Source organism: Bufo gargarizans, chromosome 1 (genome assembly GCF_014858855.1).
Source record: "Bufo gargarizans isolate SCDJY-AF-19 chromosome 1, ASM1485885v1, whole genome shotgun sequence".
Lineage (NCBI taxonomy): Eukaryota > Metazoa > Chordata > Amphibia > Anura > Bufonidae > Bufo > Bufo gargarizans.
This window is the reverse complement of record NC_058080.1, coordinates 585,797,517-586,785,690: the sequence shown is the minus strand read 5'-3', so window position 1 is coordinate 586,785,690 and position 988,174 is coordinate 585,797,517. Positions and strand designations below refer to the sequence as shown.

Genomic DNA, 988,174 nt, shown 5'->3' with positions numbered 1-988,174 from the left:
TTGCCATTGATGGGTGAATAAACACCGATTTTTTTTTTCAAAGAATTGCTTGGAGTGTGTATGTATATATATATATATATATATATATATATATATATATATATATATATATATATATATATATATATATTTACACACACACACGTCTATAGACCACCACAATGGATTTGAAACAAACAAGATGTGCTGTAACTGCAGCTTGTCTGCTTTAATTTGAGGGTATTTACATCCAAATCGGGTGAACGGTATAGGAATTGCAAAAGTTTGCATATGTGCTTCCCACTTGTTAAGGGACCAAAAGTAATGGGACAATTGGCTTTTCAGCTGTTTCATGGCCAGGTGTGTGTTATTCCCTCATTATCCCAATTACAATGAGCAGATAAAAGGTCCAAAGTTCATTTCAAGTGTGCTATTTGCATTTGGAATCTGTTGCTGTCAACTCTCAAGATGAGATCCAAAGAGCTGTCACCATCAGTGAAGCAAGCCATCATTAGGCTGAAAAAACAAAACAAACCCATCAGAGAGATAGCAAAAACATTAGGCGTGGCCAAAACAACTGTTTGGAACATTCTTAAAAAGAGCTCAGCAACACCAAAAGACCCGGAAGACCACGGAAAACAACTGTGGTGGATGACCGAAGAATTCTTTCCCTGGTGAAGAAAACGCCCTTCACAACAGTTGGCCATATCAAGAACACTCTCCAGGAGGTAGGTGTATGTGTGTCAAAGTGAACAATCAAGAGAAGACTTTACCAGAGTGAATACAGAGGGTTCACCACAAAATGTAAACCATTGGTGAGCCTCAAAAACAGGGAGGCCAGATTAGAGTTTGCCAAACGACATCTAAAAAAGCCTTCACAGTTACTGGAACAACATCCTATGGACAGATGAGACCAAGATCAAATTGTAACAGAGTGATGGGAAGAGAAGAGTATGGAGAAGGAAAGGAACTGCTCATGATCCTAAGCAAACCACCTCATTAGTGAAGCATGGTGGTTGGTGGTAGTGTCATGGTGTGGGCATGTATGGCTGCCAATGGAACTGGTTCTCTTGTATTGATGATGTGACTGCTGACAAAAGCAGCAGGATGAATTCTGAAGTGTTTCGGGCAATATTATCTGCTCATATCCAGCCAAATGCTTCAGAACTCATTGGACGGCGCTTCACAGTGCAGATGGACAATGACCCAAAGCATACTGCAAAAGCAACCAAAGAGTTTAAGGGAAAGAAGTGGAATGTTATGCAATGGCCAAGTCAATCACCTGACCTGAATCCGATTGAGCATGCATTTCACTTGCTGAAGACAAAACTGAAGGGAAAATACCCCAAGAACAAGCAGGAACTGAAGACAGTTGCAGTAGAGGCCTGGCAGAGCATCACCAGGGATGAAACCCACTATCTGATGTATATGCATTACAGACTTCAGTCTGTAATTGACTGCAAAGGATTTGCAAAGGTTTTGAAAAGTGAAAGTTAGATTTATGATTATTCTGTCCCATTACTTTTGGTTCTTTAACAAGTGGGAGGCACATATGCAAACTGTTGTAATTCCTACACCGTTCACCTGATTTGGATGTAAATACCCTCAAATTAAAGCAGACAAGCTGCAGTTAAAGAACATCTTGTTTGTTTCATTTCAAATCCATTGTGGTGGTGTATAGAGCCAAAAATGTTAGAATTGTGTTGCTGTCCCAATATTTATGGACCTGACTGTATGTGTGTATATGTGTGTGTGTGTGTGTGTGTGTATATATATATATATATATTTTATTACACTGTATATCATATTTTTTGCTTTATTAAATGCACCCGATGATAAGACGCCGCGGCTCCTCTCCTGACTGCTCTGGCACAGTTTTTTTTATTTTTGTTTTTTTACAGTGTTCACCTGACAGAGTAAAAATTGTTATATTTTTATATAGCAGTTCGTAACTACATGGCGATACCTAATATATGCCTTTTTTTTTTTTTGGGCGGAGGGGATTTACACAATAAAAAATGTTTAAAAAAAAAAATAAAATCATGTTTTTGTGTTTCCATTCTCTGAAAGCCAAATATTTTTATATTTTTTAGGAGATTGTCTTAGGTAGAGTCTCATTTTTTGCGGGATGAGATGATGGTTTGATTGGTACCATTTTGGGGCACATATGAATTTTTGATTGCTTGGTATTACACTTTTTGTGATGTAAGGTGATAAAAAATGGCTTTTTGGCAAATTTTTTATTTTATTTTTTGATGGCGTTCACCAGACTGGTTGGATCACATGCTATTTTTATAGAGCAGGTTGTTACGGACACAGTGATGCTGTAGTATATGCATTTTTTTAAACAAAAAAAAACATGTTTTTGGGACGATTGACCTAATGTAGGGGCTCATTTTTTTTTTTTTGCGGGATGAGATGCAGGTTTGATTGGTACCATTTGGGGTCACATGACTTTTTGATTGCTTGGTATTACACTTTTTGTGTTGTAAGGTGATAAAAAATTGCTTTTTTTTTAAGGCGATTGCCAGACTGTTTAGAGCATGTGATATTTTTACAGAGCAGGCTGTTATGGACGCGGCGATATCTAATGTCTTTTTTTTAATTTATTTATTTATTTTGGTTTTACACAATAAGAGCATTTTGTAAACAAAAAAAATCATGTTTTAGTGTTTCCATTTTCTGAAAGCCATATCTATTATTTTTTTGGCGATTGTCTTTAGGTAGGGGCTAATTTTTTGTGGGATGAGATGATGGTTTAATTGGTACTTTTTTTTGGGTACATATGACTCTTTTGATCACTTTTTATACTATTTTGTGGGAAGTGCGGTGGGCACAATTGCAATTCCATCATTGTTTTTCTTTTTTATGGTGGTCATCGTGCGGTAAAAGTACGTGATCCTTTTTATAGATCAGGTCATTACGGATGCGGCGATACCAAACATGTTTAGTGTTTTTTATTTTTAAAATTTTTAACTAATTATATGTGCGGATATAGGAAGAAGTTGATTTTTTTTTTTTATTTTTTTTACTTACTCACTTGGTTCTTAAAGATCCAGTCGGTCTGATGCCTCTACAATACACTGCAGTACGCTTGTTGCGTCACAGGCCATTCTCGCCCCCATACAGCTGTATGTTACAGCTGACAGTCTGCACAGCTCTGCCATCCTGAAGGGGGGGGGGGGGGTTGTAGAGGAGGGAGAGAGACACTGTGCGCTCCCATGTGGAGTGAGGAGGAGTTGCACAGACGGATTCTCTGTAAACTCACTGAGAGCAGCCTGCTGTGCATAGGAAGCACAACAGGCTGTAGAACCAAGACGAAAAAAGATAGATAATAGAACGAATTGGATAATTATTTTCTCCACACAATAAATGAATTTTACAGAGGTGTCCATATCTTTTAAAGGGGTTGTACAGGTTTAGAGCTGAACCCGGACATATCCCATTTTTTCCTCACTCAGTCCCTCTGACATGAGCATCGGAGCATTTCATGCTCCGATGCTCTCCCTTGCCCTCTGCTGAATGACAGGGATTTTTCTGGAGATCCAGTGACGTTACCCAGCTCTCCATGGATAAGCTTGGCGGAGGCTTCCGCCTAGTAGTGAGCCCAGTGATGTCACCGGCACTAATGGGCGGGCTTTAGTGCTGCTCTAGCCTGTAAAATAGCTATGGCAGTGCTAAAGCACGCCCATCAGTACCGGTGACACCACCGGGCTCACTGCTAGGCGGAGGCCTCCGCCTAGCAGTGTAAAAAAAATATAAACAAACAGCCCTTGCCCTGCGAGATACAGCGCAGGGCTAAGGAGCGCATTGGAGCATTTTATGCTCCAATGCTCATGTTAGAGGGGCTGAGTGGGGGAAGAAGGGGATATGTCCGGGTTTAGCTCTGAAGCCAGACAACCACTTTAACAAAATTAGATTTTTAATGAAAAATATGAGTTGACGATCTCTGGCTATTTTTAAATACTTAACACTTTTTTTTTTTTTTTTTTTTATATATACATTTTATTCTAGGTTTTTGAGAGTATGGTCCTTAGAACTGCAAGAACCTCTGACTGCTGCTCCAGTTAACAATGGTCTGTGTTGTACCTTTTTTCCACAGGGGGGAATTCTTGCAACAGGGTAAGAATGGAGATATAACATGTGCAGTATATTATAGGGGTTATCAGTTGTGCTCATCAGTTTACATACCCTTGCAGAATTTATGATTTCTTAACCATTGTTCAGAGAATATGAATGATAACACAAAAACTTTTCTTCTTTCTTCAAGTGCCTCCTTATTGTGCATCTTGAAACAGACACACCACATTCTTTCAGAGAGTCCTGTATTTCACCTGAAGTTATTTGTGGGTTTTTCCTTGCATTCCCGAACAATTTTTCTGGTCATTTGGGTAGTTTGTACTTACCCTGAGTGAAAGAAAAGTGTTTGTGTTATCATATATATTCTCTGAACAATGGTTAAGAAATTCTGCAAGGGTATGCTAACTTATGAGCACAACTGTAAAATACTATGCAATGAATAGGGCATTTCACATGAAGTATTATTGCAATATACATGCAATAAAAAAACTTTGGTCAGTTTTTGTGTACATTAGTTTCCTCTCTGGTTGCGTCCCCTGCTGTTCATCCTTTTCCTGCATTCAGAGGCTGACTAACATGTTCAGTACCTTCCTTGCTCCCCTCCCCTCAGTGCTGGCACAGTGATCTCTTAGAGAAGCAGATGAAGCAGCCCAGGCACCTTTCATTCAATCATTCCTACTTCTAAATTTACAAAAATATATAGCTGTACCTAGACAGTGGAGAAGGAAATCATGGGGGGCATTACATACCATATGTATCTGTGGGGGCTATATATGAGAGACTATTATGCAGGGGAGGAAGGGGTCAACAAGGAGATACAAGTGCTTGATGAGCTGCTGCCCTCCCACAGAAAGATAATCTACTATGCTGTGTATGAGATTTTATTGGTTTCCCTCTGCAAGTTGTCAAATACTAGGAGTTGTAGTTCTCACTCCCTGTAAGTACTCTGATAGCCCATAACATCCTAGAAATGCTGGCAGTTGTGGTTTCCTTCTGTATCCCTCTCCATATAATAACAACCTTACACATGCTTGAGTAATAATGACTATCACTAGAAAGGATGATTTCTGAGAGTTAAGGAAGGTTTTTGTCAGAACAGGCATTTTCTCTCACTGACTGTCACTACAAACCGTTGTCTGGGATGTACAATATTTGTATATACATCACATTATGACCACTAGCCAATATATAGAGTAACCACAGCACGGATAGCAGCTTTGGGCTGAGAGTGACTCAATAAGTTCCTGGTAGATTGTCACAGGTATCTGTAACCATGCTGACTACATTGCATATCACAGATGCTGGAATGTGGGGTGGGGGGGGGAGAGCCATAGAGCAAACACGACGATCGAGGTGGTCCCACAGATGCTCTATTGGGTTCAAGTATGGGGAATTAGGGGGCCAGGGTAGTACTTGGAAGTCTTGGTCATGTTATTATATCCAATGTTGCATATATCTAGCCATGTGACATGTCGCATTGTCTTATTGGAAGATCCCATAGGACCCAAGAAAGACAGTCAGCATGTATAGGTGCAAATGATCTGCAAGGATGGATTTATACCCAAATTGCCTTCCACATGGATGAATGGGCCCAGAAAATGCCATGAAAACATTCCCCAGACCACAACGCTGACACCACCAGTCAGAGTTGAGCGATATACCGGTGGCAACGATATACCGCAGTATTAATAAACAGCAATATGGTGATACCGCTGTTTCCTAATAACCGTGGTATTTTGTGACGTCATGTGCGTTGACCGCTTCTAAATTTGCATCCGCCCGCCCCTGCATACCACTGAATACAAACACATTGCTTCCAACGGTGGCGGCTCCCGGCATATCCTCGTTCCTATATATTTAAGGATCCACCTACTGACATCTGACGCCGGAATCGAAGCACACAAGCAAGGTGGCCGCGGGATATGTCTCTCCAGACTCCAACTCCCTCCTCGCCTGACTACTAGCCTACAAAGAGTGTCCAGCCCAGAGAAAGTGGAGTGAGAGACCCAAAAACATAGAATAGAACCATCCCGGGTCACGGAGGTTGTCAGAAATAAATGTCAGGTTTCTGTGGTGTAAAAAAAATGAGACAAAGATAAATCATTTCAGAACTTGACATTCAAAATCCTAGAAAAAAGGAGTAAATGTGACGCACTGGACTAGCTGTTGACCCAAGAGGTGCACTCAGTTGAGTGGACTCCCCCAGTCCACTCAAAAGAGAGTAATATAATGAAACAAAGATAACTGGGCACTCTCAGGATATCTGGACCATTTGAAATTTATCCAGCGATTATTATCCAGCTATTTAAAACTGCACTAATATTCCAGTGGGAACCACTTAGTACGAGACTTTCCCTTACGAATATTCATACGATTTATTATCAAGTATTCCATTTTATTCCTCGAATTTTATTACTTTTAGAATACCATTTTCCATTTGTTATATTGTATTACTGCATGCTGTGTTTTATGGTTTAACAGATAGATATTGATCGATTTTTAATATTATTATTGTCAGCACGCACAGTTATTCATTGTCAATCCATGCTATTATATGTTAATAAATTTGAAATGGTCCAGATATCCTGAGAGTGCCCAGTTATCTTTGTTTCATTATTTTACATTCAAAATCATGTTAAATAGGAGTCAGCATACACCTGCCATCATTTAAAGTGCCTCTGATTAACACCAAATAAAGTTCAGCTGCTCTAGTTGGTCTTTCTGGAAATGTTCTTAGTCTCATCCCACAGCAAAAGCCATGGTCCACAGAGAGCTTCCAAAGCATCAGAGGGATCGCATTGTTAAAAGGTATCAGTCAGGAGAAGGGTACAAAAGAATTTCCAAGGCATTAGATATACCATGGAACACGTCAAGTCATCAAGTGGAGAAAATATGGCACAACAGGGACATTACCAAGAACTGGACATCCCTCCAGAATTGATGAAAAGACAAGAAAATTGGTCTGGGAGACTACCAAGAGGCCTACAGCAACAATAAAGGAGCTGCAGGAATATCTGGCAAGTACTGGCTGTGTGGTACATGTGACAACAATCTCCCGTATTCTTCACATGTCTGGGCTATGGGGTAGAGTGGCAAGACGAAAGCCTTTTCTTACGAAGAAAAACATCCAAGCCAGGCTATATTTTGCAAAAACACATCTGAAGTCTCCTAAAAGCATGTGGGAAAAGGTGTTACGGTCTGATGAAACCAAGGTTGAACTTTTTGGCCATAATTCAAAAAGATATGTTTGGCCCAAAAACAACACTGCACATCACCAAAAGAACACCATACCCACAGTGAAGCATGGTGGTGGCAGCATCATGCTTTGGGGCTGTTTTTCTTCAGCTTGAACTGGGGCCTTAGTTAAGCTAGAGGGAATTATGAACAGTTCCAAATACCAGTCAATATTGGCACAAAACCTTCAGGCTTCTGCTAGAAAGCTGAACATGAAGAGGAACTTCATCTTTCAGCATGACAACGACCCAAAGCATACATCCAAATCAACAAAAGAATGGCTTCACCAGAAGGAGATTTAAGTTTTGGAATGGCCCAGAACTGAATCCGATTGAAAATCTGTGGGGTGATCTGAAGAGGGCTGTGCACGAGAGATGCCCTCGCAATCTGACAGATTTGGAGTGTTTTTGCCAAGAAGAGTGGGCAAATCTTGCCAAGTCAAAATGTGCCATGCTGGACTCATACCCAAAAAGACAGAGTGCGGTCATAAAATCAAAAGGTGCTTCAACAAAGTATTAGTTTAAGGGTGTGCACACTTATGCAACCATATTATTTTATTTCAATATTTTTTCTTCCCTCTACCTAAAAGATTTCAGTTTGTTTTTAAATTGAGTGGTACAGTTTATAGGTCACATTAAAGGTGGAAAAAGCTCCAAAATTATTTTATCTTTGTCTCATTTTTTTTACATTACAGAAACCTGACATTTTAACAGGGGTGTGTAGACTTTTTAGATCCACTGTATATTGTTGTTGCGATAAATTTCTTAATATTGTTATCGTGGGAATATTTTTGATATCGCCCAACCCTACCACCAGCTTGTTCTTCCAGTAATGGTTAAAGGGTATTTATTATCTGATATTTCTTGCCTGACATTTGATGAAGCAAAAAATGACTCCTTGAAGAAGGCAACCCTTTGCCAATCAGCGAAGGTCCAATTCCGATACTGACGAAAATATTGAAGCCTCTTCTGCAGATGCAGTATCATTAGCTAAGGTGCAGTGACCATCTGTCTGCTTCGGAGCCCCATACACAGTAAGGTTCACTGAACTGTTCTTTTAGACACACGTCTGGTAGCCTGCTCCACTGTAGCATGTCAGTTCGCTCTTGCGAACCTTTGTAGTAGATGTTTATCTCACATCACCACTCAGGATACACTTTCACCACAGCAGCATGTGAACAGTTCACCAACTGTGCAGTTTTAGAAATACTGACACCTTTGGCCTGAAAACCAATAATCATCCTTTTTTGTAACTGATAAATTGCCCTTTTTATCAATGACCACAACAAGGGATATGTTTGAATACAGCCTATTGCACCAAGCCACATGTGACTTCCTTTATGAGCTACTCGTTACTGATGTCGAAAGTAGGAAGTGGTCATAATAATGTGACTCAACTCTGTATTTGAGTCGCGAGGGGATTTATCTTGGTAGTTATTATTCTGTAGTCTCTATTACACCTTTCCCAGAAACCTAAAAGGCCAATCTGCCTAGTTGTGGTACTGTTCAGGAGAAGGGAGGGGTAGAACTTGGTAGATTTAGTATTCTGCAGTCTAATACAATTCCACATGGTGTAACCAAATCTGTTTTGTACTATTACTAAAGCCTCATGCAGACGTCCGTGGAACACGGCCTGTGAGATACCGGACTGGCATTGTAGGAGCGCAGGTTGCTATGACACCGTGCACTTTGTGCTGCCACTGCTGTACAGTAATACAGTTGTATAGATCATAGGAGTGTATTACTGTACTGAGGCGGCACAAAGCGCACAGCGTCATAGCAACCAATGACGCCATGAGCTCCTGCAGTGCCAGTCCGGTATCTCACGGACCGTGTTCCACGGACTTCTGCATGAGGCTTAACTAGAAGATTTCTTCCAACAAAATGGTGTCACTGTGTGTGACAAAAGTTATCCAGTCTACACCCAGCCCAGGGGGAGAGGGGAAGGAGATGGCTTGGCTGCAGCCCGAGAGAACAAACCACAGTTTTTTTCAGTTGTATTTTTCATGGTTTTCAATTGTGATATATAACTAAACAGCAAATAATGACCTACCATGAGATTTGTTTCATTTGTTTTTTTTTGTTTTTGTTTTTCTGTATTTTGGCTTTAGTTCCCCTTTAAACAGTAAATGGCTTACAGGTGAAACTCGAAAAATTTGAATATCGTGCAAAAGTCCATTTATTTCAGTAATGCAAATGAAAAGGAATTGCATTAATGCAGCTTAAAATTAGAATTTTGTGAAAAGGTTCAATATGTTAGGCTCAAAGTGTCACACTCTAGTCAGCTAATTAATCCATACCCCCTGAGCAAAGGGGACCTCAAAATTGTGACTTTGGGGTTTCATAAGCTGTAAGCCATAATCATCCAAATTATAACAAAGACTTGAAATATCTCGCTTTGCATGTAATGAGTCTATCTCGAATGTTAGTTTCACCTTTTAAGTTGCATTACTGAAATAAATTAACTTTGCACAATTTTTCGAGTTTCACCTGTATAACCCTGTGTAAATCATGTTCTTCTGTGTTCCAGAAACAGAGATGGGCACGTGCAGTTCTGGACTTCTCCTCGAATTCTGCCTTCACTACGTCACTTGTGTCGTATGAAACTACGGCACTTTCTAACCACCTATCAAGTACTTGCATTACCAATTCCTGGGAAAATAAAGGACTTCCTTATTTACAGGACTAATTATTAGACATGTTATCTCAGATTCGGTAAACCCACTGAATCAGACCTCAATCTAGAACTTTGAAACCTTACACCGAAGCTGCGTAAACCTCATTCCTACCGTATCTGGCACAGCAAAAACAGTGGTACTGTAAGAATCAATTACAGAAACCAGCCCTGTAAGCTTGTGAGATCAATTTTAGAAATGAAATGTATGATTGTAGCCCCCTTCACTGATAACTTCAGTATAGATGGTAAAGGACAAAAATAATATATTGTTACAATTTTTAAGGTTGTGTTGACCTAACATTTGCATGAATCTTAAATTCATATCAAATCCCATGAATGTTCATCCAACTATACATTTTCTGCATTGATATTTACACCTGATTCAAACTGATTTCAAAAAGTAAACTAAAAATGTGAAAAAGTTGTAGAAATACCAAAAGGAAATGCCTAAAATGTTATGTTTTTCTTGTAACCAATTAAATGTTCTGTTAAATGACTTTAAGGGGTTTTCCTAAAATGTTAGGGGCTGTTTCACAGAGCTAGTCCATTGCGGGAATAATCTGCAGAATCAGTGACGTGAAGCTGTCAGTATGATCCTATAGAACGAAGGTCATGCAGAGGCACAACGCATTATAAATCATAATGCTGTGCGCTCCTTCCTGCAAGACCAGAACAGAGGATCACGTTCACACACAGAGCGCAGTTCCTGCAATGGACTGAGTGAAACAGCCCAAACGCAGTCACATTTATAAGATTACTGTATGTTAACGCTACCTGCACATGGGATTGGGTTTTCTTACAGAAATTCTGCATAAATATGATGTTGTTTAGCCACACCCTTGCATTGAAAAGGGTGAAATCTGCATAAAGAATTGACCTGCTGCAGATTTCAAAATCCACATTGCGGGTCAATTTGCATGGAACAAAAAAATAAAATAAAAATCAAAGTAGACATGAGATTTGGCTAATCCCATACACTTTGCTGGTACTGTATTATAATGCGTTTTTTCCACATAAGAATCCCTGTGGAAAAACCATGCATAATCTGCAATGTTTGCGGGTAGCCTAAAGGGGTTATCCCATGAAAATTATATTTAGGGCTCATACACCCGGCCATTGCCATTTTTGCAGTCCGCAAAACACGGATACTGGCCCTGGGCATTCTGCATTTTGCAGAATGGAACGTCTGGCCTATAATAAAACAGTCTATCCTTGTCCATAACACAGACCAGTATAGGACATGTTCTATTTTCTGTGAGTGCTGTGAAACGGATATATGGATGCGGACAGCACACAGTGAGCTGTCTACATCTTTTGCGGCCTAATTGAAGTGAATGGGTCTGCATCCGACCCGCAAAAAATATACGGTGTTGTGCATGAGCCCTTAGGGACAGCAAAACAGGTTGTGTGCATGAGCCCTTATCCAGAGAATAGGCAGCTGGGACCCCTCTCTGAATGGAGTAGTACTACACATCTGTCCACCACTTCATTCACCTCCATGCAACTGACGTAGACAGCGCTCAATCAGTGCATATTGGCGCTCCATTCAGAACTCTGGATCCTCTGCTCTCAGGGTCCCAGTGGCCGGATGCCCACAGTCCCATGTGGATAGTTGATAAATACTTTTTCATGGAATAACCCAAATGTTAAAAGCATCTTACACAAAGGCCCAGAGCCATGTTTTCATTAGATATATATTGGCAAATAAAAACCCCTTTAACTTAAAACCAGACGTTAAAATCGGTCAACCTGCAGAGAATATAAATAGTTTTTTGTGGTTTTGAGTTTGCCTATTGTGAATAACAGACAAACATTAGAAAGCAAAGCAAATGTGCTCATTGCATACATGTTCACTAAACTGCTTAATTGGGCAAAAAAGCAAATGTCCTTTTCTGTTGGAATAGCCCATTGTGCACATTGAGTTTAACCATTCCTGTATCCATCCAATGTGATAATTTTGTAGCTTGTATTTTGCACTATAAAGAAGGTGATCTGTATGATGTGGTGTTTTGTTTTGTTTTTTTTCTATTCAGAAAAAAGGCTCTGGTGTACAGCCCATGATCAACTCAGTTGTTGCATGTTATACTTGGTGTTCTGTTCGTCATGTGTCTTTGTCTGTGTCTCTGTCCATGAGTCTGCTCAGTGTTGTGCATGTGCTGGAGAGTCCTCGCGTTCATGAAGGTTCCCCCTGCCATTGTTAGGCAGCTTTGTGCGTATACACAGTATAAAGCTTATATTACACCTATGAATGCTTGTTAGTGATGATCTGGCAGTGTAATACTGCCACCGATTACCCACTGAACAAGCTCGTTTATCGTGTAATTGGAATCTTTCAACATGTTTAAAGATCGTTTGCCAGCAGCAGATCGTGGTGTGTAATCATGATCTGCTGCCGGCAAACAACGAATCAGTATGGGGACGAGAGATGGCATTGGCGATAGCTCTTTCCCGTACTGAGCAGGAGATTGCTGCATGTAATAGCAGTGGTCTCCTCCGCTGATGAGCAGGCAATTGCTGGGAAGGAACGCTTCCCTCCTGACAAACATCAGCAAAATCTGCAGGTGTAACATAAGCTTAAGGGCTCATGCACACAACCGTTGTTGGCCGAATGGGTCCGCAATCCGGAAGGTGTGGTGCAGAACAGAGGCACGGAAATCCATGGAAGCACTACGGAATGCCGTGGGTTTTCTGTCCGTGCCTCCACACCGCAAAAAAGTAGTGCAGACCATCGGATGCAGATCGCGGACCCCATTCAAGTGAATGGGTCCTGCGTCCGTATATAGTGGCCCTATGGTCGGTGCATTGCAGACCTGACCTCTCTCACGTGTTAGTTTTCCATCCGGATGTGATGCGTGTAGCGAGCCTATAGCATCCAGCCTCAATCCTGACCCGATCATTTCAATGGGTCTGTGTACACGAGCATTGTTTTGCGTTCAGGAAAAATCACAGCATGTACTATATTGTGCATTTTTCATGAAGCTCAGGCTCTGTAGAAGTGAATTGGGCTTGCGTGACAAATAGGAGCCAAGGCTCATTTTAATAAGAAAACTACAGCGTTCATGTCCAGGTCTATAATAAACTCTATATAATAATGCTTTCATTATTAGAAGCGTTCATTCACTTTGCATTTTGTTAATTAAGAAAATAAAAATTCTAATTAATATTTGGTGTGACCACCCTTTGCCTTCAAAACAGCATCAATTCTTCTAGGTACACTTGCACATAGTTTTTGAAGGTACTCAGTAGGAAAGTTGTTCCAAACACCTTGGAGAACTAACCACAGAGATTCTGTGAATGTAGGCTTATTTAAATCCTTCTGTCTCTTTATGTAATCCCACACAGACTTTATGATGTTGAGATCAGGGCTCGGTGGGGGCCTAAAACATCTCTCTAGGACTCCTTGTTCTTCTTAATGCAAAAAAAATAGTTCTAAATGCCATTGGCTATATTTTTGGTTGTTGTCCTGTTGCAGAATAAATTTGGAGTCAGATATTGCATGATGGATAATTATCTGCCTGTATTTCTCAGCATTTCTATAGACACTCATTGTACCACGTTTAATGTTTTCCTCTATAGTTGAGGCGCTTAGCCTTGTTTTCACATCAAAGGTATAACATTTTCGCCACAATTCTGCCATGAACATCACTTATGGACAGACTTCTCCCAACAGTAGATAGGTGTACCTGGGTCCCACTGGTTTCTGCCAATTGTGACCTGTTGACACCACTGTACATCTGATTTGCAAAGGGAAGTAGGCATGATGTGTCTATCATCTGCAGCACTAAGTTTCCTTGGCCGACCACTGAGACATATAGGCAGATACTTATCCATCATGCAGTATGATCAGGGAAGCATCTGATTAGTATGAAAAGAGATGAGATCTGCGCACCCTTGAATGGTGGGTGCTCATAGAAGACAATAGTTTGTCCAATATGTAGATAGATCTGGCACACCAGAATACTTTTTCAATGCTGCTTTAATTAATATTCAAATCATTTTGTACACTTAAATCCAGATTTTACAGTTATCTTTACAGGCCATAAAAGTCCCAACGTTTCGGTGGATTGACCTTTATCAAGGGATCCAGATTAAATCACACAGACTTGGGCCACAGATTCCTTGCTAAAGGTCATCAATCAACCGAAACGTTGGGACTTTTTATGGCCTGTAAACATAACTGTAAAATCTGGATATAAAAGAATGCAACATAACAAAGACGGGTGCACTATGCGGTCTTACTAACCCTCGTACTGGTGTAAAATTGAGAATTAGCCAACATATCCTGTAGTTTGTATTTTGAATTTTTGGAGGTGTAGAAACTCCTAGTCTGAATGTGCCTTTATTTCCATCCACAGGCAGCATTCTGGTGCACATGTGAGGCCCGGGCTATATCAGCCAGTCTTGGGTGGGGCTCAGAGCTCTCTGCCTCCTCCCATTGTATGCATGGTCACATGCTGGAGGTTACTGGGAGATTGCTTTGAGTCGGACCTTGCGCACCTGTAATTTACCCACTGGCTCCTGGTATTGCCCATACGGCCCAGGTAGGTTTAGCGTTAGGTTCCCGAGCTACTTGAGAAACCTTGGCGCGGTGCTCGGGCTCAGACATGTCCTCCAAGCAGGATATGTTGGCTAATTCTCAATTTTACACCAGTACGAGGGTTAGTAAGACTGCATAGTGCACCTGTCTTTGTTTTTGTTATGTTATTTTGACTGCTTATCACATCCACACAATTGCTATCCTGTGTAGGATGTCCATTGTGGTACGTGTGGTCTGCTGCAGGCATCCTCCATTGTATGCATTTTTGCTGGGGATTGCCATTAGCAACGGGCCACAAGTGTAGGATCTGCCCCCGCAGTATAGATGCACCACTGCATATGGGGTTGAGCACTTCCTGCTTTTTAATACCACGCCAATTTGTAGTTTATAAAAGAATGTACCAAATGATTTGAATATTAATACAAATTAAAGCAGCATTGAAAAAGTATTCTGGTGTGCCATAGATCTACCTACATATTGGAAGCATCTGATTGGCTCCAAATATATTCTGCAGCAGGACAAAGACCCCAAACATACAGCCAGTGTCATTAAAAGGGTTGTCTGCTTTTGTACTATTGATGACCTATCCTCAGGATACGTAGTCAATATCAGATGCACTGTTTGAACAAAACACCACGCTCGTTCTTTACCTGCTCACCGTCAACATTGCGGCAGCAAGCAGGTTTAATTATGGCTCCACTGTCCCTATTCACTTTAATGGGACAACTTTGTCCTATTCACTTGAATATGAAGAAGCCGTCCCATTGAAGTGAATGAGATGGCGGGGTTCTAAGTACACCTGCTTGCTGCTGCAATGTCTATGGTGAGGAGGTCAATAGAGAAGAGAAGGCAGTGCTTATACGAGTGCTGCATTCTCTTCAAACAGCTGATCGGCGGGGTGCAGCCACCAACTGACCCCCTGCCGCTCTGATATTGATGACCTATCCTGCTATTACAAGAGCAGACAACCCCTTAACGAACTATCTTCAGTGTAAAGAAGAACAAGGAGTCCTGAAAGTGATATAGCCCCACAGAGCCCTGATCTTAAAGGGGCTTTCCGAGATATTTTTATTGACTACCTATCCTTAGGATTTGTGTTGAGCGAAGCGAGCTTTGGATGCTTAATCCGAAGTTGCATCGTTTAAAACTGTTGTCGTTGCATCGCTGAAGCTGTTGTCATTGCAGAGGTGAGCAGGTATAATTCAAGAAGCCACCCCATTTAAGTGAATGTCATGGCTTCTTGTAAATAGACCTGCTCACCGCTGCAATGTTTGCTAGGTTGGCAGATGAGGGGGATGGCCGTTCAGGGAGAGCACTGCTGCAGCCGGACAATTCCTCTGCCAGTCAGGGGAATGTCGGCTCCAGTAAGCAGGGTACCAGGAGAGCAGGGCAGGCCAGACAGGTGCTGGTAGTGGGAGACTCAATTATTAGGGGTACAGATATGGCAATCTATCACAAAGACTGGGATCGTCGAACAGTGTGTTGTTTTCCTGGCGCTAGAGTTTGACACATCGCGGATCATGTTGACAGATTACTGGGAGGGGCTGGAGAAGATCCAGCAGTCATGGTCCACATTGGAACCAATGACAAAGTTAGAGGTAGGTGGAGTGTCCTTTAAAAAAGATTTTGGGGATTTAGGTCAAAAGCTTAGGGCTAGGACCTCAAAGGTAGTATTTTCCAAAATACTGCCTGTACCACGAGCCACACAAGAAAGGCAGCTGGAGATTAGGGAGGTAAACAAGTGGCTCAAGAACTGGTGTAGGATGGAGGGGTTTGGGTTCCTGGAGAACTGGGCCGACTTCTCTGTCAGCTACAGGCTCTATCGTAGGGATGGGCGACATCTTAATGGGGAAGGTGCAGCTGTGTTGGGGGAGAAGGTTGGAGGAGTGTTTAAACTGGGGGGGGAAGTAATTACGTTATAGGAGGGGAAGATAGAGACCGGGGGCAAGGTAATGGGACTGGGGGAAAAATTGATGGAGGGACTAGAACAGTTCAGAAAGAAAGGTGTAGGGTAAAAATATATACATAAACCTCTTAAATGTATGTATACTAATGCCAGAAGCCTGATTAATAATACTGGTGAAATGGAATTAGTGATGTGTGAGGAGGACTATGACATAGTGGGAATTACTGGGACATGGGTGGATAATAGTTATGACTGGGCAGTTAATGTACAATGTTACAGTCTGTTTAGAAAGGATTGCCAAAACTGGAGAGGGAGGGGTCTGCCTTTTATGTAGTTAAGTCCTATCTAAAGCCCACAGTCCGAGAAGATATAAGTGAGGGACATGAACATGTGAAGTCACTCTGGGTAGAAATACATGGAGGCAAAAACCACAATAAATTAATAGGAGTTTGGTATATTAGGTGGTTTATAATAGAGTCCATAGAAAACCTGCTACTAAACGAAATAGACGAGGCAGCAAATCATAATGCGGTCGTTATTATGGTGGACTTCAACTACCCAGATATAGACTGGCAACCTGAAACCTGTACATCTCATAAAGGAAACAGGTTTTTGGCAATAACCAAAGACAATTACCTTTCCCAACTGGTTCAGGACCCGACTAGAGGGACGGCCATACTGCACTTAGTATTAACCAATAGACCTGACAGAACAAGAGATGTGCAGGTTGGGGGACACCTGGGAAATAGTGACCATAAAGTAATAACCTTACAATTATCATTCAAAAGAGTGTTTCTTCAGGGAAGAACAAAAATACCAAAGTTCAAAAAAGTTTAATTTAGCCAAGAGAGGCCATAGGCCTAACTAACTGGGACAAAGTCCTCAAAAATAAAAATACAGCCACAAAATGGGATATTTTTAATAGCATCCTAAAATCTAATTGTGAGAGGTACATACCGTATGGTAATAAAGAAGAAACAAATGTGGATAAATAGTACTGTAAAGAAGGCAATAAATGACAGAAAGCATTTAAATCAATAAAACAGGAGGGTAGTGAGGAAGCACTGAAAAACTAAGGAAAAAAATAGAATATGTAAAAAAAAACTAATAAAAGCGGCCAAACTAGAGACTGAGAGACCAAAGAGAATAAAACTAACCCTAAAATGTTCTTCAATTATATAAATGGTAAAGAGTATAAATCTGAAGGTGTCGGCCCTTTACAGAGTGATGACGGGGGAGTTGCAGATAGTGACTAGGAGAAAGCAAAGCTATTAAATATTTTTTTTCTCCACTGTATTCACTGAAGAAAATAAACTGTCAGATGAAATGCAGAATGTAAAAGTAAATTCCCCATTAAAAGTGCCCTGTCTCCCACATGCCTTTTTTGCAAACTCACAATGTGCCTTTTTGTTTTTAGCTGAAAGTAATGGCTTTCTTCTGGCCACTCTGCCATAAAGCCCAACTCTATGGAGCGAATGGCTTATTGTCGTCCTATGTACAGATACTCCAGTCTCTGCTTTGGAACTCTGCAGCTCCTCTGGAGTTACCTTAGGTCTCTGTGCTGCCTTTCTGATTAATGCCCTCCTTGCCAGGTCTGTGAGTTTTGGTGGGCGGCAGTCTCTTGGCAAGTTTGCTGCTATGCCATGTTCTTTCCATTTGGTTATGATAGATTTGATGGTGCTCCTGAGGATCATCAAAGATTTGGATATTTTTTTTTTATAACCTAACCCTGACTTGTACTTCTCAACTACATTGTCTCTTACTTGTTTGGAGAGTTCCTTGGTCTTCATGGTAGTGTTTGGTTAGTGATGCCTCTTGCTTAGGTGTTGCAGCCTCTGGGGCATTTAAAAAAAAAAAAAAGCTGTGTATATGTAATGACAGATCATGTTACACTTAGATTGCGCACACAGGTGGATATAATTTCACTAATTATGTGACTTCTGAAGGTAATTGGTTGCACCAGGGCTTCCTAACAAAGGGGGTGAATACATACGCACATGCCAATTTTCTGTTTTCTATTTCTAAACAATAGTTTTATTTATATTTTGTTTCTCATTTCACTTCACCAACTTAGACTATTCTGTTCTGATCCATCACATAAAATTCAGATTAAGAAAACATTGAACTTAAGGCTGTAATGTAACAAAATACGAAAAAAGTCAAGGGGGGGGAGGGGGAATACTTTAGCAAGGCACTGTGTGTGTATATATATTATTGTTTTGGGGGTGGAGGTTCACAGTTAAAGGACCCCCAGCACTAATAATTAACCCATATTTCTGGATAGGACATGTCTTCAAATTACTGGAATACCGCTTTATACCACCTTCACACCAGCATTTTCCCTCAGTACTTCTAAAATAAAAAGACTGGAACCTGCAGAGTATATTATATTGAGAAAAAAATTGTACCTCTGCCATGTTTTGGATTAAATATTATTTCTAAAATATTGACCAAAATACTGCAGTGTGAATAAAGTCCAATAAATAAGCAAGAGAATGTGTCTGGAAATTAATACATTATGGTCATACTATTGCTGAAACCATACTGTACATCCAAGTTCAGAAGTGTCAGATTGAGTCCACACCGGAATCTAGCCACAAACTTAAATGCATTTTACTGGGAGTTGGTGATAGACCAACACAAAGTAACAAGTAGGTGTGAAGTAAAAAGAATATATGTTTTTTAAAATTTTTAATAAAAAAATAATAATTGAAAAGTGTGGCATGTGTTGTGATCAATTGCCATCACCTAATTAGTAAATAGAATCCACCTGTGTGTAATTTATTATTAGTATAACTACAGCTGTTCTGTGAAGGTCTCCCTCAGAGGTTTTTTTTAGTGAACATTAGCAATCAATAAGGAAGCTGAGGATTATCGGAACATTCACCACTCACAACAGAGTAGGAAGAATACTGTGAAGGCGCTCGAAAGAAAGTCCGTGACCACGTGACCTCTAACGTCATTTCTCTAGATGCGCGAACCACGCCCCCGGCGTCCTTGGCAACGCAAGGCACGCCGCTGACTCGTGAGAACCGGACTGGATCGCAACAGCCTCCCATGAACAGCAGACCATCATCAGAGGACCCAAGAGACCAAGCGCCGGGAAGGGTAAGTGATCTCTGTAGCCAGGGACAGTGCGGGACGCCGCACCTAGGCACGGAGCACCCCTTTCCTCCACAGCGCAACATATGAAATGAAATTACCACCAGCTACAAAATGATACATTTGCAAACTATATTTTGAAAAGGCGCACCATTGATCCTCTGCTGAGTGGCAATTTGTTATTCACATTATATCCCAATTACACAAAGGGATATCACTGGACAAAAATCCTCTTTAACAGCAACTCTGAATGACTATCCCATAGATCATTTATTCCTGATCAGTGACTATCGTAAGACTTTATGAATATATATTTTTTAGATATTTTTATCTGCATTTGAAAGACCCTATGAACATTCTTTTTCAAAGTTTTTATCCAGATTAATATCCAGACATTTTACTTTTTATCTAGGTATCTTTTACATTATAATATCCACCATTTTTTCCTAGGACAATTTTTTCAAGGACAATCACCCCTCATACAGTGGTGATTAATTATCATTTTACATTTCTGCATATTTTTTCATATATCCTTATATATTTTTTCATTTATTAAAAAGGACTACTTGTATACATTCTTTCATCCACCAGACCCCACGAACACTAGAATATAAATAAATCAATACCTTGCACCCAAATAAGAGTGTGCCTGCTTATCTTTTATCCATTAGCAATCAAACAGCATCATGAAAATCAAGGAACACTACTTCCAGTTCCGGCACTGAGTGAAGCTCCGCAACAGCCCGTGCATCGCTTCCCTGCCTTACTGGACTTGACGGTGTTCAAGATCTGGTTCTACCTTACACAGTGACCCTCCGGGTTCGTATGGACCGGTTTTTAGTTACGATAAGGAGCAGAAACAAGCAGAAGGGACAACCGAAGGCAACCAGATCGCAGTCTGTGGCGCGAAATATGGCTGATCCCTCCCTCCAATCGGCTCCCACAGCGACACCGCTGATACACACAGAAGAAGACCCTGGAGTGGACTCTGATCAACCAGAGGATTTCACCGTGGATTACAAGCAATTGGCTCTAGAGGTGGTGGCACGCATCCTCCCTGATCTACAGGAGTCTCTCTCCACTACGGTCTCTGCCTCCCTGTTGCAGATTCATAAGGACCTGGCAGAACATGGCCGCCGCCTAGACGAAGCAGAGGGGAGAATTACCTCACTAGAGGAAGACCAGAATCACTACTGCTCCAGACTCCAACAGGAGAACAAGAGAATTCTACTGAAATGGGATGATTTGGAGAACCGTTTGCGAAGGAACAACCTGCTGCTAGTGGGTATAGTTGAGACAGTACCCCTGTATGAGCTGACAAAGCTATGCGAACAAGAGCTCCCCCAGGCTCTTAATCTACCTACTCATTGCAAGGTAGAGAGGGTGCACAGAATCAGGCAGGCGCCTCTGTCAGCAGGGAGACCAGACCAGGAAACGCCAGCACACGCGGCGCTCAAGCAGAGGCCGAGGCAGGTGATAGCACACTATCTTGATTACTCAGAAAAGGCGGCTATCCTCAAAGCCTACAAAAGTAGCAAGACACCTTTGACGATACGGGGCTCCTGAGCTCTCTTATTTGAAGACTTCTCTGCAGAGGTTACTAGACGAAGACTGGAATTTTCTACCCTTGCTCAGATCTTTATAACGTCCAAGCGAAATTTGCCCTTCTCTACCCTGTGACCCTACGAGTACATACCGCGGACGGATCCATTGTTACATACCAAGATCCTCAGGAGGCTAGGAGCACCCTGCAACACACACTCCTCAAGAAAGGAGAACGCTCTCCACAGGAAAACAACCGACGACGCGCCTCTCCATAGCGCAAAGGACGGAGCATGATTGAAGACAGTTTGTTATGCTCCACATATCTCTGCCACATCCAGGGACGCAGCGAGTACCGGACTATGTGTCTGGAAATAACTGTTCTGAATCAGTCAAAGTTCGTCCAGGGACTGGGTATAGATCCAACGGCACTTAGGACAGGATCCTATGTTCGCTTCAGTCTCTGTGTTCAGACTTGCTTGTTTACGACTGTTAAAGAGGACCTTTCACTCGTATCCAAACTAAAAACTAACTCTATCTGTGGGCAGATAGTCCCCCTGCACTTACTAGTATGCCTGGGCGCCGCTCCGTTCGCCCGGTATCTCAGCTTCGTCTGTTGTACTGGACTGATTTTTTGTAGGAGGCGTGTCCCTTGCTGCAGCACTGGCCAATCGCACCACACAGCTCATAGCCAGTCTATGAGCTGTGTGCTGCGATTGGCCAGCACTGCAGCAAGGTACACGCCTCCTACAAAAAATCAGTCCAATACAACAGACAGAGCTGAGACACCGGAGCCTATACCGAGCGAACGGAGCGGCGCCCAGGCATACTAGTAAGTGCAGGGGGACCACTGGGCGCCGCTCTGCCCACAGGTATAGTTAGTTTTAGTTTGTATACGAGTGAATGGTCCTCTTTAAGGCCTCCGGTTCATGTTATCACATATTCACAGGGCTTACATGCGGACTAACGATTTAGTTCATCGCCTCAGCGTGATAGTGATTCACGCCATAATGCCGTGTTGGGAAGAAGTGAGGTCTAAGTTTTACAATGTTCATTTATTTGCATTGTTAATGGGGTGGGGAGGGGGAAGAAGGGGGGTACTGTAACTTGGGCATTGGGTTCTTCCATCTCAGAAGTTGGGGTTGATAGTTTGTCTCTGGAGTCGAGCCGATACGGAGGATACCCACTCTATTGCTCTAGTATGACTAAAATTGTCACGTAGAATAGGAATTAGAAAGGACAGGGAATTCACTAATTTTTCCAAACCCCACAACTCCTGGTCCCGTCTTGACTACTTCTTGGTCACTGATTCTATTTTTCAACTGACAATAGCAGCAGAAATAGGAGACCTAGTCATTTTGGACCATTCCCCGGTAATCCTAGAAATCACAGACTCCATACCGAGGGGAAGTGACATCCTCTGGAGGTTCCCTTCAGATTTATTTTCCAATGAAAACTTTGTAGAGATGGTGAATCATTGGAAACTAAACTATTGTTGTTGGAATATTGGGAGAACTCCCCCACGAGCGAGTCCCAATTGGTTTGGAGAGCAGGTAAAGCAGTGTTAAGAGGCAGGATATTGGCATATGTTGCAAGCTGGAGGAGGAAAATCACAGCGAAACTGCGAGAACTGACCGACGTGCTCAGGGAATCTTACACACACCTATTGCACCCCTCCGCATGCACCACAACCAGATGGATGGAAGCTAAAAAGGCGTATGACAATTGGCTTAGGAGGAGGCTAAATATTTTAAGTATGGTAACAAAACAGGGAGACTTTTGGCTTCCCTAGCAAAAGGCCTAAAACCCCTTACTCAAATAGCAGCGCTGAAGGATGATCAAGGTTCTCTATGTACCCAACCTAGACAAATAGTAGATATCCTTAGGGAGTTTTATGCCAACCTCTATACTTCCACTTCAAATCCTGAAATTCAGGGAAAACCGTGGCTGGACAGATTGTCCTTACCGACAGTCTCCCAGGAGGAACTAGATATCTTAAATAAACCTATCACTGAGGAGGAGGTTCAGAGGTTGATTAGGAACTCCAGTAACGGGAAAGCACTGGGACCGGACTGCTTTACAAAGCATTAGCCCCTTAGATCTCTCCAGTTCTTACATCTCTCTACAATCAAATCTTGCAAGGGCAGGAAATACCTCAAGATATGAATATGGCATACATAAAAGTTCTTCCAAAGGCGGGTAAGGACTGTACTTTGCCCTCCTTATACCACCCGATATCCCTGATTAACAATGACCTAAAATATATATCCAAAATATTAGCAGACAGGTTAGCTACTTTTCTGCCTCCACTTATTTCCCCTCATCAAGTGGGATTTGTTCAAGGTAGGTCAGCGGTATATAACATCCGCAAGGTTTTGGCAGGTACTGGATGAGATCAAGGTAAATCCCCATCTTCAGCTCTTCTCACCATTGATGCAGAGAAAGTATTTGACAACGTGAGCTGGAAATGGTTGAATGAGGTGTTGGATGTGATGGACTTTAAAGGACCCTTTCAGGAATACATTAATACTCTATATATCTCCCCCTTAGCTAGGATCTCAATCCCAGGATTTCTGTCAGAACACTGTGTTGCAAAAAGGCACCAGACAAGGGTGCCCACTCTCGTCGTCATTATTCAATATTGCTTTGGAACCGCTCTCTAGAGCTCTTTATCACGATCACTCCATTAGAGGGATTAGCATTAGGTCCCAGACCCTCAAACTCACCCTTTTCGCAGACGACCTCCTGATGTTTCTATCACATCCACAATCTGACATTCCTATCCTTTTTAATTTACTGGAGCACTTTGGTCATCTTTCTGGCTTTAGAGTCAATAGGTCTAAATGTGAACTACTAAATTTGTCCCCTTCACTTAGTCCAAACCCCAAAATGCTACAAAATTTACCGGTTGCTGTGACTACCTGCATTAAATACCTTGGCATAAAAATAGATAAAAAGCCAGATACTTTATACTACACCCCCCTATTTAAAAAAAAATCATCACGGAGCTCAATTCCTGGATAAATTTGCCCATTTTGCTCCTAGGCCAGTGTTCGTTAATAAAGATGATGAGCATTAGCAAACTCTTGTATCCTATGCAGACGTTGCCAATCTTCCTGAAGCATAAAGATATCCAGAATTTACAACAAATTTTCTGCTCATTCATATGGCGATCTAAGAGGAGTAAAATATCCTTGAAGACTCTTGTCCAGGCATCCTCAAACTGCGGCCCTCCAGCTGTTGTGAAACTACAACTCCCACAATGCACTGCTGTAGGCTGATACCTGTAGGCTGTTCAGGCATGCTGGGAATTGTAGTTTTGCAACAGCTGGAGGGCCACAGTTTGAGGATGCCTGCTCTTGTCAGATAAAGATAGGGGAGGGGTGGGATTTCCTGACAGAAAATACAACCTCGCTAGTCTGATGAGACATAGTCTAGATTGGGTGCATAACACGTCACATTTTTCGGTATTACACGTTGAAAAGGAAATGGCCAGACCTTGGTGCTTAAATGCTTTGTTACATACTAAATATGCGCAGCTGCCTCCCAGTATAAAACACAGCACTTTATTTAGAGATACAATAGCCGCGTGGAAGATGTATGGCCTTCCCTTTTTTAGTCTCCAAACGCGTGTCCCTTTGGGACCACCCTGAATTTAAAGCCCTGTCCATTAACGCCCAATTTATTCAATGGAAGACTAGGGGGATTAACAATATGGAACCAAGAGGAAGGTACATTTTACACTTTTCAAGATCTCCGGCTGAAATACCAAATACCAGAATCTTACTTCCTGGCATATCAACAACCGATGTCATTCCTGGTTTCCAGAGTTAGGGTGTTATCACGCAAATTTTCATCTAATCTTTCCTGCTCACCAAAGAACCAAGAAAGGACTTAGCAACCAGACTCTAAATTGGGGGACTCTTCGCTCTTTTAAAACATGGCTTAAATTTTTTTCCTAATCTGGATGTACCAGACCAACTCCTGGATGGGTGGATCCTCATAAGAAAAGTGGTAGGTAGCGAGATCTGGCGGGAGACATTTTAAAATCATACATAGAGCAATATGGATTCTACTTGCCGAAGTCCTCGGACAGTGCTATCTCCTAAGATTCCGCCAGCTTTCCATGTATTACGGTTGGCCTCCAAGAGGTGTCTTTAAAGTCACTGGCTGCAACCAGATGTCCAAACAAGAGCAGAGGCGGTACAACAAACTACAAACTGTCTAATTCTTGAGCATATAGAGGCAGAACAGAGTAAAACAAAACTTACGGCTTTTTTTTTTTTAATGGAGACCGTATATGAAAGCTTTAATGTCAGACCAAGAAATAATAACACATCTAACTCAATTTATACATACAGAATGGTACTTGAAATTAGATTCTACGGATACTTGGTACCAATTTCACTGTCAGTATGGGATCTGCATCTCCACGCCAGGGTGGCAGATCGCTGTCTACAAATTGCATCACTATGGGTCCCAGTACTGGCTTACCTTGTAGGAGACGCAGGTGCCCGCCAGCATACCGCCGCATCCGTCCTCTTTGCCAGGTGTCATCTGATGAGCTATAGCACGCGCGCGTGCACCTCTCCCTTTCTTATAGGTGTAGGTAGCTGGTTCCTGATTACCATCCCCACCCGGAGGCGGGACTATTTTGTATTTAAGGCAGCTTCACTCATCATGAAGTGCCCAAGCGTGGTTGTTGTACCTCTTGACTCCCGCTGAAGCATGCCACTGTGTCCGTTTATTGGATTTCCTGGATTCTGACCTCTGCTTCATTTGACTACGCATCTGCCTGCTGTCTGTTTATTGGACCACCTGGATTATAGACCTCTGCACTGCCTGACAACGAGACCGCTTATATCTGCACTGCCTGATTACGCATCTGTCCATCTCCTCCTGTAAGTCTGCCTGGATCCAGACCCTGCGCTGCCTATGAGACTGCTTATATCTGCATGCTATATTGCTCTGAACTTTGTGTTGCCTGTACCTGTCAAGTGACTTTTGAATACTGTCTGCCAGTAAAGACCATCTGTTCCTTTATTCTGCCTTTGTTGGACTCTGTTCACACTACTGCAGGTAGCTGCATTCAAGGTAACAGGTGCAGACACCAGGGTCCTGTCTCTGAGAGTCAGCAATATTGGACTAATTCCAGTCCTATCAGCTGACACAGAGGATCCACATCCTCTGGTCGTAACATTCACAAGAAGATCTCGCTGCCTCTCACAGTGGTGGGTCGACAAATCCAGTCAGAGGCCGTAACCAGCATCTCATCCTTTGGTTTCCGCCGAGGGGGTCTAATAATGCTTAGCTTCTGGATTCATGTATTTTTTTAGACCCTTGTTTGAGGTTTATCAGGCATATAGTGTACAAGTTTATACCTCTTACATATCTGAGATAGAGATTAGTTGGGGGGGGGGGGGGGGGGGGTAGTTTAACTAAGAAAACTGTGGTCATGTACAATACTTATTCTTACTCTAAATAAGGATTAATGGATAAAATGTAAAACTCAATTGTACATCTACACCTCTCCTTTCTGACTGATTTGTAACTGTACATGTACTTTTCAATAAAGAGAAGTTTAAAAAAAAATAAAATCAAGGAACACAACAGACAGGTCAGGGATAAAGTTTTGGAGAAGCAAAAATTCTAACATCCAAAATTGGAAGGGGTATGGCACAACTGCAAACCTACCAAGACATGGCCTACCACCTATTCTCACAGCCCAAGCAAGGAGTACACTAATTAGAGAAGCAGCCAAGAGGCCCATGGTCACTCTGAAGGAGCTGCAGAGATCCATAGCTCAGGTCGGAGTCCTGCACTGCACAAATCTGGCCTTTATGGAAGAGTGGCAAGAAGAATTTTTAAAAGCAAGCTATAAGAAGTCCCATTTGAAGTTTGCCACAAGCCATGTAATAGACACAGCAAACATGCGGAAGGTGCTCTGGACACACAACACCAAAGTTGAACTTTCTGGCCTAAATGCAAAAGGATCATGGGAAGAAGGATGGAGCTAAATACAGTGCAATCCTTGAGGAAGACCTGCAAGACTTGCGATTGGGACGAAGGTTCACCTTCCAGCAGGACAACAACCCTAAACAGACAACCAGAGCTACAATGGAATGGCTTAGATCAGGGATGCCCAACCTGCGGCCCTCCAGCTGTTGCAAAACTACAATTCCCAGCATGCATGCACAGTCTACAGCTATTAGGGCATGCTGGGAGTTGTAGTTTTGAAACAGCTGGTGGGGCGCAGGTGGAGCACCCCTGGTTTAGATGAAGTATATTTATGTGTTAGAATGGCTCAGTCAAAGTCAAGACCTAAATCCCTTTGAGAATCTGTGGCAAGACTTGAAAATTGCTGTTCACAGACACTCTCCATCCAATCTGACTGAGCGTGAGCTATTTTGCAAAGAAGAATGGGCAAAAATGCCAGCAAAGCTGCATACCGCAAAAGACTTGCATCTGTAACTCCAGCGAAAGGTAGTCCTTCAAAGTATTGACTCGGGATGAATACAAATGCATGCCACACTTGAAAGATTTTTATTTATTAAAAATTTTGAAAACCATGTATCATTTTCTTTTCAATTCACACATGCTTGCTACTTTGTATTGATCTGTGACATAAAAATCCCAATAAAAATACATTTAAAGGGAACCTGTCACCTCAAAAATGCATCTACACCCGCCAGCAGTACCTCATAGTAGCCCGCAGTCTGATGATAATCATATATTTCATCCTGTTGTCTGATGCTGCATAAGTTAAAAAAAAAACTCTGTTTTATTCTCTATCAGCGCCTATATTGCCGGTCAACTTGAAGTTAAGGGGGCAGTGGCCTCCTTGCTTCAAGTCAAGGTAGCCACACCTCTTAACCCCCTCTTGCCTGAGTGACTGCCTACAGTTCAGCAGCAGCTACCAAAGTCTCGCGCATGCTGAAACCCATCTAACAGCGGCAGCAGGAGATGGGATCGCGCACGAGTACAGAGCGCACAGCGCATGTGTAAGTCTGGCAATTGCAACCGAACTGCAGGCTGTCACGCTCAGGCAAGAGGAGACGGTTAGGGGGCGTGGTTACCTTGACATGAAGTAAGGAGTCCGCTGCCCCCTTGACTTCAAGCTGACCGGCAATATAGCGCTGATGGAGAATAAAACTGCGTTTTTTTAAGTTATCCAGTATCGGACAACAGGATAAAATATATGATTATCATCAGACTGCGGGCTACAATGAGGTACTGCTAGTGGGTGTAGATGCATTTTTTAGGTGACAGATTCCCTTTAAGTTTTTGGGTGTAACGTGAAAAAAAATGTGGAAAAGTTCAAGGGGTATGAATACTTTTTCAAGGCACTGCACATAGCTTCTTTGAGGGTAAGCATATTGCACCCTTTGCGATGCAGTGAACAACATGTCTGTTAGGTAATTATTATTTTGACTGGAGAAATATGTCCCTCATGAATAGGCTTGATGTAAAAGTCATACGTTTGAGAGCTCCCGTAATAATATGGTAGCTAAGATTGAAGCAATGAGGCCTTCACGTGCCAAAAACCTGGTACTGTAATTGATAAAGGGAAACCCTTTCCTAGTGAGCTTTGCATCGCATGCACAGATATGATCCACTTGAGATAAAGACATTCGAACAGTGAGTGTTGTGGGAGACTGAAGTATTTGATATGTTGAATTTACAAAATATGTCCATGACAATAGTATGTGACAGATCAGAGCAGGAGATTTCACCAAATTCTGGTCAGCCTTCAGATATGGAACTTCAAATAGAAGATAATTAACAAATTCACACTGAAGGACACCTAATCATCTTCTGGTAGGTCTCATCTAATGGGGTTGGTGCAATGAAAAAATGGTGGAGACAGACAATGTCCCCTCCATTTCTAGGTATTGTGGAAGTCCAATGGCTGTCTTACATCAGAAGGGCCCTTTAAATCTTAAAAACTGTAATCTCAAGAAATACCATTCACTTTATTTCTGCAGTAAGCCCCTCTTAGGTAACCTATCATAAATTTTCTATGGGAGCATCCAGTACTAGCATCACACCCAAATGTTCTTGCAAATGCAAACATCCAGTCTGTGTTCCAAGAACAGAACAGCCCATGTGTGTTCTTGCTGACCAGTTTTTATGGTGTCCTTGTGTAACCTTGAGCACAAATCTGTCTAGTTGCCACATCCCAGTCTAAGCTTCCGCAGCAATCATGTCTCGAGTGACCTGGAATGCGGCTATAAGGGAACTGAGCTGAATCTTCTCGCTGGTCCCAGAAGCCAGTCTGTACCTGAAAAGGAAAAGCTGCTTAATCAGTATGTCAAGTTCAACTCCCACACATTTCAGGACTGCCAATTTTACTACGTCCATGTGAAGCAGTAAGGTCTTGTGTGGACACAGAAAGGGAATGTATCATTGGGAAATTACATACTTTTTACATTCAGGTAATTTGAAGTTTGGCAATATTAACACCACAGTGAAAAAATATGGCCTTTAGACGGGTGCACTCGTAGCTAAACTATTGTTAACAGGAACCTGTCATCAATTTTAACCCCTTAAGGACCCTGGAATTTTCCATTTTTGCATTTTCGTTTTTCACTCCTCGCCTTCCCATAGTCCTAACTTTTTTATTTTTCCATTCACATAGCCTTATGAGGGCTTATTTTTTGCGGGACAAGTTGTAATTTCTAATGGCACCATTTACGGTTGCATATCATGTAGTAGGGAGCGGGGGAAAAAAAATCCAAATGGGGGAGAATTGAGAAAACGCAATTCTGATAAAGGTTTTTATTTTATTTTTTACATTGTACACTATGCGGTAAAATTGACCTATCATCCTTATTCTCCAGGCCAGTACAGTTACGATACCACACTTGTATAATTTTTCTTGCGTTTTAATACTGAAAAAAAATTATATAAATCCTTTAAAAAGGGGGGAAAAATGTTTTTCAGAACCATATTCTGACCCCTATAACTTTTTAAGTGTGTGCGACTTTTTAATCATTTTTTATTAAAAAAAGTATTGGGTAGTTGAAGTGACAAAAAATGGAAAAATGGTCTGTGGATGGCATGACACTGCTGGGGGGGGGAGAGAAGAAATCTGTTGATGACAAATAAATAGCATCTTATGCTATTTATCATCCACAGATCTCCCCATAACAGTCTCAGCCACTGTGAATGACCCCCAATACAGGGCGTGGGGGCTGGCATCTACACTAGTTTTTTTAATGGCAGCAGGGGCCCAGTGCAGTCATTGTATTCTATTGTACCGGGCCCTGCTCACTGTACTAATCGTATCTATGGTAACTGCAGGCAATGTTTACCTATAGAATATGTTCGATCCAGCAGTCCGTACTTACGACCATAGCAGGCAGGAGGCTGGGCGGGCGCTGGCAGCGTAACTTCCTACGTCACGTTGCCAGTGCCCGTCCGCCCAGCCTCCTATGTTCGCAAGTACAGGCTGCTGGATCGAACATATTCTATAGTTAAACATTGCCTGCAGTTACCATAGATATGATTAGTACAGTGAGCGGGACCTGGTGCAATAGAATACAGTGACTGCACCGGGCCCCGCTGCCATTACAAAACTAGATGCCGGCCCCCAGCCCCTCCGTGCTGATACACACGCGACCGCGCTATGCAGCATGCGGTCGGCGGTGTATCAGTGTAAACGGCAGCATATGGGGGGTGAGAGTGCGTCTTATAGGGCGAAAAATACGCGCGACTTCCGGTTCAGATGTGCGCAGATGCCGTGGCCATTTGACCACCGCATCTAAAAGGTAAGATGTATGCGATTAGCATTATGGCAGAAACCACGTGGCTAAGGCGCCCGCTGCCTGCGCAAGCGGGCACCATGTTTAGGTATCGGACCCATGACGTACAGCAGTCCTTAAAGGGTTAAGCTGAACTCACCGAGGATAGCATAAAGTATTGACAGACGCGCTGATTTCAGTGGTAAGGGGTTCCCTAGAAACAGCATCATAACCATTGCAGCCCAGACCTGGAAAAGAGTCCACCTACCTAAGAAGAGTCAGTTATTCCTAAGCTCCTGTTTTCCCCACCATCTGCTGATGGACAGTCTTCTCCTTACTGACACTTAGGTAGACTGGAGTATTTTCCAGGCCCAGGCTGCATTTACTTCTAGCTCATGAGTGACACAGCACATCTGTCATTACTTTATGCCGCTGAGAGAGAGGGCAGCATAAAATTGATGAAAAGGTTCCCTTTAAGAACAAACAAAAAATTGCCATGTGAATAGTCCCATTGACTTCAATTGGTTGCAAAAATGGCAGCGCAACATTCCCAATTGTGTGAATGTGTGATAACTATAAAATCATGAGGGCTTTACTACTGGGATCCTTCTGATCATGAGAACGAAGGCCTAAAAAAATAGACACAGCAGCAGGTCGAGCATGCACTCTACTAGTCCATTTATCTGTGAGAGACCTGCTGGAAATAACGACGACAAGAATGCTTTAGTGATTAGTCCAGAGGGGAAAACTTCCAGGAAAGTTACCGGAATACCCCTTTAATGTCAGTTTCAACTTTGTTTGTGACTATCCTTTAGAAATGTTTAATATTACAGTACACACAGTAACCACTGTAGGGCTGAAACGATTCATCGATTTTATCGATGAAATCGAGGCAAAAAAATCCCCGATGAAGGGATTCTGACCACGGAGCGTGAGTGAAATTAAGCTTCTCACTCATCGCTCCATGGCCTCCCGACTCGGCACCGCAGGGTCTTGCGTTCACCCATCGTCAGCCCGCTGGCTGACGCTGTGTATGACGTCAGGTAGGTCCCAGTGCATGCTGGGATGAAGATGCGTCTCCAGCGGACTCCATGCGCCAGCGCACGCCGCCACTGCCAGGAAAGGCAAGTATAAAGTTAGCAGCACCAGCAGGGGGGAAATGGGGGCACCTGTGATTTGGCAATGGCATGTATAAAGTTATTGGCGGGGGGAGGGGTTAATCGGGGCACCTGTGATTTGGTATGTATAAAGTTATTGGTGCAGAGAGGGGGAAAGGGGTTAATGGTGGAACCTGTGATTTGGCATGGAGGGGCTGATCTGGGGGAGTGGGGGACATGGTGGATGGCATGGAGGCACTGGGGACATCATGGCAGCCAGTGAACTTCAGCAGTCTGTTCCTACACCGGAACAGACTGGCGGAGTTCACAACATAACTTTAGATACACATTCTGGCAGAAGAACAGCCTGCTGGAGTATACCGTATTGGGTATAGCCAGATACAACCAGCTATATGCTCTCATTGACTATAATGTGGTCCATACATGCTGGGCATCGTCCAAAGCTTTTTTTTTTTTTTTTCCCTTACAAAACCCAGCTTGAATGCTGTAACAAGGCCGCACCCCATTACAGCCGGCTGTATCCAGCTATACCCGATATGGTACATTCTGGCCGGCTGTTCTTCTGACAGAATGTGCTGTATATTGCAGCTTTGAAAGAAGCCATATGTGTGTGCAATTATTTGGAGAAAGAAAATAGTTTTTATAAAGCAATATGTTATTTTAAGAAGGTTCTTCTTACTAGAGTGCTCGATTAATCACAAAAATAATAATCTATAGAATACTCGATTACTACAATATTTGTTTACTGCAGCCCTAAACCACTGGCACAGAACAGGTTGACATTCTCTATAGTTCTCTTTACATCTTTGCTGTGTGGCCGTATAGTATAATTACAGATGAAAGCAAACACTTTACTGTGGTTTTTACAGGTGAAACTGTAAAAGCCTCAGTAAAATGCATATGGGTTGGCAGAGTGCAGGGTGTGGGGGTATAGCGGTCTGGGTCTCTATGCATCTTTCCTTCCACTACCTGATCTCTAGGAGAGGTCGCTGTACAGTATCTCTACCTGGAGACAACAGTCTCGTAGAAGTTCTCCAGCCGCTAACTACCAATACATGCAGTTGTCAAAGAAAAGCACACACCCTGCTCCATTAAAGGGGCTGTGTCACTTCAGCAAATGGCATTTACCATGTAGAGGAAGGTAATACAAGCCACTACTAATGTAATGTCATTATCCATATTGTTTCCTTCGGTGTTTATGACCACCCTGCAATCCATCAGTGGTGGTCAAGCTTGCACACTAGGAAAAAGTGAAGACCTCTCTTTTTCCTATAGTGTGCAAGTATGGCCACAAGTGATAGATTGTAGGGTGGTCGTATTAATAGAAACGAGAAGTGTATAATGTGATGGAAAACTGAATCCAGCCAGCAAAGGAGACAATATGGACAATCACAATACATTAGTAAGTGCCTTGTATTAACTTCCTCTACATGATAAATGCTATTTGCTGAAGTGAGACAACCCCTTTAACCACACAGAAAAATACAGGAAGGGAATCTGCTTGATACAGTCCCTTTAATATGTTTATCTGACTAGACAAGAAAACCTTTACATAATGTGGTGTAAGATACTCACTCTATATCAGCCATCTTTGTTAGCAAATGCATTCGAACAGATGGTGGAAAATCCACTGGGAAGAAAAATGGAAAAACAGATGGATTATTTTAGCACACATTTGTCACGCATATTGGCAATGCTCTGGACATATAGATATAAAGTATCTATCTTTTGCTTTATAAGACGCACTTTCCCCCTCCATTATGGAAGTATTTATTAGTATGCAGGAGGCACAGGGGGCAGTGGGTGAAGATGGCTGCATTCACCGCGCCCTGGTATTCTTCTGGGCGCCGCAATACACTGTCCTGACTGCGGGATGTAGCTCACACTGTGCGTCGCCAGGTCACTGTGCAGCGTGGGGCATGGAAGAAGACCAGTGAGCGGTGAGTGCAGGAACAGCCCGTGGTCAGGGGTTGGAGAGGTAAGTCCATTTATTTATGTTATATCTGATCTGAGATCTGATGAGGCTTGGGAGGGTATGAGGTCCAGGAGGCGGACCCATCAGTGATTAAGTCTAGGTCTACACAACGACATTTGTCGCACGACAATTTTTATAATGGTAGTCTATGGTGTCGCACTGTGACTGCGACAGGACAGTCGCAAAAAACCCATTCAAGATGGATTTTTCTGCGACTGTCGCATTGCAGTCGCAGGTCTCAATGCGACACGATCGACTACCATTATAAAAATTGTTGTGCGACATTAATGTCATACGACACATGTTGCAGTGTAGTTGTGCCCTATGTGTCGCCCGACAAATGTCGTTTTGTAGACCTAGCCTAACAGTTTCCCTGTATGCACAGTTATGGAGAGATATGGAAACCATACTTAAGGAGAGGATTGTGAAACATCTAAAATCCCATGGATTGAAAGATGAAAAACAGCATGGGTTTACTTCAGGGAGATCATGTCAAACTAATCTTATTGATTTTTTTGATTGGGTGACTAAAATAATAGATGGCGGAGGTGCAGTAGACATCGCTTATCTAGACTTCAGTAAGGCTTTTGATACTGTCCCACATAGAAGGCTTATCAATAAATTAGAGTCTTTGGGCTTGGACTCCCATATTGTTGAATGGATTAGGCAGTGGCTGAGGGACAGGCAACAGAGGGTTGTAGTCAATGGAGTATATTCAGACTATGGTCTTGTTACCAGTGAGGTACCTCAGGGATCTGTTCTGGGACCCATATTGTTTAATATCTTTATCAGCAAAATTGCAGAAGGCCTCGATGGTAAGGTGTGTCTTTTTGCTGATGACCCAAAGATTTGTAACAGGGTTGATGTTCCTGGAGGGATACACTAAATGGAAAAGGACTTAGGAAAACTAGAGGAATGGTAAAAAATCTGGCAACTAAAATTTAATGTGGATAAGTGCAAGATAATGCACCTGGGGCGTAAAAACCCAAGAGCAGAATATAAAATCAGTGATACAGTCCTAACCTCAGTATCTGAGGAAAGGGATTTAGGGGTCATTATTTCAGAAGACTTAAAGGTAGGCAGACTGTCATAGAGCAGCAGGAAATGCTAGCAGAATGCTTGGGTGTATAGGGAGAGGCATTACCAGTAGAAAGAGGGAGGTGCTCATGCCGCTCTACGGAGCACTAGTGAGACCTCATTTGGAGTATTGTGCTCAGTACTGGAGACCATATCTCCAGAAGGATATTGATACTTTGGAGAGAGTTCAGAGAAGAGCTACTAAACCAGTACATGGATTGCAGGATAAAACTTACCAGGAAAGATTAAAAGACCTTAACATGTATAGCTTGGAAGAAAGACGAGACAGAGGGGATATGATAGAAACCTTTAAATACATAAAGGAAATCAACAAGAGGAGAAAATATTTAAAAGAAGAAAAACTGCTACAAGAGGACATGGCTTTAAATTAGAGGGGCAAAGGTTTAAAAGTAATATCAGGAAGTATTACTTTACTGAGAGAGTAGTGGATGCATGGAATAGCCTTCCTGCAGAAGTGGTAGCTGCAAATACAGTGAAGGAGTTTAAGCATGCATGGGATAGACATAAGGCTATCCTTCATATAAGATAGGGCCAGGGGCTATCCATAGTATTCAGTATATTGGGCAGACTAGATGGGCCAAATGGTTCTTATCTGCTGACACATTCTATGTTTCTATAGCTGTCAATCACAAATGAGCAGGAATTAAAACATAAAAATCACAAGTTTTACTGAATTCTTTCCCCATAAAATTATCTATCAGTCTGCTCAGCATCTCCTGCCTTATAACATGCTGCCTGCAGCTTAGACATAATGCTCAAAGGATGTAATACTGTTACTAAGGATAGTATAAATCAGGCATCCTCAAACTGCGGCCCTCCAGCTGTTGTAAAACTACAACTCCCACAATGCCCTGCCGTAGGCTGATACCTGTAGGCTGTTCAGGCATGCTGGGAGTTGTAGTTTTGCAACAGCTGGAGGGCCGCAGTTTGAGGATGCCTGGTATAAATAAAATATTTTTGCTGGACGTGCAAATATACATATTTCATAGAGAAAGTATAGTTTTTATAACAAGGCAAAGAACCACAAACACATAGATAGTGACTGTAAAACATTTTTTTTATTTATACGCTGTATTGTTATTTCATTCTTTGTACTTAAAGGGGTTCTCTAGGAATGCTTTAAAATGGCCACTAGCAAACAGTCCTAAAATGTGAATAGGACAGGTTGCTTTCCGTTGTGTGGGGGAAGGGCGGCGGAGCCTCACTTCATCACTCCTCGCTGGTCCTGTCAGGCTAATCAGCCATGACGGCATATCACATACAAGCTTGCGTCATTGCTAACTATTGTACCTCAGAGTTGCTGCTCTACAATACATAGTAATGAATCCTGTGTGAGATATGCCATCATGCTGAGCAGCGTGGCAGTCACTCACTAGTGTACATAGCACAGTGCAATGAAGTGAGGCTCGCCACCCACTCTCCCCTCACAGTGTGCAAACTGTCCTATTCCCATCGAAAGCCTCATAGCAACCAATGACACCGTGCAGTCTTGCAATGGCAGTCCGGTATCTCATGGACAGTGTTCCACGGACGTCTGCATAAGGCTTAAGACAAGTTGTTAGAAGCAATTTCCCAGAGACCTCCTTTCAATAAGGCCCCATGCACACAGCCGTGTACGGGCCGTGGAACCGCGGCCTGGATCCCTCCTGAGAGCAGGAGCGCACGGCGTCACTGGTTGCTATGACGCCGTGCGCTCCCTGCTGCCGGCACAGTACAGTAATACACTGGTATAGATCATACCAGTGTATTACTGTATTGCGGCGGCAGCAGGGAGCGCACGGCGTCATAGCAACCAGTGACGCCGTGCGCTCCTGCTCTCAGGAGGGATCCAGGCCGCGGTTCCACGGCCCGCACACGGCTGTGAAACACGGCCGTGTGCATGGGGCCTAAAGTTCCCAATCTGGGCAGTACGGGCGTGTCCCTCTATCTATCCAAATAAAGTCAACTCCACATTCAGAACCTGCTCTTTATAGGAAAATATAATGATTTTAAATATGCGTGTGTAAATAAAGCCTTTTGTTTTCTTCTCTGAAGTATTTTCTGTAGTAGGATGTGGATTTCTTGCTGCAGGTTGTGTAAGTGCAGGGTTCAGTAACCTTCAGCACTCCAACTGCTGAGAAACTACAACTCTCAGCATGCACATTTGCTCAGCTGTTCTTCCTTCTAACTCCCACAGAAGTAAAAGGAGGATTCTAGGAGTGGTAGTTTCAGAACAGCCGGAGTGCTGGAGGTTGTGATCCCTGTGGGAATTAGTAGATTATGTCCACAAAAATGCAAAAACTCAAGTAGAGTAAACAAAGCAGCCCACATTACATAGATTCTCTTCAGACTATAAGAGGCTTGCAGTGGCTGCAATAGATTTCAGGTAAGATTCTTACTAAATTCGACAAAGCTATGAGCATCACTAGTCCCCTACCTAGGGAATCAGCTAGGGAGGTGGTAAGCAGCTGGCAAGCACTTCTCATGCTGTTTCAGGGGCTCTCAAGACTGGAAAACAGAGGAGGACCCCCTATCAATAACCTGGCCTACCAGGTGATAAGGCAAACAACCCCTTTAAAGGGTACCCATCATTTTCACACTTCTGATGTGTCAGAAGTTTGACTCAGTGGGAGTCTGTGTGCTTAAACCCCCCAACCAATTGCAGACAGGGCAGAAGTGATTAGCTCAGCTTTGCGCCTCCTTTTCCGCTAAGCTCACTTGAGTGAGTGGTGCACGGATCTACAGAAAAATCCGGACCCCTTGATCTGCTCTCCGAGGAGAGCTCAGAGGAACTGAACTGGGCACAGCTGAGCGTTTCCTCCTCTCTCATTTAAACAGCACCTAGACCCACACTGCTGAAAACATCTGACGTCACGATGACATAGCAGAAGTTTGTGAATAGGCAGCAGCTTACATAACTCATGCATGTGCTGACAAGGATATTCCAGTAGCACTTTATATTGTACAGATTATATCTGTGTGCAGGGTGGCTCCAAGTGCACACAGAGTCCACAGTTCACCAAATAGAGAACAGCTTTCTTATTGGCTTTGTGTGGAGCTCCCCCTGGTGGCCAACTAATTATTTCTCACACCATCCAGGTAGATAATTAACTTTATACAGTTGCTGTGGGAACCATTCTGAGATAGGGGAAAATCACCAGAGAAACCAGTCACAAACAGATGGCACTTGACTGAGGACCGAGTCCCCACTGCCTATTTCCCCTCTTCAGCACAGCACAACAAGGATATCAGGTATGCTCTTTGCACCAGCTGGACCCAGGAGAAACACACAGACGTCATTCTTTGGCTCGTGGGAAATGAAAAACAACTCACCTTGGCAAGGCCAATATCAAAGAAGTTCTAGTGTAGTGATAATCTTGAAAATACAACACACACAAGCCCCAGAAGTCGTATACCCAGGAGGTTATAGTGTAAAAGAAAAGAGCTGACACTGCCGATAATGGTTTACGCTCAAAAAGCGCCATCTGAAACCAACAGGCACCAAGGCTGTCAGTTACCAAGTATATGTATGAAATAATGGAATTAAATATTACGGGGAGATTTATCAGAAAAAAGTAGCAAACCACACGTTTGCAACTTTTTGAACGGCAGTTATAACAAATTTTGATGCAACTAGCATTTCTGCGCCACATACTCTTTTCGGAAAGTGGGCAGAGCTACATTTATCTTCATTTGTGCCTGAAGTAATATAGGGAATTGTAATTAAGGGTACTTTCACACTTGCGGCAGATTAATCTGGAAAGCAGTTCTGTCGCCGTCAAGAAGTATGCCAACTGATGGCATTTGTAAGACTGATCAGGATCCTGATCCATCTTACAAATGCATTGAAATGCCGGATCCGTCTTTCCAGTGTCACCTTTTTTTCGGTCTGCGCATTTTTTTCGGATCCGGCACCAATACATTACTATAGAAAAAAAATGCTGGACCCGACATTCAGGCAAGTGTTCAGTTTTGTTGGCTGGAGATAAAACCGTAGCATGCTGCAGTATTAGCTCTATCCTGGTCAGTCAAAAAGACTGAACTGAAGACATCCTGAACGGATTGCTCTCTATTCAGAATGAATGGGGATAAAACTGATCAATTATTTTCCGGTATAGAGCCCCTAGGACAGAACTCTATGCCGGAAAAGAAAACCGCTAGTGTGAAAGTACCCTTAAGTACACTCAAATACGCATAAACAATTGACAATTTCAGTCAATGTCAGTGTGACTGACTGCCTTCCCTGTACGCATAGTCATGCAGAGTTAGCGGTCTATCACTAAGTGGCACCTAGGGTCGGGTGATATACCGGTATCACGATATACCACGGTATTAAAAAAAAAAAATGGCGATATCGCTGTTTCCTAATTACCGTGGTATAATTTGTGACGCCATCACTTCAAAATCTGTGTCCGCGGCCGCCCGCCCCTGCATCATTACACATTAATTGCCTCCCGCAGCGGCCGACCAGGCTCCTCCTCGCTTGCTCCCATGGTGCAGTCTCCGCCCACCGACGTCTAACATTGGAATCAGATGACACCCAGGCTGAGAAGCGCAGTAGCAGCGAGCGAGTGGTGGGAAAGTCAGTCAGAAGTTGAACTTTATCACAATTGCCGGACGGGCAGCTATTAAAGGTGTAATGTCTCTGCCGCAATTATGTGTCTTCTGTCAGACCTTGGCTTATTCAGTCGTCAGTCCTTCATGCCTGCAATGCTACTAGCTGCATGCTCCGCACTGCACATTGAAATAGCAGCCAGCAGGCAGGGAATGAGCCATTACAAGTCCCTCCCTCCCCCATGACCATTAAGAAGGAATTACTGTATGGTGGTGGCAGGCAGGTCACACAGGTGACCATAAGACATGGGCTGCTGCCCCCATACTGTAATGTCTCCTTGTGGCTGCTGCCCCCATACTGTAATGTCTCCTTGTACTTGCTGCCCCCATACTGTAATGTCTCCTTGTACCTGCTGCCCCCATACTGTAATGTCTCCTTGTGCCTGCTGCCCCCATACTGTAATGTCTCCTTGTGCCTGCTGCCCCCATACTGTAATGTCTCCTTGTGCCTGCTGCCCCCATACTGTAATGTCTCCTTGTACTTGCTGCCCCCATACTGTAATGTCTCCTTGTGCCTGCTGCCCCCATACTGTAATGTCTCCTTGTGCCTGCTGCCCCGGCAAACACTGCCATACAGTGTGACAATTAATGTATCCAAGCCAATGTCTCCTTGTGGCCCCCATTATCCCCATAAAGTATAATGTCTCCTTGTGGCCCCCCATACAATATAACATCTCCTTGTGGCTGCCCCCATATAGTATAACGTCTCCTTGTGGTTTTTTTTTTACTTTTAAACGGGTATTTATCGCGATATATATCGTTATCGCGATAAATATCTTAATATCGTTATAGTCGGAATATTTTTGATATCGCCAAACCCTAGAGGCACCACCCGCATGAATGCTACGAATAAAGAGCAGAGCTTTAGGCCTCATGCACATGGCTGTATCCGTTTAGCGGTCCGCAAAAACACAGATACCAGACAACTGCACACCGCCATTTCTTTAACAGCTGAAGAAAATGCCCTTGTCCACTAAATGTACTAGTAAGGGCGCATGCACACGACCGTAAGCCCTCTGAGACATACGGTCCGCGAGTGGGCCATATGTCCCGGAGCAGGATACATCTTGCTCACGGGAGCGCACAGCATCATGGGCTACTATGATGCTGTGCCCATCGGGCCGCCCGCAGGGCTATTGTCCCGCACTCATAATGTCATATGATATACAGTTGCAAGAAAAAGTATGTGAACCCTTTGGAATGATATGGATTTCTGCACAAATTGGTCATAAAATGTGATCTGATCTTCATCTAAGTCACAACAATAGACAATCACAGTCTGCTTAAACTAATAACACACAAAGAATTAAAGGTTACCATGTTTTTATTGAACACACCATGTAAACATTCACAGTGCAGGTGGAAAAATGTATGTGAACCCCTAGACTAATGAAATCTCCAAGAGCTAATTGGAGTGAGGTCTCAGCCAACTGGAGTCCAATCAATGAGATGAGATTGGAGGTGTTGGTTACAGCTGCCCTGCCCTATAAAAAAAAAACAAAAACAAACACACCAGTTCTGGGTTTGCTTTTCACAAGAAGCATTGCCTGATGTGAATGATGCCTCGCACAAAAGAGCTCTCAGAAGACCTACGATTAAGAATTGTTGACTTGCATAAAGCTGGAAAGGGTTATAAAAGTATCTCCAAAAGCCTTGCTATTCATCAGTCCACAGTAAGACAAATTGTCTATAAATGGAGAAAGTTCAGCACTGCTGCTACTCTCCCTAGGAGTGGCCGTCCTTTAAAGATGACGGCAAGTGCACAGTGCAGACTGCTCAATGAGGTGAAGAAGAATCCTAGTGTCAGCTAAAGACTTACAAAAGTCTGTTATATGCTAACATTCCTGTTAGCGAATCTACGATACGTAAAACACTAAACAAGAATGTATTTCATGGGGAGGATACCACAGAGGAAGCCACTCCTGTCCAAAAAAAACATTGCTGCACGTTTACAGTTTGCACGAGAGCACAGGATGTTCCACAGCAGTACTGGCAAAATATTCTGTGGACAGATGAAACCAAAGTTGAGTTGTTTGGAAGAAACACACAACACTATGTGTGGAGAAAAAGAGGCACAGCACACCAACATCAAAACCTCATCCCAACTGTGAAGTATGGTGGTGGGGGCATCATGGTTTGGGGCTGCTTTGCTGCGTCAGGGCCTGGACGGATTGCTATCATCGAAGGAAGATGAATTCCCAAGTTTATCGAGACATTTTGCAGGAGAACTTAAAGGGCTTCTGTCACCCCCCATTTAGCAATTTTCATTATCGGACATTAGCTATTTGCTAATGTCAGATGAGTACATATATATCACTGTTACCCGTCTGTGTGCTGTAATTTCAGTAAAAGTCGTACTTTTATAATATGCAAATTACTTCACTACCTGCAAGTTGGGCGGTCACTTGCTGGTAGCCGTCGCATCCTAAGACTATAAACACGCCCCCTCCTCCACTTGATCGACAGGTCCAGCGAGCGCTCTCCTCCTCTCGCTGGCCCTCTCTGCCCATAAAATCCTGCCCCATACCGGTCCTCATTCGGCGCTCTGAGAGAAGGACGCTTGATTGCCCGCTCCTTCCTCAGTTCGCCTGCGCCAATGACAGCCTACACCCGGGTAAAAAAAAATAATAAAACAGAAACAGGTAACAGTGATATATATGGACTCATCTGACATTAGCAAATAGCTAATATCCGATAATGAAAATTGCTAAATGGGGGGTGACAGAAGCCCTTTAAGTTCTCCTGCAAAATGTCTTGATAAACTTGGGAATTAATTTTTCGCTCACAGACCGTATGTCTCAGAGGGGCCGTGGGATGGACATACAGATGCAGACAGCACACAGTGTGATGTCATCTTTTGCGGCCCTGTTGAAATTAATGTAGACTGAATACATGGTCTGCATAAGGCCTTCAACAGTACAAGTTTTACTGAATCTTTTCCCAACAACTTGCTCAGCTCTTCCTGCTCTATAACCCGCTGCCTGCAGATTGCACTGCATGTTCATGGTGAGAGATTCCCTTTAATGTACATTATTTTCAAGGTTGCTTTTTTAAATTAACAATGCATTGGTTGCATCATTTATAATTAGCAGTATCATTTATAATTTAACACTAATTGACAAGCTTATTTAATATATGACGTAAGACAGACAACTTTGATATGGAACAAAATCATCAGAAAGTTTTTTTTTTCTTTTTTACCTCTGTGTACATAGACATGTACTTCAGTGAGAATGTCGTGAAGAGCCAGGCCTTTGAGGGTCTTCAGTTCCATGATTTCTGCATACAATACTTTAAGGATTCTCACATTTTCAAACGAAAAAAGGCTATTAATTTTACTTTAGCAGTAGAAGGTGGTTCTACTAAAATAGCAGGCATGTGTTATCAGGCAGTAATTAGGTTCATTGACATTTACTACAATACATGGAGTACAGTCAAACTCGGGGAACGACTGGCTAAACAAATGGTTTGTGGGATTTAGGTCTTCTTAAAAGAATTGTCTGAGTTTAGATAAAAATTTTGAATTTCTTTCCAGAAACTTTGTCCATGGGCTGTATCGGACATTGCATTCTTAGACAGAATGAGGAACAGACTTTCAGCAATATTCATAGGATAGAAATAAATGATAAAAGAGATAGTTACAAGGACACCAACTCGAAGTAAACTTTAAGCACACTAAGGCTCCATTTCACACGTCTGTAATAATGGCTCTGCATCCATTCCGCAAATTGCGGAAAGGGTGCGGACCCATTCATTCTCTATGGGGACGGTATGGATGCGGAGAGCACACTATGTGCTCTCCGCATTCGCATTTCCGGAGAACGCCGCTGATCTTCCGGTCCGTGGCTCCGGGAAAAAAAAAATAGAACATGTCCTATTCTTGTCCGCAATTGCGGACAATAGGCATTTCTATGGGGGTGCCGGCCGGGTGTATTGCGGATCCACAATACACTACGGACCCGTGAATGGACCCTAAGACATAACTGTATATCACTGGTGCGCAAAGAAAGTATGGAGAAGGCTCATGAGATGTTCCATACACGGCAGGTGCAGGCTGTGGTAATACCGCTGACGCCCAGTCTGATGGGAATCAGAGATAACTCTGATGCCTGTCATGAAACTGCTCAGATATCGTGGTCGATAGTGAGCATGGCATCTGGGCAGCTAAACAGCGGGGCAAGGCCTACCTATGTCCTCTAATCGGACCCCTGATTAGTATCTGATCTATTGCTATGGCAGCCTGGGGCCTTTTGAAAGTTCCCAGACCTGCCATAGCAAACTGGCTTTTAAAAGCAGCTTTGTCACCAGATCACCTCTATAATAACAGGAACATAGCTCAGAAGCGGTGATCCTGCAGTATAAAATAAAACCACCCTCCTCGCTGTCAGTGCCACAGTTGTTGATAAAACTGTACTTTTATTTCTTTGTTGGCAGGTGATTTTGAGCACCAGGAGGTGGGCTTTTTCGATGCCTACTGATGTCTAAACACACCCCCTTCCTCTTGATTGACAGCGGTAGAGCACGACTTCAACTTGGTCTAGCACTGTCAATCAACGGGAGGGGGTGTATTTAGATATCAGTAGGCGTCGCAGAGGTTCTCACACTAAATAAGCCCACCTACTAGTGCTCGAAATTATCTGCCAGCAAAGGAATAAAAGTATGATTTTATCAACCACAATGGCGCTGACAATGAGGAGGAATGTATTCTATTAAACTGCAGGATGAGCCCTACTAGGCTATGTGCCTGGTTTACTAGGGTTGATCCTGGTGAAAAAGCCGCTTTAAAAAATAAAAATAAAAAAAAAATAAAAAAATGGGATTACACTCACTGGTAATCTGTTTTCTTTGAGCCTATGACAGATGACAGCACCCCTGGAGAGACCTCCCTCCTCCTCCTGAGGACAGGAAACAGAACCGCTTTAAAAGAGGGTCCACCACCTCTACCTCCAGTATTTTTCCAAGAACTAAGGAACATCATATTGCAATGATCTAATAATTTCTACATATACATTTTTTTTTTTTTACTAGGGGAAGGGAATTAGCCGGGTGCCGTCATAGGCTCAAAGAAAACAGATTACCAGTAAATGTAATCCCATTTTTCCCCTTCGCCCATGACAGCACCCCTGGAGATTCAGGCGAGAATAATCTAGGGCGGGACAACAGCTTGGAGCACCTTACGGCCAAATGCCAGGCCTTCATTAGAAGGCTGCTGAAGACAGTGTCTGAAAAAAGTATGTGAAGAACTCCAAGTGGCGGCCCTACAAATTTTCTCTATAGAAGCGGAGGCCCTCTCTGCCCAGAAGTGGAGACTGATCTAGTAGTGAGCTCCGAAACCAGAGGGCGGAACAATCCTCTTGGATGAGTACGCTAAGTAAATAGCCTGTCTGATCCATCTAGCAATGGTTTGAGAAGATGCAGCAGAGCCGTTCTTCGTAAACCAAAATAAAAGCAACAGATGGGAGGAGGACCTCCAAGGCTGAATGACCTGAAGATATTGAATTATACACCTCACCTAATGTCTAAAGAATGGAATTCTGATTCCTTCTTATTTTTTGGAGAAACATAGAATGTGTCGGCAGATAAGAACCATTTGGCCCATCTAGTCTGCCCAATATACTAAGTACTATGGATAGCCCCTGGCCCCATCTTATATGAAGGATGGCCTTATGCCTATCCCATGCATGCTTAAACTCCTTCACTGTATTTGCAGCTACCACTTCTGCAGGAAGGCTATTCCATGCATCCACTACTCTCTCAGTAAAGTAATACTTCCTGATATTACTTTTAAACCTTTGCCCCGCTAATTTCAAACTATGTCCTCTTGTAGCAGTTTTTCTTTTAAATATTCTCTCCTCTTTTACCTTGTTGATTCCCTTTATGTATTTAAAAGTTTCTATCATATCCCCTCTGTCTCGTCTTTATTCCAAGCTATACATGTTAAGGTCCTTTAATCTTTCCTGGTACGTTTTATCCTGCAATCCATGTACCAGTTTAGTAGCTCTTCTCTGAACTCTCTCCAAAGTATCAATATCCTTCTGGAGATATGGTCTCTAGTACTGAGCACAATACTCCAAATGAGGTCTCACTAGTGCTCTGTAGAGCGGCATGAGCACCTCCCTCTTTCTACTAGTAATGCCTCTCCCTATACACCCAAGCATTCTGCTACCATTTCATGCTGCTCTATGACATTGTCTGCCTACCTTTAAGTCTTCTGAAATAATGACCCCTAAATCCCTTTCCTCAGATACTGAGGTTAGGACTGTATCACTGATTTTATATTCTGCTCTTGGGTTTTTACGCTCCAGGTGCATTATTTCGCACTTATCCACATTAAATTTTAGTTGCCAGATTTTTGACCATTCCTCTAGTTTTCCTAAATCCTTTCCCATTTGGTGTATCCCTCCAGGAACATCAACCCTGTTACAAATCTTTGTGTCATCAGCAAAAAGACACACCTTACCATCGAGGCCTTCTGCAATTTCGCTGATAAAGATATTAAACAATATGGGTCCCAGAACAGATCCCTGAGGTACCCCACTGGTAACAAGACCTTGGTCTGAATATACTCCATTGACTACAACCCTCTGTTGCCTGTCCCTCAGCCACTGCCTAATCCATTCAACAATATGGGAGTCCAAGCCCAAAGACTGCAATTTATTGATAAGCCTTCTGTGTGGGACAGTATCGAAAGCCTTACTGAAGTCTAGATAAGCGATGTCTACTGCACCTCCGCCATCTATTGTTTTAGTCACCCAATCAAAAAAATCAATAAGATTAGTTTGACATGATCTCCCTGAAGTAAACCCGTGCTGTTTTTCATCTTTCAATCCATGGGATTTTAGATGTTCCACATAAAACTATCTCCTGGGAACGGTGAAACTGGGAACAAACCTTAGGTAAAAAAGAAGGATCAGGAGAAATCACCACCCGATCCACCAAAATTCTTAAGCAAGGTCGGTCAACGGAAAGTGCAGAGATCTCACCAACTCTCCTCGCGGAGGTAATCGCTAAGAGAAAAGCAAGTTTTAGAGAGAGCATCTTAGGGGAAATTGTACCGATAGGCTCAAAAGGATCTGAAGCGAAAGCCGAAAGCACTAAATTTAAATCCCAGGGAGGAACTCTATCTTTACAGACTGGGGATAACTTAGATAAAGCAGTAACAAACCTCTTAACCCAAGGATGATTTGCAAATTTAAACTGAAATAAGGCACTTAATGCTGAAATCTGCACTTTTAAAGTGCTAGGTCTAAGCTTTTTTTCTCCAACCCTCCTGTAAAAAAACTCAATACAAGTGGAATGTCTGGAACCTCTAGCACGTCCATCGGTCTACTGGCAAATATGTAAAAAGCCCTCCAAACTCTCAAATAGATATCTGAAGTGACCCTCTTACGAATCGCCAACAGAGTAGTGATAACATCCTCCAAGAGCCCTCTTTTCCTCAAAAACTCTGCTCAATAGCCAGGCAGTCAGGTGAAGACTTTTTACCTTTGGACCCTGAACTAACAGTCCCTTGAATACAGGAAGAACCCAAGGGGTGTCTATCGACATCCTGCGGAGCCAAGAAAACCAAACCCTCCTTGGCCAAAAGGGGGCTTATCACTATGACCGTGGCACTTTCCTCCCTGATTTGAAGACTCTTGGTAACAGCTTTAGAGGGGGGGAGGCATGAAGAAGGCCCTTCTTCCAGGATTGAGCCAAAGTGTCCACTGCCTTTGGCTGCTCCTTTGGGGAAAGGTAAAAAAAAAAAACTCCCTCAACTTTCTGTTTGACCTGGTGGCAAAAAGGTCTATCTCTGGGACACCCCATAAGGCTGAAATCTTGTTGAAAACCCTCTGGTCTAGTGACCATTTTCCCTGGCATAGATGATGACGGCTGAGGAAATCTGCTTTCACATTGTCCTCTCCCTTTAGATGTACTGCAGAAAGAGATGAGAGAGTCTTCTGCTAGATTGAAAATCTGGTGGCTTAGGGCCCTCAGACTCGGAGCTCTGGTACCTCCCTGCCTGTTGATATACACTACTGCTGTCACATTGTCTGAATAGATTCTGACGTTTCTGCCCCTGATGATCTCGGGAGACTGTCTCAATGCCAACCGGATTGCATTCAGTTCTTTGAAATTGTGAGACTGGGACAGGGAATTGTCGTCCCAGCTCCCCTGCAACAGAAGAGACTTCACATGGGCTCCCCATCCATGCTCAAGGAAAGGACTGCTTCTCTGCGCCACGGAAGCCCTCTCTGTAGCTTTTGTAGATCCATCTATCACTCCAAAGAAATCAGTTATGTGACAGAATCTCTGCATCCAGAGAGCATACACATTAGGGATCGTCCGATATAGATTTTTTTTTAGAGAAGATACCGATAATCTGTGAACAATCAGGCCGATAGCCGATAATTTATACTGATATTTTATATCTCATAATATATATTCTATTAGTTGGTAGTCACTGAGGTGGTGGAAATTTGCATTTGGCACTAGTATATTATAAATGTAAATTATAAATTAATAAAGCCCTTAGTTGGTAGGCGATTTACATTTATAACATACTAGTGCCAAATGCCAATTTCCACACCACCCCCCTCTTTACTGACTTTATTAACCCCTATCAGACTCAGATCAGCCCTTTATTAACCCCTATCAGACCTCAGATCAGACCTTTATTAACCCCCATCAGACCTTTATTAACCCCTATCAGATGAATAAAATAAAAAAAACTCCTCACCTCTCCTGCACCGCGGCTCCTCTTTATCTACGGGTCCGGCGTCTCGCTCCCCTGTGTTCTCCGGCCGGCGCTGTACTGTCACCTGACAGCGTAAGGTCATAGTGCGCGCACTACATCCTGGCGCTTTACGGGGGTCAGGACAGTGCAGCACGGGCCCCATCAAAGAAGACCTGGGAGGGTGAGTATCGGAAGCGCTTGCTGCGCTTCTTCCGCGCTCCCGGCATCCATAATGGAAGTGCTCACTAGTTTTCGCTATATACGCATTATCAGTATATTGGCAAGATTAGATGCCGATAATGAACAAAATCCTGAATATCGGCCAATAATATACTTCCGATTCACTGGGGCTGTTTCTTTGAGGCATCTAACCCGGAAAAAAGAAACCCCTTAGACTTCTTAGCTGCTCCCGCAAACTGTCTAGTTCTACCCTTCCTCCTGAAACATTCTGCATTAAACCTGGGACGGTAGCATCTCCTAGGGGGCTGCTGACTGGTGGAAGGAAAGCCCTTTTTTCTATCAGGGGCTTTTTCAAATAAATCATCAAGGATCGGCCCAAATAAGTATTCACCCTGACACGGAATGGCGCAAAGTTTCGCTTTAGAGCTAGCATCTCCATTCCAGCTTTTTAAACAGATAGCTCTACGAGCAGCGTTGGATAAGGCGGAAGCTCTGGCAGATAACCTTAATGAGTCCGCGGAAGCCTCGGCCAGGAAATCCAGAGCATTATATAACTAACACTGTGTTGAGACATATTGGCTACAGGAAGCAGGAGTAGGAGATCTGTTCATAGAGACCCAGTGGATTCACAGTTCTCAACCGATGAATCCACTGGGCCTCCTTACAAAGGATCCTTTTGTCCCAATCCCCACCCCTAGGGGATTCACGCACCACCTCAATCACGTGAAAACGCAGGGCTCTAAAATCGTTGAAATGATATTCCAAAACGTGTCTTGCTACTCTCTCTCCGATTTTTTATATCACCAATGTGATCTCTCAGCTCCCTTTTGGTTTTGCCCACATAATTAACCACTTAAGGACCACAAGTTTATACCCCCCTAGTGACCAGGCCCTTTTTTACAAATCGGCACTTCACAACTTTAACGGTTTATTGCTCGGTCATGCAACTTGGCACCCAAATGAATTTTACCTCCTTTTCTTCTCACAAATACAGCTTCCTTTTGGTGGTATTTGATTGCTGCTAAGATTTAATCAAAATAGGCCGCAATTTTCTCAAAAAGTGTGTATTTTTAACTTTATCTTGTTCAATTGTTCAAATATAATGACATTTCTATACAAGTTTGTGTCAGAATTTATTGTGCTACATGTCTTTGATAAAAAAAATCCAATAAGTGTATATTTATTGGTTTGCGCAAAAGTTATAGCGTTTACAAACCATGGTACAAAAATGTGAATTTCCGCATTTTGAAGCAGCTCTGACTTTCTGAGCACCTGTCATGTTTCTTGAGGTGCTAGAATGCCAGGATAGTATAAATATCCCACAAGTGACCCCATTTTGGAAAGAAGACACCCCAAGGTATTCCGTGAGGGGCATGGCGAGTTCCTAGAATTTTAATTTTTTTGGCACAAGTTAGTGGAAAATGATGTATTTTTTATTTTTCTTACAGTCTCATATTCCACCAACTTGTGACAAAAAATAAAATTTTACATGAACTCGCCATGCCCCTCACGAAATACCTTGGGGTGTCTTCTTTGCAAAATGGGGTCACTTGTGGGGTATTTATACTGCCCTGGCATTTTAGGGGACCTAAAGCGTGAGAAGTAATTTGCAATCCAAATGTGTAAAAAATGTCCTGTGAAATCCTAAAGGTGCTTTTTAGAATTTGGGCCCCTTTGCGCACCTAGGCTGCAAAAAGGTGTCACACATGTGGTATCGCCGTACTCAGAAGAAGTAGGGCAATGTGTTTTGGGGTGTATTTTTACATATACCCATGCTGGGTGAGAGAAATATCTCTCTAAAAGACAACTTTTCCCATTTTTTTTTTTTATACAAAGTTGTCATTTGACAGAGATATTTCTCTCACCCAGCATGGGTATATGTAAAAACTAAAAAAAGACACCCCAAATCACATTGCCCAACTTCTCCTGAGTACGGCGATACCACATGTGTGACACTTTTTTGCAGCCTGGGTGCACAAAGGGGCCCAAATTCTAAAGAGTACCCTTAGGATTTCACAGGGCATTTTTTACGCATTTGGATTCCAGATTTCTTCTCACGCTTTAGGGCCCCTAAAATGCCAGGGCAGTATAAATACCCCACATGTGACCCCATTTTGAAAAGAAGACACCCCAAGGTATTCCGTGAGGGGCATGGAGAGTTCCTAGAATATTTTTTTTTGGGCACAAGTTAGCGGAAAATGAAATTTTTATTTCTTTTTCCTCTTACAAAGTCTTATATTCCACTAGCTGGTGACAAAAAATATAAAATTTTACATGAACTCGCCATACCCCTTACGGAATACCTTGGGGTGTCTCCTTTCCAAAATGGGGTCACATGTGGAATATTTATACTGCCCTGGCATTTTAGGGGCCCAAAAGCGTGAGAAGAAGTCTGGAATATAAATGTCTAAAAAAATTTACGCATTTGGATTCCGCGAGGGGTATGGCGAGTTCATGTGAGATTTTTTTTGTCACAAGTTAGTGGAATATGAGACTTTGTAAGAACAAAAAAAAACTATTTTCCGCTAACTTGTGCAAAAAAATAAAAAATCTATGAACTCGCCATGCCCCTCAAAAGTGTCTTTATATGTTTTGCAGATCCGCAGTGTCCGTGTTTTGCGGATCCGTAAAACACATACGGACGTCTGAATGGAGCCTTACAGGGGGGTGATCAAGGGTTAATAAGTGACGGGTGGGGGGGGGGGGTGGGGGGGGGGGTTGTAGTGTAGTGCTACTTATTACAGAGCTGCCTGTGTCCTCTGGTGGTCGATCCAAGCAAAAGGGACCACTAGAGGACCAGGTAGCAGGTATATCAGACGCTGTTAACAAAACAGCTTCTGATATACCTTTCAAGGGTTAAAAAATAAAAAATCGCATCTACAGCCTGCCAGCGAATGATCACCGCTGGCAGGCCGTAGATCCACTTGTTTACCTTGCGATCCTGTGAGCGCGCGTTCACAGGAAATGTCAGCTCACGCGAGATGACGCCTTTCGGCGTTAGTATGACCGGGGAGAGCCGCCGCACTGACGCCTTTCGGCGTTAGTGTGACGACAGGAGGTTAAGTGGGCAAGGGCAAGTACATAAATAAACAACTCCTTCGGTTCTGCAATTGGCAAAATCCATCATCAAATAACTTATTTCAGTGGATACACAGGAGAAAATCTTAGATTTTTAAGATAAGTGGACAACAAATACAATCGCCTCCACATCTATAGGTCCCATGTGTGTGGGGTGGAGGAGGGTGCTTGAGAATGACTATGAATTAGTCTGCACCTTCTATACGTAATCAATGGTCTAGGGGGCAAAATGTCTCAGGTCTAAATCAGAAAGCAGAATGCCCCAGAATCTTCTAAGAATCCCTAAGATTTTCTGATTTTGGACATCATAGGTACCAATATTTCTCATTGTGTTTTGTCAGAAACGGGCCGTTCCCGTGGAGATAGTAAGGATTGTCTATCCCTATGAAGAGAGAAATGATAAGCGTCTCTCAAAACCTCAGGAGGATACCACCGTTGGGTAAATCTATTTTGCATGTCTTTAGCTTGTACCCTAAAGGATTTAATAGATGAACAGTTACTTTGTGTTCTCAAATATTGTCCCTTGGGGATCCCTCTTTTTAGATTCATGGGATAGTAGCTATCCCACCGCAATAAACTATTAGTAGATGTTGGTTCACGATTGGTGGCGATATGTAATTCACCATTGGCCTTAGTTATACGAATATTGAGAAAAGCGATACTTTGTGGTTCGATTTCAAAGGTGAATCTAAGGCCCACGATGTTATGATTTAGGGACTGAATCATACCAAAGAATCAAAATGTTGTCTATGTAGTGACCCCAGAAGACAACTGGGGGCACAAGGGCTCCCCATAGCCGTGCCCCCGAGTTGGTGGTAGTATCGTGACTCAAACAGGAAGTAGTTATGCGAGAGTACAAATTGTAAAATTGTAAGAACAAATTAATTGTGTGCCTGAAACTGGTTACCCCTAGATTTAAGAAAATGTTACTAGTGTATAAGGCCTCCACATCAATAGAGGCCAAGTATACATTATAACCAATTGTGATATTATCAATTTTCAACATAAGATCAGTAGTATCCCTACGACACGACAGGAGGGAGACCACAAAGGGATGGAGGATCTCATCAATGTACACGCTCATGTTTTGGGTGATAGAATCAACCCCTGATACAATAGGTCGGCCCTTCAGGGGAGGGAAAACTTTATGGATCTTGGGCAATGCATAGAAGGTGGGAACCTGAGGATATTTTGGCATCAGAAATTTGAGTTCATCACTAGAGATGACGTTATCTGCAAAAGCCTGTAACAGCAGTCTCCAGTTTAGCCAAGTATTCAGAAGTAGGATTACCATCAAGTACCCTGTAACAGGTCTTGTCGCTCAAAAAATTCAAGCCCATCTTACAGCATACTCGATGGTCCATTAGTACAATATTACCTCCCTTATCCGAAGGTTTAAGAATTAGGGAGGAATCATTCTCCAAGTTCTTAAGGGCTGTTAGTTCGTCTTTATCAAGGTTCCCTACACTGCAAGGATTATATTCAGGAATCCTCTCAATGTGCTCAACCACCAGATTCAAAAAGATATCTAATGCTGGATTATTCTGTGGTGGAGGCGTCTTGGTGCTTTTCTCTCTCAGGGAAGTGAAAGGACCTCTACCAGAGGGATGTTCCTTATCGATCAAAAGAGAGTACGAACTCCCTCAAGATCCTCGACATTAATCCCCAATTTGGTACGTGTTTCTCTATCATGAGTTTTATAAAATTTCCTCCACTCCAACTTACGTATGAATAAATTTATATCCTTGATCCAGTTAAACGCACTGAACTTAGTTGTTGGTACAAAGGATAGACCTTTGGATAGAACCCTTTCTTCTAATACATTTAATGTGTGTGTCGATAAATGAATGATCTGATTCTCCTGTTGGGTTATTTCGACTTTCCCTGTTTCTGTACAGCTCCCCCCCCCCCCCCCCCTGTCTCAGAGTTGATACGGCAACAAACCCATGCCCCCCTCTAAAAAAGAAGAGGAGGAGGATGAAGAGGCAGAGGACACAGACACCAACAGATGACAATTTTCCTGTCCTTGATTCTGGAGGCTGGGAATGGGATATTGCCCTGTTGTCTTGCCCCAACCATTGCCCCTCGCATTGGCCATCTTCTCTTTCCCCTCCCCCTAAACTGAGACTTTGTCCTGCAGGCTGTGCCGGCCGTTCTCTCGTTATCAGCTGAATTGATATCCGTAGTTGAATTATCTACAGACTGAGTACATGATGTATCGTTGACAAATTAAAAAAAAAATGGATTTTTTGTACTCACCGTAAAATCCTTTTCTCGTAGTATGCATTGGGGGGACACAGCACCATGGGTATATGTCCAACTACCACTAGAAGGCGACACTAGACATAAAAATGTGTTGGCTCCTCCCCGTTGGGCTATACCCTCTCCACAGACACTAGGCAGATCAGTTTGTACCAAAAGCAGTAGGAGAGAGAAAAAAGGCAAGGAACCAACAACTCCCGTACCGGGAAAGATCAAGAGATCAGCCCGGAGAAGTGGAAGTAAAAAAACACAGGGTGGGATCTGTGTCCCCCAATGCCTACTACGAGAAAAGGATTTTACGGTGAGTACAAAAAATCCAATTTTCTCGTGCATGGCATTGGGGGACAGCACCATGGGACGTCCCAAAACAGTCCCCGAGGGTGGGAAAAGAACAGCCATGCCACCTGTTGGGCATACAGGTGAGGAAGAACCATGTGACCCAACAGGAGAAAGCACGGAATAGGCAGAAGCCACATAACCGGGAAAAAACCCTAAGGAAGCCAAAGTGACGACTGCCAGCACCCCAGGACAAATGCCTGGGAGAACGACCCAAATGCAAGGAGAAGGCAAAGGGGAAAACTGAGCTCAGCCGAAGGCCGGAGAGAAAGTAGGACAGCATTGCGTATTGGAGCCACAGAACATCCTAATAGTCTCAGGAGAAGCACAAACACCCCGAGGCCAACCCCTGATGGGCCAGGGGCATGGAATCACTGAAGGCCAAGCGAGTGAGGGAAGCCATAGCAAGGCTCACATGTGAAGGGAGCAGGTCTCCCCTCACCGCAAAGCAGGTGAAGAAGTTAAGCGCCCTATTGAAAGGAAAAAAATCCCAAAGGCGCTAAGGGAAACCGCCAACCCTTGAAAGGAAGGGGGTTGTAAGTAAAAACCAGAAAAAGAGAAAAGATAAGACCTGCATCCCCAAACTAGGGGACGAGGAACGGGCCTCTGAAAACAAAATATCGCTGAGAAGCGCAAGACCGGAGAAACTCCGGCCAAATTAAGTATCAGGGAAAAAAGGGGACCAGATGCAGGCCCAGGAAATCTCAGCAGGGGCACACTGGAGTGAGGGAAGCCATAACAAGGCTCACATATGAAGGGAGCAGGACTCCCCCCACCGCGAAGCAGGTGATGAAGAGAAGCGTCCTATTGAAAGGTGAAATCCCCAAAGGCGCTAAGGGAAACCGCCAACCCTTGGAAAGGGAGGGGGTTGCAAGTAAAGGACAGGAAAAAGAAAAAAGATAAGATAAGATAAGCCCTGCATCCCAAAACAGGAGACAAGAAACGAGCCTCTGAACACAAAATAACGCTGAGAAGCTCAAGACCGGAGAAACTCCGGCCAAATGAAGTATTAGGGAGATGCAGGCCCAGGAAACTCAGCCGGGACACACTGGACTGAGAGAAGAAGGAGAGCGCTCCCAACAAACTAAGGAGGAAGGTACTACAAACAGGAGGAAGTCCCTCCCGAAGGAGACCATAAGGTGGAAATGCAGACCGTAGCACTAAACCACTCAACACCAGGTACTTGACGTGGGAGGATGGGAAGATGGACACAAATCCCAAGAGGTCCACAAGGCTATTGGAACCCGCAAGGGGAACAATCAACCCAGAATAGCCAAGAAAAAAATGAAAGGAACCATTATATGGGAAGGAATTGGCCATGGACAACTAGCCATTCAAAGAATAGTGGCTAGCAAACTGCATACATTGTCCTGGGGAGGGCAAGTACAGCGGCTTGGGTTGTACCACTAAAACAACAGACACCCAAATTCATAAGGAATGGCGAAGTCGCCATAAAAGAAACGGGAGTGACTACACGAAATGTAGAAACCAGCTGCGACCGACATACAGAAGACTCCCAGGGGGAGAGAGTACCAGATGGGCACAGACAATAGCAAGGTCCCAGGGGACTGCCCTCTGTTAGACAGTACAACTAAGCAGAGAATATAAGGGTACACCCGGACCCAGAAGGAACTATGGAACCCTGTCCGATGCCAGAGCAATCAGCAGAAAATTCACCTACCATGCAGGTGTGTGGCGCTCAGTGGCTCTGTCCCTAACTTATCACGGAGGATGTCCAGCGAAGGAGGAAATCCAGAGATGGCCAAAAACTGCTGCAGCAGCCGGTGCAGAACAAGCTACGTACCCCAACACGGAGAAGATCCAGTGGGGATCACTGTACTCCACCAGGAATGGTCCGCCCTGTAATAGAAAACAATGCGGGTACTCCTTTATAACATGGGGAACGCGGAGTGCAGCAGACAGTAGTATTTGATAGGGATGGCAGGAGCAACCCTAGCACAAAAGCCAACAACCACCTGGCCATGGTGTAGGGAGCGTGGATGTATGTGAACTACCCATCAGATCAGATAAGATGCCTTTATTGTCACTGTACAATACAATGTAATACAAAGTACAATACAATGAAATGTTTGGAGCAATCCTAGATGCCATGGACAGGGGAACAAGAACTGACATTAAACTAAAGCATTACACTAGGGAAAAAAAAAAAAAAAAAACATTGCACTAGAAGGCATTACTATATACAGTTTACAGCATATATATAGCAAGTGCAAAGTAGGAAGTGCTTATGGGGTCATGAATGCAGCAGTCACTTTCAGTCTGTGGTAGTTTCTATCCTAGGAAGGGTCAATAATCTCTGAGCATTTAGGAGACTGATTGCTTTGGGGTAAAAGCTGTTCTTCAGTCTAGTGGTGCGGGCATGTAGGGCTCTAAGACGCCTATCAGAGGGTAGGGGAGTGAAAAGGCTGTGGCCAGGGTGAGTTGGATCCCCGCAGATAATTTTTGCCCTGCTGCTGCAGCGAGCAGTGAAGATGTCATCCAGTGATGGTAACCGAGTACCAGTGATTCTTCCAGCCATTCTGATGAAGCGCTTGAGGGTCTTCTTGTCCTCAGAAGAGCAGCCGGAGTACCACACTGTAATGCAGTATGTGATAACAGATTCTATGGTGCACCTGTAAAAATTGACAAGCAGCTGTTTTGGGAGTTTGGGACTTCTCAGAAAAAGCCTCTGAAGGCTTTTTTTTTGTAATTTCTGTTGTGTTTTTTATCCATGATAGGTCCTGACTAATATGAACTCCCAAGAATCTGGAACTTTGAACTATCTCCACGTTTCCACCACTAATGCTAATGGGATGGTGTCCATTTAGTTTTTTCTTCCTAAAATCCAGAATTAGCTCCTTTGTTTTCTTGGTATTGAGTATGAGGATGTTGTTCTTACTCCATCTCTCTAGGTGCTCAACCTCTTTCCTATAGGCTGTTTCATCATTGTTGGAGATTAGGCCTATCACGGTCGTGTCATCTGCAAATTTTATAATGGTATTGGTATTGTGAATAGGTTTACAGTCATTTGTGAAGAGGGAGTAAAGGAGAAGGCTCAACACACAGCCTTGCGGTACCCCAGTGTTTAGTGTTAAGGATGAAGAAAAGTGCTTCCCCATGCGTACGATTTGTGGTCTTTTTGTAAGAAAATCCAGTATCCAGTTGCACAGGTGTGAGCTGAGACCCAAGTTGTTCAGTTTCGTTGCCAACTTGTTGGGAGGGATAGTGTTAAAGGCCGAGCTGTAATCAATGAACAGCATCCGCACATAGCTGTCTCTCTGCTCCAGGTGTGACAGCGCAGTGTGAAGGGCAAGTGAGACAGCATCCTCAGCCGACCTATGTGCTCTGTAAGCAAACTGGTATTGGTCCATGGAGGTGCAGATCAGTCCTATACTGGGAACACCAGAAATAGCAATAGACCGACAAGGTGGAGAAGGGGGTTGGGCTGGCCCACCCCTGCCAGATATAGTTACCGTGTACATGCTGAAACAGGTTGACAGTTGTGGACAGTGCCTTGAGAAGTACAAGGAGCACGACAGTCACGGAGTGGCAGATGTATGGAAAAACCAAAAAGGTAAGTAACCAACATCCGCAGCACAGATTAGAGCTCGGGGAAGGAAGCACCCAGTAATACAGAAACTGTATGGGCCACAGATTGCACCACAGGGCCCAGCACGTGGGTACTATAAATACACGTCTAAAACCGAGGTAAAGTGGCTGCATGTTGCACTCTAAGGAGGGTGGAAACAAAGCCACAGCATCCGGGAAAGAGACCGCATTTGGAGGGAGCAGGTCCTCAACCTGTAAGGTAGAAATACGGCTGTGTAGTGTAGAGATACGACCAGAGAGGTGCAAGGGTACGGCATCTGGAGATGGTAGAGGTACTAGATTTAAGATTAGAGCGATGTGGCCGCATGGAGCACCCTAGGACCAGAGAAGTGCAAGGGCTGCCCCTTAGCAAAGGAACCTATATTCCGCTCGGGAAGGGGAAAATAGGGCCGCACAGTACCACAAAGAACGACAGGTGCACACCAAAATTAAGTAAGTGCAATGGCAACTGAAGGAGGCCCTCTATGCCAGCAGAAAAGAGGGAAACAGGGCCGCATAGTACACCATAGAGTCAGATGGATGTAACGGCTGCAGCATCAGAGACGGTGCAGGAACTCCACCTAAGGAGGGAGTAAGATGGCTGTTTGGTGCACACTATGATGAGGTAGGTGCAGTGGCCGCGGCAATAAAAGGTGGCCTCGATATCTCATCCAGTAAGGGAGAAATAGTGCCGCAAGGTACACCATAAGGCCAGACAGGAGCAACGGCAACAGCCTCTGGAGACAGTGAAGGTACTCTACCATGAAGGGAACAAGGCAGCAGCCTGGTGCCCACTAGAACCAAACAGAGGCAATTGCAACAGCAATTGAGAGTGGCCTCTATATCTCGCCGAAAAGGGAGAAATAGTGCCGCACGGAACACAATAGAGCCCGCCAGGGATACTGGATACAGCATCAGTTGATGGTGTAGGTACTCTATCCGTGAAGGGAGCAAGGTGGCTGGAAACAGACAGCTGCAATTGCTACGGCAATTGAAGGCGGCCTGTATATCTCGCCCAAAAGGGGGAAATAGAGCCGCATGGAACACCATAGAGCCAGTCAGGAGAAATGGCTACAGCATCTGGAGTAGGTGTAGGAACTCTACCAATGAAAGTAACAAGGCAGCTGGAAACAGACAGATGTAATCGCCACAGCATAGAAGCCGGCCTGTATTCTCTGGTACAGGCACTACAAAAGAACCTTTAGAGGCCGAGAAGGGTTGCCAACCCTACAAGTGGCGTCTGCCTGAATTATCAGCTAGCCCAGAACATAGCCCCTGGATAAAGGAACCAGGAAGGTCTGTCGTGTACAGCCTACGAAGCACAGTGACGGCTGCCCTACCTGTGCGGTAATTACCTGTGCAGGCAGGAGAGCGCCATACGAAAGTCCACTAGAGGGGTACCAAATCCGGGTAGGGTAGGTACCACCATGCATGGTTGACTTGACCACACAGAGGGAGTCTGCATGGTGGAAGACCGCCTGATACTCTGTTCCGAGGGAATCGGTGCAGATGTGTCCCCAGAGGCAACTGACCGAGAAGGCTTCGTCACCAGCCTCAGGCCTGTCCTGGGGGGACCCGAGGATGCCGAGGAGGGGTGGAAGCTAGTTGAGACCACCCGAGGAGGGTCCGTGGGCTACTCCCTGCGTGACTCTGTACCTGAGCGTGACCCATCTATAGGGAGGACCCTGGGGAGGGGGGGGAGAGACCGCAATTTGTAGGCAGCGCTCCAGCGACCCCGCCAGGGATTGGGCGAGTCAGGCAAGGTTCCCATGGCTTGACATGGAGGGATCCCATTCAGAGGGGACCTACACACAAAAAGGGTGGGAGGGGGACAAGGCGACTACATAGAAACCTCCGTAGACAACGGACGCACGTGAAATACGCGGCGATCCGATAGGGAGGCTGGGAGAGGAGGCCACCATAGAGCAGCAGGGCTGTCCCATCTATCCCCGGATGTCACATCCCCCAAGAGGTGCTGCTGCAGCTATAGAGCAGGTGGAAGGGCTGCAGGAGAATGCAGCAATAGAAAGGGGAGGGAGGGAAAAGAGCCTGCGGAGAAATTCAGCCAGAGGCTGCCTACCAGACCCCAGTAACTGCAGCGCACCCCAAGCAAAAGACCAGAAGATGGCGACCGGAGAGAGAGGGGGCCGACAGCCGGAGGAAGAACCGCCCCTCTGAGAGAGAGAGGGAACCTGGGGCTGGATTGGCAGGCAGGAGAGGCCCCTCCAAGGCTCCCCCCCCCACGGAGGGGAGGAGATGGAGTAAGCCCGAGAAGGGAGAAAGTGGGCGGGGAGTTGCGGCCTAGTAGGCCCCGAAAAGCTGGGGACTAAATTAGTGGAGCGTGGCCGAACGAACGGCCGCGATCGCGATAGTGCCCCAGAGCAGCCGCGACGAACGGGGGCCAGGTGGGGGAGAGAACAGAAGAAGCGACCCCCAGAGAGGGAAAAACGGAAGGCCAGGATACAGCAGAGAGATAAAAGTGTCTGTTGGGCCTGAACCCACAACCTGCTGTATCAGCGGTAAGGGACTTATCAGAGGCAAGGCATTTTCCCCACACAGCAATGGAGCTGTATTAGGTATGCGGGAAGGGAGGAGATAAAGCGCCCAGGCCCGGGAAGGTAATGGACCATGTGATTAGCCCAGTGACGTCACCACAGGTACTGAAGAAAGAACAGGAGACCGGCAGCTGCGCGATCAATTGGAGGAGGGGAGTTAATTTTTTATATATTTTTGTAACCCTCATTGGCACTTCCCACTGCGCCACCTATGTTTATTATACTGGGGGGGGGGGCGCACTCAATGTTTATTATACTGGGGGGGCGCACTCAATGTTTATTATAGGGGGGGGCGGCGCACTCAATGTTTATTATACTGGGGTGTTGATGGGGGGGCGCACTCAATGTTTATTATACTGGGGTGTTGGGGGCGCACTGCGCCACCAATGAAGATAACTGACGTGTTAATACAAATACAGGAGGCGGGTGCCGGAATGAAATAGCCGGCACCCGACCTCTGACAGGGAGCTGCGATCAGCGGCAGTTAACCCCTCAGGTGCAGCTCCCTGTCATAGAGGTCGGGTGCCGGCTATTTCATTCCGGCACCCGCCTCCTGTATTTGTATTAACACGTCAGTTATCTTCATTGGTGGCGCAGTGGCCACAGCCCCTCCCCTCCTCCTCCCATCTCTCTTCTTATTGGCGGAGGCGGCGGCAGCACAGGGGGGAGGGAGAGACTACTTCTCCACTGCGCTCTGCGCTGCTGAGAAGAACATCGGCGGCGGCGGGGCAGAGAACGATCAGCTCCTGTGCCCCACCGCTGTATTCAGAGCTGCAGCAGCCGGTCTTTTCACAAATGGCGACAAGACTAAAAAGTCTTGTCGCCATTTGTAAATTCTAAGTCGCATTGGCGACCATTTTGGTCGCCATCTAGAGCCCTGCCATGGTGCTGTGTCCCCCAATGCCATGCACGAGAAACTCTTTTTTTCTCTGAACTCGGTCAAGTCTCGAATAAACTGTCTATGTTTTCTCTCTTTTAGTATTTCTATCTTGGTGCCCACATCATGTGTTTTTCTTCTACCAATCGCAGCACTTATTTATTAACTAAGTGCTGAATGTCCCCTGATGAACCATTTGGATATCTCCTTTTGGGGAAATGCGTCGGGAAGAGTGTAGAAAGTAGCAGGGACATCCAGGGTCTCTGAGGGTTTAGCCACTGATAAGTGGGGTCTCTGCTTTAAGGCAGGAGTAGCCGTCAGGGACATTTCAGGGATAGTAGACCTTCCCCACCCCACCTTGTCGGCTGCTAACCTACAGACTACCTGGTGTCAAGTAACTGTGTGAGCCTTTCAATACTTGAGACTATCAGGTGTCAAGTAACCGTGAGTTTTACAGCAACCACCTCTGGTGATTTAACTTATGCTATATCAAATGTGCAGTTGTCATATTGTATATTGTCCCTGTTGCTTTCTAATATGGTATATGCACTACACTGACTGTTGCATCTTAAGTGTAGGCACAAGACATTAAGTTATCTATATATTATCTATCTTTTGGGGTTTGGTTTTTATATTCTAATATTTATATTAAAAGTAATTTTTTAGGGGTTTTCTTGCTCAGTGATATTTCTAATTCCCTATAGATATATGGATTTGTATATTCCTGTGAGTTCTGATCTGCAGGACAGGGCGATTGCCATAAAAACAAACCCCCGAAAAACAATGGTGAAATTGTGTTTTTCTTCTCAATTGTTCCAATACAAGATATGGTAAAATAAATGGAAACACTAATAAAAAATAAAATAAAAAGTAATAAAGTAAAAAATTCATGGTTCTTGGAAAGCAGGGAGTAAAAAAAAAAAACGAAAACATTAGAACAGGCCGAGTCCTAAAAGGGCAAAACCCTTAATACAATTCATTTAGTGGATGCACATTGTTCTGACAGTTATATTATAGGGACAACCACTTTAATGGGGTTCTACACCTTTTTATTACTGATGATCAGCCAATCAGCTGTTGGGAGAAGGCAGCGACGCTAACAGTAGCGTGACTGCTATGTTATGTGGCCTGGGTGCAGCTCAGAGCCATTGAAGTGAATGGGGCCGAGCTATGCCTAGGCCAGTGAAATAGTTGTAACGTCACTGGCATGCAGGGAGAAGGCTGCGGGGCTACTGGGAGCGCCACTGCCTTCTCAAACAGCTGAGAGGTGGGGGTTTCGGGTGTCCGATCAAGGATAGATCATCAGTAATAAAACCGTAACATAGTACTCTCTCCATATTTAAGAAAGCCATAGGCAGACTGCTAGCTTTTTTGAACGATTACTTAATTATTCTTAATATTTTACACAACACACGACGGAAAGCATGTATTTGTCTGGCAAAGTGACGCCAGCCAATGATTGCCAGGACAACTATTGTTGACAGAAGAAAGGATACGTTTATATGCTGTGGTGAAATCCTTGTTTAGCATCCAATCCAGAATGTTAGCAATGTCTGCTCTCAGTGGATGACCAGTGCAGGTATATACTGTATCCTCAGTCACTTTTCCATAAGCCATGTTTGTACTCTGAAGAACATAGGCAAAAATTAGAGTCAGAAAAATTACCTTTTTTTTTAACCTAAAAACAAGAAGTCTAAACTTCAGATCTTTGAGTCATCCAGCCAAAGAATAAACACATAATATCCGTAGGAGAGATCATCAATATCCGACTATCTATCCTTGAACGTTCAGCCTTTTAAAAAAAGATATGCAGGGGAATCCTCCTTGTCCTGTGACGTCATATCCATCAGTCACATGGCCTTCATGTAACTCAGCGTCATTTAATTATATAGCATAGTCACTAGATAAAGCAGTCAAAGTACAGCACTGGGTTTTGTACAGTATCAAGAAGCGGCAGCCCTTGTCCAGGCGACAAAGTAGGAAATGTTGAGTTCTGCTAGGGGCTTTGACACTTACAAAGATACATTATTAAATAAAAAAAGAGTTTTTTTTCAGGACTTGATGAACTAACCAAAGAGAATGGGAGCAGTACTAGAGTGAATGGAGCCTACTTCTGGCAGCAGAGCTTGTCAGAACAGCCGATCAGCACACATTTATGACTTATCCCAAGGACAGGACATCAATAAGCCCGGGAAAACCCTTTAATCAGTAAAGAATATTTGGCCCATGTAGCATATAAAAGTAAAAAAAACTGGTAAAATTGACTGTCTGGTGTCACAACTAAGGGGAATGTTTTACATGCAGCTTCACAGAGCTTCCAAAATAATAAGATGCCACGTCTTCAGTGAGCTCCCCACTTGCATTTATGTCTTACCTGCAATATATTTAGAGCTCTACGCATATCGCCACTAGACAGGGTGACCAAAGCCTTCATTCCATCTGGAGTAATATCCACACTGTTTGAAAAAGAAAGAGGTAGAAGAATAGCATCATTTTTGGAGATTCTGCAATGTGCATATGGAATTTAGAGATCAATATATTACATACTTCTCCTGTTGAACTACATGTTCCAGCCTGGGCACCATCATTTCTGAGCTGAGGGGACCAAAGCGAAACCTTGTGCATCGGGACTGTAAAGCTGGGATGATCTTTGACAAGTAATTGCAAATCATGCAAAATCTCGTGTTTTCTGTGAACTTCTCAATCACTAAGAGAAAAAGAATTGAACACAACAGTTACATACTGCGCAAAGCACTCGTATGTTTCATTCATAAAATATCATTCCCTGGCTTTAGCATTAAAGGGAATCTGTCAGCACTAAAATATTTTTTTTGCGGGGCTACGTAACGGAGCAAGGGATGCGGACAGCACACAGAGTGCTGTCCGCATTTTTTGCGGCCCCATTGAAGTGAATGGGTACGCACCCGGGCTGCAAAAACTGCGGCTCGGATGCGGACCAGAACAACGGTCGTGTGCATGAGGTCTTACTCTAGTTTGGGGGTGTTTTGGATCTGACAGATCCCCTTTAATACACCAGTCCAAGGCCCCATTCGACAACCGTATTTTTTGTCCGCATCTGATCCGCATTTTATTTGCGGATTGGATGCAGACCCATATTTCAATGGGTCTGCAAAAATGTATGTCCTTTCCGCAGTCCTGCAAAAAAGATAGAAGATGTCCTATTCTTGTCTGTTTTGTAAAAAAATAAATAAAGAACAGGCATTGTTACAATGGGTCCAATGTGGATCCAAGTTTTGTGGACAGCAAGATACACACAGTTGTGAGAATGCATACTAAAATAGGCGACAGCGTGCCTGAAGATAGAAACTGCGGCAAAGAGGGTTGAAAATTTCCCCCAATATGCACAATGATGAGTACAAAAATAAACTATTATATCAGTCGGCTAATTAGTATGGCAGGATTTATGGTCACAAATGGCAGACCTCTCCCCAAAGTAGCAATTCTAACATTAAACCCCAATAAAATGATGACAGGAACTCCTCTCTACGCCCAAGCTACATTAATCACAGCCAGCAGGTAGCAGTAGCAGCAATAAGCACGACAGACAAGCTGCCTGTGTAAGTTCAGCTGCTGCAGCATAAAGACGTGGCAGATTGTTATGTCTATCTAGGATTTTCAGAAGTCCTGGTAATTTTGTAACGCTTCCAGGCATATGGCAGTCGAGTAGTGTGCCACTTTACCTCGTCTCAAAGCATTCTGTGCATCTTGAGTCATTGCATCTGCTTCATCCAAGATCACAAGCTTAAAACCCTTTCTGCAACACAAAGAGAGGCAGATGTCATACTGATACAAGAAAACTAGACATCTTATACCGCACACTAGTGTACCATTATACAGACTAAGAACTTGGCACCGTAACATTGTATGTGACAGTGGAAGGTGTGACCCAGACATTATGAACAGATTAGAGCAAGCTTGTTAGGTATCATATATGCTTAGTGGATGAAATCTTCAGCGAGGGAGAAGAGATAGATGGGTAGCTGTGGCTAAACAAGGTTATTGGTTCTGTGCTAAAGAGAAACACACTGTTAAAGGGTGGCAGCATGAAGGGACACCACAGCAAGCTCCACGGGACAGTTGGCAAGGCACCAAGTGAATATCATGCAGGTTCCCATCAACTAGAGTTGGACCCATGCATGATACTCAGGGACTGCTGACTGAGCCCAGCGTGCTTTACTGCCTTGCCATACCAGATGACAGATCAGGTGGGATATACCTGCATAACCCATTTAAATAGTATCTGCTGCCAACAATTATGCCACCAATCACGTTAAATGGGGTTATGCGACTGACGCGGTTTAGTCCTATGCAGCTAGCTTATGTATGCACTACAGAAATACTGCCATGTTTAACGCATTAAATACTTTCTATGGTGATTATCTTACATTTGATCTTCATAATTGACCTCCAGAGATAAAAGGAAGAACTGTTCAACTGGAACTTCGTCTGTTCAGATGCTCTAGACGGGAAGCTACTATTCGTTCCGTCACCGTAGCTCACTGGGATGTTTTTTTATGTTTGCCCAGTATCCCAGAGAGGCCTTGGTACCCCTCTGGTAGATATCAATTACAGCAAGTGCATGACTTAATGCCCAAGTGTGATACATGATCTGATATTAGGCCTGATTCACACAACTGTGCACAGTCCAGGAAACACTGCACGTGTGTCAGCCGCATCTCCCCTGACCCGAACTGACTGCATAATCCTATCTGATCATGGTCTATTGTACTGAGCTCACAAGATAGTAATAGCCTTTCTGTTGCATTCTCCCACCACTCTTCAGTGTACTCTTCTGAGATGTTACGGGTCATGGCGGTCCATCGCTGCAATCCACGTTACTGAAACAAGTGGTGATTGGCTGCTATGGTGACATGACGCGTTATCCCTTAAGAAGACATTTCCCAGAAGAGTACATGGAGTAAAAGCAAGGAATTTGAGCAGAAATGGAAAGCTAAGTGGGAAACAATTTTGAACTGCTGGAGAGATACTTTGAAAACCTATACAACCTCTAGTTAAGGTAAACTCGGGTTTGTCTATTCTGTGTGAACATGGACCATCATGAATTTGTAAACCGATATTTTATTTTTTAAACTTCATTCTCAAATTTGGCAATACTGGGTCACTAAGGACCGATTCACATGACCGTGCTCAGTCCAGGATATCCCGGACCAACCAGACTGCATCATAGCAATTTATGATACAGTCAGTTCCTATCTGATCATGGGTCTATTGTACTGTACTCAGATGATGCGAGCTCAGTACAGTTGACCCACGATCAGACTGGAACTAAATGTTTCATAAATGACTATGATGCGGTCAGCTCGGGTCAGGGGGCTGTGGTCAGTTCTGGAGATGCGGCTGACACACGGCCCGAGCAGAGTCATGTGAATCAGACCTTAGTAACCCAGTATTGCTAAATTTAAGGATGAAGTTTAAAAAAATATATATGGAAAGTCCATGTTTACACAGAATAGATTTGCCGTAGAAAGATGTGTCAGTGGATCCACACACTGATTAACCCCACTGTAATTCAATGGAGCTAAGGCTACTTTCACATTTGCGTTCGGGGCTCCGCTTATGAGTTCCGTATAAAGGCTCTCACAAGCGGCCCCGAACGTATCCGTCCAGCCCTAATGCATTCTGAGTTGATACGGATCTGCTCAGATTGCATCAGTCTGGCAGCGTTTGGGATCCGCTCCGCTCAGCAGGCAGACACCCAAACGCTGTCCGCCTGGCCGTGCGGAGGCAAACGGATCCGTCCAGACTTACAATGGAAGTCAATGGGGGCGGATCCGTTTGAATTTGACACAATATGGCTCAATTTTCAAACGGATCCGTCCCCCATTGACTTTCAATGTAAAGTCTGGACGGAGCCGTCTGCGGCTACTTTCACACTTAGAATTTTTTTCACAATATAATGCAGACGGATCCGTTCTGAACGGATCCCATCGTCTGCATTATATGAGCGGATCCGTCTCAGACGGATCCGCTCTGAACGCAAGTGTGAAAGTATAAACCCAAAACTAGACTAGAACAGCATGATTTAAATAAATACAAAAATCTTTTATTGGACATACATTTGTTAAAACATACATACACTATAATTAATATATATATATATATATATATATATATATATATATATATATATATATATATACACATACACATATATATATATATATATATATATATACACACACACACATATATATATACACACAACATGGACCAGGACTGCTTGGTCTGTATTCACTTGTACTATGTATTTTCCCTAGGTCATTGTTTAGGTTGAGCACTATGCACTTTATACATTTTTGACTGTAGGCTGTGACTGAGTATACTCTGCACAGCTTGGGATTATTTATTACTACATTTTACAACAGACCTGTAGAGATTATCCTGTGTGGCTTTGTGCTGCTTATATATATATGGATATGTATGTTTTAACAAATGTATGTCCAATAAAAGATTTTTGTATTTATTTAAATCATGCTGTTCTGAGTCTAGTTTTGGGTTTATACGCCTAGTTGGTCTAGGACAGCAACAATACCGGGCGTTCATTCGCTTTGCGTTTATTTGGGATTGCAAGTGTGAAAGTAGCCTAACCTGTGGCTTCTATGTGCAGCAACCAAGGCAGTGAAGAACAAGCTGTAGATTTTTAAAATCAGCAGCCCATTCATTATTCCACACAGATTTTTTTCCAGCTCGTGTGAACTGTGCCACCAATGGGATTTTAGCAGCTCCTGTCGAGATGCTATACACATTAACATGCACTTACTGTATAGGAGAACATTTAAAAATCCACTTACTTAAATATTGTTCTTGTGCTGGCAAAACTTAAAATGGGGCCTCTGACAATATCTATGCCACGATCATCAGATGCATTTAACTAGTAATGAAAAGTGCAACATTAAACATTTATGCAAACACAAACTTTTTGGACAACATATATTGGGGGGAGATTCAGACCTACTAGTGCACCCAACTCACCCCAGTGCAGTGTGACTATTCAACATGGTGCACCTTAAGGGGGTATTTCCAACTCATAAAGAGATGACATAATATTAGGATTTATTCCAGACTCCACCCACCCTGAACATGAAAGGGCCATAGGACTGTTGTAGTGCTGCATATCAATCACAGTTTTTTCCCTGAAGGCTATGTTCACACATGTAAAAAAAATATAATATATATATATGCAAAATTCCGCTGTATAAAACGGCTGTTTTACACAGTGTCATACATGTTCCAAACGCCACTCCCCATTGATTTCCATGGGACACGTGCATCCTTGTGCACATATTTTAACGAAGCAGTTTTGAAAATCGCTTCAGCGGCACGTCACTTCAGTAAAGCATATTTTAGCCACATTCTACATTGAAGTCAATAGGAAAAAAGTTTACACTGACGAGGACGCATACCTGGAGAAAATTTGGTGGCATTTATGCTACCATAAAAACGCAAAGGGGCCGATTTTAATTCTGAGCTTCCATTGATTTTTCAGCCAAATAGTGGATCCAGCAACCTAACTTTTCACTTGAACAGGACAGAGCTGCAGTCCCCATCTACAGAAGGTGACTTGGAATGCTGCTGTCAATGGAGAGGCTGTGAAGCAGCCGCATTGCTGAATGAATGCCAAGGCCCCTTCATTCTCAGGACCCGTGGAATCCCAGGGGGTCAGGACCCAATGATCATAAACTTTAGCGATAGGTTATCAATTTTTCTGCGCAATTAGCTTATTTTATTTATTATTATTTTTTTTTAGATCATCTATTACATTCCTATAGTAAGAACCTTTCTGTTTCATTCTCCCACCACTCTTCAGTGTACTCTTTTGAGATGTTACGGGTCATGACGGTCCATCGCTGCCTACGCAATCCACGTTACTGGAACAAGTGGTGATTGGCTGCTATGGTGACATGACGCGCTATCCCTTAAGATGACATTTCCCAGAAGAGTACATGGAGTAAATGCAAGGAATTTGAGCAGAAACGGAAAGCTAAGTGGAAAACAAGTTTGAACTGCTGGAAAGATACCTTGAAGACCCAGAAAACCCTTAAAGGGGTATTCCCATCCCAGACAATGGGGGTTAGGATGGGACCCCTCCATTCATTTCTATGGGGCTGCCGAAAATAGCCAAGCGCTGGCTCAGCTGTTTCCGTCTGCCCCATAGAAATGAATGGGAGCAAGGGGCGCAAGTGCACGGTGCGCTCCCATTCACTTCTATGAGAGCAGCGGGAAGCAGCGATTGGTGGTGGATGGACCATGGGAAATCCGGGGTCCTCCAGCCACAGCATTCCCTGCTCCGTTCTCGTTGTAGGTGCGGGTCCCAGGGGTGGGACCCACACCTATCAGACAATGGGGGCATAATATGCCCCCATTGTCTGTGATGGGATAACCCCTTTAACCACTTCAGCCCCGCTAGGTGAAACCCCCTTCATGACCAGAGCACTTTTTACACTTCGGCACTACACTACTTTCACCGTTTATCGCTCGGTCATGCAACTTACCATACAAATGAATTTTACCTCCTTTTCTTCTCACTAATAGAGCTTTCATTTGGTGGTATTTCATTGCTGCTGGCATTTTTACTTTTTTTGTTATTAATCAAAATGTAACGATTTTTTTGCAAAAAAATGTCATTTTTCACTTTCAGCTGTAAAATTTTGCAAAAAAAACGACATCCATATATAAATTTTTCGCCAAATTTATTGTTCTACATGTCTTTGATAAAAAAAAAAATGTTTGGGCAAAAAAAAATGGTTTGGGTAAAAGTTATAGCATTTACAAACTATGGTACAAAAATGTGAATTTCCGCTTTTTGAAACAGCTCTGACTTTCTGAGCACCTGTCATGTTTCCTGAGGTTCTACAATGCCCAAACAGTAGAAAAACCCCACAAATGACCCCATTTCGGAAAGTAGACACCCTAAGGTATTCGCTGATGGGCATAGTGAGTTCATAGAACTTTTTATTTTTTGTCACAAGTTAGCGGAAAATGATGATGATTTTATATATTTTTTTTTTTCTTACAAAGTCTCATATTCCACTAACTTGCGACAAAAAATAAAAAATTCTAGGAACTCACCATGCCCCTCACAGAATACCTTGGGGTGTCTTCTTTCCAAAATGGGGTCACTTGTGGGGTAGTTATACTGCCCTGGCAATTTAGGGGCCCAAATGTGTGAGAAGAACTTTGCAATCAAAATGTGTAAAAAATGACCGGTGAAATCCAAAAGGTGCACTTTGGAATATGCGCCCCTTTGCCCACCTTGGCAGCAAAAAAGTGTGACACATCTGGTATCGCCGTACTCAGGAGAAGTTGGGGAATGTGTTTTGGGGTGTCATTTTACATATACCCATGCTGGGTGAGAAAAATATCTTGGTCAAATGCCAACTTTGTATAAAAAAATTGGAAAAGTTGTCTTTTGCCAAGATATTTCTCTCATCCAGCATGGGTATATGTAAAATGACACCCCAAAACACATTCCCCAACTTCTCCTGAGTACGGCGATACCAGATGTGTCACACTTTTTTGCAGCCAAGGTGGGCAAAGGGGCCCACATTCCAAAGTGCACCTTTCGGATTTTGCAGGCCATTTTTTACACATTTTGATTGCAAGGTACTTCTTACACATTTGGGCCCCTAAATTGCCAGGGCAGTATAACTACGCCACAAGTGACCCCATTTTGGAAAGAAGACACCCCAAGGTATTCCGTGAGGGGCATGGCGAGTTCCTAGAATTTTTTATTTTTTGTCACAAGTTAGCGGAAAATGATGATTTTTTTTTTTTTCCTCTTTTTTCCTTACAAAGTCTCATATTCCACTAACTTGCGACAAAAAATAAAAAATTCTAGGAACTCGCCATGCCCCTCACGGAATACCTTGGGGTGTCTTCTTTCCAAAATGGGGTCACTTGTGGCGTAGTTATACTGCCCTGGCAATTTAGGGGCCCATATGTGTGAGAAGTACTTTGCAATCAAAATCTGTAAAAAATGACCGGTGAAATCCGAAAGGTGCACTTTGGAATATGTGCCCCTTTGCCCACCTTGGCATCAAAAAAAGTGTGACACATCTGGTATCGCCGTACTCAGGAGAAGTTGGGGAATGTGATTTGGGGTGTCATTTTACATATACCCATGCTGGGTGAGAGAAATATCTTGGCAAAAGACAACTTTTCCCATTTTTTTATACAAAGTTGGCATTTGACCAAGATATTTTTCTCACCCAGCATGGGTATATGTAAAATGACACCCCAAAACACATTGCCCAACTTCTCCTGAGTACGGCGATACCAGATGTGTCACACTTTTTTGCTGCCAAGGTGGGCAAAGGGGCACATATTCCAAAGTGCACCTTTCGGATTTTGCAGGGCATTTTTTTACACATTTTGATTGCAAAGTTCTTCTCACACATTTGGGCCCCTAAATTGCCAGGGCAGTATAACTACCCCACAAGTGACCCCATTTTGGAAAGAAGACACCCCAAGGTATTCCGTGAGGGGCATGGCGAGTTCCTAGAATTTTTTATTTTTTGTCGCAAGTTAGTGGAATATGAGACTTTGTAAGGAAAAAAGAAAAAAAAAAGAAAAATCATCATTTTCCGCTAAATTGTGACAAAAAATAAAAAATTCTAGGAACTCGCCGTGCCCCCCACGGAATACCTTGGGGTGTCTTCTTTCCAAAATGGGGTCACTTGTGGCGTAGTTATACTGCCCTGGCAATTTAGGGGCCCAAATGTGTAAGAAGTACCTTGCAATCAAAATGTGTAAAAAATGGCCTGCGAAATCCGAAAGGTGCCCCTTTGCCCACCTTGGCTGCAAAAAAGTGTCACACATGTGGTATCGCCGTACTCAGGAGAAGTTGGGCAATGTGCTTTGGGGGGTCATTTTACATATACCCATGCTGGGTGAGAGAAATATCTTGGCAAAAGACAACTTTTCCCATTTTTTTATACAAAGATGGCATTTGACCAAGATATTTCTCTCACCCAGCATGGGTATATGTAAAATGACACCCCAAAACACATTCCCCAACTTCTCCTGAGTACGGCGATACCACATGTGTGACACTTTTTTGCAGCCTAGATGCGCAAAGGGGCCCAAATTCCTTTTAGGAGGGCATTTTTAGACATTTGGATCCCAGACTTCTTCTCACACTTTTGGGCCCCTAAAAAGCCAGGGCAGTATAAATACCCCACATGTGACCCCACTTTGGAAAGAAGACACCCCAAGGTATTCAATGAGGGGCCTGGCGAGTTCCTAGAAATTTTTATTTTTTGCATAAGTTAGCGGATATTGATTTTTTTTTTGTTTTTTTCTCACAAAGTCTCACTTTCCGCTAACTTAGGACAAAAATTTCAATCTTTCATGGACTCAATATGCCCCTCACGGAATACCTTGGGGTGTCTTCTTTCCGAAATGGGGTCACATGTGGGGTATTTATACTGCCCTGGCTTTTTAGGGGCCCTAAAGCGTGAGAAGAAGTCTGGAATATAAATGTCTAAAAATGTTTACGCATTTGGATTCTGTGAGGGGTATGGTGCGTCCATGTGAGATTTTATTTTTTGACACAAGTTAGTGGAATATGAGACTTTGTAAGAAAAACAAAAACAAACAAAAAATTTCCACTAACTTGTGCCAAAAAAAATGTCTGAATGGAGCCTTACCAGGGGGGGGGGTGATCAATGACAGGGGGGTGATCACCCATATAGACTCCCTGATCACCCCCCTGTCATTGATCACCCCCCCCTGTAAGGCTCCATTCAGACATCCGCATGATTTTTTACGGATCCATGGATACATGGATCGGATCCACAAAACGCATGCGGACGTCTGAATGGAGCCTTACAGGGGGGTTATCAATGACAGGGGGTGATCACCCCCCTGTCACTGATCACCCCCCCTGTAAGGCTCCATTCAGACATCCGCATGATTTTTTACGGATCCATGGATCCATGGATCGGATCCACAAAACGCATGCGGACGTCTGAATGGAGCCTTACAGGGGGGTTATCAATGACAGGGGGTGATCAGGGTAATCAGGGTGATCACCCCCCTGTCACTGATCACCCCCCCTGTAAGGCTCCATTCAGACATCCGCATGATTTTTTACGGATCCATGGATACATGGATCGGATCCACAGAACGCATGCGGACGTCTGAATGGAGCCTTACAGGGGGGTTATCAATGACAGGGGGTGATCAGCGTAATCAGAGTGATCACCCCCCTGTCACTGATCACCCCCCCCTGTAAGGCTCCATTCAGACGTCCGCATGATTTTTACGGATCCATGGATACATGGATCGGATCCACAGAACGCATGCGGACGTCTGAATGGAGCCTTACAGGGGGGTTATCAATGACAGGGGGTGATCAGGGTGATCACCCCCCTGTCACTGATCACCCCCCCTGTAAGGCTCCATTCAGACGTCCGCATGATTTTTACGGATCCATGGATACATGGATCGGATCCGTAAAAATTATGCGGACGTCTAAATGGAGACTTACAGGGGGGTGATCAATGACAGGGGGGTGATCAATGACAGGGGGTGATCAGGGAGTGTATATGGGTGATCACCCGCCTGTCATTGATCACCCCCCTGTAAGGCTCCATTCAGACGTCCGTATGCTTTTTGTGGATCCGATCCATGTATCAGTGGATACGTAAAAATCATACGGACGTCTGAACGGAGCCTGACAGGGGGGTGATCAATGACAGGGCGGTGATCAATGACAGGGGGTGATCAGGGAGTTTATATGGGGTGATCATGGGTGATCAGGGGTTTATAAGGGGTTAATAAGTGACGGGGGGGGGGGGGGTGTAGTGTAGTGTAGTGTGGTGTTTGGTGGGACTGTACTGACCTACCTGAGTCCTCTGGTGGTCGATCCAAACAAAAGGGACCACCAGAGGACCAGGTAGGAGGTATATTAGACGCTGTTATGAAAACAGCGTCTAATATACCTGTTAGGGGTTAAAAAATTCGGATCTCCAGCCTGCCAGCGAGCGATCGCCGCTGGCAGGCTGGAGATCCACTCGCTTACCTTCCGTTCCTGTGAGCGCGCGCGCCTGTGCGCGCGCGTTCACAGGAAATCTCGCGTCTCGCGAGAAGACGCGTATATGCGTCCAGGAGGAGTAAAGCAACCACCTCCCGGACGCATATACGCGTACAGCGGTCGGGAGGTGGTTAAAAGCACGTTTTTAACACAATCTACTGGACCAAAATGATTAATTAGATTATGTAGGCAAAAATCGCAGTATAGGGATTATAAGTAAACAAAAAAAAAAAAAAAAAAGGTTTAGTGGGGTGACAGAAGCCCTTTAACCACTTCAGCCCCCCTAGCTTAAACACCCTTAATGACCAGACTACTTTTTACAATTCTGCACTACACTACTTTCACCGTTTATTGCTCGGTCATACAACTTACCACCCAAATGAATTTTACCTCTTTTTCTTCTCACTAATAGAGCTTTCATTTGGTGGTATTTCATTGCTGCAGACATTTTTACTTTTTTTGTTATTAATCGAAATTTAATGACATTTTTGCAAAAAAAAGGGACATCTATATATAAATGCTTCCCTAAATTTATTGTTTCACATGTCTTTGATAAAAAGAAATGTTTGGGTAAAAGTTATAGCGTTTACAAACTATGGTACAAAAATTTGAATTTCCGCTTTTTTAAGCGCTCTCAATTTCTGAGGACCTGTCATGTTTTCTGAGGTTCTACAATGCCCAGACAGTAGAAAAACCCCACAAATGACCCCATTTCGGAAAGTAGACACCCTAAGGTATTGGGCATAGTGAGTTTATAGAACTTTTTATTTTTTGTCACAAGTTAGTGGAAAATGATTATATATTTTTTATTTTTATTTTTTTCCTTACAAAATCTCATATTCCACTAACTTGTGACAAAAAATAAAAACTTCCATGAACTCACTATGCCCATCATGAAATACTTTGGGGTGTCTTCTTTCCAAAATGGGGTCACTTGTGGGGTAGTTATACTGCCCTGGCATTTTAGGGGCCCAAATGCGTGCAAAGTAGTTTGAAATCAAAATCTGTAAAAAATGGCCTGTGAAATCCGAAAGGTGCTCTTTGGAATGTGGGCCCCTTTGCCCAGCTAGGCTGCAAAAAAGTGTCATACATGTGGTATCGCCGTACTCAGGAGAAGTTGGGGAATGTGCTTTGGGGTGTCATTTTACATATACCCATGCTGGGTGAGATAAATATCTTGGTCAAATGCCAACTTTGTATAAAAAAAATGGGAAAAGTTGTCTTTTGCCGAGATATTTCTCTCACCCAGCATGGGTATATGTAAAATGACACCCCAAAACATATTCCCCAACTTCTCCTGAGTACGGCGATACCACATGTATGACACTTTTTTGCCGCCTAGGTGGGCAAAGGGGCCCAAATTCCAAAGAGCACCTTTCGGATTTCACCGGCCATTTTTTACAGATTTTGATTTCAAACTACATTGCACGCATTTGGGCCCCTAAAATGCCAGGGCAGTATAACTACCCCACAAGTGACCCCATTTTGGAAAGAAGACACCCCAAAGTATTTCATGATGGGCATAGTGAGTTCATGGAAGTTTTTATTTTTTTGTCACAAGTTAGTGGAATATGAGACTTTGCAAGAAAAAAAATAAAAATAAAAATCATTTTCTGCTAACTTGTGACAAAAAATAAAAAATTCTAGGAACTCGCCATGCCCCTCACGGAATACCTTGGGGTGTCTTCTTTCCAAAATGGGGTCAATTGTGAGGTAGTTATACTGCCCTGGCATTTTAGGGGCCCAAATGCGTGAGAAGTAGTTTGAAATCAAAATCTGAATTATTTTTTTGGGCACAAGTTAGCGGAAATTGATTTTTCTTTGTTTTTTCTCACAAAGTCTCCCTTTCCGCTAAATTGGGACAAAAATTTCAATCTTTCATGGACTCAATATGCCCCTCACGGAATACCTTTGGGTGTCTTCTTTCCGAAATGTGGTCACATGTGGGGTATTTATACTGCCCTGGCATTTTAGGGGCCCTAAAGCGTGAGAAGTCTGGAATATAAATGTCAAAAAAAAATTACGCATTTGGATTCCGTGAGGGGTATGGTGAGATTTAATTTTTTGACACAAGTTAGTGGAATATGAGACTTTGTAAGAAAAAACAAAAACTAAAAAAATAAATCAATTTCCGCTAACTTGTGCCAGAAAAATGTCTGAATGGAGTCTTACAGGGGGGTGATCAGGGAGTCTATATGGGGTGATCACCACCCTGTCATTGATCACCCCCCTGTAAGGCTCCATTCAGACGTTTGTTTGTGTTTTGCGGATCCGATCCATGGATGCGTGGATCCGTAAAACACATACGGACGTCTGAATGGAGCCTTACAGGGGGGTGATCAATGACAGGGGGGTGATCAGGGTGTATATGGGGTGATCAGGGGTTCATAAGGGGTTAATAAACACATACGGACCTCTGAATGGAGCCTTACAGGGGGTTGATCAATGATGGGGGGTGATCAATGACAGGGGGGTGATCAGGGTTTATATGGGGCGATTAACCCCCTGTCAGGCTCCATTCAGACGTCCGTATGTGTTTTGCGGATCCGATCCATGGATGCGTGGATCCGCAAAACACATACGGACCTGTGAATGGAGCCTTACAGGGGGGTGATCAATGACAGGGGGTGATCAGGGAGTGTATATGGGGTGATCACCCCCCTGTCATTGATCACCCCCCTGTAAGGCTCCATTCAGACGTCCGTATGTGTTTTGCGGATCCGATCCATGGATGCGTGCATCCGTAAAACACATACGGACATCTGAATGGAGCCTTACAGGGGGGTGTTCAATGACAGGGGGGTGATCAGGGAGTCTATATGGGGTGATCAGGGGTTCATAAGGGGTTAATAAGTGACAGGGGGGGTGTAGTGTAGTGGTGGTTGGTGCTACTTTACAGAGCTACCTGTGTCCTCTGGTGGTCGATCCCAGCAAAAGGGACCACCAGAGGACCAGGTAGCAGGTATCAAAACAGCGTCTAATATACCTGTTAGGGGTTAAAAAAAAATCGCCGCTGGCAGGCTGTAGATCCTGTCTCTTACCTTCCGATCCTGTGAACGCGCGCGCCTGTGTGCGCGCATTCACATGAAGTCTCGCCTCTCGCGAGATGACGCACGGATGCGTCCAGGAGGAATGAATCGACCGCCTCCCGGACGCATCCGTGCGTTATGCAGTCCGGAGGCGGTTAACTATTAAAAAGTACCTTAGATTTATTCACTTAGTGGTGCGACAACCGGTTAGCCTCATAATATACACACAAAGATGCCACGCGCCTCATGCTAATGAGCGGATTTGAGTCCAGCGTGACGTCTAACTTTGATACGAGTCCAGCGTTTTTTCTAATCAGCACTGTAGCCACTCCACTATTCACTTGTTCAGAAGCTCAAAATCCTGCGCATATGTGCTGTCTGATCAGCATAATGACGCACGTTCATAGCTGAAAGTAAACTGGGCATGCGTCGGCTCATCCTCACTTCTGGTGTACCAATACAAGCAGGAGTTATTTGGCGGCCAGAGTGTACATCTCGGGTAAGCGTTCTCCTGCTTGACTTGTACTGTGCAGCGGGCGAGCAGCAGCCAGCCTCACTGTTCACACAGACTCTCCCTGCTGCCCCACACTTTATTTGGTTTTGCATTTAGAACATCGGGAAGAGGTCTGTACATACATGTGACATCGCAAGCTGACGGCCCTGGTGTGCTCTCGCTATAAAAGTAGATAGTGAGATAGGGCTGCAGGGCCGGTAGCTTGCGATGTCACATGTATGTACAAAGCTCTTCCCGATGTTCTAAATGCAAAACCAAATAAAGTGTGGAGCAGCAGGGAGAGTCTGTGTGAACAGTGAGGCTGGCTGCTGCTCGCCCGCTGCACAGTACAAGTCAAGCAGGAGAATGCTTACCCGAGATGTACACTCTGCCCGCCAAATAACTCATGCTTGTACTGGTCCACCGGAGGATGAGCAGAAGCATGCCCAGTTTATTTTCACTTATGAATGTGCGTCATTACGCTGATCAGACAGCGCGCATGTGTGGGATTTGAGAAGAGAATTTGAGGCCAGAATTAAAATAAAATAAAGATCTGTAGATTATTAAAGGGCCGTGGTTTATTACATCATTCAGTCATTTTAATAATTGGCAGTAAAATGAACAACAGGGAATGCAAAGGCACTATATTACTATGGTAAACAAAGGGGGAGGAATATACTATTGAAATGAGCAATTATAATACAGGCTAGTTTGTTCATGGGGTGATAAACACATAACAGATTCCCTTAAAGTCTCTAGGTAAAGTAAACTGGGGTTTGTTAGATGCTGGACTCCTGTACGGGATTCTCTCTGAAGTCTAGAAAACAAACCATATTTTACCTCTAGTACCATAGAATTGAACTCCTTATCTTTATAAAGCTGCTTTGCACAAGCTAGGATTGTGGAAGTTTTGCCAGTCCCAGGAGGTCCATAGAATAAAAGGTGAGGCAGTTTGTCTTCACTTATGAACGTTTGAACTAATGAGAGATACAACAAAAATGTACACATCAGGTATGGCTGATAAAGTACAGCAAGCTCTTAAAGAGGACCTGTCACCTCTCCTAACATGTCCTAGTAACTACTTGCATCGCCCATATTATAATAATGCTGAAGCATCTATTCTTACGACTATGTTTTGTTAATCCTCTATTATTCCTACTAGAGGTTTATGGATGAATTGCCAACTGGGTATTACCAGTTTGGGGTGTGCTCCTGGCATCACTGACTGGATGGTGTTAGATTGTGCGGGGTAACACCCAGACAGACCTTTATTCTAGACTTTTGGTAATTCATTCAAAAACTTTTAGAAGGAATAATAAAGGAATGGCACAATATAGATTTATAAGAAAAGGTGTTCCAGAACTGAACAACAAGGGTATTCCTGTGATATTAGGTTATTCTCTATCCATAGGATAGGGGATAACTATTACATCAGTGCGGGTCCTACTGCTGGAACCCCTACCGATCACGAGAATGGGGGACCCATACCCCGTGAAGCCCCCCTAGAAATGAAGGGAGCGGCCGATCAGTCATGCACTCCAGCGGCTCTATTCAACCCTACTTTTGGCATGCCATAGTGAAATTGTCGGGTGTCCGGGTGCTAAGACCCTTACTGAGGCAGCAGCACTTTGCCCACCTCTAGTCAGCTGATCCTCAGAGATTGCATTGTACGGGCTCATAGAAAGCATATAAACCCATGCACCTCTCTGCTAGTGTCTAAAAGGCGAGGAGAACAAAGAGCAGCCTTCCCACCCACAGCACAGTGATTAGTGGAGGTTCCAGCACAAATCTGAAACACGTCCATAGCACTAACCAACATATTAACATCGGATTTTGTTGTTTTTGCTACTTTCTGGATTGATTCCTCAAGCTGGCTACAAAAAAAATAAAAAAATAAATCACGAACTGTAAAGTGTGAAAATGCCCCTTAAAAGTTTTGGATGCAATATACACATAAAGTAGTCTTCTTTAAAGTGTGCCTAAACCTTTGCACATACTTTATTAAAAACTAATCTAACTGCCCTAAAATTGATTTTTGTAATGTACTTTATTTTTCCCCACTATTTCAAAATACCGTAGGTGCCTGAAGTTCAGATGCGGCGATGCTCTGCACCTAGAAGAGGAATCTGAACTCCCAAATACAGCGCGGTATGGATTCTGAAGCAAGATAGGAACCTGAATTTCAGTTTCTTATTTCACCAGGAAATAGTGAAAAAAAAATCAAGTATATTACAAAAATAAATTATAGGGCAGGTAGATTCGTTTTTAATAATTTTAAATAATTTAATTTGCTATTTTCAAGGCTAAACAATTTTAGAAAAACATTTATTTTCCAATTAACCCCCCCCCAAAAAAAAACCAACAAAAAAACGAAACATTACTTACTTGTACTAAGAATATCCTGATGGGAGATCAAATCATCCAGTGTTTGTGGTCGATACTTTTCCACCCTGTGAGAGGATACATATGTTACATGCATGCTGTAGGGCTGGGCGATTATGACCAAAATTAAAATTGCAATTAACTGAATATTTTACCTTGATTACCGTTAAAAGGATTATCTCATCTGAGACAATGGGGGCATAATTGCTAGGATATGCCCCCACTGTCTGATAGGTGCGGGTCCCAGAAATAGAAAAACAGACATATTTGGCATCACCACGTCCGTATCGACCGGCTCTATAAAAATATCACATGACCTAACCCCTCAGATGAACACAGTCAAAACAATAATAAGAACTGTGCTAAAAAAACACATTTTTTGTCAACTTACATCACCAAGCGATCAAAAAGTCATATGCGCCCCCCCCCCCCCCAAAAAAAATAGTACCAATCTAGACAATCGCCTAAAAAAAAAAAAAAAAAAATGGCATTCAGAATATGGAGACACTAAAATATATATTTTTTTGAATGCTTTATTATGTAAAATACAACAAAAAAAGTAATAACTGGTATTGTCGCGTCCGTAACAACCTGCTCTATAAAAATACCACATGATCTAACTTGTCAGATGAATGTTGTAAATAAAGTAAAAACGGTGCCAAAACAGCTATTTTTTGTTACCTTGCCTCACAAAAAGTGTAATATAGAGCAACCAAAAATGTACCCTAAAATAGTACCAACAAAACTGCCACCTCAGGCTACTTTCACACTTGCTTTTAGGGTTCCGCTTGTGAGATCCGTTCAGGGCTCTCACAAGCGGCCCCAAACGGATCCGTTCATCCCCAATGCATTCTGAATGGATAAGGATCCGTTCAGAATGCATCAGTTTGGCTCGGTTCCGCCTCCATTCCGCTCAGGAGGCGGACACCCAAACGCAGCTTGCAGCGTTTTGGTGTCCGCTTGGCCGTGCGGAGCCAAACGGATCCGTCCTGACTTACAATGTAGGTCAATGTGGACGGATCCGTTTGACGTTGAAACAATATGGTGCACTTGCAAACGGATCCGTCCCCTATTGACTTTCAATGTGAAGTCAGGAGTCCCTATTAATATACCATCGGATCAGAGTTTTCTCCAATCCTATGGTATATTTTAACTTGAAGCGTCGCCATCACCATGGGAACGCCTCTATGTTAGAATATACCATCGGATTTGAGTTAGATCGTGAAAACTCAGATCCGACAATATATTCGAACACAGTGATGGGGACGCTTCAAGTTAGAATATACTAAGAACTGTGTACATAACTGCCCCCTGCTGCCTGGCAGCACCCGATCTCTTACGGGGGCTGTGATCCGCACAATTAACCCCTCAGGTGCCGCACCCAGTATTAAAAGCATTGGTGGCCAGTGTACCCCCCCCCCCCCTCCCTCGTATTAAAAGGATTGGTGGCCATCGTGAAAACTCAGATCTGAAAAAGCTGTTATGCAGACGGATCCGCACTGAACGGATACCATCGTTTGCATGTATAGGTGCAGATCAGTCTGTGCAGATACCAGACGGATCCGCACCTAACGCAAGTGTGAAAGTAGCCTATTTATCCCGTAGTTTCCAAAATGGGGTAACTTTTGGGGAGTTTCTACTCTAGGGGTGCATCAGCAGAGCTTCAAATGTGACATGGTGTCAAAAAACCAGTCCAGCAAAATCTGCCTTCCAAAAACCATATGGTGTTCCTTTCCTTCTGCGCCCTGCCGTGTGCCCGTACAGCAGTTTATGACCACATATGGAGTGTTTCTGCAAAATACAGTCAGGGCAAAAAATATTGAGTTTAGTTTGGCTGTTAATGCTTGCTTTGTTAGCGGGAAAAAATGATTAAAATGGAAAATCTGCCCAAAAAGTTAAATTCTGAAATTTCATTTCCATTTTCAATTAATTCTTGTACAACACCTAAAGGGTTAACAAAGTTTGTAAAATCAGTTTTGAATACCTTGCGGGGTGTAGTTTCCAAAATGGGGTCACTTTTTAGGAGTTTCTACTCTAGGGGTGCACCGTCGTGAGACAGGTTAGTTTTACCCTACTGATGATCGTGTTGTCGCAATAGTAAATGGGATATGGCGTCATAAAAACAGTCCATCAAAATCTGCCTTTCAAAAACCATATGGTGCTCCTTTTCTTCTGCGCCCTGCCGTGTGCCCGTGCAGCAGTTTACAACCATATATGGGGTGTTTCTGTAAACTACAGAATCAGGGCAATAAATATTGAGTTTAGTTTGGATGGTAATTCTTGCTTTGTTACTGGAAAAATTGATTCAAATGGAAAATCTGTCAAAAAAGAGAAATTCTGAAATTTCCTCTCCATTTTCCATTAATTCTTGTGGAACACCTAAAGGGTTAATAAAGTTTGTAAAATCAGTTTTGAATACGTTGAGGGGTGTAGTTTCTTAGATGGGGTCACTTTTATGGAGTTTCTACTCTAGGGGTGCATCAGGGGGCTTCAAATGGGATATGGTGTCAAAAAACTGTCCAGCAAAATCTGGCTTCCAAAAACCATACGGCGCACCTTTCACTCTACGCCCCGCTATGTGGCCGTACAGTAGTTTACGGCCACATATGGGGTGTTTCTGTAAACAGCAGAGTCAAGGCAATAAAGATACAGTCTTGTTTGGCTGTTAACCCTTGCTTTGTTAGTGGAAAAAATGGGTTAAAATGGAAAATTAGGCAAAAATTAGGGGTGTAGTTTATAGAATGGGGCCATTTTTGGGCGGTTTCTATTATGTAAGCCTCACAAAGTGACTTCAGAGCTGTAGTGGTCCCTAAAAATTGGGTTTTTGTAAATTTCTGAAAAATTTCAAGATTTGCTTCTAAACTTCTAAGCCTTGTAACATCCCCCAAAAATAAAATATCATTCCAAAAATAATTCAAACATGAAGTAGACATATGGGGAATGTTAAGTCATCACAATTTTGGGGGGGTATTACTATGTATTACTGAAGTAGAGAAACTGAAACTTTGAAATTTGCAAATTTTTCCAAATTTTTGGTAATCTCAGAATGGCCTGGATAAGTCAAAGTGTTTTAAAGTTATCAGCACTTAAAGTGACACTGGTCAGATTTGCAAAAAATGGCCTGGTCCTTAAGGTGAAATAGGGCCGTGTCCTTAAGGGGTTAAAAAGTGGGTTTGGGAAATTTTTTAGAAAAATTTGTAGGCGCTGTCCTTGGAAAGCTACTGGGAGCCTGCATCGCTTACCAGAGCTCCGGTGAATGCAGCAGCTCCCTGAATCAGCAGGGTTGCCAGGACTTGGATCCCCGCTGATGTGATAATGACTACCTGTCCTGAGGATAAGTCATCATTACCTTTTCCAATATAATCCCCTTTAAGTGAATGGAGGAGCCTGACACAAACATCAAGAGAGCAAGGAAGAGGAGACAGAGTAGAGCAATGCCGGCTGTACTCAGAATAAAGCCTTTTGCACACGACCGTATGGCTATTTCAGTATTTTGCAGTCCACAAAAAATACGGATGACAACGAAACATTTGTAGGACGTCCGTGTGCATTCCGTTTTTTGCGGAACGAAACAGCTGGCCCCTAATAGAACAGTACTTTCCTTGTCCGTTATGCGGACAATAAGGGTCCATTCACACGTCGACAAAATGGCTCCACGTCTGTTCCGCAATTTTGCGTTACAGGTGCGGACCCATTTATTTTCAATGGGGCCGGAATGTGCTGACCGCATCCGCGGATCCGCAAACAAAAAAAGAACATGTCCGGACAAGAAAAGGCATTTTCTATGAGAGTGTCTGCGATGTGCGGTCCACAAAATGCGGAACGCACATTGCCGGTGTCCGTGTTTAGTGGAGCCGCAAAACACATACGGATGTGTGAATGGACCCTAATAGGACATGTTCTATCTTTGAACGGAAGGTAAAAACGAAAATATGTAAACGGAAGGCATTTGGAGTACCTTCTGTTTTGCGAATCCATTGAAATTAATGGTTCTGTATATGGAATATACGAAGTATAACTGGTTATTATGGGGGACTTCAACTACTCAGATATAGACTGGGAAACTGAAACCTGTACATCTCATAAAGGAAACAGGTTCTTGGCAATAACCAAAGACAATTACCTTTCCCAACTGGTTCAGGACCCCGACTAGAGGGACGGCCATACTGGACTTAGTATTAACCAATAGACCTGACAGAACAAAAGATGTACTGGTCGGGGGACACATGGGAATTATGTATTTAAATGTTTGGGCTCCTTACAGTTGATGCACGCTCCTCATGTTCCTGTATCCAGTTACAGACACTAACACATGATTAATGCCACTGAAGTGATGGATGGTAATGTAAAGCATGGCTGCAGCAGCGCAGGCGCCCTGTACCCACGTGAGCGGCTCCTGCTTCTGTATGCATGTCCGCTCTTAGCTTAGTGGAGAAGGCAGAAGCAGGAGCCGCTCACGTGGGTACAGGGTGCATGTGCCAGCAGTTAGTAATCCTCCGGGGGGGGGAAGGGGGGGGCACGGGCAGGAGCAGCAATGACTGCTCACGACTGCTGTCCACTGATAAAACGTCAGCGGTGTCATAAAAATAGAAAACCGATTAATAAAGTATACTAGAAATAGTTTTATTAGGGCATTAGGAACAACATTACAAATTGTAACAAAGGTTTAGTTACTCTTTAAAGGGTTTCTACCACTTTGATTTCACATAATTAGGTGTCAGACACTAGCGATCCGCTAGTGTCTACTCTGCCAAACTATCCTGCTATAATAGCTTTTGGGGCAGCCGTTTACCTAAAAAAAGAACTTATATTGATATGTAAATGACCCTCTAGGTGCTATGGGGGCGTCATTAGCACCTAGAGGATCGGTCTACCTTCTCAAGATGCCGCCGCCCAGCGCCTCCCTCCAGCCCGCCCATCTGCTTCAGAATGCATCAAACGGACGACTTCACGCGCATGCGCCGTGCGCGGCTGTATTCGGCGCATGCGCAGTGAATGTCCGACCGCTTCCCTGCTCAGACATCTCCACTGCGCCTGCACCGATGACGTCATAGTGCTCCATTGGCGCAGTGGAGATGTCTGAGCAGGGAAGCGGTCGGACATTCACTGCGCATGCGCCGAATACAGCCGCGCACGGCGCATGCGCGTGAAGTCGTCCGTTTGATGCATTCTGAAGCAGATGGGCGGGCTGGAGGGAGGCGCTGGGCGGCGGCATCTTGAGAAGGTAGACCGATCCTCTAGGTGCTAATGACGCCCCCATAGCACCTAGAGGGTCATTTACATATCAATATAAGTTCTTTTTTTAGGTAAACGGCTGCCCCAAAAGCTATTATAGCAGGATAGTTTGGCAGAGCAGACACTAGCGGAGCGCTAGTGTCTGACACCTAATTATGTGAAATCAAAGTGGTAGAAACGCTTTAAATGGGTTGTCCAAGTTCAGAGCTGAACCCTGGACATATCCCCATTTTTACCCTGGCTGTCCCCCTGACTTGAGCATCGGAGCAGTTCTTGCTCCGATGCTCTCCTTTGCCCTGTGCTAAATCACGCAGGGCAAAGGCATTTTTTTTTTTTTAGGAGTTCCGGTGACATACCGGGCTCTCCATGGGGCTGCCAGGAAGCCTGGGGACGTCACTGGCACTGATGGGCGGGCTTTAGCGCTGCCCTAGCCAGTAAAACGGCTAGGGCAGCGCTAAAGCCCGCCCATCAGAGACAGTGACATCACCGAACACACTGCCGGGCGGAAGCTTCTTCCCGGCAGTGTGTTGTAAACAAAAGAGCCCTTGCCCTGTGCGATCTAGCGCAGGGCAAGGGAGCGCATCGGAGCATGAGATACTCCGATGCTAACATCAGGGGTGCTGCCTGGGTGAAAATATAGGTATGTCCGGGTGCCACCCCTTTAACATTTTGTATAATGTTACAGGCATTGTAATGGTATACTTTATTACTACACAGCCAGTAAGCTACACAATATCACAATCTGACTTTTAGGGCTTATTGACATGACCAGAAGTGTTTTGAGGTCCGCAGTTACCGGCCATGTACGCGGACTTCAATGAGTCTGTGCTCCGCATGTTTCGGCAAAGTATAGGACATGTCCTATCCGCCACACAGACGCCCTTCCGCATCCACGCAGCCGCACAAGATGGGACATGTCCTATACTTCATGTGGAGCACAGGACCATTGAAGTCAGCGGGTCCGCAGCATGACAGTGTGCACACAGCCAGGGACCGTATTCTGCCGACCACAAATCACATTGATTCTATGGGTCTTAAATGAATAAGTTAGCGTGAAGCTACACTGCGATTTTTGGTACTGAGCTACAGCTGCAGTCCAAAGGCATGCACTGAGCTCAATGCAATCTGGTGGACTGCAGCGGTCACTCAATAGTTAAAATCAGTCACACAAAAAAGGCACAGGATAGTCCAGGCCTTAGAGGGGTCTTCTGGTTGGTAAAACTCCTGTGAATAGGGGGGTAACTATTAGATGGGTGGGGGTCCTACAGATGGGTCTCAGTTGCAGCATGGCACATTGCCACACCATTGAAATACATTCTAATAATGTCACCACATGCAGCCGTACTGTAATGGAAGGGAGCTGCAAAGCCGTCCACATGCCGGGACTGCAGCATTGGCGGTACACCGCACTATAGACTACTGGCTATCACACACAGGAGGAGCGCACACTTCATACCATGGCAGGTTTCTGCTTTGTCCGGCCCGAGCTTTCTCGTCGGATACCATGTTATCTCTGTGAGGTGAACCCGATAGAACTGACACAGGACAGAACAGCGCGCCGAATCAGGGGGGCGGGGCCTCGATTTGGCGGCTCCAAAAGCTTCTCGCGAGATTTCCTGTATGTGCGCAGTGGCGTCGCACGCTTAGACTCGGCAGTCGGGGGTGGTTGGGGTTATGACTGGAGTGTCGGCACTGTCGGGTTGTCGGGTCGCTCGTGGTACCTGGAGTCTCGGGTTGTCGGGTCGCCGTCGTTTTCGGTGCATCTCAAGCGGCTGCTGAAAGAGCCGGCCGTGTAGTTTTGTGTAGCAGTGTGAGGGCGGGAATAGTTTGACAGGTCCCTGGAGTTTGTGAATCCCATCTTTCCTATTGTTCAATGTGTTGATGGATTCACAGAGCAGCCCGGTGTGTGTGGCCTTAGTTCACACCACTGTTATAACCTGCCTTGTATGAAGCAAGCGTTTTCAGTGTCAGGCTGGGTTTACAGGTACGGATAGCTGCAATCCTAGTGACTAAGGCTACAGGAGGACATGTGTGGCGCGACATGAACGCATTTAATGTTGTGAGACTTTTCTGTGACAAGAAGTCGCCGCTCAACCAATGGTTCTGGCCACACGGAGCGGCACTGATGTATCTGCTGCTGTTTTCCATCTCATTGTTCAGTGGCCTCTTGATTTATACAGGAAACGACTTTCACCAAAATTGTCCATACGTTACAATTGGCTGCGTTATTTTTGGGAGCGACACACTGCCTCGGCAGATGGGGGATTGTGTCGCTCCACAGCTAAGCCCAGGTCTCCATAGTGTTACAGAACCTGCAGTAGTTGCTATAGACCAGGGGTGCACAACCAACGCAACTGATGGTCCCAACCCCATTTATAAGGCAAGAAATCCCACTTATTAAACCTGACAGGGCACACCTGTGAAGTGAAAACCATTTCAGGTGACTACCTCTTGAAGCTCATCAAGAGAATGCCAAGAGTGTGCAAAGCAGTAATCAAAGCAAAAGGTGGCTACTTTGAAGAACCTAGAATATGACATATTTTCAGTTGTTTCTCACTTTTTTTGTTATGTATATAATTCCACATGTGTTAATTCATAGTTTTGATGCCTTCAGTGTGAATCTACAATTTTCATAGTCATGAAAATAAAGAAAACTCTTTGAATGAGAAGGTGTGTCCAAACTTTTGGTCTGTACTGTATATACAGGTGCACTGTTACACTCTCTTGTGGAAAGTCCCACTGTCTAATCAGATCACACTGGTAATCATTTAGGCCCCTTTCACACTGGCGAGAATTCCGCACGGGCCGACGCATTGCACCCGCACTGAATCCGGACCGAGTCACTTCAATGGTGCTGTTCAGATGAGCTGTGATTTTCACGCATCACTCGTGCGTTGCGTGAACATCGCAGAATGTTCTATGTTCTGCATTTTTCACGCAACGCAGGCCCTATAGAAATGAATGGGGATGCATGAAAATCACAAGCAAGTGTGGATGCCATGTGATTTTCACGCATGGTTGCCGAGGGATGAGTTTCCCGGGACCCCATTTACTTTATTATTTTCCATTATAACATGGTTATAATAGAAAATAATAGCATTCTTTAATTCGAAATGCTTAGTAAAAGGTCCATTGCGGGGTTAAAAATAAATTAACGCATCTCATCCTCTTGATCGTGCAGTCAGGCTTGTCGTCTTCTTGCAGGACCTGACTGGAAAAGGACCTTCGGTGACGTGGTGAGCACGATTATGTCATCAAAGCTCCTTTGGCAGGTCCTGGAAGAAGAGGATTCTGGCTGCGAGAACAACAGGATGAGGGGAGTTAATTTTTTTTTTTTTTAAGCCCCTAAGGCCACATCAGAACGCAATCTCAGTCTGACTGAAATTACGTACCTACTCGCACGATTTTCCCTGATCGCAGACGCAACACATCTGGACATGCTCGTCTCCAAGGGGCCTTACATATCTGCCAGAGCCATAACTGCATTTAAATTTTGAAGCAATCCGACATTTCTACCCGGGTGTGTTATTTTTATCTTTGCCAATTAGTGTGTTTTGAGGAATTCTCGCTTTTGTGTTCAGTTTACTTAACTATAGGGTTAACAAATGCACTGGTGGAACGATTATCTTTGACTTCCATATACATGCCATGATTGGTATGAGCCAATACGATCACTATGTAGTTTTTTTTTTTTTTGTGCTCAGGCAAAAAACAATTGTTTTATGTCGCCGCATAAGAAGAGATAGAATTAATTTTTCACCAATATAGCCGTATACGGGCTTGTTTTTTATGGGACAAGATGACATTTTTATTGGTACCATCGCCATTGTGGGGTACATGGGACTTATTGATAACATTTATTTTTGGGGTGGGAATTGGGGAAAAAAAGACAAGTCCATATTTAATTTTAATTTTTTTTATGTAATAAACTTTATTAACCAATGTTCAAATTTTTTATTTATTTTTATCCACCTCGGAGACATGAGGTTTATAATGCATTGTTATACTTAGCCTAACACTGACAGGATGTCTATTGTGCTACATTCATGCGACCGTGGGATGACCGTACTCGTATTGACTACAAATCGTGGATCCGCAAACCACGGTGCAGACCCATTGACTTCATAGGGTCTGCAAGATTCGGCCAAAGATAGGACGTGTCATTGCATGCAGTTATAAGGGGTTGATGGTGACAGGGAACCCCATACCTCTGTGTAACTGCCTAGATGCCACAGTTACTGTTGACCTGGTCATCGTGGGAGTTATCTTGCCATTACAATCAGTGCTTCAGCTTCCGCAGTGATCTGCAGAACTGTATCAGCGCAGTCTGTGCGGGTCTCTTCAGTGCCAGGATTATTGGCCTAGGAACTAGGGTCTTAAAAGACAACACAAGGCAGTGCTGGTACAGCGCTCCTGGAGAAGTAAGGCTACTTTCACACTGGCGTTTTGGCTTTCCGTTTGTCAGATCAGTTCAGGGCTCGCACAAGCGGTCCATAATGGATCAGTTTCGCCCTAATGCATTCTGAATTGAAAATGATCTGCTCAGAATGCATCAGTTTGCCTCCATTCCACTCTGGAGGCGGACACTAAAATGCTGCTTCCAGTGTTTTGCTTGTCCGCATGACGAAACTGAGCCAAACGCATCCGTCCTGGCACACAATGTAAGTCAATGGGGACGGATCTGTTTTCTCTGGAACAATAGAAAACTGAGCCGTTCCCAATTGGCTTTTTAATGGTGTTCAAGACGGATCCGTCATGGCTATAGAAGACCTAATACAACCGGATCCATTCATGACGGATGCATGCGGTTGTATTATTTTAACGGAAGCGTTTTTGCAGATCCACGACGGATCCACAAAAAATGCTAGTGTGAAAGCAGCCTAAAAATGTATATGATTTTTAAAAAAGATTGCCGGGCAGTAAAAGGTGAATTAATCAAATTAATTTGATTAATCAGCCAGCTCTATTTGCTGCTACTGTGAACATTGCATGCAATTTTTCTGTGGAAAATCTGCAACATTTATGCTATCTGTGGCCATACGCTAATGGGGTTATCGCGCGAAAAGTGTTTTTAAACGATTCACAGGACAGCAGCTAAATATCAGGTCACTGAGGAATGGACGGTAGTGCGCATGTACGTCCACTGCTCTGTTTACTACTGAGACTGACAAACGCCTACTTAGGCCTCTTTCACTCGAGCGTGGCGTGTGAGAGCCAGATAAGATGCGCGTGCGTTGCGGTAAAATGCATGATTTTTCCACGCAAGTGCAAGGCGTTTTAATGCGTTTTGCACCTGCGTGAGAAAAATCACCATGTTTGGTACCCAGACCCAAACCCGGACTTAATCACTGAAGTTCAGGTTTGGGTTAGGTGTTGTGTAGATTTTATTATTTTGCCTTATAACATGGTTATAAGGGAAAATAATAGCATTCTTAATACAGAATGCAAAGTAAATTAGCGATGGAGGGGGTAAAAAAAAAAAAAAAAAGTTACCTGCTCCATAGCTGCCGGTCTCTGTTCTATCTTCAGGACCTGGCAAAAGACCTGTGGTGATGTCACTATGGTCCAATCACATGGTTCATCACCATGGTGAGGGATCATGTGATGTGACGTCACCACAGGTCCTTAGCCGGCAGCTCAACATTACAGAAGAAGACAGAGATCCGCAACTACGCGATCAAGTGGACTCGGTGAGTTAATTTATTTTTAACCCCTCCATCACTATTTTACTTTGCATTCTGTATTCAGAATGCTATTATTTTCCCTTATAACCATGTTATAAGGGAAAATAATACAGATCGGGTCCCCAGCCCTATCGTCACCTAGCAACCATGCGTGAAAATCGCACCGCATCCGCACTTGCTTGCAGATGCTTATGATTTTCACGTGGCCCCATTCACTTCTATGGGGCCTGCGTTGCGTGAAAAACGCTGAATATAGAACATGCTGCGATTTACACGCAAAGCACAAGTGATGCATGAAAATCACAGCTCATGTGCACAGCCCCATAGAAATGAATGGGTCAGGATTCAGTGCAGGTGCAATGAGTTCACCTCACGCATTGCACCCGCGCGGAATACTCGCCCGTGTGAAAGGGGCCTTATAGTTCTTGCTAGCAGTAAAATCACTCAGGATTATTAAACTTATAACTAGCTGCTATTATACTATGAAAACAGATCAACCATGTCATTATAAAAAGATGCGACTCCTCCTGGTCTAATTTTTAGTCCGTTCTCTTAGGTCACATGAAAAATGATCTTAGATTGGTACTTAAGAGAATAATATTCTATCATGTGGGGACTGAAAACTGAAATTATTCATAATCTTTGTCAATAATAAAAAGGGTTCTCAGGGAATTATTTAAAATGGCTGCCAGCAGCCAGGCCTCACTATTCTCTGCTCTGGTACTTGCATATACTACATATTGGTGACTTTTCCTGTCAGGCTGCTCAGCCACAATGGCATATCATAGGCAGGATCACAGCATTACTATCTATTGTAGAGCAGTGTAATACCCAGTTGTGGCAGCCAGTTCTGCTCACATTCTAGGACAGGTTGCTGGTGGCCATTTTAAGTCATTCCTGGAGAACCCCTTTAAAGGGTATCTGAGAGCAGAGCAAGTGATCTATGGCCTCGTATGCCGTTTTATTTGGGAATTTTGTGAGTGCGATAAACATAACACTGTGTAGATCCTGGCTGCTGTATACCATTACTAGTGTTGAGCGAACTTGTGTTTTAAGATCGGTGTCTAAAGTTCGTATTATCGAAGCATCGCGTTATGGATTCTAAATTCCGTTATGGTCCGTGGTAGCGGAATCCATAACCGTGAGTCTTCGATAACCCGAACTTAAAACATGAGTTCGCTCAACACTAACCATTACCATTGAAGCTTTTTCTTTCCCCATTTTCTCTGAAATCGGAATTGTGAAGGACTGTACTGTGCCCACTGCCCACCACTTATATAGGATGGCACAGTACCTTGCACGCATAGTACCACTTATCTAAAAAAAAAAAAATGACAGGCAGAGGCAGGCCACCCCGCAGGGGCCGTCGTGGTCATGGTGCTGTGATTTCCACTGGCCCTGGAATAATGCCCAGTGTTCAAAGGCCACGTACCCTAAACCCCAAAAAGTCGGAGAAAATAGTTGACTGGCTTACACAGGACACCCAATCTTTAACAGCTTCCGCTAAGAACCTTGAAGCACCATCCTCCTCCAGCTCAGCTTTGGTCACCTGCTCTCAAGTTCCCACTCTCCCCCCCGCCGCCACCACCACTACCACCACAGCCGCTTCACTTGATCCCTCAGAGGAGTTATTTACACATAAGTTGGAAGAAATTAGTGATGCGCAACCATTATTGCCAGAGGATGTAGATAACAGGGATATGTCTCAGTCAGGCAGCATTACACACATGGATGTACAGTGTGATGATGATGTACCCGCTGCTGCTTCCTTTGCTGAGGTGTCAGATACAAGTGAAGCGGTTGATGATGACGATGTGTCCGTGGGTGCCTGCTCGAAGAGAAGAAGAAGAGGGGGAAGTTCAAAAGGGGAGACAGAGGGAAGGAGGAGACGAGTTGGAAGCAGGGGGAGGTCGTCGCAAGGAGCTAGTGGCACAGTCAGACAGCATGTATCGGCACCCGGGGTCAGCCAGACAGCACGCCAATCAACGCATGCTGTTGCCACCACCAGAATGCCGTCATTGCAAAGCTCAGCAGTGTGGCATTTTTTTTGTGTGTCTGCCTCTGATAACAGCAATGCCATTTGCAACCTGTGCCAAAAGAAACTGAGTCGTGGGAAGTCCAACACCCACCTCGGTACAACTGCTTTGCGAAGGCACATGATCTCACATCACAAACGCCAATGGGATCAACACATGAGTACAAGCAGCACACAAACTCAAAGCCACCATCCTCCTCCTGGTCCAGCATCTTCAGCCACGTGAACCACTGCTGTCCTCCTTGCCCCCTCTCAACCACCTGCCACTCCGCCTCTCACCTTCAGCAGTTCCATCTCATCTGCCCACAGTCAGGTGTCTGTAAAGGAAATGTTTGAGCGTAAGAAGCCAATGTCACCCAGTTGCCCGGCGTCTGAAAGCTGGCTTGACAGAACTCTTAGCCCGCCAACTTTTACCATACCAGCTGGTGGAGTCTGAGGCCTTCAAAAAATTTGTCGCTATTGGGACACCACAGTGGAAGGTACCCGGACAATTTTTTTTTTTTCCAAAAAGGCAATCCTAAACCTCTACTCAGCGATTGAACAGGAAGTCATGGCATCTCTGGCATTCAGTGTTGGGGCAAGGGTCCATCTGACCACTGATACCTGGTCTGCAAAGCACGGTCAGGGCAGGTATATCACGTACACTGCGCATTGGGATTGGGTCAACCTGCTGACGGCTGCCAAGCATGGAATGCGTGGCTCTGCAGCGGAGTTGGTGACACCACCATGACTTGCAGGCAGGCCTACCTCCTCTACTCCATCCTCTTCAATAACATCCTCGGCTGAGTCCTCTTCTGCAGCGGCGTCTGGCTGCACATCAATTGAATCCCCCCAGCTCTCCAGGGGCTATTCCACATCCCGGATACAACAGTGTCACACTGTCTTGGGGTTGACTTGCCTGAAAGCAGAGAGCCATACCGGACCAGCACTCCTGTCCGCCCTGAGCGCACAGGTGGATCAGTGGCTGACTCCGCACCAACTGGAGATCGGCAAAGTAGTGTGTGACAATGGAAGCAATTTGTTGGCGGCATTGAATTTGGGAAAGTTGTCACATGTGCCGTGCATGGCACATGTGTTAAATCTCATCGTACAACGCTTTGTGTCTAAGTACCCAGGCTTACAGGACGTCCTCAAGCAGGCCAGAGTTTGGTCTGTCACTGTGAAGGCAGTCGAAGGTACCAGGCCTAATTTTTTTTCACAAAAGGCAATCCCTGATATGGGACGTAACAGGGATTAAACTGATGAGAAGAGAACTACAGAAAATACCACTCATATCGGGTGTGACAGTAAATTGCACGGCGCAGACGCAGTGACCGTGGATTCAAACAAAGGGGAGGGAGACAGCATTGTTAGGTGATTTATGCCCTTTATGGATTAAAACCCAACTCTGCGTCAACTATGTAATTTTCCATGGGAGTTTTGCCATGGATCCCCCTCCGGCATGCCACAGTCCAGGTGTTAGTTCCCCTTGAAACAACTTTTCCTATCACTACTGTGGCTAGAAAGAGTCCCTGTGGGTTTTAAAATTCGCCTGCCTATTGAAGTCAATGGCAGTCTGTCCGATTCGCGAACATTTGCAAAAATTCATGCTCGCCGTTCGCGGACGTAAAATGTTATGTTTCCGACATCTCTAGTTATAAAGTGAAAGTAAGAAGCCCGGGAATGCAAGATCACCCATAATGCCGTGCAGCCAGCCAATCCACAGGTAGCCATACCCTGTGATGTGTCATCCCATGCAGTATCCGCAATTGTCCCGAGAGCTGAACATAGGAAAAGACGTGGCAAGTTCTCATGTGCTAGGGACAGTGTTGCTGAAAACCATTAATAGAAGAATTTTGGAGAGGGAGAATGCAGGGAGACATGCTGCATCAGTTTCATTTATTTATTCCTACATTTACTTATTCCTACGTCAGCTGTAAACTAAGATATTTAATTCAATACAAATAAGATGGAAGCCTCTATTATTCTGGTGCCAACCAATACCATCCAGTCTGCACCCCTTAGAAGGACCAGGTCTTAATGATGTCCATCCTTATCTTTTGCTGGCTTTACTTCTTCCTAATCATCCTTCAAAGTCTCCAAGTCCTAGAAAAGTCAACAAGATGCAGAGAGAAGGAGGAGCTGGATGTACCTGATGACAATTCTCATCGATATTAGATGATGTGGAAAAGGAGGTAAAGCAGATGGCAGAAGAAGGCCTCCCACCTGTAGGACAGGAGAGTGCTGGGGCTGGAGAAGTGGGTATTCCAGAGCTGATTAATATTCAGTGTTAACTGTCAAAACCTGCAGGAGATTGCAGGCCAAACAGCAATAATATGCATATTGTGCCCACACCTAACCATCCAAACCCCATACCAGCAACTGCCCCTGTTTAATGGTGCCACAGGGCCATGAAGAAGGACTACACAGTGCAGTCTTCATTATTAAATGAAAGGCAGCTGAGGGCTAATTGGCCATGCGGTACTTCACAGCAGCATGGCCGCAACCTGCCCGCCACTCCATGTGGACGCACCCTAATGCCCCTTTCACACGAGCGTGACGGAGTAGGTCAGGATGCGTTCAGGGTTTGTTCAGTGAAACTCTCACTATTTTGCAAGCAAGTTCAGTCAGTTTTGTCTGCGATTGCGTGCAGTTGTTCAGTTTTTTCCGTGCAGGTGCAATGCGTTTTGATGTGTTTTTCACGCGCGTGATAAAAACTGAAGGTTTACAAACAACATCTCTTAGCAACCATCAGTGAAAAACGCATCACACCCACACTTGCTTGCGGATGCAATGCGTTTTTCACGCAGCCCCATTCAGAACATGCTGCGATTTTCACGCAATGCAGAACTGATGCATGAAAAACAATGCTCATGTACACAGCCCCATTGAAATGAATGGGTCAGGATTCAGTGCGGGTGCTATGCGTTCACGTCACGCATTGCACCCGCGCTTAAAACTCGCTCGTGTGAAATGGACTTAAATAATAGAAAAAAGAATAATAATAAAAAATCCGGAATTCTTATGTATCAATCAAAATGTTAACTCCTCCAACAAAGAATAAGCCCTCACACAGATGCATTGACAAACATTTACAGAATATAGCAAATATTTTATTGTGCAAACATAAAAAACTATACTTGCTGAAACATAAAACATGACATTAATACCACATGAAATTACTGTAAAAATGAAACCCAAAAACAAAATCCCCAAAAATTGTGGAATTGCTGTTATTTGTACCCCAGAATAGTGCCATTAAAAAATGCAGCTCGTCCCATAAAAAAAAAGAAGAAAGAAAAACAACTAAAAACAAGCCCTTATGCAGCTACATTGATGGAGAAAAAAAAGTTATGGTTCTTGAATGGGAATATGAAATAAATGCCAAGTCTTTAACACCCCAAATAGGTGGGTCATTAACAGGTTAAAGTATTTTTAATGTTGACCATAGAATTGAGATAAGCGGTCGCCAACTATCTTGCTTTACTCCTCTATAAATACGCATGCACACATAGAATCAGCATGCATGTTTGTTTCAGTATGGACAGAAGGAGCAGCAGCTCTAGGCATCTCTGGAAGCAAAGGATGGGGCAGGTTAAACAGGTTGTCTGAAGACCCATCCTCAGGATAGGTCATCAGTATCTGATCACTGGGGGTCTGACTCCAATCAGTTGTTTGAAGAGACCTCGTCCTAGGCCAGTGACGTTACATTCATCAGTCTCATGGTGGTAATATACAGATTATGGCCTCTATATTGGAACACACAGCTAGTAATCCAGCTAAGGGTAGGTTGACACGTTAAACGGATCTGGCAGGCTGCTGGAGTTCACCGGATCCGTCCTGGCCGTATACTGCCCTTCACCGCCCGACCCCATTGACAGTAATGGGATCCGGCTGCCTTCCGGCATAAGTGCATTTTTCTGGAAAGTGGACAGCAGGTGTGAGCCTACGCTATTGCTGCGTGTGATTCTATATCTTATGTGTTAGAAAACATTTTTTATGTTTTCTTTTTTATTGCTATAATTATATATAATATTTTTTTTTAAGCTGCCAGTTAATCCAAATCCAATATTTCAGCACCACTATTCTCATGTTTCCCAAGTAGGGAAGTAGGGCTGTACTGTAACTTTAAAGAACACATGTCAGTCGGATGAACCTTATTAAACCAGGCATACTGTCTGAAAGGGTTGATCCTGCTGATTAAAAGTTGTGATATTCCCAAGAGAAAAAAAAAGACAGATTCTTTATGCAAATGGTTTTAGTAGAACAAGGAGCATGGCCAGTATTGGAAAGCTGAGGTGCACTGATGCCTTCATTTGCTTCAAGAATAATTGTCTTTTTTTTCTTGAAAACACTGCAACATATTAAAAACGAAAACAAAACAGGCATCATTTGAATTATCAACCACCAGGCATTAGCCTGATTTAATAGAGCGGATACTGTAGACAGGTGCTATTTAACTGGTTTGCAAGCCAGTTCCTAAAATGATGAAAGCGGGGACAGATGAATGTCCATTGGGCCTCCCGTTTTGAAAAGAGGATACAAGAGGCTACAGTCTTTCAAAAAATACCATAAGGCACACAAATGACAGTACTACCCAACAATTTACACACAGTCGGCTATGAATCATCCATAGGAGGGTGGTGGTGTCCTGACGATGGTTTCATAATGTGTTTTATTTTGAAAAATGCCTCTTTTTAAAGTTTAATTTATTCATTTTTTTGCTCAGACGTTACATGCTGGCCAATAAAAAAGAAAAAACTTAATTGGTGTTTTAAGACAGCTTCCTGGTATTTTTTTGCTCCTTTGGGCTTTGAAATTGTAGCATCCTAAATGCTGCATTTTTGTCAGACATTTTCCCATTGATTTCTCATAGTACCTAAACACTCTACCACAAATGCTTGTAATAAAAAAAAAAAAAAAAGCCTAAATTTCATGCCATTTTTCGAATCCTTTGTAGAGAGTCAGCAACCTTAGGGCCGCCCCATGCCGTGCATTGGGGCGGCAAGCATGTGCACTGTCCTTGTGGCCGGCGCTGATGGTAAGGCCCCATTCACACGTCTGCAATTTCATTCCGCATTTTGAGAAACGGAATTGCGGACCCATTCATTTTCTATGGGGCAGCACGACGTGCTGCCTGGATACGGAATTGCGAACCCACACTTGCGGGTCCGCAATTCCGTTCCCGAAAAAAATAGAACATGTCCTATTAGATTAGGCATTTTCTATTAAGTGCCGGCGATGTGTGGTCCGCAAAATGCGGAACACACATTGCCGGTGTCTGTGTTTTGCGGATCCGTGGATCCGCAAAACACGGACGTGTGAAGGGACCCTAATGGTGTGAATACAGGCTAGACCTCCACTCGCGCTGCTGGTAATGCAGCTGGAGGGCAGCCGGCACACAAACTATCTGAAGAAAAGGCTGTTTGCTACAAAAGTTGACAACCCTGCTCTGAAGAAGCTATACATCTACTTACATCGGATCGACGTGTTTCTGCATGTACAACTGTATCTAAACTGAACAGAAATATAAACGCAACACTTTCGGTTTTGCTCCCATTTTGCATAAGCTGAACTCAAAGATCTGAAACATTTTCTATATACAGTCGTGGCCAAAAGTTTTGAGAATGACACAAATATTAGTTTTCACAAAGTTTGCTTCTAAACTGCTTTTAGATCTTTGTTTCAGTTGTTTCTGTGATGTAGTGAAATATAATTACACGCACTTCATACGTTTCAAAGGCTTTTAGCGACAATTACATGACATTTATGCAAAGAGTCAGTATTTGCAGTGTTGGCCCTTCTTTTTCAGGACCTTTGGAATTTGACTGGGTATGCTCTCAATCAACTTCTGGGCAAATTCCTGACTGATAGCAACCCATTCTTTCATAATCACTTCTTGGAGTTTGTCAGAATTAGTGGGTTTTTGTTTGTCCACCCGCCTCTTGAGGATTGACCACAAGTTCTCAATGGCATTAGGATCTGGGCAGTTTCCAGGCCATTGAGCCACTTAGTTATCACTTTTGCCTTATGGCACGGTGCTCCATCGTGCTGGAAAATGCATTGATCTTCACCAAACTGTTGTTGGATTGTTGGAAGAAGTTGCTGTTGGAGGGTGTTTTGGTGCCGTTCTTTATTCATGGCTGTGTTTTTAGGCAAAATTGTGAGTGAGCCCACTCCCTTGGATGAGAAGCAACCCCACACATGAATGGTCTCAGGATGCTTTACTGTTGGCATGACACAGGACCGATGGTAGCGCTCACCTTTTCTTCTCCGGACAAGCCTTTTTCCTGATGCCCCAAACAATCGGAAAGAGGCTTCATCGGAGAATATGACTTTGCCCCAGTCCTCAGCAGTCCATTCACCATATTTTCTGCAGAAGATAAATCTGTCCCTGATGTTTTTTTTGGACAGAAGTGGCTTCTTTGCTGCCCTTCTTGACACCAGGCCATCTTCCAAAACTCTTCGCCTCACTGTGCGTGCAGATGCGCTCACACCTGCCTGCTGCCATTCCTGAGCAAGCTCTGCACTGGTGGCACTCTGATCTCGCAGCTGAATCATCTTTAGGAGACGATCCTGGCGCTTGCTGGACTTTCTTGAACGCCCTTAGCCTTCTTAACAAGAATTGAACCTCTTTCCTTGAAGTTCTTGATGATCCTATAAATTGTTGATTGAGGTGCAATCTTAGTAGCCACAATATCCTTGCCTGTGAAGCCATTTTTATGCAACGCAATGATGGCTGCACGCGTTTCTTTGCAGGTCACTATGGTTCACAATGGAAGAACAAGGATTTCAAACATCACCCTCCTTTTAACAGGTCAAGTCTGCCATTTTAACCCAATCAGCCTGACATAATGATCTCCAGCCTTGTGCTCGTCAACATTCTCGCCTGAGTTAACAAGACGATTATTGAAATGATCTCAGCAGGTCCTTTAATAACAGCAATGAAATGCAAAGGAAAGTTTTTTGGGGGGATTAAGTTAATTTTCATGGCAAAGAAGGACTATGCAATTCATCTGATCACTCTTCATAACATTCTGGAGTATATGCAAATTGCTATTATAAAAACTTAAGCAGCAACTTTTCCAATTTCCAATATTTATGTAATTCTCAAAACTTTTGGCCACTACTGTACACAAAAGACCCATTACTCTCAAATATTGTTCACAAACCTGTCAAAATCTGTGTTAGTGAGCACTTCTCCTTTGCCGAGATAATCCATCCCACCTCACAGGTGTGGCATATCAAGGTGCTGATTAGACAGCATGAATATTGCACAGGTGTGCCTTAGACTGCCCACAGTAAAAGGCCACTCTGAAATGTGCACAGCTTTACCTTACTGGGGAAGGGGTCAGAAAACCATTTTAGTATCTGGTGTGGCCACCATTTGCCTCACGCAGTGCAACACATCTCCGTTGCATAGAGTTGATCAGGTTGTTAATTGTAGCCTGTGAAATGTTGGTCCACTCCTCTTCAATAGCTGTGCGAAGTTGCAGAATATTGGCAGGAACTGGAACACGCTGTTGTATACGACAATCCAGAGCATCCCAAACATACTCAATGGGTGACATGTCCGGTGAGTATGCTGGCCATGCAAGAACTGGGATGTTTTCAGCTTCCAGGAATTGTGCACAGATCCTTGCAATATGGGGCAGTGCATTATTATGCTGCAACATGAGGTGATAGTCATGGAAGAATGGCACAACAATGGGCCTCAGGATCTCGTCGCGGTATCTCTGTGCATTCAAAATGCCATCAATAAAATGCACTTGTGATCATTGTCCATAACATACGCCTGCCCATACCATAACCCCACCGCCACTCGATCTACAACGTTGACGTCAGCAAGCCGCTCACCCACACAATGCCACACACGCTGTCTGCTATCTGCCCTGAACAGTGAAAACCGGGACTCATCCGTGAACAGAGCGCCTCTCCAACGTGCCAGACTCCATCGAATGTGAGCATTTGCCCACTCAAGTCAGTTACGACAACGAACTGCAGTCAGGTCCAGACCCCGATGAGGACGACGAGCATGCAGATGAGCTTCCCTGAGACGGTTTCTGACAGTTTGTGCAGAAATTCTTTGGTTATGCAAACCGATTGTTGCTGCAGCTGTCCGGGTGGCTGGTCTCAGACGATCATGGAGGTGAACATGCTGGATGTGGAGGTCCTGGGCTGGTGGTGTTACACGTGATCTGGGGTTGTGAGGCCAGTTGGATGTACTGCCAAATTCTCTGAAATGCCTTTGGAGACGGCTTATGGTAGAGAAATGAACATTCATTGCATGGGCAACAGCTCTGGTAGACATTCCTGCAGTCAGCATGCCAATTGCACACTCCCTCAAATGTTGCGACATCTGTGGCATTATGCTGTGTGATCAAACTGCACATTTCAGAGTTGCTTTTTATTGTGGAAAGTCTAAGGCACACCTGTGCAATATTCATGCTGTCTAATCAGCACCTTGATATGCCACACCTGTGAGGTGGGATGGATTATCTTGGCAAAGGAGAAGTGCTCACTAACACAGATTTAGACAGATTTGTGAACAATATTTAAGAGTAATGGGTCTTTTGTGCATGTAGAAAATGTTTCAGATCTTTGAGTGCAACTCATGCAAAATGGGAGCAAAACTGAAAGTGTTGCGCTTATATTTTTGTTCAGTGTATGTCTCATCAGGAGCCCTAAGTGGGTGCCATAGCCATAGCGTGAGCAGAGGTCTAGCCTGTATTCACACCATTACTGATAGAGGTGTGGAGACTTTTAGGATTTAGCACCACTAGAAGGCTGTATTTTTTCTTTCCAGGCAGTGATCAATAGTCCTCTTTTTAACACTGAAACTAGGCCTGCTATCACTGATGCACCTGAATTGTTCACTTATCCCATGGACTGGCTTTTATAGAGGGATCTTTTTTAAGCCCCTATGCCTCATTACTTGGTCCTGGGATAGACTTATGCAGGTGCACTACTGACAAAATTTTATATGAACTTAATGGCCTTTACTTACCCTTATTATTAATTTAGTATATTTTCAATAAAGTTTTTTTCTTTTAGCGTCCCTAATAGTAGTGATTTATACTTAGATAGGGGATGTAAACGTCTATTTGTAACACTGTTTTTTCCTATAGAGTCCAACATGTAACATCTGGCCAACCACAAGGCATGTTCACGGGAAGTTTTTGGGAGATGATTCTGTGCCCAAATTCCAGTGACAAGTGCATGGTGTGTGCCTTCCATTGATTTCCATAGGAGGCTGCTCTGCCTGGTTTAAAGCCTTGACCGCACCAGGAAGGGACATGTCCATTCTTGGTGTGGTGTCTGGACATACATTGCTGGAAGCCACAGCTGTATCCATTCGCAGTTTTTCTCCATTCAATGGTGCCAAACCATGAGTGGGTCTGCGGGAGTGAACTACTCTGGCGATTTCTGCCAGTGGAATATGTGGAACATTTTGCCTCTGCAAAATTAGTTGTGTGAACAGTACCTAAGGCTTCCTTCACACACAAATGTTTTTTTGGTGCTTTACCACTAAAAAGATTAATAGAAAATGCTTGCATTCTTTTTGTATACTGCATGAATTTTTTTTAATTACTTTTTTAGCGGGGTTTTTGTTTTTCAAGAGTTTATTCCCTGTAGAAAATGGGATGAAAAACACAACTGCTTCAGTTGACTGCTGTTTTAAGTCCTATTAGCTATTAATTGATGTATTACCATTAAAGGGACATGTTACAATCATTGTTAACAGCCCTGTAAACTATTCACCGCTTCCTAGAGTACTTTTATGGTGTTTGCTTTGCATCATTTTACTATCTTATAGAGAGAAGATGATAGTCACAGAGGCTGTACTTTCAGATGTATTAGAGAACTGTGTTCATGTCCAGGTAAACAGGACTTTCTGACATTTTGAACAGTAAATATTTGTCAGATAAATTCAGAAAACACTAAGAATATAGATATGATAATGTACTCAGTAATGACTGCTGCAGGCACCTTTTTTAAGTGTGCAGATAATAACCATATACTGTAAATGGGGATATAAACTGTAATATTGATGGAGATCTCAAGTGATGGGGAGATCCATATCACAGTAAGGCCTTTTTCACACGACCCTATGGCTTTTTCAGTGCTTTGCGGTCTGTTTTTAACGGATCCGTTGTTTCGTATTTTGTTTCCGTTTATCCGTTCTGTTTTTCCGTATGGCATATACAATATACAATAATTACATAGGAAAAATTGGGCTGGGCATAAAATTTTAGGCCTTTTAGGCCTCTTTCACACTTGCGTTGTCCGGATCCGGCGTGTACTCCACTTGCCGGAATTAGACACCGGATCCGGAAAAACGCAAGTGTACGGAAAGCATTTGAAGACGGATCCATCTTCAAAATGCTTTCAGTGTTACTATGGCAGCCAGGACGCTATTAAAGTCCTGGTTGCCATAGTAGTAGTGGGGAGCGAGGGAGCAGCATACTTACAGTCCGTGCGGCTCCCGGGGCGCTCCAGAATGACGTCAGAGCGCCCCATGCGCATGGATGACGTGCCATGCGATCACGTCATCCATGCGCGTGGGGTGCCCTGACGTCACTCTGGAGCGCCCCGGGAGCCGCACGGACTGCAAGTATACTGCTCCCCCGCTCCCCACTACACTTTACCATGGCTGCCAGGACTTTAGCGTCTCGGCAGCCATGGTAACCATTCAGAAAAAGCTAAACGTCGGATCCGGCAATGCGCCAAAACGACGTTTAGCTTAAGGCTGGATCCGGATCAATGCCTTTCAATGGGCATTAATTCCGGATCCAGCCTTGCGGCAAGTGTTCAGGATTTTTGGCCGGAGCAAAAAGCGCAGCATGCTGCAGTATTTTCTCCGGCCAAAAAACGTTCCGTTCCGGAACTGAAGACATCCTGATGCATCCTGAACGGATTTCACTCCATTCAGAATGCATTAGGATAAAACTGATCAGGATTCTTCCGGCATAGAGCCCCGACGACGGAAGAAAATAACACAGGTGTGAAAGAGCCCAAAGCTTTCCATTCCTTTTACTTATATCAAGCTGCAGAAAACCTGTTTTAGCAGAAATTATTAATAATGCACTTTTTCTATAGCATGTTGATAGGCCACCGACAAGATGCACTGATTCTGAGCTTGTAAGCTTACCTGCTACTTGTACCAAAAGTTCCAAGTGTAGGAAGTGGTCCATGCATAATATATATTTTTAGTATTGGCCATAAGTATTATCAGGATCCGGCCACATGTTAACAAGGCAACTGGAACTCTGCAGTCAGGAGCACAAGTCACCACTGAAGCTAATAACGTCCTGTGATCCCGTGACCACAGGACGAGACTGCGGGGACTGGAAAATGTTAGGTGTCCGGCGCCATGGCACTGGAATGGTGAGGCGTTGAAAATGTGTTTTTTTTTACACTCTTTCCTGCCTGTCACCGATTTTTCAGACAACCCATCTAAGAAAGCTAAACCAAAAGGAACCAGAGGGTCCATGACAAGGATATTAAAAGGTGAATACAAGCATTTTTCCTATTGTTAATCAATATACAGTTGACAGTTTTGTAGGATTTCATTTTAAAGGCGTTGTCGAGCGTTTTCGACTTTATCAATAGCAGTGTGCACTACCTGGTGAAAAGCCATACTCACCTGCTCCCCACCGTTCAGGTCCAGGTCCCTGGCTCTCTTCAGCTTTCTTCCAGTCTATGTCCTGTAAACTTCCAGATGGATGGGGTCACTGGCGCTGCTGCAGCCAGTGACTGGCCTCAGCAGTGACGTGTCCTCATGGGGCACTGTCCAGAAGCTTACCAACAGGGACTGAAAGGACCGGGAATGGAGCGCCAGGGTGCAGGTCAGTATGATTGCTTTAATAGGCAGAGAATGCTGTCATCGATAGTTAAAAATGGCCAAAAAGCTGAACAACCCCTTTAAGCCTGGGAAACGTTGTACACACATTGATGACAATTTATTATGTCACACAACGGTAAAGAAACAATCTCCTGTTTAATATTAATGTTTTGGCACATGTCTGCTGGCATAACATTCCTTTTACACAGGTATGTATTATATATGTTATTTTAGGTGGGTATATTGTGCTTACCTGCAACAAGCGCAGAGGACATCGGTTCGGAGGCATGGATCAGAAGCCCTTCCATGTACTTTCGGGTCCGTGCCTCTGCACCGCTAAAGATAGGACATGTCCTATCTTTTGCCATATTTTGCAGATCGCGGACCCATTCAAGTCAATGGGTCCACATCTGCAGCATGGAGTTCACACGGCCGGTGCCCGTGCATCGCGGACCGCTATTTGCATTCCACAACACGGGCACGACGGCCAAACATTCGTGTCAATGGGCCCTTAGAGAACCTGTCATCAGTGTCATGCTGCCCTGATTAGGTTCAGCATGAAACAGCATCAGGCTCTCAGGTGTGTTTTACCCTGAAATGCTGCCGTGTTTCAAAGAAAACTTTTTTTAAGTGAAGCGGGCACAGGAGAGGACTCCGACCACAGGCAGAAGTGACCACTTGATTGACAGGTCTCCTTACTGGATAGGGGGCAGCCAAAGCAGATGCTTCTCCCAGCGTTCAACTCTTTTTAAATGTATGCTTTCTATAAAACACTGCAGTGTATGAGTAAGAGATGGTCTTTTGTAAAGAGGGAGCCTGTCCTGTTTCATCCTGCCCATAGATAGGAGGGACAAGTACAGCCCAGACTGTCTGCTGGAAATTGCCTGATAAACCAGGCACCATGCTTTGTAGGGCTAGCTCAGCTAAATGTAATGATACCTCTCACTTAGCCATCCATTGCTTCATTCTGGAGAAAAAGTACTTCATATGCAAATGAGCAGTTAAGTGCACTGAGGGTGGGCCCACGCCTTTCTGTGCACCCTTGCTCCTCCTGCATCCTCTGCCAGCCCCTCGCTCTCTTTTTTGATTCATACTGCTAGGCAAGATGACTGCAGGAACCCGGCCCTGTCAAGGAGAGGGAGGGGCTGTCAAACGAAGCAGGAGGAGCAAGGGTGCACAGAGAGGCTTGGGCCCGCCCTCAGTGCACTAAACTGCACATTTGCATATGGATAAAAAAAATGTATCATTACATTCAGGTGAGCTAGTTCTACAAGACATGGTACCTGGTTTAACTGTGAATTTCCAGACTCCCTTTTCTACAAGGGGTTGTCCGATGACACACAGCAGACCTCATTCTGCCCTATCTGATACACTACATGGAGGCAGGGGACCAGACGTCCTCTTTTCCTCAGTCATGTACTCTTTTTGGGATAAAAAAAAATGTCCGGCAGGGATTTTTTTTTTGAATGGGAAGGAATATCCGGGGGGGACCCACTACAACTGTATATTAATGTGTGTGTTTTGAGGCAGGGAGCGGTGGTGAGTGGCCTGTTGCTAATGCTGTTGTGACCACCAGTGATGGCCACTTCGCATTGTTCGTCCGCGAACATATACGGGCTGCCCTCTTTTTTCACAAGTCCGGCGAGGCACAGGTGAGCCCTTACCTGTGCCTGTGCGCGAGCCGGTCTGAAAATAAGTGCTGTCAGCGGGAGCAGGCAGTTCCCAGAACAGCCACCGGGGGCCTTCATCGGGCTGTTCTCTGAACTGCCTGCTCCCAGTGACCTCATTTGTTTTCAGAGCGGCTCGCGGCACAGATAAGGGCTTACCTGTGCCTCGCCGGACTTGTGAGAAAAGATGGCAGCCCGCATATGTTCGCGGGCGATCAATGTGAACTGGCCATCACTGCTCACCACTCCCTGGTCTCCGGGTGCCACACTGCATAGCGCTTATAGGCGCATCCTCTTTTTTGAAAAGCTCACCCTACATGGAAGGCCATTCATCACTTCAGCAGAAATTATTAGATGTTCAGAGGGGGGTCTCTGGATCCTGATCCCCAGATTGCTGTGGCAGATCCCATACTACAGGGTTGGCCAACCTGCGGCTCTCCAGCTGCTGTTAAACCTGCAACTCTCACCATGCCCCGCTTTAGGCTGATAGCTGTAGGCAGCCTGGGCATGCTGGGAGTTGTAGTTTTGCAATAGCTGGAGAGCCTCAGGTTGTCCATCCCTGCCATACTAAATGTGGGGGGAAATAAGGGAGAACCTTTGTAAGAGGAGGACAACTGTGCTCCCACTCGGCACCATGTATCAGTGGCAGCCTGTTCTCCTCATTGTCCTCCTGTACAGGGGCAGTGCACAGCAGCAGCTGGGGCCTCCACACCTCCACAGCAGTGTCAGGTGCGCGCGCCCGCTCCTCTCCCCAAGGCTCCGCCCCCTCCTCTCATCCGCGTCCAAGGCGCTCTTGATTGACAAGCAAGATGTCGGTGCAGAGAGAGGCAGGAGGGGATGCAGCAGCGGCAGCAGCAGGCACCGGCTTCATGCAGCAGTCACCCTGAGGGCCCCCAGGCCACACACACACTGCTGGAGCCACAATAAAGGGCCCCTGATAGTGATAAGGCGAGCTAGATGCAGCTGTCCGCATACGCCGACCTGCTGCTGCTGCTAATCTTACTGTTATTAGGATCCCTGTGTGCCTGAGCCTGTGCAGCCCGCATCCCGCATCCCTCCTGCTGCCGGCAGCATCAGCACCGCTGTGCTGCAGCATCCGAGGAGCCCTCACTCTCATGGAGGCAGGCTGGACCGCGGCTGCCGCTGCCCCCTCCATGCACCTGTGCTGAGCAGAGACCGGGGTAGTGAGGGTGGGGTGCACCAGTGGGAGAAGCTTACCGAGCGGGGGGACTGACACCCGAGGCTCAGTTTTCCCTTTAGGAAGACCATTGCGGGGGGGAGGGGGGGAGGGAAGAAGAGGGCGATCGCGGAGCAAAGGGGGAGAGAAATGGATGAAGAAAATGTGCCCAGCAGCGACGATCAGCCCCTGAGTTTGCAGAAAGCCCTGCAGCAGTGCGAGTTGGTCCAGAACATGATCGACATCAGCATCTCCAACCTGGAGGGGCTCCGGACCAAGTGTGCCACCTCCAACGACTTGACACAGAAGGAGATCAGGACACTGGAGGTAGGAGATCGCTGTCATGCCTGGCACAGAGTTGGCACCCATCCCCCTCATGCTGCCAGTGGGTTTGTTGATATCCCCCTGCTTGCTGTGCAGTGCCATAAATTAAGCAGCTGCAGTGAAATGGAGTGAGCCTGCGCATTCTGCAGGTGGTCGCCAAGGTGCTTGTGTGCAGCCCCCAGCCTCCTCATACCCTTGTCTGCCATGAGGGCTGCTTCTTCTGCAGTGCACAATGATGCCAGTGTCAGGGATGGCAGCACACTTGGCCCAGCTAGGCCCTTATCTCTTATCATACATGGGCACTGTGCTGACTGATACAGATGGGTGACTTTTTACATAGATAACATTGGATTCTCCCAGAAGCCTGTGAGTTGGGTCTCGGGTTGTTCACCTGAATTGTGACAGCGATTTACCCATATTAAGGTCAAGATGAAATGATTTATCAATGGCTCCAAATACCTGTCAGTGTATTAGTAGTGTGGCGCCCACAGATATGACTTTGCTTAGGGGCTCATGCACAGGAACGCATTTTTTTTTTTTTATCCGCATCCGATCCGCATTTTTTGCAGGTCGGATGGGGACCCGTTCACTACAAGAGATGTGGTCTGCCTCCGTACGTCTGTTCTGGCGGCAACCGCCAAAAAAATAGTACATGTCCTATTCTTGTCTGTTTTGGCATTCTATAGAGACAAGGACGTTCCGTTCCGAAAAATGCGGAGCGCACACGGCCGGTGTTAGTGTCTTGTGGATCGGCAATTGGCTATGGTGGTGTGCATGAGCCCTAAGGGGAATCTGTCACTTCCAGCAAGCTCTATTAGGGTAGGCCTACATGTCATATGTATGCATGTATGTCAATGGTGTCGCAGCGCGATACTCAAAATGCTTGATTTTGTGTTTCATGAGACTTTTACTCAATTGACTTCAGTGTAAGTCACGCGCGACGCACGACTCGTCTGTGTTTTCACAATAGTTGCGTAACAGCAAGTTGCAGAGAAGTCGCGCGTATTTTTGTGTCGCCAAGTAGCTGCCCTATCCTAAAAGAGGTTCTGATTTTTTAGCAAGAGCCCACAGTCTTCTTCCATAAACAGAAGATTCATACCCACCTGCTCCCCTTCACTCCTGTCCTCCGCTGTGTCCTTGTTTCGACCCCCAGCGTGTTTACATCTGGCTTCATGGGCATGGTCACATTCTCCATTGCGGCCAATGACTGGCTTCAGAAAGGACATGGTCACAAGCTGCACACAACTGCTGAAGCCAGTCATTGGCTGCAGCAGAGCATGTGACCATGTCCTTGCTGCGCTGAATGTCAACGCTCCAGGGCCCGAAACATGGACACAGTGGAGGCATCATGGAGGACTGAAGTGATGTTAAACATGGATCTTCTGTTTGCGGAGGCAGAGTGCGGATACTTGCTAAAAAAAATAAAAATCGGCATTCCCGGAGAACCCCTTTAAGTACAATATTGCATAATTAGAACATCTGTTGCTGACTGCAGATCAGTCATTCGAATGTTGATACTCACCCCTATTCCCCTGCTATGCGCCCACATACTGGCCATGGACTGTGTAGAGAGGACTTCTCCATTATGTGTGCATGCGCAGGAGTCCTTTCAGTGTATTTCTTGGCTTTTTTGCATTTTCACAGTTGGGAAATTGGGGTGCGTATCGACATACAAATGACTGATCTGGAGTCTGCGTCAGATGTTCTATACGTGTATTCCCTTACAATACAGTGGAGGTTGGGTAACATAATGGTGGCCTCTGTTGGGAAGATATAGCTTATGTTGATGGATGGCTTATGGTTGAAAAGGTACATATATTCTGTGATTGGCAGAGGTGTAGTGCCTTATACCTTAGGGTAAAGCATGGTTCCGGCTGTGGTATTGACTCCTGCATGGTTGGAGGCCTAAGGCTACATTCACATGACCGTATGTGTTTAGCGGTCCGCAAAAAATACGGATAACGTCCTTATGCAATCTGTAATGTATCTGTTTTTTTTGCGGATCCATTGTAACAATGCCTATCCTTGTTCGCACAACAGACAAGAATAGGACATGCTCTATTTTTTTTGCGTGGCTACGGAATGGACATATGGATGCGGACAGAACACGGTGTGCTGTCCGCATTTTTTGCAGACCCTTTGAAATGAACTGCAAAAAAAATGGAATGGAAACAAAATACGTTTGTGTGAATGTAGCCTAAGAATTAGATTTTATGTGTGTGTGATTATTCTAAATGAAGACTATCATTCTAACATCATTCAGCTTTGTATGTTCTTATTTGCCCCAGATATTCTAGATTTTATCAATACCAGACTTTTCTAGAAGAAAAAACTAAATGTTTGTGCAATATCTGGACTTGGTTTTCTTATGGCGGGATAATAAAGAAGAATTTTCTTCTGCTTCCCCATTGACTTGAATACAAAATCAACTAACAATCTGGTTCTTAGAAGTAACATGGCACTTTAGAAGCAGATTTCCATTTAGCGGTGGAAAAATCCTACCAGGTGCACACAGTGGCGCATTTTTCCACTGAAGTCAATGTAAAATTATTGTTGGCGATTTGATTGTGGATTTTGCACCAGAAAACAGATATTTTCCGCAACAGAATTCACAACGGATTTTAATAGTGTGAACATACTTCTCGGCTCGGCTGAGCGTGCATGTGTTCTGAATTGGGAGAGGGGAACAAGGATATGGCGACATTTCATGTAATGAATTTCAGTGGGATTGCTAAGGGACATGCTACGCGCAGAGAAAAAATTCCAAACAAGTCTGCCTTTTCTGCAACTGTCGTGTCGCAAAATGTGGCATGTCGCTTTGCGACACCATTGAAATACATTATATGAAATGTTACTCGACATATGTCACAATGTAGCCATATCCCCTTGTGTCGCACTACATATGTCGCCATGTAGCTGGAGCCTAAAGGTGGATTTAGGCTACTTTCACACTAGCGTTCGGGCGGATCCGTTCTGAACGGATCCGCTCATAATAATGCAGACGGAGGCTCCGTTCAGAACGGATCCGTCTGCATTAAAATGGCAAAAAAAAAGCTAAGTGTGAAAATAGCCTCGGACGGATCCGTCCAGACTTTCAATGTAAAGTCAATGAGGGACGGATCCGCTTGAAGATTGAGCCACATTGTGGCATCTTCAAACGGATCCGTCCCCATTGACTTACATTGTAAGTCTGGACGGATCCGCACGCCTCCGCACGGCCAGGCGGACACCCGAACGCTGCAAGCAGCGTTCAGCTGTCCGCCTGTCCGTGCGGAGGCGAGCGGAGCGGTGGCTGAACGCCGCCAGACTGATGCAGTCTGAGCGGATCCGCTCCATTCAGACTGCATCAGGGCTGGACGGCTGCGTTCGGGTCCGCTCGTGAGCCCCTTCAAACGGAGCTCACGAGCGGACCGACGAACGCTAGTGTGAAAGTAGCCTTACACGGCCCGACAATCTGCCCATGTAAAGGTGCCGCTGATCACCCAATGAGCAAGCAAAATGCTCGTTCATCAGGTGATCGGCGACACCTTTACATTGGCAGATTGTTACGGGCACCTTTACGGCGGCACCTTTACATGGTCACCTTTACAGGTCCTGTTGTTCGTGCAGACACATCAGTCATTATTTCTGGGCAACAGATCTTACAACAGCAATCTGCTGCCTAGAAACAATACACCTGTATGGGGACAAGCGATCGCAATAGTAATCCCTCATCTTCATACTGTAAAGGAGATCGCTGCATGTAAATACAGCAGTCTCCTTCACTGAACGAACAGCCGACTGTCGGGAAGGAACACTTCCTTCCCGACAATCGGCTTTAGCGCGGCCTGTGTAAAACCGCCTTAAGGCCCCTTTCACACGTGGCCATTTATTTCTATGGGGCTGTTCACATGAGCGGTGATTTTCAGGCATCACTTGTGCGTTGCGTGAAAATCGCAGCATGCTCTATTTTGTGCGTTTTTCACGTAACCCAGGCCCCGTAGCAAGGGGCGGATGCGGTGCGATTTTCACGCACGGTTGCTAGGAGACGATCGGGATGGAGACCCGATCATTATTATTTTCCCTTATAACATGGTTATAAGGGAAAATAATAGCATTCTGAATACAGAATGCATAGTAAAATAGCGCTGGAGGGGTTAAAAAAAAATAAAAATAATTTAACTCACCTTAATCCACTTGATCGCGCAGCCGGCATCTCTTCTGTCTGTCTTCTGTGCTGTGTGCAGGAACAGGACCTGTGGGGACGTCACTCCGGTCATCACATGGTCCTTCACCATGGTAAAAGATCATGTGATGGATCATGTGATGACTGGAGTGACGTCACCACAGGTCCTGATCCTGCACACAGCAAAGAAAGACAGACACAAGAGATGCCGGCTGCGCGAGCAAGTGGATTAAGGTGAGTTAAATTATTATAATTTTTTTTTTAACCCCTCCAGCACTATTTTACTATGCATTCTGTATTCAGAATGCTATTATTTTCCCTTATAACCATGTTATAAGGGAAAATAATACAATCTACATAACACCGATCCCAAGCCCTGACTTCTGTGAAAAAGTTCGGGTTTGGGTACCAAACATGCCGATTTTTCTCACGTGAGTGCAAAACGCATTACAATGTTTTGCACTCGCGCGGAAATTTCGCACATGTTCCTGCAACGCCTGTGTGAAAGGGGCCTAAGTCTTTGCCAAATGCCTCTGGTCACAGCTTAGGCTACTTTCACACTAGCGTTCGGGGCTCCGCTTGTGAGTTCCGTTTGAAGGCTCTCACAAGAGGCCCCGAACGCATCCGTACTGCCCTAATGCATTCTGAGTGGATGCGGATCCGCTCAGAATGCATCAGTCTGGCACCGTTTGTCCTCCGCTTGCAGCGTTCAGGTGTCCGCCTGGCCGCGCGGAAGCAAACGGATCCGTCCAGACTTACAATGTAAGTCAATGGGGACGGATCCGTTTGAAGTTGACACAATATGGCTCAATTTCAAACGGATCCGTCCCCCCTTGACTTTCAATGTAAAGTCTGGACGGATCCGTCTGAGCAACTTTCACACCTAAATTTTTTTCTAAAATATAATGCAGACGGATCCGTTCTGAACGCAAGTGTGAAAGTAGCCTTATCTTACTTGTAAAGAAAAGAATAGGGCACGCTGAAATCCAGCAGAACAATCCCTTTTCCGTTCTACATCTGACATCGAGGGAAAGTCCGGACAATCCCATAGATGGTCAGATGGCCCTGAGAAATCAGTAGATTTGGCTGAAATAATTGTAATGGGTATGGCCATCATTCTACACTCAATACCTCTTATTAACAAAATGAAAAAGTCCGATGCCCAGAGCACTTTCATTAAGAATATCTCTGTACTTTGCTACATTCAATTTTCACTCAACTCGGACCAGTCTCCCTGTCCCAGCAACTGAACCACAGCATGATGCTGCCACCTACATGCTTCATTGCAGGGACAGTATTAGGCCTCATGCACACGACCGTTGTGTGCACCCGTGGCCGTTGTGCCGTTTTCCGTTTTTTTCTGCGGCTCCATTGACTTTCAATAGGGCCGTTGAAAACTCGGCTTGTGCACCGTTTTTACACCGTGCCCGTGACCCGTGTTTCTAGGCCGTGAAAAAAATAGGACCTGTCCTATTTTTTTCACGGCCAACGGTTCACGGGCCCATTCAAGTCAATGGGTCCGTGAAAATCACGGATGCACCCAAGATTGTCATCCGTGTCCGTGATCCGTGTCCGTGATCCGTGTCCGTTTTTTCCTATCATTTCAATGGCAAACTTGACTTAGAATTTTATTTCATTTTTCATGTCCGTGGATCCTCCAAAAATCACAGCAGACCCACGGAAGAAAAAACGGGCACGGATCACGGTACAACGGAACCATGTTTTGCGGGACGTTAAAAAATACGGTCGTGTGCATGAGGCCTTAGGCAGTGTCTGGTTTCCTTCAAACATGACGTTTAGAATTGAGGTCAAAATGTTCAATCTTGGTTTCATCAGACCAGGGAATATAATTTCTCACAATCTGAAAGTCCTTTAGGTGCTTTTTTGCAAACTTGAATGTGTCTTTTACTGAGGTGAGGCTTCTTCCTGGCCACTCTGCTATAAAGCTCAGATTGGTGGAGTGCTGCAGTGATGGTTGACTTTTTGGAAGTCTTTCTCATCTGCAAAAAGGATCTTTAGTGCTCAGCCAGAGTGACCACCTGGGTTCCTGGTCACCTCTCTTACCAAGGCCGTCCCCCCTCATTACTTAGGTTGTTGGGTGTTGGGGAGGCCAACTCAAGGAAGGGTCCTGGTTGTTCTAAACTTCTTCCTTTAAAGAATTATGGAGGCCACTGTGATCTTGAGAACTTTTAGGGGAACATATATTTTTGTACCCTTCTCCAGATATGTGCCACAACACAGTCCTGTCCTCCTTATAGCTTAATTTTCACTCTGATATAAATTGTCAGCTGTGAGACCTTATATAGAGGCTGAGGTGTATTTTTCCAAAATTATGTTTAATCAACTGAATTTACCACAGGTGCACCAATCAAGGTATAGAAACTTCTCAAAGATGATCAAGAGAAATGGGAGGCCCCAGAGCTAAATTTCAAGTGTCATAGCAAAAGGTCTGAATGCTTATGTCCATGCAAAATTTTTGTCTTTCCTTTTTTATAAATGAATTTATTAAATTAATTTATTTAATTATTCAGTGCAGACTGATGGGGGAAAACATGATTTTTTTTTATTTTTCACACAAAGCTTTAATATAATAAAATGTGAAAAAGTGAAAGGGTCTGAGCACTTTCCAAATGCTCTGAAGAATTGCTTAAACTGGCGCATAGTTGTTACAACCCATTAGCTGTGAGCGGCACTAGCTCTCCTGTTTTAATATTTGTTTAATCAAGTGAATATTAAATTATCATGTTCTTAATTCAGATAGAATATATTTGTTATGCAGGGATCAACATTCTCCAGCACAGCTACTTTTCCCAACATGCACACTCGATTAGCTGTTCTTAGAGCTCCCATAGAAGTGAATGGAGCATGCTGGGAGTTGTAGTTTCACAACAGCTGGAGTGCCAGAGGTTGTTGATCCCTGTTATAGTGTCTCATGCAAAAAAGGGTCTAATTTATTCCCATTTAGGGCATCTACCAGACTACAAATGTGTGTAATATGCGACTGACTGGGATCATTATTTGGATGGTGACATTGTGTTATATTCCAGATGCAAAACCTGGACATAATAAATGTATCATACCCACAATTGTATCATTAATTTAGTTTGGATTGCTGGTGCCCTAAAGACAAGCTAAGGCTACTTTCACACTAGCGTTCGGCTGTCCGCTCGTGAGCTCCATTTGAAGGGGCTCACGAGCGGACCCGAACGCTTCCGTCCAGCCCTGATGCAGTCTGAATGGATGCGGATCCGCTCAGACTGCATCAGTCTGGCGGCGTTCAGCCTCCGCTCCGCTCGCCTCCGCACGGACAGGCGGACAGCTGAACGCTGCTTGCAGCGTTCGGGTGTCCGCCTGGCCGTGCGGAGGCGTGCGGATCCGTCCAGACTTACAATGTAAGTCAATGGGGACGGATCCGTTTGAAGATGCCACAATATGGCTCAATCTTCAAGCGGATCCGTCCCCCATTGACTTTACATTGAAAGTCTGGACGGATCCGTCCGAGGCTATTTTCACACTTAGCTTTTATATGCCAAAATAATGCAGACGGATCCGTTCTGAACGGAGCCTCCGTCTGCATTATTATGATCGGATCCGTTCAGAACGGATCCGATCGAACGCTAGTGTGAAAGTAGCCTAAGTACACTGGGGAAAGGTCCCCTCTTCTTGATCACAAGTTGAAATGTGGAAACATGAAGCAATGTAGACTGGCTATTAAAATGAATACACATCCATATAAATCTCCATCTGTGGATTCATGTGGTTCTGCTGTGCTGATAACTGTGCAGAACCCAGCTTTACCTTATAGTCATCCCAGCTAGGGCATGTAGAAAGGGGTCACTCTTAAAAGGGGTCATCCAGCTTTCAAACACTTTTTGACAGCCCTCCCGCCAGACCTGAAAGCATACTTGCCTGGTCCCAGCCTCTCGGTTCCAGCTCCTACATACCACTGGGCTCTGATCTCTTCTTGTTAACTTCTGGAATGGAAGGGGGTCAATGCGGCCAATAATTGGCTGCAGCTGTGAAGTGTCCACAAGGGGCATGCCACTAAGTCAGCAGGGAACAGTGGACCAAAGGAGCTGGGAACCAAGTGTTGGGTAGCAGGTAAGTGCGTTTCCCTCTTTGCTAACTTGAAGAGGAAAAACTAAAATCTTGCACTGACATAAGTATTTAGACCCTTTATTTGGTACTTCCTGAGTCTTCTTGAATATAATGCCACAAGGTTTGCACACCTGGAATGGTGATTTTCTGCCATTCTTCTCTGTTCCTCAAGCTCTGTCAGGTTGGATGGGGACCATCGGTGGACAGCTAATTTCAGCTCTCCCCAGAAATGTTCGATTGGGTTCAAGTCAGGGCTCTAGCTAGGCCACTCAAGGACATTCACATAGTTGTCCCCAAGCCACTCCTGTGTTGTCTAGGATGTGTGCTTAGGGTCATTGTCTTGTTAGAAGATCAACCTTCGGCACAGTGAGGTCCAGAGCACTGAGTTGATGAAAAGCACCCCCACAGAATGATGCTGCCACCACCACGCTTCACTCTAGGGACAGTATTGGGCAGTGTATGGTTTCCTCCAAACATGATGTTTAGAATTGTGGCCAAAATGTTCAATCTGGGTTTCATCAGAATAGAGAATATTATTTCTCACAGTCTGAAAGTCCTTTAGGTGCTTTTTTTCAAACTGTCTTGTATCTTTTACTAAAGAGAGACTTCTGTTCTTAGTTTCTTTGAGACTGCCAAAAACTGTTAACAGCTGGACAATCCCTTTAAAGGGATTCTGTCACCAGTTTTTGACCCCCACATTCAAAAATATGGTTATGTGCATGGAGCTCTTGTGATTCCTAATGTGGTCTTATAAGCTAAATCTGTAGGCTCATTTAGTGTAAAAAACGTTTTATCTAACCTGTCATTCATCTCACTAAGGTGCCCAGGGGGATGCTCATGTCTTCCAGATGCCGCCCACACCCGCCGCCGTTCGTGCCCAGCTCCTCCTTTGCTGTCATCAGTGCCACCTCAGAATCCTTTGCTACTCCTCCGGCTCTCCCTCACTCCCCCCTCCTTCTTCTCTAACATCCCGCGCATGCGCACAGGCCTGTGCCTGATGCGCCCGTGCGGACTTCTCCGTTCAGCTTCATTGAGCGAAGTGCGCATGCGCCGGCACTTCGCTGAACCTCCCGATGACCTGAAGGCTGGCGCCAGCGTTCAGGTCATCGGGAGGTTGAGCGAAGTGCCGGCGCATGCGCACTTCGCGCAATGAAGCCGAACGGAGAAGTCTGCACGGGCGCATCAGGCACAGGCCTGTGCGCACGCGCGGGATGTTAGAGAAGAAGGAGGGGGGAGTGAGGGAGAGCCGGAGGAGTAGCAAAGGATTCTGAGCCGGCGCTGATGACAGCAAAGAAGGAGCTGGGCACGAACGGCGGCGGGTGTGGGCGGCATCTGGAAGACATGAGCATCCCCCTGGGCACCTTAGTGAGATGAATGACAGGTTAGATAAAACGTTTTTTACACTAAATGAGCCTACAGATTTAGCTTATAAGACCACATTAGGAATCACAAGAGCTCCATGCACATAACCATATTTTTGAATGTGGGGGTCAAAAACTGGTGACAGAATCCCTTTAAGCTCATGTACACTGCATTTTTTCCACTACAGAATTATTATTCTGAAATCACCTGCAGAATCTGCATTTTCTAGGGTTTTCTGGTGTTTCTATTATCTGCATTGCAAAGAAAGATGAAGCATGTTATAGATATATAAATTCACAGCATGCCCTTAAAAGGTCTTTGAATTGTCCAAAAAAAAATCCATATGTCATAGAAAAATATAAAAAATTATGGACAGTGGGGGTCCGATTGCTGAGACCCCACACCAGTTGCTAGAACAATACGAGGCAAGGGAAAAGCTTACATATCGCGCTCTCTCTTTCCACCCATCAATAGAAGTCTCACCCTGTCTCAGTTCCATCCTCTGCAGTGAGGAGCAAGAGCATGATAGGTGATCGCTTCTCTCATCTTCTTCTAACGATTCTAAAGATATGTCTTTATGATATGTCAACATTTTTTACTTAGCGACCCTTTAAAACTGAATAGTTAAGTGAATGAGGTGTCACAAAATCTGTTGCAAATACTTTGAATATACGATATATATCAAATACTAGAACTGTGTGCGGATGATCTCCCTATGTATCCCTGCTGCTTTGTCCCTTAGTTTATTTTTATTTTTAGAAACTGGAACTTAACGGAGCCATGATTAGTATGACTGACTCTTTTACAAACAGATCCCAGTGACGTATAATGGGGTGCGTCTGGTCTATCTGGGGTTCCAGCTTTTTTCCATTACAAGAATAACCCTAAGTTCACACCTGAGCGTTTTACAGCGCGTTCAAACGCGCTGTAAAACGCTCCACACGTGAAAACCAATGCTTCCCTATGGCTCTGGTTCACACTTGAGCGTTTTACAGCGCGTTTGAACGCGCTGTAAAACGCCCGACGCATAAACAAGTTCTTGAGCTTTTTTTTGGGCGTTTGTCGCGCGTTTTGGCCATAGACTCATTGGACAACACTGCAGTCAATCACACAAACGCGCGTCAAACGCGCGTTTACTATTGCAAAAAACGCGCATAAAAACGCGCGACAAATACACGCGTAAAACGCGCGTCTCAGAAACGCTCAGGTGTGAACCCAGGGTAAGACTTCCGGCTACACAATTTTCAAAAAGACCAAAACCCACATGGAATGAAACTTCATTTTGCACAGAGCATTAGTTGCATGTGATTGGATCATATTTTATACAATCGATATGCAATATAAGAATCAGGTTGCCGTACTATTTATTGTGGTTGTGGTGCAATTTTTGTGTGGTTTTTATATAGTCTTTGATGCCGATTTTTTATTTGAAGTCTATGGGGAAAACCACTCTCCAGAAGGTGCAGAATCGTACAAACAGTTGACACGCTGTGGATTTTAAAATCTGCTCAACAGGTCAATTTCCACATAGAAGAAAAAGGAAAGTGTACATGAGATTTGTGAAATCTCCTTCATTTTGTTGGTAGTGTATTACGCTGTGGCTTTTCAGCGCAAAAAACACACATAATCCGCATCTTTTGCTGGTGCCCTAAGGCCTCTTTCACATGGGCGGCATGTTTTTTGCCCGGATAAGATGCGGTTGTGTTGCGGGAAAATGCAAAATTTTTCCGCACGAGTGCAAAACATTGTAATATATATTGCATGTGAGAAATCGGCATGGTTGGTACCCAAACCTGAATCATAGAAACATAGAATGTGTCAGCAGATAAGAACCATTTGGCCCATCTAGTCTGCCCAATATACTGAGTACTATGGTTAGCCGCTGGCCCTATCTGATATGAAGGATGGCCTTATGCCTATCCCATGCATGCTTAAACTCCTTCACTGTATTTGCAGCTACCACTTCTGCAGGAAGGCTATTCCATGCATCCACTACTCTCTCAGTAAAGACATCTTGATTTCTTCACAGAAGTTCGGGTTTGGGTTAGGTGTTCTGTAGATTGTATTATTTTCCCTTATAACATGGTTATAAGGGAAAATAATAGCATTCTTAATACAGAATGCATAGTACAATAGGGCTGGAGGGGTTAAAAAAAATAAAAAAATAATTTAACCTACCTTAATCCACTTGATCGCGCAGCCCGGCTTCTCTTCCGTCTTTTTTTCTTCAGGACCTGGGTAAAGGACCTGTGGTGACGTCACTGCGCTCATCACATGATCCATCACCATGGTGATGGATCATGTGACAGACCATGTGATGAGCGCAGTGACGTCATCACAGGTCCTATTCCTGTGAACAGCAAAGAAGAAGACAGAAGAGAAGCCGGGCTGCGCGATCAAGTGGATTAAGGTGAGTTAAATAATTTTTTATTTTTTTTAACCCCTCCAGTGCTATTGTACTATGCATTCTGTATTAGGAATGCTATTATTTTCTCTTATAACCATGTTATAAGGGAAAATAATAAAGATCGGGTCTCCATCCCGATCGTCTCCTAGCAACCGTGCGTGAAAATCACACCGCATCCGCACTTGCTTGCGGATGCTTGCAATTTTCACGCTGTCCTATTCACTTCTATGGGGCCTGCGTTGCGTGAAAAACGCACAAAATAGAGCTAGCTGCGATTTTCACGCAACACACAAGTGATGCGTGAAAATCACCGCTCATGTGCACAGCCCCATAGAATTGAATGGGTCCGTATTCAGTGCGGGTGCAATGCGTTCACCTCACGCATTGCAACCGCTCGGAAAATTTGCCCGTGTGAAAGGGGCCTAAGGTTAAATGCACACGTTCAGGATTTATGTGCGGGGAATCTGCACTGAAATCCGCAGGTGTTCGCAGGGAAGTCCGTGCGGACAATCTGCATCAATTGGTGCGGATTTGTATGCGGATTTTCCTCTCCCCATTGAAGTTAATGGAGAAAAGGTAATGGAGAAAATTAATAGAGAAAACATTAAATAAATTCAAATGCTGCGGATTTTAAAATCTGCACCGCAGGTAAAAATCCACATGTAAAAAATCTGCATTGTGTACATGAGAATTTCAATTTCTCATAGAATACAATGTGCATGACCTACAGTGCGGATTTTCTGCACTGAAATCTGCGCGGAAAATCCGCACACAATCCTGATCGTGTGCATTTAGCCTAATATAGTATTGGGAGCCTCTTTCACACCACCGTATGGCTTTTTTGCGAACCCATTGACTTGAATAGAGCCACGGAACGTGATTTGCAGGCAATAATAGGACATGTTCTATCTTTCAACGGAACGGAAAAATGGAAATACGGAAACGGAATGCATACGGAGTACATTCAGTTTTTTTTTTGCGGAACCATTGAAATGAATGGTTCCGTATACGGACCGCAAAAATGGCCCGTAAACGGAAAAATAAAACGGTGGTGTGAAAGAGGCCTTAATCTGAACGTTAAGACATTGACAGATCCAGAGAAGCGGTGATCCAACATGTTGGATTTCTGTATGTGTAGTCTTCCTTAACATAAGCAGTGGATTAGGTGTATAGTAGTTGCTTATCTCCCACCTTAGAAGTAATGGAACCCTCAAGGAGTTGGTCACTTTCTGGATACTTGTGACCATTGTGTATATAAGATGATTATATGGCACTTTGCTATATTTCATAAGCAATGCCCCCTTGTCTGTCAAATCTGAGCTGTCTGCATAGAGTTCCTGTCCATAAATTGGCCGCTGATGGACACATCACTCAAGCATTCTGCACCTGCACTAAACTCCTAACACTGTGTGTACACATGTATGTGCAGTGTATTTGATTGAAGGCGACTGGTCACATGACCCTCCATCAGCAGCCATTTTTTTGACAGGACCTCCATGTAAACAGCACAAAAGACTTTTCCAATAAGGACGCCTAAATTATGAGATATAGAAAATGGTGAAAAATATTAACAAAGGCTATGTTAGCAAGTGCCATATAATCTTCTTACAAACACATTGCCCAACAGTAACCAGAAAGTGGTCAACCCTTTTAATAAAGTAATAAAATATCTTTGTACCGTGTGAGCCAATAGATAGAAAAGATAGCATTCAGAGCCTCAGTTGTAGATACCTTCTAGGAAACATGATGACAAATATAAAGCTTTCGAGACTACTTAGGTCTCTTCATCAGGTATGGTTTAACACAAAACCTGAAGAGTCACGTATTAATATACAAAAAGACATAAAAACTAGCGTGGTGAATAAGACAAGGTGAGTATTTTGGGGAAAAAACACTTAAAATGGAAAAAAAAAAACACATAAAAGGGGTTCTCTACTGGGGAATAATTTTTACCAAGGGGCTCAGAGTAGGTTAAAAATAAAAATGTGATACCTCACGTATTCACTGCCACCCCTTTTCAAAGGCCTGCTGGGTCCTTGCTGGTCTTTGCTTCTTGGTCTTGTCTCCACACGCAGGAAATGTCAGCCATTCATTGGCCGTAGCGGTGATCAGCCGCAGCCTGTGATTGGCTGAGCAGGTATCTCCTGGCATTTCCTTTGTGTCAAGACAGGACCAAGGAGCAGAAACCAGTGGGAACCTATTAAACAGTGAAATAAGAACAGTGGGGGATTGGTTAGATGAGTAGTGGGGGATTGGTTAGATGCTTCTGTTTTTTAACTCACTCTGTACCCTTTTCTAAAATGTATTCCCCACTGGACAACCCATTTAAGCCCTGCAAAAGCCTGAATTCCCTATGGCTACACCACTAGATATGGTAAGTTCCAGCAGATAATCTTTACATTATGCTGCATAAATGTTATTCTGAAAATCCCATGAAGTTCATTGCCAAGTGATTGAATTACTGTATGTGTGCTACATGCTTTACACAAAAAATTTTTAAGGTGGTTTGCATCGTGCCAAACTTCTTCATATGTGACAAATGTCCAGGAACCAGGAGGACCAGCTGAAATATGAGATTACATCATTAAAGAGAACCTGTCATCAACTTTATGCTACCCATACTAATGGCAGTATAAAGTAGACAGGTGAGTTGATTTCAGCATTGCCGAGTAAGTGGTTGCCGAGAACCAACATCACAACCATTGCAGCCCGGACCTGGAAAAGAGTCCCGACCACCTGAGAAGAGTCATGGTTATTCATGAGTTCCTGCTCTCCCTGCCCACCTGCTGATGACTGACAGTCTTCTACCCAGTTTTCTCCCTTTCTCTCTAGGAGAGAACTGTCAGTCATCAGCAGATGGGCGAGGAGAGCAGGAGATTATGAATAACCATGACTCTTCTCAGGTAGACTGGACTCTTTTCAAGGCCTGGGCTGCAATGATTATGATGCTGGTTCTCAGCAACCACTTAGTTTTAGCTGATGAGTGACACACCGCTGACATCAGCATTTCTGTCACTACTTTATACTGCCCTCAGGTCAGCATAAAGTTGATGACAGGTTCCCTTTAACAACCATACTAGTTACATAATACATGTAAGGTAACATGGGGCTGATGACTGTAAAATGTATGAATACCATATGCCATCTCTTATGCTCTGCATTTAGGAAGTATTGTTTTACAGCTATATCTATAGTAAATTTCACCAGGTTCCACTCTTTTAAAGTGACTCTACATTTGAAGTCATGCTAAAGTAGAACTTCCACTCACCTGGTTTCCAGTGATGTAGAGACGGAGTTCTCCCTCCCTAAATTCTCTGGTGCATGATTACAAGAAAGGCTTCCTAAACAGGATCCTGTGCTGTCCAGCAGAGGGAGCATTCTTATATACAGTAAATGCCCAGTCAATGACAATGCCATTCTGTAGTGAAGGAGAATATTAGCAATGTAGGAAAGGCTCATCTAAGGATGCCTTCACACATGCAGATTTTTTTTTATTTTTTACAGAAAATTTCTGCGACTGAAAATGACTTGCATTCACCTGAATGCAGCTTCTAGGAATCCATGTGCTTCCCTCCAAACCAACCCCATTCAGATGAATGGGACGGATTTTCAGTCGCAGAAATTTTCTGCAGTGAAAGCTGCTGTGTGGGAAGGCACCCTACGCAGGCAGCCGTAACAAGCAAGTTTGATGGTATAGCAAGTCAAAAAGTGCTCATATAGTTCTATATGCGTGGAGCCATCATTGTTTGACCTCACAATCGTTAATGTGATCTTTTAATTCACATTCAGGTCCATTATTGTAGGCAGCTCATCCCCTGTTAACATGGGGAGAAATGCTGCCGATAAAAGATGTGGTAGACATCAAAGCATTGGCTCGTTTGTAGGCTGATCTGCAGACATGTTTACATAGAGCAATGATCTTGAATAAATATTTGTACGAACGTTCATTCTCCTGATCACCCCAGTCTCATGTGAAAGGACCTTTAGATATTGTGGAAAGCTAAAGGGACTAAGGGCTCTTTCAGATGGGCAGTCTGAGACTAGCACATGTTCTGGCCAGAATTATGGCATTCATATTGTGTCCGTTTTTCTTTGAGGCCCATTATTTGAGAAAATCGGAGCTCAATGGCCTGGTCTGCATGGACCAGTGGTCTACTCTTGGACAGCACCTGCACATAAACATTGCCCATCTGAATGAGCCCTAACTTGATATTGACTGTAGAGTAACCTGAGGTTTACTACAGGTAAGCAGTTTGTAGATCAATCTACAACAGTCCCAATTATTACTTTAGTGGAAAAAATACCTCCTCCTAATTTGTAAATTCCGCTGGGAGAGAAAGCTCCCCTGCTGTGGTATTAGACATGCAATTAGCTTGACTTACATCATGTCTGGGCTAGGTTTGCATGTACAATAATTAACACATGCCCTACCTGAAAAAAAAAGCAACATGATATTAATTGTTGATCATTTGCTTTGTAGTCTATCATTAAGATCAGATTCACAAATTCTGTATGCATATCGCATATCGCTTCTGATGAATCCCTATTTTTATTCCCAATTGATCCCAGGCAGTACATATTAAAGCGTGCCGCCATCATACAGACGTGGCAACAGTGCCTAATCGTTAGTCACAGCAACTTCCAAGATTATACTTTGGCTTGCCCCATCTTACAGCCTTGCTTCTTTCATAAAATGCTACTTACCAACCAATTCCTATATACTACCAATAGACTACTGAAAGCTTACTAGATTTTAAAAAGAAAACTAAGGGTAAAGCTCTGCCTCTTGCTCTTCGTTCCTGGCGCATGCGCTGAACATATCCTTGGCCACCTATATGCCATTTACACCCAGCAAGTATGCATTGACTTACGTTTTTTCCCATGGAGTATACTACGGTATTCTGGAAGAAGCATACAGTAAAAAATAAGTATACTGTGCAGTGTGCAGTATGCAGTATATATTTGTATAGCGTGACTCAAACAGCTGATCGGCGGGGGTCCCGGGTGTCGGACCCCCGCCGATCAGAAGCTGATGATCTATCCAGAGGATAGATCATCAGTTAAATGAAGGTGCAGAACCCCTTTAAATGAATAAATGACAAATGTTACTGAATATTTTCCCATAATAATATATATCAATCTGCTCAGCTCTTCCTGTTCTATAGCATGCTGCCTGCAGATTGTCCCGCAACTGGTGGTGACATATTCTCTTTAAACCTTCCACAGTCAGGTTGACCACATGGCTATTTTATTAGGCTCCATTCATCTCACACTAGTACCTGACTCTAGAAAATTGAGAGTAACTCTCCCAGAAATGTCACCATTGATTCGGTTTGATGTTTCTGATGATAAAGTCTACCAGTTGTATTTGTTTGGTCTACTTTTCATCAGGTTTATATGGATGCTGGCATGTCAGTCTGTTGAAAAACATTAGCCCAGATTTACTTGGCCTGTAGATGGCATAAATTTAGGCTGTGTAGACCTGCACCAAGAGGAAAACACTTTTGTCAAACTGTACTAACTATTGGTTGGCTTAGGCTACTTTCACACTGGCGTTTTGGCTTTCCGTTTGTGAGATCGGTTCAGGGCTCTCGCAAGCGGTCCAAAACGGATCAGTATTTCCCTAATGCATTCTGAATGGAAAAGGATCCGCTCAGAATGCATCAGTTTGCCTCCGTTGCTACTCCATTCCGCTTTGGAGGCGGACACCAAAACGCTGCTTACAGCGTTTTGGTGTCCGTCTGACGAAACTGAGCTAAACGGATCTGTTCTGACACACAATGTAAGTTAATGGGGACTGATCCGTTTTCTATGACACAATCTGGCACAATAGAAAACGGATCCGTCCTCCATTAACTTTCAATGGTGTTCAAGACGGATCCGTCTTGGCTATGGTACAGATAATACAAATGGATTAGTTCTGAACGGATGCAGACGGTTGTATTATCTGAACAGATCCGTCTTCGGATCCGCACCAAACGCAAGTGTGAAAGTAGCCTTATTTGGAGACAGATATTTATTCCAGAATTGTGGTAGAATTTTGGCACAAAATTGTGTGTTTTAGGCCATTCCTCGCTTCATAGCACTAAGCCTGGCCCCTTTTCGAGCGAGTTGGAAAAAGTGTAGAAAACCTAGCTGTGCCAATTTTGCACCCCTTTTTAGACAGATTCTAGAAGCATACACGAAATCTGACCAATCTGTCAGAAGGGAAGCTTCGATGCCAGTGTCAACAGATACTTAGACTATATATGACAGTTATAGTAAGAAAAGACCGGCACTCACTGTAGCTTGAAGAAAAGGAAATCTTTATTGTCACATATAATCCGTGACGCGTTGCGACTCACATCTGGAGCCTTCCTCAGACGTATGGGATATGGTACAAACAGAGATAAGCACACGGCATTTAAGTAACCCGCCAAGGCGGAAATGACATCACATTACCATATCCCATACGTCTGAGGAAGGCTCCAGATGTGAGTCGCATACCGTCACGGATTATATGTGACAATAAAGATTTCCTTTTCTTCAAGCTACAGTGAGTGCCGGTCTTTTCTTACTATATTTATGAGATCGTGATCTCGGACGCGAGCACCACGCCATTTGTTACAGAGTGCCGGCTGATCATCATTTTCATTATATATGACAGTTGTCCCCTGATGGTCGAATTTCTAACATGATACAAATATCATATACATATTAATATACAAATATTTATATTTCTTAATTTTTTAATCTGATACATCACTTTCTATTACAGTGACACGATTTAGGCTACTTTCACATCTGCGGTTTCCCTGGATATGGCAGGGTTCAGCAAAAACGCTTCAGTTAATGATAATACGACCGTCTGCATCTATTATGAACGGATCCAGTTGTATTATCTCTAAAATGGCACTAAAACCATTGTAAGTCAATGGGCACCAGATGTGTTTTCCCTTCTGTCCGAGAAAACGGATCCAGCACCATTAATTTACATTGTGTTTCATGACGGATCCGTCTTGCTCCGCATCCCCATGACGCACTCAAAAACGCTGCATGCAGCGTTTTTCTGTCCGGCACGGGAATGCAGCCAAACGGAATGGAATGCATTCTGGCATAAATGAAAAAAGGAAACTAAAACAAGGAATTACAAAATTAAAAACAAAAGAAGGAAGGTATATGGAAGAAGATAAAGAACTAGCTGACTGCCTCAATGAATAAACTTCTGTTCAGTCTTTACGAAGGAAAATGAAGGAAAAGGACCTCAGTTAGGAAAGAAGACAAATGAATCTTTTGATGCATGTGTCTTTACAGAGGAAGAGGTTCTAAATCAGCTGTCGAAAATTAATACAAATAAGTCACAGGGGCCTGATGGGATACACCCAAAGCTATTAAAAGAGCTCAGCGGTGAACTAGCAAAACCATTAACAGATTTATTTAACCAATCACTGGCAACAGGAGTCGTCCCAGAAGATTGGAAATTAGCAAATGTTGTGCCCATTCACAAGAAAGGTAGTAGGGAGGAATCGGGCAACTATAGGCCAGTAAGCCTGACATCAATAGTGGGGAGATTAATGGAAACCATACTTAAGGAGAGGATTGTGGAACATCTAAAATCCCATGGATTGAAAGATGAAAAACAGCATGGGTTCACTTCAGGGAGATCATGTCAAACTAATCTTATTGATTTTTTTGATTGGGTGACTAAAATAATAGATGGCGGAGGTGCAGTAGACATCGCTTATCTAGACTTCAGTAAGGCTTTTGATACTGTCTGACACAGAAGGCTTATCAATAAATTGCAGTCTTTGGGCTTGGACTCCCATATTGTTGAATGGATTAGGCAGTGGCTGAGGGACAGGCAACAGAGGGTTGTAGTCAATGGAGTATATTCAGACCAAGGTCTTGTTACCAGTGGGGTACCTCAGGGATCTGTTCTGGGACCCATATTGTTTAATATCTTTATCAGCGAAATTGCAGAAGGCCTCGATGGTAAGGTGTGTCCTTTTTGCTGATGACACAAAGATTTGTAACAGGGTTGATGTTCCTGGAGGGATACACCAAATGGAAAAGGATTTAGGAAAACTAGAGAAATGGTCAAAAATCTGGCAACTAAAATTTAATGTGGATAAGTGCAAAATAATGCACCTGGGGCGTAAAAACCCAAGAGCAGAATATAAAATCAGTGATACAGTCCTAACCTCAGTATCTGAGGAAAGGGATTTAGGGGTCATTATTTCAGAAGACTTAAAGGTAGGCAGACAATGTCATAGAGCAGCAGGAAATGCTAGCAGAATGCTTGGGAGTATAGGGAGAGGCATTACTAGTAGAAAGAGGGAGGTGCTCATGCCGCTCTACAGAGCACTAGTGAGACCTCATTTGGAGTATTGTGCTCAGTACTGGAGACCATATCTCCAGAAGGATATTGATACTTTGGAGAGAGTTCAGAGAAGAGCTACTAAACTGGTACAGGGATTGCAGGATAAAACTTACCAGGAAAGATTAAAGGACCTTAACATGTATAGCTTGGAAGAAAGACGAGACAGAGGGGATATGATAGAAACTTTTAAATACATAAAGGGAATCAACAAGGTAAAAGAGGAGAGAATATTTAAAAGAAGAAAAACTGCTACAAGAGGACATAGTTTTAAATTAGCGGGGCAAAGGTTTAAAAGTAATATCAGGAAGTATTACTTTACTGAGAGAGTAGTGGATGCATGGAATAGCCTTCCTGCAGAAGTGGTAGCTGCAAATACAGTGAAGGAGTTTAAGCATGCATGGGATAGGCATAAGGCCATCCTTCATATAAGATAGGGCCAGGGGCTATTCGTAGTATTCAGTATATTGGGCAGACTAGATGGGCCAAATGGTTCTTATCTGCCGACACATTCTATATGTTTGTATGTTTCAGTTACGTCCCCATTGACAATGAATGGGGACAAAACTGAAGCATTTCCCTACGGTATTGAGATCCTATGACGGACCTCCATACCGGAAAGGAAAAATGATGATGTGAAAGTAGCCATATCAAAATCAACCCCACATTTTTTTCATTGATCTTTTTCTTCATATGCCCTGGCTATTTATTCATACTATTGCTTTGGAAATTAGTGATATGTAGTGGCAATGGTGCATTATTAGATATGGTCAGAGGCAGACCTTTTGCCACACTTTTTATATGTATCAGCGAGAAATATGACCAATAAAGAAGCCAGATCATCCTGATCATCAAGTTAGAAAAAATATGCTTCTTCAGTACTGCAAAGACTGGCTTTCCCAGAATTCTAATATTGCAGAAGACACCAATGAAACATCTAGTCTTCGGTGACAGACTGCAGAGGTTTTGTTGGCAGTAGTCGGCCATACTTGGTTGGCCATAATTGGCCCATTACTATTGGACACAGGCGGCCAAAAGTAGTATTAAATTCTTCCAAGGCTGAATTTGTGATATAATAACATATGCTAACCTATTTTATCCCCCATTACTTCCAGCTCCAATCCTCCCTGCTGAGCTATGTTACGCCCCCATATACTCCATGTGACTGCTGCAGCCAGACAATGGCCTCAGCGGTTATGTGCTGGAAACCACTGAGGCCAGTGTTTGGCTGCAGTAATATCAGGGGTATATGAAAACATTGCCACTTCAGCCAAGAAGATGATGTCCTGGCGGAGATTAAAATAGGTGGCTATGCTGTATATTCTGGTATTATTTTATGACAAATGCTGCCTTGGCTGACTTTTAGTAATAACTAAGACAACCCCTTTAATGTGAATTTACCTGTCACAGTGCAGTTCATTGTGACACTGGTTGCTGTGCAGACTGGCTGCATGCACTCTGCGTACTGGCTGTGGGTGGTTCCCATGTTTGCTGTTTTGTGTGATGCGTGCTGTCTACGGCCTTATGTGTGTGAACATGAGCCAGTGTATAAAGATTTAAAAAAGAATCACAAAAAAAAATGCACTAACACAATAGATGCAAACATTATATATAAGTACTCACTGTGGTATAATAAAATCTGAGCCAATATATTTTGATCTAAACACATGTGTGCCCACCTACCAGTAGTGATGGACAAACATCCGCCGGGACGTTTTGGGAATGCGAACGCCCGTTCGCGATCAAATGTTCGCAAACCGCGCGTTTGCAGTGGGCCCCATTTTCTTAAATAGCAGGCGAACCTGAAAAACCTTCAAGTCATATTTGCAGCCACCAAATACTTACTAGAAGTGCACAAATAGTCCAACAACATGGACAGTGACATACCAGAGGGGGGTCAATGGCAAAAATTCCCACAAAAAATATATATTTTAATCAGGGGCCATTTTTATGCGTCTTAAAGGGAAACTCTGAAAAATGTGCCTTTGTGGAGCTTAGAAAAATTTTCCTGACAGAAAAGAACAAGTGATTATGTGGCTGGAGGTATATTAGACGGTCAGTGGATAACAATTTTACTGTAGGCCATTGGAGTACAGGCCCTAAAAATTAGCCATTCACCTGACAGAAAAGAACAAGTGATTATGTGGCTGGAGGTATATGAAACGGTCACTGGATAACAATTTTACTGTAGGCTAGTACAGGCCCCAAAAATTAGGCATTCACCTGACAGAAAAGAACAAGTGATTATGTGGCTGGAGGTACATTAGGCGGTCACTGGATAACAATTTTACTGCAGGCCAGTACAGGCCCCAAAAATTAGGCATTCGCCTGACAGAAAAGAGCAAGTGATTATGTGGCTGGAGGTATACTAGACGGTCACTGGATAACTATTTTACTGTAGGCCAGTACAGGCCCCAAAAATTAGGCATTCACCTGCCGGAAAAGAACAAGAGATTATGTGGCTGGAGGTAAATTAGGCGTTCACTGTATAACAATTTTACTGTAGGCAACTGGAGTAGAGGCCCCAAAAATTTGACATTCACCTGACAGAAAAGGCCTTTTATGCCACTGTATATACAGAAGACAAGGACCATTCTTTGTTCTGTGTGGTGGTGGATATGTGTGGGCTGGCATGAGGAAATTCAATTACACATGGTCGTCACAGGTGTTGAATTCCTCTGAGATCCATGCCTCATTCATTTTTAGAAATGTGAGGTAGTCCACACTGTCGTGAGCTAGGCGAGTGCATTATCGGTCACGATCTCCCCTGCTGCGCTGAACGTCCTTTCGGACAGGACACTCGACGAGGGGCAAGCAAAGAGTTCCATGGCTAATTTTGCCAGCTCTGGCCACAGGTCAAGCCTGCAGACCCAGTAGTCCAGGGGTTCCTCGCTTCTCAGAGCTTCCACATCGGCCGTTAACCCGATGTAGTCAGACACCTGTCGGTCTAGGCGTTCCCTGAGGCTGAATCCAGAGGGCGGCTGTCGATGGGTTGCTTGCAAGAATGATCTCATATCCGAAGTGACCAACACATCTTCAAACCGCCTTCTTCTTGCAGGTGCAGTAGGATTGGTACCCGCACCTGTTTTGCTGTGGGTGGAAATTCCTCTGCCAGCGCCCGCAACAGCAGAATGCAGCATCTCAGATAGAGTAGCCCCCCTGGGAATTCATTCATTATTGCGACTTCCTCATCTTCCAGCTCCTGCTCCTCGACGGCTTGATCAATGACACGACGCAATGCACGCTCCAAAAAGAAGGTGTAAGGTACGATATCACTGATGGTGCCCTGGCTGCGACTGACCAGTTTGGTGAGCTCATCAAATGGCTGCAGAAGTCTGTATGCGTCGCGCATGAGCAGCCACTGGCGCAGTGAAAAGAAACCAAGCTCCCAGAACCTGTCTTGCTGCAGAGTTCGTACAGGTAGTCGTTAACGGCACGTTGCTGTTGTAGCAGCCTATCAAGCATATACAAGGTGGAGTTCCAGCGTGTCGGGCTGTCACAAGTCAGACGTCTGATAGGCAGGTGGTTTCGCCGCTGAACGTCAGCAAGGCGAGCCATGGCCGTGTAAGATCTTCTAAAATAGCCAGAGATTTTTCTGGCCTGCCGCAAGACATCCTGGACCCCGGGGTATTTGGCAACAAATCGCTGCACGACTAAGTTCAGGACGTGTGCCATGCACGGCACGTGTCATTTTGCCCCGTTTCAGCGCGCTCAGCAGATTGGCACCGTTGTCGCACACCACTTTACCAACTGTCAAATTGAGCAGGGTTAGCCACTGATCGGCCTGTGACCGCAGAGCTGAAAGCAGTGCAGGACCAGTGTAGGTCTTGGCTTCCAGGCACAACAGCTGCAGCACAGCATGGCAACGTCTCATCTGGCACGTCGAATAGGTTCTAGGGAGCTTGGGGGGTGCAGCGGAAGAGGCGGTAGCAGTGGAAAAGGAGCAGTCAGCCGAAGAGGAGACGGAGGATGGAGTAGGAGGAGGAGAAGAAGAGGCAGGCCTGCATGAAATCCGTGGCGGTAACACCAAATCCACACGGGTGCCACGGGTTACATGCTTGATGGCCATCAGAAGGTTCACCCAGTGGGCAGTAAACGTTATGTGCCTTCCCTGCCCATGTTTGCTAGACCACATTTCTGTGGTCAGATGTTTCTTAGCGCCGACACTGTGTGCCAGAGATATATTCACTTGCCGCTGAACGTGGCCATATAGCTCTGGGATGCCCTTCTGGGAAAAATATTTCCTTCCGGGGACTTTCCATTGTGGTCTGCCAATAGCCACAAATTTTCTAAAGGCCTCCGAGTCCACCAGTTTATATGGCAGTAGTTGGCGGGCTAGAAGTTCCGACAAGCCAGCGGTCAGCCGTTGGGCAAGAGGGTTATCCGCGTCATCAACTTTTTTACTCTCGAACATTTGTCCACGGAAGCCTGTCTTCTGCCAGATAAACGTGACACCCGCACGGTGGAAGGTGGAGTGGAGGACAAATGGGAGGAGAGAGGAGAAGGGGAAGAGGCAGGACGTGGAGTGTGGCTTTGTGGGTTCTGACGGCGTTGCTCCCACTGGGCTCGGGAATGGGAGGCCAGGTGCCTTCTTAAGGCGTTCTTCCCTAGGTGTGTTTGGCTTGCCATTACTTATTTGTTGACAGCACAGGCTGCAGATGGCAACACTATTGTCAGCAGCTGACAGGTTAAAAAAAGCCCACACTGCGGAGCCATGTGCCGGCATCCTGGGAGTGCAATATGTGACCGTGCATGGTGGATGGCTCGCTCCAGATACATTTGCAGTCTGCTTTTTGCCTCCTGTGGGTACTGTCGTCAGACTGCTGGTAGGCGGTCGATGCTACCTCCTCTTCCTCATCTGATGCCAAGAATGGCTGCGCATTGGTAAGGTCTGGGAATGGATGGGAAAATAATTCCTCTGACTCGAGTGGATGGGCTATAGTGGTGGTGGTGTCTTTGGGGGTGCACACAGCAGAGAGTGAGGAGGGTGCAGATAGAGAGGATGAGGAGGGTGCAGAAGCGGCAGGCTGAGTGAGCCACTCAACCAACTCTGGTGCGTCCTTTGACGTAATCGCACGCACCTTCTCTAACTTCCTACTTAGGCTCTGGCCTGGTGCACCTGCCCGACCCCTACCACCCCTGCGGAACGGCCTGCCTCTTCCTCTGCCTGTCATTTTCAAAATGACCCTGTGCCAAAGCCCCTAGAGAAGATCAGTATTTGTGGAAGCAGGTATATCACAGGCCTCAATCAGTATTTGGTGGAAGCTGGTATATAAAACCCCTTAATCAGTATTTTGTGGAAGCAGGTGTATCGCAGGCCTCAATCAATATTTGGTGGAAGCAGGTATAGCAGTCCCCTTAATCAGTATTTTGTGGAAGCAGGTGTATCGCAGGCCTCAATTAATATTTGGTGGAAGCTGGTATATCAAACCCCTTAATCAGTATTTTGTGGAAGCAGGTATCTCGCAGGCCTCAATCAGTATTAGGTGGAAGCTGGTATATCAAACCCCTTAATCAGTATTTTGTGGAAGCAGGTGTATCGCAGGTCTCAATCAATATTTGGTGGAAGCAGGTATGTCGCACCCCTCAATCAGTATTTTGTGGAAGCAGGTGTATCGCAGGCCTCAATCAGTATTGGTGGAAGCTGGTATATCAAACCCCTTAATCAGTATTTTGTGGAAGCAGGTCTCTTGCAGGCCTCAATCAGTATTAGGTGGAAGCAGGTATATCAAACCCCTTAATTAGTATTTTGTGGAAGCGGGTGTATCGCAGGTCTCAATCAATATTTGGTGGAAGCAGGTATATCAAACCCCTTAATCAGTATTTTGTGGAAGCAGATATCTCACAGGCCTCAATCAGTATTTTGTGGAAGCCGGTATATAAAACCCCTTAATCAGTATTTTGTGGAAGCACGTGTATCGCAAGCCTCAATCAATATTTGGTGGAAGCAGGTATATCAATCCCCTTAACCAATATTTTGTGGAAGCAGGTCCATACCTCAAACAATATTTGGTGAAAAAAAAGGTCTATCAAACACATTAATCTGTATTTTGTGGAAGCAGGTATCTGACAGTCCTCAATCAGTATTTTGTGGAAGCAGGTGTATCGCAGGCCTCAATCACTATTTGGTGGAAGCAGGTATATCAAACCCCTTAATCAGTATTTTGTGGAAGCAGGTGTATTGCAGGCCTCAATCAATGTTTGGTGGAAGCAGGTATATCAAACCCCTTAATCAGTATTTTGTGGAAGCAGGTGTATCGCAGGCCTCAATCAATATTTGGTGTAAGCAGGTATATCAATCCCCTTAATCAGTATTTTGTGAAAGCAGGTATATCAATCCCCTTAATCGGTATTTTGTGGAAGCAAGTGTATCACAGGCCTCAATCGGTATTTGGTGGAAGCTGGTATTTCAAACCCATTAATCAGTATTTTGTGTTTTATACATTTTTTAGACTGTCCCTCTAACCCCACCTGCTATATTTTGTTGTACCATAAAATCTAAGATTCTCAGGTTTATTTGGGGCCCATTAAACCCCAGAATTGGTCTATCCACCCTCCATAGGGCTAAGTCCGAGGGGAAGGGGGGGGGGGCTGGTCTTCCGGACCTCAGGCTTTATCACTCAGCATCCATTATTACGCGAATTGTGGACTGGAATTTTCATCATACAGCTAAACAGTGGGTTCACTTGGAGCAATACTTATATCCTATCTCACTTAAACATGCTCCATGGATTGAACCAGAAGTACGCCCACGAGTCTCAAAACTTAACATAATGGCCCGACAGTCTTTAAAATTGTGGGATTCGTTCACTAATAAAGGGATTGGCTCTAGGAGGAATAGCCCCCTCACGCCAATATTCCATAACCCGGCATTTTCAGCTAGCGCCAACAAAGTGTCTTTCTTGGGTTTACAGGCTTCTACAGACTCCCGATTTTTTCATTTGCTAGCAGGTGCTCCATTGCCCTCATTATCTGAACTCTCCTTGAAATCCCCTACAGCCCAGTTGTCCTGGCTAGAATACCAGCAGATGAAATTGTATATTTCTTCAAAAGGGGAATAGGGCTTCTTTAGCTCTTCCCTTTCTGAGATGGAGAAATTGTTTCTCTTGACGTCCCCGCCGAAACACCTGATCTCTGCAATATACCAAAACCTGCTAGAAGTTTCGTACAAAGGTCCCCCAGGCTTTTTGAATGGATGGGAGCAGGAGTTAGGGTCCCCTTTGATGACCGCAGAACAGCAGAAGGCGTTTATTTTTACGCACAAGCTATCTATGGCATGCTCTGCCCAAGAAAAAAATTATAAAATCTTGACGCATTGGTACAGATATCCGGTCAAGCTACATAGGATGTTCCCCTCTGTGTCTGACGTTTGTTGGCGTTGTGGGGTTGCCGAGGGTACAATGCTTCACATCTGGTGGGCCTGCAATAAGGTCAAACCTTTTTGGGAAAAGGTTTTCGCGATTTATAGATACATAACGAAACAAGCAGTTACAAATACCCCCCAAGTGGCGCTCCTCTCCATCTTACCGGGCTTGGATGCCTTTCAAAAGAAAAGTATCTTGAGATTTTCTGTGTCGGCGGCAATATCGGTGATTCCCCAACATTGGCGTACTTCCCATGAACCCTCCATCAGAGAGTGGTATCAAGAGATGTTATATATAGCAAGAATGGAGGAAGTATCTGCTGAAAACTCCGGACAATCTGCCAAATACCATCGGATTTGGTCTAAATGGATGGATTTCCAGCGGTCACCAGATTCCATTACTATGCTGTCTAGCTGAGTTCCTGCCTAGCCTTTACAGATTATCCCTACCCCTTCCCACCTGTTCCTTCCTCCCCCCTCCTCTTCTTTAATCTCTGTTCTTTCTCTACTTTCTCCTCTGCTATCTTCTTCAGTTTGTAGCAATATGTTGTTAAAAGCGTTTCAGTGTAGGTACCTAGGCACTGATTGTATCTAGGATGCTCCTCCTTTCATACGGGAGTCGAGTAGCGCACCTGAAATGTGTATTCAAACTACGCTTGTCTAGGTTTCTGGCCTTTTCAGATCCTTGTAAACTGAAACTGTATGCTATTCATTCTTGTCTTGTCAATATTCATATAAAATGTTTAAATAAAACAGTTTAAACATAATCAGTATTTTGTGGACGCAGGTATATAGAACCCCTTAATCAATATTTGGTGTAAGCAGGTATATCGCACCCCTCAATCAGTATTTTGTGGAAGCAGGTATATCAAACCCCTTAATCAGTATTTTGTTGAAACAGGTATATCGCACCCCTCAGTCAGTATTTTGTGGAAGCAGGTATTGAAAACCCCTTAATCAATATTTGGTGGAAGCAGGTATATCGAAGTCCTCAATTTGTATTTTGGGGAAGCAGATATATCAAACCCCTAAATCAGTATTCTGCAGAAGCAGGTATATCGCAGGCCTCGATCAATATTTGGTGCCATTGTTTGTCCGCCTACCGAATCATTGTTTGTCGGCAGCAGAGTGCTGTTTAGATGGCACAATTTGCTACCTTCAAACAATGATTTAGGTGACCACCCGAAAGGTCCAATTACCCGATAAACGAGTGTTTCACACATTCATCGGGTAATCAGCAGCACCTTTACACTCGCAGATTATCTCTAACACCCGCTAGCAATAATCTGCCCCATTGGGCAGTGTAAAGAAGCTGGTGATCAGTAAGTAAATTCCAGAATAGCCCATTAACCATTTAAAATATTTATCACATTTTACACCTTCTGTCCATACTCCTTTTTCTATATAAATTTGAGGCATACTATTTACGCAGTTTTTTAACCTTTTGCTTAATTTTTACATTTATTTTTAGATAATTTAAAATAGTATAATGTATTATAAGATTTGATTAGTTTTGCATAAGTGCCAAATAGTTCATTAGATCTCTGTGAAGGTAGCAAAGGCTCGCTTATAATGAATCACGTCTAAAGTCAACTTTGTCCTAATTCATGCTCCCTCATATTTACCTGGATTATTACATTGTTTGGTGAAATGTTCACAGGGCAGTGGACTTTTTGGAGATAGTTCATCTAAATCAGAGTTGATGGCTAGATGTGAGAGATTTCTTTGGACCCTTGTTCACAGACAATAAAATACACATATAATTGAGACTTATTAGAAAATGTCATTGGTGGGTGTACTTGCGCTGTAGGCCTGATGACCATAAGTGGTTGAAACGCAACACTTATCTCCCATGTCCCCCTTGATGTTATGGTCCTAATTGTCACATGAGTTTTGGCCAAGCCATAGTGTCTAGTTATTGTAGTACATTTTCATATAAAAATGGACAGAAAGGAAGAATATTCAGGTTCATGTAGATCAGGCATGCTCAACCTGAGGCCCTCCAGCTGTTGTAAAACTACAACTCCCACAATGCCCTGTTGTAGTCTTATAGCAGTAGGCTGTTCGGGCATGCTTGGAGTTGTAGTTTTGCAACAGCTGGAGGGCCGCAGGTTGAGCATGCCTGATGTAGATGATTTGAAGGTAGCTTCCGTCCAGTAACTATATGCACCGTGCACTGAGCATTCAAAAAGTAATTTAAGGTCCACAATAAAGTCAGTAACGTAGCCCTAAAAAAAGGTTTAATCTTCATTGTTGCCTAAATACTCTGGATATTGGGGGCTGCCTAATAAAAGCAACTGGAAAAAATAAATAAATACAGATATTGTAAAATGTGTGGGCAGTATAATAGGTGGCTAAGGCTACATGCACACGGCAGTGGTTTTTTGCGGCCTCTGTTCCGTTTTTATTTTTGCAGATTGGTTGGTTTCCCATTCATTTCTATGGATCCGTAAAATGCGGTGGAGTTATCCATTTCTTGTCCGCGTACGCTGTCCGTGTTTCCCGTCCGCAAAATAAGTATTGCATGTCCCATTCTTGTCCGCAATAAACGTTTTGCGGACCCATTGAAGTCAATATGTCTGCAAAAAAATGCGGATGACCAACGGAAGCCATCCGTATGTCATCCGCATCCTTTTTTTTTTGCGGATGGTTGCTGGAAAACCTGTATATATTAAATTTCAAGAATTACAGCCTTCAGTTTGTTTTTTTTCGGACTGCAAAAAAAAATTAAGACACACAGAAACACAACCTACAAAATTTGCGGACAAACAGAACGGATGTGGATGTAAAAAAAACAGGAACACGGATCCGCTATTTGCGGACCGAAAAAAAACACTGCCGTGTGCATGTAGCCTAATGCTGATTGATGGTGGTTTGAAACGCTTCAATAATGTGTATGATTCAGAGATTCAACCACATGTTTGACTATAGCTACTAATGATGAAGGAAAGTATGAGTGCATTCACACTTTACTCGCAGAATCCATTTGGTGTATGCACTGGTAAAACCGCTGAGGTGTATGTCTATATGTCAAAAGTATCCATAGGCCTCCATCTCAACGGGATGTATCACTGTAGAATAGTGTTGATGACTACACTATGCTATAGAGGCATCCAATAAAAATGTATACTCTGCCAATATATCAATACAGTTGCAAGAAAAAGTATGTGAACCCTTTGGAATGATATGGATTTCTGCACAAATTGGTCATAAAATGTGATCTGATCTTCATCTAAGTCACAACAATAGACAATCACAGTCTGCTTAAACTAATAACACACAAAGAATTAAATGTTACCATGTTTTTATTGAACACACCATGTAAACATTCACAGTGCAGGTGGAAAAAGTATGTGAACCCCTAGACTAATGACATCTCCAAGAGCTAATTGGAGTGAGGTGTCAGCCAACTGGAGTCCAATCAATGACATGAGATTGGAGGTGTTGGTTACAGCTGCCCTGCCCTATAAAAAACACACACCAGTTCTGGGTTTGCTTTTCACAAGAAGCATTGCCTGATGTGAATGATGCCTCGCACAAAAGAGCTCTCAGAAGACCTACGATTAAGAATTGTTGACTTGCATAAAGCTGGAAAGGGTTATACAAGTATCTCCAAAAGCCTTGCTGTTCATCAGTCCACGGTAAGACAAATTGACTATAAATGGAGAAAGTTCAGCACTGCTGCTACTCTCCCTAGGAGTGGCCGTCCTGTAAAGATGACTGCAAGAGCACAGCACAGACTGCTCAATGAGGTGAAGAAGAATCCTAGAGTGTCAGCTAAAGACTTACAAAAGTCTCTGTTATATGCTAACATCCCTGTTAGCGAATCTACGATACTTAAAACACTAAACAAGAATGGATTTCATGGGAGGATACCACAGAGGAAGCCACTGCTGTCCAAAAAAAACATTGCTGCACGTTTACAGTTTGCACAAGAGCACCTGGATGTTACACAGCAGTACTGGCAAAATATTCTGTGGACAAATGAAACCAAAGTTGAGTTGTTTGGAAGAAACACACAACACTATATGTGGAGAAAGAGGCACAGCACACCAACATCAAAACCTCATCCCAACTGTGAAGTATTGTGGTGGGGGCATCATGGTTTGGGGCTGCTTTGCTGCGTCAGGGCCTGGACGGATTGCTATCATCAAAGGAAAAATGAATTCCAAAGTTTATCAAGTCATTTTAAAGGAGAACTTAAGGCCATCTGTCCACCAGCTGAAGCTCAACAGAAGATGGGTGTTGCAACAGGACAACGACCCAAAGCATTGAAGTAAATCAACAACAGAATGGCTTAAACAGAAGAAAATACGCCTTCTGGAGTGGCCAAGTCAGTGTCCTGACCTCAACCCGATTGAGATGCTGTGGCATGACCTCAAGAAAGCGATTCACACCAGACATCCCAAGAATATTGCTGAACTGAAACAGTTCTGTAAAGAGGAATGGTCAAGAATTACTCCTGACCGTTGTGCATGTCTGATCTGCAACTACAGGAAACGTTTGTTTGAAGTTATTGCTGCCAAAGGAGGTTCAACCAGTTATTAAATCCAAGGGTTCACATACTTTTTCCACCTGCACTGTGAATGTTTACATGGTGAGTTCAATAAATACATGGTAACATTTAACTCTTCGTGTGTTATTAGTTTAAGCAGACTGTGATTGTCAATTGTTGTGACTTAGGCCTCATGCACACAGCCAGGTTTCCACGGTCCGCTCTCGGCCGCGGAACACGGACGTGTGCATGAGGCCTTAGATGAAGATCAGATCACATTTTATAACCAATTTGTGCAGAAATCCATATAATTCCAAAGGGTTCACATACTTTTTCTTGCAACTGTATATATATATATATATACAGTGATCCCTCAAGATACAATGGCCTTAGGATACAATATTTTCAACATATGACCCATCGTAAGTTGAAACCAGACTCAACATACAATGTCTGAGACTCAGAGTCATCCAATCAAGGCGACTTCTCTGGTGAAATAGATAGTATTAGTTGCCAGTTATGTAATGACTTGTTTTATCAGTCTTAGTTATCTGCTTATTTTTCCTAATTCTTCATTTACTCTTATCTTGGATGACATTTTGGGGCTTTGGAACCAATTACTCAACTTACAATGGTTTCAACTTACAATGGTCGCCCTGAAACCAATTAATATTGTAACTTGAGGGACCCCTGTATATATAGTGAGAAAGATAATTTGGGAAATCCTGATGTATACCCCTGAGATATACTGCAGAGTGTGATTGCACTCTATGATACACTGATATTGCAGCATAGGTGGGAATCGCAGTCAACTATGGCATAGAGAAAAGTCAAAACGGTGTATGCTACTATGCAGTTTTTGAAAGGGTTTCACAGGAATTACAATATTGATGACCTGTCTTTAGTATAGTTCATCAATATCATATCCTGAGGTCCGAATCCTGGCTCCCCCACCAATCAGTTATTTAAAGTGAGCCCTGCAGCCTCCTTACAATATACTAAGCACAGCGCCACACATTATATAGTGGTTTTGATTGGTATTGCAGCCCAGGCCCATTCACGTGCCGAGACGTCACTGACCTAGGAAGAGGCCGAAGCGCTCACTGGAACGTCGCTGCTTCTTTAAACAGCTGATTGGTGGGAGGTGCTGGGAGTCAGACCCCGCCGATCTGATATAGATTACCATCAATATTGTACTGGAAAACCCCTTAAATTGCAAGATCATTGAGTAAATGTATTTACACACATCTGATGGTAAAAAATTGTAGCACTCCTGAAAATTACTCCTCTACCTGTCAGTCTTTAAACATTCAGAGGATCATAATGAACTATTGAAATTAGTAATGCATGTATATTACCATTGCTATGTATGATGGTAAAACTATGTATACTTTTTTGGCAAATTTGGGGCAGTTCCTGCTGTTTTTTTTACCTTGTGATTGTAGAAGGTAAAACGACCCCCTCCCTATATTTCTAGTCTAGTTTTTGAGAACAGATATTGGTGCTTTTCCTTACATAATGCTTGTACTGTTCGGTTATCACCCAGTAGTGGGTCAGCGCCTCTCCTGCAGTGTCCTGCTTACATAATACATGTGTGTGATCTTTTGTCGATATTGTGCTAGCAAAAAAATACTGCAAAACTAATTGTTGAACGGTTTAAATGTAGGTGAAGAGAGGCTCCTCAGCCAGTGGTGGGGAGTGAATGATTAATGTTGTATTTTGGCATTAATAAGTCAGTCCAGAAATTAAATGATATACACATTAGTAATACATTATCCTTTACTATGATGATCTACTTTAGAGCTATAGTAAAGTGGATCTGTATGTTCTTTTCCGGCATATACTGTATGTTTATGTATATAGTCACTTGACAATGCTTTTCACTTAGTACAACTGAGCTCCCGATTTTACGGTCTGTTTTAGACACTTAGGCCTCTTGCACACAAATGGGTTTTTTTTCCCGGTTCCGTTCCGTTTTTTTTTTGTTCACTTCAATGGGTCTGCAAAAACAACGGAAGGTACTCCGTATGCATTCCGTTTCCGTATTTCTGTTCCGTTCAAAGATAGAACATGTCCTATTATTGGCCACAAATCAGGTTCCGTGGCTCCATTCAAGTCAATGGTTCCACAAAAAAGACGGAATGCTTACGGAATGTATCCGTATGGCCTCATGCACACGGCCGTTGTGCGGCCGTTCCATGCATTGGGGACCGCAATTGCGGTCCCCAGTGCACGCGCAACATCCAGGCTTGAATGGGTCCGTGGTATGTCCACACCGCAAAAAAATACGACATGTCATATTTTTTTTGCGGTGCGGAAGTGCCTCCGGTGTTCCGTTCCGTGGCTCCGTTCCGCATCTCCGGAATTGCGGGCCCATTCAAGTGAATGGGTCCTCATCCGTGATGCGGAGTGCACACGGCCGGCGGCCGTTGATTGCCGACCCGCCGTTTGCAGGACGCAATACAGCCATGGCTGCCCAACGGCCATGTGCATGAGGCCTATGTCTTCCGTATCCGTTCCGTTTTTGTGTAAACATCTATTGAAAATTTTATGCCAAGCCTAATATTTTTATGTACTTACTGTTTAAACATTATTGTATGCTTCTGTTTCCGTTTGCGATCCGCAAAAAACAGACCACAAACAGAAACCAAATGGGGAAACGGAACAGAAAAACCAAATGGAAGAGGAGACACTACTGAAATAAAAAAATGGAAAAATGGATCAGTTTAAAACGGACTGCAAAATACAGAAAAAGCCATACGGTCGTGTGCAAGAGGCCTTAGGCCTCGTTCACACTTCAGTGTGTGGTCAGTGATTTCCATTTCCAACCAGAAGTGAAGAGATACAGAGATAAGGTATAATGGAAAGATCTGCACCTGTTCTGTGTTTAGAGACATTTTTGGCTCACAAATCACTGATGGAAATCACTGACCAAACACTAAAATGTGAACAAGGCTTTATTGATACAGATTTATTAATCCTGTCATTTACAGCATAAGGCCTCATGCACACGACCGTATGTATTTTGCGTTCTGCAAAAAACCGATCCACAAAAAATACGGATGACGTCCGTGTGCCTTCCATATTTTGCGGAACGGAACAGCTGGCCCTTAATAGAACAGTACTATCCTTGTCCATAATAGGACATTTTTTTGTGGAAACGGAAATACGGACATACGCAAACGGAATTCACACGCAGTACCTTCCATTTTTTTTGCGGACCCGTTTAAATGAATGGTTCCGTATACGGTCCGCAAAAAAACCCAGAACGGACACGGAAAGAAAATACGTTTGTGTGCATGAGCCCTGAACCTAGACTAGACGGTTCACATGTGCGTCAGAGGCTTAGTTTGGGGTCTGCGTCACAGATTCCATTAAAAACAGCGGAGAATAAAGTCCTCCATCAGGACTTTTTTCTCTGAAAAAAAAAGCTGACTCTCGGATGGAAACTGAACAGACCCTAATATAGTCAGTGGGATCTGTTTGGCTCCGTTCCTGTCAGTTATGTGCCAACCTGGCACTTCAGTTATTTTTGTTGTTCTTCTCCTATAATGGAGCAGAAAAACGGAAATCAATAATGGTGGCGTAAAAGAGGCCTTAAAATGCACCAGATTTATCATAAAGTATCATGCTGGATGATATATTTGATATGGGGTCAGACACTTGTGTGTCTAAGTTTACATTTACTACTGGTGTGGGGCATATTGGTGTTCAGTGGCACAGTGAGGGGCCCTTTTTATACAGGGCCACAGTGTAGGCCATCTTTTATTCAGATGCGCAGTGTGGGGCCTTTTTGTTCAGGGGCACTATAGGTGGCACTGTTATTTTCAAAGACATAGTGTGGGGCATTCTGTATTCAGGGGCACAGTGTGTATTTTTTATTTAGGTGCACAAAGGGGCATTTTTTACAGGGGAGATGTGCTGGACCAGATGGAAAAGAAAGAGATCAATTCCAATTAGAGAAGACGTCACGTGTGAGCAGCTAAATGCCAATGTTTATTCTACTGATTGGTACTTTCACCACTCGAGTGGTCTACAGCGTGATTACGGGCGGTAACACTATGTGAAACAACTCCCGATGTACATTTACCATTTTTTCAGGTCATTATGGGAGTTTCACAAGGAAACACTGCTAACCATTATTAGCTTGCAATAGTGTAAGGCTACTTTCACACTAGCGTTTTTCTTTTCCGGCAGAGTTCTGTCACAGGGGCTCTATACCGGAAAATAACTGATCAGGCATATCCCCATGCATTCTGAATGGAGAGTAATCCGTTCAGTTTGCATCAGGATGTCTTCAGTTCAGTCGTTTTGACTGATCAGGCAAAAGAGAAAACCGCAGCATGCTACGGTTTTATCTCTGGCGAATAAAACTGAAGACTTGTCTGAATGCTGGATCCGGAATTTTTTTCCATAGGAATGTATAAGTGCCGGATCCGGCATTCAAAATACCGGAATGCCGGATCTGTCCTTCTGCCTGTAACGGGAGCCCGTCTGAAATTGAATGCGGTCACTGGGAGCAGGCAGTTCCGAGAACAGCGGCCGGGGGCCTTCATCGGGCTGTTCTCGGAACTGCCTGCTCCCGGTGACCGCATTTGTTTCAGACCGCCTCCCGACACAGGCACAGGTAAGGGCTTACCTGTGCATCGCCAGACTTGTAAGTTAAGATGGCAGCCCGCATGTGTTCGTTGGCGAACACTGCGAACTGGCCATCACTGTTCACAGACAATCACATAGTTTTCCCTAAGCCACTCCTGTATTGTTTTAGATGTCTGGTTACAGTCATTGCCTTGTTGGAAGATGAACCTTCAACCCAGTCTCAGGTCCAGAGCCCTCTGCATCAGATTTTCATTAAGACTATCTCTGTACTTTGTTACATTCAACCTTCTCTCAACCTGGACCAGTCTCTCTGTCCTAGCTGCTGAAAAACATCCCCACAGCATGATGCTGCCACCACCATGCTTTACTGTAGGGATGGCATTTGGCAGGTGATGAGCAGTGCCTGGTTTCTTCCAGACATAATTGTTAGAAATGAAGCCACAATTTTCAGTCTTGGTTCCATCAGACCAGAGAGTGTTGTTTCACATAGGCCTCATGCACACGACTGTTTTTTTTCACGGTCCGCAAAAACGGGGTCCGTGGGTCCGTGATCCGTGACCGTTTTTTCGTCCGTGGGTCTTCCTTGATTTTTGGAGGATCCACGGACATGAAAAAAAAGTCGTTTTGGTGTCCGCCTGGCCGTGCGGAGCCAAACGGATCCGTCCTGAATTACAATGCAAGTCAATGGGGACGGATCCGTTTGACGTTGACACAATATGGTGCAATTGCAAACGGATCCGTCCCCCATTGACTTTCAATGTAAAGTCAGGAGTCCCTTTACTTTCACACTTGCGTTCATATAATGCAGACGGTGGCTCCGTTCAGAGCGGATCCGTCTGCATTATATTGTTAAAACATTTCTAAAGTGTGAAAGTAGCCTCAGACGGATCCATCCAGACTTTACATTGAAAGTCAATGGGGGACGGATCCGTTTGAAAATTGAGCCACAGTGTGTCATCTTCAAACGGATCCGTCCCCATTGACTTACATTATAAGTCTGGACGGATCCGCTTGCCTCCGCACGGCCAGGCGGACACCCGAACATAACTTGAAGCGTCCCCATCACCATGGGAACGCCTCTATGTTAGAATATACTGTCGGATATGAGCTACATCGTGAAACTCATTTCCGACAGTATATTCTAACACAGAGGCGTTCCCATGGTGATGGGGACGCTTCTAGTTAGAATATACTACAAACTGTGTACATGACTGCCCCCTGCTGCCTGGCAGCACCCGATCTCTTACAGGGGGCCGTGATCAGCACAATTAACTCCTCAGGTGCCGCACCTGAAGGGGTTAATTGTACTACCATATCCCCCTGTAAGAGATCAGGGCTGCCAGGCAGCAGGGGGCAGACCCCCCTCCCCAGTTTGAATATCGTTGGTGGCACAGTGTGCGCCCACCATCGGGCCCCCCCCTTCCTCCCTCTATTGTTATAAATCGTTGGTGGCACAGTGTGCGCCCACCATCGCCCCCCCTCCCTCCCTCTATTGTAATAAATCGTTGGTGGCACTGTGTGCGCCCACCATCGCCCTCCCCTCCCTCTATTGTAATAAATCGTTGGTGGCACAGTGTGCGCCCACCATCGCCCCCCCTCCCTCTATAGCAGTAACAACATTGGTGGCAGTGTGCGGCCTCCCATCTCCCACAAGCCCCCCCCCCATCATTGGTGGCAGCGTAGTTCAGATCGGAGTCCCAGTTTAATCGATGGGGCTCCGATCGGTAACCATGGCAACCAGGAAGCTACTGCAGCCCTGGTTGCCATGGTTACTTAGCAATAGTACAATTGTAGAAGATTCATACTTACCTGCTTGCTGCTGCGATGTCTGTGACCGGCCGGGAGCTCCTCCTACTGGTAAGTGACAGTTCTTTAGCAATGCGCCGCACAGACCTGTCACTTACCAGTAGGAGGAGCTCCCGGCCGGACACAGACATCGGAGCAGCAAGCAGGTAAATATGAATCTTCTACTATTGTACTATTGCTAAGTAACCATGGCAACCAGGACTGAAGTAGCGTCCTGGTTGCCATGGTTACCGATCGGAGCCCCAGCGATTAACCCCTTAAGGACGCAGGGCGTATCGGTACGCCCTATTTCCCGAGTCCTTAAGGACTCAGGGCGTACCGGTACGTCCTAACTTTAAATCGGTATTCCGGCGCCGCGGAGGTTAATCGGAACGGGATGCCGGCTGAAATCATTCAGCCGGCATCCCGTAACAACGCAGGGGGGGGTCATTTTACCCCCCCCGTATCGGCGATCGCAGAAAACCGCAGGTCAATTCAGACCTGCGGTTTTCTGCGTTTCCGGTCCATTCGGGTGTCCTGTGACCCGATGAACCGGAAAAAGACTGCGATCGGTGGCGTAATTATACACCACCAATCGCAGTCCGAGGATTTGAGGAGGCGTTGCTGGCCCTGGTGCTGAACACTGCTGTCCAGGGTGCTGATTGGTGCAGGGGAGAGAGGCGCGAAATTCAAACTTCCTGCGCTCCTCTCTCCCCTCCTCTTCCTGTTCTGCACGAGCACCCGGCAGCATCGTCCAGCACCAGCTCCTGTGTCCCCCTAATCGCCATCCATCACCCTCCTGCACCCATCGCCACCCAGGTAGGTTAGGGTCAGTGAGGGAGAGGCACCGTTAGGCAGGGAAAGAAGGGAAAAGTTAGTTAGAAAAAAAAACAAAACTTTTATTCCTAACTTTTTTGATCCATCTATCAGACCCCAGCCTCCCCCCTGCCACTTGCCCCCCCCTACCAGCCCCCCACCACCACCAGCCCCCCCACCCCCCACCAGCCCCTTCCCCCCCCCCACCAGCCCCTTCCCCCCCCCCACTTCACCACCAGCCCCCTTACCACCACTTTTTTTTTTTCTGCGTGCACTGACTGGTCAGCACTTTTTAGCGTCCGTCCACTGTTAGCGCCCGCCACCCCACTGTTAGCGCCCCACCGCTGATCAGCCTTGTACCGCTGATCAGCAAGTTTTAACTTTTTTTCCTAACACTTGCCCTTTTTTTCTTGCCTTTTTTAGTACGCGAACACCCGTTGCCCCCACACACACGCACATATAATAAAGTTTGCCACACACGCACACCTACACGCACACACACCCATGGCCCGCCGGGTGTTCTCGGCCGAGGAGGCATACGCCCAGATTGCCTCCGACTCTGAGAGCCCCAGTGAGGATGAGGATGACCCCACATTCCTTTTATCATCCGCATCCTCCTCATCATCATCGGATGACGATGAGCCGCCAAGGCGGCGGAGACGCCGCCAGGCGGAGCCAGGGGCCCCACATGCTAGGGATCCTGTGGCCCACCCTAGTACGAGCCGCCCTGGGGTTCGTACTGGTTTCCCGGCCCACCAAATAAGTTCACCGGAGCCCCCTGCCGATGAACTTAGCTGGTGTCCCCCAGTGGACTTTGAGCCTGAGATTCCGGATTTTGCTGGCAATCCTGGAATCCAGATTCCCACAGTGGGGTTTACTGAAATTGACTATTTTAGTTTTTTTTTCAGTAACCCACTGGTGAATCTGATGGTGGAGCAGACGAATCTGTACGCCCAACAGTTCGTCGCTCAAAACCCAGGCTCATTTTTGTCTAGACCCGGTGGCTGGACGCCGGTCAGTGCAGCCGAAATGAGGACATTTTGGGGCCTCGTGCTGCATATGGGTCTAGTCCAAAAACCCAGTGTCAGGCAATACTGGAGTGGGGACGTCCTATACCAGACCCCACTGTACAGTATGGTCATGACACGTCCCTGGTTTGAGGCCATCCGGAAATGTCTGCATTATTCCGATAATGCAGCATGTCCACCCCGAGGTGATCCTGCCTATTACCGGCTGTATAAGATACGGCCGGTCATCGATCACTTTGGGGCCACATTTCAGCAGGCCTACGTACCTGGAAGGGAGGTCGCGGTTGATGAGTCTCTCGTTGCGTTCAAGGGGAGACTCAGTTTCCGCCAGTATATTCCCACAAAGCGGGCGAGGTATGGCGTGAAGCTATACAAAATTTGTGAGAGTACCTCAGGGTACACTTACAAATTTCGTGTGTACGAGGGGCGAGATTCCCGTATTCAACCCCCAGAATGTCCCCCCACTCTGGGTGTTAGCGGGAAACTCGTGTGGGACCTTATGTACCCACTGCTGGATAACGGTTACCACTTGTACGTGGATAACTTTTATACCAGCATTCCCTTGTTCAGGTCCCTTGCCGCCAGATCCACGTTCGCTTGTGGGACCGTGCGGAAAAATCAACGCGGCCTCCCTGCCTACCCCCTCCAGGTACCTATCCCCAGGGGTGAGACCCGTGCACTTACCAGTGGAAACCTGTTGCTGGTCAGGTATAAGGACAAGAGGGATGTCCTTATGCTGTCCACAATCCACGGTAACGGCACCACCCCAGTCTCTGTGCGAGGTACCACGGCAACGGTCCTCAAGCCCGATTGTATCGTCGACTACAATCGGTATATGGGAGGAGTTGATCTCTCTGATCAAGTCCTCACGCCATATAACGCCATGCGCAAAACCCGGGCATGGTACAAAAAAGTTGCGGTCTACTTGGTGCAGGTTGCCATGTACAACTCTTTTGTACTATCCCGAAGCGCTGGCAGCACAGGGACATTCCTCCAGTTCTATGAGGCAGTCCTCAAGGACCTGATCTTTTCGGACCGAGAAAGAGCAGGCCGGAGTACCTCGGGAACTGGAGGCGCCCGGATCGTCCCTGGCCAACACTTTCCAGGTGTGGTCCCCCATACTGGAAAGAAGGGACGAACCCAAAAAAAGTGCAGAGTGTGTCGCAGGAGGGGGATACGGAAGGACACCACCACTCAGTGCGACACGTGCCCCGATCATCCGGGCCTCTGCGTTATCGATTGCTTCAGGGAGTATCACACTTCCATGGAGTACTAAATTTTTATAATCCCCAACAGTCCACTAGAGAACATAAAAAACTATGGCTCTCAGCCTTTGGAGACACGAAAACATTTTTTTTTCCCAAAAAAATATTAGTTTTAGTGCAGGCATCCTCAAACTGCGGCCCTCCAGATGTTGTAAAACTATAACTCCCAGCATGCCCAGAAAAACCTACAGCCATCAGCAGGGCATGGTGGGAATTGTAGTTTTACAACATCTGGTGGGCCGCAGTTTTAGGATGCCTGCTTAGTGTCTCCAAAGTCTGAGAGCCATACATATTGGGCATCGTCGCGTGCGTAAAAGTCGTCGCTATAAAAATAACTTTTGACCAAACGCCTCGGATGAACGGTTTCAAATTTCCATTTGAATCCTTTTTGCCGGTAATAAAGCAAGGGTTAACAGACAAACAAAACTCAATATTTATTGCCCCGATTCTGTAGTTTGCAGAAACACCCCATATGTGGTCGTAAATGGCTATATAGCCGCACGGCAGGGCATAGAACGAAGGGAACTCCATACGGTTTCTGGAAGGCAGATTTTGATGGACAGTTTTTTTTTTGACACCATGTCCCATTAGAAGCCCCCCCTGATGTAGCCTAGACTAGAAACTCCAAAAAAGTGACCCCATCTAAGAAACTACACCCCTCAAGGTATTCAAAAGTTACTTTACAAACTATGTTAACCCTTTAGGTGTTCCACAAAACTAAATAGCGAATGTAGAAACAATTTTAGAATTTTTTTGTTACATTGCCTCAAAAAAGAGTAATATAGAGCAACCAAAAATCATATTTACCCCTAAAATAGTCCCAAAACAACAACCCCCTTATCCCGTAGTTTCCTAGATGGGGTCACTTTTATGGAGTTTCTACTCTAGGGGTGCATCAGGGGGCTTGAAAGGGTACATGGTGTAAATAAACCAGTCCAGCAAAATCTGCCTTCCAAAACCCATATGGTGTTCCCCTCCTTCTATGTGCTCCTGTTCGGCCAAACAGTAGTTTACAACCACATATGGGGTGTTTCTGCAAACTACAGAATCAGGGCAACCCATTTTGAGTTTTGTTTGGCAGTTAACCCTTGTTTTACTCCTGGAAAAAATGTATTATATTGGAAAATTTTCCAAAAAATAGACATTTCAAAATTGTTTCTCCATCTGCCATTAACTCTTGTGGAACACCTAAAGGGTTAACAAAGTTTGTAAACCCAGTTTTGAATACCTTGAGGGGTGTACTTTCTTAGATGGAGTCACTTTTTTGAAATTTCTATTCTAGGGGTGCAACAGGGGGCTTGAAATGGGACATGGTATAAACAAAACCAGTCCTGCAAAATCTGCCTTCCAAAACCCATATGGTGTTCCCCTCCTTCTATGTGCTCCTGTTCGGCCAAACAGTAGTTTACAACCACATATGGGGTGTTTCTGCAAACTACAGAATCAGGGCAACCCATTTTGAGTTTTGTTTGGCAGTTAACCCTTGTTTTACTCCTGGAAAAAATTGATTATATTGGAAAATTTTCCAAAAAATAGAAATTTCGAAATTGTTTCTCCATCTGCCATTAACTCTTGTGGAACACCTAAAGGGTTAATAAAGTTTGAAAAAACAGTTTTGAATACCTTGAGGGGTGTAGTTTCTAGAATGGGGTCATTTTTGGGAGGTTGCTATTATCTAAGCCCCACAATATGACTTCAAACCTGAACTGGTCCATAAAAAGTGGGATTTTGAAGATTTCAGAAAAATTTCAAAATTTGCTTCTAAATTTCTAAGCCTTGTAACATCCCCAAAAAATAAAATATCATTCCCAAAATGCTACAAACATGAAGTAGTCATATGGGGAATGTAAAATCATCACAATTTTTGGGGGTATTACTATGTATTACAGAAGTATAGAAACTGAAACTTAGAAATTTGCTAATTTTTCAAAAAATTTTGTAAAAATTTTATTTTTTTATGCAAAAAAATTCACTTTTTTGACCCAATTTTAGCAGTGTCATGAAGTACAATATGTGACGAAAAAACAATCTCAGAACGGCCTGGGTAAGTCAAAGCGTTTTAAAGTTATGAGCACTTAAATTTACACTGGTCAGATTTGCAAAAAATGGCCAAGTCCTTAAGGTGAAATAGGGCTGAGTCCTTAAGGGGTTAAACTGGGTCTCCGATCGGAACCACGCTGCCACCAATGATCGGGGGGGGGGGGGGGATGGGAGGCCGCACACTGCCACCAATGTTGTTACTGCTATAGAGGGAGGGGGGGCCGATGGTGGGCGCACACTGTGCCACCAACGATTTATTACAATAGAGGGAGGGAGGGGGGGCGATGGTGGGCGCACACTGTGCCACCAACGATTTATTACAATAGAGGGAGGGGGGGGGGGCGATGGTGGGCGCACACTGTGCCACCAACGATTTATACCAATAGGGGGAGGAAGGGGGGCCCGATGGGGGGCGCACACTGTGCCACCAACGATATTCAAACTGGGGAGGGGGGGGTCTTCCCCCTGCTGCCTGGCAGCCCTGATCTCTTACAGGGGAATATGATAGTACAATTAACCCCTTCAGGTGCCGCACCTGAAGGGTTAATTGTGCTATCATATCCCCCTGTAAGAGATCGGGTGCTGCCAGGCAGCAGGGGGCAGTCTTGTACAAAGTTTGTAGTGTATTCTAACTAGAAGCGTCCCCATCACCATGGGAACGCTTCTGTGTTAGAATATACTGTCGGATATGAGTTTTCACAAAGTGAAAACTTAGATCTGAAAAAGCTTTTATGCAGACGGATCTTCGGATCCGTCTGTATGAAAGCAACCTACGGCCACGGATCACGGACACGGATGCCAATCTTGTGTGCATCCGTGTTCTTTCACGGACCCATTGACTTGAATGGGTCCGTGAACCGTTGTCCGTCCAAAAAATAGGACAGGTCATATTTTTTTGACGGACAGGATACACGGATCACGGCCTCGGCTGCAAAACGGTGCATTTTCCGATTTTTCCACGGACCCATTGAAAGTCAATGGGTCCGCGAAAAACAAACTGAAAACGGCACAACGGCCACGGATGCACACAACGGTCGTGTGCATGAGGCCATAGTCTGAGAGTCCTTTAGGTGCTTTTTGCAAACTCCACATGGCTTTCATGTGTCTTTTACTGAGGAGAAGCTTCTTTCTGGCCACTCTGACATAAAACCCAGATTGGTGGAATGCTGCAGTGATGGTTGCCCTTCCTGAAGTTTCTGCCATCTGCAGACAGGATCAGCCAGAGTGACCATTGGCTTTTGTCCCTTCTCTTACCAAGGCTCCTCTCCTCTGATTACTTAGTTTGGTGGAGTCCTGGTCATCCACACTTCTTCAATCTAAGAATTATGAAGGCCACCATGGTCTTCGTAACTTTCAGTGCAGTGCATGGTCTTCCACACAAAGTACCTACCATATAGGCAGACCACGCAGCTGCTATGGGGCCCGGAGCGCATGGAAGACACCGCCCCCTACATCTGCAGACAGTTTATCGGGCATTGAGGAAGCACGCCCACTTGTCCTCCGTTCAGTCCTGGCCGGGCCCTGCTTGCTTCCTCTATGCTCAGGGCCCCCCTCCGAACCTCTCTCCCCCCCCCTCCATTCTGTACACAATAGAGCACTCTGCTGATGTCCCGACCCTCCGTGTCAGGCTCAAGCAGACAGAACTTCACCAGCCACGCCCACATCCACGAAGTCACGCCCCGTCCTGTGAAGCCACGCCTCCAACGCCAGTCGCAAAAAAATACTGCAGCAGGAAAGAATCTGAGGTAGGACACTAACTGTCTGCCACCTCCCTCTATCCTGCTGTTACCTATTATCTCCCTCCTGGCCCCACAGAACCTCTTTTGTATGCCCCTCTACTACTGTCCCCACAGGCCACAGAATAGCTGCAAGCCTGCATCCATCTGATTCTGTGACCTCCCAGCCACTATCATCTCCTATGTTCCCTGAAGTCCCCAGAGACTCCTTGCCACCTTCTGTGACCCAAAGAACCTGTACCAGTTTCTGTGCCCCCTTCTCATAACAGAGCCCCTGCCACCTTTTGTATTCCTTGTCACCACCACCCACTCACAAAGCCCATGGAACCCTCTGTCCTTCTCCAATACGTGTCTGTCCATCAATCAGTAACTGAGCCCCTATCACCTATTGGACTTTATGTGTCCAATCCCTTAGCACAAAGCCCTTGTCAACTTCTGCCCCCTGATCTATTAGAGTCCATGCCACCTGCTTCTTTCCCCTTTCATATAAAAGAGCCCATGCCGGCTGCTGCTACCCTCCCTCTAATAACACATCTCCATCACCTTTTGTCTTTTATGTTCACTCTGTTCTATCAGACACACTGCGCCTGGAGCCACGGCTGGGTAGGAGATGGTGCGCACTTGCGGCTATATACTCCGGTCCAAATCTACCTACCCCTGAGTGCGCATGCGTGGTGTATTCCTGATGTGTGCGGCCTACCGGAGAATATAGCCTCACGTGCACACCCTCGCCTACCCAGCCATGGCTCTGAGCACAGATGCAGTGTGTCCTGGCCAGTTTCGCGCATGCGCATTAAGTGGTACCTGATAAGGTATAGTATTCGGCCAGAACACACTCCCCTCATAGAGCCTCTAGCAGCTTCTAATCTCCCACCCACTGCAGTGTCCCTGACATCTGCCAACTCTAACAGTGCGTGGTGGCACTGACTCTGTGGCAATTATGGGGCAAAAAATTGCTAATAGCTGCCCTGTCCCACTGTGTGCAGGATATGGTGGCTTTATCTGTGCACATTGTATAAGGGTCCATTCAGACGTCTGTTGAATGGTTCCGGATCCGTGCGGAATGGGTGCGGACCCATTCATTTTCAATTGGGCTGGAAAAGATGCGGACAGCACACAGTGTGCTGTCCGCATCCGCATTTCCTGTCTACTGCCCCGAACTACCGGTCCGCGGCTCCGGAAAATAATAGAGCATGTCCTATTCTTGTCCGCAGCTGCGGACAAGAATAGGAATGATCTATTAAGTGCCAGTGATGTGCGACGTCAGTGTTTTGCAGTCCGCAATTTGCAGACCGCAATTTGTAGACCGCAAAGCACTATGGACGTCTGAATGGACCCTTAGCAGGATTATTTATCTGCATAGCATATTATGTTATTATTTGTGCATAGTGTATGGGAGAGGCACTATATGGTGGAGTTACTGGTGTGTGCAAGGGTTAACAACATTATTGGTGTGTAACGTGTAATAGATCATGTTTTTTGTGTATAACGTATGATGTTCACGCTTTTATTTCTTGCACGTTATGACAGCAATACCAACTTATACTCTAAAGTCATTATTCATGATAAATGGCTATTTTTTCTCATGGTAAACTAAGCATCAGCAGCAAGGAGTTAAAGAGGTTATCCAAACCCTATAATGCCCCCCAGAATGCCAGGGCACCGCACACAGGTAATACTTTGCCCGCTCCCGGCACCCGCGTCACTGATGCCCACATGGCCACCACTACATCCCCCTGTCACATGAATGAAAACATCCAGAGACGTGGGGGCAGTCAATAGCAGGCCACAATGGGAACGAGCCGCCTTACATCACGGTTGACGCTAGGGAGGCTCGTTTCCTTCACGGCCTGCTATTGGCTGCACCCCCCCGAGCATAAGTATTATCTGTATGCGGTGGCCAAGCATTTTGGGGGGCATAATAGGGGTTGGATAACCCTTTTAACAGGATACCAGAGTTTTTTTTTCATTTTTGCATTTTCATTTTTCTTCCCTATCTTCCTTGAGCCATAACTTTTTTTTATTTTTCCGGTCACATATCCATATAAGGGCTTATTTTTGGCGGGACAAGTGGTACTTTCTAATGCCACCATTTAGTATGGCATACAATGTAGTGGGAAGCAGGCAAAAAATTCCAAATGGGGTGGAATTGGAAAAAAAAAACGCAATTCCTCCACCATTTTACGGGTTTTGTTCCTACGGCGTTCCCTTTGCAGCGAAACTGACCTGTGCCTTTTATTCTCTGGGTCAGTGAGAATACAATGGGGGTGTGGCAGGGGAGTAGCCAGGGTAGGTAGTGGGATGGGCCAGGGGTGTGTAGTGGGCGGAGTTAGGGGGCCCAATTTAGATTCTTGCTATCGGCCCAATGATTTCTATGTACGCCCCTGCTCTGAGCGCTACAGGCAGTTCTTTTTTTCCTCATGGCTTTATTTTTGCTCTAATATGCATTGTCAGCTGAGAGACCTTATGTACACAGGGCTGTGTCTTTCCAAATCATATCCAAGCAACTGAATTTACCACAGGTGGACTCCAGTCAAGGTGTAGAAACATCTCAAAGGTGCTTAAGGGCTCATGCACACGAACACTGGCCCGTGTGCACTCCGCATCACGGATGCGGACCCATCCACTTAAATGGGTCCGCAATCACGGAGATGCGGAACGGAAGCACAGATCGGAACCCCACGGAAGGACTGCGGAGTGCTTCCATGGTGTTTCTGTCTGTGCCTCTGCACCGCAAAAAATATTAGAACTTGTTCTATTTTTTTGCTGTACGGACGGATCCCGGACCCATTCAAGTTGAATGGGTCTTGATCCATCCTGTCCACCGCATGGACGTTGCCCGTGCATTGGGGACCGCAAATGAAAGTTCCTCCAGAGCTAAATTTCATATGTCATAAAAGAGGGTCTGAATACCTATGTCCAGGTGAAATTTTTGTTTTTACTTTTTAGCAAATTTAATAAATTCAGTTTTCACTGCCTCATGGGGTATTAAGTGCAGAATGATAGGAGTTGTTGTTATTTTACAATATGAGTAATGTTGGATGTAACGGATACCTCCGTCGACGGATGCTCCTAGCGCTTCACTCCACTCGACACCGTAAGCACTGCAGACCCCACGAACCTCCGAAGCTTGGTTGAGGTCCAGGCTCCAGTGGGTGAACCTCTCCTAAATCCAGAGAGCAGGAACAGCTCTTACAATAGCTAGTAGTTATAGCCAGGGGAGTATAGCAAATCTTCAGCGTATAGCAATGCCCAGTGTCGATCAGTTACCCAAACACCAGCCTCAACACGATGAAGGGTAAAACAGGAACTCTTTATTGAACACACAAGCATTGACTTATACACATTTTCCAACAAGGTTACCACCCACAGGGTTTTGTAAAAACAACCAATAAACACGTACAATACACTTAGACACTCCCACACAAAATCCTCCCCTCTGCCTGTGATACAATGGGTTGATACAATTTTATCACAGACAGGAGAATACACAGTGTCTTCTGTCCTGGAGACAACCGAAGAGTAAGTCAATTTTCTCTCAGGACAAAGGGAAATCGCCAATACACACGTGAGGACAATAGGACAGACATCACTACTCAAATATACAATGTCCCACCCTTTACAGTACACATAGACATTTAACATATCCCAAAATGGCACGAATTAGACCAGGGGTTCAAAAGTTAGTAAAAGTCCTTTGTGAACAAAGGAAGCCTGGTTGATGAGAGGGCCCATAATCCTGGGGCAAGGCTTCTCCACCACCCAGTGGCGAGGTTGGTTTCGTCACATTTCTCCCCTTTTCCAAACAGACTAACAGGGTCTCTGACCTTCTGCCGGTCAGTGCCCTTGTTAGTCCAGCAGCCCACCCACAAAACAGAAACAGCAGTACAGTCCACCCACAATAAATGGTTACTACACCTGAGCAAGGAATAAACCTGTCCATGTGCCTCACCACGGCTGTGTGGGGGACTGGTAGACTGCCTTGGTGGGTTGCTGAGTGGGCAGAGACCAGCGGTACTTTGCCCTGGTGCCAGCGCTACCACGGAAGAAGCCTGGTTGTAGCCTGGTTGTTGTAGGGGGAGACCGACTGTCTCCCCTTTAGATACACCGCTCTGCTGTTGTAGGGAGAGACCGACTGTCTCCCCTTTAGATAGACCACTATGCTGCTGTGGGGGGAGACCGACTGTCTCCCCTTTGGCTAAACAGCCCTGTTGCTGGGGGACAGGACCGACTGTCCCTACCCCCTGTGCTGTGAGTGCAGAGACCATGGTCCCATCTGCACTGTTGTGGGGCTTACTGTCTCCCCCTGGTTTGTTAAACTGCCGCTGGGGGATGGAGACTGTGCTCCCAATTCTTTGTAGATCACACGGCCGCTGGGGAATGGAGACTGGGCTCCCAATTCCCTGTAGATCACACAGCCGCTGGGGAATGGAGACTGGGCTCCCAATTCCCTGTAGATCACACGGCCGCTGGGGAATGGCGACTGGGCTCCCAATTTCCTGTACATCACACGGCCGCTGGGGAATGGAGACTGGGCTCCCAATTCCCTGTACATCACACGGCCACAGGGGAATGGAGATGATGCTCTCCTCTCCCTGCAAAACATACTGCCGCTGGGGAGCAGGACCAACTGTCCCTACTCCCTGAAACTCCGGCTGCCGTTGGGGATCTGGGCCGAATGCCCAGCATCCCTGTAGGGCCGGTGGAGAGACCTCGATCCCATCTCCACCTGCCATATGGGGTTCCCCCCAGGACCAGTCTATGAGGTCCCCTACCTGTGCAGCTGGTACTGAAGCAGGGGATACTTCACTCGGGTCTTCCCAGTAAACCTCCACAATATCCTCCCAGCTGAAGGGCTCTGGACCTGGGTCTGACACTCTGCTCTCTCTCTGAGCCCTCTCAATGGAGTAGAAAAGATCTCGGTAGTCCTGCTCTAGTTCCCACTCCAGGGTTGCTAAGTGGGCCAGGTCTTTCTCTACCTCGTGGGGGTCATCCCAATCCTGCCTAGCCTCCCTCTCGTAGAAAATGTTCTGAAGTCTGGACTGTGCAGGGCTCCCGAAGTCAGGCTCGTCAAACTCCTCTCCCTCTGGCTTGTCATGCTCAGCTGTCCAGGGTATATACTGTGCCATATACCACCAGAGCGCCTGGTAAGCCTCCTCCAAACATAGCTCCTGCCATACATGGTGCTCTAGTTCCTTCACCCTATTCCTCCAAGAGCTGCTCTCCCAGGAAGGGCATCCGCAGGGCCACTTGCTTCTGCAATTGCTGCTCTCCACTAAGGAGACTCTCAGCTCACTGGTATTGTACATTACCCAGGGCTTGGTACCAGATGCCTTTCCTTAATGCATCCTGGCCATCCAGGTCTTCCTCATCGTATGCCACTGCTGGTTCCATCCTGCTGCTGTAGCCAGGGGCGCTGTACGGATACTAGCGTTGCCCTCAATTTTGTCAATCCACAAACAGTGTCTCCGAGCTGCTTCTCCTCTCACTAGGCTGCCATCCCACTGCTTGCCACCAATGTAACGGATCTCCTGGCACCCCGACCGGGTGCCTCCGTCGATAGATGCTCCTAGCACTTCCTGAGGACTCCAAGCACTCCACTTGACACCGTAAGCACTGCAGGCCCCACGAACCGCCGAAGCTTGGTTGAGGTCTCGCTGTCTCCTACCCACCCTGGACCTACGACAAGGCTCCAGGCTCCAGTGGGTGAACCTCTCCCTAATCCAGAGAGCAGGAACAGCTCTTACAAGAGCTAGTAGTTATAGCCAGGGGAGTATAGAAAATCTTCAGCGTATAGCAATCCCCAGTGTCGATCAGTTACCCAAACACCAGCCTCAACATGATGAAGGGTAAAACAGGAACTCTTTATTGAACACACAAGCATTGACTTATACACATTTTCCAACAAGGTTACCACCCACAGGGTTTTGTAAAAACAACCAATAAACACGTACAATACACTTAGACACTCCCAAACAAAATCCTCCGCTCTGCCTGTGATACAATTATCCCACATAATGGGTTGATGCAATTGTATCACAGACAGGAGAATACACAGTGTCTTCTGTCCTGGAAACAACCGAGGAGTAAGTGAATTATCTCTCAGGACAAAGGGAAATCGCCAATACACACGTGGGGACAATAGGACAGACATCACTACTCAAATATACAATGTCCCACCCTTTACAGTACACATAGACATTTAACATATCCCAAAATGGCACGAATTAGACCAGGGGTTCAAAAGTTAGTAAAAGTCCTTTGTGAACAAAGGAAGCCTGGCTGATGAGAGGGCCCATAATCCTGGGGCAAGAGGCTGGTAGCCAGGCTTCTCCACCACCCAGTGGCGAGGTTGGTTTTGTCACAGTGGATGTTTGCCAGTGTATGCTTATGTAGAGGTATATATCAGAGGCGTCAATCAGCAGCAATGCGGCATACATTTAGAAATCCCCCCAACATTTACCTCTTACATAGCCAATACGAGATGTGAACACAGGGTAAGGGCTCATGCACACAAATGTTTTTTCTTTCCGTTCCGTTTGCGGACCGTATGCGGAACCATTAACTTCCATGGGTCCGCAAAAACAACGGAACGTACTCCGTGTGCATTCTTTTTCCGTATTTCCGTATTCCCGTTCCGCCCAAAATTTGTGCATGTCCTATTATTGTCCGCAAATCACGGTCCGAGGCCCCATTCAAGTCAATTGGTCCACAAAAAATACAGAACGCACACGGAACACGTATTTTGCGGATCCGTACTGTAGAAATGCTATGCCCAGCCCATATTGCTCATGTGTTTGGTGATTAATAAGTTACTGTGTCCGATCCGCAAAAAACGGATTGCTTACGAAAACCATACAGATATGTTTTGTGGAATAACGGAACGGAAGAGGACTTAAATCAGAGAAAAAAAAACTCAGATACGGAACAATGGATCCGTGAAAAACAGACCGCAAAACAACAACAGTCGTGTGCATGAGCCCTAACTTTGTACAGTACCTTGTGCTGGCACCAAGTTACAGCCTACATTGTAGCCAGTTCTTCAGTTGTTATTGGAAACAGTCAGCTTCCTGACAGATAGATCCCTAAAAGCTTAGCTGAGCTACCATAACAGTGTGATTGTTCCTTTTTTCTACATTAGATTGCTGTTTAGTGTTGGGAAGAATAAACCTTTCAGAATGTAGATCAGCTGAGCAAGCTGCATGTAGAGTCATACTGGCGAGGAAGGTCCAGTGATCTCAGCTTTGAAGCCTGTATAATTGTAAATGCAATATTGAGCTACTATACAGGCTGCTATTATAGTGTATGTCATTTGGTTGTATGTGTAAACTGTAGAAAGCTGAACACGTGTCAGGGTTTATTAGGGAATATGATATCATTTGAAAGGTAAGACTCAATGCTTTACTATGGCATCAAGGTCTAAGCTCTAGCCTTTATTTTCTTGTCACGGCAGGCATTTAACCCTTAGGCTGGTTTTACATGAGCGTTGAGGAAAAAGATCCGGGTGCGTTGCCGGAACATGCATGATTTTTCCACGCAAGTGCAAAACATTGTAATGCATTTTGCAGGCGCGTGAGAAAAATCGGCATGTTTGGTACCCAGACCGGAGCCCGGACTTCTTCACAGAAGTTCAGGTTTGGGTTAGGTGTTGTGTAGATTTTATTATTTTTCCTTATAACATGGTTATAAGGGAAAATAATAGCATACTTAATACAGAATGCATAGTACAAGAACAGAACTGGAGGGTTTAAAAAAAGAATAATAATAATTTAACTCACCTTAATCCACTTGCTCGCACAGTCCGGCTTCTCTTCTGTCTTCTTCTTTGAGGAATAGGACCTTTGATGACGTCACTGCGTTTATCACATGGTCCATGGATCATGTGATGACCGCAGTGATGTCACCACAGGTCCTTTTCCTGTGCACAGCAAAGATGAAGACAGAAGAGAAGCCGGGTTGCACGAGCAATGTTATAACGGAAAATAATAATGATCAGGTCCCCATCCCAATTGTCTCCTAGCTACCGTGCGTGAAAATCGCACCGCATCCGCACTTGCTTGCGGATGCTTGTGATTTTCACGCAGCCCCATTCACTTCTATGGGGCCTGCGTTACATGGAAAACGCACAAAGAGGAGCATGCTGCGATTTTCACGCAACGCACAAGTGATGCGTGAAAATCACCGCTCATGTGCACAGCGCCATAGAAATGAATTGGTCCGGATTCAGTGCGGGTGCAATGCATTCACCCGTGTGAAAGGGGCCTTAGGATACCAGAGTTTTTTTTCGCTTTCGCATTTTCATTTTTCTTCCCTATCTTCCTTGAGCCATATCTTTTTTATAAATCCATTCACATAGCTGTATGAGGGCTTATTTTTGCCGGACAAGCTGTACCTTCTAATACCACCATTATGGCATACAATGTAGTGGGAAGCAGTAAAATAATTCCAAATAGGGTAAAATTGGAAAAAAAAAAACCACAAGCCCTCCACAATTTTATGGGTTTTGTTACCATGGCGTTCGGTTTGCGGCAGCACTGACCCATGCCCTTCATTCTCTGGGTCATTACAATTACAACGATACCCCATATGTATGTCTAAATAGTGTAAAAATAAACTTTGAAAAAAAAATGTGTTTCTTTTTTTACATCACAATATTCTGACCCCTATAACTTTTGTATAGTTATATCTACTGAGCTGTGTGGGGGCTCATTTTTTGTGGAACAATCTGTAGTTTCTATTGATACCATTATGGAGTGTATGTGACTTTTTGATCACATTTTATAAAAAAAAAATATATTAGGCCATTTCTTTTCTTTTCTAACCAATAGTCCAGTCGCTCTCTATCTTCAAGGCTGTCAATCTCCCTTGTGATGCTGAGATTATTATTGATTGCAAAATCACAAGGGTTACACTAGCGTTTTTGCTGGATCTGGCAGGGTTCATCAAAAACGCTTCCGTTACTGATAATACAACCATCTGCATCCGTTCTGAATGGATCCGGTGGTATTATCTTTAACATAGCCAGGATTGGTCATGAACTCCATTGAAAGTCAGTGGGGGGCGGATCAGTTTTCTATTGTGTCAGAGAAAACTGATCTGTTTTGCTCCGCATCCCAGGACGGAAAGCAAACCGCAGCATGCTGCGTTTTGCTCTCCAGTATGGGAATGGGACGGAATGCATTTTAGAGCATTCCGTTCTGTTCAGTTCAGTTTTGTCCCCATTGACAATGAATGGGGACAAAACGGAAGCGTTTTTTTTTTCCGGTATTGAGACCCTATGACGGATCTCAATACTGGAAAGTATTAACGCTAGTGTGAAAGTAGCCTGCAAGGTGACAGCTCTGCATGGTTGATCATGAGGTTCCAACTACTGTACCCCTGTAAAAACACAATGTTGAAATTGAGCAAACTCCCAGTGGTTTAGCAGCATGCAACAACTATGATAAAATAGGAACAATACTTAATATTACTTTAAGAAAACTAGAGATTACCGGTACTTGTTTACTCAGTAACACTTAGTGAACTTTTAAAGTCGAGAAGCAATCACAGAGCCTGGCATGGGGGTGAATTTCCACCCTGCCATCTGCTGTTTTTCATTGATCTGTTTCCCCAGCCTTCTCCTTTGATCGTGGGCAGCGCAGAACAAGGCTACACTCTATTAGTTTGTATCTGTGTCTGCACAACCCTTGACATATCTTATGTAAACTTGTGTGTAATTATAATTAATGCACTTGTCTAGGGTCTTAATCAAATAAGATGAGGATTATGAATTTTTTTATTATTGATATTGATTTCACAATACAGCAGGCTGTTGATCATTTTACATATGTTCTTCATAAAGTGGTTACTTAGCTTTTTTGGAGCAGCATTAAAAAGACGTGTATGAAAGACATTCCCTTCGTATACTCCAAAATGTATATGGTCAGACTAAGGCTGGGTTCACACGGGCATTGTGGATGTGTTGCGGGAAAAGATGCGGGTGCGTTGCGGGAACTTGCACGATTTTTCCCTGCGAGTGCAAAGCGTTTTAATGCATTTTGCACGCGCGTGAGAAAAATCGGCATGTTTGGTACCCAGACCCGAACTTTTGGGCTCAGTATTCTGTAAATTTTATTATTTTCCCTTACAACATGGTTATAAGGGAAAATAATAGCATTCTTTAATACAGAATGCTTAGTAGAAGGTCAATTGAGGGTTAAAAAAATAAATAAAATTAACTCACCTCCTCCAATTGATCGCGTAGCTGCCGATCTCTTGTTTTTTTCTTCAGGACCTGTCAAAGGACCTGTGGTGACGTCACTGAGATCATCACATGGCCCCTTAGAAAATTAATGGAGGGCGGCTGCGCATGCGCCCGCCTTCACTTGCGGGGCTTAGTTCTCGATATAGGTACGGGTCCCAGCGCTATGCCCCCATTGTCCATGATGAGACAACCCCTTTAATATATTGGATTGGAGTTTGGTGTCACATTTCTATACTCCTATCTCAACCAACCTCCTTATCCCACATCTACGATTGTCTCTCTATGAATAAGAACGGAATGTTTACTACAGAGGTGGATAGAACCAAAATGTCTACCTAGAAATTTGCTGCTTGGTAGGGCTTTTTTATTGATACACAGGAACAAGTTCCAGCACTGGGTCGATTCTTGGTTGCGTCGTCTCTTTCAAATCACATGTTTACATGTTACAGACATCACCTCCCACCACCACCGGCTAACATGTTTCGAACTGAGGCGTTCTTAGTCGTAATAAGTATACCTATACGTGGATGACCTTCCCTCGGTTTGTCCCGTACACGGAGGGTATTGGGTGAGCTGGAATTTCTTTTATGTATTTGGACTTTTTTTTTTATTGATGCCTATGTGAGTTCTTTTTTCCCTACCATTCAAATGAATGGCCAGCCATATAATGAATGGACAGGTTGAATCTGATAGAGCAAGAGGCACTATAACTGTGGCTCACAGAGGGGCATTCCCAGCAGGGAGACCCTTTTGTCATGTCTGTATGCATTATGTAGATGTCTATATTTAATCAGTGTAACAGCATCATACTAGTGAATGCTGAGGCACATGTTTGATCGAATAGCTGAAAATCCATTTGTAGCCATATGTCAAGACATGCAACTGGTCTTGTTTGAAAGCTGACATTTCAAACTTTCAGAGATTACCAGAATGAGAGCAATATGTTCAGTACAGGGGAAGATATAACTGATAGAAATCGGGATGCTGTGAATGCAGCTGAAAGTGAAAGTTAAAGCAGATTATTACCCGTGATTATTCCCGACTTGATTACTAAGGCTACATCTACACGACGACAGATAGGGCACAACTACACTGCAACATTTGTAGCGCAACATTTTGTTGCACTAATGTCGCGCGACAATTTTTGTAATGGCAGTCTATGGTGTCGCACTGCAACATGCAACATGCTGCGACTGCGACGCAACAGTCGCAGAAAAATCCATCTCGAATGGATTTTCTGCGACTGTTGCGTCGCAGTCGCAGCATGTTGCATGTTGCAGTGCGACACCATAGACTGCTATTCTAAAAATTGTTGCGTGACATTAGTGCAACAAAATGTCGCGCGACAAATGTTGTCGTGTAGACGTAGCCTAACAGTGATTTTTCCTCTGTTGCTTGGACTTTAGCTGTCTTGTATGATGTCAGCTTTCAAACAAGACCAGTTGCATGTTTCTACCGTTCAGGAGATAGCAGCATCTAAAGCAGCCCTCCCCCCTTTAGTTAGCTACTTTTCCCACTGCCCCTGCTGGACTTAGGCAAAACAGTTAGGTGGTTAAAGAGGAAGTGACCATTCATGGAAGCAACTGCTGCTTATATGCCATGGTAAAACATATGCACATAAGTAGAAACCATAACACTTCAGTAGTAATAAGGTCCGCTTCACATTGCCGGTAGGCTGTTTTGGCAGGCTACCAAGCAGCGGTATTTGGCCGACCGTTTCTCAGCATATTTGCCGGATCATCGTCAGACCCCATTATAGCTAATGGGGCCAGATGGCATTCCGGCAGCGTCCAGCAATGCCGGATCAGGCAGGCTGTTCCAGCCGAGACGCAAATGTGGAACAAGCCTAAGTCAGAGCAACTAGACTTGTATTTTTTTGTTTCCCTAGTCATCCAACTGTTGTTCTCAATTAGAAGGACTTGTACAAGGAATTTCTGGCATTAAATGCTGGTGACTCAGTTTAATATGTTTATCATAATCTGCAGGAGCTCAAGGATCTCATTTAGGTAAGCTATCGATTGCATTTGCATGGCGAAAGCTATTAGGTGTGTGATTAAAATGCCTTGCGAGAGGTGTTAGAACAGCATTGTAAGTGGCAGACAATAAATGTTTCTTCGTTTCTCCAATTTAACAAAAATAGCCTTTTTGTCTCCTCTTTTCCATTAGTTCTCTACTGTGTCTAAAATATGAACCTCGCTGTCATTAAAGGAGTGTCTTTTGTCCTTAAGATGTAGGTACACAGTCCTGACTGCAGGTGTTGGCTCTGGGCCATATGCTGTTGTAGCTGCTGTTTTGTTTCCCGAATGTATACGTTTTCAGTATAGTATTTGGCCTAAATTGTTTTTTTACTTATTTTTTTTATTAGTCTTTATTAAAATTTTCTGCAGTTTTTGTTCTACAGGGTTAAATTTTATCCTTGTTGCAGAGTATCTTAGTTTTAGTTTTACACTGAGCCGTCATGTTGCTATTTTGACGGCTACTCCTGACAGCTCATTTATACCATATTCTTTATGAATTTAGGTATAATGAGTGTTTTAAGCTGTCATTATTAGGCTACATGCACACAACAGTGAAAGACGGACATGTTTTAAGACCAATGGTTGTCTATGCGGTTATTCAACCGACAGTTTTTGGACGGCCAATGAATAACGAACATGTTCTATCCGTTTTTCACTGACCAACAGCCCCCATACAATTAAATGGGTCAGTTTTTAAAGGCCGTTTCTCAGAAAGTTATCAGTGAAAAAAACATCCGTTAAAAATGGACAGTTTATCAGTTTTTAACAGACTTTATTTTCACTGACGTGTGCATGCAGCCCAAATCCGATTTAGGGGCTATACATAGCCATCAGAACAGCAACATGAGGGCTCAGTGAAAAACTTAAACTAAGGCCTCTTTCACACGAACGTATTGGTTCCGTTCCGTACATTGGGGACTGCAAATGCACGGGCAACATCTGTGCGGCGGCTGGGACGAATCCAAGTTCTATTTTTTTGCGGATCGGAACCCTACGGAAGCACTCCGTAGTGCTTCCGTGGGGTTCCGTGCTTCCGTTCTGCACCGCACCTTTGGATTTGCGGTCCCATTCAAGAGAAAGGGTTCACATGCAGTGTGAAAGAGGCCTAAGAGGCTAAGGGCTCATGCCCACAAACATAAGGGCTCCATGCCCGTGCTGCGGACCGCATACGGCAGTTCCACAATACACGGGTCACCAGCCTTGTGCGTTCCGCAACACTTGAATGGATCCGCAAATCCAGAGATGCACTACGGAGTGCTTCCGTGGTGTTTCTGGCCGTGCCTCCGCACCGCAAAAAAGTAGAGCATGCACTGCTTTTTTGCAGACCGTCGGATTCGGATCACAGACCCCATTCAAGTGAATTTGTCCGCGATCCGCATGCGGCTGCCCCACGGTCGGTGCCCATGCATTGCGGTCCGTAGCACGGGCACTGAGCCCTCACGTTCGCAGGCATGAGCCCTAAGGATGAAATTTAACCCTGTAGAACAAAAACTGTTAAAGATCTGTAATAAAAACAAATTGAAAACAATGCTTTCTAGCCCAAAATGAGTAAAATAGCCATTAAAGAATTGCTGTTGTAGCCCTGATAATAGCAGACTTTAAAAAATATTGGGATTACAAATCAAATGTAGTAATGAACCTTACACACAGCCCTAGGGACTGGAGACTGACGTACATTTTACACATACAATATCATACACTGCCTCCTGGGAATTCATGACTATGTGATATCTATTAGATACATAATAGAAAATCCCCAAAACAAACATTTTTATTTCATCATGCATAAGCCAGAAAAAAGTTAAAGTATTGATCAAAAGGATTATTTGGAAGTGTTTAGTCATTCTAAGACTCTTAACTGCTCTTAAAGAGGTATTACGGTTTTTATGATTACATTTATTTATGTAGAGACTAGGATGTGGAACAATTTTCTAATTTACATCCATTTACAATTTTGCTTGCAGACCTTTATTATAGTCATGCATCTGCCTCTCCCTAAAGGAAAAAAATAAAAATGGTACAGTCCATTTTAGTCCTGTAAAATGCATCCACAGTAGAGCTAGATAGGATTAAACATGGCGTCAGTCATGTAAGCAACCATGTGACCTCACAAGTATCATGTGACCTGGCTTTCACTTAACTGCCCAGGTATCTAACAGGTAAATAGTAGTGTACTGAGGGGCAAAACTTATAAAGTTGTATCTGCTTTTTTTTTTTACACTAAACTTTATTAACAACCTGACACTATCACTTAGCAACAGGGAGCCATTTTACAAATCACTACAGACAAGCACAATGTTGTAGTTACTGTAATAACCTCAATAAAAATCCTGATTCCACCACTAGTTCTATTTACTTACTATTTACTTCAGTTGGTAAAAGTCGGGCAGATAAGCCCTGTCCCAGTAAAGTTCCAAACCTGCCCAGAAACAACCATTTATAGGCGGGGCTTATGCTTGCCACACCCAGTTCAGCCCCAGGACATCGCAAATTCGCCTGGACTTTCTCCAAAAATCAAGGACAGTCCAGCCAAACTCGGGACAGTTGGCAACTATGATTAATGTGTCATGTAACACTCCTGCTTACTGAATCTCAGGGTTTAAGTCTGGGACTGATACATGGGCTATACCATTCTTCTGCATATTGGGGTCAACTGCCTGATATTAGAAAGGTATGTAGACAGAATTTTAAATACGTGTATATTAGAACATTGTATGATTTCCTATTATATAAACAAATAAATAAAAAAAACTAAAATTGGAATACCGCTTTAAAGAGGTTCTGTACCTTTTTATTACTGATGATTTATTCTTTGGATAGATCTTCAGCATTTGATTGGTGCGGGTCCGACACCTGGGAGCCCCAGCGATCAGCTGTTTGAGAAGGCAGCGGCGCTCGCAGCAGGCCTAGGCCATGTGACCGATGAACATGACATCACATTGCCTAGGAAAAGCCAAGGGAAGGCAGCGGCGCTACTGCGAGTGCCGCTGCCTTCTCGAACAGCTGATCAGTGTGGATCCTGGGTGTTGGACACCCACCGATCAGATAATGATGACCTATCCAGAGGATAAGTCATAAGTGAAAAACACTTGAAAAACCCCTTTAATAAAAAGAAACACTTCTAGGGAAAACTTTTGCAATCAATTTTAACATACAGGTTTCAATGGATAGCATGGTTGCTCATTGGTTAAAACAGGCCCCATGAACATGACTGTGTTTTAGCTCCGCCTCTGAATTGCATTTTTTACGGATCAGATGTGGACCCATTCATTTCAATGGGGCCCCCAAAAAAGCCCCACTGTGTGCTGTCTGCATTAGTAAGTCCGTTACGCTGTCCTGCATGAAAGATAGAACATGTCTATTTCTTGTCCGTTTTGCAGACAAGAATATACATTTTTAACATATGGTGGGACGTGCGGAACTCACCTGGCCAGTGTCCGTGTTTTGCAGATCCGCAATTTAATTTTTAATTTACCCCTAATCTTTTGTATAGGATTTCAATAAACCATAAAAACCATTAAAAAAAAAATTACCGGTACAAAATGTTGCAAAATAAAAAAAAGCACGTGTAGAAAAAAAAAAGGTATAAGCTACAGATATAATTTGATAGGCGCCATTAAATGTGTGTGATCAATATTATAAAATACACCAAGTGTTCAGTACGCTCAAACTGACTTTCCCAAGCCTTTCAATCTCAGCTTCATTAACAGTGAAAAAAATGGAAAATATTGTATAAAGTAAGATTTGTTATACAGGAATCTGGCCAGTTTTCCATGAGTATGTGTGCGTTCCAGGAAATACGGTCTGTGTGATGGCTGCATGTCCTCACAGCATCATAGTGATCTATAATGCTGTGAGCTCCTGCCACCCTCGAGTCTACTGTTCTGTACTCACAATGTCATGTCAGTATGGACAGTAGACTCGCGTTCGGACAGGTATTCACAGCATCATTGTTGTTGATCGCGATGATGTAGTAGGTTGGGGTCAGGCAAGGCGCGGTCAGTCCAGAAGATGTGGCCATCACATAGCCTGTATTTCCCGGACTGCACATGGTATTGTGAAACCTGCCACTGTATTATAGGAGCTTAGCTAGGAAATTAGAAAAATACCTGGAGGCAAGGCTGTAACTATGAGTGAGGCTCTGGACTTAACTACTCTAATTCAGGATAAGTACAAGACAATTAATGCAAAGTATTTAGAAATGTACTTTTTGGATATTGAAATAGTGGTCAAAAGTGGAAATATTATGACCTTGAAAGGAACAGGCGGACCTCTTAGTAAATTTATCTGTAAAGAATAAATCAAGGCAACTGGACGTACTGTAGATTTCTTGAAAACGTTTCACTCGTTCTTCCAATGAGCTTTCTCAATTCGGAGAAATCTATTGATGATCTATTCTTTGGATAGATCTTCAGCATTTGATTGGTGGGGATCTGACACCTGGGAGCCCCACCAATCAGCAGTAGCGCTGCGGCCTTCTTACTGTTTCCTGAAGGCCAGTGATGTCAAGACTTCTACGACTGGCCGGAGCGCGGCTCAGCCCTGTTAACTTCAATGGGGTGCCTAGGCCATGTGACCGATGAACATGACATCACATTGCCTAGGAAAAGGGAAGGCAGCGGCGCTACTGCGAGTGCCGCTGCCTTCTCGAACAGTCGATCAGTGTGGATCCTGGGTATTGGGCCTCCACCGATACAAAATGTTGTACAAAATGTTGCAAAAAAAAAAAAGCCACAGAAAACACTTGTAGAAATTTATTTTTTTTAAAAAAGGTATAAGATACAGATATAATTTGATAGGCGCCATTAAATGTGTGTGACCAATATTATAAAATACACCAAGAGTTCAGTACGCTGAAACTGACTTTCCCAAGCCTTTCAATTTCAGCTTCATTAACAGTGAAAAAACACAAAAGACTGGATAACAGTGAAAAAAATTAGAACCTTCACAGACATCTTAGTAAATTTGCCTCATCTGATGCAGCATATGATTGACTGGCGTACTCAACACTTAATAAATCTAAATCTGTTTGTCTGATTTATCTATTATCTAGTTTATTATATTTCATAAAATATCAGTCTTTGATAGTGAATATATAATTTTATTTATATTTAGGCTAAACTTGAATAACCAAAAATTCCTCATATAGTAATGCTCCCTCAGTATTTACTGGTATTTTGTAAAAGAGTACAACAGTGCCATCCTGTGGAGAAACTGTAGTGGCACATATTCACACCATAATTGTGACTTAGTGTGACTTAGGGCTCATGCACACAGATCCCGGCCGAGTGCATGCTTCTATTTTTATTTTTTTACTTCTGCAGAAATGTCCTTTCCTTGTCCACAAAACGGACAAGAATAGCACATGTTCTATTATTTTTTTTCCGCTGTCCGCATCTTTTGTGGCCCCATTAGGATGAATAAGTCTGCTTCCCCTCTGCAAAAAATGTGGACCAAAACTATGGCTGTGTGCATGAGCCCTAAGTACCATAAGCTTCTTTTTTTTATGTGTACTGGAAAGCATAGGTTACTATGTTTTTCATAACCACAGAAAATTACTAAGTGTTTATTTTTTATAATAATAGTCAACTGCAAACTTATCAAAATGTTGCTGTAAGGAAGACATATACATTTGATGTGTGGCATATAGCCTTAGTTAACATTATATTGACTTTGTATTTAGTTAGCATGTTCGCTGAATGACAGTATGTGATCATGGTTAAAAACTATTGTTCACATGTGGCCTTGTTACAGGGTTGCATCAGTAAAAAAAACTATTCAAAACACGCTGCAAATATTCCACATGTCAACATACCCTTAAAGGGGTTGGCCACCTTCTGGTTACTGTTGACCAGTGTGTATGTAAGTTGGCCATATGGCACACACTAATATAGCTTCTGTTGAAATTCTGCAACATTTTCTTATATTTCTTAAGCTATACTCCTTTGTTTGCCAAGTCTTATGTATTGTCCACACAGAGATCCTGTCCATAAGATGGCTGCTGATGGAGGGTCATGTGACCAGGCAAATCACCAGGCATATGATATCTCCACCATTCGAATACACTGCATCTGCCATCTTGTTCTGTCAGTAGTTTAGTACAGGTACAGTGTGTTTGAATGGAGAAGACATCACATTGAGGTTATTTGTCTGGTCACATGACCCTCCGTCAGCAGCCATCTTATGGACAGGACCTCTATGTGGACAGCAGAAAAGACTTTGTAAATATAGATAATGGTGCAGAATATAAACAAGCGTTATATTAGTGAGTGCCATATAATCATCTCACAAACACATTGGTCAACAGTAGCCAGAGAGTGGCCAACCCCTTTAAGTGGGTTGTCCAATGAATGACACGTGTCACCTATTGCAGGGTGCCTGACCGCCGTACTGCACGTGCATGACCACTGCTCCTTTCACTTCTGTGGGACTGCTGGAGATAGCTATACTTGGAAGTATGTGGTGCACTACCACTCAATTCACACAGGAGCCCTAGACATCAGACCATCCGTCAGAGACCAAAAAGGTTGATGTCTAATCTTTTAACCCCTTAGAAGCCTTGGTCATTAGCAACCAAGCCTTGGTCATTAGCTCCATTCATTCTCTGGGAGCGCTGCAGATAGCCGAGCATTGTACTCAAGTATCTGTGACGCTTCCATGGAGGATGAATGGAGTGGCAGGATGCATGCTCCACCTGTCACTCCAGGTGATGGACATGTTGCGGGACCCCCATTCTCGGAATCGGTGGTGGATCCCAGCGTTTGGAAACCCAACAATCAGCTAGTTATCCCTCTGTGGATAGGAGATAATATATTGGCACAACCCCTTTAAAATTTTATTTTTACAGTAAACAAAAGAAATGCGCAAAAAAAAATAAGTAGAATTTTGATGTGCACTCTAGCCCCCTAAATGAATAAATGATAACATTATACTGTATATGCCCCAAAATTGTCCCATTGCAAAATACAGCTTCCCCCCCCCCCTCATGGCTATATTGATGGAAAAATAAAAAAAGTTATAGCTTTCAAAATGCATCAATATAACAACAAAAACAAATGGGGTCACTTATCAAACTGGTGTAAAGTAGAACTGGATTAGTGGCCCATAGCAACCAATCAGAATACACCTTTTATTTTCCAAAGAAGCCATCAAAAATGAATGGAGGAATCTGATTGGTTGCTATGGGCAACTAAGCCAGTTCTACTTTATACCAGTTTGATAAATTACCCCAAAAGTACCTGTTTTTAGAAGCGCTTGTTCAGGATTTTCGTGTTGATAGGCCATTGGAACAGTTTTCCTATATTTTATGTATATTGGCTCTGGTTTATGAGAGGACGGTCCCTCTAGAAGACCATTTTCTATGACAGTTTTCAGCACTATTTATTGATATACTAATGCTCACCAAAATCATCTTATAATATAAATGTAGGTTCATTTCATATGTTCATCTGCACATGAACATTGCCTGTTTTGCAGTCCGCAAAACACGGATACCAGCCGTGTGCGTTCCGCATTTTGTGGAACGAAACATCTGGGCTAGTGTCGAGCGATGAGCACTTCAGATCACAGATCCGACGTCGCTTTGTTCGAAACTTTGTTTTAATGTATGGGCTGCGCGGAGGTGAAATTCGTTAAGTCTGAAGTCTTGCGAGTGAATAACTTCGGACTTCGATTTTTCAACTTGAAAAACCAATTTAAAACTGGGATCCGAAATTCCAAGAAGAATAAAAAGTTAAATTGTGTTTTTCATGTCGTCATCCCAAAAGAAGTGTATAAAAGTTATACAATACAATAAACCTACCCCTAAATGATGCCACTAAAAGTTACAACTTGTCCTGCTAAAAACAACATATCCCTTCATATGGCTATGTCAATGGAAAAATAAAAAAAGTTCTGGCTTTTTAAGGCCTCGTTAACATTTCCATGTCTGTTTGACATCCGTAAAAAAATCAATCATCCGTGAAGACGTCCATGAAGGATCTGTGTTTGGTCCGTGAGTCCTTTTTTAACCCTCCGTGTGTCATCTGTGTTCCAAGGGCACTGCTCAGCTAAAAATTCTTTTTCAAAACATCTCCTATCAATGGTCAGTGAAAGACCGACCCAACACTGGCGCAACATGGATGCCATCCATGTTGTTCCCATGTTTTCTCACTGAACCATAGACTATAATGGAAGTGTTTTGTCCCACGTTCAGTAAAAATCTACTGATATGTGAACAGACACATTAAAATCAATGGGTATGTGTGCGGTCCATGGAAAATGCGGATAGGGAAAAAAAAAGGAAATGTGAACGAGGCATAAATGTGGAGATAAAAAAATAAAAAAATAAAAATAAATTGCCTTTAAGGGATTGTCCTATACTGTTTGGCTGAAATGGTGACTTTCTGTATACCGCTGCAGCCAGTCAGTTGTCTCGCGCTGTACACTGCTGAGGCCAGTGATTGGCTGCAGTGATATATGGAATGTCATGTCTGCAGCCAAACAATACGTCATTGCTGTAGCCCGTAGAAGATGACAGAGTGGCGGCACTGGGTTGGAGAAGGGGCAGGAAGGGAAGCAAAGCGTTTATAATTTTGGCACCATTGACCTTATAGCGTATACTGTAGTCATGATGTGGTGTGAATTAAAATGTCTAGGAACTTTATGGCACCGGCAACATTTTGGTAAATTTGACTCTTTTTGTGACTTTTTTTTACAGCATAAGGGCTCATGCACACAAACGTATTTTCTTTTCCGTGTCCGTTTTTTTTGCGGACCGTGTGAGGAACCATTCATTTTAATGGTTCTGCAAAAAAGTTACTCCGTGTGCATTCCGTTTCCGTATGTCCGTATTTCCGTTCTGCAAAAAAATAGAACATGTCCTATTATTGTCCGCATGACGGACAAGGATAGTGCTGTTCTATTAGGGGCCAGCTGTTCCGTTACGCAAAATACTGAATGCACACGGACGTCATCCGCTTTTTTTTTGCGGATCCGTTTTTTTGCGGACTGCAAAATACGGTTGTGTGCATGAGCCCTTAATGAGAATAGTGTGAATTGTGCCACTTCTGGCCCTCATCTGTACAGTATCTGTTTGCTAGTGTTATATACAAACTTATTGGCCCAGTTCACACTCTCCAGTTTTATAGCAGAAGAGAATCCAGAACAGAAAAATATAATTGTCATGATTCTCCTCATGTTTGTTAAGGCCTCATGCACACAACAGTATTTTTTCAAGGTCCGCAAAACGGGGTTCTGTTGTTCCGTGATCCGTTTCCATTTTTGTTTCCGCGTGTCTTCCTTGATTTTTGGAAGATCACCAGACATGAAGGAAAGTGGAAAAAAAAGTAAAGTTTGCTTTGCAAATGATAGGAAAAAAACGGACACGGATCACGGATGCGGATGACAATCTTGTGTGCATCCGTGTTTTTTCACGGACCCATTGACTTGAATAGGTCCGCAAACTGTTGTCTGTGAAAAAAATAGGACAGGTCATATTTTTTTGACGGACTGAAAACACGGATCACGGACACGGATGACAAACGGTGCATTATCCGAGTTTTTAACTGACCCATTGAAAGTCAATGGGTCCGCAGAAAATCACGGAAAATGGAACAACGGACACGGAACACAACAACGGTCGTGTGCATGAGGCCTAATCCAGTTTTGACTACTAAAAACTGCATCAAAATGATAAGTGTATACTGGTCCAGAACTGCTTTGCTGATCAGTCATAGGCTTTGTGCATACGACCGTATTTGTTGTCCGCATCCAATTGGGTGCAGACCAAGTTATTTCTGTGGGGCCGCAAGAGTCTGTATGTCCGTTCCGCAGCTTCACAAAAACATAGAAGATGTCTTAGAATAGTCTGCATTGCAGACAAGAATTGGCATTTCTACAATAGTAAGGGATCTGCGGAATGGGAAAGTGCGGGGCGCACGCGTCCAGCCGGTATCCATGTTTTGCTGATCCACGGTTTAGTGTCGTGTGCATGAGGCCTTAATGGGGATGTATCTTAGCCATGGTCCATGAAATGCAGTCTGAACATGGATGGCATTTGTGTTCTGTCTTTGGTTTTCATGTATTCATAGACTTCTATGGATGTGGGTATAGATCAGGGATGCTCAACCTGCGGCCCTCCAGCTGTTCCAAAACTACAATTCCCAGCATGCCCTAATAGCTGTAGGCTGTCCAGGCATGCTGGGAGTCATAGTTTTGCAACAGCTGGAGGGCAGGTTGAGCATCACTGGTATAGATGACTGTAGGCATGACCCATGGTCTGTGCAAAAACAAGGATGTGTGAATGAGTGCCTTCACATCAATGGATCCATGTGCTTTCGGAGAGCAGGGATGGCAGTAGGAGTTTGATTTTGCCATATATATAACCCGGTGTAGGTTAAGCTGAAATAGTATTAAAGAGGTTTACCAGGAGTAGAATATTGATAACCTATCCTCAGTATAGGTCATTAATATTTGATTGGTGGCGGCCTGACTCCCTGTACCCTCGTCGATCAGATGTTTGAAGAAGCCTCTTCCTAGGCCGGTGACGTCACGATCATCAGTCACATGGCCTAGGGGCGCAGCTCAGTCCCATTCAAGTGAATGGGCCTGGGCTGCAATACCAAGCACTGCCACTATGCAATGACCGGCGCTGTGCTTGATGAGCTGTGAGGGGGCCGCAGCACTCTTGAATGCCGTGGTCTCTTCAAACATCGCATTGGCAGGGGAGCCAGGGGTCAGATCCCCAGTGATCAGATATTGATGACCTATCCTGAGGATGAAGATGTGTTTCCCTATTTCTATTAGTAAATCATTTCTCTTTCTTTTCAGAGCAAGCTAGTAAAATACTTCAGTCGGCAGCTGTCCTGCAAGAGAAAAGTGGCTTTACAAGAGCGTAACGCAGAACTAGAAAGATTCCCTCAACTTACGCGCTGGTTCAGGATTGTCGACATCCGCAAAGAAGTTATGGAGGTAATGGCAGATATCAGGCTATGCGTGTGTGAACTGGTGAGGCTGTATTCAGACTGAATGCGCTGGCATATGTTGGTATTAGTGATGAGCGAAGCGAGCTTCGGATCCTAGATCCGAAGTCCTTCGCTCAATACTTAGGTTTAATGCTATACGGAGATCTGTCTCCGTACAAGGTTAAAATGTATGGGCTGCGCCGAGGCTAAGGCCTCTTGCACACTAACGTATTTTCTTTCCGTGTCCATTCTGGGTCTTTTTGTGAACCGTATACGGAACCATTAATTTCAATGCGTCCGCAAAATAAACGGCAGGCACTTGGTGTGCATTCCGTTTCCGTATGTCCGTATTTCTGTTCTGCAAAAAAATAATAAAAAAATCTTATTATTGTCCGCTTTACGGACAAGGATAATAGTGTTCTATTAGGGGCCAGCTGTTCTGTTCCACAAAATACGGAACGCACACAGACTTCATCCGTATTTTTTGCGGATCCGCTTTTTGCGGACCGCAAAATACATACGGTCTTGTGCAAGAGGCCTAAGTAAGTTATTGCGAGACTTTGGTAAATAACTTCAGTAGTTGATTTTTAAACTGAAAAACCATTTAAAACTTGGATCCGAACTTCGCTCATCCCTAGTTTCACAGTACAAGCGTATGGTAACGGTTTTAGAAGTGTTTTGTTTGAAATCTTTTGTAACAGAAAAAAATAATAATAAAAATAAATAATTATAATAATCAAGAAAAATAATATCAAATACACGTAGGATGGTTCTGAAACGATGATTATTTGCATTTAGATTGGCCCATTGCTAGAACTGAAAAATTGGCCTGGTAGGGAAGGGGGGCAAACACACAAATGTTTTCTGGGAGTGAAATATTGATGACCTGTCCTAGCGCTGCAGTGTACGGTATATTCGCTTATCCCTAACGTTTCACTGAATAGAAAAGTGCAGCCTGTACATACGCTGTATATACGCATTTCCATGCAGCCTCGGATTCCTGCATGTTCCCTTCTGGCTCAGCTAAGCCCTTCGTGGTGATCGCTGATCTGCTGCTATATCATTATTTACCTATAAATGAGATGCTGGAGAATTATAAAATATATTTACTACCCAGCAGTGATGAGAAATGATTGCTGAACACATAAAAGGCCAGTTGTACAACCACATAACAAACCCTACATTGCACTGGAGTGTATATCACATATGCATATACTCCCAGAAAGCCCTTTTAAATAATTCATATTATTTAAAATTTTTTGTTACAAAGCAAATCGAGAAGAATCTGTGTAGTCCAGCTCTGTGCAGCCATTATTCAGTGTTTTATGCTGTATATATGATATACCTGCAGCGCTAGGATAGGTCATCAATATTTTACCCCAAAAAAACATTTGTGTGTTTGCCCCCCTTCCCTACCAGGCCAATTTTTCAGTTCTAGCAATGGGCCTATCTATTTGATATTATTTTTCCTGATTATTATAATTTTTTTTTATTTTTTCTGTTACAAAAGTTTTCAAGCAAAACATTTTTAAAACCGTTACCAGATGCTTGTACCATGAAAATGGACTGTGTGTAATTTATCTACTTTCTGAGCCCACTGCAAGACTTCAATAGACTAGAACACATTTTGGATTTTGGCGGCCTATTTTCCTATTGCCTGTTCTATGGCACTGTATTGACAGTACAGTGGCAAAACATTAGAAGCCCCTTCAAAGTGAATTTTTATGTTGTCCCCAAGGTATTTATCTTGGTGACATTTGGAAATGGAAAGCTTTTGAATTTTTTATTTTTTTTAATAAAAAGATATGCGTGCATTTGTATATTTTAGGCAGAACCCCTCGCTATCCCAAATATAGCTAAAACGAATACCTATTTTTAGATTTTTTTTTTAAGAAAGCAAAAAGGAAAAAAAAAGCTTTATTGTATATTTTACACACACAAAGTCTGCTTTGCTATTGCTAAAACACTTTTTTTGCGAAAATGGGGGGAAAAATGTGTGTGTACGTAGTCTGCTATACTATTGCTAATACTAGTAACTTTAGCTTTATTGAACTTTTTGATTTTTAAATATTATACATTTTTTTTTACTTTTTATTAGATTTTTTTAATGAAAAGTCAGGGCAGAAAGGGGTTAATTCACTGACTGCAGACAGTTAATTATACAGCCAGCAGGGGCGCTCTAACATCAAGAATTGCGATTTTTCACGTTACACTGTGATGGATCGGTGTAGCTCCCTGCTATAATGATGCCACACAGCAAGACCGCTTTGGCTGGTCTCGGATATACATACTGTGACCACAGCTGTCTAATGACATCGTGGTCACAGCGATCTACAGCTCCACTGTCACCATCAGCTTGCAATGTAACTTGACGTTTTTATATGTTGGGTTACAAATAACACATTACCACAACGATGTATAAAGTCTTGCGGTGATAAGCAGGTGGTTGAAGGGGTTTTCTGAGATTCTGATATTGATGACCTAACCTCAGATCAGTGGGGAGGCCTTGGCCTCCTCACAGTTTACCTGGCACAGCGCCACCAATGAATATGAGGTCATTGGCCTAGGGTAGTGTTGGCGAACCTATGGCACAGGTGCCAGAGGCGGCACTCAGAGCACTCTCTGTGGGCACCTGCACCCTGGAAAAAGTCTATGGTGTACCAATATGCCTTAGACTTCTCCTGCCATTCATCAGCGCAGGGCGCACTATGAGCGGCACAGGAATTATATTCCTAAAGTGTAATCACAACATGACATAAAATTAAGGTTCAAACATACCTATACCGCATGCGGAAGGCTGTATTCATATTGCTATTGCGCCTGCGTCACCCCCACTGTGCGCATGTCCTACTTAGTACATTAGAATTCCATTGGGCCGGGATGGGACGCTGCTGGCACCACCACTAAGGCTGGGTTCACACGGGCGTGTCCGGATTATGTCCGGATGCGTCCCGGTGTATTGTGGCAAACTCGTGCAATTAGGTACGCAATTGCAATCAGTTTTGACTGCGATTGCGTTCCGATGTTCAGTTTTTATTGCGCGGGTGCAATGTGTTTTGCACTCGCGTGATAAAAAAACGACTGTGGTACCCAGACCCGAACTTCTTCACAGAAGTTCAGGTTTGGGTTAGTTGTAGTGTAGATTGTATTATTTTTCCTTATAACATGGTTATAAGGGAAAATAATAGCATTCTGAATACAGAATGCTTAGTAGGTGGTCAATTGAGGGAAAAAAAAATAATAAAAAAATTAACTCACCTTCTCCTCTTGATCGCGTAGTTCCCGGTCTCTTCTGATGAGCTGTCGGCTAAAGGACCTGTGGTGACGTCAGATCACATGCTCCATCACCACGGTGATGGACCATGTGATTGGAGCATGTGATCTGATGTCACCAAAGGTCCTTTAGCCGACAGCTCATCAGAAGAGACCGGGAACTACGCGATCAAGAGGAGAAGGTGAGTGTTTTTTTTTAACCCCTCCAGCCCTATTATACTATGCATTCTGTATTCAGAATGCTATTATTTCCCCTTATAACCATGTTATAAGGGAAAATAATACAGTGAATAGACTGTCACCTAGCAACCATGAGTGAAAATCGCACCACATCCGCACTTGCTTGCAGATGCTTGCGATTTTCACTCAGCCCCATTCACTTCTATGGGGCCTGCGTTGCGTGATAAACGCACAATATAGAGCATGCTGCGATTTTCACGCAACGCATAAGTGATGCGTGAAAATCAGAGCTCATGTGCACAGCCCCATAGAAATGAATGGGTCCAGATTCAGTGCGGGTGCAATACGTTCACCTACCGCATTGCACCAGCGCGGAAATCTCGCCCGTGTGAACTCAGCCTAAATGGACGTTCTGAGAAAGTATCAGTGGGTAGTGCTGTCTTAACTACTATGTTTTCTAATTATAGCGTTTAGACAGCCATACACTTTCAATAACTGTTGGCCGAACGATTATCTAGCTCTCCCATACACATCGCTTCGGTCGAACGTGTTTTTAATGGGGGAGAGGAGAAAGCCACTGCCAGAGACTTCTTGTCTCCCGAGGAATAAAAAAATCAGGAGAAAATATCCAGTTTGACCGATCCATCTCTTCCCCGACACATTAAAAGGTTGGTTGAACCTGAGAAAGCAGGTCAGCAATACACTTAGGGTCCATTCACACGTCCACAGTGTATTGCGGATCCACAATACACCCGGCCAGCACCCCCATAGAACTGCCTGTTCTTGTCCGCAATTGCGAACAAGAATAGGGCATGTTCTATTTTTTTGCAGAGCCGTGGACCGGAAGATCTGTGTTCTGTCCGCATCCATTTCTGCCCCATAGAGAATGAATGGGTCCGCACCCGTTCTGCAATTTGCGGAACGGATGCGGACCAATTCTACGGACTTGTGAATGGACCCTAATGTGTATGGGGGCCTATAAAGAAAAAATATCTAATAAATAAATCATGGTGGATGTTTTCTTTACCTCTCTAATTGGGCCAAAGACAACAATTAGTATTTTTTAATGAAAAAAATAGCTTTAGAAAATATTTATATAGATAGATGGATATACACCAGGGCAACCCCCTGGTATATACGATAATATGATTGATAGATAGTGTACGGGGTAGCTCTCTTTCAGGGGGTTACACAGACATCTTCACAGACACCAGGATTTAAGGGCCAAAAACTGTGTTTTATTGCAGCACGTTCGCGTAAACATAAAGAGTTATACAAAATAAACTCCTGCCCGTCTGGGCTCTACCTAAACACATAGGTTTCCTTGACTCGCCTCTAAGTACCGCTTAGTGTCAGGGTCTCAGGCTCCAAGCCTGAGCAGGTTCCACTCATCAAGCATCAGTTCACACAGGGGAGAGATCAGGCTTCGCATAGCCTTGTGGCCCCTCAGTCCTCCTGACTGAGACCACACACAGAGCCTCTGCTTCAGTATCACAGACACTCTCACTTCTCCCAGACTGACCTACTCTGAGGCGCTTTATGCCAGCCTGATTACAGCAGGCCTCACCTGCGATCACCTCAGGTAGAAAGGAAAACCCGTACTGGAAGGGTGTGGACTGGCAACTCCCTCTTCCAAGCCTAGCCACCAGTCCAAGTAAAATCCAGCCCAGAAAATGTATACAAAAATGTCTCAACAAACTATGCTTTGCTGAGACTACTGCCACTCTCTGGATTTTATCTGTTTTATCCATCTGAGGTACCTGAAGTGGGACAACACACCTTCCAGCACTGTTCACATTACCACAATAGATAGATAGATAGAAAAAGCACCACTCCCTGGTCTCAGCCTTCCAGTTCCAGTCCCTGGGGCTACCATGCCTGGCCTCTACATGTTTTTCTGACCACCCCTTTAACCCCTTCTTTAACTATGCCTCAATCAAACCAGATTGCAGCACTGTACGGTGAGCAGACCTTACATGATCGTCGGCGCTGTCATCACAGTGGAGCTGTGCTCAGGATAGGTCATCAGTATCTGATAGGTGGAGTTCGACACCCGGGGCTCCTGCTGATCAGCTGTTTGAGAAGGCATCCGCCCTCTTGTGAGCGCCACAGCCTTGTCCGTGCTCACCAAGCACATGGTCGTACATTGTATAGCGGCTGTGCTTGGTATAACATATCAGCCCCATTCACTTCAAAGGGGCTGAGCTGCGCCTAGGCCACGTGACCGATGGACGTGTCATTGCAAAGCCTAGGTAGAGCAGTGAGAAGGCCTCAGTGCTTACTGTGATCACCGCTGCCTTCTCAGCTGAACAGCTGATCAGTGGGAGTCCTGGATGTCCGACCCCCACCGATCAGATATGTCAGAAAATCCCTTTAAGTAAAAGGGATAATTTAACGCTGGAAGAGGAGCGGCGCACAGCATGAACGCACATCAATATTGATACCAGTTATAAACAGCGCATACGGCACATGTTTTATTAAACGAGGCTATAAACATCTCATGAGCACTTATACATAGACACCCACACTGCATGCACACGCCGCAGATCTGCTTTACTCATGTTCTTTCCTGTAAGATACAGGAGCTATGCCAGAGTCTGCCTACAGTCACAGAAATGTGGCAGGCAATTCTTACTGAGACATCTAGACCTAGGGGGAGATTTACTAAGATCAGTGCGCCACAATTCTGGCTTAATTTGTACCAAAAAACTGGCGTACATGCCTTGTGTCAAATATATTGGGGGTTATTTACAAAGGCTGGCTTTTTATGCCGGTCTAAAATTACACCCTACACTGCTGTAAGATTTGGCTAATATATGACAAAGTGTGTGCCTCGTCATTGATCAGGTGCATCTCTTGCAGTGCATGCGCCTGGTGTAGTTGCAAGTCCCTTTATAAATGATCCCCATTATGTTTTAAAAACTTTTTGCACTTCACTAGACTGTTTTCAAAGGTTTCTAAAAGAGTAGACGTGGCTTATAGGAATTAAAATGCACCAAATTACGCTGTAGATTTGGGGTCAGCAACCTCCGGCACTCCAGCTGTTTTGAAACTACAACTCCCAGCATGCATACTCACTCTGCTCTACTAGAAATGAATGCAGCATGCTGGGAATTGTAGTTTCACAACAGCTGAAGTGCTGAAGGCTGCTGACCCCTACTGTAGATGCTAGCATCACTGCTAAAGCCACTGATTGTCTTCAGTGCTCCTGTGTAGGGGTGAGCGAATCGCGCTTCGGATCCAAGATCCGAAGTCGATTTGTTGCCCAACTTTGTTTTAATACTGTACGGAGACCTGTCTCCTTACAGCATTAAAATGTATGTGCTGCAAGGAGGAAAACTTTGTTGAGTCCGAAGTTGCGCAAGACTTTGGTGGAGAACTTCAGGCTTTAATTCTAGAACTTTAAAAACATTTAAAAACAGGAATCTGAAGTCGGTACCGAGGTAACAGCCGATACCAAAGCTGACTTCGGATTCCTGTTTTTAAATATGGAAAAAAAAGATGTTAGGAAAAAAAATATGTTCGTGTGCATGAGCCCTTAGGGAGAGTTCACATCACTGTTTCAGTGATCACTGTTTCATTTTCCGTTCTTCTGACCCGGAAAAAGAACAAAGGAAAAAGAACTGAAAAATAAAGAAGAAAACATCAGTTAAGCACATTTGGCATCCGTTTGAGCCATTTCCATCAGAGATCCATTTAGTTTTTTTGTCGGAAAGATATTCCATGCAGAACTTTTTTTTCCGTCTAAAAAAAAAGATCTCTGACGGAAATGGCTCAAACGGATGCCAAATGATGCACAGGATCAGTTTTTTTTTTATGGATCCAGTTTTTTTTTTTTGTTCTGATGGATCAGAAGAATGGAAAATGAAATCGTGCAAAAGTTCATTTATTTCAGTAATGCAACTTAAAATTAGAATTTATTGAAAAGGTTCAATATTCTAGGCTCAAAGTGCCACCCTCTAGTCAGCTAATTAGTCCATACCCCTGAGCAAAGGGGACCTCAAAATTAAGTTTCTTAAGATGTAAGCCATAATCATCCAAATGATAACAAATAAAGGCTTGAAATATCTTGCTTTGCATGTAATGGGTCTATCTCATATGTTAGTTTCACCTTTTAAGTTGCATTACTGAAATAAATGAACTTTGCACGATATTCTAATTTTTTCGAGTTTCACCTGTAAGTGCCATAGAATAGGGCATACATCCATTCTTCACTGAGATTGGAATACACATCATATGTGGTGACCACAGATTTACACTATTTGAGTATTTCCATTCCATTTTATGGGAGTTATGTAAGTGGCATAGCATGGTCCACTCGGCTGTTTCCATAACCCTGGGCACCTATGGCTGCTGCATACCACAGGTAATCTGATCTGAGCCATGAATGGCTGATATGTGAATACACCATTACTTTAAAATGATTAAATTATATATTTGTGTTGTCAAAATGTATGCATATTTTGTTGTATTGGGGGCATAAAATACGGTGATATGCTGTACGGTGTGTGGCAGGCAACTCCGTATCGACCACAGGACCCAGGCAATAGCATCCATAAAAAAACTAATATTATCTTCTCCAGAACACGTCCTGATTACATTTCCTTAGGCCCCTTGCAGACGATCGTGTCCGGATTTGGTCCAGATGCGTTGTGTCTGCTATCAGGGAAAATCGTGCGAGTAGGTATGCAATTGTAGTAGTTTTGACTGCGATTGCGTTCCGATGTTCAGTTTTTATCACGCGGGTGCAATGCATTTTGCGCGCGCGTGATAAAAAACTCACTGTGGTTCCCAGACCCGAACCCGGACTTCTTTACTGAAGTTCGGGTTTGGGATTGGTGTTCTGTATATTTTATTATTTTCCCTTATAACATGGTAATAATGGAAAATAATAGCATTCTTAATACAGAATACCTCCTAAAATGTGGCTTGAGGGGTTAAAAAATAAAAAAATTAACTCACCTCATCCTGTTGTTCACGCAGTCAGAATCTTCTTCTTTCTTCTTCTTTCAGGACCTGCCAAAGGTCCTTTGATGACGTAATCGCGCTCACCACGTGGTGAGCGCGGTGACGTCAGCGCAGGTCCTGCTGAATAAAGATAGAAATCTCCAATAAGATAGAAGAAGATGCCGGCTGCGCGAACAACAGGATGAGGTGAGTTAATTTTTATTTTATTTTAGTAAGCATTCTGTATTAAGAATGCTATTATTTTCCTTTATAACCATGTTATAAGGGAAAATAATACAGTAAATTGACTTTTATCAATTTACTTACATCATCTCCTAGCAACCATGCATGAAAATCGCACCGCATCCGCACTTGTTTGCGGATGCTTACGATTTTTACGCAGATCCATTCATTTCTACGGGGCCTGCGTTGCCTAAAAAACGCAGAATATAAAACATGCTATGATTTTCACGCAACGCACAAGTAATGCATGAAAATCACTGCTCATCTAAACAGCCCCATTGAAGTGAATGGGTTCGGATTCAGTGCTGGTGCAATGCGTTCACCTGACGCATTGCACCCGCACGGAATTCTCGCCCGTGTGAAAGAGGCCTTAGTATGTAACATGTTTAGGACAGTTCAACCTGTCCTTTGTCATGGCCAAAGTCTGCATGTCAAAACCCAATTAAAAACCATACAACGCTTCCTTTCATCATAAACATTTACATCCCTTGCATGTGCAGCGAGCCCCTGAGGAGGAGTTGGTGCAGAGGATGGGAGTGGTGGTTGCCCTGATGAGGTGTCACAGTGTTCTCCTTCAGGCTGTTGCCCCCTGGGGATCGGTGCAGTGGAAAGGTGGTACAAGAAATCAGGCCACAAGTAGAAGAATGAAAATCTCTCTTTACTTAGTGTAAAATATAACTTTTAGTCCTGTACATCCAGCAGTAGTTGGTACAAATCGCAATCTCCGTCACCAGATGAGGAGGTATAGTGGCTGGATTAGTGGCAGTTTAGGACCAGTGATGGCCAGTTCGCAGTGTTCGCCAACGAACACATGCGGGCTGCCGTCTTGACTCACCCGTCCGGCGATGCACAGGTAAGCCCTTACCTGTGCCGGGAGCCGGTCTGAAATCAAATGCGGTCACCAGGAGCAGGCAGTTCCGAGAACAGCCGCCGGGGACCTTTATCGGGCTGTTCTCGGAACTGCCTGCTCCTGGTGACCGCATTTGATTTCAGACCGGCTCCCTGTGCATCGCCGGACGGGTGAGTCAAGATGGCAGCCCGCATGTGTTCGCTGGCGAACACTGCGAACTGACCATCACTGTTTAGGACACCTCAGATGAGCTATTTTACCAAATCAATTGGGATGGCTCACTCAGCTGTAACAGGGATTGTGGCATGCGAGTGCTCTATACTGCAGAGTATCCAGTCACTGCTAAAGAAAAAATACAGAAAGGTATTGGCACTCCTGCAAACCACATAGACCTTAATGCATTAATTATTTATTAAAAAATATATACAACAGATATCTACCAGTCTGAGACATAGAAGATATATAAAATACGAAACATACAAATAGGCCAATAAATAAACCCCTATTGATCTTATGGTCCTGGTCCCATCTAGTCTAAATAAGTAAATAAAAGCCTAAATAAATAAATAAAAGTCTCTCTTGACTTGGTGTAAAATATAACTTTTAGTGCTGTACATCCAGCAGTAGTTGGTTCAAATCGCAATCTCCTTTCCCAGGTGATGAGGTATGGTGGCTGGATTAAAATGAAAACATGTGCTGTGGGTCCAGCGCTCTCACATCAAAAAACTACGGTCACTACGTAGTCTTTATCCAGACTGTGCATCCACAAATTATCATACTGCGTGCTTGTAAACCACAATGATAGCTGGTGCCTCGTCTCTGTTCAGACTGTACATCCACACTATGTGTATGGTATATATTGGGCTACATATTCCAAACCACAAAGATGATTATTACTTATTTGGTGGGTACTATCTCTGCTTACAGAGAGCGCCTAAATCGGTGTGAGGAGTAGGGATGAGCGATTCGACTTCGGATGAAACATCCAAAGTCGATTTGCATAAAACGTCATTAAAATACTGTAGGGAGCGAGTGCTCCGTACAGTATTCGAATTTATTTATTTCCAAGGTACCACTTGGAACCGAAACCGAGTTCGGTAAAAGTTTTTTTACAGTAGAAATTAATTTCTCAAGTTATTACCCGAAGTCTCACAAGACTTCGCAAAGTAATAACTTCAGCTCATCTGAGCCAATACATTGTAATACTGTACGGGGCGCTTGCTTCGTACGGTATTGAAACAAAGCTTTATGTGAATCGACTTCAAATGTTTCTTCCGAAGTCGATTCGCTCATCCCTAGTGAGGAGGCTTATAGGCCATACATGCCTATAAGCCTTCCAATGTTGATTAAGGCACTCTCCATAATGAGATAGTACCCCCCAAATCCTGATTTAGGCCTCTCACCCAGTTAAGCCAGTTCTCTCTGCTCTGCACTGATGAGGGGCAATCACCCCTGCAGATGAGTTGCTGGCTTATTTAATATCCCAGTCATGTCTCAAGGCCTATTTAAAGGGTCAAACATTGACTTACAGGATAGCTGCCTTACATCAGGTAGCATTCGAGGCAGAGCTTGGTAAGAGATTATTACTTAGTGTCTATTGTATAGAGTATTTCCAAACCACTATAAAGGTTATTCCTTAGTCTCTATTCAGACTGTGCATCCACACTTTGGAGAATAATTACTAAGGGACTCGAGACATCTTTTAGAAATACCGGGGCTGGGACTTCAGTCCCGGCAAATTTGAGAAAGTGTCAGTGGATGCGAAACGGTCCATTGGCCGGTGGGCATCTGCTGTGTTCCCCGAGCACCGTGCACTTTGTTTTTGCCATCAAAGAATATCCTAAAGACTAGTGAGTGCCGTTGACATTGTTTATTTTCATTTTATGGGCAATTTATTTGCCTCTTTTGCCACAAAGCACTGCAGTGGTCCTTAATGGTCTTTCACACGCTGACCATATGTGTCCACAGGCTGGCTTGACTGAGTGGTGTGGACTGTGAACCTTTTCTATTGTAGGTAAAATGGTTGGCATTGTTTTTTCTACAGGCGCACGGACTGCCACAGATGCGCCTATTTACGCCTCATCATCAATTAGACAGATCTTACAGCAGCGCAGAGGAGGAAAAGAAGACCGGTGTAAAAAGCTAGTCTTAGTAAATGTGCCCCTGTGTATATGATATATATCATATATGTTTCCAAGTCACAATGATAATTGTTTCTTCGTCTCTGTTCAAACTTTGCATCCACTCTTTTATCCCCTATAGACAGGATAGGGGTTAACTATTAGATTGTGGGGGTCCTACCGCTGGGCCCATACCCCTCGAGACACCCCTGAAGATAATGGAGTGTCTGGTCCCACATGCATGGGGATAACTTCAAACAACTGTCATACCCCTTTAAGTCTTAGTTCACATAGGGTATTGCAGTTGGATAATATGGCAAAAAAATTCCATAATTAATTTCCTCTACAAACATAAGTCTCTGTTCACATTGAATGATTCACTAAGATCACAATATTGTAAATTTATCCACCACAACCTGGAATAGGGGTATCTAATTCGCTGGGGCAGTGCGCCCCTCACCACCTATTATTTCAGAGCTGTGTACCTAGTGATGGCAGCATGGTCAATGCTCGGGGTCCTGGGCTGAACACTGCACCTGTGCATCAGAAGCTTGGCAGGAGCGCAGCAGTCTGGTTTTCTTCCACAGTAATCAATCGTAGCAGATACACAGTGATACTGGAATTGTTAACGCTGATTACAAGTAGCTTGACCGCAGATGGCTAACCACACGCGTTTCAGAGTCCCCATAGACTCCTTCCTAAGTGGCTTTGTATAAAAAAAAGATGTCTTTCTCCATTTTTAAAAGGACCAGAATACCAAAGACACCTTACGAATTCTATGCTGACTTGAACTTACCTTCATATGCTAAATAGTTGATACAAAATATAATAATAATAATGAAAAACTAGATAAAATAAAAATTGTAATCCTTTTATTTTATTTAGGGGTGTGTCCCTGTACAGCCTGACACCAGCAGCACTGACTGGACAGAGTCAGACATACCTGTGCTGGTACCTTTTCTGCAGACATCTTCTAGCAGGAATAATACAGGAATGGCACATCATATGCGGAGTTCACACTGCAGTTATTTGGTCAGTTACTTTGATAAGTTATTGTGAGCCAAAACCAGGTGCAGGCCGAAGACACAGAACTAATCACATAAGGAAGGGATGGTGACTGCCCCTGTGAAATCACCAGCAGGGGGCGCTGTGCTGGCCTGTAAGACTGAGCCATGCCAATGTATAGCAGGGTAATCTAGGACATTTCCCCTAAGTGCTACCATACAGTAATAATGCCCACATTGTGGTCCCCTTCACAATAGTTATGTCCTCATTGTGGCCCCTCACAGCAGTTATGCCCACCTTTGTTTTTGTCACAGTAGTTATGCCCACTTTTGGGCCCCCTCACTGTAGTTATGCCCAGATATGTGTCCCCTCACAGTAGTTATACAAGATATGTTCCCCCCTCACAGTAGTTATGCCCAGATATGTGCCCCTCTCACAGTAGATATGCCTAGATATGTGCCCTCTCACAGTAGTAATGCCCAGATATGTGCCCCCTCACAGTAGTTATGGCCAGATATGTACACCCTCACAGTAGTTATGGCCAGATATGTTCCCCCTCACAGTAGTAATGCCCAGATATGTGCCCCCTCACAGTAGTAATGCCCAGATATGTGCCCCCTCACAGTAGTAATGCCCAGATATGTGCCCCCTCGCAGTAGATATGCCAAATATGTGCCCCCTCATAGTAGTTATGGCCAGATATGTTCCCCCTCACAGTGGCTATTGCCAGATATGTGCCCCCTCACAGTAGTAATGCCTAGATATGTGCCCCCTCACAGTAATTATGCCCAGTTATGTGCCCCCTCATAGTAGTTATGCCCACATATGCCTTCCTCACAGTATTAGGCGCCCCCTCAGTAAAAATGCCCACTTTTGTGCCCCCTCACTCTTGTTGTTGCCCCCCTTTTGCCTCCAGTCTGCAGCTTTATGAAAAAAAAAACACAAAAAAACCCCCACATACTTGCCTTCTTCCCTGATGACGCTGCTGGCTGTGCTGGAGGCCGATTCCCGGGCTTTCAGCGCTCCTCCCACAGCCAGCAGCGCGATGTGCGGCCCAGCAGGGGGAGCCCCGGAGCTCAGAAGAGCAGTGAAGCAGGGAGCGGAGAGAGCTCCCTGCTTATCTCTGGAGACGACAGCCCGGCAGTGACAAGAACTGCTGAGTGAGTATGCGCGCCTACCCTCCACTTGCCTCTGCGCCCCCTCATGTCTGTGCGCCTGGGGTGCATAATATACATGTTTAAAGAGCGCTCTGATGGGGCCTGACATTGTCATTGTACTTCGTGTCGGGCCCCATCAGAGCGCTCCCATTACATGTGAGCGCAGCGTGCCCCCTTTCCCCACCGGGCCCGATCGTTACGCCCCTGATTACACCCGATCTCTGAGTAGGCTTCTCTACTGGTTTTAGCTCAGAATAACTGATGAAAATAACTGATCAAAAAACTGACGTGTGAACTCAGCCGTAGAGACATAAAAATAGATGCTCCAGAATTGTTATTACATGGGGAATACAAGTAGTTACTAAACTGGCATGTCAGGAGAGGTGATAGCTCTTTAAGCATGGTTTAACGATTTAGGTAATGACCTATGTGCAAGCCACATTGTAACTTTCCTTATAAAAGGGTTGTCCAGGAATACATTTTATACATTTATATAGCGTTCACATATCCCTCAACACTTTACAGACTATACAGCATCACACTGTCCCCAATGGGGCTCACAATCTAAGTTCCCTATCAATATGTCTTTGGAGTGTGGGAGGAAACCTGAGTACTCGGAGGAAACCCACCCAAACACGGGGAGAAGATACAAACTTCATGCAGATGTTGTCAAACCTAGAACTCCAGCGCTGCAAGGCACCAGTGCTAACCACTGAGCTATCGTGGTCCCCATAATTTCTAACAGATGCCAACAGCTTGCCTGCCCTACTGAAAGGATCATGCTTACTTGCTCCTTGCCGCTCCAGTCCTCCATCTTCCAATGCGGGGTTTGTCTTCCTGCTCCCCAGCATAGTCACCTGATCCTCTTCAGCCAACCGCTGGCGTCAGTGGTGATGTGCCTCTTAGGGCGGGTTCGCACTTGCGTTAGGGTATTCCATTATAGGTTCCATTTATAACAGAATATAATGGAATTCCCGGATGGAATGCAACAGGACTTTGGTCGACAGGATATTTTTTTCCGTCCTGCATAACGGAAACCAGACTGATACGTTATTCTTGCCCACTGACTTCTATTAAGATGGATCAAAACGGAATGCCTCTTAAAGACTTCCATTTAGCTTCCGTTCAGGAATTCTGTCATATTCCGTAAAAAAAAATATTATAACGGAATAGCCTAATGCAAGTGCGAACCCGCCCTTACATGTTCGACTCTGGAGAGAGACACTTCTGGTGGAGTCTTATCTTTGAGTGGAACAAAAGGATCGGGCAAAAAAAATCCTACCTGATCCTTCTCTTCACTGACATCATCTGTCGGGTAGCGTAAGGAGCTCCCCATACACGTTAGACTGTCTGCCAGCCCTGGCGAAAATGGCGGGTTTGGCCGTCATTACACTAATGTGTGTGAGGGCCTGTAGGCATGCGGGGACTAGAGCAGGACAGCAATGGATTCCCCACACATTGTTTCCAGCAGCTATCTCTGTGTGTACAGTCATACAGGGAAATCCATCACTGGGCAGGACCACCCACTGGACTCCTGAGCATAGGAAGCGCAGAGATGAATAAAGTACAGGTTAGGCTACTTTCACACTGGCGTTTTGGCTTTCCGTTTGTGAGATTCCGTTCAGGGCTCATTCTAATGCATTCTGAATGGAAAAGGATCCGCTCAGAATGCATCAGTTCCGTCTCCATTCAGCTTTGGAGACGGACACTAAAGAGCTGCTTGCAGTGTTTTGGTGTCCATCTGACGAAACTGAGCCAAACGGATCCGTCCTGGCACACAATGTAAGTCAATGGGGACGGATCCATTTTCACTGACACAATAGAAACGCATTCGTTCTTCATTGACTTTCAATGGTGTTCAAGACGGATCCGTTTTGGCTATGTTACAGATAATACAAACGGATCCGTTCTGAATGGATGCAGACGGTTGTATTATCTGAACGGATCCGTCCATGACGGATCCGCACAAAACGCAATTGTGAAAGTAGCCTTAGAGTGAATCTTTTCCTACCTAACTATATATCAATCTGCTCAGCTCCTCCTGCTCTATAACATGCTGTCCCAGGTCAGGCGCCATGTTCAACATTACAGGCTCCCTTTGATACATCAGACATTTTTTATCAGTTCAAAACTTTGTTTCTCCACATAAGGGCACAATGGGCACAGAGACAATGGACCGGCAGTGGATATGTAGGTTACATTTTATATTCACAACTTATATTTCATGGGCAAGTAACTTCATATTTGAGTAACAAAACAATATCATTATTGGGAACAGAAGCCGTAATAACAGTACAATGTTGTGTTTCCAACCTTGTAATAACCACACAAGTTCATGCTGAAAGATGATTTTTAGGAAATATGAAAATGTTGTTTGGTTTATATAATGGGCCATGGAAGTTTATGGACTGTAAAATGTTTTATCCTAATGATTATGAAACGAGCACATTGCAGACATCAAGCATCTGTGCTGGAGCAGTAGCAGGATACTTCAGGGTAATTAGAGTTGGCGTCCACTAGATGGCAGTGTTTCACTGGGATCAGGCTTTCTTCTACAAATGAATTGATGGTCTGTATTATGGTTGGATAAGGCTCTGTTCACATATGCATCATGGCTTCCGTGTATAAGAGCACCTATGGCACTCTGTCAGACCCATCGTATGAAGACATAATCGGGAACGTCATAGTTGTGTTCAGCTGTCTGTCATATTTAAAGGGTTTTTAGGGATGTGCTAATGTCAGCAGTACATAACAGTATGCTTTATAACTACCTGCCTGCCGCCGTTCTCTTAAAATAAAGACTTTTATAATATGCTCATGAGCCTCCAGGTGCTATTAGGGCATTGCTTCAGCACCTAGAGGCTCGGTCTACGCACTCTTTCTGCACGCCCAGGTCCAGTTGATTGACTTTCCAGTTCTCCTCATCGTCCCGTAAATTTTGCGCCTGCGCCATCGTTTAGTATTCAGCGCAGGCGCAGTGAGTGAAGGACGCGCTCCTGCTGCCGGCTTCCTTCCTTCGGCGCAGGCGCAGGCGCAGTGAGGAAGCCAGCAGCAGGAACGCGTCCTTCACTCACTGAGCCTGCGCCGAATACTGAACGGGACAGCGTAGGTGCGGGATTTACGGGACACTGAGGAGAATTTAAAAGTCAATCAACCGGACCTAGGCGTGCCAAAGAGCACGTAGACCGAGCCTCTAGGTGCTGAAGCAACGCCCTAATAGCACCTGGAGGCTCATTAGCATATTTTTATAGTCTTTACTTAAGAGAACGGCGGCAGGCAGGGAGTTATAAAGCATACTGTTATGTACTGCTGACATTACCACATCGCCAATGTCAGCCAGCTACATCACCTTATTTCTCATGACAGAAACCCTTTAAGAACTGAACTTCAGGTGCAAATGTGAACATAGCCTTAATTTTGAACACAGAGGGAATTCAGTGGTATTTAAGAATATCCAAAACGTATGTTTGTTTGTTTATGTATTCAAAATAGACTAAATTAGTAAGTTATTTTATGGTAGTACCACACTGTGTGTAGACCTTACCCTAATGCAGGTTGGAATTAGTACTGTCTGCCCTTTATTCCCCATACTGAAGAATAGCTTGAGAATAGCCCAGGCACTTTATTATCTGATAAAAAATCTGATACCTCTCGGGATATGTCTGTTTTAGGCTACTTTCACACTAGCGTTTTGGCTTTCCGTTTCTGACATCCGTCTAGGGATCTCACAAGCAGGTCCAAAACGGATCAGTTTTGCCCTAATGCATTCTGAATGGAAAAGGATCTGCTCAGAATGCATCAGTTTGGCACCGTTCAGTCACCATTCTGCTCTGGAGGCTGCCTGCAGCGTTTTTCTGTGCGTCCTGGGATGCGGAGCGATACCGATCCGTCCTGACACACAATGTAAGTCAATGGGCGCGGATCCGTTTAACTCTGACACAATAGAAAACGGATCAGTCCCCCATTGACTTTCAATGGAGTTCATGACGGATCCGTCTTGGCTATATAAGACATAATACAACCGGATCCGTTCATGACAGATGCATGCAGCTGTATTATTGTAACGGAAGCGTTTTTGCAGATCCATGACGGATCCTCAAAAAACGCTAGTGTGAAAGTAGCATAAGTCACTACTATACAATTCTGGAAAATCATGTTCTTATGACTCCAAAATCTGCCATTCCTATATTATTCCTACCTCAAGTTTATGAATGAATTACTGGCAGTTTAAATGAAAGTCCAGCTGGGTGTTACCAGCTGGGGATGTGTCCCTGCACAGTCTAAAGCCTCATTCACTATTTAGGTGAAGATAAGGCATTCATTTTTGTGGGTGGAAATACTGTGGAAGCTTTGTGCTATTTAGTACTGTGATGTGGGTTCTCCTTTGGTAAGACATTTAATGCACAGTCGAGTCACATTATTATGACCACCAGCTAATATCCAGAGAAAGCTCGGACAGCAGCCAGACTCAATAAGTTCCTGGTAGGTTGTCACAGGTACCTGAAGCCATGCTGACTCCAGTGCATCCCACAGCTGCTGGAGAGTGAGTAAGGAGGATCCATAGAGCGAACATGATGATCATGGTGGTGCCACTGATGCTCAATTGGGTTCAAGTCTGGGGAATTACAGGGCCAGGGTAGTAATTGGAAGTCTTGTTCATGCTCTCGCAACCAACGTCGGAAATTTGTAGCCACATGACATGTCCCATTGTCTTGTTGGAAGATCCCATCGCCCCAGGGAAGACAATTAGCATGTTTGGGTGCACATGCTCTAAAAGGATAAATTCATACCCAAATCGGTTGAGAGTGTCTTCCACATGGATGGATGGGCCCAGAGAATGCCATGAAAACATTTCCCAGACTATAACAGAACATAATGGTTGCAGGGTGTTTGTTCTCTGATGTTTCTCACCAAACACACCAATGTCTATCCAAGCAGAAAACGTGACTCATTGGAGAAGACAACCCTTTGCCAATCAGCGGAGGTCCAATTCCGATACTGCTGCGAAAATGTAAGCCTTTTCTGCTGATGCAACTTCATTAGCAGAGATACAGTAACCATCCATCTGCTTCAGAGCGCCATGCACAGTAGGGCCGCTGAACTCTTGTTTTAGACTCATGATGGTAGCCTCCTGGTTCATTTTTGCGGTATCAGCTAGGCTGACTCTCATGAAGGCATAAGGTGCTAGAAAGAAAGCCACTTCTCTATGTTATTCTTAACCCACATCAGACCGTCCTGGAGGGAAAGAGACAGGAACACTGATTCCAGCGCTTTCTCTGTTCTGCAGTATATAATGGAATTTCTGTACCAGTCATTAGCTGCAGCACTGGCATCATGCTGTGAGGAAGGAGTCCTCATATTCATTACCCTCTGGGATATCTGTGCCCACCTGCCGTTGATTGGTAGCATTTTCCCTTTTGCACAGAGAAAGCTGTCAATTATTGGTAATAGGATGGAACTATCTTCACAGCTCTTTAATACGAAGACCCCTTCCTCACAGTGTGAAGCCAGTGGTACAGCGAATAAATGGTTATTGTCACCACTGAACTCAATATGCCCATCACTACCTTATACTGTCCTCAGGGAGGGCAGCATTAAGGTGGTGATAGATTCCCTTTAGTACACCTGGTTTTACTATGTTCCTAGCCGATTCCCAGAACTGCTTCTATGGCAAATCATGTTCTGGTACTGTATAGAAAGGTACAGTCAGGTCCATAAATATTGGGACATCGACACAATTGTAACACTTTTGGCTCTATACACCACCACAAAGGATTTGAAATGAAACAAACAAGATGTGCTTTAACTGAAGACTGTCAGCTTTAATTTGAGGGTATTTACGTCCAAATCAGGTGAACGGTGTAGGAATTACAACAGTTTGCATATCTGCCTCCCACTTGTTAAGGCACCAAAAGTAATGGGACAATTGGCTTTTCAGCTGTTCCATGGCCAGGTGTGTGTTATTCCCTCATTATCCCAATTACAATGAGCAGATAAAAGGTCTAGAGTCCATTTCGAGTGTGCTATTTGCATTTGGAATCTGTTGCTGTCAACTCTCAAGATGAGATCCAAAGAGTTTTCACTATCAGTGAAGCAAGCCATCATTAGGCTGAAAAAACAAAACAAACCCATCAGAGAGATAGCAAAAACATTAGGTGTGGCCAAAATAATTGTTTGGAACATTCTTAAAAAGAAGGAACGCTCCGGTGAGCTCAGCAACACCAAAAGACCCGGAAGACCACTTAAAACAACTGTGGTGGATGACTGAAGAATTCTTTCCCTGGTGAAGAAAACACCCTTTACAACAGTTGGCCAGATCAAGAACACTCTCCAGGAGGTAGGTGTATATGTGCCAAAGTCAACAATCAAGAGAAGACTTCACCAGAGTGAATTCAGTTACAATTGTGTCTATGTCCCAGTATTTATGGACCTGACTGTATTTTAGAAGTTCTTTCCCCTTTAATTCCTTGTAATGTAGTGGTACCTGGCCACATTCCTGAAGTAACTGCACACTGGAGACCTTTAAGAGGAACCAGGAGACTAGAAAACATCTAGCTATGTGACAAAGAGCTTAGCTCCATTGAGCACATCATCAGGGTGACATGTGTCTTGCTACCTCCACCTCTCTTTGCATCATACGCAATGCGTGTAGCGAACGCTTTATCTTTGCATTCGGGAAAAATCGCAGCATGTTTTTCACGTAGCCCTAGCTCCATACAAGTGAATTGGGCTTGCAAGCATCCGGACGCAATGCGTTTTTCACTGATGGTCGCTAGGAGATCTAGATTGGTATTCTTCAGTTTTTTTTCACATGTGTAAAAATACATCAAAACTGGTTGCATCTGAACAGAAAAAAACTAAAACACTGAATGTAATTGCAGTCAAAACTAATTGAACTTGTGTGCAAAACTATCAGTTTTTCCTGAACAGACCCTGACACAATCCGTATCTCTCTTGTGAAAGAGGTCTTACACTGCTCAAGCGTGTGGAGGAGAAAACTGCATTTACATGCAAAGTATGGGGAGGAGTGATCGCTAATACCATCGCTTATCCCCATACAGAATCATTGTTTGGCCTCTTGCACTGTCACACCTGTGGTCTGAAAGACTGACAGCACATGAGTGATCTGACAGCCTCTTTTGGTTTCACTTTGTCTGACCTTTACCTCTCCCTATTTAGTCTGACTTTACCCATCACTCCTTGCTCTGGATAGCTTCATTTGGTTTTGGAAGAGCTGGAGTGTGGTTCTTGTTGAAGTCCTGTTCATCCATCATCCTTAGAAGTTAAGTGTTTCGCTTGTTGTGTTTTGTATTCTGCCCCTTCCCCCCCAGTTGTTTACTAGGCCTCAGCAAGGCCCTGTCATTACCTTTAGGGCATCCAAGGGTTACCAGGGTTTTTCAGGTTACTGTGTATGGGCATCTCTACCATCGAGAGGTGCCCATACGGATAGAAGTTTCGGCCAGGAGCAGGGTTTTATAGGTGGTGACCCTTTTCCTTCCCTAGCAGTGAGGCCTAGTGTCTTTCCTCTTCCTTCTTGTTGTCTTTTTGTGTTCTCCCCTACTACATCCATGACATGCACACGGCCATGTGTCCCCTGTGGCCGTATTGTGGCCCACATGCGGCAGGCCTGCAATACACGGGACACCGGTCGTGTGCATTCCCCATCACAGATGTGGACCCATTCACTTGAAAAGGTCCGCAAATCCGGAGATGCGGTGCGGAACGAAAGAGAACCATGGAACGGAAGCACTACCGAGGGCTTTCGTGGGGTTCTGTTCCGTGCTTCTGTTCCATAAAAAGATAGAACTTGTCCTATCTTTTTGCGGACCGGGCGGATCGCGGACCACATCCAAGTGAATGGGGTCGAGATCCGCATGCGGCTGGCCCACAGTCGGTGTCCGTGCAATGCGGACCGCAATTTGCGGTCCGCATCACGGGCAGCACACGTTCGTGTGCAAGAGCCTTTTGCCTGCAGCAGATTAGATGGCATGATCTGTTGCCGGCAGACGACTTGTGCGGCCGACCACACAAACAATTATATTACTCTATGAACGAGCGTTTCACTCGTTCATTGGGTAATCCGCTGCGCCTTTACACCGGCAGATAATCGCTAACAAGCAATCCTATAAATGCATGTTAGCAATTATCTGTCTGATGCTGGGCCAGTGTGAAGGGACTTTTACTTACTGTATGTTACCTTTTGTATGGATATCTTTTACCATATTCTAGTCAGCCCTCTATGCACCTAAGTTGTGTTAAGCCTTTCTTTTTTCTGAAACTCAGAATTCATGGTAACTACAGCAGAAACCTGCGCATGGGAACATGTCCTTAATCACTTGCTTGACCTATGTACCAATGCTACACTGTCCTTCTCTAGCTGAATGGCCAGGCTGTGACTGTACACAGGTAATTCCCTACTCTGGTTCAGAACAGGAGCCCTTTTCTTACTTTCTTATATACTATATATGGCAGCACAGAGATTCTGTTTATTTTTCATATGACATTGCCCAGCATATTTATGTGCAGAGCACCACATTCACTTCAATAGGTCCGCAAAAAAAACGGAAGTTACTCCGTGTGCGTTCCGTTTCCGTATGTCCGTATTTGCGTTCCGCAAATTTAACCTTTTTCTATCACACCACGCAACATAAAAACATTTTTTTAATCTGCTACTGGGCAAAAACAGAACCATTCATTTCAATGGGTCCGCAAAAAAAAGGAAGTTACTCCGTGTGCATTCTGTTTCCGTATTTCTGTTCCGGAGAAAAATAGAACATGTCCTGTTATTGTCAGCATTACGGACAAGGATAGGACTGTTCTATTAGGGGCCAGCTGTTCCATTCCGCAAAATACGGAATGCACACGTACGTCATCCGTTTTTTTTGTGGACCGCAAAATACATACGGTCATGTGCATGAGGTCTAATGCCTTCTTCACACAGTCAGTGTTTGCTCAGTGAATTCCATTAGTGATTTTGAGCCAAAACCAGGTGCGGCTCTAAACACAGAACAGGTGCAGATCTTTCCCTTATATCGTATGTCTACGGAGGCTCCATTCCTGGTTTTGGCTCACAATCACTGATGGAAATCACTGACATGTGAATAAGGCCTCATGCACACGATTGTATGTATTTTGCGGTCCGCAAAAAACGGAGCCGCAAAAATACGGATGATGTGTGCATTCTGTATTTTGCGGAACGGAACAGCTGGCCCCTAATAGAACAGTACTATCCTTGTCCGTAATGCGGACAATAATAGGACATGTTCTATTGTTTTGCTGAACGGAAATACGGACATACAGAAACGGAATGCACACGGAGTACGTTCCGTTTTTTTTGCGGACCCATTGAAATGAATGGTTCCGTATACGGTCCGCAAAAAAAACTGAATGGACACGGATAGAAAATACGTTCGTGTGCATGAGCCCTAAGGCTTACATGTGTCAGCACTGTCTTATGCAGCCACATGGTGGCAGCGTTGTAGCACAGAAAGTACAAGTCACTTAAGTTATTTTGGCTCACCTAGAAATATAGTCAAGCTTCTTGTCTTATGTACATTGGAAGACCATAGAGAAACCAAGACATCACAAAATGTCCAACTATGGTGTAGTAGATTGTCCTGCACAAAATTGATTCTTTAGCTTTTCTGATGGTTTCAAATGCTTAGGGTGGGTTCACATCATGTTTTTCCCATCCGTTTCATGTATATAAAAAAACGTATACATTAAACGGATGCGTCATACTGATGCCATACAGTGGCACCCTTTCACCATTGTCCATATACGTATACGTCAAACGGAGGCATAAAACGTGATGTGAACCCACATACAGGGCCGTCTTTAATATTGATTGGACCCTGGACAAAAATTTACTTGGGCCCCCTGGATCCCGCCTTCCCACACCTTAGCAGGCAATCACACCCTCCACCACAACACACACACACAAAAAATCCACACACCTGGTAGAGTCCAGTGAATGACTGTAAATACTTCCAGTTCTGAAGACTCCAGCGGCTCCGGATCAGTGCTCTGGGCAGCTGGGCTCAGGCTGGAAGTGGGCACCGCTCTGCAGGAAGGAAACCAGGGCTCGGCTCACCCTAGTGTTACAGTGCACCCCAGCACCCCACAGTATGCAGTATAGCACCCTATAGTATACAGCACCACACAGTATGCAGTATAGCACCCCACACTATACAGTACCCCACAGTATATAGTAGAGCAGTATAGCAATCCACAGTATACAGCACCCCACAGTATACAACACCTCACAGTATACAACACCTCACTGTATACAGCAGCCCAAACTATACACGATACAGCCCCCCACACTATACAGTACAGCAGTATAGCACTCCACACTATACCGCACCCACAGTATACAGACCCCCACAGTATACAGTACAGAAGTATAGCACTCCACAATATACAGCCCCCCACACTATACAGCCCCCCCACACTATACAGGCCCCCCACACTATACAGGCCCCCCACAGTATACAGCCCCCACACAGTATACAGGCCCCCACACAGTATACAGACCCCCCCACAGTATACAGCCCCCCACACAGTATACAGGCCCCCACACACAGTATACAGGCCCCCCCACACAGTATACAGCCCACCACACAGTATACAGTCCCGCCACACAGTATACAGTCCCCCCACACAGTATACAGCCCCCCCACAGTATACAGCCCCCCCACAGTATACAGCCTACCACACAGTATACAGCCCACCACACAGTATACAGGCCCCCACACAGTATACAGCCCCCCCCACAGTATACAGCCCCACACACAGTATACAGCCCACCACACAGTATACAGGCCCCCACACAGTATACAGCCCCCCCCCCACACAGTATACAGCCCCCCCTCACAGTATACAGCCTACCACACAGTATACAGCCCACCACACAGTATACAGGCCCCCCCACAGTATACAGGCCCCCCCACAGTATACAGCCCACCACACAGTATACAGCCCACCACACAGTATACAGCCCCCACAGTATACAGGCCCCCCACAGTATACAGCGCACCACACAGTATACAGCCCACCACACAGTATACAGTCCCACACAATATACAGCCCCCCACAGTATACAGGCCCCCACACAATATACAGCACTCCACTATACAGTAGTTTACAGTATATTAACATAACAGCCCCTGTCACCTTTTTCTGATGTAATCTTCACACAAAAAAGCTCCACAGTTAACTTCTGCAACACTCCTGCTAGGACCTGTGATGACCTCATAGCCATGTGACCAGTAATTGCTAGGTTACTGGTCACATGGTGATGATGTCATCTAAGGTCCTAGATCACAACGTTAAAGTACACCCGAGGCAGTATCTAGCAGGGCTCAAGAGGCAGCTGCCTTGGGCCCCCCAGGAGCAACTGGGCCCGGGGCAGCTGCCCCTTTTGCCCCTTGATAAAGACGGCCCTGCCCACATAACATTTCAAGTAATGATTGTCAGATTGTCAGTGGTGTGGCAACAGGCGCTAAAAATCTAGATATGCTGGATTTTGTGTCGCAAGTTGACTTTTACTACATAAGATTTAATGTAAATTGGACACAACATGTGACTTGCCTGCATCTTGGCTGTAAAATAGTCATGCGAGAGCAAGATGCAGAGAGTTTGCACATACAGCCAGGTCCATAAATGTTGGGACATCAACACAATTCTAACATTTTTGGCTCTATACACCACCACAATGGATTTGAAATGAAACAAACAAGATGTGCTTTAACTGCAGACTGTCAGCTTTAATTTGAGGGTATTTACATCCAAATCAGGTGAACGGTGTAGGAATTACAACAGTTTGCATATGTGCCTCCCACTTGTTAAGGGACCAAAAGTAACGGGACAGAATAATAATCATAAATCAAACTTTCACTTTTTAATACTTGGTTGCAAATCCTTTGCAGTCAATTACAGCCTGATGTCTGGAACGCATATACATCAGATAGTGGGTTTCATCCCTGGTGATGCTCTGCCAGGCTTCTACAGCAACTGTCTTCAGTTCCTGCTTGTTCTTGGGGCATTTTCCCTTGAGTTTTGTCTTCAGCAAGTGAAATGCATGCTCAACCGGATTCAGGTCAGGTGATTGACTTGGCCATTGCATAACATTCCACTTCTTTCCCTTAAAAAACTCTTTGGTTGCTTTTGCAGTATGCTTAGGGGCATTGCCCATCTGCACTGTGAAGCGCTGTCCAATGAGTTCTGAAGCATTTGGCTGAATATGGGCAGATAATATTGCCCCAAGCACTTCAGAATTCATCCTCCTGCTTTTGTCAGCAGTCACATCATCAATAAATACAACCAGTTCCATTGGCAGCCATACATGCCCACGCCATGACACTACCACCACCATGCTCCATACTCTTCTCTTCCCATCACTCTGGTACAAGTTGATCTTGGTCTCATCTGTCCATAGGATGTTGTTCCAGAACTGTGAAGGCTTTTTTAGATGTCGTTTGGCAAACTCTAATCTGACCTAGCTGTTTTTAAGGCTCACCAATGGTTTACATCTTGTGGTCAATCCTCTGTATTCACTCTGGTAAAATCTTCTCTTGATTGTTGACTTTGAAACACATACACCTACCTCCTGGAGAGTGTTCTTGATCTGGCCAACTGTTGTGAAGGTATTTTCTTCACCAGGGAAAGAATTATTCGGTCATCCACCACAGTTGTTTTCTGTGGTCTCCTGGATCTTTTGGTGTTGCTGAGCTCACCGTTGCGTTCCTCCTTTTTAAGAATGTTCCAAATAGTTGTTTTGGCCACGCCTAATGTTTTTGCTATCTCTCTCTGATGGGTTTGTTTTGTTTTTTCAGCCTAATGATGGCTTGCTTCTTGTATCTTGAGAGTTGACAGCAACAGATTCCAAACGCAAATAGCACACTTGAAATGGACTCTGGACCTTTGATCTGCTCATTGTAATTGGGATAATGAGGGAATAACACACACCTGGCCATGGAACAGCTGAGAAGCCAATTGTCCCATTACTTTTGGTCCCTTAACAAGTGGGAGGCACATGTGCAGACTGTTGTAATTCCTACACCGTTCATCTGATTAGGATGTAAATACCCTCAAACTAAAGCTGACAGTCTGCAGTTAAAGCGCATCTTGTTTGTTTCATTTCAAATCAATTGTGGTGGTGTATAGAGCCAAAAATGTTAGAATTGTGTTGCTGTCCCAATATTTATGGACCTGACTGTATTTTTGTGTCGCAAGAATTTTGTTCGCTGTGTAGTTCTTACTCTATCCTACTTATTCATCTAAAATGACTAGTGTTGAGCGAAGTTCGGGTCCGTACCGAACTTTGCGAGTTCGGGTACCAGGACCCGAACCCGAACCTTGCCTGAAAAGTTCGAGTTCGGTGTTCGGGCATTTAATAAAGCTTTTGAAAGGCTGCCTGGCAGCCAATCAACAAGCTTTTAAGCTGTGGGCACTTAGAAGCCATCACAGCCATGCCTAGTAATAGCTTGGCTGTGATTGACCGGTGCATCATGTGACCCAGCCTCTATACAAGCTGGATCACGTGTAGCACTGCCCATCAGCTCTGAGTAGTGCAGGGACAGGAAGCAGGCAGCTGAAGCAAGGGAGAGTGTTAGGAATCTGGCTATTTGTTTTGTGGGTGACCTATAATGATTTTTTGTGGGTGCAATACACCAGCTTTGCACCCCTGACGCAGAAATATAATAATAAATCTGGCTGGTAATTCTGTGGGTGACCTATAGCGATTTTTTTTGTGGGTGCAATGCACCATTTTTGTACCCCTGACACAAAAATATAATAGGTAATCTGTCTGTTAGTTCGGCCGGTGACATATACCCATTTTTGGTGTGAGATACACGTGCACTGTATACCTGACAGGGAAATTAATATAGTTAATCTGACTGTTTGTTCGGCCGGTGACATATACCCATTTTTGGTGTGAGATACATATACACTTTATACGTCACAGGGAAATTAACATAGTTAATCCGTCTGTTAGTTTGGTGGTTGACATATTCCCATTTTTGGTGTGAGGTATACCTGCACTGCATACATGACAAGGAAATTATTATAGTTAATCCGTCTGTTACTTCGGTGGGTGACATCAAAGAATGAGAAGGGCATCAAATAAGGGATGTGGCCCTGGTCATGGTGCTGGTGGAGCTCCTGTTGCAGAGAGAGGACGTGGTCGATCTGTGCCAGCTACACGCCCAAATAAAACACCTTCCTCAGGTACATGTAGGCGACAGGACGTTCAGCGTCATTTTGTAGGCCCGAATACCGGTGTACAAATGGTGATGCTAGAACAAGTAGAGGCAGTAGTAGATTGGATGGCTGACTGTGCCTCCAGTTCCTTCACATTGTTTCCCACCCGGTCCCCTGCTGAAAGCGCAGAGTTGGCACTTGCAGCCCATGGGCATCTGTCTTTCACCTCACCCCCTTGCAAATCAGCCCAGCAGTCTGAGCCCCAAGTCATGCAGCAGTCTCTTATGCTATTTGATGACTTTGCTGGCGGGGTTTCCGTGGGCCATCCACCTAGCCCTGCCCCAGAAGTGGAAGAGATTGAGTGCACTGATGCCCAACCACTTATGTTTCAGGATGTGGACATGGTAGGACGACCGCAGCACGTCTCTGGCAGGGGTGCAGAGTGGGTGGAAGATGATGTGAAGGATAATGAGGTCCTAGACCCCACATAGAATGAAGGTCATGAGAGTGACGTGTGCAGTTCAGAGGAAGAGGTGGTGGTCACACAGCACCAGCCGCACAGCAAAAGAGGGAGCAGGTTTTAAAAGCAGAGTGGCGATCCCCTAGCCCAGTGGTCGGCAACCCGCGGCTCGCGAGCCACATGCGGCTCTTTTGATCCTTAGATGCGGCTCTTTGGTTCGGGCTGGCGGGTGGGCGGCCTTTCTTGCAAAATGTCAAGCTTTCAAAATGTCCGTCATGTGCCTCCTGCCCCGTCTGTCTGCTCCTTCCACTTTATGAATGAAGCAGGCAGGCGGGGCAGGAGGCGCATGACGGAGGGTGAGATGTCACGCTGCGCACAGCAGCAGAAGGGCGGGCAGCGGCGGACTTTCGGCAGAACACCGGCCATGTGAGGAGTGGTGAAGAGGCCGCCGCTCAGGTCCAGGAGGAGCGAAATGTCCTGCAGCAGAAAGGTAGGAGCTGCCCCCGGTGTGTGCACCGGCCCCACCGCAAGTGTCCCTGCCTCCTCCCTTCCCCCCCACTAATACATTACTTTACTTACTGGAGGGCACTTATGGGGGTTATCTGTGGAGGGCACTTATGGGGGATATCTGTGGAGGGCACTTATGGGGGATATCTGTGGAGGGCACTTATGGGGGATATCTGTGGAGGGCACTTATGGGGGATATCTGTGGAGGGCACTTATGGGGGATATCTGTGGAGGGCACTTATGGGGGATATCTGTGGAGGGCACTTATGGGGGATATCTGTGGAGGGCACTTATGGGGGATATCTGTAGAGGGCTCTTATGGGGGATATCTGTGGAGGGCACTTATATAGCATCTTATGCTATATATGTGTCATCCACAGATATCCCCCATAGGTGCCCTCCACAGATATCTCCCATAAGTGCGTCATCCACAGATATCCCCCATAAGTGCGTCATCCACAGAAATCCCCCATAAGTGCGTCATCCACAGAAATCCCCCATAAGTGCGTCATCCACAGAAATCCCCCATAAGTGCGTCATCCACAGAAATCCCCCATAAGTGCGTCATCCACAGATATCCCCCATAAGTGCGTCATCCACAGATATCCCCCATAAGTGCGTCATCCACAGATATCCCCCATAAGTGCGTCATCCACAGATATCCCCCATAAGTGCGTCATCCACAGATATCCCCCATTAGTGCATCATCCACAGATATCCCCCATAAGTGCGTCATCCACATTACATCCACATCTGCAGACAAGTTTAATAAAAGTAAAAAATGATAAAGATAAAATGAAATAATAATCAAGATCCAAATAAAAGAAAGTACATATAAAAGTATGTAAAAACACACTCTGGGCTCATGCCCACGAATGTAAGGGCGCTGTGCCTGTGCTTCGGACCGCAAATACCGGTCCGCAATGCACGGACACAGACCATGGGGCAGCTGCATGAGGATCGCGGACCCATTCACTTAAATGGGGTTCGCGATCCGCATCCGACTGCCCGCACTGCAAAAAAAGTAGCGCATGCTGAAGTGAATGGGTCCATGATGCGGGCTGCACACGGTCGTGTGCAGCCCGCATCATGGACCCATTCACTTCAATGGGTCCAGGATCCGGGATATGAGTGCTACAGTGTGCTTCCGTGGTGCTTCTGGCTGTGCCTCCGCATCGCAAAAAAGTAGTGCATGCGCTACTTTTTTGCGGGCGTAGGCACAGCCAGAAGCACCACGGAAGCACACAGTTCTTCAGACAATGTGCTGACGACAAGATGCGAGTGGTTTGCACGCTGTGCAATCAGAGCCTGAAGCGAGGCATAAATGTTCTTAACCTGAGCACTATCTGCATTACCAGGCATCTAAATGCAGAGCACGAGCTGCAGTGGAGTAAACACCTTAAAAACCACAAAAGATCTTAGGCTCCTCTTGCTCCCTCTTCGTCTGCGGTCTCAGCCTCTTCCTCCCCCTCTGGAGTGACAGTGGCACCTGCCACCCCACAAACAGAGGATGTGGCAGCAACAACACCACCTCCACCACCGTCACCCAGCATGTCCACACTGTGCCATAGAAGCATTCAGCTGTCCATCCCCCAAACACTGGAGAGAAAGAGTAAGTACCCACCCGCGATCCCTGGTCCTGAATGCCAGCATTTCAAAATTCCTGGCCTTCGAAATGCTGTCATTCCGTCTGGTGGAGACAGAGACTTTTAAAAACCTTATGGCGGTGGCTGTCCCACAGTACGTTATTCCCAGCCGCCACCGCTTTTCCAGACGAGCCATCTCTGCCCTGCACAACCAAGTGGCGGACAAAATAAGGTGTGCACTGTGCAACATCATCTGTGGCAAGGTCCACATAACAACCGATACGTGGACCAGTAAGCTTGGGCAGGGACGTTATGTCTCCCTAACTGCACACTGGTTAAATGCAGTGGCGACTGGGCCTAAGGCGGATAGCAGTTTGGATCATGTCCTACCGCCACCGAGGATTGCAAGACATTTGTCATTACCTCCTTCTTCTACTTTGCTTCCTCCTCTACCGCCTCCTCATCCGCTCAGCATAACACCTTCACCACCAACTTCAGCACAGCCAAGGGGAAACAACAGCAGGCTGTTTGGGGGAAAAACCCTGCACCGCGCAGGAGCTGTGGACGGGCATGGAACAACAGACCGATGAGTGGTTGGTGCCGCTGAGCCTCAAGCCTGGCCTGGTGGTGTGCGATAACGGGCGAAATCTCGTAGCAGCTCTGGGGCTAGCCAGTTTGACTCACATCCCTTGCCTGGCGCATGTGCTGAATTTGGTGGTGCAGAGGTTCCTGAAAAATTACCCCGACATGTCAAAGCTGCTGCAGAAAGTGCAGGTCGTCTATGCGCGCTTTCGGCTTTCTCACCCTGCTGCTGCTAGCCTTCCCTGCAGCAAGTGTATTTTCCGAACGTGTGTTTAGCATGGCGGGGGGGGGGGGTAATCACAGACAAGCGCAGCCGCCTGTCCGCAGCCAATGTGGACAAGCTCACCAGGCTTGGATCCCACAGGACTTGTCCGTACCTTGTGCTGAGTAGACAAGTATACCGGCCGCACCCAGCCATTGTTAAACTCCAGAGCTCTTTCTCTTTGGATTCTCTTTTCTATTTCCCAATGTTTTGGGGTCTTCCCAAATTTATAAAAAAATTAAATTAAAGAAATAAAGAAAAAAAAACAACAAAAAAAAAAAACTGTGTTGGCTACCTCCTCCACCGCCGCTTCCACCTACACCGCCATGTCCAGCGCCTCCTCAACCTCCTACTCCACTTTGACCTCCACCTCCTAGTTCAAGATTATTTTTTTCTATTCTATGTTACTTTAAGTCATTTCCCTATCCACATATGTTTGCAGTGCAATTGTCCTGCTCTTACCCCCATTTTGCTTCCTTTTGCAGCCCTCTAGCCCTTACTATGACTATTTTTTTACAGCCATTTTAGTGCACCAAAGTTCATGTCCCCATTGATTTCAATGGGGTTCGAATTTGGGTCGAGTTCGGGTCCCTGACCCGAAGTTCGTCCGAACCCGGCAAACCCAAACATCCAAGGGTTCGCTCATCCCGAAAAATTACTTCTCATGTTGCTTACAATATTCAAAGTAAGACTGCATTCACATGACAGTATCTATATTGTGGATTTGCAAAATATGAATGTGGTCCGTGTGCATCAAGGGCCCCATTGGAAAAATGACTTATCTTAAAAACTGACAAAAATAGGACATGTTCTATCATTTGTGGCTTGGCCACATGGAGGCGGACAACACACAGATGAAATCCGTGTGCTGTCTGCATTTTTTTCAGCCCCAAAGATTCGGATCGGACTTGGAGCAAAAAGACAGAGTTTGACAGCTGTTTCCTCTCCCACCTTCAGTATCAGTGCTGACAGCAAGCAGCTGCAATTTGATAAAGAAGGTAACATCCTATTGTTTGCACTGCTTATATGAGATGGTTTCTGTAATAAACTAGTAGTTGCAGTTTCTGTGTATTTAAGGGAATTGCTTAAAATTTGATTTGGGTTCAGTTTGTCCAAATTGGTAAATTGATTCAATTAGGGTCTGAATCGATTCTACCCAAATCGAAAGTGCTCCAATTGGCCTGAAAATTGGTATACAATACTGTGAGGTCTCCTTGGTCTTATATTTTTCTCTATAGTCTCTCACTTTTTTCTTTGTCTTTTTTGTATTTAGAATCGATTTACTCATCTCTATTTCTTAGTGTTTAGAAAGTCCAAAAAGCATTTGTTAGTATTATGTTCATACTGAAAAGATTAGTAGACAAAAGTGTAACAATCACAAAAACTGTCAGAATCTACCTGAAAGTAAAATTTACACACACAGCCACACTCTATTTCTTTATATTCATCCTGAAACTGGTTTATTGTGCAGTTGGGGGGGGGGGGGGGGGTTGTAATACAGGAAGGATAGGATATAGTAATACGGAAGAAGGGCTGTAATACAGGGTGAAGGAGCTGTAATACAGGGGGAGGGGTGTAATACAGGGTAAAGGTGGTTAATATAGGGGGTATACTATGTGGGGAGGGGTGTAATATGGGTATATAGGGGTGTAATAATGGGGGAAGGGGCGTGATACAGGTCTATGTATCATGGAGCTCTAAACTTCTTAGGTTGGTGATTATCCACTTCATTTGTCTTTGCAGTGGCTGGACTTGGGGTGGACCAACTGTTATGCTTGGTCCCCTTGACACTGCTTCTCTCCAGAAGGGTTGATAAGACGTGGTTCACGCCAATATGAATGAAGTCCAGACAGTCAGGGTCTGCAGTAAACCAGGGTGCTTCTTTACTGGAGGAACTCAAGTGCAAAACAATACAGACAAGGCACTGAGCAGACTTATCCAGTCTCCTCCCTGGCAGAAGAAGATTTCATGCTGAGGGAATGCCTTAGCTAACAGTCCCTGGCCAAATGCCGGTGGCCCAGGGTCTGTGGCTTAGTAATTCATCTGGCTCCCTGGTCAACGGGCTGGTACCTTGGGGTCTGTGGCTCAACATCCCCATCTCAGCATCTTCTTCTGGTCACTCATGAAGTCTGGCAGAGTGTCTCCAACTAAGAACCAGTCCCGCTCTGCAGACAACTAGGGGCTCTGACTGCTCTCCTTATATATTGTTTCCAGCTGAACTAAAAACTATGTAGTGGGAGGGGTGGCCAGGAGAAGCACAGCCTAAACAGAAACAGTGTTACAATTTCTGTATATAGTTTCGATATAAGTCTATGGGAATGAATAAGCAGTTTTTCCAGACATAAACAAGTCTTCAGACATTAACAACAGAGCTAAACCAGTAGGTCAGTGATTCTGTTTTTCCCCTCCAAAACTCTGCATAAGTAAAAAGTCCCAAAGTCTCCCAGTATTAGCTGTCTGCTTATTAACCCTTCCACAGTGCAGTGCAGCTATAGTGTAATAACAGTGCAAATTGACAGTGTATATTACAATAAACATAAAATGCAGTGAAAGACTATAAGGGCACACAACAGCATAAGGCCTCATGCACACGACCGTGTGTATTTTGCGGTCCCCAAAAAACTGATCCGCAAAAAATAAGTGTGCGTTCCGTATTATGCGGAATGGAACAGCTGGCCCCTCATAGAACAGTCCTATTCTTGTCTGTAATGCGAACAATAATAGGACATGTTAAAAATGTTTGCAGAATGGAAATACGGACATACGGAAACGGAATGCACACAGAGTAACTTCCATTTTATTTTGTGGACCCATTGAAATGAACGTATCTGCAAAAAAACACGGAATGGACACGGAAAGAAAATACGTTCGTGTGCATGAGGCCTGAATCAACAGTGCAATAAAATAGGGAGTTGATGGCTTTGCATAGTAGCAATGAGGGAAAATGTCCACAAATGTCCATAGTCCAAAGTACCTTTGCTCCAGGGCACTACATAGCCACTCACTTGGATTAAGACAACTATTTTAATGAGCTGACTCTATCTATATTTTATTTTTCATTAAGTGAGAAATTATAGGTAGACCACTGAGAAAGGAATGAATTTTTTAAGTGCTGTGGTACCATAGAGAGTGGTGATAAAGCAGATGCGCTGGGATGCCTGTGCATCGATAGATGTGAGCGATCGGACACTTTATGAGACCCTTATGCTTATCAAGGGACTTGTAATTCATTTACATTTAGTTATTGACTTCATTGGGCTTAACACAGATGACTTAGTGATTATATATTACTCTTTATAAAAAAAAAAAAAAAAAAAAAGCATGCACGCTAGCAGCACTAGCAGGGTTAATCAGCAGCAGAGCAGGTCTAGATATGTGGGCATCAGGCATGCAAATGTCCGAGGGTCCAAGCAATATCTATTAATCCTTAAGTTTGTCATAAGAATAAATGTGTGCAGGCGGGAAGGAGTGCGCAGGTCACACTAGCTGCTGAACTCAGAAAGTGAAATCTTTACATGTTTTCTATTTAGAGGCATATGCAGCAGAAAATGAATTATTGGTAAAAAATGTGTTCGGGAAGGTCTGCTCTTTCTGACTTTATTGTACTCTATTTTTCCTTGATCAGTCTGTCTTTCAGTTAATGTACCAGGTTCATGGTGATGTGTATTCAGTTCATTTTCACTTGGAGACGCGGTCATTGCACCTAGTGCTGGTCTAAGGTTGGATCGTGCCCTGTGCAGTACATTCTCTTAAAAGGAACCCGTCGGCACAGTTTGCCATATTCAGGTGATTGTATGGCACTGACTGTAGATCACATCACATATAAATCATTACTGTCTTCTTCAAAACTCACTGCTTTGCAGTTTTAATATCATTGCCCTTTGAAATAGTACGTTCCCACATGTAAATGGGGGTCCTGGAGTCATCTGGGTGTCTCCTTTCGATGGCTGAGTCGCAGGTCATTTTTTTAAACTGATATACGCCACTTATATGCGACTTTTCCCCGCTCAAGCCACTTTCTCCGACATGTCGAGAAAATGGTGCGGGGAATAGGTCGGGTCAGCAAGCCAGTCTCATTCGTCATGTCCTGGCATAGAAAATGGCTTAAGTCTATGCCAGCAATGGAGCTGGTATAAGTTTAGCGGTGGCAGTATAGAGGCTCAGGAGACGGGCTTTGTGTCCAAACCGTGCTCTTTTATTCACTCCAGTGCATCACATCAAAACTGTGCAATTCAACACAACAGCAATGTCCATAAACCGCCACCTCCCACAAAGGATCCCCAAACGCTGCAGGCGTCTTGGTGCCTGTTCACACAGTCTCTCACATCCGTGGTCAGTACTACACCTTGTCATGGGGTGGGTTTGTCCAAGTTCATGCAAGTTAGACAGGCCACGTGTCGGCCTGGACAAGGGATTGGCTCCGGCCACAGGATCCCCTTCTTTTAGTCCTTCGCTGAGCCTGCAGCAATTGGGCAGTCCTTGGTAGACAAGCGGACTACAGCGCTCAGCCCGACCGAGCGATCAGCCTCCCATACAGCTTCCTGCAGTGAGACAGGAGACCACACTTCATCAGCAGCCCCACAGTCAGTGAGCATCAAACCTATAGTCACAGCCCTGGGTGTAGCAGGCAGACCACACCCAGCAAGCATAGTGAAGGATTAACTCCTTCCCTACCCAACTAAGGCCAGAGATAACCAACCTGCCAGGATCAGTGTAGACTGACACCAACACCTGAAACCCGTCCACCCGTGGTGGTCCGTGGGGAACAGACACCCACCCTGCTCTTACTCCACCAGGGCCACGACCCCCGGTGGTACGTATCTTCCATCCACTACCACTCCAGACATTCTCTTACATATCCCCCCCCTTTGTTCACCCCTGAAGGCTTGACGACCCTGTTCAATCCTATCAGGGTGAACACACATATAGCAGTGTACCCGGGACAGGGCATCAGCGTTCCCTTGCAGACGACCTGCCCTGTGCTCAACCCTGAATTTAAAATTCTGGAGGGATAAGAACCATCTGGTGACCCGAGCGCTCCCCTCCTTAGCCTGGCTCATCCACCGGAGAGGGGAGTGGTCAGTCACCAGACGGAACCTTCTCCCCAACAGGTAATACCTGAGAGATTCAAGTGCCCACTTGATGGCGAGGCATTCTCTTTCTACCACGCTGTACCGGGTTTCCGCTGGGGTGAGCTTGCGGCTCAGGAAACCAACGGGGTGTTCTTCACCATTGATTTCCTGGGAGAGTACCGCCCCGAGGCCTACTCCAGAGGCGTCCGTCTGGACTATAAACTCCCGTCCGAAGTCGGGCGTCACCAGAACTGGGGACCTACATAGGGCCGACTTCAAACGGGAGAACGCCTCTTCCGCCTGCTCATCCCAGCGAACCATTACCGACTTCCTACCTTTCAGGAGTCCTGTCAACGGGGCAGCTATAGTGGCGAAATGTGGGATGAACCGCATATAATACCCTACCATCCCTAAAAATGACCGCAGTTGCCTGGTCGTAAGGGGTGTAGGCCAATTTCGGATCGCCTCGATCTTATTTATTTGGGGCTTAACGACTCCGCGTCCAATGACATAACCCAAATACCACGCTTCCTCCAGGCCCACTGAGCACTTTTTTGTGTTGGCGGTCAATCCTGCCTTCCTGAGCGAGTCTATCACTGCTTGAACCTTCGACAAGTGACTTTCCCAGTCCTGGCTAAATATGATTATATCATCTAAATATGCTGAGGCATACCGGAGATGTGGTCTGAGGACGATATCCATCAGCCGTTGAAACGTGGCTGGAGCACCGTGCAACCCGAAGGGCAACACTCTATAATGGAACAGCCCCTCCGGCGTGACAAAGGCGGTCTTCTCTTTTGCCGTCTCTGTTAAAGGTACCTGCCAGTACCCTTTTGTGAGATCTATCACCGAGAAATACCTGGCTTCACCCATTCGCTCTATTAACTCATCTACTCGCGGCATGGGATAGGCATCAAACTTTGAAATCTCGTTTAGTTTCCGGAAATCATTACAAAAACGTAATGATCTGTCGGGCTTTGGGATAAGAACGATCGGGCTAGCCCACTCGCTTCTAGACTCCTCAATGACCCCTAACTTCAGCATAAACTTTACTTCCTCTGAAATGGCTTGTCGCCGAGCCTCCGGTACCCGGTACGGTCGTAAACGGACCTTTTCCTGGGGCTCGGTGACAATGTCATGTTGGACGAGATTGGTACGTCCCGGAAGATCAGAGAACACGTCTTTATTCCTGCTAATGAACGCCTTCACTTCTTGAGTCTGCTTAGTCGACAAACCGCTACCTATCTTTACTGCAGGGGTGTCCTCTGGTACCACTGTAGGGCCGGGGACGTTCTCTGCAGCCAAGACAAAGCGCGGGTCATCCCCAAGGAGACTTTCTCTATCTTTCCAGGCTTTAAGTAAATTAACGTGGTACACCTGCTCAGGCTTCCGCCTTCCTGGCTGGTATACCCTGTAATTCACGGGGCCTAATTTCTCTCTTATCTCATATGGTCCTTGCCACCTGGCCAGGAATTTGCTGTCTACGGTGGGCACTAGTACTAACACTCGGTCGCCCGGGTTAAACGTCCTTACCTGGGCGGCCCGGTTGTACACGCGGCTCTGGGCCAGCTGTGCCGCTTCCATATGTTCACGGACTATGGGCAGAACTGTTCCTATCCGGTCCTGCATCTTCTCAATGTGCTCGACTATGCTTTTGTGAGGGGTAGGCTGTTGCTCCCATGCCTCTTTAGCGATATCCAACAGGCCTCGGGGATGCCTACCATATAACAGCTCAAACGGTGAGAACCCCGTGGACGCCTGGGGCACTTCTCGCACCGCAAATAACACATAGGGCAGCAAGAGGTCCCAGTCCTTTCCATCTTTTGCCACCGCTCTCTTGAGCATGGACTTTAGGGTCTTATTAAAGCGTTCCACCAGCCCGTCAGTTTGGGGGTGATAGATGGAAGTACGCAAGTGCTTAATATTTAATATTTTGCAGAGCTCCCTCATCACTTTGGACATGAAAGGGGTCCCTTGGTCCGTCAATATCTCCTTTGGGATCCCCACCCGGGAGAACATCCCCATCAGCTCCTTGGCTATCAGCTTGGCTGACGTGTGGCGCAGGGGTATCGCCTCAGGGTAGCGAGTAGCGTAGTCTACTATAACCAGGATATGTTGGTGGCCTCTGGCTGACTTGTTAATGGGGCCTACCAGGTCCATTGCGACCCTTTCGAAAGGTACTTCAATAATGGGCATGGGCACCAGGGGACTACGATAATGAGGCTGGGGGCTGGTCTTCTGACACTCTGGACAGGACTGGCAAAACCTCCTGACTTCCTCATATATCCCCGGCCAATAGAAACGCTGCAGTATACGTTCCTGAGTTTTCTGGACCCCCAGATGTCCTCCTAACATATGAGTATACGCTAGGTCTAATACCATGCGGCGGTATGGCTGGCGTACCACCAACTGTTCTATTACCTCTTGCCGGACTTTGTCGACCCGGTACAGTAGGTCCTGGTTACAGGCCAGGTGGGGAAATTCCGAGTCGGCTCCCGGGTGTTGAGCCACTCCATTGATGACAGTCACCCCTTCTCTGGCCCGTGACAATGTAGGATCCTGGAGCTGGGCGGTCCCGAATGTGTCTCGGGATACTTCTAGTTCTGGAACAGATGGGGCTGTCACTGGCTCACCAGCCAAACCTTCTAGGTACAAGCTATCGGGTTGACACTCTTCCTCCTTATTGGTGACCCCTACAGCTGGTAGCCCCTCTTCAGGATCAACGGGCACCGGCTCTGCACCCCGTCCCTCCCAGAGAGACCAAAACAGGGGACAATCCCTACCTAGGATGGCAGCGTAAGGGATTTGTCGCCCCACCCCAACCACCTGCTGTATCTCCCTTCCAAGGGTAGACAAGGTCACACAGGTTGTAGGATATTCTCGCTGGTCCCCATGAATGCACACAATCCTGATGGTTTGCTTGCCTGGGCCGCGACTGGCCACCAGGGACTCGTGCACGAGGGTCACTAAGCTCCCTGAGTCTAGCAATGCCTTAACTAGGTGTCCATTAATAGAGATGGCACACAACGGAGGTGTATCAGTGGACAGCAGTGAAGCAGCAACATACACCGGCTGGCCGAAAAAGGAGGACCGGCGTGCGAACCCACAGTCCATGGGCTCTGCCGCCCTCGGGCAGTTGGCAGCAATGTGTCCCAGGCCCTGACAGTGCCAACATCTAATCCCCGGGGCCTCTCGTCTCCCCAGGTTTGGCCTCCCAGGAGTGGAAATCACCTCCCCCCCTTAAGCGGTTGAGCCCCCTTCTCAGGTCCCCTTTGTGGCAGGGAGAGTGAACGCGGCTTTTGCAGGAAGGCAGACTCTCGGACCAAGTCCTGGGTTGCCATGTATCTCTCGACTAGGCCAACAACTTGATCCAGGGTGCCTGGATCACCTTGTCCCACCCAGCGCTGTATTGCTCTTGGGAGGGTACGCACCAAACGATCCACCAGCACACGTTCCACCATCTGTGAGGGGCTCAATGTCTCAGGCTGCAGCCATTTTTTTTACGAGGTGTAACAGGTCATAGGCCTGGGACCGAGCAGGCCGGGACTCTGAGAAAGCCCACTGGTAGACTCGATGTGCACGCACATAGGTATTAACCCCAAGACGAGCCAACACCTCCCCCTTCAGCCTCTCATAGCTCTTGGCTTCCTCCTGACTGAGGTCGAAGTAGGCCTTTTGTGCGTCACCCACTAAAAATGGCGCCACTACTTCGGCCCACTGTTCTGCTGGTAACCTTTCCTGTTCCGCAGTGTGTTCGAAGACCATCAGGAACGCCTCGATATCATCCTCGGGGCCCATCTTTCTTAACGCTGAGCGCACCTTATCCCGGGCAGCAGGTAGGATTGCGGTCCCCCCCGGGACGGCTTGTTGTTGTAACACACGCATGGACTCCTGCATAGTCGCCAGTTGCTGGGCCAGTAGACTATTCAACTGCCGCTGGTCTCTCAGGGCTTCCTCATGTCTCCGAGTAGCCTCCTCATTACTTTGCACCAAGTGTCTAATAGCCTCCTCCATCTTATCTGGAGCCACAAAACTTGCTGGCTTAATATATGACAAATAGTCCAAACAGCACAATTTTCAGCCTCACTGCCGTTTGCCCGCTGAAGCCACCAATTGTGGGGGTTTGCTCTGGTAGGCAGATGGTAGCGGTGGCAGTATAGAGGCTCAGGAGACAGGCTTTGTGTCCAAACCGTGCTCTTTTATTCACTCCAGTGCATCACATCAAAACTGTGCAATTCAACACAACAGCAATGTCCATAAACCCCCACCTCCCACAAAGGATCCCCAAACGCTGCAGGCGTCTTGGTGCCTGTTCACACAGTCTCTCACATCCGTGGTCAGTACTACACCTTGTCATGGGGTGGGTTTGTCCAAGTTCATGCAAGTTAGACAGGCCACGTGTCGGCCTGGACAAGGGATTGGCTCCGGCCACAGGATCCCCTTCTTTTGGTCCTTCGCTGAGCCTGCAGCAATTGGGCAGTCCTTGGTAGACAAGCGGACTACAGCGCTCAGCCCGACCGAGCGATCAGCTTCCTGCAGTGAGACAGGAGACCACACTTCATCAGTAGCCCCACAGTCAGTGAGCATCAAACCTATATTCACAGCCCTGGGTGTAGCAGGCAGACCACACCCAGCAAGCATAGTGAAGGATTAACTCCTTCCCTACCCAACTAAGGCCAGAGATAACCAACCTGCCAGGATCAGTGTAGACTGACACCAACACCTGAAACCTGTCCACCCGTGGTGGTCCGTGGGGAACAGACACCCACCCTGCTCTTACTCCACCAGGGCCACGACCCCCGGTGGTACGTATCTTCCATCCACTACCACTCCAGACATTCTCTTACAGTATGTTGCACGATCTGCTGGAGGAAGCACCAAGGTTATGTAGAGGCCTGCGCCTCCATGTAAGGCCTCTTTCACAGTACTGTTTTTTTTTCCGTTTTGCAGGCCGTTTTTTGCGTTCCGTGTACGGTCCGTATACGGAACCATTCATTTCAATGGTTCCGAAAAAAAAAAAAAAAAAGTACTCCGTATGCATTTCCTTTTCCGTATTTCCGTTTTTCTGTTCCGTTGAAAGAGAGAACATGTCCTATTAGGCTCCATTCACACGTCCGCAATTTCCGGAACGGAATTGCGGACCCATTAATTCCTATGGGGCAGCACGATGTGCTGCCCGGACACGGAATTGCGGACCCGCACTTCCGGGTCCACAATTCCGTTCCCGAAAAAAATAGAACATGTCCTATTCTTGTCCGCAAGAATAGGCATATTCTATAGTGCCGGCAATGTGCGGTCTGCAAAATGCGAAACACACATTGCTGCTGTCCGTGTTTTGCAAATCCGCGGCTCCGTGGATCCGCAAAACACGTTGCAGGACGTGTGAATGGAGCCTTATTGCCCGCAAATCAGGTTCTGTGGCAGGTTCCAAGTTTTTTGCGGAACCATCTATTGAAAATGTTATGCCCAGCCCAATTTGTTCTATGTAATTACTGTATACTGTATATGCCATACGGAAAAACGGAACCGAAACGGAAACGAAACAACGTATCCGTTAAAAAACGGACCGCAAAACACTGAAATAGCCATACAGTAGTGTGGAAGAGGCCTAACTTTGGTGCTTCCTCCAGCAGTACAGAGAGACTTAAGACCGGCGTGGATGACCCCTGTGTTCTGTAATTAAGCTGCTTTCTTCTACGTGGCATGTGATACCTCTGTTTAGCATATAGGAGCCTGGAATCGACCATAGTAAAGTATAGGCGAAGTTTGAAAAAAGTGTATTTGATTAAAAAAATAAAAGGTAAAAATTATAAGACCGATAATAATGCAGATTTTTGTAATATATAAATTCATAAGAAGACGGCGAGAGATGTGGTTTTTATAGAAGAACTTTTTTGTTTTCTAGTCTTACTCTCGAAGGATCATTTATCTACACTATGTTATTGAAAAAGATTCATTGCCAGAAACCTGGTACTTAACACAGGGACGCAGTGTTTACTTGTCCCTCTGGAGCTGTTAATTATGTATTTGTTAATTATTCACTAGCATGCTATCACGCTGTCAGCCCTATGGGACCCAGAGTTACAGTATTTTCTCTTATAGCCCCAGGCACGTTTCGGCTTTTTTTTTTAAACAGCTGTGTGTATAAAAGTTTTGTTTTTATATATAAATGGTTTAATTTTTATTGTATTAAAGTAAAAAATAGCCTTTGCTTTTTAAAATGCCAAGCATCAAAATAAACACTGTACGCTTATAATTGTGCAGCATTGTGAATGATGTGGTGGGTGAGGATGGTCTGTAATATGGGTTGTAAATCAAGATCGGTGATGGCAAAGGAAGAGTAAAATATTTATAAGGGTGTTTTCACACAAAGCCGTATGATGCAGTTTTTGAGCCAAAGCCAGAATGGGATCCAGCAGGAAGGAGTGGTCATTTCTTTAATTTCTCAATCCCTTCTAACTAGGGCTGCACGATTAACCAAATTAATTTGATTAATTTGCTTTCTTGCAGCCACGCGATGTCCAGAGTGCCGAATCAGCGCAGCATGTGCGGGTCTTTTAAGCCCTTGCTGTCTGCGCTATTAATCCAAGCACAGTCTGCAGGGCTCCAGATCACAGCGGGAGCCGGTCCTGATTGTAGCCAGGATCCTGCTGTAACGGCCTGGGGAGGGAGTTAGCCTTCACTTCAATGGGGCTGTGCGCATGAGCGGTGATTTTCACGCATCACTGGTGCGTTGCGTGAAAATCGCCGCAAGCTCTATATTGTGCGTTTTTCATGCAACGCAGGCCCTATAGAAGTGAATGGGGCTGCATGAAAATCGCAAGCATCCGCAAGCAAGTGCGGATGCGGTGCGATTTTCACGCATGGTTGCTAGGTGACGATCGGGATGGGGACCCGATCTTTATTATTTTCCCTTATAACATGGTTATAAGGGAAAATAATAGCATTCTTAATGCAGAATGCTTAGTAAAATAGTGATGGAGGGGTTAAAAAAAATATATTATTTTATAAACTCACCTTAATGCACTTGAACGCTCAGCCTGGCATGTCTTCTTTCTTTTTTGATGAAAAGGACCTGTTGTGACATTGCTGCGCTCATCACACGGTCCATCACCATGGTGATGGACCATGTGATGGACCATGTAATGAGCGCAGTGACGTCATCAAAGGTCATTGAGTTAGGTCCTGAAGAAAGTAGAAAGAAGAGGAGAGTTAAATTAGTTTATTATTTTTAACCCCTCAATGGACATTTTTCTAAGCACTTTGTATTAAGAATGCTATTATTTAATATAACCATGTAAGAAGGGACAATAATAAAATCTACACAACACTGATCACCGAACTTCTGTGATGAAGTTCGGGTCTGAGTACCAAACATGCCGATTTTTCTCACGCTCGTGCAAAATGCATTAAAAAGCTTTGCACTCGCATGGAAAAATCACACATTTTCCCACAACGCCCGTGTGAAACCAGCCTTAGGGTCCATTCACACGTCCGTTTTGGTGTTCCGCATCTGTTCCGATTAAAAACTGAACGTTATGCGGATCCATTCATTTTCAATGGAATCCGCAAATAATCGGACAGCATTCATGGTGCTCTCCGATTCCGTTCCGTTCCGTGGGTTCCGTTTATTCGGATCCAGGAAAAAAATATACCCTGTCCTACTATTTGTCCGATTTTGTGTTCCGCTATGCCATTCTAGTCAATGGATCCGTCAAAAATGCAGAAGACATGCTAAAAGCATCCTCATGTCATCCAGATTTTCGGATCCGCAAAAAACAGGAACGTTTATCTGAAAAGGTAAAAATACTGACGTGTGAATGGACCCTTAGAGAGAGCGATCAAGATAGCTCCATGCGGGACTGCACGTGGCTGCTGCGCATGGCATTAGGATATCTACTGTACTGAGGGAGGACAGGAGTAGGGTATATAATGTACTGTATATAGATACAGTCTTCCATTCCTCTCTCTATATACATTATTTACCCTCCCCCAGTCATCTCTCTCTCTCTATACAGGGAGTGCAGAATTATTAGGCAAGTTGTATTTTTGAGGATTAATTTTATTATTGAACAACAACCATGTTCTCAATGAACCCAAAAAACTCATTAATATCAAAGCTGAATATTTTTGGAAGTAGTTTTTAGTTTGTTTTTAGTTTTAGCTATTTTAGGGGGATATCTGTGTGTGCAGGTGACTATTACTGTGCATAATTATTAGGCAACTTAACAAAAAACAAATATATACCCATTTCAATTATTTATTTTTACCAGTGAAACCAATATAACATCTCAACATTCGCAAATATACATTTCTGACATTCAAAAACAAAACTAAAAACAAATCAGTGACCAATATAGCCACCTTTCTTTGCAAGGACACTCAAAAGCCTGCCATCCATGGATTCTGTCAGTGTTTTGATCTGTTCCCCATCAACATTGCGTGCAGCAGCAACCACAGCCTCCCAGACACTGTTCAGAGAGGTGTACTGTTTTCCCTCCTTGTAAATCTCACATTTGATGATGGACCACAGGTTCTCAATGGGGTTCAGATCAGGTGAACAAGGAGGCCATGTCATTAGATTTTCTTCTTTTATACCCTTTCTTGCCAGCCACGCTGTGGAGTACTTGGACGCGTGTGATGGAGCATTGTCCTGCATGAAAATCATGTTTTTCTTGAAGGATGCAGACTTCTTCCTGTACCACTGCTTGAAGAAGGTGTCTTCCAGAAACTGGCAGTAGGACTGGGAGTTGAGCTTGACTCCATCCTCAACCCGAAAAGGCCCCACAAGCTCATCTTTGATGATACCAGCCCAAACCAGTACTCCACCTCCACCTTGCTGGCGTCTGAGTCGGACTGGAGCTCTCTGCCCTTTACCAATCCAGCCATCTGGCCCATCCAGACTCACTCTCATTTCATCAGTCCATAAAACCTTAGAAAAATCAGTTTTGAGATATTTCTTGGCCCAGTCTTGACGTTTCAGCTTGTGTGTCTTGTTCAGTGGTGGTCGTCTTTCAGCCTTTCTTACCTTGGCCATGTCTCTGAGTATTGCACACCTTGTGCTTTTGGGCACTCCAGTGATGTTGCAGCTCTGAAATATGGCCAAACTGGTGGCAAGTGGCATCTTGGCAGCTGCACGCTTGACTTTTCTCAGTTCATGGGCAGTTATTTTGCGCCTTGGTTTTTCCACACGCTTCTTGCGACCCTGTTGACTATTTTGAATGAAACGCTTTATTGTTCGATGATCACGCTTCAGAAGCTTTGCAATTTTAAGAGTGCTGCATCCCTCTGCAAGATATCTCACTATTTTTTACTTTTCTGAGCCTGTCAAGTCCTTCTTTTGACCCATTTTGCCAAAGGAAAGGAAGTTGCCTAATAATTATGCACACCTGATATAGGGTGTTGATGTCATTAGACCACACCCCTTCTCATTACAGAGATGCACATCACCTAATATGCTTAATTGGTAGTAGGCTTTCGAGCCTATACAGCTTGGAGTAAGACAACATGCATAAAGAGGATGATGTGGTCAAAATACTCATTTACCTAATAATTCTGCACTCCCTGTATATATATATATATATATATATATATATACACACACACTGGCAGTGCATTGCTTACTGTACATAGACTGGCAGTGCAGGGGTTATATATATAATCATGACAGATAAGTATTCAATCGTTACAGTTATTTACCAATAGTAATATAAATATCAGTAATTCACTTGTCATAATAGCTGAAATTTGTAAGTAAAAGGCAGAGCAATGGAATGGAACGCCCTAACTCATCATCCCCCCGGTCACTCTAAAATCAACATTTAGACCTTTTGGTTTTAATGAGTCCAGGCGAAAAATCCACCTCAACTCATTTTTCTTTAATTGAGATAACCTGCCTCTTTTTGATATTTTGATATGGTCTAAAATCATGAACCTTAATTCACTTTTCTTATGATTTTTTTCTGCAAAGTGTTTTGACACTGGTAAATCCCCTCTCTTGTTTCTAATGGTCTGTCTACGGTTATTCAATCTGGTTTTCATATCACAAGTAGTCTCTCCTACATACAACATTTTAGAAGGACACCATAATACATAAATCACCCAGGATGAATCACATGTAATATAATGTTTACTATCAAACCTCTTATTTGTTATAGGGTGTATGAAGACAGAGCCCTTATTAATTAACTTACAATTTACACATCCTAGACAGGGAAAACAACCTGTGCGTCTGGTTCTAAGAAATGTCTGTCTCATGCTTCCACTCTCAGGTACCACAGAACTTACTACCCTGTCCCTAATGCTGTGAGATCTCTTATACGCCATCATTGGGGGATCTCTAAAAGCATCTATTAAAGGATAGCTATGCTTCAAGATACCCCAATGCTTCCTTACTATGCGTTCAATAGAGCGACTTAACTCATTTGATTTCAAAAGTTCCTCCCTCGGTATTGCTTTGGCCCTCAGTGCATGTCTATGCACTAGGTTCCTGGGGGTAACCTCTAGCCGTAAATAAATTTTCCATATTCTGTAATGCTCGATCTGCATGTTCTTCTACATCCACTATTCTCTTCCCTTTAACATTTGACTGTATGGTAAAGAGTTCACCATTTTCCTAGTGTGACCACTGGTATAGTGGTCACACTGGTATAGTGTAACAGTGTATTTCTGTCTGTTTGCTTGATGTTAAGATCTGTATGCAACTGGTCCTGGTCAATTTACACCTGAGTATCTTTTACTCTTTCTCTAGATGCTGTCACTGTAAATCGGATCTGATAATCAATGGAATTCAAGTACTGATGGAATTCCATTAATGTCTCCATAGATCCAGTCCAAATAAGGAAAATGTTGTCTATGTACCTCCACCACGACAAAACTTGGTTGAAGTGGGGAGATACATAGACAAAACGTTCCTCAAGTGAACGTACATAGATATTTGCATGAGTGGGCCCGGCATTTGAGCCCATTGCAGCGCCCATCTTCTGCAAAAAGAACTTGCCTTGAAATGAAAAATAATTACCCGTTAAAGACATTACCAAAAGATCCAAAATAAATTTCCTTGTTTCATTTGAATAGACAGAATTGTCCAGTACTCTCTCAACTGCTAGTAAACCCCTAGCATGACTGATGGAAGTACATATATAGTGATACAATGTCGACAGAGGCCAATATAGCCTCATTCGACATTTAGCTTTTAGTTTGTTTATAAAATCACCAGTGTCTCTGATATATGACCTTGCCCCAACCGCATATTCTCTCAATACTTTATCCCAAAAAATTGTAATATTACAAAAATAAAGTTCCGGCCCTGGAGGGTCCTCCAACCTCTTATGAATCTTGGGCTATACATATATTACAAGGGTCACTGGAGATGTTACAGTCAAAAATTATTTAAGCTGTTTATCTATAATATTGGATTCCTCAGCTTTTGCCAATAATCCCACAATTTCTCTAGCGATATCAAATCTAGGTCCACTATTCAATTGTTCATAAGTACCTGGTTCATTCAACTGTCTGTAAATTTCTTGTGTATATTTGGAGGTGTCCATAACCATGATCCCACCACCCTTGTCGGTGGGTTTAATGGTGAGATTGGAGTTATTGGACAAACCCTACAAATCCATTATTTCTCTAGAAGTAATATTGGGTTTAGACAATACAACTTGTTCATGTTGTCTCAAGACCGTTATATCATTCTTAACTGCTCCAATAAAAGCTTTCATAGCATGTGAATTTACCATAGAAACAAAATCACTTATCATGTGCAGTAACAAGCTGATTGACATTGTATGCTGTTATTTAATCTACCATCTACAAGGACACCCAAATCCTTCTCTATAAGTGACTCTCCCAGTACTACATAACCTAGGACATATGAAGCACAGGGATTATTACTACCAATATGCATAACTTTACATTTGTCCACATTGAACCTCATTTTCCAAGTTGATGCCCAATCACTCAGAGAGTCAGCTTGTAGTATGTGGACATCTTCCGTAGACCGTACAGTTCTACACAGCTTAGTGTCATCTGCAAAAATAGAAATGGTGCTATTAATCCAGTCCTCAATATCATTAAAAATAAATTAAATAATAGAGGACCCAGCACTGAAAATTGGGGTACACCACTTACAGTATAACCTGGAACCATTCTAAATAGGAATCATGGACCACAACTCTCTGGACACGGTCCTTCAGCCAGTTTTCAATCCAATTGCAATCTATACTTTCCAAGCCTATAGACCTTACTTTACCTATTAAAAAGCCTTTGCAAAATCCAGAAACACTACATCCACAGCCGCCCCTCTGTCCAGGCTTCTACTCACCTCCTCATAAAAACAAATCAGGAGAAGACAGACTGGCCGCACAGCTTAAATCTGTGGAACTGTTTTGGACAGAAAAGCCATGAGTACAGCCAGGCCCAAGAGACTTTTACAACTAATTTGTGCTATGTTAGGATGTTAAATGTCTATGTGTATTGTAAAGGGTGGGACATTGTATACATTGAGTAGTGAGGTCTGTTCCATTGTCTCTCTGTGTGTATTGGCGATTGCCCTCTGTCCTGAGAGATAATTGAATTACAACTCGGTTGTCTCCAGGACAGAGGACATTGTGTATTCTCCTGCCTGTTATAATTATGTTAACCATAGTGGACCATGATTATATCATAGGCAGAGGGGAGGAGTCTATGTGGGTTGTAGCCTTTGTGTTATTGGTAATTGTATTTTGTTGATTGCGTCTCAGACAATGCCAGTGTGTTAGTTAATTGCGTCTCAGACAATGCAAGTGTGTTAGTTAATTGCGTCAAAGACAATGCGTGTTAGTTAATTGCGTCAAAGACAATGCTCATTGGCTTTTGTTGATTGCGTTACAGACAGAGGGAAGGGGGTTTTGTGTACAATTGCTGGGAAGGTTTCAATACTGTAAATGCATGTGATTGGCTAAAATATAAACTGTCACAGTCTTCTACAAGGGCACCAGGAGGAGTGTCCCTTGCTAGGAGACCTGCATAAAAGGCTGAAAAATAACCCATGAAAGAGTTGCTGCCATTCAACATAGAGCCTCGTCTCATGTGTGTGGGGATTGCTATACGCTGAAGATTTGCTATACTCCCCTGGCTATAACTACTAGCTCTTGTAAGAGCTGTTCCTGGCTCCTGTGGTGGTTTTGGTGTAAAGCGGAGTGCTTGGAGTCCTCGGGAAGCACTGGGAGCATCCATCAACGGAGGTACCCGGTCGGGGTGCTAGGAGATCCGTTACAGTTGGGATTTGTAATACTGAACTTTATTGTGCAGTGCCAGCCACCACACCAGATGGGAGTGGTAGTGGCCCTGATGAGGTGTTGTGTCATGGGGTACTCCCTCAGGCCTTTGCTCTCTGGTGTTATAAAGAATCAGGCCACAAGTAAAAGTATAAAAGTCTCTCTATACTTAGTGCAAAATATAACATGTAGTACCTCCAGCAGTAGTTGATACAAAGTGCACTTTCTGTCCCCAGATGATAGGGAGATATAGGGAAATTGATGACATCTCTGATGTGCTATCTTGCTGATGACTTTTCCTTTCAACTTCAGGCCATCAGCTATAAACTGGCACCTGTGGACATAGGTGTCCACTGTGTAATGCAGGCTCTGTGTTTGTCTGTCCTGGATATTATCTAGGTGATAGGTGTCTGAACTGTATTCCCTCACCTGCATCAGGATCTGTAATGCTGTGGCTTCCTCGTCACTCTGCTGTCTATATCGCTCTGTAGCTTCTAGGAAAGTGCTATCTTGGTGTTCTTGCAGTCTCTTTGGAATAGTGGTCTCACAGGAGAATTGGATCAAGACTGGTCCATAAGACAATTGGAGTAGGAGCAATTGGACGTGCTTCCTTACTCCTCACTGTCCTGGCTCGAACTCCCCCCTCCTGGCAGGAAGCAGGACCAGCTTACTCTTACCAAGAGGGGAGGAACAGAGTGGTTAACCCTGCCCCTGCCAACCATACAATATCATGCTGATGTACATTACATAACAATGCAAAACATAAAATAATATCTGCAGATACCCCCAGGCCTGGGGTACTTTAATTTCAATTACAAAATGTATTGGACAAGTATTATTTACTGTATAATACTTTATCACTAAAAACATGGGAAAACATGGTCTGATATTAGCCATCTTTTTTAATGTTGATTATAAAAAAAACATCTCTGTATACATACAATCCTATCTTTACGTGATGGCATGCTTGACAAAGCCTTACTATAAACCTAGTTATGTGCATGAGCCCCTATTTTTGTTTTGTATACAAGGAGCAGCACTGGCAAATTGATTAGAAGCCAACGTATACCATAACATTATTTATTTAATGTGCTCCACTATTAGTAGTTCTGTCATTTTCTTCACTCTAGAGGTTAGAGGGGGTATTACAGTAATTTGAAGTTATTCACAGGATTAGATTTGCACTGCAGCTCCATTCATCCCCTACGGGACCTGCTGTAAATAGCCAAGCGCTGTACTCTCCTATCCCCTCAAGTTTCTTAGAGATGAATGGAGTGGCAGTGTGCATACTTGACCTGCTCCATTCATTTGGTGTGGGCGAGAGGTTTACAGGGTACGGGCCCATATTTTTGTGATCGGTGGGGATCCCAGTGGTAGGACCCCACCAATTTATAACTTCAGATTAACAGAAATGCTGAATATTGAGCCTATTCTTCCATATGCTTGCCTCCTGAATATTATCTGTCATTGAGGGTAGTATAATAAGATGTAGATCAATATCATTGTCCTCTTCTACACTCTTACTGCTGGTGATAATAAAGGTGTAGTTTATTACTGATGTCCACGTACTCCAGGTTAACACAATAATACTTTTATTCCGCTGTTGTTGCAGGAGATCGACCCTGGACAGCTGACTCTGGAGGAACTGTTAGAAATGAGTGATGAGCAGGTCTGTGAGACATTGGGAAAGTTTGGTGCCAGCAGTGAAGAATGTGACCGGTTAAATGCCTCCCTCTCCTGTCTACGGAGTGTGCACAAGTCAGGTAAGGACACATAATACCACTTGTGAATGCATTATAAAAAATAATTGGACCTGTATGTAAGAGGAATGAGAAGAGCAGCTACTACCCCAAGTGTGGAGTATATCAAATATAGAAACATAACAATAGGACTGTGTGAGAGTATGCCTTCATACATATGGTAAATTGCTAATAAAATGTCCAACAGACTGGAAAAAAAAAATCCTGCCCATAATAGTAAATTGCATTCAATTTAGAAATTGATTTTCAGGGAATGCAACCAGATGCTATGATCATTTTGCCCAAAATAACATGGGGGATTTTGTGTTGATTTGCTTCTTTGCTGTGTATGTTTTCTGCAAAAAAAGAAAAACTGTAATTTCATTATGTGACCACAGTAGATAACACATGGGAAGATTGTGGAAAATGTCTTCTACTTGGACAGTTGCTAAGCAGATCGTAGTGTATGGAATTTACCTTTTTCAATCATTTGTGAAAGTACACAGATTTATAGACCAACTAGTAGACAACTCATATAGTGGATATCTAGACGTCTTAAAATGTACTGTATGTTACATCATTTTTTTTTTTTTTTTTTTTTTATAAATCAATACTGTATTGAAAGAAAATACACTTTGTATTGTATTGAAAAAAATGCCTCTTTCTCCACTTACCTGGCAGTTTTTTTGTCTGTAACTCTGCAGTCACAATTGAAATTTAAAGTGGACACAGATTTTAGTCTCAGAGTAGAGATAGTAGGAAACAATGGAGGGAGGAAACCTGCACATGCTCAGCTTTCCTGCTAAGCCTACCATCCTATTAGAATATATCACGAGGGGCTTGATTGAGAGTCATGTCCAGCCTATATACACTGCTGCTCTATATGTGGTGTAATGTTACAACAGGGATCAGCAACCTCCATCACTCCAGCTGTGGTGAAACTATGACACCCAGCATGCACAGAACTCCTATAGAAGTGAACAAAGCATGCTGGGAGCTGGAGTGCCGGAGGTTGCTGACTCCTGAGTATAGCAGAACATCATAGCAGATACTGCTGGAGCTGAGAGGCAAAACTGACAATTGTGATTAATCTGCAAAGGGAAAAACTGGTGAATAACAATTGACAATGGAGACATTGTGGTCGGAAATATTTGTAATACTTGTCAAGTACAAACAAATGACTAAAATGATAGTAATAATTTACCTAGAATGATACATTCCCTTTAAATTAAATAAATAATTAATGACATCCCCATACACATTAGATAATCTATAGTCCTGCCATGTCAATTCATGTGCGAAAGATATGTGCTGTCTCTAAACCTGCTAAATGTCTGCCTAGGACTCCCCACCGATATTTCTAATATATGTATTCCTCCCCCCATAGCATTTGCTTCCTAAAGTTTTGATTGTCAGTAGTGAATGCAAACTTTAGTTCTCTTAAAGTAACTCTTCGTTTCTGAGAAACCTTTTACTATACAGTACATGCCACATGTATAGTTTACATACCTTGTGCCCTTCTTTTCATATATGGTGTTCTGGGTCGTTCATTCTTCTGCCCCATTTTCATGCATCTAAAATGACCTCCACATCCTTTGACTACCTGATACACATTGTGAGTCAGGCCGCCACTGCCTGTGAGACATCTAGGTAAGAAGAGACAGCACAGAGGCACAGGTCTATATTTTCTTCAGGATGACTTATTCTTGTCCGGGGCACTGTCTTCCTCCTCTCTGGTGTGGTGCTAGGTCCTCTGATGTCCTCCTTTGCTGTCATCCTGTTGACGCCCATTATTGATATAAGTGCAACGACCGGGTCAGCAGGGGGAACACGTGAGGCTACGGTGGGCTGATGGGGGTAGTAGTTAATTTACTCACGGTTAGCAGAGCCTCCCTGGGTCGGCAGTGCAGTGGATGGGAAGACAATACTCTCTATTGCAGGGAACACCAGCCAGATGGAATTTGAGGTGCCCTTGATCATAATGGGTGTTTAAGGTGCTTTGGTGGCTGGGCCCCTGTGTTCGTGACGCCAGCACCGTAAGGTGCAAATTTTGAGTGTAGTAGTAGCAATGATGAGGTGTCGGGTGTAATCAAACAGTTGAACATTTACTGAATCAATTTTCTTCAGGTAGTCAGTACAGATACAGTTCATTTGTATGGTATGAATGATGACTCAGAAATAGGTTCAGTAGTATTCCTTTTATCAGGTTTAGGCAATTGTCAGTTGAGGAGTTCTCTTTAAGGCTGACACTTTGCAGGCAAGACTTCTGTAATTATTCTAAGTCCCAACTATAGCACTCTGGTACTAAATATGCTGTTTTCTACTTATCTTGAGCTATTCAATAAGGGTGTTCTTCCTTGTGGCAAGCATCAGTCTTCTGCTACATTATTTGCAGGATGCTCTCCTAAAGGGTTCTTAGTTTTCCACTATATCCCGGAAGGCTTCTAGTGAATAAGGACAATTCTGCACATCAATTATCCATTCATGTCCCGACACTCCTAAAGTATCTCTCAGGCACTTGTGCTTGTGAAGTCCATAGGCTGGATTCAGCTGTGAGCGTCTCTGGGCTTGCTTCATATTTAGACATAGACTTACTGTCCGGTGCTTGGGTGCTGTAACTACTCCTAGTTTGTCCTCTCTAGGATTGATCAGGTCCCAGAGGAAAGAAATTGCAGCTACATGGTGGATAAGGGTACTTTCACACTTGCGTTGCTGGATTCCTTCGCCGGAACTGCCTGCTGGATCAGGCAATCTGTATGCAAACGGACCGCATTGGTAGACGGATCTGGATGTGGATCCGTCTCACAAATGCATTGCAATACCGGATCCGTCTCTCCAGTTGTCATCTCAAAAAAACTGATACGGTATTTATCTTTTTCACATTTTTAAAGGTCTGCGCATACCCAGACCGCAAAACCGGATCCGTTTTTCCAGAACACTTGGGACCAGATCCGGCATTAATGGATTTCAATGTGTTCCGGAATTTTGGACGGAGAAAATACTGCAGCATGCTGCAGTATTTTCTCCGTCCAAAAACCGTACAGTGACTGAACTGAAGCATACTGAACGGATTCCTCTCCATTCAGAATGCATGGAGATAAAACTGATCAGTTTTTTTCCGGTATTGAGCCCCTGAAAAGTTTAACACAAGTGTGAAAGTACCCTAAGGCCTGTTTCTCTCCTCCATACATTTGCTTTCCTCCTATCTACAATACACTACACTCTGAACTCAACTAACTTTATTAAAGGGAGTCTGTCGCCTCCATATGGCCATATACAGCGCTTACATGGCTCTGTAGCACACCTACACAGGATTGTAACAGTACTTTTGTTCTTTTCTTTAGACTTGCACCAGCAGGAAAAAGGAAGTTTAATTCATATGCAAATGAGCACTCGCAAGTGCCCAGGGGCGGCGTTCAGTGTGTAGGTGCCCAGGCTGCTCTGCCTTCTTTTCACTTTACTCCTCCCCAGCCTCTTCTTTTGCCCGCCCTCCAAGTCTCTTGCCTCATCGATAGGGCAAAGGAAGAGGCTGGGGAGGAGTAAAGTGAAAAGAAGGCAGAGCCGCCTGAGCACCTACACACTGGACGCCGCCCCTGGGCACCTACACACTGAACGCCGCCCCTGGGCACTTGCGAGTGCTCATTTGCATATGAATTAAACTTCGTTTTTCCTGCTGGTGCAAGTCTAAAGAAAAGAACAAAGGTACTGTTACAATCCTGTGTAGGTGTGCTACAGAGCCATGTAAGCACTGTATATGGCCATATGGAGGCGACAGACTCCCTTTAACAAACCCCAGACTATATATAGTATGTGGCGTCAGCACCACCTAGGGGTGAATGGGTGTAATGACATTGCCAGCCTGATAAATAGGAAATACCATACATTGCAAATACATTAAATAAATAGGCAGATGTTTAAAGTGTCCCTGCATAAGGAAAGGGTGAGATGAACGGATGAGCCGTGCTGTAGCTTGCAAAGGGTATTAATTATACATCTGGCATGAATAGTGAAATTTCTTGGAATGTCACTTTTATATTTTTAGGAAAATATTTGGTTAGAATACTTTGAACTGATTCCGGAGTGAAGAAACTAAAAACACGTGGAAACAGGATTAGGCCTGCCATTGATTCTACTTATTTCAAGGATCCCCTCAAGATATATTAGACACTGGTTTTGGCAGACTTTTAGAATCAAAACCATAGTCTGTGTGCAAACGCCGTGTATCAGCGGTGTAGGAAGTCAAGGTGGACAGGCCGGACTGACATTCAGGTCCTAGTAATTGAGGAGGCCGACCGTTCATGCTGCCACGTAAGAAGACACAAGTATTGCTGCATAGAACAAGATCTACAGCGGGATCTAACATGATGTGATGCTGCTTTCAAAAACCCTGTTGTATTCTGTATAAAACAAAGAACTTTTAGACATTTTTGCAGTGGCAGAAAAAAATGATGTTTTCACTGATCACATTGTTCACACAAACGCAGCTCCAGCTTTAAAGGAGCTTTATGGTAGTATGCGTAATCATCTCTGCCTTCCTGAAGAGGGCGCCAGTAACACACAACTAGTACACAATGCAGCACGGGGGACGGATCCGACGCCTGAATATACACGTTTGCTATGGTTTCTGTATTCTTTTAACATTGATGTGACAAGTTAAACAATCTACAGTATATTTCTGAAGATTGCCTGACGTTATCTTATAACTCGCCAGTTGTTGACTATGATAAAGAATAACATATGAAAACAGGCCATACTATTCTGTATTATGTATGATCCCGTGCAAAACAGGGATAGTCAACTAATTGACCATGCTGGAACCTTAGAATTTTGGTTTCAAATGTTGGGGCAGGGAACATGATGGGGGGGGGGGGGGGGGGGCAGGGAAAGCATGCCAAACTCTTCAGCCAGGGTTATTATCTGCCTGAGATCTGTCTAGGCCCAGGTCCAGCATACTCGAGCAGGCTGATATCACTTTGATTGGTATGAAAATAATAAGGAAATGATATTAGAATAATATTAATGTAAAATATCCGTGTGGCATTTTTTCTTTTCTTTTCCCGTCCTTGTCATATACAGATGTGTACATAGAAACTTAAATGCATAGCCTATGTCCTATATCAGATTCTTTCTCTTAAAGGGGTATTCCAAAGTATCTATGTTACAGATTTTACCATGCAAATGGCTCACTAATATAATGTTATTACCAGTTTTGCAGTCTTTATCTGTAATAAAAGTACAGTTTTTGAGCAGCCAGACTTTAGTTTATTCAGAGTTTTCCATGGATACGACCTGTAGTTTTCTGTGTAGCGTGGTCGAGCATGCACAGTTATTCTCTGACAAGCTTACCTCCTCATAAGCAGGATAAGCGTTTGCCTTCAAGTAAATCACAGAGACATCCGGGAGTGTAAACACTGCCCACTTATGGGTGGGACTTGACTTAGCCCCGCCCATTTTGACCACGGACAGTGCGAGAGAATCACGGGCAATGTAGTCAGAATGTTTGTTTCCAGCTCATGTGATGTCAGCGAAAGCGCCATTACAGTATGAGCGGATTATAGATAAAAACGGGAGAACAGTAGTAGGATAGAAGGGTAACGTCGGACTCCAGAAAAATGTCTCTGTATGGGTTAAGACTTTGACACATATTGCAGCGCAACAGTGCAGTTTAAAAAAATACACAACTGGAATACCCCTTTAAGCATCATGCATATGGCAGAGCTATAGGCATGGATCCTATAACACTACATATTATGGAGGCAGGCGTAGGATTGAATGAGAAAAAAGGTACATTAGGAGTGCATAGAAGATACAGTTAGGTCCAATTTTTCAAATTTTTGTTCTGTACATTACCATAATGGATTTTGAACAAAACAATTCAGATGCAGTGGACGTTCAGACTTTCAGCTTTAATTCAGTGGGATGAACAAAATGATTGCATAAAAATGTGAGGAACTAAAGCATTTTTTAAACTCAATTCCTTCATTTCTAGGGCTCAAAAGTAATTGGACAAATTAAATAATTGTAAATAAAATGTTCATTTCTAATATTTGGTTGAAAACCCTTTGTTGGCAATGACTGCCTGAAGTCTTGAACTCATGGACATCACCAGACGCTGCATTTCCTCCTTGTTAATGCTCGGCCAGGCCTTTACTGCAGCAGTTTTCAGTTGCTGTTTGTTTGTCGGCCTTTCTGTCTGAAGTTTAGTCTTTAACAAGTGAAATGCTTTATTGGGTTCAGATCCGGTGACTGACTTGGCCACTCAAGAATTTTCTACTTCTTTGTTTTAACCCTTTCACCCCGGAGTTGTTGTTTTTTTGAATTTTCATTTTACGTTCTGCCTTCCCAGAGCCATACATTTTTATTTGTCTGTTCACATATGTGGGCTTGCTTTCCAAAGTCACCATTTAGAGAACTATAACAATCAATCATCTAATTGCTATTATCATATACTCCAATGCACTTGCATTGGAATCTACTGTATGATGATTTTACTACTTTTCTATGGAGCCCTATTACAGGCAAGGGTTCCATAGGAAATACTATGTAGCAGCCTCCTGTCATTCACAAAGACAGGGGCTGCTGCACACAAGCTCCGGCTCCTCCGATCTCCACACGGGGGAGCTGGAGCACCACCGAAAGTGCAAGCTTTCGGTTTTTAGCGCACTCAAATGCCTTGGTCAGGATTGAGGGGTAAATGTCCGCGATCGGCATTACTGCCGGTTGTAGACATGAACCGCGGGTGTCTGCTGTAAGAAGCAGGCAGCCACCCGCAGCTATGGCACCCACAGAGTTCAGAAGCGGGCGCCATATTTAAAGACTCGGCCAGCGGCTGGGTTAATAAAGTCCTGGGTTGCTTTGGCTTTATGTTTTGGGTCATTGGTCGGCATTTCATAATACAGATGGACAATCAGTTTGGCTGCATTTGGATGGATGGATTTGAGCACACAGTATGTCTCAGAAAACCCCAGAATACATCCGGCTGCTTCTGTCCTGTGTCACATCATCAATAAACACTAGAGACCCAGTGCCACTGGCAGCCATGCATGCCCGAACCATCATACTGCCTCCGCCGTGTTTTACAGATGATGTGGTATGCTTTGGATCATGTGCTGTACCATGCCTTCGCCATACTTTTTTTCTTCCATCATTCTGGTAGAGGTTGATCTTGGTTTCATCTGTCCAAAGAACGTCCTTCCAGAAGTGTGCTGGTTTTTTAAGATGTTTTTTTAGCAAAGTCCAATCTAGCCTTCTTATTCTTGAGGCTTATGAGTACCTTGCACTGTGCAGTGAACCCTCTGTATTTCCTTTTATGCCGTCTTCTCTTTATGGTAGATTTGGATATTGATACGCCTATATCCTGGATAGTGTTGTTCACTTGGTTGGCTGTTGTGAATGATTTTCTCTTCACCATGGTAATTATTCTGCGACCATCCACCACTGTTGTCTTCCGTGGGCGTCCAGGTCTTTTTGCATTGTTGAGGTCACCAGTGCTTTCTTTCTTTCTCAGGATGTACCAAACTGTAGATTTTGCCACTCCTAATAGTGTAGCAATTTCTCGGATGGTTTTTTTCTGTTTTTGCAGATGAAGGATGGCTTGTTTCACCTGCATGGAGAGCTCCTTTGACCGCATGTTTACTTCTCAGCAAAATCTTCAAAATGCAAGCACCACACCTCAAATCAACTCCAGGCCTTTTATGTGCTTAATTGAGAATGAAATAATGAAGGAATTGCCTACACCATGAAATAACCTTTGAGTCAATTGTCCAATTAAATTTGGTCCCTTTAAAAACAGGGTGCCACATGTAAAGGAGCTAAAACTCCTAAACCCTTCATCCAATTTTAAGTGTCGATACCCTCAAATGAAAGCTAAAAGACTGGACTTTATGTCCATGTCCATTATATAACTATAACTTGAATATGTTTTAGTAAACAGGTAATAAAAACAAAATTTGTGTCAGTGTCCAAATATATATGGACCTAACTGTATGGGGACCATATTACTTGCTATATACTTACCTTTTGGATCTTGCGCCATTGTAGACATCAATGCTATGTGAGGTCAAATAATGACTATTATTATTGATGTCTGTGGGGATTACTTAGAAAGTAATGTAATGAAGGAAAGAACAAATTCATATTTATATTTCTATAAAATAATATTTATTATTTGTTAATATGTTCCTATGATCTAATAATCTGTAGTTGCCTCCAGCGTTGTGTATTACATCTCTAAGACTCATTAGACTCTTTGGAACCATATTGAATAGGTCACAAGGTCACATAAGAAAATTTTCACACTTCTGTTCAATAAATATGAAGCTATTAATGCTGTTAACATTCTATAAGTAGAGATAGTTAAACCAGGCACAATGGGGGAGATTTATCAATACTGAAGTAAAGGAAAACTGGCTTAGTTGTCCATAGCAACCAGATTTTACCTTTCATTGTTCAAAGGAGCTCTGAAAAATGAAAGGTTTGATTGGTTGCGATGGGCAACTAAGTCACTTTTCCTTTGCACCAATTTTGATAAATCGACCCCGATCTCTTGTAGGATTAGTTCACTTGAATGTAATAAGACCTTTCACTAAGTGATCCATTGCTTCATACTGGAAAAAATATATTTTTTTAATCCATATGTAAATGAAGGATTAAGTGAACGGAGGGTGGCCCCAAGCATCTCTGTGGACCCTTGTTCCTATGGCTTCCTCTCTTAACCCCTCCCTCTCTGTCGTGATTGACAGGGCCAGGTTCCTGCATGGTCATCTCACCTTGCCCTGTGAATCAATAAGGAGAGTGAGGGGCTGGCACAGGAAGCAAGCGGAGCAAGGATGCTCAGAGATGCTTGGGCCTGTCCCCAGTGCAAGTAACTGCTCATTTGCATATGGATTAATAGTACTTTGGGGGTCATTTATTAAGCTGACATCTGCCCATATTAGGCATATTTCAGGCGCAGATTGAGATGCAAAAGCCAGTTGCGCTGCAATCTGCGACTTCTCCCTTCTCATGCCAGGTCTAAAAAGGTGGACGGGGCCCGACTCATTTAATATTTTTTACGCCTGTTTCAGGTGTAGAAAGAGGTCTAAATGTCAGACAACTAGGAAGCTGTCTTACATTTAGAACTGGTGGAGGTTCTGCCGAAGTTATGTAGAGGCCTGCACCTCTTCATAACTCCGGCGGAACCACCGCCAGCTTAGGGCTTTATTAAGAAGTTACCAAAATGACACCCTCCCTCTGACGTCCACACTGCCTTTCAGCCTTCCACTGAACTTTCAGTCAAGGGTATACGTTTGAATACCCCAAAATGGTATTAAAATGTATACAACCAGGGGTACAATGATGACAGTGAGACAAATGGGGTTACAAGGATACAGAATACACTGTTCTGTTTGGCAAAGAAGACAGAAGAGAATGGAAGTTTGGTCAAAGGGAGTCCACAGATCTATCCTTTGGACTCCGTTTGCTTCATTGACGTGAATGATGGTATATGTTTGAATACCATTTTCATGTATTCAAACATATATCCCCAATAGAAAGCCTAGAGAAGGTCTACATGCCGTGTGAATCTAGCCTGATTATGGTAATTCCGGAAGCTCTTTGCTCCAATTTAGCAGATTACTTCTCCATTTGGACCAGTATCAGAGAGAAGGAAGCCGAGAGTATTACCAGTATTATATGTAAGGAGTATGTAGGGGGACAGACAGCTCAGAAATCATAAGGAACCACTTTTTTATATGTAAGACCTCATGCACACGACCGTGCTGTTTCTTGTGGTCCACAAACCGCAGATCCGCAAAAAACGGAAGCCGCACGTGTGCCTTCCACAATTTGCGGGACGGAACAGGCGGCCCATTGTAGACTTGCCTATTCTTGTCCGCAAAACGTACAAGAATAGGACATGCTATATTTTTTTGTCGGGGCCTCGGAACGGAGCAACGGATGTGGACAGCACACGGAGTGCTGTCTGCATCTTTTGCTGCCCCATTGAAGTGAATGGGTCCACATCCGAGCCGCAAAAAGGACCATAACTACGGTCGTGGGCATGAAGCCTAAAAGTGGTATTTTTTGTAAATATGCCATGTGACGTTCAAGCCTGTAAACCTTCCCTATTTTTATTTTTTTTTCTAAATTTTGCAAGTGAAAAAAATGTTATGGGGTTCCTTCAGGGAGAATAGGTCAGCCTATGCTGTCCATGCCGTCCTCCATGTTCATGTATTGTATTTATTCCTAGCACCATGTTTTTGGCCTTGTCTGCCCATCATCAGTGCTACTCCATTTATATTGCCTCGGAATGTAACCCTATTGCGTTCTGGATTGTGTGCAGTGCTTAAAGTACAGCTGATTGTGTAGCAGAAGGAAAGCCCTTTATGATTATCTGTTGAACAGTTTGGGGAAAGTAATTTTCACTTCAAGTTTTTCATAAAAAAAATAAGATGATGTGTTTTATTTATGGATTTAATTCATCTGAGAGTAGGCAGCAGCCAGGAGAAGGGAGGAGATTGTGCGGAATGAATCTTCTGCCGCTCGGCTGATGCATCCTCCCTCTTATGCACTTTGCATGCTATTAAACATGATCTAGTGTGTATGCAAATGATTGTTGTTTGCTGAAGGATCTTGGGTACTTGTTCAGGTGCTTTAATAACCCTGGAGAACTGGTGCTTAAAGGTTCATTAAATTTAAGGTTTTCCAACTCTTGCAGATCAACTAAACTTATTTCCTAGCAGTGTTAGACTATAGTCTATGTATCCCTTAAAGGAATAGTGACAAGTTTTGACGTTAAGCCATAATCACAGGAACCAACCACTAGCAATCCCCACCATTCCTGAAAATAGTGCTGCCGTTCCCCTGCGCTGATGGAGAGGCACATGTACATTCATTCCGTATGAGATTGCCGTGAATAGACAAGCGTTCTACTCCCTGATCTCTGGGAAACCCATACAGAATAAATGGAGAGGCCACTTCCTTAGAATGGGGGAAAGGGACCTCTGTTCTTGAGATCAGTGTGGGTCCCAGTGGGATGACCCCCAGCATAGGTTAGTTGGCCTCTATCCTGTGGATATATGTATATTAAATCAAACCTATCACTAAGAAATGCAGTTCAATCTGGAGGCAGCATGTTGTAAAGCAGGAGGAGCTTGACATATAGTTTTATGGATAAAGATTCAGTATAATCTGTATTTTATTCATTTAAATTCCTTCACATTCTGGGCTTTGGAGGAGGCGCATCTATCAGTGATTGACAGCCTTCCATCTATGACTGTGTATACACAGACAGCTGTCAATCACTGATAGGACCGCCTCCTTAACTTTAAAGCCCAGAATGAGAAGGAATTTAAATGTATAAAATACAAGTTTTACTGAATCATTTCCCAGAAAACTATATCAATCTGCTCAGCTCCTCCTGCTCTGTACCATGGTGCCTTCATCAACGACACCATATTTAGGATCCATCTTTTATTTGTGTCTTGCATAATTATTATAAGTTGGACAAATTAATTAATTAACCTTTCTAGATGATAGGCATGGTTCAAAGGGAAAATGCTTGTGAACCTCTACAACCTAAAGCAGTTTTTCCCAATCAGACCTGATCAAGGGTTCCCCATAACACAGCAGCAATAAGAATTGCCACTGACACGGATAAGCAAGTGTGGACCTACTGTGCTAACCTGCTAGGCTTTGGGCTAAATCCTAGGGGTGTTATTCGGGCTCTCCCCTGATATTCACCCTTTAACCCCTGTAAAGGGATCTGGCATTTGCTGCAGGGGAGCTACTGCTACCTCTTGGGACAGTCCCAGTATAGTTGACAGCTGACCTACTGTGCTCAGGGACTCTGGTGCAAGCACCAGAAGCTCTAGGACCAGAAAAAACACATAAACCACAGGTGTTGTCGGAACAGTCACTTATACAGATTATAGGGTTTTTAGGCAGAACTTGACTGTAAGAAACTGGGCTGCATGGCTGGGATGCTAGGAGAGCTTGCGGGAGGGGTAGTGGTGGATGCAAGAACAAGGCAGACAGGAACCAAGACTGTAGCACAGACAGACAGACTAAGATAACTAACACAGACTAGAACTGAAACTGAACTGAGGGCTCAGGAACATACAGGCAGAATGGGAACACAGCAGGAACACAGCCAGGTTAATGCAGGTAAATCGCAAGGAAATCACTGAAGCATAAGGTCTTCAAAAAAACTTTGCTAGTCACAGGAAACCTTGAAGCTCAGGCACCCTCTGCCCGGAGAGGGTGCCTTAAATACCTAGGGACCCTCAGGCATTGGCTGAGGAAGGATTGGCAAATTGCAAAATTGACACCTTTATAATAGGGAAGGTAAACTCATTTCCTCCTACTCAATGATGTTTTCAAAGCAGTAAACATATCTGAGAAAAATGACTGCACTCTATAATAATTATAGATCGCTTTACCTGCCCCCACCCCAAGCTTCTTGTAGGAGGAGTGACATTAGGATTTCCCCAGGAATGGAACATTTTACCGCAGTTTCCCTGTGGTAATAAGGTTGAGAATCACTAACCCACTCTTCATTGCTGTAAATAAAATTTAGAGCTTGAACACTTTTATTTTTACACTATTTTTGGTATTTACAGTTTTTTTTATTTGATCACTGTATGGTGATATTATTTGACCAATTTATGGCACTGCTATTTGTTCTGTGTGTTTTTTTTTTGGTACTTTATGGCACTATTTCAACTTTTCATGGTGGTGCTTAGTACATCAGAGTGGTATTGTTTAAGCATTTTTTTAATGGTCTTTTGAGGTTCTAGCAGAGCTTTGACCATGTATTTAAAATCGCATATTTCATTATTAAGACATGCTGAGGATTGTATTAGGCTACATTCACACTAGCATTTTGGATTTCCGTTTGTGATATTGGTGTAGTTCTGGTTAGTAAATGACCCCCTATATCTTTATAAACGTCTTCCATCTTAACAAGGGCAGTATTAAATGTCTCCCATGACCCCATCGACCATCTAAGGCTAAGGCTACTTTCACACTAGCGTTTTACTTCATGAACAGATCCGGTTGTATTATGTCTTCTATAGCCATGACGGATCCGTCTTGAACACTACTGAAAGTCAATGGGGGACGGATACGTTTTCTATTGTGCCAGATTGTGTCAGAGAAAACGGATCCGTCCCCATTGACTTACATTGTGTGCCAGGACGGATCCGTTTTCTCTGACACAATCTGGCACAATAGAAAATGTATCCGTCCCCCATTGACTTTCAGTGGTGTTCAAGACGGATCCGTCATGGCTATAGAAGACATAATACAACCGGATCTGTTCATGAAGTAAAACGCTAGTGTGAAAGTAGCCTTAGCCTTAGATGGTCGATGGGGTCATGGGAGACATTTAATACTGCCCTTGTTAAGATGGAAGACGTTTATAAAGATATAGGGGGTCATTTACTAACCAGAACTACACCAATATTAGGCATATTTCTGGCACAGATTGTGGCACAAAGGTCCATTTGCGCTGCAATCTGCGACTTTCTTCGCTCACACAAGGTCTAAAAAAGTGGGTGTGGTGGCGAAGGGGATGAGCCGGCAGGCCCGTCTCATTTACCATTTTCTACACCAGGTTTAGGCGTAGAAGATGGTCTAAATGTAAGACAGAAAGAAAGCTGTCTTACATATAAAAGCGGCGGTGGATACGGCGAAGTTATGTAAAGGCCGGCAGCTCCACATAGCTCCAGCGGATCCACTGCCAGCAATAGGGGATATTAAGACCAGCGTCTAAAACGCCGGTCTTAATAAATGACCCCCATAGTTTCCTAAATGGATACAGAGTTATATATGTTTTCTGATATAATTAAAAACTGAATCGTAGCATCTTATTCCCACAACAAATCTTCAAATCTCCAAGGCCAATTAGTAAAACCAATTCTGCTCTGTTACCTAATGAGCACCAAATTAGACTTGGATTCTGCAAAAAGAAAGCCGAGGGAGGGTTACTTGTTTCATCCTTATTGCCCTATACCATGTTCTAAATGAGACCTCCTGCTTGTATAGATCAGAAAGACAGGCAGTCATCAATAAAGGGAGACCGGGGATCACTACAGACGGTTCACATGGTTCATGTGTTATCAGCAGCTAGTCTTCACATAGACTTGGGTGTGCCCTAGGGATAAATCCGTAATGAACAGAATAATTAAAACAATATAGTTTGTTTGCTGTCTGTTTATCATATCTGGACATAATGAGACTGGAAAAATGTTTCATTTCTTTATAGCTACATCTGTTAATATGGCTACCCAAAAAATAAAAAAAAGCATATACAGCTTAGTATGTGCACCATAATAGCACCATACTGCATTTGCTCCCGCCAAACTATGCTTATGCACATCAGGAGGTTAGAAAATAGACGTCCTCATATGCTGATATGCCCCATCTATAAACCCTCTCAACCAGGTGACGCCGTTTCTTGGAAGGACTAGGCTTTCCTCAACTTTTCCCTCTAAATTGACATTTCGAGAGTATCATTGAACGTAGAAGCTTAATACCAATACCATGCAGCTACCGTAATCTAAAGGAATGCCCTGAACATACATTGAACATAGTGTTTGAGCTGCATGCAGCATGTTATTGAGCAGATTAATATATAGTTTTCTGGGAAAATATTCAGTATAACTTGTATTTTATTCATTTGAAGTAGAGGAAGCGGCTTATCGGTGATTGACAGCCTTTTCTCTATGACCGTGTATACAGCCACAATTACATGACTTCAAAGCTCAAAGTGAACAGGGATTTAAAAGAATAAAATACAAGTTATACAGAATCTTTTTCCATGAACTATATATTAATCTGCTCAGCTCCTCCTGCTCTATAACATGCTGCATGTAGCTTACTTTGCATTTTCATGATGACAGATTCCCTTTAAATGCTTGGGATTGTTTGTCATTTAAAATTCTTACATTTATAGGACTTTACATGTTGCTTAGGATCATTTGAAGTTTCTTGGGCCCTTTCTCAGAGTTGGATTTCCTCCAAAAAAAAAAAAAAAAAAGAGAGATGGACAGCCAAATAGATGAATTATGATATAGATGAGTGCATACATGATTGGATTAAATCATGAAATAATCTGCTTTGATATCACATCACGTGTAAAAAGGGCAATTCTACTACATAGTGATATATTTATATAGTTAGAGCGTATTGCTCCACTATGCAGGAAAAACAGACATTCAGTAACAAAATCTTTAGTCAATTCTGTAGATGTTGGTGACACACCAATGACTTGGTGCAGAATCTGATGACAATGATAAAGACTAATTGCTACTGGGAAATGAAATATTTCATGTCATCGCTGGTTAAGACAAGCAAGACGAAAATAAGGAGCGAGTTGATCCGTGTCTCACCTTCTATTTGAATCTTTATATGTAACACGTTCTACAGCTCTCTCAAAAGCTATTAAAGTGGACTTTTCACATGCGCATAGGGGTAGATACTGTGACGGTACCAAAGTTTTGGCATTTGCCAATGTGTCATGTACTAAAGGGGTTTTCTTGGACCTAGTGCGTCCCATAAAGCCACTTTAATTACACATAAAACTCCTGTAGAAGAAACCTTGTAATATACTTACTGTTCTTAAGAAGTTGGTCACCGGGTTCCTCTTCAGAAAATCCTTTCTCTGCTGACATCACGTTACCAGGTTTCTATCCCAGGCTATAGAAGAAGAAGAAGAAAATCCCTTTATTGTCCCTCAGTGGGGAAATTCTGGCATGACAGCAGCAAACACATTCACAACAGGAGCAAAAATAAGAGTAATTAGAAATTAAAGAGTAAAATACAAGAAAAACAAAACACAGAATTTACATAAAAAATTCACTACTGGGTTTCTGGGAACAGTGGTGGTTATAAATCCTAACCGCTGCTGGGAGGAAGGACCTCTGATAACGTCCCCTATTGCACCTAGGATGAAGCAGTCTGTCACTGAAGGAGCTCCACAACACCTTTGTGCAGGGGTACACAACAGCTTCGTAGACGGGACATCACTTCCACTGTGGACAGACCAGAAATATTCATCTCCGTGGTGCATGTATGTATAAATATATATATATATATATATATATATACATACAGTGGCTGGATTTTTGGTGGCCCCAATGCTACGCTGGGTCCCCCTGACACCGTCAAGGTGTCACTACATGTTGCTGCCCCCAAAAGTATGCTTCTTTACTAAAGGAACTCAAGTCCAGTACAGTACAGGCAAAGCACTGGGCTGTTTTCTCTAATCTCCTCCCAGGCAGAAGAATGTTTCATGCTGAGAAAAGGCCTGAGCTAGCTGTTACTCTGTCTCTCAGAAGGCTGGTACCCTTGCCAAAGCTTGGTGGCCCAGGGTCTGTGTCTCAGTTGTCTGACTGGCTTCCTAGTCGATGGGCTGTTAACCTGGGGTCTGTGGCTCAACAACTGCATCTCAGCATCTTCATCTGTAGACTTTAGTGTTGGTCGAGCACCAAAGTGCTTGTGTACTCTACAGAGCACCTGAGCACAGTGGAAGTCAATGGGAGAACCCGAGCATTAAACCAGGCACCCCCTGCTCTGAAGAGGGGAGGGTGTCAGGACTCTAGTTAGGTTTAACAGTCCCTGCTCTGACTCCATATATAGCTATGTCCATATATGGAGTCAGTGCTTGGTGACACCCAGTGTATTTAAATCAAATTTAGCCTCTATTTCTGAAAAGTTTCTGGCAGGATTCAAACTCACAACCTTCTGCATTATAGCCAGGAATCTTAACCACTACACTATAGAGCTGCATGGCCAGTTACTTTAAAAAATAAAATAAAATAATTTGACTTCTGCTTTATAGGAATACTTACTACTAGTAAGTATTCCTATAAAGATTAAAGGAAAGATTAAAGATTAAAGGAAAGATTAAAGGACCTTAATATGTATAGCTTGGAAGAAAGAAGAGACCGAGGGGATATGATAGAAACTTTTAAATACATAAAGGGAATCAACTCGGTAAAGGAGGAGAGCATATTTAAAAGAAGAAAAACTACCACAAGAGGACACAGTTTTAAATTAGAGGGGCAAAGGTTTAAAAGTAATATAAGGAAGTATTACTTTACTGAGAGAGTAGTGGATGCATGGAATAGCCTTCCTGCAGAAGTGGTAGCGGCAAATACAGTGAAGGAGTTTAAGCATGCATGGGATAGGCATAAGGCTATCCTTCATATAAGATAGGGCCAGGGACTATTCATAGGATTCAGATATATTGGGCAGACTAGATGGGCCAAATGGTTCTTATCTGCCGACACATTCTATGTTTCTATACAGCAGTAGTCTCATATTTGTTTTAATTTTTTTTTAACGCAACTGGCCATGCAGCTCTATAGTGTAGTGATTAACATTCTTGGCTGTAATGTAGAAGGTTGTGAGTTTGAATCCCACCAGAAACCTTTCAGAAATAGAGGCTAGATTAGTTTAAAATACACTGACTCGAGCACGCGCGATATTCGGCTGAACCGCGATGTACTGAGCATAGCGATGCTCCAGCCAAACTTGTGTTCGGCCGAGCATGCTCGCCCGACACTAGTAGACTTCTATAGAACTTCAGATATAAACAAGTCTTTTGACATAAACAACAGTAACCAGTAAACCAGACAGTCAGCATTTCAGTCGTCAGGCATAGATAGCAGAGTTAAACCAGGCAGTCAGAAGCTCAGTGTGACTGTTTTTCCCCCTCCAAAACTTTGCATAGTTAGAAAGTAATAAGGCAGGCATGTCCAAACTGCAGCCCTCCAGCTGTTGCAAAACTACAACTCCCAGCATGCCTGGATAGCTTACAGCTATTAGGGAATGCTGGGAGTTGTAGTTTTGCAACAGCTGGAGGGCCACAGTTTGGACATGCCTGTCATAAGGTCTCTCAATATTAGCTGGCATAACTCTTTCCACAGTGTAAATGAACAGGATATATTACAATAAACATTATGAAACATTGTTAGGGCACACAACAGCATAAATCACATTGCAAGTTATCCCATCAAAGTGCAATAAAAATAGGGAGTTGATGGCTTTGCATAGCAGTAAGGGCAAAGGGCCACAAATGTCCATACTCCAAAAGTACTCTTGCTTCAGGACACTATATATAGTTATGGCTTTATGAATGTGGTGACACATAGCAATAGCATAGTGGTAACGCATAAGAAAAACAATATAAATTGAGTAAAACCTTAGTTCTACTGACCAACAAAATAAAAGTACCGTAAGTATACTATGCATCAGTAGTCCAAGACACTTCCTTTAGTCCAAGCGCCTTCTTTTTGCACACATGAGCAGTGTTGGTCAATACAATGGCAGCAGTAAGTGTCTGGGGCTACCAAAGTGTGCATCATGTAGGCTGAGAGGCAGTGCAGCTGTCTTGGATGATGAGCCCGGGAATTTCAGGATCTTCAGCTGAAAAGATGAAAAGGAGGGCACCAGGTAAGTGTCTTGTTCCTTCCCCAGTTAATATAATATTTTTTTTTTTTCCTGGAAAGTCACTTTAAGGCCCCATTCACACGTCCACAATTTTGTTCCGCATTTTGCGGAACGGAATTGCGGACCCATTCATTTCTATGGGTCCGCATTCTGGGTCTGCATATCCTTTCCTGAAAAAAATAGAACATGTCCTATTCTTGTCCGCAATTGCGGACAAGAATAGGCATATTCTATTAGTGGCGGGGAGGTGCGGTCTGCAAAATGCGGAACGCACATTGCCGTGTCCGTGTTTTGTGGATCCGCAAAACACATTACGGACGTGTGAATGGAGCCTGAGTAAATCTGTCCTAACAAGTTTATTCTGGGTGTTAAGGCTGTATTAGATCCTGTAAATGATCCTGCAGGCGATTGTCAGGAGGGAAGCGTTCCTTCCTGGCAAGCTCCTGCTCACTGGAGGAGACCATGCTATCACATGCACCAGTCTCCTCCTCAAAATGGCGAGTAGCAATCGCTAATGCCATCGCTCATTCCTATACTAAGTCATTGTTTTCTGGCAGCACATCATGATTACACAGCCGTCAAATGTTGGTTTTTACACCTGTTGAAAGATTCCAGTTGTCCGATTAATGGCCAATGTAATACAGACTTAATTCTTCAGATTTTTTTTTATTGACGTGATAAACTTATGAAATCTGATGCCACCCAGATGTCACAGATGAACAAAGTACATGCAATTGCTGCAAAAACTAAAAGGATACTGAAGCAATAGTGAAGGAAACTCATCAATTTTGTTTTAAATCATTCATGTGCATAAGCCCCTAAAGGGGGTGTGCAGTGTCACAGTATTGCTGATCAGTACATTATTATCAGACCTGAGGGGGTTTGACTTCCGGCACCCCTGACAATCAGGTGCGTCCTCTTCACTGTTTTTTACCTGCACTCCGTCTCCCTGAGCGGTGGTGCATTGTAATTACAGCTTCTTTTTCTTCTATTCAAGTGAATGGGGGAAGAAGTTGTAATTACACTGCACTGCTGCTACGAGGGAGAAGGCGTGCAGGTAAGCTCTCAGAGGTGCCGCACCATCTCCAAACTGATTGGAGGGGATGATGGTTCTTGAACTCCCACTGATCTGATATTGATGACCCATCCTAAAAATAGGTCATCAATATCCTGCCACTGCACAAAGCTTTTAACTAGTAATACCAGTTAAAGGGGTTTTCTGCTTTCACCGTATTGATAAGCTATCCTCCGGATAGGTCGTCAATTGCAAGGATAAGAGAAAAATGGTGGAAAGCGTTGGACTAGGAGTCTCACAAGAGAAAATATTTTAATGTTTCTTCAATAGACTGGATTTTACTTCACGCTGTATTACTACTATTATTCCTCATCGGTCATCAATATCAGATCGGCAGGGATCTGACTCCTGACACCCTCGCTGATCAGCTGTATGAAGAGAACGTAGCGCTCTTGTGAGTGCTGCAATCTCTACACTGTTTACCTGCTTGCTGTCGACATTGGAGCGGCAAGCAGTGTAATTACTGTTCCTCCATCCCATTCACTCAAATGGGACGGAGTGTGACTATAATTTCTCTTTTACATGCAAGTGAATAAGACAGAGGAGCTGTAATGACACTACTCGCAGTTGCAGTGTCGACCTGGAGCAGGTTAACAATGAAGAGAAAACAGCACTTGCACGAGCACTGCGTTCTCTTCATACAGCTGATCGGGGGGCTGCTGGCAGTTGGGTCCCGCCAGTCTCAGATTGATGACCTATCCTGAGGATACCGTAGGTCATTAATATGGAGAAAGTGAAAATCCCCTTTAAGAAGACCTGCTCAGAACTCACAGTTACCCCATCTTCTCAACTGTCTTGCCCCTTCGCCCAGAAAATAGTATTGATTGTTAAAAGTGTATCTGACATCGACCAGATATGATGACAATGATAAAGACTGATTACTTGTGGGAAATTAAATATTTCATGTCACTGTTGATTAAACGAGAAATGAGAAAAGAGATGATCCATTGACAGGAAATGCACAACGGCCACTTTCTGCATAAAACTCCATTCCATTACAAGTGCTAACAGTTAATTGGCCCAGGCAAAGAGTATTTTCTCATTTATAGCCGTGTTTCCTCTTCTGTTGCATGCACTAATTGGATTAACAGCTTTCTATCACCTAACCTTAATTAGGCCTATAAGGACGTGGGAATATCACCTCCAAAACTATTCCAACGGCAAGTGCCACAATTTAACCCTGTCCTAGGCTGTGTGAGAAATGGTATATTCTATGCCGTGCATATTTCCAGACTCCAGCTTCTTCACTCATCGTGTCCTAAGGCTACCTACCTGCTTGTGCAGAAAAACCGCAATGTAATATAGTACCAGCAATCTTAGGTATACTTTGGTTTTTCCTTCCGTGTGGAAATCTGCAGCATGTCAGTTTGTGTGCTTTTTTTTTTGTGTGTGTGCGAATATCACCCTTTTCATTACAAAGGGTGATTGATATCTGAATCAAAACTGCATCAAATCCGCATCAATAACTAAAAGTAACAAATTAGGTTTTTGGTTTGGATTTGGTGTGGAAACGCATGGAAATTTGCCTGGAATTTCTGCAAGACACCCTCCACCCATGTGCAGGTAGCTTAAATGGATGACAGAACTTATTTAACACTTTAGCGCTTTTACTGCCGTGGGTTTGTGTGCGGCAAATCGGTTGCATTTTACAGCACCAGCAAAGTGGAAGAGATTTTAAGAAATCATTGTGAAATAAAAATCAGTTACATAAATTCACTGTGGATTTTATATTTCACCTACTAGATTGTAAATGGTGTCCATCAGGGTGGAAAACCACAGCATAAGGTGACAAGGTAAAGTCTGTGTGATCAACAGAAAAATCTGGAACAAATCCGCAGCAAAAAGGTGGGTTTCCCCGCTCAGGACCCATCTCTATTAGCTAGTGAAAAGAGACACTGCAAAGAATGGACTTGACCTTTCTATGTATTACATGATTGGCATCAAAAATCACCAGACAAGTTTGGTTTGAAGGGTTTTTCCAGTTTGTATCAACATCCTTTAAAACAATAATTTATAACGTTTTATGTATTTCTTTTACCTTTTATGGCTCCGATCTAGAAAGTAGGGGCAGAGCTCTATGCTGACAGAGTATGCCTGTAACAACTTGTTCTGAAAGGGTTATTTCATATTTTCTGCTAAAAAGTGTTGTTTTGTTACATTTGCCTTTTACACTGAGCGCCGCCTTAAGAGGATTACTGAGAAATTGGTGAGGGCATATTAGAGGGCTTGATCAGTGCCAGTCACAATTTTTTTTACATTTGGATTGTGGATGATGTCAGTCTTAAACTATTGCTGTAAAGGAAGGACCGGCACTCGCACTGGTTTCTTTATGCAGAATTTAATTTCAGTCACTTATTCATTCATAGTGACGCGGTGTTTCAGCACTAACATGTGCTTTCATCAGACTATACAAACTTATCCTCAAGACATGTCTTAAATAACAGAAAAAAGAAAAAAATAGAGGAACTGACGTCATACCACTGGCTCCTCCCCCCTGACAAGATACAAGGATAGATAAGAAAGCTCCATGTGTCTCCATTTTTAACAATGAGAGGAGTCCCATGATTAATTCCGCTGGAAAATAAAACAAAATTTTTTTTTTATATATAACATCATATCAAACCACTTATATTGTACTCTCGGTTCAAGCCTTTTGGATCCATCGTTTGTAAACGATGGATCCAATATGCTTCTTTTTGCAGGAGTAATTTATTTCGATCACCACCACGGCGAGGTAATGGTACACCCTCAATCACCTGGTAACGTAATTGTGCTATTGTGTGTTTCTTCTCATGGAAATGATAAGGTATAGGGAGCAATAAATTACCCTTCCTGATGGTGGACTTGTGTTTGCTCAACCTGTCTTTGATCCTCATAGAGGTTTCCCCCACGTATAATAGTCCACAGGGACATTTTAGAATGTATACGACGAATCTGCTGTCGCACGTGAACACACCTCTTATGGGAATTCTCTCCCCAGAATGTGGGTGTGAGAGATAAGACCCCTTGATCACGCTTGAGCAATTCACACAATTCAGACAAGGGAATGTACCCTGTCTGGGAGAAGATAACACGCTCTGTCTCAAATCTCGCTTATTGCTACCAATGTCGGCTCTGACTATTTTATCCTTGATATTATCAGCCCTTTTAAAACACATCATGGGGGGTCTTTGAAATTCCTCAATCTGAGGGTATGATTTTGAGATTGTATGCCAATGCTTATTGACAATGCCTCTTAGTTGTTGGGTCAATGGGTGATATTTGACCACCAATGGGATGCGTGATTGCTTCACTGTCTTGGTTTTTTCAGGAATGTCTACCTTCTTTCTCTGTTCTTGTAGGAGTGGCCTAGGATAACCTCTGGCTAAATTTTTTTTCTCCATTTCTTCTAGCCTAGTTTCACGGACTTCAGTATTGCTAACAATTTTCCTGACCCGCTGAAATTGTGAAAAGGGAATCGATTTCTTTGTAGAGACCGGATGACTGCTGGAGAACGCAAGTAAGCTATTGCGATCCGTCTCTTTTGTAAACAGATCAGTATATAGTCGACCCTCTTTCCCCTTCAGGACCCATGTGTCTAGAAAAGAAATTTTATCCATGTCTTGATGCATGACAAATTGTAGCTCCGTCCAGATTGAGTTCAGGTGCATGGCAAACTCCGTGAGGGATCGAATGTCACCCCGCCATACGCAAAAAATGTCGTCGATGAAACGGCGCCAAAAGATACAATGCTGTGTGTACAGTGGGTCAGGATAAACGAAATGACTCTCAAAATATGACATATAGCTGTTTGCGTACGGCGGCGCGACATTCGATCCCATCGCGGTCCCGCGGCGCTGTTGGTAAAAAGAATCTTGGAATAGAAAGTAGTTCTGTTCAAGCACTATATTCAAAAGTGATAGAAAAAAATCTTTTTCTTTTTTTACATATGTGCTAACATCTAACAGTTCTGCAACGGCTGCAAGTCCCTTTTCGTGCGTTATGGAAGTGTAGAGACTGCATACGTCAAATGTGACTAATATGCAGTCCCCATCTACTGTCAAACGGTGAATCTCAGATAAAAAATGACCTGTATCACGTATATATGATGATGACATTTGAGTCAAAGGGGTCAACACTTTTTCTAGAAAGATTGCTGGACGAGAGAGGATGGAGTCAGTCGACGCCACAATGGGTCGCCCTGGGGGAGTGGTCATAGATTTATGTACTTTGGGTAAGGTGTAAAACACCGGAGTGATTGGGTACTGATTAATCAGGAATTCTCCTAATTTGGCATCGATGACTCCATCCTCTTTGGCCCTATCAGCAACATTCTGAATGAGACCTTTAATACGAAAAACCGGATCAGTGTCTATTTTTTGATATGTGTTGATATCTCTCAATTGACTCAGGATTTCTGTTATATAGTATTCCTTATCTAGTACAACTAGGGCACCCCCTTTATCAGCGGGCTTAAAGATAAGAGAATTGTCATCCAACATGTGTTTGAGTGCAGATGTTTCCTCTCTATTTAAATTGTTTCTAATTTTAAAGCCCCCTTGTCTAAACTGTAACAATAGTGTATCCACATCTTTTTGTACCAGGTGAATGAAGGTCTCCACTGGGTGGTGTGTTTTGGGAGGCATAAAATTACTCTTAATCTTAAGATTAAATTGTTTAGCTGTTAGTGAACTACAGTCTGTGGAGACATACTGGTCAGTGTCCTCCTTCTCCTTATGGAAATGGGCTTTAAGTCGCATATTGCGATAAAAGCGTTGCAAGTCCATGTCCAGAGTGAATGTGTCCAAAGTCCCTGTGGGACTGAAAGACAGGCCTTTCGCTAACAGGTTCATTTGCACAGGAGTTAAATTCTTAGAAAATAGGTTCAATATTAAGTTCTGTTGCGTACCTGTGAGCGTGTCTTCCTTGGAGCTTCTGCCTCGTGCGTGGTGGCGCCCGGCTCTCCTGGTATTGGCTTTCTTATTCCTCGTCGCTTGGCTAAAAAAGGCCCTTGAATTCCACTTGTAATGTCGCTCCCAGAACCAGATGATCCTGAACCGGTCCTGCGCTCTCTTCTGTATGACGATTGAATCGCTGCGCCTGAGGCATCCTGCCATCTGTAGACCCGGTGCATGCTGTAGTCTTCCGTGTCCCTCAGGTATTTGGATCTCTTTGTTGCCTCTATCTTGCTTTTTAGCTGAATACCATCATACCCAGAAAATACCGCGGGGTCTGAGAGTTAACCTCAGACCAACGTTCTTCTGCAACAACATTGAATATTGTACGCGGTTTGCGAACATTTTAAATAAATGCTCGCTGGATATAATAGTGTTAACTATTGAATACCTCACCACAGCGATCAAGGAGTGCAGTGCAAATATTGCGGCAACAAAAGAGCAGCTGAGAGACTGTCTGAAGCCGGAGGATCTGACATCTCTCCAGGAGCAACTGGACAAACAATGCAGCGACCTCAAAAGCAAGATAGAGGCAACAAAGAGATCCAAATACCTGAGGGACACGGAAGACTACAGCATGCACCGGGTCTACAGATGGCAGGATGCCTCAGGCGCAGCGATTCAATCGTCATACAGAAGAGAGCGCAGGACCGGTTCAGGATCATCTGGTTCTGGGAGCGACATTACAAGTGGAATTCAAGGGCCTTTTTTAGCCAAGCGACGAGGAATAAGAAAGCCAATACCAGGAGAGCCGGGCGCCACCACGCACGAGGCAGAAGCTCCAAGGAAGACACGCTCACAGGTACGCAACAGAACTTAATATTGAACCTATCTTCTAAGAATTTAACTCCTGTGCAAATGAACCTGTTAGCGAAAGGCCTGTCTTTCAGTCCCACAGGGACTTTGGACACATTCACTCTGGACATGGACTTGCAACGCTTTTATCGCAATATGCGACTTAAAGCCCATTTCCATAAGGAGAAGGAGGACACTGACCAGTATGTCTCCACAGACTGTAGTTCACTAACAGCTAAACAATTTAATCTTAAGATTAAGAGTAATTTTATGCCTCCCAAAACACACCACCCAGTGGAGACCTTCATTCACCTGGTACAAAAAGATGTGGATACACTATTGTTACAGTTTAGACAAGGGGGCTTTAAAATTAGAAACAATTTAAATAGAGAGGAAACATCTGCACTCAAACACATGTTGGATGACAATTCTCTTATCTTTAAGCCCGCTGATAAAGGGGGTGCCCTAGTTGTACTAGATAAGGAATACTATATAACAGAAATCCTGAGTCAATTGAGAGATATCAACACATATCAAAAAATAGACACTGATCCGGTTTTTCGTATTAAAGGTCTCATTCAGAATGTTGCTGATAGGGCCAAAGAGGATGGAGTCATCGATGCCAAATTAGGAGAATTCCTGATTAATCAGTACCCAATCACTCCGGTGTTTTACACCTTACCCAAAGTACATAAATCTATGACCACTCCCCCAGGGCGACCCATTGTGGCGTCGACTGACTCCATCCTCTCTCGTCCAGCAATCTTTCTAGAAAAAGTGTTGACCCCTTTGACTCAAATGTCATCATCATATATACGTGATACAGGTCATTTTTTATCTGAGATTCACCGTTTGACAGTAGATGGGGACTGCATATTAGTCACATTTGACGTATGCAGTCTCTACACTTCCATAACGCACGAAAAGGGACTTGCAGCCGTTGCAGAACTGTTAGATGTTAGCACATATGTAAAAAAAGAAAAAGATTTTTTTCTATCACTTTTGAATATAGTGCTTGAACAGAACTACTTTCTATTCCAAGATTCTTTTTACCAACAGCGCCGCGGGACCGCGATGGGATCGAATGTCGCGCCGCCGTACGCAAACAGCTATATGTCATATTTTGAGAGTCATTTCGTTTATCCTGACCCACTGTACACACAGCATTGTATCTTTTGGCGCCGTTTCATCGACGACATTTTTTGCGTATGGCGGGGTGACATTCGATCCCTCACGGAGTTTGCCATGCACCTGAACTCAATCTGGACGGAGCTACAATTTGTCATGCATCAAGACATGGATAAAATTTCTTTTCTAGACACATGGGTCCTGAAGGGGAAAGAGGGTCGACTATATACTGATCTGTTTACAAAAGAGACGGATCGCAATAGCTTACTTGCGTTCTCCAGCAGTCATCCGGTCTCTACAAAGAAATCGATTCCCTTTTCACAATTTCAGCGGGTCAGGAAAATTGTTAGCAATACTGAAGTCCGTGAAACTAGGCTAGAAGAAATGGAGAAAAAATTTTTAGCCAGAGGTTATCCTAGGCCACTCCTACAAGAACAGAGAAAGAAGGTAGACATTCCTGAAAAAACCAAGACAGTGAAGCAATCACGCATCCCACTGGTGGTCAAATATCACCCATTGACCCAACAACTAAGAGGCATTGTCAATAAGCATTGGCATACAATCTCAAAATCATACCCTCAGATTGAGGAATTTCAAAGACCCCCCATGATGTGTTTTAAAAGGGCTGATAATATCAAGGATAAAATAGTCAGAGCCGACATTGGTAGCAATAAGCGAGATTTGAGACAGAGCGTGTTATCTTCTCCCAGACAGGGTACATTCCCTTGTCTGAATTGTGTGAATTGCTCAAGCGTGATCAAGGGGTCTTATCTCTCACACCCACATTCTGGGGAGAGAATTCCCATAAGAGGTGTGTTCACGTGCGACAGCAGATTCGTCGTATACATTCTAAAATGTCCCTGTGGACTATTATACGTGGGGGAAACCTCTATGAGGATCAAAGACAGGTTGAGCAAACACAAGTCCACCATCAGGAAGGGTAATTTATTGCTCCCTATACCTTATCATTTCCATGAGAAGAAACACACAATAGCACAATTACGTTACCAGGTGATTGAGGGTGTACCATTACCTCGCCGTGGTGGTGATCGAAATAAATTACTCCTGCAAAAAGAAGCATATTGGATCCATCGTTTACAAACGATGGATCCAAAAGGCTTGAACCGAGAGTACAATATAAGTGGTTTGATATGATGTTATATATAAAAAAAATTTTTGTTTTATTTTCCAGCGGAATTAATCATGGGACTCCTCTCATTGTTAAAAATGGAGACACATGGAGCTTTCTTATCTATCCTTGTATCTTGTCAGGGGGGAGGAGCCAGTGGTATGACGTCAGTTCCTCTATTTTTTTCTTTTTTCTGTTATTTAAGACATGTCTTGAGGATAAGTTTGTATAGTCTGATGAAAGCACATGTTAGTGCTGAAACGCCGCGTCACTATGAATGAATAAGTGACTGAAATTAAATTCTGCATAAAGAAACCAGTGCGAGTGCCGGTCCTTCCTTTACAGCTGTAACATTGGGATGCCTGCCCGTTGACACGTGCACCGCCGAGCAACTTTACAGAGCAGTGCCGGCCATTTCACTTTACATAGTCTTAAACTATTGGCAGATAGAAGAGCACAGGTAGGGTGGTGGACAGAGATGAGGGATGAAATATAGGGTAGTGCAGCACTGTGAAGAGCGTTGTGGATGAGATTTGTCACACTGGCTGATGTTGAATGATACGTTTGGTGTGTTTTTAAACTGTTTAAGTGTTTAAAGGGTTTATTTCTAATGTTTTGTAGGGACAGTAATGTTAAGCATTATGTATTAAAGAAATGGGTTTATATTTACTAGAAATCATGGGGGAAAGGATTCTCTTTAGCAACAGTCTGAACATTGCTAAGGAGAATCTAGTCTTCAGCATTCTACAGCATTACTGGACACTAAGGACATATATTTGGAGCATGCCTCCCTATATGGTCCATAACTGTTAGGAGTTATACATTGTAACATGTTTACTGCCACCTGTAGGCTATATAGATATGACAGTTTATAACCTTTGTTATATTGTTTGTGTCTGAATAAAGTTGTTGTTGTTGAACTACCCTCCATGGCTTCAGGAAACAATAACTATCACCGCTGTGTCCCTGCCTACCTGACTGCTGGCAGCTCTGTACATGTCTCTCTTCCCGGTGCTTCTCTCTTTGTTACTGAGCACAGGGAAGAGAGTGGAGAATGAAACTGCCAGTGCTTAGTGCTAGCAGGAGGTGTACAGTAACATAGCACACTTACTGTCAGGCCCTGTTCACAGTTACACTTGTTGTCCGGTGGCCTGATCCAGCAAAAGATCAAGCTACCAGAGCCCACCATATCCCGCTTTACAGCCATGTACCGTGGGATCCCTATTGACTATTATAAGATCTGGCAGTGATCCAGCAGCTTTTCCAGCATAAATACTTGACCGGACAAATACTGCTGCATGCAGCGGTCTTTGTCCAGCCCTCAGCCTGGATTTATGCTGGAACAGCCTGTCGAATCAGGCTAGGTGATTCACAACACTACTGTGAATGTAGCATTAGCACAGCAAACTGCAGCCTCACTCCTCTCCCAATGTTCTCAGTACGTCCTAGCACTGGGAAGATAGAGAAAAGAGTGGGGCTGCAGCATTCAGCGCGGAGAGTGTGCTGTGTTACTCTGTACAGCCCTGCCCCTCTTCTTATCTTTTAAGTGGCAAACATGGCGGACGTCTTTTATCTATGGCTGGGATTGCCTGTGGTGCTTTTCCAGCAGCTTATATTTATCGATCAAGTTGCTCCTCTGTATAGACCAGGCCAGGTATTCATCCAGCCAGCATCACAGCTACCAGCAGTGGCGCACCTACAGGGGGGGTCCAGCGGGTCTGGACCCCCCCTATATGTCCATTTAATATATATATTTTTTTACTTTTGCTGCTTAGCCTGCTTTCCATCCCGGCAGCATTATACTCATTTCCCCTCCCCCAGGCTCTCAGCTCAGCCTGGCACCGCCTACCAGATTTCTCCTGCTGCTTGCTGGCTCCTGGCTCCTCCCCGCCTCCTCCTTCTAACCGCCGTAAGCGCTGTTACCGGTGCCATCTTTCAGTCAGTGCATGCAGCAGCAAGGCACTGCGGCCGCCCTCACGATTTCGCGCCGTTCCGCCGTAAGATTCAATTCATATTCATTTAGAGCGATTCAGCTAGGTGGTGGATCATTCGTGGGCCATGGCTAGACTTCAGACCCCACTCCAGTATCTGCTCTCACCTCTCTCTGCACCTTAGTTTATGATGAGTATAGTGCTGTCTGACACGGTGACACCTCCTGCAGGGCAGATACTGGAGTCTGGAGGTGTCTATAGGGGTGCAGGCAGGGCAGATACTGGATGTGTCACATGTTCACATGATTCACATCATATAATGTAAGGGTGCAGGAGGAGTATATACTGTCTGGAGGTGTCTATAGGGGTGCAGAGAAGATACTGGAGGTGTCACATTATATAATGTAAGGGTGCAGAAGCAGATACTGGTGTCTTTAGGGGTGCAGGAGCAGATACTGGGGTCTGGAGGTGTCCTTAGGGGTGCAGAGCAGATAATGGCATCTGGAGGTATCATATACTGTAGGGGTGCAGAGCCTCTGCACCCCTACAGTATATGATGTGACTGTGACACCTCCAGACCCCAGTATCTGCTCTGCATCCCTGTAGAATATCATGTGACGACTGCAGTATCTGCTCTGCACCCCTATAGTATATGATGTGACTCCCCCTGACTCCGGTATCTGCTCTGCACCCCTATAGTATATGATGTGACTCCCCCTGACTCCGGTATCTGCTCTGCACCCCTATAGTATATGATGTGACTCCCCCTGACTCCGGTATCTGCTCTGCACCCCTATAGTATATGATGTGACTCCCCCTGACTCCGGTATCTGCTCTGCACCCTTATAGTATATGATGTGACTCCCCCTGACTCCGGTATCTGCTCTGCACCCCTATAGTATATGATGTGACTCCCCCTGACTCCGGTATCTGCTCTGCACCCCTATAGTATATGATGTGACTCCCCCTGACTCCGGAAACACATTGGATGGAAATTTGTCCCTTGGAGGCACCCAGAGCGAAGTTGTGACGTCACACTAAGACGCTCCTGAACTCATCCCTGCAGGCTCCTCCACGTGTGCGCTAGCTACCGGCCAGGGCAGCGTGCTAGGTGAGAGTTAGAGCAAGAAGCGTCCCATCAGATCTAGACAGCGCTTCCTGGAACAACAGGATAGCACCACATCACGGAACGACTATTCACCAGATACAGGTAGAGATCTCGTAATTAGTGTCCTGTATATACATGTAATAATTCTCACCCTCCTCTACCCTCTCTGTATGCCACTGCCGGTATTATATACATATATACAGGGAGTGCAGAATTATTAGGCAAGTTGTATTTTTGAGGATTAATTTTATTATTGAACAACAACCATGTTCTCAATGAACCCAAAAAACTCATTAATATCAAAGCTGAATATCTTTGGAAGTAGTTTTTAGTTTGTTTTTAGTTTTAGCTATTTTAGGGGGATATCTGTGTGTGCAGGTGACTATTACTGTGCATAATTATTAGGCAACTTAACAAAAAACAAATATATACCCATTTCAATTATTTATTTTTACCAGTGAAACCAATATAACATCTCAACTGAACATTCACAAATATACATTTCTGACATTCAAAAACAAAACAAAAACAAATAAGTGACCAATATAGCCACCTTTCTTTGCAAGGACACTCAAAAGCCTGCCATCCATGGATTCTGTCAGTGTTTTGATCTGTTCACCATCAACATTGCGTGCAGCAGCAACCACAGCCTCCCAGACACTGTTCAGAGAGGTGTACTGTTTTCCCTCCTTGTAAATCTCACATTTGATGATGGACCACAGGTTCTCAATGGGGTTCAGATCAGGTGAACAAGGAGGCCATGTCATTAGATTTTCTTCTTTTATACCCTTCTTGCCAGCCACGTTGTGGAGTACTTGGACGCGTGTGATGGAGCATTGTCCTGCATGAAATGTTTTTCTTACCTTGCAGACTTCTTCCTGTACCACTGCTTGAAGAAGGTGTCTTCCAGAAACTGGCAGTAGGACTAGGAGTTGAGCTTGACTCCATCCTCAACCCAAAAAGGCCCCACAAGCTCATCTTTGATGATACCAGCCCAAACCAGTACTCCACCTCCACCTTGCTGGCGTCTGAGTCGGACTGGAGCTCTCTGCCCTTTACCAATCCAGCCATCTGGCCCATCAAGACTCACTCTCATTTCATCAGTCCATAAAACCTTAGAAAAATCAGTCTTGAGATATTTCTTGGCCCAGTCTTGACGTTTCAGCTTGTGTGTCTTGTTCAGTGGTGGTCGTCTTTCAGCTTTTCTTACCTTGGCCATGTCTCTGAGTATTGCACACCTTGTGCTTTTGGGCACTCCAGTGATGTTGCAGCTCTGAAATATGGCCAAACTGGTGGCAAGTGGCATCTTGGCAGCTGCACGCTTGACTTTTCTCAGTTCATGGGCAGTTATTTTGCGCCTTGGTTTTTCCACACGCTTCTTGCGACCCTGTTGACTATTTTGAATGAAACGCATGATTGTTCGATGATCACGCTTCAGAAGCTTTGCAATTTTAAGAGTGCTGCATCCCTCTGCAAGATATCTCACTATTTTTGACTTTTCTGAGCCTGTCAAGTCCTTCTTTTGACCCATTTTGCCAAAGGAAAGGAAGTTGCCTAATAATTATGCACACCTGATATAGGGTGTTGATGTCATTAGACCACACCCCTTCTCATTACAGAGATGCACATCACCTAATATGCTTAATTGGTAGTAGGCTTACAGCTTGGAGTAAGACAACATGCATAAAGAGGATGATGTGGTCAAAATACTCATTTGCCTGAGAGGTTATTTTCTCCCAGGCTGTGAGCTCTGCAATGCGATTGGCCAGCGCTACAGAAGAACAAGGGCAGACTCCGCCTACCATAACTTTGTGACCGGAGATACCGGAGGGCATAGCAGGAGAACGGAGCGGTGCCCGGGGATAATAGTAAGTGCAGTGAGATCCCCTGGCGCCGCTCTCCATGTCTGTATTCTTAGTTCACAATGTCAGGATCGGTGAAAGGTCCTCTTTAAAGAGGCTGGAACCTGCCAAGGGAGGAGGGCTTTGTGCTATCCTTAGTTGGCTTTCCTATTTATTGCAAATGGATTATTGATGAGATTACTTTGACTATGTCCTGCTCTTGTAGGGATAGGGGAGGGGGGAGGTTACTTGTTAATGGGAGGTTTTATTGTCCATTCTAAAAGTGTTTTCATAATAAGATTGTATACTTGGATGTATCACTTGACTATGTCTATTGTGTACTACACTTATTGTATGTCTTTGACAGTGAATAATGTTTATTTTTATTTTGTCTACAAACATGACATAATGATGTTAAAAAGACGAAGAACAATAATAAAGAAATATCTGATTCAAAAATAAAATTATCCTTAGCATCCATGTACTCACTAGTCCTTGATATGCATAAGTTTCTCTCCCCCCACAATCTTGTTGCCTGTAGAGAGCAGGATTATTATAATGCTGCTCTATACAGGCAGCAAGATTGTAATAATTTCCTGACAGTGTCTAGCCATAAAATACGTAACATGTTGTTCTGTTAATCCTGCTGTAAGAACAGTTTCTAATTTCAGCTATATGGTGGGAGTGGCCTAGTAAACATGGGAGTGGCTTATAATAATGGGCGTGGTCTTGTTTTTTGCCGCATCATTTTTTTCACCAGGACCCCCCCTAGACAAGATTCCTGGGTGCTCCCCTGGCTACCAGTAACCCTACATTACTGCTACAATTAAGGAGGTTACACTGGCGGTGATTTCTAGCTACCTTTTACCCTGGGCTGAGATAAGTGGTAGTATTTTGTTATACACTGTTTTGTTAATAACTGGATTTGATATCCTGTATTACCTGATTTTCTATTACTCAAGAGTGATTACGTTTATCTATGTGCATTGTAGCCTTCCATCTAACATCCTGTAGTGGCCATGTTGGTAGTACTCTTACTAGACACCCTGAGAGATAGGGAAGGGTAACCTCTAGCCCACTAGCGACTCTAGTATTTTCCTACAGTGTCCCATTGACCTAACCTGTACTATGTTAACAGTGACTGACTGAACTACTGTGCACTGGCATCACAGTCTGATTTTTTTTCTACCATTCCCTGCACCTGTAGGGGACTCCATTTCTTCTTCCTGGATACCCCAATAAGATCAGGGTAATACAGGGAGAACAAAGAAGACAGTGGGATCGCCGTTGTCAGGACGACAGGGAGAGAGTAGGGATACTGTAGGTTGTTTTACTGGGGTAGTTTTCATTTTACCGAGTTTTACAACGTCAATTAGGTTTTATGGAGTAGTTCTGTTTTTGCTGTGATGATATTTACAATACCTCTTATTTATTATCCCGACTTTTCTGACAAGAGACTGGTCAGATCTGTGATTCCCCTTTCCAGCATGTCTAGAAGAGAGGGGCTGCAGCTTTCTAAGCTGACAGTAAGCATGCTATGTACGGTATCCATACTGTCAACGCTAAGTGATGGAAGCCCCTTTCTCTGCTCTTTGCCCTGCACTCAGTAACTAATACAAAAGCACAGGGAAGAGAGATAACCTAGCAGAACTGCCAGCGGTGAGCATGGCAGCAAGTCAGGGACTCTACAGTAATAATTAGGGCACACACCTAGGGAGGCAGGGACTGGGGTAGTGACAAGAGGCAGCCTTTGTATGTTACACACAGGCCTATTCAGCGCTCAGTAGAACTGAAGACAAATTCTCCTTCGCATTGTTCCTTTAGAGTGCAGCTAAAAAGACTCTTTACACCCTGTTTTCTAGTAAAACGAGACACATTCCCTAATAAAGTATATTACATAAATGTCTAAAAAGATCTCTGTCCCTACACTATATTAAAGTACAATAGTTCCAATTTAAGCAAAAAATAAAAACAAGACATGTATGCCTGTGCCTTGGTGCAAATTGTGCCAGAATTCTGACTAAATACTCTAGTATACCTCCTGCAAATAACTCTTCATTTATATGTACGTTATTCCTTACTTTCTCCTAGTTTTATTACCATTCTGTTCTAATACCTTCACGTGCCATTCTCTATTTCACTTTTTACGCAGCGTTACTGCCCATTACTTTTCTTCCTGTGTGGTCAGGGTTAATCGCTAATGGGGTAAATCTTCAGTATAATGATAGGTAGGGGAGATATAATTTCCAACTGAATTAGCTGCAGAAAAGGAGGACACAATATTTATTAACCATGTGAGTTTTAATATTAATCTGAGCTACAGGCTGATAGCCGCCATATATCTAAATCATTCAGCTAAAGCTTAATTATAGTTTAGGAATATTATAAGTGATAAGCTGCCTTTTCACTCCCTTCATCCTCTTCATTCTGAACGGTTCCAGGGAAGAAATAGCAAGGGAAATTAAGCCAAGGTAATTAACGCTTCAATAAATAGAGATGAATTATAAAAAGGTTAACATTGTATCGAAGACTAGCTTATTAGGATAAATCTTTGATTCTCCATAGAGCAGCCCTAGCATTTACATGACAGGGCAAATGTGTCTTCAATTTAAAGACAAAATTCTGGATTATTAATTGAGCTTTACTAATTAAAAATAATTTGATGTCACTTCTAGCAAATTAATTTTGGGACAAGTTTCCCAGACTCACTCCGAAATGTTATTATTCATGGCAGAAGTGTATTTGCGGAAGCTTTGTGTTATAGATTTATACGGTATAAAAATTATGCAGGATCTATCATTAGACAGACTTCTTTATATTAGGACATTTATAAGATGAGCTTTTTTTTGTCTAGTATTCATTCACAGTAGCTAGAGCAACCCTGAGTTTTATATTTATGCATGTTGATTGATGTAGAGAGAAAGGGTATGGCATTACACGAATAGCAAGTCCCTTCCAAAGTGTCCCATTAGGAGTCTCTCTGACAATCAAGAAGTCTATCTAAATCTCCCCTAAATATAAATTGTTTAGTGGCCCTAAATATAAAACTGCAGCACTTGATGTATTCAAAGCAATTACATGATTTTCCTATTTTATGATGTAAAGTCATGATTTTATGAAAGACACGGAGGTGAGTATTGCTAAACCCGTTCTTTACTGTCCACCAATAGCAGCAAAGAACAAAATCATAAGAAAAAGGTAACCATAACAACAGGTCCCTCCCCACCCTTTTCCAGTATAATAACCCCAACGTCCTTAGGTTCCTCCTCTTTCTTTCGCGTGATGCCAGCAACTCAACGCTAGGAACTCCAGACATTTTTCTTTATCGAACCAAACTTTTCAACTTCTTGGAACTGGAAACTCCGCTTCATATTGGTGAAACTCGACAACTGTAGTCATACAACTCGGCAACTGTATTCAACTGTTAGGCTCCTGACGGCCATGATAAATCACCCTGAAAAAATAAGAAACAGAGAATCTGGAATTACACCCGACTCGGGCGAACGTCCCTGTGGATGAAAATAATTAATCAAGTGAATTAGTCAAAACAAGGGACAAACAATATCTCTGAAACAAAGAGTATAACGGGTGGGGAGGGAGGGGCAATACTCGCCTCCGTGTCTTTCATAAAATCATGACTTTACGTCATAAAATAGGAAAATCATGTAATTTTATTTCAAGACACGGAGACATTGCGAGACATTGCGAGTTCAAAGCTGTTCCATCACAGACGAGAAAGCATGTTGAGGAGGACGAAAGTAGAATTCCCTGAAGGTGGATACTCTGGACCAGTCCGCCAACCTCATGATATCTTCCAGTTTTTCTCCCGCTACCACCAGGGAGGTAGCGGCCGCCCCCCTAGTGGAGTGAGCTGTGAATACCGAAGGGTCCACTCCTGCTAAGGACAGAACCCACTTAACCGAACAAGCCAGTGTGGTGCTGGTGACGGGCATGAATGGATGACGGAATGCAAGAAAAAGTTGGGGGGAAGCTGGAGAGCGGTTAGTCAACCTACGAGCCACGTACTCCTTGAGGCAAGCCACCGGACAGAGCGTCAGGGATGAAGGGAACATGGCATAGTGCACCGTCCTGATATGCGTCTTGGTGCGGCGAGTGATGTTGAAAGTGACGCCCTCTGGCGTGAAAGAACGGGCGTCATAGTCCAGGGCTCTGACATTAGATACTCTCTTGCAAGAAATAAGGCATAGAAGAGTAACTAGTTTGGCAGACAACTGACGCAAGGGGAGGTCCGAGTTGGACAGCCAGGTGGAGAAAAAGGGCAGGACAAAAGACACGTCCCAGGTAGTGGAGAACCGAGGCCTAGGAGGTCGAGCAAGGCGGGACCCCCGAAGAAGACGGCATACCAGGGGGTGTCGGCCAGCCGGATAGCCATCAAAACCCTGGTGAGCGGATGAAATAGCCAACCTGAACAGATTAATCGTGCGGTATGCCTTGCCCTCTTCGAACAAGGATGTCAGGAACTGTAGAATCTCTACTACAGGTGCCGTAAAGGGATCCAAGTCCCGTGCCATGCACCAGCTAGACCAAGATCTCCAGGCTGCTCTATAAGATCTTCAGGTGCCGGGAGCCCATGAATCCTCCAAATGGCGTCGAGTCGTCTTCGAAATTCCCTAGATTGTCCAAGGATTCCCGAAATCTTGCAAGCTAGGAGTCGTAGAGAGCCGTCCAGAATGAGGGGATGTTCTAGTCCTAACGGTCCCAGCAGGAGACCTCTGAAGTATGGCAGGAGGAATGGCGTGTCGACTGACATCTCTAGCAATTGGGGAAACCACGATTGGGTGCCCCAAAAGGGGACCACCACGACAAGGTTGGCCAATAGTTGGCGCACTTGGTTCAGGACCCGTGGGATCATGGCAAACGGTGGGAAGGCGTACGTCTGTGACCCCGACAAATCCTGTAGAAAGGCGTCGACCGCCGCTGCGTCTGGGTCCGGGCTGCCAGCTGAAGAAATGAGGCAGCTGGGTGTTGAGGCGGGAAGCAAAGAGGTCTGTAGAGAAAGGACCCCAGTGAGACAAAATAGTAGCGAAAACCTGTTTGTCCAGCTTCCAAACGCTGCCATCCCTGAGGTAGCGAGAGCTCCAATCCGCGTAAGTGTTGTGGAGTCCCGGAAGGTATTCCGCCAATACCACTATGTCCCTGGACAGACAAAACAACCAGAAGTGTTTCGCTAGCTGAGATAACATAGTCGAATGGGTGCCGCCCATGGAATTGACGTACCGGACCGCCGAGATGTTGTCCATGCACAACCTGATGCACGCCTTGGCTACTCCGCGAAGGATCCCGCTAGAAGTTCCAGAACGTTGATGTGTAGTCTGGACTTGTCCTCTGACCAATGTCCTCTGGTGGACACGCCTTCGCAGTGAGCGCCCCAACCTCGGAGGCTGGCGTCCGATTCCACCGTAAAGTCTGGTTGGGGACCGAAGATTGCTTTGTCGTTCCAGGCTGAAAGATTGTGGATCCACCATAACATCTTGTCCCTGGTCTCGGCATCCAATGATATGAGGTCCACGTACGAAGCCCCCGCATGTAGGTGGGTGATCTTCAAGCACTGTAGGGCTTGGTAATTCAGCGGGGCTGGGAAAACTGCTTGAATAGAGGAGGCCGGGAGGCCGATAAGCCTGGCCAGGTGGCGCAGTGAGATCTGGGGTACTGCTAAAGCGCGGTGTAACACATTGCGGATGGAGTGGATTTTCTGCCGAGGGAGATGAAGAGTTGCCGTGGACGAATCCACGGTGAAACCCAGGAAGTCCATGGTACGTGAAGGTACCAGCACAGACTTTTACGGAGGAGAAATTCCAGGCGAGAAAGAAGATCCATAGCCCAGTCCAGATGTTTGAGGAGGATGGACCGTTCCTGGGCCATAATGAGGATGTCGTCCAAGTAGATTATGAGTCGCACCCCTCGACTGCGTAGCCAAGCCATAGCTGGACGCATCAACTTGGTGAAGCACCAAGGAGCGGACGATAGGCCGAAGGGGACACATGTGACCCGCCAAATGTTCCCATTCCAGATGAAGCGCAGGAGGTCCCTGGAAGGCTTCGACACCGGGACCGTCAAGTATGCGTCCTTGAGTTCGAGCTTCACCATCCAATCTTGTTGGAGAAGGAGGTCCCTGAGGAGATAAATCCCTTCAATTGGTGGTATCGCACAAACTCGTTGAAGGCTCGGAGGTTGATTACTGGGCGCATTTGACCTCCTTTCCTACTAGGAAGATGTTGCTGATAACCCCCGACCTTAGGTCTGGTGCAGGTTCCACCGCTCCTTTCCGGTAGAGGTCTGACAGTTCCTGGTCTATCAGAGCCTGCGTCTGATGGGAGAGAATCATGGGATGAAGGGAGGGAAGAGAGACAGGGTGGTTTACCAATTCTATGTGGAAACCCTGAACTGTGGACAGTACCCACGGATCTGAGGTGATGTTGGACCAGACATTTGAAAAAAGACGGAACCTTCCCCCTACACAAACATGGAGAATGGAGAGAAAGAAGTGGAGGACTTACCGTAAGGTTGTCTCGAAACTGAGGAACCTCTGTAGCCCCTGAAGTGGCCTCCACGAGAGGCGAAAAAGGTAGTGGGTTGTCACGCCTCCTGGTAGTTGGTCCGCTGTGCAAAGGACCTCTGTTCGAAGGAGCCTCTACCCATTTCACGGGTCTGGAAGGGTGACCGGCCGGACAGGCGGCCCCTGGAACTGCCAGCCCTGGTAGAAACCCTACCTTGAAACAACCTCTTCATGGAGGACTGGGCTTTATCTAAAGCCGTGAAGGCGCCTACAAAACGACCCATATCTTTAATGAATGAGTCCCCAAAGAGTATCCCTTGGGCGTCCTTACCTGCCTCTGTAAGGGCGAGGTTGGCCAATTTAGGTTCTATCTTAAAAAGAATGGCCTTGCGCCTCTCAATAGAGAGCGATGAGTTGACATTTCCGGCCATGCAAATGGCTCGTTGTACCCAGCATTCCGCCTGTTGCTTGTTGCCGGCCTCCTTGCTAAGGGGGAACCGCACCCTGGCTTCCAAGTATCTGGCGAAATGATCTACGGGAAGCCACGACAGGATCTGGGGTGGTGGAGGGCGTCTGGGTCAAATAGGAGTTCTCCTATTGGGTCAATTAGAGTGGTTGCGGAGCCAGTGGCGACCTCAGCTAAGGAGCTGGTGGCCGAAGGAGTAGAGCGGTATCGGTCCACTGGTATATCTCCCAGGTCTTTGTCAGTATCGCATAAAGCATCAGTCAAAGCCTCCTCATCTGAGCCGAATTCTGAATCGGACTCTGTATCTAGTTGTGCTCTGGCACATTTCCAAGGGCGCGCTTTTTCTGCCTGGCGCGTACAGGCTCTTTTGCGCAACATTGGCGCTCCATCTTGGGTGGAAAAAGACACATCGCTCAAGGTTTTTCTGGAGGCAGGTGGATAAGGTGCTGGTGGTCGGGTCTCAGACCTGGTTTGGGGAATCTGAACCCCGGCAGAAGGCGTGTGGGCATAAGGGCCTCCGAGATTGACCGGGTGAGTGTGGAGGAAACTGAGCCCATAGCTGCAATAATAGCATCAGATACTGAGCGCTGAAGAGCCAGGGCCTAGGGGTCCACTATTCTGGGATCGGAAGCTCCCATGGGAGACAAGGGCCCAGGACTGGCAGAGGCCTCCCCCAAGTCAGGATCTGCGGGGGAGGGGGGGACTTAGAGGCACCCTCTGCCTGGACATTGTGTAGGGGAAATGAAAGGCTGCCCTAATAGTAAGTCACAGGAAGTGTAACCGGTTCAATAGTGGGTCCCCGTAAGGAGAGGCAAAGGGGGACGCAAAAAGGTTACTCGCACCAGGAGAGGGCTGGAGGGTACCTGAGGCAAGCGGTCACAGAGGCTCCCCGCGCTACTGCCGGCGAGAGAGACGCGTCGTCCTGGGGGCGTGGCAACGGTCAGCGCGCACGAGGGCCGGGAGGTGACGTGAGCGGAGTCAAGGGTCCAAGGAGATGGCGAAAATGGCCGATCAGAGCGGCTGTTGTGAGGGAAGAAGAGGAAGCAGCAGGGTTAGAGTGAGAAAATCTCCTACCCTATACCAGCCCCGGTGGGAGGGGGGGGGGGGGGAACGCCTGGTTGGAAGTGCGATAAGGTAGGAAGAGTGGGTAGTATGGGCTGGAAGACTTACCTTAAGATAATAAATCTATAAAAGACTACCTATTTAGGCTCCTGACAGGGGGGGGGGGGGGGAATAGCATATGGGGAAGGTAGCAAACCCCCCAAACCACAAAGGGTATCAAGAAACAATAAAATTACCAACACCATATATTGGATTAAATTGAATGAAAAGTACTTGGTGGCAGCAGCAAAGAAAAGAGGAAGAACCTAAGGACGTTGGGGTTATTATACTGGGAAAGGGTGGGGAGGGACCTGTTGCTATGGTTACCTTTTTCTTATGATTTTGTTCTTTGCTGCTATTGGTGGACAGTAAAGAAAGGGTTTAGCAATAGTAGCCTCCGTGTCTTGAAATAAAATTCCTAATTTATTCCCCAAGATGATGGTTATTAAATTAGGAATTGCAGTGAAGATATCTAGTGCTGCAGTATTTCTCCCAAATCCTTGATTATCAGGGGCCTGCTGGGCTAACACTGCTGGCACCGCTAATTCATGGACTGTCCAATTTGAACCTAACAGTAGTGCTGCTTAATTTTGGATATAACCTAAATATAAAACGTGATGTCATTATGGATGGCACATCATCACATGAAGATCATAATGTAGTGGAGTTGCGGTTTCCACAAAGGAAGGCGGCAATGGGAATAGAGGAGACTTTGGAATATACACTCACCTAAAGAATTATTAGGAACACCATACTAATACGGTGTTGGACCCCCTTTTGCCTTTAGAACTGCCTTAATTCTATGTGGCATTGATTCAACAAGGTGCTGATAGCATTCTTTAGAAATGTTGGCCCATATTGATAGGATAGCATCTTGCAGTTGATGGAGATTTGAGGGATGCACATCCAGAGCACGAAGCTCCCGTTCCACCACATCCCAAAGATGCTCTATTGGGTTGAGATCTGGTGACTGTGGGGGCCATTTTAGTACAGTGAACTCATTGTCATGTTCAAGAAACCAATTTGAAATGATTCGAGCTTTGTGACATGGTGCATTATCCTGCTGGAAGTAGCCATCAGAGGATGAGTACATGGTGGTCATGAAGGGATGGACATGGTCAGAAACAATGCCTTTGCCTAGAATTTTATGTAGTCAGATGATTACCAGATTTGTTTCTGGCCTGACATTCTGTGCAAAGGTGTAACTTAACCACCTCCGGACCGCCTAACGCACATGTGCGTTCCGGAGGTGGCAGCGCTGCGCACAGTCACGCATATACGCGTCATCTCGCGAGACGTGAGATGACGCGACTATGCGCGCGCGCATGCGCAGTTCGCGCCGGGATTTCGCACAGAGGTATTTCGTCAGCAACCTGCCAGCCAACGATCGCGGCTGGCAGGTTGCTGATTTTTTAAAAATCCAATCAAAGTGCCAGATAGCAGATCATATTAGTAAATATGATCTGTTATATGGCTGCCTGCTCCTCTGCTGGTTCTTTTCGTCGGTTGGATCCAGCAGAGGAGCAGGCTTCACAGTGAGTACACCAAACACTACACTATAGCCCCTGATCACCCCCCCTGAACCCCAATTAACCCTTTGATCACCCCTGTCAATCACAAGTGAAAAGAAAAAAGTGATCAGTGCAAACTGTCACTTTTTTTTTTCACTGTTATTGACCGTTAGGTTTTAGGTATAGTTTAGGTCCCTTGGTTAGGTAGTTAGCGATCAGTTAGCGCCCAGCCCACCGCACCGCAGTCCGTTATTCGCTGATTAGCGTATCGCTAATCAGCATTTGTACTTTTATAGTATCTGGAAGTGATCAAAACTGATCACGGTCAGATCTATAATTGTATTAGTGTCACTTTAGTTCGCCCTCCACCCAAAACGCAGTGTTTGCCCGATCAGGCCTGATCGGTCGCCCACACGTGTGTTCGCCCACACCCGCCCCACCGCAGTGACAAAAAAAAATTTATTTTTTGATCACTAACGCAGATGTGCGGTCCGGAGGTGGCAGCCCTGCACACAGTCACGCATATATGCGTCATCTCGCGAGACGCGAGATTTCCTGTGAACGCGCGCACACAGGCGCGCGCGCTCACAGGAACGGAAGGTAGGCGAGTGGATCTCCAGCCTGCCAGCGGCGATCGCTCGCTGGCAGGCTGGAGATCCGAATTTTTTAACCCCTAACAGGTATATTAGACGCTGTTTTCATAACAGCGTCTAATATACCTCCTACCTGGTCCTCTGGTGGTCCCTTTTGTTAGGATCGACCACCAGAGGACTCAGGTAGGTCAGTACAGTCGCACCAAACACCACACTACACTACACTACACTACACCCCCCCCCCCCCCGTCACTTATTAACCCCTTATAAACCCCTGATCACCCATGATCACCCCATATAAACTCCCTGATCACCGCCCTGTCATTGATCACCGCCCTGTCATTGATCACCCCCCTGTCATTGATCACCCCCCTGTCAGGCTCCGTTCAGACGTCCGTATGATTTTTACGGATCCACGGATACATGGATCGGATCCGCCAAACGCATACGGACGTCTAAATGGAGCCTTACAGGGGGGTGATCAATGACAGGCGGGTGATCACCCATATACACTCCCTGATCACCCCCTGTCATTGATCACCCCCTGTCATTGATAACCCCCCTGTAAGGCTCCATTCAGACGTCCGCATGTGTTTTGTGGATCCGATCCATGGATCCGTAAAAAATCATGCGGATGTCTGAATGGATCCTTACAGGGGGGGTGATCAGTGACAGGGGGGTGATCACCCTGATCACCCCCTGTCATTGATAACCCCCCTGTAAGGCTCCATTCAGACGTCCGCATGTGTTTTGTGGATCCGATCCATGTATCCATGGATCCGTAAAAAATCATGCGGATGTCTGAATGGAGCCTTACAGGGGGGGTGATCAGTGACAGGGGGGTGATCACCCTGATCACCCCCTGTCATTGATAACCCCCCTTTAAGGCTCCATTCAGACGTCCGCATGTGTTTTGTGGATCCGATCCATGTATCCATGGATCCGTAAAAAATCATGCGGATGTCTGAATGGAGCCTTACAGGGGGGGGGTGATCAGTGACAGGGGGGTGATCAGGGAGTCTATATGGGTGATTACCCCCCTGTCATTGATCACCCCCCTGTCATTGATCACCCCCCCTGTCATTGATCACCTTCCCCCCCGTAAGGCTCCATTCAGACATTTTTTTTGGCACAAGTTAGCGGAAATTTTTTGTTTGTTTTTGTTTTTGTTTTTTCTTACTAAGTCTCATATTCTACTAACTTGTGTCAAAAAATAAAATCTCACATGGACGCACCATACCCCTCACGGAATCCAAATGCGTAAACATTTTTAGACATTTATATTCCAGACTTCTTCTCACGCTTTAGGGCCCCTAAAAAGCCAGGGCAGTATAAATACCCCACATGTGACCCCATTTCGGAAAGAAGACACCCCAAGGTATTCGCTGAGGGGCATATTGAGTCCATGAAAGATTGAAATTTTTGTCCTAAGTTAGCGGAAAGTGAGACTTTGTGAGAAAAAAACAAAAAAAATCAATTTCCGCTAACTTATGCAAAAAATAAAAAATTTCTAGGAACTCGCCAGGCCCCTCATTGAATACCTTGGGGTGTCTTCTTTCCAAAGTGGGGTCACATGTGGGGTATTTATACTGCCCTGGCTTTTTAGGGGCCCGAAAGTGTGAGAAGAAGTCTGGGATCCAAATGTCTAAAAATGCCCTCCTAAAAGGAATTTGGGCCCCTTTGCGCATCTAGGCTGCAAAAAAGTGTCACACATCTGGTATCGCCGTACTCAGGAGAAGTTGGGGAATGTGTTTTGGGGTGTCATTTTACATATACCCATGCTGGGTGAGAAAAATATCTTGGTCAAATGCCAACTTTGTATAAAAAAATAGGAAAAGTTGTCTTTTGCCAAGATATTTCTCTCACCCAGCATGGTTATATGTAAAATGGCACCCCAAAACACATTCCCCAACTTCTCCTGAGTACGGCGATACCAGATGTGTCACACTTTTTTGCTGCCAAGGTGGGCAAAGGGGCACATATTCCAAAGTGCACCTTTCAGATTTTGCAGGCCATTTTTTACACATTTTGATTGCAAGGTACTTCTCACACATTTGGGCCCCTAAATTGCCAGGGCAGTATAACTACGCCACAAGTGACCCCATTTTGGAAAGAAGACACCCCAAGGTATTCCGTGAGGGGCATGGCGAGTTCCTAGAATTTTTTATTTTTTGTCGCAAGTTAGTGGAATATGAGACTTTGTAAGGAAAAAAGAGAAAAAAAAAAATCATCATTTTCCGCTAAAAGGGGGGAATGCCAAGAGTGTGCAAAGCAGTAATCAGAGCAAAAGGTGGCTACTTTTAATAACCTAGAATATGACATATTTTCAGTTGTTTCACACTTTTTTGTTATGTATAAAATTCCACATGTGTTAATTTATAGTTTTGATGCCTTCAGTGTGAATCTACAATTTTCATAGTCATGAAAATAAAGAAAACCTCTTTGAATGAGAAGGTGTGTTCAAACTTTTGGTCTGTACTGTATGTCTTAAACATATAATCTCTTTGAAGTGTTTTCCGAGACTTTTATACTGATGTCCTATCATCTGGATAGGCCATCAGTATGTGATTGGTGGAGGCCCAACACCCGGGACCCCATCCGATCAGCTGTTCGAAAGAGATTGTCATGTACTATATGATGTCTGATTTTCATTTTTTCATTAGTCATGGGATAACGCTTTTGAAGCTTCAGGGCCCCAATGCAAAATCCATTTAGAGGCCCAACCCACTCTGTGCCATTTATAATCCTAGTTTATTATTATAAGGCAGTGAGACTTTTTGGGCACCCTTAGGCTCCAGGGCCCATGAATGTTGATTCCTGTATATCCTGAAGTCACAACTTTGTTTCTATACTTCTGTTAGGATTTGTCAACTATATACTAGCTGCTTTCTTGATTTGTAGCAGACCTTCACTTACATGCTTCTGCTATAAGTCATTCTTTCATATGTTTGATTACATTAAAAGGGTTCTTCGGGTATTATAAAAAATACAAGGATCCCTCTGAACTGTTGAAGAAAGATCATTTGGTTAATACTTACCCGTCTATCACTCCTGATGCCGCCATCCCCCGTGCACTCAACCAAGCTGAGAGCTCTTTCACTTGGAGACCTACCGGTTGTGTGCATTTCTTTTCCTGTTCAGCTGCATTTACTGCTTTGCAGCTGAACAGGAAAATAAGTACACACATCCAGTCGGGTCCCAAGTAAAAGAGCCCACAGCCTGTGTCAGTGCATTTGGGATGCTGGCATCAGAGGAGTGACAGACGGGTAAGTATTAACCAAATGATCTTTCTTCAACAGGTCCTAGGAATGCTTGTATTTTTCCTAATGCCCAGAGAACCCTTGCAAATTAATATCCGGAGTGAGGCAACACCTAAAAGTGGTAGCATGGTAACATTTGGCTACAGCAGATATGATACACACGAGACGAATCCACTATGAGGCAGCAACCGAACAAACTGTCTTTGAACTTCATGCAGGATTAATGTGATATGGTCTCTCAGATGTACAGCCAGAGACTTAGGAGCTAATGGCCTGTGACTAGGGACTGATGAGTAATTAGCCATTTCAAGTGGAGAGAAAAATATGGTCTGCCATTACAGATTTGTCAATGGAGTATTTAGCTAAGGCTTGGCAAATTCTAACTGCTCAGAAGGAAGAGAGAGGGATGATGTGGTTGCAAAGAGCAAGATGTTCTTGAAACCTTTATTTGGCCATGTGCTGCTCATTTTGAAGACAAGATTGAATGTACCTGTTAGCTTCTTGTTTCATGTGTGACCCTAGTATATTCCTTTAGTTACCAGCCAAATAGAAAGAGAGAATTTACAATTGAATGTGTGATGCTGGGTAGGTGAAAGGATCTGCCGTGCTTTTAATTTCACTTGTTCTCTTAGAGTTTATTAGTATGAGAAATATATTACACATGCCACATCCTTCTTTGTTTGAAATTGACTACCTTTTTTCAGGCAACAGATGTGACATTTTGTGTGGTGCCAAGAAACACTAGCAAATCCCTCCTTTCATTTCTAGTTTTTCTTCTACAGCCTGATGAAGATCGCCCATAAAACAATATGGTCATCTGACCAGAGTTTTCTGCTTTTTGTTAAAAACTCTCCGTTCCTAATTTGTTTCTGACTATAGTTAGACAATAGGATGAAATCACTTAATTCTAGCACCAGATTTTGTGCGTCTTCAAGGGTCTTTTTGGATGACGAATGTAGTGGGCGGGGTGGGGGGGGGGGGCGGGATTTGTTGATGTAGTGGTAAGAATGACCTTATAGTTTACTTTGCTTTCTGTATAACACAATTTGATGGAATAATTCTAAAAACATAATATTTTTCTTTCTAAATGAAATCCTTCTTGGTTTCACAACAGTGTTTGTGATAAGATCACCACAGTGCATTGTTGAAATGATAATGCTTAAATCATCAGGGTAGCCCCTGTCCCCCATCCTTTCTGCAGTGAAGAAATTATTACAGTTCACTTGTTGGAAACTGCTTCTGGAGCATATGACATGGCACCCATTGTAACCATAGGGAATGGGAGCTATACAGGTGAAACTGGAAAAATTAGAATATTGTGCAAACTTCATTTTTTTCAGTAATGCAACGTAGGGCCCTTTCACACTTGCGTTGTCCGGATCCGGCATAGAGTTCCGTCGTCGGGGCTCTATGCCGGAAGAATCCTGATCAGGATTATCCTAATGCATTCTGAATGGAGAGAAATCCGTTCAGGATGCATCAGGATGTCTTCAGTTCCGGAACGGAACGTTTTTTGGCCGAAGAAAATACAGCAGCATGCTGCGCTTTTTGCTCTGGCCAAAAATCCTGAAGACTTGCCGCAAGGCCGGATCCGGAATTAATGCCCATTGAAAGGCATTGATCCGGATCCGGCCTTAAGCTGAACGTCGTTTCGGCGCATTGCCGGATCCGACGTTTAGCTTTTTTAGAGTGGTTACCATGGCTGCCGGGACGCTAAAGTCCTGGCAGCCATAGTAAAGTGTAGTGGGGAGCGGGGGAGCAGCATACTTACCGTCCGTGCAGCTCCCCGGGCGCTCCAGAGTGACGTCAGGGCGCCCCAAGCGCATGGATCACGTGATCACATGGAACACGTCATCCATGCGCACGGGGTGCTCTGACGTCATTCTGGAGCGCCCCGGGAGCCACACGGATTGTAAGTATACCGCTCCCCCGCTCCCACTATGGCAACCAGGACATTAATAGCCTCCTGGGTGCCATAGTAACACTGAAAGCATTTTAAAGACGGCTCCGTCTTCAAATGCTTTCAGTACACTTGCGTTTTTCCGGATCCGGCGTGTAATTCCGGCAAGTGGAGTGCACGCCGGACCCGGACAACGCAAGTGTGAAAGGGCCCTTAAAAAGTGAAACTAACATATGAGATAGACTCATTACATGCAGAGTGAGATATTTCAAGCCTTTATTTGTTATAATTTGGATGATTATGACTTATATCTTATGAAACCCCAAAGTCACAATTTTGAGGTCCCCTTTGCTCAGGGGTATGGATTAATTAGCTGACTAGAGTGTGACACTTTGAGCCTAGAATATTGAACCTTTTCACAAAATTCAAATTTTAAGCTGCATAAATGCAACGCCTTTTAATTTGTATTACTGAAAAAAATGGACTTTTGCACAATATTCTAATTTTTCGAGTTTCATCTGTATAATACATGGCTGAAATGATTCGAATTAATAGGACCCATGCACAGTACTTACAGGGTGTTGCACAGCTGCTGTTGGTTGACAGTGACTGTTACCACCTATCATGCAGTTGTTTTAATCCACACCAAATGTCAAGATTGAGTGGGTGAATATGCTTTGAGGTACACTTTAATTTTGGCAAGACATGGTTCTGTTCTAGGTGACATTATTTAGGACGCCTAGCTAGTGACTTAAAAGGTCACTATACTTTCAATAAACTTTGCACAAATCAATACTACAGGTGAATATAAAAGACTGTATTATATCTTAACATATAAAATGGCATTAGAGTCTTGTAGCAGCTCACTCCTCCTCACTCCGCCCCTCTCTATAGACTTCTACATGCAGCATGTCTGTATTTATCTCTTTCCTCCCTCCTCCTCCACCTCCCCTCTTCATACACTTCTGTGGGAAGCCTGCAATCTTATCCTTCAGATCCTCCATCTGTTAAAATTGATTCAGCAGAGAATGTTACCTTGGTGGTGGGGAGTATGGCACTTAACTTTGATAAGATATATTACAAAGTTTCTAATAGTCACCAGTAGTATTGATTTATGCAACGTTTGTTGAAAGAACAGTGATCAAAATGACATTTGTCCCTAAACTATATACTTAGGGGGAGATTTATCAAACTGGTGTAACATAGCAACTCATCAGATTCCACCTTTCATTTTCCAAAGAAGCTCTGAAAACTGAAAGGTGGAATCGGATTGGTTGCTATGGGCAACTAAGTCAGTTCTAATTTACACCAGTTTCATAAATCTCCCATTAGGCTCTATTCACACGTCCGCAAGTGTTGTCCGCACCCATTCCGCAATTGCGGACAAAAATAGGCAGTTCTATGTGGGTGTCGGCCGGGTGTATTGCGGATCCGCAATACACCACGGACGTGTGAATGGAGCCTCAGTCTTTAATTAATCAGATTTTTGTCTATGATCAAATATCTGAGAATTTATATAGGTGACATGCATATAGTGGACAAGCAAGCATATTTGAAAGGGCTGATTTTCTCATTAATTCCAATCTTGATGAAACCATTTTATGGATGTACGCTTATGTTCTTTACCTTACGCAGTGATATCTTAGTAAATTTGAGCTTCAAGTTTAATCATGTAATTTTAATTACTTGAAAATAGAATCCAATTCTTGTAAACTTTGTGTCCTTAGCTTATCATGGTTTCAGTGTGTATTTAATCTCATTGTGAATTTACTGTGCAGATAAAGCCTACTTTGACATGTGAACATAAATATTAACATTGAAACTCAGAAATATTAATATTGAATGTGTGCTGTATCTTAGAATGAAAGGGATTCCAATTCCCTGGAGTAATGCTGCATGTTCCTGCTTTTATCTTTAGAGAAAATGATGCCTGACAGTGTGACCCATATGAAAAAAAAGCAAGTAAAATAGAAAGATTGTTTCCATACTGTTTATTTGCCAAGCATTCAAATCTGCAGTCTGGTTCAAGAGCAAGTGATGCAATTCCTTTATGCCCATAGCTGCTCAAGATCTCTTGCATATTTTATATGTTTTCTCTTATGTAACTTGTATAAAAAAGTATACTTTATTCTACATTTCAGTTTTCTTACAGAAACAGCTCCATACCTGTACATTGGTTGTCCCTGGTACTGCAAGATATCTCCATTGAAGTAAATTGTGTTGAACAGCGATACCAGACAAAACCTGTAGACAACCAAGTTTTTTTATAATTCCGTATAACCCCTTTAAGGTGGCTAGATAAAAATGTTATGCGTATATACTTCTGGATTTATATTTTACATTGTCTTTTTCTATCCTGTTGTTAAAGTGATAGTCTCACAACAACAACCCTTTTCTATATGCCACTAACAGAACAGCCCCTGACCTGGGTCTAGCCTCGCTATATTTTACATGGTTTCTACAGTAGCATGTTTAGGCTATGCAGGGTGCTCACTGTAGCACGAGCAACATGCGGCCTGGCATTGTCCTTTTGAGGAACGACTCCTGGGACACTGTAGAGAAATGGCCGTACCACTGGTTCTATAATCGGATCAATGTAAACCCTAGCTGTTAGTGTACCTAAAATGAAGACTAGAGAGATCTGGATACTGTACATTATGCCACCCCATACCATAATCTTGGGTGTAGGAGCGTGAAGGCCTCTTCTTGGCATTGACCACATGGTTTCCAGACATCTCTGGCTATCAGTGCATCCAAACACAAGCATTATTCATCGCTGAAGAGGATAGACTTCCATTCTAGCCTCCATTGCTGTCTTGCTGTGCACCATGATAGCCTTTGAGAGCGATGGCATGAGGTCAGTGGAATACCTATACCTTGACGTATGGCTTGTAGCCCAATGTTGTGCACATTCCTTCTGATGGTTTATGTAGACACTGTTTGCCTCCCTAGGCTTGGGATGTAATGTCTAATTTCACTTGCGGTACAGAATGGATCACTATGTACCATTCTTTTAATCAGATGATCCATCTGTGCACCCCTTGTTGTAATTCCAGTTCGTAGTTGTTCTCCCAACAACCGGGAGACGGAAGGTCAGTTTCGTAAACAAATGGACATGCATACACCATTATCTACTCAAATATTATTTACTCATACTGATATTTAAGCAATACTAGGCCAGGCCGAGCATACAAGCATTGTAGAGGCTTGGATATTTCAAAGCTTTTTTATGTTAAATGGGTTGTTATACTAATATAAATTTATCCTGCCCAACAGATATCGCTGTTATATCACTTTCCTCAAATACCACCATTTATCAAAACTGCCTTATTCTAAAGTTATTAGCCTACCATTGCACCTTGTGGCAAACCTATTTTGATATTAAATTGCTGTTGGTTACGCCCTGCATTGGAACCTTGTAATGTAGGATGTAGGAATCCTCATTGGTAAGAACACAGGGAGTGGTTAGTGTCACATGATCTGCTGATTCTGGACACATCTCACTGCTCTAAGGCATGATGGGACAACAGACACATGACAAACTAGGAAGTAGGAGTAAAGCATATGGGTTAAGAGGAAACAGCAAATGAGGTCAATTAAAAAAATATCCATGCAGAAATGGGAGCTACAGTAATTGATGAAAATAAACTTCAGAGTGAAAAGTTTATGGCACAACCCCTTTAATGCTGCCGTTTATTGTAATGATGTATGTTCTACACCTCAATTAATGTTTACTTGACTAGGATCTTGTAAAGCCCAAAATTATCAACTTGCCCCAGTGGTTATGGTCCTCTTCATCCCCCCTCAGGAGCCTACTTAAAGTAGAGTACTTTTCATGCCTAGAACATATGACTACTGGCATTTAGCTGTACACATGGCTTCTGAAACTGAAAAAGACCATCACAACAGCTAGCTTGAATTTTATTTATGCAAGCTAGGTTTCTGGATCTATGCCACCAAAGTATCTGTGGATCTATGATTTAGCTTTTTAACATAAATACCGCTGTCCTTAGGACAGCGATACAGATGCCTGTGCTGCGGCAGAGCAGGGGAGGGAGAGGTGTGTCCCTCCCCTGTTCTTCTGATAGGCCGCAGGCACTAATGCACACAGCAGGGACACAGGCCGGAAGAGGCCTGCATCGCATAGCTGCTGATGGAGGTAAGTATTAGTGTATATTTTTTTTCTTTTTTGAGGGGGGGAGCTGGCACTATGAGGGCACTAAAGGGGAGAATGGTGGGGCATCTGGTGGTACTTTTTTTTTGGGTGGCACTTCTTACTGGCGCATTATGGGGGGGCACCATGGGGGCTCTAAAGGGGCTTTTTTTTTTTACACGTTATGGGGGGCACTACAGGGGAGAACGGCACTAGGGGGGCATCTGGTGGCACTATAGGGGCATTATTTGGGGGGCACCATGGGGGAGAGGAGCACTATGGGGGCTCTAAAGGGGCTTTTTTTTTTTTTTACACATTATGGGGGCACTATAAGGGAGAACGGCACTATGGGGCATCTGGTGACACTATAGGGGCATTATTTGGGGGCACTATGGGGAAGTGGGGGTTCTAAAGGGGCCTTTTTTTCTTATTGGCACATGGGGGCATTATGGCATCTGGTGGCACTAAGGGGCATTTTTTACTGGCACATTATAGGAGGCACTATAGGGGAGGGCGGCACTATGGAGGAGTGGAGCACTATTCGGGCATATGGTGGCACTTTGAAGGGGCATTTTTTACTGGCACATTATGGGGCGGCACCATGGGGGAGAGGAGCACTATGGGGGCATCTGGTGGGTCTAAAGGGGCTTTTTTTTATTGACACATTATGGGGGCACTATAGGGAAGAATGGCACTATGGGGCATCTGGTGGCACTATGGGGGAGAGGAGCACTATGGGGGCATATGGTGGCACTTAGAAGGTGCATTTTTTACTGGCATATTATGGGGGACACTATGTGGAAGGGGGAGAGGAGCACTATGAGGGCATTTATCCTTGGAGACATTGAGGTCTGCCAGCTCAGGACCCGGCGGCAAGTCCTCCATGTCTCCCACCATCACACTTAGCAGGGTTGTCTCCCCCTCTTCAACCGAAATGGCGGTCACCCCTACCGCTGGCCCTTTGGACTCAGGTTCCTAGGGTTCTGGTCTCCACCCTGAGCCGGGCCACTCTGCTAGGGTTACATCTGTCTCACGGGTATCGGTAATTTTTATATCCGGCCATAGTGCTTGGAAACCGAGGAAGTCTCTCCCAATTATTAGTTCATACTGTAATTTTGTGGTGACGGCCACCTCATAAGTCCACCTGCTGGCCCCTGTATGTCAGGCTGCAGCCATTTTTGCAACCTGTGTAGCAGGTCATATTATTGTGTTCTGCCGGGTTCAGCCGGGTTAAATTCCTACTGATGCACCCGCTGGGCCCTGACTAATACATTCACCCCCAGTCTCGCCAGGATTTCACCTTTTACAGTCGGGTAGTTGGTCGCTTGATCATCGGGTAGATCGAAAAACGCTTGCTGGGGTCCAGACGCCAGGAACGGAGCGACGACCTCAGCCCACTGGTCTCCGGGTAACTTCTCCCTAACGGCCACCTTTTTGAACAATGCCAGATAGGTCCTGACATCATCCGAGAGGGTCATCTTAGGGTCGCCGCACGGACAGCTTTCCGGGCATCGTGGACATTCTGGGACGCTCCTGCCGCTTACAACGCCATCACATGTTGTAATAGAAGTTGGTTAGTGTCCTGCTGCTGCTTGTTAGCCTCCCGCTGCTAAAAGTTAGCCTCCACGAGGGCTTTCACGACTGCCTCTTTTTTGTCAGGGGTTGTAACCTTGTCGGCTTAACCAATTGTGGGGATTTGCTCGGGTAGACAGGCTAGCGGACGCAGTACAGAGGCAACCACAAAGTCTTTAACCTAAACAGTTCAGTGTTTTATTCACACATAAGGAAAAACAAAAAGTAACGTTTTGCAGTCTTGGTGTTTGTTCACACCATAAAAAGTTCACAGAACAAAAGCGTTTACCTGGTTCACAGTTTTTCCACCCGCAGTCCACAGCAGGCTTTAGGGCCTGTTTCCCAGCAGGCTTCTCTCAGTGAGATGTGGCTTCTTTAACTCCCAGGAAAGTTCTCAGTTCCCAAACACACAGAGACTGACAGCTGCTGAGACTGCTGGCCGGGTTTAATAAAGGGCCAGCCTGGAATGTGGGGAGAAGCCACCCACCTAGCACTTTGGCTGCTCCCAGTAATAGCCGGCCCGTATCGGCTTTACAGCCATACTAACAGCAAACAGTGTCAGTCAGCACTAGCTGCCTCTGACACTCAAAACTACCGGCTCTTACCTCACCGAGGCCAGGAACCTCCAGGAGCCAAGAACCTCGGTGACACATACCTTCCGTCAATGACGGACCCTTGCGCCTTCCTACAATACCTAAAAATGACTAGAATCTCACCATCTTTGTAGACCTTCTTGCTATTTTATTATACACTGATGAAGTTAGAAAGCCGTGAACTGTTTTACCTGCCGTGTGTTCCCATGCTCTTCTTCTCTGATAACAGGAACAGACATCATTAGGCAATAACCACATTTTTTTAATGTGATTGAAATTAGTTTTTTTTTTTTTGCAAATGAAAGTTTTCTAGGAATTCTCTTCCTGCAAGAACTAATGATCTATAGCTGAAAAAAGAAGCCAATTAAAATGAAAGACGTAAAAAAAAGAATTCTAAGATTTTACATTACAAATAGAAAAGTATTATTTTCACATTGTTTTGATACTGATGTAAATCCAGCCAAGTGTTTAAACTGACCTTTAAACTGTATGAAAAATTCAGCTGGTTTTTGGGTCATTGACTCAGCAAGAGTTTGGTCAAAGAAAGGAGATCACCAGTTGAATGACAGATAAATCCTGTCAAAAATGCCATTTTGAGTGGCATCCTAACAGATAAAGGTGCTAGGTTATAATACCTGTCAGCTAAGTTGTCAGTCAAGGTGACTATTGTTAACTTCCTCTGGCAATCAATACATTTTTGTTGCAGAACAATGCCAAAAATTGTCAAGATTCGGACACCTTTGTGAAGTTGGTCATATTCTGTCATCCTAGTAAACAACAATAAGAAAACATTGCAGTGGATTGAATCAAGCAACGTGTGAGACTGATACTTTCCATATAGGTACTTCTTTGGTTAGAAATGGTTTATACAGTGAAATTACAACAGTAAAGTAGAATTTCATCAAACAGATAAAATATGTAGCTTTCATCCATCTGGTCTGCAGTTTGGATTATACTGAGACCTCTATGACTATTGCAAAAAATCACTCAGAAATAGGTGCCCGTAGCAGTGCACTGGGTCACTTGAAAATCTTTTGAAAATTACTCCAAATAAGTGAGATTTCACAGCAAATTAGAGTGAAATCTGAGCTCAACTCAGTGCCCACAAAGGATTCAGCCACAATGTCAGGTTTCCTGATTCGGATTCGGAAGCTAAAATCCTGAGTGGATCATAAAAGGAGAGGATGTATAAAGGACACAACTTCTCTTTTTTATAAAAATAAATAAATCAATCCTGGCATCAGGAAACCTGACTATGTGGCCGTACCCTTAGTCTTCACTTACTCTTGGCATCGCTTTTTTCTTTGATTTCTGGTAATGACTAGTGATGAGCGTCAGGGACAACCCCTTTAACTGTGTAATGTAATACAACAAAGCACAGAGCACAGCAATGACACTGCTGTCTCTTTCATATCTGCAATAAACTTTAGAAACTAGCTTCTGGGGAGGTTCTTGTATAGTAAGGGGTAGGCAACTTTTCTATTGGTTGCTAGGGATGTTGCTAAGTGGTTTAAAAAAAAAAATACGACTATTCGCGCTCAACATTAGTAATGACATTGTTACTTTGGTTCTTCTGCCTTCTTCTGGATAGCCATATCTGCAGCAAAGCAGAAGCACTACTTGTATTGGTTGTAGACAGAAGCGTTTTTCACATCCCACTGTGGTCCTTGCTACATAAAGTATTCTTGCACCCACCATCGAGCAGAAACTACTTTGAGGAATGGAACTCTGGGATATTGAGAGGAAAGTCCAGATCTCCTCATAGTGAATATCAAGGCAATCCCCTAATACATTTTTGGTATTGAGCCAAAACTGTTGAATAAACTGCATAATAATAATATACTTGAGCATGTAAAAAAAGCTCTTTTACCCAAAGTTACTAATCCTAAAGATGGCGTAAGCTTAGACAGACTGTTTAGATCTGCACCAGATTTATCACAGTGGGTGAGGCTGGATGACAAATCTGTTGCAGGGATAGACACCTATCATGTTAGGTAGGGAAAAGTGCAGCCCTATACTTACACCAACACCACTATCCCTACTGCCTTGGAAGATCCATCCTAAATAACGCCCCCCCCAACTGGTCGACAGTCCCTAACTTAAAGGGGTTGTCCCACAAAATATATTCTACATTTTTCAAACCAGCACTTGGATCTGAATGCTTTTGTAATTACATGTAATTTAGTATAGCCACTAAGTTATTCATTGAAAATCAAAATTCTCTGTCCAGCTCACTGAGGTTGGCACATCTTAGGCCTCTTTCACACTTGCGTTGTCCGGATCCGGCGTGTACTCCACTTGCCGGAATTACACGCCGGATCCGGAAAAACGCAAGTGTACTGAAAGCATTTGAAGACGGATCCGTCTTCAAAATGCTTTCAGTGTTACTATGGCACCCAGGACGCTATTAAAGTCCTGGTTGCCATAGTAGTAGTGGGGAGCGGGGGAGCGGCATACTTACAGTCCGTGCGGCTCCCGGGGCGCTCCAGAATGACGTCAGAGCGCCCCATGCGCATGGATCATGTGATCCATGCGATCACGTCATCCATGCGCCTGGGGCGCCCTGACGTCACTCTGGAGCGCCCCGGGAGCCGCACGGATGGTAAGTATGCTGCTCCCCGCTCCCCACTACAGTTTACCATGGCTGCCAGGACTTTAGCGTCCCGGCAGCCATGGTAACCATTGAGAAAAAGCTAAACGTCGCATCCGGCAATGCGCCGAAACGACGTTTAGCTTAAGGCCGGATCCGGATCAATGCCTTTCAATGGGCATTCATTCCGGATCCGGCCTTGCGGCAAGTGTTCCGGATTTTTGGCCGGAGCAAAAAGCGCAGCATGCTGCGCTATTTGCTGCGGCCAAAAAACGTTCCGTTCCGGAATGGAAGACATCCTGATGCATCCTGAAGGACGGACTGTCCATTCAGAATGCATTAGGATAATCCTGATCAGTATTCTTCCGGCATAGAGCCCCGACGACGGAACTCTATGCCGGAAGACTATAACGCAGGTGTGAAAGGGCCCTTAGGGTACTTTCACACATGCGGTTTTCTTTTCCAGCATAGAGTTTTATCCTAGGGGCTCTATACTGGAAAATAACTGATCAGTTTTATCCCCATGCATTCTGAATGGAGAGAATTTCTTTAAGGATTCATCAGGATGTCTTCAGTTCAGTCTTTTTGACTGATCAGGACAGAGAAAAAAACGCAGCATACTACAGTTTTATCTCTGGCCCAAAAAAATGGAATACTTGCCTGAATGCTGGAGCATTTTTTCCATAGGAATGTATTAGTGTCGGATCTGGCAATCAAAATACCGTAATGCTTTGCGCATGTGCAGACCGAAAAAAAATTCATTTCATTTGTAAGACGGATCAGGATCCTGATCCGTCTTACAAATGCCATCAGTTGGCATACAGTTGGCGATGGAACTGCTTGCCGGATCACTCTGTCTCAAGTGTGAAAGGGGCCTTAGCTCCCTCATCCCTTCCCATGAAGTGCCATCTCTTTCCAACAAGCCCTGCACCTTCTCAAACATGTCAATGTAGAAATCCTAGAATAGAGGGGCCAAATTTTGCCGATTTGCACCACTTTTCAGACAGAGTTTTGCTGCAGACACATTTGTAAATCTGGGCCATTTACTTTTCTATAGACTGTTAATTGTTAAATACCTATAGGACCAGACTAGGGCAAGGTTAATTATACACTTTATTTACAGATGCCTAAACAGGCAAAAAAAACTATCTTGGCCCAAGTCTAAATTAATATATCACTTTTATTGAATATACATTAAAACCTGAATAGATGCATAGAACACAATGGTACTGACCATTGAAACAGAAAAGTATATAGGATATTAAAAACACAGCCACCAAACCTCTGCTGTTGACATTGGCTTATTGACATAGGAGAAAACAAGAGGAAAAAGGGAAAAACACGAGGGAAAGAGGGGGGGGGGGGGGGGGGAACATTCACTATCCCTGCCCCTAATTGTGAAAGGGAAATTTGATTACCCTACCTCGTCTGCACTTAATGGCTACAATGACAACTAATTGTATTGCTTTCACATCTATTGCATGTATACTGGTGTACGATTTGTGTCATCAGAACACCCAGGCAAATATAGATGCTACCTATCTCCTGCCTATTAGTGCAGACGTGGATAACACTTTAAATTCTCCTATAATCGCCAACTACTGTCAGTAACGAAGCTGTAATCCATCCGGACTACTCATGAGACAACACACAGTGGGAAGGTGACCGCACATTAAAACCTAACACTGCCCCCCGACATGTTTCGCCAGTACTCTGGCTTCCTCAGGGGTAATGGGCAGCAATTGCCCATTACCCCTGAGGAAGCCAGAGTACTGGCGAAACATGTCGGGGGGCAGTGTTAGGTTTTAATGTGCGGTCACCTTCCCACTGTGTGGTTGTCTCATGAGTAGTCCGGATGGATTACAGCTTCGTTACTGACAGTAGTTGGCGATTATAGGAGAATTTAAAGTGTTATCCACGTCTGCACTAATAGGCTGTTAATTGTTGGAACAAGATTTTTAGCATCGTGTATGTGCGTGCGCTGCATGTTCAGAGGTTCCTTAATTGGACTGAATACTATGGTAATATCAAAGGTCAGGTTTTGATTCTACACAAGTTACACTGCTCCAAGGATTTACCCTGCCTTAGAATACATGCAATATTTCAAAGAAGAATCCATTCATATGTCTTTCAGTGCATTCAACAATGGCACAGATATGAATTGCTAACATCTCCAATCCTGTTGATCGGATTTGCTTCGATGAGTAAGCTTATAGTTAGATTTTGTAAGATTTTCATACATGTGAACTACTGTTCTCTTTTTTGGAAAGGTTGCCTTTTATACTTTAGTATTTTTGTTGTATGCTTATGGTAGGTCAAATTCTGTTATAATTTAGACCAATAAGATTTTTATTGAATATTAATAAGTAAGGGTCTTTTATTGCCATTTGATTCTGGTTGACATGATGTTATTCTATAAGATTAGAATTCAGCTAAAGAAATATTGGGTTTCAGTTTATACTGTAGTTATGGTATATACTGTTTGTGACCTTGTGTGACTTTCAAGATTAGCTCCAAGCTGCCCAGAGACATTCAGTGTTTTAGCGTCTACCTACAAGATGATGTCTGTGGGCTGTTAGACGTTCTGGGACTGATATTATTATCTTAGGTTTTCTCAATCTCTTCCTCGTTTGCATCTTACTGCTAGAGGTGTTTAGTTGCCCTTACCCCTCTTACCTCCAGAAATGTACTGTAATTGCCATGTTTGACTTGCATTAGGGAGAAATAAGTTTACTAAAGTTTTTGTTGACAGAGAGCTTCTGCTATTTTTCCATTTAGGCTTTTGAATAAATCCTCTTTAATATAATTACTGCTGATATAAAAGGCATAGCAGAGTTTTCCCACGTGACCCTCCTTTAATAGTCCTTGGTAGTGTTACTTGTCTGCAATAGAGTAAGCAGTAATATTATCTAAGGTTTCACATCTGCGGCATGTATTCCGGCAGGCTGTTCTCTGGATCCTGAATAAGTTAAAGGGGTTGTCCCATCATAGACAATAGGGGGCATATCGCTAGTACATCTCCAGGACCCGCACCTACACTGAGAACGGATCGGGGAAAGGTGGTGGAGGGTGCACTGCACATGCGCAGCCACCCTCCATTTATTTCTATGGGGCTGCCGGAAATAGCTGAGTCGTGGTTCAGCTATTTCTGTTGACAAAAATGCAGTTTGTTTTCGGCTTATTCCTGGCATTCTCTGCAGTAACTGTCGGCCAGATCGCAGTGCCGCAGATGTGAAAGTGGCCTAACAGTTAGACCTGTAACATGTCCTAATTGCACACTACTAGCCACAAGGGCTTATTACCAAACTTGCCCCAGATAATGTATTGGTACTGAAATAAAATATAACTTTTAATAGTGTCTTAAAATCACTGTGAGCAAACAAACAGGTTTAAAATGAACTGTTTCCTTGCCTATAATGTCTTATTGTTTTGTTGGACCTTGCCTATAGTGGAGATGTGCACTCTCTCCACTAAACAGCACTGTGCTACCAGCCCTCTATACTTGTGGTCAGTTGACTCACTGACTCACTATAAGGTCTGGACTTGTTATCTTGCGGCCCGTTACCCCTGAGGAAACATGTCGGGGGGCAGTTCTAGTTTTTAGTTTCTGTTCACCTGTCTTGGTCTTTTCCACCAGAATGTTAATTAGCGCACAATAACAAGCCCAGACCTTATAGTCAGTCAGTGAGTCAACTGACCACGAGTATATAGGGCTGGTAGCACAGTGCTGTTTAGTGGAGAGAGTGCACATCTCCACTATAGGCAAGGTCCAACAAAACAATAAGACATTATAGGCAAGGAAACAGTTCATTTTAAACCTGTTTGTTTGCTCACAGTGATTTTAAGACACTATTAAAAGTTATATTTTATTTCAGTACCAATACATTATCTGGGGCAAGTTTGGTAATAAGCCCTTGTGGCTAGTAGTGTGTCTTTGGCAATATACCTTCTCCCAGATAGGGTCTGCGTCACTTTATGAATGTCCTAATTGCAAAAACAGAAAATGCAAAAATGAGAACCATGCCAACCCTATTCTGTATGCCTCTGTATTAATCTTCAAAAACATGGGTGTACATTTTATGGGAAATGTTTGAAAGTGTCGCTGTTCTAGTTCTGATTCAGACTAATTTATCAGTATCTGCTCCACTGAAGACAAGAAGTCACAGTCATAACTTATAAAGTTGAAAGGCAAATTAAAAATATAAAACTGTATCCCTTTTACAGTTTTAATATAGTCAGTAAATATAAAGCTAGCTCTGGAAAATCATTTTTTGCACCATTTTTTTTCCAGTTCATATTCAACTTGTCCTATGTACCAACAAATCAGCTACCTGGTAACAATCAGCTAATTATGTTTTTGTTTTTTTTATCATAATTGATCAATGGCTTATTCCAGCAGAGCTAAAAGGCTATGTACATCTTTGGGTGTAATTTTTTATGATTGCATTTGAATCATTTTGGACCAAAATTATATTTTTTATTTAAACTATTCAGCCTTCCTGTCATAAAGAGTTTACTGTTTGTCTAGCTGTGTGAATCATACTTTCACTTACAGCTTCCGCTGGTCATCTAATTGCCATTATCTCTTAATTACTAATATATCTCTAAAGAATAAATCAAGGCAACTGGACGTACTGTAGATTTCTTGAAAACATTTCACTCGTTCTTCCAACGAGCTTTCTCAATTTGGTTATCCCATATGTAGCTGGGGTGTCTGAGAAACTCAAAAGACCCAACGCCTAAACACAAGATGGACAACATTGTAAACGCAGTCCAGTGCAATGAGGAATGCTCAGAACTGTATATCGGCGAAACAAAACAACAACTACATCAGCGTATGGCTCAGCATAGAAGAGCCAAAACCTCTGGTCAAGATTCAGCCGTGTACTTACATCTAAAAGGAACAGGTCACACCTTTGAAGACAGTCAAGTACGTGTTTTGGATAAGGAGGCCGATTGGTACAAACGAGGCGTGAAGGAGGCCATCTACGTAAAAATGGAGAAGCCAAGCTTGAATAGAGGTGGGGGGGGGGGGGGGTTAGACATCTATTGCCTGCCACATACAATGCTGTCTTGACACCTTTTTCTGGGAAGTCTTTATCACCTTTTGACTCCAATTAGGATAATTTGACCCTTTGACCTAATGCTGGGTATAATTACCAGATGTGGATTCAGTTACATATTTATTCCCAGAATTTTTGTACAATCGCTCAGAATTGAGAAAGCTTGTTGGAAGAACGAGTGAAACGTTTTCAAGAAATCTACAGTACGTCCAGTTGACTTGATTTATTCCTTACAGATATATACCATGACCTGGATAAATGAGAACCTTCACAGACTTAATTACTAATAGCTCGAAAACACTTACTTAAACCACATTCCTATCAGTAAGATAAGAATTGAGCTATAATAAGTGTTTAGGAGGTCAGATATCAGCGATAAGGAGCCGTCAGCTGAGCTGCCTGACTGATACAGTAAGAATACCGAGCCTGCTACTAGAGAATCTCAAGACTGTACAGAGATAGAGGCTCAACATTATTAATAAAGACCAATAAAAAAAATGGTTTTAGCTCAAAATGAGTACTATGCAACAATTTTAAAAAATGCCCCCAAAGGTGTACATAACCTTTAAGTAATTAATACAAACCGGATTCCAAAAAAGTTGGGACACTATACAAATCGCGAATAAAAACTGAATGCAATGATGTGGAGGTGCCAAGTTCTAATATTTTATTCAGAATAGAACATAAATTACGGAACAAAAGTTTAAACTGAGAAAATATACCATTTTAAGGGAAAAATATGTTGAATCAGAATTTCATGGTGTCAACAAATCCCCAAAAAGTTGGGACAAGGCCATTTTCACCACTGTGTGGCATCTCCCCTTCTTCTTACAACACTCAACAGACGTCTGGGGACCGAGGAGACCAGTTTCTCAAGTTTAGAAATAGGAATGCTCTCCCATTCTTGTCTAATACAGGCCTCTAACTGTTCAATCGTCTTGGGCCTTCTTTGTTGCACCTTCCTCTTTATGATGCGCCAAATGTTCTCTATATGTGAAAGATCTGGACTGCAGACTGGCCATTTCAGTACCCGGATCCTTCTCCTACGCAGCCATGATGTTGTGATTGATGCAGAATGTGGTCTGGCATTATCTTGTTGAAAAATGCAGGGTCTTCCCTGAAAGAGATGACGTCTGGATGGGAGCATATGTTGTTCTAGAACCTGAATATATTTTTCTGCATCGATGGTGCCTTTCCAGACATGCAAGCTGCCCATGCCACACGCACTTATGCAACCCCATACCATCAGAGATGCAGGCTTCTGAACTGAGCGTTGATAACAACTTGGGTTGTCCTTGTCCTCTTTGGTCCGGATGACATGGCGCCCCAGATTTCCAAAAAGAACTTTGAATCGTGACTCGTCTAACCACAGAACAGTCTTCCATTTTGCAACACTCCATTTTAAATGATCCCTGGCCCAGTGAAAACGCCTGAGCTTGTGGATCTTGCTTAGAAATGGCTTCTCCTTTGCACTGTAGAGTTTCAGCTGGCAACGGCGGATGGCACGGTGGATTGTGTTCACTGACAATGGTTTCTGGAAGTATTCCTGAGCCCATTCTGTGATTTCCTTTACAGTAGCATTCCTGTTTGTGGTGCAGTGCCGTTTAAGGGCCCGGAGATCACGGGCATCCAGTATGGTTTTACGGCCTTGACCCTTATGCACAGAGATTGTTCCAGATTCTCTGAATCTTCGGATGATGTTATGCACAGTTGATGATGATAGATGCAAAGTCTTTGCAATTTTTCGCTGGGTAACACCTTTCTGATATTGCTCCACTATCTTTCTGCGCAACATTGTGGGAATTGGTGATCCTCTACCCATCTTGGCTTCTGAGAGACACTGCCACTCTTAGAAGCTCTTTTTATATCCAATCATGTTGCCAATTGACCTAATTAGTGTTAATTGGTCTTCCAGCTCTTCGTTATGCTCAAATTTACTTTTTCCAGCCTCTTATTGCTACTTGTCCCAACTTTTTGGGGATTTGTTGACACAGTGAAAATTTGAATCAACATATTTTTCCTTTAAAATTATACATTTACTCGGATTAAACGTTTGATCTGTCATCTACGTTCTATTACAAATAAAATATTGACATTTGCCATCTCCACATCATTGCATTCAGTTTTTATTCACAATTTGTTTAGTGTCCCAACTTTTTTGGAATCCGGTTTGTACATGAATATCTGTTGCAGATTAAGAAATTGCATGAAGATGTAATACGACACTTCTAGATGTCTGTGGGTCTCTACTGTTCCTCTGTATCCATCTGATTTCATAGGGAGGCATAGGGGGCTTTTGGAATTCAACAGGTGTTGTTTTTATCAGATATCAGATACTGTATTATAGAGGTATTATTTGCAGTGCTTATAAAAATGGCCCTACACATTAGATTTAATGTCAGCTGTCTTCTGATTTTGCTTCTGATCTGGCCCACCATCTAATGTATATTGGGGTGTCCTGAAATTGTTCCAGGGCAGAGGTCTGAGTTTGGGAGAACTAATTGTCAGCTAGAAGAGTGTGTCTCCGACAGTATCTAAAATGTATGGAAAGTTTAAAGGGATTGTCTATCTTTTTGTAAGCAATGGCCTATCCTAGTTGGTCAGCAGGGGTCCGACAACCCACAGCCTGCTGATTAACTGTCCCCTGAGCTCTGTGTACTACAAAGTAGACTAAGCTGTCTGCCTCTGGAACTGGAGTTATTGTCAGTCAACTGATGGGCAGGAGAGCATCAGAACTCTCATATCAGCTAGCAATAGCCTATCCTGAGGATAGACCATTACTTTAAAGGGAATCTATTACCAAATATCTCTCAATAAAACCAGCTGACAAGGAAAATGTGCCCTTGTCAGCTGAATTGAATAGTGTTGGTCCCACTTCGCTCCATTGTGGAGAAAACTGCATTTTAATAATATGTAAATTAGCCCCTGGGTGCAATGAGGACATTGCCGTTGCACCCAGGGGCTTATTTGCATATTATTCAAACACTGTTTTCTCTGCAATACAGCAACAGAGCAAGATGGGATCAACACCATTAGATTTAGCTGACATGGGCACATACCCTATGTCATGTGGACTTTTTGAGAGGTATATAGTGACAGATTCCCTTTAAGGGGGATTATCGTCATAGTACAGTCATATCGAGGCACCATACACAATTCCTATTGCTCTGTACTGTGGAGCTGCTGGGAAAGTGTGCCTTTGTGCAGGCTTTGAGCACATGGCTGTGGTGTGTTGATGAGTCTAAAGAGTCTCAGCTAATTATTGGGTAAAAGGCTACCCTCAGCAGCCAAACGGTAAAATCAGTACTCTAGATCATATTGACATTCCCATTATTCTTGCAGAGGCCGCTTAATTTCTGGAGGTCTTAAAACTCATTTGTAATAACTATGTTAGCAATATTCTTTTCTTGCAAGACATTTGAGTATGCCTCTTTCTTTTGATCCATTTGCTATAATGTCAGTCCTGATGAAGGTCACCTCTTTCTATCTGCTTCTTCATTTGATTCAATTACTAATGGTCGTTTGTCGCATTGTTCTGTGAAAAATATTACCTACTACCGAATCTTTCGATGTTCCAGCATAGCACTCCGCTAGGACATACATTTTTTATATATGAAAGGATGTTCTAAAGAACTATACAGATTGCAATGACTCTGTGTTCCACTTTGATTAACCTTTTATATTTTATGATTTGTATATAGAGTATTCTAGATTTTAATGTACAATGTGAGGTATGATGAACTCTCACTCTATTGTGAAAGTTAAGAATGCTTTATTGTGTGGCGTGACTAGGAAAATCGTGAGTTTGTCCCCTGAAGTCTTCCATACTTGTTTTTTTGTTTTGTTTTTTTTAAACAAGGGCTGCATTTGGTCAGGCTTAGGCAGGGTCCTGAATCTCCTTAAAGAGACCAGTTCTGTTTGGAGACATACTGGAAGTACTCCATGGTATGGGGACTTATTGGCAATGCTCCTTGGGAAAAGAATATGCAAAGAGGCATCACCCAAGAAAGAGTACCATCTCAACACCACCTATTGGAAATGGCCATAAGCATTGGGTAACTAAGGTTCAATATGGGCAGACAACTTCTTTAAAGGGGTTTTCCCAGATTCAGATATTTGACAGTTTACATCATGGATTTCTGTAATAGTACCCATTGCAATGCCTGCTGCATCAAAATCTGCAAAAAAATAGCTGCTATTTGGTACACTGCAGAATGCCCTATCTGTAGAGTATGGACAAACCCTCCTTAGTACTTAGTGTGGGAAACCTTGATCTATTCAGATGTTCAGATACTAACAATACGCATTGTAAAAATTGTATTTGCCTGAGCTTTGAATCTCTATTGTGGATTTGTAGTTTGAACTACATAGATCATAGATTAGTGCGATTTGACATGACATTGTTTTTTAATGCGGTTTTGAAGTCGTATTAACTGCAGCAGGGATTTCCACTGAAAATCAAGGGAAGCAGATTCTGTCCAGTGAACACTTGTTAACGACATTTAGCGTCTTATCATTACTTGTGTATGAATATTTTCTGTATTGTTGAAGACTGGCCCAGACCTGCCTGACTAGGGTGAGGGCGATGCTTACCTGATCCCCGACTCTTTATCCAGTCTCTTGGGCTCTTGGGACTGCATTTCCACTCACACGTGCGCCGAGAACAACATCTGTCCACAGGGGCACACGTGACTGCTGCAGCCAATCATAGGCCTCAGAGGTGACCTGTTCCCCCTGTGTCACATGTAACGTCACACGTGGCGCAAGAGGAGCAGGTCACCGTTGCGGCGTGTGATCCCCGTCGCCAGATGTTGTCCTCGACGCACGTGGGAGCAGAACTGCCAGCCCTGGAGCCCAACAGACCAGATCCAGCAGCGGGGATCAGGTGAGCATCAACCCCATCCTGGGTCGGGAAGGTCTGGGCCACTCTTTTAGATTTGGATAACCCCTTTAACTACTATAAACTTTATACTACTGAGAACTGTTTACTTGTAGTTTATAATTTCTTCTTAAAGTATTATTGTTTGCGGGAACGGATTTGAGAAAGCCATGTCAGGATGCAATGAAAATGTGGCTTACTGCTTGCGGCTTTTCTAGTCCCAGTGCAGTGAGATTCTATTTTAACATTATTCTGTGCCTCTTGTATGTGGTGCTTTCAAGGCATATCTCAATCTTTCACCCTCTTTACTTAGTTTGGAGTAAAGATAAAATGTAGCATTTGATTTTTTTCTCTTTCCAGTCACTATTAATACGTTTCTACAGAAGAATGTGGAAAATAGATTAATCTTGATCTTTATTTCTAAACTGTGTGATTTTATGCCTTGGTCAAGTAGCTATCACTTCAATGTAAATGCTTACTAATTGTAGCAGATGATGAGTGTGTAGTGTGTAGTTGATTTTCTGTTTGGCTTTTTTTACCTGCGAAGACATGATTGTATTGCAACCTTATGTATCGTAAATGAAAAACCTTGGCTTGGAAAAGCTGAAAGAACACTAGGCGTTCCACCTGGAAGTGCTCTTCATATTCTGCACCATGAGTAGGGTAGGCATCTGCAATATAACAGTGATCTGCACTACTGTTTCTAACGAACTCATAGACTTCCTAGATAGAATGATAGCCATGCTGGACTTCTTCAATTTAACCACCCCAGCCAATTAGCATTTGTGGCTATTAAAGGGGTTGTCCAGCTTCTACTAAGTAATGGTCTAACCTCTAGGTAGGCCATCACTAGCTTATCGCTGGAGGTCTGACACCCCATATTCCTGCCAATCAGCTGTTCGCATGTAGCTCCAGCTCTGGAAGTTGCACTGAAACTACACAGTGCTGTATAACAGACAGAGCTTGTCACTGTAGCAATGCTCCTATTGACTTCAGTGGGACCAGCACTGTAGTAATGAGCCACTCCACCATAAGGTTAACAGTGCTGTGTAGTTCTGGCACTGGAGCAACACCTAAACAGCTGGATTCCCGGGTGTAGGACCCTACGCCGATAGCCTATCCTGAGGATAGGCCATCACTTAATAAAAGCTGGACAACCCGTTTAACTATTCATAATGCTGAACTTCTATGCATAGGTGACCTCGTACATAACAGCATCAGGCAACTAAAGATTTTAAAAAATGTATAATGTACTTAATTAAAACAAAAACACTTTGCCCCTTATTTTCGAATGAAATTGTCTTGCCATTTAAGGACTTCATAAAAGAGGTCCCTATTATATGGAAAAGGATGACATGATTCAAGCACGAAGAAAAGACAGAAAGATTAAGAAGATTGCCTCTTATTAACCAAAATAAAAAGGAAAAGAAAATGATTAAACAGAAAAAAAAACAACTTTTCTCTTTTATATCCTATTACTAGATTTGCATGTCTATTCTGCTTCAATATAATTAAGGACGATGATCAAAAGCCGCAGAAAATGATATCTTTTACACAGTCCAGCAGTTGGCCATTTCTAAAGGTTTCTGACTGCAATGAGAAGGATCTTGCCTGCAGGAGGCACTTCTGGTAATTAATCGCAGTTCCTTTTGATAACTGCAATGCCCAGAAGGGGATGAGAAGAGAGTATCTCATAGGAAGCAGAAGACGGTTCTGTTATCTTCTGTGGAGTCGCCCAGGAGATTGAATGTGTTCCTCACATTTCTCTGTCTCCATCTGAAACTGACAACCACAAGAAGAAAAAGTATTTTATGCTGGTTAAACCACTATTACATTTTTTTTTAGCATTTAATCCACTTGGTGCATTCACTTAGTGGAACAGGAAGTATTTTGGGGACATTTTGCTATTAAGGTGGTGATGATGGATACCTCAACAACACTTCTCTCTAAACAGGTTTTTATAGTGCTCGAGATTTTTTTTTTTCATGTATAGCTGTACATTACACAGATTTGCCTTGTTGAGACCACTCAGATTATTATACCTCTGTTTGGCTTCCTTCACATTTTTTTGTGGCTTTTTTCAGGTAATTTTTATAAATAGAGTTTCTTTTTTTTTCCGCGGCTGGTCATTTGGGTTATAACAGGAAAGTACCATGTGTACTTCCCTCTTATGTCACTTCCACTGTAGCTCTCTCTTTACAAAAAAAAAAGCCATTAAGTAAAGTAAAAAGACATTACAAACACCCCAACACACATTTAGGCTCCATTCACACGTCCGCAAATGGGTCCGCATCCGTTCCATTCATTCTCTATAGCGACGGAATGGATGCGGAGAGAACACAATGTGCTGTCCGCATTTGCGGAGCGCGGCCCCGATCTTCCGGTCTGCAGCTCTGCAAAAGATAGAACATGTCCTATTCTTGTCCGCAGCTGCAGACAAGAATAGGCATTTCTATAGGGGGTGCCGGCCAGGTGTGTTGCGGATCTGCAACACACCACGGACGTGTGAATGGAGCCTAATACGTGTACTTTTTAAGCAGTGGCTTCAGAATTCCTATCAATGTAGTTTTTTAAGTAAAAAAATGCAGTGAAAAATGTTTAGTTCCATACTTAAACTACCATGTAAGAAGCAGTGGAAGCTTCAGGAAGAGAACGCAGCAGAAAGAACACTCCTGGGAAAGGACACGCCCCCTTCGCTACCAGCCTGAAATAAATCTAGCAGAACAATTGGATCAATAAATGGGGGATCCATGTGAGGTATAGGGCTGGTTTTATTTTTTGTTAATACTACCTGATGTCTGATTTTCAGTTTTTACATTAATTGTAGCATAACTCCTTTAAAACTTAGCTATACTGCTGGCCTTTGCAAGTAATGTAAGTCAATAGGGTCATATTAAAAACCACAAGTTGTTGTGATCATGACTCGAAAGTTGCACAAGTATCAACGTTGCTGGTTATTTTGCAACTATTGGGTGTAGGGCTGCAGTAAACAATTATTTTAGAAATCAAGTATTCTATTGATTATTTTCACGATTAATCGAGTATTCTAATAAGAAAAAATTAATTATTAGACTGTTTTCCTTTATAAAACCTCATCAGATCCCCTGCCATCAGTCCCCAACACCCTTTGTTCCCCCCTGTGCGATCAGCCCAAGTGCATCAGTTCCCCCCAGTGCCATAAGCTCCCCCCGTGCCATCAGCTCTGTTCCCCCAGTGCCTTCAGCTCCACTCCCCCAATGCCACCAGTTGCCCCTTCCCAGTGAGAAGCATTAGGTGCCTACAAGTTATCATCCCCTGAATGTGAAAAAGAATGCTTACGTTCACTGACAGCATGCAGAGATATTAAAGCCGGTGAGGAATTGATGCTACGTAGATTAAAAAGTTGCAGAACTTTCATATAGGTTATCTGAGTCTGGGAGACAACACCTATAGGCCCCAGGGAGGGTGATCACAGCCTAAGTAACATACATTTATATACAGTGACTTTCCCCTAGCCCTTCTGCCAAGCCCTTGTGTCAGTCTGTAGCTCTTGAATTCTATTCACAAAGCAGGACGTGCTGGATGAGCAGTCTTGTACATTTAGCTTTATGGCTACACTTTAAAAATCAGCACAGCATCTTGATGCACACGGAACGCGCGGCCGGGTGGTACTGTGGGTTTCTAGCAGATTCACATTTATGACCAATTCCTATGAGCGTGTCACAACTGTGAAGCAAAGACCCCAATGCCCCATCTGGGGCCCTGCCAAGAACTTCAGCAATTGAATGGCTGGGAGAGGAAATGAGCGCGTGGCATTCCTCCCCAGGGCCCGGCCGACAAACAGATCTTTCATCTACAGAGGAGCTGGGAGACTGTGCAGCGCGGTGCGGGCCGTCGGGTGACCATGGAGCAGTAAGTAATAGCAATCGCTTCACTCCCGCTCCACGGTCACATGACACAAACGAATCCTCGATGCAAAAAATTTGCATCGAGGATTTTTGGGTGTAGAATTACTCGATTCAATTGAGTAATCGTTTCAGCCCTAATTGGGTGACTTGAGGGTAGTAACTATTCAGTTACATTCCAACAAGGACTACACAATGATCTTAGGTTTTGGCCAAGGTCGCTGTGTAGCCCCAACTTTATATACCGGTAGTATATAACTTTATATACCGGTGCTCTGAAATACCTGCACAGAGGTATATGGCTAGGCAGTTCATAAACAAAACATTTTAGTTTGTCGATCATAGTACACAGGGTTAAACTAGTGATCTATGTCTAATGATATACAGCCAAGCAGAGTGTATACTAAAATAAACTGCATGATATGTGTAGCACATGGTAATAGAATATCGCAGTCGCTATTGTACACAATACTGTAATACAATGGTATACAGTGTATTGTTAGCACAGCATTTACATAAGTACACAGAATAAAATCACTCTTTACTGTGTTTCCATAAATTAAAAAATTGGCACATTTTAAAATAACTTTTATAGCCGAGAGACAGATGCGTTTCATCGTTATCTCTGCACTGATGTAGATCTAATTGCAGGCAAAATGCTCGGCGCTTCCTGAGTGGCAATAAAAATCCCTTTGGCAAGGACTCTGCCAAACCTAAATATCCATAAGGTATAATGCAATATGTAACACTTGATGAGTTTGTAGGCATAAAATCTTAATGGCCTCACTATGACATCATTAAAGTGGAACTTTGCAGGTACGGTAATACATTTTATAAGTACCCTTTAAGAGGTGCAGGTAAGTTGTGTTGTGACTAGGCTGTATTTGTCCTGGTGGAACATTTCACAATACTTTGATGACTGTATGAAGTTTTATAAGTGCCTAACAACAAAGAAAACTATAGAATTCTGCCTCCATATCTGGAAAAACGGTTTTCATGGGTTAGATAAGAGTAGAAAAATTGATCATAATCAGACAGAAACAGGAGCTAAAAGGTTTCCTCCATCTATAGACAGAGGCACATTGGCGGTTAGGAATGTGAAATATGGTTATTTCAAATTACTGAATAATAAATTCAAAAGGGTTTTCCAAGCATTTGTTTATTGTGGTTTTAGTGTCTGATCTGTGGGGGTCCGACACACAGGACACCTGCTGATCATTTGAGAAGGCACCAGCGTTCGCAGTAGCGCCGCAGCCTTCTCTGAGCTCACCAAGCACAATGCCCTACATTGCACACCAGCTGTGCTTGGTATTGCAGCACAGCCACGTTCACTTTAATGGGGCTGTGCCTAGGCCCTGTGACTGATGAACATGATGCCACATGGCCTAGGCTAAGCTGCAAGAAGGCCATGCTGCTACTTTAAACAGCTGATCAGCGGGGGTCCCAGGTGTTGGACCTCCACCAATCAGATACTGATGGCCTATCCAGATGATAGGACATCAGTATAAAAGTCTCGGAAAACACTTTAAAGAGATTATATGTTTAAGACAGGCCCTCTTTATATACAGTATGCTAAGCTGATATAGGTGGTACCCCATTTTGGACCCCCATAGTGTTAGCTACAGCTGGAGTAATTTCAAGTACATTTCTGGACTGCAAGACCATGGGAACCATGGCTGACATTAAAAGGGTTATCCCCTGATTAAAGACATTATATAGTACATGACAATCTCTTTCTAACAAAGCTAGAACCAGCCCTGTACCTCACACGGATCCAGAGATCCCACCATTCATTGTTCCATTTGCTCTGTTAGATGAATTTAAAGCTGGCAGCTGAGCTTGTGTGACCACCTCAGCGAGGTGGACAGAGAAAGAAGGAAAAAAGCAAACAGCAGGTGGTGCTATTCAGATACATTTTATTGGATAACTCTGTGGCTATACTTATGAAAGTGTTCAGATGTAGGTGCTGGTTTTTAAAAATGTAGAATATTATTTATGGGACAACCCCTTTAAGTAACTCTATCATTAGACCTGTGAGCATAGACCAGCTAATATGTTTCAGAGGCCTGTACTTTGAAGCACAATTTTAACAGGTGTTACATTACAAAATTTTATCTTGAAAATATTTTTGCTGTATTCCATTTAAAGCTATTTATTAAAAGTTCAGAACCCTTTTAATAATTCATTAAGGGGCTATATATGGGAAAATGGGGTACTCTAGTAGTCCGTTGGAAGCACAATGTCAGTTTATTTAGTCTCTATGTTTTTTGTGATTTATTTCTTAATGTTATGTTTAAGTCCTTTTTGTGATCTAGACATCTTTTTGTATTATGGAGCAGTACCCACCTGGGGTATGGTTGAAGTTCATCTCCTGTTAGATGTTTCAAGGTGTTGGAGTGATATTGAATGCTTAGGAACATGCTGCTTTATTATTATGCCTTCCAGGTGTCTCTGTTGCTGTCGCTGTAATTGACAATTTATATTTGCTGAGCGAAGGCTTTTGGGTAGAATGATAGACACACCGCAAGGCTATAATAAAGTTTAGTCCTTGACTAGTCAGAGATTGCCATGGCTAGGGTTACTCTATACTGCAAACCAGCTATAGCAAAAAAGCAAAGAAACTACAAAGTTATAAAACAAACAGGTTTACTTTTATATTCTGCCTTTCTCTCTACTTTAAAAAAGGCTAAACTTGGGTGAAAATTATAATAATACTCACCAGACAATTTCTGCCAAATACTGTCTTTCCAATGGTTAAATGACCACTAAAATTTCACACAACTTTGCATAAATAAATAGTACAGATAAATATAAGACACTTTGTAATATAGAAAAAATTTATCTCTCAGTCCTTTCCTTTTCCCCATCCCTTGCTTCCTAAACTAACATTCTCTTAGAATTCTATAATAAACCATCTTGCGAGACCAGGTTGGACTGCCAGGTCACTATTAGATTACATCATCCAGTAGAAGTCTATGGAGATGGGAGGGGAAGGAGTAAGCTGCAGCAATAGAGAAGCACAGACAGGGAGGCTTCAGCAGCCAATAGTAATGTGTCATAGCTCACCTTAAGTACACATCAATACTGGTAAGTATTTCTAGTAATACTTTAGGTTAGGCCATCAATATCAGATCTGACAGGTCTGACACCATGCTCCCCCTCGATCAGCTGTTTTGTGTAGTTCTGGTGCTGGAACTACACAGCTCTGTCCATTGTGTGAATGGAGATGGGCAGCACTTCTTCCACTGAAATGAATTGGAGCAGCACTGCAACTAGCAGCTGTGTCCACTGCACAATGGTCGGGGCTGTGTAGGTTTAGCACCTGCCTCCGGCACCAGAGCTACAGTGCAATGAAAGAGTTGATCAGTGGGAGACAGACGTTTCAGAATTCCACCTTACTGATACTGATGGCCTATCCTACGGATAGACCATTAATATTAAAATCCTGGACAAACCCCTTTAAGGTTCCAGTTTGGGTCATGATTCATGCCATCTTCTACCACAGAAATTAGGCCCTATCATCCGTATCATGAGTACAAACATTATGTAGAAATCCCTATGTAGACCAGAAATCTGTATGTCAATATGAGTGTGACTCTATTTTTTTTTTGTCTGTTCTTCATGTCTTATTTTCTATATTTGACTATTTTGTGACACAAAAACAGTGATTGTCTTGCTTACCTTTTCTTGCTTCATTTATAGGAAGCAGTTTGTCTAAGGAAGACTGGGCCATTCCATGGCCTGCTACGGAGACAGGGAAAGAAAACAATCCTCTCACCCAGCAAGAGACGGCTCAGTGGATCCGAACACATCTTTCACAGAGTCCAAAACTACAGTCTAAGTGTACCCAGCACTACTGCCATTTGCCTGTAGCTCATGGATCCTTGTACACTAATGTAGACAGGTTGACTGTTGAAGCATATCCAGGTTCATGCCAACCTTCAGAGACTGGACACCGCTCATTACCACCATCCCCTCGTCAGCGGCATACAGCTCACAATAATACACCAAGGACACCTAATATAGTCACCACTATGACCCCTCCTGGCACCCCTCCTGTTAGAAGGAGGAATAAGCTGAAGCCACCTGGTACCCCACCACCTTCTTCGCGGAAGCTCATCCACCTTTTACCTGGATTCACCTCCCTGCATCGCAGCAAGTCTCATGAGTTCCAAGTTGGACACCGTGTGGACGAGTCTCACACACCAAAGTAAGTACTGTACATATGTAGAAAACCGACTGTGTCCATTCAGTAATATACATTGAACTGAAAGGATAGATCTCTTGCTTTATAGTACTTATATAGTATAGTTTTGTGCACGCATTTGTTTTTCACGGTAACCAGATTCAACACACAGTGAATCAATATTTTAGCCATTACCTATGTACTGGATAGCTGGTGCCAAACACAATAGCTGTTGGGAGAATGCTTGTGTGACTGACAGACAATTCTTCTGACTGCCAAGTGGGCATGTGTTCCGATTATTGAGAGACACCTCTAATTGTAGCTTATCACTCTTGAGAACAAAAGGAACAGACATGTTGAAATTCAACCCGCCTGACCTTTCTGTGCCCCACCATCTGCCAATGGGGACAGTTTGGTCTCCATTCCATTCAAATTGGATGGTTAGCGGGTCGCACTGCAATCAGTGGGTTTAGCCAATCATTTGAAGAAGATATCACAATCACCTTTACCGACAAGGAAACATCACAGCCATCCCCCAGACAGGAGATGGCTTTACATGTAGCACGTACTGTTGTCTTTGCAAACCTTTGGCTTTGAGAAGTTTTAAAGTTATTCTTTATCCACAGGATAGGGGATAACCAGTGGCTGGAACCCCTCACTAGTCACAAGAATGGGGACTCTGTACTCCGCTGCAAGTCAAGTGGCAAGTCAAGCATGCACAGAGCCACCCCATTTATCTCTATGGAACAGCTGGAGATAGCTGAGTACAGCGCATTGCTATTTCTGGAACTCCTATAGAGATGAATGGAGTGGCAGTGTGCATGTTCAACCTGCCTCTCCGTTCATTTTGGGTGCCCTACTGGCTACAGGGTTCCCACCGATCTGATAGTTATCTCATATCCTGTGAACAGGGGATGACTTACAACAGCAGCTTGTATTTTGCAGGGCAAACTGTAATATTGGTACCATTTTGAGGTAGGTACAACTTTTTGATCACTTTCTATTCAATTTTTTGGGGGGATAGGGTGACCAAAAATGGTGATTTTTTTTTTCCATCACAGAGTTCACTTAATAGTTTGGCCATTTTAAGATATGGCGATACCTGTTATGTTTATTTTAATGATTATGCCACTTGTCCTGACTTCTGCCTGATAACCATATTAACCCTGTTTCACCTGTCCTGGCTTGTGCCTTATCACATCTTATCACCATATTGACCCTGTGCCGCCTGCCCTGCCCTGTTGCCTGCTTACTGTTTTGCATGAATTCTGCCAGTCCTGACCTTGGCTTCCCTCTGACCATGCTCCTGTGTCTCTGGCGCTATGCACCAGCATTTTTTGATCTGCCTGGGTCGGCAGTCACTGAACAGAGAGTAATCCTAGACTTAGTTGCCTGGTGACCCCTGCAGCAAATTCTAGATCCCCATATGGGGGTAAAAACTGCCCTTAGGAGTAGCCCCAAGTCAAATCCATTCAGCGGCACAGTGGGTCAATACCCGTTGCATTACATAATTACAGTGCCAGCTCAGTATGTTAGCATATTTAGACTATAAATTTGTAGGACTTTTTTTGCACATTTTTAGGACACATTTTTTTCCTGTCATGACTTTCCAGAATTTAATTTTTTACATTTTATTATACTCTAAGGACGTTAAATGCGATCTCATAAAATAGCCATAACTGCTCCTCAGGGCTTGAGAAGAGAAATAACAGCAATGTGTACAGCATTTTATCAAGATTCTTTCTTGGCGTGTACTTCAGGATAAGTGGAAAGAAACTCGCAGAGATTAGGTTCACATGAAATATGTATTTTTTATGATGTTGTTTAACCACAAATACTGAACTTGCAGATTTTTTACAACTCTATCTAAAGTGGTTTTTCAATGGCTTAGGTGTCTAGTGTTAGATCTGTTGAAATTTTTAGTAAAGACCAATTGAAAAAATGATTTTTGGTGTACATTTTCACAGTTTCGTATTTTCAAGCCTTTTCTGTTTTGAATATACAATTATTTTTTTTACTTTTACCTTTATAGCAGTTGTTTCTAATTCCAGCTGTTGCAGAACTTTCAGCATACTCTGGTGGATTACTGGTAGTTGTAGTTTTGCAAAAGTTGATAAACCCCCATTTGGTGACCGCTGCCTTGGAGGACCATCACCTGATCCTCTTTTTGTGACTTCTTTTTTGACCCTCTTTACTCATTATAGGGGCTCATGTATACGAATGTAAGGGCTCTGTGTCTGTATTGTGGAGAATATGTGGATCCTATCTTTTGCGGAGCAGAGGCATGGATCGGAAGCCCACGGGAACACAGTGAAGCACTTCTGTGGGCTTTCTGGTCTGTGCCGCCGCACTCCAAAAGATAAGACATGTCCTATCTTTTGCCGTATCTTGTGGTCAATGGGTCCCCAGCACAGAGTGCACATGGCCAGTGCCCATATATTGGCTTGGAGCCCTTACGTTCGTGTGCATGAGCCCTAAGGCTAATTTCACAGGAGCTTGTCTAATCCAGGTAACCTGCTGTGATGGCTGTTGTGAGTACAGTACAATAGACAGTCAGGTAAGAACTCACAGCATCCAAGTCATGTCAGAGGAGCAGTATTCAGTCCGTGAAATTTAGCCTAGAGGGAAGATGATGATGTCTATTTAATGGTACGGCCACACAGTCAGGATTCTTCACGCGGTTTTGGAAGCCAAAATTCAGGCGTGGACCATAAATGTATAAAGAACAGACATCACTTTTCTCCTTTTTTGAATTCATCCGTGGTTTTGGCTTCCAAAACTGCATCAGGAACCTTTGTGGCTGTACCCTAATTGTAGCTATCTAGGTTTGGCATTCTTATCCTACCCTTTTATTATGTGATATACAGATGTAGTAGAGTTAACACTCATGCTTTATTAGACGCGTTATCTATAAATGCGTTAAGCAAACACCTTCAATTGCTTTTTAATGGCTTTTGTTTTTAGATAACACGTTGAGTTAAGAAATTTGAGTTAAGAGTTTGAGTGTTAACCCTGCTACATCTGTATACATTTGTTTTTAGATACAGTATATTAATTGTGTTTATACTTTTGAACAACTTGGAATCAGACACAGAAATTTGTAAACTTTTTGTGGCAATTTTAGTGGCTTTTTTTTTGTCAAAATCATCACAGCCAGATATTACTTTAAACATCTATAGCAAATTATTGAAAGGTCTACACATTCAGTAAGTTCATTTTTGTTGTTTCGGGGGTTTGTGGATTTTTTTTATGCAGCATGCTGTGGGCATGGCAATTTTTTTCTGCCTTTTTCCCCATAGTTCCCTCTATAGGTCTTAAAAATGGCAGAAAAAAAAAAAATCCAAAAAACAGTGTGTGTGAAGGAGGTATTTTATTAGACTCAGATCATTTCCTTGGCTTAGGATTTTCAAAGCGCAATGGGCAGTAGATTTGTTGTTGTTATTGACTGCTGTATTATATCGACTGGATATGTATGATCTGCTAGTCATTTAATATGTGCACGCATGCAGCTCCATTTACAGATACATGGCCATGTGTAAGGATGCAGATATCCGCCTATGTCGTTTGCTAACGTCCTGGACAGTCTTACATAAGTGACAGCTAACATTATTTCACTGAAAGTCTGTAAATAGGCATTGCATGCAAACTGGAGGCCCAAATATCCCAGCAAGCAGATGGGATTCTGAATCAAGAATTAATTAAGGCAAAAATGATAAGCGGAGATGGGTGCGGGAAACAGGGCCCCATACTACCATCTAATGTAGACAGTGCTTCCTGGATCCTTTGTTTCATATACTAATTTGCAGCTGTTTTGGACCAGAGAATCGTCTTTCCATTCATTAACCCCTTAAGAGCCTCTAAGATAAAAGAGATAGTGAAATCCTTCTTAAACCATTTCTGACTTTCAAAATATGAGAAGAAAAACTGCAGTGCACCATTCACCCTTAGGCCCCTTGCACACGAGCAAGTATTCCGCGCGGGTGCAAAGCGTGATGCAAACGCATTGCGCCTGCACGGAATCCGGATCGATTCATTTCAGTGGGGCTGTTTACCTGCGCGTTGGTTTTCGCGCATCACTTGTGTGTTGTGTGAAAATCGCTGAATGTTCTATATTCTGCGATTTTCACGCAACGCTGCCCCCGTAGAAATGAATGGAGCTGCGGAAAAAAATTATATCGCATCCGCAAGCAATTGCGGATGTGATGCGTTTTTCACGGATGATTACTAAGAGATGTTGTTTGTATACCTTCAGTTTTTTATCACGCGCGTGCAAAACGCATTTAATCGCATTGCACCCGGGCGATAAAAACGGAACAACTGAATGCGATCGCAGACAAAACTGAATGACTTTGTTTGCGAAAATCACGCATTTTTCACTGAACGCATTCGCAACGCATCCAGACCTAATCCGCACAAACTCGTCTGCAAGGAGCCTTACAATTTCATTTTACATATGTCCCTACTAGTTTATTGGGAACAGAAGCGTCTACTGAAACGTACTAGGCTTTGTTCACATCCCTGCCGGCCATTCTGTTCTGTCATAGGAATAGAAAATTGGAATGTGAGCAAAAAACTGATCTGTCTTCTGAAGGATACCAGTGGTGCCACCGACTATAATGGGGTCCATCAGGTTTTCATCATGGTCTCCATCATTTTACCGTAAAAAATAGCATGCATGCTTTGTGATTATGTCCAGCAACCGAGCCGTATTTGTATTACAGTTTAATACCGTATTTGACATAAGAGAAATGGACTTTTAAAAAAGTCCATTGGCGAAGTGAGTAAATTTATTCCATGGTGAGATAAATACATTCCATAGCTTTTTTTGTGATTAGTGGCAATGCTTGAAAATCTGATTGCAACAGGTATATTATAAACTTTTAGCATGTCTTAAAGGGCATCTGTCAGCAGAATTGTTCCTATGAAACTGGCTGACCTGACCCTGCGCTGATGAATGCAGGAAAAGGCATATTGGTACACCATAGACTTTTTCCAGGGTGAGGGTGCCCACAGACAGGGCTCTGAGTGCCGCCTCTGCCACCCGTGCCATAGATTCGCCACCACTGAGCTACAGGTTACTTTGCATATATTAAAACATCATTTTTATCAGCAAAGCAGGCACATATGAATATGGGACCAACACAGATGCCTTCAGCTGCCATGCGCTCATGTTAGCATGGGCGTAGGGATCACCATAGCAGCCATAGCAATGGCTATGGGGCCCTACGCCACTGGGGGCCTGGGCTGCCTGCTGAGAATTATTATAATTTTTTAAATTCATGTGGTATAGCTACAGGGGTCGCAGGCCCCTCCAGGACAGACAGAGAAAGCGCTATCTGCAGGGCCTGTAGGCTGTGGGCAGTGCGATAGGGGGTGGCTGGAGGCAGAGAGGTGTACCTGCATTGAGGAGAGGGGGTGGTCCCGCTCCCAGTCTGGGCGGCAGTCCTACTGGCCGGAAGTGGAAGAGGCGGAGCTGCGTGCTGCTGGGCCTGGCAGCACTGCTGGAGTGTGGGCGCGCAGACCTTCAAGTGGCTGTGAGGGCTGGCTGACTCTGGGACTGGTAAAATTTACTCTGGAGTCCTGGACCATTATATCTAGGGAGGAGGGGGGAGCAGGACCCTGGAGGTCTGGACCAGTACGTTTAAGGAGAAGGGGGGAGCAGGACCTGGAGGTATGGTCTGGACCATTATATAGGGGGGAACACGACACTGGACCATTATATCTTGGGAGGAGGGGGAGCAGGACCCTGGAGGTCTGGACCATTATATTTAGGGGGAAGCAGGACCCTGGAGGTCTAGACCAATTTATTGAGGGGGGAGCCGCAGGATCTCCAAGGTCTAAACCATTAAATTGTGGGGGGAGTAGGACACTTGATGTCTGGACCATTATATCTGGGGACTGGCGGTGGGAGATTTAGGATGGGTGTGGGGGTGGAAGGTCTTGGAGGAGTGTGGGGATGTTGGGGTGGGAGGTACTGGAGGGGTGTTTGGGTGGGAGCTCTGGAAGGGGTGGGAGGTCTGAGAGGTATGTGGGGGTGGGAGATCTGGGAGGGGGGCCCATACATTTTTTTGCTATGGGGCCCAGTCATTTCTAGCTACGCCCCTGCATGTTAGGCTACTTTCCCACTCGCGTTTGGCATGGATCCGTCATGGATCTGCACAGACGGATCCCTTCAGATAATACAACCGTCTGCATCCGTTCAGAACGGATCAGTTTGTATTATCTTCAACATAGCCAAGACGGATCCGTCTTGAAGACCATTGAAAGTCAATGGAGGACGTATCCGTTTTCTGTTGTGTCAGATTGTGTCATAGAAAACGGATCCGTACCAATTGACTTACACTGTGTGTCAGAACAGATCCGTTTGGTTCAGTTTTGTCAGACGGACACCAAAATGCTGCCGGCAGCGTTTTGGTGTCCGCCTCCAAAGCGGAATGGAGATGAAACGGAGGCAAACTGATGCATTCTGAGCAGATCCTTTTCCATTCAGAATTCATTAGGGCAAAGCTGATCCGTTTTGGACCGCTTGTGAGAGCCCTGAACGGATCTCACAGACGGAAAGCCAAAACGCCAGTGTGAAAGTAGACTAACAGGTCAGCCAGTTTCATAGGTACAAATCTGCTGACAAAACTGCATGACTGAACTGTTTCCATATGATGGAAAGATCAAAAAGGGGCCAGCAACCCCAAACAGACTAAACACAGCAAATAATGTGGTGCTGTCGGCTCAACATTGCTCTACAGCAGGGGTACGCAAGTACTTTTTGTAAAGGTCCTCATACCTTTACAGTCTGCTGTAGGATGAAGGTCCGAGCTGCAAAAGGAGGGACTATAAGGAGGGACAACACCATTGGCGTGTAGCGCTACCTTATTATTATTTTATTTTTTTACAACAATTCGCACCTCCAAGCCGACCTAATCTCTTATCTGCTGACCAAACAGTAAGAAGGTCCTTTCAGTGCCCCTGAACAATAATAATGCCCCTCCGACAGTGTGATATCCCTTTAGTGCTCCACAGAGTATGATACCCCTAAGTGCACTCTCGCAGCAGGGTAATCCCTTGGTGCCCCCACACATTATGATGCTCCTTAGTGCCCTTGACACATTGCAATGCCTCCTTAGTTCCTCCCCACAGAGTATGAATACCCTAAATGCCCCCTCACAGTAGTAATTCCCTCTCTGTGCCCCTTTCACAGTAGTAATGCCCTACCTGTGCCCCTTTCACAGTAGTAATACCCTATCTGTGCCCCTTCACAGTAGTAATGCCCTATCTGTGCCCCTTTCACAGTAGTAATACCCTATATGTGCCCCTATACAGTAGTAATGCCCTATGTGTGCCCCTTCACAGTAGTAATGCCCTCTTTGTGCTCCCTTCACAGTAATAATCCCCATTGTAGCCCCTTCACAGTAATAATCCCCATTGTGCCCCCTTCATAGTAATAATACCCACTGTGCCCCCTTCATAGTAATAATACCCGGTAATAATGCCCCTTAATAGTAGTAATGCCCATTGTACCCCCTTCACAGTAATAATGCCCATTGTGCCCCCTTCACAGTAATAATGCCCTCTGTGGCCCCTCTATAGTAGAAATCCCCATTGTGCTCCCTTAATAGTAGTAATGCCCTCTGTGTTAGTAATGCCCATTGTGCCCCCTTCATAGTAGTAATGCGCTCTGTGCACTGTGCCCTTCACATTAGCAATGCCCATTGTGCCCCCTCCAGAGTAGAAATGCCCATTGTACCCCCTCCAGAGTAGAAATGCCCACTGTGCCCCCTTCATATTAGCAATGACCATTGTGCCCCTTCACATTAGCAATACCCATTGTGCCCCCTCCAGAGTAGAAATGCCTATTGTGCCCCCTCCAGAGTAGAAATGCCCATTGTGCCCCCTCCAGAGTAGAAATGCCAATTGTGCCCCCTCTAGAGTAGAAATGCCCATTGTGCCACCTTCAGAGTAGAAATGCAAATTGTGCCCCTTTCACATTATCAATTCTCATTGTGCCCCCTTCACATTAGCAATGCCCATTGTGCCTCCTCCAGAGTAGAAATGCCCATTGTGCCGCCTTCACATTAGCAATGCTCGTTGTGCCCCCTACAGAGTACAAATGCCCATTGTGCCCCTTATGTGTTAAAAAAACACAGTACCTACTCGTCTTGTCCCGTTCCTGAAGCCCACAGTCCTCTCTCCCCTGTAGACACAGATCGCTCTGCAGCACTGTGTAGGAAGAGCTTATACAGATTTCCAGGCTGCAGACTTCGCCCACTCAGGTTGGCAGCGTGATCTGTGTCTGCAGGCTGAATGGTGGAGAAGGGAGATGTTTCCCCGCTTCACCATTCAAAGCGCCGCCGGCCTGAAGGAGGGGAGGAGTGCGGGAAGCTGAGCCGTGAGTGACAGGACATCAACTCCCAGCACTCCAGCAATGAGTGCTTCCATCTGTATCGATGGAAGCACTCATTGCTTCTGGACTCTGGCACCCAGGGTGGACCGACCCCCACTTAGCACACCACTGCTGGCAACCGTGGTCCGGATTCGGACCGCGGTCCGCCAATTGAGTACCCCTGCTCTAAAGTAATCAGAGCAGTCTTACTATTCCTGTTGACACAGAGTGGTATGGGATAATCCTGTATGCATAGGGATGCAGTGGATCATCACAATCCAGGTCCCCTTGAGTAGACAGCAGGACGCAGTATCTGTCCCTGAATTGCCCTACTTGGCCTAGTCTTAACTGTACGTCCAGCCAAGCAGAGCACCCACCCCTAAAGGAGTGACCCCTCTGGACAGTCCATCTCTGGTCTGGAGACTCTACACTCAACCAGTGGCGTAACTAGAGTTCTATGGGCCCCAGGGCAAACTTTGAATCGGGGCCCCCCACCCCAAGACTCCGCCCACCCCACGACTCCGCCCGTCCACTATCCATCCATCCATCCGCCCCGGCCCTGATTTCAGACCATAATAATGTCTGAATTCAGGGGGTAGGGCGGATGGATGGATGATCAGTGGACGGTAATGATGTCTGAAATCAGGGTGTGGGTGGGGCGGATCATGGATGGATCATGAGTGAACAGCAATAATTTATTACCATCCACTGATGATCCATCCATCGGCCCCACCCCGGCCCTGATTTCAGACATTACTACCGTCCGGCCACTGATGATCCATCCATGGGGCGGATGGATGATCAGTGGACGGTAATGATGTCTGAAATCAGGGTGTGGGTGGGACGGATGGATAGATGGATGATCAGTGGGCGCCTGGGCGGTAATAATAATGTCTGAAATCAGGATGCGGGTGGGGCGGATCATGGATGGATCATGAGTGAACAGCACTAATTTATTACCGCCCACTGATGATCCATCCATCGGCCCCACTCCGGCCCTGATTTCAGACATTACTACCGTCCATCCACTGATGATCCATCCATCGGCTCCACCCCGGCCCTGATTTCAGACAATAATAATGTCTGAATTCAGGGGGTGGGGCGGATGGATGGATGATCAGTGGACGGTAATGATGTCTGAAATCAGGGCGTGGGTGGGGCGGATGGATGGATGATCAGTGGGTGGTAATAATGTCTAAAATCAGGATGCGGGTGGGGCGGATCATGGATGGATCATGATGAGTGAACAGCAATAATTTATTACCGTCCACTGATGATCCATCCATCGGCCCCACTCCAGCCCTGATTTCAGACGATAATAATGTCTGAATTCAGGGGGTGTGGCGGATGTGGATGGATGATCAGGGGACAACATGGATGAATCATTGCATTACTAATACTACCTACCAGTCTATAGACCAGTCCAGCAGGCAGTGAGGCAGGAGAAGATGGTCCTGGAGTGCAGTACTTCTGCTGCAATGCCCAGCGCTCGCCCTTGGTGTCTGTCTGTCGGTCGTCCTCTTCTTTCTTCCTCGGAGAATCGTGCCCTGAGCCCTCTAATCTGTGCTGGCACAGGCACACACTGCTGGGGGGCGGGGCTCTGCCTCTTTTAAATCTGCTCTCTGGCGGGCTTTTGCTGCGCCTGTGCGCCTAGAGTCTACTCTCCTGTCCTGACGTCAGAGTCTCAGAGACTCTCATCTCGCGTGAGCGGAGGGACGGGTCACGCGGCCGTGGTCATGTGGGTGTATTGTGGGCGTGTGTAGCTTGAGGGAGGGCCCGGCGGAGGAGCGGCAGCACCAGCTGAGTGAGGGAGGAGTGGACGGTACACACAGGCAGCGTGAGCGCAGGTGAATCAAGCAGTGACACAGATTAGTTTCGCAGGGCCCGCCTGCCGCCGCAAGTACTTGCTGGCCTGCAGCGGGCCCCCCTCCCGCCGGGCCCGGTCGCAGTCGCACTCTCTGCGACCGCGATCGTTACGCCCCTGCACTCAACCCTGAAACGTCTTCCCTACACCTTAGTTATTTTTAAGATTTTTATTTTTATTTTTGTATTAAAATGTGTGTGGTATCACAGTAATTTTACTGACCTGGAGAATGAAGCTAACAGGTCAATTTTACCATATAGTGCCATTAAAAAGTACAACTTGTCCTGCAAAAAAAAAAACCTTATAAGGCTATGTGAACGGAAAAATAAAAAAAGTTATGACCCTGGGAGCGCAGGGAGTGGAAAATGAAAACGGAAAATCACACGGTCCTCTAATGGTTAAAGAGGTTATCCGAAGAAAAGTATTAATATGCAATTAATAGGGCATTTCATATGTACTATTATTGCAATATACATGCAATAAAATCATTGTTAGTTTTTCTATGTACTTAAATTTACATTTTTGTCTCTGGTAGTGCCCCCTGCAGGGGGAGATTTATCAAACTGGTGTAAAGTAGAACTGGTTTAGTTGACTATAGCAACGAGATTCCGCTTTTCATTTTCCAAAGGAGCTGTCCAAAATGAAAGGTGGAATCTGGTTGGTTGCAATGGACAACTAAACCAGTTCTACTTTACACCAGTTTGATAAATCTCCCCCATAATTTTGACACGGACACATGAGTAAATCTGGGCTACTGTCCTGAGTCGAACACAAGTTGGAAGTGGACTTGCTGAGACCCAAGAATGCGACATTTGCTGTAAGAAGTGGGTTCATATTCTAGTTTATCCTTTATATTCTTAGGATATTTAATAATCATTTCTAATATTTAGACAGTGTAAACCTAGAGCAGGCAATCTAAAGATGCATCAGGTTCTAGCCTGACAGAATTCAGCACATCCTGCATCTCCACAAGGGCTACATTCCGTCAGACTAGATGCACGCCCCTGACAGCAGACCACTTCGCTTACACTGTTCTTACAGGAGCCGGTAACAGCGCAGTCGCAGCTGCTCTTCACTGATCTTCAGGAAGGTATGAGCTTCTCCATGTCACGCCCAGCCATGGATGAGTGCAGCTAGTCAGCTGAACAGGGCAGAGGGGGCATGACCTCACATATTAAAATAATTAAAATGTTTAACCCCTTAAGGACTGGGGATTCTTAATTTTTTCGTTTTGCGTTTCCCATAGTCCTAACTTTTTTATTGTTCCATTCACATAGCCTTATGAGGGCTTAATTTTTTGCAGGACCAATTGTACGTTCTAATGGCACCATTTACGGTTGCATACCATCTAGTAGGAAGTGGGAAAAAAAATTCCAAATGGGGTACAATTGGGAAAAAATGCAATTCTGATAAAGGTTTTTATTTTTATTTTTTTACATTGTACACTATGCAGTAAAATTGACCTGTTATCTTTATTCTCCAGGTCAGTACGGTTACAACGATACCACACTTGTATAATTTTTAATGCGTTTTAATACTGAAGAAAAAATAAAGAACCTATGAGGAAATTTTTTTTATTTTTTATAACCATATTCTGACCCCTATAACTTTTTTGTAGATATGTGTACGAGGCTGTGTGAGGGCTCATTTTTTTGAGGGACAATCTGTTCTTTTCAGTGATACCAATTTAAAGTGTGTGCAACTTTTTAATCACTTTTTATAATAAAAATTATTGGGTAGTTGAAGTGACAAAAAATAGCAAATATTTTTCCCCCGTTACGCTATTTGCCGTATGCCATTAATATTGTTATATTTTAATTGCATGGGCATTTTTGCACGCGGCGATGCCCATGATGTTTATTTTTTTTATTGGTTAAGTATTTTTATTTTAAGGAAAGGGGGTGATTTTATATTTGTAAAAACGTTTTTTTTACATTTTCAATGTTCATTGTTCATTGATGGCTATATAGCCATCATTGAATAATTCATTTGCACTAAACCAGGGATGCTCAACCTGCGGCCCTCCAGCTGTTGCAACTCCTGGCATGCTTTAATAGCTGTAGGCTGTCCAGGCATACTGGGAGTTATAGTTTTGCAACAGCTGGAGGGCCGCAGGTTGGGCAACCCTGCACTAAACCAATACAATGCTGCCACCTAGTGGCATGTATTGGTGTATTCCTTAAAAAGGCACCAAAGCCTTTGCTTGAGGCTTCGGGCTATTTCAGTAATGTAACAGGTTCCCCGATCTCAGTTGGGGAATGCTGTTACCGGAGCGGAAGCGCTCGACTTCCACTTCCGGAATGCGAAAAAATGCTGTGGTCACATTTGACCACTGCATCTGAAGGGTAAAATGTATGGGATCAGCCTTATGACTGATCGCATACATGTGCCACGGGTCTCTGCTATTTAAAATAGCAGAAACCTGGCGGCTTTGGCGCCCGCTGCATATGCGGCGCTGGTTGTTAAGGGGTTAAGGACATATATTAGTAAGTTTTATATTTTCCTGCCTCCCACACAGTATTAATAAGTATACACAGTGGCCAACTCTTTTAATTCTTGTCATTGGAGTTGCAGTGCAACAAGAGTACTGTGACTGCGATGAGACAGTTGCAAAAAATTCAATACTCTCGCATGAGACTTGCCGTCATAGATCACAGTTAACCCCTTTAAACTCTTCATAAAGGTGGCACTATAGGCACAATGCATAAAAAAATTAGATCAGGGCCTCCTTGAAAAGTATTTACAGGATGTCATGGCTGAAATGCAAAAGCAAATAAATACTATTGGGGTCATTTATCAAACTAAAGTGGAACTGGCTTAGTTGCCCATAGCAACCAATCAGATTCCATCTTTCGTTTTGGACAGCTCATGTGGAAAATGAAAGGTGGAATCTGATTGGTTGCTGTGGGCAACTAAGCCAGTTCTACTTTACACCAGTTTGATATATGACCCCATATATATAGCAGCACATTGCCTCATGCTCAATGACGTACAGTCATTAAAAACATGAATTATCTTGGTACATGTAGTTTGGGTCTCCATAGGCACAATAGACTGAAGATGTTCATTGCCTTTTACAGGAGAATTGTAGAGGCATGCTTTGTGATCTGTGTAGAGCAGATTGTGCAGGGAGCGGCTAGGTAAGCTGTTATCATCACCAATCGTGAATGATTGATCCTGTGTATGTACATATATATATGCCATATAGCTTGAGAAAGACCGCAAAAAGCGGTTGAAACGTCACTGCTATTTGACACTGGGTGAATAAACCACGTTCATTTTTTTTTATCATAACGGAGTGCTGCTGGCTTTTTGTATTCTTCTCTATTGAATTGGACCTTGGTTCGTGTTGGCCTGATTTTGCACCCTAACGCTAGTGTCCTGCATCCTAATTTTCTATATTTATATATATATATATATATATATAGAGAGAAAGTGTGGGCAGCACCACTATCTGTAAGGTATATGCGGAGTGCCAGCGGCTGGGTAGGCGATCCACCTCCAAACGTATAAAAAATAAGAAATTCCGCAGCACATCCAGGTTGTAAGAAAGTAAAAAAAGACTTTATTCACCAAGCATGCGACGTTTCAATCCTCTCAATGGGATTTTCCTCAGGCAGTGACACTGCCTGAGGAAAATGCCTGAGGAAAATCCCATTGAGAGGATTGAAACGTCGCATGCTTGGTGAATAAAGTCTTTTTTTACTTTCTTACAACCTGGATGTGCTGCGGAATTTCTTATTTTTTATATATATATATATATATGTATACAGTCCTGATCAAAAGTTTAAGACCGCTTGAAAAATGGCAAAAAATCCTATTTAGCATGGCTGGATCTTAACAAGGTTCCATGTAGAGCTTCAACATGAAACAAGAAGAAATGGGAGTGAGACAAAACATTTTTTTGAGCATTCAATTTAATGAAAACAACGAATAAACTGAAACTGGCTGTTTTTCAGCTGATCAAAAGTTTAGGACCACACCTCCAAAAAAATAAAATAAACCCCCCCAAAACAGAAATCCAACTTCCAAACATGAACTCAGTAATGAGTAGCTCCGCTGTTATTGTATATCACTTCCAAAATTTGTTTCGGCATGCTTGATGCAAGCGTTTCCATGAGGTGAGTGCGAACATTTCTCCAAGTGGTGAAGACGGCCGCGCGAAAGCCATCTACTGTCTGGAACTGTTGTCTATTTTTGTAAACTTCCCTTGCCATCCATCCCCAAAGGTTCTCAATTGGATTTAGATCAGGGGAACATGCAGGATGGGCCAATAGAGTGATGTTATTCTCCTGGAAGAAGTCCCTTGTCCTGCGGGCATTGTGTACTGTAGCGTTGTCCTGTTGAAAAACCCAGTCGTTACCACACAGACGAGGGCCCTCAGTCATGAGGAATGATCTCTGAAACATCTGGACATAGCCAGCGGCCGTTTGACGCCCCTGCACTTCCTGAAGCTCCATTGTTCCACTGAAGGAAAAAGCACCTCAGACCATTATGGCGCCCCCTCCACTGTGGTGCGTAGAAAACATCTCAGGTGGGATCTGCTTGTCAAGCCAGTAACCTTGGAAACCATCAGGACCATCAAGGTTAAATTTTTTCTCATTAGAGAATAAAACTTTCTTCCACCTTTGAATGTCCCATGTTTGGTGCTCTCTTGCAAAGTCCAAACGAGCAGTTCTGTGGCGTTCAAGGAGACGAGGTCTTTGAAGCCGTTTTTTTTGTTTTTGAAGCCCTTCAGTCTCAGATGCCGTCTGATGGTTATGGGGCTGCAGTCAGCACCAGTAAGGGCCTTAATTTGGGTCGAGGATCGTCCAGTGTCTTGACGGACAGCCAATTGGATCCTCCGGCTCAGTGCTGATGAAATTTTTGGGGGTCTTCCACTTGACTTTTTTGTTCCATAACCCTCAGGATCATTTAAGAAATTCCAAATGACTGTCTTACTGAGTCCCACCTCAGCAGCGATGGCGCGCTGTTAGAGACCCTGCTTATGCAGTTCAAAAACCCGACCATGTTCAAAAAGGGAGACTTTTTTTTGCCTTTGCCATCACAACGTGTGACTACCTGACAGAAAATGACAATGAATCCACATCTTTGCACAGATTTGGTCTTTTAAAGGCATGTGGTCCTAAAGTTTGGATCAGCTGAAAAACAGCCTGTTTCAGTTTAATTGTTATTTTCAATTGATTGAATGCTCAAAACATGTTTTGTCTCACTCTCATTTCTTCTTGTTGCATGTTGAAGCTCTACTTGGAACCTTGTTAAGATCCAACAATGTAAAATATGATTTTTTGCTAATTTTTAAGTGGTCTTAAACTTTTGATCAGGACTATATATATATATATATATATATATATACATACATACATACAGTATATAAAATCTTTTATTGTAATCCTTCCATAATGATAATGAAATGACTGCTGAGAAATGATCTTCACAGAACAGGAAATATCTGGGTGTTATTAGGCTTAGTGTGCAGTGAGAAAACTGCAGGATTTAAAGCTATGTACGCTTTCGGAGGCAATTTTTGTTTGATTGCATTTTACCCATTTTGGGCTAAAAATCATTTTTCCGATTGATCTTTATTAAAAATATTGAGCCATTCTGCCACAAAGGGTTAACAGTTTTTCTAGACGTGTGACTGATACTTTCACTTTGTGCCGGTCATCTAATAAACAATATCTCTAAACTACTGAGAGGTCATAAACACTTATTTAAGCCACATTCTTACCAGTAAGATAAGAACTGAGCTATAATGAGTGTTTAAATTGTCAGAGAGAAGGAGCCCGTCAGCTCCCCAACTGATGGAAAAGACAAAAAATCCACAGGCTGCTACTAGAACATCTCAGCTCTGTACACAATAAATTAGTTTTGGTGCAGGACCGCGCTGCTCTTAGTTCTCCGCTGATATCATGCTTTCTTTGAGACCACGATCCTCACATGTATCTTTGTATTACTTCGGAAAGCAACACGTGATGGAACTCTGAATGAAGAGTGTATATTTAAGTGCTGAACTTTATGAATGAAGAAGATATGTAACATACTATTGGTGGGATTTGAACACATGATCGGAATAACCTCTGAATGAGAGGACATATTCTGTTAAGGTCTGTTTATGAAGGAAAAGGTTTCATAAGAAAAGAAAAGTTTTTATATGAATTGGGAGATGTTCAGCTAAAGAAAAAGATTATTTATGTTTGAGTTAGTTTAAAATTGGAAGTTTTTTATGTATATGATATGGGTGGAGCGAAAGCTCACTCTTGACCAAATAAATTGATTGCATCAAGGTGAGCAATGGAAGTGCCCCTGATGAAGCGAAAGGAGGACCGGTATGACTTTGTGATATGCGCATTTACTTGCTTTGTTTGGGAGTATAATAAAGCATTTTTATTTAATTTTGGTTGGTGGTCCTTCACTATTTTGCGCTGATTTGGCTTTCACAGAAAGTGACTTGGGACCAAGATATTCTTTGGTCTACAGAGTAATACAAAGATACATGTGAGGATCGTGGTCTCAAGGAAAGCGTGATATCAGCTGAGAACTAAGAGCAGCGCGGTCCTGCTCCAAAACTAATTGACTGATCGTGTGAATAGAACCCACTTCAGGACTTGCAGTGCCATTGATAGGCAACGTACCAGGGAACTTTTTATCTTATTCTATTTAATGTATACAAAAAAGGATGCCATATTTTTAATAACTACCATTTGAAAAAATGATTTTTAGCTGAAAATAAGTACAATGCAATAATAATAATAATAATAATAATAATAATAAAATGCTCCTAAAGGAGTAAATAGACTTTAAGGATTTCTTTTTTAAATATAATGACATAGAAAATTTAAAATAACCAGCAAATATCAAGTAATTTTCTGATGACATGTAAAGCAAGGTAGCACCCCCTGAATGCAGAAACTGCATGGTTAGTTTAAGGGCTGCTGAAAAAAAAAATATATATACGTATTGACTATCGGCCTATCCCTCTTATAAATGCATCGGAAAGTTAGTACTGAGAGGTCATCCTTTTGGGTCTTTGTTGTACTGGACAGTTGCTTGCTACAAATATTAAAAATAACTAAATAGACCTTTCGGGAGGAATTTCAGAAAATAACATTGTGTGAGTATAAAATAGCAGCCACAGGGTGAATGAGGTGGAAATAAAGAGATTTGCCGAAATTCCAGCTGTGAACTCCTACTTACCAGAGCAGCATGATACTGCTTTGATTATGATGCTTTAGAGATACTATTTTCTGCATGACGAAAGCCAGCAATTGTATTATTTAAACCTATCTGGTAAGCGAGTTAATATTATGACTTCATTCCAGTCTATTAATAGGCACCGAGTGATTAATTTTAAGTGTCTGTCATCCCGTTTTTCCATTATAAACTGCATCTAGTGCCCTGCAGATCACATTTACGGTATCCCAGACGTTCCTTCTTGTTTATATATCGACCTTTTGTAGATGAGCTGAAAAGAGTCCATGAATGTGACTCTGATGCCCAAGGGTACTGCCCTTGGGCTCTTATCAGCTCATTTGCATATCCGAATAAGGATCTTTTTCTGGGGAGACAAAGAATGATATATCAACAATAAGGTATGTCTGGGATACAGTAAGAGGGGTTTATGATGGGAAAAGATGGTGATAGACTCCCTTCAAATATTACCCAAGTATCATAAGTATATTACTGTACTGTATATTACTATTGTTTTAGCAATAACAAGTGGGAGTGCTGGTAGGGATATTTCACATTTTATGTTCTAATGAGGGGTTCTCTATAATATAATCTATCTCCACCATATGTACCTCAATAGTGTTGCTGTCTGAACATTTGAATTGTATTTTCTTTTTTGAAGTTAATTTTTTTTCACTATAACCATTTATGATATATCTAGAGGACATACCATAAATGTCTAATAGTTGGGGGTTCCACCTATGAGATTCCCTACTATTAGGAGAACATTAATCACATGATTAATGTAAAAACTGAAAATCAGACATCATACAATACATGTCAACCACTTTCTAATAAAGCTAGAACCAGCCCTGTACCATTTGCCCTGCTAGATTTATTTCAAGCTGGCAGCTCAGTAGGAATGTTCTTTCTTCAGGTGCGTGCCCTTTCTGCAGCAGCTTTCTCTCTCTGTAACTGTCACAGCTTCTAACAGTGATGACACTTGAAGGCTGGAGATGAGCGTGTGTGCAGTGCCCCAGAAGAACACTGTCCTGGTTTAATTATTGCTAAAAAGGTTAATTTAATGTTATTGAGGTAAATGTGATATTCTAATAAAGAACTTACATCTTTGTGAACTATGTAGACCTATTGTGGGGGGATAAGCTCGGGATCGCCTTTGCTGGGGGTCAAAAGACACTTGTCTGTTTCACACAATTCCAACCAGCCACCAAGGTAGAAGTTTTAAGCTGGCCTGGAGCCAGGTTTATTGAGCAGGTTGCACAAATAAAATAAAACAACAAAAGAAAAGTCTTGCCTGTCCGGCACTTACTAAACATTAGAAGTTCCTATCTATCCGTTGTGGGCTTCTCCCAGCCAGAAACAAGGCTTCAGCAACCTAGTCCTCACGGTTTGCTCCCTCACACAGACATGCTTTTTGTGTCCCCAGGCAGAGAGAGAGACTGACCTCCTAGCTCTGTTATATCCCCATCCTCAGTGCTGCTTCATTAATTACCTCAAAGGTGAGAGTCTTTCACCTGCTACTTACATAGGAGAAAAATCTAGGGGAAATATACCTCCCTTCCACTACCAATCCAGCATTGATATCACACTATGTATGGGCATTATTATAGTTAAGGTTACCAGGGGGATGGACCTGGTTTGCTCCCCCCCCCCTCCCTCTGTTTAGTTACAGACTGTTAGCTGAGTTGAAGCTACAGGCAAGACGTGTGTGAGAACTCCTGCAATGTAGGCCGAGAGAAAAGCCTCCTACAGGAGATACCACTCCTCAGACTGAAACCCTGCACTGATGAATGGCAGGAGAAGTCTAAGGCATATTGGTACAGCATAGACTTTTTCCAGGGTGCGGGTGCCCAGAGAGAAGGCTCTGAGTGGTCTATTGCGTAGCAACCTCCCATGTGTAAAGTGTAGTGTAAATGAGTGGTCAGAGAGAGCAGGACAGTGATATGTCCTTAACCTACTATCTTTTACGTATACCTGACATGTGGTGAAAATAGCAACGTTTGCAAAAATGTCAATCTTTAGCTGTGTCCAGACAAAGAAATGAAATATATACACAGCTGTATATAAAAAAAATTCTAAACTGGCAGACATTACAGCAAAGTAAGTATTCCACAGTGGGGGGATGAGGAGTGATCATCCAAACCCCACAGAGGCCATCTGCCATGTAATGCTGATGACGATAATCTGTTATATCTAAGTAATATCTTCAGGGGAAAGCCCACTATGGTACCTCGGGTTACATCACTCTATGATAATTATGACTGAAGGAGCATACCATTGATCAAAAGATGCACTGTTTTAGAACAACTGGCTCTCTCATGACTGGAACACTCAAAATGGATGTTCTCTTAATAGCTTTTTTCGTAAATTACCTCTGGTATGTAGCCTGTAGTCATTTGTTTTGATCATGTGTAGATGTCTGTTAGATACTAATGCCTACAAGAAGTCAGTGTTTTGCAACACACCATTAAGATCATTTGCAAGCATTGCCTGGACAGCAGGGGGTCAGTTTTATTTAAAGAGGACCTGTCACCATAAAATGCAGTGCAATTGGCATTCAGCTGCAATCAGCAAATCCTGCTTTGTTATAGAGCAGGAGGAGCTGAGTTGATATATAATTTATGAGGAAGAGATTCTGTAAAATGGTTAATTTATAGATTTAAATCTCTGCTCTTTCTGACTTCAGTTGTACATGGGGATGTGTTATCATTGATTGATGGCATTCCCTGTGTGAGTATGCATTGATAGCTGTCAGTTATTGATAGTTGTACATGGCGGAGGTGTTATCATTGATTGATGGCATTCCCTGTGTGAGTATGCATTGATAGCTGTCAGTTATTGATAGTTGTACATGGAGGAGGTGTTATCAGTGATAGTATTCTCTGTGTAAGTGTGTATACTGTAAAGAATCGTCTTCCTTCAGGGGGTCACACTCACAGACGTCTCACCAGACAATGGATTTTAGTGCCCAAACTTTGCTTTTATTTTGACACCAGCAAAGCAAACAAAGAAATCATAAACCTCAGCCGCCTGGCCACTGACTACATAGTATAATCTCCCTCTCTAGCAGGATCTGGGTCTACTACCCAGCGCCCCAAAACACATCAGTGCTTACCCCACAGAGGGTTCCGGCTCCCACAGGCCTTGATGTAGCCTGTTCCTTCCTCAGACTGGGAACCCTGATTGAGAAGCTCAGCCCATCTTTATCCAAGCTCCTCAGCTGGCTGCTAATTATCCTCATTACCACCCTAGCAGACAGTGGGAAAAACCTATTTTCCAAGCCATTATTGCTCTCACCCAGCTTCCTCTAGGGGAGATACACCATTTGAATGGTCTTCCTATGGCCCTCTGGCAGCTCCACTGCCACAATACATAGATAGCTGTCAGTCACTGATATTTGTACATGAGGAAGGTGTTATCAGTAATTGATAGCATTCTCTGTGTAAGTCTGTATACATAGATAGCTGTCAGTCGCTAATAGTTGTACACGAGGGAGGTGTTATCAGTGATTGATAGCATTTATATTTATATTGGAGCACATTATAGGATGTTTTTTCCTGTTTTCTGGAGCTCACTTGACAGCTTTGCTGGGAAGGCTGGGTCAGGGTCAGCAGAGTCACAACAAGCATATTAAGACAGGTTTAATAAAACCATCTTAAATAGGCAAAGTAGACTGTTTAGAATAAAAAAAATATATATGGTCATTTTGGCATAACACTTTGCTTCTGTTTGCTACCTTTTAGTTGGTTGACTTACTTTAGACCATTTTTGCAAATATATTTTGACACAGTGTGTTGCATTGCACATCCCATTTCTGCTAAGCCACGCCTTCTTGTCTAATGAGGTAGAAAAAGTGTCTAAAACAATCTGCCACATACCCTAGCAATTTAGGGTACTTTCACACTAGCATTATTAGAATCCGGCAGGCAGTTCGGTTGACGGAACGTCCTGCTGGATCCGGAAATCCGTATACAAACAGATAACTGATCCGGTATGAACTGCGCATGTGCAGACTGAAAAACCAGATCCGGCGATGCAGCAAGTTCCAAAACACTTGGTACTGGATCCAGCATTAATACATTTCAATGGAAATTAATGCTGTAGTGCGGTAGTGTTCCGGGATTTTGTCCAGAAAAAATACAGCAGCATGCTACGGTATTTTGTCCGGTCAAATACCATACAAGGGACGGAACGGAAGACATCCTGATGCATACTGTATGGATTGCTTTCCATTCAGAATGCATTAGACAAAACTGATGCGTTTTTTTTTGCGGTATTGAGACCCTTTACCAGATTTCAATACCGGAAAAGAATAACGCTAGTGTGAAAGTACCCTTAGCTAGGTTGGCTATGGTCATACATTGTGAAACCTAGTGCAGAATGTCAGGTTAGACATATTTTCCTGAGATTTTAAGAAAAGTTCAGTGAAATGTAAGTGTATATATTTTGGATACTAGCTGAATAAATACAGTCTTGCTGACCAAACAATGGTGTAGGCTGTCTAGACGTGCACCAAATTTATCGCATTGGTTCTGGCTGGATGATAAATCTGGTCCAGGAATAGATACTTTACTCTGGTTCTGTATAACCATTAGCTTGCTTTGAGACATAATTTTAAACCAGGATTGTGGTACATTTTGGGGCAAAAAGTCTTATCTTATTTATCTTAGACCATGCTAAACAATGCTCCCTTCCCACTAAGCCCCACCCCCTTGTTGCGCAAGTCAATAAAAGTGTAGAAACCCTAGATGCATCAACATTGTGCCAATTTTTCACTGCTTTTTAGACACAATTGATTTGGGTCAATGTGTTTGATTAAAGTGTATCTCCAGTTATAAACAAGATTATAAAAATTATTAGTACAGGTTGAATATAAGAAACTTTGTAATATATCTTATCAACAAATTATGCTTCCTCGTGAGGTTCTCAGGGTGCTTTTTTCCTCTTTGCCTTTACTCGGCCTCTTATCTCCAGTAAGCTTCTCTCTCTGTCTCCAGCCTCACTCATAAAAGTCTGTGGATAGAGGAGGGGGGTGAGGAGGCTGCTGCCAGGTAGTAAGTGATTTATCACCTGATTTATCACTCTGTAAAGTTATAGAGACTTTTCTTATCTAGGCATAGCAGAGTCAAAAGTGCTAAGTATAACAGAGCTAAGAAATGGCATTTTGTGTGTCTCTCATTCAGCAGACCTCCTTCTAGCTCCAAAGATGTCATTGTTCAAATCAGGAAAGAGCAAAACTGCTTGATAAAAACAAATATACATTACAAAGTTTCTTATGTTCACCTGAAGTATTAATTTATGAAAAGTTGTTTCATAGCTAGAGATGTGCTTTAATCATTATCCTGTCACATTTCTCTCTGCATTATGGCAAACGTTTGCACTTTGTAAAGCAGCTTGGAGAAGCGGGGTGCTTCTATGTCCCTGCCACGTTCATGGACCTGAGGCAGTCCCCGGGTATTTATCTCTCATGTAGCTTGTATTATTTATGATAATTAGTAACCTTAGACCATCTGTTTTGTTGAAAGGGAAACATATTTTTACAATTGTAGCAGTGTTATATACTAATATAAGCACATGTCATGGTTGAACTGATTTCCCCACTAGTGTTTTATCGCCTCAGTGTAGTTTTTAACTTTGTTACATTATTACAAATTTCTGCTATTATAGTTCCAGACAATAAAAATACAATGGTGAAGCTAGAAAAACGTTTGGGTGGCTTTCCGTTCACTTTTATTGTCCTGTTTTTATTTGACCCCCTTGTTACTCTCCCGGTGCCTGGACTCACCTCCCGCTGTCTCTTTCCCGGTGAGGCAGCCTGCTTGCCAGTAAGACCTCTCCTCCTCAGCCCATAAGGCTTGCATGCGTTCCCTCCAGGTCTTAAAAGGCTAGAGTGCACGCACTCTAACGTTCACCAGCCAATAGCTGGCAACACTCCTTAAGGCACTTTCTCCTTTGGCAAGGTGCCTTTAATATCCTGTTTCTCCTGTTAACTGATGCTTTGCTGCCTGACCTGACCTATGTCTGAGATCCATTTTGACTCTTCACTGCCTTCCTTGACAGTGGCCTGTCTTCAACTACGATTTTTCCTGACCCCTCAGTGCTCTGCATCAGTGTCTCTCATGGGTCAGCTGTCAATCACACAGATACTACTCCAGGAGGTTGCAGTCTAGTGGATCCCCTCCAGTGAAGTCTAGATCCCTGTATAAGTGTTAAAGGGTGAAAACCAGGCAACTGCTAGGATAACACCCTTAGGCTCCATTCACACGTCCTATCGTTTGCGGAGCTGCGGACCGGAAGATCGGAACGGATTTGTGGACGTGTGAATGGAGCCTTAGGAGTAGCCTTAAGTCACATCTGTTGGTTGATACAGTGGTTCCATGCCCACTCAACCCACTTAGAAACTTGTGACTCCTCTCTACCAGCAATAAACAATACATTCCATGCCCACTGCTGTAACACCACTATACAAATCAGCACCCTTCAACAGGATGCATAGTTGTGGTGTGAACCTAGCCTAAGGCTACTTTCACACTAGCAGCAGCCTTCTCCGGCAGACTGTTGCGGCGGGTAAACAGCCTCTCGGATCCATGCTGCCGCTAGTTCATGTGTGCTGCCGGAGGTTCCGGCGGCAACACGACAAACATGCCGAAAGGCGGCCCGAATAGAACTAAGACATGTCTCGGTATGTTTGCCATGCTGCCGCCAGAACTCCGGGCCGCCCCCATTATAGTCAATGGGGACGGAGCGGACCTCCAGGGTCACGCGTGCATTAGCGGCAGCACAGATCCAGCAGGCTGTTAACCTGCCGTTACAGCCTGCCGGAAAAGGATGACGCTAGTGTGAAAGTAGCCTAAGTTATAAAGTCACAGTTGTGACACTCTTCCTATTTCATTTTCCCTAGATGTCCTCTTAATGAGGATCTGGAAGTACACGTATGAATTCTAAAAAATAGAAAACATGTTAGTGAATTTTAATGGGCATTTACAGTAAAAAATAATGAGAAAAATGTAATCACACTAATAAAGTTTCCTCGGTCTGATGAAGGAGAGATACGGAGTCAGTGGGGAGACTGTAGGCAGTTAACAGGTGAATATTGTAATGAAATAGAAATTAAAATGCAGCATAATCTCACTGATGCCATCATTAAAACAAGGCTTTAATATAACACTAATAACATGTAGTTAATTATCATAGTTTTTCCATATAATATTCTCTCAAAGTTGCACAATTTGTCATATTCCTCTTGTTATTTTTGATCTAGAACTATGGGTTCATGAATTAAGCAGGAATAGTCTGTAAATAGACTGTTTTTTAACTGTATGTATCCCAAAAACTGCTGAAAATGTTTAATAAAGACCAATTAAAAAAATTATTTTAGCTCAAAATAAAGAAAAATACAATCATAAAAAAAATTACCCGGCGTCCATAGCCTTGCTGAAGTAGTCCATACATCTACACTTCAGATCGCTTTGGCTCTCCTGAACCCCCATAAACATACACATTCAGCTCTATAAAGCAGGCATTTTTAGTAGTGAGAGGTGAATAGGCCGCTGCCAGACACTCCTAGCGTGAGAACAAAGGAATTGGACATGTTGAAATTTGAGGGTTCGACTGACATTTATCTATTGTATATTGACAGTTTTAAACTGTGGAAGCTGAAATTAGAACCTCAGACCATCAGCATGCTGCGGTTTGCTCTCCGGTATAATGGAATGCATTTTGGAGCATTCCGTTCTGTTCTGTTCTGTTTTGTCCCTATTGACAATGAATGGGGACAAAAATGAATATTTTTTCCAATACTGGAAAATAGAAACGCTAGTGTGAAAGTAGCCTAATGCTGGCAGCATCCACCAGAGAAGAGTCACAAGCTTGGTCTCTCCCCACCCACCTGCCAAGGACTGTCAATTATCTCCTACAGAAAAAACTAAGAAGACAACTGTCAATCATTGGCAGACGGGTGGGGAAAGAGGGAGCTTATGAATATGCCGGACTCATCTTAGCAACTTGTGACTCCTCTCTACCAGCAATAAACAATACATTCTTAGCAGCAGCTGTATATCACCAAACAAGCAATTTTGTGACCACTTAATGTTCCCCCAGTGAGGTCAGCATAAAGGAGATGACAGGTTCCCTTTAAATGTAGCATTTGAGACATGAGCAGTGTACTAGCAGCTTTCCAATGTATCCCACTAGAAGTGTCAAGAGAAAAACATCCATATAAGGGAACATACTCTTTGGTGTAATACCATTGTTAAAGAGCCTCTGTCAGCATAATCAACCCTATTAAACAAGGCATATTGCCTGGTAGGGTTGATCATGCCAAGTATGCAGCAGCTGGGTTTGGGGTACCAAAGCTATGCCAGGTGTAGTTGCTGCTCTCCAGAAGGGATGGTAAAACGTGATACATTGCAGTGAGAAATAAGTCAACAGAGTCAGGGTCTGCAGTAAACCAGTGTGCTTCTACTTTGGGAACTCAAGTGCAAAATAATATAGGCAAGACACTGAGCTGGCTTCTCCAGTCTCCTCCCGGCAGAAGAAGATTTCATGCTAAAGAAAGGCCTGCGCTAGCTGTCCTCTCTTTCTCAGAAGGCTGGTTCCCTGGCAAAAGCTGGTGGCCCAGGGTCTGTGGCTAAGTCGTCTGGCTGGAGCTTTGGTCAATGGGCTAGTAACCCGATGTCTGTAGCTCAGCACCCCCATCTCAGTATATTGTTCTGGTAACTCATACAGGATGGCAGAGTATTTCCTACTAAGCACTGGTTTCTATCTGCTCTCCTTATACTGTATATAGTTTCTAGTCAAACTAGAACTGTGTAGTGTGAGGGGTGGAGTGGAGAATCATAGCCTAAACAGAAACAATGTTACAATTTTAGTCTATCATAGACTTGTATAGAGTTTAATGCAAGTCTATAGGAATAACTAAGGCTACTTTCACACTAGTGTTTTTTTGCGGATCCGTCATGGTTCTGCAAAAATGCTTCCACATGTGTCCGTCATGAACGGATCCAGTTGTATTATGTCTTATATAGCCATGACGGATCCGTCATGAACACCATTGAAAGTCAATGGGGGACGGATCTGTTTTCTATTGTGTCAGAGAAAACGCATCCGTCCCCATTGACTTACATTATGTGTCAGGACGGATCCGTCTTGCTCCGCACCACGTTGTGGACAGAAAAACTCTGCTTGCAGCGTTATTCTGTCCGCGATGGAAGCACAACCAAACGGAACGGAATGCATTTTGGAGCCTTCTGTTTCGTTCAGTTCAGTTTTTTCCCCATTGACAATAAATGGGGACAAAACTAAAGCGTTTTCATCCACTTTTGAGATCCTATGACATTTCAATAAAAGAATTGAAAACGCTAATGTGAAAGTAACCTAAGCAGTTTTTCGAGATATAAACAAGTCTTCAGGCATAAGCAACCGAGCTAAATCAGACAGAAGGTCAGTGTGTCTGTTTTTTACCTTCCAAAACTTTACATAGGTAGAAAGTCATAAAGTTTCTCAGTATTAACTGCATGTGCATTAACCCTTTCTGCAGTGCAGATATAGTGCAATAACAGTGCAAAAGAACAGGATATATTACAATAAACATGAATGCATTTCAACAATATGAAAGAGCATAAGTGCACACAACAGCATAAGTGAAAGTGCAAGTTAACTGTTGATGGCATTGCATAGTAGCAATAGGGGCGAAAGTCCACAAATGTCCCTAGTCCAAAATACCCTTGCTCCAGGGGACTAAGTAAAAAATACAATTCTCCAGTAAATACATTTCTGTTTTTCTTTACTTGAATTATCCTCTTCCTAACCCCAAGAAATAATCCCCCCCCTCCACCCCTATATATATACCCCCCCCCCCCCCCAACACAGTGGTGGTGGTATAATAGACTAAATAAAATGCAGAAACATAAGGTATTATGGAAGGCCTGGATGAACTTTATAACCTCTAAGTATAAAAAGGTTTTGGTGTAAAAAGGGGAGAAGGGGAATAAAAGGGAAAATAATAATTTATTATGTTTGAAGGGGAAAAGGAGAAGACAGTAAAAAGATAAAGGTGTTTTATATTTTTCCTAAACTGTCCAAAACAATATATTTCTTTAGTTAGTATCTTAAACAGCTGCTGAGAAATGTGTACTTTAATGTTTATGCAAATTAGACAGTTGGAGCACTGAGGGGTGGGCCTAGCTCCTGGAGCATCACTATTGCTGTACCCCTGGGTGCTCGAACACTCCTCCTCCCCATTGCTTAACAGGGCTAGATAACATAACTCTGTCTTCTCACGCTGCTGTGCCACCAATATGTAATTGTAAATCATTGATGTCAGTGTATTCTAGCACAACATGCATTCGAGTAGAAATGCTTCATTTTGCTAATGCTCTATTGCTTATATTACTTACTGTGCGATCCTCCTTGCAGCTGCTCTCCTCTGCTATCTGTGAAGCCGGCATGAAGCCGGCATGTCAGTCCACCCGAAGTTGGGGTGCCGGCTTCACACACAGGGAGGCGCATGGTAAGTATCCTCTTGTCCCTGCACAGCACTCACTCCGTTCTGCAGAAGCTACATTGCCACCAATGAGTGCTGGCAATCAAATATGAGCAGTAGGGCATTAGTAAAATCATACATTTCTAGTGGCCCTCTCTCCTTCTGTACGAGTCTGTAGCTCGTCTTGTTTATGCTTAGTGCAATTGTCTGTATTATGTATATATACCCCTTATCGTATGTACAGCGCTATGGAATAAATGGCGCTTCAATAATAAATAATAATAACACACTGACACCAACGATTTACAATTATATTTACAAGGAATCATATTGGTGGCATATTGGCATAAAAAGACAAAGCTGTCTTGTCTAGCCCTTTCATTTAAAGGGGAGGGGGGATGTATTGAGCCCTCGGGGGCGTAACAGTAATAATGCACCAAGAGCTATGCCAGCCCCTCAGGGCTCCAACTGCCTAATTTGCATAACAATAACAGTACATATTTCTCAGCAGCCGTTTAAAATACAAACAAAAGAAATCTATAATTTTACTCAGTATGAACAACCCAATATGCCTGGTTTAGGAGGGTTGATCATGCTGATAGAGCCTCTCTAAGATTTCAGAATAAGCAAGGAAGACGTGTACATGAAATATGGTAGTCTATCAGGTGTTCTCTCCATTTACTTTCATTTTATTGAACTGTATACCTGGCAGTAATACGCTTCAGTTACTGTTGCCATGGAATTTAGCAATAAGATTGTAGTATTCCATTAGATTGTTCTCATATTGGCAAATACTTTGGAATACTCTAATGTAAAAAGACTTCATCATTTTACCTTCTTACCTTACACACGCATTTAATTATAGGTACAGATGGCAGAATAATGAAAAGGTCTGGCACCATGGAAACTAGAGCAGGAAAATAATTCTAGTTCCGGAAATGTTATTTTTAAAGTAACAACTGCTGTTTAAGGAGGAATATACATTATTACACAGGCGAAAATAATTAAATATCTTTTTTCTAAGTGTATACCTGATAACATTTGTTGGTTACTGGAATACAGAAAAAAACATTCATGGCTAATAAAGGCAAAAATGAAGAAACAACAAATGTGCAGTTTTTTTTAAATAAGATAACCATGGATCAATGCATTGATTCCTGAATTAACCTATTGTGATATACCCAATCAGTGTAGAGAAGCTTTGTTTCAAGACGTTGGCCCATCTGGTACATTGATGGCATATTATGTCAGATAGGTGCAACCCTGGAACCCACTTTTATCTCCGGAAAAGCACCCCTGAAGTGAAGGAGAGCACACTGCGCATTCACAATGTGCTCTTTGTTCATCGCTATAGGAGCTCAGAAAATATCCAAGCAAGGCGCTATTTTCAAAAGTCCCATAGTGGAGAATGGTCACTGCATCAGCCAAGAGCAGCCACCTCTCCATTATATGCTATGCGACTGATGGAAATATCCAAAGCAGTGCTCAGCTATTTGTTACTCCCATAGCAGTAAATGGAGGGTGGCCACACATGCGCGTCTCCTCTCTGTTCACTTTGGGGGCTCCATTCTGGACATAGGAGCTGGTCTCAAGCTTGAAAGATTTATGTTCTGTTTCCACATGGAGTGAATGCAGCGAATTTGTATGCATTAAATCTGTAGCATTGTAAAGGACCAGCTAAGTGGTTGAAACATATCTACATACTACAAATGATGTCCACGCCAGAATGTGCAACTTGACATGCATTGTAGATTTCATCCTTCACATTGCATAGGGCGAATCTGCAGCATTTTTGCAACAAAATCTTCAGAAAAATCCACATGATTTTGCAGCTATGGATTTTAGACAGATCTGCTGTGAATATTATGCCTGCAGTGGAGATCCTACTTGTACCTTATGGGGTTTATTGCCTTCCTCTAGGTCAGGCATGTCCAAAGTGCGGCCCTCCAGCTGTTGCAAAACTACAACTCCCAACATGCCTGGATAGCTTACAGCTATTAGGGCATGCTGGGAGTTGTAGTTCTGCAACAGCTGGAGGGCCGCAGTTTGGACATGCCTGCTCTAGGTGATTAGATGGAAATTAAGTCTCCCCTGATACTTCTGCTCTTGTGGAACTTGATGGGCATACTGGATGTTTCTAAAACATCCCCAGACCAATATTCAGGAAAAATATACCCATATTTTTTGGACTATAAGATGCACCTGTTCATAAGACGCCTCCCAGGTTTAGACAATAGGAAATTAGAACTTAAATATTTTCTACTAATTAAGGGTAATTTCACACTTGCGTTTTTCTTTTCCGGCATAGAGTTCCGTCACAGGGGCTCTATACCGGAAAAGAACTGATCAGGCTTATCCCCATGCATTCTGAATGGAGAGTAATCCGTTCAGTTTGCATCAGGATGTCTTCAGTTCAGTAGTTTTGACTGATCAGGCAAAAGAGAAAACCGTAGCATGCTACGGTTTTCTCTCCGGCGAAAAAAACTGAAGACTTGCCTGAACGCCGGATCCGGCATTTTTTCTCATAGGAATGTATTAGCGCCGGATCCGGCATTCAGAATACCGGAATGCCGGATCCGTCGTTCCGGCATGCGCATGCACAGATCGGTAAAAATGAGAAAAATGTACAAGACGGATCTGTCGGTCCGCATGACAAGCGGAGAGACGGATCCATCCTTGCAATGCATTTGTGAGACGCATCCGGATCCGTCTCACAAATGCTTTCAGTCAGCGGATCAATTGCCCGCCGGATCACACTGCCGCTAGTGTGAAAGTAGCCTAAACCTGGACAGCCCCAACTGCAGACTATTAGATGCAAACACCTTTTAGTAAGCGAGTCTTATAGTCCAAAAATACGACATACAAAAACACAGCAGTAACGATTTTTTCCCTCTATATATTAATATGAAAATTGCATGATAATCTCTGGGTTTTCATTACTCTGTAGAAAAAAAGTCTTAGGCCTCTTTCACACTACCGTTTTTTTTTCCGTTTTGCGGTCCGTTTTTTGCGTTCCGTATACGGTCCGTATACGGAACCATTCATTTCAATGGTTCCGCAAAAAAACGGAATGTGTTCCGTATGCATTCCGTTTCCGTTTTTCCGTTCCGTTGAAAAGATAGAACATGTCCTATATTTGGCCGCAAATCACGGTCCGTGGCTCCATTCAAGTCAATGGGTCCGCCAAAAAAACGGAACACATACGGAAATGCATCCGTATGTCTTCCGTATCCGTTCCGTTTTTTGCGGAACCATCTATTGAAAATGTTATGCCCAGCCCAATTTTTTCTATGTAATTACTGTATACTGTATATGCCATACGGAAAAACGGAACGGAACAACGGAACGGAAACGGAACCACAACGGAAGCAAAAAAACGGAACAACGGATCCGTGAAAAACAGACCGCAAAACACTGAAATGGACATACTGTAGTGTGAAAGAGGCCTTAAGGTTAGTTCACATGTAGTAGGCATGGTGCAGCTGTGATTTAACAGAAATCAGCATGGTTTTTAAATTGATCTTTAATGTTTGTGCAGTTTTGAACAGGATTTTTAGTTTTAAAAAAACTCATGAGCAGTAGCAATCAATTCGAAAACTGCAACATTTTAACGTAAAACTACATATTGATACCATTTTACCCTAAGGGTGGTATCAGTTGTGGATCCAGCAAATATTCTTCCTTTTATAATTTCCTTTAATTTTTAATCCACTTCTGGCATTGACTCAGGAGAACGTGAAAAACTGCCAAAAAACTGCAGCATTGTTACAAAAAATGCTATGTGTGAAACCAACCTTAAAGGGGTTGTGTCCCCCAATCATTACAAGACTTAGTCACATGACACATAGGGAAAACATTAGATGCCGCAGCCATGTGATCAGTTTCAAACCAGATGTTGACACGGGGAGACCGGCGAGTGGCAGTGGTGGCTAAGCTTTTTAAAAACATTCTAGCATTATTTTACAGACTTATACAGCGATGCCATATATTCCGCAGCGCTTTACAGACAGTAGCATCAAATTGTCTCCAGTGGGGCTCACAATATAAGGTATGAGTATCAGTATGTGTTTGGAAGGAAACCCACGCAAACGCTGGGAGAACATACAAACTCTATGCAGATGTTGTCCTTTGTCAGATTCGACCCCAGTGCTGCAAGGCACCAGTAGTAACCACTGAGCCACCATACTGCCCATTCTTCCAACTGCATTATACAAAGGTCCCTGATATTATCAACATAATGAAAAATGCCTTTCATGTAACAGGCTTATACAGCAGTATGTTGAATTTCTGGAATAGTTTAACCTCACATCTTTCACATGCTTCCTGCACTTAACTGCTTATGCTTTCAAAAATGACAGCTCTTCTTTTATGAGCCGTAATATTTGGAAAAAATATGGTAATAACTGGAGATTTAAAGAACCCTCATTCTTTGCCTCCCTCAGGCAGATCAGATCACTCTACCCTCACTAATATGTTAATGATGTTCTCCTGAGGGCCAGATAAATGGCAGAGTAGTCAATTGCTCTGTGTCTTGTTGGGAGAAATGGACCTCTGAGGGCAGTTATAAGGCAATAAGGGGACCAGGCAAGAAGCATTTGGCTTTTCCAAATAGGAAATCTAGACGCTCCTGATTAAGCCTTTCCAATCTTTCATGTACAGTTTATTCTGGATGCTAGTGATGATGAGGTCGTTTCTAATTTCATATTATATTAATGCAGCAATTTATGAACAGGTAAGGAGCAAAGAGTCCTTTACAAGCTGATGTCTACTTATGTATTGACACAAAGTGCCTTCTGCGTGAAGTGAGACACATTAAGATGTCTATGAGGGTGGGTTCACATCACGTTTTATGCCTGTTTGACATATACTTTACAAAAAAAAGAATACCAAAACGCAGCACACCACGTTCTTGTATTCTGCACAGTCCGGTAAAAAAAAAAGTACACTTTTTATTTTTATTTTACAGTGGAACTCTATAGTGAACAGATGCCACTGTATGGCATTAGTCTGAGGCATCCGTTTAATGTATAGGTTTTTAGTATACATTTAAAAAGATAGGGAAAAACGTGATGTCAACCCACCCTAAGCTAACACTAAGCATTTTCTTATGCTCATATACATGTACATACAGTACGTTTAAAGCATTTGATAGTATGAGAAGATTGGTCAGAAGCAAAAAAGTAATACTGCACCTTCTCAGATAAAATACATTAGTTAAAGAAAAGATCCCATTCATTTCTTAGGAATCAAGTGTGTCTTAAAGTTCTATTTGTTAAAACAGAGTGGCAGATATATCAGTGTCACTGTGCTGAAAAGTGTCATGATTTGTTTGCTGGGCCAAATATATGAAGTGTATACACCACAATTTTTTTCATTTCAATGTGTTAGACAAGGTTATTTTTAGACAACTTTTGCCCCAAATTTTTGTCTAGAACTCTTTTGTGTCTTGTTTTGGCACAGTCTTAGACAGTTTTTGGTTCATGTTTTGGACAAAAACTTCACCAGCTCCAAGAAGGTATAAAACGTAAAGCACAATTTGTACAATATAAAGCTCTTTGGTGCATTATATCACAAATGGGATTTTTTGTGGTGCATTGTGTAACATCTTCCCTTCACCATTTTCTAAAACATCACATCACTGATCGAGACCCCAAATCATAAAAAGTGCAAAATAATCTTAATATATCTGCACCAGAGTGTTTTCCCATGGTAATTAAAGTGTCTTTGAAGGTTCTCATTTATCCAGGTCATGGTATCGGTGGGTTCATCTGACACAATGCCACCTTGGCGTAGTAATCGTGGGATGTCTGAACCAATGTCCTCCTCTGCCTCCTCACCCTCCACCTTAGGCACAGTTCAGAGTGGTCCTCCGGCATACCACCTATGCAAAGTACAGCGTTGTCACGTGGTTCTGTACCTGGTCAGCCTGGGTGAATGGAGTCACATTTAGGAGGAGCTTCTCCATGTCTTCAACTAAGAAATTGAATCCTGGATGTCTCCTTGCCAACTGGACACAGGAACCATGGTCACCGATAATCGGAAGAACATTCTATCTGCACTGCATCAGGGAGGGCTGACCCATGTGTCCTGCATAGCATACGTCTTTAATCTCGTTGTCTTCAAGTCTTCCATGGTACTGCAAGAGATGTTAAAAATGTCTAGGAAACTGTGCATGCTGTTCAGACACTCTTACCATGCGCTCCTTGAACTGCAAAGGCAAAATGCTTTTCCCCATCGCCTGATATGCAATGTTTCCACCTTTTGGAACTCCATGCTCCATATGTTAGACTGCCTGTACGAGCAGAGGAAGGTGGTCAATTATTTCCTAATGCAGCAGACAGATTATGTCATTGCACTTCTTTACGTCTTGGAGGGGATGCTGACAAATATGATTGGCGAGGGGACAGAAGACGTGGTACCTACTGTACATCTCACAGCCACCTGAGCCCTGAGGAGGTTGAGGACATAACCACCCAGAAATTATATACACAACTAGGTGGTTTAACTGCCCAAACAAAAGGAGAGACCTTCCGAGAGGGATGTAAAAATGGACTACTACACAGACTTGCTGTGTAGTCGGTTGGTCGCTGCCTACGAGCACCATCGCCCATCCTCACGCAGGTCTCACCGGGTAGACACTTGTTAAAGTCACCCCTAAACAGGGCAATTAGGATTTGCTCTGTTGTTCCAAATTAGAATGGTATTTCCGGTATATGTGCATGCACAGAAGAAATCACACAGACTCAGGTATGGTCAAAGTAACTTCTCAACTTTATTGCGGAACAGCTGACATTATATACGGTAGTAAATATTGAACAGGAAGAAGTGAAGGGGAATAGAGGGTGGCATATATCTTTGCTATTAGCGAAAAGCACTGCATAGATGCATATATCTATATGGGTGAAGCCGTTAGTCTTTGTTTCTTTGTTGGCTTGAAGCTGCTTTCTTGAGGCGAACAGAAGCTGTAGCCTGATATGGGAGCCATTTTGTCTGTTCCTTTTTTTTAGCAGAAGCTGAGTGAGGGAAACTGAATGATATTCACTTCTCTAGCAGACCCCCTTGAATCTCATTCTTTCCCTAAAATCCTATCCACCTGTCCCATATGCCCTGCGTCCTCTTCACCAGCTTCCATGACAACCTATTGCTTGCGAATAGTCTCCCATGACACTGGATTTGGGATAGGGAAGTCAGATGATCTATCCCTGGCCTTGTGTGTATTAGTATGGGGGGAGGGGGGGGGGGGGCTGTAGCTAGTAAAGTCTCTTGTTTTTCTTGATCAATATCATCGTACAAGTTTCCCATTATCATTTCAGGAACAGTTTCGTCCAAGGCTTTACTTAAGAGCTTCCTAATGCAGGGGATGACACAACAGACAATTAAAGCAAGCAATATCAACATTATGATTATAATGATGGCTATCTAACAGCATTTGTTTCCAATTTTTAAACCAGCTCTCTATCCATTCTGTCCAAGTGTTTCTCACTCCGGGGTTCCTTTTGAGTTCTTCAGATAGTGAGGTGAGACCTTTTAGGGCATTTATCACCTGACCATTTGGTCCTAAGTTATCAAGAATGACTGTACAGCAGGATTCCCCTATCATTCTACAAACCCCTCCTTTCTCAGCTAGGAGCATATCGAGAGCCATTTTATTTTGAGACGCCATGGTGCTAGTGGGGCCCAATTGTTCTATTATGCCTTTAAGTGCATGTCTTGCATAGTTAACAAACCATTGTTCATTATAGTAGAGGTAATTTTGTCATGGAACCATGAACCAGACGTACAACAAGTGATGAGTGGAAATAAGAAGGCTTTATTGAAAATAAAGCTGTAAGGCAAAAGTCCAAACGGATGGCTAAACCGAAGCAGGGTCTTGCGAAACCAGAGATCAGGAACCAGAAGGGTAGTCAGATGAAGCCAGGATCAGGAATCAGCAGGGTAGTCAGACGAAGCCAGGATCAGGAACCAGAAGCAGCAGCAGTCTTAGAAGCATGTGAGCACAGGAGGACCAAGCAAGGAACTGAAGCCACAGACCTCCTATATATATGAGCTAGGCATCCAGCTCCTCCCAGTGGGAAGGAGGAGCCGCAGGGTGGGAGGCTACAAGAAAACCCAGAAACCAAGATGGCCGCCAGCACATGTCAAACGAAGGAGAACAGCAAGGAGGTAAGACCATGACAGTACCTCCCCCTCAAGGGCCCCTCCTCCGCGGAGTAAGGAACGGTTTCTGAGGGAAGCGTGCGTGGAAGGCTCGGAGCAAGGCAGGAGCATGGACATCTGCGGAGGGAACCCAGGAACGCTCCTCTGGACCATAACCACGCCAATGGACCAAAAACTGCACCCGGCTGCGGACCAGGCGTGAGTCCAGGATATTGCTCACCTCATACTCCTCACGATTGCCCACTTGGACCGGACGAGGCCGAGGAATCGAGGAAGTGAAACGATTACACACCAGTGGCTTCAACAGGGAGACATGAAACACGTTGGAGATCCGCATGCCAGGAGGAAGCGCAAGGGCATAGGCTACCGGGTTTACCCTGCGAAGCACTCGGAAGGGACCAACAAAGCGAGGCGCCAGCTTGGGAGTGGGCACTCGAAGGTTGAGGTTGCGGGTGGACAACCATACGCGGTCTCCGACCTGGTAGGAAGGAGCGGGCGCTCGTCTGCGATCAGCCTGGAGTCTCTGGCGCTGCGCAGAGACCTCAAGGGACCTCTGGATCTGTACCCAAGAAGCACGTAGGACGGAAAGGTGATCCTCCACAGCCGGAATATCCTGGGGAGAGAATACCTCCGGTAACACGGCAGGTTGGAACCCATAATTGGCCATGAAGGGAGACGTCCCAGAGGAAGAGTTCACCGCCGTGTTCCTGGCAAACTCAGCCCAAGGCAGGAGGTCAACCCAATTGTCTTGGTGATCGGAGACATAGCAACGAAGGAATTGCTCCAAGGCCTGATTGGATCGTTCTGCGGCCCCATTGGACTGAGGGTGGTAGGCCGAGGAGAAAGAGAGATGAATCCCCAACTGGGAGCAAAAGGCGCGCCAGAACCTAGACACAAACTGACTCCCCCGATCCGACACAATCTCCTTGGGCAAACCGTGCAACCGGAAGACCTCCCTGGCAAAAATCGAGGCCAACTCTTGTGCAGAGGGTAACTTCTTGAGAGGAACACAGTGGCACATTTTGGAAAACCGATCCACTATCATGAGAATGACCGTATGGCCTCGGGATGCAGGGAGGTCCACAATGAAATCCATCCCCAGGTGTGACCATGGACGCTCCCCGGTGGCTATGGGTTGCAAAAGGCCCAACGGAAGGTGCCGAGGGGACTTACTCTGGGCACAAACGGAGCATGTCGCTACATATGCGGCGATGTCGGAACGTAGAGAAGGCCACCAGAACAGACGTGAAACAGCCCAGGACAGCTGATTCTTTCCAGGATGCCCCGCGGCCTTGGAGTTATGGTAGGTTCGCAACAACCGAGTGCGCAACTCCTCAGGCACAAAACACCTGCCGTTGGGTCTCCCAGAGGGAGCACCAGATTGAGCCGCCAAAATCTGCTCACCCAGGGGAGAGGTCAGGCTGGTGCGAATGGCGGCCAGGATCTGATTCGGAGGTATGACCGAAGTCGGAATCGACTCCTCCCCGGACAGCTCAGAGTACTGCCGTGATAAGGCATCCGCTCTGATGTTCTTGGAACCGGGTAGGTAGGAGACCACGTAATTAAAACGTGACAAGAACAGAGCCCATCTGGCCTGACGTGGTGTCAATCTCTTGGCCTCAGAGAGGTAGGTCAGATTCTTGTGGTCCGTCAGGATGAGAACCGGAACCACCGAGCCCTCGAGCAAGTGCCTCCATTCTTTAAGGGCCTGCACGATGGCCAATAACTCCCTGTCACCAATCTGATAGTTGCACTCCGCGGAAGACAGTTTCCGGGAGTAAAACCCACAAGGAAGCAGAGGACCCTCCGGTGTTCTACGCTGAGACAGGAGGGCGCCTACTCCCGTCTCAGACGCGTCCACCTCGAGGACAAACGGCAACCCAGGGTTGGGATGCGACAGAATCGGAGCCGACACAAAGGCGGACTTTAGAGCCTCAAAAGCTCGGATGGCCTCGGGCGGCCAGACCTGGGGATTACTGCCCTTCCTGGTCAGATCCGTGAGAGGCTTGGCTAGCATGGAAAAGTCCCTGATGAACTTCCGATAATAATTGGCGAAGCCCAAAAAGCGCTGCAGGGCACGAAGACCACTGGGCTGGGGCCACTGTAAGACAGCCGAAACCTTCTCAGGATCCATGGAGAACCCCTCAGCGGAAATGATGTAACCTAAGAAGGTTACCTGGGATCGGTGAAATTCGCATTTCTCAAGCTTACCGAACAGCTTGTTCTCTCGTAACCGTTGCAACACTCGTCTGACATCCAGAATGTGGGCCTCCATGGATTCAGAATATACCAAGATGTCATCCAAATAGACCACCACACACTGCTGCAACAGGTCACGGAAAACATCGTTGATGAATTCCTGGAAGACTGCGGGCGCATTGCACAACCCAAAGGGCATAACCAAGGATTCATAATGACCGGTCCTGGTGTTAAACGCGGTCTTCCACTCATCGCCCGCCTTGATCCTTACCAGGTTATATGCCGCCCTCAGGTCGAGTTTGGTAAAGACCGTGGCCCCTTTGAGGCGATCGAACAGCTCGGAAATCAAGGGTATCGGGTAAGCGTTCTTGATCGTGATGCGATTGAGACCCCTGTAATCGATGCAAGGCCTCAATTCACCGCCCTTCTTTTTCACAAAGAAAAATCCAGCCCCTGCCGGGGACGAGGATTTGCGAATGTGTCCGCGTGAAAGCGCCTCCCTCACGTACTCCTCCATGGCCTCATTCTCCGCTACCGACAGTGGATAGACTTTGCCACGAGGAGGAACGGCACCAGATTGTAACTCTATGGCACAATCGTATGGGCGGTGCGGAGGTAGGGCAACCGCACGCACCTTATCGAATACATCCCGGTACTCCTCGTATTCAGGAGGCAACAAAGAGTCCGAGGAAGTACTCAGCAACTTGACAGGCCCATGGATGCAACTAGCCCCACACTGCGGTGACCACGAGAGGATCTCGGCCGATTTCCAATCGAAAGTCGGATTATGCTTCTGGAGCCAGGGGTACCCCAAGACCACCGAGTAGTGTGGAGACGAAATAACCTGGAGACAGACCGACTCTCTGTGAACGGCACCAATGGCCATCCCCACTGGAAGGGTCTCATGAGTCACGTGTGGCGGCAGAAGGGGTCTGCCGTCTATCGCCTCAAGAGCCAGTGGGGAACCTCGAGGCTGCAGAGGAATGGAATTGGCGGCAGCGAACACACTATCAATGAACAAACCACCAGCACCAGAGTCCACCAACGCCTGGGTCGTCACCGAGCCCCCGACCCAGGAGAGGACAACAGTAATCAGTGGTTTGTCAACACGGGAAACCGGGGACGAGGAGACTCCACCCAAGATCTGCCCCCGACAGGATCTCAGGTGCGAGCGTTTCCCGGACGGTTCGGGCATGCCAACCGAAAATGCCCACCGAGACCACAGTACATGCATCGGCCCTCGCGTCTCCGGAGTACCCTCTCCCCCTCGGACAGGCGAGCAAACCCCAGCTGCATGGGTTCACCCCCAGACAAGTCATCCCCAGGAGGCGTGGGAGGAGAGGGAGGCACGGATGGGACAGCAAACGTAGGCGCCAATCTGTTAGAAGGCCTCCGCAGGCTCTCCTTAAAGGAAGGTCTCTCCCTGAGTCTGGTGTCAATCAAAATCAGGAAAGAAATAAGAGACTCGAGCTCCACTGGTAGGTCCTTAGCTGCAACCTCATCCTTCAAGGCATCCGAGAGACCATGAGAGAAAGCAGCGACCAGAGCCTCATTATTCCAGCCCACCTCTGCTGCCAGGGTACGAAACTCAATGGCGTATTCAGCTACGGATCGTGAACCCTGTCTGATGGACATAAGGAGCTTCGCAGCAGAGGCTGCACGAGCCGGCACATCGAATACCTTCCGAAGAGAAGCAACAAAACCGGAAAACTCGGCAACCACCGGATTGTTGTTCTCCCATAAAGGGCTGGCCCAGGCCAAGGCCTTGTCCGAGAGCAGCGAGATCAAGAAGCCGACCTTTGATCTCTCAGTAGGAAAGGCATGTGGCAGCAACTCGAAGTAAATGCCCACCTGGTTAAGGAAACCTCGGCACTGAGTTGGCTCTCCCCCAAAGCGCTGTGGAAGGGGGGCAGAACCGGTCATACCCCGAAACACCGCAGGCGCAGCAACAGGTGTTGGGGTAGACTCTGGCGCAACAACCGGAGCGGCAGTAGGAGCGGGCCCAGGAGCGACAACCGACGCATCGGCAACGGAAGCTAAATGAGCCGTGCGTTCAAGCAGGGTTTGCAACGCCACAGCGAACCGACCCAACAGGTGATCCTGCTGATCAAGTCTGGCAACCAGCGTAGGTAGCGAGGATGGCCCTGTACCGTCAGAATTCATGGCTTGGTCCTAATGTCATGGAACCATGAACCAGACGTACAACAAGTGATGAGTGGAAATAAGAAGGCTTTATTGAAAATAAAGCTGTAAGGCAAAAGTCCAAACGGATGGCTAAACCGAAGCAGGGTCTTGCGAAACCAGAGATCAGGAACCAGAAGGGTAGTCAGATGAAGCCAGGATCAGGAATCAGCAGGGTAGTCAGACGAAGCCAGGATCAGGAACCAGAAGCAGCAGCAGTCTTAGAAGCATGTGAGCACAGGAGGACCAAGCAAGGAACTGAAGCCACAGACCTCCTATATATATGAGCTAGGCATCCAGCTCCTCCCAGTGGGAAGGAGGAGCCGCAGGGTGGGAGGCTACAAGAAAACCCAGAAACCAAGATGGCCGCCAGCACATGTCAAACGAAGGAGAACAGCAAAGAGGTAAGACCATGACAAATTTATCCAGTCGGTGTTCCTATTTGTGGACACTATGGAAATTATGCTCTCAAAACCAGCAGCAATCGAATATCTGGCCTTTCTTTCTTAAAACATATACTCTTTTCATCACATCAGTAGCATAAAATACATATTCTGTATTACATAGAACAAGTATAATTTAGGGGGCATACTAGGGGCACCAGCTAGTATGGCCATTTATTCCAGATCTTGTCTAGTCCCACTGAATTTTTAGCGTAGCACCCAGGAACCCGTTGGATCTTAATAAGATTTTCAACTGCTACACACCACTGTCTCACTGTAGGCGGATCATCTTTTATCCATTTCCTAAGTATAAGAAGTCTAGCCTGAAATAGTACTTTCCCTAAAACCAGTCGCACTTCCTTCTTTAATTTCAGATGTTCAGTTTCTCCCAGTATACAAACTAGAGGATCATCAATCACCTGAACATCCAGAAACACCAATAGAATCTCTGCGATCTCCCTCCAGTATCTGATAAGTCTGGGACATCTCCAAAAACAATGAATTAAATCTGCATCACTCTCCCTACATTTTGGACAATTATCCGAGCTTCTGACCCCCATTTTCTTTAACATCTTGGGGGATCGGTGTAATCTATGTACTATAAAGAACTGTGATATTTTGTGTGCACCCCTATCCGATACCATTGGATAGTTTCTAAGGGCATCTTTCCATTTCTCGTCGGAAAAAAAGGGTTGGAGTTCTTCTTCCCACCTTTTTTTAGCTAATATTGTAATCCATTCTTTCTTTCCCTCCATCAATATCCCATATCTTTGTTTAGTTGTACCCCTTTTTTCTCTGACATCAGTAAATTTATATATTCGATCTGTTTGTTCCTTTCTATATTTATCTACATTTACCCCAGTCCTTAAAGCGTTCCTAAACTGGAAGTATTTATAAATATCCTTTTGGGGGATCCCAAACTCCCTAACCAGTGTATTAAAATCCTTCAGTTTATCATCTTCAAATACCTGAACTAAGTATTTTATCCCCTTTTTTTCCCAGTCAATATAGCTCCTAATCGTTTGAAGTTCCTTCAGGTTTAAATTTTTCCAAATAGGTGTATATTGAAGAAAACCTTTTATCCAGAATATCTGGCCTTATATTCATTAGGGACCCCCCTAAGGACTCCTATGGCATCTATATACACATAAGCGTCTAGACTTCCTTGTGGAGCCGCTTCTCTCTTGACCCTTCTCATGCTCCCAGGGATCACTGAAACGGTTGAAGGGTTCCTAATGTTCTCTAGGGCCTTTCCCCAGTCAGGGATATAAAAAATGTGGAAAGGCATGGCTAGGGCACATTGGCCGGACCAGTCTACCTCTATTTTTGGCCTCAGTTTCATATCTGCACCTAGCCAGACTGTCACAGGGCGCCAAAGGCGCACTCGCTCTCCCATCAGCCGCAGACCTGCTGCTTAGCTTCGGGAGAGAGGATCTGTGTTTGGCCTCGTTCCCAGGGCTAGCTGGGAGGCTCCCTGCTCCTAGGTCTGCCTTGAGCGCCGAGCTGATCACTCGGTGCTCGACTTGTCTGTCGGTTATGTGACGCTGGCCACGTCACATGACCCTCAGACCCCACTATAAATACAGGCAGCCTGGCTATTTGCTGGACTACTGAATACTCACCTGATCCTGTTCCCTTATGATCCTTTGCCTGCTCCTCCTGTACTGCGCATCCCACCTGGTATTGTGACCTCAGCTCCCACCTGACTACTTTTTGCGGACTCCTCTGGTACTTTTCTACTCTCCTGGTATTTGACCCCGGCTTCTCCTGACCATTCTTTGCTTAACCCTTTGTACTGCGTAGCTCTCTTGGTTCTGACCCGGTCCGTTCACGTTCCGTATTTTGTCTTGTCTGTCTTCCCTGCACATATCCTAAGTAAGAGACTGTCATCCAGTTGACCCCTGTCATAAGGACTCGTGAGGCAAGTAGGCAGGGCCAGGGGTGAGAGTGGAGCGCAGTGGTCACTATCCTCCCCCCTGTGTGTGTGTGGACGTGACCGTTACACAGACAATGTCTCCCAGAGCTTTGGTCTGGTTGATTAAGTACCCCTGGTATTCCCTACCCGTGGTATTAACAGTGGTTGAGCAATAACCCCGAGGGATAATCCCCATCTGCTTCATCCACTCTTCATGCTCTCTCTCGAAGCAAGTGTAATTCCCCTTGTATGTGGTCAGTTCCAAGGGCAAGGCTATCAGGCAAAAGAGGGTATTGCCTTTTCCACATCTCACACTGCATCTCATTTGAAGTGGAGTTTGCATAAAGACTGAGAAAACAGTTATAGTGATCGGCAGGGAGGTTAAGGTGCACTGTCCCCAGGTGTGGTCGAGCTGATGCACAGGTAATGCATCCGCTTCTATTTGCCTGGGCTGTTGTATATCTCACCCAATCTAGCCATACATTACGATCAGTGAACCCAGTTTCTGTGGCTAGAGTTTCCTCAACAGTGTATGGGGCTCGGGCTTTACTGTTTCTTGGAGTGGGCAGAAGTGGATTGGGTGCGGGAGTCATGGCTGACTCGATTGGTCTGTCAGCTATATCCTTTAAATGAAATTGCCCCCAAGGTGCATAAAAAATTGCTGGGTATCTTCTCAGGACATAGATTCCCAAATCAGATATAAGTGTTAGAGGATAACATCTCTTCGGGCCCTTGCACGTGTGGATGTTTGGATATCCAATGCATGTGTTGGCAAAGAAAATCTTGTCAATATTTCTATTACTCAGGTGCATTCTTTTCAACAGGGTCTTTCCCTGACTGTCTTTACTGTTAAGCCCTTTGTCTGGTCTGTATCCCCAATCATTACCAGTATTGGTTAACACTTTGGACCAGAAAGAGCAGTAATCCTCCCGATTGTCAGTGACACAAACATAATATTGATGTCATTTAAAATCCCAAATGTAAAAATCATAGCATCTGCAGTCGGATACGTCACAGAAATCAAAATCATACACCTGAAGGGTTTGTGTTAGGTTTACCCAGAAGATAAAAGCCTCTCTATCTGGGTTGGGGTACCACTTAGAGCACTAGCCCTGATACATCAAACGGGACGTACCATCATCCTTAACACAATGATCATAAGCGCACTTCTCCAAACTCAAAAGATGCAAGAGAATTAAAAAGGATATAATTTTTCTTGGAGAGAATCGGGATCTCGTATTTTCTTGCAATGTGAAGCATGGATCTATGTCTTTTTCCCTTCTAACTTGACAGATGTGGCTGTAGTAAGCAGGACTTGGTAAGGCTCCTTGAATCTTGGTTCCAGTGTCTTTCGAACGTGTTTTTTCAAGAAGACCCAATCTCCTGGCTGGAGTGAGTGGCTTCCGGGATTTTGGCTGGGATATGGAAGGGAAGAAAACACTTGAAAATATAGATCAGTCAAGTGTTTACATAAAGCAGTCACATAATCTGTTATGCAGTCATGTTGCAGTGCAAGTTCCTGGGGGAAATATTGTCTTAACTTGGGTGCACTGCCAAACAATATCTCAAAAGGAGACAGTTTCTCTTTACCCTAGGGGTATGTTTGACACTAGAAAGGCAATGGGAAGAGTCTCAGGCCAGAGTCTTCCAGTTTCCTGTGCCATCTTTAACTTGAGAGTGCCATTCATTCTTTCAACCTTTCTGCTGCTTTGTGGACTGTAGGGGGTGTGAAAACCCAAGTGGGCCCCTAGTGCCTTCTAGATTTCTTGTGCTACATTAGCTGTGAACACAGCTCCTTGATCACTTTCTATTACCTCAGGTATCCCAAATTTGCAGACCACTTCATTTAATAACTTTTTTACAGTTGTTTTTGCAGTCTGATTCTTCATGGGGTAGACTTCAAACCATCCAGAGAACATGTCTATGACCACTAATGCGTATTGAAATACCTTTGGAAAGGATACAAGGGTTTTGGTGGGCACTTCATGGGGAACTTTTCTAGTTTTCCTGGGTTACACTTGGCACACACCATGCAGCTGTTGACATACTGAGTGGTGAACGTGGAAATGGCCGGGGCCATCCATATCGAAGAGATAAGATCATTCATAGCTGATTTTCCTAGGTGAGTGGGTCCATGAGCCCAACAAACTACAGAAGGGTACAGACTTCTGGGCAATTATAGCAGATGATCTTTCCTCCAGATTCTATTTTTATCTGGTCCAGCCCCTCTCTGGGCCCATGTTTCAATTTCTCGTCAGATCCTAATATCTGTCTGTCTTCAAGGATTTATTTTGTGAGAAAAAGGCTTTTGGGTATACCTGCTCTTATCCGCTTTAGCATTTCCTGGGGTCTCTGGAGTATCCATTTTGGAATGCGCCTTAACTTTAAGTATTGAAGCCCTAGTTGGAAGGGCAAGAGCTTCCATTAGTCTTTGTATGGCTTAGGCATTTTATATTAGTTCCATTTGCTATAAAGAAGTTTCTACTTTTCCATATGGGTCCAAAATCATGGACAACTCCAAAAACATACCGGGAATCTGTGTAGATGTTGTCAATTTTTCCCTCTTCAATCTTACATGCCTCAGTTAGTGCAATGAGCTTTTTGTGCTGATTTGTCAGGTGGGAGTGGTTGTGTCACAACCAGACAGCTGAGAAGCTCTGACAGAAGCCTTTCAGAACCTCCTCCTTGAGTTTTCTTTGTTTTTGGTTTTCAGTTCCTCATCTCGTTAGCCTCTCTCAGCTGTCATGTAGTTGGACTGATTGCATCCCTTTAAATTCCTCCCCATAATGCATTAGTGTGCGGTTTATACAGCTTCCTGGAGTGTGTGTGCATGCTGATCCTATCAGTCTTCTACAAGTTAAGTGTTTTACATTCATTTGTGATTTTCTGTTTGCTGGATCCCAGGTGACCCTGACTCCCTCCGTGTCTAGTGTAGGGAGCCGGTGGTCGTGTCCCTTCACTATTGTAGGGTGTTCAGGTGTTATATAGTCGAGGTACGAGGATATGCGATCATCCACCATTGGGATTATTGCATAGGCTGAGCAGTAAGGGAGAGAGCCAGGTCTGATGCAGGGGTCTCCCTTTTTGTTCCTTAGTTTTGGATCCAGTGAGTCATATATTCATTTTGCATTGTCTTGTTTCCTGTACACCTTCCGTGACATTATAAACCGCCAAAACCGTCTCAAGCATGGATCCGGTTTCACTTTTGACTGAACGCTTCCAGGGTCTTTCATTGGAGGTAGCTTTCTCAGTTTCTAGTGACCGGTTCAGCTTGCGTTCATGGAGTTTGTTCTGAGCCTAAGATCTCGCTCCCGGATACGTTCTCCGGGGGTAGTGAGAATTTTGTGCGTTTCAGAGAGGCTTGCAAACTCCATTTTCGCCTTCTTCCCCATTCCTCTGGTGATGAGGAACGGAGGGTGGGGATCATTATATCGCTGCTCAGGGGTAACGCTCAGTCGTGGGCTTTTTCGCTGCCGGTGGGGGCACGGCCCCTCCGTTCAGTGGATGAATTCTTTTTAGCCCTGGGTCAGATATATGATGATCCGGATCGTGTTGCTTTGGCTGAGTCTAGACTACGTCTGTTATGCCAGGGTAAACAATCCGCAGAGATATACTGCTCAGAATTTCGGAGATGGGCAGCTGATACTGGTTGGAATGATGCTGCACTCCGAAGTCAATTTTGCCATGGTCTTTCAGAGGGATTGAAAGATGCATTTGCCTTTCATGAGAGGCCTATCTCCTTGGATGCTGCTATGTCTCAGGCCGTTCGTATTGACAGGCGTCTTAGAGAGAGAGGAGAGATCTCTCCTTCCTGTTATACTCAGTCCCAGGACAGTGCGGCGGTCTCATTCAGTGTGCAGGGGTCTCAGTCGCTGTCAGCCCCTTCTGAGCAGGAGCCCATGCAGCTGGGGTTGATTGCCTCTGACAATAGAAGATTCAGCCCGCATGGGAAGGTTTGTTTTTGTTGTGGAGGTATAAATCATTTGGCAAATGTTTGTCCCTCTAGGAGATTCAGGCAGTTTTCTGGGAGTAATAAAGAAACAAAAAGGAAAAAATCTTTTAAAAATGTTCCATCTGTTACTATTGGCAGGGTTGAGGCGGAAATTGAAGGTTTTCCGTTTGCTTGTAGTTCCCGTTTTGTCCTGCCTGCCAGGGTGGCGCTAGAGAGCAAGAACATTTTTTGTGAGATTTTTGTAGATAGTGGAGCAGCTGTCAATCTCATTGATAATCATTTTGCGATAACTCATGGTTTCCAGGTGTGCACTTTGGGAAAGGATATTCCTGTTTTTGCTATTGATTCCGCTCCACTTTCTCAGAAATCATTAAAGGGCATAGTTCACAATATTCGTTTAATTGTGAGTGATGCTCATGTTGAGGATGTGTCATGTTTCGTCCTTAGCGGATTACCTACTCCTCTTGTGTTGGGGCTACTCTGGCTCACTAAACATAACCCCACTATTGATTGGCAAGCGAGGGAAATAAATGGTTGGAGTGACTTTTGCAGAGAGAATTGCCTCACGACATCTGTTTCTGAGGTTACTACTAAGACTGTACCACCTTTTCTCTCTGAATTTTTTGATTTCTTCTCTGAGAGTGGAGTTCAGGATTTGCCCCCGCACAGGGAGTACGATTGCCCTATTAATCTCATCCCAGGCGCCAAGCTGCCTAAATCTCGTTTATACAACCTCTCTCAACCTGAAAGGGTCACTATGCGTGCTTATATCTCTGAGTCTGAGAAAAGGACACATACGACCCTCAAAGTCACCTGTTGCCGCTGTTTTTTTCTTTGTTAAAAAAAAAAAGATGGTTCTTTAAGACCTTGTCTGGATTTCAGGGAGCTGAACAGTATCACTATTCGTGACCCTTATCCGCTTCCTCTGATCCCGGACCTGTTTAACCAGATTGTTGGGGCTAAAGTCTTTTCCAAGTTAGATCTAAGAGGGGCATACAACCTGGTCAGGGTCAGAGAAGGAGACGAATGGAAGACGGCCTTCAATACCCCTGAGGGCCATTTTGAGAATTTGGTTATGCCTTTTGGTTTGATGAATGCCCCAGCCGTTTTTCAGCATTTCGTGAACAGCATTTTTTATCATTTAATGGGAAAATTTGTATTAGTGTATTTGGATGACATTTAGATTTTTTCTCCTGATTTCAAAACTCATAAGGAACACTTACGTCAGGTCTTGCTCATCCTGCGGGAGAATAAATTATATGCGAAACTGGAAAAATGTGTGTTTGCGGTTCCAGAGATTCAATTTCTGGGGTTTCTTCTCTCCGCTTCTGGTTTTCGCATGGACCCCGAGAAGGTCTGCGCTGTGCTTGAGTGGGAGCTTCCTGAGAATCAGAAGGCGCTGATGCGTTTTTTAGGCTTTGCCATTTATTACAGGAAGTTTATTTTGAATTATTCCTCTATTGTTAAACCACTCACTGATATGACCAGAAAGGGGGTAGATTTTTCTTCCTGGTCGGTAGAGGCGCGTAAGGCCTTTTCTAATATCAAGGAGAGTTTTGCTTCCGCTCCCATCTTGGTACAACCTGATATTTCTCTACCCTTCATAGTTGAGGTTGATGCTTCTGAGGTGGGTGTGGGTGCGGTCTTGTCTCAGGGTTCCTCTCCTGCCAAATGGCGACTGTGTGCCTTTTTCTCGAAGAAACTCTCCTCCGCAGAGAGAAATTACGATGTGGGAGATAGGGAATTGTTGGCCATCAAGTTGGCTTTTGAGGAATGGCGCCATTGGCTAGAGGGAGCCAGACACCCTATTACCGTGTTTACTGACCATAAAAATCTGGCCTACTTGGAGTCAGCCAAGCGTCTGAACCCGAGACAGGCCAGATGGTCTTTGTTCTTTTCAAGGTTTAATTTTGTTGTCACGTTCCGCCCTGGGGTTAAGAATGTGAAGGCAGATGCCCTGTCACGTTGTTTTCCGGGAGGTGGGAATTTTGAAGACCCGGGTCCTATTTTGGCTGAAGGTGTGGTGGTCTCTGCTCTTTTTCCTGAATTGGAGGCAGAGGTGCAGGCAGCCCAGTCAGATATTCAACAGACTTTTGGGTCCTTCAGGAGGTGGTCACACTATATTTCTTTATATATGCAATTCAGTGGTCACTGGGACCGAAGTGTGGCTTTTTATCACCTCACTGACTAATTATTTTCATAAAACATACATTTTAATGGTTAATTTTAAAATATTTATTTCCACTCTAAATTTAAAATTCCTCAAGAGTTGGAGAGATGGGAATTGTGTATAATGCTGACATATGGACTTATTCCCTATTGGGGTGCCTGATATCTTCTCAGGGCTGTCCCCCTTCTTTTCATGTGTCCTACTCCTTTCTGTCAGACTATTTTGTATCCCAGCTGTTATTTTGCTGTATGTACTATCTCCCCTGTTGGGGTTCCCTTCTCTCCAATTCTGAACTAAAATCTATGTTACTCCTGCATCCCTACATGTTTCGCCGTACAAACGGCTTCTTCAGGGGATGGCGTGCAGGCAACAACCATGGTTGTTGCCTGCACGCCATCCCCTGAAGAAGCCGTTTGTACGGCGAAACATGTAGGGATGCAGGAGTAACATAGATTTTAGTTCAGAATTGGAGAGAAGGGAACCCCAACAGGGGAGATAGTACATACAGCAAAATAACAGCTGGGATACAAAATAGTCTGACAGAAAGGAGTAGGACACATGAAAAGAAGGGGGACAGCCCTGAGAAGATATCAGGCACTCCAATAGGGAATAAGTCCATATGTCAGCATTATACACAATTCCCATCTCTCCAACTCTTGAGGAATTTTAAATTTAGAGTGGAAATAAATATTTTAAAATTAACCATTAAAATGTATGTTTTATGAAAATAATTAGTCAGTGAGGTGATAAAAAGCCACTCTTCGGTCCCAGTGACCACTGAATTGCAGCCCAGTCAGAGGCTCCTGATCTTTGTCTTCCTGGGAGGTTGTTTGTGCCTCTCGCTTTAAGACACAAGATTTTTAAGGAACACCACGATACGGTCCTTGCTGGGCACCAGGGGGCAAGAGCCACAGTGGATCTCATCGCTCTGAGATTCTGGTGGCCTGCGCTTCGTTAGTCGGTTGAGGGTTTTGTGGCAGCCTGCGAGACTTGCGCTCGTGCCAAAGTCCCTCATTCACGGCCATCAGGTCATCTTCTTCCCTTACCCATTCCTTCCCGTCCTTGGACACATCTGTCCCTGGACTTCATAACGGACCTGCCTTGTTCCTCGGCGAAGACTGTGATTCTGGTGGTGGTGGACCGTTTTAGCAAAATAGTGCATTTCATCCCTTTTTCTGGTTTGCCCAATGCTAAGACGCTGGCGCAGGCATTTATTGATCACATTGTCAAATTGCATGGTATTCCTTCAGACATAGTCTCTGATAGGGGCATGCAGTTTGTTTCCAGATTCTAGAAGGCTTTCTGTTGTCGCTTGGGGGTTCGGTTGTCATTCTCTTCTGCTTTCCACCCGCAGTCGAATGGCCAGACAGAGCGCGTCAATCAGAATCTGGAGACATATCTGCGCTGTTTTGTGGCGGAGAATCAGGAGGATTGGTGTTCTTTTTTGTCCCTTGCTGAGTTTGCTTTAAATAACCGTCGTCAGGAGTCCTCTGATAAGTCACCATTTTTTGGTGCATATGGGTTTCATCCGCAGTTTGGGACTTTCTCGGGAGAGGGGTCTTCTGGTTTACCTGATGAGGACAGATTCTCCTCGTCTTTGTCATCTATTTGGCAAAAGATTCAGGATAATCTAAAGAGCATGAGCGAGAGATATAAGCGTGTGGCAGATAAGAGACGTGTGCCTGGTCCGGACCTGAATGTTGGTGTTCTGGTGTGGTTGTCTACCAAGAATATCAAATTGAAGGTTCCCTCCTGGAAGTTGGGTCCTAGGTTTATTGGGCCTTACAAAATCCTGTCTGTCATCAATCCTGTTGCCTACCGTCTTGATCTTCCTCAGACTTGGAAGATCCATAATGTTTTTCATAAGTCCTTATTGAAACCTTATGTTCAACCCATTGTACCCTCGCCTTTGCCTCCTCCTCCGATTATGGTTGATGGGAATCTTGAATTTCAGGTCTCTAGGATTGTGGATTCTCGTCTTGTCCGCGGTTCTCTCCAGTACCTCGTTCATTGGGAGGGTTATGGTCCTGAGGAGAGGATGTGGGTCCCAGTGACGGACATTAAGGCCACTCGTCTCATCAGGGCTTTCCATAGGTCCCATCCTGAGAAGGTGGGCTCTGAGTGTCCGGAGTCCACTCGTAGAGGGAGGGGTACTGTCATAACCAGACAGCTGAGAAGCTCTGACAGAAGCCTTTCAGAACCTCCTCCTTGAGTTTTCTTTGTTTTTGGTTTTCAGTTCCTCATCTCGTTAGCCTCTCTCAGCTGTCATGTAGTTGGACTGATTGCATCCCTTTAAATTCCTCCCCATAATGCATTAGTGTGCGGTTTATACAGCTTCCTGGAGTGTGTGTGCATGCTGATCCTATCAGTCTTCTACAAGTTAAGTGTTTTACATTCATTTGTGATTTTCTGTTTGCTGGATCCCAGGTGACCCTGACTCCCTCCGTGTCTAGTGTAGGGAGCCGGTGGTCGTGTCCCTTCACTATTGTAGGGTGTTCAGGTGTTATATAGTCGAGGTACGAGGATATGCGATCATCCACTATTGGGATTATTGCATAGGCTGAGCAGTAAGGGAGAGAGCCAGGTCTGATGCAGGGGTCTCCCTTTTTGTTCCTTAGTTTTGGATCCAGTGAGTCATATATTCATTTTGCATTGTCTTGTTTCCTGTACACCTTCCGTGACAGGTTGGGCCTGTAGCACATCACTAGGAGAGGTTACAGCATAGCCAGTGTGGTATCTGCCTTGTTTATCAGCATACCTGGACCCATCCACAAAGAGGGTAACATCAGGGGAGGCTAGTGGCGTTTCTTCAATGTTTGGTAGGGGCTCGGTTTCCTGCTTGATGAGTTCCAAACAGTCGTGTGTGTCCCCAGTGTAAAATCCATCGTCGGAGTAGACTGTGTCGGTGAATCCCTGTGTGTCTATCCCCCCTTGAGGGAAAGGAAGGAGCGAGGTGGGGTTCAACACATGACATCTAGAAATTGTGACAGAATCAGGTTGAAGTAATGAACACTGCATTCTAAGGTGTCGGGCAGCCGAGAGGTGTTTTGGCTGTGTTAGTTGTAGAATGGTTGAAATATCATGCGGTTTTGTCCAGCAGGAGATGAAAAGCATGGATGGCCGGTAGGCAGAAAGGAGTGCCTCTCGCTACCGCATCCAGCCAGGTGGAATAATACCCTAATGGGGTAATGATTTCGGCCTCCATGTTGTTGTGTGAGTAATCCTGTGGCGTGGCTCTGACTTTCCATGACGTATAATTGAAAGGGGATGTCATGAATGGATAGGCCGAATGCAGAAGAGGAGGCTGCTGCAAGTTGAAGCTGTTTAAAACATCCCTGTGCCTCTTCTGAAAGATAGAACGGTGAGTGTAAGATGCAGTCATACAGAGGTTGCATTAATATTGAGGCATCCAATATCCATGGTCTACACTAGGAGATAAGACTATAAAAGGCCTGAAGTTGTTTAGGGGTTGTAGGCTGAGGAATGTCTAAAATACCCTTTTTCCTTTCTTCAGTCAGGTGTTTTACCCCCTGGCTGAGGCAATGTCTGAGAAAAACAACTTTGTTTCTGCACCACTGGATTTTGTCCTGGCTAACTTTGCACCCTTATTGTGCTAGGAAAAGAAGTAGAGACAATGATGCTTCGGAGCAAAGGTGAGGGGTGTCAGCGCATACTAAGAGGTCATCCACATATTGTAGGAGGACTATAGATCCATGGCCTTGCCGCCATTCGTCCAGGATAGAAGACATGGCTTTGCTAAACTGGGAAGGGCTATTTTGGGCTCCCTGAGGCATCACAGTCCAGGTGTACTGGGATCCTGCATGTGTGAAAGCAAATAGATACTGACAGTCAGGATGCAGTGGGACAGAGAATAAAGCATTTGCAAGATCTATGACTGTAAAACTAGTAGCCTCAGAGGGTACGGCTGACAGAAGGGTATGGGGGTTTGGGACGATTGGTGTTTCTCAGACAGTGGCCTCATTGATACCCCATAAATTATGTACCATCCTGTAGGTGTCAGGCTGACCTTTCTTGCCATTCTTCACTGAGAAAAGGGGTGTATTGCATGGGCTGGTGGTAGGAACTATGTCTCCTACCTTTAGGAAGACTTAGATCTGTTTAGTTACTGCATCCATTTGAGCCACAGACAGAGGGTTTTGTGTTTTTTGTGGGAGAACTGCCCCAGGCTTAAGGACTACCATCACAGGCTGGACCCTTAGTCTCCCTATATCTTTCGGACCGGAGGACCAAAGGGTATCCGGGATTGCCTTCAGTATTTCCGGAGGGATGGGATGACTGATTGTGTCGGTGGTATCTGTATTGTGTACCATCTGCAGGGCTGCTAACATTATAGTCTCTTTAGGCTGGAGGGGGGAGGTTAATACCACTGTGCGGTTGGGATGGAATTGGATGTTGGCTTGCGTCTTCTGTAATAAATCCGCCCCAAGTAGGTTAAGTGGGCAGGTGTTGGACACCACAAACTGGGACAAAACCCCTGCATGATCGTCATAGCCGAAAGAAACATCCAATGGCTTTGTTAGGACAAAGGACCGGGATTTGCCATCAATACCGACACATTGTACCATTATAAGATCAAGGAACGAAGGATCAGTAATCTCATCACATCGGAGCACACTTCTGGCTGCACCAGTATCCACAAGAAATGTATGAGTGTTGCCTTCTACTTGGAGCTGCACAGTAGGTGCAGGTCCACATTGAGGTAGTAACAGGGCCATGGTGTTATCTGCCCTGCCGACGTGTGGATCTGGCTTGCCCATGTCCTATGCTGACTGCACCCCTCCCCCCTGTATAGTGGCGGGGAGTGGAGACCATGGGAAGGTACGGGGCGGTCTTCGACACCCCCTTTCCTCCTGAGGGTGGTGCGGGCATTCTCTTTTGAAATGTCCATTTTGACCACACCCATAACAAACAAGTGGGGGTCTGGGGTCCCTTCCCAGTTGATGGTTCTTCTCCGCCTGCGTACATTATGTAGGATCTGGGGGATGCTTTGATTCCCTTTGCTACTAGCACAAGAGTTTACAGATCTACTACTCTAAATTCTGGTCGGGCAATTTTTAGAGCTTTCTGAATATGTGGTTTCAGACCGTCAGCAAAAGCACTTGACAACACTGTTCTGCGTCTTGTTTACTGAACCCCAGGTCTCTGAACATTTGTTCCATTCTGTGTGCAAATTTCTCTACTGACTCCCCCTTGTCTTGTTTCTTGTCTTGGATTTGAATTGCCTGATCGGCCAGTCTAGCCTTAGCCCAATTCTCTATTAATTCACAGAAGTGTCCTCCAGATTGGTATGTTTTCTGGTATTCGTCATCCCCATGGTTTGGGGCTGGTAGATCCTTAGCTATGGTTGCCCAAAAGGAATCCCCTGCCTTAATTTGAGTAAGTCCGGACAGGTCTCTCCATGTGGCAGAGTGTGTTTTTCTGATTTGTTCTAATGCCCTATGGAAGGGCATGGGATGTTGTTCAGGGTTGGGGAGTGAGTTCACCAGATGAGTAGCTTGCGTAGGGTTTAATGTCACATATCTCCCCTGCTGGTTCATTTCAGGGGGGGACCTAGGAGTCTGGACTTGTCTAGCCAGGAGATCTACTTTTCCAGCTAACCTGTCCATTCCTTTATCTCTCTCCCTCTCTCTCTCTCTCTCTCTCCCACTCTGCACTTCATGCTCTCTCAGCTCCCCCACTCCTTCTGCTTCGTTATGCTGTGTGTCAGGAGGGGGGTTGGCTTCAGAGTCGGAATCTGTAGAAGGTTTTGATTCCTCCTCCCCCTGCTTGAGTCACGGCTGAGGATGGGGGGAAAATCCTCAGCCGTGCGATGCCGGATGATGTTATGGCTGCTCGGCCAGGACAACAGGATAAGGGAGCAGGTCACCTCCTACAGCGTCCCTAACCTGACCCTAACTCCTATCTGCATGGGCCGACCTTAAAGGTAGGAGGACCCATGCGCAGGAACCTAGGAGCCCTGACTTACCCTCCATCCGGTCCTTAGCTAGGAGTCAGGGTAAGACAACCTACTCCTCCTAGGCACGGAGGAGCAGGAGTCTCAATGGCCAAGCTGCTGGGAAAAGGGGAACACATACAGCCTTACGGGTATGGCAGGCGAACTAGTAGTTCCACCAACCTGCCACAGCCTTGCTGACTGGATCCCTGTGCAAACAGGAATCCAGAACCGTAAGCTGCACAAAATCACAAGGAAGGTCCCAACAGACCATCACATACAACATCACACACAAGAAGACATAAACATAATGACAATAATGGTTATGACCACAGGGGTGGCTCTCACTGGCAGGTGGAAAACACAGGAGGCTGCTCCAGCAAAGCATGGCTGAAGCAACCTCCAGACCTGAGAAAACAGTGAGACTTTATAGGCCAAGAAGCCACACCCCACAGTCGGACACACCCAGTGAGACACACACACTGGGAAGGGAGTTAACCCTTCCAGCACCAGAGAAGGGAAACACACATTAAAGGGAAAGTGTCCAACTCACTAACACACACTGTGGCTGTTGCCGCAGGCAACGACATGGGTGGCACTCATGTCCTGGGAGTCAGCCCGAAGGCCGGGACACTGCCACCACATGTTCAACAACGACCAAACGTTGCCACGGACAACCACTGTGAAGGGAAGGGTCACAGCGCACACGTAACATAAAACACAGTGCACACCAGACATACATACACACACACCTTACAGAAAGGTTGCTAGGTGTAACCGCATGAAGATGCTGCAAGCTGCCTAGCACCAGCTCAGGCTGTTATCTGCGACAAACTCCAAACACTTGTTGCCCGCGGCAACCACAAGTGAGGCAACACACAAGCAGCCCTCACCTGTGGTTGAACAACCAAAAACAAACAGCAAGTGCGCCGCCACCAGGCTATCCTAATCCAAGCACAGCTAAATCAAACAGCACACTAGAGGGCCCAGCAGATAGTTTTAATAGTAGGTTAGATAGAAATAAGAAATTACTAAGTTTCTAAAGCGAAATCAGTAGTCTTGTACTAAATGTAAAAAAAAAACTCAAGTCAGGAGGAGTACACTACACAGACTACACAATGTTACATATAATTTCACTACAGAGCAATCCTCTGCTCACTTCTCATACCGAGGTTCAAGGAGCCAGAAATGTCAACATCAGCAGAGTCAACCAAGATGTAACATCGTACAGCAGACTCAACCCCAGCCACGTGATGAAAACAATGTAACTTAGAGACAGGCAAGATAAACAAGTTTTCTTACCTTCTTTTTGGGACCGCTGTTCCCCTCCTCCAATGCGTTTCGTCAAATTCATGGGGTTGTTTTAGGTCGGCTTCCGGTGTTACAGGAGGCTGATATTACATTCTTTCTGGCCCCACGTTAGGCGCCAAAATGTTAAATTCACCCCTAAACAGGGCAATTAGGATTTGCTCTGTAGTTCCAAATTAGATTAGGTATTTCCGGTATATGTGTATGCACAGAAGAAATCACACTGACTCAGGTATGGTCAAAGTAAATTCTCAACTTTATAGCAGCACTAGCTCTATATGCGACAACTTCTGTCTGGAGTCTATGATGAGCAGTTTTCCTCAGCAGCCTACTGAAGAAACCACCCAGCAGCAGCAGCTGGACTTACAGCAGAACCTCAATCAGCAGGTGGTGGCATACCTGGACTGCACCCTGTCACTTATGATCCAACATCCTTTGGACTACTGGGCATGCAAACCTGAATTGTGACCGCAACTGGCCGAATTTGCCATGAACATGCTTTCCTGCCCGGCCAGTAGTGTGGCATCAGAGTGGGAGTTCAGTTCTGTAGGGCACATAGTTACCCCAAAGAGAACTCGACCTTTTCTCCCAAAATGTTGAGAGACTAACCTTCATAAGGATTATAAGCATGGATCAACCTGAATTTCCAGACACTGGTGCCTGATGCAACAGAATAGATCATTCTGCTACTAATGATCATACTGTAGCTTGCTGGCACACCGGAATATTGTGGAAAATGGGCCGTTGCTTGTTACTTCTGGCCATGTGCTGCTGCCACCATTCTGATGCTGCTACCCACCTGATTCCATCCACCGCAGCCTCTACTGCTATTTCTAAAAAGGGGCTTCTTGGCCTACTGATCTGTAAATGTCAAATAATAAAAAAAAGGGATATGCATGCCACTGGGCCTTGCTGTTACACTACTGTTGTTGGGTTCTGTTACTACTGTGATCTGCCACCATCTTGTGCTGTATGGCATTGCTGCTGCCACCCATCCCAACTCATATGTCATATCATATGTCATATGGCCACTATTGTCCCTGTTACTGCCACTGCTGTTGGCCCTCGTGCCCACTCTGTCATGGGGCCACTTTGTCCCTGTTACTGCCACCCTGTTAAAGAGCCACTGTTGTCCCTGATGCAAAACGATTACCAAAGTCTGAAAGAGCTCAGTAAAGTCTTTTTTTTTTCCTTGTTAAAAGAACTGATTTAAGACATAAATGGCCATAACAGATGCAGATTGAGCATAAGGCCTCTTTCAGACGATCAGTATTTTGTCAGTGTTTTGCATCAGTATTTGGTCAGAATTGGTAAGCCAAAAGCAGGAGTTGGTCCAAAACACAGATGAGATGCAAATAATTCCATTATATTTTATCTCTGTTTTGCACCCACTCCTGTTTTTTGCATACACGTACTGATCTAATATGATGCAAAAAACTGACCAAAGACTGATCTGAAAGAGGCTCTATGGATGCTTGAAATACTGGATTTGTTTTTTATTTGTTTTTAGTTTCCTGTTCTTCTGATTACAGCCCCAGGGTAGAGGCTGCAGGCTGGCATGAAAGGGGTCTGCAGTCTACATCACACACATCGCCCGTGGCAGGGATCCACAGTATTCAAGGCGCATGCACTGTGAATACTTAAAGGAGTTGTCCGGGTTCAGAGCTGAACCCAGACATATCCCCTTCTTCACCCAGGCAGCCCCTCTGAGAGCTCTGTAGGGCAGCACTAAAGCCCGCCCATTAGTGCTGCTGACATCACCAGCAACACTGCTAGATGGAAGCCTCCACCTAGCAGTGTTAAAATGTAAACAAAAAAGCGCAGGGCAAGGCAAAGTGAAATGCTCTGATGCTCAACTCAGAGGGGCTGCCTGGGTGAAGAAAGGGATATGTCCTGGTTCAGCTCTGAACCCAGACAACCCCTTTAAGCATGAAGAGAAGGAAGACCGGCACTCGAGTGCCGGTCTTCCTTCTCTTCATCGCAAGTTTGGGACGCCTACCTATTGACTCGTGCACCGCAAACACTCTGGCAGTGCCGACCCTTTTCTACAATATACAGACGTGGACAAAATTGTTGGTACCCTTTGGTCAATGAAAGAAAAAGTCACAATGGTCACAGAAATAACTTTAATCTGACAAAAGTAATAATAAATTAAAATTCTATAAATGTTAACCAATGAAAGTCAGACATTGTTTTTCAACCATGCTTCAACAGAATTATGTAAAAAAATAAACTCATGAAACAGGCATGGACAAAAATGATGGTACCCCTAGAAAACACAGAACATAATGTGACCAAAGGGACATGTTAATTCAAGGTGTGTCCACTAATTAGCATCACAGGTGTCTACAACCTTGTAATCAGCCATTGGGCCTATATATATGGCTCCAGGTAATCACTGTGTTGTTTGGTGATATGGTGTGTACCACACTCGACATGGACCAGAGGAAGCAAAGGAAAGAGCTGTCTCAAGAGATCAGAAAGAAAATTATAGACAAGCATGTTAAAGGTAAAGGCTATAAGACCATCTCCAAGCAACTAGATGTTCCTGTGAGTACAGTTGCACATATTATTCATAAGTTTAAGATCCATGGGACTGTAGCCAACCTCCCTGGACGTGGCCGCAGGAGGAAAATTGATGACAAATCTAAGAGACGGATAATCCGAATGGTAACAAAAGAGCCTAGAAAGACTTCTAAAGAGATTCAAGGTGAACTTCATGCTCAAGGAACATCAGTGTCAGATCGCACCATCCGTCGTTGTTTGAGCCAAAGTGGACTACATGGGAGACGACCAAGGAGGACACCATTGTTGAAAACGAATCATAAAAAAGCAAGACTGGAATATGCCAAACTACATGTTGACAAGCCACAAAGCTTCTGGGAGAATGTCCTGTGGACAGATGAGACAAAAATCGAAGTTTTTGCCAAGGCACATCAGCTGTATGTTCACAGACGAAAAAATGAAGCATATCAAGAAAAGAACACTGTCCCTACTGTGAAACATGGAGGAGGCTCTGTTATGTTCTGGGGCTGCTTTGCTGCGTCTGGCACAGGGTGTCTTGAATCTGTGCAGGGTACAATGAAATCTCAAGACTATCAAGGAATTCTAGAGAGAAATGTACTAGCCAGTGTCAGAAAGCTTGGTCTCAGTCGCAGGTCATGGGTCTTGCAACAGGACAATGACCCAAAACACACCGCTAAAAACACCCAAGAATGGCTAAGAGGAAAAAATTGGACTATTCTAAAGTGGCCTTCTATGAGCCCTGACCTCAATCCTATTGAGCATCTTTGGAAGGAGCTGAAACATGCAGTCTGGAAAAGGCACCCTTCAAACCGGACACAACTGGAGCAGTTTGCTCATGAGGAGTGGGCCAAAATACCTGCTGAGAGGTGCAGATGTCTCATTGACAGTTACAGGAAGCGTTTGATTGCAGTGATTGCCTCAAAAGGTGGCGCAACAAAATATTAAGTTAGGGGTACCATCATTTTTGTCCATGCCTGTTTCATGAGTTTATTTTTTTACATAATTCTGTTGAAGCATGGTTGAAAAACAATGTCTGACTTTCATTGGTTAACATTTATAGAATTTTAATTTATTATTACTTTTGTCAGATTAAAGTTATTTCTGTGACCATTGTGACTTTTTCTTTCATTGACCAAAGGGTACCAACAATTTTGTCCACGTCTGTATAACCCCTTTAAGCAGGGGCATAGCTAAAGGCTTATGGGCCCTGGTGCATGAGTTCACCTGCGACTCCCCTTTACTCAGTGCTTTGTGGCCAGGGACTGAAGTGCCATACTTTATCTGTAGAATACTTGCAATTTTTATTTCGCAGTCCCATGCTCATTAATTTCAGCAACATACCTGTGGTCTCAAAATGCCCACTCCCCTCTTAATAAGTAACGTGGAAGGTGGTGTAGTTTCTGATATAGGGTCACTTCTTGGGGGTACTATTTAATATTTCACTCCAAAGCCTCTATAGTTGTTAACACAAGATACATGAATCACCACATTGGGCCTCAAATGTGCATCGTGCTGTTTTAATCCTGAGCCCTGTGGTATGTCCAGGCAAAAGATTAGGGCCACATGTAGGGTGTTTATAAAGCCAAGAGGCACAGCATTAAAAGAGTGCTTGACTTTCACAGTGACATACACTGGGCACAACATATTGGGCACAGAAACTGCATTTCTTTGGAAATGTTTCCACTTTGCACCATCTGCTGTGAATTAATTTTACAAAACACCTGTTGGGTCAAAATGCTCACTTCACCCATTTGTAAATTCTGTGAGGGGTGTAGTTTCTAAAATTAGGTCACTTCTTAAGGGTTTCTTTTTTAATTTAACCTCAGAGCCTCTGCAGTTGTCAGTCAGTGCTGTTTAAATCACCAAACTAGACCTCAAATGCACATGGTGTTCTTTCTCCTCTGAACCCTGCTGTGTCCATATTGTACTTTACGACCACATATGGGGTGTTGTATACAGGAGAAAATGGGTCACAAATTGTGGAGTGATTTTCTCCTATTACCACTGTAAAAAAGAAAAATCTGGGTCTTCTGTGTAAAAAAAATAAAATTCTATGAAATGCCTGTTGGGCCAAGGTGCTCAATACACCACTTTAAAAATTCTTTGGAGGGTGTAGTTTCTGAACTGGTTGTCACATTTGGGGGTTTCCACTGTAGGGGTACCTCAGAGTCTCTACATATGCAGCATGGCGTCTGAAAATGCTTCCAATGAAATCTACGCTCCAAAAGCTATGTGGTGCTGCTTCTTTTCTGAGCCCTGTAGTGTGCCCATACAGCAATTTATTACCACATGTGGGTTGTTGCTATCGACATTTTCTTGTAAAATATGTAATATTTCATTTTCACGGTCAAGTGTTTCTAAATCCTTGAACAAACGGTCTATACCAAGAATCCACCACAAAACTTTTGGAGCCAGAGCCTTCCAGCTTGCAGCCGCCAATCTCTCGAACACACCACATGGATCAATAAAAGAGATATAATCGCTGGACTGTTTTAAAACAAGACTTAAACCTCACCTTTTCAGTTTGCCATTTAAAGGCAAATTACATATTTGCTTCAAGATCTTCTTCACCTGGCATTATCACAAACTGATTGTTAGCTCCTGGACTGCACTTTGAGTCCCTTGTGAAAAAATGCATTACAAATGTTGTGGTCACAGATAAAAAGTACCCAGAAATATAATGGCTCTCATGATACATGCAAGTATCATGGTGCCAGTATCATGGTGTATCATGTTTCAAACGACCACTAGTTCCCTTTCCTTTATGCTGTTACAAATAAGATAAGATAATCCTTTAATAGTCCCACCATGGGAAAATTCACATAGACATAATGGGTGGGCATTGTGCTTGCTGACAGGGATTGTGCTGTAGGCTGTTGCTGTATAACAGTTGTCATTCACATAATAGAAAATTGCAAATGTCATTTATAGCATTGGTGAGTATTTTACATAACCAGCTCAATGAAGCTCTCAACCATGTGACATCCCCCATGCCATTTTTATTATGCCTCATTACGTTGAGTTCTATTAATAGAGGATTGGTCTGTCAGGAACGCTACTACAATGAAGATATTTTTAAATGTTTTCTTGGATAAGGTTACTAGAGTGCATTAAAAATGTAATAGTCCATTAAACAGCTTTTTATAAGATCACCTATACTTATTAGTTTATTGCTCATGGGCCCAACCATATTGGTATCTTAATGTAGCTGTAGATTTTCTACTGACAACTAAAGGAGTTGTTCTGGCTACAAGTATTGATGAACTATCCTCAGGATAGTAAAAGGAAACACAATGCAACAGCACTTTGCAAACATAGGATATATTAGCTAATGGTTATATGTATATGAGGTACTTAGCAAATATATATTGATCATAAATCATTTTAGCCCATCCACCTCGGCAAGGTGACCTCTGGATGGGAACCTACTCTATTTGACACCTCTCTGTGTGCCAACCGCCTTTTAATTAAGGGAAAGCAGGCCCCACATGTTTACTGTGCCTGTTACTTCTTTGTGTGGCAGCAGGCCTCTAAGTTAAGGGAGAGCACACAATAGCTATATATACCACATTAATTAAGAACAGCCTATGGAAAGAATGGGTTAGTTAATATTACACGACCAATATGGAGAAAGCCACACCTCCACATGCATACTTTGCAAACATATTTTGATCAAAATGATTTGTGCCCATACACTACGGCAAGGTGACCTAAGTCTAGATGGGAACCTGTTTGATACCACTCTCCGTGTCAACCGCCTCTTAACCCCTTCACGTCTGCAATCTGTATATATACGTGATAGCTGCACATACCCCGTGCAGCTACCACGTATATAAACGTTCTGGCAGCTCTTTAATCCAAGCGCTGCAAAGCGCTTGGATTAAAGCTTCTGCCCCTGCCCTGTATGCTGTCACGGACAGCATACAGTGCAGTAATGCCGGCAAGGGACCAATCAGAGTGGCCCCTTGCCGGCAATCGATCCGATTGGTTAGTCTGTGCAGACTAACCAATCGGATCGCGGCAGTGTTAAATGCCGGTTTCAGGCTCTGATCTGCGCTCTGCAGATCAGAGTCTGAAAGCAGATAGTGTACCTCATGCTCCCCGATTTGTGCCCCTCCAAGCACTTAGTGCAGATCTGTGCCCCCTCATCTGTGCCCCGCTGATCTGTGCCCATGCACTTATGCGGTCCGCCGCCTCCCCGCCCCCTGCATTAATTTTCAAGCCGCTCTCCTGCCCGCCTCCCTCGATATTATGGGCAGCCTCCCGGAACCCCCCTCTTTCCTGCGCTGCCCCCCCCCCCGATCCCCCTGCTGTGTGCGATGGCGGCGGCTCAATTACTGAGCCGCCGCCATCAGCAGAGAGTGTCAGCTCTATGCTGACACTCTCCTGTAACCCCTATAGATGCCGCGGTTGCGGCATCCATGGGGTTAACAGAGGGAGGGAGCTCCCTCTCTCCACCATCGGGGCTGCAGCGCTGTGATTGCAGCACCCGATGGTTGCCATGGCAACCGGACGCTTTGCAAAAGCGTCTGGTTGCCATGGCAAAGGCGTCCAGTGCTGCCACCTACAGGCAATCTGGAAGTACTATACTTTGCAATGCAAGAGCATTGCAAAGTATAGTACAACTATCAGCCCCACTGGATCTTCAAGATCCAAGAGGGAACTGATAAAAAAAAAAGTGAAAATAATAAAAGTAAAAATAAATAAATAAATAAAAATGTAAATTAGAAAAAAGAAATTGCCTTTTCCTATAAAAAAATGAAAAAATAAAATAAAATACACATATTAGGTGTCGCCGCGTCCGTAACGACCATCTCTATAAATATATCACATGATAGACCCCGTCCGATAAACACCATAAAATTAAAATTAAAAAAACTCTGCCAAAAAAGCTATATTTGTCACCTTACATCACAAAAAGTGCAACAGCAAGCGATCAAAAAGGCGTATGACCCCCAAAATAGTACCAATCAAACCGTCACCTCGTCCCGCAAAAAATGATACCCTATTTAAGACAATCGCCCAAAAAATAAAAAAGCTATGGCTCTCAGACTATAGAGACACTAAAACATCATTTTTTGGGTTTCAAAAATGCTATTATCGTGTAAAACTTAAATAAATAAGAAAAAGTATACATATTAGGTATTGCCACGTCCGTAACGATCTTCTCTATAAAACTATCACATGACCTAACTCCTCAGATGAACGCTGTAAAAATAAATAAATGAAAACTGTTCCAAAACTGCCAATTTTTGGGTCACCTTGCCACATAAAGTGTAATAATGAATGATCAAAAAATCCTATGTACCCAAAAATGGTACCAATAAAAACCTCAACACTTTCTGCAAAAAACGAGCCCCTGCACAAGACGATCGGCACAAAAATAAAAAACATATGGCGTTCAGAAAACCAATCCAGCACAATTTACCTTCCAAAAACCATATGGCATTCCTTTCCTTCTGCGCCTGCCGTGTGCCCGTACAGCAGTTTACGACCACATGTGGGGTGTTTATGTAAACCGCGGAATCAGGGTAATAAATTATGAGTTTTGTTTGGCTGTTAACTCTCAATGTGTTAAAGAAAAAAAATATATAAAATGGAAAATCTGCCAAAAATGTGAAATTTTGAAATTTCATCTCCATTTTCCTTTAATTCTTGTGGAACGCCTAAAGGGTTAACAAAGTTTTTAAAATCAGTTTTGAGTAACTTTAGGGGTGTAGTTTCTACAATGGGGTCATTTATGGGGGTTTCCACTATGTAAGCCCCACAAAGTGACTTCAGACCTGAACTGGTCCTTTAAAAAGTGGGTTTTGGAAATTTTCATAAAAATTATAAGAATTGCTTCTAAACTTCTAAGCCTTCTAACGTCCTAAAAAAATAAAATGACATTTCCAAAATGATGCCAACATAAAATAGACATATGGGGAATGTTAAGTAATAAATATTTTATTAGGTATCACTTTCTGTTTTAGAAGCAGAGAAATTGAAATTTGGAAAATTGTGAATTTTTCCACATTTTTGGTAAATTTGGGATTTTTTCCTAAATAAAGGTGAAATTTATTGACTCAAATATATGACTATCATGAAGTACAATGTGTCACGAGAAAACAATCTCAGAATGGCCTGGATAAGTAAAAGTGTTCCAAAGCTATTACCACATAAAGTGACGCATGTCAGATTTGAAAATTTTGACCTGGACATTGGGGCATCAATGACCCTTGGTCATGAAAGGGTTAATTTAGGAAAAGCAGGCTCCACATGTATACTGTGCCTGCTCTATTGGTTACATTTCTCTGTGCAAGCAGGCCTCTGAGTTCAGGGAGAGCAGATTACAGCTATATACACTGCACTAATTTAAAACATCCTGTAAAAAGGATTGGTTAGTTAGTAATGCATGACCAAAATGGAGGCAGCCACACCTCCAAATGCATACTGCAAAAACAAAAGGGAAAGCCTGCATGTCCTGCAAAATGAAGTAAATGTTCAGATGCATGTCGCCATGGCTGAAACTACAAAAGTATAAGCAAACACAATGCAACAGCACTCTGCAAAAATAGGATATATGAACTTATGCTATATTCACAATTTGAATCAATATGAGGTATATAGCAATTATATTTTGATCAAAACCATTTGTGCCTATACATCGCCACAAAGTAGCCTCAGTCTGGATGGGAACCTACTCTATTTAATACCTCTCTCTGTGCCAACTGCCTCTTAATTCATGGAAAGCAGGGTCCACATGTATCGTGTGCCTGCTCCAGTTGTTACCCTTCTCCGTGCCAGTAGGCCACAAAGGAATTCAGGGAGAGCAGACTACAGCTATATAGTGTACTAATTAAAAACAACCTGTGGAAAGGATGTGTTTGCTAAGTACCTCATATTAATTTTGTATAGTGAATATAGCAACAGTTCATGCTGTACATTCTATGTTGTATTTTCAGCCATGGTGACGTGTTCCTGTACATTTACTTTATTTTGCAGGAGGTGCTGACTAACTTTGTCTATTGTTTTTGTACATAGCTGCAGACTGTTCTCTCTCCATTTGAGGCCTGCTGGCACAGAGAGACATAACAAATGGAGCAGACACAGTATACTTTCCCTGTAATAAGAGGCTGGTTGACAGACAGAGGTTTTAAATAGAGTAGTTTGTCATCCAGACTGAGGTCACCTTGCTGTGGTGGTTGGGTACAAATGATTTTTATGAAAATATCTTTGTTATTGACAGGACAGGTCATCAATATGAGATCAGTGGGGTAATGACACCCAGCACCCCCACGATCAACTGTTTTGCAGCCTTGGCACTGGAAACTATATATGGTATGGAGTGGAAGCAGAAGGTTCTCTACAATTCATACACGCAGCACCCCAATACAGCCACAACCCAGTGTAAATAGCTGTCTGCTTCCAGATTGAAGACATTGATACAACTGAAACAGCTGGTCAGTGGGGGTGCTCGGTGTCAGGATCCCACCAATCTGATATTGATGACCAACTACGGTGTCACTTATTTCAAGAGAGAAGGTAGAAAACCAGCTCTCCCAGAAAGGAATACAAATTATACATACTGGATAGAATATTAAAAGACTACATATAAAGGTATGATGACATCATCCATGTTAAGTGTATGCTGTTTAATTATTGTGATTTACAGCCCATTAAGATTATCTGTACACTAACTTTGAAAAAAAGTGTTATTTCCAGTACATTTTCCATCTAATTTCACTACTGTTGAGCGCAATAATTTGTTTTCTGTGTAGGATGGATAACCATTGTCTTTTCCAATTTGCCTCTTCTTATTATATTTCCAGTAGGCTAGTTTATACTCCTCTCTGTGCTTCATCTATTCTTCATTTAAAACTCGAACCTTATGACATAACCTAGCTGAGTTGGTGGTGCAGAACTGGGCTGTCCCTTGTGTAAGTAAACGGTAATGAAAAGTTATTCCCTACTAAATTGCTAGATCCAATTCCCACTTACAGGCATAGGAGTTATCCCACATTAAACATGGAAACTCCGGTTAAATGCCAATTTAGGTAATTAATCTTCATTAACAAAAGTGCTGATATGACTTTGCTTCTTTTGATACACTGGGCCAAATGAGCTTTTATATTTTTTTGCTTCATGAATGACCTTGGCATAATTTATATACATTTTGGCCTTGGTGGATTTTGGAAGATTGAATTATGAAGCACAACAGTTTAGCTTTTACTCTCATGTATATAGCAAGCCAGGACAAAGACTGGCAACTCCTTAAGAATGGAATCAAATGTTCCATTACCTTAAAGAATGTAAGAGGCTTTGTAACTCTGCAACATCAGAGATGAAGGTCTGAACAGAGGCTACATTTTATCTCTTACATGGGACACACTCTTTTTGGAGAAACTTGAGAAATATCCATGTGCCAGATCTAAGTATTGGTGAAACAAAGACTAGTTTGGTCGGAACTACCTTACTGAAAGCAGAACAAAGACATTGTGGTACTAAGGGGTAGCTGGATCATCATACTTGAGTATCGGGTGAAGATTAGGAAAAAAAAACTACAATTGCCCATGCACATTAGATTTAGAACAGACAAACCCAATGATTTTGGTGAGACTGGTTGACCATATGGGCATGTTATTACATTGCCCCAACAGTTGATGCTTGATTCTTTTATTTTCAAACTCTCCACTTTGAAAACACATGTGCACTTGACTGCGCACAACATGAGGTTTGGGAAGAACACCTGTCAGCTATTGAGGGTGCACGAGCACTATTAGAACAGACGGTGCATGTTGTGGAGATCTCTACACAGATATCATAAAATGAAGATCAAAGTCAGCAAGATGAGAAGAGGTACAGACAACAGTGTCTGACTATGTGGCACTCAGGTTTCACACATGTATAGGAAGGGATTATGGTCCTACTGAACCAAAAATGTTAGTCACCAAGAGATATGAGGATATTTGTCAGCGAGAGAACAGGGAATGATATTAAAGTGTAGCTGTACTGTTTTCATAAAAAAAATCTATGTTAGCATGTCACTGCTGCTGCAGCATTATGCATAAAGTAATCTTTAGTTTCTTCACATACCACTGTTTTCCTTGAGTTTTTTCCTTAGTATGTTAGTTTTAACCTCTACAATATGAGGATCTTCTGAAGATGGCTCCTCTACCAGTTCTCTGAGGCCAAAACCACTTTCCCTCACTTAACATACACACTTGCTGTAGCCAGCAGATTCCTGCCAGCCAATCAGATTGGATTACTAAGAGACACGCCTCCTCACTCTGAAGCATACTGCAGGCATGCAGTATGGAGGACCGCCCCTCTGTCTTCTGTTTATACTAAAAGGAAGACAGGGAAGACATAGCAACGGTCTTTTAAGAGACCAGTGGGAAGGGACAGGGGATATTAATGAAAGCTGTTATGATAAGGTAATTACAGATCTTTGAACAATCATTGACAGACTAACTCAAGTACAGTATACATGCCCAGCTCTAATAAACTAGCAAATTAAAAAAATGACAGTTACACTTTAAATAGAATATAGAACTTGGTAAGGGAAAGCTGTCCACGTCTGGATAATATGTCAGAATGAAGTGGTAGCATAGTGAGCCCAGTTCTTGAGCTTTCAGAAGAATGTGTCTCTTTAAACAAACACGTTGTTAATAATAGTCCTAAGGTCATAAAAATAGATAAAATTCTGTTCATAAAAGAGGTTGTTGTTTATTAAAGGTTGTCTCATTGAAAAAGCACATTTTTTTATGCCAAATTAGGATATATTGATTTGATATTAGTTAGAGCAGGGAGCCACTGACAAAGAGCATCTCTTGCAGACCCAGCCATCGAGTTAAATAGCCAGCATGTAACGCTACATTTCTCCTGGTGTAGCCACTTCCAGAAAAAATCTGGTTCCTGGTAGGTTCTGCTACTAATGCCTGTTAGACAAACTGGACAACCACTTCACAAGTAACATTTTGACTTACTCCATAGCAGTGCTGCCAGCAAACTCTCCAGACATCTTAATTGAGATCTTATTTTGGTCAGGTCAGTGGGAATTACGTTAAAAGCAGCTCTGTATTAAAAGGAAACTTATAATGCACTCATTATTGGTAATAATAAATCCTCTTTAGCATAACATCTGGAAGCTAGATTACTAGGGCTCTCCTTGTATAACAATCTGTCTTCCCAAACATTTTTTTCTTGTTAGTCTTTTTTAAATAAACATAAAATAAAGCATCAGAAAATATCTGTGCAGAATTGGCCTTCCTGTAAATAATGATGCCGTCATGACACCGCCTTCACAAGGAAATTGTCCTTTTGTGTAAATATTTTGGTCAGTAACTTGATTTATGGGTGGGGAAAAATAAGATTAGTTGATTTCAATGTTTTGTAGTACAGGAAGCGGTTTTGGTTGCTGGCAGCCATCAATGTTGCCTTGAGGAGCAGGGAGAGTGCTGGAGGATGAGTTCAAAGATTTGGGACTGATCCAGGTATCTGTCTCCATCTCCTCTGAACTCTATTAAATCCTGTGGCAGAGCAGATGAGCGGGAATAACAATGTTTGTAATGAATAGGTCTTTTCCATGTTAAGAGGTGGAGTGTTATCGCTTGATTTTAGGCAGCTTTATCCATGCCTGAAATCCAGTGTCAAGACCATCTTGAGGGACAGACTTCCTGAAGATTCAAGTAGACGCCTAATGTCTAAATGGTATGGAAGCAATAGAAAGTCATTTCTTGTCCTGGATTGCCACAGTAAGAAGAGAATTGAAGTGCCACTCAAACTGACAGCTGATTGTCGGAATTTCTTACCCTTTTTTTTCTTTCTTATTGTCACTATGGATATACAGAACGGTGAACACAAAATCTGTACCTGGTAAATACTTTTTTACTGAGATTGTTTAAGTCTGTGTTAAAGGGAACCGGTCACTGGAGTTTTAGTGACATTGAATCATTGCCATGATTTTATGGTGCCTGTTAATAATATTCTAAATATGCCCCTGTTTAAATGATAAACAAGTTATAAAACAGCGTGCTATATGTAGATCCCTACCCATAGTCTTCTGGGGGGTGACCAGTTACAGTGTCCTGGCTGTTAGCACGCCTATTCTTAATTGATGCTTCACTGGGTGTCTGACGTCAGCCCTACCTCTGCCGAGAGCGATGTCAGTCAACGTACAGTGGGCATGCTTTCGAATTAAGAGCTTTCAGTTGCTGTAAATTCTGGTTCAGTTGCTGTTCAAGATTTGGCCTTTGACAATCCTTTTAAAATAAACGGTTGCCATATTTTGGTAATAAGCTTCATGATGTGATGATTAGTGTTGGTCGAGCACCAAAGTGCTCGGGTGCTTGAGTAGAACACCTCGGGATGCTCGGGTGCTCTACCGAGCACCCAAGCACAATGGAAGTCAATGGGAGAACCCGAGCATTAAACCAGGCACCCCCTGCTCTGAAGAGGGGAGGGTGTCTGGTTCACATGAAAAGGTCAGAAATTGATGGAAACACCACTGAAATGGTTTCGGGAACAGCATGGGGAGGATGTCTAGATGCATCTTGGACTCCCAGGTCGCTGCTGGGAACGATGTTGTCCGAGTAGTACACCACTTTTACAGACTGACAATAATACGCACAAAACCGAAGATAAAATTAATTTTAGAGGAAGAATTGTTAGGAAACAATCTTTGCTGTACATATCCTTGTATATAAAGTGCAAGTGCTGCAAAAAATTACTAGGAAGACGCACTCTGATACAACCTGTATATCACATAAAGGAGTGCCTCATTCACATTGTGGTACAATTGTTTAGGTAGTGGGACTCCTGCAATCATAAAGCCTATACAAGTGAAAGGACTTCCAAAAATTACAAGGAACTGGCACTCCAATACACCCTTTATTATACATAAAGGAGGGCATCATACACACCCTTGAAAAATTATGATTGATGGCCTGCTGGTGACCCTCAAAAACGATTGGAGCAATGGCCTGCTGATCTGACCATCTAAAACATTAGTGTCGAGGGCCTGCTGCTGATGTGACCATCTAAAACATTAGGGGTGAGGGTCTGCTGCTGAGCTGACCCTCTAAAACATTAGGAGTGAGTGCCTGCTGCTGATCTGACCTTCTAAAACATTAGGGGCGAGGGCCTGCTGCTGAACTGACCCTCAAAAACATTAGGGGCGAGTGCCTGCTGCTGATCTGACCATCTAAAACATTAGGGGCGAGGGCCTGCTGCTGATCTGACCATCTAAAACATTTGAGGTGAGGGTCTGCTGCTGAGCTGACCATCTAAAACATTAGTAGTGAGGGTCTGCTGCTGAGCTAACTCTCTAAAACATTAGGGGCGAGTGCCTGATGCTGATCTGACCATGTAAAACATTAGGGGCGAGGGCCTGCTGGTGACCCTCTAAAACATTGAGGGCGAGGGCCTGCTGTTGACCCTCAAAAACATTATGGGCGAGGGCCTGCTGTTGACCCTCTAAAACATTATGAGTAAGGGCCTGCTGGTGACCCTCAAAAACATTTTGGTTGCAGGCCTGCTGGTGACCCTTTAAAACATTATGGATGAGAGCCTGCTGCTGAGCTGACCCTCTAAAACATTAGGAGCGAGGGAAGCCTAATAAGCATGTTGATATGATGGAGGAGGAGGACGAGAAAAGGGAGATTGAACCATATACCCTTTTTAGTGGTGGAAGGGGTGCATGGGAATACAGTGTATTCAATACACCATAAAAGCCACATTTAGAGTGCCTTTATGTTCAGCCGCTTTCCTCTGGTGGAGTAGAGAAGTCAAGGGCAATCCAGAACTTGTTCATTTTTAATAGAGTCAACCGGTCAGTATTTTCAGTTGACAGGTGGATGCACTCATCAGTTATTATGCCCCCAGCAGCACTAAATACATGCTCTGACAAAACGCTGGCGGCGGGGCAGGCCAGCACCTCCAAGGCATAGAGCGCCAGTTTGGGCCACATGTCCAGCTTGGACACCCAATAGTTGTAAGGCACAGAGGGATAACTGAGGACGCTGACACAGTCTGCTACGTACTCCTTCACCATCTTCCAAAATGTTTCCCTCCTTGTGACACTAGACTGCGCATTAGGTTGAGGGTGCTGGTGGGGTGTCATGAAACTGTCCCAGGCCTTGGAGAGTGTTGCCCTGCCTCTGTTGGAACTGCTGTGTGTTCCCCTCATCTCCCCTCCTCAGTTGGCCAAGGAACTACGTACTCTGCAGCCAGCGTTGTCAACTGAAAATTTTTGGAGCAATTTTTCCACAAGGACCTTCTGGTATTGCACCATTTTACTCGTCCTCTCCACCACAGGAATAAGAGATGAGAAGTTATTTTTGTAGCAGGGGTCGAGAAGGGTGAACAACCAGTAATCGGTGTTGGCCAAAATGCGTACAACGCGAGGGCCATGGGAAAGGCTGGTGGTGCTTGCGAAGGTCCAGGTGCATGGCGGGAGGCATCCGGGTCTGAATCTTTGACAGGGGATTGGCCAGCACGTAACACAGGGGAAGAGGAGGCAGTGGTGTGACCCGCAGACACTGATTGTGGACCCAGGCGTTTGGCCCACCTATTAGGTGCTTTAATGCCATGTGGCGGATCATGCTGGTGGTTGTGAGGTTAATAGTGTTTATGCCCCTGCTCATTTTGTTACGGCACAGGTTGCAAATGTCAATTCTTTTATCGTCCGCACTTTCCTCAAAAAAGTGCCAGACTGCAGAACACCTACCCCTTGGCAAGGGAGAGTGCCACAAGGAGGTGCTCCGGGGAACAGTTGCGGGCCTGTTTGGTGTGGCCCACCTCCTCCCTTTTGCCAACCCACTGCCTCTAGCAGCCTGTTGCGGTGCTGCGGATCCCTCCCCCTCTGTACTGCTGTCCTCGCTTGGCTTGCCACCTTCCCAGGTTGGGTCAGTGACTTTATCGTCCACCACCTCCTCTTCCACTTCCTCACTCTGGTTATCATCCTGACTTGTTGACCTAACCACAACCTCAGTTATTGACAACTGTGTCTCATCCTCATCATCAACCTCTTAAGATCTTGAGACTAATTGCAGTTGACTTATTGGCAACTGTCTCATCATCATCAACCTCTTGAGACACTAATTGCTGTTGACTTATTGGCAACTGCTTCTCCTCATCATCATCATCCACCTCGTGAAACACTAATTGCCGTTTCCCACTGTCATCTTCTTGTGACTGTGGATGCTCAAGAGTTTGGTAATCAGGGCACAAGATCTCCTCATGTCCCTCTTCAAGCAGTCTTGGCGAGAGGGCCAAATCAAAGAATGGCGCTGAAAAGAGCTCCTTGGAATATCCAAGTGTGGCATCACTTGTTTGCCAAGACTCTCAATGGTGAGAGGAAAGAGGATCAGGGTGAATATTCCTTTGACCAGACTTTGTGGAAGACAGGATGGTGCTTAACTAACTGGAATCATTATCTGCTGCAATCCAACCGACCACCTGGTCGCACTGGTCTGACTTCAAGAGTGGTGTCCTGTGCCGCCTTGCAAACTGGGACATGAAGCTAGGTATTGTGGATGAGTGTGTTTCTTGTGCTCTGGCAGCAGGCACAGTTTCACCGTGCCCAAGGCCATGGCCTCTGCGTGCACCATCAGAAGCACAGCCACTTCCCTGTCCCTTACTGCTCGCCTTGTTGGTATATATGCTTGCAAGTATGTCACACGTACAGTAGTGCAGGTTTTGTAAGTGTATGCGCAAATATAGAACATAGAATGTCACTGATATTTTAAGGATACGCACACGTTATACAGAGATGTAGCACAGATAATGTCGCTGTCACCACCGGCCAATAAAAAATTACACTGAATGAATGTCACTGATATTTAGGATGCACAAACGTTATACAGGAGGTATAGCGCAAGTAATGTCATTGTCACCACCACCTAATAAAAAATTACATTGAATAAATGTCACTGATATTTAGGTTGCACAAACGTTATACAGGAGGTATAGCGCAAGTAATGTCGCTGTCACCAGCGGCAAATAACATATTACACTGAATTAATGTCACTGATATTTAGGATGGGCAAACGTTATACAGGAGATGTAGCGCAGTTAAAGGGAACCTGTCACCGGGATTTTGGGTATAGAGCTGAGGACATGGGTTGCTAGATGGCGGCTAGCACATCTGCAATACCCAGTCCCCAGACCTCTGTGTGCTTTTATTGTGTAAAAAAAAAAAATATAATTGATACATATGCAAATTAACCTGAGTTGAGTCCTGTCCTTGACTCATCTCAGGGACAGGACTCATCGCAGGTTAATTTGCATATTTATCAAATCAGGTTTTTTACACAATAAAAGCACACAGAGCTATGGGGACTGGGTATTGTGGATGTGCTAGCGGCGATCTAGCAACCCATGTCCTCAGCTCTATACCCAAAATCCCGGTGACAGGTTCCCTTTAATGTCGCTGCCACCAGCAGCAAAAAAATTTGACTTAATGTCACTGATATTTAGGATGGGCAAACGTTATACAGGAGATGTAGCGCAGGTAATTTCCCTGCCACCAGCAGCAAAAAAATTTGACTGAATGTCACTGATATTTCGTATATGCAAACGTTATACAGGAGATGTAGCACAGGTAATGTAACTGTCTGCAGCGGACACCGTCTACAGAAAAAGTACACTGGATGTCACAGATATTTTTAGTCTCTCTCTGCAGCGGCCAAACAATTGCAAGCTATTTAGCGCAGGTTGCACTAAAAATATATATTGCTGCCAGATACAGCTATAGTCCTTAAAAGGACTTTTGGGTCTCTAACAAGTTTTTTCAATAAAAATATTAGTATTTCACTGCCTACACTATCCGTCACTTCTTCAGCACAGCTCTCCCTGACTAAGCCGAACACTTGTCATCGGGTGCTATATATCACCCGATGGCGCGTTCCGGCTAGCCAATCACTGTAATGCTAGTAGCTAACATGGCTATGGCATTACAGTTAAGGGCAGTACTTACCTGCACGTTTATTGGCTAATTAGCAGCCAACAAACGTGCTGGGAGGAGATTCGAGCATTGTGCTCAAACACACGCGGTGTTCGGCTGAACACCGCGATGCTCAAGTAAAATTAGTGTTCGGCCGAGCATGCTCGCCCAACACTAGTGATGATATTAATGGAAAGAGTCCTGTACTTAAAGGTTTTCTGTGACTATAATATTGACCGATCATCCTTAGCATAGACAGACCATTACTATCTGAATGGCAACTCCTGGCAACGTCTTCAATCAACTGAATAAAATGGCCCTCAGCACTTAGGACAAACATTGATGCAATATAGTTAGACATATATCCGATCAATGTGACACCCACAAATTGCTAGAGCAATGTGGCAGTGCTACTAGGAAAGTGCCATGTTCCCTTGTTTACTGTCAGCCTTGAAGTAGCATTTTCCAGTAGGTTGGTTGGATGGACACTAGTGTTTATGATAGTGACCTCATTTAACAAAGAGGCATACTTAAAAAATTCTGCAGTTTCCCAGCTCATGAAGAAAATTTGGTATTTTTGTTAAAAATAAACAGTTTAATATAAAAATTTATCATTGAGATAAATGTGTAATATAAATGTAAATGTTTTGAGTCAAAAAACATAAAGGAAATCTAGAACTATGCATAGTTACAATGATGTACACTGATGCCACTGTTCTGTGTGTATTCGTGGCGGTGACTTTTGGGTGTGAACTTGGGTCATTTCTCGGTATGACAGATCACGTTTGCCATAGTCCCGTGCACGCATGTCAGCTACCTGTGTGAGTGAACTAGGGCCATTTCACAGTGCCTGAATTACACCCTTAGCATTTGGCCCAATGTTAAGCTGGTTACTTGCACAGTGGTTCCACAGCCATTGTCCATAACACGGATGACCTCTAAGTGCTGGATTAGTGAGAACAGTAGCACCCAATCAACTACTTCTAATGTAGAGCTTTGCTGGCAACCTATGATACTGAACTGGCACTTACTGTCCCTTTTTCTAGAAGATCCTCTCTACAGTAATGTACCATACAGCATGTCCTGACTAAACAAGAATGGCCACCCAGATAAGAGGTATGGTACGATAAGGAACCTTAAAGGGCTAGTCTCATGAAAAGTATTCTATTTTTCAAAGCAGCATTTGAATCTGAATACATTTATAATTGCATGTAATTAAAAACTGAGTTATTCAATAAAATCTGACTGTATAGCAACAATTGCTCTTTTCCTTATTTCTCTGTTCACGTTGTTGAGGTGGCCGAGCATGCTTAGTTCCATCCATGAATTAGAAGCTGTGACAGTTAAAGGGAGAGAGCTGCAGCAGAAAGGAGCTTCCAACTTGAAATAAATCTAGAGCAATTGGGCCAATGCATGGGGAGATCTTGGATTTGTGAGGTACAGGGCTGGTTCTAGCTTTGTTAGAAAGAGATTATCATGTACTATATGATGCCTGATTTTCATTTTTTACATTAGTCATGGTATAACCCCTTTAATTTATGGATGACTGACATATTCTTGAAAGCCTGACCTAATGTAATTTTGGAGTTTTCAAATGGGCATTATATTCACTCCTTATAGAGTAGGGTTGGCAAATGTCTAGACTTTTTATATGCTTACCATTATCTATTAAATAGGCTTACATGGCCATTGAAAAGTTGGCGTATCTGATTTCTCACACTATAGAAGACACGGGCTACATTCTTCTTGTTTTTGATCAACATTTTTTCCTTGAGAAGTTAATATTAAAACTGATATTAATCCTAAAATCGGACTATTACAATGTTTTTGTAAAATGAATAGCTAGGCCCATGAGGATTCCCTGGGTGAGAATTGGAATCTAATGAGCTTTTTTCTGTTTGTATCTATAAATGCACAGCTGTGATTCCCGCACCAAATTTAAGGAGAAGCTTTCGCTTCCTGATTATCCACTTTACACTTGCTGTGTTTATGTTAACTGATAAAATGAAATATAGATGCACATAAAACAGCAGCTCTCATGGGGAGCTATCCTCTTACTTAGAAAGTTTTAATTATCCAGAAATTAATTATGAGCTTACTGTCTAAATGCACCAAAAGGTGTGAGGTTTTTAAAGGTCCCCAAGGCCATTGCTCCTTCACAGAGGGTTAGGCAAAGAATCAGACAGTGGGCAATGCTGGTTCTGGCAATTATGCATAATGAGCATCTGGCTGGGGACAGAAGACTATTAAAAGTTTTTTTTTGTTTGCAATATGCAACTTCTATTGCATACATGTAAAAATTTTCATAAGTGAAGTTTTGCAAATTTGGCAAAGATGTTTCTAAGCCCAGAATAAGCAATTCCAAAAAGCTGTTAGTCACAACGTACTTGGGGGTCATTTTCATATATTGAATACAATCTTAAACTAGCCATTATGGGCATATACAGGGCCTTGCAAAGTATTCACCCCTTGACTTTTTTTTTGTATTTTGATGCCTCACAACTTGGAATCAGCATGGATTGTTTGAGGATTTGCATCATTTAATTTACAGAACATGCCCACAACTTTAAAGATGCGTTTTTTTATTTTTTTTATTGTGAAGCAAATAACAAATAGGACAAAATAACAGAAAAAGTCAATGTGCATAACTATTCACCCCCCTAAAGTTAATACTTTGTAGAGCCACCTTGTACGTCAATCACAGCTCCAAGTCGCTTTGGATAAGTCTCTATGAGCTTGCCACATCTTACCACTGGGATTTTTGCCCATTCCTCCTTGCAAAACTGCTCCAGCTCCTTCAGGTTGGATGGTTTGCACTTGTGAACAGCAACCTTTAAGTCTGACCACAGATTTTCTATTAGATTGAGATCTGGGCTTTGACTATTTACATGTTTCCCTCTAAACCAGTCAAGTGTTGCTTTAGCAGTGTGTTTAGGGTCATTGTCCTGCTGGAAGGTGAACCTCCGTCCTAGCCTCAAATCACGCACAGAGTGGTACAGGTTTTGCTCAAGAATATCCCTATATTTAGCACCATCAATCTTTCCCTCAACTCCGACCAGTTTCCCTGTCCCGGCTGCTAAAAAAAAAACATCCCCACAGCATGATGCTGCCCCCACCATGTTTCATGGTGGGGATGGTGTTCTTTGAGTGATGTGATGAGTTGGGTTTACGCCAGACATAGCGTTTTCTTTGATGGCCAAAAAGTTCAATTTTAGTCTCATCAGACCAGAGCACCTTCCTTCAAACATTTTGGGAGTCTCCCACATGCCTTTTCGCAAACTCACAACGTGCCTTTTTGTTTTTAGCTGAAAGTAATGGCTTTCTTCTGGCCACTCTGCCATAAAGCCCAACCCTATAGAGCGCACGGCTTATTGTCGTGCTATGTACAGATACTCCAGTCTCTGCTGTGGAACTCTGCAACTCCTCCAGCATTACCTTAGGTCTCTGTGCTGCCTCTCTGATTAATGCCCTTCTTGCCCGGTCCGTGAGTTTTGGTGGACTGCCGTCTCTTGGCAGGTTTGCTGTTGTGCCATGTTCTTTCCATTTGGTTATGATAGATTTGATGGTGCTCCTGAGGATCCATTCACTTCAATGGGGCAGCAAAAGATGTGGACAGCACTCCTTGTGCTGTCCGCATCTGTTGCTCCGTTCCGAGGCCCCGCAAAAAAATTGTAGCATGTACTATTCTTGTCCGTTTTGCGGACAAGAATAGGCATGTCTACAATGGGCCGCTCGTTCCGTTCTGCAAATTGCGGAAGGCACACGGGCGGCTTCCGTTTTTTGCAACAAAACGGCACGGTCATGTGCATGTAACCTAAATCTAATGACCCTTTTTAAGTAAATTTGTCTCTCCCCTTATATAGGGATGATTACGGCTTCACTCTTTTGATCCCAAGTGAAGGGTTGGATGAAAAGAATGGAACAGCTGTTGGTAGGATGCCATGTAATGATCTCTATGGTAGAATATTTTCTGGCTGGAGATCTAAATGATAGCACCGACTTTCCCATTTCAGGAATTTCCTAATATGATGGATATTCTTAGAAGACTTGCCAATTACCTGTTAGTTTGATGGATAGAAAAATGAACAGTATTAATCACAGTAAAACAAGCCGTTGCATTAACTTCTGTGAAGAAGTGTATTGATTCATGGTCCACTGTGTCAGCGATGAAGCATTGACTTCTGCTTTTAACTCTTGCACTGTCTCATAGTTACTTTGTGGTACTTTGCCCATGTTCAGTTGTCCATTACTACTGCACTTCAGTCACAAGGAAATCATTCAGATGTAATATCTATTCTTTGTACCCAGTAACCAGAGCATGAAACCTTCATAAATTGCTCCTGATGTTGATGACCTATCAATAGGTCATTAACATCCGATTGGTGAAGGTCTGACACCCCACTCCCCCACCGAACAGTTGATCTCTGCAGCCCCCAACGGTGGAAATAGCACTGTAACTGGAACATAAAGCACAGCTCTGTTGAAAGTGTAGTGGTTGTACTAGGTTACTGCAGGTCAGCTCCCAATAAAGGGTAACTGTCATGTTTTCATCAATTTTTTTTAGCATATGTTACTGCAGCAGCAGCATTATGCATAAAGTAATCTTTAATTTCTTCACATACCACTGTTTTCCTTGAGTTTTTCACTTAGTTACGGCTGTTTAAACATTTACAATATGAGGACCTTCTCAAGATGGCTCCTCTGCCATTCTCTGAGGCCAAAACTGCCTTCCCTCCCTTCCCATACACACTTGCTGTAGCCAGAAGCTCCCTGCCAGACAATCAGATTGGATTACTGAGAGACATGCCTCCTCCCTCTGAAGCCTAATGCAGGCATGCAGTATGAAGGATCTCCCCTCTGTCTTCTGTTTACATTAAGTTGGGAGACAGACAAGCCCTAGTAACAGTCTTTTAAGGGTGTAGTGGAAAGGGACAGAGGACATTAATGAAAGCTAGTATTATAAGGTAATTATATATCTTTTGACAATCATTGACAGACTAACTCAGGTATACATGCCTTGCTCTAATAAACTAGCAAATAAAAAAAATATGACAATTACCCTTTAAGTGAATGGGAGCTGAGCTGCAGTAACCCAGCATGGCCACTACAAATTGAACGGAGCTACGCTTCCTATTTTTTTAAATATACATATGACATGGAAAATGTAAAAAATCACACACAAAAAATCTCAGGTTTCTGTGATGTAAAAAAATGAGATAAAGATAATGTGACCTATAAACTGTACAACTGAATTGAAAAACAAACTGAAATCTTTTAGGTAGAGGGAAGAAAAAATATAAAAATAAAATAATATGGTTGCATAAGTGTGCACACCCTTAAACTAATACTTTGTTGAAGCACCTTTTGATTTTATTACAGCACTCAGTCTTTTTGGGTATGAGTCTGTTAGCATGGCCTGAAGGTTTTGTGCCAATATTGACTGGTATTCAGAACTGTTCATAATTCCCTCTAGCTTAACTAAGGCCCCAGTTGCAGCTGACGAAAAAAGCCCTAAAGCATGATGCTGCCACCACCATGCTTCACTGTGGGTATGGTATTCTTTTGGTGATGTGCAGTGTTGTTTTTGCGCCAAACATATCTTTTGGAATTATGGCCAAAAAGTTCAACCTTGGTTTCATCAGACCATAACCTTTTCCCACATGCTTTTTGGAGACTTCAGATGTGTTTTTGCAAAATGTAGCCTGGCTTGGATGTTTTTCTTCGTAAGAAAGGGCTTTTATCTTGCCATTCTACCCCATATGAAGAATACGGGAGATTGTTGTCACATGCACCACACAGCCAGTACTTGCCAGATATTCCTGCAGCTCCTTTAATGTTGCCGTAGGCCTCTTGGTAGCCTCCCAGACCTGTCATGGGGCACCAAAGGCGCACTCGGTCTCCCATCAGCCGCAGACCTGCTGCTTAGCTTCGGGAGCGAGGATCTGTGTTTGGCCTTGTTCCCAGGGCGGCTTTTGCTAGCTGGGAGGCTCCCTGCTCCTAGGTCTACCTTGAGCGCCGAGCTGATCACTTGGTGCTCGACTTGTCTGTCTGTCAGTCATGTGACGCTGGCCACGTCACATGACCCTCAGACCCCACTATAAATACAGGCAGCCTGCTGGCCACAGGTTGTCTGTTAATTCTAGGTTCCTGGCTATTTGTTGGACTACTGATTACTCACCTGATCCTGTTCCCTGACGATCCTTTGCCTGCTCCTGCTGTACTGTGCATCCCTCCTGGTATTGTGACCTCGGCTTCCACCTGACTACTCTTTGCGGACTCCTATGGTACTTCTCTACTTTCCTGGTATTTGACCCCAGCTTCTCCTGACCATTCTTTGCTTAACCCTTTGTACTGTGTAGCTCTCTTGGTTCTGACCCGGTCCGTTCACATTCCGTTATTTGTCTTGTCTGTCTTCCCAGCACGTATCCTAAGTTAGGGACTGCCGTCTAGTTGTCTCCTGTCATTAGGACTTGCGAGGCAAGTAGGCAGGGCCAGGGGTGAGGGTGGAGCGCAGTGGTCACTATCCTTCCCCCTGTGTGTAGTGTACGTGACCGTCACAGATTAACAGGCCGTAACCTAACCACTGTATCATGAATCCTCTGGTGACCCTGACTGACCATGCCTCTAACCTGACGCAGATAGTGCAGGAGCTAGGGGAGAAACTCTGTTCTTTTGAGCTAGGACAAGGTACTTCCATCCCTCAGGCCTCCAGTCCACATTTAGAGCCCCAGATTAAGCTTCCTGAGATCGGAAGAAGTTTCTTTCTTTTAAAGAAAATTGTTAACTTTTTTTCCGTTTGCTCCCTGTATCCTCTGGCCCCGAAAGTCAACGTGTGGGCATTGTCATTTCCCGGTTCCAGGGTGATCCCCAGGACTGGGCATTTTCTTTACCTGCTGACGCCAGTTTAACATCAGTGGAGGTTTTTTTCAGGCCCTGGGTACCCTGTATGATGAACCAGACAGGACACTGGTAGCTGAGACTGCTCTAAAGGTTCTGGTTCAGGGTGATCTACCTGCGGAGAAGTATTGCACCCAATTCAGAAGGTGGTGTGTTCCCTCAGGATGGAATGAACCAGCACTTAAGAGTCAGTTCAGGTCAGGTCTGTCTGATAACTTAAAGGATCTTCTAGTGAGTTATTAGCTTCCAGAGACTCTAGAGGAGATGATGACCCTTGTAGTCCGACTTGGCCTACAGGTTAGAGAGAGACGACAGGAACGACAGTTCTCTTCTCAGATAGTGGTCGATAGGTTTAGCAAGATGGTTCATTTCATTCCTCTCTCTAAACTCCCGAATGTCAAGACCCTGGCGTCTATTTTTGTGAAAGAAATTGTACGGTTACATGGTATCCCGGAAAATATTGTATCTGACAGGGGTGTGCAGTTTGTATCCAAATTATGGAGGGCTTTCTGTCAAAGATGTCAGATTTCGTTGTCTTTTTCCTCCGCTTACCACCCTGAGAGTAATGGGCAGACTGAACGCCTTAATCAGTCTGTGGAACAATTCCTGAGGTCGTATGTTGCTGATGACCAGCAATTATAGGTTAAATACCTTCTGTTGGCAGAATTAGCTTTAAATAACCGTGTTAATTCTTCTGCTGGGGTCTCCCCTTTCTTTTGTAACCATGGTTTTCATCCCCATTTTCATTCTGGGTCGTCCATCTCCTCCTCTAACCCTGAAGCGGATAAACTCTCCTCCGAACTGTGCACAGTTTGGGCCCGGGTTCAATCGAATCTAGAAAAGGCTCAAAGTTCCCAAAAACTCAAGGCCGATAGGAGACGTTCCAAGGGGGTGAACTTTCAGGTTGGGGATAAAGTATGGGTGTCCTCCAAGAATCTATCTCTCAAGGTAACTTCTAGAAAATTTGCTCCTCGTTTTATTGGACCGTATAAGATCACGGAGGTGATTAATCCGGTATCGTTTAAGTTGGAGCTGCCCGAGTCGTTCCACATTCATAATGTATTTCATAAATCTCTACTTAAAAAATATTTTAAACCTGTTGTAACTTCGAAAGCCTCGCCTCCGCCGGTTCTTGTTAATGATGCTGTCGAGTATGTGGTGTCTAAGATAGTGGATGTCAGGAGAGTGCGTAATTCCTTACAGTACCTGATTCCCTGCTCCTAGGTCTGCCTTGAGCGCCGAGCTGATCACTCGGTGCTCGACTTGTCTGTCTGTCGGTCATGTGACGCTGGCCACGTCACATGACCCTCAGACCCCACTATAAATACAGGCAGCCTGCTGGCCACAGGTTGCTTGTTAATTCTAGGTTCCTGGCTATTTGTTGGACTACTGATTACTCACCTGATCCTGTTCCCTTACGAGCCTTTGCCTGCTCCTCCTGTACTGTTCATCCCGCCTGGTATTGTGACTTCGGCTTCCACCTGACTACTCTTTGCGGACTCATCTGGTGCTTCTCTACTCTCCTGGTATTTGACCCCAGCTTCTCCTGACCATTCTTTGCGTAACCCTTTGTACTGCGTAGCTCTCTTGGTTCTGACCCGGTCCGTTCACATTCCGTTATTTGTCTTGTCTGTCTTCCCAGCACGTATCCTAAGTTAGGGACTGCACTCTAGTTGTCCCCTGTCATTAGTACTTGCGAGGCAAGTAGGCAGGGCCAGGGGTGAGGGTGGAGCGCAGTGGTCACTATCCTCCCCCTGTGTGTATTGTACGTGACAGTCACAAGACCAGTTTTCTTGTCTTTTCATCAATTTTGGAGGGATGTCCAGTTCTTGGTAATGTCACTGTTGTGCCATATTTTCTCCACTTGATGATGACTGTCTTCACTGTGTTCCATGGTATATCTAATGCCTTAGAATTTCTTTTGTACCTTTCTCCTGACTGATACCTTTTAACAATGAGATCCCTCTGATGCTTTGGAAGCTCTCTGTGGACCATGGCTTTTGCTATGGGATGCGACTAAGAAAATTTCAGGAAAGACCAACTGGAGCAGCTGAACTTTATTTGGGGTTAATCAGAGGCACTTTAAATGATGGCAGGTGTATACTGACTCCTATTTAACATTATTTTGAATGTGATTGCTTAATTCTGAACACAGCTACAGTTATATGTGCACACCTATGCAACCACATTATTTTAGTTTTTTTAGTGTTCTTCCCTCCACCTAATAGATTTCAGTTTGTTTTTCAATTGAGTGGTACAGTTTATAAGTCACATTAAAGGTGGAAAAATTTCTGAAATTAATTATCTTTGTCTAATTTTTTGCATCACAGAAAACTGACATTTTAACAGGGGTGTGTAGACTTTTTATATCCACTGTATTTCTTGAAAATATGGTATATGTGTACACTAAATGAAGAACAATATTGGGACACGAACACATTACACCTACTGGAGATTTTATCACATCTCGTTCTAAATCAATAGACATTAATGATAATTAGTTGTGTTGACCGAATCAAAGTATCTGAAGTGGACCTCAATCTAACTTTCAGGAAAAATTTGATTCACCATAAAGCCAAATTTCCTCACGCTTCATGGTAGCAAATCAATTTTTCCTAAAATGGTGGTTGACAATAAAAAAAAATTCTACTCCCCTCATCCACTTGCTTGCGGCGAGGCCATTCACTCATGTCTTGATTGAAGAAAACCCACCAAAGGACCTGTGGAGAGAGTGATGACGTCACCACGTGATCACACTGGGAGTGCGTATTCACGTAATCGGTGATTAACCCCTGAACAGCTTAATGTGAGTTACAGATGCTGCGATTAGAGGGGTTAACTCACAGGGCACTTCTACCAAACTTTACAGTTGGCACAATGCGGTCAAGCAGGTAATGCAGCAACCTAGGAGAGAGGGAGAATATAGAAGAGATATTGGCAAGAATGGTGGTTATAGCTGTTTCTCACTCTGACGCTCTCCTGAGTCATGCAGTGATAGGAAGGGGATACCCTTTTTTTCTTTGGGGCACACCTTGGCTCTGGTAGTTTGTGGTGGCCTCGATGGTGATGAATTGTGAGGTGCAAGACAGGGTCCCTTGGCAGCCAGTGATGGTGTGGCGGTGCAGAATATTTTTTTTACTGATTCAATCAAGTTCAGGTACATTAGTCACATGCATGGACAGGCATTTTTTACATACAATGTGCAATTTCCACACTTGTCACAGTTCACATGTCTGCAGTAGTAGTGAACTGGTCAAATTTTCTCTCTGAAGCAATTTTCCTCACACTGCACTTTTCTTTACCACACTTAAGCATCCAGAAGTAGGGGTGCAACACTTTGCACTTTCTTAATGCAATGCATCCATGGGACAGTGCCCTCTATATGACAAACTAAGTTCTACTCCTCATTGCAGGTTTGGTTCCACAATATCCTCAATGGGATATGGATATTTAGCAACTTCCACAGTGTGATAATAAAGTATGTCCACTCACTAGAAGATTTAAATCTCCTGAACAAGTTCATTGTAGAGTATATAAGCTTTTATTTACACAATTTATCTGCACAGAGCTTATTTACTTACCTCTTCTTAACACTGGTATGCTCCTCAAATATGTATTTTCTGGTATTTCTTCCACTTGATTATTTCAATTTGATTCTGGTTCACTATAAATGGCTGTTTCTTCACTCCTTCTACTTCAAAGTCTAGACATTGACTCACTTATCCCCTCCTCCCTATAGGGAGGGTTGTAACAGCCCGACCTAATGGTGACAATAAATAGTTTACTCCCAACTTCTAGAAAAAGGCATAATCACAACAAAGCACCCTTGAGAACCCCTTTAGCAGTGTGCCACTACAGTAGCAGTGCGACACTGCAGGTAACGTTCTCCTGGCATTCGTTAAACCCATAGTTTTCCATCAGACTGCCAAATAGAAAAGCGTTATTCGTCATTTCATAAAACATGTTACCAGGGCTCCAGAGTCCAGTTGCGGAGTGCATTACACCATTCCATCCAACGATTGGCATTATGTTTGGTGATCTAAAGTTTGCATGCAGCTGCTCAGCTGTGGAAACCCATGCCATGAAGCCCCTTGACACACAATTCTTATGCTGATATTAATGCTAGAAGAGGTTTGGAGCTCTGCAGTTATTGAGTCAGCAGAGTGTTGGCGACTTTTATCCACTATACGGCTCTGCACTTGGTAACCCTGCCCTGTAACTTTATCTGGTTGCTGTGGCTCTTAAACACTTCCATTTTGCAATAATACCAATCACAGTTGATGGTGGAATATCAAGGTGGGAAGAAATTTCACAAAGTGACTTGTTGCAATTAGTATTTATCAAATCGAAGTATCTGAAGTGGACTTTGATACGAATTTCAGGAAAATTTGATTCACCATGAAGCCGAATTTCCTCACGCTTCGTGGTAACAAATCAATTTTTCCTAAGATGGTGGCTGAAAAAAAAATATGATACTCACCTCATCCACTTGCTCATGGAGAGGCCGTCCTCTCCCGTCTTGATTGAAGAAAACCCGCCAAAGGACCTACGGTGAGTGTGATAACATCACTACATGATCACGCTGGGCGTGCGCAGTGACCTCATCATGCTCGCCGCAGGTCTTTTGGCGGGTTTTCTTCAATCAAGACGGGAGCAGTCGGTCTCTGCGCTGGTGGATGAAATGAGTATAATTTTTTTAACCCCTGAACAACTTAATGTGAATCACAGATGTCGCAATCAGTGTTGAATGCGGCATCTGAGTGGTTAAAAGACGGGGGCAGTGTGATCGCCATTTCCTGTCATTGCACCTGCTCCATACAATGGAAAGCAATTCGTGGCAAAGTAATTTATAACTAATCGAATTTTTTGTCAAAGTTCGGCAAAGCAGCCAAATAAAAATTTTCAAAACTTCCCTAATCTCTAGTTGCAATGGTGGCTTCTTATTACAGTACCATGCTGCAATTCAGTGAGGTCTTTAGAGTGACCCATTCTTTCACAAATGTTTGTAGAGGGATACTGCATGTATAGGGGCTGGATTTTATACACCTGCGGTAATGGGACCGTATGAAACACCTTAATCCAATGATTAAGGTGGTGTGTCTCAATTCTTTTGTCCAAATAGTGTAGCTTGAGGTGTGCTTCCAATAATTTCTGTATGCAATCAACATTTAGTTTTCTGACTACCGAGGCGCACAGAGGGAACTGACCATAAGAAAATTGTTTAGTGTATTTTGATGTTTGAAATAACATAAATGAAGCGCTTGTCACTTTTATACTGTGTCCGTATTCCCCAGGTTTCCTAGTTAGTCTATCCAATTCTCTGATGAAACAATAGTAATTTACACATTTATAAATGGTGAAAACACTGTAATATGCTCTGCTCCAACAGCAATAGCTTTGTGATTATATCAATCTTCTATGTTAGTCTACCGAGATAGAAGTATACTTAATAAGTCACACCTGAAAATGAAATGGGTTCGAGGAGATGAAGTAAGAACAAGAATCAGACCGTACATATGCCTTATACCAAAGCACATATATGTATATGCATTTACATTATTTTCTGCATTTTACAGAGGCCGAGGACCACAGCAGTTATCAAACTTTCATTCCTAAAAACTGGCCCTGTAAAAGTGCCTCTGATCACCTGCCAAATGAGCAAGTGATTCTTTTGTGTTCCACCTAAAATCGTCTTTTATCAGCAGTACCCCTTCCTTTGTAAACAAGGGGTGCACTGCTGACAGTATTCAGACTGAATGCGGGACAGACAATCACAGTAACGATTGTCCACCCTGATTCTTTTTGTATCAGGAACCCTGCAAAATGTACTAATCCCCCAGGGGACAAAGGGGTAAAACTTAACATTTAATGTGTATTTCTAAAATAGATAAGCGCTAGCAAGGAGAGCCTCTAATACAAACAAACAAAAGACAGCCCACTAGGGCCTAGACAAACGCTGGATGGTAACAGAAATAATAGCATGAAAAGGAACGTTCTCACCCATCAAATGCTGTAGACGTGGATGGTAGAGTCTCATTCGTGCTGCGATTTTCATGCGGTAGACAATGTTGATATGTTACCATACCGGATTGGTGCCAGCGTGTAGACCTCAGCATGGACAGAAGTAGGGAGCATGGAGACCCTAAATCACCCTACTAGAGGGGCAGGGGCTATAACGCCCTACCTGTCTATACAAGGTACTGGTACAATGAACCTTTTGTACGAACACTTATTTCCAGTAATTGGCCCATATACAGTAAATGTGCTAGTGCCACTTTGTTGGCTGATCTGATTGCTTATGCAGCACACTCATCGGGGGAGATTTATCAAGACTGATGGAAGGGACAACTTAGCAACCAAGCAGATACCATCTTTTATTTTTCAGAGCGCCTTTGGAAAATGAAAGGACCAATCTGATTGGTTGCTAGGGGCAACTAAGTCCGTTTTCCTTTCATAAACCTCCCCCATTGTTTGTGGCCAGTACATCACCCAGTGTAAACTGGAATATGCTACCGACAGTCATTGAAACTGTATATTGCAATCGCAGTGACCATTTTTCATCCTCAAACAGATGCCCAGCAAGCGGGCAATGATTGTGAATGTATCAAATGGAGAAATACAGAACTGGATATGCACATCCACAATGCTATGCTTTGATCTAATTAACCTCGCTTCTCAGCGCAATATTCAGTGTACAGCCTGAACAAGAGGCATTAGTGTACATTTTGATCAAAAGGCATAAGCCCACTCACCACGTCAAGGTTGCCTCTTTGAGTGGGACCTACTCTAAACTTGGCGCAGCACTGCGCGGCGACCTCCAAATCCGGCGCGGCGACTAGCAGACGACAGGACCCGGTTGTAGAATCACTCCAGTTATGTCCTGCACCTGCCTTCTTTGTTTTAGAGGTGATATGATGGACATATTTGTCTCAGTTAACGTGGTTCTAATTAAATGACCAACTAAAAAAAAATGGCAAGTTTTTGAAACACGTTCAATTGCTTTGTCAAAAATGGTAAACTATTCATCTATAGCAAAACAGAAATACTGGACTTAAAGCAAACCTTAGATAGACACTGGGACAGATTTACCAATACCGTCTAAACAGTGTCAGACGAGTATCTGGGGCCTACCAGTAAAAATTATTCTGGGGGGCCACTCAAGCTACATGCCTGCAGCAGCAAGATGCTACAAGATGATTGTTTATCGGGCCCCTTCAGTGACTTTGAGCGGTAATTCCCTGGGAAAAGAGGATACAGGCTGGTCTGACTCTGTATACAGAAGTAATCTCAGCTCCCAGTGCATCTATCATAATAAACGGGTTGTTTGATGAATAAGATACCTAGTTTTGTATATGGATGAACAGGCTGGTTGAGATGTTGTACACTGTTTATTTGTATCTAGTACACTCAGTATATCTGTAAAGAATAAATCAAGGCAGCTGGACTTACTGTAACTCACAGTAAGTCCAGTTGCCTTGATTTATTCTTTACAGATATACCTTGACCTGGATAAATGAGAACCTTCACAGACATATAATACACAGAGAGAAAAATGCACCAAACAGATATAACACTGACTATGCTGGCAAGACATAAGTAAAGGTATTAAAAGCTGAGACTTTTGCCAATATGTTCCAGTCATGGAGATATCGGAGCCCAACATGCACCACGTCACGGTTCTCAGCATGGCAAGGGGTCCTAACCGCTGCTCTAACTGTGGTGTGAACACGGTCTAAAGGTGATATGGTTCAGCTCGCAGCCAAGCTCCCCCACAAATGCCCAGCATGGATACTGAGTAGTACTATGTGAATGGAACCAGGCCGCGAGCCACACCCACACCAGACCATGTGATGGAGGTTACCAGGTGCAAAAAAAGTGTTAGAATGCCAAGTAGGGCAAACGCACTCAAATCTAACAAGTCAGAAGCAAAAAAACAAAAAAATATATAGTGGCAATTCTGGAGGAGCTGCCAAACCCCTGACACTGTGGCGTGTCTTCTATTGGGGGAGCAGCCCGACCGCATGTGGACCGCAGTAATCGACTAACCCCAGCAAAATATGCATACAATGACATAGTACAGACATAGTACACTCAGTCTTCTGTGTCATGTGCCACTTGTGCAGGAGGTGGTGGACTAGGGTCTCTGGGGCCCACCGGTGGATCCACCTGTTCCCCTGTTGGCCAGTCCAAGCCTGAGTCTAAAAGTAAAGCAGTGTAAACTTGGACAGACAGTCTTAAACTGCGCCATAATTATCACAGTAGCTGATGTTCGATGATAAATCTGGAGAATTTTTAGACTGTCTAGTTTAATTTTGCACCTGTTTGTTGGCTTAGGTTTACTCCAAAAATAAGCCAAAATTCTGGAGCTTTTTTGGCCAACAGTGAGCCACATCTACTTGTTTTTCTCCACTTTTAGATGTTTGCATTGTGTGGTTAGTACGTTTTCTGCCCATTGAGTATTTAGTAGCTTTGTTGTTTTTGTGTCAATCGTGCTTCTTCCTACTAACATTTCCCCTCTAGTATTTCAACTAACATTACATTTTCTTTTGTCCTTTTCTCCCATTATTTTTCTTTCTTTCTCCCAGAACAAAGAAAAAGAACAAGCCTCTGAACCTCAAGATTCACAACAGTGTGGGCAGCTGTGAGAATATCCCATCTCAACGCTCACCGCTTCTCTCCGAACGCTCCCTCCGTTCTTTCTTTGTGGGCTACCCGTCTTTTCTCCCTTCTACTCCCCCTGTTCACACTGAACCTTCTTCTGCAAGTAAGTCTCCATGGTAACTAGGCAAACAAAAGCTAGACAAATGCTTTTTACTGCTTATTCTTTTGGTTGACTCAGTTCTCAGTACAGTTGATATAGTCTGGTTTACGTTTAGTTCTTGCACTTCGCTTTGTGAGGCACATATAACCATACTACAGGAGTATATGTCTCTCTGGATTATGTTTTACTGACTGACTTATGACATATTTTAAGCCTTCAAAAATAAAATCAAAGCCTTTCACTGGCCAAAAATAAAAAGTTCACAGGACTCCTGAATGCTCTTGTGCAATAAATAAGTGCATTCTGATGCTATCCATTCTATCCAGTACTCAGCCATTTGCTATACAGATATTTTTCTTCTAAGGCCTCATGCACAAGGCCGTTGTCCAGCCATTCCCGTATTGCGGCCCACAAACAGCAGGTGTGCAATATACGGGCCCTGGCCGTTTGTGCACTGCATCACAGATGCGGACCCATTCACTTGAATGGGTCCACAATCCGAAAGGTTTCTTCCTATGCCTCCGCACCGCAAGCAAATAGAACATGTTCTATTTTTTGGCGGTGCAGACGGGTCACGGACCCATTCAAGTTGAAAATGGTTCTGGATCCGTCTGTGGCAGCCTCATGGAAGGTGCCCGTGCATTGGGGGCAGAAAATTGTGTTCCCCAATGCACATAACGGCTGGGCAACTGCCATGTGTATGAGGCCTGAGTCAGAAGCAAAGAATGTAATGTTAAAAATCCTGATGTTTGATATTTCAGTCCCCAGAGCAAGGTCTTCTTATCCTTACGCCGTGCGTGAAAGGGCTGTAGTGCAGAGGAACTGGTAAAATGTCAAATCAAGTGTGTGAAAGGTCCTGGAAGGACTGTAGTGAAGCTCTATCACAGGCAGGGTGGATTTGATTTAAATCAAACTGATTTAAATCACTAGTCAGTAAGGCTTGATTTAAATCATAGTTTTCTACATAAAGACTCATTCTTGCTAGTATAACTTATAATATGCAAGTAGATGAAGATTCTTAGAATAACAACTTTTCATATTAGTTTGATTAGGTTGATTCTGCATTCATAGGTTTGTAGAAGTTAGGATTAAGGTCTTTTTCTCAACTCTGTTCATGTTATAGCATTTTTGCTGTGAAGAAGAGGCATGTGATCTCTGCTGAGTCAAATTCAGTTTTGAGAACTGCAAAAGTAAACCAAGCATCTGTGATAATATCTTGTAGGCAGAGAAACTGCCCAATAATCTTACAAAAACCTCTGGAAGAGCATGACATTGTGAATGGATTAATGGAATCTATTTACCCAAAAAATTAAACACATACAGCCTTATTCTACATAATTTAAAAACTAATCTTTATTTCATGATGGAATAACCTTTGGATGGTAATATATTTTCCTCAAAAAGCACTTTATATAAAAAAAATCTGATTATTTTTTTTTTTTTAAATCATTGATTTTTATCCACCCTTATAACAGGTCTCTGGGATCTTGCAGTTAAGTTAAATGGATTTTTTTCAGCAAACAAACCCTGTACCCTGTGGCAAGTAAAGTGGGGATTTCATGTTGCATTTGCTGTAAATCTTCTTGACCTAGCGGCTCGCATGATCTAAAGCTTATTTGTAAGGAGCAGGAGCTCAGATGTATGTCTGTTCCTCACCTGTCTCTGCCCTTAATGTGCTCCTTACTCTAGACTTGTGGTTATGATCTTATTTTTTAGATGAAGTTATGCTACTGTTAATACTAGTGTATTTCTGGCAGGGGCATAGCTATAGGGGGTGCAGAGATAGCAGTCGCTACCGGGCCCAGGAGCCTGAGGGGGCCCAAAGACCCTTGTGGTGCATAAGAAGACACCAGTATTATAGAAAGTGCATGCTGGTCAAGTTACACCTCTGGCTCAAGGGGGTGCCGTTTCAGTTCATGCCTCGGGCAGCACTAAGGCCTTGTGCGTCCTGCCCTGGCCACAAAGCACTGAGGGAAGGGGGCCCCAAGCTGAACTCTTGCACCAGGGCCCATGAGCCCTTAGCTTTGCCCCTGATTTCTGGTAAGGGGTATTGAAACTTTTAAAGCACATTGTAGCTTTTATACTTAAACGGTTTGTGCCAGGATATGGTCTAAGCACCTGATCAGTGGTTGTCCAACTGCTGGTACTCCCACCCTTCATGGGAATGGTGGTGTCAAGCCCTCATATGAATATACACCGCATATCTAAGATTCTCATCCTGTGAATATGGGAGAATTTGATATCCTGGCACAAACTCTTTAATGCCAGCTGCACGCCAACATATAATATGAATATTACAAGAACTGTATAATTATACCCACGTTTTGTTTTTTTATGTATAGATACTGCTTCTATTCCCTCTCAGATGCAGATGTTTTAAGGCGTCATTAATTAGATATCTATGTACCTCTGTGTCATTTATATAATCTGATCAGAAGTAGGGTGCAAGAAAAGGGCCTGAAAAAGCTTCTGAACAAGGAAGAAAAGGTTAGAGCTGAATGATCCTATTTCACGTCAAGAGGACATCTGAAACTACTTTGCTTCAATGGTTTATGTAAGGCATCTTAACAAAATGCATCACAGATCTGGCACTAACATATCAAATGATTGAAAGGAACACTTTAAATGTGACTGTTGGATTTGCACCTGCACAGTGTCTGAAAACAGGTCTTTGGCTTTTGCAATGAGAGGTGTGTGGGAAGTGCGTATTCATGTAATACCTATTATGACTGGCAATACAGGACTTTGATGTGCTCCCACTCTAACAGTGATTCATAATGAGATTGGCATGTTGGCGCCATACAATTAAATGCTTCTGCCACCTAGAGCCGTAAGTGTAGTCTTAACTCCCACATAAGAAACAAACATACAGTACAGAAGCCTCAAGCAAAGTATATAAAGTCTTAATATGATATGGAATCAAAAATCCTCCATCTAGGAATCAGTGACTTCCAGTGCAATGGATGCACATCTATAATGAACAAAAAAGAATTGTTTTGTAGGGGTAGTTGGTAGTTATAATGCCTATAAGAGTCCTTTCCCAGAGTCCTGAAAGGCAAATCGGTAAAATTATGAAGCATCCGCTTCTTCTGTATTATCACTGTGCATAACTGGACATGTTTTGCTGCTTTTTGAAACCAATTGATCATTTTTTAGGTCTTAGGGGAACCATCTGTAAAGTTTTGGGTGAGTCTACACTTACATTGAAGAAAATTGCTTTCCCTTAGGGCTTTTTCACATGAACGTAAGGGCTCCGTGCCCGTGCTGTGGACCGCAAATTGCGGTCCGCAAAGCAGGGGCACCGACCGTGGGGCAGCCGCATGCGGATCGCACACCCATTCATTTGAATGGGGTCCGCGATCCGTCCGTTCCGCAAAAAGATAGAACAAGTTCTATCTTTTTGTGATGCGGAATGCACACGGCTGGCCCGCAGCACGTGCACGGAGCCCTTACGTTCGTATGAATAAGCCCTTATAGAAACATAGAATGTGTTGGCAGATAAGAACCATAGCTTTGAAAGTAATACTTGGCCAAAGCATTTTTTGCCTAAAAAAATCCAAGTTAAAAATGTCAATAAAAAATGCAGAGACAAACACTGCAAATTCCAGCAGGTGGTGTGTTAATCCAGCCTAAATTCAACAGGTTCATTCCTCCAGTAAAATTCAAACACTTCCAATTTTAGTTAAATAGCACTGTTTTGCACATTCTTTCTTCCTCAATAAAAATACTCTTAAGGATATTCTGCTTCTCATTCATATTCTCGCTATGTAATTAGTGTTTGCGATGATGATAGATGTATATATATATATATAGCCTAAGAAAGCATATATCTAACTCCCTGTGACACTGCCAGACTGAATCTCCGTCAGCAATTTAATATAATCAGCATCACTGTCGTCACTTGTGTCACTGGTAGGTCCTCTCTTGTTCTACGGGTCATCAGGCTATTCAGTTTAAGAGAAAACTATCCAAAAATGAGGAACAAAACAGAATTTGTTAAGACCCTTTGATTGCCGGAAGCAGTTCCAATGGATTATTATGTGGTATTAGTCACAAGTGAACTGGCACGTGTCCATACTGTATTCAGCTTTTTCAATTAGTCTAAGAACAAGAAGGAATGGAAGAAATAAATACATAAAAATGCAATGGTGAAACAATTGATAAAAAAATACTCTACTGTAAATATATAAATATATATATTTATATATCATGATAGATTATAAAATTCTTTAACTAGGACTGAGATCCAATGTGAATCAGGTTGAGTGGCCCCCTTGGGAATTTTAAGATTAACTCATTTGTATGAATTTTTAAGATTAACTCATTTTTATTAATAAAAAAACAGGCAGCAGATAAATGTAGCTGATCAATTCTCTGAAATTCTCTATTATGCATTTATAAAGAGGTAGGAGCCTGTGGAGGCAGGCCGCATGATTGCTGGAATATCTGGGTGGTCAGGGTATCTGGTACCAAACTGCACCTCCTCTAAGCACAATGCAATCATCTTGTGAAATTCCACATTACAGTATATTGTATAAGTATGGTTGGATCCTGGATTAACATACTTTTGACCATATTGTCATAAAAAACACTGAGGTTAGTGATACAGCCCCCAATGTCACTCACACTGCACACATGTCACTAACAATGATGTCATTATGCATTGACGACACTTAGGCCATGTTCACACGTTAAGGCTTCTTGCACACAAAAAATGTTTTTTTCCATTTCCGTTCTGTTTTTTGCGTTCCGTCTACAGATCGTACATGGAACCATTCATTGCAATGGATCCGCAAAAAAAAAACCGAAAGGTACTCCATATGCCTTCCGTTTCCGTATTTCCGTTCCGTTCAAAGATAGAACATGTCCTAATATTGTCTGTATAACGGACAAGGATACTACTGGTCTATCAGGGGCCAGCTGTTCAGTTCCGCAAAAAACGGAATGCACACAGACGTCATCCGTAGTTTTTGTGGATCTGTTTTTTTTTTTTATTCAGATCTGGCATCATGTACAATTTACAGAAAGTAAGATGAATACAATGAAAGTCCAAGTACAAGAGTCACATCAAGTACCACCTCGTGGTGCAAGAGTAAAGCATAGCATTGTATTCTCAAAAAAGGTCTATGCCTAGATCTCATTTTTATTTTATACCCCCAACCCACCCTCCCTCTCCCTAAGAAAAATGATACATGACCTGGGACACCAAGTACAAATGCTGGTACAATCAAACTGTATTATTTTGTTTCATATTGGCGTAGTCCCCAGATCTCCCTTTCGTCGCTCTAGACATGTTCTCCCCATCCCAACTAAACAGAACCAACCAATTCCATATAGCACCACATATAATCCCAAGACTTCAAGTTATATTAACAGGTTGCCTAACCTACCTGCCACTCGTGCTTTCATGTACCAGGTAGTGTTTACAAATGGTTTCACAACCTCCTGTATCTCATAGGTGGCGAGTGAATGTTCAATAAATGGTCTCCATTTGTGAATAAAGGACTGTGGCTTTTTCTTTACTACGTTCCGCATCTAATCTATCCATATACATAAGTACTTTCATAGTACCGATGACCTCGTCCAAATTAGGCACCTGGGATTGTAGCCATTTCCGCAATATACATTTTTTTGCCGCTAGCAGCAAGACATGTGGCCCTTTGGTGCTCACTATGGACGAGTCAGCGTCCTCTTGATCCCTGGGGATGAACTGAAATACACATTGTTGGGGTACATCTTTAACTACAACTCCCCACACATCTTTGGCATATATGCATACTTGATCCCAGAATGATCTCAACTTAGGACAGCCCCAGATCCCATGCAGAAGGTCGGCCTTATACAAATCACATTTGGGGCAATTCCTCAGGTAGTGCGCCGATGCATTGTCATAAGATAAGTTATAAGCATAGGTTGCCCTATGGATTATCATAAACTGGGTTTCCCTCCAATGCTCACTGTTAATGGCACATCTTACTTTGTCCATCCCGTCACGTATTTTAAAAGTAATCTTGTCATCAGCTAACTGTTTCTCCCACTCTTTAAACACTGTTCGCGCAGTCCCTTCCAACTTAACATTCATCAACTTCCTGTATAAGGTGGAGATAGAACCTGTGTTATTCGCCTGGTTCATCAAACTTGCAAACCTAGTCAATGTTGCCTCAGTGCCCAGTGTGTTGGATTGGGCTGAACAAAAGGTTTTTATTTGCAAATACTGCAAGTACTGACTTGAGGGTATGGCGTATTTGTTCTACACTTCTTCCCAGGACAGTAACTTCAGACCGTTAGTGTCCAGTAGATTCCCTAGTTTCCAAACACCTTTTTGGCGCCAAACTTGAAACAGTTTATTAAGTCTTCCCTGGGGGAAAGATGGGAGGGACCACAGCGGCATGTAGGCTGAAATGTAGATTGGAAGCCGATATAACTTCCTAATAGGTTCCCACGCAGCTATCATATCCCTTAGTATGGAAGCATGTTTGGCAATATCTGAGAGTAGTGAGATTTTGGTATGCAGTAAAGCACGTAGGTCTAGTGGTCGTATTAACTCCTGTTCCAGTGCCCTAACAGCATGGTTTGAGGTCCCCCCCACCCAGTCTTGAATATACCGCCAGATCGCCGCCAGGTTGTAGCCCCAAACATCAGGTAATTGCAGGCCCCCCTCCCACTTCAGGAGGCAGAGTTTTTTATATGCTATACGGGGCCTCTTTTTTTTCCAAAGAAATGCCCCAAACGCAGACTGCAGCCTATTGATGTCCATGTGTTTCAATAGAAGCGGTAACGTCTGCAATGGGTACAAAAGCCTGGCAAAACTTGTCATTTTAATGAGGCTCGCCCTTCCTAATAGCGTCAATGGGAGTTCTTGCCATCTCTGTAATTCCCGAATAATTTTAGTTATCAGAGAGTCATAGTTTAACTTATATATCATGGCCGGGCATTTGCCTATCTTGATCCCCAGGTATTTTATATAGTCGTTTGCCACCATAATTTGGTCACCTTCATACCTCGTTCCCAGTCCTCTCCCTATGTGTAACAATTGACATTTCGCCACATTAATCCTGTAGCCCATGAAAGTACGTACTTTATTCAAGGTGTCCAGTACTCGTGACAAATCCCTAGTGGGGTCCTGTAAAAATAACAGCATATCATCTGCGAAACATGTCAATTTAACTTCCCTATTCCCCACTTTTATTCCTTCATAAACCTCTGAACTGAGTAAGTGCCTTGCCAGCGGCTCAAGCGCAATGTTGAACAAAAGTGGGGAAAATGGGCAGCCCTGTCTCGTACCCTTCCGAAGTTGGAACGAGGCGGATAAAAAAACCTGGGAGACAGATCTTTGCCTGTGGGGCGGTGTAAATTGCCTGGACAAATGCCCTAAAGGGGCCCTGGATCCCTATCTTATCTAGCACTAGCCCTAACCATTGCCAGTTGACGTTACCGAACGCCTTTTCGGCATCCAAAGCTAACAGGGCCTCTCTTCCCACCTCATCCATCTGCCGTCTCTTGAGGAGCCAATCCTGGACCGCCAAAACTGTTCGTATGTTAATTGTTGCTGAACGGCCTTTCACAAATCCAACTTGGTGTGAACCAATCAATTTGGGCATAATGTTAGCTAGCCTATTGGCCATTATTTTCGCAAGTATCTTTAGGTCCTGGTTTATCAGGGAAATTGGCCTATAGGATCCCGGGAATGTGGGGTCTTTATCTTGTTTTGGTATCAGTTTAATATGTGCCAAATTCCCTGAAGGCATCACTGTCTGGGTCTGGATGATAGTATTAAATAGCAATAACAGGCTAGGAACTATCTCTGAGCCCAGTGACTTATAAAATTCCGCTGGGAAGCCATCGGGCCCCGGGGCCTTCCCGTTATGCAGGGATTTTATAACCAATAGGATTTCCTGCTCCGTAATAGGAGCATTAAGCATTGACAGGTCAGGCTCCTCAATAGATGGCAAAGAGACTGAATCCAGGAAGGCACTCCCCTCCTGAATGTCACAAGGGTCTTGAGCATATAGCTGTTCATAGTAACTTTTAAAAATCTCTAGTGTAACCCTTGGGTCACTACTTAACTCCCCATTCGCTGTCTGAAGTCTGGGGGGCGGCGAGTTCGGTTTCTTTCCCTGTGCAAGCCTGGCCAACAATCTTCCTGACTTATTCCCAAATTTAAAGAAATACACTGAAGAGTGGTCTGCATAGATCCTCTCCAATTTTTCTGCGTAATGGTCATAATTATGTTTAGCCGTAACCCATTTAGTTTTTTGGGCCTCTGTGGGGTTCTGTTGAAACGCCGTATAAAGTGTTCTCAACTCATTTGTGGCTGCTAAGAATTTGGAGCGTGTATTCTTTTTTTGGGCCATAGTATAGGAAATGATGTTTCCTCGTAGTACGGCTTTTGACGTATCCCAAAATAGGGACGGATTATCCTGGTGCTGTCCATTTGTGTCTTTATATTCCCACCACCATCCCAGCAGCTTCGATTGAAAGGTCTCATCCATAGCCAAATATCCCGATAGACGCCATAAGATACCCTGGCCTCTCGGGCTATCCTCTCTCAGTTTCAATACTACCGGCGAGTGATCAGAGATTACCATCTCCTTTACCTCCACCTCCCGTACTTTGGTAGTCAGCAGACTAGATCCTAAAAAATAGTCTATCCGAGACCAAGCACACTGAGAGTGAAAGAAGTGCGTATATTCTCGCTCCGTGGGGTTGTAATGTCGCCAGATATCTGTTAGCTTGGTGGCCTCCAACATGGTAGAGAGCATGGGCGATGCCCTCGGCCTGTCTATCCTACCTGTCCTGGTTCGTTCCCTATCCTCAGCGTCCGAATGCACCATATTAAAATCTCCCCCCACTAACACTAGGCTATTGGGATCCTGCAAAATCAACCTTTCTAAGTGTCCTATAAAGGGGCCAGCTTGCATATTTGGGGCATATATATTGTATATTGACAATTTCCCTGCAGGGGTCTCTATGGTTAAGGTGACCAGTCTCCCTTTCTCATTTGTGTCCGTCGCCTGTACTTTATAGCGTAGTCTTTTATGCAGAAGTATGATCACACCTCCCTTTTTCCCATCAGATGGAGACCCTATCACTTCTCCCACCCATTGTTTCTGCATCCTCCCAAAATCCGTCGCCCCTAGATGCGTTTCCTGTAATAAAGCAATGTCTGCCTGTAGTTTTTTCAAATGACGTAACACCATCAACCTTTTATGCGGAGAACGTAGACCTTTGACATTTCAAGTTACAACCTTGACCATCTTGACAATATGCTCGTCTCTTCCTCAGCTAATTCTTAGATTATCTGTGGTGCTATAGAAACCCACTCCCCCCCCTTCCCAACCCTAAACAAGAGAACTCCCTTAATCACCAGAGGTGACTACGAACTTATAAAATTCTGACTTCACCTTTTTCTCGTATACCAAGAGACTTTGCTATCTCTAGCCCTCCGTTACTCAATCTCCACAATAATGACAGAATCACTATCCGCTATCCAGGAGATGCCTTTGCTCAACATAAAGAAGAAGAAAATCTTCTTTAAATCTTGTCAGTACCCGGCCTAACCCCCAGACAGATATTCTAAAGACAATCATCGGGTTGCAATGCAGCTTAGCAGCCTACTAATAGCCAACCCCTGAGTGCCATGGAAGTCTGTCAGATCCTAAACGAAACCTCAGGTGTATCACTTATAACATACGAGAGAACTCACATTTATAACTATTGCCTACCCATGAACGTAAGCAGTCTCAGAACAAAAAGTCTCACACTTCAGTCTCTCCTGTGACGGCGGTCTTCAGAGTTTCGGTTCCCTCACCGACGTGGCGAACGCGGCCTCTGGGATGCTGGAATATCCCTCTGCTCTGATGACGGTCTTCTGGGCGTGGTTAGCATGCCCGGTGATCGCTCGGCCTCTCTATCCAGTGCTAGTAAGTTCATACTTTTCGCGGCATCTTCTGGTGTCTCAAACACCTCTGAGGAGCCATCTTCCTTGAAGACCTTTAAAATCGCCGGGTATAACAAAGCAAACTATCGCTTCTTCCTCACCAGAGTTGAGCATATGTCTGAGAATGCCCTCCTCCGTCTCGAAACCTCGGCACTATAGTCCCCAAATAAAAGCACTTTATAGCCTCTTACGTCGACTGGTTTTCCTCTCTTTTTAAATTGTCCCAAAATGTCCGCCTTTTCTGCGTAGTTCAGGTATTTGACTATGGTGGGACGAGGCCTTGCAGCTAGATCTCTATTCTGTGCGTCTGCTTGGTCAGTCCGCAGTGGTCGGTGCGCCTTCTCCACTGTACAAGGGCTGCGGATACCCAGTGCTTTTGGTATGTCCACCGCGCAAATCGAAGCCAGCTGGCTGGAAGGGATAGATTCTGGTAAACCTATGATTCTTATATTGCTGCGCCTGGACCGGTTTTCCAAGTCTTCTATTTTATCTCGGAGCCCCGAGGTAGACTTCAGCACAGCCTGCAACTGTGTCTGGGACTGGTCCAGGTCACTTTCCAGCGATCTGATTTTGTTTTCCAGCTCTGCAATTTGGGACGAGTGCAGAGAGACGTCCGCCTGTAGTTGCGTCAGCGTGGTCTCCACTGCAGCCTCAAGTGCGGCTTTGATATCTGGAGCCAACAGTTTAGCCACCTCCACTGCCAGTGCCTTGCAGCCAACCCCCAGCCCTTGCATTACCTCAGGCTCCTGGTCGGTATCGTCTGCATCTGCCACTGGTTCCGTGGCTTTTGAGGTTAAAGAGGGGGGGGGGGGGTTGGGATGAGGATCGGGCCGAACGCATGGAACGATCTGCCGCGCCCGCCATCTTGTTTTCCCCCACGTCGTACTTCGTGAGCCTGCGGTGTGCCGGGCTTCCCGCACTTGCGCCACTCCTGGTCAAGTACTTCTCCATCCACTCCGGAGGAGATACGAAGCAGGTGAGCGGGGTATGCACCCCTCTGGAAGCGCTCGTGGCTGGTATTCGGCTCTCCGGTGCGGAGCTCTCGTCTCCTGCTGCCTCACATACGAGCGCCGAAACCGGAAGTGCGGATCTGTTTTTTGCGTACCGCAAAATACTGAAAAAGTCAAACGGTCGTGCACAAGAGGCCTAAGGATTATGTCAGCATTCTCCCAGCATGCATGGGGCTCTCCAGCTGCTGCAAAACTACAACTCCCATTATGCCCCAAAGGTCTGCAGCCATCAGGGCACAATGGCAGATGTTTCTTTTTAAGCCTTTTCAGCATCTGGAGAGCTGCTTGTTGGGCAACATAGGACTACGGTGATGTAAGAAGCACTGTAGTAAAATGAAATCTGTGTCGTAATTGGTTGACATGGGCAAAATGAAAGCTGTGCTGTGATTGGTTGGTAAGACCAACAAACAGTTTTCGAAGGAACTGTGCAAGGAGGTTGTTGCAGACATCTTGTAGAACTAACCACAGATCTTCTGTGGATGTAGGCTTGCTCAAATCTTCTATCTATTCTTGTCATCCCAGATGTTGAAATCAGGGCTCTGTGGGTGCCAAAAATTTCCAGGACTCTTTGTTCTTCTTTACACTGAAGATAGTTCTTAAAGACATTGCCTGTATGTTTGGGTTGTTGTCCTGATGCAAAATACATTTTGAGCCAATCAGATTTCTCTCTGATAGTAGATAAGTATTTGCCAGTGTTTTTCAGCATTGAGGACCACATTCATCTACAGTACTCAATGTTGGCCGTTTCTTTGAGCTTATTCAATAAAGCTTGAACAGAAAATCTTGAAACGTCAGCATGCTTTGAAATCTTTGGCTGGGACTTTTGCTTGAGACCTTGCTGATGCAGTATAACTACATTATGTCTTGTTGCTGTGCTTTGTCATGTCATGGTATTTGTATAACCTGTAACATAAAACTGTCTGCCACAACCTCAGTTTTATACCAGAGTTTGTGTCATGTTGGCAGACCATGCTCACCACTGCTCCTCAACTTTTAGCGGGCACGAGCACCACTCTGTGTCTGTCCCAGTTCTGGCACACCGCCGGCAGGCCCAAGCGTTGGTATCTTGCGTGTCTATTGGGGGATATTCCTCATTGAACCTCACTTTATTCTGCAGCATTGCAAGGGTTAAACTCTCCTTTGGTGTGAAGTTGCTAGGCTGTTACTGTGCAATAGCTGTGCTGTTTATCTCATTCTCTGCCTGAACAATAGACTTAGTAGCTTGCTAGATACTGCAAAGGTGCAATAATCTTCCTGACTGCCTGTGTACTGATTCCTGCCTGATTAACACTGACCCTCTGCCGCATGACCTGACTCGTGCCTGATCACTGTACTGACACTGTGCTGCCTGCCCAGACCTTTGGACTGTTTATTGGAATTGTACGTAGTCTGCCTGCCCCATCCTTGGCCTGCTACTCACTATGAGGGTTGCCTTATCCCTAACCTCTGTGGGTCAGCTGTCAACAACAGTGGGACTACTCCAGGAGGTATCAGCCTGGTGGCTCCTCTGCAGCGAAGTCCAGATCCCTGTGTAGGTTAAAGGGTGAATACCAGGGGACTGCCAGGATAATGCCCTTAGGTTTAGTCCAAGTCAAACCAGTTAGTTGACACAGTGGTTCCACAACCACTGCCTATAACAGTTTCGCTGTTCCTCACCCAATTTTAAGTCTCCTACACCGCTGTTTCTGTTTAAGGTAATGCCTGTATTTCCACCTACTTATGAAAATTACAATTCATTATCACTTGTCTGGTATAATTAATTAATCATACATAGAAACATAGAATGTGTCGGCAGATAAGAACCATTTGGCCCATCTAGTCTGCCCAATATACTGAATACTATGGATAGCCCCTGGCCCTATCTTATATGAAGGATGGCCTTATGCCTATCCCATGCATGCTTAAACTCCTTCACTGTATTTGCAGCTACCACTTCTGCAGGAAGGCTATTCCATGCATCCACTACTCTCTCAGTAAAGTAATACTTCCTGATATTACTTTTAAACCTTTGCCCCTCTAATTTAAAACTATGTCCTCTTGTAGCAGTTTTTTTTCTTTTAAATATTCTCTCCTCTTTTACCTTGTTGATTCCCTTTATGTATTAAATCCCATATCCCCTCTGTCTCGTCTTTCTTCCAAGCTATACATGTTAAGGTCCTTTAATCCTTCCTGGTAAGTTTTTATCCTGCAATCTATGTACCAGTTTAGTAGCTCTTCTCTGTACTCTCTCCAAAGTATCAATATCCTTCTGGAGATATGGTCTCCAGTACCGAGCACAATACTCTAAATTAGGTCTCACTAGTGCTCTGTAGAGCGGCATGAGCACCTCCCTCTTTCTACTGGTAATGCCTCTCCCTATACACCCAAGCATTCTGCTAGCATTTCCTGCTGCTCTATGACATTGTCTGCCTACCTTTAAGTCTTCTGAAATAATGATCCCTAAATCCCTTTCCTCAGATACTGAGGTTAGGACTGTATCACTGATTTTATATTCTGCTCTTGGGTTTTTACGCCCCAGGTGCATTATCTTGCACTTATCAACATTAAATTTTAGTTGCCAGATTTTTGACCATTCCTCTAGTTTTCCTAAATCCTTTTCAATTTGGTGTATCCCTCCAGGAACATCAACCCTGTTACAAATCTTTGTGTCATCAGCAAGACACACCTTACCATCGAGGCCTTCTGAAATTTCGCTGATAAAGATATTAAACAATATGGGTCCCAGAACAGATCCCTGAGGTACCCCACTGGTAACAAGACCTTGGTCTGAATATACTCCTTTGACTACAACCCTCTGTTGCCTGTCCCTCAGCCACTGCCTAATCCATTCAACAATATGGGAGTCCAAGCCCAAAGACTGCAATTTATTGATAAGCCTTCTATGTGGGACAGTATCAAAAGCCTTACTAAAGTCTAGATAATGTCACGGAAGGTGTACAGGAAACAAGACAATGCAAAATGAATATATGACTCACTGGATCCAAAACTAAGGAACAAAAGGGAGACCCCTGCATAAGACCTGGCACTCTCCCTGACTCTGCTCAGCCTATGCAAACACCCCAATGGTGGATGATCGCATATCCACGTACCTCGACTATATAACACCTGAACACCCTACAATAGTGAGGGGACACGACCACCGGCTCCCTACACTAGACACGGAGGGAGTCAGGGTCACCTGGGATCCAGCAAACATAAAATCACAAATGAATGTACAACACTTATCTTGTAGAAGACTGGGAAATAGGATCAGCATGCACACACACTCCAGGAAGTTGTATAGACCGCACACTAATGCATTATGGGGAGGAATTTAAAGGGATGCAATCAGTCCAACTACAAGACAGCTGAGAGAGACTAACGAGATAAGGAACTGAAAACCAAAACAAAGAAAAGCTCAAGGAGGAGGTTCTGAAAGGCATCTGTCAGAGCTTCTCAGATGTCTGGTTGTGACAGATAAGTGATGTCTACTGCACCTCCTCCATCTATTATTTTAGTCACCCAGTCAAAAAAATCAATAAGATTAGTTTGACATGATCTCCCTGAAGTAAACCCATGCTGTTTTTCCATCTTTCAATCCATGGGATTTTAGATGTTCCACATTCCTCTCCTTAAGTATGGTTTCCATTAATTTCCCCACTATTGATGTCAGGCTTACTGGCCTATAGTTGCCCGATTCCTCTCTACTACCTTTTTTGTGAATGGGCACAACATTTGCTCATTTCCAATCTTCTGAGACGACTCCTATTGCCAGTGATTGGTTAAATAAATCTGTTAATGGTTTTGCTAGTTCGCGGCTGAGCTCTTTTAATAGCTTTGGGTGTATACCATCAGCCCCCTGTGACTTATTTGTATTAATTTTAGACAGATGACTTAGAACCTCTTCCTCTGTAAAGACACATGCATCAAAAGATTCATTTGTCTTCTTTCCTAACTGAGGCCCTTTTCCTTTATTTTCCTTTGTAAAAACTGAACAGAAGTATTCATTGAGGCAGTCAGCTAGTTCTTTATCTTCTTCCATATACCTTCCTTCTTTTGTTTTTAATTTGGTAATTCCTTGTTTTAGTTTCCTTTTTTCATTTATGTATCTGAAGATCACCTTTTTTCCCTGACTGAGCTAATTTCTCTTCTGCCTGTGCTTTAGAAGCTCTTATAACTTACAACTGATTATAATCCTACAAAATCCCTGTGTGTAGTTGTAGCTAGAACGAGTGATGCTGTTTTGAAGGCACAGGGTTATCACACCATATATACTGTGTATATATATGTGTGTATGTATCTTATCACATTAACATATCATCACAGTGCCGTGTGACCGAAGGCACCTATGGATAGGTCATACTGCTTAGGCCACTTAAAACAATCAGTTTGAAATCTGCTGAGCCCTGAAATGTCTCACAGTATGATCCATGCACAATGTATACTGAGACTATGGTATACATATACACTGTTATTTCAGCATTTTTCTGAAATGTCTAATGAGCCATAATAGAGCAAGTTAATGTCCCTGTCCCTTTAAGCGACATCGACTTGTCACTTCACAAGTAACCTCTGGAGCACGGAAAAATGTAATATTTATACAGACAATTGTCAAATGCAAAAGAGCATCAGCAATAGTCTTTTGTTCATCCAGTAGTGTTCAATAGCTCTTTTTGCAGAGCCCATATAAAGCACTCTGCGTTTCATTTACTGTCTGTGTTTGGACCAGAAAAGCACTGCAAATGGGTAGAGGTAATTTATTTTTATAAGCTGCGGAACCCAAGCATTGCCAGCTCTTCACTTTGCACTTTTGCTTGGGAAAGGGCTTTGAAGGGTCTTTCTAGTATTTTAGAACAGATCTCCATTAAATTCAATGGCCCACATATATACTACTGCGCTTTTGGTGTAAACTGCACTGCCAAAAGGCCGCAAAAAAGATGTGCATGAAGTTTGTCATGATTCTTGTTGATTGCCAGATTTGAAAAGTTCATGAAAAGAGGGTTTGGTCACTACCAGGGGCATAGACAGATCTCATAGTGCCCCATAACAAAATCTAGTATGGTCCCCTCTCTCCACCCAATTTCCTGGTACGCAGGAAAGGCGACTTCCCAGATTTCTGATGATTTCTGATACATTTTTATAGAAACAAATGATAAAAAAAAGTAACTTTGTGCTTCATCCACTTTATCTAACTTGGAAAATGTGAAACAAGTACTTCATAAATATGGCACAGATTCTCAACATTATATTTTCTATTGTATTTACACTAGAAAACTAATAAAATAAATTGTTAAATCTCCTACTTCCCTTATCAGAGCATATTATAAAATATCAGCCTATAGCCACCACTAGGAGGAGATCAATGCACAGGAAATTACACAGTTAACATTAAAATCAATGCAAGTTGTAAATAATTTTTTGGGGCACTGAGCTCCCCCAAGTGGTGGCTGTGAAAAATGCATTGAATCTATGTTGGGAACATGAGATGCAGTACAACACTGAGTTCCCATGGTCTTTCTCCATTGTAGGTACGCCACTGGTTGTTAAAAGAGAGGTAGATAACACAACATTTATTATATATACTAGGTATATATATATATATATAGGTGCAAATTTTCTTTGCTAATAGGAGGCACAAATATATGGTAGTTTAATAATGCATCAAATTTATTAAAGGGGCATTCCCATCTCCCTGATTGCCTCCCTTTGTGTAGAAAAAGTGAAAAGAAAGCAGGTATCAATTTTGTTTTTCCTGGAAGTACCTCCACTTCTTGTTAGGACTTCCTCTTTCTCTTCATAACTACATGTTGTCAGGAGTTATGACCAACCCTGCGAACTACCAGCGTTTGCCACACTTGAGCGTTCAAGTCCTCTCCTTTACTGACTGCGGTTGCCTGGATTGCAGGAGTGTGCACATTCACGTCTGCATAGCAGTTTCTGATTCCTCCATTGCTTTCAATGGAAACAGCTCCAGGGCATTCACAGTAGCCCTGGAGCTGTTCCAACATGCAAAATTGATACGTCAAATGTCCCACAGTGCTGATATTGCTAATGAAAAGAGCATTATGATGTTATCATAGTGCCAATTGCCTGTTCTTTTAATCAAATCCATGGTTTCCACCCTCCAAATGGACAAGAAGTGCAGCCTTTTAATACATTTAGGGGCACATTTATTAAGTTTTAGACGCTGGTCTTAATAAAGCCTCATAACTGGCGGATTATCCGCCTGAGTTATGAAGAGATGCAGGCCTTTATTTAGGCGTATCTAGCTACGCTTCTAAATGTAAGACAGCTTCCGAGCTTTCTTAAATTTAGACGTAGAAAATGGTAAATGAGACGGGCCTCCTGTCCCCTTCCCCACCCACACCACACCCACAATTTAATACCTGGCGTGAGCGGGGAAAAGTCGCAGATATCAGCACAACTAACTGTTCCGCCGCCACCTGCGCCTGAAATACGTCTAATTTAGGCGTATTTCAGATTAGCAAATGACCCCCTTAATGTATATCACAACTTCATTATTTACTTAAAAATACTCTCTCTCTCTCTCTCTCTCTCTCTCTCTCTCTCTATATATATATATATATATATATATATATATATATATATATATACAGTGAGTGCAGAATTATTAGGCAAATTAGTATTTTGACCACATCATCCTCTTTATGCATGTTGTCTTACTCCAAGCTGTATAGGCTCGAAAGCCTACTACCAATTAAGCATATTAGGTGATGTGCATCTCTGTAATGAGAAGGGGTGTGGTCTAATGACATCAACACCCTATATCAGGTGTGCATAATTATTAGGCAACTTCCTTTCCTTTGGCAAAATGGGTCAAAAGAAGGACTTGACAGGCTCAGAAAAGTCAAAAATAGTGAGATATCTTGCAGAGGGATGCAGCACTCTTAAAATTGCAAAGCTTCTGAAGCGTGATCATCGAACAATCAAGCGTTTCATTCAAAATAGTCAACAGGGTCGCAAGAAGCGTGTGGAAAAACCAAGGCGCAAAATAACTGCCCATAAACTGAGAAAAGTCAAGCGTGCAGCTGCCAAGATGCCACTTGCCACCAGTTTGGCCATATTTCAGAGCTGCAACATCACTGGAGTGCCCAAAAGCACAAGGTGTGCAATACTCAGAGACATGGCCAAGGTAAGAAAGGCTGAAAGACGACCACCACTGAACAAGACACACAAGCTGAAAAGTCAATACTGGGCCAAGAAATATCTCAAGACTGATTTTTCTAAGGTTTTATGGACTGATGAAATGAGAGTGAGTCTTGATGGGCCAGATGGATGGGCCCGTGGCTGGATTGGTAAAGGGCAGAGAGCTCCAGTCCGACTCAGACGCCAGCAAGGTGGAGGTGGAGTACTGGTTTGGGCTGGTATCATCAAAGATGAGCTTGTGGGGCCTTTTCGGGTTGAGGATGGAGTCAAGCTCAACTCCCAGTCCTACTGCCAGTTTCTGGAAGACACCTTCTTCAAGCAGTGGTACAGGAAGAAGTCTGCATCCTTCAAGAAAAACATGATTTTCATGCAGGACAATGCTCCATCACACGCGTCCAAGTACTCCACAGCGTGGCTGGCAAGAAAGGGTATAAAAGAAGAAAATCTAATGACATGGCCTCCTTGTTCACCTGATCTGAACCCCATTGAGAACCTGTGGTCCATCATCAAATGTGAGATTTACAAGGAGGGAAAACAGTACACCTCTCTGAACAGTGTCTGGGAGGCTGTGGTTGCTGCTGCACGCAATGTTGATGGTGAACAGATCAAAACACTGACAGAATCCATGGATGGCAGGCTTTTGAGTGTCCTTGCAAAGAAAGGTGGCTATATTGGTCACTGATTTGTTTTTGTTTTGTTTTTGAATGTCAGAAATGTATATTTGTGAATGTTGAGATGTTATATTGGTTTCACTGGTAAAAATAAATAATTGAAATGGGTATGTATTTGTTTTTTGTTAAGTTGCCTAATAATTATGCACAGTAATAGTCACCTGCACACACAGATATCCCCCTAAAATAGCTAAAACTAAAAACAAACTAAAAACTACTTCCAAAAATATTCAGCTTTGATATTAATGAGTTTTTTGGGTTCATTGAGAACATGGTTGTTGTTCAATAATAAAATTAATCCTCAAAAATACAACTTGCCTAATAATTCTGCACTCCCTGTATATATATTATTTTTTTAATCTATATAGATAACATAACATATTCATCACAATAGATGAATGTCCTAATCAGTGATGGTCAGTTCCCAGTGTTCGCCTGCGAACACATGTGGGCTGCCATCTTGACTCACAAGTCCGGCGATGCACAGGTAAAGGCCTTACCTGTGCCTGTGCGTGAGCCAGTCTGAAATCAAATGCGGTCACCGGGAGCAGGCATTCCCGAGAACAGCCGCCGGGGGCCTTCATCGGGCTGTTCTCTGAACTGCCTGCTCCCGGTGACCGCATTTGATTTCAGACTAGCTCCTGGCACAGGCACAGGTAAGGGCTTACCTGTGCATCGCTGGACTTGTGAGTCAAGATGGCAGCCCGCATGAGTTCGCAGGTGAACACTGCGAACTGACCATCACTGGTCCTAATATACTCTGTCCTAACCTCTGCACAGGTCACAGAGCATGCCTAGAAAACTCTCCCATAGCAGTCAACACTGTCCCCTCCTCTCTATTTTGTCTATGGGCCATTTGGCTGATGGCTGCCCCCATAATCATGTTCATGAAATAGAATGTTAAAAGTTTGCAATGAGAAAATAAAAACAGATTACAAAAAAAATGTGTTTTGCTATCTGGTTTTAACTGGGAGAAACATTTTCGGTGACACATTTCCTTTAACCGTGGCGGTGTCTGTTTTATGTCAGCAGGTTTGTTGTAAGTGCTACTTTAGATCAAGTGTTCCTCTCTTTTCCTCTTACTCCATTAAATGTAACTATTAAAAAGGACTAAAGCTGGCAGCTTTTGCAAATATGAAACAAACATTGCAATCAAATTGCCCATATAAACTTTCCAACGAGGAAGCAAATTAATGCTTCTCATACTTCGCTTTGGGGGCAAACTGCTTGCCAAAAGAAGGAATGTCTGAGAACATAGACATAAATCCACAAGATCTCCAAACCAGAGAGCAACAGAAATAATGAAACTATATCACATTAATCTCCAGAAAATTGAAAACGTAAGCTCATTTCTTTTATTCTTCCCATAGAAGGTGACAATAATCTGCTCCATGGGTTTTCCAGGCTAGGAGAACCAGATGGTTTATGCTAACAGAGAATACTGTTCAAAGTTATATCCCCACCTGTACCCCTCACAGCTGCTTTTTGTCAGCTTGGTTGTTGGCTTTCTTATTTCTATGACTCATGAAAGATATATAGACTATTTTGTCATTTTGCTGTATTAGACCCTTGAAAAAGAACTATTTTAGTGTATAGAATCCTAGTGAACACCTTTAATATGGACACCTTTGGGACAATTTTTTTTTATGATTGCATTTTACTCATTTTGTGCTAAAAACATTTTTACAATTGGACTTTTTTGAGATACAAAAGTTAAAAAAATCAGTCTGTTTGCAGAATATCACTTCTCAGTCCCATCAGCTGATGGCATATGTCAAGCATTATCTTTGATCTCCTGACCTTATAAACACTCCATTTAAAGTTTGATTTACATGGCCTGATGTCCCATCCATTTATCAGGTACAAATGTTCCCATGACTGTTGGTTCCCCATAAACTGCTCCTCTAAAGGTGCTGCAGATCACCAGATGAACGAGTGAAACGCTTGTTCATTGAGTGAAATGATTTTAAAATGTGTATGAAAGGGGTTGGCTGATCTGTCTTTGCATCAGCTGTGGCACTAAAGGGGCTTGCTTGCCGTACTTAATGAACTGATCCAGACCATTCAGCCCTTTCATCACATGATCTACCATTTTTCTTCTGCTGAGTGTCTGTATGGCCTTCATCTAGCTACTGGTGCTGCAGAATCAGACATAAATCCATTAGAGCACTGCTCCTATTTCTGACCAGTATAGTCCTGGTGTCCCCATCCCATTAATCCTAATTTCCGGGACCCTCTTTCTCTGTTGTTCTGCCACATTAGGAAGCTTCCTGCTCCTGTAATTGTTGATGATGTGTATGAAAGGGTTTGGCTGATCTGTCTTTGCATCAGCTGTGGCAGGAAAGGGTCTTGTTTACCTAATAAACGAGCTAGATGATTCAGCCCTTTCATCACATGATCTACACCTTTTTCTTCTGCAGAGTGTGTGTATGTCCTTCATATAGCTACTGGTGCTGCAGAATCTGACATAAATCCATCAGGGCACTGCTTCTCTTTCTGATGCCCTCTCTGCTCTCCACTTCCCTTCTCTCGGTATTACAGATAACAGCAGGAGGTTGTTCAAGGGAAATGTCAAATGTGTATAGAGAGGTTGATGGTTGTTCCAAAAACGGCATCTCACGCAGGCTGTAGATAAATCTCACACAAGGCAGTTCTGTAGGGAAACGATAGCAGCACCCTAGATAGAAAGATCTAGCGTATATTGCCTTCAGAGACATTCAAGCATGAGACAATTGAAGGGGTTAGCTGCTTTAGCATTGTATTAGCTTTTGCAGAAAAGGGGTCTTGATTACCTAATAAAAAGGCCACCCAGCCCCTTCATCACGTTACCGACCCAGAAAGGAGAAGGAAGCCCTCTGCATGTGCCAGAATGAACATGAAAATGGAGCTTCTGGGACCAAGAGAGGTGGTTTGAAATGGTGTCATTAGGACAGCATTAAGAATTAATATATAGCCCATTAATGTGTTTTATTGTTTTACGTCTTTACAACTCATTCCACAACCCCGGTAAATCTATGTCTGTTTAGAAGATTAAAAGCTCTATATAAAAGAAAATGGAGCCCTGACCACTATAAAGATATAATAATAAATAAATTAGTACTGAACCTATTTAGAAAAAATAATCAATAAAATGATGTTCAAGGGTAGACGTTCTCTTTAAAGTATAACTGTCATTTTAGTTTATTTTTTATATTGTGTAAGGACAGAGATGTTTTACATTTTAATAGGGAAAGATGTTTCTTTGTTCTAGAAAACATTGTAAAGAGTCTCCTTAGCTATGCTGTGAGTGTTACGAATGAGAGTCTGTCTTCAGTCTTAAGTTCTACTGAGCGCCAAAGATGCCTGTGTGTAATATATAGAAGCTTCCAGCCTGCCTCTTGTTATTTACCCCAGTCCCTGGCTATGGAAATGTGCCCCAACTATCACTACCCCAGTCCCTGACTATGTACATGTGCCCTAACTATCACTACCCCAGTCCCTGACTATGTACATGTGCCCTAACTATCACTACCCCAGTCCCTGACTATGTACATGTGCCCTAACTATCACTACCCCAGTCCCTGACTATGTGCATGTGCCCTAACTACTATATCACTACCCCAGTCCACGACTATGTACATGTGCCCTAACTATCAGTACCCCAGTCCCCGACTATGTACATGTGCCCTAACTATCACTACCCCAGTCCCTGACTATGGAAATGTGCCCTAACTATCACTACCCCAGTCCCTGACTATGTACATGTGCCCTAACTATCACTACCCCAGTCCCTGACTATGTACATGTGCCCTAATTATCAGTACTCATCACCCTGTTGTTTTCTTTCCATCATGGGATGCGGAGCAAAACGGACACAAAAGAAAACGGATCTGTCATGTCTATTTTAGACATAATATAATCGGATCCGTTTCTTAACGGTTGCAGACGGTTGTAATGGAAGTGTTTTTTTGCTGATCCATGACGGAAAGTAGCCTAAGCCAGTACCTGAAGAAGACGTTTACGGACCATCTTTTGCGTTCTGTATACGGTCCGTATACTGAACCATTCATTTCAATGGTTCCGCAAAAAAACGTACTCTGTATGCATCCCGTTTCCGTATTTTCGCTTTTCCGTTTTGTTGAAAGATAGAACATGTCCTAATATTGCCCGCTAATCACATTCCGTGGCTCCACTTAAGTCAATGGGTCCGCAAAAAAAACGGAACACATATGGAAATGCATCCGTATGTCTTCCGTATCCATTCTGTTTTTGCGGAGCCCAATTTTTTCCATGTAAGTACTGTATACTGTATATGCCATACGGAAAAACGGAACAGAAACGGAAAAACAACGGAAACAAAAAACGGAACAACAGATCCGTGAAAAACGGACTGCAAAACACTGAAAAAGCCATATGGTCGTGTGAAAGAGGCCTAAAAGCTACATGCTTTGCACCACATTTATTGTTTTAAGGCATTGCAAACTGTCTAGAAATTCCTGGACAGCCGGTAAACATAGGCGTGTGCACCCTAAAGCACAAACACACACACACCGCGCATATGTATGTGTGTGTGTATATATATGTATATATAGCCTTTATGCCATTAGCTCCCATTATCAGCCCTTATGCCTCATTAGCCCCAATTATGCCTCATTAGCCCCAATTATGCCTCATTAGCCCCCATTATGCCTCATTAGCCCCCATTATCAGCCCTTATGCCTCATTAGCCCCATCATCAGGCTTATGCCTCATTAGCCCTCATCATCAGCCCTTATGCCTCATTAGCCCCCATCATCAGCCCTTATGCCTCATTAGCCCCCATCATCAGCCCTTATGCCTCATTAGCCCCCATTATCAACCCTTATGCCTCATTAGCCCTCATCATCAGCCCTTATGCCTCATTAGCCCCCATCATCAGGCTTATGCCGCATTAGCCCTCATCATCAGCCCTTATGCCTCATTAGCCCCCATCATCAGCCCTTATGCCTCATTAGCCCCCATTATCAACCCTTATGCCTCATTAGTCCACATTATGCCTCTCATTAGCTCCCATTATGCCTCTCATTAGCCCCCATATGCCTCATTAGTCCCCCATTATGCCTCTCTTTAGCCTCCATTATGCCTCTCATTAGCCCCCATTATGCCCCCAGCAGCCACATTTATTTGTAAAATAAAAAAACATTTACTTCTACTCCTGGATGCCACCGCTCCTTGCCGCCCTCCTGATGTCGGCTCTTGGCTGTGCGCTCTGAACTGGCGCGCACAGCGTGACTTCACAAAGCACCTAACGCTCTGCGCAGCCCTGCACAGCCGACAGCAGAGGACAAGGAAGCGGTAAGTACATAGCATTCACCGCTTCCTGGTCCTCCGGTGCTAATGAGTGCTTCCAAAATGGAAGCGCTTCATTACTATTCGCCGGCCAGCAGGCTTGATTAGGGTGTGCCCAGGCACACCCGGCACACCCCGTGCACATGCCTATAGGGGACCTACTTGGGCCGGTCACTGTGATTGCAATTTTCAGAGTTTTAGAACTCACAGTACCATCTGGCAATGTGTTCAGTATCCGTATCTGACCTATAGACATCTATTATAATCTTTGTAGTTCATTACAGGTTTCCAATTTGTCTGTGAAGTTTCCAATTTGTCTGTCTGTGATTTTTTGATGAATTGTCCAGAAAAAAATAAATAAAAATAGTTTGATAACCCTGCTGACAAGGGAGAGTGGCTTAGTGAGGAAGGGGTGTGGAATACCGGGAAGAGCGGCGGGGGGTGACAGGAAGGGAAGGGTGAGTACATCTGCCCCAATGTTCGCATTCAAACAGGATGTGGAAACGGATATATTGGTAAGCTGACTAGAACGAGTAAAGCAATATTCCATTAGTGGACTAAGATTGATAGTTGAGCCACCACCCTATTGGCTACTTTTTGGCTCTGCTTGATCAGGGTATAGCTAAGATCAGTGACTGCAGCTCAGCTTCATGGTAATCTGAGCTATAAAATGTATGCGATGTAGACAAGATTGTGTCTTCACACTGCGTTCTGTTATTATGGTTTACGGAAGGTGAAAGGTTAATGCAGTTTTCAGGATGACTCTGTGTATCTGGTGACTTTTTCTAAATGAAATCACCCTACTAGACCGGAACCCAGGCCCTGTTTACTGATGTCTCCCTGAATTAGAAGTCTCAACTTGCTACATTACAGAGAGTCGCAATAACCGTATATAACACAAAATCCAGAGCTTTGATACAATGAAAGATGACGAAAAACAAAGCATCTGTCAAGGCTTATCTACGTGATTCTTCAGCATTGCCTTTACAAAGCCGATCTGTCTAGATTAGCCAGGTCATTTTTTAATACTCTGACTTTTAATTCTGCAGGAAAAAAGCATGTAATAAACAAAGCAGATTCATCTTGTATCCTGCTTCTCTTACAGTACACCAGTCATCTACCGAAATCCAACCACTTATTTTTTTAAGTGATATTGTTGAGAAAATAGCTATTTATATAAAAACAGATAAAACATCTTCTATAACCTGTACTATTAACCATTGTACATCTGAATAGGCATCAGAATAGTCATCAGTTTAACAGTATAGCATACCCATGTTATGAATCTGCTGCATCAAAGAATAAAGGGGTAAAGGGGCACAGTGATCTGATGATACAACCTCCGGCATAATAAAAATTGGGGATAAAAAAAGCTATTGGAACTGCTGCGGTGATGTGCTCAGCTTGGCCGAGTATGTGTGTGTTTTCTGCCTCTGGCAGACTCCTGTGGTGGTGGCTCTTCATCTGTTAGGGGAGAGTCGGGAGCTTCCCATACGCATTAGATTATTGGCGGGTTTGGACAATGTTATACTAATGTGTATGGGGGCCTCTACTAATAGACTTGACTGTGACAAACATTGGTAATTCTTTTTTCTCACAAAGCACAGGAATGATTGTGTGGCCGGGGCGACTAGCTAGTCAGTGTCTGCCATATAGGCACTCAACCCTAACAAGCAACATTCACTAGGGTCAATCTCATAGGAAGCCAATTTACTGCACACAAACACGGGGAGAACAAGCTCCATGCAGATGTTGCCCTTGGTGAGGTTTCAACCCAGGGCAAGGTACAAGTGCTAACCACTGAGCCACCATGCTGCCCACTTGAATCACTCCACCCCTATAGGCATGTCTCTAACATTATGAGAAACAGGTTAAACAAACGGAAAAAGATAGTTAATAATTAAAGATAAGGTCCAATCTAAAATAATACCATCTGAATAAATGGTCTGCAACATAAAAATCTAAGCCTTGGTTCACATATGCATCAAGGTAATCCGGCAGTTTGTTGCAGCAGAGAAACACACTACCAGAATGACTGTATCCAATATAGCTGTATACTGCCGGGCACTGCCGGATCCCCATTGACTATAATGGCATCCAACGGGGACGTACAAATACCTCTGCATGCAGCACTATTTGTCTGGCCAAAAAAAACATAATTTGTTGCCAGAAATCCTCTGTATAAACTGCTGGATCCATATTGGATCACTTTATAGTCAATAGGTATCTGGCAGTGCCCCGTAGTATCCGACTATTTCGGATACCATAACTCCGGTAGGCTCCTCGGCCAGAATAGACCACTGGATTACCTTAGCAAGTAGTCTTAAGCATTTCATGATTAAGGAGTGGTCATATCTAGTCACCTCCATGGACAAGCCAATTAATACTCTCAATATCATTAAAGATAAATGCTGAAAGAAGGATTTCTATGTAACATCGTAAGCAATATTTCATATGACATATGACGGAGTGTGCCATAATTTTTCCCATAATTGATTCATAGGAAAATCCTATGTGTGCCACATATAAAAATGTAGCCATGTGGAGGTATGGTACACCAAGTACGTTGCACTTGTGTGCAAGAGTCCTTTCACTCCACACTCAACTTGCACTTGTAAGGTCTGCACTGTTAACACTCCAGTGAGGGCATTTCTACCACCATTATACTGTGCAGGCTCCAAATATCATATTTGGCCCCATTCACACGAATATGGACCCATTCGTTTCAAGGGGGCTGCAAAAAATGCATACAGCACACTGTTAGCATCCATATGTCCATTCCGCAGCCCCACAAAAAAGATAGAACATGTCCTATTCTTGTCCGTTTTGCGGGCAGAATAGGCATTGTTAAAATGGGTCCAAAAAAAAACCTGATGTAACAAGGACGTCACACGGAATTCATCCTTATGTTTTGTGGATCTGTGTTTTGTGGACTTCAAAATACATACGGTTGTGTGAATGCACCCCATAAGGGCCTTTTACAGTAGTGTACAAATCCTTCATGATAAGTTAGAATTTTTTTTATTTATATCCGTTATATCATCTGGCTAAAACTCATAAAATTGCTATTTGGTATGTGGGCAGCAAGTGTTAATATATTTTATATCACCATTTGAAAAACAGATTGAAAGTAAAGGGTTGAATAAGAACAGCGTATTACATAATTAGCAATTACCCTAGTGTACATATTTATTACAGAATCTTCTTTTATAAATGGAAGCTGGAAAATATTATTCCATGCATACGTCCGTATTTTTTGCAGATCCATTTGATACTTCTGTAAATTAGAGAACATGTTCTATCCTGGCCCATATTGTGGATGAGAATAGTGCTTTTTATTAATCGGATGCACATAGGAGGTATCTGTATTTTGCAGATTAATTCGTTGCAGGCCAAAATACAGACATGGCTATTTGCATGAAGCCATAGTCTGAAAGGTATCCATGGCGTACCTTGGTGGTTACAAACAAGCTGCATGAAACAAGGGCATAGCTATGGAAACTACCAGGACATGTGCCCTCAATGCTAGTGGGATGCCAACAAACCACTTTGCCCTGGTAAGAGTACATAGCTAGGGTCATGAACTGAATTTTTGCCGTGGGTGAAGGAAAACCTAGCTGTGGTTCTGCATGTAGCCATGGACTGTCCACACATGATGTCCACTGTGCCAATGTAATGACCGGCGTCACGCACAGGGAGGGAAAAGGGAAAGCCCTGCCCAAGGGAAAGGGAAAGATGGTGACCCCTGACTCACCTTGCGGCTGGCACCTGACTGCCCTGACGTCCCTAGACGGGTTCCTCACCCGTGCGGCGATCACGTGCCTAAACCCTGGCTTTCCCTAAAAAGAGCCCTAGATAGTGAACAGGCCGGTGGGATCGCTAGTCCGCACCACTGACACTAAGAGGGAAACACCAGGGAGAGTACAGAAAATACAGACAAACACATAAACCCAGGTGGGCGACCACAGCAGACCACAAAGGTCCAACAGGGATCCGGAGGGAAACGTTCTGGACCAACAACCAGAGAACGCAGCAACACAGCTCCAGTGGGTCAGTATAGAAGTCCAGTCAGGAAGCTCTATATCTGGCAACCAGGGAAGTGTGAGAGGGGAATATAAGGAGGTTGGGAGTGCTGGACAAGGAACAGCTGAGGAGAAGGAGCTACGGATCCCTGAGTGAGCCAAAAAGGGTTGCAAAGCAAACCCAGAAAGCTACCATAAGGAAACAGCCCCATCTTACATAGAGCGCGCAGCCAACCGCTGCGACTTCCTGACCCCGGGTATAATGGAGTCAGGCGTGGTTCTTGACACCCTCCTGACAGCCAATGGCCAGTTTTAGTGTACTACAGTGGGAAATAATCTCATGGTTCCCTTAAGCCAACATAAAGATTCAGGTTATTAATCCTGTCAAACTTAAAGGGGTTGTCCAGAATTAGAAAAACATAGCCACTTTCTTCCAAAAACAGTGCCACACTTGTCCACAGGTTGTATGTGGTCCTTCAGGTCACCCTTTCACTTTAACGCAGTAAAAGTGTGACACTTCAGATGTATGATTGTGCATTCTAAAAAATAGCTTAAAGGGGTTATCCTGGAAAAAGTAATGATGACTTATCCTCAGGATAGGTCATCATTATAACATCAGCAGGGATCCTAGTCCTGGCATCCCTATGAATTAGCTGTTTCAGGGAACCGCTGCGCTCACCGGACCTCTGGTGAGCGATGTAGGCTCCAAGTAGCTTTCCAAGGACAGCTCCGTACATCGTATAGTGGCAATTTTTTGGCATTATAGCTCAGCCTAATTGACATAACTAGTTTGCAGCCTGGGAAGGTGGATACTAGCTGCTATATACTGCACACACAGAAAGTAGAGGAGAATTTCCTTCCTAACTGTCTTACAGTTACTTGAGGAGGGGAGGCTAGTAAATAGCAGATAACAGGATAACTAAACATTTCTCACTGATAAAATATATTATAACGTTTATTGTGGCTGATTGTACTATTTATTTATGCAAAGTTTTGTAAAAAGTTCATGCAGCAAATTTATCAAAGTAGTTTATGCTGAATTATAAATTTCATGCATTTGATGCACACTTAGTCTAACTTTACAAACTTTTCAGTTAGATAACTTTGCACAAACTTTTTCCTAATAGTTTTTTTGGTGCCTGTTGGCACATATTAAGCCACACTCCATTTCCCAATGTCACACACCTTTCCTGCTAGGCCACACCCCATTGTCAAGCAAGCTGCAAAAAAGTGTTTTAAAACACATATGTTAAGAAACAGAAGTGAGAAAGATTTAAGGGTCACTGTCCAATACCACTGCCGGAAATCTCTAATTTTTCTACCTATCTTCCTTCACCAGTCTGGTTAGAATACCTAACCCTACTTCTAGGTTTTCACCACAACCTGCCATGAGGCTGGACTTTGCTGCCAAGGACCCAGGTTACACCTACGGAGTATGATGGCAGAAAACAGCAGACCTGTCAAAATCCGAGTCAGGAGTCATCAGCAGCCAAAACAGCAGACTAAGGATGAAGCCAGAAAACAAGCTGGACTTAGCAGTGATCTCCTGCATCTCCTGGTGGCTCATTAATGAGCGCGTCAGACACACAGATCACACGGACAGTCTCAGCGCTCACTGCTGAGCGTGTACTGTTGTCAGACAGAGCAGTAAACTATATCTATTGTGATAAAGTGCACGGTAGAGGTATGGTGGTTGTGTGTATTTCACCCGGTGGTTCAGTTTACCTGGGTGAGGTAACTGAAATCCAGAAATAGTGCTGCTTCAGCGAGGCATAGTTGCTGGAGATTGTTTTGTTTAAAGTTGTATGGGCTAGATTTCTTTGGACTGGGAAACAGGTTAGTAGTGGGAGTCTCTCAGTCCACACGCCTAGTCTACTCCAGATATTACCTTGAGGAGATCACAGGTGAGGTCAGCTGGGCTATAATCAATGAGGGATGATACAACCCTCTGTGTATGACTGGGGGGAGGAAGTGACCCTACAGAGAGTGTTGGAGCCGGAGACCATGTGTGTAAACTGCGTTTTTGGAGGTGAATCAGGGAAAAGACCTCTGAATTAGCTATAGCCCAGACAGTCAGGTGTTTATTTTGGTTTATGTTTTTCATGGTAAGCAATCCTGGGGATTTTGGTTACCCCCACACAGGGTACTCTGAGTGTAGGGCACAGCTGAGGACCAAGAGAAATCGTTAAGGAAACCAATATATTGTAGTTCACTGATGACCTTATTGCATAGGTTCACATGATACACATTCCGTGATTGTTCACGGTTAGCTGAAATATAATACACATTCCGTGATTGTTCACGGTTAGCTGAAATATGATACACATTCCGTGATTGTTCACGGTTAGCTGAAATACTGGATATGTATATCGTGAATATTCACATATTGTTGAACCACAACAAAGGTTACTTGGTAACTTACGATTTGCTGAAATACCAGAACAGATGGAATCAGAAGGTTACTTGGTTACTCACGATTGCTGAAATACCAGGGCAGATGGAATCAGATGGTTAGCTCAGTCGTCAAGGGGTGTAGTGCTCCATAACTGGATGGAGATCTAGTGCTGGTAGAGGAAGCGTTAGGATGATTATTTAGCACTAATGATGATTATGGTAGTCTGTAGGTCGTGATAGCAGTAATACAGCTCACAACTGTGATATCCAATAGTAGGAGAGATAATCCTATCCTATGAATGTCCCTTCATGACCCTACATAGACTCAGCCCAGGGACACCCCTTAAGGGTAGAGGTTCCCTGTCCTCGTGCCTATACTGGCTCTCCCTCTATCTCCCTATCCTATTTGACCAAAAGCTAGGCATATTAGACACACTAGAAAAACAAATACAAAAATACAAATCCCAACTCTAAGTTTCCCCAGTCCATATATTTTCCGACTGGTTCGTCAGGGGAAGTGGAGACCAATACTCCATCAGCAATATCTCATGATAGAGATTTTCAAATTTGGCGTCTCTCAATCAAGACCCTCCAGGAATAGAGGCCCAGATGTAGGCAAAAAATGACCGGTGTCCCCATCACTTAAGGAACCTGACCGATTAAAAACCCCTTAAGGACACAGCCTTTTTACACCTTAGGACCAGGCCATTTTTTGCAAATCTGACCAGTGTCACTTTAAGTGCTGATAACTTTAAAACGCTTTGACTTATCCAGGCCGTTCTGACATTGTTTTTTCGTCACATATTGTACTTCATGACACTAGTAAAATTAAGTCAAAAAAATATTTTTTTTGCACCAAAAAATACCTAATTTAACAAAAATTTTGAAAAATTAGCAAATTTCAAAGTTTCAGTTTCTCTACTTCTGTAATACATAGTAATACCCCCAAAAATTGTGATGACTTTACATTCCCCATATGTCTTCTTCATGTGTGAATTATTTTGGGAATGATATTTTATTTTTTGGGGATGTTATAAGGCTTAGAAGTTTAGGAGCAAATCTTGAAATTTTTCTGAAATTTACAAAAACTAAATTTTTAGGGACCATTTCAAGTCTGAAGTCGCTTTGCGAGGCTTACATAATAGAAACCACCCAAAAATGACCCCATCTAAGAAACTACACCCCTCAAGGTATTCAAAAGTGATTTTACATATGTTGTTAACCCTTTAGGTGTTGCACAAGAGTTATTGGCAAATGGGGATGAAATTTGAGAATTTAATTTTTCTGTCTAATATTTCATTTTTACCCATTTTTTCCACTAACAAAGCAAGGGTTAACAGCCAAACAAGACTGTATCTTTATTGCCCTGACTCTGCAGTTTACAGAAACACCCAATATGTGGCCGTAAACTACTGTACGGCCACACAGCGGGGCGTAGAGTGAAAGGTGCGCCGTATGGTTTTTGGAAGGTTGATTTTTATGGACTGGTTTATTTACACCATGTCCCATTTGAAGCCCCCTGATGCACCCCTGGAGTAGAAACTCCCTAAAAGTGACCCCATCTAAGAAACTACACCCCTCAAGGTATTCAAAACTGGTTTTACATACGTTGTTAACCCTTTAGGTGTTGCACAAGAGTTATTGGCAAATGGGGCTGAAATTTGAAAATTTCATTTTTTTGCCTTATTTTCCATTTTAACCCATGTTTTCCACTAACAAAGCAAGGGTCAACAGCCAAACAAGACTGTATCTTTATTACCCTGACTCTGCCGTTTACAGAAACACCCAATATGTGGCCGTACACTACTGTACGGCCACACAGCGGGGCATAGAGTGAAAGGTGCGCCGTTTGGTTTTTGGAGGGCTGATTTTTATGGACCGGTTTATTTACACCGTGTCCTGTTTCAACCCCCCTGATGCACCCCTGGAGTCGAAACTCCCTAAAAGTGACCCCATCTAAGAAACTACACCCCTCAAGGTATTCAAAACTGATTTTACATACGTCGTTAACCCTTTAGGTGTTGCACAAGAGTTATTGGCAAATGGGGATGAAATTGGAAAATTTAATTTTTTTGCCTTATTTTCCATTTTAACCCATGTTTTCTACTAACAAAGCAAGGGTTAACAGCCAAACAAGACTGTATCTTTATTACCCTGACTCTGCCGTTTACAGAAACACCCAATATGTGGCCGTACACTACTGTACGGCCACACAGCGGGGCGTAGATTGAAAGGTGCGCCGTTTGGTTTTTGGAGGGCTGATTTTTATGGACCGGTTTATTTACACCGTGTCCTGTTTCAACCCCCCTGATGCACCCCTGGAGTCGAAACTCCCTAAAAGTGACCCCATTTTGGAAACTACGGGATAAGGTGGCATTTTTTGGGGGAGTATTTTTAGGGTAAATATAATTTTTGGTTGCTCTATATTACATTTTTGTGAGGCAAGGTTACCAAAAATTTAAATTCTGATATTTCATCTCCATTTGCCATTAACTGTTGAGGAACACCTAAAGGGTTAATAAAGTTTGTATAATCAGTTTTGAATACCTTGAGGGGTGTAGTTTCTTAGATGGGGTCAATTTTAGGGAGTTTTTACTCTAGGGGGGCATCAGGGGGGCTTCAAAAGGGATATGGTGTCAATAAAAAAGGCCATCAAAATCGGCCTTCCAGAAACCATGTCGGTCCTTTCCTTTTGCGGCCTCCCTTTTACGGATACAGCAGTTTACGACCACAAATGTGGCGTTTCTGTAAACTGCAGTATCAGGGTAATAAATTTTAACTTTTGTTTGGTTGTTAACCCTTGTTTTGTTACCGGAAAAAACGGACTGAAATGGAAAACTGCCAAAAATAGCGGTTTTGGCACCGTTTTTTTTTTTTTTTTAACCGTGTTAATCTGGGTAGTTAGGTCATGGGATATTGTTATAGAGGAGATTCTTACGGACGCGGCAATATCTAATAAGTCTACTTTTTTTTTACAATTATTTAGGTTTTTGACTATATTATCTTTTTTGATACAACATTTTTTTTGGGTATCTCTAAAGTCTAAGTGTCATTTTTTTAATTTTCTTTTAGCCAATTATCTTATGTGGGGGCTCATTTTTTTGCGGGATGAGCGGACGGTTTTATTGGCACTATTTTGGGGGCTATATGACTTTTTGATCGCTTGCTATTAAACTTTTTGTTATGTAAGGTGACAAAAAAAATATTTTTTTGCACCTATTTTTTTATTTTTTTTTACTGTGTTAATCTGGGGGGTTGGGTCATGGGGTATTTTTATAGAGGAGATTCTTACGGACGCGGCGATACCTAATAAGTCAACTTTTTTTTACAATTATTTAGGTTTTAGACTATATTATCCTTTTTGATACCCTAAAAAAAAATTTGTATCTCTAAAGTCTAAGAGTCATTTTCTATTTTTTTTTTTATCTGATTATCTTATGTGGGGGCTCATTTTTTGCGGGATGAGATGACGGTTTTATTGGCACTAATTTGGGGGCTATATGACTTTTTGATCGCTTGCTATTAAACTTTTTATTATGTAAGGTGACAAAAAAAAACCTTTCTGGACCGTGTTAATCTGGGGGGTTAGGTCATGGGGCATTTTTATAGAGGAGATTATTACTGACGCGGCAATACCTATGTCTACTTTTAATAAATTATTTTAGTTTTTTTGGGTGTCTCAAGTCTGAGAACCATTTTTTTTTTTATCCGATGTCAGTGCTAAATTGGGATATAAATTTAGTACTCCATGGAAGTGTGATACTCCCTGAAGCAACCGTCAATGCAGAGGCCCGGATGATCGGGGCATGTGTCGCACTGAGTAGTCGTGTCCTTCCGTATCCCCCTCCTGCGACACACTCTGCACTTTTTTTGGGTTCGTCCCTTCTTTCCAGTATGGGGGACCACACCTGGAAAGTGTTGGCCAGGGACGATCCGGGCGCCTACAGTTCCCGAGGTACAGTTTCCCGGTCCGAAAAGATCAGGGCCTTGAGGACTGCCTCATAGAACTGGAGGAATGTCCCTGTGCTGCCAGCGCTTCGGGATAGTACAAAAGAGTTGTACATGACAACCTGTACCAAGTAGACCGCAACTTTTTTGTACCATGCCCGGGTTTTGCGCATGGCGTTATATGGCTTGAGGACTTGATCCGAGAGATCAACTCCTCCCATATACCGATTGTAGGCGACGACACAATCGGGCTTGAGGACCGTTGCCGTGGTACCTCGCACAGGGACAGGGGTGATGCCGTTGCCATGAATTGTGGACAGCATAAGGACATCCCTCTTGTCCTTATACCTGACCAGCAACAGGTTTCCAGTGGTAAGGGCACGGGTCTCACCCCTGGGGATAGGTACCTGGAGGGGGTGGGCAGGGAGGCCGCGTTGATTTTTCCGCACGGTCCCACAAGCGGACGTGGATCTGGCGGCAAGGGACTGGAACAAGGGGATACTGGTATAAAAGTTATCCACGTACAAGTGGTAACCCTTATCCAGCAGTGGGTGCATAAGGTCCCACACAAGTTTCCCGGTAACACCCAGAGTGGGGGGACATTCTGGGGGTTGAATCCGGGAATCTCGCCCCTCGTATACACGAAATTTGTAAGTGTACCCTGAGGTACTCTCACAAATTTTGTATAACTTCACGCCATACCTCGCCCGCTTGGAAGGCACATACTGGAGGAAAATGAGTCTCCCCTTGAACGCAATGAGAGACTCATCAACCACGACCTCCCTTCCAGGTACATAGGCCTCCATGAATTTGGCCCCAAAGTGATCGATGACCGGCCGTATCTTGTACAGACGGTCATGGGCAGGATCACCTCGGGGTGGACATGCTGCATTATCGGAATAATGCAGACATTTCCGGATGGCCTCAAACCGGGAGCGTGTCATAACCGTACTGTAAAGTGGGGTCTGATATAGGACGTCCCCACTCCAGTACAGCCTGGCACTGGGTTTCTTGACCAGGCCCATATGCAGCACGAGGCCCCAAAATGTCCTCATTTCGGCTGCACTCCGGAACACAAAAGGAGGAGGAGAGGGGCGCCTGCCTCTTTTGAATCTGCCGCCGGACCGCCCACAGACCAATCAGAAAGCGATCCTGAGTGGTGATGTCACCATCACCACTCAGGATCGCTGGATGGTGATTGGTGGAGTGAAATCACACCACCATCACCATCCTGTTCCGGGTTATCGGGTCTTCAGAGACCCGAATAACCCGGAAACGCAGAAAACCGCAGGTCTGAATTGACCTGCGGTTTTCTGCGATCGCATACATGGGGGGGTCACCGGACCCCCCGACGCATTTGCCCCAAGTGCCTGCTCAATGAATTGAGCAGGCACGGGTTACGATCGCCGCCGGCCGCGCGGCGGTGATTGAAAATGCACAGGGCGTACATGTACGCCCTGTGTCCTTAAGTACCAGGGCACAAGGACGTACCTGTACGCCCTGTGTCCTTAAGGGGTTAATGATATCACTTACAGTACACCATATTACCTTTGTTGCTTTTGACCTTTGGCACCTACAGTGCTTTTAATAAGCTCACCTATGACTGTTTATGCGAATTTCATTTAGTGATTTATACACTAAAAATAAATAAATGATTTGATCACCCTATTAAAGTTGAAGGACTCCAGACACTTGGTGTAGATTATTCATGCCATGACCTTCAGCACAGCAGCAGAGATCAGATTCTGAGCTAGAAGTGCATGGGGAAAAGACACTTGACCCCTTGTCAAAATTTCTTTTTATCAAGTATTTGCAAAAAGGAGCAAAAACAAAGCATTGTTTCATCTTGTATTTCTGACAAAGTTTTAGAAATATTATTATGCATTTCTTTGATCAGCAATTCCATTTGTATGCAGAACCCGGCAATTTGTTTTGTTTCACTAATTCATTTGGATCATAGTCTGTTAGAAGAGACTTTGGCGTTTCATTATCAGTCACGTATTGATAAAGGTATCTTCCTTGTCCCTCATAGCAGGATAAGCTGCTACACATTTAGTTCAGTGTTTTGGGAGGTGAACCTTGAATAACACTGGCGTTTTTTGTTTTCTTGTGACTTATTCTTGTTTGGTTTGTGGATAATGGAATTTACGGATAAAGAAAGATCTCTTTATTCAAACTAAAAGTCAAAGCAAGTCAAACAATTGTTAATCTTCCACGTGAATGATGTGGAGATTACAGATTTGAAGCTCATAGTCATGTATAGAGGTCTATTGAGCACATGGTAGTCAGAGCAGTGTTTGCAATTTGCTGTGGTTTATTAACCCCTTAGTGACCAGCCTGTTTTGGGCCTTACTGACCAAGCGTTTTTCTTCCTTTTTTCATCGTGGCGTTCCAAGAGCTATCATTTTTTTATTTTTCCGTCTATATAGCTTTATGAGGGCTTGTAGTTTTTAATGGTGCCATTTTGGGGTACACATAACTTTCTGATTAACTTTTATTAATATTTATTCTCTGGGTCACCCCTTTTTTAAAAGAAAATAATGTTTTTGCATTGCCACTCTCCAAGACCTGCAACTTTTTTATTTTTCTTTCCAATGAGTTGTGTGAGGGCTTGATTTTTGCGGGACGACTTGAATTTTTATTGGTATCATTTTGGAGTAAATGGCACTTTTTGATCACTTGTTATTACGTTGTTTCGGTGGCAACTAAGAATAAATTTGCAATTCTGTCTTTTTTTAAATAGTTTTTTATGGCGTTCACCATAGGGGATAATTTACGTGATGTTTATGTAGTCCGGGTTGTTACGGACGTGGAAATACCTAACATATGGGGGAGATTTTTTTTTGCAATTTTTTAATTAAAAAGCGCATTTTCAATGGAAAGAAATCGTAATTTATGGGGGGATTTTTTAATTGAATAAATGTGTTTTTTTCAAACTTTTTTTTTTTTACCACTTAATAGTCCGACAAGGGGACTATAACAGACAACAGTCTGATTTTAAAATGCAATGCATTATCCCTATAGTTCATTGCATTTTAATATCAGTGCTGTTCTTACACTGACCAGCAGGCTGCGTCAGAGAGGCGTAGCCGCTCCCTCTGTCAGCACTTTACATGCGACGGGTGCCATTGCCCGCTGTATGTAAAGTGTTAAACAGCCCAGATCGGCACTCCGGTCGTATGTGTGGTCACTAAGGGATTAATAGTGCCATTACTTTACATTGATGCAGATGGATAGACCCATCATTAATACTCCAAGGTCAAAACCAGGGTATTAATATAGCAAATGTTATGGCCAGATATCATGGTATGAAATATTTTTTATTGACCATGGTACAACACAAAACAGTGTACTTTAAATGTGTTTATGTACTATATAAAATTTACTTACGGTCAGGTATATGTCCTGCAGTAAACCTGTCACAAAATGGCTAAGATAATAAAAAAAGTAACAGGGTAGTAGCCTCTAGAATAGGTTCCGAGCACAAGTACAGATATGTAACTGTATCCTGAGATCCTGCTTCTTCCACCAAATCAGAGGAACTGCGATGGGGAGTCCTTGTGCCAATCAAATCACTACCTGAAAGGAACGTTTAAAACTAAAACTAAAGATCTATTACGATATTAAAAAAATAATAATAATAAGTTGGAGGGAAAGCCCTGTATGACCAGGTGTCAAGGCTAAAGTGGTCACTGAGGGCCTGGATGAGATACAATCACCTCAGTGGAACGTAAACCTAGCATCTTTTGTATCAGTAATGGAGTACAACATGTGATTATCTCCTCCTGGGCTGGTGGGAGGACCGGACAGTCTTTACTTCTGATGATAATGTCTGGACACCATATATTATCAATTAGCTCAGGTAGATTGATGAAATTTTAATTTTTTGCTCCGATACAAATCAATCCTTTATAGAATTTTGCGGATTAGATACAGACACATTTACTTCTATGGGGCACCAAAAGATGTGGACAGCACTCCGTGTGTTGTCCACATCTTTTCTTCCGTTCCATGGCCCCACAATGCAAATGAAACGTGCCCTATACTTGTCAGTCGGGATATGGCCCCATTGAAGTCTATAGTTCCACAAAAACGAGGAATGCAATCCCTTTTTTGTGGGGGGACATGCTGAACTGATCGCAAAAAAACAAAGCCGCATTTTTGCAGACCACAAAACACATACGGCCGTCTGAATGAGCCCTAAGACTAAAGGAATGTTCCTGTCGGTCTTGCAGCTCGAAATAACACATAAGCATTATACATCTTCTGTACAACGCGTTTCCCCCATGGCAATGAAGCATGCATCCAATAGATTAATGGATGTGATGTATCAATATAAATATGCAAGAAAATATGCTCCAATAACATATATTACTATCTCAGATTGTCTCTCAAAGCCATCCCTTTCTTTATTGCCTGTTAGGGAGTGTGGACATTATAGAGGTGGGCCGCTTACATGGATCCTTTCCCATGAGCCAGAGTGAAGAGCCATTAACAACCAGAAGCTCTCACCCTGGTAAACTCAATCAGTCCATGTATTACACATGGATGTCCATTTATTTGCATGGACTTCTTAACCTTTGTTACATTAATGTGAATGGACTTTTTAAATTTTATTTTTACATTGAAATTGTTTTTTTTTTTGTTTTGTTTTTTTACTATACCTGACCTTAATATCATATTGTTTGCATACATTATCTGCATACAATATATGTAATATATATAAGTGGGAAAGCTGTGATGTGATGTATTTTTTTAAGAGAAAAATATTTGTACTATACAATTTTTATATCATAATTTCTTGCTTTGTAAGTCATGTAAATGTAAAGATTTAGAGTGACAAAAGTCCCCACATAGTCTTTTCTTACTCATATATATATATATATATTTAGTTTATATTGCTTTTTAAAATCAATGTTGTTCAAACACATAGAATTCTTAATGGCAGATTCAACATTTCCCAGTCCAACTCCCTGCTTCCAGTGACCACCTCTTTCCATCTTGTACATTTACTATCCCGGTGCTCCTTATGTGACGTATTCATCTAGAATCTGGAGTTACAGAATAATCACATACTGCAGAGTATCCCAGTACACGGTCTGTAAATAGTCAGATTATCAGTGTCCACAAAACAGCAGAGTAGAAAGTAAAGAAAGGGGAGGAGGGAAATGCAGCTGCAGCACCACCTTTTAGCATATCTGTGAGATTCCATGCTGAAGGAAAGGGAGGCTCAGTGGGAGATACTCTGATTGGCTCAGAGCAGAGTGGGAGATACTGTTTCTGATTGGCTTAGTTCACACAGCTCAGCTCTGACGTCACACCAGGAAGAACCTGTCCATTCAGCAAACATGGAGAGAAAGAAAATATGAATTTACAGAACAAGAAAAAAAGATGTCAAAAGTTCCTAAATATGTATATTATACACAATAATTCTGACTGAAATGCAGCAGATGCCTTTTTCTGTTGCTAACATCAAGGAATTTTTGCACAGTAGTTCAATTAAAATAATGGGGGAAATTTATCAATCAACTTTGGTCAGAAAAGTGGCGTTAAAAAGCTACAAGTGGCAGATTTTACCTCACCCTCACCCCTTTTTTAAAGGGGGCGTGGCAAGAGTTGGGAGGGGGTGAGACCAAGAGCTATTCATTTACGGCAGTTTTCTGGCACAAATGAAGGCAAAAATCTACAATGTATGAGATGCCATAGATATCTGTCTAGGACGTACTGCTGGAGGATGCATCTTATATATGACTAGGTGTGCGTCTTCACTGCGGATATCAAGAACGATGCAGAAAGCACCAGTCTTAATAAATCCCCACAATGTATTTAATTAAAATTATTTGTTTGGTTCCGTATTTGGTCCTTATTCAGGTACAAAAACATCTCTGTATCAGAGGTTGCAGGGGAATGGTGCTGGATTGTCACTACCTCATATAAAGAAAGAATATAATAGTGTTTGTGTATATGCCACAGGTGATACTTTGTGAAGTGAAGTCCGCCATCATCTCAGTAGCACAGCAGCCGTTCAGAGCATTTCTAGATAGTAGTGTTATACGAATAAGTAGTATGTGATGTTGCAGTCACTTGCTTCTAGTCTCTGATAAGCATGCACCTTTTATCTGCCTATGTGGCTCATTTACAGTCTGGGTTTATATGGTCAGCGTGATCTGGCTAACCTTAGATATTTAAAAGCTATGTACAGCTTTGGGGGCAATTTATTTTAATTAGTGTTGTACAATAATTTAGAGCTAACATCATTTTTTCAATAGGTCTTTATTAAAGATTTTTAACCCCTGTCTTTGTGCAGCTTTGAATTTCTCTAGTAGCAGGATCTGTATTTTCACTCTGTTCCATCAGGCAGCTCAGCTGATGGCTCCTTATCTCTGAAGTTATAAATGTTCATTATAGCTCAATTCGTATATTACTGATAGGAATATGGCTTAAATAAGTGTTTATGACATTTTAGTAATTTATACATAAGGTTTATTAGATGACTGCCACAAACTGACAGTACCATTCGCACAGCTAGACAAACAGTTAACCCTTTGTGCAAGGATGGCTCAATATTTTTATTTAAATACCAATTGCAAAAATGATTTTAGCCCATAATGAGTAAAATGCAATTCTAAAAAAAAACTGCATTACAGGTGTACATAGCCTTTAAAGAAGCACTCTTGGATTGCTCCATCCACATGTATTGTGCTGTGAATTTGTGGTGCAGAATAGGCTCTACGAATCTGTATCGTGAGAAATTCAGTCTATTGTTGGGTTTTCTCATCATTTAAATGTTACTCTGTTGAACCAGCCCATAAATCCATTATATAACTGCAGATTTTATCCATTGTAATGAAAAGCCACAGCATAACTGATACACAGATACAGCATGCTACTGATTTATAAAGCCACAGCATTTCTATATTCTGCTGCAGGTATTGTATGTTTGTGTGTGTATATATATATATATATATATATATACACAGTGGGATGCGTAAGTTTGGGCAACCTTGTTAATCGTCATGATTTTCCTGTATAAATCGTTGGTTGTTACGATAAAAAATGTCAGTTAAATATATCATATAGGAGACACACACAGTGATATTTGAGGAGTGAAATTAAGTTTATTGGATTTACAGAAAGTGTGCTATAGAGGGAGTGCAGAATTATTAGGCAAGTTGTATTTTTGAGGATTAATTTTATTATTGAACAACAACCATGTTCTCAATGAACCCAAAAAACTCATTAATATCAAAGCTGAATATTTTTGGAAGTAGTTTTTAGTTTGTTTTTAGTTTTAGCTATTTTAGGGGGATATCTGTGTGTGCAGGTGACTATTACTGTGCATAATTATTAGGCAACTTAACAAAAAACAAATATATACCCATTTCAATTATTTATTTTTACCAGTGAAACCAATATAACATCTCAACATTCACAAATATACATTTCTGACATTCAAAAACAAAACAAAAACAAATCAGTGACCAATATAGCCACCTTTCTTTGCAAGGACACTCAAAAGCCTGCCATCCATGGATTCTGTCAGTGTTTTGATCTGTTCACCATCAACATTGCGTGCAGCAGCAACCACAGCCTCCCAGACACTGTTCAGAGAGGTGTACTGTTTTCCCTCCTTGTAAATCTCACATTTGATGATGGACCACAGGTTCTCAATGGGGTTCAGATCAGGTGAACAAGGAGGCCATGTCATTAGTTTTTCTTCTTTTATACCCTTTCTTGCCAGCCACGCTGTGGAGTACTTGGACGCGTGTGATGGAGCATTGTCCTGCATGAAAATCATGTTTTTCTTGAAGGATGCAGACTTCTTCCTGTACCACTGCTTGAAGAAGGTGTCTTCCAGAAACTGGCAGTAGGACTGGGAGTTGAGCTTGACTCCATCCTCAACCCGAAAAGGCCCCACAAGCTCATCTTTGATGATACCAGCCCAAACCAGTACTCCACCTCCACCTTGCTGGCGTCTGAGTCGGACTGGAGCTCTCTGCCCTTTACCAATCCAGCCACGGGCCCATCCATCTGGCCCATCAAGACTCACTCTCATTTCATCAGTCCATAAAACCTTAGAAAAATCAGTCTTGAGATATTTCTTGGCCCAGTCTTGACGTTTCAGCTTGTGTGTCTTGTTCAGTGGTGGTCGTCTTTCAGCCTTTCATACCTTGGCCATGTCTCTGAGTATTGCACACCTTGTGCTTTTGGGCACTCCAGTGATGTTGCAGCTCTGAAATATGGCCAAACTGGTGGCAAGTGGCATCTTGGCAGCTGCACGCTTGACTTTTCTCAGTTCATGGGCAGTTATTTTGCGCCTTGGTTTTTCCACACGCTTCTTGCGACCCTGTTGACTATTTTGAATGAAACGCTTGATTGTTCGATGATCACGCTTCAGAAGCTTTGCAATTTTAAGAGTGCTGCATCCCTCTGCAAGATATCTCACTATTTTTGACTTTTCTGAGCCTGTCAAGTCCTTCTTTTGACCCATTTTGCCAAAGGAAAGGAAGTTGCCTAATAATTATGCACACCTGATATAGGGTGTTGATGTCATTAGACCACACCCCTTCTCATTACAGAGATGCACATCACCTAATATGCTTAATTGGTAGTAGGCTTTCGAGCCTATACAGCTTGGAGTAAGACAACATGCATAAAGAGGATGATGTGGTCAAAATACTCATTTGCCTAATAATTCTGCACTCCCTGTAATTGTTTAAACAGAATTAGGCAGGTGCATAAATTTGGGCACCACAAAAAAGAAATGTCAATATTTAGTAGATCCTCCTTTTGCAGAAATTACAGCCTCTAAACGCTTCCTGTAGGTTCCAATGAGAGTCTGGATTCTGGTTGAAGGTATTTTGGACCATTCCTCTTTACAAAACATCTTTAGTTCATTCAGGTATGATGGCTTTCGAGCGTGGACAGCTCTCTTTAAGTCACACCACAGATTTCCAATTCTATTCAGGTCTGGGGACTGAGATGGCCATTCCAGAACGTTGTACTTGTTCCTCTGCATAAATGCCTTAGTGGATTTTGAGCAGTGTTTAGGGTCGTTGTCTTGTCGAAAGATCCAGCCCCGGCTCAGCTTCAGCTTTGTCACTTATTCCTGGATATTGGTCTCCAGAATCTGGTGGTACTGAGTGGAATCCATGCGTCCCTCAACTTTGACAAGATTCCCAGTCCCTGCACTGGCCACACAGCCCCACAGCATGATGGAACCACCACCATATTTTACTGTAGGTAGCAGGTGTTTTTCTTGGAATGCTGTGTTCTTTTTCCTCCATGCATAACGCCCCTTGTTATGGCCAAATAACTCAATTTTAGTTTCATCAGTCCACAGCACCTTATTTCAAAATGAAGCTGGCTTGTCCAAATGTGCTTTAGCCCACCTCAACTGGCACTTTTTGTGCTGTGGGCGGAGAAAAGGCTTCCTCTGCATCACTCCTCTCGCATACAGCATCTCCTTGTGTAAAGTGCGCCAAATGTTTGAACGATGCACAGTGACTCCATCTGCAGCAAGATGATGTTGTAGGTCTTTGGTGCTGGTCTGTGGGTTGACTGACTGTTCTCACCATTCGTCGCTTCTGTCTATCCGAGATTTTTCTTGGTCTGCCACTTCGAGCCTTAACTTGAACTGAGCCTGAGGTCTTCCATTTCCTCAATATGTTCCTAACTGTGGAAACAGACAGCGGAAATCTCTGAGACAGCTTTCTGTATCCTTCCCCTAAACCATGATGGTGAACAATCTTTGTCTTCAGGTCATTTAAGACCCCCATGTTGCTACTCTTCAGAGAAAATTAAAAGAGGAGGGAAACTTACAATTGACCCCCTTAAATACTCTTTCTCATAATTGGATTCACCTGTGTATGTAGGTCAGGGGTCACTGAGCTTACCAAGCCAATTTGAGTTCCAATAATTAGTTCTAAAGGTTTTGGAATCAATAAAATGACAACAGTGCCCAAATGTATGCACCTGCCTAATTTTGTTTAAACAATTATAGCACACTTTCTGTAAATCCAATACACTTCATTTCACTTCTCAAATATCGCTGTGTGTGTCTCCTATATGACATATTTACCTGACATTTTTTATTGTAACAACCAACGATTTATACAGGAAAATCATGACGATTAACAAGGTTGCCCAAACTTTTGCATCCCACTGTATATATATATATATTGAGTGCATGAACCCAGACTAATGATTGATACATGAAAAATAAATGGTTGTTGGCCACTTGTCTTACTGCTATTTTTCCTTATACTCACAGCTTTTGGCGTTGTGCAATACTTTACAGTATGTCTGATCTATAAATCAAAATGATTTTTGCCATGCTAATAAAATTCACTGCATCTTTATAAACATCTCCCTTAAATTTCACCACTGCCTGTATAATGTACTATATTCACCACCGCGCATACACCATATTCACCACTGGACATACACCATATTTATTTTGCTTTAGTAAAACCCTGTACAGAAATTTTAGTTTAAATCACTATTGTATGTAATTGAAATCAATCCGTTGTCTTTGGATCTTCTCCGTTCATGTAATGACAGGTGCTCCTTGCAATCCTCAGATTGATGTTTGCAACCCTTGACATACAGTAATAACTCGGCTCCTACAACAGATCATTTAATTCCATGGTCACAGCCAAAATTGCCTGGATTGGCATTTTATTTTCCTGTCAAGAATTAATGACATGTTTGAACTCTGCCCTGACAAGGTGAAGAATAATTTGTAAATCAAAAGATGTTTTCTTTATTATACTAACTATACCTGCATTGAAAAGTGCATTACTACATTTATTATATACTCATTTACCTTGAAAAATGTAGTGTCTAAACATTTTATATGACATTACCATTTAATTAGGACACTGTCACAATAGTGCAATTTTTTTTATTGCACTGTCAGGGGAAATATGCACTAGTTTTTGAAAATAAGCTTTAACAGTATAGTTAAAACTTACAGAATTTTCTATATTGGTATGGTATATTATGTGGCCTCATGAAAATTCATGTGCATGGTGCGATTTGTCTAATTTTTCAAATAAATCTGTTTGATTCTACAGAAATCAAATATGCTTGAATTGGCTTGAAAAATGGCATATGACACTCTGAGGTGTCCTAGGGCTCAGTTTATTATTTTATTTTTTATTTTTTTTATTTTACAAATTTTTGCTACTTCTCTATGACCTCCCGCTTTTAAAGGGAACCTGTCACCGGGATATTGTGTATAGAGCTGAGGACATGGGTTGCTAGATGGCCCCTAGCACATACGCAATGCCCAGTCCCCATAGCTCTGTGTGCTTTTATTGTGTAAAAAACCTGATTTGATACATATGCAAATTAACCTGAAATGAGTCCTGTCCCTGACTCATCTCACATACAGGACTCATCTCAGGTTAATTTGCATATGTATCAAATTGGGTTTTTTACACAATAAAAGCACACAGAGCTATGGGGACTGGGTATTGCGGATGTGCTAGCTGCCATCTAGCAACCCATGTCCTCAGCTCTATACACAAAATCCCGGTGACAGGTTCCCTTTAAGCTGTTTAATGCAATGACAGCAATAGCAAATTATGTCTGAGGGACACTGACATATGTAGCTATGGATAAACGCATGGTTGACGGTGTTAGTAAACAGCTTGTTTAAAAACACTGCGCCACTGCATGTTATGCTTTTTAATATTAGAAACCTTCCAAAAATGTTCCTAATTGGGGGTAGATGGTGTTTAAACACACATGGGAATATGGGAAAGAAACTGTTGGTACTAAATGTCCAAAAATGATGCCTAAACTGGGGCAGATCCCTGCCTCTGTTCATATACAGACACATGTTAATGTCATAAAAAAAACTGTGGCTTGTTCTGCACAAATGTCCAAAAAATGGGTCAAAATGCTTGCCTGTATTTATACACACAGAAGTATTAATTGTCATAAGAAACAGTGGCTTGTTCTGAAGTTCAACGAGCCTGCCTGGAAAAATTATCCCTTTTAATTGGAAGCCGTAGAAGTACAGTGCGGATGCAGAAAGGGTAAGGTATGTAGGGGTAATAATGGCAGCAATAGTAGCACCAGCAGCACAACATGGAAAAGACAGTAGATGTGTGTGTGTAGCTGTGTTGGGGTAGTAGTAGTAGTAGTGACAGCTGTGTTGGGGTAGTAGTAGTAGTAGTGAAATTAGGGGTAATGGAAGTGATAGTAGGGTGATTAGCAGCAGCGTGTAGAAGCTGCAATGGTGGCAGCAGCAGCACTTCCCATATGGTACAGAATATGATGGTAGGTAGGCAGATAGTGGCATGATGGGGCCAGCGATCCATAGCTGCCATCAGCAATGGCAGATCTATTCATTGGCTTCTGCTGGAGAACTGTGAAAATCCTCACGGATCCATACCTTGTTCATTTTGACAAAAGTCATATTTAGTACACTAGCTATCACGGTCCCTCCTGTGGCAGAGGTTAGAAGATCTGAGAGACTGGCTGCACGTTAGGTTATGTGACAGCCTATCTGTTTTCACTTGTTGCAGTGTTGTTGTTGGTAATGACCACACCTCTTGTCTCAGGTGTAGCTTGTAGTCATTACTGCTCCTCTATTTAGTCTGGACTCATACTTCATACCATGAGGTTGATATTATCTGCATGGGGTTGGAAGAGCTGGTGTGTGTTCCTCATCTGTGTTCCTGCTCATTCATTTTCTATTGAAGATAAGTGTACTTCCCTTTTGCAATTTCTTTTTCCCATTTGTTTGTTGTTTACTAGGCTGCAGTGAGATGCTGGTTTGTTCATCTGGGAAGGAACCAGTGATCTCAGACCATGTCACTACTCCTAGGGCTATTCAGGGTTACTAGGGCCTAGGTTTCGAGTGCATGAATATTCCCACATTCAGGGTCTATCCATACTGACAGGAGTCAGGGCTAGGTTTAGGGTTTCCTAGGTGGTGACCTTTTCCCTTTCCCTAGCTGTGAGGCCTAGTTTCTGGTCATTTTCCTTCTGTTGTCACTCTGGTGTTCCTCCCCTCCCCCCACATTGTGACACTAGCGGAGGACAACTTTGTCTGATTGGGTGTGACAACGCCACCTGCTGTGCTGAAAACCCTCTCTAAGATGACACTGGAGGCTGGACAGTACAGAGAGAGAAAACTTGGCCAATTCTGGCCAGTTTGCCTCACGAGAATTCCGTCAGGGAACAAGGTATGCGTCGGAGAAAAACCACAGTGTCACGAGGGTGTCAAGACCCACGCCTGACTCCGTTATACCCGGGGTCAGGAAGTCGCAGCGGTTGGCTGCGTGCTCTATGTAAGATAGGGCTGTTTCCTTATGGTAGCTTTCTGGGTTTGCTTTGCAACTCTTTTTGGCTCACTCAGGGATCCGTAGCTCCTTCTCCTCAGCTGTTCCTTGTCTAGCACTCCCAACCTCCTTATATTCCCCTCTCACACTTCTCTGGTTGCCAGATATAGAGCTTCCTGCCTGGACTTCTATACTGACCCACTGGAGCTGTGTTGCTGCGTTCTCTGATTGTTGGTCCAGAACGTTTCCCTCCGGATCCCTGTTGGACCTTTGTGGTCTGCTGTGGTCGCCCACCTGGGTTTATGTGTTTGTCTGTATTGTCTGTCCTCTCCCTGGTGTTTCCCTCTTAGTGTCAGTGGTGCGGACTAGCGATCCCACCGGCCCGTTCACTATCTAGGGCTCATTTTAGGGAAAGCCAGGGTCTAGGCACATGATCGCCGCACGGGTGAGGAACCCGTCTAGGGACGTCAGGGCAGTCAGGTGCCAGCCGCAAGGTGAGTCAGGGGTCACCACCTTTCCCTCTTCCTTGGGCAGGGCTTTCCCTTTTCCCTCCCTGTGCGTGACGCCGGTCATTACACACAGGCCAGGTAGGACTCTACCTGGTTCTTCCTGCAGTACCATCAATTCTCTAAAGTCAGTGGTACAACAGCAACTGCATTGCTGCAACTTGGCCAGGTGGGAGTTAAGCTTGCACACCATTGGATTGCTGGGTGTGTACAGTTGATTTCAGGCCACACATTCCATTGTCGTTAACTGACGACAAAGCGAAGTACGATTAGTCTAGGGGGCTGCCTAGCTGCATCAAAGGAGATCGGGAGAATGAGGAAAATCTTGTTCTGCCAGTTGGTGGCCAGTTTTATTTTCCCACTGGATGGCTTATTTAATAGGGAACCTTGCACATGGCAATGCTTTTGTCTTCAGGCACTGTGGAGAAAAAGTGCCAGATGGGAGTCTCTCGCACTGCCACAGAGCTAGCTGTAGCTGAGCATGTTTTTTGTCTGCAGCCACAGTATCATCAGCATCACCAGTTTCCTAGCTGAGTATTATAGAAGCAGATCTGGCCCTGGCAGTTTATTTCCACCCTCCTCTTCTGATGTCGCTGCCTCCTCCTCCTCAGTACCCTGTTCCAGCACCCAGGTCCAGTCTAACACACAATCATCATCATAATCCTCACCCTCCCCACCACTTTTATCAGACTGTAATATGTCATTGTGGGCTTTTTGGCCCCCTCCTGATTCCCTGCTCTGTAGTTTCCCTGAGTGCCAATGTTGCTACCTACCCTTCCACAGATTTTCAGATAAAAGGGTGTGCGTCCCAAAAATGTATATATATCACTGCCTAAAGGGATGCTAAAAGTGCAGTGACACCCATTCTAGGCATATTTAACTGGTTTGCGATTTTTGGGACCCAGACCCGAACCCGAACTTTGCCGGAAAAGTTTGGATTCGATTTCGGTGTTCGCGCATTTAATAAAGCTTGTTGAAAGGCTGCAGGGCAGCCAATCAATAAGCTTTTAAGCTGTGTGCCCTTATAAGCCATCACAGCCATGCCTACTAATGGTGCATCATGTGACCCAGCCTCTATATAAGCTGGATCACGTGTAGCACCGCCCATAAGCTCTCACTAGTGAGGGACAGAAAGCAGGCAGCTGAAGTGAGAGACAGTGTTAGTGCGATTTTTTTTTTTGTGGGTGCAATACACCATCTTTTACCCCTGACACAGAAAGCTAATCATAAATCTGGCTGTTAATTCTGTGGGTGACCTACAGCGATTTGTTTGTAGGTGCAATACACCATCTTTCTTGAGTTAAACAAAATGACAGACAGAAGACAAGGGTATGGAACAGTGGTGGGTATGTATAGTATGTATATGGACAAAGTATACAGGAGGCTCAGTGTATTGTATGCTTCCCAACCCTATTCCCCTCTCCACCGATATAACCATAGAGGCAGTGATTTCTGGCTGACACTCTAGCTGGTCCCTGCCTGATGAGCGAGTGGACAACCGCTAACTACATAACCCTGTGCTCTCTCTTAACACATTTTGACCACTGTCTCATCAGGAGCAGTTACAGCGTAGCAGTATACAGACATTCACAGCCACAACTTGTGCTGTGTGGCACTGGTATGGCCGTGCACCTACCACCACCATTTTGACTGACTACAAGTGCCACTACTACCACCAACAACACAACTATGCATGGGGTCCCCCTCCTCTCCCTGATCCTCATGGCAGTCCAAATGCTGATTGTTCTCACACAAGTCATCGACAGAGAGAATATGTTTGGTATCTTCCATAGCACACAGTGTTTTGTTGTCTCTATTTAGAAAGATAGAAGGCACCCCACTAGGAGGGGACAGTGAAGACAGAGATAATACAACTGAATGGCTTTAGAGGTGACATCCACATCATCCTGCTGACTGAGAGGAAGAGTGAGACATTCAGTGAACAATCTAATCTCATTTGTCCTCAATAATAATGTGGCACTGATTGGAAGACATAGAGAATTGTGGCGTACTACTACTATTACTGGCTGGATGGCCGCTGCCCACATTCGGAATTTCAGATGATGAGGCATGGGTCTTTCATTTTCCACTCTTCTATTTACTAGACAAGTGTTTTTTCTGTAATTAAAAGACAGAGACCCAATTAAATGTCCCTCCCCTTATACGGACACACAGCACACTGGTATTGACAATTGCAGTTTCTGCAAATTTGTAAATTTGTTGTGTGGCAGCAGGGTATGTTAAAACTGGCAAGCTGGTGTGGGTCTGGCTTCTGAAACCCCTAGTGACCTAGTGATATAAAACTGTTGGGCTAGGCTGCCATTTTTTAAATCAAGGTATTGTATGCATGTGGACGCTTAGAAAACCTATGGAAGGGCTTGCTTAAGATGTGTGTAATGCAAAAGCATATTCAAATGGAAGAAAATGCATAATTTGTATATTCCAGTACTCAACTGTATAGTACTGTATTAGTACTCTAGTAGAATGACTAAATTTGTTACTTGGTAGTTTATTAGGTTGTACAGACCACACTTACAGCATAACTCTACATGAAGGTAAAAAAGCAGCATTGCTAAAAGTGTTCTCAGACAGAGGACAATACTCGTACAGTATCAGCTTTGTGAACCATTCTTATTATTTTTGCAACAATGGAGTCTAAAGCTTTGAAGCATTCCTAAAGGCGCACACTTTTATTTTAGTAGGTTTATCTTAAAGATAGTATCCCTGTGACCTGCAAAGACAGCATCCCTTCAGACTTTTTTCTCACTTTCTGTCAGTTCTAAAGATGTTTAACTTTTTGGATCATTCATCTCTTAGCAGGACTGATTTGGGGAGTTTAGCTGCTATTAAAGGCATAATGTTGCCCAGAAAAAGTCCATTACTTGGTGTTTGCTATTGCTAGCGTTAATAATTTTTTTACAAAAGGGAACCAAAAAAGTAGTGGTCCTTGCATTCATTATTTTACATTCTATTGTTGGTAAAAAAAAAAAATACTTTTCAACAATGATCATGTGTCTCTTACTACACACCCTCAAACAATGTAAATCTATTTGCCACTTCACAGTAGCATCATTCTCGTAGCTCTCAACTAATATCAAGGGCAGGACGACACCAACACGGCTCCAACACTGCTAGTATGATTTTTGTAAGGTTTTCCTCTCCCACTTTTGGTGTTGGATGTCCAAACTGCGGGGAACCTATGAAATCATAACTTCAGGACCTCAGTGATACAGTGCAAACTACAGAGCAGAACTGATAACATTTATGACTGCCACAAAGATAAGGTAAACTAAGGCAGTAGGGTTGTTTGGCTCCATTCAGTTCAGTTACGGTATTTAATTAATCCAGCAGTTGCCTTATTTTCATTGTTCTGATCCTCTAACAGAGCAGAACAGTGTAAATTGCTGACATTTGTGTGATTCCAGCCATGTTTTTTAAGAGATATGGTCAGGTAGTTGCTTACCTCATGAACATCCTCCCTGTGCTTTTTTTTCTCAATTTGGACTCTCTTAATTGTACTTCTCTTTTCTCTGCCACAGCCCTAGCACTGCCTCTAACAACACCCAGCTAGTTTATAGCTCCTCCCACCCAGCTAGTTACATAGACACACTACTATCACTGCCCCAATAACACCCAGCTAGTTTATAGCTCCTCCCACCCAGCTAGTTACATAGACACTTGCCTATCACTGCCCCTAACACCTAGTTAGTGTATAGCTCCTCCCACCCAGCTAGTTACATAGACACTCCCCTATCACTAACCCCAACAACACCCAGCTAGTTTATAGCTCCTCCCACCCAGCTAGTTACATAGACACTCCCCTATCACTCTCCCTAACAACACCCAGCTAGTTTACGGACACCGGCATCGGCAATGTGCATACTGCATTTTGCGGACCGCACATCGTCGGCACACTCATAGAAAATGCCTTTTCTTGTCCGCGGACAAGAATAGGACATGTTCTATTTTTTTGCGGAACGGATGTGCAGATCTGGAAGTACGGATGCGGACAGCACATTCCGGCCCCAGTGAAAATGAATAGGTCTGCACCTGTTCTGCAAAATTGCGGAACGGATGCTGACCCATTTTGCAGATGTGTGAATGGACCCTTAGGGGCAGTGATAGGGGAGTGTCTATGTAACTAGCTGAGTGCGAGGAACTAAAAACTGGTTGGGTGTTGTTGGGGGAAGTGATAGTGGAGTGTCTATGTAACTAGCTGGGGGGGAGGAGCTATAAACTAGCTGGGTGTTGTTGGGGGAAGTGATAGTGGAGTGTCTATGTAACTAGCTGGTGGGAGGAGCTATAAACTAGCTGGGTTTTGTTAGGGGAAGTGATAGTGGAGTGTCTATGTAACTAGCTGGGGGGGGGAGGAGCTATAAACTAGCTGGGTGTTGAAAGGGGCAGTGATAGAGGAGTGTCTATGTAACTAGCTGGTGGGAGGAGCTATAAACTAGATGGGTGTTGATAGGGGCAGTGATAGAGGAGTGTCTATGTAACTAGCTGGTGGGAGGAGCTATAAACTAGCTGGGTGTTGATAGGGGCAGTGATAGAGGAGTGTCTATGTAACTAGCTGGGCGTTGTTAAAGGCGGTGCTGTCAATGGAGCAAACCGGATCCAGCACTAAAAACAATGTAAGTCAATGGTGCTGGATCAATTTTTTCGGATCCTAAAAAAAAACTGATTAGTCACACATTGACTTACATTGTTTTTAGTGATGAGTCCGGTTTGCTCAGTTTCAATTTAATACAACCGCATCTGAACAGACCGAATGCATCCTGATGTATTAAATTGAACTGAATCATTTTGCTCTGGTTTTGATCTCAAAACTGGAAATACAAAGTGCAGATGTTAAAGTAGCCTAAGCTGTTTAATCAACCCTAATACTTGTTTAGGATTTGCAGTCTACGCTGTAAAAAACATATTTACTGGTAAAAGCCGTACAGTCTTTCAGCAGCTTCTGGACTAGAGAGTCAACTGGTAGTGTGGTCCCGTTTTTCTTTTTTTTTTTTGTGTGCGTGTGGAACGTGTCCTTTGGTTATGAATTGCAAGCAGCAGAGCCATCTTTCAGTCTGTGCAATGCCGCCAGGCAAGTCCATCACCATATAAGTCAATGGAAAATACTGTTGGTGTAATAGCATTAATAATTGTACAAGATCTTTAGGTTTAAAGGTTAACTCTTTAGTGCTTAACTACTAAACATATCTGACACAAAGTGCTGATATCCTTCATCTTGGTACATAAGAGACAGGTAAATATGACTACATCATTTATTTTACTCATGAAGAGTTAAATAATCTAGTCATGGTTATACCGTTCTTCAAATATTTACAGTATTGGCTGTGAAGCAAATATAAAGGTGGGCAGTGTGGGCACAAAGATAATTGTGATATTTTTATTGTATTACTGCAATATTTACTGCACTTACACATTTTGTTTAAATTTTGTAAGACCGCCTGCCACGACAAGGCATCCTCACCTGGATGTCAACACTAAGCAGTGTACCTATACATGTGGAAGTGGAGACAGTGAAATACCTTCCATGGAGGAAGACCACGTGACTGCTTTGGGGCCCGGACAGAGGTGGGATGAGCATTGATCTCCATCTTCTGTTCCTAACATAAAAACACATAGCCACTATCAAAGGGGCTCAAAATAGATTTTTACAGCTTCCATTGCAGTCAATGATAACCGTATGAATTCCTATGCATAAGCTCCCTCTACTGGTGGCTTCATGCAGACAGTTTTATAGTACTCTGTATGAAGGAAGCATCAGTCATAGAGCTAGCTGTATGGGAGATTTATCAATGTGTTTATGCGTTAACACAGAGATTTATCAATGTGTAAGGCGTTAACACATAAAAAAATATGGTGTTCAGACTGAGCACCATATTTCTGAATCACTTTTTCCATGTTTCCAACATAGAAGTGGAATAAAGTGAGTTAATTAATATTTTTCCCAGTAAGGGTACTTTCACACTTGCGGCAGGACGGATCCGACAGGCTGTTCACCATGTCGGATCCGTCCTGCGGCTATTTCGCCGTGCCGCCGGACCGCCGCTTTGTCCCCATTGACTATAATGGGGAAGGGGGCGGAGCTCCGGCGCAGCACGGCGGTGCACGGAGAAAGGGCGCCGGACTAAAATTACTGCATAATCTGTGAAGAAGTGAGGAACCGCACTCTGTTCAAGTCTTGATACCGGTGCCAATCAAGGGCTTATTAGGCCGTATCCAAATAATGAAATATTGAGGCACCCAGTCTGGAAGTTATGCAAATTAAGTGAATTTTATTCTTTCAAAATTACTGCATGTCAGGCTTTTTAGTCCGGCGGCTTTCTCCGTGCACCGCCGTGCTGCGCTGGAGCTCCGCCCCCATCCCCATTATAGTCAATGGGGACGGAGCGGCGGTCCGCGGGCACGGCGAAATAGCCACAGGACGGATCCGACATGGTGAACAGGCGGTCGTATTCGTCCTGCCGCAAGTGTGAAAGTAGCCTTAAAAATAAATTCATAAATTTAACAGAAATCTGAGGCATCGTGTTTTGTGTTCTCTGTTCCCAAGTGTGTTAAATGCAAATGTACTGGGAAACTGGGTGGGCAAGGGCGACTTAGAGTTGTGCATGTCCCTGGGAGGAGAATGTCTCCATCTTGGTTTTGCACAACTCCCACCTGTTCAAGGCTCCTTTAATTAGCTTGTTTCTACCTCTCATTGGTTCATTTTGTAGGCCTAGGCTCAAGAGATGAGGCAAGTCGCTTGGAGTGCAGAACATTGTATAGTGTTGGGACCCATCTGAGAGAAGTCTTCTTGAACTCAAACAATTTGATCAAAATGTGCGCAAAGAACCTCATTTTCAGAAGTACAGTAAATATCCCAGTAATGAAAGAAAAATAATATATCTTTGCATAAAACGTAGTTCTCTCAGGGTGCTGCCATGTATTTCCTTGCTGTTGCATTGCAGTTACAGCAGATTTGCCCAGATCAATTATTTAGCTTTGTTTGAAGGTGTTGATTTACTTTGCGCTGGATTTGATTCTTACCTGTTGTTTATGGCTTCAGCTAGTTACCAACTTTGAACACTTCCAGACGCAAGCTTCAATTCAGGAAATTTTTCTTTTCACTTTCTGCCATAGAAATCCCATTTGAATAGACGAAAATACAATTTTTATTGGTTTGTAGCAGCCATATATATATGTCATCAAGTGCACGCTTTAAACTGCGTAATTGTCACCTGTCACTTGATGGGCAACGTGGTGTCATATATACGAAAGACCATCTTCCTATAGCTACATTTTTTGCATAATGTGTGTCCCCTCTGCCCCAGGCTGATAACCATAACAAGAGGATCAGGTTGATGGCTGAAGCTGTCTCTCAGCTCCTACCTCCCAATGCATGGAAGGTAAATGTGGACTTGTCACCTGTCACTGAGAGCTCTTACTTGGCTGTCACTTATGATAATAGTGCCATCACCTTTCTTTTACTAGTGCCGCACTGTGATAGGATGTGAATTATACATAGCGTGCTGTATATACATACCGTACACCTGAAGCTTGACATGCTGCAGAATTTAGGATATGATGAATGCTGTGGCTAAAAGTGTTCTTCTCCTCATAGGGTTTAAGCTAAGTGATTACAAATATAGAAATGGGGAGGTATCTAATTTTTTAACTTAAAGAAATATAACTGGTTGTGTATTATATTATTGAGGGGATAAACAGTGGTAAACAGAGAACTGGAAGGGGCTCTTTTATAGTTTTTTTCACTTTTAACTGTTATCCTTGCAAAGTCTAATATTTGTACAACCAAGTATAGAAATATGATTATGCTGTTTAATACATGGACTATTTAGAAATAATATACAGTGGGATCACATCAGCATCTGACTTGCTTTTCCAGCTGGCTGTCTGCACTGTGCACTCATATCGACTGTCTGATATCAGGATCTCTAGATCCTTCTCTTCTGATGTCTTAACTAACACAAAACTTCCAATATGATAGTCTGACAGAGGGTTCCTTCTCACCAAGTGCATTATTTTACATTTGGACACATTGAACGGCAGTTTCTATTGTTTGGATCATTTATCCAGAGAAGCTAAATCTTTTTCCACTTTACTAATGCCTCCAGGAATATCTACCCTGATACATACCTTTGTTACCAAAACGTCCCCTATGTTGCCTACAAAAATATTAAAAAGAATAGGACCCAGGACAGACCCTTGAGGTACACCACTTGTAACTTGTCTCTCCTCAGATTGCGCACCATTAACAACAACACTCTGGTGTCTATTCATCAGCCAACTGCAAGTCCACTGATATATACCTGTATAGATTTTCTAACCATGAGGACAAGGTTTTTAAACAACACTACAAACTCACTACATCCATGAATTTAATTTTGTATTAATACATTGTTATCCTTTCAAAGACTTGAAGCTTGCAGTAGCTCAGTGGTTAGCACTGGTACCCTAAAGCGCTGGGCTCCTAAGTTCAAATCCGATCAGGGGCAACATCTGCATGGAGCTTGTATGTTCTCCCCGTATTTGCGTGGGATTCCTCTGGGTACCAACCACACTCCAAAAATAGGCAGATTGGCTTCCTTTTGGCAATGTATGATGCTAAAAATGACTTCAAAAACATTATGGATAAGGCTCTGCCAGGGTTCATGCCCCTTTGGGCATCTTGGGATAAAGTGAGACAGAGCTTCATATATGTGGCTTTCAAATAAAATGCCATATATTTCAAGGTATTATTCCAGAAAACTTCACTAAATATATTAAAGGGGTTGTCTGGGAATGTATAAAAAATATGTCTAACAGCAGGGAGTGTGTTACAATAAAAAATAGCCAATGCTCACCTGTTAAATATTACGCTGCCCAACACTACAGTGGTGCCAGTCTTTGTTACTTGTCCCACAGTGATGACATCATGTACATCCACATGCAGTCCAATGCCGTACATGCAAGCATCATCACTAAGACCAGTGATTGGCCATCTTCCTTAACCCATTTAACCCTTTAACCCTCAAATGCCCATATTATTTTTTCTTATTTGTTCTTATTACACCATTACCTCTTGTTTAATATATTTCCAGCTCTACTTCTTTCTTCTTTTCCATCTTACTGGGGATAAAACAGCTGAGAAGACAGCGTCCTACAATTAAATTTTTATGGAATACAGTTAGGACACGTGCCAAGAGCTGCATTTTTCTTGGAGTCTTTCAATGTAGAACTACTGATATCTCTGATATGTAAATCCTTTTCTTTATGACTCCTGCTTGCTTGACCCTTATTTGAATTTTTCATATTTTTTTATGTTTTATTTCGTTTTTACCATTCATTTAAACCTCCCATGATGATATGAAGTTTTTAAAATAAAACTGAGATCCCTGACTTCCTAAGATATAGTCTGGCACACTTTTACGTCAGATTAGTCACCCTGAATTTTTTGCTAGACAAATTTTTAATTATCCAGAACTGCACCCTAGCATGTTAATACAGTATATATATTTAAGTTTTTTGGGGGAGATAAGGGTAAAGGAAAAACAACAATATTTCCTCCCTCTTTTATTAATGGAAAATAAACATAATATATGAAATATAAACTGAGCTTGTGTATATATATATATAACAGGGCTAGGCCTAATAGTGATAGATTCCTTAAAGGGTTTGTCAAGTTAAAAAAAATAGTATACCTTCTTATAGGATTCTGAGTTAATAGAGGGGGTCCCCTATTCAGGTTCCTCATTTCCTGTCCAGAGTGGCATCTCTCACTCTGGAATACCTGTCCTGCATTACACAGACAATACTTTTATTTGAATGGGCACTATGTGATACTCAATTCCCCATGTGATAGGCACTTAAAAAAGTGTATGGCAAGCTTTAGAACTGTCCCCTATCCAGGACCCTTTTCTCTTGATCATGGCGGTCCCAGTGTCCCCATTGTTGTTCCCTATCCCTTTTCCCGCAAATTACACCTGGTAGTTGGGGGTCTCAGTTGGGTTCACTTTGAGATCAGCTTTTTGTTAAGGGACCAACTAGTAGGGATTTTTCAAAGTTGACAACCCAATTTTACAGAATTGGTTGACCTACTAAAATAAGTCCTATGGTGCAGTGGAAACACATCACAGAATATCAAAATTATTTCAGGCTTCTATGTCTTATGAACAGATCTACCAAAAGTAGATCAAAGGAACATACTCCCATTATGCCTGTTATAAAAGAAATAGAGCATTTACCTGTGGACAGATTATTGTTTTTAAAGTAACCCCAAACTCTCCAGAAATTTGTTACGTTGGATGTTTGGTATAATAATAGCTCCAGAAACAGCTTTATGTATATCCTATGCATAGAAAGTGAATCATGAATGCAAATCATGCAGATAAAATAAGATGTCATAAAAGCCATAAAATAGAGTTGATGATGTTTTTTCTCAAAGATTAGCTCGTCTAGTTCTAATCATGTTCTATATCATTTGAGGTTGGACTAGTATAACTGGTCACTTTCTCTTTGCTGTCTTGTGAGATGACAGGAGACTCTCATGTTTTCAGTATTTCAGAAATTTGCTTGCATGAATTGAATCTATTGATAATTGTCTTAGAGAACTCACAAAATGTTTGAGACACTTGGTGATTAAGAGAGATACATGTATCAGTTGAGCTATGCATATATTCAGAGTATTGTCAACATTCTTTGTTGACCTCTGAAACTGAAACAGACCTTAGCGGCAAAGCTCAGGTGATCACCTCCATCCCAGGTCTTTGTCTGATATGTGTGCTTTGTCTGATATGTTCAGAAGAAAGATCTGTAATTAAACCCATAACAATCCTTCATGCTGTGCAGGTTATATTCCACGGTCATTCCCCACTGACTCTGGTTCAGTTTCCAACTGAGTAATTTTGTTAAAATTTCCCTTGTGGATGGAAGAATAATATACATAGTTCAAACATCTGGACATGGACAAGTGTTATCTCTTCCTTGCTAGGAGCAGGGGCGTAGATATAGGGGTGCAGAAGTAGCAGTCGCTACCAGGCCCAGGAGCCTAAGGGGTCCGAGGACCCTTCTGGTACATAAGAAGACACCGGTATTATATAAAGTGCATGCTGGTTAAATTACACCTCTGGATGGGAAGGGAAAGGGTCAGGTTGAGAATTTGGCATGGGGGGGAGGTGCCTTTTCAATGTTTGCCTCAGGCAGCATGAAGGCTATGTGCTTCCCTGCCTCTGAGGGAAGGGGGACCCAAGCTGAACTCTTGAACTAGGGCCCATGAGCCTTTAGCTACGCCCCTGGCTAGGAGTAAAGCACGAGGCCTTTGGATCTTTCTGTGAAAACTTGGCTATATGTCAGGTTCAGCTTGGCTCATATAATGCAAAATAGTTTCCCTTACATCCAGTTTATATTTGCGTTCCATCTCTGATTTATTGGTTAGATCTTAGAATGGTCTGCTTTTGTTCTGACTTTTTTAATCATACCTTTCAAGGAAGTTGGAGACATCTGAGTTCCTTCACCCTCTATGGAATGCAGTAGCACAGATATGAGGAAGATCCAGATACTGTAGTATCCTGAAGAGTCACGCAGTCCAGTCTTTAAACTCTCCCTTTCACCTTAATTTACATCCCATTGACTCTTCCAAGGTGTACATGCCTGTGGAGTACACCTTGCTGTACTGCGCATGAACAAGTCAATAGTGCATCCAAGACTTGGAGGAGGGAGGGGGATGTCAATCAAGCTGGTAGGTAGAGTTTGAAGACCAGACTTTGTGTGACTCTTCAGGATAGTGGCACCTTCCCCAATCCTATGATGATATAGCGTGAATTACAATTTAAGTTTGTTTTCGACATAATGCAGAAACGGACAGCTTGATGGTGGTGGTTTAGGCATCTTACATCAAGTGACAGGTTCTCTTTAAAGTGAATAAGGCTATGAAACATTACCAGACATGACCTGTGGACAGGTGTGGCTCTGTTTTTGAAAGAAAGCAGCCATGTTTTTTTTTTAACCCTGAACAACCTCTTTAACTCTAGCACCCCTAACTGTAACACGCAGTTTATGTCCTGATCTGTGTTGAAGAAGACTGAGACAATTATGTATATTATATGTATATCATGCACCTTCAGTTCTACAAAAAACAGAAAACTTTATATAGTTCATGTCTTTTTTTTGTTGTTGTGGTTTTGCTTAAATGAGAAAAATTATCCTAGTTTCTTCGGAGATATGTTGACAAATTGAACTGGTTCAGCTGTTGCTTGGATGTATATGCTCTTGCAGTATTCACTCTGATTTCAAAGATGCAACCATGGACATACATGCATTATTATTGCGGCCAAAGATATATTGAAATAAGAGTTTAAATTAACTGTTAGCTGCTTGTGAATTTCATATTTCTTGCTTTGTTGGTATTTGATTTCTTATATATTAGACACATTTGCAATGTTAAATATTTTGGTTTTGATGTTGTTTTGATATATTTCACAATTAACAACCCTCTAATTTATGCTTAATAATGGCATGCTGTACTGTCAGTGATCTCAAAATAAAACAATTTCCAGTTCCCTGTGATTGCTCTGAGATCCATAAGCAGACTGCATCTTGTTGTTTATGGCAGCTTATAGTGAGGAGAGTACCAGAAGATCCTCCGGTGGGCCCATATACCACAGTGGGTCCAAAGGTTCAGGAGAAAAAAATCCCATTTGGAGCTGCCTTTGGAACCAATCACTTGCTATTAGGATCCATTTATTTTAATAAAAACCTACTAGACATTATTGATAGAGATGAGCGAATTTCAAAAAAATTTGATTCGGCCGGTTCGACGAATTTCCTGAAAAAATTTGGTTCAATTCGAGTTTATTTGTGGCGAATCGTGTTAAACAACTGCTATTTTCTGGCTGCAGAGAGCCTTTATAGTGGTGTAGAACACTGTGCCTTGCAGTAACACTCATAGGGAGTCTGCTGTGGTAGTGAAACAATACTGTGAGTATGACATGTAGATGACAGGCGTCACTCTTAGAATCACTGCACACTTATTTGGGCAGTTACGGGGCCAAAACTGACCAAATAACTCAACTGTGAACTAGGCCTTACAGGTCAATGTAAGCACCAGGTATAAAGAACCGTGCAGAGGCCCAAGATCGTACTATAGCGTGAAAGAGCGCACTCCTTTTACACCAATTCACTGATTACACATAGATTTCTACAAAACCTGTTCTATTAAACGCTTATACAAGTAGAGGCCCCCCGACAGAATGGAGTGGGTGTCAGCAGTAAGTTTGTGTTGATGTCACTGATTATTTTGCCCTTCCTCTGATCCGTCAGAACAATAACCCCAAAAAAACGGATCTCGTCTGTGGAGCATCCGCCTTCATTTGGTCAGTAATCCATCAGTATTGCTAAAGCTAAAATAAAACAGGAGTGGATAACAGAGATGAACGTGAATGGAATATTTGCATGTCTTCTGTGTTTTGTACCCACTCCTGCTTTTGGCTACCAAATAATAAGCCAATTCTGATGCAAAATAGGAACCATGTCATGCAGGCCTTACAGCTGTTACATAGACAGGATCCGTTGTGCGACTCATTTTTTCCTTCCTACTGACAGATCAGAAAAAGGGTCAAATAAATGACTATGTCAGCCCGGCCAAAGGCAAAATGGTGGCCCAGTCACGAAGTGGGGAGAGTGGGAACAGCATGAGAAGTCCACATGACATAGTGGTGAGGTGGAAGCAGCATGGGGAGACCACAGAGTGGCCCAATGACAGAGTCTGGAGGTGGCAGCAGCATCAGGAGGAGGAGGCCACAGAGTGGCACAATGACAGAGTGTGGAGGTGGCAGCAGCAGCATCAGGAGGAGGCCACAGGGTGGCACAATGACAGTGTGGAGGTGGCAGCAGCATCAGGAGTCCACATAGTGGCACAATGACAGTGTGGAGGTGGTAGCAGCATCAGGAGGAGGCCACAGGGTGGCACAGTGACAGTGTGGAGGTGGCAGCAGCAGCATGAGGACACCACAGAGTGGCACAATGACAGAATGTGGAGGTGGCAGCAGCATCAGGAGGGCATCAGGTGGGTGGCAGCATCAGAATAGTAGCTGAGGCAGGTAGCCAGAAGAAACCGGTCTCTTTTGTCAAAGTGTTGGTGTGACACCATGGATGATCTAGTCTGATGCATCAGAAATCCTGGCTGATCTACGTTTGATTCATCTTGACAAAGATCAGTCTCTCCACATTTTGGGTGGACAGGTGCATTCTTCTTGGGGTAACTATGGCCCCCGCCGCACTAAACACCCGCTCTGATGCCACACTACTGGCCGGGCAGGACAGCTTTTCCAGGGCAAACTCTGCCAGTTGCGGCCATAAATCCAGTTTGGCTGCCCAGTAGTCCAGCGGATCTTCAATGTGGGGTGGCAGGGTGCTGTCCAAGTATGCCACCACCTGTTGGTTCAGGTCCTGCTCCAGGTCTAGCTGCTGCTGGTGAGTAGTTTCTTCACTAGGCGGGTGAATAAAGCTGCTCATCAGCGATTCTAGACTCAAGTTGCTGCTGATGGAGCTGGAACTGCTCCTACCCTTCACCATGCCACAGCAGCCATGGCAGAGGAACATGAGCGCAGAGGGCCTTCCCCCAATTCATACCTGCTAGAGGATGGACGATGGCGCAGATAGGCAGCGACCAACTGACTACATAGGATGTCTCTATAGTAGTTCAGTTTGTCCTCCCTCTCAGCAGGTGTAAAAAAGGCCCCTATTTTGGACCAGTAGCGGGGGTCCAACAAGATGGAGAGCCAGAAGTCATCCATCTGCCGAATGGTGACAATTCGGCTGTCACTACTCAAGCAAGTGAGCATGCATCGGGCCATCTGTGCAACTGACTCAAAGGGACTCCCTGCCTCCATCTCCACTGCATACTGCCACAGTGTGTCTGGATCCTCTGCCTCGCCTTCCTCATCGCCCTGTAGCTCCTCTGGCTTCTCCTGCTCCTCCTTTCCTGTCACCTGTGTATAAAAACCACCTATTTTGCTACACATTACTTGTCCTCCAATGTACTCCTCCTCCAGTTCAGCCCCCACAGGGCTCATGTGGCCGTGTGATCTAGGTTCCACTTCTCCAGCTCCCTGACCAGCCAGATTTACCAGCATCTGTTCCAGGACATGAAGCAGTGGAATGATGTTGTTGATCCTGTAGTCCTGGCGACTGACAAATAACGTGGCCTCCTCAAAGGGCCTGAGCAAACGGCAGGTGTGACTCATGAGCTGCCACTGCCTGACATCGAAGTTACACAGGGGTGTACTCCTGTCCGTTTGGATCATCAAGAAATAGTTTATGGCCTTTCTCTGTTCGTATAGTCGATCCAACATATGGAGGGTGGAATTCCAGCGGGGGTAAACGTTGCATATCAGCCTATGTTTGACTGCCTAATATCGGGTGCGTGCCACCGAGTGATGCAACGGTTGCTGTGGCAGGCTGGACCACCACATCAAAGCCACGGTTCTCCCAGGCCACTTTATGGTGACGCTGCATATGTTGATGCAGGATCATGGTGCCAACATTAGCACCCTGGCCACACTTCACCTTCTGCCCGCAGATTCTACAAATGGCCATGTTCACCTCCTCCGGTGGCTTCACAAAAACATGCCACACCGCTGAGTAGGTGATTTTACCCCCAACACTCCGCACTGACTGACTGCTACTACCGCTGCTTCTGTGAACCCCTGCACCACTACTTTCCGGGCTACTTTGCCAGTAGCTGCTGACTGTCCTCTAGTAGCTCGTCCTCGCTGTATAGTGGAGCTGAGCCCACAGCATATAATACGTGTCTGGCTGAGGGAACAGAAAAGGACAGAGGCAGGTTGAGGACAGTTGAGGGCACAGGGCCTGCTACTGGGCCATATGAACTAAGGATTGTGTCTGACGAACCCACCGACTCTTGGCTGGGGGTGTCTGATGTCACTTAGGACAAAGTGGATGACCGAGTCAACCATTCAAGAATCGATGGGTTGCTGGTGAAGACAAGACTGCTAAATGACACCGGGAGCTCAGACCTCTTGCTGCGACTCCTGCTGCCACGCCCTCTTACTATGCTGCGACCTGTGCCTGCACCAGAAACATTTAGGCCTCTCCCACTCCCCTGTGCAGGGCCTGGCACCTCTCTGTCTGACACTGTTAGATCAAATAAATAAATAAAAAGGAAATTAATACACCCCCAAAAAAGTCAGTAAATTTCTCACTTCACCACACAACGGCTAATAAGCCCTTTTATTTTCCCACTAATACACGCCAAAGAAGGCTTTAGAAAATATAATTGCACCACTGAATGGCAAAAAGTCCCTTATTTTTTCCTCTTATACACTCCACAAAAGGCTTTAAAACATATAACTGCACCGATGAACGGCAAATAGGCCCTTACTTTTTTCCACTTATACACGCCAGAAAAGGCATTAGAATATATAACTACACTGCTGAACGGCAAATAAGCCCTTACTTTTTTCCACTTATACACGCCACAAAATGCTTTAGAACATATAACCTCACTGCTGAAAGGCAAATTTGACCTGACTTCTTTCCACTTATACATGCCACAAAAGGCTTTAGAACATATAACTTCACAGCAGAACGGCAAAAAATATATATTTTTTTACCACTAATACACTCCAAAAAGGGCTTAAGAACATATAACTGCACCACTGAACATCAAAAAAGCCTTTACTTTTTTCACTTATACATGCCACAAAAGGCTTTAGAACATATAACTGCACTGCAGAAAGGCAAATAATATATATTTGTTTGCCACTAATACATGCCAAAAAGGGCTTTACAACATATAACTGCACCGTTGAACGGGAAATAGGCCCTTACTTTTTTCCACTTGTACATGCCACAAAATGTTTTGGAACATATAACTGCGACTCAGAAGGCAAATAATATATATTTTTTTGCCACTAATACATGCCAAAAAGGGCTTTAAAACATATAACTGCACCGCTGAACAGCAACTAACATATCATTTTTGCCACTAATACACGCCAAAAAGGGCTTTAGAACATATAACTGCACCATTGAACGGCAAATATATACAGACGTGGACAAAATTGTTGGTACCCTTTGGTCAATGAAAGAAAAAGTCACAATGGTCACAGAAATAACTTTAATCTGACAAAAGTAATAATAAATTAAAATTCTATAAATGTTAACCAATGAAAGTCAGACATTGTTTTTCAACCATGCTTCAACAGAATTATGTAAAAAAATAAACTCATGAAACAGGCATGGACAAAAATGATGGTACCCCTAGAAAACACAGAACATAATGTGACCAAAGGGACATGTTAATTCAAGGTGTGTCCACTAATTAGCATCACAGGTGTCTACAACCTTGTAATCAGCCATTGGGCCTATATATATGGCTCCAGGTAATCACTGTGTTGTTTGGTGATATGGTGTGTACCACACTCGACATGGACCAGAGGAAGCAAAGGAAAGAGCTGTCTCAAGAGATCAGAAAGAAAATTATAGACAAGCATGTTAAAGGTAAAGGCTATAAGACCATCTCCAAGCAACTAGATGTTCCTGTGAGTACAGTTGCACATATTATTCATAAGTTTAAGATCCATGGGACTGTAGCCAACCTCCCTGGACGTGGCCGCAGGAGGAAAATTGATGACAAATCTAAGAGACGGATAATCCGAATGGTAACAAAAGAGCCTAGAAAGACTTCTAAAGAGATTCAAGGTGAACTTCATGCTCAAGGAACATCAGTGTCAGATCGCACCATCCGTCGTTGTTTGAGCCAAAGTGGACTACATGGGAGACGACCAAGGAGGACACCATTGTTGAAAACGAATCATAAAAAAGCAAGACTGGAATATGCCAAACTACATGTTGACAAGCCACAAAGCTTCTGGGAGAATGTCCTGTGGACAGATGAGACAAAAATCGAAGTTTTTGCCAAGGCACATCAGCTGTATGTTCACAGACGAAAAAATGAAGCATATCAAGAAAAGAACACTGTCCCTACTGTGAAACATGGAGGAGGCTCTGTTATGTTCTGGGGCTGCTTTGCTGCGTCTGGCACAGGGTGTCTTGAATCTGTGCAGGGTACAATGAAATCTCAAGACTATCAAGGAATTCTAGAGAGAAATGTACTAGCCAGTGTCAGAAAGCTTGGTCTCAGTCGCAGGTCATGGGTCTTGCAACAGGACAATGACCCAAAACACACCGCTAAAAACACCCAAGAATGGCTAAGAGGAAAAAATTGGACTATTCTAAAGTGGCCTTCTATGAGCCCTGACCTCAATCCTATTGAGCATCTTTGGAAGGAGCTGAAACATGCAGTCTGGAAAAGGCACCCTTCAAACCGGACACAACTGGAGCAGTTTGCTCATGAGGAGTGGGCCAAAATACCTGCTGAGAGGTGCAGATGTCTCATTGACAGTTACAGGAAGCGTTTGATTGCAGTGATTGCCTCAAAAGGTTGCGCAACAAAATATTAAGTTAGGGGTACCATCATTTTTGTCCATGCCTGTTTCATGAGTTTATTTTTTTACATAATTCTGTTGAAGCATGGTTGAAAAACAATGTCTGACTTTCATTGGTTAACATTTATAGAATTTTAATTTATTATTACTTTTGTCAGATTAAAGTTATTTCTGTGACCATTGTGACTTTTTCTTTCATTGACCAAAGGGTACCAACAATTTTGTCCACGTCTGTATATATTTTGCCACTAATACAACCCAAAAAGGGCTGTAATTTTCTCACTTCACCACACAACGGCAAATACTTTTTTTGTGCCACTAATACACGACAAAAAGTGCTTTAGAACATATAACTGCACCGCTGAACGGCAAATAATATATATTTTTTTTGCCACTAATACACGCCAAAAAGGCCTTTAGAACATATAACTGCACCTCTGAACGGCAAATAGGCTTTTACTTTTTTCCACTTATACACTAGACAAAAGGCTTTAGAACTTATAACTGCACTGCTGAACGGCAAATAATATATATTTTTTTGCCACTAATACACGCCAAAAAGGGCTGTAATTTTCTCACTTCACCACACAATGGCAAATACTTTTTTTTGTGCCACTAATACATGGCAAAAAGGCTTTAGAACATATAACTGCACCGCACAAGGGCAAATAAGACGTAGAAATATTTCCTTGTAATAAACCCTGTTAATGGCTGTTTAAAACAGCACTTGCACCCCAATAACAAGAACTGTTTGCTGGAATTACAGAGCTGTATAATGGCAATTTGGATCCCCAGTCAGTGCAGCAAGGTGTAATAGGAATATTCCTATTACCCAGGTTGTAAACTCCCCTACTGAACCATGTTCTGCTTTAATACTGTGGAATTATTCCTTCCTATCCTTTTTCTGAACTTCTATACAGCAAAATTACAGTTTTAAAGTCTTTTCTACCACTGTCCCTAGCGCCTGCTGACGTCTCTCTCTGCACTAAGTACACTGGAAAATGGCTGAATCCAAGATGGCTGAGGCTATTTATAGGGCTGTGACATCACAGGGCTGGCTGCTGATTGGCTGCATGCATGGCAGTGTGGGTGATCCAGAGTTCCTTACTCCATGTCTTAACACGTGCAGCAGCCTTTTAGGAAAAAATGCGATTCGTTACCACGAAATGTGAGGAAATTCGGATTCAGTGTGAATCGAATTTTTCCTGGAATTCGGATCAAATTCCACTTCATCAAATTTGATTCGCTCATCTCTAATTATTCATGATATAGAGGTTTGGCCCGAGAATCATTTCTTCTGGTGGGCTCAAGGAACCCTAGTCCAATACTGCATCGGTAATATAATGTATCCCAGACTATGATATAAAAAAATAATAATGTTGTGATGAAGCTACAAATAGGTTGCTGGTTGTTATTGCTCTTAACCTTGTGTTGGTTTATTGCTTTCAGACACACTGTCAGTGCCTCGCTGGTCCCCACAGATTCCTCGTAGAGATCTGGGAAACTCCATCAAACACAGGTAATCATAATTTATGCAGAACAACGGTAGTTGGCACAAGGAAATAGATGGAGACATATGTATTGCTTTCATTAGTGCACTGTTATCCCCCCATGATTGAATGACTATTTAGTTACCTAACTTGGCCATTTTGGTACATTATTCTGCCTTCACGTAGTACAAGTTTTATTTGTTTTTATACTTTTTTTTTATTAACAATCTGCATTCAGCATTATATTGTAAATGTAACAGTATAACAAAAGATTTAAATTCAACTGCTTAATGGATTTCTTGAAGCTTTTTAATAAAATTTTGGAGTCTTCTCACTTGTGGGTGAAAAAAGTTTCCTTGGTACTTACCTATCCTTTGTGCTGCTCTCGTCTTTGCTGTGTTCAAAGTGCCTGCAGGTTTTTCCTCTCAGATGCTGGCCAGATTTGTTTTCGAGTCTTTCTGTTCAGCTGCACATACTTTACATGTAGTCAGACAGGAAGACTCTGGAACACATCTGGTTGAGACTTGAGTGGAAGAGCCCACAGCCAGTCTGAATGCAGTGGAGATGGCACCGTCGGTGGTGTGTCAGAAGGGTAAGTACTGACAAAAACAATATTTAATCCACAGGGGATAAAACTCCAGGATTTTTTAAAAAAAGATTAGAAAACCCGTTTAAGAACTGAATCCCAAATCGTAAGACATTTAAACCAAGAATGACCCAAAGAGTCAGCCAGAAGCATATTTTTAATGTAAATTTGTTGGATGGTCCTTTCCAAAGCTGGACTAACTGTTGCCAAACTGCTTACAGTTCTCCTAATGACACAGAAATAGAATAAAATCTCTACTATGTAAACACAGTCTTAAAGGATAACTGTCACATTTAGACCCTAATTTCAATTTTCATATATGTAGTTACTATTAGACTGACTTACCCCATATTTAATAAGATTCAGCCCTTAGCAAGCAGTGCTGCATAAAACTGCAATTTCACTATTCAGTTAAGATGGCCGCCACTGCCCTCACCCTGAGGCTAATCCCGCCTGCCCTCACTAGCCAGTAACAATAGCCCCCCAAAAGTGTCAGTACCCAGAGCCCTCCCCTAAAGGGTTAATCTCCTGCAGCACAAAGGTGTCCTCTTACCACATGTTGCTTTCATTTATACACTGAGCAGACGGCAGATCTCCCTTCCCTGGTCTGCGCTGCTTCGACTCTGCATTGTCCCAGTCTGCTGAGTGAGGGAGCGTCTGCCAAGTGCAGGGACAGGGAGAAGTGCAAACAGCCCAGGCACTGTTATCAGCTGCTGGGGAGGACCTGGCTTTAATCATTTACTTACAGTCCCTGGCTGTCAGCAATGTGACCTTGCACGCTGCCTGCTTCTGCATCCTCCGTCCTTCAACACATAGACGGACCCTGCCTAGCAACCCTATTTTAAGCACAGGTAAAAATAGGCAGTACAGGGAACAAAAATGTGGAATTAAGGGGTAATTGAATACACAGTGAAAAGTTTAAATAAGACCACCAAGGTGATATTAATCACCACAATCCAATACTCCAAAAAAAAAAAAAAAAAATACGACAGTTATTCTTTAACTGTACATAATTTGATTTACTGTTTCAGGTGACTTTTCGGAATAAAATCAATTGCAAAAATATGTAAACTAGAGATTTCTGCTAGAGGTATTTTGGGGAACTGTCCCCCTCTTCAGTAGCAATAACAGTCTCTTCATCTAGGCTTATGCAAATTTGCATAAAAAAGAGATTGATTGCTACTGAAGAGGGGGACAGGTCCCCAAAATGTGTCTAAAGACTAACTTACCATATTTTTTGCCTTATAACACGCACCTAGGTTTTTGAGGAGGAAAATGAGAAAGAAATATTTTGAAAAAATACAAAAGTAGAATAAGAAAGGGTGCATTGGATAAACCGGTTGCAAAACATTTCATTGAACATAATCATTCCATAAATCAATTAAGATTTTGTGCTATTGATAGTGTAGGATATTTGAGATGGGGTGGTGACAGAAAGGGAATCTTGAGAAGAAAGGAGCTAAAATGGATCCATACCGTTAGGTCTCTACAACCATTCGGCCTCAATATAGAATTTAATGTCACCTCCATTGATTAAGATGAGTTTGTAGTATGTCCCTTGGATATTATGACATCTTGTTTTTATAATGTTACATGTAAATTTTTGATTATTCATCCCCTGCTCCCTGAGGTGACCATAGGCCTCTAATTAATCTGTTATGTCATACTCTGCGAATAGGGGATGTATATAATGTATCGATAGCCCCTATAATGTCGTTGATGTAAATAATTTGTTGTTTGTACCAAATGCTTTATGACCATGTAGATTAGACGGTTCTTTAGCTGTGACAATCGGAGTTGCTCCATGCGATTTACAAGGTTGTCGATCCAAATGAATCCATCTTGATATAGCTAGGTTAATGATCCTTCTTTTTCATTGTGTTTGGGATGCGTCCTGTTGCCATGGCGCTGTGGATGCTGCGCTGTAGTGACGCCATACGTGAGCGCCGATTATGTGCTATGGTCATCGGACGCGCAGTTGCGCATCTTGATGACGTCAGCAGGCGCATCACATGATCGCGTGCGTCATGATGTGATTGTAACAGCCGATTGGCTGTAGAAACTAGCGACGTCTGCTACCATGGATACAGGGATACACCCCATTAAGTAAGTGCAGCTGTGCGCATTTGCGCACATCACATGTGGCAACGCCGACATAGCTAATACCGCCACACCATGCTTGAGCTCAGGTGAAAGGTAATAACTCATTAGGGTAATACATAGGAAATTGCGATTGGTAAATGACATGACTAGCGAATCTCATTGATGACTATGAGGGGGTGTGTTTTTATATGTGGGGTATATATATGTGTAATGGTGATGATGTCATTAGGCTTAACAAAGGCTGAGTATCAGCCGAAACGTTGCTAGGTTTGTTGTACTATGTCTCGAGGTCGCAATAAAATTTGGATGATGTGAGATGCTGCCGGTGCCAATCTTGTTCTTCACTGCTATATATGTGTCATCCACAGATTTCCCTCATAACAGTGTCCCCCAATACACAGGGCCCGCTCACAGCAGTCTTCATATCCTAAACTGTAATCATTCTTAACCCCTTGGTAACGTTAGTTAAAGTAGCGCTATCCGGTGTACTAGTACTTACTATCAAACTCCCGTAGCATGCAGGGCGGCCTGCAGCATAACGTCACTCACTCACGTCACCCGCCTGCTCCGCCTGCTCCATTAATAAACTGGGAGGAGCAGATGCGTGACGTGAGTGAGTGGCGTTACACTGTCGGCCGCCCTGCATGCTACAGGAGTTTGATAGTAAGTACTAGTACACGGGATAGCGGTAATTTAACTAACATTACCAAGAGGTTAAGGATAATTACAGTTTAGATATGAAGACTGCTGTGAGCGGCGGGATCCGGTGTAAGAGTGCAATGACTGCACCGGGCCCCGCCGCGATTCCAACAGCAGTTGCCGGCATCCAGACCCTCCTCCCTCCCTGCTAATACATCGCCGCTGTATCAGTGTTGTTAGCATAGTAAAAATGGCAGCATTCGCCCCATATGACGCACTAGGAGGGGGGGGGGGGGGGGAGTGTCTTATGGGGTGAAAAATACGGTATGTATGCCAAGAATCAGTGGGGCTGAGAAATAGTTCTCTTAACCAGTGAATAATAGCTTTCAAGTAGTAGCGGGATCCATAAAGCTACAAAAGTACGTAACCGGGCAGTCAAAATACTGAAAGATTTCTTCAGCCCCTGCAGCTATCACACAGCAGATTACGCTCCTTTCAACTACAGGCAGTAGTGCGGTGCATGTGCATAGCTGACGCATGTACCCCGGGAAACAGTAACAGGATTCCCTGCCCTGGTGTTTCGTTGCAGATGCAGTGAGCAACTAAATATTCACAAGATACAGAAGTATATACGTACTTAATACACTGTGTGCACAATTATTAGGTAAGATCTATTTTTGAGGATTAATTTTATTATTGAACAACTACACTACTGTTAGTCAATCCAAAATGTTAAAAAAAAATTGGAATATTTAACCCCTTCAGGACCCTGCCATTTCTTAAGGACCAGGCCAATTTTAGCAAATCTGACATGTGTCACTTTATGTGGTGATAACTTTAAAACGCTTTTACTTATCCAGGCCATTCTGAGACTGTTTTCTCATCACATATTGTACTTTATGATAGTTGTAAATTTGAGTCAAAATATTTTATTTTTATTTATAAAAAAATACCAAATTTACCAAGAATATGGAAAAATTCGCAATTTTCTAAATTTCAATTTCTCTGCTTTTAAAACATATAGTGATACCTCCTAAAATAGTTATTACTTTACATTTCCCATATGTCTACTTCATGTTTGGATCATTTTATAAATGACATATATTTTTGGGGGAGGTTAGAAGGCTTAGAAGTTTAGAAGCAAATCTTAAATTTTTTTGTGAAAATCTCCAAAACCTAATTTTTTAAGGACCGGTTCAGGTCTGAAGTTACTTTGGGGGCTTACATAATAGAAACAATGGCCCCATTTCAGAAACTACACATCAAGGAATCTTTCAAGGTGTGTAGTGAACACTTTGATTTCAAAGGTGTTTCCATAAAAATGTTACTTTACACCCACATTTTTCACTTTCTCAAAGGGTAACAGGACAAAATGCACCCACCTTTTGTTCCCCATTTCCCCTGAATACGGCAACACTCCATATATGCTAAAAAAATTATGTATGGGCGCACAGCAGGGCTCTAGAGTCAAACAGCAAAATATGGATTTTGCTGACCTTAATTGACAGACATTGATTTTAGGTGCCTTGTCGCATTTAAAGATTCCTGAGGTCCCCAGATATTAAACACCCCATTTTGGAAAGAGCATCCCTGTATGAACATTTTAAGTGGTGGAAAGGGTACTTTTCAGCAAACAAGTTTCTCACAGAAGGCAGAAACACTTGTTAAAGGATTTCAAAGCACACATTTGTGAAAATGAAAAATTACTAGATCCCAATTTTTCACTTTCACAATGGGTTAAAGGAGAAAATGCACCGAAGTATGTGTTCCCCATTTTCTCCCCATTCAGGAAACAACCCATATGTGTTTGTAGCCTGGTGTATGGGCGCACAGCAGGTAAACAGCAAAATATGTATTTTGCTGGCAGTCCTAAATTGGCAGACATGGATTTTAGGTGCCATGTCGCATTTAAAAGATTCCTGAGGTCCCCAGAAATTAAAAACCCCAAGAAGTGACGCCATTTTGGAAAGAGTATACCCGTACGGACATTTTAAGGGGTTGAAAGCGCACTTTTGACCTAACAGGTGTTTCACAGAAATGAATATGTAGTGGTTGGTGAAAATTGGATCTGTAAGCTATGTGGACTAAATCAGATATATAAGGTGCTAAAACTACAGGTTACATCATGGTTGAAATTAAATTAATACTCCATGCATGAGTGGTAGATTTTAAAACATTCCTGCATGCACAGGCCAGGTTTTTCAGGGCAAGGTTTTACAGTGGTAATTGGTGTCTTTCCTTATCCCCGTTTTGGAACACACCCTGCATCTTTTTTGGGTCCTTCCCTTCCTTGCTGTCTGGGGGACTTGACCTGGAAAATGTTGCCCTGGTACAACATGGGCACCATGTCTTCCTGAAGTACTGGGACCCTCCCCAGCCTGGCTTTGAAAAATTAGGGCCTTGATAACCACCTCTTGGAACTGAAGGAAAGTTCCTGTGTGGCCTGCAGACTGAAATAGCATGTACGCAGTGCACATTGCCATCTGTACAATGTGTACGGCCAGCTTTTTGTACAACACTTTCTTTTTTTTGTGTGGCACTGTAGGGCTTCAGAAGTTGATCTGAAAGATTCACCCCTCCAATGTGCCTGTTGTAGTCCAAGATACAAACTGGTTTGGGGGTAGTGGTTGTGATACTTCGTAGAGGAGCAGGGGAGCTGGTGTTAGTGTGAATAGTGGTCAATACAAGGATGTCCCTCTTGTCCTTGTACTTAACCTTATGTGGCTGGAGGTCTATTAGACGGTAAATGGATATCAATTTTACTGAAGGCCAGTACAAATACAGGTCAAATACATATGTTTAAAAGAACTAAAAATATAAAATTGGATTAAAAACATGGCTAACGAAATCCCCCCACTAGAAAAAAACCCTAATGATAATAGTTGAAACACGTGGTTGTCACAGGTGTTAAATCCCTCTGAGGCCCAAAACATTAGGCATTCACCGGACAGAAAAGGCTTTTTATGCCGCTGTATTTACCTAAAACAGGGACCATTATTTTTTCTGGGTGGTGGCGGAAATTTGTGAGCTGTCATGAGGAAATTCAATTAAACATGGTCAACTCGTCACATATGTTGAATTCCTCCAATATCCATGACTCGGTGAGTGCACTTATCGGTCTGAACGTCCTTTCGGACAGGACACTGGACGAGGGGCAAGCCAAGAGTTCCATGGCAAATTGTGCCAGCTCTGGCCGCAGGTCAAGCCTGCACACCCAGTAGTCCAGGGGTTCCTTGCTTCTCAGAGTGTCCACATCGGCCATTAACCTGATGTAGTCGGACACCTGTCGGTCTAGGCGTACCCTGAGGCTGGATCCGAAAGGGCGGCTGTTGATGGGTTGGTTGCAAGAATGGTCTCATATCCGAAGTGACTAAAACACCTTTAAACCGCCCTCTTCTTGCATGCGCTGTTGGATTGGTACCCGCAACTGTTTCTCTGTGAGTGGAAATTCCTCTGCCAGCGCCCGCAAAAGAAGAATGCAGCATTTCTCGAAGCAAGGCCTGGAAGTGCTGCATTCTGAAAGCCCTCTGTGATGCTGGTAACATGTCCGCCATTTTGTGTTTGTACCAGGAGTCTAAGTAGGTTGCCACCCAGTACTGGTCCTTGCCCTTTATGCTTTTTATACGGGGGTCCCTCTTGAAACACTGGAGCATGAAGGCCCCCACTTGAACTAAACTGGAAGTGGTGGAGTGGCCTGGCTCCTGCTCATCGTCCAGGTTAATGTCATCCTCGGTCTCCTCCCCCCAGCCACGTACAACACCAGGGATCCCAGAAAAGTTTAAAGCATGCTCTTCTTGCTCCTCCTCCGCCCCGGCACCATCCTCTTCTGACTCCTCTTCAGACTCCTGTTGACTTGTCTCAGATGGAGTAGACCCCCTGGGAATTCATCCAGCATTGCAACTTCCTCATATTACTGCTCCTGCTCCTCGACGGCTTGATCAATGACACGACGCAATGCACGCTCTAGAAAGAAGGCAATGTCACTGATGGCGCCCTGGCCTCGACTGACCAGTTTGGTGATCTCATCAAATCATCGCGCATGAGCAGCCACTGGCGCGGTGAAAAAAAAACAAGCTCCCAGAACCTGTCCTGCCACAGAGTTCATACAGGTAGTTGTTAACTGCATGTTTCTGCTGGAGCAGCCTATCACGCATATACAAGGTGGAGTTCCAGAGCGTCGGGCAGTCACAAAACAGACGTCTGACGGGCAGGTGGTGTCGCCGCTGAACATCAGCAAAGCGAGCCGTGGCCGTGTAAGATCTTCTAAACTAGCCAGGGATTTTCCTGGCCTGCCGCAAGACGTCCTGGACCCCGGGGTATTTGACAACGAATCGCTGAACGACTAAGTTCAGGACGTGTGCCATGCATAGCATGTGTGTCATTTTGCCCTGTTTCAACGCGCTCAGCAGATTGGCACTATTATCGCACACCACTTTCCCAACTGTCAAATTGAGCGGGGTAAGCCACTGATCGACCTGTGATCGCAAAGCTGAAAGGAGTGCAGGATGCACGTCGAATAGGTTCTAGGGGAGCTTGGGGGGCACAGCGGAAGAGGCGGTAGCAGTGGAAAAGGAGGAGTCAGCCGAGGAGGAGACGGAGGATGGAGTAGGAGGAGGAGAAGAAGAGGCAGGCCTGCATGCAATCCATGGCAGTAACACCAAATCCACACGGGTGCTACGGGTTCCATGCTTGACAGCCATCAGAAGGTTCACCCAGTGGGCAGTAAAAGTTATACAACTTCCCTGGACGTGTTTGCTAGACCATGTGTCTGTGGTTTATATGGCAGTAGTTGGCGGGCTATCAGTTCCGACAAGCCAGTGGTCAGCCATTGGGCAAGAGGGTTATCTGGCGTCATCATCTTTTTACGCTCGAACATTTGGGCCACGGAAGCCTGCCTTTTGCCAGATGAACGCGACAGCGGCACGGTGGAAAGTTGAGTGGAGGGTGGACAAATGGGAGGAAAGAGGAGAAGGAGAAGAGGCTTACCGCGACTTATGCGCTGACAGCACAGGCTGCAGATGGCACGTCACCAGCAGACACGTTAAAAAATGCCCACACTGCGGAGCCATCTGCGGGCGTCCTGGGAGTGCCAGTTGTAACCGTGCATGGTGGATGGCTCATTCCAGATACATTAGTAGTCTGCTTTTTTCCTCCTGTGCAATGTAAGTTCTGCCTGCTTCTTCTCCTTCTAATCCCTATCTGCTGCTCCGTCTCTCCCTCTGAACTCCCCTCCTCTTCCTCTCTTGTGGGCACCCACGTGACATCTATCGACACGTCATCATCGTCACCTTCACCACCACTGACATTAGAGGTCTCAGAGTAGGCAGCAACAGTGGAGACCACCCTCATTGGGCTGATCTGGGTACAGTCGTCAGACTGCTGGGTGGTGACCGTTGATACTTCCTCTTCCTGATCCGATGGCAAGAATGTCTGTGCATCGGTAAGGTCTTGGAATGGATGGGGAAATAATTCCTCTGACTCAAGTCCTCTGAGTCAAGAGGGTCCAGATAGAGAGGATGAGGAGGGTGCAGAAGCGGAAGTCTGAGTGAGCCACTCAACCAACTCTAGTGCGTCCTTTGACGTAATCGCACGCACCTGCTGCAACTTTCCACTTAGGCTCCGGCCTGGTGCACCTGCCCAACCCCTACCACCCCTGCGAAATGGCCTGTCTCTTCCTCTGCCTGTCATTTTCAAAATGACCCTGTGACAAAAGTCCCTATAGAAGAACAGTATTTGTGGAAGAAGGTATACAGGTCCTTCTAAAAAAATTAGCATATTGTGCTAAAGTTCATTATTTTCTGTAATGTACTGATAAACATTAGACTTTCATATATTTTAGATTCATTACACACCAACTGAAGTAGTTCAAGCCTTTTATTGTTTTAATATTGATGATTTTGGCATACAGCTCATGAAAACCCAAATTTCCTATCTAAAAAAATTAGCATATTTCATCCGACCAATAAAAGAAAAGTGTTTTTAATACAAAAAAAGTCAACCTTCAAATAATTATGTTCAGTTATGCACTCAATACTTGGTCGGGAATCCTTTTGCAGAAATGACTGCTTCAATGCGGCGTGGCATGGAGGCAATCAGCCTGTGGCACTGCTGAGGTGTTATGGAGGCCCAGGATGCTTCGATAACGTTCTTAAGCTCATCCAGAGTGTTGGGTCTTGCGTCTCTCAACTTTCTCTTCCCAATATCCCACAGATTCTCTATGGGGTTCAGGTCAGTAGAGTTGGCAGGCCAATTGAGCACAGTAATACCATGGTCAGTAAACCATTTACCAGTGGTTTTGGCACTGTGAGCAGGTGCCAGGTCGTGCTGAAAAATGAAATCTTCATCTCCATAAAGCTTTTCAGCAGATGGAAGCATGAAGTGCTCCAAAATCTCCTGATAGCTAGCTGCATTGAGCCTGCCCTTGATAAAACATAGTGGACCAACACCAGCAGCTGACATGGCACCCCAGACCATCACTGACTGTGGGTACTTGACACTGGACTTCAGGCATTTTGGCATTTCCCTCTTCCCAGTCTTCCTCCAGACTCTGGCACCTTATTTCCGAATGACATGCAAAATTTGCTTTCATCCGAAAAAAGTACTTTGGACCACTGAGCAACAGTCCAGTGCTGCTTCTCCGTAGCCCAGGTCAGGCGCTTCTGTCGCTGTTTCTGGTTCAAAAGTGGCTTGACCTGGGGAATGCGGCACCTGTAGCCCATTTCCTGCACACGCCTGTACACGGTGGCTCTGGATGTTTCTACTCCAGACTCAGTCCACTGCTTCCGCAGGTCCCCCAAGGTCTGGAATCGGTCCTTCTTCACAATCTTCCTAAGGGTCTGGTCACCTCTTCTCGTTGTGCAGCGTTTTCTGCCACGCTTTTTCCTTCCCACAGACTTTCCACTGAGGTGCCTTGATAAAGCACTCTGGGAACAGCCTATTCGTTCAGAAATTTCTTTCTGTGTCTTACCCTCTTGCTTGAGGATGTCAATGATGGCCTTCTGGACAGCAGTCAGGTCGGCAGTCTTACCCATGATTGCGGTTTTGAGTAATGAACCAGGCTGGGAGTTTTTAAAAGCCTCAGGAATCTTTTGCAGGTGTTTAGAGTTAATTAGTTGATTCAGATGTTTAGGTTAAAAGCTAGAGTTAATTAGTTGATTCAGATGTTTAGGTTAAAAGCTCGTTTAGAGAACCTTTTCATGATATGCAAATTTTTTTAGATAGGAATTTTGGGTTTTCATGAGCTGTATGCCAAAATCATCAATATTAAAACAATAAAAGGCTTGAACTACTTCTGTTGGTGTGTAATGAATCTAAAATATATGAAAGTCTAATGTTTATCAGTACATTACAGAAAATAATGAACTTTATCACAATATGCTATTTTTTTTAGAAGGACCTGTATAACACCCCTTCCTCAATCATTTTTTTTTTTTTTGGGGGGGGGGGGGGGGGGGCAACTGGTATATCACACCAGTGGAAATTATTTGTTCCAATAGCGCTTGTCACTCTGTGTAGCTGCGGTAACGCATCAAAACCACAAACAAATGCTGCGCTATGCAAATGCACTATATAGAAAGTATATTTTTGGTATATAACACCCCTGCTTCAATCACTTTTTGGGGGCAACTGGTATATCACACCAGTAGAAATTATTTGTTCCAATAGCGTTTGTCACTCTGTCTAGCTGCGGTAACACAGCAAAAACACAAACAAATGCTACACTACCCAAATGCACTATATAGAAAGTATATTTTTGGTATATAACACCCCTGCTTCAATCAGGTTTTTTTTGGGGGGGGGGGGGCACTGGTATATCACACCAGTAGAAATTATTTGTTCCAATAGCGTTTGCCACTGTGTAACTGCGGTAATGCAGCAAAATCGCAAACAAATGCTGCACTACCCAAATGCACTAAATAGAAAGTATATTATTGGTATAAAACACCCCTGCTTCAATCAGTTTTTTTTTTTTTTGGGGGGGGGCAACTGGTATATCACACCAGTTGAAATTATTTGTTCCAATAGCGCTTGTCACTCTGTATAGCTGCAGTATTGCAGCAGAAACACACTCAACTGCTGCACAATACAAATGCACTCTAATATACTTTCTATGTTAGAAAGTATATTATAAGTATAGCACACCCCTCAGTAAGTCACACATAGGACTTTTGTGGCCCTATTAGCTAGCATTTGTTATCACTAACAGTCTGTCCCTGCTCCACACAGCAACCTCTCCTTACACTGGCAAAAGACTAAATATAAAATGGGGCCAGATCGGGTTCATTTATAATGTAGGGTGTATGTCCATGTGCTGAAAAGTCTCAATTGGCTTTTCTGTACCACCTAATGGATGTGTCAAGGGTCAAAGTTCCTCACAATGTAAAAGAATATGGCACCGGTGGACAACACCATATGTTCGCCCGTTCCGCGAACGAGCAAAGTTTCGTCGCAAAACAACCGCCGGGCGAACCGCAAGGCCATCTCTAAATACGGGTATGCTGGTATAATAGTTATCCACATAGAGGTGGTAACCCTTATCCAGCAGTGGGTGCAGTAAGTCCCACACAATCTTCCCACTAACTCCTAGGATGGGGAGGCATTCTGTTCTTCTATCCGGGAATCTCTCGTAAATGTGGAACTTATGGGTGTACCCGGTGCTACTCTCACAAAGTTTGTATATCTTTATGCCATACCTTGCCTGTTTGCTAGGCAGGTACTGGTGCAATCTAATCCTCACTTTGAAAAGTAATAGGGACTCATCTACATAGACATTTTTTATCTGGGTTGTACACCTCAGCAAACTTGGTGTTAAAGTGATCAATGACAGGCCTAACCTTGAACAGATAGTCAAATGTTGGGTTGTTTTGGGGTGGGCACTGTGCATTTTCATTGTAGTGTAGGAATTTCCGAATTCTTACTGTAAATTGGAGTCTGGTAGAAAATATCCAAACTCCAATATTGTCTAACGTTTGGCTTCTTTACAACGCCCATATGCAGCACGAGTCCCCAAAACTTCATAATCTCTGCTGCACTTCCTGGGTTCCAACCCAGGGATCTAGCGTATGCTGATGTAGGGTTCTGATCAATGAATTGTTGGGCGTATAAAATTGGTTTGAGCCACTATTCAGTTTACAAAATCTTCACAGAAGAAGATTTAGAAAAAATCTAGTTCAGTGAAGCCTACACGGTCTATCTGTTTTCCGGAGCTGCCCTCAAAATCCAGAATTTGGGGCTGATAATCGTCAGGGGGTGGGGTCCAGATGGGCTCACTCTGGGGGGCTGCCTCAGCTGTTGTTTTGGGGCGCCTTCTAGAGGGTCCCTCATTAGCGGATGATGATGAGGGGGTAGAGGAGTTAGAGGAAAGTGGCATCCTCTTCTCCCTCACTGGCAGACTCTTTATCGGAGGCAAGCATGGTGCATGCCTCTTCAGCTGAGTATACTCGTTGGGACGGACGGGACATTTTTATTTTATTGGGGTGTGACGTGTGAAATGTGTAAACCTTTATTTAGTATGAGGGGTGTGTATGTTGTGTTTTCACACGTGAAGGGGCTTGTAATAAATTTGAAATATAGAGAAAAGGAGTAGATAAAAAAAGTAAAAAAATAATAATTGCAGGATTCACGCACGCACAAAGATGTTGCTTGTATGCAAAAATCTACACTAACACTACCTATATATGTATAGGTGAAACTCGAAAAATTCGAATATCATGCAAAAGTCCATTTATTTCAGTAATGCAAATAAAGAAGAATTGCATTAATGCAGCTTAAAATTAGAATTTGGAAAAAAAGTTCAATATTCTAGGCTCAAAGTGTCACACTCTAGTCAGCTAATTAATCCATACCCCCTGAGCAAAGGGGACCTCAAAATTGTGACTTCAGGGCTTCATAAGCTGTAAGCCATAATCATCCAAATTATAACAAATAAAGGCTTGAAATATCTCGCTTTGCATGTAATGAGTCTATCTCATATGTTAGATTCTCCTTTTAAAGGATAACTGTCACACTTAGACCCTAATTTCAATTTTCATATATGTAGTTACTAATAACATGATATTCCAGAATCAGTTACTATTAGACTGACTTACCCCATATTTAATAAGATTCAGCCCTTAGCAACCAGTCTGCATAAAACTGCAATTTCACTATTCAGTTAAGATGGCCGCCACTGCCCTCACACTGAGGCTAATCCCGCCTGCCCTCACTAGCCAGTAACAATAGCCCCCCAAAAGTGTCAGTAACCAGAGCCCTCCCCCTAAAGGGTTAATCTCCTGCATCACAAAGGGGTCCTCTTACCACATGTTGTTTTCATTTATATACTGAGCAGACTGCAGATCTCCCTTCCCTGCTCTGCGCTGCTTCGGCTCTGCATCCTCCAGCTCTGCTGAGTGAGGGAGCGTCTGCCAAGCGCAGGGACAGGGAGAAGTGCACACAGCCCAGGCACTGTTATCAGCTGCTGGGGAGGACCTGGCTTTAGTCATTCACTTACAGTCCCTGGCTGTCAGGAATGTGACCTTGCACGCAGCGTGCTTCTGCGTCCTCCTTCCTTCAACACATAGACGTACCCTGCATAGCAACCTGATTTTAGGGACAGGTAAAAGTAGGCAGTGCAGGGAACAAAAATTTGGAATTAAGGGGTAATTGAATACACAGTGAAAAGTTGAGGGCCACCAAGGTGATATTAATCACCACAATCCAATACTCAAAAAAAAAAAAAAAAAATGACAGTTATACTTTAAGTTGCATTGTTGAAATAAATGAACTTTGCACGATATTCAAATTTTCAAGTTTCGAGACCTGAATCCGATGTGCTGTGCACAGGAGATGCCCTCGCAATCTGACAGATTTGGAGTGTTTTTGCAAATAAGAGTGGGCAAATCTTGCCAAGTCAAAATGTGCCATGCTGATAGACATACCCAAAAAGACTGAGTGCTGTAATAAAATCAAAAGGTGCTTCAACAAAGTATTAGTTTAAGGGTGTGCACACTTATGCAACCATATTATTTTATTTTTATATTTTTTCTTCCCTCTACCTAAAAGATTTCAGTTTGTTTTCCAATTGAGTGGTACAGTTTATAGGTCACATTAAAGGAGGAAAAAAGTTCTGAAATGATTTATCTTTGTCTCATTTTTTTACATCACAGAAACCTGACATTTTAACAGGGATGTGTAGACTTTTTGTATCCACTGTTAATAACATTACTCCTTACCCTCCAGTCCTCTATAATATCCAGTCCCATGTAAATAACACCAGTCATCTCCCCCAATCTTCTGTAACATACAGTCCTATGTAACACCCATCCCCTCCCTTCAGCCCCTCTAACATGCAGTCCCAGTTAAATAACATATGTTCCTCCCACTTAGCAGGGAGGAGGTATAATGGGGAGAACCACATCTCCCAGCATTTCTCTGGCACTTACATTCATTCCATGGCATCACAGTTCTCCATTGCTGAGCGCTGCTTTTTCTGCACTGGACACATGATGGTGACCTCGTCACAGGTCCTACCTCCACTTCCAATGTTGAAAACATCACATGACTATGATGTCATCGCAGGTCCTTCAGCTATGGAATATAGGCAGCAGATTCACAGTAAGTCCTAATCAGAGGAAGGGAGGAAAAAAAATACATAAAATAGATTAAAAAAAAACACCTCAGCTGGCACTCGGAAGGACCCCCTCCCTCTCTGGGCCCCTGTGCAGCTGAATCAGCTGCACAAGCGATATGTCCGCCCCTGCTCTATTATGTGGAGAACTAAGTGGTTAAATTGCCAGGACCATATCAACAATACGAACAATTGCAGCATGTGTTTCTTAAATGGACAATTTTGGAAACATTAATACATAACCAACTAATTAGAGTCACTATATTTGGAAGGTTGATTTGTATCAGGAAGACTGATACAGATATTTCTTTGCAGGCAAGTGTATTTTAATTAAGCATGTTCATTTTTATATTTTTGTATTTGTATGTTCTTATTCTGCTACTATTTAAAATCCTTCTCACCTTTTTGCCTATGCCTAGAGGGGTGATTATATATTTTTGCAATTGATTTTATAGTTCCTGGCTCTGTGAGGCCTCAGAGTATATTTTCACCACTCTGTATAATAGGCTATCCATTTTTTTGACCCGCTATATATTAGTCAATTATACTTTTTAGCATAAGCAATGATATGTGTGTACATCTGGAATAACACTGTATCTGACCATTATATAGCTTGTATCTATCACCAGTGTTTCTTTTCTTCAAGCTACATTTAAAAGGAACCTGTCACCTCCAACAAACATCCCAAGCCGGGAGCAGTACCTTAGAGTAGCCAGCAAAAAAAAAAGAGGGTTAAGCAGCACTCCAGGTCCCAATATAGGGACAGTTGCCAATAGAAACCTGGATAGGTTGGTGCTCGCGGATCAGGATCCTGGCTAGGGGTCCCATAAGTGTACAAATAAAGAAGAAAATCCACAGCACTCCTCAGTTCTGGTGAATAAGCTGGTTACTTTATTGGTAACAGCAGCATTGGAATAGCAACGTTTCAACCATCTCTGGTCTTTATCAAGCTTGATAAAGACCAGAGATGGTTGAAACGTTGCTATTCCAATGCTGCTGTTACCAATAAAGTAACCAGCTTATTCACCAGAACTGAGGAGTGCTGTGGATTTTCTTCTTTAGAGTAGCCAGCAGCATGTTTGTAACAATCATTTTCTTCCTGCAGACAGAGAAGCAGAAGCGGTAAAAACGTTCTTTAATCTCCTGCCGGCGCGCTTCTCTAGTCAGGCTTGAAGTCATGGAGGCAGCGGCCTCCTTGCTTCAAGTCACGGTAACCACGCCCCCTTCCCTGCCCCTTCTCTGTGACAGACGCATAAGCGCTGTCAATCACATCAAAGGGGCAGGGAAGGGGGTGTGGTTACCGTGACTTGAAGCAAGGAGGCCGCTGCCTCCGTGACTTCAAGCCTAACTAGAGAAGCGCGTCGGGCAGGGGATTGAAGAACGTTTTTACCGCTTCTGCTTCCTTGCCTGCAAGAAGAAAATGATAGTTACAAACATGCTGCTGGCTACTCTAAGGTACTGCTGGCGGCTTGGGATGTTTGTTGGAGGTGACAGGTTCCCTTTAATTGTCAGTTTTCACTGAGCTCATCTCCAGAAGGGAGGGCAAGGACTAGCTGCTCTGATGTCACCCATACAGAGTATGCTTAGATAAGAGGAGATCCTCCTCCTCTGTTTCTATGTAACAAACCTTCAGAGGCAGCAGCAATATGCAAAACATGATTCAGTAATGAGCAGTCTACTGAATCCATCACTGGGATGAGATAGAAAACTTGACTAAAGCCAACAGCAGCATGTCCATGTCCAATGGCCCCACCTTTCTCCTCCCTCTAACCTCTTCATAGACTTCTATATGCTGCAGCTGTAACCTGATCTCTGTGAGCTACTAATCTGTCTTTACTGAAGGTGGATATTTAGAAGTGAACTGAGGGTGAATGGTTATTGCAGACGGAGTGGAGAAGAGTCTTATAACTGGAGAAAGATGCATTTTTCTGTAATACGATACATTACAAACTTTCTTATCTTTAACGCTTTGACTCAAAATCTGCCCTCTCATAAGTTATGATAGATTTTGGACGCTTTTAAACTTAACAGCATTACAGAGAATACAGCAGAGGCTTCTCAACCAATAGGACATTTAATGTACATATCCATGTTGGCTAAGCTTTTTTTGTGTGTCTTTGGGCTGAAAGAAAATGTTCCCCCCTTCCCCCCAAATGAAAAAAAAAAAAGTTTTGTGATGTGTTAGTTGGCTACTCTGTTTTTAGAGGTGAAACATATAAATTAAATGTTTTTCATCTGTAAAAATCATTTTAGATGTGATCACAAAACCACATCTCAACAGCAGCATCTGAATACACTCTAAGGGTCAATAGAAATAAATCCAGATTTTCAGGGTGCAGTCCTGTAAAATGTGCCCACCCTAAGGCGTCATAAACCTTTATGTTGTCTAGATAGATCCAAAAAGTTTGAAGTTCTCCGATAAAGGTTGCTTTATGAATGTGCCTATGCTTTGTTAATGGAATAATGCTTATTATCAGCTATCAAGCAAATCAATTGCCTAGTTCTACATGAAATTATGCACACACAATTGAATACAAATGTGAATGTTGAAGAGGTTACTTGCCTAGCAAGATTTGCATTGATAAACTGAAACAGTTTGAGGAATCTATATGCAGAAAAAGGTAATAAGCACCCTGGTATCTTATCATTACTCTAAATGGATGGTTCTCTGGCTTGCTCTTATGATTCAGTGCTAAGATTATGTGTTGTAGAATATTATAAATTACAGGTTGGTAGATTCAATGAGTTTAGTGTCCTTACTTTGATGACATTTCCACCAGTTCACTAATTATATATTTTCCATTGTATGCCCACCTCTTACTCTTACTACCCAAGAGCGATTCCATTATTTCATATGCTTGCATTTATATATGTATTGAATAGTTTTGAGCGAATCGAAGTCCAGGATAAATTTGATTTGCCGCGAAGGCGAATTTCCTTGTGCTTCTTGGTAGCAAATCGATGTAACCTGAAATAGTGCAAAATAAATAAATAAATCACACTTGACTGATCCATTTGCTCACGATGGGCCAGCCACCGTCTTGCTTGAAGATCTCGCACAAAATCCCGACTGGCGTGATGATGTCATCTCAGGCTGCGAGAGATTTAGTGTCAGATCTTCAAGAAAGATGGCGTAAGCAAATGGATCAGGTAAGTATGATTTTTTTAGTGTTTTCTAAATTTTGCACCGTGTTATGTATATCAGATGCCGGGATCAAGTACGAACGCGGCATCTGAGGGGTACAGTGATGGGGAACGGCACAAGTGCCGCTCCCTGTCATTGCACCCACTACTTACAAAGAAATGCACTTCATGTCAAAGTAATTTGTGATAATCAAATTGTTTAGTAAATTTCGGTGAAGCAGCTGAATTTTCCTATACTTTGCTCATCTCTAGTATTGAATACATTACTTATGTGGGCCAAAAACATTCCTGGATCTCACCTACTATAGCTGTACTGTGAATATTGTCCATAGTCAAGATGTACAACTTAGTTTTAGCAGACCAATTAGTAAATGGACTTGACAAATACTTTTCTAACCTAGAAATATGATCACAAAAGTTGTCATTCACCTTTCCCTACTCTGTTTTCTAGGCCATTTACTCAGCATATGGACGTACAGCGAATGCACTGCCAGGGGCTAAAATAATTTAGAATATGCGATCTACTAATCAGAGTGAAAATGTCCATTTTTAATAAATAATTTTGTAACATCACAGTTTCGTCTTAATGATAGACATACTATCATAAATAACCATAAAAATTCATTGATGTTAAAGAGGACCTTTCACCACTCCTGACAGGCCTGTTTTAATAGCTTTGTGCATTCCCCATGTGATAACAATTCTGAAGAATCTATTCTCATGTCTCTATGTTGTGCCATTCTTTTATTCTTTCTCCTAGAAGTTATGTATGAATTGCTAGCAGTCTGCAGTAAGGGTACAGAGGGGAGGTAACCAGTTGGGGGGTGTACCTGCACAGTTGGAAAATGGCAGCACTGATTGGATAGATTCAGACTGTGCAGGTACACCCCCCCAACTGGTTACCTCCCCTCTGTACCCTTTCTGAAGGCTAATAGCAATTCATACATAACTTCTAGTAGAAAGAATAAAGGAATGGCACAACATAGAGACAAGAGAATAGATTCTCCAGAACTGTTATTACATGGGGAATGCATGGAGCTATTAAAACAGGAATGTGAGGAGAGGTGAAAGGCCCTCTTTAAAGGGGGTTTCTAGGACAGTAATATTGATAGCCTAGCCTTGAACAGCATTCACACAGCCTGAATTATTAACTGGAATGAGTTCATTAGGTGAAATGATCTGAGATGCAGACACCTCAATCATCTTTCTCAGGCAGCAGATTGTGCTGTCTAAACAGTACTCTGCTGCCTAGGAACAATGATTTTCTATAGGAATGAGCAATAGCAACAGCCATCGCTTGTCCTCATACGTGCAGCTGATTGCCAGGAATGAACGCTTACTTCCCGACAATAGGCTGCTCCTCGCAGCATCTAAATGTGGCTTCAGTATAAGCCATTAATAAAAAATCAATGGGAGCCTAGCCCTTGGCACCCCCACCTGTCAGCTGATAGAAGGGGCTGAGGCACTCATTGGAGGCCCTTCATGGTTTACAAGGCACAGCGCTCTACATTTTGTAGTGGTTATCCTTAGAGACTTGGTCAGCGCTTCGCTGGGAAACAATAGCAGGACCTGCCAGTTTTTTCATAGTGATGACAAGGATTCTTGGCTTGAAGCATAGCATTCAACAAATCTAAGCCAGATAATAGAATCAATCAAACCTTTATGCACCTGTACATCAACCTTCTTTGTGATAGGACTGAAAGTATTGGTTCCTCCACTGATGTACACCTTAAGAAAACATGGGTCATCAACAGTAAAAGTATTACTAGATAAAAGCATCCTTTAGTATCATGGAAACATTTTTAATAAAACAATTCACTAGAAGATCGGGCATTTCAGTAAGGACATTTTTATGTTTATCACAAGTCTTGTGTCTCATCCAGGTAATGTAATAAAACCTCCACCTGCAGCTCAGCACATTTATTTGTAAGAGTTAACCATAGTATTTCAGGAGAGTAAAATGCTTCTCTTGCTTAATACAAAGTGATTGATTTCCCTGTTAAAGAAGAGTAAAGACAGCCATTCTCGTCCTACCTGAGAGCAATCTCATCTTCTCTCCTCTCTCTCTCCCTCATCTCCCAAGAAGGAGGATCTGGCCTGAATTTGAATCCCATTTCAGCAACTGAACTATTAAGATGAGATAAAACTCTCAGCAAGGATGATAAAAAAAAAATCAAATTAACTTGAGGCCTGGCAGTAGTGCAATAAACTCAACACTGTTAAAAAGGAAGTATTTTGTATGCGCATTGGAGATAGAACCCAATCATTTCTCCCCCTCCTTGCATCGATAAGACATTTTCTTGTGTGAATATTGGACTAGGTTAATACTTGGTGTATAAAGTTTGATATCAGTAAGACATAATGATGTCCTTTCTGCACATTCTGGTAAATCCTTGATGTTGTAAAATTTAAAATGACAAACATTTGTAATGCACAAGGGACTTAACGTGCAAGGATGGTTGTGGAGCAGGGGAGTCAGTGGCTGCTCTGCTAAAGAGGGGAAAATAAGTATTTGATACACTAGCGATTTTGCAAGTTTTCCCACCTACAAAGAATGGAGAGGTCTCTAATTTTTATCATAGGTACACTTCAACTGTGAGAAACAGAATCTAAAAAAATATCCTGAAAATTACATTGTATGATTTTTAAATAATTTATTTGCATTTTATTGCATTAAATAAGTATTTGATCACCTACCAACCAGCAAGAATTCTGTCTCTCACAGACCTATTAGTTTTTATTTTAGAAAGCACTCCTACTCTGCACTCATTACGTGTGTTAATTGCACCGGTTTGAACTTGTTACCTGTATTAATTGCACCTGTTTGAACTTGTTACTTGTATAAAAGACACCTGTCCACACAAACAATCAATCACACTTCTACCTCTCCACCATGACCAAGACAAAAGAGCTCTCTAAGGACACCAGGGACAAAATTGTATACCTGCACAAGGCTGGGATGGGCTACAGGACAATAGGCAAGCAGCTTGGTGAGAAGGCAACAACTGTTGGCGTAATTATTAGAAAATGGAAGAAACACAAGATGACTGTCAATTTTCTTCGATCTGGGGGTCCATCTAAAATCTCGCCTAGTGGGGTAGGGGTGATTCTGAAAAAGGTCAGGAATCAGTCCAGAACTACACGGGAGGACCTGGTCAATGACCTGAAGAGAGCTGGGACTACAGTCTCAAAGATTTCCGTTAGTAACACAGTACGCCGTCATGGTTTGAAATCCTGCAGGGCACGCAAGTTCCCCCTGCTCACACCAGCACATGTCCATGCCTGTTTGAAGTTCACCAATTACCATCTGGTTGATACAGGGGTGGCATGAGAGAATATCTTGTGGTCAGATGAGACCAAAATAGAACTTTTTGGTATCAACTCCACTCGCCGTGTTTGGAGGAAGAAAAAGGATGAGCACAACTCCAAAAACACTGTCCCAACCATGAAGTACGGGGGTGGAAACATCATACTTTGGAGTTGCTTTTCTGCAAAGGGGACAGGACGACTGCAACCTATTGAAGGAAGGATGGATGGGGCCATATATCGCAAAATTTTGGCCAACAACCTCCTTCCCTCAGTAAGAGCATTGAAGATGGGTCATCCAGCATGACAATGACCCGAAACAGACAGCCAGGGCAACTAAGGAGTGGCTGCGTCAGAAGCATTTCAAGGTCCTGGAGTGTTCCAGTCTCCAGACCTGAACCCAATTGAAAATCTTTAGAGGGAGCTGGAACTCAATGTAGCCCAGCGACAGCCCCGAAACCTGAAAGATCCAGAGAAGATCTGTATGGAGGAGTGGGTCATAATCCCTGCTGCAGTGTTTGCAAACTTGGTCAAGAACTACAAGAAAACGTATGACCTCTGTAATTGCAAACAAAGGTTTCTGTACCAAATATTACGTTCTGTTTTTCTATTGTATTGTATTTCATACAATAAAATGCAAATTCATTATTTAAATATCATACAATGTGATTTTATGGATTTTTTTTAGATTCTGTCTCTCAGGGTTGAAGTGAACCTACAATAAAAATTACAGACCTCTCTATTTCTTGCAGGTGGGAAAACTTGCAAAATCAGCACTGTATCAAATACTTATTTTCCCCACTGTATATAGGTGCTGATCCTGAACACCCATTTCATAAGATGCCAATATACATATTAGTGTCCATGCAGATGTTGTCTTTGGTTGGATTTGATCCCAAGGCAACAGTGCTAACCATACTACAACAACTTCATGTTAAAATGTAGATGGTGAGCAAGTATATCTCTTGGAAGTACAATGCCTTTCATGTCTAAGTGCTCACGTAGTAAAACAGTAATACTCAAAATACTATGAATCATGTATTTTACTTGGATACCTCTAAATTGTCTATGTATGCTATATATATGCTTACCTTGCTTGCTCAATTTCTAAAACTCTTGTTGGTTTCTAGGTTAAACCTGGTATTGTGATGAGTGTAAATGCACTGTAATGTGTAAAGAGGACAGGACAAAACAGGAATGGACAGGTTCCTGTAAGGCAGGGGCATAGCTATGATAGGGCAACCAATCATGTGATAACAAACCACTTTGTGTTGACCACAGTATTCAGATACAGAGTGAGGATAGCAAATTTACCCATCTAACTACTGCTTTTAGAGTTTGCTCTTTTCGGGACAATTGTCTTAATTATGCAGATTTTTAGGAATATATGGAAAGGAAGACTAGGGAGGGGTCTTACAAGTCACTGCATGTTTTACTAGCACCGTTCTCGGTGGCGCTGGTCCATTTCTCCTGCTAATGTTTGTTTACAAGCAGCATCAGTGATGTGCTGGTATGTGGCATGTGACTCGTCTCAGTGGTTCCAGGACATCACTGCGGCTATATATAAACAAACAGTGCCAGGAGAACCATACCAGTGCTGCAGAGAATGGTGCTCGAGAAAGAAGTGAGTATAACGTGTTTGTTAGTTTTTTTATTCTTATTTTAAGCCATTTTAGGTTTTATTAGAGATTTTTCATTTTCTCGGACAAGCCCTTTAATATTTAGTGCTAAATAGATTTTCCATACAAACCTCATTTAAATCTTTAAAATTGCTGATGCATAGATTGACTTGCTCCTTCTTTTGCTGGCCAGCGATGGTCCCGACCGTAGACGTCTTCTGCAGGCTATGGCCTGTGCCTCTCTGCTAGGCCTCCTGGTCTGTCTATAAGGGCACGCCCGCTTGCTCTCGGCCTCTTTGTTTCTTGGGTACGTTTGTACTTTGCCTGCCTCGGCCTGTCTTCTGACTATGAATATTGCCTGATCCCTTGATGCTTTTCCCCAGCTGCTAACTACACCAGGACTATCTCAAAAGGCAGCGGCCTGGTGGTGCCCGTGCAACAAAGACCAGATTCCTGTATGGGGTTAAAGGGTGAAGACCAGGGGACTGCCAGGATAACACCCTTAGAGATAGCCCAAAGCCAGTTACAGATAGATAGATCATACAGTATATAAAAAGTTAAAAGTTAGACAGAAGTTAAACTTTTTAAATATAACATCCCTCCTCCAAAACCTGGAAGACAGAAATTGAATTTGTTTTCATCTCACAGAAATGAGGATGAAATTGATTTTACTTGTATGAAGGCTAGCCATCCTTGATCATAGGTTAGCAAAGTGCTTCTCTATTACCAGAATGACTAATATATGTACCACAACTTTGTCTATGGGTCAACTTAATACTATCTGTTTTCTTCTTAGGTTCTCGACTAAGTATTGGATGTCTCAGACCTGTACTGTCTGTGGGAAAGGGATGCTGTTTGGACTGAAATGTAAAAACTGCAAGTATGTGGTTCAATACAAACCTTGGTAGGACTGTTAAATGACACAAATGGATTTATTCCGGGTCGTGTAGTTCTCTTTAGGTCAGATTATTGATAGATATTTTAATAATATAGGCAATTTCCTCTACAATCTTATAAGCACTCCAAATCGAATGAGTGATTTCAATACAAACGGATGTATTTTAGCTCCAAATGTTATATTTTCTTCCATATTTACAAATAGTCTGATGCATTCTACTTATATATTATCCCGTCAAGAATCTCTCTAGAAATTGCACCATCTTTTCTTTGTGCTTCTACCACTGATATAAGATATAGCTTTATTAGCTTTATTTATCTTCTAAAAGAGGAAAATTGCAATTTTGTAACAACCCCAATACAACAGCACATAACAAACAACAAATAGCAATAAAATAATTATTTACAAATTAACAAATTATAAAAGGAAAAAATGAAAACATTTTGCAATAAATAAATATTAAACTAATACATCCTTCCTATCCTTCAACTCGTTCTCAAACTGTAATTACCAATTATAAAGTGCAAAAACAGAGGGTATAAATGATTTCTAATAGTGATCAGCGCTACAGGTAATTAAATATACAATACCGTACCTTTCTCAAAACTTACTAAGCTGAGCTTTTAACATTTTGTATTATGGATGATTTGGGTTCAGCAGATAGTCTTGAAGTTTTTAATCATTCTTTAATCCACTGTGTCTATAATAATAGTAATAATCTTTATTTATATAGCGCCATCATATTCTGCAACGCTCTACAATCAGAGGGTTCATGTACAGAGTTATAAATAACATAGCAACAAACAAGTCACCAATTAAAACAAAAGCGAGGGTGCTGACTGAAAGAGCTTGCAATCTATGAGGAGATAGGGGTGAAAAGGTGTAAAAGGTAGAAAGTGCTTGCTTTGTACATTGGTCCAACCATCTTAGATATAAAGCTGCATGAGCCAGCCACCAGCTGATATTTGTAGTGCTTCTGAGTGAATGGGGTGTGGTAGATAGGGATCTTCAAAACTATCTAAAGAACTGGCAGCTATATACCCTTCTTAACTAGTTTGCTCAACCTATCTCTGTCCCCGACCCTCTTAGTGCACCCCCAACATACTACAGCAAAAACAGTGCACATTTCCAACATTTTCCCACCTACATTAACCTCTTCCAGACCGGGCCATTTGCCCCCTTCCTGAGCAGGCCTAATTTTGCAAATCTGACATATGTCACTTTATGTGGTAAAAACTTTGGAACGCCTTTACTTATCTAAGCCATTCTGAGATTGTTTTCTCATGATACATTGCACATCACTTTAGGGTCCATTCACACGTCCATAATTTGGGTCCGCATTTGTTCTCATTCACTTTCAATGGGGCTGCAACGGAAGTGAATCCGCATTTCCGTGATCCGCATCCACATTTTCGGGATCCGCATCAGTTTTTTCGGGATCTGTTTTGGGGATCCGCAATTCTGTTCCTGAAAAAAATAGAACATGTCCTATTCTTGTCCGCAATTGCGGACCAGAAAATACATTTTCTATTAGAGTGTCTGTGATATGCGGTCCGCAAATTGCGGATCGCACATTGCAGGTGTCCGTGTTTTGCGGATGTTTGCATGGACCCTTAGTTATACAAAAATCCAAAAGTTAAAGAAAATTTGAAAACAAATCACTGTTTTCTAAATTTGAATCTTTCTGCTTTTAAGACAGATAGTGATACCTCATAATATACTCATTAGTTAACAATCACCATATGTCTACTTTATGTTGGAATCATTTTGGTAATGTAATTTTATTTTTTTGGACTTTAGAAGGTTTAGAATTTTAGAAGCAATTTTTTAAATATTTAAGAACATTTCCAAAATCAATTTTTTTTTAAAGACTAGCTCAGTTCTGAGGTCACTTTGAGGAACTCACATAAACGAAACCACCCTTAAATACCCCATTTAGAAACTACACCCCTCAAACTATTCAAAACTGGTTTTAGAAATGTTGTTAACCCTTTAAGTATTCCACACGAATTAAAGCAAAATAGAAGTGAAATTTATAAATTTCACTTTTTTTTGCAAATTTTCCATTTTAATCAATTTTTTCCTGTAACACATCAAGAGGTAAAAACAAAACAATCCTTGATATTTATTACCCTGATTCTACTGTTTACAGAAACAACCCATATGTGGTTGTATACCGCGGTATGGGCACACGGCAGGGTGCAGAAGGCAAGGAGGGTAGATTTTGCTGGAATGGTCTTAGGGCGCCATGTTGCCATGAAGAGACCCTGAGGTATCCCCACAGTGAAAACCCCCAAAAAGTGACCACATTTTGTAAACTATACCACCCAAGGAATTTGTAAGGGGTGTAGTGAGCACTTTGAGCCAACAGGCGTTTTTTATAGAATTTATAACCCTTGGCTGTGAAAATGAAAAATGACTTTTTTTTACAAGAAAATGGTGCTTTAGGTCCAAACTTTCTTTTTCACGAAAGATAACAGGAGAGTATCCCCATGCTACCCATTTTCTCCTGAATATAGTAACACCCCAGTTGTGGTCGTAAACTGTTATTTTGGGATACGCCAGGGCTCAGAAGGGAAGGAGTGGCATCTGGATTTTCTAGCATGGAATTTTCTGTCATGGTTTTTAAGAGCGATAACTTTTTAATGTTTTTTGTTGACTGAGCTGCATGAGTTCTTATTGTATGCAGGACAAGCTGTAGTTTTTATTGGGGTACCATTTTGGGGTACATTTGACTTTCTGGTAGCTTTTTATCTAATTTTTTGGTAGGTGAACTCACCAAAAAGCTGTTTGGTGCCATTTTTCAAATTTTATTAATTTTTTTACACCGTTCACTTGATTGGGTAGATCATGTGATATTTTTGTAGATCCGGTCGTTATGTCTAGTTTTTGGGTGTTTGTTTACGTTTTACACAATAAGAACATTTTTGGAAAAAAAAAATCATGTTTTTGTGTTGCCATATTTTTTAAATTTTTCTGGCTATGGTCTTGTGTGAGGTCTTGTTTTTTGCGAGATGAGGTGATGTTTTTATTGCTACCATTTTGGGCGACATAAGACTTTTTGTTTGATTGATATTATGTTTTTTGGGGAAGTGAGGTGACTAAAAAAGCTGTTTTGGCGAAGTTTTTATTTGTTTTTTACGCTGTTCACTTGATGAGCTAGATCATGTGATATTTTTGTAGAGCCAGTTGTTACGGATGCGTCAATATAAAATGTCATATTTTTTTTTTTTACGTTTTACACAATAAGAACAGTTTTAGACAAAATAAATCATGTTTTGTGTTGCCATTTTCTTAGAGCCATATTTTTTTAAATTTTTCTGGCTATGGTCTTGTGTGGGGGCTCATTTTTTGCGGGATGAGGTGATTTTTTTTGCTACCATTTTGGGGTAACATTATGTTTTTTGGAAGGTGAGGTAACTAAAAAATCTGTTTAGACGTAAGTTTTTTTAGTTTTTTTTACGGTGTTTACCGTATATATTTTCATAGAGTCAGTCGTTACGGATGCGGTGATATCAAATATTTATATACAGGTCCTTCTAAAAAAATTAGCATATTGTGATAAAGTTCATTATTTTCTGTAATGTACTGATAAACATTAGACTTTCATATATTTTAGATTCATTACACACCAACTGAAGTAGTTCAAGCCTTTTATTGTTTTAATATTGATGATTTCGGCATACAGCTCATGAAAACCCAAATTTCCTATCTAAAAAAATTAGCATATTTCATCCGACCAATAAAAGAAAAGTGTTTTTAATACAAAAAAAGTCAACCTTCAAATAATTATGTTCAGTTATGCACTCAATACTTGGTCGGGAATCCTTTTGCAGAAATGACTGCTTCAATGCGGCGTGGCATGAAGGCAATCAGCCTGTGGCACTGCTGAGGTGTTATGGAGGCCCAGGAGCCTTCGATAGCGGCCTTAAGCTCATCCAGAGTGTTGGGTCTTGCGTCTCTCAACTTTCTCTTCCCAATATCCCACAGATTCTCTATGGGGTTCAGGTCAGGAGAGTTGGCAGGCCAATTGAGCACAGTAATACCATGGTCAGTAAACCATTTACCAGTGGTTTTGGCACTGTGAGCAGGTGCCAGGTCGTGCTGAAAAATGAAATCTTCATCTCCATAAAGCTTTTCAGCAGATGGAAGCATGAAGTGCTCCAAAATCTCCTGATAGCTAGCTGCATTGACCCTGCCCTTGATAAAACACAGTGGACCAATACCAGCAGCTGACATGGCACCCCAGACCATCACTGACTGTGGGTACTTGACACTGGACTTCAGGCATTTTGGCATTTCCCTCTCCCCAATCTTCCTCCAGACTCTGGCACCTTGATTTCCGAATGACATGCAAAATTTGCTTTCATCCGAAAAAAGTACTTTGGACCACTGAGCAACAGTCCAGTGCTGCTTCTCTGTAGCCCAGGTCAGGCGCTTCTGCCGCTGTTTCTGGGGAATGCGGCACCTGTAGCCCATTTCCTGCACACGCCTGTACACGGGGGCTCTGGATGTTTCTACTCCAGACTCAGTCCACTGCTTCCGCAGGTCCCCCAAGGTCTGGAATCGGTCCTTCTCCACAATCTTCCTCAGGGTCCGGTCACCTCTTCTCGCAGCGTTTTCTGCCACACTTTTTCCTTCCCACAGACTTCCCACTGAGGTGCCTTGATACAGCACTCTGGGAACAGCCTATTCCTTCAGAAATGTCTTTCTGTGTCTTACCCTCTTGCTTGAGGGTGTCAATGATGGCCTTCTGGACAGCAGTCAGGTCGGCAGTCTTACCCATGATTGCGGTTTTGAGTAATGAACCAGGCTGGGAGTTTTTAAAAGCCTCAGGAATCTTTTGCAGGTGTTTAGAGTTAATTAGTTGATTCAGATGATTAGGTTAATAGCTCGTTTAGAGAATCTTTTCATGATATGCTAATTTTTTGAGATAGGAATTTTGGGTTTTCATGAGCTATATGCCAAAATCATCAATATTAAAACAATAAAAGGCTTAAACTACTTCAGTTGGTGTGTAATGAATCTAAAATATATGAAAGTCTAATGTTTATCAGTACATTACAGAAAATAATGAACTTTATCACAATATGCTAATTTTTTTAGAAGGACCTGTGTATATATATATATATATATATATATATATTTTTTTTTTTTTTTTTAACTGGCTTAAAGGGAACCTGTCATGTGGATATTTGATTATAATCTAACTAATTATATACAATCATTAACTACTAAAAAGTACCTTAGATGTATTCATTTACTGGTGTGACAGATGGTTACCTCATAATATACACACAAAGATGCCACAGGCCGCATGCTAATGAGCTGATTTGAGTCAGTGAGTACAGCGTTTTTTTAATTCAGAGATATAGCCACTCCCCTGCCCACCTGCTGCTGATTCATATGGAAAAAAAACTGTCAATCAGCAGCAGGTAGGCAGGGATAGTCAGGAGCTCATAAATATTCATGACTCATCATTATTAGCTGGAGCTTTTCAATACAAGATGTTGGCAGATTGACTGGGTCAATTAAAGAAAGTGACCCAGCATTTTGCTAAGAGAATCAGTCACTTATTTATGTTGCCCTTAGTTAGGACACCATAAAACTGGTGACAGGTTCCATTTAATTATTTTTTTTATTTTTTTATTTTTTATTTTACACTTTAGGTCCCCCATAAGGTCATACAAAACCTCTGGGGGACATTTAACTTAACTTTTTTTTCCCACTATTAATTTCTCCTGTAACTGGGGCTGACATAGTATCCCAGGTACAGGGGAAATACACCCCCCAGAGAGGCTGTACAGCAGAATACAGCACTGTACAGCCACAGTGCAGGGCTGACAGAGGTCTGTGGAAGACCCTGCAGCTCTTGCATTCTCCAGGCCCCAGTGGTCATGTGACCACTGGGTCGGGACATGAAGCAGCACATTGCTTGCTGTATACACAGTGCTCATTCAGCGCTCTGTATAAAGTGATCTAGAAGGCAGGGACACACAGGAACAGTTCCTGCCTTCTCTCTTCGGTGCCCTGCTGTCACTGACACTGGGCTCCCCTCTTGGCAGCTGCATGATTAGCGTGCAACTGTTGTCTTTGAAAGGACGTTTCAAAACATCCGATCAGAGATAAACCCGACCGCCCAGGACGTTTATAGTCAATAGGCGGTTAGGAAGTGGTTAAACAATCTAAGCTTCCTGAGGAAATACAGTTGGCATATCCCAGTTTATAGACCTTATCAACATATACCTTCCAATACAACATTTTATCCAAGTGCATTATAGGTCTCCATAAGACTCACGTCCATAAATGTTTATTGGCTTAGCTGTATTATTGTTCCTTCTGAAATCCACAACCATTTATTTTGTCATAGCTACATTAAGGACAAGGTAATTCCTCTTACACCATGTCACAAAATCATTCACCAAATACCTGTATTCTACCTTTGTTCCTCCTCTAACACATCCTACTATCGCCAAGTCACACTAAATCTTTTAAAGTTGACATAATTCAGTATTATACAGTGCATTCAGAAAGTCTTCAGATCCTTTCACTTGTTCAAATTTTTTTATGTTGTGGCCTTGTGCTAAATTTAAAGAAAATTCTAATTTCCCTATCATGCTGCAATCAATACCCCATAATGACAAAGTAAAAGCAGAATATTTAAATATTTATTGAAAAGGAAAGATAAAATCTGGCATTGACATAAGTATTCACACCCTTAACTGAGTACTTAGTTGAAGCACTTTTGGCAGCAATTACTGCGTATAGTCTTTTTGGGTATGATGCCACACCTGGATTTGGGGAGTTTGCACACCTGGATTTGGGGAGTTTCTTCCATTCTTCTCTGAAGATACTATCAAGCTCTGTAAGGTTGGATGGGGACCTTCGATGGACAGCTGTTTTCAGGTCTGTCCAAAGATGTTCGAATGAGTTCAAGTGAGGGCTCTGGCTGGGCCACTGTCACGACGGGGAGTGGGAGAACCTCCCCACCGCGCAATGCCCTAAGCTAACGGGCCGCAATGCAGGGAAAAGGGAGCTGGTCACCTCTTAAAGCTTCCCTCAACAGGCCCTAGTCTTCTAGCTGTATGAGCCCCCTTCAAGGGTAAGAGGACTCATACCCACGTGCCTAGAGGTCTAGGAATCCCTGCATTGCCCTACAGATGGTGACAAGGCAGAGAATACCTGTACATCCACGACACGGATGACAGGCGTCTCCAGAGGCCCAGTATCTGACAGGGTGCAAGACTATGGGTGAAACAGTACGGCAGGTAAGTAACACAGCAACATAACATATGCTATCCACCCTTACCTGCCGCAGCCGAGATGGAAGGACGGCTCCAGGCTGGGAAGCCCACAGTCTTGCTTCTGCTTAAACCCCTCCGGGAAAGCAAGACCCTTTCGGAGCAGGCACACCACAACACAAACCTCCAAACAAGGACCACACCAAAACAACATACACCAGGTGAAGGAGGGATAACAGAAACACACTGGAGGGGACACACAGACAGAGCATGGGAAACAATATAACAAATAAGGATGGCTCACACAGACAGGAACATTCAGCCAGGGAGCAAAGCTCCTACACAGACTGACAAGCAAACTGTGACCTCAGGGTCCAACACACCAACATATAAGGAGGCCAGAGGTCACACCCACCACACCACTAATCATTAACCCTGTGTAAACCAAAATGGGGAAACACCACAGCCAAGGAAAAATGCCTCACATGCAAACCACGTTGCCAACGGCAACCGCACGCGCAGACACAGAGTCACGACCTTACCAAGGGTCGTGACAGCTACTAAAGTTGTTCCTAAACCACTCCTGTGTTGTTTGGGCTGTGTAATTAGGATTATTGTCTGGTTGAAAGGAAACCTAAGCCCAGTCTGATGTCCAGAGAACTCTGGATCAAGTTTTCATAATATCTCTGTACTTTGCTCGATTCAGCTTCACTGTAGTGACCACTGAGTTTTTGGTCACCTCTTTAAAGGATAACTGTCACACTTAGACCCTAATTTCAATTTTCATATGTGTAGTTACTAATACCATGATATTCCAGAATCAGTTACTATTAGACTGACTTACCCTATATTTAATAAGATTCAGCCCTTAGCAACCAGTCTGCATAAAACTGCAATTTCACTATTCAGTTAAGATGACCGCCACTGCCCTCACCCTGAGGCTAATCCTGCCTGCCCTCACTAGCCAGTAACAATAGCCCCCCAAAAGTGTCAGTAACCAGAGCCCTCCCCCCTAAAGGGTTAATCTCCTGCAGCACAAAGGGGTCCTCTTACCACATGTTGCTTTAATTTATACACTGAGCAGATGGCAGATCTCCCTTCCCTGGTCTGCGCTGCTTCAACTCTGCATTGTCCAGCTCTGCTGAGTGAGGGAGCGTCTGCCAAGCGCAGGGACAGGGAGAAGTGTACACAGCCCAGGCACTGTTATCAGCTGCTGGGGAGGACCTGGCTTTAATCATTTACTAGTCCCTGGCTGTCTGTAATCTGACCTTGCACGCAGCGTCCTCCGTCCTTTAACACATAGACGGACCATGCCTAGCAACCCTATTTTAAGCACAGGTAAAAATAGGCAGTGCAGGGAACAAAACTGTGGAATTAAGGGGTAATTGAATACACAGTGAAAAGTTGACATAGGGCCACCAAGAAGAAATAAACACAATCCAATACTCCCAAAAAAATATATATGACAGTTATACTTTAACCAAGGCCCTTTTCCTCAGATTACTTAGTTTGGAGGAGTGGCCAGTCTTGGAAGGGCTCTGGTTGTTCCACCCTACCATCTAAAAATTATAGAGGCTACTGTGCTCTTGGGAACTTTCAGTGCAGCAGACATTTTTGTATCCTTCTCCAGATCTGTGCCTTCACACAATCATGTCTCTGGGCACTACAGTAATGTTTTACTTCCTCGTGGCTTGGTTTTTGCTCTGATATGCATTGGCAGCTGTGAGATCTTATATATACAGGGCTGTGTCTTTCCAAATCATGTTCAAGCAACTGAATCTACCACAAGTGGACTCCAATAAAGGTGTAGAAAAATCTCAAAGATGATAAAGAGAAATTGTAGGCCGTCAGAGCTAAATTTCAAGTGTCATAGCAAATGGTCTGAATACTTGTGATTATTATTTTTTTTCTTAACAAATTTGCAAACAATTCTAAAACTCTGTCATTAAAGGGAACCTGTCATCAATTTTATGCTGACCTCACTGAGGCAGCATAAAATAGTGACACAAATTCTGATTTCAGCGGTGTGTAACTCATGAGCTAAAAGTAAGTGGCTGCTGAGAACCAGCATCATAATCATTGCAGTCCAGGCTTTGAAAAGAGTCCAGTCTACCTGAGAAGAGTCATGGTTATTCATAATCTCCTGCTCTCTCACCCATCTGCTGATGATTGGCAGTTCTCTCCTAGAGAGAAAGGGAGAAAACTGGGTAGAAGACTGTCAGTCATCAGCAGGTGGGCAGGGAGAGCAGGAACTCATGAATAACCATGACTCTTCTCAGGTGGCCGTGACTCTTTTCCAGGCCCAGTCTGCAATGATTGGGAAGTTGGTTCTCGGCAACCACTTACTTTTAACTTTTAAATCACAGACCCCTGAAATCAACTCGCCTGTCTCTAATTTATACTGCCGTTAGTATGGGTAGCATAAAGTTGATGACAGGTTCCCTTTAAGTGCAGAATGATGGGGAAAACAAGGCCGCAATGTAAAATATGAAAAAGTGATTTAAAGACATTTCTAATGCAATGTAGCTAAAGTCAGCAGTATGCATAAACTTCAAGAAGGGAGACAGCACCAATCCCTGAGTTACACCAGTGTCACACAGCACAGTCTCTGAAATACCTGTCCCTTAACCTTAGAGGATTGGGTGATTTTCCATTTTTGCTTTTTTATTTTCACTCCCCACCTTCCCAGAATCATAACTTTCCATTCACATAGCCTTCTGAGGGCTTATTTTTTGCAGGACAAGTTGTACTTTCTAATAGCACCATCTACAGTTGCATACAATGTAGTGGGAAGCAGGATAAAAATTCCAAATGTGGTGGAATTGGAAAAAAACGCAATTGTGCCACAGTTTTTTTTTTTTTTTTTTTTTTTACGGCATTCACCGTGCAATAAAATGTACCTGTTACCTTTACTCTCCAGGCCAGTATGATTACTGAAAACAAATTAAACAATTAATCACCATATTCTGACCCCTATACCATTTTGAAATGTGTGTGACTTTTTGATCACTTTTTTTCTGTTATGCCATTTACCATGTGGGATTAATATTGTTGTATTATAATAGTACTAGTGTTTTTGCACGCAGCGATGTCCATGATGTGTATTTTTTTATTGGTCAAGTATTTTGATTTTGGGGAATGTGGGGGGAGATTTGAACTTTTATATACAGTATAGATATAATTTTTTTTTTTTTTAGCGTTTTTTTCTTTATTTTTTACTTTTTATAAGTCACCCTGGGAGACTATAACTGGCAAACATTAGATTGCCCATTGTGTTCATTGATGGCTATTAGGCTTGAGCCAATCGGGTTCAGACCACTCTGTCTGATCCAGATTCATTTGAAAAGTTTATTTAGAATATGTTCTCCGTACCGCAATAAAAAGTATTGGCTCCACTGAGGCCTTGTTATTCAGCAGTGCCAATATATTTTATGGCAGTATGGAGCTGCTATTCTAAACAAGGTTTTCAAACGAATTGGGTTCAGATAGAGCAGCGAGCGGGCGCCATGTTTAAAGACACAACTTCCATTTGTACATGTATGGCAATGTATGAGGTCGCAATAGGGTTAACCAAAAATCTGTGGTCTGTTACCTAAAGGGGTTGGCCCATTTTATACATTGGGGGTATATCGCTAGGATATGTCCCCATTGTCTGATAGTTGCAGGTCCTGAACAGAGTCTGTACAGTGGAGGAGCAGCATGCTATTTTTTTGGATGTTCCATAGAAATGAATGGGAAACGCACTCCACAAGAGCAGCCACAACTCTATTCACTTCTATAGGGCTGATGGAAATAGCTGAACCAGGACTATTTTCAGCAGTCCCATAGAAATAAATGGAAGGAGGGCTGCGCATGCACGGACACTCTCTTTCACTTTGCAAGCTCTGTGCTAGAGATAGGTGCGGGTTCCAGAGGTGGGACCTGCACATATTAGACATTGGGGGCATATTGTAGCAATATGCTTCTAATGTATGAGATGGACCAACCCCTTTAAATAGCCAACAGTCCATTTACAGTATTTTTGGACTATCAGACTTTTTAGCAGGAACAAAAATCTTGCTTAAAATTGCCTGCATTTTATAGTCCAGCTGTACCAGACCCCAAATTGCTTAAGGACCCATGACGTAGGTGTACGTCATGGGTCCAATCCCTAAACATGGCCTCGCAGCGGGCGCCTTAGCCACGGGGTTTCTGCTATATGCCATAAGGCTGATTGCATACATCTTACCCTTCAGATGCCGTGGTCAAATGCAGACCGGAGCCGGAAGTCACGCACTTGCGGTCCGGTAACAGCTTTCCCCGGCTGAGATCAGTGAATCTGTTATGTTGCGCTAATTGACCGAAGCCTCAAGCAGGCTTCAGAGTCAATTAGATGTATATATCAATAAGGGTGATATATACAAGGGTGGCAGCCTTGTATTGATATAGTGCAAATTAAGTCTTCAATGATGGCTATTTAGCCATCACTGAATACTATGGGCAATAAAATTATTGTCAGTTATCACCCAAGGTGACTTAAAAAAAAATGTAAATTAAGTTTTTACAAATATAAAAAAAAATCAAATCACCCTCCCCTTTACTTAAAATAAAAATACTTAACCAATAAAAAAAATAAACATCATGGGCATCGCCGCGTGCAAAAATGCCCATACAATTAAAATATAACAATATTAATGGCATAGGCAAATGGCGTAGCGGGAAGAAAAAATTTAAACAGTCAATTTGGCATTTTTTATGTCACTTCAACTACCCAATAATTTTTTGTTAGTAAAACACTTAAAATTGGTATCATTTAAAATAACAGATCGTCCCACAAAAAATGAGCTCTCACACAGCACCGTACACATATCTACAAAAAAGTTATAGGGGTCAGAATATGGTTATGAAAAAAAAATATATATTCGTATTAAAACGCAAGAAAAATTATGCTAGTGTGGTATCTTTGGAACTGTACTGGCCTGAAGAATGAAGATAACAGGTCAATTTTACCGCATAGTGTACAGTGTAAAAAAATAAATAAAAAACCTTTATTAGAATTGCGTTTTTTTCCCCAATTCTACCCCATTTGGAATTTTTTTTACCGCTCCCTACTACATGATATGCAACCGTAAATGGTGCCATTAGATAGTACAACTTGTCCCGCAAAAAATAAGCCCTAATAAGGCTATGTGAATGGAAAAATATAAAAGTTAGGACTATAGGGAGACGGGGAGTGAAAAATTAAAACGCAAAAATGGAAAATCCCAGGGTCCTTAAAGGGTTAATGATCTAAAGAGTGCTAATACGGTGCTTTGTTAGATCAATGAGAGATCTGTGCGTCTGCACATTTCTCTCTCTCCGTGCCTGACACCGATCCGTGTAATCATTGGAGGAAGGAGAGAAGACTAAAAGATGATTCAGCTAATGGAGACGAAGGTCCCCAGGCAGCAGGGAAATACATGAAGGCTCTGACTTAGTGTAGCTAAAGGACCTTTGATGATATTACCTGTAGGAAGAGTTAGACCAATAAAAAGAAGAGGACTACACAATGGGTACCGTATGGTACATCGTAACTTCTGATGTTTATTGTGATATTAATACGTCTATCATGTGACCTTATGCACCAGCGCTGGATTGCCAGGAGCTGACTGAATACTATTAACTCCCCTCTACCCTAGACCAGTAAAGTTAGTGACATTGACCCCTCTGCTGCATTAAACTACCAGGGAAGCTTTAGTTAGTGGAATATATTGTTGTACTCTTCTGCTGTCTAAACCTGGGGGGGTCTTATGGTCTGGGGGGTCTTATAGTCTGAGCAATATGGTATTAATTGGAATCTCTACAGCAAACATCTGAAGCTTTCTCCTTGATAATTTAGGCTGGATAGTATTAAAAGCACAAAAAAAAATAAAAAAGTACGGTAACTATCACAACATTGCCTTCCCCTCCAAATAAGAATGGATCCTCTGCAACAAATACATAACCGCATCATCAACCCCTATCCTTGGTATGCGAATTGACATGGGTCACAGCACAAGAACGTATAGTTATTTTTTCCAGACAATTTATTTAGGTCATTAACATATACGAGTATAAATTATGATTAGTAACAGACGGTCTATCTCCAAACCCTGCTGTTTTCTGCAGCGCAGCCACCATAACCCTGTGTGGCCTGTTATGTCTTTTTTTGTGCCTTTTATTTTCACCTTCACACTTTAGATTTAACAAATAAATCTAATGGCCAAGAACAGTCATGAGCACACCACTAAATAACAGGTCTTTTTTCAGTATGAAATGCAGAGACATCAGTCAGATGCTTGACTCTGTTTTGTATTTGGAAATAACCTTCACAAAGTTCTCAGCGGCTGTGACTGTAATAGAGTGAACTCAATTTCCAGCATAAAAATGAAAACGAGGACAAAATCAATCTTAAAAACGATAGGTAGTTGATCACACATACTTCCCAAACTACGGCACAGTCATATTTACTAAGGAGTGCGGTAGAAAAACTCATCCAAACTTAGCATCTTGGTAAGTGCTGTCTGCTTTCTTTTACCATCAAACGGGAATAGTAAAATGATATATACAATTGGAGTATGAACTATCTTGAGTAAAAAAAAAAAAAAACCTTCATAGAAAAAGTTTAAATTTATAGTTTTGGATATTGTTTTTATTGATTTTTTTTCTGCTCCAGTGTGCTGCTCAACTTATAAATGATATGGACATACTGGATATGTTCTCCCTGAAATTTGCATGAATATGCGATGACAGATGACAGGTCAACTCCCTGCATGTTTTATATGATTAATAAAGGTTCTCTAAATGAGCTATTAACCTAATCATCTGAATCAACTAATTAACTCTAAACACCTGCAAAAGATTCCTGAGGCTTTTAAAAACTCCCAGCCTGGTTCATTACTCAAAACCGCAATCATGGGTAAGACTGCCGACCTGACTGCTGTCCAGAAGGCCATCATTGACACCCTCAAGCAAGAGGGTAAGACACAGAAAGAAATTTCTGAACGAATAGGCTGTTCCCAGAGTGCTGTATCAAGGCACCTCAGTGGGAAGTCTGTGGGAAGGAAAAAGTGTGGCAGAAAACGCTGCACAACGAGAAGAGGTGACCGGACCCTGACGAAGATTGTGGAGAAGGACCGATTCCAGACCTTGGGGGACCTGCGGAAGCAGTGGACTGAGTCTGGAGTAGAAACATCCAGAGCCACCGTGTACAGGCGTGTGCAGTAAATGGGCTACAGGTGCCGCATTCCCCAGGTCAAGCCACTTTTGAACCAGAAACAGTGGCGTTAGCGCTTGACCTGGGCTACAGAGAAGCAGCACTGGACTGTTGCTCAGTGGTCCAAAGAACTTTTTTCGGATGAAAGCAAATTTTGCATGTCATTCGGAAATCAAGGTGCCAGAGTCTGGAGGAAGACTGGGGAGAGGGAAATGCCAAAATGCCTAAAGTCCAGTGTCAAGTCCCCACAGTCAGTGATGGTCTGGGGTGCCATGTCAGCTGCTGGTGTTGGTCCACTGTGTTTTATCAAGGGCAGGGTCAATGCAGCTAGCTATCAGGAGATTTTGGAGCACTTCATGCTTCCATCTGCTGAAAAGCTTTATGGAGATGAAGATTTCATTTTTCAGCACGACCTGGCACCTGCTCACATAGAGAATCTGTGGGATATTGAGAAGAGAAAGTTGAGAGACGCAAGACCCAACACTCTGGATGAGCTTAAGGCCGCTATCGAAGCATCCTGGGCCTCCATAACACCTCAGCAGTGCCACAGGCTGATTGCCTCCATGCCACGCCGCATTGAAGCAGTCATTTCTGCAAAAGGATTCCCGACCAAGTATTGAGTGCATAACTGAACATCATTATTTGAAGGTTGACTTTTTTTGTATTAAAAATACTTTTCTTTTATTGGTCGGATGAAATATGCTAATTTTTTTAGATAGGAATTTTGGGTTTTCATGAGCTGTATGCCAAAATCATCAATATTAAAACAATAAAAGGCTTGAACTACTTCAGTTGTGTGTAATGAATCTAAAATATATGAAAGTCTAATGTTTATCAGTACATTACAACGGTGCCAATCTGCTGAGCGCGCTGAAACATTGCAAAATGACACAAGTGCCGTGCATGGCACACGTCCTGAACTTAGTCGTGCAGCGATTTGTTGCCAAATACCCCGGGGTCCAGGACGTCTTGCGGCAGGCCAGGAAAATCTCTGGCCATTTTAGAAGATCTTACACTGCCATGGCTCGCCTTGCTGACGTTCAGAGGCGACACCACTTGCCCGTCAGACGTCTGATTTGTGACTACCCGACGCGTTGGAACTCCACCTTGTATATGCTTGATAGGCTGCTCCAGCAGCAACGTGCCATCAACGACTACCTGTATGAACTCTGCAGCAGGACAGGTTCTGGGGATTTTTTTTTTTTTTTCACCGCGCCAGTGGCTGCTCACGCGCGACGCATGCAGACTTCTGCGGCCATTTGATGAGATCACCAAACTGGTCAATTGCAGCCAGGGCACCATCAGTGACATCGTACCTTACGTCTTCTTTCTGCGTGCAGTGAGTCGTGTCAGTGATCAAGCCGTCAAGGAGCAGGAGCAGGAAGATGAGGAAGTCGCAATGCTGAATGAATTTCCAGGGGGCTACTCCATCTGAGACAAGTCAGCAAGAGTCTGAAGAAGAGTCAGTGGAGGAAGGTGGCTGGGTGGAGGAGGAGGAGGAGCAAGAAGAGCAGGCTTTAAACTTTTCGGGGATTCCTAGTGTTGTCTGTGGCTGGGGGGAGGAGACCAAGGATGACATTCTCCTGGGAGATGAGCAGGAGTCAGGGCACTCCACCGCTTCCAATTTAGTGCAAATGGGGGCCTTCATGCTCCAGTGTTTGAAGAGGAACCCCCGTATAAAAAGCATAAAGATCAAGGACCTGTACTGGGTGGCAATGTACTTAGACCCCCGGTACAAATTCAAAATGGCAGACATGTTACCAGCATCACAGAGGGCTGTCAGAATGCAGTATTTCCAGGCCTCGCTGCGAGAGATGCTGCATTCTGCTGTTGCAGGCACTGGCAGAGGAATTTCCACCCACAGCGAAACAGGTGCAGGTACTAATCCTATTGCACCTGCAAAAAGAGGGTGGTTTAAAGATGTGTTGGTCACTTCGGATATGAGATCATACTTGCAGCGAACCCATCGACAGCCGCCCTCCGGATCCAGCCTCAGGGAACACCTAGACCGACGGGTGTCCGACTACATCGGGTTAACAGCCGATGTGGACGCTCTGAGAAGCGAGGAACCCGTTGACTACTGGGTGTGCAGGCTTGACCTGTGGCCAGAGCTGGCACAATTTGCAATGGAACTCTTGGCTTGCCCCTCATCGAGTGTCCTGTCTGAAAGGATGTTCAGCGCAGCAGGGGGATCGTGACCGATAAGCACACTCACCTAGCTCACGACAGTGTAGACTACCTCACATTTAAAAAAATGAATGAGGCATGGATCTCGAAGGAATTTAACACCTGTGATGACCACGTGTAATTGAATTTCCTCATGCAAGCCCACACATATCCGCCACCTCCCAGAACAAAGAATGGTCCTTGCCTTATGTATATAATGCGGCATAAAAGGCCTAATTTATGTGGCCTGTACTGGCCGACTGTTACATAGTTATCCTGTGACCGCCTAATGTACGTACCTCCAGCCACAGAATCACAAGTTATTTTCTGTCAGGTGAATGCCTAATTTTTGTGGCCTGTACTCCAGTGGCCTACAGTAAACATTTTATTCTGTGACCCCCTAATTTACCTCCACCACATAATCACAAGTTCTTTTCTGTCAGGTGAATTCTTAATTTTTTGGGCCTGTACTGGCCTACAGTTATATATTTATCCTGTGATCGCTTAATGTACCTCAAGCCACAGAATCCAAAGTTCTTTGCTGTCAGGTGAATGCCACTTGCCTATTTTTTGGGGCCTGTACTGGCCGACAGTTAAATATTTATCCTTTGACTGTCTAATATACCTCCAGCCACAGAATCCAAAGTTCTTTCCTGTCAGGTGAATGCCTATTGGCTAATTTTTGGGGCCTGTACTGGCCGACAGGTAAATATCTATCCTGTGACCGCCTAATGTACCTCCAGCCACAGAATCACAAGTTATTTTCTGTCAGGTGAATGCCTAATTTTTGTGGCCTGTACTCCAGTGGCCTTCAGTAAAAAAAATTATCTGTGACCGCCTAATGTACCTCCAGCCACATAATCACAAGTTCTTTTCTGTCAGGTGAATGCTTAATTTTTGGGGCCTGTACTGGCCTACAGTTTACATATTTATCCTGTGATCGCCTAATGTACCTCCAGCCAGAGAATGCAAAGTTCTTTGCTGTCAGGTGAATGCCTATTGCCTAATTTTGGGGGCCTCTACTTGCCGACAGTTAAATTTTTTTTATCTCTAATAATCACACCCCTGTCTCACTCCTCTGCCTCTCATTATGGTGGCGTATGAACCGCATTCACCAAAAGGACCTTCTAATGTCACAGAATCATGTGACTGTGCCCCCCAGCCTTTACTGTGCCCCTCACCCCATACTGTGTCCCCTTATACCCTGCATTGTGCCCTCTTACCACACCCTGTGCAGTGCCCCTAGTCATGTACTGTGCCCTCGTATATCCTTTTATCCCGTCACGGTATGGCGGTGTTATCTGGTCATTGTACAGAGGTGTTATCCGGTCAATGTATGGTAGTATTCAATAACTGGATGGCCATAACTGTATCCCTTTCCCTGCCCACGCCATCCTTTTTTAGACCTAGCATGAGCGGGAAAAATATGCAGATTGCGGCGTTAAGGACCTTTGCGCCACAATCTGTGTCAGAAATACGCCTATCATAAACGTATTTCTATATAAATAGACCACCTAATTGTATTATTATTCGGAGGTAGGGCTAATATTTTTATGTTATATAGATTCTAGTGTATTATACTGTGCCTTGTATTTCACAGTAGGAAATGATCCTTGGGAAGCACAGTCCTCATCCCTGACCACCAGGACCAGGTAGCACTCTGTCAGTACATAGCGGCCTCTCCTCTCCTCCACTCTGCTCCGCTTTGTACTGGTGCTTATTCTGACACTAGGGCTGGGTTCACATCCTATTTTTGCCATCCATTTAATGCATACCAAAAATGTATGCGTTAACAGATGCCTCAGACTGATGCCGTAATCACCATACAGTTCCATGGTAGAATTTTTTTTTACATTAACATATGCATTTTTCTAGGCTCCAGCAGGGCACATTTTTGAGAGTTTCCCTTTAAGATGCATAAAAATGGCCCCTGATTAAAATAAACATTTTTGTGGGAATTTTTGCCAATGATCCCCCTCTGGTATATCACTGTCCATGTTGTGGGACTATTTGTGTACTTCTAGTAAGTGTTTGATGGCTGCAAACATGACCGAAAGGTTTTTCAGGTTCGCCTGCCATTATAGTGATTGGGGCCCGCCACGAACGCGCGGTTTGCGAACATTTAATCGCAAACGCGTGTTTGCGAATCATCCCGGCCGATGTTCGTCCATCACTAGTAATGACCTTAGGGAATGAGTAACTTTTTTCAGCTATATGTTATATATAACACAGTACTTTTCTCTTGACTATATTTATAATAACCATCTGTCTGGCCAATGGCTTTTTAGGCATTTCCCCCCTGGACCTGCGTATATGTTGTTCACTAGTAAAATACAGTAGTTCCTAAAACCTTCAAAAGTTACGTACTACTACTGCTACGTGTGATATAATATTAATTTTACATGCTATTATTTCTACTCATTTTTCTTTAAAAAATGATGTTAAATAATGTTAATATTTTGATGTTCTCAAATTAGTTAGGTAAGCCTAAAGGGGTTGCCCGTTTTTTTGTTTTGTTTTTTCCCCCTGCTCAGCAATATCTTTGAAGAGATCTATACTTACCTGCTGCCTGCCACTCCGTGGTTCCCGGGATGTCTTCCACATGAATAAAGTCATGTGTGGCAGCATAGCCAATGACAGCCCAGCAGTCATGTGTCACTTACGGACACGTCACAGTTTAGTCTGCAGCAGTGCAGTTGACCTAGTCCGTGCAGAAGTTGTCAGACTGGGATTGAAAGTCCAATGAAGACAGCCCGGGAGCCATGGAAAGGATCAGCAAGAAGCAGGAATGTATAGATCTCGTTACAGGTATCACTGTGGGAGGGGGGCAGGCGACAGAGTAATTCTTACTCTATGTAGGTACTGATGCCCTAGGTGCCCTATTTGAATTGACCAAGACCAATCAGCGATAACTATATGAGTCCTAGAAACATCTAGGCAACTTACCTTTAAAGTGAGTCAGTCATCAGAAAATTCACTGTTAAATCAGACACAATGCCTTGTAGGGCTAGCTCAGCTGAATGTAATGATACCTTTCACTTACCGATCTGTTGCTTCATTCTGGAGAAAAAGTACTTTTATTCCATATGTAAATGAGCAGTTAAGTGCACTGAGGGCAGACCCAAGCGATTCTGTACCCCCTTGCTCCTCCAGCCTTGATTGATAGGGCCAGGCAGCTGACTAACTATAATTTGCTATTGTGTTCACTTACATATTACTTTTTATAATAACTAGTTTATGATGTTTCCTTCTCCATTTTAGACTAAAGTGCCACAACAAATGCACCAAAGAGGCCCCTCCATGTCATTTATTAATTATACATCGGGGAGGTATGTATCCTGTTTGTACAGAGATTTCAGTTGTAAGATATTAGCAGAATGAGGACTTACTACATTTTTCAGATTTTCACTAAATTTTGAAAGCTAATGTTTAGATGACCTCAGTCAAAAGAAAAAGGGAAAAGTGTGGTACTGTGTTAGCCAGTCGAAAACTGGTTTAGTGTTCTTAGGCTACTTTCACACTTGCGTTCAGAGCGGATCCGTCTGGGGTCTGCCCAGACAGATCCGCTCATATAATGCATACGATGGATCCGTTCAGAACTTGTTGAAAAAATACTAAGTGTGAAAGTAGCTTCAGACTGATAATGCTCCGTGCCTTTCTGTGATCTCTTTACTACGAAATCACAGTCACTGTGATTTCGTAGTAAAGAGATCACAGAGAGGCACGGAGCATTATCAGTCATGTTAATGCTCCGTGCCTCTGCTGTCCGCATCGGGTCTTGGCACTCTTTCACGGAGCGGATGCCACGCACGGCATCCGCTCGAGTGAAACAGCCCTAATACGTTCACACCGATTATATGTAAGATACTGTAATTAACGACTCATTCACAAGATCTTTTTGATATTTTTCAATTGTCCATTCATTACACCATATCACTTCTCTGGTGTATATATATATATATATATATATATATATATATATATATTGCCTTTTCTTCACTCTTGTAGTATGTCTGACGAAGAGACTGAAGTTGTCTCAAACGTTTGCTATGTAACATCACTGATTCTATTTTTGTTGGCCATTAAAAGGTATCAGACCCGCAAGACTATTTTGCTTCTCTTAATAATAGCACTAAACTAAATAACCTCAGTGAAACAAAGAGACTTCATTGAGCATTGTTCACTTAGTGAGGTGGCAGTGCAGGGTTGATGTACAGACACAGTGCAGTCACAATGATCACAATGTGTTAGTGCAGGCGTCACTGCCAATAAAAATGTTTTGTGATCTTGGATCCTCATGTGATGCGACTTTGTGTAGACTTAGGGTCCATTCACACGTCCGCAAAATGGGTCTGCATCCATTCCTCAATTTTGCGGAATGGGTGAGACCCCATTCAGTTTCAACGGGGTCCGCAAAAGATGCGGACAGCACACTGTGTGCTGTCCACATCCGCACTTCCACTCCGTGGCCCCGCAAAAAAATAGAATACGTCCTATTCTTGTCCGCAGCCACGGACAAGAAAAGGCATTTCTATTATAGTGCCGGAACGCACATGGCTGGTGTCCGTAATTTTGCGGATCAGCAATTTGTGGACCACAAAACAGTTGCGGACGTGTGAATGGAACCTAAGACTTTACAGCCATTCTGAAATTAAAAAAATGATGAGAATAATTGTCCAGTGTAATAAGTGCTTGCACAGTCCAGTGTAGTATATGTTATAATTCAGCCTCCAAGCTGATCTGAGGGACCCCGGCTATAGACATTCCTGTATTTGTGGAGGATGTGAAATGCCTACACAGAACTCTATGTACTCTTCTAAACTAATATCAGTGCAGATGTAGCCACAGTCCTTGAGATACTGTATGCTCATGGGAACCAAGGCACTACTTGTATAGTATATTGAAAAGTTGAGATCTGAGCTTCTCACCTCAATAAACTCTGATAGTCTCAAAGAACCCATGTAACCTCTGTTGATATACATACTGGAGTGTCGGTGGCATGCAGCAGCTTGTATAAGATGTTCTGCTGCGACTAAAGGGGGGATATCCAGCAAGTGCCACACTTTTCTACTAAACCAGATGATGTCTATCTAGAATGTATTTTTACTAACAGTTTATTCATTTTAATTTCAGCACGACTAGTTAGGACTGAATCTGTACCATGTGACATCAACAATCCCTTAAGAAAACCTCCCCGGTACTCAGACCTCCATGTTAGCCAAACCCTTCCTAAAACCAACAAAATTAACAAGGTAAGTCATTAAATACCACTACAATAAGCAGTTTGACTGCATATTCCTTGTCCAGCTTTTGGCAAAATCCAGATGGTGACCAGACCAAAACCCAGAAGTGGTCTGAATGGTAGTATACAAGGAAGACCAAACATGCATATAGAATTTATTGTGTCAATAATCATGGCAAAATTCATATTTTAGGACATGGTGCCTGGTTTATGGCAAGCATCATTCTACTAGCATACAATCATCTAGTTCAGATATAGTCAGAGGATGGGAAAAAAGAAGGTAAATGTAGGAAGCTATGTTGGTCAAATCACATTTGTGTTGTCAGTATCAATAGGCAAGACATGTGGATATACAAACCGGATTCCAAAAAAGTTGGGACACTAAACAAATTGTGAATAAAAACTGAATGCAATGATGTGGTGATGGCAAATGTCAATATTTTATTTGTAATAGAACGTAGATGACAGATCAAACGTTTAATCCGAGTAAATGTATCATTTTAAAGGAAAAATACGTTGATTCAAATTTTCACGGTGTCAACAAATCCCAAAAAAGTTGGGACAAGTAGCAATAAGAGGCTGGAAAAAGTAAATTTGAGCATAACGAAGAGCTGGAAGACCAATTAACACTAATTAGGTCAATTGGCAACATGATTGGGTATAAAAAGAGCTTCTCAGAGTGGCAGTGTCTCTCAGAAGCCAAGATGGGTAGAGGATCACCAATTCCCACAATGTTGCGCAGAAAGATAGTGGAGCAATATCAGAAAGGTGTTACCCAGCGAAAAATTGCAAAGACTTTGCATCTATCATCATCAACTGTGCATAACATCATCCGAAGATTCAGAGAATCTGGAACAATCTCTGTGCGTAAAGGTCAAGGCCGTAAAACCATACTGGATGCCCGTGATCTCCGGGCCCTTAAGCGACACTGCTCCACAAACAGGAATGCTACTGTAAAGGAAATCACAGAATGGGCTCAGGAATACTTCCAGAAACCATTGTCAGTGAACACAATCCACCGTGCCATCTGCCGTTGCCAGCTGAAACTCTACAGTGCAAAGAAGAAGCCATTTCTAAGCAAGATCCACAAGCTCAGGCATTTTCACTGGGCCAGGGATCATTTAAAATGGAGTGTGGCAAAATGGAAGACTGTTCTGTGGTCAGACGAGTCACGATTCGAAGTTCTTTTTGGAAATCTGGGACGCCATGTCATCCGGACCAAAGAGGACAAGGACAACCCAAGTTGTTATCAACGCTCAGTTCAGAAGCCTGCATCTCTGATGGTATGGGGTTGCATGAGTGCGTGTGGAATGGGCAGCTTGCATGTCTGGAAAGGCACCATCAATGCAGAAAAATATATTCAGGTTCTAGAACAACATATGCTCCCATCCAGACGTCATCTCTTTCAGGGAAGACCCTGCATTTTTCAACAAGATAATGCCAGACCACATTCTGCATCAATCACAACATCATGGCTGCGTAGGAGAAGGATCCGGCTACTGAAATGGCCAGTCTGCAGTCCAGATCTTTCACCTATAGAGAACATTTGGCGCATCATAAAGAGGAAGGTGCAACAAAGAAGGCCCAAGACGATTGAACAGTTAGAGGCCTGTATTAGACAAGAATGGGAGAGCTTTCCTATTTCTAAACTTGAGAAACTGGTCTCCTCGGTCCCCAGACGTCTGCTGAGTGTTGTAAGAAGAAGGGGAGATGCCACACAGTGGTGAAAATGGCCTTGTCCCAACTTTTGGGGGATTTGTTGACGCCATGAAATTCTGATTCAACATATTTCTCCCTTAAAATGGTACATTTTCTCAGTTTAAACTTTTGTTCCGTGATTTATGTTCTATTCTGAATAAAATATTAGAAGTTGGCACCTCCACATCATTGCATTCAGTTTTTATTCACGATTTGTATAGTGTCCCAACTTTTTTGGAATCCGGTTTGTACGTACCGGAGAATTTATTGGCCTGGCATGGATAATAATGGATTTGTACAGATGAATAGAGTCAGGGACAAATGATAAATCTGCACATCTACACCACACAACAGATAACAGGAAACACAGGCCTGATTGCATTACATTGATTTGTTTTATGTCAGTCATTGCAATTACAGCATGTTCTTCCCATTTATAACGTAAGATCTAACCCATGGTTATTCGAGATCGGAAGCAATGAACTTCCCATTGCCTTCAGTGGTATCGCTGGTTATTGAGCAGTGTGGTCTCTTCGGGCTCCGGTGTTCCCTAGCTTTTAGCTGTGTCTGTTTGACTGTCTGAAAAAATATACAGTATAGTGAGTAAATATGTGTAAATTACTAAATGTCTTAACATTAACAATGGAAAATTCAGCACTAGTGTACAGTGAATCATTGATCACTATGCAAAGTAAGTAGCCTGCATAGTTCCCTTCTTGCCTATACAGTCTACTTGCATCTGGTTTTAGGATGGGGCTATATGACAATCTTGGTCACAAGATCACTGTGTAGCTGTGAAGAATCACCAAAAAATCCAGTAGTGTTTGGGGGCTGTACTGCTAAACATCCACCTTTTGTCATTCAGTGGGTCTTGGTCAGAATCATTCTGTAGCCCCAGCATTAGAAGGGACATTTCAGACTTAAAGGGGTTGTTCCATGAAAAATAGTCTACATTTTTTAGACAAGCACCTGTATCTGAATACTTCTGTAATTGCATGTACCATATTTTTACACTATAACACAGACTTCCCCTCCCCCCCAAAAGTGGGGAAAAAAATGGCAGTGCATCTTATAGTCCAAATGCTAATGACCACTTCCATTATGGAAGTGGTCATTAGTATGCAGGAGGCCTGGGGAGCAGTGAGGCTGTACTTACCCTCCCTGGTCTTCTTCTGGGCTCTGCTTTGTGTCCTGACTGCGTACAGTGTAGTGCATGTAGGTGCACACTATGACCTACTGCTGTGCGATGTCAGGTCACAATGCAGCGCGGACTGGAAGAACACTAGGGAGCGGTGAGTGGATCTGCAGAGTGGCAGTGCCTGCGTTTTAATGCTGTATGGAAACCTGTCTGTACAGCATTAAAATGTATGGGCTTCGCGGAGGCAAAATTCGTTAAGTCTGAAGTCTCTCTGTGAATAACTTCAGCCTTCAATTCTACAACTTTAAAAACATTTTAAAAACAGGAATCCGATGTCGGCTTAAGTACCGAGGACCATCTGGTACCGGATCTGACTTTGGATTCCTGTTTTAAAATGTTTTTAAAATTGTAGAATCGAAGGCAGAAGTTATTCACCAAAGTCTCTTGCGACTTCAGACTTAACAAATTTTGCCTCCACGAAGCCCATATATTTTAATGCTGTACAGCATTAAAACAAAGTTGGGGAATGAATCGACTTCGGATCTTGGGTCCGAAGCGCAATTTGCTCACCCTTACTGATGGGGGTCCAATCTGAGGCTCATGAGTGTCCGATCTAAGGCTCTTCCTTGTTCCATCTGAGGCTCATGTGGGTCCATTCTGAGGCTCTTGGGGTCTGATCTAAGGCTGATGTGGTTTCAGGGGGTCTGATCTGAGGTCTGATAGAGCTTAGGGGTTTTATTTTGGGGTCTGATCTGAAGTCTGATGAAGAATTGTGGTTTGAGTTGATGGTTTGAAAAGGATTGGGGGTCTGATCTGAGGTCTGATGAAAAATCTATTTTTAAATTTTCCTCCTCTAAATCTTTGGTAAGTCTTATAGTCCGGTAAGTCGTATAGTCTGAAAAATATGTCAAAAATGTTATATAGCTATGCACCACGTGTTCTGCGTCAGCTTCCTGCCCCTGAGGAAGCTGACGTGAAACAAGTGTCAGGGTCTCTTGGAGGTTCTACTAGCCGGGTCTGTATTGTGTATATGTTGTGAATCATGGTTTTGTATCTAGGTGGGGAGCCACATGGTTTGATTTTGTATTTATTTGTACTTGTCTTTCCATCCCACCTCTACCCACTCGCAATGCTATGATTTGATGTCCCGACGTGTTGTGTGCACTCTGCATGTGGTTGTGTTTGTCTTTGACAATTAATGTATCTATTTATTTGTTTTATTTATTTCAATAAAGATATATTTTTGTATATATATATATATATATATATATATATATATAAAAAAAAATATTATTATATTTTTGTATGCTGAGTGCCTGGGTTTGTCCCATTTAGGAGCTATTCATCTTTGACACTTGCGTTTTAATTGTGCTGTATAACCAGTTTCCGGTTTATTTATTGCTCATTGGTATCCCACGTTGATACTATGTAAAGTAGTCAGTGTACAGCTTGTATAACAGTGTAAATTTGGTGTGCCCTCAAAAAAACTCAACACACAGCCATTAATGTCTAAAACGCTGGCAATAAAAGTGAGTACACCCCTAAGTGAAAATTACCAAATTGTGCCCAAAGTGTCAATATTTTGTGTGGCCACCATTATTTTCCAGCACTGCCTTAACTCTCTTGGGCATGGAGTTCACTAGAGCTTCACAGGTTGCCACTGGAATCCTCTTCCACTCCTCCATGATGACATCACGGAGCTGGTGGATGTTAGAGACTTTGTGCTTCTCCACCTTCCATTTGAGGATGCCCTACAGATGCTCAATAGGGTTTAGGTCTGGAGACATGCTTGGCCAGTCCAGCACCTTCACCCTCAGTTTCTTTAGGAAGTCAGTGGTGGTCTTGGAGGTGTGTTTGGGGTCATTATCATGTTGGAAAACTTCCCTGTGGCCTAGTTTCCGAAGGGAGGGCATCATGCTCTGCTTCAGTATGTGAACGTACATGTAGGCATTCATGGTTCCCTGATTTACCTGTAGCTCCCCACAGCCAGCAGCACTCATGCAGCCCCAAACCATGACACTCCCACCACCATGCTTGACTGTAGGCAAGACATACTTGTCTTTGTACTGCTCACCTGGTTGCCACCACACATGCTTGACACCATCTGAGCCAAATAAGTTTATCTTGGTCTCATCAGACCATAGGACATGGTTCCAGTAATCCATGTCCTTAGTCTGCTTGTCTTCAGCTAACTGTTTGCAGGCTTTCTTGCACATCATCTTTAGAAGATGCTTCCTTCTGTGAAAACAGCCATTCAGACCAATTTGATGCAGTGTGTGGCATATGGTCTGAGCACTGACAGGCTGACCCCCCCACCCCTTTAACCTCTGCAGCAATGTCGGCAGTACTCATACATCTATTTTGAAAAGGCAACCTCTGGATATGACGCTGAGCACGTGCACTCAACTTCTTGGCGAGGCCTGTTCTGATTGAAACTTTTCTTGTTAAACCACTGTAAGGTCTTGGCCAACGTGCTACAGCTCAGTTTTAGGGTGTTGGCAATCTTCTTATAGCCTAGGTCTTCTTTATGTAGGGCAACAATTTTTTTTCATATCCTCAGAGAGTTCTTTGCCATGAGGTGCCATGTTGAACTTCCAGTGACCAGTATGAGAGTGTGAGAGCGATAACACCAAATTTAACACACCTGCTCCCCAGTCACACCTGAGACCTTGTAACACTAACAAGTCACATGACACCGGAGAGGGAAAATGGCTAATTGGGCACAATTTGGCCATTTTCACTTAGGGATGTACTCACTTTTGTTGCCAGCGGTTTAGACATTAATGGCTGTGTGTTGAGTTATTTTGAGGGCACACCATATTTACAATGTTATACAAGCGGTACACTGACTATTTTACATTGTATCAGTGTCATATCTTTAGTGTTTTTCTATAGTAAGATATAATAAAATATTTACAAACATGTGAGGGGTGTACTCAGTTTTCTGAGATACTGTAAGATGTGAAAGGTCGACCCCCCCCCCTCCCCTCACCGAGCTGCCAGCTTGAAATAAATAATTTGAGCAATGAATGGGGAGATCTCTGGATCAATGTGAGGTACAGAGTTGGTTCAAGTTTTGTTAGAAATAGATTGTCATGTGCTATATGATGTATGATTTTAATTTTTTACACTAATCTGATAGTTGGGTGACAACCAGTATGACAAATGTGGGCAAACAGTTTTGGTAGACTTCAAAAATGCCACTTATACCCTATACATTCTCAGACTTCAAAAATGACTGTTCCCTGGTTAAATGACAGAGACCAGAAGCCACATCATAACTAGACCTATTTACTAATCTGAAGACTGGGATCTTCTGAATCAATACCTAGGCTGCAGTGTGAAGAGACAATATGTCTATTCTTATATGTATTGACCAGTATTTTACCTGGTAAAATGGCTGCCTCCACAAACAGGAAAGGAGGGGCTGATCATATCAGGTCCTAGTTATAGGGAGATTGCAAGGACAAACTTAAAGGGGTTATGCTGTGCTTAATGAAAAAAGGAAAAACCAGACATCATATAGTACATGACAATCTCTTTCTAACAAAGCTAGAACTAGCCCTGTACCTCACATGGATCCAGCGATCTCCACATTCACTGACGCAATTGCTCAGCCAAATTATCTTCAGCCTGGTAGCTCAGGGGGCATGTCCTTTCTGCTGCAGCTCTCTCCCTGTAACTGCCACAGCTTCTAACAGAACATAAAAGAACAAACAGTAGGTGGTGCTATACTGATACATTTTATTGAATAACTCACTGGCTATACAAAAAAAAAATTCTTATGTGAAATTACAAAAATATTCAGATCCAGGTTCTGGTTTGAAATTGTAGAATATGACTCATTACACAACCCCTTTAAGCATCAAATATACAGTAGGGCAATAACAGCAATGATAGAATGCATATGAACCATGAAGACATGGAAATGTGACAGTGACAGTTAGAGGTGAGCGAATCGAAGCTGATGAAGTGGAATTCGATCCGAATTTCTGAATAAATTCAATTCGCACCGAAGCGGAATTTCCTCACTCTTCGTGGTAACGGATCCCATTTTTTCCTAAAATGGCTGCTGCAGATGTGAGGACATGGAGCAAGGAACACTGGGAAGACGGGTTCACCCATAATGCCATGCATGCAGCCAATCAGCAGCCAGCTCTACGATGTCACAGCCCTATAAATAGCCTCAGCCATCTTGGATTCTGCCATTTACTAGTGTGCTTAGTGCAGGGAGAGACGTCAGCAGGTGGTAGGGACAGTGGTAGAAAAAACTTCAGTGTGCTAAAAAAACGATTTCCAAGTGCAGGGAAAGATTATTCAAGGTGTAGGGAAAGGATAGCGAGGAATCCTTCCACAGCATTTATGTTGAACAGGGTTCAGTAGGGGAGGTTACAGCCTGGGTAATAGGAACAATCCTATTACACCTTGCTGCACTGACTGGGAATCGAAATTGCCATTATACAGCTCTATAATTCCAGCAAACTGTTCCTATTAGGGTCAAGTGCTGTTTGATACAGGCATTAGCAGGGTTTATTACAAGGAAATATTTCAGTGCAGTTATATGTTCTAAAGTCTTTTGTGGTGTGTATTAGTGAAAAAAGAAAATATATATTTGCCAGTCAGCGGTGCAGTTATATGTTCTAAAGCCTTTTGTGTCATGTATAAGTGGCAAAAAATAAGGGGCTATTTGCTTTTCAGCGGTGCAGTTATATGTTCTAAAGCCCTTTTTGGCGTGTATTAGTGGCACAAAAAAGTATTTCAATAATAAAATGATGATAAGGTGGCTCTCCTAGATGTTGTTATGGAATAGGTGCTCTAACCTATTCGACTTGTCGTACAATAATCACAGAAAATCTTTATATGGAGGTAGGCACACAGCATATGGAATCACATGCATCTTGGATATCTCTGTAGCACCCAAAAATGTATTTATAGACATAAAACTACTGTACAATATTTGCAAAATTAAATAACTTAAAATAGGGTTGAAAAAATAAAGAGGTTAAAAATGCAATAAGATAAAATCATCCAGTTACGTCCAGTTACATGAGTTGGTTTCTATAATCAACGTGACTGGAAGAATTATCACCATCTGAACTTGTATTACTATAGCAGCATATATCATGTTTTAAAACTGTTAAATCAAATTTCATACAGTCTGTATACAAAGTTCTGGTCAAGCAGTCACCTTCAAATAAATTGACAATGCAGTGCACTAGATTCTGTAGGTGTAAAAATTAAGTTTATATCATAGGCATACTGAACCGCATAGTATAAAGCTGACAGTTAATTGTTCAAAAGTTCAGTTTCCAGTAGTGTTTGATATATAGCTAGCTGTAGTATATGTATCTATTGTTCCATATTATGTCACAATAGCCCATAGGTAAATAGATACATATGTTGTGACTCGCTAGAATAACGAATCCTGTATTTCAGATCACACAGTCTGCATTCAACAGTGTCCAAACTCCGTCAAGGAAGCTATTAGTAAGTATTCATATGTCCATATATCTATTTAGCAGATTGTACCAGTATGTGGACACATCATCGCACACATAGCTTTTTACTTACAGTTGGATGCGGGGGTAGAAACAATCCGTGCCTATGGTGGTGTCCCACGTGGTCCCTGGCACATACAAATCTTACCTTCGGCTGTTTGTTCCTTGTTGCTGAGTGTATCCCAGTTTACTGATCGTGGTATTAGCTCGTCACATTAGAGTGTATCGAAGCTCGCTGGTTTCATGTGCGGTGTGATGAAGAAATCAAAGTCCCACGTGTTACCTTTGATAGAGGTGGAAAGACTTTGTCCCGGTAGTGGCTTCACTTCCTCAAGTGGTGATTCCTCAAAAGTTAGATATGAAGCGCTCCATATGAAGGAAAAAAAATGCATAACCAAGATCCAACAGGTTTAAAGTATGTGGCACTAGAAAAAGTGGACAGACATTGGAGGAGAGGAGATCACATTAGTAGGATGTCTAGATTGGAATCGAGGAGAATTTTTTAGATGAATTCCTTTTCACCGGAAGGTCTGAATGCTGAATTAGAAATACATATATATAACTTTTGAGGAATCACCACTTGAGGAAGTGAAGCCACTACCGGGACAAAGTCTTTCCATCTGTATCAAAGTTAACATGTGGCAGCGAGCTTTGATACACTCTAATGTGACGAGCTAATACCACGATCAGTAAGCTGCGATACACTCAGCAACGAGGAACAAACAGTTGAAGGTAAGATTTGTATGTGCCAGAGACCACGTGGGACACTACGGCAGGCACGGATTGTTTCTACCTCCGCATACAACTGTAAGTAAATAGCAACTATGTGTGCGGTGGTGTGTCCACATACCGGTACAATCTGCTAAATAGATATATGGACATAAGAATTCTTACTAATAGCTTTTTTGCCGGAGTCCGGACGCTGTTGAATGCAGACCGTGTGATCTGAAATACAGGATTCGTTATTCTAGCGAGTCACAACATATGTATGTTGGGATATCTATTTACCTATGGGCTATTATGACATAATATGAAACAATAGATACATATACTACAGTCCCTGACAAAAGTCTTGTCGTTTCTCTATTTTGTAGAAACTCCTGCTATTATCCTGACTTTTAATTAATCAATTGGTGTTAGAAATAGCTCATATGAAAAGCTAAAGCCCTCCCAAATGATGTTTAATGCACTGAAATAAATTAGTTTCACTGAAAAAAGATTTATCATTTAATCAGGACAGAAAGGTCAAATTTTGGGAAGACAAAAGTTTTGTCGCCTATACAGAAATTTAACCACTTTACTGCAAATCCAAAAATATGTCAGCAAATTAAGTAGTGGTGCTGTGAGATCCAAATTTAATATCTTGTATGACTTCCATGAGCTTGACGGACAGCATCCATACGGTTCAGCAAGGATTCATACACTTTATTGATGAAATCAGGAATAGCAAAGAAAACAGTCTTGCATGCCTCCCTGAGTTCATCAATATTCTTTGGTTTCGTCTTCCATGCTTCCGCTTTCATCCTACACCACATATGCTCAATGATGTTCATGTTTGGTGACTGGGCTGGCCAATCCTGGAGCATCTTGATCTTCTTCGCCTTAAGGAACTTTGATGTAGAGATGGAAGCGTGCAATGGAGCACCATCCTGCTGCAGAATTTGGCCTTTTTTATGGTTGGGAATATAAGAGGCAGCGAAGATTTCTTGGTATTTTAGACTATTGATGTTGCCTTTGACCCTGCAGATCCCTCGCACACCCCCATACTGGATGTAACCCCCAGACCATGATTTTGCCTCCACCAAACTTCACTGTTGTCTGGCTAAAGCTTGGCTCCATTCGGGTTCCAGTAGGTCTCCTGCAATATTTGCAGCGACTGTGGTGTAATTCAACAGAAGATTCATCTGAAAAATCCACCTTCTGCCACTTTTCCAGCGTCCATCCTTTTAGCAGGCTGTGGCCCTTGGCAAATGCCACACGTTTTTTCAATTGTCTTTTGTTTAGTGCTGGCTTATGGGCACTGATTCGACCATGGAGGCCATTTCGAGACAGAATCCGACAAACTGTTCTGGTTCACAAAAGGACTTCAGGTGACCAGGTCTCGTGGAGCTCTGTTGCAGTGCAAAATGGGCTGGCCTTCGATTTTCGAGCCAACAAACGGTCCTCTCGAGCAGTTGTTTTGTGGGGTCGGCCTGACCTAGCCTTGTCCAAAACGTCTCCAGTCTCTTCAAATCTTTTTTTTTTATCCTCTGAACTTGACTTTGAGACACATTGAAGGTGTCTGCCACATCAGCAGTGGATCTGGTCTTCAGCCTCTTGATAATCAACACTTTAGTCTCCGGGTGAATCTTAGGCATGTTTGCAGAGGTCTAGTTGCAGTTGATGCGAAGGTCAGGTGTACTAGGGTTCTTTTTATACACACCTGAGACCTAATTGATCCATTATTAGTCACAGGTGAAGCTCATATGACAAGGGGACAACACTTATGTCTTGGCAAAAATGGACTCAATGGGCTTTACCAAGCTGTGAATTTTAGAATACTTTTTGTCAGTTTCATTTTGCACTGAAACATTATTACAAAAGCTGTTGGGATTAAAATGACCCATTTCTTGTAACAAAATCTTGATTAGAAATATATTTTAGCGGCACTTCAGGTCAATTTGTACACAAGAGACAAGACTTTTGTCAGGGACTGTACAGCTAGCTATATACAGACGTGGACAAAATTGTTGGTACCCTTTGGTCAATGAAAGAAAAAGTCACAATGGTCACAGAAATAACTTTAATCTGACAAAAGTAATAATAAATTAAAATTCTATAAATGTTAACCAATGAAAGTCAGACATTGTTTTTCAACCATGCTTCAACAGAATTATGTAAAAAAATAAACTCATGAAACAGGCATGGACAAAAATGATGGTACCCCTAGAAAACACAGAACATAATGTGACCAAAGGGACATGTTAATTCAAGGTGTGTCCACTAATTAGCATCACAGGTGTCTACAACCTTGTAATCAGCCATTGGGCCTATATATATGGCTCCAGGTAATCACTGTGTTGTTTGGTGATATGGTGTGTACCACACTCGACATGGACCAGAGGAAGCAAAGGAAAGAGCTGTCTCAAGAGATCAGAAAGAAAATTATAGACAAGCATGTTAAAGGTAAAGGCTATAAGACCATCTCCAAGCAACTAGATGTTCCTGTGAGTACAGTTGCACATATTATTCATAAGTTTAAGATCCATGGGACTGTAGCCAACCTCCCTGGACGTGGCCGCAGGAGGAAAATTGATGACAAATCTAAGAGACGGATAATCCGAATGGTAACAAAAGAGCCTAGAAAGACTTCTAAAGAGATTCAAGGTGAACTTCATGCTCAAGGAACATCAGTGTCAGATCGCACCATCCGTCGTTGTTTGAGCCAAAGTGGACTACATGGGAGACGACCAAGGAGGACACCATTGTTGAAAACGAATCATAAAAAAGCAAGACTGGAATATGCCAAACTACATGTTGACAAGCCACAAAGCTTCTGGGAGAATGTCCTGTGGACAGATGAGACAAAAATCGAAGTTTTTGCCAAGGCACATCAGCTGTATGTTCACAGACGAAAAAATGAAGCATATCAAGAAAAGAACACTGTCCCTACTGTGAAACATGGAGGAGGCTCTGTTATGTTCTGGGGCTGCTTTGCTGCGTCTGGCACAGGGTGTCTTGAATCTGTGCAGGGTACAATGAAATCTCAAGACTATCAAGGAATTCTAGAGAGAAATGTACTAGCCAGTGTCAGAAAGCTTGGTCTCAGTCGCAGGTCATGGGTCTTGCAACAGGACAATGACCCAAAACACACCGCTAAAAACACCCAAGAATGGCTAAGAGGAAAAAATTGGACTATTCTAAAGTGGCCTTCTATGAGCCCTGACCTCAATCCTATTGAGCATCTTTGGAAGGAGCTGAAACATGCAGTCTGGAAAAGGCACCCTTCAAACCGGACACAACTGGAGCAGTTTGCTCATGAGGAGTGGGCCAAAATACCTGCTGAGAGGTGCAGATGTCTCATTGACAGTTACAGGAAGCGTTTGATTGCAGTGATTGCCTCAAAAGGTTGCGCAACAAAATATTAAGTTAGGGGTACCATCATTTTTGTCCATGCCTGTTTCATGAGTTTATTTTTTTACATAATTCTGTTGAAGCATGGTTGAAAAACAATGTCTGACTTTCATTGGTTAACATTTATAGAATTTTAATTTATTATTACTTTTGTCAGATTAAAGTTATTTCTGTGACCATTGTGACTTTTTCTTTCATTGACCAAAGGGTACCAACAATTTTGTCCACGTCTGTATCAAACACTTCTGGAAACGGAACTACAAGTTCAGATGGTGATAATTCTTCTAGTCACGTTGATTATAGAAACCAACTCATGTAACTAGATGTAACTGAATGATTTTATCTTATTGCATTTTTAACCTCATTATTTTTTAACCCTATTTTAAGTTATTTGATTTTGCAATTATTGTACAGTAGTTTTAGGTCTATAAATTTTTTTTTGGGTGTTACAGAGATATCCTAGATCCATGTGATTCCATATGCTGTGTGTCTACAAAAAAGTATTTGCCGTTGTGTGGTGAAGTGAGAAAATTACAGCCCTTTTTGGCGTGCATTAGTGGTAAAAAAAGGGCTTACTAGTTGTTGTGTGCTGAAGTGAGAAAATTACAGACTTTTTTGGGGTGTTTTAACCCCTTCTAACCCAGGCCAGTTTTCGCCCTTCCGCCTAGGTAATTTTTTGCAAATCTGATGTGTCACTTTATGTGGTAATAGCTTTTGAACACTTTTATTTATTCAAGCCATTCTGAGATTCTTTTCTCGTGACACATTGTACTTCATGATAGTCATAAATTTGAGTCAATATATTTCACCTTTATTTATGAAAAAATCCCAAATTTACCAAAAATTTTAAACATTAGCAATTTTCTAAATTTCAATTTCTCTGCTTTTAAAACAGAAAGTGATACCTCATAAAATATTTATTACTTAACATTCCCCATATGTCTACTTTTTGTTGCCATCATGTCGTAAATGTCAATTTATTTTTTTAGTACGTTAGAAGGCTTAGAAGTATAGAAGCAATTCTTAACATTTTGAAGAAAATTTCCAAAACCCACTTTTTAAGGACCATTTCAGGTCTGAAGTCACTTTGTGAGGCTTACATAGTAAAAAACCCCTATAAATGACCCCATTGTAGAAACTACATTCCTCAAGTTACTCAAAACTGATTTTACAAACTTTTATTAACCCTTTAGGTGTTCCACAAGAATTAAAGGAAAATGGAGATAACATTTCAAAATTTCACTCTTTTTGCAGATTTTCCATTTTAATCCACTTTTTTCTTTAACACATCAAGGGTTAACAGCCAAACAAAACTCAATATTTATTACCCTGATTCTGCGGTTTACAGAAACACCACAAATGTGGTCGTAAACTGATGTAAGGGCTCACTGCAAGGTGCAGAAGAAAGGGAATGCCATATGGTTTTTGGAAGGCAGATTTTGCTGGACTGGTTTTTAGATGCTATGTCCAATATGAAGCCCCCCTGATGCAGCCTTACAGTAGAAACTCCCAAAAAGTGACCCCATTCTGGAAACTAGGGGATAAGGTGCCAGTTTTATTATACCATTTTTGGGTACATATGATTTTTTGATCATTCAGTATTACACTTTATGGGGCAAGGTGACCCAAAAATTGTTAATTTTGGCACAGTTTTTATTTATTTATTTTTACAGCGTTCAGCTGAATGATTGTCTTAGGTAGAATCTCATTTTTTGTGAGATGAGGTGACGGTTTTATTGGAACCATTTTGTGGGGCATACGTCTTTTTGATCGCTTGGTACTGCACTTTTTGTGATGTAAGGTGACAAAAATAGCTTTTTTGACATTTTAATTTTTTAATTTTTTTATGGTGTTTATCGGACGTGGTGGATCATGTGATATATTTATAGTGTCAGTCGTTACGGACGCGGCGATACCTAATATGTGTTTTCCTTTTTTTTCTATTTTTTTTATTATGAAATCTATGGAAAGGGGCGTTTTTTTTCTTTTTTTACTAGAATTTTTTTATTAAAAACACTTTTTTTTTTTTTTTTACTTTATTTCTGTACCACTCTGGGACTTCAACTTTTGGGGATCTGATTCCCTCTGCAATGCATTACAATATATCTGTGTTTTAATGCATTGTCTGTTATCATTCAACACTGAGTAATACACTAACATGTTGCCTAGGAGACCCAGCCTGAGGCTGGATCTCCTGGGCACCCATAGAAGGCAGGTCCCAATGCCATGCAAGCATTGAGCAGCCTCTGCACGGCATCGGGCTGCCTTGTCACCCATCGGGTCCCCACCACAGCAGCGCGGGGACTCTATGGGCTCCCTCACCCGCAGCAAAACCCTTCTATGTCGCAGTCAGCGCTTCCCGCAGCATAGAAGGGGTTAATCCGCCGGCATCGCTGTGAATGGCGATTCCGGCGGATACAGCAGGGGCCCGGCTATCAGGGACTGCCGGACCCCTGCAGTGATTGGGCATGCACTGCTTTGATGCCCGCCCGATCTTACTATTACGTCAAAATGCGGGAAGTCACTGACTTCCATGACGTAATAGTACATCGCATGTCGGGAAGGGGTTAATTTCCTTTTTATTTATTTATTTATTTAATCTAACAGTATGCCAGACAGAGAAGTGCCAGGATTGGCAGAGGCCTAAATGTTTCTGGCACAGGCAGAGGTCGCAGCAGAGTAAGTGAGCATGGCAGTAGCGGTCGCAGCGGATGGCCTGAGCTCCCGGTGTCATCTAGCGGTTGTGTCTTGACCAGCAACCAGGTGGTTCTTGAATGGTTGACTCAATCATCCACTGCGTCCCAAGTGACATTAGACGCCCCCAGCCAAGAGTCGGTGGGTTCCTCTGACACGTTGCTTAGTTGGCCTGGCCCGGGAGCAGGCCCTGTGCCCTCACCTGTCCTGAACCTTCCTCTGTAATTTTTAGTTCCCCCAGTGCGAGAAGTATTATATGCTGTAGGCTCGGCTCCACTTTTCAGCGACGACGAGCTACTAGAGGATATTCAGCAGCTACTGCCTAGCCAAGATCTGGCAAGTAGTAATGAGAAGAGTTTCGTAGGAGCTGGTGTTGCGAGCGGTCAGGCTCCTGACCCATAGATGGTTGAGGAGGACATCAGTGACATGCAGTCAGTACTCGATGATGATGATGTAGCTGATCGCACTTGGGAGCCGGGTGACGAAGGGGCTTCATCATCATCGGGTGAAGAGGTTGCCAGCTTGCCTGTGAGCCAGCGGCGGAGCCATCAAGTCTCTCGCGTGGCCTGGAGTCAGCAGGGGGGCAGCAGTGGGCGGTTGGGAGCCAAACATGCCCGGGGTAGACCACCCATTTTGCAGGGGTTCACGGACAGCTGTAGCAGTCAGTCAGTGCGTAGTGTTGAGGGTAAAATCACCTACTCGGCAGTGTGGCAGTTTTTTGTTAAACCGCTGGAGTAGGTGAACATGGCCATATCTAGACTCTGTGGGCAGAAGGTGAAGTGTGTCCAGGGTGCCCCACGGCCCTGCATCAACCTATGCAGTGTCACCATAAAGTGGCTTGGGAGAACCATGGCTCCCATATGGTGGTCCAGCCTGCCAGCAGCAACCGCTGCATCACCCAGTGGCACGCACCCGGTGTCAGGCATTCAAGGCTCCACCACCTCAGCCGAAGGGAGCTGTCTGTCCTTCTCATCATCTGCTGGTCCTGATGCTCCTGCTCCTCGCCCTCCTACTCCTCGTCAGTCATTCTGTCAGCAATTGATTACCGAGACAACAGTATGCGTGCACTCATCCAATAGAGCAGAAGCTGTCCAAGTTGCTGGTGCTGCAGTCCCTCCCTTTCCAAGTGGTGAACTATGCACCTTTCAGAAAACTGATGGCTTGTGCCAAGCCGAGGTGGAGAGTCCAAAGCTGTCATTTCTTTGCCAAAAAGGCAGTACCAGCCCTGCACACGTATGTAGAACAGAAGGTGGGCCAGTCCTTGAGCCTGTCGGTGTCTGCCAAAGTGCACGGCAGCACCGGCGTGTGGAGTTGTAACTACGGTCAGGGACAGTACATGTCCTTTGCATCCCACTGGGTGAATGTGATTCCTGCAAAGCCACACCAGCACTTTGGCCAGGTGACGCTGATTCCACCTCCACGTTGCCACGCCGTTGGTCCTGCAACAATGTCTGCCTCTGCCTCCTCATCCTCCCCGTGTCCTCAGCCTCCACTGCAGCGACAATTCACAGGGGCCCTCCAGCATACCACATGTGCAGGGCACGGTGGTGTCATGCTGTTCTGCACCTTGTCTGCCTGGACGAACTGAGTCACACAGGGGATGAACTACTCCTTGTCCTTCATCAAGAAATCGAATCCTGGCTTTCTTCGCAACAACTCAAAATTAGAACCATGATGGTGTCGGCGCTGCATCAAGGAGGGTTGAGCCATGCCCCCTGCATGGCACACGTGTTTAATCTGGTTGTCAAGCTGTTCCTGAAGTCTTTTACCCATCTGCAAGACATCCTAAAAATGACCACGAAACTTTGCATGCACTTCAGCCACTTGTACACACCAAAGCACACCCTCCTTGGGCTGCAGCGGCAGAATGGCATCCCTCAACATAGGCTGATATGCAATGTTTTTCAGAAGTTGGAATTCAACCCTCCATATGTTGGACCGACTGTACGAACAGAGTAAGGCCATAAACGATTTCTTGAGGACCCAAGCAGACAGGAGTACTTCCCTGTGTAACTTTGATGTCAGCCAGTGGCAGCTCATGCATGACACCTGCCGTTTGCTCAGGCCCTTTGAGGAGGCCACGTTATTTGTCAGTGGCCAGGACTATGGGATGAACAATGTCATTCCACTGCTTCATGTCCTGGAACAGATGCTGGTAAATCTGGCTGGTCAGAGGACTGGAGACATGGTGCCTAGATCTCATGGCCACATGAGCCCTGTGGGGGCTGAACTGGAGGAGGAGGAGGACATTGGAGCACAAGCAATGTGTAGCGAAATGGGTGGTTTTTCTACACAGGTGACAGGAGAGGAGGAGCAGGAGCAGTCAGAGGAGCTACAGGGCAATGAGGAAGATGAGGCAGAGGACCCAGACACAACATGGCAGTATGCAGTGGAGATGGAGGCAGGGAGTCTCTCCGAATCACTTGCACAAATGGCCCAATGCATGCTCACTTGCTTGCGTAGTGACAGCTGAATTGTCACCATTCGGCAGAGGAAAGACTTCTGGCTCTCCACCTTTTTGGACCCTCGCTACTGGTCCAAAATGGGGGCCTTTTTTACACCTGCTGAGAAGGAGCACAAACTGAACTGTTGGCAAGGTGACATAGTGAGAAGGAGGACAAACTGAACTACTATAGAGACATCCTATGTAGTCAGTTGGCCACTGCCTATCTGCGCCATTGTCCATCCTCTCGCAGGTCTGACTGGGGGGGGGCCCTCTGCGCTCATATTCCACTTTCATGGCTAGAGTCTAGAGTCGCTGATGAGCAGCTTTCTTCACCCACATAGTGAAGAAACTACTCGCCAGCAGCTAGACGTAGAGCAGAACCCGAACCAGCAGGTGGTGGCATATTTGGACAGTACTCTGCCAACCCACATTGAAGATCTGCTAGACTACTGGGCAGCCAAACTGGATTTATGGCTGCAACTGGCAGAGTTTGCCCTGGAAAAGCTGTCCTGCCCGGCCAGTAGTGTGGCATCAGAGCGGGTGTTTAGTGCAGCGGGGGCCATAGTTACCCCAAGAAAAACTTGCCTGTCCACCCAAAATGTGGAGTGACTGATTTTTGTCAAGATGAATCAGGCGTGGATGAGCCAGGATTTCCACTCACCAATGCCTGATGCTTTAGACTAGATCATCCATGGTGCCACACCAACACCGGTTTCTTCTGGCTACCTGCCTCAGCTACTATTCTGATATTGTCACTCACCTGATGCCACACATCTAATGCCAAGTGCTCCTTCTTTCACCCACCATCTTCAGCTGGTACTGGTATTGCCACCCACCTCCACACTATGTCACCTTGCCACTCTGTGGTCTCCTGATGCTGCTGCCAACTCCACACTATGTCACTTTGCCACTCTGTGGTCTCCTGATGCTGCTGCCACCTCCACACTATGTCACCTTGCCAATCTGTGACCTCCTGATGCTGTTGCCACCTCCACACTATGTCACCTTGCCACTCTGTGGCCTCCTGATACTGCTGCCACCTGCATACTATGTCACTTTGCCACCCTGTGGCCTCCTGATGCTGCCACCACTTCAACACTGTCATTGTGCCACTCTGTGGCCTCCTCCTGATGCTGCTGCTGCCACCTCCACACTCTGTCATTGGGCAACTCTGTGGTCTCATCATGCTGCTTCCACCTCACCACTATGTCATAGGGCCACTCTGTGGACTTCCCATGTTGTTCCCACCCTCCCCACTTCATGACTGGGCCACTATTTTGCCTTTTGGCCTGGCTAACATCATCATTTATTTGACTCTTCTTCTGATCTGTCAGAATTGGCTTGTGATTTGGTAGCCAAAAGCAGGAGTGGGTACAAATGCTGACCGAGGGAAGGTGGCTGTTCAACATACAGGATCCGTTTTTTGTGAGTTATTGTTCTGACGGATCAGAGGAAGGGCAAAATAATCAGTAACGTTGACACAAACTTACTGCTGACACCCTCTCCACTACAGGCTCTGTAGGCATCTATGTGGAATCAGCTGACGACGGTGTAAAAAGAGTGCGCTTCTTCTTGGTGCTAACATCGACCTGTAATGCTGAGTTCATAGTTATTTGGTCAGTTTTGGCTCCGTGACTGCCCAAATAAGTTAAGTGTGCAGTGATTCTAAGAGCGACGTCTGTCATCTCCATGTCATACTGACTCACAGTATAATTTCACTACCACGGCAGATTCCCTAGGCGTGTTAATGCCAGGCACAGTGTTCTACACCACTATAAAGGCTGTCTGCAGCCAGGAAATATAAATTTTTTAACTCAATTCGTCTCGAATAAATTCTGTTCGAACCAAATTTTTGCAAAAAATTCGGCGAACTGGCCTAATCAAATTTTTATAAAATGTGCTCATCTCTAGTGACAGTACCCAGTGACTAACAGCCTAGTTGTGAAACAACTTTACCAGAACAAGAAAAAAAACTGAGAATATAATTATACACATCTTAGAAAAGAGAGCAACGTGAGAAGTTATATTCATTGGGTCAAATCTTTCTGTTATTTGGGAAAAGGGGGCTTCTTTTTACTATCTCCCAAAATGGTGTGTATTCAATATAAGTACCTAATAACCATCTTTCCAGTTTTCTTTTTTTCTCTAGTAAGAACATGATATCAGTGGCCACACTTTTATAAAGAATGCCCCAAGCAAACAGCTTAAGCAATAAAATATAATAACATGTTGAGAAATGTTTGAGATAAACATAACACTAAACTTAGATTTGAACAGACGGACCAGAAATAACTTTGGCATTTGAAACTGAGCAAAATAGCAATTTTATTAGAGAGTATTACATATATTCCTGTTTTACATCTCAGACATATATGTTTCCCTGCCATCGCTGAACAGTTCATCTGCGCAACACATAGACAGTGACAGATATTCCAAAGGCGCATGCTTTCTTTTCTTTTCAGAAGAAATGACTTTATATATTCTGTAGAACTCAACGGATGCATTTATGTGAAATAAAAAAGTAATGCCGTAATAACTTGCCATGTAAAGAAATATAGTGTGTGTGTAATAGAAATGAAAGTGCTCTGACCATAAAGTTTACTTTGATATAGCAAACATTTTCGTACCATCGAAGCTACACTCCAATAATTGTTCCCAGAGTGTATATTGTGCATAAATATATTGGATATTTTTTACATTTTGATGTTCTAATAAGTTAACACGATTTTTTGTTGATTATACTGTTAATGTTATAAGGCTATTCATTGACTAACGTCACAAGATTATTAATGAATGTCCTGAAGATCACAGGGGAAGCATGCTTGAATTACTACAGCGGGAGTGGGCGAGGGACAAAGGGGTTATGCTGAGGGCACAATGTTCACTTTTCCCTTTGTAGAACTGACGGGATGGCTGCGGAGCCATCTGCTTCCAGCCTCTTCCCAGATGGTTTGTAGAGATTTTAGGCATTGTGTCTTTACATATAAATAAAATAAGATCATCACACAAAACAAACAAACACTGGTGAGGAGGAGGAATGTTAAAACCGAGAAAATGTACGGGGGAAACAAAATGAGGCTAAGTGATGGAAAATATTCTGCCTGTTTCTTTTACATCCAGACTTATCACATAAGGTTTATTTAACATCTAATCTAAAGTTTTTAACAATGACTTACAATGTACCAACCGACTGAAAACTCATTGACATCACCCGTTCTGCATTTGTCACCCCTTTAATATCACTAGTTGCATTCTGACCTATTCATTAAAGTAAACCTTCAGATAAAGTTTATTAAAGCCTATTCTAAATGTGATGGAAGTAATTTTTGTAATTTACTTTAATTATTTTTATATTTTTTTACTTTTCCTTGTGAAATAGGCACCAGCAATCTGTGCACTTGACATGTCAGCGCTGTAGTGGTGCACGGAATCCACTGGGGCCCACTGAGCACTGTACAGACAAGAGCACACACTGCTGCTCCTACCTGTACCAGTCCCCCCTCTTCTAAAGCCCAGATGTGTCAGGCTTTAGCAGAGCGGGTACAGGGGAGAAGCGGGTACAGAAGAGAAGCGATGTGCTATGTGAGCTCCAGCCCTGCACTCACTCAGCTCTACTAAAAGCCTGCACCAGTGTGGTGGCAGAGGATAAGAACCCTGCTCCAGCCAGTTGTCTTACAGCCAGACACAGTGAGGAATCGAAGTATGGAGGATCTGGGACACAGAGAGGTCCCCCCCCCCCCCCCATATTTCTCAGTTTAAATTGCAGTGTGAGATAAAATAGAATCAAAGGTAAGGAGGAGCTGAAGGGAGGAAATTCTGGGTTATTTTAATTTTTCATGCAAAATAGCCACTCAAGCTCCAAAAATTCTGATGAGACTCAGTATCCTATATCACCTCCATATAACGCCTAGAGGGAAGATGTGGGGATTTGTTTGAGAGTGTTCTCATACTTTGAAGCTGTTGAATGCCTTACCCTGAATAAGCCAGTAGTGGCTCTGTATGGTTAACGGGGTTGTCCAAATAAAAAAATACATGGCAAAATATTGCTGTTCCAAGCCCTCTGTGCCCAGCTCCACCATTCTGATCCTTCCTGCTGGTCTTTTCTCATGTTGGCAGTGATGACTTGCTTATAGTACACTGGTTTTGACTACACAGGCATGTATACTTATTAATATTATTTCATGAAGAAGATAGTTTTGTCCAATGTGTCACAGTGCGTCTGCTCTCCTCTCATGTGCTTCCCAATGTGTTGTCTCTTTTGTTTTCCCAGGACCACATTCCAGTGCCCTACCAGCCAGATTCCAGCAGCAACCCTTCCTCTACGACTTCCTCCACACCGTCCTCACCTGCTCCTCCGCTTCCCCCCAGTGCCACCCCACCCTCTCCTCTCCACCCATCCCCACAATGCACCCGCCAGCAGAAGCCGTTCAACTTACCAGGTACCAAAGCCCACCTGGGACAGGCAAAGAGCTTCCCGACCTAATTCTGTGTTACGTTACTGACACAGGAAAGGTTACAAGAGGAGAGAGTTCTGTTGGTTTAAGTAAATATCAGCAGATTGTTAATCGTTGGCTGAAGCATTGGTGGAAGTTTATTTTATGCACACATACGGTACCTTTACATGTTGCTCCACGAGAATGATACTTACATAGTTACCTATGCATGTATCCCACATGTCCTCCTTATAGCCCTGTATGCACTTAAATATATAAAAATGACTAAAGCCCCTAAAATTAGTTACCTTTATTTGAGTGTATATAAAAATATTTGATTTTAACAAGGGGTTTTCACCAGGATAGGTCATCAATATCTGGTAAGTGGGGAACCAACTCTTGGCACCCCCCTTCCGATCATGTTTATCATTCACAAGGCCAAGTCTATAAAACAAACAGCAATTTGAGGCTTCAAACAGTATGCTGAGGCTTCTTCAAACAACTGATTGGTGGCAGACCCCCACCATCAGATATTGATGACCTATCTTAAGGTTAGATCATCAATAGTTTGCTCTTTGAAAACCCTGTTAAAAGAAAACCCCTAATAACCAACAGATCCATTTAAAAAGTTAGGTTATTGGTTATCAGCCCATTCATCTATGTATTTATATTTCAAAATGTCTTTGCCTTTTATTTACCAACAATAGTTTTAATATACTAATATTATTATGATTTTTAATATACAGATTATTACACCGCGCAACAATGATTTTGCTACTGAGAGAAAAACATGTGATTTATACTAAAATGAGCGTGCTGATTCCAAATATGAACTCAAAATTTGCCTGACACGTCTAGATTTTAACCCCTTAAGGACCCTGCGATTTTCCATTTTTGCGTTTTCGTTTTTCACTCCCCGCTTTCCCATAGTCCTAAGTTTTTTATTTTTTCATTCACATAGCCTTAGGGTCCATTCAAACGTCCATATGTGTTTACAGATCCGCAAATTGCAGATCCACAAAACACAGCCCCCGGCAATGTGCGTTCCGCATTTTGCGGACTGCACATCACTGGCACTCTCATAGAAAATGCCTTTTCTTGTCCGCAATTGCGGACAAGAATAGGACATGTTCTATTTTTGGGTGAAACGGAAGTGTGGATCCGCAAATGCGGATGTGGATAGCACATTCCGGCCCCATTGAAAATGATTGGGTCCGCACCTGTTCTGCAAAATTGCAGAACGGATGCGGACCCATTTTGCGGACGTGTGAATGGACCCTTATGAGGGCTTATTTTTTGCAAGACAAGTTGTACTATTTACGGTTGCATGTAGTAGGAAGCGGGAATTTTTTTTACACTGTACACTAGGCGATAAAACGTATCTTCATTCTCTAGGTCAGTACAGTTACAACAATACGAATTAAAACCTTTTAAGGAAAAAAAACATTTTTTTATAACCATATTTTGACCTTTATAACTTTTTTTTGTAGTTATGTGTACAGAGCTGTTTGAAGGCTTATTGCTTCCAGACTGCGCAGATGCCGTGGTCACATTTGACCAAGGCATCTGAAAGGGAAAATGTATGCAATCAGCCTGTGCCACAGGTCTCTGCTATTTAAAATAGCAAAAACCCGGCGGGTATGGCGCCCGCTGCACGTGCGAGCAGGTACCATGTTTGGGGACCGGACTTCCGCCGTACATGTACGGTCCTTAAAGGGTTAATTTATACATGCAAAGCCTATTCAGTTATAATATTAATGCATTATATTGGAAATATTCCAATGAACATGTCCAGACCTTTCTGGACGCACTCAGGCTGGTGTCAGCAGTAAGTATATAAGGCAAGCTGGACAGATTTTGATAAAGTGATCTGTTATAGTGCTATCAGTTTTGAAACTTAAGATGGATAAATGCAAATGTGTTAACGATCCAGACAATTTCTGCTACATATGTGGCAAATACACTAATCATCAGCACAAGAATCTGACAAAGCGAGTGCGTCTTGCTTACAAGTATTACTTTGACTGTAACATTGGAGATCAAGATAAAAGCTGGGCACCTCATGTTTGATGGACTGTGTGTTACTCTGGGCTAATGCAGTGGTTAAATGGTAAAAGGAAAGGAATGGCTTTTGCAGTGCCCATGGTTTGGCGTGAGCAGAAAAATCCCCATTCAGACTGTTACTTTTGCATTACTAAAAATCGCTGGATATTCAAAGAGAAACAAGTCACAAAATGTGTATCCTGACTGAGTCTGCTCTTAAACCAGTACCACACAATGTAGAGTATCCAGTGCCTGCCCCTCCCACAGCAGGAACGGCAATTGAAACACACAGTTCTGATCCTGATAAAGAAGAAGATGTTGATTGTCACAATGTATTTCCTGATCCAGAACAACTGGAGAGTCAGCCGCACTTGCCGCAATCAGATTCAGATGATCTGGTAAGATATCTGTCATTATCTAAAGAAAAGTCAGAACTGCAAGCTTCTAGACTTCAGGAATAGAATTTGCTACAACGAGGCACCACAACTTCACACTTTCGTCATCGACATACCAAGTTAGCTGCATACTATGCAATGGAAAGCAATGTCTGTTTCTGTACTGATGTAAATGGTCTTATGATGGAGTTAGATGGTACACATGTTCCCGATGAATGGAGGCTAGTCATAGACTCTAGAAAAACAAGTTTGTTGCACAATGGTAACGAAAAAACACCTGTTCCATTGGCTCATACGGATGAAATGAATCTATAGAATTAATTTTGAAAATGCTCAGAACATAAATGGAAAATTTGTGCTGACCTGAAAGCGGTAGCACTGCTGCTTGGAGTACAGTAGGGTACACAAAGCATATGTGTTTCTTGTGCCTATTGAACAGTCATGATGACAACAATCATTACAAAATGAGACAGTGGCCTCTCAGAGTCGAGCACACAGTTGGTCAGTACAATGTACAACACAAATCACTGGTCGATCCACTTCAAGTTTATCTTCCACCACTTCACATTAAACTTGGTTTATGAAAAATGTTGTAATTGAACTTGATCATGATGGAAATGGTTTCCAGTATTTGAAGGAGAAGTTTAACACACTGAAAACTGATGCTAAAATAAAGGCCGGAATTTTTATTGGCCCTGAAATCAACAAACTAATGCATGATGACACATTCGGAACAAAACTCAACCCTCTAGAACTTGCAGCTTGGGATGCATTTGTGCTAGTAGAGCAGAACTTCCTTGGGAACAGATGAGCTGCAAACTATGTTGAATTAGTAGACAACATGCTTACAGCATATGAACAACTTGGCTGCCGAATGTCATTGAAAGTGCATTTCTTACATTCCCATCTTGACTTTTTACCACCCAATTTGGGACACGTAAGTGATGAACATGGAGAGCGGTTCCATAAAGATATTTCTACCATGGAGAACAGGTATCAAGGCCGCTGAAGTCCCAACCTAATGGGGGACTGCTGCTGTTTTTTGCAGCGGGAAAATATGACGGTTCACAAATGCAAAAGCAGATGCCTGAAGCACTTTTAACAGTACTGGGTCTTGCTCAAGTAAGACTTTTAAACTGAAAAACTAGACTTTTTGAAATGTTGTTATTCCACTACATTTTCATATACTGTTTACTATGTAAACTTTGATGTACAGGGTGGGCCATTTATATGGATACACCTTAATAAAATGGGAATGGTTGGTGATATTATTTTCCTGTTTGTGGCACATTAGTATATGTGAGGGGGGAAACTTTTCAAGATAGGTGGTGACCATGGCGGCCATTTTGAAGTCGGCCATTTTGAATCCAACTTTTGTTTTTTCAATAGGAAGAGGGTCATGTGACACATCAAACTTATTGGGACTTTCACAAGAAAAACAATGGTGTGCTTGGTTTTAACGTAACTTTATTCTTTCATGAGTTATTTACAAGTTTCTGACCACTTATAAAATGTGTTCAATGTGCTGCCCATTGTGTTGGATTGTCAATGCAACCCTCTTCTCCCACTCTTCACACACTGATAGCAACACCGCAGGAGAAATGCTAGCACAGGCTTCCAGTATCCGTAGTTTCAGGTGCTGCACATCTCGTATCTTCACAGCATATCACCAACCATTCCCATTTTATTAAGGTGTATCCATATAAATGGCCCACCCTGTAGATCAGGTAATTGTTGGAGTAAAACTTGTTCTGTTCAAAATTTTTCAATGCTTTCCAAGCACTTAATTCATTTAGGCATACTCATGCATAGCAAAATTTTGTGACGTGTTACAACAATCCTGACTTCGGATTTGTAATCCGCACACTCGATTTAGTATAGGACAAATGTTTTTTGCCCAGTAGCAGACGAAAAGTATTTTTTTTGTTGCGTGGTGTTATATCTCAGATATTTATAAATAAATTTATACAATTTCATGGTGTAGGAAATAGCCAAAATGTCATATGCTGAAATATGTGCAGGTTAGGCTCTGTTCACATTTGTGTTGGAGGCTCCACTGCATATTCTGTAAGATTTGATGAAAAGAAATAGTCACTCTGATAGATTTGTGCATATCATTATTCTCATTGGTCTAACGCCGAGGACAGTAATTGGCTGCAGCAGTGATACCACGTACAGCACCATTTTGTACGTTTGACATTTTGTACAAGTTCTCTAACTGCAAGGTTTCCATAACTCACCTATGCAACCATCAATTTCAATACATGATTATCTATCCATTGAAATCTGACTTGGTTAGAGATCAGAGAGAGTCCAAGATGGCAGATCCCTACCAACCTAACTATTTAATTGATAGGTCATTAGTCTTTTTTGGAACAACTCTTTTAAGGTTAGCTTGAAAAAAATGAATTGTGAACTAGAGGTGAAATGACTGGTAAATTATGCAATACTTAAAGGGGTTGGCCACTTTCTGGCTACTGTTGACCAATGTGTCTGTAAGATGATTATGTGGCTTACTAATATAGTAAGTTAGTTTAAATTCTGTGCTCTTTTCTATATTTTATGAGGGATGCCACCTTGTTTGCCAAGTCTTGTGCGCTGTCCACATAGAGTTCCTGTCCATAAAATGGCTGCTGATGGAGGGTCGTGTGACCAGGCAAATGACCTCCATGTGACATCCCCTCCATTCAAAACCACTTGACCTGCCATTTGCAGTTGCACTGTTGGGAGTTTAGTGCAAGAGCAGTGTGTTTGAACGGAGGAGGCTGAGTCATGTCTGGTCTCATGACCCTCCATCAACAGCCATTTTATGTACAGGACCTCTGTGCAAACAGCACAGAAGATTAGCCCAACAGGCGCATATGGCTTATGAAATAAAGAAAATGGCATACAATATCAACAAAAGCTATATCAGTAAGTGGCATATAGTCATCTCACCTACACATTGGTCAGAAGTAGGCAGAAAGTGGCCAATCCCTTTAATTATACAGTATGTAACCCAACATCTGGTTTATATCTGAGAAATTGCACACTAAATGGAGTGTATATGAAATTTATACAACATGCACGTTAATTTGCTAGCTCTTGCCTTTAGAAAAAGTACAGACCTCTTTATGACCACATGAACGTCTCCCCAAAAACATTTTGTTCTTGAAGGTCATGGCGCAGTCTGTAAGGTTTAACTACTGTATATCATTGTTGCTTTTCTTGCAGGATCGAATAGCACTTCTCATCTATGTACCTCATCTTTGTTACAAGGTCCCCATTACTATAAGTACAAACAGCAGTTCATATTTCCAGGTAATGTTATTATTGTATGCACACCCTTTGTGTAAATCTCTTTTCAGTAGAGAAATTACCATTTTGGTCATCTGGCTGGGAGAGTTGATGATGTTAATTTATGGAGAACTGTAGAGCAGAGCAACAGGGTTTCTCACACACTGTTGCTTGATCTTGATGTTGCTTTTGATAAATATTTTACCACCTTGATGTAGTTGTGTGATTCAGAATCAGGCTCCATGCTTTGGAACCCTAGGCTTCGGACAATGTTTGATGAGTTTCCAAATACCTATTGTTATCTTAGTGTATAATAAATCCCAAATTTTGGTTGTCATGACAGAGACCCATGATGTAATAAGTGATATTATTTAGAGTTATGCTTTGCCTTATTCAAAAATGAATAACTTAGATATTACATAATTTTTAAAGCCAACAGATCCAAAGGTAAAGATCATTACTCATAACCTTTCTGTACACACTAGAATGTGCTATTCTAGATTTGTCTATATCTTTAATAGATAGATACTGTGGCCCAGGTTTATCATGCCTTCACTCTCGAATTATGGCCTCAAAAAGTTGCAAAATATTTTTTTTTTACTTTGTGACTTTTTGGGGTCAGTTGCGCAATAATGTTGCAACTTGCTACATTTTTTTACCACACACTCCGGTTTTTAAATCTGGGTGGAAAAATGGGTGTCGTTAGCTATGTAAATGAGTTTCACTCCAGATTTATCACTGAGACTTTTTTGAAAAGTTGCAATCTTATTCTTGTAGGAGGGTGGAGTAGGAAAACTGGAGTAGCTTTTCTAGATAAAAGTGTCAGGTCTAAGGATAAGACAAACTTATCTAACAACATATCACATTTGATAAATATATGACGTAAAGTACTTCAACACAGGCTCAAGCAAAACTGACTTCAAATATTCCCCTCGTGGTAAATTCCCCCCTGTATGTATGTGTACAGTGGATACAAATTGTAAAAATACTTCCATTTAAAGGAAATCTATTACCAGTTTTGCGGTTTCCTAACTAAGGGCCACATAAACTAGTGACAGATCCCCATAGCAAAATACAGGGTCACTTTCTTTTATTGAACTCCAGCTCCAGTGCATGCTGAACAAGTTCCCATACGATTCTCCCTACTCACCTGCTGCTGATTCATATGGAAAAGAAAGCTGTCAATCAGAGGCAGGTGAGCAGGGAGAGCCGTGAGCTCAGGAATATGGGGACTCGTTCAGCATGCATTGGAGTTGTTCAATACAAGATTTAAGCAAAATGGCTGGTTCAGTGAAAGAAAGTGACCCAACATTTTTTGCTAAGGGGATCTGTCACTAGTTTATGTGGCCCTTAGTTAGGATACAATAAAACTGGTGATGGATTCCCTTTAAAATTGCTTTGCATGCCTTCTTCGAAACAGTTCATCAACATGGATTTCCATCCTGCTAGATAAAATGTCCGAACTGAGCATGTTTTTGTTTAGTGGACACACTTGTAGGTCTAGAAAGTCTAGACTGAAGGTGGCCCAATTTTGGCTTGACTGCCCCCCTTCTTTCGCAGAAAAGTGGGCTCAGGCATGTTGGATTTCAGCATACCCAATCTTTTGTTCTCGGAGAGAAAACCCACCACCAGAGGTCTCTTGACAGTTGCTTATTCCCCACAGTGTTTGGGGGGAATAGTTATCTAAGGTATATGGCCACCTTAGGACTGGGACTACACAGAATCTTTTCTAGGAGTGGACCGAGTTGCATGGCAGTTGGAAAACTACTCTGTATTGCAGCCATACTGTAGTTAAAAAAAAATGCAAAGTCACATTACAAAAAGTCTCCATGTTTCTCCAACCTAATAACAGCATAAACTCCATAAAAGTAGTTTTATGTTTGCTGATAGATATGAACCATACATACCGATATGTTTCTACAGTTTGAAAACTGTTACTATGTATGGAGCCTGGTCTGGTTGGCATCTTCCCAGTACAGACATCTTTGTTGAATTTGTCTCACTGTGTATATTGTAGTTTTCTTCTGTATTGTAGCGTTCTTCTGACCCTGTCTGTTGTCTCCTGTAGATGTTGTGCCTGAAGTCCCTCCCCGAGCACCTCAAGTAATCCTTCATCCTGTAAATTCTAATCCAATGTAAGTGCACAAAAAGCCTTCCATTGTACTTTTCATGTTATGTTTAGTACATTCACGGGATGAGAACTAACATTTTATATTTTATTCTCAGCATGACTAAAAATATCTATATGCTACAGCTTTTTTTTCCCTTAAATGCTGTATCTTCACTCAGATCAATCCATTGCACCTTCTTCATTGATAGGAGCAAAATACTATTGCAGGGCACCAATTTGAAGGGGTTGTTTCATTACAGAGAAGAAAGAAAATATAGTGTCTCAAATATAGGGGGAGTGGGTCTACTAGAGTAAAAGCCATTGCAGTTATGGTTCACTGGGGGGGGCATATGGAAAGGGGTTGTAGGGGATTAAAAGAAAATTAAATAAAAAAAGTTTCCTATTTTATATTATCCATTAAGGAGATCTGTTATTGTCACTCTCTATAGCAGGGATCAGCAACCTTCGGCACTCCAGCTGTTGTGAAACTACAACTCCCAGCATGCTCCTTCAACTTGTGTGCATGATGGGAGATGTAGTTTCACAACTCCTGGAGGTTGCTGACCCCTGCTCTATAGAGTAGGACCGGTGGTGCATATTTATACATGCTACTAACCGTAGCACCCCCTGCCATGACACAGAAAATGGTTCTTTATCCTAAGGTATGTTTTTTCTTTTAATGCTGCCATTTTGGTGAGGTATAGGAACAGCTTTGGGAAGGAAGTATTGGTATTATCCATCTTTTAATGATTCATAAAAATATTAAGAAAAAACTAAAACCAACAAAAGAATTCAATATATTCTAGTCCCTACATTTTGGTAACGTGGAGCTTGTTATAAGTTGACCACCAGGTTTTATTTATTTATTTATTATACACACTTATATAGCGCTACTAATTCCGCAGCGCTTTACAGACATTATCATCCAACTGTCCCCAATGGGGCTCACAATCTAAGGTCCCTATCAGTATGTCTTTGGAGTGTGGGAGGAAACCGGAGTACCCGGAGGAAACCCACGCAAACACGGGGAGAACATACAAACTCCATGCAGATGTTGCCCTTGGTCGGATTCGAACCCCAGCGCTGCAAGGCACCAGTGCTAACCACTGAGCCACCGAGGTTTGGATATATTGTGTGACCCAAGGTTAGTCCAAAGGGAATAAAACCACATGGCTTCAGCTGCAGGGTACACTGAGCCTAATACGAACCCGTGGGTTTAGCCAACACTGTAATGTGTGTGGGGAGTTCCCGAATCTCCCCTGAAAGATGTCGGGGGAGAGAAGGATATTCATTTCACCCAATTGTTTTCTTCTCCCAGGAGATAGGCTGTCAACAGAAGTGTCTGCAGCAGCTTTCTCCTCTCTCCCCACAGAATACTCGGCAGAGCCGAACCTGTGAGTGTATGAGGATGCCGGGGGTAGATGGCAGAGGTAGCTGTCGTCTGAACAGTTGTATGGCTGATAGCTATTGAATGTGTATAGGGGTCTTAACACTGAAGGGTCTTCAGTCTTATTTCAGTATGCCTGATCTCTCCCTTCAAGATGTTCTGTATTTGCATAGGTTTAAGTGTGACTATTTGATTTTCCAATATGAGTTTTCAAAGTCATTTTCACAGTTGACATCCTGCAGGTCTGGATCCCATAAATTTGTGTTAGAGCCCTATGCCCATTTTTTCAGCTAAGAGATAAAAAAGAGATTTAGTGTTTGGCTTCAGAGACCAAGTAAAATAAGAGATAGAGATGAATCCTCCGGCAGGGTGCAGTGTGGGCAGCTGGATAAACAGAGAAAATAAAATGAATTGGCAATAACTAGGGCTTTTTCTTCCTTTTCTTCATTTACATTTTATCTGTAATGCCGCTACCTGATCTTGCCAATATTCAAAATGAGCTGGTTTATTTAATAAGGCGACCAAAAAGCAGAATGCAAACAGGTTCATCTTTGCTCTGCACAGGTTTGATAAATATCCTGCATACTTCAATCCTGTTTGCGAATATTGATATCTTGTTTACTTTGGCGTACAGTCTGCACTTATATTTGAAGTGTTGAAACGGCCATTTACATGGCTGCGTGTTACCTTTTTCTGTAACAGCAGAACATTCATATGACAACACAGGGGCACATTTATTAAGACTGGCGTTTTAGACACCGATCTTAACTTTGGTCCCACCAAAGTTATGAAGAGGCGCTAGCCCCTCCCGCGCTATGGGCAGATGCAGCGGCGGCCTTGCGGGCATCAGAAGCGATGCAGGTGCTGGGGAGCAGGGTAAGTATGATCAATATGAAGGGCCCTGGCATTTTTTGGGGGGTGGAGGTATATGTGTTGAATAGCCCCTTTAACTCTTTCTTAATTTACACTAACATTGTACTATATCAGAAGTAAATTATATATTTTACATTCGGGTGGGGGTGAGTGTTTTTTGTTTTGCCAGAACTGATCATATAAACTAGCTCTAATTGCTCCTAGGGACACTTTTTTCATTGTCCTAAGGTTCTTATTAAGGGCTTATTATGAATCTAACTGACTGCCAAATTTACCGTAGTGATCTGCTTGAAAAATATTCAGTTTAGTTGGGGGACCACAGAAATAAGCACGGTAAAGAGTGAAAGAAGAAGGTACAGGTGGTTGGGCACCACTAACCCTATGCTTGGTTCTTCTGAACGTCTGCAGAAAACAAGGGTGGTTTCTCAGTTTATGGGACCCTACACACAAATCTGCTCTGGCGTCTTTATTTACTCAAAAGATGTCATTGAAACCTCTTGCTTTTTTTTCGCACCAGATGAGGCTTTTCTGAGTGGCATTTCTTTCTGCCTTTTTTTCCTACCATAAAAAATGCCAAAGGCCTCTAGATGTTTTTTTTTTTTTTTTTTAAAGAAAAACATGCTTTAGGCTCTAATGGGGTCCATTAGGTTTACGCTCAGAAGATGATTTTGGAGCGGAGACAAAAGTACCGCATGCAGGATTTTTATCTCCACTTCAAAAATCTTCCATTATCGTCTATGGGGCCCGTGGGCTCCGTTCGGCTCAGTTATGTGCCGAATCCATCCTTTCCGTTTTCCTGCTCCTATAACGGAGTAGGAGAATGGAAAGGCTGAAGGGTGATGTGAACTCAGCCTTAAAAAAAAATCAGAAACCCAAAAAACACCACCTAATAAAAAAAGCAATAGTCACAAAAAACACTCATGTTTCCCCCGTATTATATTTCCCATAGACTTTCAGATAACATCTGGAGCTGTTGTTTTTGCATAAACATGCTGAAAAACACCACTTAAACTGCAAAAATACACATAAATGCCACAAAAAAACTATGTATGAGCCCACCCTACATCTGATGATCACTTTGACAACAGCCTAGCTAATCAGGACTCAGGCAAGCATGGCCCTTTTCTTCTATTGGTATTTTCCTGTGACCTGTATGTGACTTGCGTGTTGCTACTCGCATTACAAGTGTTAACATGCCTATAGGCTATACCGTATTAATATGTGGTGCAAACAATAGGACGATTCTCATCATTATCAGACGATGTGCTTGAAAGCCGAATCTTCTACTATAGAGTCTGCTCATGATTCATTATAGTCTTAGAATGGGCAAAGAGACAAGGAGGAAACAGAGACCTGCCTGTTCAACGTTTCATGTGTATATTGGCAATTTTCAGACAGACCCGCACTAATTACTAGGAATATAATATGTCATTGTCATCACCAAGATTAAATTAGTTATCCAGCTTGAAAACACTTTTCGACCCCCCTCATCACTTTCCCTCACTTGCTTCATGCTGCACAACGACTTTGGTTCTCCACCCTCTGGTTCTCTGCTTGTCAACTTCAGGAATGGACAATGGTCATGTCTGCCACTGCAACCAATGACTGGCTGTGGCAGTGATGTGTTCACCAAGTGGCTGGTGACCCAGTGAGGTGCAGCGTGGGGACACGTCACCCCTGTCCATTCTTGAAGGTGACAGGCAAAGAACCAGAGTGTAGTGAACTATAGGAACCCGGAATAAAGTGGCGGGGAGCAGGTAGGTAAGCTTCCCCCCACAGGTCCGGGGGGGAAGGGGGCTGCAGAAACGTTTTTCAAAGACAGGCAACCCTTTTAAGCTTGCAGTCAAGATCCAGATATTAAAAATGTTAAAGAGTGGCAGATTGGATTATCCGTAAGCATGTATCTGTGATGTATAGAAGAAGCATTGCATAACTGTATGGGGATGTATAGAATGAGGACATTTCTCACTGAAATGACCAGTAATGGAAAGAATGCGTCTGAGGAACAACTCAATGTTTATTCACCTCCTAATCTTTACTTCGCACAGCAAATGCCTGACTTTACCTGCATTAATTCACTATAAATACCTGCCGTGCATGTGCCAGAGAGTTATAGCAGATTATGTATTCTGTGATGCGAAGTGTTACAGTCTATGCACAGACCACCAGAAATGATAAAGAAGCAAAAGTGAACCATGTTAAAAGAACCATAAACAAAACAGATGGAACAAAACCACATTGGGTTCAGCAGAGAAGGGAGCAAGAGACCATTAAAAACCAAGGTCTTTTTTTATTACCATAGCATTCACTCCCATTATTTAAGATCTCTGCACTACTCTAATGTGATTTCATATTCTACTAGACACGGGTTAAATGCTAATAAAGCCATTTCGTAAAACATATTTTCTCACATCTGTTAAACCTTTCTGTAAAACAGACAGAAATGCAGCCAGAGAGATTACTAGCGGACCAGTGGGATGCAGCATCAGAATTATGCAGCATTTATCTAAGAAACATCCGTCTTCTGTGCCAAGACAGATGTAGAAGGGAAGAAAAATGCACTCATTTCACAGGGAAGGACACATAGGTGTGGAAAACTTGATTATTATTTTAGACCTTTTTACATGGGCAATTAACAACGGAACAAAGTGAGCATTCCCTATAATTGCCTGATTGTCAGATGAGGTGAGAGCATCCTTTACATGCAGCAATCATCTCCTCTGAATGAGCACAAGTCATTACTGTGATCACTCAATCCCATACAGATTCATTTTTTGCGGGCAGCAGATCACTGTTTACACAGGATGATGTGCTTCTGGCAAATATTGATTTTATGTGCCGCAAAATAATAATTTTACCTGATAAACGAGCGTTTGCTCATTCATTGGTTGATTGGCAACCCATTCTCATGGGGTAATTATCGGAAACGAGAACAATCATCCCCTTAATTACCTGCGTGTTTGTCTAAAGGTGGATTTAGACGGGTAGATTATTGGGAATGAACGTTCCTGCAAACGCTCGTTCATCTGGTGATCCTGTCGTTCGTGCAGGTGCCTAAATGATCGTTTCTGGGCAGCAGATTGCGCTGTCTAAACAGTGAGCTGCTGACCAGAAACAATGTAGATGTATGAGGATGAGTGATCGCAATAGTAATCGCTCGTCCTCATACTGTGGAATTGATCGCTGCATGTAAATGTGGCACCTCCACTGAACGAGGAGCCGACTGTCTGGAAGAAACGCTTCCTTCCCGACAATTGGCTGCTCCTTGGTGCGTGTAAATGAGCCTTTAGCAGGGCCGGCTCCAGGTTCATGTGGACCCTTGGGCGATAAATCCCAGTGGGCCCCCATGAGGCATTTTTTTACATTGACATGTCCCCCTGTGGCTCCCACACGGTATAATGACCCCCAGTGGCCCCTATACAGTATAATGACTACTAGTGGCCCTTCACACAGTATAATGACTACTAGTGGCCCTTCACACAGTATAATGAACCCCCAATTTCCCCCCCCCCCACTGTATAATGACCACCTGTGGCCCGGCATTCTGAATAATAACCCCCAGTTGCCCCCCATTCAGAATAATGACCGCCAGTCGCCCCCATTCAGAATAATGACCCCCAGTAGCCCCCACACTGGGGGAATACTGTATGGAGGGGGCTCTGGGGGTCATTATACTGAATGGAGGGTCATTGGTGATCATTATACTAAATGGGGGACACTGGGGGTCATTATATTATGTAAAGGGCCCTCACAGTATAATGACCCCACAGTGACCCTCCATTCAGAATAATGACCCCCAGTCACCCCCACACTGGGGGTTATACTGTATGGAGGGGGCACGAGGGGTTATTATATTTAATGGGGGCTCTGGTGGTCATTATGCTAAATGGAGGGTCAATGGGGATCATTATACTAAATGGGGGGCACTGGGAGTCATTATACTGTGTAAGGGGCCCTCACAGTGTGATGAATGACCCCCCCCAGTGGCCCCCTCACATACCTATCATTGCAGGGGAGCTGGTGGTCCTGTCATTCACTATCCGCAGCTCCCTGCGCTCCTTCTCTCCGGCGGCCGCTGCAGCAGTGAGCCAGGCCTGGAGCAGAGAAGGAGATGTGCAGTGATGTAGCTAGAACTGACTGGGCCCCACAGCAAATTTTAGTGCCCCCCCCCTCCCCCCCAATGTGTGTTCACATCACGTTTTTCCTATCGGTTTGATGTATACAAATGTGCAGCACTCCACGTTTTTGTATCCTGCAGAGTCAAGTAAAAAATGCATACGTTAACATATATGTTTTTTTACAATGGAACTGTATGGTGAACGGACGCCACTGTACGGCATCAGTCTGAGGATTGTATGGTGAACGGACACCACTGTACGGCATCAGTCTGAGGATTGTATGGTGACCGGACGCCGCTGTACGGCATCAGTCTGAGGATTGTATGGTGACCGGACGCCACTGTACGGCATCAGTCTGAGGCATCTGTAACGCAGACATTTTTGGTATACATTAAATGGATGGCACAAATGGGATGTGAACCCAGCCCTAGTGTCAGAATAAGCCCCAGTACACAGCGGAGCAGCGTGGCGGAGGGGGGCCGCCATGTACTGACAGAGCGCTACCTGGTCCTGGTGGTCAGGGATGAGGGCTGTGCTTCCCAAGGATCATTTTCTACTGGGAAATACAGGGCACAGTATAATACACTAGAGTCTACATAATATAACGCTATTAGCCCTACCCCCGAATAATAATACAATTAGGGGGTCATTTATTATATAGAAATACGTCTATATTAGGCGTATTTCTGACACAGATTGTGGCGCAAAGGTCCTTAGCACCGCAATCTGTATCTTTTCCCGCTCATGCCAGGTCTAAAAAAGTGGTGTGGACATGGAAGGGGATACAGTTATGGCCATGCAGTTATTGGATACCACCGCCATATAGTGATAACACCGCCATACAATGGTAAAACCACCATACAGTGACCGGATAAAAGGGTATAAGAGGGCACAGTACAGGGAATGACTATGGGCACTGCACAGGGTGTGGTAAGAGGGCACAATGCAGGGTATAAAGGGGCACAGTACGGGGTGGGGGGCACAGTCACATGACCCTGTGACGTTAGAAGGTCCTTATGCACATGAGATTTTAATATGAGTTAATATAAAAAATACCATCTCCTCAGCTGGTACAGTATTACACTGCCGATTTTCCGAACAAAAAGCAGCGCATAATACACACCATATACGTATACCCTATTAGGTCTCATACAGATAGTTACCCCATCCCACCCCTTACAAAATTTAGAAGGCTCTAGGTGTGGCGCTTTTTTCCCCCCATAAGCATCTCCACAGGACTTAGAAAGCACATAGTACAAAGTGCAGCAGGAATACATGAAAAAAATAAAAACACCACCAAAATGCCAGTAAAAACAAAACAAAATAAAACTCGTTTAACATTAAATGTGTTCAGCAAATGCTTATAAACGTTGAGAAGATAGTGGGCAGATTTAGGGTACCTGTACATGTTGCGGATCACACATTTTTCCCCACACGGATTCTCTTGCGGAAACAAAGAAGAGTAAAAGCCTCATTCATAAGTCAGTGTTTTGGTCAGTGATTTCCATCATGTGAGCCAAAACCAGGATTGGAGCCTCCACAGACATAAGATAAGGCTCATACCCACGGCCGTGTGCCGGCCGGGCCCGTGCTGCGGTCCTCAATGCACAGGCACGACCGTGGGGCAGCCGCATGCAGATCGTGGACCCATTTACTTGAATGGGGTCCATGATCTGCATCCAACAGTCCGCACCGCAAAAAAGTTGTACTTTTTTGCGGTGCGGAGGCACGGCCAGAAACACCATCCGTGGGGTTCCAAACCGTGCCTCTGTTCTGCATCTCGGTGATTGCGGACCCATTGAAGAGAATGGGTCCGCGATCCATGGTGCAGGGTGCACACAGCCAATGCCTGTGTATTGCGGACCCCCTGTATGCGGGCCGCAATCCGGGCAACAGCCGTGTGCATGAGCCCTAAAGGAAAGATCTGCCCCTGTTCTGTGTTTATAGCTACACCTGGTTTGGGCTGAAAATCACTGATGGAAATCACTGACCAAACACTGACTCTTTGAATGAGGCATAATAAAGTACCAGCAAAATAAATGAGATTGGATTTTTTTTCCCATACGGAAATTGACCTGCTGTTTAGATTTGAAATCAGAGGCATATCAATTCTTTTTGTGGCTCTTTTGTGCGGATTTCACCCTTTTCAATGCAAGGAGGAGATATGCGGAAAATCCGCACCAAAGGCCACAAGTAACACATGCAGTTTTTGGTGCAGGAAAGCACAGAAATCTATGTGAAAAACTGAGCAGATTTTCTGTTTTCAAAATCGCAGCTGTGTGCAGCTAGCCTTAGGCCTCTTGCACACAGGGCACCGGCCGTGTGCACTCCTCATCACGGATGCGGACCCATTAACTTGAATGGGTCCGCAAATCCAGAGATGCGGTGTGGAACAGAACGTTAGCACTGAACGGAAGCACTCCGTTCCGTGCTTCCGTTCCGCAAAAAAAATAGAACTTGCTCTATCGTTTTGCAGAACAGACGGATCGTGGACCCACGATCCGCATGCGGCTGCTCCACAGTCGGTGCCCGTGCATTGTGGATCGCAATTTGCAGTCTGCAGCACTGACATGGCCAGCACACGGTCGTGGTGCCAGGTCTAAAAAAAGTGGTGTGGGCAGGGAAGGGGATACAGTTATGGCCATGCAGTTATTGGATACCACCGCCATATAGTGATAACACCGCCATACAATGATAAAACCACCATACAGTGACCGGATAAAGGGTATAAGAGGGCACAGTACAGGGAATGACTATGGGCACTGCACAGGGTGTGGTAAGAGGGCACAATGCAGGGTATAAAGGGGCACAGTCACATGACCCTGTGATGTTAGAAGGTCCTTATGGTGAATGCTGTTCAGATGCCACCATAATGAGAGGCAGAGGAGTGAGACAGGGGCCCTGGGTGGACAGGAGGGGTGGACACAGCAAGTAGGGGGAAGGGGCTCTGAGGGGGATTCATACAAGAAGTCGGGGCAGGAAGTCTGTGCAGGGCAGCCATAGGAGATAGGAGGGTGAAACAGGAGCTCTGGATACATGAGGGAGGAAAGGAGACAGCAGGGGCCCCATGAGGATGAGATAGGACAGGATATGTGAGGGGGGGGGGCAGTTATCATGGAGGCAAACTGCTTAATGAAACAGTAATACAACTAAATAGAATGAAGCAGCATCCAGCAGCCGATCGAAGAGTCCCCCCCCTTTCCTTCTGTCCCACAGACAAGAGACAGTCACAGTGCAGACTGCAGACTCACTCACAGACTGTCTACACACTTCTCTGCTCCAGCTCCAGCCCTCCGGTCTCTCGCCTCAGGCAGCATGTGTCCTGTGTAGAGGGGGTGTGTCCTGTGTAGAGGGGGCGTGTCCTGAGTCTCTGCAGCTCAGAGGGCCCCACCAAAGGGGTACTGCGTAAGTGAAGTGACAGCAGTGAGAGCTTCCATCTGTATTGATGGAAGTGCTCATAGCAGCTCAGTGGGCCCCCCCAGGAGCATTGGGCCCCGGCACTTGCCCGGGGATGCCGGGTTATGACGCCGGCCCTGGCCTTTAGGCTACGATCACACTGTCAGGTTTCCTGCTGCAGTTTCGGAAGCCAAAATCAGGAATGGATCATAAAAGGACAAATGGTATACAGGACTCTTTTTAGAGTTCACTCCTGGTTTTGACTTCCAAAACTGCATTCAGAAACCTAACCATCTGACCGTACCCTTACAGAGGCCAGAACTTTCAGGGCTGTAACAAGTAACCCCACGGATAGTATGGAATGGAACCCCCAGTTCACTACAGTCACATTCATCAGCTCAGTTCATATCATGACATTTTTATGATTATTTTTGCCTCTGCCCACTTTCTCTAACACACAGGGATAATGCACAAAGTGATGTAATATTATAGGTCTAATGCACATAGTGATGTCACAGCACAGGGCTAGTTCACAAAGTAATATCATAACAGAGATAATGCACACAATGACGTCACAACAGAGATAACACACACAGCAATGTCACAGTGCAAAGATAATTTACCGTACTCAGCAAAGTTACAGAATAATCATGTAATCGTGCAGTGATGTCACAAGCAAGACAAGTTACAGGTTACAGATTTTGGATTGGGGCTCAGGAGCCTCAAGTTATACCTCTAAAAAATACACACTAAAAAACGACAAAATGTATACACCTTAGGGCTCATTCACACGCAATACACTGGCACCGTTCCGTGTGCATTCCACATCACAGATGTGGACCCATTCACTTCAATGGGTCCGCAAATCCGGAGATGCGGAACGGAAGCATGGAACGGAACACTACGGAATGCTTTCTGGGGTTCCGTTCCGTACCTCCGCACCGCAAAAAGATAGAACTTGCTCTATCTTTTTGCGGAACGGACGGATCGCGAACCCATTCAAGTGAATGGGTCTGCAATCCCTATGTGTCTGCCCCACGGACGGTGCCCGTGCATTGCGGACCGCAATTTGCACGGTCGTGTGAACAAGCCCTTACTCTGCTGATATAGTATGTTCCTGCAAGCGATTATGACTTTAATAAGCAAATTTAGACAATCACAAATTCTATTATGTTAATTGTCCTGTTCCCATGACATCATCCAAATATCAGTAATTATAACTGAATTTTTTATTATCTGTTCCAGTAATGAAGGAAATCCATTACTTCAAATTGAAGTGGAGCCAACATCTGAGGTAAAATAATCACACTGTTTCATGTCTTGAAGGACAGCGAAGCTTAATGTTTTTCCTTACTTTTTTGTACTTTAGGCTACAAATTGGCAGATATCTTGAGGGCATGTAGCATAGTACAGATTACAGCATACAACCAACTTGTTCTTTTGAAATACTGGGTCAGTGAGAACCACCATATTAGTGACTGATTGTAAATGACATTGTGTCAAAATCTTTAAATCAGAAAGATCAGAGGTCAGAGATAGCTCTAAAAGGTTCCAGAATCTGTCATCTTAAATGGTGCTTATTTTTTGTGCAATTTGGACCAATAATAGGTTGAGCCCATCAGCATATTCAAATGACAGCTCAGCTTTGGATTAGTTCTGCAGTAACTAGGCATGGCCACTACCCTCTTAAAAAAACCATCTCATTAATGTGGGTACAAGTAGCTGGACCCCTGCCAATCAGATATTGGCCTATCCTAAGCAGAGGAACGTCTTTACAACTTGGATTCAAGTAGCATTTATAATATCAAAGAGTAGAGTTTGGATCGGCCCCTCAGATAAGCAAAGATTCCTCCAGGGGTCCCGATTCTGGTCCTTTTGGGTATGTACACACATGACATTTTGCAGGGCATTTCTAAAACTTCTTTGAAGAAAGGGATGCAAATGAGCTCTTAACAAGCTCTTCCTCTGATGCCACCAGATGTAAGGCAGCTATCCTATAAGTCAAAGTTTGACCCTTTAAAAAGGCCTTGAGACATGACTTTGATAATAGATAAGCCAGCATCTCATCTGCTCTGTAATACAATGACATATTGTAGCTTTCTGGTTTGCATTGAAGACTCCACTGTAACTATTTCAGCATCATCTTTTTATTTTTTTATATTACTTTCAAAGTCTACAAATTCAGATTATTTTATTTAGTAACTTCCAATTTCAAAAAAATACAGTTGAAATCTGTCTGCTGGGGGGCAATACTGTGGTTTTATTTTTCTTCATTTTTAGATATGACCCCTAAAATCCTTTGAAGTATTGTCTGATGTCCCAGCAGGGAACTTTACTGATCATTGTTCTGCTGTGTGGTCTTATGCAAAACCCAAAGAACTAGCAACAAGGCATTTTCCAATATGAAATATTTATTTTTCTAATTTTTAAAAGAATTTGGTTCAATAAATATTAACTCATAATGCCTGAGGAGCACACATTAATGATAGGAAGTGAAAGGAGCACAAAGGAGAAAATGGATATTTCATATTTATAAATGGAAGTATTTAGTGGCATATATTTAACACCAAAGGCAGAAATAAAAAAAATGAGGCAGATATAAATATGCAAATAAAACAAATTCTTTAGCCTCTGAATAACTGGTGTATTTCCATTTATGAAATATATTAGGGGGAATGTATCAAAATCCGCACTTCAGAATGATAGCTTTAAAAAGTCATACAATTGGGCTTTGTGACATTTTGGACGTAGTTGCACAAAAATTTGCGTATTTACACAACTAGCACCAATTTAAAAAATGGATGGGAAAGTGGTGTGGTTTGTCGAGCTTATTGAAAGGGGTTTTCCGACATTTTCATATTGATGGCCTAGCCTTAGAATATGTGATTGGTCGGGGTCCAAATCCCAGCACCCCAGCTGATCAGCTGCTTGAGGGGGCACCAGTGCTCACTCGCAGTTTACCAAGGACAGTGCCATCGATTGGATATTGTTTATACATGATATTGCAGCCCCATTCACTTTATTGATTTATCAAGTGAGACTTGCTCCATTAATGGGGTGGCGTGGAGTAATATCTCAAGACTTATAGCATCACATTTTTTAAATATTGGGCACAATTTTATAAATTTGGCGCAAATTATGGAGATGCAAATAAATATCTCCCATTATTTCAGTTTACTATCTTTGAATGACTTGAATTCCATTAAATGGCTTTTTTTGTTGTTGTTAGAAGCGTTTTATGATGATAAACTTATACATGTCCTCCAACAATTGGCCATTGATTTGGGACAACCCAGCAGTATGTCCTTACACCAATCTCCCAGACATCAGTGGCTGGTCATGTAATTCTGAGTCCCCCAGATAAAGAAAGTCTCTGTGTAGCTACTCCCTGACTAATACATGAGGATCTTAACTAGGAACCTCTTTTATTAATGCTCTACTTGGGTATTTGAAAAACATTTAGGGCCTGTTCACACTGCAGATTTTGACGTTGTTGTTCACATTGAATGCCGCGGACCCGATAGCAGCTTAGATTCTTTGAATGGACCTAAATTGCAAGCAGACACCTGCTGCGGTTTTAAGCGACATCTGTCTGAACACTGCTCCACAAAGAGACATGTCGCAGCTTTAAACCACTGACCTGCAAACTGCAGAGCTGCTCCCAAACAATGGGAGGCAGACACCACGCGGCCACCACTAGAATTTTAGCACTGTGAATACCGCAGTGTGAAAGAGCCCTTAGGGGAACTGGCCAGGCACCTTTTGGCTCTATATACACTGTGTCTCAGCCTTATGTTTGGCATATACACTGGGAGAAGCTCCTGTCATACGGGTTGGATGTATCCATTGGGCTTCATTCACCTGATGAAGACCATAAGATTGTCCTTTTGGCCCCCATCAGGGTGGTATGCAGTGGCATATCTATAGGCGACATATGCCAATGTGTACTTATACAGTGGCTTGTACATAATTCTTCCAAACATATACCACATGACATAAGGCTCTGAGGCAGTGTAGCTACTAAATTGCCTTAAACACTATAGATTACTATTCTTCAATTTAGTTTACCATTGAGAATATATAGTGCTGCCCCTTCCTTCCAAATCCAACTTATTTATTGAGCAGTTATGCTCGGTGAGAATATTACTTGAGAGAGGTATTAAGCAAAAACTTTCATAAGGTAGGGGAGTTTGGGAATTTCAAAGGGGCAGCTTTTCATGAAGGTAGGGTACCCAAAAGTTTGCAGTCATGGAAATAAGCATGTAGGTTTTATGTGTCATGTGCCCCCATACTGGTAGTTTGAAGTTGTTCTTGTTGGCTCTAAATACTTAGAGCAGCCATGGGACTAGGGAAATAGAAGACGGTACAGAAGTTAGTGTGTACAGATCCTTTCTCAGGTGTTAGCTCCTGTCAGTTAGTAATGTGTTAGTGTCTTTTCTCATGAAATAGTCAAACATTTTCTCTGATATCTATTCCTAGAATGAAGAAAGCAATGAGAAAGCAGAGGAGTCTGAAGACGACTTTGAAGAGATGAACCACTTGTTGCTTTCAGCCAGGAACTTTCCCCGCAAAGCCAGTCAAACCAGCATATTCTTGCAAGAGTGGGACATTCCATTTGAGCAGCTGGAAATTGGGGAGATGATAGGCAAAGGACGCTTTGGTCTAGTGTATCATGGACGTTGGCACGGTGAAGTGGCTATTAGGCTCATTGACATAGAACGGGATAATGAAGACCAACTGAAGGCATTTAAAAGGGAGGTGATGGCCTACCGACAGACACGACATGAGAATGTGGTACTCTTCATGGGAGCCTGCATGAGCCCTCCACACCTAGCAATCATCACCAGGTAATACAAAGTTCCGCATTCACATAAGTGTCCACAAATAATGATGAGTATATGGTCATATAATATAGATGGTTTTATCCATATTTACCTCTTCTCCTTATTATGTCACTACAGATGTTTAGATATGGTATCTCTTTTGGTCAACATTCTTTGAAATATTTTCTGGTTTATTTTATCCCAAACTGCTGCCACAAATGCAGATCACATACTGGGCTACGTTGTCTACTGGGTACTAATTTGGACAATTTTAGAATATGCTGTATTTGAAATCAGTGGGTATATCATTAAAGGAGCAGTCTAGCAGTGACCTTCCTACAGTTTTACTTTTCGGAGTATTCATTTAACACAGGGGTGCACAACGGTCGGGGGCCACATTGCCAGACTGAACCAATGACGAGGGCTGAAATAAAAATTTAAAGGGGTATTAACAACTGAAAAACTGTATTTTTGGCCGATTGAACATACGGTATTTACCATTAATGTCTGGTTACAGTTCTGGGACTCCCATCTAATGGGAAAAATACATGTGAGTAGTCACAAGACATAGACATACATGTCTGTTATCAGATGGTTGGGGGCCGCACAGAATGGTATCAAAGGCCGTAGGTTGTGCACCTGTGATTTAACATAATAATCTTCGTATAATGAATGGCTTGGCTCTTTTTGTGATTTTCAGCCAGATTAATTTCTATATGGACAGGACCCCTGTTCTCTCTATAGATGAGGGGGATCAAGTATAATGGCATATCCTATGGATGTGCCATAGATTATGAAGATGGAGATATCCATTTGCAAACCTTTTTTATTGCCCCAGTACAGTATATGCACTAAAAGATTAAAAATATTTTTCCACTTTGCGTCTACAGCTGCTATGCGGATCCGTGAGTTTCCATGATTGCAAATAAACCATGTTTCTAGTTCAAACAGATGTAGGTTCCACCAGAATCTCTTTTTTCTTGACTACAGATGATGGGAGGGGAGACATATGGAGACACGTAGATCTGCACAGGAGATGTATACACAGAATGCAGTTTCTTTCTATGTTCCTTTTGAATTTTACATTGGATTTTATCCCGGTAATATGAATGACATGGTAAATCAGGTGGTCCTTCTTAATTCCGCTAAGAATTTTATCTGGCTACCCTTTGCAAACCAAACAGCTTTTCAGTGTAGCTACATGGTGGATACATCCTTTCCCTTCAGTGTGGCTACATGGTGGATACATCCTTTCCTTTCAGTGTAGCTACATGGTGGATACATCCTTTCCCTTCAGTGTGGCTACATGGTGGATACATCCTTTCCCTTCAGTGTGGCTACATGGTGGATACATCCTTTCCTTTCAGTGTAGCTACATGGTGGATACATCCTTTCCCTTCAGTGTGGCTACATGGTGGATACATCCTTTCCCTTCATTGTGGCTACATGGTGGATACATCCTTTCCCTTCAGTGTGGCTACATGGTGGATACATCCTTTCCCTTCAGTGTGGCTACATGGTGGATACATCCTTTCCCTTCAGTGTGGCTACATGGTGGATACATCCTTTCCCTTCAGTGTGGCTACATGGTGGATACATCCTTTTCCTTGAGAGCGTTTCTGTCAAAGTAAGGCTACTTTCACACCAGTGTTTTTGCTGGATCTGTCATGGATCAGCAAAAACGCTTCCATCATAATAATACACCCATCTCATCCATTCTAAACGGATCCAGTTGTATTATCTTTGAAAATGCCAAGACAGATCAGTCTTTAAAACCATTCTAAGTCAATAGGGGACGGATCCGTTTTCTTTTGTGTCAGAAAAACCTGATCTGTCCCCATTGACTTACATTGTGTGTTAGGATGGATCTGTCTTGCTCCGCACCACATCGCGGACAGAAAAATGCTGTTTGCAGCTTTATTCTGTCTGCAATAGGGACGTAACCAAATGGAACGGAATGCATTCTGGTGCTCTCCATTCCCTTAAGTTCAGTTTTGTCTCTATTGACAATAAATGGGGACAAAACTGAAGAATTTTCCCCCCCCGCTATTGAGATCCTATGACGGGTCTCAATAGCGGAAAGGGAAAGCGCAGATGTGAAAGTATCTTAAAAGAGGTAGACATTTTAGTAGGTAAATAACTCAGTTTACTTATTTATCTGTAATTTCAGAAAATTTGAGTTATTGCTTTAACCCTTAATGAGGACTGGGGATATTCCATTACCTTTGAGTTAAAATTGTCCTTCCATCCTTATCATACATGTGTATACAAATACACATCAAGTGACCACCACACCGCCTTTGATGTTCTCCTGAGAGCGGAATGTAATGATAATTGCTCTATTCAGATCCTCATGTTATTTTTATGATTAAGGGACAATTATAGTAAGTATGCTGCGTTAACTTTATGGTACTTCATTTCATACTAAAGTTAATTTTTATGCATTTCCAGCAAATATGTTTAGACGGAATTATTATTACAGGATTGGGAATGTTTATCTATGATTCAAAGAGCCTTTCCACGTAGGAGTTATTTATACAGGAGTTTAATCAGCACTAAATACATCACTAGGGACTGTTTCAAATACAAATCACCCATAAGTGCCTTTATCATGGCTGGGAAGTTCCGGGCCAAGATATCCTGTAGTATAGCTTTTATCACTTCTGTATGGGGGGAAAAAGTGACAACCGGTCTTAAATTAAAATGGATTATAGAGTGGTGATCACTGTATAGTCCTCCTTCTTCAGTCTCCATACGGGGGTCTTTCACATTGTGCAAAATGGGTTGAATTGCTCTTTATATTTTTGGCATGACACAATATTTCATCCTTGTGTTATACCTTTTGGCATCAATAAATATATATATATATATATATATATATATATATATACTTTAGACTAGTCTAGCACTTTTTCTGTAATGTATAATGGCACAAGAGTTACTGGATCATCAAACATTTGTCAGTGCACTAAATATATGTGAAAAATAACCTGTTATGTCGTAGATATCTGCTATCTTTTTGTCAGGTTCTCCCGGGAAAATATATTAATGTCCCCATTCCTCTGCGTATGCTGAACGTGTGTTGGACTGGAAAATGCCTCTGAAGCTGTCCCTTTGGGTAAAGCCTTGGAAAGTAAGGCCTGATCAAAGGCGCACATCAAGAGCCGCTCTCATTCTGCTGAGCACAGCAGTCACATTCCCATGGCAGTTGTTTTTTGGACTGGAATCTGTAGAGAACAACCAGATTGACAGCTGCCCAAAGAAATGTCAGCTCTTTCATGTCAGGAGCAGGCATATAAATGACCACAGCCTGAGAGTTCCAGATCACAAATGTGACATCTATCTACCTGCTCTACTTTTGTCTTCATCCTCTGGGGTTAAGCATTGAGCATATACCTTGAAAGAGAGACACCTAATACTTTTTTTCACTTTGAAACTATATGTATCTACAAAATCTGAATATTTCTATACCATAAATATTACTGTACTTTTACAGGGTCATACATCTTCCTGACTAGTAGATTATTAGCGGTCAGTTGCATTTACTGCCATGACAGCTCATTTTTCCTAAAGGGGGTTTCTGAGATTTTGATATTAATATCAGAATTTCTGAAAACCCCTTTAACCTAAATAATGAACCCAAGCTACTCTTTTTATACAGCCTACTAATGTGACTCTGCTGACCAGTAAGTGCACCTACATTATGTGATAACTAGAGTTCGTTCCAACCTTGCTCATGGTGCCAGTACAGCTCTGATCCTTTTCTCCTCATCCAGATTCAGGATCAAAGTTAAACCCTATGACTCCATCCTTACAGTGGACAGTGTGCTGTCTACATTTTTTGCTGGCCCATTGAAATGAATGGGTCCACATCTGATCCGCAATTGTGGAACAAAAATACGGTCGTATGCAGGAGACATAAGGGGAATTTCTCAAAACTGATGAAGTATTGATAGGTATTGAAGTATTTCGGGTCCAGTTTGCTGAATTTTTTAAAACACTTCGGCTCGGACCAGAATCCATTATAATTGCCTTGAAAGTTGGTATATAACCCCCTCTAGCCTCCTAGGACTCATAATATTTAGGTAAACTTGTTATCTCTTTTTGTTTATTTTTTATGAATCCCCCCTCCTCCCCAAGCGGTCGGACTGCAATGGCAGCAATAGTACATAGCTATGGGAAAACACACATTTGAGGACGTTAACATGCAGTGTGATTAACCCCTTTCCGACGGCGCAGCGAGATGTGAATTGCTACGCCCGCCCAATCAGCGGCGGGGTACGGCAGTCACTGATAGCGAGACCCCTGCTGTATGCGCCGACATCGGTGAAAACACAGATGCCAGTGCATTAACCCTTGACCCTTGGTCAGCGCTGACTGCGGCACGTGCGATGTGTGGAGAGGGAGAGAGCTTCCATTGGGTCCCCGTGCTGCTGTGACGGGGACCTGATGGCAGGGAAGGCAGCCCGATGCCTTCCTTAGGCATCGTGGCTGCCTTCAGTGACAGCCTGGGAGATCCAGCCCCCTGGATCTCACAAGCACTCACAAGCAGGAAGCTGTAAGTGTATTACAGTGAGTAATACACTTACAGCCAATGCATTACAATACAGAAGTATTGTGATTCGTTGTGAAGGGGATCAGACCCCCAAAGGTTGAAGTCCCAGAGTGGGACAAAAAATAAAGTTAAAAAAATAACGTTTTACAAAAAAATATAAACATTTTCAAGTAAAATAAAAAAAGCTTCCTTTTCCCAAAATAAAGTAAAACATATTTTTTTTTTAAGATAGGGAAAAAAAGAAAAGTAGACATATTAGGTATCGCCGTGTCCGTATCAACTGGCTCTATAATAATATCACATGACCTAACCCCCTAACTAAAGTTGTACTAAAAGAACATTTTTTTGTCACCTTACATCACTAAAAGTGCAACACCAAGCGATCAAAAAGGCGTATGCCCCCCAAAATAGTACTAATCTAGCCGTCACCTCATCCCACAAAATATGAGCATAAATCCAAACTCCACTCAAACCATCCACTCATATAGGTACAAATAGAGCATCAGATTTTCCAATTATCCTCCTCCGACAACAGCTCCTGCGAAAAAAACGCACTAATAGTGAAGCACTGTGAATGCTTCTCACACGCGCTTATAGCTGATATACTCACAAGCACAAGTGGGAGTCAGGCACATCAAATGTGCTCATTGCTGTGAATTGTTTTATCGGTTTTATACTAACTTATCCTTGTGAGTATATTAAAAGGATTATTTTTTTAAAAAAAGTAAACAGCTTTAAAAAGAAGCCGCAAATGTGCTCTAAAATAGTGCTACTTTTAGTGCAATAGGATAGGTCATCAATATCAGATTGGTAAAGGTCCGAAACCCGGCACCGCTGCCCATCAGCTGGTTGAAGGGAAGGCTGCACTCGTTTACTTGCTCACCATTGACAGCGCATCAGTAAGGAGGTGTAATTACAAGCAGTCCCATTAATTTCCATGGGATGGCCCATTCCTATAAAGTAAAATAGGAAAGAGCCGTCCCATTGAAGTGAATTACACCTTCTCACCGCTACAATGTAGACGGTGAGCAGGTAAACATGCATGGAGCGCAGCCTTCTCTTCAACCAGCTGATCGTGGGGGTGCCAGGTTTCGGACCCCACCAGTCTGATATTGATGACCTATCCTGAGGATAAGTCATCAATATTAAAATCCCGGAAAAAAAAACCTTTAAGTCTCGTTCACAAATAGTTAATAAAAAAAACAGAGGTATATTTCTATGTGTCACTGCTGTTCCTCATTGAGATTAATGTAAACCATCTAGGACTCATTAGATGCTAAGCTATTATGGGATGCATTGGTATCCACAGTATCGAATTGTTTTGACTTGTGTATACACGTATGTCAATTATTTACATTCTGAATATGAAAATTTGATGGCTATCCCAAAACTAATATATATAAATAGTATCCTACACCTTTCAGTCATCAGTGCTCTGCAAATTTTAAATCCCATACATATATATTGATGGCTCCTAGATTAAGCAAAATGGGCTTCACTGAAAATCCAGGTAAATTTCTATATATTATCCCTTTAGTGCTACAGTCGGTTTTGGCATTCAAGATGCATCCAATTTTTTTTATAATATATCAAAAACATTTATTTATTGTTTAGGTGGCAATAAAAAAAAAAATTGCCACATTTGTTTGGGTTTTGTTCTTTTACGGCATTCACCAAGTAATAAAATTAATGTGTTAACCTTATTCTGTTGTTTTTTACATTTTACTTCTGCAGAATGCAAACATTGTATTTTTGTCTACAAAATTGTGCAAGAGCTTTTATCTTTATTTTTGTGGGATGAGTAGATGTTTTCATTGATATTTTGTGGTACTTTTTATAGAAACAGCAATTCTTGCATGGTTATTTTGATTTTTTTTACATCATTCACAGTGCGGGTGCCATATAATGATAATTTTATAGTTTATGTATACTGAATATATTTTTTTGTTGTTATGCCTGACAGTGTAACACTGACGAGCATCTGTGCTATGATGGCAGACCTGGGGGCCATAGTCATACAGCACCCCTCTGAGGACTTTGAGGTAGCCCCCATCATTTGTCTAACCACTTAGATGCCACTTACCATGGCATGTAAGATGTTAACTGGCTAGGACTGGAATTATTTCTGGTCATGGCCATTGCGGCATAGTGTCTACTGTGTGTAACAACTGCTCATGATGAACATGTATGTGCAGCGGGTTGCTGAAAGTACTCCCCAACAGCAACACACTATACCGCGGATGTCAGGCAGGAGTTAAAGAGGTATTTTAATTTATTCCCTCTGAAAATGGGGGACCCGTACCCCACGGAGCCCCCAAAATTAACCGAACGGCATGCATGCAGCTGCTCCATTCATTTCTATGGAAGTTCCAGAGATAGCCAAGAGATCCTGGGGATAGGGAATAACTTGTATAGCTGGAATACACCTTTAAGATTCAGCCATTGTTTGATACTATTGCATAGAAGTTTTATTTTGTAAGTGATCAAGAACAGTCATTTCCAACTTTACTACTATGGTGGAAAACCTGCAAAAGGTTTCTACATGTAGGGAAACCCTGCTCACATTTTTGTCTTCACAAAAGCCTTTTGTAGGGGTAAAACAAATCTATTTTCTGGACAACATCTGCTGAATGGTTTGGTTGCCCTCAAGCTAAACTATAAAGTGTCAGCACTTGCAGCTGCTGTCTTCTGGTGAGCTCTTGACTAGGAACCCCAGAGTTGAAGAAACAGGAACCTATGAGATGGTAGCATATAAGCCCTGTGTTTCTGGAAGGGAGTTGTGATTTAGTATTTAGAATTTAGAATTTTCAGATTTTTAAAATTTCTGTGTAGAAAAAAAGACAGAAAATCTTGTTCTTGATCTTGATATAGTTTAACCACTTCAGCCCCGCTAGGTGAAACCCCCTTCATGACCAGAGCACTTTTTACACTTCGGCACTACACTACTTTCACCGTTTATCGCTCGGTCATGCAACTTACCATACAAATGAATTTTACCTCCTTTTCTTCTCACTAATAGAGCTTTCATTTGGTGGTATTTCATTGCTGCTGGCATTTTTACTTTTTTTGTTATTAATCAAAATGTAACGATTTTTTTGCAAAAAAATGTCATTTTTCAAAAAAACGACATCCATATATAAATTTTTCGCCAAATTTATTGTTCTACATGTCTTTGATAAAAAAAAAATGTTTGGGCAAAAAAAAAAATGGTTTGGGTAAAAGTTATAGCATTTGCAAACTATGGTACAAAAATGTGAATTTCCGCTTTTTGAAACAGCTCTGACTTTCTGAGCACCTGTCATGATTCCTGAGGTTCTACAATGCCCAAACAGTAGAAAACCCCCACAAATGACCCCATTTCGGAAAGTAGACACCCTAAGGTATTCGCTGATGGGCATAGTGAGTTCATAGAACTTTTTATTTTTTGTCACAAGTTAGCGGAAAATGATGATGATTTTATTTTTTTTATTTTTTCTTACAAAGTCTCATATTCCACTAACTTGCGACAAAAAATAAAAAATTCTAGGAACTCGCCATGCCCCTCACGGAATACCTTGGGGTGTCTTCTTTCCAAAATGGGGTCACTTGTGGGGTAGTTATACTGCCCTGGCAATTTAGGGGCCCAAATGTGTGAGAAGAACTTTGCAATCAAAATGTGTAAAAAATGACCGGTGAAATCCAAAAGGTGCACTTTGGAATATGTGCCCCTTTGCCCACCTTGGCAGCAAAAAAGTGTGACACATCTGGTATCGCCGTACTCAGGAGAAGTTGGGGAATGTGTTTTGAGGTGTCATTTTACATATACCCATGCTGGGTGAGAAAAATATCTTGGTCAAATGCCAACTTTGTATAAAAAAATGGGAAAAGTTGTCTTTTGCCAAGATATTTCTCTCATCCAGCATGGGTATATGTAAAATGACACCCCAAAACACATTCCCCAACTTCTCCTGAGTACGGCGATACCAGATGTGTCACACTTTTTTTGCTGCCAAGGTGGGCAAAGGGGCACATATTCCAAAGTGCACCTTTCAGATTTTGCAGGCCATTTTTTACACATTTTGATTGCAAGGTACTTCTCACACATTTGGGCCCCTAAATTGCCAGGGCAGTGTAACTACGCCACAAGTGACCCCATTTTGGAAAGAAGACACCCCAAGGTATTCCGTGAGGGGCATGGCGAGTTCCTAGAATTTTTTATTTTTTGTCACAAGTTAGCGGAAAATGATGATTTTTTTTTTCTTCTCTTTTTTCCTTACAAAGTCTCATATTCCACTAACTTGCGACAAAAAATAAAAAATTCTAGGAACTCGCCATGCCCCTCACGGAATACCTTGGGGTGTCTTCTTTCCAAAATGGGGTCACTTGTGGCATAGTTATACTGCCCTGGCAATTTAGGGGCCCATATGTGTGAGAAGTACTTTGCAATCAAAATCTGTAAAAAATGACCGGTGAAATCCGAAAGGTGCACTTTGGTATATGTGCCCCTTTGCCCACCTTGGCATCAAAAAAGTGTCACACATCTGGTATCGCCGTACTCAGGAGAAGTTGGGGAATGTGTTTTGGGGTGTCATTTTACATATACCCATGCTGGGTGAGAGAAATATCTTGGCAAAAGACAACTTTTCCCATTTTTTTATACAAAGTTGGCATTTGACCAAGATATTTTTCTCACCCAGCATGGGTATATGTAAAATGACACCCCGAAACACATTCCCCAACTTCTCCTGAGTACGGCGATACCAGATGTGTCGCACTTTTTTGCTGCCAAGGTGGGCAAAGGGGCACATATTCCAAAGTGCACCTTTCGGATTTTGCAGGCCATTTTTTACACATTTTGATTGCAAGGTACTTCTCACACATTTGGGCCCCTAAATTGCCAGGGCAGTATAACTACGCCACAAGTGACCCCATTTTGGAAAGAAGACACCCCAAGGTATTCCGTGAGGGGCACTGCGAGTTCCTAGAATTTTTTATTTTTTGTCACAAGTTAGCGGAAAATGATGATTTATTTTTTTTCTCTTTTTTCCTTACAAAGTCTCATATTCCACTAACTTGCGACAAAAAATAAAAAATTCTAGGAACTCGCCATGCCCCTCACGGAATACCTTGGGGTGTCTTCTTTCCAAAATGGGGTCACTTGTGGCGTAGTTATACTGCCCTGGCAATTTAGGGGCCCATATGTGTGAGAAGTACTTTGCAATCAAAATCTGTAAAAAATGACCAGTGAAATCCGAAAGGTGCACTTTGGAATATGTGCCCCTTTGCCCACCTTGGCATCAAAAAAGTGTCACACATCTGGTATCGCCGTACTCAGGAGAAGTTGGGGAATGTGTTTTGGGGTGTCATTTTACATATACCCATGCTGGGTGAGAGAAATATCTTGGCAAAAGACAACTTTTCCCATTTTTTTATACAAAGTTGGCATTTGACCAAGATATTTTTCTCACCCAGCATGGGTATATGTAAAATGACACCCCGAAACACATTCCCCAACTTCTCCTGAGTACGGCGATACCAGATGTGTGACACTTTTTTGCAGCCTAGATGCGCAAAGGGGCCCAAATTCCTTTTAGGAGGGCATTTTTAGACATTTGGATCCCAGACTTCTTCTCACGCTTTAGGGCCCCTAAAAAGCCAGGGCAGTATAAATACCCCACATGTGACCCCACTTTGGAAAGAAGACACCCCAAGGTATCCAATGAGGGGCCTGGCAAGTTCATAGAATTTTTTTTTTTTTTGCATAAGTTAGCGGAAATTGATTATTTTTTTTTTTTCTCACAAAGTCTCACTTTCCGCTAACTTAGGACAAAAATGTAAATCTTTCATGGACTCAATATGCCCCTCAGCAAATACCTTGGGGTGTCTTCTTTCCAAAATGGGGTCAGTTGTGGGGTGTTTGTACTGCCCTGGCATTTGAGGGTCTCCGCAATCATTACATGTATGGCCAGCATTAGGAGTTTCTGCTATTCTCCTTATATTGAGCATACAGGTAATGAGATTTTTTTTTCCGTTCAGCCTCTGGGCTGAAAGAAAAAAATGAACGGCACAGATTTCTTCATTCGCATCGATCAATGTGGATGAAAAAATCTCTGCTAAAAAAAAAAAATGGAGGGGAAAGGCGTCTGCCAGGACATAGGAGCTCCGCCCTACATCCATACCCACTTAGCTCGTATGCCCTGGCAAACCAGATTTCTCCATTCACATTAATCGATGTGGATGAATAAATCATTGCCGGGATTTTTTTTTTTATATATATATATATATATATATATATATATATACAAAGTGCTTGCCAAAGCATAGGAACGCCGCCTCCTCCTCAGCTCGTATGCCTCGGCAAACGTATCTGTCACTGCATAGGAGAAAATCCCGTCTTGCAGCGCCGCATACACCGACTTGCGTGTAATCTGACAGCAGCGCAATGCTTCTGTCAGAATGCACATCGGTGCTGCAGCTAGTAGATCGGTTGGTCCACCTGGAAGGTAAAAAAAGAAAAAAAAAAAAAAAAAAGAAAAAACCAGGCCGCAACGCAATAATTTTATTAACTTTGCAACAGAACATATAAACTTTAACTTTTTTAACTGAACATTAACGTGTTTGCTTACTGGTGTGTTTTTTTTTTTTTTTACCTTTATAGAACAAACCTCTCCTTCCCCATGGGTCAATGTGCAAAGCGCAAATCGCCCAAAGATGTGGTGAAGTGCGTTATGCACTTTGTCCCATGTGAAAGGAGACGTTTGCAGCAGCAGTGAGTGAATGGGCCCTAATAGCCCTGTGTGCCTGTCCTGGTGAGATGATCCCTATGCTAATAGTGTACCTGTGAGTGGTACTTCCGGAAACACTCTCCAAAGCATAGGGCAGGGTGGTCCGGACAGTCAGGACAGAAATAGCGGGTGTCACGCCTTATTCCACTCCTGCAACAGACACGACATCTTTTTCGGGGTGACTGTTGGGTTGAGGTACCAGGAACGACATTGGGGAAATGTCGCTCGTGTAGACGGCTAACTACACTGGTGGTTGGGGCCACGGAACCTCGATGATCTCTTCCTGAAATTTGAGGAAGGATCCCGTTCTCCCAGCCTTACTGTAGAGAACAAAACTATTGTACAGAGCCAATTGAATTAAATATACAGACACCTTCTTATACCAGCGTCTGGTGCGTCGGGAAACTAAATACGGAGACAACATCTGGTCATTGAAGTCGACCCCTCCCATGTGGAGGTTATAGTCGTGGACTGAGAGGGGCTTTTCAATGACACGGGTTGCTCGCTCAATTTGTATTGTCGTGTCTGCGTGAATGGAGGAGAGCATGTAAACGTCACGCTTGTCTCTCCATTTCACCGCGAGCAGTTCTTCGTTACACAGTGCGGCCCTCTGCCCCCTTGCAAGACGGGTGGTAACGAGCCGTTGGGGGAAGCCCGCGCGACTAGTTCGCGCGGTACCACAGGCGCCAATCCGTTCTAGAAACAAATGCCTAAAGAGGGCCACACTTGTGTAAAAATTGTCCACATAAAGATGGTACCCCTTGCCGAATAAGGGTGACACCAAGTCCCAAACTGTCTTCCCACTGCTCCCCAGGTAGTCAGGGCAACCGACCGGCTCCAGGGTCTGATCTTTTCCCTCATAGACCCGAAATTTGTGGGTATAGCCTGTGGCCCTTTCACAGAGCTTATACAATTTGACCCCATACCGGGCGCGCTTGCTTGGGATGTATTGTTTGAAGCCAAGGCGCCCGGTAAAATGTATCAGGGACTCGTCTATGCAGATGTTTTGCTCTGGGGTATAAATATCTGCAAATTTCAGGTTGAAATGGTCTATGAGGGGCCGAATTTTGTGGAGCCGGTCAAAAGCAGGGTGGCCCCTGGGACGGGAGGCGGTGTTGTCACTAAAGTGCAGGAACCGCAGGATGGCCTCAAAACGTGCCCTGGACATGGCAGCAGAGAACATGGGCATGTGATGAATCGGGTTCGTGGACCAATATGACCGCAATTCATGCTTTTTTGTCAGGCCCATGTTGAGGAGGAGGCCCAGAAAAGTTTTAAGTTCGGAAACTTGGACTGGTTTCCACCGGAAAGGCTGGGCATAAAAGCTTCCCGGGTTAGCGGTGATAATTGTGTGGCATACCTGTTTGTTTCGGCCACAACTATGTCTAAAAGCTCCGCAGTCAAGAACAGCTCAAAAAATCCCAGGGCCGAACCGATCTGAGCCGTCTCAACCCGAACTCCAGACTGGGCAGTGAAAGGGAAAACTACAGGTGCGGCTGAAGTTGGGGACTGCCAATCAGGGTTTGCCAGCACCTCTGGGATTCTAGGGGCTCTACGGGCACGTCTTTGCGGTGGCTGCGACGGGGTCACTACTGCACGTGCCACCGTACCAGCTTCAACTGCCCTTCTGGTGCTCGCTACTTCACCAGGTTGTACGGCAGTGCTGGTACTAGGTCCAGGGAGGGCTGGGCTGCTGGTGTATGCCTCACCACGTAATCCGACAGCACCAGCCCCACTCTGCTGCTCTTAAAGCGGATCCTGCGCAACCTGCGGTCTAGCGACACGGGGCCGGGTACGCCTGGTGGTATCAGGGACCTCAGCCTCCTCGTCCGAACTTTGGGTCAGAGAGCCACTGCTTTCTACAGGTTCGTATTCTGACCCGCTGGATTCATCAGATGAGGGTTCCCACTCCTCATCCGACTGGGTCAGAAGCCTGTAGGCCTCTTCAGAGGAATACCCCCTGTTAGACATGTGGGCAACTAAATTTAGGGGTATTCCCTGAGACTACCCAAGAAAAAAAAAAGCAAGCCTGTCTTACAAAGGGGAGGCTAGCGAAGTACCGGAGGCCGCTGCGGTTGATAAAAAATATCAAAACTGATTTTTTTTATCGCCGCAGTGCGTGTAAAGTGAATGTGCAGTGATCAAAAAAAAATTTTTTTTTTGTCACTCCGGTGGGGCGGGTGTGGGCGAACGCACGTGTGGGCGACCGATCAGGCCTGATTGGGCAAACACTGCGTTTTGGGTGGAGGGCGAACTAAAGTGACACTAATACAATTATAGATCTGACCGTGATCAGTTTTGATCACTTCCAGATACTATAAAGGTACAAATGCTGATTAGCGATACGCTAATCAGCGAATAACGGACTGCGGTGCGGTGGGCTGGGCGCTAACTGATCGCTAACTACCTAACCAAGGGACCTAAACTATACCTAAAACCTAACGGTCAATAACAGTGAAAAAAAAAAGTGACAGTTTGCACTGATCACTTTTTTCTTCTCACTTGTGATTGACAGGGGTGATCAAAGGGTGATAAGGTTAATTGGGGTTCAGGGGGGTGATCAGGGGCTATAGTGTAGTGTTTGGTGTACTCACTGTGAAGCCTGCTCCTCTGCTGGATCCAACCAACGAAAAGAACCAGCAGAGGAGCAGGCAGCCATATAACAGATCATATTTACTAATATGATCTGCTATCTGGCACTTTGATTGGATTTTTTAAAAATCAGCAACCTGCCAGCCACGATCATTGGCTGGCAGGTTGCTGACGAAATACTGCTGTGCGAAATGCCGGCGCGAACTGCGCATGCGCGCGCATATTCGCGTCATCTCGCGTCTCGCGAGATGACGCGTATATGCGTGACTGTGCGCAGCGCTGCCACCTCCGGAACGCACAGGTGCGTTAGGCGGTCCGGAGGTGGTTAAATAATAGAAGAAAAAAAAAAATAATAATAATAATAAATATATATATATACAGTCGTGGCCAAAAGTTTACATAAAAATTACATAAATATTGGAAATTGGAAAAGTTGCTGCTTAAGTTTCTATAATAGCAATTTGCATATTCTCCAGAATGTTATGTAAAGTGATCAGATGAATTGCATAGTCCTTCTTTGCCATGAAAATTAACTTAATCCCAAAAAAACCTTTCCACTGCATTTCATTGCTGTCATTAAAAGGACCTGCTGAGATCATTTCAGTAATCGTCTTGTTAACTCAGGTGAGAATGTTGACGAGCACAAGGCTGGAGATCATTATGTCAGGCTGATTGGGTTAAAATGGCAAACTTGACCTGTTAAAAGGAGGGTGATGCTTCAGGCAGCAGGAAGGTGTTAGCGCATCTGCAAGCACAGTGAGGCAAAGACTTTTGGAAGATGGCCTAATGTCAACATCAGGGACAGATCTTCTGCAGAAAATATGGTGAATGGACTGCTGAGGACTGGGGCAAAGTCATATTCTCCGATGAAGCCTCTTTCCGATTGTTTGGGGCATCGGGAAAAAGGCTTGTCCGGAGAAGAAAAGGTGAGCGCTACCTTCAGTCCTGTGTCATGCCAACAGTAAAGCATCCTGAGACCATTCATGTGTGGGGTTGCTTCTCATCCAAGGGAGTGGGCTCACTCACAATTTTGCCCAAAAACACAGCCATGAATAAAGAATGGTACCAAAACACCCTCCAACAGTAACTTCTTCCAACAATCCAACAACAGTTTGGTGAAGAACAATGCATTTTCCAGCACGATGGAGCACCGTGTCATGGCTGAGGATGGGGCAAAAACTCAGTGGCTCGGGGACCAAAACGTTGACATTTTGGGTCCATGGCCTGGAAACTCCCCAGATCTTAATCCCATTGAGAACTTGTGGTCAATCCTCAAGAGGCGGGTGGACAAACAAAAACCCACTAATTCTGACAAACTCCAAGAAGTGATTATGAAAGAATGGGTTGCTTTCAGTCAGGAATTGGCCCAGAAGTTGATTGAAAGCATGCCCAGTCAAATTGCAGAGGTCCTGAAAAAGAAGGGCCAACACTGCAAATACTGACTCTTTGCATAAATGTCATGTAATTGTCAATAAAAGCCTTTAAAAACGTATGAAGTGCGTGTAATTATATTTCACTACATCACAGAAACAACTGAAACAAAGATCTAAAAGCAGTTTAGCAGCAAACTTTGTGAAAACTAATATTTGTGTCATTCTCAAAACTTTTGGCCACGACTGTATATATATACGTGTGTGTATATATATATATATATATATATATATATATATCATACAGTTTAACTTTGGCACAAAGTTTTTTATTGGCATTCATTTCTTGGCAATTTTTTTTATAAACTGAATCATGTTATTAACCATTTGTTGTTTTCTTCAATATACTGTGGTAATATGTACGGTAAAAGTCCTGGAAGGGGTGTATATCTCACCCAGGTTCCTCAACTGGGTGAGATAAGTAAAATCCAGGAAGATGGCTCTGGCTTCAGCAAACTAGTTGCTGGAGATATTTGTCTATTAAGGGCTGGATTTTATTTGGACTGGGAAGTTACTCTCCAAGGTAGGTAGGTAGTGGGGAGGTAGGTTTGGTAGTGAACCTTCCCAGTCCACCCCCATTCCAGAGCATGTTTTTCCCCTAACCTGAGGTAATCGCAGGTGAGACCTGCTGTAATCAAAGAGGACTAAAACCAACCATCTGTGTGTCAGTCTGGGAAGAGAGGACTTGGAAACAGAGGCCTGCAGAGGCTATGGGTCGTCTCAGCCAGAAGGGCTGAGGGGCCACGAGGCTGTGTGTAGTCAGATCTCTTCCCTGTCTGGACTTATGTCTGATAAGCAGACTGTCACAGCTGAGGATGGGGGAAACCCTCAGCCGTTCGATGCCAGAAGATGTTAGTGGGTGCTCGGCCAGAACAACAGAATTAGGGAGCAGGTCACTTCCTAGCGCATCCCTAATCTGACCCTGACTCCTAGCTGTATGAGCCGACCTTGATGGTAGGAGGGCTCATACTCAGGAACCTCGGATCCCTACTGACCCTCCGACAGATCCCTGAGCTAGAAGCTGGGTAGACAACCTGTTCCTCCTGGACACTGAGAAACAGGAGTCTAAAGTGGCCAAGCTACATAGAAAGGGGAACCTAAACAACTTATGGCAGTGGCAGGTAAATGCAACAAGAATAACACCTACATGCCACAGACACAAAGCCTGGAACCCATGTGCAAGTGCTGCTGTCCACACCAAACATAAACGGACACACCACACATCACACAGGAACCCAGGACCATAAGCTGCAATAGAGAAGCATACAAAATACACACCTCCATAACATTGTGTATAACTTATACATAAATTTAAACTTATGACCACAAGGGTGGCCCCCACTGGCAGATGGTATATAAGTAGGAGGATGACTCCAGCAGACCATGGCTGAAGTACCCCTCTGACTACTGCTCTCAGCAGAGGCTAAATAGCCCATGTAGTCACACCCACACAGACACACCCAGTGTTCACACACACACACACAGAAGGGAGTTAACCCTTCCTACACCAGGCATGGGAGAAGGCTACTGAAAAGGGAGGTGTACAAACAACATCACACAAATAAACCCTGTGCACACCAAACAGGTAAAGTGCAGACAAACATAAGTTGCCAGCGGCAACCACATGCTGTGACAGTGAGCGCCTAGCAACCGCTCAGGCCGCTCCACTGCCAACAACCTTATGTTGCCAGCGGCAACCACACGTGAGGCAAGATACAGAGCCCACACCTGTGGAGGACAACATAAGACAAACCGCTGACAACAGCATGCAAACCAAGGAGTCACGACCACAACCATGGTCGTGACACTCCCACCCCTCAAAGCCCCCCCACCAAAATAAAAAGGGAAAACTAGTGAGGGACCCAACAAGGGGATAGGAAAAGGGGAAAAAGCATCAAACATGCGAGTCTCCCCCGGACTGCTGCCGGACCCTGGAGCAACACACAGGAACCAGGATCTGACTGCCAGCCTCTGGAGCAACACACAGGAACCAGAGGCCAGCAAAGAAACAGCCTGGGGAGACCGCACTGACACTGCATCCACTCTCTATTAACGTCCCCACTCTAGTCGCTGCCAACAGACACTCCTACCCAGCACACAGCCGGAACACTAACGGAATGCTGCCAGCAGACAACCAGAGATAGGAACATAGAGAGGGACGAGGGATCACCAACACGGACACGGAAGGTAAGGTGGCGGGGAATAAGCCACCAACCGCGCCGTTAACGGTGATCACCTAAACGCTCTCCCTCTGGAGAACGCGCATGCACTCCACAAGATATAGCGATGCATGCTGCACCCTCTTCCGAAGGTCTGCACCACGTGAGGAGCCACTCTGGTCATACTGTCATGGCTGAGGATGGGGGAAACCCTCAGCCGTGCGATGCCAGAAGATGTTAGTGGGTGCTCGGCCAGAACAACAGAATTAGGGAGCAGGTCACTTCCTAGCACATCCCTAATCTGACCCTGACTCCTAGCTGTATGAGCCGACCTTCATGGTAGGAGGGCTCATACTCGGGAACCTCAGATCCCTACTGACCCTCCGACAGATCCCTGAGCTAGAAGCTGGGTAGACAACCTGTTCCTCCTGGACGCTGAGAAACAGGAGTCTAAAGTGGCCAAGCTACATAGAAAGGGGAACCTAAACAACTTATGGCAATGGCAGGTAAATGCAACAAGAATAACACCTACCTGCCACAGACACAAAGCCTGGAACCCATGTGCAAGTGCTGCTGTCCACACCAAACATAAACGGACACAGCACACACCACACATCACACAGGAACCCAGGACCATAAGCTGCAATAGAGAAGCATACAAAAGACACACCTTCATAACATTGTGTATAACATAAACTTAGACATAAATTTTAACTTATGACCACAAGGGTGGCCCCCACTGGCAGATGGTATATAAGTAGGAGGATGACTCCAGCAGACCATGGCTGAAGTACCCCTCTGACTACGGCTCTCAGCAGAGGCTAAATAGCCCATGTAGCCACACCCACACAGACACACCCAGTGTTCACACACACAGAAAGAAGTTAACCCTTCCTACACCAGGCATGGGAGAAGGCTACTGAAAAGGGAGGTGTACAAACAACATCACACAAATAAACCCTGTGCACACCAAACATAAGTTGCCAGCGGCAACCGCATGCTGTGACAGTGAGCGCCTAGCAACCGCTCAGGCCGCTCCACTGCCAACAACCTTATGTTGCCAGTGGCAACCACACGTGAGGCAAGATACAGAGCCCACACCTGTGGAAGACAACATAAGACAAACCGCTGACAACAGCATGCGAACCAAGGAGTCACGACCACAACCATGGTCGTGACACAGATCTATTAAGGCTTGGAGCCTGAGACCCTGTGTACAAGCTGTGCTTAAAGGTGAGTCAGGGAAAACTACTGTGTATTTAGAAGTGCCTAGACTGGCAAGTGTTTATTTGATGTTTATGTTTGTGTGGGTGCTGAAGTGCCAAAATAAACCACCAGTTTGGACATTTAATCATGTTGTCTGCGAAGACGTCTGTGATTGCGACCCCCTGAGACCGAGCGATCCCTTACAATACCTTATCTTTGATAACTCCCTAAAAGAAAAAGTCCATTAGAGTAAAGTCTGGTTATTGTGGTGGCCATTCAATCCGGCCTTGTCTACCAAACTACTTAATAATTTTAATTTCATTTTTAATTTAAATGAATTTCATCTTAATTTAATATTTGGTTAAGAAAATTATGCACCGCTAAAGCATAGGGAGGAGGGTCTGCATCTTGCTGAAAACAGAAGTCTTCATTTTTCATGCTCCAACTGCAGTTGTGGTATTACATTTCTTGGAGAATTGTAAGGCACAGGGCAGAGGTAACCATTGTAGTGTAAAAGATAGCTCCAAGTACCCCTTCACATGAAAGGACTGCCAAAATAGATTAATAGAAAATGGTACAAATAGAGTGTGATGTATGGTAGTAAAATAGACAAAATAGACAAAAAAAAAAAGACAAACTTGCATGTACAATACTGAAAACGCTCAGCCTGTGCCTGGTCATTAATAGCGGAAAACATTATGTTAATGAATGAGTAGAGAACTCAGTAGGCCAAAACATTGCTTTGCTAAATATTTGTTTGCATTGGTGTTCTCTGAATTACGATCCTTTATTCATGAGGACCTGGTCTCAAAAGCAGAAAATAATAATAAAAAAGTAGGACAGTAAGATGAAGAAAAGTAGATACTTTTGAACTGTGCCTTTATCAGGCAATAAGACACTGTATGTTCTACTTTTGATGGACTGAGAGATCTTTCGTATTGTAGGCCTTTACTTCCTTCATTTAAGGGCTATTTCTTTGCAGCATTTAATGTAACGAACGCCATTAATCTAAAGTTAAAGAGATATTGGCGTCCAGTCAAGGGATATAGCAGGATGCATTGATCAGGGGTGGAAAACCTGTCCTTCCATCAATATAAGGCTAGAAAACCAAATCAATCCTAGTAATGAATCAAAACAAGCAAATGATAGGTCTTTATATCTCTCTACTATGTGGTTTATTAAGAAAATATTTTCTCTGAGTATATGAATCTAGAAGACGTCATAGTGTTCATAGCATTCGTTAGTTATAGTTAACATCGACGTACATGTTTCATCTGTAATAATAATTTTAGATTACTAATGAAATCTAAAGACATTTCCCAGACTTTTTCACCATTGTGTGTATGTGGATTTTACTTATTTTTCCATTATGAAGAATGATATCTTGACTGCTGCTGTCATTAATAATAATTGACTTTCTGTCGGCTGACTACCCATTGGTTAATTACAGCAGCGGTGAGAAGCTTTGCTTATTCAATAACAGGCACATGATCAATTAGACATTTTGTCATGTCAGTATTCACATTTTGATCTCCAATATGAAAAGATTTCGCAAACTTGATATATTTTGATTAAGGAGTTTCTGAGATTTTGATATTGATGACCTTCTGCCTCCTCAGATTGACGGGTGTCAGACTCCCAGCACCCCGCCGATCAGTTTGAAGAGCTGAGTGCCGTGGCCTCTTCCTAGGCCAGTGATGTCCCTTTCATGGGTCACATGACATAGGCGCAGCTCAGTTCCATTCAAATTAAAGGGGGTTGAGATGCAATACCAAGCATAGAAGAAAACTCACTGAAAAAAGTGGTCGCATCTATAACCGGGGGAAACAATTACTCCACAAGCGGTCCACAGACAACGGCAATCCCCAGCAAAAAATGCGTACAATGGAGGATGCCGGGGCGGACCGCATGCATCACAAGGGCATCTTACACAAAATGATACATTGTGCAGATGAAAAAATATATACATACACAAATCACTGCAGAAAATGCACCAAAATGATACGCAACTGACAATATTAGCTAATTCCTCAGGCCGATGTTAAAAGCTGAGAACTTTGCCAATATCTTCCAGTCAGGAATATATCGGAGCCCCTCATGCACCACGTAATGGTGTCTCAGCACGCATGGGGTCCTACCACTCAACTGCCCGTGGTGTGTGAACAGGGTCTGAACAGTGCTAGATACCAACTCACAGCCAGACTCTCACATGCCTCCATAGTGGTATCCCCAATGCACTGTGAGGTAGGATAAAGCTGTGAGCCGCACCCACAACAGACCATGTGACACAGAAGCTACCAGGGGCAAAAGAACGTTACCAACAAAATAAAGGGGCACATTCCATACACATAAGGGAAAAAAACTCACTGAAAAAGGCCTAAACAAGTGGAAATTCTCCAAACCCAGATACTGTAGCGCATCTATAACTGGGGGAACAATTCTTCCGCATGCGGTCCGCAGACAATGGCAATCCCCAGCAAAAAATGCGTACAATGGAGGATATGGGGCGGACCGCATGCACCACAAGGACATCTTACACAAAATGATACAAATCTTTATTGCACCACTTTTCTTTGTGTATGGAATGTGCCACTTCATTGTGGTGGTAACGTTCTTTTGCACCCGGTAGCTTCTGTGTCACATGGTCTGTTGTGGGTGCGGCTCACAGCTTTATCCTACCTCACAGTGCATTGGTGATACCACTATGGAGTCATGTGAGAGTCTGGCTGTGGGTTAATTGCACTGTTCACACCCTGGTCACACACCACGGGCAGTTGAGTGGTAGGACCCCAATGCGTGCTGAGACACCGTGACGTGGTGCATGAGGGGCTCCAATATGTTCCTGACTAGAAGATATTGGCAAAGTTCTCAGCTTTTAACATCGGCCTGAGTAATTAGCAAGTATTGTCAGTTGCGTATCATTTTGGTGCATTTTTTGCAGTGATTTGTGTATGAATACCAAGCATTGCCTCAATCCAATGGACGGTACTTTTCTTGGTAAGCTACAGCAATCAGAATGCCATGGCTTCCTCAAACTGTGGGAGTGCCGGTAGTCGGACCCCCACCAGTCAGATAATACCATACAGTATCAAACACTTGGACAACCTCTTTAAAATGAACATCTTTAATGCGGCAGTCTGACTTATAGGAATTCATGACCAAGTCCTCTCTGCAGCCAAAGAAAACAAGTATCGAGATCGATAAGTGTAGGTGAATTTGGATGTAGAATCAATTAGGAACAGGGGGAAATCAATATATATGCAAATAAAGAATTTTCAATTCAAAGCCCCCGAATTTTGGTAACTTGGGTTCACATATGTGTTGGTCAGTTACATTGGTCTTTTCCTTGATGGGGCAGAACAGTAATATTTGACAGCAGTCCTGGTTCCTTTACATGACGGGAACCAAAGGTGAGTGGGGTACATCGCTTTTCCGCTGTCTTGTCATTTTACCAGAAATAATAGCACTGCTTTCTGCGCCATTTCTTCCAGCATTTTTAATACTGTCTGTGATGCAGGCTTTAAACAGAGTCCCCAGTCCAGATGTGAACAGAGCTATTGTTGTTTCCTATTGTAGTACTCATTAAAATGTAAAGACTTCAACATAGAGCCTTAGAGCTGTGTTCTTCAACCAGTGGCCCAGGAACCATGAGGGAGATTTATTAAAACTGGTGGAAAGGAAAACTGGCTTAGTTGCCTATAGCAACCAATCAGATTGCACCTTTCACTTTCCAAATGAGCTGCGAAAAATGAAAGCAATAAATAAGATAAAACGAGTCACTAGGTTTCAATGGTACTTGCGCTGCTGGTCTCCTAGGATGAAGTGGGTTCTTCACAATTGTAAAGTGTCAGTATAGTGGGACCGTGCTGCTCCTCATTCACACAGAGCGTTTTTCCGCAAATGCAGGTATTCACTTTATCTGGCTCAAGACATACACCCTTCTATTGGATCGCAGTGTGCTTCTACGCAGATTGAAAGACTCAGCATGTCATCTTTGTATGGTTCAGAAGCGCCCACACCTCTATGCTGGATCGTCATAAGCTCCTCTGCAAGATGTCATAAACCGCACAATAGTGAGAGTACCTCCGGCACAGTTAAAACATTCCGTTTTATTATACTCACAGAAATAAAAAGATTTTTCAGCATATCAATACAGCAATAGTCTTTCGCACAGCCCGACCCGGGTTTCGCATGTAGCTTCGTCATGCATTATCCATCCAGTTGCAAACAAAATGAGTTCTCTAAAAATGCTCATATTACAAATAAAATCACATTCCATTCCTATTCCAAAATCCAAATAAAATATTTGTTAATTATAAAACTTTTTCATGCTGACTTCCCTCACTGGGACTTGTACTACAGACACGCTTTCATTCATGAAAATCACACATCCGTGTTAATCCCCTCCCCTTGCTGGACAATCACTTACTCCACGCTTTCACTGTTTCGGCGCACTACAATGCCAATAATGAAATATATTCAAACTAAACAGGGCTTGAGATCGAATTCAATGTTCATTCCTCTAGGTTAAAGGGTGTTCAATTTATATATCCATTCGATCTCTCTAATATTTATTTGCATAGCTGGATCCCCACCTCGCCAATGAGGCTTAACTAGTTCCACTCCCATGATCTTCAAACCCTTCGGATTTTTTGCATTGAGACACTATGTGTTTGCAACTGGATGGATAATGCAATCATCAGGTGTGTAACATGGGTGGAAGGGGGTTAAATATCCGCCTACCCTAGGTGTGTTAGATTCTCGCCCCTGACGAAGCTACATGCGAAACCCGGGTCGGGCTGTGCGAAAGACTATTGCTGTATTGATATGCTGAAAAATCATTTTACTTCTGTGTGTATAATAAAACGGAATGTTTTAACTGTGCCGGAGGTACTCTCACTATTGTGCGGTTTATGACATCTTGCAGAGGAGCTTACGACGATCCAGCATAGAGGTGTGGGCGCTTCTGAACCATACAAAGATGACATGCTGAGTCTTTCAATCTGCGTAGAAGCACACTGCGATCCAATAGAAGCACACTGTGATCCAATAGAAGGGTGTCTGTCTTGAGCCAGATAAAGTGAATACCTGCATTTGCGGAAAAAACGCTGTGTGTGAATGAGGAGCAGCGCGGTCCCACTATACTGACACTGTGAAAAATGAAAGGTGGAATCTGATTGGTTGCTATGGGCAACTAAGCCAGTTTTGCTTGATACAGGCTTTGATAAATTTCCCCCACTGTGTTTTCTTTTTTAGCAGTAACATCTAGTGACTAAAACTTCGCACCAGGTCTAAAGCATATGGATGGATGGCAGGGGCGTTGGTAAAGGCTCATGCACCCTGGTGCAAGAGTTCTGCTTGGGCCCCCCCCCCCCACCTCCCCTCAGTGCTTTATAGCAAGAAGCAGGGGTGCACCTAGCCTTTCTGCTGCTTGAGGCAAAAATTGAAATGTTACCCCCCCATGCCATATTCTCAACCTAACCCATTCCCTCTAGTCCTGCTGTTAAAGGGGTTGTCCTCTTTTTACTACTGATGACCTATCCTCAAGATAGGTCATCAATATCAGAGCGGCAGACATCTTCCGACACCCCCACCGATCAGCTGTTTTAAGAGAGGGCAGCGCTCATATAAGAGCTGCTTTCTCTGCTCTGTTTACCTGCTCGCCGCATCAATTGCAGTGGTGAGCAAATTAGCAGAGAAGGCAGTGCTCATACAAAAAAAAAGCGGACAACCCCTTTAAAGACATACTTGGAAAACATTACGTACAGAGCTACAGAACATACAGGGTAATACAGTGCCACATATGTACCTCTTACATCCAGCGATGTCTCCTCTGATGTAGATATTCTCTTTCCTCATTTTCTCCTTTCAGACTGGACCGCCATGATGATTTCTTTTAGCCACGTCGTATCTCTGTAGAGTTTAACAAACAGACATCTTACTTTCCTACTTTTCCATCATCCTCACCTTCTCAACACCCCATCCTGGTCCCCCTTCCCCAATACTATACTGCAGAAACAGTCCCCCTGAAAATACTGGTACCACACAGATAGTATGCCAGTACAAAAAATACCCCCTTACCTTTTAGATCAGACCCCCATATCAAACCCCACATCTCAGACCAGACCTCCTTTAGACCTCTGTCAGACCCCATATCAGACCTCCATTAGACCTCCAAGTCAAACCCCGCTCCAATATCAGACCTCAGATAAGACCCCCGTTAAACCTCCAGACCTCCATATAAGACCCCTATTAGACCTCCAGACCCCCAATCAGACCCCCATTAGACCTACAGACACCCAATCAGACCCCATTAGACCTCTAGACCCCCAATCGGACCCCCATTACATCTCTCTAGATCCCCAGTCAGACCCTTTACACCCTCAATCAGATCCCCAATCAGACGCTCCAGACCCCCATTAGACCTCAGACCAGACCTCCAGACCCCCATATCTGACCCCCATTAGACCTCCATACCCCCAATCAGACCCCTGTAGCAGTCTGATACCTATAGTGGCAAATCGGCCATTTTTATTTTTCTTCTTTACAGCATTCAGCAGACATGATATCTTGTCCTGACCCTCCCATTCACCTTTATAAAGAATTACTCCTTATGTTAAGGAATTAACTTTAACTCCTTAAGGACACAGCCATATTTCACCTTAAGGACCAGCCTATTTTTTGCAAATCTGACCACTGTCACTTTAAGTGGTGATAACTTTAAAACACTGACTTATCCAGGCCATTCTGAGATAGTTTTTTCGTCACATATTGTACTTCATGACACTGGTAAAATGAAGTAAAAAAAAAAATCATTTTTATTTATAAAAAAATACCAAATTTACCCAAATTTTGGAAAAAGTTTCAATTTCTCTACTTCTATAATACATAGTAATACCTCTAAAAATAGTAATTACTTTACATTCCCCATATGTCTACTTCATGTTTGGATCATTTTGGGAATGCAATTTTAGTTTTTGGGGATGTTACAAGGCTTAGAAGTTTAGAAGCAAATCTTGAAATTTTTCATAAATTTTCAAAAACCCAATTTTTTGGGAGCAGTTCAGATCTGAAGTCACTTTGTGAGGCTTACATAATAGAAACCACCCAAAAATGACCCCATTCTAGAAACTACACCCCTCAAGGTATTCAAAACTGATTTTTACAAACGTTGTTAACCCTTTAGGTGTTACACAAGAGTTAATGGCAAATGGAGATAAAATTTCATAATTTAGATTTTTTGGGCAAATTTTCTATTTTTATCTATTTTTTCCCAGTAACAAAACAAGGGTTAACAGCCAAACAAAATGCTATATTTATTGACCTGATTCTGTAGTTTGCAGAAACACCCCATATGTGGCCGTAAACTACTGTACGGGCACACGGTAGGGCGTAGAGTGAAAGGTGCGCCGTGTGGTTTTTGGAAGACAGATTTTGCTGATGCATCCCTAGAGTAGAAACTCCATAAAAGTGACCCCATTTTGGAAACTACGTGATAAGGGGGCAGTTTTGTTGGGACTATTTTTAGGGTACATATGATTTTTGGTTGCTCTATATTAAATTTTTGTGAGGCAAGGTTACCAAAAATAGAAATTCAGAAATTTCATCTCCATTTGCCATAAACTGTTGAGGAACACCTAAAGGGTTAATAAAGTTTGTAAAATCAGTTTTGAATACCTTGAGGGGTGTAGTTTCTTAGATGGGGTCGATTTTATGGAGTTTCTACTCTAAGGGTGCATCAGGGGGGCTTCAAATGGGACATAGTGCCCCAAAAAAAAGCCCATCAAAATCTGCAGAAACCATACGGCGTTCCTTTACTTCTGCGCCCTGCCGTTTGGTCATACAGCAGTTTACGACCACATATGGGGTGTTTCTGTAAACTGCAGAATCAGGGTAATAAATATTAAGTTTTGTTTGGCTGTTAACCCTTGCTTTGTTACTGGAAAAAACGGATTAAAATGGAAAATTTTTGGCACCATTTTTATTTAATTTTTTTGACCGTGTACATCTGAGTAATTTTTTTTTTAGTTTTTAGCCGATTATCTTAGGTAGGGGCTAATTTTTTTCGGGATGAGAGGACTGTTTTATTGGCACTATTTTGGGGGGCATATGACTTTTTGATCGCTTGCTATTACAATTTTTGTGATGTTTATTTTATTTTTTTGACCATGTTCATCTGAGGGGTTAGGTCATGGGGTATTTTTATAGAGCAGATTCTTACGGATGCGGCGATACCCAATATGTCAAATTTTTTATTTTATTTATGTTTTACACCATATTATCTTTTTTATAAACAAAAAAAATAAAACATTTTGCATCTCCATAGTCTGAGTCTTTTTTTTAGTTTTTAGCCGATTATCATAGGTAGGGGCTCATTTTTTGCGGGATGAGAGGACGATTTTATTCGCACTATTTTGGGGGGCATATCACTTTTTGATCGCTTGGTATTACAATTTTTGTGATGTAAGGTGACAAAAAAAATTATTTTGCCCTTTTTTTCTTTTTTGACCGTGTTCATCTGAGGGGTTAGGTCATGGGGTATATTTATAGAGCAGATTCTTACGGACGCGGCGATACCTAATATGTCTATTTTTTTTATTTATTTATTATAGTTTTACTAAATAATATTTTTATTTTTTTTATTTTTTTTGGGTCTCAAGTGTGAGAACCATAGTTTATTTTTTATCCGATTGTCAGCGGCTAAATTGGGGAAGGGGAACATTAATTGAGTACTCCATGGAAGTGTGGTACTCCCTGAAGCAACCAATAATACAGAGGCCCGGATGATCGGGGCACGTGTCACACTGAGTAGTGGTGTCCTTCCGTATCCCCCTCCTGTGACACACTGCACCTTTTTTGGGTCTGTCCCTTCTTTCCAGTATGGGGGACCACACCTGGAAAGTGTTGGCCAGGGACGATCCGGGCGCCTCCAGTTCCCGAGGTACTCCGGCCTGCTCTTTCCCGGTCAGAAAAGATCAGGTCCTTGAGGACTGCCTTATAGAACTGAAGAAATGTCCCTGTGTTGCCAGAGCTCCGGGACAGCACAAAAGAGTTGTACAAGGCAACCTGTACGAAGTAGACCACAACTTTTTTGTACCATGCCCGGGTTTTGGCCATGGCATTATTTGGCTTGAGGACTTGATCAGAGAGATCATCTCCCATATACCGATTGTAGTCGACGATAGAATCGGGCTTGAGTACCGTTGCCGCGGTACCTCGCACAGGGACAGGGGTTACCATGAATTGTGGACAGTACAAGGACATCCCTCTTCTCTTTTTATCTGGCCAGCAACAGGTTTCCACTGGTATGGGCACGGTTCGCACCCCTGGGGATAGGTACCTGGAAGGGGTGGGTAGGGAGGCCGCGTTGATTTTTCCGCATGGTCACACAAGCGGATGTGGATCTGGCGGCGAGGGACTGGAACAAGGGGATACTAGTATTAGTAGAAAAGTTATCCACGTACAGGTGGTAACCCTTATCTAGCAGTTGGTGCATAATGTCCCACACAAGTTTCCTGCTAACACCCAGAGTGGGGGGGGGGGGGACATTCTGGGGGGTTGAATACGGGAATCTTGCCCCTCGTACACATGAAACTTGTAAGTGTACCCTGAGGTACTCTCACAAAGTTTGTACAGCTTCATGCCATACCTCGCCCACTTAGAGGGAACATACTGGTGGAAAATGAGACTTCCCCTTGAAAGCAATGAGAGAGAGACTCATCAACCGCGACCTCCTCTTCCAGGTACATAGGCCTGCACAAATTTGGCCCCAAAGTGATCGATGACCGGCCTGATTTTGTACAGGCGGTCATAGGCAGGATCACCTTGGGGGGGACATGCTGCATTATCTGCATAAGGCCTTATGCACACGACCGTTTATTTTTAAGGTCCGCAAAAACGGGGTCCGTAGGTCCGTGATCTGTGACCGTTTTTTTCGTCCGTGGGTCTTCCTTGTTTTTTGGAGGATCCACGGACATGAAAAATGAAAAAAAAAATCTAAATCAAGTTTGCCATTGAAAGGATAGGAAAAAACGGACACGGATCATGGACGCGGATGACAATCTTGTGTGCATCCGTGATTTTTCACGGACCCGTTGACTTGAATGGGTCCTTGAACCGTTGGCCGTGAAAAAAATAGGACAGGTCTTATTTTTTTCACGGCCAGGAAACACGGATCACGGATGCGGCTGCCAAACGGTGCATTTTCCGATTTTTCCACAGACCCATTGAAATTCAATGGGTTCGCGAAAAAAAACGGAAAACGGCACAACGGCCACGGATGCACACAACGGTCGTGTGCATGAGGCCTAATGCAGGCATTTCCGGATGGCCTCAAACCGGGAGCGTGTCATGGCTGCCTTGGGGGCTCATCATTATTGCTAGATGAGGAGGACGCGGGTGACAAAAGGAAAGTGGGTTCATCCTCGTCCTCACTGGGCCTCTCGGACTCGGAGGCAGGCTGGTCGGGCCATAGGGGAGTGTGTGTGTGCGTGCATGATAAACTTTATTTGGTGTGCGTGTGTGTGGGGCCACGGGTGTTTGCGAACTTACCCTAAACTTACCAGACCCAAAAAAATTAAAAATAACAAAAAAAAGGGCCAAAAATTTGAAAAAAAGAAAAAAATCTAAATCGCTGATCAACCGTCCGAATTTGATCAGCGGTGGGGTGTGCGATGTGCTAACAGTGGCCAGACGCTAAGAGTGCCGGCCACAGTCAGCGTACGCATATTTTTTATTTTTTTTTATAAAATAAATAAAACTGCTTGCGCCCCAAAAAAAGTTGTGGTGGGGTGGGGGGCAAGCTGCAGCACCTCTGGGGGGGGGGTCTAGGGTCACATAGCTGTGCAGTGGACCCCAGACACCCGATTTAGGGTGATGCAACAAAAATATTTTAATTTTTTTCTCACTAACTTTCCCTGAATATCCCTGCCTAACCTTTCCCTAAATACCTTGGTGCACAGATGGGGGTGCTGGGGGACAGATGGGGTGCTGGCTGATAATCCCTGCACAGATGGGGGTGCTGGCTCTGAGATCCGATGCAGTGCTCCTCTCTCCTCGGCTCCCGGACTGAAAAGGAGGTAGTAATTTGAACTGCCCACCCAGCCGACCAATGAGAGGCGATCCTGAGAGGTTATGTCACCATCACCTCTTAGGATCGCAGGATGGTGATTGGTGGTGTATTATCACACCACTGATCACCATCCTGTTCCGGGTTATTGGGTCCCCAGAGACCCGAATAACCCGGAAACGCAGCAAACCGCAGGTCTGAATTGAATGCACACAATGTAAAAATGGTACGTTAAATTAAAGCTGCTCTCATACTTAATACTGAATCAGGAATTCCAGCATTTTTTTTTGCTTTCACGAACATATGCAAATGCAAAAAATAAAATCTGCCAGTGGGAAGATAACTGCTTTAATTGAAGATGTCAATTAAGAAGTTTGTTTTCCTACTGAGATTACTAACTCCTCGCAGGTTCCCAATAGCAGGACTCCTCACCCGTATGCATCTTTTACAAGCAGCTCTTTAGATTCGCTCAGTTCGCTAACTGTATCCTCCTGGGTTTAAGTGCGTATACAGCACCAGCCGGTGAAATAGTTCTTCTCAGCCAACACATCTGTAAACGTGACCCTAATTGGAAGGCCAAGAACCAAAGATGATAGCAAGGAATGGGGGGTAATTTGGCTTCTTCAGAGATCGTCTAATAAGCCTACAAAAAAAATAAAAATGAAGCATAAACCAACTTTTAAAGAGATTTGCTGCATTTCATTTAAAATTCTGACAGATGTTCTTCACAAATGAAGATATGCTTTCTCAGCATATGCTATTAATAATAAAGTGGCAGTTTATTGCCAGATGCTGAGCAGCAATTGTCACAATGAACCTATTTTTTTTAAATGGTATTTCTAAACATGTCCAAACCTAAGGAAATGTTAAAGAGGGCTTTTCACGTTTTTTTTTTTTTTTAAACTAAGTGCAGTGCCCGGACACCCTAGGGCAGTGATGGCTAACCTTGGCACTCCAGCTGTGGTAAAACTACAACTCCCAAGATGCCCCCCTTGTTTGGCTGCTCTCAGAACTGTATAGAAATAAATGGAGCATGCTGGGAGTCGTAGTTTCACCACAGCTGGAGTGCCAAGGTTAGCCATCACTGCCCTAGGGGTTATCTTGTGAGTGCGTACTGTTGATGATGAGCCGAGGATAGTAGTAGTACTCACAGTTCAGTTGTCCCCTGGGCCAGCATGCAGTGGATGGGAAGACAGCACTAAATCCTCCGGGTCACTCTATTGCAGGGCACACCTGCCAGATGTTGGTTGAGGTGCCCTTGATGGTATTTGTGTAACTCTTAGTGTGCTTTGACGGCTGGGCCCCTGTGTTTGTGATGCCAGCACCGCGAGGTGCAATGAGGAGATGAAATGGAATGATGAGGGAGGCAGTAGTTGAACCAAACAGGAACTTTACTTAAAAGTTGCAGTCTTGCAGTAAATAGCAGTTGAAAGCTGTACTTTGTGTTATATGAAGTTGAGAAGGTTAATTAAGCTAAAAAAAAAGCCCAATCAGCAGGCTTTATGAGGTAATGTATATAGGTTCCAGCTCAACTTATGCAGGAGTGGTAATGGTACTCTACTTGGTTCCTGATCTTGCTCAGGCTTTTTAGTCTTGCAATAATATGGATCCTCTGGTGCTAATAGTATACAACCCAAGGGCGGTCTCCCTCATGGCATGCAAACCCTCTGCTCCATTCTTTGAAAAGGTTGTCTGAACTATAATCAATAAAGAAATGATAACTCACAACTTTGTACTCAGTTGTCAGGCTGTGTCCAGGTGCTTTCCCGGTCACTAGGTGCTGTGGAGTCCAAGTTTTTGTATTAGGGTTGTCACTTGCTGTAGCGCACAGCTCATAGCCTGGGACTCCCAGGCTATGAGCTGTGCGCTACGATTGGCCAGCGCTGCAGCAAGGGACAACCCTAATACAAAAACTCCGCCCAGTACAACAGAGTGAGCTGCAAGCGGCGCCCAGACATACTAGTAAGTGCAGGGGGACCCCTGGGCGCCCCTCTGCCCACTTATATAGTTAGTTTTTAGTTTTTAAACTAGTGAAAGGTCCTCTTTAAAGGGGTTTTCCAGAAGTAAAATAGGACATATCCTTAGTATAGGTCATCAATATATGATTAGGGGTGGTATGACATCCCCCGATAAGCTTTTTTAAGAGGCCATGGCCACTCCTGCAAGCACTGCAGCCTCTTTCTAGGCAAGTGGCATCAACTTTATCAGTCACATGGCCTATGTACAGCTCAGTACTATTAAAGTGAATGGCCTAGAGCCGCTATACCATGTACGGCACTATATTTAAGGTATACTGTGAGGAGGCCACAGCACTCACCAGTGCACCATGACTTCTTTAGACAGCTGATCGGTGGGGTGCTGGAAGTCAGACCTTCACCTGATCAGATATTGTACTCCTGGAAAACCCCTTTAAGTTACTCATCTTCTAACATAGTAACATAGTTTGTTAGGCTAGGGAAAAAAAACACTGTCCATCCAGTTCAGCCTGTTATCCTACAAGTTTATCCAGAGGAAGGCAAATCACCCTCATGAGGTAGAAGACAATTTTACTCATTTAAGGGGGAAAAAAATTCCTTCCCGATTCGAATCAGCTAATCAGAATAACTCCCTGGATCAACTAGTAACTATAACATGTAATATTATTACGCTCCAGAAATACATCCAGGCCCCTCTTGAACTCTTTTAGTAAACTCACCATCACCACCTCCTCAGGCAGAGAGTTCCATAGTCTCACTGCTCTTACAGTAAAGAATCCTCTTCTATGTTTGTGTACAAACCTTCTTTCCTCCAGACGCAGAGGATGTCCCCTCGTCACAGTCACAGTCCTGGGGATAAATAGATGATGGGATAGATCTCTGTACTGACCCCTGATATATTTATACATAGTAATTAGATCTCCCCTCAGTCTTTTTTCTAAATTGAATAACCCTAATTTTGATAATCATTTTAGGTACTGTAGTCCACCCATTCCAGTTATTACTTTAGTTGCCCTCCTCTGAACCCTCTCCAGCTCTGCTATGTCTGCCTTGTTCACAGGAGCCCAGAACTGTACACAGTACTCCATGTGTGGTCTGACTAGTAATTTGTAAAGCGGCAGGACTATCTTCTCATCACAGGACATCTATGCCCCTTTTGATGCAACCCATTATCTTATTGGCTTTGGCAGCAGTTGCCTGACACTGGTTTCTACAGTTAAGTTTGACAACCGCTAAAATTCCTAAGTCCTTTTTCATGTCAGTGTTACCCAGGGTTTTACCATTTAGTATGTACGGGTGACTTGCATTATTCCTTCCCATGTACATGACCTTACATTTGTCAGTGTTAAACCTCATCTGCCACTTCTCTGCCCACGCCTCCAATCTATTTAGATCCAGCTGTAGCAGTATACTGTCCTCATCAGTGTTTATTACTTTACACAGTTTATTATCATCTGCGAAAATTGATATTTTACTATGCAAGCCTTCTACATGATCATTAATAAATATATTGAAGAGAATAGGGCCCAATACTGACCCCTGAGGTACCCCACTAGTGACTGTGACCCAATCTGAGTGTGTACCGTTAATAACCACCCTCGGTTTTCTATCACTGAGACAGTTACTTACCCATATACAGACATTTTTCCCCTGTCCAAGCATTCTCATTTTATATACTAACCTTTTATGTGGCATAGTATCAAATGCTTTGGAGAAGTCCATATATACGATTTGCCACGGTCAAGCCTAGAAATTACCTCCTCATAGAAACTGATTAAATTAGTTTGACATGACCAATCCCTCATGAAGCCATGCTGATACGATGTTATACTCTTATTGTCATTGAGGTACTCCAATATAGCAGTTCTTAGAAAACCTTCAAACAGTTTACCCACGACAGATGTTAAACTTACCGCCCTATAGTTTCCGGGCTCTGTTTTTGGACCCTTTTTGAATATTGGCACCACATTTGCTATGTGCCAATCCTGTGGAACACTCCCTGTTAATATAGTCCTTAAAGGGAACCTGTCACCGGTTTTATGGTGTCCTAACTAAGGGCAACATAAATAAGTGACTGATTCGCTTAGCAAAATTCTGGGTCACTTTCTTTGATTGAACCAGTCAATCTGCCAAGATCTTGTATTGAAAAGCTCCAGCTCATAATGATGAGTCCTGAATATTCATGAGCTCCTGACTCTCCCCGCCCACCTGCTGCTAAATGACAGTTTTTTTTCCATATGAATCAGCAGCAGGTGGGCAGGGGAGTGGCTGTGGCTATAGCTCTGAATTAAATATACGCTGGACTCAATGACATCACGCTGGACTCAAATCAGCTCATTAGCATGCGGCATGCAGGATCTGTGTGTATATTATGAGGTAACCATCTGTCACACCAATAAGTGAATACACCTAAGGCACTTTTTAGTAGTTAATGATTATATATAATTAATTAGATTATAATCAAATATCCACATGACAGGTTCCCTTTAAATATCAGAAATAAGGGTCTAGCTATTCTCTTAGGATACAGGGGTGTATGCCGGCGGTTTTATTCTTTTTAAGATGCACTTCTTCCTGGGTCAGACAGGTCACTTTTAATGGGAAGTTTACTTTTACATTCTGCATTTCATATGACAGTTCATTTTCCTCAGTGAATACAGTGGAGAAAAAAAATATTTAATAGCTTTGCTTTCTCCTGATTGCTCTCTGCAACTCCCCCCTCATCACTCTGTAAAGGGCCAACACCTTCAGATTTATACTTTTTACCATTTATATAATTGAAGAACATTTTAGGGTTAGTTTTACTTTCTTTGGCAATTAATTTCTCGGTCTCTAGTTTGGCTGCTTTTATTTGTCTTTTACATATTCTATTTTTTTCCTTATAGTTTTTCAATGCTTACGTTTTTACTTTCTGTTTTAGTGATTTAAATGCTTTGTGTTTGTCATTTATTGCTTCCTTTACATTTCTATTTATCTACATTGAATTTTTCTTGTTCCTCTGGTTATTTCTTGGTTTTCTTGTACCCTTTTATTCCTATAAAGGTATGTACCTCTCGCAATTAGAGTTTAGGATGCTTTTAAAAATATCCCATTTTGTGGCTGCATTTTTATTTTTGAGGACACGTTCCTCAAAACACATTCCTTATAGCGGCAGCTAGACACCTTTATGTGTATTCAGACATACGAATGATTTTTTTTCTTCTGGTGTGCTTTCACTTTGAATTTCCATTTACTACAATAGATATAACATCTATATTTAGTATTGAACATCTTTTGGTCCACAGCAACTGTTTGATAAGCATATGACTCCTACCTACTATGTCCTATGATGGTTTATATGCAATCTGCAAAAAATATAGTGACCCTTAGGATATTGGACTCTACTTACTCCAAATTTTTATCCATTAGTTTAGTTGTTTCTGTGCTCTTTTTCTCATTACCTTAGCATGGTGAAAGCTGTCGTTAATCTTTATTATGACACCAGTATGTACTTGACTGTCATGTCTGAAAAACTAATAGATGAGTTGAAATGGAGAAGAAACTCATTATATGAATGACAGCACATTAGATAATGTGGCAGACATTTGCTCCTCTGCCCATTCACCTTCCTACTCCCTGTCTTCATCTCCCCCTCTACTAGTCCACTTAAATACACCATTGATAAATTTGTACAATTTTCTTCCTCTGCTTTTTTCCTCTTTCATTTCTCCTCTAGCTATCTTTGCAATTTGAGTTGGAGTCTTAAATTTGTTTATATTTATTTGCTTGTCTGAGTGAGAATTGGGCATACAGTAGGTATAGCTATCTGTGTGCTCAGAAGTTCTCCCAATCAATACTTGTCTGTAACCTATCAATACAAAAATTTACTATAGCACATTCATTTTCTAATCATTCACACATATTAGATGACCTAGGAGAAACCATTGGTGCAATAATTTCACCCAAAAATAGTTTTTATTTTTTGGGGGGTAAATTTCATTTGTTTTCTGTACTTCTGTATTAATAAATGTTCTCGATGTATGACTTACTGTATACATCTGCTGCATTTATTGAACTATATGGTTGAGTAGTAGGTAAGTCATACACATATCTGTGGTATATAATAAGAACTATATCCAATTTCTTTGTGCATTGCTGTCATATTATCTAATGTTAAAGGGGTTGTCCAGGAGGTTTTCTGAGCTCCATATATTGATGACCTATCGTCAGACAATCTGATATGGTAAGCTTCCACTGGACTCTGGAGGTCGAGTGGAGGGGTGGACCATAGGCGCAAAATTGCAAACGGAGATTTTCAATACAGTAGGTTTTTATTGAGACAACACATTTCGGGGTTCTGTGGACCCCTTTTTCAAGTCTAAAAGATATACATGCAGTAACATAAAATCAGGGCACAGAGTGTCACTAGTATCACTGTCACTCTGTGCCTTCACCATCTTGCAACCTCCTAACTCGCTTCCATCATAGGCTAATTTACTACAGCAACATTATACCAGCTACACCATACCAGTGACACTATAGTGGTATTACATCACCCCATCTGTGATTTCCAGATTGATCATATCAAATTGATCATTTGTTATAGGTACGTGCAATTTTTATTTATTTTTGTTCTATATCCTATCTGTGAAGATTTTATTGCATATGAATATATATGAACTATAGAAGAGCTACTAATCACTATCCGATTTTATACGCCAGCTTTTATCTGTCATCCAAAACTGGTGCTGTTTTTTATCTATTTATTTATTAATTTATACATCTAAGTTTTGCTTGAAAGACTCTCCACTTGACTATACAATTATTATCATTCCTTTTATTGCCTTTTTGGCATTTTCAGACTTTGCATTTTTCGCTTTTACAATCTCTTTGCACCTGTCATTGTAGTTTGATTTTATGTTACTGTATGTAGATCTTTTAGACTTGAAAAAGGGGTCCACAGAACCCCGAAACTCATTGTCTCAATAAAAACCTACTGTATTGAAAATCTCTGGTTGCGATTTTGCACCTATGGTCCACCCCTCCACTCGACCTCCCCAGTCCAGTGGAAGCTTACCATATTTGCTGACCCAGACGGCGGCTTGGCGCTGCCAAATGAGAGTAGGGACGAAATCGGCAGCACCAACCAGCTACATTCAACCACTCTAATTTGCTTTCATTGTGGTTGCACCCAATTTTAGATGCAACCAAAACAGGTGAGCAGAACCATACTTCCTGTATTTGGAGGCTTTCAATGCTTAACATACTCACCCTATGAGCGGATTTTTCCTCTTGTGGCCACTATTTGCAGACAATCCGATAGAGAGGCCCCAGGAAAAAAAACGCAATTCTGATAACGTTTTTTTTTTTTTTTTTTTTACACTGTACACTTTGTGGTAAAAATGACCTGTTATCTTCATTCTCCAGGTCAGTACGGTTACAACGATACCACACTTGTATAATTTTTATTGCGTTTTAATACAGATTTTTTTTTTTTTTTTTTAAACCTTTGAGGAAAAAAAAATGAATTTATAACCATATTCTGTCCCCTATAACTTTTTTGTAGTTATGTATACGGGGCTATGTGAGGGCTCATTTTTTGTGGGGCGATCTGTTCTTTTCAGTGATACCAATTTGAAGTGTGTGTGACTTTTTGATCACTTTTTATAAAAAATTATTGCTTAATGGTAAATTAACTTTTTTAATTTTTTTTTCCCGTTATGCCATATGTTGTATGCCATTAATATTGGTGTATTTTAATTGTATGGGCATTTTCGCACGTGGTGATGCCCATGATGTTTATTTTTTTTTATTGGTTAAGTATTTTTATTTTAACCACTTAAGGACCACAGGTTTATACCCCCCTAGTGACCAGGCCCTTTTTTACAAATCGGCACTCCACAACTTTAGCGGTTTATTGCTCGGTCATGCAACTTACCACCCAAATGAATTTTACCTCCTATTCTTATCACTAATAGAGCTTTCATTTGGTGGTATTTCATTGCTGCTGACATTTTTACTTTTTTTGTTATTAATCAAAATTTTATGATTTTTTTTGCAAAAAAAATGAAATTTTTCACTTTCAGTTGTAAAATTTTGCAAAAAAAAATGACATCCATATATAAATTTTTCGCTAAATTTATTGTTCTACATGTCTTTGATAAAAAAAATGTTTGGGTAAAAAAAAATGGTTTGGGTAAAAGTTATAGCGTTTACAACCTATGGTACAAAAATGTGAATTTCTGCTTTTTGAAGCAGCTCTGACTTTCTGAGCACCTGTCATGTTTCCTGAGGTTCTACAATGCCCAGACAGTACAAACACCCCACAAATGACCCCATTTCGGAAAGTAGACACCCTAAGGTATTCACTGATGGGCATAGTGAGTTCATAGAACTTTTTATTTTTTGTCACAAGTTAGCGGAAAATGATTTTTTTTTATTTTTTTTTGGACAAAAAATAAAAACTTCCATTAACTCACTATGCCCATCACAAAATACCTTGGGGGGGGGGGGGTCTTCTTTCCAAAATGGGGTCACTTGTGGGGTAGTTATACTGCCCTGGTATTTTAGGGGCCCAGATGCGTGAGAAGTCGTTTGAAATCAAAATCTGTAAAAAAATGACCTGTGAAATCCTAAAGGTGCTCTTTGGAATGTGGGCCCCTTTGCCCATCTAGGCTGCAAAAAAGTGTCACACATATGGTATCGCCGTACTCAGGAGAAGTTGGGCAATGTGTTTTGGGGTGTTATTTTACATATACCCATGCTGGGTGAGAGAAATATCTCGGTCAAATGCCAACTTTGTATACAAAAATGGGAAAAGTTGTCTTTTGACGAAATATTTATCTCACCCAGCATGGGTATATGTAAAATGACACCCCAAAACACATTCCCCAACTTCTCCTGAGTACGGCGATACCACATGTGTGACACTTTTTTGCAGCCTAGATGCGCAAAGGGGCCCAAATTCCTTTTAGGAGGGCATTTTTTGACATTTGGATCCCAGACTTCTTCTCACGCTTTAGGGCCCCTAAAATGCCAGGGCAGTATAAATACCCCACATGTGACCCCATTTTGGAAAGAAGACACCCCAAGGTATTCAATGAGGGGCATGGCGAGTTCATAGAAATTTATTTTTTTTGGGCACAAGTTAGCGGAAATTGATTTTTTATTTTTTTTTCTCACAAAGTCTCCCTTTCCGCTAACTTGGGACAAAAATGTCAATCTATCATGGACTCAATATGCCCCTCAAGGAATACCTTGGGGTGTCTTCTTTCTGAAATGGGGTCACATGTGGGGTATTTATACTGCCCTGGCATTTTAGGGGCCCTAAAGCGTGAGAAGAAGTCTGGAATATAAATGTCTAAAAAATGTTACGCATTTGGATTCCATGAGGGGTATGGTGAGTTCATGTGAGATTTTATTTTTTGACACAAGTTAGTGGAATATGAGACTTTGTAAGAAAAAAAAAATAAAAATCCGCTAACTTGGGCTAAAAAAATGTCTGAATGGAGCCTTACAGGGGGTGATCAATGACAGGGGGGTGATCAGGGAGTGTATATGGGGTGATCACCCCCCTGTCATTGATCACCCCCCTCAAAGGCTCCATTCAGACGTCCATATGTTTTTTACGGATCCACGGATACATGGATCGGATCCGCAAAACACATACGGACGTCTGAATGGAGCCTTACAGGGGGGTGATCAATGACAGGGGGTGATCAGGGAGTGTATATGGGGTGATCACCCCCTGTCATTGATCACCCCCCTGTAAGGCTCCATTCAGACGTCCGTATGCGTTTTGCGGATCCGATCCATGGATGCGTGGATCCGTAAAACACATACGGGCGTCTGAATGGAGCCTTACAGGGGGGTGATCAATGACAGGGGGGTGATCAGGGAGTGTATATGGGGTGATCACCCCCCTGTAAGGCTCCATTCAGATGTCCGTATGTGTTTTGCGGAGCCGATCCATAGATGCGTGTATCCGTAAAACACATACATACGGACGTCTGAATGGAGCCTTACAGGGGGGTGATCATCCCATATAGACTCCCTGATCACCCCCCTGTAAGGTTCCATTCAGACGTCCATATGCGTTTTGCGGATCCGATCCATGGATGCGTGGATCTGTAAAACACATACGAGCGTCTGAATGGAGCCTTACATGGGGGTGATCAATGACAGGGAGGTGATCAATGAAAGGGGGTGATCAGGGAGTGTATATGGGGTGATCACCCCCCCTGTCATTGATCACCCCCCTGTAAGGCTCCCTTCAGACGTCCGTATGCGTTTTGCGGATCCGATCCATGGATGCGTGGATCCGTAAAACACATACGGGCATCTGAATGGAGCCTTACAGGGGGGTGATCAATGACAGGGGGGTGATCAATGACAGGGGGGTGATCAAGGAGTCTATATGGGGTGATCAGGGGTTCATAAGGGGTTAATAAGTGACAGGGGGGTGTAGTGTAGTGGTGGTTGGTGCTACTTTACACAGCTACCTGTGTCCTCTGGTGGTCGATCCAAACAAAAGGGACCACCAGAGGACCAGGTAGAAGGTATATTAGACGCTGTTATCAAAACAGCGTCTAATATACCTGTTAGGGGTTAAAAAAAAATCGCATCTCCAGCCTGCCAGCGAACGATCGCCACTGGCAGGCTGGAGATCCACTCACTTACCTTCCGTTCCTGTGAACGCGTGCGCCTGTGTGCGCGCGTTCACAGGAAATCACGGCTCACGCGAGATGACGCCAATCGGCGTTAGTGTGACCTGGGAGAGTCGCTGCAAGGACGCCTTTCGGCGTTAGCGTGGCGGCAGGTAGTTAAGGAAATGGGGGTGATTTAAACTTTTAGTTTTAAAAAATATATATATATATTTGTAAACTTTTTTTTTGTCACCTTGGGTGACAATATCTGGCAATCATTAGATTGCCCATTGTGTTCATTGATGGCTATAACACAGCGGTTGCAAAACTACAACTCCCATCATTTCCGGACAGCCTACAGCTATCAGCCTACAGAAGGGAATGGTGGGAGTTGTAGTTTTACAACAGCTGGAGGGCCGTAGGTTGAGCAACCCTGCACTATACCAATACAATGCTGCCACCTAGTGGCCTGTATTGGTATATTTTTGAAATAAGCTCCGAAGCCTGCTTGAGGCATCGGGCTATTTCAGAGATGTAACATGTTCCCCGATCTCAGTCGGGGAACACTGTTACCGGAGCGGAAGCACGCGACTTCCACTTCTGGACTGATCAGATGCCGTGGTCACATTTGACCACGGCATCTTAAGGGGAAAATTTATGCAATCAGCCTTACATGTGCCACAGGTCTCTGCTATTTAAAATACCAGGAACCCGGTGGCTATGGCGCCCGCTGCACGTGCGAGCGGGCGCCTTGTTTGGGTACCGGACTTCCACCGTACATATACAGCGGAGGGCCTTGAGGTTTTTTCAAGTGGTTTTCCACTTTAAAAATCAACTACCGAAGTTATTTAACAAAATCACGTGTGACTTTCGTGAATAGCTTACTTCGGCTCATCGGAGCCCATACATTCTAATACTGTACGGAGATGAATCTCAGTACAGTATTATTCCAAAGTTTTGAACAAGGCATCCGAAGCTCGCTTCGCTCAATACTAGCTAGGTGTACCTAACATTTCGGGGAGCATTTATTATTTGTGGTTGTTTTTTTTTTTTGTCAGTTTTAAGTCTGTCTTTGCTATCTGTGCCTGTGCCAAATTTATGAAATGGTGCACCTTAATGATAGATTTGGAGTGCGTGCAATGTTGTTTACACCTATATGTGTAAAAGTACACTAGGGGGTTGCCTTGTCTAGGCTGTAAATGAGCCATAATCCAGGTCTAATCTCACTATTAGCTCTTAAACATAGACCACTTTGAAAAATCGTGAGGAACACCAAATGTTGCAAAGTGTGACCAAATCTTGCAGAAAACGCTGCAACAAGCATTACATGTGACATTTTTAAGAAAAAAAACTTACATATCTCATTTGGGAAATGTCCACCTTCAAATCCTAAAAACAAGCAATCTTGGAGATGAAACTAGTAACAAGTGGTATAGTATGTAAAAGGCAATTAGCTAGTTAATATAAGGTTCCTTTGAATTTGCATTGCCCGAACATTCAGTCTTCTTTATAGAGTAGGTCTTCAGTCTCCTCAATGGTGCATTCATGGTTATTGGGGTTGTATCCATCTATCTTTATACTGTATTCCTGTTATTTATGGGCATCATCTTTTTCCTCCAACTCTTGTAAGCATAATTATCTATTCTAGGGAGCTGGATCTTCTCAAACTAAGAACCTCAAAGTCTCCTAAGATGTTGTTGTTACGAGCAGGAGCCAGCAGCTGGCCTATCAAGTTAACAGTAACAATATGGCTATTTAACTAGCTTTTCGTGAACAGAAACCGGCGCATAGTACACCCATGAGCTTTATTTAAAGTTGACTTTTACTGGAAAGATTAACAAATCAATTAGGTTTTTATGACAAGGAAACACGGCTTCCTCTATAACTGAATCATTGGGCAGGGCTGTTTCTGGAGTTGTGCAGCACTGTATTGTGTTCTACCCTACTTTAATGTGATGTTGACAGATTTATAGACATGTAGCTTTTCATTAGTCTGGTACAAAAGGATGTCTGATAACCGCAAGCGCTCATCAGTGATATACTGTAGGCCATTTATATCAGGACAGTGCAAAGCAGAAGCTAATATGATTCTGCGGATATGTGACGGCATTGCATGTTTTTGATCAAGTAGGCCAGGATGTGGAATACAACCGTACAAATTTAATGATAGCCTCACAATCCCATGTCAGTCCCTGTTTAGTAGATGATAGATATTGAATACATTAGGTTATAACACAGCGGTAATTGACATTTTGACATTTGTCTACTGAAGTAAAAAATACATTTAGATGAATTATTCTGTGTTTTGAAATGGAATCTCAATATGATCATGCCCTGAATTTAATGGAGGCTGGTATGGCACCAGTGAATGTGGTATTTAGTGTTAGCTTCCTGTCGTAAAGAGATTGACTTGTCGTTGGCGCACAGGCAGAAATAATTTTGTTCAAAATGTATTTGCCAAGAATCTAACATTTATACACAGCAATAGGAATTAAAATTTTCGATCGTGAGTAGGGCACTGTTGTATTTACTTTGTTTGTATTTGCAGAGTGCTGTTGCATTGTTTGTTTTTTGCTTTTGTGGTTCCAGCCATGGTAAAGTGCACCCACTGGGATGTGCTGACTAACCCCCAAATTTAGTATCTTTGCAGCCTGCATTGGAGGTGCGGCTGACTCCACTGGTCATGCACTCCTGATTAACCTGTCCGCCCCATAGGCTGATTTTTATCAGTGCAGTTATAAAGCTGTAGCCTGCTCTGCCTGTATTTATTGGAGGCAATTTGGCACCAGGAGAGGTGGAATACAGAGTGGGCTCAGCATTTATGTGTAACCTGCATTTCCTGAGCAAAATGGAGGCCAGTGTGGCATCAAAGAAGTATAATATAGTGTGAGTGCAGCATGCTTGTGGAACCTGCATTCCCTGAATTTAATGGAGGTCGATATGGCACCAATAAATGTGGTATTTAGTTCCTGTCCTAAAGAGATTGCCTTGACGCCGGCAGACAGGCACAAATAATTTTGTACAAAATGTATTTGCGAAGAATCTCACATTTATAATGCAGCATTAGAATTTTCGATAGTGAGTATTGCACTGTTATATTTACTTTATTTGTGTTTGCAGAGTGCTGTTGCGTTTTTTGCTTTAATCTCAATATGATGCATGAAGAACCATAGCAGATTATATTTTATTATGTGCATTATATTTCTTAAATAATTACGGTAATTTTTGTCAGTAACAGTGGATGATATTATAAAGGCTGTCAATATTGGTTTATGCTTGGGCACATGAAAGTGTCGACTAGACAAAAGTATTTTGTTTACTTGGGTCTGTTTAGACTTAGAAAAGGAAACTTCTTTGCAGCTGATGATTAAAAGGCTGTTGATTTGTCAGAGCAATTAGTAGAGATCCGACAAGTCCCATTGAACTATTTATAATGTGCCACTAATGAGAACTTCAAACGCTCTGAACGTCCAGGTTATCGCCAGTAGTAAATGAGGTATGATACTGACCTTGTCTCTGTTCTTTTATATGCTCGATTGGTAATGAATCTGGTGACCGGGCAGGCCAGGGAAGTGTTGCAATCTAACAGACATTCCTAACAATTGACAATGTAGGGGTGTGGAGTTTTCTTGGCACAAAGACACGACCTCAGGAGGTTATGAATAAATCCTTTATTGTCATACACAAACAATAAAGGATTTATTCATAACCTCCTGAGGTTGTGTCTTTGCACCAAGAAGTACCAGAAAACAGTCGACCATAACCACTACACACCCCTACATTGTCGCTCCATCGCTGGTCCAGAAGACTGGCAACCGTACAAACGAGACGTGAACAGTACTGGCAGCACTGACCACCTTATAATTATAACTACACGCCTACACTAGTGTTGTGCCTATGCATACATAACACGAAAAGGTGAGCATAACTGATTATATTTACTCTGTCAGTCATCCACAATGAAACTATTACCCTATGAGCGCCTCTCCCTTTTCTGCCACAATTGCCATTCCTAAGAATTGGGCCAAACATTATCCTGCTCAAAAATGCCACTTGGAATCTCTGCCATGAGAGACAACACACATGGCTGCAGGATGTCCTGCACATATCACTGAGCTGTTAGTGTCCCACATATCACTGCAAGGGTGGCCGACTGTCATATACAATAGTTTCCCAAATCTTGAAACCAGCAGTTGGGGTATTGTGTAGCTCCATGGAAAAGGCAGGTTTGAAACTCTCCATATTCTAACTCAACCATTATGGGCTCCCAAACAAAACCTGGATTCATCTCTAAATGCGTACAGTTTCCATCCATAGTCTAGATTTCTCGTTCACAATATCATTGTGAACTAACTCAGTGGTGGTTGGCTGTCAATGGCAGGACAAGTAATGGGCACCATAATACCAAATTTCCTGTGGTCTGGGCAGAGACAGGGGTGTGTTATAAAGGTGCCATCTGTGTCTGAATGGTGGACAACAAAACTTTTGGAGCTGCTCTTGCTTGTCAACAGATTAAACAATGCTCTATACAGATGGTCTGTCTGGACTCTGCTATTTGTGCCCTCATGTAACCACTTCTTCTTAAAGTCTAACTGGGCAAAATGTTTTCGAGTGTGTTCTAGAGATATGTCTACCAGTCAATCTCTCAAATCTACCCAAAATTAGCCTCTTAGAGCCTTTTATAGAGCAAGAGGGAAACACTTTTATGCCCTTTTGTGGCAAGATCCAATGTCTAATCAGACCGCACCTGTAATCATTTACATATCTGCCCGAGACATAATTGCATTTGAATTTTGCAGCAATGCAAAGTTTCTTTCGGGGTGTGGTATTTTTTCTTTTTGTCAGAGTATATTTAATAGTCCTATATATGGTATTTTGGTTAATTAGTTGCATATAGTAATATAGTAGTCTCAATGAGATTGTACAGCATGTATGGATTACTGCCTTCCTAATTCCTGAATATTTACATTTAGTGTACATGTCACAGAAAGTAAGAAAAAACGGACAATACAAGCAAATAACACATCTACGGGATCAGACTACACAGAGCTGTTCTTTGTATATTTCTAACTAAGCAAATGTAAGGGGTTTTCAATTCACTTACTTCATTTACAGTGGCCCCGTTCTCATAGTTAGCTAAGAGTCACATGACCTGTGATGTCAGCTTCTTTCCCTGCTCTGATGACATTGCATGCACAATCCTGAAGGAGCAGGTCTGCCTCTGTGCACAGTACATGACTGTGAAGGCTGTAGCGACAATCCAAGCCCCCTGCACTGCCAATCTGCTGGCTGAGCTATCTGCCCTGTGTCTTCCCTCCCACAGGATTCTTCAGGAAAGCTTAACCCCTTCTACCATCAGCAGCACAGACTCAGGGCTGGAGACTGTGCCTCAGGTACTGAGCAGCTGCAGGGTTTCCTCTTCTCTAGGCACTGAAGAGATAAATGCTATGCACAAGATCCTCCCTCCTCACCCTGCAAGCACAGAGCTGACAAAGACCAGAGAAGTCCTCTCCTCTGTACTCTTCTGCTGGCTGTGAGGAAGTGTCTGCAGAGCATTGCACAAGAACACGTAGGGGGAAGAGTCTGTGTGTATCAGCAATGTCATTGCACTGTACAGATGAGACTTGTAGTTCCACACATACAACATGAGTATCCCAGCAGTCAGACTGCACACAGGGCAGCAATTTTAGTCACTCACTTTGCAGAGTAGGGGGAGGGGAAAGGCAGTCTTTGTTGACACCCACAAATATTCACAAGGAAAACCTCAGAGATTGTTGTTACGCCCCCAACAGCTCTGCAACTCCATGTCAACAAAGGGGCCAGAACAAAACTAGGGAAATTAGGAAATACTTTTTTTTGCCTAAAACTTGCTTAGCTTATCTATATATTGCTAACCATCAGATTTACTGTGTTTTTTTCGCCATATAAATAGGATAACCCCTTTATTGTTTCTTTTTTATTATTCATTGTAAATGTACTTGAGAAATACAATTTTTGGTCGCAAATGTGCACGTAGCCTTAAAACAGCAATATTTCATTGTAATGAGGGTAATGTTAAAGAAAAACTGTTAGCTCTCCTGAAGTATCTTTTTTAATGTATTCCTCATAAAATAATTTTGGAACATCTTTTCTTACAGCTTTGCATAGTGTGCTTTTCCTGCTAGAAATTGTCCAATCAGTGCCAGACTGTGTAAGGACATATTACTTTGACATGACGGAAGGTAACTCCCAATTGTCAGTTTATTCAGAACTTTCTAGGAGGAAAAACAGAGGAATAGTACAGTACAGAAATGAAGAAAAGATGATCTTTTTATGGGTAATACAAGTATTTACTAAAACAAAAAAGTCAGGAGATATATAGCTGATGGGAATTTAACTATAAATTATTTTGGTTGGGAAGAGAACACATGGGAGTGCTCTCCATATAAATGAGTGAACACGTCTGCATATTTTAAAATTCTTTGTATTCCTTTTTTTTATTTTTATTATTTGATTTTATATAGTAGAATTTGCTAATGAAGTTCAATATAACTATGTGCTTTTATTTCAGTTTGTGTAAAGGACGAACACTGTACTCAGTGGTACGGGATGCAAAAATTGTCTTAGATGTCAACAAAACCAGGCAGATAGCACAAGAAATTGTGAAGGTAAGTGCTGAAATGTCTATTTCTGGCAATTTCACATGTAGCATGTGAGACAAATAATGTCAAGAGCTATGCTACCAATTTATGATCGATGGAGCTGCGATCTCAAGGATCCCTAACGATCTTGAGAAAGAAGACACCACAGTTCTCACTTAGCAGTATGTCCCCTTGCTGGGAACTGCAGCTAGCCCTATTCAACGACTACAGCATACAGCAATAATGGCATCACTGATGACAATTCCCTACTGTTTTATACTGTTGACTTATACACAGGATAGGACATCAGTATCTGATCGATGGGAGTCCAACTTCCAGTACCCCCGCTGATCAGCTGTTTGAAGAGATTGCAACGCTCCAGTCAGCGCTGTTGCCGCCTTGCAGCTTATGAGGGACAGCACTGTCCGTTGGATAGTGGCTATGCTTGGTATTGCAGATCAGCTTCATTCACTTCAATGGGACTGAGCTGCACATAGGCCATGTGACTAATTAACATGACATCACTGGCCTAGGTAGAGGCTGCAGTGCTCACCGGAAGACGGTGGTCTCTTCAAACAGCTGATCATGTGGGTGCTGAGAGTCTGATCCCCACCAATCAAAATCTGATGACATATGAGTATTTGGACAACTCCTTTAAGCAAGAAAAAAATCTGTGTCTTGTCCGCAGTCAGAGTGGTTCAGAAGTGGCAAATCTGCTGCACACTTCTATATCCCTGCCAGACACTGATCTATGGCCGAACGACTATTCAGTTCATGGAGAGGACTGTGAGAAATGCAGCCCTCCCCATGCTGTAGGTCCTGAAGCAGCTGGAAAAAAGATGAAAGCTCCATTGACTGCAGGTTGAGGACCTTTGATGGAGCAAGACCAGGAAGATTCTAAATATATGTAGTGGTGTGATTTTTATTAAGGATAATAGCGTGTATGATGGTGTGTGTAAATGTGTTGTGATGTGTGTAAATGCATTGTGCATGCCACAGTGCTGTCTGTGTGTGTATTAGCTGTGCATAAAGTAGTGCAGTGTGTATCTAATGTGCATGCTGCACTACTGTGTTGTATCCACTGTGCACGCAGCAGTGTGTATGTGAGTATAATATGTGTGGTGCATAGCCAGGTGCGTGTATTTGTATAATATCATGATCATGGAGAGAGTAAAAAAAAAAACCTCTCTAAAAAGTAAAGAATTTAGCAGAATAAGCGTGTCAGATAAAAATCTTAAAACATAGACAAGAAAGCAGGAAGCACTGAAAAATGAAGGCAAGTAACATATACGATAATGCTTAGACCAGGATTATACCTACACAGATAACATTGCACATATCCCATATTACATAAATATAACCAGAACCTCGTCAATATGAGATGTGGTCACCGTCACAAGTATACTGATAGTGACAATAAGGTTTCTTTCACATGGATGTCGCGTGTGAGGGCCGGATAGGATGCGGGTGCGTTGCAGGAAAATGCACAATTTTTCTGCGCGAGTGCAAAGCGTTTTGATGCGTTTTGCACGCGCGTGAGAAAAATCGGCATGTTTGGTACGCAGATCCGATCCGGGACTTCTTCACAGAAGTTCGGGTTTGGGATCGATGTTCTGTAAATTTTATTATTTTCCCTTATAACAAGGTTATAAGTGAAAATAATAGCATTCTTAATACAGAATGCTAAGTAAATTGGGGATGGAGGGGTTAAAAAATAAACTCACCTCATCCACTTTTTCTGCAGTCTGGCTTGTCTTCTTTCTTCTTCGAGGACCTGGGAGAAAAGGACCTTTGGTGACGTCACTGCGCTCATCACATGCTCCATCACCATGGTGGTGGATCATGTGATGAACGCAGTGGCATAACCAAAGGTCCTTTTATCCCAGGTCCTCAAGGGAGAAGAAAGAGGACAAGCCAGGCTGCGTGAAAAAGTGGATGAGGTGAGTTCTTGTTTGTTTGTTTTTTTAACCCCTCCATCCCTAATTTACTTAATACAGAATGCTATTATTTTCCCTTATAACCATGTTATAAGGGAAAATAAAGATTGGGTCCCCAAATCGATCGTCACCTAGCAACCAGGTGTACTAGCTTGCGGATGCTTGCGATTTTCACGCAACGATATTCACTTCTATGGGTCCTGCATTGCGTGAAAAGCGCACAATATAGAGCTTGCTGCGATTTTCACGCAACGCACAAATGTGCACAGGCCCATAGAAATGAATGGGTCCGGATTCAGTGCGGGTGCAATGTGTTCACCTGACTCATTGCACCCACGCGGAATTCGCGCCTATGTGAAAGAGGCCTTACTGCACTATGACATGTGCCCATACAGACCAGAAGCTTGCTCTCACACCTTAGCATGTGTTTTGCCGTATCTTTTTTCAGGCATCAGTAGCTGTCCAACAGTGCTGGCTGTGAAGGGTTAATACAATAGCAAAGACCTATCACCTTGACCTATGTGATAACATGCAATGTATATATGAACAGCTTATCTGATAGATGAAAGGAGAACAAATGTTGCTGCAGTGGCTGATTAGCGGCTGTTATGTAATACACAGAAAAATAGCAATTCCGGAAAAAAACAAAGAAAGGATTATTACTCATTTTTTCCATGCGTAACCCTATAGAGTTGCTGAAGAAGGAAACAAGATAAATCGCAGAGCAAGTTAAACATTTTGATGCATAGTTCATAATTTATTCTGCTTTACAAGAAGGTAATTGCTTTGTGCTGCTAAAAATGTTTGGATCGGAGAGCTCTTGCAGTGTAAGCAGGATTGTGCCGCGAAGTATTGTAAAGCAAACAACTGACAATGATAGATCTAAATCATTTCCCCACAAAATGTTATGCAGCACACATCAAAAGCCAGAAAAATTACAAGACTTCATTTTCTGCTCCGCTGAGCATGTAGAGGTGAAAAGATCACACTCCATTGTATGGGTAGGTGTGTTTTTCATGTAATTATTTGCACCATTATTGTCCTCTGTATAATAGGAGATCATTCATAATCTCCACTGGCAAAATTGGATCATCTGCTATAATCAACATTTTTTTTTTTCTATCGCTGTGTTTACAGCTTTACTATTAATGGTTTCTTTATTCATCCATGCGTTATTAAAATGTGGTTACTTACCGCAGTGCTCACGTCTGATCTCTGGAACCAAATGACTGCAGAAAATAGGACTACATAGTATAAAGGTGGCCAATGCCATACATATTAGTAGAGACAAGCACATTTTTTTAAATTTGTTTTGAGCCCAATTTGCATGAATCCATTGTCCGATTTGATTCAATTGAATTGATAGTGCCCCAATTGCCATGAAAAGTCTTTTATGACACTCTGAGGTCTCCTAAGAGTGAATCTAACCCCATTCAAGCCCATTTAACCCCCTTCCCACACCATGCAGTAAATGTATGGCAAGGAAAGCATTACATTAACGCACCATGCCGTATATTTACCGCATGGCTTCAAACTATCACAGTTAACATTGAAAAATGACAATCCAATGCTGGCTGCTGTCATGAACAGCCGACCATCACTGCAAACTGCTGCAATGGTCCTGCACCAGCAATCAACGCTGACTGACCAATAGCAGCCATGTACCTGTCATGACCCGGGTTGTATTCGAATCAGGGATCTTCCTGGTCTCTTAAACCATAGCCTTACCTGTTGTGCTACAGAAGAGATCTAGACTTTGGGAATGTCCTTACTGTGTTCAACACTACATCATACTCTCTAGCTCCACCTGCTGCCAGCTGTGGACAATTCTCAATCTGGACAGCCTTTAAATAGGAAGTGAGGTCATCACTCAGTGCCCGTTTATTTGGATTTCTTCCCTGGGTGTTTTGACTTCAGTGATCTTCCTTGTATTGAACTCCTGCCTGATATCCCGACTATTCTACAGCCTGCTGATTTTGTACCTTGCCGCCAGATCGTGAATGACCTTAGCCTGCCTGACTCTTCTCCGGATTTTGATTCTGAACTATTCGCCTGACGACGCTTTGCCTGGATCTCAAGCACACTATTTCCACTTCGGACACTACCTTTTACAGGTACCTTACATAATAAACGGGCCACAATGGCAGTGGACCCTGCTGAGATTGTTAAGGCGATTACACGTCAGGGACAATTGATCGGAGCTCATGAACAGCATCTTGCTTCCCTGGACGCCAAGTTAGATGAACTTTGCACCATGCTCAAATCTTGTTTGCCTGGTTCCTCTGCAACGGTTCAGACTCCGGATCCTACTCCTACTACGGTCCAACCCGCCTCTTCTGTACCACCAAAACTTCCCTTGCCTGACAAGTTTGGTGGTGATACTGAGGACTGCAGAGGCTTTTTAAATGTTTGCCGTTTGCATTTCCGCAACAACCCTGCAACTTTTAGCACTTCGTCTGCCAAAGTGACTTTTGTAATTTCCTTGTTAAAGGGGAAGGCCCTGGCCTGGGTCTCTCCTTATTTGGAACGCAACGATCCTGTACTCCAAGATGCTGAAAAATTTCTGGCCTCTCTCCAGATTGTATTTGACAAGCCAGGTAGAGTTTCTGCAGCTGAGTACTCCCTCTTGGACATACAACAAGACACCAGATCTGTGGCACAGTATGCTATTGAGTTCCGTACCCTTGCTGCTGAAACAAATTGGGACTCAAGGGCATTACGTGCAGCCTTCCGAAAAGGTCTTACGGATCGCATCAAGGACGAATTAGTCTATAAGGATCTCCCAGAAGACCTTGAGAAATTCATAGAGCTGTGTGTTCGTCTGGATGTCCGGTACCATGAAAGGTGCCAAGAGAGACTTAGAACCCGCAAGTTTCCTAGGCCAGCTTACCGTTTGGCCCCTAACTTCCAAGCACCACCTCAGCCAGAACCTGAAACCTCTGTTGAACCCCAGACACCTGTGGAACCCATGGAGGTGAGCCGTCTCCACCTAACTGAGTCAGAGAAACAAAGGAGGCGTTCATTGGGCCTGTGCCTGTACTGCGGACTTAAAGGACATTTAGTATCTGTCTGCCCCTCCCGTCCAGTAAAAGGCAGGGTCTAACCAGTGTTGGAGGAGCTGGCTTAGACCTTACAGGTAAATCCTCCAAGACCAAGATTACTGTTCCGGCTACTATCCATTTATCTTCTAAGCTTGTTTTCTGTGAGGCTTTTGTGGATTCCGGAGCGGCGGGTATATTCTTGGACTACACTTTTGCAAGAAAGAACAACATCCCGTTTGTTCCTAAGTCTAGACCCCTGAACATTACCACCCTGAATGGACAGCCCTTGGGAGATGGTATTGTGAAATTCGAGACTACGACAATCACCCTGCAGGTAGGCCTCCTCCACAAAGAGGAAGTTGTCTTGTCTCTTATTGATTCTCCGCTTCTGCCTATCATCCTTGGTTACCCATGGTTACAACTTCACAACCCCTCTTTTGATTGGGAAAATGGAGAACTAACCTCCTGGGGATCGTCCTGTCGCCTTCGCTGTTTGTCTCAACCCAAAAGACTTTCTGCTTGCATGTTGGCTCCTGTGACTATCCCACCTACCTTGCCTCGTGAATACCATGACTTTGCAGACGTATTTTGCAAACAAAAGGCAGAGGTGTTACCCCCACATCGTCCTTTTGACTGTACAATTAAATTGATTCCCGGAGCACCTCTTCCCAAAGGAAAGACCTACCCCCTGTCTCTGCCCGAACAAAACTCTATGGAGGAATACGTAAGAGACAACTTGGAAAGAGGTTTTATCCGACCCTCTTCTTCTCCAGTAGGAGCAGGTTTCTTCTTCGTTGAAAAGAAAGATGGGGGCCTTCGACCATGCATAGACTATCGGGGGTTAAATCAAATCACCGTAAAGGACTCCTACCCTTTGCCACTCATTCTTGAACTATTTGATCTACTTAAGGGGGCTGTTATATTCTCCAAGCTAGACCTACGAGGGGCTTATAACCTGATTCGAATTAATGAGGGGGACGAGTGGAAGACAGCATTCAACACTCGTAATGGACACTTTGAATATTTGGTCATGCCATTTGGCTTGTGTAACGCACCTGCTGTCTTTCAACGTTTCATGAATGAAATTTTTCATGATTTCAGCAACCGTTTTGTGATCATCTACTTGGACGACATTTTAATCTTTTCCAAGACTCTTCTAGAGCACATCTCGCATGTGAAACAGGTATTACAACGGCTTAGAGAAAACCATCTTTATGCAAAAATCGAGAAGTGCAGTTTCCATCAAAGCTGTATTCCTTTCCTTGGGTACATCATAAGTGCTGACGGTTTCCAAATGGACCCTCAAAAACTTTCCGCTGTCTTGCAATGGCCCCAACCGACCACTTTAAGAGGACTCCAAAGCTTTTTAGGATTTGCAAATTACTACAGACGCTTCATTAAGAGTTTTGCCTCCATTGCGGCACCCCTTACTGCCATGACTAAGAAGGGTACAAATTGCAAGGCGTGGTCTTCAGAAGCAAAATCAGCTTTCCAGCGATTAAAGGACATGTTCAGTAAAGCTCCAATTCTTCTGCATCCAAATCCTGACCTCCAGTACACTGTTGAGGTTGATGCCTCTGAGGTTGGAGCAGGTGCCGTACTCTCCCAGAGACAGCCAAAGTCTGGTAGAATCCATCCAGTAGCTTTTTTCTCTAGAAAGTTTTCTCCGGCAGAGATGAATTATGATGTTGGGAATCGAGAACTACTGGCCATCAAATTGGCATTGTCTGAATGGCGACATCTTCTGGAAGGGGCTTCCAAACCTTTTACTATCCTCACTGACCATAAAAACCTACTGTATCTTCAGACTGCTAGACGTCTGAACTCACGTCAGGCTCGATGGGCTCTGTTTTTCTCCCGTTTTAATTTTGTCCTTTCTTACGTTCCAGGACATAGAAACAAAAAAGCCTGATGCTCTTTCCAGACAGTTCGCTTCCTCTGAAGAAGATCAACCAGCCGAGCAGTATATAATCCCACCTCACAAAATTGTCGCACAGATCTCTACGGCCCTTTCCCAACAACTACAAGAAACCCAGAATCGTGTTCCCCAGGGCTTGAAGATACCACCAGGTCGCCTGTACGTAGCCCCTAGTCTCAGAAAACCTATACTCCTCTGGGCACATGATGGCGTGTTATCCGGTCATCCTGGTGTCACCATCACTCTTAAGACCTTGCAGCGTCATGTCTGGTGGCCTCGTATGAAAAAGGATGTTACTGACTATGTGGCTGCCTGCCCAACTTGTGCTGCTAATAAAGTACCCCGCACATTACCTGCTGGACTGTTACATCCACTTCCGGCACCTCGCCAGCCTTGGACCCATTTGACCTTGGACTTCATTGTAGACTTACCCAAGTCCGAGGGCATGACTGCTATATGGGTCACAGTGGATCGCTTTTCCAAAATGTCTCATTTTGTGCCGATTCCGGGATTACCTACAGCGAAAGCACTGTCCACTCTTTTCCTTTCCCATATTGTAAGACATCATGGCATACCTACCAATATCATCTCAGACCGCGGATCCCAGTTCGTTTCCCGATTCTGGAGAGCGTTCTGCAAGAAACTGGGAGTAACGCTCTCACTCTCTACCTCACATCACCCTCAAACTGATGGTCAAACCGAACGCATGAACCAGACCCTAGAAACCTACCTTCGACATTATGTCAATGCCTTACACTCCAACTGGTCTGAGTATTTGCCTTTAGCTGAGTTCGCCCTAAATTCCCGTTGGCACAGTGCTCTTCATACCACACCATTCTACGCAGCCCTAGGCTATCACCCTCAGACTTTTCCCCTACTCCAGCCTTCTTCTGGTGTACCAGCAGCAGATCAGCGGGTGAAAAATATTCTACTACATTGGAAGAAGATTTGTTTATTACTACGGAAGTCAGCAGGCAAGTACAGGTTTTTTTCCAACAGACGAAGACGCCATATACCTCCATATGTGGTGGGGGACAGAGTTTGGCTATCAACCAAGTATGTGAGACTGAAACAACCTTCTACCAAATTGGGCCCTCGATTCATCGGTCCTTACAGGATCATTGCTCGAGTTGGACCAGTTTCCTATCGCTTAAGATTACCTTCTTCTCTCCGGATACATCCCGTCTTCCACGTTTCACTCCTCAAAAAAGCTATTTTCAACCGCTACTCCAGATCACAACAACTACCTCCTCCTGTTCTTGTTGATGGACAAAATGAGTTTGAAGTCTCCAAGATTCTTGATTCCAGAAGACAGGGCCGTGGCCTTCGGTATCTGGTTCATTGGAAGGGGTATCCTGTCACAGACCGCTCCTGGGTTCCAGCCAAAGATCTGCATGCCCCTTCTCTTATACGAGACTTCCATACCTCGTTTCCCACTAAGCCCCGCTAGGCCCCCGGAGGGGTCCATTGGGGAGGGGGCCCTGTCATGACCCGGGTTGTATTCGAACCGGGATCTTCCTGGTCTCTTAAACCATAGCCTTACCTGTTGTGCTACAGAAGAGATCTAGACTTTGGGAATGTCCTTACTGTGTTCAACACTACATCATACTCTCTAGCTCCACCTGCTGCCAGCTGTGGACAATTCTCAATCTGGACAGCCTTTAAATAGGAAGTGAGGTCATCACTCAGTGCCCGTTTATTTGGATTTCTTCCCTGGGTGTTTTGACTTCAGTGATCTTCCTTGTATTGAACTCCTGCCTGATATCCCGACTATTCTACAGCCTGCTGATTTTGTACCTTGCCGCCAGATCGTGAATGACCTTAGCCTGCCTGACTCTTCTCCGGATTTTGATTCTGAACTATTCGCCTGACGACGCTTTGCCTGGATCTCAAGCACACTATTTCCACTTCGGACACTACCTTTTACAGGTACCTTACAGTACCCCCATAGATCTTCCTATCCCTCAGCTCCTGTGTGTTAGCCTGTCTGTGTGCTGACTAGGCCTCAGCTGTGTGGGCTGATTAGGCCTGTGTGAATGATCTGGGATCACTTGTGATGCCGTCATCCCATTACTGCCAATTTTTTTTTACAAAAGTAAAAAAATTATAAAATAAAATTGTAATAGTAGTAGGCTAGTTAGTATTAACTACAGTGGGGCAAAAAAAGTATTTAGTCAGCCACCAATTGTGCAAGTTCTCCCACTTAAAAGGATGAGAGGCCTGTAATTTTCATCATTGGTACTCTTCAACTATGAGAGACAGAATGGAGGGGAAAGAATACAAGAAATCACATTGTAGGATTTCTAATGAATTAATTGGTAAATTCCTCGGTAAAATAAGTATTTGGTTACCTACAAACAAGCAAGATTTCTGTCTTTTACAGACCTGTAATTTCTTCTTTAAGAGGATCCTCTGTCCTCCACTTGTTACCTGTATTAATGTCACCTGTTTGAACTTGTTATCAGCATAAAAGACACCTGTCCACAACCTCAAACACTCACACTCCAAACTCCACTATGGCCAAGACCAAAGAGCTGTCGAAGGACACCAGAAACAAAATTGTAGACCTGCACGAGGCTGGGAAGACTGAATCTGCAATAGGCAAGTAGCTTGGTGTGAAGAAATCAACTGTGGAAGCAATTATTAGAAAATGGAGGAGAAAGAATGCTGTGTTGCATCCAAAGAACACCATACCTACTGTGAAGCATGGGGGTGGAAACATCATGCTTTGGGGCTGTTTTTCTGCAAGGGGACCAGGACGACTGATCTGTGTAAAAGAATGAATAGGGCCATTTATCTTGAGATTTTGAGTGAAAACCTCCTTCTATCAGCAAGGGCATTGAAGATGAAACATGGCTGGGTCTTTGAGCATGACAATGGTCCCAAACACACCGCCCGGGCAATGAAGGAGTGGCTTTGTAAGAAGCATTTCAAGGTCCTGTAGTGGCCTAGCCAGTCTCCAGATCTCAACCCCATAGAAAACCTTTGGAGGGAGTTGAAAGTCTGTGTTGCTCACTGCTCTAGAGGAGATCTGCATGGAGGAATGGGCCAAAATACCAGCAACAGTGTGTAAAAACCTTGTGAAGACTTAAAAAAAAAAACATTTGACCTCTGTCATTGCCAACAAAGGGTATATAACAAAGTATTGAGAGGAACTTTGTTATTGTTTTCCACCATAATTTGCAAATCAATTCTTTAAAAATCAGACAATGTGATTTTCTAGATTTTTTTTTTTCTCTCATTATGTCTCTCATTGTTGAGGTATACCTATGATGAAAATTACAGACCTCATCTTTTTAAGTGGGAGAAATTGCACAATTGGTGGCTGACTAAATACTTTTTTGCCCCACTGTATATTTTATAGTTCACATTGATGATGCGGCAGGGGGAAGGTGTTCCATATACCTCTATGCCCCAGTCTTTGCCCCAGATGTGCATATAACACATAAGGCTACTTTCACATTAGCGTTTTCAATTCCTCTATTGAGATGTCATAGGATCTCAATAGCGTAAGAAAACGCTTCAGTTTTGTCCCCATTCATTGTCAATGGGGACAAAACTGAACGAAACGAAATGCACTTGGTTTGGTTGTGCTCTCATCGTGGACAGAATAACGTTGCAAGCAGTGTTTTTCTGTCCACAATGTGGTGCGGAGCAAAATGTATTTGTTCTGACACACAATGTAAGTCAATAGGGACACAATAGAAAACTGATCCGTCCCCCATTGACTTTTAATGGTGTTCATGACAGATCTGTCATGGCTATAGAAGACATAATGCAACCGGACATGCAGTTGTATTATGGCAGATCCATGACGGATCCGCAAAAAACGCTAATGTGAAAATAGCCGTAATTGGGCTGTGATCTATTGCAAGTGCGACAAGATGCAGGGGAATTAAGTGGCCTGATGATTGATCTGGAGGTAATTAACAGATAGCAGGTGATGGTGGTATTGTCACAGTGGGGAGTGGGTGAAACTCCCCACCATCCAAAGTCTGAAATTAAGGAAAGCCATTAGGCCTGGAAGCCAGGATAAGGGGGAAGGACACCTCCTATCGCCATCCTCATCCTATCCCTGACCTCCTAACTGTATGAGCCGCCCTCGATGGTAGGGAGGCTCATACTCTCGAACCTGGGCCCTACTGAACCTATCGGTCCCTGCAATATGGAAGTCAGGAATAAGAGATGGCCGATTCATCCATGACACAGATAAATTGGAGTCTCCCACAGGCCTAGTAACCAGGAGGAGACAGCAATCAAAAACTAAATGTCAGGTAAGTATCTTGTGGCCAAATGACCACAGATAACAGAACGACAAGATCACTTTCCGGAAGCCACAGCTTGCTGTCTTGTAGTTCCCCCTCCGTGGAACCCCAGGGACCCCCTTCCGGAGGTACAACAAACAGGACATGTCTGTCTAGCAACCATGCATAGACAAACCACACATGGAACAAACAACTAGACAAACATCAACCCATAAGTGCAGCACCACACATAACAATAGGGAAGGGTAGACATAGGCAAGGACCTTGATGTCCAACAAGGTGGCCCTCAAAGACTGGGCAGATGGAATAACCACAGAATGGAGCATAGCTTCCAGCCCCGCAGCAAGGCTAGAGCACAACTAAACTCCAAGCTACAAGCAAAGGCTAAATAGCTAGAAGAGACCACACCCTGATCTCACCAAGTCAGGATATTAACCCGACGCACACCACACAGCAGGGAGACACAACTTAAAGGGAAAGTGCACGTGCAATCCACAAACTACATGTTGCCACAAGCAACGAGTCTGCACGGCAACCGCCTCACGGTCCAACACCAATATGACCGTGACAGGTATTGATGGGGTATAAATGGATATTCTCGCAGTGATGATGCCACCCCCAGATGAAGGCATGCCAAAACGTGCATTGGGGTAGGCACCATCTTGGAGTGTGGGACGCAGTATGGGTAATGGCTCTCTTTTGAACGATATTCTATTTTGTATAACCACTTGCAGATTATTGTATTAGGCTTGTGATTTTCTTTGCACTTTATGATTTGCCTTTTATGTGCATAGTCGAATCTCTTGTTTACATATATACATACATTGCCAGTACTGTCTGTGTCCCTCTTCCTCTGATGATGTCATATTTTTTTGCAAACCCTCTTTTTAACTTTTTTTTTATTATATGAACTAATATATTACATGCACTATTGTAATTGTGTGCGGTCCAGTCATTTTTGTAGGTTTAGGTAATTCATACACAATTTTCATACCTGAATTTTAATTCTGCTCTAACCCCAGAACATACATATTTTGTACAAACTTAAACAAACTGACTACACTAAACAACTATGCTGGATTTTTTGTGCTTCAGGGGTTGCAGTTGCAGAAAATGTGTGACTCCTGCTGCAATTCCTATAATTTCTGTGGGATCACCGCTACTCGGAGATGCCCCTGCGATCCTGGCCATGACAGCAATTGTCCCTATGTAGCCCTACTTTTAAACTCAGAAAGGCACCAGTGGAGTCAAAATGCTCATATGCTTATTGTACCCTTAGATCTGGGGTGTAGTTTCCACAATGGCTTCACTTATTGGGGGTTTCCACTGTACTGGTACCTCGGGGGCTCTACAAATGCAACATGGCACCCAATAATCTCTGCCAAGACAGCATAGTATTCTGACATATATGGCTATGGGTAAACTGATGATAGCTGGTCGTAACAAACATCCTCTTTAAAAGCACATTACACTATAATTCTTTTTAATTAAAAAATGGTCCAAAAACATACATTTTTGGTAAGAGATGCCTTTTTTCTCTGTCTTCTGTAGGTGGGCACCATTTTAGGAGATTCTTCCAAAATGAGTTGCAAAAGTATTTAATTTGCTCGAAATTTGTGACAAAGGCAATTCATTTAGAATTGATTTGCTGATCTCTAAGGTTGATCAAAATGGACAATTTCAACCAAAACAATTGTTCAATGGGTAAAATCTAACAACAAACGACTGTTTTAGCTGACCAATGACTGACCCCCATCAGCTGAAAATAAGTGTCTTCCTTTGAAAGAATGTTCCCAGAAAGATTGTTCACCCATCATTCACCCATGTACAACCTGTAATGTAAAGGCCAGTATGGGCTACAGTGAGTCTGTTCCCCAGACAATCATTCTTTCAGTAGTCATTCAACCATCCACCTACTGTACTTCTATCTATTGTGTATGGACACCTTTCAAAGAGTGCTCATTTCAAGTAGCAAAACCAGAGGACTCCTGTAAGAATAATGCAATCATATTTTTTTTCCTTCATCTAAAGTTAGTACATAAACCAGAATTCTTATCCGGCCTCAGCTATTAGTTTATTTCCTCCTAAATGCAGATTAATAGGTTTTTAATTCTGCCACTGTTCAATTCATCCATTTGGGGTTTGTCATCACATCAACGTTATTAGTTCTGTCAGAAAACAGCCGGCCGGAGTGCTCTTGTTTTTTTTTCATGGCGAAATCCCAACATATTTGCCGGGTAGCGGCAGGATCTCCACTGGATCCCATTATGGTCAATGGGGCCGGCGGGCATTACGGTAACATCCGGCAATGCCTCATCCAGAGAGCTCTGGCAGGCTGTTCTGCACACAACAGTCCAATATCACAAAATCTGTTGTGAACCTCCTGTCTGGGTGTCATCTCCGATTTACATCCGAGCCTATCTGCCTGGTTTACACTTTGAGAGGCAGTCATGTTCTTTTGGTTATCACCCTGGGTAACACTGGCATGGAAAATGACCTAGGAATTTTATTATACCTGCAAACTAAGCTGTAGAACCCAAAGTCAGGCAGCTGCTGCCAAGGCCAATAAGATAATGGGTTGCATGAAAAGGGCCATCGATGCCCGTGATGAGAACATAATCCTGACACTTTACAAATCACCAGTTAGACCACACATGGAGGACTGTGTACAGTTCTGGGCTCCTGTGAACAACGGCAGACATAGCAGAGCTGGAGAGAGTTCAGAGGAGGGCAACTAAAGTAATAACTGAAATGGGTGGACTACAGTACCCTGAAAGATTATCAACATTAGGGTTATTCACTTTAGAAAAAAGACGACTGAGGGGAGATCTAATTACTACAAACCGGATTCCCAAAAAGTTGGGACACTAAACAAATTGTGAATAAAAACTGAATGCAATGATGTGGAGATGGCAAATGTCAATATTTTATTTGTAATAGAACGTAGATGACAGATCAAACGTTTAATCCGAGTAAATGTATAATTTTAAAGGACAAATACGTTGATTCAAATTTTCACAGTGTCAACAAATCCCAAAAAAGTTGGGACAAGTAGCAATAAGAGGCTGGAAAAAGTAAATTTGAGCATAACGAAGAGCTGGAAGACCAATTAACACTAATTAGGTCAATTGGCAACACGATTGGGTATAAAAAGAGCTTCTCAGAGTGGCAGCGTCTCTCAGAAGCCAAGATGGGTAGAGGATCACCAATTCCCACAATGTTGCGCAGAAAGATAGTGGAGCAATATCAGAAAGGTGTTACCCAGCGAAAAATTGCAAAGACTTTGCATCAACTGTGCATAACATCATCCGAAGATTCAGAGAATCTGGAACAATCTTTCTGCGTAAGGGTCAAGGCCGTAAAACCATACTGGATGCCCGTGATCTCCGGGCCCTTAAACGACACTGCACCACAAACAGAAATGCTACTGTAAAGGAAATCACAGAATGGGCTCAGGAATACTTCCAGAAACCATTGTCAGTGAACACAATCCACCGTGCCATCCGCCGTTGCCAGCTGAAACTCTACAGTGCAAAGAAGAAGCCATTTCTAAGCAAGATCCACAAGCTCAGGTGTTTTCACTGGGCCAGGGATCATTTAAAATGGAGTGTGGCAAAATGGAAGACTGTTCTGTGGTCAGACGAGTCACGATTCGAAGTTCTTTTTGGAAATCTGGGACGCCATGTCATCCGGACCAAAGAGGACAAGGACAACCCAAGTTTTTATCAACGCTCAGTTCAGAAGCCTGCATCTCTGATGGTATGGGGTTGCATGAGTGCGTGTGGCATGGGCAGCTTGCATGTCTGGAAAGGCACCATCAATGCAGAAAAATATATTCAGGTTCTAGAACAACATATGCTCCCATCCAGACGTCATCTCTTTCAGGGAAGACCCTGCATTTTTCAACAAGATAATGCCAGACCACATTCTGCATCAATCACAACATCATAGCTGCGTAGGAGAAGGGTACTGAAATGGCCAGTCTGCAGTCCAGATCTTTCACCTATAGAGAACATTTGGCGCATGATAAAGAGGAAGGTGCAACAAAGAAGGCCCAAGACGATTGAACAGTTAGAGGCCTGTATTAGACAAGAATAGGAGAGCATTCCTATTTCTAGACGTCTGTTGAGTGTTGTAAGAAGAATGGGAGATGCCACACAGTGGTGAAAATGGCCTTGTCCCAACTTTTTGGGGATTTGTTGACACCATGAAATTCTGATTTAACATATTTTTCCCTTAAAATGGTACATTTTCTCAGTTTAAACTTTTGTTCCGTGATTTATGTTCTATTCTGAATAAAATATTAGAAGTTGGCACCTCCACATCATTGCATTCAGTTTTTATTCACGATTTGTATAGTGTCCCAACTTTTTTGGAATCCGGTTTGTATGTATAAATATATCAGGGGTCAGTACAGAGATCTCTCCCATCATCTATTGATCCCCAGGACTGTGACAAGGGGACATCCTCTGCATCTGGAGGAAAGAAGGTTTGTACACAAACATAGAAGAGGAGTGAGACTATGGAGCTCTCTGCCTGAGGAGGTGGTGATGGTGAGTTCACAAAAAGAGTTCAAGAGGGGCCTGGATGTATTTCTGGAGTGTAATAATATTACAGGCTATAGCTACTAGAGAGGGGTTGTTGATCCAGGGAGTTATTCTGATTGCCTGATTGGAGTCGGGAAGGAATTTTTCCCCTAAAGTGAGGAAAAGTGGTTTCTACCTCACAGTTTTTTTTTGCCTTCCTCTGGATCAACTTGCAGGATAACAGGCCGAACTGGATGGACAGATGTCTTTTTTCAGCCTTATAAATTATGTTACTACATTACCCTGAGTAACATTCTTAACTACCAGAGCCAGTCTAAATGTGGATCTGCCTCCACAACTCATGTCCCCCTACTGACAAGCCACCCTGCAGTTAAACTTGTGGTATGTTCATGTGGACCATAAATAACCCTGACTGAGTGTGTAAAGTACCGTGGTTCCACCTTGTGGACCAAACATCAAAATGTAATTAAAGCTAGAAACCCTTCTCCCTCCTTTTATTGTTCTATTTATTTACCACTCAGGTTTCCTGGATTGACCACTGCCACTTTCCTTCACCTACTCCCCATGTCACTGCTCTAAAACCTGCATCTAGTCCCCTATCCTGGGAGCCACATGACCCCCTTATGGTTTCTCCCTGGGAGTATCCCAATTCAGCCTTTTACTCTTAAAGACATTTTCCAGTATTAAGATATTGATAACCTATGCTCAGGATAGGTCATCAACATCTGATTGGTGGGGGTCCAACTCTTAGCACCCCCGCCCGTCAGTTGTTTAAAGAGCAGTGATGTCATGTTCGTAGGTCACATAGCCTAGTCGCAACTCATTCCCATGCAAGTGAATGGGGCTGGACTGCAGTACCAAGCACAGCCACTGTACAATGTATGGCGCTGTGCTTGGTCTATATAAACGATAAACTCCTGGAATTTTGATGAAAACTTGTGAGACTTTATTTGGAAATGCGGCTGTATAAATCCGGTGTAACGTTTCAGCCTCACTCGGCCTTTATCATACTGGTGCCGCTGATAAGTTTATGTGCAGAGCTGCACTGAAGGAATAGTGCTGTTGCACAGTTATAAGATGCGCCTCTCATACAGCCGCATTTCCAAATAAATTCTACCCAGTTTCTCATTTATATATACGTCCGGGGTGGAAACCCGACTCCCAGGAAGAGTAAGCAGAGTGCCACGAGGTTTACTTGCATTATAGTCTACCCTGGCTGTGCTTGGTCTGCAATGAAGAGGCCGCAGTGCTCATTAGAGCTTGGCGGTCTCTTTAAACATCTGATCGGCTGGGAAGCCAGATGTTGGAACCCCAGTGATCAGATATTGATGACCAGTGATGGCCAGTTCGCCGTGTTCGCCCGCGAACACATGCTGGGCTGCCATCTTAACTCACAAGTCCGGCAATGCACAGGTAAGCCCTTACCTGTGCCTGCGCCGCGAGCTGGTCTGAAACAATTGCGGTCACCGGGAGCAGGCATTCCGGAACAGCCGCTGGGGGGCCTTCATCGGACTGTTCTCAGAACTGCCTGCTCATGGTGACCGCATTTGTTTCAGACCGGCTTGCGGCGCAGGCACAGGTATAGGGCTTACCTGTGCATCGCTGGACTTGTGAGTTAAGATGGCAGCCCGCATGTGTTCGCGGGCGAACGCGGCGAACTGGCCATCACTGTTGATGACCTATCCTGAGGGTAGGTCATCAATATTCTACTCCCTTTAAAAGCAGATAACCCCTTTAAATGGATATGTCAACCCTAAAAGTACCTATACATATATATACAGGTCCTTTAAAAAAATTAGCATATTGTGATAAAGTTCATTATTTTCTGTAATGTACTGATAAACATTAGACTTTCATATATTTTAGATTCATTACACACCAACTGAAGTAGTTCAAGCCTTTTATTGTTTTAATATTGATGATTTTGGCATACAGATCATGAAAACCCAAAATTCCTATCTAAAAAAATTAGCATATCATGAAAAGGTTCTCTAAACGAGCTATTAACCTAATCATCTGAATCAACTAATTAACTCTAAACACCTGCAAAAGATTCCTGAGGCTTTTAAAAACTCCCAGCCTGGTTCATTACTCAAAACCGCAATCATGGGTAAAACTGCCGACCTGACTGCTGTCCAGAAGGCCATCATTGACACCCTCAAGCAAGAGGGTAAGACACAGAAAGAAATTTCTGAACGAATAGGCTGTTCCCAGAGTGCTGTATCAAGGCACCTCAGTGGGAAGTCTGTGGGAAGGAAAAAGTGTGGCAGAAAACGCTGCACAACGAGAAGAGGTGACCGGACCCTGTGGAAGATTGTGGAGAAGGACCGATTCCAGACCTTGGGGGACCTGCGGAAGCAGTGGACTGAGTCTGGAGTAGAAACATCCAGAGCCACCGTGTACAGGCGTGTGCAGGAAATGGGCTACAGGTGCCGCATTCCCCAGGTCAAGCCACTTTTGAACCAGAAACAGCGGCAGAAGCGCCTGACCTGGGCTACAGAGAAGCAGCACTGGACTGCTGCATGTCATTCGGAAATCAAGGTGCCAGAGTCTGGAGGAAGACTTGGGAGAGGGAAATGCCAAAATGCCTGAAGTCCAGTGTCAAGTACCCACAGTCAGTGATGGTCTGGGGTGCCATGTCAGCTGCTGGTGTTGGTCCACTGTATTTTATCAAGGGCAGGGTCAATGCAGCTAGCTATCAGGAGATTTTGGAGCACTTCATGCTTCCATCTGCTGAAAAGCTTTATGGAGATGAAGATTTCATTTTTCAGCACGACCTGGCACCTGCTCACAGTGCCAAAACCACTGGTAAATGGTTCACTGACCATGGTATTACTGTGCTCAATTGGCCTGCCAACTCTCCTGACCTGAACCCCATAGAGAATCTGTGGGATATTGGGAAGAGAAAGTTGAGAGACACAAGACCCAACACTCTGGATGAGCTTAAGGCCGCTATCGAAGCATCCTGGGCCTCCATAACACCTCAGCAGTGCCACAGGCTGATTGCCTCCATGCCACGCCGCATTGAAGCAGTGATTTCTGCAAAAGGATTCCCGACCAAGTATTGAGTGCATAACTGAACATAATTATTTGAAGGTTGACTTTTTTGTATTAAAAACACTTTTCTTTTATTGGTCGGATGAAATATGCTAATTTTTTGAGATAGGAAATTTGGGTTTTCATGAGCTGTATGCCAAAATCATCAATATTAAAACAATAAAAGGCTTGAACTACTTCAGTTGGTGTGTAATGAATCTAAAATATATGAAAGTCTAATGTTTATCAGTACATTACAGAAAATAATGAACTTTATCACAATATGCTAATTTTTTTAGAAGGACCTGTATATATATATATATATATATATATATATAATGGTTCTACACTAAGTTTCTTCTCTTTATGGGACTTAAATATTTTAGTTGTACACAATATTGGGAATTGATTCATGTGTAGTAATATCGCTGCCTTTTTCTACACTGAATATGCCCTTGTATTATAAGTTTCTGTACTGTATAATATATCTGCACTGGCCCGCACTCATCTGTACAGTGATTTAGAGCACATTCATGTCCGGTAATGACTAGTAAGAGCACAATAGCTATTCTTCTAGTGTTTGAAGAAGTTTTGAAATATGATTATGCTTGCTAGGGGAACCTGAAAATGAAGCAACTAAATGTAGCATCATTACTAAAACTGAGGACAGTCATGAAGAATGGAATTTTATATTACAGTCATTGCTCTGTTAACTTAATGTATCCCTGTCATGGAGGAATAAGTATTCTATAGTCTTTTTGGAATACACAAGTGAGGGGATATTTTTCTCTCTATTAAATCAGCCTTTTTATATTAGACAATTGGCTTGAAACTGTTCCCAAGTACAGAAATGCTTTTCTATGAATCACAATATATCATTTAAATTATTATTTGTTCCCTTTGTACACTAACATGCTGAAACCCTGATCTTTCTTCCCCTGGTGTTGTCCAGGCATTAAAAGCCTATTTTTAACACATTAGCACCAATTCTGTGCTTTCCCACATTTTTCATTTCTATGTACCACCCTAGCGTTGCCATACATATAAAAGAGCAGTAAGTTGATGGTTGAGTAACCAACGGATTGTCTGGTGAACGATCTCCTCACAGATACAACCATACACATTGTGGTCTGTATTGGCCACTACCATTGTTCAAACTGGCCACACATTTACAATGAGGCTGGTGAAGGACGAATAATCTTCCTGGCAACATTCTTTCATGGATGAACAATCTTTATTTGGACGATATGGCGAAAGTTCTTTTGTACGACTGTCCGGTGAAAATTTCAAACACTGCTGACATCTTCTCAGTCAATAGCAGTCTGTCATCGGTTGGCTAAAATGACAGTTGTTAAATTTCACTTGACAAATGATCATTTTTGGTTGAAAGTGTTCAGTTTGATCACCTTTAGACTAATGTGTATGGGTTCTTTAATTTTAGCCTATGGCCATGGATGTACATAACTATAGCCATAGCACTTGCTATGGTGTCCAGAGATTGGAAAGGGCTCTCAGGTTCAAGAATGTTGTACCTTTTTGTGGTGGAATAAGAATATTGTGGGTTTTCTGATATAGGGTGCTATTATACATACCTTTGACTATTGCTTCCTTGGATGCTGTTTTAATTTTCTTACAGTAGGTGGTGGGGCCCCCATCTTATTTTGCTATGGGGACCTATGAATCATAGTTACATACTTTCTTATGGCTTTTAGGACAACTCACGCTCATCTCCAAGATTTCTCCTGTTCTGCCCCTAACCACTGTAATGGCCTCTTTTGAAGTAGTTTTGCCATCACTGAAATGTGAGGCATGTTGATTGGATATGCCTTGGAAGATTTATCGGAGGTGTCTAAAAGCTGGGCCCTCTTCAGTCTTGTGAGCAAGTGGTGTCTGACCCTATTCTTGGAGAAAGGGTGATTGCACTGAGCATTTATGTAGCATGAAGGATTTTTACATCAGCAAGTGGTGTATTAAAAAGTTTATTGTATATGTACATTTTTTGTTTCTTTGGTATAACTCTCTTCAGTGTCTACGAGTGTAATTCAGAAGATAATAAAGAAACATAGGACATAAATACCTGAAGGCCTAAGCTAAAGGAAGACTGTAAGATTGTGTGTCCTAGGGCAGTAAAAGCACACAGTTTTGATAGTGTAGCTGGTCTGCCCAGAAGTAGAATTTCAGTCTTCTGTAAAATGGCTCATCACCTACCATGTGGCATTTATAATATCAAAGTTTTTATATATACCGTAGTAGGGAGACCTTTAAACCTCCTCAGGCATCAGGGCAGGTTCAACTGCTATGTCTATGCCAAGAGCTACACCCTTGCACCTTAGATTGCACACAGCAAGCCGCTCTCTAGTACTAATCAAGCAGAATTGACAATTATTTATGTTTTATATTAACATGAGCAAACCATATGTCTTTGTTACTGTGTTATTTGGTATATACTATGTCTAATCAGTCATTTACATTCTTTGCTTTTAGGGAATGGGATACCTCCATGCCAAGGGCATTCTACATAGAGACCTCAAATCAAAAAATGTTTTCTATGACAATGGAAAAGTAGTGATTACTGACTTTGGCCTTTTCAGTATATCTGGTGTGTTGCAGGCTGGCAGGTATGGTGTAATATCTTTCATTTGTATTAAATATGATACTTGCTAACTAATACTGGTCCCTGATGATTACAACTGAGAAACACATGTGGAAAAAGCAAAGGAAAGAGAGGGTCAGGTCTGCGGAGGTGCTCTTAGGGCAAGATTTATCAAACTGGTGTAAAGTAGAACTGGCTTAGTTGCCCATAGCAGCCAATCAGATTCTACCTTTCATTTTTCACAGCTTCTTTGCTATAGGACACTAAGCCAGTTCTACTTTACACCAGTTTGATAAATCTCCCCCTTAGGCTACTTTCACACCTCCGGCAAGACGGATCCGACAGGCTGTTCACCCTGTCGGATCCGTCCTTCCGCTATTTCGCCGTGCCGCCAGACCGCCGCTCCGTCCCCATTGCCTATAATGGGGACGGGGCGGAGCTCCGGCGCAGTACGGCAGTGCACGGCGAAAGGCTGCCGAACTAAAAGTACTGCATGTCCGACTTTTAAGTCTGACGGCCTCTCACTACGAACTGCCGTGCTGCGCCCCCGTCCCCATTATAGTCAATGGGGACGGAGCGGCAGTCCAGCGGCACGGCGAAATAGTGGAAGGACGTATCCGACATGGTAAACAGCCTGTCGGATCTGCCCTGCCACGAGTGTGAAAATAGCCTTAGTTTGCATGTCTCTTGTCTGTGACACAATTAAAAGTTATGTTTTAGCAAAACCAGTGATATTGTCAGTGATAGTGATTGACTCTTCAACTCCCCAAATTGTGTCAGGTCTTGCTGGGCCCCCTTAGGATTACTTGTAAAAAGGATTTAGTTTCCATGTTCCCCAGTTGTCCCATTTACAAATGATCGGAAAAATCTGCAAAATGTGTTAGCACTGAAACATGATGTATTACAGGATGAGCTCATATGCATTATATCTAGGCACTCTGTGGAGAAAGCATATTTATTACTTAAAGGGGCTATCCAAGTCCTATAATGGCCCGGCACCTTCTCATACCGGCACGGACGCCTCTGCATTGGGGCAGTGTGGGCATGCAGCCAATAGCAGGCCGCGATGGGAATGAGCCTCCCTAGAGTTACTCGCAATACTAGGGAGGCTTGTTCCTATTGCAGCCTGCTTTTGGCTGAACCACCCCTACCCCCCCCCCCCCCCTGACATTTTCATTTCCAAGATGGGAAAATGCAGTGTTCCGGCATCAGGAGCGACATGGGTGCTGGGGAGCGAGGTAACTAAACTAATGCATGTTGGAACAAAGAGACACAAAATTGAGGCGTCCCTGCATGTATGTCTGTTTTCCGAAAGGTAACTATAGATTTCAGAAAATGTATAATTAGAAAATCAGTAATTATAGGGAAACTGCCAACCTTTTTTTCTTCAAGTCATTTCATGAGTATTCCATATATTGCACACATTACCTGTGGGCTGTGGAGCTCATTGAGAGCATCATTTGACATATTTGACCAACTCTTTTTGGAACAAATAAATGATATGCTAATGTATTATTATGTGGGATGTATTATGTGGTAATCCCGGGTTTCCATAAGATACCACTTAAAATATTACACATGCTGATCATAATTTATGTTCTGACAACCTGAGCTCAGCCTTGACAGGAGAGCAGAATCCCATTATGATCCAGTCGTGTCTCCTTGTGTTCACATTACTTATTCTTCTACTATAAATGGTTGTCACAGAGACTGTTGCTTGGCAATTTTATCAAACCATCTCACCACTTACTATCTACACTTATACCCATTAATAATGAGAATTATTTTCTAAGAATGCCATCTGTGAAATGGTCTCATATGATATAGGGTTGTGAGAATGTATGTGTCTCCTTCCAGGTGACGTCAGGTAATAGTCATTCAATTGAGTACTTTATGGTCTTAAAAAAAATGCTAAATTTGACAAAGGGATCCAAAACATGGTGATGAGAACATAGTCCTGCCACTTTACAAATCACTAGTCAGTCCACACATGGAGTACTGTGTACAGTTCTGGGCTTCTGTGAACAAGGCAGACATAGCAGAGCGAGTGAGGGTTCAAACAAAGTAGGAGTAGTCAAAGTGCTGGGTGGGTGACTACTCCCCATGTTCCAGGCTGGGTTTTGCTATCGAAAACTCGTGTTAGAGTTAGCCCACCAACATGTTCTCGGGGGTCATCTGGGACTGCAGAAGACAGAGGACCGGATACTGCAACGGTTTTACTGGCCCAGTGTCTTTAGAGAGGTGGATGACTTTTGTAAGTCTTGCCCGACCTGCCAAACCACTAGCCCCCAGCACCTGTTCCGTAGTCCCTTATGACTGACCAGGGGACTCCATTTATGTCCAAGGTCATGCCGGAGCTCTGTAAGTTGCTGAATATCAAACAGATATGGACATCCTTCTATCACCCGCAAACTGATGGCCTAGTAGAAAGGTTTAATCAAACGTTAAAAACTATGTTAATACGAGTAGTAGCTAAGGATGGAAAGGACTGGGACCTCCTTCTGCCCTATTTTATGTTCGCAGTGCGAGAAGTGCTCCAGGCCTGTACTGGGTTCTCGCCCTTCGAACCACCATATGGCAGACATTCACGTGGTCTGTTGGACATAGCCAAAAAGGCGTGGGAGCAACAACCCACACCATATAAAAGTGTTTTTGAATACGTCACCCAGATGCAGGAACATATGGAAACCGTGTTGCCGCTGGTAAAAAAAAACATATGGAGGCAGCTCAGTGAGCTCAAAGTAGGGTGTATAATCGTCAGGCTCGGGTCCGGATCTTTATCCTGGGAGATCGGGTTTTGGTTCTGGTACCGACAGTGGACAGTAAGTTACTGGCTAGGTGGCAGGGACCCTACGAGGTACTCGAAAAGGTTGGAGAAGTAAACTACAAGGTACACCAGCCAGGGCGGTGGAAGCCAAAGAAGGTGTACAATGTGAATTTACTCAAACCGTGGAAGGATAGGGAGACCAGTACTGACGATAGCCCGCGGCCGAGTTTTCTAGGGGGAGAGGTTCCGGCCCCTAAGTCTGATGTAAGGGAATTATATACATAACAAAAAAGTGTGAAACAACTGAAAATATGTCATATTCTAGGTTCTTCAAAGTAGCCACCTTTTGCTTTGATTACTGCTTTGCACACTCTTGGCATTCTCTTGTTGAGCTTCAAGAGGTAGTCACCTGAAATGGTTTTTACTTCACAGGTGTGCCCTGTCAGGTTTAATAAGTGGGATTTCTTGCCTTATAAATGGGGTTGGGACCATCAGTTGCCTTGTGGAGAAGTCAGGTGGATACACAGCTGATAGTCCTACTGAATAGACTGTTAGAATTTGTATTATGGCAAGAAAAAAGCAGCTAAGTAAAGAAAAACGAGTGGCCATCATTACTTTAAGAAATGAAGGTCAGTCAGTCTGAAAAAATGGGAAAACTTTGAAAGTGTCCCCAAGTGCAGTCACAAAAACCATCAGCGCTACAAAGAAACTGGCTCACATGCGGACCTCCCCAGGAAAGGAAGACCAACAGTCACCTCTGCTGTGGAGGATAAGTTCATCCGAGTCACCAGCCTCAGAAATCGCAGGTTAACAGCAGCTCAGATTAGAGACCAGGTCAATGCCACATAGAGTTCTAGCAGCAGACACATCTCTAGAACACATGTTAAGAGGAGACTGTGTGAATCAGGCCTTCATGGTACAAACCGGATTCCAAAAAAGTTGGGACACTATACAAATCGTGAATAAAAACTGAATGCAATGATGTGGAGGTGCCAACTTCTAATATTTTATTCAGAATAGAACATAAATCAGGGAACAAAAGTTTAAACTGAGAAAATGTACAATTTTAAGGGAAAAATATGTTGAATCAGAATTTCATGGTGTCAACAAATCCCCAAAAAGTTGGGACAAGGCCATTTTCACCACTGTGTGGCATCTCCCCTTCTTACAACACTCAACAGACGTCTGGGGACCGAGGAGACCAGTTTCTCAAGTTTAGAAATAGGAATGCTCTCCCATTCTTGTCTAATACAGGCTTCTAACTGTTCAATCGTCTTGGGCCTTCTTTGTTGCACCTTCCTCTTTATCATGCGCCAAATGTTCTCTATAGGTGAAAGATCTGGACTGCAGACTGGCCATTTCAGTACCCGGATCCTTCTCCTACGCAGCCATGATGTTGTGATTGATGCAGAATGTGGTCTGGCATTATCTTGTTGAAAAATGCAGGGTCTTTCCTGAAAGAGATGACGTCTGGATGGGAGCATATGTTGTTCTAGAACCTGAATATATTTTTCTGCATTGATGGTGCCTTTCCAGACATTCAAGCTGCCCATGCCACACGCACTCATGCAACCCCATACCATCAGAGATGCAGGCTTCTGAGCGTTGATAACAACTTGGGTTGTCCTTGTCCTTTTTGGTCCGGATGACATGGCGTCCCAGATTTCCAAAAAGAACTTTGAATCGTGACTCGTCTGACCACAGAACAGTCTTCCATTTTGCCACACTCCATTTTAAATGATCCCTGGCCCAGTGAAAACGCCTGAGCTTGTGGATCTTGCTTAGAAATGGCTTCTTCTTTGCACTGTAGAGTTTCAGCTGGCAACGGCGGATGGCACGGTGGATTGTGTTCACTGACAATGGTTTCTGGAAGTATTCCTGAGCCCATTCTGTGATTTCCTTTACAGTAGCATTCCTGTTTGTGGTGCAGTGTCATTTAAGGGCCCGGAGATCACGGGCATCCAGTATGGTTTTACGGCCTTGACCCTTACGCACAGAGATTATTCCAGATTCTCAGAATCTTCGGATGATGTTATGCACAGTTGATGATGATAGATGCAAAGTCTTTGCAATTTTTCGCTGGGTAACACCTTTCTGATATTGCTCCACTATCTTTCTGCGCAACATTGTGGGAATTGGTGATCCTCTACCCATCTTGGCTTCTGAGAGACACTGCACTCTGAGAAGCTCTTTTTATACCCAATCATGTTGCCAATTGAACTAATTAGTGTTAATTGGTCTTCCAGCTCTTCGTTATGCTCAAATTTACTTTTTTTTGCCTCTTATTGCCACTTGTCCCAACTTTTTGGGGATTTGTTGACACCATGAAAATTTGAATCAACGTATTTGTCCTTTAAAATGATACATTTACTCGGATTAAACGTTTGATCTGTCATCTACGTTCTATTACAAATAAAATATTGACATTTGCCATCTCCACATCATTGCATTCAGTTTTTATTCACAATTTGTTTAGTGTCCCAACTTTTTTGGAATCCGGTTTGTAGAATATCTGCTAGGAAACCACTGCTAAGGACAGGCAACAAGCAGAAGAGACTTGTTTGGGCTAAAGAACACAAGGAATGGACATTGGACCAGTGGAAATCTGTGCTTTGGTCTGATGAGTCCAGATTTGAGATCTTTGGTTCCAACCACCGTGTCTTTGTGCGACGCAGAAAAGGTGAACGGATGGACTCTACATGCCTGGTTCCCACCGTGAAGCATGGAGGAGGAGGAGTGATGGTGTGGGGGTGCTTTGCTGGTGACACTGTTTGGGATTTATTCAAAATTGAAGGCATGCTACCACAGCATCCTGCAGCAGCATGCTATTCCATCCGGTTTGCGTTTAGTTGGACCATCATTTATTTTTCAACAGGACAATGACCCCAAACACACCTCCAGGCTGTGTAAGGGCTATTTGACCATGAAGGAGAGTGATGGGGTGCTGCGCCAGATGACCTTTCCTCCACAGTCACCGGACCTGAACACAATCGAGATGGTTTGGGATGAGCTGGACCGCAGAGTGAAGGCAAAAGGGCCAACAAGTGCTAAGCATCTCTGGGAACTCCTTCAAGACTGTTGGAAGACCATTTCAGGTGACTACCTCTTGAAGCTCATCAAGAGAATGCCAAGAGTGTGCGAAGCAGAAATCAAAGCAAAAGGTGGCTACTTTGAAGAACCTAGAATATGACATATTTTCAGTTGTTTCACACTTTTTTGTTATGTATATAATTCCACATGTGTTAATTTATAGTTTTGATGCCTTCAGTGTGAATCTACAATTTTAATAGTCATGAAAATAAAGAAAACTCTTTGAATGAGAAGGTGTGTCCAAACTTTTGGTCTGTACTGTATATATATATATATATATATATATATATATATATATATATATATATAGTCAATACAGTAAAAAAAAAAAGACATAGGTCCATCAAGTTCAACCATGGGATAGGTGGGGATGTGAATCCCAGAAGGAAGTGAGACTCAGATTTCTTCACATTTTCATAAGCATTAATGTCATTTACTTTCAAGAATTCATCTAAACCTTTTTTTAAACTGTCCACTGTTCCTGCTGTGTCCACATCCTAAGAAAAAGTCTATTCCACAGATTCACAGTTCTTATAGTAAAGAAGCTTTGACGCTTCTGGAGACTGAACTTTTTCTTCTCCAGTCGGAGGCAGTGCCCCTTTGTCTTTTGAGGGGATTTTACATGGAACAGTTTTTCACTGTATTTTTTGTATGGCCCATTATATATTTGTATAGGTTAATCATGTCCACCCTCAAACGTCTCTTCTCAAGACTAAATAAAAATGTAATTATTTTAATCTTTCTTCAAGACCTTCCATGCCCCTTATGAGTTTAGTCGCTCTCTTCTGTACTTTTTCCAGTTCCATTTTCGACACCTAAAACAGGCATAGAAAATGATGATTTTCCAGCCTGTCGTGAGCGGGAAAAAAGTCGCAGATTCTGCCGCAACATGGCATGTGACAGAATCTGCTCCAGCAATACACCATAAAAGTGGTGTATATCTGTTCATAAATAACTCTCTTAGCGTTTTTTGGGACATTTTTACCCCCTTTACTCTAAGGGAACCTTGCGCAATGACAAAACTACATCTCTTGTCTTGCAACTCATGTACATTATATCAGACCATTGTTCAGTTCCAAACACAACATTGAACTACTTAGGCCTCTTTCACATATCCATGTCCCAGATGACATCCCTGACAAGATGGTTAGTGGTTCATCCGTGAAGATGTCTGTGAAGAATCCATATTTGATCCATGTGTCTATTTATTGTCTTTTCCACGGAAACTGCTAGGATGAAAATTAATTTCCAGAGAATCTTCTACCAATGGTCTGTCAAACTCACAGACCAAACATGGATGGCATCCTTGTTGTGTCCATGTTTTTCATGGACCCATAGACTCTAATATGCATGAGAGATCTGTAATCACTGAACAAAATAGGCCAATCTTCCGTGGTGTCACCACAGACTCATGGTCTGTGGACAAACCACAGAATGTGTGAAGTTACACTTTAAAGTCGATGGGTGTGTGTGTTATCTGTGGAGACCACGGACAGTACATGTCCATGATTCACTGATGTGTGAAAGAGGCATTCATTTCCAGTGACTGACTGCTAGCCATGCCTCAGCTGAAATGTTTGCAGTTGAAACGGGTTGTGTGGTTTATGTAAAAGCTTAAAGGTGTTATCCAGGACTTTGCCATTGATGGTCTATCCTCAGTATAGGTCATCGATATCAGATCGGCGGGGGGGCCTGACCTCCTGAGCTTCACTGTAGCAGATGACTGTTGGAAAATGAACTTTCAAAGTCACATTTGGTATCTCCGGACTTGGCAGCGCTCCATGCCTCTGCTGTTATAAAACACAACATTATAAACCAATGAAGGTTAGAAGTGAATTGACTATGAAACCCACTCCTCTGTGTGTGAAGCTTTGTCACTTACTGCTATTAAGTTTAATGACCTGACTTACCTCCCACTGCTATCTAAATTCTTCCCCACACTCCTGATGATCTGTCACCGGGTAAATGGAAATCCTCCATCCTCCACTGAGTATTATCTCTCTGTATATCAATATGTATGCAGTGCAATAGCTGTCTAAAAATATATGCCGTGTCCTTATGGAGTGGGCATACTCTACATCTCCTGAACAGAGTTATGAATTCTTCTAGCAGGATCTTAATATCGGCAATATTCCCTGTTCTGCATCAGATCTCCCACATCTCATAATTAGTAGTGTCTCTGGGATATTATACTGCATTATCTTATACGCTTTACTTCGTAAGCCAAGCTATAAGGCAGTCGTTAAAGATTTTTTTTCCATTTCTTGTCTTTTTGTAATTATGGTTCATCAAAGTAAGCGAGTAGGAAAAAAAAGATAATAAAGAGAGAAATGATTGTCTCTTAATTAATCAGATTGTGCTGGAAATATATTAGCCCAGCATTTCGTGAAACATACATATATACAACGTGTATATATAGAGTACATAGGATCCATTAGACACATTCTGATTACATATATATATTTTTTTAATTTAAACAGATATTAAGCTTTTCAAGAAAAATTGGGAAAATGTAATTAAGAATAAAATTAAGTCTGCATTCTTCAGACTCTCCTCATTGCCTCAAATTAGTTCTCCTTAAAGGGAACCTGCCACCATGAAAATGCAGTGTAATCTGCAGGCAGCATGTTTTAAAGCAGGAGGAGCTGAGCAGATTGATATATAGTTTGTAGTAAAAGATTTTGTAAAGCTTGTAATTTATACATTTAAATTTCTGCTTGTTCTGGGCTTTGAAGTCAAGGAGGCGGTCATGTCAGTGATTGACAGTTATCTGTGTACTGTACATAGAGTCATAGAGGGAAGGTCGTCAATCACTGGCAGGAGCGTCTCTTTGACATCAAAGCCCAGAATGTGCATGAATATAAATGTATAAATTGCAAGTTTTGCAGAATCTTTTTCCACAAAGCTATATATCAATGTGCTCAGCTCCTCCTGCTCTATACCATGAGGCCTGCAGCTCAGACACCCTATACAACATAACAGGTTCCCTTTAAATTCTTCTTAAATCCTTATAAAAAGTTAACCTATGTTATTGTTGCGTATTTTTTTATTTTTTTTTGCCTTTGATTGTCCTCCTATATTTGAGAAAAATAAGAGGCAGAATAAATGGTCCTACTTGTTTTGGTCCTCATGGTATTACCATTCCCCTTGTGAAATGGTCGTGCCCCTACACACTCTGGTACTGTCAGCACTCTTTGGACAATATCAGAATTCGAAGGACACACCCCTTGGACAAAAGAGGTGGTAACTTCCAGTTGTCAATTAAAATGTAATTTTCCTGGAGGAATAATAAAGGAATTGTACAGTGCAGAGTTCTCAGGAAATGAGCTTTAGAATTGATAGTTTATTGGGAATTTACTCGTTCTGTGCAATAGCTTCTTTATGATTTATTTGTGGAGGTTATTGACAATTTCTATTACAAAGCAGCACGTACTGTATATAAAAGTCCAAGCACACTCCATGTATCTACATAGGCAAGAACTATATAAATGCATCATGTCTTATTATTTATTTCATTTGTGCTGGTTGCTGGCTTTCTCATTTGTCAGAGTTTACACAACAGGCCTGGGGCAGGACTCATTTATGGGAATTACATGGAAGGAGGGTATTTTTGTAGCATTGCGTCTGCTGATTAAATATGGTATTTATAGAGCTCAGCGTGTTTTTGTGCTTTGACAATCCCTGTTTCGTGTCCTGAAAATAAGCCAGTCTAGAAGTAAAGCTCCTTATACGTGTAGCTGAAATAACATGGATACTTAAGCTATTTTTCATTTTCCCAGATGTTGCTACCAGTACTCGTAGAACCATTCATGGGCGCTGTTTGCACAGCATTAGGGCTACACCGTCTACATGTATGTGATATAATGTGCCAAGGTATCACGCTGCTGTAAACCTGGGACCATAGTATTATTACTGGTAGCTCCAGGCACTACAGAGTAACATTCTTACTAGTGACGAGCAGGCAGTGATTCTGGAAATTACAGCTGCTTCAAATTCTGTAGAGTGTTTGCCCTCACATCACAAAGCATTGAATAGATGGTTGGAATCTACAGTAGAAAGCCACCCTGTCCATGGTTTTGAAGCAGGACCTGTCACCACACCCTTCATATAACAATTCTAAAGCAACTCTTCTTAGAGTTCTGCTGTTCCTTTTTTATTCCTCCATTTGTCAATTTTTTCATAAATTAACAGAGGAATAGCAAAATATAGAGCTATATAAAGATCCTCCACAATTGCTATTACGTGGAGAATACAAGTAGTAATGAGGTTTTCCAGGAGTACAAGCATTGGTGACCTGTCCTCGGGATACAACATCAATATCTGATTGTTGGTCCATCCAAGCCACCCCCACTGATCAGCTGTATGAAGTGGCTGTGGCACTCTGATGAGCACTGTAGGACCTCCCCACAGCATACCAAGCTCAGCGCCCTCCATGGTATAGCAGCTGTGCTTGGTTTTACTGTCCAGGCTCGGTCACTTGAATGGAACTGAGCTGCATATATGCCATGTGACTGATGGATGTGATGTCACCGACCTAGGAAGAGGCAACAGCACTTGCCGGAGCCTCTCAAAACAACCAATTGGCAGGGGTGCCAGAACTCGGACCCCACTGATCAGATATTGATTACTTGTCCTGAGGAAAACTCCTTTAACTAATGCAGACATGTCAGGAGAGGAGCTAGATCCACTTTAAAGGGAATCTGTCAGCAGATATATACCTATGAAAATGGCTGACCTGTTGCATGTGCGCCTGGCAGTGGAAGTCATTTGTGATGGTTCAATGTTAATATGTGCCTGCATTACTGGGAAAAATGAAGTTTTAGTCTATACAAATGAGCCTCTAAGAGCAATGGGGGCGTTGCCGTTACTCCTAGAGGCTCTGCTCTTTGCGCAACTGCCGCACCCTCTGCACTTTGAGAGGGCCAGGTGTGATGTTTTTACTGCCTGGCCCTGGCAGAGAGAGCAGAGCCTCTAGTTGTAACCACAACGCCCCCATTGCTCCTAGAGGCTCATTTGCATATATAAAAAGTTCATTTTTCTTAGCAATACAGGCACATATGAACATGGGACCAACACAGATGCCTTCAGCTGCCAAGTGTACATGGAACAGGTCAGCCGGTTTCATAGGTACAAATCTGCTGACAAATGCAATTTAACAGCCTGTGAATGGCTGTAACAAACCCACAGCAAAGATATAAAAGTACAAAAAATACAAATTCTGAAATACAATTACTTTCTGTGTGTAAGGCAAAGGCAATATTACATAGCAGGGAGTTTTCCCTTTTTTCATTTAACTTCTTTGCATCGTATGATCATCTTGAGAGTTCTTTATTAATGTGTATTTGTTTTTGCATGTCCTTAAGTGAAATATTGTGTGTATATAAAAATTCTCGGAATGGATGTTTTTGCTTTTACTATCACATATGGTGCTATATTATGTTCATAAAAAAAATCACAACATCCTAATGCATACCAGGGCCAGTTATTATTCACGATAATTACTTTATATAAGAATAATGATGTAAGTGAAATGGAAGATTTAACCGAGAACATTACAATAATTAAACAGCTGGATTTTTTACATTTTTAAATGATGTTTTATGGAGGTCTGCATAACTCTATTAGGAGAATGTAGAGCATACTGTATATGCTAAAACCCCCGAAAAACATTTTAGAATGAATTAGGTTGCTAGACAAATTTATGATTATGTGGGGAAGGGGAAGAATGGTTCTTGGGAGAGTTAGAATTGGAATTAAACAGCACCTGACATCTTGTTTGTGTTTGAAGCTGCCTACAGTACCATTTTTATCTAGTTATGGTGCTCCAGAAGTGATTCTTGATTACTTTGAATAACTTACAAATCCACAGAAAAGGCACTTTTATTCTTGTTCCCACCATATGTAAATTAAGTTGACATCAAGGAGGCTGGCACAAATCTCCTGGTATTCAGGCTTCCCCTCCCCCTGGAGCTTGATTGTTGTTCTCCAGGCCAAGGAACATCCTTCTCTGTTCTCAATAGATCCCACACAGGCTCCATTCGCTTTCACTTCCAGTGCATGCCCAGTAAATAGTGCTGAGACAGCCCCTGGCTTCAAAGTTTCAATGCACATGTGCTGAAGGGAAGGAACCTTCTCATCTCCACAGCTGATGTACTGCATAAGTAAAAGAAAACAGAGTCTGATGTTCTTTGGTCTGGAGAACATCAAGAACATCAATCAAGCTACAGAGGAAGGGGTGGGGGAGGGGAAATTCTGACTTCCAGGTGGTTTGTGCCGGCCTCCATGACTTCAACAAGTTAACTTATATGTGGTTAGAACAAGAATCTAAATGCATTTTCAGCTGTTTTGCAAGTTTTGCAAGGAATCAAGAGTCCCTTCCGGAGCACCATAACCAGATGCAAAAGTTCTGTGGAGAGTTTCAAACACATAAAAGAGAAGTCAGGTTCCCTTTAATTCCCAGAAAGTAGTTACACAAAGGAAAATGGGGTTAGTAGTTCAGTGGTAGGATTCATGAATGTGACATCAGACATTGGGGTCAATTTATCAAAACTGGAAAATAAAAGGTTGAATCTGATTGGTTGCTATGGGCAGCAAGGCCAGTTTCCCTTCACACCAAATTGATAAATTCCCCCTATTAAAGGGATTGTCCGGGCTTTTAATCTTGATGACCTATCCTCAGGATAGGTCATCAATATCAGATCGGTGGGGGTCTGACACCCTGCACATCACCATTGTGCATGTGCCATCTCCCATCTCTCTTCCTGCTCTGCCGCTGCTGTCTATGGCAAAGCAGCAGCGAGCAGGAAGAGAAACAGGAGACGTCACGTACACGCTGCACTCACTGTCTCTTCATACAGCTGAACGGCGGGGGTGCCGGGTTTCGGACCCCTGCCAATCTGATATCGATGACCTATCCTGAGGATGGAGAAATCAAACTGCGGTGGCAGCATCTCCCATTACTTCATCTTTATTAGGACTTCACAGCATACAAAAAACTGAGCAACGTTTCGGCTGTACAACCTTCATCCTATGTCTCTATGCATATATAAACTATGTTGTTTTGTATCAACAGAACTAATGCCTGTCCAACACCTCTTGTTGATCTAGTCTATATTCGCTATGTTGAGATATGGATATAGATCGCATCTGTGATAACAATGGGTTTCTATTGTGGCTTGGAATCATGTTTTGATCCATACGCGGTTCCGGTGCACTGGCGCGGTGGGATCTCCTTGGCAACGCGACGCTTAAATCTGGGACTGCACGATCGAGTGGGCGTGATCTCTGCGCTGCTGCGTTCGGCTGACAGCTGACGTCAGCTATTGCGGGATCTCACTCCTGACGATCGTGCGTGACTCAGAGTAGAGCCGTGCGCAGTACGGAATGGAGGACGCGAACCACAATGAGAAACATGTTGTCGACAAGGTGAAGGAAAAGCACAGGTGATGATTAATTGAAGTATGGTAATGAAAGGAGGGTTGAGATCGATATAAGGATAGATAGTGAGATATATGGGTGTGTTTAGAGTGAGCCTCGATTGGCTTTGACAATAGTGGGTGGACCGTGATTTTAGTATTTATATGCATATGTGTTACATTATTTTTATGCTTGATAAAGGCGCTTGTACAGCCAAAACGTTGCTCAGATTTTTGTATGCTGTGAAGTCCTAATAAAGATGAAGTCATGGGAGATGCTGCCACCGCTGTTTGATTTCTACATATTTTCTGGCTTACTGGATCCACGGCTGGTGCGGGGCTGTTGCATCTTCCGGTTGGAAGTACGGACCGTTGTGTGCTGTTCCTGCATATTTATTTCTACTATCCTGAGGATGGGTCATCAATAGTAAAAGAGACAACCCCTTTAAGTTTTACTAACTATCCTCATCTTTTCTTCTATAAATCCTTACCAGTCAGAATAAAATGTGCTTTTACAATTCTATTCATGCTGTATCAGTAAAATACAACTTTTTTGTGAATACAGTGTAAATAACAGTCTGAGGCTTCAGGTGAGGGCAGATGTTTCTGGGGTGGGTGGCAATAGCATAGTGGTATAGCATATTTACTATAAAGCAGTGGTGCCATGTATTTTTCCATACTGTAAAATTGTGCACAGCATATTATACTAGTGCATGACTACCGTACCTTGCTATAGAGATTACAGTAAATCTAGAAGTACAGTTTCATAGTCTGTACTAAATCTGGGACAACCTGTGCGCATTTTCTCTCCCTGTTTCATCTTCAAGCCTCTCTATCTCTACTTCTTGATTAATAGAAACAGGTTCCTGCATAGTCATTTTTCCTGGTCCTGTCAATCCAGTAGAAGAAGGAGCTGCTTGTACTGGAAGCAGGTGGAGCAACTGTGCACAGAGCGACTTGGGCCCGCACTCTGTGCACTTAACTATTAATTTGCATATGGTTTAACTGTGAATTTTCTGGTGATAGATTTCCTTTAAGCATGCCAAGTATAAGATTTATTTTATGCCCAATTTTTCAGGTTGATTTTGGGGCCCCAAAAGAAAATAGCGTGGAAATTGTGGCAAACATGTCACAGTGGGCTTCTTTGTAACACTCTCCCATTGGTGTAGCACCTGGGCAAACAGCCTGTCCTATCTCAGGATGGGAGCCAGATCCTGCCTCAGATTTCTGGGTCTTCGTTGTCTACCGTACCTCACTAGTACTACTGTTTTTACACAAATTTACAGGTGTTCCATGTACTGTACAATATATTTGACTAACTTTATGTTTCCCAGTAACTATGCTTTTTGCACATTTTCTCTAAAAAAAATTCAATTCTTTTGAAGTTGTCAGGGCTCGAAGATTAATTTATTTTAGCCTATATATAGTGTGTTCCCAAAGACAGCAAATGCCACATGTAAATACCATACATATTCCTGGAAATGAGAATTGATAGAGAAAGGAATGATTCAGTAAAATAATATATTTCAAACCAGGTTATCACAAAGAGCAATAAATTACAATATGAGGCCTGTATAAAAGTGTCAAGTTCCTATAGTTTAGGGCTCTGGTTTTCATATGGTGGTATAATCACCCTCATTTCATTTATAGATATTAATGCAATATTCCCGTGCAGTTTAGACTTTGACAAATGTGCTTGACGTAAAAGGTAGATGTAGTTTATTGTAAGACAATCCACATTGCATTTCTAGATAAAGATTCAATGGAGAAGACAATATAGAAATAATAAATTATACCCGTGTCAACCCAAATTCATCAGTCTGAGACATAACCAATGTATTTCAAATAACTTGAGAGATCATAAAAGTTCCTCCTTGGGTGACAAGGAAAAAGTAAACTCATTCCACCTCTCTGAACAAGAGTCATAAATACCACTACACTGTAGTTCTAGGAGTATACTGAATAAGTGATGGAAACACTGCATAAGAATTTAAAAGTTGTCGAATCCCAAAAAATACTTTCTCCCCACCATTTGTATTTTGCATAGGCCTTGGATGCTTCAATTTTGGGTTATTCTGCTGTGGAATCAGAGAAGTTTCCTTATAGGGGTTCTCCTGGAATTAAGAAAATGAAAATACTTAAAATACTTAAATATTACTTCATTATAAATATATTCCCAAATAGCTTACATTAGTTATAAGTGAAACAAAATGGCCACTGTCCTATTAGTACACACAAAACCTATCCTAATCACACAGCAGGACAAATGACTTCACAACACTGAGGTAAAGAGCTGCCTCATACTCATCTCTGCTCTACCTGTCAGGAATTATGATCCTGAATACAGATGATAAGATCTTTAGCTTAATCTCTGTTGGAATTGAGTTCATGAGCAGATGAGGCCAATGAGCAGCAGCACTTGTATACAGTCTCCATTACCACAGCTCCACATTACCACAGTCTGTCCTGTCCAACCTTTCTGTACTTCATGTCTCCTCATGAACTCTATTCCCACAAATATTCTGCTAAATATCATATTAAACTGTATTCAGGATCATGACCCCTGACAATCACAGCAGAAAGGAGGATGAGGCAGCTTTTTACCTCAGCGTTGTGAAGTAACTTGTCCTCCTGTGTAATTAGAACAGATTTTGTGTGTACTAATAGGACAGTGGCCATTTTGTTTCTCCTAATCATTGCTCCCTAGACAAAACGAGCCATTATAACTAACGAAAGGTATTTGGGAATGTATTTATAATAAAGTAATATTTACGCATTTTCATTTTCTTAATTCCCAGAGAACTCCTTTAAAGGTATATTCATATTCTAGACAAAGAATTGCTCAAGTTTGCATTGTCCTCAAGACCTTAAGGTGGCCACATTAGATAAACTTTGGTTGATGGTGGGACAGCAGTTGAACAAACAATTATCTGGTAAACAATCATTTCACAGACACAGTCACACACATTTTAGTCCATATTGGCCATTACAGGTGTTAAAACCCCCAATACAAGTTCAATTAAACCGGGCAACACAACTCCCATAGAAATTAACTGTGTGCATGCACACATGCACAGTGCATAATAATAGTAACAATAATCTTTATATAGTGCCACCATATTCCGCAGTGCTTTACAATTCAGAGGGTTCATGTGCAAAACAAAATACATCCCAAAATTACAGGCTGATATACAACTGATACACTAAGAGTGAGGGCCCTGCTCTCATAATCTATGAGGAAGTAGGGGGGACACAAAAGGTAAAGTCGATTGTACTAAAAGGAAAGATGCAGGCTGAGCTGCGTGAGATAGTGCTTTGGGTGTGGGGATTACTGTCAGAAGATGGCATTCAGTTTTGAAGAATAAGGGTTGGGGGGGGGGGGTGAACATTAAGGAGTCTGTTTAGGGAACATGATAAGCCTGCCTGAAAAGATGTTTTTTTAAGGCATTTTTGAAGATAAGGAGGTTGGGAATTAACTTGATTATCTGGGGCAGAGCATTCCAGAGATTAGGTGCAGCTCGAGAAAAGTCTTGAAGATGGGAATAAGAGGTTTGAATTATGGAGGATGTTAATCTTAGATAGTTAGAATGGAGAGCACGAGTAGAGTGTTAAACAGAAATAAGGGAGGAGATGTACTGAGATACAGCACCCTGGAGAGCTTTGTGGGTGAGGATGAGGAGTTTGAACTGTATTCTGTGGTGGATGGGCAACAGTGACGTGACAGGCACAGGCTAAAGGCATCAGTGTAGTGGGTGGACAAATAGATAAGCCTGGCTGCATTTAGGACAGACTAAAGGGGGGAGATTTTAATGACAGGAAGACTGATTAGTAATGAGTTACAGTAGTCAAAATAAGATTAAATCAAAGCAACTACAGGAGTTTTGCCTGTTTCTACAGTGAGAAAATTGTGAGTAAAACATAACCCCACGACAGAGGGTGTTCTCCCCAGGGGTTATGATAGTACCACAGAATGAAATGTAAATATCAAGTTTAGGTGGGTTAGTAGTTGGGGAAAGACAATAAGTTCAGTTTTTGAGAGGTTCTGTTTCAGATAGAGAGAAGCCATGTTAGAGACAGCTGTCAGACAATCACTGATATTTTTCAGTAAATTAGGGGTGTTGTCATGGGATGAAGTGGTATAGTTGGGTGTAATCAGCATAGAGATGGTACTGAAAAATACGTTTACTGATAGTCTGTCCAATTGGCACTGCCCCACTGCTAATTTAATAACTGCTTATAGCCGGCGTAATGTTTTTGTTGCGCCCGAAATCTCGCGCATTTCCGGGCACTTCGTTCTGTGTGGCCGATGCCTAGACACCTGTGCGGGCACTGACATGAGTATCCATGGCGCATGTGTGAGATTTCGGATTGAACAAACACATTACGCCGGCGATGAGCAGTGAATAAATTAGCAGTGGGGCGGTGCTGGGCTCTGAGATAATAGGCGTGGCTGGAGGGACAGCCCCTTAGGCTCCTTATCGAGGTAATTAACATATGATTAAAATCTATTTTCTAGACAAATGAAAGACAAACGGCTGTAATACTAGTATATTTTAATGTAAATCTTGGAGACTGATGTGGTGATGTTAATAGCTCAGTAAGTGAAATCCAGGTGACAGTGTCCCTTTAGGCATAAATTTATAATGAAGGAAATTTGCAGTTATTTGTTATTTTCTCCATAAGTTTTTTGCGTATTCACGTGTGTGCCAGGGTTGCCACGTTCTACTTCGGGAAGGTCAGACTGTAATTGGAGCTGCTTCATCCAAGGTGGTCTTTAGGAAATGGTTGTAATAATTAGCAGCAAGATCTGGCCAGGAGAAGGAAGAGACTGCGGCAAGAGATAACTGTAGGGTGTCAATGAGTTGCTGGGAGTTAATGGTGTGTAGACTTCTGTATGTGTGAAAGGTTGGAATGTCACAATATTAGTGAGAGATCTTTATAGTGAAGGAAAGAAGACTGGGGTCAGAAAGAAGGAAGGTGGAATTAATAAAGTCTGAGATTCAGCAGAGGTGGACAAAGACTAGATCAAGCGTATTGCTGTCTTTGTGTGTGGCAGAGGAAGAAAGTTGTCAGAGGCTAAAAGAGTGGGTTATGGAAAGAAAGTGAGAGGCTGATGGGGAGATAGAATCATCAATGGGGATATTAAAATCATCCATAATAAGATTTGGTGACTCAGATGATAGGAAGTGATGAAACCAGGCAGCGCAGTGATCCAGATGGGGGGAACCTGGGGGCGATAGACAATGGGCAGAAGAGTCTGATGGTGTGGACCTCAATTATGGGGGATGTGAGAGAGGGTACAGGGGGAATGACCTGAAATGTGCACTGTGGAGAAAGTAGAATGCTTACTGCCACACTATGCCTGTCATCAGGTCTAGGGATATTGGAAAAGGTGTAGTCCACCATAAGAGCAGCAGGGTGTCAGACAGTTTAAGCCAAGTTTCTGTGAGGGCCAGCAAATACATTCTCCTTCACTTTCAAGTGACCAAGTGAGATACATGTGGGTCCCAGAGGTGGACCACCACCTTACTGACATTGGTGGCATATTCGAGTGATATTCCACCAGAGTCTAAAATAAGAGAACAACCTCTTTAAGTTGGCTTAAACAGTAAGCAAGATGGTTTCCATTAGCAACAACCCTGGCCATCTTAGTAAAGCTTATAGGGATATTTTGATTACAAAACTGGAAAACTGTTATATTCATTGGTGTCTGATTGCTGTGAATTACAAGAATAGAGGGGGGGGGGGTCCTCTGTTTGAATGGAGTAGCAGTTGAGCATGCACACTGCCACATCTTTCAGACTCTGTGGGACAGCCAAAGACAACTAAGAGCTGTACTCGGCTATGTCCGACAGCCGTATAGACAATAATAGAGCGGCAGTGAGCATAATTGTATGTCACTCCATTCATATGTGTGTGACCCAGAATCACCAGTCTTGAGATCCCAGAGATCAGTCATCCATAGATCTAACTGTTATCCCTTATCCAGTGGAAACCCCTTTAAGGACAAAATAGCAGCCCTCAGTGGTCAAGCACATCACACATTTTTCACAGTAAAACAGCAGCCACTAGTGATCAGCGTTCAGAAAATCAATTTGTTCATGAAAGCAGATTTCCAACAGACCTCGACTCCATGCTGTCACCATGCACTGACTGTGACAGGCTTATGGGAGTATAAGGAATTTATTGACCAGTATGTCTTTCACACAACAGAAGATGGCATATTTTAATGGTATGTGCATGGTCATAACTAAGATCTGTGTGTGTTTTGGAGATGCCTAAAACATACAAGATATCTCTCTGTTTTCTACAAAGTGCAAAATCTCTCTGTAAAATAAATCTCTCTACCGTGACAGCAGGGGGGAAGCACTACGTTCCCGGTGAAGTAAATTGCTAGGAATAAAAATAGCAATGCAAGAAGAGACAATTCCTTCGCCACTCGATTTACGAAGTCTTACAACAATGTCTTAAGCCTAAAATACAGAACTCAGCCATATCTAGAGAAGACATGTTTGCATAGGTTGCTGATATATGCTGTATAAGATAACATACATGTTGCAATTTGACACCATGACCTTAGCGGATGGATTTTTGCCATCTCTGTCTGTCTCCATTCTCAAAGGTTCACTGTTAGTTAAAGTGTCTTGGGAAGCACATGTGAAAACTGCTATTAGCAGCTGTAAAGTTTCTGCATTATTATGTGGGAGATCCTTTCTTCTATGCCTTTTATGATGAGCGTTTCATTGTAACATACCTTGCAATTAAAACACAGCAAAAAAAATGATGTTGAGCAATTATTTTTCTTATGATGTGTCAGGATGAGCTGCAGAGTCGGGAAATGAGGACACCTGGCGCAATCTACTGTGTGCTTTCTGCACTGCCTCTCTGGGGTTTGAAAGGCTTGGGATGCATTAAACATCAGTTCCAACTACAGAAAAAACCCTTCTAATTATACGCTTCAAGGTTATCTTTAAACACCCAGCTTTGTTGTTCTTTGGTCTTAGGGCAGGCGGCCTGCGGAGGTGGATAGCCTCTTCCAGACATGTATAAATACAATTTATCCCATATGATACCAGGGCTATGACAGCTCAGCAGAACTCCCATCTTACAGTCCACTGCAGTGCAATGAATTCTCTTCAAAACTTCTTTATCATACATCTTCCTAGTTTACCACAATGTTTTGCACATATTGAAATTGTATTAACTCATTTTTGTACTATTTTCATTAGGACTCCTCATCTAGTTTAAAGAGGATCAACATTTTTTATAAATAAATATATGAAAAGTGTGACATGCATTTGTATTCAGCCCCTTGTACTCTGATAGCCCTAAATAAAATCTAGTGTGACTAATTGCCTTCAGAAGTCACCTAGTTATTAAATATAGTCCACCTGTGTGTAATTTATTCTCAGTATAACTATAGCTGTTCTGTGAAGGCCCCGGAGGTTTTCTAGTGAATATTAATGATCAAATAGCATTATGAAAACCAAGGAACACACCAGACAAGTCAGGGATAAAGTTGCCAAAAAGTGTAAACCAGGGTTAGGTTATAAAAAAATATCCCAAGCTCTGAACATCTCCTGAAGAACTGTTCAATCCATCAACTGAAAATGAAACGAGTGGTACAACTGCAAACCTACCAAGACATGCCTGTACATCTAAACTGACTGCACAGGCAAGGAGAGCACTAATTAGAGAAGCAGCCAAGAGGCCCATGGTCACTCTGGAGGACTAATTAGAGAAGCAGCCAAGAGGCCCATGGTCACTCTGGAGGAACTGCAGCGATCCACAGCTCAGGTGGGAGAATCTGTCTACAGGACAACTAATAATTGTGTACTCCACAAATCTGGCCTTTGTGGAAGAGTGGCAGAAGAAATCAAGCAATAAGAAATCCAGTTTGCAGTTTACCACAAGTCATGTAGGGGACACAGCAAACATGTGGAAGAAGGTGCTCTGGTCAGATAAGACCAAAGTTGAACCTTTTGGGCTAAATGTAAAACACTATGGGCCAGATTTATCATTACTCTGACAGCTCACTCCACTTTCACATATGGCTAAAGTCAGTTTTAGCCAAGTCAGATTTATGATCGGCCCTTTAAGACTGTAATAAATGTGGTTTGATGGTAGCAGTTTATCCGTCAGTAAGCAGCTTTACGAAAAAGTCGCACGTTTTTATGAAAAAGTCCTTTAAGATAAGCATGGTCCTCACTGGAGTGAAATTGCGACTTTTCTATTAATATTGAGTTTAAAAAAAACGCACTGATAGAACTGTCCTATTAATGAGATCTAGTGCCAGATTTCAGAAATCTCTAGACATATTTAAAGATCTGACAAACTTATCAAAGTACAGTGTTAGATGAATTTGGCTCAAGTAAGGCTAATATCGCACTTGCAGAAGAAAACTCCGGCAGGCTGTTCCAGTAGATAACAGCCTGCTGGAGATCTCCATATCATTGGGGTCCGGCATTGAGGGGTACTACCACCTTCCCGCCGGACCCCATTGACTATAATGGGATCTGTTCTACCAAACAAAACCCGCTACAGCAGCAAATATCGATCAGGGAAGAATAAACACTATTATCATGAACACCTTCCTTATATTCTAAAATGTACCTTTTATTAAATTATCATATAAAATTGGCCCCAGGCCGGACTAAATCCCAAGGATCAGGGTGACAAATACATATATAAACAATGCTCAGTATGTTATTGCCCTCAGTATAAAAGATACTCCCTGGTTACTCACGGTTAGTTGAAATCACAATAGGTAGGGATACGAATGATGATCAGGAACTAGTCCAGGGATAAAGATGATGAACAGGACCTTGTAAGACTGCTTTCACACTAGCGTTCGGGTGTCCGCTCGTGAGCTCCGTTTGAAGGGGCTCACGAGCGGACCCGAACGCAGCCGTCCAGCCCTGATGCAGTCTGAATGGAGCGGATCCGCTCAGACTGCATCAGTCTGGCGGCGTTCAGCCTCCGCTCCGCTCGCCTCCGCACGGACAGGCGGACAGCTGAACGCTGCTTGCAGCGTTCGGGTGTCCGCCTGGCCGTGCGGAGGCGTGCGGATCCGTCCAGACTTACAATGTAAGTCAATGGGGACGGATCCGTTTGAAGATGCCACAATGTGGCTCAATCTTCAAGCGGATCCGTCCCCCATTGACTTTACATTGAAAGTCTGGACGGATCCGTCCCAGGCTATTTTCACTATTAGCTTTTTTTTTTTTTGCTAATATAATGCAGACGGATCCGTTCTGAACGGAGCCTCCGTCTGCATTATTATGAGCGGATCCGTTCAGAACGGATCCGCCCGAACGCTAGTGTGAAAGTAGCCTTAGTGGTGTCAAAGATTAGAAATACACCAACAGTGTATTTGGTTAATCAAACAATAATGAAAAACCTAAAATATTCCCTGAAAATCCCTAGCGTAGCTAAGCCCAGGGACACCCCTTGAAGGTAGGGGTTCCCTATCCTCGTTCCTAGTCTAGTATCCCCTAGACACCCCTATTCTAGCGAAGGAAGGCTGAGCACATAAACATACAAAACAGGACATAATGAATGACAAACAACACAAAATTATCCCAACGTTACGTTTCCCCAGCCGGTATACATCGCGACTGGTTCGTCAGGGGAAGAGGAGGATGATACTCCAACCACAAGGTCTCACAGTGGAGACTAACATTCAGTGTCCTGCAATCGAGCCCCTCTAGGAGAAGAAGCCCCAGGATGTAGGCTCAAGATGACCGGTGTCCCCATGTCAGTTCAAAAACTGGCGCCTTATAAACAGTCCTCCCATAATTAGTCCCTCCCCCTCATACGGCCTCATCATCACTTCCTCCAATGTTTTGTCCCAGATCACTTCACACAGTGGGCCCACCCATTCATAATACATATTACATACAAACAATGGGCCCAATCTTAGAATCGAGGAGTACCTTCGAAAAATACCATAGCCCAAACAGGAACGCACATGCGTTTCACCAATCGGAAATGACGCAAAAAGCCAGAGTTCCAAACGAAAATTACGTCAGTCGCTACAGCCCTTAGATCAAGAAGCAGCTCTGGAACGCAAATGCGTTCCACCGAGCAGATGTAGGAGCGACGTCGGGCTCAGAGACCGGAAGTGATAATATCTCTATGCGTTCCACAGTCCAGCAATGACATCAAGGACACTCATATATAACCATACAGAACGGAAATATATTATTATGCCAGAATATTTTATACACAGCCAGAATAATATCTGCATAAGGTACCCCCTATCATAAGTATCTTTTTGATCCCTTAATTATAAAGACATTTGAAAAGGCTACAGGTTATAGTACTTTTGGATAACTATTCAGATAGGACATGACAAGATGGAGGGGACATCAGAGACCGATACAAGGACAGACAATAGATATACAAGGGAGGATAGACTAATACATCCAATTCACTGGACATTTATTTTAATTGCCCACAAATACCAAACCACAAACAGGACAAGCACATATGATAAGGGTGACCCAGTTGTGGCTTTACAATATATATTTTTTAGATCTCTTACGATCCGATATCGAGTAAAATGGCATGAATAACAATACATATAGGATGGGATTAGCTCAATGATCTGAAAACCTAAAGAATTGGCATTCCCCCCATGAAACTCTTGGACATGGTTTGCCACAGGTTTATCTTGTCTATGCTTGATATCTCCAAGGTGCTCCCCCACTCTCCTCCTCAATTCCCTCTTAGTCTTCCCCACATAATTTATGGGGCATTGACATATGATCAAATAGACCACTCCACAAGTTCTACAGTTGCCAAAATCCCTCATTTCAAAGACTCTCCCCGTTGAGACACTTCTAAATGTTTTGGATACAGTAATGTATGGACAAGCTATACAGCCACTGCATTTAAACATTCCTAGCAGTCTTCTTTCTAGCCATGTTCCCTCAGTTCTTGATGTAGTGTAGAGACTGTGTACTAAATTATCCCTGATGGATCTCCCCCTCCTGAAGGTAATACCTGGTCTCTGTGGGAGTACATCAATGAGGTCCCTATCGGTACGTAGGATACCCCAGTGTCTTCTAAGGATTTTTCCTTTTTCTTGGGGTCCAGGAAACAGTCTTTATCTGTGGCCAGGAAATGTTTAAAAGCTTTTTTTCAGTGTCTCATCCGGGTAGCCTCTACTCAAAAACCTGCCTCTTAAGTCCCTTGATTGTGTCACAAACGTCAATGTACTAGTGCAATTCCTTCTAATTCGAATGTATTGGCCCTTTGGAATGCCTTTCTTGACTGGGTTTGGGTGGAAACTCTCCCAGTGCTGGAGGCTATTGGTAGCTGTTGGTTTCCTGAAAGTCTCAGTACATAACATACCCTCCCTTTCTGAGATCTTTATATCCAGGAATGAGATTTCCTTATTGCTGATCTCACAGGTAAATCTCAATCCAATTGGATTGTGATTTAGTGACGTGACAAATGACCTGAAGGCAACCTCTGGACCATCCCACAGTAGAAATATATCATCAATATACCATCCCCAGAAGGTTATGTGGGTGGTCCAGGGTTCCTCCACGTCACTTTAACACAAGTTGGTCCTCCCACCAGCCCAGGAGCAAATTTTCGTAAGTCGGTGCACATGGGATACCCATCGCGGTGCCCCTGAGCTGGTGGTAAAACACATTTTTAAACAGTAAAAAATGATGGGTAAGTTACAAACCTCAGGATACATAAAACAAAAGAATTATGGGCTTTAAACTGAATGCCCCTCGTTTCCAAGAAGGAATGCACTGCCTTTATTCTTCATTCATGCGGTATACTGCTGTAGAGGGCCTCGACATCAATAGAGGCCAAAAACGTATTCTCCTCTACAGCAGTATCTTGAATGCGCAATAGCAAATCAGTTGTGTCCCTGATGTAAGAGGGCAACGCAGAGACAAAAGGTCTCAGGACTCTATCAATATACAGGTCCTTCTCAAAAAATTAGCATATTGTGATAAAGTTCATTATTTTCTGTAATGTACTGATAAACATTAGACTTTCATATATTTTAGATTCATTACACACCAACTGAAGTAGTTCAAGCCTTTTATTCTTTTAATATTGATGATTTTGGCATACAGCTCATGAAAACCCAAATTTCCTATCTCAAAAAATTAGCATATTTCATCCAACCAATAAAAGAAAAGTGTTTTTAATACAAAAAAAGTCAACCTTCAAATAATTATGTTCAGTTATGCACTCAATACTTGGTCGGGAATCCTTTTGCAGAAATGACTGCTTCAATGCGGCGTGGCATGGAGGCAATCAGCCTGTGGCACTGCTGAGGTGTTATGGAGGCCCAGGATGCTTCCATAGCGGCCTTAAGCTCATCCAGAGTGTTGGGTCTTGCGTCTCTCAACTTTCTCTTCCCAATATCCCACAGATTCTCTATGGGGTTCAGGTCAGGAGAGTTGGCAGGCCAATTGAGCACAGTAATACCATGGTCAGTAAACCATTTACCAGTGGTTTTGGCACTGTGAGCAGGTGCCAGGTCGTGCTGAAAAATGAAATCTTCATCTCCATAAAGCTTTTCAGCAGATGGAAGCATGAAGTGCTCCAAAATCTCCTGATAGCTAGCTGCATTGACCCTGCCCTTGATAAAACACATCGGACCAACACCAGCAGCTGACATGGCACCCCAGACCATCACTGACTGTGGGTACTTGACACTGGACTTCAGGCATTTTGGCATTTCCCTCTCCCCAGTTTTCCTCCAGACTCTGGCACCTTGATTTCCGAATGACATGCAACGGTCCGGTGCTACTTCTATGTAGCCCAGGTCAGGCGCTTCTGCCGCAGTTTCTGGTTCAAAAGTGGCTTGACCTGGGGAATGCGGCACCTGTAGCCCATTTCCTGCACACGCCTGTACACGGTGGCTCTGGATGTTTCTACTCCAGACTCAGTCCACTGCTTCCGCAGGTCCCCAAGGTCTGGAATCGGTCCTTCTCCACAATCTTCCTCAGGGTCCGGTCACCTCTTCTCGTTGTGCAGCGTTTTCTGCCACACTTTTTCCTTCCCACAGACTTCCCACTGAGGTGCCTTGATACAGCACTCTGGGAACAGCCTATTCGTTCAGAAATTTCTTTCTGTGTCTTACCCTCTTGCTTGAGGGTGTCAATGATGGCCTTCTGGACAGCAGTCAGGTCGGCAGCCTTACCCATGATTGCGGTTTTGAGTAATGAACCAGGCTGGGGTTGGCTGGGAGTTTTTAAAACCCTCAGGAATCTTTTGCAGGTGTTTAGAGTTAATTAGTTGATTCAGATGATTAGGTTAATAGCTCGTTTAGAGAACCTTGTCATGATATGCTAATTTTTTGAGATAGGAATTTTGGGTTTTGATGAGCTGTATGCCAAAATCATCAATATTAAAACAATAAAAGGCTTGAACTACTTCAGTTGGTGTGTAATGAATCTAAAATATATGAAAGTCTAATGTTTATCAGTACATTACAGAAAATAATGAACTTTATCACAATATGCTAATTTTTTGAGAAGGACCTGTAGATACTAGTATTTTGAGAAAATTAGTCCACCCCAGATACTATTGGTCTTCCTTTCAGTGGGTCTACTCCCTTATGGATTTTCGGGAGTGAGTAGAAAATAGGAATTTGTGGGTTTCTTGGAGTCATGAATTTCAACTCCTCCGATGAAATCAATTTTTCCTCGAAGGCTGTCAGATGAATCTGATTCAGTTCGTCAATGAATTTAGTAGAGGGATCACCCTGCAGATGACCATAATACCCAATATCATTAATGAGTGAACCACACATCCCACTATAGAGGATATGGTCCATAATTATAATATTTCCCCCCTTGTCGGCAGGTTTCACAATTATATTGTTGTCCCTCTGTAGTCCAATCAAGGCGTCCCTCTCTTGTCTGGTGAGATTAGACATGCGATCTTTTTGTGGTCGAATTTTCTCTAAATCCTGAATTACCAGTCTAGAGAAAATATCTATTGCTGAGTTCTCCTGGGGGGGGGAGGGGGGGCATCTTTTTACTCTTGGGACACAAATCCGTGAAGGGACTCAAACCATCTCGTTGGGTTATACCTTCATTTAGGGAAAGGAGGAGTCTCGTATCATTAGACCAGGCATGCTCAACCTGCGGGATCCCCCCCCCCCCACCAGCAACAACAGTATCCGATGAGGATGAAGAATAACCCCTGCCACTTTTTTGCCATCCTCTTCCTCCTCTCGGTCGCAAAACCACCCCTGCTACGTCTTCTATTGGGTGCTCTTGCCCTAGTAAGCCTCGCTGTATCGGAGGAATCTATATCCATGTTAGAGTCCTCGACACTTTTAATCTGTCATTTTTCTTTGAGAAAGTCAAAGGCTCTTTTCTCTCTAAAGGTGGTCAGATCAGTAATAAACTATGTTTTCTTTCTTTTAATTGCATTTGGAAGTGTTTGACCGAGATTTGAAGAGTGGCCTCCCTTCTATTGAAGTCAGGGTCACCCTTAAGTGTTAAAGCTAATTCTATTTGTTTGTTCAATTTATTACAAGTGTTGTTGAGAATCTCTTTTTCTTCTTCTAGAAGAATTTTCATAAATCTTTTAGAACTTCCAATTGATTCTTTCTCCCACTTCTCTTTTTTTTTTTTTTATTAAACTATTTTATTTTTATTTTTCAACATACAAAAAGTTTTCCCTATAACTCATAAGAAAGTACAGATAACATACATATTAACCAAGTAAAAAAAGTTTACAGGCATTTAAAATCAATTTCTTCATTAATCATATCGATAATCTATCCCTATCTTTATTCTGTTTCTTTTCTCATATCAGTAAACATTTACCATCCCCTCCCTCTCCCACCCCTATCCCTCCCCACTCTCCCTTGGTTGTCCTGTGGGGTTTCAGTCTAAAACATTACTTTCCTAATCCATCTTCAGGGGTTTCCAACCTATTCTTTGATCTTCGGGTTTAGTCTTCATTTAATCTGTTTCTTCCTTCTTCTTATTATCCCTCTTTACTCCTATCCGTTTGCGTTCCCTATCATTTTGTTTTACAGGCATATTCATATCTCTGCACCCTTTCGCATAGGTTTTTCCATTCTTCAATGTTTGGTGGTCTATCCGCTCCCCACCCTCTAGCCACTACGACCCGGGCCAACATTAGGTTTTTGGTCCATTTCATTTTATTTTTTCTTTCCAAGCCACTTTTCCTAATATATCCGAGCACTGCGGTCGAAATCTCTAATGGCACGGAGCCCCCAGTTGTTCTGGTAAACTCCTGAAATACCTGAGTCCAAAAAACCTGCATAGGGGGACAATACCAGATCAGATGTATAAAATCTGCATTATTCGCTTTACATTTCCAGCATCTGGAGTCCTCTGTTTTATACATTCTACTCAGCACCCACGGGGTGATATAAATTCGGTGAAGGATAGAAAACTGTATCAGCCGAAAATTACTCCATAATGTGCTTCCTTTTATACTTCTGTAAATATATCTCCAATCTAAAGTGTTAGAATTCACCTCCAGTGCCCATTTATTTTCACTATTAAATTTTGTCACCCCCCCTAATCCCCTTTTAATTTTTTTTATATATCTGTGAGATTGATATTTTCGTACCGATACTGTAATTACAGAATTCGGCAAATTCTGAGTGTTCAGTAACTAAGTACTCTTTATTTTTAGTTGACTCAAATGCGTGTTTTAGTCGAAGATATCTAAACCGTGTAAGGGTATCTAATTCTATACTAAGCTCCATTTCCTCTAATGCCCTAATCTTTCCTTCCACCACAATCTGTGATATGTACTTAATACCATTTTTTTTCCAAAATATATAATCATCTAACCTCTGAAACTCACTTAAATTTAGATTCCCCCATATGGGGGTAAACTTTAGTGAAAAATGTATTCCCAGTAGCTTTTTAACTTTAGCCCCCGTCTTCTTCATCCAACCATAAATATTTTTGTTTCAACCTAACCCTTTTTTTCCCCCATATAAGGTCATTTATCATTCCTTCCAGTGCCTTAAAACAGCGATCCCCTATCCACACAGGGCATGATGATATGACATAAAGAATCTGTGGTAACAGGACCATCTTAATAATGGCAATTCGGTCCGCCTGGCGCATCAGTAATTTTTGCCAAGTACTTATTTTATTTTTTACCCTTTTAATCATAGGGGAGATATTAAGTTCTATATACTCCTGGGCCCTAGAACTGATTTTTATGCCAAGGTATTCAAATGCTTCTGTGGATTTTAATATCTTCACATTTATATCCGTTCGCTTAATTTCATAACCAACTGGGAGCAGCACCGACTTCATCCAGTTCACCCTGAAACCGGAGATTTGTCCAAACTGGTTCACTATCCCCATCAGGTATGGCAACGTTTGTGCCCCCCCGTCCAGGAAAAACAGAATGTCATCCGCGTATAAACATATTTTGTCTAATGCCCCCCTTCCCCCAAACCCCCTGATCTTATCGTCGGCTCGCACCTTGCATGCCAACGGTTCCACAAATATGGCAAACAATAATGGGGAGAGTGGGCACCCCTGCCGAGTTCCCCTCTGTAACCCAATTGCCTCAGATATCTCCCCGTTTATTTTTATTCTCACCTTCGAATGGTAATACAACAATTGTACCCATCTAATAAATTTTTCCCCTAAGTTCATCTCATGCATTATTTTCCAGAGGTATGCCCACTCCACCCTGTCAAACGCCTTTTCCGCGTCCAATGACAGGATGGAGTGGGCACCCTCACCACCCATCTGGATGTTTAATAGTGCCCGACGGATGTTCGTTTGAACCTGACGTTTTGGTACAAAACCCGATTGGTCTGGGTGTATTATTTTCCCTATAACTCTTTTTAAACGATTTGCCAACAGCTTAGCACATATTTTAAAATCAGTGTTGAGAAGAGAGATGGGGCAATACGAGTCCACCCTTCTCTCATCCTTCCCCTTTTTCCCTATCAGGGTTATTACAGCCTCTGAAAAGGAGGCTGGAAGTTCACCCCTGTCTGTTGCATCGTTTAGAACCTGCAAGAGAACTGGGAGAGTGACGTCTCCATACCTTCTATAAATCTCGAAAGGGAGACCATCCAGCCCAGGGCTAGTGTTCCCCTCTATAGATTTCAAGGTATCCCGAAGTTCGTCCAATTCTATAGGTCCATTCAATAGTTCCCTATCCTCCTCCGAGAGTCTGGGGAGCCGCACATCCTTCAAGAAGAGTTTTATATCCTCACCCCCCCCCCCCCCCCACTCCCTCCGAGGAGTAGAGGTCCTTATAATATTTGACAAATTCCTGCTCAATCCCTCCCGGGTCGGATGTTATCCCCCCATCTCTCCTCTCAACACACTTAATTCTATTCTCCCCCTTTTGATTGTGTACAAGTGTGGCCAGCAATCTCCCCGGCTTCCCAGATTCCCTGAAATACCGGGCCCCCTCAAAAAAAACTCTTTGTTGTGCCTTATCTGCCAGATAATTTTTTAATAGTGTTTTGGCCTCTTCTAACTGAGCCGCCATTTCGGGGGATTTATTTTCCAAGAGCTCCTCTTCTATTTTCTTTATTTTATCCCCCAGCTCTTTATCCTTTTTAGCGAATTCCATTTTTAGGCCCTTGATTCTTCCCACTTCTCTAATAGGCGTGGGGAGCTAGACCTCAAGGCTGGGACTATGCGAATTCTCAGGCCCTTTGGTATAATTCTATTTTTGATGTAATTCTCCAATGTACGTGTTTCCCACCAGGACTTCAGATTATCCTTTATAATTAATAAACAGATCTTTGAAGACAGACTTCAGTGATAAATGTCCACTGTTATCATATACACCCTCCTGTTCTAAAAAAAAAAAAAAAAAACTCTTCCTCCTCCAACGAGCTATCTGTATTTATGGGATCTTTAAGAAAACATACCATACTAGTTCGCCGTCAGTTCTACCAAACAAAAACCGCTACAGCAGCAAATATTAATCAGGGAAGAATAAACACTATTATCATGAACACCTTCCTTATATTCTAAAATGTACCTTTTATTAAATTATCATATGAAATTGGCCCCAGGCCGGACTAAATCCCAAGGATCAGGGTGACAAATACATATATAAACAATGCTCAGTATGTTATTGCCTTCAGTATCAAAGATACTCCATTATTACTCACGGTTAGTTGAAATCACAATGGGTAGGGTGATTTTCGACCAAGTGGAGGGATACGGATAATGATGAGGAACAAGTCCAGGGATAAAGATGATGAACAGGACCTTGTAAGTGGTGTCAAAGATTAGAAATACACCAACAGTGTATTTGGTTAATCAAACAATAATGAAAAACCTAAAATATTCCCTGTAAATCCCTAGCTTAGCTAAGCCCAGGGACACCCCTTGAAGGTAGGGGTTCCCTGTCCTCGTTCCTAGTCTAGTATGCCCTAGACACCCCTATTCTAGCGAAGGAAGGCTGAGCACATAAACATACAAAACAGGACATAATGAATGACAAACAACAATCCCAACGTTACGTTTCCCCAGCCGGTATACATCGCGACTGGTTCGTTAGGGGAAGAGGAGGATGATACTCCAACCACAAGGTCTCACAGTGGAGACTAACATTCAGTGTCCCGCAATCGAGACCCTCTAGGAGAAGAAGCCCCAGGATGTAGGCTCAAGATGACCAGTGTCCCCATGTCAGTTCAAAAACTGGCGCCTTATAAACAGTCCTGCCATAATTAGTTCCTCCCCCTCATACGGCCTCATCATCAATTCCTCCAATGTTTTGTCCCAGATCACTTCACACAGTGGGCCCACCTATCCATAATACATATTACATACAAATAATGGGCCCAATCTTAGAATCGAGGAGTACCTTTGAAAAATACCATAGCCCAAACAGGACGCCGCTTTGGAATGCACATGCGTTCCACCAATCAGAAATGACACAAAAAGCCAAAGTCACAAACGGAAATGACATCAGTCGCTAGAGCCCTTAGATCACAAAGCAGCTCTGGAACGCAAATGCGTTCCACTGAGCGGATGTAGGAGCGACGTTGGGCTCAGAGACCGGAAGTGATAATATCTCTAAGCGGTCCACAGTCCAGCAATGACATCAAGGACACTCATATATAACCATACAGAACAGAAATATATTATTACGCCAGAATATATTATACACAGCCAGAATAATATCTGCATAAGGTACCCCCTATCAAAAGTATCTTTTTGATCCCTTAATTATAAAGACATTTGAAAAGGCTACAATTTATCATAGTACTTTTGGATAACTATTCAGATAGGACATGAAGGACGGAGGGGACATCAGAGACCAATACAAGGGGGAAGAGGGAGGACAGACAATAGATAAAAAAGGGAGGATAGACTAATATATCCAATTCACCGTACATTTATTTTAATTGCCCACAAATACCAAGCCACAAACAGGACAAGCACATATGATAAGGGTGACCCGGTTGTGGCTTTACAATATATATTTTTTTAGATCTCTTACGATCCGATATCGAGTAAAATGGCATGAATAACAATACATATAGGATCCCCATCGGAAGCTGGGGACAGATAGGAGAAGAAAGGGGGAGGGGGAAAGACGAGAGAGGGAGGTGAACCACAAGGGAAAAACGAGAGAGGTATATATATAGAGATAGAAAAGGGTATGAGGAGGAGAGGGAGAGCATCCTGGTATTACAAGAAACAGCCAAATGATAGCTGTTCATTCAAGCCATCAGGACTGGATGATTTTAATCTGTAGATCCATTGGCATTTTTTCTGTAAAATCCTTTTGTCCCAATCGCCCTTACGTGGAGGGGATGGGATTAGCTCAATGATTTGAAAACCTAAAGAATTGGCATTCCCCCATGAAACTCATGGACATGGTTTGCCACAGGTTTATCTTGTCCATTCATGATATCTCTAAGGTGCTCCCCCACTCTCCTCCTCAATTCCCTCTTAGTCTTCCCCACGTAATTCATGGCCCACATAGCCATGTTCCCTCAGTTCTTGATGTAGTGTAGAGACTGTGTACTAAATGATCCCTGATGGATCTCCCCCTCCTGAAGGTAATACCTGGTCTCTGTGGGAGTACATCAATGAGGTCCCTATCAGTACGTAGGATACCCCAGTGTCTTCTAAGGATTTCAAAGATCATGTCATGGGAGTTATCAAATGTACCGATCACTCTTACAATTTTTCCTTTTTCTGGGGGTCCAGGAAACAGTCTCTATCTGTGGCCAGGGAATGTTTAAAGCTTTTTTCAGTGATTCATCCGGGTAGCCTCTACTCAAAAACCTGCCTCTTAAACCTCTCTTAAAGAGGACCTTTCACTAGAATAAAACTTTTAAACTAACTATACAAACATGTAGAGCGGCGCCCAGGGATCCCCCTGCACTTACTGTTATACCTAGGCGCCGCTCCGTTCTCCCGGTATAGCCTCCGGTATCTTCATAGTTAGGCTCCACCCAGGGAAACCTGCCGGCGTCTCATTCTCCCATGCTGTAGCGCTGGCCAATCGCAGCGCTCAGCTCATAGCCTCAGAGAAAAAAAAGCCTCTCAGGCTATCAGCTGAGCGCTTGATCCTTGGGATTTAGTTACGCCTGGGGCTAATTCTATTTAATGGGATCTGGCAGCGATACGGCCGCTACATGGCAAATATGCAGAGAATCGGAGAGACAAAAAACGCTGAAACAGCTATTTTTGTCCGGCCAATTCCTAGCATTGTCTGTTGTACCTGCAAGCTGAAACACCCTAGGTGTGAAAGACATCTAACAGCAACAGAGATTCAAACAAAACTGACTACAAAAATTGCTCTCTTGATAAACACCCCAAGTGTTTTCTACAGTGAAATCTTAGATATCGAAAGATTTCTTAGTTTTTTACATGTTATACATCATCAGATCATTTATTACAATGGAAATTGTGCTTTCATTTCATATGATGTTTTTTCAGGTAAATGAACGCTTAAAAGTGTAAAATAAAAAGGAAAAAAGTCTATAGTAAATTTAAAAGTTGTGTTAGGCCCTCTTCACATATGAATTTGGCCCGGCTTTTTTTGCCACTAAAAATATGCCCTATAAATGACATGCAGAGTTTTGCATGTGTTTTTTATGGTGTTCTTTTAAATGCTGGTTTTATCTACAGAAATGTTTGAAGTGTTTTTTTTTCCAGGTGTTTTTTCCCTATGTAGAAGGGGATGAAAAAATCCTTCAAAGGCTACATGCACACGACCGTGACGTTTTTTGTGGTCCGCAAACCGCGGATCCGCAAAAAACGGAAGCCGCCCGTGTGCCTTCCGCAATTTTCAGAACGAAACGGGCGGCCCATTGTAGAAATGCCTATTCTTGTCCGCAAAACGGACAAGAATAGGACATGTTCTATTTTTTTTGCTGTGCAACGGATGCGGACAGCAAAAACTGCGGCTCTGATGCGGACTCGAACAGCGGTCGTGTGCTTGAGGCCAACAAGACATCATTGTTTTATCATGCTGTATTTTAATCACTTGCCGACCACCCGTTGACTATATACATCTAGACGGTCGGCATATAGCTATGCACAAATGTTTTAAAATGTCCGGGCAGAGATCGCATTCGCACACTAATCATGCAGCTGCGTGAACGGGGAGCCCTGCTGTGTACACAGCGCCCAATGAGATCAGTAAACGGCAATTATGCTTCCTGCTCCAGTCCTAGCGATCATGTGATCGCCAGGAGTCTGTGGAGCTGGATAGTTCTAGACTGACTGTATTCTATACTGCAGGGATCAGCAACCTCCGGCACTCCAGATGTTCTGAAACTACAACTCCCTGAATGCTCCATTCACTTCTATGGCAGCTGTGAGAACAGCCGAGCATATTTGCATGCTAGGAGTTGTAGTTTCACAGCAGTTGGCCTGCTGAAGGTTGCTGATCCCTGCTATACTGACTGTCTCCTCCCTATGAGCAGGGTGGAAAACAGCCCCACCTTGCAACTGGTTGCTACAGCCTGTTAACTCCTTCCTGCCCATTACACAGGAAAACGCTTAGATACGTGAAATGCATATTTTTAACTCTTTGGTAGCATACATACGGGAAATGCACATAAAACTCTTTAGCGGGGACCACCGTCTTAACAGTAGGGCAGTGCATTTTGTAAATGTAGGGGAAATTCTTTACAGGAATATCTTTTCGGCAATCGTATTTTTGTCACTCACTGCCAGAAACATGAGCATGCTATGAATATTGTCAGAAGATAAAATGAAATGACTTGAATATCTTATCTCAATCCTTTGTGATGTCTTATTCCACTTTCCGCTCTATGGCTTTCTCCTCACTTATGGGAATTTGTAAGTTTCGTATAATCTATGGAGCACAGCAACTACAAAAGCGGCTATTCCCTCTGACAACAATCATGCTTTAACCCCAAATGTCTGGCCTTGTTGCCCATAGCAACTAATTAGATTCTACCTTTCATTTTTCATTGGAAAACAAAAGGATCAATCTGATTGGTTTCTATGGGCAACTAAGTCAGTTTTCCTTTGCATCAGTTTTGATAAATCTCCCTTCGATGATACTAGTGATGTTTATTTTTTTATTATATATATTTATGTTTAATATGAGGAAAGGAGGTGATTTGAATTCTTATTTTTTTATATTTAAAAAAAAAGGTTTTTACTTTTTTTTTTTTTTACAGTCTTGAACTTGCAATCATCGGATTGCTTTTCCCATAGACTTCAATAAATTACCATTGCAGTCCATGGGAGATTCGCTATGTTCCTATGTGGCATTGCTCCTTTGGAAAATTGCTATGGCAGGCCTCCAATCCCTCAATCTTGGTGCAGGCGAGCCTTTCGGGCCCTGGGAGCATAGCGCTCCTGGAAAAAGACCTCTTTAGATTCCGTGGTCGTATCTGAGGGTCTTAAAGTCTGTGCACGACTTCGCTGATCATGGACTTTGCCTCCTGGTGTTTGCTGTGTCAAATCTTTAAAGAACCAATATCCAGCGTACATGCACAGGGGATGTCCGTAAGGGGTTAATAGAACTTGCATATGCATATGATATATTACAAGCAATATGGCTGCACTTCTTGCTGTCAAAGAAATGGTAAAAGCTCAAAAAATATTTACTAATATGTAGCATTTTTTCATTTGGAGTGAAAATCCTGGTTAAGGAATGTCATAACAAGAAATTCCGTAATATACTGTTACGATTGGATTTGATTTTGAAATAATTGTTATTCCAATAGTTCCTCTGCATTCATCTCATCACAGTCAACCCCTGATCTCTGCTGGTCTACCTACTGAGATCTGTAACGCAAAGCTGATGAAGATTTGTCCATTTCAGAGGTCACAATGTACAGTTGTACAATATGGCCTCTGCAGGGGAATTCTATTTTTATAGACTACATACAGTTTAGGCTTTTTTTTTTTTTACTGCATCCTGCAAATATCATACAAGTGTCCATCAAACTGTTCTGTTCATATTTCTGGAAATATGTTGCAAACTGTTATGCTATGTGGTTTAGGTGCATCCTTTGTTAACTGGTTTATCCCATGATTAATGTAAAAAACTAAAGGTAAAGCCCTGTACCTCCCATGGATCCAGAGATCTCCCCCATACATTGCTCCAAATGCTCTGCTAGATTTATTTTAAGCTGACAGCTCAGGGAGTGTGTCCTTTCTTAAGGTGTGTGTCCTTTCTAAAGCAGCTCAGGGGGTGTACGTATATCCATTCTGCTGCAGCTTTCTCCCTGCCACAGTTCAGGGAGCATGTCCTTTCTCAGGGGGTGTTCCTTTTCTGCTGCAGCTTTTTGCCTGTGGCAGCTGGGGGTGTATCTTTTCTGCTGCTTATCTCTCCCTATAACTGTCACAGTTTCTAACAGAAGATAGGACTGGTGGCAGTTGAAGGATGGAATTGAGCATGTGTGTCCAGCTCTACGATGCTACTGAGACTGGATGCAGAAATAAGGAAAGGAACAAACAGCAGGTGGCGCTATACACATAGATTTTATTGTATAACTCAATGGCTATACAAAATATTCAATTACAATCAATTACAAGAGTATTTAGATCCAGGAGATCGTTTAAAAACTGTGGAACCCTGTAATGCTGTGAGGTTGCGATTCAAGCTGGACATTTGTTTGTTCGTAAATTACGGTGTAGGTTCTATTTTCTCTTTTTTCCAAACCATTTAATTCTAATTCATAGAACACTATTTTCTAGTTATTTCACTCAATGAAAGTAATCCCATCAGGCTTTCTGTAATTACTGCTTTTTCCAGTGGCCAATTTGTGGTGTGATTTGTTGTCTTGTGGTCTTTATTGCCAAATGCATAATCTAATTTCACTTTAATGTCATCAGAATGTTTTCTTATTTATGAGAGCTGCTCTGTAAACCACCACCAGGCTTTGGAGATTACACGGAATATCTGAAAGAACAGATTATTAGAGATCCATGTTGATGACCTTATCTTTCTACGAGTGCTGCATTCTCTTCATTGTTTACCTGCTCGCTGCCGGCATTGTAGTGGCAATCAGTGTAATTACAGCTAATATGTCCCATTCACTTTGAATAGGAAGGGCCAGTTCTAGTTACACTCCATCCTGTTCAAATGAATGGGAGCTGTAATTACACTGCAATGCTCGCAGGAGCACTGCGTTCTCTTCAAACAGCACCCCCAGCATACAGTAAACAGCACCCCCGACTACCAGCACCCCTGCCGATCCGATATTGATGACCTATCCTTCAGCTAAGGAGGTGGAAATAGCATTTGTTTAGTAACGTAAATCATGCCAATGGCATCCAAAGTCCTATCCGCTGTTCTACCTGCTGGTTAAAGCTAACAACAAAAAATCCAAACCCAAGTAATTCTTGTCCAGTCATAATATCACCATCATCATCCTACTGAATGTGCTATATATTGTAAGCCCTCGCGGGCAGGGTCCTCCCCCCTCTGCATCAGTTTGTTGATAGTTTCATGTTTTTTCGTATTTGTATTTTTTATATTAGTAGGTGTAACCCTCTCTTGATGTACAGTGCCATGAAATGAATGGCGATTTCAAAGCAATAAAAATATCAGTCCTACATTGTGCTGGACAAATAACATGATATTTTAGTAGTTTGGACATTTTCATATGATACCAATTATGTTTGTTTTTTGTTGTTTTTATTTTTAATATGATAAATTAGAAAAGGTATTTTCATTTTTTTTTTTTTTTTTTTTTAATATCTCTAAAAAAGCTTATTTTGCTGATTACTTTTTTTTTTTTTTTACTGTTACGGGACTGAAATTTCTGATTATTGAATCAATTGTACTATTCATAGCAATTTCTCTGCATTCATGTGAATAGAAACTGCAGTGGCATTTTATTACACCCTACCAGAGGTACTGTACAGTGTGATAGGTGCCATAATGTGGCAAGCCTGGGGACCTTCAGAATGGCCCTGGCTGCCATGACAACTGATTGGAACCCCACAAATTTGTCATGCAGGCCCAATTGGAGGACAAGGGGAGCCCACTCCCTCTGACTAAGGCCTCATGCACACGACCATTATTTTTTAAGGTCTGCAAAAACGGGGTTCGTAGGTCCGTGATCCGTGTCCGTTTTTTCTTCCGTGGGTCTTCCTTGTTTTTTGGAGGATCCACGGACATGAAGAAAAAATCGTTTTGGTGTCCGCCTGGCCTTGCGGACCCAAACGGATCCGTCCTGACTTACAATGCAAGTCAATGGGGACGGATCTGTTTGATGTTGACACAATATGGTGCAATTGCAAATGGATCCGTCCCCCATTGACTTTCAATGCAAAGTCAGGAGTCCCTATTATACAATCGGATCAGAGTTTTCTCCAATCCGATGGAATATTTTAACTTGAAGCGTCCCCATCACCATGGGAACGCCTCTATGTTAGAATATACTGTCGGATATGAGTTAGATTGTGAAACTCAGATCCGACAGTATATTCTAACACAGAAGCGTTCCCACGCTTCAAGTTAGAATATACAAAGAACTGTGTACATGACTGCCCCCTGCTGCCTGGCAGCACCCGATCTCTTACAGGGGGCTGTGATCAGCACAATTAACCCCTCAGGTGCAGACCCCCCTCCCTCCCCAGTTTTAATTTCATTGGTAGCCAGTGCGGGTTCCCCCCCCCGGCCCCCCTCCCTCCCTCTACTGTATTAGTTTCATTGGTGGCCAGTGTGCGGTCCCCCTCCTTCCCTCTATTGTATTAATTTCATTGCTGGTCAGTGTGCGCCCCCCCCCCGGCCCTCCCTCTATTGTATTAGTTTCATTGGTGGCCAGTGTGCGGCCCCCCTCCCTCCCTTTATTGTATTAATTTCATTGGTGCCAGTGTGCGGCCCTCCCTCTATCGTATTAGTTTCATTGGTGGCCAGTGTGCGGCCCCCCCTCCCTCTATTGTATTAATTTCATTGGTGGCCAGTGTGCGGCCCCCCTCCCTCCCTCTATTGTTTTAGTTTCATTGGTGGCCAGTGTGCGACCACCAAACAGGGACTCTGATCTGAACTCTCCGCTGCCACCAATGATCGGGGGGGGGAGTCCGCACACTGGCCACCAATGAAACTAATACAATAGAGGGAGGGAGGGGTCGGGGGGGGGGCCGCACTGGCCACCAATTAAATTAATACAATAGAGGGAGGGAGGGGGGGCCGCAGTGGCCACCAATGAAATTAATACAATAGAGGGAGGGAGGGTGGGCCGGGGGGAGCCCGCACTGGCCACCATTGAAATTAAAACTGAGGAGGGAGGGGGGTCTGCCCCCTGCTGCCTGGCAGCCCCTGATCTCTGTTAGGGGGCTATGATATGGTGCGGCACCTGAGGGGTTAATTGTACGGATCACAGCCCCCTGTAAGAGATCGGGTGCTGCCAGGCAGCAGGAGGCAGTCATGTCCACAGTTCGTAGTATATTCTAGCTAGAAGCGTCCCCATCACTATGGGAACGCCTCTGTGTTAGAATATACTGTCGGATCTGAGTTTTCACTAAGTGAAAACTCAGCTCTGAAAAAGCTTTTATCTTCGGATCCGTCTGTATGAAAGTAACCTACGGCCACGGATCGCGGATGCCAATCTTGTGTGCATCCGTGTTCTTTCACGGACCCATTGACTTGAATGGGTCCGTGAACCATTGTCCGTCAAAAAAATAGGACAGGTCATATTTTTTTGACGGATCACGGCCGCTGATGAACAACGGTGCATTTTCCGAGTTTTCAACTGACCCATTGAAAATCAATGGGTCCGCAGAAAATCACAGAAAACGGAACAACGGCCACGGATGCACACAACGGTCATGTGCATGAGGCCTAACTGTTCAGATGTTGCAGTCACTATTGACCACAGCAGCTGAGGGAATAAATGGTTGGGATCAGCATTATCTCAGATGCTGGCAAGAGCAAGCGGGTGTCAGCTGTAAAGCATTTCTGACACCCACTGTTTTTGGAGCAAGCTCACCTTGTGAGCCTGCTCCATTCATTACCTGCGTGTGAATGTGGACAAAATTGCTTAGCCCCAGTACTTTAATTACACCTACCGTACTGCTTACAAAAGTACAGCCCCATGAAATAAACATTACCTTAGCACATTTCACTAGCATAGACGGTTGGGAGGGCTTTCCAGAAGGTAGCCTAGAAGTCTAATGACTACAACTTTAAATGCATCCAGATTCCAGGCCCTTCTTGAATTTGTACTGTCAACCAGGAATGACCACCTTCTGTGGTAGAGAGTCCCATAGTCTCACTGCCCTTACAGTAATCCCCTTCTATGACGGTGGTGAAATCTTCATCCCTCTAAATGTACAAGATGCCCCCTTGTCATGGTTACAGGCCTAGGTATAAAAAGAGCATTAGAAAGATCTCTGTATAATCTTTTAATGTATTTGCACATTGTAATTAGATCTCCCCCAAGGCGTCCTTATTCAAAACTGATTGAGCCCAAGTCTGATAACTTGTCTTGTTACGGCAATCCACATATTGCCTTAATTTAAAAGGTTATTAAAAAGATGAGAGTAACACATGACTGCAGGGTCAGATTACACGGGGTTTGTTTGTCATCTGTAATCATGGTGACACACAGGTCTACCAAGGAACTCAAAAATATCTCTTTGATCGGCACATTCCTCAGACAGAATGCTTGTACATGCCCTCATTATCTCCCGCCTAGCGTACTGTAAGATCCTCCTCTGTGGCCTCCCATCTAGCACTCTTGCACCCCTCCAGTCTATACTCATCTCTGCTGCCCAGTTAATCCATCTCTCGCTCCCCCCCATACTCCTCTGCCTCTCCTCTCTGCCCATCCCTTCACTGGCTCACCATTGCCCAGCAAATTCAGTTTAAAATATTAACAAATACATATAAGACCGTCCACAGTCTGTCTGTGCCGTACATCACAGAGCTACATCCCCTAAGGTAATCTCCAATCCTCACATGACCACCTTCTCTGCTCTCCTCTTATTACCTCTTCCCACAATCGCCTTCAAGATTTCTTCTCTGCATCCCTTACACTCTGGAACTCTCTACCCCAATATATCAAACTCTCACCTACCATGGAAACCTTTAAAAGAAACCTGAAAACCCACCTCTTTAGATAAGCCTACAGCCTACAGTAACCCTGCTGCCACTATACCGCCGGATGACCAGCTTTATCCTCACCTACTGTATGCTTCCCCCATCCCTTATAAATTGTAAACCCTTCCGGGCAGGGTCCTCTCTCCTTCTATACCAGTTTGTAACTTGTCTTGTTCGTGCTTATTGCAATGCTTTTGTATTATAAATGTACACCCCTTTTCATATGTATTGCACCATGGAATGAATGGTGCTTTAATAATAGGAACTGTACATACAAATGATATTCATAACCAAGTTTTTGTAAAAGTGCTTTTTTATTTAGAAAATCGTTGCAGCAATTGAAAAATAAAATGGTTGGTATGCAAAACTTTCCATAGTGAAATTTATTTAGATCTGAGAAAATGAAATGATGAATTACATAACTTTATAATCACAGTAAAGTTCCTCTACCTGAAAGAAAGTTAGTATACTGCAACTTTAAGCATGTCTGTGGTCATAAGACTCCTGAGGCACTCCTTACATCCTTCTGTTGGACAGCAGATGTTTCATTACTCCTGTTATTTCATTTGTTTATCGCCATGTTTAAATACATGGAATAGATCTAATCCATGGCACAAATATTTATATAGACTACTCTTTTTTGCATTGATCAGACGAGTAGACAAGCTGCGGATCCCTAATGGTTGGCTTTGTCATTTGGCTCCTGAAATAATACGGCAGCTGTCTCCTGACACGGAGGAGGATAAACTTCCATTCTCAAAGCACTCTGATGTATTTGCACTTGGGTAAGTAGAATTAATAAAATATTTTAGTGTGGTGGGAGACTGCATAATAGAAAACAACAATAATTCCAAGGAATGTTACATTACAAACAAAGGATCGTGGTTCATTTAACTGAGCATGTACAGTGCCACCTCCCTTCTTTGGTGTTTTTCTAGTTTTGTTGCATTACAATCTGGAATTTAAATGTGTGTTAATTTAGAGTTTATAATGGACTTGACCAAATAGTCCAAACTCTTAGGCCCCTTTCACACGGGCGAGTTTTCCACGCGGGTGCAATGCGTGAGGTGAACGCATTGCACCCCCACTGAATCTGGACCCATTCATTTCTATAGGGCTGTGCACATGAGCGGTGATTTTCACGCATCGCTTGTGCGTTGCGTGAAAATCGCAGCATGCTCTATATTGTGCTTTTTTCACACGCAGGCCCCATAGAAGTGAATGGGGCTGCGTGAAAATCACAAGCATCCGCAAGCAAGTGCGGATGCGGTGCGATTTTCACGCATTTTTATCTGGGTTGTACACCTCAGCAAACTTGGTGTTAAAGTAGTCATTGACAGGCCTAACCTTGAACCGACGGTCAAATGTTGGGTCATTTTCGGATGGGCACTGTGCATTGTCGTTGTAGTGTAGGAATTTCCTAATTGACTCAAATCGCTTCCGGGTCATGGTCTTACTGTAAATTGGAGTCTGGTAGAAAATGTCCGAACTCCAATATTGTCTAACGTTTGGCTTCTTTACAACGCCCATATGCAGCAGTCCCAAAAACTTAATCACCTCTGCTGCACTTACTGGGGTCCAACTTAGGGGTCTAGCATATGCCGATGTAGGGTTCTGATCAATGAATTGCTGGGTGTATAAATTGGATTGGGCCACTATTAAATTTACAAAATCTTTAGAGAAGAAGATTTTGAAAAAATATAGTTTAATGAAGCCCGCACAGTCTAAGGTGGGGTCCATATGGGCTCACCCTGAGGGGCTGCCTCAGCTGTTATTCTGGGTTGCCTTCTAGAGGGTCCCTCATCAGCAGATGATGATGATCCGGGGGTAGAGGAGAAGATGAGTATGGGAAGCACAGGCCATTTTTATTTTATTGGGGTGTGACGTGTGAAATGTGTAAACCTTTATTTAGTGTGAGGGGTGTGTACGTTGGGTTTTCACACGTGAAGGGGCTTGTAATAAATTTGAGTAAGGCCTCATGCACACGACAGTATTTTTTCACGGTCCGCAAAACGGGGTTCCGTGTCCATTTTTGTTTCCGTGTGTCTTTCTTGATTTTTGGAGGATCACCAGACATGAAGGAAATAGAAAAAAAAATTAAGTCAAGTTTGCCTTGCAAATGATAGGGAAAAAAACGGACACGGATGCGGATGACAATCTTGTGTGCCTCCGTATTTTTTCACGGACCCATTGACTTGAATGGGTCCGCGAACCGTTCTCCGTGAAAAAAATATGACAGGTCATATTTTTTTCACGGACTGGAAACACGGATCACGGACGTGGATGACAAACGGTGCATTTTTTTAATTTTGCACGGACCCATTGAAAGTCAATGGGTCCGCAGAAAATCACGGAAAACGGAACAACGGACACGGAACACAACAACGGTCGTGTGCATGACGCCTTATAGAGAAAAGGAGTAGAGAAAAAAAGTTTTTAAAAAAATTGCATGATGCACGCACACACAAACATGTTGCGTGCAAAAATCTACACTAACACTGCCTAACTAAAATTGAATTCTATATATATGTATATGGAGATTTATATACATATATAGAAAAAATATAACACTGGGCAGCACCGCAATAAAGACTGAGGAGTAGGAGTGCTAGCGGCTATAGGTGCGATCCACCAACCAAATATATAAAGAAAGAAAAACTCCATGGCAGTTCCAAAAATAACATGCGTATTTTATTCCACCAGATGCGACGTTTCGGTCCTCTCAATGGAACCTTGCTTGAGAAAGGTTCCATTGAAAGGACCGAAACGTCGCATCTGGTGGAATAAAATACGCACGTTATTTTTGGAAGTGCCGTGGAGTTTTTCCTTCTATATATAATATATATATATATATATATACAGTGGGATGCGAAAGTTTGGGCAACCTTGTTAATCATCATGATTTTCCTGTATAAATCGTTGGTTGTTACGATAAAAAATGTCAGTTAAATATATCATATCGGAGACACACACAGTGATATTTGAGAAGTTTATTGGATTTACAGAAAGTGTGCTATAATTGTTTAAACAAAATTAGGCAGGTGCATAAATTTGGGCACCACAAAAAAGAAATGAAATCAATATTTAGTAGTTCCTCCTTTTGCAGAAATTACAGCCTCTAAACGCTTCCTGTAGGTTCCAATGAGAGTCTGGATTCTGGTTGAAGGTATTTTGGACCATTCCTCTTTACAAAACATCTTTAGTTCATTCAGGTTTGATGGCTTCCGAGCATGGACAGCTCTCTTTAAGTCACACCACAGATTTCCAATTCTATTCAGGTCTGAGGACTGAGATGGTCATTCCAGAAGGTTGTACTTGTTCCTCTGCATAAATGCCAAGCAGCACTTTTTGTGCTGTGGGCAGAGAAAAGGCTTCCTCTGCATCACTCTCACATACAGCATCTCCTTGTGTAAAGTGTGCCGAATGGTTGAACGATGCACAGTGACTCCATCTGCAGCAAGATGATGTTGTAGGTCTTTGGTGCTGGTCTGTTGGTTGACTCTGACTGTTCTCACCATTGGGCGCTTCTGTCTATCCGAGATTTTTCTGCCACTTCGAGCCTTAACTTTAACTGAGCCTGTGGTCTTCCATTTCCTCAATATGTGGAAACAGACAGCGGAAATCTCTGAGACAGCTTTCTGTATCCTTCCCCTAAACCATGATGGTGAACAATCTTTGTCTTCAGGTCATTTGAGAGTTGTTTTGAGACCCCCATGTTGCTACTCTTCAGAGAAAATTAAAAGAGGAGGGAAACTTACAATTGACCCCCTTAAATACTCTTTCTCATAATTGGATTCACCTGTGTATGTAGGTCAGGGGTCACTGAGCTTACCAAGCCAATTTGAGTTCCAATAATTAGTTCTAAAGGTTTTGGAATCAATAAAATGACAACAGTGCCCAAATTTATGCACCTGCCTAATTTTGTTTAAACAATTATACACACTTTCTGTAAATCCAATAAACTTCATTTAACTTCTCAAATATCACTGTGTGTGTCTCCTATATGATATATTTACCTGACATGTTTTATCGTAACAACCAAGCCTGTTTTTTTCAATTGACAAGTAACTGCCTCATCCATACTACATCTATTATACAAATATACCAGCCATAAGATCCATTCATTCACACAAACATTAGGCATCCCACAATGAGGCATGACACGCCACACATGGCGCATGCGCACCCTCGATGCGGGAACAGCGAGCTCTATTAAAAGGAGCTCTTCCTACACGTGGCTCACCTACATTTATGTGTAACACAAGTCCAGGACTTCCCATCACCCCAAGAAAACCATTCCTACACTGAAGCATAGTGGTAGCAGCATTATGATGTGCTAATGCTTTTGATTGGCAGGGAGTAGAAAACTTGTCAGGATTAACCCCTTAGTGACCACCCATATGTGTTTTTACGGTGGTCACTAAGGGGCCTTAGGCTGGGCCGCCGTGTTTTTACGGCGGCCCAGTCTGAGCGCGGACCCGGCTCTCGCATGAGAGTCGGGGCCCTGCTCTAACAGCCCTGATCGGCAGAAGTGCCGATCAGGGCTGTTTAACCCTTTACATGCCGGGTGCAGTGGCGCCCGCTAAATGTAAAGTGGTGACAGAGGGAGCGGACTCCCTCTGTCTCCCATTAGCACCCCGAAAATGCGATCGCGGGGTGCTGATGTGTTGTGAAGCTTACCTCGCTTCAGATCAGGGCCCCGAGCCTGTCTTCAGTTCTCTCCAGCAGGCTGTGCCTCTCTGGCGCAGCCTGCTGGTCAATCTTTGAATAGCATTGCTTTTGAAATGTAATGCATTATAGAGATAATGCATTACATTTTAAAAGCAAACAAAATACTGTATATTATAGTCCCCTTGTGGGACTTTTAAGTAGTAAAAAAAATACACATTTATTAAATAAAAAAAATTCCATAAAATAAAAAAAATTCATTTTTTCCCATTGAAATGAAAAAAATAGCAAAAAAAAAAATATCCCCCATATGTTTGGTATTGCCGCGTCCGTAACGACCCGGACTACATAAATATTACATAAATTATTCCCTATGGTGAACGCCATAAAAAACAAAAAAAAATAAAGAATTTGTAATTTATTCTTAGTTTCCACTAAAAAAAAACATAATAACAAGCGATCAAAAAGCGGCATTTACTCCAAAATGATACCAATGAAAAATACAAGTTGTCCCTCAAAAATCAAGCCCTCACACAACTCCATAGAAAAAGAAAAAAAAAAGTTATGGGTCTTGTGAAGTGGCAATGCAAAATCATTTTTTGGGTTAATAAAAGGGGTTTTATTGGAAAAAAAAAGTAGTAAAACTAAAAAAATATATAAGTAGTATTTAGTATCACTGTAATCGTACCGACCCAGAGAATAAAGATATTATGTTATTTGTACCGAAAAATGAACGCCGGAAAATTTATAATGTAAAAACGCAGTGGCAGTATTGCTATTTTTCCCCATCTCCCTCCCAGAAAGAGCTAATAAAAGTTAATCAGAAAGTTATGTGTACCCCAAAATGGTGCCATTAAAAACTACAACTTGTCCCGTAAAAAACAAGCCCTCATAAAGCTATATAGACGAAAAAATAAAGTTATAGCTCTTGGAACGAGACCATGAAAAAAGGAAGAAAAACGCTTGGTCATAAAGGCCCAAACAGGCTTGGTCACTAAGGGGTTAAAGGAAAGAATGGCCCATTCAAAGCCCAGACTTCAGTGCAATTCAGAACCTGTGGCATGACTTAAAAACTGCTGGACACTATCACAACCCATCTAACTTTAAGGAGTTGGATCCTTTTTTCCTGGAAGAATAGACAGACACCCAGGGTCTACATGTGCTAAGCTAATAGAGACACAACCCAAGAGACTAGCATCTGTAATTGCAGAAAAAGGGTAGCTAAAAAATGCCGATTTTTTGTGAGGCACATTAAAGTTTGCTGTTTTTTGTATTAATTGTTTGTGTCACAATAAAATATATTTTGCACCTTCAGAGTGGTAGGCACAAGCTGCCAAAAATCCATTTTAATTCCAGGTTGTAATGCAACAAAACAGGAACACCACCAAAGGGGTGAATACTTTGAGTACAAGGCACTGTACTTTTTTTTTAAATTAAGGATGGGTGGCAGGAAAATCGTGCTCCCCTAAATATATAGAGATTTCAATGGTTAACCGTAATTTTAAATATTTTTCTATTATTTTTGCCTCACTTTTGATAACATCAAATTCAATCCAATTTTTTTTTAAAGCGGTACATAAACATTTTCAACTGCATTATACTCCTGGTATATTAATCCTGTATTGCATATCCACAGAACTATTTGGTATGAATTACATGCTCGGGAGTGGCCATTCAAAAGCCAACCTGCAGAGGCTATTATCTGGCAAGTGGGAACAGGCATGAAGCCAAATCTTAGCCAAATTGGAATGGGGAAAGAGATATCGGTAAGTCAAACTAGTCTCACAAGATGCTTTCCACCACAGATAACTATTTTTTTGTGACATTTTCTGTAGCTAGAGCAGTGATGCCAGACCCTTCTCATGGACAATAATATATATTCAGCACCTTTCAAATGTGGAACTAATGCTAACATGAAATATGCTGCAGGAATTAAGCCTTATCGTCATATGCAGAACCTGCTTATCAAATTGTTTTCTGTGTAAGCATTTCATGCAGCAGGCCATTAAGGATCATTTTAATATTCAGATAGAAATTTTTATATGATTATTTATCCAACTAGGAATTTTTGTTCATTTGATAAACACTACTAGATGTTCCTACAGAAATAGGAACATTTATATATATATATATATATTTTTTTTTTTTTACTCATTTTCCTAGTTCCCTGTTCTGGCCCTTTGTTTACATGCAGTTGCAGAGCTGTAGGGGCATGAATATTTGTGGGTGTCAACAAAGTCTGTCTTTCCCCTCCCCCTGCTCTGCAAAGGGATTGAATAAAATTGCTGCCCTGCCTGCACTCTAACTGCTGGGATACTCGTGTTGTCTGTATGAGACTACAAGTCTCAACTGTACAGTACAATGGCATTGGTGATACACACAGGATCTTTCCCCTACCTGTTCTTGCAATGCTCTGCAGACACTTCCTCACAGCCAGCAGAAGAGTACAGAGGAGAGAATTCCTCAGTTCTGTGTTTGGAGGGTGAGGAGGGAGGAAAGATCCTGCACACAGCATTTATCTCTTCAGTGCCTGGAGAAGCGGAAACTCTGTAGCACCTGAGGCAGAGCCTCCAACCCTGAGTCTAAGCTGCTTATAGTAGAAGGGGTTAAACTTTGCTGAAGAATCGAGTGGGAGGAGACACAGGGCAGACTGCTCAGCCAGCAGATAGCCAATGCAGGGAGCATAGCTTGTTGATCCAACCAGCACAGCCTTCACAGTGATGTTCTGTGCGCAAAGGCAGACCTGCTCCCTCAGGATTGGGGTCCATTCACACGTCTGCAATTGTTTTGCGGTCCGCAAATTGTGGATCCACAAAACACAGTCACCGGCCATGTGCGTTCCGCATTTTGCAGACCGCACATGGCCGGCACTATAATAGAAATGCCTTTTCTAGTCCATGGCTGTGGACAAGAATAGGACATGTTCTATTTTTTGGTGGGGCCGTGGAACGGAAGTGCAGATGCGGACAGCACACAGTGTGCTGTCCGCATCTTTTGCGGCCCCATTAAAAGGTATTTTTGAGATATTTTTACTGTTAACCTATCCTGTAGATAGGTCATCAGTATCTGATCAGTGGAGGTTTGACACTCGGGATCCCTCAGCAATCAGCTGTTTAAGAAGCTTTGTGCCGTGGTCTTCTCACAGCTTTCTTTAGGCCATGTGACGTCATGTTCATCAGTCACATGGTCTAGGCGCACCCTTCGCCCCATTGAAGTGAATGGGGCTGAACTGCGATACTAAGCACAGCCACAAAACAATGTACTGCACTGTGCTTGGTGAGCTAAGAGAAGGCTGTACAACCACTGCAAGCGCCGGTGCCTTCTCAAACAGCTGATCTTTGGTTATCCTGGGTGTTTGACCCCCATCGATCCGTTAAAATATCTCGGAAAACGCTTTTAAGTCCAAAATACTTCTTTAAGCATACAGTACTGTTGTAGAAATATTAATAGTAGAAATCCGCTCGCATCAGACTTTGTGTAAGGAAAGGTAAATATCTTCACGACTCAGTCAGACAAAGGTGTTACCATCTTGAGTTCTTGCTGAGCACTCCTCCCAGCTCCTGCCCAGTCTGTTTACTTTTATTTACTCACAAAAGGTGTAACAATAGAAAAGGGGCTGCCCCATCACCCGACCACTTACTTCATATAGCAAGGATGCAGGAAGTGATGACATACAGGAAGTGATGACATACAGGAAGTGATGACATAGAAAGACAAGACACCATCATTTAGAATAACATAGCCAGCTAACACCTATTACCACTGGAGCAAACGTTATCCAGCCTTGTTTAGTGATCAATGCCAGATAAAGTTACTATGATCCTCATGCATGTTTATTTACAGGACAACATCATTATCTCCAGCGGCTGATCAAGCGCACTAGAGACAACAAAAGCACGTTCCTTTCATATATTGTTCTCTTAACAAATGCATCCACACCAAGCCAATAAATCCGCGTCTTGCGCGGGGGCCCTAGTCGGCTTCTATACATCAGTGTAAAGGGGGAATATTAATCACCAATATTATGCGAATATCGATAATTAATATTCCTAAAAAGGAGGAGCCGTCTAGTGATGACTCCGCCTATTTATACCTTTATATAATAATAGCAACAATATCTTCGCTCTGCCTTACACTAATCACTATACTAGCTGCATGCGCCTTACTTACTACCGCTAACAAGTACACACTACACAAAGGGTACAAGTAACACAGTATTTATTACAATACACTCCGCACGCAATACTGACAACACAACACTAAATATACAGTACTCAACTACACTACACGTTCCCAAATTCCACCCACAAACTAACTATACAATACACACATACAAGTAACATTAACAACCCACCCACCTGACTAATTCTATTCCTAAGGTGTACGACGAGGATCTACGGTGGTCGTGCTGGGGTAAAGCAGACCACAAACACAAACGGTTGACAATGGGGAGCTGTACAGCAATGCAGGGGTGATAACCAAGGGAATGGGGGTATGGCAGGGGTTAATCAGGGGAATCAGAACAAGGGGAATGTGGGTATGGCAGGGGTTAATATAATAACCAGGGGAATGAGGGTATGGCAGGGGTTAATATAATAACCAGGGGAGTGGGGGTATGGCAGGGGTTAATGAGGGTATGGCAGGGGTTAATATAATAACCAGGGGAATGAGGGTATGGCAGGGGTTAATATAATAACCAGGGGAATGAGGGTATGGCAGGGGTTAATATAATAACCAGGGGAGTGGGGGTATGGCAGGGGTTAATATAATAGGGTTTCGTTGGTGGGATAGTGGAGGGGGTTAATAGGGTTTCGTTGGTGGGATAGTGGGGGGTTAATGGGGTTTCGTTGGTGGGATAGTGGGGGGGGTTAATGGGGTTTCGTTGGTGGGATAGTGGGGGGTTAATGGGGTTTCGTTGGTGGGATAGTGGGGGGGGTTAATAGCGCGATACTTATGATCCTGCTCGTTGTCCAGGGGGGCTCGTCAGTCCAGGGGATGATCCTTCAGGGAGGGTGGGCGGCCGGCTCTCTTCTAGCGCAGGAAGCGCTCGCCTTACAGGTGGGGGTCCGGTCGGGGGGGGCCCTCTCCTGAGCGCAGGATGCGCTCCTCTTCTCACGTGGGGGGCCCAGACCTTGACTGCTGGAGTGCCGGGGCCGCCGGCATTTAACCCCGGCGGTCCGCACTCCCGCGCCGCGCGCCCCCATCATCCACGTGGGCCGGCGCAGTGATATGACGTCACTGCGCCGGCCCGCACATCGGGGACGCACTGCAGACAGGCGGGAGATCCTTTGATCTCCCGCCTGTAGCTCTCGGCATTCCGGACATCGCAATGGTAATTGCGATGCCGGAATGCACATAATAGAGGGAGCGGAGGTGTCTCCACTCTCTCTATCATGTTTAATTATCTCCAGCAGGGCTGCAGATAATTAGAACAAAAGGATTCAAATTCATTAGAATTTGAATCCTTTTGAGGTCACCAGAATGACCGGACCTTATCTGGTCATCCTGGCGCCTTTACTCAGAATACATCAATGTGAATGCTTGGGCCACATTCACATTGATGCATCTGGGTCCATGTAGGGGGGGTTTATATGGTATGGGGATATGATAAGGGGGCATAATATGATACAGGGGGCATTATATGATATATATATCTCTTAAGGGGGCACATACATATATATCAGGGAGCACAAGCCCCTACAATATAAGAGGGCACAAGCCCCTACAATATAAGGGGGCACATATTTCCCACAGGGGCCACCACGAGCCCCTGGGGATCATCATGGGCAGATGTGCGCAGATGCTGGGCACATCTGCGCACATCGTCCCATGATGCTGTGGTTAATGTATGCTCATATATACCATACATGCCCGCACTTGTTTGCAGGCATGCATGGATATATATGCATACGTCTCAACCGTTCCTCAACAATCCCCCTGTTGTCGGACTATATAATACGACAATATATTGGGGGAAAGGGTTGCCTGTCCCTATCGTGTCCTAACCTTATCCCCATTCACACAAAATACATGTTACATCCCTCCCAACACCACCAAATTCCATTACATGTGTGTACCCATAGAGACTCATGCAACCTGGCATTCCTCTCTACCTCCAAAGACACAGGTAGGTCGTAGACCCCTGTGTCAATGGGAAACGACTATAGGATACAAATGTGTACAGTCAAATGATAGCTCACCGCAGTGTGTTGGGCGAGTTTTGGGCCGTCACACATTTGTACCTAGAGTGTCTATGGGTACACCATCGACGACAAACAAAATCCAATACAATGTGCTATGGGGTTTCAGGGTAGTACAAGTTATACATCCCGAACCCTCATAGAAAACAATGTGTGTCCATACAATAATATTTGGCTACAGGAACAATGTTTGGTTATGTCCTGAGCCTCCTCCTCCGGATAGTTCTGTACAGTTCTGTCTGGTTCTGGTGTATTTTGGTCAATAAGTCCCTTGACCCTCCGACTGTAGATGACGATCACCAGAACCAGAAGAAGTTTCACTGGGTGAAACAAGTGATATGCTCTTCCACCCGAACGTCTCCAAATCTTCCTCCAGAGTCTGAGATAACGCTCCCGCTGGATTGTGGCACAGTCCTCCATCTCTAAGACACCTCTAGGCAGAGGTCGTTTGGTTGCCAAAATCCAGTGGGATCCTCTGCAGCCTCACAAAAGTGTCAGGGGGAATAGCTGGCCTCTTCCGTGGCCTCTCCTGCGTTTTTCTTCCGCTCCATATAAAATCTATGGCAGAAGAAAATACCAGGCGCTCCCAGGGGAATTTCTCCCCTAACGGTGCAGTTAAATGTACAAAAATTCCCAGCACCAATACCTTTGACCCATGGGTAGAGAAAGGTATTGGGCTGCCCTTTATCTCACAGGACTCCTCATTATCCCAACACTGGTGTCTGAACACCCTACCTTCAGAGGAGCGTGTCCTCTGCTACACATCCCTCTGCACCAACAGATAAGGATGGCCTCCCTACTAGGTTAGGATAACTGGAGTTCTGTGGACAAAGCACCATCTTGATGGCACCGCATCCCTGTCCACTCATGTGTACCCAGGCTGACTTCCCCCTGTGATCCCATCTTGTGGAGGCCCGCAGAACCAACGGCATAGGCATGCCCCGGCTCCTCAGGACCCCACAACACAAGAACACAGTCCACACTCTGCTGCCAAACACTCTGCGTCCAATCCCTATCAGAGCTGTGCTACCTGCTCGGACTAGAATTAAGTGCGCAGCACAACATTACACCAATGTTGTCTGTCCGCCCCAGTCCCCAGCGCAACACAGCCCTACCGAAAACCTTGAGCACAACAGTGTTATCCGTATTGATCCGAGACCCTGGTTGCCCAGAATAATATCACATCATCCTTTGTGTGCTGCATGAAGAAGGTCCTTATGCCTTCTCCCGACCAGCAGGATTTCCCGTGTGATATTATCTGCTCGCGACCCTATACGTTCTCGATCCACAGTATAACACTGCTCCACTCCAAGGGGACACAGAATGAAACAAGACAGCATACGGGACTTACAACACTACATAAATCAGCATGGTGGAACACACTCATAGACAAGGACCACCATCAACATTAAGAAGAACGTTACAACAGACAACAAAAACACACAACACGGACATGTACAGGGAACAAACGGTGTAACAAATAGTACAGGGGTGTCAAATGTTGCCTAGCCTAGCTTGGCCACTCTGGCCCCTCAGCAGCTGATGATGCTGCCAAGAGGTTACCCCTTTATGGCCAAGCTGACTAGACCCCGCTGCACCATTCGTTACCTGCCTCCCATCACTGGACACATTGCAATTACTTGCACAAGGGCAATTCCTTGCAATGTGTCCTTTGTTCCCACACCTGAAGCACCTGATTGGGCTTACTGTCCTGTATGTTTTGCAGTGCTTCGCTATATGACCCAAGCCACCACACGCAAAACATTTGATGTTTGCCCAGCATGGCTTAGGTCCGTCCACACTGCAACCGCGCTCCCTGAATTGTTCCATCTTCAGGGAGGCACTTTTCATGATGTTTCTTTTCCCCAAAGTCAGGGAAAAATCTCTGTTAGTCTGGACAGGCTTGGTCTGGTGATTTGGCCTGTCACAGACTACTCTCCCCCCTATTTGCCCTGTATAGGGCAAAGTTTTGGGATATTCCGACCCTGACTTTATGGGAAAAGAAAGGGCCGGCACCAACTTGGTGATGACCTGTTGCATGCCAGTCATTATCTGGGAGCTTACAGCAACCTGAGCCTTCAATTTGGCTACCGTCATATTAGTAGAGGCAGTCCGCTCCTTGAAGGCCTTGACCTCAGTATAAGACTGGGTCAACTTAGCCTCAATTTCCTCCTTCTGCAGCTCCACTAATTGTGACTGTATCCTAGCCACCTGCGCATTCTCGGTCAACAGTAGACTGCACATTCTCCGCCAGCTGTGCCCGTAATGCCAAAACCTGGTCGGAATTATTGGCACAGCACTGGCAGTGACCGGCCGGAGGAATTGTCTCCGTTGACTGAGACACCAGCGCCACTTCCTTTGGCTTACAGATGCTAGCCTCAAACGTATGAACGAGTTTGGCCAGCATCTGAAGCCGTTTGGTGGCCTTGTTTAACACCATCCGTTTGTTCACACAAAGCTTGTCATAACTACAAGCCTGTGCCAACAAATCGGACCACAGCATTTCTGCTGACTTGTATGTGATGGGGAGGATGGGATTGAATGTGCTGTGTCTGCTCAAGTGTTGCAGTGTGGGGAAGTCCATACTCACCGTTTGAGCGTCCATCTTTTCCTTGGGGCCATACCTCTTTGTCCTAGCAGCTGCTTGGAAGAAGTCAATTTTCCCGGATCGCCTCTTCCCGACCAGCCTGACTTTGTACGCTGCTCCCACGAAGATGGATCTCCTTGTCCTCTTCTCCCTCGCAATCACTTGAGCGATGCAGTGACCGTGTAAAGCAAATAGCAAAATATTAATTCACAGAACAATTATAGATTCTCTGCTAAAGATTTTGATCTGCGCTTGGTGCTGTGAGGAAGAGTCGCGTTACCTGTCCGAATTATCAGGTCCTAGACGCTCAGACTGCTGACCACGTCTCTCCTAAACGCTCAGACCGCTGACCACGTCTCTCTTGCCTGACAATTCACAGAACAACCGACCTCTAGCCTCAAACACCATAAGGAAGAGTCGCGTCACCTGTCCGAATTATCAGGTCCTAGACGCTCAGACCGCTGACCACGTCTCTTGCCTGACAATTCACAGGACAACCAACCTCTAACCTCAAAACCAAACACAGATTTCAAAATCTAAGCAGTGGGCCTGACTCGCCAATGTAAAGGGGGAATATTAATCACCAATATTATGCGAATATCGATAATTAATATTCCTAAATAGGAGGAGCCGTCTAGTGTTGACTCCGCCTATTTATGCCTTTATATAATAACAACACAATACTTTCGCTATGCTTTACACTAATCACTAATGCTAGCTGCATGCGCCTTACTCACTACCGCTAACAAGTATACGCTACACAAAGGGTACAAATATAACGATATTTATTTAACACACTAAGCACGCAATACACTAACAATACACAGCACTACACATATACAATAACTACACTACACGTTCCCAAATTCCACCCACAAACTAACTATACAATACACACATACAAGTAATATTAACAACCCACCCGACTAATTCTATCCCTATGGGGTGCGACGAGGGTAGACGGTGGTCTTACAGGGGTGTAAGCCAACCACAAACACTAAGGATTAACAATGGGGTGGTGATATCAGAACTGTACAGCAATGCAGGGGATAAATACCCTGCAAGTGTACAGTGAGGGGGGGGGGGGGGGTGGCAGGGTTTAAGCAGGGGTTACCACCAGGGGTTAATGGATTAGGGACATCAGGGGCACAGAATCAGGGCCACCAGGGTCCTGGCAGGGAAGGGGTTAAACATTCAGGGGTATGAGACCAGCAGGGGAGCTGGGGTGGCAGGGAAGAGGTTAAACAGTAGGGTTAATCAGGGGTAACAAGGGGCAGCATGGGGTCTGGGATACAAAGGGTTAGGATAGTGGTAGGGAAATAAGGGGGGTGAATATGGTTGGCACTGCAAGGGAGGTACAATGCCATGCCAGCGTATACTCAGCCATCTCCAGGGCCAAATGGGCCTCTCTTCCTTCAGGCAGCAGTCCTCATGTGTCTCTGCTTCTAGTCTGGTTGCAAGAGAGGGCCCACCTCTGTTCGGTTTGGGTTATTATAGCCCCAAAACAGCCCCCTCCTCCTTCCTCAGGCATGTGACATCATAGTGTGGTTTTTGATGTCTCTGGTTAGAATGTCCCCTCACAAATGGTGCCAAAGAGTCTGATTGCTTTGGGCCTGAACAAAAGGGGACTAGATGCTAATCAGCTGTTATCCTACAGGCTATCAGCACAAGTTTTTCTCTAAACAACTCTGTTGATAACAGTTGGAATTGAACCGGGGGTATGAATGGGCAGCAATAAGCCCACATACATACTGTCATGCAGGCACAAGTGTATATACATAGACACGTGTGCAAATACATACACACATATCTATATATACACACACCCTCGCATATATCTGGGGCATCACATACAGGGGACATGCATATGTCCCCACTTGCCATACAGGGCCAATATATACACAGTCATACAGGAAATATATACTAACTATAAGGGGACACATATAAGGGGGCACATATATACTAATATAAGGGGGATTATAAGGGGGCACAGCTTCCAGGGACCACATATTTCCCACAGGGGCCACCATGAGCCCCTGGGGATCACCATGGGCAGACGTGGGCAGATGCTGGGCACATCTGCGCACATCACCCCATGATGCGGTGGTTAATGTATGCATATATATACCATACATGCCCGCACGTGTTTGCAGGCATGCATGGATATATATGCATACGTCTCAACCCTTCCTCAACAATCAGCCAACAAAACAATGCTCTGCTGAACACATCAGTCTCCCCCGGCCCACAGCCCAGTGCTTAGCACATGGACCATTCGCAAACGGAGACCTCTGCGCCCAGCAGCTCTGTCTCCACATACACGGGAAGATATCCACTCCCATGGTTTACCCTGACACTGAGAGACATGATGACAATACACAATTTATTAAATACACATCCTAATACAATTTCCACAACAGTACATATTTGTTGCCCTCTATATATTATTTTTTCATCCCAAACATGTTTAAAGTATCTTTGTGCATATAATTTTTACCTCTCTTCGTGTTGTTTTATTCTGAGTGATATTTTTTATGTTTTAGGATATTTTGCTTTTCTGCTGGGCCTATGAGCAGGAAGAAAGGCCAAGTTTCACCAAACTGATGGAGATGCTGGAAAAACTGCCAAAGCGAAACAGACGCCTGTCTCATCCAGGGCACTTTTGGAAGTCAGCTGAGTGAGTACACTGAACTGGTGATTGATTTCTGTTCAGTTATTTATTTCCATAAGGTGTGAATTAATTGACATTATGGCTAATGGTATGATGTTTTACCTATGTCACATTTCAATACCATATGGGACATTATCCTAGAACATTTTTCTAAAGGGAATCTACCACCACACGCAATTTAGTTTTAAACTATTCCGGATGTCCTGTAGTTAATATACAGTGTATCCCAAACGTACATTTTTTCCCTTTTGTTGATTTTTATAGCCTTTAAAAAATAACTCATGAGCAAATTAGAAGAAAAGAACCCTGCCGTTCCCATTTGAATCAAGCCCCATTCCTCCTCTGCACCTTTTCGCCACCTCCCTCCGCTCCCAACATCATCAAGCCACCTCTTGAAATCTTGTGCAGGTGCACAGCTATGCTCTGTTCGCACCTGCGCTGTCTGTGCCCTTCTGTGGGCAGCGGCATTATCGTATCTTCTGCACATGAGCCCGAAGTCTGTGCAGTGCAGACAATCCAGTCATGTGAGATTTCAAGCAGTGTCTTAATGATGTCAGGAGTGGAGGAAGGTGGAGAAAAGTGTTAGGCCTCCTGCACACGATCGTATATTTTTTTTTCCATTTCTGTTCCGTTTTTTTGCGGTCCGTATGCGGTCTGTATGCGGAACCATTCCGTTTCCATATTTTCATTCCGTTCAAAGATAGAACATGTCCTAATATTGCCCGCAAATCACGTTCCGTGGCTCTATTCAAGTCAATGGTTTCGCAAAAAAAAAAACCTGAATGAATCTGTATGTCTTCCGTATCCGTTCTGTCTTTGCAGAACCATCTATTGAAAATGTTATGCCTAGCCCAATTTTTTTTATGTACTTACTGTTTAAACATTATTGTATGCTTCCATTTGCGATCTGCATAAAATGGATCACAAACGGAAACCAAGCGGAAAAACGGAACGGCAAAACGGAACAGAAACACTACTGAAACAAAAAAAATGGAAAAACGAATACGTTTAAAACGGACCGCAAAACCATACCGTTGTGTGCAGGAGGCCTTAGAGAGGAGGAATGGGGCTCAATTCAAATGGGAGTGGCTGGGCTCCATGAGCTCGATGAGTATTGCCCCTTGGGCTCTTTCCTTCTAATTTGCATAGGAATCAAAAGTCATTTCAATGAGGTTATAAAAATCAACAAAAAGAAATAAAGCTATGTTTGGGATATCTTGTATGTCAACTACAGGGCTGCCGAAACAGTTGAAAATGTTAATATTTGGTGACAGATTCCCTTTTAACATAGTAACATAGTTTATAAGGCTGAAGACATGTATCCATCCAGTTCAGACTGTTATCCTGCAAGTTGATCCAGAGTAAGAAAAGCCCCTGTGAGGTAGAAGTTTCCTCAATTTAGGGGGAAAAAATTCCTTCCCGACTCCAATCAGGCCATCAGAATAACTCCCTGGATCAATGACCCCTCTCTAGTAGCTATTATTCCAGAAATACATCCAGGCCCCTATTGAATTCCTTTATTGTACTCACCATCACCACCTCCTCAGGCAGAGAGTTCCATAGTCTCACTGCTCTTACCGTAAAGAATCCTCTTCTATGTTTGTGTACAAACCTTCTTTCCTCCAGACGCAGAGGATGTCCCCTCGTCACAGTCACAGTCCTGGGGATAAATAGATGATGGTAGAGATCTCTGTACTGACCCCTGATATATTTATACATAGTAATTAGATCTCCCCCCAGTCGTCTTTTTTCTAAAGTGAATAACCCTAATTTTGATAATCTTTCAGGGTACTGTAGTTCCCCCCATTCCAGTTATTACTTTAGTTGCCCTCCTCTGAACCCTCTCCAGCTCTGCTATGTCTTTCTTTTTCACAGGAGCCTATCTTATTTTAACCTACTCTGTTATGGAGAATCAATACCGGTATATTCAAAATGATTTTGCTTACCTTCTTCTGCACACCAGTCCATAACCCACTAGTTATTACATGAGAGGGTGTTATGCTGGTGTCCACTAGAACTAGTAAAATGACACATATGAAATTGCTTACTTCTGACCATTATAACTGAATAATTCATGGTTTTACAATATCTTGTTTTTTGTTCTAGGCTGTGACAAATATCTTGTGTGGTACATTGGCATCTTAGTTCCCCTTTTCTACATCTGCCTTCTCCCTGTCCCAGATACTACTGTTCTCCTCAAGCTTTGGAACATCTGAAGGTAGAAGAACCTGTAGGAAAGACAGTGAAGATTGATCACAGGGGAGCCTTGCACTCTTAAATGAGATCATGCCATGGGTGTTCCATCTGTTTTAGCCTACCTGTCTGTGGCATCATTTTAAAGGGAAGTTCTAACCTCCCCAGAGACTGGAGTGCTGGAAGGAGATTAGAAGATATGTTTTTGGCCAGAGCTGTTAACATTCTTGATGGTCATTATATGCGCTGTATTGATTTGTGAGGGCCAGTTGTGCACATACCTCTAAACTGACCCTCAATATGCACCTCTTTTATGCTAGAAAGTGCTGCAGAACCCTGCGATATCACAGTCCTGTGGCCTTCTCTAGAAGTTAATGCAGATGGGAAAAATTTCTTGACTTTACCTACCATAAATTGTCTCACGTTTGTCCTACACACTCTGAGGAAGGCAAACGAAGCGCCAATTTTTTTTTTTTTTAAGATGTTTTTTTGATGATGGAAACTGATTGGGAATTATGATAGACCCTCAACAGTTTTTCACATCTGACCGATTGATGTGAGATTGTACATTAGTGACTGGATTGGTTGGAAGATGTCTTTCATCTGTGTCTAATTTGTATTCTTTGTTAGGTTACTGGCAGCATGCTGCTTTTCCCAGGCGGTACAGGGGGCACTTTCACAGAGCAAATAACTTTCCAGTTCAAAATATGTACATTGTTTGACCTCCCGAGAAATTATTCAGAACTTATTTTAATGACATTACACTTACTGTATGTGTAAAATTTTACCCAACCATAGAAACCAGACTCCAGTTTCCATGTTCTGATAGGAAGTAGTCTGTGAAAAGCAGATAACTTGACATTGATCCATATCATTCATTGTGTTTTCTTTCCATTATTGTTAATGGCTGAGCCGTGTTCACACTTTGTATTGACGTCTATCAAGATGTGACATAATTCAAGTGTTCTCTATTGTATGTGACAGTTCACAAGGCATTTTTTCATGTTTTAACACTAAGGGGTAGATTTATCAAAACTGGTGCAAACAAACACTGGCTTAGTTGCCAATGGCAACCAATCAGATTTCACCTTCCATTCTCCAAAGGAGCTCTGAAAAATGAAAGATGGAATCTGATTGGTTGCTATGGATAACTAAGCCAGTTTTCCTTTCCACCAGTTCTGATAAATCTCCCCCATAATATGTAATGTGGTTTCTTTTATGGCATAAAATATGCTATTATAATCATGTCACTGAAGACAGTCCCTTCCAATTTATGTACTGACATGTTCCATGGCACTGTATGTAGAAGTGATTACCACACCAGTCCTTGCCCTCAGGGACTAGAGTGATTTATTTTATTCCAAACTTGTTTCATGAACTAAACCGTAGTGTATTACATAGAAAGCTATTTCCTACTTATGATATCTGTCGGGCGCCAGTGGCCTCTATTATGACCAGAAACAGCAAAGCAGAAGTGAACAGAGCCTTAGGCCTCATTCACACTTCAGTGTGTGGTCAGTGATTTCCATCAGTGATTTGTGAGCCAAAACCAGAAGTGAAGCCTCCATAGAGATAAGGTATAACCCTAAGTTCACACCTGAGCGTTTTACAGCGCGTTCCTACGCGCTGTAAAACGCTCAACAAGGAGAAACCAATGCTTCCCTATGGGAATGGTTCTCACCTGGGCGTTTTACAGCGCGTACGATCGCGCTGTAAAACGCCCGACGCTCAAACAAGTTCTTGAGCTTTTTTTGGGGCGTTTGTCGCGCGTTCCCGTACATAGACTTTCGGGAATGCGCGACAATGGGCGTTCGCTTGTCTCTGTATGCGCGATTGTAAACGCCCGTACAATCGCGCATACAGAGCGCTCGTTTCAGAACGCTCAGGTCTGAACCCAGGGTAAGGGAAAGATCTGCACCTGTTCTGTGGTTTTGCCCCGCACCTGGTTTTGGCTCACAAATCACTGATGGTGATCACTGACCAAACACTGAAGTATGAATGAGGCCTGATATATGTTTTTGATTGTTTGTTTTTGCTGAGGAATGAAAACCCTGTGGACGTGCAAACCCAGTGCACCTGGTTAGATTCAAATACAAGCTCCCAGTGCTACAGCACGTCAAACCTAAAGACAGGGCAGCATGACACCTTATAAGTAGGGATGAGCGAATTTCATATTTTGAAATTCGTTTTCGGTTCGTGTTGTGGTATAATGTGAATTGCGTTATGGTTTCCCTTACTACGGACCATAACGCAATTCCATGACGGAATGCCTTTAGAGGCACTCCGTTATTCATTCCAGCATAATAGAAGTCTATGGGCTGCATAACCGATCCGTCCTGTTTCCGTTATGCAGGAGAGGACTCCAGCATAACGGTCACGGGACGGATCCGTTATGCAGGCCATAGACTTCTATTATGACGAACTGAATAACGGAATGCCTCTAAAGGCATTCCGTCATGGAATTGCGTTATGGTCCGTAGTAAGGGAAACCATAACGCAATTCACATTATACCACAACCCGAACCGAAAACGAATTTCAAAATATGAAATTCACTCATCCCTACTTGTAAGCAACAGGAAAGTGAACTAGAAGCTTAGTTAGTTATGACAGTCAGGTAAGTTTAGTCTTGTAGCTTTTATGCACTAAAGACAACTTACCTTGATCAACTTCTGTTCTATGTGGAATTTTTTAATTTCTGAATAATTTTCTCTACATTTGATAATCATACGTAACATGGTAAGGCACATCATTTTTTAAAATATTTGCTAGAATAGTTTTTTTTTTGTTTTGTTTTTTAACTTATGGGTTTGGCCAAGGGGACCTAGATATGTCCTTTTTGTTTGGACGATTGGGGGTGCTACTGTGGATTTTGTACCCCTTTGCAACCCTCACTACAGCTCAGAGTCCAGAATCAACGTTCTCTCCATTAACTGTAATGAAGAACCATTTTCTACAAACCACATACATAGATTTACAGTTTGCGCATCTCATTAATTGAAAGCACATAAAGAAAAATGACTGATAATTACTTGTAAAAAAAAAAAGTCTGATACAGTCTTTATTCGTATTGTCCCTTGAGAAATAAGAAGTGCTGATTAAAGGAATTGGATCAGATCTGAGTGTAATATTAGACCTTTCTGAAGCTTTAAACATTCATATTCAGAAAATGTATCACAGAGATCCCAAATTATTCACCTGAAACATTGAGGCAAGATTTAAGAAGACATTTACATCCCGATCGTGGTGTAAAAATTAGCTAATTATGGTGCATGCGACTATCTGTGACATTGTGTGCTTCCGAGCACATTAGAAAGGGATGGTGCTTAGAAGGAGGGTTTACTATAATTTATGTCAGAAACTGGCGTACATTATATCTTAAGTCTATGCCAGACTCTTACTGGTGCTCAGAGGGTCAGAGATGCACCTAATTTATTAAGAGGCATGTGCGTCTACCTCTGGATAAAGCTCACTCAAGAGCAAAGAAGAAGATCAAGCCTGCCAAAGGAAATGTCACTCTTGATAGAGCTCCCCCACTGCTTCTAGTAGAGATTACATGGCCTCTGCGTACACTGTTATACAGGGTCCATGTACGGGGGAAGGTGGGGTAAGCTTGTGTTGAGGTTCTAGAAGGAAACTAAAAATATCTGGATGACATGGAGGAATCATGCAAACCACATGCAGAACTTGCCGTGTGGATGGTAATACTAATGGAAGCTATTTTCTCAACAGGACAAGACCTGTTAATATGCCTTTTTACGAAATATGGATATCATAGAAATGGGTCCCTTGTGTAGGACCACAACCTATTGTGTGGTCATGGTCATTTGAACAATATTATCAATTTAGGAATCTCATAAATGTCCAACCCCAGCCCTTTCTCACTCTTGGACATGTTATTAGGTCTCACGAGCTATGCCCCTTTTTTGGTCTTTTTTTTCTTCGTGCCTATCCAACCAGTCCATCGCTATGAAAAACTTTAGGGTACAATTAACTACATTCCTCGCAGGATCTGCATATATCCAGCAGTTCGTTATTGTTTTTTCCCCCCATCTCATTCTGTTGGTTAGATTCTGAATCTGCTTATGACCAGGACATGTCCATATACAATTCAATAAACCTGCTTTTATTTTCTGTATCAGTAAACAATGCAATATTATAATTAAAGGGGTTTTCCGAGATATTTTTATTGATTACCTATCCTCAGGATAGGTCACCAATATCAGATCGTGGGGGTCTGACACCCGGCATCCCCGTCGATCAGCTGGTTGAAGAGAAGGCCTCATGCCTTGTCAGTGCAGCCTTCCCTTCAGTGTTTACCTGCTCACCGTTGACATCGCAGCGGTGAGCAGGCGTAATTACAAGTTGTCCCATTCACTTCAATGGAATGGCACCTTCCTATACGATCGGATCTGATATTGATGACCTATCCTAGGGATAGGTCATCAATAAAAAATATCTCGGAAAACCCATTTAATACTAAAAGCTAATAATATTTCAGTTTCAATTAATAGATAGATAATTCCCTTTCTTATTAATACTTTTTCTACCTCATTTGTATCTATTATATCTGTAGGAACAATCGCCTTTTTCCAACCTTTGGGAATCATTTTCTAACTCTAGATGTTCACTTGGATTTTCTTAAAATACTAGACAGTAGGTTATAGACCATATTTCTCCATATTCCCTATGTGTCCTGATCATATTTGCATACTAGTTTAGGTGGCCACAGTGTCGGACTAGGGTGCCTGGGGCCAACCAATAAAATTCATTCTGGGGGCCCACTATACAGCCACATGAAAATATTACCTGTTCACACAGCAGTAGTGATGGCCAGTTCGCATTGTTCGCCCGCAAACATATGCGGGCTGCCATCCTTTTTCACAAGTCCGGCGAGGCACAGGTAAGCCCTTACCTGTGCCTGTGCGCGAGCCGGTCTGAAAACAAGTGCGGTCAGCGGGAGCAGGCAGTTCCGAGAACAGCCACCGGGGGCCTTGATCGGGCTGTTCTCGGAACTGCCTGCTCCCGGTGACCTCATTTGTTTTCAGACCGCCTCGCAGCACAGGCAAGGGCTTACCTGTGCCTCGCCGGACTTGTGAAAAAAGATGGCAGCCCGCATATGTTCACTGGCGAACAATGCGATCTGGCCATCACTGCCCAGCAGCAGTAATATGCCACAAGATACTGTAATTATGAGAGTCCATGCAGTAACTTTTAGAGGGCAGATCCCTGAGAAAAAAAGGATACTGGCTGATGTGCCTCTGTGCCTAGAGGTCATCTCAGCCATCTGATACATCTATAATAATAAATAGGTACTTTGTTAAATAATGTAACCGTTTTTTTATATGAACATAGGCTGAGTGAGATGCTGTACACTGCATATCTATATGTAGTGACGTCAGAGCCAGGTGCCATTTGTGTAGAGGGTGAGAAACTAGGGCCCACCTTGCCCAGGGGCCCACTGGGGAATTCACCTTTTCCCATGCGGGCCAGTCTGAGCCTTGGTGGCCGTTACATTTGCACCTCGGTCGGCTGACAGCTACCTGGTGTGTATGGCGTGTCTAGAGAAATATATTTAGTTTCAGAGAACATGATACCTTAGATACTTCTCAGTGCATAGAGATAAAATAATTCTCTCTCTCTACCTCTGCATTAGCACAATTAGTGTCCTCTTTGATCTATTTTGCACTATATTCTCATGGTTCAAGTCATCCATTCTTTTATGTGATACTACACCTGCAACACCTCCATCAGAAGAACAGAAAAAAAAAATATATATTAAAACCTTTACTTTGAGCCTCTGTTATGCTCATTTTGTATCCGTTTGCATCCATTTTTGTCAGTTCCGTCAGAGATCCGTTTTTTTTTTTGATGGGAGAAACAGTCCTGCATGCAGAATGGAAAACAAAGAGATGATGTGAAGCCAGCCTTAGTCTGGTGTCACACATAGGGTGGGTTTTTTTGTACATTTTTGAGGCATTTTGCTGTTTTGGTGAACTTTTGTTTAGCATTTTTATACAAAAAATGCCAGCACCAGATATTGCATGAAATTCTAATGGTAAATCACATATCGTATCAGTAAGATTACATGCACAGGAACGTTGTTTGTTTCCGTGTCCGTTACGTTTTTTTTGCGGATAGGATGCAGGCCCATTCATTTCAATGAGTCCGCAAAAAATGCAGACAGCACACCGTGTGCTGTCCGCATCAGTATGTCCGTTCCATGGCCCCGCAAAAAAAATATAACATGTCCTATTCTTGTCCGTTTTAGGCATTGTTACAATGGATCCGCGGAAAAAAAAAACGGGTGGCATCCGGGTTTTTTTTTCGGACCGCAAAACACATTCGATCGTGTGCATGTAGCCTAACTCTCAGAAAGTCTGGTAATTATGGTCGTGTCAGCTTAATAAGATTCACAGAACCACCACTTAAGTAAGGGACATTACTTGTATATACAGTACAGACCAAAAGTTTGGACACACCTTCTCATTCAAAGAGTTTTCTTTATTTTCATGACTATGAAAATTGTAGATTCACACTGATGTGTTTGGGGTCATTGTCCTGTTGAAAATAAATGATGGTTCAACTAAACACAAACCGGATGGAATAGCATGCCGCTGCAAGATGCTATGGTAGCCATGCTGGTTCAGTGTGACTTCAATTTTGAATAAATCCCCAACAGTGTCACCAGCAAAGCACCCCCACACCATCACACCTCCTCCTCCATGCTTAACGGTGGGAACCAGGCATGTAGAGTCCATCCGTTCACCTTTTCTGCGTCGCACAAAGACATGGTGGTTGGAACCAAAGATCTCAAATTTGGACTCATCAGACCAAAGCACAGATTTCCACTGGTCTAATGTCCATTCCTTGTGTTCTTTAGCCCAAACAAGTCTCTTCTGCTTGTTGCCTGTCCTTAGCAGTGGTTTCCTAGCAGATATTCTACCATGAAGGCCTGATTCACACAGTCTCCTCTTAACATTTGTTCTAGAGATGTGTCTGCTGCTAGAACTCTGTGTGGCATGGACCTGGTGTCTAATCTGAGCTGCTGTTAACCTGCGATTTCTGAGGCTTGTGACTCAGATGAACTTATCCTCCGCAGCAGAGGTGACTCTTGGTCTTCCTTTCCTGGGGCGGTCCGCATGTGAGACAGTTTCTTTGTAGCGCTTGATGGTTTTTGTGACTGCACTTGGGGACACTTTCAAAGTTTTCCCAATTTTTCGGACTGACTGACCTTCATTTCTTAAAGTAATGATGGCCACTCGTTTTTCTTTACTTAGCTGCTTTTTTCTTGCCATAATACACATTCTAACAGTCTATTCAGTAGGACTATCAGCTGTGTATCCACCTGACTTCTCCACAACGCAACTGATGGTCCCAACCCCATTTATATGGCAAGAAATCCCACTTATTAAACCTGACAGGGCACACCTGTGAAGTGAAAACCATTTCAGGTGACTACCTCTTGTAGCTCATCAAGAGAATGCCAAGAGTGTGCAAAGCAGTAATCAAAGCAAAAGGTGCCTACTTTGAAGAACCTAGAATATGACATATTTTCAGTTGTTTCACACTTTTTTGTTATGTATATAATTCCACATGTGTTAATTCATAGTTTTGATGCCTTCAGTGTGAATCTACAATTTTCAGTGTCATGAAAATAAAGAAAACCCTTTGAATGAGAAGGTGTGTCCAAACTTTTGGTCTGTATGTATGTATGTATGTATATATATATATATATATATATATATATATATGTATATATTTATATTTAGGTCTATATATATTTAGACAAAGACAACAGTTTTCAAATTTTTATACATGTACATTACCACAATGGATTTTGAACAAAACAATTCAGATGCAGTTGGAGTTCAGACTTTCAGCTTTAATTCAGTGGGTTAAACAAAATGATTGCATAAAAATGTGAGGAACTAAAGCATTTTTTAAACTCAATTACTTCATTTCAAAAGTAATTGGACAAATTAAATAATTGTAAATAAAATGTTAATTTCTAATATTTGGTTGAGAACCCTTTGTTGACAATGACTGCCTGAAGTCTTGAACTCATGGACATCACCAGATGCTGCATTTCCTCCTTTTTAATGCTCGGCCAGGCCTTTACTGCAGCAGTTTTCAGTTGCTGTTTGTTTGTGGGCCTTTCTATCTGAAGTTTAGTCTTTAACAAGTGAAATGCTCTATTGGGTTCAGATCAGTTGACTGACTTGGCCATTCAAGAATATTCCACTTCTTTGCTTTAACTTTTTCAGGACCAAGCCATTTTTCACCTTTCTGCCCAGGCCATTTTTAGCAAATCTGAAGTGTCACTTTATGTGGTAATAACTTAAAACGCTTTTACTTATCCAGGCCATTCTGAGATTGTTTTCTCGTCACATATTGTACTTCATGACAATGGTAAAATTTTGTCAATAAATTTCATTTTTATTTATGAAAAAATAGCAAATTTACAAATTTCAATTTCTCAACTTTTATAATAGATAGTAATAACTCCAAAAATAGTTACTACTTTACATTCCCCATATGTCTACTTCATGATTGGATCATTTTGTGAATGCCATTTTATTTTTTGGGGATGTTAGAAGGCTTAGAAATTTAGAAGCAAATCTTGAAATTTTTCAGAAAATTTCCAAAACCCACTTTTTAAGGACCAGTTCAGGTTTGAAGTCAATTTGTGAGGTTTACATAATAGAAACCACCCAAAAATGACCCCATTTTAGAAACTACACCCTCAAGGTATTCAAAACTGATTCTACAAACTTAGTTAACCCTTTAGGTGTTCCACAAGAATTAATGGAAAATGGAGATGAAATTTCTGAATTTCACTTTTTGGCAGATTTTCCATTTTAATTTTTTTTTTCCCACTAACAAAGTAAGGGTTAACAGCCAAACAAAACTCAATATTTATTGCCCTCATTCTGTAGTTTACAGAAACACCCCATATGTAGTTGTAAACTGCTGTTCGGGCACATGGCAGGACGCAGAAGGAAAGGAACGCCATATGGTTTTTGGAAGGCATATTTTACTGGGATAATTTTAAGCTGCCATGTCACATTTGAAGACCACCTGATGCACCCCTAGAGTAAAAACTCCAAAATAATTACCCCATTTTGGAAACTATGGGATAAGGTGGCAGTTTTGTTGGTACTATTTAAGGGTACCTATGATATTTGGTTGCTCTATATTACACTTTTTTTGAGGCAAGGTAAAAAATAATAGCTGTTTTGGCACCGTTTTTATTTTTTGTTATTTACAATGTTTATCTGACAGGTTAGATCATGTGGTAGAGCAGGTTGTTACGGACGTGACAATACCAAATATTACAACTTTTTTTGTTTTTTTGTTTCAGTTTTACATAATAAAGCATTTTTGAAAAAAAATAAAATAATTTTTAGTGTCTATATTCTGAAAGCCATAGTTTTTTTTTGGTGGGGCGACTGTCTTATGTACGGCTCATTTTTTTTGCTATGAGATGACGGTTTGACGGTTACTTTTTTAGGGTGCGTATGACTTTATCGCTTGGTATTGCAATTTTTGTGATGTAAGGTGACAAAAGATGGCTGTTTTGCCCCTTTTTTTTTTTTTTTAAGGTGTTCACCTGAGGGATTAGGTCATGTGATATTTTTATGCAGCAGGTTCTTACAGACGCAGCGATACCTAACATTATATATATATATATATATATATATATACACACATACTTTTTTTTAAATGTATTTAAGTTTTAACATAATAACAGCATTTTTGAAAAAAAAAAAAAAAAAAAAACTAGTTTCAGTGTCTCCATATTCTGGGAGACCTAGTTTTTATTTTTTTGGGCGATTATCTTAGGTAGGGGCTAATTTTTCTGGGATGAGATGACGGTTTTATTGGTACTATTTTGGGGTGCTTATGACCTTTTGATCGCTTGGTATTACACTTTTTGTGATGTATGGTGACCAAAATATGGCTTTTATGACATTTTTATTTTCTTTTTTTACAGTTTTCACCTGAGGGGTTAATTCATGTGGTATTTTTATACACCATGTCCTTACGGACGTGGCAATACTTAATATGTATACTGTAAGGGATCGTCTCTTTTCAGGGGGTCACACTCACAGATATCTTTGCAGACACGATTATAATGTCCAAACTCTTGCTTTATTTCAGACACTTTAGCAAAGCACAGGTTAAGAAGTCGCAGCTTCAACTTATCACGTGTGACATCAACACAAAATAACAAACGCTTGCCCGGCTAGGCTCTAACTAAACACATAAGTGTATCCCTGACTCACCTAGAGAGCCCTGTTCACACATGGAACACGAATGCGGCTTTCCTCAGCCATTCAGTCCAGCAACCTCCAGGCTGTGACCTTTTGGGGAATTGTGGCCCAGTAGTCCTCCCGACTCTGGCCTCGTGATCCTTGTTTCACAGGCGTCACCGCGTCCCCCAAAGTTCAGGCTATCTCATGGCCCCTCAGCCCACCCGGCAGAGACCACTCACACAGAGCCTCACCAGGACTCTGCTTCACAAGACACTCCAGAGTGAGCCACACCCAAGATCCAGTAGCAGGATTTATTAGGATCCCTGGACATGAGCATGCCCTAAGTCCCGGACTGGAACCTGGGGAAACAACACCTCAATGTTCACATTGCCACAATACTTATTTTATTTATTTATGATTTACACAATAACAGCATTTTTGAATAAAAAAAAAAAATCATGTTTCAGTGTCTCAATATTGTGAGAGCCCTAGTTTTTCTATTTTTCAGCCGATTGTCTTAGGTAGGGGCTCATTTTTTGTGAGATGAGATGTTGGTTTTATTGGTACAATTATGGGGTGCGTATTACTGTGATGCAAGGTGACAAAAAAATGGCTTTTATGACACCGTTTTTATTTTTATTTTTTTACTGTGTTCACCTGAGGGGCTAGGCCATGTGGTATTTTTATACACCAGGTCCTTATGGACGTGGCAATACCTAATATGTCGAGGTGTCAGTTAGATTGCTACTATTTTGGGGGGCATACGCCTTTTTGATCACTTGGTGTTGCACTTTTAGTAATGTAAGGTGACAAAAAAAGTTTTATGTAATATTTTTATAGAGTGACAACAGTGCGGAGGCACGGAACGGAAACCTAAGAAGCGGATGGGTCCGCACCCGATCGCCCGCACTTGTATAATAACTGTGGTGGGATTTGTGGTGATTTTATGCAATATATTAAAAAAAGGTGACATCTTAGATGGAGGTTCTGTAAATCCCATGAAAGTTGATGGGAAATATGAAACCCAGCACATTTTTTAGTGCAATTTTTTCACCCTTGCAGTGTGTTTTTTAGTTCATTGGCCTTTTTTTTATGCAGCATACTCTGGTTCTAGCATTTTTTCCCTCATTGTCTTAATGTCAAGGTTTTTTTGTAGCAATACATTATTCTCATACTGCTGTACAGAGAAATTAAGATTGAAGAGGCTATATAAAACTGCAAGGCATTTAAAACACACTGGCCAAAAATGTTGCACAAGTCAGTAATTTTTTGCAGCATTTTTTGTTACAAAAAGGAATGCTCAAACTATTTGTAGAGGGTTTGTTCACACAACAAATTTTGAAAACACAAGCGCCAAATTTGGTGCGGTTATTGGCGTGTTTTTTAAGGTTCCCATTGAGTATCATCGTGGATTTTGACCAAGATAGAGCACCCTGCTTCTTTTTCCCACATTTTTTTTTTCTGCCTCCCATTGAAATGAATGGGAGGCATTTTAGAGGTGGATTTCACATGGAAAACACGTGAAAAGAAGCTCCAAATAACCTTCTGTGAACAGGCCCTAAGGGTGGTTGCACTTGGGACACGTTATGCGCAATTTTTCAGCATGAATTTATCTTGGAAAAAACTCAGCTTTAGAGCCCATTCACATGAACGTTTGCTGCCCGTTACCGTATTGCGGCCCGTTCCGACGTCGTTCCGTGTGCATTCCGCATCACTGATGCGGACCCATTCACTTCAATGGGTCTGCAAATCCGGAGATGCAGAACGGAACACAACGGAAGCACTACGGAGTGCTTCTTGGGGTTCAGTTCCGTGCCTCCGCACCGAAAAAAAGATAGAACATGCTCTATCTTTTTGCGGAACGGACGGATCGCGGACCCATTCAAGTAAATGCGGCTGGGCCCACAGCACGGGCACGGTATTCACATGGTTGTGTCAACAAGCCCTAAGGCTACATTCACATGAACATATTTTGTTTCCGTGTCTGTTCTGTCTTTTTTGTGGATTGGATGAAGACCCATTCATTTTAATGGGTCCGCAAAAAATGCGGACAGCACCTCATGTGCTGTCCGCATCCATATGTCCGTTCCATGGCCCCGCAAAAAATATACAGCATGTCCTATTATTGTCCATTTAGCTGACAAGGATAGGCATTGTTACAATAGAGCCACAAAAAAAAACGGATGCCATTAGGACATCATCCGCATTTTTTGTGGATCAGTGTTTTGCGGACTGCAAAACACATACGGTCGTGTGAATGTAGCCTAATGTATGTGTGAATGTATGCCATATGGTATCCGTTTTCTTTTTTTTTTTTGCGGATCCTTTTTTTTTTTTGCGGATCCTTTTTTTTTTTTTGCGGATCCATTGTAATAATGCCTATCCTTGTCCGCAAACTTGAAAAAAATAGAACATGCACTATTTTTTTTTGCCGGGCAACGGAATGGACATACTGATGCAGACACCACACGGTGTGCTGTCCTCGTTTTTTGCGGACCCATTGAAATGAATGTGTCCGCATCCTATCCGCAAAATAAACGGATCGGACACGGAAACAAAATACGGTCGTGTGCATGAGGCCTAATACAGTACCAGCACAGTGAATGCCAGACCCAGAGTAGTTTGTGTTTCTAATTCCTGTAGACTTTCATGTAACATCTGGGACTGGTGTTTTTTTTTTTGCCTAAAAAACATGGGGGGAAAATGGCAGCCAAAAAAAACAAAAAAAACAAAAAAAGAAACAGCAAAAACGTAAAACATGCCAGAAAATAACCTATGTGTGACACCAGCCTAAAGGACTTTTTAGGCTACCTTTTAATTGTGGACTCGGCCTAACATGACCCTTTAGTACAGGGATGGCCAACCTACGGCTCTCCAGCTGTTGCAAAACTACAACTCCCAGCATGCCCAGACTGCCTACAGCTATCAGCCTACAGCAAGGGCATGGTGGGAGTTGTAGTTTTACAACAGCTGGAGAGCCGCAGGTTGACCACCCCTGCTTTAGTAGATGCTTTGCTCTTGAATTTTCCACTTAATTTGCTCTGGTAATTACCTAGGTTGCTCAAATGAACTGATGACTCGGCTACATTTTAACATCATTTAGTTTATGCAGCTGAAGTAGTTGATATATTAAATTAAGCAAGGAGCACGGGGGCAGGGGATGTTGCACCGTGTGGAATGAGTGTTTGGTGATGTTCCAGATAGGGCTTGATGACAGCAGGCTGGCAAATCTATAACAAATGTACTTCGTATTGTAGCCTAGAGCGTAAAAATATGAGCTGCCCTTTCCAGTGCATTTACTTACTGCGCTCAGTTGTGTGCCTGACCATTTTTCTGCCTGAGTCAGCTAGTGACATGGCACCTTTCTGATCACCGGTAAATATATGCGCATGCATCTGTTTCATGCAAAACACGTTAAATTTATTATGATAGCACCATTTATTGACAGAGACAATTTCATTTCTATAATTACATTTTTATTGAAATATATATATATATATATATATATATATATATTTCTTACCAAAAGGAACAATAATGAAGAGAGAACAATAGAAAACAAAAAATGGTCACAATAGCACAAAAAAGTAAAAATGCAACAGCATTGTGTAGACATTACATAATTATATATTACTTCGATCAACGTGGGAATTCCACAATCCCGTAGACACTGATATAAATCAAACCAGGGCCATTTATCATACTTAACTACCCACACTCACTGACCATGGGTCAGATAGGATAACCACTTATAAACTCTATAGTCTCAAGGTTTACAAAATTCAAGGAAAACTGTCATATTGACTATTACCTCTGTGGATAGCATGCTGCAGAGAAGGAGAAGCTGAGCAGATAGACTACAGTGCACTGACTGCATGCACATAGCTTATGCAGTGAGACATGTCTAAAATCACTTGATCTCTTATCTTTATATTCTCCTTTTTTTTTTTTTTTTTTTTTTTTTTAACCCAAAAAAAAAAAACACACAAGAAAAAAAAAAAACCATAAACCCAACCCCCCTCCGCCCCGCCCCCTCACCCCCCACCCGTCCACCCGGCTTGGTGCGGCCGCCGCGAGGGGCGGCGGAGTATTCCTGCCCCCCTCATAAGGATTTTCATTAGAGCCTTTACAATTTCACACGTATTCTGGCGTGGGCTGTGTTGGTAGAGTTTATCTAGGAATATATAATGGTTTGTTGGGGTATATCAGTGGTCTCCCCAGTTACTAGCCATCAATTCTGCTCTGGGGTATTACGGCTGGCTATTTCCCTTCTCTATGGGCCCATTCCGGTAGCGTCGTTTAATCCACGTCGTTTCATGCCCTCAAAATGTGTTATTCGCGTCATTAAACTTTGCCAATCATTGATTGTTGGGGGTCTATCTTTCACCCACTGTCTCAAGATTATCACTTTGGCCAAAAGAAACCCCTTTAACCAGTATACCTGTTCATTTTTAGTGGTTTTGTTTTTATACTCAGGAGGAAGCAATCCAAGAACTGCTACTTGAATAGTCATGGGAGGACTGTTCCTGCTGTTTGCCACCATTGTCTGAAATATGCAGCCCCAGAAAGTCCTAATAGCTGGACAGTCCCACAGCATATGTACAAGCCCTGCGGCTACACAAGAACATTTAAGGCAGCTAAATTCTTGACCCTTGTTAGTGTACATTTTAGTCAACAGGCTCGGAGTAACATATAAGCGATGTATTATTTTGAATTGTATCAATCGGTGTTGTCGTGAAAGAGAGGCCTTCTTTATATTTTGATATATTTCCTGCCATTGTGAGGGGTTACATTCCCCAATATCTGAATAAATAATGAAAGTGGGGCACACTCTAAAAGTATAGGGATCTTTATTAACACTATTAGTAATAAAAGCACTCAAATAGTAGCAGATATTAAAATGACAACAGATCTTGAAAATAAAATTACGAAAAAAGGTCTAAAAGTATAATAATGTAGACAATAAGATTAGACCTTAAATTATAAGTTACCATAAAATGGATAAAATATAAATAAAATCTATTAAATAGGATACTATGGTTAATTTCATGGATCCCAATGAAAACTTAGTGTACGAGTGATCGATCACTATGTGAACTCACTTGTTGCTTGGTACAAAGTCCCATAAAGTTGGTATATTATTTATATACTTTGCAGAAAGTCCTTGCTTGCCAATGCTGGCAGTAATCAGTAGCGTATGTAGCCTGTAAATTAAATGTTATACAGTGTTCCGGCTGTTCATACGCACAGCGGCGTCCCGCTGTATTTGCTTTAATAATGCGATCGCTTGGCGAGAATCTGGAGAGGCTTACCCGAGGGTCTTTTAGAGCTGGATGTTGTACTCGCGACTCGGCATACCTGTCTTGATTCCGGTCTCACGAGCTGGTGTCCAGATTTGAATTTTTAAGCGCCAGTGGAGTTTGTTTGTTGCACGCGGTGTCGATGTCTTTCATCACCAGCGTGACAGCAGTTACTCACTTCGGCGGCTCACTGGTAAAAAGATGATTATCCAGACTTCCTCAGTTTTGCAGGGTCTCTCTACTCCATAGGGGGGCTGATACCAGACGCGTTTCGGGGATTTACGAAAATGACCCCTTCCTCAGTGGTTAGTTACCCCCTACTTGTGTTCCATTTTTATAGTGGATGAAGTCTATCAGAAAAGCTGGTTCAAAGTCCCGGATTTTTTCTCGGATTGGGATCCATGTATATCATTTGGCTTCATACATATGTCAAAAATGGTGTTTTCAACTATTCCATCAGTATCTTATATAAATAAATAACACACATTGTTTAAAAAGTATATATATATATTATCTAAAAGTGTAGGTACCAAACATATGAATATAAAATCATTAAATATATAGATATCAAAGGGGGAAAGAGTGGAATCTTTATATCCTGCTTCAATGAGAGTATATCTCATTGCAACCATAGTATGTAGGTGGATAGCAGGTTTTTCTTAATGCAGACCTACTTACATTATTTAACAAACTCTTTCAATGAATTTCATAAAACAAGGGATCATACCCATTTTATACACACATCACAACAGACGCATATAGATCACATAAAAAACGCACTGGTGTACTTGCAATATGTCCCCAGATAATTTTAATTTACTCCCCTCCTCAAAGGTCTTTGATTTATTTTATTCAAATAAATAAATAAATAAATAAATAAATGGTTGCGGTTCCAGTGCGTTTTCATTAACAGTTTGATATTGCAGAGTTACCCTTGATTTTTTTCTTTTTTTTCCAAAGATAATTTTATTTTCAGAAAGCTCTGCAATATTCAATGCATTATAATCAAGTAGTCTAACTGTCAAATTATTGTTAACTTCAATCTCATGGAGAAAACGCCATATTAATTTCACAATGTCGTGCGGTATGAGTGCGGTTCCGATATCTTCTTTTGTATAGTTGTTCTAACGAATACTGTATTTATGTATCATGTTTACGTAGTTTACGTACTAAAAATACAGTATTCGTTAGAACAACTATACAAAAGAAGATATCGGAACCGCACTCATACCGCACGACATTGTGAAATTAATATGGCGTTTTCTCCATGAGATTGAAGTTAACAATAATTTGACAGTTAGACTACTTGATTATAATGCATTGAATATTGCAGAGCTTTCTGAAAATAAAATTATCTTTGGAAAAAAAAGAAAAAAATCAAGGGTAACTCTGCAATATCAAACTGTTAATGAAAACGCACTGGAACCGCAACCATTTATTTATTTATTTATTTATTTGAATAAAATAAATCAAAGACCTTTGAGGAGGGGAGTAAATTAAAATTATCTGGGGACATATTGCAAGTACACCAGTGCGTTTTTTATGTGATCTATATGCGTCTGTTGTGATGTGTGTATAAAATGGGTATGATCCCTTGTTTTATGAAATTCATTGAAAGAGTTTGTTAAATAATGTAAGTAGGTCTGCATTAAGAAAAACCTGCTATCCACCTACATACTATGGTTGCAATGAGATATACTCTCATTGAAGCAGGATATAAAGATTCCACTCTTTCCCCCTTTGATATCTATATATTTAATGATTTTATATTCATATGTTTGGTACCTACACTTTTAGATAATATATATATATACTTTTTAAACAATGTGTGTTATTTATTTATATAAGATACTGATGGAATAGTTGAAAACACCATTTTTGACATATGTATGAAGCCAAATGATATACATGGATCCCAATCCGAGAAAAAATCCGGGACTTTGAACCAGCTTTTCTGATAGACTTCATCCACTATAAAAATGGAACACAAGTAGGGGGTAACTAACCACTGAGGAAGGGGTCATTTTCGTAAATCCCCGAAACGCGTCTGGTATCAGCCCCCCTATGGAGTAGAGAGACCCTGCAAAACTGAGGAAGTCTGGATAATCATCTTTTTACCAGTGAGCCGCCGAAGTGAGTAACTGCTGTCACGCTGGTGATGAAAGACATCGACACCGCGTGCAACAAACAAACTCCACTGGCGCTTAAAAATTCAAATCTGGACACCAGCTCGTGAGACCGGAATCAAGACAGGTATGCCGAGTCGCGAGTACAACATCCAGCTCTAAAAGACCCTCGGGTAAGCCTCTCCAGATTCTCGCCAAGCGATCGCATTATTAAAGCAAATACAGCGGGACGCCGCTGTGCGTATGAACAGCCGGAACACTGTATAACATTTAATTTACAGGCTACATACGCTACTGATTACTGCCAGCATTGGCAAGCAAGGACTTTCTGCAAAGTATATAAATAATATACCAACTTTATGGGACTTTGTACCAAGCAACAAGTGAGTTCACATAGTGATCGATCACTCGTACACTAAGTTTTCATTGGGATCCATGAAATTAACCATAGTATCCTATTTAATAGATTTTATTTATATTTTATCCATTTTATGGTAACTTATAATTTAAGGTCTAATCTTATTGTCTACATTATTATACTTTTAGACCTTTTTTCGTAATTTTATTTTCAAGATCTGTTGTCATTTTAATATCTGCTACTATTTGAGTGCTTTTATTACTAATAGTGTTAATAAAGATCCCTATACTTTTAGAGTGTGCCCCACTTTCATTATTTATTCATTACTTATCACTTTCAGACTGGGTGTTGTCTGTTAAGTGGGTGCACCCCTGTGTGGTTCTCCACCTCATTTTTGTGCGACATTCTCTGTTTCATTCCCCAATATCTGTCTTCCATTTATCCACACTTTTAAATTTAGTGATAGTGCTTATTTCCTCGATGAATCTCCTATATATTAGTGAAATCTTAACTTTATTCCCTACTATGTTATAACAAAAGGATAAGAACCCCGGAGTAACTTTTATCAAGGGTGTTTTTTTGAGAGTGTATGATAGTGCATGTTGTAGTTGACAATATCTATAGTGCTCTAGTGCAGTTATTGGTGCTTGTTTTATCAATTCCCGTATTGATTTGCTATTCCCTTTTGTGTATATATGTGAAAATAATGAAATACCTTTTCGAGTCCAGAATTCGTTTTCGTTAAGTGTCAAAAATTCAGTTAGGGCAGGGTTGTCCCATAAGGGGGAGAAATCCAGAATTTGAGGGGCATGGATCAATATCTTAATTTTATTCCAAACTTTCTGTAGCGCGGCTCCGATGGGGCAAAAGTAATCTGTACGTTGAAACATTCCGGATTCCAATATACTAAAAATGTTATTGGAGTGTAGTGGGCGTTGACCTAGGATATGTGATATTAATACACCATCCCCGACATTGACGCACCATTGTAATTGTGCACAGAGATAATAGATTTGAAAATGGGGCAGGCCTAGGCCCCCGTTACTTACGGCCATTCGCAGGTATTGTAGTTTAATGCGGACCCTTTTTCTGCCCCATATCAGATCATTTATCAAGCGGTCAATCAGATTGAAGACGCTATCCTCAATCCAAGTGGGGCAGGAGCTGACCGTATACAATATCCAGGGTAACAAAACCATTTTAATCAACGCAATCCTATTGATCTGCGAAAGTGGGAGTTTCTGCCACACTCTTATTTTGTCTTTTATTCTCCCCACTAAAGGGGAAATATTTAACTGATTATATTCCCTGATATTATTGCTGATTTTTATCCCGAGATAATCTAAATGATCTGTCGGGGGAATAATTCTGATCCTAAGATCGTTAGGGGGGGGCATCCGGTTCAGGGGGAAGAGTACAGACTTAGACCAGTTTATCTCATACCCAGCAATTCTGCCGAATTCCTCTGTTATCCGCATAACATTGGGGACGCTTCTCCAACCATCATTCAGGTAGAGTAAGACGTCATCTGCATATAAGCAAATCTTATCGTCCGTCCCTCTCCCCCCGAAGCCGGATATGCCAGGTTCAGTCCGTATCCTGCAGGCAAGGGGTTCCATAAAGATTGCGAAGAGGAGAGGAGAAAGGGGGCAGCCCTGACGTGTTCCCCGCTTTAGGGAAACAGCAGGGGTAAGCACCTCATTGACTTTAATTCTAGCAGTTGTTTCACTATATAGCAGTTTAACCCATCCAATAAATTCCTGGCCCAGATTCATCCTATACATAACACGCCAGAGGAAGGGCCACTCGACACGATCGAACGCTTTAGCGGCGTCCAATGATAGTATCGAGCGGTCCTCCCCTCCGCCAATCTGGATATTAAGAAAGGTCCGCCGTATATTGGTCTGTATCTGTCGCCCAGGAATGAACCCTGTCTGGTCCACATGTATCAGGCGCGCTATTACTTTTTTTAAGCGATTGGAAAGGACTTTTGCAATTATTTTATAATCTGCATTGAGCAGTGATATTGGGCGATAGTCCTCAACTTTATTTCCCAGTTTCCCCTTTTTAAGGATCAATGTAACCGTTGCTTCGGCCAGAGACGGGGGCAGCTTTCCGCGTTTACTAGACTCATTTAGAACAAGCAACAGTCCGGGCAAGAGTATCTCCGCATGGCGCTTATAGATGCCAAATGGAAGTCCATCCGGACCCGGCGCAGAAGAACCCCGAGTCCCCTGCAGGGCCGTTTGTAATTCCTCCAATAAGATGGGGGCACACAAAGAGGCGGAATCGGAGACCGAGAGCGCCGGGATCCTGACTTGTTCCAAAAAGGCATCTATTTCGGTCACTATATCTACCGCCTCAGATCGATATAAATTATCAAAGTGATTAAAAAACTCTGCTACCATCTCCATTCCTCTTTCCAATCTACGCCCATCCCCCGTCAGTATCTGTCTAATTCTTTGGGGGGGTTTTTGATTTGCTATAATAGAAACCAATAGCTTACTCGGGGTACCCGCCTCGCAGAAATCTTTATAGCCCATGAAAAATAGTTGATTCTGTGCTTTTTCCTTCATAAAGGTAATGTAATGATCTTTGGCAGATTTTAGCTTAGTACGCGTATTCATATCATTTCGTACTCGGATACAGCCCTCCAGATATGCAATATTTGCCTCCAGCTTTTTTTGTTCGGCAGAGAAATCATTTTTTTTCGTTTTTATTCTAGAAAAATACAGCCCACGCATAAATGCCTTCATGGCATCCCAAACAAAATGAATGTGAGCTGTACCGATATTCTCTTGCCAAAATTGTGAGAGTTCTTTATCTATCCCAGCGGAATCATTTAATATAGTTAGCCAGTGTTCGTTCAATCTGAACGATCTGCTGATCCCGGTTTTTTGTCCGGTCTTCATCACCAGTAAGATCGGTGAATGGTCGGATATGCCATGGGTCTCGTATGTCATTTTTGAGATAGATTCAAGCATCTGCTCGTTGGCCAAGGCCATATCGATCCTAGACATAGCGCTATACGCTTTGCTAAAGCAGGAGAACACCTGTTTGTTGCCGTAAAGCCATCGCCAGACGTCGGTTAAACCCATCTCCTCACAGAACCCGCGAAGTAGAACATGTTTATCCTGCGCACTTTTCCGGGCGGTTGAAAATCTATCCAGCGCCGGGTCGAGCACGCAGTTAAAGTCACCACATATTAATATCGGAGAGCGCTCTCTATTATGTATAAAGAGTGCCAGCTGCTTTAAAACTGTCATTGTGAACGGTGGGGGAATATACAAGAAAGCAAGGACGCACCTACTACCATTCCATTGGGCGAAGAGGAAGATATATCTCCCATCTCTATCGATCGACTGGTCTAGCAGGATAAAGTCGATGCTATGGTGTATATACACACTGATCCCTCGGGAATATGCCGAGAGACCAGAGTGAAATTGATGTCCAGCCCATCTCTTTATTAAATACTCAGGGATATTCGGTGTGGCATGCGTTTCTAATAAAGCAACTATTGCGGGGAGGTGTCGAGTAATTAAATCGAAAACCACTACCCTTTTCATTCTATCAGCCAGTCCACGCACATTCCATATCATGACTCTATTACTAGTCATCATGAATTATGGAGGAGGCGTCCGTCACCCCCCAAAGGCAGCCGCAACCAAGCCGGGGTCCCCCCCCCACCCATTATCCACCCACACCCATTGATACCCACCCCCCATCAACCCCCTTACTGGTTCACTGATGCGAAGCATCGTTGTCAACCTCTTACATTTCGCCCAACCGTCCATGGGCCGCCCACCGCTATTACCCCACCCCTAGGTTGAGGGGCGTTGCTGCCACATCAACCGAGGTCCGGCATCTAAACCCTGACAGAGTCAAGCCATTCAACGGTTTCTCTGGGGGAGTGAAAAAACATTACGGTGTCTCTATACACCACTCTTAACTTAGCGGGGTAAAGCATTGAATATTTAATATTCCCCTCACGTAATCTTTTCTTAATATCAAAATATTCCCTACGCTTGCTTTGGGTGTCCCTAGAAAAGTCGGGGTATATCTGTATCGAATGTCCGTCAAGTGTAGTGTCAGCTAGATCTCTCTTCCGTCGGAGCACCCAGTCTCTATCACTAGAGGAGAGTATCCTAATTAGGATGGCTCGGGGGGGGCTACCCGGCGGCATCTTTTTTACAGGGATTCTATGGGCTCTCTCCACACATAGTGCGGGAGTATCTCCACCAGAACCAAGCATTTCAATTAACCATTTTTGAATAAACGCCACGGGGTTGCCCCCCTCTACCCCCTCAGGGAGGCCGACTATTCTCAGATTGTTACGTCGTGCCCTGTCCTCCATATCAGTTAGTCTTGCATTAATACGTTTATTTTCCTTATCCAATTCTACAATTTTTTTTCCCATCTGTAACTGTTCTGTTTGAACCTTAGTTAACCCGGTTTCAACAAGTGCGATGCTGGCCCTAATTTGGTTCATATCTTCTCTAATAAGAGTAAGATCCGTCTGCAGTGTCTGTACGGTGATGGAGACATCTAAAACTGATTGATTGGTGGTCTGTACCACCGATAATATATCCGTTAATTTGTTCTCGATATTATCAAATCTCGTGTGTTGCTCAGTCTGAATAGATGGATCTATCTGTGTTTCAGCCAGTTCAGGTGTTTTCTTTCCCCCCCTCTGTCTCGGTGGGGGCGATTTCAAGTATTTATCCATTCTCGTCTGTGGACTACTACTGCCACCTGCCCTGGGAGATCCCGTACCCCTATATATATTCTCCTTTAGTGCATTTTACGGTAGCGGTCACAGAAATACTTTCTGCCATACCATACAAGAGCCTGCCTCTCCATGCTACACGTGCTTGTTTTAGGTTCCGCACACTGAGTTAAAAAAAAAAAAGTTTGCATAATGGCTGTGCTTCTTTGTACAATCATATCTGTGAAGGAAAATGTCTTTTTGGGCTTCCCTAATGTCTCTTTCAGCCATATTATTCCCTGTTTCAGCTGCACAGACAGATGCATTTTACTCAGAAGCAGGAGGCGTATCCCTTCTGTGAAATCTGCCAGCACTGTACTGCTGTGACATCCTTTCCCTTACTTTCCACTATGTTTGTTTTCAGCTCTGGAGCTCACAGAACAGATAAGGAAGGGGAAATCACACTTACAGAGTCACAGGAGGCTCCTATAATCTTCAAAAGCTGTGTAGAAGCAGTTGTTTTAGCAGGCTTAGGATCTCAGCTAGCTCTGACACGCTCCCACTTCCTCTCTGCCGTCTTCTGTGTCTCTGTTACTAGGGACATCAAGCAGTGGACTGTAAATTAAGTGAGACCCTCTAGTGGCCATTACTTTGCAGGTTTTTTTTTTCAGGTGCATGCATGCATATATTTTAAATGAAGTGATTTAGAAATTAGATAGTTACATGATTTTCTATTCAATTAAATGAAATTGTTTGAAAGTACAGCAACTCTTTAAGCTACAGAAAGCAAGAGAATGTTCCAGAATGATTGATGCAGCTTCGAAGATTTGTGCTGCTTCTGATTTAGAGGAAGTTTGAAAGAGACTTTACCCTGATTTATCAAGACCGATATGTGCTACACCAGTCTTAATGGGCCCTGCACCACCAGAGGAGGCATGTAATTTATTCACATGCCTCATCATAAATTAAAGGGGTATTCCGGTTGTTAAAAGTTACACATAACTATTGTATCGGTGAAAGTCCTTCTGCTAGAACCCCACAGATCACAAGAACGGGGGCCCCATGCCCCCTGCAGCCCCCTGAAATTAACAGAGTGGCCAGCTGCTCCATTCATTTCAAGGGGAATGTAGGGGGTTCGGGGCCACCATTCTTGTGTTCAGTAGGACCCCCACCAATCTAATATTTATCCCTTATCCTATAGATAGGGGATAACTTTAAACAACCTGAATACCCCTTTAAATGCCTCCTCTGACAGTCCATGGAGCACACTGAAATCTAGGGCAGCTCATAGCTGGCATACATTTAAGTCATCATTTATACCAGTTTCTGGTTTAAGTTATGATAAATGTCTCGGGAGTTGATGGCCTTGCCCACACACTTCCAACACCATACTTCTTTACGGAAACTGGCAAAGGGAGCCGTAAAAACACCAATTTGGTCACAATGACGTTTTTTTACACCAAAAGCATGGCGTATGAAGATGATAAATCTCTGCCTTTGTGCAGAGAACATTACATATTCAGTTTGCCTGAGCTGAAATAATAGAATTCCAGGATTCATCCTTCTACTTTACATTGTCCAGTCTTAGCACCTGATGCCCCCATACATACCCCCATACAGACAAAATGTTGATGGCTTTTAATCATGAAATGCTGCATTAATAAAACAGATTTCTATGTTAAATATGCAGTCGTTTTTATGCCTTGTGTTACTTTCACTGTTATTTTCACTTGAATTATCTCAGCTGGGTATCAGTTCAGTAACTTAATTTGTTCCTCCAGCTAAGAAGCATTCTCACACAGTGGTGCATTACCCATCGTGCGGCTTATTGGTGTTTGTTCAAATGAAATAAATCTTTTCGTTCCTCTGCTGAAAACTGTAAATGCCAATTAAAGTGTATCTTTCACTTAAACACAGTGGAGGCAGTCCTCATTGTGTGGTGAAGGCCACAAATAGCTGGGATTTTCTAATTTAAAGAAGACCTAAAACATAGAATTGGAAGATCTGATTATCAAAATCCAAACCAAACTTGATATCAGATTATGACAAATTTCATCCTATTATTTGATTAAAATGGGATGAAGGCATGAATCTATTAGGCTAGTGCTACATGAAACCTTTTGTGTACTGTGTTGTTTCAGTTAGAACTATTAAATGGTCAGCAACTTTTCAACAAACTGCATAAATCAATAGTACAGGTGCATATAAAACTTTGTAATATAGCTTATCAGAGGAAATGCCTATTTTTTCCACTTATCAGGCTAAATTCTCTGCTAAACCCATCTTAGAAGATGGAGATGGATTGTTAGCTCACTGAGGGATCATATCACAGCTCTCCATATAAGTCTATGGATAGGAGAAGGAAAGAGAGCTTCTAGAAGAAGAAATTGCATTATTTCTGATAAGCTGTATTATAAAGTTTCTTATATTTACCTGTACTATTTATTTATGCAAAGTCCATTGAAAGGTTAGTTACGGTTTCAACTACAACTGCAGTCCAGAGGAATACATTCGATTGTATGCAGCTAAGTACACTCTGTCACAAAAGCATTTATGTGGCCTGGGCCTAAGTGCTTAAGCACACTGCAGGGCTGTATACAGAGGGGCTGCACGGCAGTCAAAGGAAGCCCTAGTACTGTGCTACATGACCTCCATATATATAGCATTGCTTGAAGTGGAGAATGCCTCTGCACATACAGCATCCAGTGGCACATACCACTATTTATTTTCTGTCAGATTCATACAAAATAAATTAAACTTTCTTATGAAATTGATGGAAAATGTATACATTGCTATAATACAGCTGCGAACATAAACCTGTAGTCTCAGGTTTTTCTAAATATGGTTTCAATCCACATGATGACTGCCTCTTCTATATGTACAGGTATAATAGTGTTTATCATGTTGTACATTATCAGTGATGCTGCTCCATTTTGTATCAAACGTCTGCTGGATGAATTTTTGTAGATTATTTTGTTTCCAGATAAATTGGTTTGCAATATTGTTGTGCAAGCTGGATATCAGTAGCTGTGCAGTCATGAAAGAACAATGCATAGACTGTGATAATGTATGAAACTATTGGGGGAGGGCAGTACAGGACGGAAGGGGGTCTTATTCTGTAAATTTTGTACAGAAAACATTTCTAACATTTTCTACACTTTCGAAAAGTATTTATAATTTTACGCTGAATGTCAAACTGCAGAAAACGCTCTACAGATGGGAGCTAGTTAAATATAGGGATATGGTTGAAGCTCAATGTATCTCTGGCCTGCAACAGAATTGCCTTGTGCTACGCCAGTGCATTGATCTTGAAATGTGTTTTTTTTTTTTTGCCTACCCACCTGTGTTTTTTCATGCAGTGTTTCGTAAAAAGTGCCGCTGTCGTCTATTACTTACGCCAATAAAGAATTTGAAAGGGATTGCATCAAACCTGAGACTGACTCTGGCCTTTTTTTTTCTTGCCTGTTTCTATGTATCTCTCATTTACCGTATATTTACCGTTTTGTGTATTTTTTTGACTTCTTATGTTGCAAAAAGGGTAAATGCAGTTGTTTTTATGTCTGTTTTTTGGGGGATAGGAGAGAACAAAAAGATAATCAGATTGTTATTGGAGTCAGTCATTTTGGCCAACCACACACGAGAGACTAAAGTGGCTGACCAGAGGACTAGTTTATGAAGCACACACATACACATTGGGCTTCTGCAAAATGGCAAATAATCAGCCATATTTGGACCATCATGCCATATGCTTCTACTTTTGGGTGACCATGGCCAAAATTTTTAAACAGAATGGATCGCATTTTTAGTAGGCATAAGTCTGCCATTGACCTTGACAATGATGATTGGCATTAAATTTTCATGCAATGGTTGGCCAGAACTGCCAAACTTGGCAATTTCTTATTATTTCTATACATCCTGATGCTTACAGTATATAGCGACAACATGTTTCACACTGGTGTACACAGATTATACTTGTTTATATTACACCTTCATGAGGCATATGATCTAAATTCTGCATCTCTGACATACTTTGGAACCAGTTTTCTAAGAAGTCAATGATGCTACCAGTATGGTAGAATGTGGGATAAGGAAACCCAAGTAAAATCATAAGGAAAGCATATACAATCTACATGCAGGCGTTGGCTGTGTCTGAAGCCTACACAGCCCTAGTAATCTAAAACACCAATGCTAACCACTGACCCACCATCCCCTCCTATCCAGTATGTCAAGTGTATGGTCTGTTTGGGATTCATATTGCATGGAGGTAGAATGATTTCCTTTCATACTATAGGGAAGTATAATAGCAAAATGTAAAAACGTTTGTGAGCAGAGTATTGAGTCAGAATAGAGCCACACATAATGCCCATACATACAGGACGAGAGAGAGAGAGGCCAAACCTTTGAAATATGACATTTCCTGTGCCTATGATACATATTTCAAAGAGGTTATGCATTGTCCGAATATTCATGACCTATCCTCAGATAGGGGTCGACTCCGGGCATCTCACCGATCAGCTGGTTGAAGAGGTTGTGGCGGGGCAGTGTAATTACTCCTTGCTCTCTCCTGTATAATTACACTGCACTACTGCTACAAGGGAGACATCGCGCAGGTAAACTTTGAAGAGGGTGCAGAGCTTGCACGAGCGCCACAGATTCTTCAACCAGCAGATTTTTTTGACCACTGTAAGGTTGATTCATGAATAAGGTTTGTGTGGATTGGAATAAGATGTTTAATCAAGTTCTGAGGCATGTGTTATTCAAGCATCACACAAGTCTTCCTCTACGGGCAGTCGAGATAAGCTTAGTTTTTTTGGGGATATCTAAATTTGTTGAAACAACCGTGTTAAAATCACAGCACAATAATATTCATCCTTTCTTTTTTCTTTTCAAATTTCTTTTTATTATTTTCAAGAACATATATAAAGCAGCCAAATACAATGATACTGCGTCAAAAAACAGTAGTACTGTGCAGTATATCAGGAATTTGCAGAAGAATATTGTTATCCATACAATAAACAGGGAGGGGGGACCCCCGATGGAACATAAAATATAGAAAGGCACATAGCTACCATAAGTAATGTAAATAAAATACTATAACACTAACCAATAGCTTTTACTAATATTGATCCTTTCTTGATCGGTTTAATTATGTCTACGACATTTTTCATAATTAGACCAAGCGATGTTTGGGCCAGTTGTGGGGAACAAGTGTCCATAGGAACGCTCATTTCCAATTATTGGACCGTGAACAAGCGCACATTCATTTGTCGGCTGATTACCTGATTATCAGCAGCACATCTCCCTGTGTAATCAGGGACGTTCTGACAAAAATTTCCATCAGTGAATGTGAGCCAATACCAGGAGTAGAGGCAAGACAGAGATAAGGTATAAGGGAAAGATTTGCACCTGTCCTGTGTTTTTGACCAGCATCTGGTTTTGGCTCAAAATCACTGATGAAAATCACTGACCACAACTGACTGTGTGAATAAAGCCTCGTGCACAAGACCGTATGATTGAATCCGGATCCGTTCCGCAATTTTGTGCAAAGGGTGCGGACACATTCATTTCAATGGGGCCGCAAAGGATGCGGACAGCACACCATGTGCTGTCCACATCCATAGTTCCGTTCCACGGCCCCTCGAAAAATATAGGCATTTTCTATGATAGCGGTGGCCATGTGCGGTCTGCAAATTGCGGAATGCACACAGGCAGGTGTGCGGTGGTGTGGATGGGCCTTAGGCATTAATCAGGCTGGTGCGAACAAGTGCCATGAATGTCTTTATCATCCATTGGCGCTTGTCTTGCCCGAATGTATTGACCTTCGTGGTCTATTCTACAGTCAAGTAGTTGAAAAGCTAGGACTTTTTTTTATATTGATACATACACCTTTTTTGCTTGTTGCTAATACAGACAACATATTTGAGAATTGTTTTTTTTTTTAATCTGAATATGCCGCCTGAGTTATGATGTGTTTCTTGGGCACAGATAACATCACATTTCAATAGTTGGTCTCTCTCCAAAATAGCGACCTCTTAAAGGGAGTATTCAAGCCCTTTGTTTTAGTAATAGCTACAGTAAATACCATTGTTCTGCAAAGAAAAACATACTTAGCGCAGCCTGAATGGCAGCAGTAGATACCATCAGTCTAACACCTCACTGCGTATTCATCTGACAAAATAAGAGACCACTTTTGAAAGCACATGTATTGTTTTTTATTGGAAAAGTCTGATCTGACCTCTTTTGGTTTTGAATGACAAATAGCCTACCATCTAGTTCTGCATTGTAGTGTATATCGTGCACCGGATGTAATAGTGAATTACGTTACACTTAACCTTAACTGGATGCCAAGTTATTTTACCACTGCAGACTTAACACTCTGGCATATGAGTACAACATGTAATGATTAATACATTTCTAGTAAAACTGCTACTTGCACCAAATATTTTCCAACCAATTCATCAGTTATATAAAACATAACCATATTTTGCTAATGCAGCAATTTAGAATCATAGACTCTAATGAAATAGTGAAATGTATAATAAAACTGCGCATATGCCCTAGAAACAGATAAAACATCTTTTAGCTCAATTTATCATTGCTTTATCGTCACTTTTCTGGTGTTAAAAGGATGCCAAAGTTTATGGTGCACCATAATTTGCAAATTTTTGTCCTTCACGAACAGGATCTTAGGGCTCATGCACAAGACCATTGTTGTTTTGCGGTCCATTTTTCACAGATCCGTTGTTCTGTATCTGAGTATTTTTTCTCTCTGATTTAAGTCCTCTTCCGTTCCGTTATTCCACAAAACATATCCGTATAGTTTCCGTATGCGATCCGTTTTTTGCGGATCGGAAACAGAAACAGTAACTTATTAATCACCAAACACATGAGCAATATGGGCTGGGCATAGCATTTCTACAATATGGATCTGCAAAATATGGATGACATACCAATGTGTTCCGTGTGCGTTTCTTATTTTTTGCGGACCTATTGACTTGAATTGGGCCTCAGACCGTGATTTGTGGACAATAATAGGACATGCACAATTTTTTTGCGGAATGGAAATACGGAAACGGAATGCACACGGAACGGAAGCTAAAAGAAAATACGTTTGTGTGCATGAGCCCTTATTGGGAGGGGTGGAGCCTTCATGACCCACAGGATTTACTATCATTTACACCTGAAACTGGTTTAAGTTATAGCTAGTCTGCGCCAGCCCCTGGCTGGCATAGATTTCAGTTTCTGCCACACGGAGGTCCAGAGATGTGCCTAATTTAATAAGAGGCAACTGCCTTTATTAAATTAGACACATCTCATTCCGATGCACAGGAGATCAAGACTGGCGTAGGGAAACACCAGTCTTGATAAATCTCCTCCACAAATCCAAATGAAATAGTAAACTATATAAAAAAAGCACATGTGCCGAAGAATGAGGGAAAATCTCCTTTTAACTCGACATAATGAAGGGTAAAAAGAATGAAATTGAAAAGTCTAGGATTTGCCATAATCAATCAGATTTGAGCTCTCATCTTGTCTTCCGTCTTGCCCTATATGTAAAGTGCATGGTGACGTCCAGGATTGATTTGCATTGAGGTGGAATGACTTCTTGAAGTACCATGTATTTTCATTGCAATGAAAGCAGAGTATTGAGTTCACACATAATGTCTAAATGTGTGTGCAAATCGCCTCCTTTTTAACATAAAGTGCTCTGACTATAACGGAATATCTGGCCTCTGTGAAGAACTAGTACTTCATAGCTGCCATACTGCACTGAAAAAGACTGAGATGACCTCTTTTGGATTTGAATAAGAAACATTCCACCAAATAGCCCGGCTGTAAACTTGGAGACTGAACACAGCAATCTGATTGCTGTTGTTTTTTTTTTTTATCATATCATTTTTGTTGGTTTTTCAAAAAACAGGAAGCACAAAAAGTCTTGTAAGTCCACATTTTGGGTACATCAACAGGAAAATATACCTAATAATACTAAGATGAAAAGAACACTTCCGCTAACATACCCTCCTCCCTCCCCTCAACAGCACCACACCTAGACTGAAAACTATACCCTCATTCGCAGACGAGCATGTACCTTGATCATCCAGAGACTCCTCAGACCTGCAAGAACACCACTGTATTGACATGACCTTCCTAAGTATCTCCAACTCACAACTGGACACACATCAGATGCCGTGATTGGAGACCCAGAGTTGAATCTAATTGCTGTCTGAATCTTACTACGGACAGCTTGGTTTCCTTTGCACCTGTTTTCTTTGTTTTCTTTTCAAAATCTTTTTATTGATTTCAAGGGAATACAATTGGCATAACGTCAGAATAATAATGCAGATGAAACAGCAGCATGTGGTCTAGATACACATACCGTAATGTACAAACTGAAATGGTCAAGACATATCCAGAGAACATAACAGAAGAAAAGGTCTAACAAAAACTTGTGCAGATTTGGATCATGTCGGTGCAAAGCTGTACTTGACTCTGGTGGTAGATTGAGAGGGGGGCTTAAAAAGAATAAAACCTGAGGAGAAGAAAGAAGTAGCAGGTCCAATCCATCTATCGAAAGGTGAGCCTTCGGGGATAACACAGGTTCCTGAATGTTATATCAAGTCCCGCTAGTTGTCCTCCAGTCTTTCGAATTGGACCATATAGAAGTGTATTTGCTGTGAAGATACGAGATGTGTAGCACCTGAAACTACGGATACTGGAAGCCTGTGCTAGCATTTCTCCTGCGGTGTTGCTATCAGTGTGTGAAGAGTGGGAGATGAGGTTTGCATTGACAATCCAACACAATGGGCAGCACATTGAACACGTTTTATAAGTGGTCATAAACTTGTAAATAACTCATGAAAGAATAAAGTTACGTTAAAACCAAGCACGCCATTGTTTTTCTTGTGAAATTCCCAATAAGTTTGATGTGTCACATGACCTTCTTCCTATTGAAAAAACAAAAGTTGGATTCAAAATGGCCGCCATGGTCACCACCCATCTTGAAAAGTTTCCCCCCTCACATATACTAATCTGCCACAAACAGGAAGTTAATATCACCAACCATTCCCATTTTATTAAGGTGTATCCATATAAATGGCCCACCCTGTACTAAGAAGTACCTTAGATGTATTCACTTACTGGTGTGACAGATAGTTACCTCATAATATACACACAAAGATGCCACAGGCTGCACGCTAATGAGCTGATTTGAGTCCAGCGTATATTTAATTCAGAGCTATAGCCACTCCCCTGCCCACCTGCTGCTGATTCATATGGAAAACTGTCAATCTGCTGCCGGTAGGCGGGGAGAGTCAGGAGCTCATGAATATTCATGGCTCATCATTATCAGCTGGAGCTTTTCAATACAAGATGTTGGCAGATTGACTGGATCAATTAAAGAAAGTGATTTCAGTCACTTATTTAAGTTGCCCTTAGTTAGGCTGATTCCTTTGCACCTGTTTTTAATAATGCCCGGTTGTATTTTATGGAGCAGCTTTCCAATGTTGTCAGTGAAACTGGCATAGGAGTCCTGAAAAGAGTTACAAATGCCATGTCTGTTTTAGTAACTACTTGCATTCCCCATGTAATAACAATTCTGGAACATCTATTCCTATGATTCTATGTTGTGTCATTCCAGCGATACATTTCATGAGCTGAAGAAAACTGCCCCACGTTTTTGTCTCAAGGCACTTAGGGGCAGATTTACCAAGACTGGCTTTTACTTTTACTCTTATCTTATTAAAAAGTACATTGCAGTAAGATGTCCCAAATTCTTTAAGAGTTCAGGCCTCTTAATAAATTTGGCACATCTTCGAGCTTTCTGTCCATCAGTTTCTGGTGTAAATTGTGCTAGTATGCCCCTATTCTCGTAGTCATGGGAGGCCACACCCCTCCTTCCTTGCCCCATTTCTAGCCACTATTAAAAGGTGGGGAGAAGCTCAAAAAGTCGCAAATTATGGTGCAAACATGGTGTTTTTATGCCACAATAGTGGCATAAAAACATTGGTAAATATCCTGTGGTTCTTCTTCATCAAGGGCCAGCAACCTCCAGCACTTCAGCTGTTGAGAACCTACAACTGTCAGTGCTATAAAAGTGAGTAAAATAAAATAAATAAATATTTCCTACTTTCCTAACTGAAAACCCCCTCAGCTCATTAAAAAAGAAGGATGGGGATGAAATACAGGGAGAAAATAAACTGGGAAACCAGTAGAAGAGCTCCAAAAAGAACAAACTGAGCCAATATTATTTAATGGAGGGTGCTGATGTACAGGTCTGGTCAAATGCCCCTAAATTAGTGACCATGTTAGCACTGGAGGGCTGTACAGTCATTGATGAAAACTGGACTAAATACAGTGGGGAAAATATAAAAATCAAGACATCAATACAATTCTTGTAATAATGATTAGAGATGAGCAAATCGAAGTTGACAAAGTGGAATTCAATTCGAATTTCAGGAAAAATGTGATTCGCACCAAATCCGAATTTCCTCACACTTCGTGGTAACGAATAGCATTTTTTCTGCGGCAGCACATGTTAGGACATGGAGCAAAGAACTCTGGGAACAAGGTATCACCCACAGTGCCATGCATGCAACCAATAAGCAGCCAGCCAGCCCTGTGATGTCACAGCCCTATGAATAGCCTCAGTCATCTTGGATTCAGCCATTTTCCAGTGTACTTAGTGCAGGGAGAGACATTAGCAGGCGCTAGGGAAAGTGCTAGGAAAGACTTGAAAACTTTCATTTTGATTAATTGAAGTTCGGGGAAAGATCATTAGAAGTGTAGGGAAAGGATAGGAAGGAATTATTCCACACTATAAAAGGAGAACAGGGTCCAATAGGGGAGTGTACAGCCTGGGTAATAGGAGCAATCCTATTACACCTTGCTTCTAACAAACACATGGTGCAACAGCACTCTACAAACCAAAAGTAGAGTACAAAAGTATATTAAATTGCAAATGCTATGCTAATAACTTAGAGATGCTTAGCAAATACATTTTGTACAAAATCATTTGAGCCCGTCTGCCGAACGTCAAGGCGACCTCTATAAGACGGGTCCTTAAACTAAAGCTCACCTGTTGGGTGCCATAACAGCGACCATGAATCCAGGAAGTGCAGGTCCCACATGCATGCTCGGCCCCCTTGATTTATGTCTATGTGGAGCCAAAATGGCCTTCATTGAATACAGGGGCTACAAGTACCAGCATGCATGCTGAGCAAACTATATACTCAATCTAATTAAAATCAGCTTGCGAGGCAGGGGAGGGGCAGGAGGGAGTGCACGACCCAGCATATAGGAGTCAGCCACTACTCCTATATATATTATACTAGAAACACACAAAGGGGGTCAGCACATCCCAATACGCAGGTGCACGTTGCTAGTGGCTGCAAATATACATCTAACAAACACATGGTGCAACAGCACTCTACAAACCACATTGCGTATTGGGATGTGCTGACCCCCTTTGTGTGTTTCTAGTATAATATATATAGGATGTTTCCTCTGCCTTCTCACACTCCCTGCTGTTACAAACACCCTTGACATAAGAGCCTTTAACCTAACTGGATCTCCTCAAAACATGCCAACCTAATATTTGGTGTCTCCCACTCACACACTACCTCCTCATCGTATCTCATGTCTGTCTGTGTCCCTCAAGACTCTGTCCTGGCCTGGTCTCTTGTCTATCTATACCTTTGGCCTAGGACAGCTCAATTCAATGAAAAACAACGAATAAACTGAAACAGGCTGTTTTTCAGCTGATCAAAATTTTAGTACCACATGCCTTTAAAAGGCCAAATCTGTGCAAAGATGTGGATTCATTGGCATTTTCTGTCAGGTAGTCACACGTTGTGATGGCAAAGGCAAAAAAACTCTCCCTTTTTGAACGTGGTTGGGTTATTGAACTTTATAAGCAGGGTCTCTCACAGCGCGCCATCTTAAATGATCGTGAGGATTATGGAACAAAAAAGTCAAGTGGAAGACCCCAGAAAATTTCATCAGGACTGAGCCGGAGGATCCAATTGTCTGTCTGTCAAGACACTGGGCGATCCTCAACCCAAATTTAGGCCCTTACTGGTGCTGACTGCAGCCCCATAACCATCAGACGGCATCTGAGACTGAAGGGCTTCAAAAACAAAAAACGTCTTCAAAGACCTCGTCTCCTTGAGCACCACAGAACTGCTCGTTTGGACTTTGCAAGAGAGCACAAAACATGGGACATTCTAAGGTAGAAGAAAGTTTTATTCTCTGATGAGAAACATGGGACATTCTAAGGTAGAAGAAAGTTTTATTCTCTGATGAGAAAAAATTTAATCTTGATGGTCCTGATGGTTTACAACGTTACTGGCATGACAAGCAGATCCCACCTGAGATGTTTTCTACGTGCCACAGTGGAGGGGGCACCATAATGGTCTGGGGTGCTTTTTCCTTCAGTGGAACAATAGAGCTTCAGGAAGTGCAGGGGCATCAAACGGCCGCTGGCTATGTCCTGATGTTGCAGAGAGCATTCCTCATGACTGAGGGCCCTCGTCTGTGTGGTAACGACTGGGTTTTTCAACAGGACAACGCTACAGTACACAATGCCCGCAGGACAAGGGACTTCTTCCAGGATAATAGCATCACTCTTTTGGCCCATCCTGGGTGTTCCCCTAGTCTAAATCCAATTGAGAACCTTTGGGGATGGATGGCAAGGGAAGATTACAAAAATGGACAACAGTTCCAGACAGTAGATGGCCTTCGTGCGGCCGTCTTCACCGCTTGGAGAAATGTTCCCACTCACGTCATGGAAACGCTTGCATCATGCATGCCGAAATGAATTTTTGAAGTGATAAACAATAACGGCGGAGCTACTCATTACTGAGTTCATGTTTGGAAGTTGGATTTCTGTTTTGGGGGGGGGGGGGGGTCTTTTTTTTTCTTTTGATCAGCTGAAAAACTGCCTGTTTCAATTTATTCGTTGTTTTCATTAAATTTAATGCTCAAAAAATGTTTTGTCTCCCTCCCATTTCTTCTTGTTGCATGTTGAAGCTCTACTTGGAACCTTGCATGTTGAAGCTCTACTTGGAACCTTGTTAAGATCCAGCCATGCTAAATATGATTTTTTGCCATTTTTCAAGTGGTCTTAAACTTTTGATCAGGACTGTATGTAAACCCTTTGTAATATGTACAGCACCCTTAAATTAATGGTGCTTTAAATTAATATTAATAATTATTAATTAGTAATAATAATAAATAATTTAAAAGAATTATTATATAAAATATTTTATAATATAAAAGCACAGTATCTTTAAACTGTAACCAATGACTATATACACGTACATTTTTTCATCGTACATTCTTCATGTAGCATGAGGTTCCTGTAACTAAGTGCATTTAAGGAAGCTGCAGCGCTAGCTCAAGACAGGTCTTCTTTGAATGTGCTAGCAACATATGATTTTCACAGTGGTTGTGTTCAAGTGTTAGGTTATCCTTGTGGCATGGAGGCCGTCATCATTTAAACGCATAAGGGTTCAGTAAGAAGAATTGGTTTCCTAGCAACTAAAAAAGCAAAGAATAAAATAAGCAGAAAGAATAAAAATAATCCTGCACCTAACACAGACTGCTACGAATGAACTGTCCATCACCTATTCTAAAAGCAAATATATTTGCAAGGCATGTCGTGCTGGAAAAAGGGTGCTACTGTATATAATAGCAGCAGAGTACCAAAAATGCCACTGTACCTCAAAATGTTAAAGCTATGAATACTAGTTATCATGAGCATTATATGATATGTATGAAGCTTAGGACAAATCTGTGCATGATACCCAATGGGATACAATGATACATGGAATACATAAATAACACTTCACTACAGTTTATACAGAAAATAATCAGTGAAATTATTACAAAAGCCTTTTTCACTGGGCCTTATGCATTATTCACAAAAGGAATTGCACTGCAAACAGCAGTAGAGTAACATACATCATACAATACATGTAATACAGTATGAAATAATGGTATTTCCACTGTGAATATTATGCAATATGCAGAGTGCTACTTAAAGGGAGCCTGTCATTATGAAAATGCATTAAAAGCTGCAGACAGCATGTTATAGAGCAGGAGGAGCTGAGCTGATTGATATATAGTTTTATAGGAAAAAAAATATGTAAAGCTTTTAAATTCCTGCCCATTCTGGGCTTTGAAGTCAAGGAGGCAGTCCTATCAGTGATTGGCAGCTGTCTCTGTATACACAGTCATAGAGAGAAGGCTGTCAATCACTGATAGGACCGCCTCCATGACTCTTAAACCCAGAATGACTATGGATATAAATATATAAATTTCAATTTTTACTGAATCTTTTCCTATAAAACGAGATATGAATCTGCTCAGCTCCTCCTGCTCTATGACATGCTGCCTGCAGCTCAGACACCGTGCACAACATCACAGGTTCCCTTTAATAACCATGTACCCCTGTGATGCACAAAAGGTCAAATGTCAAATCATAGGATGGCCCACTATGCACCCTCCAAATGTTCTTCACAGATATTTGTGATTGTGATCACATACTTTAGCTTCTTATGTGTTAAAAATTGGCAAACAAGCTGATCTTCACTTTTGAGCATGATGGGAAGTGAGAGGTAGCCTGAACCATTTGGCAACACAGTCTCCTGAATAGAAAGGGAGAGCAAAGGCATGTGACAGTCAGTCGTGTGAACCTACAGTAAGCAGCATCATGTGAAGCGATGGGTCATGAAGGTAACAATTAGTCTGCTCTGGGTTCTGCATGATAGATTAAAGGGGTTGTCCAGGTTCTGAGCTGAACCCAGACATTCCTCCATTTTCACCCTGGCAGCCCCCCTGACTTGAGCTTTGGAGCAGTTCTTGCTCCGATGCTCTCCTTTGCCCTGTGCTAAATCGCGCAGGGCAAAGGCATTTTTAGGAGTTCCGGTGACGTACCGGGGCTCTCCATGGGGCTGCCAGGAAGCACTAAAACACACCCATCAGAGCCGGTGACGTCACCAAACACAGTGCCGGGCAGAAGCTTCCACCTGGCAGTGTGTAATTGTAAACAAAAGAGCCCTTGCCCTGTACGATCTAGCGCAGGGCAAGGGAGCGCATCGGAGCATGGGATACTCCAATGCTAACATCAGGGGGGCTGCCTGGGTGAAAATATGGGTATGTCCAGGTTCAGTTCTGAACCCGGACAACCCCTTTAAAAAGAGAAAAAATGAACTCCAGACCAGGAATTTCCAGTATAATTTAAAACCCATGTATAATTAGTTTACTTCCATCATTCACCAACTAATTAAAGATGGCCTCTTGCTCCGCAGTAGCATATTTAGTATTAGTTCAGACCGATCAATCCCCTTTAATCACACTTACATGGTTTATATTATAGTCTTATAACAAATGTTACGTAAAATGCACTGTATGGAATATTCCAGTAAAGCTCAGCTTTACATAGATCACATCCATGTTGGGTAAAAGTAACATAAAGGCTATAAAATTGTAGAATCAATATGTTTTAAGTATTTTTCTTTAAAATTTTTATTAGGTCCCATGATATCTCACTTCCAACCACAGTTGGAAATCTTTCCCACCCTGGGCAGAGATTAGTTGGAGCATTAGCAGAGTCTGCCAACTGAATCCTCTGAAAGGGAGGAGAAGTAACATATGCTTTGAGCATATTTTTTACATAGGGACATATCCTACCACATAAACACAAATATATACAGTAACATATACTGGGTTTTTAGATTTCACGGCTTTTAACATATGTTCACAATTATACAACATTTATCTATAATTAAGGCACACAAATGACATCCCTATAATCACCCACCACTGTCCTGCGGGGAAAATACTAAGAAAGTGATGGGAAAAACACCACAACTAAACCCATAGCTATAGATAAGGATGTAAAATGGACGAATTCTTCCATTCATTTAATCCAGGGGTTCATGGATTATAATGAATACTTTCATGTTTATATCTTCTTTATAAGGCTGCTTTCACACCAGCGTTTTTGCTGTATCCGTCATGGATCAGCAAAAAACTTCAGTTACTGATAATACAACCAACTGCATCCATTATGAACGGATCCGGTTGTATTATCTCTAACATAGCCATGACGGATCCGTCATGAACACCATTAAAAGTCAATGGGGGACGGACCCGTTTTCTATTGGGTCAGAGAAAGCGGATCTGTCCCCATTGACTTACATTGTGTGTCATGATGGATCTGTCTTGCTCCGCACCGCAGCGTTATTCTGTCCGGAATGGGAACCCAAACAAATGGAATGGAATGCATTCTGGTGCACTCCATTCCCTTTAAGTCTGTGAAGGTTCTCATTCCCATTCCCTTTAGCTCAGTTTTGTCCCCAATGACAATAAAGGGGGACAAAACGGAAGCGTTTTTTCCCTACTATTGAGATTCTATAACCTTTCTCAATAGCGGAAAGGGAAACGCTGGTGTGAAAGTAGCCTAAGCTTGTTAAAAATATTGAAAAATCTGTTTACAAAAAATTCAGTCATTATTGACTTGTGTTGTTTCAAAGATCTGACCAAGTTCCTCCTCCTGCAAAACACTGTTATCACACCCGCAGGACAATTGCTACAGTTTAAATTCAATTGCCCAAATCATTTTCAGTAAAGTTGTTGACTGTCTGTATGTTGCCAGTGCACCTGCAGCTTACATGGGGAGCAGAAATTAGAAGGGAGCCATGTTGGGGACCAAGAATTTGACACATGATAAAAGACATGATATTGGGATTTTGATAATTATTTGTGTTAATTTATGTGCCGTACATGTTTGCTGACCCCATTATACATTTTAACCTGTATTCTGTATAATTAGTTCTTCGAGAGGACCATCCCATAAAAGACCCAAATTTGAGTTGTCCGCTGAAAGAGGTTTTGCTGTTTTGTATTAATTGCCAATGTTCAGTGCTTATCTCCATATCTCCATCATGTTACTGGGGGCATTGGTACCGCTCTTATATACTGTAAATTAGATTGTAATTTGATAATATTGTATTACTGTACTTTTGTACAACTACTGTATCTCAGATTATGTCCAGTGTAAATTAGTTAAGCACTATATAAAACTGCTACTGGGAAGAGAAATACATTACTACCAAATTTGTTGCACAGTGCCCTCCGCCAACCTCAATTTAGCCCTGTATGTGACTGGTGTCTATCAGTTATCTTCTACCAGTGTCTTTGGACCTCTGTAATATAATATCATTTCATTATGGGTTTTTTTCTGGATTTTAAACATCTTTATTGAGATATTCACAAATTACAAGAAGCTTACTATATTCCAGTAAGACAAAATGTACAATGTTACAAGAAGTTTGACATCACATTACATAACCACAACATTACCATGAATAAAGCGTTATACCACATCTAAGTAAGAGCTAAAAGAACATTAATGAGAACTGGATGACCTTTAGTAGGGACTAAAAGACCTTGAATATTTGAGGCATGGAGAGCCCAGGTGTCATGATCTGCTAGATTAGCAACCAGTATTGGTGCGGATATACCACGTTTACTACAGTAGTCAAAATGACACACTTACAATAGATTCCTAGTGACAAGAGACCAGGGAGGGATAAATCTCTAATTTCATCTGGGGAGGAATTCATAAACCAGTAACAATTATTTTAGGAAACAATTTTTCCCACAATCTCTGGCCCTTTCCAATTACACCATGTCCATTAATAGGTAGTATTTTATTTGCTGAGTGATGTCTGACATGGTGGGTAAAGATGGGTCAAGCCAGGCTCGTAATAAACAACGTTTAGCTACTATCAGAGTAATATGGACAATTGGTGGTATTTTCCCCGGTTTATCTGAGGGATCATCAATGGGTGAAAAAGAATGGAAAGGAGCAGCAGTGGAGCTACTTGGATCGGACTGGACCAAATGCTATTTATATAACCCACCACCTCACGCCAAAATATTTGTACCCTTGGGCATGTCCACATCCCATGGAACAGATCAGTGTCTTTCTTCTGGCATTTGGGACACGCCACCATCCTGTTAGGGTTAGCAGGAGAGATTGGTATGTTGAAGCCATGAAAGACCGAATGTATTAGTTTGAAATGTGTTTCTCGCTACTTATCACTATTTATATGTTTGCAGACCTGTGTCCATCCCTCTAGTATCCTTGGGCCTGCCTCTAGGATCTTAAGAATTGAAGCCCATGTTTAGAAGTTGTACGGGATTGGTCCTACATTAAATACATCTCTGGTTGATTCATATATAATGGTTAGAGATCTTTTCTGCCTGCCTGCCCCCAAAAAACGTCCAAAGGCTGGTCTCCAATTTCCATAGAATAGTCCTTGAGTCTAGCTAGACAAAAAGCCTGTACTTGCACATACCAGGTAGGTGGAAAACTTGTGATATTTCCTCAAGAGTTTTTAATCTGGGCTCGGACTAATGGAGAATCGGCTCTACTCTATGGATGCCAGCTGATCTCCATGGTGCTAAAAGTTTGCTCTGGTGGCCCGCCAGAAAATCCACATCGTGCTAAAGGGAAAGGTATTTGGATATTTTAAATGAGTGTTTAAATCTTTTACGAAGCTCCTTCCATGCCCTTATCGTATCGTATAGCGATTTCTTTAAGCCTGTGGGTAATTACGCCAAGGTAGTGTGAAGCAGGCTAGCTGGATCGAAGGAATGTGCAAGAGACGATTCCAGCTCATAGTTGGAGTAGTGGTTGGACTGATAGATCCATTCTATGACATGCCTACCTAGGCAGGCTATATTATATGCTCGGAAATTAATTCCTCCCTGTTTTTTAGACAACATCTTTGACAAAGCTATTCGTGGTCTTTTACCCTTCCACAAGAAAGTGGTAAACGCAGATTGTATTCTGTTAACATATGTGTGGCGCAAGAGGAGGGGGATGGTCTGAAGGGGGTACTGCAGTTTTGAGAAGCTCATCATCTTTATGAGGTGAGCCCTGCACAATAGGTTTATGGGCAGATGTCCCCAGCACTGGAGTTTGCACTCTATTTTTTTTAATTTTTAATAGTGTTTATTTAACACTTTTCAAGTTAATACAACAATCCCAAAGGGAAAAACAGTTCAGCATGACACAATCACTCGCATGAGTAAGTCCAGACAAAACCGTCATTATCATATTTCACGACAGTAAGAAACATAAATGTAGCTTTGTTACAGAGCCTCACTGTCATCAGAAAGGTAAATCCACCCTCACATACACACTCATGGGTAGTACAGTCCCAACCACCAACAAACCTCAAGCCGTGCCCTCTGCTTGCACCCACAAGCCCCAGATTTTGTCAAATCGATCAGGCACTCCCCTTGCTTCATATGACAATTTGTACATCTGAAGATCTTTGTTTAAAAGGTGCACCCACTGGACCATCGTAGGGCACTTTGGCGGTTTCCAGTTCAAAAGTATGTTCTTCCTCCCATAAAACATTAACAGACGTAGCAATGCTCTACTATATTTGAATGGAGTCGCATCAGAGACTAGCCCCATAACACATACCACTGGATCGCAAATCCCTGGCAGCCCCAACTTAACATTAATGAAATCGCACACCCCCTTCCAGTATATCTGCATTATCGGACACCGCCACACCATATGAAAAAAGGAGCCTCTGGCTTCCCCACACCTGTCGCACCCAGGGTTCGGTATTTGCCGCATCTGATAAAGACGCATCGGGGTCAGATACATGCAGTGTCCCAGGGGGTCAGTAGTGTATGCTGGGCTTTGTAGTGCAGATTTACCCACTAACCTGGGATCCACTGTCGTCTTCAATTCTGGTCAGATACCGGAACAGGCGGGTATTTAATGTTCGTGACGCCAGTGTCAATTAAACGGTGACACGCCGTGTATAGTAATGTAGAAGAATGAAGCAAGCACAGGATAGCCAACCAAAAACTGGAACTTTACTGAATATCAGTGATAATCATACATGGACGCAGTTGGAAGCGCAGTTCCATGAAAGACAGTTGGTTTCTATTTGAATACAGTTGGTTCTTAGAAGTACAGAATGGCCGGTCTTAGCAATGTTCTTTACAGAGTGTTAATTACAGGAGATGCAGTACAGGCGGCTTGCACACTATTCCTGACTGGTCCTGAAACATGTGACTTATCCTCCAAGGTCCAATGCCCTCTATCTGGCGTATCCTTGAAGCTGTCCTTATCTAGTACCTCCTCTGTTATCTTGAGTACCTCTTGCTTTATCTGATCGGCCTCTGTAGTATTCTGTGTCCCGGCTGGTTGCTTGCTTATGATGTTTCAGCTAAACGGATGATGACTCAGGAGGGGAACCTTTTCCTTGGATCCGGAACCCGGTTACAGGGCTTACTACCCTCTCCTAGTCGGCAGGCTTCAGGCCTGCGCTACTCTCACAGGCCCATAGCCTGGCCTTGACTCAGACACAGGATCATTTCTGACTCCTCTTCCCACTGTCTGACCTACTACTACTTCCTGACTGGGCCTTATATAAACTAGGGTTCCCTAGCTCCCTCTAGTGACTCAGAGCTGGAATGACACCCTAGCCGGCCTACACATGCACATTTCACAGTAACAGGAAGTACATAGCATGACATTAACAAGATATTTTATACCAACCTCCCCATAAATACAGGGGGAACGACAGTACCCAAGTGACCCTTCTGTAGTGACGGGGTATTACTCTCCCGTACACTACATACACCCTATGTATCCATTTAACCTGAATGAGCTGATCCCGAGCGCTTATAACAGACTTCCTCCACCCCAGAAGCCATTCCTCCAAATGAGAGTCTTCCAACTCTGGGATATCCACTGACCATTTAACAAATGATCGCTGGATAGGGGACTCCTGCATCTTAATAATTTCAACATAAAAGGAAGAAATTGGCTTGTGTGGTTTCTCTCTCCTGGCTATAGATTCCAGTGGGCCACACTCTAAGTTCAGGGTTAAGGATTGAAACTGCTTTTCACATGCATGCCTTAACTGGAGGAAGCGGTAAAAACTTGTCTGGGGTAACAGGAGGTCCGCACGTAAACTCTCAAAGGAGCGAAAAACCCCTTCCTGGAACAGTTGTGTTAGATACTTAAGACCTTTCCGAGGCCAAAATTCTAAATCTGAAAGGTGTAAGAGCTCGGGGAGGTGCTTATTACGCCACAGTGGGATATACGGGGACCAGGCTTCTCCTGTTTGGTTATCCATATGCGTGTCCACAAACCTCTCCCAAGCCTCCATAACCGTCACCATAGCTTCCGTATAACTCCTAGGATCCAGAGCCCCGCCACCCCTATATACCAGGTTCGTCAGGGCCTCATATGACCCAACTAGCGCCGCCACCAACACCACCGCTGGATTGTTAGCATCCGCCCTAATCCAGCAGGATGCATACATCAAGCGTGTCGCTATGTAATAAACCTACATATCTGGAAGTTGCAATCCCCCTTGTGAGTATGAGGCTTTCAGTGTCTTTCTTGCTATTCTTGGGGTTTGGTTACACCACAGGAATCGGGCCATGACTTTGTCTAAAGCATCGAAATGGGATTTAGGGATCCTCACTGGAGCTGCTCTATACACATACAATAGTTTAGGTAACAACACCATTTTAACAATGTTAATCCTGCCTATTAGGGTCAAGGGAAGATTTTCCCAAGCTTCCAACTTACGTGTGACGTAGTCCATGGTGGGCCTCAAATTCAGATGACAGAATTGCCGAGGGTCTCTATGAATAAGAATCCCCAAATAAAGGAAGCTGCCCACTACCTTCAGAGGGGACACCGGAGAGACATCTATCCCATCTTCCACGTCCACTATGCACAGACTGGATTTAGCCCAGTTCACTCGCAATCCTGAGTATCTACCAAATCTATTCACCACCTCTAGCAGAGTTTCTAAGGAAGGGCCAGGATCAGCTAAGTACACCAACAGGTCATCAGCATACAGCGATACCTTCTCCTGTACCCCGGCTATCGTCCATCCCTCTATCAAAGAGCTATTATTGATTAGTTGTGTGAGGGGTTCCATTATCAGGGCAAACAGCAATGGTGACAGAGGACAACCCTGTCTGGTGCCCCTATACAACCTAAAGGGTCAGGAAGTAAAGCCATTCACCCTGATGCGTGCTGTAGGCGCCTGATATAGCAACTGGACCCATTTAATAAAAGAGGGAGGGAATTGCAGGCGGGACATTGTCTCCCAAATAAAGTCCCACTCTACCGAGTCAAAGGCTTTCTCATTATCGTGAGACGCCAAGACCCTCGATCCCGCGTTATCATGTCTAACCTGCAAGTAAGTATATAATCTCCTAAGGGTCCATTCACACATCCGTTATTTCTTTCCTGATCTGTTCCGTTTTTTGCGGAACAGATCTGGACCAGATCTGGACCCATTCATTTTCAATGGGTCCTGAAAAAAATCGGACAGCACAATGTCAGATTTTTTTTCAGGACCCATTGAAAATGAATAGGTCCAGATCTGGTCCAGATCTGTTCCGCAAAAAACGGAACAGATCAGGAAAGAAACAACGGACGTGTGAATGGACCGTAAGGTTGATATCAGTTGTCTTTCCAGGCATAAAGCCTGATTGGTCTGGGTCAATGATGGACAGGACTACCCCACTAAGTAGCCTGGCCAGGACTTTGGCAAAAATTTTTGCGTCGGTATTCAGTAGGGAAATAGGCCTATACGACACACATTGGTCCGGAGGCTTCCCAGCTTTATGAATTACCACAATGGTAGCCTCTCCAAATTATGGAGGCAACCCACCGGATTCATAGGCGTAGTTAAACAGTTTTAGTAATCGTGCAGAATGTAAATCGACATCCAGTCCGTACCATTCAACCGGGAAGCCATACGGACCAGGTGATTTCCCTACTGCCATATCCCTGATCGCAGCTTTGATCTCCCCTTCATCAATAACTCCCTCTAAATACGCGCTATCTTCCTTAGCCAAGGGTGTAAGGGGGATGGTTTGAAGGAACGATCGGATCTCATCCGGGGTCAAACTAATTTTAGAGCTATATAGGCCTGCATATAATTGGGCAAATTGTTCGCAGATCTCCCCGGGCCGATGTACCTTCGAGCCATCACCACAGGTAATGTGCGGGACTACAGTCTGTGGCACCTCAGTCCTGGCTAGGAAAGCCAAGGCGCTCCCGTTCTTGTCTCCGTCAGCAAACACAAAGCGCCTTTGATACAATAGCTTCTTCTGGGTATACTCTGTTAGGTGTAAAGTAAGCTTCCTCTGTGCCTCATCCCATAACCTATGACTCTCTACATTCGGATCTACGGTGTAAGCCTGCTCTGTCTCTACCACCTCCCCTTCCAACTTGGTCCTAGTAGCACTCAACTCCTTCCTGTGCGTAGCTATCGCCTGAATCAAGGTGCCATGCAGTACCACTTTAAAGGCCTCCCACTCCACTGACGGGTTAGTCGAGCCCTCATTAAATTCCCAATAGTCCTTCATAACTTGCTGCGCAGCCCAAACTACAGGCAGGACCTCCAGCCAGTTACTATTGAGCCTCCATATTCTTTCAGTCAGTGCTAGGGGTTGTCTCAGAATTACCAGTAAGGGAGCATGGTCATAAATGCCCCTTGGCAAATAGTCAGCAACCGCCAAAGAGGATAACAGGTCCCTACTAAGGAACACTAAATCAATCCGAGAGAGTGCCGCGTGAGAGGCAGAATAACAGGAGTATTGACGTATCCCTGGATGCAAATACCTCCAGCCCTCTGTTAATGCAAATACATCTGCCCAGGAACTTAGCGCATCATTATGAGTATCAGTAGGGCGAAGCCGATCCAACGACCGATCTAGGACCGCATTGTAGTCCCCAAGCACAATCAGAGGCATCGGGGGCATGGATGCTACGCGCTTCATAATCTCGTCCAGTATCTCCCTCCGAAAGGGGGGGGGGACATAAACACCTACCACAAGGTAGTCAATGCCTCTGATTGCAGCATGAAGAACCACAAAACGCCCCATCGTATCAGTATGCACAGAATACGACCGGAAGGGAAGGGACTCTGCCCCCTCTGCTTCCCTGGCATCCTTAGTTGTTGGCAGAGACCCTAATGTCAGGTATGTATTGCATGTGATGCAAATGTTTCTTTTATATAATACACTCTTCAACATTGAAATTGCAACAAGAAGGACAAGCCGCAAGGTTATGCAAATTCTGTAAATATTAGGTGTTGCTCAAATCTGCAAATAATCACCTTGCTCCAATCTGTGTCATGTGGTAGGGGCATAAAAGCCAGCTTGAAAGCAAAGTTTTTTTAGCCACATACATTCTCAAAAATCAGATCAAGTTGTGTGGGATGATTGTGCCATGTCTCCTGTTTGCAGACATACTGTACCAGTTATCACCAATTGTCGCAAACTGTGAGGGACAAAATCCTTGAACTGAGAACTCTTGGTTTATCACTAGGCCTATGCGCCTAGGCCAAGATGTCAGCACTGTTTAACGCCGAGTGTCCTGGTGTTTGGGAGAACGACAAGCTGGAATGCCAGCAAGAGGTGCACAGAGGTGATGGACCTCATGCTACTGCTCTCAAAGGCTAATTGAGGCTAAAATGGAGGTCTATACTCTTAAGTCAAGAGTCCATCTTGTATGCAATATGTGGAGACTTTTCTGGAGACCACATGGGCAATGCCATGAAGGTCACACTGGTCCTACTCTCAAGATTAAGTTGTGGGGTGCCATAATGTATGGTAGCCGGACCCCTTCAGTCTTCATTTCAGGTATACTAGCAGCTCAACGTTACATTGATTCAGTTGTGGAACCAGTGGTATGGTGGCCATTTCTGTAAAGTGTCTCAGGAGCCTTTTTTTAGGGTAACAAGGCCTCTTCTTGCTTATGCTACTGTGAGCAGCCTATCTGGCCTAAACATGCTCCCATTTCCCACAGTGTTACCTAGCTTGTCTCACAGTAAGCACATCTGGGATGTCATTGGTCGTCAATTGCAAAGGGAGCTACCAGCAGTGAATCTTGATGATTTGTGTTCCCAAGTGGATTCATAGTGGCAGAGCGTTCCTCAGACAGCCACTAATAACCTTATTGATAACATGCCAAGGTATGTGTGTGTATTTCTGTGCATGGCACTCATACTTCATAGTGAATAAATTGAAATGATTTTAATACATTGTTTCCATTCTTTTATCATTTGCATATCATTAGCATGTAATAAACTTAACTGTCTAGGCTCCAGCGGCGTGATCCTCAGGTTCATCGTGGCTGTGGAGAGACACGCTGCTGAGCCACGCCCCATAGTGACGTGACTGCATCCCTAGCAATGGGATGCAATGCTCTGTTTCTTCTGCAGCTCGTACGGGGTTTGTGTTCTGACCTATGGAGTGCCGGGCCACTGGACCTATCAGGATCTTATCCAGGGACTGGGCACTCTACTTAAATCCTCTCCTATCCATTCACCATTAACAGTGATAGTCTTTGTTGGCTCACTAGCATTGTTCCCGGTTCCTACACTGCTATTGGTAATCTGTGTTTTTTACCCTGGCTTGTCTTTTGACCACTCTCTGTCTAATGTTTTGGTACTGCATAGCCTCTCTGGTTTTGATCCATTTCTGTCAACTCTGCTTTTGTGTTTGTTCTGTCCATGTGTTCGTCTATGCAACTATTTAGCGTAGGGACCATCGTCCAATTGCAGTTCAGCTGTTTAGGGCTGATACTGCAAATACGTAGGGACAGCGGTGTGATCTCAGTTCAGGGCCTCACTGTCCTTGCCTTTATCTCTGCTATATTCCTGACACAACTATCATTTATAAAATTCCCATAATTCCACAACTTTTCTTTGTCGGTGTGGCAATTTCAATGATGAGTAGTGTATATATCAGATAAGTGTAACAACAGTCATGTAAATAATTAAAAGGGTGTTCTCATGGTAGTAAGTAATGGCATATTACTATGATATTACATCAGTTACTGATCGGTGAAGGTCTGAATTGGAGCAGCAATACTGGGTATACATTGTACCTCCTTTATAAAATTTCTCTGCACGGTGAAACTAACTTGAATGGAGCCGTGTCATAGTTTCATGTACAGTAGGTGGCTGGGAGGACCAATGTTCAGGGAGTAAACTGTAAGGATTGGTGGAGGGTTCCAGTGGTCTGATCACCCCCAATAGCATATCTTTGTGATATCCCTTAACACAAGATGGGAATACCCCTTTAAGTTATACCCTGTGTAAACTTTATTAAACTATTATATGTTAACTGTAGTAATTGCTCCAGATTCCATACCAATCAATAACTTAGTGTGAGTCAATCCCAACTGTGTTTGACTACATCATAGTCTTTATTGTTGGACCCATACATTATCGATGTACATCTCTGTGGCTGACACATTTGCACATTCTTTTAAATTTCTTTTGCTTCCATCAATAACCCTGCTGTTGACACCCCTTGAAAGTGTATTTGTCGTCTATTATGTACAGTTTCATTACACTGCTCTTCTCATCAAAACAGTTCTTCTCTTCTTCATAGACAGTATTGGTCAAACAAGTTAATTTTTCTTGTTAGCCGAATCCTTGAACTGTACATGTTCTGCGTGCAAATGGCTTGTGTCAATAGAGGCTTCGGCAATTTCTTTCCTCTCATCTACAGGGATATGTGAGATTCTCAGACCGTCATCCTCTTGCAGTGTTGGGTACTTTTGAACAATTTCAAAGATTGTGTAAAAAGAAAAAAAAAAACAGAATCATCACAAAGATATATAAGAATTTTTAGTAGAAGGTAATGTGGAAGACAAGACACCAGGGAAGAATTTAGGTCATTGTGTGTCTCATTGCACATAGATACTGTAATTCCAATGAAGTGCAAACAAACCAGAAGATACCTCCCTTATCATGCAAGTTTTCAAACTGACTGTTGTCATTTGATAGCTGATGGATAATGGCCATAGGGTTACCTGCAAAATGGTCAATTACAAAATATACTTTTGGCCCTTGAGTGGCATGTCTGCCAACCCCCCTAGGATAGTGGAAAGTATTGAACACAGGAATACCTTAAAGACATTTACTAGGCTTAGGCGGACAAAGAGGTTTTCTCATGCAACAAAGTTAAGGGCACATATACTAAGACCGGCGTTTTATACGTCGGTCTTAATAAACCCCCAAGCTGGCGGTGGTTCTGCCCCGAATTATGAAGAGGCGCAGGCCTCTTCATAACTTCAGTGGATTCTTAACCACTTATAAATGTAAGACAGCTTCTGAAACAGGCGTAGAAAATGGTAAATGCCAGCATGTCCTCTTCCACACCCACATCATGTCTACTTTTTTAGACCTGCCGTGAGCGGGGAGAAGTTGCAGATTGTGGCGCAACAAGCTCTTGCACTATAATCTGAACCTGAAATACGCCTAATATAGGAGTATTTCAGCTTAATAAGTGATCCTCTTTGTGGTTACAGTCTTACAGTGAGGCAATTGCCTTGGTAATTTCAGAGTTTCTCTATGAGAGCACAGTCTTTATACAGGCAGTAACCCACTTTGTCCCTCGGCTGGCTGGTCACTACAGACCAATCACTCTTAAAGGCTGCAGCTGCTAACTCCCTGCACCAGCATTAACTCTAGCTCCAATTTGCCCTAGGCTCTTTAGGTCCCGAGGTGGTGCATTCTTATGGCTGACTACTATGCAGGTACTGTATCCTTGCAGTAACAGAACAAACCTCAGATCAAAGTGAAAACAGAATTTTAGAAATTTTGCTAATTCATTACAAAAAGGAAAACTAACATTTAGCATTACCATAAGTATTCAGAACCTTTGATATGACACTTGAAACTTAGCTATTAGGACTTTCCATTCCTCTGGATCACCTTTGACATATTTCTACACCTTGACTGGAGTAAATTCGCCTTCACCTGTGGTAAATTCAGTTGATCGAACATAATTTGGAAAGACACAGCCCTGTATACATAAGGTCTCACAGCTGACAATGCATATCAGAGCAAAAACCAAGCCATGAGGAGGAAAGAACTGCCTGTAGTGCTCAGTGACAGGCTTCTGTGGAGGCACAGATCTGGAGAAAGGTAAAAAAAAAAAAATTCTGCTGCATTGAGTTTCCAAGCGCACAGTAACCTTCATAGTTCTTAAATAAATGTTGGAACAACTTTGACTATTCCTAGAGATGGCCACCCCACCAAATGAAGTAATAGAGAATGGCATTGGTAAGAGAGATGACCATGAACCCAATGGTCACTGTGACTAAGCTTGAAAGATCTTGTGTGCAGATGGGAGAAACTCCCAAAAGGTCAACCATCTGTTACGTTGGCATCCTGTGCCTGCTGCTGTCACGCTCCTCCAAGCGGGCATAGGTGCCACGTCACTCACTGAGCTTCTCTCTTTGCTGTCCTGGTGGTCTGGACCTGTAATGATTAAGTACATGTAGTTTGTCTGAAACACATTTATCGTCGGGGTGCCATGATTATTTGTATGTGTTTACAGTTTTTAAGAATGGTGCTGGTTTTTACTTTGTAGATTACAAAAGGTCAGGAATAGGACTCCAACTGTGCATGTCTGGTACAAAAAAAGGTACAGGTGAGCTGGAGCTTACTTTTGCATATCAATCCTCTTACATACTACACCCTTGTATATCAATATTGTTTTCTGGTGCATGCCATACCTCAGCCGAGCAACAGCCGCTAGGTGTTAGCATATCCTTATAAAAACAAAAATCATCCCTTAATCCCTTCCTGATCTTCAGGGTACATGAACGGCACAAAAGGAAGTGAGTTGCTGACCTGATTGATGCAAGTATGGCACACTGATTGCCAAACACCTTGAGGGGTGTAGTTTTTAAAATGGGGTCACTTTTGAGGTGTTTCTATTGTAAGAGTACCTTACACCTAAAATCCATTTGAGGTAAATATGCCCTCTAAAAACCATATGGCGCTCCTTCCTTTCTTAGCCCTGCTGTGTACCCATGCAGCAGTTGACGACTACATCTAGGGTGTTATAGTAACTGCAGAATCAGGGCAATATTATGTTTTTTCTGGGGAAAAGCATATTAGAAGCTGTTTAACATACTGTATATACATTGGGGGGAAAAAGGATATACTTTTCCATCCTTCAAAATGCAGCAATTTTTTTTTTACGTCAACGGATAATTTTTTTTTTTTTACAGTGGAAACCTATAGTAACCAATGCCACCGTATGGCATCCATTAGAGTCATCTGTTTAATTATTATTTTTTATTAATTTACATTATGTGTATATTTTAAACATTAGACAAAACGGTGATGTGAATACAGCCTTAAAGTCATGTTCATTTTAACTTGAATATGGCATTACATACTGTATATACAGGGGGAGTCAAAAGTCGCAGGACACTCTTTTATTTCAGAAACAAAAGGTAAAATGAAATATCTGAATCTCAGCAAGTAAAGGGTGAAGGTTGCCTATCTTTTAGGCAATGTCCAGAACATGGCCACCATCTTAAAAGCCACCATATTGGATCAAGGGCAAATTTTTACAATGGGAAGGGGGTCGTGTAGCATATGAAAGAAGGCCAGACATTTCTCAGAAATTGATTTCAGCAATCAGATTTGCAATATCTCGTGTGGTTCAAAAGTTATTAATACATAAAGTTCAAAACTTTTGTTGTTCGATACAGGTAACTGAAGATGGAACACATTGAACACGTCAAATAGCTGTGCATCACAGGAAACTTTCCCGGTTGTTGTAGCAACTTTTTGTGTTTTGTTAACTTTTGAAGCACATGAGATATTGAAAATCTGATTGCAACAATTGATTTCTGAGAAGTCTTGTTTGATATGCTACATGACCCCCTTCCCATTGGAAAAATTTACTCTTGATCCAATATGGCGGCTTTCAAGATGGTGGCCATGTTCTGCACATCATGGAAAATATTACCGATCTCTCTGCAGCGGTCTCTAAATGGTAAGTATATTCCCTTCTCCATGAATCCAGCTCCATCTCCTGATCTTTTCTCATGGTCTGATGTTCCTTTCAAGTTGGTTCTGTCACTCTTTTAATGGAGCACAATCAACAGCACAAAAGTATCTTCATGCAAAATCCTCAGTAAGAAAAATATATAGTGAAGTTCCGCAACATACGATATAACAAAGATAATTTATTGACTCACAGGATAAAACTTTTTGAACAGCATAAAATCGGTCATCACCAAAAGTCTAAATATACCCGACCAGGGTTTCACTCCAGCTTCTTTAGGGGCAAACCTTCGTATCATTTTAATTTGGGTGCCTGACAATAGGAAAAAGTACAGTGTACAATCTTCCAATTAGACTTTTTGTGTGAACTTTACGAATAGTAAAGAAAGATACCAAAAACCCACAAAGGGGACACACAGTACATATAATAGCTTTATTAGACAGTAATAAATTACAAACAATTAAAACATGAATTCCGGCGTTCAATTACGACGCCGGAACTGCCCGCCGGATCCGGAAAAACGTGTGAAAACAGATTACATTTGAATCCTGATCAGGATTTTGATCACAATGTAAAAATGCATTGGAAAAAAACGGATCCGCTATTTATGGACTTTAACTTTTTTTCCACATTTTTCTGGTTTAACATGTAAAAGCCGGATCCGGTTTGACTGAACACACGCGCCGGATCCGGCGTTAATGCAAGTCAATGGGAAAAAGGCCGGATCCGGCGTTCAGTCAAAGTGTTCAGGATTTTTGGCCGGAGGTAAAAATACTGCATGCTACGGTTTTCTGAAAAGCCTGATCAGTCAAAAAGACTGAACTGAAGACATCCTGATGCATCCTGAACGGATTACTCTCCATTCAGAATGCATTAGGATAAAACTGATCAGTTCTTTTCCGGAATTGAGCCCCTAGGACGGAACTCAGCGCCGGAAAAGAAAAACGCTAGTGTGAAAGTACCCTAATATAGTTTATAAAAATAATAAGAGTGAAAAGGTTGCAGAGAAAATACTCTTATAATAAGGAGACTGACCAATTGACACCAAATTTTAGGAATACTATAATTAATTTGGACTTTGTGGTTGTATTGTGAAGTATTAAGACTGCCTGCATCACACATCTGATGGATTACAAACTCACCACACTTTGGATGGACTGATGGATTATTGTTAGGTAGATAGGAATATCAGCCAGCAGGTTGTTACTCCCATTGCGGTTACGAATATACAAGTCAATATGTATTAACTCTTACCAACCGAATGGGAGTAAGCACATCTGCCAGTTTTTAAGATTTTTATCCTAGTTATTTATTTTCCTGTATATAATAAACATTTATGATTTTATGTAATTGGGTCGTTCATGCAGCACTAGATATTTTGTGCCCTCCAATATATCTCATTTTACAGTTAACTTTTGGACCTTGGATGTGTCTTTGGAGTGAGCACCAGTTCTATTGTTCAGGGTAAGTTGATCCATTGTTCACACTTACTTTTTTCAATTTTCTGTATACCCATTCAGTGAGCCCCATGGATATCTGGAGCTGCATGGAGAACAAATGCAAACGTATAGAATCATATTCATTTGATCAAGGGTAATTACGTACAGAGGTTATTAATTGTGATTTTATGTAATCGGGTCGATCATGCAGCACTAGATATTGTGTGCCCTCCAACATATCTCATTTTACAGTTAGACTTTCTGCCTGTCTCTCTCGTCATGATCCCTTTTATGACTCACATCTGGTTTTGGCTTCAAAAATTGTATCAGAAAATCTGATGAAAACCTGAATATGCACCGTCAGCCCAAGCATACAGACACACATGCGGGTTTTTATTGCAGTTTTTGAAACCACAATCACTAGTAGATCATAAAATGAAAGATAGTATTAGGGCTCGTTCACACAAATGTTTTTTGAGTTCTGCATACGGGCCGTTTTTCGAGTTCCGTATACGTTCAGTATACGGAACCATTTATTACAATGGTTCGGCAAAAAAAACGGAATGTACTCAGTATGCATTCCGTTGCCGTATTTCCGTTTTTCCGTTCCGTTCAAAGATAGAACATGTCCTATTATTGCGCGCAAATCACAGTTCCGTGGCTCCATTCAAGTCAATGGGTCAGCAAAAAAAACGGAACACATACGGAATATACTCCATATGTCTAACGTATCCGTTTCCTTTTGCAGAACCATCTATTGAAAATGTTATGCCCAGCTCAATTTTTTCTATGTAATTACTGTATACTGTATATGCCATACGGAAAAATGGAATACAACCGGAATCACTACTGTAACAAAAAACGGATCCGTTAAAAACGGCCCACAAGCCATACGGTCGTGTGAACAAGCCCTTAAGGACATATTCTGTTTCTCCTCCATTTTATTCCACCCCTGATGTTGGCTTCAGAAGCGGAATAAAAAAAACTGAACATGTGGCAGCACCTTTCCGCTTGGTTTCCACAACCACGCTTTTTAATGCAGTTTTGGAAGATAAAGCCAAGAGTAGATTCAAAGTGAGGAGTGTTTCTTTTATGCATGTCCTCCATTTATGACATTGGCTTCAAAAACGGCTAAAAAACTTAGCTAGGTTGACCTATGTGTCCAAATTCTGGTAAGAACAGAATACCAGAATCACCAGATCTGGAATATGTCAGCACCATTCAGTATAATGGAGTCTGTGGAGTTTCCAGCCTGAATACTGGCATTCTTCATGCATGAAGATGCATTTCATCCTTATTTGCCACAATCTGCTATGCAGGCTCCTGCTAGAACGTCCTGTGCAGATGTGAACCTAGCCTAAAGCTGTCTGGACATGTTCAGGTTTTGTTCAGGTTTCCAAAAACAGTAACTTTCTTTAATATCGCCTCTTCTTTTGTAATCCACATCTGGTTTCATAAACTGCATCAGAAAAACTGAACAAAATGAAATCAAAACCTTAAAGGGAAATTAAATAAACAGTCCCCAGTAAGTCGATTGGTTATGGGATATAGGCAAAGCAAGCATTTCATGGTGGATCTATAATCTGCATTAGAATAATCTGTTGAGATCCTGTATAGCAGTTTAAGTTAATGAGCAGTTAACAATGCTTGTCAATTGCTAATTAACTGATTTATTACAGGCTGGTGACTCCGAATTAGCACTATTAACCCTCCATGCTTTCACCGCCAGCCAATGTCATGTGAAGCCATTCAAAACCAGATTTTAACTTGATGTGGATATGTTTCCAAATGAAAAAATATGCAATTACTGTTATAATTTCTGTATGAATTTCTGATGCTTTTCAAGATCTCTGCTTGCAGTCAATAACTAAAAATGCGTTCAATGTAAATATGAATTCTTTAGTTTCTCCATTCCTGTCTAGTTGCCATTTCCTAGTTATACCTTTTTCCGAAAAAGATAGGTGACATCCGGCTTCCATTACTACTCCCATAAGGGTTGTCAGTCACTGATTAAGAAATACAGCCTGTCTCAGAACAGTAAGCAGATACAAAATAATCTTATTGTCTCCGAGCTTGAGCAAGTATGGCAGTGTGTGACTGTAGATTGGCACAGTCCCTCAGGCACAAAGCTGATGAAAATTGTTCTCACTCTGTTAAGAAGAAATCCCATCAATAAACGGACGGCTTTTATGTAAAGAATGTTACACTGACATTAATAAGGAAAGGAAGCCCAAAGATTTACAGTATGTTCTGTATGAGAATGAAACAGCAGAACATGGTGTGCAATAGCTGCAGATGTAAGTGCATACAATCTCGTGACGATAAATACAGATTTAGTCATTAGAGAGGAAGGCGATCATTTACACTTCATGTAGGCAAAAGAAATGGAAGATAGTCCAGTGTATAAATGTAATTTATTGGATTCATAGTGCTTTTAAACAGAAGTACAAAACGTAGGGACTAGATAGATAGAATATTAGATAACTCAAAATAGATAAATATAGAATAAATTCAAAGAATAGATAGATAGCTATAGAGAAGATAAATAGGTAGAAAGACAGCTGTAGATGGCGTTAAATAGCTATAGATATATAAGCTCAATAGATGATATCTATATAGATAGATAGATAGCTATGAGATACCATACCATATTTTTGGGATTATAAGGGGCACTTTTTAGCTAGAAAAAAAAATCTTAATGGTCACTGTCTGCATAGCTGGGGCAGCAGGGTGAGGGGGAGTTAGACTGCTTTACCTATATCTCTGGATCAGGAGCAGCTAGAGATATGGTTCCGCAAAAACCTTTGCACAAGGGCCGTTAAAAAAGTCCAAAACCTGGAGTTTGCGACTTTTTCCCACCACAAAATTGACTTATGTTAATGATAAATTTGGCTCATTGCATGTAGACTGGTTAACTTAATTGCTGACAATAGAGTTACATACTGATTATACTAAATATTAACTGCTTAAATAAAGTACGTAAAAAAAAAGACACTTTATTGAATTAACCATTAAAAGGTTGGTTCTCCACCAATATAACAATCGGGAAGGTGGTGAGAGCCGGAGTGTAAAAATTGTACATATATACTACCTCTTCCGCTCTCACCACCATGAATCGTGTCCCTTTTTATATGTGGGGGGAGCACAGTTAAAACGCACAGGAGTAGTAGGGTAACTGCAGTGTGGTCCACACCAGGATACGTGAGGTCTGTCTTGCTAGTCTGATGCCTCCAGCAATACAAACCTGGAGTAGAAGACTAGATCCCTGGTTTTGTATAAATGGACCCCTAACTGAGTCCCCTATCCACTGGATTAGCGGCTCTTCACTAGTTTTCATCTATAAACACTGAACACAAGAAGGCGCATTTTTTAGCTCTACGCGTTTCACTGCCGATATCAGTCGGTCTTTTCTCAGGAGCAACAGCACACAAACAAAGAAAATGTTGTTCAGAAGATGTACTACATCACTCTGAAAGTGAGTGTGTAGTTGTAAGATCATATACCAAGCCTGCTTGCCTCTAATGTCGTCCAAGCAGACCTTACAAATCTTGTTCTAACAGGCGCTGCACGCCTCTGATGGCGTGCGTGCAGCAAGGTAGAGCCTCTGGCACTATGAGGGCCGTATCGCGGGCAATTCCCTCCTTGTTTAAATGGAGAACCCTCCACCCTCTGACTGGCCAAGCCTCCAAGACAGGGATCAATGGGGTACGGGTGTAGAAACTCCCATATCTCCTCCTGTCATTTTTCAAACGCTGTCGGCGCCAGAGTGAAAGATTTGCAATGTGATCTTCTGCTTAATTGGGTGTCCGCAGGTACGGGGGAACAAGCAGACGTATTCAGATGCTAAAGGAAGGAGAACTGGTCCCCAGGTGAACTAAAGAAAGAAGCCACCCCCCAGATTGACCAATGGGGTCTGTGTAAATTACACCAACCTTTTAATCGTTAATTCAATTAAGTGTTTTTTAACATACTTTATTCAGGCAGTTAATATCATTGTATGTAAAGACAAATATAGACTAATTTATTTTATTGAACTCCTACTCAACAAAAACTGGTATGTATCTGAACTCAACACTCTAGATTTGTGTAGTTCAATAAGGCAAGGTAACCCTATCTAAACTTTAATGACATGACTTTAATGACATATTATTCAAAGTCTTAGTCAAAGAACCCTCATTACTCACAATTCTCTTAGGCCTAAGAAATGACAAGGGACTGACTATATTCCAGGAATGGCAACTATTGAAGAGTAAAAACGTATTTCTGTCAGTTGGTTTTACATACAATTGCAAAGATGCAAAGTTGCAAAGATCCTTCTTCCAACCTGACCTCAACATCAAATGTAGAGTAAACCAAAGTAAATGTGATTCCTAGATAAATACTATTCAAAAAAGTTCCAAAGCATTTTGTTGGATCCAGTCATACAGTAAAGCAATTATGGTTTTGTATAACTGTTAATATTGCTCAGTTCCTCCTTATGCCAAAGGATGAGAACATTTGTAACAGAAAAAGTGGCCAACTGTGTAGAAGGCATATATAGAAATATTCAGTGCTGTATCCCTACATCACTAACTTATTTCATAAGTTATCCTCATATATGGTAACCTGCCCAAATGGACTGCAATTTTTTCCCAATAGAACCATAAATGAGTGTTTTGTTGGGGTATTAGTTATGCTGCATTTAGACCACTTATTGCAGCAGCCAGAATAATCATAGCTACAAATTGGAAATCACATGGCCCTATACCTGAGACACTCTGGTTTCTCAAAGTCGCCTCAATTTCCAGACTTGAAGAACTGTCGCATTGGGAATTGAGATCACATCATAAATACAAAAAAATCTGGTCCCCTTGGCACAATTGGAGATCCTCATTACCTTAATCCTTATTATAAGGTCCCGGACTCAAAAGACCACAAACTCTAACTTTAGATAAACCCGTTTTCCCTTTGGACTATAAAGACATAGTTTACCCCCTCTCCTACATCAGATACTTGCATATCTTGCTCTTTAAAGGTACTCCCCCCCTCCCCCTCCTCTTTCCTACCTCCCACCTGTTAAGTTTTTGTTCTTATCAATGTAAACTTGCTATTGACGTTACTGTCTCCTATCGGCTATTAATTCTATTGCCTCCTAATATAAGTCAACAGACTAATTACCCTTGCTTAACTACTCACTACGGGCGTAAAGTCCCATGTATCTATCCTTGATAACTAGGTTTTTTTTGTACTATGATTCTTTGTATGTACACTACAATACCTCTGTTACTATTCAAAGGTACTATGGAATGTGACTATTGATAGCTTGATTTACAGACTGTTTGTAACCCCCTATATGTTTATCTTTGAAACCAATAAAAAGATATTAAAAAGAAAAAAAAAATAAATGAAAGTTATGCTGCATTTAGAGGCATTCCTTTACTGCTAATTTTCAAGCACCTAGCTGTGGAATGTGGAAGGGGCATAAATGCCAGACAGAAAGCAAAGTTTTTTTAGCCACATGAAACCTCATAAATCAGATCTAGTCATGTGGGATGATTGTGAGAAGCCTCCTGTTTGTTGATGTGCCAGTTATCGCCACTTGTGGCAAACGGAGAGGGACAGAATCCTTGAGCTGAGAGACCTTGGTTTATCACTCCTGTAGATTGCTACGTGCCGAGGTCTAGTTGTCAGCACTGTTCAGTGGTGTGTGTCCTGGTGGTTGGGAGAACAATGACGAACTGGAATGACAGCAAGAGGGGCACAGAGTTGAACCTCTGTAGGGATGGATTGTCTGATGAGAAGAATAACGCATCATCGATCCACTCTGTACTACAAGTGAAATTGGACATCACATCTTAAACCTAGGGTGGCAATTGGCAAACAGTGTCTACATAAATCAGAGGGCGTTTGCATGACATAGGGCCATGAGCCAGACGTCCAGCTACAGGTGTTCCACTGACCTCACAACAACGTACTCAAAGGCTATTATAGTGTACAGCAAAACAGCAATGGAGGCTGGAATAGAGGTCTATTTTCTTCAACGATGAGTCCAATTATTATCTCAGACGCAATGATAGCTGGATATTAATTTAGAGACATCACATTGGTCCTATTCCCAGAATTATGAAGTGGAGTGGTATAATGTACGGTAGCCTCACCAATCTACTCTTCAACTGATGCATGTGTCTTTACCCATCAGCTGTCTAAAATTGATACAAATAAGTCACAGGGGCCTGATGGGATACACCCAAAGCTATTAAAAGAGCTTAGCGGTGAACTAGCAAAACCATTAACAGATTTATTTAACAAATCACTGGCAACAGGAGTCGTCCCAGAAGATTGGAAATTAGCAAATGTGCCCATTCACAAGAAAGGTAGTAGGGAGGAATCGGGCAACTATAGGCCAGTAAGCCTGACATCAATAGTGGGGAAATTAATGGAAACCATACTTAAGGAGAGGATTGTGGAACATCTAAAATCCCATGGATTGAAAGATAAAAAACAGCATAGGTTTACTTCAGGGAGATCATGTCAAAGTAATCTTATTGATTTTTTTGATTGGGTGACTAAAATAATAGATGGCGGAGGTGCAGTAGACATCGCTTATCTAGACTTTAGTAAGGCTTTTGATACTGTCCCACATAGAAGGCTTATAAATAAATTGCAGTCTTTGGGCTTTTACTCCTATATTGGTGAATGACTTAGGCAGTGGCTGAGGGACAGACAACAGAGGGTTGTAGTCAATGGAGTATATTCAGACCATGGTCTTGTTTCCAGTGGGGTACCTCAGGGATCTGTTCTGGGACCCATATTGTTTAATATCTTTATCAGCGAATTTGCAGAAGGCCTCGATGGTAAGGTGTGTCTTTTTGCTGATGACACAAAGATTTGTAACAGGGTTGATGTTTCTGGAGGGATACACCAAATGGAAAAGGATTTAGGAAAACTAGAGGAATGGTCAAAAATCTGGCAACTAAAATTTTATGTTGATAAGTGCAAGATAATGCATCTGGGGCGTAAAAACCCAAGAGCAGAATATAAAATCAGTGATACAGTCCTAACCTCAGTATCTGAGGAAAGGGATTTAGTGTTCATTATTTCAGAAGACTTAAAGGTAGGCAGACAATGTCATAGAGCAGCAGGAAATGCTAGCAGAATGCTTGGGTGTATAGGGAGAGGAATTACTAGTAGAAAGAGGGAGGTGCTCATGCCGCTCTCCAGAGCACTAGTGAGACCTCATTTGGAGTATTGTGCTCAGTACTGGAGACCATATCTCCAGAAGGACATTGATACTTTGGAGAGAGTTCAGAGAACAGCTACTAAACTGGTACATGGATTGCAGGATAAAACTTACCAGGAAAGATTAAAGGACCTTAACATGTATAGCTTGGAAGAAAGACGAGACAGAGGGGATATGATAGAAACTTTTAAATACATAAAGGGAATCAACAATGTAAAAGAGGAGAGAATATTTAAAAGAAGAAAAACTGCTACAAGAGGACAACGTTTTAAATTAGAGGGGCAAAGGTTTAAAAGTTATATCAGGAAGTATTACTTTACTGAGAGAGTAGTGGATGCATGGAATAGCCTTCCTGCAGAAGTGGTAGCTGCAAATACAGTGAAGGAGTTTAAGCATGCATGGGATAGGCATAAGGCCATCCTTCATATAAGATAGGGCCAGGGGCTATTCATAGTATTTAGTATATTGGGCAGACTAGATGGGCCAAATAGTTCTTATCTGCCGACACATTATTTGTTTCTATCTCAGGTACACTAACAGCTTGGCGTTACATTGATTTGATCGTGGAACCAGTGTTACGGCCACTTTTCCACAACAGGCTACATGTTGCTTGTGCTACTGTAAGCACCCTGCATGGCCTAAATGTGCTACCATAGACTGCAGCATCTCTAGACTTGTCTCCCTTAGAACTCCTCTGGGACGTCACTGGTTGGCATTTGCAAAGTACGCTTCGAGCAGCGGATCTTGATGATTTGTGTGCTCAAGTGCATTCAGAGTGGCAGAATATTCCTCAGACAACCATTAATAACCTAATTCAGTGATGCCCAACCTTCGGCCCGCGGTCCGTGTCATGCGGCCCGCGCAGTAACAGGACTTTAGAAGCGCAGAGCGCGCTGCGGACGGCACAGGCAGCAAAGCGATGCTGCCTGTGCCTGCAATCTCCCTGCTCAGCACTGCCTCCTAGCTAATTTATTCACTGCACTTGCCTCTGTGAAATTGAAGAGAAGCACCGTAATCTCGCACAGGCGCACTGGCAGAGGCATCGAAGTGTGCATGCACCGTCTTCCTGGCCTCTGCCAGTGCGCCTGTGCGAGATTACTGCAATTCTCTTCAATTTCACAACTGTAGTGAATAAATTAGCTAGGAAGCGGCTCTGGGTGGGGAGGAGATCTGTGGATGACACTGAGGGGGATATCTTTGGATGACACTGAGGGGGATATCTGTGGATGACACTGAGGGGGATATCTGTGGATGACACTGAGGGGGATATCTGTGGCTGACACTGAGGGGGGATCTGTGGATGACACTGAGGTGGATCTGTGGATAACACTTAGGGGGATCTAGGGAGGGGTGTGGGGATGTTGGGGTGGGAGGTCCTGGAGGGGTGTTTGGGTGGGAGCTAAGAAAGGGGTGGGAGGTCAGATAGGTATGTGGGGGTGGGAGATCCTGGAGGGGGGGCCCATAATTTTTTTTGCTATGGGGCCCAGTCATTTCTAGCTACGCCCCTGATTGGTAAGATTGGGCGGGCACTGGAGCGATAGAGCGCCCTGCTGTAGGAGAAGCTGGAGAGAAGCGGGAGATGAAAGGAGGAGGGGCCAGCTCCTGGTGGTCTCGGGCACACAGCGCAAGCATGGCGGTGGAGGATCTGACTGAAGCCTAAAGACCAGACATCAAGGTAGACCTGCAGAAGAAGGTGACAGTGCAGTATGTGATGTATACATGTGTGCAATGTATGTAGTGCAGTGTGTGATCATCACATACTGCACTACATACATAACACACATGTATACATCACATGCCCCCTCACAGTAATAATGCCCAGATATGTGCCCTCTTCACAGACGTAATGTTCACACATGCCCCCTCACAGTAGTTATGCCCAAATTTGTGCCCCATTACAGTAAAAATGCCAAGATATGTGCCCTCTTCACAGACATAATGCTCACACATGCCCCCTCACAGTAGTTATGCCCAGATATGTGCACCCTCACAGTAGTTATGCCCAGATATGTGCCCCCTCACAGTATTTATCCCCAGATATGTGCCCTCTTCACAGTAGTTATGCCCTGATATGTGCCCTCTTCACAGTAGTTATACCCTGATATGTGCCCTCCTCACAGTAGTTATGCCCAGATATGTGCCCCCTCACAGTAGTTATGCCCAGATATGTGCCCCCTCACAGTAGTTATGCCCAGATATGTGCCCTCTTTACGGTAGTTATGCCATGATATGTGCCCTCCTCACAGTAGTTATACCCTGATATGTGCCCCCTCACAGTAGTTATTCCCAGATAGGTGCCCCCTCACATTAGTTATGCCAGATATGTGCCCTCTTCAAAGTAGTAATGCTCACTCGTGCCCCCTCACAGTAGTTATGCCCTGATATGTGCCTTCTTCACAGTAGTTATGCCCTGATATGTGCCCCCTCACAGTAGTTATGCCCAGATATGTGCCCCCTCACAGTAGTTATGCCAGATATGTGCTCTCTTCACAGTAGTAATGCTCAGACGTGCCCCCTCACAGCGTTTGCATTTCTTTCTGGCAAAGTTACCTGGTTGCGGCCCGCAAAATTTATACCAAGTCTAGTGCGGCCCTCAGACGAAAAATGGTTGGGCACCACTGGCCTAATTGATAGCATGCTAATACAGAATTCAGAAATACATTTCTCTAATCTTCTAAACCTGTCATCCTAAAATGCAAGGACTCGCTGAAGGCTCTATTCATCATTACATGTATAACCCAAGGCTCTGTCTAACATTACATGTGCCACTGATGGTTCTATCATTATATGTACTACTGAGGACTCTGTTACTGTATGTACCACCCAGTTCTCTGTCATTACATGTACCACCAAAGGCTCGATCTATCATTCCATGTACCACTCATGCAGGATAGTATCTGAGCAATGTATATTATAGTGGTAATTCTAAATGCTTTATAGCAGTGATGGTGAACCTTTTACAGACCGAGTGCCCAAACTGCAATCCAAAACCCACTTATTTATCGCCAAGTGCCAACACTGCAATTTAACCTGCATACCAATATAGTATATCTTCCATGTACTTTATCATTTAGCTATAATACCAGCCTGCATTCAGTGCGCTGCCTGTGCTGTTTATAGTGCGCCCTGTGCTGATGAATGGCAGGAAAGGTCGAAGGCATACTGGTACACCATAGACTTTTTCCAGGGAGCGGGTGCCCATAGAGAGGGCTCTTAGTGCCGCCTCTGGCACCCGTGCCATAGGTTCGCCACCACTGCTTTATAGCATCTGAACAACCTATACCAGGGGTCAGCAACGTCCGACACTCTAGCTGTTGTGGAACTACAACTCTATGGGAGTTCTCAGAAAAGCCAAGTACGTGTGCACGCTGGGAGTCATAGTTTCACCACAGCTGGTGTGCTGATTCCTGACCTATACTATAGTGACCATTTGCCTTTCAGCATGACTTTAGCTAATGATAAAGCTGGAGGCAGAATTCGGATTTAAAGGTAGAAATACGAAATGTTGCCGTTTTCAGAGTACACTCAGCGTAAATAGTGATTATTCTTTTCCATTGTTAATGAAGCTTTGTACAGAGTGAAAAATCCCAGAGCCGTAGAAGGGATGAGAGGGCTCTAGGAAAGCAGTCTGAGCATCCTGAGAAGGATTTGCAAATGTCGTGAGTGTAGCCGGTCCCCTTTATTTTGTGCGAAGGAGGAGATTGCTATGGGTGCTAGCTTTGCACAGAGAAGGAAGGTTAATCCTAGTACAGTCCCCGTTACACAAGCAGTAAAGCAGCCACAGGATTCCCACTGAGTAATTAGCGCTTAGAAACTCCAGATGTAAAAAAGGGCCTGATAGAGGTGGGGGTTTCATGGAATATAAAGGCAAAGAAGAAAGAGGGAATGTGAGCGATGGTTGGACAGAGTGATCGCATCAAAAGAATCATGAAAGTAAGATTTTTACCTATTCTTTACCTAGGCAGCTTTGTCTCTGGGAACTATGTTACTGTGTGTGTATTAGATAGCAATACCATAAGTAACCTGCATGTATTAGACACAAGTGCTCTTTAGATACTGCGGATATAGCTGACAGTAAAATGCCTGCAAGTGCAACCACGAGAACTTTACTTGGAACATAACATTTGCATGATGAGGACACATATGTCGCTTTAGTCTTGCATCACAGTATTGGAGGATGCTTCAAAAATTCAATATCCCGGAATGTACCTTAGATGTATGACCAGGTGGTATAACGTAAACCTGGAACGGCATGCCGGTACCTTGATGGATGGTCACAATGATTAATTCGTCCTTCATCAAACCCCACCCATCTTCTTCCTGCTTCCACGCAGATGTCACCCTGACATTTGGATGGTATGATGTCACTCTGGATATTACTTTTTTTTAGAAATATTAGTCCTGCAAGGCAATGAAATAAAAGAATGTATATGTATTACTAGCTGACATCGACCTAGTCTCCAGGTACAGTGCTTCCATAAAAAAAAGGCATTGGTTGCTAAAAATATGATTCTTTCCCTGGTTTTCCTCTGTATTTAAGACTGACATGTTTCTTTTACTGGCAGAAACCTGTAGCAGAGTCAGAGCATAACTCAATATTTTATCAGGGACATTTAAGATTCTGATGCACTTTTGGAGAACTTGCTAAATCCTGAATTTACATGATCATAAATCATATACTCATACAACTATGTAAAGAAGGATGCAGCTTTATAAAACAATAGATTTCATTTTAAGAAATCTAGTGAGTTGATATAAAAAAAAGTCAGTGCTTAAAGGAGTCTGTCATCAACATTTCACCTTTGTATCCCTTCCCATAGCTTTCTAGCATCCTTACAGTTAATAAAAACATTACCTTTATGATCAATCCTGGACTTATAAAACCGGCAAATAACATCTTTGTAGCATATGCAAATGAGGGCTTGCAAGTGCCCAGGGGTGGCGTTACCCTCGTAGGTGCCCTGCTAGCTCAGCCTTTTCTTCGCTTCCCTCCGCCCGGCCATCCTTTCCCTCTGACCGCCTATCTACTAACTTCTTGTTTCGCCGAGATCCCGACCTGCTCACTCAGTTCGTCGGCCGGCGCATGCGCACTGCGATGCCCATTCCTTGTACGGCATCACAGTAATTAATGCGGATGTGCTTGCATTTGCGCCGTTAGCCGGCGCATGCGCACTAATTTACTGTGATGCCGTACAAGGAATGGGCATCGCAGTGCGCATGCGCTGGCCGACGGACTGAGTGAGCAGGTCGGGATCTCGGCGAAACAAGAAGTTAGTAGATAGGCGGTCAGAGGGAAAGGAGGGGGCGGACGGAGGGAAGGAAGGGGCGGGGGGGAGCGAAGAAAAGGCTGAGCTAGCAGGGCACCTACGAGGGTAACGCCGCCCCTGGGCACTTGCGATCCCTCATTTGCATATGCTACAAAGATGTTTTTTGCCGGTTTTATAAGTCCAGGATTGATCATAAAGGTAACGTTTTTATTACCGTAACTATAAGGATGCTAGAAAGCTATGGGAAGGGTTACAAAGGTGAAATGTTGATGACAGACTCCCTTTAAAAGGGGTTATAAAAGTGAATAGTGTTGAACTGCAATACCAGTCACGACCCATTGGCAAGAGTGGCAATGTTTTTGGAAACAATTACAACCCTTCCAAGTGTGCAAGGGGAGGGCATTTCAAGAAGAATATTTCATTCACGCATATTTGAACTATTTATATCAACTGTTCTAGATGTTGATGGAACCTCCCATAGTGTATATATCTGAATTGACTCTAAGGGCATCACTTTTTGGATCTGACAATTAAATAAGGATGTTTATTACTACCAATTATGACACTAGTGGCTGTGTAGGTGACCTCGTTGGGTAACAATGCATGTAAGAAGCGCATTTCTAATAAAGTTGTCCTTATTTGTAATATTGCCCTTCTTATTCAGTTAGATATCTAAGCGCTAAGAAAGCATCACAAAATAATGATAGTGACAGAACATGCACCCTAAGGGGATTTGATTTGGTCTTCTTTTGGTCTAGCACAGCATGAACAGGATACAATAGGTTGGGCTCATTTCAACCAGATTTCATAAGCAACTACTGTGTGACCATGATTGCATTAGGGCTCATGCACACGACCGTATGCCCTCCGAGACATACGGTCCGTGAGGGGCCATATGTCCTGGAACGGCATACATCGTGCGCACAGGAGTACATAGCATCATAGGTTACTATGATACTGTGCGCATCGTGCCGCCCGCGGGACTACTGTCCTGCACTTATACAATCATATGAGTGCAGGACAGTAGTCTCGCAGGCGGCCCGATGCGCACAGGACCATAGTAACCTATGATGCTGTGCGCTTCTGTGCGCACGATGTATGCCGCTCCAGGACATATGGGCCGCTCAGGGACTGTATGTCTCGGAGGGCATACAGACATGTGCATGAGCCCTTAAAAATTTTTTTTAAAGGTGTGATGGTGAAGTAGAAAGTGAAACCAATATGCATAAGACATAAGGGAATTAAACACCTGACACAGAAGATATGGTCTTGATGGAAAGAGTAGTCGTCTCAAAGAAGTGGACTTTTGATTGTATGTGATTTAACTTCTGGCCAGCAAATCCTTTTCTCAGATAAATGCCTTTCTTAAGAGTACTGGGAGTCCAAACAACATATAATCCATATTACTAGAGAATGAAGAGTAGGATTGTGAAAAGAGAATATTTGTCTTGTTTATTCCATTTCTCAAAACACTATAATTTATATAAATAAAATAATTATACATTTATTTTTTTAAATGTAACAGTGTTATGGTTTATATGCAACAATGCTGTAGTTCTGCAAAAAGCCAAATCCAAACATTTAGTGGCATGATCTTCTTCTTGGCCTAGGAGATTTCCAATCTACTTCCGTTTTGCAAAGATACATAAGCCAGTGTATTAACAGGTGAGTGGAAAGTAGTGTTGAGCGAATCGACGTTGAATAAGTAAACTTAAATCTGAATTTCTGAAAAAGTTAGCCATCTTGCTTGAAGATCCTGCGCGAAATCTCGTGCATGGTGATGTATGACGTCACCACGCTGACCAATGTGATGGTGTCCTCACACGCCACGTAAGAGTTCTCACTGGATCTTCAAGCAAGATGGCCGCGTTGGCCTCTTCATGCTCAAATGGATGAGGTACGTTAATTTTTTTCTTTTAACAACCCATAAAAGGCCTTAATATTGATCTCAGGTCTGTGAACAGGGATGAACGTGCATCTAGGGGGTTCAATGACAGGGGGCGGTGCAATCGCTGTTCCTTGTTATTGCACCCACTATTTAAAAAAAACATGCTTCATGAGAAAGTAATTTGTTAAGAAGCAAATTTTTGGGTACAATTCAGCGAAGCAGAATTGAATTTTTAAGAAATTTTCTTATCTCTAGTGGAGGGTATAGTAGTCTGCTACCTCAATACTAAAAGTATAACAAAGTGTATATAAAATGGAACAAACAAACACATACAACAATACCAACATAACAGCTGTAATAAAATTGTGAAAGACCTGTACAGATCTAAAATATTGGAAGTAGTAGATGAGGATGGTGCCTCAGGGGGCTTTGGAGTTAACGGTATTTGACACTTATGGAGCAACAAGAAGTAGAAGCAGTTTAGAATATTATTAGGTGAGATGCTTAGAACGTCACAAAGGAGTAGACAATTTGTTTTAATGAAATGTGCCATCAGAAAAAAACCTTTTTTTTAAATCACATTTTTATGTTTAACATATGTTTTAGAATTTTTGGTGATTTTTTTTTCCATTTAACTATATATTTTTTTAAAATCCTAAAATCCTGCAGTTTTCACATTGTCACTAGACCTAAAATATATTAAAACTTTCTTTTGAGTCTTTTGAGAGTTAGTACATGGGCCCTGACACAATGGTAAGGAAGGGACCCCATTGATTTCTATAGGAGAGTTTTATAGGCATGTTCCGTGACCTCTACAGAGGTCCGGAGGGTATAGATAAGCTGTGATATCACTTATTGTGAATAGAAGGTCCTGTGCTATGTATACATAGGTGTTATTTGTCATTGTAAGGGTATAGGAGTTAATTGAAAAAAGAGAAGTCATATCTGTCCTTAAAACATTTCCTCCTTTTATGATCCACTCCTGATTTTGGCTTCCAAAACTGCATCAGGAAACCTAGCCATGTGACTGTAACCTAGTTTGATAATAATGAGAAAAGCTACTGAAAAGTTATCTGTACAGAACAGAAAATCGAGACCTATTACTAGACCCAGTGGCCAGTGTGAAAATTGCAGGATTATAGATATGTTTTTTGTTAACAATAGATGGTGTTAAGACAGTTGGTGTTTGACCTGTGTCAACCAACATATTTGACTTTGGGCTATTTCTAAGGCCATTATCCTAGTAGTTCCCTGGTATTCACCCTTATGCAGGGATTTGGACCTTGATGCAAGGGAGCCATCAGGCCAGTACCTCTTGGAGTAGTCCCGATGTGGTTGACAGCTGACCCAGGGTCAGAATCACTCGTGCAGAGCATGAGGGGTCAGGCAGACTCATAGTCAGGGATAGTCCAAGGTTAAGGCAGGTGGACTATGAGAAATACAGTAAATGGTCTGGGGTCAGGGCAGGCAGTGAAGGGTCAATACAGAGGTCAGGCACATGTCAGGTCAGGCAACGGAGGATAAGAATCCAATACACAGCAAACAAAGAAATTCAGCACACCTTTGCAGGAACTACACAGTTGAGTCACTTTATATGATCATCAGCTAATATCCACACCACGTTGTGCAGCACAGACAGCAGCTAGACAGGCTGAGAGTGATTGAATAAGGTCTAGGTAGGTTGTCTCAGGTATCTGGAGCCATGGTGACTGCAGTGCATCCCACAGCTGCTGGAGAGTATGTTGGAGGATTCATGAAGTGAACACAATGATTGAGATGGTCCCACTGATGCTCAACTGGGATCAAGTCAGGAATTAGGGGGCCAGGGTGGTACTTGGAAATCTTGGTCATGCTCTTCCAACAAATGTTGGGCATTTGCCATGTGACATGTCACATTGTCTTGCTGGAAGATCCCATATGCCCCAGGGAAGACAATCAGCATGTATGGGTGTATGTGATCTGCAAGGATATATTCATACCCAAATCATTTGAAAGTGCTTCCACATGGATGAGTGGGCCCAGACACCACCACAAAAACATTCCCTAGACCGTAATGCTGCCACCACCATCTTGTGTTCTTCCACCAATGGTTACAAAGTCTTTGTTCTCTGATGTTTTTTGCCTGACATGCCAATGTCCATATATTTAGTGAAGCAGAAAACATGACAGAGAAGGCAACCCTTTGTCAATCAGTGGAGGTCCAATTCTGATACTGCCTTAAAAATGTAAGCCTTTTCGGATGATGCAGCTTTGTCAGCAGAGATGTAGTGACCAACCGTCTGCCTCAGAGGCCCATACACAGTAGGGTTTGCTGAACTGTTGTGTTAGACACATGTCTGGTAACCCCCTAGGTCCATCTGGCGGTCAGCTGCTCCCCTGTAGTGTGTTGGTCTCCCCATGCGCACCTTTGTAGCTGATGTTCACCTCTCACATCAATGGTACATAGTGCTCCACAGTTTCCACATTGCTTATTCGCCAATTGTCCACTCACTTTCACCGCAGCAGCATGCAAACAGTTCACAAACTGGGCAGTTTCATAAATACTGACACCCTTGGCTTGAAAGCCAATAATTATCAGTTTTTGCCACTTTTACCCATGACAGCAATGAGAGATATGTGTGCAGACAGATAATCGTACACTGGACATGCTCACCCAGCTAGCTCACAACAAATGACTTATTTCAATAGCTACGTGCTGTTGTATTCGAAAGTAGGAAGTGGTTGAAATAATGTGACTCGATTGTGTAGAAAGCTTGACAACCTATTGCTCAAGCACCCTTTGGGTATACAAACTGGCCCTTTAAGAGCTGGAGGGAGTGCGTGCACATTACAGGCAGAGGCCTTGCCAGCAAGAGTAGGACACGGCCTGCTTAGGGAAGTAAGATGGAGGATTTCACTGGCGAGACCCGCTGCAAGGAAGTAGGGGAAGACAAGAATGTCCAGGCTGCAGGAGAGTGAGTAATGCTACACCTATGCCCGCCCAGGTTAGTAGAACAACTGCCAATATAACATGAAAAATGGGGAAAAAAATAAAATAAAATAACATATGTTTAATGTAAAAATGTGGTTTAAACAGCAGGTCATTTTCTGTTGACATATTCTCTTTAAAGCACAAGGTGCACCCATGGAGTCCTTTTGGGAAAAATTAGCAATCCCCACATGTAGGTGACAGCAACTTTTATTTTAGGCTGGGATCTTCATCGCCAAATTCCATTGTGACATATGTGGATGGAGAAATATTGATACACCGCTGATGTTAATAGGACCAGTTTTCCACTGCTTTTGCATTACTGCAGGCTTTTCATGGAACTGTCTACAATTGTCTTGTGGTGCCCATATGTGGGGAAAAATATTAGCATAGCTAAGCTTAAAGGATTACTGTCGAATTTTTTATTTTTGGGGAGTATTGGATTGTGGTGATTAATATCACCTTGTTGGCCCTATTTCAACTTTTCACTGTGTATTCAATTACCCCTTAATTCCACAGTTTTGTTCCCTGTACTGCCTACTTTTACCTGTGCTTAAAATAGGGTTGCTAGGCATGGTCCGTCTAGACTGAGCACGCAGCGTGCAAGGTCAGATTACTGACAGCCAGGGACTGTAAGTAAATGATTAAAGCCAGGTCCTCCCCAGCAGCTGATAACAGTGCCTGGACTGTGTGCACTTCTCCCTGTCCCTGCGCTTGGCAGATGCTCCCTCACTCAGCAGACTGGAGAATGCAGAGTTGGAGCAGCGCAGACCAGGGAAGGGAGATCTGCCGTCTTCTCAGTGTATAAATGAAAGCAACGTGTGGTAAGAGGACCCCTTTGTGCTGCAGGGGATTAACCCTTTAGGGGGGAGGGCTCTGGTTACTTACAGTTTTGGGGGGCTATTGTTACTGGCTAGTGCATGTGAGGAGTTCAATGCATTGTGGGTAGTGAGGGCAGGCGGGATTAGCCTCAGGGTGAGGGCAGTGGCGGCCATCTTAACTGAATAGTGAAATTGCAGTTTTATGCAGACTGGTTGCTAAGGGCTGAATCTTATTAAATATCGGTTAAGTCAGTCTAATAGTAACTGATTCTGGAATATCATGTTATTAGTAACTACATATATGAAAATTTAAATTAGTGTCTAAATGTGACAGTTATCCTTTAAAAAGTGTCGATGGCAGGCTATGATGATACCAATGTGTGTGTGAGGAATATTGGTACTAATTATGTTTGTGATATACAGTGCCTTGCAAAAGTATTCACCCCCCTTGACTTTTTTTGTGTTTTGGTGCCCACAACTTTGAAGATGTTTTTTTTTTAAATATTTTGAAGCAAACAACAAATAGGACAAAATAACAGAAAAGTCAATGTGCATAACTATTCACCCCCCTAAAGTCAATACTTTGTAGAGAAACCTTTAGCGTCAATCACAGCTCCAAGTCGCTTTGGATAAGTCTCTATGAGCTTGCCACATCTTACCACTGGGATTTTTGCCCATTCCTCTTTGCAAAACTGCTCGAGCTCCTTCAAGTTGGATGGGTTGAGCTTGTTAACAGCAATTCTGACCACAGATTTTCTATTTAATTGAGATCTGGGCTTTGACAAGGCCATTCCAACACATTTACATGTTTCCCCTTAACCCGTAGAGGACCCGCACCATACATGCACGGCGCAGATGTCCGTGACTTAAGGACCAGCGCATTACATGTACGGCGCTGTGATCGGGCGGGTGCAGGAAATGCGCCCGCCCGATCCGAGGCAGAGGTCTGGCAGTCACTGATAGCCTGACCCCTGAAATCACTGATGCCGGTGCATTAACCCATGATGTCCTCATGGGTATCGGAGCTGCCATCGGGTCCCCGTGCTGCTGTGACTGGGACTCGATGGCATGGAAGGCAGAGCGATGCCTTCCTTAGGCATCGTGGCTGCCTTCCGGGGGAGACCCTGTGAGATCCAGCCCCCTGGATTTCACAGGCAGGAAGCTATATGTGTAATTCACACTGTATTACACTTACAGCCAATGCATTCCATTACAGAAGTATTGGAATGCATTGTAAAGGGGATCAGACCCCCAAAAGTAGAAGTCCCAGAGTGGGACAAAAAATTAAATGAAAAAAAAAGTGAAAAAATTAAGGTTTTCCCCAAATAGTTTTTTAAACTTTCATGTAAAAATATCCTTTTGCCAAAATAAAGGTAAAAAAAATTGTAAAAAATAGGGGAGGAAAAAAAAGTACACATATTCGGAATCGCCGTGTCCGTATCGACCGGCTCTATAAAACTAACACATGTGAACCCCTCAGGTGAACACCGTCAAAAAAACAAAACAAAAAAAACTGTGCTAAATAAACAATTTTTTGGTCACCTTACATCACTAAAAGTGCAACACCAAGCGATCAAAAAGGTCAAAAAGGCATGGCTCATTAGGAAAGGTGTCAAACCTGCTTGACTGCAATAGAATTCTGTTGTAGTTTAAAAATAAGTCACAGGGGCCTGATGGGATACACCCAAAGCTATCAAAAGAGCTCAGCGGTGAACTAGCAAAACCATTAACAGATTTATTTAACCAATCACTGGCAACAGGAGTCGTCCCAGAAGATTGGAAATTAGAAAATGTGGTGCCCATTCACAAGAAAGGTAGTAGGGAGGAATCGGGCAACTATAGGCCAGTAAGCCTGACATCAATAGTGGGGAAATTAATGGAAACCATACTTAAGGAGAGGATTGTGGAACATCTAAAATCCCATGGATTGAAAGATGAAAAACAGCATGGGTTTACTTCAGGGAGATCATGTCAAACTAATCTTATAGATTTTTTTGATTGGGTGACTAAAATAATAGATGGCGGAGCTGCAGTAGACATCGCTTATCTAGACTTTAGTAAGGCTTTTGATACTGTCCCACATAGAAGTCTTATCAATAAAGTGCAGTCTTTGGGTTTGGACTCCCATATTGTTGAATGGATTAGGCAGTGGCTGAGGGACAGGCAACAGAGGGTTGTAGTCAATGGAGTATATTCAGACCAAGGTCTTGTTACCAGTGGGGTACCTCAGGTATCTGTTCTGGGACCCATATTGTTTAATATCTTTATCAGCGAAATTGCAGAAGGCCTCAAGGTGTGTCTTTTTGCTGATGACACAAAGATTTGTAACAGGGTTGATGTTCCTGGAGGGATACACCAAATGGAAAAGGACTTAAAGGTAGGCAGACAATGTCATAGAGCAGCAGGAAATGCTAGCAGAATGCTTGTGTGTATAGGGAGAGGAATTACCAGTAGAAAGAGGGAGGTGCTCATGCCGCTCTACGGAGCACTAGTGAGACCTCATTTGGAGTATTGTGCTCAGTACTGGAGACCATATCTCCAGAAGGATATTGATACTTTGGAGAGAGTTCAGAGAAGAGCTACTAAACTGGTACATGGATTGCAGGATAAAACTTACCAGGAAAGATTAAAGGACCTTAACATGTATAGCTTGGAAGAAAGACGAGACAGAGGGGATATGATAGAAACTTTTAAATACATAAAGGGAATTAACAAGGTAAAAGAGGAGAGAATATTTAAAAGAAGAAAAACTGCTACAAGAGGACATAATTTTACATTAGAGGGGCAAAGATTTAAAAGTAATATCAGGACAGGAAGTATTATTTTACTGAGAGAGTAGTGGATGCATGGAATAGACTTCCTGCAGAAGTGGTAGCTGCAAATACAGTGGAGGAGTTTAAGCATGCATGGGATAGGCATAAGGCCATCCTTCATATAAGATAGGGCCAGGGGCTATCCATAGTATTTAGTATATTGGGCAGACTAGATGGGCCAAATGGTTCTTATCTGCCGACACATTCTATGTTTCTATGTTTCTATGTGTATACCCCCAAAAATAGTACAATCTAACCGTCACCTAATCCCGCAAAAAATGAGCCCCTACCTTAGACAATTGTCCAAAAAATAAAAAACTATGGCTCAGAATATGGAGACATTAAAACATTGTTTTTTTAGTTGCCGTTATTGTGTAAATAAAAAAAAGTATACGTATTAGGTATTGCCACGTCCGTAACAACCTGCTCTATAAAAATACCACATGACCTAACCCCTTAGATGACCACCGTGATAAAAAAAACATTTTTTTTGTCACCTTACATCACAAAAAGTGTAATAGCAAGCGATCAAAAAGTCATATGCACCCTTTAATAGTACCAATAAACCGTCATCTCATCCTGAAAAAAATGAGTACCTGCACAAGACAGTCGCCAAATATAAAAATAAAACTACGGCTTTCAGAATGTAGAGACACAAAAAAATATTTTTCTTTAAAAAATGCTTTGTTATGTAAAACTGAAACAAACAACCGAAAAAAGTTGTCATATTTGGTATTGTCGCGTCCGTAACAACATGCTCTATAAAAATACCACATGATCTAACCTGTCAGATGAATGTTGTAAATAACAAAAAATAAAAACGGTACCAAAACAGCTATTTCTTGTTACCTTGCCTCACAGAAAGTGTAATATAGAGCAACCAAAAATCATATGTACCCTAATATAGTACCAACAAAACTGCCACCTTATCCCAAAGTTTCCAAAATGGGGTACATTTTTGGGAGTTTCTACTCTAGGGGTGCATCAGGGGGTCTTAAAATGTGACATGGCAGCTTAAAATTATCCCAGTGAAATCTTCTTTTCAAAGAGCTATGTCGTATGCAATTGCTCCCCATATCATCACACCAGTAGTTGGGTCATTGTGTGGCTCTCCAGCAAAGGCAGAATTGAAGCACTCTCGACGAGGCCTCCATACTTGAACCCGTGGATTGTGGACAACAAAACTGTGGGAGCTGCTCATGCTTACTGGTAGATAAAAAAACCTCTCTACTGGTGGTCTTATTTGGCAGTCCAGAAGCTGTTCACCATGTGTGCCTGCCCTCATGTAACCACTGCTCCCAAAACCTTCTAACAGCCAGTTCATCAAAACATCCATGTTGTGTCTCTCAGTCCAATGATGCAACCCCTCTCAAAGTCTGTCAACTGGGAAAAATGTCTTTGCGTGCACCATAGAGGCTTTTCTAGTGTCAAAGATCTCTCACCAAGAGGTGCACTACCAAAAAGTGCCCTCTGAGAGCATTTTTTTAGAGCAGCAGAGGAAGCAGTTTTAGTCCCTCTTGTGGCAAGACCCAGTGTGTTATCGGACTGATAAAACCACAATTAGATAGATAGATAATCTATTTTTTTACAGACATGGTAAAGCAAAATAATACATACACAGTGATGCTACAGTGCCTTGCAAAAGTATTCACCCCCTTGACTTTTTTCGTATTTTGTTACATTATTGCCTTAAGTTCACTGTTTCTTTTTAATCTGAATTTTATGTGATGGATCAGAACACAATAGTCTAAGTTGGTGAAGAGAAATGAGAAAAATATATAAATAAAACTATTGTTTAAAAATAGAAAACATAAAATTGGCATCCTGGAGAACTGGGCCGACTTCTCTATTGGCTACAGGCTCTATCGTAGGGACGGGCTGCACCTCAATGGAGAAGGGGCAGCTGTGTTGGGGAAGAAGATGGCTAGAAGGTTGGAGGAGTGTTTAAACTAGGGACTGGGGGGAGGATTATGTACTAGAATGGGAAGATAGTGCAGATAGAGACCGGGGGCAAGGTAGTGAGACTGGGGGAGGAACGGAAGGAGGAAGTAGAACAGTTCAGAAGGAAAGGTGTAGAGTAAAAAATATACATAAACCTCTTAAATGTATGTATACTAATGCCAGAATCCTGACTAATAAAACTGGTGAACTGGAATTAGTGATGTGTGAGGAGGACTATGACATAGTGGGAATAACTGAGACATGGCTGGATGATAGCTATGACTGGGCAGTTAATGTACAGGGTTACAGCCTGTTTAGAAAGGATCGTCAAAACCGGAGAGGGGGAGGGGTCTGCCTTTATGTAAAGTCCTGTCTAAAGCCCACACTCCGGGAAGATATAAGTGAGGGACATGAACATGTGGAGTCACTGTGGGTAGAGATACATGGCGCTAAAAACAATAATAAATTACTAATAGGAGTTTACTATAAACCACCTAATATACCAGAGTCCACAGAAAATCTACTACTAAACGAGATAGACGAGGCGGCAAATCATAATGAGGTGGTTATTATGGGGGATTTCAACTACCCAGATATAGACTGGGAAACTGAAACTTGTATATCTCATAAAGGAAACAGGTTCTTGGCAATAACCAAAGACAATTACCTCTCCCAACTGGTTCCGGACCCGACTAGAGGGACGGCCATACTGCACTTAGTATTAACCAATAGGCCTGACAGAACAACAGACGTGCAGGTTGGGGGACACCTGGGAAATAGTGACCACAAAGTAATAACCTTCCAATTATCATTCAAAAGAGCGTTTCTACAGGGAGGAACAAAAATACCAAACTTCAAAAAAGCTAAATTTAGCCAACTAAGAGAGGCCATAGGCCTAACTAAATGGGATAAAGTTCTCACAAATAAAAATACAGCCACAAAATGGGATATCTTTAAAAGCATCCTAAAATCTAATTGTGAGAGGTACATACCGTATGGGAATAAAAGGTTAAGGAACAAAAAGAAACCAATGTGGATAAACAGAACTGTAAAGAAAGCAATAAATGACAAAAGGAAAGCATATAAAACACTAAAACAGGAAGGTAGCACGGAAGCACTGAAAAACTATAAGGAAAAAAATAGAACATGTAAAAAACAAATAAAAGCGGCCAAACTAGAGACTGAGAGATTAATTGCCAAAGAGAGTAAAACTAACCCTAAAATGTTCTTCAATTATATAAATGTTAAAAAGTATAAATCTGAAGGTGTCGGCCCGTTAAAGAGTAATGAGGGGGGAGTCGCAGAGAGCGACGAGGAGAAAGCAAAGCTGTTAAATATTTTTTTCTCCAATGTATTCACTGAGGAAAATAAACTGTCAGATGACATGCCGAATGTTGAAATAAATTCCCCATTAAAAGTGTCCTGCCTGACCCAGGAAGAAGTGCAACAGCGACTTAAAAAGATTAAAATAGACAAATCGCCAGGACCGGATGGCATACACCCCCGTATCCTAAGGGAATTAAGTAATGTCATAGCCAGACCCTTATTTCTAATATTTGCAGATTCTATATTGACAGGGAATGTCCCACAGGATTGGCGCATGGCAAATGTGGTGCAAATATTCAAAAAGGGTCCAAAAACAGAGCCTGGAAACTATAGGCCGGTAAGTTTAACATCTGTTGTGGGTAAACTGTTTGAAGGTTTTCTGAGAGATGCTATGTTAGAGCATCTTAACGGAAATAAGCAAATAACGCCATATCAGCATGGCTTCGTGAGAGATCGGTCATGTCAAACAAATTTAATCAGTTTCTATGAGGAGGTAAGTTCTAGACTTGACAGCGGCGAATCAATGGATGTCGTGTATCTGGACTTCTCCAAAGCATTTGACACTGTACCACATAAAAGGTTAGTATATAAAATGAGAATGCTCGGACTGGGAGAAAACGTCTGTAAGTGGGTAAGTAACTGGCTCAATGATAGAAAACAGAGGGTGGTTATTAATGGTAAATACTCAGATTGGGTCACTGTCACTAGTGGAGTACCTCAGGGGTCAGTATTGGGCCCTATTCTCTACAATATATTTATTAATGATCTTGTAGAAGGCTTGCATAGTAAAATATCAATTTTCGCAGATGACACTAAACTGTGTAAAGTAATTAACACTGATGAGGACAGTATACTACTACAGAGGGATCTGGATAGATTGGAGGCTTGGGCAGATAAGTGGCAGATGAGGTTTAACACTGACAAATGTAAAGTTATGCACATGGGAAGGAATAATGCAAGTCATCCGTACTTATTAAATGGTAAAACACTCGGTAACACTGACATGGAAAAAGATCTAGGAATTTTAATAAACAGCAAACTAAGCTGCAAAAAGCAGTGTCAGGCAGCTGCTGCCAAGGCCAATAAGATAATGGGTTGCATCAAAAGGGGCATAGATGCCCGTGATGAGAACATAGTCCTACCACTTTACAAATCATTAGTCAGACCACACATGGAGTACTGTGTACAGTTCTGGGCTCCAGTGAACAAAGCAGACATAGCAGAGCTGGAGAGGGTCCAGAGGAGGGCAACTAAAGTAATAACTGGAATGGGGGAACTACAGTACCCTGAAAGATTATCAAAATTAGGGTTATTCACTTTAGAAAAAAGACGACTGAGAGGAGATCTAATTAATATGTATAAATATATCAGGGGTCAGTACAGAGATCTATCCCATCATCTATTCATTCCCAGGACGGTGACTGTGACGAGGGGACATCCTCTGCGTCTGGAGGAAAGAAGGTTTGTACACAAACATAGAAGAGGATTATTTACAGCAAGAGCAGTGAGACTATGGAACTCTCTGCCTGAGGAGGTGGTGATGGTGAGTACAATAAAGGAATTCAAGAGGGGCCTGGATGTATTTCTGGAGCTTAATAATATTACAGGATATAGCTACTAGAGAGAGATCGTTGATCCAGGGATTTATTCTGATTGCCTGATTGGAGTCGGGAAGTAATTTTTATTCCCCTAAAGTGAGGAAAATTGGCTTCTACCTCACAGGGTTTTTTTGCCTTCCTCTGGATCAACTTGCAGGATGACAGGCCGAACTGGATGAACAAATGTCTTTTTTCGGCCTTATGTACTATGTTACTATGTTACTATGTTACATGTGCATATGTATTCACAGCCTTTGTTAGGAAGACCATAAAAAATTCTGGTGCAAACAATTACTTTCAAAAGTCACATAATTAGTGAAATGATGTCCACCTATGTGCAATGTAAGTGTCACATGATCTGTCATTGCATATACACACCTTTTCTGACAGGCCCCAAAGGCTGCAACACCTAAGCAAGAGGCATTACTAACAAAACACTGCCATGAAGGCCAAGGAACTGTCCAAACAAGTAAGGGCCAATGTTTTTAAGAAGTACAAGTCAGGGTTAGGTTATAAAAAATTATCCAAATATTTGATGATGCCCAGGAGCACTATCAAATCTATCATAACCAAATGGAAAGAACATGGCACAACAGCAAACCTGAGAAGAGACGGGCGCCCACCAAAACCCATGGGCCGGGCAAGGAGGGCATTAATCAGAGAGGCAGCATAAAAACCTAAGGTAACCCTGGAGGAGCTGCAGAGTTCCTCAGCAGAGACTGGAGTAACTGTACATAGGACAACAATAAGGAGTACGCTCCATTGAGTTGGGCTTTATGGCAGAGTGGCCAGAAGAAAGCCATTAATTTCAGCTAAAAACAAAAAACAAAAAAAAGCAATGTAACCACTGCTCCCAAAAACAATACCGTTGTGCCCAATGCCCCAGGTACTATACTGCTGAAAAAATAGTGACCCCAGTAGACATAATTGGGTTCATTTATCAAACTGGTGTAACGCAGAACTGGATTTCCAAAAGAGCTGTCAAAAATGAAAGATGGAATCTGATTGGCTGCTATGGTCAACTAAGCCAGTTCTACTTTACACCAGTTTGATAAATTACTCCAAATGTCCCTATAGTGTCTACAGCAGCTATAATGTCCCCTAGAGTACCCCCAGTAATAATAACACCCTATACTGTGCTCCAGGCAATAATCCCTGTATAGTGTCCCCAGAAATAATAGAATTCCCCCTACAGTGCCTCCCCAATAACAATGCCCCCCATGCTGCCCCATATAGTTATATCCCCCACACTGCCCCTATAGTAATTTCCCCCCCCACACACAGTAATTTCCCCCACACTGCCCCATACAGTAATTGCCCCCACACTGCCCCATATAGTAATTTGCCCCCCACAGTAGTTTCCCCCACACTGCCCCCCACAGTAATTTCCCCCACACTTCCCCCCACAAAGTAATTTGCCCCACACTGCCCCCACACAGTAATTTCCCCTACACTGCCCCATATAGTAATTTCCCCCACACAGTAATTTCCCCCACACTGCCCCCACCCAGTAGTTTCACCCACACTTCCCTACAGTAATTTCCCCCAATAACTAAGCCCCCACACAGTAATTTCCCCCACACTGCCCCCACACAGTAATTTCCCCCACACTGCTCCCCACACAGTAATTTCCTCCACACTTCCCCATATAGTAATTTGCCCCACACAGTAAATTCCCCCACACTGCCCCACACAGTAGTTTCCCCCACACTGTCCCCACACAGTAGTTTTACCCACACTGTCCCCACACAGTAGGTTCCCCCACACTGCCACCCACAGTAATTTCCCCCACACTGCCCCATATAGCAATTTTCCCCACACAGTAGTTTACCCCACATTGCCCCATATAGTTATTTGCCCCCACATAGTAATCCCTCCAATAATTATTTGCCCCCACATAGTAATCCCTCCCATAATTATTTGCCCCCACATAGTAATCGCTCCCATAATTATTTGCCTGCACGCAGTATCCCACCTTAATATTTCCCCCTCCTGTGTGCCACCCCCCATGACCTAAAAAACTAAAAGCTAAATACTCACCTACACTTGCAGAGGAGAGGAAGACGCGCACATTTTCCTGTGCTGCTGTGTCCCAGCACAGGTGCGCGCAACGATGTCATTATGCACGCCTGCGCCGGGATTTCACTACTGCATAGCCCTCAGGTCTACTAGGCCTGACGCCTATGGCAATGATCAGCGGCGGGGCAGGGAACTATGGGCCCCCTTGCCCAGCCGCAGTATGTGGGTGTCAGCGCTCCAGCAATAGGCGCTTCCATCTGTATTGATGGAAGCGCTCATTGCTTCTGGCACCCCCCCCCCCGAGAGCTGGCATCCGGGGCAGACCGCACCCCCCCCCCCCCAGACAAACCACTGTTCCCAGGAATGTCTCCGCCAGATTGCAACACTTCCTTGGCCTGCCTGGTCTGATTTATTGCCAATCAAGCATTTAGGGGAGCTCTTCTTACTGATATATTTTTAGCACACCATCTCAGAACTGGAGAGCCATTCTTAGCTCACAGAGGATTGTCTGGACAAGTTCATTGTAGCTAGCAAAACCAGGTGATGGCAGGTTTTCCGACTGAAACTGTAAATAAGAATGCTTTTTTCCCCAAAAATTATCTTGTAAATTATCTTGTAAATGGTGAATAATTTAAATAATCAAACTCATGTTTATTACACTGGACAGCAATTATTCTAGTTGCCCCACACTTGCTTGCTGCTGTACAAAAACGACCAACATCGGCAGGTTTTTTTTCCGCAGAGGCACTGCTATCAGGATCGCAGCCAGCCTTTCGCTGCTTTTAACCTTTGCATATCAAAGTAAGTCTCCCTGGCTAAATTAACATGCTGCAGATTGAAAACCCATAGAACAAGTCAGTTCACACTGCGTTTTTTTCACACAGCGCGTGGATGAGATTTCCGAAATCTCAGCCACTTTGATCCTACTGTAAATGTCATTTCATTCTGCATTGCATAGGGTGAAATCTACAGCAAACCTGCACCAAAAGTTGCAACCAAATCAGCATCACAGCATGTTATATTTTTCCACATGGATTCATCATGGATTTTGTAGTGCATTTGCAGAAAAATGTGCAGCAGAAATTCCGTGGAGGACAATATTGTTACTATCCCTATAGACACTGAATGTGTAGTGCTGGCATTGTGTCTGTGTTTACAGAATTCTAGATGGCTGCAAAACAAGCAATACCACAGCGGAGATGTGGCATATATTACAAGCGTCTTTATGACTCATACGTCAGTTGCCAACATGTCTTAAATTAGTCTCGTCATGTCTGAACTGTTAGTATGGATAATGGTTTTCAAACCAATGTAGCAAATTGTGCATACGTTTCTACTTCTGAACAGTGCAGCAAGAGTCTGCGTCTCGGGTAAAATGGGACTTGATTGTTGTGTGTTACATCGCTTCTGACACTTCTCTGTGCATTATGCTGCTGTAATTGTTTGCTCTACCCCCACTTTCTCTATAAGTCATTGTTCCCTGTCCCTCTTATTTTCATAATGATTTTTTTCTTTTTGATCTTAGTTGAACATGTCATAATTTTCAGATGTTCCTGGGTTGACAGAGCTAATGGTTAACTCCATCTAGGTTTATTGCTAATTTTGTAACATGAGTTTATTTAGTAATAATTATTTTGTATATTTGTACAGTGTAGATGTCACTTTTGCGAGCAGGTACCAGTGATGGAGTAAAAGATGTCAGGTGAAGCTGAAAAAGGTGGCGGCATTTATATACTTAAAGGGGTTCTCCAGGAATTACTAAAATGAAAATACTTAAATATTATTTCATAATAAATATATTCACAAATACCTTTCATTACTTTGAATGTCTTGTTTTGTCAATGGAGCAATCATTAGGAGAAATAAAATGGCCGCAATCCTATCAGTACACACAAAACCTGTCCTAATCACACAGGAGGACAAGTTACTTCACCACAATGAGCTATAGAGCTGCCTCATCCTCCTCTCTGCTCTGCTTGTCAGGAATCATGATCCTGAATACAGGTGAATCTCTGTGGGAATGGAGAAGATGAGGAGACATGAGAGGAGGGTGAGGTGTGGCTAATGAGCAGCAGCACTTGTATACAGTCTCCATTACCACAGCAACACATGACCACAGTCTGTCCTGTCCGTCCTCTCTGTACTTCATGTCTCCTCATGAACTAAATTCCCCAGAGATTCTGCTAAAGTTCTTATCAGCTGTATTCAGGATCATAATCCCTGACAAGTAAAGCACGGAGGAGGATGAGGCAGCTTTTTACCTCAGTGTTGTAAAGTAACTTGTCCTCAAGTGTGATCAGGGCAAGTTTTGTGTGAACTGATCAGACAGCCGCCATTTTGTTTCCCTTGATGATTGCTCCCCAGACAAAATGAGCCATTATAAATAATGAAAGGTATTTAAGAATATATTTAGAATAAAGTAATATTTAAGTGTTTTCATTTTCTTAATTCCCGGAGAACCCCTTTAACGAAGAAGCCAATAAGCTGAGCCTACTGAGGCAATTTTCATATGGGACTAAATATTACTTAGGCTCTGTTCACATGTGCATTTTGTTTTTCTTTTGGGGTTTTGTTCATTTTGACAGCAGAAGTATTGCGACATGCAGTACTATTCTTGCTGCCAAAATGGCAGAATTCATAATGGGACTAGGGCGATCTGTTACACCAGGCAAACTGCCTTGTAGGACTGGCTCAGCTGAATGTAATGATATATTTAACTTTGCGATCTGTTGCTTTATTCTGGAGAAAAAGTACTGTTAATCCACATGGAAATGGTCAGTGGCCCAAGCTCCTCCTGCTTCCTCTGCTAGCCCCTCCGTCTCCTTCTTGATTAACAGATTGCAGGAGGAGCAAGGATGCACAAAGTGGCTTGGGCCGCCCTTGCTGCACTTTAACAGCTTTTTTGCATATGGATTAAAAATACTTTTTCCCAAATGACGTAACAGATCACTAAATGAAGGGTACTGTAGGGATTCACTCTGGTAAGTTTGGATAAGCGGGTGCAGTACAGAGGCAAAGTACAAGTTTGTAATTTAAATGTCCGTGTTTATTCACACATAAGGTCAAACAAAAAACAATCTTTGCAGGGTTGGTGTTTGTTCACACCGAGTAGAAATTTCATGCATAACAAAAAAACGTCACCTTGTCCGCGGTTCTGCTTCCAGCAGTCTAAATTCAGGCTTTAGGTGGCCTGCTCTCCCAACACTCGAGTCTCAGATTTTCAGCCCAGTACAGGGCTCAGATCACAACACACAGGGCGTTGCCTGCTGCTGAGACCAGCAGTTTTTTTTAAGGATAGCCAAGTGCTGTCAAAACCCGGCCTGGAATGTGGGGAGTATTCACCCACCTAGCACTTTGACTACTCCCAATAAGAGCCATCCTGGATCAGCTATTTACAGTCATACTAAAAAGCAAAAGTGTCAATCAGCATTAGCTGCCGCTCACACATGAAAAAAACGTCTCTTACTTCATCGAGGCCAGGAACCTCGGTGACACATACCTACCATCAATGACGACCCCTTGTACCTTCAATATCTATTTGTCCAAAATCAATCTATCCAAAATGAATTGGGATATGGCACATATATCATTGCGCTCCATGGATGAAGTAGGTGAGCGTTTGCAAAAGATGAATGCCATTTTCAATATCCCTGAGTTATGCAGGACAATCTCAGTTTGAATGGACTTATGTCTACACTGGAAAAGCTTCTGGTGAAAGAATTACTCACATGGTGGGACCTAACCTCAATTCAGAAATATATCGATAAAAACATGATTCCTTGAGGGCTGAGGCTTAAGAAAAAACCTACAACTGTATATTCGGAATCCTTCACTTTGCAAAGGCACACAATTCTCTCGGAGTGCTCCAATAAACTCATGCAGCTAATTGTGCAACATGAGCAGCAAACTCTTACGGATCTTGTAATAGAGATAAAAACCACACAAGACTCCCTCAAAGCGTTTATAGATAACCCGACTTTTATTGACATGGACAACAAGCTCAAGGAAAACCCCAATAAATTGGAGGTCAATTTGATTCAGCTGAAGCAATCCAAATACAATAGGGATTTGATGGACTATAACACTGATACGGTATATACAGTGGATATAAAAAGTCTACACACCCCTGTTAAAATGTCAGGTTTCTGTGCTGTAAAAAAATGAGACAGATAAATCATTTCAGAACTTTTTCCACCTTTAATGTGACCTATAAACTGTACCACTCAATGGAAAAACAAACTGAAATATTTTAGGTGGGGGGAAGAAAACAAAAAATAAATAAATAATGTGGTTGTAGCTGTGTTCAGAATTAAGCAATCACATTCAAAATCATGTTAAATAGGAGTCAGCATACACCTGCCATCATTAAAGTGCCTCTGATTAACCCCAAATAAAGTTCAGCTGCTCCAGTTGTTTTTTCCTGAAATTATCTTAGTCGCATCCCACAGCAAAAGCCATGGTCCACAGAGAGCTTCCAAAGCATCAGAGGGATCTCATTGTTAAAAGGTATCAGTCAGGAGAAGGGTACAAAAGAATTTCCAAGGCATTAGAAGACAGTCATTGTGAAGTGGAGAAAATCTAGCACAACAGTGACATTAGCAAGAACTGGACGTCCCTCCAAAATTGATGAAAAGACGAGAAGAAAACTGGTCTGGGAGGCTACCAAGAGGCCTACAGCAACATTAAAGGAGCTGCAGGAATATCTGGCAAGTACTGGCTGTGTGGTACATGTGACAACAATCTCCTGTATTCTTCATATGTCTGGGCTATGGGGTAGAGTGGCAAGACTAAAGCCTTTTCCTACGAAGAAAAACATCCAAGCCAGGCTACATTTTGCAAAAACACATCTGAAGTCTCCCAAAAGCATATGGGAAAAGATGTTATGGTGAAAAGATGTTATGGTCTGATGAAACCAAGGTTGAACTTTTTGGCCATAATTCCAAAAGCTATGTTTGGCTCAATAACACTGCACATCACCAAAAGAACACCATACCCACAGTGAAGCATGGTGGTGGCAGCATCATGCTTTGGGGCTGTTTTTCTTCAACTGGAACTGGGGCCTTAGTTAAGCTAGAGGGAATTATGAACAGTTCCAAATACCAGTCAATATTGGCACAAAACCTTCAGGATTCTGCTAGAAAGCTAAGCATAAAGAGGAACTTTATCTTTCAGCATGACAATGACCCAAAGCATACATCCAAATCAACAAAGGATTGGCTTCACCAGAAGAAGATTAAAGTTTTGGAATGGCCCAGCCAGAGCCCAGACCTGAATCCAATTGAAAATCTGTGGGGTGATCTGAAGAGGGCTGTGCACATGAGATGCCCTTGCAATGTGACAGATTTGGAGTGTTTTTGCAAAGAAGATTGGGCAAATCTTGCCAAGTCAAAATGTGCCATGCTGATAGACTCATTCCCAAAAAGACTGAGTGCTGTAATAAAATCAAAAGGTGCTTCAACAAAGTATTAGTTTAAGGGTGTGCACACTTATGCAACCATATTACAAACCGGATTCCAAAAAGTTGGGACACTATACAAATCGTGAATAAAAACTGAATGCAATGATGTGGAGGTGCCATCTTCTAATATTTTATTCAGAATAGAACATAAATCACGGAACAAAAGTTTAAGCTGAGAAAATGTACCATTTTAAGGGAAAAATATGTTGAATCAGAATTTCATGGTGTCAACAAATCCCCAAAAAGTTGGGACAAGGCCATTTTCACCACTGTGTGGCATCTCCCCTTCTTCTTACAACACTCAACAGACGTCTGGGGACTGAGGAGACCGGTTTCTCAAGTTTAGAAATAGGAATGCTCTCCCATTCTTGTCTAATACAGGCTTCTAACTGTTCAATCGTCTTGGGCCTTCTTTGTTGCACCTTCCTCTTTATGATGTGCCAAATGTTCTCTATAGGTGAAAGATCTTGACTGCAGACTGGCCATTTCAGTACCCGGATCCTTCTCCTACGCAGCCATGATGTTGTGATTGATGCAGAATGTGGTCTGGCATTATCTTGTTGAAAAATGCAGGGTCTTCCCTGAAAGAGATGACGTCTGGATGGGAGCATATGTTGTTCTAGAACCTGAATATATTTTTCTGCATTGATGGTACCTTTCCAGACATGCAAGCTGCCCATGCCACACACACTCATGCAACCCCATACCATCAGAGATGCAGGCTTCTGAACTGAGTGTTGATAACAACTTGGGTTGTCCTTGTCCTCTTTGGTCCGGATGACATGGTGTCCCAGATTTCCAAAAATAACTTAGAATCGTGACTCGTCTGACCACAGAACAGTCTTCCATTTTGCCACACTCCATTTTAAATGATCCCTGGCCCAGTGAAAACGCCTGAGCTTGTGGATCTTGCTTAGAAAGGGCTTCTTCTTTGCACTGTAGAGTTTCAGCTGGCAACGGCGGATGGCACGGTGGATTTTGTTCACCGACAATGGTTTCTGGAAGTATTCCTGAGCCCATTCTGTGATTTCCTTTACAGTAGCATTCCTGTTTGTGGTGCAGTGTCGTTTAAGGGCCCGGAGATCACGGGCATCCAGTATGGTTTTACGGCCTTGACCCTTACGCACAGAGATTGTTCCAGATTCTCTGAATCTTCGGATGATGTTATGCACAGTTGATGATGATAGATGCAAAGTCTTTGCAATTTTTCGCTGGGTAACACCTTTCTGATATTGCTCCACTATCTTTCCCCGCAACATTGTGGGAATTGGTGATCCTCTACCCATCTTGGCTTCTGAGAGACACTGCCACTCTGAGAAGCTCTCTTTATACCCAATCATGTTGCCAATTGACCTAATTAGTGTTAATTGGTCTTCCAGCTCTTCGTTATGCTCAAATTTACTTTTTACAGCCTCTTATTGCTACTTGTCCCAACTTTTTGGGGATTTGTTCACACCGTGAAAATTTGAATCAACGTATTTTTCCTTTAAAATGATACATTTACTTGGATTAAACGTTTGATCTGTAATCTACGCTCTATTACAAATAAAATATTGACATTTGCCATCTCCACATCATTGCATTCAGTTTTTATTCACAATTTGTTTAGTGTCCCAACTTTTTTGGAATCCGGTTTGTATTTTATTTTTATATATACCGTATTTTTCGCCCCATAAGACGCACTTTTCCCCCCCCAAAAATCGGGGGGAAATGCCCCTGCGTCTTATGGGGCGAATGCGGACAATTTAACATCGCTGGATGCGATGTAGCGTACGCTGGGGCCGGGGGAGGGACTGGAGGAGGAGCTGGGGGCCGGGAATAGCGGCGGGGCGGTGCAATCAATGTACTATAGCCCCGCCCCGCCGCTCCGATATACTAATATTAAATGTCTTATTCGATTAAAATGTATTAGATATGCCCCCTCACTCCTATATTGCTAATTGTACCTTAAATCCTATTCCTAGCTCCTGTAATGCAGGACGGGCGGGCGGCAGCGTGACTCCCTGATGTCACGTGCCTGCGCCGCCTACTTTATGAATGAAGCAGGCGGCGCAGGCAAGTGACTTCAGCGAGTGATGCGCCGGCCGCCCGGCCTGCATTACAGAAGCTAGGAATAGGATGTAAGGTACAATTAGCAATATAGGAGTGAGGGGGCATATCTAATACAATTTAATCGAATAAGACATGTAATATTAGCACTGGGGGCGGCAGAGGCGGGGGCGGCGGGTGGGTGAGCTGATCTGTAGATGGCACAGTTAAGGGGGGGGGTGTCTGTGGATGCCACTGTTATGGGCTGGGGGGTTGTGGATGCCACTGTTTTGGGCTGGGGGGCTGTGGATGGCACATATATAACAGTGCCATCCACAGATCCCCCCTGTAACAGTGCCATCCACAGATCCCCCCCCTGTAACAGTGCCATCCACAGATCCCCCACCCCCTGTAACAGTGCCATCCACAGATCCCCCCCCTGTAACAGTGCCATCCACAGATCCCCCCCCCCTGTAACAGTGCCACCCACAGATCCCCCCCTATAACAGTGCCATCCACAGATCCCCCCCCTGTAACAGTGTGTCAGTCATCCACAGATCCCCCCCCCATAACAGTGTCAGTCATCAACAGATCCCCCCCATAACAGTGTCCGTCATCCACAGATCCCCCCATAACAGTGTCCGTCATCCACAGATCCCCCCATAACAGTGTCCGTCATCCACAGATCCCCCCATAACAGTGTCCGTCATCCACAGATCCCCCCCATAACAGTGTCCGTCATCCACAGATCCCCCCATAACAGTGTCCGTCATCCACAGATCCCCCCATAACGGTGTCCTTCACAGATCCCCAGTAATAGTGCCACCCACAGACCACCATTAGTTCCAAACCCACCAAAAGCTAAAAATAATTTTTTTCTTATTTTCCTCCCCAAAAACCTAGGTGCGTCTTATGGGCCGGTGCTTCTTATAGGGCGAAAAATACGGTAGTTTGTTTTTAAATTGAGTTGTACAGTTTATAGGTCACATTAAAGGTGGAAAAAGTTCTGAAATGATTTATCTTTGTCTCATTTTTTCACAATAGAGAAACCTGACATTTTAACAGGGGTGTGTAGACTTTTTATATCCACTGTGCATAGGCTGAGCTCACACACCACGATCGATTCTAAGGAGATCAGGCTTCAGGAGAAAGCAATCGAGAAAGGTGTCTTTTAGCTGCACAGATATCGACTCCTCCGATTCACCATCTGGAGAAAATTCTATGTCAACCTACATACCTCATACAGGTTCCTCCAAGATGATTACTTCTAAACAGAGGAACTAAAAAATCAGAGGGCTGGCAGAAAGCACACAGGAAAGCGTTCATCGATATCCTTCCCGACACAGTAGAAAATAGAGGATCTACAAGTGATTAACATGTCTGCTTCAATACTTACGGCAGACGAAATCAGTGTACTGGAAAGGGGTCTGTCTTTTTCTCCTACACACCACTTTGATCTTTATAGGACTATTTTGGATGTGAATAGGCTTGCATGCAGTTTCACTTTAAAAAGACACTTTCAAGATGCCTCAGTAAATATTGATAAAGAAGTGGACTCTGCCACCTCTCTTTTATCCGCCATCCTCTTCTGATACTCTGCTGTTTAACCTCTTCAGGACACAGGACGTACCGGTACGCCCTGATGTCGTGGTACTTAAGGACACAGGGCGTACGGGGATGTCCTGTGTATTTATGATCACCACCGCCCGTCGGGCGGTGATCGGAACCCGGTGCCTGCTCAAATCATTGAGCAGGCACCTTGGCTAAATGCGCGGGGGGGATCCCGTGACCCCCCCCCCCCCCATGTCGGCGATCGCCTCAAACCGCAGGTCAATTCAGAAATGCAGTTTGTGGCTTTACCTGCGGTTTGCGGCTGCTGTCAGCGGTGCCATCGGGTCCCCATGCAGCTGTAGGGGGGACCCGATGGCATGGAAGGCAGCGTAATGCCTAAGGAAGTAAAAAATAAAAACTGTGCTAAATAAACCATTTTTTGTCACCTTACATCACAAAAAGTACAACAGCAAGCAATCAAAAAGGTGTTTGCCCACCAAAATAGTACCAATCTAACCGTCACCTCCTCCCGCAAAAAATGAGCCCCTACCTGAGACAATTGCCCAAAAAATAAAAAAACTATGGCTCAGAATATGGAGACACTAAAACATCATTTTTTTGTTTTAAAAAAGCTGTTATTGTGTAAAACTTACACAAAAAAAAAAAGTATACATATTAGGTATCGCCGTGTCCGTATTGACCGGCTCTATAAAAATATCTCATGACCTAACCCCTCATTGAATCAGTAATTTATTAAGATTTACAGGTGTATTCCTTCCTTTCTGCATTTTTGAGACACTCCCATAGACTATACTGTAAGTATTTGAAAGCAAACATGCACAAAACTGGAACGTGCTGCGGATTTTAAATACTGACGAAAATTATACATATGAATAGCTCTATTTATGAACATTAGTAGCTGATTCCGGTACATAAAATCTGGGCCATATACGTTTTGAAAATACATTAGTGTGACAGTGGCCTAAGGCCCTGATTTATTAAGACTGGTGTGTGTTGCAGTAAATTAAAGGGGGTGTCCAGGATTAGAAAAAACATGGCTTTCTTCCAAAATCAGCACCACCCCTGTATGTGGGTTGTGTCTGTATTGCGCCTTGGTTTCACTAGAGTCAATAGGACTGACCTACCACACACAACCTGTGGACAGAGGTGGTGCTGTTTTTGGAAGAAATTCTGGACAACCCCTTTAGATGCCTCCTGCAGCAGTCCATGTGCCAGACTGAAATCTCATACCTAGTATAGATTTCAGTCATTATCTACATCTCTTTCTGATGTATATAATGATTAGAGATGAGAGAATCGAAGTTGAAGAAATGGAATTTCATCAGAATTTCAGGAAAAATTTGATTCACACTAAATCCGAATTTCCTCACGCTTCGTGGTAATGAATCACAAATTCCTAAAATGGCTGCTGCGCGTGTTATGACATGGAGCAAAGACTTTGGGAACGACGGATCACCCACAATGCCATGCATGCAGCCAATCAGCAGCCAGCCAGCCCCTGTGATGTCACAGCCCTATAAATAGCCTAAGCCATCTTGGATTCAGCCATTTTCCAGTGTACTTAGTGCAGGGAGAGACGTCAGCAGGTGTTAGGGACAGTGTTTGAAAATACTTTATTGTGCTGAAATGATTCAGGGAAAGATTATTCAAGGTGTAGGGAAAGGATAGGAAGGGAAATCTACACTATAAAAGGAGAACAGGGTGCAATAGGAGAGTGTACAGCCTGGGTAATAGGGGCGATTCTATTACACCTTGCTGCACTAAATGGGGATCCAAATTGCTGTCATACTGCTGATTTTAGATTGTTTGCACTATATGATACCTCACGAATTCCAGCAAACCTGGCTTGTGATTAGAATGCAAGTTCTGTGCGATACAGCCATTTACGGGGTGTATTATTAGGAAAGATATGTACGTCCCATTAGCCGTTCTGCATTGATTTTTTTCCTTTTTTTGGGGGGGGGGGGGGGGGGGTGGGGTGTATTAATAGGAAAGAAAAAAAAGAATAAATATGTCATAATTGCTGTTCAGCTGTGAAGTTACATTTTACTACAGCCATTTACGTGGTGTATTAAAATAAAATATATGTACACCCCATTAGCAGCTCTGCGGTGAATTGTGATTGTTATATTTCTTTGTTTGGGGTGTAGTAATAGGAAAAAGAATACATATTAATTGCCGTTCTGCAGTGAATTGTGATAATTTTTTTTTGGGGGGGGGGGGGGGGAATTCATTAATCAGAAAAAATATATAAATGTCTTAATTTCCGTTCAGCGGTGAAGTAACATTGTACAACATCCATTTACGTGGTATAAAAAAAGGAAATATATGTATGTCCCATTAGCCATTCTGCTGTGAATTGTGATTGTTATATTTCTTTTTTGGGGGTGTAGAAATAGGAAAAAATATATATGTCATAATTGGGGTTCAGCGGTGAAGTAACATTGTACTACAGCCATTTACGTGGTATATTAAAAGGAAATATACATACGTCCCATTAGCAGTTTTGTGGTGAATTGTGATTGTTATATTTCTTTTTTGGGGGTGTAGTAATAGGAAAAAGAATACGTCTTAATTGCCATTCTGTGGTGAATTTTTTTTGAGGGGGAGGTTATTAATCATTAAAAAATATATATAATTCTTAACCCCTTCCCTAAATATGACATAATAGTACGTCATGGCGGCAAGTCACAATGGAGACAGTAAAATATATATATTTTTGCTTCAAAACTGCTTTTATTGTGTTGAAGTGAAATGAATTTTAAAAAAGGAGTCATATTAGGTATTGCCACGTCCGTAACAACCTGTTCTATAAAAATATCACATGATCTAACCCCTCAGGTGAACATCGTAAAAAATTTAAATAAAAACAGTGTCAAAAAAGCCATTTTTGTCACCTAACATCACATAAAGTGCAACACCAAGTGATCAAAAAGGCGTATGCCCCCCAAAATAGTACCAATCAAACCGTCACCTCATCCCTCAAAAAATGAGACCCTACCTAAGACAATCAGCAAAAAATAAAAAAAAGATATGGCTCTCAGACTATGGAGACACTAAAACATAATTTGTTTTGTTTAAAATTAGCTATTATTGTGTAAAAATAAATAAATAAAAACTGTGCCAAAATGTAAAATTTTTTGGCCACCTTGCCCCATAAAGTGTAATAATAAATGATCAAAAAATCATATGTACCCAAAAAAAGTACCAATAAAAATGTCAACTCTTGCTGCAAACAACAAGCCCCTGCACAATATATGGTGTTCAGAAAATAGAGACACGAAAACATATTTAAAAAAAAAGATGCTTTATTATGTAAAACTGAAACAAACAAAGTAGACATATTTGATATCATTGCGTCCGTAACAACCTGCTCTATAAAAATAGCACATGATCTACCCAGTCAGATTAATGCAGTAAAAAATAAAAACCATGCCAAAACAGCCATTTTTTTGTTACCTTGCCTCACATGTGGAGTGTATCTGTAAACCGCAGAATCAGGGTAATAAATATTGAGTTTTATATGGCTGATAACCCTCAATGTGTTAAAGAAAAAAATTGATTAAAATGGAAAATCTGTCAAAAAAGTGAAATTTTGAAATGTCATTTTCCTTTAATTCTTGTGGAACACCTAAAGAGTTAACAAAGTTTGTGAAACCAGTTTTGATAGTTTCTACAATAGGGTCATTTATGGGGGGTTTCCACTATGTAAGCCCCACAAAGTGACTTCAGACCTGAACTGGTCCTTAAAAAGTGGCTTTTGTAAGTTTTCCAAAAAAAATGTAAGAATTGCTTCTAAATTCTAAGCCTTCTAACATCCTAAAAAAATAAAATGAAATAAAGTAGACATATGGGGAATATTAAGTAATAAATATTTTATGAGGTAACACTTTCTGTTTTAATAGAAATAGAAATTTAGAAAATTGCGCATTTTTCAATTTTTTGGGGTAAATTTGTGATTTTTTCATAAATAAAGGTGAAATATATTGACTCAAATTTATGACTATCATAAAGTACAATGTGTCAAGAGAAAACAATCTCAGAATGGCTTGGATAAATAAAAGTTTTCCAAAGTTGGAAGCCTTCTAACGTCCTAAAAAAATAAAATGAAATTTTCAAAATGATGCCAACATAAAGTAGACATATGGGGAATGTTAAGTAATACATATTTTATGAGGTAACACTTTCTGTTTTAATAGAAATTTTGAAAATTGTGATTTTTTTCTTTTTTTTAGTAAATTTGGGATTTTTTCATAAATAAAGGTGAAATATATTGCCTCAAATTAATGATTATCATAAAGTACAATGTGTCACGAGAAAACAATCTCAGAATGGCTTGGATAAATAAGTTTTCCATGTCAGATTTGCAAAAAATGGCCTGGGCAGGAGGGCAAAAACTGCCCCGGGATAGAAGGGGTAATTGCCGTTCAGCGGTAAAGTAACATTGTACTGCAGCCTTTTTTTTGGGGGGGGGTATTATTTTAATTTGACTTTAATTCGATTATTATACAGTATGTCAGACAGACAGGTAACAGGCCTTTCAAAGGGAACGGGCAGTGGCCTAAATGTTTCTGTTGCAGGCAGCAGAAGAAAGGGGGTTGGGGGGGGGCAGCAGGAATCGCAGCAAGAGGCCTGAGTGTTATTTAGCGGTCGTGTCTTGACCATCAACCCAGCGGTGCTTCAATGGTTGACTCGGTCTTTGACTTCGTCGCAAGTGACATCAGACCAAGAGTCGGTGGGTTCCTCTGACACGACGCTTAGTTGGCATGGCCTGGGAGCAGGCCCTGTGCCCCCACCTGTCCTGAACCTTCCTCTCTCATTTTTAGTTCCCTCAGCGCGAGAAGTATTATATGCCGTAGTCTTGGCTCCAAATGCTGACCGAGTGAAGGCGGATGCTCAACAGACAGGATCTGTTTTTTGGGGGTTATTGTTCTAACGGATCAGAGGAAGGGCAAAATAATCAGTGACGTCAACACAAACTTACTGCTGACACCCTCTCCACTCTGTCAGGGGGGCTCTACTTGTATAAGCATTTAATAGAACAGATTCTGCAGACATCTATGTGGAATCAGCTGACAAGGGTGTAAAAGGAGTGCGCTTCTTCTTGACGCTAACATCGACCTGTAAGGCTGAGTTCCCACTTGAGTTATTTGGCCCCATGACTGCCCTAATAAGTGAAGTGTGCAATGATTCTAAGAGCGACGCCTGTCATCTGCATGTCATACTGACTGACAGTTTTGTTTCACTACCACAGCAGACTCCCTATGCGTGTTACTGCAAGGCACAGTGTTCTACACCACTATACAGGCTCTCTGCAGCCAGGAAATAGCTGTTTAACGCGATTCGCCACAAATAAATTCGGATCAAATTGAATCTTTTCAGAAAATTTGGCAAACCGTCCAAATCGAATTTTTGAGAAATTTGCTCATCTCTAATAATGATGAATGTGGCGGGGCTGATGATCTCATCCACACCTCTTTCTCATCACACCATCTTTTCAGAAACCTGGCAAGGGTGGAGTAAAAATGCCAGTCCTGACAAAAAAAAAGTTGCAATGGCATTTTGCTGCATTTTAATGCCAAAGCCTGACACAGGGGGATAATATATTCACCCCTAAATTTTTCATTTATTCCTCTTCATTTTGCGATAGATAGCACAATAACTATCTAACCCAGTAATAAAGGTAGTCAAAAATTACATAATGATAAATAAGGGGAGACCTCCAGGACTCCTGAAAGAGGTAGGAAATTTTCAAGGCACTGCAGAACCCTCATGGCACCTCCCAGAAAGCTGGCTTACATATAGACTGGCGCAGGATACGCTGAAGTTATGTGGGGGCCGCCAATTTCAGTGGATCCACTGCTAGTTATTGGGGCTATTAAGAACGGTGTCTAAAATGCCGGTTTTAATAAGTGACCCCCGTAAGGCTTACCATCATTAAAAAGGAAAAGAATTAGAACCTTACTTGGATCTACCAGCAGGAAACACCCCTAAAATGGCTGGGACACCTACATGATCCACCCTTTCTCCGCCCCATTTGTGGAATTGTCTCAACAAAAATGAAACTGTTGGCACAAGAACAAGGGGCAGTAGGAGATGAGCTCTTCCATTGTGCTCATCTCCATATTCATCTGTATCGCCGTCCTCAGGACAGCGATATAGATGCCTGTGCTGCGGCAGTGGAGGGAGAGGCATGTCCCTCCCCTGTTCTTCTGATAGGCCGCAGGCACTAATGCCTGCAGCCTATTAGAGGCCGGCTCAGGCCGGCCCTGCAGCACACAGCAGGGACACAGGCCGGAAGAGGCCTGCATCGCTGCTGATGGAGGTAGGTATCAGTGTTTTCTTTTTCCTTTTTTTTTTGGAGGGGGTAAGCTGGCACTATGGGGGCATCTGACAATTCTTACAGCCCAATTTTTTTTTGGGGGTGGCACTCTGGGGGCATTTAATACTGGCACATTATGGGGCGGGCACCATGGGGGAGAGGAGCACTATGGGGGCATCTGGGGGCTCTAAAGGGGCTTTTTTTTTTACACATTATAGGGGGCACTATAGGGGAGAACGGCACTATGAGGCATCTAGTGGCACTATAGACGCATTATTTGGGGGCACTATGGGGAAGTGGGGGTTCTAAAGGGGCCTTTTTTTCTTTTTGGCACATCATGGGGGGCATTATGGCATCTGCTGCCACTAAGGGGGCATTTTTTACTGGCACATTATGGGAAGCACTATAGGGGAGAGCGTCACTATGGGGGAGTGGAGCACTATTGGGGCATATGGTGGCACTTTGAAGGGGCATTTTTTACTGGCACATTATGGGGGGGCACCATGGGGGAGAGGAGCACTACACTATGGGGGCATCTGGGGGGTCTAAATTCTTTTTTTTTTTTATTGACACATTATGGGGGGCACTATAGGGGAGAACAGCACTATGGGGCATCTGGTGGCACTATAGGGGCATTATTTGGGGGCCTTTTTTCTTATTGGCACATTATGGGGGGCATTATGGCATCTGGTGGCACTAAGGGGGCATTTTTTACTGGCACATTATGGGAGGCAGTATGGGGCATTATTTGGGGGTTCTATGGGGGAGTGGAGCAGTATTGGGGCATATGGTGGCAATTAGAAGGGGCATTTTTTACTGGCATATTATAGGGGACACTATGGGGAAGGGGGAGAGGAGCACTATGAGGGCATTTACTGGGGCACTATATAGGGGTATTTTATACTGGCGTACATTATGGGGACATTAGCACAACAGCGAGCACTAATCGGGGGTATTTTATGAACTGTCATATTATAAGTAGAATTATTACTACTAGGGGGTATTATGGGGAGCTTTACTACTACTGGGGGGCTATGAGGAACATGATTACTAGTATGGGCACTATAGGGGCATTATTGCTACTAAGTGTGCTCTGGCAGCGAATTATTTCTATTGGTGGGATTTTGGGGAGCACTGTTACTTTGGGGGGCACCCTGCCACAGTATCAGCTTAGCATAATTATTTTTGGGGGACATTATCTTAATACTATTAGTGTCTGGGCACAGTTATTTTTTAGAGCACTGTGTGCCAATAATTGTTGAAGGTGGCATTAGTATTTCCAAGGGGACTGTTTCTGCAGTATAGTATTGGGGGTGGCAGGAAAGGGTGTTCAGAAGATGTGAAGATGATGTAAATGTGGGAAACTAATGTCTGTTTGTCAATCTCTGCAGAAACGGGAGATGGCTGAAAAATCATCATGGCGGTCTGGTCTGAATGGAGAAGATAAAGGAAAGAGAACGTCTACAACAAAGGTGACATCACTGGATGTAAGAGGTTTGTGGCACAATGTAGGAGAGGAGATGCTCCGGCTCCTCCCCCTGCGATTTGCAGAAGGAGGATTCAGAGCTGGGTGAGGATGGCCAAAGGGGGCAGCAGGCCACGGGTGGGTGGCAGATGGTAGGGGGGAACCACAGGCCTTGAGCAGGATCTGGGGAGGGAGGAGAGCGGAGGAGCTTCCTGGCTGTAGCCTGCTGTTTATTGTATAATGTGAAGCAGCCAGGACAGGTCCTCCCCTCTCCGTATGATGTCTAGAGACAGGCCGCAACTATAGAATGTCAGCTGTACAGTGTTTGTTGGTAGTGGCCTATTATATGTAGGAGGGGCTTTTAATAATGGGCGAGGCTAAGAAATGTGGCGCTGCTGCGTAAGAGCAGTGAGACTATGGATCTTATTCATTGAACAAGCTCAGGATGGGTCTGGATGTCTTGAAAGTTATGATATCACAAAGTTACTGGATTTTGAAGATGGGGCGTATGGTAGGTATAGTAGATCCAGGGATTCATCTGATTGCCAGATTTGGAGTTGGGAAGGCATTTTTCCTCAAATATTGGGTAATTGGCAACAACTTTTATAGGGGTTTTTCCTTCCTCTGGAGTAGGATTATAGATTGGACTTGATAGCCCTATGCATTTTTACATCTTTATCAACTATATAACAATGGCTTGGAGTCAAAGCATGGCAAGGGCTGATGTGACTTCAAGTTGACAATAAATATTGTTCTGAAACGTGAAATTTGGATACAGGGACATTGATATCCTCCGGTTACAAGTAGAGATGAGCGAATTATTCAAAAAAATCAATTCGGCTGCTTCGCTGAATTTTACAAAAAAATTTGCTTTGTGACAAAGTGCGCATTTCTGTGTAAGTAGTGGGTGCAATAACAGGGAGCGGTCATTGCATCGCTCCCCGTCATTGTATCCATACATATAAGGGTACTGCATGTCCGAATTTTTAGTCCAGCGGCCTCTCGCCGCGCACTGCAGCTCCGCCCCCCCGTCCTAATTATAGTCAATGAGGAGCGGCAGTCCGGCGGCACGGCACAATAGCGGCAGGACGGATCCGACAGGGTGAACAGCCTGTCGGATCCGTCCTGCCGCTAGTGTGAAAGTGGCCTAAATAGCAGAGTGTAAAAAAAAACAAAAAAACATACCTGATCCATTTGCTTGTGACAGGCCAGCCACTGCCATCTTGTATGAAGATTTGGAGTGAAATCTCGCGTGGCCCGTGGTTTGATGTCATACGTCACCGCGCATTGGATTTCGTGCAAGATCTTCAAACAAGATTGCGGCGCCAGCCCGTAGAGATGCAAATGGGTCAGGTAAGTATGATTTTGTTTGTTTTTTACACTATTACAGGTTCAATCTATTCACTATCACGAAGCACGAGGAAATTCAGCTTCACGGCGAATCGAATTTATCCTGAAATTCGGATCGAAGTCCAATTCGTGGACTTCGATCCGCTCAACACTAGTTACAAGGGGTTAAGGAGCCCTTACTAAAAAATAGTTGAGATTTTAACCTGAGATTTTAATGAGCTTTTGACCAGGCTCATCACTTTACTTGATGATGTACACAACATATACGGTAGATCTGCCGCCTATGATAAAGAACTGCATTTTTAAAGTAATATTCTATGCATGCCAAAGATCGGAAATTGTGTGCACCAGTTCAGTGCATTGCAAATTATAGAAGAAGAACAAGAAATACAAACCAGCTGCTCTTTCCACTACGCTGTATTTTGAACTCATCCAACAAATTATATAGGAAAAATAATTGCCGATACAGAAAATGTCTGTAGGGCTCATTAAACAGCGATGAACATTGCACTTTTGTCGTAACTACTTTTAAAGTCTCTTTTTATTACTGCAGGGCTATGTGTTTTATAGGGAAATAGCACTCGGTGTACAAATGGTTTGTTTTTCCACCTAATTTAGGCATAAAATATGTAGACATAATTATTTTTGTGCATATACATTTGTATAAAATCAGGTGGGTGAGGGGCAGAGGGGATGTTTTGTATCTGAGCAACTGCAGAGTTATCGTACGGATGGTGTGACTTTATTATTTCAAGTTCAATGGGAAAGTCCACCTTTGATTTAGCTTTGATCAGCCCAGTGTACACTGTCCGATGTGATCAGCTGTCGTCCTATCCCTGCAAATGTAACTAAGGTAAGTGAATGCGTTGTTTGTTGTTTACTTAAAGGGACTTTCCGTTTTGCACCAAAATCCTTTCAAACAATCATTTATGAGGTTGCTGTAATTTTATGATGTATTTATTATACTTTTATTGCTCCCTTTCTGGGCTGTGGTCGCATGACCATGTCCATGCAGCTCCTTTTCCTGTAATGCAGTGTCCATGGGTGGGGCAGTAATAGGTGGGGCAGTGATAGGGGGCTGTCTATGTAACTAGCTGGGTGGGAGGAGCTATAAACTAGTTTGGTGTTGTTAGGGGCAGTGATAGGGCAGTGTCTATGTAACTAGCCGGGTGGGAGGAGCTATAAACTAGTTTGGTGTTAGGGGCAGTGATAGGGGAGTGTCTATGTAACTAGCTTGGTGGGAGGAGCTATAAACTAGCTGGGTATTGTCAGGGGTGGTGCTGGAGCTGTGGCAGAGAAAGGCGAAGTGCATTATGGGTTTGGTTGGATACAGCAACAGGAAGTGCTACATGCAGGTGATTTATTTACATGGTAAAAAAAAGCATGGGAAGAAGCACATGAGGTAAGCAGCTACATCAGAGTATATGTTAATAACTAGAAATGCTGGAAAAACCCTTTAAAGTTATTTTTTTTACTTCCCAGAATTCTATAACTCTCCTCATGCTGTCTAAGGCGTTCTTCACAAGGAGAGATAGCACCTCCCAAATCCTGAACTAAGTCTCGCAGCCAGTTAAGCCAGTACTCTCTGCTCTGATGAGGGGCAAGCACCCCGAAACAGATGACTGCAGATGAGGATAATATCCAAGTTATGTCTCAATAGTGATGGACGAACCAGTGGCGGATCCAGGGGGGGGGGGCAACGGGGCAATTGCCCCCCCCCCGAGCTGGCGGCGGCTGGGCACAGGGAGATGAGTGCTTCCATTGTGGAAGCTCTCATCTCCAGTCATCTGTGTTGCCGTCCTCAGTACAGCGATACAGATGCCTGTGCTGCGGCAGTGTCACAGCTGAGGATGGGGAAAATCCTTAGCCGTGTGATGCCAGATGATGTCCAGTCGCTACTCGGCCAGGGCAACAGAATTAGGGAGTAGGTCACCTCCTATTGCGTCCCTAACGCTGACCCTGTCTCCTATCTGTATGAGCCGACCCTGGTAGTAGGAGGGCTCATACGCTGGAACCTAATAGTCCCTGCAAGCCCTCAGGATGGCCCTGAACTAAGGAGCAGGGTAAGACAACCCACTCCTCCTAGGCACGGAGGAGCCGGAGTCTCACTGGCCAAGCAGCATGAAGATGGGGAACATAAACAGAACTATGGACATGACAGGTGAACCCAACAGTTCCTCACTAACCTGCCAAAGCCTTGCTGACTGGAACCCGTGCTCAGAAAACGCTGTCCACAGAAACATAAAACAAACAGCACACACATAAGAACACTCAGGAACCAGGACATCCATAGCTGCACAAAAACCAAAGACATAGGACACCAACAAAACATCAAGGTAAAGGATTTATGACTGGAAGGGTGGCCCTTACTAGAAGGACGGTTACAGGGTAACAGGAGGACGACTCCAGCAACATGCCTGGAGTACTCCACCAGAGAACTGATCTGGACTGAGACTTTATAGCCCATGTAACCACACCCCACAGTCAGACACACCCAGTGACTCACAGACACACTGGGAAGGGAGTTAACCCTTCCAGCACCAGGGAAGGGAAACACCAACTAAAAGGGGAAGTGCACACAATAACAAAACCTAGTGCACACATACACACACACCTAACAGAAAGGTTGCTAGGTGCAACCGCATGCACAGCATAGAAAGCTGCCACATACATAACGTTGCCAGCGGCAACCACAGGTGAGGCAAATACCACTGCCCTCACCTGTGATTGACAACCAAACCAAACCGCTGACAACCGCATGCGGTTCAGGAGTCACGGTCATGGCCATGGCCGTGACACTCCCACCCCTCAAAGCCCCCCCACCGGAAAAAAAAAAAAAGGAAACTGGTGAGAGACTAATAAAAGGGGATAGGAGAAGGGAACGTCCACTCTCATGAGATGGTTCCCAGGAAGTCGCTGCCAGCTGCATCTTCTCCCAGCACAACTCAGCCAGTCCAGCGAGGCCTGCAGCCCGACACAGCGACACAGGGGAGAGAACCACTGAGAAGTGGACGAAGGGACTCTCCACTCACGTCCCCACTCCAGTCGTTGCCAGCAGACACTCCTAACCAGCACGCAGCCGGAACAATAACAGAGTGCTGCCAGCAAACGACCAGAGATGGGAACATGGAGAGGGACGAGGGATCACCAACACGGACACGGAAAGTAAGGTGGCGGGGAAAAAGCCACCAACCGTGCCGTTAACGGTGATCCCCCCGGAACACTCTCCCTCCGGAGAACGCGCATGCAGGCCACAAACAGATGGCACTGCATGCTGCACTCTTTTGAAGGTGGGCATACCGCACACCAAACAAACACCACAAGTGCAATAAAATCAGGAGGACGCCAAGACAAAACACGATGAAGAGATGGCGGGGAACGCCACTCACCGCGCTATCAGCGGCAAAACCCCCATAACGCTCTCCCTCCGAAGAGCGCGAATGCACCCCATCAGCAGATGGCGGTACATGCTTCACCCTCTTTCGAGGAAAAGACAACTCCAAGCAAGGAGCCATTCCGGTCATACTCTCACGGCTGAGGATGGGGAAAATCCTCAGCCGTGTGATGCCAGATGATGTCCAGTCGCTACTCGGCCAGGGCAACAGAATTAGGGAGCAGGTCACCTCCTATTGCGTCCCTAACGCTGACCCTGTCTCCTATCTGTATGAGCCGACCCTGGTGGTAGGAGGGCTCATACGCTGGAACCTAATAGTCCCTGCAAGCCCTCAGGATGGCCCTGAACTAAGGAGCAGGGTAAGACAACCCACTCCTCCTAGGCACGGAGGAGCAGGAGTCTCACTGGCCAAGCAGCATGAAGATGGGGAACATAAACAGAACTATGGACATGACAGGTGAACCCAACAGTTCCTCACTAACCTGCCACAGCCTTGCTGACTGGAACCCGTGCTCAAAAAACGCTGTCCACAGAAACATAAAACAAACAGCACACACATAAGAACACTCAGGAACCAGGACATCCATAGCTGCACAAAAACCAAAGACATAGGACACCAACAAAACATCAAGGTAAAGGATTTATGACCGGAAGGGTGGCCCTTACTAGAAGGACGGTTACAGGGTAACAGGAGGACCCCACCAGAGAACTGATCTGGACTGAGACTTTATAGCCCATGTAACCACACCCCACAGTCAGACACACCCAGTGACTCACAGACACACTGGGAAGGGAGTTAACCCTTCCAGCACCAGGGAAGGGAGACACCAACTAAAAGGGGAAGTGCACACAATAACAAAACCTAGTGCACACATACACACACCCCTAACAGAAAGGTTGCTAGGTGCAACCGCATGCACAGCATAGAAAGCTGCCACATACATAACGTTGCCAGCGGCAACCACAGGTGAGGCAAATACCACTGCCCTCACCTGTGATTGACAACCAAACCAAACCGCTGACAACCGCATGCGGTTCAGGAGTCACGGTCATAGCCATGGCCGTGACAGGCAGGGGAGGGAGAGGCGTGTCCCTTTCCCTTCCTCTGATAGGCTGCAGGCACTAGGCCGGCAGCCTATCAGAGGCCGGCGCAGGCGGCGCGATGACGTCATCACGCCGCCTGCGCCATACAGCGTAGGAAACAGGCCAGAAGAGGCCTGCATCGCATCGCTGACATGGAGGTAAGTATGTGTTTTTTTATTTTTTATTATATACAATACTTTTACTGGCGGGGGCTGTTATTACTGGGGGCTGTTATTACTGGCACAGAGGGGTTGTTATTACTGGGGGCTGTTATTACTGGGGGCTGTTATTACTGGCACAGAGGGGCTATTACTGGGGGCTGTTATTACTGGCACAGAGGGGCTGTTTTTACTGGCACAGAGGGGCTGTTATTACTGGGGGCTGTTATTACTGGCATAGGGGGGCTGTTACAAACCGGATTCCCAAAAAGTTGGGACACTAAACAAATTGTGAATAAAAACTGAATGCAATGATGTGGAGATGGCAAATGTCAATATTTTATTTGTAATAGAACCTAGATGACAGATCAAATGTTTAATCTGAGTAAATGTATCATTTTAAAGGAAAAATAAGTTGATTTAAATTTTCACGGTGTCAACAAATCCCCAAAAAGTTGGGACAAGTAGCAATAAGAGGCTGGAAAAAGTAAATTTGAGCATAACAAAGAGCTGGAAGACCAATTAACACTAATTAGGTCAATTGGCAACATGATTGGGTATAACAAGAGCTTCTCAGAGTGGCAGTGTCTCTCAGAAGCCAAGATGGGTAGAGGATCACCAATTCCCACAATGTTACGCAGAAAGATAGTGGAGCAATATCAGAAAGGTGTTACCCAGCGAAAAATTGCAAAGACTTTGTATCTATCATCATCAACTGTGCATAACATCATCCGAAGATTCAGAGAATCTGGAACAATCTCTGTGCGTAAGGGTCAAGGCCGTAAAACCATACTGGATGCCCGTGATCTCTGGGCCCTTAAACGACACTGCACCACAAACAGGAATGCTACTGTAAAGGAAATCACAGAATGGGCTCAGGAATACTTCCAGAAACCATTGTCATTGAACACAATCCTCTGTGCCATCCGCCGTTGCCAGCTGAAACTCTACAGTGCAAAGAAGAAGCCTTTTCTAAGCAAGATCCACAAGCTCAGACGTTTTCACTGGGCCAGGGATCATTTAAAATGGAGTGTGGCAAAATGGAAGACTGTTCTGTGGTCAGACGAGTCACGATTCGAAGTTCTTTTTGGAAATCTGGGACGCCATGTCATCCGGACCAAAGAGGACAAGGACAACCCAAGTTGTTATCAACGCTCAGTTCAGAAGCCCGCATCTCTGATGGTATGGGGTTGCATGAGTGCGTGTGGCATGGGCAGCTTGCATGTCTGGAAAGGCACCATCAATGCTGAAAAATATATTCAGGTTCTTGAACAACATATGCTCCTATCCAGACGTCATCTCTTTCAGGGAAGACCCTGCATTTTTCAACAAGATAATGCCAGACCACATTCTGCATCAATCACAACATCATGGCTGCGTAGGAGAAGGATCCGGGTACTGAAATGGCCAGTCTGCAGTCAAGATCTTTCACCTATAGAGAACATTTGGCGCATCATAAAGAGGAAGGTGCAACAAAGAAGGCCCAAGACGATTGAACAGTTAGGCCTCATGCACACGACAGTATTTTTTCACTGTCCGCAAAACGGGGTTCCGTTAGTCCGTGATCTGTGACCGTTTTTTTTGTCCGTGGGTCTTCCTTAATTTTTGGAGGATCCACGGACATAAAAAAAAAGTCGTTTTGGTGTCCGCCTGGCCGTGCGGAGACAAACGGATCCGTCCTGAATTACAATGCAAGTCAATGGGGACGGATCCGTTTGACGTTGACACAATATGGTGCAATTGCAAACGGATCCGTCCCCATTGACTTTCAATGTAAAGTCTGGAGTCCCTTTATACCATCTGATCTGAGTTTTCTCCAATCCGATGGTATATTTTAACTTGAAGCGTCCCCATCACCATGGGAACGCCTCTATGTTAGAATATACTGTCGGATATGAGTTATGAAAACTCATATCCGACAGTATATTCTAACACAGAGGCGTTCCCATGGTGATGGAGACGCTTCTAGTTAGAATCTACTAAGAACTGTGTGCATGACTGCCCCCTGCTGCCTGGCAGCACCCGATCTCTTACAGGGGGCCGTGATCAGCACAATTAACCCCTCAGGTGCTGCACCTGAAGGGGTTAATTGTGCGTATCATAGCCCCCTGTAAGAGATCCGGGGCTGCCAGGCAGCAGGGGGCAGACTCCCCCCTCCCCAGTTTGAATATTATTGGTGGCCAGTGCGGCCCCCCCCCACCCCCCATCCCTCCCTCTATTGTAATAATAGCATTGGTGGCAGTGTGCGCCCCCCCGCCCCTCCCCTTCCTCCCTCTATTGTTTTAATACATTGGTGGCAGTGTGCGCCGCCCGCCCCCCCCTTCCTCCCTCTATTGTTTTAATACATTGGTGGCAGTGTGCGGCCTCCCCTCTCCCCCCCCGATCATTGGTGGCAGCGGAGTAGAAGCATCATACTTACCTGGCTGCTGCAATGTCTGTGTCCAGCCGGGAGCTCCTCCTACTGGTAAGTGACAGGTCTGTGTGGCGCATTGCTGTCACTTACCAGTAGGAGGAGCTCCCGGCCGGACACAGACATTGCAGCAGCCAGCAGGCAAGTATGATGCTTCTACTATTGCTAAGGCTAAGTAACCATGGCAACCAGGACTGCAGTAGCGTCCTCGTTGCCATGGTTACCGATCGGAGCCCCAGCGATTAAACTGGGACTCCGATCGGAACTCCGCTGCCACCAATGATCAGGGGGGGGGGGGGGGGAGGCCACACACTGCCACCAATGTATTAAAAGAATAGAGGGAGGAAGGGGGGGCCGGGGGTGAGTCGCACACTGCCACCAATGTATTAAAACAATAAAGGGGGGGGGCGCACACTGCCACCAATGTTAATGCAATAGAGGGAGGGAGGGGGGGCCGCACACTGTCACACTGTGCCACCAATGCTATTATTACAATAGAGGGAGGGAGGGGGGGCGGGGGGGGGCGCACTGGGCCACCAATGAAATTTAAACTGGGGAGGGGGGGTCTGCCCCCTGCTGCCTGGCAGCCCCGGATCTCTTACAGGGGGCTATGATACGCACAATTAACCCCTTCAGGTGCAGCACCTGAGGGGTTAATTGTACAGATCACGGCCCCCTGTAAGAGATCGGGTGCTGCCAGGCAGCAGGGGGCAGTCATGTACACAGTTCGTTGTATATTCTAACTAGAAGCGTCCCCATCACCATGGGAACGCCTCTGTGTTAGAATATACTGTCGGATCTGAGTTTTCACAAAGTGAAAACTCAGCTCTGAAAAAGCTTTTATGCAGACGGATCTTCGGATCCGTCTGTATGAAAGTAACCTACGGCCACGGATCACGGACACGGATGCTAATCTTGTGTGCATCCGTGTTCTTTCACAGACCCATTGACTTGAATGGGTCCGTGAACCGTTGTCCGTCCAAAAAATAGGACAGGTCATATTTTTGGGACGGACAGGATACACGGATCACGGTCTCGGCTGCAAAACGGTGCATTTTCCGATTTTTCCACGGACCCATTGAAAGTCAATGGGTCCGCGAAAAAAAAAGGAAAACGGCACAACGGCCACGGATGCATGCAACGGTCGTGTGCATGAGGCCTTAGAGGCCTGTATTAGACAAGAATGGGAGAGCATTCCTATTTCTAAACTTGAGAAACTGGTCTCCTCGGTCCCCAGACGTCTGTTGAGTGTTGTAAGAAGAAGGGGAGATGCCACACAGTGGTGAAAATGGCTTTGTTGACACCATGAAATTCTGATTCAACATATTTTTCCCTTAAAATTGTAAATTTTCTCAGTTTAAACTTTTGTTCCGTGATTTATGTTCTATTCTGAATAAAGTATTAGAAGTTGGCACCTCCACATCATTGCATTCAGTTTTTATTCACAATTTGTATAGTGTCCCAACTTTTTTGGAATCCGGTTTGTATTACTGGGGGCTGTTATTACTGGCACAGGGGGGCTGTTTTCCTGGGGGCTGTTTATTACTGGGGGCTAATATTACTGGCACAGGGGGGCTGTTATTACTGGGGGCTGTTATTACTTGGGGCTGTTATTGCTGAGGGCTGCTATTACTGGCACAGGGGGGCTGCTATTACTGGCACAGGGGGGCTGCTATTACTGGCACAGGGGGGCTATTATTACTGGCACATAATTGGGGGCACTATAGGGGCATCTACTGAGGCCACAAAGAAGGGGTATTTTATATGGGCTCTCTGTACAGTACAATTTTATACTGGGACACATTATGGTGGGTACTATGGGGAAGGTGGGAGAGGAGTACTATGGAGTCATTTACGGGAGGCACTAAGAAGGGGTATTTTATACTTGTAAATTATGGGGGACACTGAGGGCATCTACTGGAGCATTTTATACTGGTACATTATGTGGGCACTAGGAGGAAGAAGAGTGTGGAGCACTATAGGGGCATTTACTAGGGGCACTATATAGGGGTATTTTATACTGGCACATTATGGGGGCACTATGGGGACATTAGCTCAACTGGGGGCATTACAAGGGGGTATTTTTTGCACTGTCACATTATAAGGAGAATTATTTCTACTGGGGGGGCATTATGGTGGGCTTTATTACTCCCCCATGGTATGACCCCCTAGTAGCAGCACCATCCTCTCCCTGCTCTGCTATCCCTATCACGATTAAATGTTCGTGAACAGCAAGTTCGCGGCGGGCCCCATTCACTTTAATGGCAGGCGAATCTGAAAAACCTTCAGGTCATATTTGCAGCCACCAAATACTTAGTAGAAGTGTACAAATAGTCCCACAACATGGACAGTGACATACTAGAGGGGGATCAATGACAAGAATTCCAACAAAAAATATGTATCTTTATCAGGAGAAATTTTAATGCGTCTTAAAGGGAAATTCTCTGAAATGTGCCCTGTCGGAGCCTAGATAATTTTTATTTTAGGCACAGGAGTACAGGGCCTTAAACATTAGGCATTCACCTGACATAAAAGAAATTGTGATTATGAGGCTCGAGGTACATTATGCGGTCACTGAATAACAATTTAACTGTAGCCCACTTTTTTTTCCACATTTTTTGGGGGGCAACTGGTATATCACACCAGTAGAAATTATTTGTTCCAATGTCATTTGTCACTATCTGTAGCTGAGCTAACGCAGCTAAACCGCAAACAAATGCTGCGCTACCTAAATGCACTATATAGAAAGTATATTATTGGTATATAATACCCCTGCTTCAATCAGTTTTTTGGGGGGGCAACTGTTATATCACACCAGTAGAAATTATTTGTTCCAATAGCGCTTGTCACTCTGTGTAGCTGCGGTAACACAGCAGAACAACACACAACTGCTGCACAATACAAATGCACTATAATATACTTTCTATGTTAGAAAGTATATTATAAGTGTATTACACCCCTCTGTACTGCACACCTATCGATAGTACACCTATACCAGTCCTTAAATGGACTTTTGTGGCCCTATTAGCTAGCGTTTGGTGTACCTAACAGTCTGTCCCTGCTCCACACAGCAACCTCTCCCTACACTGGCAAAAGACTGAATGTAAAATGGCGGCCAGATCAGGTTTATTTATAAGGTTGTATGTCCATGGGCTGAAACATCTCAATTGGCTGTCCTGTACCACCTGATGGATGTGACATGGGTCAAAGTTCTTCACAATTTAAAAGAATATGGCGCCGGCGGACATCATCATATGTACGCCCGTTCAGCGAATCGCGAACGAGCAAAGTTTGCCGCGAAACGACCGCCGGGCGAACCCCAAGGCCATCTTTATGTCTCAAGACCTATTTAAAGTCTTAAACATTGACTTATAGGATACCTGCCTTACATCTTGTGGTATCAGAGGCAGAGCTTGCAAACAGCTCATTTGGATTCCTTCTTCTTTAAAGCAACTAAGCAGATTTGAGTAACACTTGCTTCCTTCGGTGATAACTCTGAATCTCCGTACAGTATTTAAACAAAGTTTTGAGCAAAGAGACTTCGGATCTACGATACGAAGCTCGCTTCAGTCATCACTAATGCGTCTCCTAAGCTGTGATAGGGAGAGAGCTGCAGAAGAAAAGACACGCCCCCTGAGATACAGCAGAAAAGACACGCCCCCTGAGATACAGCAGAAAAGACACGCCCCTGAGATACAGCAGAAAAGACACGCCCCCTGAGATACAGTAGAAAAGACATATATACATATAAACATATAAATCTAGCAGAGCAATGAATAGGGAGACCTCTGGATCCATGTGAGGTACGGGGCTGGTTCTAGCTTTGTTAGAAAGAGATTGTCCTTTACTATATGATGTCTCGTTTTAATTTTTTATGTTAATCATGGGATAATCCCTTTAAGGCTACATCCACAAAAGTACAGAATTACAGAAAAAAATTGTAGTAGATTTGTTTTGGAATTTGCATTTTTTTTTTACAAATGTGGATTTTTTCACAGATTTTGCTGCAGATTTCATCCAAGGTTTTGCAAAGAAGTGAAATCTGGAGTGAAAATTAGCAAACTGACATACAGTAGGTCACACACACAGATGCATGTGGCTATAATGTATGTTCAAATTCCATAGTAAAATTGTGGCATGCATCATCCTATTTCATATTACAGAGATTACAAGTGTTGCTTGTAGGGGAGAATTTCTCTAATATATGACACTCGATCGTCATCATATGGCGGCACAAGGAATCCCTATGGTAAAAGAGTGTGGAGACTCTGTGTTCTGCTGTACAACCTCCTGCACATACCTCTACACTGTCTGTATTGTGTATTCACAGTATTGACAACTGGCATTCAGCTTATGTGCCAGGAAAGCATCTGCCAGGAATCTGACCTTTTAACACAAAGTGACATAATGTTTGTGTGTAAGGGAAGTATTGAGTGGACTTACAAGTTTGCTCCATGTGCAGCAGGTGTCGGCTAATGTTTTGAAATAAAATACAATTATGGGTGTCAGAATATGATGATGCAAATATTTTTTTTTCACATTTTTTTTTTTTTTAACATAGTACGACATCATAAAAACTATATAAATTGCTATCACTGTAATTGTGCAGTGCCCAAGTAGGGTTACTGAAAAGGGTTAATTGTTGTAATGACATATTATTGATTTAAAATAAATGTTATGATTTTGGACAATTAATGGTTAACACCTTGACTTACTGTGTTTGGTTGCCAGGAGATGGACCTAGGTCCGTCCCCTGGTTATTTACAGTCAGCGTAGTTGAGTTCTACCTGTGCTAAAATGAAGACCTACATGCAAGCCCCTCATAGCTGGGCCCAAGTTCAGAGAATTCCCATCTCTGAGACTTCTACAGCCAAGAAAACACCTTTACCATAAACGTGCCCCAGAAAGATAGAAATTAGAAGGTTTATGACCCTGAAGACCATGCACTGAAGTCAGACAGGAAGATATTGTGCACATTTATGGCTGAGAGACTTTTCTGCTGTGAGAGGGAACATTGTTAACCCAACATTCCACGCTTTGAAACAGTGTGGTCAATCGTATCCTATATCTGCACCGCTCAACCCGGGATGTGCAGAAATATTCAACAAGAACCTCATTGCATGCTCAAAGATCTGTAGAGAGACTTGAGAGAGAGACAGAGAGAAGGAGTGCTACAACCTCCATTGTTGTCGCTGTCTATACGCTGCTATTATGGAGGGACTGCACTGTTATATGATTTGGAACTGTGCCTTGTGACTGTTCGATGTACAGTTGCAAGAAAACGTATGTGAACCCTTTGGAATGATATGGATTTCTGCACAAATTGGTCATAAAATGTGATCTGATCTTCATCTAAGTCACAACAATAGACAATCACAGTCTGCTTAAACTAATAACACACAAAGAATAAATGTTACCGTGTTTTTATTGAACACACCATGTAACCATTCACAGTGCAGGTGGAAAAAGTATGTGAACCCCTAGACTAATGACATCTCCAAGAGCTAATTGGAGTGAGGTGTCAGCCAACTGGAGTCCAATCAATGAGATGAGATTGGAGGTGTTGGTTACAGCTGCCCTGCTCTATAAAAAACACACACCAGTTCTGGGTTTGCTTTTCACAAGAAGCATTGCCTGATGTGAATGATGCCTCGCACAAAAGAGCTCTCAGAAGACCTATGATTAAGAATTGTTGACTTGCATAAAGCTGGAAAGGGTTAAAAAAGTATCTCCAAAAGCCTTGCTGTTCATCAGTCCACGGTAAGACAAATTGTCTATAAATGGAGGACGTTCAGCACTGCTGCTACTCTCCCTAGGAGTGGCCGTCCTGTAAAGATGACTGCAAGAGCACAGCGCAGACTGCTCAGTGAGGTAAAGAAGAATCCTAGAGTGTCAGTTAAAGACTTACAAAAGTCTCTGTTATATGCTAACATCCCTGTCAGCAAATCTATGATACATAGAACACTAAACAAGAATGGATTTCATGGGAGGATACCACAGAGGAAGCCACTGCTTTCCCAAAAAAACATTGCTGCATGTTTACAGTTTGCACAAGAGCACCTGGATGTTCTACAGCAGTACTGGCAAAATATTCTGTGGACAGATGAAACCAAAGTTGAGTTGTTTGGAAGAAACACACAACACTCTGTGTGGAGAAAAAGAGGCACAGCACACCAACATCAAAACCTCATCCCAACTGTGAAGTATGGTGGTGGGGGCATCATGGTTTGGGGCTGCTTTGCTGTGTCAGGGCCTGGACGGATTGCTATCATCGAAGGAAAAATGAATTCCCAAGTTTATCAAGACATTTTGCAGGAGAACTTAAGGCCATCTGTCCACCAGCTGAAGCTTAACAGAAAATGGGTGTTGCAACAGGACAACAACCCAAAGCATAGAAGTAAATCAACAACAGAATGGCTTAAACAAAAGAAAATACGCCTTCTGGAGTGGCCCAGACAGAGTCCTGACCTCAACCCAATTGAGATGCTGTGGCATGACCTCAAGAAAGCGATTCACACCAGACATCCCAAGAATATTGCTGAACTGAAACAGTTTTGTAAAGAGGAATGGTCAAGAATTACTCCTGACTGTTGTGCACGTCTGATCTGCAACTACACGAAACGTTTGGTTGAAGTTATTGCTGCCAAAGGAGGTTCAACCAGTTATTAAATCCAAGGGTTCACATACTTTTTCCACCTGCACTGTGAATGTTCACATGGTGTGTTCAATAAAAACATGGTAACATTTAATTCTTTGTGTGTTATTAGTTTAAGCAGACTGTGATTGTCTATTGTTGTGACTTAGATGAAGATCAGATCACATTTTCTGACCAATTTGTGCAGAAATCCATATCATTCCAAAGGGTTCACATATTTTTTATTGCAACTGCATACTATTCCCATTCTGCACTTTAGTAAAGATAGATATTTATTGATACCAACTGGCCGGTTACTGACTCCGCCATCTGCTGGCCCAATGCCAGTGTGTGCCCTGAGGGAAGAAAGGGTGTGCCCTCCATTCACTCCATGGCTCTAGGGAGTGCCAGAGGGTAAACTGCCACTGTAAACTGTGAGTACTACTACCCCTCTCAGAGCCACAACCATTACTCCCATCCTCTGCCCTGTGGCTCCCCTCTGGGTCGCTGCAATTGTACTAACTCGCAGTATAAGGTTGTCATGTGTACAATGAACAAGGAAAAAACAAAGCCTAAATAATCATGGCAGAAATACTTTTTTTCATCCCTGAAGAATCTTTTCCCTTCTTTGAATTCAAGACTTAGTAAATAAAATGGTACAATACAACTTGTCTCACAAAAAAAAAAAGGGCATGTTAATGGAAGAAAAAACACAAAAATGAAAATTGACCCAGTCCTTAAGGAGTTAAATTAGCTATATATGTTGTTTGCTAGTACGTGAATCACCACTGCTTGTAGCGGGATATGCAAACAGGTATCTCCCAGAGAAATAGAAACATCTCACTAGCGCCACCTATACCTTTTCGAATATTTATTTTTCCATTGGACTTTGCCAATAAAGGGTTATCTTGGTAGCATATCACTAGCATATTGGTGGCGTATCACTAGCGAGCATACTCTGCTATTTTGTGAATGGAGAGGACACTGCACATGCATGGTCACCTCTCCATTTACCACTATGGGACTTCCCAAACCGACAGAGCGCACTCATGCTGCTATTTTTGGAATTCCTATAGCAGTGAATGCAGAGGACGCCGCTCGTTGTGCGTGTGTTCTCTTTCACTTTGGGGGCTGTGTTCAGATAACAGGAGCAGGTCACAGAGGTGGGACCTGCACCCATGTGACATTGGTGACCTATCCTATTCCACCAATGTCTGAGATGAGACAACCCTCTTTAGTCTCCATACACAGCTGGTCTCCTTAAGGGGAGCCAGTACCTCCCTCTTAGGGGATGGCCACACAGTCAGGTTTAATGATGTGGTTTTAAAAGCCAAAATCAGGAGTGAATCATAAAAGTAGAGAAAGTATAAAGGACAGATACGATTTCTCAACTTTTTTTTTTATTCACTCCTGGTTTTGGTTTCCAAAACTGCTTGCAGAAAACTGACCATGGGATTGTACTCTTAAAGGGGCTCTCCGGAAATTAAGAAAGTGAAAATACTTAAATATTACTTTATTATAAATATATTCTCAAATACCTTTCATTCTTTATAATGGCTTGTTTTGTCTGGGGAGCAATTATCAGGGGAAACAAAATGGCCTCTGTCCTATTAGTTCACACAAAACCTGTCCTGATCACACATGAGGACAAATTACTTTACAACACTGAGGTAAAGAGCTGCCTCATCCTCCTCTCCTACTTGTCAGGGATTATGATCCTGAATACAGATGATAAGAACTTTAGCTGAATCTCTGGGGAATTTAGTTCATGAGGAGACATGAAGTACAGAGAGGACGGACAGGACAGACTGTGGTAATGGAGACTGTATACAAGTGCTGCTGCTCATTAGCCACACCTCACCCTCCTCTCATGTCTCCTCATCTTCTCCATTCCCACAGAGATTCACCTGTATTCAGGATCATGATTCCTGACAAGCAGAGCAGAGAGGAGGATAAGGCAGCTCTATAGCTCATTGTGGTGAAGTAACTTGTCCTGCTGTGTGATTAGGACAGGTTTTGCGTGTACTGATAGGACAGCGGTCATTTTATTTCTCCTAATGATTGCTCCCTAGACAAAACAAGTCATTCTAAGTAATGAAAGGTATTTGTGAATATATTTATTTTAAAATAATATTTAAGTATTTTCATTTTTTTAATTCATGCAGAACCCCTTTAATCTTGTAGAGGGATCAAGTGGTATAACGGATGTATCCTAGGGAATTGCTGAAAATGCTATTGCTTACAATGAAATTTGTAAATCATTATTATAAATTTATACTATTATAATCATTATTGTACTTAAATTGTATTTATCATTTTTTTTTATATTTTTGGCTGCAAGTTGTAGTTTCGCTTTATTAAAAATAGTTGGAACATGTATATGACACATTTTATGTGCAATCCAAAAGTCACAAAGTAACAAGTATAAAAGATTTTTACTAATAATTATAACTCTGTCATTAATTTTGGCTAAAGATTTCTTTGGCCAGAAACATGAATTAGCAATAAGCTGGCAATCGGCTTGTCTTTCTATATTACTATAGCTGAGCATGTCCATATTTAGCTGTTACTTTGATTCTGGGGCTCTGCAATCCCTGGCTGCCTCGTGTCATCCACCGTGGTATTAACTTCTGTCATACAATAATTTTTGTGTTTGATATATAGGTACTTGCATGTAAGCGGCATTTACATAGCCTCGCCATATACCATCATTCTGTTTACTTTGGCAGACAGCTGAATGAGGCCAGCTGCATTTGTAATTTTCTGTGGAAATACGTAAATTTTAAAATATTACATGACATGAATAGATGTTAATCACAATGAAAAAGACAAAACTTGGATACATTCATACTTATGATATTTTAGGAATCATTCTAGTCTGTTATTATCTGCATTTTCAGCTTCTAGTCCAAACTGCGCATTACATTCTTCACCTGTAGTACGCACTTTTCCCTTATTGTGCAGGCTCCAGAATTTAGATGCAAGGAGTTTTTTTCTTGAAATTATTTTTTATTTTGGTTAAAGGACCTAAATGAAAGTTGATTCACATGAGTATGCAGTGGTCTACAGCAATGGGAGAAGAAGATGCATGATTACGCAGTCCAGGTCATCAGCAGTTCTGCACAGTCCTTTTACACGGACCGATGATCAGGCAGATTATCAAGGATGAGTGTTTGTAGAAATGCTCATTCCTGATAATCTGCCTGTGTAAAAGGTGCTGGCAATCACCCGGGTGATCAGGTGATCGTGTCATTCAGGAACAAGTAATTTCTGTGGGGATCATTTGTTCCCATACAGAGGAGGTGATTGCTGCATATAAATGTAGTCCTCACGTCTGCGCTGACTATCAGGCAATTATTGGGAACGTTAGCTTTGTTCCTGATAATCTGCCTGATCATTGGTCTGTGTAAAATGACCCTTAGAAATGATAATGAGGAAGCAATACTGGATAACAAGGTATAAAACCATCAAATGCTGCAATGGAAAAAACAAGGAGCCAGTGAAATAAGACAGTCAGGTGTAACTGAGAGGCCAAGGGTCAAATACAGGCACACATGATATATGTCCAGTAACAACAATACATCAATATAATGGGCACCACACTCATACACAACGCATGGCCAAAAGTCGTGCTGTTTTTGGAAGAAAACTGCCCCTTTAAATAGAGAAGTCTGAGTTTTAAATAAGCATATTCATCCATCATCCCAGTGAGCTGCTTTTCTCATACATAAAAAAAATGGTCTATCAATTGCCAACTGATTCAAGTTATGACTAGAGATCAGGGAACCGAAGCTGACGAAGTGGAATTTGATCAGAATTTCAGGAAAAATTCAATTCGCACCGAAGCCAAAATTTCTCACGCTTCGTGGTAACGAATCACATTTTTTCCTAAAATTGCTGCTGCACGTGTGAGGACATGGAGCACTGAACTCTGGGAAGGCAAAATCACCCATAATGCCGTGCATGCAGCCAATCAGCAGCTAGCCAGCCCTGTGATGTCACAGCCCTATAAATAGCGGCAGCCATCTTAGATTTTGCCATTTACCAGTGTACTTAGTGCAGGGAGAGGCGTCTGCAGGCGCTAGGGATAGTGTTAGAAAAAACTTCATTGTGCTAAAAAAAACTATTTACAAGTGCAGGGAAAGATTATTCAAGGTGTAATGAAAGGATGGGGAGGAATCATTCCACAGCATTTCTGTTCAACGGGGTTCAGTAGGGGAGGTTACAGCCTGGGTAATAGGAACAATCCTATTACACCTTGCTGCACTGACTGGGGATCCAAATTGCCATTATACAGCTCTATAATTCCAGCAAATCGTTCTTATTAGGGTGCAAGTGCTGATTGATATAGGCATTAACAGGGGTTATTATAAGGCAATATTTATACATCTTATTTGCCCTTGTGCAGTGCAGTTATATGTTCAAAAGCCTTTTTTGGCTTGTATTAGTGGGAAAAAGGGCTTATTAGCTGTTGTCTCGTGAAGTGCTAAATTTACAGCCCTTTTGTTGTGTATTAGTGGCAAAAGTCAAATATATTTGCCGCTCAGTGGTGCAGTTATCTGTGGTAAAGTCTTTTGTGACATGTATTAGCGGAAAAAGAAAATATATATTTGCCGCTCAGTGGTGCTGTTATCTGTGGTAAAGCCTTTTGTGAAGTGTATTAGCGGAAAAAGGAAAAAATATATTCGCCCTTCAGCGTTGCACTTATATGTTGAAAAGCCTTGTGTAGTGTAAAAGTGGAAAAAAATTAGGGCCTAATTGCCGTTCAGTGGTGTGGTTATATATTCTATAACCCTTTTTGTGGAATTGACCGAATTACGTAGTGGTGAATTTTTTTAATGTGAAACAGGCTTTTTTGGGGAAAATTGATGGGTGATTGTAGACTTTATTCTGTATGAACCGATGTTATATCTTGAAAAGCCTTTAGTGTAGTGTGAAAGTGGGAAAAAAAATAGTTGGGAAAATTTATAGGTTATTGTAGACTGTGTTCTGTTTGTACCGATGTTATATATTGAAAAGCCTTTAGTGTAGTGTAGCCTTTAGTGTGACTCTGTTCGCCCAGGCAAACCAGGTGTAGAACAGCGTGAGAGTGATGAGAGGGGTCACACATGGCTTGCACACACTACATGCCTCCAACATAATTCTTGGATCTCTAGATAAAAATAATGTATTTGCTGTAAATCGCTAGAGGGGCATAGTTGGAGACATTGACTTCACAAGAGATACAAAGCAGCGGAGTTCAGCCACCTCTATTTGCTTCCCGGTGTTTACTGCTCCTGAATTAAAATGCCTATGGAGTCCTTTTGTTATGGCTTTGCACAGGGAGCAAGAATGTTACACACAATTCTCATGAAACTCCTGATCTGAGGAACTGGACTTGGACTCCAAAGCAGAGGCTCTCCTGTCATGTCTTGTGTGCTGTGGAGATCGAATGCAGATGGAGCAGATAAAAACACATGAATATTTTTAACTTACTGAAGCTGCTTGATTTCACCTCTTAATGACCAGCGCCGTACATGTACGGCGGGCTGATCGGGTGGGTGCAGGAGCTGAGCCCACCTGATCAGCGCAGGGGTCCAGCAGTCACTGATAGCATGAATATTTTCAACTTACTGAAGCTGCTTGATTTAATTGTGAATAGATGGTAAAGGCAAAGTCTGCTGGTGTGTTGTCATCAGCATCTTCATTATTTTTTTAAATGATTGTTCTACATCATTTAAAAACGAATGTTCCAGAAAGTTTTTAGAGGCCACCAGGTGAAAAGAGTATAATGGAAAGACTTACATCTAGGGATGAGCAAATCAATTACAAATCAAATGCATTACGAATTTTCCCCAAAGGTTCTAATGTCGGCAAACCCGTGACTATCGTGATTCATCCCGCTTGAATTGCTCAAAATGGCTGCCACCATTTTACTGGTCAAAGGACAAAGAAGAAGGCATGTGCCACCATAAAGGGGTAATTTTTTGAAACATTTTTTAATTAAGAACCAGAACTGACAATGCAGTATGCTATTAAACATTCTCTTTGTTACTGCCGGTTATCATCCGTTTACCCATAGCCATATATGTCACTGTCACTTTGATATTACTAATGATGTCTTGGCCCTAAAGGGCTTGAAAGGGGATGAATGCAGTCCTAGGAGACCTCAGAGTACCATATATAGTGCCCTAGAGCAGGGGTTCTGTTTCCCCTATGCAAAGTCATCAACTTCTTTATTTTACTTTAAAGGGTTAACTTGCATTGACTTATACTGTTAAACCCCTTCAACCACCATAATGTGCCTGTATGTCATGGTGGTTGAGGTAATGTATGGAGCAGGCTTCTGCAATGAGCCTGCTCCATACGTGGCGGTGTAGGTTGTATCCTACCCACTGACACCCAAGTGCAATGACAGGGAACAGCGATCCTGCCGAACCCCATCATCTAACGCCTCATGTGTCACGATCAACACTGATCGTGGCACCTGTGAGGCAAGGCAGAGGGATGCACTTTCGATTGGAGCCCCCCACAGTGAAATCACGGGGTGCCGATCGGTTACCATGGCAGCCGTTACACTGCTGAAGCCTTCCAGGCATGCCATGGTAAGCTCCCTGCTTGTACCCACAGAGCAGCAGGGAGCATGTAAATATCCTATTTAGCCTAACAGATCTATATTAGGGTGAATAAGACAATGGATCAAAAGACCACAGGTTCTAGTCCCCCTAAGGGGGCTAATAGCTATTAAATACAAAGTTAAAAATAAAAAATCAGTAAAATATTAAAAGTTTCCCTATTTTACAAATAAAAATATATTAACAATAAAAAAATAAACATATCAGGTATCACCGTGTCCGAAAATGTCAGAACTGTTTTTTTTTTTTTTGTTTTTTTTTATTAGTGTGCTGTGAATGCCGTAATGGAAAAAAAAAATTAAAAACATGATCTGCCATTTTCAAGTCACCTCCCCCCCCCCCCCCCCAAAAAAATTAATAACAGTGATCAAAATGTTGTACATACCACAAAAATGGCACCAATAAAAAACTACAGTGCGTTCCACAAAAAACAAGCCCTCATACAGCTCTATTTTTATTTATTTTTTAAATAGTAAAACAAAAAATTCTATACAAGTTTAGTATTGCTGTATTGGTATTGAGACGCAGAATAAGAGTATCGTATCATTTTTAGTGCACAGTGAACGACGTAAGGCTACTTTCACACTAGCGTTTTTGCTGGATCCGGCAGGGTTCATCAAAAATGCTTCCGTTACTGATAATACAACCGTCTGCATCCGTTCTGAACGGATCCAGTTGTATTATCTTTCAGGCTGGGTTCACACCTGAGCGTTTTACAGCGCGTTCCTACACGCTGTAAAACGCTCAACAAGGAGAAACCAATGATTCCCTATGGGAATGGTTCACACCTGGGCGTTTTACAGCGCGTACGATCGCGCTGTAAAACGCCCGACGCTCAAAAAAGTACATGAGCGACTTTGGGGCGTTTGACGCGCGTTTGTGGCCATAGGACACTGTAGTCAATCACCCAAACGCGCGTCAAACGCGCGTTTACTATTACAAAAACGCGCATAAATACGCGCGAAAAAATCGCGCATAAAACCGCGCGTTTGCGCAACGCTCAGGTGTGAACCCAGCCTAACATAGCCAAGACGGATCCGTCATGCACTCCATTGAAATGGGGGACGGATCCGTTTTCGATTGTGTCAGAGTTAAACGGATCCATCCCCATTGACTTACCCTGCATCCCGCAACCCACGACGGAAAAAAACCTGCAGCTTGCTGCGGTTTGCTCTCCAGCATGGGAACGCAACCAAACAGAACAGAATGGATTACCGGAAAATAGAAACTCTAGTGTGAAAGTAGCCTAATGACAAAACCCCAAAAACTAGATTAGATTTGTGTTTAGTTTTTTTTCAGTTTAACCCCACATATCATTTTTTCCCCGTTTTCCAATAACAGACATGCTAAATTGAAAGGTGGCCTTAAAAAATACAACTAATCCGGCAAAAAATAATCCTTAATATGGCTTTATGAATGGAGATTGGAACGTGGGGAATTAAAAACAAAAATGCGAAACCAAAAATGGTACGGGTACTTAAGGGGTTAATACTGTGTAACTGCATTATATAAAATATAGAGTTATATATATTCTGTTAATTTGCACTGTGAAAAAGGTTAAAAAATACCGGGAGATGTTATAGCTAATAATGAGAAGCTGGTAATTTTCCACAGTTACCACAGGGTTTAAAACCCCTTAATGACCCATGTTTACATGTACGTCATATCTGGCCGTGACTTAAGGACCAGTGATGTACATGTACGTCATGCTGATCGGGCAGGTGCAGGAGCTGCGGCCGCCCGATCAGCGGCAGGGGTCCGGCAGTCACTGATAGCGGACTCATGATGTATGCGGTGGCATCGGTGAAAACACAGATGCAGCACATTAACCCTCGCACGTGCGGGTTCCTGCCGGGTGCGGGGTGGCCATTGGGTCCCCGTGCTGCTGTGACAGGGACCTGATGGCAGGCAAGGCAGCTCGATGCCTTCCTTAAGCATCGGGGCTGCCTTCCGTAACAGCCTGTGAGATCCAGCCCCCTGGATCTCAGAGGCAGGAAGCTGTAAGTGTATTATAGTGTGTAATACACTTACAGCCATTGCATTACAATACAGAAGTATTGTGATGCATTGTAAAGGGGATCAGACCCCCAAAATTTGAAGACCCAGAGTGGGACAAAAAATTAAGTGAAAAGATAAGTAAAAAAATAAAGTTTTACCAAAAAGTTTTAAGTAAAAAAAAAAAAAAAGCGTCCTTTTCCCAAAATAAAGTAAAAAAAAAAATGTTAACAAATAGGGAAAAAAAGAAAAGTAGACATATTAGGTATCGTCGTGTCCGTATCAACTGGCTCTATAAAAATACCACATTACCTAACCCCTCAGATGAACACCGCCAAATGTTTTAAATAGTAACTGTGCTAAAAAAAACTTTTTTGGGCACCTTAGATCACTAAAAGTGCAACACCAAGCGATCAAAAAGGTGTATGCCCCCCAAAATATGACCAGTCTAACCATAACCTCATCCCGCAAAAAAAAATGAGCCACACAAAAAGTAGACATATTAGGTATCCCCGCATCCGTAACAACCTACGCTATAAAAATACCACATGACCTAACCCCTCAGGTAAACACTGTAAAAAATAAAATAAAAAAGGTGTCAAAAAAGCCATTTTTTGTCCCCTTACATCACAAAAGTGTAATACCAAGCAATTAAAAAGTCATATGCACCCCAAAATAGTGCCAATGTCACGGACGGTGTACAGGAAACAAGGCAAAGCAACATGTATAAATGACTCGCTGGATCCAAAAGCTAAGGAACCAAGGGAGACCCCTGCAGAAGACCTGGCACTTTCCCTGGCTGCTCAGCCTATGCAAAGATCCTAATGGTGGAGGTTTGCATATCCACGAACCTTGACTATAAAGCCCTGAGCACCCTACAATAGTGAGGGGACACGACCACCGGCTCCCTACACAAGATACGGAGGGAGTCAGGGTCACCTGGGATCCAGCAAACAGTAAATAACAGATAACGGTACAACACTTAGCTTTGTAGCAGACAGGAGAACAAGGTCAGCATGCACACACACTCCAGGAAGAAGTATAAGCCGCCCAGAAAAGCATTCTGGGGAGGAATTTAAAGGGAAGCAATTAGTCCAACACATGACAGCGGAGAGAGGCTAACGAGAGGAGGAACTGAATACCACAACACAGAAACTCAAGGAGGAGGTTCTGAAAGGCCTCTGTCAGAGCTTCTCAGCTGTCTGGTTGTGACAGCCAATCAAACCGTCATCTCATCCCACAAAAATGATACCCTACCTGAGTCAAAAAACTATGGAGCTCAGTCTATGGAGACAATAAAACATAATTTTTTTTTTGTTTCAAAAATGCTATCATTGTGTAAAACTTAAATAAATAAAAGAAAGTATACATATTAGGTGTCACCGCATCCATAAGACCCTGCTGTATAAAAATATCACATGAACTAACCCCTCAGGTAAACACTGTCAAAAAAAAAAACTGTAAAAAATGCCATTTTTTGTCACCTTACATCAGAAACGGTGTAATACCAAGCGATCAAAAAGTAATTTGCACCCCAATATTGTACCAATCAAACAGTCATCTCATCCCACAGAAAATTTGATGCTATCTAAGACAATCACATAAAAAAAAAAAAATATATGGCTCTCAGAATATGGAGAAACTAAAACATGATTTTTTTGTTAAAAAAATGCTGTTATTGTGTAAAACCTAAATAAATAAAAAAAGGATGCATATTAGGTATCACCATGTCCGTAAGAATCTGCTGTATAAAAATATCACATGACCTAACCCCTCAGGTGAACACCGTCACCTTACATCATAAAAAGTGTAATACCAAGTGATCAAAAAGTCATATGCACCCAAAAATAGTACCAATCAAACTGTCATCGCATACTGAAAAAAATGAGCCCCTACATAAGACAGTTGCCAAAAAAAGATAAAAAAAAACTATGGCTTTCAGAATATGGAGACACTAAAAAATATTTTTTTTCAAAAATGGTTTATTATGTAAAACTGAAACAACCAAAAAAGTAGTCATATTTTGTATTGGCGAGTCCGTAACAACCTGCTCTATTAAAATACCACATGATCTAACTTGTCAAATTAACACTTTAAATAACAAAAAAATGAAAAACGGTGCCAAAACAGCTATTTCTTGTTACCTTGCCTCACAAAAAATAAAATCATATGTACCCTAAAATAGTACCAACAAAACTGCCACCTTATCCCATAGTTACCAAAATCGGGTCTTTTTTTGGAGTTTCTACTCTAGGGGTGCATCAGGGGGTGTTCAAATGTGACATGGCAACTTAAAATTATCCCAGTGAAATCTGCTTTCCAAAAACCATATGGCGTTCCTTTCCTTCTGCGCCCTGCCGTGTGCCCATACAGCAGTTCACGACCACATATGGGGTGTTTCTGTAAACTTCAGAAACAGGGCAATAAATATTGAGTTTTGTTTGGCTGTTAACCCTTGCTTTGTTACTGGAAAAAATTGATTAATATGGAAAATATTCAGAAATTTCATCTACCCTATTTTTCGCTTTATAATACGCACTTTTTCGCCCTCCAAAGTGGAGGGAAAAAGTCAGTGCGTCCTATAAACTAAATGTGACCCCAAATGTGCAGGCTGCAGCAGCTCAGGAGCTCTCACTGCCGGCTCCTGAGCTGCCATTAAACTGTGGGCGGGCGGACGGGACTTCTGCATGCACTGTACTGCCGCCAGCCCGCACGTCCTTTACTCACCACAGCGCAGCAGGAGAATCCCCTTTTCCTCTGTGCTGCTTGTATCAAACTGATTGGTCCTGCTCCCCACCCCCACCAATAACCTCCCTAGATTTCTATATTAAAATGACTATCAACCTCCTCATCCATAGGAATCCACCCACGTACTGCAGTATATGGGTGGATTCCTACGGACATGGGGGAGTTATAGTCATATTTAAAATAAACACTGTTCTCTAATTGGCATGTGTCTATATTAAATATGACTATAATCCCCCTCATCCATAGGAATGCACCCATGTACTGCAGTATATGGGTGGATTCCTATGGATGAGGGGGGGTTATACGGTAGTCATATCAGTTACTGTAAGCTGCGGTAATATAGGTACAGTCCCTGGACAGTGTTCATAATTAATGTGACTATAACTCCCCTCATCCTTAAGAATGCACCAATGTACAGTACCTACAGTACATAAGTGTATTCTTTAGGATGATGGGGGTTATATTCACATAACAGCATCATCCACAGATTCCCCATAATAGTGTCATCCACAGATTCCCCCATAACAGTACGTCATCCACCAATCCCCCATAACAGTGCATCATCCACAAGTCCCCCATAACAGTATCATCCACAGATCCCCCCATAACAGTGTCATCCACAGATCACCCATAACATTGCATCATCCACAGATACCCCATAACAGTGCATCATCCACAGATACCCCATAACAGTGCATCATCCACAGATACCCCATAACAGTGCATCATCCACAGATACCCCATAACAGTGCATCATCCACAGATACCCCATAACAGTGCATCATCCACAGATCCCCATAACAGTGCATCATCCACAGATACCCCATAACAGTGCATCATCCACAGATACCCCATAACAGTGCATCATCCACAGATACCCCATAACAGTGTCATCCACAGATCCCCCATAACAGTGCATCATCCACAGATACCCCATAACAGTGCATCATCCACAGATACCCCATAACAGTGCGTCATCCACAGATACCCCATAACAGTGCGTCACCCACAGATACCCCATAACAGTGCATCACCCACAGATCCCCATAACAGTGCGTCATCCACAGATCCCCCATAACATTGCATCATCCACAGATCCCCCATAACAGTGCGTCATCCACAGATCCCCCATAACAGTGCGTCATCCACAGATCCCCCATAACAGTGTGTCATCCACAGACCACCATTAATTCAAAACCCACTAAAAGCATACCTTTTGGTTCAAAATATCTTTTTTCTTAGTTTTCTCCTTAAAAACCTAGGTGCGTCTTATCATCAGGTGCGTCTTATAAAGTGAAATATACGGTACATTTTCCTTTAACTCTTGTGGAGCACCTAAAGGGTTACCAAAGTTTATAAAATCAGTTTTGAAAATGGGGTCACTATTTTGGAGTTTTTACTTTAGAGGTGCATCTTCAAATGTGACATGGCAACTTAAAATTATCCCAGTGAAATCTGCCCTCCAAAAACCATATGGCTTTCCTTTACTTCTGCACCTTGCCGTGTGCCCATACAGCAGTTTTCGACCACATATGGGGTGTTTCTGTAAACTACAGAATCAGGGTAATAGAGCACCAACACGTAGTGACACCTCGACGGTGTCCAGGGGACCTAGCGTAGCATTGGGGCCATCCCAATCCCGGCCACTGCACATACACAACTTTTCAAGGCGATTGGATCAAATTTATTCAGACCAAATCATATCTAAAGGGTGGAATCTGACCTGAAATTAATTTTTGGAAATTCACTCATCTCTACAGTTGGATCTCATTTGTGTTTTTGTCATGCTAACGAAAATATTGCCATGTGATAGTGGCCTAAGGGCCCATTTATGCTGGCAGAAAAACAAGCACCAAGCATGTCGATCAGCTCTCATCATCATACAGCATGGAGATGAATGCCAATACACATCTCCTGCTTACAGGAGGGATCATTTTTTTCTGCGCACAATAACAAGCGAATGTTTGCTCGTTCAATGGCTGCTTGCTGGAATTGTTTACACTGGACAATATGTACACTGGATGTTCACATGTACATTCGGCCCATCACTGGTCCCTGAAAAAAAGGGTAGAAGGAGAATACTCTCTGCAATATGACAATTATTGGAACAGGCAAATAGTTTTCTCATGGAGTCCATTATTCCAAACCCCTGTTTGCCTCTGTGTAATAGTCTGAGGTCCAGAATGGGCCAAAATAATCCTAATACTGATCCTAAATATTTTTGTAATAATGGGTTCTAATGGTGGCGATATCATTCTTATGCTCCTGCTTTGCTCTCATAAAGAAAGAGATTACAATAGCAGAAGTGTATTAAGGGGAGAACTGGTATCTATGTGATTCTCTAACATATAACAATAGGTTTATTTCAGGTTCGCCAAACATGAACCTACTTTACTTGGAACAGAGGATCCCATGAAATAAACCAAGCATAGACTTGTGGGGGGGAAAGCATAACATGTATATTATTGTTGACTCACCCTATAATTTCTATGTGTTGTGAAAGAATTCTTTAGTCAGTGTAATTAGTTAAGCCTTTACAATTAGCTCGTTATTACAATTACTTTGTTTGTGTTTTTATTCACCATAGTATTCACTCCTCCATTTATGATTTACATTCAGTTTCGGAGAAGGTACGGAACTCCACAGAACATTTTGCCAGAATGCTAGCAGTATATGATGCAGCAGAATACCTCTAATGTCACAAAAAAATTGAATCCCAATTTACTAAGCTGTAGATGTGTATTTCATATAGTGTAGCCAGATATTTTATGTATAACCTGTATAGTATATTGAAGTTATTTTCCTTCCTTTTTTCCTCTTCATTCTTTTATGAGTGGGTGAGCTCTTCTTGGCGTGGTGTCCCACCATGATGCTCTCTCCCCTCTCTCACAGCATGTGAGTCACTCAGACTGAGATGGGAATATAATACTGCAGGTACATGCCCATCCTCTTTGTCTAGTTTCATTCTAGACAGTTTTTAGTGAGTGAAATGTTCAGAATATTTACTATCAGCCTCTAGGTAATGGTTAGAGATGAGTGAATCGAAGCTGACGAAGTGGAATTTGATCCGAATTTCAGGAAAAATTTGATTTGCACCGAATCCTAATTTCCTTGCGCTTCGTGATAATGAATCACATTTTTTCCTTAAATGGCTGCTGCATGTGTGAGGACATGAAGAAAGAAACTCTGGGAAGGCGGAATCACCCATAATGCCATTCATGCAGCCAATCAGCAGTCAGCCAGCCCTGTGATGTGACAGCCTTATAAATAGCCACAACCATCCATGTTAGATTCTGCGATTTACCAGTGTACTTAGTGCAGGGAGAGTAGTTTGCAGGTGCTAGGGACAGTGTTAGAAAAAACTATTATCAGAACTAAAGTTTGTACCGAACTTTAAGATTTTTGGACCCGGGAACCGAACCCGAACTTTTCAGTAAACGTTCGGGTTCGAGATCGGTGTTCGGCGAGTTAATGGCACTTTTTGAAAGGCTGCAGAGCAGCCAATCAACAAGCGTTTAACTTGTGTGCCCTTAGAAGCCATCACAGCCATGCCTACTAATGGCATGGCTGTGATTAGCCAGTGCAGCATGTGATCCAGCCTCTATATAAGCTGGAGTCACTCTGCTCTTACTAGTATAGGGATAGGATGCTGCTGCTGTGAGGGAGAGAATAGGAAAGAATCTGTTATCAGAAGTGCTTGTTAACTCAGTGATACACAGCGATTTGGTCTTGTGGGTGCAGTGCACCATTTTTTTTGCCCTGCCCTGAGCCCAGTGACACTGTAAGATTCTACATCGGGGGCCTTTGCTGCATTTGTCACAGTGAAATACAAGCTTTAAATACTGCAATTATATTTTGGTTTAAAAAAAACACCCATTTTGGGCAAGTTAATACATTTGCAGCCTTTACTGCATTTCTGACAGTCCAATACAAGCGTTAGATGCTGCTGTTATATTCTGTTTTTTTTTAAAAACACCCATTTTTTTTGCAAAACCCTACATCTGGGGCCTTTGTCACAGTGAAATACAAGCTTTAAATACTGCAATTAAATTTTGGTTTAAAAAAAAATACCCATTTTGGGCAAGTTAATACATTTGCGGCCTTTGCTGCATTTGTCACAGTGAAGTACAAGCTTTAAATACTTCAATTATATTTTGGTTTTAACCCCTTTGGGATACAGCCTTATTTCACCTTAAGGCCTCTTTCACACTACAGTATGTCCATTTCAGTGTTTTGCGGTCCGTTTTTCACGGATCCGTTGTTCCGTTTTTTTTTGCTTCCGTTGTGGTTCCGTTTCCGTTCCGTTGTTCCGTTCCGTTTTTACGTATGGCATATACAGTATACAGTAATTACATAGAAAAAATTGGGCTGGGCATAACATTTTCAATAGATGGTTCCGCAAAAAACGGAACGGATACGGAAGACATACGGATGCATTTCCGTATGTGTTCCGTTTTTTTTGCGGACCCATTGACTTGAATGGAGCCACGGACCGTGATTTGCGGCCAAATATAGGACATGTTCTATCTTTCAACGGAACGGAAAAACAGAAATACGGAAACGGAATGCATACGGAACACATTCCGTTTTTTTGCGGAACCATTGAAATGAATGGCTCCGTATACGGACCGTATACGGAACACAAAAAACGGACCGCAAAACGGAAAAAAAAAACGGTAGTGTGAAAGAGGCCTAAGGACCAGGCCATTTTTTGCAAATCTGACCAGTGTCACTTTAAGTGGTGATAACTTTAAAATGCTTTGACCTATTCAACCCATTCTGAGATTGTTTATTCGTCACATTTTGTACTTCATGACACTGGTAAAATGAAGTCCAATTTTTTTTTTTTTTATAAAAAAATACCAAATTTACCAAAAATGTGTAAAAAATAGCAAATTTCCAAGTTTCAATTTCTTTACTTCTATAATACATAGTTATTACTTTACATTTCCCATATGTTTACTTCATGTTTGGATCATTTTGGGAAGGATATTTTATTTTTGGGGGTTGTTACAAGGCTTAGAAGTTTAGAAGCAAATCTTGAAATTTTTCAGAAATTTTCAAAAACCTAATTTTTAGGGACCAGTTCAGGATCTGAAGTCACTTTGCGAGGCAAAAAAGAAACCACCCAAAAATGACTCCATTATATAAACTACACCCCTCAAGGTATTCAAAACGGATTTTACAAACTTTGTTAACCCTTTAGGTGTTCCACAAGAATTAATAAAAAATAGAGATGTAATTTCAAAATTTCACTTTTTGGCAGATTTTCCATTTTAATCATTTTTTTCCAGTTACAAAGCAAGGGTTAACAGCCAAACCAAACTCAATATTTATGACCTTGATTCTGTAGTTTACAGGAACACCCCATATGTGGTCGGAAACCGCTGTACCGGCACACGGCAGGGCGCAGAAGGAAAGAAATGCCATACTGTTTTTGGAAGGCAGGTTTTGCTAAACTGGTTTTTTTTACACCATGGCCCATTTGAAGCCCCCCTTATGCACCCCTAGTGTAGAAACTCCATAAAAGTGACCCCATCTAAGAAACTACACCCCTCAAGGTATTCAAAAAAGATTTTACAAATGTCATTAACCCTTTAGGTGTTCCACAAGAATTAATGGAAAATAGAGATACAATTTAAAAATTTCACTTTTTTCGCAGATTTTCCATTTTAATAATTTTTTTCAAGTTACAAAGCAAGGGTTAACAGCCAAACCAAACAGAATATTCATGGCCCTGATTCTTTAGTTTATAGAAACACCACATATGTGGTCTTAAATTACTGTACGGGCACACGGCAGGGCGCAGAAGGAAAGGAATGCCATGCGTTTTTTGGAAGGCAGATTTTGCTGGACAGTTTTTTTTCACACCATGTCCCATTTGAAGCCCCCCTGATGCACCCCTAGAGTAGAAACTCCATAAAAGTGACCCCATCTAAGAAACTACACCCCTCAAGGTATTCAGAACTGATTTTACAAACATCGTTAACCCTTTAGGTGTTCCACAAGAGTTATTGGCAAATGGAGATGAAATTTCAGAATTAAAATTTTTGGGCAGATTTTCCATTTTAATAATTTTTTTCAAGTTACAAAGCAAGGGTTAACAGCCAAACAAAACTCTATATTTATTGCCCTCATTCCGTAGTTTACAGAAACACCCCATATGTGGTGGTAAACTGCTGTACGGGCACACGGCAGGGCGCAGAAGGAAAGGAATGCCATACGGTTTTTGGAAGGCAGATTTTGCTGGACAGTTTTTTTTTTGACACCATGTCACATTTGAAGCCCCCCTGATGCACCCCTAGAGTAGAAACACCAAAAAAATTACCCCATTTTAGAAACTATGGGATAGGGTGGAAGTTTTGTTTGTACTAGTTTAGGGTACATATGATTTTTGTTTGCTCTATATTACACTTTTTGTGAGGCAAGGTAACAAGAAATACGTAGCTGTTTTGGCACCGTTTTTATTTTTGGTTATTTACAACATTCATCTGACAGGTTAGATCATGTGGTATTTTTATAGACCAGGTTGTCACGGACGCGGCGATACCTAATATGTATACTTTTATTTTATTTATGTAAGTTATACACAATGCTTTCATTTTTTGAAGCAAAAAAAATCATCTTTTAGTGTTTCCATAGTCTGAGAGTAATAATTTTTTCAGTTTTTGGGCGATTACCTTAGTTAGGGTATCATTTTTGCAGGATGAGATGACGGTTTTATTGGCACTATTTTGGGGTGTGTGTGACTTTTTGATCGCTTGCTATTACACTTTTTGTGATGTAAGGTGACCAAAAATGGTTTATTTAGCACAGTTTTTATTTTTCATTTTTTTACGGTGTTCATCTGAGGGGTTAGGTCATGTGATATATTTATAGAGCTGGTCGATACGGACGCGGCGATGCCTAATATGTATACTTTTATTTTATTTATGTAAGTTTTACACAATAATATCATTTTTGAAACAAAAAAAAAATCATGTTTTAGTGTCTCCATATTCTAAAAGCCATAGTTTTTTCAGTTTTTGGCCGATTATCTTGGGTAGGATCTCATTTTTTGCAGGATGAGATGATGGTTTGATTGGCACTATTTTGGGGTGCATATGATTTTTTGATCGCTTGCTATTACACTTTTTGTGATGTAAGGTGACAAAAATGGTTTATTTAGCACAGTTTTTATTTTTTATTTTTTATGGTGTTCATCTGAGGGGTTAGGTCATGTGATATTTTTATACAGCCGGTCGATACGGACGCGGTGATACCTAATATGTATACTTTTTATTTTATTTATGTAAGTTTTACACAATAACAGTTTTTTTAAAATAAAAAAATTATGTTTTAGTGTCTCCATATTCTGAGCCATAGTTTTTTTTATTTTTTGGGCGATTGTCTCAGGTAGGTGCTCATTTTTTGCGGGATGAGGTGACGGTTAGATTGGTACTATTTTGGTGGACAAACGCCTTTTTGATCGCTTGCTGTTGTACTTTTTGTGTTGTAAGGTGACAAAAAAATTGTTTATTTAGTTTTTATTTGTTATTTTTTACGGTGTTTATCTGAGGGGTTAGGTCATGTGATATGTTTATAGAGCCGGTCGATATGGACGCTGCAACACCCAATATGCATACTCCCCCCCTATTTTTTACCAATTTTTTTTTACTTTATTTGGAGAAAATGACGTTTTTGTTTATTTTAACTTTAAACTTTTAATTTTTGGGGGGGAAAACTTTATTTTTTAAACTTTTTTCATTTTATTTTTTGTCCCACTTTGGGATTTTTGTGGGTCTAATCCCTTTACAATGCATTCCAATACTTCTGTATTGGAATGCATTGGCTGTATGAGTAATACACTGTGTATTACTCATACAGATTCCTGCCTGTTAGATCCAGGGGGCTGGATCTCACAGGCTCATCACCGGAAGGCAGCGCGATGGAGGTCCCGTGACACCCCCCGTGCGGCTTTCACTTGCGGTTGCGGCGGCGGCGGGTGGTGCCATCGGGTCCCCATGCGGCTTACCATGCCCAGTTTACCATGCCACAGGCCCAGTTTATCATGCCCCAGCAGCCCAAAACAGCTAATCATGGGGGTTGTTGGGTGTTATATCCCACCAAAATGATCCTGAGGATAGGTTATCAATATCTGTAGCCTGGAAAAATTAAGATCAGTGTATAAACAACATGTGGTATATGCATAGCCCTATAAAGATAATATTAATGGATAATATTAATGTGCCTATGATTTTGCACCTGTTTAGCTTCAAAAGTAAAGTTGTGTTCAAGGGTGGACATTCACATTAACTAAATATTCTTCATATGAACCTCCTTTATGATACTTAAAGGGCTTCTGTCACCCCACTAAACAGTTTTTTTTTTTTGTGTACTTATAATCCCTATACTGTGATTTATCCATACATAATGTGATTAATCATTTTGGTTCAGTAGATTTTGCTAAAAACTTACTTTTATAATATGTAAATTACCTGTCTACCAGCAAGTATCCTCCTATCATAATGACGCCCCCTCCACATCTACACCCGGCGCATTGAGGATGAAGCGGCCGAGCGAGCGTCCGCCTCTCAGTGCGCCTGTGCCGATTAAAGACAGGTACGGCGCAGGCGCGAGATTTTGAATGCAAACAGGGCCAGCAGAGAACGATCCCGTTCACTGACCCTGTCAATCAACATGCGGGGGGCGTCATTATGATAGGAGGATGCGGCTGCTACCAGCAATTAGCCGCCCTACTTGCTGGTAGACAGGAAATTTACATATTATAAAAGTACGTTTTTAGCAAAATCTACTGAACCAAAATGATTAATCACATTATGTATGGATAAATCGCAGTATAGGGATTATAAGTACACAAAAAAAAAAACTGTTTAGTGGGGTGACAGAAGCCCTTTAAGTCAGTAAAGATATGAGCAATGCTATGGCCCAATAAAGAAGTAAAGCTCTATTCATATTGCTTTGTTCACATTAGACAAAAAGTATGTAACTCTATTCCTGCAGAAGAAAAATGACAAATACCACAAATGAACCCCAATAGTTCATCAGGAGCCATTGGTATCCCTATTATGTATCTGGCAGTGCTACATGGCTTCCGTTATTTATCATCACATACAGTATAAACTAGAAGCTCGACTTGCCGTGAAGCTCATATCAACCTTGTTTACATAGGGCAGTTTTTATAGGTATTTTTATTGGAAAACCAGGATTGGATCCTAAACAGAAGATAGATGTAAGGCTTCATGCACATAAATAGACCTTGGACACATAGTCTGTACATTGACACATGAAGTCCCTATGCATCTGTATTACTGTGCCTCAGGCACTCTGCACTGGCACTGTATTATGGAAGTATTCTCTCCTAGCAGAATAAGCCAGAGATTTAGCCACCATTGTAACTAATATCTGCAGTCATCTACATTTCCAGAGTTGTCTACTTATGCAGTGATTTGTAGGTAGGGAATATATTAGCAAATCTAGGCATATTTTCTGTTTAGGTCTCTAGGAGCTGGGAAAACAATATAGGGGATGAGTTGACAGTCGCATCTAGGCCCTGGTGCCTGAAGAAACACAAAGACCCCTCGGGCATATAAGAAAACACCAGTATTATAAATGGCACATGATAACTGTAGGGCCATGTAACAGCTTGGGGACCAGGAGCTTCAAGTTATGTACCTGTCTAAGAAACATGACAGATGACAACATCTCTTATTACTATAATGGTAGCTTTATTGGATATTAGCCATTTCATAAGAAACAGATATAGAAGAGGTGATAGAAGAGGATGAATCAAATACTAAAATGGGATGTCCTCTTTGGAAAACCAACTTTTCTTCAAACCATTGATCACAAGTCAGTTGTAAACTATGGGAAACCTGCCACAAAGTTTTGTACAGTATTCCCTTGAAGCTCCAGTACAGGGGAAATAACATATCAACATTTCCACTGAAATGAATGGCCTGTCTGTGTAGTGCCTCTGTCTAATAGATTAGGATCCTGTATGGGAACCCTCTTATTATCTCCAGAATTCTTAACAGAATATTCGAAAATTAGTTTGGTAAACCAGACAACCCCTTTAACAATGTGACACATGAGAAGAACTGAAGGCTTGATATTTTCCTGGTGCATTTCAGATTCTAGTTAACATGCTCTTATTTTGGTAAATCCAAACTTCAATAGAAGATGAGATCAATGTCATGACTATATCCAGATTATTACAAGATCATGCCAGAAATGACCCAAGGAATAGTTCCTGATTAATATATTATGCTTTACAAAGTCTACAATAACTTACAGTGGAAAGAGGATTATATATGTCTGTCCCTAACAAATCTAACCCAGTGAGGTCAAACAAATTTGGCAGAAATTCAGATTTCTCATAGATGTTTAGCTATATGGGAATTCCATAGAAAGGAATAAATAAAGTAGTTAAATGTGCTTGTTGACTTAAGCTGCACAGGTATACAGTCCATGATAAAATCCAAGCCCAGGGACAGCGGAGCTACTTACCAGACCCATGTCTGTGTTTATACGTCGGATCATAGAGTGATGGACATCATGTAAGCCATTATTTATAAGTACTGCTGGTGCGTTCAATGCTGTAATGCTTTAAATAGTTGTATTTTAAGGTGAATGGCGCATTTAGTCCTTTTCAGCCTATGAATATTGAATTTAATTAAGTTGCACTGAATAAAGACTAATTGTATATGTAGTTTTTATATTAATCCTGATAATGTAAGCGTGATTCCTTTATATTTCCACTTTAGCGCCTTTGAGGGACTTATGAAATGAGTTCTACAGGATTAGAAAAATATGGGCGTTTTTCTTTAAAAAAAATAAAAAACAGCACCATATCTCTCTCATTGTTTCACACCCTTTAAAAGGGATTGTACATCTTTCTTAGGGCTCGTTCACACGAACGTAAGGGCTACGTGCCCGTGCTGTGTTCCACTGTGAGGAAGCCTGTCACGGTCCCTCCTGTGAGAGAGGGGAGAAGATTGGATAGACTTGCTGCACGTGAGGCTAACTGACAGGTCTCTCTGTTTTCCTCTATGTATGTTGTTGTTAGTCAGTTTTAACAGGGCTTTAGGTATCCGGTGTATGAGTATTTCCACCATCAGGATCTGCTCATACTGGCAGGAGTTAGGGAAAGGCCTAGGGATTGCTAGGAGGTCACCATCCCTCTTCCTTAGCTTTTGAGGCCTAGATTGTTGCTTATTCATTGTGGTGTGTATATGGTGTTTTTCCTTCCCCTTAACCTGTAACATTATCAACCTCCTAAACCGTTATCCTTTGTTTTATCAGTGCAGCTATGGATACTGTTTCTGCACTGGTCGATCGTATGCAGGGGCTGTCTTTGGAGGTGGCTGACCTCCGCACTGCCGTTGCACGGTTTCAGAGACCACAGGTGGTGGGTTCCGGCAGCGGGAACCAGGCCTGCCCTGAACAGAAGGTTGCTCTCCCAGATAGGTTTTCCGGGGGAAGTGACAACTTTGTTTGGTTCAGGAAATTGTGCAAATTATATTTCAGACTGTATCCTAGCTCTTCTGGGGACAAGAGTCAGAGAGTGGGGATTACTATTTCGTTGCTAAAAGGTGACGCTCAGTCTTGGGCTTTCTCTTTGCCGACTGGTTCACAATCCCTCCGGTCGGTAGATTAATTTTTCAGAGCTCTGGGACTTATCTACGATGATCCAGATTGGGTTTCCCTGGCCAAATCTAAGTTGCATTGCTTGCGGCATAGAGAGCATTCAGCTGAGACCTATTGCTCTGAAATTAGGAGGTGGGCAACTCATACGGAGTGGAATGACCCAGCTCTCCGTAGTCAATTTTGTCAAGGACTCTATCTGAGAACCTGATGGACGCCTTGGCATTTCACGCAAATCCAGAGTCATTGGAGGCGGCTATGTCTCTGGCGGTGCGTATTGATAGACCTGAGGGAGAGATCTAAAGTTCGCTCGGGACATATTATCATACAGGGAAGTGGTCTCTTATGACACTCTGGGTAAAGAGACACTCAAGCTCGTGTCACACCTGGACCAGGTGAAAAAACTTTAGGATTAAGAAAAGACTTAGCTTTTTCTGTGGTCAAGGGGGACATTTTTTCAACGTATGTCCTTATGTTAAACATCAAGGTGAAAAGGGAAAAAAAGTCCTAATGTGTCTAGTCCTCTTCTACCTCTTGGTAGTGTGGATGGGGAAGTTGAGAATTTACTTTTGTCTTTTACCGGTAGTAACCAATTTCTCCTGCCTGCCAAGGTGGCGCTAGATTCCAAAACTGTGGAAATGGAAGTATTTATTGACAGTAGGGCAGGGGTTAACTTAGTGGATGGCCAGTTTGCTGGTATGCATGGTTTGACAACAAGCTCATTAGACAAAAATATTTCTGTGTTTGTGATTGATTCCACCCCTCTCTCTCAAAAGTGTCTGTCTCAAATGGTGCAGGACATTCGCTTAAAGGTGGGAAATTCTCATATTAAATTAATTTCATGTTTTGTGCTGGAGGGTTTGCCTTCTCCTCTGGTGTTAGGTTTACCATGGTTAACCAAACATAACCCTACTATCGATTGGCAAGCGAGACAGATTCTCAATTGGAGGTATTTCTGCCTTGACAACTGTCTTAGCACGTCGCTTTCTGTTGTAACTATTAAAACGTTACCTCCTTTCCTTTTGGATTTTTCTGAGGTACTCTCTAAGGGTGGAGACCAGGAGTTGCCTCTTCATCGGGAGTATGATTGCCCCATCAACCTTATTCCTGGAGGTAGATTGCCAAAGTCTCGGTTGCGTAATCTTTCTGAAACCCGAAAGAGTACCCATGCGAGAGTATATCACCGAGAGCTTGGCTAAAGGTCATATTAGACCATCCAAATCACCAATGGCGGTGGGGTTCTTCTTTGTTAAAAAAAAGATGGAACTCTTAGACCATGTTTGGACTTCCATGAGCTTAATCGCATCACTATCCGTGATCCCTATCCCCTTTCTTTGATCCCAGATTTATTCATTCAGATTGGCGCCAAGGTGTTCTCTAAGTTGTATTCGAGGGGGGCATATCATCTGATAAGAGTACAGAAAAGGGACGAATGGAAACAGCCTTTAATACTCCTGAGGGTCATTTTGAGATTCTGGTCATGCCTTTTAGTTTGTCCAATGCTCCTGCGGCTTTTCAACATTTCATCAATGACATCTTTTATCTGGTGGACAGGTTTGTGGTGGTTTATCTGGATAATATTTTAATTTATTCCCCTGATATGGAGACGCATAAGGATCATGTGAGACAGGTCTTACAGATCCTAAGAGAGAATACATTGTATGTCAAAATGGAGAAGTGTGTATTTGCGGTCCCTGAAGTGCAATTCCTAGGGTACCTACTCTCATCTTTGGGTTTTTATATGGATCCGGAAAAAGTCTGTGCTGTGTTGGACTGGGATCGACCAGAAGATCTAAAGGCACTCATGCGATTTCTGGGGTTCACCAACTACTACCGTAAATTTATCTTGAATTACTCAACTGTTGTTAAACCATTAACTGATATGACTAAGAAAGGCGCAAATATTTCAGTCTGGTCATGAAGAAGCATTGCATGCTTTTTCAGTAATAAAGGAATGTTTTGCTTCTGCTCCTATTCTGGTGCAACCAGATGTGTCACAACCATTTATTGTGGAAGTTGACGCATCAGAGGTAGGGGTTGGAGCAGTCTTGTCGCAGGGTTCTTCTCCTAGCAAATGGCGCCCTTGTGCTTTTTTCTCTAAAAAACTCTCTTCTGCCGAGAGAAATTATAATTTAGGTAATAGAGAGCTGTTGGCCATTAAATTGGCTTTTGAAGAGTGGCACCATTGGTTGGAAGGAGCAATTCATCCCGTTACGGTAATTACTGATCACAAAAATCTGGACTACTGCAGTTGCCTTAATCGTCTGGTCGTTGTTTTTTAATTTCATTGTCACTTATCGTCCTGGGAGTAAAAACATCAAGGCGCATGCCTTGTCGTGTAGCCTTCCCGGGGGGGAGGGGGGGAGAATTCGGAGGATCCTGCTCTGATATCTGATATTGGCTAATGGGATGATGGGGTGGTTGTATCCGCCCTTTATGAACTTGAGGCAGAGGTGTTGGAGACCCAGGAAGAGACACCTGATTCCTGTCATTATCAGGTTTACCTAATGCCAAAATTCTCGCTCAAGTGTTTGTCGATAACATCGTGAAACTACACGGCATTCCCTCTGATGTGGTGTCTCAATTTGTTTCCAGATTCTGGAAGGCATTCTGTACTCGTCTGGGGGTCCAATTGTCCTTCACTTCGGCCTTTCATCCTGAGTCAAACAGGCAGACTGAGCGCACTAACCAGAATCTGGAGACTTATTTGAGAATCAAGAGGAGTGGTCTTCATTTTTGTCGTTGGCCAAGTTTGCCATAAATAACCGTAAACAGGAGTCCACTGATAAGTCGCTGTTTTTTTTGTGCATATAGGTTCCATCCACAGTTTGGCACATTTTCTGGTACTGAGACGTCTGGTATACCTGAAGAGGAAAGATTCTCCTCTTTGTTGTCATCTATTTGGCAGAAGATTCAAAACTATTTAAATAAAATGGGCAAAAGGTATAAACGTATGGCTGACAAGAGACGTGTGAGTGGTCCAGACCTGAGAGTGGGTGATTCTGTGTGGCTGTCCACAAGAAACATTAAGTTGAAGGTACCCTCTTGGAATTGGGGCCAAGGTTTATTGGGCCATAAAAGATCTCTGCCATCATTAATCTGGTTGCTTTTCATCTTAAACTTCCGCAGGCTTTGAAGATTCATAATGTATTCATAAGTCATTGCTGAAAAGATATGTTGAACCTGCTGAACCATCCTCCCTGCCACTACCTCCTGTCATGATGGATGGTAATCTTGAAATTCAGATTGTCAGGATAGTGAACTCATGTACTCTATGTGAATCTCTTCAGTATCTTGTGCACTGGTCACCATACCTTTTCCTTAGCTTTTGAGGCCTAGATTGTTGTCTATTCATTGTGGTGTGTATTTGGTGTTTTTCCTTCCCCTTAACCTGCGACACATCCGCATGCGGATCGCAGACCCATTCACTTGAATCGGGTCCGCGATCTGTCTGTTCCACAAAAAGATAGAACAAGTTCTATCTTTTTACGCAATGGAAGCACGTAATGGAACATCACAGAAGCACTCCGTAGTGCTTCCATGGGGTTCTGTCCCGCGCTTCCGTTCCGCACCGCATTTCCGGATTTGCGGACCCATTCAAGTGAATGGATCCGCATCCATGATGCGTAATGCACATGGCTGGTGACCCGTGTATTGTGGAACCGCTATATTCAGCCCGCAGCACGGGCACAAAGCCCTTACGTACACGTGAATGAGCCCGTAGGGCGAAGGCACATCTGCGTTAGAGGCTCCATTTGGGGCCTCCATCACAGAATCTGTTAAAAAAGACCCGACGAAAAAGTGTGCATGCGCTAAAAAAACTTGTTTCCGAATGGAAACTGAACAGACTCCACTGTAGTCAGTAGAGCCTAGGTAGCTCTACTTGGACCAGTTATGTGCCCTAGCAGACACTTCTGTTTCATTGTTTCATGCTCTAGTGGAGCAGAACAATGGAAAAGAAGCAGTGATGTGAACCTGATCTTAATAATATACATTTATCATGCAGTTTATTAAGGGATTCCTATGTTTAAAGGATTATGTAAAATAAAAATCTGAGATCATATAGTATATGAAAACCATTCAAACAAAGCTAGAACTAGCCCTGTACCTCACATGGATCTAGAGCTTACCCCATTCATTGCTCCAATTTGCTTGATTCCAAGCTGACAGATAAGTGGGCATGTCCTTTATCAGGGGGCATATACAGGTCCTTCTTAAAAAATTTGCATATTGTGTATAAAGTTCATTATTTTCTGTAATGTACTGATAAACATTAGACTTTCATATATTTTTGATTCATTACACACAACTGAAGTAGTTCAAGCCTTTTATTGTTTTAATATTGATGATTTTGGCATACAGCTCATGAAAACCCCAAATTCCTATCTAAAAAAATTAGCATATTTCATCCGACCAATAAAAGAAAAGTGTTTTTAATACAAAAAAAGTCAACCTTCAAATAATTATGTTCAGTTATGCACTCAATACTTTTGCAGAAATTACTGCTTCAATGCGGCGTGGCATGGAGGCAATCAGCCTGTGGCACTGCTGAGGTGCTATGGAGGCCCAGGATGCTTCGATAGCGGCCTTGAGCTCATCCAGAGTGTTGGGTCTTGCATCTCTCAACTTTCTCTTCCCAATATCCCACAGATTCTCTATGGAGTTCAGGACAGGAAAGTTGGCAGGCCAATTGAGCACAGTAATACCATGGTCAGTAAACCATTTACCAGTGGTTTTGGCACTGTGAGCAGGTGCCAGGTCGTGCTGAAAAATGAAATCTTCATCTCCATAAAGCTTTTCAGCAGATGGAAGCATGAAGTGCTCCAAAATCTCCTGATAGCTAGCTGCATTGACCCTGCCCTTTATAAAACACAGTGGACCAACACCAGCAGCTGACATGGCACCCCAGACCATCACTGACTGTGGGTACTTGACACTGGACTTCAGGCATTTTGGCATTTCCCTTTCCCCAGTCTTCCTCCAGACTCTGGCACCTTGATTTCCAAATGACATGGAATATTTGCTTTCATCCGAAAAAAAGTACTTTGGACCACTGAGCAACAGTCCAGTGCTGCTTCTCTGTAGCCCAGGTCAGGCGCTTCTGCCGCTGTTTCTGGTTCAAAAGTGGCTTGACCTGGGGAATGTGGCACCTGTAGCCCATTTCCTGCACACGCCTGTACACTGTGGCTCTGGATGTTTCTACTCCAGACTCAGTCCACTGCTTCCGCAGGTCCCCCAAGGTCTGGAATCGGTCTTTCTCCACAATCTTCCTCAGGGTCCGGTCACCTCTTCTCGTTGTGCAGCGTTTCTGCCACACTTTTTCCTTCCCACAGACTTCCCACTGAGGTGCCTTGATACAGCACTCTGGGAACAGCCTATTCGTTCAGAAATTTCTTTCTGTGTCTTACCCTCTTGCTTGAGGGTGTCAATGATGGCCTTCTGGACAGCAGTCAGGTCGGCAGTCTTACCCATGATTGCGGTTTTGAGTAATGAACCAGGCTGGGAGTTTTTAAAAGCCTCAGGAATCTTTTGCAGGTGTTTAGAGTTAATTAGTTGATTCAGATGATTAGGTTAATAGCTCGTTTAGAGAACCTTTTCATGATATGCTAATTTTTTTAGATAGGAATTTGGGGTTTTCATGAGCTGTATGCCAAAATCATCAATATTAAAACAATAAAAGGCTTGAACTACTTCAGTTGTGTGTAATGAATCTAAAATATATGAAAGTCTAATGTTTATCAGTACATTACAGAAAATAATGAACTTTAATACAATATGCTAATTTTTTTAGAAGGACCTGTACTGTAACAGTCACAGCTACCCAAACAGTAAGGGATAGGCTCAGCCAACATCGGTGAAGTGAGTAAAATACAATATTTGTGTGAATATTACATCAGAATCCACGTATATCATATTATTTTAACACTCTCTTTACCACCATTTGATTTTAGGGAGATAATATTTCTCCTATAGAACCACTGTGTCCCTACTTTGCACTATAAATCATCATCTACACCTTGGGTTCACCCAGTTCTGCTTTGATGCCACATTTGGCACACCTACAGGTTCCTGAACCTTTTTTTCCAGCTTCTTGGAGCTCCACTGTTCTCTACTTTTTTCTTCTTCACTTAGTGTTCTAACAGTAGATATGGCTGGTGGCAGCTGAATGTTGGAACTGAGCATGTGCGACGACCTCAGTGAGGCGGACAGAGAAATAAGGTAAAGAACAAGCAGATTTTATTAAATAAACCAGTGGCTATACAACATGAAGTTACAAAACTATTCAGATCTAGTTGCTGGTATGAAAAATGTTGATTATTTTTCATTGGGCAATCCCTTTAAATAAAGCGTGTTGAGTTATTCACTTTTGTAATATGATTAAAGGTTTTCCATGGAGAAGTAGAAGAAAAGTGGGCCAGACAAAGTAAAGATTGCAAAGAAGCATTACGCACCTCCACTGATCACCCGTCACTACCATTCCAACTCTGCTCCAGTCTCTGCTGCTCTCCACTTTCTGGTCCTGGGCTCAATGAATGGGAAATGCAGGAAAGGTCCACTCAGCCCATCACTGGCTTTAGTGGAGATTCACTTGAGCCAGAAATTGGTTGAGTGGGCCTGTTCTAGGCATTAGAGAGCAGGGGGGACTGGAAGAGCATTGGAACGGCAGTGGTGGGGAATTGTAGTTTTGAGGGTGTCATGTTTATTTTGCACAACCACTATAATTAAACCATGCAGTATTTTTTAACTATGGAAGTGCATTCAGACCACAGTGATGCTCAGAAACTATCTGGAAGGGAATGTGGCACTGAAAATAGCAAGTCTCTAAGATCTTCTCCTGGGGACCGCTCTGAAGCACAGAGCTTATTACAATAGCAGATGCATCAAGCATTACTTCAATTAAACCACATAACCCCTTTAATGGACTTCATTGATTGGAAAAGTAAAAAGCTAAGCAAAGAAGTTATACAAAGAATATGAGGAAAACTTGAGATACCAACACCACAGAACTCATAGCAACCCTACAAAGTGCACTAATGCTAGCTTAAAACGAAGACTACATTTCATATTAATCTGGCAATGAGCAGAAACTGTATTAAAAACAAGGATGGAAATTGCAGATTTTCTCTGTTAAAATTCTCTGATTTCTGCCAATACGACCTTAGCCAAGCCTTGAGGGATGCATCTGAAATGTAGCCATGATAAATGCATTATGAGGGAGAAAAATTAGATATTCCATAAGTATGTTATCCAGCCGTCTTCTGTGGTGACTTCATCACGTCCACTATATAAATGCAAAATGTCTCTATTAATTTGACAAATCAGGAACAATCACATAAATTTTTCTACTGATGTCCAATTTAACCATATTATATATATTTGCTGTACTCAGGAATAGACAGCTATGCACAGTCATACAGGGGAGGCTACCAGTCATTGAATGAGACCGCCCACTGGACTCCTAAAAATAGAAAGAGCAGCCATTTAAATGAATGAAATAAGAACTATACTGAATCTTTTCCCAAAAAAGCTCAGCTCCTCCTGCTCTATAACTAGCTGTCTGCAGATCGGCCTGCATGTTCGACATGACAGGTTTCCTTTAAATAGTTATGGCGTAATACATTACATGGGGAGATTTAATACAAATGGTGAAAAGGAAAACTCTCTTAGTTGCCTTTAGCAGCCATTCAGATTCCACGTTTCATTTTTCAGAGCTCATTTGAAAAATAAAAGGATCAATCTGGTTGCTATGGGCAACTAAATGAGTTTTCCTTTGCAGGGTTCTCCAATGTTTTAAAGTGGCCACCAGCAACCTGTCCTAGAATGTTATCAGGACTGGTTGCTACAACTTGCAGAGCTGCCATAAAATACACACAGTGCTGGGCTGGGGTTCCTTGGGTCCACCCCTTTTATCAATAAGGCCTAATAGGTTTTGAATCAAAGTAATAGACCCCAATGGCAAGTGGCTCCAAAGCTCAAAATGTTAGTTTTTTCTCTCCTGGGAATTTGGAGCCCACTATACAGTCTGGGTCCACAGAGGTTCCTCTCCTACTTTGGTGGACTAGCCCACCCCTGGTCGCACTATGATTTCAGTAAGTGCTGCTGTATAACTCTTGCCAAAACCCTGGCCATCAACTTACCACTGAGGGAAATGCCGCATGAATGACGGTTGTCCTAGGTAGACATATCTTCTTGACAAAAACCTAGGCCACTCCCACATTCATTTAATGCCATGACATATTTGAGAGTCACTACTTAGTGTAGGTCAGGGATCAGCAACCTTCAGTATACTCGTAACTCACACAAAAGTGAAAGGAGGATTCTGGGAGTTGTAGTTTCAGAACAGCTGGAGTGCCAGAGGTTGCTCATCCCTGGTGTAAAAAATTGCTATTTTTGTCACCCTAATGATAATGATGTAGGTGCGCAGGTCCCCCAAGCCCTCCAACTTAAAACAAGCAACTTTGAGGCTTACTGGCTCTCAGGCAGATGAGAGCTGGTCTTGAATGTCTCATTGCACACAAGGCTGCAATTGTAAGGTATGCTGACTGCACCTATCTCATGGATACGTTGTTAGCTTGCACATACCTGACTTCTGTCATATAGCCTTTGTGTGATTGTTTGTTATAGTTAATGAAATTGTGCATGCAATATGTGCATATTACATTGCTGATTTTTGCAATCACGTAATTAAAATGTACTAATTTATTGTGAATATTCAGTTAAAAATTTTCAAAATATTGCAAATTTGAATATTGCCGCTCATCACTTGTATTATTGTGTTTCTGCTTGTATTGTTGAACCAAACAATATTCCATCTCACAAAGGTGAATGCCTAGGGTTGAGCGAACCCAAACTGCAGAGTTCGGGTTCGTATTGAACTTTAGGATTTTTGGACCCCGAACCCGAACATTTCAGTAAAAGTTCAGTGTTCGGTGATTTATTGGCGGTTTTTGAAAGGCTGCAGAGCAGCCAATCAACAAGAGTTTAACTCTGTGCCCTTGGAAGCCATCGCAGCCATGCCTACTGATGGCATGTGACCCAGCCTATATATAAGATGCTGCTGCTGTGAGGGAGAGAATAAGACAGAATCTTTAATTAGAAGTGCTTGTTAACTCAGCGATCTACCAAAATTTAGTTTTGTGGGTGCAGTGCACAATCTTTTTACCTTGCCCTGAGCTGAGCCCAGTGACAGAGAAAAATAACTTTTATCCGTCTGTTAGTTAGGTGGGCGTCGGCGGCCATTTTATGCAAGCTCAGTGCACCAGCACTGCATATGTGCTTTTGTGACATTGAAATCCAAGCTTGAAATACTGCAATAATAATCTGGTTTAAAAAAAAACACCCTTTTTTGGCAATATCCAACATCTGGTGCCTTTGCAGGCTTAGTGTGCAATTTAAGCTAGAAATACAGCTATAATTTTCTGGGTTTTCAAAAAACACCTATTTAGGGCAAAATACTTAATTTGTGGCCTTGTCTTCATCTGTCAGTGTGAGATACACGCTTTAGATACTGCTGTGCTATTCTGGTATTAAAAAAAACACCCATTTAGGGCAAAAATCTTGATTTGCAGCCTTGTCTACATCTGTACATGTGAGATACACCCTTTGGATACTGTTGTTCTATTCTGCTATTAAAAAAACACCTTTTTAGGGCAAAAACATAATTTTGCAGCCTTTCCTGCATATGTCATTGTGAGAGACACCCTTTACATACTATTGTTCTATTCTGCTATTAAAAAAACACTCAAAAACACTTAATTCCCTCACTGGAGCGTGATCGTAAGATGCGCGAGTACAAGCGCACACTGGTAGACACGCTGCTGGTGACATTCTGCGAAGGCAGAGGAGGAGGAAGAGGTCGCCAACGCAGCTAGGGCACCGCCAGCACCTCAGAAGGCAGGGTTAGCGTGGCCAAAATGTCAGCACGCCACAACAACCAGCACCACCAGCTGATATGGAACGTCTTAGCAGGAGGCAGCATTTCACCAACATGGTGGAGCAGTATGTTTGCACACGCCTACACGTACTGAATGACGGGTCTGCCCCCTTAAACTTCTGGTTCTCCAAATTTGGCACATGGCCTGAGCTTGCCCTTTACGCCTTGGAGGTGCTGGCCTGCCCTGCAGCCAGTGTATTATCTGAACGTGTGTTTAGCATGGCAGGGGGCGTTATCACAGACAAGCGCAGCCGCCTGTCCACAGCCAACGTGGAGAAAGCTCACATTCATTAAAATGAACCAGGCATGGATCCCACAGGACTTGTCAGTACCTTGTGCAGAATAGTACAATAAATGTATAACAGCCTTAACCAGCCATTGTTATACTACTGCGCAATTGTTCATTCTTGTATTTTGGATATTTCACAGTCTTTTGGAGTGTACCCTAATAAAAAAATAAAATTAATACCAAAATCCAGTGTTGGCTACCTCGTCCTCCTCCACCGCCGCTTCCACCTACCCTGCTACGTCCACCGCCTCCTCAAACTCCTACTCCATATGGAACTCCACCTCATAAAAAATTTATTTATTTTTTGTACGTATTTTAATTTATGTTATGTCATTTCACTAATTTGTTACATTTTTGGGTGAAATTCACACATTTTTGGGTGTGATATACCACTGCTCTACCTAGTAGACAGGTAAAAAAAATCACTAATTTGTCTGTTACATTTTCGGGTGAAATTCACCAATTTTTGGGTGTGAAATATTACTGCTCTACCTAGTAGACAGGTAAAAAAAATTCACTAATTTGTCTGTTACATTTTTGGGTGAAATTCACCAATTTTTGGGTGTGATTTACCACTGCTATACTTAGCAGACAGGTAAAAAAAAAATCACTAATTTTTCTTTTACATTTTTGGGTGAAATTCACAAATTTTTGGGTGTGATATACCACTGCTATACCTAGTAGACAAGTAAATAACCGTGATCAACAAAGGTAGGCTCAGAAAAGAACATCGAAAGTTGATAGAGAAGATATCCAAATGGATGGTGGACGTCACAGGGAGGTACGATCAGGCAGAAGTTATCTAGAGTCAACAAAACGGCAGCAGGGTCTCTTCTGTCTAACGTTTCCAAATCCAAAATACCCCCGTGACATTCCCTATAATTTTTTATTAATCATTCCAATAACAGGGCATCTTAAGAGTCCTGTATTGTTACTTATCGTCAATACCTCCCCGAGTCGAGAGTGGGTAATTGGCGCGCGCCCCCTCCTTTCCTTTTATTCTTCAATTTTAATAACTTTTACCATATTTCCGCTCGATCACAATTACATTTCATCCATTGATCTCCCTTGGATGTGGTCTCTCTTTCTCACGCTCCCTCTCCGGCGTGGAACCCTGATTCGCCGATAACCGTGCTCAACATGGTCGGCTCAGAAGAAAACATCGAAAGTTAATAGAGAAGATATCCAAATGGATCGTGTCATGGTGATGTGCAACATGGTGTGGCAGTATGTGTGCACACGCCTACACAAACTGACTGATGGGTCTCCAAATTGGGCACATGGCTTGATCTTGCCCTTTACCCCTTGGAGGTTCTGACCTGCCCTGCAGCCAGTGCATTGTCTGAACGTGTGTTCAGCACGACTGGAGGGGGTTATCACAGGTTATATTTCCCAATGTTTTAGGGTGTACCCTAATTTAAAAAAATATAAATAAATTTAAAACCAAAAAGCAGTGCAGGCTACCTCCTCCTCCACCGCCGCTTCCACCTAAACCGCTGCATCCACTGCCTCCTCAACCTCCCACTCTATATGGACCTCGTCCTCCTAGATCAAGAATATAATTTTTTATTTTTACGTATTTTATGTTATTTAAAGTCATTTCCCTATCCACATTTGTTTGCAGAGCACTTGCCATGCTCTTAACCACATTTTGATGCCATTTGCAGCCCTCTAGCCCTTTCCATGACATTTTTAGAGCCATTTTAGTGCTCAAAAGTTTGGGTCCCCATTGATTTCTATTGGGCTCGGGTTCGGGGTCAAGTTCGGGTCCCGAACTCAAACTTTTTTGTGAAGTTCGGCCAAACCCGTTGAACCCGAACATCCAGGTGTCCGCTCAACTCTAGAATGCCTGACACATTGACATAAAAAATTCAAAATAACATTGCAAACATTTTTTTTAAATATGTTTAACATAAAATCATGATCTAAACAATACATCATTTTCTGATGAGACATTCACTTTAATAGAGATCATAATTTATAGCTTAGAGCAGATTTGTTGCCCAAGGTCTATAAAATTCTGATGCCTATTCTGTAAAAATGGATCCTGGCCCACACAGGAAATGGTGACGATTTAGTGAGCCTTTGGCTTTCCTTTTTATCTGTATTGGGGAAGTTGCAGAGAAATGTCAGTGATTTTATTTAGCTGTGTCTTACAAGTCCTGATTCAATTTCAGAAACAATGACTGGCTTTTTAAAGCGTAAAATCCCAAGGACATGTATGTACAAAAACACTCAGGATTTACAAGGTTTCAAGGGGTTGCAGTAAAATTAGAGAACAGATGGTAAAAGCTTAGCTTCAAGAGATATGTCCGTTTAAAATTCCTGGTTCCAGGGAGAGATTGCCACACTGTAAAGTAATGTGGTTTTCACTGTGCTAGTGTATTTTGTGTGCTGCTGAGCTATCACACAGTGCCAACAAGCTTGCAGGCTTTGTTAGTGTAGAGAGACCAGAGAACTGTGCCACCTGTTCCTGTTCTCACACTTGGCGGGTCTAGTTGTTGGCCAGGGCAGGTCTCGAGTACATTTACTGTACCAATACCATGCTTCACATGCCGGGACCATGTTCTCTCCAGAGATCCAATCGAGATTTATTGAGAAGTAGAAACCTCAACCAGTCCTAAATATTAACCCAGCAAAGGTAAGAGGATTTGGGGAGCACCTTGTCACGAGGGTGTCAAGAGCCACGTCTGACTCTGTTATACCCGGGGTCAGGAAGTCGCAGCGGGTGGCTGCGCGCTCTATGTCTAAAGATCACGGTGTTTCTTAGTGTTTGTTTTCTGTGTTTGCCTTGCTATCCTTTTTGTCTCACTCAGGGATCCGTAGCTTCTCCTCCTCAGCTGTTTCTTGTCTGCCACTCCCAAACTCCTTATATTCTCCTCTCACACTTCTCTTGTTGCCAGTTATAGAGCTTCCTGCCTGGACATCTATACTGACCCACTGGAGCTGAGAATCTGGTTGTTGTTCCAGAGTGATACCCTCCGGATCCCTGTTGGGCTTTTGTTGTCTCCTGTTGTTGCCCACCTGGGATTATATGTTTAGTTTGTATTGTCTGTCCTCCCCTTGGTGTTTTCCTCTAGAGCTAGTGGTGCGGACTAGTGTTCCCACCGCCCTGTTCACTATCCAGGGCTCATCCTAGGGAAAGCCAGGGTTTTAGGCACGTGATCGGCGTACGGGTGAGGAACCCGTCTAGGGACGACAGGGCAGCCAGGTGCCAGACGCAAGGTGAGTCAGGGGTCACCACCTTCCCTCTCACTAGGGCAGGGCCTCCCTCTGTTCCTCCCTCCGTGTCACGTATGTGACAGTTACGCCGATCGTGATATTATAACTGGCCCTTATTTTTTGAGAAAAAAATAAAATAAAAATTATTTAAATTTTTTTTTCTCTACTTAGAATCCAATATGGATCCTATTGCTGCTTTGGCAAAACAGCTTCAAGGCCTGTCTTTGGAGGTGGCAGGATTGAAGGCGTCTGTCCTCCAACAGCAGCAGCAAATGCAGCAGACCGTAAGCCCAGCGGTTGCTATGGGTAACCAGGTTGTTACAGAACCCAAGGTTGTTCTTCCTGACAGATTCTCTGGGGGAAGGGACAAATTTGTGTTGTTCCGTGAGGCCTGCAAATTATATTTTAAGCTGCGCCCTTACTCCTCAGGTAATGAAGAACAGCGGGTGGGGATTGTTATTTCCCTGCTTCAGGGGGACCCGCAATCCTGGGCGTTCTCGTTACCCCCTGGTTCCCAGGCTCTCCGGTCAGTGGAGGGATTTTTTGGGGCTTTGGGTCTCATATATGATGACCCTGACCGTGTCGCCCTGGCTGAGTCGAAGTTACGGAGACTCCTACAGGGAGATCGGCCAGCAGAGGAATATTGCTCAGAGTTCCGCAGGTGGGCTACGGATACTCAGTGGAACGACCCGGCTCTCAGGAGTCAGTTCTGCTCTGGGTTATCTGAAAGGGTTAAGGATGCGCTGGCGCTGTATGAGACCCCCCTTTCCCTTGATGCTGTTATGTCCCTCTCTATCAGGATAGATAGACGTCTTAGGGAGAGATCGAAAATTCCTGAGCAATCGGTAACCTCTCCCAAGCAGCAGTTAGTCTGTACGGACTTGGATGAGCCTATGCAGCTAGGAGGAACTTCTCGTCAGGTCCGTCCTCCTGAGGTTCGCCGTAGGTGGGGGGCTTGTTTTTTCTGTGGGGGGAAGGGTCATTTCATTAATGTCTGTCCCTCCTTTCCCAAAAACAAAAGACCGTCGGAAAACTACTAACCCCAGGCTGTGCGGAGGATGTCAGCCGGGGGGTATACGTTTCCTCCATACGAACATCTCAATTTGTGTTGCCAGCGGTTATTGTTTTTGGTGTTAAGACGGAGTCTATTTCTTTTTTTCTAGACAGTGGTGCAGGGGTAAATTTGATAGATGCCCATTTTGCCCGCACTATGGGTTTGTCTCTCTGTACGCTGCAGAGACCCATTCCCATATTCGCTATTGACTCTGCTCCTCTGTCTCAGAGAAACCTCACTCACGTTGTCCATAACTTACATCTTCGGGTAGGGGACCACCATAAGGAGCGTCTTTCATGTTACGTTCTGGAGGGCCTTCCCTCTCCTGTGGTATTGGGTCTTCCCTGGTTGGTAGCGCACAATCCAGTGGTGGATTGGCAGGCCAGGGAGATATTGGAGTGGAGTGAGCATTGCAGAGAGAATTGCTTAAATAACAATTGCTTAATCGCCTCCATAGCTTCCCTACCTACATTTATTTCGGACTTTGAGGACGTTTTTTCTGAAAAGGGTTGTCAGAAGCTACCACCTCATCGTCCTTATGATTGCCCGGTTAACCTGATTCCCGGTGCAAAATTACCCAAGTCCAGGTTGTATAATCTTTCGGGTCCAGAGAGACAAGCCATGAAAGATTATATCTCCGAGAGTCTGGCCAAGGGACACATCAGACCCTCTTCTTCACCCGTGGCTGCAGGGTTTTTCTTTGTTAAAAAGAAAGATGGGGGCCTGCGTCCTTGCCTAGATTTCCGTGAGCTAAACCGGATAACCGTCCGAGACCCATACCCTCTTCCTCTCATTCCTGACCTTTTTAATCAGATTGCGGGTGCTAGGTGGTTCTCCAAACTTGATCTTAGGGGGGCCTACAATCTGATTCGTATCAAGGAAGGGGATGAGTGGAAGACAGCTTTTAACACCCCTGAGGGGCATTACGAAAATTTAGTCATGCCTTTCGGTCTGACCAATGCCCCTGCTGTCTTCCAACATTTCGTTAATGATATTTTTAGTCATCTCATCGGCAGGTTTGTAGTCATATACCTAGATGATATCTTAATTTATTCGGCTGATCTGAAAACACATGAAGTACATGTCAGGCAAGTACTGCAGGTCCTACGGACGAATAAATTATATGCGAAAATTGAAAAATGTGTCTTCGCCGTTCAGGAAATACAATTCCTGGGATATCTATTATCTGCTTCAGGTTTCCGTATGGATCCTGGGAAGGTCCAGGCAATTTTAGATTGGGATCTTCCTGAGAACCTTAAAGCTCTACAACGGTTTTTGGGTTTCGCAAATTTCTACAGAAAGTTTATTAAAAATTATTCAGTGATCGTTAAACCCCTTACTGACATGACTAGGAAGGGGACTGATTTTTCTAAATGGTCTGACGCCGCTAAAATTGCATTTTCCTCTCTAAAAGAGAGATTTACCTCGGCACCTGTTCTAATTCAACCTGATGTCTCCCAGCCTTTTATTGTTGAAGTTGATGCGTCGGAGGTGGGAGTGGGGGCTGTATTGTCTCAGGGTCCGTCTCCTGGCAAATGGCGTCCTTGCGCTTTCTTTTCCAAAAAATTATCTGCAGCAGAAAAGAACTATGATATTGGAAATAGGGAACTGTTGGCGATTAAACTGGCGTTTGAAGAGTGGCGTCACTTCTTAGAGGGAGCAATCCACCCCGTCACGGTAATTACGGATCACAAAAACCTTCTGTACCTAGAATCGGCTAAGCGTCTCACCCCTAGACAAGCTAGGTGGTCGCTATTCTTTACCAGATTTAACTTTGTAATCACCTATCGTCCTGGGGCAAAAAATACCAAGGCAGACGCATTGTCTCGTAGTTTCCCTGGAGGGGGTAATGTTAGTGATCCGGTACCTATTTTACAAAGAGGAGTGGTTGTCTCGGCTGTACACTCTGTTCTAGAGGGAAAGGTGTTAGAGGCCCAGGGGGACGCCCCGGCCTCTTGCCCCTCAGAGAAATTGTTTGTACCGTTAAACCTGCGTCTTGAGTTATTGAAGGAACATCATAATTCGGCACTTGCTGGGCACCCAGGTAGTAAAGCAACCTTGGAGCTATTGTCTCGTCGTTTTTGGTGGCCAAGGTTGCGTCAGGATGTAATAGATTTCGTGTCTACTTGTTCTACTTGTGCACGCGCGAAAGTCTCTCATACACGTCCAGCAGGGTCTTTATTGCCACTTTTCATCCCCAATAGACCATGGACACATCTATCAATGGATTTCATCACTGACTTACCTTTGTCTGCGGGTAAAACAGTTATCTTGGTAGTAGTAGACAGGTTTAGCAAAATGGTACACTTTATTGCGCTACCCGCACTTCCTAATGCTAAGACTCTTGCTCAGGTGTTTATCAGTGAAATCGTGAAGCTTCACGGGGTCCCTTCCGATGTGGTTTCGGATCGGGGAACCCAGTTTATTTCTAAGTTTTGGAAAGCTTTTTGTACCCGTTTAGGGGTACACTTATCCTTTTCCTCAGCTTTCCATCCTCAGTCGAATGGACAGACTGAGCGTACCAACCAAAACCTAGAAACATATTTAAGGTGTTTTGCGTCTGAAAACCAAGAGGTGTGGTCATCATATTTACCGTTAGCCGAGTTTGCCATAAATAATCGCCGTCAGGAATCCACTGGCAAGTCACCATTTCTTGGTGCATACGGTTTTCATCCCCAATTTTGTACTTTCAAAGAGGGGGGGTCTTCTGGGGTTCCCGAAGAGGAACGGTTTTCTTCATCTCTTTCATCGGTATGGCAGAAGGTGCAAGCTAACTTGAAAAATATGAGTGGTAAATACAAATGCATGGCCGATAAGAAACGGTCGCCAGGTCCGGACCTAGGAGTGAATGACTATGTGTGGTTGTCTACTAGGAATATTAAGTTGAAGGTTCCCTCTTGGAAACTGGGTCCTAGGTTCATTGGTCCTTATAAAATTGTAGCCGTCATTAACCCTGTGGCTTTTCGCCTGGAGCTACCTCAGACTTTTAAGATCCATAACGTCTTCCATAAGTCGTTGCTCAAGAAGTATGTTCCACCTCTAGAACCATCACCGCTGCCACCTCCTCCTGTTGTTGTGGATGGTAATCTGGAGTTTCAAATATCCAGAATTGTTGATTCTCGTCGGGTCCGCCGCTCTCTTCAGTATCTGGTGCATTGGAGGGGTTACGGTCCCGAGGAAAGAATGTGGGTTCCAGCGTCAGAGGTAAACGCCAACAGGTTGATTCAGGCTTTCCATGTCTCTCATCCGGAGAGACCTGGTCCTGAGTGTCCGGAGGCCCCTCGTGAAAGGGGGGGTACTGTCACGAGGGTGTCAAGAGCCACGTCTGACTCTGTTATACCCGGGGTCAGGAAGTCGCAGCGGGTGGCTGCGCGCTCTATGTCTAAAGATCACGGTGTTTCTTAGTGTTTGTTTTCTGTGTTTGCCTTGCTATCCTTTTTGTCTCACTCAGGGATCCGTAGCTTCTCCTCCTCAGCTGTTTCTTGTCTGCCACTCCCAAACTCCTTATATTCTCCTCTCACACTTCTCTTGTTGCCAGTTATAGAGCTTCCTGCCTGGACATCTATACTGACCCACTGGAGCTGAGAATCTGGTTGTTGTTCCAGAGTGATACCCTCCGGATCCCTGTTGGGCTTTTGTTGTCTCCTGTTGTTGCCCACCTGGGATTATATGTTTAGTTTGTATTGTCTGTCCTCCCCTTGGTGTTTTCCTCTAGAGCTAGTGGTGCGGACTAGTGTTCCCACCGCCCTGTTCACTATCCAGGGCTCATCCTAGGGAAAGCCAGGGTTTTAGGCACGTGATCGGCGTACGGGTGAGGAACCCGTCTAGGGACGACAGGGCAGCCAGGTGCCAGACGCAAGGTGAGTCAGGGGTCACCACCTTCCCTCTCACTAGGGCAGGGCCTCCCTCTGTTCCTCCCTCCGTGTCACGTATGTGACAGTTACGCCGATCGTGATACACCTATTGCTTGCTGTAGCACAGGCTTTGTTTGTTTGTTTTACTATTGATTGTTTGTATTTCACATGTTATAATGTATCAATCCTCATAGTCATGATACTGTATGTTATATTCTATATATTCGAAGAGCCTTGGGTATATACCATGTTACTATATCTAGAATTCTGCTGCTCAGTTGTGCATTTTGTTTTCTAATCTAAAATATATTAAGGCTGAGTTCACAGTTCAGTTATTTGGTCAGTTATTGTGAGCCAAAACCAGTAGGGAATCTACTCAGAGATCGGGTGTAATGATTTCATTTGTACTTGTTCTATGGTTTTGACCCCCACCTGGCTTTGGCTCACAATAACTGATTGAAATAACTGAAGTGAGAACTCAGCCTTAAGTGATAAGGAGCTAAGGAGCATAAAAGAATAAATGAATACTAAGTATCTATATCTATATATATATATATATATATATATATGACTTTGTAGCAGAGCATGTGTTACTGGATATTGGGATTGTACTGCAGCATATGTAAATGGTGGAACACACATGGCACACATACTGTACATGTACCTACTTGTATAGGAGAGATACAGTATTACTGTTTTTAAAAGATGGATGCAATTAACAAACCCATTACTATATTTGTAAGATTTTACTCTTACTTTGAAGAACTCACCACTGAACTAACAACCGAAATCCTTGTACACAGGCAGCAATGCTGAGTAATAAAGAAGTGTTCTTAGGCTGTGTTCACATACAGCAAATGTCACCTTTGCCAAAGTTCAGCGTTAAGGAATTGGAATGTATTCACACTTTAGCTTCATCTATTCACTTCAGTGGGAAGGAATGCCATATAGAAAACTGTAAGTGAATACGGCATGATTTATACAGTCAGTATGACACGAGAAGTTTCAGTAGAAATGATTTTCGGAATATTGCCTATCACAGTTTGAGGGCTATAGAATCAGGCACCTTAGTTCTGGCCGAATTGTTTTGCAAGCCGCGCAGCTATCTTTTGGCCTCTCTGTGAAGGGAGTCAGCAATCCAGTGCTGTTCAATCACTTGTTCGGCCATTTCTCCTGACTTCACCATACGCATGCACCTATACAGGTAAAACTCGAAATATTAGAATATCGTGCAAAAGTCCATTTATTTCAGTAATGCAAATTAAAAGGAATTGCATTAATGCAGCTTAAAATTCGAATTTTGTGAAAAGGTTAAATATTCTAGGCTCAAAGTGTCACCTAGTCAACTAATTAATCCATACCCCCTGAGCAAAGGGGACCTCAACATTGAGACTTTGGGGTTTCATAAGCTATAAGCCATATTCATCCACATTATAACAAATAAAGGCTTGAAATATCTCACTCTGCATGTAATGGGTCTATCTCATATGTTAGTTTCACCTTTTAAGTTGCATTACTGAAATAAATGAACTTTGCACGATATTCTAACTTTTCGAGTTTCACCTGTATATTTCGGCGGGGGAGAATAAGCTGCTGCCAGACACCTCTGGAAGTGCTTATTTCATGCTGTAACCAAGCATGCTGACATCTAACTGTCCGAGCCCTCTTTTCCCTGACGTCTGCCTTCAGGAGAGAGTTCCATCTACTTTTATCCTGCATGTTCTTGTTCAGCATAACAATCCACTGAAAACACATGTTCTAAGCATGGCCACACTGTCTCAGCAGAGAATTCCCTGCTAGACTGAAATTAAAGATGACCTGTCACCTTTCCATACCTGTTTTAGTAAATACTTGTAGTGATGGACGAACACCTTCAGGTCATGGACAGTGATATACCAGAGGGGGATCATTGGCAAAAATTCCCCCCAAAAAATATGTATTTTAATCAGGGGCCATTTTTATGTGTCTTAAAGGGAAACTCTCAAAAATGTGCCCTTCTGGAGCCTAGAAGTTTTTTTATTTCCTATCGGTTTGATGTATACAAATGTGCAGCACTCCACGTTTTTGCATCCTGCAGAGTCCATTAAAAAAAGTATACGTTAACGTAATTTTTTTTTCTACCATGGAACTGTATGGTGAACGGACGCCACTGTATGGTATCAGTCTGAGGCATCTGTTAACGCATACATTTTTGGTATGCATTACATGGATGGCAAAAATAGTGTCAGAATAAGCACCAATACACAGTGGAGCAGCGTGGCGGAGAGGAGAGGCCGCCATGTACTGACAGAGCGCTACCTGGTCCTGGTGATCAGGGATGAGGACTGTGCTTCCCAAGGATCATTTTCTACTAGGAAATACAGGGCACAGTATTATACACGAGAATCTATATAATATAAAGATATTAGCCCTACCCCCGAATAATAATACAATTAGGTGGTGATTTATTATATAGAAATACGTCTATGTTAGGCGTATTTCTGACACAGATTGTGGCGCAAAGGTCCTTAGCACCGCAATCTGAATATTTTTCCCGCTCATGCCAGGGCTAAAAAAGGATGGTGTGGGCAGGGAAAGGGATACAGTTATGGCCATCCAGTTATTGGATACCACCGCCATGCATTGACCAGATAACACCTCTGTACGGTGACCGGATAACACTGCCATACTGTGACCGGATAAAAGGGTATAAGAGGGCACAGTACAGGGAATGACTAGGGGCACTGCACAGGGTGTGGTAAGAGGGCACAATGCAGGGTATTAGGGGGCGAAGTCACATGACACTGTGACATTAGAAGGTCCTTATGGTGAATGCGGGTCAAATGCCACCATAATGAGAGGCAGAGGGGCCCCAAAAATGAGGCGATAGGAATTCACCTGACAGCAAAGAACTTTGAATTCTGTGGCTGGAGGTACATTAGGCGGTCACAGGATAAAAATGTAACTGTCGGCCAGTATAGGCCCCAATAATTAGGCAATAGGCATTCACCTGACAGCAAAGAACTTAGGATTCTGTGGCTGGAGGTACATTAGACGGTCACAGGATAAATATGTAACTGTCGGTCAGTACAGGCCACAAAAATTAGCCAATAGGCATTCACCTGACAGCAAAGAACTTTGGATTCTATGGCTGGAGGTACATTAGGCGGTCACAGGATAAAAATGTAACTGTCGGCCAGTATAGGCCCCAAAAATTAGGCAATAGGCATTCACCTGACAGCAAAGAACTTAGGATTCTGTGGCTGGAGGTACATTAGACGGTCACAGGATAAATATGTAACTGTCGGTCAGTACAGGCCCCAAAAATTAGCCAATAGGCATTCACCTGACAGCAAAGAACCTTGGATTCTGTGGCTTGAGGTACATTAGGCAGTCACAGGATAAAAATGTAACTGTCGGCCAGTACAAGCTCCAAAAGTTAGGCATTCACCTGACATAAAAGGCCTTTTATGCCGATGTATATACATGAGGCAAGGACCATTCTTTGTTCTGGATGGTGGCGGATATGTGTGGGCTTGCATGAGGAAATTCCATTACACGTGGTCATCACAGGTGTTGACTTCCTCTGAGATCCATGCCTCACTCATTTTAGAAAATGTGAGGTAGTCCACAATGTCGTGAGCTAGGCGAGTGCGCTTATCGGTCACGATCCCCCCTGCTGCGCGGAACGTCCTTTCGGACAGGACACTCGACGAGGGGCAAGCCAAGAGTTCCATGGCAAATTGTGCCGGCTCTGGCCACAGCTCAAGCCTGCACACCCAGTAGTCAAGGGGTTCCTCACTTCTCAGAGCGTCCACATCGACCATTAACCCGATGTAGTCGGACACCTGTCAGTCTAGGCGTTCCCTGAAGTTGGATCCGGAGGGCAGCAGTAGGTTGGGTTGGCTGCAAGAATGATCTCATATCCGAAATGACCAACACATCTTCAAACCGCCCTCTTCTTGCATGCGCAGTAGGATTGGTACCCGCAACAGTTTCTCTGTGGGTGGAAATTCCTCCACCAGCACCCTCAACAGCAGAATGCAGCATATTTCGAAGCAAGGCTTTGAAATGCTGCATTCTGATAGCCCTCTGCGATGCTGGCAACATGTCCGTCATTTTGTGTTTGTAGCGGGGGTCTAAGTACGTTGCCACCCAGTACAGGTTCTTGACCTTTATGCTTTTGATACGGGGGTCCCTCTTCAAACACTGGAGCATGAAGGCCGCCATTTGCGCTAAATTGGAAGCGGTGGAGCGCCCTGGCTCCTGCTCATCGCCCAGAAGAATGTCATCCTCAGTCTACTCCCCCCAGCCATGGACAACACCAGGGATCCCCGAAAATGTTAAAGCCTGCTCATCCTCCTCTAGCTCTTCTTCAGACTCCTGCTGACTTGTCTCAGATGGAGTAACTTCCAGCTCCTGCTCCTCGATGGCTTGATCAACGAAACAACGCAATGCACGCTCCAGAAAGAAGGCGTAAGGTACTATGTCACTGATGGCGCCCCAGGCTGCGACTAACCAGTTTGGTGATCTCAACAAATGGCCGTTGAAGTCTGCACAAAGCTCCCCAGAACCTGTCCTGCCGCAGAGTTCGTACAGGTAATCGTTAACGGCATGTTTCTGCTGGAGCAGTCTATCAAGCATGTACAAGGTGGAGTTCCAGCGCATCGGGCAGTCACAAATCAGACGTCTGACGGGCAGGTGGTGTCGCCGCTGAACGTCAGCAAGACGAGCCATGGCCGTGTAAGATCTTCTAAAATGGCCAAAGATTTTCCCGGCCTGCCACAAGACGTCTTGGACCCCAGGGTATTTGGCAACGAATCGCTGCACGACTAAGTTCAGGATGTGTGCCATGCACGGCACGTGTGTCATTTTGCCCTGTTTCAGCACGCTCAGCCGATTGGCACTGTTGTCGCACACCACTTTAGTAACTGTCAAATTGAGTGGGGTTAGCCACTGATCGGCCTATTACCGCAGAGCTGAAAGGAGTGCTGGACCGGTGTGGCTCTTGGCTTCCAGGCACAACAGCCACAGCACAGCATGGCAAAGTCTCACCTGGCACGTCTAATAGGTTCTGGGGAGCTTGGAAGTGGCTGTAGCAGTGGAAAAGGAGGAGTCAGCTGAGGAGGAGACGGAGGATGGAGTAGGAGAAGAAGAGGCCGGCCTTCATGCACTCTGTGGCGGTAACACCAAATCCACGTGGGAGCCACAGATTACTTGCTTGATGGCCATCAGAAGGTTCACCCAGTGGGCATTAAAAGTTATGTTCCTTCACTGCCCGTGTTTGCTAGACCACATGCCTGTGGTCAAATGTATCTTGGCACCAACACTGTGTGCCAGAGATATATTAACTTGCCGCTGAACGTGGCGATTGTCACGGCTGAGGTTGGGGAAAACCCTCAGCCGTGCGATGCCAGAAGATGATGGTCGCTGCAAGGCCAGGACAGAAATCAGGGAGCAGGTCACCTCCTATCACATCCCTAATTCTGACCCTGTCTCCTAGCTGTATGAGCCGACGCTGATGGTAGGAGGGCTCATACTCTGGAACCTAAGATTCCAACTAGCCCTCAGGGTGGCCCTGGACTAGGAGCAGAGTAAGACGACCTGTTCCTCCTAGAAACAGACGAACAGGAGTCTCACTGGCCAAGCTACAAAGAAAGGGGAACATAAACAGCATATGGCAATGGCAGGTGAATGAAACAAGTTTAACACCCACCTGCCACAGACACAAAGCCTGGAACCCATGTACAAGTGCTACTGTCCACAACAACACAAACGGACACAGCAGACATCACACATCACACAGGAACCCAGGACCATAAGCTGCAATAAACAAAGAGACCAAAGAAACATATACATAACATCATGTATAACTTATGACCACAAGGGTGGCCCTCACTGGCAGATGGTATATAACCAGGAGGATGACTCCAGCTAACCATGGCGGAAGTACCCCTCAGATACTGGCATCCACCATGAACTCAATAACCCCAAGTAACCACACCCACACACAGACACACCCAGTGTTCACACACAAAGAAGGGAATTAACCCTTCCAAAACCAGGCAAGGGATGGAAACTACTTATAGGGGAAAAAGCACAAAGAATCACACACTTCACCTGTTACCGTGGGCAACGGCATGCGTGGCAACCACGTCCTGGGGATTAGCCATAGGGCCGAGACACTGCCACCACATGCACACAACACCACACGTTGCCACGGGCAACCAAAAGTGAAGGAAAGTGTCACAGTGCACTCATAACATAAACCCCGTGCACACCAGACTTAGAAAGTGCATACATACACACAACACATAGCCAGAGGCAACTGCACACATCAACAGTGAGGCGCCTAGCAACCAGCTCAGGCTGCAACACTGCCAAATACACCTGTTGTCCACGGCAACCGCACTTGAGGCAAACTACTAACTGCCCCCAGCTGCGGTTGACAAAAACTCTCAGACCGCGGGCAACTGCATGCGGCTCCCAAGGAGTCACGACCATGAACAAGGGCGTGACAGCCATATAGTTCAGGAATGCCCTTCTGGGAGAAATATTTCCTTCCGGGGACCTTTCATTGCAGTGTGCCAATGGCCACAAATTTTCTAAAGGCCTCCAAGTCCACCAATTTATATGGCAGTAGTTGGCGGGCTAGCAGTTCCGACAAGCCATCGGTCAGCTGTCGGGCAACAGGATTATCCAGCGTCAACATTTTGTTTACGCTTAAATATTTAGGCCACTGGAAGCCTGCCTTGTGTCAGATGAACGCAACGACGGCACGGTGGAAGGTGGAGTAGAGGACAAATGGGAGGAGAGGAGAAGGAGAAGAGGCAGGACGTGGAGCGCTGGGAGTGTGGTTCTGATGGTGTTGCCCCCACTGGGCTCAGTGATGGGAGACCAGGTGCCTTCTTAAGGCGGTCGTCCCTAGGTGAGTGTTGGGCTTACCGCGACATATGCGTTGACAGCACAGGCTGCAGATGGCAACACTATTATCAGCAGCTGATAGGTTAAAAAAAAGCCCACACTGCAGAGCCATGTGCCTGCGTCCTGGGAGCGCAAGATGTGACCGTGCATGGTGGATGGCTCGCTCCAGATACATTTGCAGTCTGCTTTTTGCCTCCTGTGCACTGCGAGTTTTGCCTCCTTCTCCTCCCTATCTGCTGATCCATCTCTCCCTCTGAACTCCCCTCCTCTTCCTCTCTGGTGGGCACCCATGTGACGTCCATCGACACGTCATCATTGTCACCTTCACCACCACTGACACTAGAGATCTCGGAGTAGGCAACAACAGTGGGGACCATCCTCCTTGGGCTGATCTAGGTACTGTCGTCAGTCTGCTGGGTAGCGGCCGTTGCTACCTCCTCTTCCTCATCCGATGCCAAGAATGGCTGCGCATCAGTAAGGTCTGGGAATAGGTGGGAAAATAATTCCTCTGACTCGAGTGGAGGGGCTATGGTGGTGGTGTCTTTGGGGGTGCACACAGTAGAGAGTGAGAAGGGTGCAGATACAGAGGATGAGGAGGGTGCAGAAGCAGAAGGCTGAGTGAGCCACTCAACCAACTCTGGTGCGCCCTTTGAAGTTATTGCACGTGCCTTCTCCAACTTCCCACTTAGGCTCCGACCTGGTGCACCTGCCCGACCCCTACCATCAATGCAGAACGGTCTGCCTCTTCCTCTGCCTGTCATTTTCTAAATGATCCTCTGCCTAAGTCCATAGAAAAGTGCAGTATTTGTGGAAGAAGGTATATCGAAGCCCTCATTCAGTATTTTGTGGAAACAGGTATATAGCACCCCTCAATCAATATTTTGTGGAAGCAGAAGTATAGCAGCCCTCAATCAGTATTTGGTGGAAGAAGTTTTATAGCAATAGCACCCCTCAATCAGTATTTAGTGGAAGAAGGCATATGGCACCCCTCAATCAGTATTTTGCGGAAACAGGTATATCGCAGGCCTCAATCAGTATTTGGTGGAAAAAGGTATATAGCAATAGCACCCCTCAATCAGTATTTGGTGGAAGAAGGTATATGGCACCCCTCAATCAGTATTTTGTGGAAACAGGTATATAGCACCCGTCAATCAGTATTTTGTGGAAGCAGGTGTATCGCAGCCCTCAATCAGTATTTGGTGAAAACAGGTATATAGCTCCCCTCAATCAGTATTTGGCAGAAACAGGTATATGGCACCCCTTAATCAGTATTTTGTGGAAGCAGGTGCATCGCAGCCCTCAATCAGTATTTGGTGGAAGAAGGTATATAGAAATAGCACCCCTCAATCAATATTTAGTGGAAGAAGGTATATGGCACCCCTCAATCAGTATTTGGCGGAAACAGGTATATAGCACCCCTCAATTAGTATTTGGTGGAAACAGGTATATGGCACCCCTCAATCAGTATTTTGTGGAAGCAGGTGTATTGCAGCGCTCAATCAGTATTTGGTGGAAGAAGGTATATAGCGATAGCACACCCCAATCAGTATTTTGTGGAAGAAGGTAAATGGCACCCCTCAATCAGTATTTAGTGGAAACAGGTATATAGCACCCCTCATTCAGTATTTGGTGGAAACAGGTATATAGCACCCCTCAATCAGTATTTGGCAGAAACAGGTGTATCGCAGCCCTCAATCAGTATTTGGTAGAAGGTATATAGCAATAGCACCCCTCAATCAGTATTTGGTGGAAGAAGGTATATGGCACCCCTCAATCAGTATTTTGTGGAAACAGGTATATAGCACCCGTCAATCAGTATTTTGTGGAAGCAGGTGTATCGCAGCCCTCAATCAGTATTTGGTGAAAACAGGTATATAGCACCCCTCAATCAGTATTTGGCAGAAACAGGTATATGGCACCCCTCAATCAGTATTTTGTGGAAGCAGGTGCATCGCAGCCCTCAATCAGTATTTGGTGGAAGAAGGTATATAGAAATAGCACCCCTCAATCAGTTTTTAGTGGAAAAATGTATGTGACACCCCTAAATCAGTATTTGGCGGAAACAGGTATATAGCACCCCTCAATTAGTATTTGGTGGAAACAGGTATATGGCACCCCTCAATCAGTATTTTGTGGAAGCAGGTGTATTGCAGCGCTCAATCAGTATTTGGTGGAAGAAGGTATATAGCGATAGCACACCCCAATCAGTATTTTGTGGAAGAAGGTAAATGGCACCCCTCAATCAGTATTTAGTGGAAACAGGTATATAGCACCCCTCATTCAGTATTTGGCGGAAACAGGTATATAGCACCCCTCAATCAGTATTTGGCAGAAACAGGTGTATCGCAGCCCTCAATCAGTATTTGGTAGAAGGTATATAGCAATAGCACCCCTCAATCAGTATTTGGTGGAAGAAGGTATATGGCACCCCTCAATCAGTATTTTGTGGAAACAGGTATATAGCACCCGTCAATCAGTATTTTGTGGAAGCAGGTGTATCGCAGCCCTCAATCAGTATTTGGTGAAAACAGGTATATAGCACCCCTCAATCAGTATTTGGCAGAAACAGGTATATGGCACCCCTCAATCAGTATTTTGTGGAAGCAGGTGCATCGCAGCCCTCAATCAGTATTTGGTGGAAGAAGGTATATAGAAATAGCACCCCTCAATCAGTTTTTAGTGGAAAAATGTATGTGACACCCCTAAATCAGTATTTGGCGGAAACAGGTATATAGCACCCCTCAATTAGTATTTGGTGGAAACAGGTATATGGCACCCCTCAATCAGTATTTTGTGGAAGCAGGTGTATTGCAGCGCTCAATCAGTATTTGGTGGAAGAAGGTATATAGCGATAGCACACCCCAATCAGTATTTTGTGGAAGAAGGTAAATGGCACCCCTCAATCAGTATTTAGTGGAAACAGGTATATAGCACCCCTCATTCAGTATTTGGCGGAAACAGGTATATAGCACCCCTCAATCAGTATTTGGCAGAAACAGGTGTATCGCAGCCCTCAATCAGTATTTGGTAGAAGGTATATAGCAATAGCACCCCTCAATCAGTATTTGGTGGAAGAAGGTATATGGCACCCCTCAATCAGTATTTTGTGGAAACAGGTATATAGCACCCGTCAATCAGTATTTTGTGGAAGCAGGTGTATCGCAGCCCTCAATCAGTATTTGGTGAAAACAGGTATATAGCACCCCTCAATCAGTATTTGGCAGAAACAGGTATATGGCACCCCTCAATCAGTATTTTGTGGAAGCAGTTGCATCACAGCCCTCAATCAGTATTTGGTGGAAGAAGGTATATAGAAATAGCACCCCTCAATCAGTTTTTAGTGGAAAAATGTATGTGACACCCCTAAATCAGTATTTGTCAGAAACAGGTATATAGCACCACTTAATCAGTATTTGGTGGAAACAGGTATATAGCACTCCTCAATCAATATTTGGAGGATTTTGTGGATAAAGGTATATCGCAGCCCTCAAGCAGTTTTTTGGGGGGCAACAGGTATATCACACCAGTTGCAATGAGTTACTCCAATAGCATTTGTCCCTCTATCTAGCTGCGGTATCGCAGCAGAACCGCACACAACTGTTGCACAATACAAATACACTATAATATACTTTCTATGTTAGAAAGTATATTATAAGTATATCGCACCCCTCTGTGTATCACACCTATCGATAGCACACCTATACCAGTCCTTAAAAGGACTTTTGTGGCCCTATTAGCTAGCGTTTGGTGTCCCTATCAGTCTGTCCCTGCTCCAAAATGCAACCTCTCCTTACACTGGCAAAACACATACAGTAATGTAAAATGGCTGCCAGATAGGGTTCTGTTATAGGGTTGGGGGTGTGTCCATGTGCTGAAACGTCTCAATTTGCTGTCCTGTCCCACCTGATGGATATGTCATGGGTCAAAGTTCGGCGCTATGCAAAATAAAAAATGGCGCATGCGAATGTCGCCATATGTTCGCATGTTTGGCAAATTGTGAACGAGCAAAGTTCACAGCGAAACGACTGCCGGGCGAACCGCAAGGCTATCTCTAAATACTTGAATTCGCCATGAAATAAAAAGCCTGGAGCATTGTTTCTTACAACCCTACAATATACTATTCTTCTTCTGGAAGTCTCCTGGAAATGTATGAATAAACTGAGAACTTGTTATTACCTCCTTTGTGTGTCCCTACACTATCTGGAACTGTCTGTACTGATTGGACAATGTCTGAGTGTACAGGGACACTCCCCTCACTGGAAACAATCAGTTGTCGATTCATTCAGAAACTTCTAGTAGGAATAATAGAGGAATGGCACCATGTTCAGTTATAAGAAAGGTTTCTTGAGAATTATTTCATAGGGAATGCAAGTATTTACTAAAACAGACACGTCAGGAGTGGAAACACGCAGGGCATCTTTAACGGGCATCTGTCAGCAGATTTTTACCTATGAAACTGTCTGACCTGTTGCAGGTGCGCTTGCATGTTCATACGTGCCCGCATTGCTGAGAAAAATGATGTTTTAACATATGAGCCTCTTGGAGTAAGGGGGGTGTTGCCATTACTCCTAGAGGCTCTGCTCTCTGCAACTCTGAGCCCTCTGCACTTTGATTGACAAGGCCAGGCATCATCATGTGTACACTGCCCTGTCAATCAAAGTGCAGAAGGTGCAGAAGTTGCAGAGAGAGCAGAGCCTCTAGGTGTAACAGTAACGCCCCTGTTGCTCCTAATGGCTCAATTGCATATATTAAAACACAATTTTTCTCAGCAATGTGGGCACATATGAACTTGGGACAAACTCAGATGCCTTCAGCTGCCAGGCGCACATGCAACAGGTCAGCCAGTTTCATAGGTACAAATCTGCTGACGGATGCCCTTTAAGACAACAGAGCCCAAGAGGTAACATTAAAGTCAACCAAAACTGCCTATTTGCTTCTGAGGTTTGACACTTTTTTCAGCCCTATATATGACATGGTCTATGTGGGTAATTATACCAACATTAATATGCAATTAAAAGTGCACATTAATGAATTCTATATAATTAGATGGTAGGCCCCGGATCATTTTTAGAGATGACCTGAGTCTTGTATAAATCTGAGTTGCATCTGTATCCAAATTATTGGTAATTCAATATTGGGTACATTTTGAGAAGATAGATAGATAGATGATAGATAGACAGATATTTGATAGATATTTAAAGTGAGAGACTACAGAGATAAACATGAGTACTAGGTACCTCAGTGTTATACTGAAATGTTCAGGTCAATTGGAGCACTACTTTCCATTTGAGCATAATCAACTCGGATCGGAACCTGACCGATTGACCCATTCAGCTGAATTGAACTTGAAACTAATTTTGAGCGATTCACTTATCTCTAGTCTTTTTGTTTGGTGGGTCCAGGGTAAACTAGCGTGACACTCTCGCTGTAAGCTTTACTCCATCCATGACCTACAGCTCTTGTACATAAAGATCTCAGTTGTATTACACCCTATGGACCACTTCCAGCAGATTGGTGGTAGTAGTTATGTTGGGGCCAGTGTGAGTGACAAAACTAAGCGTCCTGCTCAAATCCCCATAATATCTATCTGCAGAAGGAACAATATGAGGAGGAAACCTTTACTTGTGGTTTACTTGCCGATGAATGGGTTACATTGAAATTTTGAATCTTTTTCTTGTACATATAAAACTGCTGTTCCTTAGCTAGTTGCTGAGTAAGCCGGATCCTTTGCAGCTCCCTTCACACTACGTGGCTTCAGTATTCATAGGCATTTGATTACAGCACAGTAGGATGGGAAGTAACCCGAGGCAGATGGAAGGGACTGCTGACAACAGTTGTGCACGGAGCATCTTCCCGGGAGACTGAAACATGTAAACTGTTTTGACACATAAAAAATTAGGAAAGGAAAGCTGGATCACTTTGTTCTCTCTCACCCTTGTAATACACTGTAGTTTCCTTCTACTCTGCAAAGTTCAAGAAGGCATAATACCAAAGTACTGTCCAAGTATTGTGTGCGCGGGCTTAGAGGGGAGACATCCAGGCGCTACTTCTTATGGCTCTTACTATGGAATAATAGGTTCTATGGAAACGTGATGAAAGCCAACATGGAAATTCAAGTGCCACACTTCTAATTCTAGATACCCATGTAGATAACCATGTCATCCTGTGCTGACTGAAGAGGGAAGAAGTCAATATCCAAAGGCTGTTTTTAGAATAAAATTGACCTAATCTCCAGGTAGCCAGTAGTAAAGTGCTAAGGAGAACAATACGTTGCAAAAACAGCATAGCCTGGAAGAAGTGAAGGGAAAGGAAATGTGTGCGCTTCCCTTAATTGTTAAAATATTACTAGTATTTCAAGAGGCGAACAATATTAAATGGAGTCTCAAGGGATTCTAAAGTTTTTACGAACTGCTGCCTAGCTACCAGATCCTAACCGAATCAGATTCAGACAAAATTTTGTAAAAAATTCTGTTAACATTGGGTTCATTTAAATTTGGGTGAATTTTGGAGAGAAACGGAAATAAAGAAAAAGAGAGAAAGCAAATAAAATTAAATAAAATTAACAAAAAAAAGTCAGAATCCTAGGAGACCTCAGAGTGTCAAACATAAATTGTCAGGTTAACTGGAGCACATCTGATTGGGGTAGAATCATTCTGACCTAAATGGAATCAGTTAACTAACTCGAGGCAAACCCGAATCAAACGTTGAGCTAATCTTTCCGATCATTACCTGCAGGATGGTTGTGTTTCTTACACGATCCCTTGATCTATACTCTGCATGAAAGGGATGTGCACAAATGGCTAGAAACTGACATGAATACATTTTCTCCAATTGTAGGACATATTCATCTGCTACAACATGGTGTAAAGTCAGTTGAGAAACATCTGAAGTACCCAGGGGGTTACTGCACATAGTTCATTTGCCACTAATGGGTTAATGTCCATTGTTAAAGGGGTTATCCAACCCCAAAAATGCCCCCCCAAATGCCCGGGCCCCCCACACAAATTGTACTTACCTCGCTCCCTGGCCCTCCCGTCGCTTCTGATGCCCGCATGGCCGCTGCTGCATCTGCCTGCCTAACGTCTCCCGAGATGCTAGGCTTGTTCCCGTCGCGGCCTGCTATTGGCTGCCCCCGTCAACGTATCTTTTGAACTGTGCAGCGATGCAGCGACGGCCATGCGGGCATCAAAAGCAACACAGGTGCCGGGGAGAGAGGTAAGTACAATCTGTAAGGGGCCCAGGCATTTGGGGGGCAATTTTGGGGTTGGATAACCCTTTTAATGTCAATGCATTTTTTCTAAGTGAGGTTTGTAATCCAAGAGCTGAAGTGAGAACACCGTTTAGTTTTTTTTACCCTGCTCAGTGGGAGGAGGCTCGTTCTTCTTCTCTGGGTCAGGAGCTTGGTAGTTAAGTGCAAGTGCAACTGCGCAGAAGTGAGACCTGCTGTTAGGAATCCTGAGTCTTGCATGACTAACAACTACATGTCCTGTTTACTGTTTCCTATGCTCCATACGGCTTCTGTAAAGCATATATGTAAGGCCTCTTGCAAAAAACGGATCTGCAAAAAATACGGATGACATCCGTGTGCATTCCGTTTTTTGCGGAACGGAACAGCTGTCCCCTGACAGCTGTACTATCCTTGTCCGTTATGTGGACAATAATAGGACATGTTCTATCTTTGAACGGAACAGAAATACGGAAACGGAAGGCATGCGGAGTACCTTCCATATTTTTTGCAGATCCATTGAAATAAATGGTTCCGCATACAGAATGTAAACAGAAAAAAAACATTTGTGTGCAAGAGGCCTAAATGCTGTTAACAACAGCTCAGGCAAGATGGCTGCCGCCGTGCAGATTAGGGCTCGTTCACACAAATGTTTTTGCTTTCCGTATACGAGCCGTTTTTTGAGTTCCGTATACAGAACTATTCATTTCAATGGTTCCGCAAAAAAACAAAAAAACTGAATGTACTCTGTATGCATTCCGTTTCAGTATTTCCATTTTTCCGTTCCGTTCAAAGATAGAACATGTCCTATTATTGCTCGCAAATCACATTCCGTGGCTCCATTCAAGTCAATAGGTCCGCACGGAACACACTCCGTATGTCTTCCGTATCCGTTCCGTTTTTGCAGAACCATCTATTGAAAATGTTATTCCAAGCCCAATTTTTTCTATGTAATTACTGTATACTGTATATGCCATACGGTAAAACGAAATGGAACCGGAAACACTACTGAAACAAAAAACGGATCCTTTAAAAATGGCCCGCAAAACACTGAAAAAGCCATACGGTCGTGTGAACAAGCCCTTACAAAAATAAAAAGGTGGTAACTCCTAAGGCTCCTTTCACACGGGCGAGATTTCCGCACGGGTGCAATGCGTGAAGTGAACGCATTGCACCCGCACTGAATCCAGACCCATTCATTTCTATGGGGCTGTGCACATGAGCGGCGATTTTCACGCATCACTTGTGCGTTGCGTGAAAATCGCAGCATGCTCCTCTTTTTCACGTAACACAGGCTCCATAGAAATGAATGGGGTTGCGTGAAAATCGCAAGCATTTGCAAGCAAGTGTGGATGCAGTGCGATTTTCACGCACGGTTGCTAGGTGACGATCGGGATGGGGACCCGATAAATACAGAATGCATAGTAAAATAGGGCTGGAGGGGTTAAAAAATAAAAATAAAATTTGAACTCACCTTAATCCACTTGTTCGCGCAGCCGGCATCTCTTCTGTCTTCATCTGTGAGGAAAAGAACCTTTGATGACGTCACTACGCTCATCACATGGCCATTCACATGATCCATCACTATGGTGATGGATCATGTGAATGGCCATGTGATGAGCGTAGTGACGTCATCAAAGGTCCTTTTCCTCACAGATGAAGACAGAAGAGATGCCGGCTACGCGAACAAGTGGCTTAAGGTGAGTTAAAATATATACGGTATATATATTTTTTTAACCCCTCTAGCGCTATTTTTCTATGCATTCTGTATTCAGAATGCTATTATTTTCCCTTATAACGATGTTATAAGGGAAAATAATACAATCTACACGACCTTGAACCCAAACTTGAACTTCTGTGAAGAAGTTCGGGTCTGGGTACCACAGTCGGTTTTTTATCACGCGCGTGCAAAACACATTGCACCCGCGCGATAAAAACTGAACAATGGAACGCAATCGCAGTCAAAACTGACTGCAATTGTGTACCTACTCGCGAGGGTTTGCCGCAATGCACCGGGACTCATCCGGACCTAATCCGGACACGCTCGTGTGAAAGAGGCCTAAGGCCCCTTTCACACGGGCGAGTATTCCGCGTGGGTGCGATGCGTGAGTTGAACGCATTGCACCCGCACTGAATCCTGACCCATTCATTTCTATGGGGCTGTTCACATGAGCAGTGATTTTCACGCATCACTTATGCGTTGCGTGAAAATCGCAGCATGTTCTATATCCTGCGTTTTTCACGTAACGCAGGCCCCATAGAAATGAATGGGGTCGCGTGAAAATCGCAAGCATCCGCAAGCAAGTGCGGATGCGGTGCGATTTTCACGCATGGTTGCTAGGTGACAGTCTATTCACTGTATTATTTTCCCTTATAACATGGTTATAATGGAAAATAATAGCATTCTGAATACAGAATGCTTAGTAGGTGATCAATTGAGGGTTAAAAAAAATTAACTTCTCCTCTTGATCGCGTAGTTCCCGGTCTCTTCTTTACTTCTTTAATGATGAGCTGTGGACTACGGTGATGGACCATGTGATTGGAGCATGTGATCTGACGTCACCACATGTCATTTACCCCACAGCTCATCATAAAAGAAGTAAAGAAGAGACCGGGAACAACGCGATCAAGAGGAGAAGGTGAGTTAATTTTTATTTTATTTTTTTAACCCTCAATTGATCACCTACTAAGCATTCTGTATTCAGAATGCTATTATTTTCCCTTATAACCATGTTATAAGGGAAAATAATACAATCTTCAGAACATCAATCCCAAGCCCGAACTTCTGTGAAGAAGTTCGGGTTTGGGAACCAAACATGCGCGATTTTTCTCACGCGCGTGCAAAACGCATTACAATGTTTTGCACTCGCGCGGAAAATTTGCGCGTGTTCCCGCAATGCACCCGCCTCTTATCCGGGCCAAAAATATGACGCCCGTGTGAAAGAGGCCTAACAGTTTGTTAACGGCCTTGTGGTTTGCCCAAAAACTTTGGCGGAAGGAGGGGCATTAACAAACTCTGATGAATTACCACTCCTTTCCTTAGCAATCTGCAGGTATCCGTAGCGCATGGTAGCATTACGACCTCCGCTCAGCCATGCGATAATCGTGCAGTAGCCTAAAGATGTAACAGCAGCCTATGGCTAAAGATTACAAGTATCTGGTGTAAAATGTATCAATTCAGTAAATGTCACATAAAACATACCGCTGTCACTAGATCAGATGATTGGTGACTCTTCTATTAATTTTTCTATTTTCTATTTCACATTTCAGTGTGTTGTAAAACTTATCAGCGTCTGCTTGGAACTGAAGTTAAACAGTTTTCTTTACAGTCTTCAAACTGCTTTAATAAATTACTAATAACAGTATTAGTGACTTCTGCCAATGTCTAGCATATAGCAGACAGGAAGCAGTGGATAAGGTGTGAGAGATCTTGCAGGTGGAATTTTAATAGTAAATATTGGCTAAAATCCAAAAAATCACAAGCGGATGAGCTAACAACCGCTTTAGTATCAGCCTTTATGCAGTGCTTCGGTTTATCAGCTAATAACTATCTAAAAGTGAATTTATACACTAGAGGTTATACATTACATTGCCGAATTTATGTGGACAACCCTTCACCTTTCATGAGCTTTGAGGACATCTATGACCTTGGGGTACAAGTAGCGTAAATCCCGCACATTCTCTGGAGAGGAGCTATGTGCGGAAAATCAGGAGCATTTGGCAAAGTGGTTAATATTTCCAAAACTGTCATCCACACGATGTGGAGCTAACATGCAGCTTAACCCTTTCCTAACCACCCACCATAAATTTATGGCGAATGTCTTGTCTTTAAATATAGCACCTATTCAGGAAGCGAACATGCGCCATAGCTGCCACGTGCCTGCTGTTTTACACAGCAGTCACCCGAATTCAGTCTGTGATCAGCAATAACGCTAATCACTGACTTTAAACCCCTCAGTTGCCATGGTCAATTGTGACCAAGATCTTATACCAAGATCACAGGAGCCCTTTGGTTGCTGTCAGGGGCAGATTGGCTATAGGCCTTACAGGGAAAGTTCCCGGTTGGCCGATGCCCAAGGGGCCGCCCAAACCCCCATCAATGCCGCTAGCTGGGTACAGAATACGTTCTAAGTGATAATTAATGCTTTGAGAATCAGGTACTTACAGTTGCAAGAAAAAGTATGTGAACCCTTTGGAATGAAATAGATTTCTGCATAAATTGGTCATAAAATTTGATCTGATCTCCATCTAAGTCACAACAATAGACAATCACAGTCTGCTTAAACTAATAACACACAAAGAATTAAATGTTATCATGTTTTTATTGAACACACCATGTAAACATTCACAGTGCAGGTGGAAAAAGTATGTGAACCCTTGGATTTAATAACCGGTTGAAGCTCCTTTGGCAGCAATAACTTCAACCAAACATTTCCTGTAGTTGCAGATCAGACGTGCACAACGGTCAGGGATAATTCTTGACCATTCCTCTTTACAGAACTTTTTCAGTTCAGCAATATTCTTGGGATGTCTGGTGTGAATCGCTTTCTTGAGGTCATGCCAAAGCATCTCAATCGGGTTGAGGTCAGGACTCTGACTGGGCCACTCCAGAAGGTGTATTTTCTTCTGTTTAAGCCATTCTGTTGTTGATTTACTGTTATGCTTTGGGTCGTTGTCCTGTTGCAACACCTATCTTCTGTTGAGCCTCAGTTGGTGGACAATTGGCCTTAAGTTCTCCTGCAAAATGTCTTGATAAACTTGGGAATTCATTTTTCCTTCGATGATAGCAATCCGTCCAGCAAAGCAGCCACAAACCATGATGCCCCCACCACCATACTTCACAGTTGGGATGAGGTTTTGATGTTGGTGTGCTGTGCCTCTTTTTCTCCACACATAGTGTTGTGTGTTTCTTCCAAACAACTCAACTTTGGTTTCATCTGTCCACAGAATATTTTGCCAGTACTGCTGTGGAATATCCAGGTGCTCTTGTGCAAACTGTAAACGTGCAGCAATGTTTTTTTGGACAGCAGTGGCTTCCTCTGTGGTATCCTCCCATGAAATCCATTCTTGTTTAGTGTTTACGTATCGTAGATTCGCTAACAGGGATGTTAGCATATGCCAGAGACTTTTGTAAGTCTTTAGTTGACACTCTGGGATTCTTCTTCACCTCATTGAGCAGTTTGTGCTGTGCTCTTGCAGTTATCTTTACAGGACGGCCACTCCTAGGGAGAGTAGCAGCAGTGCTGAACTTTGTCCATTTATAGACAATTTGTCTTACCGTGGACTGATGAACAGCAAGGCTTTTGGAGATACTTTTATAATCCTTTCCAGCTTTATGCAAGTCAACAATTCTTAATCGTAGGTCTTCTGAGAGCTCTTTTGTGCGAGGCATCATTCACATCAGGCAATGCTTCTTGTGAAAAGCAAACCCAGAACTGGTGTGTGTTTTTTATAGGGCAGCTGTAACCAACACCTCCAATCTCATCTCATTGATTGGACTCCAGTTGGCTGACACCTCACTCCAATTAGCTCTTGGAGATGTCATTAGTCTAGGGGTTCACATACTTTTTCCACCTGCACTGTGAATGTTTACATGGTGTGTTCAATAAAAACATGGTAACATTTAATTCTTTGTGTGTTATTAGTTTAAGCAGACTGTGATTGTCTATTGTTGTGACTTAGATGAAGATCAGATCACATTTTATGACCAATTTGTGCAGAAATCCATATCATTCCAAAGGGTTCACATACTTTTTCTTGCAACTGTATGTACCTAGCCAGTGACGTTCCCACCTGAATTCAACTATGTCCCACATCTCACCTTCTAAGCCTCCTTTTCCATATCTTAATCAGAGACAGCTGGAGGAGGAGGAGGACAGACTATAGCCGCTATTGATGGCCAACTCAGAGAGACAGCTTTTGGGGCAGTATATTGAGCGGCACTGTGGTATATGGTATTTTGTGTTATGCACTGCTGACCCCTCTACTTTTGTTGCTCCTCCTGTCAATTTAGACCCGTTCACTTTTTTAAGTGTTTTTTCCAGGGCCAATTTAAAGAGGACCTTTCACCACTCCTGACATGCCTGTTTTAATAGCTTCATGCATTCCTCATGTAATAACAATTCTGGAGCATCTATTCTTATGTTTCTATGTTGTGCCATTCCTGTATTATGTCTACTAGAAGCTATGTATGAATTGCTAGCAGTCTGCAATAAGGGTACAGAGGGGAGGTAACCAGTTGGGGGGGGGGGGAGGGTGTAGCTGCACAGACTCACTCTATCCATTCAGTGCTGCTATTTTCAGACTGTGCAGGTACACCCCCCCCCCCATCCCAACTGGTTACCACCCGTGTGTACCCTTACTGCAGACTGCTAGCAATTCATTCATGACGTCTAGCAAAAATAATAAAGGAATGGCACAACATAGAGCCATAAGAATAGATGCTCCAGAATTATTACGTTGGGAATGCAATTAGCTATTAATACAAGCATGTCAGGAGGGGTGAAAAGTCCTCTTTAAGTTCCCAATCTGCCCCTGGTTGCTGTGGTAGCCTCAGGATCTCTGAAGGCTCTGAGGCCTGTCATTGTAAAGTTCCTGTCAAGCCCTGCCGATGCCACTGATTTTCCCTTAACCTGCAATGTTAAATCATTGCAGTCTATGGGAGAAGAGATCAGACAATTGCTTGTTAAAGTTCCCTCTGAGGGAACTTAAAGTAAGTGTAAAAAAGTGTAATCGTACTGACCCTGGGAGATTGAAAGGAACCGGTCAGTTTTACTGCATAGGGAATGCCAGAAAAACAAAACCTATAAAACTGCGGAGGAATTGTGTTTTTTTTCCAATTTCACCCTATTTTGATATTTTTTTTTCAGCTCCTCACTACATCATAAGCAATATTAAATGGTGCCATTAGAAAGTATCACTTAAACAGCAAAAAAAAGTCCTCATACAGCTATCCGAATGGAAAAAAACAACATGGCTCTAGGAAGGCAGGGAGTAAAAAAACGGAAATTGTGCGCTTATGAAAGGGTTAACTGACTACCAATAGCAGATATAAGAGTAAGGCCTCTTGCACACAAACGTATTTTCTTTCCATGTCCGTATGAAGTTCCTCCGTGTGCATTCCGTATGTCCGTATTTCCATTCTGCAAAAAAACAGAACATGTCCTATTATTGTCCACATTACGGACAAGGATAGTACTGTTCTATTAGGCTACTTTCACACTGGCGTTTCTGGGTCCGCTTGTGAGATCTGTTTCATGGCTCTCACAAGCGGCCCAAAACAGATCAGTTCAGCCTGGATAACTGGATAAGGATCCGTTCAGAATGCATCAGTTTGGCTGCGTTTGGTCTCCGTTCTGCTTTTGAGGCAGACACCAAAACTCTGCTTGCAGCCACAATATGGTGCAATTGAAAATGGATCCATCCCCCATTGACTTTTAATGTAAGTCAAGACGGATCCGTTTTGACTTAGACTTTTTTTTAAAAAGAATAATGCAAACGGACCAGTTCGGAAAGGGATACAAGCGTTTGCATTATCGGTGCGGATCCGTCTGTGCAGATACAAGACGGATCCACACCGAACGCAGGTGTGAAAGTAGCCTTAGGGGCCAGCTGTTCCGTTCTGCAAAATACGGAATGCACAAGGATGTCATCCGTATTTTGTGCTGATCTGTTTTTTGCGGACCGCGAAATACATACGGTCGTGTGCTAGAGGACTGAATATGGCAGGTCAACCACCTTATTCTCTGACATGTACACTTATCCCTCTACAAAAATTACATTTCATTAATCTTGCTCAAGTTATTTCATATCTCACACCCTTCACAAGTCTTGTTAGGGATCTACTGAATGGCATATATGTTAAACAGAAGACATAAATGTGATGTGACCATGGCCTTTAAATGATGATCAGTGAATGCCCTGGACAGCTGGGGCCCATTTCCCCGGTGGCAAAGTCTAGCAACACCCCGTGCATAGCCGCCTTTTTCAGCTTGGAGCACTCCTAACCCCGACCTAGCCTTCCGTCTAAATACCCTGTATACTGTAGATGCTAAGTGAGTAATTGTTTTGTTTGAGTTGATGAAAAAAGTTGTGCTACCTACATATATTAATGCCTAGTTTAGATAGTTACATGCTAGTTTAGTTGCAGGGAGAATGCTCTTTATTCACCTTAAAGGAGTATACCATATTGGATTATTTGTGGACACCTCCCCCAAAAAACTGAAGGCTAACATTTCTGTATTTCATATATATTCTATAGAGATGACCCAATGCATGTTATGGAAAAACTTGCCAATGTTTATCAGATGTTAATTTATCTCCTACATTATGTCTATTGGGAGACAGTCAGTTGTTAAATGCGACCAAATTGATGAGTCAGGCCACAATTAGGGCTTTGATGGTAGCAAAAAAAAACATACTTAGACTATGGATGTTTAGTACTTAACCAATTAAAGAGGCATATCTCTTCATTCTCTTAAAGAAAGAGGCACATCAGGACACAATTTGAGACATTTTTCACAATCTTGCGAGCCTTGATTGCAATCTTTGCTCAGGTATATGAGAAGTGCAATAGCCCACCTGAGATGTATAGAGAGTTATAATTGTTAGGCAGTGGATCTGAAACTACTGTGTCAACCAAACAGATTTGACTTAAGAACTACTCCTCCTCCTGGTATTCACCATTTAACACATGTACATAGATCTGGACGCCACTGCAGTGGAACTACCAGGCCACTACCTCCTAAAGTAGTCCCTGTTTGGTTGACGGCTGACTCATAGGGTTCAAGTGACACCGGTGCAGAGTACCAAGTTTTTTTTTGCGAGCAACAGAACGGACATACTGATGCGGACAGTACACGGTGTGCTGTCCGCGTTTTTTGCAGACCCATTGAAATTAATGGGTCCGCATCCTATCCGCAAAAAAAACAGATCGGACACGGAAACAAAATACGGTCGTGTGCATGAGGCCTAAAGGACAGGTCAAGGTTAGGGCTGGAAGAGTATGTGCTATCCAATAAACAGTCCGTGGTCAGAGTAGGCAGCTCAGGGTCAGTACGGTAATCAGGCAGAGGTCACGTCAGCTAGAGAAGGGTCATATTTGGGAAACAGGAGGAAGTACACTGGCAGGCAAAAATATAACAGAACACCTTTGCAGGACACTAGTAGACTAGAACCTATTGCTCATTTTTTTTTTCAACCTAAGAACTATTTCTTAAGGAATGAGATTTCACAGTGGAGGACTTGATTCCTGTCAGTGCTATTTGTGACAAATAAACTCACCCAATTTTCAGAGTTTTCAAATAGTCTGCTGCTTAGTTAATTTCTGTTAAAATGGAAGTAGTTGGTTTCCAATAGAGATGAGCGAAGTTTTAGAAAATTCGATTCGGCTGGTTTGCAGAATTTTACCCAAAAATTTGCTTTGTGACACATTACTTTGTCACGAAGCGTATTTTTTTGTAAGTAGCGGGTGCAATGACAGGGAGCGGCAATATCGCCGCTCCACGTCATTGTAGCCCTCAGATGCCGCATTCATACATGTTCGTGGCACATGAGTGTAAAAGCAATGTAAAATTAACATTAAAAAAATAAAATCATACTTACCTCCTCCATTTGCTCGTGACGGGCCGGCCGCTGCCATCTTGATTAAAGATCTCGGGCAAAATCCTGTGCATGGTGACGTATATGTACGTCACCACATTGGCCGCCATGATGACATCATCTCGGGCTCGCAAGATTTCACGCCAGATCTCCAAGCAAGATGGCGGTGGCCGACCCATCGCAAGCAAATGGAGGCGGTAAGTTTTTAATGTTAATTTTACACTGCTTTTACACTCAGATGCCGCGAACATGTATGTATTTTTTACACTATTTCAGATTAAATCGATTTGCTACCACGAAGCACGAGGTAATTTGGCTTCGTGGGGAATCTAATTTATCCTGAAATTTGGATCGAATTCCACTTCGGTGGATTTGATTCACTCATCTCTAGTTTCCACCCTCTATCCTATTAGATGCCCAGCACTCCTCTAGCTCTCTCTCAGCCTAAGGCCTCATGCACACATCCATATCCATTTTGTAGTCCGCAAACTGCAGATCCACAATTTACGGATACCTGCTGTGTGCATGCCACAATTTATCACTCCCTTCACTAGAACTACCTATTCTTGTCTGCATGTTATATAATTTGTGAAACGGCCACACAGATTCAGACAGGAGACGGAAGACTTCCATGTAGTGTCTGCAATCTTTTGCGGACCCATAAAATATGTATAGGTCTGCATGCGATCCACAAAAAAATGCAGATTGGAGACAGAGCAAAACTACGGTCATGTGCATACGGCCTTAAAGTCCCACAGTTCTTTTTAATCTCAAAATACTTATTGAAGGAATAATAAGAGATGTACACAAAGAAATTGTGTCCTCCTTTAGGACAGATACAGTACATTTTCCCTTGATTTGAGATATTCTGAGTTGAGTGGCTGTTACAATGGCAAATCACTGCCCTGCGCTCACGGACAGGCATGGGCATTGCTCTACTCACCCTGTGTTTGTTGCATTTCCAGCCCCCTGACAGCAGGCCCAAGCGTCAGTTTCCTGTGTGTGCATTAGGGATACTATTCATTGAACCTCAACTCACCCTGCAGTACTGCAAGGGTTAATTCCCCTTTTCGCTTTGTGATCAGCTGCTTTACTGATGTGCTGATTAGCTGTGTTATGTATGCTGTGCTATTTGCTCCACCCTTGGTTTCACTATCTTGCTAGATCCTGCAAAAGGTGCTACAATCAGCTTGTCTGCCCGCATACCGACTTGTGCCTGATTCCCAGATTATGACTCTCTGGAGCCTGAACTGACCTGTGCCTGTTCACCATACTTACCCTGTGCTGCCTGTCCTGTCTGGACTGTTTCATGGATTTTCAAGAACTCTGCCTGCTCCAACCTTGGTCTGTTACTACTACGAGTTTTGCCTGATCTCTCGGTGCTTTGCACTGGTGTCTCTCACCCCCTTTGGTCAGCAGTCAACCACATGGAGACTACTCCAAGAGGTAGAGGCATGGTGCATTCCCTGCAGCAAAGATCCCTGCAGATCTCTGTATAGGGGTTAAATGGTGAAAACCAGGAAGCCGCCAGGATAACGTCCTTAGGTTTGCCCCTAAACCAAATCTGTTGGTTGTAACAGTAGCACACCATGACCATCTTCAGAATTTTTTTTTTTAGGTACTGAGGTTATTTATGCTATATGTGGCTTCAATACACTTTTGCAGAATGTGTATAGTGACAAATAGAAGTGACAAAAAAATAACACCTGCATTCTACCTTGCTGCAATATATAAGTCAGATGATCAGAGGGCATTTGACTCCTCCAGCATAATTTCATTTGCTGACATGCACCCTGTGTTTACATCCTGCCACAAGACTCACAGGGATTGTCTGTAGCTTCAGGTTTCTGTTTCTCCTTCTCCTACCAGCTCAAACACCAAACAGTACATCTAAGTCTACTTGAAAACTCCTCCCTAAGACAAAGCATCATTGCTGACATCCCGTCTACCAGGCAGGGTCCAGGAGAATGAGCAGAATACCTCTCTCAGAGGCAAGCTCATTGATGATGTTGTGTCTACAGGGCAGAGCCTTACTAGCCTTGATGTAGACATGATATCACCTTGCAGCACTCAGTACTGAAGTTCCTAGGTCCAAATCTGTCCAAGGCCAATTCTACATGGAGTTTGTACTGTATGATCTCCCTGTGTTTGCATGGGTTTTCTCACAGACTCCCAAGACACACTGATAGGGAACTTAGATTGTGACCTCCACTGGGGACAAGAAGTGGTGATAATGTCTGTAAAGGGCCGCGAATATATAAGTGAGTAATATATGTGAGTAAAATAAATACATTATAATACCCCAATTAACATAGGGGGCTGCTTTATAAAAATAATAATCTAAAAGATTTTAGGTGGAGAGGCTCACTAGGAAATGAGAAGTGAAGAATAGTCTCCACTATTCCAAGATGTGTATCACTCGTTCCCCATGAATAATGTGACTACCTGACTCAACTGGAATGGAATATATAAACTCCAACAGGCTTATCTGTCATCACATGGCCAGGAGCTGTCCGTCATTATTATTTTATTCTAAAATAGCTCTGTCAGTACCCATTCTGTTATAAAGGGAAGTACGGTGCAGATACTCAGTGCATTCAATCATCCCAGTTCTGAGCCAAGGGGAGGGGGAAAGGTTATGTGCATAAAGCACCCTCATTTTTCGGTTTAAAGGTCAGCAATGTGCCTGTTTATCAAAGCTGTTGCGGAGTCCAAAAATATAAATGAAAAAAATCTTTATCCCTTTGTGTTTTTTAAGACAAACTGAACTACAGTTGTGTTCGGTCTTTCTCTTACCCGCAGGGAAACTAGGAGGGATGGATGCTGAATTGTGAAGGACTGGCACGTAAGGAACATTTCTCATGGACTCATCACAGAAGACAATATAGTATATAATTATCATTATTTCATTCCTATCCCTTCTGGTGATGGGGTCACATTAGTGCAGCACTATGTGCTCGTGAGTCTTGCAGTAGGCTTTGGAGATGGAAGCAGATGGTATCAGCCGGGCACTAACGCATTTTACCCTTATTTATGTCACTTGATTGGGCAGCTGCAGATATTTTTAGCATCAATCTTCTGTCAGATACAAAGCCTGCTTTATGTTTATGGTTTTACTGGCCTCTTAACCCTTATATGTTGACCTAGTGGATAAGCAGTTTAGGTAGATTGTGAGGAATAACATAAAGAGTGAAATCAGCTACATCACTTTGGCATTTGTGAAAGCAATGTTGCTGATGAAGAGACATCATGTCTACAGAATGTGCAAAATGAATGCAATGCATTAGAATATGGATTTCAAGACTACATTGCAATTGGTGCATGCAGTCATATTTATTTATTTTATGCACTTATATAGCGCTACTATATTCCGCAGCGCTTTACAGACATTAGCAACCAACTGTCCCCAATGGGGCTCACAATCTAAGGTCCCTATCAGTTATGTCTTTGGAGTGTGGGAGGAAACCGGAGTACCCGCAAACACAGGGAAAACCTACAAACTCCATGCAAATGTTGCCCTTATCGGACCTAGGACCTCAGCGTTGCTAGGCACTAGTGCTAACCACTGAGCCACCGTGCTGCCACACGGGGCACGACATTCCACACAGGGAATAATATGTTCAGCAGTATCTTCTAATGTTCCTAAGTGAAGTAACCCCTAGTTTAAAAAAAACATCACCCCAAAGGGAAAGATTATTCCAGATTGTGTACATAAAGTTTTGATATTACACTGCGCTAAAGTTATTCCTGCTGCTTTGCTTATAAGTTACAGTTGCCTTTATATTATTACTTTTAAAGGCTACGTACACCTATTGGGGCATTATATTTTTTTTTACTATCATTGGATTGTACTTATTTTGAACTAAAAATCTTTTTTTCAATTAGTCTTTATTAACCACCTCAGCTCCCCTAGCTTAAACCCCCTTAATGACCAGATCACTTTTTAGAATTCTGCACTACACTACTTTCACGGTTTATTGCTCGGTCATACAACTTACCACCCAAATGAATTTTACCTCCTTTTCTTCTCACTAATAGAGCTTTCATTTGGTGGTATTTCATTGCTGCTGACATTTTGACTTTTTTTGTTATTAATAGAAATTTACCAAATTTTTTGCAAAATAATGAAATTTTTCACTTTCAGTTGAATTTTTTTTTCAAATAAAACTACATTTCTATATACATTTTTCTCTAAATTTATTGTTCTACATGTCTTTGATAAAAAAATGATATAAGTGTATATTTATTGGTTTGCGCAAAAGTTATAGCGTTTACAAACTATGGTACAAAAATGTGAATTTCCGCATTTTGAAGCAGCTCTGACTTTCTGAGCACCTGTCATGTTTCCTGAGGTTCTACAATGCCCAGACAGTAGAAACACCCCACAAATGACCCAATTTCGGAAAGTAGACACCCTAAGGTATTCGCTGATGGGCATAGTGAGTTCATAGAAGTTTTTATTTTTTTGTCACAAGTTAGCGGAAAATGATGATTTTTATTTTTATATTCCACTAACTTGTGACAGAAATTTCCATGAACTCACTATGCCCATCACGAAATACCTTGGGGTGTCTTCTTTCCAAAATGTGGTCACTTGTGGGGTATTTATACTGCCCTGGCATTTTAGGGGCCCTAATGCATGAGAAGTAGTTTGAAATCCAAATGTGTAAAAAATGCCCTGTGAAATCCTAAAGGTGCTCTTTAGAATTTGGGCCCCTTTGCCCACCTAGGCTGCAAAAAAGTGTCACACATGTGGTATTGCCGTACTCAGGAGAAGTTGGGCAATGTGTTTTGGGGTGTCTTTTTACCTATAACCATGCTGGGTGAGAGAAATATCTCTCTAAAATGACAACTTTGTATAAAAAAAGGGAAAAGGTGCTCTTTAGAATTTGGGCCCCTTTGCCCACCTAAGCTGCAAAAAAGTGTCACACATGTGGTATCGCCGTACTCAAGAGAAATTGGGCAATGTGTTTTGGGGTGTCTTTTTACATATACCCATGCTGGGTGAGAGAAATATCTCTCTAAATGTCAACTTTTCCCATTTTTTTTTATAAAAGTTGTCATTTCTCTCACCCAGCATAGGTATATGTAAAAAGACACCCCAAAACACATTGCCCAACTTCTCCTGAGTACGGCGATACCACATGTGTGACACTTTTTTGCAGCCTAGGTGTGCAAAGGGGCCCAAATTCCTTTTAGGAGGGCATTTTTAGACATTTGGATTCCAGACTTCTTCTCATGCTTTAGGGCCCCTAAAATGCCAGGGCAGTATAAATACGCCACATGTGACCCCATTTTGGAAAGAAAACACCCCAAGGTATTCCATGAGGGGCATGGCGAGTTCATAAAAGATTTTTTTTTCGCACAAGTTAGCGGAAATTGTTTTTATTTTGTTTTTTTCTCACAAAGTCTCCGTTTCCGCTAACTTGGGACAAAAAGTTCAATCTTTCATGGACTCAATATGCCCCTTGGGGTGTCTTCTTACCAAAATGGGGTCATTTGTGGGGTGTTTGTACTGCCCTGGCATTTGAGGGTCTCCGCAATCATTACATGTATGGCCAGCATTAGGAGTTTCTGCTATTCTCCTTATATTGAGCATACGGGTAATGAGATATTTTTTTTTCCGTTCAGCCTCTGGACTGAAATAAAAAATGAACGGCACAGGTTTCTTCATTTGCATCGATCAATATGGATGAAAAAATCTCTGCCCCCCAAAAAAAGGAGGGGAAAGGCGTCTGCCAGGACATAGGAGCTCCGCCCAACATCCAAACCCACTCAGCTTGTATGCTTTGGCAAACCCGATTTCTCCATTCACATCAATCGATGTGGATGAATAAATCATTGCCGGGATTTTATATATTTTTTTTATATACAAAGTGTTTGCCAAAGCATATGAACACCGCCCCCCAGCTCATAAGCCTCGGGAAACATATCTTTTTTACTGCAAAGGAGAAATCTCGTCTTGCAGCGCCGCATACACTGACTTTTGTGTAATCTGACAGCAGCGCAATACTTCTGTCAGAATGCACATCAGTGCTGCAGCTGGTTCATCGGTTGGTCCACCTAGAAGGTAAAAAAAAAAAAAAAAATGGCCGCAACGCAATAAATTTATTAACATTAAGTTAATATAACATTTGAACAGAACATTAACTTTGAAAAACTTTATTGAACTTTTGGAACAGAACATTAACTTTTTTGCTTACCGGTGATTTTTTTTTTGTTTTGCTTTTTTTAAACCTTTATAGGACAAACCTCTCCTTCCCCATGGGACAATGTGCAAAGCGCAAAGCGCCCAGAGATGTGGCGAAGTACATTATGCACTTTGTCCCAGGTGAAAGGATAGGTTTGCAGCAGCTGTGAGTGAAAGGGCCCTAAGAGCCCTGTGTGCCTGTCCTGTGTGACACAATCCCTATGCTAATAGTGTACCTGTGTGTGGTACTTCCGGAAACACTCCCCTAAGCATAGAGCAGGGTGGTTAGGGCAGTCAGGACAGAAATAGCGGGTGTCACGCCTTATTCCACTCCTGCTACAGACACCAAAACATTTTCGGGGTGACCGTTGGTTTGAGGTACCAGCAACGACATTAGAGAAATGTCGCTCATGTAGACGGCTCACTACACTGGTGGTTGGGGCCACGGAACCTCCTGGATACAGGAGGTTCTCGATGATCTCTTCCTGAAATTTGATGAAGGATCTTCTTTTCCCAGCCTTACTGTAGAGAACAAAACTATTATACAGTGCCAATTGAATTAAATATACAGACACCTTCTTATACCAGCATCTGGTCCTGCGGGAAAGTAAATAGGGAGCCAACATCTGGTCATTGAAGTCCACCCCTCCCATGAGCGAATTATAGTTGTGGACACAGAGGGGCTTTTCAATGACTCCAGTTGCTCGTTCAATTTCGATGACATTTCAATATTAAATATGTTGCTGAACAAATATCTTAATGTCTATGGATATGTTTTCAAATTGAAAACATTCAGAGGGAGATTTATCAAAACTAGAGTTGAGCGGACACCTGGATCTTCGGGTTCGAGAAGTTCGGCCGAACTTCCCGGAAATGTTCGGGTTCGGGATCCGAACCCGATCCGAACTTTGTCCCGAACCCCGATTGAAGTCAACGGGGACCCGAACTTTTCGGCACTAAAAAGGCTGTAAAACAGCCCAGGAAAGGGCTAGAGGGCTGCAAAAGGCAGCAACATGTAGGTAAATCCCCTGCAAACAAATGTGGATAGGGAAATGAATAAAAATAAAAATAAAATAAATAAAAATTAACCAATATCAATTGGAGAGAGGTTCCATAGCAGAGAATCAGGCTTCACGTCAGCCACCACTGCAACAGTCCATTGGCATATATTTAGGCCCAGCACCCAGGCAGAGGAGAGAGGTCCCGTAACAGAGAATCTGTCTTCATGTCAGCAGAGAATCAGTCTGCATGTCATAGCAGAGAATCAGGCTTCATGTCAGCCACCACTGCAACAGTCCATTGTCAGATATTTAGGCCCAGCACCCAGGCAGAGGAGAGAGGTCCCGTAACAGAGAATCTGTCTTCATGTCAGCAGAGAATCAGTCTGCATGTCATAGCAGAGAATCAGGCTTCACGTCAGCCACCACTGCAACAGTCCATTGGCATATATTTAGGCCCTGCACACAGGCAGAGGAGAGAGGTCCCGTAACAGAGAATCTGTCTTCATGTCAGCAGAGAATCAGTCTGCATGTCATAGCAGAGAATCAGGCTTCATGTCAGCCACCACTGCAACAGTCCATTGTCAGATATTTAGGGCCAGCACCCAGGCAGAGGAGAGAGGTCCCATAACAGAGAATCTGGCTTCATGTCAGCAGAGAATTAGTCTGCATGTCATAGCAGAGAATCAGGCTTCACGTCAGCCACCACTGCAACAGTCCATTGTCAGATATTTAGGCCCAGCACCCAGGCAGAGGAGAGAGGTCCCGTAACAGAGAATCTGGCTTCATGTCAGCAGAGAATCAGTCTGCATGTCATAGCAGAGAATCAGGCTTCATGTCAGCCACCACTGCAGCAGTCCATTGGCATATATTTAGGCCCAGCACACAGGCAGAGGAGAGAGGTCCCGTAACAGAGAATCTGGCTTCATGTCAGCAGAGAATCAGTCTGCATGTCATAGCAGAGAATCAGGCTTCACGTCAGCCACCACTGTAACAGTCCATTGTCATATATTTAGGCCCAGCAAACTAGGCAGAGGAGAGAGGTCCCGTAACAGAGAATCTGGCTTCATGTCAGCAGAGAATCAGTCTGCATGTCATAGCAGAGAATCAGGCTTCACGTCAGCCACCACTGCAACAGTCCATTGTCAGATATTTAGGCCCAGCACCCAGGCAGAGGAGAGAGGTCCCGTAACAGAGAATCTGTCTTCATGTCAGCAGAGAATCAGTCTGCATGTCATAGCAGAGAATCAGGCTTCACGTCAGCCACCAGTGCTACAGTCCATTGTCATATATTTAGGCCCAGCACCCAGGCAGAGGAGAGAGGTCCCGTAACAGAGAATCTGGCTTCATGTCAGCAGAGAATCAGTCTGCATGTCATAGCAGAGAATCAGGCTTCACGTCAGCCACCACTGCAACAGTCCATTGTCAGATATTTAGGCCCAGCACCCAGGCAGAGGAGAGAGGTCCCGTAACAGAGAATCTGGCTTCATGTCAGCAGAGAATCAGTCTGCATGTCATAGCAGAAAATCAGGCTTCACGTCAGCCACCACTGCAACAGTCCATTGGCATATATTTAGGCCCAGCACCCAGGCAGAGGAGAGAGGTCCCGTAACAGAGAATCTGTCTTCATGTCAGCAGAGAATCAGTCTGCATGTCATAGCAAGCAGAGAATCAGGCTTCATGTCAGCCACCACTGCAACAGTCCATTGTCAGATATTTAGGCCCAGCACCCAGGCAGAGGAGAGAGGTCCCGTAACAGAGAATCTGTCTTCATGTCAGCAGAGAATCAGTCTGCATGTCATAGCAGAGAATCAGGCTTCATGTCAGCCACCACTGCAACAGTCCATTGGCATATATTTAGGCCCAGCACACAGGCAGAGGAGAGAGGTCCCGTAACAGAGAATCTGTCTTCATGTCAGCAGAGAATCAGTCTGCATGTCATAGCAGAGAATCAGGCTTCACGTCAGCCACCACTGCAACAGTCCATTGGCATATATTTAGGCCCAGCACCCAGGCAGAGGAGAGAGGTCCCGTAACAGAGAATCTGTCTTCATGTCAGCAGAGAATCAGTCTGCATGTCATAGCAGAGAATCAGGCTTCATGTCAGCCACCACTGCAACAGTCCATTGTCAGATATTTAGGCCCAGCACCCAGGCAGAGGAGAGAGGTCCCGTAACAGAGAATCTGGCTTCATGTCAGCAGAGAATCAGTCTGCATGTCATAGCAGAGAATCAGGCTTCATGTCAGCCACCACTGCAACAGTCCATTGGCATATATTTAGGCCCAGCACACAGGCAGAGGAGAGAGGTCCCGTAACAGAGAATCTGTCTTCATGTCAGCAGAGAATCAGTCTGCATGTCATAGCAGAGAATCAGGCTTCACGTCAGCCACCACTGCAACAGTCCATTGGCATATATTTAGGCCCAGCACCCAGGCAGAGGAGAGAGGTCCCGTAACAGAGAATCTGTCTTCATGTCAGCAGAGAATCAGTCTGCATGTCATAGCAGAGAATCAGGCTTCATGTCAGCCACCACTGCAACAGTCCATTGTCAGATATTTAGGCCCAGCACCCAGGCAGAGGAGAGAGGTCCCGTAACAGAGAATCTGGCTTCATGTCAGCAGAGAATCAGTCTGCATGTCATAGCAGTGAATCAGGCTTCATGTCAGCCACCACTGCAACAGTCCATTGGCATATATTTAGGCCCAGCACACAGGCAGATCAGAGAGGTCCCGTAACAGAGAATCTGTCTTCATGTCAGCAGAGAATCAGTCTGCATGTCATAGCAAGCAGAGAATCAGGCTTCATGTCAGCCACCACTGCAACAGTCCATTGTCAGATATTTAGGCCCAGCACCCAGGCAGAGGAGAGAGGTCCCGTAACAGAGAATCTGGCTTCATGTCAGCAGAGAATTAGTCTGCATGTCATAGCAGAGAATCAGGCTTCACGTCAGCCACCAGTGCAACAGTCCATTGTCAGATATTTAGGCCCAGCACCCAGGCAGAGGAGAGAGGTCCCGTAACAGAGGATCTGGCTTCATGTCAGCAGAGAATCAGTCTGCATGTCATAGCAGAGAATCAGGCTTCACGTCAGCCACCACTGCAGCAGTCCATTGGCATATATTTAGGCCCAGCACACAGGCAGAGGAGAGAGGTCCCGTAACAGAGAATCTGGCTTCATTTCAGCAGAGAATCAGTCTGCATGTCATAGCAGAGAATCAGGCTTCACGTCAGCCACCACTGCAACAGTCCATTGGCATATATTTAGGCCCAGCACACAGGCAGAGGAGAGAGGTCCCGTAACAGAGAATCTGTCTTCATGTCAGCAGAGAATCAGTCTGCATGTCATAGCAGAGAATCAGGCTTCATGTCAGCCACCACTGCAACAGTCCATTGTCAGATATTTAGGCCCAGCACACAGGCAGAGGAGAGAGGTCCCATAACAGAGAATCTGGCTTCATGTCAGCAGAGAATTAGTCTGCATGTCATAGCAGAGAATCAGGCTTCACATCACCCAACATTGGAACAGTCCATTGGCATATATTTAGGCCCGACACCCAGACAGAGGAGAGGTTCATTCAACTTTGGGTAGCCTCGCAATATAATGGTAAAATGAAAATAAAAATAGGATTGAATGAGGAAGTGCCCTGGAGTACAATAATATATGGTTAAGGGGAGGTAGTTAATGTCTAATCTGGACAAGGGACGGACAGGTCCTGTGGGATCCATGCCTGGTTCATTTTTATGAACGTCAGCTTGTCAACATTGGCTGTAGACAGGCGGCTGCGTTTGTCTGTAATGACGCCCCCTGCCGTGCTGAATACACTTTCAGACAAAACGCTGGCCGCCGGGCAGGCCAGCACCTCCAAGGCATAAAAGGCTAGCTCTGGCCACGTGGACAATTTAAAGACCCAGAAGTTGAATGGGGCCGAACCATCAGTCAGTACGTGGAGGGGTGTGCACAAGTACTGTTCCACCATGTTAGTGAAATGTTGCCTCCTGCTAACACGTTGCGTATCAGGTGGTGGTGCAGTTAGCTGTGGCGTGTTGACAAAACTTTTCCACATCTCTGCCATGCTAACCCTGCCCTCAGAGGAGCTGGCCGTGACACAGCTGCCTTGGCGACCTCTTGCTCCTCCTCTGCCTTGGCCTTGGGCTTCCACTTGTTCCCCTGTGACATTTGGGAATGCTCTCAGTAGCGCGTCTACCAACATGCGCTTGTACTCGCACATCTTCCTATCATGCTCCAGTGCAGGAAGTAAGGTGGGCACATTGTCTTTGTAGCGTGGATCCAGCAGGGTGGCAACCCAGTAGTCCGCACACGTTAAAATGTGGGCAACTCTGCTGTCGTTGCGCAGGCACTGCAGCATGTAGTCGCTCATGTGTGCCAGGCTGCCCAGGGGTAAGGACAAGCTGTCCTCTGTGGGAGTCGTATCGTCATCGTCCTGCCTTTCCCCCCAGCCACGCACCAGTGATGGGCCCGAGCTGCGTTGGGTGCCACCCCGCTGTGACCATGCTTCATCCTCATCCTCCTCCACCTCCTCCTCATCCTCGTCCTCCTTGTCCTCCAGTAGTGGGCCCTGGCTGGCCACATTTGTACCTGGCCTCTGCTGTTGCAAAAAACCTCCCTCTGAGTCACTTCGAAGAGACTGGCCTGAAAGTGCTAAAAATGACCCCTCTTCCTCCTCCTCCTCCTGGGCCACCTCCTCTTCCATCATCGCCCTAAGTGTTTTCTTAAGGAGACATAGAAGTGGTATTGTAACGCTGATAACGGTGTCATCGCCACTGGCCATGTTGGTGGAGTACTCGAAACAGCGCAACAGGGCACACAGGTCTCGCATGGAGGCCCAGTCATTGGTGGTGAAGTGGTGCTGTTCCGCAGTGCGACTGACCCGTGCGTGCTGCAGCTGAAACTCCACTATGGCCTGCTGCTGCTCGCACAGTCTGTCCAGCATGTGCAAGGTGGAGTTCCACCTGGTGGGCACGTCGCATATGAGGCGGTGAGCGGGAAGGCCGAAGTTACGCTGTAGCGCAGACAGGCGAGCAGCGTCAGGATGTGAACGCCGGAAGCGCGAACAGACGGCCCGCACTTTATGCAGCAGCTCTGACATGTCGGGGTAGTTGTGAATGAACTTCTGCACCACCAAATTCAGCACATGCGCCAGGCAAGGGATGTGCGTCAAACCAGCTAGTCCCAGAGCTGCAACGAGATTTCGCCCATTATCGCACACCACCAGGCCGGGCTTGAGGTTCACCGGCAGCAACCACTCGTCGGTCTGTTGTTCTATACCACGCCACAACTCCTGTGCGGTGTGGGGCCTGTCCCCCAAACATATGAGTTTCAGAATGGCCTGCTGACGTTTACCCCGGGCTGTGCTGAAGTTGGTGGTGAAGGTGTGTGGCTGACTGGATGAGCAGGTGGAAGAAGAGGAGGACGAAGCTGAGTAGGAGGAGGTGGCAACAGGAGGCAAAGAATGTTGCCCTGCGATCCTTGGCGGTGGAAGGACGTGCGCCAAACAGCTCTCCGCCTGGGGCCCAGCTGCCACTACATTTACCCAGTGTGCAGTTAGGGAGATATAGCGTCCCTGGCCGTGCTTACTGGTCCACGTATCTGTGGTTAGGTGGACCTTGCTACAGATGGCGTTGCGCAGTGCACACTTGATTTTATCGGATACTTGGTTGTGCAGGGAAGGCACGGCTCTCTTGGAGAAGTAGTGGCGGCTGGGAACAACATACTGTGGGACAGCAAGCGACATGAGCTGTTTGAAGCTGTCTGTGTCCACGAGCCTAAATGACAGCATTTCATAGGCCAGTAGTTTAGAAATGCTGGCATTCAGGGCCAGGGATCAAGGGTGGCTAGGTGGGAATTTATGCTTTCTCTCAAATGTTTGTGAGATGGAGAGCTGAACGCTGCCGTGTGACATGGTTGAGATGCTTGGTGACGGAGGTGGTGGTGGTACATCCCCTGTTTGCTGGGCAGCAGGTGCCAACGTTCCTCCAGAGGCGGAGGAAGAGGCCGAGGCGGCAGCAGCAGAAGAGGCCGAGGCGGCAGCAGCAGAAGAGGTAGCAAGGGGAGCCTGAGTGACTTTCTTGTTTTTAAGGTGTTTACTCCACTGCAGTTCATGCTTTGCATGCAGGTGCCTGGTCATGCAGGTTGTGCTAAGGTTCAGAACGTTAATGCCTCGCTTCAGGCTCTGATGGCACAGCGTGCAAACCACTCGGGTCTTGTCGTCAGCACATTGTTTGAAGAAGTGCCATGCCATGGAACTCCTTGAAGCTGCCTTTGGGGTGCTCGGTCCCAGATGGCGGCGGTCAGTAGCAGGTGGAGTCTCTTGGCGGCGGGTGTTCTGCTTTTGCCCACTGCTCCCTCTTTTGCTACGCTGTTGGCTCGGTCTCACCACTGCCTCTTCCTCCGAACTGTGAAAGTCAGTGGCACGACCTTCATTCTATGTGGGGTCTAGGACCTCATCGTCCCCTGCATCGTCTTCCACCCAGTCTTGATCCCTGACCTCCTGTTCAATCTGCACACTGCAGAAAGACGCAGCAGTTGGCACCTGTGTTTCGTCATCATCAGAGACTTGCTGAGGTGGTATTCCCATGTCCTCATCATCAGGAAACATAAGTGGTTGTGCGTCAGTGCATTCTATGTCTTCCACCGCTGGGGAAGGGCTAGGTGGATGCCCTTGGGAAACCCTGCCAGCAGAGTCTTCAAACAGCATAAGAGACTGCTGCATAACTTGAGGCTCAGACAGTTTCCCTGATATACATGGGGGTGATGTGACAGACTGATGGGGTTGGTTTTCAGGCGCCATCTGTGCGCTTTCTGCAGAAGACTGGGTGGGAGATAATGTGAACGTGCTGGATCCACTGTCGGCCACCCAATTGACTAATGCCTGTACCTGCTCAGGCCTTACCATCCTTAGAACAGCATTGGGCCCCACCATATATCGCTGTAAATTCTGGCGGCTACTGGGACCTGAGGTAGTTGGTACACTAGGACGTGTGGATGTGGCAGAACGGCCACGTCCTCTCCCAGCACCAGAGGGTCCACTAACACCACCACGACCATGTCCACGTCCGCGTCCCTTACTAGATGTTTTCCTCATTGTTATCGTTCACCACAACAACAAAAATATTATTTGGCCCAATGTATTGTATTCAAATTCAGCTGAATATAAATTTGAGGCCTAGTATTTAGGCGCTGGGTGACAGGTATAGGTTCACTGACAGAATTAGACTGGGATATGCACAGTAGCGTGTGTGTGAAGTTATTCAGAATGACCCTATCAGCACCTTGATTCTGATATACCCTTTTAGGGATGTATTTAAAGTAGGCCTGATACAGCAGAAACCACTAAATTATGAAATTGCTAAATTGGGAATTGTATTTCAACCCAGAACAAAAAATGTGCTTTGACGGACACTAAATAACTTGCCCAGCCACAACAGTACAGCAGTAACGACAGATTTAGCTGGATATAAATTTAAGGCCTAGTATTTAGGCGCTGGGTGACAGGTATAGGTTTACTGACAGAATTAGACTTGGAAATGCACAGTAGCTAGCGGGTGTGTGAAGTTATTCTGAATGACCCTATGTGCACCTTGAATATGATATACCCTTTTAGGGATAGATTTCAAATAGCTCTGATACAGCAGAAACCACTAAATTATGAAATTGCTAAATTGGGAATTGTATTTCAACCCAGAACAAAAACTGTGCTTGGACGGACACTAAATAACTTGCCCAGCCACAGCAATAACCACAGATTTAGCTGGATATAAATTTGAGGCCTAGTATTTAGGCGCTGGGTGACAGGTATAGGTTTACTGACAGAATTAGACTTGGAAATGCACAGTAGCTAGCGGGTGTGTGAAGTTATTCTGAATGACCCTATGTGCACCTTGAATATGATATACCCTTTTAGGGATAGATTTCAAATAGCTCTGATACAGCAGAAACCACTAAATTATGAAATTGCTAAATTGGGAATTGTATTTCAACCCAGAACAAAAACTGTGCTTGGACGGACACTAAATAACTTGCCCAGCCACAGCAATAACCACAGATTTAGCTGGATATAAATTTGAGGCCTAGTATTTAGGCGCTGGGTGACAGGTATAGGTTTACTGACAGAATTAGACTTGGAAATGCACAGTAGCGGGTGTGTGAAGTTATTCTGAATGACCCTATGTGCACCTTGAATATGATATACCCTTTTAGGGATAGATTTCAAATAGCTCTGATACAGCAGAAACCACTAAATTATGAAATTGCTAAATTGGGAATTGTATATCAACCCAGAACAAAAAATGTGCTTTGACGGACACTAAATAACTTGACCAGCCACACCAGTAACGACAGATTTAGCTGGATATAAACTTGAGGCCTAGTATTTAGGCGCTGGGTGACAGGTATACGTTTACTGACAGAATTAGACTGGGATATGGCCAAAAAATAACCACACTATTGATGGTTAAATGCACTTGGTGTGACAGCTTGACCAACCACACTACTGAGGGTTAAATGCACTTGGTGACAGGCGCAGCTTGCCCCTGATGTAGTATATGGCCAAAAAATAAACAAACTTTTGCTGGTTAAATGCACTTGGTGTGACAGCTTGACCAACCACACTACTGAGGGTTAAATGCACTTGGTGACAGGCGCAGCTTGCCCCTGATGTAGTATATGGCCAAAAAATAAACAGACTATTGCTGGTTAAATGCACTTGGTGTGACAGCTTCACCCTGATGTAGGCTTTAGCCAAAAAACAAGCACACCATTGAGGGTTAAATGCACTTGGTGACAGGCGCAGCTTGCCCCTGATGTAGTATATGGCCAAAAAATAAACAGACTATTGCTGGTTAAATGCACTTGGTGTGACAGCTTCACCCTGATGTAGGCTTTAGCCAAAAAACAAGCACACCATTGAGGGTTAAATGCACTTGGTGACAGGAGCAGCTTGCCCCGATGTAGTATATGGCCAAAAAATAAACAGACTATTGCTGGTTAAATGCAGTTGGTGTGACAGCTTCACCCTGATGTAGGCTTTAGCCAAAAAACAACCACACCATTGAGGGTTAAATGCACTTGGTCGCAGCTTGTGCTGGCGCACCACAAGACACAAAATGGCCGCCGATCACCCCAGAAAAAAGTGACTGACAAACGGTCTGGGCAGCCTAAAAACAGTGAGCAATTGAGTATCAGCAGCTCAATGACCCACAGCTGCAGATCGATCAATTAATCAAGTCCTTTGGAGGAGTTAATCTGCCTAATCTCGCCCTACTGTCGCAGCCGCAACCTCTCCCTATGCTGATCAGAGCAGAGTGACGGGCGGTGCTATGTGACTCTAGCTTAAATAGAGGCTGGGTCACATGGTGCTCTGGCCAATCACAGCCATGCCAATAGTAGGCATGGCTGTGACGGCCTCTTGGGGCAAGTAGTATGACGCTTGTTGATTGGCTGCTTTGCAGCCTTTCAAAAAGCGCCAAGAAAGCGACGAACACCGAACCCGGACTTTTACGAAAATGTCCGGGTTCGGGTCCGTGTCACGGACACCCCAAAATTCGGTACGAACCCGAACTATACAGTTCGGGTTCGCTCATCCCTAATCAAAACAGGTGTAAAGAAAAACTGGCTTAGTTTCTCATGGCAACCAATCAGATTCTACCTTTCATTTTCCAGAGGAGCTCTGGAAAATGAAAGGTGAAATCTGATTGGTTGCTATGGGCAACTAAACTAGTTTTCCTTTAGTTTCCTAATGCTTTGTGCTGCTAATCTAGCTGTATATGTGCAGTACCCCAGACCTGGGGTATCTCCAAATGTATATACTGTAGCTATGTATTGTATTATGTATTGTATTAATCATGTTCATGTATTGGCCGTGTGTTCCAGCTAGAGGCAATGGTTGTCAGGAACAGGGCTAACCAGACTGTTATTATAGGGCATCAGTAGACATTATGTGGAGAAGGGTATGAGGGGAGAACTATAATTTCCAGCATTTTCAGACTGTTATTATATGGCATCAGTGGTCACTGCTGGGATAGAGATATGAGGAGAGAATTACAACTTCCTGTATCTGTAGACATTGTATATGGAGAAGGGTATAAATGGGGAGAAGTACAACTCCCAGCATTTTCAGACTGTTATTATATAGCATTAGTGGACATTGCTGTGAGAGAGGTATGAGGAGAGAACTGCAACTCCCAGCATGTCCAGACTTTTATTATAGGGCATCAGTAGATATGATAGGAATCAAGATATACCATAACAGGAGAGCGCTACAATTCCCAGCATGACCAGACATTTATTATAGGGCATCAGTAGACATTATAAAGATGGGGATATCAAGAGAGAAATTCTCCTAGCACATCCATATTGTTATTATGGGCTATCAGAGAACATTACAGGGAGTGAGTATAAGGAAATACCTACAACTTCTAGCATTTCACAACTTATAGAGGAAGAGATATCACTTAGGGTCCATTCACACATCCGTGTGTGTTTTGCGGATCAACGGATCCGCAAAACACAGACACCGGCAATGTGCGTTCTGCATTTTGCGGACCGCACATCGGCGGCAATTAATAGAAAATGCATAATCTTGTCTGCAATTTGCGGACAAGAATAGGATATGTTCTCTTTTTTTTTGGGAACGGAGATGTGGACCCGGAAGTGCGGAACCGCATTTCCGGATACGGGCGGCACATTGTGCAGCCCCAAAGAAATGAATGGGTCCGCAATTCCATTCTGCAAAATCTGCGATTTTGTTATGCATTGTATTGTTTATGTACCATGTACTCAAATGATAGGTGTTTGGCAATGCCTGGCAGGAACAGGGCTACCCAGCCTGTTCCACCCCTCTTGTTTGGAGGGAGAGTTCCAGAGTAGAGAGTGTGGAGGAAGGAAGCAGATGCTTGAGCTCCTACTCCAAGAGCCTGATACTATCTCCTGTGAGACCCTTACTCCAGGAAGATTGACAGAGTCAACATATAGCTTTTCCAAATGTTACAGTGGATAAAGTCAACAGAATGACCAGCAAGATTCAGCTTCGCAGATCCCCCTGCTGGTGAGGGAAAACAAGTCAGACACCTGTCACCTAGAATAACCACCAGGCCATACTAACTTGAAGCCTGTATCACATAGTGGACACCTATATCCAAAGTGCGTGCTAGTGCTATTAAATTGTCATCCAACCAGCCACCAAATCTCATTACATGGTGAAAGAAAATTGCACCTTGTAGCTACTATTGCTGGATGTGCCATAAGTTATATTCTGCACCAAGAACCACCTTTCTACTGCCTCGATTCCCAGGGAGCAAAGGCCTAAGGGAGTATATGTGACACAACACCTCATTATGGCAACTACCACTCCCATCCTCTGCACCAGCTCCTCGGCGGCTTGCTGCACTAACCTCTACTCCACACACAGCACAGGTGCTCTGCTCATATTGTGACATCGTACAGGTCCTTCACCACTTCTCCTCTGCACTTCTGAGCTCTCTCTTCATGCACTGGTCACAAGATGATGACATCACACAGGTCCTTCTCCATCACTTATCTCTCTCCAGTGCTGAGCTATGTCTAGGGTCACTGTAGACAGGGGGTCTAGCTATAGTGAAAGAAGGGGAAGCAGCTGCTATTGGGCATGAGCTCAGAGGAGTAAAACATTTTGTTTGTCAGGGCCCACTGAACAGTATTATACAATGACATTATATACAGTGACAGTATATCCACTCATGTGACATACCGTATATATGAATTGGGTGGCTGCCTAGACTGGGCTAGGTCTGAGCGAGATCGATGTTGACTAGAAATGAGGGTTGCACAGGAAGAGGGGGTTTTGAACAAATTGCTGGGGGAGGGTCCTGTTCAAAAATTTGCTGTGGGGCCCAGGCATTTTTAGTTACACCACTGACTGTAGGGCCTACATGCCATGGCCCTGAAAGATAATAATTACCAGGCCGCTTGCTGGTTTGGGCCCTGTGGCAGCTGCTATAGTTGGTAGTTATGCCCTGCCCTTCCAATGGATGGACAGCACTAGACATCAGTATAGCCAAGTCTTCTTGTGCTTGTGCCTGCTCTCCCGTACTCAGCGCTTGTGTGTTCTCCTGCTGCTCTCTAATTGCTCGGCCCTGTCATCTGTGCCACACTCAGTTCCTGGTCTTGGTGCTTGCTCAGTGCATCAGAAGATATAAGGGCACATTTATTAGGACCGACGTTTTAGACGCCGGTCTTAATAAAGCCCTGAACTGGTGGTGGATCCGCCGAAGTTATGAAGAGGCGAAGGCCTCTCCATAACTTTGGCACATACAGCTCCAGTTCTAAATGTAAGATAGCTTCCTTACTGTCTTACATTTAGACCATTTTCTATGCCTAAATAAGGATTTTCTTTCTTTTTCTTTTTTTTGCAATTTCACCTTGCAAATAATTTTTCTTCCATTTTCCAGTACGAGACATGGTCAATTAAATGGTGCCATTAAAAAATGCAAATTGTCCCACAAAAAATAATCCCTCATGTGAATGGAAAATGTAAAAAACTATGGCTCTTGGAATGTAGGGAGGAAAAATAATTAAAAAATGCAAAAACGAAAATGGGCCCGATCCTTAGGTTGTTGATGAAAATTAGAAAACCCCTTTAAGGCCTCATGCACTCGACCGTGTGCCAGCGGTGCCCGTGCTGCAGACAACAATTTCACTTGAATTGGGTCCATGATCCGCAATGAAAAAGTGTAGTGCATGCATTACTTTTTTGTGGTGCAGAAACACGGACAGAAAGCTCACTGAGGGACTCAGTAGTGCTTCTGTGGGCTTCTGAAGCATGAGTCTCCTCCGCACCGTATCTTCCGGATTGCGGACTCATTCAAGTCAATGAGTCTGCATCATTGATATGGTAGGCACACGGCCGATGCCAGTATATTGCGGACCCGCTGTTTGCGGGCCGCAATAAGGGTACGGCCATACTACGAACATGTGCATGAGCCCTTAGGAAAGTATTGTCTTTGTGAGACTTAACCCAAATAGACCGTCTGTACAGTTCTTAATTTTTAAAGACACTTTGGGGGTTATTTATTAAGACAGGTGTTTTAGTCGCCGGTCTTAATAAGGCCCTGCGCTGGTGGTGGATGCGCCGATGTCACGTAGAGTAGCCGGCCTCTACATAACTTCGGCGGGTCTACCGCCGCTTCTAAATGTAAGACAGCTTCCTTGCTGGCGTAGATTTAGACCATTTTCTACGCCTAAAACAGGTTTAAAAAATGATGAATGAGATGGGCCTGCTGGCACGTCCCATTCTCTGCCCACTTTGTAGACCTGTCGTGAGCGGGGAAAAGTCGCAGATTGCGGGCGCAAAGAACCTTTGCGCAGCAATCTGTGCCAGAAATACTCTGTTATTAAATAACCCCCTTTAAATTCCAGTCCTGCCAACATGTCCAGAATATGCAATCAGTCATGGAAGTGTTCTGCCGCTGCTCTGAACACCAAGCAAGTGAAATATGTTTTTTTTTATATAGAAAGCATTTGCGGCATGTTTATATGCCGGCTATTTGCAATATGCAACTAAATCAGTTTTCTCCTTCCTAATCCATGAAGTACATCTCCGTCTGTATGGAAGCATTACGCAGATAACGGCTGTTCTGGCTTGTTGCTAGAGGACTTGCCGAAGCAATATGTATATTCTCACACAGGGAGAAGAGATTGGGACTTGGCCTTTCATTAGATTGAGCTGTTGCTCAGTTCTTATCACACCTACTGGCAGATTTGTTTGCACATTTGATTGTTCACTTAATCCTTCTAGATACCTGTCTGCCTAATTCATGGTGGGTTAAGCTGCTGACTGCCAGGGCCAGCCTCACATGTGCAGCTAAACTACAGTCTGTCCAATTCAGTGCAGTATGTACAACGCACCTGCAAGTCGAGGCCCCCACCCACATAAACTGACAGCTATTGAACGTGCATGGGCAGCTTTAGTCCTCGTTCACATTTCCGTTTTTCACTGACATGTGCTGTCCGCATTCTCTGCGCACAGCACACGTACCCATTGATTTTAATGTGTTTTTTCACACATCAGTATTTTTTTACTGACCGCTGGTCAGTGAAAATATCATGGACATATGCACTACTTTGGTCGGTGATACGGACCAAACATGCACATTGTAGTCTATGGGTCTGTGAAGAAACACGGACACAACATGGATGGCATCCGTATTACATCCATGTTTGGTCCGTTTTTCACTGACCACTGATAGGAGATGTGCAGCATACGGGTAGGCTACCCGACACTGCTAGATTTGAGTGTGTAGTTCCCTTTAAGCCAGTCAGGCCGGTTACCGGCAATCCTTGTCACAGCCAGCAGAGGGAGCCCCCAGTTCAGTATAAATAGGCTAGGGCCTAGCTCAGGAAGTTTAGAAGTTTCCAGACTCAGTGCAGAGAGGGTTTCCCTCCTGAGTCCGTATGCATAGAAGTCAGAAGGGCATAGCTAAACAGCCTGAAGACACAGAATACCACAGAGGCCGATCAGATAAAGCAAGAGGTACTCAAGATAACAGAGGAGGTACTAGATAAGGACAGCTTCAAGGGTACGCCAGATAAAGGGCATTAGACCTTGGAGAGAAAGTCACATGTAGCAGGACCAGTCAGGAATAGTGTGCAAGCCGCCTGTACTGCATCTCCTGTAATCAACACTCTGTATAATGCCTTGCTAAGACCAGCCATTCTGTACTCCCAAGAACCAGCTGTATTCACTGATATTCAGTAAAAGTTCCAGTTTTTGTTGGCTATCCTATGCTTGCTTCATTCTTCTACAATACCATACACGGCGTGTCACCGTTTAATTGACACTGGCGTCACGAACTTTTAATCATCTGCCTGTTCCAGTATCTGACCAAAATTGAAGACGACAGTGGATCCCAGGTTAGTGGTCAATCTGCACTACAAAGCCCAGCATACACTACTGACCCCCTGGGACACTGCATCGCTCTTTTTGGCGTCACGAACAGGATCCGCATACTTCTGAAGTGCAGAGAAGTGTGAACTGTGTGCTTTAACTATTCCACCACCGTATTGCAAAGACTGTAACCTTTATTCCCAAATCTGTGGATTAAAATTGTGCCTGGGAGGAATCAGAGGCGCTGTACTGTGTTGCGCTACCCCCAGAGAGAAAATCGTATTTGTGGACTGTGATTTATTGGACTTTGCAACACCCTGCTTGCTGTCAGGGAATCGTGATCAAGATGGCCACCGGCCGCCTGGAGTAAAGTTTCCCGCGCTGCTGAGGACCTCCGTGGGCGGATCCCTTCAAAGACACAGAGAATCCCGCCCCTCTTCATCATCACACCGCCGCGGCCCTGCTTTTCCTGTGTCAGCAACGTCACCGCGTACACAGGACGTCCGGAGTCTCACGAGATTTGGCCTGCGCACACCCGGCGAAACCGGTAAGAACTTGTATCCGGAGGGAAGGGGATTGTTCCGGCCCCTTTAGTCACCAGCGGCCACCTCGTAATAAGTTAACATGTCAGATCCGGGAGTTGCCGAGCGGCCGGACCCGGGAGAGCTTGCGGCTCCTAATCATCCTATAGCCCCCAGCATGATGCCCTTTACCATGCCTTACTACTTTGGGGCCCCATGGTTTCCCCGCTATAACGGAGAGGTCCATACCCTAAGAGACTTTAAAGAAAAGTTGCTGGCCTTATTCAAACTGTACCCCATAAATGCCGATCAGCAAATGGAAATCTTGCTAGCGCAACTGGAGGGGGCTGCCCGCAGAGAGGTATTATCCTGGCCTGCTGCGGAACGGAGTACTCTAGAGCAGATATTCACCCGCCTCAGGGCCACTTTTGAAACGAGGACTGCCTCCGAGATAAAGATGCACTTCTTTGGCAAGAAACAGAAGTCCGGTGAGTCCCTCCGCGACTATGCCCTATCACTTCAGGAGGCTTTGGGGGCTGTAATCCAGATAGATCCCAAGGAAGCTGATAACCAGGATCAGACCCTGAGGGAACAATTTATTACCGGAGTGTCTAGTGAGCAAATAAGGACCCAATTAAAGATGCTGTCCGCCCAACACCCTAACAGTACCTTTCTGGACTTTAAAGAACTGGCTATAAAAATTCTGGGGTCAGCAGTATCTACAGAGCTGAGCACCCCACCTGAGTTATCAGCCTGCAGGTCAAAACCGCTTATCATTAACCGAGCTGAGGCCGGTCAAGCTGTTCAAGCTACAGCTACCGATACTATCGCCATGCTGACAGAGCAAGTAAATCACCTCACTAAAAGCCTAGAGAGAGTGTGCAGAAAAATGGAGGAATGGGAAAAACCTATGATGTCAGAAGAGGAGTTCCTGTCACCCTCTAAGCCGTTCCCACCTCCATACCAAGAGACTCACCCCAGGGATCCTGGGAGGCGCAATAGGGGTCGCCAGCGGCCCGTGTGTACATACTGCAAAAAGATGGGACACACAGAATCCACTTGCTGGCAGTTAAACGGGCAACCCCTGAGGCTGAGGACCACCCCTCGGGAGGTAGAACACTAGGTCCAAAAGATCCAAATTGGATGCCACGGTATGTAGGATCCCATCCTAAAATCAATGTGGAGATTAACGGGGTCCCCTTTGAAGCCCTATTAGATACTGGGTCTCAGGTCACTACTATTCAGCTGCCCGCCTTTGAAAGATTCTGGGACACCAATCAATTGACCCAGCCGCCTGAATCCTGGGTAGAGATTATCGCCAGCAATGGCAAACCGGTAAAGATCCATGGATACTGGGAACCCACCCTGCAGGTGGGAGAAGTAACCTTGCCTCAACAGGGGGTGATAGTAGTACAGGCCGGCGACAGAGGAGGACATCCTGTCATTCTAGGCACCAATGTCTTCAAAAACTGTTATGCTGAAATACTTGCCGTATTACATCAGACTCTGCCCACCGCTTCCTCTGCATCCAAGAGGGTGATTCAAAAGACTATCACTGTGTTAAGTGCCCAGCAGAGGTTTGCTAACGGGAAAGGAGAAATTTGTACTGCCAAGATTCGTGATAATAAGCCTGTGACTTTGCCTCCTAATTCCCAAACTCTCTTATGGTGTCGTGCTGTCCTGGGAGTCCAAGGCCAAGATTATCCAGCCCTGGTGGAGCCAATCCAGATGGAGAACTACCCTTATGTGAGAGCTGCCAAGTGCCTGGTGAACGTCTCCCAAGGTAAAGTACCTGTCCGTCTGATTAACCTGAGTGATCATCCTGTTGCGCTTACTAAGCATTACCCTGTTGCCCAGCTTTCTCAGGTGTTCTTCCAAGACATCATCCGTCTTCCAGTAACAGAAAAGCCGCCAGCTGCAGTCAGCGGATGTCCGCCGGTGCCCCAGTCACAAGTACCCTGGTGGGAAGAGCTACATGTCGGGGACGAGACTACCCCCCAATATCAACAAGAAGGGATACTACGGCTTGTCAAAGAGCACCACCAGGCCTTCAGTAAACATGCTGCTGATTATGGAGAGGTTAGTGCCATACAACACACCATACCTACTGGCTCTCATCCTCCTATCAAGGAGAGATACCGACCCTTACCGCCTACTTCATATCAGACTGTAAAAGAAATGATCCAAGAGATGAAAGACTCTAATGTAATCCGGGACAGTCGTAGCCCGTGGGCGGCACCCCTGGTCCTTGTAAAGAAGAAGGATGGTGGTACCCGTTTCTGCGTGGACTATAGAAAAATTAACCAAATAACCCACAAAGACGCGTACCCACTGCCCCGCATTGAAGAGTCACTAACTGCTCTGGGCTCCGCTGCCTATTTCTCCACATTGGACTTGACCAGTGGCTACTGGCAAGTACCCATGGCCCCGGCAGATAGGGAAAAGACTGCTTTCACCACTCCCATGGGCCTGTTTGAATTTAATTGTATGCCGTTCGGGTTATGTAATGCCCCAGGAACTTTCCAGAGACTAATGGAGCGGTGTTTGGGTCACAAAAACTTCGAAACAGTGCTGCTGTATCTAGATGACGTCATTGTGTACTCAAAAACATATGAAGACCACCTGAAACACTTAGCAGAGGTCTTTGAAATCCTTGTCAAATATGGCCTGAAGGTAAAGCCATCTAAATGCCACTTGCTCAAACCTGCGGTAAAATACCTGGGGCATGTGGTAAGCGGAGAGGGCGTACAACCTGACCCTGATAAGTTAGCGGCTGTCCGTAACTGGCCGGTACCCACTACCGTCAAAGAGGTGAGGGGTTTCCTTGGTTTTGCCGGCTACTATAGACGTTTCATCCCCCATTTTGCTCAAATAGCCGATCCTATCCAGGAACTCTTGAGGGGGCAGCCCAAGAAAAGTCCTAGAACTCCAGTGCTCATTGAGTGGAATGAAGAGAGAGAGGTAGCGTTCCAGTTGTTAAAAAAGAAACTGACCGAGCCTCCCGTGTTAGGTTATCCCGACTACAGCAAGCCCTTCCATCTGTATACTGATGCTAGCAAGCGGGGCCTGGGGGCTGTGTTAGCCCAGATTCAAGAGGGAAAAGAAAGAGTGATAGCTTATGCAAGCCGCTCCCTGAAAGGAGCTGAGAAAAATGACCAGAATTATAGTTCCTTCAAACTAGAATTCCTGGCACTAGTGTGGGCAGTGACGGAAAAATTCAAAGATTATCTAGCCGCTACCCCATTCATTGCATTCACTGATAATAACCCTCTGGCACACCTAAATACAGCCAAATTGGGGGCTTTGGAGCAAAGATGGGCCTCTCGTCTCGCCAACTATGATTTCTCTGTAAAATATCGCGCTGGACGTACTAATGACAATGCTGATGCTTTATCCAGGCTTCCCACAGAGACAGCTCCTGATGATGTGCGAGATGCTTGGGAAGATGTAGAAATGCCGGCCTTCTACCATAAATTTGCTCAACAGGATCAGGCTCGGGCTACCAGTAACAGAGCTGCAGTTCCTTCACCCCCCAGTAGGCCGGAACTCAAAGAAGAAAGGTGGGTGAAACTACAGTCTGAAAGTAGAGTGCTGGGTGAATTGTTGGACTTCATTACCAGTGGCAGAACCCCTGAGAGGATTCGGCGTAAGAGTACAGATCCTGAGCTCATCAAACTGTGGAGACAGCGCCATCAACTCTTCATACAAAAGGGCCTGTTGCTACGGAGAAGCCTAGACCCAGTGTCCAACGAAAGAGTGCATCAAATTCTCATACCCCGACGAGATGCAGGTATGGTGTTGGAGATGTACCACAATCAATCCGGTCACTTTGGGGTCCAAAAGACTGAGGCAAATATCCGCCAGCGGTTTTACTGGGTGGGCATGAGAGAAGACATGGAGAAGTGGTGTCGGGAGTGCGTAGCCTGTGCCTTGAAACGAGGTGAACACCATGATCAGAGGGCACCACTGAGACCCATTGTAAGTACTCGTCCTCTTGAACTTGTCGCCATCGACCATGTGAAACTGGAGCCTAGTCGCTCAGGGTATGTGTACTCTATGACTATTATTGACCATTTCACTAAGTTTGTTGTAGCGGTGCCTGTGAGAGACCAGACGGCCAAGACTACAGCCGAAATGTTCTGGAAACACTTCCTCCTGCCCTACGGTTGTCCAGAAAAGATCCTCACCGATCAAGGTCCTGCTTTTGAGTCCCATCTGTTCCATGAACTGTGCCGCCTGCACAACTGTAAGAAGATCCGGACGACGGCCTACCATCCGCAAGGTAATGGATTATGTGAAAAAATGAATCAGACCTTGATAGAGATGCTGAGGACCGTGCCTCCTGAAACCAGGGGAGATTGGCCTAATCTGTTGCCACAGCTCATGTTCACATACAATCATACCATACACTGTTCCACCGGGTATACCCCCTTTTATTTGATGTTTGGGCGCCAAGGATTATTGCCTGCTGACCACTCCTTGGATGTACTCGTACCTGATTGCATCAACCCATTCCCTAATACCGACTGGGTTGCTGAACACCAAAGGCGATTGAATACAGCCCAAGCTATTGTTCAGGAACGTATGGACTATGCTAGAGACCGGCAGCAGAGAGACTATGACCAAGCAGCCCATGCAGAACCCCTGAAGATAGGGGCTGTGGTATGGTTAAAAAATAACCGCCGTACCAGTAAACTGGACAGTAAATGGGAGCAAAGTCCTTATGTTGTCACTGCAATCCCAAATGTTGGAACTCACACTTATGAGATCACCCGGGAGGGCAGGGGATCCCAAATTGTACACCGAAACCGGTTAAAGCTCTGCCTGACACCAGGACCCAGTGCCGAGAGTTCTATATCTGAACCCCCTGTGTCAGAGTCATCGATACAGCCCGAGGATCCTATGCAGGCTGTCCGAAATCTAAGGTATGACGCTGATCCCATGCATTGGCTTCTGACACCATGGTTGAACTTGTTGGTGCCCGCTCCGGCACCTACTGTACCTTTACTTCCAGAAGAGCCGGTTCAGGATGCCCCGGATCCAGTTCCCCCTCTAGTGGATCCTGTTGTTCCTGTTGTTCCCGTTGTTCCTGACCAAGGTCTCACGGATGGAGATCCTCCTGTTGCTCCTCTCTCTTCTACCTCGGTGCTAAGGGAAGAGGAAACCCCTGTGTTGAGAAGATCCACCCGGATGACCAGGGGACGTCCGCCAGTCCATTTAAGAGACTTTGACTATGCTGGTGGTGTCTCCTCCCGAACAGTTACTATCGGAAATAGCCTGCTTGATGTTTGTGCGCAAGAATGGACTCCTCCACGTGAGCCCTTGCCTGTTCTACACCCACGGGGAAACCCTGTGTAGTTCCTTATTATACTTCAGTCAAGAAAAATAGACTAACCTGGTTCACCTTAAGTCCGCTGTGCCAGGTCAGCGGCCGTGCCTAAGAAGAAAGAAGACGCCCCTTTTTCTTGCGTCCTTTGTTGCAAATGTTATATTTTTGTGTGAAATAGTTGTTTATTATATTTATAATGTAATGGTTAAGTTATGCATCAGCTTATGTTGGTTCAGGCATGTGTGTGAGTACGAGGCCTTACTCACGTTAAAGTCTGGGGGTGTGCAGCATACGGGTAGGCTACCCGACACTGCTAGATTTGAGTGTGTAGTTCCCTTTAAGCCAGTCAGGCCGGTTACCGGCAATCCTTGTCACAGCCAGCAGAGGGAGCCCCCAGTTCAGTATAAATAGGCTAGGGCCTAGCTCAGGAAGTTTAGAAGTTTCCAGACTCAGTGCAGAGAGGGTTTCCCTCCTGAGTCCGTATGCATAGAAGTCAGAAGGGCATAGCTAAACAGCCTGAAAACACAGAATACCACAGAGGCCGATCAGATAAAGCAAGAGGTACTCAAGATAACAGAGGAGGTACTAGATAAGGACAGCTTCAAGGGTACGCCAGATAAAGGGCATTAGACCTTGGAGAGAAAGTCACATGTAGCAGGACCAGTCAGGAATAGTGTGCAAGCCGCCTGTACTGCATCTCCTGTAATCAACACTCTGTATAATGCCTTGCTAAGACCGGCCATTCTGTACTCCCAAGAACCAGCTGTATTCACTGATATTCAGTAAAAGTTCCAGTTTTTGTTGGCTATCCTATGCTTGCTTCATTCTTCTACAATACCATACACGGCGTGTCACCGTTTAATTGACACTGGCGTCACGAACTTTTAATCATCTGCCTGTTCCAGTATCTGACCAAAATTGAAGACGACAGTGGATCCCAGGTTAGTGGTCAATCTGCACTACAAAGCCCAGCATACACTACTGACCCCCTGGGACACTGCAGATGCTCTGGAAAAAAAATTTCAGCTGAGCAGTGTCCAAAGAATATGGATGACATGTGGAGGGCAAAAAACGGACACATGGACCAAACACGCATCCTTCATGGACATCTTCACGGATGAAAAATTAACTGATTTTTTATGGACGTCAAATAGACACGCAAATGTGAACGAGGCCTTAGGGTCATTTCATTTTTTATTTTATTTTTATGTCGACTGGAGGTATATGTCGGGAGTATGGAACTGTGTAAGCGGAAAGTGGCATACTTTGGATATTGACTCTAATAGTAAAAGGAAAAAAAAACACAAGGGGACAGCCCTCTGCAAACACAAATAAAGTACAATAATGCCATAGTTATAGAAAACATTCTGGTGGTAATGCTGTAAATGTGAGATTCTTGGCAAATACATTTTGTACAAAATTATTTGGGCCCATCTGTGGTATATATTTAGTTTTTTACTGTGTCGGACTGTATAAGAAAGCACAGACTACACTTCTCTGTACAGTAAAAAAAAAAATAGTATGCAATTTCCAAGTTATGATCCTTTTTAGTAATATGGAAATTAGGCCTTTGGTGCAATGAGGGTGACACCCTTGCTCTTGTTGCGCCCAAACTCCATTCCTTTCTGTGGCAAAACCCCTACCTGGCAAAAAAAATTCTGTTCGCGATGTGGTGAGGAATGAAAGACGGATCTGTCCTGACACATTGTAAGTCAATGGGGGTGGATCCGTTTCCTCTGACACAATAGAAAACGGTTCCGTCCCCCATTGACTTTCAATAGTGTTCATGACGGATCCGTCTTTGCTATGTTTTTTTTTTTTAATAATCTTTATTTGTTGAATTATTATTTTTTACAAGTTTATACAGTTGTTTTTTACATTTTTCCCTTCCTAAACAGACGTAAGGATTTTTTATCTTTTACACAGTATGCATTAAAACAGTATGTATTACCTTCCCAACCCTACCTGTTGCTTAGTCCACTCCTGAGAGGGGGCGGTGGGAGGCGTAGGGGAAAACAACAACAAAAAGCAAAAATAATAAAAATGAATACCACGCAGCTCTCCCAATCCTCTCCAAATAGGTATTTTATTAACTTGTTTTTGTAACAAAATGTCTGCTTCTATTAATTGGAAGATATTACAGTTTTCCAAACCTTTCTTAAACCCGGCTGCCAAACTCTTGTATTTCCTTGAATAACTCCAAGTTATCATATTCCTAATCTGTCCGGAGATAAAGTACAACTCCAAATCCAGAACTGATAAGCCGCCCTCTTTCTCCTGAATGTACAGTATCTGTGCTCTTATTCTCGTTTTTTTACCACGCCATACCAGATCTGTTATTAGAGTAGCTATTATCTTAAAAATTATTTTAGGAATTATTATTGGCGCATTCCATAGCAAATAGATAAAAGAGGGCAAAATACACATTTTCACCAGTGAGATACGACCTGCCATTGAGATATGATTTTTTTTCTAGACCTGTATTTTTTTTCCGCATCTCTTGTATTTTAGGAAGTACATTCAACTGTATATAATCCCTGGGATTAGATGTTATCTGAATACCCAGATATTTAACCGGTTCTTGCCTCGCTTTAATTTCAAGTAGCCCTGGTACAAACCCATTCAGAGGATCAATCGGGATACAAGCCGACTTAGACCAGTTTATATTCAGTCCAGTGTATTTACTATATTCTTCAAATACCTGAAAAATCTTCACTAGTGATCCATGAGATCCCACAAACAGCATAATATCATCTGCATACAATGAGATTTTTTCCTCATATTCTCCAAACCTAAATCCTTCGATTTCTTTATCCTGTCTGATCATATCTGCTAAAGGTTCCATAGCTAGAGCAAATAATAAGGGGGATAGGGGGCAACCCTGCCTAACCCCTCTAGCTTTGTGTATTTTCTCTGAATACTCGCCATTCAATATTAACCTTGCAGAAACTTCAGTATACAATAGCTTAACCCAAGATACAAAATAATCTCCAAATCCCATTCTCTTCAATGTAGCAAATAAAAAAGACCATTCTATCGTATCAAAGCTTTTGAAGTGTCAATGGTTACAATCATACGCTCTCCACAGTTTATAGGTTCTAACTGGGTGCCCATGAAGTATCTAATTATGTTGTCACTTGTGGTTCTACCTGGCATAAACCCCGACTGATCCTCATTAATGATCCCAGGCGCCACTCTCCTAAGTCTATTTGCCAGGATTTTATTATCAGTGTTAGGCCTCTTTCACACTACAGTATGTTGAATTCAGTGTTTTGCGTTCCGTTTTTCACGGATCCGTTGTTCCGTTTTTTGCTTCCGTTGTGGTTCAGTTTCTGTTCCGTTGTTCCATTCCGTTTTTCCGTATGGCATATACAGTATACAGTAATTAAAATTGGGCTGGGCATAACATTTTCAATAGATGGTTCCGCAAAAAACGGAACGGATACGGAAGACATACGGATGCATTTCCGTATGTGTTCCGTTTTTTTTGCGGACCCATATACGGACCGTATACGGACCGCAAAAAACGGACCGCAAAACGGAAGAAAAAAAACCGTAGTGTGAAAGAGGCCTTAATCAATGAAATTGGGCAATGTGAGTCCGGATCTCCGGATCTTTCCCTGGTTTTAATATTAAAGTTATCAAAGCTTCTCTAATGGAATCTGGGAGTTTTCCCAGTTCCCTTGAGACAGTCCACATTGTGAGCAGTTTTGCAATTAATACTTCTTTATATTGGGCATAAACTTCAAATGGGATACCGTCTGTACCTGGGGTCTTATTCTTAGTTATCTTGGACAATACTGTCTCTACTTCAGCCGAGTCTAAGGGGGCATCCAGGGATTCTCTCTGATCAGTAGTTAATTTAGTAATTCTCTAGGAACTGTTGTAGTTCCTTTGCGCTCTTATTTACTTTGCTACTGTATATATCTTCAAAGTATTCCCTAACAAGCTCCAGCTTCGCCATTTGTTCATAGGTTTTATGGCCAAATGTATCTATCAGGCAATGAATGTATTTTTTATTTTTAGTCTGAGTTGCCACCAGGGCAGCCAGTTTTTTGCCAGGTATATGTGCATAGATGTAGTTATCCTTTACATTGTACTCTTTTTGTTGTTCAGCTAACAGGAGGAGATCATTTTCCAATTTGGCCGCTTTATCTGTCCATTCATTATAGTTTTGTACTATAGGGCTATCAATATATTTATTTTCAGATCTTTCCACCTCAGTTTCTAAATCAGTAATTTTTTTCCTAATTTCCTTCCTTTATATTAGTGTGTTTAGTAATAATCCCTCTTATAAAGGCCTTTGTGGCTTCCCATACCATATTATTCCCTGCAGAACCCTCATTTATCAAAAAAAAAAATCCCCAATCTCTTTCAATATCTTATTGTGCATGCCCATTATATTAATCTAACCTATAGTTATGTTCATCCCTCAATTTTTTTTCTTTGTTTTAATATTTATAATAATTGAGTTGTGATCTGAAATCCCCCGTCGTCCGTACTTCACCTGTTCGATATCTTGTGCCCCTTTATTATCTGTGAAAACTAAATCAATCCGTGACAAGCACCTAGGAGTTTTATGAGTTTTAGAGAAACATGAGTATCTTTTTAACTTTGGGTGCATTACCCTCCAAAAATCGATCCAGCCCAGTTCAGTTATAGTATCTTTTAATTTAGACCCTAAGTTATTTAGTTGGGAATTATTCAGTCTACATCTGTCCATTTGACCATCCATTACTTTGTTAAAGTCCCCCATTACTAAGAGTGGTTTGTCACCTGCCTTGAGTACAAATTTATTTATTTTTAATAGCACATCTAGTCTAAAGGGGGGAGGTACTGTATATATACATTTTATTTGCTATAATCCATGCTCTACCTTCCAATATACAGTCCATAAGGACGTATCTGCCTTCCTCATCTATTAGGCCTTTTTCACACGGGCATCATGTTTTTGGCCCGGATAAGATGCGGGTGCATTGCGGGAAAATGCACTGTAATGTGTTTTGCACACACGTGAGAAAAATTGGCATGTTTGGTACCCAGACCCGAACCTGGACTTCTTCACAGAAGTTTGAGTTTGGGTTAGGTGTTGTGTAGATTTTATTATTTTCCCTTATAACATGGTTATAAGGGAAAATAATAGCATTCTTAATACAGAATGCATAGTACAATAGGGCTGGATTTTTTATTTATTTTTTACAATTATTTAACTCACCTTAATCCACTTGCTCGCGCAGCCCGACTTCTCTTCTGTCTTCTTCTTTGAGGAATAGGACTTTTGATGACGTCACTGCGCTCATCACATGGTCCGTCACATGATCCATCACCATGGTGATGGATCATGTGACGGACCGTGTGATCACTGCAGTGACATCACCACAGGTCCTTTTCCTGCACAGCAAAGATGAAGACAGAAGAGAAGCTGGGCTGCGCGAGCAAGTGGATTAAGGTGAGTTATACTATTTTTTATTTTGTTTAACCCCTCCAGCCCTATTGTACTATGCATTCTGTATTAAGAATGCTATTATTTTCTCTTATAACCATGTTATAAGGGAAAATAATAATGATCGGGTCTCCATCCCAATCGTCTCCCAGCAACCGTGCGTGAAAATTGCACCGTGCGTGAAAACGCACAAAGAGGAGCATTCTGCGATTTTCACGCAATGCACAAGTGATGCGTGAAAATAACTCCTCATGTGCACAGCCCCATAGAAATGAATGGGTCCGGATTCAGTGCGGGTGCAATGCGTTCACCTCACGCATTGCACCTGCGCGGAAATCTCGCCCGTGTGAAAGGGGCCTTACTGTTTTTATTATTTTAAGATCTATGTTTCTATGAATTAATATACTCACTCCTCTCGCATATGATGAAAAAACTGAATGAAAGGCACACTGCATCCAACATCTATTCCCCCCTTTTATCGTCTCACTTGTCAGATGCGTTTCTTGTAGGCATACTATTGCAGGGAGAATCGTGTATTGTGTCAAAAACTGCCACTCTCTTAATTCCTTTACTCAACCCTCTAATGTTCCAAGAAATTACTGCCTGGAGAGAAAGGGGGGGGGCAGCGAAGGGGCTGCAGAGCAGAAGGGGAGAGCAGCGCGAGAAAAATAAAATAAAAAAATTGTGTAATTAGTGTTGTTGGTTGCCCTCTTTCCCCATAATCCTCCCCCTACTTCTCCCCCCAGGAGCAAACGCCACAGCAAGCTACAAGGACCCTCCCTAACCCACCCCCTGGTTGGCCCAGGAAAACATCCGAACCTGGCCCTCTCCCTTGCATCTCTCCCTCCCAGATATGCCCCAGCCTTATTTTTACCTCATATTTTTATCTTCTCGTTGATCCATTCCCCCGCCGCCTCTGCTGTATAAAAAAAAAAAACACGTTTTATTCCCTCATTCAACCCTCAACCTGGCCGGGAACATCATTGAATACTTAACGTTATTTTGACGCAGCATTTTTTTACCTTAGTATAATGACTTCTTTCTCGTGCTGTTTCTCTTGCATAATCAGAAAATAGCATTATTGTTGTACCCTCGTATTCAAATTTCCCTTTGTTTCTTGCCCTGCATATTACCTCCTTCTTATGCCTGACCGATAGGAAATTAATTATTATTGGTCGTGGTCTTGTAACAGGTGAGGGAGACCTTACTGATAGTCTATGAGCTCTCTCTATGAAGTTTTTAAAATCTGAGATATCCTGGCCCAGTTGTTCCCTTAACCAGGTTTATAAAAAACCGCAAGGGTCTCGTTCCTCCACTCCTTCCGGAAACCCCAGACATCTCAGATTGGACCTCCTTGACCTGTTTTCCAAGTCCAATAACTTGCTTTTAAGTACTGTGTTTTCTACCTTTACCTTAGTTTTCTTTAACTATTATCTGCAGTAGGTCCTCCGTATCAGATGTTCTCTTCTCTACTTCTACTAACCTATCTTTATATTTTTGTAGATCTGTCCTGAGGAGTCCCACCGCCTCCTTAATATTTCCAGTCTGGAGAGAGAGGCTCTGTTCATTTTTTTTTATTTCATGGAATATGTCCTGCAAACTTGGCACCTGTTCCTCCTGCGTAGAGGCAGTTGTTTCCGCCTCTTTTAAATGTTTATTTCCACTTTCCCCAGACTGGAATTCCGTAGGAGACAATCCCTTAGTAGCTTTCTCTATCGACCTGGAAAGGTCCCCCTCCTGGGTTTGGAGTGTATCTTTCTTCTTCCTCCTAGGGGGGCTAATCTGTCCACCTATACTAGTGAGCACTTGTTGTTTCAATCTTTCTGCCCGCTTAAACATTGGGGAGATCGAAGTATTTAGTTCTGGTTGGGATTTCCCCCTTTTCCCCGCCCCCTGTCTGGACATTTTGAAGCTAATATAGATGTATTATTATTATTATTTTTCTTTCTTTTCTCCCTTTCTTTCTTTTTTTTCTCTCCTTTTCCCCTTCCCCTTCTTTTTTTTCCCTCTGTTTCTTTTTCTCCTCCCCCCTTCTCCCCTCCCTTGTCTATGAGTTATCAATTCATACAGTAATAATTCATTCAAGGCACATTATGTAAGCTTCATGACAATAAAACTTTCAATTACAGTTCCTCAACTCGGGCGCAACCAGAACAATCACCAGACAGCGGCTCCACTTGCAAACGGGCCAAACCACTGCGGTTATAGGTATTCAAATTAAGCCTGGGAACTAGTAATTGCAATTAATTCATTCAGTGATTCTTTCCCATACAACTCCTCAGTCACCCCCTCCACAGCAATATTAACCGGGCTTTAACCACATTATACCATATGATACACCGTACAAGTTGTGGGTTCAACTTATTCCCAAATGCTGTTAGTGATGTTGATAGGGAAAAGGGAAAAGTGTTACCCCCTTCAAATAACGGAAAAAAAAGGTGAGAGGACCAAAAAACTTGCTGTCCTAAGATCACAAACAATTTTGTCCCCGGGGGTGGGGGGAGGGGGAGGGGGCAACCTCCACCGATTTTTGTGTGCGTATTGCACAAATTCAGGAAAGATTCTAAAGGGGCATTATCCTCCGTTCCCCGGAATGTTTGCCTCCACACCAGCCCTGGATCGGGCTTCACAGCTCACCACTCCACACTGGCTCCCCGAGGCTAGCCTCCCGTCCGACCCTCCAAGTTCAGGGTCAATACCTCTCTTTCTCCATCTTTACCGAGTCAGAGCTGCCGTACGGGTATTCCGTCCAGGGCCTCAACCCCACCCCTCCGATATTTCAATCTAGACTTATCTGAAGGGTGTAGACTATCTGAAGGGGGAAAGAACACTAACCGAATCCCAGGAGACAGTCTTAAGGATCGGGTTGGCCACCCCAGTTCCTCCCAACACCCCCTTTAATCCGCTTGCCTCACCTCGGTGCTTCAACGAATCTGAAAGTCACTGTTCAAATCCAACAACAGAACGCATACGTCTCACCTCAGCTCTGGCTCGGCTCCAGGGGGAGGAGGGACGGTGAAGCCCAGGCAGTCTCAAGGTACGCGGCGGTCCTTTTCCTCTCACGACCACCTTTCCTCTCTCACGTCAGTTCCTCTATCTGTGTCTGTTCTCGGCTCCTTCTCACCCTCCAAGTGCAAAAATCAGGCAGGGCGGCATCTTATTCACGACAGAGCCGAACAGCTGAACTCGGATCACCAGGTCAGGTCAGAGGGCAGCAGAGCAGCAAGGCGGATGGAGTGATGCTTCACATGGGCTGGGAGCTGATTAGCCGGGAGGGAGGTGCGCGCATCAGCTGTGTGCACACGCACTCATGCTCCTCACTACCCCGTCTTTGCTATGTTAAAGATAATACAAACGGATCCGTTCAGAACGGATGCAGGCGGTTGTATTATCAGAACTGAAGCATTTTTGATGATCCATGACGGAGCCAGCAAAAGCGCTGGCGTGAAAGTAGCCTTACTAAAGGTGTAAGGGACACACCTCCTCAGAACATGTTTTTTTTTTTACATTGTACATTCATATTGAACACATGAAAACAATGAAGGAGCATATATGGAATTAAGACTAAGTAAAACGCAAAAAACTGTTAAACCCGATTATGTTTTTTTTTTTCCGATTACAGCTTTGCACACTCTAGCCATTTTCTCAATCACCTTCACGGTGGAGTCGCTTGGGATAGTTTTCCAATAGTTATGAAGGGCTTCCCAGAGGTGCTGAGCACTTGTTGGTAGCTTATTTTTCACTTTGCAGTCCAACTGATCCCAAACCATCTCAACTGGGTTAAGTTCTGGTTATTGTGGAGGCCATGTCATCTAATGCAGCACACTATAACTTTCCTTCTTGGTCAAATAGCTCTTACAGAGCTTGGAGGTGTGTTTGGGGTCATTGTCCTGTTGAAAAACAGATGATGGTCCCACTATGTCCAAACCAGATGTGATAGAGTGTCGTTGCAGAACAGTGTCACCTGCAACGCATCCCCCACCTCCTTCATGCATCACACATGTGGTGGGAGCCACACATAAAGAAACCCTCTGTTACCTTTTTCTGTGGCCCGGAAAACAAATTTCTCAAATTTTGACTTATCAGACTAAAGTGCATATTTCCATGGGTCTAATGTTCATTCCTTGTTTTTCTTCACCAAAACAATTCTCTCCTGCTTGATTCTTGGAGTCTCCTCTGAACAGCTGATGTTGAGATGCGTCTGATACTTGATCTCTGTAAAGGAAGCATCCTCAAACTGCGGCCCTCCAGCTGTTGCAAAACTACAACTTCCAGCATGCTGGAACACCCTTTAGGTATCAGCCTACAGCAGGGCATTGTTGGAGTTGTAGTTTTACAACAGATGGAGGGCCACAGTTTGAGGATGCCTGCTGTAAAGCATTTATGAAGGCTCAAATTTGAAGTGCTGTTAATTTGCAGTTTCTGAGGTTGGTAACTCTAGTGAACGTATCCTTTGTAGCAGAGATAACTGTTGGTCTTCCTTTCCTGGGGCAGTCATCATGAGGGCCAGTTTCATTTAATTATTATTTAATTTACTCACTTATATCGTGCTGATACATTCCACTTTACAGACTTTATCACTTGCTGTCTTCAATGGAGCCCACAATCTAAGGTCCCTATGTAGTATGTGTTTGGAGTGTGGGAGGAAACTGGAGTAAACCCACGCAAACAGAGAGAAGATGTTCTCATTGGTCAGATTTCAAGTTCAAACCTAGGACCCCTAGGCACCAGTGTTAACCACTGAGCCATAGTGTTGCCCATTTTTATCATAGCATTTAATGGTTTTCATGACTCCACTTAATAATACTTTGATAGTTCTGGAAATTTTACGGACTGACCGACTTTCATTTCTTACCCTCTATTTTATTTTTTATTTTTTTCTGTAATATGTAGGGGCAGTGATAATGACCTTTTTTAATGTACTTTTTTAGCTTCCTGTCTTCTCTTTACTGAACTGTGAAGATGTGCTTTATAGCTCAATAACTGGCTATATATATATATATATATATATATATATATATGTATAGTATTACACTCACCGGTAATCCGGTTTCCTGGAAGTCTCCATGACAGCACAAACTGAGATTGCCTTCCTCTGATAGGACAGGGAAAAGCACACAGAGAGGTTAAAAACCCCACCCCCACCCCTCATCGCCGGTGTATTATAACAGGACTAGGACAAGGGGTAGAACATAAATAGTAAATTTAGTCTATTGACAAAGAAAACAAGGGCGGGACAAAAGTGTGCTGTCATGGAGACTTCCAGGAAACCGGATTACCGGTGAGTGTAATACTCATTTCCCCAGTCGTCTCCAAGACAGCACAAACTGAGAACTAACAAAGTAACTTAGGGGGGACTACAGCACCTAGGACCTTACGTCCAAAGGCCAAGTCCTTGTCGGCAAATACGTCCACCCTATAATGCTTGGTGAAGGTGTGGGCCCTCTTCCAGGTGGCCCCCCTGCAGATCTGTTCTAACGAAGCAGAGGCTCTCTCAGCCCAGGAAGTGGAGACCGATCTAACCGAGTGGGCTCTAAGGGATGGAGGCGCCTCCTTACCGGAAGCTTTATAGGCCTCGGAGATGGTGCATCTAATCCAGCGGGATATAGAGCTCTTGGCTGCCTTCTTACCCCTATTTGGACCTGCAAACTGGATAAATAAATTTTTGTCGATACGCCACTCCTTTGTGGCTTGTAAATAATGAAGAACTGAACGCCTAACGTCTAAATTGTGGAATCTAGATGCCTGCTCATCTTTAGGGTTAGGAAAACCAGACGGGATAACTATATCTTGTGATCTGTGGAAGGAGGAGACCACCTTGGGAAGAAAACAGGGGTCTAACTTAAAAACGAGCTTGTCCTCCAGCACCCTGAGGAAAGGTTCCTGTATGGACAGGGCCTGGAGCTCGCAAACCCTCCTTGCGGAGGATATGGCCACTAGGAAGATGGTTTTCAGAATGAGACACTTAATGGATAGGGAGAGAAGGGGCTCAAACTGTACATCCAACAGCCCTGACAGGACGGTGTTAAGGCTCCACGGTGCAACCATGTTCCTGACTCGGGGATTTAGTCGATCCGCTGCTTTCAGGAATCTTGATACCCAGGGGACTTCATAAAGGCTGGTATTATAGAGGGTCCCCAAGGCCGACACCTGGACTCGCAGTGTGTTGAGAGCAAGGCCCAAATCCAACCCATCCTGGAGGAATTCCAGCTCTGGGTAGAAGCGTCTATTGCCACACATGGGTCTCTTCGGTTGAGGAAGAAGAAATCCTGAACCTTGTGGTTCTTCACTGAGGCGAACAGGTCTAGGATGGGACTCCCCCATCGATCCCAAATCTTTTGGAAAGCGGTCTGGGACAAGGACCATTCACCTAGATCCAGACTTTGCCGACTGAGGTAATCTGCCTGGAGATTCAGGGATCCCTTCAGATGTACTGCTACGAGGGATTGTAGATTCCTTTCTGCCCAAAGGAAGATTCGGTCTGAGAGCCTCTGGAGGTGACCGTGTCTTGTTCCTCCTTGTGCTGGATAAACGCCACAGCTGTGGAGTTGTCGGAATGGACCAGGACGTGGCGATTCTTGGCCTGTACTTGGATGGACCTAGGCCCTCCCATACCGCATGGAGGTCTCTGTAGTTGGAGGACATCCTTCTCTGGTCCTCAGACCAGATCCCCTGAAAGGCCTCTAAAGCCGTGAGGGCCCCCCAGCCCCAGGATCTGGTGTCCGTTGTGAGGGAAAACACATACTCCTGCCTCCAAGGAACTCCCGTTTCCAGGTTCTTGGTCTTTAGTCACCAGTCCAGTGAAGCTTTAACTTCCCGGGACACTGACAACCTTCGGTCCAGGGATGATTGAGACCTGTTCAATTGACTTAGGACCAGCTTCTGTAAGGGTCTCATATGGAATTGGGCCCAGGCTACCACAGGAATGCAGGAGGTGAGATGGCCCAGCGTTTCTATGCCCTGCCTTATTGAGCAACAGGACTGCTTGGTGAAGTGGAGGACCCTTGACTTCAGCTTTTGTATCTTTAGCGGGGGGAGAAAGGATCTTTGAAGAGTCGAATCCAAGAGGATACCCAGGAAAATCTTACGGTGATCTGGGAGCAGGTCGGACTTCTCCCGGTTGACTAACCAGCCCAAGTTCTGGAGGCGCAAGAGAACCACTTGGATGTGCCTGTGAAGGATATCTGAGGTTTCTGCCATTATTAGCAGGTTGTCCAGGTAAGGGACAATTATTATCCCCTCCTTGCTTAGGGAGGTTACGACCTCCGCCATAACCTTGGTGAATATGCAGGGTGCCGATGATATGCCGAACGGGATGCACTTGAATTGATAGTGGTTAGCTGTCCCACCTTGCTCCACCGCGAACCTCAGGTATCTTCTGGAACGGACCTGTATTGGGATATGGAAGTATGCGTCTGAGAGGTCTATTGTAGCCATCATAGCCCCTCTTTTGATGAGCTTCAGCGCTGACTTGACAGTCTCCATCCTGAACTTGTGGTAAGTGATATGTTTGTTCAGGGGTTTTAGATTTATGATGGTCCGAAAATTGACATTCGATTTCCGGACCAGGAATAAGGGAGAGTAGTGACCCTCCCCAATTCTCCGGCAGGGACCCTTTCTACTGCCCCCAAGTGTAATAAGTTTCTTACGCCCTTGGATAAGGGAGACTCGAGGCCCCTGGGGAGCTTGGTCAGGACGAACCTCTGCGGAGGAAGGGAATCCAGCTCTATAGTGTAGCCATGTTCTATAATGCCTAATATATATGGATCCATGATGGTTTGTTCCCAAACCCCTAGAAAGGAGCCGAGCCTTCCTCCGACTGGGATGATATCATTGTTTTGACGAAGAGGGAGAGGGATCTCCCCTGTTGGGATTGAGGAAAAAACGTTTTCCTCTCCCGCCTCTCGTAAATCCGCAACCCTTGCGGCTCCTCCTATTGGCCCTGGGATCATGCTGGGGCCTCTGAAAAAACTGTCTCCTAGACTTGGATTTGTCCTCTGGAAAGCCCCTCTTACGGTCCGTGGCGTTTTCAAGGATCTTGTCCAGGTCGGACCCGAACACATACTGACCGTGAAAGGGTAGAGATATCAGTCTGTTCTTTGAGACGGTATCGCCCAACCAGGCCTTAAGCCACAGCACCCGTCTGGTAGTATTGGAAAGGACCGCTGCGCGGGCAGATAGTCTAACCGATTCTGCGGCATCGGCAAGGAAGAAGGTGGCCTTCTTTAAAAGAGGAAGATTGTGCAGGATCTCCTTCCAAGGGGCTTATTCTCTATATGGTGCTCTAGTTGTTCAAGCCACACGGCAAGTGTACGAGCCACGCACATTGCTGCTACCCCCGGTTTTAGGAGAGCTGCTGTAGCCTACCATGTCTTCTTGAGCAGGCTCTTGAAGGGTCTAGAGGGTCCTTGAGCTGGCCGCATCATCAAATGGTAGGACCGTTCGTTTTGCTACCTTGGCAACGGGAGCATCAACCCTGGGAATGGCTTCCCAATCGGCACAGTCTGCTTCGTCGAAGGGGTATCACCTCTTAAGACCCAGTGGGATAAAGGAACCCTTCTCCGGCCTCTCCCATTCTGCCCGTATCATCTTCTGGACATTGTCCGGGATCGGGAACACTGACTTGTGGCTCTCCCCTAAACCCCCGAAAATCTCTTGCTGGACTGACTTGGACCTCTTAGGGATCTCCATCCTAATAGTGGCCCTGATGGTTCGGATCAATTCATCGATATCCTCTGGGTTAAAGAGGAATCTCCTGTACTCACTACTTTCCTACGATTCCAGAGATCTAGCGGTAGTTTCCACATCTGATAATTCAGAGTCAGCCGAGTCCAGGTCACTCCCAGAGCAGTCAAAGCCTCTAGAGGAGGGTGGTCTGTGGCCCTGGCGAGGCTGGGGTTTAGGGGAGGCAGGAGGGTCCCTAGCGGCCAACGCTGATTGGACCTCCGTTCTGGCCAGATTCTTAATCTCCTCCATAAAACTAGAGGACTCAGCCTTCACCATGGTAGAGGTGCAGTCCTTACACAGCAGTTTGGACCCTGAGGAAGGAAGGCGTTTAGAGCAGACGCCACACTTCCTGGGTCTGGATTTAGCAGAAGAGGTAGACTCCTTTTCTCCCTGTAATACACAAGGGAGGAAAGGGTCAACCACAGCAGGGCAAATACGTAAAATGACTAGGTGCCAGCAGGCTACTCACACCGCCCAGAGTGGTAGGGGGCTCAGGACCGTCCACTTGGGTTGCTGCCAGCAGGCAGGATGAAATCTGCAGGCCTCAGAGCGGTCAGAAATCGGCATCCTTTTGAATTTGGCGTCGGCCACGGCCTCCATGACGTCCCGACCTCCGACATCATCACCCGGCGACTGGAGGGAAGAGCGTCGCTCCAGCTGCCCGTACCACGCTGCATCAAGCCCGCCTGGGCCGCCGCAGAAGAAACTTCGCCGGGGTCACCATGAATAAGAGAGACCCGGGCATAGAGCGCGCCTGGAGGAGGGAAGAGCCAGACCCCGGAACCGACCTCCGGTCTATCAGGTGATGCCCTGCCGCAGCAGGGCGACATAGAAAAATAAAAAAACATAAAAAAGGACTAGGGAACCCAGAAGAGCTCCCAGCACCTCTCTGGCTTTCCTTCTTGACAGGACAGGAAAAAACACTGGCGATGAGGGGTGGGGATGGGGTTTTTAACCTCTCTGTGTGCTTTTTCCTGTCCTATCAGAGGAAGGCAATCTCAGTTTGTGCTGTCATGGAGACGACTGGCAAAATATTTACATATATATATGTATAGTTCTATGCCTGGCTGCTTTCGCTACATTGTCAGCAGCAGTGTATGTTATGAATTACAGCTAGTCGTTAGTGCTTGCTATTGAGAAGGCAGGGAGACAGGGAGCAGCTGTTCTACACTATATAGGGAGAGCTGTATATTATAACTGTCCCTGTATAGTGTAGAACAGCTGCTCCCTGTCTCCCTGCCTTCTCAATAGTGAGAGCTAACTGCTACTGTAGCTCTCCCGGCATACAGGTATACACAGGGAAGATACACTGCAGCAGACAATGTAGAGATCGCAGCCAGGCAGGGAACTATAAATAAATAGTGGGGATGCAGTGGGGGCAGCAGCAGTCAGCCTGGAGCACATCTTCAGTTCCGTAAACAAAAGATGGGAAGCGCAAAATGGGCCTCTTCAGAGCTCTTTTTCTAATAGAAATGTAAAATTTTTGTAACTAAAGTATATTACAAAAATTTTAATTATCATGACACATTATAAAAAAAATTAAAGCAATGAAGGACTGTCGTTTCTGTGGATTAGAGTAGTAGTAAAACAGGGCTAAACACTGTATGCACTATGTACCTATAGTACCTGTGCACAAATCAACCCTTGATAAGGCATACCTCATAAAGCTCATTGGGAGAATGCCAAGAGTGTGCAAAGTTGTCATCAAACCAAAACCTATCTATCTACTGTATCTATCTATCTATCTATCTTTCTTTTATTACATTCTTTTTCATTAGCTAATTTGTAAGAGTTTGCTACAACTAGACTTTATTGCCATAGTATAGGAATTACACTTTTTTATAGCCTTTGACTATATGTTTTTGTGCATTTATGTATACATTTAATCAATGAAATGTATGCTTTTATCTGTTCTCATATAATCCGGCTTCGGAGTATCAAACCATAACCATTTGAAAGTCTACCTCCTAAAGTCTGATTTACAGCAAGACGATCCGTTTAAGAACAGATCCCTCTTCATATTTTCTACAAACTCCATTTATCTAACATGACTAAAGATACATTTATCACCTTTTAATGACTTTTCCCAAAAGCCTCTTTCTATAATGTCATATTCATTAATCATCATGGGAAGATGTTAAGTTAATGGTCAATATGGACAATGGGATGTTCTGGATGGATCTAGGGAGGTGAGAGTAACCTTTCTGGAAGTGTTTTCTCTTCTTTCAGTTTTATAGCTTGAAGTCATTACAGCATTAACCCTTTCAGATTGTCTCATCATTTCATAATAGGATATTTTATTATTAAGTATAATTTGGATAATTTAAAGTTCAGCAGTGAATCATTTATACCCAACAAAGTAAGACTAGGAATTTGTATGAAAATATAAAAAACCTGAGTATTTTCTAAATGTTATAGTACTGTATCTTTACACAAGAGTGCAAATAGAAGAAAAGGGGGGAAAATTTGTAGCGAAAATTAAAATAGGTTCTGCTATTACCAGTGGCACTCCCAGGGTGTTTGGCACCTGGGGCAGGTCATTTCTCTGGCATTCCCCCCAATACTTGACCACATACCTCTTACATCCAGGGAGATCTCCTGTCTGTCATATAGGCCTTCTCTTTCCTCTTCTCCTCCGTTAGACCGCCATGACAAATTCTTTCAGTCGCATCTCGTCTCTACAGAGTTTGTAACACAGACACATTAGATTTCTCAATTTTTCCATCAACCTCCCCATCCTGGTGTCCCCACAGTGTCATCCTGCTGCCACCCCCAATACCTGTGCCCGTTGTGCCCCCCAATGCCCCAGGTACTATACTGCTGAAAAAATAGTGACCCTAATAGACATAATTGGAGTCCTTTGTCAAACTGGTGTAAAGTAGAACTGGATTTCCTCCACGCTGCCCCCAACACAGTAGTGTCCCCCACGCTGCCCCCCACACAGTAGTGTCCCTCATGCTGCCCCCACACAGTAGTGTCCCCCAGGCTGCCCCCACACAGTAGTGTGCCCCACGCTTCCCCCCACACAGTAGTGTCCCCCATGCTTCCCCCACACAGTAGTGTCCCCCACGCTGCCCCCCTCACAGTAGTGTCCCCCACGCTGCCCCCCACACAGTAGTGTCCCCCATGCTGCCCCCACACAGTAGTGTCCCCCACGCTGCCCCCACACAGTAGTGTCCCCCACACTGCCCCCCACACAGTAGTGTCCCCCACATTGCCATCCCTCCCACACAGTATCCCATCCCCTCCCACCATGTCCTCCTATGTGCACCCCCCTCATGTCCCCCAAAGTTGGCACATTATAAAATAAAATAAAAATTTGTCCCCACACAGTATCCCACCATATTTTCCCCCCACACGTCCTCTGTCCTGGGTGCACCCCGGCCCCCTCCTGTCCCCCAAAGTTGGCACATAAAAAAAAAAAAATGAAAAAGACCCTAAAAGCTAAATACTTACCTGCGCTTGCTCGCAGAGTCCCAGCACTGTGCTGCTGAGTCCCGACACAGGCGCGCGAGGACGTCGTCATGCGCGCCTGCGACAGGATTTCACTACCGCATAGGCCTCAGGCTTATAGCAGTGATCGGTGGAGGGGCAGGGAACTATGCGCTCCGCTCCCTGCCGCGCCGCAGTATGTGGGACTGGGTCACGAGTGTCAGCGCTTTAGCAATGAGCGCTTTTATCTGTATTGATGGAAGCGCTCATTGCTTTTGGGCCTGCTGGCACCCCCATCAGAGCCGGCACCCGGGGCCCCTCCACTTCGGCGAAGCTGGCAAATCGAATTTTTCTAAACTTGGGGACCTGGATACTAATCTGACCATGGGTAACATCTCCACTGCATTTGTATGTTCCATTTTCTAATCTCCAGTTTTCTCCTACATTCCAAAAATGTACAATTTTTTGTTTTTATGCATCTGTTTCATATAGAAATGTAGATTGTGAGCTCCACTGGATAAAAAGAAAAAATTGTACATTTTTGGAATGTAGGAGAAAACTGGAGATTAGAAAATGGAACATACAAATGCAGTGGAGATGTTACCCTCGGTCAGATTTGTATCCAGGTCCCCAAGTTTTGAAAAATTCGATTTGCCAGCTTCGCCGAAGTTCCACAAGAAATTTGATTCCTTACTTATTAATTTGTCACAAATTGCTATAAATCAGGGATACCCAGGCCACTTTGCCTTAGGGTATGGCCACACAAAGTGGCCATGTTCTGGGCGGATTGTGGTCATGATGAGGTGAAGAACCGCGTAACCAATTAGCCTGCAGCTGACTTTCATTTAATAATGAAGACCGCATTGTATAGTCCTTCCTCATTGTTAATGGCCACGTGGCACCTTTAATGCACCTTTAAACAGGGGCTGTTGCTGGTATGGGGTTTGGCTGGTTAGGTGGGGGCACAATATGCTGGGCACTTCTCCAACCCTTACAGGTGGGAGCCCCTTCTTCTGCCATCTGCTTTTCCTCCTTTTCCGCATCATCTAATATCAATGAGAATATGTCATCAGGAACATCAAGCATCTCCTCTCCCTCCATCTTGCTGACTTTTCTAGGACATGGAGACTTTGAAGGATGATTTGAAAGAAGTAAGTCCAGCAAAAGATGAGGATTGTCATCATTAAGACCTGGCCCTCCTAAGGGGTGCAGACTAGATGGTATTGGTTGGCAAGCTGGACACTGGAATAATAAAGGCTTCCATCTCATTGGTATTGAATTCTTCTATTAATAGTTTTCAGCAACACTGTCCATAGCACATGAGCACTTGCCACATCTCTCCCTGTGCTCAGCTCATAGGACAATGGTGGAGACCGTGCGGGATGAGGGTTTTTATAGGGCTGTGACATCATAATGTGCAGATTGGATTGCTGTATGACATTATGGGTGATCTTGCGTTCTTGGGCTTGTCTCATCTACACTTAGTTTTGCTTTGTAAAATGCAGCCGCCATTTTAGAAAAACCTGATTAGTCACTAAGAAGCGTGAGGAAATTTAGGATTTTTCGCGAATGAAAATTTTACTAAACTTTGGACCGAATTCCGCTGGGCAAGAAAGCCAGCTTACCTTTACACCAGTTAGATAACTCTCTCCCAATCTTTCCATATGTTTAAAGGGCTGATGTTATGCTTCATGCAGGGCTTGAAGAGCCACCACATGACTTGCATCTCTGAGTTGTGTTCGGCCCCCTTAGACCCTGTTCAAAGCATGACACATCAGTTTTTCCTGGGCATTCCATTAAATAATGCATTTTTTATAGAAAAAAAATTTGAAGTTTCTTACCTTATAGTTTCATTGGCGTGGGTTAAACCAAACATCAGTGGCATAAGAATATTCATGTTCCTTCCCCTTCTTGAACACTATAGTTGCCAAACACCTGCACTCTTTCTACAACCTAAGCCTTTATATCTATCTACAGAGTTGTGTGACTTTTTTCTTGGCTCCTGATGGCTTTGTTATCAAGTGCCCTCAGGAAAGTTCCTTTCAGAGCGTCACATCCCTGGTTGCCTGAGATGTGTGTTAGAACATTGTGTGCCTTCGCTGGGTAAGCAGCCTCTTCATCTCTCAGGACTTGCAGGTGCTCCCTACATACTCTAAGACCCGTCACAACATGCACTACTGCAAACTTGACACCTCTTTGTTTTCCACCTTTTTGTATGCACAGTAAGACCAATGAACAAGACTTTATGCAAAACATCAATTAAACTTGTTTTTACCTCTCTAGGATTTTTTTTTGCCTCCAGTATTTTAACTCAATCAATGCTACATACATCTGCATAACTTTTGTCTTAAAAAGTTCTCAACATTTGCTTCACTGCCTGCTTGGAAGAAAAATGAATTTACATTCAATATAAATGAAACTAATTTTTTCTTCCTTCATTTCTTAGTCTATTTAACAGAAGAACATTATGTTCTATAGGGATAAACAACGAAGCAGCTTGAAGAGATTTAGGAAGCTGCATTCGGCAGTGTGCCATTCATGTTCTTCAGCTTTATATGGTTACTTAAAGTGTAACAGTCATTATTATTTTTTTTCTTCTAATGTGTAGAGGCAGTGATGGGGAACCTTTTTTCTAATATACTTTATTTAGTGAAGTTGCCCTGAAATGTCCATCTCTAAATGGGCTTTGCTAAGGCATATCCGTCTTCACAGTACAGAGCAGTACTGACTATGTAGATGGCTGGGCTTCCAGCTATTGCCCTCACTGAACATTATCATATCTACACTAAATATATGTGCTGATATCCCTATCCCTGATACTGATCACACATGAATCTAAAATAGTGGATAGGATAGAATTTTACTATCATCAGAACCATGTCAATTTTCTCTATCATCTATCAAGGGTGTCTTAACACAAACTCACAAATGATCTACTGAAATAGTACCACTTTTTCATAATGCTATCTAGTATCATGTAAAAAATAAATAAAAAATTTGCAGTCCAAGGTAGCTAAAAGCACACGTATCTCAAGGTGAGCTAAAAGGATGCACAAAAAAGTATAATATCTTCTTCTATTTAATCATGTATTGACATCATGTAGTATATGCAGTACTTAAGTAAAATGTGCACAATATAGCCTTGAACTCAAACATAATGCACTGAAAGGAAAAAAAATAATGACATATAAGGTTGTTTAACCCTTAACCTTAGTGGACTTCTATAAAGTAATTATTACATAATTACATTAGTAATTATTACAGTACAATACCTGTTCATTGCAATGTACAGAGATACCCCTTCAAACCAACCTGCTACTGGATCCACATAACAATGAAGGCTCACTGCCACCTATAGGGTAGACCAGGAATTTGTACATGTGAGCAAATCCAATATAAGCACATCAGATGTTTTCCTTACTATGGACGGATTGATCACACTTTTTTTGCCTCATTCACACAGTCAGTGTTCGGTCAGTGATTTCCATCAGTCATTGTGAGCCAAAACCAGGTGCGGCTCTAAACACAGGACAGGTGTGGATCTTTCCCTTTTGTCCGTGGAGCCTCCAATCCTGGTTTTGGCTCACAATCACTGATGGAAATCACTGGCCAAAACACTAACTTATGAATGTGGCTTTATTTGTGCAGTCAGAAAATATTGTTAATTATTTTTCCAAGAATGTACTTACTACTGTATGTGTCTGATAATGGACGACACCAGTGGTTTAAAGAAATCCTGTGGGTTACTGTCTACAATGAAATATTTGCCCCGTCTTTAGGTGGGGATGGCGGTTAGACAGTGTATGGTGAAAAACATTTGTTATATAGAAAATAATTTTTTAAAATAGGGAATGGATTTAAGAAGATGTAGTTTGGGATAGCCCTTTTTCTGACCCTGCTCCAAATGCCCAAGACTGTACAAAATATTCCATGTGTGGTCTGGCTAGAGCTTTGTAAAGTGGCAAAACTAAGAGGCACAATTATTAAGACTGGCAGTTTAGACGTAGGTCCCAATAACCCCTTTACCTGGCGGTTGATCCGCCAGAGTTATGAAGAGTCACCGGCCTCTACATAACTTGAGGATCAACCGCCACTTCTAAATATAAGAGAGCTTCCTAGCTGTCTTACATTTAGACCACCCAAAACAGGTGTAGAAAATGTTAAAGGAGATGGGCCTACCGGCCTGTCCCTTTTCCCGCCCACACAACACCCAGTTTTTTTAGACCTGGCGTGAGCAGGAAGAAGTCACAGATTGCGGCACAAAGGACCTTTGCACCGCAATCTGAGCCAGGAATATAATGACCCCATATGCTTCTGTATTGCCTTGCATAATTCTATCTATCTTGACAGCAGCTGCCTGGCATTAGTTGCTAAAGTTAAGTTGTCCACTAATATCCCCAAGTCCTTTTCAGTGACAATTAAATATTTGTTTCAAGGCTATCAGATGGGGCTGGAGGCTGGAAAGTAGATTGTGAAAAACATATGACAAGAGAGATTATTTTGGCAAATGGACATTAGATGTAAGAAAGATACAATGAAAAATGTGGAGATGACAATAAAAATATACAATTTATAATGCATAATAGAGGGTAAATGGGAAGAGCTATGTATCTACTGTATTTGAAGCATTTGTTTATTGTTCATTAACAGCTTATGTTTGAATTGAAAATATCTTACTGTCTTGTGTATAAAGCTGCTATGCAGACCTATGTGTCTCCAGGGTTGCAGACTACAAAACATCCTGTGTGTAGTCTGATCCTGCAGCAACATAGTCAGGTTTCTGCATGCAGTTTTGAAAGCCAAAATCAGGATCATAAAAGGAGAGACAATACACTCACCTAAAGAATTATTAGGAACACCTGTTCTATTTCTCATTAATGTGATTATCTAGTCAACCAATCACATGGCAGTTGCTTCAATGCATGTAGGGTTGTGGTCCTGGTCAAGACAATCTCCTGAACTCCAAACTGAATGTCAGAATGGGAAAGAAAGGTGGGCTACAACAGCAGAAGACCCCACCGGGTACCACTCTTCTCCACTACAAATAGGAAAAAGAGGCTACAATTTGCACGAGCTCACAAAAATTGGACTGTTGAAGACTGGAAAAATGTTGCCTGGTCTGATGAGTCTCGATTTCTGTTGAGATATTCAAATGGTAGAGTCCGAATTTGGCGTAAACAGAATGAGAACATGTATCCATCATGCCTTGTTACCACTGTGCAGGCTGGTGGTGGTGGTGTAATGGTGTGGGGGATGTTTTCTGGGCACACTTTAGGCCCCTTAGTGCCAATTGGCCATCGTTTAAATGCCACGGGCTACCTGAGCATTGTTTCTGACCATGTCCATCCCCTCATGACCACCATGTACCCATCCTCCTTCCAGCAGGATAATGCACCATGTCACAAAGCTCAAATCATTTCAAATTGGTTTCTTGAACATGACAATGAGTTGACTGTACTAAAATGGCCCCCACAGTCACCAGATCTCAACCCAATAGAGCATCTTTGGGATGTGGTGGAACGGGAGCTTCGTGCCCTGGATGTGCATCCCTCAAATCTCCATCAACTGCAAGATGCTATCCTATCAATATGGGCCAACATTTCTAAAGAATGCTATCAGCACCTTGTTGAATCAATGCCACATAGAATTAAGGCAGTTCTGAAGGCAAAAGGGGGTCCAACACCATATTAGTATGGTGTTCCTAATAATTCTTTAGGTGTATATGGGCAGATACTACTTCTACTCTTTTTTGAATTCACTCCTGGTTATGGCTTCCAAAACTGCATGCAGAACCTAACCATGTGGCCGTATTCTTAGAACTACTTCTACTATTTGGAGCTAAGACTAAGCATTACATATTCATTATTTGCATCAGTTGTGCTTTTAGTTACATAATTATAGTATGGTTTTGTCCTCAAAATCACCAGCACACTGCATAATAATACTACTTTAACAGCTAGATGTGAAATTCTTTTACATGGAAACATCTTCTGTAATCACACACATCACAGTTATAGCTTGGCATTTCTTAACCCAGAGCAAAGATTTACTGTAAATTGCTACTCTGGCCCTTTCTCTAACTGCCCCAGCCAAGTCAGGTGGCTTTTTAGCTTCCTCCTCCCTGGCAGTGTATTTGTACATATTTGTAGAATTATATCATATTTAAGTCTGCATATATCACCAAAAAGAAAAGGCCCAGAGCAGAGCACTACTGTAAGTACTAACTATTGCCTTATCCTCTATGGATTTATTATAACGATCCTTATATTTATCCACGGGAAGAACATCCTTTTGATGAACACTAGGGTTATTTTCCAACAGTTTTCTAATAAAAAATGTGCCAATTAGAGATGAGCGAATCGAATCCTTCAAAGTGAAATTAGATCCGAATTTCAGGATAAATTCGATTCACCTCAAAGCCGAATTTCCTTGTGCTTCGTGTTAGCGAATCGATAAATTTTGTAAATACAAAGCAATTTTTTTTTTGGTAAAATTCGGGCGAATCAGCCGAATCGAACTTTTCATAAATTCACTCATCTCTAGTGGCAATGTGATTTAAATGAGTGCAAAGTACTGCTCAATATATGTATCAAAAAAGTGCCACAGTAACCCTAAAAGCTTTGTACACCTTCAGAGGCAATTTTTTTTATGATTGCATATTCTTTCAATTGGCCTTTATTAATAATTTGGAGCTGTTCTGTCACAAATGGTTAACAAACCTTATCTTAAATTACTGAGAGGTCATAAACACTTATTTAAGCCACATTCTTATCAGTAAGATAAGAACTGAGCTATAATGCGTGTTTAAAATGTTAGAGAGCAGAGATGAGGAGCCCATCAGCTCCTGGTCTGACGGAAAAGACAGAAAATCGAAAGGGTGCTTCTAGAGCATGTCAACTCTGTACAGAAAAAAGGACGCCATATTTTAATAAAGACGTATTTTAGAAAATTATTTTTAGCTCAAAATTAGTACAATGCAATAATAAAATGCCTATGGAGTTGATGCATTGTTAAATATGCTTCATTGACTTCAGAATGACTCTGAATGGAAGCAGATGCCTGCACGCAACAGTGCGGCTATAATGTTTGAATTGGCATTCATGTCTAACTCTGACCACTTCTGATGAAACGTGGGCTGTGTTATCCACGTAGAAATGCGTTGAGCGTATGTGCTATTTAGACATAGCTCAGGTAGGGCAGGATTTAGTATTCAGTGGTATCGCTCCATTGTTATATACTGACTAGACTAATCAGGCTAGTGTTTCCTTCCACTTATTGTCGAGTACAAAAATATAGGGTATGGATACATGATAGGAACTAGCCTGTGACTGAGTCCCTGTACCCAGTGGGTGCTACTTTATAGCCTTAGTTTGCAGGTATCCCAGTCAGCACACTCTGTGCAAGCAAACTCTAGGCTGTTTGTCAGGACATCCTATATGTAGATGGTAATCATCCCAAATCCCTCTCTACATTGAGGTCTCCTGTTTGCCTGGTTTTTAATTTGTTTGATATATCTGAACCCTCTTTTAATAAGAAATTTGAATACAACTTTATTATTTTTTGTTTCAATGTTCTATCTGGCTGAGATTATATGACTCTGAATGGAAGCCAGCCACTGTAGTGATTGTAATTTTGTATGTAATTCACACTTTGCCAATACTGCAGGTGTCTCCTTAGGTAATAGATATAGCATATTTTATATCTGTCTTAAATAAGTCATTTGTCATATAAGACTACAGAAAAGCAAATGGGAGTTGGATGCTACCCGTACATTATTCTTGAAGAGTTTATGAACTCCACATTAGGGAACATAACTTTAAAGTAAGCAGGAGAATATTTGTATTTCATCTGGGGGATCAGAGTTGGTAGGAAATAGATGCTCATTGTCACTTATTCCCATTGTGATGTGTTGTGCGTGATAAAGCTATTTTATGCCTTTTCCCACGGTCATTGATCCACATCACAGAGATTTTTTTCTCTATAAAAGTATGCTACTGTCACATATGTATCAACTACAATGAGAAATGTACGGTTTTATGGTTGAGCTTTTTGTGCTTCAACTAGTTTGCTTTAACTCTTTAAAGGCATGGCAATTTTATTTATTTTTTTCATCCCCACATTTCAAAAGCCATAACTTTGAAATTTTTCCATCAAAATAATTATGAGGGCTTCTTTTTTTGTTGCCAAATGATTTGAATTTATTAATTGCATCATTTTCCGGTACATCTAATGTATGTACTACTTGGGGAAACATCACTGCTGAGACCAGTCATTGGCTATGGTGGTGAACATAACCCGTCAGTGTTCCCTCTAAGCTGTGCGCTCTGGAAAGGAGAGTGTTAAAACAACATACTAACGTTGTGCATCCGTTCCGTGCATTGGGGACCGCAATTTACAGTCCCCAATGTGCGGGCAACATCCGTGCGGCAGCAGGGACGGATCAAGACCCACTCAACTTGAAACTTCAAACTTCTCACCCTCACCTCACCTTAAAAACACATCTTTTCAGGCAGGCCTATCAAGCTACCTAAACTGACTATTCCCTGACTAAACCTCCCCTCTGGCCTAAACTCGATCCTCTAGTAGTCCCAAACCCAAAGCAGATCGGCCGGCACCACTCCTGTCAGTTCAATAATGGCTCAAATTCTACTTATCACAATCAACTACCTAATGTGTCACCCCCAATTCCTCATAGATTGTAAGCTCTTGCGAGCAGGGCCCTGACTTCTAGTGTTTCAGTTGCATATTATCCAGTTATTTTTGTTTTGTATACGAACCCTATGAACTTGTAAAGTTCTGCGGAATATTGTGTCGCTATATAATATATATTTTTTTCAATTATTATAAGTAGTGCTTCCGTGGGGTTCCGATCTGTGCTTCCGTTCCGCAACCCCGTGATTGCAGACCCATTCAAGTGAATAGGCAATGCGACCACGGGCACACAACGTTCGTGTGCAAGAGGCCTAACAAGGATTAATGAGCCCAATAACAGTTTTACCTGCTGCAGAGTTTGGAATTAATGATTCTTTCAGTTCAAGAGAACGCAGTTTAGAAGGAATGAACAGTGAACCTCGCTCTACATGCAGGGACTGGAAACGCACTGAAGACAGACCAGGAGTTAGAGAAAAGGAAGCTGATTCTAAATTAATTTAATTCATTGCAAAATTCACGATAATTTTTCTTCCAAACAAATCCGAAGTTTTGTTACCTAGCTTTGGACGAATCATGCACAACTGTGTCTGCTATTTTACATTTAAAATTCAGGATACTAGTGATGGAAACAGGGCAGGGCTCATGAACATAGAGGACCATATGACTCCTGGTATGCCCTGGCCGGTGGGCTTGTCCATAGTGCTTTGCAGCCAACATCACAGCCAATCAGAAGGTAGAATATTGGCTGGTCTATAAGGCTCTATGCTAGCTCTGAAGCAGAGACACCATTGTGACAGAAGACAGATAGAATAGACACACAAGAAGACAGCCATTTTAGGGTTTTGCAGGGACAGTGTAGGGATTGTGAAGAAGATACATTAGCCACTTCATGACTGCCCATAAAATATAAATGTCCTATGGGTAGTTGTTTATCTCTGATCGTACGTTTTAGAGCGTCTCTTCAGAGATAGAAGCTGCACGCTAATCGTGCAGCTGCAGAGCGGGGGGCACGCTAATATGAACAACATCCAAGGATAATTGTGGAGTATCTGTTGCAAAAAAATGGATGGGGCATAGTGTAATTAGCGATATCCAACCATTGATAGTGTGAATAAAACCCAAGGATAATTGTGGAGTATTTTCTGCAAGAACTTATGAGGTATGGTGTAATTATTGACATCCATCCACTGCTAACGTGAATAACATCCAAGGACAACTGTAGAGTATTTGTCTCAAAAATGCATGGGGGTATGGTGTAATTATTGATGTACAACCATTGCTAGTGTGAACAGTACCCAAGAATAACTGCAGAGTATACACTGTAAGCATGTATGGGGCATACTGCAATTACTGACATCTAACCAGTCTTGGGCCTCATGCACACAAGCGTGTGCTGCCCGTTGCCGTATTGCAGACCGCATTTGCGGATCCGCAATCAATGGGCACTGTTCCGTGTGTATTCCGCATCACGGATGCGGACCAATTCACTTGAATGGGTCCGCAAATTCGGAGATGCGGAATGGTGCAGAGCTGAAGCGCGGGCGGAACCCTACGGAGGCACTACGGAGTGCTTCCGTTCCCAAAAGGATAGAACATGTCCTGTCTTTTTGCAGAGCGGCCAGATGGCGGCCTATTAAAGTGAATGGGTCCGCAATCCGCTGCGGCTACCCCACGGTCAGTGTTCGTGCATTGCGGCCCGCATTTTGCAGGCCGTGGCGTGGCCGCATGTGAACAACTTCCAAGGATAATTGTGGAGTATTTCTTGCAAAAATGGATGGAGTATGTTGTAATTACTGACATATAACCATTGCTGGTGTGAACAGCATCCAAGGATAATCGTGGAGTATTTCCTGCAAGACTGTATGAGGCATGTTCTATATTCTGCGTTTTCCACGCAGCCCTGTCCCCATAGAAGTGAATGGGGCTGCGTGAAAAACGCATAGCATCCGCAAGCAAGTGCGGGTGCGATGCGTTTTTCACGAATGGTTGCTAAGAGATGTTGTTTGTAAACCTTCAGTTTTTTAGCACGCTCGTGAAAAACGCATCAAAACGCATTGCACTTGCGCAGAAAAAACTGAACGCAATCGCAGACAAAACTGACTAAACTTCCTTGCAAAATGGTTCGAGTTTCACTGAATCTGGAGCCAATCTGTCACGCTCTTGTGAAAGGGGCCTAACCATTGCTAGTGTGAACAGCATCCAAGGATAGTATGGTGATTCCAATCAGAATTGATAGAAATGGTGCTAGTTTTGAAACTCATGTTAGCTTATGTGATACCCCTCCATGTGGGGATTTATTCCCCTCTTAGGCCCCCTGCACAAGAACGTGTGTGATCCGTGGCCGTATTGCGGCCCGCAAATTGCGGGCCGCAATACACGGCCACAGTTCCGTGTGCATTCCGCATCACGGATGCGGACTCATTCACTTCAATGGGTCCGCAAATCCCGAATTGCGGAACTGTGGCACGGGCGGATCGCGGACCCATTCAAGTTAATGGGTCCGTGATCCGATGTGGCTGACCTACGGCCGGCGATTGTGCAAATTGCGGGCCGCGGCACAGGCACGGATCACACACGTTCGTGTGCGGGGGGCCTTATACTGAGGTTATACAGTATGTATATTTACTTTATTACGTTGAAGGATTTGTACTGTTATTTAGTTATATGTATTGTGTTTCATTGTGTTTTTACAAGTCTAAGGCCCCTTTCACACGGGGGAGTTTTCCGTGCGGGTGAAATGTGTGAGTTGAATGCATTGCACCCGCACTGAATCCGGACTCATTCATTTCTATGGGGCTGTGCACATGAGCATCACGCATCACTTGTGCGTTGCGTGAAAATCACAGCAAGCTCTATTTTGTGCGTTTTTCACGCAATGCAGGCCCCATAGAAGTGAATGGGGCTGTGTGAAAATCGCAAGCATCCGCAAGCAAGTGCGGATGCAGTGCGATTTTCACGCACGGTTGCTAGGAGACGATCGGGATGGGGACCCGATCTTTATTATTTTCCCTTATAACATGGTTTTAAGGGAAAATAATAGTATTCTGAATACAGAATGCATAGTACAATAGGGCTGGAGGGGTTAGAAAAAAAATTTAAATAATTTAACTCACCTTAATCCACTTGTTTGCGCATGATGGACCATGTGATGAACGCAGTGACGTCATCAAAGGTCCTATTCCTCAAAGAAGAAGATAGAAGAGAAGCCGGGCTGCGCGAACAAGTGGATTAAGGTGAGTGAAATTTTGTATTTTTTTTTTACCCCTCCAGCCCTATTGTACTAGTGGTAATGAAAATCCTAACCTGGTTGGTGCAGTTTTATGCTTCCCAGGTATATAGGAGCATCAAACTTGCATTTACCCCATACCATGATTAAGATCGTATAGATCGAAACGCGTTGGCAGCGTCACCATCATCTATGTGCAGAAATTGCATTCTTTTAAATTAATGAAATAAAGACTGAAGATTTGTATTTATCTCAGTGCTGGACATCTCTTACTACTTTTCTGGATCTGTACGGACTGGACCGGGTCCTTGCACGAGACACCGTATGTGGAGGTGCTGGCTTACTCTTCAAATCGTTACATGGCTTGATATGCCTGAACTAGCTCCCTTGATCTTAGTAAAAAAAAGATTCGGGTTCTAGAACTGTGGGTGATATAATGGAGAGATGATAACACTTGGCTCTTTTCTTAAAGATGTACAGTCATGGCCAAAAGTTTTGAGAATTACATAAATATTGGAAATTGGAAAACTTGCTGCCTAAGTTTTTATAATAGCAATTTGCATATACTCCAGAATGTTATGAAGAGTGATCAGATGAATTGCATAGTCCTTTGCCTTGAAAATTAACTTAATCCCCAAAAAAACTTTCCACTGCATTTCATTGCTGTCATTAACCACTTAAGGACCACAGGTTCATACCCCCCTAGTGACCAGGCCCTTTTTTACAAATCGGCACTTCACAACTTTAACGGTTTATTGCTCGGTCATGCAACTTGGCACCCAAATGAATTTTACCTCCTTTTCTTCTCACTAATAGATCTTTCATTTTGTGGTAATTCATTGCTGCTGACATTTTAACTTTTTTTTTTATTAATCGAAATTGACCAAAATGTTTGCAAAAAAATGAAATTTTTCACTTTCAGTTGTAAATTTTTTCAAATAAAACTACATTTCTATATAAATTTTTCTCTAAATTTATTGTTTTAGATGTCTTTGATAAAAAAAATGCAATAAGTGTATATTTATTGGTTTGCGCAAAAGTTATAGCGTTTACAAACTATGGTACAAAATGTGAATTTCCGCATTTTGAAGCAGCTCTGACTTTCTGAGCACCTGTCATGTTTCCTGAGGTTCTACAATGCCCAGACAGTAGAAACACCCCACAAATGACCCCATTTCGGAAAGTACACACCCTAAGGTATTCGCTGATGGGTATAGTGAGTTAATGGAAGTTTTTATTTTTTGTCACAAGTTAGCGGAAAATGATTTATTACTTTATTTTTCTTACAAAGTCTCATATTCCACAACCTTGTGACAAAAAATAAAATTTTACATGAACTCACCATACCCCTCGCGGAATACCTTGGGGTGTCTTCTTTCCAAAATGGTGTCACTTGTGGGGTATTTATACTGCCCTGGCATTTTAGGGGCCCTAAAGCGTGAGAAGAAGTCCAGACTTCTTCTCACGCTTTAGGGCCCCTAAAATGCCAGGGCAGTATAAATACCCCACAAGTGACACCATTTTGGAAAGAAGACACCCCAAGGAGGGGCATGGCGACTTCCTAGAATATTTAGTTTTTTGGCACAAGTTAGCAGAAAATGATTATTTTTTCTCATATTTCACTAACTTGTGACAAAAAATTAAATTTTACATGAACTCACCATACCCCTCACGGAATACCTTGGGGTGTCTTCTTTCCAAAATGGGGTCACTTGTGGGGTATTTATACTGCCCTGGCATTTTAGGGGCCCTAAAGCGTGAGAAGAAGTCTGGAATATAAATGTCTAAAAAAAATTACGCATTTGGATTCCGTGAGGGGTATAGTGAGTTCATGTGGGATTTTATTTTTTGTCACAAGTTAGTGGAATATGAGACTTTGTAAGATTTTTTTTTTTAAATAATCATTTTCCGCTAACTTGTGCCAAAAAACTAAATATTCTAGGGACTCGCCATGCCCCTCACGGAATACCTTGGGGTGTCTTCTTTCCGAAATGGGGTCACATGTGGGGTATTTATACTGCCCTGGCATTTTAGGGGCCCTAAAGCGTGAGAAGAAGTCTGGAATCCAAATGTCTAAAAATGCCCTCCTAAAAGGTACTCAAAAAACAAAAACAAAACAATTTCCGCTAACTTGTGCCAAAAAGAAAAAAATAATCCTCTATGAACTCGCCATGCCCCTCAAAAGTGATCTTTATAGTGTCTTTATCACTGTTTTTGCAGTGATCAGAAAAAAAAAAATTCTGTCACTGCGGTGGGGCGGACTGAATGCAAATGTGCGCACAAGATCAGGCCTGATCGGGCGAACACTGCGTTTTTTTGTAGAGCCTTTAGAACATGTCCTATTCTTGTCCGCAATTGAGGACAAGAAAAAGCATTTTCTATATAGTTCTGGCAATGTGCGGATCCGCAAAATGCGGAAAGCACATTGCCGGTGTCCGTGTTTTGCGGATCCGCTGTGTCCGTGTCTTCTGAGCCACACGATCGGAAGGTAAACGAGTGGATCTACAGCCTGCCAGCGGCGATCATTCGCTGGCAGGCTGTAGATGCGATTTTTTTTTAACCCTTGAAAGGTATATCAGACGCTGTTTTGTTAACAGCGTCTAATATACCTGCTACCTGGTCCTCTGGTGGTCCATTTTGCTTGAATCGACCACCAGAGGACACAGGCAGCTCTGTGAGTAGCAGCAAACACCACTACACTACACCCCCTCTGTCACTTATTAACCCCTCAGATCCGCAAAACACATACGGACGTCTGAATGGAGCCTTACAGGAGGGTGATCAATGACAGGGGTGTGATCACCCCATATAGACTCCCTGATCACCCCCCTGTCATTGATCACTCCCCTGTAAGGCTCCATTCAGACGTCCGTATGTGTTTTGCGGATCCACGGATCCGCAAAACACATACGGACGTCTGAATGGAGCCTTACAGGGGGGTTATCAATGACAGGGGGGTGATCAGGTAGTCTATATGGGGTGATCACCCCCTGTAAGGCTCCATTCACACGTCCGTATGTGTTTTGCGTATCCGTGGATCCGCAAAACACATACGGACGTCTGAATGGAGCCTTACAGGGGGGTGATCAATGACAGGGGGGTGATCAGGGAGTCTATATGGGGTGATCACACCCCTGTCATTGATCACCCTCCTGTAAGGCTCCATTCAGACGTCCGTATGTGTTTTGCGGATCTGAGGGGTTAATAAGTGACAGAGGGGGTGTAGTGTAGTGGTGTTTGCTGCTACTCACAGAGCTGCCTGTGTCCTCTGGTGGTCGATCCAAGCAGAATGGACCACCAGAGGACCAGGTAGCAGGTATATTAGACGCTGTTAACAAAACAGCGTCTGATATACCTTTCAAGGGTTAAAAAAAATCGCATCTACAGCCTGCCAGAGAATGATCGCCGCTGGCAGGCTGTAGATCCACTTGTTTACCTTCCGATCCTGTGAACGTGCGCTCCTGTGTGCGCGTTCACAGGAAATCTCGCTCCTCGCGAGATGACACCGATCGGCGTTAGAGTGACCTGGCAGAGCCGCCGCACTGACGCTGATCGGCGTTAGTGTGACGGCAGATGGTTAAAGGACCCGCTGAGATCATTTCAGTAATCGTCTTGTTAATTCAGGTGAGAATGTTGACGAGCACAAGGCTGGAGATCATTATGTCAGGCTGATTGGGTTAAAATGGCAGACTTGACCTGTTAAAAGGAGGGTGATGCTTGAAATCATTGTTCTTCCATTGTTAACCATGATGACCTGCAAAGAAACGCGTGCAGCCATCATTGCATTGCAAAAAAATGGCTTCACAGGCAAGGATATTGTGGCTACTAAGATTGCACCTCAATCAACAATTTATAGGATCATCAAGAACTTCAAGGAAAGAGATTCAATTCTTGTTAAGAAGGCTTCAGGGCGTCCAAGAAAGTCCAGCAAGCGCCAGGATTGTCTCCTAAAGAGGATTCAGCTGCGGGATCGGAGTGCCACAGACCGAAAAAAAAAGGTGAAAAAAATAAATGTCAGATTCGTTTTTCCGGAGGACACCGAAAAGACGGATCCGGCATTTTAATGCATTTTCCTGACTGATCAGGCATTTTTAAGACTGAACAGGATCCTGATCAGTCTTACAAATGCCATCAGTTGGCATACGTTTTGCTGGATCACTTTGCCGCAAGTGTGAAAGTAGCCTGAGGTGGACAGAGAAATAAGGAAAAGAGCAAATAGTTGTTTTGGTCTGCATCCGAGCCGCAGTTTTTGCTTGGATGCAGACCCATTCACTTCAATGAGGCCGCAAAAGATGTGGGCCGCACTCCGTGTGCTGTCCGCATCCGTTGCTCCGTTCCGTGGTCCGCAAAAAAATATAACCTGTCCTATTCTTGTCCGTTTTGTGGACAAGAATAAGCAGTTATATTATTGGCTGTCCGTGCCGTTCTGCAAATTACATAACGCACACGGACGCCATGCGTGTTTTGTGGATCCGCAATTTGCGGACCGCAATGCCTAACTCAGTGGCTATACAAAATTTTTAATTACATGAAATTACAAAAGTATCCAGGTTCTGGTTTAAAAACTGTAGGTTATATTTCATGGGACAACCTCTTTAATAACAAACCCATTCTTCATCTTTTACCCAATTACACACCCGGAGGGTCAGCGATGATGATGGATCAAGTGATGATAATGTCAGTAAAATGCTGTGGAATATGTCAACGCCATATAAGTCAGTAAAACAAATTTCCCCCAGAAATATCTATAAATGCCTTGTTAACCACATACAGTATACTAATCATATATTACAGTATACAGAACTGTGAATCCTTCCAAGATATATTCTTACAGTTGCAATTGCCAAGAACAAAAATAAATGAAAGGCTGCCGAGGTGTAGCTGATGAATATGATCTGAAAAATCCATTAGTCAAAATATTCATTACAGTGAAATATATGCAACAGGTCTGTATGCGATTCTACACATTGCATATTCTGTCAGGGAAATGACTTCTCCGATGGCTTACACAGGAATCCACAGATTGAGGATTCCTAATCAATCAACCCGTTTCTTAAGAAGGAAAACCATTTTTGTCAGGGTCAATATCAACTACAAAATTTTTCCTGAGATGGGATATTAGTGTCATAGAATGAGAAATTGTACGGAAAAAAAAAAAAATCTGGTAAAATATTTTTAATCTCTGCGCAGTTGGAGCGGTTCTTCACTCAGAAATTGTTATTGATTACTGCAGGGGGATTGTATTAAATCTGACTATTGCTATTGTATTCATTCTATTTGCACTTGGATTGCAATGTAATTATTGCCAGCTGCACTTTTAATACCAAAAAATGTGCCTAGTGCATGGAGACATACGGTCCATCTGGTGGTATAGGACATTCATATATGTCTTCACAAATGCGCTGTACATAACCAAACAATATAGAAAAGCAGCTCACCTGGTGAAGCTAGTCCTAATTACCAGTACCTTACTATTACAAGTAATTACATCCATTTCTATGGAAACTAGTCTATTCACAGACACATAAACTATGGATGGATACCAATGTGAATCTAGCGAGTGGTTACATAAGACATGACAGGACCACCACAAGCAGGGCTGTTGTAGAATTTGTGTTCTGCTATTATATAGGTAATCTAGGCCATACCACTTTCCATCTATAGCAGGCATGCTCAACCTGCGGCCCTCCAGCTGTTGCAAAACTACAACTCCCAGCATGCTCGAACAGCCTACAACTATAAGTCTACAGCAGGGCATTGTGGGAGTTGTAGTTTTACAACAGCTGGAGGGCCGCAGGTTGAGCATGCCTGTTCTATACAAATGTTAGACTGGTCGGGACGACCAGACACTGCGATTCCATAAAATTCTACAGAAGGTATATACACTAAGCAGGAGAAGATTTTCACACTGTTTCTGTAACTCCCATACTGGTGGAAGACATTGTAACTTGCCACACCAATATACAGAAATTGCTCCAGTCAAGGCCGTGTATATTAGAATAAATTTACCACACCAAAAGAATGTATATACAGCACAACAAGTACTTAAAGGGGTTGTCTCAATTCAGCAAATAGCATTTATTTTGTACAGAAAGTTAATACAAGCCACTTATTGTTATTACCCATATTGCCTCCTTTTCTGGCTGTATTAATTCCATCACATTATACTCTGCTCGTTTCCATGGTTATGACTAGAGACGAGCGAATCGAAGTTAACGAAGTGGAATTCGATCCGAATTTCAGAAAGAATTTGATTTTTTTCAGAATTTTCTCACGCTTCGTGGTAACGAATCGCATTTTTTCCTAAAATGGCTGCTGCACGTGTGAGGACATGGAGCAAGGAACTCTGGGAAGGCGGGATAACCCATAATGCCATGCATGCAGCCAATCAGCAGCCAGCAAGCCCTATAAATAGCCTCAGGCATCTTGGATTCTGCAATTTTCCAGTGTACTTTGTGCAGGGAGAGATGTCAGCAGGCGCTAGGGACAGTGCTAGTAAAGACTTCATTGTGTCAAAGATTATTCAAGGTGTAGGGAAAGGATAGGGAGGAATCATTCCACAGCATTTATGTTGAACAGGGTTCAGTAGAGAAGGTTACAACCTGGGTAATAGGGACAATCCTATTACACCTTTCTGCACTGACTGGGAATCGAAATTGCCATTATACAGCTCTGTAATTCCAACAAACCATTTTTGTTATTGGGGTATTACAGCCATTAACAGGGTTTATTACAAGGAAATATTTCTACGTCTTATTTGCCCTTGTGCGGTGCAGTTATATGTTCTAAAGCATTTTTTGGCTTGTATTAGTGGAGAAAAAAAGGCTTATTAGCTGTGTAGTCAAGTGCTAAAATTACAGCCCTTTTTTTTGTGTGTTAGTGGCAAAAGAAAAATATATTTGCCATTCAGCGGTGAAGTTATATGTTCTAAAGCATTTTGTGGCGTGTATTAGTGGCAAAAGAAAAATATATTTGCCATTCAGCTGTGCAGTTATATGTTCTAAAGCTCTTTTCGTCATGTATTAGTGTGAAAAGTTAGAAAATGACAGACTTTTTTGGGGTGTTTTAATTTCAATATGTACTGATCCCCTAGGGGACAAAGGGGTAAAACTTAACATTTAATAGATAATATCATAATATATAAAGCGCCACGAAAGGTAAACCCTCAAAAGCAAACAAACATGAGACAGCCCAAGTGGGCCTGGACAAACACACTGAAAGGTAACAGTAGCAAAAGCATGTAAATGAAATGTTCTCACCCATCAGAGGCTGTAGAAATGGATGGTGGAATCATTTTCAATGAAGCGGGCTTCCATGCGGTACATGTAATACCAATCAGAAACTATGCCAACGTAATGACCTCGGCGTAGATGAAAGTGGGGAGCATAGAATCCCTAAATCACCCTAGAAGGTGGCGGGGGCTAAAACACCCTACCTATCTATACCAGGTACTTGCCCCCGCAAGGGGCGTCCCCGTCCAGATACCTTACCCTAGTCCCGGGCGGTATCCCTAGCACACCCTACTGGAGGTAAACTTCCGACGTGTCACGTTTCATTTAGCATGAACTCATCAGGGGACATGTACATAAATGGTGGCAAGAAAAAGCTTGCATTAGAAAAAGGGGTAAAAATAAGCAAAATTTGGCAGTGGTTGGAGCTTATGACTCCCAGGAGGGGGGCCAGGCCAGTGGGACCAAGGTCGACCAAAAAAACACAAGTAGCCTATGCACGGGCGCACCAGTGGGTGAAACCTGCTTGAGTCCAGGTGCAACCCAGGATAGATAATATCCAACTAAACGGCTGTTTAGCGCTTTTTAAGTGCAAAGAACAGCGCGCCAGTATTCCTGGTCCGCCCTGCTTCCGGTCACGTGACACAAATGAAGGAAGTCACGTGACCGATGGAACGCAAGGAAGTAGATCAGCGCACCGCGGCAACGCGTCCCATCGGCAAGAGACGCAGCGCATGGAGACACTGCGAATCACATGGCAGGAGTCACGTGATGGGACCCGGCCGGCCGTGGAGCGTAGCGCCACAGAACGACACACCACAACACTGGCGCACTATCATATGTGGTGACTCGGGGTCTGTGCCAGGTTGGATTTGGGAGTTTAAAGACTAGTTCTATTTTCGTGGAGTGCTGACCTAAAAGCTCCTCTCAAGACCCTATCTAGGTATCCTTGCTGGCGAAACCTAATACGTAGGTCATTAGCTTGCCTGATGAACTCGCATTTAGTGGAGAAATTCCTCCTAAGACGGAGGTATTGCCCCTTGGGAATTCCTCTCTTAAGCGGGAGAAAATGGCTTCTCTCCCACCTAAGCAAGGTATTGGTCGATGTAGGTTTTCTGTATACAGACGTGTCAAGTTCACCACCATCTGACTTAAAAAAAAGGACATCAAGAAAGGGCAGCCATTTGCTGTGTACCTTGCAGGTGAAACGTAACCCAATGTTGTTAACAATGAGTATCTCCACCAAGGAACAGAATGAATTATCACTACCATCCCATATGAGGCATCTAGGTTGCCATGCACACAGCCCGCCTCCCAATTGTAGATGTAACCGCCCCTGCTGCGATGCGCCAGTGTTGTGGTGTGTCGTTCTGCGGCGCTGCGCTCCACGACCGGCCGGGTCCCATCACGTGACTCCTGCCATGCGATTCGCAGCGTCTCCATGCGCTGCGTCTCTTGCCGATGGGGCACGTCGCCGTAGTACGCTGGACTACTTCCTTGCATTCCACCGGTCACGTGACTTCCTCCATTTGGTGTCATGTGACCGGAAGCAGGGCGGACCGGGAATACTGGCGCGCTGTTCTTTGCATTTAAAAAGCGCTGACAAGTAGGCATTCCTTGCTGACAGCCATTTAGTTGAATGTTATCTATCCTGGGTTGCACCTGGACTCAAGCAGGCTTCACCCACTGGTGCGCCTATGCATAGGCTACTTGTGTTTTTTTTGGGTGAACTTGGTCCCACTGGCCTGGCCCCCCCTCCTGGGAGTTATAAGCTCCAACCACTGCCAAATTTTGCTTATTTTTATCCCTTTTTCTAATGCAAGCTTTTTCTTTTGCTTGCCACCATTTATGTATATCTCCCCTGATGAGTTCATGCTGAATGAAACGTGACACGTCGGGAGTTTACCTCCAGTAGGGTGTACTAGGGATACCGCCTGGGACTAGGGTAAGGTATCCGGACGGGGACTCCCTTTGCGGGTGAGAACGTTCCATTTACATGCTTTTGCTACTGTTGCCTTTCAGTGTCTGTTTGTCCAGGCCAACTCGGGCTGTCTCATGTTTGTTTGTTTTTGAGGGTTTACCTTTCGTGGCCCTTTATATTTTATAATATTATCTATTAAATGTTAAGTTTTACCCCTTTGTCCCCTAGGGAATCAGTACATAATGCCATTATATTTTGGGAGTAATTAGTCAAGCTCGGTACACTTGGCCTTATAGCTTGTTGGTGTTTTAATTTCCTTTTTATTTGTTTATTTGATCTAACAGTATGTCAGACAGAGAAGTGCCAGGCCCTGCACAGGGGAGTGGTAGAGGCTTAAATGTTTCTGGTGCAGGCAGAGGTCGCAGCAGAGTAAGGGGCCGTGGCAGCAGGGGTCACTTCGAGAGGTCTGAGCTCCCAGTGTCAGCTAGCAGTCGTGTCTTGATCAGCAACCCAGGGGTTCTTGAATGGTTGACTCGATCTTCGACTTTGTCGGAAGTGAAATTAGACACCCCCAGCCAAGAGTCAATGGGTTCGTCAGACACAACCCTTAGTTGGCATGGCCCAGGAGCAGGCCCTGTGCCCTCATCTGTCCTCAACCTGAATTTGTCCTTTTCTGTTCCCTCAGCCAGAGAAGTATTGTATTCTGTGGGGTCAGCTCCACTATACAGTGAGGACGAGCTACTAGAAGACAGTCAGCAGCTACTGGCAAGCCAAGATGTGGAGGAGACATCTGCCGCTTCCTCCACTAGGCAGGCAAGTAGTGATGAGGAGAGTGGCTTGGGAGCTGGTGTTGCGAGCGGTCAGGCTCCTGACCCAGAGACCGTTGAGGAGGACATCAGTGATGTGCAGACAGTAATCAATGATGATGATGCAGTTGATCGCACTTGGGAGCCAGGTGACAAAGGAGCTTCATCATCATCGGGAGAAGAGGATGGCAGCTTGCCCGTGAGGCAGCAGTGGAGTCAGCAAGTCGCTAGCGTGGCCGGGAGTCAGCAGGGTGGCAGCAGTGAGAGGTCGGGAGCCAAACGTGCCCAGGGTAGACTACCCGCTTTGCAGGAGCTTACCTGCCAGGGAAGTAGCGGTGCACGGGTTCACAGAGGCAGCGGTGGTAGCAGTCAGTCAGTCCGTAGTGTTGGGGGTAAAATAACCTACTCAGCGGTGTGGCAGTATGCAGAATCTGTGGGCAGAAGGTGAAGCGTGGCCAGGGTGTCAATGTTGGCACCACGGTACTGCGTCAACATATGCAGCATCACTATAAAGTGGCCTGGGAGAACCGTGGCTCCAATGTGGTGGTCCAGCTTGCTGCAGCAACTGCTGCATCACCCAGTGGCAAGCACCAGGTTTCAGGCAGTCAAGGCTCCACCACCTCAGTCGAAGAGAGCTGACTGTCCTTCCCACCATTTGCTGGTCCTGATGCTCCTGTTCCTCGCCCTCCTACTCCTTGTAAGTCATTTTGTCAGCAATCGATCACCGAAGCCAGGGCCGTCTTTACCAAGGGGCAAAAGGGGCAGCTGCCCTGGGCCCAGTTGCTCCTGGGGGGCCCAAGGCAGCTGCCTCTTGAGCCCTGCTAGCTACTGCCCCGGGTGTCAGGCTGTCGGCTACACAGGCATCATGATCGTACTGTGTTAATGATCTTAATTCTAGGACCTTAATGAGTTTTGATCTAGGACCTTAATGACATCATTACCATGTGACCAGTAACCTAGCAATTACTGGTCACATGGCTATGAGGTCATCACAGGTCCTACTGAGTGTTACAGAAGTTAACTGTGGAGCTTTTTTGTGTAAAGATTACATCAGAAAAAGGTGACAGGGGCTGTTATGTTAATATACTGTAAACTACTGTATAGTGGGGTGCTGTATATTGTGTGGTGGGCTGTATACTGTGTGGTGGGCTGTATACTGTGTGGTGGGCTGTATATTGTGTGGTGGGCTATATATTGTGCAATGGGCTGTATATTGTGTGGTGGTCTGTATACTGTGTGGGGGGGGGGTGGCCTGTATACTGTGTGGGGGCCTGTATACTGTGTGGTGGGCTGTATACTGTGGGGGGCCTGTATAGTGTGGGGGGGGCCTGTATAGTGGGGGGGAGTGCTATACTGCTGTACTGTATAGTGTGGGGGGCTGTATACTGTGGGTGCGGTATAGTGTGGAGTGCTATACTGCTGTACTGTATAGTGTGGGGGGCTGTATCATGTATAGTTTGGGGTGCTGTATACAGTGAGGTGTTGTATACTGTGAGGTGCTGTATACTGTGGGCTGCTATACTGCTCTACTATATACTGTGGGGTACTGTATAGTGTGGGGTACTAAACTGCATACTGTGTGGTGCTGTATACTATAGGGTGCTATACTGCATACTGTGGGGTGCTGGGGTGCACTGTAACACTAGGGTGAGCCGAGCCCTGGTCTCCTTCCTGCAGAGCGGTGCCCACTTCCAGCCTGAGCCCAGCTGCCCAGAGCACTGATCCTGAGCCGCTGGAGTCTTCAGAACTGGAAGTATTTACAGTCATTCACTATACTCTACCAGATGTGTGGATTTTTTGTGTGTGTGTGTTGTGGTGGAGGGCGTGATTGCATGCTAAGGTGTGGGAAGGCGGGATCCAGGGGGCCCAAGTAAATTTTTGCCCAGGGTCCAATCAATATTAAAGACGGCCCTGACCGAAGCAATTGCCAAGAGACAATAGTCACTCATCCAACGGCGAAGAAGCTGAATGTGCTCCTGTCCAAGTTGCTGGTTCTGCAGTCTCTCCCTTTCCAAGTGGTGGACTCTGCACCTTTCAGAGAACTAATGGCTTGTGCTGAGCCGAAGTGGAGAGTCCCAAGCCATCATTTCTTTGGCAAAAGGCACTACCAGCCCTGCACACACATTTAGAACAGAATGTGGGCCTATCGGTGTCTGCCAAAGTGCACGGCCGCGCCGATGTGTGAAGCTGTAACTACGGTCTTTTCATGCTGTTCCCAAACTTCCAACTTCATGACTGGGCCACTATTTTGCCTTTCGGCCTGGATGACATAATTTATTTGACCCTTCTTCTGATCTGTCAGAAGTAAGGAAAAATAAGACGCACTACGCATCCTGGATTAGTAGAACTACTGGTAACAGCATACTGCTAGTCAATTGCACAAAGATATAAGCAAACACTGAAAAAATAATAGCTGCTTGATGGCCATACTTACTGCAAGTGCAGTTAGAAGCTCTTTGCGCATATGATTGAGCAAACATATGTCGAGCCCATCTACCAGGCGTCAAGGTGGCTTCTAATCAGATGGGTCCTACTCTAACATGCCTCTCCTGGGCTTACAGCCTACAATCTGGGCAAAGTAGTACCAAGCTGTATGGGCTCGACATATGTTTGCTCAACCATATGCGCAAAGAGCTTCTAACTGCACTTGCAGTAAGTATGGCCATCAAGCCGCTATTATTTTTTCAGTGTTTGCTTATATCTTTGTGCAATTGACTAGCAGTGTGCTGTTACCAGTAGTTCTACTAATCCAATTGTGTTTCAGCCAAGGTAGCATGCACCTGCGCTCTCAAATTCACTTATTATGGAGGTGCTGGTTCGTTTTTTGTTTTTTTTGCACTACGCATCCTGTCTGTGTAGCAGCTGTAAGGCCTGTATGGTTCCATCAGAATGGGCTTGTGATTTGATAGCCAAAAGCCGGAGTGGGTACACAGAAGACATGCAAATATTCCATTCACGTGTCATCTCTGTTTTGGATCCACTCCTGTTTTTTTGGGCATTAGCTATACTAATGGATTACTGACCAAATGCTGACTGAGTGAAGGCAGATGCTCCGCAGACAAGATCAGTTTTTTGGGGGTTATTGTTTTGACGGATCAGAGGAAGGGCAAAATAATCAGTGACGTCAACACAAACTTACTGCTGACACCCTCTCCACTCTGTCGGGGGGCTCTACTTGTATAAGCATTTATTAGAACAGGTTCTGTAAAACATCTATGTGTAATCAGCTGACGAAGGTGCAAAAGCAGTGCGCTTCTTCTTGACGCTAATATCGACCTGTAAGGCTGATTTCATACTTGAGTTATTTGGTCAGTTTTGGCCCTGTGACTGCCCAAATAAGTGAAGTATGCAGTGATTCTAAGAGTGACCCCTGTCATCTGCAGGTCATATTGACTCACAGTTTTATTTCACTGCCACAGCAGACTTCCTATGCGTGTTACTGCAAGGCACAGTAACATAGTACATAAGGCCGAAAAAAGACATTTGTTCATCCAGTTCGGCCTGTCATCCTGCAAGTTGATCCAGAGGAAGGCAAAAAAAAAAAAAACTGTGAGGTAGAAGCCAATTTTCCCCACTTTAGAGGAATAAAAAATTCCTTCCCGACTCCAATCAGGCAATCAGAATAACTCCCTGGATCAACGACCCCTCTCTAGTAGCTATAGCCTGTAATAATATTACACTCCAGAATACATCCAGGCCCCTCTTGAATTCCTTTATTGTACTCACCATCACCACCTCCTCAGGCAGAGAGTTCCATAGTCTCACTGCTCTTACCGTAAAGAATCCTCTTCTATGTTTGTGTACAAACCTTCTTTCCTCCAGACGCAGAGGATGTCCCCTCGTCACAGTCACCGTCCTGGGAATAAATAGCTGATGGGATAGATCTCTGTACTGACCCCTGATATATTTATACATATTAATTAGATCTCCCCTAAGTCGTCTTTTTTCTAAAGTTAATAACCCTAATTTTGATAATCTTTCAGGGTACTGTAGTTGCCCCATTCCAGTTATTACTTTAGTTGCCCTCCTCTGGACCTTCTCCAGCTCTGCTATGTCTGCTTTGTTCACTGGAGCCCAGAACTGTACACAGTACTCCATGTGTGGTCTGACTAATGATTTGTAAAGTGGTAGGACTATGTTCTCATCACGGGCATCTATGCCCCCTTTGAAGCAACCCATTATCTTATTGGCCTTGGCAGCAGCTGCCTGACACTGCTTTTTGCAGCTTAGTTTGCTGTTTATTAAAATTCCTAGATCCTTTTCCATGTCAGTGTTACCGAGTGTTTTAGCCATTTAGTATGTACGGGTGACTTGCATTATTCCTTCCCATGTGCATAACTTTACATTTGTCAGTGTTAAACCTCATCTGCCACTTATCTGCCCAAGCCTCCAGTCTATCCATATCCCTCTTAAGTAGTATACTGTCCGCTTCAGTGTTAATTACTTTACACAGTTTAGTGTCATCTGCAAAAATTGATATTTTACTATGCAAGCCTTCTACAAGATCATTCATAAATATATTGAAGAGAATAGGGCCCAATACTGACCCCTGAGGTACCCCACTAGTGACAGTGACCCAATCTGAGTGTGTACCGTTAATAACCACCCTCTGTTTTCTATCACTGAGCCAGTTACTTACCCACTTACAGACGTTTTCTCCCAGTCTGAGCATTCTCATTTTATATACTAACCTTTTATGTGGTACAGTGTCAAATGCTTTGGAGAAGTCCAGCTATAAGACATCCATTGATTCGCCGCTGTCAAGTCTAGAACTTACCTCCTCATAGAAACTGATTAAATTAGTTTGACATGATCGATCCCTCACGAAGCCATGCTGATATGGCGTTATTTGCTTATTTCCGTTGAGATGCTCTAACATAGCATCTCTCAGAAAACCTTCAAACAGTTTACCAACAACAGATGTTAAACTTACCGACCTATAGTTACCAGGCTCTGTTTTTGAACCCTTTTTGAATATTGCCACTACATTTGCCATGCGCCAATCCTGTGGGACATTCCCTGTCAGTATAGAGTCTGCAAAGATCAGAAATAAGGGTCTGGCTATGACATTACTTAATTCCCTTAGGATGCGGGGGTGTATGCCATCCGGTCCTGGCGATTTGTCTATTTTAATCTTTTTAAGTCGCTGTTGCACTTCTTCCTGGGTCAGGCAGGACACTTTTAATGGGGAATTTATTTCAACATTCGGCATGTCATCTGACAGTTTATTTTCCTCAGTGAATACATTGGAGAAAAAAATATTTAACAGCTTTGCTTTCTCCTCGTCGCTCTCTGCGACTCCCCCCTCATTACTCTTTAAAGGGCCGACACCTTCAGATTAATACTCTTTAACATTTATATAATTGAAGAACATTTTAGGGTTCTTTTTTCTCTCTTTGGCAATTAATCTCTCGGTCTCTAGTTTGGCCGCTTTTATTTGTTTTTTACATGTTCTATTTTTTTCCTTATAGTTTTTCAGTGCTTCCGTGCTCCCCTCCTGTTTTAGTGTTTTATATGCTTTCTTTTTGTCATTTATTGCTTTCTTTACATCACTATAAAGGCTCTCTGCAGCCAGGAAATAGCCTTTTTTTTAACACGATTCGCCGCAAATAAATTAGGATTGAAGCAAAATTTTTCTAAAAATGTGGTGAACCGGCTAAATCGAATTTTTTAAAAAAATTCGCTCATCTCTAGTTATAACCACCCTGTAATCCATCAGCAGTGGTCATGCTTGCTCACGAGAGAAAGAAGCACCAGCTTATGTGTGCTCCCATGATCCCGGCCACCAGAGATAGTGTGCAAGCATGACCGCCACTGCTGCTGGATTGCAAGGTGGTCGTAACCATGGAAACCAGCATTGTATAATGTGATGGAAAAATGAATCTAGCTAGCAGAGGAGGCAATATGGATAATCACAATACATTAGTAAGTGGTTTATATTAATTTTCTCTACATGATGAATGCCATTTGCTGAAGTGAGACAACCCCTTTAACAATAAATCCTTTATTATTGTTCTTAATAACATATTAAAATAAAATAGCAGCAGCTTTCATGTATTAGAAGCAAGCAAGTACATAGCCGGTGTAACCACATTAGATGGTACACTTAACCCCAATAGATTTTATGCCTTACATGAAAGAGCAAAAGCTGCTTAACACAGGAAAAGTGTATAGTGCAATATCAAATATTAGCAGTATAAGGGGACCAATAACCTTCAATATATATCATTCAATAGGTGTCAACTCTTAACCCCAATGTAAGCATAAAATCCCAATTGCTCAAAACAATAAAGTGCACAGTGAAGCAAAAAATCTGCAGTAAACAGGGGCAAACAATAATCACTATATACCGAACAATGTAGCAGATAAGACCCCAAATTAGAGCACAGATCAGACCCCAAATTTAAACAGACCTCAGATCAGACCCCAAATTTACAGACTTCAGAACAGATACAAAAATTACAAACACCTCAAATCAGACTGCTGCTGCCTCCTATAACCCTCACCCAACCCCTCCATCTCCTAAATGCAGATCTCAGAGCAGAGCAAAAAAATATTCACCCCTCCTCCCCTTCTCTCAGAGCTCCCACCACTCTGGCTCTGCAGCACAGCATTGTGTCCTGTTGTCAGTCCTGCACTGCATCCAGACGTGGTACCGCATCCAGATGTGCGTCCATGTCTGCGCGCACTACTATGTAGTGGAGGACCTAGTGGAGCACCAGCGCTGGGTGAGGAAGGCGAGAACAGTGAATAATGCCAGCGCATCACTAGCAGTGACATACTCACCGCTCCCTGCGTCTCCTGTCCTGTAATAATGAGCACTTCCACAATGGATTACACTTTCCTTTAGACAGTATTAGTAAATTTAGCCCATTGTCACAACTCAAGCCACATGCCGATTCTATTAAGACACACTGTCAAATGAGTAGAAAATAGCGTGTAAATGTGGTGCAAAACATGCATGGCAGTTTTTTCGTGCATTTGACTACCCCACTGCCTCCGGGATTATGTGATTTTAGGAACATTTTCTAGGCAATACACAAATATATGAAACATGAATGTACTACTGTACTCTTTACACAAGTACAGATTATTCACTACGGCTAATGCTGTTTTTAACTGAATCACAGATTGTGATCACAAGGTAAGTAACATCGGATTGAGCATAATCTCTTACTTGGCACTTGCTCGAGATTTACTTCCCAGTCTAGAAATGATGTTTAACTCTGACGAATATAGACACAATCAGTTGGAATTTTTTCTTGGTTGTTGCTATGGGGACGTGGAGTCTTTCCCAAGCCTAATTAGCAATGTCACAAGTTGGTGTTGACAGTGTATGATACGCGCACTTATCAGACTGATAGGTAAGCTATTGTAGCAGTAAAATGAATTAGTTCCACCTCCTCCTTCCTAGCACTCTTAGAAAACCTTTATCATTCAGGTAAAAGTGAAAAACAAGAACTCTTTCATTGTCACATTTGTTCACTCTGTAGTATCAAACTCTCATATATGTACAGTACGTAGATCATTACATGTCACTGAAGGCTTTGGATCCAACAATACAACCTACAGTGGATACTTAGTATACAGAGAGCATGAACTGATATACACACATCAGGATTCAAGAATATATGTGGTTTGTCTGTTTCTGGCATAATATGGGTTTAAACATTCCCAGTTTGGCTCCAGTTTGACCAGATATTTCGATAACATCTACATGCTCTGCTCCAATATTTCCAATCCCCAGCAGCCCAGGCTCCCTCCTTCTTCCTGCTGTTGTAAATCTGTCCCTCCACAAAGACTGCAGCCTGTTTTCCGATTAGGCCAGTGGTCCTCAACTCCAGTCCTCAGGGCCCACCTACGGGTCATGTTTTTAGGATTTCCTTAGTATTGAGCAGGTGATATAATTAGTGTCAATGCCTTAGGACTTACCACAGGTGTTCATTCTGTGGGATCTTCTCAAATCCTGACTGGTAGGTGGGCCCTGAGGACTGGAGTTGGGGAACTCTGGACTAGGCCACTCTCAGTCTGAATGTAGATCATGCGCATGTGCTCCTTCTTTCTCTTAAAGAACTAGCACACCCCCTAATCTTCACCAGCGACCCTGGGGTTGTGCCACACAAAATATTGTACATTTTTCAAAGAAGCACCTGTATCTGAGTACTTTTGCAATTGCATGTAAAAACAAAAGTTGGATTCAAAATGGCCGACTTCAAAATGGCCACCATGGTCACCACCCATCTTGAAAAGTTTCCCCCTCACATACACTAATGTGCCACAAACAGGAAGCTAACATCACCAAGCATTCCCATTTTATTAAGGTGTATCCATATAAATGGCCCACCCTGTACTATACCCATAGGTATATTGTCAGGATCTCCACCTGTTAAGTAATTTTCCAGTGCCTGGGTGCCATGTTTCAAATTCAGCTCTTCTATCTGTGCTCACTGACTCTAGTATGTTTCCTGACCCTTCTTCCCCCTACTGGTCCTTGACGGTTTTGTTAGTTTCTGCTGTGCTTGGATTGACTTGGATTGACCCTGACTTTGAACTTCTGCCATTTATTTTTGACCTCAATAGACATATGAAAAAATGTCATAGCTCACCCAGTTTAGGGGATATAATCAGAAAATGTTGTCCGCAATGGTGTTATCCAGATAAGAAGGTATCCTCCACGGATGCACGGATTTGCTTTGGGACTCAAAAGTCAGTAATGCAAAACAAAGTAGATGAAAGCATCCAAAAGTAGAGTAAAAATAAAATCTTTATTTCTTCATATTAAAAAAAGACATAAAATCTCTTACATAGTTTGGTTGAACCATCCTTACTCATAGCTTTGACCTTGTCTACTTAAATTATCTTATTGTATGAACTCTGTCAGCATTGTCCTTTTGCTTGATTGACTACAAATTATGTCTCCTACTATGGACTGATTTCTATTCACATCAGCTGGTCCAGATTCCAAACCAGAGGAGCTGACCTCAATCTATGGCAACCCATATTACAAATCTGTACAACATATTTCTGTAATATAACTGTATGTGAACCTTAAAGGAAATATCCAGACTCTTAAAATTGCTGGCCTATCCTTGGGATAGTCCATAAATATTACATGACTGGTGTCCTGACTTTTGGCACCCCCACAATCAATTGTTTAAAAAGGTTGTGGTGCTTGGGTGAGCTTGGCGGCCTCTTCCTTTTTTTCATTTCTCCTTATACCTGCATGCCATACTTTTAGTAGCTGACATGCTACTATTGCAGCTTTATCCCATTCAGTTGAATTAGACAAGGCTCCAATACTCAGAACATCTGCTACTAAAATTATGGCATGAAAGTGTATGGAGCAATGGAAGCAAGGAAGAGGCTGCAGTGCTTGCCTAAATGTTGCCCTTCAAACAGCTGTCTGTGAGGTTTTTGAGAGTCAGACCACCACGATCTAATATTGATGGCCTATCCTAAGGATAGCCTATCAGTTTTAAAGTCCTAGATACCCCGATTTGCTCAATTTCCTGACTTATAAATGTGCTTATTATTTTCTCGTCAAAAATAAATAAGACGATTTGTTTATGCCTTGAATTCTCAACATAATTTCCTTATTGTTGCAACTATTAAATAATACATTATTTAATTGCTTGTTTTATTATACCCAGTTCCCTTCAGTTAATTATTCAGATAAAGACATTTTACCAACTAACAAACATGTTACCAGCTGCACAAATCACTGGCTTCTTTGGTTTGTGGTATAATTTTACTGACTTGTACCCAACTATTATCTTTCAAAAGCAAGTGGAATTTTTCTGCACACCAAAGATTCCCTCAGATACATTGCCAAGGACTCCAGAAGAAAGAGTGCAATGATTATTACATTAAATGCTGTGCTTGGATTGAGGATGTAATGAGCCATCTTGTGTGCGAGATTAGTAGAGAAATTCTTGTATGTCCAGTGATCATTCTGAAGAGAGGTTATGTATAAACAATGAGTATTAAAAGCCAATTAATCAGCGTTATCAAACCTTGACTCAAAAGACATTTTTTATAGCCATTGTGCACAAGAAATTTCAGTGCTCATATTTGACTGGTAAAAGTATGCAAAAGAAAAGCCAACCATACACAGGAGATACCTGTCAGCTCGTTCGACCATCTTTCAAAGCGCTGGCTTAGCTATTTTTTCCCTAGAGGTGAACGGAGATGGCCATGCATGCGCAGTGCGCTCTCCATTCACTTCTATAGGTCAGGAAAATAGTTGAGCGCACTCACTTGATTATTTTCAGAACTCCCATACAAGTGAATGGAGAGCATGTGTGGTGTGCTCTCATTCCCTTTTGGGGGTCCCTCACCTATCTGACATTGGTAGCATATCCTAGCGATTTGTCACCAATGTCTGAGATGATACAACCCCTTTAAAGCATTGGAATGCCTAGATTTGATAGTGAAATATCTCCATATTGATGCTATTTTAACAGCATTGTGGCTACTGATAATTAGACTGCATATACGCTTTTTTTTATATTATTTATTTTTAAGATACAACACAGGTTATACAAAAAATGGGAAAATCCTCAAGAAAAAAACCCTACCATCCACAGAACAATAAGGAAGGGGGGCTGAGATATATCTAAATTAAAGATTTTCATTGATTAATATTCGTTGCACACGTTCTGAAGACCATTATTCCTATTGCAGCATTTTATTCCCATTCTTTTCAATTCTTTTAATGCTGAGGGCTTGGTTCCTTTCCAAGGGATTAGCCTGAAATAAAGAAGTGAGCAGTACACATACTTACCTAGCAGATCCAACATCGACTCTCTGGTTGTCCTGTCTGAGCTCTATTTACCTGGCTGCAGCAGTGACATCACATTGACAACATGTGACCACTGCAACCAATCACTGACTTCAGCTGTGCACCGAAGAGAATAGTAATTGACTACTGCAGGATAGGGCTTTGGACTCTTTAGGCTTATTTCACATTTTTACACCACTTAGTTTAGGTTTGAAAAGTTGCTGGGAAAGTGGGCACTGTTGTAACCACTTAACCCACCATGACACACCCGTATATCATGAGTGTTAAGCGGATGTATAGAGTGCACTGCAACTAGAGCTTGGGTGCAACTAGAGCAATGATGACTCCTTGATTGCACCAAAGGTCTAATTTGCATATAAATAAAAACTATCATAACGCAGGAACAGAGCCTCAGATCAACAAAAGAAAAACATAATTTTAATCAGGTGATAACCACGGCTATGTGTCTAGGAAAACAGCTGGATAGAGAGGTGGCAGGTGACAGAACCTGCTTAAATATTCCCCTCATGATGAATTTTCCCCCAAAGTACCTTCACACCACCCTCAGTTTCCTTATTAAATTTCATCTGAACTGCTTCTTGAAATCACCTCCATGGATGGTTACCATCATGTCTTCTACACAACATGCATGCACAAATTGCAGTATATAACCAGTAGTATTGGACAAGCAACACTGCATAAGGAGATTCATGAAAAAGTTGTTGTGTGGAATGGTCTGTCAGATAGGTGGTTGTATGGTGGTCTAATTATGTGTCATGGGAAAACCCCAGTCTAGCAGAACAAGTAAACCAGTTAGAGATGAGTGAACAATTGAGGAGCTAGTGTTCCTGGTCTGTCATGAGTTTTTTTTTTTTTTTTTAACGTACCTGTTTTTAATGGCCATAAAACGGGTGCACACCTGTCTAAATGGCCATTAAAAACAAAACAAGCATATTGACTATAATGCTAAAGAGGTAAAAAATAGGACAAAAAGGACAAAAAAAATGCAAAAAATGGGAATGTGAATAGCCTCATAGACTGCAATAGTTCTGAAAATGGCAGTGTGACAGCCAGCAAAGAACAACAGAGTCACAGACCGTGGGCCTCAGCTTTTGCCCAGAGTACCAGCCTTCTGAGAGAGAGAGGGACTGCTAGCTCAGGCCTTTCCTCAGTATCAAACCCTTCTTCTGCCAGGGAGGAGAGTGGAGAAGCCAGCTCAGTGCCTTGCCTGCATTGGTTTGCACTTGAGTTCCTGCAGTAAAGAAGCACGCTGGTTTACTGCAGACCCTGACTGTCTGGACTTCATTCCCACTGGGGTGCACCACACCTTACCATTCTAGAGAGCAGCAATAGGTGGTGAACCTCGGCAGTGTCTGGGGGACCCAGCGTAGTGTTCAGACAACCCCAAACCTGGCCACTACCGTGGTCATCAGAATGAGTGCTATACGTTTCAAGCACCAGATGCATTTTTCCCAGCATCAGATAAAATGGGTGAGAGGGACGGCGACTTCTTTTTTTTATTACAATATTTTTAATTAAAATTTCTTCTGGAAATCTTTGATGCAAATGGGAAATTGGAAGTGTAAGGGGGCCATACTAAAACTTCCCCTGGAAGGTATACATGCTTTTGGGGAATCTTATTTTAATCAATATGTCTTCTGCTGTCAGCATTGTTGGGTTCTGGATATTGCAGATGGCGATAGCTAATCAGGTCACCATCCATAAACTACACCATGGCTACATAATCTGGAGGTTGACTACTTTAGTGTATTGTAAGAGGTGCTTACTATTTTTTTAATTCTTTTTGTCCCTTGATGATTCTTGATAATCTAATATGGTTTCATAGGAGTAAAAATAAAATATTTGCAAGTTTGAAGGTCATTCCTAATTTTATGTTTACAGGATTATAGGATTACAATCACACTCGTTCATATCCTGAAACCCTTTTTTTTTTTTCAGTCGCGTGCCATGTAATTTACGGAGCAGATGTAGTTTCCTACTCAGAGCTGAGCTGTTATCCACAATTCTCTTTGCTGGTGGTGAGTTGTCATACAAGCAAGTACTGTATCCCAGGATTATTATGCTGTCAGTGAAGATAGACTCATATTCACATACTGCAAGTATACAGTACCTAGATTGCAAATGATTGTTTCCCATTACACCTTTAAGGGCAGAGTCTGTATATCTCCAGAGTACAGATCTATACAGATCCCATATACTACTGTACAGCTCCTTTGAAATTCATATGTACAATTATTGGGGGAGATTGATCTAAACTGGTGTAATTGAAAACAGATGTAGTTGCCTATAGCAACCAATCAGATTCCGTCTCTCATTTTCAAAAGGAGCTCTGAAAAATGAAAGATGGAATCTCCTATTGGTTGCTAGGGGCAACTAAGCCAGTTTTCCTTTACACCAGTTTTGATAGATTTCAGTTTTGGTGCAGGTGCAATGCCGGAGATCCAGGTGTTGTGGTTGTTATTCGGCTGGGTTGTTACATAGAGGCTCAGGGGCAGTAACAATGTGGTCGAGAAGCACACCCGCTCGCAACGTCAAACTGATTGGTAACGGTCACGCTGTTTTACAGCTAAACAGCAGTTCTACCCACAAAGCCAGAACATTAATAGGCAAAAACAGAAATTTGTGGTCAGGGCTGGTTTTAGACAAAGTGTGGCCCTGGGCAAAATTTTAAGTGGGGCCCCAAAAGAAATATTGCACAAACAGCACATTCACACATAGCCTGCCTGCACTGATTGCGGATTACACATGTTTTTTTCACGCAGATTCTCGTGCAGAGAAACTGCAGTGAAATACAGTACCAGCAAGGTGTATAACATTATCTTTAGGATAGGTCATCAATATCAGATTGGCTGGCGTCCTTCTCCCGGGACACCTGCCGATTCACTGTTGGGAGGCCAGTGATGTCAATGTATATCAGTCACATGTCCTAGTTGCAGTTCAGTCTCATTTAAATGAAAGGAGATGAGCTGCAATACCAAGCATTGCTGCTGTCTAATGTACGGCGCTGAACTTGGTAAACTATAAAGAGACCGCAGTGCTAACCGGAGCTCTTGTGAGCGCCGTGGCCTCTTCAAACAGCTGATCACCAGGGGTGTCAGGAGTCGTATCCCCACTAATCTGATAGTGATGACCTATCCTGAGGATAGACCATCCATATCAAATTCCCAGGTAAACCTTTTAACTGAAAAAAACAAAAAGCAGGTTGGAAAGACAAACAAATATAGCCTTTTAAGTGTAACTTTCCTTTAAAAACACTTTCTACATGTCATAGTAACCACATACCTCTTACATCCGGGACATTATCTGTCATGTAGACCTTCTCTTTCCTCTTCTCATTCGTTTCACCCAGACCGCCATGACAAATTCTTTAAGTCGCACCTCGTCTCTACAGAGTTTGTAACACAGACACGTTAGATTTCTCAATTTTTCCTTCCACCTCCCCATCCTGGTGTCCCCACAGTGTCATCCTGCTGCCACCCCCAATAATGTGCCTGTTGTGCTCCCCAATGTACCAGGTACTATCCTGCTGAAAAAATAGCGACCATAATTGGGGTCATTTATCAAACTGGTGTAAAGAAGAACTGGATTTCCAAAAGAGCTGTCAAAAATGAAAGGTAAGATCTGATTGGCTGCTATGGGCAACTAAGCCAGTTCTGCTTTACACCAGTTTGATTACCCCAAATGTCCTTATAGTGTCTATAGCAGCTATAATGTCTTCTAGAGTGCCCCATTAATAACACCCTATATTGTGCTCCAGGCAATAATCCCTGTATAGTGTCCCTAAAAATAATAGAATTGCCCCTACAATGCCTCCCCAATAGCAATGCCCCACACAATGCCCCCATATAGTAATCCCCCATAGTAATTTGCCCCCACACAGTAATTTCCCCCACACTGCCCCCATAGTAATCCCCCATAGTAATTTCCCCCACATAGTAATTTGTCCCACACTGCCCCACACAGTAATTTCTCCAACACTACCTTCATAGTAATCCCCCCACAGTAATTTGCCCTCCCACACAGTAATTTCCCCCACATAGTAATTTGTCCCACACTGCCCCACACAGTAATTTCCCCAACACTGCCCCCACACAGTAGTGTCCCCCACACTGCCCCCACACAGTAATTTACCCCACACTGCCCCCACACAGTAGTTTCCCCCACATTGCCCCATATTGTAATTTTCCCCCACATAGTAATCCCTTTTGCCCCCACACAGTAATCCCACCATAATATTTTTCCCCCACATAGTAATTTGCCCCCCGATGTACAGTCTCTTCACATGTTCACATGTCCTCCTGTGTGTGTCTCCATGTCCCACCCATGTACTGTCTCTTCACATGTCCTTCTGTGTGTGTCTCCATGTCCTACCCATGTACTGTCTCTTCACATGTCCTTCTGTGTGTCCGCCTAATGTCCCCCAAAGCTGGCACATAAAATAAAAAAATAAAAAATAAAAGCTAAATACTCACCTATGTCCAGGCGCGCAATGGCAGGCACGCACACTTCACTGAAGTCATCACGCACGCAGTATGTGGGCGCTCGGGTCGGCGTTGGGCCCAGGGCTGCCGACCCGAATGTCATCTGCCACTGACTTGAAGGGGGCCCCTTTGGTGACGGGGGTCCAGGGAAATTGCCCAGTTTGCCCCCCCCCCCTAACGCCGGCCCTGTTTGTGGTAGAACCAGATGTAGGCACAGTTTTCTGCCGCATGACAGGCTCATCTCGGCGCCGCTGTGGCTGTTATATGAGTCCTCAGCCTAAGGGCTTATGCACACGACCGTATGTATTTTGCGGTCCGCAAAACACGGATGCGCAAAAAAAACTGATGACATTTATGTGACGTCCGTGTTGCATCTGTTTTCTTCCGGATCCATTGCAACAATGCCTGTCCTTGACCGCAAAACGGAAAAGAATAGGACATGTTCTATTCTTTTTGCGGAACTGACATGCGGACATACAGACATGGAATGCACACGTAGTCATTTCTGTTTTTTCCAAGCCCCAGTGAAATGAATGGTTCCATATTCGGACCTGTAAAAGCCCTAAAAATGCTGCTGTATTAAAGGGGTGCATTACTGGCCGAGCTACAGGTAACACGGAGGGATTACCACTAGTTGCAATCTGTCGTGGCTTCAAGTTGTAAATACAGTTGCAGCAGAAACCCACATGTGGCTTTGCTGCATCTCACAGCATCCTTACTTATCTTGATTGCACCAACTGGGTCACAGTGTTGCCCTCTTAAACCAGTGCAGTACCATTTTGCTTGGAATGGTAAACTTTAAGGGATTTTCCGGGAATACAATATTGATGACCTATCCCCAGGACTGTTGGAGGTACAATTCCAAGCATCCTCACTGTTCAGCTGCTTGAAGAGGCTAAGGTGCTCTGCTCACATGGCCTATGTGCTGCTCAGTCCATGTCAAGTGAATGAGCCTGGGCTGCAATACCAAGCACAAGCACTATACAATGTACGGCGCTGTGCTTGGTATGCTGTGAGTAGGCCACATTGCTCACCAGAGTGTCACAGCCTCTTTAAACAGCTGATCATTGGGCTGTCAGGGGTCGGGTTGGACCCCACCAATCAGATATTGAGTACAGGTCATCAATATTGCACTCCTGGAAAACCCCTTTTTTAACTGATGACCTATTCTCCGAATAGGTAATTAGTATCTGATTGGTGGGGGTCTGACACCCGGGACCCCTGCTGATCAGCTGGTTGAGAAGGCACTGGTGCTTGCAGTAGCACCATGGCCTTCTCACAGCCTTGCCTGGGCCAAGTGATGGCATATTTATCAGTCACATGGCGTAGGCACAACTCAGCCCCATTGAAGTAAATGGTGCTGGGCTGCTATACGAAGCATATCCAGTGTACAGTGTACGGCGCTGTGCTTGGTAAGCCGTGAGTAGGACACGACACTACTTGCCTTCTCAAACAGCTGATCGGTGGGGGTCATCACTAAAAAAGTCTTGGAAAACCCCTTTAACCTTGCTTTAGTATAGCACAAAACCTCTTACATGTCTCAAACTCTATACACGTGTATTAAGTAGAGATGAGTGAAGTGTTGGAAAATTCAATTCGGCTGCTTCATCGAATTTTACAAAAAAACTTGCCTTTCTTTGTAAGTAGTGGGTGCAATGACAGGGAGCTGCGCCACTCCCTGTTATTGTACCTCTCAGATGCGGCGTTCATAGCTGATCACGGAATCTGATAGTAAAAACACAGTGTAAAATTAAGAGAACAATACATTAAATCATACTTACTGCCTCCATTTGCTTGCGACAGACCTGCCGCCACCATCTTGATTAAAGATCTGTTGCAAAATCTTGCGCAGCCTGAGGAGACGTTATCACGCTGGCTGGCGAGGTGACTCCATAAGTCACAGTGCACGAGATCTCACGAAAGATCTTCAATCAAGATGTCGGTGGCCGGCGGAACTTGAGCTAATGGTGGAGGTAAGCAGTGTTCCCTCTAAGCCTTGGCAGCTGCTGAGCGGGGTCGGCTCAGAGCTGGGCACAGCGCCATCAAAGGTGGGCGATAGGAAAACCTAAGATAATTGTCACTTCAAAGAGCATACAAACCTTAGCGCCATCCCGTACAATATACAGTATAATCCCTGCACCATCCCGTACAATATACAGTATAATCCCTGCACCATCCCGTACAATATACAGTATAACCCCTGCACCATCCCGTACAATATACAGTATAACCCCCTGCACCATCCCGTACAATATACAGTATAACCCCTGCACCATCCCGTACAATATACAGTATAACCCCCTGCACCATCCCGTACAATATACAGTATAACCCCTGCACCATCCCGTACAATATACAGTATAGTCCTCTCTGTGATCACTGGACATTGGTCTCCGTATAAAAACCATACAGGGAAAAAAAATCTTTGATCCAGAGAACTTACATAGAAAAACTAATAACCAAGAGGCTAAACAAAACCCAGTTTCTGACCCTTATGTTAAAACATAATTTTCATTTTATTGCTCTAAGGCCTCGTTCACACTTCAGTGTTTGGTCAGTGATTTCCATCAGTGATTTGTGAGCCAAAACCAGGTGCAGCTCTAAACATAGAACAGGAGCAGATTTTTCCCTTCTACCTCATGTCTATGGAGGCTCCACTTCTGGTTTTGGCTCACAAATCACTGATGGAAATCACTGACCAAACACTGAACTGTGAACTAGGCCTAATACCTAAACACCTAAAGGAAAAAAATAATTTAAAAAAGCTGCTGTTTCTCTAGATGACCTTATGTTGAGAGTAGTGGTAATAGAGTCTCAAGGGTCTATAAAAGCATCTACACTATTTTTACAAATCATTGAGACTCTATTAACACTACTATCAACATAAGGTCATCTAGAGCAGCGTTTCCCAACCAGTGTGCCTCCAGCTGTTGCAAAACTACAACTCCCAGCATGCCCGCACAGCCAAAGGCTGTCCAGGCATGCTGGGAGTTGTAGTTTTGCAACAGCTGGAGGCACACTGGTTGGGAAACACTGATCTAGAGAAACAGCAGCTTTTATTTTTTTCCTTTCTCTTTAGGTGTTAAAATAGAACTTTAATTAGATTGCTGTAACACCTAAACACCTAAAGGGGGAAAAAAGAAAGACTGTGCTGGGCTGGCGGCGCTGCTGTTGCTGTGGGCTGTGGCAGGGCCGGGGTGAAAAGGGGAGAAAAATACGTTATAAAAAAGTCTGATAAATACCAGTGTGAATGAAGGACTGTTAAAAGGGGTTAATAACTACTGAAGGCCCTTCACAGTAGTTATTAACCACTTCAGCAGTCCCCCATTCACAGTAGTTATTAACCACTTCAGCAGTCCCCCATTCACAGTATTTATTAACCACTTCAGCAGTCCCCCATTCACAGTATTTATTAACCACTTCAGCAGTCCCCCCTTCACTGAAGAGGGGACTAGTGAAAGGGGTTAATAAATACTTTGAATGGGGGACTGCTGAAGTGGTTAATAAATACTGTGAATGGGGGACTGCTGAAGTGGTTAATAACTACTGTGAAGGGCCTTCTGTAGTTATTAACCCCTTTTAACAGTCCTTCATTCACACTGGTATTTATCAGACTTTTTTATAACGTATTTTTCTCCCCTTTTCACGCTGGCCCGGCTACAGCCCACAGCAACAGCAGCGCCGCCAGCCCAGCACAGTCTATCAATTTCTTTCAGACCAGACACGGCCACTACCTCAGCAAACTCTGTGCCCGCGCTCCTCAGAGTTCCCTTCCTTCTCCCACGAATCCTGCAGCGCCAATAAGTGCGCGAACAGCGGTGTGTGTGTGACGTCTGACGTTATGTAGGCGGCGCCCCGCTGTGCTGAGCCGCATAAGACTACGAGGAGGACGTCGGCGCCGTCACGCACAAGTCTGACGAGTGACGACAAGAGCTGGCATTTTGCCAGCAGTGTTAGCGAACTAGGCATGAGCGAGTGAGCGGGCATTATAAAATTGTGAGCGGGGCCACAATAATTGCTGCGCGGCCGCCCACCCGCGCAGCTTAGAGGGAACACTGGAGGTAAGTATGATTTTTTTTTTGTTTTACACTATTTCAGGTAAAATCGATTCACTACCATAAAGCACAAGGAAATTTAGCTTTGTGGCGAATCAAATTTATCCTTAAAATCGGATTGAATCGGATTGAATTCCATTTTGTTGGGTTCAGTTCATTCAACACTAGGATTAAGAAATTCACTGTCACAGAATTTTGAATCTGCTAAAAGATAGTGTTGAGTGCGAATATTCAAATAGCTAATTTTAATTGTGAATATCGGCACTTCGAGAATTTGTGAATATTTAGAATATAGCGCTATATATTCGTAAAATTGAGTATTTTTTTTTTGTTTGTTTTTTTAACACAGTACACCTCAGGTGATCATCCCTCCCTTCTTCTAGCTTGTGGGCCAATCAGAAGGCTTTGTCACAGCTTAGCAACAGCCCTAGCAACCAATAGAAAAGTTGCCTAGCGCCTACCCCTTACTCTTGCCGAAAATTTGCAAGCGCAAATGTATAGGAGCACTCTATCTGCATATAAAGCTATTCTAATGTTCTGCCATGCCAACCATTTTCTCCAGTCTCAGGAAACTTATATCAGCTTGAAAAATTTAGCATAAGTGACCCACGCGAATATTACATTGCTGATTTTTGCAATCAAGAATGTTATCTCGAATTCACGAATATATGGTATGACGAATATTCTACAAAATATTCGCGAAATATCGCAAATTCGAATATTGCACCTGCCGCTCATCAATACTAAAAGATGGTCATTCCATTCAAAGCACTGAACAAACAGAAAAACGTTAATGGCCCATACACTAATGAGGGCATTGCTATAGATGAAAATCTGATGACTATATAATAGCTTATACCATCTCGCCGATACCCATCTGTATAAGAGGTCTGTGAACACCTCCAAGCAAATTCCCTTTTATTGTTTTTAAGACGGTTTGCTAATATGACTCCCATGAAGTGCCATAACCCCTCTTGAAGATGTTACTAAGAAATCGTAAGAAAGTCTCTGCGTTCAAAGGTAACTGCTGAATCAATTTATGATTAGAAGATCAATAGTCTAACAATGGCATTGCTCCCGAGCATTAATCTAAATAACGTCCCTGGGTCAAAAAAGTAGGAAACCTTAAAAAGGTCAGTGAATTTTAACCAGGGATCAATACCTCAGTGCTAGATGTAAACCCCCTTCATGGGTAGTAATAGCTTTCACAGATTTAATCTATCTGGGCAATACACCAAAACATAGCTGTGCGCCTTGGATCCATCATATATTTTTTTTTTAGGTGACGACTGACGAGGCAAGGAGTTTTCTCGAGTTACCGTATCACACGAGACTAGACTTATTAAAGGGCTTTCCTGATAGAATCCATTACAATTCTTCACCATTTTCAAAAATGTACCCTTATCATTACAAGAAGGAAAATTACTGTTGTTGATGTTAATAAATTTAGCATTTAACTTGTGTATCTGGCTGTGCAATGTCTATTCGTGCAAAGCTAGGTGGAGGAGCTGTTTCCTGCAATTTTCTAAATGCGGCAGTCGCAGACTGATCAGTAGATCTGTTAGCTGAGAAAATGAGATTTCAGTGTAATGTTGTCCATGATGTTAAGTATCCAAATATACAGATGTATAGACTGTAAGGCTAAGATTTAGAGATGTTGAATTTTCAGAACATGTTGGGAGTTGTAATGCAATTATTACAGCTATTAGTGCAAATGTGACTGTTTATGGAAGATGAAATAATGATGCAGTAAATATATCTATTCGGCTACTGTAAATGATAAAATGACTAGATGTCACCAGGGAGTTCACAGGCTGCATGCAGAAAGGTGTCAGACAGGTAATGGAACTATTCTATAGCATTGGTTACTATTTCTACTGCAGAACCTCTTTTGATAAGAAAGCAGGAACGTAAAGGAATTTTCTGGGATTATTAAGGTTTTTAACAGAAATGCTCATGTAGTTGCTTACCTTATGCGCATCATCCCCATGTTGTTCTTCAATTTGAACTCTCCTGGCCTGTTTTCACCATGTAAACTAATCGCTCTGGTTTGTTTTCATCCCTTATGTAGCACTTCCTGTTGCTCTATCCAACCAAACCCATGATGCATTTCTCCTTTCTCTGCCACAGCACCACCTCTAACAACACCCAGCTAGTTTATAGCTCCTCCCACTAGATAGTTACATAGACACTCCCCTATCACTGGCCCTAACAACGCCCAGCTAGTTTATAGCTCCTCCCACCAGCTAGTTACATAGACTCTCTCCTATCACTGCCCCTAATGACACCCAGCTAGTTTATTGCTCCTCCCACCAGCTAGGTACATAGACACTCCCCTATCACTGCCCCTATCAACACCCAGCTAGTTTATAGCTCCTCCCACCCATAAAGTTACATAGACACTCCACTATCACTGCCCCTAACAACGCCAAGCTGGTTTATAGCTCCTTCCACCAGCTAGTTACATAGACACTCCCCTATCACTGCCCCTATCAACATCCCGCTAGTTTATAGCTCTTTCCACCAGCTAGTTACATAGACACTCCACTATCACTGCCCCTAACAGCGCCAAGCTGGTTTATAGCTCCTCCCACCCAACTAGTTACATAGACACTCCCCCATCACTGCCCCTAACAACATCCCACTAGTTTATAGCTCCTCCCACCAGCTAGTTACATAGACACTCCACTATCACTGCCCCTAACAATGCCAAGCTGGTTTATAGCTCCTTCCACCAGCTAGTTACATAGACACTCCACTATCACTGCCCCTATCAACACCCAACTGTTTTATAGCTCCTCCCACCAGGTAGTTACATGGACACTCCCCTATCACTGCCCCTAACAACACCCAGCTAGTTTATAGCTCCTCCCACCAGGTAGTTACATGGACACTCCCCTATCACTGCCCTTAACAACACCCAGCTAGTTTATAGCTCCTCCCACCAGCTAGTTACATAGACACTCCCCTATCACTGCCCCTTAAAACACCTAACTAGTTTAAAGCTCTTCCCCCCAGCTAGTTACATAGACACTTCCCTATCACTGCCCCTATCAACACCCAGCTAGTTTATAGCTCCTTCCACCAGATAGTTACATAGACACTCCCCTATCACTGCCCCTATGAACACCCAGCTAGTTTATAGCTCCTTCCACCAGATAGTTACATAGACACTGCCCTATCACTTCCCATAACAATGCCCAACTGGTTTATAGCTCCTCCCCCCAGCTAGTTACATAGACACTTCCCTATCACTGCCCCTAACAACACCCAGCTAGTTTATAGATCCTCCCCCCAGCTAGTTACATGGACACTCCCCTATCACTGGCCCTAACAACGCCCAGCTAGTTTATAGCTCCTCCCACCAGCTAGTTACATGGACACTCCCCTATCAGTAGATCTGTTAGCTGAGAAAATGAGATTTCAGTGTAATGTTGTCCATGATGTTAAGTATCCAAATATACAGATGTATAGACTGTAAGGCTAAGATTTAGAGATGTTGAATTTTCAGAACATGTTGGGAGTTGTAATGCAATTATTACAGCTATTAGTGCAAATGTGACTGTTTATGGAAGATGAAATAATGATGCAGTAAATATATCTATTCGGCTACTGTAAATGATAAAATGACTAGATGTCACCAGGGAGTTCACAGGCTGCATGCAGAAAGGTGTCAGACAGGTAATGGAACTATTCTATAGCATTGGTTACTATTTCTACTGCAGAACCTCTTTTGATAAGAAATCAGGAACGTAAAGGAATTTTCTGGGATTATTAAGGTTTTTAACAGAAATGCTCATGTAGTTGCTTACCTTATGCGCATCATCCCCATGTTGCTCTTCAATTTGAACTCTCCTGGCCTGTTTTCACCATGTAAACTAATCGCTCTGGTTTGTTTTCATCCCTTATGTAGCACTTCCTGTTGCTCTATCCAACCAAACCCATGATGCATTTCTCCTTTCTCTGCCACAGCACCACCTCTAACAACACCCAGCTAGTTTATAGCTCCTCCCACTAGATAGTTACATAGACACTCCCCTATCACTGGCCCTAACAACGCCCAGCTAGTTTATAGCTCCTCCCACCAGCTAGTTACATAGACTCTCTCCTATCACTGCCCCTAATGACACCCAGCTAGTTTATTGCTCCTCCCACCAGCTAGGTACATAGACACTCCCCTATCACTGCCCCTATCAACAACCAGCTAGTTTATAGCTCCTCCCACCCATAAAGTTACATAGACACTCCACTATCACTGCCCCTAACAACGCCAAGCTGGTTTATAGCTCCTTCCACCAGCTAGTTACATAGACACTCCCCTATCACTGCCCCTATCAACATCCCGCTAGTTTATAGCTCTTTCCACCAGCTAGTTACATAGACACTCCACTATCACTGCCCCTAACAGCGCCAAGCTGGTTTATAGCTCCTCCCACCCAACTAGTTACATAGACACTCCCCCATCACTGCCCCTAACAACATCCCACTAGTTTATAGCTCCTCCCACCAGCTAGTTACATAGACACTCCACTATCACTGCCCCTAACAATGCCAAGCTGGTTTATAGCTCCTTCCACCAGCTAGTTACATAGACACTCCACTATCACTGCCCCTATCAACACCCAACTGTTTTATAGCTCCTCCCACCAGGTAGTTACATGGACACTCCCCTATCACTGCCCCTAACAACACCCAGCTAGTTTATAGCTCCTCCCACCAGGTAGTTACATGGACACTCCCCTATCACTGCCCTTAACAACACCCAGCTAGTTTATAGCTCCTCCCACCAGCTAGTTACATAGACACTCCCCTATCACTGCCCCTTAAAACACCTAACTAGTTTAAAGCTCTTCCCCCCAGCTAGTTACATAGACACTTCCCTATCACTGCCCCTATCAACACCCAGCTAGTTTATAGCTCCTTCCACCAGATAGTTACATAGACACTCCCCTATCACTGCCCCTATGAACACCCAGCTAGTTTATAGCTCCTTCCACCAGATAGTTACATAGACACTGCCCTATCACTTCCCATAACAATGCCCAACTGGTTTATAGCTCCTCCCCCCAGCTAGTTACACAGACACTTCCCTATCACTGCCCCTAACAACACCCAACTAGTTTATAGCTCCTCCCACCAGCTAGTTACATAGACACTCCCCTATCACTGCCCCTAACAACACCCAGCTAGTTTATAGATCCTCCCCCCCAGCTAGTTACATGGACACTTCCCTATCACTGCCCCTATCAACACCCAGCTAGTTTATAGCTCCTCCCACCAGGTAGTTACATAGACACTCCCCTATCACTGCCCCTAACAACATCCCGCTAGTTTACAGCTCCTCCCACCAGCTAGTTACATAGACACTCCACTATCACTGCCCCTAACAACGCCAAGCTGGTTTATAGCTCCTTCCACCAGCTAGTTACATAGACACTCCCCTATCACTGCCCCTAACAACATCCCGCTAGTTTATAGCTCTTTCCACCAGCTAGTTACATAGACACTCCACTATCACTGCCCCTAACAACGCCAAGCTGGTTTATAGCTCCTCCCACCCAGCTAGTTACATAGACACTCCCCTATAACTGCCCCTATCGACACCCAACTGTTTTATAGCTCCTCCCACCAGCTAGTTACATGGACACTCCCCTATCACTGCCCCTAACAACACCCAGCTAGTTTATAGCTCCTCCCACCAGGTAGTTACATGGACACTCCCCTATCACTGCCCCTAACAACACCCAGCTAGTTTATAGCTCCTCCCACCAGGTAGTTACATGGACACTCCCCTATCACTGCCCCGCCCATGGACAGAACATCACAGGAAATAAGAAGGAGCTGCATGGACCTGGTCAATGCCAGCCAGTGCCCTGATACACAGTCCCTCATTGTTTTCTACATAGAAGTCTGTGATATTTCCATCCAAAATTGATCTAAAGAAGTCTGAAATGACCGCACTTGTGTGTTGTGCTGATATAACGTTAATACATGGGTTCTTAGGGTTTATATTTTCTATTATGCCTCTTTTCTGTGCAGTTAGATGTGTAGACAACCTACTGTATATACTTGGGGCTCATTTACAAGGGCAGATTACCTGGCATATTATCAGGAATGGACATTCCTATGAATTTAGTTCCCAATAATGGGACAGTTTCAGTTTGCCGCTGAACGCCTGACAAAAGAGAAAAAAACTGTTCCAATTGTTTTTGTGATACACAAAATCATTATTTTTCAGCAGAACTATGGCATGTGTAACCTGTGTAAAGAAACAAGAAAACCAGGGAGATGAATGATCCTAGCAACGATCATTCATCCCTATACAGAGAGGATGATTGCTGCAGAGCTCTGGGATGAACCGTCTATTCCCAGTCCCTGCCCCTTGTATTGGCTCATGTAAATCGGCTCATTTATCTCTACACCTCTGCAGGAGCTTTAAGGGACACCAAACACGTATGATGAAAACCAATGGTCCAGACACAGCAGGTCCTGCCACTGACTTTTCTTGTGGCCCTTGTTTTCCATGGATGGGCGCTGCAAGTAGACCATTTGTCTTTACCCTTAAAGGGACCATCTGCTAAGATTGAATCTACCCAGTAACCAGCTGAATGCCATGGCTCCAGATTCTCAAACCCTCAATGATCAACAGTTAGCTCCTGTGAGCGCCGTAGCCTTTTCTGTGCTCCCCAAGCACATGGGTGTACATTGTATAGCAGCTATGCTTGGTATCGCACTCAGCCCCATTTATTCATAGCTGCGCCCAGGCCACGTGACACATGAACGTGTCATCACTCAGCCTAGGGAAAGCAAGGAGAAGGCCACTGGGCTCACAAGAGCGCCGCTTCCTTCTCAAACATCTGATCAGGGGTGGTCCTAGGTGTTGGGATAGGTCATCAGTAAAAAAAAAAAACAACTCAGAAAACCCCTTTAAGGTGCAAAAGTGCATTTGAATACAATGTAATTGCTGAATACAATTCAGTATCGTTTATCTGCCGCCAGGGTAAGGTTGAGGAGTCTGGCCTCTTATGATCCTTAGTTTATATGAAATATTCCCTGCTGTAAATATTGTCATACAGAGTGTGAAAAATATCAGCTTTCCTTTAGAAAATGTGAGGTGGAAATGTCATTCTTCTAGCATTCTTATTCTCCATTAGATCTGTTCATATCACATGCATGACATGAAGTACTGTAGGCACGTCTGGACAGTTGCTATGCATCCGAGAACATGCAGCCATACACATTGGATGACACTGGGTACTGTGTTCAGTTTATTTTACATGTAATAATTATGTGGCGGTAATACATGCTCTAATATACAGTCTGCGCCACATAACAAAGGACTGGGAGATGCACCTGGCTCTCATTTCATCCTCAAGAGAACTTACTGACTATTTATTTTCCACCAAAAAAAAGCCTCTTTAGTTTAATGAGTATTTCAACAGATTCTTCCCATCCTCATTAGTAAGAAGAGTAAACCTGAAGGATTGTCAACAGGTAAACAAAATACCAGCATGGAAGAAATGAGGAATAATTCATCTGGTTTGATTCTTAATAGGTGGCTAATTGAAGATATATAGTCCGGCTTGTTGAGATGTGGGGAATTCAGTTAGGTCACAGATGCCTGATTTATCTTGTCTGCTGGCTTTCTGTTAATAAGGGCTGGTTTCATTCCACACCCATAAAAACTATGGTTGGATGTCAAAGTTAATTTGCTTCAATGATGATAGGGGAAAGGAGGTACATTATGCAATAAATTCCTCCTCACCATCCTGTCTGAGCTCATGCTTCAGCTCTTGGCTTCCTACATATTTATAGTGCATTCCCATCTCCTCTTTGGAGAGTGGGAGAAGGGTGGAGAGTAAATAAGAGGGAGGGAGTAAGGAGAGGGGTGGGAGAGAGGTTTAATTGTATCCCCCATTGTGTATACTGAAGAAGCCAGCAGACATTCAAAACTCTTTCTGTAGAAGGGAACAGGGAAGCTTGCAGGAGGTGAGTACCACTACTGTAACTTGTCTTTACACTGCATGTATGTTGTCCAGAATGAGAAGAGCATCTGTAGAGAGTCAGGTAGATGGTGGCCTGCCTCTCCACAACAGAGGTGAGCATGTATCTGCTTTATATAGCTAAACTTTTGTTCAGGGAACTTGATTTAAAGGATAAATCAGTCTTTCTTCTGCTGCAGATATATTGATCTATATATACAATAATATAGGTTGCAAGAGAGTATATAAGTATGTATTTAAACTTTTCTCATTTCTGTAGCTCACTATGAGGAAGGTACCACAGCATGTAGAGCAGAGCTAGCCCCCTGCGTGTAGAGCAGAGCTAGCCCCCTGCGTGTAGAGCAGAGCTATCCCCCCGCGTGTAGAGGAGAGTTAGCCCCCCGCGTGTAGAGCAGAGCTAGCCCCCCGCGTGTAGAGCAGAGCTAGCCCCCCGCGTGTAGAGCAGAGCTAGCCCCCCGCGTGTAGAGCAGAGCTAGCCCCCCGCGTGTAGAGCAGAGCTAGCCCCCCGCGTGTAGAGCAGAGCTAGCCCCCCGCGTGTAGAGCAGAGCTAGCCCCCCGCGTGTAGAGCAGAGCTAGCCCCCCACGTGAAGTCCAGACCTAGTCCTCAGAACTGGGAATATTTTGCTTCTATTACAAAACAAAAACAATAAACAAAACAGCAAAACAATCCTGTTACATTGTATCCACTCTATATGCAAAAGACTGTCATTGGGAAAATAAGAGAGAAAGGTAAAGAAACTACTCACTTCTAGAAGTGTGATGTTCTCTGGACCTGATGTGAGATTTCTACTCATCCATGAGGATCTTTTGACCTGCCAATAGAAGTCTTGATTAGTCTTCATTATCCCTGTTTATGTTGAGTCAAGTATATAGTATTGTTGCTATTTAATATAAAACCTAATTCCCATGACTGGAAGTTTGATTTTAAGGAGCTCAGAGAGGGGACTGTGAATCTATGCCTGCTATTCTCAGGGAATGACAGCATTTCATTCACAAAATACAAATCCAGATTCTTAGTCCATGGCATTACATAATGCCTTAAGCTTCCATAATATTTAAGAATAAGCTTAAGTGATAACTGGACTTGGCTGTTTGCTAGCACGTGAAACATGACTTTTATAAATGTGTAACGATACAATAAGAAACTATTGGTCAATAGACTAGAAGTGATATGAATGGATTGTCATGGTCTAGTATGCACTTGAAAGACAAGATCAATTCCTTCTACGCTGGGCATTCAAAAGGAAGCCCTTGAACTAGATTCCCTTGCCTCCTTGCTGCATCATGTAGTGCATTCACATGGCTCGTGTTCTGTGTTTAGAGGTCCTACATGAGGCTATAGATGAAGAGGAACACAGATAAATACTGGCAGAAAATCTCAGAGTAGAAGAGAGGACAACCCTTCCGTTCACTATGGGATGGATGAAAGAAGATGTTTTGCAGGCTGTAGCTTGTATAATATTGCAGTAGAGTAGCTGGACCCCTTCCTTTAGATTCAACGAAATGTGATTTAATGTGTTGGTTTAGGAAGAGTTGTAAACTAGACTCTGAGGTACTATGCAGTCATAAGAAGATACATGAGCAGACCTAGATCTAATACAGGCACCATACCCCCAGTGCTATCATATTATATACAAGTCTTATGTATGCGGTGCTTTGCAGTCCACTTCTTAATAACCTATTATATTGTATACCACACCAATCCAAACCTTGCTGAAGTTTGATGGCCAAAATATGTTCATCAGCAGTTTCCAGCTGTTTACCCAGTGTCCGCTTTAGATTGCTTTTCCCATCTGTCACTAGCCTGATAATGATGGTTATTAATCTATGTAGTAAACAGACAGGACTGCAAACAAGTTTAGGACAGAGAGCAATGGGCTATCAAGCGTTATGGTGCATTGAGGCTTCATGCAACCTTCATGATTCACAGAACCAGCAGACGCAGCTGTTAGGGTGTCATAATCAATAGAAAGTACCAGGACTATTAAACAGTGTAAGGTCTGCTTATCCCTACACATAAAGATTAGGACTAGGTGATTGTCAAGCATGCCTGTACTTTTGGGTATAAATAATACTAATGAAGTGCATTAGCATTTTAGGTTTGTCTACTGTCCTTAGCCTAAGGTAAGATGTGGACAGTTTAGTCTCTACTGATTTAGCTATTCAGATGTTGGCCACATCTTGGTCACAACATACTTATATAGCACTGACATATTCCACAGCGCTTTACAGACATTGTCATCACTCGCTGTCACCCGTGAGGCTCACAATCTACATTCTCTATCAGTATGCCTTTGGAATATTTCAACACGTGGCTGCAAGTTGTGGTATCGTGCTATCACTCTCATGTTATTGCATGGGCTTCAGGTGGTTTCCTCAAAAGCTGAGGACATAATGGAAATGTCTTATAGTTAAGAATACAGTATCAACAAGGTGCAAGTTCTAGGCTACCTTTACATAGAGAAGCTTAAATGTTGCAGATTTTAGTTAATAAAGATCACTGACACTTGGATATTGGAATGCATGTGTGCAGACGTGCCTTAGTATGCGGAGGGCAGGTACATTAGCTATATAACAAGAGCACGTTGCGAGGAGTCTTGGATTGCCAGCGAAGGAGGTGCAGCTGCACATTACAGAGTGATCAGTGCTGAGCGGACAGCTCCTGTGCTTCCTATAGGCAGAGGCTGAGCTCTCCAAGGTGCTGAGGGGAATCTGGAGGCAGCTTCAAGATACAGCATGCCACAGGGAGTACAGCACACACGGGGTAGGTAACTCTTCTCCAGGCTGCAGCCTGCCATGTGTTTATGGCTTTGGGTCTTATGGATCATATGCATTAAGCCTTTCAATATTCAGAGCCCATGATTGAAGATAGAAGGGAGTAGAAACAAGAGTATAAGTGTTGTATACGATAGATAGACAGATATACAGACTTGAGATAGATACATATATATGAGATAGATATGAGATAGATAGATTTGAGATAGATAAAACATGTTTCCTACATATTAGTTGTAATCTGTCTTGAATATTGTATACTGTAGTTGTAAAGTTTATTTTAATGGAATGAGCGGACTATTATCTAACCCCCTTAACAACAGCTTATCCTAAATAATCAATATAACTCCCCTTCATGTCATGAATAAAGCTGACTTCTCTGTCAAGCACGTTTAGAACAGAATGGAAAATCATGAAAATGTAAAAGGAAAATTCATCCAAGATCCGAAAATGATTTCACTTTCAGAAGAAGGTGCTTCCCTTCTTCTTAGAGCGAGCAGAAGGGCTCGTTTAGAAAACCCCAGGCTGGTCTAAACTTTGACTTTGTGTTTCTCTGTGAGACCCATTTACTTGGGCTTTGCTTTCTACCATGTGTCTCTGATCCTATACACTGTGTATACTCTATGAGTGTATCTATTACTATTCTATTTAGATTTAGGTGTTGAACCACTTTTTCATTTAGAATACATGCGATAAAAACAAGTCATGTAAAATGATAATATACCTTCTCATGTCTTTTCAGTTTTTACTACTTTTATTGGTTTCCCAAATGCACTCTATAGCCATTATATTTTCCATCCTAGATAACAAGGGTACTATACGTCCCTCAGATAAATAGCCATATTGTCCGTGTTCTGTTTTAACAGTTCACCACATTTTCCAAATTTTCTTTGACCTGTTCCCTTTTTCAGTCTGTGAATGCTTACTCTTCACACGATACTATGAAAATCCAACGTTTTTGAAGGCACAGGTATTTCGAATTACAATTTAAAGTTCCTTAGACCTACCTGATCTCTTTGAAGCCCAGGTCAAACAAACCTCACATTGGATGCTGGTTTTCAGACAGCGCAGAAGGTAAATGAGACGTCTCTTTATAGAACCAGATGGACTGTGTGGTCTCCATTTTGAACATAGGTATGTCATGCTAGGTAAAAATATAATCAGTAAAGAAGGCATCCATACACATATACATTGACAAGAACCAGTCAGCTGTAACTATTTCCCAGTTTCGCCTGGCTCAATGTCAGTCAGTGCACATTTTGTATATCATGTATGGAATAGTTTGGGTATTCTTCTCAAGGCAATAGTGTCTTGTTCAGCTTCCATCTCCACTGTCGGAGATGCTGCAGAATGTGCATTTCCACTGAACACAGAACTGCCAGTTTGCTTAGTTACCAGTAAAACATGGATTTTTTTTTTTGCCACAGAATGTTATCTTTCGAGTTACCAAGAATAAAATTAGCAGCATGAGTCATCTGGTTCCATGTAAACTAGTGGTAAATGGCGACGGGATCTGAGAATTCTTTTGCTCTCTGACTTATTGCATTGTACTGTATCACCCACTGCTACGCGAAAAGGAACAAGCATTGTCAGAATCTAATTGTATCAAAATCGAGCATGGAGAGGGATGTGGGCATTCAATTAGTATATGAAATGATAAAGGCGCTTGATCCCCCCTCACATAATTACTCCATGACAAGACACTGCTGGGCTTTGGGTGTCATGTAAATCATTGTAACCTATTTAGCATCAAGTTATTTCAATTCATCTTTAATTCTTTGGTCTTTAAAACGTACATCCCTTGGAGTAGGCAGTTCCTCCACAGTTGTAGCTCTGTAAGCAAGTGAACCCCGATCGTCACTGGCATCTACAGATGTAGTCTGCCTTATTTTGACACCAGGATGGTCACTTTAATGCAATTTTTTTGTATTACTATATTTTTTTATTTATTGTGTTAACACGTTAAGCCAGTCAAAAATAATGGTGTAGTAGCAAGCATCCAGCCAGTAACTACATCTAAGGGGCACAGCATAGTCATGAGCCTTAGTACTGCTACATCTCACAAATTAAGCTCTGCTACATGTGAAGCTGTGGCTGCTACAGTGATTAAAGGGACATGAAATGAACACAGTTCTGTTCAAAGTGCTTTAGAACTTGAAAAATTGTGATAACGTACAAAAACTTTAAAACATTAAAACTTTTTTACGCAATATAGGCTACTTTCACACCTGTGGCAGAGTGATCTGGCAAGAAGATCCGGCAAAACGTATGCCAACTGATGGCATTTGTAAGACTGATCAGGATCCTGATCAGTCTGAAAAATGCCTGATCACTCAGAAAAATGCATTGAAATGCCGGATCCGTTTTCCGGTGTCATCCGGCAAAACGGATCCGGCATTTATTTTTTGCGCAGACCGGAAGGACGGATCCGGCATTCCATACATTCCTATGGAAAAAAATGACGGATCCGGCATTCAGGCAAGTGTTGCTGGCCAGAGATAAAACCGCAGCATGTTGCAGTATTATCTCTGTCCTGAACAGTCAAAAAGACTGAACTGAAGACATCCTGATGCATCCTGAATGGATTGCTCTCTATTCAGAATGCATGGGGATAAAACTGATCAGTTCTTTTCCGGTATAGAGCCCCTGTGACGGAACTCTATGCTGGAAAAGAAAAACGCAAGTGAGAAAGTACCCTCAATATTGAAAGCACGCCGATAAATCTAATAATTGTGCACAATGTTAGGCTTCTAGAATACAACAGCGACCAAATAATATTGCTTCTATTGCAACTCTTCTCTCTAAATATAGTAAAATACATTGAATCCATGGGGACGGAAGTTTCTTTTTTTCTTATCCGTCATCCTGCTTCTGTTGACATACAGATGTAGCAGAGCTGTTTTTCGGTACAGGACATTTAGCTTGTCATGTAGCACAGCCCATTATGATATCACAGAATGCGATTTGTAGAGTGCCATAGTAATGTAGATAAACCTACCACAATTATCATAAAGTGAGCCTCCAGATACAAAGCAGTCAGCAGAAAACTACTGCTGGGAGACAATTAAGATTCACAAGGGAGTGATGAATTCCTTCTAATTCAAGATCCACTTTACGTCTTTTTGACGAAAACAAAGACAAATTCCCCTCTGCTACATTTCTATACTTGCCATGACATTCACTCACAGTAAATAATTGTACAAACATGTGACATATTTAATATTTCAGATCTGGAGGAGTGTGTGATGTGCCAAGTTATCATGAATAACAGCATAGTGTATTCTTACAGAAAATACATCTTGTCCACAAATTATGTGGAGCTATTTCAGTAGAATCAATGGGGTCTCCAGCACCGCTCCTTGAATCTGTACAGCTGGGAATGATACACGTATGTCACTAGTAATAATATCTATATCTGTACTGGCTTTATTTTCAGTCACTCACTTGTTTTATACTACTCTCATACCTTGTACAATATAATATATATGATACAATAATATATATTCTTAGCTTGCCTTACATTACCATTCCAACACTTAGGTTGGCCATACATATTACATCTATGACCGACTTCGGTGGATGCAGCTGACCATCTAAGGCAGTGTTTCCCAACCAGCGTGCCTCCAGCTGTTGCAAAACTACAACTCCCAGCATGGGAGGTGTAGTTTTGCAACAGCTGGAGGCACACTGGTTGGGAAACACTGATCTAAGGTGTATGGGGCCTCCCGACTCTCTCCCAATAATTCATGTTGGGAGAAATAAGGATGGGACTCGTTGCATTTCATCTGCCAGATCCTTTCCCCCCCTCCCCCCCACTTCCAGAGGTGCCTGGCAGCGGCTTTCCCCATTCATTACATATCTCCTTTTCCCCATTCATTGCAAATGCATGCTTGGCCGAACCAGGCATGCATATGTGTGGGACATTCTATGTGCATGCCACCTACAGTCAAAGCTCAAAACTGAGAGCTGGAGTTACATTGAAGACAGTGCTATAGACCTTAGATAAAGACTGCTGGGTGGAGACCAGACAAGCAGGACAGTGTCTACATGCTGTTCTGAAAACAAGTCGGTCATTTCGGATAAAGTATAATGCTCTTTTGGCAGAAGGGCTTACTCATTTTGGCGCTAATCATTTCCGTTGTTCTGTTCTACTTAAAAATGAAAACGGTGCAAGTGCCAGATCCATCAGCTGACGAAAGCCATGGCGCCTGACGTACTCCATTGACTATAATGGGTACCGCTGGGATCCCATTAGAATGTTCGCCATTTTGCCAGACCATGTCATATTGACCTGCAGAATCTGCAATGGACCCTCCAACGCAGATGTGAACAGCCCCTAAGTTTACTTATAGGATGTCTATATATATCTAACACACTGTATATCTCCATAGACATGCACTCTAAGCTGAGCATAGTCTGGTCTGTGTAGGCAGAAGGCTAGATAGTATTCTAGCCAATATATATTGGGGAAGGGGGGTGTCGGGAATAGCAGTAGCAACTGGCTAACAAAATCCAGCTCTGCCAATAGCACCTGCGTAATATCCAAAGACATCGTTTTTGTAGGTACATTCGTTTTTTTCCCTACAAATTAAGCATTCTGTCTGCACTTATGTTTGTAGAAATCATACAGAATCCCATTATATCTGATCATCTCAATTTCCTATTGCAAAATATAAGTCACAATGTATGCACATTTTCTGTTGTGTAAGTAGATGGCGGAATGTTGCTGTATACAATATTTACCAGAAAAATAGCTAAACGTGAATACAAGAGAATAATCTGCAGCCTCTTACTGTGGTAATACGTAAGTAGAACAGAATGAGATTCTCTAGACTGAATATTATAGAATGATGTTGCCTTGGTCACACACAACATACATGCTAATTCATCTACAGGGAGGAGAATGGGTGCACCAGAAAACCCCTAACATGAGAAAGCCATAGTCCTACATAAATCCTTTCATCTAAACTTAAGATACTCCAACAGTTCAGAAACAGGACTTTAGATAAACTCTAAGGACAAAACAGCACAGATAAGATACAGTACATGCCTTGGTATATACTCATTGTACCAGAGCTGAGTCTTCCAAGGAATTGCAGGTAAACCTACCTAATTAAATGAAATGAAATAACTGCTAGTTGAATGGTTTTCTACTGGCACATAACACTAACCCACCCATAACTTGCATATCGGCTTTGTCAGAAATTCATATTAATCTCCATGGACGCACATGAGATGAATAGAATTCATCCTGCCCAGTATTCCATTTGAGAACTATTGCGAAAGAGTGTCAGGACCTGCCAATCACAATGCAATAAACCTGGCTGGCTTCAGACATGGCACATCTCTAGTTCTGCTTTCACCCAGGATCTATCGAGTGTTCTCCTAACATAACCCCCTAACAGTCACATTGAATTAGAAAAACCCTCCCAAAAATGTCACTTATTTCTTATTTCTTTCTTCACTTATTTCTTATTTCTGGATTTTGAATTAACCTCTCAAATAAATCTAGTTGGTGCACAACTCAGGTGTCATAAGTGCCCTTTAACCCCTTAGGACCAGTGACATTTTTGCCCCTCTGTGTTCCAGCAGTCATAACCTTTATGCTCTTTCTTTAATCTAGCTGTACGAGTTCTTTACGAGATGAGTTGTAGTTTTATAGTAACCCTTTAAGGGGGTATGTAAAGTAATAAATAAGTTGTATTATTTTGGGGGGGACGGGAGGCTTGGGATAAAAAAAACAGCAATTTCAATATTGTTTTGGGGATTTTTTTTCCAGCATTCACCATTTGGTCTCAATAACATGATAGCTTTTTTTCTGTGGGTCAGGATGATTGATGATGCCAAATATATAGGGGGTCATTTATTAATACTGGCATTTTAGACTCCAGTCGTAATAACCCCTTGCACTGGCGGTGGATCTGCCGAGGTTGTGAAGAGGTGCTGGCCTCTACATAACTTCAGCACATCCACCGCTGGTCTTAATGCAAGCCAGCTTCTAAGCAGGCATAGAAAATGATAAAGGAGACGGGTCTGCCAGCTCATCCCCTTCCCCCGCCCACGCCATGCCCACAATTTTAGACCTAGTTTTTATTCAGTATTAATTATGTTGTACTACTTGCACAATAACAAAACCTATAAAAAAAGCTATATTGCACTAAATATAATTAATAATGATTTTATTGTATCACATGATAAAATAGTTTAAAAAACATGCAGGGGAAAAAATGGCGACATCACTGGTCAGGAGACACACAGGGCACTGTATACTAAGGCTCATACCAAATAACATACATTGGAGGAATTGGCATTCTTAGCCAATTCCTCCAATGTCAAGACAAGAGAAGGAAGTGGCGAGCTGCTGGGACCTGGGCACAATCGGAATGGCAGTGACAGGGGATCATTTTTTATTCAATTTCATGGCCAGTCAATGTTTTTCTTTCTACTGCAATATCCGTATAAAAAGGTTATAGAGATAGTGATGAGCGAAGCAAACTTTAGATCTTGGATCCGGTGTCGCTTTGCTGAAAACTTCGGATTAATGTTGTATGGAGATCCGCCTCCGTACAGCATTAAAATGTAGGGCCTCTGATGAGGCGAAGTTAGTTACTTGCAAAGTCGTGAGACTTCATTGATATAACTTCAGTATTTGATTTTTAAAGTGGAAAACCACTTTAAAACTTTGATCCAAATTCAGCTTCGGTTCCGAGGTACCAGTCAGAACTGAAGCGAAGTTTGTAACCATAAACATAAAGGGGGTCACTTATGAATAGATATGGCAATTTTTGGCTTAGATCTGTCGCAGATTCGGTCGTGTGGACGAGGAAGGGGCGAGCCAGAAGGCCTGTCTTAATTATCATTTTCTACGCCTGTTTAGGCACAAAAATTATCTCAATCTATGCCAGCAAGGGAGCTGGCACAGATTTAGGCCAGCGGAAGATGAGCCTATGTAGAGGCTCTACATAACTTAGGCTCACCAAGCGCCAGTGCAGGGTTATTAAGACCGGTGTCTATAACGCCGGTCTTAATAAATGACCCCAATAATGTCTTTCATATTATAGACGATCTAACAACAAGACTATCATTTAACATTGTTGGACTTTTCCTCAATTCTCATTCTACTGAATATCCATTTTCTTTGAAAAAAAACAACTCCAGAGTCATCTAGTTACTAGTGTTGAGCGAGCACCTAGCACAGTAAGAGCACCTTTGCGATGCTCGGGTGTTCTACCGAGCACCTAAGCACAATGTAAGTCAATAGGAAAATCCCAGGCACCCCCTGCTCTGAAGAGGGGAGGGTGTCGGAACTCTAGTTCGGCTTAGGAGTCCCTGCTCTGACTCCATATATGGCTATATCCCTATATGGAGTCAGTGCTTTTGGACACCCCAGTGTATTTAAAGGGAACCTGTCACCGGGATTTTGTGTATAGAGCTGAGGACATGGGTTGCTAGATGGCCGCTAGCACATCCGCAATACCCAGTCCCCATAGGTCTGTGTGCTTTTATTGTGTAAAAAAAACGATTTGATACATATGCAAATTAACCTGAGATGAGTCCTGTCCCTGAGATGAGTCAGGGACAGGACTCATCTCAGGTTAATTTGCATATGTATCAAATCAGTTTTTTTACACAATAAAAGCACACAGAGCTATGGGGACTGGGTATTGCGGATGTGCTAGCGGCCATCTAGCAACCCATGTCCTCAGCTCTATACCCAAAATCCAGGTGACAGGTTCCCTTTAAACCTAATTTCTGAAAAGTTTCTGCCAGGATTTGAACTCCCAGCATTGTACATTAGAGGCAAGGACCTTATCCACTATAAAGCTAAATGCTAAACTGTGTTAGAAAAACCTCATAGTATTTTCTGATTTAGTGAGTATTCCTATTCAGCAGAAGACTTATTTTATATTTATGTTCAGGTTAACATGTAGCTGTATAGGGTAGTGGTTAATGTCCTTGCTTCTAATGTACAAGCTTGTGAGTTTGAATCTTGGCGGAAACATTTCAGAAATTAAATTTATATATTTTATATTTTTTTAGTAATTGTAAGAAATGTATGGCACAAAATAAATGTGTAATTACAAAAATATATATATATATATATAAATATTTAGATAAAATCATACTTCTGATATATATGAATGCATAATATGTGGTAAACTACTACTGATGTTTTTAGCCATAATATATTTACATATAATATAATATAGCATATATTTTAACTATATAATAATATATGTAAATATAAACGTATATATATATATATATATATATATATATAAAAAAATTATTCTGAAATGTTTCTGGCGGGATTTAAATTCCCAACCTTGTACATTAGAGGCAAGGATGTTAACCACTACCCTATACAGCTACATGTTCAGAAATATAAAATAAGTCTTCTGCTGAATAGGAATACTCACTAAATCAGAAACTACTATGAGGTTTTTCTGACCCAGTCTAGCATTCAGCTTTATAGCTGAGTGGATAAGGTCCTTTCCTCTAATGTACAATATTGGCAATTCAAATCCTGGCATAAACTTTTCAGAAATTGATGTTAAATTACATTTAAATATACTGACTCGAGAATCACGCTCGAGCACATGTGGTGTTCGGCCAAGCATAGCGATGCTCGAGCCGAACCATTTTGTTCGGCCGAGCACGCTTGCTCAACACTACTAGTTACTGCTCTTCATCTTCAGCCATTATCAAAACAACAGGCATGTTCAGGCAAGCTAAATGTATGAGGTAAATTCAGACATAGTCATACTTATTCCAGATTTGACAATTTAACTGGTCAAAAATTCCCAAATGTTTATACTAATTGGGCTACTAACTAAGCCATGTTCTGATAAGTGGAAGTGTGCAATATCACTTAACCGAGATGAAAAATCATACAGAATAGGAAAGAAACAGACCATTTACAACAGCCAAGAGGCTGAAATGGCAAGTTTTTTTTAAGAAAGGGCAGATGTATGGTTAAAAAATTTGGTAATCTATGACCAGCTTTATGAAACTAGGTGCGTAACTCAAAAGACAGAGAATACTTGGAGTTTGGAGGCAATAAACAGTATCTACAACTCTAGGCTCTACACTACAATATATCTAGTGGTGTACCTTCAATGAAGACAGACCACACAACTACTATAGGGCCCATGGGGAGGGTGATGCTGAACTCCTTCTTCTTTTCCCGACAAGAAAACACTGCATTTCCATGCAGCCGTCACTAGGGGGGAGCTCAATGCAAAAATAATATTTCAGTTTCCATTCCAGTAAATGGTAACTGTTGTGGTGGTGGTGGTGCTTCCAGAGTGGTACAAATGTTGTTTCTCACCCAAGGAAGGTTGAGCAAGAAAGAAAAGTGTGGGGAAAAGTTGGGTCTTTACATCTGTTTATTGAACACTGGGCTGTTACCCAGACTTAATTAACAGACAGCTGGACAGCTCAGGTAAATGTGGGCTGAGCTCCTTCAACTGGCCTCCTAGCCTGGGGAAGACACAGGCAGTGCTGAGGCCTATGAGAACCAGAACCTCTGATTAAGTGTATAATATGAATTGTGACTTGTGTTTTGAGTAAAAAGGGTGGTAGACCCAGATCCTGTTAGTGAGGGATAAACTACTGTGTAGTTAGTGACTAGGCAGTTTAGGATTTGTTTTGTATCCTGTGTTTGAAATGTACACTGATTGCTGTGAAGCATGCACTGATGTGACCACCCAATTGCTGTGGATGAAGAATACTTAATCTATTTGCTGACAGTTTGCGCCCAAATCCATGGTGCTTGAGTAGCCTATTGAGGTGTGCCAACTGTCTTAGACAGAAGATGGTGATCCCAGAAAGCTACGTGACCCCTGAATTGTCACACTGTATAAATTCCTATGAGCTCCCCCTAATGGTGGCTGAAATTAGCCAGCTTTGTAATAGATAGGAAGCAGGAGATTTATCATCGTATTTATGCCAGTATTCTGGTGTAAATACATTGAGAAATATAGTGTCTAGGCTGCCTGTCATATTTATGAAGCATCTATTCCACTTTTTATGACATTGAAATTGGATAAAGTGGGTGAGGTGAACTGTGAATTTTTATTACAATTTTTTGCTTTATACAAAAACATACATTCCTCAGAAATCTGCGGTGTAACATCCATTCCTCAGAAAGCTGTGGCGTTACATACATTCCTCAAAAATCTATGGTGTTGAGCTTTACATTGCCTGGCAGTGATTTTTGAATGTGTACTGGGTAAATGTGTGGGGCAGCAGGGCTCATACTAAGCTTTGATATGGGGCCCTATGAAATCTGTGTACACTCCTGAGTATATTTATTGTTCTATTCTAAAACAGACATATATATATAGATAGATAGATAGATAGATAGATAGATAGAGAGATATAAAAAATGAGGCAGCACAGTGGGTTCAATCAGTAGAAGGGTGCACGGCCCAAAGGATAAGCAGTCCTTGTATACAAAATATCAAAAAAAGGCAGCACTCGAAGGATTAAATGAAAAAACAATCACCTTTTATTCACCCATGTGGGCAGCGCACCTTTTATTCACCCATGCGCTGCCCACATGGGTGAATAAAAGGTTATTGTTTTTTCATTTAATCCTTGGAGTGCTGCCTTTTTTTTTATATTTTATATATATATATATATATATATAACACTGAAAACTTACTATGCATACAGCACCTCCATTGTTCAAAAACCCTTTTCCAAAAAAGAAAAACGTACAGAAGACACCAACACCCCCCTTCAGATCTTTATTTTACTGTGCAAGGTTAAGCATACAAAAAGTGAGCAAAGTTTTGACGCGTATAACAGCGGGGTCTTTGTCAAGTTCTAACAGCAGCAGGGTCCGCAGCATGCTAATATGTGCATTGTCCAATGAAATATTTTAAGCAATGAGCCAACTCTGGCTCAGTAAATTATAAAAATGCCATGCTATTGCCTTTTGTACTTTTCTGGATTCTATGGTGGGACATCAGTACTTCCCCAGGTTTGGCATACTGACATCCACTAGGACTTTGCATGTCTACTGCTGTCCCACCAGTATATCTGAGGAATGCCCCACATTATAAACTCCTACCTACCTACAGAAGTTGTGTATAGTTCTAAACTCAAACACGACATACATATAGTTCACATAGTACACTGCTCTAGTTATATAATATGCAACTGCAGTGGTAAAACCAGACAGAGGAAAATCCCAAATTCAGACAGACAAGACACGTACATAGCTCTAACGAACAACAAGCCCATCAGGATTCATTGAATCTTAACAATGGTTAGTTTTTAATTGGATTTTCTTCATGCCCACTGCCCAAGATGGAAAAAACAAAATTTGCATAAACTTTTTTAAATGGATTTCAACATATCTTCGCTACTTTAATTGGTCATGTGCTCTATGAATCCAGACATACGTGATCTGATATGGCAGTAACATGTCAAAGATCTTCTTCTTGTTCCCAGATATCACAGAGATTTCAATACCCCCTTTTCAAGACCATCAGGAACATTAAGCACAAATATATTTGAGTTAGTCATTGGATCAGGCAGACAGATTGTCCTATGTTCGGTAAACTATATAAGGGCACAATCATCATTTATTATGGCTGAATCTTCCACTAGGAGCGGTTTTAATTGATCTGAACTAACGCAGAGATCAACACTTACTGACTTATGAAAGTTTTTAATGCAATCACAAAGATTTCTCCCATTTTTAGGCAAGGACATATTTATTTATAAAGCTTTCAGAGTCATTTGCGTTCATGCAATGCATTTTCTATGTAATCATTAACATCAGCGAGCTGCTGTCAGATCGGTAAATTATGTCACATATGAAACACAATAGTTATTTCGGATCAGACGTTCCAGTGTTTCCTTTGAATTGCCTCTGTTTAATCACTGCACTTTGTAAAACAGAATAATCAGAGCATAAGACACACTTCTTAATACCTTCATTGCTAGGGAAAATCTGGAACATTCATAGACAACTCAAAAAAAGTCTCTTTCGCAAGTAAACACATGCGTTCAAAAATAAATACTTGAGAAACATAAAAGGCTTTGAAGAAAAAAAACTAACAAGCAGAATAAAAATAACGTTTGCTTTGCTGCTTGAAAGAAGATATACAAAAAAAAACACCATTCTCCTTCATATAAATAGAAGATATAGAAAGTGGCATATGCAGCTGAAAATATCAAAGATGTGCAAATATTAACCTGTTGACTGCCACAAGTGACTACATTTCCTGCCCTCACCAGTTCAGATGACGTATTAAAGTTTTCTGTTCTTATTAGTCCAATGATTCAAGTTAAGACTGTGGTCTGCCAGTTAAGATGACTCACTGGCACCATACTAGTGGCTGATACTTGGGAGCCTCATTTATGAGAAGCATATACCATACATTTGGAAAGCCTGCAGACCCCTTCACTTTTTGCACATTTTATGTTGCGGCCTTGTGCTAAAATAAAAAAATCAATTATGTTTTTCTCCATCATTCTGCATTCAATACTACTAAATAAGAAAGTGAAAACAGAACGTGTAAAATCCTTGCTAATTTATTAGAAAGGGAAAGCTAAAATATTGCATTGAAATAAGTATTCAGACCCTTTACTCAGTACTTGAAGTTGAAGCACCTTTGGCACTGATTACAGCCTCCAGACTTCTCGGGTATGATGCCACAAGGTTTGTACACCTGGATTTGGGGATTTTTTGCAATTCTTCTCTGCAGATCCTCTTAAGCTCTGTCAGGTTGGATGGGTACTATTACTGGACAGCCATTTTCATGTCTCTCCAGAGATGCTCAATTGGATTCAAGTCAGGGCTCTGGCTGTGCCACTCAAGGGCATTCAGATAGTTGTCCCTAAGCCACTCCTTTGTAGGCTTGGCTGTGTACTCAGGGTCATTGTCTTGTTGGAAGGTGAACCTCTGACTCAGTCTGAGATCTACAGCACTCTGGATAGAGAAAGAATTTCAACTTTCCCTCAATGCTGACCAGTCTCCATGTCCCAGCCGCTGAAAAACACCCCAATGGCATGATACTGCCACTACCATGCTTCACTGTAGGCATGGTATTGGGCAATGCCGTTTTTCCTCTAAACAGCTTGGAATTGAGGCTGGAAAATTCAATCTTGGTTTCATCAGGCCAAAGAATCCTGTTTCTCATAGTCTAAGCGTCCTTTGGGTGCTTTTTCCCGAACTTCAGATAGGCATTTATGTGTCTTACTGAGGAGAGGTTTCTTCCAGATAGCCAAGGTTGGTAGGGTGGTGTAGTGATCTTCTGGAAGTTTCTCCCATTTGCACACAGGATCTTTGGAGCTCAGCCCTTCAACCCTGATTACTTAATTTGGCGGGGGTGGCCAGCTCTAGGAAGAGTTCTGATTGTTTCAAACATCTTCTTGTTTAAGAATTATGAAGCCTACTATGTAGTGCACAGCCTACTATGCTTTTGGGAACTTTCAGTAGAGCAGTAATGTTTTATACCCTTCTCCAGATTTGTGCCTCCAAACAATCCTCTCTCTGTGCACTACAGGCAGTTCTTTCCTCCTCATGGCTTAGTTTCTGCTCTGATATGCACTGCCAGCTATGAAACATTATATAGACAGGGGTGTGTCTTTCCAATGTCCAATTGAATGAATGAATCCCAAATGGACTGCAGTCAAGGTGTAGAAACTTCTCATAGAAGATCAAGAGAAATGGGAGCACTCCAGAGAGTCATAGCAAAGGGTCTGAATACTTATGTCCATGCAAAAAAATTAGTTTTTCCTTTTTAATAAATTAGCAAAAATGTCTAAAATTTTGTTTTCACTTTCTCGTTATATGTTACTGAGTGCAAATTGGAGGAAAGCTTGAACTTTTTTTATTACAAACAATTTTTCAACATTTTGTAACATTGATAACAAATAGAAATCAATGTTATAGATAATAATGAGGGTCGATGCAAAAGGAAAAACATAAGAAAAGCCTGACAAACCAGGCACATAAGGCCTCTTTCACACTTGCGTTGTCCGGATCCGGTGTGTACTCCACTTGCCGGAATTACACGCCGGATCCGGAAAAATGCAAGTGAACTGAAAGCATTTGAAGACGGATCCGTCTTCAAAATGCGTTCAGTGTTACTATGGCAGCCAGGACGCTATTAAAGTCCTGGTTGCCATAGTAGTAGTGGGGAGCGGGGGAGCAGTATACTTACAGTCCGTGCGGCTCCCGGGGTGCTCCAGAATGACGTCAGAGCGCCCCATGCGCATGGATGACGTGCCATGCGATCACGCCATCCATACGCGTGGGGCGCCCTGACGTCACTCTGGAGCGCCCGGGGAGCCCCACGGACGGTAAGTATACTGCTCCCCCGCTCCCCACTACACTTTACCATGTCTGCCAGGACTTTAGCGTCCCGGCAGCCATGGCAACCATTCAGAAAAAGCTAAACGTCGGATCCGGCAATGCGCCGAAACGACGTTTAGCTTAAGGCCGTATCCGGATCAATGCCTTTCAATGGGCATTCATTCCGGATCCGGCCTTGCGGCAAGTGTTCAGGATTTTTGGCCGGAGCAAAAAGCGCAGCATGCTGCTGTATTTTCTCCGGCCAAAAAACGTTCCGGTCCGGAACTGAAGACATCCTGATGCATCCTGAACGGATTTCTCTCCATTCAGAATGCATGGGGATAATCCTGATCAGGATTCTTCCGGCATAGAGCCCCGACGACGGAACTCTATGCCGGAAGAAAAGAACGTAAGTGTGAAAGAGCCCTAAAGGAAACAAATTTAGCACAGAGGTGTCAACAATATATAGTGGTATTATTCACTACACCATCTCATACACAGGGCCTCCACAGCCAACAAGAAAAATGTTAAGCAGGATAAACCCAGTTGACAGACAGAACAAACAAGGGACACAGACTAATGACAAACTGTGGTAAGAGGAAAGGGAGGCTGGGGGGAGACTCTCACAGGACGGCAGACACAGCAAATAAGATTTATATGGGCACAAGCTCAGTACTGTATATTAAAATGTGGCTGTCAACTAAGAAAATTTGAGCCAAGCACAGGGAGTAATACAGAGAATAGCAAGCAGGAAAGCCCAGACTGGTATCCACCAGTCTTATATAGAGAAAAGGGATCTGTAGGAACGATCCCTTAAAGAATGGTCTGACCAAAGAGTCCAAATCTCCAAGAACCAGTCATGAAGATCTTGGCTATGAGTTTACAACCTCATTCACTCTGTGACAGGATACCATATTAAGAAAGACCCTTGGTTAACATTACTTAACCCCTTAGTGTCCACCTATATGTGTTTTTACAGTTGTAACTAAGGTGCCTTAGGCTGGGCCGTCGTAAAAAGTCTAAGTGCTGCACGGGTCCCTTGTGCAGCGGGGAGCAGGGGCTCATGAGAGCCACGGCCCTGCTCTAACAGCCCGGACTGGCAGGAGTACTGATCCGGGCTGTTTAACACTTTACATGCCGCATGTAAAGTGCTGACAGAGGGAGCGGACTCACTCTGTCTCCCATCGCTACCCCCCCAAATGCGATCGCGAGGTGCCAATGTGTGTGAAGGCTGGATGGGGTCTCGTGTAGACCCCAGACTAGCCTTGAGTAATTTCCAGCAGGCTGCGCCAGAGAGGTCAGAATGTCAGAATAGCATTGCCATTAAAATCCAATGCACTATAGGAATAGTGCATTGCATTTTAAAAGCAATCAAAATACTGTCTGTTATAGTCCCCTTGTCGGACTATTAAGTGGTAAAAAAAAATAAAAAAATTTCATTAAAAAATAATATGTTTTGCCATTTTAAATACGCTTTTCAATGAAAAAAAAGTGCAAAAAATGTTTGGTATTGCCACATCCGTAACGACCCAGACTACATAAATATTATGTAAATTATCCCCTCCGTTAATTATTTTTTTTTAAATGACAGAATTGCTAATTTATTCTTTGTTGCCACCAAAAAAACTTAATAACAAGCAAACAACAAAAAGTGTAATTTGCTCCAAAATGATACCAATGAAAAATACAAGTCGTCCCACAAAAATAAAGCCCTCACACAACTCCATAGAAAGAAAAATAAAAAAAGTCATGGGTCTTGGGAAGCAGCGATGCAAAAAGATTATTTTCCTTTAAATACAGGGGGGTTTATTGCAAAAAAGTAGTATAACGTAAAAAAAAAACTACATGTATTTGGCATAATTGGAATCGTACTGACCCAGAGAATAAAGATATTATGTTATTTATACAGGTAAATTAAAAAATTTATAACATAAAAATGCAGTGGCAGTATTGCTGTTTTTCCCATCTCCCTCCCAGAAAGAGTTAATAAAAGCTAATCAGAAAGTTATGTGTTCCCCAAAATGACGCCATTAAAAACTACAAATTTTCCCGCCAAAAACAAGCCCTCATACGGCTATATAGATGGAAAAATAAAAAAAGTTATAGCTCTTGGAACACGATGATGAAAAAAGGAAGAAAAACGCTTGGTCACTAAGGGGTTAATAAATGGATCCTGAGAATTCCCCCACACTCATGTCGATTGATAAGCTTTTTCTTTCTGGTCAGCTTGGAGAAATACATCCCTAGATGTTTTCACAGTTAAGTGCAGACTGTACTTCCAAATTATTAATGAGAAACTTCCATTATTACTTTTTTATTATTATTTAGCACAATGCTGCAACATAACATAATGTGAAAAAAGTGAAAGGGTCTAAACAATGCAAATGCACTATCCGTGTTTGAAGGGGTGATCTAATTTAAAACCATTTTAAAGGGGTTGTCCAGCTCTGAAACAATTCCTGGCAGACCCCCCACCCTCCGCACTGGGCCAGTGGAGGGCAGCATATTTAGAAACATCTTAGACAATAGGCTGGACTAGATGGATATGTCTTTTTATAACCTTATGAACTATGTTACTCTGTTTGTAGCCCATATGGCTATGAGGTGGATGGGACCGCAACCCCTATCTTCAACCCTTTCACGCCCAGCACCGTACATGTACGGTGCTGGGCGGGTGTTTAAAGATGGCACCCGCTCCTGCCCACTGCGGGCACCATAGTCACGGGTGGCCGCCTGCTTCTTTTAGCAGACACCCGCGGCTAATGTCTGCAACCGGCAGTAATGCCGATCGTGGGCATTTAACCCCTCAATCCTGAACACGGCATCTGAGCGCACTTTCGGTTGTGCTCCGGCTCCCCCATGTGGCGATTGGAGGAGCCGGAGCATGTATGCAGCAGCCCATGTCTTTATGAATGACACAAGGCTGCTGCATAGTATTTCCTATGGAGCCCTTGCCTGTAATAGGGCTACATAGGAAAGTAGTGAAATTATCATAGACTTCAATGCAAGTGCATTGGAGTGTATGATAATAGCAATCAGATGACTGCATGTTATAGTTCCCTATGGGAACTATAAAAAAGTGTAAAAAAATATATATATTTAAATAATAAAAAATATAAAAAAAAATTATCCCCAAAATAAAAATAAAAGAACTAAAAAATAAAAATAAAAATACACATCATGGGTGGCACAATGTGCGAAAACCCCCCATAATATAAAAATATATTCCCCATACGGCAAATAGCGTAACAGAAAAAAGAATCCAAATGGCCGATTCGCCATTTTTGGTCGCTTCATTTTCTACATTTTTTTTAATAAAAAGTGATCAAAAAATCATACACATCCCAGAATGGTATCAATAAAAATTTCAGATTGCCCCGCAAAAAATGAGCCCCCATACAGTTCCATACACATTATTTAAAAAAGTTATAGGGGTTAAAATATGGCGACAAAAAATAAAACTTTTTCCCAATTATTTTTTTTTATCAGTATCAAAACACAAGAGAAAAAACTATACACATAAGGTATTGCCGGATTCTGACCTGTAGAATAAAAGTAACTGGTCAGTTTTATCGTATATCGAACGTCGTAATTAAAAAACTCGTAAACTGCAGTGGAATCGCTTTTGTTTTTGCAATTTTACCCCATTTGGATTTTTTTCCCGCTTCCCACTACATAATATGAAATATTAAATGGTGGCGTTGGAAATTACAACTTGTCCCTCAAAAAATAAGCCCTCATATGGCTATGTGAGCAGACAAATAAAAAAGTTATGGCACTGGGAAGGCAGGGAGTGTAAAACGAAAACGCAAAAAACAACAACAAAAAAAACGCCAGTCCTGAAAGGGTTAATGCAATGAAGGGATATAGTTAACTGATCTATTATGTACATTCATGAAAAATCTGATTTAAAAACAGAGGATACCGAGAAGTTCCATAATTTCCTGAGGCCCTTGGTTTTCTTTGCTCCTAACATATTATTTCCTTGGGGTTTTAACACCCCTTTGAATATTTGATGACTGTGTGCTGCAGTATGATATCTGGGGACATGCTAGATATCCCATTATTATGTATCTTCACTTGTGTAAATTCACTGATGATTGCATGTGGAGATGTATGTGGTTTTGTTCTTTTTGAAATGAAAAATAATTTTAGACTTTTTTTGTCTGCAGCTTATGTCCAGGCCTATGTGTCTCTGTGGTTACAGACTACAAACAAACCCTGAATGTAGTCTGATCCTACAGTATATCCATGTCTTATTTTCCTCCCTCTGACACCTGTAGCCAGCTAAGGGTGCCCACAGAATTTTCCACCAGAAAATCCGCAGGTGCAGATTTTTACAAAGTTGTGGCTTTTGGTGCAGAATTTTTTCCCGGGGAATGGGGATTTCTTTGTGAATTATGTTGCAGATTTCTGTGCGGATTACATTCCCATTGAAGTTAATGGAGACATCCAGCATCAGAAAATCCCCAACCGAACCCGAGTTAGGGAAATGTTTTTTTTACAGTATAAGGCCTCATGCACACGACAGTTCCGTTTTTTGCGGTCCGCAAACTGCGGATCCACAAAAAACGGAAGCCACCCGTGTGCCTTCCGCAATTTGCAGACTGAACAGGCGGCCCATTGTAGAAATGCCTATTCTTGTCCGCAAAACGGACAAGAATAGGACATGTTCTATTTTTTTTTTGCGGGGCCACGGAACGGAGCAACGGATGTGGACAGCATCTTTTGCGGCCCCATTGAAGTGAATGGTTCCGCATCCGAGCCGCCAAAACAGCGGCTCAGATGCGGACCAAAACAACGGCCGTGTGCATGAGGCCTAAATCAATTTCTGAAGTTATTACCCGAAGTCTCACGTGACTTTGCAAAGTAATAACTTCGGCTCATCGGAGCCAATACATTCTAATACTGTACAGAACGCTCGCTCCGTACAGTATTGAAAGAAAGTTTTATGCGAATCGACTTTGGATGTTTCATCCGAAGTCGATTTGCTCATCCCTAGTTACGACCACCCTGCAATCTAACAGTGGTGGTCGTGCTTGTACACTATATGAAAAAGCGCCAGGCTTTTTGGTGGCCGGGACCGTGCGAGAGCACACAGGCTAGTGCTGTTTCCTATAGCGTGCAAGCACAACCGCTACTGATGGATTGCAGGGTGGTCGTAACCATGGAAATGAGAAGTGTATAATGTGATGGAAAAATGAATCAAACCAGCAAGGGAGGCAATATGGACAATCACAATACATTAGTAAGTGCCTTGTATTAACGTCCTCTACATGATAAATGCCATTTGCTGAAGTGAGACAACCCCTTTAAGAGGCCACAGATGGAATCCGACAATGTTTGTTAGGGACACTCCACTTTACGCATAGGTCTGTATAGGAGCTGAGGACACAAAACGGTAGAATGTCTTTAATCAAGACCATTTACTAAGTTGTATCATTTGTTATGTTAAATGCTTTAAAGTAATAAAAAAAATGGTTTGTGGAGCTCTATAATCAGGGCAGTTAATCAGTAATTAAAAAATTTGAATGATCTAAAACAGAAATGATTCCACTGGGAGATAATCATGAACAAATATGTTATGCTGTAATGTCTATCCTTACTTCTACGTCCAGCTTGAGAAGTTCCAGAAGTTTTGTGTTATAACAAGATTATGAAGTTTGAAATAAAGGTAAAGCTGCATAGAAACGCAAAGATAATTCATCTGATAGCAAATGTGTGTTCATACATTCATAGTTATAATAAAATTGTTTCCCCCCTATGGAAATCTATGTATTTAGTCATTTAGATTAAATTATTTAAATAGGTAGGTAGTCAAGACTTAATACATGGAGATCCCCTGATTAGGGTCATCTTCTATTAGAGTTTGCAATGAGGTATTGCCCAAGAAAGAGAACCATCTCGCCAACACCGCATATTGGAAGCGGCTCCCTATGACTCAAAATCGGACTTTACAGCAAACCTTGAGATTTGACAAGGAAATATAGCCAGACCAGATATCCATCCATCCATACATAGCTGTTTCAGGGTGCTTACCCCTCATCAGTACAGAGTAGGATTCTGGCTTGGTGCAATGCCGTGGAAGCAGCTTAGGCAGGGTGCTGAATCATTTGAAGAGACCAGTCCTGTATGGAACCTTACTGGAAGTAGTCCATGGTATGGAGACTTATTGGCAATGCTCCATGGGAAAAGAATATGCAAAGAGGTATCTCGCAAGAAAGAGAACCATCTCACCAGCGCCACCTACTGGAAGTGGCTCCCTATGAGTCAAGAAAGCAATTACATGGTGTCTATCACACACAGCCAAAATACTTTATTTCCCTGGTGCTGGGACTGTAGATCCCTTACAGAATACAGCCAATCCCTTGGAGTCTCAGTAGCTGGATACCCATTGATCTGGGGGAGACCCTAATTACAAAAATGGATTTCCCAAGCAGACAACTCCTTTAAGAATCTTCAATGTGGAGTACTGATCTGTACAAGTGTAGATACCAAGAACCCTCAAAATATTCAATGGACCAGAACTCTTTTTCTCTAACACAGTCTCGGTCCATTAATTTGTATTGTATGAATGCTTTATTACGGGCCCAGATAGAAAACGTTAATTATGGTCTCAGATACTCGTCCTGTTCTATCTGGTAAGAGTAGAGACGTTGCTATAAGCAGTAAGCCAGTAATGGGACACACTCGCTCATTCATATTGACAAGATGCTACGGCATATCTTTGCTTTTGGGAGGAAACTCATCTCCAGCTAGAACAAAACTCATTCTGATGTGCCGCTCAAACCCATTTCCACTTCAGATTGGAACTCGGACCAAAATACGTTCAGTGTGCCCTGTAATGTCTGGCATGTATTTCCCCAATTTGCAAGCAATGAATATTCTGAGTAGCTGTTGTACAAGGAGATAGAGAAGTGTGTTCGAAGGAGAAGAAGAAATCAGAAGCACTGGTTCCCAACAATGTATTGTTTTATTCAGGATGAGACACATAGGGGGTTAAGACGGTGCGTTAGATGCTGGTCTGAATACCCCTTTAGCTGGTGGTGGATGTGCCAAATTTATGTAGAGGTTCCGGACTCTACATTACTTTGGCGTATCCACCACCTGTCTAAATCTATGCCAGCTCCCTTGCTGGCATAGATAGAGACCATTTTCTACGCAGAAAATGATAAATGAGTTGCAAATATCTGATAGTAAATGACCCCCATAATGTGCCATTCTGTCAGCTCTGTCTTAAGTCTTTAGTCCCAAAATAACATTAGTCCTCAAGACAATAAATAAGAGGAGCAGTGTGACAACTTTCCCCAATGGTCATTAACAGTCTAAAGCCTTTGTAAATTTTTTGAATTGTAATTAGCAAGTGATAAATAACTGCATGTGCTTAGGGAAGTACAGAAGACTTTGTGCAGATTTTAGATCCCTTGAGTTTTGAAGGATGATTTTTCTGTGCATCACACGCCGAATTTTGATCTAATGGCTGCTATTAATGTCAGACTCTTTCAAAACAGATGTTTTTTCTACTGTTGCTACCACTTAGAGAAATCGGGGCAGATTTATTAATCCTGTCTAATACTAAGATGGCCTAAAAATGCGCTAGATTTGCCACAGTGGCTTATGCTGTATGATAAATTTATTCATACCACCTATTAGTTGATTTCATTTGAGCCATAATTTTGCGTCACAGTGGTAGTGCACATAGTTGTTCTTTAAAGGGGTTGATTCATCTGGGACATTGATAGTATATCAATAGGATATACTATCAATGTCAGATAGGTGCGGGTCCCTCCTCTGAGAATGGGTCCTATCTCCAGAACTGGGCCCCCCAAATTAGAGGAGAAAACATTATGCATGCATCGCGTTTTTTTCCATTAATTTGTATGGGAGTTTCAAAAACACCCAAGCAAACACGCTCAGCTATTTTTGGGAGTCCCATAACGATGAATGGAGAGTCCACTGCCCAGGTGCGCCCACGTCTTCATTCACCACTATAGGACTGCTAGAAATAGCAACGCAACGCTCAAATATTTTTTTAACTTCCATAGCAATGAATAGAGGGTGGCCATGTCTGCGTCTGTTCACTTCAGGGGTCCTGTTCTGGAGATAGTAGACAGTCCTACAGGTGGGATGCACACCTGTCTGGCATTGATGGCATATCCTAGCAATATGCCTCAATGTCCCTGATTGGTAAACCCCTTTAACCCATGCCCACATTCTGTGAAGTCCAAACCTCTTTCTTGCTAAGTCACACCTCCATCAGACAACAAAAAAGGTGTCTAAAGTGTCTAAACACTTAAAAGGGTTATTTGGGAAATGATAATGTTGAACTATCATGAGAATAGAATCATTGCCGATGTGGTGGGGGTCCAAGTCCCAGCACCCCTGCCTCTAGTGAGTGCCGCAGCCTCCCGACATCTTTCCAAGCACATCACCTTACAATATATAGCGGCTGTGCTTGATATTGCAGCTCATCCCCATTGTCACGAATACAGGGGAGGGGAGGGACAGAACTAGGCCTCAAGGCTAGGGAGAGGGAAAAAGTCACCTCCTAGGAAGCCCCTAAACCTGGCCCTGACTCCTGTCAGTATGTATAGATCCTGAAGGTGGGAAAATACATACGCCGTAACCTAGACCCTAGGAGCCCTGAAATGCCTTAGGTAGTGGCAGGGAATTGAACTACTGGTTCCTTTCCAGGTGAACGAACCAGCGTCTCTTTGAGGCCTAGTAACAACAAGCACAGGGGAACAACCAAATACAAAGAGAAGTACAACTTATCTTATAGAAAATGGATGAGCAGGAACACAGGTAAGGTCCACACTCCAACTCTTCCAATTCCAAGCAGAGAATATCAACCGCATGGTATGAAGTGTGAGACCAAACTAAGTAGGGAATGCAGTAATGACCACAGGCTGCACCTGACAAGAGGTGTGGTCATTACCAAACCCCAACACTGAGAATCAAGAGACTGTCAGTTAACCTCACGTGCAGTCAGTCTCTCCGATCTTCTCACCTCTGTCACAGAAGGTACCGTGACACCCATTGACTTGAATAAAAGTATCCTACTGTATAAGCATACAGTGAGATAAATCCCCCACATAATCCCTCTCTATAGCACTGTGGTGTATTCACTTCAGCTGTGCTGCTTATAGTAGAAGGGGTTAAACTGTCATAGAAGCTCTCTGAGGCATCAGTTTAAGGGAGGCTAGTAAGGGATGCCATACAGAGGCATCTATCACCCATAAGCTAATATAGCTTACGTTAAAGGGATCCTTTGTTTACAGGACACTGCAGGATGGAATAGTGCCATCTACTACGCTGTTCCACGCTGTTTTCTTGCAGAATATTGATGTATACCAGACATACAAAGGTCAAAACGATACTATTTTACCTTCATCTGACTAATGGAACCCTACACAAACATTTACCGTGTACCTCTGGAGGTTCCCTGATGTACACGCTAAACGTAGGAGAAAAATGTGATGTGAACTAAGCCTTAAATGAGATCATTCATCACAATTTCACCTATTAGAGGAGTTTTTCTGTACTTTGATATTGATAACCTATCCTCAGACCAATAGCTCTGGGATTTGTAATATTCTTAACCAGACCATCAAAATGGTGTGTTAATTTTAAGTTACCTATATATTGATTACTTGGGTGGAGAGTAAAAGTTTTTGATTTAATATGTACATACTACCTTATCGCGCCTCATGCTATGGGAATTTTTCATGAGGGTAATATATAAAGTCACCTTTGCTTGAGTCTGCATTGCTGTACTGTGTGCCAAATTTATCAAATGTTGCATGTTGTTTGTTAAATTTGGTGCATCTTCAAACCTAACACTTCTGTCTAGAAATGCTACTCCAATTTTATAGGCCACCCTCCTACTGGAGTGACTTTGTAACATGTTTGTGTCTTGTTAAAAAAAAGTTGCAGTAATAAATCTGGAGAAAAACTCATTTACATAGCTAACCATGCCCACTTCCCGACCCAGTTCTCAAAACTGGAATAATCTGTGTAAAAATAGCTGCAAATTGGAAAATTTGCAAATTTTTGTGCAAATGAGTCCAAAAAGTTCCAAAAGCATTATTTTGTGGCCTTTTAAAACCAGAATTCTGGAGTGCAGGGCGTCATAAATTCCCTCCTTGTCTTTTAGATACTGTTCACACATAAAGCTCGGTGTCTTCACCACTGTCTGTAGGAAAAGTCTGAAGAGGCATTTGGGCAGAATACAGACCGTTACAGCATTGCATTTCAAGGCAGACCAGAACCCATAACTATTCACTAAGAATGAACGTTTGTTACATGGCTTGGCAGCCATACTTTCTAGGGAAGCAGACTGTGGCTAATGCAGAATCTACGCTGGCTGAGTTGCTGCATTCATCTTCTAAAGATTATGAAGTTTTTCATGTATAAGTTATATCACAGCATTGATGTCACTTTCATGGGAGAAAAGAAAAGTTTACAACTGCATTTGTGTTCCAAACTCATCCCAGCAGGTTGTGCCTGCTCAAACCAGATGTCCTTAGATGTGAGATGTTATCTCTGCAGCCAATGATTCCATCTGCTATTTATATTACCTCTCTTATCTTAGATTGTTCTGAGTGGTTTCATTGTCTCTGCATGCATCCCTCATCCTGAAGACCTCCAGAGCAGGTCATTTTGAAGTCACCCGAGCTGCTATACATTATAACATAGGTGTGATACTATAAAACACAAGGTCTCTCATATGTAAATTTGCAAGACATATGTACAGGGGCAGACTGGGAACTTAAAATGGCCCTGGGGAAAGAAAAAAAAGAAAGAAAGTGGCCCCATGTAGTAGGATGGCCCATATTGATAGAAGGCAAGCAACACATGTAGGCAGACCTCCCAAGTGTCCTTCTTTTGGAGGGACAGTCCCTATTTTAGACCCAAGTCCCTCTGTCCTTCTTTTCTCCTTAAATGTCCCTCTTTTTGATCTGCAGTATAGATTTGCATTGATACATTTACAATATTGATAGAAAACTAATAAAGAGTATTAATATACAGGAAAAATTGACTTTAGGCCAAATTTGAGGCCAACACATGCAGGTGCAAGAGAAATAGGTGGGGTGAGTGATACCATAGTGCACCACAAAATACTGCTCCAGCAGAACCAAATTCCACAGGGCAGCACAAAATACTGCCTTAGCAGAACCAAATACAGTCCTGATCAAAAGTTTAAGACCACTTGAAAAATTGCAAAAAAAATTATATTTTTTATTGTTGGATCTTAACAAGGTTCCAAGTAGAGCTGCAACAAGAGGAAATGAGAGTGAGTCAAAACATTTTTTAAGCATTCAATTAATTGAAAATAACGATTAAACTGAAACAGGCTGTTTTTCAGCTGATCCAAATTTTAGGACCACATGCCTTCAAAAGGCTAAATCTGTGCAAAGATGTGGATTCACTGTCATTTTCTGTCAGGTAGTCACACATTGTCATGGCAAAGGGTCAAAACTCTCCCTTTTTGAACGTGGTCGGGTTGTTCAACTGCATAAGCAGGGTCTCTCACAGTGCGCCATCGCTGCTGAGGTGGGACGCAGTAAGACAGTCATTTGGAATTTCTTAAATGATCCTGAGGGTTATGGAACAAAAAAGTCAAGTGGAAGACCCCCAAAAATTTCATCAGCACTGAGACGGAGGATCCAATTGGCTGTCCGTCAAGACACTGAACGATCCTCGACCCAAATTAAGGCCCTTACTGGTGCTGACTGCAGCCCCATAACCATCAGACGGCATCTGAGACTGAAGGGCTTCATAAACAAAAAACGTCTTCAAAGACCTCGTCTCCTTAAACGCCACAGAACTGCTCGTTTGGACTTTGCAAGAGAGCACCAAACATGGGACATTCAAAGGTGGAAGAAAGTTTTATTTTCTGATGAGAATTTTTTTTACCTTGATGGTCCTGATGGTTTCCAACGTTACTGGCATGGCAAGCAAATCCCACCTGAGATGTTTTTTACGCGCCACAGTGGAGGGGGCGCCATAATGGTCTGGGGTGCTTTTTACTTCAGTGGAACAATGAAGCTTCAGGAAGTGCAGGGGCGTCAAACAGCCACTGGCTTTGTCCAGATGTTGCAGAGCGCATTCCTCATGACTGAGGGCCCTCGTCTGTGTGGTAACGAATGGGTTTTTCAACAGGACAACGCTACAGTACACAGTGCCCGCAGGACAAGGGACTTCTTCCAGGAGAATAACATCACTCTTTAGGCCCATCCTGCATGTTCCCCTGATCTAAATCCAATTGAGAACCTTTGGGGATGGTCAGCAAGGGAAGTTTAAAAAAATGGACAACAGTTCCAGACAGTAGATGGCCTACGAATTTTTGAAGTGATAAACAATAACGGCGGAGCTACTCATTACTGAGTTCATGTTTGGTAGTTGGATTTCTGTTTTTGGGGGGTTTCGTTTTTTTTTGGAGGTGTGGTCCTAAACTTTTGATCAGCTGAAAAACAGACTGTTTCAGTTTATTCGTTGTTTTTATTAAATTGAATGCTCAAAAAATGTTTTGTCTCATTCCCATTTCTTCTTGTCTCATGTTGAAGCTCTTCTTGGAACCTTGTTAAGATCCAGCCATGCTATTTTGTATCAGAATGTAGAGCAAAATAGTACCGCCCCAGCTGCAGTATTCAACTGGGAGGACGGCAATACAGCAGCCGCCAGCTAGGTGCATAAGTACCTGATGTTCTCAGCATTAATTAATGCTGAGTGCATATGATCGTTATGTACCTGGATGGTGGCCAGGAGAAGGGCTGGGGTGGCCCGCTGGGCATCAACCTACCGGGAAACTTCCCTGTAGTGTCTATAACCAGTCCGCCCCTACGTATGGAAATTGGTGGTTCAGAACATGTGTTGGAGGAGTCATTTAATGTATATGAAAAGAGTATTCAATGTCCTTATGATTTGAGTCTGCAGGGCTTATTCAACTTATATTTTCATGACCACTGTCCACAGGTTTCCTATACCTGACCGCTTTACTTTATGCTGTCTATACTGGATCAAAATGTCCCAGCAATCTCACATGAAAGCATGTCATATAAAGAGTGTCTCTTGACTTGTGGGTCTTTGAGATTTCTCCCTAGGCTTCTGATTGTTCTGAGCATTGGTATTGTTACGGAAGGTGAGGGAAGGGAAGCAAACCAAACACAACAAAATAACACAAAACAGCAGGCTAGGGCCCACAGCTAGGGAACAGGGAAAGGTCACCACCTGATAGTCCCTGAGCCTTTCCCTGACTGCTACCAACATGAACAAATCTTGATGGTAGAAGTGTTCATGCACTCGAACCTAAGCCCTGCTGCAACTGATACAAACCCTCAGCTAGGGAGCAGGCAAAAGACAACCGGTTCCTTGCACAAGATGAAGGAACCCGTGTCTACCTAACGCCTAGCCCGTAGCAAACAACAGAAGGGAAGGAAGGAGGACTTAACTGAAGACGAACTGGGAGCAGGAGATTCACAACACACCAGCAGAGAACTCCTGGAAAAACTATAAACTGCAAGGGCTATAGTGAGAGGTAGGTATAAATAGCATCATTAACAAACTAATGAGCAGAACCTGTGAGGGGGTGGGATCCTGCCCAAAGCCACAACAAAGCAATCTGCCAGATAGAATCACGTGCAGCAAGTCTGACAGATCTTCTCAGATCACTCACAGGGCAGGGCATGACAGGTATAGCCATTCTAGCTCGTATGGTTTTGCAGTTATGGATGCATTGTCTATTAAAGATAGGTCATCCTGTCTTATTAAAATGTTATGAATTCATCAAAGCATTTAATTTTAGTTTTGCTTTACATTATCCTGTGTAGTGCAGAACCTCCCTACTTGAAAAGGACCTATAGCAATGCTCACTAAGAGATATTCAAGGAGTTGTCCAATTTATTTCAAAATCTCCCTAAAGCCCTTAAATGTGTTAAAACAATAAAAGATCATACTGCCACCTTTTTCTTAAAAAGAAACATGCACATCCAGCGTACATCCAAAAGTCATTTTGACTTATATGTGTGATTGAACCTCTCCTCAACCTCAGGATTTATGGCCATCTTAAGAAATGTCATACCTGTACAGAGAGTATAAATATTTCACAAGACAATCCCAAGCAGATATAAAATGTTTTGAAGGCAGTTGTATTGAGGGAAGCTGTTTCCCCATGAGGATATTGCTTGAGCTCCAGGGAAAGCATACAACAACTAGGTTATAATAAGATGACAGTGTTACAAACTCAGTGCACTATGAAATACCCTAAGGGTTGAAGAAATAAAACCTTCTCAGATCTTGATACAAATCTAGATTTTTTTTTTACAAATCAAATGCTTATTTTTTATTAGGAAGAAAACCCCATTGAGATAAATAAGGGGAAAGTGAAAAAGCCTGACACAGTGTTGTATTGAGGACATTCAAAGACATTTATCCAAACTGGGGCACAGAAAAACAGCGGTGATACCCAATGGAAATCTATCTAAACGGGTTCCGTGGGCAACACTACTTTTCACTATATGCTACATATTTAATTTGTTTTCTGAACGTTTTCCTATGTGTGGACACAAAGGTGGTAATTTATTAAGACCGGCGATTTAGACGATGGTCTTAACCACCTTTAGCTGGCGGCGGATGCGCCAAAGTTTTGTAGAGGCGGGGGCCTCTACATAACTCTGGCACTTGGTGTCGCCTTTTCTACCACCTTGGAAACGTTGTACGAGCGAGGAAAAGTTGCCGATTTTGGCACAAAACCCCATTCAGACAAAATCTGCGATATAAAAAGAAACAATAATAAATTACCCCCAAAGTATTTTGTTGACTGATCTATCTAAGATGCTTATCCCGAAGAAACTAAACAAATTGGACAAAACAACCCTGACGTATTTAACCTTTTTATGGTATATCCTTATGAGGATCCTTAATCAGATCTGAGGAGGGTCTTATGCCCCCCATCCTTGTTAGCTTGTTGTTTGTATGGCCTGCAATTGATCTGATCTTGAAAAAATGTATAATGCCTATGGACATCATTACTGATTGATTAAACATTGTTATTAGAACTACTAAATATAGACTCAAAAACAGCACTGATTCGATAATGACCTAAAGACAAATGGGGCATATTTATAGCTGCTATTAAAATATGCCACCTATTGGTCTGGAAAACCACCAACCCAGGGCCAACGAGACTCATTGAGGGAGATTTATTAAAACTTATGCATAACTGGCATAGTTGCCCATAAAAAAACATATTCCACCTTTCCTTTTTCAGAACTCCTCTGGAAAATGAAAGGATCAATCTGATTGTTGATATAGGCAAAAAAATATTTTTTCCTTTGCACCAGTTTTGATAAATATCCCTCATTAAATGATGAGAGATCAAGAGCCACTCACAGTCAATTCATTTTAACATACTGTATTGTACCCAGATTTTCACATCTGTATTCCAGATAAAACACCCAGACATTCTTCCTATTCTACTAAACACTTTGCTAATAAAGCCGTCTTAATAAAGCCACTGCTCTGGCGGTGGTTCGCCAAAGTTATGTAGAGGCGCTGGCCATTGCTGTCTTACATTTAGGCCTCGTTCACACTTCAATGTTTGGTCAGTGATTTCCATCAGTGATTTGTGAGCCAAAACCAGAAGTGGAGCCTCCACAGACATGAGGTAGAAGGGGAAGATCTGCTCCTGTTCTGTGTTTAGAGTTGCACCTGGTTTTGGCTCACAAATCACTGATGGAAATCACTGACTAAACACTGAAGTGTGAACGAGGCCTTAGACCTTTTTCTACATCTAAACCAGGCCCATCTCCTTCCCTGCCCACACCAAATCCACTTTTTTAGACCTGGCGTGAGCAGGGAAAATTTGCATATTGCGGTGCTACTAGCCGTTGCGCTCCAATCTGCGCCTGAAATACAACTAATATAAACATATTTCTGGTTAGTAAATGACCCCCTATATTTTTGGGAATTTAAGACAATTTTTATTTTTCATTTTGGCAGTACTATAACAAATACATGGTGGCCACGAGAAAGTAGCCTGCCTCCAGCGATAGTATGATAAGATGAACGAGCAAGTGGATGTTTTTTTTTTTATTACCCACAAGTCACAAAAGAAACTGAAAGTGGTCCCCATTCATGTCTGGCTGATGTTAGCTGATACTGCTTGCCGCATAAGAAAAAATGTTCTGCTTTTTCCAACAAGATGGGTAAACATGCCGCACCTCCCGGAACTCACTGGCATGGGTTTGTGAACTTTTTACAGAGGAGCGAACTGTGAGCACAGGGTTATGGCCACCATGCTCCGCAGACTTGTCCACGTGCAATTTTTATCTGTGGGGAAATTTACAACAGAAAGTATGCACTAACTATCCACATCCAGGCTCGGACTGGCCCACAGGGGTACAGGTGAATCCCCGGGTGGGCCCCTGAGCAAGGTTGGCCCCTAGTCTCCAACCCCATGCACAAGTGGCACATGACACAGTATAGTTACTACACTAGATAAAGATATAGATAGATAGGCATTGTACAGCACCACAACCAGCCTATGTTCATATAAGATATATATCTATATATGTTCATATATAGCAAATTTAAGAAACTACCCATTTTATTATTATTGACCCAATCAGGTAGCTGAGATGACTTCTAGGTACAGAGGCCACCAGCTAGTAACCTCTTTTGCCAGGGACCCACCTTCTCAAATTCACTGCGGGGACCCCGATAATCAATTATCTTGTAGCATCTTGCTGCTGTCTACTGCTGTGTGAGCAGGAAATCTTTGAATGTATCCATATGGTGGGTCCTCAAAATAAATTTTACTGGTGGGCCCTAGGCACCCCAGTCCAACACTGTCCACATCCCCTGGATGAACTCCAGGAAAACATCACAAACACTATATGCAGCATCACAAGCAGTATCAGCCTACGTAATCTGACGTGCCCAAAGATGCATCTACGTGAACGGGGACCTATTTCATCTTTTGTGACATGTGGGTAATAAATAAAAAAATCCACTTGCTCGTTAATCTTGACATATTATCGCTGTAAGCGGGCTACTTATTCCTTTTTCATGGGTCACCCTGTACAGTCAAATACAAAATATTGTCTGTCTGTCTTTCTATGTCTATATTCTCTGTCTGTATTGTACTGTATGTCTATATGTGATGATAAATGTGATTGTAGTGTCCTTTTAAAGCATCATATGCTACAAGTTTTTGCTATGTATAGAAACACATTACTTACTGAAACGTACTATGATGTAATATTAAATGCATTAGCCATGTCTATGGATGATGCACATTACATCAACATACACCAGCAACATTTTACTGTTGAACTATCAGGCTATTGTAACTGTTAGTGATCCACAGTACACTATGACATAAATCATAAAAAAAATGCAAAAATGTGATTAATAAAAATGTATATTTTATTTCTAC

At 43.2% G+C, this 988,174-nt stretch overlaps 3 protein-coding genes across 5 annotated transcripts in view; 2 read left to right on the top strand and 1 right to left on the bottom strand.

The window, feature by feature from the left end:
* The window catches only part of WSB2 (WD repeat and SOCS box containing 2), a 45,284-nt gene extending 33,318 nt beyond the window's left edge, over positions 1-11,966 (top strand). For 2 of the 3 annotated variants that reach the window (XM_044275818.1, XM_044275817.1), the window contains exons 8-9: positions 3,994-4,101; positions 9,823-11,966. In XM_044275818.1, coding sequence (XP_044131753.1) covers positions 3,994-4,101; positions 9,823-9,988 — 274 coding nt within the window. In that variant the 3' untranslated portion in view covers positions 9,989-11,966. The remainder of the gene's footprint in view (positions 1-3,993; positions 4,102-9,822) is intronic. The other variant, XM_044275819.1, reaches the window with a different exon arrangement.
* Positions 11,967-28,284: 16,318 nt separating this feature from the next.
* Positions 28,285-86,981, bottom strand: RFC5 (replication factor C subunit 5). Its single transcript, XM_044290787.1, has 11 exons — positions 86,849-86,981; positions 80,161-80,225; positions 78,616-78,752; positions 68,009-68,088; positions 64,877-64,950; positions 63,723-63,882; positions 63,550-63,631; positions 62,672-62,801; positions 42,785-42,862; positions 33,493-33,547; positions 28,285-29,337 (listed from the first exon to the last, which is right to left on the bottom strand). Exons 1-11 carry the CDS (start codon positions 86,896-86,898, stop codon positions 29,241-29,243), a joined length of 1,008 nt encoding a protein of 335 aa, XP_044146722.1. The 5' UTR covers positions 86,899-86,981; the 3' UTR covers positions 28,285-29,240.
* Positions 86,982-107,929: 20,948 nt separating this feature from the next.
* Positions 107,930-677,865, top strand: KSR2 (kinase suppressor of ras 2). Its single transcript, XM_044290777.1, has 19 exons — positions 107,930-108,106; positions 176,689-176,829; positions 228,143-228,293; positions 302,430-302,937; positions 393,040-393,218; positions 461,359-461,428; positions 485,198-485,281; positions 505,181-505,248; positions 507,053-507,171; positions 529,019-529,187; positions 534,878-534,919; positions 536,964-537,030; positions 548,025-548,073; positions 551,259-551,626; positions 598,527-598,623; positions 619,825-619,958; positions 662,383-662,514; positions 668,034-668,163; positions 677,728-677,865. The coding sequence occupies exons 1-19, from the start codon at positions 107,930-107,932 to the stop codon at positions 677,863-677,865; spliced, it is 2,823 nt and encodes a 940-aa protein (XP_044146712.1).
* Positions 677,866-988,174: the final 310,309 nt, after the last annotated feature.

Excerpts from the sequence above, each read along its gene's own strand:
- RFC5 (XM_044290787.1), bottom strand. The coding sequence starts at position 86,898 with ATGGTATCCGACGAGAAAGCTCGGGCCGGACAAAGCAGAAACCTGCCA. Across the intron at positions 64,951-68,008 it reads AGCACAAGAACAATATTTAA|AAAGGGTTTTAAGCTTGTGA; the intron begins GTAAGTGGATTT and ends TTTGTGTTGCAG. Across the intron at positions 42,863-62,671 it reads TTTCACCACAGCATATAAAC|AAATCATGGAACTGAAGACC; the intron begins GTATCCTTTCTT and ends TATTGTATGCAG.
- KSR2 (XM_044290777.1), top strand. The coding sequence starts at position 107,930 with ATGGATGAAGAAAATGTGCCCAGCAGCGACGATCAGCCCCTGAGTTTG. Across the intron at positions 108,107-176,688 it reads AGGAGATCAGGACACTGGAG|AGCAAGCTAGTAAAATACTT; the intron begins GTAGGAGATCGC and ends CTTTCTTTTCAG. Across the intron at positions 228,294-302,429 it reads ACGGAGTGTGCACAAGTCAG|GAAGCAGTTTGTCTAAGGAA; the intron begins GTAAGGACACAT and ends CTTCATTTATAG.